General features: G+C 37.4%; 2 protein-coding genes, 1 non-coding gene and 1 pseudogene across 9 annotated transcripts; 3 read left to right on the top strand and 1 right to left on the bottom strand.

Moving 5' to 3' along the window:
• The first annotated feature begins 310,370 nt into the window (after positions 1 to 310,370).
• On the top strand, positions 310,371 to 1,109,022 carry ZBTB20 (zinc finger and BTB domain containing 20). Of its 7 annotated transcripts, none has more exons than XM_045852098.1 (13): positions 310,371 to 310,488; positions 411,387 to 411,430; positions 510,812 to 510,856; positions 614,109 to 614,182; positions 726,023 to 726,072; positions 843,010 to 843,109; positions 915,457 to 915,496; positions 1,006,989 to 1,007,057; positions 1,028,228 to 1,028,328; positions 1,036,152 to 1,036,315; positions 1,036,687 to 1,036,874; positions 1,071,118 to 1,072,722; positions 1,085,534 to 1,109,022. In XM_045852098.1, the coding sequence occupies exons 10-13, from the start codon at positions 1,036,305 to 1,036,307 to the stop codon at positions 1,085,953 to 1,085,955; spliced, it is 2,226 nt and encodes a 741-aa protein (XP_045708054.1). In that variant the 5' UTR covers positions 310,371 to 310,488; positions 411,387 to 411,430; positions 510,812 to 510,856; positions 614,109 to 614,182; positions 726,023 to 726,072; positions 843,010 to 843,109; positions 915,457 to 915,496; positions 1,006,989 to 1,007,057; positions 1,028,228 to 1,028,328; positions 1,036,152 to 1,036,304; the 3' UTR covers positions 1,085,956 to 1,109,022. The 7 variants fall into 7 exon arrangements, with proteins under 7 accessions (XP_045708054.1, XP_045708053.1, XP_045708052.1 ...); XM_045852099.1 differs by lacking the exon at positions 1,006,989 to 1,007,057 and adding an exon at positions 316,076 to 316,186 and having other exon boundaries at positions 310,415 to 310,488; positions 843,010 to 843,141; XM_045852097.1 differs by lacking the exon at positions 1,006,989 to 1,007,057.
• On the top strand, positions 325,356 to 325,463 carry LOC123827681. The gene has a single exon (XR_006787322.1). It is a non-coding gene; the product is annotated as a U6 spliceosomal RNA (small nuclear RNA).
• On the top strand, positions 1,062,014 to 1,062,973 carry LOC123826915 (annotated as a pseudogene).
• Positions 1,109,023 to 1,113,423: 4,401 nt separating the features above from the next.
• Positions 1,113,424 to 1,127,814, bottom strand: TIGIT (T cell immunoreceptor with Ig and ITIM domains). The gene is made up of 5 exons (XM_045851580.1): positions 1,127,684 to 1,127,814; positions 1,124,923 to 1,125,074; positions 1,123,615 to 1,123,944; positions 1,120,734 to 1,120,834; positions 1,113,424 to 1,115,686 (listed from the first exon to the last, which is right to left on the bottom strand). Exons 2-5 carry the CDS (start codon positions 1,124,984 to 1,124,986, stop codon positions 1,115,450 to 1,115,452), a joined length of 732 nt encoding a protein of 243 aa, XP_045707536.1. The 5' UTR covers positions 1,124,987 to 1,125,074; positions 1,127,684 to 1,127,814; the 3' UTR covers positions 1,113,424 to 1,115,449.
• Positions 1,127,815 to 1,153,433: the final 25,619 nt, after the last annotated feature.

Genomic DNA, 1,153,433 nt, shown 5'->3' with positions numbered 1-1,153,433 from the left:
ACTGAATGACTTCACAGAAAAATTTCACCAAACATTCAAAGAAGAACTAACACCTATCCTTCTCAAAATATTACAAAAACCTTCAAGAGGAAAGAACACTCCCAAGCTCATTTTATAAGGCCAGTATTATCCTAATTCCAGATAAAAACACAACAAAGAAAGAAAACTACAGGCCAATATGCCTGATGAGCATAGATGCTAAAATCCTCAACCAAATATTAGCAAACTGGATCTAGCAATACATTAAAAAATCATACACCATGATCAAGTGGGATTTATTCTGCAAACAAAAGGTTGATACAATATCTGCAAAACAGTAAATGTGATGTATCACATAAACAAAATTAAGGATAAAAATTAAATGATCATATCAATAAATTTAGAAAAAGCATTTGATACATTCCAGCATCTATTTATGATAAAAACTCTCAGCAAAGTGGGATAGAGGGAACATATCTCAACATAATAAAGGCCATATGTAACAAGCTTACAGCCAACATCATACTCAATGAGCTAAAACTAAAAGAATTTCCCTTAAGATCAGGAACGAAACTGAGATGTCCATTTTCACCACTCTTATTCAACATAGTACTGAAGTTCTAGTCACAACAAACAAGAAGAAGAAATAAAAGTCATCCAAATAGGAAAGGAAGAAATAAAACTATCATTATTTGCAGATGACATGATATTATATATAGAAAACCCTAAAGACTTCACAAAAAAAAACTACTGGAACTGATCAATGAATTCATTAAAGTAGCAGGTTACCATATTAATATTCAGATATTAGTGGAACTTTTATATACCAATAATCAACTATCAGAAAGAGAAACTAAGAAAATAATTCCATTTACAATCACAACAACCAAAAAATAAGGTACATAAGGTAACCAAGGAGGTAAAAAACCTGTACTCAGAAAATTACAAAATATTGAAAAAAAATGAGGAAGATACAAATAAGTAGAAGTATATACCATGTCCGTGGAAAGGAATAAAATAACCATAGTACCCAAAGCAATCTATAGATTCAATGCAATTCCTATCAAGATAGCAATGGTGTGTTTCAACAAACTAGAACAAAAATTTATATGAAACCACAAAAGACCCCAAATAGCCTCAGCAATCTTGAGAAAGAAGAACAAAATTGGAGGTATTGTGCTACCTGTTATCAAATTATACTACAAGGTCATAGTAATTAAAATAACATGGCACTGGCATAAAAATAAATATATAGATCAATGAAATGAAATAGAAAGCCAAGAAATAAACCTACCCCTTTATAGCTAATGAATATTTGACAAAGGATGAAAGGACAGACAATGGGGTTAAGACAATTCAATAAATGGTGTTGGGAAAATTGGATAGATACATGCAAAAGGATAAAAGTAGACCTCCTCCTTACACCTTACAAATTAATAAACTCAAAATGTGTAAAAGACTTAAATTTAAGATTCAACACCATAAAAATCCTAAAAAAAACATAAGCAGGAAAATCTGACATTTCTCATAGCAGTGTTTTTGGGATACATCTCTTCAGACAAAAGAAAAAGTAAACAAATGGGACTATATCAAACTAAAAAGTTTTTGCAAGCAAAGGAAACCATCAACAAAATAAAAATACAACACACTGAGCAGGAGAACATATTCATCAATGATACATCTAATAGGGGTTTAATATCCAAAATATATAAAGAACTTACAAAACTCAACACACACACACACACGCACACAAACATTGAAAAAATCCAGTTAAAAAAATGGGCAAAAAGCCTGAACGTCCTCTTCTCCAAAGAGGATATACAGATAGCCAACAGACATCTGAAGATACACTCAATTTCACTGATCATCAGATAAGTGCAAATTAAAGCCACAATGAGATATCACCTCACACCTGATCAATAAACAACCAGTGTTTACAAGGATGTGGAGAAAAGGGAATCCTAGTGCACTGTTAATAGAAATGCAGATTGGTGCAGCCACTGTGGAAAGCAGTATGGAGTTAACTCAAAAATTAATAATGGAAATCCCTTATGACCCACTGATTCCACTTCTGGGAATATATCCAAAGAAGCCTGAAACATTAATTTGAAAGAATATATGCACTCCTATTTTCACTGCAGTATTATTTACAATAGCAAAAATTTGGAAGTAGCCCAAGTGCCTATCAGTAGATGAGTGGATAAAAAAGCTGTGATACATTTACCAATGGAATACTATTCTCCCATAAAAAAAGAAGAAAATCTTACCTTTTATGACAGCATTGATGGACCTGAAGAGTACCATGGTAAGTCAAATAAGCCAGTCAGAAAAAGACAAATACCGTATGATTTAACTATTATGTGGAACCTAATGAGTAAAATAAACTAGCCAACAAAATGGAAAAAGACTCGTAGATGCAAAGAACAGACTGACAGTTGTCAGAGCAGAGGGAGGTTGGGCTGCTGGGTGAAATAGTTAAAGGGATTATGCAAAAGCAAATAAACAAACAAAAAACACAACTCATAGGCAACAGTATGGTCATTATCAGAGGGCAAGATGGGTAGAGACAGGTACAAGAGGATAAAGGGGCAATAAACGGTGATGGAAGGAGACCAGACTTTGGGTGGTGAATACACAATGCAATATACTAATACTATATTATAGAATTGTACACCTGAAACCTATATAATTTTATTAACCAATGAAACCCCAATAAATTCAATAAAAAATATATTTGAAAAAATCTCTAAAACTTCCATGAGACAACTTTCCTTAGATCTTTGGCACAAGAAAAAAACATTAAAGTACCCTAGATATATGTCAAATATACTTAATATTGCCTATCTCTAAAGGATAGAGTTCTCAGGGTACTTTTTATTTCTAATTATTACACGGTTCATAATGTTTTATTTTTTAAAGATCATATATTAATTTTATAATCAGAAAATATCAGTATAGATGAGAAGGAGAGAGAGAATAGAGAAAAAGACCATATAGGTTCTCTTTTAGAACTAAACTCTTAAGTCAGAGACAGATTATGGTTCATCAAGTTACATGGCTAGTCTTCAGTAAAACTAAGTTATTGGGTTGACCAGAACTACTGAAGCTCTTTGTCAGTGTCTATGTGTCTAGAGACTGGCAGATGACTCTAAAGTCCCTTCTTGTGCTAATAACCTACAGTTCTAACAGTAAAAAAGTACTTTGGAAATATTGTCCACAATAAGTTGGTAACATTATTTATGGCCTGAAACAAGACATTTTGTGAGTGAAAGGGAGTAATATTAATAATTATTCCTAGACATCAGATAAAAACCAGAATCTTCTGGGTACACTGGGTTGTAGGGTAACCCTGTCCTATATGGATGAACAATTTTCAGATCCTCATCGGGATTTCAAATTTTTAACTTTATATCTAGCTACAAATATAACTGAGAGTAACAGATAACACAAAAGGAAATAAATATTTTTGGAAATGTGTGAAATAGAACATCAAAATTTAAGCAGTTCACACTCCTGTTTAAATGGCTGATATCATAATTACAGCAAGACATTAAATGAGCTCTAGAATATCACCAAGTACAGGGATTTGAAGAAATAAAAGAAGTGTAGGGAAAACTTCTGAATGGAAAAGAAGAGAATAGAGAACTGATCCATAATGGGTGTACTGTCTAGTCATATGTCTCCATCAAAATAGCATGTAAGAGAATCACAAAAATAATACTTCAGGCAACAGAGTACATGGATGACTTTGATAAAATACTACCAGAGTAAACATCCTTTCTCATTGTGATGAGAAGCGCTGAAATATAAAGATGCTATACAGGTATCACTTCCATATTTCCTGGTTTACAGGCTGTTAAATTTGCAGCCATGATAATACATATTAATGGGAGGTTGGAAGTTAAATAAATATAATTTGAGCAAGCCAATTCTATGTGATGTGCTTTCTGTAATGGATACAAAGCTAACTGAAATGACTAGGCAATGTAGAAATAAGGCATTGATCATGTAATAATAATAAGAGTTAGCTTCCAAACAGCATGAAGCACTATTCAAAAGCAATTTAAGATTTGAGGTCATTTGGTCCTCTTAGCAGCCCTGAGAGTCAGGAATTATATTGTTGTGCCAATTTTACAATCGAGATGACTGTGATTCAGGGCAATTAAATAATCTGCTTATTGTTTTACCTTTAATGGAGGTAACCCTAACCCTAACCCTAACCCTAACCCTAACCCTAACCAAGCTCATGAAACTAGAGCCCATTTCTGACTCCCACTTACTTCATAATCCAGTGTTCATTGTATTCAAGTGCCTAGAAAAATAATTGACCTTGAAGAACACATGTGTTTAGTGACTTCTGACCATCCATTTTAGCCAAAGTCCACCTCCTCAGTTTTCATATCCCCTAGGGGTAATCCATCTCACTCAGCCCCTGCCCATCCACCATATGACCTGCCATGCTCTCTGAAAATTGCAACTGTGTTTTACCTTTGCAGTAACCAAATTCAATTATAGTTTCTGCCTTTGTGTTTCCTCAGCCTTTTTTCCTGCACAAATTGATGGTGACAGCAGCGATACCAATTCAATTATATACCATCTTCTGGTTCCCAATAATGATTCTGAGTAGGTCAACAGAGACCAGCTAGGAACAAGAATGACCGTGAATTAAAAGGAAAGGATAAGGAATGAAAGTCAGAATTAGAAACCCATTTTCACTTACCCAGAAAATTTAAGCCAACTTCTGTCATAAAATAAGCAAGGTATATCATGAAAAGAGAAAGGAAAGAGTAGATTGGCCAATTCATGAAAAAAAGATTTCTAGAAAGGACTAGAGAGCTTTACAATTATATTGCCCAGGTGAACAAAACCTGAGGGGAACCCAATTAACATCCTATCAAACAACTGGGTATTGTAACAAACATGTCATAGATGAGTAAATTATTTTTGGCATTTTAATTCACTAATAAAATATTGGTGTATTGACACCTCACCATATAGCAGGGTGTTCTAGACTACAGTGGAGATACTGCAAAGAACAAAAAGACAAAGTACCTGACTCCATGGTAGTTACATTCCAGTGAAGAAAACAGATGGGTAATATAAGTGCTATGGAGAAAAACAAAGGAAGGTAAAGGAGTATAGTCATATGACAGAGACACACTATTTAGGTAGAAGGGTTAAGGAAGGCCTCTCTGAGGAGATGACATTTGAAAAAAATGGATGAATTGAGGAACATGTAACATACTACCAAATTCACTGAGGGCCAATGACATTTAATTTTTTAACCTTTGTCTATATGTTTTACTAGCACAGACTTTAAAGATTATTATTTTTTTAATATTTTATTTATTTACTTTTAGAGAGAGGGGAAGGGAAGAAGAGAGAAAGAGAGAGAAACATCAATGTGTAGTTGCCTCTTGCATGCCTCCCCACTGAGGACCTGGCCTGCAACCCAGGCATGTGTCCTGACTGGGAATCCAACTTGTAGGATACCATTCTGCATGGCATGGGCCCAGCTCTCACTCAGAGATGCAGAGGACCCACACCCATGGATAGGTTCTCCCATGGGGAATCAGGCCTGCAATGTACCTAGGCCTCTTTGAGTCTTGCTTTTGCTAAAAACTCCCTCACCCTGATCTGCAGCAAACATTTACTGCAAAGTAACTTTCTAAAATCCATTCTAAACCTTCCAAGGATGAGTATAACCGGTTCAACCACTTCTGCCTTTTCATTTGCAAATGTCCTTCTTCCATGATGTGATTAGCGGCATTGGCTCCTTTGTTTTCTGTAAAAGGTAACCACCTAAAGCGAACCTGAGCATAGTAAATGAGGACCATCAAGTAATGTGCCCAGAAAAAGAAATAAAGGCTGCCATGGTGGAGGCCATGGCTTTTGGCTCCTCTTGAGAGTGAAGCTGCTCACCCTTTTCCTCCACAGGACTCAGTAGTCTGTGTGAATGTCTCTCCCCCATCCACAATGTCTCAGACCCTATGAACCAGGGTCCGCATCACCAACTGACAACCCTTTGGTTCTCAGTCCGGCACTCAGTCACACCAGCCAGGGCTAAAGGTTATTATTTTACAACTGTCACTTACTTAAGAAATGACTATGAGAGGCCAAAGAAAACCATGTCTCTCAAATGCTAAACTGAGTCCTCTACAAAATGGAGCCAGTTTACCAAATCAAGTGATTGCGCGTGTGTGTGTGTGTATGCGTGAGCGCACACTCCCATGACAGTTCTTTAGAAACCAAGTCCTAATGGTCTTCCTCTTCCTCTTGCTCTGCTGTGTGTTACCTAGCTGTTCACTCTTGGTCAAAAAGAAAACCTTCTGTGTTTATAAACCTTTTGTTTATATTGTTTAGTATAGTAAAAGCCTAGTCAAGCCACAAATTTGTTCTGTCTTCTTTCTCGAACGTTATTTGAGAAAATATTTGTTTATTATGTGAAAATCAATAATACTTTGATATTACTGACTTGCAAATAATATACCAGTTTGTACAATGAGTTAAGTCACTTCAACAAGTATTCATGGTGTAAATGTTATTAGCAAGATAATGTATTAAGCACAAAATGGGAGAAGATGAGTAAAAGACTATCTTTGCTCTTATACAACATACAATGTATTATAGTAGATAAATAGTTAGATGTCTATAATATGAGAAGGAATTACATTTCTCTCAAAGAAAAGAGGAATCTATTAGAATTAGAGAAGTGTAGATGAGGAACATAAATGATTTCAGGGAAGAGGAGAGATTTGAGATAAGGTTTGAAAACAGGGTAGAATTGCAAAATGTTAAAAGAGAACCAGGAGACATTTCAGACCACAGAAGTGGGATAAATGTATTATTGAAGGCAGAATAAAGGAAGGCCTGTTTGGCTGAAATGCAGGTCATTAGGTGTAATGCAACTATAAATAAGTTAGATAGTGATAGATAGGGCAGAAAAACATGAAGACCCTGGAACGCTGCAGGGCAATGATCACCACCACCAGGTTTTGAATGGGGAAATGTCTGTAAGTGTGTCTAGTATGGATAGGGAAGTAGACACAAAGTGGGAGGCTGACTAGGAAAGTACTTCTAATGTGCAGTGGAAAGGTAATGAAAATCGAAAGTATAGTGATGGTATTGGGAATGACAATTTTTAAAGAGAAACACAAACTTGTGATGGCACAATTAAGGGTCTTCACAACTGATTAGATGTGAGGCAAGACAGAGAAAAGTGTAAAAGTTTACATTGAGAAAATAATGGTACCTTTTGAGAGGAGTTATTAAGAAGAGGAAGTAAAGAGTTAAGATCTAAAATATCTCTAGGACATGCAGGTGAACATGAATGGGTGGGAATCTGAGGCCAGACCTTGGGAGGGATTTGGTAAAAGAAATTACTTTAAAGGTGAAAGTTGTGGCCAAGGGAGGGAATCAGAACAATGGGACTAAAAACTATAGAAAGAAAAGGGTAGAAAGTATGAGTCTTACCTTAGGGGGATATTTTTTGTGAGGAACAGCAGGAAAAAGAACTAGAGAAGAAAAGAAAAGATCATTAGAGGTAGGATATCAACCTACTTATGGAAAACAAGGGAGATAACAGTCTCAAGAAAAAAATAGTGTAGTCAGTAGTATCAGATGAGACCTTGAGATCAAGGTGGTCTAGAACTAAGACCATGGTATTTATTACTTAGTGATGGAGAAACTCTTGATTAGGGCAGGTATAAGCTCAGGTGTACACAAAGGAAAAGGAACTAGAGAGCACAAAAAGTAAAACCAAGGTAAGAATTCTCACCAGCACCCGGGGAAACACATAAGCTAACATTTACCCTGTGCCTCCTTTGTCATAACAACACTATGTAAGATACATTTGTGTTTCATTATTTAGTTACCATGTCTACACTGTGGGAAAGACATTACTATTTTCTGTTAAAGGTGAAAATCTAAGATGCAAGGAAGTTAAACAAGCTGCCCAAGAGCATGTATCTATGTTCTCAACAGGCCTGAACTTCTAGCCCTTGTGAGGCAATAACATAACTATATAATTTTGAATATGTAAAGTATCTTACCTAAAATTGGGTTGAATGTTCTAAATTTTTGCCTCATGGGGTACACAACTAAAATGTCATCTAGGGAATGAGAACCTTGAGTTACGTCTTGAAGGATGACTAAAAATGCACCTTCCAGCCAGAAGTGAGACAGGGTATTTGGAATGAAAGTAACAGCCCGGATCCATGAAAAATCAAAAGGTAATGCAGGAACTGGAAGACGTTTTGTATGCCTGGGCATTATGATGAGCAAAGGGAATCAATGGAAAACAAATTGAAAAGCTATTCGATTGAGAAAGGGGGACTTATTGATAGAGTTATAAGCAATGGAATGGCAAGATGAGATTTTTATTTTAATTAAGTTATTCACATCCATGGATAATGAATTTGAAGGATAAAGTACTAGAGGTTTAAACAAGAGAAGTATTTTAGTAATTTGAGTAAGGCGTGATTAGGCCTAAAAAGTGGCAGGTTACAAGATATAGGGAAAAGGAGACATACTTAGAACTTATTTTGAGGTTAAATTAACAAATCTTGGGGCTAACTTATATATCTCATTGGAGATATAAACTTGAGGAAGTAAGAATAGTGACCAGTACTTCACAGACTGTCATGGGCACCTTAATCACCTGGGGATTTGACTAAAAATGCATACTTTGAGGAGAGGCTCTAGGTTCTTCATTTCTTACAGGTTTTCAATGGTGCCCTGAAAACTGCCCGAAGACCAGGCCCTGAGCTGCAAGGTTGTGGACCAGTGGTTCTTAAACATCAGTGTACGTCAGGATCAGCTAAAGGACAGATTTTTGGACCCCATTTCCAAACTGTCTGATTCAGTAAGTTTAGAGTGGTGCCTGGGAATTTGCATTTCTAAGAAGGTCCCAGGAAGATGCTGAAGCTGCTTGTATGTGGGGCCACACATGGACAGCCACTTCTAAGACTTCTTATTTTGATAATGATCAGAGAAACACTGGCCCACAGCTAAGGAGATATGGCATCCACAGAGAAGAGGGAGTTTGTTGACATTTCAGTCTTTTTTATTGTTGGTGATAGTAGTGCCAGTGTATACACACTCTCATTGGATTAAACACAAATGTCCACTATGGGCTGGTTTGATGTATATATTCTCAAGTTTTCTTCCTCTGTATTTTCTCCAAATTAGCCCAAATTACAGACATAGTTCAATTCTTATTCAGCCAACCATCTATACCTCGTTTCACAGTCTGTGAGTAAAATCAATATGTAATACAAAGAAATTAAAATATCCTAGTTTCCTTAGCCAAAACACTTTCCCTATCTTAAAGGGATGTTTTCTTCTTTGTTGGAAAAATCAACCTACTTCAATCAATCTCTTGTTTATTTTCTTTGTCAAAATTATTGGGTTGCCTACTGATTACCAGACTTGGCCAATTAGTCTGATTATCCCATCACATATTTTCAACTTCTCCTGCTGTGAGAGTTACTTTTTCTGTTGACTCTTTCAACAAAGAATTTTCCAAGCTGAGACAAAGGATGAGCAAAGTGATAAACACCCACCAGCAACTTAACCTGAATACTTGTTTAGAATAGCATAACTGAGCCAGGGGATAGAATTCAGGGAAGGAACTGTCATGCTGTATTTTGAGGCTCTGAAGAAGTCCATGGTTTCTGGCACATGTAAATGAAATTGGTGCTAATTTCAAATCTGATTCCATTACTATTACATGAGATGTATATGTATATGTGTATGTATACGTATATGGGATTACTTTGGAAAATAGCTAATGTTAACAGATTTATTTGTGTATGTCTTGGAGGAGTAGGAATGAGAAGAACAAGTTGGTAAAGAAGCACAACCCAGAGATGAATAAAGCAAGCCCCCTTCACAAGAATATATAATCTGCCCTGGACGGTATGGCTCAATGGGTTGGAGCGTCGTCCCATAAACTGAAAATTTGTGAGTTCAATTGTCACTCAGGGCACATGCCTGGATTGACGTCCAGTCCCCAGTTGGGGCGTGTGCAAGAGGCAACCAATGTTTCTCATATCAATGTTGCTCTCCCTCTTTCTCTTCCTCCCTCCTCCTCTCTCTAAAATCATTATGTTCTCAGGAGAGGATAAAAAAAAGAATATATAATCTAATATTGTCTCACCCTTATTCCTACTTCCTCAGAGAAAAAGAATGACACAGACGAGGTGTTTTTGTTTTCCCACAGTTCCCTTCTATGCTCAGTGGACAGAAGGGTAGAGGATTTGTCAAAGAAACCTTGCAGCTTCAGCTTCTTCCATATGGTCTCCTGGTTTTTAATGCATAGCCATTTTAGGCTTTAAAATTTTTTTAAAGGCCATCTTAGAAGCTCCATGAGAAAAGGAGAACACTCTTAGGATAGACTAGAAAGCTAAAAGTATCTTTATCATTGAGACAATGCCTGTGTTAACAAGATGGTTGGCAAACACCCTTATGACTTGTTCAAAGTTTGCCATCTCTCCGGGTCTCTAACCTGTCCCCTCCAGCTTGCTCTCTGATTACTGAGATTCTCTGTATCTTTGTGTAAAGGTCATAGAATCTTAACAGCTGCAAGACACACCAAAGGGGAATTAACTAGCTTCATTCCATCCTACTGGCTGAAATACATGACTCAGAATGAGAGTCTCAGATTATTAGAATTACAGGTCATTGTCTCAGACGCTAGGAAATTCAGACACCTGTGTAACCTCTTTCACTAAACAGGCTATCAATATCATTTTCTCAGAGCTACTGGGAAGAATAAATAAATAAGGAAATGCTTAAAATTCAGTGATGGGAGTGTTCAATTTCAGCTACAGGAGTTCTGAAGACAATTACAAAGACCAAAATCTATTTGGTGACATAATGTCTCTTAACATCTAAGATCACTGTAGATGAGATTAGATATGGACAAAAGAGAAAAATGCAAGATAATTTGCTAAATTAACTGATTAACTGAAATAAACACATAAACCATAGCTGGTTTCCAGTCATTTAGGCACATTTGTGTACATGGCTGGATAAGGCAATTTGAAGTGTGGTGTAGACCTAAGGAGTTTGGGAGCAGGAACATATTTATTTGTGCTTAAACAGAAACACAGCTAGTCCAAGCAAGATCTTCCTCCACAGAAAAAAAAACAACAACTACAAATAACCCATCCCCAGGCTGCCAGCTAGAGGCTTATTTTAGAAAGAATAAGCAGGATCAGGCTGCTTGGCCAGTCCAGGAGAATTTAGAAGGGCTCCTCCCACACACCAGGCACTCATTAGCATGTCTACCCTGTTCCTCAACCACTGAACAGCTGTAAACAGACAATAGTGGGAAACTGTCACAGAAAAAGATTTAAAAGTACTGGAAAAGGTTGTTAATTAAGAAAAGATGGAGGTGGGTTTTTTTTGAAAGAAATGTAACTCTTGGACAGCAGAAAAATGTTTTATATTTGAGTTTTGAGAGAAAACAAGTCTAAGGAAAAGAAATCATAGTAAAATATATTACCATTCTGTTCATGAAGTTGAAAACATAGTCACCTGTTCCTCAAGCATTTATCCAGCACTTAGAGAGTACAATACACAGTGCTGGGTTCAATGAGGGGACAAAAAATGAAATCGGACAATTCCTAGCCTTAGGCAATTGGCATTTAGTTGTGAGGATAAAATATTTATACAACAACTGGTATGCAAAATCATAAGTTTCACTCACTTGTGAAATGGAATATACCAGCTGTTCAGAACTGTTGCCTTGCAAGGCACATTGGTAGATGAGTTTAAAGGATGACAACTTAAGATGAATGCCACCCTTGACTTTCAAAGGAAAGGAACGTTAAATGTGGAATCAGGTTGATTATTACTTTTCACTTTCCTTTCCTAAAAACCCATCAGCTCAGGAAAGTGCCCCTGTATTTATTGGTAGCTCACTTACAACAAGAGCTATGTGACATTCAATCAGCAGGAAGTTCAAAGCCACTGTCTGAATGGAAATTTCTGGAACATCAGGCAATACAAACCTGCAAGCAGCCAAACAAGCCAGGTCAAAGAAAACCCAAAGCAAACAGAACCAAGGAAAGCAAAGCAAATGGAACTAGAATTCCTGGAACACCTAATGGGGAAAAGAGGGCATAGTTATTACAGAATTAAAAACCAGATCACATTTGATGAGAAATGGAGAATAGAAACAATTTACTGATTAACCCTTATTACTCTCAATCACCACCTTATGAGGCAGAGCTAGCATTCTCATTTTATAGAAGTAATTAAAACTTGAACAGGTTCCTGGAGAGATAGAAAACTGCAGAACTATTGATAGAATTCACACATCAGCTGGTGAGCTAACCACTATACCATATGGTCTCCCTCCACATGGAAACTACACATAGACTAGCAGCGATGGATTTCTAAGATTTCCATCCTATGTCCACGTTTCTCCTCTTACTACAGGTTTTAAGTTGGGCCATGTGCGTCAAGCTTCTATAGGCAAAGAACAGCCTGCAGTCTAAGTAAATGACATGTTCAGCTCAGAGCACACAGCAGACACTGGTGTTTTCTACCCACCCTGGGAGTGTCATTCCAGAGAATTTTTCTTCTGGGTAGGCCAGAGTGAGTAAAAAAAAAGCTCAGGAATCAAGTAATGCCCTGGTAGGCAGAGAACCAGGTTCACAACTTTAGAAACAAAGCCCCTTCATTGGAGCCTCTTCAGTACCTCCAGCCAATAATAGCTACCTGCCCCTTGGTTCTCTGCAGGAAAGAGATCCAGGTCCCAGGCTCATGCTGGACTTCAATTCAAGCAAAAGGACATTCAGGAGGTTGGGGATGAGGAATGAAACATTCATTTGGAGCACAAGGCAATGCCACTGCTGCCTATTTGCATGTTCCAACAACCAACTTAAACCAGCTAAGAAAATCAAGTTTGAGGAATGGTAAAAAGCATAACAAGAAATATCCTAGTTCTTCACATTTCTTAAGACTGTTTCTGAAATGGATCTGCTTCATGCATGGATGTGCATAAATGCTAATTGTTTGAAAGGAGCAACTCTTGGAAATGAAGCTCAGTTGATTATTTTATTGTTGCTTTTAATATTCATGCTGAGTTTGCCTTCTAACACACCCAGACAGTATATCCAACTGGGATGCCAAGAAGGAGGGCGCCAGTGAAGTGGAGATGTGCTTAATGCAGACACCATTAATAAATCACTGATAGTTAAGATATAGATTGGATGATGGGCAGCAGATGGGAAGGAGGTACTTCAAATTGCTTTTCTCATATAGATTATTGGATTAACAAGGAAGCAGCAGGCAAGAGGCAAACTGGTGTAATAAATTGCTATCATAAAAAAAGAAAATATTGAACTTATCCCAGGATGGTAATAAGGCTTTGTAGTTCATTAGCCCTCTAGAGAGGTGCTTGAAGTGGGAATATCCCTCTGGGGTGGTAATACAGAGAACATTCCCCACACCCCTCCTCCTCTCCTCGCTATAGTACCTAAGAAACTCCTGGTGATGGGAGAAGGAAGAAAGCAAGCCAGCGTGAAGAGGAAAATGAGTTAATGAGCACAGCTCTTAGCAAGCTCAAGCCCAGCCCAGTAAGTGACAAGCAGGAAAGAACATCACACTATTCTTGCATCCACTGTTGGCTGCAACCAATACTGCCTTTGATTTTTGTTCCTTCCCTCGTCTCTAACACTTTATTTTGAAAAATTTCAAACCTACAGAAAAGTTGCATTAGTAATAAAATGAGGTACTATTTTCAAGATTCACCAATTGTTATTATTGTCCCATGTTTGCTTTTTCTCTCATTTTCTTCTCTCTGTGTCTGTGTGTCTCTCTCTCCTTCAGTCTGTCTCTGTCTCTGTCTCTCTTCTGGTGAACTGTGAAATGGCTGACATTAAAATTAAAATTTAGGTGCTTTACCCTTAAATGCAGTACTATGTATCTCCTAAGAACAAAGTCATTCTCCTGCATATCTACAATGGAATTTATAATTTTCAGAGACCTTTAGCCTTAATATATAACATTATCTAATATACATCTAATGTTCCAATTTTCTAAATTTTCCTAATAATGCCTTTTATAACTAAAAATTCATGATTCATTCAAGAATTAGTATTGTTTATAGTCATTATGTCTCCTCAGTAATTTATATTCTAGTATTGTGTCCAACCTTTTCTTTTTTTTTTTTCACTTTTAAGACATTGACATTTTGGAGGCTCCAGACCAATTGTTTTACAGACTGTTTCCCAGTTTTTCTGATTGCTTCTTCATGATTAAAATAAGGTTAAACATTTTTGGCAGGATGTGTCCTTAGCACATCCTATCAAGGGACATTTGTCAGTTTTTCAAACTTGGTGACAGTGAGTTTGATTATTTGGTTAAGGTGATGCTGCAGGATTTCTTTATTTTAAATGTGCCATGTTTCCTATTTTTATTTCTGTAAAGAATAAATAGTTCTCAAACTGGGTGATTATAAAGACCAAATTTTACACAGCAGTTTTAGCATGCTCTGATATTTTTTGCTTGAATCAGTAATTACAATGGTGATTGATAGCCTTAAAAGTCATCTTTTAATTATTTCTACATTTATGAATTGCTTTTTTAATACATATACTTTCTTTTCTTCTCTCCATTTATTCTCATTGTTTTCTGTTCCATTTTGGCCTCATGGAGATTTAAAAGTAAATGTTATAATCTGTTCCTGCCACTATTTATTTTACTATTCCAGGTATCTCAAATTTGGTCAGTAGAAGCCCTTTCATCTGGCTTCCATATTTTTTTGGACATTTTCTTGAACAAGTTTGAGCACTTCTTTACTTTTTGATTCAACTTAATGCTCCAGGCTCACCTAGTATTTTATCTCCCCCAAGACTTAGAATTAGGCAGTTTCCCAGGGAGCCCTTGTTCCTTTGAATGGGAAATGGTAGTTAGAAACCAACATTAGAATGATAGGTACATGCAATTGAGATGTAATTGCTTCTAAGCCCTATCATTGCACCCAGCAATAAAATATATTTTGTAATAAATTCATAACATAGATACTGATATCTACAATTCTAATCCAGTATAATGGAGTTCTCCTTTCCCCTTTCCATGTTTGTTTTCCATTCTCCAAAAAAATTAAGTTTTAGAACTTCATTTCCAAAAAAAACTCCAATGTACTTGTTATTTGCTCAATTCTACAATGCACACAAAATAGTTTCAAACTATTCCATACCAACAATATTTTCTCTTTGTCTTTAGAAAATATCTCATTGAAAGTGGGGTACAGTCAGAGCTTGAATCAATTCTAGCTTAGTTTTTTTGTGTTCATATTACTGATCCAATATACAGTTTAATTCATGTGTTTCTATTTTGATTCAATTTTAGGATTTCACTATATACTTAGTAAAGTAATATCCTTTTTGAATATATAAAACATTAATGCGGCTATTTTTTTTTCCCTCAGCAAACACCAAATGACGGATGACACCGGTGCTGCTGCAGAGCTTGGTGGGCCCCGGGCCCTGGAATGGGAGGCAAGGCCATGGCAGCTTCTGTGGAGGATTTCGCAGCAGCTTCCAGGGCTGAAGTCACAGCCTAGGCCAGGGTTGGGGTCGTGGCCATGGAGCTCACACAAGGCCGAGGATAAGGACTGGATCCCCGGCACCAAGTTGGGCCGCTTGGTCAAGGACATGAAAATCAAGTCCCTGGAGGAGATCTCTTTTCTCTGCCCATCAAGAAATCTGTGCAGAGGACCCAGGCTCCAGCTGTGACCATCATATAATTTTTGTACAAGGAAAATAAAGTGAATTAAGCATGTTAAAACAAACAAAAACATTAATGTGGTTTAAAAGTCAAAACGTTATTGAAATGTGAGCTTTATTATTACTTCCTTTATTATTTTTCCACTTTATCTTCACCCTTCCCCAGTAGTCAACAACTTCTTTAGTTTCCGTATTAACATTTTGTGGGGCTTTTTGGAGATACTTGTGTGTATAATGTAGATATTCTAATTTCCTTTTGTCTTACAAAAATGGTGGCAAACCATTTTCACCTTACCTTTTTCATTTAAAAATGATATTTTAAAATAGAAGCTGCTTTCTAAATCCTCCAGTTCTGTTCTATTCAACTTTTCAGTCACTGAAATCATATCTGAGCTCCAAGTAAAATGAGTGGTTCGTGCAAAAAAGGAGTTTAGAATATGAAAGAAGTGGGTTATGTTAACTTTCTAGCTGCCACAGAGATTTATGTGCATGTATTTCCCCTAATGAATTCCCAAGTTTGGTTCAATTGACACCCCACCATGTCTGAATCAGGTTAGGACTCATTAAAAACTCTTACTCCAAGGTCCCACTGATGACATACTAAAAAATCAAACTCTGAAGGTGGAAATCTACCTTTTAAAACTCCTGATAATTTCATGAACCTTGTGGAAATTTAGGCTCTTATGAATGAAATAAGTGACAGTGAAAACCACAAAGATGACATTTTATCATGATAAAGTCTTTTCACTTGATTGTCTGAGGCTGCTTTTTTTTTTCCCCCAAGAGTATGGATTTTTTTTTTTGGAAAAGAGAAAGTGGCTTCTTCAGGAGTAACCTCTGAGCCCATGTCCTCCACTGGGTAAACCAGATAGACAAACTCTGAACCCTCTTGGATCTTTGATACAAATTAGACAAGTTGGATAGAACATGTTAGAACCTCCTTGTCCCTTCCCCTAACCTCCAAATCTCATGGTGGAAGTTCCAGGGAACACAGTGGCCTTAACAAGTGTTCAGGCTGTAATCCATGCTGCATTTCAGCCAATGGAAACCCATGCCATCTCAGGGGGAAACAAGTAGTTGGTAACTTTCTCAAAACCCTACCAAGGACATACTGTCCCATCTGAAATTAACTGTTTTATAAAAGATATGAGATATTCTTACAAAAAATGTAGGGAAAATGAGACATCTACTCCACTTGGAAGCTATGAAAGTTGATGCACAGAGAAACAGTGAGGATGCAAGGACAGCTGGCTGTAGCAACCTCCCAGACATTGGGAGAGCCCTTCGCAACACTGTAAACTAGGTAAAACTTGTCATTAATAACTCACATTTATAGCCATATTTATCAAGCACATACTATGAGCCAAGGACTTTGCTAGTGCTTTACCAACTTTAGCCCTTTTAATCTAAAAACTCGAGGAAGCAGATACTATCACCATCTATCTTACAGGTGAATAAAATTCATTTTAAAGATTTTGCTACTTGCCCAACTTGAATAGAAAGCAAGAGTTAAATTTATGTTGCTCTAATGAGAACCTAAGCCCTTAAACACAGCACAACTGAAAAGAAACTTCAGAAGCATGATTCTTTATATTAACCTAGGTGATCAATGTCTCAGCCTGTCGACTTGCTTGCTTGAAGTCTTCACAGAATACTCGAGAAGATCTATCCCTCAAATTCCAAAAAGACAAGCATTCAGGAAACTTAGTTGTGATCATAACTAAGTCACTGTTCTTTTCTAGGGCTCGGTGTCATCATTCTGAAAAAACAAGAGAATAGATAAAAATTTATAAATATATATTTAATAATATATATTATATCTAATATTATACCTAATATTACATATAAGATATATATTTTCTCTCACTTGTGATAGTCTATAATCCAAATGCCAAATGCCTTATTCACATATTCATACTAAGGTTTTAATAGTTTTGCTTTATTCTTTATTTTTTAATATTTTAATGTGTCCATGTTTGTTCCCAGAGGCATTTATATTCCAGAAAAGGCTAGTGTTTTAACTCAAAAAAAAAAAAAAGAAAGAAAATGAGTCCTTAATAGTGGAAATTTCCAGTCAGAGTATCCAATGAGTGTTGAAAAGCTGTTGAATCCTGATTATATTTCTTTTCTCGTTCTGAGGATGATTGTGTTCAGGAAATGCTTTCTGAGATAAGGCTTGATAAAGTGGGACCCAAGCCCAGCTCTCTGAAACAGGGTTGGCAAAAATGAGGTGAGAAAACAGAATCCACAAGCCAGCTGGCATACATGGCAGGGGGCCCTCCGTGCATCAGAGATTCAGGGGAACCATAAAAATCATATGTGTGAGAAACACTGGCACAGGAGGGATAGCACATCACCATCTTCTCCACATGGGGGTAAATCCCCAGGACATTCAGGATGATGGAGGTTTCCAGGACTCCTATCTTCCAAGGAAAAGAAACTCTTCTGTACCCCATTGGCTAATGAGACAAGAACCATTTCTCTCACCCTCACCTCTACCTGGTCTCTCTTGGTTCAAATATCCCTCAGAGGATAGCTGGCTGACTAGAAATGACCTGTGTTTCTGTCCACTGGTTTTAAGCTTGGGGATAGTATAGACACCCTTTTCTTACTCCTCACAGCTCATATCTCTTATACAGAGCAAATACTAACTGTATGTTGTATTAAAGAAAAAAATAGAAAGTGGGGCCAAGTTCCCAAGTTGGAAAAACCCAATTTATATTCCACATGAAATGAGTCAACATGTAGACCTAGTTCCTTTTGATATTGCTTGCAATTCAATCAATCATGCAACACATATTTACTGAGCACTTGGTATGTACCAGGCACTCTAAAAATAACTTTCATCATAAAAAAGTGAGTTTTTTTGTTTGTGTATTAGCAGTTTTTTACTTCTTGTAATGTCTTTTTTGCCTTTATTTTATTAATTATATTTTATTATGCTATTACTGTTGTCCTGATTTTGTCCCTTTGCCCTTCTCTACCCAGCACCCCACTCCCTCAGGCAATCTCCCCATTAGCGTTCATGTCCATGGGTCATGTGTATAAATTCTTTGGCTACTCCATTTCCTCTACTGTACTTTACATCCCCATGGCTATTCTAGAACTACCAAATTGTACTTCTTAATCACCTCATCTCTTTACCCATTCCCCCATAACTCCCCTCCCATCTGGCCAGCTTCAAAACACTCTCTGTGTCCATGATTCTATCCCTATTCTTCTTGTTTGCTTAGTTTGTCTTTTCAGATTCAATTGTTGATAGATTTGTATATTTTGTCATTTTATTTTTTATAGTTTAAATCTTTTTCTTAAATAAGTCCCGTTAACATTTCATATAATCATGGTTTGGTGATGATGAACTACTTTAGTTTTTTGTGTGTGTGCAGGAAGCTCTTATCTGCCCTTTGATTCTAAATAATAGCTTTGTTGGGTAGAGCAATATTGGCTGTAGGTCCCTGCTTTTCATGACTTGGAATATTTCTTGCCAATCCTTTTAAGCCTGCAAATTTTCTTTTGAGAAATCAGCAGACAGTCTTATGGGAACTCCCCTTTAGGTAACTAACTACTTTTCTTTTGCTGCTTTTAAAATTCTCTCTTTATCTTTAACCGTTGGAATTTTAATTATAATGTGTCTTGGAGTGGGTTTCTTTGCATCCATCTTGTTTGGGACTCTCTGTGCTTCCTGGATTTGCATGTCTATTTCCTTCATCAAATTAGAGAAGGTTTTTTTCCATTATTTTTTCAAATAAATTTTCAATTTCTTGCTCTTTCCCTTCTTCTTCTAGCACCCCTATGATGAGAATGTTGATACATTTGAAGTTGTCCCAAAGGCTCTTAACCCCATCCTCAGTTTTTTACATTCTTTCTTCTTTTTGTTGTTCTGATTGAATGTTTTTTTCTTCCTTATGTTCCAAATCATTGAATTGATTCCTGGCTTCATCCACTCCACTGTATTCCCTGTAAATTTTTATTCCACTTAATTTAAATTTCATTTTTGCCTGGGTCTTTTTTATGCTGTTGAAATACCCAATGTGTTCCTTCAGTATCCTAATAACCAGTGTTTTGAACTCTGCATATGATAGATTGCTTATCTCCATTTTAGTTAGTTCTTTTTCTGGAGTTTTGTTTTGTTCTTTATCTGGGTCATATTTCTTTGCCTCCTCATGTTGGCAGCCTCCCTGTGTTTGTTTCTGTGCATTAGGTTGAGTCCATGATTTAGTAATGTGGCCTATTGTAGAAAGTGCACCTGTAAGTTGGATGGAGTAGAAAGGCAATTGCCAGGATGGAGCATCTCATGTGAACCAAGTTGATGGAGTCTCAGATATGGTGTTGCCACTCTGTGGCTCTGTGTGGCAGAGGGCTCAGAAAAGAGAAAATGGCTGCACTTGGCCTCTGGAGTTTTGTCTGAGAAAAATCTTTTCCCCAGCACTTGCCCTGATGCCAGCCACTTCAGTTTTCCCCCATATACCACTGGTGCTCTTCCAGCTGCTTCCCTGGTGCTGGGGCCGAGAGGGAGTGAGTCTGTGTAAGTCCTAAAGCCTTTGTGGGCCCTTTAAGAAAAGATCCCTGAGAATTCCAGTTTCTTCTATTATCCCAACCCCCATTGGTTTTTATAGCCAATAGTCATGAGAACTTATCTTCCTGGCACTGGAACCCTAAAATGGGTGGTCTTGTATGGGGCCGGAAATCCCTTCCTATTTTTATCGACCACGTGTGTGTGGGACTGCCTGTTTCGTGTCTCCACATCTCTGTTCCTCCTACCCATTCAGATTAATATAACTTCTTGAATTCCTTGTTTGTTAGACTTCCATACAGCTCAGTTCTCTAATGATTCTGAGTGATACCTGTTTTGTAATTTAGTTGTAATTTTTGCTGTGGTTATGTGAGGAAGCAAGCTGTCATCACCTAAGCCTCCATCTTGACTGGAGGTCCTGATTTAATACTAACTGTTTAAGTCTTAAAATTATCTTGTTAAGGTTCTCTCTCACTATTCACTAATATTTATTACTAGTGTTACTTTTCTACATTATTTTCCATGGATATCTTTTGCTTTTGAATGAGTAGCTAAAATGTGAATCTAAAACTACTTCAATTTTACCTTTGATTTTATTTTTCCAGGTTAAGTTCAGCATTATTTCAAGTACCCCCTTTCACCTCTACTTTTTCTATTTCAAATGGGATAGAATTGAAATTCAAGAGTAAACAAGCTTTCCATATATTATTATGTTTTATAGATGCTACCATTGTTAGAAAGAAACTGAGTAAAAGATACATGGAGTATCTCTGTGCATTTTTTTCTCACAGGGCATGTGACTCTACAATTACCTCAAAATTAAAGTTCTTTTTTTAACTAGTACCATGTCTGATACCTAGTAGATGTTCAGTAGATTTTACTTTCCCACCTTATTCTCTATTCCTTCAACATCACTTCTTAAATGTATGTTTTAATTTCTGAGTAGACATTCATAAATATGTCCTTAAGGCAAATCCTGTTAGCTTTGAGCTAACTTACAAAATTGGTGTTATACTTCCATGTCTCCAGAAGACTGATTAAAAAATATCTATAGCAATTAAGTAGAGAAGGAGGTCTAGTTGAGATAGCAGCATAGATAAACAGAACCTCCCACAACCACATCAAAATTACTACTAAGTAATTATTACTAAGGTACAGAACAATCATCATCCACAACTACCTGAAATTTAGCTGAGCAGAAGTCCCACAACAAAGGACATAAAGAAGAAGCCACTTTAAGACTGGTAGGAGGGGCCAAGATGCAGAATGGGCAGGTTCCACACCCACATGGGACAGATAAAAATTGTGAGGGATATCTCTCAGGGGTGTAGGTCCCCTGTGGAGAAGCCAGGTCCTCCAGCCCAGTTTTCCAGTACCAGAAAGAGAAGTCCCCATAACTTCTGACTGTGAAAAACAACAGCTAGACATTATGGCTGAGTGAGCCTGTAAGCTTCTGAAGTCCCAGGCATCCTCTTAAAGGACCCACACACATACTTACTTGGACTTACTTTCTCTCAGCTCCAGTGCTGGGGTAGCTTATCAAAAGGCACTGGGGACATGCAAAGAGGGACTGAATTGTCTGACATCATAGCAAGGGTTATAGGGGAAGCTTTCTCCCAGACAGAAGAGCTACAAGAGACCATTGTTTGTTTGTTTGTTTGTTTGTTTGTTTTGTTTGCATATTGTTTTTTTGTTTTGTTTGTTTGTTTGTTTGGGGTTTTTTTTGCTGAGCCTTCCCTACACAAGGCTGGAAGGCAAGCACCATATTGGAGTTTCCATCTGTCTGGCTAATACTATTTGTACTGTCCGGGTGATTGCTGAGACCTCACCCCACCCAGCTTGCAAGTTAACTCAGGCCCCTTCTAGTGACTTGCTTACACAAATGGCTTGTCTTGGCTCATGCTGCAAACTTTCTTAAAAATCTCTCAAAGAAGCAGCATCTGGCCTCAATGTGGCCCATTCCTTTTGCTAAGTGGTTCCCAGCCTGGCACTAGTGGCAGCAGGCCTTGGTTTCAGTTTAACCTCTCCTGGGCACCTTCAAACCCAGCACAAGTAGCTACCATCTGCAGATTACTTTGTAGCTCATACTAGTTGGCCTTGGTCAGGGCACAGGTGGTAGCTGATCTCAGTCTGCATCTCCCACAAGACTCCAGAGCTAGCACACCTGGTGGACAGCTTTAGACCACACTGAAGCACCACCCCAAGTGATATACTCAAGAGAAAGAATCAGCGAGCACCAGAGCTCCACTGAAATAAGTTGTGTTCCATGAGGTCAGCCTCTGCACAGCTGATCTTCCAAGGTGGTCACAGTTAGTACTCACAGCTGGTCAACCCAGGGGTAATTCCCTCCCATTGAGGTGTAAATAGCAATCAAGGCTCAACTACCATAGGAGGGTGTACACAGCCCACACAGGTGGCATATCTGGAGTTCCTAGTTCAGATTATTGGGGAGGCTGTGCCACTGGACCCTACAGAACACCTATTACATAAAGACACTCTACCAAGACCAGGAGATGTAGCAGCTCTACCTAATACATAGAAACAAACACAGAGTCACAGCCAAAATAAGGAAACAAAGAAACATGTTCCAAATAAAAGAACAAAACAAAACAACAGAAAAAAAAACTAAACAAAATGGAGACAAGCAATCTTCCAGATATAGGGTTCATAACACTGGTCATAAGGATGCTCAATGAACTTGGGAGAGAGTAGATGAACTTAGTAAGGACTTAAACAGAGAGACAGGAAACAAAAAGTGAAGATAGAAAACATAAAAAAGAACTGAAGTCAGAAATGAAGAATACACTAACTGAAATAAAGAATACATACATTATAGGGAATCAATAATGGAGTAGATAAAGCAGAGGATGAAATTAAGCAATCTGGAATATAAAGAAACAGAAAACTCCCAATCAGAACAGTAAAAAGTAAAAAGAATTTTTAAAAATCAGAATAGGGTAAGAAGACTCTGGAACAAATGTACATATACCAACATTTGTATCATGGGAGATGCTTGGAACGAGAAGAGAAAGAACAGGAAATTGAAAACCTATTTCAAAAAATAATGATGAAAAACTTCCCTGGCCTGGTGAAGGAAATAGACATATAAATCCAGAGAAGCACAGTGAATCCCAAACAAAATGAACCCAAAGAGGCCCACACCAAGACATATCATAATTAAAATTCCAAAGGTTAAAAACAAAGAAAGAATTCTAAAAACAGAAAGAAAGAAAGAAAAAAAGTACAGAAACAGAAAATCCTTTAGTTACCTACAAGGGAACTCCCATGAGACTGTCAGCTGATTTCTCAACAGAAACTTTGCATGCTAGAAGGGATTGACATGAAATACTAAAAATGATGAAAAGCAAAAACCTACAACCAAGATTACTCCACACAGCAAACTATCATTTAGAATAGGAAAGATAAAGAGATTCTGTGACAAGAAAAAGCTAGAGTTCTTACCACCAAACCAACATTAAATGAAAGGTTAAAGGGTCTTCTTTAGGAAGAAAAAATGATAAAAAATATGAATAGTAAAAAGCAAAAATACATATCTTTCAACAATTACTTTAAATGCAAATGAAGTATTGTTCCAATCAGAAGATACACAGTGGTTGAAAGCTTAACAAAACAAGATCCTTACATATGCTGTTTACAAGAGACTCATTTCAAATCATAATACACAGAGAATATAAGTAAAGAAATGGAAAACGATAGTTCATGAAAATAGAAGAAAAAAGCTGGGGTAGGAGTAATTTTACTAAACAACATAGACTTTAAAACAAGAGACAAAAGAAGGATCCAGCAATTCCACTTTGGGGTATTTATCTTAAGAAACCTAAAATACTAAGTCAAAAGACATATACATCCATATGTTCATTGCAGCATTATTTATAATAGCCAAGATCTGGAAGCAGCCTAAATATCCATAAATAAATGAATGGATAAAGAAAAAGTAGTGCATATATAACTGGAATATGATTCAGCCATAAAAAAAAAGAATGAAATCTTGCCATCTGCAACAATATGAATGAATCTAAAGGGTATTTATTGTGCTGAGTGAAATAAGTTGGAGAAAGACAAATGCAAGATGATTTCACTTATATGTGGAATCTTAAAAACAAAATAAATAAGACAAACAGAAACAGACTCATAGATGCAGAGAACATTTTGATGGTTGCCAAATGAGAGGGGATTGGAGAATGGGTGAAAAAGGTGAGGGAATTTAAAAGTACAAATTGATCCTGGCTGGTATGGCTCAGTGGACTGAGCATCAACCTGTGGACCAAAATGTTGCTTATTCGATTCCTAGTCAGGGCATATGCCTGGATTGTAGGCTGGGCCCCCAGTTAAGGGCATGTGCAAGGCAACCAATCCATCCTTCTCTCACACATCTATGCTTCCCTCTCCTTCTACCTCATTTCCTCTCTCTCTAAAAATAAATACATAAAATATTTTTTAAAAATAAATAAAAATTTTAAAAAGTACAAATTGGTGACTACAGAATAGTCATGGGATGTAAAATACAGCATAGGGAATATTGTCAATAATATTGTGATAACTGTATATCGTGTCAGATGGGTACTAGATTGATCAGAGTAATCACCTTGTAAGTTATTATAAATGCCTAATCATGTTGTTGAATACCTGAAATTAATATAATATTGTATATCAACTATATTAAAAGTAAAAAATATATTTTTTAAATGAAAGAAAATAATGTGCTCTAAATCATAAATGGGATCATGAGATCTTCTCCAGCAAGGTTGTTTTAATCTCTGTGGCAATATCTGTCATTAACTTTTCTTTCACTTTGAAATTTCTCCACAAACAACTAGCACTCTTTTCCCTTTTCAAAGTATAAAAAATAGAGTACCTATGTGGATATCTCAAAGCTTTGCATCTGCATTTTTGAAACAAGAAATCCTTTGCTTAGCACTATTCTAGAAAGAGAGATACCTGACAGAGCTAGTCCTAAGAAAAATTGGAAGGTAAATAAAACTTGCCTTGAACCTCAATCCCATTTACCTTTCCAAAAGCATCTCCCAAGGAATTCCCAAGGGAGTTGTTGAAATCTCCTTTTGCTTCCTAGATTCCTTGTAATGTCAACTCACTCAAACCACATATTCCCCCAACTGAAGTATTATCAAATTTATTTATCTTCTGTCTGAAAAAAATCTTATTTCAAAAATTCTGTTTAATTTTCCTGTTTAAAATATTCTGTGTAAGACAAAAGGGCCCTTGAGCTGAAGCAGATATAAATGTGAAACCAGCTGCTGGTAGCAACTATCTGATTTAATGGCCTTCCCATTATTATATGTGAGTCAATTTTTACATGTTCTAGTAAAAGAGAGGAAGGTTGTTCTGCTCTGCTGAAGGGTGAGAAGTTAAAGAAAAAATTTCAACAGAAAAGCATATCGGGGAATTCCCCCTAGCATTGGCCACATTGGGGTTTTAGTGTACACAGAATCAGTAGTTGTGCCTGATTCATGTCATAAAGTGGATTGGGCTTTGGCCAGGAGGAGAGAACTAGAAAAGTAAAAATACAAGATCAGTGATTGAACAATGAGGACAATGGCTAATACAGATAACTCTCTGCTGCTGACAAGAAGAATTCAAGTTAGAGTGGTAAAACCATTGGCCCCTAAAAGAAAAAAAGCCTGAAGGGATCTTTGGCACTGAGATAATCAAAGCCAAATCTTGATCAACTTTCAACAGGGAATTAGACTCAAGTTCAGGGAACATTCTGACCAGAGCCTATCCTGAATCAGGAGTAGATTAAACTATGCCTGACAATCATTTGGAGAATGTAAGAAAAGTACTATTTTCATCTACTGGCATTTATTTCCACAGGAAAAAGAACTTCAGATTTTTAGTTGTTTTACAATTTACATCTCAAACTGGCCAACAAGCTCAAGGGCTTATTAGAGCACAGTGCTCTTGATATGCAAACACTAGGTACAAGCATGTCTGTCTTTACCTCAATTTAACAACCCAAATCTTAGGCCCTCTGAAGACACAGCAATAGACAATGGTCTTTGGAGTAAAACCTGGTTTAAGTCATACCTTAGCCATTAACTACCTATTTGTGGACAATTTTCTTAGACTATAGGAGTCTGTTTTTTAATTGTCAGAGTATTATGTTACTAATAAGACGTTGAGGGGGAATTAGAGATAATACACTCAAAATGACTAGCACTATACAGGCACAGAGTAGGAACATAAGGAATAGTTGTGACTTTTATGATCTTGTCACATCCCAGCCTCCTGTGGCCAGAAATTTTTTTCTAAGTTTAGCATCTTTACGTCGTAAATAATCTATCTTTCAAAATGATAGTTACAAACAATGCCACAGTTCCTTTCCCTTAGAGATGATCCTTCGTTTTGCAGCAGCTAAGGCAAATTCCTGCTGAGTTAGTTGTGGCCTCAGGTGTTAGTCCTTCTTTTGGACAGGCACCATTTTAACAGGAGATTCTCAGTCATTCATCAACAACCCATTTACTATGGCTCAGGCACTGCACTAGGTCAGGGAACACACAAAGTAATAAGATCATCAATTTTCAAGGAACTCATGAGAGCTCATAATGACTTATCATAAAGAAAAAAAAAGGCCTACAGATGTTCAGACATTTACTTTCTATTAACGTACAGAGTTAAATTTAGATACTATACATGCATACATATTCTATAGTAGATTCATTTATGTCTCATACCATGCGTCTGTTTAGAAAATAGATATCATGCCAGTTATTTTAATAGAGAGAATTTAATAAAGGGATTTACTTAAAGAGGTTGTTTTTTTTTAACATGTGCCCTGACTGGGAATCGAACCTGCGATATTTTGGTTTGCAGCTCGTGCTCAATCCACTGAACTACACCAGCTAGGGCTCTTAAAGAGGTTTTGAAGAACTAGGAAAATGCAAAAGAGAACACTTGGGAGGTAGTAACTGCAGAATGCCGCTTCCACCCCTAGGGCTGGGGTAACAAAAGGAAATGGGTTATTAGAACAAAGAGATTTAAAGGATGACCCTGTGGAGCTGAGATCCAGAAATCTGAGGAAGAGACACTGCCCAGCAGGTGCTAGTGACTTGGGTGCTCAGAGGAGGGTCTCTATGGAGCCGGGACTCAGTAGGTACAGATATTTGTGAGGGATGGAGAAAAAATTGGGAACTGAAATAAACTGCTGCTGAAACTAGCCACTGCTGCTGGGGCAAAGCATCAGTGCTGGTGTGACAGTGAAAGGAACAGGAGGCCAACAAACAGGAAGACCTGTGACACTTTTCTTTCTCTCTTCCTGCTTTCAGTCTCCCTGAGTGTTCTCTGTTGGCAGAACCTCACAGGATCCAGCATGGTCTACAGGATCCCAGACAGATCATCAAAGAGGAAGTATAGAAGAGTAAACTTGAATCTGAAAAATAATAGTTTAATGACCAACACGCTATTTTGTCTTTAATAGCTTTTTACCCATAATTCTGCTCACAGTTGTCTTAGCCTAACTTCAGTAATGATATCTACTCATGTAGCCATTGAACTGGGTGCCAAAGGAGTTTTAAAAAAAAAAGACTAAATAAATGTTAAGAAACTTTCACTCTAAGACTTGCTCTGGCAGTATCTGGTATTTAAAAAAAACAAACTAAGAAAAAAAAATAATATAAATGTTTCATTGTTTTAGAAAGAATAATAAAGATAATCTAATCTTGTCCATTGTTTTATAGAGTATCTTAGTAATTTTTATACAGTCAGAATTCTTTACCATCTATGTGCAACCTATTTTTTTAATGAAATGAGAGAACTAAATGACCTTGACTCTATCAAACATGTGGTTTGTCTCCATTATCAGTCTGTCAACATTCCCCCACCAAGCACACCCAGTCATTCAACAAATACATAACTAAATGTTAGGCACTGCACTAATTCCTGAAAATGGAGTTCCTGTCTTCAGTAATATTACAATCTATACAGGACACAGAAAGACAAATAGCAGTTCAAGTTAGCTGTTCCCAAAGCCGGGGGAGGTGGGGGTGTCACACAAAAGGCCCAGAGGCCTCCAACACGTCCTCAGGCGGTAATCTCTAGCCAGTGCCCCAGGAGGTCGGCTGCTTTTCTCTGGAGCCAGGATGGGCCTTATCTGTAGTTTCTGAAACAAAAGCTTAACATACACATTATTTGCTAGGTTTATAGCTTTTTATCTTAAGCTAAAATTTTCCCAGTTTTGAGTCCCCTATCAGTTTCAGGGTACTGATAGTGGTATGCACAGAGCATTAGGCAAGCATGGAGGAATGCCATTTACTCCAAACTAAAAGTGGAATTTACAGAAAACAGGAGGCCATTCCAGACAGAAGGAAAAGCATGAGCAAAGTTAGTAAGGAAAGAAAGTCATTTTCATTCTCCACCAAGACACATAAAGCCAAGACAGATCACAATGTGTGTTTGTACAACTTAACTCAATTAAGGATTTCCTAAACAGCAATATATTAAAGCATTATTTTACATAACAAGAATTATAAAGAAGCAGTTCCAGAATTGATTAATTAAGCAGCTTAAAAATGTCATTTCCACCATTTTGATTCTTTGTGAATTCTTTCTTTTGTGATTCTCTGACCTCTCTTTCATAGCTGCAAGCATCATATTTTCAACACAATGTGCAAAAGCAAGAAGAAAAGGCAAACCTTTCTCTTTAAGCATCATTCCCTTTTTAATCAGCTAGAATCATCTTTCCCAAAAGCCTCAGTAGGGGTCTGTGTTTCAGAAGAAAGCCTGGAGTAAAAGCCTGCATGAAGTAGTTATTCATGGGAGACAGACTGAGATGAGTGAAATAAGGGAAGGAGAAGAAAGTCCACACAAAGGTGTGTTATTAAGCTGGCTACCAACAAATGGTGGCTGGGTCCCACTGGCGTCCTCTGAAGAACCATGTAGACTACACTTTAGGCTCATCAGTTCAAGACAAAAAAGAAGGGAATGTTTGCCTACTTGCTCCTGTTCCCCATTAGATAAGGGTTTACCCAGGGAAGTAAACTCTGTTATACTTCCACTTTCATGAACACACGAACATGGCTGCATATTCCTGAAGTGCCCCACAAAGAGGTACAGAGATGGCCCAAGGCAGAAAGCAAGAAACAGTCAGAGACAAGGTTCTACAGGCTGCATTTGGATGGATATCTGCTTGTAATAGCAATGGGCAGAGAACAGAGCAGGGCTGAGAAAATATGAGGCAAGATCAATAATGTCTAACACACCTCCCAGCAGACTGTCCCTAAGTCTCCACTGTAAGTCTTACACCACCATGCATTTCAAAACTACAAAGAATGTTAGGGAGCAGTGATAAAAGAGAGCTGCAGACTTATAATCCAAAGTGTTACATCAATAGATAAGGCCTGAAAAAAATGTAGCTGCATGTGAAGCATGTTAGAGATATGGAGTTATTTTTCAAAAGAAAAAGTTAAAAGTACTGAAAAAAGTGCCTGTGCAGAGCTGGAAATGGGAATGAGGAGCACTGCATTGTGGGGATTTTTACTTTTTCTTTTATGTCTTAACAGTGTTCTCACACCTTACATAAAGCTCATGTTTAACTTTGATTAAAGAAACATTTAAAATTGTATGTGAAAGCTAACAAACACTGTAACTTACATAATTCATATACTTTTTGCCTTCAGAGGCCATTGGTGGCCCTTGAAATAGTTGTAGAAAGAGCAGTGCAAGGGAATGCTATTACAGTGCCTAGCTGCAGTAAAGAGTCAAATGCTTAAGAAAGAAATGGAAAGAGGGACAGAAAGAACTAAGCACTGCAGAAGGAAGCCTCTGGTTAACACTGCCCCATCACCCCTCCCACTTTGGCGAGTTGGAAAGGTGACCAAACACAGCAAAACTGTTTGAGAGCTTTCAGTTTAGGGACTTCATGATGAAATATTTTTGACATAGTTAAAACAAAGACAAGAAGGGAAGCCTTAGACTTAGTTTTATCTTCTTGTTCTTGAGTCTAAGTGGATTAAATAACAGTATAACACTAGAGTCTTAAATATCGAGGTTGTACTGGGCATGTAAAGAACTCCTCTGGTAAACAATTATTGTCCCAGGAAATGAAACAGCAAACATCCTTGCCAGATGTTAATTACTTAGTCTTCAAATACTGGTGCATAAACTCTTTGGTAAACACTAGCTGAAAAGTGAAAAAGATGATAATTCTCTTCAGTGAAAAGAAAGTGGTCAATGAATTTCTGAAGTAAATATCCTGGAATAGCCTGTAATACAATGACCTGTTAATTCCTCCTTTGTGTCCCCAGTGCTTACCATGATGCCTTGCATGTAGGAGGTGCCATATAAATTATTGTTGATATGAATTAAACTCTATTGAATAGTGGAATTTATTTGGCATGTTTCCCAGTCATTCCATCACATATTTAACCTTGTCTTTATTTATCCCATATACTTGTGTGTTGACTGGCAAGTTTTCTGAATTTCCTATTGCAGAACTCAATCATGAGGAAAAAGAAGAAAAAAGAAAGGAAGACAAAGTATGAAGGTCGAAGGAAGAAAAAGAGGGCAGAAAAAAGGGAAAGGAGAATAGGGAAGAACAGGGAAGAAAAAGGGGATAGAAGCTTCGAATCTCTGAGGTAGGAGAAAATGAACTAAGGGTGTTTAAAATTGCTCTCTCATCTTCAACCAGTGGATTGAACCATGCTACATCATTTCACTTTGACAACTTCTCAACATCTTCAAATTTCCCTGCCCTTTTTATAGTCATATTAAAAATGTCCCCATTATGAAGTTTCATAAAAAAATTTCAAAAAGTTGTATATTGAGAAGCAATAATATTTATAAACAATTTAAATCTTACTATATCTCCTAATTTCTTTTATTATTTTTTCTATTCTTAACACAAAAAAAGTGATATTAAGTAGGTTGGATTAGTTACCATTAAAAAGAAGGTTTTATTTCCTAAGCCTGATTGCCTAGATTAGAATGCCATCTCCAGCACAAGCTCACTGCTGCTATTCAGCCATAGACTGCTCTGAACAAAAATACTAGACTTTAAAAGATTATGAGTTCCATATTGGATTAGATGTGAATTTCCACTCTACTTTTAATATTTGTCAGTTCTTAATAGAACTGTCCAAATTTTGGTGCCACCAATGAAGTCTGATGTGGGATCCATGGAGAAATTAAAGATGACAGAAACAAAAATGATTCCAGATTAGTGGGATGAGTATCATTATGAAAACCCAATGGAACTAAGATTAAATGCTTTAAAGAAAAAAATGTAGGAAGATTTAGTTAGTCTTCAAAATATTATTGGATAGTGTAGGACTGATGTTAGGCAATTATTTTCTTTTCCTATTAAGGAAAGAAAAGTGGGAATAAGCTTTATTATTAACCAAAATGATATAAATTTGAAAGAATCTTTTACCTCAAGTGTTAGTAAAACTCTAGACAATATTACTATATCAAAACTGTCAAAAGACCTTCAAGTGAATTCTGCCACAAACAACCGAGGAAGCAAATTTACTTTTGGGTAACAGTCTCATTTCATGATCTAAAGCCTTTGAAATAGTGTGTTAGCATGTGGCTCCCTTATTTAGCCATGTTCTATAGAAAGTTTGACTTCCCATAGAGTGAGGAATATCACACAGGTAAATTAACCATGACGTCCAACTAAATCATAGAACTAGTTTAACAAAACATAAGTCAGAATAGTGTGAATTTTATAAATCCAATCTCTTTCATTCTCAGGCTAGTTAACCAGTTCATAGCTAGGGTTCTCAGAGATGCCACATCTTACATTCCAGATATAATTCCAGTCTCCAGTGACAACTGAGCCTTGAGTTACATCTTCCCCTGAGTTTCATAACCCAAAATCCTTCACAAGTCTCCCTCGTGTCAGTCACTTCACTTAAATATTCTACTACAGTCGTTATCTTCCTACTCACATGTACAGATTATTATCATATTTATTGACTATTTTCTTTATGCTCTGTTGCTAGTTAGGCTTGTTATAAAATTCATACTTGGAAACCCAAATTTTCAGCAGCATATTTTAATAACTCAGTGGACAGCAAGCAAGTGACAACTAATGGGGAAGTAGTAAAATCCATTTGAGTAGTTGGTATTCTGAAGTCTCCACCTTTGGCCTGACTTTCTCTCAGGACCTCCTGTTATTTCACTTAGGCTCTGTGACTGATCTCATCTGCTCCAATGGCTTTAATCATTAATTATTCACTGAAGACTCTCAAATCTTTATCTTCAACACATTCTTATCTCTTGAGTTCCTGATTTAAACATCCAACTGAAGGGACATAAAGGAAAGAATAAAGAAATGGGACCTCATGAAATTAAAAAGTTTCTGCATGGCTAAAAAAAAAAAAAACAGCATTGAAATGAAAAAAGAACCAACCACATGGGAAAACATATTTGCCAATGATACCTTGGACAAGGGTTTGATCTCCAAAATATATAAAGAACTCACAGCCCTGGCTGGCGTAGCTCAGTGGATGGAGCACGGGCTGGGAACCAAAGTGTCCCAGGTTCGATTCCCAGCCAGGGTACATGCCTGGGTTGCAGGCCATAACCCCCAGCAACCGCACATTGATGTTTCTCTCTCTCTCTCTCTCTCTCTCTCTCCCTCCCTTCCCTCTCTAAAAATAAATAAGTAAAATCTTTAAAAAAAAAAAAAAAAAGAACTCACAAGACTCCACCCAGGAAGACAAAAACTCAATTAAAAAATCGGCAAAAGACTTGAACAGACACTTCTCTAAGGAGGACAGACAGAGGGCCCAGAAACATATGAAAAAATGCTCATCATCACTAGTCATCAGATAGATGCAAATTAAAACCACAATGAGATACCACCTCACACCAGTCAGAATGGCCATCATAAACAAATCAACAAACAAGTGTTGGAGAGGATGCAGAGAAAAGGGAACCCTAGTGCACTGTTGGTGGGAATGCAGACTGGTGCAGCCACTGTGGAAAAAATATGGAATTTCCTCAGAAAACTAAATATGGAACTGCCTTTTGACCTAGCAATTCCACTGCAGGAATTATACCCTAAGAGCCCGGAAACACCAATCCAAAAGACCTATGCACCCCAATGTTCACAGCAGCACAATTTACAATAGCCAAGTGCTAGAAGCAACCTAAGTGCCCATCAGCATATGAGTGGATCAAAAAGCTATGGGTACATTTACACAATGGAATTCTACACAGCAGAGAGAAAGAAGGAACTCCTACCCTTTGCAACGGCATAGATGAACTGGAGAGCATTATGTTAAGTGAAATAAGCCAGGCAGTGAGGGACAAATACCATATGATCTCACCTTTAACTGGAATATAATCAACAAAAGAAAAAAGCAAACAAAATATAACCAGAGTCATTGAAATTAAGAACAATCTAACAATAGCCAGAGGGGAGGGGGAAGGAGAATATGGGGAGAAGGGTTTTCAGGAACTACTTACTATAAAGGACACATGGATAAAACCAAGGGGGCAGGTGAAGCAAGAGAGGGAGGTGAGTTTGGCTGGGGTGGTGGCGGGGGGAGTGGTGGGGAGAAAATGCAGGCAACTGTAGTTGAACAACAATAAAGTAATTTTTGGCAAAAAGGTAAAATAAAAAATAAAAATAAAGGTATGGAAAAGTAAATAAATAAATAAATAAATAAGCATCCAACTGAATATTTCAACTTGTATGTCTTACCACATCTCAAATCCAAATTGCCCAAATTTGAATGATTCATCTACACCCTCCCCTCTATCAAGTTTCTTCTGTTTTTATGTTACCGAGTGCACCGCCCTCTGTACCCAGTTCTTTAATTCATAAACTTGGTAGTTACCCTGCCTACCTTATTTTCCCTTTTGCCTACCTGTTTTTTAAAAAAACATGTTCTATGAATTATACTTTATTAATTGCTTCCAAATACATTTTCTTCATCCAATCTTCAACATCATTACTGTTATTAGTATTATTTTATTATTTTAAATCATTATTATAAAAGTTCAGGTCTTCCTACTCCACTTGACTATGCCCAATCCATTCTTGTCCTGACACACTATTCATTCATTCATTCATTCATTCATTCACTTAACAAAAACTTTCTAGGGGCATAATATGTGCCTAACTCTGCTTTTGGTTCGCACTAAAATGCAGATTTGATCACATGATTTCCTGTTTCAAATCCTTTCAATTTCTAGTGTTAGAAAAAAATTCTCCAGAGTCTACAGGCTTTATATAAAATCTAAGCTTACTTATATGAAAGTATAGCTTACTGGGATTTCCATGTCATGGCCTGTCTACCTTGTCACTGTCATTTCTCTGCAATTACTTTTACCTCTACTCCCACTTTATTTTCTAGCAATATCCAGTCATTTGAAATTCTTCCACTATTCCATGCTCCTCCTCACCTCCTAGTATGACTCTCAGCTTCCTTCTCTGCCTGGAGTGTCCAAGTCCTCTACTTTGATGGTTAAGTCACAATTATCCTTCAAAAACCACTGCTGGTGTTTTCTCCTTGGAATAGCTTTCTTTGCCCAGTTCTTACTGTGTGCTCTGTGACTGATGGGCTTCTCTTGACTTGCTCCTGTACCTCCTATAATCACCTCTGACATAGCCCATAATATTTATATTCATTAGTTTACATGTAAACCTGTCTCCCTAGACAGTGAGCTCTTTGTGGGAACATGATTTTATTTGTTTTAGCACCCTTGTGCTTAGTACATGGTATGTGCTTAATAAATATTTATTCATTGAATTTCTGCACAGTTGGGAAGATGTCCATGAAAGAAGATTACGAACCTACCTTTACTGTTTAAGAGGAAATAAAGCAGTGGGAAAAATAAGCAAAAGTAGATTAAGGAAGAGAAGCCTTTAAGATTGCTTGCCTTTATTTTAATTAAATAGAAAGTCATAACTTCCTTGTGAAAGATGTGGAAGAGAGAGGCAAGGGGCACTACTAAAGTAATTTGTGACCTATTTTCACTGAAGTCTGAAGCAATCAGAAAATGCAAGGTATGGGTGTTGTAATAGCCTAAAGGGGAGATAGTATTGATGTTGTTATTGTTTCATATTATTGACAATGAAGGCAAGGGATTAAGTTATGAGGCAGAGGCAATAACTTTGTCGAGGTTGTGATAGGTAGGGCTGGGTGCCCCCCGAAAACCTGATTAAAATTTTCTGCTGTATTAAGTTAGCAGAGCCGAACACAGTGCACCTGTTTTCCACCTCTTGCCCTGATTAACATTTTGCTTTTTTACATTCTAGCGAATGTCATTCTGTATAAGCACCTGACTAAATGAGCAATGAACAAAATTAGATAATGATACAGTATCCAAATAAGTCAGTAAGAATTCAACCAAACCACAGTCTAAACCTTAGGAAAATTGCAACAACTCATATTTATGAAGAAATATGGGGGTGGGTGGGTAGGAAACATAATATAATTAGTGTTTGATGTGATTGTGTTGGTTCAGGTAAGATATTTCATAAACCCATCATGAAGTGAGTTCACCAGGTTGAGTCTCATCAGCTGACTATGTAGAAAAATAAAATCATGGAGCTGAAATAAACCTCTAAGATATCCTGTTCTAGTTCTCTCATTTTACAGGTAAGGAAACCAAAGCCTAAAGATGTTTTAAAAAGTGTTTACTAGAAAATTACTTTCAATATTCTCCTAAGGTCAAGGTTTTAAAAAACGATCGCCTTTCATTTCAAATGCTCTAATATTAGTTTAGAGAGGACAGTACAGCTTACAAAGCTGCCGAGGTCAAGAATCACTGTTTTCTCTGCTGATATGCAATAGCTACATTTCCAAAAAGCTGCTTTCCTGTAATTATCACAACAGATTTACGGATGTTGAAGAGCAATGTAAGACTGAAGAGTGAGGCTGCATGTGTACAAGTCAGTATGTAAAATACATCTGGTAAATTATTCTTTGAGGGAGTCTTCACCTCTAAATGCTTTAACCTAGTTAGCCTGTTACTTGGAAGGAATATCTGAAAAAGGAGTTTGTCAGATAAATGTGTGGATCTGTGAAGGTCACAATGAAATAAAGTCATGAAATAAAACAAAATCCAGAATAATTAAGTAATACTCTTTCAACAACTTCTAAATGACAGCTGAAATTTAAAAAAAAAAATACACTGAAGTCAGAAATCAATGATGAGGCTATTAAAAATAATCTCAACCATGTTCTTCCTTGTAAAGGCTATAGTGATATACTTGAAGGTAATTGAGAAACATAGATGCTCTTCTTAACTTTCCTCTTTTCCAAAATATAACCCTGAGAAAAGAATCCAGGCCAATTCATCCTATATTGGAAAGCCCGGACATTATTGAGACACATGGAGTTCATCCTGACTGACAATGAGTTTTAGGGAGTTATTCAAGCCAGAAAAGGCCAATCAGACTTCAAATTCTGCTATCTTTTCAGGTAGTGTCCATTCTGTTGAGACCAGAGAATTCCTGCCAATTTGGACAGTCACACTCTGTAGTGTGGATTTCTGCTCAGGGAAGCTGGATGGCTACCAACTCCTGCTTCACAGAGAATCGGCTACACTCCTGGGAAGATTTCTTTTGGTCATGAACCATGCAGAAGGAAGTTTCATATGAATGAAAGTAGCCCTGGCAGAAGTTACCAATGGCCTGGAAGGAAAAAATGGATTATCAGATGATTTTGAGAAGTATAAGCAGGTGAACCCTTGAAAAACTTTGGGAAGAGGACAGGTACAGTGGTTGGTGGAGAATTAACATTTACCTGGTATTCTCCCAGCTCTGCCATTATAACGCTTTACTCATTCTTGATACCCTAATGAAATAATTTGCAAAAGTTTAGTAAGTATAAATGATATGCTGTTCTAGATGCTGCAAGTAGATCTAAAGAGATGTTAAAAGAACCTCTGCATTTAGCTTATTATGTAGTAGTAGGAAAGACAATACAAGAAGGAAAGTAGAGTGTGATAAAGACCAATGGCATTGTATAGAATAAAGGTGTTATCTCAGGTGAGATAATCTAAAAGAGATTGTGTTTCAGGAAAAGAATCTTAGCAGTCTGGCTAGGATTGAAATATGGTGTGAAGGAGACACTAGTTACACCTCAATATCTATTTTCTCTTTATTTTTAACAGAAAAAGCAACTAATAATATTTGTATGGATACAAAACCAATAGATTACATTTCACAGCATACCGTAGACTTGGTTGTAGCCATGTGATTAGGTTCTAACCAAGAAAACTTAAGCAAAGTATAGTGTAGACAACCAGAAAAGCTGCTTAAAATGTCATGAATCAGCAGGCAGGGGCACCAATTTTCATACTTTTACCTTTTCTTATTTCTCTGGCCTGGAGCTTTACCATGATTGCTAACCTATAGCATCCATTTTAAAATAAAAGATAATGTTGAGGTGAGAAATCACATTCTAGGATGTCAAAGGGGCATGAGAGTAAGCAGAGAATCTGCAGTCCTTCAAGGTTAAAAGTCTAGCCTTTTCCCAAAAGCATGGTGTTGATTAGGCATTAAAAAAAATTCTAAAATAGGGAAGGACAAGCCTTTGTACTGTTAAAATATAAAAAATTAGAAAAATATTGATCCCCATTATTATTATTTTAGATGAGTAAACTTTTAACATTAAAAATAAGATATATTAACATAATAATCATAAGTTCAATGAAATTAACATTAAGAAAAATTTACATATTATTCTTATTTTTTGTTTCTAATATAGACCAGCAGCAATTCTTTCATCAGTCAGTAGAAATCTACACACAAACATTTGGAAATTGTTGTCTGAGATTTTTGAATTTTATTTCTAGAGTAGTATTTTCCCAAATGTGACATTTAAAATGATTTTGAGTGATAAATGAGGTGACTTGGGTAGTATACTGAAGGTGCCACATATACTGACCAGTAAATAACAATGACTCACAATGAAAAAGGTATGCATTTTTCTGTTTTCCTTCAGGTCTTCTGAACAGAGAGGGAGACTCAATTTGGAACTATTCTATCAATGATCCAACACTAAGGAAATCTCCCATTTAATAAAGAGGAAGTGTATATCAATATCAGAATATGGAAAAAGTGCAGGTAAAAATAATTAGTTACAATTTAATTAGTATTGCTTTTTTCTATTATATTTTTATAGTTACCTTTTATAGTAAAGATGTTCCATTTAAACTAGTGATAAAAAGCTTCCTTTGAAAACAGATTTATATAAGGTTTTAAAAAGTCAGTCTATATTAAGTAACATCTTATGAAGATGGTACAAAAATTACTGACTAAATGGAAACTTAACTCTGTGAGGGTCATACAGGGATGAGGAGCCAGGAGATGGCTCTACCCTGAAAACCTAGGCAACCAGTCAAAATGAAACAACTTAGTTTAGCCAGAAGGTCCCTTTTTTATATTTTATTGATTATGCTATTACAGTTGTCCCATTTTTTTCTCCCCTCTATTCCTCCCTGCCCCATACCCCTCCTCCCACCCACATTCCCCCACCTTAGTTCATGTCCATGGGTGGTACATGTAAGTTCTTTAGGTTCCCCATTTCCTATACGATTCTTAACCTCTCCCTGTCTATTTTGTAACTACCATTTATGCTTCTTATTCCCTGTATCTTTTCCCCCATTCTACCCTCTCCCCATTGATAACCCTCCATGTGATCTCTATTTCTATGAATCTGTTCTTGTTCCAGTTGTTTGCTTAGTTTGTTTTTGTTTTTTTTTTAGGTTCGGTTGTTGATAGTTGTGAGTTTGTTGACCTTCTTCTTTTTCTTAACTAAATCCCTTTAACATTTCATATAATAAGGGCTTGGTGATGATGAACTCCTTTAACTTGAAGATCTTGTCTTGCCTTGGAGTTCTCTTTGACATCTCTTTGGATGTGTCCTTCCTGACTTCTGTGGCCCTGGTCTGGTTAACCTGACCTTATATCTTGTCTAGTTTTTATCTAATCCACATTGCTGTGAAACCTGTGTCCATTCTAATCCTCCCCTCTCCAATCCTCGTCTGCTACTGAAACTGATGCTTACTTACTTACCTCAATCAGTAGATGAATGGTGTCCCATCCTGAGCACTTACTGCCACCTTTACTAACAATGCTCACCCCTTAGTTAACTGCACCTCCACACCAAAGTTTATTGTCAATCTGAGACCTTACAAGTATTGTCAACCTTCCACTCAAGATTCAAAAAGATAGGTTATAGTTAATGCATTTTTTCAGAAAAGCTGAGAAAAACATTTGTTTTTGTATCCTATATTCTTATTGGACTAATTCAGTTTAGCAGAGCCTAGTCAATAGCTTCCTCATTCCACAGACTAAATGTGTTCCCCAAATACTATGTTTCTTATCAAAAAAGAGTTGATTTCATTAAGCTTCCAGAACCACACCCAGAAAAAATTTCCTTTTAGTGAAACCTAAAGAAATATTTACCTTTCTTCTGCTCTGTGAACTCCATCAAAACCTGAAGATTTCAAATACATTTCCCTTCAACAGTCAATTTTCTTCCTCCCTTAATAGCACAGTTCCCTGACTCCAGTATCTCACACTTATTTTACTAGTTTTAAATAAATTTTGTGAAGGTGTCAGTTTGAACAGGTTGTTAAAGGTTGTCTAATTAACCTCCCATGCAATGTTTAAACTCCCTCTACCGAAAACTCTATATGGAAATGGCTTTCACTTAAAAAAAATGTGTTATCCCACTTGAAAGTCTTATAGCATTTGCTGTTTTTCTAAAAATGATGAAATTGCACTGGGATGTCAGCATGCTCAGGCTGAGACCTCTTGGCAGTCTATGTGGGAGGTAGATGGCCAGGGTTAGTGAGATGTGTTATGTGTGGCAATGCAACCATTTTTCTTGTTGTAGAACTAACTGACCCATGTAGAGATCAACTGATGACTTGGCCTCTTTCTCACCCAGAACCCACAGAGTCATCTGGACCAATTACGAACGAGTCTGACAGTAAAACAATTATTTGGGGGAAGATATATGTCATGAAATTATAAAATGGAAAAAAATCACATTATGTAGTAACTATTTAAGTTATTGCAAAATTGCAGTTGCATCTTAATTAAACTATAAGCATGGGTTATACTTTAGGACTTCTATTCAAAAGAGAGTAGAAGGAGATTAACCCTCAGTAGATGCCAGTAATTATACTAGGCACTTTTATCTGTATTATCTTATTTAACCATAACAATTTACAGAGATTTAATCTGAGGTAATTTGCTCAAGGTCATGCAATCAGTAGATGGTTGATGTATAACTGCAAAAATTAAGTGCAAATGTAGATACATGGCATTATAGATTTTTTTAAAACTCATGGACATGTACAATACAAAGAGTGAATCCTATTGTAAACCATGGACTTCAATTAACAATGTATCAATATTGGCTCATCAATTGTACTAAGTGTACCACATTAATGTCACTAATATGTTACTAATAGGAGGAACTGTGAGATGTAAGAAAATATATTAGAACTCTACTTTCTGTTCAACTTTTCTTTAAATGTAAAGCTGATATAAAAAATCAAACTAAAATAAAAGATTCACACATACACATTTAACTGTCCAATCACTCTTCTCCCATTCTCCCTTAAACTCATTACAATCAAGATTTCCATAGCCCCAGCTCTCCACAGACATTAACTTTATCAAGGTCATCTAAGGATCCATATTGTCACATTAGCTTCTCAATCCTTATCTAACTTATCTACAGCATTAGACACACTAATCACAATCTCTTTGTGGGAACACTTCCTCATTTGGCTTCCAGGTATCACTTTCACCTGGTTCTTCACCTCTTCTCTGACTCCTCCTTTTCACCAGCCTTTGCTAGTTTCTTCTTTTGGCTCTTTGACGTCTTAACACCTGAGGGCCCCAGAGCTTAGTCTTTTTGGCTCCCTCCCTTATCTATCTACCTTACTCCCTTCATAATTTTATTTAATCCAGTGACTTTATATTTAGAGAAACAGAATCAATATGAAATTAGGATTTATACATACATAGAATTATGTATAGAATTGACTCATATGATTACAGAAGAGATAAATCCAAGTCTGCAGTGTGGGTAGTAGGTGGAGACTGCGGAGAGCTAGTGGTGCAGATGAAGATGAAGTCCAATGGCATTTTGCTGGAAAATTCCCTCTTGCTCAGGAGCGCTGGTCTTTTTATTCTATTTAGGCCTTCAGCTGATTGGATACAGCCCACTCACATTGTGGAGGGCAATCTGCTTTACCCAAACAAAGTTCACCACTTTCAATGTTAATGTAATCCAAAAACACCCTCCATGTTAACACATAAAATTAACCATCATGCAACTCAAACATAATTTGACCAAATCTGCTCCACTCATTTTCTTTTCCCAACTCAGTTAATGAGAACTCCATCTTTCCATTTGTTTAAGTCAAAACCACTGAGTCGTCCTTGATTTGTTCTTTCTGTTACATTCTGCCTCCATTTATTTGTCTGTCAGCTCCACTGATACTATCCTGGCCTATACTATCATCATCTACCAAGAGTAACGTATAGGAAGAGCCTCTAAACTGTTGCCTGGCTTTTTCACTTTCCCTCCTCCTCAGTCTGCATTACTGTTTTTCAAACTGTATTGTGCATACATATTACCTGGGGATCTTGTTGAAGATAGATCCTGGTTTAGTAGATCTGGTTTGGATCCTGAAAGTCTTCATTTATCACATGTTCCAGGAGATGCTGATATTCCTGATTCACAAACAATACTTTCAAAAGCAGAAGTCAGAGTGATACATTTAAAACATAAATGAAATCATGTTTCTCCTATACTCAGAACAATCCAATGGCTTGCCATTTCACTCAGTACAAAGCCATACTCCTTGCGGTGGCCAACAATAGTAAGTGATCCAAACTCCCACCTTACCTCTTTCACTGTTGTCTACAATCACCCTCACCTTATTTCATTCCCCCTCAACCACACTGGCCTCCTCAGTGCTCCTCAAATACTAAAGACAAAATCCTACCTCTGGCCTTTCCACTTGATTTTCTCTCTGCCTGGAATGCTTTTCCTCAGCAAGCTTCAATCACCTCTATCTAAGTCCTGGCTCAACTGTCACATTGTCAGTGAATCCTATTCTAACCACCCTGTTTAGAATTGTAACTACCTTAAACCACCCCCAGAACTTCCTATCTAACCTGCCCAGCTTTATTTTTCTCCATAGTACTTTATCACCTTTACTCAACTCTTATTGGCTGTAATGCCCATCTCCCCCCATCAAAGTATAGGATTCTTGAGGGCAAGGATTTTTGCCTGTATGCTCACTGCTATATCTCCAGAATTTAACAGCAGTTCCTTACACATGGCAGATACTCAATAATCATTTATTAAATAAATTAGTTAACACATAACTAAATACCAAAGGTCATATTTGTTCTAGGACATCAGACTTCCTTTTCAGAAATAATAATAAAAAAAACCTCAACAAAGCTTCAGAAGGAACAGATTCAAATAAAAGTCTTCATATAAACTATATCTAAACTGAGAAATAAATACAATGTTTATTTTCAAAGACAAGTGACAGTAAAGTTTGTTAAATATGTATAATTAATCCTACCAGTATAGTATTAATGAAATTCACTATAAATAGTATTAGCTTGCCATTATTAAAATATATTCTGCATAAAAAAAGAAAAAGGAAGAAGTATTAAATGTTAGCACTAGTGAGTCATGGGTAATAAGTACTATTATATTTCCAGCTTTTTAAATAAAAGTATAAATAAATTGGTAGTAAAGATATTAACCTATGCAATATAATTGCATTTTTGTTATACAATGTCAAAGTTTAAACCATTATAGTTTCATTTATAGTATAATAAAATAGAAATAAGCCTTTGTGTTAATCCAGATCCTTGTTTCGAACCTAAAAACCTATCTAGTTGTTTCAGACAGAAGGTAAATTGATTAAACGGAAAGATCACAGGATTTCAAGAAGCTCATGGCCAGGAAATCAGGCTGAGGCTCAGCTCTGAGGCTGATTGATCCACCCACCGTAGGGCACAAGCAGATTGCACAGTTCTCACAGCACAGGAGACCCAGAAGGCCACCTTCAGACCAGCTCCACCACTGCCCCTGACTGCGTGCCCTTCCACACACTCCACCAAGGCTGCCTGTGACAGGATCTAAACAGTATCCTTTCTTAGATCATATGCTTGTGCCTAGTGGCAAAGCAGGCTGGGAGAGGCATTTAGAACTCTAATAGAGGACATCCTCAAAATGTAACAAAACCATTTAAGAGGTATTGAGAAACCACACTTATGACACAGATATCTGTGTCCTATATCTAAGTACTATACTTCTTATACTATATATCTAAGTACTATATATCTAAGTACTCTGTGAGGGGAATCTACCAAACTCAGCCCTCAGATCTTCAAACTATTAAGTCTTGGGGTTCAAAGCAGTGGTGTGTATTCAGAGTTTGGGGCATTGATGCACAGCAGCCCATCCCACAGTATTTCCACCATAGAGGTAGAATGGATAGAAATAGTCTCAAGAGCAGAGCTAAGAGTAAAATGCAGTAAAACAATTAGGAACTGATAAGTTTGGAGTATGTATATCTTTGTTTTAATACAATTTATGTAATTGAAAGTTTTTATAATTTAATTTTTAATAATGGATGTTGAACAGCCAGCTCACAGGATTTCTTAAAGTTTAAGAACCAGCTCTCGTGAGACAGAATAGCTGATTCCAGCACAAGATGGACTCAGAGTAGGTTATACTTTTCTCTAATATGGCTGGTATCTTTACAGTCTTCGACATCAAAAACTGAACAGGTTTGCTTTTTTCTAAACTGATGATATAATCTCTTCATTTAAGTATAAAAACTTTAATGCATTCTTTAAGAAGGGAAATGGAATTCCTACTACTTTCTTCAATTTCTTCTTATTTATTGCCATTGGGCATCTGCCTTAATTTTTGAGTGCCTAATCTCAGGCTTCATCTTCACAGAAGTTTCATTTTACAGATGTTATCATTCTACCACAGCTCTGATGGCCATTCTCTCCTTGCCAGTTAAGTCCTGCATGGTCAGAGGTATGCATAAACCAGTTAGGTTTATACTTTTGGTTAAGTACTCTATTTAATCTCTCAAAGTGCAACTGTTAACACCCAAACATCCATTGCTTGATTAGGACCTTTTCCATCTTTAGTATGCCCATTCTCCACATATCAGCTCAGACTTCATTCCTTTGAGGAAGACTTCCTGGAGCCTCCAATGTCCTAATGCAGCCACGGTGAGAGGTCTCTCCTGTGTGTTCCCACAAACACACACTCACTTCTACCATTATGCTCAAAACACTGACTATAATTTTTGGAGACTACTGTTTTATATACTTGCCTGCCTTTAAGCACTCCAGGGCAGGAAGCCAGCTTTACTCTGTTTATATTCCCAGGACCCTCTTAGCAGAGTACCAGGGATGCAGAAGCACTCAAATCATCCAGCCCTTCATTAGTTCAATTAGTTCCCTTGCTCAATACATGTTGAGCATCTACTAGGTGCCAAACACTGTTTTTGTGTGTGTGTTAGACATATAGCAATAAAAAAACCCTGCAATTATAGAGCTAACGTTATAAAGAAGGTAAAAGTAATATATAGTATGTCAGATAATAAGTGCTGTGGAGAAAAAATGAAAATATTATTTGTAAGAAAGAATTAGGTAGTGGTGGTGAAGGATTTTAAGTGGGATTGTCAGATATAACAAAAACAACAACAACATCGATTATGTTGACAATTAGGCAAAGACCAGAAGGAGGTCAGGAGGCTAATATAGTTAGCTAAATATAATTAGGTCTCTCTCTACTTTCACAGGACAATACAAAATAAAATCTTTGGGGGCTAATGTTTCAGACATGGATTGTTGAATAGGCCTGCATCTCCAAACAGCTCCCAAAGTAGCTGCTATCTCCACCAGGTAATCTCTCCCTTTTTCTTCCTCCTACTTCTCCATTCAAACCCTGGCCCTTGTCACTCCTCTCTGATTCATCCTGCTCTTTTATTCTTGGTCATACTTGTGTGTTCTGACTCCTTCAACTCTAATCAATGAGAACTAACTTCCCATGTGGCCAGCAGTATGCTAGGCAAGAGGAAAGATTATTTTAAAAAGCACAAAACCTTTGCGGACCTTCTGTCTAAATACAGACAAAAGAGATATAAACAATTCCCTTCTCTTGACAAAGACTTGTGTAAATGTTTTACTACCTATAAAGTGATCTCTAATTTGCTAACAAAGAAAAGGCATAACATTGAGTTAAAGGGGACATAACATGATATACTTCGGATTTGGAGGTTTACTTCTTGTCAGTGCCAGTATCTTCTCATTATTCCCCAAATCATAGTCTAAAAATGACATTTTCCTAGTATACAGGTAGTAACTGGATATGCATTATTCATGTACTCAAGGCATCCATCCACATTTGTGTTCTGGCAAAATACTCACCTCTCTTTCAGATCACACTGTAGCAGATATGCAATGGAAAAAAAATGGGTCTTCATTGTCCAGCAGTTAATGGTCCCATAAAGGTAAAATTTATTTTTATTGATTTAAAGAGAGCATGCAGATTTGTCCAAATTGGATTTTTATTTGTTCATGTGTTCCTGATTTAAGGGGACAGTGTTTTGCAGGCAGGGCTGTATTAATCAGACAGAACATTTCCAGCATCCTTTTTTGGTTATAAAGAAAGAAAAAGGATTAGCAATTGAACACCCATTTGGTGCCAGGCATTGTGTCAGGTAAGTACTTTCCAGTATATTATCTTATTTAACACATGCTGTCTCATAACCTGCACACACACACAAGTGTGGGAGGAAGGTACTATTATTATTACTAGCCTCAGGTTAAATCAGAGGAAATCAAGTAACAGAGGGTTTGGATAAGTTTTTCAATGAGATGTGGCTTGGGAATAGCAGAAATGGGACTCTAATTCAAGTATGTCTACTCTGAGAACAGTGGATTTGTCACTTTCCATGCATCTCTTACGTGACAACATCATACTGACAAGGCTGAGTCCAAGAGGTTGATTATTACTTTGAGTCTGGTTTAATCCAGCCTTCTCCCCTCCATCCTCCAGTTCCAGTCCCCACAGATCTAATGGGCACTTTTTAAAGATGACAGCAGAATTGGGGGGAGTTAGGGGGCAAAGGGATGGAGCAAAAAGGAAAAAGGACTCATAGACATGGACAACAGTGTGGTGATTGCTGAGGGGAGGGGGTATAAGGGGACTAAATGGTAATGGAAAAAAACAATAAATGTGAAATTAAGAAAATAAAAATACCAAAGGAGGACATGTGCACTAGACAAGTAGAAACCTGTCCTGACTATGGGAGAAACAATGCCAAACTCATGCATTGATGATGAGTCATCAGTACCTTCTTTGTTGTGTTCAAAGCTAATACAACCTGACCTCCATCTTCCCATAAATTGATGTCACTCCCTGTCCTTCAAATGGCAGGGAATTATCACTTACTATGTCAGAGAAGGGGAGTATAAGGATTCCAGCTGTCTAGATCAGGAGAGGAGATAGCCAGGTGCATGTTGACTAATCATAGTCTTCTTAGTAGAGGAATTAACTAGCCAAATACTGCTGGACTTATGGGTCTGCTAATTCACTGCCACCCTTTTACTGGGGATCACAGTTGTGAGTCTAGAACTCCAGTCTCCATCTCTACAGCATTAGTGTAGAGAATGATGTTGGGTGTATATGTTTATGCTGATATTTGGTTACATATATGGCTGTGATTAGAGTGGTTAATTGGTAACATAAACCAAAGGGGCACCTTCAGGGGAGACTAATGTATCTGAATCCCAACAAACAAAAGTCAGTGGTCCTTCATCTGTGCTGCAGCTTGTGTTTGCCAAACTTTGATTGATGTGTACATCATTTCTACAACTAAGTAACCATGCTGTTCACATGGATCATTGAGCTAAGCAGATTTGGAGGAATAAGGTACAACCTGGTGCCAAGTAAGAGATAGGAACAGCATTAAATTAAGCCAGAGGCAAAGAGAGATAGTTTGTTGACTGGAATACCTAGGAACTTTATGGTGTAAGTGCGTAAGAAAACAGGATCAGTGACACAGTGCTAATGTCCAATTAGGGCTCTTAGAAGGAACTGAGGCAGAGCTTAGTGGTGAATCCAGAACCCACTTCTAAGGACTTGGTTATATTTATCCATCCATTGATTCTGTTAACAAATGCTACTAAGTACTTACTATGTATGAAAGGGAACCTGTCCCAGATAGAAATAATACTGGCAATAAATAGGCATGGAGCTCATCAGTGCCTTGAATCAAACACGGAGAGCATCATAATACACCACATTTTCCAGTTCAATATGCATGTACTGCTCACTTATAAAGGACCCAGTGAGGACATTCAGTGTCTTGTAAGTTGAAACTGCTAATGAGCGTCTGGCAGGTGTGGCTTACCCTAATGGCCTGGAAATGTAGTGGGTGCTTTTAGTTATATCTGGAAAAGTGCCCTGATCAAAGGCAAATCTCTTTAGTTGGGCTTTTATCGGGCTCTTCTCTGCTTCCTCAAAGCAGAGGGTGCTACTGGAATGAGATCAACGCTGGTTTTAGGGAGTGCTGACACATGCTTCTGAAAATGAATAGAGGGGGTGCCTTCTTTTGATATCATTGAAAATCATTTGCTGAAATAAATTTGATATGGATCAGCCACAAGGTCTGTATTGTTGATGGATGACACAAATGAATTCATAGTAGCATCTAAGCCTATTGATTCTATCTCCTCTACATTTTGAAAACATTGTATGGCCACTAGCCTGAAGCTTTACCTCACTGCAGGACATTTGAGAGAACTGACTGACCACCCCAGAAAACACATGCCCATCTTCTCACCTTACTGCTACAGGTTCATTGGTTTGCTAGGGCTGCCACAAGAAAGTACTACTGACAGAGTGACTTAAACAACAGAAAAGTATTGCCTTGCAGTTTTGGAGACTAGATGAAAACCAATGTGTGTGCAGGGTTGCTTCCTTCCAAGGGCTGTGAGATTCTGTTCCTTGCCTCCCTCCTAACTTCTGGTGGTTTGCTGGTGATCTTTGGCTTTCCTTAACTTACAGAAACATCATCCTGATCTGTGCCTTCATCTTTACATGGTGTTCTCCCTGTGGGCATGTCTCCAAATTTGGGCATGTGTCCAGATTTCCCCACTCTGTAAGGATACCAATCATACTTTGTTAGGGGCCCATTCTTCTCTAATATGACCTCACCTTAACTAATTCATCTGCAACAATCCTATTGCCCAATAAGGTCACATTTTGAGGCACTGAAGGTTATAACTTCAATATATGAATTGATGGGCATGATTCAACCCATAACAACAGGGAAGGAATAGACAGGGTTCATATCCCGCTTTATGGAATGACTCTAATAGGCTGAAGAACAACCCCAGAGGCCAGGAACATGACTGGCACTCCATTGAAATACCTCACAAAATTTTCAAACCTAACTCAAATGTGTAAGTAATACAAAACTAGTCATTCAGTACTTTCCAACTTTATCCAGTCTGGGAGATCCACTTATTAAGGTTTTCATGGAGAAAACTTAACTAAATACATCAAGATAGAGTAATTTAGCAAAGTAATATTTATAGTACATCCTATTTTTTACATTGGTTCTATTGTAATATCACAGAAATATTTATGGAAAAGACTTCTATATTGTGAAATAAACATAACTATAGAAAATATGTGTAAATTATGTTGTTCTTAGAAAATTTTTATTAAAACAATAGTAAAATAATCATGAAATTAGTAAAATTAAAGACACTAAAATAAAGCTATAAAATTATACTTGGCAACATGTGAGCAGATTTATCTGCCCCATACGGCAGTTCCCTTAGAAGTTTGAGTGAAATTGTCACTGGCCTCAAGCTACACTGACTCATCTACCTTTGCATTCAAGACAGATATTCTACTTTCTCATATTTTACCTCATCCTTTTAACTTAGCAGCTGCTTCACGTAAGTTTTTGCCTCGTAGACTATGACTTGTAGAGTTGTTAGAATAATCCAGGTAGAGTTGATAGTAAGACATAACTTAAGAGTTGAGATATCTGATGCTGATTTATCATTGGGACTCATCCCAAAATCTACTAGGACATCTGGTTGTCTAGCAACCAACTAATGTCCTATGATGATGTACAAATTGATGCTTGTACTGAATGAATGTTTCAGTCCAAACCCAAAGCTTTATGTAGTTAATTGAAAGCTAATGTCCTCATTAGTGGCTGTTAGGAAGACTCAATAAGTGCAGTTTGTGTGTGTTAAATGTTGAGTATTTATTAAACATGTTTAATACAGAGTAAAAGGAACTGGACAACCCATCTGGTGGCAAGTAGGAGAATAAAAGGGTAGTTTGGAACTAACTGCACTTTTCAGGGCAGCTGACACCCACCCTAACAGTCACTGCAACTGCCTTAATCCATAATCTGGCAGGTAGACTCAGACTTACTGTGTTCCCTGTCAGTCATCTATGTTCATCATAAAATTAGCAGAAAGAAAATGAATCTTCATAGTTGACATCTATAGCCCTTTGATTGACAATAAAGGTAAATTTAAAGTACTACATTAAAATTTAAGAAAATTATTTACCTTAATTTTTTGCTCACACAACAACCCTGAGCTTCTAGGAGTCATCCTGATTTATTGTTTATTTATTTTTTATATCTTTTTTTAAAAAGAGATAGCTACTTTAAGAAAGATCCCCTCCATATCTAAAAATGCAAGTGATTGATGCTTGCTGAATTATTCAGTTGATATACTAACCATCTATTATGAGTTTAAGATTAGGGTAGATTCTGTGGGAAAATAAAGGCAAAGTATTTTATGTGACTGCTCTCCCCCATCACTGATGAATCCACCTTCTTCTTAAGTGTCATAAACACAACAGCCTTTTAAAAAGAAAGGATTCTGAATTATTCCCCTTTTCTACCCAATTCTATGTAATAAATCACTCTTTTTACAGTGTTCCCACAGAACCTACTTCTACTATTAGCTCTGTTGCAGCCTTACTTAATTCTGTCTGCTCTGATACCATTTCTTCAGGTTAAGGATAGTGTCTTCTTTTATCACATGGACATAGCATGAGTGAACATAGCAGGTGCTTAATGAGTATTAGCTGAATTAATAAATGAATGATTAAGTGATTTTTATACCCTCTCATGCAGCCCCTGAGCTTACTCACACATGTCCATAATGCCTCTAGCTAAGCTTGAGGGCACCTCTATGGCCATTGAGGAGAAAATTCTATGTGGAAGTACTGCCCTACATTGGTGTCAAAACTCTGCCTTATTAGTAATCAACCAATAAACTTAAATATCAAGTCTGTCTGTCAACAACAAATACTTCTTTTTGCAGTTTTGTACATAAGCACTATTCGACAGAGCCTTCTGAGATGATTTAAATGTTCTATGTCCACAATGTCCAATATAATAGCAACTAACCACATATAGCTAATACAGCTGAGGAACTAAATGCTTAATTTAATTTAACTGCAATTAATTTAAAATTCAAAAGCCATATACAATGGTTCAGAAGGTGAATGGGTATCAAATTCATCCAAATTTCACCATTAAGCATATCCCTATGTGCTACCACAGATGATAACACAATATAGCTTTCTTTATTATGGTTTACTTTCATTCTGTAGCCAGAATTTAATGCTCCATTTAGCAATTTTTTTAATTCTCTGATGCCACTGAACAGCACTCTTGATTTGATAGCAGCTTTTTCAGGGGTAGAAAAAGGAAAAAAAGAAAAAAGGAAGAAAATCTCTAAAATTTTTCAATATGACTCATTTTTTTGAGATTTAAAAAGTATTTTTTATTGTTGTTCAGTTACAGTTGTCCCAATTTTTCCTGTGTTGCTCTCTCTACTCTGCCCACTGCCCCCCAACAGTCAATTCCCACCCCATTGTCCATGGATCCTTTGTATATGATCCTTGACTTGGCCTTTCCCCATCTTTACTCCATTATCCCCCACTGCTCTGGTTATTGTCAGTTTGTTCTTTATTTCCACATCTCTGGTTTTCTTTTGTTAGTTTTTTTGTTTGTTTTGTTGATTAGTTTTCAAGTATAGGTGAGAGCATATGGGATTTGTCTTTCACTGCCTAGCTTATTTCATTTAGCATAATCCTCTCCAGATCCATCTATGCTCTCACAAAGGGTAGGAGTTCCTTCTTTCTCTCTGCTGTGTAGTATTCCATCATGTAAATGTACCACAGTGTTTTGATCCATTCATTTACTGATGGGCACTTAGGCTGTCTCCAGCACTTGGCTATTGCTGCTATGAACATTGGGGTGCATAGGTTCTTTTGAATTGGTGCTTTGGGATTCTTAGGGTACAATCCCAGTCATGGAACTGCTGGCTCAAAAGGCAATTCCATTTTCAGTTTTCCGAGGAAATTTCATACTGTTTTCCATAGGGACTGCACCAATCTGCATTCCCACCAACAGTGCACTAGGGTTCCCTTCTCCCCACAATCTCACCAGCACTTGTTGTTTGTTGATTTGGTTATGATGGCCATTCTGACTGGTGTGAAGTGGTATCTCATTGTGGTTTTAATTTGCATCTCTCTGATAGCCAATGATGCTGAGCACTCTTTCACATGTCTATGGGCCCTCTATATGTCCTCCTTGGAAAAATGTCTGTTCAGGCCCTTTGCCCATTTTTAATTGGATTGTTTGTCTTCTTGGTGTGGAGTTTTAAATGTCATAATATTATAATACAATATATATCTTAGAATTAAAAATAAAAGCAATTTATCCTTCTGTTGTAGAAAACATGATAATTTCACTTGTGTATATAGTCTGTCTAAAAATATTGAATTGCAATAGCTACTTGATTCTTTTTTTTTTTTTTTAAGATTTTGCCCTAGCTGGTGTAGCTCAGTGGATTGAGCATGGGCCTGTGAACTTAGGGTCGCTGGTTAGATTTCTAGTCAGGGCACATGCCTGGGTTGTGGGCCAGGTCCCTTGTTGGGGGCACATGAGGGGCAATCACACATTGATGTTTCTTTCTCTCCTTCCCTTGCCCTCTCTCTAAAATAATAAATAAATAAAATCTTTTTTTAAAAAGATGTTCTAAAGATTTTCAGTTCTTTTTAAAAGATTTTATTTATTTATTTTTAAAGAGAGGGGAAGGGAAGGAGAAAGAGAGGGAGCTAAACATCAATGTGTGGTTGCCTCTCATGCATTCCCTACTGGGGAACTGACCCACAGCCTAGGCATGTGCCCTGACTGGGATTTGAACCAGAGACCCTTTGATTCACAGGCCCATGCTCAATCCACTGAACTACACCAGCCAGGGAGCTACTGTATTCTTTAACAGAGGTTCTTATTCCTCTTTGAAAATCAGTAAAGTTTTCAAAACCATCTATACTTCAAAAAAAGTTTGCTTTTAAAGCTTTAAACTAATCAGTAGTTTAATTAAATATGCTAGTTTTTTTTAATACTCAGAATTTTTGGAAGCATGCTGTTATTCTCTGCCTCTCTCTATCTTTTTAACCTTTCATTCTCTCTTTGTTAACACCTGGCTCCTTCACTAAGTCCCTGAATTCTTTCCATCTTAGACCGACATTCTTTTACTATTGATTGCATTATTTAATTAGAGATTTGTTCTTTGCTTTTAAACTGATAATTTTTTTATCTCAAAATATAACTGAATTTAGTTGCTTATTAATTCACATAGCTCTCAATTTATATCATACTTCACACTGGTAGCTCTCAATTTAAAAAAAAGCATCCCTGAAAAAACACAAAAGAGCCATTTCATTGCAAAGTATTGAAGTGGAAAAGGGAGAACAATGAGGGAAAATTGGGACAACTGTAACTGAACAACAATTTTTTTAAAAAGGGAAAAAAGTGGAAATTACACTTAATAATATGGCTAAGGAAGCTCTTGGCAGCTGCATTGCAAGACTTCTGAATATCATAAAAAAACCTAATAGACAATAAAAGAAATTTAAGTTTTCACTTGTATACAAATCCTCAACATCATCACAAATCTCTAAAATAATAATATGCAATTTTTCAGAATGTATCCTTTAGGAACATTGGTGGTTCAGGTTTGTTGTTACCTGAACTGGGTAAAAATATAATTAAGTTGGAAGTATTATTTTTCATTGTTTTGTTAAAATAATTTCTAAAATAAAAAATTATGCTTTGCAAATTCAGAAAGAAAAAAATTACTACACTAAAGTAGTAATTTGCCTAGACAAAGAAAATAACTTTTTTTAGATACACCAGAGCTAAAGGCCAAGTGTGTCTATAGCTATTTTCACTTATTTCCTACCCTAAACACAAATTCTAAGTATTACATCTGGCAATGAACCTGTACTCCCTCTTGTAGGTAAAAGTAGTAATAACACTATGAATAAAATAACAATGTACCTTGTATGTGTCAGGTGTAGGCTCTCTCTCTCTCTCTCTCACACACACACACACACACACACACACAAACACACACCCCACTGTGAGACATTATTACCCTTATTTCTCAAAGAGTAGAAAACAAAAGCCAACAGTGAGAGTCGGTAACTAATGGTGGGAGAAATAAATTCCTGATGCTAACTCCACAGCCCTTACTGAATCTCCCAAATTCTCTTGAAAATAAACACTTAGAATATTTTTGGACCTCAAATTCAAACTTTCTGCTAACCAGACCAATAATATTTATTCAATTTCCTTATGTATACTATACTATTCTTGCTCCTGGTACAGAAAGAAATTCATATATTACAGGGTTTTTGTTTTAGTTTTTATTTTACATTTCAGCCTATTTTTCTGTAAGTTTTTTTAAAAGAACAGCTTTGTTGAGTTATAGTTTACACACCATAAAATTCACCACTTAAAGGACACAATTCTGTGGTTTTAGTATATTAACATGATTGTGCAATCATTATCACAATCTACTGCCAGAACAGTGTCATTATCCCCAAAAGAAACCTCTTACCCATTAGCAGTCACTCCATTCCCCCTCCCTCCATCCCTAGGCTACTACTCATCTATTTTGTCTTTCTGTGGATTTGCCTATTCTGGACATTTCATATAAATGGAATTATACAATATGCAGCAGTCTTTTGTAATTGGCTTCTTTCACTTAGCATAACAATTTCAAAGTCCATTCATGCTGTAGCATGTATCAAGAATTCATTTATTTTTATTGTTGAACAACATTCCATTTTATCTGTCATTCATCAGTTAATGGATATTTGGGTTGTTGCCATTTTTTTTTGACTACCGTAAATGCCACTCTGAACATTTGTGTACAAGTTTTGTGTAAATACGTGTTTTGATTTCTGGTGGATATAGGCCTATGAGTAGAATTGCTGAGTCATATCATAAATCTATGTTTAACATTTTGAAGAACTGCCAAACCTATTTTCCAAATGCACTATTTTACATTCCTACCTGTAATATATGCAAGCTCCCAATTTCTCCACATCCCATAGAATACAAGGCACATTCTTACATGTTATCACATAAAATAGTTCAATAAAGGGAAATTTCACGCACATTTGAAATTCAGGGAAGATTTTCTAAAGGTTAATTTGTCACACTGATAAATTTCTCCAGAATAAAAAAGGGAAGGAAGAATTCAATATGGATGATGTTTGGCCAGTTTGAGTCCTGCCCTGGAGAACATCTTGTCTTAATACCAATCTGAGGGGTTCTTTCTCAAAATGCTTAAAATGCATATAATTGTTACCATCATCATAGTCATTAGTATTTTTAAATATACACCCAAACTAGTCATCATTAACCACATTGAAAGATTACATTTTATCACAATTCAACCTAAAATAGACTTACTATATAAATTTTTTAATGGTAGGCATTTCAAACAATGTTGCATATTTTTGCCAACAAAAACAGAAAAACGTATCTAGGTAAAACTGGGCTTTTGTACATTCTAAGCCTATGTAACCTCTAAAAATTTAACTTAAAAATGCTTAATTTGGATGATACAGGACATGCCATGGTGACTAGCAAAGTGCTGGACACACATTAGGAACTCGGTAAACATTTATCCAATGAGGGAATAGAAGGGAAGGAGAAGGGAAAGGAGAGGTCGAGAGTTAAGGGGAGGAGGGGAAATGAAAGGAAGAAAGGAAGAAGAATAAGAAGGGAAAGAAAAGGAAGGGAAAAATAGGAAGAAATGGAAGAAAGGTAGTTAAGAAGCTTAAAGATGCCTCTAGGATACAGAAAAGCAGGTATTCACAAGAGTGTAAGAATATTAAAAAAATCAGTCTGCACAAATTAAGCATCTCCAAAGTGTGTTGTACAATACCATAATATGTGAAGATTCATTTCTATTTGTCAATATATGACTAGATATGATTATACTGAGTTTAAGTAAACTGGTAGATGGTGTTTTCCAGTGACTACATAGAAATCTGGCATTTAGAGGAATGGTGATGTGTTATTTCTAGACCCATCAGGAAAGCTTATCAGAGAGGACTGGGCACCAAAGTTACAGATGAGTACAAGAACGTGTTAATGCTAAATAGGTTAAAAAGAGAAAGGTCTAAAAATTATAACCCCTGAAAGCTGGTATAAAATACGACTTCTCAAACTAAATTGAAATTCCCAGGTATGAACCTGAGAGGTTCCAATAGCCTCACCTTCAGTCTTAGGAAAGCTCTCACCATTAAGTTTTGCCTGCGTGAAGGGAGAAATATACACACAAGTAGAGAGGCACTATGATTAAGGGAACAAGCGTCCTGAGAGTAGAAGTCAGTTCTCTCAAATATCAAAACTACATGAGATGATGAGTGTGATAGAACAAGCCTCTCCCCCCAAACATCAAATGTCCACATCTTTTAAGCAAGTCTTCTCTTTTATCAACCCTCTTTCATCTAGAGTTTAAACGGGAAATAATTCAATGAACTATCTGTACTATGTGCTATATTTACTTTTCCCAAGAATATTTGTATTTCATTTAGGGCCAGTCCTTCTGGTCAAATAAATGATGCTCTACTGGTACCAGCAAAACTGTCAGTGAGAGTCGGATGAGGAATGCATTTTGAGTGGTCTGGGAAAGGGGTGAGGAAGGAAGCAAAGAGGACCTCAAGAGCTCCTTGGGGCATTCACCATAGTCGGTCACTTTCACTACATTTTGCAAAGTAATCTCTATACATCTGATGGGAAAAATATATCACATGCCAAGAAGATATTAATGCTATCAACTCATTGCACTATGGAGACATGGTCTGATTTTGAAGGACCAAGAAAATTTGAGGAAGTGTTAAATACAAGCCAGTAGACAGAGGAAGAATCCACAGTATAAATTTAGATTCTGGAGTCATGATCAGGAGACATGGATGCAAGTCTAATTCTGACAAAAAGGTTGTGTCATTTACTTTCTATTATTTCTTTCATCATCTGTTGTATTAAAGCATCATTTTTGAAAGGTAACACTATGTCACTTACACAGATGTAAAATGAACATGTCCCAGATTTTAATGAAAGGATCAGTAAAATATTAAAACCAGATAAGGAATTGTAGTCAGATAAGGAATGCTGAATTTACAAATATAAAACTAGTACAACTGATCTATATCCATAGGGTAATAATAAATTCTACTCTATCAGAATCATTATATATACAGGAATTATTTGTATTATCATCAGGATTTTATAAGTTAACTTTTACAATACCATGACAGAATTGTCAAATATCCTCATCAAATGTAAGAACTAGTCAGGGCACCCACCAAAATTTAATCTTTCACAATTTTTCCTTGTAATAGGTTAGATTATCTCCTAGAGTTCTTTTCAAACCTAACATCCAATTATTTTCTACAATCAATAAAAGGAAAAAGAGAGAGAAGAAAAAGGATACAGGCAATGAATTGAGAAGTCTGGGAAAAACTTAACTTACACACTGAGGATCTAGTCTTGTCACAAATAACCCTCATCTTGTCTCACATTCCAGAACTGTGTGCTTATTATTAATGGGTACCATACTAATTTAAACAGAAAGGGGGAAGAACATAAATTACGAGAGACTCTAAATCTGTTATACTCATGGATAAATGACAAAGCCTTTGTTGCACATTTACTGGATGCCAATGAAATACCATGATCCTTGGTTGAAGTAAAATTTGTTCTTGGTTAGACTGACAAGGCTAATTAATGCTTCTATAGAAAAGCCCTTATCCCAGTTACTTTATGTCACATGAAAGAAAATTCCCCTATCCACTCCTCCCTCATCTGCGGTTAATATTGAGTTATGAATCACACGATGACAGCCCTGCAGAGACAGGCAAAGTAAAGTGGGAGCTGAGCTAACCCTGTAACACAAAGCACACAGCCGGAACTGCAGGAAATAGCACATGCACCCTTCCAAGAGCAGAAGTGAGCAGAACTTCTGCCATAGGTCATGGTTTGAGAGAAGGATATTTAGGATTTTCTGAGGCCACTGGTTGTATTGGCATCTCTGTGTTTTTTAGCCAGATATAACCTCCTCCCTTCTACACCTCCCCCACCCCTTTTTTTCTCTCCTTCCCATCAGGGCATATCCTTTAGAAGCAAACCACACTATTAGTACTATGGCTGAAAGGAACAATTATAAGGAGGTTATACCGGAGTTACTTTTGATAGCATTTTAAAATTAGCCAATATTTATTAAACATGTCTGCTATGTCAGACACACTATATTATCTCACTTAATCCAAATCCAACAAGCCAATGAGGTAGGCTTTAATATTACCTCATCTTATAAGTGAAGACAGTAAGTAATTTGCCTGAAGTCTCATTGTAAATAAATGGCAAAGTCAGGGCTCAGACCTTGTCTGGTTGATACCAGACTCCACACTCCTAAGCACATAGCTTCATCCCCACCATTCTTTCCTACTGAGCCCCTACCATATCAATGGGCAAGAAAAGAGCTATGCTGCTATCCTCAGAAAGATAAATGGTAGATTACTTTACACGCCCCCACGCTGAGCTGTAGTAAACAGACTCAGAGCACATGTGTGCAGGGAGAAAATGAAAGGCCTTAGCACAGAACTGGTGCTGCTCTACTTCCCTCTCACTGCTTTTTTAAAAATGATCCCATCCTAACGAAGATATGCCAGCAGAATTTACTCTTTACAAAAGTTTGTTATGGGCAGTAGGATTTTCCTTGAGCAAAACTAGGTAAATACCGTGAGGTCTGAAAGTTCTTTGAAAGACCTCATAACCCTGTGTATTAAAATTTTATAATTCCATGATTAAAAATTTTCCTCTATAAGACATTCTTTCCATTGTGGTAAGCATTACTACTCATGATTAGAACAGACCGGAGGAACACAAATTTCACCAGCATCCTTTAGTACCTGGGTGAGTTCCTGACCTCCTTTGAGCCACTCCTTCATCTACAAAAGGATAACCTAGTGGTCAAGAAAAGGTGGTTGTGAGGCTCGCAGACACAGAGAGCACAGATGGTTGCCAAAGTGGAGGGGAGGAGGTTTGGGGGGATGGCAAAAACAGTGAAAAAATTAATAAGTACTAATTAGTAGTTATATCATGAAGATGTAAAAAGTACAGTATAGAAAATATAACCAATAATGTTGTAATAACTGTATGTAGTGGGTACTTAAAATATTGACATTTCAAGCACTGCCAGGTGGGTACAGTAACTATCTGGGGATCGCTGTGTGAAATACGTATACGATTGTCTAACCACTACGCTGTATACCTGAAAGTAATAAAAAAATAGTGTTTTGTCCATGTGTCCTTTATAGGTGTTCCTGAAAACTCTTCCCCCTCAAACCCCCATTATTCCCTCCCACCTCCCAAAGCTGGGTAGGCTCAAGGGTGGGAAGTGGGGATGACTAGGGTAGGGGGAGTGGTGGGGGAAAATGGAGGCAACTGCACTTGAACAACAATAAAAGTTAAAAAAACACAATAAACAAATACCTATCTAGAATGCAAAATAAAATAAAAATAAGATCCAAAAAATAGTGTTGAATGTAAACTGTAATTGAAAAATAAAATTTTTAGAAAAATTGGTGTTTAAACTTAAATGCAAATTAACTTAATAACTACCACTTTATTGTTATTTAATTTACAAGATAATTTTCCTCTTCAGTAGACTTTGGATAAATGATTGTTGTGGTAAAAAAGAGAGAGAGAGAGAGAGAGACCCAGAAATTGAAAGGAAGAACACTAAAAAAGAGAGGAGAAAAGTACCAAAGATAGTTTCTCTAACTCATAAAATCACCAGAAGACAGTTCTTTTCTTCAAAACCAACATCATAGGTGGTAAAGAGAGGAGCTGAGGGAAAGAACATTAATAGAACAGATTTGGCAATGCGAAGGACACTAGAGCATATGTTAATGGCCTAGGCAAAAATCTTTTTTCTAAATTGTGCGATATTGCCTTCAGGCTTTAGACACATCTTGAATACAGCAGAGCTGTGGGACCATGTAGAGCCCTAGGGCAACATTATATTTAAAGAGGCATCACTGTATCATTAAGTAACACAAAATGGTGATGGTGCATTCATATTTCATTTTGTTTTTCTCTTACAAAAGGTACCTGGCACATTAACCAACTAGAAAAGAACACAGCTGTGAGTCAAAGACTAACCACTGGCCCCAGACTGTTGAGGTAAAATAATATATGTCAATACAGGAAGCATCATCTCTCATTGCTCCCGGCCTGCCCATGTTGTCACAAGCACCACTCCTCCACACACATACACTCATGTCCAACAATTATCTTATCTCACATAACAAAGGAATAGAAGACACATAACTAAACTATGTGTATGGCTGTACAGCTCACTGTTAATTAAGACTGGTGTCTTGCATTGTTGGACTCTCAGGGATTCCCCAAGGTCCCGCCTGTCACTAGTTCTGTATCGTTTCTTTTCTGCTGCTCAGTGTCTTTTCTCCCTGATGCCCATATTGGAAAGAAATTAAAAAATAATTATAATGGATGAGTCTGTTTTGTTTGTGTGTCAAAGAGCTTCTAGGAACAAAGCCCATAGTGGAAGAACATTGCTAGGACGATTCCACATTTAACTAAGAGCTCTGTGGACTCCCAATTGAGAAAATGGCCTAAACATCACAATGAATATTTATTGAGAGCTCACAAGTATGCTAATGTAGGACTTTTGTTTTCACTGGCAGTCACAACTTCAGACAGAAACAAAGGCACCTTTTTATTAAGGAGAAAAATGCACAGAGGTAAAAGTCAAAAGACCAGAGATTTTGCTCCAGAATCTGAAACATTTTCTGAAACCCCTCTGAGCTTTTCCCCTCTGAATAGGGTTTACCTTACTGCTTCAGACAGTTTGGGTGAGAATCAAGAGAGATCATATGTAGAAAAGTGCTTTATAATTTAAGTATTACAAAAATATTAAGCTGTATATAAAATCATTATATTAAAAAACAAATACACCCTGGAACCTTAATAATACCAAGGTGAAAACCACTATTACCATTAATTCCTCGCATCTTACAAAATGTACAATAGCAGTAGAGATAAACTAAATGTTTAAAATAAGACATTCAGGGTCGTCTGTGTGGTCAGCTACGCCCACTAACTAGCAAAGTGCCTGATGACCCCATCTCAGTCTCCCAGTGCACATGGCTTCACTTCATGCCTCCACAATAGCATAGTATGTGTTATTTTTCAGTATTACTTGTGAATATCAGAAACTGTAATGTCAAACCCACCCATGGCAAAGGTGGGAAGTACGGTGACAAAGAGGGTGTTTCCAATGACAAGGTTAGTTAGCACACAACACCAATCTTTTCTCAGATTACTCTCACAGGTCAACAGTTCCTTTCTAATTCACAAGTATAACATGGTGTGAGTTGTTTCCCACCCACTTCCAAATGTCCAAGGTGAAAAGGGTGGGTATACTAACTATTTCAAACATGTTAAACCTATTAAAAACAAACACAACTATTCTTTAACAAGTTACTTAAAACATCTTTATGCCTCAGTTGCCTCAACTATAAAATGAGAATAATAGTAGCACAGACTTTATAGGGTTGTTTTGAAAGTTAAATAAGATATGTAATTTTTTAGAGTAAGATTAGACACATAGTACCCAATGTTATTTTTATTATGGAATATTTGTTTCTATATCTCTTGTTTTGCCAGAATGTGAATTTTTGTGTCCTTGTCTTTTAAACTTGTCACTTAATAGTTGCTCCTTTCATTGTTGCTGCTAAAATGGAAATAGATGGAGGATGTTCTTAAGGAAACTCTGTGGACAAGAGTAAAGGCAGTGGAGTGGAAAAAACATCAATCATTAAATCAGATTTGGTTAAAAAAAAGCACAACTATATAACTGTAGTTAAATGTTATTTAAATTGCATCATTTAAAAATGCAAGAGTTTAATCAAAATAGAAAAATGTATGACACTGAAAACTTTTATTTTTTTTAAAAAAGATTTTATTTATTCATTTTTAGAGAGAAGGAAAGGGAGAGAGAAAGAGAGAGAGAAACATCAATGTGTGGTTGCTTTTCACGTGGCCCCCACTGGGAACCTGGCCCACAACCCAGGCATGTGCCCTAACTGGGAATCGAACTGGCAACCCTTTGGTTCACAGCCTGTGCTCAGTCCACTGAGCTATACCAGCTAGGGTATGCAAACTTTTAAATATTTCAATGTAACTTAAACCTTAATAATACTTTAACAATACGATTTCTTTTTATTGTTATTCACTTATAACTATCCCCATTTTCCCCCATTACTCTACCCTGCCCTACCCACCCCCCCATCCACCACATTCAATCTTCCCCCACCCCATTGTCTTTGTCTCTGTGTCTTCCATACACATTTCTTGACTTTACCCTTCCCCTTCTTTCCTCCATTATCCCCCACTCCCCACCCCTCTCATCACTATCAGTTTGTTATTTATTTCCATGTCTCTGGTTCTATTTTGCCTGCTTGTTTATTTTGTTGATTAGTCCACTTATAGGTGAGATCATATGGTATTTGTCTTTTACCACCTGGCTTATTTCACTTAGTGTAATATTCTTTAGTTCCATCCATGCTGTCAGAAAGGATAGGAGCTCCTTTCTTTTTGCTGCGTACTATTCCATTGTTTAAATGTACCATAGTTTTTTGATTCACTCATTTACTGATGGGCACTTAGGCTGTTTCCAGCACTTGGGTATTGTGAATTGTGCTGCTATGAATATAGGGGTGCATATTTTCTTTTGAATTATTGTTTCCGGATTCTTAGGGTATAATGCAAGCAGTGGAATCACTGGGTCAAAAAACAGTTCCATTTTCAGTTTTTTAAGGAAATTTCATACTGTTTTCCATAATACCATTTTTATCTTGCTGATATTTTAATGCTGTCTACACATAATTGTTGCTATATGTCAACATTGCATCATTTTGCCTCACTTGTGGCATAGCCTCCCTTTAGGGGAACTGCACAGTTCACAATGATTACTGTCTCTCTGATAACTAGACCTAATACCCAGGAGTAGGTTCTGTAAACTATGTCTATACTATGAGATCCTATCCCCAATTGTATTTAATGGATTTGACACTTATCTTAAAATTCTGTCCCAGGAATTCATACTTTTGTACTAAAAAGCACAATTACTTTGGGCCAACTATTGGTGCTTTGGAGCAGTGTCCCATTAATTGTAGTCTCCAGAGCTTTTCCAGAACATACTTCTCTCCATGGATTGGTTGTTCAGTTTTTCCTTGAAATCTATAAGATGGTCTAACATATGTTTAATGAATTCCTGTTTAGCTTAGGTGATTTAGAATTGATATAGATACTTGTAATCAAAAGAACTTTAATACAAAAATCATTATTCAAGTTTTTTTCACTGTGCTCATTGTAGTAGGCAGACTTCGAACATGGCCCTCAAGATTTCCACACCCTGATATGTGCTCCCTGTGTAATTCCCTGCCCTTAAATAGAAATAGGATCTGTGAACCCCATGGGACATCACTCCTATGATTAGGTCTCATCAGATGACATTAATCTAATCAAATCAGAGATTATTTGGGTGGGCCTAACCCAATCCTTTAAGAGCTCTTAAAGGAGAATGGGCGATTTCTGAAGTTATAGATATTTGATGGGCCTATGGAGGGGGCCACATAAAAAAGAATTATGGGTTGCCTCTAGGATCTATGTGTAGGCCCAGGCTAAGAGCCAGCAAGAATATGGGGACCTCAGTCTGACACCCACAAGGAACCACAGGTTGTTGCCAACAACCACATGGCTTGAACGAAGACTCCAAGCTCCAGAAAGGAGTACATCCCAGTCAACAGCTTGATTTTTGCCTCATGAGATCTTGAAAAAGACCTAGCTAATCTATGTCCAGATTCCTGACCTTCAAAAAAACTGTGAGATAATACATTGATGCTATTTGTAAATCTCTAGGTCTGTGAGAAATTTAGATGCAGCAATAAAAAAACAATACAATTATCAATTCTTTTTTTATCCATTTCAAGTTTATTATGATTAGGAATTTTAACTTAGAAACCAACAGATTAGTAAAAAGATATGTTATCTATATTCATAGCAAAACAGGTTTTGAAATATATTTTCTTTTAAATGTATTCAGTCAGTACATAATCTTTTGTAAAATTTTAACTCTTTTGTCTGAGATTATTTGTGGTTTCTTTCCTATATCTGCAAGCTCTCAATACATACACAACTGCAACAATCTTTTATTTTATGCTTCCTCTTTTCTTTCCCCTTCTCTCATCGCTTCCATCAAAACATCTGCCCATACCTGGTTCAGCATTCCTTAGAGCTTATATCAATCAGCCAGCATTAGAACTAGCCAACTGTAGTTTGGCACCTTGGACAGCAGACTTTGTACCACCTGCCAAGCCTTTCCTCCACACCTATGTTCTCCCATCTTGGATATCTAGTCATAGTTTCCTGAAGTACATGGATTATGTTGTACTGGCTGCCATTCTTCTATTCATACTGAGTATCTACAGTCAGTAACCAATGAAGGAGTAAGATCATTACACAAGTCAATGTCTGCTTCTGTCCATTATTTATACCTACCTTTTCCAGGAAAGTTTCTGTACTGTTTCTGCACTGACCTTCTCACACATTATCTTTTACAGTCTTTGAATATATCATGCAGCTCATATAGACTGCCTTCATTCCCTCCCCTTATCTAATGTTTTTTTGTCCTAACATGGTTGTAACTAATTCCTTAAGAGAAAGAATCATACTTCATACATTAGTATAGACCTGAGTACAGATCAATAAGTGTTTGTTAATGGGGCAATACATATACCATCATCAACTTTAGTCTTAGAAGGAAAAAAACCTAAAAATTTGATGAGGAAGGATTCCCACCTACTGGTGTGCACTTCCTGTATGATCCCATCTCCTTCGGCATGGGGAGAACTTGTGAGTGTGGTGGGAATCAAAACATCAAATTACAATTTTGCGGCAAGTCTGTTTGTCAAATTCTATCTTAGACTGAGATCTGAAAAGATAAGGACTGGATTTAAGGAACTAAAGAAATAAAATTTATGCATACCAACCGATCCTATGCCCAAACTTTCTCAAAATGATATGAGAACCACAGAGATGAAGTGTTATATCAGAATGAACCAAGTTCCTCAGAGACCCTTTCTGTTTTGGGGGTTGGGGTGTCTAGGATAATAGTTTTCGAAGGCAGTGAGTATGTGAAAAAGGACCAGCCAGATAAGAATGCCTGAAAAGGATTCCCCCAGGATTTTTTCTACCCCTTGTAGGAATAGCCCAGAAACAACATATACTTCCATGTAGGGCACAATTATGTTCCTTAGCAAGTAGTAGTTAGTATATAGATTCATTGTAAGGGTTCTAGGTACTGAAATTCTTGTTTATGTGATCCTTCTATTTCCAAAATGCCACCTCAGAGTATGCATCTCTTTATCTGTCCCTGAATTGCATGACCTACGAATCTTCTATTTCTATCAATCTAGGGACTTTATGAGAAGAGGTGTATCATATTCAGCCACGTCTTTAGAGAGATAAGTTTTTTAGTTACTACATAATCTTATTGATATTGACCAAAAGAAAATAAAAATCTTTCTTCAAGAGAAAGTGACACATGTAAATGTATAATTACATATGATAAAACATGGGAAATGACACAGTGGAAGTGACACAAACAAATTGCTATGGTAGAAGAGAGATGAATAAAACTTATTCCCCCTGGGGAAGGTTTAAGATTGGGAGATAAATGCCAAACAATTTGGAAAGATTATTCAAACATAAGTTTAAGAAGGTAGATATTTAGTGGAGGGGTGGGGATAATGGGAAAACTGTGTGGTGAGGGGTGGGAAGTGTAAGAAAAATCTTGAGACCTTCCTCTCAATTTTGCTGTGAACCTAAAACTGCTTTTTAAAATATAAAGTCTTTTATAAAAAGTAAATGAAAAAATAATTAAATTGCAAGAAGTTAGATATTTTTGCAAAAAAATTCCAAAGAAAAAACAGAAAATAAAACTCCTGAGCTAAAACATTTAATGTGCAAAAAAACTCAGAAGTCATTAAAAAAATTGCATGTGCTAAGGATTCATTAAGAACAGTGAAGGCCAAGAGTCATCTTACTGAGTTTAGAGTCAGATGACATTGCCTCTTTCCCCAGGCCATTTCCCATACTTTCTGCTCAGCAGCGACAACTTGGAGCGGTATTTTGTTTGCATGTCAGAGTAGGAAGACACTGATCCAAACAGATACCACCACAGAATTGCAGAGGAAGCCTCACTGAGTCAGGGCTGGCAAAGACAAACATCAGCAAAGGCACGATGGAAGCACTAAAGTATAGGACATGTGTGGGCACAGCTGAGTGGGCAAGAATATCAACATCATGAGTCAATGCCTGAGGACAAGTGGGGGTGGCCATACACACAGGAAAGACAGAGGAAAAGGCCCAGTATGGAAATGAATGGGAAAGAGACAAACTGAAGCATAGATGTTAAGTTACAGGAAACAGAAGGAGAGATGAGGAAGAGAAACAAGTTGACTCTAAAAAGTAGATGGTAGCAGATTTTCAAAAACAGAGAAAGAGGCTTCCCACAATGCCAGCTCGGTGGAGCAAAACTTCACTGCCTGCTTCTGGGGTTCACAAGACTGTCCGTTCAGCATGTTCTATGAAACATCATGCCCTAGAAATAGTTTCTCTTTCATTAGGACCAAAAAACCCTACTTTTCTCTGCTCCCTCTCTCTTCCATCTAACCTGCAACCCCTCCTTCCCACAGTAAGATTTCACTATTTCTCTGTATCCTGAAAGCACACATATGACAAGTAACCTATTATGATCATTCCAATATTTTTGGTGAATTTCATAACTTTTTGATGAGGGAATTGGGACTTGCAGAAGAGAAATCATTAACCAATCTTTTAAAGGTAACTTCTGCCACCTGGGAGGAGAGGCACATTAATTATACTCTTGTGATCAAACAACATTCCCTTTTAAGATAGCCGAGACCTGGACAACTGGTATCTGTGGCTATATTTAGCTAAGGGCCAACTTCTACTTTTTACTCCAGTTAAGCCTGTAAAGCCAAAGAGGAATGTAGCAACTGTACCATTAGGACTCCTGAATGCAGCTACAATATAATGCTGTGGTCAGATGTAAGAGTCTTTTCTGCCCTTTGAAGACACAGGGGAGTGGATTCAGGGCAACATTCCGTTTTACCAACAGGAAGAAACTTAACTTCAGTGGAAAGAGAAAGGGACAACAGAAAAATAATTTCTCCCCCCTCTTTGCAGTTTCTATAACCACATTATTCTTTTTCTAGAGCTTATTAGAAAAATGTGTCTGTCTTCTCCAAATACTGTAAAATTATGCAGTCTTCCAATTACATGAACTTTCTTTTAAAGGTAATTTATAATTTAGTCCAATATCCTACTTAGAGTGGAAACTCATCAAATAGAAAAGAAAAATAGCTCTGGCTGGCATAGCTCAATGGATTGAGTGTGGGCTGCGAACCAAAGCATCGCAGGTTCGATTCCCAGTCAGGGCACATGCCTGGGTTGCAGGCCACGGCCCCCAGCAACCGCACATTGATGTTTCTCTCTCTCTTTCTCCCTCCCTTCCCTCTCTAAAAATAAATAAATAAAATCTTTAAAAGAAAAAGAAAGAAAGAAAAATAGGCCATAAAAACAAAGAAAGAAAATGAATTTCTTCACTTGGTCATAGATTTTTTAATAACAAAATCCCTAATTCTTCTCCTAAACTGGCAGTTCTAGGCTGCAGAAAAGGGTCAGGAGACTGGGCTGGGTAAAATATGCCTAAGATATTATTGAAATATCACATCACATAGTGAAACCAGAACTATGAACCAATCAAATAAAACCTCAATCTAAAGGAGCTTGGAAGAGAAGCAAAAACAAGAAAGAACCAATGAAGGGGGGTTGGGTCCATTCTAAGGCACCTCCTCAGTGCAGAGAGGAATTTCAGGCCTCGGTGTAAAACTCAAAGCCCTAATCCAACTGAGTAGAGAGACTTCTAGGTGCAAAGGGCAATGGCACCGAATCCCTGACCAGTGATTGATTTTCTTGCCATTGCTTGAACACTTTCAATGTCTGAAAAAGCTATTCCATTGCTAGAAGCCTCCGGTTACCAGGAAGGATGATCACAAGATCAGTGTTAGAAAGTTCTGCCTTCTCTCTATGTCTTTATTACCTCTTAACATCACGTTTATCTTTATGCAGCAGCAGGACTTGCTTGTGCTTCTTTTTCTTTCAAACCAAGCCTTTTCATTACTTTTAGTGTTGTTTTTTTTTTTCAAAAGTGGGCTCCCGCTGGATTTTTGCTTTCCTCAGCTTCTTTTCCAGGCCTCTGACAACCTGTTTTTGTATTTTTTCGATGCTCTTCTTGCCATCTTGAGTGTAGGCCCATTAGAAAAGCTGAGCTAGCCAATGTTATCTGTGCAGCCACTTTAGTTTCTGTTTCCCTTCTTTTCCTTCTCATAGAAATTATTCACAATTGTATCCAAAATTTCACTTTTCAAGTGTTCCATCCTTTTGAACCACAGAATAACATTTTGAATGGTTATTATGGAAACAGAGATAATATTGTATCAAAGTAAAAAAGACAGACTGTAGATTCTGAGGTACAGAGACCACATGTGTTGATCGCCCAATGAGTACTACAATAGATGTTCCCTTCTAGGCTTCCCCTCAGGATAGTTGCTGTATAGAACAGGAGAACAACAGCACCACATGAAAAGCAGATGCTGAGCCAGGCCCACTCTCAGGCTAAGTGTTTCTCTTCTGCTGATTGGGCTTTCAAGATAAATTATTCTAATTTTTGCTTCAACAAAATCACAACTTGCAATGAGTCATGGATATTTGGGTTGCTTTAGATTGGTTAAAATCACAAGTGTCAAAAGCCTACACCAGGGATCGAAACACAAATGTTTATAGGAGCCAAGCAGGAAACGTAATGAACGTTTCAGAATCATAATGAACTTTGGCATAGCACTTATCTTGAACTAAGCACAGGCTGAAGAATTTAACACATATTTAACCCTCACTACCACTCTGTGAGTTAGGTTCCCTTATTATCCCCCAAGTTAAAGGTAGAAAAACTGAAATGCAAGCATTTAAGTTAGAAGCACAGACCCCCATATAAAGGGGATGTCTACTACTCAAGTCCAACTAATTGTTGCCATTAAGATGAGGGTTCCAATGTTGTCAAAAATTGTGATGTTATAAGAAAAGTTAGGCTTTCAATTTTGTGTATAAAATTTTAGTTTTAAACTATGACTCATGATCTTTAAACATATATAGAGGTCCAAACATGCCCAGCATTCAGCTCAGAGGACACTAGTTTGTATTTCAGGCATTTACTGTACTTTAATAAAGGGAACATCCTCAAGAATAAGTCTTCAGTTAGTACTTTCTTCACTTTCTTTCTGGAAAACTATTAGGAGTGATAAGGTAAAGAATTTGTTATGAACAAGGAAGGAAGGGAGGGAAAGAGCAAGGAAGGGAGGGAAGGAAAGGTAGAAAGGATGAAATTAATTTCTGAGCTGTGAGTCCTTTGTGCAGATGTATGCAGCACACTATTGCTATATACAGAAGTTTCTGAATTCTAGAAAGGAACACACAAAAACTATGTGTACAACAAACTGAAGTAGATTCAATGGGTAAGAAGCATTTGTCATAGCTAAGTCTTTCAAGTTCATTTCTGAGTCTTCTACAACCCAAGTGCATTACAACCACCTCTGTGGTCTTTCCTCCTCCAGTGCACTCCCACATGAGGTGGAGCTGAAGCCAAGCACTGACTTTCAGTCTACCTAATATCCCACTTTGCTCAACTGCCCCATATCAAAAAACAACCCAACCATCCAGAGATTCCAAAAAGTCCCATTTGGATGTCTCTACTAACTTTCCAGAGACAAAAATTCCCCCCTCAGGAAGAGCATACAATGTAAGGACAGTGATGTTCATGAAGTGCAGCTTCTTTCTCTTCAAAGAAAAATAATTAAGTCTTAGAGAGATAAAGCAAGAGTTTATTTCAATAAGCAATCTGTGAGCTTCATTCTAGTGTCCTATCTGATCACCAGTTGATTTACTATTTTTGGAAACGTCTAGGAAAATTTTAGTATATTGTGAAAGCAAATACATGCAAAAACCAGGTAGTTTTTAATTTTATGATTTAATGATTTCCCTAATACTAGTATTCCCTCCTTTCCTCTCCTGGATAATTTGTTTAAACACAAATCACCACTACCTCCAAAAAACCTTCACAGACAACTCTCTCTTCATGTCATGTTCAGATGGGATGTTGATCTGTTTTGCTCTCTCTGCTAACTTATTCTCATCATGCTATACTAAAATGGGTCTTTAGGTGTTTGCCCTGCTTTCCTCAACTCATGCCTCTTAGGTACAATTAATGGGCCTTTTTTTTTATTGCTGTGAACCCAGGGCCCAACAAGTTACTGACAGACGCATAGTGAGCTGTCATGAAAGCTAGTTTTAATGAATGAATGAGTAGATACTCTTCTATGCCTTGTGGGAGACACAAGGGAAAACTGCTATCTCTAACAAGATACTGAATGTCTGAGAATGAACTTTCACCACAAATGAAAGGAAAAACTTCCTCAGCGGCTTTATCCTTTGAGGGAGGCAAAAAAAAAAAAAGTGAATCCCATTCTCCAGACAATTTCTTTCTATGATGATGGACTCTTACAGAGAGTTTGGTTGTTTTACCATGATGATTCAAGTACCTGTAATACCCACCGATTTTTACAGGTAATCTGTTCTGTTTGAACATGGACTCTATTGGACAGGGGCATGAGAAGGAAGGAAAAAGAGGATTGGTCCTCATGTAAGTCCTGGTAAAATGGTCTTGCTTACCTGATGAAAATTAGTTATTGAAGGGTCCAAAATCTATACCATATTTGTCTGGTGGTGTTTTGAAGCATATTTATGTATATTCACATGTTTTATTTCCTTGTTTCTTTTGCCTTTCTTTGGTTCTTTAGAAAAATTCCTTTTCTAAAATCTATCTATTTCAGCTTTGTAAAGGCAGAGAATAATATTTCTAATGCTTGTTTCAAAAAGAAAGGAAGAGCAGCAGTGTCAGTAGAAACAAAATAAAAGAACTGCAAGGGTATGAATACCTATCCTTTGAACATCAAGAAAAGACTGGTTTGAGAATATAAAAAATGAGATTTCTCATATACCTCTCCACCATTGGGTATTTAGCTCCTTCTTTCAATCCAATGACAACAGCCTTGCTTCAGGACCTCATTGTTTCAAATTTGCATCATTTAATTAACTCCTCAATGGTTTCCAACACTCCAAGTCTCACCCGTCCCATCCTCACATCTTCCAATCCACTCACTATGCTCTGGAGTGATCTCCCTAAGAAAAGGATTTTATTCCTGACCAAATAAAGCTTTAGTATCATTCTTTTGCTTAAAATTCTTCACTACCTTGACACCAAAATCAATGATATCACAAGAAAAGTGCAGACCAATATCCTATATAAATATAGATACAAAAATACTTAACAAAACACTGGCAAACTGTATGCAATAACATAAAAAGAGGATTATACACCACAAACAAGGTGTAATAATCCCAGAAATGCAAGGTTGCTACAACATGTGAAAATATATCAATACATCACATTAATGGGCAAAAAAGCCAAAACCATACGATCATCTCAGTAGACACAGAAAAATCATTTGATAAAATTCAACACCCTATTATGGTAATAACACTTAAACTAGGAATACAAGGAAAGGTTTTCAACCCAACAAAGGACATCTCATAACCCACAGCTAATAGCATACTTAATGGGGGAAAACCTGAATGTTTTCAGCCTAATATAAGGAATGAGATGAGTCTATGCACTCTTACTACTTCTTGTCAACATTGTACTGGAGGTTCTAGCCAGGAAAACTAGTCAAGAAAAGGATAAAAGGCATGCAGATTGGAAAGGAAGGAGCAAAACTATCTCTACTTGTAGGTGATATGACCTAATCTATAGAAAATCCTAGAGTATCCACCAAAAAAGTATTAGAAGTAATAAATGATTTCAGCAATGTTCCAGGGTAAAAGATCAATACACACAAATCATTTGCATTTTAACACACTATCAATGAACAATCTGAAAGTGATATTAAGAAAAACATTCTTTATGATAGTATTAAAATAATACCTAGGGATAAATTTAACATAAGAAGTGTATGGTCTGGACTCTAAAAAATACAAACCATTATTGAAGAAAACCAAAGAAGAACTAAATAAATGTACGGCTACCACATGTTCATGGGTTGGAAGAATTAATATTTTTGCAATAGCAATATTTTCCAAACTGATATGGTACTTACAAAAATTCAGCTATTTTATATGCAGGAATTGTCAAGATGTTTCTAAAATTCATATAGAAATGCAAGGAACACATTTGGGGAACTCAAACATCCCAATTACAATAATTACTACAAAGCTGTAGTAATCAAGGCAGTGTGATATTGGTATCAGATGAGACATATAAATTAATGAAATACAATTCATGCTCTATAAACAAGCTCTTACATTGTGGTCAATTGACCTCCAACAGGATACCAAGATGATTCAATAAAGAAGGAATACTCTACCACAAATGGTACTTGGAGAACTGGATATCTATATGTAAAGAATGACTTTGGAACCCTACCTCATTCCATATACAAAAATTAACTCAAAGTAAGCCAAAGACATAATTATAAAAGTTTAAACCACAAAACTCTTGGAAAAAACATAGGAGTAAATATTTGAGAACTTGGATTCTGCAATGATTTTTCAGATATACAACATAAAGCATAAATGATGAAAAATAGCTAATTGGATTTCATCAAAATTGAAAACTTTCTGGGTACCTACCCAGAAGAGGGGTTGCTGGGTCAATGGTAATTCTATTCTTAACTTCTATTACTTAATTCTATAACTTCTATAACTTAATTCTATTCTTAAATTCTATTCTATTCTTGTGAGGAGTGTTGATACTGTTTTCCATACTTACTGTAACACTTTAAAAACTAGAAATACAAACAAAACCTCAAAACACAGACAACAGTATAGTGTATACCAGAGGGAAGGAAAGTGGATAAAGGGTAAAGGGGGTCAAATATATGGTGATGGAAGAAGATTTGACTTTGGGTGGTGGGCACACAATGCAATATGCAAATTATGTATTCTAGAAATGTGCACTTGAAACCTATATAAATCTTATTAACCAATGTCATTCCAATAAATTAGAAAAAAAACTGAAAACCTTTTTGTTTCAAAGGATACCATCAAGAAAGTGGGGGGGAAAACAAACCATAAAATGAGAGAAAATACTTACAAATTTATGTATCTGTTAAGAGACTTGTATTCAGAATAAAGAACTCCTACAATTCAACAATTAAAAGACATAACTCACTTTAAAAATTGTATTATGGACTAAATGCCCCCCTCCCCCAATTCATAGTTGAAGCCCCAGCTTTGGATATGTCCGTTTGGAGGAAATGCCTTTATGGAAGTAAATGTTAAATGAAGTCATAAGGGTAGGACCCTAATCCAATATAGCTGGTGTCCTTAAAAAAAGATGTAAGGAACATGAACAGAAAAAATGTCATGTGAAGAAAGTGTGACAGGGTGACCATCTGCAAGCTAAGGAGAGACACCTCAGGAGAAACAAAACCTGCAGACACCTTGAGTCTGAACTTCCAGCCTCCAGAAGTATGAGAAAATAAATTTCTCTTGTTTAAGCCACCCAGTCTGTGGTATTTTGAACCAGGGATCCCACTTCTACGAATATATCTGAGGGAACCCAAAACATGAATTCGAAAGAACATAAGCACCCCTATGTTCATTGCAGTGTTATTTACAATCTCCAAGACATGAAAACAGCCCAAGTGTCCATCAATAGAAGAGTGGATAAAACAACTATAGGACATTTACATAGTGAAATACTACTTGACCATAAAAAAGAAAATTTTACCCTTTGCAACAGTATGGATGAACCTAGAGAACATTATGCTAAGTGAAATAAGCCAGTCAGGGAAAGAAAAATACATGTGATTTCACTTATATGTGGAATCTAATGAACAAACTGAACTATCAATGAAAATAGAGACAAACTCATAGAGAGATGGATGACAGCTAAGGGGTCAGGAGGTTAGGGGATGGAGGAATTGAGCAAAAAAGAAAGAGGATTCATGGACATTGGCAATAGGGTGGTGATTGCTGGGGGGAGTGAGTATAAGGGAACCAAATGGCAAAGGAAAACAATACAATAAATTAAAAAATTAAAAAACTATGATGAATATAATATTTGTTTTCTTATTTGTGTAATTATTTTACTAAGGGGTCAGTTAGTACTCACATCTGATAAAAAATAAAGCTGCTAAAACTAAATCTTCCGATTTCTGTCACCCCTCCTGAGAAGAAGCTAGCTAGCATAGACAAATGTTATCACATTTCACTTATATGCAGAGAAATTACTTCATTGAGCATTATAGATTTTAAAGAATGGGATGAGAGTTTCAAGGAAAATTTGCATTGCCTTAGTTTACAAAAAGAGTTGAAAATGGCAAGGAATAATAATACTGTTTAAAGTAAGTGTCTGATCAATAAAAGTAAGCATCACTATATTAGAAACTCAGAAAAAGTTGGTCAGATTTCTAACATTTATTCTCCCTTTAACTCCATGCTGCTGATTAATTTCAAATGTTTGTCTCCTGCCTTGACCTCTCCTTGAGCATCACACAAGAAGTTACTTGCCTACTTGACATGTGCACTTAGGTGTCTGACTGAGAACCTAAATTTAATGTGTCCAAAATGAAACTCTCAGTTTCTACCTCCACCTGCACTACCCCACTTGATTCCTCCAACAGTCTCCGCTGTGTTGTCTACTTGCCCAAGCTAAAAAACAAAGTCATGTTTCAACTTTCCAGTGGCTATCATTCAACATAAGACCAGTGTCTCCATTGTGCTTTCTACCTGGCTGCCTCCATGTGTTAACACAAAGTTAAAATTCAATTTGAAATCTCTAGTGAAGAGAAATAATAGAGTCTTTTCAGTTTCAAGCAGATGATTTCCCATTTCAGGACTAGAGTCAACTTCAAATGATGTTTGTTCCCCATTGATTTCATCAAGCCCCCTCAGCTAAATCAAGGCAGTACTCAAACAAAACTACCTGTTTTGTTTGTACTATATGTGTAGTTGGTGCATTAATTTCCTATGAGAGCTATCACAAATTACCTCAAACTTGGTGGGTTAAGAAATGCAAATTTATTCTTTTACAGTTCTGGAATCTGAAATCAGTTTTACTGGGCCAATATCAAGGTGTCAGTAGGTGCCACCCTCCTTCTTAATGCTCTAGGGAAGAATCCATTCCTTGCTCTTCCACCTTCTGCTGGCCATCAGAATTCCTTGGCTTGTGGATGAATCACTCCAATGTCTGCATCCACTGTCACATTGCCTTCCCTTCTTTCTGTGTCAGACTTTTATAAGGATACATGGGATGGCATATAGGTCTCCGCTGGATAATCCAAGACAATCTCCCCATTTTAAAATCCTTAATTTAATCACATCTCCAAAGCTTTTTTAAAAATCATGTAAGGTAAAGTTCTCTGTTCTAAAGATTAGAATGCAAATATATTTTGGGGGAGGACATTCTTCAGCCTATAACATTCATTTAATAAGTATTTCAGGTAGTTCTTTTTTAAAAATATATATATTTTATTGATTATGCTATTACAGTTGTCGCATTTCCCCCCTTCACTCCCCTCCACCCTGCACACCCCCTCCCACCCACATTCCCTCACTTTAGTTCCTGTCCATGTGTCATAAGTTCTTTAGCTTCTACATTTCCCATACGATTCTTGTCCTCCCCCTGTCTATTTTCTACCTACCATCTATGATACTTATTCTTTGTACCTTTCCCCGCTCTCTCCTCCCACTGCCCTGTTGCTAACCCTCCATGTGATCTCTATTTCTGTGGGTATGTTCCTGTTCTAGTTGTTTGCTTAGTTTGTTTTTGTTTTTGTTTTAGGTATGGTTGTTGATAATTGTGTTTGCTGTCATTTTACTATTTGTATTTTTTACCTTCTTTTTCTTAGATAAATCCCTTTAACATTTCATATAATAAAGGCTTGGTGATGACGAACTCCTTTAACTTGACCTTATCTGAGAAGCACTTTATCTGCCCTTCCATTCTAAATGAAAGCTCTGCCAGATAGAGCAATCTTGGATGTAGGTCCTTGCCTTTCATGACTTGGAATACTTCCTTCCAGCCCCTTCTTGCCTGCAAGGTCTCTTTTGAGCAATCAGCTGACATTCTGATGGGAACTCCTTTGGAGGTAACTGTCTCCTTTTCTCTTGCTGCTTCTAGGATTCTCTCCTTCATTTTAATCTTGAGTAATGTAATTATCATGTACCTTGAGGTGTGCTTCCTTGGGTCCAACTTCTTTGGGACTCTGTGAGCTTCCTGGACTTCCTGGAAGTCTATTTCCTTTGCCAGAATGGGGAAGTTCTCCTTTATTATTTGTTCAAATAAGTTTTCCACTTGTTACTCTTCCTCTTCTCTTTCTTGTACCTCTATAATTCATATGTTGGGATGTTTAAAGATGTCCTGCACATTCCTAGTCCTCTCCTCACTTTTTTGAATTCTTGTTTCTTCATTCTTTTCTAGTTGGATATTTCTTTCTTCCTTTTGGTCCACACTGTTGATTTGAATCCCAGTTTCCTTCCCATCACTATTGGTTTCCTGTACATTTTCCTTTATTTCACTTAGCACAGCCTTCATTTTTTCATCTAATTTGTGACCAAATTCAACCAATTCTGTGAGCATCCTGATTACCAGTGTTTTGAACTGTGCATCTTAGAGGTTGGCTATCTCTTTGCCACTTAGTTGTATTTTTTCTGGCGCTTTGATCTGTTCTTTCATTTGGGCCATTTTTTTTTTGTCTTGATGGGCCTGTTATGTAGTGAGGGGTGGAGCCTTAGGTATTCACCCAGGAGTGGTAACCCATGTCACTGTGTTTTGATGCTGTATGTGGGGAAGGGGTCCGAGAGGGAACAATGGCACATGCCCTGCTCTCTGATGACTTTCAATCACTTCCTCCACTTCCCACAAGCAAATTGGGCCCTTCTCATACTGATTCCTGGGTGGTTGGCTTTGGGTACATTCTAGGACCCTGTGGGGCTCTCCAAGGAACTCTCCTGTGAGGTTGGGAGTTTTTCCTGCTGCTGCCTCAGTCCCCACAGGTGTTTCCAGTCATGGGTTTGAGGCTTTATTTCCCCGCGCTGGAGCCCTGGGTTGTGTGGTTTGTCTTGCTTCCCAGTTGTGCCTGGTTTATCTGCAAGCGAAGTTGGGACCACCTGGTCCACCAACAGCCTTGTGCACCATGCCCATCCACAATCTGCCACCTCACTGGGTTCACCTGTTGCCACTCTGTGCCTAGAGTTCACCAGCCACTGCTTTTTTTGCCACAACCCCTCTGCACTCGGCCACCCAACTCCGCCTCTCCTACCAATCTGGATGTGTGTGTCTTCTTTAACTCCTTGGTTGCCAGACTTTCATACAGTTCAATTTTCTGTCAGTACTGGTTGTTTTTTTTGTTTCTAAATTTTTGTTGTCCTTATTTTGGTTGTGTGAGGAGGCACAGTGTGTCTACCTATGCCTCCATCTTGGCCGGAAGTCTCAGGTAGTCTTTTTAAACATATTACTGATTGGAATAAAATACCTAGGGTTAGATTACAAATCCACCTCTAATCATCTGTTTGTTTTGCTTGGAGATGAACTGACAACATCTTCCCTAGCTACAGTAGAATATAATGTTTTTAATGTTTTTCTCAACCTGTTGTCACTATTTATTATCTATAAAATAATTACAAATAATCAGTTCTTATATTAATTCCTACAAATATTTATTTTTTCTGCATTGTTACACACTTGTCAACTGCTGGTCACTAAAGGCATGCATATTTATAGTTTCATTAAATGAGTTAAAAATCAAATACTTCTTTATCAATGGGATGTCTCACAAAAAATCTTTCTGGGTGACTTTCTTATACTTTTATTTATTTTTACATTTATTTTTATTAAATTATAGTTGACATACAATATTATATTAGTTTCAAGTGTATAGCATATTGATTAGGTATTTGTATACCTTACAATAGGGTCACCACAAGTCTAGTAACTATCTGTCACCATACAGAATTATTACAATTTTATTGACTATTTTACCTATGCTGTACATTACATTATATCCCCATGACATTTATTTTATAATTGGACATCCATACCTCTTACTTTCTTCACCCATCTCCCTCCCCTCCCATCCTGCAACCATTAGTCAATCCTCTGTATCTATGAGTCCACTTCTGTTTTCTAGATTTCACATATAAGTAAAATCATATTGTATTTGTCTTTCTCTGTCTGGCTTATTTCACATAGCATAATACCCTCTAGGTCCATCCATGTGGTCACATATGAAAAGACTTCATTCTTTTTTATGACTAAGTAACATGCCATTATATATGTGTACTATATTTTCTTTATCCATTCCTCTATCTGTGGACACCTAGTTTGCTTCTAATAATGTTGCATTTAATACAAGGATGCATATATCTTTTCAAATTAGTGTTTTCATTTTCTTCAGATTAATACCCAGAAGTGGAATTGCTGAGTCATATAGCAGTTCTATTTTTAACTTTTTGAGAAACATCCATATTGTTTTCCATAATGGTTGCACCATTTTAAACTCCCACCAGCAGTGCATGAGGCTCTCTCTTCTCTACATCCTCCCCAACACTTGTTATCTGCTTTACTTTTTTATAATAGTCATTCTGACAGGTGTAAGGTGATATTTAATTGTGGTTTTAATTGGCATTTCCTTGGTGATTGTAGATGTTAAGTATATTTTCATGTGTCCATTGGCTATCTGTATATCTTCTTTAGAGAAATGTCTATTCCGGTTCTCTACCAATTTAATTGTTTCTTTTTTTTATGTTGAGATGTATGAATTCTTTATATATTTTGTATATTAACCTCTTATCAAATGTATTATTTGCAAATTTCTTCTCCCATTCAATAGGTGGTCTTTTTGTTTTGTTGATGGTTTCTCTCTCTGTGAAAAAGCTTTTTAATCTGATATAGTCTCATTTGTTTAATTTTGTTAATTTGTTTAATATGTTGTCCCTGCCTAGGTAGACATAATCAAAAAAATATTGCTAAAACCAATGTTAAAGAGCCTATGTTTTCTTCTAGGTGTTTTATGGTTTAAGGTCTTACATTTAATTCTTTGATTCATTTTGAATTTATTTTTGTATGTGATTATGAAAAAATGGTCCAGTTTCATTTTTTTGCATGAACCTATTCAGTTTTTCCCACATTTACAGAGTAGAGTGTCATTTCCACATTTTATATTTCTGGATCCTTTGCGGTAGATTAATTGACCACGTAGGTGTTGGTTAATTTCTGGGTTCTCTATTGTTCCATTATCATCATCTATTTTTGTAGCAGTAACATGCTGTTTTGATTACTGAAACTTTTTAAGTCAAGTAGTCCTTCACTTCAGGGACTAAAGGATTTGAAATCAGGAAGTATAGAATTTACAGCTTTGTTCTTTATCAAGACTGCTTTGGTTAGTGAGTGTGTGGAGGGAGGTGGAAGAGGGTATGGGTACATAAATGGTGATGAAAGGAGAATTGGGTTAGTGAACGCATAGTACAGTGTACAATGATGTGTTGTGGAACTGTACACCTAAAACCCTATATAATTTTGTTAACCAGTATCACCCCAATAAATTCAATAAAAAGGAAAAAAAATATTGTTTTGGGTATTTGAGGTCTTTTGTGGTTGCATATGAAATTTAAAATTGTTTTTCTGCTCTGGCTGGGTGGCTTGGTTGGTTGGAGCGTCATTTCATTCACCAAAAGCTTGCAGGTTCAGTTCCAGTCATGGCACATACCTAGGTTGCAGGTATGGTCCCCAGTCAGTGTCAGTGTGTGTACAGGAGGCAACCAATAGATGTTCCTCTCACATTGATCTCTCTCTCTCTCTCTCTCTCTCTCTCTTCCCCCTTCCCTCCTTCCCTCCCTTCCTCCCTTCCTCTCTCTAAAATTGATAAACATATCTTTGGGTCATTTAAATTTTTTTCAAATAATAAAAAAATAAAATGGTTCCTCTTCTGTGAAAAATGTCATTGGTATTTTGATAGGAAGATTTTCTATTTTTAGAAAGGAGAATTTTACCCTTGACATGGTATATTGTACTATTTTTCTTTTATGTTATTCAAGAAACTATAGTAATTTATTTTTATTTCTAGCAACTTCATGGTTAGATCTTTCCAATGTCTATTTTTCAAACACAACCATATTATCACTACAAAGGGGCTCCTATTTTTCACCTAATCATTTAATGTCATTGGATTGAGAAAGTTCTGTGTAGTGGAAAGATCACAGAATTTGTGGTCCTAGCACCAGGATTTTCATTCTGACTGTGCCATTTTCCCAGCTCAAGTTTCTTCATCTACATAATGGAGGTGGTTATAACAAAATCTACAAAGCAATGTGGCTTTGACAATTAAATAAAATAAGTATGTTTCATGGACTATAAAGTACCATTCAAGCTATAGTTGTGGTTACCTTTGAGAGTCTTCCATAGACATCTTTGAAAGAGAGTTTCATTTCAAATGATCCTCTGTACATTAATTTCAACTTAATCATTCATTTAATACTTACTGTGTACTTACTGTGTATTAGACACTGTTCTTGATGCTGGAGACACAACAGTAAATAAAGCTATCAAAGTCATCACCTTCATGACATTTACATTTTAGTAGAGACTATTATACTCTAAAGTCTTAACTATAGAAAATTTTGCTAAGAAATTTGCCTTTTTACAAGTCTACTATATTATGGTTTATGAAGAAGTCATATACATGCATTCATTTTCATTCATTCAACACATCACTGTGCATTTACAATGTGTCAGAATTTGCTATGGATGCATTCATAAAAATGACAGTCCCTTTTTCTGAATGGCTTAATCCCATGGGTGAGATAATAAATTGGCAATGCTACTAAAAAGAGAGAAAGAAAGACTACAGCATTCTATAGGAGCTCCTAACAGGAAGTATCTAGCCCAAGCCAGGCAGTCTTGTTTTCTCAGAGATTATAACATCTCAGCTGGGTCTTCAAGGGCTAACATAACTTGGTGAGGGAGAGATCAGACAGGCATTCTTGCAGGTAACTATCAAGTAGTTACTGTGAGCGTTTGAGCAGCTGTAGGTGAGAACATTGTGGCATGAGACTGCTCAACTACAAGGCATTCAAATAACATTCTCTGCAAATTTTGGAAGCATTCTCTTTCCCACTTTCCCCAGTAATAAAGTACTTAGTAGTTTTCTTTTTTAATTACCTTATCAGTATTTGATGCCTATTAGTTGACACACTAAGTAAATGTACTCTTCATGTTTTCTCTAATTGAAAGACTGAATGATGGAGTGGGAGGGGGGGGTGTGGAGATGGTCAAAGTATTCTCAATGTCTAGGCCAGAAAGTCCTTTTTGAGCCTATCTTTACTTGGTAAGACCAGGCAGGCTTTTCACTGTATAACTGTATTTAACATTTGTCTTGATACATTCTCCTTAGTGACTGGCCTGGGTAGTGAATTATAAGAGATAGAGCCTTAGATATTAGCCAGGGCAGGGCAACCCACCTTGCTACATTTTGGTACTGTATGTGGGAGAAGGGTCAAAGAGGGAACATGGCCTCTTGCTTAGCTTTCAGTCCATTTTCAGTCTCTTCGGCCACTACCCACAAGTGAACTGCACCCTTTTGTGCTGATTCCTGGGTTGGTGGACTTGTGTATGTTCTAGGACCCATGAGCCCCTCCAATAAACTCTCCTGTGAGACTGGCAGTTTCTCCCACTGCCACACCCATCACAGGTTTTTACAGCCAGAGGTTTTGAAGCTTTCTTTCCCTGTGCCATATCATTGGGTTGTGTGGTCTTTCTCATTCCCCAGTTGTTCCTCCAAGTTTATCCACATGCAAATTGGAGCAGCCAAGTCTTCCAGCTGCTACCTTGCCACACGTCCTCTCTTCCCTGGCTGCTCATCTCTGCATCTCCTATCAGTCTAGATGAATATTTCTTCTTTAACTCCTTGGTTGTCAGACTTCCATACAGTTCAATTTTCTGGCAGTTCTGGTTGTTTTGTGCTTTTAAATTTGTTGTTCTTTTGGTTGTGTGAGGAAATGAAGCATATCAACCTATACCTCCATCTTGGCCAGAATCCCAAGGAGAGATTTACCTACAAAGGAGTTTTCATAAGACCATCAGCTGATTTCTCAAAAAGAAAGCTTACAGGCAAGAAAGGGCTGGAAAGAAGTATTCAAAGTAATGAAAATCAAATACCTATATCCAAGATTACTCTATATCAACAAAGCTATCATTTAGAATGGAAGGGCAGATAAAGTGCTTTCCAGATATGATAATGTTAAAGAGTTCATCATCACCAAGTCCTTATTATATAAAATGTTAAAGGGACTCATCTAAGAAAAAAAAGAAGACCAAACTTAGGAATAGTCAAATGACAACAACTATCAACAAATGACCCCCCCCCCCAAAAAAAAAACTAAGCAAATAACTAGAACAGGAATAGAATCATGGAAATGGAGATCACGTGGAGCATTGCCAGTGGGGAGGAGGAAGGTGGAGAATGGTGGAAAAGGTCCAGGGAATAATTGGTAGGTACAAAATAGATAAGGGGAGGTTAAGAATAGTATAGGAAAAGGAGAAGTCAAAGAACTTATATGTATGACACATGGATATGAACTAAGGGGAGGAATTCTGGAGGGAAGTGGGTACAGGGCAGAGGGGGATAAACAGGAGAAAAATATGGGATAAATGTAATAGCGTAATCAATAAAATATACTTTAAAACCATTTTACAATTGTTCCTTTTGACTCTACATATATCTCAGGTTGTTAAAATCTAAATGTTGTTGTACAAGTTCTATATGACTAAAGTTTATCTTCCATTATGCCTGAATTGTTTGTTCTATGGTTGCTTTCAAAGCTAAATCATTTTTATGATGGTGTGTGGTTCTATTGCCCTTTCATGGCCTGTTCATGATGCACTGAGGATTATCAAGAGTGTGGGGTTGGTAGAAATCTAATGGTTTTATTTCCTTCCCCACAAAGAGAGAATTATATTTTTATGACACCATGGGTAGTAATTACCCATTGGTTTGCTGACTGTATGTAAAACATACTTTTGTTATGACTTTTGTCTTTTGTGAAGGTGTTGTCTTTTGATTCAAACTGGATGGGCTAGACTTAGCTAGTTAAAGTTAACATTGAATTCTATGATAAATTTCTAACCCCATAAAGTATCAATGAAGGGGATGGTTCTAAAACAAGACAGATCCTTTCCTCTTTCCCCTTTCCCCCTCTGGGGAGATGACTGCCATCCCTTCATTTGAAGTATGAAGGGTGGCCTTTGTTGTTTGTGTGATTCATCATACAAAGAATTGGTTCTTACTGCCCTCTTCACTATGTCTCTATTATCAATTGACTTGAAACCTCCACATTATAATTTCTTCCATTCAAATATACCCTGAAATCACTATGGTTATGATTTTTTTTAACCAAGACAGTGAAAGTTCTATACACCAAAAATATGACACTGATGAAATTAATAGAAGAAGACACAAATAAATGGAAGGATGACCTGCGTTCAGGAATTAGAGGAGTTAATATTGCTAAAATGTCCATACACCTAAAGCCATCTATAAATTCAATGTAATCCCTATCAATTCCAAAAGCATTTTCCACAGAAATAATAAAATTTTTTTTTGAAATTTGTATAGAACCATAAAAGACCCAGAATAATCAAAACAATCTTGACAAAGAACAAAGCTGGAAGCATCATACTTCTTTATTTCAAGCTATGTTACAAAACTACAGTAACCAAAACTGGATGGCACTGGCATAGAAACATACACACAGACTGATGGAACAGACTCGAGAGTCTGGAAATAAACTCACACATATATAGTAAACTAATACAAGGGAGTGTAGAATACTAAATGGAGAAAGGATAGTTTCTTCAATAAATGATGTTGGGAAAACTAGTCAACACATACAAAAGTTATGAAATGTGACCCCTATCTAATACCACTTATGAAAATAACTTCAAATGGATTAAGAGCTTAAACATAACAACTGAAACCATAACACTTTTAGAAGAAAACATAGGGAACTAGGGGGAAGCTCCTTAGAATCAGTTCTGGCAATATCTTTTTTTTTATGACATCCTAAGCACAGGCAACAATGGCAAAAATAAACAAATGGAACAACATCAAACTAAAAAGTTTCTGCATAGCAAAAGAATCAACAAAATGAAAAATGCAATCTGTGGAATGGAAAAAAATATTTCAAAAACCATATGTCTGATAAGAGGTTAATATCCAAATCATATAAGGGACTCATACAATCAGAACCATCAGAAACTGAGTTGAATGGAATATGACAACTATGGAATTAAAGAAACCACATCCATCCATACTGGCAGGAGGGAAACATGTGAAATGAGTGGGTCCCACATCCACATGTGATAGATTCAAATTTGGTAGGGAGTGCATCTCAGGAATGAGGAGTTCCAGCTCCACACCAGACCCCCAGCCCAGGATTCCACTGCCAGGAAAATAAGTCCCCATAATTTCTGACTGCAAAAATCAGTGGGGATTGAGTCAGTGAAAGAAAATTCTGGAGTCCCACACAGTTCCTCTTAAAGAACCCACACATGAACTTATACAGACTCAATCCCTCTGAGCTCCAACACCAGGGTAGCAGCTTGAAAGGTACCAGTATTATATGAGGAGGAACTAAAGTGCCTAGCATAAAAGCAAGAGCTGGGAGACAGCTTTCTCCCTGACACAAAGGTGAGCTAGGCTATTATTCCTTTTCTGAGCTCTCCCTGCACAGAGCCACAGAGTGGCAGGTGCTTGCCATATGTGAGACTCCATCAGTCTGGCTCATACTGTTTGCCCTGTCTTGAATATCACCTGAGACTCCATCCCACCCAAATTACAGGCCTATCCAAGCTGTTAATAGTGACTTTTCCATATGAATGGCTGGTCTTGGCTCATGCTTCACAACTTTCAAAATCCTCTAAAACAAGCAACAGCTGGCCCCAGTGAGCCCCCAGCCCCCATACCTCTTGCTAAGTGGCCCAAGCTTGGCCCAGGGCTAGCAATAGCCAGTCTAGATTCACTGCTTGCCTTCACCTGGGAATCTCCAAGCCCAGCACAAGAGGGAGGCATCTCAGATTGCTTTATAGCCCAGGCAGGGCAGTCCTGGGAAGAACACAGGTGGGGGCTGACTTTGGTGTGTACCACTTGGGGGCTGACTTTGGTGTGTACCACTTTGGAAACCCCAGGGCCAGTGCACCCAGTAGATAGCTGCAGACCACGTCAGTGCACCACTACCCTGCTCCTGCACAGCTGATCCTCCACTGAGGGTAGATGTTGGTGGTCAGTGGTCACAGCTAGTCCTTGAAGCTGACTAACCGGGGTAAATTACTTCATTGACCTGCCAACCACATTCAAGTCTCAACTACAAGAGGAGGGTATAATCAGTCTACATGAAAGGTGTATCTCGAGTACCCAAGTACCCAGCTTGGGCAATAGTGGAGCCAATGCCACTGGATCCTATAGGACACCTACTACATAAGGCCACAATACCAAGAGAGCAAGTCATACTCGCTCTACCTAATACATAGAAGCATACACAGGGAAGCTACAAAAATGAGAAGACAAAGAAACATGTCCCAAATGAAAGAACAGATCAAAACTCCAGAAAAATAACTAAACAAAACGGAGATAAGCAATCTATTAGATTGGTGGTTATAAGAATGCTTAAGGAACGTAGTGAGGACCTCAACAGCATAAAAAGATCTGGTCAGAAATGAAAGATACACTAATTGAAATAAAAAACAGTTTACAAAGAAACAACAGTAGATCAGATAAAGTGAAAAATCAAACCAATGATTTGGAACATAGGGAAGAAAAAAAACATTCAATCAGAAAAAGAAGAAAAGATTCTGGAAGATGGCGGCAAGGGAGGTGGAAGCTGGCTCATGCACCCAACTGGCACAGCTGGTCATCTGAAGAACAGATTGAACAGCCAATTGAATCCCAGCTTATATGAAGTTTGGAAGCCAAAGACTGCAGAGGACATTGAAAAACAGACAGTAAGGAGACTGTGTAGGGACAGTAATATCCCTGGGACCTGGGCTCAGACCACAGCTCCTGCACTCCGTGGCCTGGTGGCAGGGACAGTGACTGCCACAGGAGCTTTTGAGGAGAGCTGATTCAGTGGTTGTAACTCCACAGTTCCCTCCATTCCAGAGCAGGAAAGCCAGTCCTGCACCTGGAGAGACCTGGATGTTTGAAGTCACTGTGGGGGATAAAGATACAGTGGGAGACACAGAGAGGCAGTGTTCTTCTGCTGGGACTGTGATTGATGGCTGGGACAGTACCAGAGAAACTGGGGAACCAGGTGACACCTGGAGATGGGAGAAGAGTTGGGCCACAATGGACCCTGACCCAGATAGTCTCAGGACCGGTCAGAGAGTTGGGCTGTGTGAAAAGCCTGCGGTTTCTTAAGAGCAGCAGGCACAAACAAGGGGGATGTGCTCAAAAAAGGGCTCTCAGTCACTGTTTAAGGAACTCTTGAGAGGGTGGTGGCCAGGCCAGCAAAAAGGGAGGAGGAGGGGTGTGATTTGGTCCAGACTGATCAAAGTTGGGCAGCAGGTGCTCAGAGGGGTAGCAGTCCCCAGAGAAACTTAATTTAATAGAGAAACTAAACTGCCCTGAAGGGACTTTGTGCACATGCAGTGCCCAGACCAGCAAAGAGGGAGGAGGAATGTGAGTTGCTGCCACTCTGTGCACCTCACAGACTAATCAAAGGGTGGCAAAATGAGGTGTATTAAAGGTGCCAGCATGGTGCATATGGACAGTGGGAGCCGCACAGTGCTCTGCAGGCTTGGGCTGTAGGCTAGACACATGTGAATATTGGAGCCCAGGCCAAACCCCCAAAGCAGGACCACAGAAAAGGGAAGAAAAAAAAATGGCCCAGCCCCCCTCTGCCTACAGCATCCAGGAAGATCACCAGAAACCTCTTGGTGGGTTTTAAGTGAGCAGGAGGCTTTTTTTTTTCTACCATTTTGTTCCAACTGTAAGACAATAAGACCTGGAGCTATGAAAGGATCAAAGACAGACCCAGAGAGAGATCAGAAGGCTAACACCAACAACTGAGACAAAATTCACTTTGCTATTATAGGGTAAGTGGAGGTAGTCTGCCTTCCTCACGCAGGTGTCTGGGTAGCTAAGGGAAGCAGCATTCCCATAGCCTTGGAGGGTCCTGATAACTACTGTTCCCATAGCCTTGGGACTGGATCCAATAAACTGTTCCCATAACATGAAGTGAGCTTGCATGTGCAGAATTCTGTTATGTTATATAAATTCTGGCATCTTGCTGGCTTTGTTCCCCTCTAGCACTTAAACAGGTAGGGACTCCCTGCTGGGGGTGATGATGATGAGAGACACACAAGGGGACAGATGCCACAATGGGTGCCATACTAGGGAGCAAGGGTCATGACATGAGACATGCATATAGACATGCAGCTTGCAGCATGCGTGGCTTACCCACCCATGAATGAAAGCATACAAGACATCCCAACAGTTCCCTGAATATTTATCTGTCTGCACAAATACCATGAACCTGACTGGCCTTGAAGGGTGGCAACAAAGCTATCCTACAGAACTTACATGTTTTTCTTACTTTTTACTTTAATTTGTAATTTTTGTTATTACTTTATTTTTTATTTCTCTTCCATGTAGTTTTCTTTGTTTTGTTTGTCTGATTTTATTGTTTGACTGCTTTACTTTGTTTTCCCTTTCATATTGTATTTTAATTTCTCATCTTTCACTCATATTCCTATAACACACTATTCTTGGTCTTTTACATTTTATTCTTTTTATTCAGATTATGTATTTCTTTTCATATTATTGTAGTTCCCATTCCCACACAGCATTCTTCCCTGGTCTTGGTCCATTTCACTATCTTCCTGAGCTTTGTTACTGTTGTGTTTAACTTCATTCTCTCACACACTACTCCAAGTTCCTATCCTTTACTCTCACTATATCTCACCATCTATCCTAGCATAAGCACTCTGCTTTCTGGAGTCAGCTCACATTTTTTCCCCTCTAACAAGAGTCTTATCCCTTTTTCACCTTTAAAAAAAGTGGTTAGAAATATCACAGTTATTGCTATCCTTCTCCAAAGGATACTCTATCTGTTCTTCACTTGTTGGTACTTTAAATCCTATAGAACATCCACCACTCTCATAATCCACTCTGCTTTCTCCCTGCCCCAAATCACATACAAGATAAGGTGGAAGTTGTGAATACTAATCAACCAGGTGGAGGAGAGAACCCACCAACAAAGGAACCATCAAAGGGTAAAACCCAAGTACAACAGGAGAGACCATTCAAACAGAAAAAAAGGCAACCCTAGAGCATCCAGACAAGGATATCAAAGAGCCCAAACCACTGACTCCCATAGAACTTCACCCTACAAAGACAGCTAGCAAGGCAAAGCACTGGTAATCACAGAAACAAACAGGAAGACTCACCTAAAGTAGGGAGACAAAGAAAGAACTTACAATCAAAAGGAATGCAAGACTCCACACTAAAAGAACTAAAAGAAATGGAGACAAGCAAACCATCAGATATACTGTACATTTCAAAAGGATGGTTCTAAGGATGTTCAAGGAACTCACAGACAGCTATAAAGAACTGAATGAGAACTACAACAGCATGAAAAAGAAAATAGAAAATAGAAACACGAACCAGAAAGAAATGAAGAATACAATTTCTGAAAGAAAAAACACACTTGAAGGAATTACAAGCAGGCTGGATGAAGCAGAGGAAAAAATTAGTGACTGGAAGAAAACATAGAAAGAAATACCTAGGCAGAGCAGCTGCATGAGAAATACTCAAAAAATATGAAGACAGCTTAAGGGAACTGCAAGACAACATGAAATGCAACAACATTAGAATAATAAGAATACCAGAAGGAGAAGAAAAGAAGCAAGGGATAGAAATCTTGTTTGAAAAAAATAATGATAGAAAACTTTCCAAACTTGGAGAGGGGTAAAACCACACAAGTTCAGGAAGCACAGAGGGTCCCAATCAAGAGGAACCCAAAGAGACCTACTCCAAGACATATCATAACTAAAATGTCAAGTTTTAAAGACAAAGAGAGAATCTTAAAAGCGGCAAGGGAAAAACAAGAAGTAACATACAAACAGACTCCAATAAGGCTAGCAGTGGACTTCTCCACAGAAACACTGCAAGTAGCAAACCAGGAGAGAGAGGCAAAAAATATCCCAAGTAATGAAAAGCAAAGGCCTGCAACCACAACTACTCTACCCAGCAAGGCTCTCAATTAAAACAGAAGGAGAAATATGGAGTTTCCCAGACAAAAGAAGGCTGAAAGTATATATGTCCACCAAATGAGCACCACACGATATGCTAAAGGGACTGCTATAAGAAGAGGAATAAAAACAGTGAGAGAGAGAAGAACACAGGTACAAAGGGAAAAAAACTATCAATAATAACCTTAAATGTAAATAGATTAAATGCCCCAATCAAAAAACATAGTATAGCTGAATAGATAAGAAAACATGGCCCATATGCATGCTGCCTACAAGAGACCCACCTCAGAAAAAAAGACCAACAAAGGTTGAAAGCAAAGTGTTGGAAAAAATATTCCAAGTGCATTATTAGGAAAAAAAGCTAGAGTAGGAATACTTATATCAGATAAAGTAAACTTCAAAACCAAGGCCATAAAAAGAGACACTGAAGGACACTTCATATTTCTCAAGGGAACAATCCATCAAGAAGACATAAACATTATAAACATATATGCACCCAGCATAGGAGCACCCAAATATGTAAGGAAAACCTTGGAAGGCTTTAAGAAAGATATAGACAGCAGCAAACGTATACCAGGGGATTTTAACACCCTATGTCAAAAATCAATAGATCTTCCAAGCAAAATATCAACAAGAATATTGTGGCATTGAACAATGGCATAGATTTAATGAACTTAACAGATATGTATAGAACCTTTCATCCCAAAAAGCAGAATACACTTTCTTTTCAAATGTACTCGGAAAATTTTCAAAGATGGACCATATGATAGGACACAAAACAAGCCTCAACAAATTCAAGAAAACTGAAATCATATCAAGCATTTTCTCTGACCACAAAAGACTGAAACTAGAAACCAACCTCAAGGAAAAAACCCAAAACATTCATACTAATGGAAATTGAATAGCATGCTATTAAACAATGAATGGGTCAGGAATGACATCAAAGAAGACACCAAAAAGTTTCTGGAAAAAAATGAAAATGAACTCACAACATTCCAAAACTTATGGGATATAGAGAAGGCAGTCCTGAGAGGGAAGTTCATAGCGATACAGGCCTACCTAAATAAGATAAAAACATTTCAAATAAACAACCTAACCCTATGCCTACAAGAACTTGAGGAACAACAACAAAGACAACCCAAAACAAGTAGAAGAGAGGAAATAACCAAGATCAGAGGAGAATTAAATGACATAGAGACTAAACACACAATTCTAAGGATCAATGAATCCAGGAACTGGTTCTTTGAAAAAGATAAATAAAATCAACAAGCCCTGAAGCAGGCTCATCAAGAAAAAAAGGGAGAGGACCCAAACAAACACAATCATAAATGAAAGAGAAGAGATTACAACTGATACCACAGAAATACAAAAAATTGTAAGAAATAACTGCAAATATCTATGTGCCAAGAAATCTGAAAACCTGGGTGAAATGGACTAATTTCTAGAAAAATATAATCTTCAAAAACTCAATGAAGAAGAAGCTGAAAGCCTGAATACACCAATAATACCTGATGAAATTGAAACAGTAATCAAACAGTTTCCGACACACAAAAGTCCTGGACCAGACTGTTTCACAGGAGAATTTTACAAAGCATTTAAGGGAGAGCTAACCCCCATCATTCACAGATTATTCCAAAAAATTCAAAAGATGGAAAACTCCCAAACTCTTCTTGCGAAGCCAGCATAATCCTAATCCCAAAACCACATAAAGACATAACAAAGATGGTTCAAAGATGGTGTCTTTGCTTGAGGGAGCATGATTCTCTGCTTCTGTGCAGGGGAGGGAAACTCGCGGATCAGCGGAGGAACAGAGCAAGTGGCCTAGGTTACTGAAACATTTTTGAAAACAAGACATCAAAAATTATAATGGACATTGAAAAACCAGACAGTAAGGAGACTGCATCAGGACAACAGGGACCCAGGGGTCAGCACGGGGACCAGTTGAGTGGCAGCCCCCAGGCCTAGTGCTCCTGAGTCTGCCTTGGTGGGAGAACAGAGTCACTGCTCCCTCCCTGGACTACGGGGGTTGAGCAACACAGGGGAGACCTTGGGGCTTGAAGGCACAGAGATGGGAGTTGGACTGGGAGACTGTCACGCAGGGGTTGGGAGCACCCACCCATAGCCCTGGGAGAGGTGACTGCCTCCCACCAGCACAACCAGGGGCAGGCTGGACGTGTGCCCGCACCCCCAGCCTGGTGGGAGTGTGGATTGGTGGAAAACCCAGACCTCGAAGCCCTGAACAAGGAAAGGGCATGGGCGTTCTCAGGTTTCTGGAGCCTGCGGTAGTGAACTGTGGAAGCCTGAGCCCCCTCGGGAATCCTGACTCTCGCGCTGTGAACCCTGAAGGGACTCGGCACTTAGAGGGTTCCTAGAGCCCGAGGCTGGAGGATTGGTGGAAGTGCGTGCCCTGTTACGATCCCCAGAGCTTGCACCGTGGATCCAGAAAAGATGCGGGTGCCTTCTGAGAACATAGCGCCTGCAGCGGTGAAATCTGGGGGAAGGGCTCATCTTGTGATCCCCGGAGCTTGCACTGTGAACCCAGAAAAAGATGTGGGAGCTCTGCGGGGCCCCAGAGCCCGGGAGACCTCGGCAGTGAGTTCCGGAGAGCAGAGAGCCTGCTCGGGAGCACCAAGGGTCCTGTAGGGGAAAGTCAGATTGGCTCTGGGGAGAGCACCCTGCTGGCCCTGGGGACAATACCTCAGAGACTTATTGAGATTTGACTGGGAAGAGTGATATGCATTTCAAATGCCACTCAGCCTACTGAAGCCAGCAAGACCAGAAAAACTGGTCTGGCCAGTTAGAAACCAAAAAGAGGTGTTTTGTGTTTTTTTTGGCTGTTGTTAGTTGATTGATTTTATCTTGTGTTTTAAGTGCCCTTTTTTTAAAATTGTTATTATTTTTATATGTCTCAATCCCTTATGTTTCTCTTCCATTTATCTTAGTATTATTCCTTCCACTCCAAATTTATCTCTCCTGCACTCCATCTTCTGCTTTTTTCCCTTTTTTTTTCAGCTTGCAAGTTACTGCCAATTTATATTACCTTTTTCTCACTTTTCTGACATTTCTTATTTTAATAGTATTTTGGTATTCTTTTTCTTTCTGTATAATCTTCTTTGCTTTGCTGGTTATACTGTCATTTGATAGGTTCCCCCTGTTATCTCAGTCACAGTGTGTTGATAGTTTACTATCCTTCATTTGTGTTCCATTAGTACACCTCTCAAGGTTCTATACTCCTTATTCTTGTTATCTAGATCTCATAGATTCTGCCACATGATTGTTGCTTTAATATTACCGTAAACAAGACCTAGTTTATACAATTGTAAATACTTCTCAACACCCCTCCTTGATCTCAGCCCACATCACAATTTCCTGAACTATATTATTGTGGGGGTTGTCTCTATTCTTTTACACACTACTCCTATTTACTAATCTTTATTCCAACCCTACCTCAGAATCTGACCTCTCACAGCCTCACAGTTTTCTAGATCCAACTAACAATCCTTTCGTCCCCAATAAGAGTCTTACCTTCTTTCCATCTTTTCTAAAATGTGGCTAGTGGGGTGGTGGATGACAGTTAACACTATAAGTAGCCAAAGGATATCCCATCTCTTCTCTACTGGCTGCTAATGTAAATAGCATAAAATACTGTCTTGCTGTCTTAAACCATTTTGCCTTCCTCCTCCAACTAATCACAAAAAAGAAAAGGGGGAAGTTGTGAACACCAGGACACATGGAGGAGACTGCACCACTGAATCTCACTGGTATTCTACCACAGAAGTTCACACCATAATCACAGGGAACCAGAACACATCAATTTAAGAAACAGAAGCTAACAAAAAGAATCCCACGAACAATGAGAACACAAAGAGACAATCCCCAAATGAAGGGAAAGGAGGAAGCCTCTGAAAAAATGCTTAAAAAAATAGAGGCAACTCAACTATTAGATATTGAGTTCAAAACAATGATTATCAGGAAGCTCAATGAACTCACAATGAGCTACCAGAAACTACAGGGAAGCTAAAACGATCTCACTGCAAAATATATAAACATTAAAGAGGAAATAGAAACCATCAACAAGGGCCAAGAGGAAATGAAGAATGCCATTTCTGGATTGAGGGACACAGTAGAAGGAATGAAAAACAGGACTGATGAAGCAGAAGATTGGATTAGTGAGCAAGAGGACAAAGTAAAAAAGAACACCCAGAAAAAGCAAGAAAAGTAAAAGAGACTCAGAAAGAATGAAGAGGGATTAAGAGACATGCAAGACAATATGAAATGTAATAATATCCGTATAACAGGGAAACCAGAAGGAGAAGAACAGCAAGGGACAGAAAACCTGTTTGAAAAAGTAATGATGGAAAACTTTGCAATTTGATGAGAGAAAAAGTCACACAAATCCAGGAAACACAGAGAGTTCCAATCAAGAGGAACCCAAAGAGGCCCACTTCAAGACACATCATAATTAAAATGGCAAACTTTCAAGACAAAGAGAGAATATTAAAGGCAGCAAGGAAAAAACAGGAAGTAACATACAAGGGAGCCCCCAAAAGAAATTAAAATGTTTCTGGAAACAAATGAAAACAAACTCACAACAACCCAAAACTTATGGAACACAGCCAAGGCAGTCCTGAGAGGGAAGTTCATAGTGATACAGGCCCACCTAAAAAAGTTAGAAACATTTCAAACAAACAACCTAACCCTACATCTACAAGAACTCGAGGGACAACAACAAAGACAGCCCAGAGCAAGCAGAAGGAAGGAAATAACCAAGATCAGAGCAGAATTAAATGACATAGAGACTAAAAGCACAATTCTAAGGATCAATGAATCCAAGAGCTGATTCTTTGAAAAGATAAACAAAATCGACAAGCTTCTAAGCAGACTCATGAAGAAAAAGAGACAAGACCCAAATAAACACAATCAGAAATGAAAGAGAACAGATTACAACTGATACCACAGAAATACAAAAAATTGTAAGAAATTACTATGAAGAACTGTATGCCAAGAAATTTGAAAACCTAGGTGAAATGGACAACTTTCTAGAAAAATATAATCTTCCAAAACTCAATGAAAAAGAAGTGGAAAGGCTGAACAAATCAATAACAGCAAAGGAAATGAAGCAGTAATCAAAAAACTCCCAACACACAAAAGCCCTGGACCAGATGGTTTCACAGGAGAATTCTACAAAGCATTTAAGGAAGAGCTAACCCCTATCCTTCACAGACTGTTCCATAAAATCCAAAAAGATGGGAGACTCCCAAACTCTTTTTATGAGGTCAACATCATCCTAATTCCAAAACCAGATAAAGATACAACAAAGGAAGAAAACTTCATGCCGATATTACTGATGAACATTGATGCTAAGATCATCAACAAAATACTGGCAAACCACATCCAACAATACATTAAAAAGATCGTACACCATGACCAAGTGGGATTCATTCCAGGGATTCAAGGATGGTACAATATTTGCAAATCAGTAAATGTAATACATCACATAAAAAAAAGCAAAGACAAAAACCACATGATTGTATCAATAGATGCAGAAAAAGGATTTAATAAAGTACAGCACCCATTTATGATAAAAACACTCAGCAAAGTGGGAATAGAGGGAGCATTCCTCAACATAATAAAGGCCACATATGAGAGGCCTACAGCCAACATCATACGCAATGGGCAAAAACTAAAATCTTTTCCACTAAGATCAGGAACAAGACAAGGCTGTCCACTTTCACCACTTCTATTCAATATAGTACTGGAAGTTTTAGCCACAGCAATCAGACAAGAAAAAGAAATAAAAGGCATCCAAATCGAAAAGGAGGAAACAAAACTGTCATTGTTTGCAGATGACATGATAGTGTACATACAAATGCTATAGACTCCACCAAAAAACTGCTTGACCTAATAAGTGAATTTGGCAAAACAGCGGGATACAAAGTCAATATCCAGAAATCAAAGGCATTTCTGTACACCAACAATGAAACAGCAGAAGCAGAAATCAAGAAAAAAAATCCCATTTGAAATAGCATAAAGAAAAATAAAATACCTAGGAATAAACCTAACCAAAGAGGTAAAAGACCTGTATTTAGAAAACTACATAACACTCAGGAAAGAAATCAAGGAAGACACAAATGGAAACATGTACCGTGTTTATGGACTGGAAGAATTAATATCATCAAAATGTCCATAACCCAAAGCAATTTACACATTCAATGCAATTCCTATAAAGTACCAATGGCTTATTTCACACACATAGAACAAACACTTCAAGAATTTATATGGAATCATAAATGAACCCAAATAGCTGCTGCAATTTTGAGAAAGAAGAGTAAAGTAGGAGGGATCACAATACCTGACATTAAACTACACTACAAGGCCACTGTAATCAAAACAGCCTGGTACTAGCATAAAAACAGGCACATGGACCAATGGAACAGAACAGAGAGCCCAGAAATAAACCCAAGACTCTATGGCCAACTAATATTTGACAAAGGAGGAAGCAACATAAAATGGAGTAAAAATAGCCTCTTCAACAAATGGTGTTGGGAGAACTGGACAGCTACGTGCAAAAAAATGAAACTCGAGCATTAACTTACACCTTATACAAAAATAAATTCAAGGTGGATAAAAGACAAATATAAAACATGACACCATTAAAGTCCTAGAGGAGAATGTAGGTAGGAAAATCTCAGATATTTCACACAGAAACTTTTTACTGACATGTCCCCTAGAGCAAGGGCCATAAAGGAAAGAAGAAACAAATGGGACCTCATCAAAATAAAAAGCTTCTGCACAGCCAAAGAAAAAAGTTACAAAATAAAAAGAGAACCAACTATATGGGAAAACATATTTGCCAATGATACCTCAGACAAGGGTTTAATCTCTAAAATATATAAAGAACTTACACGACTTCACTCTAAGAAGACACGCAACCCAATTAAAAAATGGGCAAAGGACTTGAACAGACACTTCTCTGAGGAGGACATACAGAAAATCCAAAGACAGATGAAACGATGTTCAATATCGCTAGCTATCAGAGAGATGCAAATTAAAACCACAATGAGATACTACTTCACACCAGTCAGAATGGCCATCATAAACAAAGCAACAAACAAATGTTGGAGAGGTTGTGGAGAAAAGGGGACCCTAGTGCACTGTTGGTGGGACTGTAGACTGGTACAACCACTATGGAAAGCAGTATGGAACTTCCTCAGAAAACTAAAACTGGATCTGCCTTTTGACCCAGCAATTCCACTGCTGGGACTATATCCTAACAACACTAAAACACCAATCCAAAAGAACCTATGCACCCCAGTGTTCATAGCAGCACAATTTACAATAGCTAAGTGCTGGAAGCAACCTAGATGCCCATCAGTAAATGAATGGGTCAAAAAATTATGGTACATTTACACAGTGGAATTCTATGCAGCAGAAAGAAAGAAGGAGCTCCTACCCTTTGCAACAGCTTGGATGGAGCTGGAAAGCATTATGCTACGCAAAATAAGCCAAGCAATGAAAGACAAACACCATGTGATTTCACCTTTAACAGGAACCTAAACAACAAAACAAAGAAACAAGCAAAATATAACCAAAGACACTGCAATAGAGGACAGGCTGACAGTGACCAGAGGGGAGAGAAGAGGGAATTTCAGGGGAGAATGGGAAGGGATTACAGGAACAAATTTAAAGGACACATGAACAAAAACTAGAGGGAGGGTGGTAATGGGAGGGAAGTGAGGAGGGTTGGGTGGGTGGTCTGGATTGGGAGTAAAAGGGAGAAAACTGTACTTGAACAATGATTAAAATGAAAAGAAAAGACATAACAAAGAAAGAAAACTTCAGGCCAATATTGCTTATGAACCTAGATGCTAAAATCCTCAACAAACTGCATCCAGCAATGTGTTCGAAAGATCATACACCATGATCAAGTGAGATTCATCCCAGGGATGCAAGGATGGTACAATATTTGCAAATCAATAAACATAATACACCACGTAAAACAAACACAAAAATCACATGATCATATCAATCAATACAGAAAAAGCATTTGATAAGGTACAGCACCCATTTATGATAAAAACACTCAGCAAAGTGGGAATAGAGAGAGCATTCTTCAATGATAAAGGCCATATATGAGAGACCTACAGCCAATATCATACTCAATGGGCAAAAACTTAGGGCTTTCCCACTAAGATCAGGAACAAGACAAGGATGCCTGCTTTCACCACTCCTATTCAACATAGTACTGGAAGTCCTAGCCACAGCAATCAGACAAGAAAAAGAAATAAAAGGCATTCAAAATGGAAAGGAGGAAGTAAAACTGTCATTGTTTGCAGATGATATGACATAAAAAATCCTATAGAATCCACCAAAAAAAAAGAACTTGACCTAATAAATGAATTTGGCAAGGTAGCAGGATACAAAGTCAATACTCAGCAATCATAGGCATTTTTGTACACCAACAATGAAATATCAGAAACAGAAATCAGGGGAAAATATCCCATTTGATATCGCAACAAGAAAAATAAAGTACCTAAGAATAAACCTAACCAAGGAGGTAAAAGACCTGTACTCAGAAAACTATATAACGCTGAAGAAAGAAATTAAGGAGGACAAAAACAAATGGAAGTATGTACTATGTTCATGGATTGGAAGAATTAACATCATCAAATGGCCATACTACCCAAAGCAATTTATAGATTCAATGCAATCCCTATTAAAGTACCCATGACATATTTCACAGATATAGAACAAATATTTCCACTAGCAATAATCCCTAGCAATTCCACTGCAGGGATTATACCCTAAGAGCCCTGAAACACCAATGCAAAAGAACCTATGCATCCCAATGTTCACAGTAGCACAATTTACAATAGCGAAGTACTGGAAGCAACCTAAGTGCCCATCAGTAAATGATCAAAAAACTATGGTACATTTACACAATGGAAGTCTATGCAGCAGAAAAAAAGAAGGAGCTCCTACCCTTTGCAACAGCATGGATGGAACTGGAGAGCCTTGTGCTAAATGAAATAAGCCAGGCAGTGAGTGACAAATACCATATGATCTCACCTTTAACTGAAACATAATTAAAAAAAGAAAAAAGCAAACAAAATATAACCAGAGACATTGAAATAAAGAACAAACTGAGAGTAGCCAGAGGGGAGTGGGGAGAGGGATAATGGGGGAAAATAGGGGAAAGATCCATCAATAAATATGTATAAAGGACAAGCGGACAAAGCCAAAGGGGGTAGGTTCCCTGGTGGGTGGTGTGGATGGGTGGGCTGTGGGGCCATGGTGGGGTGAAAATGGAGACAACTGTACTTGAACAACAATTTTAAAAAGAAAATAAAAAAATAACAAGAAGAAAAAAGAATCCCAAAAGTAGAGAATAGTGTAAGCAGCCTTTGGGACAACTTCAAGCATTCCAACATTTGCATCTTAGGGATGCAAGAAAGAAAAGAGAAAGAGCAAGAAATTGGAAATCTATTTGAAAAAATTGTGAAAGAATATTTCCCTCATTTAGTGAAGAAAATATACATGCAAGTCTAGGAATCACAGAGAGTCCAAACAAGATGGATGCAAAGAGGCCCACTCCAAGACACATCATAATTAAAATGCCAAAGGTTAAAAGATAAAGGGAGAATCTTAGAAGCAGCAAGAGAAAAGAAGTTAGTCACCTACAGGGGAGTTCCCGTAAGATTGTCTGCTGATTTCCCTAAAGAAACTTTGCAGGCTATAAGGGACTGGCAAAAAATGTTCCAAGTCATGAAAAGCAAGAACCTACAGTCAAGATTGATCTATCCACCAAAGCATTTAGAATCATTTAGAATCAAAGGGCGGATCATTTAGAATCAAAGGGCAGATAAAGAGGATCCCAAACAAGAAAAAATTAAAGGAGTTCATCATCACCAAACTGCTATTATATGAAATGCTAATGGGATTTAAGAAGAAGATCCACACTATGAACAGTAAAGTGGCAATAAATACATATCTATGAACAACTAAATCTAAAAGACCAACTAAGCAAACAGGAGCAGAATCATGGATACAGATAGCATTTTGATGGCTACTAGATGGGAGGGGGGTATGGGGGAATGAGTGAAGAGATGAGGGGATTAAGAAGTACAAATAGGTAGTTACAGAATAGCCATAGGGATGGAAAGTATTGTACAGGAAATGGAATAGCTAAAGAACTTATATGCATGGCCCAGGGACATGAAGCATGGTGTAGGGATTGCCAGGGGGAGTAGGGATTGCTGGATGAAGGGGGACAAAAGGGAGAAAATTGGAACATCTTTAATAGCATAATCAATAAAATATAATTTTTTAAAAAACTAACCCGAATCAGGTTAATTCGGTGTCTTTGTAAAACCTGGGCATTCCTGGATTTTATCTGTGCCTACTTCAATCACATATGCTGGAACTAGGACCCTGCCTTTGTTAAAAGCACCTGAGATGACTCATAGGCATTCTAAATTTTAAGAAATATAGCACTATCATAAAGATTTCAAGGCATCTATGAACCCCAAAATTCTGCATATGATTATTTTTCATGGCAGTCATTAAAGTTTTAATGGTTCATGACTCCCAAAAGCTAGATGGACCCTGGCTGGTGTGGCTTAGTTGGTTGGAGTCTTGTTCCTTATACTAAGTTGTTGGGGGTTCAATTCCTGTTCAGGACACATACCTAGGTTGCAGGATTGATCCTCAGTCAGGGCATGCATGGGAGGCAAACATTGATATTTCTTGCTCACAGTGATGTTTCTCTCTCTCCCCTTTGCTCTCTCTCTAAAATCAATAAACATTAAAAAAAAACTGGATGAAGTCAAGAGAAATTTTGAGATGCCTCTCTCATAAGCCTACTTTTCCACAAGAGATTAGGGTAAGTTTTAGATGGCTCATTATGCTTTCAGAGAGAAAAATAAACCCCATCCCCAACTTATTCTTAAAGAGCTATAGTTTTCAAGGTTTATTTGAAAAGCAATTGTCTTCCATGTTTTGGCTTAAATAAGATTTACTTTTGGAAAGAAATATCTGAAAGACCTATTTGCCATAGACTGATCAAGTTCAGAATTTAATTAGCCATTAACAAGCCTGGTTTTCTGTAATGAGGCTTGGTGTTCAGTAATGTAGGATGTGAGTTATGCCTACAGTCTTTATTTTACAACATATCTGAAACTTTTTTCTTAAGTCACCCAGGGATATCGGCCATCTCCATCACAGAGATTAGGCAGTAATTGTGTTGTTTCAGACATCAAAAAGTTTCTCTTTTAAGAATGGCAATTCTGCCTGGCTGGTGTGGCTCAGTAGTTTGAGTTCTGGCCTGTGAACCAAAAGGTTGCCTGTTCAATTCCCCATCAGGGTACATGCCTGGGTTGCAGGCCAGATTCCCAGTTGGGTGCCAGGTTCCCAGCTGGGAGTGCGTGGCAGGCAACCTATAGATGTTTCTCATGAATACCAATGTTTCGCTCTCTCTCTTTCTCCCTCCCTTCCCCTCTCTCTCTAAAAATAAAAATAAATAAAATCTATTGAAAAAGGAATGTCAATTCTCAGATGGCAGCTATCTTTAGCACAACCACATTTATAGCAATGAAAATATCATCTAGTTCTGTTCCAAATTACTTTGAGATTGTGAACTTCAAAGTTGATGATGATACTGTAATAGGTATGATTTTGAAGGGAGACGGTAAGCACATTACATTTGGAAGCCAGAGAATAAACTGTGGTAGATTGAAAAATAGGGCCACAATATTTTGCAACTCTTATATCAATAAGTAGAGTCTATTTTCCTACTCTTTGGACCTGGCTATTCTTACTATTTGCTTTGAACAATAGAATATAACCAATTCTAATGCCTAGGCCACAGCTTCTATATTTAACTCTTGAAACATTCCACTTCTATGTAAAAATACAGCTACTAAATGAGAGGTCACAAGGAGGGAGGGAGGGGGAGAGAGCGAGACAGAGACCCAGCCAAAAGCCAACACCAAGATCCAGACATGCGAATCTACCCATGACTGAGAGAGAACATGACTGCAGTTATGTGAGTGACCTCAGGCAAGACCAAAAAAAGAATCTCCCAGTGTTTCCAGCTAACACAGGGAATTTGGGGAAATACTAAGTCATTACTTTAAGGCATTAAATTTTTGAGTGTTTAGATACATAGCAATAAGTAATGCACACCACAATTTTATTTTGTTAAAGAAGTAAGAAGAGGACATAAAAAACACTAGAATTTTTGAGACAATAATTTTTTATGGTAGACAAAAATATTTGCTGCCAAGCCCCCTCTTTAAGAAAGGACTTGCCTAATACAGTTAGCAAACAGCCTGCAACTGTCAGCGTCTTTGGACTTGTGAGAAATGCCTCTCCCAACATCATACTAGGGCGGCCCACATTCAGTGACCGATTGAAGTTTGTACAAAATCTGAGCAAGTTCAGTCCAAAACTGAAATGTTAAAGGGGAACTCCTACTCAAGAGATCTCCACCTGGTTGGCCAAGCTTTGAGGTTGCAGACTGTGACTGGCAAGCATTAGCTTTGAGGTTAACTCTGATGAAGAACATCATTATGTTTCCTCAAGATTAACACTACCAATTATGGATAGGAAATGAAACAATGTTACTGCTCATTGGTCAATGACTGTGATAGTCTTGCCAGTTAAGTGAACAAGACAGTTCTCAACTCTTGACCCCACTGGACTTTTTAACTTTGTTATTAAAAAAAAAAAGAAGAAGAAGAAGAAAAAATGTCAGACTCTGTCTTGATTGAGATTACCACTCATCTGCTTAAAAATGTAATCAGTTTTATTATAATAATGTTGATCTACATGCCCAAAGTTTTCAAGTCATTTAATTTTCAGAATGACTCATCAAGGTGTGTATATTATACCCATATTTTTTAAAAAACTGAAGCTCTTTTACTCAAGGTCATACAGGCAGTAAATAGCATGGAGAAATATGAACCCAAGTCTGTCTAACTCTTAAACCCATGTTCTTTCTGCAGATTTACCACCTCTTAACAAGACTAAGCATTGATTGAATGAGAAGTAACAAGGTGACTGAAGAAAGGGCATGGCCCAAAGGCCTATCACATATGGTGTTCCTTAGTACACCTAAGTAAGAAAGGGAAAGAGAGACAGAGACAGAAGAAAGAGAGTGTGCTGTAAAGGAAAGATTAAGCAAGAAATAATTAAAATAATTCCATGGGAGGAAGAGAAAGTAGTGGCCACAAGAAGAATGGCTGAATAGAAGCCTATAACATTATGCCAAATATGGAGAGAATGAACATGAGAGTCCCCAGATTCTGATATGTAAGAATTTAAATCTACCCCTTGAAATCTGATGCAATTAGTTTTAGGACAAATAAGAAATACCTGTTTACAGAGCATTGAGTGAATTTAAAGAACTCATCCTATTGAGATAGTACTGGCTAAAAATACGTGAGTCACAAGAAACAATTTCTTGAATACCAGGTCCTTAATGGTTTGGTGAAGAAACCCAGAAAATTTGGGGTTGGAGACAGAAAGAGAAACCCATAATGCTCAGTTCCCACATCCTTTCCCTGGTCCTTGACCAGAGTCAGAACTCTGGGCTGGCTGTCCCTAACTCTGCCCTAGTTTAAACATTTCTTATATTCATTTGCTTGCTTCTGGGACAAAAGAATATGCTGTTCTCACAGAATTTGTTCTGACAAGGCTTGAATTCTATTTCCAAACACTGAAAATAATCTCCATTTCTTTCTACCTTAGACAGTTTATCTCTGTCTCAAGGTCATTTGATTGGTGAGGTATGGAGTAGGAGTGGTCCAAGAGAAGTTGTGCCCCTCCATCAACTCTCAGAGCAACATCCCTGTAAGCCCAAAGTCTCCACTTGAATTATGTTCCTACATTTTTTTACTACAAACTTCATCTCCACCCCTAAATTGTGCCTGTAGTGAAAGGGGTTAAACTTTTCATTTGTGTTCTATTATTGGTAGCTCGATAGATTTTTGTTTTCTCTTCATCTCCTGCCCCTCCCCTCTAGGGCTGAAGTCCTGAGGTTTAAGTCTCTCTTGAAGAAACAGCCATGCTTCATTTATTCCTGCTGCAGCCAAGCTGCTGTGGATGTTATGCTTCTGCTGAGATATTAAATCAAGGTAAACATTAATCCCCCAGGCTGGAGCATCTATGAAGAGAAGAAAAATGTGGCTTCACTTCACAGGAAACACTACAGTCAATCCAGGCCCTCTGCTTTGTCCTCAGACCCCACACCCTTAGAATTAATTATAAAATGTTCCCTCTGGAATGTATAAGAAGCCATATTTAATTTGATAGGGAAAATATTTTCACAAATCTTGCCTAAATACAAATGCTTCTGATGAATAATTGATAAATAATATCGTGCATCAAAACAAAGTACTTACACTTGCAATAAGATGACCAATACAATCTATATTCCTGCATGACCTGGGTTCAATGAAATGAGACACAGACTATATGAGCAATCATACAATCCAGTTAAATCACCCAAACAGAGCGAAATCAGTTTGAGAAAAGACCAAGAAGATACCAGCTCAGGATTGCCATTTTATACCATCTGCCTTTAAATTTTTTAGTTTTTCATACTGCAGTTTAACCTGGAATTTTGATATGAGTTAAAGACATTATTTATTTTAAACTAATTTTCCCAGCACCATTCATTGGAAAAATTTTTTATACTGATATAAACCATATATGCTAGGCCTGTGTCTAGGCTCTCTATCCCATTTCAATGTTTTGTCTACTGATTCCTACACCTGCACAACACTGATTTGACTATTGTGGTTATTGTATGTTGTAATACCTTATAACCCATGTCTCTTTATTTCTTTTTACAATACTTATTGTTATTCCCATCCATTTATTCTTCCAGGTTAAACATTCACTTTGTCACATTGAAACAAAATACATATCAATAAGGTTTTTATTAAAATTTAATTGATTTTGGAAAGAACATGTTATCTAGAAATACATCTCCACTAAATAAATTCTTTCTTAAAATGTTTCACATTGTTTTTTTTAAATGTGTTGAGGGACCTCCACATATTTTGCATAGTGGCTGCACCATTTTACAATCCTACCAACAGTGTATAAAGCTTCCCATTTCTCCAGATCCTCAGCATCATTTGTTATTTGACTTGATGAGAAACATTCTGACAGGTGTGAGGTGATAAGTCATTGTGGTTTTGATTTGCATTTCTCTGATGATTAGTGATGTTGAACATCTTTTCATGTCTATTGGCAGTCTGTATGTCTTCTTTGGAGAAATGTGTATTCAGGTCCTTTGCACATTTTTTAACAGTCTTGTTTGTTTTGGATGTTGAGTTGTATAAGTTCTTTACATATTTTGGATAACTCTTTACCAAATAAAATATTTAAAAATATCTCCTGCCATTTAGTAGGTAGTCTTTTTGTTTTGTTGATGGTTTCCTTTACTATGCAAAAAACTTTTTAGTTTGAAGTAGTCCCATTTGTTTATCTTTGCATTTATTGCCCTTGCCTATGGAGACATATCCAAATAAATATTGCTAAGACCAGTGTCAAAGAGTTTGCTGCCCATGTTTTCTTCAAGGATTTTCATGGTTTCAAGTCTTACATTGAGTTCTTTAGTTCATTTAAGAGTTTGTTTTTGTATAAGTAAAAGAAAACGTTCCAGTTTCATTTGTGTGTGTGTGTATGTGTGTGTGTACCTGTCCAGTTTTCCAACACTATTATCTACTACATGACCCAGCAATTCCACCTTTGGGTATTGATCCAAAGAAAACAAAAACACTAATGCAAAAAGATATATGTACCCCTCTGTTCACTCTGTACTATTTATAATAGCCAAGATATGGAAGCAACCTAGATGTCCATCAACAGATAAATGAATAATGGATTATTACACATAAAAAATGAAATCTTGCCATTTGTAACAACATGGATGGACTTAAAGGGTGATATGCTAGTGAAATCAGTCCGACTGAAAGACAAATATCATACAATTTAACTTGTATGTGGAACCTAAAACAATGAACAAGCAAAACAAAATAAAAACAGACTCATAAATACAAAGAACAAACTGATGGTTGACAAAGGGGAAGAAGGGTGGGGCTAGATGAAAAGGGGGAATAGAGGTATAAACTTCCACTTATAAAATAAATATGTCACAGAAATGTAATGTACAGCACAGAAAATAGACTCAACAGCTTAATAACTTTGTATGGTGACAGGTGGTTGATTACTAGGCTTATCTTGATGTTCATATTGTAATGTAAATAAATGTTGAATCACTATATTCTACTTGTAAAACCAACATAAAATGTATGTCAATGTATGTCAAGGATTCTTTCATAAAAATAAACTAATTTTAAAAATATATTTTTACTAATTATTAAAAAATGTCTCTCATTCAACATTTGTGATCAATTTAATCTATTAGTCAAGACTCTTGGTTACCAGGTACAGAAACTAATTAAGTCATCTTTAAAAGGAACTACATGAAAAAATTAAACCCAAATTGATTTTAATTCTATGTGCAAAATCCAAAACTATGAAGGATCTGGTTTTTTAGATAAAACACAAAGGAACATTACCCATCAAATAAAATAACTGATGAATAAATCTGAATTGAACTTCACAATTAAAAACTTCTCCTTTCTGAGAAACACTGGTAAGAAAATGAAAAGACCAGTCACAAACTAGGAGTAAATATTGGCAAAACATAATTTTGATAAAGGACTTGCATCCAAATACATAGATTATTCTCATAATATAATAAGAAACAAACAAAAAATTGCCAAAAAAAATTTAGTGAGACACTTCACTAAGATATGTGGATGATAAATACACATTTAAAAAGATACTTAACATCATTCTTCATTGAAACAATAGTGAGATACTACTGCACACCTAGAAGAATTGTTCAAAGTTAAAAAAAAGAAAATATCAAATGCTGGTAAGAAAGTGGAGCAATGGGAATTCTCATTTGCTGATGGTAATGTTAAATGGTGCAGCCCCTTTGGAATACAGTTTGGAAGTTTCTTATAACATTAAAAGTATGTTTACCATAAAATTCATCACTTCTATGCTTAGTGCTGAATTTTCTTGCACTAAGGTGTTACCCAAGGGAAATGAAAATGTATTCACACAAAAATCTACATGCAATTCTTTATTATGACTTTCTTCATAACCACCAAAAGCTGGAAACACTCCATGTGCCTATGAACAGGTGATAAACAAACTCTGGTATATTCATATGAAATACAACTTAACAATAAAAAGAAACAAATTACCGATATTTGTGATACTTGAAATAATGTGGATGGATCTCAAACATGTTAAGTGCTGTGAAAGAAGCAGTACTCAAAAGGCTACATACTTTATGATTCCATATACATAACATTCTGAAAAAGACCAACTTTAGAATTAGCAGTTGCCTGGGGCAAGGTAGCAGGAGACTGACTATGTAAGAGCATGATGCAACTTTCTGGGTTGATAGAAATGTTCTCTGTCTTGATTGTGGTAGTGATGATGTAATCTTTATACATCAATCAAAATTCATGGAACTATTAATCTAAACAAGGTGAATTTTATTGCATGTAAATTATACCCCAATAAACCTGTCCCAAAGACAGAGTGGTTATTTATTGGCTCATGTATTTAAGAAGTGTGGGTGTTTTCTGGTTTCAGGCATATTTGGGACTGGGTGCTAGAAGCAATATCATTAGCCATATGTCATTCTCTCTTGCCTTTTCTTCCTCCATGTTGGCTTATTCCCTCCAAGTGTTAGGGCCTACCAGTCATTCCCATATAAACTCAGAACGAATGAGATCCTCTTTCTCTTCCCATAATAATAGAAATTCCCCCCATGTAGGTCCCATATAGCCTTAGTCAATCAATATATGGGCTATAGGAAATGAGATACTCTGGTTGACCCCCTTGAGTCATTTGCCCATCCTCGTGCCAGGAGAAATAGCCACATCAGAGCTGCTTGGTGTGGTAGGGGAGCAGCTTCCAACAGGAAGGCAAACCAGGAAGAGAAAAGAACAGATGTTTCAACACCTTCATTCTTGATTACTGCACATTAGTGATCTGTCTACTGTTCTTGTTGCTCAGCAATACTCAGTCAGTCTTCCCTCCTTTGAGCTGTGTTCCAAGAAATCTTTACAGCATGTTTTCCAGGTTTCCATCTTGTACTTTCATGCTTTTACTTACTACATATCATCTGCAATGACTACTTCTCTTAACCTCCTTTTTCCATGTGGGCCCATCTCAGTGTCTTCGGCTTGAAATGGCTCTTCCATGCTGAATGATTGACTTTAAGGTAGAATGCATTTTCACCTTCTGGTTGGTGACTCGACCTGCCACTGCAGTGATAGCAGGCCATATTTGCCTGATTCTCAACTGACTCACTCAGCAGTTGCCCTGGTGCAGAGCAAGAGAGGACAAGACCAACAGATGAGCTGGACTGACATAATTAATCTCACCAGGCAAGTCCAACCCACACACAGTGCAGTCATGGCTCTTTACCAACTTCAGAGACTGGTCATACTTTCTGCTCATTTGTTAGGGCACTCAGGAAGCAAACACACATTTGGAAGAAATATTAGATACTATTTAGTACAAAAGTCTAATTTGATAAATGAGAAAAAGTAACTCAGAGCTTCTTTCCCAAGAGCTAGGACTATACCCTACCTAGTAACCTTATCTAATAACCTGTGCCCTTGCTACAGTGTGCTTACTGATACTTCTCTTTTTCTGAAATTTTTCCCCCTGGCTAACAGATTTGTTCCTGAACATTGCTACCATAAATTAGTGTAAATGCTTTGAAATGCAAATAAGAGAAGATTGCCACACACTTTGTGGTAGACTGATGTCAGTGTATTATCCTGGAAGGATGTAGAGCTTAGTGAATTTTGGTGTCAGAAAGTCTTGAATTTGAGTCCTGGTTATAGTAGGTTGGATATTGGGCAACTTAATCATCCTTTCCTCAGCTATAAGATCAGGATAATAGCCCTGGCTGGTGTGGCTCAGTAAATTGAGTGCCAGCCTGTGAACCAAAGAGTCACCAGTTCAATTCCCAGTTAGAGCACATGCCTGGGTTGCAAGCCAGGTCTTCAGTTGAGAAGCAAGATGCAACCACACATTGATGTTTCTTTCCATTTCTTTCTAACCTCTATTCTCCTCTCTCTAAATCTAAATAAATATAATCCTTAAAAATAATGTAACAATAAATAAAATGGAAATAATAGGAGCATGTCTTTAGAAAGATAACTGTGCATAAATGATAAGATTTAGAAACAGTTAGCATACTATCTAGTATATGGCTTATACTTCTGCCCTAGTCAAGAGACGAAGGTAAGAAAGGAAGAAAGAGCAGATTATTTTCTAGACAGTGGACTTGGTAGAACCAAAACAGTGATTTCATTGAATGCTACTTTAAGAAAATATTGGACTCTTATGAAAATATTCCTGTGATGAATATTGGGATGGGGGAGGAGGATGACAGTTTTATGACAGAAAAGCAAGTCCCAGGATTTCTCTGTAATTTTAAGTTTACTTTAGTATCTTGGTCTCGTAAAACCTGGGATAACACAGAAAGAAAAGATGTCAGGTCAGGATTTGGTAGATAAAGGACAGGGAAGAACAGGAAAGACCAGCTGAAATGACACAGGACTACAGGGTGTAGAAGTATTCTTAGATAAGGCAAAAAGGAGAAGAAAATTGGAAAGCATCTTGGGTTAAGGCAGGGGAAGGGTCAAGTCTAGGAGATCAGCCAATATAGGTTAAAGGAATGGAGCATGCAGTTGCAAGAACAAGTATCGAGAATCAGGAAATTAATTGAAGGATCTGAGTCTCACCCTAAGGAGCTGAGACAGTAAGACAGTGGACCATATGACAGGGACTAGTATTGAGGGGCCTGGGCTCTAAAAAATGAAGTCACCATTACCACAAAGGCAAGAATGCTACACAAATGTCCTGCCCAGCACCAGGACTAAGGCCAGAGTACTGTAACATCTACAGACAGGATAGAGGCAGGAAATAATTTAAGACAGGAATGGATAGTGAGGAAACTGCCCTGTTTGTGAAAGAAGTTATTCACAGTCTTTTCATGACAACAGACTTTCCAAATCCCTGTAACATGAAATAGAAATAAAGAACAGGAAATAATAATTGCAGATTTATAGAGATATTTTGCTATATGTTCCCAGAGGCATTTGAAAATATGAAAATAAACTGAATACATTGATGATAAAGATGATATCATACTAAAACCTGAAAGATATATATGTAAATTATTTTCAGGAATATTCTAAGGCTCTTAGGGTGCAGGTTATTTAGTTGTATGGGAAGTATTCTTTCATGTAACTTGCAATTATTCGATGAAATTTAGTTTTTGAATTTCATGGACAGTTTGAAATTTCAAATTTACAAGGATATGTAAGGACATTGAAAAGGACACCTTTATTCCATATTACAGCAGTTTCTCTCTCCCTCTCCCTCTCTCTCTCTCTCTCTCTCTCTCTCCCCCTGTTCTTCTCCCCCAACCCCCATTCTGTGGTACATGCATGCATGTGTAGCAGGGAGCAGGTAGAGGGATGGGTGCAACATGGGAACTACTAAATAAAAGTTGAAGGACTGAATATAAAGCCAACCAGTAACTGCAGAAATCATCTGGTGATTTCCAAACTGTGATTTACACAGCTCCAATTAACTATGTGTTGGGGTCTCAGTGACTAATCTAAGCAAGAAGCTTAGTCAGAAGCCCTGAAACTCATTTCAACCAAAATTATTCTGCTTATTATATGTGTTATAAATTGAGATTTATTCCACAGAACATTTTGTTTGAAAGAAAGGACTCCAATATTTATCTCAGGAAAATAGTACATGATTTCAAAATGGACAAAGAGTCAATTACTGGGTTTCCTGTTGAGTAGCTCCTTTCATGTTATTTATTTGGAGAAGCCTACACCTTTTATTGTCCTTGAAGTATTTTACAACTAAATGAATTACAGAATACTTACAATAATGCAAATGGTTCTTTTTTAGTTACCTTTTTAAAAAATTAAAAAATATTTTGAATTATAATTTTCATTTAATATCATTCTGTATTACTCTATATTAGTTTCAGATGTACAGCAAAGTGGTTAGAAAATCATGTACTTCATATACTTCACAGAGTGGCCCCCCTGCTACTCAAGTACCCACCTGGCCCCATACATAGTTATCATGATATTACTGACTATATTCCCTATGCTGTAGTCTACATCTCTGTGACCGTTCTGTAACTACCAATTTGTACTGCTAATCCCTTCATGTATTTCACCCAGACCTCACCACCCTCCCCTCTGACAACTTCCAGTCTGTTCTCTGCATCTATGAGTCTGTCTCTATTTTGCTTGTTTATCTTGTTCACTAGATTCCACAAACATGTGAAATCATATGGTATTAGCCATTCTCTGTCTGACTTATTTTACTTAGCATTACACTCTAGATACATCTATGATGTTTCAAAAGGTAACATTTCATTCTTTTTTTACAATGGAGTAGTATTTCATTATATATGTGTAACACAGCTTTTTTATCCACTCATCCATTGGTGGACAATTGAGCTGCTTCGAAATCTTGGCTATTGTAAATAACACTGCAATGAACATAGGTTTGCATATATTTTTTCAAATTAGTGTTTCATTTTTCTTTGGATACATTCTTAGAAGTAGAATTGCTAGGTCAAAAGGTAGTTCCATTTTTAATTTTTAATTAGTAGTTCCACACTATTTTCCACTGTGGCTGCAGCAATCTTCATTCCCACCAATAGTGCACTAGGGTTCCTTTTTTTCCACATCCTTGTGGAGAAAAACACTTGTTATTTGTTGATATTTTGATGATAGCCATTCTCACAGGCATGAAATAATAGCTCATTGTGGTTTTGTCTTGCATTTCTATGATTATTTATGATGTTGAGCAAGTTTTCATTTGTCTATTGGCCACCTGTATGTCTTCCTTGGAGAAGTGTATATTCAGGTCTTCTGCCTGCTTTTTAATTGGGTTGTTCGTTTTTCTGGTATTGTCTGAGCTCTTTATAAGTTTTAAATATTAGCCCCTTATCAGGTATATCATTGGTGAACATCTTCTTCCATTCAGTAGGTTGTCTTTTAATTTTGTTGATGGTCTCCTTCACTGTGTAAAAACTTTGTAGTTAGGTGTAGGAGAACTATCAAGAAAAATATTGCTAAACAGTATGAAATTTCCTCAAAAAACTAAAAATGGAACTGCCTTTTGACCTGGCAATTTCACTGCTAGGAATATATCCTAAGAACCCTGAAACACCAGTCCAAAAGAACCTATGCACCCCAATGTTCATAGCAGCACAATTTACAATAGCCAAGTGCTGAAAGCAACCTAAGTGCCCATCAGTAAATGAATGGATCAAAAAACTATGGTACATTTACACAATGGAATTCTATGCAGCAGAAAACAAGAAGGAATTCTTACCCTTTGCAACAGCATGGATGGAACTGGAAAGCATTATGCTAAGCAAAATAACCAGGTGGTGAAAGACAAATACCATATGATCTCACCTTTAACAGGAGCCTAATCAACAAAATGAACAAGCTAGCAAAATATAACCAAAGACACTGAAATTGAGAACAGGCTGACAGTGACCAGAGCAGAGAGGGGAGGGGATTATAGGGAAAAAGGGTAAAGGGTCTGCACGAACAAGTATAAAGAACACATGGACAGTAACAAGGGGGGTGGAAACAGGGGAGGGAGGTAGGGATGGCACAGGTGTTGGGGAGGAGTGGGGAGAAAAGGCAGAAAACTACTTGAACAACAATTTTAAAAATGTTTAAAAAAGAAAAATATTGATTAAAAAGATCCAATATTTTACTACCTATGTGTTCTTCTAATACTTTTATGTGGTTTCACGTCTTATATTTAAGTCTTTAACTATTTTGAGTTTATTTTTTGTATATGGGGTATGAACAAATGTATGCAAAAAAAATGAAACCAGACCACCTTCTGACATGCAAATGATTCTTATCCATAGAAAGATGAGTGGTTTTTTTCTAGTGAAATATTGCCTTGTAGATATTGACCAGTTTTGCATCTGTTTGTAAACTTATTTCTTATTACCAATATGTGGGTGGTGTTTGAATTAGCTTGGGAACTAGTTGTCAGATCTTACAGGTTCCCTTATTGTTTAATGAGTTCAATTAAAGTCTTTGACATGAGTTCAATTTATATTAGTATGATATTCATAATTCTATATTAAAATTATCCTTTAAAACTGATAAACAATAACTGGCAGCTACTAACGTAAACACCATAACTCACAGAAAAAGAAGTTAAAGACTAGTGAATCTCCTGACTTGCCATGTGGTAGTAAACTGTTAGTGTCTGTACCTTAACTAAAACCCAAGTTTCACAACTCCCTGCCTGGTGTTGACGCCATTCACATAAGAAACTAGTCATTGTTATTTTAAATTTGATGAGAAATTTTTCATTTATTAGTACACAAAAGTTTATTGAATATCAAAGTATAAAGGTAAAGCCAAACAATTAAATTTTGTCACATGTGATAAAATTAGCTTTGGCTATTGGAGAATATGAATAAAATATCTGATTTAAACTAAAATGGGACATGTCTAGATTGAAAAACTTTTTACCTTCCCAAAGGAAACCTCTTATACCCAAGAACTCCGGGTCTGAAGGAGTGGTCTCATCTTTTTTTCTGCCTTGACACCCATGATGGATGAGAGTCACATGTGTAACACATTCCCGTGGGCACAGATATGGTGGTCTATGCATTACATACATACAAATTCCCACTCACTGGCTATAACTTTCTTTTCTTCCTGCTTTAAGAAAGTATATCAGAATGCAAATGAATGGATGGTTATTAAGAGTTTATACTGAAATATATATATTATTTAAAAAGCAAATCAATTATAAAGACTAAATTATCTGAACATATTGTACTACCCTGGGATTCACTAGGATATTTCACCTCCATGGTTGATAAGCACTGGTTCAGAGAGATGTTAACCTTTCTTTTTTTTTAAGATTTTATTTATTTATTTTTAGAGAGGGAAGGGAGGGAGAAAGAGAAAGAGAGAGAGAAACATCAATGTGTGGTTGCTGGGGGCCATGGCCTGCAACCCAGGAATGTGCCCTGACTGGGAATCAAACCTGCGATGCTTTGGTTCGAAGCCTACTCTCAATCCACTGAGCTACGCCAGCCAAGGCTTAACCTTTCTTTTGATTAAAAGAAGCAGAAGCAGGTATCAACAATGAACAGACATAAGTAAGAAGGGAAAACCTATGAAACAACAAAGATCTTGAAGGATATAATTAGGAGTGAAATAAAAAAAGATTTCTGAGGGAGGGCACAAGACAAGAAAGGACTGAAGGAGAGTACAGAAAGATAAAGACCAAATGAAGAAGCCAAATGAGTAAGGAATTGATTCCACAGTAAGCCTTTAAATACATTTGGTCTTCTTGTGTTTTCTGATGCAGAAAGACTGTCCTTTTGTTTCAAGTTGAATTGTTTCTCCCCCGCCCCCCCCAAAATTCACATGCTGAATTCCTAATCCCTAGTACCTCACAAACTGACCTTATTTGGAGACAGGATCTTTACAAAGGTAATCAAATTAAAATGAAGTCATTAGGATGCACTCCAGTCCAGGACGAGTGGTATATTTTCAAAAGGGGAAAATTACATGCACACAGGGAGAATGCCATGTAAAGATGAAGGCAGAAATCAAGGTCATGCTTCTACCAGCCAGAGATAACCAGCAAATCAGCAGAAGCTGGGAGAAAGGCATGAAATAGATCTTCCTCATAGCCTTTAGAAGGAAGCAGTCCTGTGAAGACATTGCCTCCACAACTGAGACAATGAATCTCTGGAATTTCAAACACCTTTGTGGTGTGTTTTATGGCAGCTCTAGGAAACTAATATAATTCCAAGGCAGTTGCAGTGGTCCTCAAGAAGATGGGCCCTTGTCTATTTGTCAGGTGAAATGGCTTTCTCAGCTGGGGGGTCTTGAAATTAGACAGAATTTGGGGCATGGCAGACAGGGAACAAACAGCTAACCAGTGACTACCAATTAGTGTTAATCAAATGGAAAAGAAAAGAAGAAAATCAGATATTTTATTATGTATATCCAAAACACATTAAAATAATGAGAAGGTTACCAAGTGTTTCTAGGGTTTTGAATTATATTCCTCATAGCACACAGGTCAGGCAAGGTGGAGGGTGAGATGAGCCTGAAAAGTCAGGCTCATCCAGCAGAGTGGTTCTCTCCAGGTCTGAGACACTGCCAACAATGGGAGTTCCTGCAACTTGCATGGCAATTCTCTGAGGAAAACAAAATAAAATTAAAATTCATGTTATTTTTTAACTATTCTGTTTGAAAACGTGACTAATTTCAGCTCCGTAAGTTTGCAAGTGTAATGAATAAAGACTTACCATGTTTGCTCACACAGGACCTCTGGCTTTTTTTATTTCTAAATATATGAGCCCTCACACGTCTTTCAAACAGGGAGAAATGACCACTGGAATTCTCAAAATGTAGATTAAATTTTAAAAAGCAAATGTGCATAAGGGTGCATGGAGGACAAAGAACATATAATGGTTCCTAAAGCTAGAAAACATTCCAAACAGCAGAAAGAGAGCTCAGTTTGAAGGACTGAAAAATGTGTTCAATCATCAAAAGTGCAGGCATCAATAAAGCACAAAAACAATCACATACAATTACATAAAATGAATGTCACATCAGATAGTTAGACCAGTTTGACTAAACTGAGCTATTATACTGTCATGTGGAAACTTCATGCCACCAACCATCCCTCCAAGCATCACAGAATCTTGCTTTCTCATTACAATTCTATACTGTCAATAAGGCATGACTACAATTCCATTATGTAGACCATTGTCAGTAGCCCTGGGGAAAGCAGTGATAAGGGGCATCCTCTCCTGCCTTAAAAGTAAATATGATATTCTTGACTATCAGTTATCAAATGATTGCTACCAAACATGCATCACAGTTCTGGTTATGTGACATTCTTTTGTCTAGAATACCCACTACTGACATCATGCTCTTCTCTAGATTATCATCCCTCTTTGCTTTTCTCCTTTTTTATTTTTCTTGTTGTTCTTTGCTTCTTCCTCCTTGTCATTAGCTGCACTCACTTTCTAAACCAAGTAAATTTTATATTTTATACTGCTGCTTCTCCAGAACATGGTATAATGGTCCCTGCACAAGTCCATATTGACTTCCCCTCTTTTTTAAAATATATTTTATTGATTATGCTATTACAGTTGTCCCATTTTCCCCTCTTCACTCCCCTCCACCCTGTCCCCATCCACCCACACTCCCCCCCTTTAGTTCATGTCCATGTGTCATACTTATAAGTTATTTAGCTTCTACATTTCCCATATTATTCTTGCCCTACCCTGTCTATTTTCTACCTACTATCTATGCCACTTATTCTCTGTACTTTTCCCCCTCTCTCCTCCTCCCACTTCCCTGTTGCTAACCCTCCAATGTGATCTCTATTTCTGTGGGTCTGTTCCTGTTCTAGTTGTTTGCTTAGTTTGATTTTGTTTTTGTTTTGGGTGTGGTTGTTGATAATTGTGAGTTTGCTGTCATTTTACTATACATGTTTTTGATCTTCTTTTTCTTAGACAAGTCTCTTTGACATTTTATATAAGAACTTGGTGATGATGAACTCCTTTAACTTGACCTTATCTGAGAAGCACTTTATCTGCCCTTTCATTCTAAATGAAAGCTTAGCTGGATAGAGCAATCTTGGATGTAGGTCCTTGCCTTTCATGACTTGGAATACTTCTTTCCAGCCCCTTCTTGCCTGTAAGGTCTCTTTTGAGAAATCAGCTGACATTCTGATGGGAACTCCTTTGTAGGTAACTGTCTCTTTTTCTCTTGCTGCTTTTAAGATTCTCTCCTTATATGTCATCTTGGGTAATGTAATTATGATGTGCCTTGGTGTGTTCCTCCTTGCATCCAACCTCTTTGGGACTCTCTGAGCTTCCTGGACTTCCTGGAAGTCTATTTCCTTTGCCAGATTGGGAAAGTTCTCCTTTATTATTTGTTCAAATAACTTTTCCACTTGTTGTTCTTCCTCTTTTCCTTCTGGTACCCCTATAATTTGGATGTTGGAATGTTTAAAGATGTCCCAAAGGTTCCCAAGCCTCTCCTCATTCTTTTGAATTCTTGTTTCTTCATTCTTTTCTGATTGGATGTTTCTTTCTTCCATCTGGTCCACTCCATTGATTTGAGTCCAGTTTCCTTCCCATCACTGTTGGTTCCCTATACATTTTCCTTTACTTCACTTAGCGTAGCCTTATTTGTTCATCAATTTGTGACCAAATTGAATCAATTCTGTGAGCATCCTAATCACCAGTGCTTTGAACTGTGCATCTGATAGGTTGGCTATCTCTTCACCGCTTAGTTGTGTTTGTTCTGAAGCTTTGATCTCTTCTTTCATCTGGGCCATTTGTTTTGTCTTGATGCACCTGTTACTTAGTGAGAGGCGGAACCTTAGGTGTTCACCAGGGCAGGGCAACCCAGTTGCTGTGTTGTGATACTGTATGTGGGGGAGGGGCCCCAGAGGGAACAATGGCACTTGCTCCTCTCTCTGCCAGATTTTAGTCATTTCCCCCACTTCCCACAAGCAAATTGGACCTTTCTGGTGCTGATTCCCGTGTGGGTGGGTTTGTGTACATTCTAAGACCCTGTGGGTCTCTCCAACAAATTCTTTTGTGAGGCTGGGAGTTTCTCCTGGCACCTCAAACCCCACAGGTGTTTTCATTTGGTGTTTTGAGGCTTTATTTCTGTGTGCTGTGATGCTGGGTTGCTTGGTCTGTGTCGCTTCCCAGTTTTGCCTGGTTTATCTGCACATGAATGTGGAATCACCTGGTCCACCAGCCACCTTGTGTGCTGCACCCCTCCATAGTCTGCCACCTCGCTGGTTCTACCAGCTGCTGCCTTGGACGCCCAGGGTCCACCAGCCCCCCTTTGCCGCAACCCCTCTCCACCTGGCTGCCCAACTCCTCCCCTCCTACCAGTCTGGGTGAATGTTTCTTCTTTAATTCCTTGATTGTCAGACTTCCATAAAGTTCAATTTTCTGTCGGTACTGGTTGGTTTTTTTGTTTCTAAATTGTTGTTGTCCTTATTTTGGTTATGCAAGGAGGCACAATGTGTCTAACTACACCTTTATCTTGGCCAGAAGTGACTCTCCCTTCTTACCAGTCCCATATCTTATATACCTTAACATTTCTTCCTCAAAAAGGGCACTCTAATCCTAATAGCCTTTGTTCTATAGCAAAATAAATAATTGGGGTAGACATGTCTGTTGTTGGGGAGAGAACCTTCCCAGGGCTTTCAAACATTCATAGTCCTACTCCTATCTATAAAAATAATTAAATAAAACATCTATACTTGCCCATTTCCACCATCTTTCTCTTCCTTTACTCTTGCTCATTGGTCACTTGTGTCATCACAAAGAGCATGAGACTAGGAATCAAAAACCCTAGATTTATATCCTGACAATTTTCTTACTCTATAAAAAGGAAAACTTAGAAAAGTCCTTCAACTTTTTAATATTCTCACCTATAAAATGGGATGATCATCATTAATCCTGACCACTGTACAAAATTATTGAGGGAAGACTGACAGAAAAATGCTTTATCTGACTTAAATTACAAAACTGAGCCTATTATTGAGAAATAGGTGGTTTACAATCTTGCCTGAGAGAAGTCCATGACCTGGAAATAGATAAGTGAACTAAACCTTATTTAATATGTTCAAAAGAAGCCCAGGTAAGATAATACTGACCAGAAAGTGGTGTCATATTTTAAAATGTTAAAATAAATTTTAAAAATTGTGCGAATAAGACAATCTAGGGAGTTTGTTGAGGATTGTATGTTACTCGCCCTGACTTCCCAGAGTGCAGAAGATCTATATCATTTACTTGGGCTTTTAATCAACAGGCTATTGCATATTTTCTTGATTTCTATGCCTTCTTTATGTATTGATATTTAACAACTTCTTAGGTTCAGGTGATTTATTCCAGTCCATAGGGTTGAGCACAGTGTTGGACACAATAACTCTTGTATTTTCTCTCTGCCTTTGCATCCTACCCATGATGCTTTCAGATTTCTGCTTCTCTTTCCTAGAGTTTATGGAGTCTTATATCCTCTTGGAAGGGCCATTTTCTTCAATTTTTTTCTAGATATTATGAAATACTTTTAAAAAGATATTTTTTAGTCTTCACAATAACTTAATTCCCCTTATTTTCCAGTATTTCTTCATACTCACCATGTTAGCTTCTGCTTCGTCCCTGCACTGTGCTCTTCTCAGATATACAACTGGTCTGGGTTGATATCAACCACTTGCATATATGTATATATATACATTTTCCCTGTCTCTTTTCTAAACTACTATATATTTTACATGTGGAGACCACGTTCCTCACATACCTCCACCTCCTTCTTTCCTGGTGATGTAGGTTCTAACTGAATATAAAAAGAGAGGTCTCACAACAATGTGAATATACTTCTTAATATTACTGAACTGCACTCTTTTTTTAGGGTCTTTTTTAAAATTTTACTTATTTATTTTCAGAGAGGGAAGGAAGGGAGAAAGAGAAAGAAACATCAATGTGCGGTTGCTGGGGGCCATGGCCTGCAATCCAGGCATGTGTCCTGACTGGGAATCGAAGCTGTGATGCTTTGGTTTGCAGCCTGTGCTCAATCCACTGAGCTATGCCAGCTGGAGCTGAACTGCACTCTTGAATAATGGTTCAGATAGTAACTTTTATGGCATGTGTTTTTTTACCATAACAAAACAAGAGATTTTAAAAAATGAGAGTGTTTGTGTTCCTGCTTGGGAATAAGGGAAAGAAAACAGGAAAAAAGGACATAATAGCTACCCTACAAAAGCAGCAGACAAGTGGTGGAAGGGCACTTTCCCAAGTTTTTATTTCAAACAAAGCTAGCTTTTATAAACCAAAATGGCAGACCATGAGATGTGAATACGAAGACAAGGACTTCTTAAGTGCTCTCAGTTGAGCACAATAAAGGTAGGCAACTAATTGTGTCTTTAGTCTAGAACCTAAGTACCTGGTAGCCACAAAAATTCCCTCAGGTTTCAGCATTAAATTGATTGCCATTGTTTTTAGTGCCAATGAAAACTTTTACCTTTTTCTCACCTTCATGGGTATATTTGTAGGAAGACACAACAGAACAGAATCAAGATGTTTTACATGAGAAGTCCCAATTAAAAGAAAGTTCATTAAACAAGTAAATTTTAAATCAACTTTTTATTTGTGTTTAAAGGTTTTCAACTAAGGAAAATAAAAAGTCAGTGTAATGCCAAGTTCTTGAAAAATTTAGAAACTGACCAGAAAAAGGGTAGGAGAAGCTATGAACTATCAAGATGGAAAATGAGAGGTTCCCATATTTTTCAAACATTAAAAACACAGTCTAATAACATGGGAAAATGAGACATTACAAATAGCTACACTGGTAAGCTGGTTGAAAAAGGACTTTTATTTAAGGGAATAAATCTTCAATGCTGGCCAAATGAGGGGTAGATTTTTCATTAGCATATAACCAGCATTCTGTTACAGTTTCCAGCTGTGAGGCGACATTGAGAAGAGAAAACTAAGACAGCCACTCTCTGGAATCATTGATCTGTGTTTAAGGCCTATGAATTCCAGAAAAAAAATGATCACTCATGCCACAAATATCTACTATCTAAAGAACTAGGTCTAGAGCTTAAATGAACAAAATAGCAGTTGCTTCCATAGGGTGTGATAACAGAGAATTTCAATGCTTCTTTGTAGTATTCAGGGGCCCTCCTCTCTACTTCCCTTCTTTCCACCTAAAAGGTCAATGCCCTTAACCCTACCAGTGAACGAACACCTATGCTTTTCTCATGTTAACCAGTTGCTACCTTCAGAGGCATGAGAAGGAATCAAATCAAAACTCTACTGCAAATAGCAGTAGAATGATGCATTTAATTTTCCTTTATTTTATTTAACTTAGTTTCACTGGACTCCTCCAATATTAAACCACCATGTAGTTGCTATAAAATATGCAGAGATGAACAATGCACAATTATAAGCAGCTTTAGTGGAGAGGGAACCTCACTTTAGCTTGAGAGTCCATGGGAGGAAACAACAAAAACAGTCAGTTGAAGTGGACAAATTGGGAGAAGGAAGTCTCAGGATCCAGCCAACAGTGTCTCATCACTTTCAAATCCTGGTTCAGCAGTGAGGAAACTTGCTTCTGGTCTATTGACTGTAGAAGAGGCTATACAGAGGGGTTGATTTTAAATTCCATTCCAGCTGCCCCAAACACCTGTAGCAAAGCTTGAGAGCACTAGAAATGTCTAATCCTGGATAGTTAACCCTTGAAGAAAGGAAGTCCTAAGATAAGAGAATTGCAACCACTTACCAGTTTTATAAGAATACAGATCTGCTTACCACATTCATCTCTAAGTATCCAATACAACAAAATGTAACAGAGGCCTTGCAGTAAGGCAAAATTACATCAGTGGTCTTAAGGAAAAGTATATACTACTATCCACTACCTGATACATTGACTCATTTACTCATTCACAATATTTATCAAAGACCTTTATATGCCAATCACTATTTTAAATAAAAGCTGGGTATATACACCCTGGCTGGCAAAGCTCAGTGGATTGAGCGCAGGCTGCGAACCAAAGCATCGCAGGTTCGATTCCCAGTCAGGGCACATGCCTGGGTTGCAGGCCACAGCCCCCAGCAACCGCACATTGATGTTTCTTTCTCTCTTTCTCCCTCCCTTCCCTCTCTAAAAGTAAATAAATAAAAAAAATTTTTTAATTAAAAAATTCTTCAAAAACTGGGTATATACAAGATGGTATTACAAGTATATAGTCTAGAGAGGACCAAACCCAGAATTCCAAAAACATCTTCCAAACGCTTTGTAAGCCATGTGTCCCACTCTCACAGTGATGCTTCTAAGCTGAAACAGTCTACATCTCAATGATTTTGGCATATTTGATCTTTGACCTTTGACTTTCTTCTACTGCCAGTGACATTAAGGATTCTTCAAGATATTCACTTGAGACTACCTGCATTATCAGTAACCATTACAGTCAGAAAATTAGAATTCATTAACAGGCAGCTAATGTGCTTGTTACTATGATATATGAGACTATCTTTATCCTGCAGTGTAACATATCTGCCTCATCAGTCCGGAAACAGGACAATCTTTCATCTGGATGAAATGGCCTTGAAAGCTTCATCATTGCAGTGCAGCAAGAAGCTACTAAAATGGTTCTTCTTAGCCTCTTTTTGCTGATTTCAAAAAAAAGACTGCACCACCTCCCAAGGGCTTCATGTGGTTACTATAGCAACAGTACATCTGAGTCAGAACTATTAACAATCACCATGGCAACAAGTGTCTCACTTGCCATTTCCAGAAACTCACTGCATTCAGACTAGAACATTCACACCATGTAAAAAGGGGTGGGGTATTCCTCTCACTGAGAAACAGGATACTTTCTCCAAATAACTAATTCAAAAAATGTTTTAAATAAAATAAAAGGAATTATAAGGGAATCATGCTGTCATAAGCTGGTTATCCTTTTTTCTAAAATACCATAGTCTAATAGAAATGACTAAAATGTTAATAATTGATATAGTAGATTCATTTTTCCCAGTAAAATACAGTATAACCTTTGTTTTGTAAAAGTTCCTCCTTATTTTATAAATACCAATAACTGTTTTATTTCTCTTGCCCACCTCTTTTTGTCTCTGCTAATTTCCCTTTCTCCACTCTGTCACACACCCTCTTAAATATTTAGCAGAGCAGGAGTCTTTAGAGATTTGTGGATCACACTTGTCAAGTTAGAAGCAGCAGAAAGGATCCCACATTTCTGGACCTACACCAGTAATGGCATGTGTGGTGCATTGTGGGAAGTGGTCATGGTGGAGCTGTAGGCCCATCCTATTTCTCTTTTTTTCTTTTAAACACAGAAAAATAGGATGGAAATAACGAGCAGATTGCCATCCAGCATATAGCTTCCAGAAATGACTGAATACCAGAGCAGAATCAACACACTGACACACTGGTCCCTGAGACCTACTGGGTCATCTTTGCTCTGGTTTCACCCCCCTCCCCAGATGTCCCAGGGCACCTCTTCACCTCCTGATCTTAGTGCCCTCATCATACTACATCATGTCATACAACAACATTTTCTTGGGATTTTTGTCCTGAGTCTCAGTTGCTAGGGCAAGATAAGGTTGACTAGTAGCTTTCAGAACAGATATTCATCATTACTGATAAAAACAAAGGTTTAAAACAAATTTTCCTAAACCAAAAGCCAAATTACATCAAACTTTAAATTGGTCTTTTTCTTTTGCAAGTATCTTCTTGAATTAAAAACAAAGATTCTATGTTGTGGTGTGCCCTTTCTTACCTCAGAGCTCACGGCCTAAAGAATGAAGCCAGGCTCCAAAATAAACTTGAGTACAGAGAATACAACTATACCAATGATGGGAGAAAGAAAATGGAGGTGGCCCTTCCTTTCACTGCGAATCCTAGGTTATTTTATTCTTCTGTCCCATTATTTAGAATAGGGATTGGAAGAGGGGGGAAACAGGTAAAATTAGAGTCTCACTAAGCCAATGTGATAGGAAGTCCTTGAGGACTCTCCAGCTTATTGTTCAGAGGTTAGAAAGACTCCAAGGTCAAAATGACATTAGACTGAAAGCTGGGGGCTATCCTTGTAGCCCAGAGTAAACAATCATTCAGAAAAAAAAATTTGCATTTTGTAATGAACCCACCTCTGAATGAGACTCCCCCATTGCTGCCCTGACCCTGGAGGACCCAAGAAAATGTGAATTAAACCTTGTCCAGAAAATATAAGCAATATTAGAATGCTCACATTTGCAGTTTTCTCTGAAATTATATAATTTGTATACAGACTGCTCAATTGTTGACTTTTCAATATTTTTTCACATTCTAAATAAAATCAACGCCTCATTAGAAAAGAAACCTGCCTTGTGACATGGTGTGGCTAGGCAAGTTAAGGGTACCCCTACATAGTAGCCAGTTAAGGGACTTCAGCCGGGAGATTCCTACTCTGACTGGCATTTACAACGGCCACTTGTGTACCGAACTGTAAGTAAATGACAGAAGCACTCCCTTTGGATTCAAATCCCCCTTCCTCACTTCACTAGCTATGAAACAATGAGTAATACATGACATGATCACACTGACCACATTTTTTCACATCTTTGAGATAGAGCTAATAATGATACCTAGTTCACTGAATTGTTCAATGATTAAATGAACTAGTGCAAAAAGAACCTAGTACAGTTCCTGGTATTCAATAAATATTACTGCATTATAGTGCAATTCTATATAACCACTGCTTCCTACTCAGATAGGTATAAAAGATTTTTGCCTTAAAATTGTTCATTAATTTTATTAATTCATTTCTTCATTTATTCATCAAATGATTGATCTCAGAGAGGCAGAGCAAGATGTCATAATTTACTAAGGTAGAAAAGACAGGTAGGGAAGGGAAATCATCACAAATGAAATTTCAGTTTCAGAATTAAACAAGAGATTTTCCCCACCTGGGCGAGGTGGCAATGAATTTACCTTAGTACACTGCTCTCCTTCTCTAATGCAACTTTTAATAGGTGAATATGGCCACAGGCTTTTGTGCTCCATTTGTGTCCCAATACTGCCAGTAAAATTGCTTAGTATAAAGTGCATGTTTCTCTTGGCTATAAAAATAACAGTTCCCAGTAGAGTGAAACTTGGCAAACATAACTTGATTAAGTTGTGCTATTTGTATTTTATGCTCAAAGGGAAGCAATGTGTACTAGTGAGTCAAACTGTTTTGAAGTCAGAAAACTGGACTTCCATTCTGAACATGCCATTGAGGAGTATTTGAGAAGTTCCCCAGTTTCCTTCTATTTTCAAAAAATGGAGAACAGTTTCTGCCTACTATGTTTTATGGTTTGCACTATGTTTTATTGTAAGGAATGTTAGTAGAAGTATTAAGTGTTATAATAAATTCTAATTCTTTCATGTGCTGTCTCAGAATGGAAACCTGTAACCCTGGTTCTACTGATTTCATTTTTTTTTAGTTTTAAAATAAGAAAGGCAATTCCTCACTATTTATTCTTTTTAATATACTTTTAATTGTTATTCTATTACAGTTGCCTCAATTTTTTCCCATTTGCCTTCCTCTGCCTATCCTATCCCCCCACTCCCACAGTCAATTCTCACACTGTTGTTCATGTCCATGGGTCATTCATACGTGTTCTCTGACTAGTCCCTTCCCCTTCTTTCCACCATTATCCTACTCCTCCCTCCCCCCAGGTCACTGCCAGTCTGTTCTATGTTTCCATGTCTGTGGTTCTGTTTTGTTCATTAGATTCCTCTTACAAGTGAGATCATATGGTATTTGTCTCTCACTGATTGGCTTATTTCACTTAGCATTTTATTCTTCAGTTCCATCTATGCTGTTGCACAAGGTAAGAGTTCCTTCTTTCTTTCTGCTGTGTAGTATTCCATTATGTAAATGTGCCACAGTTTTCTGATCCACTCATTTACTCATGAGCAATTAGGTTAGGCTGTTTTCAGTACTTGGCTATTGTAAGTAGCACTGCTATGAACATTGGGGTGTGTAACTTCTTTTGAATTGGTGATTCGGGATTTTTAGGGTATATCCCCAGCAGCAGAATCACTGGGTCAAAAGGCAGTTCCATTATTAGTTTTCTGAGGAAATTCCATATTTTTTCCCACAGTGGCTGCACCATTCTGCATTTCCACCAACCCAGTGGCCTAGGGTTCCCTTTTCTCCACATCCTGGCCAGCACTTGTTGTATGTAGATTTATTAATGATGGTCATTATGACCAGTGTGAGATTAAATTTGCATCTCTCTGATGGCTTGTGAGGTTGAGCATCATCTCATGTATCTGTGGGCCCTCTGTATGTCCTCCTTGGAGAAATGTCTATTCATGTCCTTTGTCCATTTTTTAACTGGACTGTTTGTCTTCCTGGTATTGAGTCATATGAGTTCTTTACATATTTGGGGTATTAACCCTTTTATGATGTATCATGGCAAATATTTTCTCCCATATGGTTAGTTCCCTTTACAATTTGATAATAGTCTCTTTAGAAGTGCAGAAGCATTCAAATTTGATGTAGTTCCATTTGTTTATTTATTCCTTTATTTCCCTTGCCTTAGGAGATACATCAGCAAAAATATTGTTATGTGGGTTATCTGAAATTTTACTGCCTATGTTTTCTGCTAGGACTTTTATGATGTCACACCTTACATTTAACTATTTTATCCATTTTGAATTTATTCTGGTATATGGTATAAGTTGGCAGTCTAGTTTCATTTTCTTGCATGTGCCAGTATTTTGAAAATTATACTGGCTTTTTAATACAATCTTGATCATATTTTTCAGAAATCTAATAGATTCTCAGAAATGCATTAAATATCATTAAGGACAGATGAATCCTTATTGAGATTTTACTTAAAATTGCATTTACAGATTAATTTGGGGGAACTAACATCAAACTGAGTCTTCTCAATAAGCCTAAAACATTTCATTCATTTAGTGTTTCTATGTCTTATTTTCTACAAAATAAAAGCAATTAAATATAATCAATATATCCTGATTTAATCATGTGCAAATAACCTAGCAAATGTCAGAGGTTAAACTTTCTAGCAAACAGCCATTCTAAAAGAATTCAGACATGTTTGGTCACAATCAAAGACAAGAGGATAGAGAGTGGTGCTCATGCCCTGAGCTCTACTTGAAATATTTTGCTTATATTTGTGCATTGCTGTTGATTTTTCACAAATTTCTCCCTCATGACAATTTACAACATTAGGAAATAAATTGCTTTGAGATACACTATGCCTTCTATTTCTGCTTTCATGGGAGCTCATGGAAGACAGCAAATAGAAAGTTTCTATTTGACACTCCTTTACACACACATCATACACACACACATACACACACACACACTCCTAAGGTTAAAATCATTTAGTCCTCACTATCCCAAGTCCTCTTTCATAGAGGTCATCCTGGGTAAAATCAGTTGCATGACTGACCTGACAAAGCAGTGACACTGTCCAGGCCTATCCTGGACTGGGAAATCATGTGAAATCAGCTGGTAGCTGAAAGTCAGCAGTTATTCCTAATGAACAGAATTCTGCTTTTCTCCATGACATCTTTCCTGATCTCTCCAGCTTAAATATTTATCTTTTTTCTCATAGAACTTTCTAGTCTATTTATCTGGCAACCTCTTCAAAAAGGTTACCCACTCTCTGTAGGCAGAAACTGTACCTTATGTTTGCTTTTCTTATAGCAGCTAAAATAAATAACTTGTATTGTCTTATTAACAAATATTTTGATTTTAGCTTTCCCCAAGGACAAAAAAAATTAATAAAATACTTCCTGACTGCTACTGAGATATAGACAAGGGAAAGTATTTCATTGGGGCACAGTGGGTACAGTTTTCTTTGCACTATCATCTACTTGAATATGAACAGTGTTTGAGGTATACATTGACTCAAGGTCACTCTAGTAATTTTATCTTATATACATGAGTCTTATGGCCAAAAGGCACAGACAGCTCAACTTTATTCTGGTCAATCATGGTATGAAAAGATGAAGTAGAGAAAGGCCTAGAAACATAGCAGAGACCACCATTTTGAAGTATGAAGATTGTCCCTGTGATTTAGACAATGCAAATGTTCCAATTCTATGTTTAAATGGACTCTGTTACTACCAAAGATATGCCCCAGTTTTTGTGACCCCTCTGACCCTCTGCTTTTGTAAGCAGTAGTCATTCTCAGATTTAAGGTTTAAAAAAATATTAATTAGGGTTCTTTGGTTGCTAGTGACAGAAATCACTCTGATTAATTTGAGCAAGAATTATTGGAAAGCTATTGGACAATGCATATGATCAAAAAGAAGACTGTAGATCCCACCAATCAAGAACCAGGTAGCTTCCAAAGTTTTAAGAAGATTTTAGTAAATGATCTTCTGCTAGAATGACTGAACTCTTTTTTTCTAGGAGAGAGTCATTAGCTAAGGTTAGGGCACAGGCTTACTGCTTGGCTGTCATAGAAAGAGTCTGGCAGAAGGAACCTCCAAGGAAACCCATGTTTCCATAGGGACAGGAAAGAAATCCAGATCACCAACATACCAATACTCCACCCAACGTAGAGAGAAAGAATCCACCCCATCTTATACCACCCCTCAAAAATCAAGAAGCTTTAAACTGGGGAAAGGCTATTGGGTGCCTCCAAAACAATATACATCTGCTATAAACATCACCCCCTTTTCTTCTGCTTCAGAGGCAGTATTAGATCTATTTCTCTATTAGATGTTCAGAACCTTGCTAATGAACTTGCCTCATTAGTTAGCCTAACTTTCCCAGTATATTATCATCACATAAGCTTCTAAAATAAATATTCTGCCTAATCTTCTGCCCTGTGCATCACAGCATGTAACCCAAGTACTTAGTTTAGCAACACTTTGCAGCATTTATACTATCACCACCCGATTTGCTTGAAAGATGATGAGCAAAATGACATTGGCAACTTACTATTTTCCAAGATTAACAAATGAAGAAAAAATCTGTAATACTAACATACAGTTGGATTGAAATAAGCAACTAAAGCACTGCACTGGCTGTGCAAGGTTTATAATGTCCAAACTCCCACCAAGCTGCTATCATCTCTGCCTATGTCTCCTGGTCATTGGGAGCCAAGTTTAGGATTTACAAAACTCAGGGCAATGCCTTTTCTCCTCATGATACCTGTATGTGAGCAAACGATGAGGATGACCTACTGTTCACCAAATCAACAAGTTTAGTAGCTGTTATCCAAAAAGCATGCTAGAAAGCCAGATGGGACTTGAATTTGTACAACCCTTCAAAAGAAAGATTTTGCATGTCCATGTTCTGCTTTCTCTCCAATATTTGCACATTATCATATGACAGCATAATGCATATTTACTCTGACTACTCGGTCATTTTCACTTCCCAGCTCTTTGGCTGATAATTGCTATTCACTGTGTTTCCTAAATGCTAAATGAGCAACACACTAGTGCTGAAGCAAAATGGATGTGCCATTTTAGTGCTGCACCAGGAAAAGAACCTGGGATTGTTACAGAACACAACAAGGAGGGCCTGGGACGATATACTATTATTGAAAGAAGGCCCCAGGTCCGTTATGTCTGCTGCCCTAGGAAAGACATCTCTCAATGCCAGAGATTCGTGAAAAGGAAAGGAAATGTTTATTTAATGCTATACAGACTTCAAGTAGTGACCTAATGTCTTTATCAAAAATACTAAAGTCCCTAAAAACACCCACAAACAAACACAGTCCTTCCTTCCTTCCTTCCCCCTTTGCCCAGTCCAGAGTACCGTATCTCAGGAAAGGAAATAGAAGTCCATGGCTCAGGCAGTCCTCTGGTTCTTAGTTAGTACTCCATCTCGACTGGGAGACCTCCCTGGGTTCCTGGCACTCTCAGCTGAGTTGCCGGGATCTCTGCTAAAACCAGGTGGTGGTTCCCCTTCTAAAGCTGTGGGGGTCCCCACTCTGTCCAGGCCGCGTGGTTCTCCCTCTCAGGGATGCGGGAGTCTTCACTCTGCTAAAGCTGTGTGGCTCTCTCTCCAATGGCCGTGATCCTCTCTGCACCTCCACAGCCACATGGTTCTCTCCATCTCAGGGTTGCGCATGGTTCACCTTCCTAAAGCAGCATGGTTCTCTCTCCTAATGGCCGCCAAGTCTGGGTTTTAAATCCCCGCGGCCAATCTTCCTCTGCAGCCTCATTTCCGACTCCTCCCACACTCGGCTTCACATGCCAGAATTCATATCCTTCCAGCTTTACTGGGCTGCCATCATGAGTCTGGGCAGGTGTGGCCCCATGTCCTGGAGCCAATCTTCTCCGAGCTCCCACGCAGGCACTGTAGCTTGGGAGATCTGCCCCCAGTCACGTCTTGGTGGGGAAGTTACTTCCATTCCCCTGGCTCAGGGTAGGGCCACAGCTATTTAATATATCTAAGCAACCAGCCAAAAGCTATAGATATGTTAAATGACCACACCAGAGGGTAGCTGTAAGGCTGTTGCTATGCAAAACAGCTCTCAATGGCCCTGCTCCATTTGTCCCTTCCCCCAACCCACACCGTGGGGTGGGGGCGGTGGAGACATCTTAAAATCTCCTGGACACCTTAAGTTCTGGACCCCATTTCAAATGCCCATTTGGGGTCCCCCCTCTTGGCTGCACCCTGTAACAGGATCACAGGGGTACCAAGTGCAAAGGTTTACTCTGTACTGATCAAGCCTTAGATACTGATTTTTCCATTCAACATTTAAGAAGTTATATTTGCAGTTATATATATACATATGTAAAGTAATAGAAATAATGATTTTTGTGATTCATTTATCCTGTTGGTTAGCCAGTGAACTCAGTGAAAAATATTCTGGATTACCTATGTTTTAATTGATTCTTTACAGTTTGATACACAAAGCAAAAATTTACCAACTCTTTCTTCTATCCTGTAAATTTGTAGGCCAAAAGTTATCTTTTTTCTTTTTACCTTTTCAATTGATACTTGAATACAGTTATTTCCATTTTCCCACCACCACTCCCCCCCACGCCCACCTCCCACCCTCAATCCCACCCACCCCCCTCGGCTCTGTCCATTCACATTCATTTACATCCCTTTCCCTTCTTTCCCACATTATTTCCCTCTCCCCTCCCCTCTGGTTACTGTCAGTTTGTTTTCTATTTCAATGTCTCTGGCTATATTTTGCTTGCCAATTTGTTTTGTTGATTAGGTTCCACTTATAGGTGAAATCATATGGAATTTGTCCTTCTCCACTTGCCTTACTTCACTTAGCATAATACTTTCCAGTTCTATCCATGTTATCTTTTATGCTGGTTTTAAACAACTTCAGATGTCTGTACCAGATATAGGAACACATGGCTACTCTTTAAGATGTGGCATTTCCTGCCCAGTAAAAACCCTTTGAAAATGTATTTCTCCTAAACTCCAATTTTAGATGCATCCTCTCTGCAACTTTCCAGGCCTAGGCAAGAAAAGGAAGATTAAAGCTGAGGATATCATGCCTGCCTTTGTTTCCTGAGGTTTAGAATGAAGACATGACTTAATGAGCTTCACCTACTTCTGGTTTCAGGAAAGCATATTTTTCAGACATAGGTTTGCAGAGTTGTACAATAAAGAAATCAGACAGAAAGAAGTTGAAGCAGAGCCCCTTCATGGACAAAGCCCCATGCTCACCTGTTTAGCTATAATGTCACTATCCTGGTAAGATGCAGAGTGCTATACTAACAAGGGACCAGACTATAAAGGCAGGAAGGATAAAGGGGGCAAAGCAAGGTTTGATATTCTGTAAGTCTGTTCAAGGTAGGCTACAGAATGGAGAATTGTTCCCAGTGCTTGCCCCATGGGTTTGCAACTTAAATTAGGCAGACATTGCTGGGAGGTAGTTAAAGGTGTACTATCAGCAAAACCAACTGAAAAGTTTGAAAGTTTCTGATTATAAATGTAGAGATCCCTTGGTAGCAAGGAAAATTTAAAATACTTTTAAGCCTCTGGAGGGAACAAGAGACAACATAAAATTGTTTTAAAAGAGTTTAATAAATTCAAGAATAAATATTATATCATACATGCAGTTTGAAAAGTTAAAAACAAAGAGTGGCACTACCAATGACAATAAAAGTTATGCCACACACTGTCTTTTCCAACTTTTTCAATTCACCCTTGCTTCTACCTCTAATTTTATTGTCTTACCTTAACATACAGACTGTTATTACAAGACAACCATCTGCCATTATTCACTCTGTTGAACTATTCCACATACTTCTCATGGGTCTTGTTTAAACCCTTTGACTTTGTTGGTGGTAGTTGGTTTCTTAAAGGTGCTACTAGTCTGATAGGCAGTTTGTATGACATTTCATGGAAACATAACTGGGCTTGATTTCCATTCCATTTTCACAAGGTAAGTGAGATGAAACCTCCCAGGGCCTTGGCATCTCTATTTGTAGAATAACATCTACCATGCCTAATTTATAGGATTATTTTAGGAATCAAAAGAAATGAATATAAGATATGCTGTATATATTGCAAAACACCAAACTAACAAAACTTGATTGTTTTTAATATAATGTTATCCCGACTTTAGAAAATTTGGAAAACAAAGAAATGCAAGCATGGACAAAGTCCTTTCTCAGAGTTACAGCTTTAAGTCACAGCTAAAATATCTCATTCCTCATTTCTGGCACAGCTCCCCTCTTTCAATAAGGCGACAATATCTGTCACATTCATATCTCAGTCTCTGATTCTCTGCATCCAGAAAATATAAGGAAAATGGGAATTCTCAGTATATACTGGTACCCAGGTCCTTCCTACATTCCTTTAAGGAGTACATCTTCCAAGGAGGAATGTGTGATATTCATCTACACAAATAGGCACTTGTACACATAGGCAAATATTCATTATGATGTTCAATTAATTTCTGGATGCTCTCTCAGATTGCTGAGAAATTGTGGTGTCAATCAAGACACCACAAAAAGCAACCTTCCAGAGTAGACAGAATACCTTACATTTGTGGTAGGCACAACCCTGGTGATTGGTGGGTACCTTTCTTCAGGTTTATTCTGGTCTGGATCTGCCATCATTTTGCTGGTTTGTTGATTTGTGTGTTTGTTTTTCTCAATTCAGTTCCATCTGTGTTATAGGTAGTAGAGAGTATTTCCAGATATAGGCATTAAGGTAGGTATCAGTGTTGGTGTGTGGTTGAGCTATGTTTTCATCTTTTTCTGTATACTCATAAGTATTTTACCATTAACTAAGAGATATAATATTTTAATTAACAAATATATTTCACATTGACTCATAGAATGTGTTTTATCCATTAGTTTTCATCCTTGCATCACTGGATGCCACGGCATCTCTGTCCATGCACATCCTCCATAATACCTGAAACAGTGTAGCTATGAGGCACTCCTAGAGTAGATGTCATAATAAATGAGAGAGCAGAACAGACATTGGAAACTTAGAGCTGCGCATTGTTCCCTGATGTAGCACCCTCCCTAACTGTCAGGTTTTCATTCCAGTGCTCTCTTACTATAATACCTGGTTTCCATTCACCACATGTATTTCATCTCTTGTATTTTCTTCTCTGAAGGAGGAATTTTAAAATAGTAGGAGCAGAAGAAATTTAAAGGTCTGATATTTATGTAGTAGGGAAGGTTGATGGAGGCAGGGAGCCAGCATAAGATGAGTCCTTGTGAGCACTTGTCTTCCCTTGAGTAGCGGAAAGGGCTCAATCACATTCATCAAAGAGTAAAGTGCTTTGAGCTTCCCCTTCAGAGCTCTTGGAATGAGATGCCTTCTTTTCTCAAGTCCAGGGCAGTTTAAGCTGTTTCACTTATCTATTAATTTCCTACATCTGGTAGAGTTTTTCCAACTTTCCACCAGGGCTCCCTCTTTAAAAAACCATTGGTCAGCCCTGGCTAGAGTAGCTCAGTGGATTGAGCATGGGCTGTGAATCAAAGTGTCACAGGTTCAATTCCCAGTCAGGGCACATGCCTGGGTTGCAGGCCATGGCCCCCAGCAACCACACATTGATGTTTCTCTCTCTCTCTCTTTTTCCCTCCCTTCCCTCTCTAAAAATAAATAAATAAAATCTTTTAAAAAAACCATTGGTCATTCAGAGACATTTATTTATTTCTCCTTCTCTGAAAAAGCTCTGAGAGGCTTAAAGAACAGAAAGAGGGGAGAATAGGGTTGATCTGCAAAAAAAAAATGTGAAGCTTTGTTTTAAGAACCCCTGTGTTCCTGCTTATATCATGTAGCTATAGCTATATCTGAAAATTAAATAGAATGCGTCATGGGAGCAAAGCTGGATCATTCAACCCAGAGAGAAAGCATGAGTCTGAATCAGGTTCAACTCAATTCAGCAAGTATTGATTGACTGCCTAGAATGTGTTATCACAGAGCTAGCAGGCTAAAAAGCAGAAAACTTACAGAGAGGGTAGTGATTAAACCTGTTATACTTGGTTTTCTTTTATACCTGAATTTTAACTAACAGTTTATGAATTATAGAAAAATCTTGTGGGAAGTTTTTGCCATCAGAGTATCCACTCCCCCTACCCTAGCAATAGGGTACTGATTTTCTTTGAGAAATGCCCCCTCCTACCTTCATTTCTTGAAATGCATTAAAATTGATTCCATCACCAGTAACAGGAAGGCATGTGATGCAAGCTAAGGTGATCAGAGTATGACATCCCCCTAGCTATAGTGATTAGTTCCAAGAAAGGCACATGATATTATCAGAACCAGTCTAACCTAGTCCTGAGACTATTTCCAGAGCCAGCAGAAGAGAGATGCTACTTCTTTCAGGAGGTTCTTGAGAGCACAGATAAGGAAATAAAGCTGCTGACAACCATATTACCATTAAAAGAAAGAGGTGCCTGAGAAAAGACCCAATCCAGAGACAAGTAGAAAAGGAAGAACTCTGAAGCCATTGTTTGTGCCATTTAATCCCCTTTTCCCAAAAGCCACCCCCCTTGGAATTCCCAGTTACTTAAACCAATAAATTTCCCCTTCTTCTTAATGTAGCTTGAACTGGATTTTTGTCAGTAGCAATTCAAAGAATCCTGTCAAATTTACTTCTACATTTGAATTATCCCAAAGGATACAAATTTTCCTTCTATTAACCTTTGTTAATTAAAAAAAGGTAATCATTAAGGAATTATATTTATAATTTTTATATAAAATTTTATAAGCATATAATTTATCTTAATATACCTTTCCACTGGGAAGTAACCCACAAGTGGAGACTAACTCTCATTTGTTCATTTGTAGTAAAGGGAATATTATACTTAAAATCCATTGATCAAGAACTTAAGTTCACAGGGAATGACAATGAATATTAGGGCATGTTTATTTATTGGCACATTCACCAATGGTTTTGTTAACCCCTTTTACCCGATATCTCCTGATATAAGCACATGTGAGTACTCATCTCCTCCAACTATATGTATTAAGTGACTAATTAAATTCCAAAATAAATCAGCAATTCTGCTCACTTGGTCTACAATATCCTGAGACAACACCAATCTCCTACTGCAATAGCATAAAGCTCACAATCTCATAAATCTGTGGTTTGTTACAGAATGTTTACTATCCATCAGCCAGCATGCCAAGAGCTTTACATGCCAAACACTTCACTGGAACCTCACAAGACCCAATTATGAATCCCACTTAAAGTTAGAAAATTGAGATTCCTGCAGGTTAAACAACTTAGCCAAAGTTCAGTAGAAATGGAGAGTTATATTTGAAACTACATCTGTGTCATAAGCCTATGACCTCAACTATATTATTCTCAGCCTACACTCTTCTCACCTTCCCATCCTTTGCTCATCATGGTTGCCAGATGAACTCAGCAGAATCTTAAACCAACTAACTCAATTCAATTTCATGAGTTTCCAGACCCTCCCTGCCCACACTGCTATCTTTTCTCACCTCAATCCTAGGATTCACAAACTGCCCCAAACTTTGAAGATTTAATTCATGCCAGGGAGCAACTACACAAGAAGGCTCAGCCTCAATGTGGGAAAAGGAAAGAAACCATACAAGGAATTTTTGAGTCTTTTGTAACTGATATGTCCTACCACAAACTCATCATCTTCCTCTTTAAAGCAACACCTCCTGTAAAGCAAACACCAAATCTCAAATTACTGGGACAGCTTTCTCAAATAAAGTGTCTAACCAGCTGCTAAACTCTACAAATTTTCCCTTCATACAGGATTGGTCGAATTACCTGCTCTCCTTGGGGTTATAAGTACATCCCAACCATTTTGTCTCTCTTCTCTCCCTTCCTCATTTCTCTTAGAAAGTAACATATAAGATCCCTTTTATCACATTATTTAACAGCTCAGAAAAACTTTACCTGCTTGCATTGTTTACTGAATGGGCTATTTAGAAAGTTTTAACATAGCTTTTAAGGACTTGTGTAAACTGGCCTCTGTCTACTTTTCTTACCCTTTACTTCTCTAAATTTTTATTCTAAAGTGTCCTAATGGCTGGCCTCTGAACTCACTTGCTTTCTTAATTATGTGATCCTGTTCACATTGTCTATCCTTTATGGGACGTTTTTCCCCTTGTATCAAAGTCATTCTATTTCATCCTTAAAGAACCAGATTACATTCTACTTTTTTGGAAACTCCAGCCAGAAATTACTTCTCTTGCTCTGAAAGCCCAAGGAACATGCTGATATCACTGCTTCTTGATATTTATCCCATAATGCCTTGTACTGTGATTATGCAAGACAGGATTTTATTCTCCCCAACTACTATTAAGCTTTTAAGCACAGAACTCACAAGTTACACATCTTTACCCTACCTAACACAGTACCTGACCCAGTACTTTGGATGTAAGAGATACTGCAGAGATATGCTAACTAAATAAATGAAATATATGTAATGAGTAAAAGTCATTACATCCAAGATGGGCCCTAAGGATTCCTGCTTCCTGGTATTCATGCCCTTCTGTAATCCCCTCTTGTACTGAATAACTAATAAGATGTTATAGAAATGACAGATTGTGACTTTCAAGGTGAAGTCATAAACAATATTGTAAATACCAAGAGTGACCATATTGTAAACTATGGAGTTTCGGAGATTACAATGTGTCAGTATAGGTTCCTCAACTCTAACAAGTATACCACTCTACTGAGGGATGTTAATAATGAAAGAGGCAATGAATGTATGAGAGTAGGAAGTATATGGGAAATATCTGTATTTTCCTTTCAGTTTTTCTATGAATGTGAAACTGCTCTTGGGGAAGGGAGAAACCATGTCATAAGGCTACTCAGGCTGTCCTATGAATTAGTCACTTGTTGGAAAACAAAAACCTCCTGCCAATAGCCAGCACCCACAAGTCTACTACATGAGTAAGCAAATTTGGAGATGGATCTTCCAACTCAATCAAGTCTTCAGATGACTACAATCCTGACCAACATCTTGACTACACTCTCCTGAGAGACCCTGAGACAGAATCACCTAGCTAAGCTGCTACATAATTCCTTATCCATAGAAACTGTGTGAGATGATACATGTCTATTGTTTTTTCAGATCCTGAATTTAATGATAACTGATTACAAGGCAATATATAACTAATAAACAAGCCCATAATGGTAGCTGTAAATATGAGCATAAAAAGTTCTAAAAGACTTTCACTGAGTTTGAGAAAATGAAGAGAAAAATAGGAAGTAGTAAAAAGAGAAAGAAGGCTTCAAACATTTGAATACCTGAATTGAACATGCAAAATTTTTCTGTTGCTAGAGACCATAAATGAAAGATTATTTCCAGTATCCAGGTCTCTGTCCATGTTTGTGGTATGCAAGCCATAGTCTAGAGGTATTTTTGCTATCTTAATTATCAAGCACATGGTAAACATTGGTGGCTATAATTTGTTCAGCATCCCTATGTACAAAAAACTCTTCTGAGATATTCCCAACAACCCTAGGATATAGGTACTCTCATTATCCCCATTTTACAGAAGAGGCCACTGATGCACACAGAGTAAGTAACTTGGTCTAAGATTCAGAGCTAGAAGTAGGTAGAGCTGGTTTCGCATCCAGGCATCCTGGAATGACAGCCCACAGTCTAAATGACTATGCTGTATGAGAAATCAAGCTTTCTTTAAAAATTGACAAGATACACATTTTGCAGAAATCATTTAAATGTATAAAATTAAGTTTATCTAAAATTAGTGACTAAAATTAATGAGCAGATTACCTCAGCAATCCTCACTTGGTTACAAGATGGTCTTACTTCCTTTGATAGTTAAAATACTGATATAAAGCTGAGAGTGTGTCTCATTCTCAATGCTTTTGAAAGATTCTCTCAAAGCCTTGAGTATATTTATCTCCAGCCTAGTGAGATTTGAAGCATCCTTTGACTCAAGTTGGATGCATCAAATAGTGATGATGTTTGAATCCAGGCTGAAATTGTTGATTTTCAAATACAATTAAATTTATTTTATTCTTTTGATGAAGTCTAGAAGGAAAATGACAAATAAAAAGAAAGGTATAATTTAAGATATATTTTTCTTCAGTTTATTTTTAACAAACGCTATTCAAAATCCTGAGGATTTTAAGTCCCTAACACCCTGTCCTCAGAGAGTTTACACTCTACAAATTATACATTAATCATAATAGCTTTTAATTATAAATAGGATAAATTATATTACAAGAATCTAATAAAGTACATATACTTTTTTTCACATCTGAAGTGTCCAATGAACCTTCTATTAATCGAATCATGGATTACAACATCAATATAAGGGAAAAGAAGTCAGAGGTTCAAAGCACAAGGAACTGAAGGACTGTTGCTGGCTTGAAAGCAAAGGAGCTGAGGAGGCAAAGGCTGTGTGCAGCCTCTAGAAACAGAGAGTATCCACTGCCTGATAGCCAGCAAAGAAATGAGAATGTCAATCCTACTGATTGAAAGAGATGAGTTCTGCCACTAACCATGAACTTGGAGGAGAACCCTGAGGCCCAAATGAGAACAGCAACACTGGCCAACACCTTGATTTCATTGCAGTGAGACCCTAAGTGGCAGTGCAGCCACACCCTGTTTGGACTTCTAAACTACAGAAATTGTGAGATTAATAATCACTCTGGCAAAATGGCAGAGGAGTAAATGGAAGTCACACTAATCTATTGCCAGCACCAATCTGGACTTAAAACTAAATTGTGGAGAATCACCCAGAACAAGCAACTGAGGAATAGCAAGAGAGAAGCCTTATAACCTTAGACAGACAGAAGAATCACCTTCAGCACTAACTGACTGGTAAGGATAGCAGTGGAGACTCGAGAATGTTGGCTGGGTGCCCACAGGGGGCAGCATCAGAGGGATAATTAAGCATATAGTTGGATGCTCCTGAGAAGAGTAGGGTCTAAACCAGGGCTGTCAAACTCATTTCCACCAGGGGCCACATCAGTCTTGTGATTGCCTTCAAAGGGCCAAATGTAATTTCAACTCCTTAACAGTTAAGAAGTAGTTACATTTATACAGTCATAAAATTATTTCAGCCTTTTGAAGGCAATCATGAGGCAGATGTGTCCCCAGATGTGAAAATGAGTTTGATACCCCCAGTCTAAACCTTAAGCTGGGATCTCCAGCCTAGAGCACCAGAGCCCAAAAAGTACACAGATAACTTCCAGCTGAAAAAAGTGGCAGGGCTGTTCTCTGCCACAGATTGATGGCTGGAGATGCAAAGAGCCATTTAACAGTACAACACACAAATTTTCATTGGCATCCACTTACCCTGGGGACTAGCAAAGGCAGGGGTAGAATGGGTTAGAGATGCTTGAGGAGAGGCTGGGGGCAGAAGTTATTGGGAGAGAAGTGAGAAAGTAGCCTTTGGGATTGCAGTGCTGAGTCACTCCCCCCACCCCCGCCATACAGCAGCAACCATCAAGTGCTCAGGCAGACTACTCCCCTCTGAGCAGCAGCAGCCTGAGGAGAAACAACAGCCCCGCCCCCAGGAGAGACTCAGCCCTGGCACTGTGGTGCTTAAGCCTGAATGCTGACTGCATGATGACAAGATTAAAAACTGAAGGAGACAACCCCAGAGAATAGATCCCTGGAATTCTTGAACTGGCTGCCTAAGGTCAGATAGGATCAACATCTGACATCAGAGGCAGGTCAAGAAAGAAAAAACACTGCACTGGCACAACAGCATACAAGATGTGGTGGGCAGAGTAAACGTCAGTCAACCAGCAGGAGGAAAGGATCCACCAAAGAATGACCCAAGAACAATCAAAACCCAATTGCTTCCACAGGGCCAACATAAATGGCATAAAGGGCATCCCAAGAGCAACAAATTCAGGAGATCAGGGAGACTACATCACTGAACTCACAGGTCTACTACCATAGAATTTCATACCACAAATTCAGGGAGTCAAAAAAGATCAATTTAAGATGCAGAACCAAACAAGAAGTGTCTCACAAACAATGCATAGGCAAAGAAGTAGCCCCCAATCACAAAGAAAGGAGGGATCCTCAGAGGGAGTGTTAAATGAAATACAGGCAAGTCAATTATCAAATATTGAGTTCAAAATGATGATTATAAGGAAGGTAAATGAGCTCAGGGAGAATTACCAAACACTACAGGGAAGCTACAAAGAACTTATTCAAAAATCTATCAGCATGGAAAAGTAGATAGAAAATATCAAAAAGAGCCAAGAGGAAATGAAGAATACAATTTCTGAATTGAAGAATACAGCAGAAGGAATCAAAAACAGGCTAGATGAAACAGAGTATTGAATCAGTGAACTGTAGGACAAGGTAGAAAAAAACACCCAGAAAGAGCAAGAAAAGGAAAAAAAAGACTCAAAAAGAACAAAGAGGGGTGCAGGAAACTGCAGGACAACATAAAACATAATAATATCCATATAATTGGGATGCCAGAAGGAGAAGAAGAGGAGCAAGGGATAGAAAACCTGTTTGAAAAAGCAATGATGAAAAACTTCCCTAATTTGATGAGAGAAAAAGTCACACAGGTCCAGAAAGCATAGAAGGCCCAAATCAAGAGGAACCCAAAGAAGCCCACTCCAAGACACATCACAATTAAAATGGCAAAATTGAAAGGCAAAGAGAGAATCTTAAAGGCAGCAAGGGAGAAAGAGGAAGTAACATACAAGGGAGTTCTGATAAGGCTAGCAGCTGACTTCTCAATGGGAACAGAAGAAGCCAGGGGAGAGTGGCAAGACATATTCCAAGTAATGAAAAGCAAAAGCCTGCAACCAAGACTACTTTATCCAGCAAGGCTCTCAATTAAAATGGATGGCAAAATAAGGAGTTTCCCAAACAAAACAAAAAAAAAAGGCTAAAAGAGTACACCTCCACCAAACTAACATTGCAAAATATGCTAAAGGAACTGCTTTAAGAAAATGAAGAAAAAAAGTGATAGAGAGAGGAACACAGGTAAAAGGGGGTGAAATGACAGTGAATACATACCTATTAATAATAACCTTAAATGTAAATAGATTAAATGCTCCAATGAAAAGACATAGGGTGGGATTTCTGGCCGTGAGGGAGACATATGTGCCTCCTCACACAAACAAAAGAAGGACAACAACAAATTTAAAAACAAAAAAACAACCACACCTGATAGAAAATAAAACTGTATGGAAGTCCAAACACCAAGAAGTTAAAGAAGAAACATTCATCCAGACTGGTAGGAGGGCCAGAAACAAGTGGCCAGGTGGAGAAGATTTATGGCAATGCAATGGCTGGAAGACTGGAGCAGGCAAGGTGGTGGCTGGTGGACCAGGTGACAGCAGCAGCTTGTGAACTGGGTGGGCCCATATTTGCATGCAGATAAGCCGGGAGGAAAAACTGGGGACCATGGTAGACCTCACAACCCAGGATTCCAGTACAGGGAAATAAAGCCTCAAAGCCTCTGACTAAAAACACCTGCGGGGGTTGAGGCGGCAATGGGAGAAAATCCCAGCCTCACAGAAGACTTTGTTGGATAAAACCACAGGGTACTAGAATGTACACAAACTTATCCACCCAGGAATCAACACCAGAAGGGCCAAATTTGATTGTGGGTAGCAGGGGCAGTGACTGAAAACCAGCAAAGAGCAGATCAAGCAACACTGTTCCCTCTCTGATCCCTCCTCCACAAATAGAATCACAACACAATGGCATGGGTTGCCCCTCCCTGGTGAACATCTAAGGTCCTGCCCCTTACTACATAACAGTCATGCTGAGACAAAAAAGAAAAATTGACCCAAATAAAAGAACACCTCAAAACCCCAGAAAAAGTACAACTAAGTAATGAAGAGATAGCCAACTTAACAGATGCAGAGTTCAACACACTGGTAATCAGGATGCTCACAGAAATAATTGAGTACAGATGCAAAATAAAGGGAAGAAGTGAAGGCTATGCTAAGTGAAATAAAGGAAAATGTACAGGGAACCATCAGTGATGGGAAGGAAACTGGGACTCAAATCGACAGTTTGGAGTAGAAAGAAGAAAGAAACATTCAACCAGAACAGAATGAAGAAACAAGAATTCAAAAAATGAATAGAGGCTTAGGAACCTCCAGGACATCTTTAAATGTTCCAACATCTAAATCATAGGGGTAACAGAAGGAAAAGAGGAACAGCAAGAAACTGAAAACTTATTTGAACAAATAATAAAGGACAACTTCCCCAATCTGGTAAAGAAAATAGACTTTCAGGCAGTCTGTGAAGCTCTGAGAGTCCCAAAGAAGTTAGACCCAAGGAGGAACACACCAAGGCACATCATAATTGCATTACCCAAGACAAAAGATAAGGAGAGAATGTTAGAACTAGCAAGTGAAAAGGAGACAGCTACCTACAAAGAAGTTCCCATAAGACTGTCAGCTGATTTCTTAAAAGAGATCTTACAGACAAGAAGGGGCTGGAAAGAAGTATTTCCAGTCATGAAAGGCAAGGACCTACATCCAAGATTACTCTATCCAGCAAAGCCATCATTTAGAATGGAAGGGCAGAAAAAGTGCTTCCTAGATAAGGTAAATTTAATCCAGCCCTTATTATATGAAATATTAAAGGGACTTATCTAAGAAAAAGATCAAAAATATGAACAGTAAAATGACAACAAAAATTACAGCTATTAACAACTGAACCTAAAAATACCCCACAAAACTATACCAAACTAAGCAAACAACTAGAACAGGAACAGAACCACAGAAATGAAGATAACATGTAGTGTTATCAGCAGTGGGAAGAGGAAGAGGGGGAAAAGGTACAAAGATTAAGTAGCATGAATGGTAGGTAGAAAATAGACAGGGGGAGGTTAAGAAGAGTATAGGAAATATAGAAGCCAAACAAGTTATATATATGACCCATGGACATGAACTAAAGGGAAGGAATTTGGGTGGGAGGGGGTGTGCAGGATGGAGGGGAATAAAGGGGGAAAAATGGGACAACTGTAATAGCATAATCAATAAAACATATTTTAAAAATTTACTTGGCAAAAGACATGGGTTGACTGAAAACATGACCAGTATATATGTCGCCTACAAGAGACCCACCTTAGAAAAAAGACCTACACAGACTGAAAGTGAAGGGTTGGAAAAAATATTCCAAGCAAACAGGGGGGAATAAAGCCAAGGTAGCAATAATTACGTCAGACAAACAGACTCCAAAACAATGGCCATAAGAAGAGACACATGAGGATACTTCATAATACTCAAGGGAAGAATACATCAAGAAGACATAAATATTGTAAACATATATGCACCCAGCATAGGAGCACCCAAATATATAAGGAAAATTTGCAGGCCTTCAAGAAAGAAATAGACAACAACAAACTTATGCTACAGGATTTTAACAACCCACAGGCAAAAATGGATAAATTTTCCAAACAAAATATCAACAAGTATATTGTGGAACTGAATGATGCATTAAATCAAATGGACATAATTGATATATATAGAACTTTTCATCCCAAAGAAGCAAAATACGCATTCTTCTCAAATGCACATGGAACATTTTCAAAGGTAGACCACAGGATAGCACACCAAACAAGCCTCAGTAATTCAGGAATTTGGGGGGATACAAAGGCTTGAAATTAGAAACAAACCTCAAGGCAAAAAAAACTCAAAAACACTTAGCTTTAATAGCATGCTATTAAACAATGAATGAGTTAATAATTAGATCAAAGAAGAAATCAAAATGTTTCTGGAAACAAATGAAAACAAACACACGACAGTCGAAAACCTATGGGACACAGCAAAGGCAGTCCTGAAAGGGTATATCATAGCAATATAGGCCTATCTAAAAATAATAGAAATATTTCAAATAACAACCTAACCCTACATCTACAAGGAAATACAACAACAACAACAACAACAAAGCCCAGAGCAAGGAGAAAATAATCAACATCAAAGCAGAATTAAAGGGCACAGAGACTAAAAGAAAAATTCTAAGGATCAATAAATCCAGGAACTGGTTCTTTGAAAAGATAAACAAAATTGATAAGATTTAATCAGATTCATCAAGGAAAAAAGAGAGGGCTCAAATAAACACAATCAAAAATGAAAGAGGAGAGGAGGAAAGATGGCGGCTTTGCTTGAGGGAGCATGATTCTCTGCTTCTGTGCAGGGGAGGGAAACTCACGGATCAGCGGAGGAACAGAGCAAGTGGCCTAGGTTACTGAAACATTTTTTAAAACAGGACATCAAAAATTATAGCAGACATTGAAAAACCAGACAGTAAGGAGACTGCATCAGGACAACAGGGACCCAGGGATCAATGCAGGGACAGGGGGGTGGCAGTCCCCAGGCCCGGTGCTCCCGGGTCTGCCTCAGGGAACCCAGGAGAGCAGAGTCGCTGCTCTCTCCCCAGACTACGGGGGTTGAGCAACACCAGGGGAGACCTTGTGGCTTGAAGATACAGAGAGGGGAGTTGGACTGGGAGACAATCACGTAGGGGATGTGAGCACCCACCCATAGCCCTGAGAGAAGTGAGTGCCTCCAGCCCGAAGGACCAAGGGCGACCTGAACGTGCGCCCGCACTCCCAGCCTGGTGGGAGTGTGGATCTGTGGAAAACCCAGACCTCGCAGCCCCAAACGAGGAAAAGGAGCGAGCATTCTCAGGTTTCTGGAGCCTGCAGTAGTGAACTGTGAAAGCACACGCCCCCTCGGGAATCCTGACTCTCTTGCTGTGAATCCAGAAGGGATGTGGCTCTTAGAGCATTCCTAGAGCCCAAAACTGAAAAATTTGGTGGATGGGTGTTCCCCTTTACGATCCCCAGAGATTGTACCATGAATCCAGAAAAGTTGCCTATGCTTCCCGAGAACATAACGCCCGCAGCGGTGAAATTTGGGGGAAGGGTGCATCTCCTAGCAATCTTGGGAGCTTGTATCATGAAACCCAAAAGACACAGGAGCCCAGTGGGGCCCAGAGCCCGGGGGGACTTTGGCAGTGAGCTCCTAAGAGTGTGCTCCAGAGTGCCCAGGGTCCTGTAGGGGAAAGTCAAATTGGCTCTAGGGAGAGTGCCCTGCTGGCCATAGGGATAGTACCTGAGAGACATACTGAGATTTGACTGGGAAGAGTGACACACATTTCACATGCCCCTCAGCCTGCTGAAGCCAGCAAGACCAGAAAAACTGGTCTGGCCAGCTAGAAACCAACAAGAGGTTTTTTTGTTTTGTTTTGTTTTGTTTTGTTTTGTTTTGCTTGGCTGTTGTTCGTTGATTGATTTTATCTTGTGTTTTAAATGACTTTTTATTGTTCAATTCTTATTATTTTTATTTTTTCTTTTTTTAATTTATTTTTAATCATTGTTCAAATACAGTTTTCTCTTTTTTATTCCCAATCCATTCCCGCCTCCCACCCCTCCCCACTTCCCTCCCATTACCACCCTCCCCTTAGTTTATGACCATGTGTCCTTTAAATTTGTTCCTGTGAACCCTTCCCACTGTCCCCTTAAATTCCCTCTACTCTCCCCTGTGGTCACCATCAGCCTGTCCTCTATTTCAGTGTCTTTGGTTACATTTTGTTTGTTTCTTTGTTTTGTTATTTAGGTTCCTGTTAAAGGTGAGATCATATGGTATTTGTCTTTCACTGCCTGGCTTGTTTCGCTTAGCATAATGTTTGCCAGCTCCATCCACTCTGTTGCATAGGGTAGGAGCTCCTTCTTTCTTTCTGCTGCATAGAATTCCATTGTGTAAATGTACCATAGTTTTTTGATCCATTCATTTACTGATGGGCATCTTGGTTGCTTCCAGCATCTAGCTATTGTAAATTGTGCTGCTATGAACATTGGGGATGCATAGGTTCTTTTGAATTGGTGTTTTAGTATTCTTAGGATAGAGTCCCAGCAGTGGAATTGCTGGGTCAAAAGGCAGATCCAGTTTTAGTTTTCTGAGGAAGTTCCATACTGCTTTCCATAGTGGTTGTACCAGTCTGCAGTCCCACCAGCAGTGCACTAGGGATCTCTCTGATAGCTAGCGATATTGAACATCATTTCATCTGTCTTTGGATTTTCTGTATGTCCTCCTTGGAGAAGTGTCTGTTCAAGTCCTTTGCCCACTTTTTAATTGGATTCCTTGTCTTCTTAGAGTACAGTCTTGTAAGTTCTTTATATATTTTGGAGATTAAACCCTTGTCTGAGGTATCACTGGCAAATATGTTTTCCCATACAGTTGGTTCTCTTTTAATTTTGATACTGTTTTCTTTGGCTGTGCAGAAGCTTTTAATTTTGATGAGGTCCCATTTGTTTATTCTTTGCTTTATGTCTCTTGCTCTAGGGGACAAGTCAGTAAAAAAGTTTCTTTGTGAAATATCTGAGATTTTCCTACCTACGTTCTCCTCTAGGACTTTAATGGTATCACCTTTTATATTTAAGTCTTTTATCCACCTTGAATTTATTTTTGTATACGGTGTAAGTTGGTGCTCAAGTTTCATTTTTTTGCACGTGGCTGTCCAGTTCTCCCAACACCATTTATTTAAGAGGCTATTTTTACTCCATTTTATGTTGCTGCCTCCTTTGTCAAATATTAATTGACCATAGAGACTTGGGCTTATTTCTGGGCTCTCTGTTCTGTTCCATTGGTCTATGTGCCTGTTTTTATGCCAGTACCAGGCTGTTTTGATTACAGTGGCCTTGTAGTATAGTTTAGTGTTGGGTATTGTGATCCCTCCTACTTTACTCTTCTTTCTCAAAATTGCAGCAGCTATTCAGGGTGTTTATAATTCCATATAAATTTTTGAAGTGTTTGTTCTATGTCTGTGAAATATGCCATTGGTACTTTAATAGGAATTGCACTGAATGTGTAAATTGCTTTGGGTAGTATGGACATTTTGATGATATTAATTCTTCCAACCCATGAACACGGTATATGTTTCCATTTATTTGTGTCTTCCTTGATTTCTTTCCTGAGTGATATATAGTTTTCCAAATATAGGTCTTTTACCTCTTTGGTTAGGTTTATTCCTAGATATTTTATTTTTCTTTTTGCTATTTCAAATGGAATTTTTTCCTTGATCTTTGCTTCTGCTGTTTCATTGTTGGTGTACAGAAATGCCTTTGATTTCTGGATATTGACTTTGTATCTCTCTGTTTTGCCAAATTCATTTATTAGGTCAAGCAGTTTTTTGGTAGAGTCTATAGGATTTTTTGTGAGAATAGAGAATAGAGTGAGAATTCTTCAACATAATAAGGCCATATATGAGAGACCTACAGCCAACATCATACTCAATGGGCAAAAACTAAAAGCTTTCCCACTAAGATCAGGAAGAAGACAAACGAGAATGTCCACTTTCATCACTTCTGTTCAACATAGCATTGGAAGTCCTAGCCACAGTGATCAGACAAGAAAAAGTAATAAAAGGCATCCAAACTGTAAAGGAGAAAGCAAAACTGTCATTGTTTGCAGAGGACATGATACTGTACATAGAAAATCCTATAATAGCTGCAAACAAGTATATATACACAGAGTGTTTTGTGGTGGCTGTCATTGTTTTATAAAAATGGGATCTCAAACATTATATATTAACCTTCAGTGAATATTGTTCCTTAATAGTATATTATTGACATTCCATCAGGTGAAAGATAAAAGGCAACTAATTCCTGGTAAAAGCTGCATAACAGTCCAAAACTTATACATTAGTTTATTCTACCATTCATCTACTGATGGACATTCAATTCTTTTATAGAAACTTTGCCATGACAAGTAGCATGCCAAAGATAAATATTCCTCTGCATATGATCCACATTTTTTTATTTCTGTAGGATGAATCTCCATAAAGAATGGAGGGGGGGTCTCTGGATTGTGAATATGTGTTCTTAACTTTTAATAGAAATTTCTAGATTATTTTTTATTTCAAGGTTATAGCACTTCATATTGCCAGGTGCCCAAGCAATCTATGCTGTGACCAACCAACACAAGCTCTTACACCTTTGTAGTTTTTGCTAATCTGGTTAGAGAATATCTTCTTGTTGCTTTAATTTTTATTTCCCTTTTAATATGGCAAGCCACTTTAACAAATGTGTGCAGAATACTTCAATTATTCTTTTGTTTTTACTTATTTATTTCTCTTGTCCATTTACCTTTCTATTAAGTCTCTGTTTTTTCATCAATAGTTAGAATGACATTGTTTTAGCTTTATGTCTATAGTTTTGGTCAAAAAATAATTTTTTCTAGTTAACCTTTCATTTTTAAAAAAACTTATTTATGGAGTATATTAGACCAAAATGGTTTTTTATTTTACCGTAGTCTCTGTCAGTCTGTTTCATGTCTCCAAGCCTCTGGCTCTATTTTTCTCACTAGTTTATTTTGCTCATTATTTTCCTCTTATAGGTGAGATCCTATGGTATTTGTCTTTCACCAATTGGTTTATTTCACTTAATATGATATTTTCTACTTCCATCCATGCTGTTTCACTCCTGTTCCTTCTCTTTTTTACACGTAGTATTCCATTGTGTAAATATACCACAGTTTTCTGATCCACTCATCTACTGATGGGCACTTAAGCTGTTTCCAGCACTTGACTATTGTGAAGAGCACTGATATGAACATAGGGGTGCATAAATTCCTTTGAATTGGTGTTTTGGGATTGTTAGGGCATAATCCCAGCTGTGCAATAGCTGGGTAAAAAGGAAGTTCCATTTTTAGTTTTTTGAAGGAATTCCATACTGTTTTCCACAGTGGCTGCATGAGTCTCAATCCCCACCAACACTGTACTGGGGTTCCCTTTTCTCCACATACTCACCAGCACTTGTTGTTTGTTGATTTGTTAATGAAGACCATTCTGACCAGTGTGAAGTGGTATCTCATTGTAGTTTTAATTTGTATCTCTGATGGCTAGTGATGTTGAGCATCTTTTCATATATCTGTGGGCCCTCTGTATGTCTTCCTTGGCGAAGTGTCTATTCATGTCCTTTGCCCATTTTTTAACTGGATTGTCTTCCTGGTGTTGAGTCAAATGAGTTCTTTATATATTTTGGGGGTTAACCCTTGTCTGATATATCACTGGCAAATGTATTTTCCCATATGGTTGGTTCCCTTTTCATTTTGATGATGGCTTCTTTTAGCCATGCAGAAGCTTTTTAATTTGATGTAGTCCCATTTGTTTATTTTTTTTCTTTTCTTTCCCTTGCCCTAGGAGATACATCAGCAAAAATATTGTTACATAGGATGTCTCAAATTTTACTGCCTATGTTTCCACTAGGATTTTAATGGTATCACAACTTATATTTAAGTCTTTTATCCATTTTGAGTTAAGTGTGTAAGTTGGTGGTCTAGTTTCACTGTTTTTGCATGTACCAGTCAGTTCTCCCAACACAATTTTTTGAAGAAACTATTTTGACTCCACTGAATGCTCATGCCCTTTTTGCCAAATATTAATTGATCATATTGACCTGAGTTTATCTCTAGGCTCTCTATTCTGTTCCATTGGTCTATGTGTCTGTTCTTGTGCCAGCACAACGCTGTTTTGATTACAGCAGCCTTGCAGTAAAATTTTATATCAGGTATTATGATCCCTCCAACTTTATCCTTCTTTCTCAAGATTGCTAAGGCTATTCAGGGTCTTATTTGTTCCATATAAATTTTTGGAGTATTTGTTCTGAATCAGTGAAATGTGCCATTGGTATTTTAATAGGGATTGCATTGAATCTATAGATTGCTTTGGGTAGTACAGACATTTTAATGATGTTAATTCTTCCAATCCATGAATAGGGCATATGCTTCTATTTATTTGTATCTTCCTCAATTTCTTTCTTCAGTGTATTATTTTTCTTGTTGCTGTAGTAAATGGGTTTTTTTTTGCTAGTTTCTCTTTCTGATAGTTCATTTTTGGTGTACAAAAATACTATCAATTTCTGAATGTTGACTTTGTATCCCACTACTTTGCCAAATTCACTTATTAAGTCAAGTAGTTTTTTGGTGGAAACTATAGGATTTTCTATGTACATATTATGTAGGCTGCAAATAATGACAGTTTTAATCCCTCCTTCCAATTTGTATGCCTTTTATTTATTTTTCTTGTCTGATTGTTGTGACTAGATTTTCTGGTACTATGTTGAATAAGAGTAGTGAGAGCAGATACATTTGTCTTGTTCCTGATCTTAAGGGAAAACTTTTTAGTGTTTGCCCATTTAGTATAATGTTGGCTGTAGGTTTCCCCTACATGGCCTTTATTATGTTAAAGTATACTCCCTCTCTTCCCCCTTTGGTGAGTATTTTTTATCGTAAATAGGTGCTGGATTTTATCAAATGCTTCTTTAGAATCTATTGATATGATCATGACATGGAGGGTTATCAGCAGTGGAGTGGGTGAAGAGAGAGGGGGAAAAGGTACAGAGAATAAGTAGCATAAATGGTAGGTAGAAAATAGACGGGAGGAGGTTAAGAATAGTATAGGAAATGTAGAAGCCCAAGAACTTATATGTATGACCCATGGACATGAACTCAAGGGGGGAATGTGGGTAGGAGGGGGTGTGAAGGGTGAAGGAGAGTGAGGGGGAAAAATGGGACAACTGTAATCACATCATCAATAAAATATATTTTTTAAAAAAGAAACTGATCTATGTGCATTTGAGAGAATGTATATTTTGCTTCTTTAGGGTGAAATGTTCTGTAAATATCAATTATGTCCATTAGATATAGGGTTGTTCAATGCTGCAGTATCCTTGTGATTTATTCTCTTGGACCACCTCTCCATTGTTGATGGTGAGGTGTTAAAATCCCCTATGATGACTGTATAGCTGTCACCTCCTTCTTATCTTTAAGCCCTCCAAGATTTACCTTATGTATTTAGGTGCCTCTATGTTGGGTACATACATGTTTACAAGGGTTATATACTTCTGTTGGACAACTCCCTTAATTGTTGTGTACTGACCTGCTGTGTCTCTTGTTATGGCCTTTGTTTTGAAGTCTATTTTGTCTGATATAAGTATTGCTATCCCAGTTTTTATATCATGCTCATTTTTGCAGAATACTTTTTCCATCTTTTCACTTTCAGCCTGTGCATATATTTTGTTCTGAGGTAGGTCTCTTGTAGATAGGCCATATGTGAGTTGTGTTACCTTATTCATTCAGCCATCTTATGTCTTTTGATTGGAGCATTTAATTCACTTACATTTAAGGTTATTATTGTTATGTAAGCTCCTTATATTGCCTTCCAATTAAATGATGGCCTTGCTAGGTAGAGTAGTCTTGGTTGCAGGCCTTTGCTTTTCATTACTTGAAATATTTCATGACATTCCCTTCTAGCTTGCAGTGTTTCTGGTGAGAAATCAGCTGATAGTCTTATCAGAGCTCCTTTGTATATTACTGTTTCTCCCTTGCTGCCTTTAAGATTCTCTCTTTGTCTTTAAATATTGCCATTTTAATTATGATGTGTCTTAGAGTGGGTCTTTTTGGGTTCATCTTGATTTGGGCCTACTGGGCTTCCTGAACTCTGTGATTTTTTTCTTTCACCAAATTAGGGAAGCTTTCTGTCATTATTTTTTCAACTATCCCTTGCTACATTTCTTCTCCTTCTGGAATCTCTATGTTACAAATATTGTATTTCATGTAGTTTCACAAGTCCCTTAAACTATCTTTGTTCTTTTTCAGTCTTTTTTCATTTTTTGCACTGACTTGATGTTTTGTTCTACCTTGTCTTTCAACTCACTGATTCAATCATCTGCTTCATCTAGCATGCTCTTAATTCCTTCTAGTGTATTCTTCTTTCAGATATTGTATTCTTCATTTCCTCCTTGTTATTATAGTTTCTCTGTCCTTTTTATGCTGATGTAGTTAACACTAACTTTCTTGTACTTCTCACTGAATTCTTTCAGGATCCTTATAACCATTACTTTGAACTCTATGATAAATTACTTGCCTCAATTTTACTTAGCATGCTTTCTTGGAATTCCTCTTTTCTTTTCAAATGGTGGTTGTTCCATTGTCTTTCCATTTTACGTGACTCTTTTATGTTTGTTTCTAGTTATTAGATTGATCTGCTTTGACTCCCTTTCTTTGTGAGGTGGACTTCTGTGGTAGGAGTCCTGTGAAACTCAGTGGTGCTGTGTCCCTAAATCCCTGAGCTGGATACTACAAGGATGCCCTTTAGACAGTTTTCGTGGGCTCTTTTTTCTAATTTGGTTTTGGTTGTTTTTGGCTTGTTCCTTGGTGGGTCTCCCCTCTGGCTAGCTGACTAATAGTCACAGCTCCCACCACATCTTGTATGCTGTTGTATAGGAGCTGCCAGAATAGAACAAACCAACCCAGCAAGCAAAACCCACACCAGCAAAAATACCCCCCAACTACTACCACAATGTCAACAACACTTGAGCTAAGACTTATAAAAATGGAAAGAGAATGAAAATATTATACAAAAGGAAAACAGAATATGAGGTGACTAGAAGAAAAGCAATTTTGAGAGGGTAGGGAAAGGAGAAATAATAAGAGTAGGGTACAGAAACAAGGTAAAGAAAAAAAGAAAAGAAAATTTGCCATGTAAATAAAATAGGAACAGAATAGGGCAAACTGAAGCAGAACAAGGTAATAGTACAATATGAGGTTTGGAAAAAAATAGTGAAAAAATAGGAACCAAATTATAGTAAAACAACCATCTCAGCAATATCCATCACAAAGGAGCAAAGATTGATAATGGTGGAAAAAGAGTAAAAATATTATAAGAAAGAAAAAAGAAGGAAAAGAAAAGAAGACTGTTAGATTTATAAAGAAAAGAAAACTAATTTTGATAGGATGGGGGAGGAGAAATAATAAGCATTGGGGTTAGAAACAAGGCTAAGAAAGGGAGAAGATACAATTTAAAATGAAAATAAGACAGGGCAGGAGGAAGGTGAAATGGAGTAGCACAGGGGAACAGTAAAATATCAGGTTTAAAAATAAAATATAAAACCATAGTGAATACCTAAGGGTAGAATTGAAGAAATACAACAATAATGCCAATATCAATGACAATTGAGTAAATATTAATAAAAGTGGAATGACAAAAAATAATATTATAAGAAAGGGAAAAAGAATGTGAGATGACTAATGAAAAGAAATATGGTTTTAAGAGGATGAAGAGAGGAGAAATAGTAAGAGTGAAGAATAGAAACAAGGCAAAGAAAGGGAAAAATAGAATTAAAAAATAAGAAAGAGAAGGATGACAGAAAAATTAAGAGGAGGGAAGAGTAAAATATGATATTGGAAATAAAAATAATATATAAATAAAAATATACATAAAATAAATATAGTGAAATAATGAGAACAAAATTGAAGACAATGAAGCAATATAAAAAGCTATGCAGGAGAAAAATAGCACAAATAATGAAAAAGAATGAGGTAGAATTCATGTCAATGGAGTCTGGTGTTTCTTGGCCTATGATCTTCTCCTTTAGGATCCGTCCCTGATTCCAGCTGGTGTCCCACATTAGCTTTAGGCAGCCTGTTCATGGTTACAAGCAATCCAGTCTGTGGCTGTCTCCTTCAGGCTGCTGGTCCCTGCTGTTCTGCCCTGCTGGCTTTTTATCAGCATAAGGCCCAGGGCTGGTTCATCTAACATCTGACAGCACCGTATGTACCACCTCCACCTGCCTCCAAAGGGGGCCTCTGGTGTAATCAGGAGGGTAGGATCACTGGATCAACCCCTGGGAAGTGCTATTCAATCTTTAAGCAAGATGGTGGTTGTGGTCCCCATGCCCAAGCCACATGTCTTGGTCTGCCTCAGATTATTTCTGCTAATGTATAGTTTCTGATGAATTAGCTATCTGTTTCATATATGGGACCAATCCATGTAAAAGGGTCAGCTCTTTCCTGCTTGGCACTGATGGCAGCTCTGTGTGACAGCTGAGGCTGGTCGGGGCCCTGAATACCTCTTACCATATGAAATTCTTTCTTTTTCTTTTTTTAAAGATTTTATTTAACTTTCAGAGAGAGGGGAAAGGAGGGAGAGAGGAAGAAAAACATCAGTTTGTTGTCTCTTACACACTCCCAACTGGGGACCTGGACTACAACCCATGTATTTGCCCTGACAGGCAATTGAACCCATGACCTTTCAGTTCACAGACCAGCACTCAATCCACTAAGCCACAATAGCCAGGGACACACACACACACACACACACACACACACACACACCCCAGTATGGTGATAGCCAGTGGGAAAAAGGGGGTAGGGGATGGTAGAAGAGAACAAAGGGGGAATTAATGGGGAGAGAAAGAGACTTTACTTTGGGTGATGGATGCATGATATAGTATGTAGGTGATATCTTGTTGAGTCATACACTTGAAAACTGTATGATTAGTTAACCACTGTCACCCCAATAAACTCAATTAAAAATGAATATAGAATATGTATATTTAAAATATAGAGAATAAAGTAAATAAAATCCTGAAATATTCTTTATGCTTCTTTTTCCCATGGGCAAGAATTTCTTCTGGTTAGTCAGAGGCATCTACATCGCTTCATAGGTAACTGGGATGTTTATAGTAGAAATACAGAGAGTTAAGCTAGTCATTATTTGTTTCTCTTTTTAAAATTCCAAATGGTCTCTTAAATTTTCCATCAAAAACAATAGTTTTGAAGTTTCTGGTCAAGATGGTGGCATAGGTAAATATGGCACTCAAATCCTCCCAAAATTACATCAAAATTACAACTAAACTACAGAGCAACCATCATCATTTAGAACCACCTGAAATCTAGCTGAACAGAAGTCCTACAACCAAGGATATAAAAACGAAGTCACATCAAGACTGGTAGGAGGGACAGATGCAAAAAGAGCTCGTACTACATTCACATGGGGTGGATAAAAATCAGAAGCAGTATCTTGGCTGCAGAGGTCTCCCTGAGGAGTAAGGGGTCCCAATCCCAAACCAGGCTGTGCAGTCTACAGTTCCAGTGCCAGGAAGAGAAGTCCCCATAACTTCTGGCTGTAAAAACCAGCCGGTATTGTGCTTGAGTGAGAAAGAGGGCTTCAGGAATCCTAGGTATTCCTTTTAAAGGGCCCATTCAGAGACTTACTCAGACTCACTCCCTCTGAGTTCCAGCATTGGGGCAGAAGCTCAAAAGGCTCCAGGGCCATTGGAGAAAGTGAACTGTCTGGCATTAGGGTGAGAACTGGAGGGACAGCTTTCTCCCAGAAAGAAGTGTTGGCAGAAACCATTGTTCCTATTCTGAACTCTCCCCCCACAGAGCTGGCAGATAGGCACCATATCTGAGTCTTTATCAACCTGGCTTATACTGGTGATTCTGGAGAACTTTCCCAACCCAACTTGCAGGCCAAACAAAGCTGTTTCAGTGGTTTTTCCATACAAATGTCCTATACCTCTCCCTAAGTTGTCCCAGGCCCACTGCTAGTGGCAAACTGTGGCCTTAGTTCACAGTTTGGCCTCTCCTGGGCATCTCCAAGCCCAGAACAAGTGGCTACCATCTGAAGATCACTTTGTAGTTCACGCAGGATGGCCCCTGGCAGAACTCAGGAGGAAGCTGACCTTGGTCTCTATCTCCCATGAGGCCCCAGAGCCAGCACACCCAGTAGACAGCTTCAGACCACATTAAAGTACCACCCAACCACCTCCATAAGCTGTACACTCAAGTGGGGGACTCAGCAGGCACAAGAGCCACACTGAAATAAGTCCTGCTCTGTGGGGTAGGCCCCTGCACAGCTGACCAGCCAAAGTGGTCACAGGCAGTTTCTGCAGCTAGCTGATTGGCCTGGAGGTAAATCCCTCCCATTGGCATGCCAACATGAGAGTGTACACAGCCCACATGTCAGACACACCTCAAGTGCCCAGCTTGGGTAAATGGGGAGGCTGTACCACTGGACCCTACAGGACACATACTAAATTAGGCTCCTTTACCAAGCCCAGGAGATGTAGCAGCTCTACCTAATACATAGAAACATGGGGAGGCTAATGAGGAGCTAAAAAAAAATAAGCCCTGAATGAAAGAACAGATCAAACCTCCAGAAACAAAAATGCTAAACAAAACTGAAACAAGTAATCTGTGATGCAGAGTTCAAAACAATGATTGTACGGACACTCAATGAACTTAGGGGAAGAATAAATGAATTTAGTGAGAACTTCAACAACATAAAAAGGACATGCAAACCATAAAGAGGTACCAGTCAGAAATGGATACACTAACTGAAATGAAGAATAATTTACAGGGAATCAACAGTAGAATAAGATGAAGCCAAGAATCAAATTAGCAATTTAGAAGGTAAGGAAGCACAAAACAATCAGAACAACAAGAAGAAAAAGGAAGCCAAAAAAGAATAAGAATAATGTGAAGAGCCTCTGGGACAACTTCAAACATACCAACATTCACATTATCATAGGGGTTCCAGAAAAAGAAGAAGAGGAGCAAGAGTTGAAAATATATTTGAAAAATAATGATGGAAAATTTCCCTAACCTGGTAAAGAAAATAGACATACAAGTCCAAAAAGTACAGAGTCCCAAACAAGGTGAATCCAAAAAGGCTCACACACAATGAAAATGCCAAACATTAAAGACAAAGAGAGAATTTTGAAAGCTGAAGAACACTCTCCCTCCTGGGAGCATACTCATGCTTTTCTTCCCTCTCAGGTATGCATCTCCTAAATTCTAAAGGTCCCCATGAGATTTGCAACCAGGACAGAAATAGGCAGGCAACTCATCCCAGGCTAACCCCCTAAGCCTGTCTCCAATACCCGCTTTCTCTGACTTTACAGTGAGTCAAAAGCAGCCCTGCCTAGGCTCACTTCCTTCGTATAGCATTTCTAGAGACTAAGCAGCTCTGCCTAGGCTCTCTCCTATTACTCTCCTGTTGCTGCTTCTACTCTAAGCACGCCCTTGTTTCACTGTCCTGTCCCCAGCTTTACTAAATGTACTCTCAAAATCACCTGGACTTGTGTTGTGAAATCTTTCCTGCACAAAGTCAAGAATCCACATACTACACCAGTCCAAGTCAGACATGCTCCGGGCCCAGTTTCTGTTCAGTAACATTAAGTATGTTTCACTGTTTCTGTCACATAATAGGTATTTCTTTCCTTCAGGGATTTGTTTATCACATGCTCATCTTATGACATTTATGCACCAGGTTTTGCTTCTTATGGCAGGGAGTGAACAGAGACCAAAATAAACAATGGTTCCTGCCCTCCTGGAACTTCCAATCTAGTGAGGCAGTGAGCACATAAATAAACAAGTGAACAAATAGCATGTTAGATAAGGGTAAACTCTTTGGAGGAAAAAATAATAGGAGAGACAAGGCCAGGGCAGGGAGAGCCCAACAAGGGGGTGTAAATTTTTTTAAAAGAGAGAAAGAGAATAACAGCAAAAGAAAAGCCATTAGTTACATACAAGGGAGCTACCATAAGACTTTCAGCTAATTTCTCAACAGAAACATTGTAGGCCAGAAAGGATTGCCAAAAAATGGTCAGAGAGATGAAAAGCAAGGATCTGCAACCAAGATTACTCCACCCAGCAAAGCTATCATTTAGAATTAAAGGGCATATACATAAAGACCTTCCCAGACAAGAAAAAGCTAAAGGAGTTCATCACCACCAAACCAGTATTACATGAAATGTAAAGAGTTATCTTTAAGAAGAAGAAGAAAAGATAAAAAATATGAACAATAACACCCTCCAAAATATGAGTAATTAAATGACAACACTTATCTATCAACAATTAAATCTAAAATAAACAAACAAGCAGAATAGAAATAAAAAACAATACTTTTGAGTCATATGAAATTATATTTGCAAAAAGTAAGATTTATTAAGAGCAGAAAATTTCTTGAAAAACAAGATATTTATACACAGCGTTTACTGTTTAAAACAAAACATTTTATACACAGCAATAAACAAAATAAACTATAGAAAGATCCATAAGACTCTTGACCAAGAATTTCTGACTGGCACTAGGTAAAATGGGATGGAACGTGACCACGGATAAGATGGGTAGAACCTGGAGCTAAGTGGAAAGACTTGAAATACCTTTAAAGGGAATTCACATGGGAGCTAACCCACATCTACAGACTACCTATGGCAATTCAACTGAGCACAACACATGTGCTGAAGTCCAAGTTGGATATTCTACTCATGCTGTCAAGTGAGGTCCTACATGATGTCTGGAGCTGTACTTATTTCAACCTTAACATAAAACTTAACTGATTTCCACCTGAACTTTCAGGCATGGATATCTCTAGGTCACTTGTATACCCCTGAAACAGTGCGCAACATGATACTCAAAAGCTAATTGGTTACAGTGTATAGGGTGAAGTTCTCAGCACTTGGATTTGGATAAGACCGGACACTGAAAATTACCCCATATCATAATCATTTTAAAGATATCTCCAATAGCACATTTTATTTTGGAAATAGCACATTTCCAAAAATTAGAGTATATTGCAAATTAGTTTTAATGTTGTAAAGGCAATTACTATCACTTCAATGTGAGTTTGAAGACTCAGGAGTGTTCAAAGGCTGTGAATGTTTGTAGTAAATTTAAAAGATTACTTTTGGAATCTAGATACTATTCAGCAGAAGGTATTAAGAATAGTTGAAACATTGTGGCCGATTCCTATAGTGAATTGGTGTCCCTATTTCAGGATACTACTCAAATTGACACTTTTCAACTTCTAAAATACTTCTAACCGAAAGGAAAAAAAAGAAAGTTAAAAGCAACCTCAAGACATTTTTTAAAAAAGGATTAGCATTATCAGACTTTATCTTCACAGTGTGTTTTTGTAGGAGAGTTTTCATTTAGAAAGTATCCTCTAATAACCAATGAAGGACTGATATTTAAAAGAACAGAAAAAAATAAAGACTGCTTCAACCTAGAAAAATGTATCAGTCCTTGATATAGAGGAAATAATAGCTTGGCCTTGATGTTTATGGTCATTCTGGTTCCAAATTGGAACACTAGACTACATTGTTTCTTATCTCTCTGTATGCTAAGAAACCAATTATGTTAAATAATTGCCTGAAGGGATTCCCCCCCACCCCCCACCCCCAGTTGCTAGAGAAAGATCAATGTGATGATTTAGGACCTTAAATGTCAATATTTAGTTTTAGGAAGCACGTAATCTTCAAAAACACAGTTTTGTAAAATATTATTTTTCAAAACACAGACTTAATTAATATTTTACAGTAATATTCTTATCGTGATCCTTTGGTGGACAATAGTTGAAACATACAGCAGGATAAGCAATAAAATATAAATTCAAAAAAATACTAAAATAATATTTCAAGAAAAACATAAAGCTCTTATCTATCCAAAGGGACTTATTTAAGTGACTACAACCTTTAAAATAACTATCAATCAGATGTTTTGAATACTCATTCCCTCCATCTCCCACACACTGCAAAAAGCTACACATGTCTCTACTCACATAAATAATAAATTGTCCTTTGTACAAAGATAAGCCTTTATTGTTTGATCCTTCGATCATATTAGAAGTGCCAAATAGAAAACTACATCCCCAGGCAAGGAAATGGTGCACTTCAGAAGATAAGGGAATTAAAACAAAATTAATGTTGTAAAATAAAAAGAAGATTGAAAAATATATAAGGGAAATAATATCTAAATAACATTAGCAAAGGGTCCTGTGAGAAAATAATAGCTATTTAAAACATATGTACAGAGGTGGTACACAGGCGGTGAAAGACAAATACCATATGATCTCACCTTTAACAGGAACCTAATCAACAAAGCAAACAAACAAGCAAAATATAACCAAAGACACTGAAATAGAGAACAGGCTGACAGTGACCAGAGAGGGGAGGGGAGGGAATTTCAGGGGAAAAGGGGAAGGGTTTGCAGGAACATGTATAAAGGACACATGGACAAAAACAAGGTGGGGTGGAAATGGGAGGGAGTTGTGGAGGCCTGGTGGGGTGGGCTGGGATGGGAGTAAAAGGCAGAAAACTGTATTTGAACAACAATTAAAATAAAATTAAAAAATAAATAAATAAATAAAACATATGTACAGCACTCACCACAGGCAATAATTCTTCAAAGGAAGAACAGCTTGATCTGGTCAGAGCAATAACCATAATGGTGAAAGTTCTGGGTTCTATTTCACATAATGCTATTGAAACTGCTCTGAGAATTTGAGCCACTGAATCTATGCTGTAATGAGCCCAGGTAAAGCAAGCATAAACACTAACAGCAGAGTTCTCAATAGGGAATACCCAACAAATATGGTCTATTTCTCAAATTTGCATTATGCCAAGAACAACATAAAATTTCTAGAAAGAATGAAGTAACTTCTGGCCTCTTTAAGGAGCTCCTTGATTGATGGTAACACATGAACAGCCCCTCACTTCCTATAATCCCTCTATTGTCCACTTTCCTTCACACCCTCAAATAGAAGGTGGGCTGATCTAAATTGGTTAAATAACAGTGTACACACTGGGTCTTAGGTCCAAATTTTGCAATTTTCAAAATCAATTAGGAATGGCCTTAAGGTTCTTTTTTTTTTCTTTTCTTTCTTTTCTTTTTTTTTTTTTGACACTTATTGTACCAGGAATTTGGAGATTTAAGATATGATCCAAATATTCATACCTTAATTCAACTTTATTCACTTACTTGAGTTTCTCATCCTTGCATTCCCTTTTGCTTCTCAAGGGTCTATGATGATTGAGTTATGATACCCAAGGCTAGGTTATAGCTGGGAAGTGAAAATGAAGCAACTGGGCATTTCAGTCACTTTGGTTTTAGGCCATTCAATATACACTGCTTAAGTAAATGTCTTCTACACAGAGTCTAGCTAAATGTATCAAAGTTCTCACTGGAGTGTGAATCCAAAGCTTAAGGTCATAAAAATATGTTACTTTTCTCTGATTTGCCTTCTCTGTTCAAATATTTCTTGGAGACTTCCTAGGCGAGAATGGCCAGTAAATAACTGGAGGTAGATACACTAAGTCTCTTGGTCAAATACCATCATAATACTATCTTAATAAAAAAAAGGCAGTCACTTCTACACTATTTTTATATAACTGTGTAGCTACAAAAATTGTACTATACTATCAACATTTGTGCAAATACTTATAAATCTCTAGGAAGTGTAGGTTGAGTTTACTATTGTCTTAGCAATGAAGCTAGTGGGCACATATATTAAATAGTTTCTACCTAAATGAGAAACCATTTTTTTTCTCTGCATCTTTGCAGAGTGTAAACTGCCAGAAGCACAGTTTTGGCTATGGCCGTGAGACCAAAAACCATGTTCAAATTCAGTTTAGGAACAGGCCATGCTCAAGGAATCTATTTTAATGTTAATGTCAGAATTCAGTCCTCAAAAATTTTGGAGACTTAGTGACCTCTGACAGTGTAAGGTGATTCTTGGAGGGCCTCATGACAGTTTGAACCAGGAGAATCCTCTGGATTAGCAGCAGGTTCTGTATGTATCATCCTTAACTTTTCTTCAAATCCTGCTTTACCAACTACCACAACCAACTCTGCAGACCACACCTCATGTTTATAGCCATGAACCTTTGACCTTTCCAAGGTTAGTGAAGCCCTGTAAATTTTCACAACAGCATTTTTTAAATTAAAACCTTTATGACAAACCCTACATATTTTTAAATAATGCAGAATATATAACAGTCTCCTGAGCAATAGTAGGACCCCTAGGGAACCAGTCACATTAGCTAACAATATTCCTCCACTTAATTTAGCTTTTTCTAGAGAATCATGTAATTGTCAACTCCTCTCTGGTACAATTTTCATTACCAATTATCTCATATGTGGATTGTATTCCAAAACCTCTATTACTGAAGGTCCAGTATTATTATGACTTCAATGAACATGTTACTAGTAGGAAGTCATTATCCCCTCCACCAAGTAGTTTCTATAAAAGCTAACTACAACATCTCCTAAGGGAATTAACATGCCCTTTCCCCTTTTGGGTGGCAATTTACAGAGCAGAAAGAATCTGTGGCTTTCAAGTAAAAGTCTTCTTTGGCCCAATTTGGTAGTTCTCCACCTTGTCCATAGAGCCTTGGATATTACTAGTTTTGTTTTCTAGTTTCTTGCTTTTTGGAAGCCTCCAGATAGAACTCCCAGCATTCTTGACTGCAGATTCCATAGGGTATAGTCCAATATCCCCAAGGCTTTCATATTCTATAATACATATATCTATTCACTAACCTAACATTCCCAAAGTCTCCCTCCTCCTCATTACTCAGCTTCCAAGTCTATTGGCCATCCCTGTTAATATTCTCTGGCTAATGTTTAGGTCTCCTTGGCCTCTCTTAAAAACATGCATGTCCCTTCTAAGCATTCTAAGGGACTTTTGAGAGCATATTTTACAATAATTTTCATGGGAGTCAGCAGATGAAAAAATTCCTCCTGTTATCACATGTTATCACCTCCCTATATAGGTACTCCTCCTCTGGATACTGAGACAGACACAAACCTACATCTCTCCTTTAGGTTAGAGCGATTGTTCTAGGCTATCTTGAAGGACACTATAGTAGAGTTCTTTACTATCTCTCAGTGCCTTCCAAACCCAGGGACCTTGGGCATGGCAACAAGTCCTTGTGGCCAATTAACAAACCCAAGGACCTTGTTAATTGTCCTCAATATCTGCTCTCCCTTTATTTCGTAGCAATAGTTTTACTTGAGTTCAAGGTTAATGATGAAAGACCTTTCTTGAACTTCACTGAAAGGGAATACGTATGTACATATTACTAACTCTAACCAGTAGAATGTGAGAAGAGTGATATGTGTCTCTTCCAGGTCTTATATTTTAAATAATTGGACATGCACTCCCCTGACACCTTCCTTCTTCCCACTGACTTCCTGGGACATGGAGAGAAATGGAACTGCTCTTTTGGATCCAGAGGTGAAAGCCTGAAGTTGAGATTAGCAAAGAACCTTGCCATTCTTGACTATTACACAGAAATTGCTAAAGACACTATTATAAGGGAAATAAACTCTGTCTGATTGAAATCACTGTATTTTAAACTCTGCTTGTGCAGCAGTTTTAGTGTGTATATAACAAATTCACCTCCTTTTTTATTTTTTATAAACTCCCTGAATCTCATAGACAGTAAAGTTTTCCAAGACTAATAAATAAGCCCAACTCTAATAATAATGCTTGATTTCAGGCCCTAATCCTAACTGGCATGGCTCAGTGGGTTGGGTGTCAGCCCACAAAGTGAAAGGTCATTGGTTCAATTCTGGGCCAGGTCACATACCTGAGTTATGGGCCAAGTCCCCAGTTGAGGATGTGTGAGAGGCAACTGACCGATGTTTCTCACATCTATTTTTCTCCCCCTCTCTTTCTCCCTCCCTTCCCCTCTCTCTGAAAATAAAAATAAAATAAAATCTTTAAAAAAATAATGCTTGTTTACACAATTCTATCATAAAGGACATAGAAGGGCACAAATAATAGCTGTATAACCCTCTGTGGTCAACAAAGAAACAAGCAACTACTGCTTATAACTGCTTTGGTCTCTATTTTTCATTTTAAGCTCAGTAAGTGTTCAAGAACCCCCATATTCTTCCTCTACATCTGGTATAAATCAATATCCCATGGTGGCAGAATTGTACAGGAGTTTTCTTCACTAAATGTGATTATCTGAAAAGAGAAACTACTATGTCTCTCTTTAAAAGAAATGTAAGCATGACCACCAATCATACACTTTCCAAACAAAACCTGAGAAATTTGCTGAGCAGTTATGAAAATTGCCTCCTTATAGCTTTTAAATTGTTCCTTTACATCTCAGGCTGAGTGTTATGATTGACCCCCCAAAGGGAGACATGCTGCAATGTTTGTTCTGTCTATTGGTGATAAGGGATGCTATTTTCTCTTTGTGGGGTATAGAAGAAAAAGATTACTTGTAGTCTACTTGGATTATAAATAGTGTTAACCATATACTGTCACCTAAACTAATGTTCTGTCTCAAGAATAATAATTTCACATTTCTTTTTACCCTTTCTACTTCCTTCCTACAGGGTACTGTAGTAGCACATCATGTCACCATGAAGGGGGCCCATTACAGCTGTTGGATAGGTACTTCTGGAAGTGGAAGGAGGTAATATGAGGGGATTTTATTAGCAGTTGTGATCCATGGAATATTGCGATGGAAACTCTTCAGGCAGTTGAAGGTACTCTCCTGGGATATTCTAGTCAGTGGCTCTCCTAAGAGCCAGTTTGAGAATCATTTCTCTAGGGTACACAGACTCATCTCATCATTATTATCATCATCATCATTATTGAACATTACTATCAACAACCGTGTGAATTTTAATCTCTCTGTATTAGGAATTGTGATCACAGATGGAGAAATTTTTTACCAAGTAACTTTCAAAGGAGAGGAAATGAAATGTAAATTTGCTCTACATTTCTCAACATCTGCTTCAGACATTTAAGATGCCTTCTAGGAACATGCTAACATCCTTTCATCTCACTGATCTACTTACTTATTATCTCATAACAACAACCTGGGGTTTTTTATGTCATTCTACATATCATTCTAAAGAAGCCAACCCTCCCTCTTTACATATTCTCCTCCCATTGCCTTCAACACCATCTGTATTATACAAGTACTACCCTATAGATTGATCTGAAGGACCATTCTGTCTCTATGCTGTCCAATCTATACTGATGCCAACTGATACATATTGATTCCAATGTTTCACAATATGTCATTTATAAGCCATTTCACTAAACTTTCACAGTGAATGGAAATATAAATGGTACTATGTTTCAGCACTGAGTACAAAACAATGATCATCATTCTTCAGTTCCTTGTGTTATGGCTAACACAATACATAGATAAGTTAGGACTCTACATAGTGATGAGACACATTGGAATCATTTTAAAGAGCATAAAGCCGTAAGTCAGTTCACTGTACCTCTTGCATTGCTATTAAACATGAAATCTCTGGAAGCAGGAGGTTTTTTGACTGCCTTGAGGTACACTCCTTTCTGACTTAATTTCCCTAACCCAATCAACCTAATAAAATGTTCCAAATGGACAAGAGAGCTTTGTGAATCCAGTACCTTCATTAACAACAAAATGATCACTGTCTGTGGTTTCACTGCTCATTATCCCTTAAAGGCAAGTGATAAATAACTCCATAAAGTAGGTGAGAGCCTTTGTATTGACACCCACACTCACAAACTTACAGAATTTTTGTATTGTTCATCTGAGAAATATTCACTGTGCATCGCCTACCCCTGCACCTAGCAATATACTCTGCTACCATACCAAAGTGCATACTCATTTAGCAATCCCAAAGCAATGTCATCAGCCCTGCAGCACGCTCTTTTGTTCAGCTTTTTTTCGATTCAGTGATATCTGAACAGTTCATTAGGTGATGCCTGAAGGGAAAATAGAGAAGAGCAAAATTCTTGGTTTGAATTGTTCTCATAGTTGGGCTTATGTAATATATAAAATTAATGATCCTAAGGAATATGTGTTTTAATACATTATGATGTTGAAATGTTCAGTTCTATACTGAGACATATAGGACTAGAACACAACATGCTTCCGGTAGAAAAATGAGAGAGGCAGAACAAACATTTAAATAAGCCAGTCAAATAGCTCAGTCTGAAAGGCTGTGTGTGTCAGTGTGAGATAATCCTGCCCTCTCCCATCCTCTCTCTCACTTCTCTAGGGAAATGAGTCACAACTGGTCTCTGCCCTTGATATGATGTTTAATATTCTGAATTCCCATCAGCTCTGCACAGCCAGGATGATGTCAGCACAGTTGACATTGTTAGATCCCTGCTCTGCTTACATCAGCCCCCTGTTGCTCAGGCTTTAGATGAGTGTGGCAAGGAGAGAAAGCATCGTCTTAGCAACAAAACCCACATATCCAGGATCCAAAAATGACATCTGGCACTTTGCTTTGGGGATTTCCAGAGCTTCCCAGAATTTTAGCCAGATTGGAATACTGTTGCTATGAGTTAAAAAAATCATTACTTATCCTCTTTCCATCTGTATGCTTTTACAACATTTCAGATCAAAATGTTTATCACCAAAGCACTTTTTTTACCAAAGTTCTCAACCCATATTTCCTCTGTTTCTCTGGGGTATACTTTATCAACATTTTAGGAAAAATCTCATTTCAGGTTAAAGTTGGGAAAGCTAAAACGAGATCTTTCTATCACTCTTCTACCAAAAATCAAAGATATGTATAATATAAGCAATCAAATAGAAAATAAAACTGACTCAAGAGAAAGTGTGCCAATATTTGTGTCTCATTTGCTAGATTGTACCCATTTACCAAAAAATAAAAATAAAAAATACAATGAGACATTAAACTCAGATCTATATAGACATTCAATCATATATTGATTATCAGGGTGTTAGGGGAGGAGAGAAATTTCAGAAAGAGCCCTAAGGGGATATTTTAGAAAGTACTGTGTTATGGTAAAAGAACTATGATAGAGCCGTGCCACCATTCTGACCATAGTCAGAATCCTCAACGATGGAGATTTAATGTCTACTCTGAAAGAACAACTGTCCAAGTTATTGTGGGTATCCTGGCCACTTCACATAAATGGTCCTAGTTATTTGTAGTTCTCTTTCTGTTCAGTTATTCATCCAATAAACATTTCTGTGTAGGATCTCTGTCTCCAAGACACTTAGACTCAAAAGGGAGAGTTAGGTGAATAATTAGACAACCACAGTAGTGCTATGTGATAAGTGCTCCCATGAGAAACAAATCCAGGTTGCTGAAAGCAAGGAGAACCAAAAGAAATCCTTAGGAATGGCTGCCTTGACTTTTTATAATTCTTTTCTCTGTTGTAATGCAAGTGATTTTCTTGTCATGACACTTTATCCATCAAACATTACTTCTAAAGTTAACAAACAGCTCTATCCAAGCCAGATAGTTTACCTCCTCACATATCCAAGTTACCTTGAGCACCCACATTCCACAAAATGAGAAGCAGATATTATATGTATCCTCCTGTGGCAGGGGAAATGAGAAGAGTTCAGAGAGATCTCTCTTTAAATCTCAAGACCTGAATGGGTAGGAACTGGTGGTTGGAAGATACATATATAGTACCTACTAGTTTCTCCTGTGCCGACACTGCTCTGCCCCCAGCAGAACTTCACGAATTGTATCTTAACTGCTTATTTACTTAGCCCTTACCTTCAAAAGACTGAGCTCTTTGAAAAGATGTTTGTGTCTTACTTACCCTCTAGGTATCCCCACTGTCTGACCTAGGCCCTGGAACAGAGTAGGTACTCAATAAATACTTTTGTTGAATGAATGATGTTAATCCTGACTTTAACCCTATAGTTCACTGGATTAGAGAAGTATTTACTAACTTTTTTCTTACACTAGCCCACATAGAAAATGACAATATTCATCAGGTCAGCTGATGTAAATGGGAGAGGCTGCTCCAGGCTGTGGGCCCTGACAGCTGGCCCCAAATCCCATTCTCCACAGTCTACCTGCCCCCTTCCCCAAACTTAGGGAATCAACATCAAGGTATATCTGAAACCCATTTGAGGTTCATCAGCTGAGAAGCTCTTTTGGTTTAGAGAATTAAAAAGGGAAAGCAAAGTAGGTTTTCTTCTACTTGGCTCTTTGTACCTCAGCTTTGCTCCCCAGTTTTGTAGTGGTTTTCCTGCTAACTTTCAGTTTTAAAAATATCTTTTCAGGAAAACTTGTGCATCACTGGTGGGAATGTATAATAATGCAAACACTGTGGGGGACAGTATGGCAATTTCTCAAAATATTGAACATAGAACAACCATATGATCCAGCAGTTTAACTTCTGGATATACACACCCAAAAGAATTAAAAAATAGAGACTTGAATAGCTCTCTTTACACCCATGTTCACAGCAGCATATTCACAATAGCCAAAATATGGAAGCAACCCAAATGTCTATTGATGAATAAATGGCTAAATGAAATGTGGTATACACATCCAATGGAATATTATTCAGCTTTAAAAAGAAAATTCTGACAACATAGATGAACCTGCAGGACATAAGTGAAATAAGATAGTCACAAAAAGACATTCATATAAGATACTTAGAGTAATCAAATTCATAGAGAAAACTTTAAAAAGGAAAGGAAAATGGTGGTTGCCAGGAGCTCAGGGGAGGAAGTAGTGGAGAGTTATTTTATAATGAGTAGTGAGTTTCAGTTTGAAAAGATATAAAAGTTCTAAAATATGGGTGGTGATGAGGGTTGCAGAATAATATGAATATACTTAATGTCACAGAAGTGTATACTTAAAAAAAAATTAAAATGGAAAATTCTATGTTATGTATGTGTTACCACAATAAAATTATGTGTTTTTAAGTGGCATGTTCAAAACACTTAAAATGATAATTTTTTTACCATAACCATTTCTGAAATGATTAATGAAATGCTTGGATGCACTGTTGACTTGTCCAGACATCATGGAAGGCACTTTGTTTCTCCTCTTACAAAGTAGAGATTGTCAATAAATATTCATTAATCTCACCCTCAACCCCAGCGTACCATTACTAACACCAGGATCTGTTGTCCAGATGGGTCCCCAACATTCCACACATTATGAAATTCTCAAGTCATTTCAGAATGGATCTCAACTTGACTTCTTTGTCATAAACACAGAGCCATACACTTTTCCCTTCTTGCTTTAAATTTTTAATAAAATATGATTGATTAACATTTAAATGCAAACACAAAAGCCTTGATCGACCTGCACTTACACTGATCAATGCTTCCAAGAAATGCAGAGCTCTAGTATCTTGAAAATGGAACATAGTTTAGGACTGACAGATTTTCACAGTGTGCCTGGCATTAGATTAACACTTTTTTTGTGATGTGTTTACACAGCACAGCACATGACTCAAATAGTCTATCTACTCTTTTGCTCATTTCATTCACTGCCTTTCCAATGCAAAAAATAGACATGGTTTGCTTTTCTCTTAACCAGTTTCTATGCCTTCTTTCTCATCTTCATCTTAGACTTTTAATTTAAAGTCCCACAACTGCCCAACAAATAGAGTCCAATTCTACAGCAACAGAAAATTCTCTGATCAACTCAGGAAAACTGGTCAGGAGCATGCCTAGAAACTAAGTTTAGCATTTTACTCTCTTGAGGATACAATACAATACTGAGACAAAGCATTTGGAGCTTGTACTTCAGTTGATTGACCATTGTAGTTTCAATTGCTTTCAAATGGCCTGGCACATAGTAGGACTTCAGTTCTATTCCACAGAACCACCTTCTTCTAAATCAGTAAGTGATGCCAGTTTCTCTCAAGTTGCTTAGTAGATAAGTAGAAAGGTGATTACAATGCTTTCTGCTTCACTGAGATATGGCCCTAAGGGGCTAGGAAATGTTCACTGGAAGAATTAATATCCACATTGAAAAATCATCATCACAATAACAAGTAGGAGAGAATAAGGAGTTTGAATTTCCCCTCAAAATGAGGATCTATTTAAAGGTTTTAAGCAGGGAAGGGATAGGATTAGATTTGCATTTGGAAAGATCTGCATTTTGGAAATGAGATGGAATTGAATGCAAAAAAAGAAAAGTAGAGAGATTAACAGTTCTTCTAATCTAAGTGCTTCTTGAGTAAACTTTTAGAAGACAAAACTTTAGCCATGGAGAGACCCCAAAGGTTCATTGAGCACCATAACTAATCATGGTCTATCTCTGACCATAAATAACTTCAAAACAGCACTGACCCCAATGAGAGTTTGCCTGCTCATGTTCCTTCTGTACCCAAAACATTGGGCCAGCTCTCAGAGAGCCCTTTGCTGTCTAGCTCTTTCTAGGAGGCCCTTCCTGTACGTTTCATAGATAAATCAAATTCTACATGTCTAAAACCAATGACTTTTTTCTGTCCCCTCTCACTTCTTGACCACAGCTGTACATTCTGTATCCTTACCTTCTTTACCAGACACTTAGAGCTGGGAACCTTTGCTCTCCTAGATTTCTTCTTTTTCATTACCATATACATCTGTGTACTATATCATTCTATTTCCCAACTACCTTTAAATCTTTTCCTCTTCTCTGACTTCATTGTGTCATAGTCCAGACCCTGTCATATTTTACTTCAACTCTGATAACAGCTACTGACAGGCCTCATTGTGTCCAGTCTCTCTACTTGGAATGACTCCCTCCCCAACTGTTGCTTCATTGAACTTTCTCATATGCAAATATGATCATGTAACTCTCCAGTTTAAAATCCTGCAATGACTGAGACAAATTAAAACTCAAATTCCTTTATATGTCTCTATGTGGCTTGACCCCCTAGCCAAGCTGTCCGTTTAGCACCATCTCTTATCAACCCCAATTTCAGCATGCCAATCCTAGTCATCATCTCTGATTGAGACACCCTTACTCTAAATGTCAAACTCCAATTTCAGTGTCAATTTCCCTGTGTTGTAAGAGAAATTAGCCACTCTTTTGTTTATATAGACTCGGCATATGTTTGGTTCTAATATTATCGCTTTGCATTGCAATTATTCATTTACATGTCTTCTTCTTGCCCTCTAAATCCTAGGTCTTAACTCTGGTTCCAGTGGTCCCAGGATGTTTTGAGGGCTCCATGCTTCTTCAAAAAGCATGCAAAATTTTTTGTGTAAGTGTGGGTATACACATGCAGGTAATTTTCATCTGCTCTCAAAGGTGTATACAGTCCAAAAAAGTTAAATATCACTACTGCCCTAAACCATGAACTTTTTAAAGGAATGGAACATGTGCTTTTTGTTTAACCATTTTATTGAAGAGTTTGATATCAAGGAGGCATAAACATGAAACAGTTTTGTTTTTCTCTAATCCTAACTTTGAGCTATGTTGAATCTTCTTTCTCTGCTCTTTAATGACATCTCAGACAGATCTCACAGCTTTCCAGTCCCTTTCAGTTATTAAAAAGACCAGTTCATTTGTTTGGCTTCTGATTCAAACATATCAACCCTAAAAACACATCTTTGAAGCAATCAGGAAATTTTAATATGAACCAGTATTAAAGAATATTATAAACAGTACAAAAGGATTCCCCTTTCTCCACATCCTTGCCAGCACCTATTGTTTGTTGATTTATTGATGGTCATTCTGACCAAGGTGACATCTCATTGTGATTTTAATTTTCATCTCTATGATGATTAGTGATGTTGTACATCTTTTCATATGTATTGGTCATCTGTATGTCTTCTTCAGAGAAGTGTCTATTAAGGTCCTTTGCCTGGTTTTTAAATTGGATTATATGGTGTTTTGGTGTTAAGTTTTATAATTTATTTATAAATTTTGGATATTAACCCCTTATCAGATGTATCAGCAAATATGTTCTCCCACTTAGTGGGTTGTCTTTTGATTTTGTTGATGGTTTCCTTTGCTGTACAAAAAGTTTTCAGTTCAATACAGGTGAAAGTTTTTAGTTCAAATGCGATTTGTGTATTTTTTTTCTTTCGTTTTCCTTGCCTGATGAGATATATCAGAAAAAATATTGCTACAAGCAATGTCATAGATTTTACTGCCTATGTTTTCTTCTAGGAATTTTATGGTTTCAGGTCTAATATTTAAGCCTTTAATCCACTTTCAATTTATTTTTCTGTGTGGCATAAGAAGGTGGTCTATTTTAATTTTTCTGCATGTATCTATCCAATTTTGCCAACACCATTTATTGAATAAACTATAGTTAGCCCATTGTATGTGTCTGTTTCCTCTGTAAAATATTGACTATAAAGTTTTATTTCTGAGCTCTCTATTGTGTTCCATTGATCTATGTTTCTGTTTTTATGCTACTACATGCTGTTTTGATTACTATGGCCTTAGTATAGTTTGATATTAGGAAACATGATGGGAATGCAGATTGGGGAAGCCACTGGAAACCAATATGGAGATATCTCAAAAAATTAAAAATAAAACTGCTTTATGACCCAGTGATTCTACTTCTGGGAATGTATCCAATGAAACCTGAAACCTTAATTCGAAAGAACATAGTCCCCCGTGTTCATTGCAGCATTACTTACAATCACCAAGATACAAAAGCAGCCCAAGAGTCCATCAGTAGATGAGTGGGTAAAACAATTACAGGACATTTAAACAATGGAATACTACTAACTATAAAAAAAGGAAAATTTTACCCTTTGCTACAGCATAGATGGACCTGGAGAACATTATGCTAAGTGAAATAAGCAAAATAGAGACAGACTCATAGATAGAGAGCAAGCTGGCTGCCCTGGGGTCATTAGCAGTGGAGGGATTGAGCAAAAACAATAGAAGACTCATGGACATGAAAAACAGTGTGGTGATTCTTGAGGGGGGCAGATATAAGGGGAATAAATGGTAATGGAAAAATACAATTAAAATACAATAGACTTCCGGTCAAGATGGCAGTGTAGGCAGATATAGCTTGCCTCTCTGCACAACTACATCAAAATTACAACTGAAATACAGAACAACCGCCACTCAAAACCATCAGAAATCCAGTTAAATGGAAATCTGACAACTACAGAACCAAAGAAACCACATCCATCCAGACTGGTAGGAGGGACACAGGCACAGAACTGGCTGGTCCCTCACCTATGTGTGGTGGATAAAAATTTGGGAAGGATATTTCTAGAGCTCAGCTCAAGGTTCCAGTGCCAAGAAGATAAGCCCACACAACTTCTGGCTGCAAAAACCAGCAAGGATTCAGTTGGTGGAAGAAACTGCTGGAACCCAAGGAATTCCTCTTAAAGAACCCACACACAGACTCACCTACTTAGACTCACTCTGAACTCCAGCACTAGGGTAGAGCTTGAAAGGCACCAGTGGCATAAAGGGACAAACTGAAGTATCTGGCATCATGGCAAGCAGAGGCTATTGTCCCTTTTCTAAACTCTCCCTCCACATAGCCGACAAGCTGGTGCCATATTTGAGACTCCATCAACCAGGATAACACTGTTTGACCTGCCTTGGAGATTCCCAGAGACCCCACCTCACCCAAATCATGGGCTTGTCCAAGCTGTTTTGCCATATGAATGGCTGGTCTTGGCTCATGCTTCACAACTTCCTAAATCCTATCAAATAAACAACAGCTGGCCTTGGTGATCCCCAGGCCTGGCACTAGTTGCAGTCAGCCTAGAATCACAGCTAGACTTCTTCTAGGAATCTCTAAGCCCAGCACAAGTAGCAGCTAACTCAGATTGCTTTACAGCTCAGGCAGGGTGGTCCTGGGCAAGAAAAAAGTGAAGGCTGACCTTGGCCTGTACCACCCAGAAAACCCCAGGACCAGTGCACCCAGTAGACAGCAATAGACAACGTCACAACATCACCACCCTGCCCCTGCACAGCTGATCCTCCACAGAGTATGCATGTTGATGATAAGTAGTCACAGCCAGTCCTTGCAGCTGATTGGCCTGGGTAAATCCCTCCCATCGATCTGCCAGCAGCAACCAAGCCTCAACTACAAGAGGAGGGTATATTCAACCCAAATGAAGGACACACTTCAAGTACCCAGCTAGGGTAGTAGGGGAGGCCGTGCCACTGGACTCTGCATGACAACTACTACATTAGACCACAGTACAAAGATATGAAGTCAAAACATCTCTACCTAATACATAGAATCAAACACAGGGAGGCCTCCAAAATAAAGAGACAAAGAAACATGGTCCACATGTAAGAACAGATCAAAACTCCAGAAAAAAAAACAAAATGGAGATAAGCAATCTATCAAATGCAGAGTTCAATATGCTGGTTATAAGGTTGCTCAAGAAACTTAGTCAGGACCTCAACAGCATAAAAAAGAACCAGCCATAAATGAAGGATTCACTAAATGAAATAAAGAACAATTTACAGGGAAACAACAGTAGAGTGGATGAAGCCAAGTATCAAATTAATGATTTGGAACATAAGAAAACAAAAACAACCAATTAGAACAACAAGAAGAAAAAAGAATCCAAAAAAAATTAGGATAGAATAAGCAGCCTCCAGGATAACTTCAAGAGATCCAACATTCACATTATAGTGGTGCCAGAAGGAGAAAAGAAAGAGCAAGAAATTGGAAATCTATTTGAAAAAGTGATAAATGAAAACCTCTCTAATTTAATGAAGGAAATAGATAAATAGATACGCAAATCCAGGAAGCACACAGATTCCCTAACAAGATGAATGCAAAGAGGACCCCTCCAAGACACATCATAATTAAAATGCCAAAGGTTAAAGATAAAGAGAGAATCTTAAAAACAGCAAGAAACAAAGAAGTTTATTACCTACATAGCAGTTCCCATAAAACTGTCAGCTGATTTCTCAAAAGAAGCTTTGCAAGCTAGAAGGGATTGGAAAGAAATATTAAGTCATGAAAAGCAGGGACCTACAGCTGAGATTGCTCTATGCAGCAAAGCTATCATTCAGAATCAAAGGGCAGATAAAGAGCTTTCCAGAGAAGAAAAACTAAAGATATTCATCATCACCAAACTATTGTTAAATGATATGTTAAAGGGACTTTTTTAAGACAAAGAAGATCAAAACTATGAACAATAAAATGGCAAAAAATACATATCTATCAACAATTGAATCTAAAAACAAACTAAGCACACAAGAAGAATGGAGACAGAAACATGAATACAGAGAGCATTTTGATGGTTGCCAAATGGGATGGGAGTGTGGGGGTTTCGGGGAATGAGTGAAAAGGACACTCATGAGAGGATTAAAAGTACAAACAGGTAGTTACAGAATAGCCATGGGGATATGAAATACAGTATAGGAAATGGAGTAGCCAAAGAACTTACATGCATGACAGAATAATGGTAGGGGAATTGCCTGCAGGAATGTGGGGTGCTGGGTAGAGGGGGCAAAGGGGAAATAATCAGGACAACTGTAATAGCATAATTAACAAAATATAATTTTAAAAATACATGTAGATTCATTGTATTTAAATAAAGTTTAGAAACAAAACTTAAAATAGAAAAAGTAAAATATCTAGGTAAATATGAAAGGTTATTCATATCATGTGACTATTTTAAAATATATACGACTGTGGAAAAATTATGACATATTTGTGGTGTTTATAATGTATGTAGATGTAATATACATAAAACATATAGCATAAAGCACATTGGGGAAGTGAACATATTGATACAATTGCAAATATTTCCATATGTTATGTTAAGTAGTATAAAATTATCTCTAAGGAGACTGTGAAGTTAAAGATGTTTATTCTAATACCTAGAACCACAAAAAGCAAAGTATTATTGTATATTGTATGTTCTATAAGACATTCAAATAAACTATTGGAAATAAAAAAGAATATTGTGAGATTATTGTTAATATTATTTGGTATAATAAAACTGTTGTTTTATCTTTTTACAGTGCCTAAGCTTTAGAGCTATACACAGAAGTGTTTTCAGAATAAAACTATAGAAGGAAGATGGTGGTGAGATAGGTGGGAGTGAAGTCCACTTCCCCCTGCACACAGGTGAAACACCTAGACAATCTTCTGAGGAGCAGAGCAAACAGCCAACAGTACCCCAGCATATATGAAGATTGGAGACCAAAAATTGTAGAGGACATAGAAAAATCAGATGAGTAGATGGAAGTGGTGAACACCAGGATACCTGCAGGAAGAGAAAACCCACTAACAAAGGAACCACCAACAGATAACAACAGAAGATGAAAGAGGCAGTGGAAGCCACACTAACTCAACCTAGGACCTACCTGGAAATACAACTAAATGGTAGAGAAATTACTCAGAACAAACAACTGAATAAGAGCAAGAGAGAATCCTCAAAACCTTGTACGCGCAGAAGAACCAGCTTCAACACAACCTGCACAGCAGAATACAAGGCATGATGGATGGAGTGATCCTCAGTTAACCAGCTGGAGAGAAGGACCCACGAAAGAAAGACCCAACAACAATCAAAACTCAAAGACATACAGAGAGCCAATATAAACGACAGCCCAAGACCAGCAGGCTTGGGAGATCAAGGAGACTGCACCACTGAATCTCACAGGTATTCTACCATAGACGTTCACATCATAAATCCAGGGAGTCAGAACAGATCAATTTAAGAAGCAGAAGCTAAAAAGAAGAGTCTTACAAACAATGGGAAGACAAAGAAACAATCCCCAAATGAAAGGAGAGGAAGAAGCCTCAGAAAGAATGCTAAATGAAATACAGGCAACTCAACTATCAGATATTGAGTTCAAAGCAATGGTTATCAGGAAGCTCAATGAGCTCACAGAGAATTACCAAAAACTACAGGAAAACTACAATGAACTGACTGAAAAGTATATCAACATGAAAAAGGAAATAAAAATTATCAACATGGGCCAAGAGGAAATGAAGAATACAATTTCTGAACTGAAGAACACAATAGAAGGAATCAAAAGCAGGCTTGATGAAGCAGAGGATTGGATCAGTGAGCTGGAAGACAAGGTATAAAAAAAAACACCCAGAATGAGCAAGAGAATGAAAGGAGGCTCCGAAAGAATGAAGAGGGATTAAGAGATATGCAGGACAACATGAAACATGATAATATTTATATAATAGAGATACCAGAAGGGAAAGAAGAAGAGCAAGGCATAGAAAACCTGTTTGAAAAAGTAATGATGGAAAACTTCCCTAATTTGATGAGAGAAAAAGTCACACAAATCCAGGAAACACAGAGAGTTCCAATCAAGAGGAACTGAAAGAGGCCCACTTCATGATGCATCATAATTAAAATGGCAAAATTCCAAAATAAAGAGAGAATCTTAAAGGCAGCAAGGGAAAAATTGGAAGCAACATACAAGGAAGCCCTGATAAGACTAGCAGCTGACTTCTCAATGGAAACATTCCAAGTAAGAAGGAGATGGCAAGAAATATTCCAAGTAATGAGAACCAGAGGCCTGCAACCAAGACTACTTCATCTAGCAAGGCTCCCAATTAAAATGGAAGGCCAAATAAGGATCATCACAGATGAAAGAATCCTCGAGGAATACACCTCCATCAGATCAGCTCTGCAGCACATACTAAAGAGTTTGCTTTAAGAACAGGAAGAAAAACAGTGAAAGAGAGAGGAACCCAAGTATGAAAAAATGGCAATGAATAAGTATCTATCGATAACAACTTTAAATGTAAATGGATTAAATGCCCCAATCAAAAGACACAGAATAGCAAAATGGATAAGAAAAAAATGACCCTCACATATGCTGCCTACAAGAGACCCACCTCAGAACAAAATACCTACACAGACTGAAAGTGAAGTGCTGGAAACAAACATTCCAACCAAATGGACAGGAAAAAAAAAAGCTGGGGTAGCAATACTCATATTGGACAAAATAGACAGCAAAAAAGGAGCCATAAAAGAGACCCAGAAGGTCACTTCATAATATACACACAACAAAAAATCCATCAAGAAGACAGAAACATTGTGAATATATGTGCACCCAACATAGGAGCACCCAAATGCATAAAGAAAATCTTGGAGGACTTCAAGAAAGATATTAACAACAACACAATCATAGTAGGAGATTTTAACACCCCACTGTCAAAAAAGGACAGATCCTCCAAACAAAATATCAACAAAGATATTGTGGCATTGAACAATGCCCTAGATGAAATGGACTTAACTGATATATACAGGGCCTTTCACCCCAAAGAAGCTAAATACACATTCTTTTCAAATGCACATGGAACATTTTCAAAGATATTCCACATGATAGGACACAAAACAAGCCTCAACAAATTCAAGAAAACTGAAATCATATCAAGCATTTTCTTAGACCACAAGGGACTGAAACTAGAAACCAACCTCAAGAAAAAAAACCCAAAACACTCAAACTCATGGAGACTGAATAGCATGCTATTAGACAATGAATGGGTTAAGAATGAGATTAGGGAAGAAACCAAAAAGTTCCTGAAAACAAAAGAAAATGAACTGACAACAACCCAAAACTTATGGGACACAGAGAAGGCAGTCCTGAGAGGGAAGTTCATAGTGATACAGGCCTACCTAAATAAGATAAAAACATTTAAAATAAACAACCTAACCCTATGCCTACAAGAACTCAAGGAACAACAACAAAGACAGCCCAGAACAGTAGAAGGGAGGAAATAACCAAGATCAGAGCAGAATTAAATGACATAGAGACTAAAATCACAATTCTAAGGATCAATGAATCCAAGAGCTGCTTCTTTGAAAAGATAAACAAAATCAACAAGCTTTTAAGCAGGCTCATCAAGAAAAAAGAGAGAGGATCCAAATAAACACAATCATAAATGAAAGAGGAGACATTACAACTGATACCACAGAAATACAAAGGATTGTAAGAAACTACAACAAAGAACTCCATGCCAAGAAATTTGAAAACCTAGGTGAAATGGATAAATTTCTAGAAAAATATAATCTTCCAAAACTCAATGAAGAAGCTGAAAGCCTGGACAGACCAATAACACCTGATGAACTTGAAACAGTAATCAAAAAGCTTCCAACACACAAAAACCCCAGACTCAGTTTCACAGGAGAATTTTACAAAGCATTTAAGGGAGAGCTAACCCCCATCATTCACAGATTATTGCAAAAAATTCAAGAAGATGGAAGACTCTCAAACTCTTCTTATGAAGCCAGCATCATCCTAATACCAAAACCACATAAAGACATAACAAAGAAGGAAAACTTTAAGCCAATATTGCTGATGAACACAGATGCTAAAATCCTCAACAAAATATTGGCAAACTGCATCCAGCAATATGTTCAAAAGATCATACACCATGATCAAGTGGGATTCATCCCAGGGATGCATGGATGGTACAATATTTGCAAATCAATAAATATAATACACCACATAAAACAAAACACAAAAATCGCATGATCATACCAATAGATGCAGAAAAAGCATTTGATAAGGTACAACACCCATTTATGATAAAAACACTCAGCAAAGTGGGAATAGAGGGAATATCCCTCAACATAATAAAGGCCATATATGAGAGACCTACAGCCAACATCATACTCAGTGGGCAAAAACTAAAATCTTTTCCACTAAGATCAAGAACAAGACAAGGCTGTCCACTTTCACCACTTCTATTCAATATAGTACTGGAAGTTTTAGCCACAGCAATCAGACAAGAAAAAGAAATAAAAGGCATCCAAATTGGAAAGGAGGAAGTAAAACTGTCATTGTTTGCAAATGACATGACAGTGTACATAGAAAATTTTATAGACTACACCAAAAAACAACTTGACCTAATAAGTGAATTTGGCAAAACAGCCAGATTCAAAGTCAATAGTCAGAAATCACAGGCATTTTTTTACACCAATAATGGAACACCAGAAACAGAAATCAGGGGGGAAAAACCCATTTGATATAGCAACAAGAAAAATAAAGTACCTAGGAATAAACCTAACCAAGGAGGTAAAAGACCTGTACTCAGAAAACTATACAACGCTGGAGAAAAAAATTGAGGAAGACACAAACAAATGGAAGCATGTACCATGTTCATGGATTGGAAGAATTAACATCACCAAAATGTCCATACTACCCAAAGCAATTTATATATTCAATGCAATCCCTATTAAAGTACCCATGACATATTTCACAGATATAGAACCAACATTTCAGAAATCTGTATGGAACTGTAAACGACCCCAAATAGCTGCAGCAATTTTGAGAAAGAAGAGCAAAGTAGGAGGGATCACAATGCCTGATATCAAATTGTATTACAAGGCCACTGTAATCAAACCAGCCTGGTACTGGCATCAAAAAAGGCACATATACCAATGGAATGGAACAGAGAGCCCAGAAATAAACCCAAGTCTCTATGATCAATTAATATTTAACAAAGGGGGAAGAAGCATAAAATAGAGTAGAAACAGCCTCTTCAACAAATGGTGTTGAGAGATCTGGACAGCTACATGCAAAAAAATGAAACTCAATCACTAACTTACACCATGCACAAAAATAAATTCCAGGTGGATAAAAGACTTAAATATAAGTCATGACACCATAAAAGTCCTAGAGGAAAACATTTGCAGGAAAATCTCAGACATTCCACACAGCAACATCTTCACTGATATGTCCCCTAAAGCAAGGGGCATAAAGGAAAGTATGAACAAATGGGGCCTCATCAAATTAAAAAGCTTCTGCATGGCTAAAGAAAACAGCACTAAAATGAAAAGGAACCAACTATATGGGAAAACATATTTGCCAATGATACCTCAGACAACGGTTTGATCTCTAAAATATATAAAGAATTCACACGACTCCACTCCAGCAAGAGAAAAAACCCAATTAAAAAATGGGCAAAAGCCTGGAACTGACACTTCTCCAAGAAGGACATATATACGGCTCAGAGACATATGAAAAGGTGCTCAGCATCACTAGCTATCATCAGAGAAATGCACATTAAAACTACAGTGAGATACCACCTCACACCAGTCAGAATGGCCATCATAAACAAATCAACAAACAGGTGTTGGAGAGGATGTAGAGAAAAGGGAACCCTAGTACACTGTTGGTGTGAATGCAGACTGGTGTAGCCACTGTGGAAAAAAATATGGAATTTCCTCAGAAAAGTAAAAATGGAACTGCCTTTTGACCCAGCAATTCCACTGCTGGGATTATAACCTAAAATCCCTGAAACACCAATCCAAAAGAACCTATACATCCAATGTTTATAGCAGCACAATTTACAATAGCCGAGTACTGAAAGCAAACTAAGTGGATCAAAAAGCTATGGGTACATTTACACAATGGAATTCTACGCAGCAAAAAGAAAGAAGGAGCTCCTACCCTTTGCAACAGCATGGATGGAACTGGAGAGCATTATGCTGAGTGAAATAAGCCAGGCAGTGAGGAACAAATACCATATGATCTCACCTTTAACTGGAACACAATCCACAAAAGAAAAAAGCAAACAAAATATAACCAAAGACATTGAAATTAAGAAAAATCTAACAATAGCCACAGGGGAGGGGAGAGGGGACAGCGGGGAGAAGGGTTTTCAGGAACTAGTATAAAGGACACAGGGATAAAACCAAGAGGGAGGGTGAAGCAAGGGTGGGAGGTGAGTTTGGCTCGGGTGGAGGGGAGTAGTGGGGAGAAAATTCAGACAACTATTGAACAACAATAAAGTAATTTATTAAGAGAAAAAAGAATAAAACTATATATCTTGGATTTGATTTGTAATAGTCCAGACAAAATGTTAAAAATTATTAAAGTTGGATAATGGTTGCATGGTACTTTTTATTAGTATTCTTTCTGCTTTAATATATCCTTAATAGTATTCTTCCTTTTTGTGTATATTTGAAATTTTATTAATAATGTATGTTTTCCTAAACTTACTCCATTACAATCTAAAACTTCACTCTCTCCCATACCTAGTGCTGTGCTGGTAAGTATTTAAAGACCACCATTTTTGAGTGGGGAAAAATAGCCCTAATTTGTAACATTTGCTAATTTCCATAATATAAATACTACCACAGCCAAATTCACATTATCAGCATAATACTATTGAATTCAAAGTTGGGAAGAGTTGCACAATAGCACACTTGTTATATTGCATTTGCACCACACTGATACACTAGAAGTAAATAACCACATAAAGTAAAATGTTGTAATGAGCTGTATCTATTGCTTTTGTTTTCATGTAAAGTATTTAATGGTATGTTAGTATAACTTAATTTTTAATAACAGCTGTGTAACAATTGGCTTACAAAATTCCTGAAAATTTAACAATCTGCTTGGCCAAATACAGAACACCACTGCAACATCCTCAACTTTTCCAACTGCCTGATGTGGCAAAAGTTGAGAACCACTGCTGTAACCTAAACTGACATGCTTCTACTTTTTACTCATTACTGTGAACACACCCAGCTCCTCTCAATCAGGCATAACCAGCCAGGGCAGGAGAGAGGCAAATGTCACCCTTTCTCCTTCTGCCACAGTCTCCTCATGGCACTCTGAATCCTTGATTCAGGATGGCCCCTAATTAGGGGCCATTAGGAATGACATCCTAATTTGCTACCTCTCCTCTTGAACATTGTGTTTGCTTCAAAATAGTTATGCATATAACTCTACAGTATATAATAACTGCTTCCATCTCTCATAAAGCAAGAGCTTAATTTTTCATGGATTGTATTTTAAAGGATGAGGAAGAGAGAAACTTTTCTATTACTAATAAACATTGTTAGGGTATTAATGCCTTAAATTACTGAGTACCTTCTTGGCTTAAGCTTAAGTACAACATATCCATTCATTATTTATAACCATTTTAAAATTGTAAGAAGTCCAATCCATGCTGTTACTTACACTTGTCTTTTCTGTATTCTAAATTATGTGACTTGAATTCAACAATGAAAACCATAAAATATGCATTTCCATATTCTCCATAGAGAAGACAATTTATTCTGACCATTCTTCTTCCCCAAAAGAATAACACACATTTTATGTAGAAGAAATAATCACAAAAGAGTAATTCTAGCACAGCATTTTATCATCACAAAAATAAAAAAAATACTAAATAGTATATATTGCACTTCCTGTAATTTTAACCTAAACAGCAGAAATTTATATGGATTTCCAAAGTACAAGTCAATTCAAACACGGCATCCCTAAACCAATTGGTTTACACAGCAGATGACCCCTCTGTGTCAATAATGGGCCATACTGCCATAGTAATAGACTGATAATGCTGGAAGGAATTTCTAGTCAACATCTTAATTCCCAGAATATTCAAAGAATTTCAAAGTTGTCTTTCACGTGCACAAACACACATATCATGCAGCTAGTAACAAAAACAAAATAAAAAGAACTAATATTCACTGAGCTAAAACTGGACCCATTTACATAAATTTCATTTAACATTCACAATTCTACTAGGTATTATAATACTCATTTTGTAAATGAAGAGATTGAGATTCAGAGTATTTAAGAAATTTGATCATGCAGGTAGGAAGTCAGAGAGCCTAGATAAAAATAAAGCTGATGGACCCCAAAGACTATAATCTTTGCCCCAAGTCATACAGTCTTCCACGTCTGGATCTGCTTCCACCATGATCTCCTGACTCTCGTGATCATTAGTGCACAACCAGGAGGGAGCAAAAACCATATATTGATACCCATTGAGGTAAGTAAAATCTTAAACTCTTCCATCTTCCAATCAGGGACAAAAAGGCAGTAAACTATTTTGATTCTTGGGACTTTTGCCTGGTACTACTACCCCATGGCTGAAGATAAACTATAAACTAATCCATACAATTCCAGTCAGGAGAATCTGTTAGCTTTTCTAACCTTCAGACTTCATCTCTGGTTTACTGCTGAAGTCCCATCATACAGAACAGTATCTGGACCATTGTAGGAGCTCAGGAAATGTATTCACCATGTAGATACTACTTCAAACGAGTAGGATTTTGAACGTGGCAAGCCACTTCAGTGCAAGATCCACAGCTCCTCTTGTGTTCTCTTTCATACTAATTTAAAATGAAAATTTTTAAAAAGTCCTTCACACAAGAGAAGGCAGTCATAAGCTAAACAGATGTGCTGTCTCACAGAAGTGAAGGTTAAAGGTTAAACTGAAAAATCTACCAAAGTAAAAATAGCTTTCCTTCTTGCAAATAAATGTTCCTTGCTTTTTATGACCTTTAGGCTGAAGATTATTTAAAATCTTACTGGAGAATAGAGCTAGACTGCTATGAGATAGTCGTTCATTCATTGAGAATTCCCCAGAGGCTTCTAAACAAGTAAGCACAGTAATTTTGTTTTACTTAGTTATTTATTTTTGGTGGAGGCTTTCAAGGTTTGTGCCCTTTCCCTCAGCAATTTTTTAATTAGCATATCTGTTACCTCTGAGTGAGACAATTGCTAGAAATGCTTGCAATGGCTGCCTTATTGACATGCGAGAAGCATCTCAAAAACATTGAGCTTAAGAGAGAATCTGCATAGCCTGTCAGTTGGAAAATAAATGGTCTCAAGTGGATGCCAGGTTGTGGGCAGTTCTGCAGAAGGTGATGGTGAGAATCAAAAAGAACATGCATGGGAAAACACTCTGGAAATTGAAATCACTCAGAAAAAGTAGGAATTGTTTCTGAAGTGCTAATAATACCAAATTAATACATTTCCTACCATCATTTTTATTTTCCTTAAAATTAAATATATATATATATAGTTTAAATCATAGACTAAAATGGAAACTTAGGCTAACAGTTCAAGCAAAGAATGCTGGGCTCTTATCCAAACTGGGGAATGAGGCCCTACACAGAGCAGCCGGCAAGTGTTCCCTTTTCAGTATGGCCATGGTTTGCTAATGAACTGATAGTCACAGTGCATTTTGTCTCTGTTCTTTCCTATTTCAATAGCACCTCACCTATCAGGAGCATAATATCAGCTATTTATTTTTTACCTAACTAGAATATGAGTAGTGTTGGTATGTACAGAGAGAAAAAGAGTTGTCTAAGTCAATATCACCAGATCCTGTGAGCTTGAGCACTCATTCATGCTGCGATCCTGATCAGAACCTAATCACACTCAGTTTGTACATAAACCTTGTCTTTATGATTTTCAAGACCACAGCAGACTATAAACAATAGTTTTATCAGGAAAAGGATCTGTTTAATCAGATATACTATACACTGATAGTAGTGAGAAAAGATTCATGTGTAGTGCCTGCAATATTAAAGCTAAGGTGGAAACAAACTAAAAAATCATAGCAATCTACGAAGAGTAATATAGAAGTGAGCAGCCTGATATACCCTGTTGGCCTTGGAAGGCATCAGTGCTTTGCAGGATAATCACTTATATGTGCAATGGTAACCTTGAGTCATCAAGAATAAGTTTAACAATGTTCAGCTTTCTATCATTAAGAAGGTGGGAAAGTATGCAAACCATTTTAGACATATATCTTTAATAAAATGCCTTAAATTTTAAATAAAAACTTTAAACAGGAAAACCTGTCACCTATTTATTTCCTAATAGTTCTTTCTGACTCCCTGAAACTCTCACAAGTCCTACATTTTATTCTTCAGTTTTCTTTACCCCATTCTTAAAGATAAGACTTTACACACATTTGAAACTAGTTCTTTTCTTCTTGGGTTACCTTTAAGCTAAGTGATCTTACCATTACCACTTCCCTGTTCCCTAAAAACATGTCTCAGGGATCCTAAGTGATCATGGCCACCATAGCACCAGACTTTGCAGCTAACAGCTACCTGGTACCTAGTGAGGCCTGAGAACTGGGTCAGTGAGATTATTGTGCTGGAAGTTACCAGGGATATGAAGTAGGATACAGGAGTGGACTGGTGAAGAAGAAACCAGAAGAACACAATTATTCTTTATTACAGACTGTTACGGTCTCAATTGTGTCCTGCCAATGTGATGTATTTACGGATGGGGCAATAGGAAATAATTAGGCTGAGATGAGGTCCTAAGTGTGAGGTCTTCATGATGGGATTAGTGTCCTTAGAAGAAACCAGAGAGCTTACTCTACCCTCCTTGCCCTCAGCAAGAAGGCAGCCATCTGCAAGACAGGAAGAGTGTCCTCACCCAAATCCAACCATGCTGGTAAACCATAAGACAGCATGGGAAGGAAACAATCTCCCAAGGGAGGGGCAAGGACAAGCAGGAAATGTTGAGGCTGGTCATTCCATATATATTTTAATAACCCTTTTCTCCAACAGGCTTTTGCTCTGACTTAATAGTCCCTCTGTGGACACCAGCATCAAGGGTTCTGGGCCTCTGCAGTAAGGAATTGGTAATAATTATTTATATCCTAGGAGAGAGGAAAGAAGAAAATTTAAACCACAGAATGAGATATAGTGTTATTGTTAACAAAGCAGATTTCCACCAAAGACACCAAGTTTTTCTAATATGATTAGATAATCAAAAAGGTTCCCCAAATTAGTTCCTTACTCCTAAAATAAATAAAATCAATGTTCTGGGTACTCAGTGAAAAGAAACCAGTTTGACCCAGTGTGAAATTCACCTCATGGTAAGGTCAGAGAATGCTTTGAAGGGCTGCAGGAGAACAGTTACATTTAAGTCAAAACTGAGTGCTAAGGAGTCCCAATTTTGACTGAATCTACTCAGACCCTCCAAGATTGTAGAATGCTGGCTACCTAAAACACCACCAAAACAATCTGTATAAAGACACCGCTGACTGAAGTAAGGGAGATCACTGCCTCAATAGCCATAGCAGAATCTCAGAGGGAAAAAAGAGAAGCTTGGATATTTATGGAATTTTAAAGTCTGGTTTACAACAGGTCTTTTAATGAAGAGGCTTGGCAAGAACTGAATGAGGACCATCATGATAGTTTAGGACTGGTAGACATAAGACAAGTATTTTGAAGTGAGGAATTCCGAGGTCTTGAGGTATAAACTATCTAATATTAATACTTTCTATGAAAGAGTTGATGATTTTCAGGAAGTTCCTGGAATGAACAATGATGTTACTTATAACTTTTGTCTTCTAGAGCAAGAGCATCCTAGTGAAGAGTAGCAGAATATGCCACCCCAAAATATGCCACTTTGGCATTAAGGTAAATTTTGAGCCCAAGGCAATTGAGCCCAAGCAGATAAAACAAGCAAATAAAAAATAAATACAACCCTCTTCCTTGTCCCTGTTTACCTAAAAGCAGGACACAAATTTATGAAGGTGTCCCCCTCCCTTCTCTATACTAGGAAGACAGAAGTTACCAGAGAAAACTCTAGGCTCTTATCAATTTAAAGATGGCACCAGAAGAATATATATAACTTTGCTAACTAACCATCTTCCATTACTTCCTCCATGTATTTACTTTCCCACAACTGGCCACCCCTAGAACCTCAAAGTCCTTTCTTTTGTCTTAATCAATTCTCTAAAAATTTGTTGTTCTTTTGTTAAGATGCCATAAAAGCCCAAGTTCTAACCACCACTTTGAGTTACTTATCTCTGAACATTCCCATTTGTAAGTGGAATGCACATGTTTAATAAACTTCCGTTTTACTCTTGTTAATCTGTCTTTTGTAAATCTAACAAGGAAAAAATGTTGTTCTTCCTTTTCTCACTTTCATTGTATTTCATGTATCACTTCATCAAATGTTATAAGGAAGGGAATTTGAGATGAATTATAAATTCTTCTCAATTGGAGAATCTAGGACGGTACAGAGAAAAAGCTCTTTTTTCTCCCCCTACACAGAAATGACAATGTTATATTCACAACAACAGTGAAGAGTACAGTCAGGTTAATGTAGAAATAAGCTATGTGGATGGTATCCATTCTCCATAATACTCTTCATTATACTCAGCTGTGTACATGTGCGTTTCCCACACAATAATTGTAAACTCTTTCGGAGCAGAGATTATATCTATCCCTGAAACACTGCCCATTCTTTTCTCTTTTTTTGTCTTCCATATTGTTTCATATTCAAAATCACCATTATCTCTAAGGCCTGTATATCTTGTAGAAGATTCTATTACCATTTCCAAAACTTCTGTAGGCAAAAAGCTGTTAAACAACTTGATGAGAAACACCAGTTGTGGGTTTTTTAAATAAAAAATTAAAATAATCTTAGAATCCCTGAGCATGTTCAATGTAATTCATTCACAGAGTATATATTTTGAACTAATTTTAACATAGATTGTTAAGCCTTCTCAATCATTTGCAAAACAGTGCTAAAATAAGATAACTTGGATACATAAAAGTGTATTGTATTTTTTCCATAGCATCGCTAAGTGTTTAAGAATCACAATTGTAAAAATTCCATTTCAATGTGTCTTTATTTTTATTACACCAGTTTGTCATCAGCAAAACACTGTGAAGTTTTCTAAGGAGAAAAGAGTTCCTTTGCATTTGAATTGTCTCAAAAAGAAATGTTTTTAATGATCACTAGTATTTCAGACCCTGTGTTAGTCACAGGTGTTCCATTGATGACTTTCCCTATATCTGATTTCATTAATATCTTGTAAAATACTTTTCTCTTTCAGGAAAAAAAAATGTTGTTCTACCTTTTCCCACCTTTATTGCATTTCATGTATCACTTCATCAAATATTATAAGAAGGGGAATTTGAGGTGAATTATAAATTAATAGAATATTTCTCAGAAACACCACTTAAACTCCAAGAATATTCCATGAAGATAACAATTACTTGGCCTTTTTTCCTGCAGAATTTACCACACCTAGCACTATGTCAGGCACCCTGGGCATTTCCTCAATTATTCCTTAGGCCTATTTCACATTCCACATTCAAAAATGAGACACGTAGGTGACTGGGCTGCTGAGAATTCAAATTTTATTTCTACCTCACTTTGTCATTCTGTAACTGAGCAAACTGGAGCTTGTGTACATGGCACCTTGATGCATGATCCAACAGTTAGTGTTGATGGAAACAAGTTTTTATTTACAGGATTCCAACCTCGGGGGAGCTGAGAGTGCTCCTGCTTGAAACCTTGTTCTCCTGAGACTCAGCATTTCCCTTACTACCCACTGAGCTATAAGCCAAAAACATGACCATAAGTTCCCCATATCCTTATCTCTTCTTAAGCTGGCTGCACAAACATTTCTCCATCCCCCTTGTAAGGCACACTCATGGGCTTCGGAATTGTCATCCTCTCGTAGCAGCTCTCTTCTTCAGGATCTGGGGTACATTGTCCTTAACCTCCACATATTAGCCCAGGAAAATATGTACCATGTTACTCTGGATCATGGTGGAGTCCAAGAAGGCATATGTCCCAAGAAAGTGGCTTCTCTGTACATCCTTCAGAGAAGCAAGTCTATAGTCTTAGTATTCCCAGCCACAGTTCAGCATTTCAGGCATCTCCCATTAATCTGTACTTGGTTAGGTGGGTCCTTACAACTCCCAGCTCCATCAGCTTTGCCTGATCTCCAAACACCTCCATCAGCTCTCTCCTTACACCCTCTCCTCAGCCCCCATGCCTGCCTTCCTTATTACCCCAGGTCACATGGCTAAATCTCCTTACTTCTTGACTCTTCATGGCTGCCTTCCCAAAGGAGAAGATGTAGCTCCTACCTCACTACAGGCAGAATGGTTAAACCTCCCAGAGAAGCAGAAGTGGCTCCTCTCTCACTACAGAAAGCATGGCAGAATCCCTGCTTTCAGCCTACACTTGTTTTAAATGCTGACCCAGAGCTTCCTACATGACCTCATATCCGGCCCCTTATACAATGAGCTACTTTTGCCAGTTTCCTGTATCTTTTTACCTTCTTTCAGCTGCCATCCTTAGTTGGGGAAAGAATACCCCATGATGTGGCAGCCTCCACCTCCCTGTGGAGGCATGGTATAAGTCCCCCTGGCTATGTCGTGAGTCACTACACATTCTGAAAGTCATGTACACATTTTGCCTTTTGTTATGAAAAGTATCTTAACCTCCATATCATCCCCTTCCCCCATCCCCTAACTATTGACTATGGGGAATATTTTCAGGGACCCCCCCACTCTGCACCCTGTTACAATTCCTGTTCTTAAATAATCTGTTTAAGTCTCTTCTTTGGGAGTCTCAAGCACAACTATATGCCAAATGCACACTATATTCTACAAGTTGTCAAGTGAAGAATTCCAGAGTCCCTTAAAGGCAGCAAAAAGGTGTTTTATGAGGTTGCATAAATCTAAGTTAATAAGAACATGCGCCTGTCTTTTATAGCTTATACTTTGTTTCTAGATCATGACCTGCACCTTAAATGCACCCTCAAAAGATATAGGTAATAAGGTGGGTACAGCCTGTTATCCTGCTATTAAAATCTTGAATGTTTTAACTACAGTTAGGTAGATAAATGCCTGCAGTTGTATTTCCCAAAACATGGTAGATAGTAAGCAATAAATGTGTGAAAAGGGCATTTTCATTGTATACTTTGGGAAAGCTTAATTAAACAAAGTTAAATAGATTTCTCTACTGTAGGATTTTTAGAGCTTTTAATAAGTTTTTAGGGGGATATATAGTATGTGATATTTATGTTTAAATATAAACAAAGTTCATGTGTAAATAGAATACTTTTTCACAGAATACTTCTTAGAACAAAGTTCAAAGAAAAATCACTGGAATGCAAGGCTAAACAATGCAAGGCTATCAGCCTGGCTGGTGTGGCTCAGTGAATTTAGCACTGGCCTGCAAGCTGAAGGGTCACCAGCAGTTCCTGGTCAGGGCACATGCCTGCGTTGCAGGCTAAGTCCCTACTTGGGGGCCTCCAATGATCAATGGTTTTCTCCCTCTCTTTCTACTTTTCTTTCCTTCTCCCTAAAAGTAAATAAATAAAATCTTAAAAAAAACAATTACTATCAATTAACAAATGATTTCAGGTAGCTCTGTTCTATCCTTTATCAAAAGCAGATGAAATTAATCTTCTCTTGTTGGTAATTTCTATTGAAGAGTTTTTTGATGAAACATCAAATTACCCGGGTGACTCAGCCCCTCTGCAGCCCACATGTGGTAATCTGCAACTTCTTGCTTTTCCAAAAACCAAATCACCTTTGAAAGGGAAGGAATTTAAGACTGTAGATGAGATTCGGGAAAATAGAATAGGGCAGCTGATGGTGACTGGGAGAACTATGTGAGGTCCTAAGGTACTTACTTTGAAGGGGGCTGCAGCATCATTGTCCTATATACAATGTCTCTTGTTTCTTGTATATTCCTCAATATGTCTCTATTTCTCATATTACATTCCTGGATACCTTCTGGACAGACCTCTTATATTGGGTAGTCCAAAAATTTCATTTGGTTTTTCCATAAGATGGCTCTAGAAGCATTTAGTTGTCTTTAATTTCATTCAAAATAATAGTGTTAGATTGCATTGTGATAGCTGTCATATCAGCATGCATTTTTTAAAAGATTTTTTAAATTTATTTTTAGAGAGAGGGGAAGGGAGAAAGAGAGGGAGAGAAACATCAATCAATGTGTGGTTGCCTCTCATATGCCCCTTACTGGGGACCTGGCCCGTGATCCAAGAATATGTCCTGACTGGGAATCAAACTGGCAACCCTTTGGTTGACAGGCCGGCACTCAATCCACTGAACCACACCAGTCAGGGCTCAGCATGTATTTTTTTTTAAATTTTATCAAAATTGGTGAAATTTTATATAGCTATTTTAATATTGAAGATGGAAGAAAATATGCAACCATTTCATAATATTGTGGTGTATTATTTCAGGAAAAGTAAAAATGACAACTGAAATGAAAAAAAAAATTGTGCAATATATAGAGAAGGTGCTGTGACTGGTTGAATCTGTCAAAATGGTTTGCAAAATTTTATGCTGGAGATTTCTTCCTGGACGATGCTCCACAATCAGGTAGATAAAGTTGATACTGATCAAATTTGGACATTAATTGTGAACAATCAATGTTATACCATGTTGGGAGATAGCTGGCATATTCAAAGTATCCAAATCAATAAAGTTACTGGTTAGAATGAATAATGTGTCTTTTATTTTATAGGGAAAAAACTTTTTGACCAACCCAATAGAAGCTGCCACATTGACAATGGTAGGAATGGCAAAGAAACAAAAAGGTATTCAATTTGGAAAGGAAGAAGTAAAACTTCATCACTTGTAGATGGCATGATACTGTAAATAGAGAACCCCAAAGATTCCACCAACAAACTACTAGAAATGATAAATGAATTCAGCAAAGTAGCAGGACACAAAATTAATATCCAGAAATCAGTTGTATTTCTATATGCCAGTAATGAACTAATAGAAAGGGAAATTAAGAGAACAATCTCATGCACAATTGTTACAAACATATAAAATACCTAGGAATAAACCTAATCAAGGATGAAAAAGAACTGTACTCAGAAAATTAGAAGACACTGAAGAAAGAAACTGAAGAAGATACAAATAAGTGGAAGCACATACTGTGTTCATAATAGGAAGGATTAACATCATTAAAATATTCATACTACCCAAAACAATCTATAGATTCAATGCAATTGCTATCAAGAGTCCGATGACATATTTCAGAGAACTAAAACAAATATTCCAAAAATTTACATGGAACCACAAAAGGCCCCACACAGCAACAGCAATCTTGAGAAAGAACAAAAAGTTGGAGGGATCATGCTACTTAATGTCAAACTATACTATAAGGCCATAGTAATCAAAACAGCATGGTAGTGGCAAAAAATAGACACATAAATCAATGGAACAGAAAAGAGAGCCCAGAAATAAACCCAAACCCTTTATGGTCAATTAATATTCAACAGAGGAAGCAAGCATACACAATGGGCTAAAGATAGTTTATTCAGTAAATGGTGTTGGGAAAATTGGACAGATACGTGCAAAAAAAAAATGAAACCAGACTACCTTCTTACACCACACACAAGAGTAAACTCAAAATGTATCAAATATTTAAATATTAGAAATGAAACCATAAAAGTTACAGAAGAAAATCAGGCAGCAAAATCTTGGGTATTACTTGTAGCTATATTGTATTGGTTATATCTTCCAAGGCAAGAGAAACAAATGAAAAATAAATATATGGGACCACATCAAACTAATAAGTTTTTGTTCAGCAAAGGAAATCATCATAAAAATAAACAGACAACCCACAGAATAGGAGAACATATTTGCTGATACATTTCATAAGGGGTTAATATTCAAAATTTAGAATGAACTTATAAAACTCAACAACAAAAAAACCCAACCCAATTAAAAAATGGGCAAAGGACCTGAATAGACACTTCTCCAAACAGCATATACAGATAGCCAGTAGACATATGAAAAGATGCTCAATATCACTAATCATTGGAGAAATGCACATTAAAATCATAATGAGATATCATCTCACACCTGTCAGAATGACTATCATCAATAAATCAACAAACAAGTGCTGGCAACGATGTGGAGGAAAAAGAACACTTTTGCACTGTTGGTGGGAAGGCAGACTGGTGCAGCCACTGTATGGAGCAGTATAGAGATAGATACCTCAAAAAATTAAAAATGGATCTGCCTTTTGACCCAGCAATCCCACTTCTGGGAATATACCCAAAGGAACCCAAAACACTAATTTCAAAGAACATATGCACCCCTATATTCATTGCAGCATTATTAACAATTACCAACACATGGAAGCAGCCCAAGTGTTTATCAGTAAATGAGTAGATAAAACAACTATGGGACATTTACACAATGGAATACTACTCAGCTGTCAAAAGGAAGAAAATTTTACCCTTTGTAACATTATGGATGGACTTGGAGAACATTATGCTAAGTGAAATAAGCCAGTCTGAAAAAGACAAATTTTATGATTCACTCATGTGTAGAATCTAATGAACTGAACTACAAGGAAAATGAGGACAGACTCATAGATAAGAGAGCAGGATGACAACTAGTGGCAGGGAGGTTAGAGGGTGGAGGAATTGGGCAAAATTCATGGACACTCATGGACATGGACAAAGTGTGGTGATTTCTTGGGAGAGGAGGGAGTAAGGGGAATAAATGGAATTGGAAAAAATCAATAAATATTAAGTCATTAAGAAAAAAAGAAAAATGATTCTGCAGACGTCTTAGGTAGGTCCTTCAGGTTCCATAGGCCTCCTTTTTCTCAACTGTAAATTAAAATTTGGGGACTAGATGGCTTCAAGATTGCTTCCAGCTAGGGTGACCAACTTTTTCCAGTTTGCCTGAGATGGTCCTAATTTTAAAACTGAAAGCCTCACACTCTTGAGACCTTCTCAGCCCCTGGCAACCTAAGATAGTTGATCACTCAACTTGCTCTGGTTCATGAGGAGTCCTAACTCATCCCTTGATAAACACATATTTTAATTCCCTGTTAATTTCAGAAGTAAACATTTTGGTCTAATTTTTCACCTGGGCTTTATAGTTTTTTTATATTGTTCAGTGTTTGTTAATTTAGGTAAATGTGCTAATAGAGTCAAAGGTTGCGGCGGGGGGGGGGGGGGTTGCCTTGTGAAATACTGAATACACCAAACTACTTGTTTGACTCCAAGTGTGGCATGACAACTTTGTGTGGAATAACATCTTTCAAAAGTGGTAAAGCACAGTGACGTGATGCCATTGGTGTTCCTCTCAAGAGCTGCTCTCCCAGCATCATTTACCTGACAGTGTAACACACTCCACAAAATCCAGGGTCACAGGTATTTGTATCTGCTATAAAAACTGTCATCTATTAGTTGATATTGATGTAATTATTTCTGTGATATTTCTAAATTCATTCTGTTTCCAGTCTCTGCTTAAAAAGGAAGCAATGACCTCATCCTTAGCTACTATTCTAAAATCAGTCATTGTGACTAAAACCCTTGTTTTCTTCACAAAAGAAAGAAATCAGATGACCTTTGCTCTAACCTTTGGCTTGATATTTACAAAAGCTAATTATGGGGTGGGCAACTCTCCTTTATCATTCTGGGACATTTGGTTAAGGTCTACTCTTTAAATTAAAAAAAAAATTCCATTCAGAGAGTTGTTTAGGGCCATATACAGTACAATGAGATCTAGAAAGGGATAGTTAATTTTGTATTTTGGCCATCGACATCAATTTTCTCAAAACCAATCAAGTAGAACATAGAGGCGATATAAGTCAGTCATTAAAATCAGTGTTTTGACTAACAAAACGGAATCAGTCACCTGGTGGTCTAGTGGTTAGAGGTCATGGGGATCCACAATCTGAGAGCTTTCTCATTTTTCCACCACTGCACCCTCTGCTACTGCATCAGTACGAAAAGAATTGCAGGCAACTCTGCATTACTTGAACTCTAAAAGTTATTTGGCTAATAAATAGAAGAATGCCCCTAAGATTGAGTCTAGTCATATACGCTGTAGTGCACATAACTCACTTATGTTGCTTTAATACAATTTTTATACTTATAAATAAAGATTTTTGATGGGCCAAAATTCAGAAGAGATAAAAAAGCATTTGTGATTGAAATAATAATGAAGGCACACAGCATTCTTCTTCATCCCCAGGCTTCCCCTGGCAATCTGGTTCTCAGGGGGAAAGTAGAGGTCTGATTCCTTTTGTTCATTCCAGCCACCGCCCTTTAGCAATCTGAGTCTGAGCATGGCTGCCACGCCCAACCATGTGACAAAGGCAGATCTAGGGGAACTCTGGGCTTTGAGACAGCCTGATCTTATTTACAGATGTGTAATATATTGGTCTCAGTGGCATGAAGGTGCATATCAGTTATCTCTATAAATGAACAATTAAAACAGGGGGCTTAATATATACATATATATGTATATATATGTTCTAAAATGCTAACTGATAAAAGTATTCTTTTCCTAGAAAGAAAGGGAAGTGGCCAAAGGATTTTCTGATTTTCAGAAAAAGGGTGAATGCTGCCCCCTTTTGACTGTTAAGGGCTATACACACTACTGCTTTAACCCTGAAACATAATGCAATGAAGAGACTGAACTCAAAACCCTACTTCTATAATGAACAATCTGATTAAATCTTGAAAACTGGAAAGTGAAAGGTGCTCAAAATTTACCTAATAAAATTCTTAATGGAATTTGTCTAGCTTCCTAGAAGATTGGTCATTCTTCATCCAGCCTCTTACAACATTTCAGTTGTACCTATTTAATTGACTATTAATTCTGCCTAGAATAATCATTTTAGTTGATTGCTATTTCTCCCACTAGTGATAAAACTTTTTTTAATTGAATTTATTGGGTTGACATTGGCTAGTAAAATTATACAGATTTCAGGTGAACAGTTCTATATTACATCATCTATACATTGTATTGTGTCAAGTCTCCTTCCATCAGCATTTATCCCCTCATATCCTCTTAGAGGTAGACTTCCTGAGAACCTGAACCATGTCTCTCTTTCTTTTTTTTTGCCTATGTAAATGTACAAACTGAAAAAAACTTTTTCGCCTAAGTGTACTCAGTATTTTCAAAGCCTTGCGTATAGTGGGTGCTCAAAAAAACACATGTTTATTGAAAGCAAATGTCTGGCTGAGGTCAAGATCATAGTCTAGTTATGAATGGTTATCTCTGAGCAAAAGCAGTGAGTCCGTCTGGGTTTAAAGCCAGGACATTCACGTAAGTGATGTCATACTTTAATCTAGGAGCTCTGAACTTTATGAGCACACATCCCCAATAAATGTTATGCTTATTTATAGAGCATATAGATTATATGGACCTACAGCTTATTTATAGATTATATGGATTATATGGACCTACCACTGAATTATTATGTCATATACATTAAAAATATATAAATAATTATAATTAAAAACTTAGTTATACTACTCACAGATATAACATTGAATAAAGTAAATAAGACACAAAAGAGTGTATACTATATGATTCCATTGAACTAAAACTCAAAAACAGACAAAATTAATACATAGCATTAAGAGTTAAGGTAGTGATTACCTTTGAGGGAGTACTGATTAGAGGGAAGAACATGAGTGATTTCTAGGATGCTACTGTTTCCTGATCTTGATGTTGGCTACACACATGTTCAGTTTATTAAAAGTCAATAAGCTATATATTCATGATATGTGAATTTACCTGTATATATTATACCTCATTTTAAAAGATTTTTAAACAATGTATTTCTCAAAAGCCAAAACACTGACTTGCATATTTCTTAGGGTACATGCCCCTGACTTAAGATACCTCTGTTTTTTTAAATATTGTATTGATTATGCTATTATAGCTGTCCCATTACCCCCTCCATTCCCCTCCACCCTGCACACCCTCCCCCACCCACATTCCCCCCCTCTAGTTCATGTCCATGTGCATAAGTTCTTTAGCTTCTACATTTCCCATACTATTCTTAGCCTCCCCCTATTTTCTACCTACCATCTATGCTACTTATTCTCCGTACCTTTTGCCCCTCTCTCCTCCTCCCACTGCCCTGTTGCTAACCCTCCAATGTGATCTCTATTTCTGTGGGTCTGTTCCTGTTCTAGTTGTTTGCTTAGTTTGATTTTGTTTTTGTTTTCGGTGTGGTTGTTGATAATTGTGAGTTTGCTGTCATTTTACTATACATGTTTTTGATCTTCTTTTTCTTAGACAAGTCTCTTTAACATTTTATATAAGAACTTGGTGATGATGAACTCCTTTAACTTGACCTTATCTGAGAAGCACTTTATCTGCCCTTTCATTCTAAATGAAAGCTTAGCTGGATAGAGCCATCTTGGATGTAGGTCCTTGCCTTTCATGACCTGGAATACTTCTTTCCAGCCCCTTCTTGCCTGTAAGGTCTCTTTTGAGAAATCAGCTGACAGTCTGATGGAAACTCCTTTGCAGGTTACTGTCTCCTTATCTCTTGCTGCTTCTAGGATTCTCTCCTTCATTTTTACCTTGGCTAATGCAATTATGATGTGCCTTGGTATGTTCCTCCTTGGGTCCAACTTCTTTGGGACTCTCTGAGCTTCCTGGACTTCCTGGGAGTCTATTTCCTTTGCCAGATTGGGGAAGTTCTCCTTTATTATTTGTTCAAATGTTTTCCATTTGTTGCTCTTCCTCTTCTCCTTCTGGTAGCCCTATAGTTCGGATGTTGGAACATTTAAAGATGTCCCAGAGGTTCCTAAGCCTCTCCTCATGTTTTTGAATTCTTATTTCTACATTCTTTTCTGTGTGGTTGTTTCTTCCTTCTGGTCCACTCCATTGATGTGAGACCCAGCTTTCTTTCCATCACTGTTGGTTTCCTGTGTATTTTTCTTCATTTCACTTAGCACAGCCTTCATTTTTTCATCTAATTCATGACCAAAATCAACCAATTCTGTGAGCTTCCTGATCACCAGTGTTTTGAACTGTGCATCTGATAGGTTGGCTATCTCTCAGTAGCTAAAATGAATGGGTTCTGAGGCTTTCATTTGTTCTTGTGTTTGAGCCATCTCTCTTTTTTTTTTTTGGTCTGGTCGCACCTGTTGTATATGAGGGGTGGAGCCTTAGGTGCTCACCAGGGTGGGGCAACCCAGTCACTGGGTTTGTGATGCTGTATGTGGGGACAGGGTCCGAGAGGGAACAGTGGTGCTTGCTCTGTTCTCTGCTGATTTCAGTCCCTTCTGCTGCTTCCCCCAAGCAAACTGGACCTTTCTGGTGCTGATTCCCATGTGGGTGGGCGTATGCACCCCATGGGTCTTTCCAACGACCTCTCCTATGAAGCTGGGAGTCTTTCCCTGCGCCTCAACCCCCACAGGTGTTTTCAATCAGTGTCCTGAGGCTCTGTTTCCCGGTGCTGGGATCCTGGGTTGAGTACAGTGCCTTGGTTCACAATCACGGCCTCACTGGGCCTGCTGGTTGCCACCCCTTGGCCGGGGTTTGCCAGCCAACGCTTGCACGCCCAGGGTCCACCTGCTGCGGTCTTACACACCTGGTCCTAATGCTCTTTGTGCCACGAGACTCCTCTCTGCTGGCTTCCCTACTCTACCCCTCTACCGGTCAGAATGAATGTGTCTATTTTAACTCCTTGGTTGTCCGACTTCCATACAGTTCAATTTTCTGTCAGTTGTAGTTGTTTTTCTGTTTCTAAATTATTATTGTCCCATCTTGGTTGTGCGAGGAGGCACAGTGTGTCTACCTATGCCTCCATCTTGGCCAGAAGTCTCAAGATACCTCTGCTTTAATTAACAGAGCTAATTAAACTCTTTCAGTGACTCGTCAGATAGGAGGACACCTTCCAAACTGGAAAATCTCTAGCATAAATGCCTGTGCATCAGTTCTTAGTTGCTATAGCAACTACAGGGCACCTATGCTCCTTGAGAAAGAGATGTTCATCTTTCTGTCCCCCTCAGGTCTATAAGTTACTATTGCCCACTTGGGAAAGTCATTGTAAGCATGTGAACCTATCTTCTGGGGTGAAGGAGAGCCTCATGTGTACCTCCCACAGCCTCATATTTCTCATCTGCCAAATGGGAAGTGGACTTCATGGCTTTTGGGGAAGGATTTACTATGTTAAAGTGTGAAGAGAATAGAACCTGGCCACTTGTTGACCTTTTAATAAATGTATTTATTTAGAAAATATCCTACAATGGTGTGCTGATTACAAGGGCAGGGGGTGGGGTTGAAGAGGGTATAAGGGGGATAAATGGTAATGGAAAAATACAATAAAAAAGAAAATAAAATGTCCTGCTCTAAGGGTCAGGGGACCCAAAGCCTGGACATGGTCCTGCCAGGCATTACTCTTAAAACATAAGTACATAAGCCAGGTGGTGAAAGACAAATACCATATGATCTCACCTATAAGTGGAACCTAATTAACCAAACAAGCAAGCAAAATATAACCAGAGACACTGAAATTAAGAACAAACTGACAGTAACCAGAGGGGAGGTGGGAGGGGACAATGGAGGGGAAAGTGGGAAGGGTTTTCAGACACATGTGTAAAGGACACATGAAGAAAACTTTGCTTTTACAAAGTGGGGTAAAATCGAGGGTGGGAAGTAGGGATGGCTGGGGTGGTGGGAGCGGTAGGGGAAAATAGAGACAGCTGTACTTGAATGACAATTTAAAAAGTTAAAAAAAACTTAAGTACATCATTAAATGTCTCTTCATCTTAGATACTTCAACTGTAAGATGGCCAGGTGCCCTTCAAGTCACAAAGGTAAGCATTTAGATGTGAATAAAGACTAAGAGAACAAAACTCTGCCAGCCATTGAATAGAGGTCCAATTTAACCCTGCTGCATGATTAGAATTTTATGACTTGCTGGCGAGTTGCTCCCTTGGCTTTTCACTTTATTTCTACAATTTCCTGTGATAGTATGATTTCCTGTTTTCTCCCCTGCCTTTTTTTCACCTTGCATAACCACATTGTGCTGTTGGACCATGAAGTTTTAAGGAACGGACTCTGAGGAGATGGTAAGCCCTTTGTGACTGCCTGCTTCACTCTGCTAATAGGATGTGTCCTCTGACACACTGGAGGAAAATTGCCATAGTAAGGGCAAACAAAAATGGTTTGGCCTATGTTGAAAGGTACATCAAGGAAAGGCTATTTTAAAAGGAAGGATGTCATTATTAAATTTTCAGAAGCAAAGTAGAACAATGTGAACCAATTGCTATAAAAAATAATGAACTGGAGATGATGCTTGCTATTCAAGAAAAATTTGTGGAATATATTAAGCATAAGAAAGGCTAGTAAGAAAAACAGGAGCTTAGACCTCAAGTGTAAGTCTTCTTTTAGAGAATAATCAAGTTCTCAAAGCAAGGAGGAACACTGCTTGAGATAAATGGGCACAGCTCTAGAAAATACATTGATGCCTGAATGTAAATACTTGATAGTAATGCAAATGTGCAAAGATATTAAAAGGGGTCAGAAGAAATATAAAGAGATGGTTCACTATTTAGGACTCTGGGATAACTGAATGGGACTACAAAATAAACTAAGGACTATGGAAGAGTTGATATGTAGCCTTTCATATTTATCTCATTAATATTCTTGAGATAAGAGCTGAGTAGCACTAAGGTTAAACTATGTTAAGGACAGAGTGATAGATGAATATAATTGCAAAGGAGAAATATGAGAGAAGAAAATGGGAAATTAATGTTACCTTTCAAGTAACAGATAGAAGTAACCCAATATAAGTAGCCTTGTAGAAAAGAATAGATAACAAAGAAGGTCTTTTTGTCTGGGGAAGGCTGAGAGGCCAATGTAAATGCCAGAACTGTCCATAGAAAGGTCAGAGCTCTGGCAAGCAAGGCTAACTCCCAGATGGAAGGTGGTTGCTCTGAACTTACTTTTGGAGAATCCACCATTTAAATACTACCCAGATTCAGGTATATACATTTCTTTAATAAATACCATAATAACAATTTCTTTAGAGAAACTGATTTGTAATGTAAGGCAATGTTTTTCTGGCTGGTAGGGAAAGCTTACCAACACCTAAAGCCATACACTCCATTAAAGTATGTATATGAGACACTGGCAGAGGATTTCCAGTTGTCTTGAATGCAAAAGAAGCCCTCTATTAGGTGAAATTATCTCCTACACTAGTGCTTATAAAATTATATTATATCTCTGGAATAAAATATTTTTCTGCCTTCTGAAAAAAGTTAGTTTGGTTAAAATTACCTAAGAAAAATGGAGCTTTGTGTATTTTCACCTTTTTAAATCTGAGAATAAGATCCAAAATTATTGTGATTTTTGTATTTGTATGCTTTCTCTACTTAGATTAAAATATTAAAAATATAAAAGTTGAATGTATAGAAAATTTTTTCTGAAACAATCTGATTGGAATTCAAATCCTAAACTGAGATATCTTTTTAGTAAAAATATGCTTTAGAGATTTCTTTTTTAAAAAGACTTTTATTTATTTATTTTTAGAGAGAGGGGATGGGGGGAGAAGGAGAGGGAGAGAAACGTGGATATGCTAGAGAAACATTATTTGGTTGCCTCTCACACATCCCCATTCAGGAACCTGGCACACAACCTAGGCTTGTGCCCTGACCAGGAATGGAACCGGAAAACTTTCGCTCTGTGGCATGATGCGCAATCCTGAGCCATGCTGGTCAGGGCAGTGATTTCTTAATATAGTTTTTATGATCTAAAAGCCCTGTTCCTAGGAGATGCCAGATGCCTCTGAAGGCCAGCTTTGGCTATGGAACCCACTATTAGTTCTTCTTAGGCTGTTCTGTAGTCTAGGATATTTGCAGCCAAAATTTCTTCACTTTCTCCTTCACTCAGTTGACTTGTATCCAGTATGATGGTTCCCTTACCATTTTATCATGTTAGCAATTTTCCTAATTAAGTATATTAAATTAATACCTTCTTGACCTCTGTGTCTTAGAGAACCCAGACTACTAACATACTGATTTTGTATACACACACACACACACACACACACACACACACACACACACACACTATGTAGGTCTAATTTCCTATTATTGAATAATAGGAAATCAATAACTAGGAGGAACCCAGGAAAAGGCAGGACATGCTTTCTAGAGCATTGATCTACCTGGATTTTAGTTTATAAATCAATAAACCAATCCCATTCTAAATTAGTCCGCCTTTTGGGTGAAGGGTACCACCTGTGGTATGGGAACAATGTCTGTATTTTCCCCCATCACAAATCAGTTTTTCTTTTATTACTTTCCAATCATGCTTAAAATGTAAACTTACCACAGCCGCAAGACCTGTTTCAGTCAATGACAGACCACATATGAGAGGGTAGTGCCATAAGATTATAATGGAGCTAAAAAATTTCTATCACCTAATGACATTACAGTCATGGCAAAACCATAGCCTCCCTAACATCAAAACACAATGCATCACTCACATATTTATGGTGCTGCTCATGTAAACAAACCTACTATGCTGCCAGTTGTATAAAAGTATACTGTATATAATTATATACAGTACATAATTCTTGATAATGATAATACATGACTACTTTTATGTAGTTACTATACTATACTTTTTTAATATAAGTAGAAAGAGTATACTCTAAAGTAATGATAAAAAGTTTGCTGTAATCACTGGGATGTATACCTGAAACTAACATAGTATTTTATGTCACCTGTAATAGAAAAATAAAATATGGCCCTGGCTGGTGTGGCTCAGTGGATTGAGTGCTGGCCTGTGAACTAAACGACTGCTGTCAGGGCAGCAGCCACAACTGCTGTCGATTCCCAGTCAGGGCACATGTCTGGGTTGCAGGCCAGGTCCCCAGTAAGGGACACACAAGAGGCAACCACACATTGATGTTTCTCTCCTTCTGTTTCTCCTTCCCTTCTCCTCTGTACAAAAATAAATATGTAAAATCTTTTAAAAACTGATTTTAGAAAATTTGTTGTAAAACAGTATATGCATGTTATGCCAGAAGCAGCCTCAGATATCTGTTTACAGTGTCACTTGGTTGCATTACTTTTTCCTGAGCTTGATTTAATCTTGTGTTGTTTTGTTCATCATGGCCCATAAGCATATGAAATCTACTACTAATATTCCCAGTAAGGGGCCATGTCAAGTGAGTGATCTGGAAACAAAATGAAATGTGTTTGAGGACTTTGAAGGTAGAAAATTGGTGATGGTTATTGCTCCACAGTCAGGCCTATCCCATTCCACCACAGCTATGATCTTGAAGAACAAGAACAAAGTGATGGAAGCTCTTAAAGGATCTGCTTCCCTGAAAGCAACCAGGCCAGCAAAAATTTGAGAAGGGCCTATTCAGACATGGAGAAACTTCTGAGAATATGGATTGAAGTTCAGACACAGAAACGTATCCCTCTCAGCAACACATCGATTGCAACCAAACAAAGTATGACATGACAAGTGTCTATCCTTACCCTCTCTTTCCATTTCATTTGTGTTGTTGGTAGTAAATTAGTGAGTCTGAGTTCACTGGAACAGAATCCAAATCTTGTTATTTTGAAATGAGACAAGTTCCTGAGTAGAGGGCACAAAAAATTTACTAGATTCAAAGTTTTTGGGTAATCTTAAAGTGGATATTAAAAGTAGTCATCTTTCTGTCAATCAGGAATTTCAACTCTAAGGGAGAAAAGAATGGTTTAATTCAAAGTAGGGGATTCCTAGCCCTTCAATAAATGAGCATTATTCTACACATTTCAGAGTAGAGATCCTATCTCTAATATGACTGTCTAAGGTAAATCCTTGGACTTGTGGAGTCCTCATAGAGCCATATGAAACTTTTACTTCCACCAACGTTCTACCTCCTTCCCAAGAACACAGAATTGAGTAACAGGTTAAACCCCACAACACAGCAGATTCAAGGTATCTTTATTATCTCAGTCTTTCTCAGACCTTCAGAAATGTGTCCCAGCCCACACAGACTGTGCTTAGGCATGTTGTGCTGTCTCTAGCAGACACAAAAGAATGAAAAAGTTAGCCAGACCAGCAAAACTGGAGCAAAGGGAGTTAACTTGGCAGTAGGGCTGGTCCCTAAAAAATGTGTGTGAATTTGAACCCAGCCCAGATTATGCTGATATTCAGAGAATTCCTAGGAAGACAGGACACCACCTGTATTCTGCCGTGTATAATGTACACTTCTTTTGCTCAAATTTTTGAGAGAAAAATAAGGATGTGCATTATACATGGGTAGTACTAATTCCATATCTATATAAATGTCTTTAATTATTTTATTCATGCTTATGCATTAAAAGTGTAACTCTAGAAAGCAGTAATGATATCTGTGTGCAAAACAATGTCACGGCCACTGGCCTGCAGTGAGCACAGAATGCTGCAGATGGTTCATCGAAACACGAGAAAAACATACACAGAGACGACCAGGTCCTGTGGGGAAATAGGGACAGAAAGGCCACTCTCTCTAGTGGGGAGCACCATGGCCACCCTCCCCAGGGGATAGCACCCCTAAGGGACAGTGCCTCATTCTCCCACCTAAGAAGGCTTTTATTGGGTTTGTTTGTATAAGAATTCAGGTAAAGCTCATTAAACATTGCCAGGAAGTAAGGATCAAACAATAGATAACAAGGAAGTCTGAGGACCTATTTTGAGTCAGGGTCAAAGAGCTGTAAAAAACTTTAAGGAACAAATTTACTTCTTCCCTGGATCCTTATCATTCAACTGAGAGCATTCTAAACAAAGCAGGTTTCACAGGATTTTACATATTCTTTCTTAGGCCTGATCACCCGGGGAACCGCCCTTTCCAGCAGAGCTGCACCACCCTCTGTCATTGTTTCAGGCTTAGGTGAAACAAGGGAAGTAAAGCAGCCAAGAGATAAGGAGATTTTCTAGCAGACAGTGAGGACTCAGGCTATGTCAAAGCCAAGGGGCGAGGGTCCATCATCCCATTTTGCTGTAGCCCCCAAAATCCTTCCTTGGGGGCCTCCCACGTGATCGTGCCTGTCTTAGATCATTCACCCCTTGGGGGATCTTAACCATCATTGGCTAACCGACCAAGCACTGGGGGCCAGTTATGGATGAAGTAGCAGAAGCAGCACTCCTGCCAGGGAGATAAGCTTGGCTCCTTGGTAGTTTACAGTGCTAAGGACATTCCTTCAGCCTTAGCCTTGGCAGGGGTTATAGCTTCTGATACCAGGCAGGGCAGTTCCCAACAAAACAAGACCCTGAAATACAATAATTGGTTTTGTTTCTAAATATAAATTAAAAATTGAATTTAAAAAATTAAAGTGAAAGATTTTTTCCTGAAAATTTGGGCCAAAAGTGTGGGTGCACATTACACATGGCACAAATACAACATGTATGAGGAGTCTATGTACAGTAGCTATAGTCTATTGGGCAAAATTTTGGTTACAGTTAGGTTAGTCCCACTTAAAGAAGAGCCTGAACGTAAGGCCTAGTCCTGCAGAGAAACACATTAACATAAAAAAGAAAGAGGATCAGACCACCAGATAAATGGTATAAAGGTTAAGGCTACAGTCCCAGCAGGAAGCTCGACTGCACATTGGAAAGGAAGCAGAAAACCTGGCACATGGACTAGTTACATATGTTGAGCATTACTGGGCAGATCACCCTTCACTGCAAAAGCAAATAGCAAAGGGCTTTGCCCAGGACGCTAAACCTCAGACTCAGACTGGAGGCCACAGACTATTCATAGATCCCATCTACTTACTAATTTGGGAAATTAAAATTATTGATTCAGGTAGTTACAGAACTAAACCTATAGAAGAAAGATTGTTAGAGTTTTCATCTGGGTAAGGGTAGGAAAGCAGTAACTAAATAATATATATCCCTGAGCAAATGAGGGCCAAAGGACTAGGAGATACATGTATGAACAATAACAACAAGGGTGTTTTGTGGAAAGTAAATTTACAGAGTGATCTGATCGTAAATTCCTAACTGCAAGTCCTGGTGGGCAGTTATGCCCCAGGCACATAACTTTTTAGTGAAAGATTTATCTTAGTCTTAAAGCAATCCCTGTCCATTGTTCTGTGCATCTAATTTAACACGCTATTGAAATAAACTGTTACCACTCTTAAAAGAGCACATAATATTAAAGACTCTGTAACCCAATCCCCACAAGTAGAACTCAGATGTGGACCCTGGCTCCTGGGGTCCTCCACATTGTGGATGAGATACAAGACAAATTCAAATGGACTACCAAGTCTTGTGGAGGGAAAGGGACAGCATGGCTTTTCTTTCAAGGGGAGAAAAAGCCACGGCCCTTGCCGTGACTGGTCTTTATTTATTTTCTGGGCATATTACATGATGGTCCTCATTTACTATGCATAGGTTCGCTTTAGGTGGTTACCTTTTTCAGAAAACAAAGATGCCACTAATCAAATCACAGAAGAGGGATATTTGCAAATGCAAAGGGAAAAGTGGTTGAACCAATTACACTCCATACTGGGGAGTTTTAGCGTGGATTTTAGAAAGTTAGAGTAAGCACTTGCTGTCTCAATTCAGGGTGAGGGAGTTTTAGCAAAAGCCAGTCTCATAGCAGTCTAGGTACAATGCAGGCCTGATTCCCCATGGTAGAACCTATCCATGGCTGTAGGTCCTGTGCATCAAACCTTGCTTTCCACTGGGAGCTGGGCCCATGCCACACAAAGTGGTCTCCTACAGAACTCTAAATACATAATCTTAACAATTCTATAATCCCATCCCACCTTCCTCCCACCTTCACATAATCTTCCTTATCTTCCCTCCTTCCTTAATCTCAGATGCTTAACAGAAACTGCAAACTGTTAATTCTCTTAAACATTTATCACAGTCTATTGAGATCTTGCTTTCACTTAAATACCCTCTGTTTTGGCTCAAGTAAATTTTTATAAAAATTCTCTACAGGTTTGAATGTTTCTTACACAGACACATGCAATACTCATAGATATGCTTCATAGATTATACTTCACAAAAAGTAGAATGTCTTCTTTCTATGGCAGAGGTGTGTTGAATGATTTAAAAAATTCAAAAACCTCTGTTCATTGTTTATTCCCTTGTCCTTGTGAACACACGAACACCTTTTTAAATAAAATTTCTGAGCTACAACTTCCTTATATAAAGTTTTTATGGATATTTTATGTCTCTATCCCTCTACTGAAAATGAGCTTAAAAATGAATGACAACTCTTTTGGTTAATTTATAAGTGTGGGGTAAACAGAGTCAGTCAGTCTCCCTCACCCAGATGTCTGGGCAACTAAGATAAGCAGTGTCCCCATAGCCTTGAGACTGGCCCTGACAAACAGTATTCCCATAGCCTTGAATAGGCCCACATGCACAAAACCACACTTTGTCATACAACATCTTGGCACCCTGACAGCTTTGTGTACACGTAGTATATAAGGGAGTTTGGGCTTCCTGCTGTGCGACACATGGCTTGCCCCACCCTTGAATAAAAGCATGTCTGGCATTCCCACAGCTCCTCAAATTTTCTTCAGTCTGCCTGAATCCCGAGTGAACTTGCCTGGCCTTAACAGGCTGCAAGACAAAAAGGTGTCCACTTTATTTCTTTACTAAAGACACACAAACTATAGTAACTCTCTATGGTAATGGCAACTATCTATCTTAGATAGCGCAGGCTGCTATAACAAATTACCACAGACTGGGTAGCTTAAACGAAAACATTTATTTCTCACAGTCTGAAGACTGGGAAGCCCAAGATCAAGGTGTAGGCAGATCCAGTTCTGGTGAGAGCCTGCTTCCAGGTTTGTAGATGGCAGTCTTCTCTTTGCACCCTCACATGGTGGAGAGCAGAGAGAAAAAGAGAAAGCTCTTATTTCTCTTCTTGTAAGAGCACTGACTTCATTAATGAGGTCTCTACCGTCAAGACCTAATTACTTCACGTAGGCCTCACCTCCTAATATCATCATATTGGGGAGTAGAATGTCAACATTTGAATCTTAACAAACAAAAATATTCACTCCTCAGTCCTAACAGTAACATAATCATCTATCTGAATGCTTGCCTTTGCATAGCTCTTCTGTTACATACTCAGACTACTTGAACATTAGCAGCACATGTATTCTTCTGGCTGGGAAAAATTGAGAGACTGAGGTGACTGTCAACCTACCACACTGCTGGCCCTGCTCTAAGTTCACTGAGAAAGTCCTTGAACTTCAAAATTGGAGGTAATTTCATTGATGATCATTGGTATAAGTGCTTAATACTACAAGTAGTAGTAGTAGTAATACTACCGTATTTTGCCATGTAAAATGTACTCCTGTGTACTATGTGCACCCACATTCTTGGCCCAAACTTTCAGGAGAAAAAATCTTTAATTTTTTAATTTAGATATCACTTTTATTTTTTTAATTATATTTTACTGAGTATGCTATTAGAGTTGTCCTGATTTTTCCTCTTCTGTCCCCCTCCACCAGAGCCCCCTGCTCCCTTGGGCAATCTCCCCACCATTGTTCATGTTCATGGGTCATGCATATAAATTCTTTGGCTACTCCACATCCTATACTGTACTTTACATGCCCAAGGTTATTCTGTAACTATTTGTATTTCTTAATCCCTTCACCTCTTCACCCATTCTCCCCCTCCCCCCTTTCATCTGGCAACCTTCTGGTAACTAATTTCTCTTGCTTTTAAGATTATCTCTGCATCTTTAAACTTTGACTTTTTAATAATGATGTGTCTTTGAGTGAGCCTCTTTGCTTCCATCATAATTGGGACTCTCTGTGCTTCCTGGACTTGCACGTCTATTTCTTTTACCAAATTAGGGAAGTATTATTTCACTATTTTTTCAGACAGATTTCCAATTTCTTGCTCTTTCTCTTCTCCTCTGGCACCCTATAAGGTGAATGTTGGACTTCTTGAAGTTGTCTCAAGGCTGCCTCTACTGTTCAGTGTTTGGATTCCTTTTTTTCTTGTTGTTCTGAGTGGTTGTTTCTTTCTTCTTTATGTTCCAAATCATTGACTTGATTCTCAGCTTCATCCACTCTACTGTTGTTTCCCTGTAAATTGTTCTTTATTTCAATTAGTAAATCCTTCATTTCTGACTGGATCTTTTTTATGCTGGTGAGGTCCTCACTAAGCTCCTTAAGCATCCTGATCACCAGTGTTTTGAACTCTACATCTGATAGATTGCTTATCTCCATTTTGTTTGGCTCTTTTTCTGGAGTTTTCATGTGTTCTTTCATTTGGTCCATGTTTCTTGGTCTCCTTGTTTTGGTAGCCTCCCTGTGTTTGTTTCTATGTATTAGAGCAGCTTTGACTCCATGTCTCGGTAGTATGGTTTAACATAGTAGGTGTCTTGTAGGGTCCAGTAGCACAACCTCCCTTATCACCCAAGCTGGGTACTTGAGGTACACCTTTTGTGTGAGCTGAGTACACCATCCTCTTGTAGTTGAGGCTTAGTTGCTGTTGGCAGACCAATGGGAGGGATTTACCCAGGCCAGTCAGCTGCAAGGGTTGGCTGTGACTACTGACCACCAATCTTCACCTTCCATGGATGATCAGCTGTGCAGGGGCAGGGTGGTAGTGCTCCTATGTGGTCTGTGGATATCCACTGGGTATGTTGGCCCTGGGATTTCCCAGGTAGTGGAGGCCAAAATCAGACCCCACCTGTGTTTCGCCCAGGGTACCCTGCCTGAGCTGTGAAGCAATCTGAGATAGCTGCTACTTGTGCTGGGCTTGAAGATTCCCAGGTGAAGCCAAGCTGTAGTGACTACCACTAGGGCTCACTGAAGCCAGCTGTTGTTTGTTTGATAAAATTTAGGACAGGGTCATCAAACTTATTTTCACTGGGGGCCACACCAGCCTCGAAGTTGCCTTCAAAGGGCCAAATGTAATTTTAGGACTGTATAAAACTACTCCTTAAGTAGTGGTAAGGAGCTCAGTACTGCCACCAGGTAGAAACAAGGTGCTGGGCTGGATAAAATAAGGTGGAGGGCCAGATTCTGCCTGCGAGTCTTGTGTTTGCCACCTGTGATTTAGGAGCCAAGACCAGCCATTCTTATGGAAAAGCAGCTTGGGTGGGCCCATAAATTGGGTGGGGTAGAGCCTCTTTGGATCTCCAAGGTGGGTCACACAGTGTTAGCCAGGTTGATATATTCTCAGATATGGTACCAGCCTACTAGCTCTGTGGAGGGGAGGGCTCAGCAAAAGGACAATGACCTCTGCTCACCCCAATGCCAGACACTTCAGACTCTCCCTTGTATACCACTGGTATACTTCAAGCTGCCACCACTGTGCTGGAGCTCAGAGGGAGCAAATCTGAGTAGGTGAGTCCATGTGTGGGTTCCCCAAGAGGAACTGCTTAGAGCTCCAGCAGCCTCTGCCACTGACTCAATTCCCACTGGTTTTCACAGCCAGACGTTGTGGGGACTTACCTTCCTGGCATTGGAATTCTGGACCAGTAGGTCTTGGTGTGGGTCTGGGACTCCTTGCTCCCAAGATATCCCTCTAAAATTTTTATCCATGTGGGTGTGGGTCAGACCATTATTCATCTGTGCCCCTCCTACCAGTCTGGATGGATGTGGTTTCTTTAATAGGCAGTTGTCAGATTTTCATTTAACTCAATTTCTGATGGTACTGAGTGATGGTTGTTCTATATTTTAGTCATAATTTTGATGTGGTTGTGCAAAGAGGCAATCCATTTCTGCCTATGTCGCCATCTTGACTGGAAGCTCTCATTTTAATTTTTAATTCAATTTTTTTATTTACTTATATTTAGAGACAAAACCAATTATCATATTCCAGGGTGTTATTTTGTATCCAAATATCATTATTGCTTTCTAGAGTTATACTTTTAATGCATAAGCATAAATAAAATCTGAAACATTTATATAGATACAGAATTAGTATTACCCATGTATAATCCACATTCTTATTTTTTCCTCAAAAATTTGGGCAAGAAAGTGCTCATTATACATGGCAAAATACAAGTAACTAAGGTCCTGCATCACTTGTGTGATCAACTCCACACTTCCTACCAGAGTTCCAGTAATTGGGTCTGTCTCACATACTGTGCCTAATTGATTACACTGATTGATTATACATTTCTGTATTCATCAAACAAGAACTATTAACTGAAATATACCCAGTGCCAGCCATTATTCTAAGTACTGGGGATACAACATTGAGTAAAACAGAAAAAATCCATGTCCCCAGGACATACATTCCAGTTGAAGTTACCCAAATAGCTGGAGCAGTGTATGCAGGACACAAGAGGCAGAACAAGATGAAGTAAGAGAGATTTAGTAAAGGGTCAGGTCACACAAGATCTTGTAGATCACAATTGAAAGTTTGAATTTTATTCCCCATGGTATGAGAAGCTACTGACTGGTTTTGAGAATAAAAGTTACATGATCTAGTTTACATTTTAAAAGAATCATTCTGCCTGCCAAATGGGAAAGCTAGAATGGGAGCAAAAAGGATTAGGAAGCTATTGCAGTTGTCCAAGGTAGACGTGGTGGTGGTTTAGATTAGAATGAGGCAGTGTAAAGGAAAGTGAGAGGAGGAAAAGAAAAATTAGGGATTCCTAAGTTTTTACCTGAGTAACCAGATAAAAAGATGTGTTATTTGCTAAAGAAACATCAATTGCAAGAAATACAATTTCAGATTTTGAGTGTGTTTAGTCTGACATGACTTCGAGATATTCAGATAGAGATATCATAGAGAAAATTGGATACAGCCTGGAAGATGAAGGAAGAGTCATGCTGGAGAGAAACAGTTGGGAGTCAACCAGTGGACTTGTGTAGACTTTTAAGGAAATATGTTTATTACTGTGTTCCAGGGAAAAATGTATGTCCTTGGGTTGTAAATATGGGATATTTCTTTGCAGTGCAACTTCCAATACAGCCTATGTTAGTGATATTCTTTTGATTACTGGCATCAGAAACTGTCTCTGAATAGCTCTAGCAAAAGGAGAACATTTATTGAAAGGCGTCTTTTGGTTCTCAACTCAGGAAGGGCAGCAACCAATGCCTCACCAGAGACCTTAGTGATAAGAGCTTTAGGAGCTGACGTTAATACTATTCAGCTCTAATGACTTTAAGTCCGCCAAAATCACAGCAATACCTTGCAAAATGATATCCTTCCCACATTCAATTCCCTCACTTATTAAACAGGAAGGTTGAAATAAATCCTTGCTGTATAAAGTGTGGTCCTTGGACCAACAGCTTGTTTGGAATAAGAATCTCAGATCACACACACTAGACCATCTATCAAAATCTTCATTTTAACAAGATCCCCAAGTGATTCATATGCACATTAAAAGTTGAAAAACACTTAACTAAATGGTTTTCCAGTCATAAAACTCTGACTGTCTGAACAGGCAGGGGTCATGTATCAGCTACATTGTGGAAGTCTCTTTGGATTCCTACTCATATAAACTTCATTTAAAATAGAATTGTAAATAATTTTATATTAAATGATCACAAAATAGATAAATTGTATGTTTAGTGTACACTTTGGTTATGCATAGGTAGGTCATAATATATTATGGAAATGTTATAAACTTCTTCCTGTGCATCTCATGACCCTTCTTTCCAGAAGTTCAGTCTTACTTATGAGGCAAACTTCTGCTCTGGTGATTGATGTATTATTGTCATTCAGTCTTTTAAGACTCAGAGATATGATATTCTTATTGGGTCAAAGTGTGCTAAAATAGTCTTTCATTTACACTACATAACTGTTTTCATTGATCAGAATTCTGCATTTGTAGTTTTCTATTATTTATACTTTCTTTGTCATACTTCTTATGACAATATTATTAGGAGCTCATACTACCTACCTACCATAAAATAGTAAGAATGAAAGGAAACCTATAAATATTAACACCATTATTTGGGGAAAAGGCATGACAATTTTTATGTGACAAAAGTAAACATGGGCAGTGCATGAAAATTTTGGCTCAGAATTGTGGTCCAGAAAACCAACAGGGCTTGCAATGGAATGTAACCTGCCTATGAACTCACAATCCCCCTAAATAACTTCCATGATTCCTTAAATAATCTTTTCCAAAGAATTCTCCTAGAAATGTATCTTGCAGATATGATTTAAGGAAAGTCTTTTTAATTTTTAAAGTAGGTTAGCTATTGAAACTTATTCATTAGCACTGTTTCTTGAAATGTGACTTTCTATTGGAATTATCTGGGACACTTATTAAAATACAGAATCTATGACCCACTCCAGACCTATCAAATCAGAATCTCTGAGGGTGGTGTCCAACAATCCGAATTTAAAAATAGGTCCTTAGGTAAGTCTTATCACAATAAAGTTTAAGAATTACTGTACTGAAAATTAAATTTTCAAGTTTGGTTTTCCATTGACAGTAGGGTCAATTTCCAATGACTAAGCCAAGTATTATTCACCGTTATTGCTTCACACTGTATTTGCCCAGACTCTTCATGCTCCATACTGAAAGGACATTTTGACAAGTATATGGCTCAATTTTTTTTCATTTTTCTAAAGCCTTCAAACAAATATTTCTTCTTAATAACTCGTTAAGTTATTAAGAATACTAAGGTACATCATTTCCAGAACACCTAGAAATATTCCCTTGGGAATTACTATTAATAGATGATCACTGACTTGCAGTATAGGGGAAGGAGAAAAAAATTTTAAAAAACACAAAAAGAGAGCCCAACTTAATATTTTAAAATGGAAAAATATCTGTTTGAAAATTTAAGAAAATTCTTTTCTCAAAATTGATACAATTTTATCATTTTTTCATAATACATGCTTGTTAAATCCAAAAAAAAGGGTAGAAGTTCTCTCATTATCTTACACCCCATACAAAACAATGTGGATATCTCTACCATGCTTAGGACATAGAAGGTACACTAAATGGTTTGAATAAATAAATGGAATTTTTAAATATTCTTTTGAGATCTAATTTCTAGTTATCAGTATTCCATAGAATTTTTCTGTAACAATAGAAATCTAATATTCTATTGTATTTGATGCATCAGAATTCACTTAACCAACACATTAATAATGGACATTTACTTTCATTTTTATACTACTAAAGTCAACTCTGAAATAAGATCTGCAAAATTGTCTAGATATTTTTGGGGACAAACTCCTAAAGCAGAATTGCTGAAACAAAGCTAAAACTTTGATACTTGTTGTCCTCTTGAAATGCTGATCCAGTATCTTTATAGTTTATAAATATTTTCCCACAATAGATATCTTTGTTGATCTGATCATTAAGAAATATAATCTCATTAGTTTATTTTAATATACATGTACATAATTACTAGTGATAATATATATATTTTATAAATTTATTAGCCCATGTGTGTATCTCCTTTATGAATTTTGCCTGTTCATGATCTTTAATTCATTTTCTAATGGAATAGAACAGGAAATTTTAAATTCTAATTAGTAAATATAACACAATAGAAACTCCATTGTTTTGTAATTATAAAAGAAGAAAGACATATGTAGAGAGCTAAAATCAAATAGAAATTGAGAAAGCAGTAAATAAAATGAAATGCAGAAAGAAAGACACAGAGAGAAAACAAGGAAGTCATACAAGCAGAGGGACACATTGAAATGGGCATAGCACAAAACGCATATACATTTACACGGGCAAACATGCAGACATGAAGACACACAGAGATATACATAGACAGGTATCAAAAGTGAATAGCGATAGCCCTGGCTGGTGTGGCTCAGTTGGTTGGAGCATCCTCTCATACGCCAAATTGTAGGGGGTTCAATTCCCAGTCAGGGCCCCTACCTAGGTTATAGGTTCTGTCCCCAATTGGGGCACATACAGAGGAAACTACTCAATGCTTTTTTTTTCTCTCTCTAAAATCAACAAACATATTTTTTAAAGGAAGTAATAGTTATACCCAAAGGAAAAATAGACTGAGCACACATGAAAAGGCACACATACATAGGCACAGAAAATGACACATGATCAGATGGTATATGCACAGTGGTATATAGAAAGTCATTAAAAAAACAACAGCACAAACATATAAAGACAAAAATCTGAAGAATAGGGGTTAGCTCTTCCTTAAATGCTATGTAGAATTCTCCTGTGAAACTGTCTGGGTCCAGGGCTTTTGTATGTCAGGAGTTTTTTGATTACTGCTTCAATTTTGTCAGCTGTTATTGGTCTGTTCAGGCTTTCTGCTTCCTCTTCATTGAGTTTTGGAAGATTATATTTTTCTACAAATTTGTCCATTTCACCTAGGTTTTCAAATTTCTTGGCATATAGTTCTTCATACTAATTTCTTGCAATCCTTTCTATTTCTGTGTATCAGTTGTAATCTCTTTCATTTCTGACTGTGTTTATTTGTGTCTTCTCTCATTTTTTCTTGATGAGTCTGCTTAAAGGCTTGTCGATTTTGTTTACCATTTCAAAGAACCAGCTCCTGGATTCATTGATCCTTAGAATTGTGCCTTTAGTCTCTATGTCATTTAATTCTGCTCTGATCTTGACTATTTCCTTCCTTCTACTTTGGGCTGTCTTTGTTGTTGTTCCTCAATGTGTTGTATGTTTAGAGTTAGGTTGTTTATTTGAAATACTTCTATTTTTTAAGTATATTTTATTGATTATGCTATTACAGTTGTTCCATTCCCCCACCCTTTTATTCTCTTCCGCCCTGAGCACCCCCTCCCATATGCATTCCCCCCTTTAGTTCATGTCTATGGGTCATACATATAAGTTCTTTGGCTTCTATATTCCCTATACTATTCTTAACCTCCCCTTGTCTATCTTCTACCTACCCTTTATGCTACTTATTCTCTGTACCTTTACCCCCACTCCCCACCCACTCTCCCACTGATAATGTTCCATGTGATCTCCATTTCTGTAATTCTGTTCCAGTTCTAGATGTTTGCTTAGTTTGTTTTTGTTTTTGTTTTAGGTGTAGTTGTTAATAATTGTGAGTTTGCTGTCATTTTACTGTTCATATTTTTTATTTTCTTTTTCTTAGATAAGTCCTTTTAACATTTCATTTAATAAGGGCTTGGTGATAATGAACTCCTCTAACTTGACCTTATCTGAGAAGCACTTTATCTGCCCTTCCATTCTAAATGATAGCTTTGCTGGATAGAGCAATGTTGGATGTAGGTCCTTGCCTTCCATGACTTGGAATACTTCTTTTCAGCCCCTTCTTGCCTGCAAGATTTCTATTAAGAAATCAACTGACAGTATTACGGGCACTCCTTTGTAGGTAATTGTCCCCTTTTCTCTGGCTGCTTTTAAGATTCTCTCCTTATCTTTATCTTGGGTACTGTAATTATGATGTACCTTGGTATGTTCCTCCTTGGGCCCAACTTCTTTAGTACTCTTTGAGCTTCCTGGCTTCCTGGAAGTCTATTTCCTTTGCCATGTTGGGGAAGTTCTCCTTCATTATTTGTTCACATAAGTTTTCTATTTCTTGCTCTTTCTCTTTTTCTTCTGGTACCCCTATGATTCAGATGTTGGAACATTTAAAGATGTCCTGGAGGTTCTTAAGCCTCTCCACATTTTTTTGAATTCTTGTTTCTTCATTCTGTTCTGGTTGAATGTTTCTTTCTTCATTCTGGTCCACACCATTTGTTTGAGTCCCAGTTTCCTTCCCATCACTGTTGGTTCCCTGTACATTTTCCTTTATTTCACGTAGCATAGCCTTCTCATCTAATTTGTCATCTAATTTGCAACCATATTCAACCGATTCTGTGAACATTCTGATTACCAGTGTTTTGAACTCTGCATCTGATAGGTTGGCTATTTCTTCCTTGCTTAGTTGTATTTTTTCTGGAGTTTTGATCTGTTCATTCATTTGGGCCATTATTTTTTTGTCTCAGTGTGCCCGTTACATAGTAAGGAGTGGATCCTTAGGTGTTCACCAGGGCAGGACAACCCAGATCACTGGGTTGTGACACTACATGTGGAGGAGGGGTCCTAGAGGGAACAATGCCACTTGCTCCACTCTCTGCTTATTTTCAGTCACTTTCCCCACTACCCACAATCAAATTGGGCCCTTCTGGTGCTGATTCCTGGGTGGGTGTGTTTGTGTATGATCTAGGACCCTATGGGTCTCTCCAGCTAACTGTCCTGTGAGGCTGGGAGTTTCTCCTGCCACCTCAACCCCCACAGGTGTTTTCAATCAGAGGTATGAGGCTTTACTTCCCCACTCTGGAACCCTGCATTGCTTGGTCTGTCTCATTCCCCAGTTGTTCCTCCCAGTTTATCTGCATGTGAATGTGGGACTTCCTAGTCCACAACCCACTGTTTATTCAACATAGTATTGGAAGTCCTAGCCACATCAATCAGACAAGAAAAGGAAATAAAAGGCATCCAAACTGGAAAAGAGAAAACAAAACTGACATTGTTTGCAGATGACATTATAATGTACATAGAAAATCCTGTAGACTCCACCAAAAAACTGATCAACCTAATAAATTAATTTGGCAAAACAGCAGGATATAAAGTCAATATTCAGAAGTCAAAGGTATTTTTGTATACCAACAATGAAACAGCAGAAGCAGAAATCAAGAAAAAAAATCCCATTTGATATAGGAACAAGAAAAATAAAATAACTAGGAATAAACCTAATCAAGGAAGTAAAAGACCTGTACTCAGAAAACTACACAACACTGAAGAAAGAAATTAAGGAAGACACAAACAAATGGAAACATATACTGTGTTCATGGATCAGAAGAATTGACATCATCAAAATGTCCATACAACCCAAAGCAATTTATATATTCAATGCAATACCTATTAAAGTACCAATGGCATATTTCACATATACAAAACAAACACTTCAAAAATTTACATTGAACCATAAATGAACCCAAATAGCTGCAGGAATTCTGAGAAAGAAGAACAAATTAGGAGGGATCACAATACCTGATATCAAACTATATTAAAAGGCCACTGTAATCAAACCAGCCCGGTACTGGCATAAAAACAGGCACATAGACCAATGGAACACAAGAGAGAGCCCAGAAATAAACTGAAGTCTCTACAGTCAATTAATATTTGACAAAGCGGGCAGCAACATAAAATGGAGTAAAAATAGCCTCTTCAATAAATGGTGTTGGGAGAACTGGACAACTACATGCAAAAAAAAATGAAACTTGAGCACCAATTTACACCTTACACAAAAATAAATTCAAGGTGGATAAAACACTTAAATGTAAGTCATGACACCATTAAAGTCCTAGAGGAAAACATAGGCAAGAAAATCTCAGATATTTCACGCAGAAACATCTTTACTGACATGTCCCCTAGAGCAAAGGACATAAAGGAAAGAATAAGCAAATGGGACCTCATCAAAATAAAAAGCTTCTGCACAGCGAAAGAAAACAGTAACAAAATAAAAAGAGAACCAGCTGTATGGGAAAATATATTTGCCAATGGTACCTCAGACAAGGGTTTAATCTCCAAAATATATAAAGAACTTACACAACTACACTCTAAGAAGACAAGCAACCCAATTAAAAAATGGGCAAGGGACTGGAACAAACAATTCTCCAAGGAGGACATACAGAGGATCTGGAGACACATGAAAAGATGTTCAATATCACTAGCTATCAAAGAGATGCAGATTAAAACCACAATGAGATACCACTTCACACCGGTCAGAATGGCCATCATAAACAAAGCAACAAACAACAAGTGTTGGAGAAGTTGTGGAGAAAAGGGGACCCTAGTGCACTATTGGTGGGATTGCAGATTGGTGCAACCAATGAGGAAAACAGTATGGAAATTCCTCAGAAAACTAAAACTGGATCTGCCTTTTGACCCATCAATTTCACTGCTGGGATTATACCCTAAGAACCCTGAAACTCTATATCAAGAGAATCTATGCACCCTATGTTCATAGCAGCACAACTTACAATAGCCAAGTGTTGGAAGCAACCTAATAGCCCATCAGTAAATGAATGGATCAAAAAATTATGGTACATTTACACAATGGAATTCTATGCAGCAGAAAGAAAGAAGGAGCTCTTACCCTTTGTGAGAGCATGGATGGAACTGGAAAGCATTATGCTACATGAAATGAGCCAGGTGGTGAAAGACAAATACCGTAAGATATCACCTTTAACAGGAACCTAATCAACAAAATGAACAAGCAAGCAAAATATAACCAAAGACACTGAAATTGAGAACAGGCTGACGGTGACCAGAGGGAAGAGGGGAAGAGATAATGGGGGAGAAAGATGAGGGGTTTATGGGAACAATTACAAAGGACACATGGAAATAACAAGGCAGGGTAGAAACATGGGAAGGAGGTGGGGAGGGCTGTAGTGGTGAAGAAAGGCAGAACACTGTACTGAACAACAATAAAAAAATCTATGTACAAAAATACAGGAAAGAGAAATGCAAGAAAAGACATGCAGAAAGCAGACTTAACGTGAGGATAGGAAAATCAGAGATGAGCCTTTCATGAATTAAAACCCTGAAAAAAGGCTAAAGGCCTTTTAACTTTATGTGGCCTTTCATCTTTGAAAGCCAAAATTAAGGTTATATTTCTTGCTCTTTCCTCTGCAAATACCAGATTGCAACCAAAGACTTAGATTTCCCTCTTTATTTTTGAAAAATACAAAAAAGAACCACACCAATAAAAAATACACAAAATAGCCCTGGCTGGCGTAGCTCAGTGGATTGAGCATAGGCTGCAAACCAAAGCATTGCAGATTCGATTCCCAGTCAGTGCACATGCCTGGGTTGCAGGCCATGACCCCCAGCAACTGCACATTGATGTTTCTCTCTCTCTCTCTCTTTCTCCCTCCCTTTTCTCTCTAAAATAAATAAATAAATAAATAATTTTTTAAAAATGAATATTTAAAAAACACACAAAACAAAATAAAATCTTATTTTAGTGATTCCACCTAAATGTATGAATAATTTATCCATTTTCTTTTCTTATTTAGACTTAGTCATGGAATATGAAAAGTAACTTTAAAAAATGATGTAAGCCTTCAGTGAGAAAACCACAGTTCTCACTAAAACTACTTCCTAATGCCAAAAGTATCCTAAAAAATCTACCACTTTCTGAATTACTGTTGGGAAGGTGATGAAGCCAAAAGCTAAAATAGCAACTGAGAATCAAGCATCTGCAGAGATTATGGTAAAATTAATCTAATTTGTTTATTAAGTTCCCTTCTCTGAGAAGGAAGAAAGTTCAGAAACCCCTGGTTGTTATAGACATCTTACTATTGAGTCAATTAAATCAACTGCATGGCAATTCTATCAAACATGCTTCAATCAACCATTATGAATGACTGAAAACAAACAAATAGAAAGACTTAACTAGAAACCCATCAATTCAGCCTTGATATACAGACTCCGCCAAAGTATTGCAGGGATGCATAAATATTTTGAAATATGTTTAAATAATGTGTCCTGACTGCCAGTAAAATTTTCCCAAGCAAATGTTATTGAAAATGTTTGGGCTATCCACAAATGTTTTTATAAGCATTCCTACTAGGCAACTACTGAAGCCTCAGAAAAAAATTCTGGCCAACAGGAGAAATCATAAGAAAGAAGTGTTGCATAGAAGGTGACCTAAGGAAATGTAGACAGGATTATTTGAGGTGGTGGGAGGTTTCAAAAACAAATGTATATTTCATTAAAGCTTTTGAAACAAATAGCTCTGGCTAAAAACAAACATTTGGATACTGAGGGCACACCCAACAAAAATGTTTGTTTGCTGATACTAACATTTTATTTGGCACATATTTGCCAGAGCAGAAGTGGGCAAAAATAAGATAAATGCAAACATCTCAAAGAAGGCAAAATTATAGTAAATTTATAAGTGTAAGAAAGATAAGAACATTTGTTTCTTTGAACATAGAGCAAAAAATAGATATTTATGGCTCACAATTTTACCAGCATAGGATCCCTTTAAAAATCCCTAAATATTCATTATGTTGGACATTACTGTAGCTTTTACAACTGTATAATGCTGTGTAGTTCTTTTCCATTAATTCATGAAACAATTCTCTGAGATCAGCTGATGATGAGTATTATCATCCACTTTATAGATGAAATATATTAGATAGATAAGGTTGTTCTTGACCTTTATACGACATTTGCCTCCTGGCATTATAAAATACACTTTTAAAAGTCTTTTTAAATTTTATTATTTGTTTTTAGAGGTGGGGGGAAGGGAGAGAGAAGGAGAGGGAGAGAAACATCAGTTGGTTGCCTCTTGCATACCCTCAACCAGGGCACCTGGCCCACAACTCAGGCATGTGCCCTGACCAGGAATTGAAACAATGGCCCATTGATTTGCAGGCTGGCACTCAATCCATTGAGCCACACCAGCCAAGGCTACAAAATACACTTTTTAAAAAAGATTTTATTTATTTATTTTAGAGAGGGTAAGGGAAGGAGAAAGAGTAGGAGAGAAACATCAATGTGTGGTTGCCTCCCAAGCACCCCAAACGGGGTACCTGGCCCACATCCCAGGCATGTGCCCCGACTGGGAATTGAACTGGTGACCCTTTGATTCACAGGCCCACACTCAATCCACTGAGCTATACCAGCCAGGGCTAAAATACACTTTCAAAACAGCATATTCTTTTCTTCTTTTAGCAAAAAAATTTAAGGTATGTATTACTGACTATAATTAAGAAAATAATATATAGTAAAGGAGAAAAACTAGAAATTTTAGGAAAATATAAAAGTGTAATTATTTTCTCATTTTTAAAAAAAGATTTAATTTATTTATTTTTAGAGAGAGGGGAAGGGAGGGAGAAGGAGAGGGAGAGAAACATCAATGTGAGAGAGAAACACCTATTCACTACCTGTATGCACCCTGACTAGGGACCAAATCTGAAACCCAGGCTTGAGCCCTGACTAGGGATCGAACAGGAATTGAAACAGCATCAAACCAGTGGCGTTTTGTTTTGCAGGACAACACCCAAACAACTGAGTCACACTGGTCAGGGCTAAAAGTTTAATTAGTGGTATATTTCTTTAGTAACAATTTTTAGAATCCTTCTGTCTACTCTGTTCTCATCCCTTATCTTAGTCACCCTCCTGTTATGCCTTAAGTTACATTAAAGACATTTATTTTTTCAATTTTTCTTTATAAATTCCTTGATCTAACTAGATTTAAATTGTAAGTGTTATATACTGAGGTTCACACTCAAATACAATTTTCCCCTTTCTTGACTTGCCTACCTTTCTGGATCTCCTTTCATTTATGCTTCTCTTTTCCTTTTTCCTCTTAAATATGGTGAACTACATAAATTCTGATATCAGTTGGTTTTTCCCTGCTGACTTCTTTGTTAACTCTAACCTGTTGCAGGACTTTTATTGACCCCACTAAGTGGTCATAGTAGGTTGAAAAGAAAGGGAATGTACCTTTATTTCTGACCCCATTTGTCTCACAGCTCAACCCTAAATTTCCAACAGCATGATGGAGATCTCCACTTGTCCTACATCCAAATCAAAATGTCTAAAAGAGTATTCATCAACTTCCCCCACAACCAGCCTAATCTCTCTATTTCCATGTATGACAATATCATCAGCTATAGACTGAATGTTTGTGTCTCCCCAGAAATCCATATATTGAAATCTATTGCTCAATGTAATGATATTTGGGAGAATGATGATAGGCAAGACCTTTCAGATATAATTAGGTCAGGATTGCAAACCATCGAAGTGGGATTAGTGCCCTTTAAACAAGACCCTAGAAAGCTCCTTTATCCCCTTCCTCATGTAAGCTTACAGTGAGAAGACAGTAGTCCATGAGGCAGGAAGAGGGTTCTCAGCAGACACCAAATCTGCTGGCACCTTGCTCTTGGACTTCTCAGCGTCCTGAATGTGATAAATAAATTTCTTCTGTTTGTTAGCCACCCAGCCAATGGTATTTTGTTATAGCAGGCTGAAGGGACTAAGACATTACCATTCTAACAGCCATTTTAACAATCCCTCTTGCTCCCTTTTCTATAGATCCAATTGCTAAATCCTATTGATTTTACCTTCTCAATATCTGTAACACATATTTTTTTCTTTATCTCATTGACATTATCCTGGTTCAACCTCCAATCAGCAATTCAATATTGCTTGCTTGCTATCTCTACTGTTTGTTTGCCATCTCTCATTTTGTTTGCTGTTGTCAGATTAATCATCCTAAAGCAATGCCACAGTCATGAAGCAAACTAAAACTCCTCTGACTGACTTTCCTTTAGTTTTGTGACAGCCAGGAAAGGGAGTTAGAGCTCAGCTTCAAGTACTTCTCATGTTTCCTTTACTTCTCCAAAAAAGGATTGAGCAACTCAGCTAAAGATGTATTGTATTCTGATGGGATAGACTTCACTACCAGAACAGCTAACCTGCATTTTATAATATTTTCCCACTAGTTATTCTCATACTCCAGTAAAATGAACTGCTCTCCACCCCTGAAGTACATTCTACACTGTCCAGCTTTTATATATTTGTTCAAGGTATTCACTTGAACACAGGCATATTTAAAACTATCACATTCACTTGTCCAATTTATTCTTTATGATATAAACTAGTCCATAAAGATATTTTCCTAATTCAGCCCCAAGCAGGAAGCAATCCTAATGCCCAAGGAATATTCTCTGCACTTTTTTGTAATTGTCAAGAATTTCTAACACATATATGCCTATATCACCCTTATTAAATAGTAAGTCCTAAAACAGCTTTCAATCTCCATTAGCCTTATAGCAATAGTTATGGTATATAACTATTGGTAATTGCTATATGACTGGATAAAAAAAAAATGAAGAGCCAGAATGAGAACTGCAGTATAACTAGAATATAAGCAATAAAGCATAAAAAAATAACCTCAAAATCTGTCTCAAGGACTTGGAGTTTAATGATGCGTGGGCCACCGGCCAGCAGTGATCACGAAATGCTGCGGATGGCTTGTCGAAACACAAGAAAAACATACACAGAGACAACCAGGTCCTGTGGGGGAATAGGAACAGCAGGGCCACTCCTCACGTGGGGAACGCACCACTTGGCCACCCTCTCTGGTGGGGAGAGCACCGTTCCCCCTCTGGAGAGGCTTTTTACTGGTTTCGTTTGAATAAGAATTCAGATAAAAGCTCATTACTCATTGCTAGGAAGTAAGGATCAAACAATAGATAACAAGGAAGTCTGAGGGCCTATTTTGAGTCAGGATCAAAGAGCTGTAAAACTTTGAGGAACAAACTTACTTCTTCCTTGGACCCTTATCATTCATCTGAGAGCATTCTAAACAAAGCAGGTTTCACAGGATTTTACATATTCTTTCTTAAGCCTGATCACCTGGGGAACCCGCCCTTTCCAGCAGAGCTGCACCACCCTCTGTCATTGTTTCAGGCTTAGGTGAAGCAAGGGAAGTAAGGTAACCAAGAGATAAGGAGATTTTCTCACAGACAGTGAGGACTCAGGCTATGTCAAAGCCAAGGGGCGAGGGTCCATCACCCCCTTTTGCTGTAGCCCCAAAATCCTTCCTTGGGGGCCTCCCACGTGATCGTGCCTGTCTTAGATCATTCCCCCTTGGGGAATCTTACCCGTTCAGTTATGAATAAAGCAGCAGAAGCAGTGCTCCTGCCAGGGAGATAAGCTTTTGTCTCCTTGCTGGTTTATGGTCCAAGGCCACTCCCTCAGCCTTAGCCTTGGTGGGAGTTATAGCTTCTGATACCAGGCAGGGCAGTTCCCAACAGTTTAATAGTCTTCCTAGAAATTGCAGAAGTTGTTGAATCTAAAAATTCTACAAATATTGTGTTACTTTGAGGAACTCTAATGTATGTTGGGCAAAGAACTAGACATATTATCTTTATAATGGATCTCTATTGTTTTTGCAACCCCACTATGCATTCCCTTTTATTATGGTTACAGCATCTAATTTTGACTTGGTATGCCTTCCCTCTTCAATTCCCAGTTGGTTGATTCAGATGAAGCTGATTCCCGTTGTGTCTCAATAAAATATATCCCCTCAGGCTACAAAACTAAGCCTGAGTTTTGGATGGGGCCCTGCAACATCAGTTAGAATTCCTCTCTGTACTTCTGTTATAACTAAAGGGTAGAAGCTCATAAAATGTAAACTTGAAAGTTCAAGGTCCAACTTGGTGACAGCTGCATGAGAATAAAGTCAATGTTGAGAAAAACAAAGATATGGAGAGAAACGTATGTGGAAGACATGATCCAACTTGGTCTCCCTGTGTCTAAAGTTAGACTCTACTATTCCCTGTTTTTTTATTTTGTTTTTTTCTTCCAGTTACTCAAGTCAATAAATTCTTTTGTTTAGTCTAGTTTGTGCTAGGTTTCCATGACTTACAACCAAAAGAATTCTGAATAATGCAATCATTAATTCTCACATCAACTCTACAAGGTAAACATTATTATTATCCCATATTTTACAGATTGGAAAAAAGTGGCTCTTGGAGATTTATAAGTATGCCCAGAAAATTTATGAAAAAAATTAAAATTATTTCTCAAATATTAGCAGTGTTATTTATGGGTGCTAAAAAATAAATTATTTACTTTTTTGAGGATTTTCTATAATTTCAAAAGTTCTATAATAAATGCATATTAATTTCTATAAAATAATTATTTTAAAATATATTATTTTATATTTGTGATATTATTGTATAAACATTATAACTTTCTTTATTCTTTTAAAATTAAGTCATAAGTATTTCCCCATATCATTAATTTTTTCAAGTGTTATTTTTAAGTATATTTTATTGATTATGCTATTATAATTTTTCCAGTTTTCTCCCTTTATCCTCCCTTTGTCTTGCACCCCCAACCCTCCAGCATCCCCCCTTAGTTCATGTCCATGGGTTGTACATATAAGTTCTTTGAATTCTCTGTTTCCTATACCATTTTTTGACCTCTCCCTGTCTATTTTATGCATACCAATTATGTTTCTTCTTCCCTGTACCTTTTACCACCATTCCTCCCTTCCATCTCCCCACTGAAAACTCTCCATGTGATACACATTTCTCTGATTCTGTTTCTGTTCTAGCTGTTTGCTTAGTTTTTGTTTTTGTTGTTTTTCTTTTTCTTAGGTTCATTTGTTGATACTTGTAAGTTTGTTCTCATTTTACTATTCATAGTTTTTACCTTCTCCCTTTTCTTAGATAAGTCAGTCCCTTTAACATTTCATATAATAAGGGCTTGGTGATGATGAATTCCTTTAACTTGACCGTATCTGGGAAGCATTTCATCTGCCTTTCCATTCTAAATGATAGCTTTGCTGAATAGAATAATGTTGGATGTAGGTCCTTGCCTTTCTTGACTTCACATACTTTTTTCCAGCCCCTTCTTGCCTGCAAGTTTTCTTTTGAGAAATCAGTTGATAGCCTTACGGGGACTCCTTTGTAGGTAACTGTCTTTTTTCTCTAGCTGCTTTTAAGATTTTCTCTTTATCTTTAATCTTGGGCAAATTAATGATGATATGCCCTGGTGTTTTCCTCTTTGGGTCCAACTTCTTTGGGACTCTCTGGGCTTCCTAAACTTCCTGGAAGTCTATTTCCTTCTCCAGATTGGGGAAGTTTTTCTTCATTATTTGTTCAAATAAGTTTTCATTTCTTGTTGTTCTTCTCCTTCTGACACCCCTATAATTTGGATATTGGAATGTTTCAAGTTGTCCCAGAGTTTCCTAAATCTCTCTTCATTTTTTTTAATTCTTATTTCTTCTTTCTGTTTTAGTTAGATGTTTATTTCTTCGTTTTGTTCCAAATTGTTGCTTTGAGTCCTGGTTTCCTTCCTGTCACTTTTAGTTCTCTGAATATTTTGCTTTATTTCCTTTTGGGTATTTTTCATTTGTTCTTTCATTTTTAGACCAAGCTCAATCAGTTCTGTGAGCATTTTGATTACCAGGACTTTAAATTCTCCATCAAATAGGTTGGCAATCTCCTCATCGCTTAGCTCTCTTTTGGGGGGTTTTCTCTGTTCTTTCATTTGGACCCTATTTCTTTGTGTTGGCACACCTGTTGAGTTGTAAGGGGGTGGGGCCTCAGGTATTCACCAGGGCATGGCAACCCTTCTGGCTGTCTGTGGGAGAGAGGCCAGAGAGGGAACAATGCAGCTTACCTGCTGGCAGCATTAGCCCCACTTTCCTATGAGTGAGACTGGGAGTTTTTCCCACTGAGGCAACCACAGTAGTCCACAATCAGCTCAGAGTCTCAGTTTCCCATTCAGTCAGCCCCACCCCCATGGTCCACAGCCTTAGCCCCAGGTTCTCTCCACTCGCTGCCTTACCAGTCTGGTTGTTCCAGTTAACTGTTTCTTTAATTCTTTGGTTGTCACAATTCCCTGAAGTTTGATTTTCTGGCACTTCTGGTTGTTACTGATTTTAGATTGGTTGTTATCCTCCCTTTGGCTGCACAAGGAAGTAAAGAGTTTCTGCCTATGCCTCCATCTTGGCCAGAACTACAAAAAGTATTATTTTCAATGATTCCAAATAATTTCTTGCTTGCCATTATTTAAACATTTTCCTATTGTTGGGCATTTATGTTGTTAGGTTGTTTTTGCCACTATTAGTGATGTTCTAGTGAAAATACTGTTATTATGTAAATACTTGTTCATATCACTGATTAATTCATCAGGTTAAATTCCCAGAATTATTCTGAGTTCAAAGGTATGAATGTTTTTAAAAAATTGTTTGTGTGTGTGTGTGTGTATATATATATATGTATATGTATATGTGTATATATATATGACCAATATTCTTCTATAAAAAGAGTTCTTATTGAAACTTTCACCAGAACTCACATCTCAATTGTGAGATGACTGTTTTACCTTACCATCACTGGGTATTGTTACTATTTTAATGTGCCTATTACAGAAAATTAAAATTAGCACTAAATTATATTTAAACATGAATTTCTTTGGTTATTTATGACAGCAGTGATCATTGCTGAGTTTTAATATTTTTGTTTCTCCACTTGTAAATCTCATTTTACAAAATACCTATTAATGTTCTTTGCTGGTTTTTCATTAGAGTATTCATCTTTTAAAAATTTTATTATAAATATTAACTCCTTTCTGTCCACTGTTTGCCATATTCCTGGATTTTTTAAAGTACAAAAGTAAAATAAATCTTAATATAATCAAATCAATTATTTGGAGGGTTTTTTTTTTCAAGGAAAAGTTTATTTAGAAAGTCACAGAGGTAGAAGAAGTGAATCCTATAAGAAATGGACTCAGGAAACAAGTTAAAGAGGCAAAATAAGGGCCTTTAGAGACTAGGAAAAAGAGAGAGAAGCAAGGAAAATGCTCTATGGGATAGTGTTACAGAACAAACAAGGGGGGCCTGGGACGATATACTATTATTTAAAAGGCCCCCAGGTCCGTCATGTCCGCCGCCCTAGGAAAGACGTCTCTCAATGCCAGAGATTCGTGAAAAGGAAAGGAAATGTTTATTTAATGCTATACAAACTTAAAGTAGTGACCTAATGTCTTTATCAAAAATCCTAAAGTCCCTTAAAAAACACCCACAAACAAACACAGTCCTTCCTTCCTTCCTTCCCCCTTTGCCCAGTCCAGAGTACCGTATCTCAGGAAAGGAAATAGAAGTCCATGGCTCAGGCAGTCCTCTGGTTATTCCCAGTTAGTACTCCCTCTCGACTGGGAGACCTCCCTGGGTTCCCGGCACCCTCAGCTGAGTCACCGGGATCTCTGCTAAAACCAGGTGGTGGTTCCCCTTCTAAAGCTGTGGGGGTCCCTACTCTGTCAAGGCCGCATGGTTCTCCCTCTCAGGGATGCAGGCGTCTTCACTCTGCTAAAGCTGTGTGGCTCTCTCTCCAATGGCCGTGATCCTCTCTGCACCTCCACAGCCACATGGTTCTCTCCCTCTCAGGGCTGCGCATGGTTCTCCTCCTCCTAATGGCCGCCAAGTCTGGGTTTTAAATCCCCGCGGCCAATCTTCCTCTGCAGCCTCATTTCCGACTCCTCCCACACTCGGCTTCACATGCCAGAATTCATATCCTTCCAGCTTTACTGGGCTGCCATCATGAGTCTGGGCAGGTGTGGCCCCCATGTCCTGGAGCCAATCTTCTCTGAGCTCCCACGCAGGCACTGTAGCTTTGGGGGGATCTGCCCCCAGTCACGTCTTGGTGGGGAAGTTACTTCCATTCCCCTGGCTCAGGGCATGGCCACAGCTATTTAACATATCTAAGCAACCAGCCAAAGGCTATAGATATGTTAAATGACCATGCCAGAGGGTAGCTGCAAGGCTGTTGCTATGCAAAACAGCTCTCAATGGCGCTGCTCCATTTGTCACTTCCCCCAACCCACACCGTGGGGCGGGGGGTGGGGGGGCGCGGGTGGTGGAGACATCTTAAAACCTCCTGGACACCTTAAGTTCTGGACCCCATTTCAAATGCCCGTTTGGGATCCCCCCTCTTGGCTGCACCCTGTAACAATAGGGATAGGGAAAGGCATGGGTGTGCTCCATAGAGTGAGCCACCAATTATTTGCTTTTTTTTATTGCTACTATGTTTAGAAAGTCTTTCTCTTACTAAGAAGCAGGCCAATATTTTCCTAAGTACCTCTCTTATTTGTCCATTTTTCTTTATCTCACTCAAATCTCAATAATCTTTCTAGCCTTACCTTTGTATTTATTTTTATTTGTTTTATTAACAATTCAATTTTATTGTATTTTTCTCCATTACTCTTTCCACCTCATATACAACTTCCACCTCTACCCATCCCCTCCCCCTGCAATCACCATTGTGCATGTCCATGAGTTCTCCTTCTGTTTTGCTACCATAAAACTCAGTTAGAAGAACAGAATGCTAAAGTCAATCTAGAATCACAGGAAAACAAAATTATATAATACTGATTTTTAAATGTTGTTTTAGCATTTTCAAACACTTTCTTCCATTTCAGATCTCAGTTCTGTCCCAATACACACAAATTCCAAATTGCTATTATCTAAATTATAAATGACTTCATTTAAAGTTTTTTTTCCATTTTTATTTCCTAATTTTAATTATATTTCTTTTTTTACCACTTGTACCCCTTATACCCTCTTCCATTCCCATCTGCCCTTCTCCTCTACTGCTCCCCACCAATCACCACACAGTCGTTGATATTTGTAAGTCCTTTTTCTCTTTTGTTCCATCTCTCCACCACCCAACACTGCCCCGCCATCAGCTATAAATGTGCTATCTATGAGTCTGTCTCTATTTTGCTTGTTAGTTCATTTTGTTCATTGGATTCCACATGAGTAAAATCATATGATATTTGTATTTCTCTTATTTCATTTAGCATAATGTTCTCCAGGTCCATCCATGCTGTCACAAATGGTAAAATTTTCTTTCTTTCTTTTTTTACAGCCAAGTAGTATTCCAGTATGCAAATGTACCGTAGTTGTTTTATCCACTCATCTACTGATGGACACTTGGAATGCTTCCAAATTGTGACTATTGTAAATAACACTTCAATGAACATAAGGGAGCATACATTCTTTTGAATCAGTGTTTCAGGTGTCTTCAAATAAATTTTTAGAAGTGGAATCTCTGGGTCAAAAGGAAGTTCAGTTTTTAATTTTTTGAGGTGGCTCCATACCGCTTTCCAGAGTGGCTGCACCAGTCTATATCCCCAATAGTGCAAAAGGGTTTCGCTTTCTCCACATCCTTGCCAGCACTTTGTTTGTTGATTTATTGATGACAGCCATTCTGACATGTGTGAGGTGATATCTCATTGTGGTTTTAATTTGCATTTTTCTGAAGATTAGTGATGTTGAGCATCTTTTCATATGTCTATTGCCATTTGTATGTCCTCTTTGGAGAAGTGTCTATTCAGGTCCTTGCCCATTTTTTAAATAGATTGTTTGGTTTTTTGGTGTTGATTTTTATAAGTTGTTTATAAATTTTGGATGTTAACCCCTTATCAGATATATCATTGGCAGATATGTTCTCACATTCAGTGGGTTGTCTTTTTATTTTGTTGATGGTTTCCTTTGCTGTGCAAAAACTTTTTAGTTTGAGGTAGTCCCATTTGTTCTGTTTTTTCTTTTGTTTCCCTTGCTACAGGAAGTATATCAGAAAAAAATATTGCTATGAGCAATGTCTGAGATTTTACTGCCTATGTTTTCTTGTAGAATTGCTATGGTTTCAAGTCTGATATTTAAGTCTTTAATCCATTTTGAATTCATTCATGTGTGTTGTGTAAGAAAGTGGTCATTCCATTTTTCTGCACATAATCTGTCCAATTTTCACAGCACCATTTATTGAATAAACAATCTTTAGCACATTGTGTTTTTGCCTCCTCTGTCAAATAGTAATTGACTATAAAAGGGTGGGTTTATTTCTGAGCTCTCTATTCTGTTCTATTGACCTACATGTCTGTTTTTTGCCAGTATCATGCTGTTTTGGTTACTATGGCCTTATAGTATAGTTTGATATTAGGTAGCATGATTCTTTCGGCTTTGTTCTTCTCTCTCAAGACACTGTTGCTCTTTGGGGTCTTTTGTGACTCCATATAAATTTTTGGAATATTTGTTCTACTTCTGTGAATTACATTATAGATATCTTGATAGGAATTGCATTGAATCAGTAGATTGCTTTGGATAGTATGAACATTTTAATGATGTTAATTCTTCCTACATGAACACAGTATATGCTTCCACTTATTTGTATCTTCTTTAATTTCTTTCTTTAGTATCTTATAATTTTTTGAGTACTGATCTTTTACATCTTTGGTTAAGTTTATTCCTAGGTATTTTATTCTTTTTGAAGTAATTGTGAATGAGATTGTTTTCTTAATTTCCATGGCTGGTAGTTTATTATTGGCATATAAAAATGCAACTGTTTTCTGGATCTTAATTTTGCATCCTGTTATTTTAATGAGTTCATCTATCAGTTCTAGTAGTTTCCTCATAGAATCAGTAGGGTTCTCTATATACAATCATATCATATCATCTGCACATGATGACAGTTTTACTTCTTCCTTTTCATTATGGATGCCTTTTATTTGTTCTTCATGTCTAATTGCTGTGTCTAGGACTTTCAGTAGTATGTTGAATAAGAATGGTTTATATTTAATCTTGTCTATTGCAATAGTTTCCTCTCTCCCAGCATACCTACTGGCTCCATTCTAATTCACTCCTCTCACCAACAGAGAAACAATCTTCTCACACTATGTTAATATGATTAGGTCTTTCCTCAGTTTAAAAATCCCCAATAACTTCCCACTGTCCTTAGGATGGAAATAAAAACCCTTAACAAAATCATATGCAATATGACACTTCACTAATTCTCTACCCACATATCTCAACATTCTTTTCTTGGGTTTCTATTTCTAGTCAGCTGAACATCTCTCCACTGATGGCCTTCACATGGACTGTTTAATGGTCTTTTAACTCATTTCTCTCTATACCTAGGTTGCTAAAATCCTTGAGGTCTTCATTGAAATGCAATTTCTTCCTGTAAGTCTTTCCTAATATACTCAGTATATTAGTATCATAGTTGTTGTAAACAATAGCTATCTGATCAGATCTCTCTGTATCACAACAGGTTATAAGTTCCATGAGGTCAGGGAGAATGTATGACTTCCTAAACACTATATTGTTAATGCCTACCAAAGTGATAGACCAAATGCATTAAAAAAGAGAGAGAGACTGAAAATGGCAGTGAGGTAGATGGGAGCTGAACCTACTTGCTCATGCACCCAACTGGAATACCTAGCCAATCTTCTGAAGAACAAAGTGAAGATCCAATGGAATCCCTGCTTATATGAAGTTTGGAAGCCAAAATTATAGAGGACATTGAAAAACAGACAGTAAGGAGATTGTGTTGGGATGGTAAGGTCCCTGGGACCTGCACAGGAACCAAGGTTGCTGAGGTCCCAGCCTGGCACCTAGCTCCAGGGTTGGCAGCTGCCACAGGAGCTGTGGAGGAGGGGCCAGATCAGTGATTGTAACTCCACAGATCCCTCTGCTACCAGAACAGGGAGGGAAGTCCCTTAACAGAAGATACCTGGATGCTTGAAGTCACTGGGGGGAATAAAGACAAAGTGGGAGATGCTCAGAGGCAATATTTCCCCACTGGGCCTGCGGTTGCTGGCTAGGACGTTACCAGAGAAATTGGAGAGCCAGGTCACACCTAGAGAGGGAGAAGAGTTGGGCCAGGACAGACCCTGACCCAGATACTCTCTGCACTGGTCAGAGAGTTGAGCTGTATGAAAAGCCAGGTGCTTGCTAAGAATGGTAGGTGCAAACCAGAGGAATTTACTCAAAAATAGGCTCTCAGCCACTGTTTAATGAACTCTTACAGTGGCTGGGCCAGTGAATAAGGAGTAGGATGGGTGCAATTTACTCCAAATCAGGGTGCCTCATGGACTGATCAAAGTGGGGCAGCAGGGGCTCAGAGGGGTAGCAGTCCCCAGAAAGACTTAATTTAATAGGGGAACTAAACTGCTCTGCAGGAACTTTGAGAGTGTGCAGTACCCAGGCCACCAAAGAGGGAGGAGGTGGGCTGGGAGTTGCTCCTAATCAGAGCACCTCACAGATAGAACAACATGGTGGATTAAAGGCACCAGCCTGGCACAGATGGACAATGGGGCCCTGGCAGTGCTCTGAAGCATGGGCTGGAGGCTGGACACCTATGAATATTGCAGCCCAGACCAAGCCCCCATTCTCAAAAAACAACAGGAAAGGAAAAAAGCTAAGCCCAGCCCCTCTCTGCCTGCAGCATCCAGGAAGACCAGCAGAGCTCTCTTAGTGGGTTTAAAGTCAGAAAAAAGTTTTTTTTTCTTCCCCCAAGTATGAGACAGTAAGTCATGGACCTGTGAAAGGACGAAAAACAGATCAAGAGATGGACCACAAGACTAACATCATCAACTGACAAACTGAGACCAATTTCAATTTTCTATCCTATAGTACTTGCAATTTATCATTCATTTCATTATTTGTTGATACTTTTATTTGATTTGGTTATTTTTTATTTCCCTTCTTTCAGTTTAGTTTTCTTCATTTTCTTTGTTTAATTGCATTGTTTGACTAGTTTTCCTTATTTTCTCTTTCATATTGCATGTTAATTTCTCTTCTTTCACTTTACTCATATTTCAATAACATACTACTCTTCGTCTTTTACATTCCATTATTTTTATTAACATCATATATTACTTGTCATATTATTGTTGTTCTAGTATTGTTGTAAATAATTGTTGTTCCATATTATTGTAAATACTACATAGCACCCCTCCCTGGTCTTGGCACATTTCACTATCTTCCTGAGCTTTATTACTGTTGTGGTTAACTCTATTCTCTCTCACATTATGCCAAGTTTCTATCCTTTATTCTCACTATATCTCACCATTTAACCTAGTACAAGTGCTGTTTTTTCCTAGATTCAGATCACATTCCTTTTTCCCTCTAACAAGAATCTTATCTCTTTTTCACCTTTTATAAAAAGTGGCTAGTTGGGTGTAATATCATGGTTATCACTGTACTTCTCAAAAGGTTCTCCTATCTCTTCTCCTATTGTTAGTACTTTAAATTCCAAAGAATATTCTCTCACTGTCTTAAACCATTTTGCCTTTGCCCTGCCCCAGATCACATACAAGATAAGGTGGGAGTTGTGAACACCAGTAAATCTGTTGGAAGAAGGAACCCACAAACAAAGGAACTGCCAATGGGTAAAACCCAAGTACAACAAGAGACCCCACTCAAACAAACAAACAAAGAAACAAACAGGGCAACCCTAAAGCATCCAGACAAGGAAATCAAAGAGCCCAAGCCAGTGAGTACCACAGAACTCCTACCATAGAACTTCACCCTACAAAGACAGCTAGCAAAGCAGAGCATCAGGAATCACAGAAACAAACAAAAAGAGTTACCTAAAGTGGGGAGACAGAAAAAAAATCTGCAATCAAAAGGAATGGAAGACTCCCCACTACAAGAGCTCAATGAAATGGAGGCAAGCAAACTATCAGATACAGAGTTTAAAAGGATGGTTATAAGGATTTTCAAGGAACTCACAGGCAAATACAAATAACTAAGTGGGAAGTACAACAGTATGAAAAGGAAATAGGAACTACAAACAAGAACCAGGAAGAAATGAAGAATAAAATTTCTGGGAAAAAAAAACATACTTGAAGGAATTACAAGCAGGCTGGATGAAGCAGAGGGCTGAATTAGTGAGCTAGAAGACAAGGTAGAAAGACATACCCAGGTAGAGCATCTGCATGAAAAAAGACTAAAAATATATGAAGATAGCTTAAGAGAACTGAAAGACAACATGAAACTCAACAACATTCAAATCGTAAGAATACCAGAAGGAGAAGGAAAGAAGCAAGGAATAGAAACCCTGTTTGAAAAAATAATGACAGAAAACTTTCCATACCCAGAGAAAGGAAAAAAAAATGCAAGTTCAGGAAGCACAGAGGGTCCTAATCAAGATGAACCCAAAGAGACCTACTCTAAGACACATCATAATTAAAAGGCCAAGTTTTAAAAACAAAGAGAATCTTAAAAGTAGCAAGGGAGAAACCAAAAGAAACATAAAGGGAGCTCTGATAAGGCTAACAGCTGATTTTTCAACAGACACACTTTAGGCCAGGAGAGAATAGCAAAAAATATTCCAAGTAATGAAAAACAAAGGCCTGCAACCAAGACTACTCAACCCAGCAAGTCTGTCAATTAAAAGTGAAGGAGAAATAAGGAGTTTCCCAGACAAAAGAAGGCTGAAAGAATACAAGTCCACCAAACCAACACTGCAAGGTATGCTAAAGGGACTGCTTTAAGAAAATGAAGAAAAAAAAGTGATAGAGAGAGGAACACAGGTAAAGGGTGTAAAATGGCAATGAATAAGTACCTACTAATTAAAAAACTAAAAACTAAAAACAAAAAAGAGAATGAATTATTTTACTAAGTCTACACTATTTTAATAGTATGGTTTTATTATATGTTTTAGTACATGATGGAATATATCATCCTATTCATTTTATTTTTAAAATGTAATTTGAGTATTCTTGCTTCTTTATTTTAACAGGAAAGAAATTTTGTCCAGTTCAAGGAAAAATACTTTTGGTATATTCAGAATGACTTTGAAACTATAAATAAATGTGGGCAGAAAGGATAACTTTATAATATTTGGCCCTCTGATCCAAGTGTATGGCATGGACCCCATTATTCATTTTTTATCACTTTGTTTATTTAGAAAAATCATTTATATAGATCCTGTATATTTTTCTCAATTTATGGAAATGTCTTACATTTTATAATAACTATTTTTAGAGAAGTTTTACATTTAAATTATCAATGATAAAGGTAATAGAGTTTCCCTTTACCTCACACTCAGTTTCCTCTATAATTATCACATCACATTAATGTGGTATATTTGTCACAATTAATGAGTGGATACTAATACATTATCATTAACTAAAGCCCATACTTTAAGATTTTCTTCATTTTTACCCAATGTCTTTTTTCTGTTCCAGGATATCATGTTATGTTCAGTAGTCATGTCTCCTCAGGTTCTTCTTGGTTGTGATAGTTTCTCAAACTTGCCTTGGATTTCAATGATGCTGGCAGTTTTGAGGATACTGATCACATTGTATAAAATGTCTCTTGACTGAGGTTTGTCTGCTTTTTCTCACGATTAGAGTGGGCTAATGTGTTTTGAAAGGATACCATAGGACTAAAGTGGTACATATCATATCACAGGCACATACTATGAATGTGACATTACTATTAATGTTAACCTTGGTTACCTGTCTGTGGTAGTGTTAGACAGGTTTCTCCACTGCCAAGTTACCTTTTTTAGTGATCTTTCCAATTCTCTACTCTTTAGAGGAATCTGCCCTTATATTTTTAAATGACTTTTTTTTATATTAGTGGTTATTTTAGTATTTATATACTATTTTAAAGTAAATTATAAAGAGCACAGAGTCATTTACCAATTATGAAATACCAATGAGAAATTAGAGTACTCCCATAAACAATGCCCAAGAAAATTTAATTTTTCAATTTCACTTTACAAAAATATACTTACTTTGTTGTGGCTTAGCAGTAATTCTATATTTTCTGGAAATATTGAATTTGTGACTTCAATATTTTATGATTTTATGAAATAAGAACAGAAATTTAGGGGCAAATGCCAGGTTCTAAGTCCCATGGAAAGCTACCCAATACAATTTGACTCATTTAGAAATACTGGTCTTGTGTAGGCAGGAAGCAGCCCCTCCAACTTTGTGCCTATTTTCTTTATTGTAGTAAGTTATTTGAATCTTTACCAAATATTTCAGCTTCTTTCTGTATTAATTATCTATTGCTGTATAAGAAATTAATCATCCCCTACACACACAACTTAGTGGCTTAAAATAATGAGCATTTATTATCTCAGCCTTTCAGCGGATCAGGAATGTGAATGGCTTAAACTTGGTTCTCTGCTTCTGGGTCTCACAGGAGGCTTCAATCAAGGAGTCAGGCAGGACTGAAGTCATCTCATGATTCAACTGAGGAAGACATCTGCACCCAAGCTCACTCAGTGATTGCTAGCAGAATTCAGTTCCTCATAGGCTATTGGACTAAACAGAAGGGTCTCAGCTCCATGCTGGCTATTGGCCAGAGATCACCCTCAGTTCTTAGCCATATGGGCTTCTCCAACATGGCAGCTTACTTCATCAATGTGTGCAACCTAAGAAGGCAAAGGAAAGATTGAGAAAGTACCAGCAAGATGTAAGTAACAGTCTTGTATAATTTAATTATAGAAGTGACATTCCATCACTTTTGCTGAATTGTATTTATTAGAATGCAGTCACACTCAAAGAGAAGCAATAACACAAAGGTGTGAACACCAGAAGGCAGAGACCATTGGGAACAATGTCAGAAGTTTCCTACTATGCATTGCTGTGATGTTTCTGCTATAGGAAGGTTATATAGTCCTGTCATGTTGAACAAAGAAATGACCATGTGATTTGCTTTGGCTAATGAATTCTAGACAGAAACAACACACTTTATAATTTAAAACCTTATGTTATGAAAACTGCCTCAGAGAGGTTGGGATTCTGAAATAGTGGAGGGAGAAAGTTGGCAAATCTTCTCACTGAAAAGCAACAAAAAAACTGGACATTTGAAAAAAATTCCCAACTGTGAAAACCAACCAAAGGCATATAAGTAACTAGGAAAAACACTCGTTTAAAAAAAAAACCCAAACTGCTAAATCTTGGATAAGAAGCATGGGAATTTATGGCATTTTAGCCATGGACTGCTCTCTACACAACCCCCCAGGGTAGGCAGGCCTTGTAAACCATCATCTTTACTGCCAAAGTGGATAGACTTGATTTTGAACAGAGTAAAAAATCCTCATGTCCAGGGCATTGTATAAAACAATAGTGACTTTGGTGACAGTCAGGAGTGACAATATCACAGGTAGCCTTAAGTTGTGATTAAGGTTAGGACAAGCAATAGACTGGAAGACTAGCCAGAAATTTATTGAAGAGAAATTACAAATGAGACAGTTTTCTTACTAAACATGAAACACATTTGGTGTTTCATCCTAAATACAAAAATTGAACTCAAATTGATCATAGACCTAAATATAAGAACTAAAACTATAAAATGTCTAGAGGAAAACATAATGAAAAATCTTCATGACTTTAAGTTAGGCAAAGAGTTCTTAGATGTGATATCAAAAACATAATTCATAAAAGAAAAAAGAAAAGAAAAGCTGGACTGGGAGAAATAGTTCCTGATCAACTATTGGATAAAGATTTTATCCAGAATATATTTTCTAAAACTCAAAATTCAGTAGGACGACAACTCAAAGCAATGGTGAAGGATTTGAATAGATAGTTCACCAAAGATATGGTTAACAAACACTTGAAAAGGTGCTAATCACATTTATTTAAACTAGAAAATGTAAATTAAAATTGCAATGAAATACCATTCCATACCCATTGGAATAACTATAATAAAAAGAAAAACAACAACAAGTGTTGGTGAAGATGTAGAGAAAATGAAACCCTCATATTTTGCTGGTGGAATGTACAATGGCTAATCACTCTGTGAAAGTTTGGCAGTTTCTTAAAAAGTTAAACGATGTGAATTTATCATTTAACTTTTGTCATGTGACACAACAAATCAACGCCTAGGTGTCTGTCCAAGAAAAATAAAAACATATGACTACACAAATTGTGTGTGGGTATACATAGCAGCTTCATATTAATAGCCAACAACTTGAAACAACATAACTGTCTATCAGCTGGTGATGGATAAAAATATAGCATATCCATACAATATAAATTATTTACTAACAAAAGGAAACAAACTACTGATAATGGTACACAGTGGATTAACCTCAAAAACATGGTGAGTGAAAGAAATCAGACACAGAAGATATATATTGTGTTTCTATTCTTATGAATTGTCCATAAAAGGCAAACTTTCAGACAGAAAGCAATGTAATTGTTGCCAAGGCCTCAAGGTGGGAATTAAGATTCATTACAAATGGGGACAGATGTTTTGGGGTGATGGAAATAAAATGTTCTAAAACTGGATTGCAGTGATCAGTTGTACAATTGTACAATTAGAATGGGTAAGCCTATGGTATGGAGATTATACTTTAATGAAGCTATTTTTAAAAAGGAAAACAAATCTTTCTTTTCTGTGTCAACATAACCAGTTATATTTCAGATAAGGCAGTTTCAATAGCCTGGGTCCTAAAATGAAGACACGTGTGGAGCAGAGAGAGCTGCAGGCAAGCCATGAGAGATGTGAACAAGAAAACAACCTTTGTTGTTATAAGCCAACAAGATTTAGGCATCGTTTTTTTTTAACCCAGCATAACAGAGCCTGTTCTGACTGATACATTTGTCTTCCAAGAAATAAAATGTGTTATGACATATTTGTGTTAAATTCTTTACTTTAAAAGTAAAATTATTACTGAATATGTTTTCTATAGTTCTACAACAAATTTATGATTCTGTAAATTAAAATATAAAACTTTCTGTAATAATTTAATGTTTATGCAACTCAAAATTATGTAAGAAAATTATTGATACAAACTTGCATAGCATCTTACTTGGTGATGATGAACAAGATTGACATGCTCCCTATCTTCACAAAATTTATAGTCTAAAAACTGTTCATTTTCTGTGTGCTTTGTATAATCTACTAAAAGTGGGTGGTAATTTTATTTAATATTCGATATCTAATTTTTCTTTAAAATAAAAGAATTAGATGATTTTCCTTTTATTGTTTTTAAAGATTGTATTTATTTATTATTTTTAGAGAGAAGGGAAGTGAGGGAGAAAGAGGGGGAGAGAAATATCAATGTGTGGTTGCGTCTGGGACCTGGCCTGCAACCCAGGCAAATGTCCAGACTGGGAATTGAACTGGCAGCCCTTTGCTTCACAGGCTCGTGCTCAATCCACTGAACTACACCAGACAGTGTGATGATTTTCCTTTTAGACTCAACTTCTGTAACTATCATTTTTGACTTACCATATAATTTTTAAAATGTTTTAATTTGCAGTTATTTATTATTTCTACCAGCAGGTGGAACCCTTTAGATTTATTTTGTTTCTTACTTTAACACAGCAACATACAGTATGTCTTTGTGATTTCCTTTTATCTTAAAATTGTTTTTCTTTGATTTAACTTTTATTTCTAGAACAGAAGTGAATAATAGTAAGTAGGAATGGTCATTCCACATTCCAAAAAAAAATTCTATGTTAATGAAATTCACATCAGCATATTCAATTAAAGTTATAAATTCACAGACACTTCATCATAGAACACATGTCATGGGATAAATGCTTTAGATTGTCTATCTATTTTTCTTCCAATGGAGAAAAATATATATAAGCTAAAATTCAATAAGTGTCTATACTCTAAATCAGGAGTAGGTAAACTTTCCGTAAAGGATAAGATAGTAAATATTTTTGGCTTTGTGGGTCTTAAGGTCGCTATTGAAATCACTTAAGTCTGCTATTATGACCCACAAGCAGCAATATACAAGGAACAAGGTTGTGTTCCAATAACAGTCTTATACAACAGGTGGACACATGTGGCCTTTGGCCATAATTTGCCCAAACTTGATTCAAGCCAGTGGCTACTACACTTGTGTGTGCATCAGAATCACCTGGAGGGCTTGGTGAAGCACAGATTTCTAGGCCTGACCAAAAGAGTTCCTGACTAGGTAGATCTCTGGAGGTGCTCAAGAATCTGTATTTCTAAGAAATTTCCTGGTGATGCTGATGCTGCTGGTCTGAGGATCACAATTTACTCACCAATCCCTATTCTAGGCCTTCATCATTTCTTCTGTGTTGTTTTTGTAACATTTAAAAATAGGGTTAAAATAGACTTTTTCCTAACATAAATACTGTAAGATTTCCTAAAGAGATCATTTGGCAGGGAAAAAAGCTGGGTGGGTAGGAAGTAAGACTATACTGTGACTTATCTGGTTTAATTATCGCCACCTATTATAGTGATAGGAAATACATCCTGCACAGGGTCATAGGCTCAAAATGTGCTGACATTAGTATGAAATGACAGGAAAAGAAGTACCCAGCACTCTGAAGCAAACAATGCTTTCATGTTAACATAATTCCTGTGTTTTTAATGCATATTTTTGTACAGTGTTTTTATAATATGCTTTTTAAGCTTAGTGATCAAAATCATTTCCCCTTGTTATTAAAAATGCTTTTAAACATTTTAATGGATGTGTAATATTTCATTATATGCATATGTAACAGATTGAAATGCTTGGCCTCTCTGACTGCATCTTGTTTCAGGCCTGCTTTGTTCCCATGGCCTACTGCTTAGTCTTGCATATAGACATGCTACTCATTGGAGGAATTCTGTTTGCAGCCTGACCAGAAAGTACCTCTCCTGAAGAGATAAGGGAAGTATGTACAAAAGTAATGATTGTTTATCAAAGATTTGCAGGAACCTTGTGACCTGACTCACATCAACTAGAGTCAAAAGACTGAGAGCAAAGCATAATCTTCCTCAGATCCTGCTGGTGCCCAGATGTCTGCAGTCGTCTATCACATCTTACCCATCTAATTCCACCTTCCCCTGATGTAAGTAAGAGCCTGAATTCAGTGCTTTCTCAAGATGGTTCTCTAGGACACTAGGCTGCCATCTTCTCGGTGTGCTGGCTTTCTGAATAAAGTCACTTGCTGTCCCCCAACACCATGTCAATTGACTTATTGGCTGTTGTGTGGTGAGTAATAAGAGCTGGGACTCACAGGAATATAATCATATTTTGAAACATTCCCAACATCTACATAATTCTTGACTATTTATATTCTCCTCTTTTCCTATTAAAAGTAATCTTACAACAAACATGATTGTGCACAAATTTGTTACCATTTTAGATATCTTTCAAAAAGAATTAATAGAAATGGAATTTCTGGATATTTTTAAGACTCTTGATGGATATTGAAGTTATTTTGGTTATAACTTCACCTTTATTTTATAAGAGAGCCAGCCTCACTATACCCTATTCAGCATTGAGCATCCCAGGCAGTTTTCTTAATTTATATATAAAACAGAAAGTAGCTGTAATTGGCTCAATTTTCCCTACCATATTCAAAAAGTGCCTGTTTATTTCCTCTGTCTCCTGTACAAAACTTTTGTCCTACTCACACTATCTCACTCTTCCCCACCCCTCGCTGGGTTACATATACAAAAATGCAATCACAAGACGCCTGGCTTCAGCCCAAACACTAACTAAGATTGCATTCTCTAAGGTGTTGTGGTACTTGGCAGAATCACTTGTATGCATCTTTATGAATGTGCAAACCAAAAGCCTCACCCAAGGGCAAAAACCCACTGGTGGCTCTCCAAAGAATGGTCAGGGGACAAAAGTCTCCAGCTTTGTGGCAGGCTCTCCCTCTGCATGCTGCACAGCTCGAGTCAAGCCATGGTAGAAATGAAAAAGCTCAAGAAAAAGGGGGATTTAACTTCTCTACAAGAAGCCACAGATGTGCTTCCATGGCTGTAGCAGTCCTTGCCCAAGAAAATTTGCCCCTGAAGATTGAGTGGAGAAGAGATGAGCTTTACACCTTCTGCTCTGCATGGCTCTGAAAACAGTATTTGACAAATTCATGGAGAAAACTTGAAAAAATCTTATTGTCAAGAAAAATGAAAACTGAGATGTGTTCTGTGCTGATAGACAACTAAAGATAAGATGAAAAACTGTCCTTGAAGATGTCAAGACTGATGGATGACAACCTATGCCAAATTCTCCCTCTATTTTCATCCCCACTATGCCTTGGCATTTTATAAGTCCCATGAATCTCAGAATCAACACTGGAAGTACAGAGGTGTAACTCCAAAGTGACTGAGTTTCCACCACTCAGCAGAATGGGATCTCAAAGTTGAAATTAAGTTCAATTGAGAAATAAGAATTGAAGTTATATTTTTGCAAGCTGGCTGTGTGAACTGAGACTCAAACCCAAACGTCTATCATTTTCTGATACTCCAATCCAAGGTATGACACCAATCATTACAACTTCAAACCTGTATGAAAAATATTTTCAGAATTGATGATGGTAATATTGAGGTAAAAACATGTCTACACAGTATGAATGTTTTCAAATTACTAGTTTATTGATGAAAATAATATTGTATCATGTGTTAAATTGAGTAGGTGGTTAAAGAAAGCCCAAATAGTTGATCCACAAGATCTCGACAATCATATATTTGACAGCTTGACCAAATTTCTAGAGAATAACAGCAGCAGACCAAAATTTCTGTATTTATATTTCTTGCTTGAACTTCATGATGAAAAACAGAAAACTGTTCTGAGTTATTTTAACATTAAACACATTCGTCCTTGGAATTGAAAATGCTAATGCTTTCCTATGCCCATATGCTGAATAAAATTGAAAGTAAACAGAGCTAGCATATTTTCAGAGTTGCTACTATAGTCATCAAACCAATTAAAAACTCATTTCAAGGTGGTTATTACAGTAGTTGTTGTTATTTATATGTTTGAAGAAGAGACATTTATGTAGTGGTACATTATACTGCATATATTAACAATATTAAAAGAATCAAGAAAACCTACCTATTTCAAAAAATGCTAGAATTGGTTCATAAAGCCTAAAATTTTCAAAATCAACATCTTGAGGATGAAGTCTTTTCTGTACTATGGTGAGTTTAACGTTTTCAATTAACAAATTACGTGTATGTCATAAAAGTATAGTAGATTAAGAATAATAATGCTTGATTTTCTGACTCATATAGTCTTCATTTATTTCATCACATTGTCAGAGCCTACTCATAAACTAAAAGGCTTTAAAGAATTAAGAGTATATGACTTTAAGCCAAGATGGAGATATGCTTTGTGTCCTCACACAACTAAAAGAAGGACAACAACCAATTTAAAAAACAAGACAGAACTGCCAGGAAATTGAATTGTATGAAAGTCTGGCAACCAAGGAGTTAAAGAAGACATTCATCCAGACTGGTAGGAGGGGCAGAGATGGGCACCTGGGGTAGAGAGGACCTGTGGCAAGACAGCAGACTGGTCAGGCAAGATGCAGATGGCAAACCCAGTGGTCTCATATTTGCATGCAGATAAGACAGGAAGAACAACTGGGAAGCAACACAAAATGCACACCCAGGGTTACAGCATAAGAACTTAAGCCTTGAAATCTCAAGCTTTAACAACCTGTGAAGGTTACTGTGGCCAGAGAAACTCCCAGCCTCACAGGACAGTTCACTGGACAGACCCACAGGGTCCTAGAATGTACACAAGCCTACCCATGCAGGAATCAACACCAGAAAGGCACAATTCTCTTGTGGGTAGTGGAGGAAGTGACTGAAAGCCAGCCAAGAGCTGAGCAACAGGCATTGTGTCCTCTCTGATCCTGCCCCCACATACAGTGCCACAACACAGTGACATGGCCGGCCCCACCCTGGTGAATACCTGAGGATCCACTCCTTATAATGTAACACATGCACCGAGACAAAGAATATAGCCCAAATGAAAGAACAGACCAAAACTCCAGAAAAAGAACTAAGTGACAAGGACATAGCCAACCTATCAGATCCAGAGTTCAAAACACTGGTAGTAAGGATGCTCACAGAAATGACTGAGTATGGCCACTAAATAAAGGAAGAAGTGAAGGCTATGCAAAGTGACATAAAGGAAAATGTACGGGGACCCAGGAGTGACAAGAAGGAAACCAGGACTCAAGTCAATGATTTGGAACAGAAGGAAGAAGTAAACATTCAACCAGAACAGAATGAAGAAGCAAGACTTCAAAAAAAATGAGGAGAGACTTAGAAACCTCTAGGATATCTTTAAACGTTCCAACATGCAAATCATAGGGGTGCCAGAAGGAGAAGAGGAAGAGCAAGAAATTGAAAACTTATTTGAAAAAATAATGAAGGACAACTTCCCCAATCTGGTGAAGGAGATAGACTTCCAGGAAGTCAGGGAAGCTCAGAGAGTCCCAAAGAAGTTGAATCCAAGGAGGAACACACCAAGACACATCATAATTAAATTACCCAAGATTGAAGATGAGGAGAGAATCTTAAAAGCAGCAAGAGAAAAGCAGAGAGTTACCTACAAAGGAGTTCCCATAAGACCATCAGCTGATTTCTCAAAAGAAACTTTACAGGCAACAAGGGGCTGGAAAGAAGTAGTCCAAGTCATGAAGGCAAGGACCTACATCCAAGAGTGCTCTATCCAGCAAAGCCATCATTTAGAATGGAAGGGCAGGTAAGTGCTTCCCAGATAAGGTAAATTTAAAGGAGTTCATCATCACCAAGCCCTTATTATATGAAATGTTAAAGCGACTGACTTATGTAAGAAAAAGAAGAAGACCAAAACTATGAATAGTAAAATGACAACAAACTTATAACTATCAACAACTGAACCTAAAACAGAAACAAACTAAGCAAACAACTAGAACAGGAACAGAATCACCCAAATGGAGATCTCATGGAGGGTTATCAGAAGGAAGGTGAAAGGGAGAATGGGGGAAAAGGTACAGGGAATAAGAAGCACAATTGGTAGGTACAAAATAGATAGGAGGAGGTTAAGAATAGTATAGGGAATGGAGAAGCCAAAGAACTTATATGTATGACCCATGAACATGAACCAAGGTTCGGATATTTGAGGTAGGGGTTGCAGGATGAAGGGCACAAAGGGGAGAAAAAAATGGGACAACTGTAATAGCATAATCAATCAAATATACTTTGAAAAAAGAAATAGTGAAGATCCTCTCCTGGTACGGAAAAACATAAAGAGAATTTGAAAGATTAATTTCTTTTCTCAAATTGTGCATCCCTAAACTATTTGTGTAGAAAATGAATTTGCTCTGTATTAAATCTCCAGAGAAGATTAGCTTAAAACCTCTTAGTAATTTCAGTTCTTCAACATTTTAGTTAGATTTTTAATGTTTCTAGGTTTATAAAATGCACCTAAATGAATGATATTTTAAATGCCAAGGACATATAAGTTTGAAAACAGGATGCCTTTTTGAGATTCAAATTTATCACCAATTTCCAAAATCTTTTTAATTTTAAAAATTATCATCTTAAAATCATTGGAAAATACAGAAGCCATGGGTGGAAATAACAAACTTTTAAATTTGAAGGGTGGATGTTTTGAAAAAATAAATATGATGCCTATTTCCAGCACTTTTTACAGTTACACAATAAATTTTGTTGTTTAAGACTTCCAGCCAAGATCGAGGCATAGGTAGACACACTGTACCTCCTTGCACAACCAAAATAAGAACAATAACAATTTAGAAACAAAAAACAACCAGTACCAACAGAAAATTGAACTGTATGGAAGTCCAACAACCAAGGAGTTAAAATAGACACATTCATCCAGACCGGTAGGAGGGGCAGAGTCAGTCAGCTGGGCAGAGAGGGGTCACAGCAAAGTGGTGGCTGGCAGACCCCAGGCGCACAGTCAGCAGCTGGTGGACCCCAAGTGCACAAAGTGGCAGCTGGTGAACCCATCGAGGTGGAAGATTGTGAAGAGGTGCAACGGACAAGGCAGCTGGAGGACCAGGCAGTCCCACATTTGTGTGCAGAGAAATCAGGCGAAACTGGGAAGTGACACACAGCGTGCAACCCAGGGTCCCAGCGCAGGGAAATAAAGCTTCGAAACACTGATTGAAAACACCTATGGGGGTTGAAGTGCTGGGAGAAACTCCCAGCCTCACAGGAGAGTTTGTTGGAGAGACCCACAGGGTCCTAGAATGTACACAAACCCACCCACCGGGAATCAGCACCAGAAGGGCCCAATTTGCTTGGGGGAAGTGGAGGAATGACTGATAATTGGCAGAGAGCGGAGTAAGCGCCACTGTGCCTGTGTTTCCTCTCGGACCCCTCCCCCATATACAGCATCACAACCCAGTGACATGGCTGCCTTGCCCTAAGGAACACCTAAGACTCTGCCCCTCCATACATAACAAGGCACATCAAGACAAAAAAAAATGGCCCAATTGAAATAACAGATCAAAGGTCCAGAAAAAATACAACTAAATGACAAAGAGATAGCCAACCTATAGATGCACAGTTCAAAGCACTGGTAATCAGGATGCTCAAAGAATTGGTTGAATTCGGTCACAAATTAGATGAAAAAATGAAGGCTATGCTAAGTGAAATAAAGGAAAATGTACAGGGAACCAATAGTGATGGGAAGGAAACTGGGACTCAAATCAATGGAGTGGACCAGAAGGAAGAAAGAAACATTTAACCAGAACAGAATGAAGAAACAAGACTTCAAAAAAATAAGGAGAGGCTTAGGAACCCCCAAGATATCTTTAAACATTCCAATATCCAAATTATAGGGGTACCAGAAGCAGAAGAAGAAAAGCAACAAGTGGACAAGTTATTTGAACAAATAATAAAGGAGAACTTCCCCAATCTGGCAAAGGAAATGTACTTCCAGGAAGTCCAGGAAGCTCAGAGAGTCCCAAAGAAGTTGGACCCAAGGAGGAGCACACCAAGGCACATCATAATTACATTACCCAAGATTAAAGATAAGGAGAGAATCTTAAAAGCAGCAAGAGAAAAGGAGACAATTACCTACAAAGGAGTTCCCATCAGACTGTCAACTGATTTCTCAAAAGAGACCTTACAGAAAGGGCTGGAAAGAGCCCTTAAAAGAAAGGGCTGGAAAGAAGTATTCCAAGTCATGAAAGCCAAGGACCTACATCCTAATTGCTCTATCCAGCAAAGCTTTCATTTAGAATGGAAGGGAAGATAAAGTGCTTCTCAGATAAGGTCAAGGTAAAGGATTTCCTCATCACCAAGCCCTTATTTTATGAAATGTTAAAAGGACTTACCTAAGAAAAAGAAGATCAGGAAACGTGTACAGTAAAATGACAGCAAACTCACAATTATTAACAACCACACCTAAAACAAAAACAAAAACAAACTAAGCAAACAACTAGAACAGTAATAGAACCACAGAAATGGAGAACACATGGAGGGTTAGTGACAGGGCAGTGGGAGGAGGAGACGGGGGGAAAGGTACAGAGAATAAGTAGCATAGATGGTAGGCAGAAAATAGGGGGAGGGTAAGAATGGTATGGGAAATGTAGAAGCTAAAGAACTTATAAGTATGATGCATGGACATGAATTAAAGGGGGGTGTGTAGGGTAGAGGGGTCAAGGAGGGAAAATGGGACAACTGTAAATAGCATAATCAATAAAATATATTAAAAATAATAAAATGAATTATGCTTAATAAAAAAAGAAATTTAGGTTAAAAAAATTGTTGTGTAAGACTATGCAAGTATGTTATGCTTAACTGATTTTCTTGGACTATGTAGATAACAAATGCCTTCCCTCATTAAAAAGGTTTTTTTCCTAGTTTTTAAAAAAGTCATCATATAACATGTTTTTCTTGCCTCTAATTTTAGCATTTCCTTCAAACTTTCATAGACTATACACTTTGCAAATAATGTTCAAAATTGTGAGTCTGTAGTACTGTCATTCTGAGTGAAATTTCTTCATTGGATCCATAGACATCTGTCATTATGGCAGCATTGATAAGCTCACTATAGGGCAGAAGGCTAGTTTGGGAGCTAAGAGCTTTAAAAATGTTCAAGGATTTGGTTGAAAGATGGGTACTATTGAAAGCATATACGAACTAAACACTTGCAATAAGTGGTTATATTCTTAGGAAACTGGTATGGTTTAGATTTGGGGGACAAGCAAAAAAGTGGTACCTTATAAATTGTTGAGATCTGAGAGCATATAATTACAACCCTTGTGTGTGGACAGAGCTGACCCCATCTTGAAAAGCTAATCTTCCAGTTTAACTTCTGGGTGAATGAGTTGGACTTTTGACCCTCTCCCTACTCCCCTAGCTGGACTCAGGAATGTGTACAAAGGTTTCAGGCTGCTCATGAACTTTCCATTACTCCTTCCTCTGGGGCAAGGGGCCCTAGATGTTATCTATCTCTTAGCTCACCCTGGGGCCTGGGCCTGTCAGTTTCTGGCTTCTTGGTGTCCCCCCTGCCTTCCCCATGCACTCCTTTTCTAGCAAGTAGGCTCATTTTAAAGGGGGGCTAAAAGAGGGTGAAAGTTGCTGAGATCCAAAGGTCCTACAGCTGCCGAGGACCCCTTTCTGTACCTAAATTCCTTATTAAACCCATTAATGGACAAGATCAACTTGTCTGCCTGGTTCTTTGGTCTCTGGCCTCCTTCAGCATTTGGGGGCTGCTTTGCATACCTGGCCTTTTCACTGGACACCTTGCTAGCTCTTCTACTTCCTGTCAATTCTCAGACATTTTAGTGCTTCTTTATATCATAGCTTAAGAGAAGTGGGACATTGGCCTAAAGTAAATCTGAGTTTGCCCTTAGAGGAGAGGGTGAACAAGTGAAAAGGAAGACAAAACATTTAGATCTATTTCCTGATTCTCATTATGAACATCTTGATTTACTTTAATCTATATGTAGTAAATCAGTACTTGCTTTCTTTGTAGTCTGGACTATGTCCCTTTCAAATTCAGAGATAACATAAAATTTGAATTTAGAAGGAATGCAAAGCACATATCTTGAAAATTATCACATTATTACATTATCATTTGCATTTATACACGATGATTTAAGTATAGTTCATATATGGCTTGAATATTTTTAGGAAAAGCCTTTTTCCCATTCTTCCTCATGGCCAATAGGAGTTTTGAACTCTAAACATTCAGTTATTTATGTGTTGGAAATAAGTTTATTGAGAACTTCCTAATTTTTCTAAATATTGCATGTATACATACAAATCAGTCAGGGTCCTACCCTTCCACCTTCACAAATCAAACAGTCTACTAGAAGAAAAATGATCATTCCATCACAATCTAATATGGGCCACGGTAGAGATATGTTTTAATACCTAATGCTTACTGTGTGCCTAGGGGCTATGTACATAGTTAATTTTTTCAATAGCTTTATGAGTTAAGTACAATTACTGTATCCATTAATACAAATGAGGAATTGACACTTAGCAAGGTTAAAAACGTAGTAAATTCAGGGAATGTCAAATAGTTTACTGTTACTGACATCTAGGTTACAATTGAGGTATCCTTTATTTTGGGATAGAATTGATTTATGAGATTTTTCTAATAAGCTGGTTTAAATATTATCTAATACAGCTGCTCTCTCTCTTTCAACCTCTATTTTAACCATCAAACATGTCTTGCTAATTTCATTTCCCTGATGTTCTGTTCATTTGTCAGGATGTAAGATAATGGGTAGGAAAACCCTTGGAAAGAAGGGTCAAAACTCCTCTGACTATAACAGTGGCATACAAGAAGGAAAAAGCCCAGGATTAGATTTTCCCCTCTTCCCATAAAGACAGCACCAAGAGTTTTTGATGACTGTAGAGAGAAGAAGAATGAAACCATAGGAATGTCAAACCTCTTGCATCATATTAGCCTTTAGCGTTGGAAGTATTAGCCTTTAGCATTGGAGCCTCACAGTGCTCTTTGGCCTTGATTCATATCTTTCCTTAACTGTGGTGGTGGTGGTGGTGGAGAAAAAAAAGCCTTGAGTCTTCTTTGGAGCCTGGACTCTAATAACAGAGAATAGTCATGCATCCATTGCATGACCATTGGCAATGCTCCCAATGGATGCATTGGATCCAACGCATCCATTGGGAGCATATAAAATGGGCACTGAAGCAGGTATTGTGAGGGTGATAGAATTTATCTAAGCTATTTTAAAAAACTTTTTCTGTATTTGTTAGCCAGCACTACCCTTTAAAGTACAAATTGGTGATCTGTCTGAAAATAAATTAAGGGTTTTTTTGGTCTATTGGTTATATACTCAACTTACTTCTGAAATTTCATGATATTATTTATTTGATTTACTTTGAAATCTGATTCTTATAATGGTTCTTTCAATGACATTCTCCCATTGACTGGTAATGTAATCCAGTCTTGGAAAACTAAACTGTCCAAACCAGATACACTACTGAATTAGTCAGGATTTCACATTTAAAGCTAGAAAACACCCAACTCAAACTGATTTAAATAAGAAATGATACTGTATTAGTTAAGTGTGAAAAAGGAACCTCAAGTGATGTTAGCAGCAATAAGTCTCCTCCGCACTTCCTGGCTCTGCTTTTCTCCACTTTGACTTTATGTTCAAGTGGGCTATCCCCATGTAATGGAAAAAATGGTAATGAAAACTTCAGCCATACATAATCTTCAGCAAAAACTGGTTTAAATAATAAATGTACTTTCTCACATAAGAGACAGAAGTCCAGATGTAGTGCATGTGTTTTAGATCCACTTGAAAGTAGTTTGATCAAACTCTCTGGGATTTTCTTAGCCCTTGTTTGCATGTCAGCTGGTCCTAAGCCAGATGCACACCATGTCAATCAGAGCATAAAAACAAATCTTTCTCCTCAGTTATTAGAGAGAAGTTCTGAATTTCATTCTGTGAGGACCAACTTAGGTCATTGCCCATGTATCTAAGGCAAGAGAGATAGGAAATCTACTGATTGGCTTTTACCAATCAGAATCCACCTCTGGAGTTAGGGGTTGTATCAGTCCCACCCAAGCCAAATGGTTGACATACAAAGGGAACACAGGTGAGATAGATATTGGACAAAATAATACCCACATTTATGGAAGGACTGAATGCATATTTCTCTACTATTCAAACAAAAGCCCTGCGGGGGAGGAGGGGGAAGTTCCCAATGGGAGAATTCTATTGGCTGATGTAAGTCTCAGACTCCTTTAGGCCCTATTGGACTAAAAGTGGAGAATAGTGGGACTTCATAGGCAGAGAGGTGTTTGGGTAGCAGGCCAAGCAACAGTTGTGTATTACAATACTCTTTTAGAACATATCTCCAATTGCTCTATTTTATTTTTCATTTTATTGATTATGCTATTACAGGTGTCTCATTTTTTTCTCCCCTTTATCCCCTCTGTCCTGCACTCCACCTCCCATCAGCATTCCAAACCCCGCCTTAGTTCATGTCCATGGGTCATACATATAAGTTCTTTGGCTTCTCCATTTCCTATAGTATTCTTAACCTCCCCTTGTCTATTTTGTACCTACCAACTATTCTTTTTACCTTCTTCTTACCTTCTTCTTTACCTTCCCTGTGCCTTTCCCCCAATTCCCTCCCTCCCACTCCCCACTGATAGCCCACATGTGATCTCCATTTGGGTGATTCTGTTTGTGTTCTAGTTGATCAATTTGTTTTTGTTTTTGTTTTAGGTTCAGTTGTTGATAGCTGTGAGTTTGTTGTCATTTTACTGTTCATAGTTTTGATCTTCTTTTTTCTTTTTTCTTACATAAGTCAGTCCCTTTAACATTTCATATAATAAGGGCTTGGTGATGATGAACTCCTTTAAATTTACCTTATCTGGGAAGCACTTACCTGCCCTTCCATTCTAAATGATGGCTTTGCTGGATAGAGCACTCTTGGAGGTAGGTCCTTGCCTTCATGACTTGGACTACTTCTTTCCAGCCCCTTGTTGCCTGTAAAGTTTCTTTTGAGAAATCAGCTGATGGTCTTATGGGAACTCCTTTGTAGGTAACTCTCTGCTTTTCTCTTGCTGCTTTTAAGATTCTCTCCTCATCTTCAATCTTGGGTAATTTAATTATGATGTGTCTTGGTGTGTTCCTCCTTGGATTCAACTTCTTTGGGACTCTCTGAGCTTCCCTGACTTCCTGGAAGTCTATCTCCTTCACCAGATTGGGGGAAGTTGTCCTTCATTATTTTTTCAAATAAGTTTTCAATTTCTTGCTCTTCCTCTTCTCCTTCTGGCACCCCTATGATTTGCATGTTGGAACGTTTAAAGATATCCTAGAGGTTTCTAAGTCTCTCCTCATTTTTTTTGAAGTCTTGCTTCCTCATTCTGTTCTGGTTGAATGTTTACTTCTTCCTTCTGTTCCAAATCATTGACTTGAGTCCTGGTTTCCTTCTTGTCACTCCTGGGTCCCCGTACATTTTCCTTTATGTCACTTTGCATAGCCTTCACTTCTTCCTTTATTTAGTGGCCATACTCAGTCATTTCTGTGAGCATCCTTACTACCAGTGTTTTGAACTCTGGATCTGATAGGTTGGCTATGTCCTTGTCACTTAGTTCTTTTTTCTGGAGTTTTGGTCTGTTCTTTCATTTGGGCTATATTCTTTGTCTCGGTGCATGTGTTACATTATAAGGAGTGGATCCTCAGGTATTCACCAGGGTGGGGCTGGCCATGTCACTGTGTTGTGGCACTGTATGTGGGGGAGGGTTCAGAGAGGACACAATGCCTGTTGCTCAGCTCTTGGCGGCTTTCAGTCACTTCTCCCACTACCCACAGAGAAATTGTACCCTTCTGGTGCTGATTCCTGGGTAGGTGGTCTTGTGTACCTTCTAGGACAAAGTGGGTTTCTCCAATAAACTCTCCTGTGAGGTTGAAAGTTTATCCTGCTACCACAATCCCCACATGTTTTTACCACCATAGGTTTTGAAGCTTTATTTCCCAGCTCTGGCACCCTGTATTGTGCATTCTGTGTCACTTCGCAGTTGTTCCTTCTGGCTTATCCATGAGCAAATGTGGGACTGCTGCATCTGCCAGCAGCCACCTTGCTTGCCCAGTCCTCCAGCCACCACTTTGCCTTGCCTCATCTCTGCCCCAGCTGCCCATTTCCACCCCTCCTACTGGTCTGAATGAATATTTCTTCTTTAACTCTTTGGTTGTCATACTTCCATACAGTTCTATTTCCTGTCTGGTTATTTTTTTGTTTTAAAATTTATTGTTGTTCTTCTTTTGGTTGTGTAAGGAGGCATAGTATACCTACCTATGCCTCTATATTGGCCAGAAATCAGAATGTCCAATTGCTCTATTTTATCACCTAGATGCAAGTTAGTCTCGTCTGGTGCCATGGACACACAGACTAGAGAAATTACATTTCAGAATTCTTGAACACTAAAAGCTGAATTTTTATTTAGAAAAAATAAAAATTTATATGACAAGATTACTTATATGAAAAGATTAGATAATATTTTCCAGTGGGATGGGAAAATTGAGATTTATGGCAATAGCATTTCTTACACAGAAAGAAGCAATATCTATCTGGAAATGAAAGCTGCAAGAGAAAGAATCATGTTTTAGGAGAAACTGGTAGAAAAGCACAGTTTCTCCCAATTCTTTCATAGAATGTAAGAATTAACATGTCTTTTAGAGAGTAGAAATGTGTGGCTGATACAGAGACCTAATTCTAATGAAAGTGGACTCAGTCTCTGGTATTAAGAAGAATATTTATGCATTTTTCTTTATTAGAAAAAATAGAACAAGTAATTGAATCCTGAATACATTTCAAAAGTATATTTTTGCCTTTCCAGCATTTTTATTGAGTATTTTCAAAGTTGAGGTTGAAGCTTTAAAATTTTGTAAAAGTTTCAGATTTAAGTATAGACTTCCAGGGAAGGATCAAAGTTATGAGATGTAATTTTCAAGTATTGCTAAATAAAATACTTCCAAGGTAACCTGCCTTTGATTTATCTTTTCTATTAAAAATTAATAGTTTGAAATATCAGAACATCACAGACTTGAGCAAAACTTAAGCCTTGTGGAGTTACTCTGTAAATGATGAGCCCCTAGTGTGCTGTCAGAATGCAGTGTCGAGATGAAGGCTGAGATAACACTCCACTGCCCTGCTTCTATTTCCCAATGTGGGTGTGGCTAGTCTTGGGGAATTCAAACAGATGACAGTACACCTGTCTGATGTCTTCTGGCTCAACCTCATTTCTTGCTCTTCCTCTCCATAGTATTTTTTCACCTTCAGGTATGATATTTATTTATGCAGAAAATTCAGGGAGGAAAGTTTTGCCAGAATACATAGTAGTGGTTTAAGGAAGTTACTGGCTGATTCTCTGTGTCTAATGGAGGTAAATGAAATGCAGGAGAGAATAGTAGATTAGAGCAATTGTTCTGTTCTTTCTGCAGTCTAAAAAGAAATCTTGTGGGATATCCCACATCTGAAAGAATTCAGCTGTTAATATTTAAAATAGCATATAACAAATACATTGAGAATAATTTTTAAATTGGTTTCGGAGAGAATATTGGGATTGGATGTCATTACAATTTAATATGTTCTTCCTGAGGATCTCAATGTGCGGGAAGGCTGTGCAAGCTCCTTTGGAAAGATACCTAATATCTCTGCCTTCTAAGAGCTCAAAATCTCTGTACATAGGCATGCAACATGTAACAAAAGACAACATAGGATATAATAAATGGCTAATGTTTAGTTATTTTCATTTCCAGTCATAGAGACTCTCTGGGGGTTTTCATTAGAATTCATGTAATAATAAGAGACATGGGATGTGATGGAGCTCTCAGATAAGGATCCATGCCATTGCATTATAGGAAGATAAGAGCTGGAGGCTTGTCCTGGATCCAAGGCAACTGGTAGGACCCCACACCAATGCTCTACCATTAATTGATAATGGCTACTCTCTGAGTTTATTTTTATCTCTGTCTTTGTCTCTGTTCTTCTCTCTTCTAGAGATCAAGTTCAAATTCTTAGAGTCTTTTTGACTTAGCAATTATTCAAATTATTCAAACCTTATTTAGCCTAAGTTTTCCTCACCCAGCCACTGGCAGAAAGGGAGAGAAGAGGCTATTTCTTGGAGATCAGGGAGGAGGGGAGTAATCTGTGATGAAGGACACTGCTTCCTTGGGCTGTGTCTTCTACAAGGCTTTATGATAGTGTGGCAGAAGGCACCATAACCAACATGAAAATGGCAATAGGCAAATTGCTAGTAAATGCTCTGGGACAGCAATTTTAAATACTAACTTTTTAAAATATACAATACCCAGCTATTTAGTCTGGAGCACTGTCCTCTCTCCCCTTAGATTGTCAAATTAAAAAATGACAACAGCCAACACAACAGCCAACCAGTGTGAATGAATCAAAATTACACCTATTTTTTTGTCTGATAGACAAGACATTTTTTTGTTTGATGGTCAAGATTGTAGGATCCCCTAGGTACCATAAAGAACTCCTATACACTTGTCTTTTCAAAAGGTATTTCAATGCTCTTTGGTAGATATGGGAAATCAGGCAAGATTTTGTACCATTCCTGGGCATTTCTTCAAGAGTGAAATGACTTCTAATATGAGGAACGGGACCTGTTATCTGTATAGATTCCCATTTTCTTCTTTGATCCTTATAGTTTGACAGAGAGCACTATCAGCTTTTAAAGAGAAAAGTAACTAAAACCAAACATTAATAATAAAAATAGCTAACACTTATTAAGCATTTACTATGTTCCAGACATCTTCTAAGCACACATTAGGCAAACTACTACAGATTAGCCCAGGTCAAATTTAGCCTGCCACCTGTTTTTGTAAATAAAGTTTTATTGGAACACAGCCAATCACATGTGTTTACATAGTATTGTCCTGCTGCTTTTGCCTTATAACAGCATAGCTGAGAAATTGCAACAGAGACCCCATTGTTCACAAAGCTTAACAAATTTACTATCTGTCTCTTTTCGGAAAAAGTTTGCTGACCCCTGTTTTAAGCACATGATAGGTATGTAATCTAATTCTCACAACAATCTCATGAGCTATATACTTTTTTCTCCATCGCTATTTTACAGATCAGAAAACTGAACCACAGAAAGGTTGAAAACTTCCCTGGGGTCACATAGCTAGTGAGTGTTATGTCTTCTTTTCTCAGAATTTTGAAACATTAGTCAAAGCTAATATACATCAAAATCCCTAGTAATAACATTTACCATGAATAAAGAACATATATGAGGGCTGAGGTTAGTAGACTTCAGTGGTTTTCAACCAAGGGCAGTTTTGACCCCCTGGGGTCATTGGTAATGTCTAGAGACATTTTTGGTGTTACAACTGGGGAGGGCAACACTACTGGAATCTAGAAAGTGGAGGCCAGGGATGCTGCAAAATATCCTACAATACCCAGGAGAGTTCCCTACAACAAATCATTATCTGGCCCAAAATGTCAATAATGTCATGGATGAGGGTCCCTGATATGATCTAGTCATTATAAGGCAGGTTAGGCTCTTTTGCATTATAATAAACACCAACTCTTTAAGTTTACCTTAGTTAATTGACATATATACACATGGAATGCAGAAAAATTAGGGAGAAGTGAAAATACTATTGGTGGCTGAAGAGTTAGACCCCTTTGAGAACTGGAAGATCCTTTAGAGTACAGAGTACTTCTACTGGAAGTAAAAGTCTGTTCCTTCCAACTTCCATGTTCTTTTATGGAGAAGACTCAACTCCTCCCTCTCTTAGCTACTGCCATTTCTATGGTGACTACTAGTGCCAGTTAATAGGTTCTCCTTATCTGTACTACCTTATATAGCATAGCATTTCTTACATCTTCTGGATTAGTTACCTACTGCTGCTGTAACAAAAATACCATAAATTTAATGGCTTAAAACAAAACAAATTTATTCCCTTACAGTTCTGGAGGTCAGAAGTCTGAGATCAGTAGTCTAAGTCAAGGTATTGGTTGGCTCCTTCTGGAGGCCCTGATACATTTCCTTGTTTTTTTCAGCTTCCAGGGGCTGCCTGTAATTTTTCCATCTTCAAAGCACATCACTCTAATCTCTGCTTGTATTGTCACCTTGCCTTCTCCTCTGACTATAACATCTTAATCCTTCTTATAAAACCATTGAGATAACATCAGGCCCACCTGGATAATCCAAGATAATCTACCCATTTTAAAACCCTTAATTTAATCACATCTGCAAAATCCCGTTTGCCAGATAAAATAACATTCACAGGTTGCAGGGATTAGGATGTGGACATCCTTGTGGGCCATTATTCAGTTTACCACAGCTTCCAAAGCCTAATGTCTCCCACTCATTGCCTTTGTTCTCTGTATCATTCATTTCTACTCTGTTCAGTTGTCAGTATCCCTCTATGTCTGTTTCAAGTTTCTCCCCAGGAAAATATCTAATTGGATTAGCTAATGATCATTCAACAAAAAATTCTCTTATTGATCAAACTCTTGTGTCAGGTTATCATAAACTGATACACACAAAAGATGGCTGCTGTTGGATCAGATGCTAATTCCTAATTTAGTGATTTGAAGGTGGTGTGTTCTGGAGGTTTACAGCAAGGTAATTCATATGTAAGGAAAAGCTGTGGCAGTGTGGTAAATTGCATACTTACCACACTGATGGTAAGATCTAATGGCTCTAGATCTTCACCTTTCCCTGTATCCATGCTATTTACCACAAGGCTTCACATTATTCCTGCTGAAGAGGCAAAACATATTGTCTCATTTTGGGCTTGGCCGTGTGATGTATGGCCAGCAGAATGAGGCAGACATGGCAGTATGCCAGTGCTGAGCCTAGGTCGAAAGAACTTGCATGTTTTTTTCTTATCTTTGTGTACTTCTGCCATTGCCAGGGGAAGTACAGGCCTGGACCAGTCTGCTGGACCCAGAAAAGGAATGAGAGACATGCAGAGTATAAGTGCCCCAACTGGGTCATCATTTCCACTGGTCCATTCCAGATTAGCCAACCTTTAGTCAACTCATTGATGCATGCACTAAATAAATGCCATTGGGTTTTAGCCGTTCTTTGTCACACAGCAAGAGCTAGCTGACACAGACAGATTTCTTCAATGTGAGCCTGCAGATGGGATACCTTTATCCAGAACAGGATTACATGAGAATGACAAGCATAAAAATGCCACAGGCTTCCCTCCAGCAAAGAAGTGGTTCTTTAAAGCCCAAGACAAAGAGACCGCAAATAACTCACAAGACTGATGACACAAAAAACTCTGATAAAGAAGAATGATTCTCCTTGTGTGAGTACATATATAAAATCTCAATCCTTAGTGCTCTAGGCTCTGAGTACGACTAATGAACCCAACGTAATGTTATAAAAACCAAGCAGTATATCCTCAAGGGAAGAAATCCAGGCATCTATTGGAAGGATAAATCTATTGCAAGCTGAGACTTTTTCATACCTTTTCAACATGTTAACCAACACTCATGGAGACCTATAGAAAATGCAAGACAACATAGATATTTGACAGGAGGAAGAAGTGCACAATGAATTTTAGGTGTGACTTGAGCCCAAAACTCAGGATCCAAGAGCAGGACTTTCACTAGGGTGGGATCTTGGCTTTGTGAGCTGGCCGTGAAAGTCAGTGTAGTTGTTACAGTGTCCTGCAGAAGTCTAAGACTACACCGAGACTTTTCATATCCACCACTTCTCAGACACAGGGCAGAAATGACCACTATTAGTATATTTGAGTCATTGGTGAGTATGATTGCCACTACTGCAATTTGCCTCTCACAAGCTATTTAATGAATTTAGTTTGATTTTATTAAATAATAATTTCTGCTGCTGCTCTATGGTTAATTTGTATTCAAAAAGAGGTAGTGGGGAGGAGGGATGCATGAGAGCTTCCTGAAATATAGAATGAGGTTTTTCTCAGGCTTAAGTGATTGAACATAGAAAAGTATGTGACATGTACAAGTATTAAGAAAAATATACAACATTTTCTCCATCCTCTGTAGTGTTTAGTCCAAAGTCAAGGAGACAAAATTCTTATACATAAGAATGATTATTAACTATGAAAAAATGTTGACTGAGAAACTTTTGGGCAAATGCTCATTTTATAAAATCCTTTAGGTTAATGTTTAGCATCATAGAGGTAAGGTTGTTAGACAGAACTTAATTTTTTCCCCTTTCTAAATTGCTAAATATGTTAGATACAGTAAATTATGTTATAGTCTAGGACAAACTGTACTCTTGATTCTTTTTTAAGTATATTTTATTGATTATGATATTACAGTTGTCCTATTTTTTCTCTCCCCTTTATCCTTCTCTGCCCTGTACCCCACCTCCCATCAGCATTCCAAACCCCGCCTTAGTTCATGTCCATGGGTCATACATATAAGTTCTTTGGCTTCTCCCTTTCCTATAGTATTCTTAACCTCCCCTTGTCTATTCTGTACCTACCAACTATTCTTTTTACCTTCTTCTTACCTTCTTCTTTACCTTCCCTGTGCCTTTCCCCCAATTCCCTCCCTCCCACTCCCCACTGATAGCCCACATGTGATCTCCATTTGGGTGATTCTGTTTGTGTTCTAGTTGATCAATTTGTTTTTGTTTTTGTTTTAGGTTCAGTTGTTGATAGCTGTGAGTTTGTTGTCATTTTACTGTTCATAGTTTTGATCTTCTTTTTCTTTTTCTTACATAAGTCAGTCCCTTTAACATTTCATATAATAAGGGCTTGGTGATGATGAACTCCTTTAAATTTACCTTATCTGGGAAGCACTTACCTGCCCTTCCATTCTAAATGATGGCTTTGCTGGATAGAGCACTCTTGGAGGTAGGTCCTTGCCTTCATGACTTGGACTACTTCTTTCCAGCCCCTTGTTGCCTGTAAAGTTTCTTTTGAGAAATCAGCTGATGGTCTTATGGGAACTCCTTTGTAGGTAACTCTCTGCTTTTCTCTTGCTGCTTTTAAGATTCTCTCCTCATCTTCAATCTTGGGTAATTTAATTATGATGTGTCTTGGTGTGTTCCTCCTTGGATTCAACTTCTTTGGGACTCTCTGAGCTTCCTGGATTTCCTGGAAGTCTATCTCCTTCACCAGATTGGGGAAGTTGTCCTTCATCATTTTTTCAAATAAGTTTTCAATTTCTTGCTCTTCCTCTTCTCCTTCTGGCACCCCTATGATTTGCATGTTGGAACGTTTAAAGATATCCTAGAGGTTTCTAAGTCTCTCCTCATTTTTTTTGAAGTCTTGCTTCTTCATTCTGTTCTGGTTGAATGTTTACTTCTTCCTTCTGTTCCAAATCATTGACTTGAGTCCTGGTTTCCTTCTTGTCACTCCTGGGTCCCCCGTACATTTTCCTTTATGTCACTTTGCATAGCCTTCACTTCTTCCTTTATTTAGTGGCCATACTCAGTCATTTCTGTGAGCATCCTTACTACCAGTGTTTTGAACTCTGGATCTGATAGGTTGGCTATGTCCTTGTCACTTAGTTCTTTTTCTGGAGTTTTGATCTGTTCTTTCATTTGGGCTATATTCTTTGTCTCGGTGCATGTGTTACATTATAAGGAGTGGATCCTCAGGTATTCACCAGGGTGGGGCTGGCCATGTCACTGTGTTGTGGCACTGTATGTGGGGGAGGGTTCAGAGAGGTCACAATGCCTGTTGCTCAGCTCTTGGTGGCTTTCAGTCACTTCTCCCACTACCCACAATTGAATTGAACCCTCCTGGTGCTGATTCCCAAGTGGGTGGGTTTTCATGCTTTCTAGGACCCTGTGGGGCCCTCCAATGGAGTGTTCTCAGAGACTGGGAGTTTCTCCTGCCACCACAGTCCCCAATAGGGTTTTACAACCATAGGTTTTGAGCCCTTATTTCCCTGCATTGCAACCCTGTGTTCCTTGGTCTGTCTTGCTCCCTAGTTGTTCCTTATGATTTATCCACATGGGAATGTGGGACCACCTCGTCAGCCATCCATTACCTAGCTGTGCAAGTCCTCTTTGTCCTGCCTGCCTGTCTCTGCCCCTCCTGCTAGTCTGGACGAGTGTTTGTTCTTTAATTCCTTGTTTATCAAACTTCCATACAGTTGGATTTTCTGTCAGTTCTGGTTGATTTTGTTTTTGTTTTTTTTTTTAAATTGGTTGTTATGCATGTGTTTGTTGTGCAAAGAAGCAAAGTGTATCTACCTGTGCCTCCATCTAGGCTGGAGTTAGTATTTCTTTACCTAAAGACATGAGCCACTTTTGGCAGAGATTGCCACACTAGATACATCTGTTTTAATATAAAGTCATATTTTTCATGAAAAAACAAGTCACCATAGGTCCTCGCATTTCTTTCTGCCAATTATAAATAGACAAAAAAAAAATAAAATAAAATAGCTCTCTATTAGAAAATGTGCTTACTGGATTTTAAGAAGACAAAAAGTGACCTTGGTGGAGTTCTTGGGCTTTCCTGACTTTAGCTTCCTGGCTGTGTTTTTTTGTGTGTATGTGTGTGTGAGCATAAACTCTGAGTTTCATTTCATTGCAAGTGATGTAACCTATGTCTTGGTTGTGATCCTTGATTAGATACTATTGCATTTCCCATTGACCTATGAGAGACATGAAATTAATCTTTGATAAACTGAACTATTTCCAGATTGAAGCTTACTGCATGATTTTGAAGGATCTTAAAATAACAGGTTTTATGCCTGTTCTCTATTAAATATTTAGCAATATATAAATCCTACTTGCCATGTCTACCTCATCCACCCTAGCCCTGCCCCTCCTGAGGTCTCATTTTAGGAAACAGTCCAAAAATCCTTGTGCTATAGAGTGGTTTAATCTTTAGGTTATAGAATTGCTATATAACAATTGTTGTTAAAACCTAGGGAGTTATGTCTAGAATGTTAAGTTCAACTTTAAAGATGAGAACTCCATATTCCTTGGGCTTTTGTGGAAGTATAATGATGATAGTGGCAAGAGGCCTTCTGTGGTAGGTTGAATAGTTGCTCCAAGAGATGTCCATATTCTAATCTTCAGAATCTGAGACTGTGTTACATAGCAAAGGGGACTTTTCAGATGAGGTGAAAATTTTGAAATGGGGAGATTATCCTAGGTTATCTAGGTAGTCCAATGTAATCACAAGGATCCTCTTAAGAGGGAGGCAGGGCGATAGCTGGGTAGCTCAGTTGGTTAGAGTGTGGTTCCAATATGCCAAGGTTGTGGGTTTGATTCCCCATTGGAGCACATACAATAATTAACCAATGAATGCACAAATAAGTGGAACAACAAATCAATGTTTCTCTTTCTTTTTTCCTCTCTCAAATTAATAAATAAAAATAAAAAGAGGGAGCAGGGGGTTGGATTAGAAAAGGATATTAGACAAAAATAGAGCGAGCGAGCGAGAGAGAGAGAGAGAGAGAGAGAGAGAATAAGAGAGATGGGAAGATGCTGTGTTGCTGGCTTTGAAGACTGAGGAGGACATGAGCTAAGGAGTACAGGTATCCTCCAGAAACTAGAAAAGTCAAGGAAATGGATTCTCCTCTGGAAGCTCCAGTAGGAACTTAGCCTTTGACAGTTTGATTTTAGCCCACTGAGACTGATTTTGGACTTCTGATATCTACAGCTGTGAGATAATAAATTTGTATTGTTTTAAGTCACTAAATTTGTGGTAATTTTTTAAACCACAATAGGAAATTAGTACATTTTCTCTATTAATTTTCCAATATGCAACAGGTCTATGGACAATTTTTAACACTATAAGCAGTCTTATTAGGCATTCACTGAACAACAGAGCCACAGAGAGGGAGAACCTTGTTGGGTAAATCACGTTTAGATGGTTGCTCTTTGGTGTAATTTAAATTTTTTCCCCAGTTGAAATATGATTTGTCCAGTGACAGAAATTGTGGAAGACTTTAGGACAATAAGAAAAAAAAATTCCATCTTGACGATTAGGACACAAAGTTTACATGACAGGGCTTGCTCTGACCCAGTATGTGATTGAGGCAAGAAACCCTTGTGATGCAACCACCCATCCATTATGTGAATACCAGGAGTAAACAATTTCTCTATTGCTCTGGTTTTTTTTTCCCTGAAAGGTCTCTATAATAAAATAACTATAGATTTGAAGCCCAGGCTTGTGGATCCATAAATTATACTGACACAGGGAAATTAGGTTTCTTCACCATTCCTGACCCTAAGAAGTCAGAGTGGAACCACTTATAGTGACATATACATCAGGTACTAAAGCACTATTTACCTTATAGAGAGACCCATCAGTCTTCAAAGCAACACTGGACAGATGCAAGGACATCAAAACAAGCCCTCCCTGGTGAATAAACCATATATTCTGGTCATGGTACAATCAGTGGGAATAACACCTTGGACTTAGTAAGCATCGCTGAGAATCTCAGGCTTTCACTGGGACATCCTGAGTTGGGATGAAAGACATCCTTGCTTTATTTGATGATGGTTAGGAATTTTTAATTTGAATATTAAAAGAGATGTGAACTGTTTTTGTATACTCAGCTTGGTAAAGTGATATATATTCATTTATAGAGGTTCCAGTCATGATGGAGTAGTTTATATTAAAACTAATTTTATGCCAGAAACAATTATGAAAGCTGAATATACATACATAAAACATTTGAAGACAACTGATGCAGACAGAGTTTGGGGGTCTATGATTCCTGAGAGGAGTCATAGCAAGAAAAGCTCTAAAACTCTGGCCTTTTCCCTGAGGCATTTCCTAATTCACAAAATGAGGGAATAGACTCAGAGTAAAAAAGTATAGGCTCACTAGGTAGAGTTAAGAGAGGATAAGGTTTGGCCCTGCCAAAGTGGTTGAAATTTGAGGGGCAAATTTTCACAGAGGAAGAAATGATAGATAAGTAAGCCCAAAACTGCATTTGATTGTCCCTTGAGGAATTTGTGAACTTTAAGCTGCATATGCACAGAGTACCACTAACAAATCCATCAGAAAAGCGCAAGTATGAGGCTCGAGCTGAGCAGAAATTTCTTGCTAAGGAGGCAGAAGATGGAGTTCAGAGATTGCTAAGATAGAGGAGAATTTGTAAACACCCAGACTTTCATTTGAGACCCCAGAAAGGCTATGCCTATGGAAATAAATCTGCCTGAAATAGACTTGCCAAGAAAAACACTAATGCCATCTTTCCTCAGGATCAATGTGATCTGCCTGCATACTATCTGCCTCCCAGAAGAAAACTTAATCTTCATAATTGTTCATCAAATATCCAGAATTCAGTAAAAATAATTATGAAACATACTTAAAAACAGGAATGAATGCTTCAAAGAGAAAAACAATAGAAGCAGGTCCACAGATATGGGAGTTTTACTTAAGTAAGTATGTTATACTAAATAAGCATATTTAATATGTTTAGAATAAGAGAAAAGGATGGTGAATTTCAGCATAGATATGAGGAATTGAACAGAAATTCCACAACTAAAAAATACTGTATCTGAAATTGAAACTATAGTATGTGAAACTTTTGCCTCCAGACAGGATATAGAAGATAGTAACAGGCCATATCTCCACTTGAACTAAAAATAAAATAAATTAAAAAAACTATTAGAAACACCAGAGGCTTGTGGACACAAAGAGGAACTGATAAATCAAAATGCCAGAGAATCAGAACATTCATAGACTCAACAGATACTACCCAGGAAAACGTAATTGGCAAACTCAGCTTACTCCTGAAAAATCCAGTAAAACATAAAGGGCTTTAGAAGTTTGCCATATTGTGGATTTGGGGGTTCAAGGCAAATTTCATATGTCTTCAGGGCCAGAGAAACTCGTATCACATTTGGATTACACGTGGATTTATAGATGTGATTGTCTAAACTTAATGTGTTGTGCTGACACATTTTAATGTTTAACTCAATTTTACCTATGAAAGGAAGACTCATTTTTCTTTTAATATTTGGTTATTGGCCATTATCTATTCAGATTATTGGTGAGAACTTGTATAGATGAGTTGCACCTGTCTTTGAGTAAATGGCAAAAAATATCAAGTAATGTGTATTTCATATATATGTAAGGAAGGGTGGCAGGTTCTCTAACACATCCTTCAAAAAACCACCTCAAAAGTCACGTCTTTCATTAAGATTTCCCTGATTTCTTATCCTTTATTCCTTAAATATAAATGGTATTTCTTTTCTCATCTGTCATAGCACTGTATTTATTCCATTATTAAGCTCTTCTCATTTGGGCTAGTAATATAGGTTTTTTTTTTTTTCCATATATATGTCTAATCAGTGCCCTTATTAGAATCTAAGCCCCTTGACAGCATGATCTAATTTGATTAACTTTTGAATTCAGTATAGTGATGAGTTCAGTATATTACATATAAAACAAAATTTTTAGGAGTTACACATTCTCTTTTCTACAGTCTCATGCTATATATACCACATATGTACACAACATAATATGTCATCCCTTTACTTCTCTCCCAATATACAGTGAACTCTTTGGAGAAAAATAACAAATCTTGCCTATCTTTAGTTTCTAAATTCTTAGTAATTTAAATGCTCAATAAATATATCTAGCATGAATAATATGCACTGAACATTTGTTGAATTAATGAGTATATAGTATAGTGAAAAGAAGCAGACAGACAAGTTTGAAAACAAAGTCTGTGACATTTAAAGTCAAAATGTCTTCATTTGTAACATAAAGTGCATTTACTATCAGTTTGGCCTCTTCTGAAGCACTTTTGAAGCTTTAGGGACTGTAAATTATTTAGGATCTGTATTTAGGATCTGCACTAGGGTAGAGCACTAACCGAAACTTCTTTTTTTTTTTTAGATTTTATTTATTTTTAGAGAAAGGGAGGGAAACACCAGTGTGTGGTTGCCTCTTACATGCCCACTGCTGGAGACCTGGCCCACAACCCAGGCATATGCCCTGACTGGGAATAGAACTGATGACCCTTTGGTTTTCAGGCCAGCACGTAATTCACTGAGCCACACCAGCCAGGGTGGGAAAGAAATTTCTTGTTAAGTCCCTTTCTAAGTAATCATCACTTTTATTTTCACTTTCTATCAATCATGCCTTCATTACCCTCCCAAGCTTTTTTATTATATCATTCTCATTTTACCATTTTTCTCAATTCTGCTAACTGCTAACCAAGAAAACATGTCTTTTGCCTCTAATTATGGAATTCTTGCTACAACTTTTGTGACATTTGTATTTCTGTATATGGGGGTTTGATGGCTGAGGTATGTGCGTATGTAAAGATAAAGATTGAACCACTCCTCAGGAGACCTCGATATCAATAACCACATTCTTTTACAGGGGCAGTAACGTTCAAGGCCTCACCTGATGACCAATATTTGAAAAAGAAGAATTTACACTGCTTTCTTAATGCCTTATTATAACACTAACAACTCTCATGACAATAAATTGAATTGCCTTCAAAAACTTGTTGAAAAGGATGAGTTTTAAGTAGTACCTAGAGGAAATCACCACTGCCCCTTGGAAAAATTGTTTAAACACATTTGTTAAATTTTACTTAATTTTCTCATTTGAAACTGATTATTGTGTATGGAATACTTATTAAAATCACTACATCACTTTTTAGCTAAGGCTAATACATAAAATCTAAAGTGTTTTGGCTTCCAGACTTAATAGCAATTTGTACACTTTACTATACCTCAAATATGACAACTGATGAATAATTCTGAGACTCTCATACATATATATTCCTCAAAAGATAGATCTAATACTATTTATGAGGTTAAGGCCTTGTACATATTTGTTCACCTGGGCCAATTTATTTTGTTTAAGTTCTGTCAAAAATCCTTTAATCAAAGCCAGGCATCGGGTGCTTCCTTGCAAGACCCAATTTTAGCAAGGACCCTGCTAAGTCAGTTTAGTAGAACCACCCTAGTCCTCACCCCCATATCTGATCACCCTGGATATATGATCAGGTTCCTCATCCTTCATCTTCCCTCAGGTGATGTCTGATCACTCTGACCTGTCCTCAGCAAGAATCCTGTTAGGCTGGTTCAGCCCTAATTCTACCCACTCCCTCCCTTACCTCTAATGTTTTCTTGGTAATTTTTAACCCACTAACGCCCCCCTACCTCCACTCCTTGGCTAAAATTTCCATTTGCTCATGCTGTATTTGGAGTCCAGCACAATCTTTCTCCCCCACTATAAAATTCTATTGGCAGTGGTTCTATCAATAGTTCTGAATAAGTTTCCCTAACCATTTTTAACAAGTGCCACCAATAATTTTTTCTTTAAAGCATGCTACACCCAAGGAAGCCTAGGATAAAATACAAAGGACTTAACGTAAGTGTATTGGAAATTGTACATCAAATGCATGTCCTATAAAAATATTGTTCTCAAATTGAAAGTACAGTATTTTCTTTACAAGCATGCTATTAAAATTTTTTTCAATTTATTTATTTTTAGAACGAGGGGGAGAGAGGGAGAGAGGGAAACACAGATGTGAAAGAGAAGCATCCATGTTTTGCCTCTCCCAAGTCCCCAACCAGACGGCCCACAACCCAAACATGTGCTATTACCAGAATCGAGGTGGCCACCCATACGTGTGCGGGACAACGCTCAACACACTGACCACACCAGTCAGCGCTGCACGCGTGCTATTTTTTTTTTTTATAAAGCCCCTTATTTTGTGATGTTATTGCTATCCGAGTTCCCTAGAAAGTCCAACTTCTTATTTTGGCATATTTTTTTTCTTTCTATGGTGAAAGGGGATCCCCCCCCCCGACCCCCGCCCCGATCTTGACCCTTTTTAGGAATCTTCCGAGCTTCCCACCGGCCTTAAGCCTCCTTCGGCACCCTCCAGCCCCCACCAACCCTCCTTACGTGAGGACTGGACCAACACTTAAGAATTTGGCTCTGGGGAATGCTACGTTGAGTGACAGATGGATGAGGATGAAGGTTTTGTGGAAGCATCTGAACCGCATTTAATTTTCCGTGTTGCTTTATTTGTTCTTTAGCCCTCAGGATATTGAATTTTGTGGGCTCCCTTTGGGTCGTTGGTACTTCAGGCGTTTAGTAATAAGAAACACAATCTGTTTTTCCTGTTAGGATAATATCATCATTTATATTAAGGGCGGTTTACTCGGAAATGTTTTACAGGGCATTTTCCTATACCTCCTGAAGGAACAAATTTTCCCTTTGCGCTCTGGCACTGCCTCAGCGGCCTCTGGTGACCTCCTGGCTTGGCAACCTGCGCCCCACTCCGCAGGAATCAAGCCTGACCCAGTATGGCCTCGCGCGCCGCCACCTCGCCACTCTCTCTCTCTGCTTTCCCTCCCTCAGTCCTGAATCCAGCTTCTATCCTGTTGCCTCAGCCCTCGGCGACAGCGACACCACCGTCTAGCCTCCCGCGGCTCCTCGCGCCCCCCCCCACCGAGATCGCCGCGCCAGACAGCGGGTAACTGCCGCCTCCGCTGGGGCATCCCAGCTCCCTAGGCCTAGCAAGCTCCAGACACCTGCCTCTCACTGGTCACCGCCGCTGCCCCTCACTCTGCTGCCCCTTCGGCAATTGGCCCCAGGTCGCCCTTCGTCATCTTCGGCCTCTGATCGAGTCCCGCCTCCGTCGCCGGGTCATTTAAGTTTATCACAAATAAATAAATAAAGGAGGAAATAGAAATGCGTAGAAAGTAAAAGCAGTCAGGCGGGGGCGGGGGCGTGGAAGAAAAAAGGGGAGGAGGAGCGGAGGAGTAGACAACCGAACTTACTCGTTTCTGTGTTGGCCAATCACAACTCACTCCAGTCCGGTCCGATGGGCTCTTTCAACCAATAGCGTCCTACCTCTCGGATCACAGAACAACAAGATACAACAGACCTTTCCACACTGGGTGAAGGTGCGGTAGCGGGGGGCGGAGTGGGGAGGGTGTCGACCAATTGCCTGTTAACAATCCACCTGAGCGAAGTTTCCATGCCCCAATCGGTGGTTGAGATAGCGGATTGGGCTTGTTGTAGCCCAATCGACAGCGGTACAGATGAGGGAAGAGGTACATGGGGGCGGGGTCAGGGGAGGGGAGGAAACAGACAGCATTTTGTTTATAGGCGGCAACCTCACGAGGAGCGTCCTATTCTTATAGGCTCACTGAACCTAAGAGTGGCATAAGAATAACCCAATAGTGGGGAAAGATAGAGGGTTCTCTGCGTGAGGCGCCCAATGTGGATCTTCTGCCGAAGAAGTAAGGGCGGGGAAGTTTAGGAGTTGAGGAAAGAAGATTAAAGAGCGCGAGGAGGTAACGCCAAAAAGTCTAATTTGTTGTAGGGCGGGAGGGAGGGGTGTGTGCGTGCCGAGGCGGGTGAGGCGTCCGAGAGGCGCTGGGAGTCGGGGGCGGCGGGACGGAAAAGGAGGGGAGCGGGCTGAGGTTGGTTGGAGGAGCGAGCTGGAGTGGTGAGCCCGCGGGCCGTCGGCCGGCAGAGAGCGCGCGCCCCTGCGCTCCGCCCCGCTCGCGCCTCCTCTCCCCAGGCGCCCCTCCTCGCGTCCGGCTGCTGCGACGTCCTCACCCGACCCCGCGGGGCGGAAGGTAGAGCGGGAGGGTCTCGGGTCCCAGAGGCGGGCGGGGCGTCCCGCAGCTGGCAACGCGTCCTGCAGCTGGCAACCTACTTCTTTCTACTCCTTGCGCCTGTAGCTGCCGCTTCCAAGAAGAGGAGCTGAGGGGGACTAGCCTGAGCTCTGGAGCTGCTAGAGGCGTCCGCTTGTCTTCCGCCCCCTTCCCTCCTGACCCTCCTTTGCTGCTTTGGCTCTCTTGGTCTCTGGAGCGTCTTCAGAGAACTTGGTGGGGGGTCGGGAAATGTCCTGGCCGCAGAGCCTCTGGACGCCCCTTCATACCTCCGAGGTACCAGACCCCGCCTGTTTCGCTGCTACGATTAAAGAGGAGGGGGCTTGAAAAAGGAAAAAAACACCCTTCCTTCTTTGTCTACTCCTTTGGGCTCCTTTGGAAACATTAAAAAAATGTTGACTCTTTTCAATAGGTAAAAACGGTTGGAAGCGTTATGATAGTTTAAAAGGAATACATTCTCTGTTACATGGTTTAACGCATTACTTTCTGTGTGGCTTTCTGGTCCTATCCCATTACCCACCCACACCCTCCACCTCTCCGAAGCTGTTATCCATTTCAAGGATGCTGAAGAGGCAGGAGGCAGAAATTTTCTAAAAGTTCTATTGATAAACACACTTGCACAACATATGCTAGGCACACACATAAACTATAAACATAAGCTAAAAACACAATATGGCGCACAGCTACACTACCTAGCGCCGTTATCCGTTGCTCTCACTGAGCGCAGTGGAATGGGGTCAGTAGCAGGATTACAGTTCTCCACTTAGAAATGCAAATGAAACCGGAAATAATTTGGGAGCCTGTGGGTTAAATACTGTCCCCAGAATCAGAATTGGCCTAAGCTAAATCGAACATGTTAACTTTCTAGACGTGTGAAAATCATTACCATTAAATATACCAAAATGTTGGTAAAGGTGAGAGTTTTCTCACTGTGTAGTCATGTGTAAATTTCAGCTAATAAAATCATGGGCCACTCATTGCCCCAGTGTTTTCAAGTGAAGTCAAATTTAAAGTTATAGTAACTTGTTGATTTTTGAAAATTATGAAACCTAAGTTATAATAACCATTTACAATAAGTAAATTCTGTAGCTGTAATCACTAAATTTAAATGCTACTAACAAATTCACAGACGATTTACTCTCCTACCTGTTGCTTCTAATCCTAAGAACCCTTTGATATCCCCTGGGGTTAGTTGAAATACACCGTTCCACCCCACACGTGTAAATTTGATCAGTTCAGATTTGGCTACTTTATGCATTTATGCTTTACAACTAGGTTTTTATGGTTTTCTAGGAAAAGAACATTCCCTCCCCACAAAAAAACCCAGTTTACATTGATTTTTCATCCCTTTGTTTGCTCTTTGTTATTTTTATTCAGAATGTATCAAAGTTGTCCACGTACATACAGTGCACGGTATCATTGTGCCCTCTCTGGAGTAGTCTCTCAAGAAAACTTTTGCAATTCTCTTAGAGGAATTGTTGATGTTACTCTGTTCAGTGCTCAAGATTTAATTCCTAAAACTGGGGTTGTGAGTTCCATTGAGCTCAATTTTGGAGGGCTTTAGGCTTAAGAATAAATGGTAAACAGGTGAGAAGAAGAAAAGTAAGTTTTCTAGAAATTTGTTAACATCTCAGTGAGTCCAGCAGTTGGACATTTTTGGTTTTGTTATTTTAGATATCACAGACCAGTGAAATACAGAGCTTTTGGATATGAAAATTAGGTGACAAGTTGTCTACCAGCCTCCAAAGCAATACACCCTTTCATGGTGAGGTCCTGATTTTAACAGATTAAAGAAAGAAGTTTAAGAATAAAATGGTCAAGTTTTATTCATTTTCAGGAAGAAGTCTTTATGCTTACTTATCTAGTCCAGTTTAGATGCAAGTATTTTGAGGTCACTACTACACCAGGAAAATATAGCTGTAATTCATGTGTAAAGTGACTGACCACTGAAAGAATATGAGTTTAAAAGGAATACTAGAGAAAAGAACTTTCATGTGAAGGTTATGATTTGGGATGTGTGTGTATGGTTAGAACTACTAGTTAATGTGATGCCAGTTTCCTATATAGTTAGTTGAGACCCACAAATATATAACTACTCTTGCTGTCAAATACAAACTTGACTGCTTGGTATAGGAATAAAATCCAAGAAAAAAAGCCATGTTAAAAGAATTGTGTTTATCTCAGTAGTGAAAGTCTTCAGAAGACTCTCTCTAACCAAATTGGACTTTGTAGAAAAAGAAGGCTAGTTTGAATAATTAGATCATTTTAGAAGAACAATAAAAGCTACAACTAAGTTCCTTTAAAGGATCTAACATTTATGAATGGATTACAAATTAGTCCAAGTATTTTAGAATGAGTGCTAAGGAGAGACTTCTTTAACACATTTGGAGTACAAAGGGTGGAGCTTGGTGGGTTCTGCTTGATTCTCTGAAATAATCATGTTTTTCTGAAATGGTTGTTTAAATTCAACAACTTATTCTAGACACTGTTCTACACACTTGGGAGGTAACAGTGAACAAGAGATAAAGTTACCTGTATTGAATTTACAATCTAATGTCACATACACTTTGAGTGCTTCAGATTGTTAGGAGGAGAGATTTTTAGATAAAGAGCTTACAGAGTGTGAGGGGCAGGGAGTTGCTTACCAATTGTCAATGATAAAAAAGGAAAAGCTTACTTTATTATTTTTACCCCTTGTTGTCGTCTTTTGAAATGTTCTCCATACATTAGAGTAGGTCTTTTTTTTTCTTAACAGAATAGGTTTTTTTAAAAAAATAATTTCAAGCTTGCTTTTGAAATAAATAAAATGTTACTTTATATTTTTAAAAACTGTGTCCTGAAATTTACTGTAAAATTCCTATAGAGCCCTGGCTAGTGTAGCTCAGTGGGTTGAATGGCAAAGCAAAGATAGCTAGTTCCATTCAGGTCAGGGCACGTGCCTGAGTTGTGGCCCAGGTCCCCAGTTGGGGATTGGCTAGAGGTAATCCATCGATGTTTCTCCTTCTCTGTCTCCCTCACCTCTCTCTAAAAATAAATAAATAAAACCTTTAAAAAAATTCCTATAGAACTTTGTTGGCAAATTGTGGTGGAACATAAGCTAGAATATCTGAAAGTTTTAGTTAGAATGAATTTGATTTAGGAATAGGTCTGAAAATCAAATGCCTAAATCTTTTTCAGTTGTGGTTTTGTCAAGAGAAGTTGGAAATTTGTTGTAATTAATTTATAGGTAACATTAAAGAGAGAAAAAAAGAGGACTGCAAAAAAATGCTTTGTTATTTAAACCTTTCAAATTACAAAAGCATTTGATTGGCACTTCTCTGATTTAATAGACCATTTGTAATGCAAGAGGAACATTAGGAAAGATTTTAGCATTACTTTAAGTATAATCTTTTAGTCTGTAGGTGTAAAAATCCTAGGTTTTTAACAGGAAACTTGGTACCTGGTTAAAAGTGTATGTGATTTAACACTGAGTTTGTTGCTTCAAATAGTGGGTGCCTCACCTTTCCAAAACCTAGTTCATAGTTCTCAAATAACAAGTTCTGATTTTCACCATTTTTCTGTCATGGCGAGTCATACTGTTAGATGAATATGAGTTGTTTTCTTAAATAGGATAACTCTGTTTTTACACAGTCCCTCCACTTTAGGTCCTTCCATCCCCTGCTGTGAAGAGCTTGTATTTCTATATCGACATTAGATCTCTGTTTATGCTAATTTGTGGCATAATCACCTTTTCCAAGGATGGTACATATTAATGACCTGCTGACACCTGAAAACACTAAATAGGAATATTTAGGAGGGAAAGCAGAGACTTAACTAATTGTATATGATGTTTTAGCTGAAATCTTTTATTTAAAATAATTAATTATTTATTAGAGAGGGAAACACTGATGTGAGAGAGAAACATTGATCAGGTTGTGCCCCAACCTGGGACTGAACCTACAACCTACGCATGTTCCCTGCCTGGGAGTCAAACTGGTGATCTTTCGATTTGCTGGAGGACACCTAATCTACAGTAGAGCCACACCAGTCAGGGCTAGCTGAAATTTTTTTTTAAAAAGCAAAGAGGAAGAATCGTTGATAGAATGTTAAAACAAAAACCTTTTTCTAATTCTAGTGAGTATGGTTGACCTATGTGTTTATGTGCATGAGAGTATATATTTATGTATGAGCAGTTTTGGATAAATAATTCCAGGCCTGCCTTGTGGTCCTTGACATGGAAGGCATTCAAAATTCCTAGGTGATTTTGTTTAACTCTGTTAGTTACCAAAAGTTTGCTCTGAGCAACATGAAACACAAGCTGATTAAATCGTTGTAAATTAAAAAAAAAATCTTCACCGAGGACATTTTTTCATTGCTTTTGTGTGGGGGGGGGGAGAGGGGAGAGAAGGAGGGCAATAGAAAGAGAGAGAAACATGGATGTGAGAGAGAAACATCCAATGGTTGTCTCCCATATGCGCCCCAACCAGGCATTGAACCTGCAACTTAACTTATGAGCCCTGACCTGGGGTTGAACTACATACAACCTTTCAGTTTATGGAACAGTGCTCCAACCAACTGAGCCACACTGGCCAGGGCTAAATCTTTGTGAATTTCATAATAATTTTGGATTCAGAGATATTTTTGAAGGTTTTTTTTTAAAGCATGATTACCAAGCAGCCCATAAAATGAATGAAATCTCAATTGAAGTGTTCTTAAAACCCTGGATCCATCCATATAAGACAGTTGAGAGTTTCACAAAGTGGTATTCATAGGGCAAAAGATAAAATCTTGACATCTGTCAAATATTTATAGCATTAAAATAAGCATGACTAATTCTATTAATATTCATATTTTAAGTAAGTGTAAGTATGTGTACAGTGCATTTTTTAGTCAAAATTTGGGGTGTTATTGGCTAGACACAGTCATTTCTTTGCCAGAGATACTAGGCTGTGTGAGGGCTAACCATCTGTTAAGTGATAGAGACAAAGAAAGGTTTAATATACTAGCATAAAATTTCTACAAACTTGTTTTGAATTGTATTGTCATTTTGTTTTGGCCTTCATACTCTGTGTTAAATATGCACTGGGTCAGTCACCCGACTTTGTTTTATGAACAAACTATTCAAGGTCTGGATGAGGTTATTTGTCACAGCTAATATGATCTAGAGGCCAAATAAAATATGTTTTGATTTTGCTTTCATGTAATGATAAAAAATTCCCAAGTGGGCCACTCAGTAACAGTTACACAAGTGACTTCAAGCACACTTATTTTCACCCACCCATTCTGAATTTTGGGTGCCTTAATCTTTTGCTTTATATTTTAAAGACTTTGTATTTCAAACCTATTACTGAGCTGTTTGGTGGTGGTGGGAAGTAGCAACAGGAATCCAGATTGCCTGTTTTAGGTACAATATGGTGTGATGTGAAATTGAAACAGCAGATTGGTGAGAAACTTTAGTTTCAAACAAATATAAACTAGTTTGTTCAGTGAAGTCATACACAAAACAGTAGTCTCTATTGACAGGGCAACACTTTTTTTTTCCCCCCAGTAATTTCCACATCATAAGGTCACTGTTTCTTTGGGCCAGTGGTCTATTTCCAAGGCATCATATAAGAAAAAGAAGCCCTAATTTTGCTGATTGTAATGATATACTTAGATATGGCAGGCTGAGAAATTATTTATAGCAGTGCTAATTATATCAATAAAAATAGCAATATTAATGCTGTGAGTGTCAAAATGCATTTCTGACAGTATGAGGTAAACAGAGCTATAGTCAAACAAAGCAGCCAGCCTGTCTCCACTGTCAGTTAGCTCATGAATATGCACTTAAGGAAAAATAAACACACAGTTTAGAGAATTGGGTGTACTGATTTAATCTTTTTAAATACTTTTGACTTCTTTTTAGATGTTTTTTATTTGTAATTCACATGATACTAAAACAACTTCGATTTTTAGTTTTCAAATTCTTGGTACCTATTTTACTGTCATTAGTAAGTTTCTAGAGACATTTATTTATGGCTAATGCACTAACTATTTAAAAAACAATACAAAGCAAAACAAAAACCATTACTACCATATATACAAACACCTACTAAATCTCTGGCTTCCTTTAGACTTTAAAAAATATCCTTTTCCATGGTTTTGATTTTAGGGAATGCATACACTTCTTTTGTTGTTTTTATTCTATTTAGTTTTTCAAATTTTGTATTTTAAACTAACTTTCCTGGGAATATAAAATCAAGTTAGTAGAAGTCATTAACTTTAAAGGTTTTAACTTCAAGGAACAATGTCTAACTTTTCAATAAATTCCTCATATATCATATTTAACTCTTTCACTTTATTGCATATTATTAAAAGTCTCAGATGTGCAGTAACGAAAGATTATCCTAGGTCTAGTGCTGCCATATCCTAGGTCTAGTTGTATGATCTGGGGCATATATAATCTGTTTGAATCTCTTACTTCATCTTCAGGGTCCCTTTTAGCTTTAATAGTATAAGTATATTTCTTTTCAACAATTGGAAATTTTGGAAATAATGTTAATGGAAGTGATATTTAGGGTATCAGGAAAGAGTATGTGTAAAATATTACTTTGCTTTTTACTTTTAATCCTTGATAAAACTGTCTTTTTAGTGATACTTCCTTTCAAATGTCATAGTAGTATAAGTACAGATGTACAGTATTAAGTACAGATGATAATATTAAGTGCTTATAATCTTTTATAGTTGGTATTATAATAAACTTACTAGTTTATATAAGTAAACTTTTTTACGAACTCACCTTCACTCATGAAGATAAATTGGTAATAGAATTTATAAACATGATTCTTTGTGTTCCACTCTACATAAAGTTGATTAACTGGGGAAGAGAGATTAATAATATTAACTCACAGTCATCTTCTAATTCAATAAAGTAATATAGTTAGATAAATAGATGTGTTTCTACAAATTAAAAAGGTAAGCTTGATATTTGTGACTAAGCAAAAAACCAGGAGCTATCTCCATACAGATCTTATAAAATTGGTAATTTTTAACTAGTGCATTTGATTTTTGATCAGTATAACATTATACCCATCTGGGGATGGATTTACGTAAGAGGGTTGATAAGGCAGACAAAGGAAATTGACTATTGATGAATAGTGGAAAGAACCTGCATTAGAAAAGACTTTACAAATATTTCACTGTCATATATAGAAATGAACAACTGCACACAAATTATGTGTACCTACTTGATAGGTCTTTATTGAAATATAACCTCAAAGTTTTCATTTAAAATTGAAAATAAAAATTCACTCTTTTTTTTTTTAATTGACTCATATTCCTTTGCTGGTATGAATGGTAGTGAGAGGCTCAAAATCAGCAAACACTTTACCTATTCACAAATGGAAACAGCAGTCTGGAGAAAGGTATACTATCTCTGGATTCTCCCTACTCCCTACACTCACCCACAGTTCTGTATGTTCTTGGTACTAATTTAAACATTTTATAAGTCACCTCATGGACAGAATATATAGCAAACTGTCCAATACAGGGTGGAGTAAAAGTAGGTTTACAGTTGTGAGTATGCGAAACACAGAGTTTATTCTTGTATTATTATTTATTAATTATTGTATTATTTTCAATACAAACAACTGTCACCTACTTTCACCTGACCCTGTATATTAGGTAAGGGTAACTTATTCTGACTTTCTAAATGTCTAGCTGATAGAATTGGCAAGAAAATTTAGATCAGTCATTGGGCACAAAAGGTGGTATGAGTGTTTGTTTCAATCTGTGCAAATAAAAGAAAAAATGTTCTAAAGGATATTTAGAAGGGGAGCTGAGTTTAGACTTACCTTATACCCAGACATATTGAGGAATTAATGTGGACTAGCAAAATTACTGGTAGGAAGCATAGTGAAAATAAAATAAAATACTTTCTGCTCTACTAAACAATAATAATAATAGCAAGAGTAGCCAAAATTTATTGAGCATTTACTCTGTACCATATATTGGTTATATCTACAGTTTCTCAGTGAATTCCATAATCCTATGAGAAGGTGTTTTAACTGTGCCATTTAAAAAGAGACACTAAGGCTCAGAGAGATTAAATAATTTGTTCAAAATCACACAGCTAGTATATAACAGCTGGGAATTTAAACTCAGGTCTAACTCTAGAGAACCTAACATTCTTAATCACCATCCCATCATGGTTCTACTCTGGGATCATTTTTACTCAGTGGTGACCCATATTAGTACTGGTAATTTTATTTTAAGAAAGTTATAGTGGATTTGGAGAAGGGCAAGGTGAAAGGTGTAAGTGGGAGGAATGGTTGCTATGGTAGAGTCTTTTTAAAATTTAACTCTTCACTCTAAAATTACAAACACTGAGAGAGAATTTGTCTACAGGTCTTTCAGTGAGTGGACTGGGTAACTGCTGTCTGATTTGATTCAGTGAACAGCAGCAGGGATTGGTAACATTTGTTAAAGCAGTGCCAGGAAATTATGGAATAGGAGCAGTTCAAAGGAATCATTAGATACTGGGAGGGCTGGGAAGGCAGGGGTCAAAAATAACAAAATCTAAGTAGATTGAGTAACTAAGAACTAGGGATTATACAGGAAAAAAGGGTGAAGCAGAACAGAAGTACAATGTATTAAAAAGTGTGGCAGGTCCTTCAGACTGTGGAAAGCCCTTACATTTACTTGTTTGTACCCTTACGTTTCTTTCAGAAACCAACATCTGGCTTAAATAGGGGCCACCTAGAGTTTGGGATGCAAAGACTGCTATGGTTTTCACACACACACACACACCTCCCTGCCCCCCCCCCCCCAATCACTAGTACTAATTTAGAATTAGGCAATAAGTTTAGGTGCATTACAAAGAAATGCAATTTAGTATAAAAATGTATGTGGTAAACCTGAGAATAGCTATTATTTATTAAGATCTACTGTGTGCCACTCAATTATGAAATCACTGTTTCTGGGGGAATTTATAAATTGCTGTCTGTTGTCCAGTTGTCAAATATAAGAAAACACCCGTTAGCTTTTCTGAGGATTTGATGGATGGAGTTTTAAAACAGGTTACACCAGGCTTAAGGTAGAATAGAGTCTATTTATCTTATGTAACTTTCACTTTTCCTTAATTTGTCACTATACTGAAAGAAAAGTTTATTTTCATTTGATAGGATAAATGCATTTCTATCAGAGTAATAAGCTGAAATCATCAGTGGAGGTAAAGTCAGTTTATATTTGTTTGGATTATATTTTGGATAGCCAGCATGAGTTAATAGAGAATTATAGACTTTTTAAGTGAATTTTTATTTCAGATAATTTTAATGACATCGAACCAAGTACAAACTGATATATATGCCATATATACATATATACTCATCCCTTTATACAAGGTATTAGATACTTCAAAAGTTAAAGAGATAATATACATTGTTGATATATATATGTATGTATACATATGAGTTGGATCATTTGAATGGAATAAAAGAATAAGAAAAGATGAAATTGCTATACCATCACTTTTGTGACTTCACTTTTCTTTATGATAATATCTTTGGTGTTTTTCAGGTCCTTATTTTAGTGCGTTAGGAAATATGGTGCAATAATCATTTTGTATGTTGCAAATGGATACATCACTAAGAAAGATACTGTGAAGTTGGAAAGGTGATCAGTGTTCAGTTTATGCATGATACCTTTCTCCTTCAAGTTCATTGTCATTGGAACTCTTTTGTTCTTGTTCTTTTGACATCTTATGGTACCTAGTCTTTTTAACAGCTATATTATTTGCATTTTACACTTTTCTTAATATATCTGACCCTTAGAGAAGTACCTTTGAAAACAGATGCTCTCAATAATTTTTCTTATTCTAGTAAAGGATTGAGAACAAGGCAATACTATGTTCAGGGGGTGATTTGAGCTGAAAAAACACTATGGAAATAAATCAACAGCAGTCCGGACTCTTCTGATTCAGATATTCGACATTATAGTCTCAACGTTTGTTATAAAGTGAGTTTCCAAAGTGTATAAAAGCCAAAAATAAATGGTGATTGTTTCTCTGTAATTTTCTTTTGTGCACATCTCTGCTTCTATTATTTGTGTAGTGATGTGTTTTATTAAATGGGTACATCCAATGTAAAGTGAATTTGATTCACTTTGGTGTTTTAGATGCAGTTTAACTCAAATTCTTTGACATTCATCACTCAGGAGAGGTAACATTTAGAAATATTCTACACTGAACTTCAGTTCCTTATGGACAGGTACCATGTTTTATTACTCTTTAAAGCCTTAGTGCCTAGCACAATACCTGGCACACTGGAGGGATTCATTGTTGATCAGGCTCTTTTGTAGTTGTCACAGGAAGATTATTTTGATCCTTGCTTACTAGGCTACCATTGCCTCATTTTCTTTTCACTGGCTCAAATTTAGTATTGTTATCATTGTTATTACCTATTATAGGCTTTTTCTGTACTTTTCTGAGTCCTGAGCATTTTTACATATGCTGATGATTTCTCCTTTTAGATACTTAATGAAATTCTATCGTGGCAGAGGTTCCAATAAAAATTTATATTTACCATGATTCAGAAATGAAATATATTAGATATCGCCCATCTACTACAATCAATTCAGGATATTGTGTTGAATAGAGTACACAGAATTACATTACCTAGTGATTCAAGGATGAAAGCCAAATTTCATATCCTATATGATTCCTGTTTGGATAGTAGGACAGACAACCTACAGCATTTTTTGCACTTAATAAATTGCAGCTGAAATTTGGAACATTCTGTATGATCTTTCTAATTCTTAAGAAATAAAGTTTATAAAATTTCACATAACTAAAAAATAGAGTTTTAGCTTATTTTAATTTATATCTAATTTGTTTAGAAGTCTAGTCCAAAGAAACACTTTAATGTTAGGTGATGTTGTTATATCCTTAGGTCTTCTAGAAAGCAAAAGAGGTAATTAGGCTGTGAACAACATGGAGGGTAATGTCATGTAAATCACCATGTAGGGTGCATGTTTAATTCCTATATAATGTCTGACATGCTTTTTCATATTTATAAGACTTGCTAGTTAGACATTGGGAAACTTACCTGATTGGCCAGGGTCATAATTTGTCTTTCTACTAACTGAAACTACAGCAAATTGATTTGAAGTTGTTTCCAAACAAAAGATAATTATGTGCTGGAATAATTAAAACTTGGATTGCATTAAAGCTTACTACAAGTGATTAATAGCTGTAGTATATTTTGGGATCTGTATCTAAGAGCATAAAGACCATATTGTCATTTTCATATATTTAGGAATATGTTTTCTGAGAAAAGTATTGATTCTTTGGAGTAATTATAATGAAGTCCCAGACACACTCCAGACTCACATAACTCTTTCCCTCAACATTTAAAACAGTTAAGGATTTTGAAAACTAGGTGACCTTTGTATGGCTGTCTTCACCTTCACTTTGTATTACGTCTGCCTTTTTGAATGAAATCACTGCTGAGGTCTGTGAACAACTATCATGACACCTTGGGCAGAAAAACACTGTTTTGAAACTTTTCTGTCTTCAGTTGGGCAAGCAACTAGAGAACTATACTCCAGTCCAGAGCAAGTAGAGTCTAGAGATAAGAATCAGAAAACAAGACACATTGGGAAGAAACTTGGGCCTCAGAGGTCTGTGAACCACTGTGGGATATCAATACTTACTATTTTAAGTATCCAAGTCTCCTCAACTAGCTAAAAAGCCAAGGTAGTTGAATATGATGGCTGAGTTTTCTCTGTCTCTGAGGTCGAAAAGAAGTAGAAAGAAAGGACAACAGAGATTTTTCTCCTCATGACTTGGCAGGGAACTGACAGACTGTCTACCTTGGCTTTTCACTAAATGTAATACTTCTACCATTTAGGATTCTCCAACAACCAGATGTGACTTCCAGTGAATTATCAGTGAAAAAATTACAATCCATTGAAGGGGACCTAGTAGTGAGAGATAGAGGAAGGTAAGGTAGGAAAATCAGAGTAGACACTCCAGACAACTTGTGTTATTGGCAAAAATGAATGAAACCTTAATTTGAAAAAAAAAGCATTTAAGGAAGTTCAAATACAGAACAAAAAATTTTAGGTGTTAAAAACACCTCAGCTGAACAGCTCATTGGAAAAATTGAAGGAGAACATCGTCACTCTTGAAACATGAATCTGAACTGAAAGAACAAATAGAAGAAATACATCAAAGCACATAGAACAAAAACAAAACATGAAAATCTTTCATAAAAATGATGAGTGTTGGAGGATGGATTAGAATGAAAATGTGAATAATAGGATGTACGGATGGAGAAATAAAAACAGGAGAGGTATAATTAATAGAGAAAATTTCTCTGAGATTAAGAAAGATCAGAGTTTGGATTGAGAGGGTTTACTGATTTACACATTTCAGGCCAAATAAACTTTTCTACAAATGATTTATAATTTGAGATCAAATCAAACTCTGGGTCATAGCCACGTCAGGACTGATATGCAGCTGATATCCTTTGATAAAACTTAGGTGTTATATCTTAATTTGTTCAGTGTTCATTTTCTTTGGTTGGTACCTTCTGTGTCAGTTGTTAAATATTTCTAATACCCCTGTCGATGTTATAAATTAGTTATAACAATAATTATGTATGAATTGAAGACTTGCACATAGAATTGCTTAATAGATATTTGCTGATTTGACATAATAAATTTTAGGTACCATAATGATTTTAACAAGGTAACAATGTAGAAATGAAAACGTTTAAGAATATAACTAGAAGTCAGTATATAATATGATTGTAGACTAATCACTTGACTTCTGTGTCTCAGAATCTTAATCTTTAAAAGGGCACATTTTTCTCACATTTCACACAATTCTTTGTGAGGGTCAAGTGAAGTAACAAATGTCTGAGTGCTTTGAAAAACATAATGCTTTGTGCAAAGAAAGATGATAGTGAAAATCTGAAGGCAGTCATTTTTACCCTTAATGCTCATGTATTTTATGTTATACATATATTTCAAGTTGCATGTTTGATATTAAGCTTCTTCACATATAATAATAGAACATATTACTGATGTATCTATCAAAGCTTCATAATGATTTGACAAATCATTGGGATCCATGGAAAGCGTCAATACATTTAATTGCTTAAAGTCCAAGATGAGTTTGTAGAATTTATTTCCCTGGTCATTGAGGGAAATTCCTTATTCAGGTATATCTCCTGATGACCCTTTGTTCTAGTGTAGAGATATTAATGTTTCATGTGAAGTATGGGTCTTTATCACATCTGGATAAAATTATAGTGTTGAATTTTATTTTGATTTAATAAATGGCCTTGTACAGCTAAGTACAGCAGTGTAATCTGTTGTTATATTTCATTAGAAATTCTCCTTGTAATTTGTAGCTGCAGTTAATAGTGCCAGAGACATGAATATTTTAGTAGAATCTGTATTGCCTTTAGTAACCAGATACCAAATTTGCCGTTAGGTGATTTGGGAGGGGTGCAACTATCTGGAAATACCTGCTTTATGATCTACTGGTTAAAAACAACACTAAGAAAGAATAAAAAAAATATGTTCTTTTATTATGGAAACAGGTATAATCTGCATAAGCTAGAGTCTATGTTATATTATTAAAGATGCCTAGATTTTGGTTTGGAGAAAATGGAATGGATGAACATATTTCTCTAAGTGTAAATAAATTATTATACTTCACTCTTTCCCAGAATACATCCTCATTTTAAAATTTTCTTGCCCCAATAATTTTGCTTTTGCTTTCTCCATAAATATTCTTGTTACTTTCTCCATAAATATCCTTGTTACTACATAAATATTCTTGTTACTCCATAAATATTCTAATTTTCTTTAGTTTCTCTACTCTTTCTCCAGTAATGGAGACAATGTTATAAGAAAGTTGAAAAGATAGATCTTAAAAGAGATGATCTCTTTTTGTATTTCCTTAAATAGGCCTTATTACCCACGCTTACTAGTAAAAACTACCTGGATTGATTCTCTTTGATACTCTGTATTTCACTTAATGAAATAATTTGAACAGGCATATTTGCACTTATTTGTATATTGATTATCTTTATGAAGTGTGAAATTAGCAGTAGTATTGATAGAAATATTTTTAATGTACCTTTTCACTCTTGCTTAGCAATACTAGTTACTAGAACAGTAGAAGGACTTTTCAAACTGCACTCTCTGCATTTTTGGATGTATATGTCATTGCCAGTCATCTTTTAATTCTGTTCCTTTTTCTACCTCCTTTCAAGAAAATTTTTACCCATCAGTGATTGCTCCCCTGAATGGAAGTTGCAGTTTGATAGAGAATAGCAAGGAAATCTGCAAGTAATCTGTTTCTTCTGATCCTCAAGAAACCTAAATGGTCTTCTGTGAATTCTTACTTTTCTTTAAGTCTCTTGTGACTCAGAAAAAGTTTCTTTTACTTCAGAGTAAACTCTGAGCCCCAGAATCTTTCATCAATATCTTCAGCTTCACAGTGGAATGGGCTGAAACCAAATCATTATTTCTTTACACTGTAATGAACTTTCCAAAGTAATAACACTGATCATCCTATTCAGTGGTCAGGACAGTTTATTTAGTTTATCCTCCAAGGTCCTGAATTTCTTGAGTCACAGATGCTCAGACCATAGTTTTATTTTTTTCTGCTTAGTTTTTTTTTCAAACTAAGTTGTAACTTGACTGAATAAAAATGTTTACTTGTTCCGTTTACTATTCTCTTTTATTTCATTCTTCATTTATTTGTTATTTTTAATTAAAAATAATCATGATTGGATATGTGAGATAGCCTCAGGTCTCAGGTCAAATTTGGCTTGGCTGATTGAACCTCTCTCACTCATTTGATGATGATCTTCTCAGATGTCCAGAGCTTGTATAGGGTATATTTGTCAGAGGATTGACAAGTATTCTGCTGAATGTTTCTAGTAAAGACAGTCTTTGACAATTTAATCTGCCTCCATTGTTAATCCTTTGTGGTTCTAGAATGCTTGCTTCTTCTGTTTCCTATTTTTTGTGTCTACGTTGATTTTTAAAATAAAAAATATATAATTGGATAGTAAATAATTACATGTTTTATTAGTAACTCATATAGTAAAACATATTCAACTATTAGTCTTCTATTTTAGGTATTAGTAAATTATGTGAAAGGCAGAGTTCTAAGATGAAAGAAGTTTCTGTAGGATGGAATGAAAATAGGTTCCCACAAAAATATTAAGATATGGTGACAAAGAGCCAGTTTATGAGACTCCAAATATTTCTACTGATTGAAGATGTCTTAGGGAGATGTAGATTTAAGAAAGTGGAGGGAAGAACTTCCATTGACCTGAAGTGGATGCAATAGGGAGAGGTGTATGATGACAGGGCACACAGAACTAGCTTGTGACAGATAATTTGGAAAGGAGCAAGAGTCAGAAATTTATGGAAAATCATGCATGTTTTTCACAGTAATTGGAGTTTTGAGGTAAATTACTAGGCCCTGACTTTTTAATTGATATATTTTTACTTCAAGAGTGGATGTTTGATATTGGAAATTAGTGTGTAGAGGAGGCAGAACTTGGAGGGGTAAGCAGTAGTTAGAAAGTGAGTTATCTGTGTGAATGTATCTGTGCTCGTGGAAAGATGATTGTCTAGAGGATGGACACTGAGGTACTTAAAATGGGATATATCCTATAAGGGATAGGATATATTAGTCAGACAGAATTAATAGCAGTTATAGGATTGCGTAATCAGAAAGAACAAAGAAAAGCAAGAGATTAGACTTAATGGAGAAGCAGGGCACATAAAGGCATTGTGGAGTTGTGGCATCTTTTGAATCAATTAAAACCTATGGAGAACTCAGAGGTATAAGGTATACAGAGATATAACTTAAGATGATTTACATGAAACAAAGAGGAATATTTTTGATTGAGGACTTTTATTTTTGCATTTGAGGGAAAATGGAAAGCAAGAGACAGCTTTGTACTAACATTTTGCTAATGAAAATAAGAGAATTAGACAATCTCTGTTTTTGGATTTGAAATCTAAAGTCAATTGGGAGTGCACAGATTTGAGAAAAAGAATGTTTATCTTGATTTTTAGATTCATGTTTCTAAACTTCAGTTGGGCCTTGCTAGTTTTTTTTTTTGAACTCCCCCCTACCCATCATCTCTCATTTCTATCTAATTTTTGCCTTTTGTTTCATGATTAAAATTGAGACAGTTCAGCATGAGATTATTCACATTTTTTTTCCAATGAAGATGTTTTAGGTATGCTTATATTTGCTGCAGAGCCAGTTTCTAATAGTCTCTACCTTAAACATGTAGATAGGAAACTAACGTGAGATTCTAAATGTTCAGAAGAATCCTCCAAGGTCTAGGAATAATGTAGTTTCATTAAGATTACAAGGAAGACCACTGAGCTGGGCAAAGTCACTTTATATTTTAATTTAAATTTTCAAAATAAGTGGGAAAACTTTCTCAAATATGCAAGACTTCATGGGACATACACTATTTTATTTATGCTGTAAAAATAAACTTTGAGCTGTAAAATAAGCAGTTAGTGATATTGAAATTTTGTAAATAGTGCAAACTTCTTTCTATAGGTGCTGTTGGACTGTGATAGGTTGGTGATTATGTGTATTTAAAGATAATGAAAGTAATACTAATATTCCTCAGACATAAGCTAATCTTTAGAGACTATAACTTCAGTGAAGCTTTACAATAATTCTTGTCCCACTTCATTGTATCAAACTAAAAATAATTGGAAAATATATCTTTAAAACGCCTTCCTTAACTATAGACAGAAGTTCCACTGACTGTCAAATAACATATCTCGACTCTTTCCCTAATAGACATTCACTTTATTATTCCCGATTCTTATATTTATTTGCCTCATAGTCTTGAATCTTTCTGGTTCAAGTATCAATGGGTAACAGTGAAAACACTGCTTCATTCCTTTCTTTTTCCCTACAATAATGGTTCTCTTCATCTTAAAAGGTGGTAGTGTCAATGGGTAAAATATTTAAGGTTAAATATTGTGAATTATTGAAATTGGATAATGGATACAAGATAATACATTCATTATAAACTTTGTATGCTTAAAATATTCATAATAAAATGATTTTTAAATTGCAGTTAGAAAAATAAAGTAAAATAAAGTAAAGTAAATTAGCCCAAACAACAGATGGATTTGTTGCCCAGTTATAACTAGATATGAATTCAGGAAATTTCAGGGCACATACTATAAAATTGACCTACCTCAGCAGGTTATAATTTTATGTTATTTAGTATAGTTAGTCCAGGCTTTAAAGCACTTTGAATTATTACTTCAAAGGCAAAAAAGCTCAGGTCTGAAACTACTGGGACGCCTGTTACCACTTTACATTAATTTTGAAATTTCATACCTTTTCAAGTCTCTATTTATTTCTCTTTTGGTTAAAGCCATTTTGAAATTATACCTGTTCTGCCCTGACCCGTGTGGCTCAGTTAGTTGGGTGTTGTCCTGCGAAGCGAAATTTTGAAGGTTCCAGGTTCTGTTCCTGATCAGGGCACAGGTTTGGTACTCATTGGTGGGGGTGTTTCTTTCCCTCTCTCCCTCTGTTTCTCCCACTCTTGCTCCCTCTCTTCCCCTCTTTCTAAAAATAAATCAATACAATCTTTTTTAAAAACGAGGGAAATTGTAGCTGTTCTGTGCCATACTGGCTAGATAACTTGAGTCTGTCTCAAAGATTTTCTATTTTGTCACTTTTTTTTTTCAGTGTACTTACCTCCTGGAGTCAAATATATTCTACTGAGACAACCTGATGTAGTACAAAGAGCACTGTACTGGGAGTCATGAGTTTTTAGTCCCAGCTTTCCCACTCTTGATGGCTCTGGACAATTTTTTTTCCTTTTTTTGGTTCTACTATTTTTATTATTTTTTAAATTTAATCTTTTTTTTTTTTTACATTACAATTTAGTCCTCTTTTACCCTCCACCCCCATCAATCACCACACTGTTGTCCATGTCCATGAGTCCTTTTTCCTTTGGGATCAATCCCTCCATCCCCTAACCTCCCCTCCTCCAGTAGATGTCATCTTGCTCTCCTTCTATGACTGTCCCGATTTTCCTTATTAGTTCAGTTTGTTCATTAGATTCCACAGATGAGTGAAATCATGTGGTATTTGTCTTTCTCTGACTTATTTCACTTAGCAAAATGTTCTTCAGGTCCAACCATACTGTTGCAAAGGGTAAAATTTTCTTCTTATGGCCGAGTAGTATTCCACTGTGCAAATGTCCCATAGTTGTTTTACCTATTCATCTATTGATGGACACTTGGGCTGTTTCCATATCCTTGCAATTATAAATAACACTGCTATGAACATAGGGGTGCTTATGTTCTTTCGAATTAGTGTTTTGGGTTCCTTTGGTTATATTCCCAAAAGTGGGATTGTTGGGTCAAAAGGTAAATCCATTTTTAATTTTGGGGGGTGTCTCCACACTGCTTTCCATAGTGGCTGCACCAATCTGCATTCCCACCAACAGTGCAAGAGTGTTCCTCTTTCTCCACATCCTCACCAGACTTATTGTTTGTTGATTTATTGATGATAGCCATTTGAGAGATGTGAGATGATATCTCATTGTGCTTTTAATTTGCATTTCTCTGATGAATAGTGACGTTGAGCATCTTTTCATGTGCTTTTGGCCATCTGTATGTCCTCCTTGGGGGAGTGTCTATTCCGGTCCTTTGCCCATTTTTTAAATGGGTTGTGTGTTTTTTTTTTGGTGTTGAGCTTTGTAAGTTCTTTAAAAATTTAAAATGTTAACTCCTTATCAGATGTATTGGTGAATATGTTCTCCCATTCTGTGGGTTGTCTTTTTATTTTGTTGATGTTTTCCTTTGTTGTGCAAAAACTTATTAGTTTGATGTAGCCCCATTTGTTTATTTTTTCTTTTGTTTCCCTTGCCTGGGGAGATATGTCTGATAAAATATTGCTACAAACTATATTTGAGATTTTGTTGCCTATGTTTCTTCTAGGATTTTTATGGTTTTGGGTCTAACATTTAACTCTTTGATCCATTTTGAATTCATTTTTGTGTGTAGTGTAAGAATGTGGTCTAGTTTCATTTTTCTGCATGCATCTGTCTAATTTTCACAACACCATTTATTAAATATACTATCGTTAGTATATTTACTTGCTTCCTCTCTTGAATATTAATTGACTGTGAAGGTGTGGGTTTATTTCTGGGCTCTCTGTTCTGTTCCATTGATCTATGTGTCTGTTTTTATGCCAGTACCATGCTTTTTTGATTACTATAGCCTTATAGTATAGTTTAATACTAGGTTGCATGATTCCTCCAACGTTGTTCTTTCTCAGGATTACTGTTGCTATGCAGGACCTTTTGTGGCTCCATATAAATTTTTGGTATATTTATTCTAGTTCTGTGAAACAAGTCATTGGAATCTTGATAGGAATTATGTTGAATTTATAGATTGCTTTGGGCATAGGCATTTTAATTATGTTAATTCTTCCTACTCAATGAACATGGTATGTGCTTCCATTTATTTGTGTCTTCACTTTCTTCAGTATCTTATAATTTTTCAAGTATAGGTCTTTTTCATCCTTGTTTAGGTTTATTCCTAGGTATTCTTTTTGTAGCAATTGTGAATGGGATTGTTTTCTTAATTTGTCTTTCTATTAGTTCGTTATTGGCGTAAAAAATGCAACTGATTTCTGATACTAATATTGTATCCTGCTACTTTGCTGAATTCATTTACCAGTTCTAGTAGTGTCTTGGTGGAAATTTGGTGGTTACCAAATCTTAGTGGGTACTCTATGTACAGTATCATGTCATCTACAAAAAAAGACAGTTTTACTCCTTTCAAGTTTGGATGCCTTTTATTTCCTATTCTTGTCTGATTGCTGTGGCTAGGACATCCAGTACTATGTCGAATAAGAGAGGTGGAAGTGGACATTCCTGTCTTGTTTCCAGTCTTAAAGGGAATGCTTGCCGGTTTTGCTCATTGAGTATGATGCTGGCAGTGGGTTTCTCTTACATGGCCTGTATTATGTTTAGGTATGTTTCTTCTATTCCCACTTTGCTGTGAGTTTTTATCATAAATGGGTGCTGGATTTTATCAAATGCTTTTTCTGTGTCTATCGATATGATCATGTGGCTTTTACCCTTAAGTTTGTTTATGTGGTGTATCACATTTATTGATTTGTGAATGTTGTACCAACCTTGCATTCCCAAAATAGATGCTAAAATCCTCAGCAAAATATTAGCAAACCGAATACAGCAATGCATCAAAAAGACCATATGTCATGATCAAGTAGGATTTAAGTTCATCAGGGATATTGACTTATAATTTTCTTTCTTGGTAGTGTCTTTATCTTGGAATTAGTTTTGGAATTAGGATAATGCTGGCCTTGTAAAAAGAGTTTGGGAGCCTTCGCTTCTTGTGAATTTTATGAAATAGTTTGAGAAGGGGAGGTGTTAATTCTTCTCTGAATGTTTGATAAAATTCACATGTGAAGCCATCCAGTCCAGGGTTTTTGTTTATTGTGAGTTTTTTTATTACTGCTTCTTTTTCACTAGGCATAATCGATCTATTCAGATTCTCTAATTCTCCCTGATTTAGTTTGTGAAGATTGTATGTTTCTAGGAATTTATCCATTTCAACCTGGTTGTCCAGTTTGTTGGCATATCATTGTTTGTAATATTTTCTTATAGTCATTGCATTTCTTTGATGTCTGTTGTTATTTCTCTTTCTTTTCTGTTTTTATTTATTTGGATCCTTTCTCTGTTTTTCTTGATGACTCTGGTTAAAGGTTTGACAGTCTTATTTATCTTTTCAAAGAATCAGCTCTTAGATTCATTGATCTTTTGTATTGTTTTTTTAGACTCTATTTTGTTTACTTCTGCTTTTAGATTTATTATTTCTTTCCTTGTACTCACTTTGGCCTTTGTTCTTTTTGAAGTTCCTTTAAGTGTAAAGTTAGATTGTTTATTTGAGCTTTTTCTGTGTGTGTGTGTGTTTTTTTTTTTTTGGATAGGCCTGTAGTGCTATGAATTGGCCTTTTTTAGGTTTGCTTTCTTAGTGTCCCACAGATTTTGTATTGTTGTGTCCTCATTTTCATTTGTTTCAAGGTATCCTTTTATTTCTTCCTTGATCTCGTTGTTGATCCATTCATTATTTAATAGCATGTTATTTAGCTTCCATGTTTTTGCATTTTTTTCAGTGCTCTTGTGATTGATTTCTAGTGCCATAGCATTATGGTCAGAAAAGATGCTTGATATAATTTCAATCTTCTTAAAGTTATTGAGACTTGTTTGATGTCATATGTGGTTTATCCTAGTAAACATTTCAGGTGTACCTGAAAAGTGTATCTATTCTGTTGCTTTGGGGTGAAATGCTCTGAAGATATCAAATAAATCCATTTTATCTAGTGTGTCATTTAAGGCTGCTATCTCCTTGCTGATTTTCTGCTTGGAAGATCTATCTACTGAAGTCAATGGGGTGTTAAAATCCCTGACTCGGACTATATTTCTGTTGATCTCTCCCTTTATGTCTTTCAAGATTTGCTTTATATAGTTAGGTGCTCCTGTGTTGGGTATGTAGGTGTTTACTAGGGTTATATCCTCTTGTTGGATTATTCCCTTTATCATTATGTAGTGTCCTTTGCTTCTTACTGTAGCCTTTGTTTTAAAGTCTGTTTTGTCAGATATAAGTACTGATACTTCAGCCTTTTTTTGTTTTCCATTTCTATGAAATATCTTTTTCCATCTCTTTAGTTTTAGTCTGTGTGTATCTTTCAGTCTCAGATAGGTCTCTTGGAGGCAGCATATTTATGGATCTTGTTTTCTTACCCTTTCAGCTACCCTGTGTCTTTTGGTTGGAGCATTTAAGCCACTTATGTTTACAGTGATTATTGATAGATATGTATGCAGTGCCATCTTATTGTTAGACTGTTTCCCTCTGTCTTTTTTCTTTCTTTCTCTTTTTGTTCTTCTTAAGGTTTGGTGTTAACAATATCTTTTAGCTTTTTCTCATGTAGGTAGCTCCTTATTTCTCCTTTCATTTTATATGATAGCCTTGCTGGGTACAGTAGCCTTGGTTGTAGGTCCTGGGTTTTCATCCCCTTGAATATTTCATGCCACTCTCTTCTGGCCTGAAATGTTTCTGTTAAGAAATCAGATGACAATCTAATTGGTGCTCCCTTGTAGGTAACTACCTGCTTTTCTCTTGTGGCTTTTAGGATTCTCTCTTTATATTTAAGCCTTGCCATTCTAATTATGATGTGTCTCGGTGTAGGCCTCTTTGTGTCCAACTTGTTTGGGATTCTGGGCTTCCTTCACCAGATTAGGGAAGCTTTCAGTCATTATTTCTTCAAATAGGTTCTTGATCCCTTGCTCACTCTCTTCTCCTTCTGGTATTCCCATGATGTGGATGTTGTTATACCTCATGTTGTCCAAAATGTTTCTTAAGCTCTCTTAATTTTTTTTGAGTTCATTTTTGTTTTTGCTGTTCTGCCTAGCTGTTTTTTTTACCCTTTCTTCCAAGTCACTGATTCAATCCTCTGCTTCATCTGACCTACTAGTTATTCCTTCCAGTGTATTATTTATTTCAGATATTGCATTCTTTGTTTCTGACTGTTTTTTTTTATGGTTTCTATGTCTTTATTTTTAATGTTGCATATCTTTATAATGATCACTCTGAAGTCTCAAATTGCTTGCCTCCATTCATTTAGTTCTTTGCACAAGTTTCTTGTTCTTTCATTTGGGGTCTGTTTCTTTGTATTCCCATTTTGGCTGCATCTTTGTATTTTCTGCCTAAGCTGTTAAACTGATCAGTTATTAATCTAATCAAGCTGTAATCAGCAGCTCAGTTTAAGCTCCACAGGGTGGTGCAAAGTAACTCCTGTTGGCAGGGTTATTGCTTCCCCTCAGTCTGATGCCACTTGGAGAGGAGTGCTCTGCCTAAGAAAGATGACTTTTGCAGAATGGTGAATGACTCAGCATAGAGATCCTGGTGGCTGTCACTGCAGTTCTCTCCCCAGAGCCATCAACCCCAGACTCTCCTCAAGTGCCTCTAGTCCAGTCTATTTTCTCTCTGCAGGAGCCCATGGTAAGTGGCTGCAAACGAAATTTTGTGTGTTGGCCTTTCAAGCATCTCTCTGTGTCTCCTCCAGCCCTCTGTCCCCAGCAGACAGAAACTCTGTTGCTTTTCACAGCTGGATGTTATCTGGGTTCCTTTTCAGCTCTGGTGTTGTAGGCTGGGGAGCCCATCTTGGGGTTTAGACCCCACACTTCTCAGGGGCAACCCCCAGCTGCTGAAATATCCCTCTGAATCTTCAGCTGCTACTCATGGGAGCCCAGCCAGTCCTGTTGTGTCTCCTCTGCACTTCTACCAGTCACGTTGTGGTGAAGTAGTTTCTTCTGTTTGTCCTTGGTTGTGAGGCTTCTTCCCAGCTAGCATTCAGATGGTTACTCAGGATGATTTTTCTACAATTTACTTGTAATTCCAGATTGGTCCTGAGAGGAGGTTTGTGTAGCTTCCACTTACTCTTCTGTCATCTTGGATCCTGTCTGGACAATAATTCTACTCTTTACAACCTTCTAATCTGAAATTCTCTTCAGTTTTTTATGAACAATTTTTTTAACTATTCCAAGTTATGAAAAAGAAAGAAAAACTTTCCTAGATTAAGGCACTATGAGCTTTGTCATTTGCCCCTAACTTAAATGCATCCTGAGGATCTCATCTCTCAAGTTTTGTCTTTATATGCCTGCATTCCCAAAACAACTCCTTATTCAACTTGAATAAAATTGAATTTTTTTCAAATAGGTTATTTTTAAGAACTACTTTAGATCTTCAAAATATTAAGAATATAGTATAGAAAGTTTTCATATATCCCACACACAGTTTTTTATTAATATTTTGAATCAGTATGGTACATTTGCCACAATTAATGAACCAGCATTAACACATTATTAACCAAAGTCCATGATTTATTCAGGTTTCCTTAGTTTTTCCCTAATGTCTTTTTATTTTCTAGGATCCCATCCAGGATACTAAATTTCATTTAAGGAATATATTTTTAAAGAAGTTTTAAGTTCCCAATGAAATGGAAAGGAAGGTACAGAGATTTTCCATATACCCCTCCCCCATATCCATAGCCTCCCCCATTATCAACATCACTCACTGGAATAGTACATTTTTTCCCTCAATGACAAAATGACATTAAAATATCTTAATCACCCAAAGTCCATTTTTTAAATCTTAGGATTCAGTCTTTTTAAAAAAATTTTGTATATAATGTGTTTTATTATTTTTTTTTTCTGTATGGAGATCCAGTTTTTCAAACACCATTGTTAAAAAGACTTTCCTTTCATTCATTGTATTCCCTTGGCATCTTTGTTGAAAGTTGACTGTATGAGTACTCGTTTGTTTCTGGAGTCTCTATTCCTTTGATTTATTTACCCTCATGCCAATAACACAGTCTTTTTATTTTATTTATTTATTTTCATTGTATTTTTTCCATTACCATTTACCCTTCCTAAACCCTCTTCCACCTCTACCCCCTCCCATCTCTCTGGCAATCACCACACTGTTGTCTGTATCTTCACTCTAGATGTATATTCTGTGGTCTGTACAAATGTACAATGTCATATATCAATCATTATAAGACCATACAGAGTATTTTCACTGCCCTAAAACTCCTCTGTGCCCTGCCTCTGTTCATTTCTGACCCCCTCTCTACCCTTGGAAACTCCTGCTTTCTACTGTCTCCATAATTTTGCCTTTTTCAGAATATTATATAGTTGGAATCATATAGTGCATAACCTTTTCAGATTGACTTCTTTCACTTAGTAATATGCACTTAAGATTACTCCATGTCTTTCCATGGTTTCATAGTTTATTTCTAGCACTAGTTCATATTCCATTGTCTGGATGTACCACAGTTATTTATTCATTTATCTGCTGAACGACATCTCGGTTGCTTCCAAGTTTGGGCAATTATGAATAAAACTTCTTTAGATATCCTTGTGCAGGTTTTTTGTGTACCTAAGTTTTAAATTCTTTTGGGTGAATACCAAAGAGCATGATTGCTGGTAAGAGTATGTTTAGTTTTGTAAGAAACTGCCAAACTGTCTTCCAAAGTAACTGTTGCTTTGCATGCCCAATATATGAGAATTCCTATTGCTCCCTATTCTCAGCATTTGGTGTTGTCATTGTTCTAATTTTAGCCATTCTAGTAAGTGTGTAGTGGTATCTCATGTTTTAATTTGCATATCCCTGATGACATATAATGTAGAGCATCTTTTCATATGCTCATTTGCTTTCTATATATATTTGGTGAGGTGCCTATTCAGGTCTGTGTTTTTTTTTTTGTTTTGTTTTTTTTTTAAATAAGGATGTTTGTTTTCTTACTGAGTTTTAAGAGTCCTTTGTATATTTTGGATAACCATCCTTTATCAGATGTGTCTTTTGCAGATATTTCCTTTTGATATTGTCTTTTATAGAACAGAATTTAAAAATTTTAATTAAGTTACCCGTATTAGCTTATTATGGGGACTAGGTACCTGTCTGTGACTGGATTCCTTGGAATTTTAACTTTCAGAGTTGTCCACACTGAGCCTCTAGCAACTAGTCAATTGCAGTTCAGGTTTTCCTACCCCAGTGCTGGTTCCTGTCACACTTCTGAGTCTCTGTCCCTGGAAGCTGTGACTCCCTATATTTGCCTGTCTCCCATCTTGCAGGCAGCAGTTTGCCCTGTTTTCTCCCCTCTTATGGATCCAAGAAATTGTTGATTTTCAGTCTGTTCAGCTGTTTACTAGTTGTTAGGACTTCCAAGCTCCTTATATGTGGAACCAGAAACTAGAAGTTCCCCTGTTGAATTGTATTAGTTAAGTGCCATATAGAAATCTGATTCTTATTAGTAATCTGATTCTTTATCTTTTGTGCTCTACTTCCTCTTAATTAGTGAAAAACAGATATAAGAGAATCCAAGGACTCAAAGAAATGTTTCTTAAAGTGTGGTTTGAGAGTCTCGTGCTCATGCAAATGATGAATCAGTTGTTCTTTCAGAGTTGTTTAGATGAAATGGTGATTTCATTTTAATGGGCCATTCAATATTTTAGACATACCTATCTTGACATATTATTTTGTCTTGTTTTTGATGATTAGGTGATTATTTTATTAAGATAATTTAACTATAAAAATAATATATACATTACATAGAAAGTATTGAAAATACTTAAAGGTACCCAAGAATAAATGATATGTTTTCAGTACTCAGAGATAACTTTTTAAAAGATTATATATACTTTTTTATTATTTTAAAAAAGTTTCCCCAGTTTTGTTGAGGTATGATTGACAAATAAAAGTTATATATACGTAGATTTTATAGCATGACTTTTTAAAAAAGATTTTGTTTATTTATTTTCGGAGGGGAGAAGGGAGGGAGAAAGAGAGGGAGAAAAATATGCAAGAGAAACATTGATTGGTTGCTTCTCACCACCCCTAGTTGGGGACTTGGTCCGCAAACCAGATATGTGCCCTGATGGTGAATGGAACCTGTAACTTTCCAGTTCACAGACCAGTACTTAGTCCACTAAGCCACACCAGCCAGGGCTACAGCATGGTTTTTTAAAGGTATAACAACATACCTTAATATACATATTGTGAAATGATTACCACAATTAGTTAACATATGTATATCACTTCACATAGTTACCACTTTCTTTCTTTTGTGGTGAGAATACTTAAGGTCCACTCTCAGCAGGTTACAAGTATACAATACAATATTATTAACTACATTAACTATGCTATATATTAGATCTCCAGAACTTACTCATCTTATAATATCATTAAGGAAGGAATAAACTGATTGTTGAGGAAATTCAGTGTATAAATGAAGAATAAAAAATTACACTGTAAATTTTATTTAAAATTTATCCCTTACCTTAAACAACCATACTATTACAAGTTTTCATATGGGCATATCTTTCTCAACTCAGTGTTTTTTGAGAAAAAACTATTTTCTAGGAAAGTATTACAAAAATATTTGGCTGTACTGACTAAATTCTCAGGTCCTGGAACTACAAATGGTTATAATGTGAATGTGTCCTTACTTCATTTGAGAGCTAGAAAAATAGTTTAATAATATTCATTATCATTAGATAGTACTTTCTTAATACAAAACATTCTGTGTAATTCTGGTGAGGAATATTTTTTAGTAGTTGGGGAACTAGACTTGATGGAATGGTAGGAGAAAGTTTAAGTTTGTGACTTACTAGTAAGATCTTACAAAAATTATTTACTTTCTCTGAAGCTCAATTTATTACTGTGAGAAATTAGGGTAATGTTAAATTACTTCATAGATTGGCAGTAAGGATTAAATCTAGTAGTTAATGTGAAGAAATTTTGTAAGGTATTATATGTCAGACAAATATAAATTGTTGAAGACATCACTAAATTGAGAACCTGTGGTTGAGGAAGAAAAGGAGGAAATGGATTATTATTTAATGGATTTTGCTGTGGGTCAAACACTTTATATCTGTTTTCATTTAATACTTTTGCCCAATTTTCCCTAATGAGAAAACAAATTCAGGGAAAATGAATAACTTGTTTTAGGTCACAACTAGTGAATGTGGAAACTTGATTCAAATCTGAGCTTGTTTGACTTTAAATCCCATATTCTTTCTGTCAAAACAGTCTGCTTCCCGTACATCTAAAGGAGGCGTGTACTATCCATAAATATTGAGAGTGAGATGAAAACCTAATCTTTCAGGTTCTCATTAAGATACAGTGATGCCTTATATTTATTATTTCTCCTTTTACTTTCTCTAAATATTTCAAAATGATTTCTTGATTTTCCTTTATAATAGCAGTATGAGTTGGGTAGAAAACTGAGATTTTAGATGTGATTAAATAAATATTGTATATCACAGGTGATCCCAGGTCACTTATTTGAAAAAGCAGCCATGAAAAACAAATATGGTTTGTGAAACAGTATACAAATTAACTACATACTTTATTAAAAATCAAAAATTTTAATTGTAGTGAAGCAAATGGTATATATTATATTTCAAATGATTTTTTTATACTACCTAAGTAATCATGATTTCGAACTCATTCATTAGAATTACCTGCTTTATGCAGAAAATATCCCCATGGAAACCAACATTTAAACATCTCAAGTTTGGAGAGGGTCTGTGAAAAGGCAAGTGCCACGTAGTTTGAGTAAACAAAGTGGTGATGGTTACACAGAAGAATTAAACCAAAAGGAAAAAAAATCACAGAAACTAAATTACATTCAACTTTTTCCTAAGTCAGCTTTTCATAGTGCAGCTTATTTTGTTGGATGTGCATTCTCTTTTGTAGAATGCTGGGCATATCAATACCTATATGTAAATATAGAAGCACATTTTAAAATCCAATATAAATTATTTTTTTATTTTCCATACCTTACTTGCCATCTGTTACTACAAATAATCACGGATTATTGCATTTTCAAAAGCTCTGGAGAGTATAATGCATCCTGTAAAGGTGCAATGGAGTATGTATAAAAACAATAACATGTTTTGCAATGCTTGTACAATTGATTTATTATTCCTGTTGATAGAGTTGCCAGAATTTTTACAAACAATAAATAGCAAATTATAGTTACATACTAGGTATATTCATTAAAATCATTTATTTAATTATTCCACACTTCATGCATTCAAAGCATTGCACTTTGCACTCTATTAAGATACAAGGGATGGCCACAATATGACTGGCTCTAGGAACCTTGAAGTTTCATGGAAAAGATAGGCATGTAAACAACCAACTCTATTTGCCTTAATAAATATTTCTGATTTTGTAAAATTTCTCTCTCTCTTTCTTGGGAAAGAAAACTGATTTTTACTGAGTGTTCATTATTTGTAGAGATTGTATTCCGAAAATTAATACATGTATTGTGCTTTGAATAGTGCCTTGCACTTTGTAAGTAGTTGACAAATATTATCTGTTATTATTACCAGTCTAATATAATTATCAAAACACCTCTGTGAGATAGCTATTCTTATCATTTTGTAGATGAGCCATACAAGACTTACAGGAATAACTTGGGTAAGGATACACAGCCAATAAGCATTGTTTAGATCCCACTCCAAAGCCCATGTTGTAGAAAAGTGATCTCAAAAGTACTATACATGCACTCTAGGAAATATGAAGGATTATGTATTAGGGTTTGAGAAGATAATCAAATCTTTTGTGTCCATATATTTTTATTTTAAAAACCTAAGAAATTAAAGTTTACTAATATTTAATATGTAGATTGTTGCTGGCAATCTCAAAGTATTATTTCCTTTCATGCATTGTAAGTTATACAAAGCATCTTTAGTGGAGAGTGAGAGTTGATTTCCTTTAAGATTTGAAGGTACTGGATTTTATCTGTGACTTGTTATAAGAAGTCACTGATTACATCATTTTATATTAATTGAACCAACTCTTACAAAACAGACAACTGAAAAAAATAGCAAAATAGAAATAATACTAATAATTAAGCACACTGGAACAAGAATATCTCTATGTAATCATAAACACTTTATCAGCTATTTCACAAAATAAAAGCAATGTTAATCATATTTGAGCATAAAAAATAATGATCAAGAAGTATATTCGAAATGTGGGTTTATATTCACTTTCATTAAGGGTGAACCTCACCCTTAGTGTATGGTGTAACCTGAGGTATAGAAAATGAGGTGGTGGAAGGCCATTGTATTGATAAGGTATTAAAATCTAAATATACAGATCATGAAGCAAGCAATGTTTAATGTCACATGATTCTCAGTCCAGACTTTACAAGGTCATTGAGTTAACGTTTAAAGATGTTTGGGGATTTTTCTGAACTTAACAGGAAAAGACAAACACATGTATCATTGGTAACACTGTTCTTCCCTCAATAGTGAAAGTTGCTGAAGTAATGCATGAAAAATAATATGGCAACACACTATGCCACATTTATTTGCCAGCAAATGCTGTTAGATGTGTGGAAAAACGGTTCTGAAGGGTAAAAGAAATAATTAGTTGGACAAATTATATATACAGTTTGGAAGGTTTACTGTATAGTTAATGTACCAATATTTGTAATATTTCAGCCAATCGTATTTGTTAGGTTTAATTTAAGTACGTTTTTACAAACCACTAAAAGGATTACTAGAAAAGGTATCAACTAAGCATCAAAATTCTAAGTAAAACAATGCATTTTTACAAATACTCTGTTAACATAGTTTTGGGAGTGCTGGAGTGGTTGGTTTGGTAGAAATGGAAAAAGATTTCCAGGTAACATTACAGAGCTGCTTCTACACATGGAATTCACTCATAATCACTTAAGTTACTTTACCATGTCAGTTGAAGTAAAAATTATATACAAGTGCTGTAGGTTGTTGTTGATGTGATTAATTTGTGTTTTTTTAAATAAAAACTTTTAAATGGTAGAAAACAATAAAATTTGGAACGATAATACTTTGTGATAAGATAGAGAGTAGCCATGAAATTTGTTTGCACCACATGAGTTTCACTGGGTAGTCAGTGACAGACTATAGAAAAGCAATATCAAATTTGTGGCAGTTGTGCTTTTTTTTTTACACAATGATGAAGAACTCTATTTCTCTGCCCTCTTCAGTGATGACAGGTGGCTAACATTACCATGCCTTATACCATGTATGTATTTTTGAAAAAAAAGAAACATACTTTATCTCTGTTTTTAAAGTAATGATACCTACAATCAATGGAAGGATAACTACTTTTTGAAAGACCCATGTTATGGAGAGAATGTTTTAATATTGAATGTTTATAATTATTTTAATTGTAATGTAATTTTGTTGCTAACACCAATGTAACTGTAAAACTCTAGTTTCTGTAGAATTTAAAAACTGTACAGAACTGTACCTGGAACAAAATTTTTTAACTTGTTTTAAAATCTTCCAAATGAAATCTTTAAATTGGTTTAAAAATTGTTTTGTTAAAAAAATGCTATGTGTACCTTTTTTTATAAGAATGACTGATTGACATCTGGGAAGATGGAAACACTAGCCAAATTTCAACAAAATCTTTTACATAATTGGTAGTCCGGACTGAAAATCAAGTCGTGTGATTTAATAAGCACAGACAATGATCCTCTTATTCCATTTGGATCTACTGTTTTGTGAGTCTCCCTGGCTCATGACACCCATGATAGCTAAGTATCACAATAACCTGAACCATAGTACCAGGTTTTCAAATGACTGTTTTGCAAAGTGTAAAATCATGCCAAGTTATAAAGAATGGCAAATATTTAATTATACTACTCTGTCTAAACATTTTGGTTCTTAGAGCAAAACTGTTCTTAAATTGTTGATAAATACAACAGAGTTAATTTATTATGAGTATAGTTTAATTCTTGTTTATGTCATCCTTTAAAATGCCTATTACTTCATATGTTCTGTGTTTATAATACAGTAGTATATGTCTGCAATTTATGTGTATTCATATTCATCAGTGCCCAGTTAGTAAAGCAGATATGTTGGAAAACAGAGTGACTTTAATCCAGGGAATTTGTTCCAAAAGTATTGGAAAATCTACTGGAAGGAGAAAAACTGGCATTGTTATCTACCTCTGAATACCTATAGAAAGCAAGGGAGAGTTGTTTTTTTTTTTTTTTTTAAACAGGGAGAATTCTTTTTCTTTTTTTTTTTTAAGATTTTATTTATTTATTTTTAGAGAGGGAAGGGGGGGAGGGAGAGAGAGACAGACAGACAGACAGACAGACATCAATGTGCGGTTGCTGGGAGTTATGGCCTGCAACCCAGGAATGTACCCTGGCTGGGAATCGAACCTGCGACACTTTAGTTCCCAGCCCGCGCTCAGTCCACTGAGCTACGCCAGCCAGGGCGCAAGGGAGAGTTTTGTTATCCAGATTTTACAACAAGCACTGTGCTGCTGGGGCAGCTGGAGCTCTGCTACTGCTGTAGGTGTTGGAATCATCCCTACCAGTGCTTTTCAGGAAGCCAGGTGCGTGCATGCCTACTGATACCAAGAGCCTAGGAGTTCACAGTTCCATTGAAGCTGTTGTACTTAACCAAGGCTGCTAAAGCTTCCAGTCACTTGTGATGGTGGCTGCTGCTCTGCAACTGCAGTACCATTGCCACAGTCAGCAATCCTGAGGGCCAGATCCCAAGAGTTCTGTGCTACAGAGGCTGCTGAAGCACCATTGCTGAGATTGCAAGTGTCAAAAACCAAAGGGAAAAAAAATTCTCTCTTTAATTTTCTGCCAGTGCTTCCAGCTATGGCAAAACTATCTGGGAAATGTAGTTTTCAGGTTCCACCACAGAAAAAAAGCATGAAAGGGGTGGGAATGGAGTTGGTAATCAACAGACAAATGATCTACATAGGGTTCAAAATATTTTTACTGATGTAGTGTATACTTTTGAATATTGAAAGATCCATTGCTCTAGTTTATAGGGGTAGTAGATCAATAGTAAAACTATATCATACTTCAAAGTTTATTAACTTGTTTTAGAGGTCAGGTTCTGGTTATTATTTATTTACAATCATTATCTGTTTTGATTGGTTATGGTAACTTATCTTACTGATCTCTGTCCATGCCTTATCAGCTGTAAATATTTTGCTCATTACCTACCACTGCCTAAAAACTGCTCTATTATTTATTTCTATGAATTTATTGATTTAACTTTTAAAATAATAGTAATTGTGAAAATGTAGCACCTGGAAAACTTCAGAGTTTGCTTTATTTATAACATCTAATATTTTATTTTATACTATAAAATATTTTATGAGCATTTTAAATATATAATTAAACTACTAAAGCACATTAATTAGTAAATGGCATATTGAACTAAATGCATTTATGGATGGAGGGAGTTTAGGTGAAGAAGTTTAATTATTTGAGGGAAAACCACATGAATTTTATTAAATTGTTAGCTTAAGAGTCATTTACAGTTTATTTCAATTGCAAACTTTTACATATGTCAATGTAAGAGGTGTGTATTGAAGTCCAAGAGCATTAAATTTCTAAAATTAACTCCACAATGATTTATTCTTTCATAGTCCTTTTCATAATTAATACAGATTTAATTATGAGCAGTATTCTCTTATTGATTATTAATGGAATTATTTCCTCAACTGGTGAGACACTTGTATGCTTGCATTCTACATAGGTTTAAATGATGTTGGAAATATTATTTGTATTGTGGAAGGGCTGATTACTACATTTCATTTGTATAATGTCATCAGTTTGAAGTAGAGTAGGACATCTTACTTAATTTAGTGATAAGTTCAAATTTATGAATAGCATAAAGTTGAATTTGCTTATTTGATAATTTTGAAATATTCAATATAATTATTAAACTAAAACTTAATGTAATTCATTAAAAATTATATTTCATAAGAATCCATGTAAAATGTACATGATATATTATACATTGTGAATGTATATACTCTGATTAATGAGGTTTTCCTATATTCTGGGTAGAAATGAAGATTGAAATTTTCTGTAGATTCTTTTTTAAAAATTGATATGATTGCATATATTTAAAAGGTTATGGTTATAAATCCTATAACTTACTGGGATTAAATGAGCTTTCTTAAACAAAATGAAAAGATACTGTTTCTATCTATTTTGAATCATCCCAAAGGCCTGTTGCCTCAGAGGAGTTAGAAAGCTGCTGTCATGCTGACACTCTTATTAATAACTGGCTTCAAAATTACTGGACAGATTGTTATTAATGTTTTCAACCCTTTAATCAAACTGGTTCATGGTGTGTTTCTTTTGTCACTTTCAAAAGTTATTTATTTATATGCTGCTTTTCTTCATTACCCTTTCTTTAAATTTGAGACACAATAGATATTTAAAATTGTGTGTGTGTGTATATATATATATATATATATATATATATATATATATACACAATAGATATTAAAGTTATCTGGGGAATGCTCTCAAGCCTGTTCCTCATCATTAGTCTTCTTCCAACATTTCTTCTTAATGTTACCAGTTGTTTATTCTAGAAAATTCTTGGAGTAATTTTGTCAAGCTCCTCCCTCCATCCCTTCCAATTTCTTTTGGAATGAGTTTTTAGGCATGACTTCTACCACTTCTTAGATATGTGACTTTGATTCTTAGTTTCTTGTTTATAAATGAAAACATTAACTTTCTTATGCTATTGGGAGCATTAAAGGAGATAGTGTATGTAGCACTAAGCACAGTTACTGATACTTATAGCAGCGATAACTTTTATTTTAAGAAGCATTGTTATTAACTAATAGTAATAGCTTTTGTAGATTGGAAGAACATGAAGACTGAATCTTTCAATGTAGAGTCATCAGGCAAGACAGTGGTGATCTCATTAATCTGCTGGACAAACAACAGCTACAATTAAGATGTGTCTCTTGTATCTTCTGTGACTTTTAATTTTCCTATGTTATACACTCTGTAGTTTCTGTTTCTTTTTCCTACCAGATTTAATATAACCTATACATTGGAATAAATTATTATGTAAGTGTTGAAACTTTAAAGACAGTTGCTAGCACTGTCCTAGATTGTTTTGGAGAGAGGGTTGAGCAGGGAGCAGTAAGAGTTCCTGTAGTGTATATATGTCTGACACATTATTTTAGAGCATTATTACAAATGACACTTTACATTTTTAATCCTTTAATTCAAAATTTATTGATTGTGTCATGAAAGTAATTTCCTTCATTTCTGATGATACATCATTTAATCAGTTTATAGAGGTAGTAACAACAATAATAACCATAATAATCTCGTAATTCTATGCCTTTTATTTACATGGTCATATTTCTCCCCTATATTTGTGGGAAAAGGTGATTGACTCATAATCATATCGGAGTGATTCTGTGTTAAATACACTTTTGACTTCTGACTATTCACTATTTGCCATTTACTGGCCAGTATTCACAGTGCCACTGGTTACTCCTTGGAACTCCCTGGGGATTTTCTCTTATTAAGGGGCTTCTGTGTTTGCAAAGATGTGAAGGTATGGCAGTACCTTCATTGTTTCTTTTACTTTATTTTTATTGTTGATACTGTTATAGGTGTTCCCATTCTCACCCTACCCCACATTTCCCACCACCCCTTCCCTCTGATCATCAGTATCTTCATTGTCCATTCCTTTATCCCTCAATCCACTCTTAAACAAGGCAGGCTGTAGACTGTCAAGCATTCCACAAGGTTTGGAGAGTAAAATATTTGCATTGCAAAATGAAAACTTCTTAGAATTTAATATTAGGCATCACTCTTTAAAAAAAAACTTTTGGTCGTTTTGACATTGGAAATTTTTTTATTGCCTTTCTTTCTTATCCTCTCTCATTTCCTTTCATTTCAATGCACCCCTACTTTCACATTGTTATTTCTTATGCAGCTCACTTTAATCCCATGAGAAGAATTATTCAAATCCTACTCCCTGACCCCAACTAGTTTACTGAGGTGTTCTCAAAGGATATGGCTCCAGTCCTATGAGGAACACTAAGGCCAACTTCAGACTTACGCTTGAACCACTTACATTGTCGATGTGAAAGAAACAATGGATAAGTGACATGTAAAGGGAAGCTGAATTTTCTTCTCAGAGATAATGTGAATTAAAATTCTGCTAGCTATAGGGTAGTACCTCTTTTATTCAACATTTTATTATGACATTTTTCAAATACACAGCAAAGTTGAAATGTATTTTTTTCCTACTATAACCACTTTTTGCTCTTCACAAGATCTTAAAGTAATATATTTTATATGATTTTTAATACATTTTCATAATGCTACTTACAGGTTTTTGTATCATCCTTAGAATACAAATTTATTAAAGTTTTTAATTAACCAAGATTTATAAATACAATGTATTGTTGCTTTGTTTATTTGTTTTGTCATTCATTCATTCCAGAAAATTTTTGTGGAGCTTCAACTATATTTTAGATGTTTTTGCCAGGTATTAGGCTGACAAAGCTTAATAAGTGGAGCCTCTTCATCAGTCCAGTGGAGAAAGGAAAAATGACTACACACTGCAAAAGGCATAGTAAATGCACTCCCAATGATGTAGTTTACATGTACTGCTTTGTTTTTGTTTTTGACTAGAATTGAAATCAGACATGCATCTCTTCTCACATTAGAATCATATTACTGACCTACAATTAGTCAACTATGATTTATCTGCACTCCTAGTTTTTGGGAAGGACTGATGGGATACAATTTTAAAACCAAGATTAGGGATTATTTGTAACTAGGCTACATCAAATTGACTTTAGGATGGTGGCCTTAATTACAAAGCCAGTGCTTCGTGTAGCACTTAATTGATTTTGTTCCACTAATCCCAGACTTTGCTTTTCCACCTATTTACTAGAGCTAATAACTTTTGTCCTGGCCATCTCTGCAGCATACTCTTACTTTTACTCCTTCATCTTTTTAATCTGGGCAATAAAAATATGTTTTGGGAATGTTCTTGTGCACAGTCTTAAACTATCCCAGCAGTTTTCCTGTTCAGCTTTAGGTAACTAAAACATTAATGATACTTGAGAAGGTATTTGGCAAAAGTATACTTAGAATAGTGGTAAAGAGTTTTGAAAGTTAGTTAACTTTCTTTTTCAAAGTTAAAAAAAAACCTTACCCTTTAAGTATTGTACTTTTGGAAGTATTCATTTCGCAAGACACCAATCTCTGGTTAAAGTACAGTACATTGTACCTCTAAAATTAATGAAATTTTATTTTCCAGGGCAATAGCTATCACTGATTTCTACAGTCATTTAAGAAGAACATGCCCTGAGTATACTTGTGGAAGACACTTTACTGGACACATTGGGGACAGATAAAATGTACTCAAAGGGTCTATAAATGACACTGTTAGAAAACGAACTACAATCTAACCTCAGAACCTCCCCCTGCCCCAGGAATGGATGCAGGCACGCATGCACACCCACACTCACCTCTTTCATAAGCCGTGTTTTAAATTTAGGTATTTCTATTTATTTTGTTGAATTTTTTTAACTTGTTGAGGGAGGGGCACAAAGTTTAAGGCATTACATGGGATATCACATCGTATAGTGGCAAGATTATTTGCACTAATATTTACATGCCTATTCCCCACTAGCCTGTGAAGTTTTAAAATGCATGTAGTGGGCACACAATATATGTTTATTTAATGCACAGTGACCAGAGCAAGAGTAAATTCTTTCTTGCAGAATGAATTTTTCAGTCTTCAAAACACATCTCTGGATAATTCAAAGTTAACACCAATTGTATGAAATCAGCATCTCTTACAAATCACTTGTAATTGAATCTTTGCTTCTTCTATGCCCCTTTTTATGCTATGGGAAACAGGACATTTTTTATTGTATTTTATTTAATATTTAGTTCTTTAAATAATCACATTAGTATTTGCTATGAAACTTGAACTAAGGAACTTTATAGAGTTTTTTTCTTCCTTAACATGGCATTCAGAGAATAATCTTTTGGAACTATATATAATGCAAGTAGGCTTCATAAATTGTAAACTTTATTGATTGTAGGTTATTTTCCAGCTCAAGCAAATGAAAGCACATATTTATAGATATTTGGTGATAAAGGTGATTGAATGTATAATACAAACTTTTAAATATTGTTGCTAAACTTGAACTAAGTATACTAAGAGTTCTGGGTATAAGTTTATAAGGGCAAATTTGTATTATGCTGTTTTAATAGTCAAGGTAGGGTGAGGAATCATCAAGATATGTTGGATTTAACTCATACCCACAGAATCTTATGGCTGGCCCTTATTTATAATTAGCTATTGGGAGACAGTATGACATAAGGGATTAAGCACATGAGCTGTAAACCAGAAAGGTGGATTCATATCCTAATACTGCTTGCTATGCTGTATGATCTTAAGCAAATCACTTAACCTCTCTGTTTGTCGTCTGGAAAATGCAGCTAAAAAATATACCTTATAGGGTTATTATTTGTATTTAATGAGTTAAAAGTGGAAAGTACTTAGAAGAGTGCCTGGCACATAGTAAGCACCTAAACACTAGCTATCATCATCCTAATTACTATGCTGTCCACTTCAGTTCCTTCATTTAACATTTAACTTTATTGTTTTGTTATATAAAGAAATGGAAGCTAAGGATGGTTACATGGCTTGCCCAGGGTAAGCAGACTATTCCTGGTAATGCTGAGAACAATACTAGTTTTTAACTTCTACTTTAGGATTGCTCTGTCTACAGGATGAAATTGCCTCATGGCATGTCAACATACTAAACAATTTAATAACTTTATGACTTCCAGAGTCTGATACAGTCATCTAAGATGATTATTTCATGTGGTGCTATAGTTAATTCAATAATGGGTCTCCAGTCCCAGCAGAGAGAGTGTATCTTGAACTCCAGAAAGTACTAAGAATGTGTCACTTATTGTGGTTAGAATCTAATAAAGATGTGGAGAAACTGTTGAGATGTGCATTTTTCAACTAACTAGTTGTTCTTTAGGAAAAGTGAATAGCCTTATGGTCTTCACTCCTGCTGGTAGTAATCAAATACTGTTTTCTTATTCTCCTTGGTTTAAAACAAAACAAAAATACCTAGAACTGTATTTTAAAAAGTCATGGCATACTAATATTTAATTTGAATCAATCCGTCAAACTGTGAGACTTGTCTACTTTTTACAGTAGCATTTTTCTTCTTACATTTCAGTAAAGCTTCAGAGAAACAGTAGGGCAATAGTAGAAAACCTGAACTGCCAGGCTGGGCAGTAAGGGACGAGATTCATGCTGGTGCCTTCAGCACACTAAGTCTATTATAGAAAGATTTTTCTCAAGACGCGTGACCAAAAGTAGGGGTTGATTACATCCCCTTTCGTGTGTGTCTGCCCCAACTTGATTAAGCACATGCCCTGCAGAGGGATAAAACACAACTGCAGCACCAGAGAATTGGAATTGGTGGTTTACAATGTGAGTGGAGGGTCTGGACTCTTGGTTTCTTGATAGCATTTTCCCAGGACAGTTTGTGTAATGTGAGGCTGGACATTGCCTACTAATTTCTGCTATACATTGTCCACCCTTAAAAAAGCTAAAACTATTAATTTCTGTTCTGAACATGACCCAAGATTTCACTGACATTCTAAAAAATTTTTGTGAATAGATGACATAGTTGATCTATGTCATATATTGAGGTAATTAAGCTAAAGTTATTATCTGAAAACTTACTTTTTTCTTGATACAATAATTTTATTTTTTAAATTGAATCTTTATTGTTTTTCCCATTACCATTTAGTCCCCTTACACCATCTCCCCCCAGCAATCACCATACTGTTGTCCATGTGCATGAGTCCTTTTGCCTTTTTGCTCAATCCCTCCACTCCCTAACCTCCCCTGCACCACCACTAGCTGCCATCCTGCTCTTCATCTATGAGTCTGTACCCATTTCCTTGTTAGTTCAGTTTGTTCATTAGATTCCACATATAAGTGAAATCATATGGTATTTATCTTCCTCTGACTGGCTTATTTCACTTAAACATAATGTTCTCCAGGTTAAATACTTACTTTTAATTGATGCTTATGTAATAAAGTAGTTTTATTTATGCAAAGGAACACATTCTAATTTTTGAAGCATGGTAACACACTAAACCATATAAAAAGGATGATTTTATAATTAATATACTTAATATACAATTAACTAATGATGCTTAAATGCAGGATTTGAGGTTATACCCACTCATATTTTTATGTAAGTTTTTAAAAAAATATTTAACATCTACTGTAATGTTTCTAAGTCCCATCTAAATGACTCATAGTTAAACTGTATAGAAATACTTTAAGTAAGATGTTGTCTAGGTAAACAAGCAGAGTCTAGTTTTAAAAAATTTGGGGACAAACGGAAGGGTTTGAAACTAGTTCCATTTTCTGATGTTCATAATTACATTCTGATGTTTGTAATTACAGAGCTACAAATATATTACTTATAGGAGAAAGGCACCTGGGAGTAGGGGGAGGCGGGTAGGAAGCACTTGATGGGGTGAGGAGTGTAATATTATTTTGATTATAGCATGTGAAAAAAAATTCGTTAGTGGTATCAGGCAAAGAAAAAACTTTTTCCCTTTTAAGGATGGTTTATTTTTAGACATTTCAATTAATTTTCCTTTTTTATAAAAGGACAAGGGGTTTCTTACAGTTCCACACCCGTATTATATGAAATCATGTCCTGCTTGTGATAGAAGCTCCTTACGGGATTTATTTCTGTTACTGTAACACTGTGTACTATATGCTTTGCACCTGTTCACACAGAGTGCATTGCATTGTGATGTTTGTACAGATAGGTGCTTCAAATAAGAATCCAGTCTGCTTTCTTCTAACCTACTAGTCCATTAGGTTCTTAATTAAACTTCTGTTTTTGTCTGTAGTTTTGCTATGGCATTGACTTATTTACTGAGCAATGATTTCTTCTTTGCAGTTACCAGTTTTGTCTGAGATCAGTTTTCCTATTGTATGGAATCTCTTTTTCAGAGCCTCTTCTAAGACTGCTCTGACTTTAAAATTATTAGTAGGCTTTTGTCAGAGCAGATTTGTTGACACTCCTCTCACATTAAAAAAAATAAATTTAAAAGATTACACAAGTAAGTTATGTATTTCAGTATTTGCTGCTAATATGCAAAAAAATGTATTTATGATAATTACATGTACTGTGTGCCAGAACTGAAACAATACATTCCTCATAATGGAGTATAAATAAAGAAGGTGGAGCCAGCTGCTCTTAAACTGTTTATTTGCAAGCAGTAATGATATAGAGAATATACCTTTTTTCACTCTGTTAGTCTGTCAATACTGAACCTGTTGCTGCATTAGACGAGTTGCATTTTATTGAATAGGGGAAGGAAGGCTGTCTGCTGTCTGGTAGGAGGGCTTTGTCTGTGCCTTTCTCTGTTTTCTTTCTGTTTTTCTTTCTCCTCTTCTCTCTCTCTCACTCGCTTGCTCTGTCTCTGTCTCTCTCTCCCTCTCTGCCACCTCCCTCTCCCTCCCTCTCTCTCTCTCTCTCTCTCTCTTCCCGTCTCTGTGGTTTGTAAGGTAGGTTGCAGTGTGTGTATATACACAACATCAAGAGCAGGAAAATGGACTCATTAGGGAGGCAGGCAGTCATTACCACTCACACTGTACTTCCAGGGAGACACCGATTATGAGAAGAGAAACTCAGCGCTGGGGAAGAAGGTAGGGCAGATAACTTTCATAAAAAAAAAAATCCTGCGTCCTCAATTCCCCCCTCCACCTATCATCTCCTTTAGCCCCCAGTGCTTTTATTCTTTCTTCCTTGGATTTTAATTTCCAGATTTAAGTTTGACAGAGCTGTTGCTAGCTTAAAATTTGGAACATCTATAGGAGGCCTACCCTTTGCTAATTTTCTTCCTACTTATTTTAGGGTGTGCTCTTGTGATTCAGTTTAATTACTTTAAAAATAATTAAAAACAAACCTATTTTTCTCACTAAACTACCAAATAAATCAGTATCTTTCACTCTTCTAAAACCAGCCCCTCCGTATGTTTGTTAGTCTCTTTGCTTTTCCTGTCTGTTTATGCAATTCCATCTGTCTGTCTATATGTCATGTTGTCCTTATTTATTGCTAACTGGGTTTTGTTAGTTATATGCCAATGAGTTTAGCTGCAGTGTCAGTGTGAGTATTACTAAAGTGAGACTCTTGTTCTTTGTTTTATATTGTAGTTTAAAGTCCATATTTACAGCTTAAATCCTTAAAGCAGGTTGAATACTTTTTGCCAGTATATTTATTTGATGGCATTGGTCATAATGTGATGGGTACTAACTGATGGTGGGTGAGAATCTAGTAATTATTTTTATTATCACACACTTCTATATTACATCTGGGGGTGTATTTCGAAAGGAATAAGGTACTGTGTTTTGTAACTTTTATTTTGCAGATGGACTTTTATAGGGATATCACTGTGGTTAGTAAGAATGCAAACTTTCTTAAGCAGTTTTTATCCTAGGACAGTTTCCTTTTTGTATGTTACTGTTTATTTTTACTTGGGGAGAGAGAGGTTGGGGGGCTGGCTATCTTTTTACAAAGTGGAAGCTATGAAGTGTATCAGGCCATCTTGTGCAACCACTGTAAGTATTCTTTTAACATTTTAGGGATTATAAATAATATATCTGTTATTTCAAACATAGTTTTGAAGTGCCTTTCCTCCCCTTTATATTTTTTCTTTTCTGTGGTGGGAAAAGTTGAATTTCACAACTAGTAGACATTGTTGAAGAGTTTTCCCAGAACAGAGTTTGAAATTCAAGAGTAAATAGGTCTATTTAAAATGGATTTCTTAATTGAGTTTTATTCAGATTTGTTCAGAAGTAAACTGCTGTTCATTTGATAAAAATTAAGTCAGATAGTAAGGTACAGAAATGTTTTCAGCATATACATGAACAATGATAGAAAATGGATACTGATCTTTATAGAGATCTTTGATAATCACAGTCATCTTTTTTTAAATAAATTATTTATTTAATAGAAGTGGCAGACTTTTTTTTTTTTTTTAATTCCATTAGGCCTCTCTGACAACACAAAGTCCATAAAGCAATATTCTTAACCCACCTGGGACACCAGAGCAGATTCCCAAACACATACTCAAGGTTTAAACCCAGTAAAATGTTTATTAAAACTCCATTATTCCAAGTGGGTGGTGAACTTTTGCTTCTAAAAGTCTTTTTTTCCCTTTCTTTTAAAAAATTTATTTACAGACTTTTAATTTGCTTTTATCAGTTAAACTGTCTTCTAAGCTTGAAGTGCCAGCTTTGACCAAGAGCAGTACAAATACTATGTATACTCAGTCAGGTCTTATCAGAGATTTTTTTCCTAAAAGGGAGCTTTTGTGGGGAGTTAGTTGAAAGTGTATGTTAATAGAGGTTACACAGTATATGGTGTTTCAGATGTGATTTTCTCTATTTCAGATTCTTGACACAAAAATTTGTTTAAAAACTAATATGTCAAAAGTGTGCATGTGTCATGTACCTGTCATTTTCTGTATTAACATGATGAGTACTATCTAAAATTCTATGCCTGTTTTCCAAGAGAAAAATTTCATATATCTCTTGATCAACAGTTCTCTCTTCTGTACACATGCATGTGTGGAGGTGTCTGTGTGCTTGTATGTGCACTTATATACATATTCTCATAGATGTATGGATGAAGGAATCACAGATTTTTTTCAGTTGTGACATTTAAAAATTAATTGTTAAGCTTATTTATTTTAACCAGAAGCAAACAAAAAGCGGAGAGGCTTTTAAGGGAAGATAAAAATTTCTTTTAACCTTCTAGAAAGAATAAAAGTAAAAATTTAATCATATTCAGGTTGGCTTGATTTTTAGAATACATGTTTTCTTCTGAATTAAATTCTTAGCCTTCAGTAGATGTAAAATATTTTCACTATGAAAAATAATCATGGCATTTTTCTGGGAAGGACTGTCACAATCTAAACTTAGAAGGACATTCTAAAATGTATATAACTCTATTTTATTTTTTATTATTTTTAAGCATTTTTTTATTGTTGCTTGAATACACTTGTCTCCATTTTCCTGCCACCACTTCCCCCTGCCCCACCCACCCCCACCTCCCACCTCAATCCTACCCCTCTTTGTCCCTGGGTCCTTTATACATGTTCTTTGATGACCCTTCCCCTTCTTTCCCCATTATCTCCCTCCTCCCTCCCCTCTGGTTTCTGTCAGTTTGTTCTTTATTTCATATATAAATAAACTTAAAACCAGTATGCTCTGCTGTATAGGGGTTTGGAAAGTTGAAAGGCTTGAATCATAGGAGGGCTGTAAGAGTGCCAGAAAAATTCGTTAACCAGCCTTGCTGGTTATGGTGGGCTCTTCTTTCAGCACATGAGATCTGCCTGTTGAGAAGTCTTGGTCAGGTCACACTGTGTTTCATTTTAATGTTGGAGCAGACAGTTATCTAACACACCCACATGAGGAAGTGCTCTAAAGCAGTTATTTCATGCTTTGCCATGCCCTGTAGCTAAAAGAATTTGGTATTTAATGACGTGTGTGCACTTTTTTAACTCCTATCTGATAAAAATCAGCATCAACTCAAGAAGGTCCAAAAACAGATGAATGCAAGACAGTATAATTCAAATGCTAAGCACATGCTGGTTTAAACTTTTTTTTAAATTAAGGGGAGAATCATTATGATTATTTTTAATATAAAGACTATATAATAATTTCCTGGATTTTAATCATTAAGATTTTAAAACTTGCAGATACTTTTCTTTTTCACATTTTTCTCCAGAAGCCATTCATCAAAAGGATAGCAGCTGCATACTTTCTCCTGAAATGTGAACAATAAATGACATTCTTGTTTATCTATTTTTGAATTTTAATGATTAGTCCTTGTGCTAATTAACAAATTCCTGTATTCATAAAATCTGGCACCTCATAAATATCCAATTGTGTGATTATCTACACATGCTCTGGCCTTCTATAAATATAGAAATATCACTGGATGTGTGTATGGACTTGCCCAACCAGGTTCAGAACCTGAGCAAATGTGTTACTCCAGGGCCTGGCAATATATATGGGATCAGCATGTGACTGATAATGCTAACTACTGATCCATTCTGGCAATGGAAGAACTGATGTTGACATTCTTTGAATGCCGCTAGTTCCATTCTTCTTCAGTCCCAAGGGTAGCCTCTTTAGGTCTAAAAATTGATAGTGAGTATTGGAGCTGACTAGTTTTGGAGGCCACTTTAGAAATGTATTTTAACAAACTATTTTTCAATGGAAAATATACTTTACTGAACTTCTATAAAAGAAGTAAAATGGTATGCCTATCCTAAGTTCCTTAATCAGTGAGGATCTAATTGGCATGAAAAGTCACATAGCACAGCAAAGAAGTTCTGAATATTTTCATTTGTACAGCTGTGTAACTATTGCAAGAAAATTATAGAAATAAAGTATTACTTACATAGGAACAATATACCTGAAATGAAGGATAATAAACACTAGTAGTTGAGCAAGTATGTACTTGCAAGAGTTAGTGAATTAAAAAATAACCCTTTTAAATGATTTTTTTTCATATTGTATAAGTCAGTGGTTATCTTTTATAAGTACTAGGTATTATTTACAATGCTACTAGACTTAGCATTGGTTATATGATTCATTGTTCCAAACTTTCAAATCATGTATAGGATTCCTGGATATTTGGCAAAACTTGAAACTTATAATTTTCTTGAAAACCTGTGTTACATGCATTGGCATTCTTAAGTATTTTCTAGCATTTTGTAGAATCCTCAGGGATTAGCACAAATCTCAAATAACTAGGAAAATCCTTTTAATTCTTTACCCAAATCCCTACGGTCATATCTATACCCTAGAAATTCTGGGGAATGCCTGAATTCATATGTTTTCCTGTAACATAGATACCATATATTTACTCACCAAAACTACTGATGCCATATATTTAAAATGTATAAATATATACATTTGTAATGCATAAATATAAATACATTTATAAATATAAATATACATTTATATATAAATATATTATAAATATATATATATATATCTGGAGCTCTTTTACTTGTGATTTCAACATAGGCAAACTTCTGAGGCTGTGGGAGAAAAAATGCCTTCTATTATTACTATCATGTATATATAACCACTACAGCAGATGTTGGAAACAACTTTCAAGGGCCTGTAAGGAAAAGGGCTTTTCTGACACTCTAGCTATTCAGGTGGAATAACGAGTAAGTAGTATGCTATTTCTGAACTGTGGAAAAATTATGCTTGACTTTGGCTTCATACCCTCTGTACTACTGCAGAATCAAACCTTGTTGTGATTCTACAGTTCATTTGAAAGTAATCAGCTTGAGGACATGGAGCTTGCCTTTGTGGAATCTTTTTTGACACTCAACTGAAACTTCAGCCCAGGGTGTTTTGTAGTTCAGTTAACCAATGTAAAGATTATATAATTGCTTTCATTTAGGGGAAGTCAGCTATTTACTTTCAAGTGAGAATACCAAGGTAAGCAAAAGTTGAGTTAATTGACAAATCTAGTTACCAGGTGGGAACTGAAGATACTATTATTAATTTCTTAATAGTCAGACTTACCTTTGAAACCTTGTTGGAGAGGGTGGTAATTATAACATAATGTGTTTACCTTCTTGATACTAGAAGTCATGTTGTCACCAAATTATTCTGTCTCAGAATAGGAAGGTAACATACATATTACAGTTGGGCATTTAGAATGTTAAGAATTTATTTGAAAACTTTCCATATTATATAACTAATGTAATGATTTGCATTTAATTAATAGAAAACTACTTACTGGAGTTTGGAGATTTTGAAAATTAAGATTTCCAATAAATTGAAACTAAAAATGGCAGTAGTTATAACTCATACGTAATAATATTTTGTTCTTTAGAAATTCTTAATCTAAACTTTTTTTTAAAACCATGTTTGGTCCTAACTGGTGTGGCTCAGTGGGTTGGGTATGGTTCTGCAAAGCCAAAGGTCGCAGATTAGATTCTGGTCCTGGCACATGCCTGGGTTGCAGGCCAGGTCCCTGGTTGGGGGTGTGTGAGAGGCAGCTCATCACATATCAGTGTTTCTCTCCCTTTCTTTCTCCCTCCCTTCTCCTGTCTCTAAAAATAAATAAAATTTTTTTAAAAAGACATGTTTTGAATTTAAATTATTTAAAATTTTTTATCTCTGATCTTTACAAGGCTTTAATTTTTTCTTTTTACTAAATGAGCCTAAATATTTTCTATTTTTATTTTTCCAATTTCAGAAATGTTCTCGGAAATACTATTGTAGTCAAATTGTGATTTGTTGTTGGTAAATTCCTTTTATCATCTGAGATGCCTTCCAGTAAATGAAATGCAACTGGGAGAAAATTAAGGTAATGTTGTCAGTTTGTTTAGGTACCAGATTAAAACTTTGTAAAAAACTATTATTACTATTACTAGCAGAAAGCTACCAATGTTTTAGGCTGTGTAATTTTTCTGGTAGGTGTATATATGTATATGAAAACTGTATGTCTGTTGCAAACAAGCAAAACCTCTTAGACACCAAGGCATTTAAACAGTGAGAATATGGTCCTCTCTGTTATTGTTCAAATGTGAACTAGGCAAATATAATCACAAGGGTGGCTTTATAATGTTTTTTTGTTGTTGTTGTTGCGTTTCTTTCTTTTTCTTTTTCTTTTTTTAACTCTTGACATGCTAAAATTCCTTTGTGCCAGTAAATGTACTTTGGTTCTGCACATATTTACTAATGTGCTTATTTTCTTAGTTATTTGCACCCATCACCTGGGCTTTGGATTGGGCAAAAAGAACTGGAATAACTCTTACTTTTTCTGATTCCTCAAATCAACAATGGTCTTTTATCCTCTCACCTCATCCCTAGAGGGGAGAAGAGAGATGACCAAGAAGCAAATGGAGATGAGGATATAAGTAAAGCAGGGGGTAGAGGGAGTGGGTAGTTTTGAAGCTTCTAAATTTGTAAGTATAATGAAAGAAAAAGACTTTTCCCCAACCCTTAATAAAAGCTGCCTGACCTATTTGACACAGCACTATCTTCTCCCTATGTCTGACCAAAGCAGATCTGCCTAAATTCCTTCTCCACTCCAAGACAGATTCCAGTGCTACTACTGAAATAAAATAGAAGAGAAAGAGAAATAGAAGAGCTTACATTTCCAGTACGTTCACTGCCAGGTGTTCTTCATACCTTTTGCCTTGTAAGCCTTGGGTTTGGAGCTGTGAGCAGATTTTCATAGTTGTAGACAGATTTTATTCATTTTGATAAGATGCCTTCCCAACAAGGCAGTCCCAAAGCCTATCACAAAGCAGCATCATGAGTTTTATTAAACCAGATGAACTGATCGACCGAATAAGTTTGTGTGTGTGTCGTCTGTTTTCTTAAAGTAAAATACTTTTTATATAAAATGAAACAAAACAAAAAAACAGCTCTAAACTTTCTATCAAGTCAGAATGAATTCAGGTTTCTTTTCACAAAATGGCTTTCTGGAACCATTTTTGTATATTGGTTTTGACCAGCATGTTACACGCCATACCTTGCCCACTTGCGGCTTTGCTTTCTAAATGTCGATGAATGTGAACAATTTGTTAGTTAAAAAAAAAAAAAGCTGTATGGTTTTTTTTTTTTTAACCTGTCTTAGAATGTGGCCATAAATAGGAAGATGTGTTAAGGCTTACAAACAATAGTTTCAATCCTATCAATTTAGCATTAAAAATGTGCGTAAAAGTTTTAGAAAATATTTCCCTAGTATGTTGAGAGAAACTGTGTGATGTGGTAAGAAAACAAACAAACAAAAAACATTGAGGCACTACCCTGGAGTGTGGGAGGCATTAATTAACACTAAAGAGTAAGGATTTAAAGTGGTTAAATCTGAAGCTTGATTTCTAGTCCTAACCAACTACATAATTTTGAATAAATCAATCTTTCTATTCCTCAGTTTCCTTGCCTGTAAAATGAAGGGAAAAGTTTCTTGTTAGGTTTTTTTTTAAGAATGTATGGTTTTATTTTAAATAGGTATATCTGTGTAGGTTGGTAATGGTGGAAGAACAAAGGGAATTTAGGTGATCTGAGAAAGCAACACATACTTTGAATTTTTGGTGGTGGTTGTCCTTAGCTTAAGTAGATGTCACAATATATTATTGAGTCTAATGATTCAGTGAATGCAATAACCTCCAAATTCTCATTTGTCAGACAAAGTAACATATTTACCTATGGATTGTTTGATAAAAGGGTTGCTTTTAATGGAGTGAAGCACAGTATGGTTACTATGGCTCTGTTCATCCCCGCTGGCCACTAGATGGAGAGGTGGTCCTTGTCCACAGCCTTGCAAATGGTAAACAGCTCACTTCTGACTTTCTACTCACAAAGCTACACTATATGTCTTTGGACATTTCTACAAACACACATAACATTTTGTAGAAGCTATCAGAATAGTTCTCTTTTATACAGGCATGATGTGATATTCATGAAATGCAAAATGATTTGTTCCTTCTTCAGCTACTATTAATGGTGGTAGACATAGAAGGCCAGTATTACAACTGGTTTTAGTTGTCAGAATAGGGCCTTTTGCCTCTTTCCAATCTGTCCATTTAGAAAGAGTCCCAAAATGAATGTCAGCACCACAGTGCCACCTTGTGTCCCTGTTGCTGTGAGATTATCTGATGCATGAGCTAGTGAAAAGGAAAGAACAGGACATTTGCAAAAATTTGGCACATTATTTTAAGTTCCGATTTGGTAGTAGCTGCACAGAAATCTATTTTGGTGTGTTTGGCAATTTTTACTACACAAGAAGTTAGTATGTGTGCACTTTACTCCTTCTCTCATGCCAGTGTATATTAAAAATACTTATAAATTCCAGGCACCGACAGAGATGTGTTCAATTTAGAATTGGGGATGATGAAGACAGGGATTCTTGAAGATGTTCACTTAATTCTTATCACTTACAGAGCTCTAGCTCAATTGTTTCATACAATGAGGGGCTCCTTCCTGTACATTCTCAGAGCAACTTATATGCATACCTTGGTACTGTTGCTGTTCACATTGTATTGCCATTGTTTGTAAGCATATCGAGGATGGTGTCTGTGTCTTATTTATCCTTCTGCTTCTAGAACTTTCTATGCAATTTAGCTCTAGAGGCATTCAGATGTTCAAGATCTGAATCAATGATTATATCTAGCAGGTTTATAATATCTCATTTCCTTTATTTTTATTTTTGAGTTTTAAATAATTTTAGAGCATTTTCTCTTTGGAAAAACATCTGATGCCATCTCCTTTCCAAACATCCCTTTGTAAATTTACTTTGTCTCACATTAAAATGGCTATTTCTCTTTGATTATGAAAACAATGTATTGCAAATTCACTAGTCTATATTGTAGTTGACTTTGGGATAAAGATACATTATTTCTAGCACTAGCTTTACAAGAAATATACTGTGTTTTCTTGGGTAGGATATTTAACCTTCCCAGGTCTGTTTCTCATGTGTAAAATGAGCAGGCAGGGCCAGTAAATCTTCAATACTTTTGACTGAGTTTTTTGGTAAGGATTGGAAAAATGTTAGTATTAGTCTAGTTGTATTTTTGGTTTAACAGATTTTAAAAGTACAGTAATAACTGAAAATTCCGTTGCTAACCTTTGAAAGTACTATATGATAGCCCACGTTTTAGGAGAGGAAACTGAGGCTCAGGGACTATTCTTAATAGAGGGTTAAACTGCACATGGAACAGGGTAAATAGTATTTTAACTGATGGACATCCCAATTTTTTGTTTGATTTCAATTTTTTAGTTTGATTTTGGTTAATTTATCTCCATTTTCTTTTATTCTTTTCACCAAAAAATAAATGAATGACAACAGATTTCAACAGCAAGGTGAACCCATGCTTTGGTATAAGAGTAGAGACTGCTTGCAATTTAGAGACCTTTCTGTGCTATTCTGAATTTTTTTAATAACACTTGAAAATGAGTGCTAAGTTTTAAATTTCAGATATTTGTCGTAGAATTTACATCTGGAGTTTTCAGTCCATGTAGTACTATAAATACCACTAAACTGTATGACTTTGGCAAGTTGCTTAAGCATTTTAAGCCTGATTTTCTGATTTGCAGAAAAATGGTAATAAATATAACCCTTCTTGTCTACTTCACAGTGTTATTGTGAGAATTTTATTTTATTTTTTTAAAGTATATTTTATTGATTATGCTATTACAATTGTGCCAGTTTTTCACCCCTGTATCCTTCTCCTCCCTGTACCACTGCCTTCACCCGACAGCATCCCCCCCCCAACAGTTCATGTTCATGGGTCACACTTATAATAAGTTCTTCGGCTTCTCCATTTCCTATACTATTCTTAACCTTCCCCTGTCTATTTAGTGCCTAAAATGAGTTAATACAGATGGAATTTCTTTAAAATAATAAAGCCCTATACCAGTTTAATAACACTTACTGTTTTTATTGCTCTAATTAAAAGAAATAGGTAATAGAAACCTCAAAGTAAAATACACAAATTAAAAAAACACTGACACTCATGGCATTTCTTAGTTGGATGCTTCTCAGTGGTAGGCTCTCTGGAGATGGCTTGATATGTTTGCTTAGTTTCCTATATTTTGGGTTAAAAATCTGTAATAATGCTTATGAGTCTAAAATTATTATCTTCTTTTTTAAAAATTACTTATCTAATTTTAGAGAGAGGAGATGGGAGGGAGAAAGAAAGGGAGTGAATCATTGATGTGAGAGAGAAACATCAATTGGTTGCCTTCCGTACACACCCTGACTGGGGACTGAACCCTCAAAACACAGGCATGTGCCTTGATTGAACCAGCAACCTTTTGCTTTGTGGGCGATGCCCAACCAACTGAGCCACATTGGTCAGGGCAATGTTTTCTTTAGATAAAGCTTTTTACCCTTCATTCATAATTCATTTTGACAGTAATATTAAAGTAGAAGGTGATAAATTTAAAGTAACAAATATGAAGTAAGTTGTATATACATTTTTTATTTGTAGTATTGGACTCCAGTCCAGTACTTAAGTTTTAGTATGCTTAAGAATTATTTAGGATGTTTGTTACAATTCAAATATCTGAGCTCTACTCCTAATATGTCTGGGGTGGAACTAAGGCATCCTGAGTTCTAGCTGGTCCAAAACCATTGAAAATGCTACTTTCCTGGCTATTATACATCATAATCAGTTGGGGCTTTTACAATGTACATTTTTAGGTTCTACTCCCAGATATCCTAAATCAAAATGTTTATTATTTTTTGAGCATCTATATTTTACAAAAACTACTTCATAAGGTCTAATAATATTGCAAAGTGTGAAAATTACTGCTCTTGTTTTTAGGGTACATTGTTAAAATACATTTACTATTGTACCTGAATTCATCTTCATCATTTATATTATTTTCAAACTAAATATAAACTCGCTTTACATAGAAGGGCAAAGTTGAAACTACTATGTAAGAAAAGTTTAGGTTTGAAAAGCAGCAATTACCATTCTTGCCCTATAACCCTTAAATTAAGGAAAACAAAAGTTGCTAAGCACCTTTTGATAAATTTCTTAATTTAATCTTCACAGTAACTCTATTTTATACCTGATTTTCTCCCTGTGTTGTAGATAATACCCTATCCCCCGCTGCCAAATATCTGAAGCAAATAAATTGCTAAGTTCACATAGCTGTTAAGTGTGAAAACCAGGATTCAGACCCTGTATTCTTTCTACTGTATCATATTACTTTTTCCCCTCATTCAGTAAATCTTTACCAGGTTCCTATTATGTTAAGCAATAATGTCTAGCTTTGAGGGCCTGAAAGTGCATTACTGACATGGTATAACAATTATTGCTTATAACATGTAAAATAAATTGGAAACATTTTCCATTGAGAAATAATTTTTAACTGGAGGTAGAATTCAAATTTTGTGAGTGGTCAGAAGGGTTCTTACTAATAGTAATCATAATTTTTGAACTGTTACAGAGCATTGTCTTAACAGATCTTTTAACTGCTGTACCTCTGCTATGAGGTATTTCTTTACCCCGTTTACAGATAAAGCCATAAGTGGGATAGTTAAGTGACTTACCCAAGGTTGAAGATCTAGTAAGTGGCACAGCCAGGACTTACCCAAGGTTGAAGATCTAGTAAGTGGCACAGCCAGGACTGAACTCTGGTTCAATCTAACTTTGACAGCAAAGTTAGTGCTTTTAACCAGTATGTGTAATTTCTGGCTCTGCTTTACAGTTAACCCCTAGAATAAGGTTGTTCCTCCATTTGATAAGTAGAAGCCACTAAATGCTAATTAAACTTTGTGGAATTTAAGTTCATTTCCTTTGTGGGGAACAAACCAGTTTGCCACACTGAATCAGACCAGTAATTTTTTTGCCTTCTAAAGTTTGTTGTTAAAAATGAATAATGCTGCCCTGGCTGGTGTAGCTCAGTGGATTGAACGTGGGCTGTGAACCAAAGCATCGCAGGTTCGATTCCCAGTCAGGGCACATGCCTGGGTTGTGGGCCAGGTCCCCAGTGGGGGCCACATGAGAGGCAACCATACCACACGTTAATGTTTCTCTCTCCCTCCCTTCCCCTCTCTAAAAATAAATAAATAAAATCTTAAACAAAAATGAATAATGCCTTAAGGAAGTCAGTTGACACGAACAATCTTTTGTTTATGTTTTTATTTGAGATTTGAAACACTTTGATGTTTCAAATTATTTGAATAAAAATTTAAATCTTACCTATTATGACATGCCATGAAACATAACAATTTCATGGCATAGCCATTGTTATTGGTCCTAAAATAATTGATTTACATTTATAATCCAATGACAGTATAAATAAACTCAGTGCAGCAGTGCTTCATAAAATCTAAAAACTGATTCCTGAGCAATTCCTGATGTTCTCATAGTATAAAATGACAGTTTGTGTACACAGTGTAGTGCACAAAAGAATGCAATTCCTCATTTACCCAGTACATGTAGTGCTAAAAACATTATGTTTACACATTTTTATAGATTTAGCAATACTTTAAATGCAGTAGGGTATCAACAGCTTAAAAGAGCCCTGAAATGTATCTGTTAGGTGTGAAAATAGTCATGATTTTATATATTTTGGTATGCATATATTTTGGGGATATTCTTAATGCCTCTATAATTATGTTAAAAGATACATTAAAAAGAACCTAGAAAATCACTAGCTAGAGAATTTAGTGTTGTCATTAGCAGACTTTCAAGTTTATTGGAAATTTGGGTTCTATTTCAACTTTCTTCTTTAAGGGTGGTCTTTTCCCAAAAGACATTCTTTTACATTTTATCAAGTGAATGAATGCTACCATGAAGAAAAAAGGGTGAAAATATAAACTGAAGAACTTTATCTATACTCCTTTTTCAGGTGTAGACATAAAAACATCATTTTTAAAATAAAGTTCTATTTAGTAGTAGAGCATAGTTTGGAAAATTTGGTCAGTGATTTACTTAGGCTCCACAGGGAAAATCCTGTAGGGTGTTTTTGAATATCCTAAATTTATTTTGATTTGAGACCAGCTTAAAGGGCATGTCTATCTTAAAACAGTTATCCATTTTCCTGAGAAAAATTCCAGTGGGGCTAGTTGTGGGAGGTAGTATCCCAACAATGAACCTTTTGGGTCCAAATAAGTACTTTAACACAACTTACTCCATCCCTTTCCTTAAACCAAAGCCTGTCTTGCCCACTGGATTTGTTTAACTTTGACTGCTAATTTTATTTCTCCGCAGAAGTAAAGGAGACAGGAAAAAGGAGGGAAAATAACTGATGGCATGTGGGTGAGGTTTTGGATCAATTTTAAAAGATCCTAGGCAGTGTAGGGATGCATAAAGCAGTTGGCCTGTGAACTTTACCCCTGTTTCATAAATTAAGAAATAAAAGTCAACAAGGTTGAATGGTGTACCTAAAGTTTCACAATAGATTACAATGTTGGGGGTGGTCCTGGGAACTTAGTTATTCATTGTTTCAATAAGACAGTTGGGACTTCTGGCCAAGATACAGGAGTAAGTGAATACTCTTTACCTCCATTCACAATTATACAGCAAAAATTACAACTAGACAGCAAAACAGTTTTCACCCAGATTCATCAGAAAATTGAGATATATGGAAGTTTGACAACCAACGATTTAAAGAAGCCACATTCACCCAGACTGGTAGGAGGGGTGGAGACACAGAGGCCCAGAGAGACACATAGAGATGCAGAGAGGTGGCAGTCCCTCATTCACATGTGGTGAATAAAAATCAGGAGGCTTACCTTGGGAGCCAGCAATCCCAGCCCTGGCCCCTCAGTCCAGGATTATAGCACCAGGAAGATAAGTCCCTGTAACATCTGGCAGCAAAAACCGGGGGTGGGGGGTGCAGAAGAAACTGCAGAATTCTCAAGAGACTTCCCTTAAAGGGCCCACAAGGGACTTAGGACTCACACAGACCTACTGCCTCTGAGATTCAGCACCAGGGCAACAGCTGGGAGGGCACAAGAGGCATATGGGGAGAAGGGAAGAAAAGTGAAGTGACTGGTAAGGGGGTGATTGCTGGGGAGACAGCTTCCTCCTGGGCAATCTCCAGAGACCAGGCAGCGCCATTGTCCTCTCATCCAGCCCTCCCCAACACAGAGCCACAAAGCAGCAAAATGATTGCCCTGCCCTGTCAACTACCTAAGGCTCCACCCCAGACAATTTACTGATGACTTTTCTACAATAGGCCATGATACTAAGATAGGGATTCAGAATAGCTCTACCTAATACACAGAAACAAACACAGGGAGGCTGCCAAATTGAAGAGACAAAGAACTGTAGCCCAAATGAAAGAACAGAACAAAACTCCAGGACAAGAACTAAATGAAATGGTGATAAGCAATCTATCAGATGTAGAGTTCAAAACACTGGTTATCAGGATGCTCAAAGAAATCATTGGGTACTGCAATAGCATTTTAAGAAAAGATCCAGGCAGAAATGAAGGCTCTGTTCAGTGAAATGAGAAATTGACAGGGAACCAACAGTGGAGTTGATGAAGCTGAAATTCAAATCAGTGATTTGGAACATAAGGAAGAAAAAAAGCATTCAATCGGAACAGCAAGAAGAAAAAAGAATTAAAAAAAATGAGAATAGAATAAGGAGCCTGTGGGACATCTCCAAACATACCAACATCTGAATCATAGGTTTGCCAGAAGGAGAAGAGGAAGAGCAAGAAATTGCAAAGTTTTTTGAAAAAATTATGAAAGAAAACTTACTGAATTTGGTGAAGGAAATAGACATACAAGTCCAGGAAGCACAGAGTCCCAAACAAACTGACCCAAAGAGGACCACACCAAGACACATCATAATTCAAATGCCAAAGGTTAAAGATAAAAGATGGAATCTTAAAAGTAACAAGAGAAAGGCAGAGTTATCTTCAAAAGAGTTCTCACAAGACTGTCAGCTGATTTCTCAAAAGAAACTTTGCAGGGAAGAAGTATTCAAAGTGATAAAAAGCAAGGGACTTCAACCAAGATTACTCTATCCAGCAAAGCTATCATTTAGAATTGAAAGGCAGTGCTCGCTTTGGCAGCACATATACTCAAATTGGAACGATACAGAGAAGATTAGCCATGGCCCCTGCACAAGGATGACATGCAAATTCGTGAAGCATTCCATAGAATTGAAGGGCAGATAAAGTGATTCCCAGACAAGGTAAACCTGAAGGAGTTCATCATTGCCAAGCCATTACATGAAATGTTAAATGGACCTATATAAGAAAAAGATCAAAACTGTGAACATTAAAATGGTAACAAATGCACAACTATCAACAACTGAATCTTAAAAAAACTAAGCAAACAGAACAGGAGCAGAATCATAGGTATGGAGATTATTTGGAGGGTTATCAGCTGGGGGACACAGGGGGGAAAGGTGCAGGGAGTAAGATGTACAAATTGATAGATACAAAATAGGGGGATGTTAAGAACAGTATAGGTAATGGAGTAGCCAAAGAACTTATATTCATGACCCATGGACATGAACTAAGGGAAGGGATTGCTGGAGAGAATGGGGGTACTGGGTGGATGGGGGAAAAAGTGGAAAAACTACGACAACTGTAATAGCATAATTGATAAAGTACATAAAAAAGGTCAATTGGACAGTCTAGTTTCTCTTTTGATCAAGATGCCCTTGTAATATCCTTGCCCTGCTCTTTTTTCTTTCCATTTTCCCCCCTACTAACTTATCTAAAAAATGCTATTCTTCTTATAATGTCAGGCTTAGAAGCTGATTGAACAAATACACTTTGACTATTAAAGCCATACAGAACTAGGTGAACTGTGAGGTCAGTGTGTGTCATGTTAAGGCTTCTGCCTGTGTTTTATTGTAAGTAATGAATATGAAACCAGAAGATAAAAATAGCTCTGAATAAATTGGGTCTGAGCTTATGGCAGAGGTCTTAACATGAAAAATGTGGGGGGCACCTAATAAAGGATAGGCTATTTTCTAAAAGTTCTGATTATAGTTGATCATAAGCTTTTGAAATTAACATGTACTAAGTTTTGATACTTTTTCTCCTAAATTGATGTCATTATATGGGTTTAAGGAGGAAAAGGAACTTTGACAGAAATATGACAGAACTTCAGTCTTTCATAAAGGGTTTGTAACTGCCCCAAATATCTCCTCTGTTTGGATCTTGGGGGAAAATTGTTTCTTGGTCATGGTATCACTCTGTCAAAGTTATAAGTATATATTGAGTCAATGTCTCTTTGATATAATAAATACTTGTTTTAAAAAAATAGGTAAAACACTTTTGATGTTGAGGTGCCTGATGAGTATTGCTATTTACCTCTTAATGCCATTAGTATGGTTTGGGTAGGCAAAAAAGTTTTGTTTAGCTTTTTCTGTATGATGGCTCTAGTAATGCTTAGTTGTTTTTAACTTCATTCGAAACAATTTTGTTAGATTGTATTGTGACAGCTGTCATATCAGTGGTGCATTTAAAAAAACCAAAATTGATGAATTTTTGTGTAGCCATTTTAATATTGCAGATGGTTTGTGAAGTGTTTTGGTCCTATTGACATCTTGGCCAAATAATTCTTTGCTGTAGGGCTGTCTTAAGCATTGGAAGATGTTTAGCAGCATCTCTGGCCTCTACTCACTGGAAGCCAATAGTGGGAGATAGCTGACATACCCAAAATATCTAAATCAAATCAAGTTATGAGTGAAGATTTTTAAAAATGTGTTTTTTGCCCTGGCTGGTGTAGCTCAGTGGTTTGAGCGCGGGCTGGGAACCAAAGTGTTCCAGGTTCAATTCCCAGCCAGGGTACATTCCTGGGTTGCAGGCCAGAACCCCCAGCAACCGCACATTGGTGTTTCTCTCTCTCTCTCTCTCTCTCTCTCTCTCTCTCTCCCTCCCTTCTCTCTCTGAAGATAAATAAATAAAATCAAATAAATCTTTTAAAAAATGTGTTTTTTATTTTACAGAAAAAATAAATGGACTTTTTGGCAAACCCAATAGATTTGGCAAACCCAATAGATACCAAACAAACTCAACTACAGTATGACTTTTATTTGGTTACCAGTAACTAACTTAGAAGTGATACCATCATATCAGACATGGTATGAACAGATTATACTATACCAACATACCCTCTACATTTTTATTAGGGAATATTTAAGAGTTATACAGAGCTTCAAAACCCCAGTGAAATCTTGGTATATGTTTTCATATTTACACATTGGCAGACTTGATTTCTATTCTAAGAATTGCAGTTTTAATGAAGTGAGGTCAGAAGCAGCCACATGTTTGATTCACCAAATGTGTCCTATCTACTTGGAATTAGCATCTCATTTCCTTTTAGGGTCTGAGGAGGTGGTGGTGGTTCTTTAATGTAGCAGCACAAAGAGGCTAATTGTTAGAATATAAGGCTTTGATAGAAATGGAACATAGGCTCCTGGTAGTACTCTTAAACTCATACCAGTTGGCAGGAAATTAAATATGGTTCTCTAAGAAATATATCACAGAAGGCTTACACTAGAAGTGGTTAAAAAAACCTTCTTCATAGGCATTTAGTTATTTTCTACCCCCCAAAAGTAGTTTTTAAAAATCTGTATCTTTACTAAGCCTTTAAGATGAAAGAGGAAAATTGTAGAATGACAGTAACCTAAAAGTATAAAATTATAGCCAGTGGAGTTGGGGTAACCTTGAGGACCAATATAATCCAAGATATTTTATCAGTGAGCTAAAAGAGGAAATATATTACTTATAGCATACTGCAGAAAGAATGCTTAATTAAAACTCCCTTAAAAAGTAACAACTTGTTCCTAAGAAATTACTTTTTTTTGAAGAAATTAAGACTAGGAGAAAGAAAAAGAAACAAAGAAGAAGCTGGTGGTTACAATTGCTTTCTTACATTTAGGGACTTTTAAAAATTGTTTTTATTCTTAAGTTTGAGTATAAGGGATATGATATTAGATTAATTGCCATTTAAATACACAGTTCCACAGTTATAAGCATCTTTCTGAACCAGGTTGGAAAAACCATAGAAAAAAATACTAGTGTGGAAATTATATCCCATGTGGTAAAACAAAAATTTGAGAAGTTTCCTGTTATAATAAGGTGGAAGTGGTTACCAAAGAAACAAAAATTTCTTATCAGTCTGCCTGAAGCAAATGTGGCATATTAAGCTTAAAAGGAATTCTCTTCTGAATGCGCACAACTCTTATTAAGGTCTTAGAAATTGTGCACACATAGGAAAAGAAGAAGAATATCTGAATGCATTTGAATAAGCATCCATTGGGGTATAGATATAGGGGCTCTCTCATATCTATCGATACTTTAGTACTGAACTGGCCAAAAATAATTTTTTACTCTTTTACCTTTTACTTTTCTTTAACTTTAAATGAAATGACTTGTTTTCATCTTAAAAGAGGACTTTTTTTTAGTGCGAGGTTCTCTAGTGGCCTGAAAGAGTTAATGCAGTTTCCCAGAGTGTCCAACTTACTTCCAGGGAGTAGTGCTGTGCATGTGAGAGTCTGGCTCCGGGATATTTGTTCACATCCCAAAACCAATTTGGCACAACTTAAAATGTCTGCTAGGGAGAGGATTCAGGGTGTTGTTAGGCCACGCAATTAGTGCTTTATTTCATGAACACCAAATTCACCCAGTAGTGTTTTGTTTTAAAGAAGAGCTTGAAATTCACAGTAATAGGTTTCATTTATCAGAGCCATATGGGACTCACCATCTTTGGATATATTTGTAAGGCCCTCACAAAGAAGACTCCTTAGGCATCTCAGATTTCATGGATTGGAGGGCAATCTGGATGAAGTATCTTTTTTTGGAAATGATGAGCTATCTTTTTCATATGTAGTCTCCAATGTCAGTAATCCTTGAGAAGCTGCCCCCTCTGCCCCCACCATAGGAAAGAGTTAAGCAAACCTCAGCTTATTAGCTTTTACTGGAAAACAAAGACCATCATTCTTAGATCTAGTTCAAATGCCAAGTGTACCTTTGATATTGAAACTTGGCCATCTAATCATTACATTTTGGGATGTGGCATTTATGAGAGGGTAGGTGGACTCTAAGTCTCAACCTATTTTTGTACTTTTTGCTAATGCTGTCATGGTCTCATGTCCATGGATCTCTGGGAAGCTATGTGCACATAGCAGACTGATAATATGGCATTGTGGTTCTTTTCATCTTTACCTAAGATTATTTCTTTTCTGCCTCCTCTTTTTCCATATTTCTCTGATGCTACATATTCTTGATAATGTTTATGTTAATTGATTTTTTTAGAACTCTCATCTTTTTCTACTTACCTATGAATTTAGAGATTTGACAGTGGTTGCTAATACTTTGATTTTTGGTTCCTAGTTTCTCTTAAGCTATTAATGACCTAGAAACAAACATTTTAGTGTTTACTAATTAAAAGTGAATGTATATTTTAAAACAGAAGGTGATATGTGTTATGACAGGCAACCACTATTTTTGGGGTGGTTTCAGTGTTTTTTTTTTTTTCTAAATTCTCTAGGCTTTCTTGTAAAGAGCACACTTGATTCTGTTTGATAAGTCTGATAAACCAGAATATTTACAAGCCATAAATACTACTGTAACAGTTGCCCCTGACCTGTATGAAGTCCATGTAAACTTCATAAAGAAGGTGATTTCAGTTTTATTTTAAGTTGTGATGGTAAGTTGGTGATTACTTGAACTATCTCTTGCTTATCTTTAAATACCATTTTATTGTGTATTCAGCCTTATTTTATTATCCTCTGGTTCTAATAAAGTTTAAAAAAACTTTAACACTTTATTTGCTAACATTTATATTAGCATGTTTTAGGTTTCCCAGAGATTGTCCATTATATTTTGTTTTGTTTTGAGCATGTTGAATAACATTAAGATAAAATTCAGTACATTCTCAGCTATAGTTTAAACTTCATACTGATGTCAATGACATATATTTTAAATACTATTTCATAAAGATTCAAAATTCTACTCCTCACCATTTATTCTCTAAAATGTATTATACACTACAGAGAGAGCACTTGGGCTTTGTGACATAACAGCCCTATATGGTACACACCTGTAGAGCTATATGTCATTGACCCCATGCTGTAGGCTGATGAGGCTGCTGGACAATATGTAGAACATTGGAATTATAAAATGAACTTGAAGCTTAAGTCAACCTGAGTGTTAATTGTGCTGGATGGTTGACTGCCTTGTAATATTTTTTTTGTATTTTTTGTCAAGCATTCTAAAATCATTTAATGGGTATAACCAATTGTTAAAATGCCCCTAGGATTAAGTTATATTATTTTCTTGTTTCTACCATCATAGGCATTGGGACCCAATTAAGTGTTTTGTTACTGAAAACGTTATGGAACTAAACATGAACTCTTTTTTTTAATTTTTTATTTTTGGCTGATTCCCTGGTGCTTTCTATAGAAATTTTGAAATATTTTTTTTCAGGAAAAGAATATAGTGAGATAATTGAGATAACAGTAATGATCTATATTAACAATCTATAATAACAATCTATATTAACAATCTGTAATAACAATCTATGACAACAAAAATTAAAGATGGTAGAAAGACTCAGGATAGAATGTGTGGATACAGATGCAGTGATATTTCATAGATCTCTGGTTTTAGTATAAAGCGTAGGTTGTGAAGAGAAGGTAGGTCAAATAAGAAAATATGGATGTAATAACCAATGGTGAATTCTTTATGAATAGTCCTACTAAAGGAAAGATGATGATGGAAAGAAGTACATACTTTGATGGAGTGTATGTGTGGATGGTAAAATAGAGGTTGAGAGGAAAGTGTGAAAAAAAGAGATAAGGATTATACATATGTAGTTTTTTGGCTATTACTGCCTAGTTTTCTACATTTACATAGGGTTTCTGTTATAGGAATGAATGACTCCTATATATAATGTTGTTTGTATAAATAGAATCCATAACTCATTGGGGTTGAACAGGAATTTTATTTGCTGGTAAAGATAGACCTGTTTGATTTTGAGGTGTGGTGTGCTGTTATTCTTACTTTATGGCCAGAGTAAAGTTTATATTGTTTTTGTTTAAATTAAATCTGAATATAATTCATCTTTGGAGTAGACGTGTGTATGTATTGTGTGGACCTGCATGTATACACTTTAAGGAAGGACTCATTCATTTCTGTCTCTTTGTTTATCTGTCTCTTTCTAGCTCTCCTGTGCCTGCTGCTTTTTGCTTGCCAGTTTTTCTTTGTCTATCATTTTTATCTTTGAACCCATCTGTGTGAAAAAGAGAATGTTTGATTTTCTAATTTTTATTGATTTTTAATTTTTTATTACTTTGTTCTCCCTACTTGTTTCACCTCAAGAACTAAGGCTCAAGAATAAGGCACTTTAGTTTTCACATTTAAGAGATGTTTCTGCTTTCTATTCTGTCCATTTGTCCATATATTTGCTGATCTCTTGATAGGCTGTGCAGTGAGGCTGCAGTTTACTATCTGTCTCTATATGTGTGTGTGTGAAATTAGCTAATTGGTGTTACCAGAAATATTTTCACATGTTTTATAAGCAAAGTGCAGCAAGGTATATAAATGTAGATATGATCCAGACATGCGCACACTCACGACTGTCACTGCTCATGCATAGGCGCTCAGAAGTAATTAATGTTAATAAGGTTTTAATGTGCTTGTGAGATCATAATGAGGAGAAATGAATGCTCTGATTAGGAAAAGGTAACTGTGTGTGTGTTTTGGCTTAGAACAAGATTTCAATTTTTATAAACCGCAATTTTAGAACTTGTTTGTGATTGCATCAATTGGTTTTTATTTTCAAATTAGAGGTCTGTTTAGCCATTTGAATGATTAACCAAATAAATGGGTGAAACCCTGATCATAAGGAATAGTGCAGATTTTCATTTGCAAGGCAACGTTAGTGTAAAGCAAGGCTGTGATCATGTCTTTTGCCAACATACCATTTTTATGTTGTTTCTTAAAAAGATTTTTCTGAAGCTCCTTGTGGAGATTCATTTTTATAAATGTAGATGTTATCTATATGTTCTGGATGTACCAATCAGACACTGTAACTATTGTGTCTGAAATATATTCCTGCTGGTCAGTGATGATGGTGTATTCAGTGTGCAAAGAATTTATATCATGCTTCTTGAAATGTTTACTGGGAAAAATGTAAAACAACCAAGATTTTTCTTTCTAAGCATAATCTTTACAAATTTTAGAGGCTTGGCATCCTTTATGGTGAAGTACAATACCTCAAAGTAAGTGAAGATACTGTCTTACTATGGACTCAAATGCCATGCCGTCAATAGCCATGCTGTAGACTGGCTTGAATCCAGATGGACACCAGAGGTCCTTCTCCACAACAGATTTTTTGAAAAATGTTGTTTACAGATCTTTTGCCTACATTTGCATTATTATTATTTTAAATTATAGGATAAATCTAAATATCTATTAAGGGCCCTTGCCCTGTTGCACATAGAAATCACTTATGCATTTTTAAATGTAAACAGTGTATTAAAATATTCAAAGATTGTAATCCCCTTTAAAGTAACCATAGTACTGAAATGTAAGAAGTCTTGGAAGTGAAGAATTGGAATATGGGATAATGTAGTTTATTTCTAACTAAATCCTAAAGATGTGGTTTAGACTGTCCTAGGTTTAGGTTATATTACTACAGTCTTAATGCTGGTGTCTAAAAAACATGATGAAGGAGGTGAAGGTATTAGAGTTCCACAATTTCTGAATAATTACATGATTTCTGAATAATTCTACAATTTCTATGATTCTCAGAGGTGTGTTGGATTTTGCATTCCATAGAATCCATAATGATTATCTGACCAAGTGAGGCATTGGCCTTTAATATTGTTTAGTTGACTCTGTTGGGTCTTATGTTATTGAGGCATAAATAGGAAAAATTTTCCCACTTGTTCTTTATAAAGAAATTCATTTATGTTTTCTTTCAATTGCATGGTTCCTTATTATAAATTTTTCTGTTCAGTCATACATATTTTTATATTTTTTGTTCTGTGCAGTTGGTCTGTCTATTCATATGTCATTATCACATTATTTTAATTATGGAGGCTTTAGAATATGTTTTAATATCTGAAGTGCTAACCTACACCACCTCTGCCATTGCAGACCTTGAGAGAATAGAAGCCTATAGTATTTTTTATTGGAATTATGATAAAATATGAATTGATATAGGGACAATTAATATCTTTATGAGGTATAATCTTCTTATCTAAGAATCTGTTTAGATAAGAAGAATCTTTCCATTTGCTCAATAAGTTTCTGTCTTTAAGAAATGTATAGTTTTTCTTTTTAGAGGTTTTAAACATTTGTCACTAAGTTTGTACTTTGGTGTTCTATTCATTAATTTATGTGCTTTTTTACACATTTACTATTCTAAAAAGAATTTTCTCTTTCATATATTTTCTAATTTTTTGTTTCTGTATAGGAAAGCTATTGATTTTTTGTAGATTAATTTTTGAAACTCCCACTTTGCAAAATTCTCTTACTGTTGGTGGTACCTGAGATGGATTCGAGCCCCCATTCTAGCCCCGTGCATGGTATCTGTGAGACCACGGACAAGTTATTACAACCCATTTCTCATATATAAAGTACAAATAAGAAAACCAAACTTCCAAGAGTGATGGAGAGTAAATGAGATCACATAGTAAACGACCAAATATTTTGCCTACATGTAGTAAACACTTGACAACTGATACTCATGAAATAATATAATGTGATATGAAATGATATAATACAATTGTATTATTATTATTCTTAAAGTATTATACTAATATGCTATTGAATTATTGAAGGTTTATTGAATTAGAGTTTTAACTGCAAGAATGGAGTGAATTAAATAATTTAAAAAACTTAAACTTCCTGATAGACCTTTGTGATTTAAGACAATTGGACTAATGATTACTTCTGAGATTAGGATATTTTGTATCTGTGCTCATGTATTTCCTTGACTTCTGTTTTAATTATAATTATTGTGTGTAAGACTCTTTAGCTCTGGAGAGTAAGTAGAGGGAACTTCTTGATCACCTAGACTAGAATGATTGATTATTCAAAGCAATTCATAGAGGTCATTGGTTGTAGCACTTGTTAATTAGGTGAGTGGATGTGAACATCTAATTTAAAGTCCTGTAACTATCATGTTCAGCCTCAAGAATCAGGAAACTTTACTACATTTTCTTAGTAAACAATGTCCTGGCTTGTGAATGAACTCTTGTGGAGTAAATATTGAACATATATGAAGTCATGATGGTATTAATGTAAGCAGAATAATAGTGCTTGCCAGCTCAAATGGGAAAGTTTTGATAAAGTTGATGAAAAACAATAATTGATTAAAAAGTGTAGTCTAATGTGGTAGTCCTATGACTTATAAGTTTCTACTCATTTTTAATAAAATTGATACTAATGTAGCATATTGCTCTTTAATTTATCTGAAAAAAAAGTCTGTTATAAAATGTGAATGCCAGAATTTCAGGGCTCATCTTATTCCTCCTTATGGTCGTTGTGAGGGTTAAGTGTGATAGTGTACTGGCATTATATAATGCCATTAATAATGATAATGCAGGTGCTTAGCTCACAGTAAATACTGGAAAATTGTAGTTGTTTTTATTGCTGCTGTTTTTTATTACCTTTAATAGTTCTTTCCCACCCCCACACATGTTTTTCACCTATGTATATTCTCACTAGTAATATTGTTCTATGCTTACAACAAATGTATGAAATATGTCTATATATCATTAAAATAAACATACAATTATATATCTATTATTTGCCAATGTTGAAACTAGCTAAGGGTGAAGTAAGATTCCATTGTTGGAGTATGTGAAAATTTGAATTGTTTCTGGATAAAATTTCCAAAGAGCTTCAAGGATGAAAAATAATTTCTCTCAAAGGATTTTAGGTGGATTTTCTCCATAGTTTAGTTTCCCAGTGTTCTGGCTTAGCACTTAGTGTAATTAGTCCTCCATAGCCTCACAGTGTTCCTTTGTTCATTTGTTCATATGGAACACGACATAGAGGATAGTGTCTATTAGGTATAAAACATTGTTCTGAGTTGTATGAGCTATATCTCATACATGTTCTGGGTTGTATGAAATATAGCTCATACAACCTGGATTAATTAGATGAACTGCCTCTATTAAAGAAGTCTAGCAGATGATTGAGACAGCAAAAAAACTGGGTAATGTGTATAAACTTTGGAACCAGATTATTTGGTTTGATTCCCTGCTCTGAAGCTTAATAGTTGTATAACTTCAGGCAAGTTATTTTCTCTTTCTGTGTTTCAGATTTCTTACCTACAAAATGAGATTTAAAATAATACCTATTGCATACAATTGTCCAGAGGATTAAATGATTTGCTGCGTGTACAGCAGTTAGAGCAATAAGGTAGTCAGAACTCAATAAATGTTAATTAACATTAATATTATTATTAGGTAAAGCAGAATAAAATTAGTGCCATAAAACAATAAAAACAAAGCAATACAGTATTATAGATGATGATAATACTAATTTTTACTGTGTCTGGGGGCAGTCGAATTGGGGAAGCTTTTTTGGATGAAATAATATTTAAATTGAAACATTGGAGAATAATTTCTGTAGGGCAAGGAGGAATACAGGAGTACGAGTGAGTTATGAGTGGGCTGAGGGTATAGTCCAAACCCAGCTTTAAAGGTGGCAGAAAAGTGAAAATTAGAACTTCTGGGGACCTTGTAGTTAGAGACTTGAATCTGAAGCCCATCTCCATTCCTTATTAGCAGTGTGGCTCTGGGCAAGGCAGGCTCTGTTGGGTTCCCCCTTTCTGAGTAACTTTAGGCAGCAAGCTACAATAATTGTAGGGCTGGCCTTGTCATATGCTGCCTGTTTTCCAATGTCTGTAAACCATTATTTCATTTAGATTTTAGTTGTTTTAAGGCAGGAGGCTAAGTCCTGTTTGTTACTCCATCAGTTTTGGAAGCAGATTGCCAACATATTATTTTTACTTTCCTCTTCATCTAGCTTAGGATTTACCATCTAGTTAGCACCCATAGTTAGTTACTTTTTTTTTTTTTATATTTGCTGCACTGCATACAAATTTTAGTTTACTTAGCTGTCTCCTCACTACACTGGCTTCTTTGGGAATGAGGACTGTGTCTGGTTCATCTTTATCCCCACTACCAGCCTGCTACTCTGTTTAGAGTCTGGAACATAGCAGGCAGTTAACATCTTTTGCATGATATTTCTTTGAATTGTAATTTACTACCGTACCCTGAAAGACTTTGAATGCTAAGCTAGAGTTTGAATGTAATCAGTAAACCACTCAGGACTTTTGAGAAGGTAAGGGAAATTCCATGAGGGCCCCCTTCCCCTTTTTTAAAGAAGATAATTCAAGAAGCATAAAGATGAATGACAGAGGTTAGTAATTTTTTAAAAAAACACATTTGGGATTCTGGGCAATAAAAATGGGAATATAAAGAGCATTGACAGAATCTGGTGACTGTTTGGATGGGTGCTACTAAAAGGGTTTGTGAGAAAAATAATAACTCAGATTTTCACAAATAGTTGATCAGTTTCTTTAGAATGAAACATTAGACTTTTGTCTTTTTTGGAGGATTTTAGTATGAAAATTTGAGAGTAAAATTTCATGATGTAAAGAAGTAATTACTGGTAGGTATTTACCTAAATTCTTTTTTAGTGTTTTTATTAGATGAAAGCTTGAATTTAAAATATTTTTTATGAAATGAATTATGGATTTTATCATGTATGGATAATTTTATTTTTATTTTTTCTTTTAAATATTTCATTGTTGATGCTATTACAGTAGTACTAATTTTTCCCTTTTTGTCCCCTTCCACCCAGCCTGCTCCTGTTCCCACAGTCAACCCCCACACTGTTGTCCATGTCCATGGGTTACGTGTATGTATTCTTTAAGTAATCCCTTCACCTTCTTTTAACCAGTCCCCACCCTGTCCCTCCCCTCTTAACAGCTGTCAGTCTGTCCCGTGTTTCTCTGACTCTGATCATGTTTTGCTCTTCAGTTTATTTTGTTTATTAAAGTCCACTTATAAGTGAGATCATATGGAACTTGCCTTTCATTGACTGGCTTATTTCACTTAGCATAATAGTCTCCAGTTCCATCCATGCTGTCGCAAAAAGAAAGAATTCCTTTTTACTGCTGTATAGTATTCCATTGTGTAAATGTACTATAGTTTTTTGATTGACTCATGTACTGATGGGCACTTAGGCTGTTTCTAAATCATGGCTATTGTATATAATGCTGCTATGAACATAAATATTGCTACTCCAACTTTTTTTCCATTTCTATTTGTGTGGAATATTTTTTTCCATTCCTTCACTTTTAGCTTGTGTAAGTCTTTTGTTCTGAGGTGGGTCTCTTGTAGACAGCATATGCATGGGTTGTGTTTTCTTATTCATTCAGGCACCCTATGTCTTTTGGTTGCAGCATTTAATCTGTTTACATTTAAGGTTATTATTGATAAATATGTATTCATTGCCATTTTATTCCTTTATACCTAGGTTCCCCTCTCTGTTTCTTCTTCTACTTAAAGTGGTCCCTCTAATAGTTCTTGTAGTGCTGATTTGTTGTTAATGAACTCCTTTTTGCTTATTTATATATACTTTTTGGTCTGGGAAGCTCTTTATTTCATTTTCAATTGGAAATGATAGCCTTACTAGATAGAGTAGTCTTGGTTACAGATCCATGCTTTTCATTAGTATGAGTACTTCATGCCAATCCCTTTTGGCCTGAAGTGTTTCTGTTGAGAAGTCAGCTGACAGTCTTATTAGAGATCCCTTGTAGGTATCTGACTCTTTTTGTATTGTTGCCTTGAAGATTCTGTCTTTGTCTTTAACCTTTGCCATTTTAATTATGATGACTGTCTGTGCTTCCTGAAGTTGTGTAGTTTTTTTTCTTCTCCAAGTCAGTGAAGTTCTGTCATTATTTCACTGAACAGCTTTTCTATCCCTTGCTCACTTTCTTCTTCTGGTATCCCTATGATGTGGATACTGTTACATTTCCTGATGTCCCAACATTCTCTTAAACCATCATATTCTTTTTATGTCTTCTTTCTCTTGCTCTGATTGCTTTCTTCTCTTCTCTTTTCTTTTCTTTTCTTTTCTTTTCTTTGCCTTCTCTTCTCTTCTCTTCTCTTCTCTTCTCTTCTCTTCTCTTCTCTTCTCTTCTCTTCTCTTCTTTCTGAGTTTATTTATTTTTAGAGAGAGGGAGGGAAGGAGAAGGAGAGGGACAGAAACATCAGATTCTTGCATGCCCCAACTAGGAGCCTGGCCTGCAACCCAGGCATGTGCTCCAACTGGGAATCAAACTGGCAGCCTTTCAGTTTGCAGGCTGACATTCAATCCATTGAGCCACATCAGCCAGGGCTGATTGTGTTTTTTTTCTACCTTGTCTTCCAAATTGCTGATTTGATCCTCGGCTTCATCTAACCTACCTTTAATTCCTTCTAGTGTATTCTTCATTTCAGATATTACATTCTCCTTTTACAACAGGTTCTTATTCATAGTTTCTATGCTCTTTTTCGTGCTCATGTGGTTCCTGCTAAGTTCCTTGAGCATCCTCATAACCATTACTTTCAACTCTATGTCTAATAAGTTGCCTGCCTCAATTTTATTTAGATTTTTTTTTCTGGGGATTCCTCCTTTTTTTTTTTTTTTGCTTTGGGGTTATTTCTTTGTCTCCCCATTTTTAGCTGACTTTTTTTGTTTGTTTCTATGTATTAGATACGTAGATCTGCTTTGACTCCCTGTCTTACTGGGGTTGCCTTATGTGGTAGGAGACTTGTGGGGCTTACTGGTGCAGCCTTCTTGACCCACTGAGCCGGATGTCGTAGGAATGTTTCTTGTGTAGATTATATGAGCTCTTCTGTTGTATTTGGGCCTTGGTTGTTATTGGCCCATTTGTTGGTGGGCTGTCCCCTCTGGCTGGCTGAATGTGAGGCTCAACTTCCTGCTTCCCCCCTTACATCTGTTGTGCAGGTTCTGACAGAGCAAAACAAAACAACACAAAAAATAGAACCAAAACAAGCCAAAAAAAATCTCCAACAACAGCAAAATAGCAAAGAATAATAAAAGTAGAACAAGAAATGGATTAGTAAATGAAAAAAAAAAAGAACATGAGAAGACCAAAGGAAAGGAAAATAATTATGAGAATTGAGAAGGAACAGAAACAATGAGTGAGGAATAGAAAGAGGAAATTACAAAAAAAAGGAATAAAGGGAAGGAATAAAAGAATAAGTAAAGGAAGGAAGAATAAAAAAATGGAGTAAGAAAAGGTACGAGTAAATAAGAGATATGAAAGAAAATAGAGAAAAAGTTGAAAAAGAAAAAATAATAAGGCTATGCAAATGAAAAAGTAACAAAAATAATGAAAAAGAAAGAAGTTGAATTTGTCTCACCAGAGTTTAGTGCTTGCCTGCTAGGTTCTCCCCGTGGCTATGGCTCTGATACTGTGTGAAGATGGCGTAAGCCAATGTCAGATGCTATCCTGTCTAGCCCTTGGCAGCCTGTTCCAAGCTACAAGAAATCAACAGTTGTGGCTCTCTCCTCCAGGCTTGGCTGTGCCTGGGATGGGCCTTGCTGCACTGCAAGGCTTGCTTTTATCTGCACAAGGCCCAGAAGTGGGTCAGCATACAACCAAAGGCATCACGGGATCTGCCTCCATCTGTCTCTCCCTGCTGGTCTGCTGTAAATCTTGGTCTATCTGCTGACCTGACTGTTTCTGAGAGGGCTCCTGGTAGAATTGGGATTATGGGACCTTTGGATCTCCTGTGGAGGTACCATTTGGAATTCAGGAAAGATGGTGGGTGTGCTCCCTTGTCCCCACACTACATGTCTACATCTGCCCCAGATTGTTTCCCTGAATTTTGCAGTAAACTACTAGGGAAAGTTTACTACTTTCTTTAGTAGTAAATCAGGTAGGGTGTCCAGAGCACAGAGTTTGGGTCTGCTGGAAACCAGAAGGGTGTTTCTATGGCTCTCCCATTAGGGGGAAGCACCAGTCAGGTTCCCACCCTGAGTCTGCCTATGTTGCTGTCTCCTCAGCATGGGTTAAGATGAAAGAAAAAGATAAAATTCAGGGTCTGGGGAGCAGGTTTGCCCTCTATGCTTGGGAGCCAGGTCTGGGGTCCAGGTTTCATTCCTCTTAGGGAGTAGCTCTCAGCTGTGCTTACTGTAAGCTTGACCTGTTGCTGGTGGGAGTGGTGCCAGCCCCTTTCGCATCATCACCATTCCATCTGATCTTGAGGTGACTTCTGCCCATCCTTGGTTAAGAGTATCCTCTTCAGGTAGTCTTCAGTTGTTTATTTCAGGTGGCTGTTTCCCTCATTTCCATTTCCAGTTCCAGTTTGGTTCTGGGAGGTGGTGGGAGACATCATCCTACTTCACTACCATCTTACCCTGCCTCGAAAATTTTTTATTGTACACAAATGTCATTGTCTATCTTTATACATATTTTCATTATATCTATTTTACTTAAATGCTATATTTATATATATTTCTTTCCCTGTTTTTAGATTTTTCTGAAAGATTGCTTTTTTTAGTCTTTTGAGTATATTGGTAATAGACTCAGGGCTAAAAATTCATTTTGTGCAGTTAAATGGGATAATATCTGTAGAATAACTATGAGTGAGAATGAGTTTTCGCAAATATATTTCATCTTTGGTTTTGTAATATCAATTTCCATCCAAATTGTCTTTTCTTTTTGAGAGAAGTTATAAGAGCTACTAAAAGAGTAGAAGTGGTAGTAGAAATAGGGGAACGAGAAACATTAGAACAATTATGCATTCCTTCTAATGCCAAACATTTATGTATAAAACATAATGGTAGCTCTTTGAAAAGTTAAAACACTTGTACCAAGGAGTTGTTTACAGTGGTTTGAAAGACATTAATTAGAACTAATGGATTGAATATGTGCAAAGGAAATATTTTTCCCAATGAATTCTGTTCACTTTGGCATAATCCTCAAGGAAGTAGTGCTTCTTATAAAGTGTGATCTAACCTCAGAAAAATGAAACGATGTGTGGATCAACAATAGCATGCTGACAAGGTAGGAGAATATTTTTATATTATATTCTATTTCTCATTTCAGTGTCATGTGAACTATTTGTTACTCCTGTTTAGAGAATGACACACACATACAATGACTACTATTTATTGAATCACCCTTTGTGCTGGTAACTGAACTATGAGGTAAATATTATCTTATTATTTACAATGATTTCATAAGACAAATATTATTTACATTTTATCAGTGAGGAATCTAAGGCAAAATTAGATTAAATAACTTCCATAAGGGTACACATCTAGTTACAGCAGAATTATTTAGTAGTACCTGTGGTATAATAGGTAAAAATGGATTTCTAAGTCTAATGTGTGTACCTTTATGTGCAAAAAGGAGTTGGTCACTTTAGTAAACAGAAAAAGATGAGCTTTTTGGGATAGGAGAGGGAAAGGGCTAGGGAGGGAGGGCAAATGTTTGTAGTTTTGACATGTAGAAGTAAGTTCGTCAGAGAATAGAAGGCTGATGCTTCACTGTGATATGACTTTCCAAAGTCCTAGGTGCCACTTTTGGCACTTCTTTAGAGACTGACGGTCCTAGGAAGGTGAAAAACTGCATTATGGCTTGCTGGGACTATTTGAGGAGCAGGAGCAATGGTGGCTGCAGGGAAGGCTTTTATAACTTGCAGCTCCGTTTGGAGTACCTTTTGTGGGCCAACTTACTGAGTACAGCTATTCCAGACTGTTACAGCCCACTGGACCTGATGCTATGTGACTAGTGCTACTGCAGTTTCACTCCTGATCTGCCCTCAACACCTGCGGTCTTAACCAGTGTGTTGTTTTGTGTACCAAGCATATTACAGTATACTGCATCAATTACAGTATACTTGCATCAATTACAGAAAACAACATCTATTCCTATATACAATTTTAAGCTTTTTAAAAAATATTTATTTATTTTTAGAGAGGGGAAGGGAGGGAGAAAGAGAGAGAGAGAAACATCAATGTGTGGTTGCCTCTCACATGGCCCTCACTGGGGATGTGGCCTGCAAACCCAGGCATGTGCCCTGACTGGGAATCGAACCTGCGCTGCTTTGGTTTGCAGCCTGCGCTCAATCCACTGAGCTATGCTGCCAGGGCTACAATTTTAAGCTTTGAAGTAACATTGAACTCTAGCCCAGAGGGGAGGAAATCAGTTATATAATAAAAATCTCTAACACATAAATGTAGAACCCCAAATGAGTATAATCAATTAGAAATTTTCTAAGTTTCTTTTAATCACAAAAATATTTATACTTGGGTGAATTGCAGAGATGGAAAAGCTCAGAATCTTCCAAGTTCTGCTATAAAGAAGTCTAGTTACTAGCTCTAGTTTCAAAAGAATAGTTCTCTGAGTATTTCAAAATGTCTGATTGGCTGCTGCAGCCATTCTCTTTGGAAGCTTCTTTCTCATCCTCGTGGCACAACCCTCTGGCATGCATGACCAGCTGCAAGCAAAACCCTGTGGAATAAATATTCTTTCATCCCTTTGTGTGATGTGTTTCATTTTCAGAGTTTGGATGATCCTCTTCGGCAGCAGCAGCAGGCATTGTTAGTTTCAATAGGCAGCCTGGATGCACAAGAGCAGTCATCATAGACAGACAGGCTCTCAGGGTCTGTCCCTTCATGCTGTGCTGCTGTTTTAGATCATTTTCCCCCGCTGGATTAATGGCCAGAAAAAAAGAGAAACAAACTGTACACAGAGGAATCTAATTAAAGTACTTGAGCTTTACTGACATCCATCCTATTGTTTTCTTAACTTCCTAACCTATGCTTAATTATTCTGACTAGTAGAAAGGAGTAACATAAATAAGAGAATTATCTCAAATTCACTACTTTTTTTTTAGTTTGAAAAGGCATCAAAATTTTGTTGTATAAGATGAATAATAATAAGATGAATAATAATAAACTTTTTTTTGGTTGATGTTTTAAATCTTCTATAATATCTTCACCAAAGTCACTGCCAGGACTTAAATTATAAACTGCTCAGCCTTTAAAATTTTATCTCTGATGACAGTCTACACTACAGCATTAGTTTGTTCTGGGCACATTGGCTTCCTCAATCTCCAATTGATCCCATTGCCTTGTCTGTGATATTCTTTTCCTGGTTAATTAAGAATTCTCTATTTCTGCTTTATCATCCATGCTACTGTAAGCAGGAAAGTAATTTAGGCTTTTGGCTCTTAGCCTTGTCATTTGTGAAATGACCTCTTCTGACTCTTAAGTTCTGTGTCCAAAATACAAAGTAGAATTTTCAGCAATAACTTATATGTGTATGATGATTGGTAGTTTTCAGATACTTTATGTAATTCAGACCATAGTTCTGTTGAGATGGAAACAAGTATTGTCTTCTTTTTTAGATAAGGATACTGCAGCTGAGGAAGGTGTGAAGTAACTTATCCCACATCAAACAATTTAGTAAGTGGCTAGACCTTAGCTTTGAATTCAGTTTTTCCCATGTAAGGTGATAGTTTCCTTTTGTAGAAAGTTTCTTTGTTAAAAACTAAGTTTATTCATGTATTTATTTTTTAAAAATACTTTTGGTGTCAATGTATTTTCTTTAAAAAAAGATTTATTTTATTTTATTTTTAAAGTGAAAGGGAGGGAGGGAGTACAAGAGGGAGAGAAACATCAATGTGTGGTTGCCTCTTGCATGCCCCCAACTGCGGACCGGGCCCGCAGCCTAGCCATGTGCCCTGACTGGTAATCAAACTGGCAACCAGTTTGCAGGCTGGCAGTCAATCCACTGAGCCACAGCAGCCAGGGCTCTTTATTCATTAATAAGTTTTTATGTGGTATGATTGTGGATGCTCATGCCTTGGGAAGGATCATCCTTATAATTCAGTTTGTGACTTTAGTTTTTATCGATGAAGTCTCCTAGGGTTTCTAATTGAGAAAGATAAGAGACTTGTTACCTTTTTAGTATAGAATTTTGGTGTTATTATGAACCTTCTATCAAATTTGATTGTTTTTTTCAATTGTAAATTAATTCTGCCAGAAACATAATATACCTGTTAAATAATATTCTTTGTGATTAGGGATGTTATAAAAGAGGGCTTTAGTCAATCCCTGCTTCAGGCCAATAGGATACCTCTGAAAAATAGTGCATTTCTATTTATCTGGTGGTATGTTTACCTAGAGTCATTTGTGTGTGTTTCCAATTTTGTTTATTCCAGTCAAATGTGCAATTGTAATTTAGTTATGCAAACTGATGAAATATGAGTAAAAAGTATAAAGGGTTGTTGATTTAATGAAATTTATGTTGAATGCTTTGGAAAGACTTAACACTAAACCAAATTATAGTCCAAATAGGTATGTTCTAGACACCAGGAAATAATGGATGGGTTGGGATTAAGGGATGAATGTAAAAACTCTGGTAGGATCCTGCATTCAACTTACTCTGCAAGTCCCTGTAAGCACTTACTAACTTCAAACAAACAAACAAAACCTTTAAACTCACACTGACAAAATAGATGATACATTGTGGTACAGTTTAAGCAAGAAGAATAATATGACTCAGCAAATCAAGTCAGTGACAGTCCTTGGTCCTACATGAAACAGCTGGTCAATAGGTATAAAATTTTATGTTTTAATTTTAAATAAGATAAATATGTTAAATTGCTGTAACTAGCTTCTTTCTGTGTCTCAGTATCCTATGTAAAATGAAGATGAAAATAATTTCACTTAACAAGGACTTTTTTTTGAGTGTGTGAGGATTAAATGAGATAATATATGCATAACACCTAGAACAATGCCTGACACAAGTACTAAAAATGTTAGCTATCATCATCATCATCATCCCCATCACCATCATTATTGTCAATGGTGGTGGTGGCAGCAGCAGCAGCATTTGACTTATGTGCACTTATGTAACAAACATAATCTTGATCACTACTACCAGATATTGAAATGTTTCATTAGCAAGATGTAGTAGTTCTGCTTTGGTTGGCACCAAAACTATTTCCTACTCCCATCACACCCATTTTTTTCGGATTTATAAGAAGAGGAAATTTGACCATGACTACCTGTTTTCAGGAAATGCTGAGACCTGAAAATGTATTTGAGACATAAGTGAAGGGGCTAGGTGTAGTCTCAGCTGAAGACTATCAAAAGGATTGAGATATGGAGATATTAAGGTATATTGGTGGGGTTGTATGAATTGTTTACAGGGCCCCTCTCCACATTGAATTTAGTTATCTAGCTAAGTTGTTTCTCATTTCAGTGAAAACTAAGTTTCACTTAGTTGTCTCGCAATTGTAAATGGAGAGCAAAGGAAAAGAAAATACAATATTGACAGAAGTTCCTGGTAGCTACACTCAAATAGTTGTGTGGTAGTTGTATACTGATTGAAAGAGTAGGTATTGTACTGTATCCCATAAGTTCTTAAATGCTGCTGACTCGTAGGTTACAGGTTTTCATTAATGTGTCCATTTTTAAAAACTGCTTTTTGGAGGAGAATTAAGCTTTTACCTGCTTTCTTTCTGAATGCTATTACACAACACATCTTCATACCATTCCACATCCTGTTTTCCTACCTACAAATGTGCTTCTCATAGAAAAGGGGCTCCAACCTCAGACTCAGAGACAAAACCAACCCTGCTGATAGTTTCCTCCTTGGTTTGAATGTTGCCATAGTTGGTTTAGTGCTGGTAGCATTAGAATGAATGTGGTATTAACTGTTTCTTTTGTTATTATAATTATTTAAATAAGTGATAACATTCACCTTCTATAGATTATTTAAATAGCATATCCATAATTTTAAAAAATAAAGCCAAATAGGTAGCAAAGGGGAATAAAGATGTTGTCCACAGTTGAAAAAAAATTTAAATGATATAATCTAAAATTACTAAGTACCCTTGTATGCCCTTAAATAGTACAAATATCACCATTGGTCACTTTTTGTGCCTATTATGGAATTTAGATCTGTTCGTTTTGCATATTGTAGCCAATCTTTGCCTGTCATAAAGCTTTTGGGTAAAAGAAATACTGTCTTTCTACATCATGACTCATTGTAACATTGGGATTACTCCTCAGCTCATACAATATCCATTTTCCTACCATGATATTATTCAAATTTCTCCTCTACTTTGTCTTTTCTGTCCTTCTTTCAACCATTGTACGTCCTTTCCATTTTGGTTATCCTCAGCCTTTTGCCCAGAGATGTGCCTTCATATATGCTCTTTGCTCTTCTATGTGTCAGCATTTGTTAACATGTATCCCTTTTTCTAACCTACTCATGTACTTTTATTCCTTACTTCGTTGCTTGTCCATTTTTCCTTTAATTATATCATATCCATAGAGTTATTTTATATGAAGACCACAGTGTACTTATACAAACTAGGTAGTATCCCAGGAAATATCAGTCTTTGTACTAATGTTCAGTAGGCCAAGTATTCAGGGTTCCACTCAGTGAGGATTTATCCATTATATCCATTTGTTATACAAAGTGTTTTTAAGGAGGTAAGATTCAAGGGAATTTTCTTCCTCTTAAGGAATTTGTTAGTATAATACTCAGAATCCCTTGCTTGCTAAGGACATTTCTAGGCAGAGAAAAGGGCCTATCTCAGTTCGAATGTTCAGGGTGCTCTGTTCTTTACTCAGAACCCTGGAGCCGAGCCCTTTTGTAACAGGGTGCAGCCAAGAGGGGGGACCCCAAATGGGCATTTGAAATGGGGTCCAGAACTCAAGGTGTCCAGGAGATTTTAGGATGTCCTCACCCCTCCCCCCCAGGTATGGGTTGGGGGAAGAGACAAATGGAGCAGGGCCATTGAGAGCTGTTTCGCATAGCAGCAGCCTTGCAGCTAACCTCTGGTGTGGTCATTTAACATATCTATAATCTTTGACTGGTTACATAGATATGTTAAATAGCTGTGGCCATGCTCACAGCCAGGGGAATGTAAGTAACTTCCCCACCAAGATGTAAAGGGGGCGGGGCAGGTCCCCCGAGTTACAGCGCCTGCGTGGGAGCTTGGAGATGATTGGCTCCAGGACATGGGGCCACATCTGCCCAGACTCATGGTGTCAGCCCAGTAAAGCTGGAATGATACATGAGTTCTGGCATGTGTAGCTGATTGTAGGAGGAGTCAGAAATGGGGCTGCAGAGGAGTATTGGTGAGGGGATTTAAACCCAGATACGGGAGCCTTTGGGGGAGGGAGAACCACGTGGCTTTGGCAGAGTGTAGACTCCCGCAGCCCTGAGAGAGAGAATCACCATGCGGCTTTAGCAGAGAATTACCCCTCAGCTTTGGCAGAGTGGCAACCCCCTTCCTCACAGCCACTGGAGAGAAGCACACGGTTTTGGCTGAATGGGGACTACTGTGGTCCTTGGGGAGAGAGAGGACGAGGAGGCTGGAGCGGTTGGGGAGAGGACCATGTGCCTTTGCCAGATTGGGGACCCCCACAGCTTTAGAAGGGGGAACCACCACCCGGCTTTAGCAGAGATCCCGGCAACACAGCTGAGGGTGCCAGGAACAAGGGAGGCCTACCAGCCAAGATGGATTACTGGGAAGAACCAGGGGCTGCCTGAGCCACGGACTTCTATTTCCTTTCCTGAGATATGGTACCCCAAACTGGGCAAAGGGGGAAGAGAGGACTGTGTGTGTTTGTGGGTGTTTTAAGAGACTTTAGGATTTTATGAAGACATTAGGTCACTACTTTAAGTTTGTATAGCATTAAATAAACATTTTCTTTTCACAAATCTCTGGCATTGAGAGACATCTTTCCTATAGATGGCGGACATAACGGACCTGGGGTCCTTTCGAGTAATAGTATATAGTCCCAGACCCCCTTGTTCTGTAACACTTTGATATTTTAAATTTTAAGTTGTGGATTAAGGCATTTTTATAACTGGCCTGGGATGCTGTGCTCAACTGATGGGTTAGCACTGCACCATCAGTGTTTTGCTGTGACAATAAAATTGAGATAGGCAAGCAAGTTGGCTTTAGTGCATAATAGTGGACAGAATATCATGGAACTTGAGGTTGATATGATAGAAGAAATGATCAATTAGGTGTATGTGCACATACAGTGGTGCTGTTTCTATATTGTTTGGAAGGCAGCTTACAATAATATGAAAGGCAGTAATATTGCAATAACATTGCAAAAATATGGAAGGCAGTAACTTAAAGTTCTAGCTAAGAAAGTTCTCATTACTCTGTTTTGGAAAAATGTGTGGTGTCCATTCTAAAGATAAGAATACTAACAGCAGGATCATCTATTTTTCACTTGTTTTTCAAATATATTTTTTGTTATGTTGCAAATTTTTGCTGTTTTTCATTGAACGATTTAACAAATTCCCAAATCAGACTAATGTTCCATATAAAGATCTGCTTAACATAAATACACTTTTGAAAAATATGTATTCATTTTGAACGAGTTGATCAACTATAATAATAGGTTCCATTGGATTATTTGGCTTATCAAATAGCACATAAACTAGGGCTGTCTGGGATTATTGGCCCAATGTTTTCAATAATTTCATGTAATAATTCATTTATTTATTAATTCACTGGGCATTTATTAGGTTGGGGATTGCATTTATCACTGTAGGGAATGAAAGATTATTAAGACATGGCCTCTGCCTATTAAAATTTGTAGTCTAGTGCCTACTGTATAAAACATCTTAGATTGGGCCTTTACTATACTAATGTGTTGATCCTTTAATTATTTTATATCCAAAAAGTCTAACTATTATTGTTATGATCATTTATGCAATTTGTATGTTCAGTGTTCTAGATACTAAATTTAATGTACTGCCAACACATTTAAACAGATTATAATCCCTGAAAGATAACAAAATATTATAAATGAGAATACAAGGATTATGGTAAGATGAACTTTATCAAATACTTTTATCAGGGTTAATACTGTTTTTTAATCATATTACTCTCTTTCTTTTTGTCTGATTCCTTCTTTATCTGGAAGAAGAGATGGGAAAGAACAGTTGGCATTTGATAATGAACATCCAGTTTGACTAGAAAACCCAACAAAAACCTCTTGGTTTTTACTTGGTTTCTATTCAATGAAATGAAAGCTTAAGGCCCACAGGAGATGAAGATGGGGAGCTGTGCAAATGCCTTACATGAAGTAGCTTATATGGGTTGGCCAAAAAGTTTGTATAGTCTTTTCCACAAAAGACATTTTTCAGTTTCACCAATAACTTTATTGATATGGATATTTTGAGTTGTCAGCTATCCTCCTGTGTGGTATAACTTTGATTGTTCTCAATCAATGTCTTGATTTGATTGATATCAACTTCAACTAGTCTATGTGACCATGGAGCATTGTCCAGCAAGAAATCTCCAGCACAAAACTTCACAAACCACTTTTGTTACGTTCCGTTACTCACAACACCTTCATCATACACTGAACAAATCTTTTTTTGTGTTTCAGTTGCATTTTTACCTTTCTTGAAATAATAAAGCATAATATGCTGAAAATGTTGAGTATTTTCTTCCATCTTTAATATTAAAATGGCTATACAAAAATTTACCAATTTTGATGTTTTTTTAATGTACACTGATATGACAGCTGTCACAATACAACCTTACAAAATTGTTTTGAATGAAGTTAAAGACAACTAAGCACAATTAGATCTATCTTAAAAAAAAAAAAACTTTTTGGGCAACCCAATATATGCCATGCTAAGGAGCTAGAAATGAGGTGGGATCCACTAAAAGGTTTTAAGTAAGGAAATGGCTCCTTAGTTAAGAAAAAAATTTCAGCAACTGAGTGAGGAAGAAGAGGTGTAAAGAGAAGAGAGTGATCTATGATACCATTAATGGTAATCAGGATGAAGTACAGTGAAGGCCAAACCTGAAACAGGAGCTTTAAAGCTGTGAGGAATATCATGACGGATAGATTCAAGAGATTTTTAGGAGGAAGAATTGATAAGATTTGGGGACTACCTAGATGGAGGGGTCAGGGGTGGGTACTGTAAAGGAAAAAGAAGTTTAGGATGACTCAGGATTTTTCTTTGAGTACCTGGGTGGTGCTATTCATGGAGGAAAGGATTAATTTAGAAGTAGGTTGCTGGCCAGCTTGAAGTCAGGGAGAGTGTGAGGAGGGAGGTAAGGAAGGATATAAATAATTTAGTTGAATTTCAAACATAACTTTGCTTTGAGGAAACATGGTGGGATCCTATGACCTGAAAGAGTAAAATTTAGGGTAACTCTGGCATGTTGAAACAGGCTAAGGAGAATGAGTTTCATGGGAGAGTACTGATTAGGCATTTTAGTGGAAAATAGAAAGTCTGGAATCAGATATTTATTCTTGGTATCATTGTTTTCCAGATTTTCTTTAATGGTGGCTTTCCCACATTTTGTTAACCAAAAACTAGACTTGCTTATTTGTGTGTTTTAACCTTACGATGTGTCTGGAAGTTGGAGAGTAGCTGCTTTAAAGAGTTATCTATGTGATGAAGCAGTATGGTAATGACGGCAAATGCTGTATGAATTACTAGTTAAATAACCTTGCATAAACTACTTAACCTTTTTGGGTTTCTATTGCTCACTTCTAAAATAAGTGGGTTGAATTGGATGATCTCTGAGAAGGTTTTTAATAGTAAAAACCCTATGACTTTATTACCTCCTGAACAGCGTGATTGTAACTGTGGGCTTAATACCTTCAGAAACTTGAATAATAGACTTTCACTTAAACCTGGTGAATGAACACATTTTTTCTTATTCCTTCCTAGGAAGAGATTAAAAGTGTGAGTAAAAAACTAAAAATTATATATGAATTCACAAGCATAAGGAAAAGGAAGCAACATATGAAAGAGATACAATTTTTGGAAGATGCAAAGTGGATGGAGGAATCAGTAGAATTGAGAAAGCTGCATACAAGTGCCTGCAGAGTATTGTGCCAATGAGAAATCAAGCCAGTTCATGCTCCAGATCTGGCTCAAGAACTAGAGACAGTACTTCCTATGGAAGACAATAGCTAGCTGAAGTAAAAATAAATTAAAAAAGAGAGAGATAGGATAAGATAGTACTGTCATGAAACATGACAGTATAATATTAAAAAACAAATAATCAGGAAATAAGTCCTCTTCTAATAGCTAAAACAATTTTAATAGAAATACTGAAGTTTTTAAAAAAATATAGCAAAAAGTTAAATGAATGGAAAATGGGAGAGAAAAGACAAAATCACACTAATAAGTCAAAAAATATGATTAACAGAAGTTCCAGAAAACAAGAGAGCAAATAAAATGATAGGGAGGAGATAATCATAAAACTATAAGAATTTCCAGAACTAAAGAACATGAGTTCTGGGTGTACATTAAAAAAATGTAAAGCAGGTCTATATCAAGTACGTAACTTGAATATTTTAGAATACCAGCAGTATAGAGATAATAATAGAAGCTTCTAGAGAGAGAAAACATAAACCCTAAATACACATTTGCTCAAGAATCATCGTGGTGTTTGATTCAGAACTACAAAATGTAGCCTTAAAATTTTGAGGGAAATTACTTGGATTCTATACCTAGCCAAACTATTAATCAGGTGTGAGGATAGAAGAAAAGACTTTTTTCAGATGCATGATCCTATAAATGTACCTTCCATGATTGCCTCCTCAGGAATCTTTTTACATCCAAATGAGGATCAACAGGAGAAAAGAGACAGTACTATCCTAAAAACTAACGGTTTTTAGGAAATGCTGAGAGTGAGATAGGATGAAGGGAAGTTCCAGGACAGCAGCTGTGTATTGATCTTAAGAATAATCAGTCCTTAGATGAGCAGGAAGACGGAAAAATCTAGAAAGAGATGTATTTAAAGGAAGAGTTGGAATTAATAGAATACTTTATGCTTAGGAGTATGAAATAGAAGAGATTAGAAGTGCTGATTAGTTACAAAATAGTCACAGGGATAGAAAGTACAGCACAGGGAACATAGTCAACAATATTGTAGTAACTGTATGGTGTCAGGTGGGACCCAGAAGTATCAGGGGAGCACTTTGTAAGGTAGATGATTGTCTAACCGCTATGTTGTACACCTGAAAGTAATACAAAATAATGTTCAATGCAAACTGTAATTGAAAAATAAAATTAAATTAAAAATATGAAATATATTCAGAGAGGTTTTATATTTCTGTTGCAAAGCTTGGGAATTTGGGACAAAAGTGACAGTATTAACTCTAGGAAGGAAAAACTGTTACTCAGGGAAGGAAATATATTAAAAATATGTTAGTTAGCTGAATATTGGGATGAAAAGAAGGGAAATGGGTGTTATAAAAGAGCTAAATCTTTATCTTTTGTGATAGGAAATTAATAGATTATGTCTACAATTTACAAATAAAGAATAAGAATGTAAGTGTATTGTTTTGAGATAAGTACTAGAGTTTTAAGGGGACAGCCTCAAAGGTTAGAATATGGGCTGCTGTTTTTTCTCTTTTCTTTTTAAAAAAATTTTATAAGAGTTTATTTGAGCCAAACTGAAGACATACTGTATGCCAGGAGCAAGATCTCAAATACTCCAAAGATAACAGCTTTGCAGCTTCTTTTATGCATTTAAAATTGAGAAGAGAAGGAATTTAAGGAGGATTACATGAGGTGGGAGAAAGCAGGAGGGATTGGATTATAGGATAGTTAACAAGATTATGTATTTTCTTCAGGGTGGTTACAATTTATTTCAAATGTGTTAAACTAAATGCACAGGAACAATGGACAGGGTTTACTTAAGACAAAGATAGAACCTTTCACTAAAGAAGTTATGTACTTGAGGCATGACTACCCACCACAATCTACCCAGTTAGGAATTTATCATCAGAGTTTACTTTTCATAGGATTCTCCCCCCGACACACACTTTATTTTTGTCCCCACCCCCTCCTTTTGATCATACATCAATTTGAAGGATGCTTTGATGACTAACTTTTGGGTAGGGCAGTGTGGTCTCCCTGCAGTAGGAAGTTTCATTTCTAGAGAGTCACAGTATCCATAGTAGTCTTGTTAACCATTGGCGATGGAGCCATACTACAGTATGATGGAGCATTACTACAGTAATCCAAGGGATTTGAGTTGAGGCTTAATTTTCCCAAAATGTGAAGGGGAGGTTAAAAGAAGGAAGTTAGGTGTATGGCCTTCATTGTAGAAAGACACTCTATCATGCATGTCTATCCTGTGAACTATTGTGATCCCAGTTTTGCCTTCTGTTTCATTTTTCTATATTGGCATCTAATATAACATTTACATAAGCCATAAAAAAGTATTAACAGTTATACATGTTCAGTAATCATGAACAGTTGGACTATATAGAAAAACCCAAAGAACAAGTATAACTATTATTATGAGTAATATTATTAGCAGACAGGTAAAGATAACAGGTTTCTGAGTTGAGTACTAATATATAGGCCTTGTCCATGTCTTTATATAACTGTCTACTTTTGAGGTCAGCAACTTTTTATCCTAGAGAACTTTGATGGCCATTGCAGGCAGGAGCAAGTGTCATAAACAGGGTTAGGTGTCCATTTGTGGTTAGGTGCCTTATGAGGTCCCTTCCAGTGAGGTTGGAGTATGTCTTTATTTGTTATCCTTTTGCAAAAATATCTAAAGTCTGTCTCCTGGGAGCCTGCTGTTTTTTTTAAGAAACTTTTTTTTTTTTTGAAAAATAAATTTGTGCTACTATTTAGTAAACTGTACAGATGTGTTACTTTGAAAATGATGAGAAATTATAATTTAAAAATTATAACAGGTTAATATCAGTATTTGGGGTTTTGATTTTGCAGATAGAAGAGTAACTATTGATGAAGTGTACATATTTGACTTATCTGGAGGAATTAAATGGTTTATACGTGAACATTCTTTCTCTTGAGAATTGCAGAAATTTGGACATTCTTTCTCTTGAGAATAAATTATTTGGAGGGATTTGTTCTTATCCCTGTACAGTACACATGTTGTTTGTATAGTAAAAGCTACGGTGAGAAATTTAAAAGTTGTTTCTACAACTCTCAGACTTTAAATAGGTGTTCCAAATAAAAGAAAGTCATTAACTACCGATGGCTAAGGAGAAATAGAAAATACATGAGTAAACTTTTGTTTAACTTTGTGGGTATAGTCATATAAGATAAATTAAACATAGTTCACTTGTTAAATAAAGAATAGCTTCCCCTTATTCCAAGTAATGTCTAAATGCTTGAGATCAAAAACTTCACATGGCTAGTTTATCCATTCTTGTGGAATGCTTTTTACTGTTCACTGACTCATTACCTATTCATCTATAGCTAATGTAAAACCACTCTTGTTGTGGTTTCAACAATATGGGAGTTATGTGATTCAGTGCATGCAGTTTAGAATTTAGATTATCTTTCAATAATCGAAAACATCTTTTGCCAAAAAATCCAGTATGAGTGTGCTCAAAATATCAAGTGCTTTTGAAGTTTTAAAATAAAAAAACTGTAACAACAGAAATCAAAAAACAAATGAATAACCCCCCCCCCCCCAAACATTTCTTGTAAACAAAAGTGTTTAGCAGATGTCTTTAAACCTCCTTGAGAAAATTTTTAGAGCATAAGAGGGGCAGAGACAGGGACCAAGTAGAAAAGGAGGGAATTTCTCCTTGAATTTTTTTATCTTAAACCAAGGACATTTGATGTTGAGAGGAGGACAGGAAAAATGAAGAAAGAACATGATTTGTCTCAAAGATTTACTTTGTAATTGATTGTAGCTTATAAAGGTTTTCATTGATAGATGCACAGCGGGGAGAATTCTAAATTTCAATGCTGACACTTTGAAGAGTTGTCCTGTTGTTGCAGCTGCTTGGGCAGCCTTGCTCTAACATCAATGGCACATTGTGGCAACTTGCTCTGCTTTGCTGTTTCTGATGGATGTTCTCCAGGCAGTCAAGGGCAAAGGGGCTGGCAGTGCCGGTAACTGGCATAATAGAAGTTGTTGGACCAGTTTGGAGTGTATGTGTGTGAACTGAACACATAATGAAAGATTCTGTATTATGGTCAGTCTAAGTTCAGGGTCAGAAAGTAGTACTTTCTGGTCAATTAATAGAGAGGGGAATATATATATTTTATGTTTTCTTTTTGTGGTATTGAGTGCATATTGTTTAGTGGTTGGTAGAAGGGACTAATGTTTATGGCCTGGAAAAAAAAAATCATTATATGCTCAGACATGACTACATTGAAATATTTTCATCATAAAATAAATATTTAACTTTTATTGTTCATAATATTTTATTACTGACTTTTTAGGATATCCTAATTAAAACTTTCTGCTATTTGTGAAAATCTGTTTCAATTTTTAACTCTTTTTTTATATGTCCAATGATGCTCTAATTTATTCTCTTAGAACCATAAACTTTTAGAAAGGATATGAAAAGTGACCACATACTGAATATATAGGGTCATTATTTGGAGGAATATGACATAAAGTTAGGAGGTGATGCAGAGAAGGAAGAGATGATGAACGTTTATTTTTGCTTCTATTTTTATGCTAAGAGGAATAATCTTCATATTAGATGGAGGGAATGGAAATCAGTGATTTAATTGGTTAGTAACAGGCCATTGTGACAAATTTAAAATGTCACAGAGTTTGGCAAATTTTGTTTTAGAAGATAACCATATTTTTAAAAAAACTGCATATTTATAAATTATATTTTTAAAGTATTGCCAATATATATTTTTACTGAATCCTTATGATAGGTTATCCTGAGAAGTATTAAGTTATGATTATTACCATTTTATAGGTGAGGAAAGAGAAAAGCAAACAACTAATGAATTTTGAATAGTAGGCTGTAGGTCAGACATTTCCACTTAATCTCATTTATATTCACTATCCAGGAAGATGCTGTTACCTCCATTTATAGATATGTTCACTGAAATTAAATAATATTTTCAAGCCACACAGCTGTCTATCAGTATACTCGGAATTCACACCTAAGGACTTTCGCTTCAAAGCTTGTGCTTTTTTTCACTGAAATTCATAATTTCCAGATGTGATTGAATTTGGAGAGTTGGAAGATATATAATACTGGTTATAAGTGAATATGTAAAATCTCAAAGATAAATTTTGTAATCTAAGTTAACTTGGTTTATCTGTGGCAAAGTTCAAAAATGAAATATTGAATAGGTTATTTGTAAGTACACAGAAACCAAGGTGATTTACTAAGAGCTACCTCATTATTTCTCCAAGGGCAAGTCATATCATACTAATGCCATTTCCCTTCTTTGATAAAGTTAACTAGGTTATCAGGTAAGAACATTTTGCAAACATATGTATCTTGGTGTAAGCATGAGATATGATAAAATGGTGGCAGTAGATTTAGGTAGATTCATAAGCTATTTGAAAAATTTTACTTGGGTAGTCATTTTTATTTTGTTTGCTTTTGTTAAGTGTTTATTAATTACCTACTTAAGAAAACTTATTCTCAACTTGGCTCTAGGAGAAGGATTTCCTGTAGAGGTGGCATTTTAACTAGACCTTGAATTATAAATAGGATTTGTGTAAAGAACTAGAGAAAAGATTTGTAAGTAATAACATTAGCTCACATTTATTGACAGTATACTCTGTTCTATTTATTCTTTGTAAGAATCCTTTTGAGGTAGATTCTGCATTATTCCTAATTTAAAAATGATAATACTAAAAGTTCCGACAGCTTAAGTATAAACTTGCTCTGTAAATTGTTGGAGTTAGGATTTGTGCTTTATCAGGTTACCCTATAGCCTGTACTCTTAAGAAATAAAATGAAGAAAATGGGTCTTAAGAGGAGGTTGTTTAGGTCAAGATGCTCAATTCTGTATGACTGGAACATAGGTATGCCTAGCAGAAGATGTCAACTAATGTCTTTGACTTTATTGTCATCAAATGTTATTTTATATATCACTGATTTGGATGAAAGGGTAAGATGATTCTATAAAATTTTAAAATTATTCAATAACGAACTTTAATAGGAATAAATATAATTTCTGTATTTTGTTTCAAAATATTAGTAATACAACCAGGTGTCACTTAAATTACATGGTTCTTGAAAATAAACCATGAAATTTGTATGAGACAATGGGGAGAAACAAATACTTAAAAAAACTAATGCTGTCTTCTGCTGCATTGACATGATTATATGTTTTGTGCCTGGATATACTTTGCTGACCATGATGCAGAGAAGGGGAACTGAAGAAAGAGCACAATGGTTACTCTGAGTTGAGAAGACAGAAGTTGAAGGTCAAGGAGCTGAGGAAGTGGAATTAGTAGGGTAGAGAACTCAAGGGGAGGGAGATAAAAGGAGAAAGAACTGCAGAAATCTGCAAGGCAATGCCCTAAGCCTGTTGCTTAATACTAAAGTGTGCATACTTTGGGTGAACCTTCAGGAGGCTGGGCAAAGAACAACCACAGAGTTGAAAAATGAACCACTCCCAAAACTTATATAAAGACTTGAGATAACTATTTTTGTTCAGCCAAAGTAGAGACCTTGTTAATAGTGCTGCGAATGAGAATCACCCTTTTGCCATATAAGGTGATACTGGTATATTCTAGGAATTAGGATGTAGATGTATCTTTGGGGCTTTCATTCAACACACTATACCAGGAAAATTTAAAAATATTTTTAACTAAATTATAATGAAACCAAATATTTTGGGATGTAGCTAATGCAATGGTTAAAAGAAAAATTGTAGCTTTAAATTATTATATTAGAAATGAGAAAGAACTACAGTGATCTAAGCTTCCACCTTGAGTAGACAAAAATGACAAATCTCCCACAAAGTAAACAGGAATAAGGAAATAATAAAGCTAGAAATAAAATAAATAAAAATATATAAACAGAATAAAATACAAACGAAGTACAGCTCTTACAATGAAATTATGAATAAAACTGTTAAACTTTTAGATACTCTGATCATGAAAAAAAGAAAGTACAAATTGCCAGTATCAGTAATGAAAGAAGGAAATAATTATAGATCTTAATATGATCATATAGGTTATATGAATAATAGATTATTGTGATCAATTTTATGCTAGTAATTCAGCAACTTAAATGATATGGACAAATTCTCTGAAAGACACAGCTAACGTAATACTTAATGATAAGTCTAAATGCTTTCCTGTGAATATCAATAACAAGTAATCATGTTCACTCCAACCACTTTTATTTGACATATTTTGGAGATCCTCAAGTACAATTAAAAGAAAGTATATAAAAAAAGAAAGGCATAAATATTGGAAAGGAAGAAATAAACTTTATTCATTCACAAATGACATGATCTTGTTCATATAAACAAGAATTTACCTGAAATCTTATGAATATACAAGAGCTAATAACATAGTTTATCATAATTTCAGAGTACAAAATAAATATGCAAAGAATTATGTTGTATGTTAAGAGCAAAACATTAGAAAAGAGAATATAAAATATCATGTATAATAGCATAAAAATCACATATACTTAGTTATAAAATTAACTCTGTCTAGATAGATAGGATATAGACAGGATAGACAGATATAGGCATATATGACTTATACATTGAAAACTAATAAAATATTACCCCAAGAAATTAAAGATGACATAAATATGCAGAAAGATAAACCAGGTTCAAGGATCCAAAAGCTCAATATTGTTAATATTGTTGATTTTTCCATATGCAATATGTAGAATCAATACAATCCCCATTAAAATTAAAGCAAGCTACTTATAAAAATTGATAAGGTATTTCTAAAATTTATCAGAAATGTAAATGACCTAGAATAATTGGGTTAATTTTTTAAAATGAAGAAGAAAGTAGAAGGATTTATATTACTTAATTTCAAACTTACTCTAAAGCAGTGGTAATTTAATAGTGTTATTATTTTTTTTTGTATGAAGATAAGTCAATGTGTATGAACAGAGAACCCAGAAACAGACTCACACATATATGCCTAGTAGATTTTTGACAAAGTTGCCAAGATAATTCAGCAGAGAGAGAAAAGTCTCCCTAACAAATGATGCTACGACAACTGGTTAAATCTAAACATTTTGTGTAAGACAGGAGAAAATGTTTGTAACCTTGGAGTAGGCAAACTTTCTGAAAAAGGATACCAAAAGCATGAACCATAAAAGAAAATAAAAGACAAAACACACTTTATCACAAATGTAAAAATTAGCTCTTTGAAAAATGAGAAGGTAAGTCATATATTCTATAGGAAAATAGTTGCAGTACTCATATCTGACAATTTATTTCTACTTAGAATGCTTAAAAACTCACCCAATTAATAGGAAGATAAACAATGCATAAAAAAGTGAACAAAATATTTGGACCCTTAACTAAATACCATATTTTTTGGACTATAAGACACACTTTTTCCCACAAATTTGGGAGGAAAATGGGGGTGTGTCTTATAGTTCTAATGTAGCTTGCCTGGTTCGCTGTGGTGGGGGAGGGGGGTGGCAATGGAGCGGTGTCACAGGTTATCAAATATTTTACTGTATTTTTTGCTTCAAAATTTTTCCCCTGTTTTCCCCCTCTAAAACCTAGGTGGGTCTTGTGGTCTGGTGCATCTTATAGTCCTAAAAACATGGTAAATACAAGAATGGTCAATAAGTACATGGAAATGTGCTCAGGATTTTTAGTTATCAGAAAATCACAAATTAAAGCCATAAAGAGAGATCACTACACACTTAATAGAATAGCTGAAATTAAAAACTCTGATGATACCATATAAATTAAGGACATGGAACAACTGGAATTCTCATTCATTGCTGGTGAAAAATGTAAAATGGTAGAACCACTTTGGAAAACTGTTTTTTATAAAGTTTTATGATACACTCATCATATAGTCCAACAATTCCTCTCCTAAATATTTATCCAAAAGAAATTAACGTGTCCATAGGAAACACTTTTAAATGACTGTTAAGAGCCGCTTTATTCTTGATAGCCTAAAATGGACATAAACCCAAATATCCTATATCGGTCTATTGGACAAAAATTGTATATTTATACAATGGAATACTATTCAGCAATAAAAATTACTAAACTATATGCAAGGGTTTTAAAGACATTTTACTGAGGAAAAGAAGCTGGAACCCAAAGACTCCAAACTGTACCAATTCAATTTACATATCATTCTATAACAGACAAAACTAATCTTTAGTGACAGGAAGCACATCAGAGGCTGCCTAAGGCCTTGAGTGGGGATGGAGTATTGAATGGGAAGTGGTACATTGAGATATTCTGTGTCTTGATTTTGGTGGCGGTTAAATGGGCATAACACATTTGTAAAACTGCAGCAAATTGTACACTCAAAGTATGTCCATTATATTGTATGTAATGTATATATAATAAAGTTGATTTAAAAAATGATTCCAATTTTAGAGTGCATGAAAAGAAATATATTTTCCCAGTTGAGAGAGATGCTTGTTGTACTGAAGATGAAAGAAGTTGGAATGGCAGCTCCTCTACCAGATGTGTTGGAGAAGGCAGAAGGGTGATTAGATGATTTTTAATTCTGTGACTCTATAATAATTTTGAAAATTATTAGTAATTGGAATATGGTAATTATTTTATTCTCAATAGAGAATTTATATGAACACATACTATGGAATAGACAATCTTAAAGAGTGCCCCAAAAGAATAAATCAAACTCTTTAAGGTAGTAATGAGACATAATCTATTGTTATGCAGTAAAAGAGGAAAAAGTGTTTCTTTTTCTACTTTTTTTCTCCTCCTGTCACAAACATCAGTATTGTTAACCACTGATATAAATGGTATGTCATAAAATTAAGAAGGAAGGATTTGGCTCTGAAAAGTTAAGTAGGAGCCGAGAAAAGGGGGAATAAATGATGATGGAAGGAGACTTGACTTGGGGTGGTGACCATACAACACAATATACAGATGATGTATTAGAGAATTGTACACCTGAAACCTGTATAATTTTATTAACCAATGTCACCCCAATAAATTCAGTTAATTTTTTTTAAAGCTAAATAGTTGATTTAAATATCTGGGGATAAACTGGAGAATCCCCTGAATACTCTCAATGGAGAACATTATATCTGTGTATCTTTTTTAATGATTTTTGAAGACACCTAAAAACTAAAATGAGAACATATATATTCTATACATTAGTTTAAAAAAATTTTTAGCAATAGAAGAGATACTTGTTTTTCAAGGATGTATGTGTATCATTGTAGATGATTTTTTGCATACTGTGTGATTATTTTTTTTAGGATAAAATCATTGCCAGCACAAATGGGAAGTGCACATACAGGACTGTGATACATATTGCCAGAATGCTCTTCAGAGAGTCTGGGCAGTTTACTGTCTCAGAATTCGGTGTTAATTTCTCCACTTCTTCATCAATGCTTAATATTTTTTATCTAAGCTGGGTAAAAAAGTGACACTGTGACATTTTGATTTTGTATTTCCTTTATCTTATAGCATCTCTTTTTGTTTATTAATCCTTTGAACTTTTGCAAAATTTTCATTCACTGAAACAGTTTTTTAAAAAAATATAGTCACTCTTTTGTCATTTGACTTGTAACTTTTATGTAAAATCATTTATTTTACATGTAATTTAAATTTTTATGTAGTCCCATCTCTCAGTTTTTTTAATTGTTCACATACAGTTGTCTCCATTTTCCTGCCACCACTTCCCCCTGCCCCACCCACCCCCACCTCCCACCTCAATCCTACCCCCCTTTGGCTTTGTCCATGGGTCCTTTATACATGTTCTTTGATGATCCTTTTCCCTTCTTTCCCCATTATCTCCCTCACTCATCCCCTTTTTTTACTTTCAGTTTTTCTTTATTTCAGTGTCTCTGGTTATATTTTGCTTGCTTGTTTGTTTGGTTAATTAGGTTATACTTATAGATGAGATCATATGGTGTTTGTCTTTTACTGTCTGACTTATTTTACTTAGCATAGTGCTCTCCAGTTTTAAAGTTTTCTTACCTTGGCATTATGTTAAGAAAAATTTTCCTACTTCAGTGATATAAAAATATTATTTCATTCTCTATAATTAATTTAATTCTCTGTGCTTATTTTAGTGTATGAATTTCAATCACTTAGGTTTATGAAGTAAAAATGAGCAACAGAAGATTATGAAACATGGTAAACTTTTGTGATTATTAATGGTAATGTTAATACATGACACAGGTGGCAAACACAAGGCCTGTGGGCAGAATCTAACCCTCCACCTTGTTTTATCCTGCCTGACACCTTATTTCTATCTGGCGGCAGTGCCGAACTCCTTGCCCCTAGTTAAGGAGTAGTTACATGTATACAGTCCTAAAGTTACATTTGGCCCTGTGAAGGCAACCGCAAGGTTGATGTGGCCCCTCGTGAAAATGAGTTTGACACCCCAGTTATATGATAATAGAAAAATAATAACACGTGTTGAGCTTTTACTGTCTGCTAGAAATTGTATTTTTATATTTTTTTATCTTCATAACAGTGGTATAGGTTAGGTGTCAGTATGTTTATTATCTCTTAGCAGTAAAGAAATAGATTCGGAGAACTAAGTACTTTACCTAATATCTCACTTTGGGTCTTAGCTTACCTGTGTTGTTTAATAAGTTACCCCAAACTTAGCGACTTAAATCAACAAATATTCATTATGTAATTAGTCTGTGATTAGGAATTTGGGAGCTACTTAGAGGCTCAGAGTTTCTTAATGGATTGTTGTCAAGACATTAGCAAGGATAGCAGTCTTGTGAAGACTGGGGCATCTGCTTCCACAGTCAATGGCTTACTCCTATGGCTATTGGCAAAAGGCCTCAGTTCCTTGTTGACTGTTAAACAAGCCTCACTACAGAAGTCTCTCCATAGAGCTGTTTGAATGTCCTGATGACATGGCAGCTGGCTTTTTCCAAAACAAGAGGAGAGAGAGAGGAAGGGAGGGAAGGAAAGGGAGAGATGAGAGAGGGAGAGGGCGAGAGAGAGAGAGAGAGAGAGAGAGAAATTTTGTGTCTGTGATGGTTAAAATTGTTTCATGGCTGTGTGTATTAGTGATAGCAAAAGGAAAGCCAAAAAGCTGAGACATTTTGTACATGGCTCTGGTTTCAGGGAGCCTCTGGAATGTTTGTGTTATCAGGAAAATGTGAACTGCCTAAAAGCTCTGACTTCTACATCTCTGACTTGAGGCTGAAAACCTTCAGCATGAATTAGCATGAGAACTGGAGGCAAGTCCTAGTAGTTCTTATAATTAGTTAGAACATTTTCCCAAAGCCTATAAAGTATTTTTTTTTATTCTTCTTAATCTTATTTTTAATCTTTTTTTTTCTTTTTATTAATCATTGTTCATATACAGTTTTCTCCTTTTTACTCCCAATCCAGTTCCCCCTCCCACCCACCCCCCTTCCCTCCCATTACCACCCTCCCCTTAGTCTATGACCATGTGTCCTTTAAGTTTGTTCCTGTGAACCCTTCCCACTGTCCCCCTTAAATTCCCTCTTCTCTCCCCTCCGGTCACCATCAGCCTGTCCTCTATTTCAGTGTCTTTGGTTACATTTTGCTTGTTTCTTTGTTTTGTTATTTAGGTTCCTGTTAAAGGTGAGATCATATGGTATTTGTCTTTCACTGCCTGGCTTGTTTCAGCTTAGCATAATGTTTTCCAGCTCCATCCACGCTGTTGCATAGGGTAGGAGCTCCTTCTTTCTTTCTGCTGCATAGAATTCCATCGTGTAAATGTACCATAGTTTTTTGATCCATTCATTTACTGATGGGCATCTAGGTTGCTTCCAGCATCTAGCTATTGTAAATTGTGCTGCTATGAACATTGGGATGCATAGGTTCTTTTGAATTGGTGTTTTAGTATTCTTAGGATAGAGTCCCAGTAGTGGAATTGCAGGGTCAAAAGGCAGATCCATTTTTAGTTTTCTGAGGAAGTTCCATATTGCTTTCCATAGTGGTTGTACCAGTCTGCAGTCCCACCAACAGTGCACTAGGGTCCCCTTTTCTCCACAACCTCTCCAACACTTGTTGTTTGTTGCTTTGTTTATGATGGCCATTCTGTCTGGTGTGAAGTGGTATCTCATTGTGGTTTTAATTTGCATCTCTCTGACAGCTAGCGATATTGAACATCGTTTCATGTGTCTTTGGATCCTCTGTATGTCCTCCTTGGAGAAGTGTCTATTCAAGTCCTTTGCCCACTTTTTTAATTGGATTTCTTGTCTTCTTAGAGTACAGTCGTGTAAGTTCTCTATATATTTTGGAGATTAGACCCTTGTCTGAGGTGTCATTGGCAAATATGTTTTCCCATACAGTTGGTTCTCTTTTAATTTTGATACTGTTTTCTTTAGCTGTGCAGAAGCTTTTAATTTTGATGAGGTCCCAATTGTTTATTCTTTCCTTTATGTCCCTTGCTCTAGGGGACACGTCATTAAAAAAGTTTCTTCGTGAAATATCTGAGATTTTCCTACCTACGTTCTCCTCTAGGACTTTAATGGTGTCATGTTTTATATTTAAGTCTTTTATCCACCTTGAATTAATTTTTGTATATGGTGTAAGTTGGTGCTCAAGTTTCATTTTTTTTGCACGTGGCTGTCCAGTTCTCCCAACACCATTTGTTGAAGAGGCTATTTTTATTCCATTTTATATTGCTGCCTCCTTTGTCAAATATTAATTGACCATAGAGACTTGGGCTTATTTCTGGGCTCTCTGTTCTGTTCCATTGGTCTATGTGCCTGTTTTTATGCCAGTACCAGGCTGTTTTGATTACAGTAGCCTTGTAATATAGTTTAGTGTCGGGTATTGTGATCCCTCCTACTTTACTCTTCTTTCTCAATATTGCAGCAGCTATTCGGGGTCGTTTATAATTCCATATAAATTTTTGAAGTGTTTGTTCTATGTCTGTGAAATATGCCAATGGTACTTTAATAGGAATTGCATTGAATGTGTAAATTGCTTTGGGTAGTATGGACATTTTGATGATATTAATTCTTCCAATCCATGAACACGGTATATGTTTCCATTTGTTTGTGTCTTCCTTGATTTCTTTCTTCAGTGTTGTGTAGTTTTCTGAATACAGGTCTTTTACCTCTTTGGTTAGGTTTATTCCTAGATATTTTATTTTTTCTTTTTGCTATTTCAAATGGGATTTTTTTCCCTTGATCTCTGCTTCTGCTGTTTCATTGTTGGTGTACAGAAATGCCTTTGATTTCTGGATATTGACTTTGTATCCCGCTGTTTTGCCAAATTCATTTATTAGGTCAAGCAGTTTTTTGGTAGAGTCAATAGGATTTTCTATGTATACTATCATGTCGTCTGCAAACAGTGATAGTTTTGTTTCCTCCTTTCCGATTTGGATGCCTTTTTATTTCTTTTTCTTGTCTGATTGCTGTGGCTAAAACTTCCAGTACTATATTGAATAGAAGTGGTGAAAGTGGACAGCCTTGTCTTGTTCCTGATCTTAATGGAAAAGGTTTTAATTTTTGCCCATTGAGAATAATGTTGGCTGAAGGTCTCTCATATATGGCCTTTATTATGTTGAGGAATGCTCCCTCTATTCTCACTTTGCCGAGTGTTTTTATCATGAATGGGTGCTGTACCTTATCAAATGCTTTTTCTGTATCAATTGATATGATCATGTGGTTTTTGTCTTTGCTTTTGTTTATGTGATGTATTACATTTACTGACTTGCGAATATTGAACCATCCTTGCATCCCTGGAATGAATCCCACTTGGTCATGGTGTATAATCTTTTTAATGTATTGTTGGATGCGGTTTGCCAGTATTTTGTTGAGGATTTTAGCGTCAATGTTCATCAGTGATATTGGCCTGAAGTTTTCTTTTCTTTGTTGTGTCTTTATTTGGTTTTGGAATTAGGATGATGTTGGCCTCATAAAAAGAGTTTGGGAGACTCCCATCTTTTTGGATTTTTTGGAATAGTCTGTGAAGGATAGGGGTTAGCTCTTCCTTAAATGCTTTGTAGAATTCTCCTGTGAAACCATCTGGTCCTGGGCTTTTGTGTGTTGGGAGTTTTTTTATTACTGCTTCAATTTCTTTTGTTGTTATTGGTCTGTTCAGACTTTCTGCTTCTTTTTTCATTGAGTTTTGGAAGATTATATTCTTCTAGAAAGTTGTCCATTTCATCAAGGTTTTCAAAATTTTTTGGCATACAGTTCTTCATAGTAATTTCTTACAATCCTTTGTATTTCTGTGGTATCTGTTGTAATCTCTCCTCTTTCATTTCTGATTGTGTTTATTTGGGTCTTCTCTCTTTTTTTCTTGATGAGTCTGCTTAAAGGCTTGTCTATTCTGTTTATCTTTTCAAAGAACCAGCTCTTGGATTCATTGATCCTTAGAATTGTGCTTTTAGTCTCTATATCATTTAATTCTGCTCTGATCTTGGTTATTTCCTTCCTTCTGCTTGCCCTGGGCTGTCTTTGTTGTTGTTCCTCGAGTTCTTGTAGACGTAGGGTTAGGTTGTTTGTTTGGAAAGTTTCTAACCTTTTTAGGTGGGCCTGTATCGCTATGAACTTCCCTCTCAGGACTGCCTTGGCTGTGTCCCATAAGTTTTGGGTTGTAGTGAGTTCGTTTTCATTTGTTTCCAGAAACCTTTTGATTTCTTCCCTAATATCATTCTTGACCCATTCATTGTTTAATAGCATGCTATTTAATCTCCATGATTTTGAGTGTTTTTGGTTTTTTTTCCTTCGGGTTGGTTTCTAGCTTCAGTCCCTTGTGGTCTGAGAAAATGCTTGGTATGATTTCAATTTTCTTGAAATTCTTGAGGCTTGTTTTGTGTCCTATCATGTGGTCTATCTTTGAGAATGTTCCATGCACATTTGAAAAGAATGTATATTTAGCTTCTTTTGGATGGAGGGCTCGGTATATATCAGTAAAATCCATTTCATCAAGGGTATTGTTCAATGCCACAATATCGCAAAGCCTATAAAGTATTATAAGAATAAAATTATTGTGTGTGAAAAGTATAATGTACTAAGAGAATTCAACAAGATTGTGTTGCTTTTAGACATAATTGTTGTGAAAATAATTCCTATAGGGGTCAATTTGGGAGCCAGTCCTAGGTTGTTTGTTTGCTTTTTACTTGTGTAGGTCAGAGTGTCAAGTCAGTCAATTATGTATTATCCAAACATTTGTTGCTTGCGTGACGATGGATAACTTCAAATACTATTCCTTTATTGGAAAATAATTAATTATGCATTGTTAATTTGTGCTTGAACTGTGTAGATTTAGTTTAGAGAGACTAAATACAGAACGTGATGTAGTATTCTAATAGAACACTGAGCTAGGAAAAGATTTGGGGTTCTAAAGCGGCTCCAAGTAACTGCAAAATCTGAGGCAATTAATATAATCCCTCAACCTAAATTCTTTATTTTTAATATTAGGAGTTGGGTGAGAAACTTGCAAATTTGTTCCCTAGAGCAAGAGACATAAAGGAAAGAATAAACAAATGGGATCTCATCAAAATAAAAGGCTTCTGCATGGCTAAAGAAAACAGCATTAAAATGAAAAGAGATCCAACTGTATGGGAAAACATATTTGTAAATGATACCTCGTCGGACAAGGGTTTGATCTCCAAAATATATAAAGAATGCACATGACTCCACTCCAGGAAGACAACCCAAATAAAAAATAGGCAAAGAACTTGAATAGACACTTGCCCATGGAGCACATACAGAGGGCCTAGAAACGTATGAAAAGATGCTCAGCATCACTAGCCATCAGAGAAATGCAAACTAAAACCTCAATGAGATATCAGCTCACATTGTTCAGAATAGCTATCATTAATAAATCAACAAACAGCAAGTGCTGGTGAGGATGTAGGGAAAAGGGAACCCTAGTGCACAGTTGGAAATGCAGACTGGTGCAGCCACTATGGAAAACAGTACGGAATTTTCTCAGAAAACTAAAAATGGAACTGCCTTTTGATCCAGCAATACCACTGTTGGGATTATACCCTAAGGATCCTGAAACACCAGTTCAAAAGAACTTACACACCCCAGTGTTCATAGCAGCGCTATTTACAATAGCTAGCTGCTGGAAACAGTTTAAGTGCCCATCAGTAAATGAATGGATCAAAACACTGTGGTACATTTACACAATGGAATACTATGCAGCAAGAAGAAAGAAGGAGCTTCTATCCTTCACAGAACTGGAAAGCATTATGCTAAGTGAAATAAGCCAGGTGGTGAGAGAAACACCATAGGATTTCACCCATAGGTGTAACCTAATCAACAAAACAAACAAGCAAATAAAATACAGCCAGAGACATTAAAATAAAGAACAAACTGACAGTAACCAGAGGGGGGCGGAGGAGAGGGATAATAGGCAATAATAGGGAAAGGGCCATCAAGGAACATGTCTAAAGGACACATGGACAACACCAAAGGGAGTAGGTTTGAAGGTGGGAAGTGGGGATGGGTGAGATGAAAATGGAGACAACTGTACTTGAACAACAATAAGAAAAACATGAAAGGCCCATGGACATGGGCAACGGTGTGGGGATTGACTGTGGAAGTGGGGGGCAGGCTGTGTGGAGGTGCAAAGGGGAAAAATCGGGACAACTGTAACAGCATAAACAAGAAAATGTTTAAAAAAAAACAAAAAGAAACTTGCAAATTTTCTGATTCCAGTTGTTGAGCCTAAATTAAAAAAGCTTAAAGAATAAACTGTGTGACTTTTATTGCTTATTTCAGCCCTTCCTTGGGAAGACAAATGAAAAAGAACAACTTATACTGAAAGTTAGAATAGCGTCTTCTACTAATTATTCGAAAGAGATTATTTGATATTTTTAATAAGGAATGTTTTCCTTCACGGATATATCTCTATAGTTTTTTTTTAAAAATTAGTGTTCATAGGCTTTCTGTCTAGGGTATGTAAAAAGTGTTGTGTATTTTAATACCTTACATATTAAAATACTGAATTTTTATTTTTCAAAGCAGATATTGATTGTTGGGAGACATTGGGCTTTGATTGTGCATACAGAGTAAATGAAACAATTGAACATGAAAGCCTAATTTAATTGAAATTACAATCATTAGTAGTTTTTATGGTAAAGGTGAAGGTATTTTTTTTGTGCTGTAGTGCCAAACCAAGCACAAACTAAACCAAATAAAAACTTTGCAACATATTCTGATAACTATATATTCTGTTACAGTCAGTATTCATCCTTTTTCCATTTGTTTCTGTGAGTGTTAAAATATTGTATCTCTTAGAAGTTTGATTCAGAAGTTAAGTATACTGAACTGGTCCACAGGGCATTGAGATAATTTAAATAAAGATGGAAAATGATTCTCAGCTTTCTGTATTGAAATTCTTGAATTATAGAATGAATATATATCACAATACAAGTTAGGAAGAAATACAGTGTAATCTCATTAACAGATATGTTAATAAGTGTGTTTAATTTACATAAATTTAATATTCATTGATTAAAAGAAAAATATATAATTATTGTGTAGGTTTTTAATACATATTCCACTGAAATGAGTTCTTGCTCATTAGTGAGCTCATCACTGTCAAAATGAGACAGGAGATGTGGTTGAACCCTGTACAATTCTCGTGTGGGCATTTTTCCATTCTGAATTATTCTAGTATTTCTAATATTTGATGACAAATAAATCCCGCATAGTCCCTATAATCAATTCAACTAGTTTTCTATAGTGCTGACCTGAAAGAAAAAAACAAAAAATCAAGCAGAACAACAGAAAAGCTATCCTAATGATGGAGGGGAAAAAAGGCTAGTTAGATTTATAGAAAGAGGTGTATGGTCTTCACGTGCTACATCTTCTAAAGAGGCAGGTCAAATGATTTAGAATAGTATTTCTCTTGTTTGAAGTTCATAGAAAACTACATGGTTCTTTTGTACTTCTTTCTCTGTATTGACAATATTTATTTTAGGGAAATAAATCACTATTGAAAACAGAGCCAAAGTGGCTACCCAAATGAGAGAATCATGGGCAAAGATTTCAGCATTCAGATTGGTCTTTATTGTAGATCTTACTACAGTGTAATAAAAATTAAAGAACTTGTGAGATTGATTAATTATAAAGATTTTAAATTTAATTAACACCTGATTCAAGAATAAAACTTACTGTTAATAGCAACTAAAAACAATTCAAACATCAAAAGTTTATAGTGCTTGTTTCGCAGTTGTGGGATTCTGAACATATTTTTCTTCTGAAATTTGTACTTTACATTAAAAAAATTCCCTATAAAGGTATTTATAGTTTTATAATAGAAAAATAAATATACTTCAATAATTATAATAAAATTATTAGAAGTTTAAATTTATTCTAAATTGAATTAGGTCCTTTTGTTTGTGTTTGCTTGTTTGTATAGGATAATCAGTGGTAGAAATGAAAGCCTGACAGCTTCTTCCAAAGACAAATTTTGTCTTTTAGTTGTAGACTTTGTGGGAGGAAATATGATGAATTCCCATTTAATAATGCAACATAATTCTAATTTTATCTCTTTGACTTCATATTTCTTTCATATTTCTTTAGTATATAAGACAGTACTGTGGTCTAGGTATTTTTAGAGATAGTATACAAGACAGCACTGTGGTCTGGGTATTTTGGCATTATCAAATTTTGACTATGCCTCTTCCATTAAGATATCACTAATTCTGAATTTGTAAAAAAGAACTTGCTGAAATTTCTCATGAAGAAAGGGTTTATGAAGCACATTGAGATTTTGACCAGCATTACTAGAATAATTTCTAGCCTACTTAGGAGAACAAATAATCTTTTAGGTAAATAACAGCTTTTAGTAGCTATATATTCATTTAAGAAAAAAAATCTCAAAATCTTAATTCTGGTCCCTACCAGCTTAAGCTTGCCAGCCTTCAAACTCCTGTCCATCTATCATATCTTAGCTTAAACATCATTCAGGAGAATTTTTTTAAAAAGATTTTATTTATTTATTTTTAGAAAGAGGAGAAGGGAGAAAGAGAGGAAGAGAGACATCAATGTGTGGCTGCCTCTTGCGCGGCCCCTACTGGGGACCTGAGCAGCAACCCAGACATGTGCCCTGACTGGGAATGAAACCAGCAACCCTTTGGTTTGTAGGCCAGCATTTAATCCACTGAGCCACACCAGCCAGGGCTCAGGAGAATATTCTCTATCATATGTCATATTACTTTCTCAAATCGTATTATCAAATCTTATTTTTTTGTCCAAAATTTTCTCTCTGTTGATAGTTATATAATCTTGTGTATGATTATTGATTAATGTCTGGTTTCCATTATGTATTAGTTAAACGGGATTTTGACTGTTTTTTCTTCTTACTGTCATTCTATGAGTCTGTCTCTATTTTGCTTGTTAACTTTGTTCATTAGATTCCATGTATGAGTGAAATCATATGGTATTTGCTGTTCTCTCATCTATTTCAGTGAGCATAATGTTATTCCTTAATTGTATACTTTGTGACTACTGTGATGTAACCATATAATTTTTGTGAAGTCATCTTTGAAAGCCTTATTTACTTGGCATCTAATACCTAACAATTGTAAATAAAATTGCCAGGAACACTAAACTTGTATTAAATGTTTTTGCTTCTCTTTTTAACTATTCTATCAGAATGACCTACAAGACCATCAAGAGCCAGTAGTAATTGAAGTCAGTTCAAACTAATAAATCTTTCCCAAGTTGTACTTTGTTGTTTAAAATGAAATAATTGGGAGTGTGTTCCAAGACAATGGAGTCTTTCTTCTGTGAAATAATATTGACTAAATAGTTTGCCTTATATTCTGAAATATAGTGTATCTTGTTAATGGCCACTGTTGTCTAGTTGCCAGAGATATAAAAAGAATCATTAAATACTCCCTGTCCTTAAAGAACATATTGTATACAGGGGGACACAGGCAGACCATTGGACATTTTCACTATTTTACAATAATTACTTTTGAAGCAAGTTACTACAGAGACGTATAGAGGCATATACGAGGAACACCTAACTCAAGGCAGGGAAAGCTTCCTGTACAACATGATGGCTAAGATGGTACTGAGAAGGTGAGTAGGAATTAGCCAGAGTAAGTGTTAAGGCTATTGTAAAAGAGGAAATAGCTTGTCCAAAAGCCTGGAGGTTAAAAAAAAAGTGTGTGACAGGTTCATGAGTGTGCAAACACTTAAATAAGGCTAGAGAAGTGTGGAGGTAAATGTGTATTTGTTAAAGGTGAAGTTGTGCAGGTAATCTGGAACATGCATGAATTATTATAAATGACTTTTTAGATAATAATCTTTAATTATATATATATATACTCTAGTAGATCATTGAAAAAGTAGTTTTAAGACAAATATTTAAGACATACTAAAAATGGAAACAAAAATTCAAAAATAGTCACATCCTTATAAACAAAGGAGAAATGTGTTTTTTTTTTTAATTTTTTTTTTTAGATTTTATTTATTTTATTTTTAGAGAGGGGAGGGAGGGAGGGAGAGATTGAGAGAGAGAGAGAGAGAAACATCAATGTGCGGTTGCTGGGGGTTATGGCCTGCAACCCAGGCATGTACCCTGGCTGGGAATCGAACCTGGGACACTTTGGTTCCCAGCCCGCACTCAATCCACTGAGCTACGCCAGCCAGGGCGAGAAATGTGTTTTTTATAAGTGAGAAAAATCTGATGAATGACCTTTCATAGCAGTTCTAATACATAAACTCTGTGAGAGTAGCAGTTGTGAATTTGATTCATTTTGGGAAGCTTATGATTGCTTTGAAATGTAAATAGTAATAATTATCTCAACATTTGTTTTAATTCAGCCAAGATTATTTATCTTACCTGAAATGACAGACACTTTGGTTGGGATATTATTATAATTATTATTATGACTTACCAATATAAATAAGGATCCCAAGACCCTGACTTTGGCATAGGATTTAAACCCACATTAAGTAGGCAGACCTTGAGATGGTCTAGAAATGGGATGTTGCACAGGCTTACATGGGAACCTTTCTATCTCAAAGTAGTTCAGGAATAAAAGACTGATTACATTAATATAGAAATAGTAGATTTTTCTTGTGTGCATAGTTATACTTCAAATAAAAAGATAATTTGTATTTGGTATAGAAAAATTTATCAGCTATTAGTAATTATTTGTTTTGTTCATTCCAACATCATGATTGTAGTATTTCTGGGACTAGGACAGTGCCACACAGTTCCAGGTAACTGTATAGGGTACAAACCTTATAAACTCTCATTTCCACCATGCATAAGGTACATTTATGTTTGAGAACAAGTTTTCACCATCAATTAAATCGTGATTTATTTGTGTTAAGTATATTGTGACAACATTCTGACACAGCTTTGGATTCTTTGTGTTTCTGAGTGTTTCCTACACAATGTAGTAATTGCAACCATATACCGGAACACATTCAGAATTTAATAACTAAAGAATAAGTAAGAGAATAAGTCATCTTTTTTCCTAAGGAAAATTTGGTTGTAATATGTGTAGAGTAAGCAAACTAAACAGAATAGTAGGAGGTAGCTTCTCCATGTCATATTTGTCCACCATACAAGCTTATAGAAAGATCCATATTTGGGGCAGAAATGTTTGGTATTACCAAAAGCAAAACCTCTTACACTGACCCCTTAATGAGTAGAAACAAAATTATTACCATTTCGACATTATATCAATACTGCAGTAGAAAAAAATGAAGAATCACTGAAAAATGATACCAAGGGAGAAAGAAAGTACAAGTTGGCTTTGAAAGAAGCTGCATTGCATATCTATAATCTTTATTGCCCTTGGTTCTATGGCCTCTCAATTTGCAATGTTTAAAGAAGTCGTGGTACTATGACTGAATTATATGCCATTAGGAAGTGGACGTTTACATAAGGATTTGTATTTTTACATGCCACACACATGCATGAACTTGCTGTAAAAATAAAACGAACATTGAAAGAGAAAATCTGCTGAAATTATATCTACAATGTGGTGTTCTGTTTTGATTGTTTGAGCTATTGCTCAAAAGAAGATCCTTGTCAGATGTCATCCAAGCCATTTCATTCCAAGGACGCTCACTTATGTACAGACTAGACTGTTCATCTGAGTTATTACTCAAGAAATTCATTCAATGTGATTATGGCTGGTGTTTTCTTTTACAATGATTCATAATAAGGTATTTGGATGAAGTGTGTTTTTCAGTCACAGATGAAACAAAGGAGGATTGCTTATGATGTGAATGGATTGCTATTCTTGAAAGTTTATCAATTACTTAGTTTTTTTATGTGTAGTAAAGGTCTGTCTTTGTGTTTGTTGTATCACCCATCCTAACTCAGACTTCTGTTTTTTGTCCTTTATAAGTGTTTCTCTAATTTGTTGCCTGTGGACCTGGCATTTTATCAAGGGGAACATGAATTTTGGTAGTGTTAGAGAAAAAGAAGCAATGAAATAATTTTGTTTGCATTTATTTCATAACAAATATTTTCACAGACATTTGTACTTCACATTCACACATATATTGTAAAGATGGTTAATCTCAACCAATAATCACTTAATTGGATACAATATATATTATGTCTTGGCTTATAAGTCTTTATATAAAGGTCATTTATATTTATTAAATTTTGCATTGTTTGTTACTTTTCTGTTATAGTCCCAATTCACAAAAATGCATTAGTAGTTAAAAATAGGTTTGTTGAATATAAAAACAGTAATGAAAAATTTTAAATTATTCACAATAATATTATAGATATAGTGACTATTTTGGAGCAATCTAGAACATATATTGAGTATATACTAGAAAAAGTGAATGTGCGGTTGTGACAACTTCATATAAGCATTAAAAATACAAATAGAGAAGCCCAATGATGAACACCAGGAGTTCTTTTTCCTCCTAGTGTCTAGTGTCTTTTCTAAAACTTTGTCTAATAATCAAAGGAAGTCATTGAAGGGTTTTTTTTTGTCATTTTTAATGCTTTCTGTTACAAAACTTGATGACCTTTTGTTGCTAAAAGTGAAGAAATCAAAATGACAAAGGCTTTATTCAGAGCTGTATTCCTTACAGCAAAAACATATACGAGTCATTCTCAGGGATTGTTTTAAAACTGGAGAATCAACTTTAAAATTAATGACAAATATGCTTAGCGATAAGGTAAAGAAACTGTTGATAGCATTTCTTTACCTAACGACATTGCTTGATTTTAGATTATATCAACACATTAATACTTTGTGGAAAAATATATACTTTATAATTTATGTACTAGGAGATACTAAATTTTAAGTTAGAAGGTCTAATTCAGCTCTTGACATTTGTGCTGAGTATATTGAGAGAGAAGTGCTTGATGACTGTTCTGCTCTCACTAAAAATCCATACTCTACAATAGAGATTTGTGTTTGTTTGTTTTTAACAATTATTTTCTGAGCTGTGGTGTTGTCTGAAAAAAATGTCATTGTTACAGTATGGAGAACCAGTCTTATGCATAGCCAGGTGAGGTTTGTTTATATATGAGTCAAAATGGTTTCACTTGAAGCCAGTCCATAAACTATATTAGCAAGTATGAATGAGGTTAAGAGAAATAATACATTTTTATAATTCTTTTTTTAAAGATTTTATTTACTTTTTAGAGAGAGAAGGGAGGGAGAGAGAGAGAGAGAAACATCAATGTGCGGTTGCTGGGGGTCATGGCCTGAAACCCAGGCATGTACCCTGACTGGGAATCTAACCTGTGACGCTTTAGTTCGCAGCCCACGCTCAATCCACTGAGCTATGCCAGCCAGGGCACATTTTTGTAATTCTTTATTGGCCATAAAGACTATCCCTGCAATTGCAAGAATTGCCAAGCTGTATATATCAGTTCTTAAATGGCCTTATCCCAATTTAAGATCACATGATATTTAGTTGAGATAAGAACGCAATATTTCTTCACAATGCAAACCCTGTTGGCACATAACTCCAAGACTACTGCGAATGTGACTCACAGCATTTGATATCTTTATGTACCTTGGGGGCAAGAGATGAATGCTGCATTTCGAATGCACTAAAGGAGCGATTTTCAACATTTTCATCTTATGGTACACATAAACTAATTACTAAAATCTGTGGCACACCAAGAAATATGTGATTTTTTGACAATTTGACAGAAAAATAGGTACAATTTTGATTCATTCACACTGGACAACTATTGTTGTGTTGGTTGTTACTATGTTTTTATTTGACGATCTAAGGAAAAGAGAACAGTCCCCCTGACTAAATAGTCAGGTATTGCATTTTTTAAAAATTTCTTGCAACACACCAACCCTCTTGTGGCACATCAGTTGAAAATCGCTGCACTAAATAATGGATTAAAAATTCATTCTTCTCAGTATTCCAAGTTGAAAGCCTCAGCTTTTCAGATTTGAATAATCCTTGATGTGGTATCTCACATGCGTTGAAGTAGTTCTCAACCAGAAGTTCCATAACCTTGAGTTAAATAGTTTTTACAAATTATCCAGAACTATCTGACAGAGCCACTACTAACTTGCTACTAACCCCCAAAACCTATAACTATAAATCATGATTCTCTGGTTAGTTAAAAAAAGTTAAAAAATTTCTTCTGTATAAAATTTTACTTTACTTTGGCTTAAACAACTTGTCATTAGGGCAGATAAAGATAACCTGATGAAAGATTGCAAAGGGATAGTATTTTTCCACCTAAACTTGGTGGTCTGTATGTTTGTTCACCCTCATCAAGACATCTAGCAGACATTAACAGTTTGAGAAATAATCTTAGAATCTTTACAATATAAGAAGAAAGAACAGAGATGATTCAAAACAAAATTTGAATTTAGGGAGAAACTTTGGAAGTCGTAGAGAAAAAGAAATGTTTCTATCCTGAGAATTTTTTTCCCTAATTTTCTGAAAGGGAGGGTTAAATCCTATATTCATATCCCTTTCCTCTCTTAATTAGTTTTTATTTTCCTATTATAAAGCTCTTCCCCTCCAGTAATGTTCTGGAAAATTTGTATCACTATGAATTTCACTAAGTTAATAACATTTTAGTTGCTTGACAGTTTCTTTTTTCATTTGAGAAAGAATAAAAGTAGTGTAGGCAATTAAGATTCCCTTCTATAGCCCTTCCTGTGCTGATAGGTTCTTCCCATGTAGAGCAGCACCAAGAGCTTTAATAACAGCACCAGCAGATATATGAGTGCATATTCTTACTGTTCTAGCTTCCTTAGAAGAAGCATTATTTCATTTAATCCTCATAATATGTACATAATGTAACCATTATGCCCATTTTTGAGATGACAAAACTGAATCTTACAGGCTAAAAGTAGCCTGTGTTCTATACTCTACTAAACAGTTGAGAAGAAAAAATGCTGCCCCAGTTGTGGTTTAAACTTGGTACTGCTGATTGTGATTTAATCAGTGTAGGGTGAGGTTCTGGAATTGGTATTTATTTAAAAATTATTTTTTATTTTTCAATTACAGTTGTCATGCAATATTACATTGGTTTCAGGTGTACAACAGAATGATCACACACACACACATACAGCTTCTTTATCCACTCATTTGTCAGTGGACACTTATATTGCTTGCATATCTTGCCTGTTGTAAATAATGCTTCAGTGAACATAGGGATGCATGCATCTTTTTGAATTAGTGTTTTGTTTCTTTGGATAAATATCCAGAAGTAGAATTGCTGGGTCCTTCTTTGTCTCTTGTTATAGCCTTTATTTTAAAGTTTATTTTGTCAGATATAAGTATTGCTGCCTTAGTTTTCTTTTTTGTTTCTATTTGTCTGAAATATCTTTTTCCACATAATCTCTAATGCTTTTAGAGCAAGTGACTCTGTCAGCAGGTAAATCCATTCACAGAGCCCTTCAAGAGGAATGCCTGGGACTGTAGAAGCCTTTCATCTCACTTACCCAGAATTCCTGCTGGTTTTCAACAGACAGAATTATGGGGACTTATCTTCCCAGCACTGGAGCCCTGGAATGGAAAGACTTATCTGGGACTGGAACCCCTTGCACACTAAGTGTGAGACCAACCTGTTCCATGTGTCCAACCCTCCTACCAGTTTTGACATGGATTCTTCTGTATATTCTTAGTTATAGGACTTTTTGTCTAGCTAGTCTTCAAGCAGTTCTCAGTGATGGTTGTTCTATAGCTTAGTTGCAATTTTGATGTGGTCATGGGAAGAGGAAGGCACAACATTTATCTACTCTGCCATTTGACTACAAGTCTTGGACCTCTGGCATTGGTGTGTTAAAAAAAGATTACAAGTAATTCTTATGATCATTCATGATTGGAAGTCACTGGTGTAGATAATGACCAAGGTAATTTCATTTTTTGCAAAATTTTAATATATACTCATTAAAGTTTACAAACCAACATCATTTGGTTTAGCTGTCTTTTTTTCCCCAATGTTACTTTTTTTATTGTTCAATTACAGTTGTCTCCATTTTCACACCCCTAAAACCCCCCATTCCTGCCTTCCACTCTCAAACTTACTCCCTTTGGCTTTTTCCATGTGTCCTTTATTCATGTTCTTTTATGCCCCTTCCCCTATTTTCCCCCATTATCCCCCTCCCTCCTCCCCGGTTTAGCCGTCTTTTAAAAATATTTTTAAAAGTTTGTTTATTTTGTTTTTTAGATTAGGTAATAGGAATGAGCCACATTAGACTTTAATTTTTCATTTAAGATCTGAAGCTTAGACATAAGTATGTGTAATACCAAGAAATTAAATGACTGTTTACCTCTACAAATCAAAACCAGATTTATGGTTTAAATGATTTTTTTTCTCACTGAAGAATAAAAGAGAATAAACCTAGACTGGCTGGCAGCAACATGCTAATATTTAGTCTTACATGATTTGAAACATTTTGGAGAGTAAATCTTGAAAATCGGGCTTATAAATTCAAGCAGGTAGATATAATAGAGGTAGAATAAAAAGGAAAAGAAAATGTAAAGTAAAGCAGTATCTCAAAACTACTCCAATGTAGTTGACCACTTCTAAAACTACCTTTTAATAATTCATTTAAGGATATTATAAATTCTTTTAGAGAATATATTTTCAGGGTTAAAATATTTGTTTTTGAATTTACCATATGAAATATACTGATTCCTTCTGATATCAAAGAGATTTATAGTTAATAATTTGTTTTTTAAAGTTCAGTATTATTGTTTATACTTTCACAGTTGTCCCAGTTTTTTCCCCTTTGCCCTCTACCTAGCCTGCATAACTCCCTCAGGCAATCCCCATACTACTGTCTATGTACATGGGTCATGTATATATGTTCTTTGGCTACTGTATTCCCAATGTTATACTTTACATTCCTATGACTATTCTGTAAGTACCAATTTGTACTTCTTAATCTCTTCACCTTTTCTACTTATCCCCCGACCACCTCCCATCTGGCAACCATCAGAATGTTTTCTGTATCTACAATTCTATTTCTGTTCTGCTCGTTTGTTTACTTTGTTTTTTAGAGTCAATTGTTGATAGGTATGTATGTACTGCTATTTTATTGTTCATATTTTTGATCTTTTAGTGAGTAACACTATATCTTATTTTTAAAAATTTTTATTGTTATTTTATTACAGTTGTCCCTTTTTCCCCCACTTTGCCCTCCTCCACCCAGCCCACCCCTATTCCCATAGTCAATTCCCAAACTGCTGTCTAAGTCCATGGGTCATTCATGCATGTTCTTTGACAAGTCTCTTCTCCTCCTTTCCACCACAATCCCCCTTCCCTTCCCCCTCTGGTCGCTGTCAGTTTCATGTTTACAAGCATCTGGTTCTATTTTTCTCGGTTTTATTTTTGTTCATTTGGTTCCTCTTACAGGTGAGATCATATGGTATTTGTCTTTCACTGACTGGCTTATTTCACTTAGCATAATATTCTCCAGTTCCATCCATGCTGTGGCTAAAGGTAGGAGTTCCTTCTTTCTTTCTGCTGCACAGTATTCCATTGTGTAAAGGTACCATAGTGTTTTGATCCACTCATTTACAGTTGGGCACTTAAACTGTTTCCAGCAGCTGGCTATTGTAAATAGCACTGCTGTGAACATTGGGGTGTGTAAGTTCTTTTGAATTGGTGTTTCAGGATTCTTAGGGTATAATCCCAACAGTGGAATTTCCAGGTCCAAAGGAAGTTCCATTTTTAGTTTTTGAGGAAATTCCATACTATTTTTCATAGTGGCTGAACCAGTCTGCATTCCTACCAACAGTACATTAGGGTTCCCTTTTCCCCACATCCTTGCCAGCACTTGTTGTTTGTTGATTTATTAATGATGGCTATTCTGACCAATGTGAGCTGGTATCTCATTGAGTTTTTAGTTTGTATCTCTCTTATGGATAGTGATGTTGAGCATCTTTTCATATGTCTATGGACCATATGTATCTCCTCTTTGGAGAAGTGTCTATACAGATCCTATGCCCATTTTTAATTGGATTTTTTTGTCTTCCTGATATTGAGTAAATTGAGTTCTTTATGTATTTTGGGATCAAGCCTTTGTATGATGTATCATTGGCAGATATGATCTCCCCTATGGTTGGTTTCCTTTTCATTTTGATGATGGTTTCTTTAGCCATGCAGAAGCTGTATAATTTGATGTAGTCCCATTTGTTTATTTTTCCCTTTAGTTCTGCTAACACCATTTATTGAAGAGGCTACTTTACTCCATTGTATGCTGATGCCCCCTTTGTCAAATATTGACCATAGAGACATGGGTTTATTTCTGGGCTCTCTATTCTGTTCCACTGATGTAGGTGTCCACTCTTGTGCCAGTACCAGGCTGTTTCAATTACAGTGGCCTTGTAGTATAGTTTGATATCAGCTATTGTTATCCCTTCTACTTTCTCAAGATTGTTGAGGCTATTTTGGGGTCTTTTTGAGTTCTATATAAATTTTGGAAATATTTGTTGTAAATTGCTGAAATATGTCATTGGTATTTTAATAGGTATTGTGTTGAATGTGCAGATTGCTTTGGGTAGTATGGACATTTTAATGATGTTAATTCTTCCATTCCATGAACACAGTATATGCTTCCATTTATTTGTATCTTCCTTAATTTCTTTCTTCAGTGTTCTATAGTTTTCGAAGTATAGGTCTTTTACCTCCTTGGTTAAGCTTATTCCACGTACTTTGTTTTTCTTGTTGCTACAGTAAGTGGGGATTTTTCTTAGTTTCTTTCTGATATTTCATTGTTGGTGTACAAAAATGCCCTCAATTTCTGAATATTAACTTTCTATTCTGCTATTTTGCTAAATTCACTTATTAAGTCAAGTAGTGTTTTGGTGGAGACTGTAGGGTTTCCTAGGTACATTATCATGTCATCTGCAAATAATGACAGTTTTACTTCCTCCTTTCCAATATGGATGCCTTTTATTTCTTTTTCTTGTCTGATCGCTGTGGCTAGAACTTCCAGTACTATGTTGAATAAGAGTGGTGAAAGTGGACACCCTTGTCTTTTTCTGATCTTAGTGGGAAAGCTTTTAGTTTTTGCCCATTGAGTATGATGTTGGCTGTCGGTTTCTCATCTGTGGTCTTTATCATGTTGAGATATGCTCCCTCTATTCCCACTTTGCTGAGTGGTTTTTTTTTTTTGAAATCATAAATAGCTGCTGGATTTTATCCAGTGGCTTCTCAGCATCTATTGACATGCTTATGTCATTTTTGTCCTTTGTTTTATTATGTAGTATATTATGGTTATAGATTTGTGAATATTGTACCATCCTTGCATCCCTGGGATAAATCCCACTGGTGTAGGGTCTTTTTATGTATTGCTGGATGCAGGTTGCCAGTTAAATGGTCTGTAATTTTCTTTGTTGTGTCTTTTCCTAGTTTTGGAATTAGGGTAATACTGGCCTCATAAAAAGTTAAGGAATCTTCCCTTTTCTTGAATTTCTGGAATAGTTTGACAATAGGAGTTAGTTCATCATTAAATGTTTGGTAAAATTTGCTTGTGAAGCCATCTGGTCAAGGGCTTTTATGTGCCAGTTTTTTGATTAATGTTTCAATTTTACTAGTTTTTATTGGTTTATTTACATTTTCTTCTTGATTCAGTTTTGGAAGATTGTATGTTTCTAGAAATTTGTCCCCGTCACCCAGGTTATCTAATTTCTTGGCATTTAGTTGTTTATAGTAATTTATGACAATCCTTTGTATTTCCATGGTATCGGTTGTAACTTCTTTTTTGTTTTTGATTTTATTTATTTTGGCCCTCTCTCTTTTTTTTTCATGATGAATTTGGTTAAAGGTATGTGAATTTTGTTTATTTTTTTCCAAGAATCAGCTCCTGGATTCATTGATCCTTTAAAATGTTTTCTTTAGTCTCTCATTCATTTGTCCTCTGAATTTGATGATTTCCTTCCTTCTGCTTACTCTGGGCTTCACTATTGTTGTTCCTAAAGTTCTTTTAGATACAGGTTTAGGTTGTTTATTGAAGATTTTCTTATCTTCTTTAGGTAGGTCTGTATTGCTTTGAATTTCCCTCTCAGGACTGCCTTCACTATGTCTCAGAGGTTTTGGGTTGTTGTGTGTTCACTTTCATTTGTTTACAGAAACCTTTTGATTTCTTCCTTGATCTCATTGTTAACACACTCATTACTTAATAACATGTTATTCAGTTTCCACATATTTGACTGTTTTTGTTTTTTCCTTGAGTATGGTTTCTGGTCTCAAGCCAGATCTGTGATCTGAGAAGATGCTTGATATGATTTCAATTTTCTTGAATTTATTGAGGCTTGTTTTGTGTTCTACCATGTGGTCTATTTTTTATAATGTTCCATGTGCGTTTGAAAAGAATGTGTGTTTTACTTCTTTGGGGTGAAAGGTTCTGTATATATCAATTTAGTCTGTTTGATCTAGAGTGTCATTCAGTGCCACAATATCCTTGTTGATTCTTTGTTTGGGAGATCTGTCCATTGTTGATATTGGGGTGTTAAAATTGCCCACGATGACAGCAGTGCTGTTGATACCTTTCTTGAAGTCCTCCATAATTTTTTTCATGTATTTTGGTGCCCCTATGTTGGGTGTATATGTTTACAAGGGTTATATTCTCTTGTTGGACTATTCTTTTAAGTATTACATAGTGACCTTGTTTGTCTCTTGTTATGGCCTTTGTTTTGAAGTCCATCTTATCTGATATAAGTATTATTGCTACCCCAGCTTTTTTTTTTTATGCCCGTTTGCTTGGAATGTATTTTTCCCATTCTTCGCTTTCAGCTTGTGTATATCTTTTGTTCTTAGGTGGGTCTCTTGCAGACAGCATGCATGCGGGTCATGTTTTCTTATCCATTCAGCCACCCTATGTCCTTAGATTGGTGCATTTAATCCATTTACATTTAAGGTTATTATTGACAGGTACTTAATTATTTCCATTTTTTTCTTTTGTATTCCCCTGCCCCCCTCCCTTTTTCTTTATCTTCTTAAAGCAGTCCCTTTAGCATCTCTTGCTATGCTGTTTTTGTGGAGATGAATTCTTTCAGTTTTTTCTGTCTGGGAAGCTACTTTTTTTTACCTTTTATTTTAACTGGGAGCCTCACTGGGTAGAGTAATCATGGTTGTAGGTCTTTACTTTTCATTACTTGGAATATTTCTTGCCATTCCTTTCTGACTTGTAGTGTTTCTGTTGAGAAATAGGCTGATAGCCTTGTTGGAGCTCTCTTGTATATTACTAGCTGTTTTTCCCTGGCTGCCTTTAAGATTCTCTTTGTGTTTAAATATTGCCAACTTAATTATGATATGTCTTGTAGTGGGCCTCTTTGGGTTCATCTTGATTGGAACTTTCTGTGCTTCCTGGACTTTTGTGAATTTTTCCCTTACTAAGTTAGGGAAGTTTTCTGTCATTACTTTTTCAAACAGGTTTTCTATCCTTTACTCACCTTCTCCTTCTGGTATCCCTATGATCTGCATATTATTATGTTTCCTGTTGTCCTGCAACTCCATTAAACTATCTTCATTCCTTCTGAGGTTTTTTTTTTAAGTTTTTGTTTTTCTGAGTGTTTTTTTCTACCTTGTCCTCCAACTTGTGATTCAGTCCTCCACTTCATCTAGGCTGCTTTTAATTCCTTCTAGTGTATTCTTTATTTCAGATATTGCATTCTTCATTTCCTCTTGGCTCTTATTCATGGTTTCTATGTTTTTTTTCATGCTTATGTAGTTCCCAGTAACTTCCCTATAGCTTCCATAGAGTTACTTGTAGTTCTCATTGAGTTCCTTGAGTATTCTTATACCATTATTTTGAACTCTATCACTGATAGATTGCTTGCTTCAATTTCATTTAGTACTCTTTCTGGGGACTTCTTTCCTTTCTCTTGGGGTTGGTTTCTTTGTCTCCCCATTGTAGGTTACTGTTCTTGTTTATTCTGCATATTAGAATGATCTGCTTTGACTCCCTGTCTTCATGGAGTAGCCTTTTGTAATATGACACCTGTGGGACTTGGTGGTGCAGTCTCCTTGATCTCCTAAGCTGGATGTTCTTGGGATGCCCTTTATGCTGTTTTATGTGGACTCTCTACTGTAATTGGGTTTTGGCTGTTGTTGACTTGTACTTTGGTGGCTTCTTCCCTCTGGCTGGCTGACTGAGAGTCTCACTGCCCACCACATCTTATATGCTGCTATACAGGTACTAAACTGAGCAGGATTGAGAATATGACCTTCATATAGAGAAACAAGTCTGTTGCCAACCTGTGGACCGCCTGGGCTTCGGCAGAGCAGGGGTGGAGTGGACTAGAGACATTTGAAGAAAGTCTGGGGTTGGTGGGTCTCAGGAGAGAACTGAAGGAATAGCTGCCAGGATTCTTGTGCTGAGTCATTTCCCATATGGCCCTTCAAAGGGCTGGATGTAATTTCAACTCCTTAACAGTTAAGGAGTAATTACATTTATATAGTCCTAAAATTATTTCGGCTCTCTGAAGGCAATTTGGAGGCTGATGTGGCCCCTGGTGAAAATGAGTTTGACACCCCTTGCTTTAACATTTCATGTAATACTGGTTTGGTGGTGATGAACTCCTTTAGTTCTTGTCTGGGAAGCTCTGTATCTGTCCTTCAAGTCTAAATGATAGCTTTGCCGGGTAGACTAATTTTGGTTGTAGGTCCTTGCTTTTCATAACTTTAACTATTGTTTGCTAATCCCTTCTGGTCTTCAAAGTTTCTGTTAAGAAATCAGCTGACCGGCTTATGATAGCTCCCCTGTATGTAACTAACTGCTTTTCTCTTGCAGCTTTTGTTTTTAAAGATATTATTTTATTTATTTTTAGAGAGGGAAGGGAGAGAGAGAGAGAGAAACATCAATGTGCGGTTGCTGGGGGCCGTGGCCTGCAACCCAGGTATGTGGCCTGAGTGGGAATCGAACCTGCGACACTTTGGTTTGCAGCCCACACTCAATCCACTGAGCTACACCAGGCAGGGCTTCTCTTGCAGCTTTTAAGATTCTCTCTTTATCTTTAAACTTTGTCATGTTTATTATTATTGTCTATATGGGCTTCTGGTTTCATCTTGTTTGGGACTCTCTGTGCTTCCTACACATGTATGTCTTCACCAAGTTAGGGATGTTTTCTTTCATTATTACCAAATAGATTTCCAATTTATTTCTCTCTCCTCCTTCTGGCACCCAATGATATGAATGTTGGGATAGTTTAAGTTGTCCAGAGACTCCTACACTATCATTATATTTTCAGATTCTTGTTTTCTTCCTTCTGTCCTGATTGGTTGTATTTTGCTTTCTTACATTCTAAATCCTTGAGTTGATTCTCAGCTTCTTACACTGTACTGTTGCTTACCTATAAGTTTTTTTCTTTTAAGAATTTATATATTTATTTTTAGAGAGCATGGAAGGGAGAGAGGAAGAGAGGGAGAGAAGTATTGATGTGAGAGAGAAACATTGATTGGTTGCCTCTCTCTTGCCACCAGTTGGTGACCTGGCCTGCAACCCAGGCATATGCTCTGACTGGGAATTAAACCAGTGAACTTTTGGTATGCTAGATGTTGCCCAAACCACTGAATCACACCAGTAAGGGGTATAAATTGCTTTTTATTTTAGTTAGTGTATTTGTTGTTTCTGACTGGATTTATTTATGCTATTGAGGTCCTCATTAAGTTTCTTGAACATTCTTATAACCAGTGTTTTGAATTCTACATCTGTATTACTTGTCTCCATTTTGTTTAGTTCTTTTTGTGACGTTTTGTTCTGTTATTTCATTTGGGCCATGTTGCTTTGTCTCCTAATTTTGACAGACTCCCTATGTTTGTTTCTATGTTTTAAGTAGATCTGTTACATCTCCCAGGCTTTGTAGAATGGCCTAACATAGTATGTGCCCTGTAGGGTCCAGTGACAGGGCCTCCCCTATTACCCAAGCTGGGTACTCAAGGTATACCAACTGTGTGGGCTGAGTACACCCTCCTCTTGTAATTGAGCCTTGATTACTGTTGTCAAGTCCATTGTCAGCCAGTGACTATGTTCAGTCCTGGGTCATATAGGATAACCTACACAGTCTGGATCACACAGCATAAGCTATACAGTGATCAGTAGGTGACTGCTACTTGAGCTGGGCTTGGAGGTACCCAGGGAAGGCCAAACTGTGAACCAAGATTGGCTGCTGCTATTGCTATGTCTGGGGCTACTTAGGGAGAGGTACAGGGCTCCCTGAAGCCAGATACTGCTTGTTTGAGAGAAATTAGGATACTCTGAAACATCGGTCAATACAAGCCATTTATTTATAAGAAGAAGCAACTGGAAACAGGTTGTGTGGGTCCTATAAGTTGTGTGGGGTAGGGCTTTAGAGAGTCACCAAATTTGGATAAACAGTGTAAGCCAGGTTGATGGAGAATATGATGCCTGCCTGGTGACTTTGTTGGTTTGTACTCAGAAAAGAAACAGTGGCTTTTGACAGCTCTTATGTCTGGGAGAAAGCTGCCCTCCTGCCCCCGGCTCTTGCCCTGATGCAGGACAGTCAGTTCCTTCCTGTATGTCTCTTAGAACAAATCAATTCTTCCCCATATGTCTTTTATGCCTTTTAATCTGCTGTCCTCATACTTGAGCTCAGAGGTAGTGAGTCCAAGTAAGTCTGTACATGGGCTCTTTAAGAGGAACTGCCTGGGACTCTAGAAATTTCTGTCTGACAGAGCCTCAGTCCCCACTGGTTTTTACAGCCAAAAGTTATGGGAACTTCTTTTCATAGCACTGGAGCCCTGGGCTTGTGGGCCTGGTGTGGGGCTGGTGCCTCTCCATCCTCAGATATCCTTCCTGATTTTTATCTGCCACACATGGATGTGGACCAGCTTGTTCTGTGTCTCCAACCCCCTACCAGTTTCAGTATAAGTTAATATTTGAAACATTGTGAACATGAGACTTTAGAGGTAGAAACATTTTCATGGTAAGGCAAGAACAAGGATGTACATTCTTGAAAGATGCAGACAGAAACTGGGAAAACCAGAATTTCAGGTAGAAGTGAAAATTTTTCACTTGACATGTTTGATGAATTGTTTTCTCCCTTTGTTTTAAAGATAAAAATTAGATTTATTTTTGGATTGTAACATTTATGATGAAAGATGTTAGTTTCTATTCTGTTTGCATAATTTTGGTTGCAAAAATTAAGTATAATGATAAAGCATGGGAAAGATGTAACTTGGTGGTATAGATATCAGGAACATTTTCAAATTGGAAAAAAGTCTCACTGTTAGACTAAACTCTGAGAAAAGAAGAAACTATTCTTTCAATTCAGAAAGAGTTATTATAGCCTTTTTCTCTTAGGAAATAGAGGGTGACCTCCTACACTACTAATTATACAGTTTCACTGTTAAGTCTTCAAATTTGTGCTCATGGGAAAGCTGCACTGATTTTGACATGAGGAATTTGTAGTCATTTAAAATTTTTTAGGTCCTAAATTTACAAATAATTTCTGTTGTTTGCTAATTATCTCATCAACAGATGATCAACTCCAACCAAAAAACATAGATGTTCTCCAATGTATATTCCCTGGTGGCCCTAAATATTAGTTATTATTTTCTTTGGCATGAAGATACCTGCAAAATAATTTTCAGAAAAGTATGCAAGGTGAACCAACCAATGAATCCATTGATGAGTGCAACAACAGATTGATGTTTTTCTTTCAAAAAAGTCAGTAAATAAAAGTATGCAAACCAATTTATAGTTTTTGCATTCTCTTTCTCTTCCCACAAAATTCCATTGAATCATTTTGTTTTGTCATCTCCTTGTCTTAATCTTGTCCTAGTTCTTAACAGTTTTCACCTGTGAAATATGACAAAGTGAACCAAGGACTGGGCTAGAGGTTTGGTTTTAGCACTGTCATTTATTAATTGCAACATATGACTGGGAAAGTAATATAATTTATATGAGACTCAGTTTTATTTCTGGTAAAATGGGAATAGTAGTATTTGTTTATATGGTCATGGTGGGAACAAGGTAGAGAGGGAGATGATGAAAATGAAATGGCTTTAAAAATTTTAGGTGGTCTGGACATCTATCATCATTTTATATAAATGTCAATTTCTGCAAGAGAACTTCAGAAGTCCATTAAACTCAAGGTTTTACTTTTATTTGATCTAAATGTTTCTATCCACCTAGAGTTAACTCCCTTTTCCCCATTATCCACCAACGTATCTTTAACTCTTTAAAAATGATTATTCACTTTATAGTAATCTACTTTGTACCAGTCAGTCTAAATAGTGTTCATTCATTAATTGGAACTTTTGAATAAAGGAAATAAGTTAAAAAAATACAGGCTCAGAAATAATAACTGATATTATAAAGCTTATGCTGCCATCTGGTGCCTATTAACTTACCCTTGCTTGGTGCTAATAGTTGGAGGACTGAACACCACCTCCCCCTTCCCCCCACCAAAATAGTATTTCAGAGGAAAAACTTATCTTTCAAAAGCATGAATTTCTCACATTGATGCTCATAAATTTTCTAAAATGCAAACCTGATCATCACCTGTCTATCTGGAAACATCTTCCCTTTGTGCTCAAGGTTAACCCAAATCCTTATATTGTCCTAAGATACTTAACCATGAACTACTTTGCCAATATTTATTTTATTATCTCCACATTCTATGTCATACTTCACACTTAATCTTCTTTTTTTTCCCATTTCTCTTAAGCACAACACTTACTTTCATGCCTCAGAGAACATACTTCATCTGCCTAAAATGTCATTCTCTTCCTTTATTATCTAGTGCAGTCCCAGTAATCTTGTAAACTCCAGCTTAAATATCACCTCTTCTTTGAAGTCTTCCCTGATTCTTCTGGAAAAAGTATACATCATCTTAGTGTGCTCCCAGAGCACATGCTTCTAGAATAAGATCCAATACTTTAGAAAATGGTTATTGCGTGTGTCTACTTACCCCAAAATAGATATAGGCTGAGGCCCTATCTTGTTTTCTCTTTTTGCCTGCCACCTTGCAGGCTTTGAAACATATTAGTATCAGATTCTGAATAAATCTGTGTTAAATGAATGACTGAATGATTCAAGCATTCAGTTAGTCATTTAGTACTTTGTCAGGCCATATCACTTGAATAAAACAAACAAACAAAAACAACGTTTGAAAAGCTAACACCACTGCAGAAATTACTTATTAAACTGGGGAAAATACAACTTTTTCATATTTTGCTCATCAGAAATCAGATAATACTTGATAGATATCTGGAGATTTCAGGCACCATTACAAAAACACCCACATTTCAGTAGGATTAAATATTTCAGTCCTTAGCTTTAAGAATAATCTTAAACTGATATGGTAAACTTGTTCTTAAGAGTTATCTAGTCAGATTACCCACTTTTTAAATAAACACCTTCAGTCTTTTTATGTTCATTTATATCACAGGTGAGATATATAATCTGTGAAAAATTGTGATGTTAAGGTGTTCTTATTTACTTTTAGTAAAAATTTATATCTAATATTTTCAATCTGTTATTTTCATATATCACTTGAGATGATGCAGAGTACATCTAATAGGAGGTTTTCAAGCATTTGAAACCTTTTCTACTTTAATTATTCCTTCCCCCTTTCCCATAAATAGGAACCCTTGATCGTTTCAACCATTCCTTGTCTGTTGTGATTTTAGTCTTGTATCTTTCCTTGTCCCCTTTCGTAGAATATTATAGTGATTCTGGGTCATTCTATATCACAATATTGATCATGTCATCTGGCCATTGCTGACGAGAGTGGGAATGTTATCTCCTTCATTCTAGACACTGTTATTTTGTTAGCACAGTTTAAGATTTAATCTGATTTCTTTTAATGTTCATATCACACAGTTGACTCATGCTGACCTTACTAGAGATACCAGCTTTTCCTACCAAAGGATACAGTAACAGGTGACTGAGACACCTATCTAATAGTGATGTCAGACAAAGTCACTTTAATCTTCATCAGAGAAAGGGAATCTAAAACAAAAAATACAGTTTTTAACAGAGTTGTGAAAATTGTGTGAATTAAATATTAACATGATACAATGACCAAAAACTGTTGAAAATATTATGTTAAAATGCTTTATACTTTGCAACTTTTATATTGCAGACATGTTACACAAATGATAGCATAATAGTTTTTATAACTACAGTATAACTTAATATTTTTAGCATTCCTTTAAAATATAATACAGTGTGGTTAGTTTATCAAAATTTCATTTCTATAAAATTTGTTATTTCTCTAAGATTGGATGTATTTATAATTAGAGATAAACTTGTTTCAAGACTTCCAGTCAAGATGGGGGCATAGGTAGATATACTTTGCCTCTTCGTGCAACCAAAAGGACAACAACAAATTTAAAAGTGAAAAATAACCAGAACTGCCAGAAAATTGAACTGTATGGAAGTCCGACAACCAAGGAGTTAAAGAAGAAACATCCATCTAGACTGGTAGGAGGGGCGGAGGTGGGCAGTGGGGGTGGAGAGGACTCAGCACAAGGCAGTGGCTAGAGGACCAGGGCAGGCAAGGCTGTGGCTGGCCAGGGGCAAGGTGGTAGCTGATGGACCAGGTGGTTCTACATTTGTGTGCAGATAAACTGGGAGGAACAACTGGGGAGGGAGACACACTGAGGAATGCAGGGATCCAGGGTGGGAAAATAAAGCCTCAAAAACCTCTGATTAAAAACCTGTGGGGGTTACAAGAGCAGGAGAAACTCCCAACCTCACAGGAGAGTTTGTTGGAGAGACCCACAGGATCCTAGAATGTATACAAGCCCACCCACCTGAGAATCAGCATCAGAAGGACCCAATTTGCTTGTGGATAGCTGGGGAAGTGACTGAAAGCTGGTGGAGAGCTGAGCAATTGGCATTGTTACTCTTTGGAACCTTCCCCAATATACAGCATCACAACACAGAGACATGGGTTGCCCCACTCCTGCGAATACCTAAGGCTCCACTCCTTACTATGCAACAGGAGTGCCAAGACAGAAAAATATGGCCCAAGTGAAAGAATAGATCAAATCTCCAGAAATAGAACTAAGCAATGAGGACGTAGCCAATCTGTCAGATGCAGAGTTCAAAACACTGGTAATCAGTATGCTCACAGAAATAGTTGAGTATGGTTGCAAAATAGAGGAAGAAGTGAAGGCTGTGCAAACTAAAATGAGGCGAAATGTACAGGGGACCAACAGTGTAGAGAAGGAAACCAGGACTCAAATCAACGATTTGAACCAGAAGGAAGAAATAAATATTCAACCAGAACAGAATAAAGAAGCAAGAATTCCAAAAAATGAGGAGAGGCTTAGGAACCTCCAGGACAACTTTAAATGTTCCAACATCCAAACCATAAGGGTGCCAGAGGAGAAGAGGAAGAGCAAGAAATTGAAAACTTATTTGAAAAAAAAACGATGAAGGACAACTTCCCTAATCTGGCAAAGGAAATAGACTTCCAGGAAGTCCAGGAAGCTCAGAGAATCCCCAAGAAGTTGGACCCAAGGAAGCACACACCAAGGCACGTCATGATTACATTACCCTAGATTAAAGAGAAGGAATCTTAAAAGTGGTAAGAGAAAAGCAGTAGCACAGTTACCTAGAAAGGAGTTCCCATAAGAGCATCAGCTGATTTTGCAAAAGAAATCTTGCAGGCAAGAAGAGGCTGGAAAGAAATATTGCAAGTTGTGAAAGGCAAGGACCTACATCCAAGATTCCTCTATCCAGCAAAAGTATGATTTAGAATGGAAGGGCAGATAAAGTGCTTCCCAGAGAAGGTCAAGTTGAAGGAGTTCATCATCACCAAGCCCTTATTGTATGAAATGTTAAAGGCACTTAGAAAAAGAAGATAAAAACTATGGACAGTTGACCAATGACAACAAACCCACAACTATTAACAACTGATACTCTCTTTGACTCATTGGTTGTTTAACCGTGGTTTTTCTTTTTTTTTTTTAAGATTTTATTTATTTATTTTTAGAGAGGGAAGGGAGGGGGAAAGAGAGGGAGAGAGAAACATCAATGTGTGGTTGCTGGGGGTCATGGCCTACAACCCAGGCATGTACCCTGACTGGAAATCAAACCTGTGATGCTTTGGTTCGCAGCCCACGCCCAATCCACTAAGCTATACCAGCCAGGGCTTAACAGTGTTTTTTATAGTTAATTTTTATTTTATTTTTTCCATTATCAGCTATCTCCTCTATACCCTCTTACACCTACACCCACCATACATACCCCATTCAATCACCACACGAATATTGTGTTTTTTAATTTCCAAAAATTTGTTATTTATTTCCCTTCCATCTGTTGTTGCTTTCTAACTTTATCGTGTTGTGGTAAGAGAAGATACTTTGTATGATACTTATCTTTTTAAATACATTGAAAATTAATTTGTGGCCTAACATATGGTCTGTCCTGGAAACTATACCATGTGCTCTTGAGAAAATGTATAATATGTTATGGTTGAGTATGCTGGTCTATGTATATCCATAATCCCATGATTAGTTATGGCATTATAATAGCAAGTAATTTTTATAGTTTTTTGTGCCTAAAAAATCCACATTTTACCTCCAGGAAATATCTGAAATATTTTATGCAATTTGTTCTTTCTGTAGTGAGTGTGTAATTTATCTCCTCCTTACTCTTCCCACTTTTTTAAAAACATTTATGTATTTTTAGGAAGAGGGGAAGGGAAGAAGAAAGAGATGGAGAAAAACATCAAGTGTATGGTTGCCTTTTGTGCAGCCTCAAACTTCAGACCTGGTTCACAACCAAGGCATGTACCATGACTGGGAATCAAACCAGCAACCCTTTGCTTTGCAGTCCGGTGCTCAATCCACTAAGCCACACCAGCCAGGGCTGCCTCATCACACTCTTTTAATATCCCATATGTACACACTTCCCTTTCCCAATTTCTCAGGTTTAAAAACATAGGTTCCTTTAAATACCTAAAAATTATTTTTTTATAATGTCCAGTGGTTACTTAGTTAATATTTTGTATTTATTGAGGGGGGAGAGAGAGATTGATTAATTGATTTGTTGTTCCACTTATTTATACATTCATTGGCTTGCTTCTTGTATGTGCCCTGACCAGGGAATGAACCCACAACTCTCAGGGTCATTTTGTAATGAGACTTCAATCTGGATCATATTATATGAAACAGATGCTATTATTTTTCCTTTTATTTCATGCCATATAATATATATGAATTTTAAAGGATTAGGATAATTAAATAGGCCCCCAAAATAATTGTTCTTACCACTGGTTAATTCATCTCTTTGAAATATTTAATTTAAATTTTTTTACCTTGAAAACTCATAGGAAGAAACTTTTGTCATGATAATATGACACTAGCTTATCTTTTGATAAAGATGTTAGAAACAACCAGTCTAATGTACTATGGGTTGGATAGCATGCCCTAAATTTTGTTGACTAGTGACCTCTAAAACTTACTACATTTAAGCCCACTTAATATCAAGACATCTAATGGAAGCACATTTCTTTCTACCAAGTCATTTTCTACTACTTCAGTACAATTTTGCCCGTTTAATATCAATTGACACTAAATGATTTCCTGTGCAATGTCAATTGAAAATCACTGATTTCCTGTTAATACAGCACTTAGTGTTAATTTCTGTGTGCAGCAAAAGCATTTTTTCAATTAACTACACCATATAATTTTTTGTTTTTTAGTTGTTTGCATGGCCTGTCTGATAATAGTTTTGTGAAACAAAGACATAAGAAGGATAAAAGGAAGACTTTTTTCCTTGGCATTAAATAATTTTAAATCTAATGGTTTTATCTTCAGGCTATAAGAGGTTAGATAGCTTATTGGAAAACTTGGGAATATATTAAGCAGCATCATAGAGAATTGACATTTGCTGTAAATAGGGTATGTGTTTGGGACATTGTATATGCTAAGCTATATGTAGAAAAAATGTTTTGACTTAACAAGAAAATTTTTACTAGTACTACCTCTCATGATTTACCTCAAGAAGATCTACTATTGAATACTTACTAATAAAAAAATTCTATTAATTTTAGAGAGATGAGCTCATTTAAATGTCTTTATATACTCTACTAGAAAAGTTGGACTACCTTACTTCCACTAATTTATGAAAGTTAGGAAAGCTTTGTGGCTTGCGTAGTTAGGAGAAACATAGCTGAGTCTGTTCTGATTTAATAGTATCAGGTTTACTTAGCAAGTGCAAATATTTCTATAATAGTCAGTATATAAGTATATCTACCATTTATATGGTGATAGAGGGAGGAGGAAATTGCAGTTGATTCTCCCTGTCCTTGCAAGTTATGAAAAGCATGTATATAAAAACATAGAAAATTATTCAAAGCTATATATGAATAAGTATATACTGATTTTTATTAAAGTACTAAGCTGTTAAACTAAACACATTGTAGGATACCTAACTAGAATAAGTCATAGCCTCTTTCTATAACAGAGTTTAATATCTGATGATAAAGAAAAGATCCATAAATTAGACATAATTAAATAATAAACTGTAAATGATAAATTGTGGGACACAGTCTGTAAGTGGTAAATGTCTTTAGGTTTTTAGATCCCAGTAGATAGCTGGGATACTCGGGTGAATCATTGAGTTGTACTCTGAAGGAAGCTACTGGTAGGGCTTGGAAAAGAGTACAAAATGGATTCTCATCAAGTAGCTGTGTCTTTTATTTTTATTTTCTCTCAGTCTTTTTTTTTAATTTTCTTTTAATTGTTGTTCAAGTACAATTTTCTATCTGTTACTCCCATCCCAGCCCACCTACCCAGCCCTCCTCACTTCCCTCCCATTTCCACTCTCCCCTAGTTTTTGTCCTTGTGTCCTTAATACTTGTTCCTGTAAACCCTTCCTCTCAGTCTTCTTATACTGTTTGATGTTTCCTATACTGTTTGGCTCCCTACTATCATTAGCTTCACTTTAGAACAAGCCTGATTAGAAGACATTTCAGCAATAATTCAAACAATATTTTTAAGATATATAATACATAGATATAGTAATAGGCCCTGGGGATGCAGAAAAAAGTAAATACAGTTTTTATTCTCTTGAGGAACTTTACTAATAGGAGTGGGTGACATATAAATATACAAAATAATAATATTATATAACACTAATTTGATGATGTACAACATTGTGGTATGAGCATGCAAAGGAAGGACACCTATTTTTTGCAACCTGGTAATTCAGTCAAAAGTTCTTGATATCTCAAGAGATGTCTGAAATGATCCTTGAAAAATGAAAAGTAGATGGTTAGACAACGAGAGAAGGAATATCTGGCCAGAGGGAACTGCACAAAGAAAAGCACAGAGATTATAAACAATGTGATGATGTGTGTGGGAAGCCATTATCCCTGTACAAAGCTGGAATCAGAACACATATACTGGTTTTTAATACTTTCTTCATTTAACAGCATATGTTGATCATTTTTTTCAGGTCCTTAATTATTTTTCGTAGAAAAATTAAATTGCTGCATGATATTCTGTCATATGTTTCAAATAATTCTTCTGAATTTATTGTTTGTCTTCTATTTCTGCTTATTTTGTTATGTAGATTTAAAAAAAAATATGTTCAAATCTATTTTAAAACATCCATTACATTTTGCTGTATGGCTTCTGCCTTTGCTTTTATGCTTAGAAAGACCTTCAACCTGGATTAAAAATTATCCTATATTTGCTTCTAGTTTTTATGATTATGTTGTTTACATAAAACTCTTTAAACCATCTGGAATTTGTCTTGACAGAGTGTCAGATAGGTTATAAATTTACTCTGTTCTAAACATTTAACCAGTTGCCCCGCATAATCAATTGAAAATCTCTGTTTTCTCTGTTGATTTGAAATGCATTGTTTATCATATGCTAAGCCCTTAATTTACAAGTGAGTTTCTTTCATGCCTTTTAATTTGATTTCTAGCCTTTTTATTTTTTCTCTTCAGTTCTGTCAGTTTCTTTACTCTTTACTTGGAATGTGCTGTTTTAATTACTGTGGCTTTTACAATACAGTTTAAATTTGTTAATGAGAGTTTTCTTATATTATTAGTTTTTTAAAAATATTACTGACTGTTCTTTTCCAGTTAATTTTCTATAAGAACTTCAAAATAATAAATGAAATCCCACTTTTTGCCCACCATTAATTTCATTGGTCCTTTCATTGGTCCATAGAGTTTGAATTAAATTTATGAATTATTTTGGGGAGAATCAACATGGGTTTATTAACTGAAAATGCTCAGATTCAAAACTTTAGATGATGGGTTGGTTTAATTTAATTATATGTAATTATATATCACACCTGGAAAGGAGAGCCTATATTAAACAACATTTTTGTATTGTTTTTATTGTTTTTTATTCTCTATATTCCCCTTTTAGAAACCCACATATGTTTTTCATATCTAGAAGTAAATCCTTTGAATTTTGCTATTAATTTATTCAATGAACAGAGGTGGTAAGAAGATAGAGGATTTTTGCTAATGGGAGGCACACAGGGATGAAGGAGATTTACATGTTCTGAAAAGTAAAGAGCCAGCAGAGAAGAAGACATTGAAGATAAGGAGAGAGAAGTGACAATTGATAGAAAAAAGTCCTAGGGACTTTAGGAGATTACAAAAATCAAGTATCCAGTCCTTAAGTAAAGGATAATGATAAGAGTTGAAAGATACATAAATGATACTGTGACGTGCAGCAGGCCCATCTGATTATCACAGTAATTCTGTAATACAGATATTATGTTCTACAAATAAGGAAATGGAGGGGTTTGTTATGGTTGTTTTATTACAGTTGTCCCAATTTTCCCATGTTGCTTTGCTTTGCCCCACCTCCCCAGCTACCCCTGCTCCCATAGTCAATTCCTACCCTGTTGCCCATGTCCATGGGTCATTTATACCTGTTTATTGATTAGGCCCTCCTCCCTTCCTGACCCCCGTTACCCCCTTTCCCCTTCCCTCTGGTCAATGTCAGTCTCTTGTTTCTATGCCTCTGCTCCTGTTTTGCTCGTTTGCTTTTTTTCTTCATTAAGTTCTTATAGGTGAGATCATATGGTATTTGTCTTTCACATCTTGGCCAATTTCGCTTAGCATAATGTTTTCCAGCTCCATCCATGCTGTCACAAAGGGTAGGAGCTCCTTCGTGCTTTTTGCTGTGTAATATTCTATTGTGCAAATGTACCACAGTTGTTTTGATCCACTTATTTACTGATGCGCATTCAAGCTGTTTTCAACACTTGACTATTGTAAATAATGCTACTATGAACATCAGGGTGCATAGGTTCTTTTGAATTGGTGTTTCAGGGTTTTTAGGGTATAATACCAGCAGTGGAAGTGCTGGGTTTAAAGGCAGCTCCTTATTTAGTTTTTGAGGCCATTCTGTTTTCTACAGTGGCTGCACCAGTCTGCATTCCCACCAACAGCGTACTGGGGTACCCTTTTCTTCACATCCTCACCAGCATTTGTTTCTTGATTTGTTAATATGGCCATTCTGACCTGTGTGAGGTGGTGCTTCATTGTGGTTTTAGTTTGCATCTCTCTGATGGCTAGTGATGTTAAGCATCTGGAAATGGAGTTTTAAAGATATTAGGTGAAGAACAATCAATTTCCAGAAAACATTGGTAAAATGAAATCTGGGATTTGTGCAATTGAAGTTAGCAAGGCACTTCTATATTCTAGATGAAATGATTTCAAACTATGAGGAGTAATTTGGGATTGTGAGTAAGATTGTTCATAGGACAGTGAACATGTAGAAAGTGGATAAGGGAAATATAAACAATGCTAGTCAAAATGGACTTTATTTAACTTCCATTTTCTTCATTTATTTAACTTCTTGCTTTGACCCCCAACCAAAGTAAATATTAGTAACTTATTAAACTATCTGTAGAGCCTTGAAATCTGTAAAAATACTCATTCCTGAGTCTTCTTTGTCTCTCAGTAAATGTCTTTAGATATGTAGATATGTCCTTGATTTTGCAGCATTCATTTATATCAATGTGTTTTTCTGTTTATCCAATCTTCAATCTGTCCAGCTAAATTTTATTAAGGCATTTAATTGTGGGTTAAGTATTGAGTTAATACTTGGGGACACAAATGTAAAAGATGTTTCACTTATTTTTGCAGACTCCTTAATTATAATATTATAGATAAAATTTATGTCATAGGAGAGTTGGGAAATATTTTTACAGACCATTCACAATGTATAAAGCCTTCAAGCAAACAGAGTTTATTTTGACTTTATTCCCTTTTGTCTTATAGGGGAGGAACTCAGCTCAACAGACATTCAATTATTTTTTCATGTAGACAATATATAAAATAACGTTTTCCTCAGTAGGTACACTTAATTATGTGATTCCATGAATCATATTCTTGTTATGTTTAAGTATGTCTGATTGTATTTTATTCCTATTTTTGTGGGAATTATGCATTTCCAATTTGAAAACAATCATGAGCTATTTTTGTGTATCTGAGATAAACCTTTTAGTGATATCAAAGAATAAATGCAAAGTTTTGTAATTTTAAATCAATATATTTTACATTTTAGTAATAGTTACTAATAGTAAACTATTACTACTAACAGTAGCAGTAGATTGAATTGTATAAGATTAGATTAAATTGTATTTCTAAAGAGAATAAGCATGAAGTTTGCTGTGTTCTTTAAAAACAATAATGTCACGCCCTGGCGGGTGTAGCTCAGTGGATTGAGCGTGGGCTGCGAACCAAAGCATTGCAGGTTCGATTCCCAATCAGGGCACATGCTTGGGTTGCAGGCCACGGCCCCCAGCAACCACACATTGATGTTTCTCTCTCTCTCCCCCTCTCTTCCCTCTCTAAAAATAAATAAAATCTTTAAAAAACAAACAAACAAAAAACAAACAATAATGTCACTTTCAGTTAAGATAGTGGTATAGGCAGAATACCTCACCTCTTTGGACAACCACATCAAAATTACAACTAAAATACACAACAACTATTACTTAGAACCATCAGAAATCAAGTTGAATGGATAGCTGACAACTATGGAATTAAAGAAACCATATCCATTCACACTGGTAGGAGGAATGCAGATGTGGAATGGGCTGGTCCCTCACCCATAGTGGTGGATAAAATTCAGGAGGGATATCTGGAGAGTGAGGAGTCCCAGCCCTATTCCAGGCCACCCAGTGCAGGTTTCCAGTGCCAGGAAGATAAGTCCCCACAACTTCTGGCTGCAAATACCAATGGGGATTGAGTCTGTGGAAGAAATGCTGGAGTTCCTCTTGAAGAACACACACACACGGACTCACACACTCAGATTCACTGTAACCTCTGAGCTCCAGCACCAGCATGGCTGATTGAAAGTCACCAGTGGCATAAAGGGAGGAAATGAAGTGTCTGGTATCTAGAGGAACAGAGGTCATTGTCCCTTTTCTAAACCCTTCCCCCACAGAGCCGGCAAGCTTGTGCCATATCTGAGACTTCATCAACTTGACTGACATTCTTTGACCTGCCTTGGAGATCCCCAGAGACCCCGCCATTCCCATTTATGGGTCCATCCAAGATGCTTTTCCATATGAATGGAAAAATGAATGGCTGGTCTTGGCTCATGCTTCACCACTTCCTAAATCTTATCAAACAAGCAGTATTTGGCCTCAGTGAGCCCCAGGCCCAGCCCTAGCAGCAGCAGGTCTAGATTCACAGTTTGGCTTTGCTTGGGAATCACCAGACCCAGCACAAGTAACAGCCATCTCAGATTAATTTATAGCTCAGGCAGGTGGCCCTGGGCAAAACACAGATGGGGGCTGACCTTGGCTGTACCATCCAGGAAACACCTGGGCCAGCACACCTTGTAGACAGCTACAGACCATGTCAGAGCACCACTGCTCTGCCCCTGCACAGCAGATACACTACAGAGGTTAGAGGTTGGTAGTATTAGTGGTCACAGCCAATCCTTGCTGCTGACAGGCCTGGGTAAATCCATCCCTTTGATCTGTCAGCAGCAACCAAAGCTCAACTATCATAGGAGGCTGTCCTCAGCTCACACAAAGGGTGTACCTTGAGTACCCAGCTTGGATGATAGGAGAGCCTATGCTACTGGACCAGACCCTACAGGACACCTACTACATCAGGCCACACTATCAAGACATGGAGTCAAAGCAGCTCGACCTTTGAAAGAAACACAGGGAGGCTGCCAAAATGAGGAGACAAAGAAACACAGCCCTAATGAAAGAACAGATCAAAACTCCCCCAAAATGAGGTAAATAAAAAGGTGATAAGCAATCCATCAGATGCAGAGTTCAAACAAAACAGTGGTTATAAAGATGCTTAAGGAACTTAGTGAGGACCCCAGCAGTATAAGCGATCCAAGTCAGAAATGAAGGGTACACTAACTGAAATAAAGAACAATTTACAGGGAAACAACAGTAGAGTGGATGAAGCCAAGAATCAAATCAATGTTATGGAACATAAGTAAGCAAAAAACAACCAGTCAGAACAGCAAGAAGAAAAAAATGCAAAAAAAATGAGGATGGTATAAGCATCCTCTGGGACAACTTCAAACATTCTAGCATTCACATCATAGGGATGCCATGGGTGAAGAGAAAGAGCAAGAAATTGGGAATCTCTTTGAAGAAATAATGAAAGATAACTTCCCTAAATTGGTGAAGGGAATAGACATGCAAGACCAGGAAGCACAGAGAGTCCCAAACAAGATGGATGCAAAGAGGCCCACTCCAAGACACATCTTAATTAAAATGCTAAAGATTAAAGAGAGTCTTTTTTTTTTAAGATTTTATTTATTTATTTTTTAGAGAGGGAAGTGAGGGAGAGAGAGAGAGAGAGAAACATCAATGTGCAGTTGCTGGGGGCCATGGCCTGCAACCCAGGCATGTGCCCTGACTGGGAATCGAACCTGCGACACTTTGGTTCACAGCCCGCGCTCAATCCACTGAGCTATGCCAGCCAGGGCTAAAGAGAGAATCTTAAAAGCAGCAAGAAAAGAAGTTACCTACAGGGGAGTTCCCATAAGACTGTCAGCTGAGAACAAAAGAAACTTTGCAGGCTAGAAGGGACTGGCCAGAAATATTCAAAGTCATGAAAAGGAGGGACCTGTAGTGGAGGTTGCTCTATCTAGCAATGCTATCATTTAGAATTGAAGGGCAGATAAAGAGCTTCCCAGGTAACAAAAAACTAAAAGGCGTTCATCATCATCAAATCATTATTTTAGGAGATGTTAAAGAGACTTACATAAAAAAAAGAAGAAAATCAAAACTATGAACAATAAAATGGCCAAAGATACAAGTCTGTCAACAATTGAATCTAGAAAACAAAGCAAACACAATAGAGATAGAATCATGGACACTGAGAGCATTTTGACAGTTGCCAGATGGGAGGGGTGTGTGGGAGAATGGGTGAAGAAGTAAGGGGATTAAGAAGTACAAATAGGTATTACAGAATAGCCACAGGGATGTAAAGGAAATGGAGTAGCCAAAGACCTTATACACATGACTCATGGACATGAACAATGGTGGGGGGATTGCATGAGGGAGTATGGAGTGCTGGGTGGAGAGGGAGCAAAGGGGGAAAAGTCAGGACAAGTGTAATAGCATAATCAATAACATATAATTTAAAATAATGGCAAGGCATGTAAATGAAAGTTTTATGTGGAAGAGTTAACTGCTTGCTGTTGTGATTGAAGTATATGAAGATCTTACTAAAATTTCTTTACTGACAGCTTACTATACAGTTCTGGAAATCCCCACCATTAGCATCTAGTCCATTTCAAATGGAGTGACTTGTTAAAATGCAAGAAAGATACAGTGTATGTGCTTTGCTCTTTATTTGTGAATTAATTTGCAATATTGTTTTCACAAAACACCTCTCCAAAAGGTGTGCCTTGAGGGAAAACAGGGTTAACCAATACATAAGCATTAATAAAGAGGATAGAGAGGTGGGTTGCAAGTAAAGAGTAAATCCAAGAAATAAAGTAGAGGTTTCTGAGTAGCCAAATGCATAATTAGGGTAGCCAACTGTTCTTACTTCCATTAAGCCCATATGAAATTATATTATAGTTGTGTTCCCACCTAAGTTATAATCTTTTCCATGTCAGAGAATGCCTACTCAATCTTGTTATGAATAGCACTTACCATTGTTTCTTACAAGCAGTTAAGGTTCAGTAAATATTTTGAATGGAAAAAGAAAAGTGGGGAATCTAGGAGATCAAGTTTATTACAAAGAAGAGAGTCTGAAGAAAAACAGTATCAGGTCCTTCTTTTTTTTTGCCTTGACCAACTTTGCTTCCTGCCAACAATACCTCTCTGATTTACTCCTGCCAGAATTTGAGAGCTAAAGAAACTTTCTGTACACTCAAGTTAAACTCTATAGCATAGTTGGAAATAGGAGATAGATAGCAGGTATAAACGACTAGTTTCTTTAAAAATACTTCAATAAAATATGTTAATCTCCAAAGTAATTGTCACTTAATATTTGATTTAGATAAGAAATATAACTTGGAATCATCGTTAAAATCCTAACTGAACTTGTGTGATTGAACTAGCAATGCTTGGAAATACTGTTTAATACCTATTTAAAATAACATTTGCTTTATTGTAGCATAATTTTTTCTATCCTTAAGTTTATCAGCAGTATAATGTAACAATCAGGAAGAAGGGAAAGAAAAAGGAAAAAGGGAAAAAGTTTAAAATTTTTAGATAGTTGAAAGAAATGAAGTGAGAGAGATGAAAAATTTAAAAGTAAAGAAGTACAAAGAGAAAGAAGTTGTTGAAAGTTCCATGTTGTAAAGTTTTACTCAAGTTTGGATTTGCTTTGTGAGAAGTATTTTCAGCTATTAGGTGAAAGGTCTTCCTTCCTTTTCTCTATTTTCTGTCTAATGGCATTAAAGTAAATACCTAGTAAACTTTACCTATTATAAACAACTAGATGGTTTAAATTTTTCTTTTCAGTAGTAGAAACAAACCTTTTGAAAACTGATACAGATTAAAATCTCTAGAAAACATATTAATATTTTTTCTTCCTGTTATATTGACCTCTCCAAAGGATTAAGTTTATCTGTAAAATTTGTTTAAGATTTATAATTTTAATCTAGGATTATGCTCATTTAAAAAATAATACTGTTAAGGTGAAGGCAAGGATCTTCGATAGTTTTCAAGGAATCTTTTCTATCATTTGGGGTCTGTGCACAATTCAGGTCTCTACTGTCTCTACAAGGAGTGAAGCCCTTGGATGTTAAACATGTTCATAAGTTCAGTCTTTGCTTGGCCAGCAAGGAAACTAAACTCTATGTTATTTCTTCAAACTAAAACACACCAGAGATCATCTGCCTTGAAAACATACACATTATGCCCTGAAAAGAGTGTGGTGGCTTATATTTATATATTCAGCATTACCATGGTTTAAAGTGACTAAAAATATGCTTTGCCTATAATCTTTGTGTAAGCAGGACTGGACCACTCCATTATATGGAAGTATTCTGGGATCATCTCATTCTTGCTTTTTCCTTTTCTCCCTCCTTCTCCCTCTCTTTGAGGAAGCAGGGTATATAGATTTGATTAGAATATAACTATTTGGAACTATTTCACAAGATTTGACACTAACTCTTACAAACAAGTTTCTATGTAGTGTAGTAAGCCCTTGGGTTTGTGCTTCCTGTCTTTTTTCAACTTTATACAGGAGTAAAGGAAAGGTAAAAAACAAGAGGGTCTTTTATTTGCCACAGTGTTCTTCCCTTTGTTCAGAGTGAAGATTCTTTGTATTCTTTTCACACAGAACACAGCCACTTTTTCCCTCTATTTTAAAGGGTATAGTATTTCCTGAACTGAAGGACACATTTATAACATAATTTCAAAGAGATTTTGTTTATCGTTTTCATGGAAGATTTCTCTAAATTTTTGGCAAGAGATATTTGGCTTAATTGGTCACATTTATCTGTCTTTATTTCAAGGATCTCCGTGGTACTCAGATTTCTGTCTAAGGAATTTAAAGAATGTTCAATTATATACAGCCCATGAAACATATTTACTTATTCCTCTTCTTTTGTGTCAGCTATTTCTTTCCCAATGTTAAACAGTTGATAAAACTCTGTGTGTGTATGTGTGTGTGTGTGTGTGTGTGTGTGTGTGTGTGTATGTTTTGATAGAGGAGAGGCAGAGACAGAGGGAGAGTGGGCAGTCATTGCATTCAAGCCAGTAGTCCCATTTCTAGGGTGAGTGATTTTATTCTGAAGAATTTTTAATTCTCCACTTTTAAATTAATACAGTTTGAAAGGTTTGATACAATGTAGTTGAAATGAATTTGAATAGAAATTTCCACTTTTTTGGTTTACTTTTTGTTGTAATCAGTTTAGTATTGAATTAATAGCTGTATAACTTTTGTATAACTTCATGTATTTTATGAATCAAAAAATAAACATTTCCCTTTGTTATCTCAAAAATCATATAGTTGTGTGAAAGCCAAAGAGTTCATATCTGAGTAGATATTTGGTTGCTGTCACTATTTCTAACTTAGAGTGAATGTTATTTTTAAATAAGTATTTGTAAAGAAATGAGATTTATTGCAACATTCCTTATGCCAGGTACTTAACACATTTGTCTTACATAATACTCAAAAATTATCTCTGCATTAATATAATTAACCCCTGTTTTTAAAAGACAAAGTTGAGGCTTAGAGACAGTAGGCAACAACCAAGGTGGTTCGTAACCTAACTACAAATCTCTGTCCACTTTTCTCCATTTCCACTGCTGCTTTCTTAGTAGAGGTTACCAAGATCTCCATCCTGGACCATTGAATTAACCTGCAAACTGATCTTCTCAGTGTTTTCCTTACTGCCTCCAACCCATTCTGTAAGGGAAGCTGGTTTATTCTCAAATCATGGTATATTTCAGCACCTTCCTATTTCTCTTACAGGAAAATTCTGTAAGATTGGTCTCAACATTCTGTTTTTAAAATTCTTTCTTTAGTTTTTTTCTATTAATAATTTTTTGGGGGTGACATTGGTTAATAAGATCATACAGGTTTCAACATTTCTATGATATATGATCTGTATATTGCCATGTGTGCCTACCACCCAAATTACAGTCAAATCATCTGTCACCATATATTTGGCCTCCTTCAACCTTTACTACCTTGCCCCTTCCAACTGGTAATCACCATGCTGTTGTCTGTGTCTATGAGTAGAGGAGTAGGGGTATTAAAAAATAAGGTAAATGGTCAATGCTTACCATTTTGTTTTTTTCTTGGAGGAAAATAGAAAACGGAAGACAAAACCAGTATAATTTCTCAAAGATAATTATTTTTAGCAATAAATAGGCACTTATAAAGAAGTAAAGAAAAACAAAAATAAATAACACAGAGTCTTCTGAGCAAAGAGGAGATTGGAGGGAAGAGATAGTCTCAAAGATAGTCCCTCATTGCTGGTTCTAGACTGCTGTAGATGGAATGTGTCTGTCTCTTCCCAAATTGCATATCTTGAAATCACAACTCCCAATATGATGGTATTAGATAGTGAGGCCTTTGAAAGTAATTAGATAATCATAGAGGCACCTTCATGTGTGGGATTGGCACCCTTATAAAATGAGGTGAAAGATCTAGTTTGCTCTTCCCCCCATGTGAGGATATAGTGAGGAGTCAGCTCCTTGCAACCTGGGAGAGAGTTCTCATTAGAACCTGACCATACTGGCCCCATGTTCTTAGACTTCCAGGTTCTAGAAATATGAGAAATGAAATTTTGTTGTTGGTAAGCCACTCCATGCGTGATATTTTTTATAGCAACCTCCACTGCTAACACATAGAATCTAATATTATAATAGCAAAACTCAGTGATTTTTACCCAATTTGTCCTCACGGCCTGGAAAAGGATGAGAAAATATGGTATGGAAAACAGAGGAGTAGGAGAATATTAAGTACCTGGGCTGGTTGGCTCTGTAAAAGTAAAACTTTAGTCCTCAAACAAAAGCACAAAATGTAAGTGAATAAGTTGGGATTTAAGTACAGTGGGGAGAGCATTAAGAAGTGTTTACCTGCACAATTTTCAAGCAGAGTAAGAGCTGTACAGTGATTTATACATTTCATATTAAATGAAAAAACTTTGTAAAAATAGTACAGAAAGAGTATATAGCATAAAAAAACATTCTGTGAATATTCTAGAAGAAAATCTAACCTAAGATGCAAAAATAAAAAATAAAAAATTAAAAGTAACACAATGAAATGATCAAAGGATATGAAAATATGATTAATTGAAAATATATATAAATGTCCAATCTTATATATACACATACCATTTTCCATGATGAAATTGACAAACTTCCTACAACAGGGTAATATTCAGGATTAACGGTCATACAGGAAACGTATCACACTTGGTTGGTAGGAGACTAAATAGTATAAGTTTTTGGAGGGCAACTTAGAAATAATCCCCCAAATTTTTAATGTAAGGTAAATTCCACTGACAGAAATTTATGTTATATATATACTTTGTTTAGACTCTGCCTTTCTGATAATCCCTGTAATCTTATGCTTTGATTTATCTCCTATCAAAAAAAATGTTTGTCATCACATAGATTGGGGGGAAACAGAAATTAGTTATTTCTAATACCAAAAAGTACAAGAATTACAGAAGTAAATCTAGATTTTTAATCCATGTTCTTTTATTAACTTGTTTTTATATTAGATATTTTCCCTCTTGTCATATGTAAGGTTAATATTTGAGATTTTTAGAATGTTCAAGTGTACTTCCACTTCTCAAATGTCCAATATTACTTCCAAAGAAGTGTCCTTTGTATTTTACCTAATCAGTATCAGGAGCATTTTACTGATTATTTTTTAAAATATTGGTGGGGTACTCATGATAAATTTCCCAACAGAGACATAAATTCTTTCTTGGTTCTGGCATTAACTCCAGCACACGGACACACAGGGGGAATAAAGGAAAGGGCTTGAAATCAAGGTTCTTTCAACCATCTTGGTGAATGATGGTACCATTCAAAGAGATGGGAAGGACAGGAAAAATAACACCTTTTAGAGTGAGGATAAAATCTACAGTTTGAGATGTTAAGTTTGAAGTGTCTGTGGGGCATTCAGCTTAAGATATTCAGTGGCTAGCTGTATGCATAAGTCTGAAGAGAGATGGAAGAACTGAGGCATATGCTGGAGCTGCTGAGAGTCTTCAAAATAGAGATGAAGGTTGATTCACAAAAGATGTGAATATAATTACCCAAGAGGAAGTATGATGTGAGAGCAAGAGAGGGAGACAGGAGGAGGAGGAAGAGGGAGAAAGGTAAGGAAGAGAGAGGAGAAAGGGAGTGGGGAGGAGAAAGAAGAAACCTAGGAGCAGGAAAAAAAAAAAAAGAAGCCTGAAAAGGAAACTTAAGAGAGGACAGAGTCAGGAGAAAACCAAAATTTGTCATGAAACCAATGGATAAATAGGCTTTTAAAAGGTAGGGGTTGCCAAAAATATTAAAAATATCTGAGAAATAAAGTAAGCTCAAAACTGAATATATTTTATGGGATTCAGTAATTTTATAAGTTGTGATCTTAGTGGAAATAATTTAAATTACATTTTAAGGACAGAAGTAAGTTTTCAGTGGGCTGTAGAGAAGATGAGAGGTGAAGAAGTGAAAATTCTTTTCAGAAATTTTGAATAGGAATAAGAGAAGAACGTTTCGACAGAGCAAATCTTCAAGAAATTCTCTTCTTTTTTGTCGTTTGCATATTTTTTATATATTTTTGATGGAAGAATAAATACTTGCACAAGTTTATATGCTAAGAAGAAAGAGTTGATAAAGAGAAAAGGTTGAGTATATACCTGAGGAAAAGGGGTAAGTAATAAGAACACATTGCAAGTATTGAATAAGTATTTACTATACAGCTAATTGTGAGGTAGCTAAGTCCTGTGGGGTGAAAGTGTGGCATTCATAACACACACACATAGTATACTTTATTTAAAATAGTCTGTAACTATCTTCCTTTCTCTTCCTTTCTTTTTTTTTGACTTCACATATTCCAAACTTACTATAAGATAACAAATATACAAAGTGTTAAAGAACAAAAATATACATTAGCAAGTGGATAAATTTCAGAGTACACCTCAGTAATATGAAAACATATTAAAGTGAAGAAAGTATTTATTTATTTAGTCACTTAGTGATCCAGCAATATTTACTGAGTGCCTGCAGAGCTGGACTAATAAATAACAGTATATTTCTGTTCTCATACAGATTTCAGTGTACTGTGGAGGGAGGAAAGGGTAGAAAAACCCCAAAATAATTTCAAAATAAGAAGGTCATGTGACAATAATTAATAAAGATCCAGGCAAAGGGTTAGAGGGTAATTGTTTTAAGAGGTGGTATTTTACTTGAGATTTCAAGGATGAGAAGCATCTGATGATGCAGAAAGCCAGTGCAGGAAACAGCATGTCCATGTCTGAATGCTCCAAAGAAGAAAAGAAAGCCTTTGATGTTCAGTCTGTAACAGTCTAGATCCAGCAATTAGGGACTATCTTTGTGTCTGTTATGTGACTGTTCCCTCCAGCCTCCTCTTTCCTTAGAAGACTCTATTATTTATTTTTCTGTTTTTCTTTATTTGCATTTAAGTGTCTATGTATTACTAAAAATAATTATCTTTGGGAAATTATCCTGGTTTTGTCTTTCCTTTTCTACTTTCCTTGAATTAAAGAAAAAACAAAAGGTGAGCATTGACCATTTACCTACCTACCTTTCTCCTTCCCTCCCTTTCTCTTTCCCTCCCTCCCTTCCTTCCTTTCCCTCCTCCAATCATCTTAAGGTCATCCCAGTTCTCAGTAAGTATTTCTCCAAATTGAGGGCTATTATTGAAGGTTTTTTTTTTTTTCCAGGATTTTGTCCACTCAATTAAGAAAAACAAACTCTTTCTGGTGAGAGAATGTTGCCAATTAGGAGTTATGTTATTGGTCTCTCTCACCTTGGCTGCTGTTTTACAAAAATTATGGAAGGAAGTTGTATCCCTTCCTTTTATTAATTATTGCTAGCAATTTTTGGGGCAGGGGGAGGATAGGTGAGAAAAGTTCTGTCAAAGCCTCCAAATGTATTTTTTTATGTTGAAGATAATAAAATACATAATGTAAGTCTGCGTATTCTCCTTTTAAAAAATTATTACGGAAAATCTCAAATTTTACACAAAAGACGAGAGAGTGATATAAGAAATCATATGTGTCTATCACATAGCTTTAATCGTTATCAATAAATGGCCAATAAACCAAATCCACACTCAGTTATTTTGAAACAAATCCAAAATATAAGATTTCATTTATAAACATTTCAGTATTTCAGAGTAATTTTTAAACAACTTTTTTGGTCAAAAAAGAGGTTTCTAGAGAAATTCTTTTTGTCAGCTTTCTTTAAGTTAGATTACCATCTGATACATCTGTAGCCTATTTTGTGACTTTCCCTAATCAGAATACCCAGAAAGGTAGAGGACCAGAGAGCATTTGTAGCTTCAAACTGCTTGCCTCATTTAGGCCCTGGTGTGTTATATTTTTGTCATTGAAGTTTGTATGCACATTAAATCAGTAAAATGTTTTTAGAGGTGTTAGTGTGAGTCATATAGTTTTCTAGGTATTGCAGATACTTCAGTGAACCAAAACAGTGCTCTCCTGGAGCTTACAGTTCAGTGTTTAACTTTGAGAGGTGACTCTCGAGTTCAGACTCTGTTTATCAAAGAGTGTTTCTCAGTGTCTTTATGTTTTTTGTTTCTCTGTGATTTTGTTTTTGTTTTTCATTTGAGGATTAAAGCATTTCTTAGTAAAACATTGGCTTAAGAATATTGTCAAGGAGTCTGGTGAAATAGCAAAGTAAAATCACTCTTTATTTTGTGGCTTCACTATAAACTTATACAGTTGCTGTCACTTTATAAGAGCCTGAGGAAACAATTTCAGTGAAAACCTTATTGGCTGTTTTAATGATATCACATCTTGTAGTTCTTCTATGAGGAACATAACATAAACTTCTCTCCACATAATATAAGTGGGGGGAAGTTTGACTGGAACTGTATTTGTTTACATGCTGTGTGGTGAGTCTCAAATGCCCTATACACTATTGTAGGTAGAAGTCATTGTTTATTTTTGTATGTATGTTTGATTGGAATCTAATAATTACATAAAAGAGCTATATGTAAGGAACATATAAGGCATTCTAAATGTGCTAATTATGATATGCAGCATGAAGTAAAAATAACGTATGGTTTGTACACAAATAAAGAAACACTGTTTCATTACTATATGATAAGGTTGATAAAGTTATTTTGGACTGAATTGCTGATAATTATGCTTAAGAAAACTTTATGATATAAATTAGTAGTTTAAGATGGCAATCTTCATTGCAGTAGGCCAAGAAAAAGATGACAATAAGCTGTCACAGAGAGATGTAGATAGAACTGCTTGTTGAGGAAGTAGGTTGTCACTAATGCTTTCTCAGGATTTCTTTTATCAAGGATTTTAAAATCTTCCATTGTGTACTGTTGCATTTGTGTTATCACCATATTATAATTTTCAACAAATATATATTGAGAATATATGTTATAGGCATTGTGCTGGAATTTGGAGGTACCGTGATGATTAAATGAAGCATGGTTCATGGGTCTTCCAGACTGATTGATACACACACACTCATACATATAATCATATTAAATAATCACACAAATATATGAATATTTACTTTCAGATACTGCTACTAAATTGTGGTTAGTTTGTGCTGGCAAGAAATACTTAGTATGTAGAGATTTATATTTTAATGACTGTTTAAAAATTTAAACCTGTTTATGCCTGAAATTTTTTTCTCTTTGTCTTACAGTTTCAATTACAAATGGAAGCATTGCTGATTTGTACACATGAAAGGTACTGAGACTTCTTACTTTGTAGGAAGTTCTAATATTTCCCATTACTATAATATATTATTATAAGATGCCTCAGTTGCTTGGAATGTATTCCACCAGTGGAAAATGGTGAATAGTGAGTTAAAAGTGTGAGATCATTGGGTTAATTATGTTCTGTCAGAGTACCATTACTATCCTTTAAATAAGAAAAAGTTTTAAGGTAGAAAATTTTTAACAAGTTAAAATTAACCAGGGACTATAAAGGAAAGTGATTTCAGCAGGATAATTTATATCCTCAAAGTTTCAAACAAACAAAGCAAAGAAAGGTGTATATATGGCATCTTATTTTTTGAAGATAATTCTTTCCATCCTTTGTTCTTTGATCTCTACATGAGCAGAAACACAGAAAGTGGTAACGGGGCCAAGGGTGCTAGATGTCTTGGCACTCATTAACTACAGCAATTAGCACCATTTAGATTGATATATTTCCAAGATGAAAGCAAACTAGGACCAGACAAACAAAATGTGATGGTAGCATTTGTGAAGGTGGTAGCATTTGTGAAGGTGGAATGACAATTACCAACAAGAAGCAGAAAAGAAACAGAGCCCATCTTAAAAGACTTGGAATATTTGAAAAATTGATTATATGATAAGTATAACTACATAACTACAATTCTCAAAGGACTTATGAATGCTTCAATAGCATTCAAGTATAATGAAAAGACACCAGGGCAGTGCACTTTAGTAGTCTGCTGGCTTGAACCCTGTGATATAATGTTCTTGTAATACTTTATGGGTGACTGAAGTAAATTGGTGACGAATGTTTTCCAATTATTGGCTCTTCATATCAGATCTCTTAAAGAACATTTTGTTCTGAGAATATTATGAAGTTAATTGATTGAGTTTAGAAATTGCTTGACAATTTTACTATAGTGTTAACTTTTCTCCTCTCCAGATTGTGTAATTTTTGTCCTTTGAGCTGAGGTCAAATTATAGTTGTTTGGATTTAAGCAGTTTGCTCAGTTATACTTCACCTGTCCTACCTAACCATTTTATAAGTACTGGCACAAAGAAAGAAAAATCTAATTTTTTCCAATGCTTTTATTTCCTTTATTTATTTAGATAGCAATTTAAATCTGTTTTTCTTCTTGACAGAAAAAAAAAAAACAATTTGGATGGATTAATTTTGAACCTAAATAGTTTGTTGATGAATCATTAATGATTTTATTCAGTGGGTGTATTTGAGATAAAAGAGAATTATAATGCACCAAAATAATGATAAATTCTTTATTTTAAAGAAAATAAAGGCTGAGAATTTCATGGTGCTTACTAAGTGAATTATGTAATATGGAGTGCCCTGAGGCATTTAGTGTATGCTCTAAATGTCTTTTAGTTTTTCAAGCAGCAGATATTCATACTATACATACAATAAAAAGAAGTTACAGATTTAATAAAAATCAGAATGGTTTGAACGTTAACATTAGACCAATAAAAATTAAAGGATATCTGAAGCTTATTAATTCTTTTAGTCTTCATGTGCCTAGAAACATTTGTTTCATTTAAAAGTTGTATTACAAAATTAATGGACTGAGGGCAGAAAGGGAATTTGAAGGAATGTGAAATAGAGTCTGGATATATACTGAATACAGGTGGAAGATGTTTGAGGAACATTTATGGAACAAAGTGCAGTTTCTTTCTACTAAGGTCTAGGTATTCAAAAGCAACAGGAAGAGTAAATGTGGCAATATAAACTTGCAAAAAGAAATACCTAGTATTTCTGCTCAGAACAGAAACCTATGAAGAAAGATTCTGCTCAAACAGAAACCTATGAAGAGGTGGCAGTGAAGAAGTCAAAGGAAAAACTGAGCAAATAAAAAGTGCAGACAGGAGTTAGAAATAGAGAACAACGTGCCTCAACAAAAATGGGAACAACAAAAATTGAGGGTATTACAATACAGAGCACTCCAAATGACAGAACAGGAATTTAAAATTGTATGTGCAAGAAGCAGATAACATGACTGGAACTGAAGTATTTGTTTTTTCCTGTGAGAGCTGCAGGACAAGACATTCCTAAGCAACACAACTCTGGACTAGGATTAGTTGTACTCTCTCAAATATATTTTGAAGTAAAAAGCTGAAAGCCAAATGCCTTCAGCCACATGAAGTACCCAAAGTCTTGTGTAATACATTGTCTTTAGTGTTTTATGGCTTATTCAAAAAATATAAATTATATTTTAAAATTGATATGTAGGTGAGCATGGTTGCTATACCTATGGATTACCAAAAGTAATACCAATAATAGCCAATCATTCAACAGTCAGTTCAGTCCTATTATTTAAAAAAACAAACAAAAAAACCCTTAAAATATTCTATTAAATCTCACGAAAGTAGTTTCAGTGACAAGGTTTCAGATCTTTGCAAATGATAACGAATTTAGAGACATATAATGACAAACTACATTGCTAGGTCTAGACAGATTTAGATAAATAATGACCCGCTTGTTTATCGCAGCCATAGTCTTTAACTTTGAGTAAAGGAATCTTGAAAGTAGTTCAACAAATATATATTCTCTTTTTTTAAATATATAAATTTTCTGTTTGGTGGGTGATAAAGATGCAATATGGAGACTTCGTTATATTATACTCCTTATATTCCCTGTTCTGTTTTATACATAAGCCTGTTTTTCCTTTTCACCTTTATTCATCTCCTTTAAATAAGTATTTATTCTATAAAATATGTATACTCTTTCTATATGTATATGAATATGTGTATATACACATGTATGCATATTCTCTCCATTTATGCTCATATAGTCACTCTTTTAAAACATTTCTTGAAATAATTCTTTTGGGTGGATTAATATTACATCAGTTTTTTAAAAAATATATTTTATTGATTATACTATTACAGTTGTCCCATTTTTCCCCCTTTATTCCCCCCCACTCTGCACACCCCCTCCCACCTGCATTCCCTGCTCCTTTATTTCATGTCCATGAGTCGTACGTACAAGTTCTTTGACTTCTACTTTTCTTATACTATTCTTAACCTCCTCCTGTCTATTTTCTACCTACCATTTATGCTACTTATTCTCTGTACCTTTTCACCCTCTCTCCCCTTCCCACTTCCCCACTGATAACCCTCCATGTGATCTCCATTTCTATGATTCTGTTCCTGTTCTAGTTGTTTGCTTACTTTGTTTTTTTGTTTTGTTTTTTGTTTTTTTTAGGTTTGGTTGTTAATAGCTGTGAGTTTGTTGTCATTTTACTGTTCATATTTTTTATCTTCTTTTTCGTAGATAAGTTCCTTTAACATTTCATATAATAAGGGCTTGGTGATGAGGAACTCCTTTAACTTGACCTTATTTGGGAAGCTCTTTATCTGCCCTTCTATTATAAACTATAGCTTTGCTGGATAGAGGAATCTTTGATGTAGCTCCTTGCCTTTCATGACTTGCAATACTTCTTTCCAGCCCCTTCTTGCCTGTAAGGTCTCTTTTGAGAAATCAGCTGACAGTCTGATGGGAACTCCTTTGTAGGTAATTGTCTCCTTTTCTCTTGCTGCTTTTAAGATTCTCTCCTTATCTTTAATGTTGGGTACTGTAATTATGATATGCCTTGGTGTGTTCCTCCTTGGGTCCAGCTTCTTTGGGATTCTCTGAGCTCCCTGGACTTCCTGGAAGTCTATTTCCTTTGCCAGATTGGGGAAGTTTTCCTTCACTATTTTTTCAAATAAGTTTTCAATTTCTTTGTATTCCTCTTCTCCTTTTGGCACCTTTGTGGTTTGAATGTTGGAAAGTTTAAAGATGTTCTGGAGGTTCCTAAGCCTCTTCTAATTTTTTTGAATTCTTGTTTCTTCATTCTGTTTATGTTGAATGTTTATTTCTTCATTATCCTCCAGACCATTGATTTGAGTCCTGGTTTCCTTCGTGTTACTGTTGTTTCCGTGCAGATTTTTCTTTATTTCACAGAATGCAACCTTTATTGCTGCTTGGGTCTTTTTTATGCTGTTGAAGCACCCAGTGAATTCCTGGAGCATCCTGATACCCAGTGTTTTTGAACTCTGCATCTGATAAGTTGGTTATCTCATCGTCACTTAGTTGTATTTTTTCTGGAGCTTTGAACTGTTCTTTCATCTGGGCCATTTTTTTTGTTTGTTTGTTTCAGTGTGCCTGTTACATAGTAAGGGGTGGAGCCTTAGGTGTTCACCAGGGCAGGGCAACTCATGGAGCTGCTTTGTGACGCTATATGTGGGGGAGGGGACCTAGACGGAACAGTGCTGCTTGCTCTGCTCTCTGCTGGTTTTCAGTCACTTTGCCAGCTACCCACAAGTAAATTGGGCCCTTCTGGTGCCGATTCCCGATGGGTGTGTCTCTTCAACAAACTGTCCTTGAGGCTGGGAGTTTTTCCTGCTGCCTCAACCCGCATAGGTGTTTTCAGTCAGAGGCTTTGAGGCTTTATTTTTCCACTGTTGGAACCCTGGGTTTCTTGGTCTGTCTCGCTCCCCAGTTGTTCCTCCCAGTTTATTTGCACTTGCATGTGGGACCGCCCAGTCTGAAAGCCACTGCCTCACCTGGTCGTCCAGTTGCCACCTTGCCTCAAGTCCTCTCTATCCAGCTGCCCATCTCTGCCCCTCCTGCTGGTCTGGATGAATGTTTTTTTTTTTAACTCCTTGGTTGTCAGACTTCCATACTGTACAGTTTTCTGTCAGTTCTGGTTGTTTTTTGTTTCTAAATTGTTGTTGTTCTTCTTTTATTTGTGCAAGGAGGCACAGTGAGTTTACCTACGCCTCCATCTTGGCCGGAAGTAGTACATTAGTTTTATTACAAATGGCAGACTTCTGTTCTGTTAAATGGAAGCTTCTATTAATACTAGAATGAGACAGAACATTATTGCTACAGTATAAGTTTGTATGGTTGGATGTCCTACTGGTTCTAGACCTCTTGGTTCACTGAAAATTTGACAGGCTGTTAGATGGAGTAAAGGGTAAGATGCAGTCATGGACTGTAGGTTTTTCATTCCTTAGTTATTGCTATATTTGTACTTTACATTAATGGACAATTTTTACCTTGTGACAAAGGTCAACTTTTTATATTGCTTGTTATTTGATTTTCCCCTCATGTTGGAATGGCATTTTTAATTGAGAGTATTTTTTTAAGGTGATTTTTAAACTGTTCTTTTCCTAGATAATTGCTTGCATGAATACATAGAACTGGATGTTTGAATTTTAGGTATAAACATCCTGATTTCTCATTGAAAAGACCTGTGAAGTTTAGCATCAAAGACAAAAGCAACCTTAACTAATTAAAAATCATTATCATTTTTTAACAATCTTACTGTAATATAGTGATAGTATATATATTTTTCATATATATATATATGGCACATATGTGTACACACACAGAACTTTTTTTTAAATGTACCTTAAAGAACAAAATAAATGAACAAATAAAATTTAAACAGTCATAGACACAGAGAGTGGACTGGTGGTTTCCAGAGGGGAGGGAGGTTGAGGCACTAGATGGAAAAGGTGAAGGAATTAAGAAGTACAAATTGGTAGTTAGTTAAAAGATAGTCATGGGGATGTAAGTGCAGCATAGGGAATATAGTTGATAATACTTTGATAACTATGTATGGTGGCAGGTGGGTACTGGAAATATAAGGGAGACACTTTGCAAAGTGTATGGATTCTCAAAACTGTGCTGTATGCTTGAAAGCAATGCAAAATAATATCGAGTATAAACTATAATTGAAAAATAAAATTTAAAGTTTTTAAAAAACACTACACTTATACAAGCCCTGGCTGGCGTAGCTCAGTGGATTGAGCACGGGCTGCGAACCAAAGTGTCACAGGTTTGATTGCCAGCCAGGGTACATGCCTGGGTTGCAGGCCATAACCCCCAGCAACCGCACGTTGATGTTTCTCCCTCTCTCTCTCTCTCTCTCTCTCTCTCCCTCTCCCTCCCTCCCTTCCCTCTCTAAAAATAAAAAAAAAACAAAAACAAAACCAAAAACCACTACACTTATACAAATTAAAATATTACTAAATAAAGTTTATGGGTAATGAAGCTATTTACAGTGATGTCCTATATTGTGAAAATTTGTTCAAAAATTTTATTATAATAAATGCACTTGAGTCACTGCCCAAACATGAATTCCTATAAAATAAACATATACGTATAACATATACACAATAAACATATTGCATAAACATATATGCAAACTGAGATGTATAAAAAGGATATTGACATTATTTTTGTTGTTCTGTCATCAAGAAGTTCTGTTTTTGTAATTCAAACATTCTCCTTTCCTACATACTCAAAAAATTCACCATTAACAGGTGTATTCCAACAGTGAAAATGTTTGTATCTTTGTCAAATTAAATATTATGTTAAAATATTTTATTCACTTTCATGGAGAATGCTGTTCTCATAAATATTTGAGTAGAGGCATTTTGAAAGTGGCTGGACTTACAGTTCAAAACATATGCAATTTACATGCTAGTATGATGATTTCAGTAATTCATTGCATTTTGAAACTTTTTATGAATAATAGCAGTATTTGGTTTTTAAGACATAGTATTCAAAATATTTTGAATAAAATTAAGAGATGTTTGTCTCCCAAATTAGAATCTGTCCACATAATAACTAAAGTAATCTCCATTTTTAAAAACTTAATTTATGAAAATTTAGGATTTGCAAAAGAGATAAGGAATGATGGGTTGCTTCATAGAAAAATTATGGTTTGTAAAATATTTTAAATGTACAATTTTTTAATGAAATTTGATTTATACTTATTTAACATATAAAAAGAATCAGCTCCATATTCCAAAACATATTTTTTAAACAAATGCAATTGGCTACTGTGTAATAGATTTTTTAAATGCATCCAAATGAGTATTGTTCTCTGCAAAGTAGTCACCTTGGGAAATATTTCTTCATTTAAGAAGTATGGCCATTGCTCTAAATATTGTACTGTATTAGAAATACCTTCAGAGCAAGCAGCATATCCTTCTGAATATTTTCATTGACAACTACCCTTTAATTTAATTTGATTTTTAGAAATAATCAAGAGTAATTTAGAGCCATATTTACTAAATAGAAAGTTTATTGCCATAGCAAAACCTGGCCTATTCTGACTTTTACAGTTCTCTACACCCCTTTTCCTCATTTTCTAACCTCCAACTTTACCGCCTACTCCAATTTAGTGCCCTTTGGCCTATCCACTACATCCAAACTACTCTAAGTCTTTGGCCTGTTTTAGATGATCAACAAGGACATTTATTTTTAAGATACAAAAATAAAACCATTTATCTTGTGTGGCTTTGTGCAATCTCTTACGGCAGCTTTAAAAGAGATGTGTATAACTTACAGTACTTTGAGAGTGACAGAATTATTGTAATAAAGATATTACCTGCACTGTGATAAAGGGTATTTGGATCTTCAGCTTTTGGATATCTGATATGTTTCTTTAATTTAGCAAATCAGTAGTTACTGAGCACATATATTATTCAAAACACTGTAGTAGGCACTGAGGCAAATGCAAAGAGGGAGAAATAATGAGCCTAACCCTGACTCATGGACAGAAAGGGAGAAGAGTATCTTTCAGTGACTCTGCAGCAAGATAGATTTAAGTGTTCTTTGAAGTTACAAAACACTACGTAAATACAGGAGAGGGAGAGATTCATTTTAACTGGGGCATGACAGGTAAATCAAACCTAGAAGGGCATAGATTGAAACTTTGACAGGTAGAGATAGAAAGAAAGGACATTCTAGGAAAGAGGAGGTCACTTGTTAAAGTATAGAGCAGGGTTTATGTCTTTTAAAAAATGAACATTTTACTTTTTAATCAAAGCTTTCACAGTAAAAACTGTTCAGTTTTCAACTCTACCAACATTGTAGGGCTTGAATAGATTTCATTCAGTTTAATCGCACAGTCTTTGTCTTTTGTCCCTTTGTGTGTGCCCTAGTGATCTTCTCTGTTTTTCTCGTATGATATCTTCTTCCTTTTTCTCTGTCTCCTTTTCTCACCTTCCCTATCTCTTCCATTCTTTTCTCATAGTCTTCCTTCCATCTTGATTGTCCATAATGAGAAATTGAAATATACCAGTTAAATTTAGTATGTTTATGTTTCCTGTTCATAATTTTAGAGATAGGTGGGTTTAACACAAATCCAGTAAAAAAAATAAATTCAATTTTAAGTATACTTTTCATAAAATTAAATTGATCCATTTCAAATATAGAGTTTGATAAATGTTTACAAAGATATATAGCCTTTTAAATTTAATCAACTTGTAAATTAAATATTTTTATCACTCCTAAAAGATCTCCACTATTCCTCTGCTGTCAATTCATTCTAAAACTAACTCCAGGTAACATCTGATCTTCACTCTGAGATTGTAGATTGGTTTAGCCTGTCCTACAATTTTATGTAAATGGCATTATACATTATGATTTTGTGTCTTACTTAATTTGTTTAATATGGTTTTCAAGTTCATTTATCTTGTAGCATTTTTTAGTTAATAGACTTTACTTTTTAGTTAATAGACTTTACTTTTTAAAGCAGTTTTAGGTTTATAAAAAAAACCCATAAAAAACTGAGAAGAATGTACAGAGTTCCCAGATATCCAGTCACACTCTACCCCAGTTTTCCTGATTCTTAACTAACCTCATGCATTAGCATGGTATATTTGCTACAATTAATGAACCAGTATTGATACTTTATTATTAATGAAGGTGCATAGTTTACATTAGGGTTTGTTCTGTGTTGTTAGTACTAAGGGTTTTGATAAACACAGAATGTCACATGTGTACCATTATGTTATCAACAGAAGATGTCACTGACTTAAAAATTTTCTTTGCTGTACCTCTTTATATCTCTCCCTACACTCTTCTTCTCTCCCCTGCCTTTAAACTCCTGGCAAGCTTTTTACTATTTTTATAGCTTACCTTTTCCATGATCCATATGGTGGAATCATATAGTATGTAGTCTTTTCAGACTGGCTTCTTTCATTTGATAATATGCATTTGAGATTCCTCCGTATTTTTTTTTTTTGTGGCTTGATAGCTGATTTCTTTTTAGTGCTAATAATATTCCATTGTATGGATATACCAGTTTGTTTCTGCATTTACCTATTGAAGGACAGACACCTTGGTTGCTTTCCAGTGTTTTGCAATTATAAATAAATATGCTATAAACATTTATGTGCAGGTTTTTCTGTGAATATATGTTTCAACTAATTTGGGTGAATGCAAAGGCACGTAATTGCTGGATCATGTGATAACACTATATTTAGCTTTCTATAAAATTGTCAAGCTGTATTCCAAAGTGACTGTAACATTTTGCATTCCCATTAGCAATGAATGAGAGCTCTTGTTGCTCTACATCCTCACTAGCATTTGGTGTTGTCAGTTGTTTGGATTTTGGCCATTCCAACAGGTGTGTAGTAGTATCTCATTGTTGTTTTCATTTGTAGTTCCCTAATGGAATATGATGTTGAGCATCTTTTCATGTGCTTATTTGCCATCTGTATATTTTCTTTGGTGTTCAGATCTTCTGCACAATTATACTTGCATTTTCTTATTGTTGAGTTTTCAGAGTTCTTTGTCTATTTTGGATACCAGTTTTTTATCAGAAATGTGACTAGCAAATATTTTCTCCTAGTCTGTGACTTGTTTTTCACAGAAGTTCTTAATTTTAATTAAAGTCCAGTGTATTAGTTATTTCTGTCATGAGTCATGCTCTTAGTGTCATATTAAATCCTCTTTGCCCAACTCAGTGCTACCTAGATTTTCACCTATGTTATCTTCTAGAAGTCTTACAGTTTTACATTTTAGATTGACCATCCATTTTGAGATAATTTTTGTGGAATTTATAATGTCAGTGTCCAGATTTTTTTTTGCATTGGGATGTCCAGTGTTCCAGGGCCATTTGATAACAAGGTTGTCTTTGTTTCATTGTTTTGCCTTTGTGAAAAATTAGTTCACTGTACTTGTGTGGGTCAGTGTTTGTGCTGTCTGTTCTGTTCTGTTGATCTATTTGTCTATTTTTTTTACTAATACCACACTGTCTTGAGCACTGTAGCTTTATGGTTAAGTCTTGATGTTGGGTAGTGTTATTCCTTTGACTTCGTTCTTCTCTTTCAATATTGAGTTGATTATTCTGTGTCTTTATCCTCTTCATATAAACATAGAATCAGTTTGTCAATACCTGCAAAATAACTTACTGGCATTTTAATTGAGATTGTTGCAGTGAATCAACAGATCAAGTTATGTTGGTAAGAACTGACAACTTGACAATATTCAGTCTTCCTATTCATGAACATGAACCCTCTTTCCATTTATTTAGTTTTTGTATTTCTTTAACCAGAGTCCTGTAGTGTTCTTCAAATGGATCTTGTACTTATTATTTACAGTTATACCTAAGAACTTATTTAATATTTTGGTACTAATGTAAAAGATGTTGTGCTTTTAATTTTAAATTTCAGTAGTTTATTGGTGGTATATAAGAATGCTATTGAATTTTGTATACTTCTAATGCCAGACTCTTGCTTTTTCTAAAAGAAAAACCCCAAAACTAATATAAAATATTAAATTACTATTTACTTTCATCTGATTTCCAATTGTTTTTTAATATGAAACAGTCTTCATCATAAATTTATCATACTGCTATTATTGGTTACAGCCTCATATTTCTATTTTAATTTTAATTTAATTTAATTTTTAAACATATTTTATTTATTTATTTTTAGAGAGAGGGGAAAGAAAGGAGAAAGAGAGGGAGAGAAGCTTCAGTGTGTGGTTGCCTCTTGCATGCCCCCCTCACTGGGGACCTGGACTGCCACCCAGGCATTTGCCCTGACTGGGAATCAAACTGGTGACCCTTTGGTTCCCAGGCTGTGCTCAATCCACTGAGCTATACCAGTCAGGGCCTGTTTTTATATTTGAACTTTATTTTGGAATGCATGTTATATATGGTATAATGCAGGAGCTCTAAAATAGGGAGCTGCCTAAGTGTTTGTGATATTAACAACAAACAAACAAACACCCAGAGGACTAGCAGACACAGACATGACATTTGTTACTCACATTACAGGGGTGTGCACTGATAGTGGTGGGTCAGTGCAAGAAGGACCACACCTCCTGAGGCTCATTATAAAGGGTCCCAGAAAAAGGATGCACATGTCCCACGTGTGACTGTAAACTGCATTACCTTAGTGTGTATGTGTAGAAAGAAAAGGTCAGAAGCTGTCACAGGACAGGAAACTACTCCCAAAAGGAGGTAATGAGGTTGTTTAATCCACTCCCAAGAAAATACACAGTCCTTCTGGCCAGGGACCCCCTGTTCAGCTTTCCTCAAGGGTGGTAGTGGAGCCATGTCAACATCAACCCCACATATGGTATGATATGTTTTCAGTCACATTAAAAGTTTCAGTAGAGACAGACTTAGACAACAGGCTGACAGCTCTGGGGTAGTTTCGAGGGGTGGAGGGATTGAGAAAAAAAGAAAAAGAACGCATGGCATAGATGACAGTGTGATGAGGGGGGTGTGTGGAGGTAGAAGAGAGTGTAAGGGGGATAAATGGTAATGGAAATAAAATACAATAAAAATAAACTATTAAAGTTTCATGTGTGTTCCACTGGAAATAAAGTAGCTGTGTTTTTTAAGATTATGGGACTAGAATTTTTACTTTGTTTTTACTTTTTTTTTTAAGTATTCACTTTAACCTGTAAAACACTAAAGAGTATGATTTTTTTGTTTTTTGAGAATCCTGTAACAATGTTAAGATTTTGGAACATAGGCTCCTGTCGTTTTTGAATTTGTGGAGAATAACATCAGAGTTAGAGAAGACCACTCTGGATATCATCTCTTTCTAGTAATGATCAAGGGTTGGTTGGGTACGTATAAAGTGAAAGTTTATGCTAGTTCACTTAAATGTAGGCATAAGTATGTCACTGCTAGTTTAGTATTGTTAATGTTTGGATACCTTATTTATTTTCTCCTCTTTGAGACCATTGTTTTTATTTTCTCTGTTTCTTAATTTCTTGCTTGTTATTCTGATTATACTATCCATATTAGTAAATATAATGGTTGCTTTTTGAAAAATTATGATATAATTTACAAACCCTAAAATTTTGCCCATTTTTATGTGCAGAATTAATTCAGTGGCTTTTTCTATATTCATAAGGTTCTGTAAACATCAGAAAGATCTAATTTGAACATTTATATTACACCAGTGATTCTACAGTGTGGCCCTAACTGGTATTCTTAGAGATCCAGCCTGTAATATTCCTGTGAATTTATAACTACCTGATCCTATATTTACATAATACTGTATCAAGAATATTTTGATACTGGTGATTTCTCTTTTGGTCTTCTCCATTTCAAGTTAACCCCCTCTCATTGCTTCAACTGTCACTACAATTTTAAGAATTCTCACTACACTGTATGTTTTTCTTTATAGGCTTCTTGATATGTGAAGGTCTTTATCAAAATGGAGTGTGTAGGGTAAAACACAGGCTATGATCTGACAGGTGCCACATAGAATAATTATCTTTTTATTGTATTTTTGTTATGGATCATAAGGCCTTGGTCAATAAATAGAAATTACAAAAGCTGTTAATATTCCCAGTAATCCACAACATGTTATTTCCTGCTTCTAATGAATAATAATAATTAAAAATATGTATTGGGACTTGGAGAGGGCAAAGGGAAGATGAATATGGGAAACTGGTACATAGGACTAGCACAAACTTGAAGTATACCCAACATAACCACAAAACGTTAGTTGATTCACTGCAGCTGTGCTTCTGAATTTGCTAGTATCCTAAAAATAAATTAAGACTAAGGTTGGGATCATATGGTAATTCTATTTTTAATTTTGTGAGGAACATCCATATGGTTTTCCATAGTGTCTTTGCCAATTTACAGTCTCACCAATAGTGCACAGAGATTTTTCTCTCCATATTCTCACCAGCACTTGTTTGTTGAATTTTTTCTTTTTTAAAAAAATATAGTTTATTGATTATGTTATTACAGTTGTCCCATTTTCCCCCTTCACTCCCCTCTACCCTGCATACCCTTTCCCACCCACATTCCTCCCCTTTAGTTCATGTCCTTATGTCATACTTATAAGTTCTTTAGCTTCTCCATTTCCTATACTATTCTTACCCTCCCTTGTCTATTTTCTACCTACCATCTATGCTACTTATTCTCTGTACCTCTTCCCCCTCTCTCCTTCTCCCACTCCCCTGTTGCTAACCCTCCATGTGATCTCCATTTCTGTGGTTCTGTTCCTGTTCTAGTGGTTTGGTTAGTTTGTTTTTGTTTTTGTGTTAGCTGTGGTTGTTAATAATTGTGAGTTTGCTGTCATTTTACTGTACATGTTTTTGGTCTTCTTTTTCTTAGATAAGTCCCTTTAACATTTCACACAATAAGGGCTTGGTGATGATGAACTCCTTTACCTTGACCTTCTCTGAGAAGCACTTTATCTGCCCTTCCATTCTAAATGAAAGCTTTGCTGGGTAGAGCAATCTTGGATGTAGGTCCTTGCTTTCCATGACTTGGAATACTTCTTTCCAGCCCCTTCTTGCCTGTAAGGTCTCTTTTGAGAAATCAGCTGACAGTCTGATGGGAACTCCTTTGTAGGTGACTGTCTCCTTATCTCTTGCTGCTTCTAGGATTCTCTCCTGCATTTTAATCCTGGGTAATGTAATTATGATGTGCCTTGGTGTGTTCCTCCTTGGGTCCAACTTCTTTTGTGAGCTTCCTGGACTTCTTGGAAGTCTATTTCCTTTGCCAGATTGGGGAAGTTCTCCTTTATTATTTGTTCAAATAACTTTTCCACTTGTTGCTTTTCCTCTTCTCCTTCTGGTGCCCCTATAATTTGGATGTTGGAATGTTTAAAGATGTCCTGGAGGTTCCTAAGCCTTTCCTAATTTTTTTGAGTTCTTGTTTCTTCATTCTATTCTTTTTGGTTGTTTCTTTCTTCCTTCTGGTCCATTCCATTGATTTGAGTCCAAGTTTTCTTCCCATTACTATTGGTTCCCTGTACATTTTCCTTTATTTCACTTAGCATAGCCTTCATTTTTTCATCTAATTTGTGACTATCTTCAACCAATTCGGTGATCATCCTGATTACTAGTGTTTTGAATTGTGCATCTGATAGGTTGGCTATCTCTTCGTTGCTTAGTTGTATTTTTTCTGCAGCTTTGATCTGTTCTTTCATTTGGGCCATTTTTTTTTTTGGTCTCAATGTGCCTGTTAGGTAGTGAAGGGCGGAGCCTTAGGTATTCGCCAGGGTGGGGCAACCCAGTTGCTGTGTTGTGTATGTGAGGGAGGGGTCCGAGAGGGAACAATGGTGCTTGCGCAGTTTTCTGCCAGATTTCAGTGGCAGAAAACTGATTTCAGTTACTTCCACCGCTTCCTGCAAGCTAACTGGGCCATTCTGGTACTGATTCCCATGTGGGTGGGTTTGTGTACGCTCTAGGACCCTGCGGGTCTCTCCAGCGAACTCTCCTGTGAGGCTGGCAATCTTTCCTGGCCCCTCAACCCTCACAGATGTTTTCAGTCAGTGGTTTGAGGTTTTATTTCCCCTCTCTGGGACCCTGGGTTGCGTGGTCTGTCTCACTCCCCAGTTTTGCCTGGTTTATCTGGGCGTGAATTTGGGACCACCTGGTCCACCAGCTGCCTTGTGTGCTGCATCCCTCCACAATCCACCGCCTCACTGGGTCTGCCTGCTGCTGCCTTTTGCACCCGGGGTCCGCCAGCCCCTTCTTTGCCTTGATCACTCCAGCCTGGCTGCCTGATTCTGCCCCTCCTACCAGTTTGGATGAATGTTTCTTCTTTAACTCCTTGGTTGTCAGACTTTCATACAGTTCAATTTTCTGTCAGTGCTGGTTATTTTTTTGTTTCTAAATTGTTGCTGTCCTTATTTTGGTTGTTCAAGGAGGCACAGTGTGTCTACCTTCGCTCCATCCTGGCGGGAAGTCTGTTGAATTTTTGATGATAGCCATTCTGACAGGTGTGAGGTGATATCTCATTGTGTCTTTGATTTGCATATCCTCAATAGTTAGTGATATTAAACATGTTTAATTATGTCTGTTGGCCATCTGCATGTCTTCTATCTGAAGAAAATGAAAACACTAACTTGAAAAGATATTTGCCTTTCTATGTTAATGGCAGCATTATTTAGAATAGCCAAATTATGGAATTAACTAAGTAGCCATCACTCGATGAGTCGATAAAGAAGACAATGGAATATTACTCAGCATTAAAAATTAGAAATCTCACCATTTGTGGAAACATGGATGAACTAGAGGGTACACTAAATGAAGTGAGTCAGACAGAGGAAGACGAATATCATGATTTTACTTATATGTGAAATTGAAAAAATAGAACACATAAACAAAGCAAAACAGAAACAGACTTAGATACAGAGAAAAAAACTGATGGTTGCCAGAGTTGAGTAGGGTAGAAGATGGGTGAGAAAGAGAAAGGGAAATTGGAGGCACAAATTTCTAGTTATAAAATAATTAAGCCATGGTATGTAAGGTACAGAATAGACAATGTAGTCAGTAATATTGTAGTAAATTTATATGGTGACAGATGACAGATGGCCACTAGACTTACCATAGTGTTTATATCACAAGGTAAATAAATGTCAAATTGCTACATTGTATACCTGAAACTAATAAAATATTGTATGTCAACTGTACTTTAATACAAATTTTTTTTGAAAAGACTAAGGTTGGAAATGGTTTTGTCTCTTGCAATGGGCCAGATTTTTGTTGGGTTTGTAATAGCAGTAAATGAATAAACGTTATGTTGTGACATTATATTTCAATAAGTAAAGTAAGCAAGTAATTATATTTCAAAGGTAGAAGATAAACAATGGTTATAACCCATTTCTGCTGAGAGTTTTATGCAAAGTTACTAAATAAAAGCAAACACTTTACTTCCAGCCAAGATAGAGGCGTAGGTAGACACGCCTCTTCGCACAACCAAAATAAGGTCGGCAACAATTTAGAAACAAGATAACAACCAGATCTGACAGAAAATTGAACTGTATGGAAGTTGGACAACCAAGGAATTAAAATATACACATTCATCCTGTCCGGTAGGAGGGGTGGAGTGGGGCAGCCGGGCGGAGAGGGGTCTCGGCATGAAAAGTGGTGGCACTGGACACGTAAGGCATCCCGAGTGCAAGACCCCAGTGGGCAGACCCTGGGCGCACAGGTGGTTGGCAGTCCCAGCGAGGAGGCAACTGTGAAGCAAGGCACTGCATGCAAGGCACCTGGCTGTTGGGGCCTCATTCACGTGCAGATAAACCAGAAGAAATCCGGCAGTGAGACAGACCACTCAACCCAGGGTCCCAGCGGGGAAATAGAACCTTGGGACACTGACTGAAAACACCTGTGGGAGTTGAGGCACAGGGAAGAGACTCTCAGCCTCACAGGAGAGTGCATTGGATAGACCCACTGGGTCCTAGAACGTAACAAACCCACTCACCCGAGAATTAGCACCAGAAAGGCCCAGTTGCCTTGGGGGAAGCGGTGGAAGGGAATGAAATCTGACAGAGTGAGGAGCAAGCGCCATTGTTCCTTCTTGGACCCCTCCCGCACATACAGCGTTGCAACACAGCCACTGGGCTGCCCCACCCTGGAGAACACGTAAGGCTCTGCCCCTCACTACATAACAGGTGCAACCAGACCAAAAAAAAACAAACAAAAAAACAAAAACCGTGGCTCAAACAGTAGTACAAATCAAAGCCCCAGAGTCAATACTTTTAAGTGACTAAGAGATAGCTAACCTGTCAGATACACAGTTCAAAGCACTGGTGATCAGGATGCTCACAGAATTGGTTGAATTTGGTTGCAAATTAGATGAAAAAATGAAGGCTACAATAAGAGAAATGAAGGAAAATGTATAGGGAACCAATAGTGATGGGAAGGAAACTGGGACTCAAATCAATGGAATGGACCAGAAGGAAGAAAGAAACAACCAAAAAGAATAGAATGAAGAAATAATTAAAAAAAAATGAGAAGCTTAGGAACCTCCAGGACATCTTTAAACATTCCAACATCCAAATTATAGGGGTACCAGAAGGAGAAGAGGAAAAGCAACAAGTGGAAAAGTTATTTGAACAAATAATAAAAGAGAATGCCCCCAATCTGGGAAAGGAAATAGACTTCCAGGAATTCCAGGAAGCTCACAAAAGAAGTTGGACCCAAGGAGGAACACACCAAGGCACATCATAATTACATTACCCAGGATTAAAATGCAGGAGAGAATCCTAGAAGCAGCAAGAGATAAGGAGACAGTCACCTACAAAGGAGTTCCCATCAGACTGTCAGCTGATTTCTCAAAAGAGACCTTACAGGCAAGAAGGGGCTGGAAAGAAGTATTCCAAGTCATGGAAAGCAAGGACCTACATCCAAGATTGCTCTACCCAGCAAAGCTTTCATTTAGAATGGAAGGGCAGATAAAGTGCTTCTCAGAGAAGGTCAAGGTAAAGGAGTTCATCATCACCAAGCCCTTATTGTGTGAAATGTTAAAGGGACTTATCTAAGAAAAAGAAGACCAAAAACATGTACAGTAAAATGACAGCAAACTCACAATTATTAACAACCACAGCTAACACAAAAAACAAAAAACAAACTAACCAAACCACTAGAACAGGAACAGAACCACAGAAATGGAGATCACATGGAGGGTTAGCAACAGGGGAGTGGGAGAAGGAGAGAGGGGGAAAAGGTACAGAGAGTAAGTAGCACAGATGGTAGGTAGAAAATAGACGGGGGGAGGGTAAGAATAGTATGGGAAATGGAGAAGCTAAATAGCTTATGACATATGGACATGAACTAAATGGGGGAATATGGGTGGGAAAGGGTATGCAGGGTAGAGGGGAGTGAAGGGGGGAAATGGGACCATTGTAATAGTGCAATCAATAAAATATATTAAACAATAAAAATATTCAGAGGATTGAAAAAATACGCGAACATTTGCGAGAGGGTAGAGTTTAGGAAATAGAGGTCTTTCAACTGAATTTTTTTTTTTAAATGTTAGAGTGCTCCCCGTGGATCATTTAATGATTCTACATGGAAACTGTGGAAAAGCTGGTCTAACTAAGTAAGCAGATGTCCTTGGATATAGAATGGAATGCTCAAAGCACCAGTCTATATAAAGCTTCAGAAAACTTACAATCCTTTTCACTTATTTTATTTTATGAGCTGTATTTCAAAAACATGATAAAGCACAGAATTAACATAAATACTAAATATCCACTCATTTTAGTAATGTTAGCATTTACCATATTTGCTTAAGAAAATTCTTACAGAAATTAATATTTAAAAATATATTTGATTATGTTATTACAATTGTCCCATTTTTTCTCCCATTTATTCCCTTCTGCCCTGTACTCTCCTCCCACCAGCATTTCCCCACTTTAGTGCATGTCCATGGGTCATACATAGAAGTTCTTCGGCTTCTCCATTTCCCATACTATTCTTAACCTCCTGTCTATTTACTACCTACCATTTATGTTTCTTATTCCCTATACTTTTTTCCCATTCCCCCTTTTTCTCTCCCCACTGATAACCTTTCATGTGTTCTCTGTTTCTGTGAATCTGTTACTGTTCTAGTTGCTTAGTTAATTTTTGTTTTTTTAGGTTCGGTTGTTGATAATTGTGAGTTTGTTGTCATGTTACTGTTCTCATTGTTTTATCTTTTTCTTTTTTTAGATAAAGCCCTTTAACATTTCATATAATAAGGGCCTGGTGATGATGAACTCCTTTAACTTGATCTTAACTGGGAAGCACTTTTTCTTCCCTTCCATTCTAAATGATAGCTTTGCTGGATAGAGTAATCTTGTATATAGGTCCTTGCTTTTCATGACTTGCTCTGCTCTCCACTGGCTTTCAGTCACTTCCCCAGCTACCCACAAGCAAGTTGGCCCTTCTGGTGCTTGGTTCTGGGTGCGTGGGTTTGTGTATATTCTAGGACCCTGTGGGTTTCTCCAACAAACTCTCCAGTGAGGCTGGGAGTTTCTCTTGCCACCACAACCCCCCAAAATTTTTACCACCAGAGGTTTTGAGGCTTTATTTCCCAGCACTGGAACCCTGTGTTGCATAGTCTGTCTTGCTCCTCAGTTGTCATTCCCAGTTATTTGCACGCAAATGTGGGACCACTTGACCTGCCAGCTGCAGCCTTGCCTGCCAGGCCCTCTAGCTGCTGCCTTGCTGTGCATCCTGTCTGCCTTGGCTGCCCATCTCCACCTCTCCTACCAGTCTGGATGAATGTTTCTTCTTTGACTCCTTGGTTGTTGGACTTCCATACAGTTCGATTTTGTGGCAAGTCTGGTTATTTTTTGTGTTTTAATTTGTTGTTCTTTTGGTTGTGTGAGGAGGCAAAGTGTATCTATGTATGCCTCCATCTTGGCTGGAAGTCCCTCAGAAATTAATCTTTACATTTCCCTTCTATTTACATTTTTCTGTCTTTTTCTTCAGAGATTACCACTCACTAGAGGTTAATGTATATGCCTTTAGTACATACTTACAATATTTTTATACTTTCATTTTCCATGTGTTTATGTGTGTCTGTGTATGTTGATGAATATTTGGTGTAGTTTTGTATATTTAAAAAAAAAACATAAGTTTCCCTGGCCAGTGTGGCTCAGTGGATTGAGTGCTGGCCTGAGAACCAAAGGGTCGCTAGTTCAATTTTCAGTCAGGTTACATGCTTGGGTTGTGGGCCAGGTCCTCAGTGGGGGGTACATGAGAGGCAACCACACATTGATGTCTCTCTCCCTGTGTTTCTCCTTCCATTCCCCTCTCTCTAAAAATAAATAAATAAATAAATTTTTAAAAAGATGCAGAAACACATAAGTCATATCTCAACTTAATGATATAGTTTACAGTCTAGGTACCAAGGTGCTTCTGGTACAGTGATCTCATATTACCAACCCAGCCAGTGGGTGGGCCTCCTGTAAGACTCTGGAGACAGAGTTTGGTGGGAAGGAAAAGGAATCTTGTACTTAACAATGTAATTTGAAATAAATTCAGGTTTCTTTCTCAAAACCCATTCCTTCTAAAATAGCCAAAGAAAAATAACCCTGTGGCCCTCTGCCAGTCCAGACCAGTCCTAAACTGCACCCAAATTCCTTTTCCCTTTTAAAAGTTCTGTCTTTAGGAAAATGCAGACAGGTGCAGCATGCTTTTGGTCATGGTCTGCTCCAGACATACGATGGAGTCTATGTGCACTGGCCAAAGTCCCATTCACCATGTTCTCCTCCTCCCCTGGCTTCTAACCACTGGTCCAGCCCTTGCTCCCTCTTTTGCATCAGCTTGCCAGTGCAGCTGTGCTCCTGGTCAGGCAGGCTCACTCCAGTCATCTGCGCAACTATGCCTTCTGTTGTTGGGGAGGGGTGTGAGGCTTGTCATCTGGACAGATGGCCTCCAAGGCTCGCTGGCCTGGGACTTCTCCCTTTCTGCCCTACTGACCCAGCATTTACTCTGCTCCTGGCCTGGAAAGCGATGGAGCACTTGAGGAAGGGTGCAGGGAATGTTCTTGTACCATAGGGTCTCCAACGCCTCCTGGCCAAGGAACTCATTCCCCTGGTGGCTGACCGGACCAGCAAGGGGAGGAAGAACAAAGAGTGGCTTTTCCACACTCTCCAGTTTTTAAAGATGACCCCCAGAATCCCCTACACAAATGAAATGGATAGAAGGGTATGCTCCTCTGTCCATGACCTCCTAGCCCGATGCATATGACCTACACAGGACTTCCTGCTGAGTCATGCCACATTGTCTCATTTGTTGGGACAAAGCACACTGGTTTGTGGCAGCCTCGGTGCAGGTGCTGCTCATGCACATTCCTTGGCATTTACCAATCCTCCGTTTTTTGGAGGGAGGTCACCCTATTATAGTCACAAGTGTGCTGTGGGATGTTTTACATTGTCAAGAAGAATATGGCAATAGTCAACACCTGTCAGATGCCAGATTAACCACTAGCTAGTGGTAGTTCATGGCCTTAATATTTAATTTTAGTGTTTTCTTCTTGATGGTGTGATATCTTTAAGAAGGTGGATTTGTGGCCGTAGCTGTCATAGAAAGCAAATACTGTGTGATAATCTGTAAACAATAGGAAATAAGGGTGGTAGTGTCCAACCTAATTTTCAGGTTTGAGAAATTATGCAGGCTCAATAGGCACACAAATTGCAATAATAAGTAATTTAATAATGTTTATTTAAGAATGGAATTAAAATAGTATTTCTTTTCAATTTATGTTTATTAATTTTTATATGACCAATACATTTCTCAGACAAAAACTTAATTGAGTTGGTTGAACTACTCAATAAATGGATCTATTAGGAACTTTTTAGACTATGTTTGCTGTGAAAATATTACTAAGACACTCAGGGCTTTGTAAAAAAAGTAATGAGACATGAATGCTCTTATGAATTGGGAAATTTTGTGTTATTCTGCAGTATATGTTTCACTTCACATTGTGTTCATTCATTGTTCTCTATGTTGGTACATATAGAACCAAGGTATTTAGCTGCTGTGTTATTATTTATTGTATGACTGAGCCACAGTTTATCTATTTCATATTGATGCACATTTATGTCTCTTCCCTGTCGTCTTCTTCATTTCCCTCACCTTTACTCTTTTGTGTGTACTTTCCCTCCTTCTCTCCTTCTCTTCCTATTGTCTGTCTTCTTTCTTCTTTCCCTCCCTCCCTTCTTTTCTTTTTAATTTTTCTATTACAGTGTTTCTTATAAATGCCTACTTATGACATATTTACATGTGTGAGAATTTATGTATTTGAATGGCTAGATTTAGGGAATACACATTTTTAACTTCAAAAAGTAATGCAAAAATGCTCTCCAAATGTTTCTGAGTTCTCCATCTCCAAATACTGACAGACTTTTAAATTTTTGATAAAAAGAGAATAGTAAAAGTGTATCTATTTTGCTACTTTAGTTTCATTTCTTTTAAGGAAGTAAAGTTGAGCTTTACTTATTGGCCAATCAGATTTTGTTTTCTCTGATTTTTTGGCTTGTATTCTCAACAGTTTTAAAATTGTAATATTAAGTTTTTTCTTATTGATTTGTTATAGCTTGTTATGCTGAATAGAAATGCTTCACTGACAATATACACTGCAAATATCTTCTCTTAGTCTGTTAGTTTGTCTTTATTCCATGTTTATAGTTTTTGTTTTTTGTATTATGCTTATATTGAGAGGACAATAGTTCTTCTAATTTAATCTCAAAATTTTGCATGTATCACTTAATATATTTCCTGGTATTGAATGATTCTTATGTTCCTGGGATAAAGTCTCTATAATTAGTATGTATTTATGTGTATACATACATACACATATGCATGCATACAATGATTTATTTGGCTTGCTTTTATTTTATTTAGAAATTTTTCATTTAAGTCCTCAATTTTCTGTTTTGAAATTAGACTTATTGAGGTGTCATTAGTTAATAAGATCATATAGGTTTAAAGTTTATAATCCTATAGTACATTATATGTATATTGCATTGTATATTTATCACCCAAAGTCAAATTTTCTTCTGTAACCATATGTTTGACCTTCTTTACCCTTTACTACCCTTTAGACCCCTTCCCTCTGGTAACCACTATACTGTTGTGTGTGTCTATGAGTTTTTGTTTATTTTTCTTATTTGTTTATTTGTTACTTTCAGATTTATATCCCACATATGGGGGAAATCATGGTTTCTGACTTTTCCTGTCTGGCTTATTTCACTTAACATGACATTCTCAAAATCCATTCATGTTTTTGCAAATTGCAGTATTTCATCTTTTCTATGGCTAAATAATATTCTATACATGTACCACATTTTCTCTATCCAATTATCTGTTGAAGTACATTTTGCTTGTTTCCATGGTCTGGTCACTGTGAATAGTGCTGCAAATATATCTTTGCGAAAAAATGTTTTCAATTTTTTCAGGTAGATAACCCAGAAGAGGGGTTGCTGGTTCATATGGCAACTATATTCTTAATTTTTGAGGAATCTCCAAACCTGCCAAACAATAAGGGCCCAATACAAGATGACTTTTTAAAGATTTAATTTATTTTTAGAGAGAGGGAAAGGGAGGGAAAAAGACAAGGAGAGAAACATTGATGTGAGAGAGAAACATCGGTCAGTTGCCTCTCCTGTGTGCCCCGATTGGGGATGAAACCCACAACCCAGGCCTGTGCCCTGACTGGGCATCAAACTTATAACCTTTTCCTTTGATGCCCAACCAACTGAGCCACACCAGTCAGGGATTCACTAGTGAATTTTATTCATAATTCAAAGAAAATTTAATACCTATCATCCATCCTAAACTCTTCCAAAAAATTGAAAAAGAGGCAATACTTTCCTACACATTTTAAAAAGCCAACATACTCTGATACCAAAACCTGGCAAGAATAACACAAAGAAAGAAAACTACAGTTCAGTATCTCTGATGAATATAGGTGCAATATCCTAAACAAAATACTAGCAAATATAATACAAAAATACATAAAAAACAACACATCATAATCAAGTGATGTTCATCCAGGGGCACAAGATTATTTAACATATGCAAATCAATCAGTGTAATATACCATATTAACAAAATAAAAATCAAATCATCATCCACAGATGCAAAAAAAGCATAATAAAGGTCATATATGACAAACCCTCAACCAATATTATATTCAGTGGTGAAAAACTGAAAATTTTTCTCTAAGATCAGGAATAAGATAAGGATGCCCACTCTCACCACTGAGACAGTGGCTAGTATGGGAAGTCCTACCCAAAACAATCAGGCAAGAGGAAAAAACAAAAAGCATTCAGTTTGGGAATGAAGAAGTAAAATGGTCACTTTTTATATTTAAGTCCTTAAGTGAAATTACATATACTTTTCACATGCTCTCTAGTATTAGTAGCAAGTTTGCTATCAATTATTGATCATAAAGTGATTCATTTTCTCTTATTGATTTTGTATGTTATGCTTTTCTAGGAAATGGCCCATTATATTTACATTTGTAAGTTGATTGACATTTAGTTTTTTAGTATATTCTCATGATATTTAATGTTTCTTCTCTCTTTAGAGATGCATTCTCTTCATTCCTAAAGTATCTAAAGTATCTGTGCCTGTTTTGCTTAATTTATAGTGATGAACAATAATTTGATCAATACAAGTTTTGTTACCAGGTTGAATATGGGCAATTTCATATGGTTTAACCTAACATTTTATTTGTCTTTTTAAAGGAGCAGTTTGGCTCTCTGTTGCATATTTATATTATGTCACTAATTTTTCTTCTAATCTTATTTATTCCCTTTTCTTTTATTTGACTTTATTCTGCTATTTTTTTAACTTGCTAAGTTAGATCCTCAACTAATTAAGTTTACAACTTTTTAGCATCTAATTAATATATACATTTAAGGCTGTAAATTTTCCACTAAGTGCCACTTTAGCTACATCCCACAGGTTTTGATGTGTAGTGTCTTTATTGTTGTTCAGTTTTAAATATTTAATATTTCCATTATGATTTTTCCTTTGACTCATGGATTATTTATAAATGAATGTGTTTTTTAGTTTTCAAATATATAGAGATTTTTAATCTGTCTTTTGGTCCTAATTTCTGATTTTGTTGCATTGTGGTCAGGTAACATGGTTTATATTATATAAATTTTTTGTTCTTTGTTGAGACTTCTTTAAATGGATCAATAATTGTTGAATTTTATAAATGCTACACAGTAGTTTGGAAAAAAACATGCAGTCTTTGAGGGAAAGTTTCTATATATCAGTTAGTTCAAAATTATAATTATATTGTTAAAATCTTTTGTATCTTTACTAATTTTTTTTTGCCAGTTGTATCTTTTGCCTCATGATTTACACCTTCACTTCATTCATTGTTCTATTGGAATTTCACCTTCGTAGAAACAGTTTATGTCCACGTTCTGTCTAAAATATCTGCTTCTCCATATCATCACTCTCTTTCCTCTTACTGTGCTTTTTCCTTGTGACATATATTAGTACTGTATATTATATTTTAAATATATGTAAGTTCATTGTCTCCCTTTCTAAAACATAAATTTGCCGAAGACAAGAACTGCATTTTAATCACTATTGTATGTTCTGGTTCTTAACTAGTACGTGCTTCAACAGGCATTTAGTATGTAGTTGATGAATGAATGTACAAAAGAATTGCAATTTCTAATATTATGGTAAGCTCATTCTTAGTTAAAGGAGGTTGTTTCCTGTGAAACTTTTGTGGTTTCTTCAAAAGTGATTTAGCATTTCCTTCTGTCCTATGACCCAGTCTTTTCCTAGAAGACTTTAAGGAAATCATGATTGTTTTTGTATTAATTTTTAAACTTGGGTTTTCTATCCCAAAAATATAGTGCAAATGCTGATTTCTATGGTGCCCATGTATATCTGTGTTTTATATTTTTATGTGACTTTTTACTATCCTTAGCCCTAAGAATAATTCAGGTTTTCATACTACTACTCCATGCTAGTCTATAGAATTTTTTTACTCTTAATCTTATGGGTAGGACATCCATAAATAAGCATGTCTCAGTTGTGGCTCCACCTATTTTATTGGCTTTAGGTCTTGTCTGTTGTCCACACATTGGTGCTAATATTCCATATATCATCCCAAATATCTAGGTAAGTGTAAGCATGATGTACTAGGGGCCAGCAAGTCTCCAGCCTTACCCTCAGCTCTAGATCTGAATTCTCTCTTCTGACATTCAGATCTTTTCCTTTTCATCTTTCATTCTGATTTTGCCCAGTGTTTAACTATCAAAATTATTCTAAATATCTGAGCACTCGAAGAGGAAGAGAGATAAAATCTTTCATTCACTGCAGTTATAAGCCTTTCATAATAACTTGTCTTTACTTCTGGTAGGTCCATTAGGGTCTTTTTTGTGAATTTTTATAAAGTTTATTTACAGCATGGTAATCCACTTATAGAAGATGCACAGTTAAGTATATTAATGTATCTAGTACTTGATTTGGATTATGTTGCCCATATTCTTTAGTAGCTGACATACTTTTGTGCTGTCATATTAACACTCACATGTGATATTTTTAAAAGAAAACATCCTGTAAGTTAACAGTTCACATCATACAGTGAATATTTCTGTGTGTGTGTGTGTGTGTGTGTGTGTGTGTGTGTGTGTGTGGTACACAGGAGGGAAGAAGAGAGGGGGAGAGAGAGAAGTTAAAGATTTTAGTTGGAAAGAGAGACTATTATGAAGAATAAGATAGTTTAGGGGAGAGGAGGAAAGAGATAGGGAGAGGATGGGGAATGGGTGACATTACATTGATAAAACATCTTGTACCGAAATAAGACAAATCTTTGGTAAGGTTCGTTTAATTCTTTTCGGTGAGGCAGATGAACTGTAGCAGAAGGAGATAAATTATTCTAATTTCTTCTAATTCAGGGCTGCCCTCCCCTTCAACTCGTTGGCTCTGACTTCTTTTCACATGAAGCTAAACTGGTGCTTTTTGCTGATACCTGAGTGAAGTTGAGAGGTTTGCATTTATTCCCAATGTTTGGCACTTTATGATTTGTGCTGTATTCATGACTATAGGGGAAAATTGGTCCCTCTGAGGACAGATTGTCAGCTTGTAAGTGACTGTCAGCTTGATTATATGTGAAAGCTCCTATTCTATCATGTGATATTAAGAGGAACTCAGGATCAGCAAACCTGTGTTCTTTTGGAACTGCTTGTCTTCAACATTCTCAATACATTGGAAGAAAGTAGGTAAAAAAGGTATTCAAGTCTCACAAGTGAAAGGTGAACACTTCATCCTCTTTTGCAAATATTGCAACATTTTGATTCTTCTTCATATCAGGAAAGAAAAAGAACCTTTCCAATTATTTCTTTAATGACTCCGTTACTTTATGGAGCTTTTGAAAATGTTATTTTTCAGATAGATTCAACAATTTTACCTCAATTGTGTAATTTAGTGGTAAGCTTTCTGCATTCATCTTACCTGGGAAGGTCAGACATTTTATGACCTCAAAAAAGCCTGATCCTTGTTTTGTACAGACAATTATCTAGATGCTCCCATTATTTAGAATGGCTATTTCAACTCTCTCAAGGTTTACTTTTACTAGGATTCTCAAATGTTTTCATTTATTGAATACTGAATCCAATTGAAGCAGCTTTTATGATAGTATCTAAAATCTTATTTTTCTCATTTTCTTTTAAAATTTGTGATTGTATGACATGCTGATATAATTTAATTGTAAACTTTACGTATTATAGTTTTAGCATTTTTGCAAAGGTCTAGTTGAAGCTAAAGAAATACTTTGACACCATAGGCTATAGAGATTTATGTAGCCAGAACATGTAGAGTAGAATTGGATGTCAGAAAAATAGAGTACAATTTATTGGTTATCACAAGTAGAAGGGTTTGATAACTTAAGGAAAGCAGATTGGCAGTAGAATTTATTATAATGTTACTAATTAATAAGTAACATATCTCACGACAATGTGGATGAATGTACTATCATTTAGATTCTTTAACAACCAAGTATTAATCTAATTGTTTAGCTGTTTTGGTGTTGTAGTACAGTTTGGAGAAGCATAAAATTAGTTTAAAATGTGAAAATAATTATCAACTAGGATATGGTAAAGGAGTATTTTGTACTTTGTAATAAAAGTATATTCTAATTGAGAAATTTAGAAGACCTAAAAGGTTTTGAGGAAGAAACAATTCTTATAATAGATGAAATGAAATGTAACTTGAAATGGCCTGACAACATTTTCAATAAAACACTGGAAATCACTAAACATTGTGAAGACAAAGAAATCATGAGCAGTGGAAAAGGTGAGTTTATTACAAACAAATCATGTCTGACAAAATTAATAGTTGTTTAAAATAGAATTGCAAGATTAGCATGGAGAAAGGGAATATATTTTTTAAACTTCAACCAAGTGTTTGTTATAGCTTTTTAAAATAATTTTAAAATAGAATGCATATAATCTGAGAGATTAAATATTTATGGAAAGAAAATGCATGTACATAAGGCCAAATATAATGCCCAGAATTTCCCAAAAGTGATGGAGGGATTGAGTGGTAACAACAAGACTGACCAGCAGTTTGAGTCCCCCGTAATCTCCATCAATCCCTCAAATAGGCATACAATTCATGTAAAAACAACATACACATCACATGAACACAGCTTCTAATATAAGCCCTCTTAGCACCTCTCCTAGTCAAATTTTGTTGCTAAGTCTCCCTGATATAGAACTTCTGTAGGCTTCACTAATTGATTTAGCTCAGGAGTCAGTAAATGTGTTCTATTCTATCTTTTTTTGAGGTGTAATTGATATAACATTATATTAATTTCATGTATACAACATAATGAGTTGATTCATATGCATATTGTAGAATAATCACCACAATAACTGTAGTTAACAACTAGCATCACATGTAACTATAATTTTTTTCTTACAATAAGAGCTTTTAAGATTTACTCTTAGCAATTTTCAAATATACAATACAGAATTACTAACTATAGTCACCATGTTGGAAGTTCTGTTCTGTGTATATCTGAGTTTGGTTTGTTTTTTTAGATTCCATAAGATTCCATTATATATAAATGAAATTATATGGTATTTCTCTTTCTTCAACTGATTTATTTCACTTAGCATAATGCCTTCAAGGTCCATCTACATGTTGCATATGGCAGGATATTTTCTTCTTTTGTTCAGACTGAATGATATTCCATTGTGTATATGTGTACTACTTTTTCACTATTCATTCATCTGTAAATGGACACTTAGGTTGTTTTCATGTCTTGACTATTGTAAGTAATGCTACAATGAACATGGGGCTGCAGATATCTTTTTTAAATTAAATTTATTGGGGTGGCATTTGTTAATAAAATTATATAGATTTCATGTAATACTACTCAGCTGAAAGAAAAGATAAAATAATGCCATTTGTGACAACATTGATGGATCTTCAGACTATCATGCTAAATGAATTAAGTCAGAAAAAGTCAAGATTTCATTCATATGTGATAAATAAAAACGGAAAGCAACAAATGAACAGCAAGAAAAACAAATAAGCAAATATCTTTTTGAATTAGTGTTTTCATTTCCTTTGAGTAAATACTCAAAAATGGAATTGCTGGGTCATACAGTAATTTTATTTTTAATTTTTTGAGTAACCTCCATGCTGTTTTCTGTAGTGGCTGTACCAGTTTACATTCCCACCAGCAGTGTACAAAGGTTCCCTTTTCTCCACATCTTCGCTAGCACTTCTTATTTCTTTTTGTCTTTTTAAAAGTAGTCACTTTAACAGGTATGAAGTAAGATCACATTGTGGTTTTGGTTTGCATTTCCCTGATGATCTCACTCTCTGTCTTTGTAAATAAAGTTTTGTTGAAATATAAGCAAGGGTTTTGTTTACAAATTTATTACTTATCGTTGCTTTCATGCTATAGTAAGAAAGTTGAGTAATTAAGACAAAAAGTATGTGACTTACAAAGCCTAAAATATTTATCATTTGGCCCTTAACAGAAAGTTTGCTAATCCCTGGTTTAAATAAATAATTTATTCATATTTTTACCTGTAGAAGCATTGGAATTATTGTCATGTGTGGGCATAGGTACCTTGTAGATACATCTTTCATGGAGGGAGGGAATTTATACATGTTACTACACTTAGTGTATAGTCTTACCCTGAATCTTCCATTCTTCATGGGGAATAAAATATCAATTTTGGCAATAAAGATCCAAAATGAGATATGTGACACTGTTACTGCCTTCATTCAATTCTATTCAAGTATTCTTGAAATTGTAAAAGTTGATGATGACATATCAATGTTTAATGGGCGAATATAAAGGAAGCTGCGGCCAAGAAAAACAATGTTAATTCTGTGACAGTCTATTTTGTTTGGAACTGTTTAGAAATGTGTCATCGAATTTATCTTGGATAAGTGTCAGTTCAGGTCCTTTGAGGGCCTATAGGCATATGAAAGGATGCTCTGCATTACTAGCTCTCAGAGAGATGCAAATTAAGACCACAGTGAGATACCACTTCACACCAGTCAGAATGGCCATTGTAAACAAAGCAACAAACAATAAGTACTGGCAAGGTTGTGGAGAAAAGAGAACCCTAGTACACTGTTGGTGGGAATGCAGACTAGTACAGTTACTGTGGAAAACAGTATGGAATTTCCTCAAAAAACTAAAAATGGAACTACCCTTTGACTTGGCAATTCCACTGCTGGGATTTTACCCTAAGATTCCTGAAACACTAATTCAAAAGAACCTGTGCACCCACATGCTCATAGCAGCATTATTTATAATAGCCAGGTGATGGAAACAGCCTATGTGCCCATTAGTAAATGAGTGGATCAAAAAACTGGTACATTTTCGTGATGGAATACTACACAGCAGGAAAAAAAGAATGAATTCCTACCCTTCACAACAGGATGGATGGAACTGGAGGGCATTATGTTAAGTGCAATAAGCCAGTTAGTGAAAGACAAATACCATATGATCTCACCTATAGGTGGAACCTAATCAACAAAACAAACAAGCAAGCAAAATAGAACCAGAGACATGGAAATAAAGAACAAACTGACAGTAACCAGAGGGGAGCAGGGAGGGGGATAATGACAGAAAAAAGGGGAAGGTTCAAGTCAAGGAACATGTATAAAGGACCCATGATCAAAGACAATGGGTGGGGGGCAGGGAGGATTGAATGTGGGAGGTGGAGGTGGATGGGGTAGGGGAGAGTAATAGGAGAAAATGGAGACAACTGTAGTTGAACAAAAAATTAAAAACAATTTATCTTGGAGTGATCTCCCAAATGTACTTATGTTAGGAGCAGGGATTTCAGCCAGGGATTCTAATTAAAAAAAAAAATCACCTTGTATATTATAGGTGCTTGGTAAATACTTGTGGCTTAAATATTAACTTCATAATTATTTTATTATTTAATTATTCATTCTTCAGGTGTTTGAGTGCTTACTATGTGCCAGGCATACATATTCAAAAGCCCCAAAGAGGTGTGGCCTAATATAGGTATACTTGGGTTGCGCAAAAGTAGGTTTACAGTTGCCCTATGGGAAATAATATGATAATTAACAAATAATAATACAAGAATAAACTGTTCCATGTGCTCACAACTGTAAACCTACTTTTGCTCCACATATGAAGAAGACATGTGTTTGCATTCTAGTAAAAGTTTGTGTGTGCTTGTGAGTGTGTTGTGTTAATTTGGGATCCATGATGTTTTGTGCCTGTGTGAAATTATTGGTGGCAGCAGAGTATAAGATTAGCTCTCTGTACTTTTTGTTAGGTATCCAAATGGTCATTATTTTCTAAACAGAATATAGGTGTTTGAGTTTAAAGAGAGTGATTGGATTGAGTCAGTTTTTGTTTAATGCAAGAGAAAGCCATGCATAGATGTCTGGGTAGGAATAAGATAAGAGTGAGAAGGGAGAAAGCATTGATATATGAACATTTTGGAGAAACTGGAGTTCAGTGCTTGGTTTTTTAGCTCCAAGACCTTGTAGATTTTAGCCACATGAACACTCCTTGACACATTGTAGGACTCAGTAAACATGTGTTGAATCTGTATATTGGTTTAAAATTGTATCAGGTTGGATTGGAGGCTACAATTTCTGCATTTGGAAGAGAGGTCACATGATGGAACCAGATTATGGAGGACTTTGAAAACTAAGCATGTGGGATTTGATGTCATGATTAGGATTATTATAAGAAATAAGCTAATACTTGCTGATTTCCAAATATTTGTTTTACTGTGGTATGTGGTATGATTTAGAGACAGAAGTACCTGAGGATGATATGTTATTCCAGGCATATTTACTATTTTAAACAGGTTCTCATTCTCTGGTTTGGCTGCATTAGAATCAATTACTCTGTAAAAGTCTCTGGGTCTAATGAAGAAAAGTTGCCTCAGTTACAAAGGTTCTTTCTTGTTATGTATTCTTGGATTTTTATTTCCATTTGCCTTGTACTGTACTTTCTTTACTGGGTAATCTTTAATCATTTTTCAAAGCTCTGAACATTGTGCCTTATTTTGCCCTTATTTCTGTCTCACTAGTACCTGCTTGATTGCGTTTACATGTAGGGAGTAATTCAATAAAAATAAAATGGAATAAATTTATAAATGTATAACTCAACTTTTCTCTACCAACTATAAGGATGGAAATCTCTTCTTTTTGTCTTTTTTTGTTTTTGTTTACAGCCTTTGTCTCTTTGTGGGATAATTCAAAATATAAAGGTTGTTACACTAAAAACAATCTCTGAGATACAAATCGGTTGTCTTTGAGAACACTTAATCTCTCAGTGAGAAGCATATGCCAAGAAAATGTTCATGTTATTGCTGCTGTAGCCACTGAAGCAACTTACCTGCCGTCACTAAATATGAATTGAACTCTAATATTTTAATTCATAGACAGTATTTAAGACTACAAAGTAAAAATATAATTTTGTTTGTTCCTCTCTTCAGAAGAATTAGGAATAACAATCTCACCTTTGAGTACTTTTATAATAACATGGCCAATTTGTCTTGTTTGGTCCTTCAAATGTATGTATAATCATTCAACTTTATATGTCATCAGAACTATTTCCAAAGAGATGAGGGGTCAGCTTTTATTGTATGGTTCCCCATTTACTGAGAGAGCAGTGTCTTATTTTTCAATCTGGGCAGCTGAAGCTGGGCCATTTGCAGTGGTCTATACCTGCCAGCTGCGCAAGGTGGTGCCAGTGTTGTCAGCAATTTAGGAATGACTCCCCAAATGGATATGTCTAAGCAAAACAATATGAATGTTTCTTGCCTGGTAGTGATGAGGGGGAATTGTGTTAAAATTAAAACCACACAAGGAGTGCAGACTGTGCAGCCAGACTGGGTATGAATCCTGTTCTGTCTCTCAGCAGAGAAGTGATCTTTGGCAAATCAGTTAATCTCCCTGTGCCTCAGTTTACATATCAATAAAATGGAGATAATGACATCCGATATCAAGGTATCTACCTCCTAGAGGTTTTTGTGAGGTTTCAGTAAGTAGATATGCATGAAAGCACTTAGCACAAAACCTGAATAGAAGGAAGGCACATGTAGTTGCCATTAATTGATAATCTTTAGAAGTAAAGGTGAAAATTTAGTACCTTTCTCTCTGACCTTGCCTTCTCTGAGAGTTACAGAAGATAAGAAAATTGCTGCCACTTCTAGAATGTGGAATGATTTGAAAACAGCATTGTTTTGTTTTAAAGCTCAAAGAATTGATAGTGTTAATTGCCCTAAAAGGAGACTCACATTTAAACTTTCACCAAGACCAAATTAAGCAGACTTGTTTTTACACTACCTTTTTAGGGAAAAAAAGGAGACAAATCATAAGAAAATGGTTCAACAGTAGGGATGTCTTGACACAGCAACTTTAAAATCCTTGTTATGTCTTGAGGTCACTGGGTAGGCAGTATGGCCTCCTATGTATATGTATTTAGAATTCTGTAAAATTGAAGGCGAGTAGTCTTTATGTGGGTCCCTGGCTTCTGGAAATATACAACATTCTGTGAACATATACTTTAGAGAAAGAACATTGGTGACTTACAACCTCCCCCCACACACAAAAAAAGGGGGTAAGAGCCATCCTCTAAAGTAGTATAAAATTTTCATCTTTAATGAAGATAAAATTATAAACCATTTATCAAGGCAGGACAAACTTATTAGTACATCTTACATTTTTAGTTAAAAAGATAAAAAAGAAACTTTATTCACCGTTAGCTAGCCCCAAAATTTAATTAACTAACATTCCAAGTAATGGATGTTTTTACTTGCTGAGCTGGTACAGTATTTGGTCCAGAGAAAATGGTGATTTTTGTCTACTGTTCATTCTTTCCTTTTTGTTTTTCTAGTTGCAGAATTATTAACATTTTCCGTAGTTTCATAATTGTATATTTCTCATCATATGCTTAGGAGTAAGAGCATTCTATACATGATTGCTCCAGAACCATTATTATATCAATTCCTTTAATATAATTTAGTGCAGAGTATTTCTACTCATTCTGTCCAGCGGTATTGTGGATTAAAATATCTGAGAGAAGACAAGGGAAAGTTGGCATGAAGGGAATTTTACTGACCTCTGAAATCTTAGAAATGTTTTGCAGTTCTTGTGTACTTGTGCAAATATTTAAATTCACATTTACTTTGGTGTTTTTAAATTGCTTTTATTAAAATGGCTTAATAGAATATTTAAGAGTAATTGTTTTATGGATCCTTAAAAAGAGTATACAATCCAAGTTCAAAAACTTTAAAATATTAGTTGAAGAATATTAAGTAAATAATTTGGAAATGCATTCTGTTTATCTGTTAAAAATTAAGCAGACTGTGTACTTTTTATAGTTATTGAGCTTTAATTTATTTATTTGTTGGTTTTTAAGAATTTATTTAAGGCATTCTGCTATTGGGAAATAAAAATAAACAGAGTAAAGCTGCACGTAATAAAGGAATGAGCTTGGGTTACTTTTAAAGAGACAAGTGAGAAAAAAGAAATAGGATTTTCAGGTTAAATGCAGTATTTAGTACATAATAATCTTTCTGAACTTTTCCATCTATTTGGAAGGGAAACTGAAATACCTAACAGGAAGTATAATTGAGTCAAGTGAATGGTCTTTTGTTGTTGCCCTAGAACTCTGCTTAATGGAATTTGATTTGATTTTAGATAGCTTTAGTATGGGGTTTAGTCAGGTCACTTTTACAGATTATTGGAGGATGTCTGCCATAGAACTTGTTGGATTTCTCTGGTGTTTTAAAAACTGTAAAAAATATCCAAAGCCAGAATGAACACTTTGACTTTAAGAGGTCCCATATGGGTAGACTAGAATGAAATTAGTCTTTTCCAGACTTAGAGGGATGCATCTTTCCTCTTGACCATGTATGTATAGATTCCTTCTGATGCTTTTTAAGGATTATAAATTGGTTTTTATTTGCCAGTTTTGATGAGCTACAAGCAAGCTTTGTATTTAAATTTTATTTAATGAAGAAAGATTTTGTTTTCTCTAGTTATTGATAGTGAAAAAATAGCCCTTAGGAATTTCTATTCATGTCATTTGCTTAGTTTGAATGTTTAGTTATTTGAAATTACATTCCTCTTACTTTCAAAACTGATGTTATGTAGCTTCATCTGTTCTAGTGGCATATTTTGTCTCTTTATGGTGGTCCTATCACAGAAACTTACGCATGTTTTTCTAGTTTCTCATATAATAGTATGCTTACTATGTAAATACAACCTCAGACTTAAGTTTTCTACATTCTTGGCTGTGCCTTTATTTGAAAATTTAATTGAAAATGTATCAATTAAAATTTAGTTTTCAGGAAACCATTGTAAGTAGTTGATTTTTTTTACAAGTCTTATTTTTTCTTTCTTTTTATTGTTTTTATCTTTCTTTTCCTCACTCCACCTTCTTTCCTTTCTTCTTTTTTTAAATTTAATGTATGCAGTTAACAAAGGTGGCTTTTCCAAAAGTAGGGAAAGATAGACATTTTCAAATGGCTTTCTTAACTTTCAGGAAATCTGATAATATATCATCTAATTTTTTGTGTGAAACATATAGAGCAAGTGTCTTGTTTTAGTGAGATTTTGTTTATAAAAGGTAATTTGTGTTTATTGTAGAAACATTGAAAAGAAATTGTAAGAAGAAATATATCTGCCATAATCTTAGTATTTAAGTACCAGGGATAATTTAATCTTCAGGTCCTTACATACTTCTACTAATACATACATGTTTTTTTCTAATATGTACACATACATACATAGAGATCTACATTTATATATACATATGACCAAATGTTCATAGTCTATATATGTATTTCTATATATATATTTCTATATTATACACAAATTATTAAAATTGTTATGTTATCTTATAATCTGCGCTCTAAGCTGAATGGCATATTGTAAATTTTTCACTTGCCATATAATTTATTTAACTAGTTCACTACTATGAAATATTTAGTTTTTTTAATTTGCATTTCTTTCATTGCTATTACAAGTTAATATTTCACATGTGTTAGCTATGTTTCTTCAATTATGAATTGCATGTTCATTTAAGAAATGAGATATGTTTCATTTATAAGTAAAGATTATTAATCCTATGAATATCATATACATTAAAATATTTATTTTTATTGTTGTTTGGCCTCTTAATTTTGTTGATGTTTTTGGACTTATAAAAATATTTTATTTTAAGGACTTAAATGCATCTTTGTGCTTAGGTGTATATTACTACCATGTGCTTCAAAAGACCTCACCTTGGAGTTCAGAAAATTAGATACAGATTTTTTCTTAAAGCTCTTTGATTGTTTTACTTACTATATTCAAATATATCAATCTGATTTATATTATGGTGTCTGGTAAGAGGTAGGGAACAAATTTTTTTCTCCCACATAAATTAATTAATAACTATCTCAACACTGTGGAAATGCCACCTATATTATTTACCCCATGCTGAGTCCCTATAGTCTGTACTACTTATCTGTCTCTTCTGCTGCCAGTATCATCTTTCATATATAATTCAGTCTTTGTTAAAAACTAACCTTATTCCCTACTCCTTTGCTTCAGGGCCAGAATGTAACTCTTGATATTTTTTTCTGTTGTGATCTATTTTGTTGTATGTTTTAAAATTTGAACTAACTTTAAAGCATCTGAGCTACTGAAGATAATTTTAGTTCAATTCACTTCAACAAAGATTTATTGACTGCTATCTATCAGGCCTCATGCTTATAATAGGAGCAGATAAATGAATCAGATATTTGTGTAGTAGAGTAGAAAAATGTATTGGTCCAATGGAGGCAGACAGAGTATGTAAATGTTCAAGACAGTAGACTAATATTGAAAATGTCATTTTTTTCTGATTCATCCTTATTACTTTCTTTAATCTATGATTGTTGGCTGTAGCCATTTTATGTATTTTTCCCTTTTTTCTTTCTTTTAAATTCATAGATGATTAATTATTAAATAACATTGATTTAACAAAATTAAATTAACTCAAGCATATTAAATATGGTGACTTTTTCATATTCATATGGTCTGTTTACCTTTTTAAATTAGTGAACAGGTAATATGTATTTCTATTTTCAATTCTGTAAATGTTTACTGAATTCTTGCTAGACACTATTTAAGGAGTTGTAGGGAAATAAAATGAATGTCTGGCCAATTTCTATTACAGTGGAGGGATTTACCCCTTATAAAAGTGATAGCAACATAAAATAATAGTCATTGAGGATATTGTTTGCTGTGTGCTAGACAGGGTGTGAGAAAGCTAATATGTATCTTGTTTAACCCATGTAAGAGCCCAGATAGTCTCCCAGGGTTTTTTTTTGTTTGTTTGTTTGTTTGTTTTTTGACTGTCTCCCTTCCTTCCCTCAAGCCTTTCCTTATTGTCATCTCCTCTGAGAAATTTTCATGTTAAAACCCATCCAAAATATCAGGTCATGTAACTTTTAATGTTCTTATCTTGTTTTGTTTGCTCTGTGGCAATAATTATATAACATTATAAGTCTAACTGTTTGTTTCCCCTGCTAGGATGAATATTGAGTGGAAGACTGTAAACAATGGGTTGTAGAAGTTTGGAGTTTCAAAAGGGCAAACTTAAATTTAATTGTAACATTTCACTTCTTTAGGCCTAGGTCTGTAAATACATGTAGACTTAGTGCTTGTTCCATAGGTTAGTCAGGCTGTTCATTCTTTTATTCAATAAATATTCATTGGATCTCCTAACTCTGTGGCAGACACCATTCATGAAAATTGGATAATACAGTGAAAATAACAGTGCTGACCTTATGGCGTTTTCATTCTAATGAGGAAGATAGACAACAAATGAATAAAAATTAATTTTACAACTATCATGTAGTAGCCAAATTAATTTTCTCCCAAGTGTCCTTCTGTACCTCCTCCCTACAATCTAAACTCTTTTTGTCCCATTTGTAATTATTATTTTCTGTTTATCCATGAATAATGGTTCTTATCTCAGTCCTCCTAAGAAATTCTAATTTTCAGTGCCTCTTCTAAAGTATGGTGTTGCAGACTGAGTGCAATGTTACTCATGTAGCCTGAATATGGTAGGACTGTCACCTTCATCTTTTGGATCCCATTGTCCATCAGTAAAGCCTAACCTCAGGTTTCTTTTTGTTTATTGGTGTGGCTTGTTAATTATTTGTTTTCCTTTTGTAAAATATTGTTTATGCACATTAAAGATCCATTCAATTAAAATCCTTCGACTTCTTTTTTTTCATTTTAGCACATCTCTCATTGTAGATGTAGTGTTTTACAGGACTGGCTTATATTTATGTATGCATTTCCATTAGTAAAACTGCTTTTGAGATTTTGAATGGCTGAATCTCTGGAGAATTTTTTTTTCATTTTTATGATTTTTTAAAAATTTTAATATATTTTATTGATTGCGCTATTACAGTGGTCCCATTTCCCCCCTTCACTCCCCTCTACCCTGCATACCCTTTCCCACCCATATTCCCCCATTTAGTTCATGTCCATATGTCATAAGCTATTTAGCTTCTCCATTTCCCATACTATTCTTACCCTCCCCCTGTCTATTTTCTACCTGCCATCTGTGCTACTTATTCTCTGTACCTTTTCCCCCTCTCTCCTCCTCCCACTCCCCTGTTGCAAACCCTCCATGTGATCTCCGTTTTTGTGGTTGTGTTCCTGTTCTAGTTGTTTGCTTAGTTTCTTTTGGTTTTGCTTTAGGTATGGTTGTTAATAATTGTGAGTTTGCTGTCCTTTTACTATACATGTTTTTAATTTATCTTCTTTTTCTTAGATAAGTTCCTTTAACATTTCATAAAATAAGGGCTTGGTGATGATGAACTCCTTTAACTTGACTTTATCTGAGAAGCACTTTATCTGCCCTTCCATTCTAAATGAAAGCTTTGCTGGATAGAGTAATCTGGGATATATAGGTCCTTGCCTTTCATGACTTGGAATACTTCTTTCCAGCCCCTTCTTGCCTGTAAGGTCTCTTTTGAGAAATCAGTTGACAGTCTGATGGGAACTCCTTTCTAGGTGACTGTCCCCTTATCTCTTTCTGCTTCTAGGATTCTCTCCTTCATTTTTACCTTGGCACTGTAATTATGATGTGTCTTGGTGTGTGCTTCCTTGGGTCAACTTCTTTGGGACTCTCTGAGCTTCCTGGACTTCCTGGAAGTCTATTTCCTTTGCTAGAATGGGGAAGTTCTCCTTTATTGTACAAATATGTTTTCAATCTGTTGCTCTTCCCCTTCTGGTACCCCTATAATTTGATGTTGGAACATTTAAAGATATCCTGGAGGTTCCTAAGCCTCTCCTTATTTTTTTGAATTCTTATTTCTCCATTCTTTCCTGTTTGGTTCTTTCTTTCTTTCTTCTGGTCCACTCTATTGATTTGAGTCCCAGTTTCCTTCCCATCACTATTGGTTCCCTGTGCATTTTCCTTCATTTCTTTTATGGTAACCCGCATTTGTTCATGTAATTTGCGACCAGAATCAACCAATTCTGTGAGCTTCCTGATCACCAGTGTTTTGAACTGTGTATCTGATAGGTTGGCTATCTCTCGGTGGCTTAAAAGGATGAGTTCTGGGGCATTGATTTGTTCTTCTGTTTGAGCCATCTCTCTCTCTCTTTTTTGGTATGGTTGCTCCTGTTACAGTGAGGGGCGGAGCCTTAGGTGTTCACCAGGGCTGGGCACCCCAGTCGCTAGATTGTGACCTTGTATGTGGGGGCAAGGTCGGCAGGGAACAATGGCGGTAGCTCCGTTCTCTGTGGGACCTCAGTCCCTTCTCTAGGATCCTGGGTTGTGCACTCTGCCCTGCTCCACAATTACTGCCTCACTGCCTCACTGGGTCTTCCAGCTGCCGCTTTTGTACTCAGGGCCCACCCACTGTGATCTTGCGTGCCCCAGATGCCTTACATGCTCCCGGTTGCTTTATGCGCCCAACTCTCTCTGCTCACTGTGCTGAGACCCATGCCTGCCTGCTAGTCTCTGCCCCTCCTATTGGTCTGGATGAGCAGGTCTATTTCAACTTCTTGGCTGTCCAACTTCCATTTAGATAAATTTTCTGTCAGTTCTGGGTGTTATTCTGCCTCTAAATGTTGTTGTTCCAATCTTGGTTGTGCATGGAGGTACGGTGCGCCCATCTATGCCTCTATCTTGGCCAGAAGTCCTGTGGAGATTATTAATATGTATGAGTTGTTTCTAGTTAAATCTTTTCATGTTCAAACTCATCCAAATTGGCTGTAAAGGCACCTCAACATCCTGCCTGCTTAAGTGCTGTCTGTCCCTACTTTGATTCCATACTATCGATCCATTTCTTTGACATCCCTCCCTCCAAATCTGAGTAGGACTCTACAATTTGCCTTGCTTGCCAAGACAGGAAATATAACACCATGTTCTCATGTCAATCAATTAGTTACTGTAGACTAGTTCAAGCTATTTTGGACATGTTATTCTCCGGTCCCTATTTCTTCCCCCCCATTTAGTTTTTATTCTTTTTGGATTATCTTTTTTTATCTATATCTTTCCATCCTCATTCACTATTTTGAAAATAGGGCCTGTATTTTTCTTACATACTTCCTAACACACCAGTGCTTACCAGTGTATTGTGCATAGTAGATCTTTGCAAAATCTATGGTACTTAAAAATAAACAAATAAATAGCTATTTGGTATTAGTTTTTTAAATTATAAAAATATAAATGTAAAAACCTTCATTTGCATAAGTTAAGAAATCTTTTAATAATTCTATGATAAATAACCTGTTCTCCATATACACTTTGTACATACAGTGGCTTGCATTGTATACATGTTACATTTCACTATTTGTTCTGCACATATGAACATGTTGGCCTTTAAAAGCTAGATATTAGTTGACATACACAAACTCAGCTATGTCCTTCTCGTAGCTAGTCATAAAGATACTATGGAAATCTAAATTGTTACCTTGGCAGACTTCTAATTTTAAGTATTTGTTTTTACAGTCACAAAAAAGAAATATTAACACTTGTCCTTTGAAACTCTAACTTTGCTGAAGGTAATGTCCAGTGATATTTTGAATGAGTTTTATCTTCTTGAAAAGTTTCATAATATTTAAGTGTTTGCATTTATAACTCAAGTCTTTCCTTTATTGCCCTTTAACACACTAAATATCTTTTTCTATATCTAAAACATAATCTGAAATTATAAGTCAAAAAATAAGAAAGCTTGTGTCATCTGAGAATATCTCAGCCTAATTCTATATGGGAATATGTTATGGTCCCTCCCCTTTTAAAAATCACTTTGAAACTCTTCTGATTTTATACTTTAACTTTTTCTTAAGTATACATATTGGCTCAAAGCCAAAAAATCAGCACATATTCCTCATCAGAAAGAGCTTTATAACTCACTGTAAGAAGTAAAAATGCATTTGTGGAGAACAACAAAACTGTTCAGATATGATTTCATGGCTACCAAAGTCCAGAATTCCTGCAAGAAGTTTACAATTGACTTGTGTCCCTGCATTTTGTATAAAGAGCTCATAGGGAGTGCAGATTTCTTAGACAAGAGGGGGCTATAATTACTTTGCTTCTTACGTGCATGGTTAGATCTTCCAGTGAGAATAGCATGGTAGGGTAATTTATTGTAGAGGAGTAAATCACAGATGACACTGGAGGGGAATAGGGTGGTGTGATCCAGCCATCAAGTTTTGTGAATACATACACTTATGCATGTGATAGCTTGTTTTTAATTTCTTTATATCACTGCACACCTCAAACATTCCATTTAGCAGTGGGATATGCAAATTGTTCCAAATGCAGCAGCAGTACTTTCACCTGAATGTCAAAACTGTCACAGAGCTTTAAATCAAATCTTTTATAACATTAAAAAAAACAGACCCCCAAAACAGCCAACCCCAAGATTGAGGCACCAAACTAACTGTGATAACTTGATTCCCATACTTTCAAAAAGCTCCTGTATGTCAACAGGGTAATGTCAAAGTTCTAATTCACCTGCTTTCTAATTTTAACCTTTTGAAGATTTTATTTTATTTGGCTTAATTATGATATTTTCTACAAATTAATGATAAATGCCTTGATTAATAAAACCAAATGTCAGAGAAAATGACAACTTGATGTAAAATTAATACTTGGCAATATTTTAAGGTACAGAAGTAATAAAGATGTATGCTTAAACCTCACACATCAGCTCTTTTTGAAGGTATTGTAATCAGAATTCTCCTTGCACCTAAGTTTTCATAGCCTCATGTGGAGATGCATTTTAGCAATATAATTTTCAGCTGTTGTTTTCACTATTAGTTCTTTTTTTTTTTTAGAGAGATTTATTTCTTTATTTTTAGAGAGGGAATGGAGGGAGAAAGAAAGGGAGAGAGAAACATCAATGTGCGGTTGCTGAGGGTCATGGCCTGCAACCCAGGCATGTACCCTGACTGGGAATCGAACCTGCGACACTTTGGTTCACAGCTCATGCTCAATCCACTGAGCTGTGCCAGCCAGGGCTTCACTATTAGTTCTTATATATACAAGTATATTCTTAATTTTTATTCTCCTTTACCCCATCACATTTTCTATTTCACTAAGCCAAGGTAATATTTTATATTTTGTGTTGGTTATAGAGATGAAGCTACCATACTGAGTCCATGTTCCAATGTGTGTGTATGTCAGAGATCTCATGGTGTACAAGGTGCAGTAATTGGTGATGGGATAACTGCTAGGCAGTTAATTCATTTGTTAATGAATGTTTCAGCTATTATATTTAAAAATTATTCAATAAGAATAATATATACACAGAACATAGCCTTTCAGAGAGAAACAGATTTTAATATGGGGATTTTTAAAAAATTATTTTTCATAACGTTTTATTAAAATACCTGAATACCTGAAAAGAAAGAATTATAACTTGCTTTCCCCCCTCTGTAAATGATTTTTTTAATAAAAACTGAATAATAAGAATTATAGTTATTTTATTTTTCTCCTTTTACTAGAGATCATGGAGTTGAAAGATAATAAAACTATCCCGTCTTTTTTATCTTCACAAACATCATGATGATTTTTAAATATGAATGCTTAAATATTCAATTAAATGTTATGTGGAAGTGGTACTATGCAGGATTACAGTCCATGTTGGTCTTTTATTTTCGTATTTCACAGACAAAGCTGCCAACCCGATGAGGGAAGGCACAGTGGCCTCTTCTGTGTTATATTTTTGTTTGGTTTGGTTGTTCGGGGATAAAAAGACCCACATAATATACTATCAGTGAAATGGAGTCACTTTGACCATCTGTTCATGCAATGACATGATGGTCATACCTATCAACAGAGATTTTTGCCAACTAATGATAAAGCCACTTTTTTCTGTAATATACTGAGAATTTCCAGGCAGTTGTTTTAGGCATGTTGCTATGCATAGTAAGATAAACAGATGTAAGTGTTGGCAACATTCTAAAAGACAATATATGCCAATCACAAGGGGAAACATCATTCAATAGAAATTCATTTCTAGTATTATTAAAAACTGGAGTTGGATTGTGTTAATCTTGCCTTAGCTGGCTATAGGCTTTAATGTTTTTGTGTCATGTCTGGTTCCAGGCATCTAGTCTAGACTGGCAAAGCTGCTTGATGAGGAGAGGCCACCAGCATTGCTGCCCTGAGTGCTTACATACCTGTCTTGAATAATAGATCTGTCAGCTAGTTAATCATTGCATTGTATTTGTCTCCCTTCTTTCTTAGCTGATCCCTGCCCAGAGGAGTTTAAGTTCCGTGGTAACACAAAGCTTCTATTGTGTTTCTATACCTGTATTTATTTGTATGCAAAAACATCCATTCTTCTTTTTCATGTATCAGTAAAGAAGACATGCACCACTTCTTTGACAGTTCTTAAATTCCACATTTTTTAAAATATGCTTCCTCCCCACCCTGTTTTTTCTATTCTTCCGCCTTTCATCCATTTGTTTCCACATGTGAACCAGTTAACTTTTACTTATTAGTTATAAAATTTGATTAAGGAAGTACTAATATCTACCTTACAGTCCACAGCTTTATGTTTTTTTTTTTGCTGAGACTCTAGTTATTTGGAATAAGTACTGTAATTGAATGTCATCATTTTCCCAAAATGTGTATGAAAAAAGGATATAGACTGAAACCAAAAATAATCTCTAAAAGGCTTTTGCTTCCTATTACATTGTTTGATCTTAGAAATGAGGACAATGGACCGACCTTACTTAGTTTTTAGAAAGTTGAGTTATAATACTTTGAACTTGATGCTTGAATTAACACACACAACAATCAGCTGATGTTCTTTGAAGAATCTAAATTTCATGGAAAATTAAAGTGTTAGATTATCATTTAAAAATAAATGTTCTAAAAATATAATAAGTGTTCTTTAATGTACTTTAAATACCTGAATTTCCAGTTTCAGTGCTTAAATTAGAGCATATCTTCCCTCTAAATGACTTTTTAGCACCTTTGGAAACATCTTTTCTCCTTTAAGTCTACTATATTTTATTGTGAAGCCCAAGTAAATGAGACCTTACTGGTTTGAAAAGATTATTGCAGATTTCAGTGTTGCCTAATGTATACCTTAAGTACCAGAAGAATGATTAATTCATTTTAATGGGATTCATTTACCTTATTTGTTTTCTTTGGAAGCTTGTTTTTATTAATTGAATAAACTATGCTCATGAAACACTGATAAATAGAGCAATCAAAGGATATCTAGAGAAACCGTGAACATTGTCCACAATATGTAGGGGATTTGTTTTTCTTGTCTAAATGCTACATTTATTCTTTCTCTCTAGCTACCATTTCCTCAAATATTCAGGTCTCTTTAAGTTCTTTAATGATGACAAGATGCTTTTTATCGCTCTAATGAAGTGGGAAGCAGATTAACATGCTTTCCTCTTGGGAATTAGATTGCTTATTGTAGTACTGTTCAACATATTTTAGTAATACTCCCCAACCCCTACTCACAACTAATTAATGACTTTCAGAATTAGGGAAAATTTTGGTTGTGAGGTGGTGCTATATTTACCAGTGATCAAGGAAATGTTACTAATACACTTGTCAGTACTGAAAAAGAATTAAGTAAATAAAGGGCCAGATGGTCCAGCCCAGACCTATCAAGAGCCCAGAATGTATAGGCTGGTCCAAGGGAGTGAAGTAAACACATCACTAGGCTAAGTGGAATCAGAGGTAGGCTTTCACTTATAAGAAAACGTCGTTTTTCAAAAGTGTTTTCCTATGATAAAGTAATTTACATGTTCAGATTTCATTTGTACTGGTAATATCCGTGCATCAAGAGCCAACAGTGTATACATGTATCAGAAAAGTATCTTGCAACAGGACATAGTGGCATCAAAGTACAGCAATTACCATGTGAACATTTTTGCTGGTTCGGAGAAGAATACTGGTTTGCCTCTCACAAAAACCTATTTTTATATGACATTTATTACATTTTATTATAATTGAATATTTATCTCCTCCAATAGTCTCTGGGTCTCATAATGTAAGGAACCTGGTTATGTAGTAGCTGTAGTGCATGGCCAGATGATGAAGTAGTGAATATTCTCTTAGTGTTTTGTTACTATGAAAACATTGTAATACTGGTCACAATAAGATTAATCTGAAGAAATAAGAAAGCAAATTTTGTGTTTTTCCTATGATTTGTCTTTACATGTATACATATGTAAACATCTTGTTTCTCATTCTAATTTCTGTCTTTTTCATTTGTCATATATTTTAATTTATCTTATTTTTAAATTCGGTTTAAATCTTTTTGGTTTCCAGGCTAGATAGATAGATCAGTGAATTGCTGAGTAGGTTAACTGACTAAATAGAGTGTACATTTAAAAATTTTTCTCTCCATAATCACACAAGTAATGCTAGAGGATATTAGCTAACCACAGGCCTCCCACCTTCCTTCACTCCATCCCTTCTTTCTATCCTCCAGCAAATATTTATTGAATTTGTACTCTGTGTCAGGAATTTCCCAGATTTTATATATAACTGTTGTACAAAAAAGACATAATCTTTAACCTTGTGGAGCTTACAGTCTAATAGGAAAATATAATAAACACATAAATAAACAGTACAAACATAGATATGTAATTACATTAAAAATTAAATTTTGCTTACTCAATTCTGGCATGGGTTAGGGAATTTGGTCTACAGTGACAGAATTATCTTCAGTGGTTTGACTTACTAATAGTAGATCACTTCTAGATTTTAAAAAATGCAGGCAGGTCAAATAGATTATGTTTTAAGGTGCAAGTGGCCTTGGGATGTTAAGTGAAGCAATATTTGCTTTCAATTATGGCTTGCCATAGATGATATAGATAACCTCCATATGTATTTTCAAATCTTAAATTGAAAAACCACAGGAATAATTTCTAACTTTTGAAAAATTACAAACATGTGTTTTCTTTTTAATATTGTTGATCAATTTTTCTGTGAATTGAGGTGTAGTGGTAGTGATGGAAGAGCAGGTGCTAAAAATGTGTATTATTTTTTCTTCCCCTCTGTGGACACGTGTGTGGAATATTTTTGTGTTCTGATCATATTGTTCATTATGCTCTCTTTGGATGTGGCACTGTTTGGCCTTCCTGCCTTGTTTGCTTGTTCAAAGTCAGTAGCTGGACTTTAGACTTGTCTGTAAAAAGACCATTTCATCCCTCAGCTGTGCACTTGGACATACATTCTTTTTACTCTCACAAAGATTTTATATGCATTCAGAGTATATTAGATGGATTTGTCCAAATACTCACAGATAATCAGTTTTTTAAAGTTAAAATTTGAGCTATGACCTCTCAAACTGTGAATTACAAGGTTTGACCCTTTGGTTCACTGTTTGATGCAGCAGCCATTAATTACAGTTTTTAAAGGACATTTTATTTTAGTTAGATTTTTGTATTATGAACACAGTGTCAGTATTTTCCCTTTAACTTTCAAGAATAAATGTTGAAATGTAAAATATGTACATTGAATTTACATTGAAATGTAAATATGTACATTGAAATATGATAAATAGCTGGCTAGCATGTGCATACTATATTCAAATGTATTTATGCATATTTGTAGCAGCACATTGTCTGTTATATGTACTATAGAAATTTTAATATAATAACCTGTGAGTTTCACTAAGATTCTATTTTATATAACTCTTGGTATCAGGATGAGACTGACTTTTAAGTATGTTTATCATGGTAATGGAGACTTTATTACCATTTGAATCTAGGCTTCTCTCTTTTCTTTTCCTTGAGTAAATATACAGAAATAGGTGCCTATGAATGCCCTGTATCTGACGGTAATTTGAAAGTCCTCAGGGTGGTTCAAAGTAGCAAGGAAAATATATGAACTGGACAAGTGGTTTGCACAATGTTTACAGCTCAAGGTACTAAGATGGAAAGGACATAGCAGAAAGTTCATTAGCTCAGTACAAAAAGACATCCAAAAGTATGGATCTTTTTTTGATAAAGTATATAGTTTGGACTGCACTCTTTTTTTGTTTAGACCCATTAGTTTGTGGTTTTTAAGGAAATATTTGCCTCTATTTTTTCTAAAAGCAAAGTCAGGATATACTGATAAAGGTAGAATTTTAAAAAGGCAAAAAATTTTCTGAAGCTAATTGTTAACATTTCTTATTTCATAAAGTACATTTAATTGTGCTTAGATTTCCCAAAATGGCCTGATCTATGGATCTATCAGCTTCTCTGCCCACTAGCTTCTGTTAAGATGTAATCATCCAATCTTTTAAGTAGAGAATATTTTAGGAATTTTATTTTCTCATGGAAAAAAACAATTCTTTGAACTAAAATTTAAAGACTTATTATAAATATATTATGGAGATGTTGAAATATGAAAATAGTTTTTAGAGTTCAGTAGGCTTATAAAAGTTCAGTTTAATTTCCTTTTTTTAAAAGATTTACTTATTTTTAGAGGGGGAAAAGAAGGAGAGAGGGAGAGAAACATCAATGTGGGGTTGCCGCTCACATGACCCCTACTGGGGACCTGACCTGCAACTCAGGCATGTACCTTGGCTGGGAATCGAACTGGTGACCCTTTGGTTCACAGGCCAGAGCTCAATCCATTGAGCTGTACCAGTGAGGGAGTTAATTTTCAATTATACTGATTTCATTTTTGGTAAAGATATTTCTTCACCTTTCCCTATTTCTCGTATTACTTAATAGCCAATACAGGATGGCATTGAAATTAAAAAAAAATTTACTTACTGATTTTTTTTAATAGGGAGAGGGGAAGGGTGAGCGATAGACAGAGACATTTATTTGTCGTTCCACCTATTCAAGCATGCATTGGTTGTTTCTTATGTGTGCCTGACCAGAGATTGAACCTGCAACTTTGACACATGGGGATAACACTCTAAGCAATTGGGCTATCTGGCCAGGGCAAACATTGAAATTTTTAAAAATTTAGTCCCTAACTACTTTTTGAGCACCTAACTTGCAAATTTCTCTCCTACTCTTCCCCTCCCACATCATTTTCTTTCCTTAAGCTCACAGTTCTTTCTGCCTGCACTTTGCTGTTTATTGTCTTAAAATATTATGTCCTGCTGTGCTTTGTGCCTTTGTTATTAATGCTCGTTTAGCCAGCTATGTATGGCTTGTGTGTAACCCAGAAAAATGCTGTGTCACCAGCAGAGGCCTTATTTATCCTCCACTACAGAATCCGCACGTCTTTTCTTACTGTCTCCTTCACATTTACATACATGAATAAAAACACTTAACATGTTGTGTCATAGTTTTTACTTCTGCCTGTCTCCTTTCCCAGATGGCAAACTTTTATTTATTTATTTATTTAAATAATTTTATTGTTGTTCCATTACAACTGTTTGCATTTACTCCCCACCACTCCCCTCCACCCCAGCCATCCCCACCTTTCTCCCTTGCTTCCATGCCTGCTTGGTTTTGTCCACTTGTCTTTTATAGTTGTTTCTGAAAACACTTCTCCCCTTCCCCCTATTATCCCCTCCCATCTCCCCTCTGGTTACTGTCAGATTGTTCTTAATTTCAATGTCTTTGGTTATATTTTGCTTGCTTGTTTGTTTTGTTGATTAGGTTCCAGTTAAAGGTGAGATGATATGGTATTTGTCCCTCACCAGCTGGCTTATTTCAGTTAGCATAATGGTCTCCAGTTATATCCATGCTGTTGCAAAGGGTAGGAGCTCCTACATTTTTTCCTGCTGCGTAGAATTCCATTGTGTAAATATACCATAGTTTTTTGATCCATTCATTTACTGATGTGCTTAGGTTGCTTCCAGCACTTGGTTGTTGTAAATTGTGAGGCTATGAACATTGGGGTGCATAAGTTCTTTTGGATTGGTGTTTCAGGGTTCTTAAGATATAATCCCAGCAGTGGAATTGCTGGGTCAAAAGGCAGTTCCATTTTTAGTTTTCTGAGGAAATTCCATACTGTTTTCCATAGTAGCTGCACCATTCTGCAGTCCCACCAACAGTGTCCTAGGGTTCCCTTTTCTCCACACCCTCTCCAACATTTGTTTGCTGTTTGATTATGATGGTCATTCTCAATGGTGTGAAGTGGTATCTCATTGTGGTTTTAATTTGCATCTTTCTGATGGCTAGCGATACTGAGCATCCTTTCATATGTCTCTGGACCCTCTGTATGTCCTCCTTGGAGAAGTGTCTGTTCAAGTCTCTTGCCCATTTTTTAATTGGGTTGCTTGTCTTCCTGCTGTGGAGTCATGTGAGTTCTTTATATATTTTGGAGATCAAACTCTTGTCTGAGGTATCATTGGCAAATATGTTTTCCCATGTAGTTGGTTCTCTTTTCATTTTAATGCTGTTTTCCTTAGCCAGGAAGAAACTTTTCAATTTGATGAGATCCCATTTGTTTATTCTTTCTTTATGTCCCTTGCTCTAGGAGACATATCAGTGAAAATATTGCTGCATGGAATGTCTGAGATTTTCTTGCCTATGTTCTCTTCTAGAACTTTCATGGTGTCATGACTTACATTTAAGTGTTTTATCCACCTTGAATTTATTTTTGTTTATAGTGTAAGTTGGTGATCAAGTTTCTTTTTTTTTTTTTTTTGCATGTAGCTGTCCAGATCTCCCAACACCATTTGTTAAAGAGGTTATTTTTACTCCACTTTATGCTTCTTCTCCCTTTGTCAAATATTAATTGATCATAGAGACTTGTGTTTCTTTCTGGGGTCTCTATTCTGGTCCATTGGTCTATGTGTCTGTTCTTATGCCAGTATCAGGCTGTTTTGATTACAGTGGACTTGTAATACAGTTTGATATCAGGTATTGTGACCCCTCCTACTTTGCTCTTCTTTCTTAAAATTGCTGTGGCTATTTGGGGTCATTTATGGTTCCATATAAATTGTTGAAGTGTTTGTTCTATATCTGGGAAATATGTCATTGGTACTTTGATAGGGATTGTGTTGAATCTGTGAATTGCTTTGGGTAGTATGGACATTTTGATGATGTTAATTCTTCTAGTCCATGAGTGTGCTATGTGTTTCTATATGTCTGTGTCTTTATTAACTTCTTTCTTCAGGAGAGTGTTGTATAGTTTTCTGAGTACAGGTCTTTTATATCTTTGGTTAGGTTTATTCCTAGGTACTTTATTTTTCTTGTTGCTATACTAGATGGTAAACTTTTAGAAGGGAGGTTTTATGCTTTCTTCATTTTTGTGTTTACTTTAGCCCAGGTTTTCAGTAACTGTTTATTCAATTGACTAGCCTGTCATAGGATTTATATCATTAATTATACCCTCAATTTATGTACAACACAAACATGGCAAAAAAAGGATCCTTTAAAAATCATGTGTACTAAATTTTCCTCGGTCATTACATGATTTCCTTTAGGCCTAGGTATTTGTTTTGTTGTGTATTTTTATAGCTCAGTGAAGAAACAAGTTTTTTTTTTCCTGTGTACTGTAATAAAGTTAAATACAATTTTAAGACAAAAGATATTTCTAGTAAAAAAAAAAGACCAAACCAGTGATTTGTGAAAGTGGTTTTAGATCTTAACACTTGAAATGATAACATTGAAGGATTAATACAGAAAGTCTTAGAAGAGTTTACTACTCTTTATTTTTATATATAACCACTGTTGATGATTGTACTTAGTTTGAAATGACTTTTTATTTGTAGACTTACCCAAAGATCTGAAAATTAGGCAATAATTAGCCTCTCAAATGGATCTGTTTGGAAAGCATTATAAAGTAATAGCTCTCCTCCCAAAGAAAGATACCATCATGTGAAGGCTGCACTTATTTAATGGTGTCTCAACTGAAACAGGTGCCTTGCTTGCTTTGTTCTCCAGGAGCAGCTTTATAGGTTAAAGCACTGAGTATATAGTACATAGCGGCACTATTAACAAATCAAAATGAGGCCAAGGGAAAACTCATATAGGATCCACACACCTAAATGCAGTTAGTAAACAGAGAAACTAACTCTCATTAAGCATAATTAAACCTAATATTGACTGTAAACTGTTACTTACCTTAAATTTCTCTATAGAGAGTGTGGAAAGGGATTAACCTAGAAGATTGGGACATTAATTACTACCTCTTTCACATTAAAGTTAGCATAAAGAATGGCTGTATTCATAAATAAAACATAGAAGAAATTGAGAGACTGAAAATATGTAAATTTACTTTATAGGAAGGAAAGAAAAGTCTAAATTAAAAAGAAAGAAAAAGCTGTGAGCAATGCCATCCCTAGCAAAATGGAACTCTGGATAATTACTACAAAAAAATAGGCTGAAATAATCACAGAAACATTCCCTTGCCTTCTGACTGACAGAATTTGCTTCAGAGGAGAGTCCAGTTCAGCTGAGTCCACTTTTTCTCATGCATAGCTTCCTCCATGGCTAAAACTGACATGGGTTTGAGGAGAGGATGAAGGCTTTCCTTTCCCCCCCAGTCGTCAATAGCCCTTTACTTATGGAATTGGTATAATGGTTGTACAAGTGTGTGACTTGTCAGCAAGAAGGCACAGTGCTGTGTTTTGTTCAGTTGATATGGTCTGGTAACTGGTCTCCTGCTACTATTTAATAATCTTGTTCTTGGGTGCAATCTGAAGAGTATGTTTTGAAGGATATAAAAATGTCAGCTAAATTTAAGATCTACTGTTAAGTTTTTATATTATACTGCTGCCCCCATGGGGAAGGCCAGGATTGGAGAGATAGGAATATAAAGAGAAAAGCAAAGTAATGACAATACAGACTTATCAATCAGCCTTAGAATTGTTTTCAAAATCTATCAGCCTGTCTGTTTACCCTAATATATGTTGTTATCTATTATTTATTTTCTATTTCCTTTCTAATAAGAAATCATATATTCATTTCTGGACTTTCTTATTACTTTAGGGTGGGTTTCTAAGTTTTGGAACTGAATCCTACATACAACTTTGTTTATAGTTTGTCATATTTAACTATGGTTTAGGTTTAACACCTTAGGCTCCTAACCAGGTCTTAGTGCTGTGATGCTAAATTTTATCTTTCAGGTGCCCATGAGTGCCAGAGTTATATAGTAGTCATACACATGGAAAAGGGAACCTAGAACTTAAGCCTGGAGCAATACTTATTTTTATTTAGAGGATGTGAGGTTTAATTTTAGAATAAAACTCTTATTTTTTTCCTCTGAATTTAAAGCTAGTTTCATGGCTCATGAGATGAACTAAGAAAACAAAAATAATTAATGGACAGAAATCTATCCTTTGTTTTCTCCCATTGATAAAAAATTCGAAAACTGGTTGGGTGACAGAGCATGAATAAAAACAGTGAGAGTAAGAGTACTTTTATCCTCTGTTGTTGTAACAATCATGGCATTATAGAATAACCATAACAATGGCACTCTTATTAATCAGGCACATATATACAGAATTGGTGTTGTGTTCTGCTCTACATTACCTTTAGTTTTACATGAACTTTTATTATCTGCACATATCAAAAAAGAAATAGTAAATGAACAAAGAAGCCCTGTTATGAGATAACTATTTGACATTTTGGGAAGCTCTTATTATAGGGTTTCCTCTTAAATGAGAATAATGGGAAGGTTGTCATTAGTTGCACTATTTCGGAACTGGATTTTTAAAAACAGAAATGGAGCCAACTTTCTTGAAGAAGAGTCATCAGTTGGAACAATTAGAATGATCCAAACAGACTTGCACCATAGTCTTCTTATTTTATCATGTGAAGCAATGACCGACCCATAAGGCATCTCTTTGGATAGTTGTTTTTGCCTTGGTTTTACAAAGCAAGTTAGCTGGAAGTTTCTCTCATTTTTTTTTTTAAGATAGATAATCATCTTTGGATTTTTGGAAAGTCTCTTATTAAACCACAATGCAGAAGTGTTGCAAGGTCTATAGCCTGATGCCTTTTATCTTTCATCCTAAAACTGGTATCTCTAAGTAAATTCTTTTGAGGTCTTTCTCCCAGGCTTATGACAGGTGTGGCTGGGAATTATGGTGATAAAAACATGATTATGGGTAATATTGAATTTCCCCTTAAAAATCACAGGACCTGTACTTCCAGAGACTGTCCACTTGGCATGTATTTGTTTTGTCTATAGCTTGGAATAAAATTCAAAGTCTTAGAGAATAAAAATAATACAATACTATTGAAAAGAAATTAGGTGAGTCACGAGCCACTACAGCTGCAACACATCAACTGTTGAATAAAAACAACTATTCTGAAAGTGGAGAAAGTGAGATTAAAATTACCACCTGTGGGGTCTTTTCAAATTATCCTCCCTCAACATTGATAATTATTTGTTTAGATGCTTATCTAAGGAGCCAAAGATACTAGAAAGTTTGACCAATTGATATTTTTGCTGCTTTTAATCTTCTAAAGTTTAAATGTAGGAAATAAAATAGAGATTTTATAATCACAGAATTTTCCTCTACCTCATCATATCTTCCTTTTTTATGTAATGACTCTGAGTTCTGGAGTTCAGTGAAAAAACAAACAAAACCCCCAAATAACATGTAAGCCCTCAGAAAGAAAAAAGGCTACCATTTGGAGATGGAAGAAAATATGCAGCATTTTTATGTTTTATGATTTATTTATCAAGAAAGGTAAAAATGCAACTGAAACAACAAAAAGAGATTTGTGCAGTGTATGGAGAAGGTGCTCTGACTGATCTAACATGTTAAAAGTGGTTTGCAAAGTTTCTTGCTAGAGATTTCTCACTGGATGATGTTCCATGTCTTGAAGTTGATAGCAGTCAAATTGAGACATTAATTGAGAACAATCAACGTTATACCACATGGGAGATAGCCTATATACTCAAAATATCCAAATTATTAAGGTTATTTGTGAAAATGAAAAATGTGTCTTTTATTTTATGGAAAGAAACATAAGGACTTCTTGGCCAAACCAATTAATTTTTAACACCTCTATCACTTTATCAAACTCTTACTGCGATCTCATTGAAGATTTTTTATCTTGCTTTCCACTTCTTCCTTTTTGAAATGTTATCTGCCATTATTTTCCATAGCATCATGCTCTCCTGATTTTCTTCCTATGTCTCTTGTTATTCCCCTGATATATTCTTTGCAAGCATATTCTCCCATATGCAGCTATTAAATGTTGGGGATCATTGAGGTGGGGTCCAGAGCACTTCTGTTGATGCTAAGCCTTTTGGACATCTTCATAGCCACCACACATTGGTATGTTTTCAGAGAATGTGCTATAATTCTTTTAAGTTTCTTTTTTCGGGACCATGTTTCAAAATGATATTTAAGTACCTAGTCTTATATTTTTTACTACTACTGATTTTTAATACTCAACACATGCCTACAGGGGAACTCATATAGTAACTTTGGTTCTAATTTGAACATCTTATAAAATATTTCTGATGTTTATGTTTTAACCTTGGGCAATTATTAATCCTCCTTGAGCCTGCTTATTAATATTTAGTATGTAGGTTGTCATCTAGCTTGTTAGGATTCTATGATACTGTGGTTTGATAATTTACTACCTGAAGAAGATAGTGAAATGTAAAGGATGTGCAGATGACACTTTGAATTCCATAGTCAAAGTTTATAAAAATGTTTGTCTTTTCCACATCTGCACTTCATACCCTGCTTCCTGTATCTACAGTATTTCCATGGTTGTAGAATATATTCCTAATTCCAATTTTTACTTAAAATGTCTTTGCACATTTTTTTGCTATGAAATTTTATGAAAAGCCTTTTTCTGTATTCTGGTTACTATATTAACAGATGTTTAACCCTACAAGAAGCCCAGACTAATTAACAAAGTAGGCTTTAGTTTTTGAGAAATCTTATCCTTTTGTACATAGCCCCCTTATTTGTCTTTGGTTACCAAGCTGCTTCTACCTTTTTTTGTTATTGGGTCACATTGCCAATGTACTTTCAGTACTCTAGGAAAATGTCCATTTTAAGGACAGATTAATTAGATATTTAGGGTGCAATTTTATTATTAATCATCACCAATGTGATGCTACTGATTCATTTACATCTAGCTTAATTTTTGAATAACCATTGTCTTTATTACTACTTTGAGTCTACAGCCTTCTAATTTGTGTGCTTCACAATATTTTGAAGGCTTGGGAATCTCCTTAACATTTTCCTAGGGTGTGTATGTGTATATATTTTTTATTATTAGTTTAATAAAGCTAATCTTTAAATTTTTGTACTTATTACTAGTTGATAACCCTTGGCATGCAAAAAACAAGCAAACAAATAACAATAATTTTTAAATATCTTGCTGTTTTTGTTGGTATCCATTGCAAATTGGGTCTCATTGTTCTTTTTTGTTTGTTTGTTTTAAAGATGTTATTTATTTTTAGACAGGGGGACAGGGAGGGAGAAAAAGAGGGAAAGAAATATCAATGTGTAGTCGCCTCTCGCATACCCTCACTGGGGACCTGGCCCACAACCCAGGCATGTGCCCTAACTGGGAATCGAACCTGGGACCCTTTGGCTCTCAGGCCAACACTCAACCCACTGACCCACACCAGGCAGGGCTGTTCTTATTTTTTTATTTACCTTACCCAATATCTAAAGGATTTTCTTCTCCTTTTGGGTAATTACTACCAAACACTTGCAATGTACAGTTTACCTGGATTCTTCCCACCCCCATCCTGGTGTTATACTGTGTGTTCTTGACTGAATTTAAAAATAAATGGGCCTATCTCAGATTTTTTTGTTTATTTTATCATTTAAAACTACAGTATGATATTCTCCTTTTCTACTTTACTCTCCCTTTATGTTCATGTTTTTATTCTTGACATGTTATCCAATAAAATGTTTGAAAGTAAGCCTTGAGCAACCTGTGTCATTTTGTGTTTTAAAAACACTCCTTTAAGATTTGCTTGAGCAACTCTAATTGCCCATTGGTGCTCCTTAGGGGAAGTGAGAGAACAGTTCACTTCCACTTGGAGTTCTGGAAGGAAAATAAGTAATTCAGAGCATTTGTGATTTTTAATTTTGGGTTTCCTTAATTCTTAGTTTACGTGATTTGGTCCCATGCTAGCCAGAAATGGGAGAGTTTGTGAAAAACTTAAATGCAGTGTTATCATTTCTGGGTAACTTATAAATTCAGACTTTTATATATCTTTAAAATGTTTATTATTTCAAATAAGAAAAATTCCCCTACTCCTGTGTAAGTGAAATATTGTGCTCCAATAGGAAGCTAACAGTGATTTTATTCTTCATTTTTAAAATTTTATGTACTTATTTATTATATTTTATTGATTATGCTATTTCAGTTGTCTGAATTTTTGCCCTTCGCCCCTTCCCCCCAGCATCCCCATTCCCTCAGGCAATCCCACACCATTGTTCATGCCCATGGGTTGTGTGTATAAGTTCTTTGATACCCCATTTCTTATACTGTACTTTATATCCTTGTGGCTATTATGTAACTACCTATTTGTTCTTCTTAATCCCCTCACCTCTTTACTCTTTCCCCACACGTCCTCCCATCTGGCAACCATGAAAATCTTCTTTATATCCATGATTCTGTTTCTTTTCTTGTTTACTTAGTTTGTTTTTTAGATTCAGTTGTTGACAGGTATGTATTTATTGCCATTTTATTGTTCATAGTTTTGATCTTATTTTACTTAAGTAAGTCCCTTTAACATTTCATATAATAATAGTTTCGTGATGATGAACTCCTGTAGATTTTTCTTGTCTGAAAAGCTGTTTATCTTTGATTCTGAATGATGGCTTTGCTGAGTAGAACAATCTTGGCTGTAGGTCCCTGCTTTTTGTGACTTTGAATATATCTTGCCAATCCCTTCTAGCCTGCAAAGTTTCCTGTGAGAAATCAGCTGACAGTCTTGTGGGAACTCCTTTGTAAGTAATTAACTACTTTTCTCTTGATGCTCTTAAGATTCTCTCTTTATCCCTAACCTTTGGCGTTTTAATTATGATGTGTCTTGGAGTGGGTCTTTTTGTATCTGTCTTGTTTGGGACTTTCTATTCTTCTTGGACTTGCATATCTATTTTTTTCACCAAATTAGGGAGGTTTTCTTTCATTATTTTTTCAGAGATTTTGAATTTCTTGCTCTTTCTCTTTTCTCCTGCTGGCACCCGTATGATGTGAATGTTGGGATACTTGAAGTTGTCCCAGAGGCTGCTTACACTATCCTCATTTTTTAAAATTCTTCTTTCTTCTTGTTCTGATTAGTTGTTTTTTGCTTCCTTATGTTTCAAATGATTGATTTGATTCTTGGCTTCCTCTACTCTACTGTTGTTTTCCTGTGAACTGTTCCTTATTTCAACTAGTGTGTCCTTCACTTCTGACTGGATCTTTTTTATGCTGCTGAGGTCTTCATTAAGTTCCTTGAGCATCCTTATAACCAGGGTATTGAACTCTGCATTTGATAGATTGCTTATCTCCATTTCGTATAGTTCTTTTTCTGGGATTTTGATCTGTTCTTTCATTTGGATGATGTTTCTTTGTCTCTTTGTTTTAGCCTCCTCCCTGTGTTTGTGTCTATGTATTAAGTAAAGCTGCTATGACTCGTTGTCTTAGTATTGTGGCCTAATAAAGGAGGTGTCCTATAGGGTTCAGTGGCACAGCCTGTCCTATCACCTAAGCTGGGTATTCAAGGTATGCCATTTGTGTGGACTGAGTACACCCTCCTCTTGTCGTTGAGCCTTGGTGGCTGTTGGCAGATCAATGGGAGGGATTTTTCCCAGGCCAGTTAGTTGCAAGGATTGGCTGTGACCACTTACAGTCAACCTCTCTCCTTCATGTAGGATCAGCTGTACAGGGGCATGGTGGTGGTGCTCTGATGTGGTCTTTAGATGTCAATTTGGTGTGCAGGTCTGGGAGTTCAATGGATGGTTCAGACCAAGATCAGCCCTCACCTGTGTTTTGCCCTGGGCCACCCTGCCTGAGCTATAGAGCAATCTGAGATGACTGTTACTTGTACTGGGCTTGGAGATTCCCAGGCAAAGCCAGGCTATGAATCTAGGCTAGCTGCTGCTAATGCGATACCTGGGGCCACTTAGCATGAGCTCAGTGAGGTCATCAGTTGGTTATTTGAAAGGATTTAGGAAGTTGTGAAGCTTGATCCAAGACTAGCCATTCTTATGGAAAAGCCACTGTTAATAGCTGTAAGTTGGGTGGGAGGGAGCCTTAGGGGGTCTCCAGGGTAGGACAAACAGTGTTAGCCAGTTTGATAGAGTCTCAGATATGGCACCCTCCTGCTGGCTCTATACCTTGCCCACTTTTCTGTCTGGGACAAAGCCTACCCCCAGTCTCACCTTGATTGTAGCCACTTCAGTCCTCCCTGTATGCCTCTGGTGCCTTTTAAGCTGCTGCCCTGGTGCTGGAACTCAGAGGGAGTGAGTCTAAATTGACATGTGGGTTCTTTAAGGGGAATTCCTTGGGACTTTGAAGTTTCTTCCACTGATTCAATCCCTGCTGGTTTTTGCAGCCAGAAGTTACGGAGACTTACCTTCCTGGCATTGGAACCCTGGGCTGGGGGGTGGCTTGGTGTGGTGTGGCGCTGGGACTCCTCACTCCTGCGATATCCCTTCTGAATTTTCATTCACCTCATGGGTATGTGGGACCAACCCATTCTGCATATCCTCCCTTCCTACCAGTCTGGATGGATATAGTTTCTTTAATTCCGTAGTTGTCAGACTTTCAGTCAACTTGATGTCTGCTGTTCTGAATGGTAGTTATTCTGTAATTTAGTTGCAATTTTGATGTGGTTGTGCAAGGAAGCAGTCTGTGTTTACCTATGCTGCCATCTTGACCAGAAGTTCATAATCTAATTTTCTCAAATTTTATATATTTTACTGTTCCCAGGTTCTGTGGATAAGTATAGCAGGTGAAGCATTATGAGTTCTTTGTCACTGTCACACAAAATAAATCATAGGAAGTAAGAAATATTTAAATGCCAAAAGTATTGCAATATAAATTTTTTAGACCAGAAACCATGGTTTTCTTTTTTAATCTTGTAGAATAGAGGATCCTCCAGAGAGTAAATACTCAGTTGATATGCATTGATAGTGAAAATTCCTAATGGTTAGCCTTTAAAAAGAAGCTTTATAATTGTCTTTTCAGTTTTAAGGAAAACCTCACTTCTGAAGTGTTTTTAATGAGAATCACAAACTTTTGTGTAGAGACACTCAAACAAAGATGAGTTCATTTTTAGTACATTGTGTGGGGAGTGACATGATAGGAACTCCATTAACATAATATATGTTGTATCCTTTTCATTTTTTTGTTAATGAATTTATTTTCAGATTGATGGTTGTTCCACACAGAAGACTTAATTTGTAGAATAAGTATTTAGCACGTAAGAGGAGTGTATATACCAGGCATAAGGGCCTAGAAAGCAATTTCTATTGAAGGTCAAGCTCTGGGTACACAAGGATTATTGGAACCACTTGTTTCTCATCAGGTATGAATTGAACTAGTGACCTTATGTTGGTGGATTCGTTTTCTTTATAGAGGTTGATATGATCTCCCAGGTAGCATTTGTAAATAAATATATGGTTGTTACAGTGACGAAAAAGCACTATTGGAATTTAGTAGACAGAGGAAAGAAATGACTTTAAGTCCTGCAGTATGTGGACTGATTACTTATAAAGGGGACTTGACCAGCTCCCAAAGCCAATAGCATTCTTGCAGAGAAATGCTATTTACACAGTATAGGTATCCTTTATGACAGTAGTTTTCAAACACATTTTCATAATCCACAGAAATAAATACATTTAAATCATGACCTAGTATACTCACGCAGATATGTGAAACTAAAACAAAAATTTCACAATAATTGCCCTTTCTGTGTATGATGCCTACAAGTACTTTTCATTATATCTGATTTTATCTCATGCCATCCCAATTTATCCTATGCTACCTTATCTTTTTTTTCTTTTGAAGTCTACAACCCACTGTGTTAATTTCAAGACCACTAATAGTATGCTCTGCAGTTTGAAAAACAATGTTTTAGAGATCTTTAGATGTCCTGGTGACTACAGGATAAAAGACAAAATGACTGAAGAATTAATTGCCTCTAATATGACTTAGTTTCCTTTTACACTAAGCAGAGTTCAAAACTTCCATGTGTGACTGTGGTCCACATTGTTTTGATGGGAAAGGCCTTAGTCTCATGTGTTAGCAGTCCAGGTACAAAGCCTGATTACCACCTTTGCCCTCTGATGCCATGCCTGTGAGGAAAGGGAAACAGAGAATACTTGATCAGCTCACTCACAGCATTTGGGCCCAAAGACTCAAAGTTACCTCTGTGGTGCATGTTAGGAACCATGTGGTATTATGTTAAAATCAACAGCGTTCAATGAGGTGAGATTAAAACACTCTGCTCATCCTGTCAAAGTGAGTTATCCTTAAGCTGTGAGATGTTGACTTGGCATATTGGGTCTCTCCTTTGCATGCTGTTGATTGAGGCAGATGCAGAATGAAGTAGCCTGCATAGTTTGGTGCACTGTCCAGTTTATCATAACTGAATAAAATTAACCAAGATTATTGGCTTCTCAGAATATTGGCTCTTCAGAATACTTTTAAGGGCGCAGTTGGCTGATGGCAAGCCTACCATTATACCTTAACTTGCTTCATGTCCTTCACCTGAAGTTATACCAATTTAAAATCAGTTCTTAGATGAGGGAGGGGAATGCTAATTTGAAAAAAGTCTTCCCTAGTGATTTCAGTATGTCTTCTTAATAGAGGATCATTATTTAGCTATTTCTAGGATACTTGCTCTGCTATCTTAAGTCCTTCAGCATAGGATTTAGTAACAGAGGTGAGCTGAGTATCGTCAATTTTCTGCTATTATCTTCCTGGTCCATATGCTATTTTCCTTAGTTTGTATCCACCTGTTTGACTAAAAAGGTCTAGAATGACTTTCATCCCTTGCTTTTGTTTTTGTTGATCCACTGACGATTGCAGAATTCCTTGAGTAATATATAATATATTTATATTTGGGGGACTAGAGATTACAACCATCTCTTCCTATGAGCTGAGTTTGGTTAGCATTTACCTACACTTGTGTCAATATGGCTGGTTGTTCAGAGACATGGGTCTCTTTTTCAGTAGTAGACCACAGTTTGTATTAAATCTTTAGCATGATAAATGGATACTGTTGGTTTTATCTATAACATAAAACCAGCAGTATTTGGCACCAAACTTTAAAATGAATTTAAACAATTAGACTTAGTATACCACAACATTCGCCTTTTCCTGTTTCACTTTTATTAGAATCCTCTTTCAGGTATTTTTCCACTCATGTTGTTCCACCTATGGAAATAGGCCTATTTCTTTACAAACAAATCAAAATAAAATGTGTCCCCTTCCCACCAATATTTTATCCAACTTTACCCAGAAAAACAGATTTCCTAGAAAGCTCAAGTCAGAGATGGAGTGACAGTTGTGTTTCTCATTCTTCTTTTGGAGCCATCACTTCTTGTTTGAAGATGTAGACTTATCAGGGCCCTAACTTTCCCTTACAGTGTTAAAAGCCTTACCTAGAAAACATCTCTGTGGGTGATTTCAGGGTTAAGTACAAGACTTGTCCTATTTGAGTTTGACAGTGTGAAAAGAAACAGAGATTTTTTTGTTTTGTCAAGTCTTTGTAGAGTGCCATTAAGTCCGTGAAGAAAAGATCAAAAGACAAGCACAAAGTACAATAACAACTTGAGTTCCAGTCAAGGATTAGGATATTATACAGCAAGGCCATCTGGAGAGAAAAAGAAATAAGATCCTGGGTGAGCTCTGTCAACAGAACTCAGGAAACTGTCTTGTTTATATTGGTCCTCAGTCACTTGGTACATGAATAGATATGTCTGACTTTTAGAGTGTCCAGAAAGATATAGGAGGCAGACCTAGTTTAGTGCTGGCTACTGCAATTTAGGAACTTACCTAGGAGTCTCTGGAGCTGGAGTTGTTAGAATTAATGCACAGGCAAGGAGTGGCTCATTGTGTGTTTGTTACCCTGAGCTGGTGAGGGGATGAATGCTTCATCTCCAGCTTCTAAGTAGCCATAGTGGCAGTAGTACTGTTCACATCAGGACCCACCTACTCCAGTGGAACAGTTGTGTGGGATAAAGTGGAATATCAGACTTCCACTTGGCAGCCATGTTAAAAGTGGTTTCCTTAGGAATGCCTAAGGAAACCTTTTTGTGGTAGAGGACGTTTGTCAGCAGAAATGGCAGTTGCAAGTGAAGGAACCATTGTTTCCCCTGTTCCCCAGTATCAGCCAGGGCAGGGTGGGATCTACCATCTTCACAAGATGTTCCCAACCTAGAAATTTTCTATTTCTCTGTTATTTCCTCAAAGGAGTGATCAGCTTCTCCTAGTGTATTTGCTGATGAATGCACTTGAGGTACCACAATCTTCTCGCTTTGGAAGAGACCTGTGACTACAACTTTCACTTGCATTGGTCTCATTGAAGTATGCTGAAACTGGCATTCAAACTCTCTTTGATTGAGTGGGTCCTTCTTGACTCTATAGTATAAGATTAAATGATACTTCTAAAGCAGCTTTTTCAGATCATTCTGTCTTAAGATAGGGCCCTCTTGTTAATCCATACTACTGTATTGTTTTGACTTCTTTCTTAGCATATGTGGCTCTAGGAACTTTTAAGAATGTGCCTTGGCTAGTATGGCTCAGTGGGTTGAGTGCCAGACTGAGAACCAAAAGGTGGCTGGTTCGATTCCCAGTGGAAGCAAATGCCTGGTTTGAGGGCCAGGTCCCCAGTTGCAGGTGTGTGAGAGGTAACCGATCAATGTATCTCTCACACATCAATGTTCTCTCCCTCTCTTCCTACCTTCCCCTCTTTTTAATGATAAATAATATACTTTATGAAAACCAGAATGTGTGTATCAGTAATTACATTTATATTTAGTATAATTATTAATATGTTTGGATTTGCCTACCATTTTATATTTTGTTTCCTGTTTGTTCCCTGTGTTTTCCATTCCTCCATTTCCCATTTTCTGCTTTGTTTTGACATTATTTGAACATTTTTTAGTATTCCATTTTAATTTGTCTGTTGTGCTTCTGACTGTGTATTTTTGGATAGTTTTTTTAGGGCTTATTCTAAGATTTATAATATATGTACTTTTCATAGTATTTTCAGAATCAGTATTTTATCACTTCAAGTGGAATGTAGAAATGTTGCCACCATGTAAGTTTTCTTATACTCCCAGGTTTGCATTATTGTTGTCATATATCTATATACATTGAAAACCCATCAGATGTTATAATTTTTGCGTTCAACTGTCAGAGATATTTTAAAGAACTCAAGAGAATAGTTTATTGTGTTTACTCATATGCTTATCATTTTTGTTGTTTATTCTTGATGTATAAAGTTTTCTTCTGTCTGGGGAACTTCCTTTAGTATATCTTTTGGAGAAGTTCTCCTGGCAACAGATTTTTATTTTTTTAGTTTTTTCTTATCTGACAAGGTCTTTATTTCACTTTGTTTTTTAAAGATATTTTTTACTGGATATAGAATTCTGTGCTGACAGTTCTTTTCTTTCAGCACTTTAAAAAAGGTGTATCATTTCCTTCTGGCTTCTGTGGTTTCTGTTGAGAAATCCATGGTCATTTGAATTACTGTTTTTCAAATGGGTTATTTCCTCTGGATGCTTTCAAGATATTATTTCTTATCTTTAGTTTCCACAGCTTACTTTTGATGTTTCTGATCATGGATTATATTTCTTATTATATTGTTTGGAGTTTGCTATACTTTTTGAATATGTAGGTTTGTGTATTGCACAAAAAGGGAAATTTTCAGCCATTATTTCTTCAGATTTTTTTTCTTAGCATGGTACACTTTCTCCTTTCCTTTTGATACTCTGATGACATGAATGCTAGACTTATTGTTCTTGTCTTACAAGTCTTTGAACCCCTTTTATTTGTCCACTTTGTTCATATTGGATACTTTCATTCAATCTATCTTCCAGCTCAGTGACTCTTGTCTTTGTCATCTTCATTGTTATTGAGAGCATACAGTGATTTGTTGCTAGTTGTTTATTTTATGTTTCAAGACTGCTCCTTTTGGAACAATTTTATAATAACAAATTTAAAGTATTGGTCACACAATTTCAATAGATGTCTCATTTTGTTGTGAGTGTTAATTTTCTTTTCTCATGTGAGTTAAGATTTTCCTGGTTCTTCATATGCCTAGTAATTTTGGTTGTTACCTGGACTTTTTACATATGTTTTGAGGTTTTGAGTCTTGCTTAAATTTTATGGAGAATGTTGATATTTTTGTTTTGGCAGTCAAATGATTTGGTTAGGTTCAGGTGGTAAGTTACAAGCTGCCTTCTGTGGTTCCAATGCAAATTTTATTTTCAGTGCTTTCCAGATCTCTTCTGCATGTGTAGCAGTGGCCAGACTTGGATCTATAGGCACTGGTCTGTTAATTTGTGCAGCTCAGGATGAGCCCAAAATTTCATTACTTTATGGGGTCACTTTCTTAAGCTTTCTTCTCCCTGTGATATCACTGATATTTTTTGGTTCTCTAGAGCTTCCCTTTGTGAAGCTTTCCTCCAGCCAGCGAACTATGGCTTCATTGACAGCACTTTGGTGCACATTTCCATCACTGTGCCCAGGGGCCAAGTTGTGAGAGGACAGAGAAAGAGAAATGAAAGCAATGAAAGTTTATCAACCCTCTTGGGACCACAACTATATTTTAAGCTATTTTTAATGAAATATTTTACTACAATAAAACATACCCTTATTTTCAGACCATAAGGTGCACCTACATTTTAGAGGAGGAAAATAGGAAAAAAATTTTTTGAAGCAAAAAATGTGGTAAAATATTTAATAATATAAATAACATAATATTTCACCAATGTAAATGTAAACTCAACAGCAGCATTAACAACTATTATTTCTCCCAAATTGGGGGAGGATGAGTCTTATAGTGTGAAAAACATGGTACATATAACAAAGAGCAGAAATCATAAGTATACACCCGAAATTTGGTGAATTTTCCAAAAGTCACCATATCCATTTAAGCAGCACCCAGACCAAGAAACAAAGCATTACCATAACAGAGGTCCCTTCCTCTCTTTTCCCACTTCAGTGCCCCCAGGATAATACTATCATGACTTCTAAATACAGTAGATAAATTTTGACTGTTTTGAATAATATATAAGTAGAATCACGTGATGTATCTTCTTTTACTTATGTTTGTGGGATTTATTCATGTTGTGTTGCATCTCTGTAGATTTTTTAAAAATCTTGTAGATTTTTAAATACTCTTTAATGCTTCAGTATTCCAGTGTATGAGTATATCACAATTTCATTTTAAGCTCTTCTTTAGTAGTTGGACATTTGGTTGTTTACAGTTCAGGGCCATTATGAATAGTGGACATTCTAGTGCATGTTTTGGTTGTACATGTCTAAGTATTTCTGTGGGACATATACCAAAGGATGACATTGACAATATACCCATGTTTGGCTTTCATAGATATTCCCAAAAGATTCCAAAATTATTTCACCAGTTTCTACTCTGAGTATCAGTGTATAAGGATGTCAGTTGCTCTAATCCTTGACAGGACTTAGTATTAGCTGTCTTTTTAATTTTAGCTTTTCTGGTATATGTGCCATGGTGGCCCAGTATGGTTTTAGTTTGAGTTTTTCTAATGACTAGTGGTATTAAGCATCTTTTTATGTGCTTTTTTTTTCTACTTATATATCCTTTACTATGATGCCTGTGTTGTTATTTATTGTTCATTTTAGAGTTGGTTTTGTTTATTTCTTTTATTGTATTTTTGGTGTTTCTTTATATAGTCTGAATGTATGTCCTTTGTCAGATATATATATATTATAGCTATCTTCTCTTACTGACTTGGTTTTCACAACTGTAAAATTCTTTTGATAATTAATATTTTAAATTTTTATGAACTTTAATTTATCAATCACTTCTTCGGTAGTTAGTGTTTTTCATATCTTGTTTTAAAAAGAAACACCTTTGTCAACCACAAGATCATGAAGACATTCTTCTATTGTTATTTGAAGAAGCTTTGTTGTTTGCATTAACATTTAAGTCTGCATTTTACTTGGAATTCACTTTTTTGTGTGAGTAAGATGTGAGGTGAGGATTTGGGAGGACAGGATTCATTTTGTTTCTTTGTTTTTGATGTGTGTACTTAATTGATCAAGTACCATTTGTTCAAAAGGTTGCCATTTCCACAGTTACTTCAGGAGTACCTTTATTATATTCAAGTCCTTACACATTTGTGGGTCTATTTCAGGACTCTATTCAGTTGCATTGGTTTATCGTGTATTCTTTTATCAACAATACATTGCTAAATAATGTAGATTTAGAAGTGTTGTATCTGGTATTATAAATTGTTTAGATATGTTCTCCTTTTAGATTGTTTTGGTCATTTTTCGTCTTTTGTTTTCATTACAATTTTGGAATCTACTTATCCACAAAATGGAATTTTCTGGGATTTTGATTGCAATTATATTTTGGAAAAACTAATATCTAATCTATAAAGGCATTGTATTTACCACTTATTTTAGTCTTCTTTAATTTCTCTCAGTATTTTATAGTTTTCCATACAGAGGACTTGCATTTTTTTGTTTGATTTATTCCTGGTATTCAATTTTATTTTATGATTTTGTAAAGGGTATTGTTTTAAGTTCCTTTTTAAAATGCCTGTTGCTAGTATATTAGAATACAACTCATTTATATATATTTACTCACCTTGTAGCCAGGGATCTTGCTAAATTTATTTATTAATTCTGTGAGATTCTGTGGTTTGTTTTGGAGTTTTTAGGAACACATGGAGTGATGTGTTCTGTGAATAATTACATTTTTATTTCTAACTTTCCACTTCATATACCTTTTGTTTTGTAGCTTTATTGAAATATAATTGACATATAAAATTGTGCAAGTATAAAGGAAGGGTACAATGTAATGATTTAATATCCTTGAAATGATTACTGTAGTAGGGTTACCTAATACTTCCATTACGACACATAATTACCATTTTGTGTGTGTGTGAGAGAAAATTTTAGATTAACTCGCTTAGCAATTTTTATATGTACAATACCATATTGTTATGTTACATCCCTATAACTTATTTTTATAACTGGAAGCTAGTGCTCTCCATATAATGTTCTTAAATTATATTTTATTGATCATGCTATTACAGTTGCCCCAATTTTTCCCCCTTTGACCCTTTCCACCCAGCGCCTCCTTGCTTCCTCAGGTAATCCCCACACCATTGTTCATGTCCATGGGTCATGTGGTACAAGTTCTTTGGCTTCTCCACTTCCTATACTGTACCTTACATCCCCCTGGCTATTCTGCATATTTCTTAATTCCCTCACCTCTTCACCTTTTCCTCCACACCTCCTTCCCATCTGGCAATCATTAAAACCCTCTCTGTATCCATGATTCTGTCTCTGTTCTTGTTTGCTTAGTTTCTTTTTTAAATTCAGTTTTTGGTAGATATGTATATATTGCCATTTTATTGTTCCTATTTTTTATATATTTTTTCTTAAATACGTCCATTTAACATTTCACATAGTAATGGTTTGGTGTTGGTGAACTCCTTTAGTTTTTTCTTGTCTGGGAAGCTGCTTATCTGCCCTTTGATTTTAAATGTTATCTTCGCTTGATAGAGCAATATTGGCTGTAGGTCCCTGCTTTTCATGACTTTGAATATTTATTGCCAGTCCCTTCTATCGTGCCAGGTTTCTTTTGAAAAATCAGCTGACAGTCTTGTGGGGAGTGGGAACTCCCCTGTAGTTAACTAACTGCCTTTCTCTTGCTGCTTTTAAGATTCTCATCTTTAACCTTTGGCATTTTAATTATGATGTGCCTTGGAGTGGGCCTCTTTGCATCGATCTTGTTTGAGACTCTCTTTAATTTTTTTCTTTTTTTAAGATTTTATTTATTTATTTTTAGACAGAAAGGAAGGGAAGGAGCAAGAGAGGGAGAGAAACATCAATGTGTGGTTGCCTGTTGCACACCCCTCACTGGGGAACCTGGCCCGCAACCCAGGCATATGCCCTGACTGGGAATCGAACTGGCGACCCTTTGCTTTGCAGGCCCACACTCAATCCACGGAGCCACACCAGCCAGGGCATTCTCTTTAATTTTTATTTCTTGACTTGTTACATTATGTAGGACCTCTAGTATAGTATTGAATAGAATCATAATGTTTGCTCTAGATTTTTCTTTTTAAATTGTAAATGCTCTCTTATCATATTCAAGTAGTTCCTCTTGATTTCTCAGTTTGCTGAGTTGGTTATGTGTGTATGTTTGTGTTTAAATCATGAAGGTGTACTGAATTTTATCACATACTTTCATGGATCCATTAAAATCTTACACATTTTTTTCCTTTAATATGTTAACATGGTAAATTCAACTGTTTGTTTTTAAATATTCACTCTTGCAGTTTTAGAACAAACTGAACTTGCTGTTGATGTGTTATCAAAAAATAGGGAACTGATTTGAATTTGCTAATATTTTTTAAAGATATTTCTGTGTACATTCAAAAGATAAATTGACCTGTAATATTTATTTTTAAGGTCCTTATTAGGTTTTAGTCACATAATTCTACTATTCTCATATAATGAATTGGAAAGTTTTCCTCTTTTTCTACCCTTGGAAGATTGTGAGTTTGTGCATGATTGTTTTCTTTTTCTTTTTTCTTTTATATTTGAAACAAGTTACCTGTTAAGCTATTTGCGCCAGAAGTTTTCCTTATGGAAAGGTTTTACATTAAATATTCAGTTTTAAAAAAATACACAACTATGCAGTCTTTTCACTTATTCTTCTGTTCATTATGTAAGGTAAATTTCTCTAGAGATTTATTGATTTCCTCTAAATTTTTAGTTTGTTGATGTTAATGTGTTCATATCGTTTCATCATCTAGATAATAACCACCTATTCATTTAAATTTTCAAATTTTTCATTGTGAAATTTTTCACCTATATCCTGTTATTATCATAGTAATGTTTGTATCATCTATAGGGATGCCTCATTTTTCATTACTTCTAAGGTTATTTTTCCATTTTCCTCTTTGTTTTAAAATCTTATTTCTAGAGGATTATTGCTTTTATTTGGCTTTCCATAAAACAATTTTGGATTTTAAAATTCTGTTTATTTATTTATTTAAAAATATTTGGAGTATTTTGTGATTAATATTTTATTTCTGATTTTGAGTTTCATTAAATATCAGAGAATATGTGTACACTATGTGATTTAAAAACTTTGATATTTATTGAGAATTGCTCTATAATTTCATTAGGACAGTTTTGATAAATGTTCTATGTGCACTGTAAACAATATATATTTTGTAGTTGTTGGATATAGGATTCATAAATATCCATTATATCAAATTGTTAAATCATAGTGCTCAAATCTTTTATTTGCCTTTTGATTTTGTACCTTCATATTTTATTATTTACTGAGAGATGCATGTTAAAATTTATTATGATTGAGGATGTGTCTATTCCTCTTTTTAGTTCAGTTGTTTTTTCCTTTTCAAGCTTACATTATTGCGTACAAATTTAGAATTGTTATGTCTTCCTAGCAGGTTTTCTAGGATCTCTTACTGTTAAACAAACTCCTTGTCCTATATCTTGTATTTAATTATACTTAGGTTCGTATTATAATATGTCTTTCCAAAAGAAAATTTTGTTGGGTAATTTTTCATCCTCTTATTTTCAAGTTTTCTGTGTACGTATATTTAATGTGTGTTTCTTGTAGACAGCATATTATTGTTCTTACAATACTTGTAATTTGCAGACTGACAGTATTTGTCTTTCAGATGCAATATTTAGTCAATTTAAATTAATTGCAATTAGTAATATTTGTGTATTCAAGTCTATCATCTTGTTGTATTTTTCTACTTTTTCTATTGGTTTTATGTTTTCCATTTCTCCTTTCTTAACTTCCTTGTTAGCAGTCAATATTTTTATTTCATTTCCCTCTTTTTATCTTACTAATGATATATTTTTGACTTTTCATGGTTATTCAAATAAGTTCTACTATAAATACTACCTTTTATCTCTTTTCAGCAAGGAAACTACATTTGTCCCTTTCTCACCATTTTTGTTATTGTCCTCTATTCTAATCCTTCAGGTGCTCTAATTCCTATAAGAAATTCTTATTAAACTTTTCTGTCAAACTTTATTTCTTCCTGAATTTCCATCTCACTGTCTGAGATCATTTTCTTCTATGGAAAATTTCTTCTATAGTGAATTTCCATGTCACTACGATGATTTCCCTTCTACCTAAAAGATATCCTTTAGTATTTTTTATAGAATGAATCTACTGGTACAATTCTTTCTCAGTTTTGTTTTCATGAAAATGAAAGGGGTTTTTTTTTTTTGCTTTTATTTTAAAGGATAGTTCATTGTTTATAGAATTCTGGATTGGCTGTTAGTTATTAAAGTTATTTATCATTGCTTTGTTTTCTGATTTCCAGTTTTTCATGAGAAATCAGCCATTAAATTTACTGCTCCTTAGAAAGTACTGCATTTTCATTTTTCTCTTTTGAGATTTCTTCTTGTGATTATTTTTTATTTTAAGCAGTTTTTTATATTAAAAAAGTATGTCTTTTTGTGTCAGTTTCTTTATATTTATCCTACTTGGGGTTCTTGGACATTCTTGAGTCTATGGATTAGTTGTTTTTGTCATTTTTGGTCATTATTGTTTTAAATATTACTCTACCTATTCCTTTCTTTCTGGAACTGGAATTATTTGTATGTTAGACACTTCTTTATTCTAACTATGTACCATAAATCTTTTTTTTTGTATTTTTTATCTTTATTTTGGTTTTGCTGTCTTTTAGACCTATTTTCAAGTTCATGAATCCCCTCTTCTTTTGTGTCTAATCTGTTCTTAAATTCAGTGATTATGATGTTAATCTCAGTTATTTTATTTTTAATTCTAGAATATCATTTGATATTTTTAATAGGTCCTGGTTCTCTGGTAATTCTCAATTTCCCTCTATGTTTCAAACTGTATTAATCATAGTATTGAGATGTGTCTAATTATTATCTTACTGTATCATTTTTGAGTTTCTATTTATTTTTTTCTCTTGGATTTTTGGTTATTTGATTATCACTCCTGGCATCCCTGATGATTTTTATATATGAAAAATTGAGAATGCTTGTATGATATTATATTTTTCCAAGAATGATTTAACTTTTTTTCTTGCAGGTAACTAAAGGTAATTTATCTTGATATAATTAGGAATTAAGATTTCGAAGTTGGGGTTTACCTCTGTGATGAGTAATCTGTTTCTGTTTCTCCTTTACTCCTATAAATAGCCATTTAGAGGTTCAAATAAAATTCTGGAATGCTTTATAAGAGGTTGTTAAACTTCAGTTTTTGCCTTCTTGGGAAGAAAAGAACATAAAACTTTGGCATTGAGTTTTAATTCTGTTTAATTTTTTAGTATTCAGGTCAATGGTTTCTGCTTATTTGTCTTTTGGGTTTTTCACCCCATGAAAAGGAATCTGAAAATGCCCCAAGGGTTAAAAGTGAAAAACTATATAAGCTTTGCTTCACTGTGTTTATCTTCTGTCCAGGATCTTGACTCCTCATATTGTGGTTGTCTTGATAGCTATGAAGTATAATTTTTGCCTTCCTTCTTTCCACTAGACTGATGTTCTTATCCAGAGCTTTGTGTTCTATCAGCTCTATGCTACTTAGGAATCAGTAGATGCCTTGAGGGTAAAGTGGTAGATATCCTAAAGTTTACTTCAAAGTGTTTCCCTTTTTTACTGGATCTTGAGTTTTAAGCGGAAATTACTTTGGCTGATTCTTGGTGCCTTAAAACACGTTTTAAATTAATTTATTTTATTCAGCTTTTATAGTTTTGATCAGCAGGAGGGATGTTTTGCCATTCTGTCATGGTGGAACTAGAGGTCCCTTTTATGCTAATTTGATTAGCAGGTTATTTGGGGGATAGGTGGGAGATAATTCCTTTTTTCTTTATTATCAAATTCTATGATTGGTAGAAATTTATGGTTCTAAATGGTTTGTATAAAACATAGAAAACCATTGCAAATAATGGATTCTTTTGATTGGAAAATTTTGAAGAACAAACCCTGAGGTAGGAGTCAGGTGGCTCAGTAACCTAGTGTGTGTTATATGTTGCTATTAGGCAATTCTCTTATATTCTCTGGTCTCTAATTTACTCCTCATTACAATGAGAAATTGTAAAGCATTTACCTTAGATTCTCAGAGTTATGAGGACCAAATGAAATAAGGAATATGAATACTTTTCTCAAAGTAAAACTATTAAGTAAATGTATGAGATTATTATTGTTATCAATTATTGTTATCATCATCATTGGTTCTAGTGATACTGGATGACTGTAGCACTGCTGAGTAGCTTTAAATATTTTTAATACAAGTTTCTGGAGACTTCCTGATGATAAATATGAAGTCTTTCTTCCTGTTTGTAACTTATTAGCATCCTTCATATTTTTGTTTTTAAAAATGGCACCAAATTTGCTCTGTGGATTTTAGGAGATCATTTCAGTAACAAGCTTGGATTAAGTTACTCATCGGCATCAGTCAGTTTTAAATTCAGTGAATTTAACAAAGTAGGATGGGACTTTATCTTATTAAGATTGGATCCCCTAAGGTTCATGAATGTATTTAACTCATTGTTGAGTGGAGAGGTGATAGGATCCTTTGGAGCAAGTTTACTAATTTACAAAGGAGAAACAGTTTATCCTTGAATCATTATGCAATTCATGGGATGGATGATAATCACACAGGTCCAATTTTGTAGCATAAACATAGAAAATATCAACTCCTTTAAAGGGATATGCATTATTTTAATTCGTGTAATCATTAATTACTTAAAGGTCACAAATCATTAATTGGTGGATTTTAAATGGAAAATGAAGTATGCATAAGCTGAAAAAGAAGATAGGTATGCATGATACCAGATGTGTCTTTCAAATAGACTTGGAAACCATGTTTTTCTAATTAGGGAGCATGACAGCAATCTATGCAACCAACACTTTTGAGTAAATAGAGTTCTACCCTGAGAGGGTTTGGTACACTATAGCAGGATTCAGGATACTTCCCATGGTCCAAAGAGTCAGAAATGAGTGGATAATGTCCTCTGTTCTTCATTTATATGAATTTATCAAATTATAATTATATTCTGTCACTCATGTGCATATTGAAGAAAGCCTGAAAAAACAATGAAATATACTGTACTCCATGGACAGATAGTCTTAGTACATAAACATATGTGTACTTCCTATAAACAACTTTAGAATACAGGGCTAAAATATACATTTTATCACATTATACTGTGCCCTTTGGTTATATGCAAGTACCTGCTGACTCAAAAGTTTGTTCAGTTGCATGTTGTAGAATGAATGCACTGAGGAGTATACACACACACACATATATATATATATGGAGAACACACTCCTTGGGGTGATGGTAGAATACGTATTCTGAATAGGCATAGGACAGGTTATGGAACATCAATTTTCACTTCAAAACCCAATACCATGATTAAAATGAAAACCTTCCCCACCCTATATTTGTTTGTATTCATGAATTTTCCAAAACTGTTAAAGACAGTAGTCTTTAAATTTTTTGTCTTTTTTTCCTTTGCTTTCTCTACCATATCCCCATGTTTTCCTTACTTTTCATTCTAAATCATGTGGAATATTGATATTGTATATTTTTCTTTCACTTTTCATACTTTATTCCCCCAAATAAAAATCGTATATGTTTACTGTTTTGGCTTACTTTTTTTGAGTTTGAAAAATGTATCTTTTCAAAGGTTTTAATCTTACTCTTCATATTGTGTTATATTGTATCATTATATTGTGTTAAATATTATATCTTAATATTTAATTTTACATAAAATATGAGAACCTTTACCACTTTAATAGCCGCAGCATATTCTGTAGAGTAGATAAAGCATACTTAGTCAATCTTTATGTTTGCATATTTAAATTGTTTCTAGCTTTCAGTTACTTGTTTTTAAAGACTATGATAAGCTTCTTTGTGCATGAAATGTTTTTTTTTTTCTAGTATTTAGACCATTTTCTTGGGATAGATTCCCAGATTTGGGATAAAGCATATGTGGTGGCCATGGAGGTGCTCTTCTTAGATTTCCTTCCAAGAAAAGCTGATGTGGAGGGCATAGATGATTGACAACCTTCAACTACTGTACTTTTGGATCCAACATGGCATTCAGGCATTCATACTGAAGCTGTTCTTCTACTGAGCTGCTCCCAGCCAATGACTGAGCATGTTGAAAGTATTAGAAGTAACACATTCCTGCAAACCTGGGAATTATTCTAAAGGGCAACTTTGACTCAACAGCTCCTCACCAACTTGGCCAAGGCTTGATCAGGACTGATCTGCGTATGAAGAAACTCTTCCTTTCCTATCTCCTTTCATATGTGTCAGACTTGCATCATGGTCTGAGCACTCTCCTCACCTAAACCTGTCCCCCTTCATCATTTATAGATTATTCCCCCAATAAATATCTCACACACACCCATTTGCCTTTGTCACCGAGGACCCAGATTTACACAACCGTGTAGTCATTATTCAGGCTCTTGACACATAGTACTTGATTTTCTGCCCAAAAACTTTGTACCAATTTGTACCCCCAATGCAGTGTAGGTTTTCAACACTTAATTTTTCTCTCTTTTTTTAAGATTTTATTTACTTATTTTTAGATAGGGGAGGGAGATAGAGAGGGAGAGACGTATCAATGTGTGGTTGCCTCTCATGCACCCCCTACTGGGGACTGGCCTGCAACCCAGGCATATGCCCTGATTGGGAATCGAACTGGTGACTTTCTGGTTCACAGGCCAACACTTAATCCACTGAGCCACACCAGCCAGGTCTCAATTTTTCTTAACTTTCATTGATTTGATAGGTGAAAAAATGGTGTTCTACATTTTAAATTCCTAGTTCCTTCATGAGATTCAACATCCTTTATTTTCCATTTAAGATCTATTAAAATGTATTCATTCTTTTCACTAAGAAACTTTTCTTCTAATTCACAGTTATAATTATAATATTTTTGTTGGCATTTTTGGTAGTGTATTTCAATGAGGGTCTCATTCAATATTCACTTACTAGTACTTGGGGTAAAATAAGAATATGGGACAATAGCATAATCAATCATTTATTCATGGCTAAACTAAAACCATAGATGATATTTACGATTTGCCAGCAACAGCTGTGGAATCCAGGCCTCCTGTATATCTCTTAAGAAAGCCATGTAGTTTTAACATTTTTTTCTTTTTCATTCTTTTTCTTTTTTCATTTTCTGCCTTTTCCCCTCACCCGTCCCCAGCATCCCAGCCCTCTCCACCTCCTCCCCCATTTCCATTCCCCACTTGTTGTCATCCATTTGTCCTTTGTAATTGTTCCTGTAAACCTTTTCCTCCTTTATCCCCTCCCCTCTCCCTTCTGATCACTGTTGGCCTTTTCTTAATTTCAATGTCTTTGGCTATATTTTGCTTGCTTGATTAGGTTCCTGTTAACAGTGAGATCATATGGTATTTGTCTTTCATCACCTGGCTTATTTCACTTAGCATAATGCTCTCCAGTTCCATCCATGCTGTCGCTAAAGGTAGGAGTTCCTTCTTTCTTTCTGCTGCATAGAATTCCATTGTGTGATGTACCATAGTTTTTTGATCCATTCATTTACTGATGGGCACTTGGGTTGCTTCCAGCACTTGGCTATTGTAAATTGTGCTGCTATGAACATTGGGGTGTATACATTCTTTTGGATTGGTGTTTCAGGGTTCTTAAGATATAATCCCAGCAGTGGAATTGCTGGGTCAAAAGGCAGTTCCATTTTTAGTTTTCTGAGGAAATTCCATACTGTTTTCCATAGTAGCTGCACCATTCTGCAGTCCCACCAACAGTGTCCTAGGGTTCCCTTTTCTCCACACCCTCTCCAACATTTGTTTGCTGTTTGATTATGATGGTCATTCTCAATGGTGTGAAGTGGTATCTCATTGTGGTTTTAATTTGCATCTTTCTGATGGCTAGCGATACTGAGCATCCTTTCATATGTCTCTGGACCCTCTGTATGTCCTCCTTGGAGAAGTGTCTGTTCAAGTCTCTTGCCCATTTTTTAATTGGGTTGCTTGTCTTCCTGCTGTGGAGTCATGTGAGTTCTTTATATATTTTGGAGATCGGATTCTTGCCTGAGGTATCATTGGCAAATATGTTTTCCCATATAGTTGGTCCTCTTTTCATTTTAACGCTGTTTTCTTTAGCCATGCAGAAGCTTTTTATATTGATGAGATCCCATTTGTTTATTTTTTCCTTTATGTCTCTTGCTCTAGGGAGATATTGCGGCATGGAATATCTGAGATTTTCCTGCCTGTGTTCTCCTCTGGGACTTTAATGGTGTCAAGACTTACATTTAAATCTTTTATCCGCCTTGAATTAATTTTTGTGTATGGTATAAGTTGGTGGTCGAGTTTCCTTTTTTTGCATATAGCTCTCCAGATCTCCCAAAACCATTTGTTGCAGAGGTTATGTTTGCTCCATTTTATGCTGCTGCCTCCTTTGTTGAATATTAACTGACCATAGAGACTTGGATTTATTTCTAGGCTCTCTAGTGTGTTTCATTGGTCCATGTGTCTGTTCTTATGCCAGTACCAGGCTGTTTTGATTACAGTGGTCTTGTAATACAGTTTGATATCAGGCATTGTGACCCTTCCTACTTTGCTCTTCTTTCTCAAAATTGCTGCAGCTATTTGGGGCCGTTTATGGTTCCATATAAATTGTTGAAGTGTTTGTTCTATATCTGTGAAGTATGCCATTGGTACTTTAATAGGGATTTTAATTAAAATGTAATTAAATTAAAGTGTTTGAGTGTGAGTATGTGTGTATGCATGCATACTCATGAGTATGAGGATGTGTGTAAGTACAGTTTGTGGGGTGAGAAGTAAGGCTTACATTTCTTCATTTAATTATCTTATATTTTTCTATTAGCATCTTGTTTTTCTCCTTCGTTTTTTCTTCACTATCCTTTCCTCACCTTTATTTCCACGGTGTTCCTGATCATCTGATACTTGTTAGTTAGTTAAATTATGCACGTGCCAATCTCTGTGTTCCCAAATTCACATAGCTAATCAAGTATAAAACCATTTATTGTAAATTTACCTCTAGAATGAGTCCTCCTTTCTCTGATTTTGAGGATAGATAGATGCTCATTATGATCTGATAGACGATTATAACATGCACATTTAGAGTGTAGGTGGATAGAGAGTACTGTGTGTTAGGTGTTAAGAGTTTTATTTTACTCATTTAAAGGCAAAGATTTAAATGTGCTTGTTTAAATTCAACAAGCCCTTCGAGCCATGGGGCCTTGGGGGTAAGAGGTGCTTAAAATCAAATAGCACAGGAGCTGAAGAAGTAATTATATGCCAGATTGAAGACAGAGGTGAACAAAGAGCGAGCTGATCTGGCAACAGGGGTTGGAAAACTAAATTATGTCCCAGGTACCCACAGACCAAGAAAACAGACTGGAAAACAAGCTTCTTCCTACATTTTACCAAATTTTATAAAAGACAGTGCTTTTCAGAAGGTTTGCTAAGATGATTTCATCCTTTTCTGCATTTAAAAAAATCTTGATTGGAAGGATGCTTTTAGTGAAAATCACGAAGACTTCATAATATCACATGTATGCAGGATTTAAGGAAGCAGGAAATAAAAAAAGAATTGGGGTGGAATTTTATTGTCCTTATATTTTTGAAGATCAGCTTTTAAAAGCCTCCTTGCCTCTTCCAAATGGTTTATGTGGGGAAGGGGGCAGGTGGAAAGCACTCTGAGTAGATTTTAGACACTTTAAGGCAGTAAAATTAATATTGTATTAAATATTTAAAATGTCCACATTCTCTACTTGTGACAATGTGGTAAGGAGGAGGCAAATATATATTCTATGTTCCAAATCCTTTCCCAGGGAATTTGGCCTAACATTTAAGAAAAGACTCTCGGACTGGGTACTAGGGGACAGAGGTGACCATAAGCCTCAAATGATGATTCATTCTCTTAAGGTGATGATTCATTCTTTATGAATGTAAAAATACATATAAAATCTGATTTTGATAGACCTATCACTCTGACTACAAAAGAGGTTATTTTACATTTCTAGAAAATGTTTCCTAGGGAAACTCACTGTGAATATACAAGTACACGCTTTTGCTATGAAAAATCTTTTAAAACTTAAATTCTGAATTTCTGATGATGAGGAATACAGATTCCCTTTAGAAGCCAGTGTTGAAGTCTGTTGTGCTATGGCATTATAACAAGCCAAAAAGGTTCCAAGTTAACAGTGAATTCCTGAGCTCCTAACCAAGTGCATTTTGCTTTGTTATTTTTTACTAAATCGTATGCAGACTGAAAAGGAAGTAATACTTTATAGAAGACTAAAGGGAAAAAGAGAATGGAAAGAGGAAGGGCCACAGTAGGCTTATGTCCTGCATAGGGCTTTCACTAAAGTTACTCTGGCATGGTGAGGACAGGAGAATGAGAACCCCATTTACTTATTTATTCAATAAATATTTATTTAGCACCAATTGTGTTCCAGGTACAGAGACTGTGGTTCAAAGTTTTCTAATACAAAACAACAACAACAACAACAACAACAACCAAAAAACCCTGCTTTGGAGGGCCTTAAATTCAGTGGGGGGAAAAGTGGGAATATTAAGAAATGGAATCATCCAGTTTCAATACAGACCAAATTGCTGTGATCAGTAAGCATAGATTTGGGAAGTGGTGGGCAGCAGGATTAGAGAAGACTTTTCTGAGGAGGTGATAGCTATTGAGAACTAAAGGATGAAGGGAAGTTTGCCAGAGAAGAGGCAGAGGGTTGTGGGGTGGGTGAGGAAAAAAAATGGTACATTTTAGGTAATAGGAACATTTTAGGTAATAGGAACATTTTAGGTAATAGGAACTATTTCAACAGATCAAACAGGTCAGTGTCTTCATCAGATTTGTGTGTTCAGAGAAACAGATGGGCAAGTACACAGCAGGGGCAAACCCTAAGTTTGGGGTGTATTTCCAGTGGTGAGGAGGTAGATGGATTAACACAATTAAGGTTGATCCTTTCCTGTGGTATTAGTAGGGATTGAAGAATGTATGCAAAATAAGTGTAGTTGTTTGTGAGGCAGCAATACATCAATCTAATGGGCTTTATCTTCTTACTGAGATAGGAGACTTCTTTGCAGATACTGAAGGGGGAGTGCAGAATAGATTTCAGGAAAGGGGGAAACTTGGAAATAGATGTCAAATACAGAAATGGAGTGGGAGTTGATTAGGGAAACCTGGAAGGATTATTAAGCAACATATAGAGCCCCGCTGTGTGTGGAGGCTGTAGATGAAGAGTGTCTATAGTCTTTGAGTTTGTGAGACCATGTTTAGCTACTGAAATCTAGGAGTGCAGAAGGTAGTTATCTGGACTGCTCCAAGGATTGGGTTTTCACTAATGTTGATGCTCTTTCCATTTCTCCACTCATGACTTGTCACTGAAGACTTCTGGCTGACAGTTGTAACTGCCTGCCCTGAGGGCTTTTTAGGTTTTTACCCTGGGTGTTGAGCAAATTTGACTCAAGCGTTGGGTAGGTTTGAAGTGCCAAAGAGTTGATGTCAGTAGAAGAAGCCTTAAGCAAATAACTAGTGGCAAGTTAGTGGATAAATAAATACCCCAGCATTCTCATGCGTCCTTCACTTAGGGTAACTGTGAGGCATGTTCTACAGTTTCCCAGAATGTCCCAGTAAGATTGAAGTCCAGTTTACCATAGCAGGAGGTTGCTTAATAAATGCACCCCTTATTGACTTTCTACTTGTTTCATTTATGCCTGTGTAACAAACTACTCCAACACTTAGTTGCTTAAGATAACAAGGATTTATTATTTCTCACAATTCTGTGGGGTAGCTGGGCTTAGCTGGGGAGTTCTGCTCTGCCTAATAATACCAGAGGTCACTCGTTTGCCTCTGTGAGTCAGGAATGTCACAGTGGCTTTACTTACTACTCTGGGGCCTCTGTGTGATGGGTGAAGTGGCCAGGGGCTGTCTGGGTCTCATTTTCTCCACATGGTTTCTTATTACTCACTGATCTACTCAGAGCTTCTTTGCCTAGTCTACTTAGAGCATCTTGTATCTCACAAAATCAAAACAGGAGGCTGCCAGGATTCTTTTGATTTTGGCTCAGAACTGGCACAGTGTGACTTCTGCCGCAATCTATTGATCAAAGCAAGGTACAAGGCCACCCAGATTCTAGATGGAGGGAAGTTAACTCTGCCCTCTGATGGAAGAAGCACAGGCCAGAACAGGGGTCTAGGAACTATTGATTCTTATCTTTGCAGGCTGTCTTATTTCCCTTCTCTGCCTCACTCCCTTTTTCCATTATCAGTGTTTCCTGGGGTCATCTCCTAAAAGTACTTAACATTCGAATTCTTGTCTCAGGGGCTTATGCAAGAGATCTTGGTAACAAGACAGAGAAAAACCAGGAAGTTAATTGAGGATATTAGCAAAAGAAAAAACAAATGGGCCTTGAATTTAGGCTGGGTGAGAAAGACAATGTAAAAGGGATAAAAAGAACAGAAAACTCTTTAGAGGCCTAGGGCTTGACAATATCTGTGATATCAAACCTGATAAATTTGGCAGAGAGAGAAGCCTGAAGGGAAAGGAGACTAGTGGCAGGTCCAGCAATAGCAGAGTATACCTTGGGGACTCCGAGGAAAAAAAATCAGTGGAGCAAAGACAGGATTTCATCCATCAGCCTCTGGACAGGCTAATTCCACCACCTTGGTAGTAAGGCTCACCACTTTTGAAATCAATTCTCTGGTTGTACATTAGGCAGATTCTCCTTCAGCTATGTTACAGATGATCCATGACACTAGATCTGGAGAGAAAGTGAGGTGTCCATAAACACAATCATTGTGTAACACCTGGGAAATGAGGTTGCCCAGAAACAGTGTGAGGGGAATCTCCTGCTTACTGAAGTTGCAATCCTAAGGAAGTATGTCACTTTCTAAAACCGAGTCATAAAAATATGCATGGGAAACAATAGAAATTTGAGTCAGACTGGGATCAGTTGGGTGATACATGGTGTTGCAAAAGTAACAGCCTTTTTGAATCTCACTCCTTTCTTGTATTACATGGCACGGATATCTCATTTGTTTGTGATGAGATTAAATAACAAAACACAAGTGTCTAGCCCAAAACAGGGAATAATTGAATATTAGTTCTTTCTCCCATTTATCCTTCCCCTGTCCTATAAAGCAAGATTCACAGGCAAAGTATAACACACTTTTTCTACTGTTGTAGTTTGTTTTTGAAAGAGCACAGGCCATATGGTCTACAGTGTCAGTACCCTAGTGGTCAAAGTATTTACTGTCTCCCTTAGTTCTTACAACTAACCACTGTGTGGGGAGACTGCAACTTAGTGCCCCATCTGAGGAAGTCTTTACTGTTTGTTTGTTTGTTTGCTTCAATGAAAGGCAAGAGAATTCATTTGACTAAGTGGCCAAACAATCTGCTTGGAAGGTATTTGATATTCATATGGATTTTGGCAAGAAATAAACTTCATCTGAACTCTGTTCTTATTCCTTTTGTTTAAACTGATACTCAACACATTAAAGTTATAGTCAAATAAGAATAAGGGAAATTTTCACTGTGTAATTTGTGGATTTTTGTGAATTGTAAATTAGGTTTAGAAACTCTCGGTTGAGGTAGGTGTCTTCATTTCAAAGGAAGGAGTTAAAATTCTTATTCTTGTCAGTAGTGTGATTATAGATTCATTCATTCTTACTGCCCTTTCAAAATAAAGGGAGGATCAGTGATATTGATCCAACCATTTCACACTTAAATAGAATGATTTAAAAAGGATGCAACTCATTTATGAATATGAGTTATATAAATAGCCTTTTAGGGGTAGGAAGTTGTAAACAGGAATTTGAAGGTAATTTTGTCTTCATTTAATTTACCCTGCTGGAATTGGCAAACCATAGAAATTGTTAGTTTTTCAGATAATTTTTGCCTATAGTGACATATTCACAAGGTAGAAAACAACATTTCAAAATTCTTTCTCCTATGATAGAAGTCTGTTCTTGATAGTTTCTCAACTTGGAATGCCTTTTTCCCCATAACTTGATTGCTCTTTTTTCTCAACTCCCAGTTGCACAGAATCATCCCTGATTCCTGGCCTTCTGCCCAGGAATTAGATTCTGTCTTCCAGGTGAGCAACTGTTAGATCATCAACTAACTGATGGTCCTCCAGGTCTACAGGTCTGCCCCTATTTATCTAGGCTTCTCTAGCCATTCCATCATTCCCTGCTTCCTGGCTAGTTCTAACTGTCCTGTGTGCTGTGGGGTTGGCCATCTCCTACAGTGTGATTCCTACTAGCTTACTTCCCAGCAGGGTGCAAAGTTTGAGGCACAGGATTCTTTCTCTCTCTTTTTGCTCATAATATTTATGGTACCTCCTCCTGTTATGCACTATTATTATTTATGTGTGCATTTCTTCTAGTATGTATTGCTTCTGGTAAATTATAGTCTTTAAAGGCAAATACCAAGTTCTTATATGTATGTGTCTCTCAGTGCACAGATAGTACCTTGTACCAACGAAGTGCTCAACATATGTTTATTAAGGTTACTTTTTGAATGAATATAATCCAGACAGTTGTAAACAGCATTGTATTACTTACCCTGTTTTCTTTTTTTGTTTCTAAGCAGAGGTTTTTATTTTAATAAGGGATAGATCTTAAGTTCTCAAAATCTTAATATTGCAGCATCTTATTTTGAAATTCATGACAAATATCCAGTTATTTAATCTTCAAATTTAAAATTATTTTAACATACCATTTACAAAGTTATCTCACTTGAAGTGCTGATGCAAACAAGCTTTTTATCTCTGTAGATATAACAACTTCAGATGCCAGTTGATGTTTTACTCGAGATTGTTTATGGGGGCTGCATTTTTTCCCCTTCACTTTTCTAAAAGGATAGTATGTGTCTCCTGAATATTTTTTTCCATGGGCCTGAGATGTAAGGAATTTGCCAGACCTGTTTTGTAGAAATCATACAAGAAGAACTAAAAAATTGAGGAATTTGGAAATAAGGCAATTTATAGTCATAGAATGTGACAGTTGAAAATGAGACACTCTCTGTTTTGGCATCACATTTCACATGGGTAAACTAAAACCTTGGTAGGTAGAGGGATTTGTCCAAGGTCCCAAAGACCCCTACTGGTAGAACCACATCTTCTGATGAACGATGGAGACGGGGGACACAGTTTTTCACTGTAACATAATAGAATTAGATCCAGGGACATACCAAAGGAGGGAAAAATATGAGATTATTTCAAATCATAGCTCTCGCAGAAATTAGACTTTTAAAATATATTTTATTGATTATGCCATTACAGTTGCCCCATTTTCCCACCGTTATTCTCCTCTGCCTCGCATACCCCTTCCCACCCACATTCCCCCACTTTAGTTCATGTCCATGGGTCATACGTATAAGTTCTTTGGCTTCTACATTTCCTGTACTATTCTTAACCCCCCCTGTCTATTTTCTGCCTACCATTTATGTTATTTATTCTGTGTACATTTTCTTCCTCTCTCCCCCTCCCACTCCCCTGTTGCTAACCTTCCATGTGATCTCCATTTCTGTGGTTGTGTTCCTGTTCTAGTTTGTTTAGTTTGTTTTTGTTTTTGTGTTAGCTGTGGTTGTTAATGACTGTGAGTTTGTTGTCATTTTCCTGTTTGTATTTTTTATCTTCTTTTTCTTAGATAAATCCCTTTAACATTTCATTTAATAAAGGCTTGGTGATGATGAACTCCTTTAACTTGACCTTATTTGAGAAGCACTTTATCTGCCCTTCCATTCTAAATGAAAGCTTAGCTGGATAGAGCAATCTTGGATGTAGGTCCTTGCCTTTCATGACTTGGAATACTTCTTTCCAGCCCCTTCTTGCCTATAAGGTCTCTTTTGAGAAATCAGCTGATAGTTGTATGGGAACTTCTTTGTAGGTAACTGTCTCCTTTTCTCATGCTGCTTTTAAGATTCTTTCCTTCTCTTTTATCTTGGCTAATGTGATTATGATGTGCCTTGGTGTGTTACTCCTTGGGTCCAACTTCTTTGGGATTCTCTGAGCTTCCTGGACTTCCTGGAAGTCTATTTCCTTTGCCAGATTGGGGAAGTTCTCCTTCATTATTTGTTCAAATAAGTTTTCAATTTCTTGCTCTTCCTTTTCTCCTTCTGGTACTCCTATGATTCAGATGTTGGAATGTTTAAAGATGTCCCGGAGGTTCCCAAGCCTCTCCTCATTTTCTTGAATTCTTGTTTCTTCATTCTGTTCTGGTTGAATGTTTCTTTCTTCCTTCTGGTCTACACTGTTGACTTGAGTCCCGGTTTCCTTCCCATCACCATTGTTTCCCTGTACATTTTCCTTTATTTCACTTAGCATAGCCTTCATTTTTTCCATCTAATTTGTGACCAACTTTAACCAATCCTGTGAGCATCCTGATTACCAGTATTTTGAACTGTGCATCTGATAGGTTGGCTGTCTCTTTGCCGCTTGGTTGTATTTTTTTCTGGAGGTTTGACCTGTTCTTTCGTTTGGGCCATTTTGTGTGTGTGTGTCTTGATGTGCCTGTTACTTAGTGAGGGGCAGAGCCTTAGGTGTTCACCAGGGCAGGGCAACCCAGGTCACTGGGTTGTGATGGTGTATGTGGAGGAGAGGTTCTAGAGGGAACAATGCCACTTGCTCCACTCTCTGCAAGTTTTCAGTCACTTCCTCCACTACCCACAATCAAATTGAGCCCTTCTGGTGCTGATTCCAAAGTGGGTTTGTGTATGTTTTAGGATCCTGTGGGTCTCTCCAATGAGCTCTCCAGTGAGGCTGGGAATTTCTCCTGCTGCTGCCTCAGCCCCCACAGGTGTTTTCAATCAGAGGTTTGAGGCTTTATTTCCAGGCACTGAAACTCTGGGTTTCTTGGTTTGTCTTGCTCCCTAGTCGTTCTTCCCAGTTTATCTGCAAGCAAATGTGGGACTGCCCAGTCCGTAATCTGCTGCTTCATGGGTCTGCCAGCCACTGCCTTGCCCACCCTGGTCCTCCAGCTGCTGCCTTACCTGGAGTCTTCTCTGACCGGCTGTCTGTCTCTGCCCCATTTTGATTTCCTGTTAGGTCTGGTTGTTTTTTGTTTTTAAATTTGTTGTTGTCCTTCTTTTGGCTGTGTGAGGAGACAGAGTGTGTCTACCTACACCTCCATCTTGGTCTGAAGTCCAGAAATTAGATTCTTGCTGAACTTTAAATGAGATGTTCTTTTCTTCTACTTCTTGATGTTCCCTTGTCCTATAAATCAAGTCTAAGAACAGATCTTGTAATGACCAAGATTAATGGGCTCCATTTTCATCTCTAAGGTGAATGTGCTTTTGGTAATTTTAAAAAAATTTACACTTGAGTGTGTGCTTTTTTAAATTTAGACAATATAATTTAGATGGGAACTTAATCATTGTGAATTCTTGAGATTTTTTTACAAACTTTGAGAATTGTTGTGGATTACTGTAAACCTTTACAAAGAAACTTTGAACATAGATTCTTTCTTATTAATTTATTCTACTTTTTTTCTGGGATCTGATGAGTATTGGCCTTGAAACATGTGGCTGACATTTTTTTCCACCTCCAATTTTTTTGAAAATTTAATGTATATAAATTTCACTTTCATTCTTACCTATTTTTTGGCACGTAATCCTTTAAATCTATTGCCCACTTCTTTGTGTTTTTTTCTTCATGGGTCATTGTTTGTTCAGGTTTCTCTAAGATTCAGGTGACGTATTTCTAGCCCATTTATGCCAATTCTTTTCTGTACTTCTTGGTACCATTTTTGAGCTTTCTATTCCTAGAATTAGTCATAACACAAGAGTTTTGGTTCTGTTGTGGAGAAATAAACTTCTAATCAAACAGCCTACCTGCAAATAACAACAAAAAATCTGAACAAAACTAAAAACAAAACAATATAATATAGTCATATGAGGGTTTAGAGGATGAAAAATAGTAGGAAGACTTTAGAGGGGATGTAATTTAGAGAAAGCACCTGATGGGGTGAAGTGAATTCCTGCAAGTATCTGAAGTTGTAGTGGCAACATAGGGAAACTAAACTTCAACAGAAAGCGCATTGCTTTTTGTAGAGGAACTTGGGTAGCAACACTGATAGCAGAGAGTGAGAGGTAACACAGGAAATGAAAGAGACAGAGATGGAGAACTTCAAATTTTGTATATAAATTTTACCTAACTCTTTGGCTGATCCCTGAATCACACATGTATAAGGCAGACTTAACAGGACAGAGTTTAAAGTTTCAGAGTAGGCAGGTGAATTGCCCAATAAAAGAAAATTATTAACACTGTCTGGCTTTCTATAACACAATCCAGAATATCCACAATTATCACTGACAGTGTCTAGAATAAAACGCAAAATTAGTTTTTTTAAAAAACAAAGAAACAATAAACTGTAATCCTTTTCCAAGGAAAAAGAAAATCAATAGATGACATTCTTGAAATGACTTAGATATTGGAAGTATCAGGCAGGGAAATTAAAGTAGCTGTTACAACTATGCCAAATGAATAAAAGAAAATATGATAGAAATGAATAAAAAGGTAGGAAATCTCAATGGAGGAATAAAAATAAATGTGTGTGTGAAAATATTATCTGATAAATTACTGAGTGGTAATGAAAACATTATCTGATAAATTACTGAGTGGGCGTAATAGCATAATGGAAGTGACTGAAATAGTAGTCAGTAAACTTGAAGACCTATAGAAATCATCTAATCTAGAAAGGAATGAGGAGAAGAGTAGGAAAATAAGCATAACTTCAGAAACCTGAAGGCCAATTTTAAAAGATGTAATGTACCTCTAGGGTGGGACAAATAGTGTTAGCCAGGTTAATGGAGCCTCAGATGTGGTACCCACTCACTGTTTCTGTGGCTCTGTTGGGTTAGGGACAATGGCCTCTGAGAGGCTGTGGCCTCTAAAAGAGACAAGCAGTCTCTTTTCTGGGAGAGAGCTGTCTGCCAGTTTTCATCTGGATGCCAGACACTAGTGGAATTCCTGCCTGTATTCCACTGGTGCCTTTCAAGCCACTATCCTGGTGCTACAGCTCAGAACGATTGAGTCTGAGTAAGTCCATGTGTGCGTTCTCAAATAGGAAGTGCTTGGGACTATAACAGTTTCTTCTACTGACCCAATCCCTGGTGGTTTTTGCAGCCGGAAGTTATGGTAGCTTACCTTCCTGGCACTGAAATCCTGGGCTCGGGGACCTGGTATGATTTTGGGACTCGTAACTCTTGAGATATTCTTCCTGAATTTTCATCCAGCACACATGGATGTGGGACCAGCCCATTCTGTGTCTGCACCCCTCCAACCACCCTGGATGGATGTGTTTTTAATTCCAGTTGTCAGACTTTTATTCAATCCAATTTCTGATGGTTCTGAGTGATGGTTGTTTTATAATTTAGTTGTAATTTTGATGTGGTTGTGTGAAGAGTTGAGCTGTGTGTCTCCATGCCACCATCTTGACTGGAAGTGAACATGTTGCCTTTATTAAAAAATGCATTTTTTTTGTTTATGTATTTCTGATTTTAGACAGAAAGCTTTTAATCTTGAGCATCATGTTATTTGTGGGTTTTTTGTTTGTTTTTCTTTTACTGGTAATGATAATTTATTACTTCAAGTGAAGTGAAGAAATTTTATGTCCCTTAAGTCCCTTTGCTTCCCCACACTTTTAAATGTATTATTATTATTTCCTCTACCTACAGGAAGTATCACATAAGATGATGTCACAAATTTTACTTCAGCTCTCAAATATGAATAAAAATATGAAAGGGGGATATATTATATTTACCCTTATTTTTACCTTTATTTACTTATATTTAAACAAACTGGGGATGGAAAGGAGATTCCTGGACTATATGAAGGGTGTTTCTTCTTTATATTGCTAAATTTTTATTTTTTATGTGACTCCCCTTAACTCATTTTGCTCTCTCCCCACCCTCCTCCCTTATGTCAACCTTCAGTTTGTTCTTTACCTGTTAGTCTGTTTCTGTTTTGTTTCCTTTTCATTGGATTTTTAAAGAGAAAGAGAGAGGAGCAGGGACAGGGAGGGACATACATCAATTTGTTGTTCTACTTGTTTGTGTGTTCATTGGTTGCTTCTTCCATGGGCCCTGACCAGGGATTGTACCTTGGTGTATCGGGTTGGCGCTCTAACCAACTGGGCTATACAACCAGGACCTTTTCTGTTTTGTCTTATTTATCTTTGTTTATGTTTTTGGTATTCCACATATAAGTGAAATTTTATGGTGTTTGTCTTTCTTTGTCTGCCTTAGATTTCATTCTTTTAATATTGCTGAGATATACATGAGTATACAAGGTATAGCAAAACTAGGTTTACAGTTGTATGTGAAACAGTTTATCTTGTATTATTTATTAATGTATCATATTTCATATGAACAACTCTAAACCTACTTTTGCCCCACCCTGTATCTTGTTGCAGAATTATTTTTCATTATTTAATGACCATCTTTATTTTTAATAATGCTTTTATTTAGAATGTGATATAGCCTCATTTCAGTTAATTTTAATCTAAAGTTTTCCCTATAAATCTCATTTTTATTTCTCAAATCTGCTTTTTGCTCTTTACTTTTGCCCCTCTTTTTAAATTTTTTATCATTTTAAAAGTTTCTCTAAATTGTGAGATTAATGTTCTGTTACTTTAGTTCTAAAGACTGTGCTCTGTTCATTTTTTTTAACTTAACAGTCATATTCGGTTTAAAGAATTTTTGTGTCTGCTGACTCATTTATAGAAAACCTTTCTTCATGTTTTGGATATGTGAGCTCTTCTATATTAGAGTTTGTTTTTTTTCTTTGAGACTCCCATGTGTTCCCAGTTGTTGAGGGCATCCTGATATAGTGAATTTTCTTTTTCTGTCTATCTCTTGTATATTCTTATTTGCTGTTCTCTGTGATTGTCATGGTTGTAAACATGCTTTGTGTCCCTGAGGTTCCCTGGTTATTACTGAATCAGATAATACTCTTGGTTTGTTGTGGTAGTACTATAATAACACCAAATGTCTTGCCCTCACAACCCTTATTTTTCTATCTCTTTGGAATTTTAACTTCTTTCTGGTGAGGTCAAACTTTCGGAATGTTTTCATTTGTGTACGTTTGTGTGTTTCCTCTTTTAAATGTAGCACAGTTGTGTTTTAACAGGAGAATTTCTGTTAGCATCTAGGCTGAGATGTCAATAGAAAACAGAAGAGAATACTGCTGTGAGGAGTCCTTTGCACTTCCCATTCCTTTGGTTTGAATGCCTTTTCTCTGAGGATAGCTTTCTAACGAATTCCCTCATTTACCTGTATTTTAGGTCTGTACCTGAATGTGATCTTTCAATGATACTATCACTGGCCTCCTATTTAAAATTTCAACCCCAACTCTTCCATCCCAACATTTATTTCTTCCTTCCTTGATTTATTTTAATTCCTTAGCATGGACCATTGTCTATCATATTGTATATTTAACTTGTTTGTCTTGCTTATTATCAGTTGTTGTCCACACAAAAATATAATCTGCATGGGCTCAGAAATTTTCATGTTTTTTACTCTTCTATTTTCATCTCCTAGAACAGTATCAGGCACATAGTATGTGCTCCATAAATACCTGTTTAATAAATTAATAAAATATCCAATGGCTGTGCTGTGTGCCTGTCCCTGAACTAGGTGGTGATGATATAAAAGACAGATAGACAAGATTCTAGCCCTCATGAAGACTAAAGTCTTGTAGAGAACACAGACTATTAAGATAGCAGTTTATTACTACAGGTACACAAAGGCTGTGAATTCAAACAAACTTTTTCATGACCTTATTGGTAGGAAGTAGGCAACTCTTGAAGTAAGGAGGCATAGTGGCTACTTTTGATAAGCAATGTATCTAACTGATGCAGACCCTGGCTCATGGGGTCCACGTCATTATGGATGAAATGAGACATTCACATGGATTACCGAATCGGTGGAGGAAAAAGGATGGCAAGGCTTTTCTCTCAAGGGGAGCAAAAACCTTGGCCCTTATTCCAATGAGCTTTTATTGTCTTACTGGGCACATTACAAGAAGGTCCTCATTAACTATGCACAGGCTCACTTTAGGTGGTTACCTTATACAGAAAACAAAGGAGAGGATGCTGGTAATCACATCACAGAAGAGGGATATTTGCAAATGAAAAGACAAAAGTAGTTGGACTGGTTACACTCATCCTTGGGAGGTTTAGCTAGGTTTTTAGGAAGTTGCTTTGCAGTAAATGTCCTCAATTCAGGGTGAGGGGGTTTTAGCAAAAAGTAAGACTCATAGCAGCCTAGGTACATTGCAGGCCTGATTCCCCACAGGAAAACCTATCTGTGGGCATGGGTATTGTACATCTCCCAGTGGGAGCTGGGCCCACGCCACGCAGAGCAGCCTCCCACATCTAACACTTCTTATCCTCTTTATCAAAGAACAAAGGAAATAATACATACACACTCGGACTTACACACAAGCGGACTAGAAAGATAATGACTTAGGCAGAAAATACTTTTATTGAGGGAGCTAACATAAGTTTCACTAAAATGGTGAGGGAATGAAAGCAACTAAGTGTGAAAAAAAGAATTTTATTAGAATTTTCATGACACCAAGTTTCTTTGCGCATGTTGGTAGCCACTGTCTGATAGGCACAAAATGCAAAGAAAGGACCTAACTCTACATTTGGCTGCCTTGTTAACGGTACCTAAAGAGCAAGTACACATTTGTCTTTCATAACTCTGCAGGTAGTACATGCAGGAGGATATGCTGTTACTTTATCATAGTAAATAATAAAGTTCATGGCTATATTTACACAGGCTGAGTTTCCAGCATGTGAAGCCATGTGAAGAATGTTAAATCTTTGATGTGTTTAATGTACATTTCAGTTGATTTTTCTCCTAAGTATTATAGTAGCAATTATTTTATTTATATGAGGGGAAGGCTGTGTCACCTAAGGGAGAAGCTAGTAGATTTCTTGGCAATTTTTCTATAATGTTAAATCTCTTTCCATTTCTAACTGGTGTTATATTTCTACAACTTTCTCATTTTCTGTTTTTTATAACTTATTGTCCCTAACACCTACTTAACTTTTTTCATGCTTTGAGCCCTGTTTCTTCCATTTTTCTCTACCTGAAATGCCTGCTCCTGGCCTTTTAGTCAACTTATCTCTCTCTTTCTGTAGATACTGGCTGGCCAATGTACAGGAACTATTGTAGTGAGTCTTTCTCCTAAATGCCACAAATTATACTAGTAGCTGCTTTCATATGTGTTTGTGTGTGTATATATGTGTGCATGTGTGTGTATACTCATTCAATCGCTGTTCAAAACTCTATGGTATTAGAGAAAACCCTCACATTCCAAATAAAACGAAACTGAGTATTAAGGAGTTTATGTAAGTTTCCCTTGATGTTACAGAACAGCAAGCGGGGGGGCTCCTGGGATGATATACTATTACCAAAAGAAACCCCCAGTTCCGTTATGTCCGCCACCAGAGGAAAGACTTCTCTCAATGCCAGAGATTTGTGAAAAGTAAAGGAAATGTTTATTTAATGCTATACAAACTTAAAGTAGTGACCTAATGTCTTCATCAAAATCCCAAAGTCCCATAAAACACCCACAAACACACACAGTCCTTCCTTCCCCCTTTGCCCAGTCTGGGGTACCGTATCTCAGGAAAAGAAATACAAGTCCGTGGCTCAGGCAGCCCCTGGTTCTTCCCAGTAATCTGTGCTCAGCTGGTAGGCCTCCCTGGGTTCCTGGCACCATCAGCTGTGTCACCGGAATCTCTGCTAAAGCCCAGTGGTTGTTCCCCCTTCTAAAGCTGCGGGGGTCTGTCAAAGCCGAGTGGCGGTTCTCTGCTGAAGCCACATGGTGATTCTCCCTCACAGGGCTGCGGGAGTCTCCGCTCTGCTAAAGATGGAGTGGCTCTCTCCCCACTGCCCCAGCAGTGTGATTCTCCTGGCAATGACTGCCGCATCTGGGTTTAAATCCCCTCACCAGTACTCCTCTGCAGCCCCATTTCCGACTCCTCCTACAATCGGCTACACATGCCAGAACTCATATCCTTCCAGCTTTACTGAGCTGCCATCATGAGTCTGGGCAGGTGTGGCCCCATGTCCTGGAGCCAATCTTCTCTAAGTTCCCACCCAGGCGCTGTTACTCAGGGGACCTGCCCCCCCAGTTAAGTCTTGGTGGGGAAGTTACTTCCATTCCCCTGGCTCAGAGCATGGCCACAGCTATTTAACATATCTAAGCAACCAGTTAAAGGTTATAGATGTGTTAAATGACTGTGCCAGAGGTTAGCTGCAAGGCTGTTGCTATGCAAAACAGCTCTCAAATGCCCTGCTCCATTTGTCCCTTCCCCCAACCCACACCTGGGGGGGTGGTGAGGACATCTTAATAGTTCCTGAATACCTTGAGTTCTGGACCCCATTCCAAATCCCTATTTAGGGTCCCCCTCTTGGCTGCACCTTGTTACACTGGGATATGCAGTTAGTAAACTAAAAATTCAAACCCCAAACTCCTAATTGAAGTAGTAACTGTCCTCATTATAATTCTGTTGCTTCTCCTAGATGATCTACTTCCAACCTATCTGGAATTGTTTTGAGTCACACTTGTGACTGATTGAATGGAATTTACAGTAAAAGTATCCACAGTATCAAGGCTTCCACGTGGTAGAGAAAGCCAGAATGTGGAGAAAACAAGGATAGGGACAGCTGTTGCCTACCTATATTGTTGTCTCATGATTGAAAGCTGCTTCTCCAAATCTCATATTTATACATCTGACAAATACTTATTAAGTTTTTATTGTGTGTCAGTTACTAAACTCAACTCTGGCTATGGAGTGCCAAGCAAAATATTGTGACCTCTATAGGGTATACAACCTGGTGGGGGACAGAATAAACATATAAACCAATAATCACATGAATGGTTCAAACTGTCATAAATGCCAACAAGAATAAAATAATGGGGAGATCTGTCTCAGGAATAATAGCCAGAGGTGGCTTAGGGAGAGCAGAAGAACCAAACAATAGGTTAGGAACTGCAGAATTCTTTCAGAGAACTCTGAACTTGAGAACTCAGAGAGTCTCAACTTCTGTCACATTAGTTGTTGTCTGTTAACAAGTGTGATTTGGATTGCTCACCTCAGCCCACCTTGGGGCCAAAACTGTTGGCTTTCTAATCTGTTATAAACATTTGAGATGCAGATTCTCATTATTTAGTTTTATAATGATTGAGTGGAAAAGAAGGAAGGAAAAGTGAAAGAGGTTGTATGATTAGTCTTTTTTAATTTAATTAATTTATTTTTAATGTTGCTGGGAGGGAGAAGGCAAGGGAGAGGAACATTGATGTGTGAGAGATACATCAATAGGTTGCCTCTGGCATGCCCCCAGCAGGGCACCTGACCCACACCCAGGCATGTGTCCTGACTGGGAATCAAGACAGCAACCGTTTGGTTCACAGGCCCACACTAAATCCACTGAGCCACATCAGCCAGGGGAGAGGTTAGTCTTTCAAAGGTTGAAAAATAATTTGTTTAGAAATGTCATTTTCTAATATTTATGCAGTGTGAATCTTTTTAATCATCAGAAATAGATGGTAGCACAATTCATTCAAAATTCCTTTAACCAATATTTAAGCCATACTTACTGTTTATTAGGTATTGTGGTAAGAATTAGAGATGTAATGATGAGTAAGACAAAATCACTGACCCCACATTTACAGTCTTATGTGGAAAGACAGTTATAATGCAGTGTGATGACTATTAGGACAAGATTAAGCACAGAACATCAGGTTCTAGAGGAGATCACACTTAAACTAAGATCCAAGAGATGCATTTGTACAAGCAGTTCAGTAGAATTTTCACATTCCCCAGAAACAAATGATTCCTTTTCATAGTTATAACTTCAAGTTGAGAGTATTTTGAAAATACAAATCTTAATGTTAATCTAAATTTTAGTTTTGTTCATTATCCTGACTAGCTCTTCTTCAATTTTAAGAAGTTTAAAAAAAATCAACTAATTAAAAAAACTATTTTTTCTTTAATATACTGTGAAGTAGGGATTACAGCATAAAGAGAGTTATTAACATAGTGCCTTGTAGTTCAGGTTTCTACTTCAGAATTCAAATTTATGATATTTACATGTAAAGTTTGATGTTAAATTTTTCATTTTAAGTGGTAGTCATCAATGCTAGAAAATTCCAATGTAGCATTTTTTAAAGTAAATTTAGTTGTTTATGCATTTTGTAGTTTTATTATGGCTGGTTTGACCTAAGGTCTAGACAGACCAACTGTGCCCTTGGATTAAGGGGTGTTTTTTTAAAAAAATAATTTTTTTCTTTTTTCTTTATTGCACTTTATCTGTTTCCAGTTCACAGAGTTGAAAAGTAGATAACTGTTGCTGCTCATATTTTCTTTTTCTGATAGAAAGATAGATTTTTAAGCATGAAGGGCTAAGTCTCAGTAATTTGCAAAATTAAGCATAATAAATTTTTCAGGTCAACTTTTAAAATTAAAGTTCTTTTTTAGTCTTTATAATCTTTCTGTTCAAACAAACCACACCCAAGTTGGGGCACTACAATTTTAAAAAATTAAATTGGATTGATGGATGATTAAAGTTTATATTTTATATTTTATAATAACAATATAATAATGATACAACTCCCAGCTCATTAGTGGGTCTAGAAGAAGTAAATACACATTACATAAAATTAAGGTATTTGGGTTTACATAGTATCTCTTCTCAAAATAGATCAAATTTAAAATGTAAAGTACTTAAAATGTTCATGAGGATACTTATTCAGTCATAAGGGAAATGGTTTTTAATCTAAATTTAGATTCAGAGCCCTTTGACGGAGCTACTGTCCTTCCAGACCCAGCCCAAGCCCCTTTTCAGTGTCTTGAATGAATTAGCTCCAAGATTTATTAATGGCTCGAGAGACACTTTTAAGAACCCCCTTTTCCATCTCTAGCTAGGGCCAACCATTGTCGAGGATGAATAAACTCTGTGCTGCCCTCCAAATCAAAGCAGAAATGAGGACTAGAACAACAGCAGTATGCATTCATTTATGTGTTCCAAAACCCTAAGAGAAAAGCTGAGTATATCTTTTTAAACTTCTGTTTGCAAACCTTGCGTTGCAATGTGTGCTCAGGGTATTTGCAGGGTCTCTTTAGAATATATATAAAGGTGATACTGTTCACAAGTGATTGCTAAGGAGCCTGTATCACTTTGGCCTGATTCCCTTACATTCATTTTGTCCTTATTTTCCATATCCTGATTGTTTCAGCTAAGTATGGAAAGTGATCCTTAATTTTTCACTCAGAAAAATAGGCAGTATTACTGCATATGTTACTACTTAGATCCTACTACCTTCCTCTTTAGTAACAGGGATGGTGCTTTAAAAGGCTGATTTAAGGTTGCTTATTGTGGCTATTAATATTATAATTTTTTGATTCAGAGATGTTCTGTGAACATCCAGCACATGACTGGGTCTTGAATGAGTTGTGGAATAGAGTGATATCTCAAGCAAGCCAATTTTCTATCTTCTGACTCCCTGTTTAGCCCCATACTTTAAAGGGACAGACATCCCGTCTCTCATACAGCTAGGACAGTAGTAATAGCTTTCATTTAGCAATGTTTACTTTATAGCAGGCATTGTGCTAGATCCTTTCATGCCTGTAACATAATATACACACACAATTCTATAGGGAAGAAAACATGATTGTCATTTTACAGACAAAATGTAACTTGCTCATGATCACACGTGAAGAGAGGCAGCTGGAATTCAGTCCCACGTTTTTTGACAGCAAACGCTAATCACTTAACTACATCCTACCCCACAGAACTATTGCTGTCCAGAACTCTGTGAGGCCCAGATCTACGGATCATTGATCACATGAATAGCCTTTCTTAGTGCTTGGCACCACTTCACAGAGGCTGTCCCTACTGGCTGAACCTCAGAACCATTATGTGGCACTAGCTTCAGAAGGAGCAAATGGTGATTATGGTGACAGACCACAAGGAAACAGAATGCTATTGAGAGAAACTCAGTGCTGCATCATTTTATCTGCACAACAAAAATGGTGCCCTACCACTACCATTACCACTACCTTTGGTTGTTAGGGATTCCCTCAGCACTCATCTTACTATTCCTATCCTCCTTTTCTTTCCCTGGTGGTAGGGTTACAACAGTGACTTTGGCAGGGTTAACAAGTAACCCTGTTTACTTTAACCCTGTTTCCTTTGGTTGTCAATAAATAACTATAGCCTGTTAATAATTTTGAGTATGTTTTATGTGGCCTTAGGTAATCTGAGATAATTTTACATGTCTGGCATTCGAGATAAGATCAATATCCCATCATATTCTCTATATAACTCTCTATTAACAAAAAGTAGATCATATAAGGAAAAAATTAAGTATGTAAAGTAGTTTACTAGGGCATTTTATAAATTATGTATACTCATGTATTCATAATTATCATAAAAACTAAATATCAGTTTTTGCTCAATAATGGAAAAGAATAAACTTGATATATGTTTTCTTGCTTTAAAGTATACCAGTTCTGTCACAATGCCTTACACTGTAGTATCTTTACATTTTTATGTGAGCTAATTTACTTTTTTTGTTTCGTTTTGTTTTTTAATTTATGTTTAATACTTTTTGGAGCAGTTTTAGGTTTACAGAAATTAATAGGAAGATATATTTACATATTTTTAGTACTTTTAAACTGCTAGCTTTACAAGGATAGACAGGTATTCCAATTTATTTTTAGCATATCAGAGTGCCAAGCCCAACACTTTGTATGTAATAGATGCTCACTAAATATTGTTTACTTAGTGAGTAATTAGTCTGTACTAGGCTGAACAGTTTTGCAGTCCTAAATTGTTCTTGCCATCATTTCACTCTGCATAATTAAAGATGCTTTACTAAAATGATTAAAAATGTGTTACTGAATTTTACTAGTGTAGGTTCTAAAGCAGTGAGATGAAAGAGACCCTGGCTGTATCTCTATGAGGAAAACAGTGAGGATGAGTTTCTCACCGTGGGGTATACTTGGTGGATTTTATGTGTAACCAAATTAATTGACTTCACTTAGGAAGGTTAGATTTATGATTTCCATATAGCCCTTTATAACTTTTTTCTTTTACTCTTATCCTGCCGACTAATAATTTTTCCAGTGAGGGACAAATACCATATGTTTCTCACCTTTAACGGGAACATAACAAAAGAAAAAAGCAAGCAAAATAAAACCAGAGACATTCAAATTAAGAACAATCTGTCAGTAACCAGAGGGGAAATGGGAGGAAATAATGGGGGGAAGGGTTTTCAGGAACTACTATAAAGGACACATGGACAAAAAAAAAAACCCAAGGGGGAGGGTGGAAGCAAGGGAGGGAGGTGGGGATGGCTGGGGTTGGGGGGAATATGCAGACAACTGTAACTGAACAACAATAAAATAATTTTAAAAATGTTTATTGTGGAGTTACCTATATATATAAAAAAGGTAAAATCATTCATATCCCTATTATCCAAATATAATCACTCAATATTTTTGTGTATTCTGTTTTTTTCATCTTTGAAGCAATTTCATCATGGCCATGCGGTTGCTACCCTATATGTTTCTAAAACAGAGTACCACCAGGTATCTTGTGGATTGTTATAAACTATTTCTTTATATTGATGTGCTGTGTTTTATTTAATTATCTTTCTACTGTTGGACATTTAGGTTGCTTTTAGTTTTTCTGTATCATAAAAATGATCTTTTTAACATAAATCTGTTTGTTTTTAGTTACATAAGACAGATTCCTAGAACTAATTAATAAGTACAGATTTTGAACTCTAAGTTCTTGATACATATTACCCAATAGGTTTCCAGAAACTTTCTGGCAGTTCACACACTCATCAGGAAGGAGTGTGTGAAAATGGTGTTTTATTGAACCATCATCAAAATTGATTATTACCTCTATACACTCTTAAGCACATACTATATAGACTACTGATTTTAATATATTACTGTCATCCACTGTGCTTAGAAAAAGTGTATAAGTTAAATACTTTGGTTTGCTTTCAGAAAGAATTACAAAGTATTTTTAAGGGTCACTGTAGTGTGGAGACCACATGTTACAAAACAGTTTCCACCTACATGTAAATGTACTTCAAGTCTCATTGTAAACTCTGCATACTTTTTCTTAAGCTTGACTTACGTTGTCTTCTTTATTGATAACTACTTCATTTTAACTTTTCTAAAAGTGTTTGGGTGAAGCATTATATGTCTGTTGTGGCTTTAACATTCCCTGTTGTAGAAATCAATCTCATTTCTATTTGCTCTTGTAACTAAAGTTAATAAACATTCAAAATTTACTTTATTTACTTATGCTTTTATGTGGACTTCTCTACAAAAGCAACTTTCTTCCTCATCGGATGAATCTGAGTGGTTTCATTTTAGATAGTAGTAGTCATATGGGTGTTAGAAAGGCAGTAGCCTTGGAAGAATACCAAAAAAAAAATCATTTTTAAGTGTTAGCCTTGTTCTGTAGTGAAAGCATTTTCATTCCAAAGGCCATGGTGAGTCTTAGTTCCTTGCTGGTACTTGTTTTGATTACACTGCAGAGGGACTTTATGACTTGATGTGTGTATATTCACACATATGCATTTAAGGTGATTTGAAGTATCCTATAGGGAAAATGTAGATATAAAATAACTCACCTCTTTAAGCACTTCAGTCTTTCCTTCTCTGTAGAAATTGTGTCAGCATAATACTGGTTCTATTTAGAAAATTATTTTCTTCTTATATAGTTATTTTGCATTTCAGGGACCTGATAGATCTCAAGTCTGTCTGTGCCGTATAGCTGCACAGGTATGTATACGAATTACCTATAATTATGTAAATCTATGTGTTAAATGACATGTTATTACATTTTTGTGTATTAAAAATGCTTACAAATTTCATAATATGAAAATGTTAATTTTTGAGTACTTATAAATATCGAGAGCTTCAAAAGATAGTACATTTTATGCATACCTTGCATTTCACTCTATTGTAAAAATCAAATAAACATTTCTAAGATTTGATGAGGCAGAATAATTTTAATTACAAAGCATTCAGCTGGTAAAACATTAGAAAATGTTTTATGGAACTGTGTTGTTAAATCAACTGCTGATATGGGGTCAAATTATTGCAAATCCACTGTTTTTTGACATTATTGCTTTATTTTCAAACTTTTTTTTCTGCCTTAGAGTTTATTTTCTGTGGTTGTTGCTTTAGGTAAGGAGTGGTTACAGATGTACTGCCTGCTGCCCTGTCTCAAGCAGTAGAGGAATGAAAAAAAATGTTTGCACCTGTTTAAAATATCAACCATGCGGTGTTGTGGTGCCTGGGCAACAGGCAGGAATTCTCAAAAGCTTGGTTGCACCTGCTCAATTGTTGCCTGCAGCTGTGTCGTGTGTGAGTGAGCGCACAGAGAAGCATGTTAGCAGTTTGCTTGTCCTGTTACGTATTTTGTTTACTCTGAGTTTGAAAGATTGTTACTTGATGTAGACCTTGAAGTATTACATTGATTTATTGTAAAACTGACTGTTTTAGCTCCCAAATATTTTCTCCAAACCCTTCATTCTGAGTCTCAAATATTTTTTAGATCACTCCCCTAGATAATATTTATGTTAACTTCTCTAAAGGATACCTGGGGAGAGTAGATCTCTACAGATAAATGGGTTGGTAATAATTTTTGTCCTGGTAGACACATTTTGTTTTTGGCTCAATTTTGCCATGTTGGCAACTCCACTGTGTGATGCTGGATGTAGTTATTGATCCATTTAGCTGAACAGATTTGAAAGCATTTGGCTATTAGTGGACACATGGGGAATATTCAGAAAATTTAAGAGTATATTGTAAGATGAATTCTTGATTTGGGCATGTGTCTCTGTTGTAGTTGAGTGGAAATGAGGAAGAGGAAAAAGTGAAAATTAAATAACAATGTTAGAAAAGGGGATACAGTCCAGATGTAGTTTATAGGCTGAAATACTATCCTTTACTTTCATCAAATTCTAGGTACCTGGTATTTTCCTAAGTACTGCTGTCAATGATGATGTTTCTTTTAGTTAATTGTTCTGTATAGTTTCTGACAAATATCTGTATTTTTTATATAGACAAGCTATTATAGACTGTATCTTAACTAGTTGAGTTCTATAATGCAATATTAAAAGCTGCAACTCAATATAAAAATATTTAGTTAAATAATTTATTTGGTAATCCCTAATTTCCCATATTGAAAACTTTTTCAAATGACTGGCATTTTTCTCATTATCATATTAAAAATGCTAAGGCATTTCTATCAGTGTTCAGTAACATAATATTCTAGAGCTGGTGTATCTTTTCCATTTATTGACCCATTTAAATTTATTTTATTAAATAAATACCCATAATATAAATTTTAACTAACTGTCAATAGGAAACACAGGTGCTCAGATAAGAAGAGATTGTCCACAGCCTCTTACTACAATGCCTTGTAAATAGTAAGTGGTCAATAAATATTAAACGAATATATATATATATGTATATATATATATATATATATATGAATAAAACATGTCTGGGATTATATTAGAAATAGAAGGCTAAAGAGTCCTAGAAACCTGTTACTCTAAATATTTTTGATGGGTCTTTATGGAGTTCCTTTAGTTCTCATAATTCTGATTAGACAGAGATGAGACTACTGATATATTTTGTCCTTAAAATGAGAAATGAATATATAAGAATTGATCATCATTATAACCAAGAATTGACATCATACTGTTTTCAATATGCTTTATGTTCATTTTTGCTGACTATGAGAATACTCTAAGAATATATTATTTTATTTCATACACAGTGCTGAGTTATTTAATGACTAAGTTAAATGGAACTTGTCACTTTAGAAATACTTTGCAGCATAGAAATAAACTAATCTTTTATGTTATATGATTAATGCTGTAGGGTTTTTGAGCAATGACATGTTCTCTTCCATCTTTCCTCTCTCTCTCTAAACCCCCCTCTCCTTTCTCTTTCTCCCCCACTCATACCCTCATCTCTGGCTCACTGAAATACACACAAAACAAAGTATCTCAACTTTCTTCAGGTCATGTAGGATCAGATCACACTAAAAATCTGTAACTGTTTTTGATAAACAGAAGTAATGGGCTCTGTATTTATTATACACATGTATAACTAAGGTTTCTATTATTTACTAAATTCTAACTGTAAATAAGTAGCAATAAAGCCAAGCAATGGTAGAGTCAAAGTAGGGTAATTAAGACCTGCTTTAGATAGGTCACTCTAAAATTCCATTTTGTGTGGCGAGAGTCAATTGCATATGAATGGTAGAGATTGCATATTGAGTCAATAACGATTGTTATCAAATTGTCTTCTTTAGGCTTCTCAAATTTTGCTACCACTGGTTGATGATATTTATGGCTGCTGCTATGCTTTGGAAGGACCTTTCCTCTGGGACCAGTTTTTCTTTTTCTTTTGTTTACACCAATGGGTGAAAGGCTAATATCAAGAACATTATTATTATTATTATTATTATTATTATTGGAACCTTAGTGGGATAGATTAAACCATATTCCCCTGTTGCTCTCAATGTTAGAAATTAAGAGATGAGCCAAGAACATTAGCTTCAATATAGTTTAGCTAGTATACTAAACAAGTAATAGCAGCAGCTCCAGTGACTTATACTAGGAATTATAGTGTGGAATCCCAAGGAGGGATAAATCACCAAGCCCGAGGATTCTGAAGCATAATTGCAGAATATTCTGTGTTTTCAGAGTTAAAGAAATAAAGGAATAAAATCAACATTTATTTAGAACCTAGCATGTCTAGATACAATTTTTCATTCTTCTCTTTCTCCCTTCCCTCTCCTCCTCAATTCCTTAATTCCTTTTATTCCACATGGTAAATGGATGCCTACTATATGGTTGGCACAGTGCTTAGGCCAACAATAAAACAAAGTTCTGGCCTTCAGAGAGCACACAGGCTACTAGGAGAAAAATGTATGTCAGCAGAGCTTGTTTTGGCTTCACCACTTATTATCAGTATAGACCCAGTCAAGTTATCTGATCTTTCTCTCCTTTTGTTACTTCTTTTTTTTTTTTAAATGGGAAAAACAATAGTATCTACTTCATATGTTGTTGTGTTGAGTTAGCTATAATCCAATACGTGTAAAATTCTTAGTTTGGTACTTGGCACATAGCAAGTGCTCAGTAAATCTTAGCAACACTTTTATTGTTTCTATCAACACTATCATCACTAATACAACTTAGATGCTGAAAAAAGACCATGCAATTGCCTGAGAGCAGGGATCCTGGACTGGGCATTGTCATATAGATTGTCTTAAAGGCTCCAGTCCAAGTTATCTTTCCTTCTAAGGCTTGAGAAGAGATTCTAGAAATCATATAGTGTTAGAACTTGAAGGGACCTATCTAACGTCTTAAAGAAAATCAGTTCAATTCATGTACTTGTCAGTGTTATATAGTCTAGTAGGTGCGATACGTGGGCTTTGAATCTGGACCTCTCTATTCTTGATCTAGTGTGAGATACTACATGTGCAAAAATATTGAGGTTAATTTTTTTTCTGCTTCTGATTGGAGAGTTCATTGTTTGATTGTTTATCTCCAGAAAGTAAATGGACTGTGTCAAGTTGCTGGAACACTAGCCACAAGACAAGGTATCAGTGTACTGAATCTAAAAGACCTTCAGGTATTCTTATAATGGGATTAATTTTATATGAATTGATTGAAGCCTTTTAGTTTGTGAATAACTAGTTTGTTCTTAAGAGTATATACTGAGTCAGGTTTAGCAAAACATTAATATGTAAGTGACTTTAGATGCTTAGAGAAGTCTGTACATACTTTAAGTAAATCAGCATCTTGAAGGTCAAGGATTCCTGAACTCTAAATTTCTTGCCTGAGTTTGAATTTAGAATCTTTGAGGTCCAAATGACATGTAGTGAAATCTCACTTGCACAACTTAGTAGCTATGTGATCTAATCAAAGTTACCTAACCTTACTAAGCCTCAAGTGTTATCTAAAATATGGTGGTAATATGGGACAACATCAAATTAAAAAACTTCTCCATGGCTAAAGAAAACATCAGGAAAATGAAAAGGGAACCAGCTGTATGGGAAAACATATTTGCCAATGATACCTCAAACAAGAGTTTGATATCCAAAATATATAAAGAACTCACACAACTCCACACCAGGAAGACAAATAATCCAGTTAAAAAATGGGCAAAGGACCTGAACAGACACTTTTCCAAGGAGAACATACAGAGGGCCCCAGAAACATATGAAAGGATGCTCAACATCACTAGCTATCAGAGAGATGCAAATTAAAGCCACAATGAGATACCACTTCACACCAGTCAGATTGGCCATCATAAACAAAGCAACAAACAAGTGTTGGAGAGGTTGTGGAGAAAAGGGAACCCTAGTGCACTGTTGGTGGGAATGCAGACTGGTGCAGCCACTATGGAAAACAGTATAGAATTTCCTCAAAAAGCTTAAAATGAAACCTCCTTTTGACTTGGTGATTCCACTACTGGGATTATACCCTAAGAATCCTGAAACACCAATCCAAAAGAATCTGTGTACTCCAGAGTTCATAGCAGAATTATTTATAATAGCCAAGTGCTGAAAACTGTAAATGCCCATTAGTAAATGAGTGCATCAAAAGACTATGGTACATTTACATAATGGAATACTATGCAGCGGAAAGGAAAAAGGAGCTCCTACCCTTTGCAACAGATTAGATGAACTGAAGAGTATTATGCTGAGTAAAATAAGCCAGTTGATGAAAGACAAATACCATATGATCTCACCTGTAAGCGAAACCTAAGCAGCAAAACAAACAAGAGATCAAAATAGAACCAGAGACATGGAAATAAAGAACAAACTGACTGTGACTGGAGGGGAGGGGGAAGGGAGATAATGTGGGAAAGAAGAAGGGTCACATCAAGGAACATGTATAAAGGACCTATGGACAAGAATAATGTGGGGGAGGATTGAATGTGGGAGAGGGGTTTGGGCAGAGCATGGGAAAGCAATGGGGGAAAAATGTAATTGAACAACAATAAAAAAATTTAAAAAATGAAGTAAAATATGGTGGTAATGATGTCTAGCTTTTTAACAATAGATACAATGATTAAAGTACATTAAGTACACAAAATATTTAGTGTATGGCATTTACTGATATTGTCCACATATTACTTTTCTCCTCTCTTTATGTTAAAATATAAAAGTTGTTATTATGGGCACTATAAGAATCTGGAGGCAGTGTGAGATTAACCCATTAAGAAAGTTAATTTTGCCCTTGTTATGTCTTTGAGGATTATGTTTGAGTATCTCAGTTCAGTGTGGTTAGACTCACCATTTATAGCTATGCATTGTTACATTTCTCTAGAAGGCTGGACCTATTTGAAGAAATATTTAAGATGGAATAATCACATCCACTGCAAGGTCCATTGGTTTTGTAAATCTACTTTGCAATGAATAGGTTGTTGATACAACTCCTGATGACTATCATCCCTCTTTTGAAAGTCAGACACCTTTAAAGCCAATCTTTTGCAAACAATGAAGAATCCATATTTTCTAATTAAACCATGTACTTTTACTTGCATCCTAATGAGCTGAAGGTGGTTCCATTGGCAAGGTTGTCTCAATCCTAAGCAGCCCCAGGTTTAGCAATCATAGTTGACCTTTAGTAGATGTATATAAGGCTGTCTTTTTTTCTTGAGAAGAAAATAGTGTAGTAAAATGTCCTGATACCCTCCTATGCAAACTTCCTCAACAGTAGAAAAGTAGATTTGTAAATGTGTATGTATGATTTTCCCTAATTATATTTAATGAACACTGGATGATCTTAATTATAGTAAACTCATTTTTTCCCCTTTTTTTCTGCTAGGCTGTTTATAATGCAGCAATATCTTCCTGAATAGTAATGAGAAAACAAGTAAGGGAAAAAGTACTAGGTAATTTAAAGATAAACCATTACTCAGCAGGGTTAATAATGTTGACTTGCCTAATATTGACTAAACAGTTTTGACCATGATGAGTAAAGGTAAATATTAATGATTAATGAAATTTTTATTTAGTTGGGTATTAGTTTGCTAGGGCTGGTGTAACAAAGTATCACAAACTGGGTAGCTTAAACAACAGAAATTTTTATCACAGCCCAGAAGTCTGAAATCAGTGTTTTGCCAAGGTTGGTTGCTTCTGAGGGCTATGAGGGGAAGATCTGTTCCAGGCCTCCCTTCTTGACGTGTATAATAGATGACCATCTTCTTCCTGTGTCTCTTCATGTCATCTTCCTTCTATATGTATATGGCTCTGTGTCCAAATTTCCTTTTTTTATAAGGACAGCAGTCATATTTGATTAGGATCCTCACTAATGATTTCACTTTTAACCTGATTACTTCTGTAAAGACCCTGTCTCCAAGTAAGACCACATTTTGAGGTTAGGAAACCAACATATCTTTCTTCCTGATGTGGAGCTCCAATTCAGCTCCTAATAGTTGTGTAAATAATAGTTAACATTTATCGAGTGACTTTTATGTTTAGATATTTAACATATGTCATCTATTATCCTTATAACAGTCTACTAGGAAGATATCATTTTCCCCATTTTATAGGTGACAAAAGTTAAACTGAGAAAAAGCAATTTGTCCAAGATCACACAGCTAGTAAATGTTAGTATTTAAACCCAGAATTTCCTGACACATTTTCAATGGAAAAGCTGCATAGCAACTCAGTTAAAAATCTAAAAAGTACTTTTTGCATTTTTTTCTCATTAGTGCCAAGGGACATTTTATCCATCAAAAATGGTACATTTACACCATTGCGTAAGTCCCTATCATTGACTGCCTACATTTTCACTCCTGATTTTTTGCTGACCATTGACTTGAAGGCTTAGCCTTTCAGTTCTCCTGCACCTGATGAAGCTTTTGGACAGGAAGAATTCTGAACATAGACTGCATGGGTTGATTCTGGCTTCGGTTTGCGTGGATGGCATGAAGAGCCAAGTCATGCGCAGGGTCTGCTGCTAAGCACGTGCACTCTGCTCTCCTTTTCTCTCTCTCTTTTCTGTCCCTCATCTTTGTTTTCTACTTTTATCAGGTAGTTAATCATTTCTTTGTCCTTTTTACAATTCTTCCATGAGTGATAAACACTGAAGCAGCTAGATGTGAAGAATGACAAAATAGGAACTATCTATGCTTTTGTGAAAGCCAGTGATCCTGTAGGTACTTACTGCAAACTGGCCACACCCTTATTGTTACTCATTCAGACTGAAGAGTGAGGGATGCTGCATTCCTTATTTAAGTTTCATATCTCAATAATGGAACAGTTTGTTTCTCACTTTGAAGTTTTAAAGTAGAACTTGCTCATGACCCAATTTCACTAATAATTCTCTTAAGTAAACCTCGTACTCATTTATATATTTTTTCCACCCACTGTCTGTCTAGCCTGGCTTAAAATTTTTATATATGTACTTTAAAAAATTGATTAGTTGGAGATCTGCCCATTCCTCTGTGCTGTATAATAAGGATTTAAAAACTGCATGCTGAATTCTGTACAGTGTAATTAAAATTGACCCACATTTGGACCTGAGTACACCAGGACTTAGCCAAACTTGCCATGAGCTGAGTTCTGGTGGCAGATGGGAACTAATGAGGACACACTCCACTCCAGAATTTCCCAGCTGCTTGGCCCCTTTTTGTACAAACAAGGTTTGGAGCGAAGTCCGGATCCCAAGAGCATGTTCTGTAAATGTGCTGTACCCAATGATTTGGGAAATGTTCTCACAAAATCAGGCTGTTTCAAGGTATCCTAAGACCTCTGCTACTGTCAGATTTAAAACATAAAAATTCGAAGGGTCCATTTGTGCTCTCTGCAACCAATTTTTTATTTCAAAATGAATTAAATTACATTTTTTTCTGTCCTTTTTTCTGTGACTGGGAATAGAATGATCACTGATATCCAAACCTGGAGATTCGCAGATGGTTGTCCCAGGATAGACTAGCTCTCCTTGCAGCCTATGGATCTCTTCAACTGGTTTGATGTCCTGGGACTATTCAGGCAGATGTAATTGAATCAGTTTGAAGCAGCTGTAGCTGGCATGTGGTATCTCAGACTGCTAGCACCTGCTTGTTTTTTTGCAACTCACTGGAGTGAGAGAAGTGCCAAAACCAGCATTGGTCTTGGAGCAGATAAAGCACTTCAGATCCTATATTCCATTCTCCTTCTAACATAGCCACATCATCATTGGTGCCTAAATTAATAAAACCCCTTTTCATGATTATGGCTGAGGTATACTTTTCCTTCTCACTTTTCTAAGTATTGAGATCCTGACAGTACTGACCATGCTAGTCCAAAAAATAAGGGAGTATAATGGTGATCAGGTGGCTTTGGGGCTCTCTTATTAAACAACTGGGTAGCCTGTGGTTTACAGAATCATTTAAATGAACACACCAAATTTATTTGCTGTTCTAGCACAGTCTTATTGGCACAGAGAATGAGCAGTTAATGTATAACAAACTATGAAATGTTGTGGAATAGGATAAATACATTTGTTTAGCAGGGAGGATATAAAATGGAACTATATTTATAGTTAATTCTAACCTAATCAACATGGATTTCTTCAGCACATACTATGTGAAAGAAGATGCAATCTATTAAAAATGTATAAAAATTTTAGGACTTAATAAACATAAAGTAGGTTTTAAAAGATATAAGTTTGGAATTTTTAAAGGTTTAAATCCATTTAAAGTGCTTGTTTATCTTTCCTTTGTTCTGCTATATTATTTGGCAGGCATATATTTAATTCTTAAGTATTACTAATTTCTTTTTTTAATATATTTTATTGATTATGCCTGTTGTCCCATTATGCCTGTATACAGTTGTGCCATTTTCCCCTCTTTTTCCCCCTTTGCTCTGCACACCCCTTCCCATCCACATTCCCCCTGCCCTTTAGTTCATATCCATGGGCCAAACATATAAGTTCTTTGGCTTCTACATTTCCCATACTGTTCTTACCTTCCCCTGCCTATTTTCTACCTACCATCTATGCTACTTATTTTATGTACCTTTTCCCCCTCTCTCCCCCTCCCACTCCCCTGTTGCTAACCCTCCATGTGATCTCCATTTCTGTGGTTCTGCTCCTGTTCTAGTTGTTTGCTTAGTTTGTTTTTGTTTTTGTTATAGGTGTGTTTGTTAATAATTGTGAGTTTGCTATCATTTTACTATATATGTTTTTTATCTTCTTTTTCTTAGATAAGTTCCTTTAACATTTCATTTAATAAGGGTTTGGTGATGATGAACTCCTTTAACTTGACCTTATCTGAGAAGCACTTTATCTGCCCTTCCATTCTAAATGAAAGCTTTGCTGGATAGAGTAATCTTAGATGTAGGTCCTTGGCTTTCATGACTTGGAAGACTTCTTTCCAGCCCCTTCTTGCCTGCAAGGTGTCTTTTGAGAAATCAGTTGACAGTCTAATGGGAACTCCTTTTTAGGTAACTGTCTCTTTCTCTCTTGATGCTTCTAAAATTCTCTCCTAATTTCATCTTAGGTACTATAATTATGATGTGCATTGGTGTGTTCCTCCTTGGGTCCAACTTCTTTGGGACTCTGAGCTTCCTGGACTATCTGGCAAGTCTATTACCTTTGCCAGATTGGGGAAGTTCTCCTTCATTATTTGTTCAAATAAGTTTTCAATTTCTTGCTCTTCCTCTTCTTCTTCTAGTACCCCTATGATTCAGATATTGGAACATTTAAAGATGTCCTGGGAGTTCCTAAGCCTCTCCTCATTTTTTTGAATTCTTGTTTCTTCATTTGGTTCTGGCTTCTTTCTTCCTTCTGGTCCGGTCCACACCGTTAATTTGAGTCCCAGTTTCCTTCCCATCACTATTGGTTCCCTGTACATTTTTCTTAATTTCACTTAGCATAGCCTTCATTTTTTCATCTAATTTGCATCCAACTTCAACTAATTCTGTGAGCATCCTGATTACCAGTGTTTTGAACTGTGCATCTGATAGGCTGGCTATCTCTTCGTTGCTTAGTTGTGTTTTTTCGGGAGCTTTGATCTGTTCTTTCATTTGGGCCAGTTTTTTTCTTTGTCTCAGTGCACCTGCTCCGTGGTAAGGGGCAGAGCCTTAGGTGTTCATCAGGGCAGGACAACCCACGTAGCTGCGTTGTGACACTTTATGTCCGGGAGGGGTCTGAGAGGGAACAATGCCGCTTCCTCTGCTCTCTGCCAGTTTTCAGTCACTTCCTCCACTACCCACAAGCAAAGTGGGCCCTTCCAGTTCTGATTCTGGGGTGGGTGGTTTTGTATACATTCTAGGACCCTGTGGGTTTCTCCAACAAACTCTCCTATGAGGCTGGGAGTCTCTCCTGGTACTTCAACTTCCACAGGTGTTTTCAGTCAGTGGTTTGAGGCTTTATTTCCCCACTTTGGGACCCTGGGTTTTGCAGTCTGTCTCTCTCCCCAGTTGTTCTTCCTGGTTTATCTGCCTGAGAATGTGGGACCGTCGTCTCTACCAGCCGCCACCTTGCCAAGAGTCCTCTTCACCTGGCTCCCTGTCCCTGCCCCTCCTACCGGTCTGTATGAATGTGCCTTCTTTATCTCCTTGGTTGTCAGACTTCCTTACAGTTCGATTTTCTGTCTATTCTGGTTGTGTTTGTTTTTAAATTATTGTTGTCCTTCTTTTGCTTATGTGAGGAGGCACAGTGTATCTACCTATGCCTCCATCTTGGCTGAAGTAAGTATTACTAATTTCTTAATGTTTAACTTGAACCTGGAGATGACAAAGACAACATATTTACTTTTCTAGTTTATGTTACAAATCTATTTCCTTCAAAATAGATTTCATATTGTTAATATTTTCAGAGAAGCAAAGACATAAATGGAGCTTATGAATAATAAATAGTATGAGTGAATTCTAAAAATGTCATTTTATTATCATCAACAGATTCCTATTTGTAAGGCATTGCTATTTTCTATGGACCTAAGGAAGCATACATGATCCTTCATTATAAGAGTCCTATGGCATACTTGAAGAGATGTTGTATATATCACTCTCAGTGTTAAATGCATTCTCTAGACCTGTATTTTGGTGTTAAATGAATACCATAAAAGAAAAAAAGTCATACTTTTGTTAAATAAATATTCTAGATCTGATGTTCCCTGCTCCCCTTCACTGTCCGTGGTGGTTGTCTCTAATCCCTCATGATTCTCCTTGCTGCTAAACCAGAAGATGGCCTAAAAACCCTGCTCAAGACACTACTTTGGATAACCATTACCAGCTGATGGAATTTGAATTTTAGATTACAGCCCATTTGCTGTGACTGAAAAAGTCATAAGTGCTAAAGATGTTCAATGGAGGTAGAGGGAATGGTGAGCTGTAAGTAAAAAATAGGACTTGAGGTAGGCCTTGAAAAAAATAAACATAGGACTTAGGTAAGTAGAAAGGAAAAAGGAGATCATTTTCAGGCTGAAGAGTAACATCAACAAATGAGTTAAGTTTGGAATTACATGGTAGATTCAGTGACTGTGAATAGACCACAGTTGTAAATAGATAAGTGGTGATATAATTATTACTTTAGTGTTTTCCTCTTTTACTAGACTGTAAATCTGTAAAGTATTATATTATAATTTATTATAAAATACCTCCTCAGAGTAAACTTCACCAACTCCTCTGTGAATTAGGTCTTTCATGTGTTTCTACAGATTCTTATTTTTTTCCTTCACAGTAGATAATTCGTCTGAAGCTTTGGGATCATCTTCTCACTGCCAAGATTCTATATTAAGAAGTGAGGGGATTCAAAGATGATTTTGTCCAATATAACTTATATAATAACATTAATTTTTTAAAAACTTTATTTTTATAAATACTGTGACATTCTCAACACTGGTTTTGGGGAAATTCTATTTTAAGCATGGTATTGAAGAATTTTACTATATATTTTTGGTTTCTAGGAACAAAGAGGCAATATGTTATTGTGGAAAGAGTATGGGGTTTTAGAAATAAAAAATCTAGATTCAAGTATCTGCATTGCCACTTACTGATTATTAGATATTAGGCATCCCTTCATGTGCTTTTAGGCTCAGTTTGCTAATCTGCAAATGAGAAGTGACAGTGTAACAAGTATAACAAAGCACTTTGATATTCAAATGAGCCCTTCTCCTCTTCCTTCTTCTCCTCTTCCTTCTTCTCCTCTTTCTTCTCCTTTATTATCATCATCATGATTCTACTTTGAAATCATTGAATAAAATGTTTAACATAGTCTACTCTGTAGATTCTTCTTTCCCCACCACTTTCATCATTTGCTTTAACTCCCACAGATTTGTTGTGTCTTTGAGTAGAGCATTACATTTATCTAAAAAGATGCAAGAATTTAAGAAACACTTCATAACCTAGTTATTACTAATATTTACTTTTGAATCCTTTGCCCCTCAATGACAGTTCTCTCATTTGAAAATAACTAATATTAATAATTTATAAATTTGAAGTATCTGTTATAGTGATCCTATTTAAACATTACCTTTTTATATATTACTGATTAATTTTTTCATTCATTCATTCATTCACTCAGTGCAAATTGTTATAGCAATTGATATAACTGTACTCACCTTCTACCTGATTATATAAATATAAGGGGGGAAAGAAGGGAAAGGGTCAAGTCAAAGAACATTTTTAAAGGGCTCATGGACAAGGACAATGGGGGGAGGATTGAATATGGGGAGGGGGTGGCCAGGACAGTAGAGAGCAACGTAGGAGGAAGGGGGAAAACTGTAATTGAACAAAAATTAAAAATTTAAAAAATAAAATAAAAAGTAAAAAGTATCTTGATAGTATATATCTTATTGAACTTAGGAAAGTGAGAATGGAGTATCTGTAAAAACAATTCAAATACAAATAGATTCATCTCTGAGTTGTAAGAACAATTTATTGCCACTTTTGAAATATTTGGTGACTAGAAGGTTGATCAGAAAGGTTGACTAACCAAAACTTATTAATTACAGAAAGTTTTACTTACTAATAATCAGTGATTAATGGACATTTCTTAGGTTAAAAAGTAATGATGTTTTCTGTTTGTTAGAAAGATAAATCCTTCAACATTTCCTGCCTTGAACATATAATATTTAATAGGGAAAATTTACATGTATCATCCTTATGATTTTGAGGGCCTTTAGGGGAATTTGTAAAAATAATGTATAACTTTCTAAATATATATATATTTATGTATATTTAGGGTGCAAATGTGTGAATGGACTTTTTATCTCTGAAAATATATTTTCTTAAATTATTTGAACTTTTCACATTATTTATTATTCTAGTTTTGTTTAAGAACATCAAAACAAGATTGCATTGTAGATCATAACTTTTTAAAGATAAAATGTGAGTTAGGGTCTTCTGCATTTTGAGATTTAAGTAAGTGCATGATACTACGTATAGTATAATGGGTGAACTGAAAATTAAACATCTTGTTTTTATGTCTTAATTTTATGTGGCAAATAGGACAGCTGAGTTCAGTATTACTTTAAGAAATGGTTAATTTTGGATATTGGTAGACAGTTCAGACGTAAACTTTAATCATGCTGATCTGATGCCTCAAACTAAGCAATGTATACTTATTAGAGTCTTTGCTAGTGTCAGGATAGGATATACCCTAAGCCAAAAGAAGTTGATTTTCTTCCTGTAAATTTTTCTTTTGATATTACATTTAAATTTTCATTGATCAAAATAGGTATACTTTCTGAATATGGTTCTTCAACAGCATACATTTTCATCTGATGACTGTTTTAGTGATTTTTAAGAATAGCTTTTCTATTGATTGTATACTATAGAGAATAACTTTATTACTATAGTAAATATATATAGAAAGAAGGCATATTTACTTATACATTCTTTAATCCTTTTTCCTTTCTGTGGTTGACAGTTTATCTGTTCAGCAAGTATAGAATACTTGTTGCCTTGGCACATTGATATTTTTTATGGAGTTAATTTAATTATGAGTTATTCTCTTTCATACTACTGAAACTTCTCTGTGCATTATAGTTGCTAAACTTTAGGCATAGAATAGTAGTCTACAGGGTTACACTTATTTCACAAAATGCAGTACAAAATTAAAAACTAACGTTGGTCCCTGGCCAGGTGTCTAAGTTGGTTGGAACATCATCCCTGCACACCAAAAGGTTGCAGATTCAATCCCCAGTCACAGGATGTGTGGGAGGAAACCTGTCAATGTTTCTCTCTCACATCTCTGTCAATCTGTCTGTCTCTCCCTCTCTCCCCTTGTCTTTCTCTCTCTCTATATATATAAATCAATAATTATATCCTTGGATGAGAAAAAGAAGAAACATTGGTACCCCCAAGCTTTTCTGTGAATCAATGTTTGTTGAGATACCAAATATATCAATACTTTTTTAGTTCTTAGTACTTTCAAATATCTTTACTTATGATCTAAATCATGAGTTACAGAAAAGTTTTTCAGAATGATCTCCAGAAACTACAAGCCCAGTATGCACCTGAAATTTAGTGTCATAAAATGATAAAAAGCATTGTGCTACATGATTGCTTATGGAAATCATGAGATAGTCTATTCTCTCTGTATTTAGCATAGGTGAAGTCTTTATTAGAGAATTACAAATCTGGCTGTATATGAAAAATACACATTAGGCCCTGGCCAGTGTGGCTCACTTGGTTGGAGTGTCATCCTGTAACTGAAAGTTTGCAAGTTGGATTCCCAGTCAGGGCACATACCTAGGTTGTGGGGGTCAATCCCTAGTCTGGGTGTGAGTGTATGCAATCTCCATCCAGGTGCACATGGGAGGAAACCAGTCAGTGCTTCTCTCTCAAGTAGATGGTTCTTTCTCTCCTTTCTCTCTGCTTTCCACTTTCTCTAAAGCAATGAAAAATGTCTTCAGGTGAAGATAAAAAAAATATACATTCATTAGGTGATAACTGGAAATGATGAGTGTCCAGGACCAGATTGGAAAAGCAAGGCTCGACTCAGAGAGGTCAGTGTCTAACTTTCTGTAGCCAGGAAGTGGCAGAGACAATTTAAAGTCAGCTTTGTCCAACTGAAACACCTGCATTCCTTCTACTTTCCCAAACTGATTCTCAAGCTGTTGAAAATGTTTCTTTTTCCTGTAAATAAAAAGTAAACTCTTAGGGTGAGGGTGGACAGAAGGAACAGAATTAAGTGATCCATTTCTAAAATATATAGAACTAGAAGCATTTGTTGGTCCTTTTGTGCCTCGCGATTGTGGAGTATTACAGGTGTGTTTTCTTTCAGAATACTTAATAAACCAACTATTTGAATTTTAAAAGTAGATAATTAGTAGAGTGATTATATGAGTAATGACAGGTCTTACCTACTGAGAAATTCTTTTAAGTTGCAGGTCTTCTGGTGCACTCTGTTCTGGATAGCACATAATTGTATGCTCATAGGACACAAAAATTTAGTAAGCATTCTGAGTAAATAATGCTTGAACTAAGAGCTGAATAACATGAAGGAGCCAGTCAAAGGAAGTTCTAGAGTACAAGAAATTCAAATTCTATATTCTTAGAGGTTGCTCAGGGTTGTGTCCCTAGGGTGCATGTGTATCAGAGGGGCAAAGGCATGCTTGTCCTGTCTGTCCTCGATAGCTATTAGCAACATACAATTAGGAGGTCTGTCTCAGGGGCAACCAGTTGACCCTCCTCTTTATCCTGATAGTAAACATGGCAATAATAAGTATTTAGGAATGGATTAAAGATGCTTCACTATATCTCCCTAAACTTTTGTAGACTTGTTACTTGTAAAAGCCAATATTATTTTGGCCACAAGAAAGGGACTGAATTCATTGCTACTCTTAGCTGTTCTTATCAATTAATTCCATTGCCCACTCTGGTGCCAGAGATAGGCAGCTGAAAATGGAAAAGTCAGCTGCCTGTTACTACCAGAGCCAATAGGTAATGACAAGGATTGAATCTTTGTGGGTGCTTCATTCAGGTGCCAGTGATCTGAGAAGACAACAGAGTGTGTACTCTCAAAAACTATCATAACATCTCATCTCAAGCCAACCCTTTTTATAGAGAGAAGGAAAGGGTAGTTAAGGTGTTTGGGAAAAGGTTAATCAGATAAGAGTTGCAGCAATTTTCCTAGTATTTCTTTATCTGCTGATCAACAGTTCTTTATCTGAGTCACAGACATTCCCTCCCTGGGTCACAGTGGCTCAGATGCCATCTCAAGATGACTTGCATACCACCTAGGGCACAGAGGTTGAATTGCTTGTGGACCTCCTGAAATTATGCATTTCAGTTCCTGGAGGAGCAGCTTTCCACATGCATTAATCACTTAAGCCTATCAACTATGACTGAAGCTAAAATCTTTAACTCTTGAGTTCCCCTATCAGAGTTTTTTTTTTTAATTATTTTGTTGATTATGCTATTATAGTTGTCCCAATTTTTCCCCCTTTGCCCCCATCCACCCAGTAACCCCATTCTTTTCAGCAATCCCTTCCCACTTAGTTCATGTCCATGGGTCATGCATATAAGTTCTTTGGCCTCTCCATTTCCTGTACTATTCTTGACATTCCCCTGTCTGTTTTGTACCTACCAATTATGCTTCTTAATTCCTGTACATTTCCCCCCATTCTCCCACTTTCCCCTCCCAGCTGATAACCCTCCAAATGATGTCCATATCTGTTATTGTGTTCTTCTTCTGATTGATTTTTTTTAGATTCCTTTGTTGATAGTTGTAAATTTCTTGCTACTTTAACATTGATGGTTTTGATCTTTTTTTTTTTTAAATAAGAGCCTTTAACATTTCATGTAATGATGGCTTGGTAATAATGAAGTCCTTTAGCTTTACCTTATCTGGGAAGCACCTTATTTGTCCTTTCATTCTAAATGATAGCTTCACTGGGTAGAGTAATCTAGGTTGTAGGTCCTTGCTTTTCAATACTTTGAATACTTCTTGCCAGTCCTTTCTTGCCTGCAAAGTTCCTTTTGAGAAATCAGTTGACACTGTTATGGGAACTCCATTATAGGTAACTTTCTGCTTTTCTCTTGCTGCTTTTAAGATTCCCTCTTTATCTTTAACCTTTGGCATTTTGATTGTGTATCTTGTTGTGGTCCTTTTTGCATCTATCTTGTTTGGGACTCTGTGTTTCCTGGACTTTTATGTCTATTTCTTTTGCCAAATTAGGGAATTTTTATTTATTATTTTTCCAAATAAGTTTTCAATGTCTTGCTGTTCCTCTTCTTCTTCTTTTGTCCCTATGATTCAGATGTTGGTACATTTGGAGATGTGCCAGAGACTCATTATACTATCCTTTTTATTCTGAATCCTTTTTTCTTTTTGCTGTTCTGGTTGAATGCGTATTTCTTCCTTATTTTCCAAATCATTAATTTGAATTCTGTCTTTATCTTCTCCACTGTTGGTTCCCTATAAATTTTTTTTTATTTCACTTAGTATAACCTTCATTTCTTCCTAGGTATTTTTTATGTTTTTGCCATACTCCTTGGGTTCTTTGAGCATTCTGATCACCAGTGTTTTGAACTCTCCATCTGATAGGTTGGCTATCTCTGTTTCTTTTAGTTTTTTTTTTCTGGGGTTTTGTCTTGTTCTTTCATTTGGGCCATATTTCTTTGTCTCCTCAATTTGACAGCCTCCCTGTGTTTGTTTTGGTGTATTAAGGTAGAGAGCTGTTTTGACTCCCTGCCTTAATATCATGACCATTTGTAGAAACGGCACTGGTAAATTATGTGGGGTGGAGCCATAGATAATTGCCAGGGAGGGGCAACCCATGTCATCACTTTGTGGCTCTGTTTGGAGGGAAGGCTCAGAGTGGGGACAGTGCCATTGCCTGGCTTCTCGAGGTTTGCATGACACTTGCTCTCTTTCCAGTCACTTCACTTACTCCCCATATGTGACTGGTATCCTTCTAGCTGTTGCCCTGGTGCTCAATTCCAAAGGAGCTGGTTCTACATATGTTCTAAGTCTGTTAGGACACTTTAAGTGGAGTCTCCTGAAAATCTGGCAGTTTCTTCCATTTCCCCAAACCCCACTGGTTTTTTACAGCCAGGAGTCATGGGGATGTATCTCTCTGGTGCTGGAACCTTGGGCACCTGGTTTCTTTAAATCCTTGTTTGCTACAGTCCAATCACTCAATTTTCTGACAGTTCTGGGCTTTGTTTTGAAGTCTGGTTGTAATGTGGTTGCGTGAGGAGGTGACGTGTGTTTATCTACGCCTCCATGTTGACCTGAAGTCCCGGACCACAGGGATTCTGAACCATCATTTCTCCCTTGGTAAATTGTCTTTTCTAGTGTATCATCATATCTCTCTTTCTGTATATCTAGGCTGTGAATGAAAATGGAAGGTCATATTGAATATCCTTAGATTTAATTTTTTTAAGTATTAGTCTCATAGTAGACCACAATTTAACATCGAGTTTTTTAGGAATATGTAGTTATCTTTCCATTTGACTTCAGCACAGGAAATCTGTTCTTCTCATCTTACTTTCATTCTGAAGCAGATACTTCTCCAAATGCTTCATTTAAAATTAAATTGTTTATCTATAGCTAGACAAGGACATGTGGTGGTAAATTATTGAAATTGACGAGATTTGATTGAATTTTCCTGAGTTTAATGTGTCTAATCAGAATTTCACTCACAGCATTATTATTTTCTCATTGCTTGCTGCTATAACAGATGACAGTATAACAATGACCCAGGCTGATACTATATGAGAAAAAAGTGCACTAGGAAGTAGACAGTGTACAGTGAGCATTTGAGAACCAGGGACAAATAACATTTTCAGGAATTGTTGATTTATTTGAGAGGCTTTAAAAAATTTTTTTTCACTAAGATACTAACAATCTCTCAATATAGTGTTGGTAGGCTTTACCTACATTCTAATTTATAAACCAAATTTTGGTGTACTTAATAACACGACATTGTTATCAGTTATGCCATTGAATCTTACTAAGGAAATTTTCATGATTCTATTCTTATCATAATAATAGGAACCAGAAATGGAGTAAAGAACTACTTTTTTTTCCTCAAAAATACTGTAGTGTACAATTTCAACTGTGTAACTTAGGTGACCATATAATATGTCATCCAAACTGTAACTGTGAGATTTTGCTTTTAAAAACATGTATCCAGTTGACAAGAATATTAAGTCACAATGGAAGAAGGCTATTATCATCCAGAAGTAGCAAATACCACATATTAAAGAGATACAGAGTACTCTTTATAACTTGTGAGCATGCACTGTAATGTTATAGAATATCACAAATTTTTAAAGTGTGCTTTTGGCAATATATACCTGAATTATAAACCAATTTTGAAATTTTGTTCTACACAAGCTGTATATTTGAGAGCCCACATCAAGAACAGAATCAAGAAAACTCCTGGGCCAAAACTAGAAGTTGTTAGTGTGTACATATGAAATGTATTTCCGGTCAGTCTTGTTTGGCATATGTCAACAACTCCTTAGAAGAACTAAAGAGTTTGGACCCAGAAACACTATTTGTTTACTGAGTATAGTATTGAGCCAGTATTTAGTTTATTTAGTTTGTCAAAACTTTCAGCAAATACATTGTTTTCTGTTGTCATAAAGATATGACTACAGTCATCTACAAAGTACCAAATAGATATTAATTGTAGTAGCTGTGGATGTTCAAAATAAACATTTAAGTCTGAAACATATTTTACCACTATTCTGTACTGGGTTATTAAGCCATATAGATAAGAGTATAATATAATTTACATATTATCTTTTAAATCTAAATTATTTTATGTAAGAGGAAATGGAAACACTGTTGAGTAGGTCTAGACAACTGCAGAGTGAGGAATTAAGTAATGCAGTACCTCTTAGTTCCATTTAGTATATTTCCCACCATTTACTACTACACAGGACAATTTCTTTTGCTATTTGTATTTAAAAAATGCACATAGTGGTAAAAATGTTAAAGACAACATAGTACATGGGTTATGAAAAGAGAAGTATGTCTTTACCAACTTACAGTGCTATTTATTACCAGAGGGATATTTCAAGTGTATATATCTACAGAAATATACATATATAGCTGCATTTTAAAAACAGGGAATCATACTATTTGTTTTGTTTGTATTTTGCTATTTCATTTTTAATACTATATCTTAGAGATTTTATAGTATTGAAAATATAGTATGTTATACTACTTCATCTCCATTTTATTGGTGCCTAAAACTTTCCTTTTATACGTGTAACAATATGGATTTAACTACTGCCTAATTTACGGACATTCGATCATTTGTGATTTGTTTTCTATTCAAACATATTGCAATAAACAGGCTTCTAAGTAAATCTTGCACTTATTTAAATATATGCATAGTATAATTTCCTAGATATATTTGTATAATAAAACTGTTAGCTATTAAAAATTTCCCTTCAAAAACATTGTTGTAATATATACTTCTAACAGTAGTGTATGAGAATTCTTGCTTTCCCACAGCCTCACTAATACTGGGTTTCTACTATGAAAAGTAAAAATTATATTTCATCATTGTTTTGTTTTGAATTTATTTATGTTTTATAGAACATTTTAAAATTTTACTGGCCATTTATATTTATTTTTTCTTGAAGTGGCTATAAATACCTTTTTATATTTTTTATAAAGTTTTTCTAATCTTATAATTTACATAAATGTTTTTCATATTATGAAAAATAACACTTTTTTGTAATTGGTGTTAAAATATCTCAGTTTTTTTTTTTTAAGATTTTGTTTATTTATTTTTAGAGAGGGAAGGGAGGGAGAAAGAGAGAGAGAGAAACATCAATGTGCAGTTGCTGTGGGCTGTGGCCTGCAACCCAAGTATGTGCCCTGACTCGGAATCGAACCTGCGACACTTTGGTTTGCAGCCCGCGCTCAATCCATTGAGCTACGTCAGCCAGGGCAAATATCTCAGTTTTAAATTTGCTTTTTGTCTTTTACTCTGGTCTTTTTCTTTAGCTGTATGTGTCAGTCATTTCCTTTAAGGTATAGAAAATTCATATAAAAAATTATCCATGTTTTCTTCTAGTACATTTATGATTTAGTCTTTTAATATTTTCATCTTTAATCAACAAAGATTATATTTGTATACTATATATTTTAAATTTATTAACACTTATTTTTGGAAATGAAAATAAACAATTTTATTTTATCACTTGAAATTTAAAAAGTCACTTTTTAATTTCATGAATTCCTTAAGAAGGCAAAGATCAGCACTAAGGTAAAAAAAGAACTGAAATCTCAAAATTGACATATTTTTAAACTTACCAGTTAATGAATGAAGTTCATGACAGAAAAATTCCAAGAAACTTTTTTACTTATGAGAATAAATTATTATATTTAATGAACTAAGCAATGAATAAATCAGCAAAAGCATCATAGAATAAATCAAACCCCTATTGACATACTTTTAGCAGCAATTCTAGTTCATATGCTAATGTTAATTTTACCTAAGAGATACTCTTATTTATCAGTAAGTCCCTATAACTGTACAAATAAAGTCAAAATGTGAATGTTGTAATTTGAGCAGGATGCAGTAGTTAGGTGTTGAATAGATATATTTGTGCCTTGAAAAGTTTACTTCAACTCATCATCATTACTAAGTAAAAAGGGAATTACTTTGCATGTTTTTTTCTAAACTTAAAAAAAGCAGCTTGGAGATTCTAAGGATTCTAATGGATGACATTTCTGTAAGGTTTGTAAATAAGTAAACAATCCATTCCCTTAGAAAACTTGAATATTTACCAATAAAAGAGTGTATATATATATACTCTTGAGTGTGTGTGTGTGTGTATTTGTGTGTATCTGGGATTGACAAGGAGAGAAGTAAAGACAGGTGACAGGTGAAATGTGAAATCTGTGTGAGGGAGAGGAATCAGTAAATGCAATTTAACTTTCCTTTATACCCTTTAATTTACTTTGAATAGGATATCATTTTTTCCTATTATAAAAGTAATACACCATCATGTTAAAACTATTTGGAAAACACAAAAAAGCAGAAATAAGACAATATAATCACCCTTGATATTATTATTACCACTTAGAAAAAAGTCACTATCATTATTTTGATGTGTGTATATATGTGTGCATACAAAAATATAGGCCTATACTCTATGCATGATTGTAGATTCTGACTTCTGACAATATATTATGAACATTTGTTTCTGTTAACAAATAATTGTTTGTGACATGATTTTTTATTATATAGTATTCCATACAACTGTTTTATAATAATTTAGCCAATGTTTTTAAAAATTTTTATTGAATCTATTTGGGTGATATTGGTTAATTAAATTATATACATTCCAGATATATAATTCTATAATATATCATGTATATACTGAATTGTGTGTTCACCACCCCAAGTCAAGTTTTTTTCTGTCACCATTTATTGCCCCCTTTACCCTCTTCTATCTCCACATACCCCTATCCCTCTGGTAATCACCATACCGTTTTCTGTGGCTATAAGAGTTTTTTTTCTTACTTTCTTTACCTTTCTCACCCAGCCTCCGCCTACCTCCCACACCTCTAAGAGCTATCAGTCTGTTTTATGTATCTGTGCATGGTCTGTTTCTATTTTGTTTGTTTATTTTGTTCATTAGATTCTACATATAAGTGAAATCACATGGCACTTGTCTTTTTCTGACTAGCTTATTTCACTTAACCTGATATTTGTTCGATCCATCCATGCTGTTGCAAAAGGTAAGATTTCCTTCTTTCTTATGGTTGAGTAGTATTCCATTGTGTAATTTAGCATGGCTTTGTTTATCCACTCATCTACTGATGGGCATTTGGGCTGTTTTCAAATCCTAGTCACTGTAAATAACACTACAATGAAAATAGGGGTGCATATATTCTTTCGAATTAGTGTTTTGGGTTTCTTTGGATATATTCCCAGAAGTATAATCACTAGGTCATAAGGCAGTTTCATTTTTAATTTGTTTGAGGAAACTTCATACTGTTTTCCACAGTGGCTGCACCAATCTACATTCCATCCAACAGTGCAAGAAGATTCCTTTTTCTCCACATCTTCACCAACACATCTTGTTGCTTGATTTATTGATGATACCATTCTCACAGGCATGTTGTGATATCTCATTGTGGTTTTAATTTGTATTTCTCTGATGATCAGTGATATTGAGCATCTTTTCATATGTCTTTTGAGCATTTGTATGCCCTTTCTGGAGAAATATTTATTCAGGTCCTTTGTCCATTTTTTTAAAGTGTATTTTTGGGGGGTGTTGAGTTTTATACTCCTAAGTCCTTTATAAATTTCCAACTTTATCACCTTATCAGATGTGTGTCATTGGCGAATATGTTCTCCCATTTAGTGTGTTGTCTTTTCATTTTGTTGATTGATTTTTTTGTCTCTGTGCAAAAACTTTTTAGTTTAATCTAGTCCCATTTGTTTACTTTTTCCCCCGTTGCCTGAGGATTCATATCAGAAAAATATATTGCTATGAGAAATGTTCAAGATTTTATTGCCTGTGTTTCTTCCAGGATTTTAATGGTTTGAGTCTTACATTTAAGTCTTTAATCCGTTTTGAATTTATTCTTGTATATGGTATAAGAAGGTGATCTAATTTTATATTTTGCATGTATCTGTTCAGTTTTCCCAGCAACACTTATTGAATAGACCGTCTTTACTCTACAATATGTTTTTGTTTTCTTTGTTGAATAGTCATTAACCATAAAGTCATGGGTTTATTTCTGGGCTCTGTATTCTGTTTCATTGATCCATATGTCTATTTTTATGCCAGTATCATGCTGTTTTGATTTCTAAGGCTTTGTAGTATAGTTTGATATCAGGTATGATTTGTCTAGCTTTGTTCTTTCTCAAGATTTCTGTGACTATTCAGGATCTTTTATGGTTCCATATACATTTTTGGAATATTTGTTCTGGTTCTTTGAAATATGCCCATGGATTTATTATTTTTTTAAAGAGTTCATATATTTATTTTTAAAGAGCGGGGAAAGGAAGGAGAGAGAGGGAGAGAAACATCAATGTGTGGTTGCCTGTTGAACACCCCATGCTGGGGACCTGACCTGTACCTCGGGCATGTGCCCTGAGTGGGAATCAAACTCAGACCCTTTGGTTCGCAGGTCCATGCTCAATCCACTGAGCTACACCAGCCAGGGCACGCCCTTGGATTTAAATAGGAATTGTGTTGAATCTGTAGATCACTTTGGGTAGCATAGACATTTAAATGATGTTAATTATTCTTATCCATGAACACAATATATGATTCCAATTATTTGTGTCTTCCTCAAATTTTTTCTTCAGTATTTTATAATTTTCTGAGTATAGACCTTTTATATCCTTGGTTAAATTTACTGCAATGTATTTTTTGATGTATTTATAAATTGTTTTCTTTGTTTTCCTGTCTGATAGTTTATTATTGTTGTTTAAAAATGCAACTGATTTCTGGATATTTTTTATCTTGCTACTTTACTGAATTCATTAATCAGTTCTAGAAGTTTTTGGTGGAATCTTTAGGGTTGTTTATATACAGTAGTATGTCATCTGCTAATAATGACAATTTTATTTCTTCCTTTCCAATTTGGATGCCTTTTATTTCTTCTTGTTTGACTGTTGTGGCTAGGACTTACAGTACTATGTTGAATAAGAGTAGCAAAAATGGATCCCTCTATTGTTCCTGTCTTAAAGGAAATGGTTTTAGTGTTTGCCCATTGAGTATGATGTTGGCTGTGCATTTGTCATTTATGGCCTTTACTATGTTGAGGTATGTTTCCTCTATTCCAGTTTGTCTCTATTAAAAATAACTAATGGTGGATATCATTATGCAGACATTTTTTAATGAACATCCCTGATTTTGTTAAGATAAATTACTGTAAGTAAAATAGTTGAGTTCAAAATATATGCATTTTTCAAGCTTTGTATGCTTTTAGCTATACAACTTACACATTATGGTAGCTTTACCAGCAATCTCTGAAGGTGTCTGTTGTCTTATATCCTCATCCATTCTTGGTATGTAACACTATATGGCTCAAAGAAAAGCTGTCAGTGGTCTAGGAGGGATGAGAACACAGATGTGGGAAGAGGTCAAGCATAGGTAACTGATGTTTTTGTCTAAGGGATGTTGTAGGCTGCCACATGCTGTGAAGAGCTCTGTTCTCCACAGCAAACTTCCATTTCAGAGGCAGTTCAGACTCTGGGTGTTAACTTGCCACAGTCAAAATGTCTCTATTTGTTTTGAGGCAGTGGCCTGACCCTTCAAGCACACCCCATGTATTCAGTGATTGAGACCACTTACTCATACTAATCATTGCACACAGAAAATACATAAAAGATTTGTATTCATTATTCAATATATTTTGCTACTCGAGTGTCATGAAACATTCAGGGTATATTAACTGGCAAATGCACACCTGGAGTTTGTTACTTAGCTTTAGAAACTGCTAATTTTAAAAAAATTAAATATTTGATTTTGAGGAAAAAATCAGTTTTGGATTTTGAGCATTATATATCATCTTTCATTTTGGCCCAATTAACCCAGCAGGTGCGTGTAAATTAGGTCACTACTTTGTCACCGTGGTAACATGCTTTGGGTAGGTGGTTCTTAACCACCTCCAACACAGGTGATGTTGTCTGAGTTAGTATTAGGAGCTGCTTTGCAAACAAACAAGGCAGAATTTAAGAGTGTAGAAAATAACTCTGATGCTGGTTACCAACAGATAATATTCTGTGACATGAGAATAAGTATAGTACCACTTCAAATTTATATTAACAAGAGAGATCTAATGAGCTTTAGAAACAGAACTTTTACATAAAATTTATAGTCACTGAAAGGACAGTAAAACTTACAGTCATTCCTGAGGTCATTATTTCATTCCCTCATTGAGCAAGGGGTTTGGGGACCAGGATCAGGTTCCCTGGAATATAAGGACAATTTTAGAGTTACACCATGGTTTTCAGAGGGTCAGTTCCCTTTGCCTACTCATTTTAGTGACTATATTCTAGTCAGTCCTAGAGGTTTTTAAATAGACAGTGTCTAATCATTTCTTCTAAGTGTTATTTTTTATCATTACTGATAATTGTTTATGGGTTAAGGAGTTGGCAGACTTAATCTATGCCAGCACTCTAGCTTTAATACAAGTCTCTAACTGAGGCTTCTTCTCACCAGGTGGAAAATCAGACATGTTTCAAGATTGTTGGTAGAGATTGTACAATCTGTTTGACTGGTGAATGTTCCAAATCATGTGGGCATTCTGCAGCCCCACAGAGTGGTAGAATTTCTTCACTTAATCACTGACAAGTTCACACCTCTTTTGGTCATAAAAATTGTAAATTTGCATTATCAGATGCAAAAAATAGGCCAAATTAATGGTATTAAATATATTTTTAATAAAGCGTATCTCCCATGACCACTTTTTAGTACCCAGTCACAGATGATATTTCCATTGAGCCTGTGGGGCCAATTCATATGTGGCTTTATGTTTTTCAATTTGTCTTAGTTTTCTGCCTTATATTTGTATGATTTGTTATAATTTTGGAGCATTTTATGTCACATTTCTTCTTTTACTTATTGATTTTAGAGAGAAAGGAAGGGGAAAGAGAAAGAGAAAGAGAGATTTGTTGTTCCACTTATTGATGCATTTATCGTTTGAATCTTTTATGTGCACTGACCTGGGATCAAACCCTCAACCTTGGCATATTGGGACAATGCTATAACCAACTGAGCTACCCAACCAGGGCTCATATTTTATTTTTGGTAATATTTTACACATGACATTTCAGAAAGTTAAATCCCTGTAGTATTTATTTTCAGCTGGTTGTGACCACCACTTTATTACTTATTTTGTGTGCTTTCAATAGTGAATATTTACAAAACACTGAACAAACTCTTCAGAATTCCTTTCTGTAATTTCCCTCTCCATGTGTCAAGGATGAGAGGAACAGACAAGACAAGAGTCACAGTGACTTAACCCTGAGTCACAGAATATGTGAATTTACTTTCCAATTAGTAGAGTGCTCCTGAATGTTTTTCAGATATTTTTTCCTTCCTGTCTCCCAAGAGTCTTCCAGTTTGGAGACTCATGTACAAAGAGATAGCATTGCTAAGTGGAGGAACAGTAGACTCAAGTACTCTTTCCCTTCCAGCATCCCTTTCACCATATACTCCCTCCGTATGTTTGTCTCCCCACCGCCCCAATCTACTTTCCAGTGGACACTGAAAACCATTTTTTTTTTCTTTTTGGAGAGGTGGTTCACAACATAAAGACCAGAAGTCTCATTAAACTCTATTTATTTGCTAAGATAGGACTATATTCATTGTTCCCTGGAGAATAGTATGCCATATTCTACCCTTCCTGTTCAGGGAACAAGCAGGTGGCAGCACAAATGAGCTCAGTAGAGTTTTGTCACAGTGGAACCCCAGGTTGCTCTAGGAACAAGACTCAAAACAAAAATATGTAAAGGGATTGAATTCATGAAATTTATTAAGGAAATTGTAGTAGATTCAGGGAACTTGGATCCCAGAATTATAGTAACCGAGCTAGAAAGGAGATGGGCAGTTAAACAAAGTAATGCTGTATCTTTCTTTCATTGTTTGATGAAATAATTTTTGCCCCTTTTAACTAGTATGTTTTAAAAAAAGAGCTTGGTATATCTGAAACAAAGAGCTTACAGAGTCACCTAGCTGGTTGGTTTTTATACCTTCCTTTACTGAGTATTGTCCTTCAGTACAATACAGAGCCATTTCTTTGTTCTCACAAGCTAGCAGTTAAATTGTATGTAAATGTATGCAAATTAGATGCTGTCTAATAAAGAGAGTCATTAGATGGAAGAAATATTTAGTTTAAGAAAAAAAAGCAGGTGTATTGTGTAAAAGAAAATGTAAGACTACAAAAAAAGCCCAAACTTTGGTGGACAGTTTTCAAAAAAATTATTAAAATAGATTTTTAAAAGGCTTACATCTTCCTGACCTTTCCTTTGTGCTTATATATATATGTATGTTTGTGTGTTTTAAATATTTACATATAAAACTATGGGGTTGGCTTCTTTCCCAGAATTACTGGAAGCACCTTCACCAGGAACATTTGGACTTGAATAATCTCCACAGCAGCATTTTCTTTCTTGAATTAAATGAATTGTAAAATGGATGATTGGTTCAGGAACACTGCCTGCTTATTTGTGTTCCTTTCCTTTAGGTCAGTAGTGGCTTACTGGCTGCCTTATTTGGGTACCTTGCAAATGATCATCTTGATTACTTTAAGCTTCCCCTTCTGCACCGCTTAAAGGATATGAAGACTATAAGCTCCTTGAGAGGAACCAGCAGTTCTTTTTGAGATTGATTAACGCTGTATTAAATGCTTAGCGCAATGCATAGAATTTACTAGGCACTCACATTTACTTTTGAATGATTAAGTGAATGGCTGAATGAATAAATCATAATCTCACATACATTAAACATTTTAAGGGTAAGTTAAGTGGTCATTGGTATGTCAGATACCATTGTAGTTTCCAGCAAACAGTTAGTGAAGCAATTGTTCAGGTTTGCAGATAGCAGTTATATGATAAATACCTAATGAAAAAAATACTTGGCTGTACAGTTTCCTCAAGTCAACTGTAACAAATGTGTTGACTGCACAGCATGTGCATCACTCACTGTGGCAGCTATTGTAGAGTGAAGAATAGGCATAGTAGTTTCTCCCTAGGACCTCCTAGTCTTCTAGAGGAATCACATGCACACATACTTAGTACATAGCAAATAGTACCAAGTATAGTTACAGATAAAATATTATGGGATCATAAGAGAGAAATTCTGTTTAAAGAGTGTTGGAGATGGTTTCTTAGAAGAAATTAAACTGAACTAAGCCATGAAGGTCACAAAGAGCCAGGTGGTTGGCTGTGGTAGAGTGGAATTGCAGAATTCTCTAAGTTGCAGTCCCAAGTTAATAGAAGTATACTACATTTTTCTATTCTCTTAGGAGTTTCCAGCAATAGCTTGATTTTAACCTCTGTGCAAACACAAATCAGGGCTGTTGTGGATCCAATAGTGACTAAAGTTGACTTATATAAGTCCAAGCCAAAATTTTAATCACATTCAGCCACTGAATAGGAAATAAGGTAAAGTATGCAAAATGACTTTATAACTTTTCAATTCTAAGGCATTAAGATTATAAGTCTTTATTATTATTCATAAGGTGTAAGGTTGTCTATAGTATGAAATAAAATTTAGGGAATAAGAGGTTTAAGGACCAAGAATGGGATACGTCATATATGTGTAGTACCTCAGAGTTTACAAAGTATCTTTTTAAATTACTGTTTTACTTTCACAACAACCTTTGAGGTTGCAGAACTGGCATTATTATTTACATTTCACAGGTGATGGTACAAGTTCTGAGAAGTTAAATGACTTACCTAAGGTCACTGAGTAAATGTCAGAGCCAGGTTTTCCTGACAGGTTGTCTAGTTCTTTGTGTATACCTCATTATCATCCTGAAACAATGCATGGGAGAATTACTTATCTATAGTAACGGCATACCCCTTGGTTCTAATTTTATTCCAAATATTTTTCACTGACTTGGTTTTATATCCTCATTTTCTCCATTTAGGCATAGGTAAAATATGCAAAGACTGAAACTGAAGGAGACATGCATGGGCAAGAAGAGCTTATTTTGGTAACTGATATGGATATGAAAAATCATAATGGGTCTAGGGATCGAAAGCATTTTAATTTATTTCTTGACTTTTGAGTTAAAAAAGGATTTCAATGGTGCAAAATAGGCTGCACTGAACTTATCTTGGAGGTAACCAAAGGGCTGTGGGACTAACAGCTTTTGATATTACTTAGTGCTTATTATTGTTATTATTATTATTTCTTTTTAATTATGCAAAGTGCTAATCAGTTTGATTATGCACAGTGCTAATCAGGTTAATTATGCAAAGTGCTAATCAGTTCTTCTTGAAGCACACGAGGAGAGCAGAGGTGCTGGCAGTGAATGGCGTAGCTAGATGGGGGTAGTCACGGCAGTCATTCCTTATTAAGATAGGAGTAGACAAGATAGCAAGGAGGATTTATCCATAAAAAATATAGAGAAAAAGAAAGAGAACTATGAGTACAGGAGAGTGTGGTTTTGGCAGGACAGTGCTTACTCATAGAAAGCTGTTTTTCCCCCTTTTCAATAGTTTGGTTGGATAGTCTCTGTTGTATTTTGAAGGCACTCATTTGAAGCCAAAAAGACTGTGGAGGGAAAGAAACATAGTATTGTATAGCTAGACAAGTTGTCAAAACAACTTATTGTAGTTGGCAAGCACCAATTCCTGAGAGGACAGTAGAGGAAGTAAAATCTAATAGACCTATACATGAAAGAGGACATCAATAAAGAGAACTGAAAAATTAAGGGACTGCCATTCTGACAAAATAAACAGGGCTATCTCACCACTGTATTGTTATTGGGTTGGTTGTCTGTGTAGCATATTTCCTGAGGTGAACTGAGGGCTTCTTGGTCCTGGCAGTGGTCTCTATTGAGAGTGGTGATGATGACGAATATGACAATAAGGGTTTTATGTAATAGCTCCTAGTTGGATCAGCTTTGTTGCTGCTGAAATCAAAGTGGATTTTAATATTAACTTGCAGGTCTGTGCTTATTAAGCTGGGTGACTTCCTGTGAAGATGAGTTTATAGTAATATGTTCATATGTTTTTATAGAACAATGACCATGGAACTCCCCTAGGAAAGCCCATTTTATTCCATCCTCCTGTTCTGTTCTGTGGTCTGATAAGCTATCAGTTAAATGCTGCGATACCTACTTGTCTGAATGTATTCCGAAGAGCAGAAGGCATTCCAGGATTACTATGTGAATATTCATTTAAAAAAGTATTTTCAGTCCATGTGACTTTTCCTTTACTCTGGAATTTGAGCAAGAGATTTATAAATCATTTATGAAAAGGAGGGTCTGCTTTTCCTTTCTTAATCTGACAGAGTGTTTACTTATCATCCCTTTTTAGTCCTATGTGTAACATGTAGGACTAAACACATCTTCACAAATGCTTGTAGTGAGCTTCATTTCTGGAAATATCCAAATATGTCAAGAACGCTACAAGGTCACTGATGGTGTCATATTAATGAGGTATTTGTCCAGGCCACATTGTTACTTGGAATAAAGACACACTTTCAGTTTTCATTTTTATTCTAACCAGGTCGATTTTGATTTTAAGATATGAAGAGAATGACATAAATCTTTGGTTTCCAAGGAAAATCTGGAGAGAAATAGATTGTTAGAGGACAGTGCCCACAAATTGATAAAACCTGTTGGAGGCCCTTTAAGAATTTGGTTGGAAAATTTTGTTATAAACAGTGCTTCTGCTCAGCTTCATGGGAGCATGGTTTTAGAAATAAAATACTGCTTCTGTGCTCCCCACCTCCCAATACTAAGATAAAGGTGAAATGTTCATATTACCATTTTACTAATCAAAATATTTTTAGTTATTTCTTAATACATTTAAGTTATTTTTAAAATGATTCTACCCAAAGGACACCTTGCAAATTCCATTTATTGATGGTACACTAAATTCTTAATTCCTGATAAAGGCATTTGAAAGCACTTCAAATGTCATAGGAAAGTTTTAAGGAGAAAATGATGTTATTCAAATGGCAAATACAAATTATTAATTTAGTAACATCTAATGTGGCCAGTCTCCTGATTAATTGCATGCTGCACCCACATCATACAACTCCCATACACAGACCCGTTCATCCCTTCATGAAAGAAATACTGTGGGTACCTTCTTTCATAAAGTGTACTATGTTTTAGTTACAGTACCATTTATTGTCTTAGATAATGGAGACAGAGTTGGCCAAAAGAGACAAGACACCTGGCTTTATGGAGCTCACCAACAGGATGAAATGGTGTTTTTCTCCTGATTTCCTACTATAGGGACAACAATTTTTCACTTTATTTCTCCTTAGAACTTCTCAGTAATCTGTGATTCAACTAGATGATCTTATTGTCTTTAATATCGCAAAAAGAGGCTAGATGGTTTCCAAGGTATCTCTATCTTACATAAGCCATGCTAGCTTTTATTAACTGGTGATGCTATAAAATAAATTTCTTCTTTGTTACATATGAAGTGTCTTAGGATCATACAAAGTGTCTTTTAGATTTTGATCTCTGAGGAAATAAAGTAATTTTTGGCTAATTTCGTTAAGACCACCTCCTTGGATACAGGCCAACGTTGAATGTATAAAGGGTAGACATTTGAATCAGTCCTGAGTTTGAATCCTAGCTCATCAGTTGCTAGTGAGATAGTCATGGCTGCTTTGAGCCCTTGTTACCTCATACTTCCTACTGCACAGAGTGGTTATGAGTATTAGTTGAAATAAACTCCATAAATCACTGAACTCAATGCCCAGTGGCACACTGGAACATAGCTTTGCTCCATTGTCAGTCCCTTTTTTATTTCTGGCAACTGTAGCCTTTCTGGCTCTTGGTACCAAAAATATCTTGAAGTAATTCAACTTCTCCTCAAGCTGCATCTTGCATTAAGTCTGTGCTTCAATTAACTCAGTATTTTTTCTCATTACATCTTTATAGATTATTTCTCTTTGTTCTCTTATTTGTATACTTTGACCACTTCCTGCTTACTCTGAGTCAATTTTTACTTACTTATTTTCACCATATGTAATATAGCCTTGATTACAACAAAAATGTGTGCAACTCTAATTCAAGCCAATTATGTAGAAATATACTGTCTGTGTCAGACCTGGACTATAGTTGCTTAGGATTTTGACCTCCTGACTGTACTGGAAACTTCTTCAGGTCAAGGATGATGTCTTTGACCTCTGTATTCCTAATACTTAGCATGTGCTCTACCAGTAAAATCCCACAATCTTAGCAAGGGACAAGAAGTTTAAAGCAGTTGTGCATCTGATAAACTGGTGGGGAATGTGTTGTGGAAGTGAAGACGTAGAAAGCTTTCATGGAGCAGATGTTGGGAAGGCTTCCTAGAGAAAATAATGTTTGAATTTAACCTTTAAAGAAAATACTTAAAATATATTTTGCCTTGTGGAAAAAAGGAAGAGAAAATGAATTCCAAGTGGAGATATGAGCTCATGTGTATAAAAAGTTGAGTGGTAGCTGGAAGGCAGGGGATTAGGTGACACAAAGGAGTACTACAAAGGTAGATTGGCAGCACATTATGAAGGACCTGTGAACTGTTTAGAGTCTTGTGTGAATGATCCTAGCTTTCTAAAATGAGTATATCTCTGTGGTAAAGAAAACATTGTGTTGCAATAATATGGACATTAGCTTTCTTTTAATGAAGAAAAATGCTAAGAATTAGCAGCCAATGCATACAGGAAAAAGGACAATGAAGAATCATGTCAGAAAGAAGGTCCAAATCTGAATCCAAGCTATACTCCACATTTACTGCGTGACCTTAGACAATTTGCTGCCATCTTTCTGACCATATCTATCTTTAATATTATTTGCTACCTCTCATTTAAACTTGTGTTTAAATCACATTTATTGATTATAATTAACGAGAGCTCTTACGTTGGATACTTTGGATTCCAGAAGTTCAAGGTGATTGGACTTTTTAAAATGGGGTAGGTGCAGAAAAGTTCATAAAAGGGCACTGCCCAGTGGTCTGCAAAGATTTTAGGTCTGCATGCATGTGGTTAGTATAAATGTATTCTGTTGTAGGTGTTCATAACTCTCCTTTTTCTTCTACCACAAAAGAGGACCCTCCCCAGTTCTCCTTCCTTTCTTTCCTTCTAAGAGCTCAGTCATGCCAGCTATGTGTCAGGGTTTCAATAACAGAGTCAGGGGAATGGGAGACAGAACTAGGAAAGTGACCATGGCTGTGGTAAGGGTAGAGGTCACTGATCATAAAGTGACAGAATTTCACTAGAATAACAGGAAAAGAGTAGAGATGGAAAGAAATGAATTGGGTGGGGGGGAGTAATGCTTTGGAGGGACACATAGAACAGAGAGAGATGTTATGGCTGGGAGACATTATGGCTGGTAAGAGTGCTGTCTATATTCCATGTGTCCAAGACAGATGAAAGGGATTCTTCCCTCTCCCTCTTTTGGTATTTTCTTGAGAAACTAAACAAAAATGGAATTTATTTATTTAGTTAGTTATTTTGCTTGGCTGCTATTTCTTTGGATCAAAACTAGGTATAACCTGGAACACAACTCTGTTCCCTCATTTTCAACACCATAACCAGCACAACACAGTAAAAAAGTGAAGTTCAGAATTGTTCCAGTGTTTCATATAAATAATCTTAGACTTTTTCTGTGATTTATGCTCTGATTGTCAGTTGTCCTTGATGTTAAGTTTAACTCCATAAAAACCTAGAAGTGAAAGGATGATGGCCAACCAGTAAATATATGGTATGATTTGTAGGTCTCCTGAAGGTGGCTTAATTTCTAGGACATTTCACTTACATGCTGATCTTAATTTATTTCTTTTAAATGTTTAGAGGTCAGATCAGCCAAGCAATTTCATGTTAACCACGACAAATATATGCTTAAGTTCAGAGGAAAAAACTCTTCTTTTAAGGCATTACTATGTTTTGGGACACTCTTCAGAGGGGTTGATAGTCAATAATCAAGATTTCTATAAGAAATGTTAGCAAGTAAACATTATCTAATAAAACACAATTAGTGTTGTTATTTAGGAATTAAAGTTCAACTGGGGTAAAGGTTGAGTCATGAAATTATTCTCTGCAAATTGACCAGGTACCACTGACATAGGGGAATGTGCTTGGGAACTTGGTGCCACCCCAGGGTTGGGATTTCAAGGACTGTGTGAAGTCTTCCTGACATAACACAATTTTTTACAAGGTGGATTTTTTACATTATCTAATGTTCATTTTGGAAACTTTCTTTTGTTTGTTATTTTTTGGCATTAAAAGGGAAATGTAGTTTCATAAATCTACATTTTTTACATTGTTTTTTAAAATAGAATTCCCACTAGATTATGTAACATCAAGCATATGACTACAGAAAGATTAGACAAGCTGTGGCCCTCAGGAATACATGTTGGTAATATCACTCATGGAATTTTACACATGTAGTTTACTGTGAGAAAAGCAGAACGACTTGCATAGAACTTAGATAAGGAAATAGACTTGTTTTTTAATAAAAATATAAACAGAGGCATTTGTTGTTTAAATGGAAGTCTTTGAAATTACCTTGCTGAATTCATGTAAGAGGAAACACCTTAAGTCAGATGATTTTTTCCCTTTGATAAAAGTGAAAAATAATCAAACCAATCCATATACATTTTACTATTAAAAATATTTGGAAAAATTCTATTGGTATAAGTTAATGCAAGATGGCAATTTGTTTATTAAAAAGTATTCTCTTCCATTGATCATGTTCAGCTGGTATAAAAAAAGATCTTGTGTATGATAGAGGATTTATATTTGCATTCCTTTCCAGATTTAGATATTCCTTAGCAGGACTTATTTTTCTGTTTATTGACAGTACTCCTCAGAACTTTGTACAGTTATAATGTGTACATTAGCAGTGGCAGCATTTGACTTTGGAGGGTAGTTTCTTCAGTCAGTGTAGCCAAAAGAATATAAAAACTCTTTGTATTGGTTTTGATGCCTTGGGTGAACTAGGTTTGTTCCATGGGCTTCCCATTGCATAGGACAAAACGCTCAGGAGACATAAAGGGAATTGAAGAAAAGCTGCACTGGTTTTGTTTGGCGAGTGCCTAGCTTTTCATCTGCTTGGGAAAGGAGCAGGCCTTATGGCCAGTTGCCAAGTGCTCTAATGCTGAGAAATATGTCAGCTGTGGTTACTCTGGGGATTTTGGCAACAATAAGCACTTTTCCTTAAGAAAAATCAGTATAGATGCCACACATTGGAATTGGACAATTTGCTTTTATTTTCTATTTTCTTTAAAAATCATTTTGCTTTTTCTTCCCTTCCCAGCTGTTGCAGCTTTCTTGGTTTTTATCTTAGATGATGGGAGAAACACCTGTTCACTGAGACCAAAAGGAAAGCTCACTTATTTTCTTCCAATGTGAACACCTTGAAGTAAGATACTGATTAACCCTAACTGAGTAATGTTGAGTAGTATAACTTAACTAATATTATTGAGAAGGAGATTTGTCAGTGAGTGGTGTTTGTGCTTGATAAGCGCAGAGGTAGAGGAAATAGAATCAGTATTTCAAGGATATCAGTGTAAATCACAACCATTATAACAAATTTAAATTTCTCACCTTTATGATATTTTTAGCTAAAAACCTTGGGGACCTAACCTGTTCCTTGGGGAAGTCTTCTCATTCACCAGAGTTTGTAGCTGCTAAGAAAATGTACTTCTAGGACTTGGGCTGGTTGGATCAGTACACTGTAAATCAGGTGTTAAAAAAATGACCTTCTTTTTTATTAATTCTTTCACTTTCTCTGTAACTTCTTCCCTTTCAAAGCAGGAGATCACATCTGTGTTCCCACTGACCTTGCAGTCAAGAGCCAAAACTCCCTTCCAGGTCAGTGTAGAGGAGGATAGGAGTAGCTTTCATTCTGTTATCCAGAGTAAACTAGTTTCACTACCTTCTCTTACTTTACATAAAGAAGCTAATCATCTGACCTAGCTGCAAATTGTGTTTTAAAATTTCCCTCCTCCCTTCTTAAAAGCCCAATGCCCATAGATTATTCATTCTCCTCCTCTGGACCTGCCTTTGTTCTCATTAATCAAAGAGGCTTTGCCATCCTGGAATTCCTTTCCATCGGATCATTTATCGACTATTTCTGTGTGTCAGCCTTGCTGTATTGGTCAGGCTTCTCCAGAGAAAGAGAGGTGTCAGGGAGGGGGATGGGGAGAGGGGCAGGGAGGGAAATGAGGAGATTTATTATAAGAACTGGCTCATACAGTTATGGAGGCTGACAAGTTCCAAGATGTGCAGATGACAAGCTGGAGACCCAAGGGAACCAATGGTCTAGTTCCAATCTAAGTCTGAAGGTCTGACAACCAGGAGAGCTGATGGTGTAGTTCCTGTCTAAAAGCTGGTAGGCTCAAGACTTGGGAAGAGCCAAGGTTGAATCCAAGGGAAGGAGGAATTGTATGTATCCTCTCTGTAGAGTCTGTGCCTTTTGTATTCTTTGCAGACCTTCAACTGACTGGATGGGGCCCACCCAGATTAGAAAGGCAACTTTACTTAGTCTACCAATTCAAATGTTATTCTTAACCAAAAACAACCTTACAGACACACCTGGAATAATGTCTGACCCGATATCTGCCTACCCTGTGGCCCAGCCAAGCTGACACATAAAACATCATTATACATGCATTACCTAATATAATTCTGACCAAAACACAGCCAAAACCCCTACTAGGTAGATACTCTTGGTTATTATTACCAAATTTAATGATTAAACATAAGGTGTTTGAGTGAGATTGCCCTTATTCAAATTCTGCCTTTACCACTTAGCCTCATTTTTCTCATCTCTGAATTGAGTATAATTCAGAGATGAATGTACCTTGCTTAGTTATTGTAGAGTTAAATAATACATGCAAAACACTTAATTTTGATGACTGAACATTGCCTATTACTCAGTGAAGGCTAGATGCTTTTTAGATACAGAAAGAAATACAAGTCCATGGAGGTTAAGATCCTTGCCCAAGGCCACAGACCTAGAAAGTGGTGAAATTAGGATTTGACTTTACACTGTCTGATTCCAAAATTATGCATTTAACCATGTTTCTATACTAATGTCTACCTTAAGGGAAGCCTATAATGTCATCGTTAAGGCTCTGGTATTAGAGTCTATGAATTTAAATCTTGGCTTTTTACCTAAGACTTGGGGCAAGTTATTTAACTTCTCTGTACCTTAGTTTCCTCATCTCTAATAGGAATAAAATAATACCCTTTCTAGAGCAACACAGAATTGAAGGATTTCTTGGGATACTGCCATCATCTATGAATTTTAAGAACAAAATTTCAAACACAGGAAGGCTGTACAGGAGCGATTTCTCTGGTTTCCCCCAAATTATATCAGTTTGTACTGGGGTGGGTAAGTAAGATTTATGAAATCTAGAGAAGTATTGAAAGCATATTAACATATTTTCGATACTACAGATAGCCTTATTTTGAAATATATTTCTTAGAAAAGTTTCCTAGGAAATTTTTGAGATAGAATGAAAATTATGCTTTTCATTCAGAATAATTGTATGTATCCTCAAAGTGAAGTTAAACTTAATAGTTGGGAGGGAGAAGGAAGCCGAGGAGGAGTGTGTTGCAGGATGAAGATCCTAGGGCCTCCTTCTGCCCCTTTGTAGAAGCCATGTAAGAGCCACTGGCTGGGGCAGTGGATCTTTATTTCCTCCAGTATATGAGGCAAAAATACTCAGAATTTCAAAATGTTGTATCTGACTTCTCATCTGTCTACCAAAAGCAGCTAAAAAGGCAAGAGCCCTGGAGAACTGTTTTTCTACATATGTATTTGTTTTTAGACAAATGTGTTTGTTTGAAGGTCTGTACACCATGGAAATGGGCACTATGGAAATGCTTGGTTGGGGGTGGGGATAGAAGCCCTAGAAGTGTTGATTCAGTCCTTGATCCTTCTGTGTGATGGATTAAATGCCACATGCTTCAGTTTGCTGTGTGGGGGGTCTTTTACCACAATTTATAATAAATGCCAATGCTGTATGAAGGACAAGAACTTTACTGATTTTTTTCCCCAAGAAATTAATGAGAGGTTTGTTGTCATCTGGTCATTGCTTATAGAAATCGAACTCCAGAGAAAATCATATTGTGTCTTGTTCCTCTTTTACCCAAAATGTATACATATACATGAAACCAGGTTGAAATTAAGGGTAACCTTGAAGGTGAAACATAAAATTCATGTGCAGGTTGAAGGGATGTAGAAATGAAGGGGAGAAAGGTAGGATTACCCTCTTGCCTTAAAGTGGTGAGCAAAATCATAAGCTAGTTGTATATCATCCTCAATACTTTTGTGTACTCGTATTTGTTTTTTAATTTTATTTCCTGAAGGCATACCTAGGAACCTGTCTTCCTTACCAAGCTTCTTGCTGAGTTATCTACCATTCATGTGCCTGCTACAATTTGGAATCTTCTCAAAATAGTTAATAGTTATGTGTATTATGTGAAAACTATTGAAATCAGAAGAAAATTTTATGGTAAACATCAGCTGGAAATGTTCTCTCTGTTATATGATAGCAGTTAGTTTATTATATCTTTATTATTTTCATAGAATTACTAGGCTTCTCCTTTTTTGGCAATTGACATGGACAAATTCAAAGAAAAAAATGCTTAAGAAATAGGCAACTAAGAGGGAAAATGTAATTGAGTCTGGAAACCTTTTTGCCTTGGCTAAATAAATAAGAAATGACAAGGAATACAATACAATAAGAGAAGAGAAATACTGAGGTTCATGCACACTGTTTTATTTAACTCCACTTAATTTCATTGGATTGAATTTGATGGAGACATTGTCAATGGACATGTACAAAAAGATTGGTAGTGGAATGCCTGGGGCTGTTGTGTCATTGACATGAATGTGTATAAACATAAAATGAATGTTGAATAATTCTGAATAGTGACTTTACATAGCAAATTTCAGTTTTACAGATGCATAGAGCCAATAGTTTGAAGCACATCTGTCACCTCTATCTAGTCCTTGATTTTGATATTCTTAAAAATTGAATACATCAATATCATATTTTTTCTTTTCTTCCTTTGCCAACAAGTCTTTAGAATGTTTCTCCAGCATTGCTGAACTCCAGCTAAAAGATATTTCAGCTTAATTTTTAGAGGAGGAATAAACCTCAAGTGGGCTTCTGGCAATGGTTAAACATCAAACTTAGGTTGCTTTGGCCTACGTAGTTTTCTTATAGAGCTAAGCTTCCATATCTTGAAGAATCAGTTTACAGGCAAAAATATCTACAAAAGCTTAATTTCACATCCTAAAAGTGAATCCAAAAGAACTGAGATTGTTTTTGAAAAACTAAACATCTCAAGTGGATTATCATGTATGCTCCTCAACAAGCAACTTGGGTAAGTTGTGCGTTGATAGAACTTTTGTAGTTAGCAGAGGTGCACATGTGTAATCTCAGGGGTGACCACAGATGAGATTGCCAGCCTTTGTATCAGTGACTTTTCTAATTAGCCCACATGTGATAGGGAATATGTAAGATCTTATTTATTTTCTAACAATTTGTGCATTTCTTTATTTCTTGTCATTGAAATGGCCTCATTCTTGAACTGCATCTGGATTCTAATTTGAGGCAGTCCAAATGAAGCCCTAGAGTATATTTGTGTGGATGAAGTTGAGAATTGACAATATGGATAACTGAAATAGGTAACTCAGATCTTTCAGAACCCTGGTGTGTAAGTTAACTTTTCATGCATTCATCAGATTGTCTAGGTGTTTTTCAGATAGCCACTCCTCCATATATATATATGTGTGTGTGTGTGTGTGTGTGTGTGTGTGTGTGTGTATATATATATATATGGAGGAGTGGCTATATATGTATGTGTATATATATGTATATATATGTATATATATAAAACATATATATATATAAAACATATATATATATATATGTTTTAATCAATCAGTACAACTCTTTTTTGCCACAGTTTCCTCATGGACACCTGGAAAAAGACTGAATTGTGAAAGAGTTAGCAAATTAGGATGGTAAAAACAAGTGAACAGAAATCACTGGTATAGAGAAAATTTTTGCCTTATAATTACATTATATATTAAAACATCCTCCTCTCAGACACATAAACAATAATTTAAGCTCTGCACCCACAAAAACATTGTCTTTATTCATAGAAACGCTTTCAATACCTGGCATATAGTGTGTGTTCAATAAATATTTGTTAAATAAACTCTATTATAAAGAGGCTCCCTATTACACTAGATTTAGTTACATACGGGTTTAAATCAAATCTCTTCCTCTCTCCTCGACTTCAAAGAGCATTCATTTATATAGGCTGTCCCCAACTTACAAAACAGATTGTGTTTAAAAATTCAGACAGTTTAGTCATTTGGAACCAAGAATGCTTCTCTCATTCATACATTTATTATGACAAGTACTGATTCAACACTCATTCTGACCCAGGCACAGTTCTAGGCTCTGGGGATCCAGTGATGGAAAAGATACAAAGTCCCCATTCTCGCTAGTTCTTAGAACAGTACTTGACATGTACTGAATGCTCATTAACTGCTAACTGCTATTCTTAAATATTGACCCTGCTGTTTTCAAGGATGTTTAATTTAGAGTCCTTAGCCTCTATTCTGAATTATCAGCTTATCACTCTCCAAAACAAATTTGAGTGAAAGCACTAAGAAAAAACAAATATTATTTTAGGTATATTCTTATCTTACTTCATTTATCTTCACTAGGCACCCACTTTCAAAAAGGGAGAAAATCAGTTCTCTCTCTCTCATTTTCTTGCTGTGTGGTCCTGGCAAGTCACGGACTCTTCCATGAAATTCTCACTTGAAAATAATGAAAATGTGATAATATTCTAATTCACACAAAGAACACAGCAGAACCTAGTAAATTATTGTTTGCATAGTATTTAGGAATCTGAGGTTAAAATTGCTAAGAGAAATGTACAGAACTATTATTGCCACTAAAATTATGATAGACATTTTTTTCTTCACCAAAAATACTTCAGTTAAATTGGTGTTTATAGTTTAAAAGTTGTATGCCACCTTAAAGAAAATGTTCAGTGTGTATCTAAAGGAAAAACAAATTAAGATCCTGTCATTTCATTATTACATGATAAAAAATTTTCTAAGCAATTACTAGTTTGGGGTATGTAAACGGCATTTAAGACCTTATGATTCACCAGTCCAGACAGATGGATGATTGCCTCTTCTTACATAAGTGACAGGTGGCAGTCTGGTGGAATGGATTCCAAAGGCCTTCAGATTTTTCCTCTCTTCTGTATTTGCTGCTGGCTTGAAGTAAAGGAGCAATGCACTCCAAATCTGAGAGTAAGGAGAGTTGTGTGTGTGTCTATCTTGTCAGCACTTTGGTTGACTCCATCCTTTCAGTGGTCTAGCTGAAATGGGAGACCGTAAATGCCCCACTGCAGCTGGCTGTGATTTCAAACCAGGTCTGAACACACTCTTCCTAGAATAGTGATTCTTTCATGTTGACTTTATATATTGTCTAGTGTGTGAAGCTTGTCACATGTGATACTTTCTCTCATACGCAGAAGATGAAGTATTTTAATCGTAAAATTTAAGAGAGAGTATCTTAGCTTTAAGTTTTATTTATTTTGACATATAGTGAATACCTACCTTGTATTAGGCACAGTTCTAGACACTAGAGATACAAAGTCTTTGGCTCGCAAAACTTACATTTTAGTAAGGAAGACTTATAATAAGCAAATAAATGTAATTTTAGGAAAGAACAACTAGTATGAAGAAAACAAAACACGGTAAGGTAGGGTGGAGGTGACAAGCTATTTTAGATAGCTTTAGATGACTATAGTTCTCCTGAAAAGGTGATATTTGAATAGAGACCAGAACAGAGAAAGAGACCACCAAAATCTGGAGGAAGAACATTCTAGACATTGTTAGAAAGAAGTCCTGATGCTCTGAGCTGGAACTTAGCTAGGTGTGTCTCAGGAAAGAAGGAACACTGGAACACTGTCTGAACTTTGGCAATCTTTAAAATTCTGAAGAGCTAGGTAGAAAGTGGCCTATTAATCTATAATTATTTGTTTATAGGGCTGGAGGACATTAAGGCATCCTTAAAACATGACTTCCAGTCTTAGATTTTAAGATATTTTCATGATACTTGGATTTTAGTAAAACCATAAAGGGGCTAATTGCCTTCAGTTAAGGGGCACAGGACTAAATCTGTTCTGATAAGAGATGAAGTTTACTCCTCCGAAAGTGCTCTGAGAAGGAGCGCTACAGGACAGTGGAAGCACACTCGTGAGGCATGCAGCGTCACTGTGAGGGTGAGAAGAAAGATGAATGCACAGCACTGCAGGTGTGACTTCATTCCCACCTTTCTTCACTTACCAAGGATTTGCCCTCACAGTGACCTGTAGACATCCCCTACCCATTGGTTTAACTGATCTTGTTGGATGCATGAAAATGAGAGTTACCTGTTATAATGTTGTAATTAATCTATAATAATGCTCTGCCTGTGGAGATCTGATTGTTCTGACAATACTGACAGTTCTCATATTATGGCAACATTTCTTAAAAAGTGTTATGAAGATGAAAAAATTAAACCACAATTTAAAATATAGTCTGAGTTGTTATCTTCTCATAGGAGGCCTATGGCAAATTATTTTGTAAAATGCATAATCAGATCCTATTTCAGAATTTTTGTATATTGAGTGTTCACAGTGACAGACACTTGTAGAAACAGATTGTTCTACTATTCCTTCATTGATAGTGGAACTTGAAAGATGAGTAAGAACTTTACCCTGTTTTGCCTATAAAAGATTCTCTAAAGCCTCAAACTTGACTCTAGCATATAGAACAAATGTCTATTAGTGACACTGTCATTTTAAAGTGCAGTTTGAACCTTTGCTTTATTTATGCACATACTCCCTGTCATTGACTTTGCTCCTTTACAAAAGTAATTGAAAAAAAAAAAGAGATTCTTCACTAACTATTGCAGTCTTTTGTAAAAGACAGCCTTCGTATAGGGTACATCACAAACTGCTGTGTGTAGTATTGGAGGTCATGATAGGAATAGTCTGATCCCTGAAGGAGATAAACAGACTCTAAGAAAGAAAACAATTGTCATAAGAAGTCATCCAAAATTTCCCCCTTAATCAGCACTTTGAGGAATAAAAGCACATGGATTCTGATTCAAAAATGTTATTTTACTTCTAAAAGTTTACTACCTCAATCCCCAAGTTTAAGGAAGGGGGTTTGGGGAAGGAGAGAAAAAGAGAGGTAGGGGCAGGAGAAATAAAAGAGCAAAGAAAAGGAAGGAAGGAAGGTAGGTAAAAAGGGAGGGAGAATGCTTCTCATGGCATGTAAAATGCTTCTATTAAATTCTTCAGACATTTTCTATTTTTCTAAAAAAATACTGTTTTGTCTCATTACACAACCTTGAAAGTTTAAAATTGGCTCTTTTTCTGTAAGAAGAATTAAGTAAATGCCATTTCTATTTTTAGTGATAGCTCAAATTTCATGTGAGATCATGAAATTTCTCACATGTAATCCAGCTCTCCAATGTAATTAAGTTTATGACTTTCTTATGCAATTCAAATATCCACAATGTATAGTTAATGGTATCTTTTCAGTAAGTATGAGGATACCACAACAGTGTGATGATACTCAGTGGCTGGTGTCTGTAGTAAAGTAGATGCCACCAAGTAATGAGATTACACGATATTTTGGTGTAATTTGCCTAAAAAGGATCGTGACAGAAAAATCTGTTTTAGCTGCATGCCCAAAGTGATAAAGGGCTGCTGTGTTTGAATGAAGAAAAAGGGTATGAAACAAAGACTGTACTTTGCAAGCTGCAGAACCTCTCTGCTCTGCACAGGTATTCCTAGAAGGCTCAAATGGAACTTTATGGGAGGGAATGTATACTTGAAATTAGACTGGTAGCTTCTAAAGCAAATATGATATCCCATGATTTCTTTCAACATCAGAAGAAAAAAAATCCCACAAGTAGAAACTGCAGGTGCTCCCTTTTTATTGCACTATGTAAAGAGAAAATGTAAAATGGACACGCTTTCGACAATCATGTTCTCTTCATCAAGCTGTTATTGTTATTTTAGTGAGTCCACTAAAAAGAATTATCTAGAGCTTCTTGTTTTTACTTCTTTGTGTACTTGATGAATGTGATTACCATTTTTACCTCATGTATTTAAACCCCTCTGCCATAATCCCATATTATGCCTAAAAGCCATGTATGTGAGAGCTTTCCCCCCTTCCCTGCAATAGTTTTTAGGGATATAACTGCATTTAAGCAGGTGCAGTAAATGCATTTTTGTGATTTTTCACTGTTATGTGCAAATGCAAAATGTCTGACATAATTAAGCTGACATTAATAGAGACTATTAAGTAAAATAAGCTTGTTTATGAATGAAGACCTTATACTCATTCAACATAGCCTTTCTTTGACAAATGCACTGCATCCGCTTATATGATATAGCATTGTATGCATGGAAAGTGAATAAGCATTTATCAGGCTACCTTCCAGAGGTTTCCATTAACCAACTTCTAATTTCTTTCTCGTGGTCTGCAAAGGGAATCTGATTTTATTTTTTAATGGAATGAAAGGTTGGGCCTAGCACCACTAGGGCCAGTGATTGTCAGAATCACAAGAAATCTTTAGTTAATTTTGGTCCTGAATTGTTCTTCTCACTTTAGAATTTCAATGATCCTTTTCAAAATGGCCACCATCCAGGGGAGGAGAATGTGAAGGAAAATAATAAAGAACAGTGGCAACTGAGTTGATGCTGTATAAATAAGCACATTTGCTGTGCCTCTGTTCTGCAGTTTTTATGTCCCACTGATGAGAGAACTGGTTTGAGATGTAAATTGCTTCCCTTTGATTGAACCAGGGAGGAGATGTCATGTAACTCATCTCATCAGCATAGAGCATTGTGCGCTTTTGGTGAATTATAGGATAACAGAGCTAGGAAGAATTCCTTAACCTCTCTCTGCAGCCCCATTCCAATTTTTAATAACCACACAAGGGAAGTACTTCCCTTTACTTCACCTGACTTCTGTGGTTTGAGCTCATTTCTTCTGATCCTGTCCTTAAATATTTGTTAAAGGGTCACTGGAAAGTGCCACTGTTGTAACTTGCCAAACAAATCCTGTAAATTAAAATTTCAAGTTTTAGGGAGTTTTTTTTGCTTGCTTGTGTTAGATAGGGAGCATTTAAAAGATGGCTTTGGAGAATGAGAAAGGGGATAAAGAAATGATCTGAAGGCAATATTTTCCATAGTGTTTCTCACTTGTTTAGATTTAGGGTTAACCTGGAGTGGCAGGCACCTCTACATAAAACTGAGAAAGGAAGAGGGGGAACTAGTGGGGGGTAGAAACTCACTGTGACATCCATGAGGTGGTATGCTATGTGAGCAATTAGTGAAAGGATTTAAAACAAAGGAATTGGAAATAGTACTGCAATCAATCTAGCCTGGTATCTCAACAAACCAGGGGCTTTTTTTTTTTTTTATAAGAAATTCAGGGCAGATATCACGGCCCTATCATGACAGCACGGCCTTTTCTTCCTCCCCTTCTATTAAATCTACATTTTGAAGGTGGATGGTGCTGACTCATAAATTAAATTGGAGTAATACATACAGTGTATATATATTTCTGTCACTTTGTCTCAAATTAAACACGAACCTTCTCCCCTGACAAGATGATAGAAAAGTTAATTGCTCGCCCTGGCTTTAAATTGGAATTTGAATTTGCAAAATGCTAAAGGTTTATGAGATCTAAATCATGAGGAGCTTAAATTACATTCCTGTGATAAAATATTAATAAATCAATTAAAACATAAGCCGAGTATAATATTACTTTTTTTTGTTGGAGCCTTGAACACAATAATTCATTAGGGTGTAGTGCAGTAACAATTATTGTATCTTTTTTTAATTTTCTTTTTATTAGTTTTTTTTTTTGATAAATACATCATTGGATAACATTCCACATGGTGGATTAGCACTACCCCACTGCAGCATCCAGAAATTTTGTTGCACCCCTAAGTGAGAGCTCACACCATAAATTGCCTGCTGTTACTAACCCATGTTAGCATCAGTCTCTTCTTTTACTGAAGGGGTAGTTTCCTCTTGGGAACATCTGTTCAATGCCAGCTCTGCCATTTTGCGGTTTCTGAACCTCTCCTCTAAAAATGGGCATGATCATAATAATACTACCTCAGAATTGGCATGAGAGTCAAATTAGATAGTGTATGTGGAAGCCATTTGTAGATGGTAAAGCACTGTCGAATGCTAATTATTACTGTCATAAATTAGAGAATTTTATTTCCAAAAAAGTTCTTAGATATCACTTAATAACCAGTCCCATCATATTAAATATGAAGGATCAGAGGTCCAGAGAGGTTTAGCCACTTGTCTAAGGTCACACAGTTAAATAGTAAAACTGCTGAAACTAAAATCAAGACTCCTAAATCCCATCTCATTTTGTTTTCCACAAAAATGCTTGGGAGTTCACATCAAGTTTGGTGTTTTTAACTCTTTGCATATTGTTTCCCCTTTGATCCTGAGATTTTTTTTTTTTTGACCGACTAAACATTAGTGTTTTTTAGGGATAATTTTTAAGGGTCCTGGTGGCACAAACACTATCTTCACAGTTGTCAGAAAGGGGTTCATTTGGCCAAGGAGATACTGCCTTGTTCTGCTGTTCCCCAAATGAAGACTCAGCAGGGTTCCAGAGGAAGCCTCAGATGAGGGAAGGCAGTGGCCTTGCTTTTTAAATACTTCTTCCATGTAAATGTAGATGAGGATTCAACCACGATTTTTATCTCCTTTACCTCCATCCTGTTCTCTGGCCCGAGCCTGTAGTTTTCCTACCCCAGCCCTAGACCCCCATCCCCCACCCCACCTTTCCACCCCCAAGTTCCAGGAGTCACTGGGATTTGCTTTTTATTTATTTATTTTAAAAATAAAGAAATGAGAGGTATGTTTCTTACTCGGATGCTGCAATAACTCTAGCTCATCAAAATATCTGTAGATCAGAGACTAAGAAACTGGGTTACTAATCCTGTTTTTCCTGGTGCCATGTGATATGATATTTGACAAATTTGCATCATTTCATCTTTGTTTTCTCTTCTTGCCAACAGTCATCAATCTATCCTAGTGTTTTGAAGACTTCCATTAAATGATTATGAAATGTTTGCAAAATGATAAAGGACTATATAAATTTTATATAATCATATTGTGTGATCTTCTCTGAATGAGCTCAGGCAGAGTTCATTCTGTGGAATACATAATATTCACACACAAAATCATTATTTAATAGTGGTATAGTTTTTACAGAGTATAGTGCATTGTGAACAGAGTTAACATGGTCTTTATCCTGAAGGTTTAAGATTAGGATATATCATTTTACAAGAGAAAAAGTTGATTAAGAAAAAAAGTTCATTGAAACAGAGAAACCATTGGTACTATACAATTAGTCATAGACATCAACAAGAAGTAGATTTTAAAGAAAAGTACATTCTATGGCAGCATTTAGAAAAAAGTGAAATGTTCATGAATAAAAAAAGCTCTTGATCAAAGTACAACAATATATCAAGTTGTCAAGTATCAGAAAACCCCAATTAAGAACATGGAAATAAGCAAGTTTGGAGCATTATCCCATAAACTGAAAGGTCAGGGATTCGATTCTGGTCAGGGCACATACCTAGGCTGCAGGTTTTGTCCCCAGCTGGGGCATGTAGGAGAGGCAACCAATTGATGTTTGTCTTTTGCATTGATGTTTCTCTCCCTGTTTCACCCTCCCTTCCCGTCTCTGTAAGATCAACAAGCTTATCCTTGAATGAGGATTTAAAAACAAAAGAATATGAAAATAAGCAAAATATGCTTTTAAGAAGGCAAATGAGATTTGATAAAAATCCAAGAGTTTTACATATTATATTGCCATTCAGGGTCTTTGATTTTGAAATCCATTTATTGAGCCCATATTATGTACTAGACATAATGAAGATAGGATATAAGTTTCTCATAACAATATTCATTCATTTACAGATGAGGAAACAAATTTAGGGACATTGAATAATGAGCATAAGGACAGAGAGGCAGGTCAAACCAGTTCTGTCTGGCTCCAAAGCTTTTTTTTCTCTTTTCATTACTCTATCCTACCTTTCATAGCAAATATAAGGTAATAATAAAAAAAGGACAAACAAAAACTATAAAAATGTACTAGTGAAGAGGAAGCAGGAAGAGAGAAAGAGTTGTTCCTGGAGACAGGCTCCCCAAAAGCAATGAGAAGTGAAATGACAGTTCAGAACTTAGCTGACCAATTGGAAAAGCACACAAAGGAATCACAAAAGTGTATCACATTGTATAGGATGAACTGCCCTGTATATTTATATTATCTGTGACAATATCTTAATACCCTATTTGATTTGTATCATCTTTTATTAGAGACTTATACATTTATGGTTGTTTGTTAGTTTACAGAGCATTATATATATATATAATGTTTTTTGTTTCATTTGACACTCACAAAAAACCTGTATTTTAAGAAAAGAGGTATTGCCATTTCCATTATAAAAATGGCAGAACTGAAGCTTGGGTAGGTTAAATGATTTATTAAAATTTTATTAATAACAAATGACAGACAAAGCTTAAGAATCTCAAACTTCTTATCAGTATAATTTTACTATATCAAGTCATTTGTTTTAGAAAATGTTTGAAAGACAATAGTTTAAATAGTTAACTGGAAAATTTACTTACTTTCTCTTATTAGTCTCCTATGATAGAAAAAAATGAGGCATTACAGTAGCAAATTCTTGAGATTCAAGTGACTCAAACATAACTTTATCACTCACCCATGAGGTAATTTTATAGATGCTAATCAGAGTCCTCTAACTTTTTTCCCATGTCTGCCATATTGCTTGCTATTCTACAACCACTCTGGTTTCATTTCATAGCTTCATTTGAAAGTCTAAGGTTTAGTCCAAGGTTTAAAGTCCCATATTCAAATACAAAAATGCTTATGAAGGGAGGTATACAATGGTTGGCTAATGTAAATTAGTTGATACCTTACGTGGATTATTCCAGTTTTGAGAACATGGCCAAACATTTAATTGAGGGTAGAGTTGGAGGAGAGGTAGTAAGTGAAGTTCTGTTTTTGCCAATTAAGAGAACATAGTTGAAAATGTAAGTATACTTCTACATTATATCTTCTTATGCAAAAGACTAACTAAAACAGAGACACATTTCTTTAGAAGGCAACCACATCCCAAATCACAAATCATGGAATACTATGAAATTTAGAAAAAGTCAAAGAAGGATGTTGAGAGTATGTTAAACATATACAGCAGGCAGAACCTATCGAAATAGATGGAGTGAGCCCAAAGACATATGGTATAATTACCTACATGGTACCAGAAAGTCCAAGGCTATGGGTGGCCTATGGAAGCATTCCTGAGCCTAATTTACAATAGAGGTTAAAAGAGGACCTGGCAATGAATGAAGAATACCAGACTGACACATGTGCCAGAACTAGGAAGTGAGATGATTTTTACCAGATCATATTCAGGAGAAGAAAAAGAAATATTAAATCATGACCCATAAGACATGTAATATGCAAGTCCTTTAGGGCTCCCACTATCCCAAGTGGGGAAGTCAATGAGCAGAAACATATCCCCTGAGAAATGTGCATAGGGGAGCTGCTGAGAAAGGATATAATGTGCTAGCAGATACCACACCAAAATGAAGCTTCCTGCTGCCCCAATTCACTACCCTGCCTCTCTTCCTCAGCAAACAGTTGATAACATTAACTCAGTAAAAAATAAGAAAAGTAATCAAAAAGGAATCAGCATTAAACCCATGTTTAGCTAATTACAAAACAAAAGTTACATAAGAAAGACAGATCTCTCTCTCTATGTATCAGAAAATAACATATACTTTCATAGTAAAAAAAGAAATAGAAGAAATTGTGGTCTCTTTAATATGAGGTCAAATATATATATAAGATCAAAGAAATAAGATAACAAAAAAATAAAATGAGCTGTGAGAAAATAGGAAAGAAGACATGTAATATGAACTGAAAAATAAAACTATTATAGAACTAAAAGCAATATTGATCTGGAAAGTAGAATAAGAAAAGAATCTCTAATATTACCACTGTAATTATGGATGAGAAAACTCAGACAAATTAAAAAATGTAAAAAATTTTAAATGATGTGAGAAAATGATAATGATTGGAAGCTTGTATCTCAGATAAAAAATATTATCTCCCTAATAAATCAGAGCTTCTGAAAATTGATAAGAAAGAAGACCCACTTTGATAGGAAAACTGGCACAGAACATTCAGATGGTTCTTAAACTTATTAATGGACATTCAACACATAGATAAGAGAAATAAATATTAAAATATGTATGATAAAATAAGTGCAAATTTGAAATATAATAAGATGTATGTTCATCCATCAGAATGCCAAAAGTAACTTCAAATTCAGATAAATTTTTATATCTATGAAAATAACAAGTACATACATATAAATTTTAGAAATTTAGATAAAGTAGATGATTTCAGGGTAAATAGAAATTACCATATGGGAGCAAAGAGAAATAGAAATAAATTTAGAAAGTTTTAGGGCTACCAGTAGATAAATGTTAATTGTGTATGTGTGTGTTTCTATTTGCTAAATAAATAAATTAGTCAACTTTGTAAACAGATGATTTTTTCTTCTTATTTCTTAAATGTGTTCCCAACATTTTCCCCATTAGCCCTGAGTAGCCAGGAACAGGCTCCACTAGAGGTTCTGTTCTTTCCTTATCAGTGGGCATCCTGTCTCATTGCTTTGCTTTCCTGAGTTGTGGGAGCCATGCAGAGAGGTACAGATAGTTTCTGTGTCCACTCAGGTTTCTTCTGCCTCCTTGGCAAGTCACCTGAGGAGGTTAGCACTGAGAAGACAATGACAGGAGCCTAGTTGCTAGACTTGGTTCTTCTATCATTTGCTTGTAATATGTAACCTTTACATGCATTGCTTTATTATTTTTTTAATCTCTCAGAGATTTGGATTAGAGTCATGCTTCATATTGTTTTCCCAGAAAAGTGTACCTGTCGACAAAATTTCAAGGTTTCACAGTCTCCCCAAACCTCCTTCCACCACTGGAATTCTAGTGCCATGTGCTAGATAGATCATTTTAAATTGCTTCACCTCTAATATTTTACAGCAGCGGCGACCACACAGCTTTAAATTAAACACAAATGTCAGATGCAATGATTTTTTTTTAAAGATTTTATTTATTTATTTTTAGAGAGGGAAGGGAGGGAGATAGAGAGAGAGAGAGAGAGAAACATCAATGTGCGGTTGCTGGGGGTTCTGGCCTGCAACCCAGGAATGTACCCTGGCTGGGAATCGAACCTGGGACACTTTGGTTCCCAGCCCGCGCTCAATCCACTGAGCTACGCCAGCCAGGATGCAATGATTTTTATTGTGAAAAGTAGAACATGATGATTATCATTACACTGTGCCTTGGGCAAGTTACTTAGCCTTTCTGTACCTTAGTTTCCTCATCTGTAAAATGGAGAAATTAATAATACTTTATAAGGTTGTTTTGAGGATTAAATGAATACATACATTTACAGCTTTTAGAAAAGTGCATAGCACACAGTAACCTCTGCACTATGAACTGTTACTAATGTCTCCTACTAGCTGTGAAGTATCTTAGCACAAAGACAAAAATCTTTAAACTCCTGAAAAATCCTTATTCACATTTTTCTCATGGCTGAAATAGCACCTTTCCCTTTGAAACTATGATTGGATCCATTGCTCTGCTATTAACTAGTAGTTATGAGTGTCCTTACATGTAGGGTGCTTTGGGAGAAGTTAGAATTAACTTCATTAATTTGGGCCTGTTTATTAAGCATTCCTGATCAGTAGAGTAAGTGATTAAACAAAACTAGGGATTAACTTCATCCTGAATAGAAAATTTCTGTTTATACATTCTTTGTTTTTGTGAAGTTTTATTTATTTTGTGTGTGTATGTATAATCTATGACCCACGGACAACTACTTTATTTGAAAACTACAATAAAGTGCAAAATATAAAATAATTTTATTTAACTATCTCAGCATATGTTGTTCTCTTTGAGTGACATTTAAAGTTGAGAAATTATTAAGAAAAAAACACTGTTGATATTTTGGCATATAAATATCAACTGTCAATTAGAAAACAAAAACACAAAAACTAATATATACAGTTTCAGGTAAGGCATAGTGTACTGTGCCTTTATCTTCATTGGTAGAAAATATTTTGGTGATAATGGTTGTAAAGTGTATCCAAGGTACAATTAAGTTTCAAAATATCAAATTAGCTTATATCAAGCCAATTTTATCTCAAATTTATAAACAGTTGTATAGAGTCACGTAAAGCATCAAAGACTGCCTTGGTTATATATGGAAGATAAAAGCCAAGATTTTTCTTACACTTAAAAGAAATGTTGATTTATGTTGAATTTCAAGGAAAATATTATCTGTGTTCCCTGGTTATCACAATTGTCTCATGTGCTCTAGCCTTAGTTTATTTTTTAAAAAAAACACAGTTAGTGCTTTTCTAGGAAACCAGGAACTATCTCAGTACTATCTCATTTTATATTTTTATATAAAATTTAATATTTTAAAAATGTATGAACCCCACATGACCCCTTTTCTACAGATTTTCTGTTGGGCTGGTGCCATCTGTGGTTGTGAAGCCAAGTGTTCTGTTGGGGCAGAATAATCAAATCAAAGTTAATGGGGTGGCCATCTAAGCAGAGCTCTTTGTCATTAAGGTCCACTCTCATGATAGTAGCACATTATCCTGCTGATTAGATTTGTAGGAAGGCATCCACCTGTGGCCCACATTGGCAAAGAAAAGACTTGCTGCCAAGACAGTCCTGGCAAAGTGGGAGGTAGCTGTCCTCGGCAGTAGATTCTTTTTCTGGACAGCCAAAGTGTGCAGGACAACATGAACCATAGTAGTAGATGGGTGATCCCCACATTATTTGGCTGATTTGGGTCCCAAAGTAAAGTAACCAAAAGCAGAGGAGTAGAAACTACATCTTTAGAGAGGAATGACTGGTCATGATCTGGGGGAAAGCAAGTAGAACACACAGAAACACTGAGCAGACCATTAGACAAGATTTAAGCACATGCGAGCCTTTACCTCTATCTCAGGAATGATTTTCTGTGTTTAGACCAGAGCTGTTGTAAGGATTTCCATGTCTGCTCGGGGCACTGAGGTTCTCACAGACTATGGTAAACACAATTTGGCTTACATGCTCTCATAATCAGGCTGACTTGCACTGGAAATGAGAATGCTCGATAGCAGTGCCAGGCCTCTAGCAGTACCAACTGTTAAATAATAAACAGGCCCTGTTTATGGCAGCCTCTTCCCCTCCCGCCAACATGGAGTGCCCGTTCTCTAGGTTTGGGTGCCTGCGTGTGTTCAGATACTTAGAACAGAGTGCGTGTTGTGCGAGGTGGTGGTGGCATGGAGGCATTAGTCTACATCTAATCTTCTTAGTTTATTAGTCTCCCAGGACCTCTGTGAGCTAGCAAACAAGCAGAGCTTTGGCAGCCTGAACAATGGCTATGCTGTCATTCTAGATAGTGTTACAGACTTTGCAGAGTGCATTGGCTGTTTTTCTTTTTTAAAAGTATTTTTATTGATTATGCTATTACAGTTGTCCCAATTTTTTTCTCCCTTTTATTCGCTCATCCCTGTACCCCCTCTACCCCCCTTAGTTCATGTCCATGGATTGTTCATATAAGTTCTTTGGTTTCTCCATTTCCTATATATTCTTAACCTCCCCCTGTCTATTTTGTGCCTGCCTATTATGCTTCTTATTCCCTGTACCTTTCTCCCCAGTTATTTCCCTCCCTCTCCCCACTGATAACCCTTCATGTGCTCTCCATTTCTGTGAATTCGTTCCTGTTGTAGTTATTTGCTTAGTTGTTTTTTTTTTTAAGGTTCAGTTGTTGATAGTTATCAGTTTGTTGTCATTTTACTGTTCATATTTTTGATCATCTTTTTCTAAGTCCCTTTAACATTTCATAGTAAGAGTTTGGTGATGATGATTTGGTGATGATAGTCATTATTTGTTCAAATAAATTTTCAATATCTTACCCTTCTTCTTCTCCTTCTGGCACCCCTATGATCTGGATGTTGGAGCATTTGAAGTTGTCCCAGAGGTTCCTAAGCCTCTCCTAATTTTTTTTAAATTCTTACTTCTTCATTCTGTTTTGGTTGGATGTTTACTTCTTCCTTTTGTTCCAAATTGTTGATTTGAGTCCCAATTACCTTCCCTTCATTATTGGTCCCCTGTATATTTTTCTTTATTTTACTTTGCATAGCCTTCACTTTTTCCTCTATTTCATGACCATACGCAACCATTTCTCTGAGCATCCTGATTACCAGCGTTGTGAATTCTGCATCAGATATATTGTCTGTCTCCTCATCATTTAGTTCTTTTTCTGGAGTTTTGATCTATTCTTTCTTTTGGGCCATCTTTCTTTGTCTCAGCACACCTGTTACGTGGTAAGGGGTGGAGGCTTAGGTATTTGCCAGGGTGGGGCAACCCTCTTTGCTGCTTTATGGCACTGCCTTTGGGGGAGGGGTCAGAGGGCGCAATAACGCTTGCTTGGCTCTCATCCTACTTTCCCTTACTTCCCTTGCTTCCCACAAGTGAATTGTGCCCTTTCTGGGGCTGATTCACAGTGGGTGGATTTGTGTACGATCTAGGACCCTGTGGGTCTCTCCAATGGACTCTTATGTGAGAGTGGGAATTTTTCCTGCTGCTGCAACCCTACAGATTTTTTATAGCCAGGGGTTTTGAGTCTTTAGTGTCCCATGCTGAAACCCTGGTTTTCCTGGTCTGTCTCGCTCCCCCATTGTTCCTTCTGGCTTATCTGCATGTGAATGTGGGATTTCCTCTGCAGTCAGGCCTTGCCTTGCTGCCCTCCTCTCTCCCCAGGTGCCTGATTTCTGACCCTTTTACTAGTCTGGATGAATGTTTCTTTAACTCCTTGGTTGTTGGATTTTCATGCAAATGATTTTCTGGCAGTTTTAGTTTTTTTAAAAAATTTTTTTCTAATATGTTTTTATTAAGCATTTTATTTCATGCACGTTCTTTTTTTATTGTTATTCAAGTACAGTTATCTCCATTTGTAACATTTATTCTTTGTTTTTAAATTGGTTGTTATCCTTCTTTTGGTTGTGTGAGGAAGTGAAGCATTTCTGCCTACGCCTCCATGTTGGCCAGAACTCTGTTTTTATTATGTTCATTTTCTCTTCATGTTCTTTCTCCTCCTTTGAATTGGTTCAGAGTGAGTGGGGATTAGAAAGGGTAAGAATGGTTCTGTCAGTTCACTACTTTACTTTTGGGAAGTTAGAAAGTATTTACATATTTGTGTCAACTTTTTTCTTTCTTACATGTATTGGGGGTAACATTGGTTAATACAATTTCATAGGCTTCAAGTTACAGTTCTATGACATATCATTTGTATATTGCATTTTGTGCCTACCACCCAAAGTCATCATTTTCCATCACCATGTGTTTGACTCCTTTTATGCTTTAGTACCCCTGTTATTCTCCTTCCCTCTGGTAACTACAATACTTTTGTCTGTGTCTGTGAGTTTCTGCTTTTTTTTTCTTGTTCATTTGTTGTATTTAGTTTTATATCCCACATCTGAGTGAAATCATATGGTTTGTTTTATTTTAATGGCAAGATGTATATGGTATTATTCATATTGATAATGAATCAGACAGTCAGTCAATCAACAAATGCTTACTGAAGGCCCACAGTGTATGTAGAACCCTAGACTAGGTGCTTATATGTAATTCATTGTTCTTTATATACTCTTACTGAACACCTGCCAGGCTGAATTTGGAGTTTTGTCTTGGATTACAGGTACAAAGGGCTGCAGATTCTGGAAGAGCAGTTCAATTAAGAGCCAAACTCAAAACATAAACTCAAACTTCAGAAGAAAACAACCCCTAAAAGTCCCAGATTTGGTTATTGAGAATTTTTTCCATTCACTAGTCCCAAGAAGGATGCCTTGGTAATCTTAGTTTTGTATTGTTTAAGGAGTTTGGTATGCCTCACAGACACAGTGATAAAAAATAGACTCTCTTAATTCCCATAAACCCTGTCCAACCCCCATCCCCAGCAAAACTTAGGATAAATAGACCTGATGCCAGTCTTTAGGAGGAGGCATTCATTAATCAGTGTAAATGAGGCATATTCAAAATAGGGTTATCTGGGGCATGTGATGGTAGGGTTGGGGTAAGTATAAATCAAAAAGACTAGTTTTTCTCAAGAACTAATTCTAAAGGCAATGCCTCAACTTTTTAGTAATGACAATATCTACCAGGATGACCACTATGAAAAAAGCCCTTATTAGAGGTCTATGTTAAAATACACTTGTTTAGAAAATTCACTAGTATTCATTCATGATAGCTCCCACATGAAAAAGCTGTCCTTTGGTTGGAATACCAAAACCACTTGCTTAAGTGAAGTGAAACTCCTCCCATCTCAGGTCACTAAATGTTTTCAACGGTGAGGTAATCGTTCAGGTTCTTGAAGTAGCATAATTTTTAGGTCAAAACTATATATTTGAATTAAAAACTCTGGTGACAGCTCAGAGGGTGTTGTGATTATTGAGGTATACTTTTGCTGGTATTTTCTTTAAGAGAAATGCAAATGCCCATCATTAGAAAGTTTTGGTTAATTTATAGTGTCAAAAGTGGTTTAAAAACTATACCATGTTGAATTCACTCAGAACAGTTTACAAATGCCTGATGGCAAAAATTAATAGGGAAGCAGTCATTTAAAAATCAACTAGCATTGTATTACAAATTAATGCATTTGTATTCACCATTATTCTCCTGTTGGATCCGTATCCTCTTGTTAAAGAACTCTCAAAGGTTTCATCCAAAGGAACTAGACCCAGATTAATAACACTTCATCCTAGAATTGTTGCCTATGTCCAGTAGGCCTCCTTAACCAGCTTGTCAAGCCCTAACCAGGGGCAACTAGGAGGGTACCTAAGTGGGCCCTATCAAAACTCTCCCCCTCTGTTAGGCTACTTGCAGCCACTATCAACCACACACTCACCTAGGCTCTGAATTATCAAGGTTTAATCTGTTGTGGATGGGAAAGTAGATACCCAAAGATTTTAGAATTGTGTCTTAATGGAGAATATGTAGCCTCTGCATAGGGCTTGAGGGAGCTCTCTTAAGAGTAAACTACATCAAGGTGGTGATTTCTGTTGGTGGCTTGATCATTTTATCTCCTGTGTTCCAGTAGGGTCAGTTTTTATTTTATACACACACATAAACACATACACATACATTGTTGGTCTTTGTAGCTACATATACCACACATATTATATGCTATATAATATGTACACTTATAATATTGTGTGTTTATCTACCTACCTTTCTATACCTCTGGTAATTGTTCCTGATTACTTAGATGCTAAAATCTATGAAAGTAAGCTTTTTGGCAGGGATCAGCAGGGAGTACCTATTTAAGCACCCACATATCTAGAAGTCCAAGAAACTTACTTATAAGATGCCGCCAGACCATATGGTCAAGATATGTACAATCGAAGACCAATATAGTACATTACCTTAATACTTATTAGAAAAACCTTTCACTGCCTAATTTAGTGTTTTGTGTAATATAAAAATGTTTAGGTGTATTTAATAGAAAATATGTATATAGTTACAGTTAACTTTGTTTTTTGGGGAAGTGGAATTTCTGGAACAGCACTTAAATAAAATGAATAGTACTGGCCTACTTAGAAAAATTAATTATAAAAGAAAAAATAATGGAGTATAGTTGCAGATAATGGTTTTTGGGTACGTTGCTGGTTGCAATCCATCCTGAGGCTTATTTATAATTGACACAATTAGAGTTTTCAAGAATTCAGTAGCTTTGATTGATTTATAGGGATTCATATAGGATATGAGTTATTGAGGAGGTGGGGAATGAAGATGGGTAGGGTTTACTGCTTTATATATAAGTTCTGTAGAATTTCATACTCATAATTTTTGAAGAAAAAAATTGTCTACAGGAAAAGAGCACCAGGTTCTTTAATAGAGAGGATTTAATACAGTTGGGTCCTTATATCAATAAACTTTTATATTAGATCAGATAATAAAAATCAAACATGCTTTTGCATTAAAGACTACTTTATTTTCTATGTTGTCTACAAACTGTTTCCATAATTTGCTTTTCACTGAATGAAATTTTTATTTTTTTCATCAGATATTTATTGAATACCTACTGTGTATCAGGTACCATTCTAAGCACTTTGGATCAGTCAGTCATGAAGTAGGTTAGGATATGATCAATGCACAAGTCATTTATGCATGACCTATAAAAGAATAAATTGGACTTCACCAAAATTAAAAATGTCAGCTCTTTGAGAACATTATTAATAAAATGAAAAGATAAACCACAGACTGTAAGAAAATATTTGTAAAGAATATGAGGATGGTCCAGAAGGTATTTAGCCATGTGGTATGAAAATAGAGACATTCATTGAAGAAGATACAAGAAACATTGTACATAGGACACTGATGCCTCAGTCCCCTTCAACGTAGGCACCTTAAGCCCTAGCCTGGTGTCTCAATTGGTTGGAGCACTGATCTATGCACCAAAAGGTTGCTGGTTCAATTCTTGGTTGGGGTGCAAAGTAGGCACCTTAGGACCTCACACAGTTCTCCCAATCATGTTCAGTTGCCCCAACCTATTTTCCTGATACCCAGCAATGGTCTGAAATCTCTTCCCTTTCAAAGGTGATTTTGGTTTGGGAAAAGCCAAAAGTCACAGGGTGCCAAATCTGGCCTGTAGAGGGGTTGAGTCACCTGGGTGATTTGATATTTCACCAAAAAACTCTGTATAAGATGTGATGCATGAAGGGGCACGTTGTCATGATGAAGCTGCCAATCACCAGTTGCCCATAATTGCGGCTTTTTGAATCATCTAAATAGTTTCTGTGGAGGAATGTTCAAACTTAATGCAAAATTTGAGGCAGATTTGTTGCTCTGGTTGTACAGTCATTTTAAATGTGAAGGCCACACAGTACACATGCTCATTCAATGGGATCTACAGGCCCTACTAATTAGTGCAGTGAAATTGTCATTTTTCACACATGAGCATTTCAGTCTACTCTCCTTGGCTGCCAGGTTATATCGATGTTACACAAACCATTTTCATTATATTAATAATGGCTGGACTTTTTCCAAACAGACCTCATATATCTGATGAATATATAAAGAAAATATAAAGAACATTCAAAACCCAAAACTGTGGGAAAAATGGGTGTAGCTTGTTAACTCCTGTATTTACAGAGTATCCAGCTTAATAACTCATTTTTGAGTGAATGAACAAATGTTTTTAGAGAAGAGGATACAATAGAAATGGAAACAGTAGGAGGGTCTAAATTCTGAGAAACAGTCGTCCCGTTCCATAGTTTTGCTTTACATTAGCCTTTCTGTTTCTCACAGCAGTTCTAGGTGGCGAGTTTTCTGATATACTATGCACAAAAACATCAACACCTTTACAGATGACACCTAGGCTATTGCTCAGGCTAACACTAGGGAAGAATCCGTAAGCAGCTGATACATGAGAGTAGAATAGTGTATGGAAAGAAACTAAGCTGGAAATTAAAAGGCTCAAGTTCCAGTCAGCATTGATGTGCAGTGGCCTCAGGCCTACCTTTTGGAACTTAAGTTTTAATTTATAAAGAGTTATACTGCCTATGCTGCTTTATCCCATGATCTTGTTTGAGAGTCAAAGACACAATAGGTCTTAAGAGTAAGTGATGAACTGTTGTAGTAACATAAGGGTTTGTGCCTTGGCCTGGTGGTTTTCCTTGGGTGAGGATTTAAAACAAGGAGGGAGTGAAATAAATGTAAGGGTTTGTTGTGAAGGGGGTTAAAATGTCCCATAAAGGCAGTCCTACTTAACCTTTGCAGTATTACAAGTTGGTGTTCTCAGGATTCTCTCTTGGCTCTCTCCTTACTTTGGCCAGTCTTCCTGGTCAAGCACATTTATTTCTGTAGTTTTGAGTAGTACCTTCATATGGATAACCACCACATTATTTTCTTCAACTCAAGCTTACCTCTGAGCACTGCCTTCTTGACCTCTTTTCTTTTTCTTAAATATATTTTATTGATTATGCTATTACAGTTGTCCCATTTCCCCCTTCACTCCCCTCCACCCTGCACACCCTCTCCCACCCACATTCCCCCGCCTTTAGTTCATGTCCATGTGTCATAAGTTCTTTAGCTTCTACATTTCCCATCTATTTTTTACCTACCATCTATGCTACTTATTCTCTGTATCTTTTCCCCCTCTCGCCTCCTCCCACTCCCCTGTTGCTAACCCTCCACATGATCTCCATTTCTGTGGTTCTGTTCCTGTTCTAGTTGCTTGCTTAGTTTGTTTTTGTTTTAGATGTGGTTGTTAATAGTTGTGAGTTTGCTATCATTTTACTATACATGTTTTTGATCTTTTTCTTAGATAAGTCCCTTTAACATTTCATTTAATAAGGGCTTTGTGATGATGAACTCCTTTAACTTGACCTTATCTGAGAAGCACTTTATCTGCCCTTTCATTCTAAATGAAAGCTTAGCTGGATAGAGCAATCTTGGATGTAGGTCCTTGCCTTTCATGACTTGGAATACTTCTTTCCAGCCCCTTCTTGCCTGTAAGGTCTCTTTTGAGAAATCAGCTGACATTCTGATGGGAACTCCTTTGTAGGTAACTGTCTCTTTTTCTCTTGCTGCTTTTAAGATTCTCTCCTTATATGTCATCTTGGGTAATGTAATTATGATGTGCCTTGGTGTGTTCCTCCTAGGGTCCAACTTCTCTGGGACTCTCTGAGCTTCCTGGACTTCCTGCAAGTCTATTTCCTTTGCCAGATTGGGGAAGTTCTCCTTTATTATTTGTTCAAATAGCTTTTCCACTTGTTGCTCTTCCTCTTCCCCTTCTGGTGCCCCTATAATTCAGATGTTGGAATGTTTAAAGATGTCCTGGAGGTTCCTAAGCCTCTTCTCATTTTTTTGAATTATTATTTCTCCATTCTTTTCTATTCGGTTGTTTCTTCCTTCTGGTCCACTCCATTGATCTGATTCCCAGTTTTCTTCCCATCACTATTGGTTCCCTGTGCATTTTCCTTCATTTCACTTATCATAGCCTTCATTTTTTCATCTAATTTGTGGCCAACTTCAACTAATTCTGTGAGCATCTTGATCACCAGTGCTTTGAACTGTGCGTCTGATAGGTTGGCTATCTCTTGGTTGCTTAGTTGTATTTGCTCTGGAGCTTTGATCTGTTCTTCCATTTGGGCCTTTTTGTCTTGTCATACCTGTTATGTATGAGGGTCAGAGCCTTAGGTGTTCACCAGGGCAGGTCAACCCAGTCCCTGGGTTGTGATGCTATATGTAGGGGTTCGGTCCAAGAGGGAACAATGACGCTTGCTCCACTCTCTGTTGGATTTCAGTCCCTTCCACCACTTCCCCCAAGCTAACTGGGCCTTTCTGGTGCTAATTCCCGTGTTGGTGGGTTTGTGCACATTCTAGGACCCTGTGGATCTCTCCAATGAACTCTCCTTTGAGGCTGGGAGTCTCTCCTGGCACCTCAACCCCCACAGGTGTTTTCAATCAGTGCCCTGAGGCTCTATTTCCCGGTGCTGAGACCCTGGGTTGCATGTTCTGTCTCACTGCCCAATTTCACCTGGTTTATGTGTGCGTGAATGTGGGACTGCCTGGACAGCCACCCGCCTTGCATGCAGTGCCTCGTTTCACAATCGCCACCTTGCTGGGTCTGCCAGCTGCCTGCATGCTCAGGGTCCACCCGCTGCGGTCTTATGCCCAGGATGCCTTACAAGCCCAGTGCCACCACTTTTTGTGCTGCAACCCCTCTCTGCCTGGCTGCTTGACTCCGTCCTTCCTACCGATCTGGATGCATGTGCCTATTTTAACTCCTTTGTTGTCCAACTTCCACCGACTTCAGTTTTCTGTCAGATCTGGTTGTTATCTTGTTTCTAAATTGTTGCTGGCCTTATTTTAGTTGTGGGAGGAGGCACAGTGTGTCTACCTATGCCTCTATTTTGGCCAGAAGTCATGCAATCTTGACCTCTTTTCTTGAACAAGCCATAGACACTCCAAACTCCGTATGTCCTGAACTAAACTCCTAACCTTCTTTCCAAACATGTTTGTACCTCCCATGTTGCCACATAATTGCCTGTATTAGAAATATAACATTATTCTTTACTTTATTTATATTTGCTACTGTCATACATTTATTCAGTCTCTTAGTTCTTTTGATTTTTTTCATAAGTATATTTAAATCTGTTAACTCCTCTCTATACCACGGCTGCCACTTTAGTCTAAGGTACCATCTTACCTCACTTAATTATTGCTACATTCTCCTGATCTCCTTAATATTAATCTTAAAACCTGGCCCCTGTCTTCTAGCCTGACTCTATCACTTTTTCCCTAACATTGTTGGGAATACTCTTCTGTTTCTCCCTTCTTCCCCCTTCTACTCAGGTATACTGAAATAACTTAGCAAGAGTCAATATGAAGCTCATTTTTTCCATATGTCTCTCCTAATTCCTTGACTGATTAGGCTTGCCTTACATTGTACACTGAAAATGTGTGCCTTGTTTTTACTGATTGTTTTGCCTAAATCTCCTTTAAGATTGGGAATGGTATATCTCACTCAAGGCTGTATTTCTGGTGCTTAACACAATGCCTGGTATTGAGTAAGCATTTAATAAATATTTGTCAAATATATAAAGTAGCTTGATTTTTTATATCACATAATTTGTATATAGAAAGCCCAGATAAATTTTAACAGCAACAAATGATATTATGGCTAATGTATTACATTTTTAAATATTTTTTAAATCTCTTTTTAAAATTTTTTTAAAGATTTTTAAAATTTATTTTTAGAGAGGGAAGGGAGGGAGAAAAAGAGAGAGAGAGAAACATCAATGTGCAGTTGCTGGGGGCTGTGGCCTGCAACACAGGTATGTGCCCTGACTGGGAATTGAACCTGCGACGCTTTGGTTCGCAGCCCACACTCAATCCACTGAGCTATGCCAGCCAGGACTTACATTTTTAGTTTAACTTTTTTTGTAATATTGGCCCAGTTTTTCCTTAGAAAAGTAAAAAACTGTAAAAAAATTCTTGAAACTTTATTTCACATTTGTTATGTGTATTTTGAATAGTTGTCACTAGAGTTAATTTTCTGGTATTAAGGAATTATTCCAAAATGTGAAACACCTAAAATAATATGATTCCTATGTTTTTTTCCTTTAGGAAAATTATCGTTAGAACTTCTTTCATTTTTTCTGCTATAGTGTCAGGGATAATCAAAGGTGTCCATGATTGGTATGAATTTGACAACTTTGTCATAGAGATTATTATGCTGTTGTCAATTTTCTTAGACTAACATTTCAGAAAATTTTGTTATCACAGACTTTGCCTCTCCATCTAGCTGTCTTAAGTCCAAGCGAGATGCAAATATTTTTTAGTAATGCTGTAGCATTGTTTTTCCATCATTTTTCAATGAGAAACTAGGGAGAATATTAAAAATGCAACAGTAAAGGAACCTGGTCTGACTATGGTGCCACTGATAACCAAGGAGTTTGCTTAAAACGGCATGAATAGTTGGTTTGAAATAAAGGTTTGTCAAAACATTTGTAATTGTGCAACCAGTTTCCACATTGATCAATCCCTTATGCTCAAATTAATACCTTGCTAAAATGGTGATTCTTGAGGAAAACAACAGTTTTTAACTTTTATAGATATGTAGTACACTTTTGAATTTATTAACAGGTTAATTGAGTATTGAATATTGACCTGAATAATATTCTGGTGTTAGCATACTTAGAGTGAGGTACTTCACTTACCATCATTTTATTAATGAGGAACTGAAGATCAAATATATAAAGTAGCTTGATTTTTGATATCACATAATTTGTATATAGAAAGCCCAGATTTAAATCAGAATATGTCTTTATATATTCTTTCTCCTCTCTGCAAAACAATTACTTGTTCTGGGATATTAATATATTACTTTTGAGTAGTTAGATTTGCAAAGACGTTTTTTCCAAATAAGGTCATATTCATAGGTTCTAGGGATTAAGATGTGGGCATGTCTTTCAGGGGGCCACCATTCAACTCACTATACAGGAATACTGTAGGAAATATTTTGGTCTCAAAACAGTAAATATGTTGTTGACATACTTAGTAGTCAAAGTGCAATGGCTAGTTAATGTTGATTCTCCATCAGGACCAGCAGTAGGACAGTGTCACTTTCACTAATACGAAAATAACTATAATATTCTTCTGGGGATGCTGCTCATGCTTTTGGAGTGGTTTAACTAAAGCTGTGACTCATCCTGCCTATTTGGTTGTAAATGGAGACTTCAATAAATAGGTTGAAAGACACCTGGTTTTCCTTCCTGTGGCCAGTCTCAAATCTCTGTGAAGGCAGTGTTTAAGCTGAGAGTAATGACAAGGAGACAGTCATGTAAAGTTGTAGTACATGCAGTATAAGCAGAGGAGAGAGCCAGACTAGGGATAGTAGGAATAGGCTTGGTTTGTTGGAGGAACATGTTGTGCCACTGAGGCAGAAGCACAATGAACAAGGTAAGAGTAGTAGGAGATGAGATCAGAGAGGAAGACAGGAACAGATAATAGAGGGACTTTTTGGTCATGGCTTTACAACATACATACATTGTAGATTTTAAACAAGGGAATGATATGATCTTCCTTGCAGTTTAGGACCCTCAGGCTTCTGTTTAGAAAATGGATTGGAAATGGCAAAAATGGAAGCAGGGAAATCAATTAGGAGACCAGATAAGAGATAATTGTGATTTAGGTTGGTGATAGCAGAAATAGTAAGAAATGGTTGTGTTGGGTTTGGGATGTACTTTTGGGGTTGAGTTAATGGAGATTATTGATGGATTTGATGTGTTGGGGCAGTCAAGAGGAATCGGAGGCTTTTAATGTTCGGCCTGAGCTACTGGGTTGATGGTGGCACCTTTCACTGAGAAGGAGGAAGTGTGATTTGATTGGAGGTGGAGGTGTTGACCAGGGTGCTGTGGAATCAGTTTTGTCTTGGATATATTATGGTGGTCTGTAGTATGTAGAAATATCAAGAGAAGCTCCCATTAATCTCGATTTTGTGCTTTGAGCCAGATTCGTGCTTTGGAAAAACCACACCTAACATCCCATGTATCTTTTTTCTTTTTTTTTTTTAAAGATTTTATTTCTTTATTTTTAGAGAGGAAAGGGAGGGAGATAGAGAGAGAGAGAAGCATCAATGTGCGGTTGCTGGGGGTTATAGCCTGCAACCCAGGCATGTACCCTGGCTGGGAATCGAACCTGCGACACTTTGGTTCGCAGCCCGTGCTCAATCCACTGAGCTACGCCAGCCAGGTTTTTTCTCTAATGAATTTTATTTTTAAAAAATCTTTGTGGCGAAATTTTGTCAGAGGCTATTTGAACGCTTAAATAGATAAAATGACTCCATCTTTTTAATACCATAAATTAGTCAGACATAATTTCTCTTATGGAGTTCTGTAAAATCCACTGAGAAAAAATCAGTGTAGTATTTTTGTTACCATTTATTATAACTTGAATATCAAATACAAAATAACCTTTACTCTATCCTTGATTCAGACTTTGTTATAGCTTCTAATCATGCCTTTCTATATTCATTAGTAATTCATTCATGGCACCTCACTCACCTTAAAAATTTGTAACAGCATTGCTATATGTCCTGTGAGTTCAGTGGGTCATACAAGTGGATCATTGTTTTCCTTCTTCTGCAATAAGTAGTGAGAATGATTATGATTACATGGATGCATTTGTCCCATAAGATGAAGTGATCAGAAAATTACAGAGAAAATGCTAATAATGACAACAACATTTTCTAATGAGTGTGTGAACAACTGTCAAAATCTAAGTCTTAAAGAACTTTAAAAAAGGGCCAATATCATCTAGGCTAGTTGAACAGCAGTGCCCTGCATGAATACTTAGCAAAAATATATCTTTAGATGTATCTCTGTGCTGCCAAATGTTGAGTGATTCTCTAGCCCACTGAAAAATTTAGAATTAACTCTCAGATACTAAAATATGGAACTGAGGGGCATAGATTTGATCGGCTAATTCTAAGCCAATGTATTGTAACTGCTGTGCATTGGGAGATACTTGTGAGCTGGTATATTATAAAATTAAATTGTATTATATAGTGCACTGTATTGTTCTGTCAGATTTTGATATCCTCACTCTAAATAATTCATGGGAAGAAATGATCACTTCATAATGCCACAAACTCAGCAGGCAAAACTAATTTTACACAATATGAAAACAGATTTTATTTATTTAAAAGGAATATTAAAAAACACAACTTTTTTGACACCAGCTGCTGAGAAATAAATAGAATACTTTATGACAAAAAAAATCTAAATCTATAAAAGCTATTCCTGGGAGATCAAGTTAAGAATTGTAAAGATACATTTAAATGCCCTGGTCAATTTTATAAGCTTGTTTTTGAGGAAAAGGAGCCCTTCTGTCTTGCTCACTCCCTGTGGGAATAAAACAGTATTGGGAGAAAATTAGCTTTACAAAAACCCTCTTTACACCTACAGAATAAGGCCAGTTAAGTCAAACACTTTAGGTAGCACTCAAAAGATGCCCCTCCCCATCCTACAAGCCCAAATGACATCTTTAGGTAAATGGTAACTAATATCCATAAGTACAAACTAAAAACTACTGCTTAGCTTTGTCCAAACTAGACCTTAACTAGAAATGAAAAGAATATTTTGGCATGACCACAACAATTTTCCTTCTACTGTGGCTTTAAGAATAGAATGAGAAAATAAAGTGAAAATAAAATGAGTATCTTTGGGGGGGGAGTTTATTAGAGGGACATTTATACAAATATTATATTTTTATGCTAATGGTAAAAATCCAGGCTTGCTGTTCAATTCAATAATAACTCCATATCCAACTCAGTCAGATGCTGATTTTAGACAAAGAACGGGACCCATGCCATGGGTGGATCTGGGTTTAGTGTGAGGAGCCTGAAGGTCCGAGCATTAGGCAGGCCTCTTCCCTGAAGCCCCAGAGAGAGAACAAGTGTGGAGAAGGAGCAGGGGTTGGAGTGAGGGAACTAAGAGATAGAAAGAAGAAAGAAGAGAGTAAAGTCTAAAAGAATCATTTATTTTAGCACCAAAACAATGAAAATGCATTATATTAGTAATATAAAAGTAGTTTATAGAATTTTTACTTTAAAAAATGTTTAACTTAAAAACTCTTGCCGACAGTGGGAATGTAAATCTGAGGCTATGAGACTGACTCACCAGCAGAAGTTTATTATGTCTTTAACAACTGCTGAATTCCAGCCTTCTTCATGTACAGTAAAATGGGGCAGGTTTGTATACCCATGGTGTCATAGGCACCATTGTAAGGGCTTGTCTCTGGTTTTGTTATAAGTTTCCTTCTTCATGGGTTTTAAGTAAGGAGTTAGACATTCATTTTAAATTTCAAAGTGTTAACAAATTTGGAGGGACACCAATTAAGCACTATTATTCTTTAACTTTTCAAGATTTAAAATATTTTAGAATGTAGCTAAGATTTTAAACATTCGGTAGAGTTAGCAAACTCTTTGGTGGAATGGTGTTTTTAGTAGCTTTCTGTATTTTTGAGGGGCCACAGCACATACAGAGATGATGGGTTTCCTTTATTCTTAGCATGTCAGTGCAGTCTAATATGTACATTACCACAATTGTTTTGAGAATAGCAGAAAGAGCACTGAGATTCCAATACAGAAGGCCTGAAGTTCAAATTCCCACTTAATTCCACTTGCATGTTGTTGACCTTATGCAGCTCATTTTAACCTTTCTGTGCCTTATTATTTTTTATTTGTAAAATGGCATTAATAATACATTGTAAGATTCTCTTACCATTCAGTGAAATAACAAAGTTATTAGGAAGTTTAAAGTGCTATGAAAATGTTAATTTAATTGTTTTAATGAATATTATATAACTTTTATTTCTCAAAGGCAACAGTGTTGCATATTAAGGGACGGCTTTGTGCATATGTAACGTAATATATGTAAAAATGACTGTTCTACTGAGCATTTTGCTATAACACAGCTAGTGATTATCATGCTAAAATTAACCAAAACAAAGCTGGTATAGTAATGTTAGTATTAGACAATCTGAGTAATATTGAAATGGTTTTTCAATAAATCATATATGGGCCAGACCGTTTTTTATGTATAGAAAGAAATAAAACCAGAAATTCTGAAATTTCTAATTTCATACTTTTGATTTTTCCAAGATTTCTACCTTTTATAATATAAAGCTCATATCCTTTTTACTCAAATCTCTACATCAGCATCTTCGCACTGCACAAGCTACAGATAGAATGAGACAAACATTATTTAAGTAGAATTATTTAAAGGCCATATTAATTTTATGAAATTGTATATATCCTGAAATAAGTTGTCACCTTTACATCCGTTCAGACAGATGCTGTAAATCAATAATCAAAAACAGAACACTGGCCTAAAATATTCATCTGTTTTTATGTAGAAATGGGAATGTTCACATCTAACTGGGGGAGGGGAGATTCAGTCAATGCACGGATTTAGTATCTAAGATTTGAAACATAGCTGTCTGTGTAATTAAGAACACTTAATTGAACTGAGATGTTGACTTTGAATATAGAGAATTTTAGAAATAGAAAAGATAATATTTTATACCTTTTTAGAAATAGAATGATATCATTGTTATTTATAGAGAGATTTATTGTATTTAGTTGTAAAATGTCAAAGATTTTGTCATTAGTGAATTTGGGGTGATTGTCCCTTTGCCCCTTGCAGAATTTACTTTGTTAGAATAGATTGTCACACTCCTTGAAGACAATTGCTTTGATAACGACATCAGTCCCAGTGCTTTTATCAAATCTGGAGATGAGCAATAAGATGTACGAATGGCACTGACACATTCAGCCATGATACAATTTGCTGAGCATGATATATATCACAGAATAAGGTGATTTTTGGTAGGGAAGTAGTTTAATCTACATGCACTTTTGTGGAAAAAAAAACACTTAGTGATTTTTGTATTAACCTGGCATTTTGTCCAAGCCTGGAATTTATATTTATGCAAAGAGCTGCTCTGAGATTCAACAAAATGACTGAGAATGGACTGGGGCACGTGGGGCAGAGGAGGGCAGGATTCTGCTGACCTGACAGAATATGGCTTTGGGTTATCACCTCCAAAGTAACACTAAATTCCTTTCTGTGCAATTGTAACATGTTTCATTTTACAGGGGACTCATCTATAGAGTACAAGATGTTTGCTGTCTTTCATGGAAATAATGCAGTTAAGCTTCTTGATGTCTCAACAGATTAATATAAATGTTCAGATAAAAAGTTAGTAGTTTAGCCCAGGCTGGTGTGGCTCAGTGGATTGAGTGCGGGGCTGCAAGCAAAAGGGTCGCTGGTTTGATTCCCAGTCAGGGCACATGCCTGGGTTGCAGGCCAGGTGCCCACTAGGGGTGTGCAAGAAGCAACCACACATTGATGTTTCTCTCCTCTTTCTCCCTCCCTTCCCCTCTGTCTAAAAATAAATAAATAAATAAATAAATAAAGCAAGCTTTAAAAATGTTAGTAGTTTAATGGTAGTCTACAAATATAATTAGTAATGAAATTTAAGCAGAGCCTGTGGGAGTAGAATCCTAGAATCCTAGAATCCAATCATATCATTTTAGAGGTAGAAGTATAGGTCATATTTTTCTAGGACATATACTAGTAACAGATGAGGTAAAGATCTCTAAGTTAGGGTGTGCCTTCCACACACCCCAAGAAGCAGGTCTCTCTGGTCTCCAGTTGAGTGCTTTTTCTAGTAGAACTTCACTTCTTTATATCTGGATGATAAATTCAGTCTCACAGAATGATATTGGTCATATTTACTTTTCTAGGCAGTTAAGTATCTATTCACTCCTATTCGAAGGAAACAGACCCACTAAGTGGTAAAGCTTGGATTTGAATGAAAGCGGTCTAGGTTCCAGAGCTTAACCACTATGCTCTGTAGCCTCTCGAGCATTTTTTAATTACATCCATACTTAAAAATGGCATGAATAAGTTCTCAATGCTTCAGAAAAACCAGTTTCAAGAAAGAACAAAATAAATGTAAATGGGAGACATACCCATTATATAAAATTAAAATAGAACTGGAGTGTTTTACCTAGAAAAAAAGAAACCATGAGAAAAATATGGTAGCTAAGGGAAAACAGGGTCATAATTATTTTCACTGACTATAGAGCAAAGCTAGGACCAATAGGTGGGAATTATAAGAAGATAGATTCTGGCTTAACGTCATGGTGCAGTAATCAAAATAGACAACCTTGTTAGTGAGTTCCCTCTTTGTGTATACATAGGTTGCATATCTGGTCCCTGTTGTTGTAGACAGGATTGCTACACTCGAGTGCAACTATGCTTAGTTAGGTGAGAGGTAAGGGGTGACATTAAATTTCATCTGAAACAATATTGTAAGGCATGTAAGGGCAACAGCTCTAGACAGATCTGCCTTTGAATTCTCGCACCACCATTTCTTGCTCCATGAACTTAGTCAAGTTACTTAACTCTAACTTCTGAGTCCCAATTTCTTCATCTATAATTGGGATAATTATATTAATTTCCTAGAGTTGTGTTAAGGAGAAATAAGATCATTATGTAAAATACGTAGCACTGTGAGAGGCACGTAGTAAGTATGTAGAAGAAATTAAATTTGGGGGGAGTTACAAATTCATTAATTTTTTTAAAAAATGAACTACAGTGCTAGTCACTCATTCCTATGGAAAAGATAGCTTGGCTTAGAAGGTAATAAGTGGTAGGACTTTATGCCCACCAATCTTTTGCTGTCTTTGTGGGAGGGACCATGGTCTTTGGATTGTGAAACATGCTTATAAAGGAAGCTTTGTAAATGAACTTATTTAAAACGCACTGGAGCAGCTTACATTTTCAAAGCATCCTGTAGTGGACCCTTTTAAAATGGGAATAATCCACTGCCTAATTTATCTATTTGGTAAGGTCAGAATTTCGCTCATGGAATCTTCTTAAAGCAAAGATAACACCTGCACTGTTATTCCTACAAGGTAGACAGTATTTTCCTGCTGGGCTGATGTTTAGGGAGGTACAGAGTGCCTCATGGATTCAGGATGGATAGGATGGGTAACTGCTGAAACATACCAGGGCTATGCAGTCAGTATCCACATTAACTCTATTTTGTGACGCTTTCATTTTTGTGAGCATGCCTGCTCAAATAGGTCAGTCGATTATGAGACCATTGAATATAGGAATATTGCCTTTGTTGAAGAGTTGGATAATTAAGAGTAATTTTCCTTATCTCTATTTATCTCTCTGACATTTCAGTGTAAATCAACATGAAGTTGTGACATGATACATAGATCCTCCAGGAAAAGCCAAACTGCCTTGGGAAATGTGCAGTACAAAGAGCATTGGGTTAAGGACTCTGAAGAAGATCTGCCACATACCTCCTTCATGGCGTGGGAGAAGATGCCATTTACTCTATATTTTTTAGTCTCCTAGTTATAAAATAATTAGGTTAGATTTAGATCTTTTATGTAACTCTAGCTAAATACTTTTAGTGCATTTGATTCATAAAATTAGGTGAAATTATTTTCTTTCTTCCTTTCCAGTAGAAAGAATGGAACAGGAAATCAAAAAAAGAACAGTTATGAAGTAGTTAAGTGGTTTTCTTATTCCCAGTCAACAATAGTTGTCACTCTGCCTCAGCTTGAACCCTTTTTTGCAGATGTGAAGATTTATGAGACATTTTATTTTACCAAGACATAGAAATGAATATGAACATGGGCAAACTCAAACCAAATAGGTCTTTTCTCCCATCAGCTGGCACACGTTGACCTGTGTTTGGAGAAATTTAAATGTATTTGAGAGAAAACCACCTCACTCATAAATTAATTATATATAATGCTAAAATAATTATATCTTTTCATTGATCCCTTTTATTTTCACAGTATCTGTGGGAATTTTGCCAGTTCTTTATAGAGTTCTTTAAGCTTATTTATAACCAATTTAGATGAAGTACACTTTGAATATATGCTGGTGACTGTCCTCTACAAGTTGAATTGAGGGATAACATGCATCAGATGTGCATGTTTAAACTATCTGGTGCTTCTCAAAGACAGCCCCTTAAGAGCTCAGGTGACTACTGTACAAGAGCTTGAATCCACTTCAAATTTTCCCAAGTTTTTGTGCTTGTAACCCATGCAGGATGTAAAAGGAGCTGGAATTCATAAATGACGCTGGCTTATCTTTTATCAAGTGATAATTTAAAACACATTTTTATACAGATTTATGCATTATAAAAGGGTACTACTATTCAGCCCTGGATTTCTTATTGTCAAATTCTTCAAGCTGATTTTTTCAGAGAAACTGTTAAACTTAATTCAATTAAGGCATAATTAAACTTTGGATTTAACCAAATTGGAAATACAGACAAAGCCTTTGTACTCTACAATTATTTCCAGAGTTATTCTGTCAACCCTAAAGATGCTAAAACCATCAAGATAGCAAGCGTGTGGTATGAAAAGGTCACCGTGATGATGGGCATAATGGCCAGTGGCCATCAGTGGTTCATGAGACTTCACATTCTGAAGGTGAAGAAGAATCTTACTTAGTCTTTTTGAGTCTTGAGAAGAACGTTGCTATGTATGGTTATATATCATTGCCAGTTTTTTAACATGTAGACAAACAAAAAACCTCAGTTTTCCTAATAAATAAAAAATAAATATTAGTCATATAACAAAACAATTTCTATGCTCCATTTTCTAAGAATGTAGCAAACACAGGAAGCATATCGAAAGCAGCTTATATCAGGAATAATTAAAATAAGTCACCTACTATAAATTCAAGAAAGTTGAATCTACAGTTTTGGAAAAAATTCCTAACCTTATAGAGTAGAGATTAAGATTTAATTATATGTCATCCTGTCAGAAACATAGTACAGGGATTTCTCTATGCAATAAAGGATGCAGGAATAATTATTGAGTACTTATTCAGTGCTTAATATTTGATATCATTAAAATATGAATAATAAATATGTAATAATTGCTTGAGAATGAGTCTGTATGACAATAAGATTACCTTACAGGTCCTGTAGAATAATGAAGATATTTTAACTAGATATATATTATGAACCTATTTATTATAAGATTAAATATATTTACAAAAATAGCTCCATCAGTTGAACCCATTTAATCTCACTTTGGTATGTCTGGCAATTTCTGTAGTTATCTAATTGGAATGTAGACTTTGGGAGACTCTAAAATTTCTTGTGAGTTTACATTTGTGAAGCCTACAAGTGTGCTAGAAGTAGAAACAAAGGAATAACAAAGGAAAATAACCAAGCCCAGGTATGCTTGAGTTATTCTTGTATCTGTATTGAAGTATTGGCTATGGGTTCCATGGCGGAGTCCAACTTATGCTAAAGCACAATATATTTTTTAAGCAGTGCTTGGTTTTGTAATTGGAGAATTGGCAACCCATAAAAGCCCAAGAGCACCCTCTAGTGAAAGTTCTGTAGTAGTCCTAAGGGGCCTGCTCTTGACCTTGGCTTTTCTTTTCAGATGACCTTTGATTGCCCCAAAAGGAAGCAGAGGTTTTAGTGACCAGCTTTATCTTAAAACAATTTCCAGATCACAAAGCAGGTGGTATTCTTGCCTCATTTTTGTAGTGGTAGAAATGCTTAAATGCTAGTACCTGATATTCCACCATTTCCATGATTGTTTGTTTTTACTTACAATATCAGCCAGCCACACAAATGTTGTGTGATGATAACACAACATTTCTACTGTAGTCATATGTTCAAATAGTTTCTGGGACTAATATAAGTAAAGAAACAGTGGGAAATGTGTTACCCAATTACAATACTCTTGCCTCCTCCCTCTATTTTTTTCATACCTCTTACTCTTGGCTCATGTAAACTATATTCAGGAAGGCAAGCAATATTAGTCCTTAGCAATATTAGATATCAAGAGTAGCAGTCTGAGATTTAAAGTAGAGGTCAAAAGTGATAGGAGGGGTCAAGAAAAAGTCCCAGTATTTACACACTTTTGAGTTTTTGTATTATCTGATTACTACAAATACATATTTCCACTTAAATCTTGAGCAGAAATGAAAATGACATATTCCACAATGTTTGAGACAGCACCTTATTATATCAGAGCTGCAGTTTGAGAGATGATTATAAAGCAAGCCTGATCTTTGCTATAAATTAGATAAAACTGTGAGCATAATACCACTCATTTAGATTAGTAACTGTTATATAATAAATGAAGCAAAGTGAATCATTTCCTGACTTTGTAGGTAGCTTGTTATGGAATGCTGTTATTGGAAGGAACCTTTGAGATCCAAATATCCCCATTTTAGGAAAACAAAAAATGAAAAAACTTGCCCAAGATGATAAGATTGGATAGTGTCAGCTTCAAGATTATAGGATAGGTCCTTTGTGCCCAATCCAGTGTTCATTATGCTGCAAGAACCCACGTATTAAAGAGCTTGCAATATCATTTCAAACAGTTTCACTCTCACTGGTTATTGGTTTTTATGCCTCTGGTAATTTATAGGTATGTCTTCATACTTATAGTGAGAAAATGTGTTCTTTCAATTTCAACTTAGTCTTCCATCTCTACTTTCATGTGTGGTGGAATAAATTACTCTTGTGGTTGCTATTAGGAAGAATACAGAAAATAATTATTTGATATGAGTCATATTAATTCTTGAAACACTATGTCATACCGTGTTAACTTTGCATGCTGAAAAAAATTAGAGGGACCCATAAGTCAGTTTGATATTCTAGCATTGCTGATAACTACCCCTATGATTCTGTGTTCTAACAACACTTAGCCCCTAGTGTTGATGGAAGGATTACATGGGTGAATGCAGATAAAACATGTGAAACATTGTTGGCATTAATTAAGTGCAGTATCTGTACTGAAGGTTAATGTCTAATTTCAAAAGAGAACATGATACTCAAAGGTTATATCCAGTAGAGGTCAAAGCTATGAACTGTGTAAATACTTTTTTTAGGGTTATAATCTGATTTCTTAAAAAATAAAAACAAAAAACCCCAAGGTCTTTCCAAGGTTTTTAATACAGAATGATTGTATAAGAAATTGCCATCTGTAAAGGCATATTATATGAGTTCAGTAGAATTTTATAACTCATTTCTCAATGTATTATTGTATTATTAGTCTTAGCCTTAAGTTTAATATTACTACATGTGACCTTAATATTCAACCTTTCTTTCATATTATTGATGATGGTTTGTAGTTTAGGTGGTTGTTTGTGGCAACTCAATGCACAATTATGTAACTTCAGTTTTTCTGGAAAGTTAGTAATTTAATGAAATTTTGTGCCTTGTTCTTTCCCTGCTTTGCTATTCATCAATACACAGTGTTGGTATTTAGCATTATAAATTCAGAAAATATTAGATGTGATCATACATATCAACAGATCTGATTCCTTTATATTACAAATGAGGAAACTGACACCCCAACAGGGAAGAATACTGGTTGAGGTTCATTCTACATACTGAGTTTCAGTGATGGAGTATCGTATGTCCTTATTTTTAAAAAGAAAACAATTGAATCTGGAGAAACAAATGATTGTTTAATTTTACATTGATGCTCTGAACCAATACATTGACAATATGAAATAATGCTATCTATGAATAGATAATACATGACATTTTAAACCTATTTATTTGATAGTACAGAATGCCATGTATGCCTGACAGTTTTGTAATTTTTTCCCTTTACAATGAAGTTAAAGCTCACACTGAAACTATTAAATGATTACCTTTAAGGACTGTCTTTTTCAGTTAATGCAACCAAACGGTCTGAGTAATAAGACTGCGTATCTCTGCATGGTCTACTAAATACTTCTAGGAAGTGGAACCCCCTTCTGGAGTTATGAGAGAAACATTTCTTCTAAAATGCCTTTAAAAATAGCTTTAGCATAAACATTGCACTGGAACACTTCATTAGCTTTTTGAGAACAATAAAGAAATGTGGAGCATAATAGGCTAATATGTTTAAGTGGCCTTGGTAGAACCCTACTTAACTCAGTGGGATTTTCAGCAGCATGCAGAGGTGGAAAACCATTTCCTATATATTTATTGTCTAGGACTGCCTCTTTCTTTATTGCATGCAGTTTATATCAAAGAGAAGTGACTTTCCACCTGTAATTCTAAAATGAAGAAAGTCTCAACAAACAACTTTTAGAATAATCAATATTTAGATATGATGATCGGCCAACCAGCAGCACTGGCTTTTGGCAGTCAGGATTTCTGTCAAAAGGATGGAAGAGGGGCCAACTTCAATCTCAGTATTTTCTAGCTTCTTAGGAGTTAAATAACCATCAGGGTATTAAGATTCTTAAGTCCCTAAATTCCTGAAGAAAAAGGCAAGATACAAGCCAAATTTTATTGGTTATGTTTTTTTAAAAAGTAAGTAAATTAATAAAAATTTTCAGTTACTTAAGTCGGCAATAAAACTTATCTACACAATATTTTGAGTTAAATAAAATGACCAGTTAATGGAAAAATGGAAAATGGTAATTTTAAGGTTTTATTAGTATTCCAAGTTACTGCACTGAGTTTATGATTGTTGCCAATTTTCTCTCTCTCTCTCTCTCTCTCTCTCTCTGAGCTGCTGTTTTCTGAGACATAAAAAAAGACTCATGGTGTTAAAAACATTTTGATGATCAAGACTTTCTTGAGATTTTAGGGAAAAAATTGGTGTAAATTAAGCCATAGTTATCATTTTAAATAAGTTCAGACAAATGATGACACATTAAAAGTTTCCCTACAGGTATTGGTTTCCTTTGTGTAAACAAGTCGTCACCAAAATGTATTGAAAAGTAAGTATTCCTATTTGTGTGGCATTGAATTGATGATGCAAAAAAGCCTCTTGAATGACAGCTCTAGTGGCTGAAGTGGCATGTTTAAATCATTCTTTGTTACACTTACTATCAAACTCTGTCTTAAAAATACTATCAACTGGTTTTACTGATAGATGAAATCTGTCTTTAAATTCCAGGATGTGTTTTGCGTCAAAGTTTCTCATCATTGGTTTTTGGAGTCTATAGGCAAAATAATACGTAAACACAAATGTAAATCCAAGCTGTAATTGTTTCTCAGCATTTGGCAATGACATCGTAAATTTCTTAAGATTTATATTCATACTGTATTGTAAATATCACCAGAACCATTCAGTAGGAAAATGAAAACTCTATACAAAACTTGAAAAAAATGCATATGCTTCTTTCTCATTATGGGTAGTGTTTCCTAGCTACCCTATTTACCCCAGTGGAATTTTACAAAAATATTCCTGGCACTCAAAGTGGATCTCACAAAGAATCTAGTGGGCTTATTTAAAAATTCACCTCTAAATATATTAGCTGGTTTTGAAACTCTGATTTTTGTGCTAATGTAATACAAACACAGCTTTGGTTTTAAAACAAAAAAATTGGCAAAAATACGAGTGCATTATGTGTTTGTAATCATGTATGGTGTTTTAAACAGATTCAAAATTGACAAAATTATTTTATCGGCATTGCAGTTCAAATGCATGGCTCTTCTTTCTCACAAGTTGCATAAAATAAAAGTAAAAAAACATTTCTTTACATGAATAGTATATGAACTTAATTGATTTTCATAATATCTAACAACTGTACTACATAAATTTTCATCATGTATTTTTGCATCCTTTGTTTTATAGTTTATTATTTTTTTAGTTTATGGTCAGTTTTGTAAAATGCCTTAGCATTAGTTTTAAAATTTTTGGGTTTCTTTAAAAAATTGTCTCAGTAATATAAATATTGCTCAAATTCTAGTATCAATGGCACAGCTTTCTCTGACTTTTCAAGTGCTTTTTTTTTTCTTTTTTCTTTTTTGGTAAAATAAGTAAACTTAGAAATAGAAGTTTCCCTGGCTTATATTATACTCGAAAGACAATGATGGTACTGAAGTCCTTTTCATAATCAGGGCCTTTGTAAGGTTTGTCCAGGTACTCTTAGCCAAAATACCCTGTTCATTGCACACTACTCCAGGGCAACATGTGGTGTGCCAGCTGGATGCCCTTCCTACATGCCTCAGGTGGCCACATTTCAATGGTGTCTATAGAGCACAGGCCAAATTCTCATTCTCTGTGTTAATCAGTGGGAGAATTCCCATAGAAAATGGGATGGGGCATATTTTAGGGAAACTCAAAGAGATTATCCAGATGATTAGGCCAGGACATTGTAAGTTCAGGTTTTATTTAGGATTTCTATAGTATTATCATACTTGACTAAAGAATGGTAGAAAATTTGGAGGTATTTAGAAATGAAAAATAATCATGTTTTTTATTCCACAGTAATTTTTTCAAAAGATAATCCTACAAAAGTTCTCTTTAGATACAATAGGATTTCATCTTGATTCGTAACACCAAAGACAACTGATATACCTAGTAATACAAATTTATTGAACTTTTTCCCATGATACTGAAAGGATCTGAATTCTATTTATAGAAGTCTCATTATACATCTCTTTTCAGTTAAATTCTAATTAATTCTACAAACATTTTGTAAGTACTTACTATATACAAAATACTGTGATAGGTGTCCTGAGTGATTCTGTATATGGTGCTTTATGGTTTATAACATATTTTCACATTCATTATCTCATTTGTGTGGTAAAGGTTTTATAATTATGACTTATTTAAAATTTCCCCTAGAGCTTCACATGATGGTATATTTTGAATTTGTTTTGGTTTTGGTGAGTCCAGAGACCATTCTAGAAATACATTCAGCATTCTTTGAACAAAAAATAAAGTCATATCATGTATCATCATAGTAGATGGATTTGGGTTGGAACCAGTGGCATTTCCTAAAATTTTCTGTTCATTTTATATGCCATTAGACTCAGTCTAAACTGTATTTTTAATGATTTAATTAAAAAGTTTATCAACATGTTCACACAAATAACTTCATTTACTACTTTTAAGGCAATATTCATTTATTGTTTTTGTTTATTTTTAAAAAGATTTTATTCATTTTGAGAGAGAGGGGAAAGTAGGGAGAGAGAGAAACATTAATGTGTGGTTCACTCCTCTGTGCACTCTACTGTGGACCTGGCCCACAACCCAGGCATGTGCCTGGTCAATTCCTAACTAAGAATTGAACCGGCGACTCTTTTGTTCACAGGCTGGCCCTCAGTCCACTCAACCACACCAGCCAGGGCAATTTATTTTATTTTATATAGTCTTCTTTTTTAAGATAAAAATTGATTCCTCTAAGATCTGCTCATATTTAAAATTATATCAAAATCTATCACTCCACCATGGAGTCTGTTTAAATGCTATATGACTTCTGGAGTATTAGACTGAGAGCTATTATTCTCCATTTAGCATGTGCGTTATTTTCTGATATTGTTGTATCTAATGCAGAGTAAAATGTCCTACTTCTACATTTATATTACACTATAAAGTCTTAGTTTTACATATTTCTGAGATTTTTCCAAGTCTTTCTCTCAAACCAACTTCATAAATACCTTATTTGAGTTACTCATTTTATTTCCTCTCATAGTATTGAAATGCAGTTTATCCATTCTAGAGGATTTTTAATATTTACAAAGAATTTAAAGGGAATCATCTTCATGTTAAGCACCGAACGCATCACTTTTTTCACAAACTCCAAATTCAAGAAACTGGTAGGAACTTTTTAATCTTTCTAACATCAGATTTGCAAAAAGGCACTCTCCATGTAACCCTTCAGCTATGTTACCTTAGATGTTTGGCCAGAGGGCAGTCTTGTTGACCCCATCTGCAAAGGCTGGCTACACTAGAATCTTGGATTATTAGAATCCCATTCATCAAGGTCCACATAAACTAAGGTAGGTAGGAAGCAGGAGGACAGATGGTAGGGTCGGCAGCAAGGAACTTGTTTGTTGACATTGATATAGACCCTTCCTCTTGCCAGAGTGACTCCATGGACATGTTTTGGCATGGAAGACTAGGCTAAAGCTATCATCTTAATAGTAGGTGAGCTGCAGGCAAACTGGAGAGATCCATGCACAGTAGGTGTTTAGGGTTGGCTTAGATTTTATCTATCAGCTTGAGTGTCATACATACTTGATTGATGTGCAGTGGGGCTTGAAAATGCTGCATTGATGTTGAGGACTGTGTCATAGGTTCCGATACTGTGCACATGTCTGAATGGAATTGGACATTGACTATCTTTGCCTATGCCAAGCAACACCACACTTGAGTGCATTATTCTGCGGTTGAGTAGCAGATGGTGAGTGCAGACTTTTGGAGGGGGTGTGCCTTCAAACACAACATGGAGCCAAACTTACTTAGAAGGTTATTGAATGTCTTGACTCTGGAAGCTATTTTTTAAGCACTGATTAAAAAAAAATCAAGTCCCCTCCATTGTTACTTTCAGAATACCCAGAATGGTTGGTGTTCCAGGCAAAAGAAATATGAAAGTCAAATGCACTATTCACTATGATGGTCACAGTTGATTGAAGGTGACTTCTTTGGTGTTGGCTAAACAGGCCAAATAAACATTCTCAGACTGAATATTACTGAAAATGGTTTCAAAACAATTATTAACAAAATAGGCAAACTTTATCTAGAAGAGGTAAAAGAATGGCCATCAGAGCACTGGAAGAACAGTTGTGGTCAAATATGGTACTTAAAATCGAATTTAGAACTTCTGGTCAAGATGGAGGCATAGGTAGACACGCTTGCCTCCTTGTCCAATCACAAAAAGGAATTACAACTAAATCTCAAAAGAAATAACACCAAGAACTGTCAGAAAAATCAAACTGTATGGAAGCCAGACAACTAAGGACTTAAAGAAACCACATTCATCCAGGTGGGTAGGAGGGACGGAGACATGGAGACCGGGCAAAGAGGAGAGGAGATGCAGTGTGGCATGGAGAGGCAGCAGGCCGCCTGGGCGGTCCCACATTCACATGTGGTGGATAAAAATCAGGAGGGACACTGTGGGAGTGATCAACCCAAGTCCCAGGCCAGAGCGCACATCCCACGGTTGTAGCACCAGGAAGATAAATCTCCATAACTTCTGGCTGTAAAAACCCGTGGGGGTTGGGGTGGCAGAAAAAACTGCCAGACTTCCAGAAAACTTCACTTAAAGGGCCTTCATGGTCTTAAAATGTATGCAAACACACCCACTCTAGGCTTCAACTCCAGGGCAACAACTGGAAGGGCGCAAGTCATATATAGGGAGAAAGTGAAGTGACTGGAAACTGGGCAAGAGCTGGTCAAACCTCAGGAGCCAGGCTGTGGTGCAGTTCCCTCTCTGAGCCCTCCCCTGACACAGAGCCACAAAGATGTGAAGTCAGGTGTCCCATTCTGGCAATTATCTAAGGCTCTGCCCCACACAATTTATAGGTGCCTTTCACAGGGAGTCAAAGCAGCTCTACCTAGTACACAGAAATGAACACAGTGAGGCTGTCAACTAAGGAGACAAAGAAATATGGCCCAAAAGAAAGGACAGAACAAAAACCCAGAAAAAAGAACTAAATGAAACAGAGATAGCCAACCTATCAGGTTCAAAACACTGGTGATCAGGATGTTCAAGGACCTCATTGAGTATGGGCAATAACACAAAGGAAGAAATGAAGGTTACACTAAGTGAAATAAAGAAAACTCTACAGGGAACCAACAGTGAAGAGGAAGGAAGCCAGGATTCAAATCAACAATTTGGAACATAAAGAAGAAATAAGCATTCAACCAGAATAGAAAGAAGAAATAAGAATTCAAAAAGCTAGGATAGTATAAGAAGACTCTGGGGTATCTCCAAATGTACAAACATCTGAATCGCAGGAATGGCAGAAGGAGAAAAGGAAAAGCAAGAAATTGAAAACTTATTTGAAAAATTAATGAAAGAAAACTTCCTGAATTTGGTGAAGGAAATAGACATATAAATCCATGAAGCTCAGAGAGTGCCAAGTAAGTTGGACCCAAAGAGGACTATACCAAGACACATCATAATTAAAAAGCCAAAGATTAAAGATAAAGAGAGAATCTCCTAAAAGCAGCAAGAGAAAAGCAGAGAGTTACCTGCAAAGGAGTTCCCATAAGACAATTAGCAGATTTCCCAAATTTTGCAGGGAAGAAGGGGCTGGTAAGAAATACTCAAAGTGTTGGAAAGCAAGGACCTACAACCTAGATTACTCTACCCAGCAAAGCTTTCATTTAGAATGGAAGGGCAGATAAAAAAGCTTCTCAGATAAGGTAAAGTTAAAGGGGTTCATCATCACCAAGCCCTTATGATATGAAATGTTAAAAGGACTTACCTAAAAAAAAAGAAGAACAGAACTATGAATGTTAAAAAGGCAACAAATTCATAACTATCGTCAACTAAATCTCAAAAAAACAAAACAACAACAACAAAAAAAACAGACAAACTAAGCAAACAACCAGAATGGGAACAGAATCATAGGCATGGAGATCATTTTTGGAGTGTAATCAGCTGGAATGGGGAAGGGGAAGAACGGGGGAAAATGATAAGAATAGTATAGGAAATGGAGAAGCCAAAGAATTTATATCCATGACCCATAGACATGAACTAAATGGAAGGGGATTGCTAGAGGGAAGGGGTATACTAGACAGAGGGGGGCAAAGGGGTAATAATTGAGATAACTATTAACATAATTAATAAAATATACTAAAAAAGTTACCTTATTTTCTTTGGTTTTTAATTCACAAAAAGTATTATATACTTCAGAAATAAAAATAAGAAAATTAAACATCTTAGTAGATATTCTTTATATACAAAATTATGGAGATTCTCAGATGCATGAGCATAGTAATTCCACATGTATAGGGAAAGCAGTTTTTATTGGTGTGTGATTATGTTACCCTTAAGTGGATTCTGAACACATAAATTTGTTTGAAGTTTGAAATCATTTTTTCCAGATAAAAAGTAAAGTATATTCATTGAATATATTATAGAAATATAAAAATACATACAGTGTTTAAAATTTAAATCAGGGATGAACAATTCTAAGATATTGCTCTGCCTCCTTCCAATTTTATGTAGATTTTAAAGTATGTATATGCATTATATATGTATGTATGTATGTATGTATATTTTCAAATAAAAAGTTGGATCATATAGTTCATATTATTTTTCTAATTAACATTAATTATAGTAGTTTTCAGATTTAAAAATACTAATTTTTAATGGTTGCATTGTATTATACCAAGATATTTAGGTTATTTATCACCATTATTCGTATTGCTCTGAGGACCATTCTTAACATAAAAGTAGTTGTCTGCATCTTGGATTATGTTTTCAGCATATATTTTTAAAAGGTTGATTTCTAGGCTAAAGGATATAAACTTCTCAAAATTCTTCAGATAATTCAGTTCAAATTTTTTTTGTGTGAGAGTACTTTTTTTTAAAGATTTTATTTATTTATTTTTAGAGAGGGAACCGGGGGGAGAGAGAGAGACAGACAGACAGGCAGACAGATAGACAGACAGACATCAATGTGCGGTTGCTGGGGGTCATGGCCTGCAACCTAGGCATGTGTCCTGACTGGGAATTGAACCTGCGATGCCTGGTTTGCAGCCGGAGTTCAATCCACTGAGCTACGCCAGCCAGGGGTGTGAGAGTACTTTTTAAAACTACATTCTTACCTACTTTTTAAAAATAATTTTATTTTAATTGTTGTTCAAGTACACTTTTCTATCTTTTACTCCCATTCCAGCCCATCCACCCAGCCCTCCTCGCCTCCCTCCTCCCATTTCCACCCACCCCTAGTTTTTGTCCATGTGTCCTTTGTACTTGTTCCTGTATTTTCTTATCTACTTTGAATATCATTTTATATTTATTTCCAATTGGCAGGTAAAAAAGTAGTTTTTGTTTTAATTAGCATTGATTTTATTTATATAGAGTTGAAATGTTTTTATATGCTTATTTGCCATCATTTCCTTTTTTTATAAATTGCTCATGTCCTTTAATCATGTTGTCTTGATGATTTATAAGATTTTTTAAAATGTTAAGTCACTCATTTTGTTAAATGTGTTGCAAAAATGTTTCTGCCAGTTTTCATATGCCATTAAAATGTTTTTGCTGTTGTTGATATGACATTTTAAATATTTGATAGGTTAATTCTATTGTTATTTTTTATGACAGTGGCCTTGCTATTATTACCTTTTTAATAATAGCTTTGAAGTCTGATAAATGTTCACCATTTTTCTAGTATCATTATGGTTGTATTTTGTATTTTTAACTTTCTATTCCTCCCAGAATTTATTTTAGCCTAAGGTATGAGATGTCTTACATAATTTTGTTTTTGATACTTAATCAATTGTCCCAGTATTATTTTCCCATTGATTTTGGTGCCATCTTTATTAGTTACTAATTTTTATGAACATTAGGGTCTAGTTTTGGACTACCGTTTTTTTTTTTGGTTCCTTCACTGGTTCCATAGTATCTTTATTAGAGCTTCAAAGTAAGTTTATACACATGTTAACTCAAATCTTTCCTTATTTTTCATCTTTCAGAAAGAATTTGGCTATTGTCACATACTCTTCTACATTAATTTACTGCATTGAATTCATAAAATGTTTCTTTGGAATTTTATTAAACCTATAAAGTAGTATTGGTGTCTTTGAAATATTCAGTTTTCATTTTTAAAACCATTGTATGTTTCTATTAATGTAATATTTTATGCATAAGTAGATTGCATCTTTCTATTTATATAGTCCCAAAATTCATTATATTTAAGTATAAGCATGCTGTGTTTTTATTATTTTCCTTAAATTCTTACATTCCATTTTCTAGTTCTTCTATAAAAGCCATATTTTCTTCATAATATTTACTCCCTACCTACTTTATTCAACTTTCCTAATTTAATAATTTCTTATGTTTTCTTAAATTTTCAAGGTCATAACTTTTCTGCAGTGATTACTGTATCTTCCCCCCCCCCATTTCTGTTTAATATCCTATTTCATTGACTAGCATTTCCAAAATAGTTAAATAATCATGGTGATAGGAAGAATTCTTGTTCTTTATTATATGGTAATGCCTCTGGTGTTTTTCCTAGTTAAGGTGGATACTCGTTGTTGTTTTATGCCACATCTTTTTTGTTCTATTGGTGAGGTGGATTAGAGTACTATTTTAACCCTTTCTTTGTTTTGACGTATATTGTATGTCTCTTTGGTTAAATACTGTCAAACCCTAATTGATAGACATACTTTTCTTGTGATGTCTTTTTCTATCCAAATCAATTGAAACACACATTTATTCACACTTCCGGCAAGATGGAGGAATAGGTGGACACACCATACCTCCTTGCACAACCAAGATTAGAACAACAATAATTTACAGACAGAATATCACTCAGAACTGATAGAGGATTTATCTGAATGGAAGTCGGACAGCCAAGAAGTTGAAGTAGACCCGTACATCCAGACTGGTAGGAGACGACGAGCCAGGTGGTTGCGGGTCGAGGGTGTGCAGAGGTCAGGGAAAATTTGGCGCGAAATCGGCACAACAGCCATCCAGTGGGCAAGAACGCAGCGGTGATCCCTGAGTACGCAAGCTGCGGCTGGCGGACCCAGTGAGACAGCAATTGTGGACCAGGGCAGAGCTCGTAGCCCAGGATCCCAAAGAATGGTCTGAGCCCAGGAGAACAGAACTACCGCCATTGTTCCCTCCCGCTCCCGCCCCCGACCCCACATATAACGTCACAATCTAGCGACGGGGTGCCCAGCCCCGGTGAACACCTAAGTCTCCACCCCCCACCATAACAAGAGCGACCAGACCAGGGAAAAAAAAAGGGAGAGACAGGGAAAGACATAAGACATGTTTCCAACAGAACAGATCAGTCCCCCAGGACTCATCCTTTTGAGCGACCAAGAAATAGCCAATCTATCAGATGCACAGTTCAAAACACTGGTGATCAGAAAGCTCACGGAATTGGTTGATTTGGGGTGCAATTTAGATGAAAGGATGCAGGTTACCATAAAAGAGATGAAGGAAGATACGCGGAGGAGAGCCAATAGTGAAAGGAAGGAATCTGAGTTTCAAAACAATACAGTGGACCAGAAGGAAGATAGAATCAACCAAGCAGGAAAGCATGATGAAATAAGAATTCAAAAAATCGAGGAAAAGCTTAAGAGCATCCAGGACACCTTTAAACGTTCCAACATCCGAATTATAGGGGTACCAGAATGGGAAGGAGAAAAGCAACAGATTGAGCATGTATTTGAACAAATAATAAAGGAGAACTTCCCCAATCTGGCAAAGGGAACAGTCTTCCAAGAAATCCAAGAAGCTCAGAGAGCCCCAAAGAAGTTGGACCCAAGAAGAAACACACCAAGGCACATCATAAATACATTAGCCAAGGTAAAAATGAAGGAGAGAATCCTAGAAGCAGCAAGAGATAAGGGGAGAGTAACCTACAAAGGAGTTCCCATCAGACTGTCAGCTGATTTCTCTAAAGAGACCTTACAGGCAAAAAGGGGCTGGAAAAAAATATTCCAAGTCATGAAGGACAAGGACCTACATCCCAGATTTATCTATCCAGCAAAGCTCTCATTTAGAATGGAAGGGAAGATAAAGTGCTTTTCAGATAAGGTCAAGTTAAAGGAGTTCATCATCACCAAGCCCTTATTTTATGAAATGCTAAAGGGACTTATCTAAGAAAAGAAGATAAAGAAAAAGACATGTATAGTAAAAGGACAGCAAACTCACAATTATGAACAACCACACCTAAAGCAAAACCAAAAGAAACTAAGTAAACAACTAGAACAGGAACAGAACTACAGAAATGGAGGGCACATGGAGGGCTAGCAGCAGGGGGGGTGGGTGGGAGGAGGAGAGAGGGGGAAAAGGTATAGAGAATAAGTAGCATAGAATGTAGGTTGAAAATAGATAGGGGGAGGGCAAGAATAGTCCAGGAAATGTAGAAGCTAAAGAACTCATAAGTATAGCACATGGACATGAACTAAAGGGGGGGAACGTGGGTGGGAGAGGGGGTACAGGGTGGAGGGGAGAGAAGGGGGGAAATGGGACAAATGTAATAGCATAATCAATAAAATACATTAAAAAAAGAAACACATTTATTCAGCTATTACTATGTGTCAGAAATTGCTCATTAGGCATTGGAATTTGGATGCATAGCTCCTCTTAAAAACATTACAGGACATTTTGGAATATGATAAGTCATCAAGGATCTCATTGATTTTCCATTATTAAATTGCCTCTGCATTGCTAGAAAAACTCTGCAGTTAGGATTTTATTAAGAACATTTTGAAGGCTACCTAATTGTATACCATGTCAACATTTGAATTTAAAAAAATGCTAAATGTAAAATTATGATTTACAATTGAAATTGGGTTTTTACATTTGAAGTAATAGTGTTTAGTTTCTAATTAAGAATGTGTATAATACTTAATAATGTTTCTGAAAATTCATAGACCTCATAATATACATTGTGTATACTGCATACGATCAGAAAATTGGTATTTCTAATCACACTTTATCACTTATTTTTTAAAAAAGATTTTGTTTATTTTTTAGAGAGAGGGGAAAGGAGGGAGAAAGAGAGAGAGACGTCAATGTGACAGAGACACATCGATCAGTTGTCTCTGATATGTATCCTGCTTGGAACTGAGCAACCATGGCATGTGCCCCAACCTAGAATAGAACTGTGGGATGACGCCCAGTCACCTCAGCCACAACAGTCAGGGCCATGCTTTACCACTTCTTATATCATAAGAAATGATGTGTGATGTTGGGCCAAATCACTTTCATGACCATCACTGCATTTTCATTTCTCTGGGAGTCTTTTGAATTACCTGTAGGATTTAAGAATGCATTTACACTGATTTATTTTCAATCGAAGTGGGTTTTTTTGTAATAATTTTATTGCTTCAGTGTACTTTAGCATCATTTATAGTGTTTTCTCCACCTAGTATTATACTTTATTTTTCAGGATCCTTTATTTTGTTCTTTTATATGGTATGCATGAGTGCACATCTGATATTTTTAAACTACACCCTCTTGACCAGATTCTTTATATTTCACACAAATCAAATCAAATATTGATTAAAAATCAATTTTCTACTTAGCATCATGCTTGTTACTATGAATTACAATAAAGAAAAGCATAAATCACATACTTTCAAGAAACTTTCTAGTTGGTAGATAAGATACAAATAAGGAAAAAATGCAGAAATAACAAATTCTAATGGAATGTTTATTCTTTATAGTGGTGATCATAAATACAGTCATATTCTTGTTCTATATTTAAGCAAATGTTCTAGAACTTAAAACATACTTTGTGTTGAACTTACCTTCGCCTTCTTCATGCTTTTGTTATTGTTATTGTACCTTTACAATTATTTCTTCAGTTGCTGCTTAAAAATTATATTTATTTTTGCAATTTAAAAAATTCTTTTTGAAAACACTAGATAGACAAATGTCATACATATTAGTCTCTGAAATATTAGCAGTGATAACTTGTCTCACACCAAGTTGACTCTGTCAGAGTTTGGAAATAGGAATAGTGCAGGCTTCTATAATTGTATACTGAAAATCATTGCTTTCTGAATTTCTTACTTCACTGAAGAACTTGTCCTGACTCATAGAATCATTCACAAAGGAGTTAGTATGCAAAGTAGGAGAAATCCAAATGCTAACATGAAGTAGCATTTCTACTACAAGGGAATTTTAGTAGTAAACTTTGGTATATATTAGGGAAGAAGAGGTCCATCCTTCAGGCTTTGATGAGATTTTTATAATGTGAGCTATTCATTTTAAACTTTACCATTCAATAAATGTTCTAGGCTATAACTTTAAAGATTTATCATATTTTGGAAAATTTATATCCTTACTCAATTTTTAATTCCTGCATTGAGTAATGTTTGACATGGACCACAATACCTGTCCCTGTGGAACTGTTATCCTGTCTTAATTCAGAAGCAGTACTATTGATTAAGTAATGCTTAGCAGTTTCTAAAACTTCAAGGCATTTTTCAGCTTCCGTGTATGCGCTTCCTGTGTGGTATCATTCATTTGAGGTCTTATTAAAATGTAAATAAATTATAGCCAGCTCACTTCCTCTGTTTGTCCAGCTTGGTACTATATGGAAACAACTGTCTTAATGAAACACATGTTGATGTATTGTGTACTTCTGTGCTAAACCAAACTTAGGAGGAAGTTATGTGAATATGTAACAGAACCCACTTCATAACAGTTTTTATTAAAGAATTTTATGAATTGGAGATAATATGAGCCATGGGAAATGATGTAATTCTACATGACAGTCCACAGAAAGAGGATAGCGCCTCACAGAATTGGATTAGATTCTTAAAGATATGTATTAGGGCTTTTTTTTTTTTTTTTTGGTGCTTTACCTTTATAAGCATAGCTAACTCTCACTTTTCCAAACAAATATCACAGTATGATAAAGACAGCTAAAAATAAAAAGTAAGAAACAAGAGTCTTATCTAAAATAATTTGTCTTTTGCCATTGTATAGAATGTTTTCTTTGTATACAAAATGTTTTAGTATCAAATTTACCATTTTATTTTTTGTTTTCCATGGGTTATGAATCTATTTCTCACCTCCATAATATGAAACAGATGTATTCTAACACTTGTGTAATGTCATTGTACTTTGTTATATATAATAGATAATCTTCAGAGGATATGATCAGATAAAACCTAACTCATGCAATAATGAAAATAACGAATAATAAAAATAATCAGTAGCAAACCTATGAAAAATAATACTTTATTAATACTAAATTAATTTGTAGAAAATAGTTACTGTTGCTGGAATACATGCCAAATAGAATAGGAAGCAATTGAGTGATGTGCAGGAGGAAAAAGAGGAAGCTAAACTGAGATTAAAATTCGTCATGTTTGAATGAAATACTGAGGTGCCAGTAGTGGTTGATTGTTTCTGTGTGATCAGACTTTTGGTGTTGGTAATTTTTTCTTATACTTTTCTGTATTTGCCTTTTCCCACCCCAGGTGGGCATGTGTTAACTGTATAAAATCTCTTGGGGAGAATGGAAGCCATGAGCTAAATTTAAAGGCAATATATTCCTTTATACAAATAATCTATTGTATCAGAACTTATTGAAGTTTTGCTATTACTTTTCTTATTGGTTTAAAATTCCAAATTGGAGACAACTTAATCATGGAGAGAATAATAATATGAATAGTATTATACCCTTTACTCATTTCTCAATTCTACTTAGGAAGAAAAGCCCTTAGTATGTTGAGAATATGATCTGATATAAGATATATTGTCATTTATGGAGAAAGACATTATTAGGAGCATTCTTTTCCTCCTGTTCTCTTTCAAAGTACGTCTCCCTGAGGAGGACTGTATATGTAACTAATGTTCTGTTTTTAAAGCATTGTTTATTACAAGTCATGGAGACTCAGGCTCATGAGATGAGGTCATTACTAGGATGCTTACTGGAGTATTTATGTAACATGTGACAGCTAGAGAGCCAGCAAAATACCAATGCAGTTTAATTATATCTTGTCAGAAATACTATAGAAACCTTATAAAAGTGATCTGTTACATATATAGAGGTTTAGTACAACCTTTGTGTAAATTATAAGAAATCCTTTCCTCTGGCTGTTGCAGCTTGTGCCTGGGAGCATGGCTTCTAACAGAGCACACCTCTGGACTGGGTGCCCTTGTGCAGGGCAGAACCTGCATAATCAGTTATGACCGCCCTATGTCATGTGCTCTATAAATGATTTGAAAATAGCTGCTCTTGCTCCATAGGTTCCAAATTGTTCTATTCTTTAACAGAAAGCCAAGAATAACCTTCAGGCGATTTAGCAGAAAGATGATTATCTAAGCTTTAAGTTAGTCTGATGATACAAGTCTGTTACTTTGTTTCAGACATCTGGTTTGAATAGCACCAGGGCAGAAGAAAATGAAATACACTACACAAGCACACATGAGTTTATCAGGTCCAGCTCCTAGAAGTTTTAAGTCAACATTTTTAAATTGCATCTAAATTTGGGGGGTATCCTAGAATATCATATTATATATGGAAGGATAGATAAAAAGAGAGAAACACAAATGAACGTTCTTTGTTCCAAAAGAAATAAAGATGATTTTAAAGGGATACATAGGTATAGCATGTTAGTATATGTATTTAATATAAATGAAAATATATAAATTATAAAGGAAGTATATAATATAAATGAATTATGTAACAAATGAAGTAAATGTAAACTGAAATGGGTAAACAAGGCAAAAAACATGAGACAGGGTGCAGGAATTAGACCTATATTTTAAAAAAAGCATCCTTTATAGAATCTTAGAAACATTTACAAATTGGGTTTCTACCACATGGTTTGAATATATTGCTGACACTAAGACTAGAAAGAAGTATCTTCCTATGATACCTTCAGTATATAAAGGGATCACTGTATTATGCCATGAATATTGTGTTCAATTTTCACTTTTATGAGAAAGCAAGAATATTTTATAGGAGTACCTCAATAGGAGGTAGCCCTCAATACAGATTGATAACATCTCAGTAATGAGCAATTTGGTTTTCTCAGTCTACTAGGTACATATCAGATAGACAGCACTCCATTCTTGAGTAATTCCAAGGAAGATTTTAGAATGTATCCAGATGCTAAACTCCATTGAAAGGGTTACATACCCTTCAGATAATTTTCTAAATGTACCGTTACTCTAAGTTACACACTCGATTGTTATGGGATGGCAATGAATTCTAGATTGTATTATTGGAAAACACTGGGGATGCAGCTATTCTTAATTAATCAATAGCAGAAATACTAATCAATTATGGTGCAGGTTGAAATTGTCTTATGGAAATTGCAAAGCTTAACAAAAACACACAGATAAAAAAATGTCTCCTCACTTTACCCAAGATTTTTAGCTGGAGAGGTATCATTTCATAGGACCAAAATGTTTCTTTAAACATTTACTTTTATTTTACTTTAATATACAGACTAATGGGAGATGGAAACTTCAGGTTGCTTCTTTTTTATGGCTTGAATATTGCCACATTCTGTAATCTCATAGTACAAGGTAATGCAATTTTACCACATACTTCATCACCAGAGTTACTCATGTTCCTAAGCAGTTTATACAATGTTGCTGTGCTTTGTTTTATGGATTAGATTCCTTGTTTTCTAAATAGAAGTAGTCATATTAACTATTACAGTTTCCTGGGTTAAATGTAAATTATTGACATTCTAGTTAGATGAAGTTTAGTGAATACTTTTTTCTTCTTAAATAAAATACAGGCAAAATATATTGCTTTGGGTGCAAAATAATATAACAGAATTGAATTAAATTATTCAATTATCTGAAATAAAAATATACTTTGAAAGTAAGTTTTATCTATTTAGTTTAATCATGTGTTATATTAAATTTTCTTTTTTAAAAAATACATTTTATTGATTATGCTGTTAACAGTTATCCCACTTTTTTCTCCCCTTCGTTCCTCTCTGCATTGCACCTCCCCCTCCTACCATCATTCCCCCACCTAGTTCATGTCCATACATATAAGTTGTTTGCCTTCTCCATTTCCCAAACTCTTCTTAACCTTTGTTTCTCCCTCTAACAAATGCCTCCCCCAACCCCATCTCCACCCAACCCCATCTCCATCTCCCACCCTCAATGAATACTCTGATTTCTTTGACATTTTGTAAATGTGAAGTTGATCCAATAACATCAGTAAGATATTCAAAGTTAATGCTTTAAACATTATGGATTTCTACTGCACAAAGTTTATTTTTCCATTTCTTTCAGTCTCTTTGAAGAAAAAAAGTTTTGAGAATTCCTAGAAGTAGTTGCTACATGTTCATCTCCTTTTATGTGATAGGAGTGATTTTGTAAATCTATTTATAATTTAAATTCTCTAAGAGCATATATTGTCAAGGGAATTTAATTGTGGATTCTCATGTGAAGCAAAAATCATTTTCAACATGTATATTATTCCGTATTTCTATAGAGGGGCTTTCTGATTTACAGGACTTATTTAAGGTGCCAGAGGAGCATATTCCCATAGTGTGTTCCTGAGGAGATATAATCTGGGTAGGACAGGAAATTGAGGGAATAGGTTGATAAAAACGAACCTGCTCCAGTGAAGTATTTGGACCACTTCAGTGAGGTCTCTGAGCTACTGTTCTGTATGAAATTAAGCCTGTGATGTGTTCTCTACAGTTGCTTGGAATGGGTTTATTCCAGCATGGTCCAACTCCAACTTTCCTAGAAATCCATTATAAGCCATGTACTTCTGGCTCTTCTCTTTGAATATTTCCTCTCAGCTCTCTAAAGTAAGGTTAAATTCTGTCTGTCCCATGGGACATGTTTGGTACCCTCATTCACATCCTCCATCCACTTCCCAGTCCTCATGGTTCAAACTAAGGATTTTCAGTATTGGCAGACATTTTTTAATTTTTTAATTGTATTTTATTGATTATGCTATTACAGTTATCCTGATTTCCCTCCCTTTGTCTCCTCCACCCAGCATCCTGCATTCCCCCAGGCAATTCCCCCACCATTGTTCATGTCCATGGGTCATGCATGTAAGTTCTTTGGCTACTCAATTCCTATACTATACTTTACATCCCCATGGCTATTCTGTAACCACCTATTTGTACTTCTTAATCCCCTCACCTCCTTACACTACCTCCAATCTGGCAACCATCAAAATGCTCTTAGTATTCATGATTCTGCCTCTGTTCTTCTTGTGTCCTTAGTCTATTTTTTAGATTCAATTGTTGATAGATATGTATTTTTGCCATTTTATTGTTCAAAGTTTTTATCTTATTTTTCTTAAATAAGCCCCTTTAACATTGCATATAACAATGGTTTCATGATGATGAACTCTTTTAGTTGTTTTCTTGTCTGAGAAAGTCTTTATCTGCCCTTTGATTCTAAATGATAGCTTTGCTGGGTAGATCAATCTTGGCTGTAGGTCCCTGCTTTCCATGACTTTAACTATTTCTTGCCAGTCCTTTCTAGCCTGCAAAGTTTCTTTTGAGAAATCAGCTGACAGTCTTATGGGAACTTCCCTGTGGGTAACTAACTTCTTTTCTCTTGCTGATTTTAAGATTCCCTCTTTATCTTTAACCTTTGGCATTTTGATTATGATGCATCTTGGAGTAGGCCTGTTTGCATCCATCTTGTTTGGGACTCTCTGTGCTTCCTGAACTTGCATGTCTATTTCCTTCACCAAATTAGGGAGGTTTTCTTTCATTACTTTTTTCAGATAGATTTCCAATTTCTTGCTCTTTCTCTTTTCCTTCTGGCACCCATATTATGCCTCTTGGACCTCTTGAAGTTGTCCCAGAGGCTGCATACACTATCCTCAATTTTTTGGATTCTTTTTTGATGGGTTGTTTTTTGCTTCCTTGTGTTTCAGATCATTGATTTGATTGTAGGCTTCATCCACTCTACTGTTGTTTCTCTGTAAATTGTTCTTTGTTTCTATTAGTGTATCCTTCATTTCTGACTGGATCTTTTAGATGCTGCTGAGATCCTCACTAAGTTCCTTTAGCATCCTTATAACCAGTGTTTTGGGCTCTGCCTCTTACAGATTACTTATCTCCATTTTGTTTAGTTCTTTTTCTGGAGTTTTGATCTGTTCTTTCATTTGGGCCATGTTTCTTTGTGTCCTCATTTTGGCAGCCTCCCTGTGCTTATTTCTATGTATTAGTTAGAGCTGCTTTGACTCCATGTCTTGGTAGTTTGGCCTAATGTGGTAGGTGTCCTGTAGGGTCCAGTGGCACAGCCTCCCCTGTCACCTAAGCTCGATACTCAAGGCGCCTTCCATGTGGGCTGAGTACACCTTCTTCTTGTAGTTGAGCCTTAGTTGCTATTGGCAGATCAGTGGAAGGGATTTTCCCAGGCCAGTCAGTTGCGAGGTTTGGCTGTGACCACTTACCATCAACCTCTGCCCTCCATGGAGGATCAGTTGTGCAGGAGCAGGGTGGCACTGCTCTGATGTGATCTGTAGCTGAGTTTGTTGGTTCTGGCATTCCCTGGGTGGCTCAGGCCAAGGTCCAGCCCCATCTCTGTTTTTCTCATAGCCACCTTCCCTGAGCTATAAAGCAATCTGAGATGACTGTTACTTGTACTGGGCTTGGAGATTCCCAGGCAAAGGCAAGCTGTGAATCTAGGCTAAGTGCTGTTAGTGCCTGGCCAGGGGCTCACGAAGGCCAGCTGTTTCTTATTTGATAGGATTTAGGAAGTTGTGAAGCATGAGCCAAGATCAGCCATGCATATGGGAAAGAAGCTTGTGTGGGCCATTTGGGTGGGGCAGAGTCTCTGGAGATCTCCGAGGCAGGTGAAACAGTGTTAACAAGGTTGATGGAACCTCAGGTAAGGCATTAGCTTGCCAGCTCAGTCTGGGTGGATGTAGTTTATTTGATTCCATAATTGTCAGACTTCCATTCAACTAGATTTCTGATGCTTCTGAGTGATGGTTCTATATTTTAGTTGTAATTTTGATGTGGTTGTGTGAAAAGACAAGCCATGTCTGCCTGCGCCACCACCTTGACCAGAAATCTGGCAGATATTCTTAATCCTGCAAACTTTTAGACTTTCTAGAGATAGAGTGAAACAGGCCGTGGAGAATTTCCTGTATACATGTAATCATCATGGAAACTTTCATTCAATGATAGCTGGACCTCTTCACCCACCCACTCACACACACCTGTAGCTGGGTCTCTGATTCTAGCATTATAAGAAAAATAATTAGGCAGTGAGTTGTTTTGTTTGTTTTTGTTTTTACTGAAAGAATATCATGTTATTTATGCTCATTATGTAGAAGGATATAACAAATTATATCACTCAATGTGGATACTTTCAAGAGTAAAAGGGGCCACATTAAATATTATGGTGAGGCAACAAGCATAAATGTGTTGTGTTCTTATAGCTGAACTACCTTCACCTCTTACCCCTCCCAAACTCCATTGATACAATAGTTCTACCAGGGCAGGACAAGCCATGAAAACCCACAACTTTGCTGCTGAAGGGGGCTGACTTGATGGAGTAGAACAGAAATATCAAACTCATTTTTACCATGGGCCACATCAGCCTCGTAGTTGCCTTCAAAGGGCCAAATATAATTTTGGGACTGTATAAATATAACTACTGCTTAACTAGGGACAAGGAGCTTGGCGTTGCTGCCAGGTAGAAACAAGGTGCCCAGCCAGATGAAACGAGGTGCCTGGCTGGATAAAACAAGGTGGAGGGCCAGATTCCACCCATAGGCCTTGTGTTTGCCACCTGTGGAGTAGAACATAAAAAACCACATGTCCCTAGCAGCTTTTAGAAACCATAGCAATCTCAGTGGTAAACACACAAATGAGGTTGCAATTTGTGTTGGGAATGGCAATAGATTGGTATATTAGCCAGAAGTTTAACAAAGGGAATTGGATAAGGAGACTGGTATAGTGGGCCAGTCAAAGCTAATACATACCACTGGTGGTTTGGAAGTCTGTACACATGTTCCAGGAAAAGTCAAGAGAGTGTCCAAGATATCCATATACCCGAGCCTGTCCCTAAGGTTTTGGGCAAAGGGGAGATATGAGAGGACCCAATGCAAAGTACGAGCCAAGGAAGACTTATAAATGCCTGAACTTTGAATACATTCCCCAACCTATGCACATATCCATCAACAAAAGGTGTTAGCTTATTGGCCCAGGGTGTTAAGCAAATAAAAATCACTAATAAAAGCAACAACCCATGGAGGGGTAATCAGAAGCCAGAATCACTATAATGCATTGTACAGAATGTCAGTTTTCAAGAAAAAAATTGCGAGACATGCACAGAACAGGATTGTGACCCATACCCAGTAAAAATGCAGTCAAGTGAAATTTTCTTTGGGTCTCAGGGTGAAATTTAGCAAACAAATACTTGAAAGCAGTTATTACAAATATGTTCAAATAACTAAATAAAACCTTGTTAAATAATTTAATATATATTAGTATAGTTACTCTTCAAATAAAGAGTGTTTATACAATGATAGAATTTTTTTGAACAAATTAGAATTATGGAGTTGAAAAGTACAACCACTAAAATGAAAATATTTCGAAGGTATATTTGGGAAACTATTCAAAGTTCTAAAGGGAAAAGGATGCAGAAAGATGACATTCAAGAATTTTATATCCATCAAAACTGTTCTTCAAAAATTAAGGTAAAGATATTACAAGGTTAACAAAGCCTGAGGTAATTTGTGTCCAGTAGACCAGCCTTATAAGAAATACAGAAGGAAATCTTTTATATTGAAAGGAAATGACAAGAACAAGTAACTAAAATCCACTTAAAGAAAAAAATAGTACTGAAATATAATTATGTAGGCAAAAATAGAAATGGTATAAATATATAATAAAACTCAATTTAAGAGGGAAGGGAATAATAAAGATTAGAACAGAAATCAATGAAATAGAAAATAATAGAGAAGGTGATTCTTTTAAAAGATCAACAAAAGTGACACAACTTTAGCTAGATTGACCAAGGAAAAAGTAGAAAAGATGAGATTACCAAAATCAGGAATTAAATTAAACTCCATAGAAATTTAAAATATTAAAAGGGAATACTGTGAATAAATATATTCCAAGAAATTTGAAAACTTATATAAATTGGTCTAATATGTAAAAATGCACAAATTACCTAAACTGATTCAAGAAGAAATAGAAAATCTAAGTAGACCTATAAAATTAGAGATAAAATTAAGTCACCCCACAAAGAAAACCCTGGATACAGAGAGCTTCACTGCTTCCAATCCAATATTTGGAGAATAAATAATACCAATCTTTCACAAATTTTCCAAAAAAATAGAGGAAGAAGGAAAACTTTTTCAATTTATTCTATGAGAACAGTATTAATCTGAAACCAAAGTCAGACAAAGATTTCTGAGGGGGAAAAAAAAAAGCAGCAGTAGTATCCCTTATGAACATAGACACCAAAATCCTCAACAAGATATTTACAGAGCAAATACAATAATCTGGGAAAGTATTATACCCCAGACAAGTAGGATTTAGCCCAAGAATGCAAGGTTGGTTTAACATCCAGTAGTCACATGACCTCAACAGAGACACAAAAACCATTTGAGAAAATCCAATTATCTACTTGTGACAGTAATTTTCAATGAAGTAGGAATAGAAGAGAACTTCTGTAACTTGTTAAAGGGCATCTATGAATATCCTACACCTAATACCATACCTAATGGTGAAAGATTGACTGGTTTAACTCCAAGACTAGGAGCAAGACAGGGTTGTCATTATCTCTTCTATTCAACATTGTACTCTAATTTATGTTCAGAAAGATACAAACAGAAATAAAGAAAAAGAAAACAAAAGGAAAGAGGAAAGCAACAGAAAAGAAAGAAATCAAAGGTACCCAGATTGAAAAGTGAAAAAATAAATAAAATTTTATTTGCATAAAATATGTAGAAAATCTTAAGGAATGCATTCACACACACACACAAATTAATGAGTTCAGCAAGTTCACTGAATACAAGAACTGATTAATATCAATTGTATTTATATATACTACCAACAAACAATAAAATTAAGAAAACAGTGATTCACTACAGCATCAAAAATAATAAAGGCATTTTTTGTAGAAATTGACAGGCTGATTTGGAAATTTATATGAAAATGCAAATAACCCAGAACAGTAAGAGAACTTTGAAAAGGAGAGCAAAGTTAGATGACTTACACTTGTGGTTTTAAAACTTACTACAAAATTCTAGTAAAGAAGAGAGTATAGTACTGGCATACAGATCAATGGAATATAATTGTAAGTTCAGATAATTAACTTTTAACATTGTTGGTCAATTGGCATTGACTATGGGTGATGAGTACATGGGAGTTCATTTTACAATGTAGCTCTCTATTCTTGCATATATTTGAGATTTTTCATAATAAAAATTTTTAAGTGACAAGAAAAAAGAATAAGAGAAATGATTAAAATATTACAATTTGCTCTCTATACTGACCACAGAAAAGGACTTGTCTCTTAAAAATCAAATCTGAACAGTGTCAGAATGAATAAATCATAGAGAGGTGAGTGAACTCTCAAAAACAATCTGAGCAAGAGACAATGGATGGTGAATAGATGGGATAGCATTTAGAGAAGTGCCTGAATGCTTTGTTATTGTCTCTTTCAAGTTATGTGGCATAGTGATGCCTAAAACTCCTATCTCCAGGAGGATTTTACAAAGTGGAGTGTGGTCAAACAGCCCTTTATTTCTAGTCAGTGTAAAGATCTATAGTTCCTCACCCCCTTTCATTTATTTTTTTTATTGTTTAGGGACTTTGTTTTTTGGCCATGTGCTTACAGTCTAGGTTACCATAATATAATGCATTTATTGCTTCTCTGGAAAGCCATTCAGAGTCCCTAACTAGTGCAAACCATACAGCTCTTTTGCTAACTGGTCTCTGCCAAGAGAAGCATTCTTTTGAGCTTTGTAATTTGCATTGATTACTGAGTTGTATACCAGTGTATCACTGGGTGTTGACTAATCTACAAAGTCTTACATAGTTTGGTCCTGATGAAAGAAGTTTGACACTGGTAGTCAATTTTCTAATGACTGAGACTGGTCTGAGTGACTTGAAAAGATTTAACAGATTTTGGAACCTGAAATATCAGGAACAAGTTAGTCATATTGATGACCCATACTCCAGAAATCTATTTTAAAGGTGAATTCAGCAAACAATACTGAACTTGGTGGGGTGAGGGGTGGGGGCAGGAAGTTGAAAAGTAGACGATAATGCCAAAAATAAAGTTCTAGTTCTAACTTTATGATCTTTAATCTAATCCAAAATGCCTTTAGAAAATCTCATTCTTTGATGACCATTCTTCCAAACATTTTCTACCCAATCCTTAACTCCACTACATAGTGAGAGTTAATGATTTTCTCATGAAGCAGATATGAATAGGAACAGCCTTCAAAGACAACTGGTCTCACTTCCAGGGCCATCTTTGGGCCAAGATACGTAGTCGCCAACAGTGAGTTGGCGACTGTGTTTTTTGAGTCCTGGCGCAAAGTAAGATCCATCTGTTTTGCCCAGCCGTTTGCCTGAGTGCCACAAAATGGTCCTGTTATTAGTCTGATTTGTGGTCCTATTTGAGGTTAGGGGATAATGTAAATAAACTTCAGTCCTGCTTGTGATGAATGTAACATGGGAATTAAAAGTGGTGGTGTCGGTAGTGGTAAGTGATGTTGCGTCTCTATTTTCTCAATTGCTCTGTTTTCTTTGGATTGGGAAACAGACATTTAAGAATGAGTTTGTCATCTGGAAGGATAGTTGTGACCAAGTTTCTCTCAACAGGATACAAGATGTTATTTTTGAGCTTCATTACCCTCACCAAGGGGAAAAAAAGAGAGGGAAAAAATAAATAAGGAAGAAAGTGAAAGTGAAGAAGAAAGTCAGTGAAGTGAAGAGAAGGGTCAGAGAAGAAGGGGGAATGCTGGTGAGGAAAGGTAGAGAATGTCACTTAGACTGTCTATTCATAGAAATGGCTTTATTATTTTGAAGTGATAGTTCAACTCACTCCACATCTGGTGAATCAAGAAAAAGGAAATCTGACTGATTAAATTAAGCTGCTAGTTGTCAGTTAAATCATTTATATATAAATATGCAGCCTAGTTTCCATCACCTTTTCTTGTCTGAACTAGACAGTGAATCAGCTTCACTAACCGAATTTGAGTGGTGAGTAGAACAATACCAGTTGGTGATTCAGATTTATGTAGAGGTGAGCAGTTTTTATATTTCTGAATCAGTTATTGGGGTTTATTGTTATTCTCTATAATTTCTGATTCTGAGTTATTTTTGTCAGTTTCTTTTATAAATGTTTTTTTGCCTTATAAGGATATATATGCACTCTTTTCCTCTCATTCACTTGTCCCTGGTGACGCCTCCATAATTTCTGTCTTTACACTGCTACATTTTTAGTCTAATTCAGGCATGTGAGAAACAGGGGAAAAGTTTAGTCAATGTCAGTGATTTCTTTTTTTTTTTGGATCCATTCATGGATAGATTTAGTGAATCTGAACCAATTTGCATTTAAAATCTATATACATCAAATAGACACAATACTCAAAATATTCCTCCATATGTTTCAAGGGGAAAAAACAGAATTTACAAGTGAGAACTAGATGCATTTCCTAATAAAAGATGCAGTTTTAGGGATGATTTATGATCATGCTCTCATATGTGCGACATTAAAATATTGTCTTGCACTAATGTGAAGGTGGACATAAGCATACCACTTTAGTTTTACAAGTATATAAAAAATGCATTGCCAAGACGTAAAATAAAAGAAAGATAATTGTATTGTCTCCATATTACATTTAAAAAACGATATATTTCTAAATCATGTCATGTCAGTTATTTAAAACTAAAAAACAAGGATGGCTTCATCCAATCTGTTATTTTAAATAACTATTACCTTTTTTATAGAAGGTGTTATATGAAGAAAGGATTGAAAAAATAGTGTGATGTTTAAAGCCCAAATATTTATGACCTACTTGAAGATTTTAATGCTTGGACTCTTAATTTGAAGACTAAAAGTACATGTAAAAATGTGATTACAGTTATTTAAACAAGGAGATCTGGTTCAAACCCTGATGGTCTTCCCGAGTTGCTTCAAACAGCAATGGCTGCATATGATAAGATGTACAATATGATGTGGTATGGGACATGCTGCCCACAGTGCATTGCAGTGGGCATTTTGTATTGCTAAATATGTCCGTTCACCTCCACTTCACCATCTCTCCGACCACCAGTTCACTCATCTGAAAGTAGTGGATCTAACATTGTTTTTTCCAATTCTATTTAAAGTCACGATTTCCCTTCATGTGATCATAGATTTTCTTCTTTATTCTCTAAAATTAACATTTTATGTAATCTTTAGGTTGTGAAGTTGTTTGGGTTTTTTTTTTTTTTTAACCAGATAGAATATTGTTAAAATTCAGAGGCACTGAGCTTCTAGTCATATCATTATGAAGTCCTTAACATGGAGGCATATTTTGTTTTTCAGAATTGTCTTTTTTTTTTCCTCTTTAGATCCTTTTCTTTTCATTAAAAAACTACTCTGGGAAGAGAGGTTTTTTTTTTTTTACAGAAAAAAGAAGCCACGCTTGACTGATAATGCATTGCTTTGGATGGTGAAACATTATGAAAGTTTAATTTTTAATTAAATCTGAAATACCAATTATAACTGAAAGAGATTTTAACCTGTTTCTTTTCAGACTGCCTGAAGTTACATTTAGAGACTGAAATCACTGCACCTTAAAAACAAAAGATTGAGCTGCACTGCATCCCCGTAAGTGAAAGCTTCCTGCACCTTCCTCTGTGTTTTGGTGACCAGTTCAATAAAGGACAAAAAATATTGGTAACATAGTAACCAGACAGGTAAAAATTTGAATGTCCCTGAAGAAATACATGTTTAAATAATTTTCTTATTTAAAAAAAGAAAATTTGTTGGGCTCAATATTCAGTATGTCTTTTTTATCCAATTGTGAATCCTTCCTTTTGACTGGTTTGAATTGTGTTAGGGCGTGTGTCACCCACCGTGCAGCAGCACAGTGACACGTACCCTGTCAGGAAGGATTCTTGCATTTTTGTACCAGTCTCATTGTAACATTTCTTATGGATTCAAAGTAAAGTCATTTTTTTGGTGATGTCATTAGCCTCTGTGTCAATGGAAATGCATTTTTTTGGTGATGTATTTAGCCTCTGTGTCAATGGAAATGCAGAGAAAGTTCATGATGACATCACAAGATTCTGCTGTCTTGAGAACTTTGGGCAAAACTAAGTAAAATGCATAATTCCCTTGTGTGCGTGTGTTCCCCATTCTGCTGTGAAGCAGTCAAAATAGCACATCTTATGTCTTCCCGTGAGCTACAAGGCTGTCTCTCAGAGCCCCATTGTTCCATAAATGCATGTCAGAGTCTACCACAGTCTGGTCTCCCCTTATTTAGCTGCTGTTTTGTCAATGTACTTGGAAGAACAATTAACATTTGGGATTTCAATGTCTGAATAACAGGCAGTGAATAGAACCCGAGCATATAAAAGATTCAGACGCCCAGTGTAAGAAAACTGAAGCTTATCATTGGTGGGGGAAAAAAGAAAAGCATTTTAATGCTGCACTCAAAGGTTGTGAAATACTACAAGGAAAGTTGATTAGGGTTTTTTTTTTCTTTCTTAATTTTAGATCAAAATATACATGTTGGTAATGATATCCAGAAGGTTATGATGTCCTCCTACGTTTTGCAGTTTAATGTATTTCAAGGTCTTTTGCTAGTATATCTTAAAATACTTAAATAACATTCATCTATTTTAGTCATTGTTGGGATGCCAGGTGTGGGGTGTACTGCATCATGGATTTCAGTGTCACAGTGCCTGTCCAGCAGAGTATACTGAAAAGGATTCACACAATTTCTATCATTTTCACTTTGGGTTCACTACAATCTTATTATTTTTGACTATAATTCTTTGTGTGTTGACTATTGACAGTCCTGAAGTTGTTAAATATCTCTGCCTCTTGTTTGAATTTCTGCTCAGTCCTTTTTTTGGAGAGATGATGCATGGACAGAGTAATAGCACCTTACTGTCAGGATATCCAGAGGGAACTTTGGCAGCTTATGCGTGTTGCCCACTGCGCTCAGTGCCTAGCTGATATGAGTGAATAAATGATGGTTATTGTTATTTTCATCATAACTATAATAGTCCTAACCCGTAGATGGTAAGGTCTCTAAAAACAGGTCTATTTTTTATTCATTTTTGTAATCTCCAGAGCTTGGCATAATAATAGTAATCAAGAAATAGCTGTTGTTATTTGTACAATTACAAAATTTATTAAAAATCAGAACTTTAGGATTCATTCTGTCAGAATTTATTTATTTTTTTGTGAAGAGGGGTTGGATAAAATTTTTGACAGAAACATAATTATGAAGGAATTTGTCAAAGACAAACCTACTGTTTATCATATCATATTAGGCACCTGTCTCCCAGTTATTCTACTCTTTGACTTTACACTAATTTCTCCTGGCCAAAATGAGACATTCACATTTTTTTTGTCTGTGAAGTTGTGTTCAGTAGTTTTCTAAGCTGTGTGTCCTGATCCCATACACTGTAGTTGTCTCCAAAGATAACTCTTCCTGACTCAAGATGGATGATGCTCTGCACCTGTCTAATTGTCATGCAGTGATTGCACTTCAAGGAAATAGGGCAAATGGTACAATAGGTGTTGGGTCAAAAGGCCAGGAATTTGGGAAGTTGCCATTAGAAGCTTACACTTTCAGTGCATAAAAAGCCAGGACCAGTTTCTCAGCACTAATAAGACCACAACATTCTTTAGAACGAAGAACCCTTTGCCCTCTCCTAAGTTTAGCTTCCTGGTATTTTTTCTCTTTTTTTATAAGGTTCTCTGCCCTCCCCTACCAATTTTAATTTATTTCCAAAAGGAGTTCCTTTATTTTTATTAAATTAGCTTCTGGTGATGCAAATTAAGGCTCTCATAAAACTTAGCCTCTGAGGCAAACCTAAAATGATAAAATTTAGGTTAAGTGAACAGTACTGTTATTATGTTGAATAACATTGAAGGTTATCAAAGAACTTAATAAACATTTCACATATTTAAAGTTAAAAATTGAGGTGAAAGGGATTTAAGGGCAGAGCATCATCAAATACTATCGGTAGAAAGGATATAAGAAATAAAAGGTCAATCATCTTGTTTTGAAATAAGTAAATTTGAGGCCCAGTGTAGGGCATCAATTTGGGAATTATCAATAGTGAAATAATTGAAGTCACACTGCTGAAAAGCAGTGTCAAATCATGGGAAGAGTATGAATGTGGAGTTTTACAAACATATTCATATCCATATTGGTCGCACCAATGTAGATCATCTTTAGCCATGGAGACCTGAGAGTAGTCCCTCATTTAGAGTCTAGGGTTTTGATGTTTACTTTGTACTCAGGGATTGAGCAGTGTTTCCTGAGGGACAAATTGCCTTTGGCTCATTTTATGAAACCAATTGAACTGTATTTCTTTCTACCATGTAGTCCAAAATTCATGTATAAAGGGGTATTCTGAAAACATTTATGGTTATCCAAAAAGTTTTTTCCCCTGTACATTTTTATATCATGCAACAAGTCACATAGAGGTTAATTTGTTTGGTTGACTTAATATTCTTCATGATGATTTACAAAGTGGACAAAACACCATAGAAACTTCAGTAGTTTAATTGGGTTTGGATGCATGATAATAACAGCAACCAAAACAGAACCCTTGTAACATGGAATTTAGACTTCCCAATAGTATGCATCACACATGGTGTCACCAGGGGTTATGTCCATCAGAGAAAAGTTTTTTAGAGCATGAAAAATGAAATAAACTTTAATAATTTAAAATGAAATACTTGCTCTGGTCTTTTATTTCAGGTTTTCTTTATTGGATTCTGTCATTTAGCAATCCAAAGTGACCAGTGTAGGAACGTTTCTATTATTTTGTCCAGAAGTAAATCCTAGATACATCTTAGTTTCATCCTCAAATCTATTTTATCTCCTCCAGACTTTTTCACCCCCCTACTATGAACAAGCTCAAGTCACTGTATCCAAAAAGTTAGTGACCTAAGTCTTTGTGTCCCAAAAAAGGAGACCAAATATTCTGCCTTAAAAACTTCCATGGAAGATTTGGCATATACAGATGAAGGGAGAATTGAGGTACAAGGATGCCCAAGTAGGGCCTTGGAAGTAGGTACTCAAAAAAAGTTTTCTCCTCAGACTTTTCCTCTCTTTCCTATATGATAATGAATTAAAATTTCTTCTATACCTCTTATGAATGAACCATTTCACCAGGATACATAGATAAATAACACCTATTACCTATCATTAAGAAATTTATAATCTACTTGAGAAATAGATAAAAATCTTTTTATAGACAAAATGTTATGTGGGTAGAGTAGAGGAAATAAATGGTTATTATTTCTTGTGGACCATCAAGGGATAACATGACATTAACAAGCCGTCCAAGCAGAGGGAGTAATAAAAATGAAAGATGAAGGAACAGTGAGTGGTAATGTTGTGATGTGAGTGTAGGATGCTGGTTGAAGACAGTGTTTTCCAAAGTGTGGGTTGCAGCCCATTCATAGGACATGAAATCAGTTTAAAGGATCAGAGTTAATGTGCTTTTAATGAAATAGAATCAAGGGAAAAATAAATTACAAAAACTTTGTTACATATTTTAAGGTAACGACTATAAAATAAATATAGTATTTGTTACTGGAAATCATGCCACCAAAATATAAAAGCAAATCTAAACATGATAGGTATTTTAAAATTCACATGTAATCCTCACTAAGAGATAATACTATTTTTGCCTTCTTATATATGAGAAGATAGAGGGATTAAGCCATTTGTTCATGTAATACAAGAAGTAAATGGTAGAGATAGGATGTGAATATGTCTGTCAAACTCCACATTAATACTCTTCTCATGATTTGACACTGTTTTTCAGCATTGGGTGACTTCAGTTATTTCATTATTGATAATGAACACATTTGTATCTCTATCCCCGATATCATTCCCAAACTCCAGTCCTAGATCTACAATATCCTTATTTAAATCTTCAACTGAATATCATACTAGTTTCTCAGAGTCAGTATATCAGCATTGAATTTATCTGCCTAGTTAAAAATCATTCTCCTTTTGACTTTCTTAACTTTTTTCACCCTAATTCTTCAGGTCTCTTGGATCAAAATACTGTGTTTGTTTTTTGCCTCTTTCACCTCCTTGCCTCCTCACACGTCCAATAAGTGGCCAAGTTTTGTTAAAATAGGTTCTTTGGGACCTCTGTTCTAGTCAGGCTTTTATTCTCCCTTGCCTACAATAATCACCTAATTGGGTGAGACAGGAATAGGGAGACCTGCTTATCCTAAACACTGGTGCCCCATTAGGTTTTCTGAAACAGGAGCCCCGAGATCATGTCACCATTTTTCAGACAAAACTTTAATAATTCTTTATTAATTACTGAAAAATTCTCAACCAATATTTGTGTTATTATAAAACCTAATTCTAACTCCATTTCTGACTTTCATCTTATGGTGTAACATATCATAAACTCAGGCCAAATTCCCTCATCACCTGCACTAGTGTTTTAGGTATTGTTTGTACTAATTCCATGAAACTTTCCTTCCCTGACTTGGTCAGAAATAATCAACCCTCCCCTACTCACCAAGCTCAGCACCAGCAATTTGATTTTGAACTTCTAGCCTTCAAACTTGGGGGAGAATAATTTTCTATTGTTTTAAGTCAACAAGTTTGTAGTAATTTGTTATAACAGCCTAAGAAACTAATAGATTTCTTACCCACACTGGTTTTTGAGACATGAATTACTTTATATATTTTAAAACAATATTTATGTGCACACCTTATGTATTTTTTAAAACTCACCCAAAGATAGATCTTTTATTGATTTTAGAGAGAGAGAAAGAGGGAGAGAGAGAAAGAAACATTAGTGTGAGAAACATTGATCAGTTGCCTCCAGTATGTGCCCCTACTGGGGATCAAACCCACAATCCAGGTATGTGCCTGACTGGGAAGTGAACCTGCAACCTTCCAGTGCATAGGATGATGCTCCAATCAACTGAGCCACCCATCCAGGACCACACCTTGTCCTTTTACTAGAAAATAAATTCTTTAGAGATAGAGTCCACATTTAATTAATATTTCTAAACCTCACAGAAATACCACAGTAGATCATTAATTCATTATTCAGTCATGTTTAAACCTAGTAATATAGAAATAATCCTTTAGCCCTGACTGGTGTAGCTCAGTGGATTGAGCACGGGCCTGTGAACCAAAGGGAAGATGGTTTGATTCCCCATCAGGGCACATGCTTGGGTTGCAGGCCAGGTCCCCAGTAGGAGGTGCGCGAGAGGCAACCACACATTGATGTTTCTCTCTCTCTTTTTCCCTTCTATGCTCTAAAAATAAATAAAACTTTAAAAAAAAAAGAAATAATCCTTTAGGCTCTCACAGAATTTATAATCTCCTAAGGGAATCAGACATTAAATTCATGAACAGATAATTACAAATCATAAATTATAGTCCATTAAAAGAGCTAATAGGTAAATAAAATAATAGTAGATGGGAAAATCTGTTACACTGTCCACTTGGTGCTCAGGAAATAATTTTCAGAGAAAACCTCATTTACATTGAGAGATGAAGGACAAAAACTCCAGCCAGGTAAAAAATTTGGAATGGAGATGGAAACATGTGGAGAAGAGAAAGTTCTGGGCAGAAACAGCATGGACAAAGCCCCAAGGCATGGACAAACTGTGCATTCAAGGAAATAAAAGGATTTGAGTGGCCAGAGCAAAATGAGGTCAGAGAAGTAACCAGAATTTAATTTAGATTGTGTTCTGAACACTCTCAAAAAGTGGGGGACCCTCAAAAAACTGGAGTTATTTTCTTGAGGGCAGGCCCCTTGTAGTACAGGCTCCCCCTGCTCAGTGAGTGTTCTAGGAACCCACTTGTATCGGTGTATCACCTGGTGTTGTTGTGAGAGGCTGCATTCAGCTTCCGTGAATTTTTTTTTTGAAGACTCTTTCAGTGTGTTTGCCCATTTCATGAGGGGTGATTTACGAGTGCACCTGCCCACACTGTGTTGAGTGTTCAGCAGTTTTTGAACAAAAATGGCATGACCCCCATGCCCCACTCTTCCTGTTTACTCGATCTTGCCCAGAGTGACTATTGTTGTTTCCCTGGATGGAAAATGTCCTCAAAGGGAAACATTTTGTTAATGTGGAAGAGGTGAAACAAAAAATGGCAGAAGCACTAAAAGACATCAAAATCTATGACTTCAGAAAGTGTTTTGAGCAGTACAAAAAACATCTCAATAGGTGTATGGCATCAAATGGAGAGTACTCTGAAGGTGACTAAAGTTTAAACATCTAAGAATAAATACACAATTTTTTATAAAAAATTCTGGTGTTTTGGGGGTGTCTCCTTTCATGTAGTGGATATTTAAGTATAGCTCAAGAGTGAAAAAAGATGAAAATAATTCAAAGCTAAATAGTATGCACAATCTCATAGCATCCATGCATTTATTTAGTATTCTCATTGAATGCTTACTTCTAATTTTGAGGAGGGCTTGAACATCTGAAACTGAGGTCTAATAGTTCACAAGATATTTCTATTTGTATAACCAAAGTAGATCTCTGACAACCTTCTAAGGTAAGGTAAAGTTAATTTTATTTCCCTTGTGCTTAATAATTATTAAAATTCTGTTGTTGGTTAATGGATCTTTTATTTTTATATATTTTTAAATGTTCATTGTGAAAGATAGGAATGAGTACTAAAAATGTGTTTTTCTCCTAGAACACATTTTTAACTGTTAAATCATAACCTTATTTTTATATTTGGTGTATTTTATCATATGCAATGACCAAGGTCCTGGAGGCATAGAAAGCCTTGAAAATGAATCATCATTATCCTCATTATTACTACTTACAATTTTACTGAATTTCTGGATTAAAAACAATCCATACTCTTTTCAAGTGTGATGCATTACAATCCTGGAATGTCACAAAGTCAGAATAGAGATAATGGTTTGTTTGCAAAGTGATGGAAATTAACCCCTTTTACAATTAAAGAAAAGAATAGACTAAAGAGAAGAGAATGTAAAAATTAAACCATAGAGAAGTAGGTTAAACTCTAAAGACATGAGGAATTATTTGCTGTAACTTTGGAAAAAGACACTAGAATCATAAAATATTATAGCTCCACAGAACCTTAGGAATTATTTATTCCAGCCTCCTCATTTTGGAGGTGAAAAAAATTCAGGCCTAGAATTCTTATCTATCATACTTTTAAATCTTAGTGCTGGAACTATAAGTCCAGTTCTTAGGAGCTAAGTTAACACAGCCAAACCAGCTAATCTGTGATCAAGGCCTCCACCATAACCCTTTTTAGGTCTTGGGTGGAAAAAGGGATATTTACTACAGGAAATCAATCTATAAGTAAGCTTTAATTAATAAAAATCTGAACAATATATTTTAATCCTTGTTATTACACTCCAAAACCACTCCACATAGTAGGAATCATTTCCTGTTTATAATGAGTATACTGAGCTCCAGAAAGATTAAGTAACATTCAAGATAGCAAAACCAGTGAATTTGTATTAATGCCATACCTGTTTCAAACTCTGTACTTTCTCCTGCTTGGAGAAGTTTCCATCAATTTCATTTTGTTATCACCTTAGCTCACATAACCACAGAGGTTATCAGTACTTTAATAGTGGAAATGTATAAAAATCTTTGAAAAAAGTAGTTAGGAAGGTAAAGAAGAAAGTTATATTTAGCATGTGCTGGCTTTGCATAAAGCTCTGTCTATTTAATTCTCACAACAGTGCCTCAAGATAGATGTTATAATCCTTAGTTTACAGTTGAAGAAACTAAGGCTTCAGTGAGATTAAATTGCCCCGCATATCTGTGCAACCCCAAGTGCTTTTATATGCCACCCACCCCCTACCTCCCTGTCTGCTCTTCTCCTGGATGCTAGTTAGTCTCTGTCATCTGCACACCTCAGCTCTTTATGTGACAACAGAGAATTGTAATACATGCTCTCAAAGACATCCCGAGAAGAAAAAAGAGTATGTCAAGTGAGTGCTTTTATAACTAAGTTATACTATGCCACCTGTATGTTTTCTCTTTGAGAACTGAGGAGCTGGGTAGATTAGTGAAATTTATGACATTAGTCTTTCATCTCTATATCATCTGTGTTTCTGTGCCCAATACCCTCATCATGTTAGATAGTGGTGCCACTAACCTGGATTATAGGAAAACATTTGAAAGTGAGAGAAGTAAAATCATTGTTTATTAGACCAGTATCAAGTGATAAGCCTTGCATTTTCCTGCTGAAGTCTAACTCATTGGAAGCCTTACAAGCCTGATCAACAATGTAGGTCAATGAAAGCATTCATCATTACTGCTACTGAAAAGGCCAAACTGAAAATCCAAAGTACTTAAAAATTATTAGCATTGTATTATAATTAACACCAAGGACTACATTAGAAGTGAACTCCTTGGTAAACGCAGGGTGGGTTGGGGGAGAAAGAGAGGGAGTTTTGAAACATTTGTTAATGGCAGGTTCCACTGCAAACATGATCCTGAATTTTAGCAGCCCTGTATATACACACCTCTGTTTCTGAGTAAGTCATTTTCTGTTACTGATACACTCGAAAAATTATTCTAAAACCAAACATCATTGTAGAGTAGCACCTGTGTACGTAACAAGTTTATGGTAATTAGAACAATGCCTGCATGTTATGGTTCTGGAATTTCCCACCCCCCTCTACTTCTTGAGTTTGACTTCAAGTCTTTCTGTGTAAAAGCCCTCATCCGTCCATTCAAATCTTCTAAATTAACTCAGGGGAAAACATCCTTCCTGCTCCACAGAAGGGACTTCATTCTTTAGCTTAGCCTTGCTCTTTGCAACACTTATGTTGCTTGTACCCCCAAATCAAAAAGTACATTAATATATACGTTGAATTTCTGCATCTCTTTAGGAGAAAAAAATGTTTTAAAAAACCTTATAATATTTTGTTAATTATCCAATTTTGGTTCAAAGGTTTGTTAGGAATTTTAAATGAAGAAAAAGCTTTTGTAAGCTTGAGAAAGCTTATGTAATCTCTTCAGGACAGATGAGAAGCAATCAGGAGACTTGTGACTCTTTGAAGCAGTAAATTTCCAGGGAATTAGGCACAGATTTCTCAAGAACAATAGTGTCACACTCCAGGTTGCAGCACATTGGCTCTAAATGCACCCCTTCTTGTATCTCACATGGCAATTGGAAAGCATCATTCTTTGAGTCAACTGGAAAAAGGAGAAGGCCAACCTGCTATTCTTTCAGCAGGTCATGAGATATTAAATGCAGAATGAAGTCAGTCTTTTGGTTAGGATCAGATTCTCAGAGTTGTAAACCTCTTATGATAAAATGTCTTAAAAAATGTCAGAAAGTAAGTTTACATATGTAATGGTTTCAACTATTAGAAGATTTAGATTTATCAAAGTCATGTATTTGTTTATAATTTCACCAGACTGACCATATGAAACTTGCTTAGCTTTTGCTACTATTTTACAGAAATGTTCTTTGCTTACCTTATTTGAATATTATAGGACTTTAATTAGCAGTGTATGTCTAACATTGTTATCATTGGCATTGTAATAGCTGTAAAACCTTTTTACTTTTTTAAAAAAGATTTTATTTATTTTTAGAGAGGGAAGGAGAGAGGGAAAAAGAGAGGGAGACAAACATCAATGAGTGGTTGCCTCTTGTGAGTCTCCCACTGGGGACCTGGCCTGCAACCCAGGCATGTGCCCTGGCTGAGAATCGAACTAGCAACCCTTTGGTTTGCAGAGGGCACTCAATCCACTGAGCCACACCAGCCTGGGTTACCCTTTTAACACAACATCTGTTTTATCTTCTCATCGCACTGGAAAGCTGAAGTTAATTTATACTCATTTCACCTAGAAAATGTGTTAGGCAGTTTTATTTATAAGCCCTTTTAGCAGATAGAGAGGTAGTTTGCATGATAAGCTCTTTAAAAAATTTTTTTTATTGTTGTTCAAGTACAGTTGCCTCCATGTCTCTCCATCACCGCCCCCCGACCCCAGCCATCCCCACTTCCCACCCTTGATCCTACTTCCTTTGGTTTTGTTCATGTTTGGTTTGGTTTTGTTTACACGCTCCTGAAAACCCTCCCCACCCCATTATCCCCTCCCACCTCCCCTCTGGTTACTGTCAGCTCTTGCTTTTTTAAATAAGAACTTACTCTATCATGCTATGTGAGACTCTGATTAATGACATAATACAATACTATCCACATCATCCCTGCAGTTACTGCAAGGGATGCAGCAAGTGAAACTGAGAGGAAAGAGCATGGGGCTGACTGTATTGATACTTGAGTCAGTTCTCAAAGTTTTGTCTTAAGGTCATTTTCCTTATCTGTAGGGAACATTTTTCTCTATCTTACAGATGTTATACAAAGAAATCAAATTATATACACACGTACATATATATGTATGTATTTAGAGTTCTGTGAAATAAAAATAGTTAAAAAATACAGAATGAACTTAGTCTTTGGGTTAGGATCAGATTCTCAGAGTAAAAATAGAGTACTAGTAGAATTATCTGTTACAGTAAAAACACAGTATTAGTAGAATTATAAATCACTTGGAGGACTTAGGAGTAAGATGCTTTATCTGATGTCTTAGTGGGTAGAAATTCATTTGTTTTTGAGTTACCATATAGGGAAATACTCTGTTGCTACTAAGTACTGTTCATACATTGGAAACAATGACTAAGAATGAATTGCTATTGATATATTACTTCCTTTAAAGATTTATGTTAAAAGCATTTTTTACTATAAATTCTCTGAGCTAGTTTTCTCAAATTAAAACAAAATTATCTGTTTTATCTCCCACAACAGTTAATTCCTTGAGGGAAAGAACCATGAGTAACTGACTAATATTCTTAGTCACTGAAACTGATACCAGATAGGTGTCCAGTAAGTGTTGAGTACTCTGGGTAAAAGTTCAATGAAATTTTAATATTTTTTAAAAATATTTAATTAATCAATTTAACCACTTGCATATCATGTGATATGGACAGATATTATTGAAGATTATACAGTTATTAAAAAAAGAATTAATTATACCTGTTGCTATTGACCTAGACAGATGACTATAATTATTAAATGAAAAGAACAAATTATCATGGCGGTGAATATTTATGAATAAATATGTTATCACATGTTGGTATAAACATGAGAGAAGTCACAGAAAAATCATACCATATTCTTTATAGTGATCATCTCACAGTAAGATTATTTTTTAAATGTTTTATTATTTCATTGTAATAAGTATATATTATGTATATAATATCTATTAAGTACATAATGAGTATCTATTATAAAAGTAAGTTTGAAAATGAATATATAAAATTGTATTTTAAATTACTACCTTTTATATTTTGAAAAAGTAGCCTGAGAAAGATATCACCACACAGAAGTTTTGATTTCATTGTATTGTCTTAACTTCCATAGTAAATAAAGTATATATTCTAAATAGATTGATTCATTTAATCAACAAGTATTTTCTAAGCAAGCAAGAGTTTTGATCCTTTACCATAGCTTCTCTGAGTACATAACCTACAGATGCACCAAAAAAACTTAAGAATTTTTTATTTTTCCATCTCTCACATCCACATGTATCTCCACTTTATAGCTATCCCTGATGTTTCTCTTACCTTTTCCTTACTGTTCTCTTCAAGAGCTCCACTAACCCTTGGTCCAGGTCAATTCATTTTTTCTGCTCATTTTCAAACTCCTTGCTGAGTCTGTCATATTTTCTTTGTTATAAATCTCACTAGATTTACTGACTTCTGTTTCTCTCATTCACTGAGGCGTGGGGCAGGGGGAGTGGCCTTTGTCAGATAGGGTTTCAGAACTATATTTCTAACAGAAAAATTTGTAAAAGAGTTTAAGTAATTGAAGGGGCAGATCCAAAATTCTTAGCTTAAAAACACAAAAGATCCCCTTTAGAATGCCCTTGAATAGACTTGAGCCAATGACATGGGCAGAAGATCCAAACTGGAATCAGGCAAGAGAGGACTGTACAGTTTGAGGGACTTTATTTTCCAGAGCTGTTACATTCTAGATCCCACCCAGAGTAGACCTGGCAATAAACACACCTTTGTGGATGGAAGACAGAGGCACTGCAAACTAAATTTAACAGACAGGAAAGTTCTTGCCCTGCTTAGGTGGCTCAGTTGATTGGAGTATCTTCCTGTGCACCAAAAGGTTGCAGGTTCCTCGCCAATCAGGGCACATGCCTAGGTTTCTGCTGTGATCCCCTATCAGGGTGTATACAGGAGACAACCCATTGATGTTTCTTTCTCACATTGATGTTTCTCTCCCTCTCAAATCTATAAACATATCTTCAGGTGACGATTTAAAAAAAATAAAAAAGACAGGAAAGTTCTAGTATGATAACCTCAACTAGCGCAACTAGTGATAAACAAATACGCTTTACTTCATGTTATAGCCAGTTATGATAGAGGCTTTAAGGAAAAGGAGAGAGAGTGGGGTAGGGATCCAAGGAGAGGGGAGAGAAAGAGGGAGAGACAGAGAAAGAGAATCCCTTCTCCCAAATAAAAAAGAGGAGAGGAGGGTGGAAGAGTGCGAGAAGGTGGTTGGTTACTGGGGTAGAAAGCGTGAAGAAAAAAATAAAATGTATTTGGACACCCCAGTTCTTTCTTTACAACTGCACAAGTCTTCCCTGGTCTGTTATGAGTCCTACTCTGGGTACGCTGGGCCTGTTTGGCACTTCCAGCCAGCCAGCTGTCCTCTCCTTCCATTTACAGAGTACTGACTCAGAGTGAATCACATACAGTTGTTGGAAACTCTTTAAAATATGCTCACAATTATGTTCATTGCTCTTAACATCAGGGGGTTGAAGAATAAGCAGCTGATGATGGCAAGTTTGCCCAAATATGTAGGTGTCCTTCTCTACCCTGTGCCTTTAGTTTAAGAGATTTATGCATAACAAGAATATAAATTCTTTTTTATGTTCTCTGACCCCTATCTGTGCCCCAGTAGTCTGGTGAGAACAGTAAACTCAAGCTAGAAAAATATGAAATGTAGCAGTATAGCTAGGAAAGCAAATAATATATATGAAAATATTTTAATGAGGTAAAAATGCTTATATTTTTAACAGACAAAAGCAAGTACACAACTTACATAAAAAATTAAGTATTTCTGGGTGGTTAATGCTTATTTCTTTTCCATTTTTTCATTTTTCAAAAGGAAGAGAAAAAGGTGCTATTGGGTTATTTCTTCTTTTGATTTATTTGTTTGGCTTTGATCAATGAATTAATTTTAATGGTGGTATCTCTTATAATGAAGAGATATCACCTCAAGTTTGAATTATATTTAAATTTTTTTGTTTTTCAGTTCAGCTGACATGGAATATTACATTAGTTTCAAGTGTACAACACAGTGATTAGACATTTATATAACTTATGAAATGATCCCTTGATAAGTCTAGATCCCCCAGCACTATATATAGTTATTACAGTATTATTGACTATTTCCTATGTTGTACTTTATATCCATGTGACTGTTTTGTAACTGCCAATTTGTACTGCTTAATCCCTTCATCATTCATCATTTTTACCCACCCACAATGCCCTTCCATCTGACAACCATAAGTTTATTCTTTATCTATGAGTTTGCATCTGTTTGTTCATTTATTTTGCTTTATACAATCCATATATAAGTGAAATCATATGATATACTCATATGTCTTTCTATATCTCATTGATATCATTTAGGATAATACCTTCTAGGCTCATCCATGTTGTCACAAATGGCAAGATTTCACACTTTTTATGGCCAAGTAATGTTCCATTGTATATATGTACCACAGTTTATGTATTCATGTATAATGGAAACAGGTTGCTGACATATCTTGGTTATTGTAAATATTGCTGTAATAAACATAAGCATGTGTATGTCTTTTCAAATTAATGTTTTATGTTTCTTTGGAAAAATGCCCAGAATTGGAATGCTGGGTCCTTTTTGTCTCTTGTTATACTCTTTATTTTAAAGTCTATTTTGCCTGATATCAGTATTTTTTCCCCATTTTTTATTTGCATGATATCTTTTTTTTTTTGCTCATTTACTTTCAGTCTATTGTCTTTTGATCTGAAGTGAGTCTCTTATAGGCAGCATATGAATGGATCTTATTTTCTTATTCATTCAGCTATTTTATCCATTTAGTTTTTTGATAGAAGCATTTAATCTGTTTACATTTAAGGTAATTATTGACAGGTCTATAGTTACTGACATTTTATTATTTATATTATTTATATATTTGATCTTTTTCTTCTTCCTCCTACCTGCTCCTTTTCCTTGTTTTCTTCCTTATCTTTTTCTCTTCCTTGTCTTCCTCCTCCTCCCTTCTTCTTCAAGTCCCTTTGATATTACTGGTATAATACTGGTTTGGGGGCAGTGAACTCCTTTAACTTTTTCTTATCTGTGAAACTTTTTATTTGTCCTTTGATTCTAAATCAGGGGTGTCAAACCTTTTGGCATCTCTGGGCCACACTGGAAGAAGAAGAGTTGTCTTGGGCCACAAATTAAATACACAAAGACTAATGAAAACTGATGAGCAAAAAAATGTCTGTGTATAATTTTTGTGATATCCGCCACCACAGATAAGCAAAAAAGTCCTCACATAATAACCCTAATTATGCAGCAGCCCTTTCAATAATCTTTAAAATTGTCAATCAGTCCCAAGTTTTGTGATCACTAATGCAGAAAATGTACATATCTAAGTAATAAAATGTCATTGACTTTTTAAAAATATTTTTATTATAAAAGTAAAAGAAAAGAGGACAACATAAAATGAGTGGGATGTTTGACATTGTATTTGAGAAACTAGTGCATCAATATCTGGTTTGATAGAAGTACCGTATTTTTCGGACTATAAGATGCACCCCCCAAATTTGGGAGGAAATGGGGGTGCGTCTTATAGTCTGAGTGTAGCTTACCTGGCTCGCTGTGGGGTAGGTGGCGGCCTATGTTATTCATGTTATTAAATATTTTACCACATTTTTTTGCTTCAAATTTTTTTTCCTTTTTTCCTCCTGTAAAACCTAGGTGCATTTTACATTCTGAAAAATTCGGTAGTTGCAATTCTCAGTGAGTTCGCAAGGTGTTCATCAGATATTTTTGTTCTAATTTTACTCTTAATGTGTTTCTTTCTTAAAAATAGTTGCTTGCAAATGTAGATGCTGCAGAATAGTGATGACATGAATAAGGTGTGACTGTGAAGCAAGGGATATTTGTCTCTTAGAAGACAGGACCTATAAAAGTCCAGTAAAGAGACATGATCAAATTTTTCTTTAAGTTGAATGTCAGATTTCGGTTCTATGCATTCCATTTGAAAATTGGCAAGTAACATATTTATGTCAACTGAAAATGGAGTCACAAATATAGCAAAATATTGATTATTTTCCCGGAAATCTTGAATCTGTTTTCAAATTCTTGTATCAGATTGAAAAGTAAGGCTGCATATTTTTTGCTGTTCACAGGATTGTGTTTAGCCAACGTGTCTAAATGCATAAAATTGTTTGCCTTAATTTGAGCTTGCCATAATTTCAGTTTCATTTGGAACGCTGTTATAGTTTGAAACATGGTATTGATAAGCTGGTTTTCACCTTGAAGACACCTTTAACTCATCTAAGTGAGTGGTTAAATCCACTGAAAATGCTAAATCTGTAAACCAGTTTTCATCATCAAGTTCCGGCACAAATTTGTTTCTTGATACCATAAACAATTTGATAACATGTTGCAAATCATAAAATCTTTTCAACATTTGGCCTTGACTTAGCCATCTTACTTCTGAAAAGTAAATGATGTCGCCATAGTCAGCATCAGTACTTTTAAGGAATTCCTGGAATTGGCAAAGATTCAATCTCTTGGCTCTAAGGAAATTCACAGTCTTGATGATGATTTGCATGATGTTATCCATTTTTAAAGCTTTTGTGCATAAATTTTCTTTATGTACTATGCAATTATACTTTATCAAATGTGAGTTTTGGGTGGCAATTGCATCATCTTCTATTAGTTTTACAAGTCCTTTTCTTTTATCTACCATTGCCAGAGCACCATCAGTAACTGTACCAAGCATGTTGTCAATGGACAAAGAAAATCACTTTAACATTTTCTTTTAGTGCTTTGTATAAATCTCTTGATTTAGTTGAGTCTTTCAATGGTAGTAAAGAAGGGACATTATATTTATCATCAGTACCTCTAATAAAAGTGGCAAGTTGAACCCTATCTGTAGCATCAGTGCTATCACCCATCACCAAAGCGTAAAATTTAAAATTAGCAGCTTTACTATCCAAACTTCTTTTGATAGATTTTACAGTTTCTTTAATTCACCTGGCTATAGTCTGGTGAGGCAAACTGATTTTAGAAATATACTCCTTTTTTCCAGGGCACAAATTATATCTGCCACACTTTCTAGACATAAATTCACCATCAGTACATGATTTTTTTTTAAGATTTTTTATTTCCTTAGATGGAAAGGAAGGGCATAAGAGAGGGAGAGAAACATCAATGTGTGGTTGCCTCTTGCACACTCCTTACTGGGGACCTGGCCTGCAACCCAGGCATGTGGCCCTTTGGTTTGCAGGCTGGCACTCAATCCACTGAGCAACACCATCCAGGCAGTACATGACTTTGATTTTTTTTGCTATTAAATAGGCTACCATATAACTAGCTTTTACAATGGAACCCACCCAAGTTGTAACTTTTTGAAAAAAATTTTGTTGAGAAGACAGACTTTTTTTTCAGTTCCACTACTTTGTCAATCTGGTTGATAAACTTTACCTTAGCTCCTCTCTTACAGAACATACTAAAGGGGGTTATTTTTTAAAGAAAGAACAAAAACTCAAAAAACTACAAGTAAGATCACCAACAAACTCAACATACGTAAATGGGGATTATTTGTGACAAAAAAGCAACAAAGGGAAGGGGGTTAAGGTCTGAATTTGCAAAGGAAGATGGAGATTAGATGCATTCCAAAGAAAAAGGACTAGGTAATGTATATATGAAAATTTATTTTATATAAGCCTAATAGTAACCACACAATAAAACCCCAACATGTAACTTAAAGGGGGGGGGCAGGGAGTAATTAATACCATCAAACAAAGGGAATAGATAGAAACAAAGTAAAAGAACCAATGGAGGCACAGAGCTATCAGAAAACAAAAGATAAAATAGCTGTAGGAAATACTTATACATAATTACTTTAAATGTAAATGGACAGAAAATGTTAAGAACTGGAAGCAACAAATGAATAGATAAGAAAAATAAACAGACAAAACTCATAGACACAGAATATATAGTATGATGGTTACCAGAGGGAATGGGGGATGAGGAGGTGGTAAGTGTAAAGGGGATAAATATATGGTGATGAAAGATGGTTTGACTTTGGGTGGTGAGGACACAATGCAATATACAGATCATGTAACTTGGAAATACACAGTTGAAACCCATATTAATCAAGTCACTAGAGTAAATTTAATTTTAAAAATCTTATAGGTACATAAAAAAAGAATATGCCTTGAATTTAATTTGTAGGGAAATGGTAGCTGACAGCAGGGTCCAAGGGATGTACAATTGATAGTCAAAAGGTGGAAACAATCCAGGTAGCAATAGAATAGAGGTTACCAGGGGCTGGGAGGAGGGAAGAGCTGGGATTTAATTGTTTAATGGGTATAGAGTTTATTTTGTGAAAACAAAATAGTTCTGGGGATGGACGATGGGGATGTTTCCACAACAGTGTGCTAGTGCCACTGAACTATACGCCTCAAAATGGTTATAATGGTAAAATTGTTATGTATATTTACCACAATAAAAAAGGATTGTATATTTAAAAACTTTTAAGAAATTTCAGTGAAACTGAATTGTTCTTTAAGGGTTCAGAGGCACAATTGAACTGAGTAGCCTATTCACAGGATCATTAGGGCTTTATTAAATATAATAATGTATTAGTTTAAGGAATAGTTTTTACTTTGCTATTGAGGCTTGTCATACTTATGAAATTTAAGCACTGGTATTATTTTTGATTTACAAGCAGCAATGACTATAATAAACTACAGAGACCAAATTTTGAATAAACAGGATTATTATTAAATTCTTGTTGGTATCTTAGAATTCTCATTTTGGTTAACTGATGGCAGAGGCAGAACTGCAGGTTTCTTTTTCACCAACAGTATCTTCTTGATGGGAAAAGCCATGGTTTTGTATGAATCCATATTTTTCAGTAATTCAATATATAAGGCTGTTGCTTTCCTTTTTTCCTGAAAATGTTGAACATTTTTATTGACTTTTATAAATGTCATGGTTTACCAGTCTATGAATTTTAACACATGGGCAGATTTGTGTAACAGCCACCACCATTATCAGGATACAGAGCAGTTCTATCACCCAAAAAACTTCTTCATGCTTGTTTTTTGTCTCTCGTGCAAGCCCCAGCCCCTGGTAACTACTGATCTCTAATGTATCACTATAGTTTTCTTTTGGGGAATTGTCATATAAGTGAAGTCATATAGTATGTAATGTTTTGAGGCTGCCTTCTTTCACTCCTCATAATGCATTTAAGACTCATTTGTGTTGTTTTATGTTTCAAAGGCTTGTTTCTTTTTATTGCTGAGTTGTATTCCTTTGTGTGCCATATCACAGATGGTTAATCCATTCACCCACTGAAAGACATTTAGGTTTCTTTCCCTAGTTTGGGGCAATTATAACTGCTGTAAATATTTGTATACAGGATTTTTTATGAACATAAGTTTTCATTCTCTAGGGTAAATACCCAAGTGCTAGGCGACTGAGTCAGATGCTATATGTAGATTCAATTTTATAAGAAACTGCCAGAGTGTTTTGGTGAGTGGCTGTGACATTTTGCATTCACATCAGAAATGTGTGAGTTCCCATTGTTCCACATCCTTGTCAACACTTGATATTGTCAACATTTTATATTTTAGTAATTGTAATAGGTGTGAAGTGAAAACACTCTTTTTCTTTTAACTACATTTTTAAAAGCTGTAGACAATGATGTGATTCTGGGGCCATAATCATTTCTGACTCCAAATTTTAAATATATTCTATTCCTATGTGCCTTTTTCCACAGGGAAAAAATGTGGCCCATTATTGTTATATTTCTGGATAGTGCATTCATTTAATTTTTGAGAAATTTCTTTCTTGAAGATCTAAAAAACCACTTCTCTATATTTAAATTCTAATGTAGCTGAAAATAGTGTATGCATACATATAAATGCTAAATCACAGATGTAAAAAATTAATATACTCATTCCATAAGTTTCATTGTTCACTTGCTATGTTTTGGACAGGTAGGTGAAAAATATATGGTACAATAGGAGAGGGCAGTCTGAAAATATCAAAGTGTAGTTCTGTTTGCACTTCTAATGTTAAGGTGAATTATATTGAGAATGTAGTAACTGAAACAAAATTCTTTGAGGTCAACACATCAGGTGTTGAATGAGTCTTGATCTCTACTTTAAAATAATATTTTGGAAAAATGAAAATAAACGTATGTCAGTGAATGCATGTTTTCTTTTAGAGGAAAGAGTCCTGTTCTTGGAGTTATAGACCCAGTTCTGCCATTTTGTATCTTTGGAGCTCAAGCAAGTTATTTCACATTTACAAATTTGTTTCCTTGTTCATGAAATTAGAAAGTTGGTCTAATCTCAAAAATTTCCTCCAATTTAAAAATGTTAAACTTACATGGTATCTTTCTAGGATTTATATCTTGCTACCAATGATGGTAGAAAAGCAATATTTGTTATTTTTAACAAATATTTGACTTTACATCATAACATGATTAACTAATTTTTAGTTATTCTTCTTTGCCATAGTACATTGTCTATACCATAATAGAGGCCTATTACCACCTTTTAAAAATGTATTTATTAGGCCCTGGCTGGTGTAGCTCAGTGGATTGAGCGCGGGCTGTGAACCAAAGAGTCACAGGTTCAATTCCCAGTTAGGGTTCATGCCTGGGTTGCAGGCCATAACCGCCAGCAACCACACATTGATGTTTCTCTCTCTCTCTATCTCCCTCCCTTTTCTCTCTAAAAATAAATAAATAAAATCTTTAAAAATGTATTTATTTTTTATTTTTCAGTTCCATTTTACAATCACTATCACCTTAAGGTCTTCGAAGCATTTCATAATGTAATCTAATCCTTTTTTTCCTTTTTTTTGTAATAATGTCATCCCTTGTCTTCTAGATCTCTTTTGCTCCTATCTTACTGACTTGCCAGTCTTTTTAATTAGCTCCCCTTTCTCTACTCTATTATACACCATAGAGAGCTCATTCAGTCCAATAGCTTTAAATGGCATTTATATGCTGGTAACCCCCAGATTTTTATCTAGGGTTCAACCTTAACCTATCACCTGAGCTCCAGACTTATAAACACAGTCAATCACTTGCTATCTTCATTGGACATTTAATACCTTAAACTTTTTGATTCCCCGCCCATCTCTGTGAGGAGCATCATCATTCTGGAAGAAGCCTGCTCCAGTTGTGCTCTGTCTCATCTCTTTTTTTATTCTTATATCTTTGGCAGTACAGTACCCTCAAAAACTTAGCTGGTTTCTGGATCATATGTTTCAGGTAATTTCCATATATGAATAACCACAGCAGGAATTCTCTAGTAGGCATAGATTTTAAGCCTGATAATTGTGTTTATTTTTTAACTGGCCCCATGCTTTTCTCATCTCCACCTTCTCCAATTTAATAGTGGCTCTCTGGAGGCCACTGGAGACAATAGGCAATATGGGAAAGCGTACTCTAAATCTGCTCTTGCTCTGAGCAGGTTGCCATTGTCTGTCTGACAGATAGTCCTTGAAAAGAGAGGCTTACCTTCTGCTAAGGCTACCACTTATTTTAGTTTGTGGTACAGAATAAGCTGGTTCTGTGTTAAACCTTCCTCAAGTTAGCCCTTTACAAGTATTACCCTCCATCGTCTGGTTCCAAGCCCTCTGGATACCACTTAATATGTCCCCTGCAGCTAGATTAGTCATTCCTCTCTTCTTCCTAGAAATGATTTATTCTGAGTGAAGATGGGCAGGTCCCCTACTGAGAAACTTTAAATGACTCCTTATTGTTCTTAGAAGTGCAGTCCAACACCAAAGTGTGACAATTAAGCCTTTCATTATTGAACCATCAGAATTTCTATATATAATAACCCTTGTACATTTAAATGTATTAATATACTTAAAAAGCATATTATACTACTTAGAATATTAAGTGCTAAGTAATAATAATCATTTTATTAACAAAATTACTTGATGTTTTAAACGTTCAAAGAATTCTCCTTGAAAAAAATTTTTAAAGAATATATCTTAAGATCCAATAATCCATTTTTAGTAATCTTTCTATAAGGAGTACTTGCACATATATTACAATGATTTTTATTGCAGCTTTATTCCTAATAGCAAAAATTTCAAAGCATGCTAGATTTCTAGTGGTTTAATATATTGTCACATTAGACTATATTTGGCTAATACAAAGCATAAATTAAATCCACAAATACTGCTCTGAAAAGAATCACGTAGTATATTTTAAATTTAAATAAGAAGTCAGTAAAGGTAATTCTCTTACCTTACACTGACACAGAGCAAAATACTCCTGTCTCAAAAAATGGGAAGAGTATACTCCACAGTGGTTTTCTTAGGGAGTAACTGAAGATTATAGGGACACAGGGTGGTTCTTTCTCTTCTTATTAAATTTATTTTTTAAGTGGTGGGATTATTTTCAATTCTTTTTTTGTTCACCTTTTTTTAAAGATTTTATTTGTTTATTTTTAGACAGACAGGGAGGGAGGGAGAAGAAAGAGAGGGAGAGAAGCATCAGTGTGGGGTTGCCTCTCACGTGCCCCGCACTAGGGATCTGGTCTGCAACTTAGGCATGTGCCCTGACAGGGAATCAAACCTGCAACCCTTTAGATCACAGGCTGGCACTCAATCCACTGAACTACACCAGCCAGGGCTTGTTTTCAATTTTTTTATGCTTCAGTTTACATATGTTTGTGGGGTGAGGTATGGTTTTCCATATTTATGAATTAAGCAAATTTGTAAGTTAAAAAGGCCCTTCTCAAAATTAAAGATACGGCCTTGAGGGAACAATTAGGAACAAACAGCATGAATTCATTTGTTTATTTGTACTTACCTTGGAAAATAAAGTGCAATGTATTGGCAAAATATAAAATAGAATTTGGAGAAAGTGAGCATTCTTGAAGACTTAACTGTTTTATGAGGACCAACTTTATTTAGAACCCTTAAGGTGTTTGTGTGATGCACTATTTTTCTATAAAGTCATCCAGAATTGTTTGTTAATTTTCTATTACTTTGACAGTTACAAATTATGCCTGTTCAAAAATACCTTAAATAATTGATGTCAAGTCACATTTGACCTAAAATGTCAAAGATCAACTTAAAAAATTTTTTTTTGTAAAAGGGCAGTTGAGTGTAAATGAATGTAAACCAGTAAGTTCTTGATATTTTCACTCTAAATGAGGGTGAGAACATTCTTCTTTCTTTGTGTTTTGAAAAGATTCTGTAAATGCTGGAGGCCGTCTGCTTTACTATCTCCCATGAAAACTGTCAATGAGTATGGAAGCTTCCTGAGAAATTCCAATGACTAACTATAGGAGTTTCAACAACAACAACAACAACAACAAAGCAGTATAAAAGCTAAAGTTTGCAAATCCATCATTAATATACATGAAGTATGAATTTAGACTATTAGTTTAAGGTACTATATATTGGCATAGAAATATGGAGTTAAATCATGTGAAGATTACATACCACTTAAGTGTGCTCTTCAACAGAAAGCTTGTTCTTTGGTTATGACATTCAGAGGCCTGTGAAAATGCAATAAAATCTAAATTGTCCTAAGAAAATTAAGAAAACAGTAATCTGCAAGGCAGATATAAATGTTTGATGCAATAGCTACATTCGTCCATTTAGTTAATTATTAGAATATATGGGCCCTGGCTGGTGTAGCTCAGTGGATTGAGCACGGGCTGCTAACCAAAGTGTCGCAGGTTTGATTCCCAGTCAGGGTACATGCCTGGGTTGCAGGCCATGACCCCCAGCAACCACACATTGATGTTTCTCTCTCTCTCTCTTTCTCCCTCCCTTCCCTCTCTAAAAATAAATAAATAAAATCTTTAAAAATATATATGTATATAGAGTATAGGGTTTACAGATTTTATTTTTTATCTAAACGTACTGAGACATTGAAAAATCAAAATTATTATGCTTATAAAGTAAGATAGTACCATAAAATCTTCAAGTTGAAAGAGTTCTTAGAATTCATCTTACACAGTATGGTGTTATCTAGACCAGAGGTTGGTAGTTTGTGGCCCAGGGACCAAATCCAGCTTGCTGTTTCTTTTTATATGACTTGTGAGGTAAGAATGGTTTTTACAAATGAACATTTGCAACTCATTTCATGAAAGGAACACTGTCTTTGAAATCCAATTAAGCAAAACATTATCCTCTAAAAAATAATTCTGTTCTTATTTGTAGACTTGTATGGCAAAATATATTTATATTTAATTATTATTTTTAACTTTTGTTAATGAAATAGCACTGCATTGTATTTTAAATAAATACTTTCATTTTAAATTGTATTTTTAAATTAAATAATTTTATTTTAAAAAATATAATGTGAATTTATGATCTGACTCTTCATAGAAAAAGTTTGCTGACCTCTGTACTAGATGAAAATCAAAAGTCCAAAAAAGCTGAATATTGTTCCCACATTACTAGTTAGATGTCTTTCATCTTTTTGGATCAGAATATTCTAATATTGTATGGGCTCTGGAGTGTCTAGTTTGAATTTTAAATTTAACTTTCACTAGCCTGTTGATCTTTGGCAAGTTATTTAACTTCTCTTTGCCTCAGTTTCCTTATTTGTAATATATTGTTTTTATAAGCCTTAAATGACATAATATATGTATGTAAAATGATTATAACAGGGCTTCACACATTGTTAGTGCTCAGTAATCGTTGTTATAATTAGTGTGAATATGTTTAATTAGTAGATTATCATAACGAGAAGGGATTAGTCCACATTTGATCCTGTCTCTCATTTTCCTATAAATTAAATGAGAGTATCTCGCCTCAGGTTTGGAGAAGAATTGGCATTTATTTACATTCTTATTTTTGCATCATAATTTGTTTATCCTCCTTTACAATAGCTCCACAAGTTAATCCAAGATATCATGTACTTCTAAAAATATAAACATGCATACGTAATTTATAGTATTGATAGGAAAACTTAAACACAGAACACTTAAATGACAACCACATAGCACACCTGACCTGACTCCCACAGGTGAGAGTAAGACCCTTTTGTTCTCCCATCCTCTATGCCCTGGTACTTAGCACTACTTGAACTGATCACATTTCTTTTAGTGATGGGATAGAGTCAGCTGCTGATTTTGTTGTTGCTTTTAATAATTATACTTAATTGTATTCTGTGCAATGGAGAAATGTTGTATTTCTGTTCATCGTTTTCTATGTAATTCACATAAAATGTTATTTGCTGAGGTTATTGATGCTCTTCATCTACCTCTTAGACTACAGAGCCATGATCCTGAACTAGATGAAATCCACCAAGATTAATGTTCTATGTAGGGGATCATTTAGCATTTTAGCCTGTTAGTCTTCTAGCCTGTGGCAGCGCTAGTCAACTATACTTTTTCATGAAAAGAAAAAAAAAAACAAAGACAGTTTTATTCCTCTCCAAGAACTGAAATGAAGGGGGGCAGCATGCTTTCTGCCTTAATAAATCTAGAAGTTTAGTTTCTAAAGTAGACCCACTGTGCAGTTTAAAATTTTGAGGAAATATTTGTTATAAGGATATAGACTATAGTTTGTGTCTGAAGAACCACAACAAAAATTGTCAACACAAACCTTTGCTTATTAAAATAGTAGGGATTTGTGTTGCCTATACATACTTCCTCTGTGATTCCTATGCTGTATTTGTTCAGTTCCCTGGTCCAAACAAGATTTTAGTTTTCTCATGCCTGTAGATATAATCTCACAGAAGAGAGCATGTTTTATCTATTTCATACATCATCACTATTGCTATCATTTATAATAAAAGATGTACCTTAACAGAAAAAGAAACACTGAGGTAGGAAAAATGCTGTCATGTTTAGTCTTTAAAAAGTTAACAAAATAAATGTGTTTTTTGTGCTTGATGTGCCTATCCATAATTAGATAGGTAGTGCAAAAGGCAAGATATTAAATAGCAAACAGTATATGTAAGACACACATATGACAATCTACTCTGTAGATAAACAAGACCAAATCAGAGCAAACTAAAGGTCAGCAAAAACCACTAGCACTTGTATTGTCCAAATGTAGTTCTGCCATATTTTTGGAATGAGTTAAGTATAAATAGCTTATAAGTATGTCTCCCCATAACATCGAGTACCTCACCTAACATAGAATATATCAAATTGTAATTATTAAATTAATTATCTGAATCTACTTCTTGGGCAGAGAGCTTATTCTGTCTTGATCACCATGATATCCAATGTTCTCAGAACAGTTCAGAATCTGATACAGTCAGTAGGTCCTAATATTAGAGTAAAAGAAATTAATGGATGAATTTTTCTAAGGGGCACTCTTTCTTGTTTTATTGGACCAATTGCCATTGCAGGGACAGTTTATCAACTAATCGCCAGCATATATATTAATACTCTGATTTTGGAATTTCTTTAATGTTTATGTCACCCTTCACAGATATTTCTATTAATGTCTGCACATCAATCAATTTCCAAATTATGGTGTAGTACTCTGTCCTCACAGATTTAGATTATTTGCATCAACATTTAGTTCCAATGTCACCACTCCAGTAGAATTGCTTTGATTCTCCAGCTGTAAGTAATTTCTTATTCTTTAATATCCTACAATACTTTATTTAGGACTCTTTTACTGAATTTACTTCCAGACTTTTGCCGTGGTTTTGCAGTTGTATTATATTTGTACCTCACATTATGCTTAGTCTTTTAAATAGTTTCTCTATCTTAGAAAGGGTTACATAGCAGATTCTTAAATATTTGTGACTTTTTTAAAAAAGAAAGTTATGTTTAAAAAAGTCACAAAACTTACACATGGTTATACTTCAGAATGCTTACTGAGTATTCTGAATTTATCCCCAGCACAGAGATCAGAGATCGACTGCCAGTACCATAATGGCAAGTCACTTCCACCTTAGCATTTCCCTCTGTTGCACAGGAGTGCCTGTGAGAGTCTTAGCTCTCCCTTTGGGAATTGCTAACTAGCCTCCCCCGTTGTAGCAGCTATTATAATTAACTAGTTAAGTCATCCAGTAATAGTAAATATTTTACTGAGCAACTATTAAACCACCGTGTATAGAACAGTTTTTTTCCTCAAGTAGATCACTGTGTACTAGGAGAAAGCATATGTAAAAAGATGATTACATAGTAGAAGGTTAATTACTTTGAGACCTGAGTAAGATACTGTAGGCTCTTATAAATGGGGCATTTGATTACTGGAGTCAACACTTGTACTTTCCCTCTCTAAGTGTTCTTTCAAGTTCCCCAACATAAAAGACATATGCATTTTTCTAAGCATTTCCTGCTCCCTTCTTTCCTCCTTTGCCTTTTAAGTGTCACCTCTCAGTTACTATTAGCCAGAGATAAGTGCCACCTTTTAGTTTATTCCTTTTAAAAGGATGATAAACATGGCTCTGGCCAGGTAGCTCAGGTAGTTGGTTAGAGCATCCTCCCAATATGCCAAGGTTGCAGGTTGAATCTCCAGACTGGGCAGGTATAATAATCAACCAATGAATGCATAAATTAGTGGAACAACAAGTCGGTATTTCTCTCTCTTTCTCCCTACTCTCCCCTTCCTTTCTCTCTCATAAATCAATAAAAATTTTTAAAAATAAAAATATGATAAACACATTTCAGCAAAAAAAATGAGGCCTTCTTCATACTATTTCATTATTCATATTGAGTTGAAATGTTGGCATGAGTTAAACTAGGCAACAAATTGAAAGAATACAAAAACAAGTCTCATTAATGAGATGTTTACATTTATAATTTTTCCCTTGAAAATATTTAATAGGCTTGTGCATATTAGTGGTAAGTGCTAGCATTTATTGAGTAATTACTATATACCAGTCTTTGTTCTAAGAGGTTTATATGTAAAATTCTATCCTTCTATTCTCATCAAAGTTCTTTTATATATTCACTATTGTTATCCTAATTTTACTGGTGAGAAAACTAAGGCACAGAGAGGCATAAATTTAGGTAAGGTCAAGTAGGTGACAGATCTAAGCTTCAGTCCCGGAAAGTCTAATTACAGAGCTTGTACTTTTAACAAGTTAACCAATTCGTTAGTAGCAAGTTTCCAAATTATAATTTATCTTTGTATAAATCTAAAAAGCATCCACATTTTCTCTGTTTTAAGGAATGATCTTTATTTTTTTTAAAGATTTTATTTGGGCCCTGGCTGGCTTAGCTCAGTGGATTGAGCGCGGGCTGGGAACCAAAGTGTCCCAGGTTCGATTCCCAGCCAGGGTACATGCCTGGGTTGCAGACCATAACCCCCAGCAACCGCACATTGATGTTTCTCTCTCTCTCTCTCTATCTCCCTCCCTTCCCTCTCTAAAAATAAATAAATACAATTAAAAAAAAAGATTTTATTTATTTTTAGAGAGAGGAGAAGGGAGGGAGGAAGAAAGAGAGAGCAGCATCAATGTGTGGTTGTCTCTCGTGTGCCCCTAACTGGGGACCTAGCCTGCAATCCTGGCATATGCCTTGACTGGGAATTGAAGGGCCAGTGACCCTTTGGTTCACAGGCTGGTGCTCAATCCACTGAGCCACACCAGCCACGGTGGAATGATCATTATTTTAAAAGAGATTTTAATGATGGCCACTGTGTTTCCCTTCAATTTGCAAATGCTGGGGGAGTGAGAGGTGATATTTGTGATTCCCTAGAAGTAAATCTGTCTAAACTGTTTATATGTTAATACTCTGTGCAATTCTTTTTTTAAAAAAAATGGATGCTTCCATCTTTGTAGTATTCAAGTCAGTGTCCAGCAAAGACATGGATGCATATTAGAGAATACATCTCAGCTTAGTGCTCTACCTCCAGTGAAAAAGCCTTACTTTTTCTTTTCCTTTTTCCTGCATTACCCTTCTACTGTTCTTTTCTGCTTCTCTCTTCTTGTAATAGTCATTTTGTCTCAATGCAAATCTTAAAGTAGGCTTTATTAAAATACTCACATATTGTTTCTTCATCTGTAAAATGAGAGATTGGATTAGATGACCCTAAAGTCCCTATGGGAAGACTGTATGATCTATCTATATATTTGATGAAGATCCCATTTTATTAAGAAAAAATATATACAGTCATCTGTAACCAACACACATATAATAGTCATTAATGTAGAAACTTTTAAAAAAGATTTACTTATTTATTTTTAGAGCAAGGGGAAGGGAGGGAGAAAGAGAAGGAGAGGAACATCAATGTGTGGTTGCCTCTCGCATGCCCCAAACTGGGGACCTGGCCTGGAACCCAGTCATGTGCCCTACCTAGGAACTAAACCAGCAAAATCTCTGGTTCACAGGCCGGTGTTCAATCCACTAAGCCACACCAACCAGGGCTGATGTAGAACATTTTAACCTAGCTTTTAAAGTCTGGTTTTATTCATTACAGATTTTTTTTAATTCACTAAATTGCTTCAAAGAAGAAAATATTAATTTTACTTTGTTGTGTGTTTGTAATTTCCCTATGTGGAAGTTGCTATATAAATGTACCCCCTTGGAAGATCTAAGTGCATAATCAAGGGGTGTTTATTGGAAAATGTATACTAACTGATAACCTGGGACTTTGACTAATGCAAGTCCCAGAAACATGATAACTAAAATGCTACAGACAAGTCCTTGTTCATTTAAAAGGTACCCAAGTATATACTATATCTTTCCAAATGCCCTTGATTCTTGATTTTTAAAGCCCCATTCTTCTCAACCATTTCTCCCTCATAGCACTTTTTATCGTACTAAACTCATCCTCCTATATTTGTTATGGTAACAGCATATTTGTTATGGAACAGTGCAGATTATGAGCTTTCAGGATCATAATCTGTGCTAAAGGAGTTAAGGCACTTTTGTATTACGATTTTTAAAACTTTTTTATGTTTTATCTCTTTAGCACTCAGTGTTTTATTACAATGTTTGCAGAGCTAAATGGGCCAATTCCCACTTATCCTGGCCACCCAGTGTTCTGTGTCTTGAATTATCCATCAACTAGTTACTCCTTCACCACTTACTGGGTATCAAAGCTAAGAGGAGCTAGTGAAAAGAAAAACATGTTCCTTGATATCTAGGAACTCATAGAAACAGGTGGGATGGTAAATAAATGGGATGTTAACAATTGCCTTGTGGGTTTTTGGAAGGGTTAATAAATAAATAAAAGTGTAGTTATATGGTTAATAAATAAAGAAAACTATAATCTTATGGTACTGTGAAAACCTACACCACACTCAAAGATATGCATTCTGTCTTTCCAAAGATGAGGTGTACATGGTGTTAAAGCAAAGAAAACAGTGAGACAGTGGAATATGCAGGTGGACTTTACATTGACTGCTCTTAACTCCAGATAGTGAACCCTGAAGTCCTGAGACCTTGAATGGCCTTAGGTCATGCTACAGCTGATAGTCGAAACAAATGGAAAAGGCAGTGTGATAAGATTATTACTATACCTGTTTTTCTAAATGTAGGTGCATGGGGATAAGTACCAATTGCTCCCTGATAATTTGAATGCCCTGGGATATATTTCTTCTGTGCAATAGTTGTATTAATCATCAGTTTCTTATTTGTTTATTTTGTTAAAAATAGAGTATTGTGTTCTTTCTGTTATTAGACCTGTCATCAAATGAATACTTTTACAGTATGGCATATATGTGCCAAATATGGCATGTACATGCCAAATCAGGTGTCACTAAAGTTCATTATAGTGATGATTTATGGAAAACAACTGGCAATGCATTATATGTAAACATTTATTTCAAAGGGAAAATATGATAGATTTGTTTTTATTTGATAAAATATGCAAACTAGTCTTAGAAAATTGGAGCATTTGCATTCTCAATCTGTATAATCTATTAAAAGCCCATATTCACTCTCTTTACCCTATTTATTGTCATTTTCATCTTGCTGTGGATCACATGTTCCATAAGGACTCCTGCATCTCCACAAAAACTTTGTCTTTAAATCTTCGCACCCTGTTTTCCATTCTTCCCTTCTACTATACCAACCTAGGACTGATGATTTCAGGAATATGTTAAACAGTGGTGTCTTGAATCATGATCTGTATTAGTTCCCCATGGTTGCTTTAACAATTACTACAAACTGTTGACTTAAAACACCAGAAATTTATTTTCTCACAATTCTGGAGGCCAGATGTTCAAAATCAGTATCACTGGGATGAAATACAAATGTTGGCAGGGCTATGTTTCTTCTGCAGGCTCTAGGAGAGAGTTTCCCTGCATTTTCCAACTTTTGGTGACTACCAACACTTCTGGACTTGTGGCTGCATCACTTCAATATCTCCTTCCATAGTCACATTGACTTATACTCCTGTGTCTTGTGTGAAATCTCCCACTTACAAGGACACATGTGATTACATTTAGGGCCCATCTAGATAATGCAAAATAATCACCTCATCTCACAATCCTTAACTTAATTGCATCTGCAAAGTCTTTTTCTGCCACGTAAGGTGATATTAATAGGTTCCAGGGATCAGGATGTAGATATCATTTGGAGAGAACAGTGTTCAGCCTAGTATACCACTTCAACCTGTGTGCCTGCTCTCCATCTCCTGCCTTGTCCTTCCTTATCATTTCTACTAGCACCCTCAGCCAAACCAAGAAAATACATGAAATGTCCAAAGACTTTACTTTTCTTCCCACTCTTTGTACTTTAGGTGGAACAGTTGGACAAGTGACATAACAGATCCAAGCATTAAGATTGTATAAGGCTCATCCATGAACAATGGTCTGCAGATTTATGTATTTTCTTTGGCCTGGTTCACATAATTTCTGCTCTAATTCTGAGGACACTTGCCTAAAAAAACCCAGTTCTGCTTTCCTCACTGTTAACCTTTCTCTGTCATTGTGCCTAAGGCAAGGAGAACCCAATGGCTCAATCAAATGTCAGCTCCCTGTCACACTCCATTCAGAAGAACTGTACACCAAAGCAGTGGGTCTTCAGTGTTTATTCTTATGCTACATAATGAAGAGGGACATTCAGAAAGGTGGCTGTGGGGAAAACATCTGGAAGAAATAAATTTCCTAGGATCAAAGGGCTCCGTGTGCAGCCCAGAGGGCCCTCAGGGTGCTCCTCAGAGCAAACAAACAATTCTCTTGATGAGTCACTGCAATTTTCTCCAGCAAAAGCCTCCATGTGTTGTAAGATCTCAAGGAAAAGGGGTGGAGTAAGGAAAGAGAAGGAAAATTAAAGGCAGCAATAAAAGTGGTTTTTAAAAGATCTTAACCTTAAGAATAAAAGAAATTTCAACATGATTACAATCCTCTAATATACCTACCATCCTCATTGTATCACTTATTAATTTAGCACAGTAAAATTGAGTACAACAAAAATATTTTTAAAAACACAAAAACAGATGCAAAGAAAGGATGTTGGGCAAGAATAGAACACTCTAAGACAACATTTTTTTTTCTCTAATACATGAAAATTGGCAGAGGAGGGTAAAGCCCGGGACTGTGTCTCGAACCCTCACTGGTGGCATTTTACTGAGAAAACAAATGTTACTTATGAATCAGTACAGCCATGCTTTGTTCTGCATGAGTGTTTTAATAGAGCGAGTGTAATATAAGGATCAGGTGGGCTCGTGGGAATGGAACAAAAGGTTTTGTAAAATTAAAGCAAAATAATTATAGCTCTAGGTGCAAAGCGAGCACACTCCAGCAGTTGATAGCAAGGACCTGCTCAGAATGGAGAAGGGAGGGGGCATGCTGGAAGTTTTTTCTTTCTTTCTTTTTTTTTTATTCACTAACAAAGGCTTTTAATAGGTAACAGTTGTAAAGCGTCTTTCAAAGTAATTAATGCACCCACACAAAAATTTATTAAAATGAAAATTTAAGGAATTGTCTAAAATGAATTAATTAACAAAAAAAAGAACATCATGTCTTTCTTATTTTTTAAAGAGGGAGAGAAGGTTAAGCAAACTAGATTTTTATGAGATTGCATTTTAAAATGTTATTGGTTTATTTGGTATCTGAATAGCCCTGAAAAAGCGAGTTGGCGGGATTTATTATCATCCACCCCTTTAGAAATATTAAAGTGGGACAGACATAAAATGGGGATTAATTTGCTGTGCCTGAGACATAAAGACCTTCAAAATTATGATATCTCTTTATAAAATGACTGAAGTTTTTAATAAGTTTTTGGGGATCTGTAGAAAGTAGAATGTGGTGTTCAGAAGAGAAAGGTGAGTGTTCTTTTTTCTCAAATGGCCTTCTCCATCCCACACTGCTCTTAACCAGTCTGGTAGAACTATTTCCTGTTTTGGCCTCAAGGAATGTTAAAGGAAAGCTGCAAGGTGTGGTGTAGTGATTTTTCTATCTTAATGTATTTTCTATCTCTACAGAAAAAAAATATTCACTGCATTTATCCTGCTTATAGAACAATTTTTAATCACTGTATTTGTTTTTCCTTCTATTTTCCTTTGTATTACTTCATACTGTGATATAATTATAAAGTGGAATATGTATAACCTGCTGAGAATTTACCCTTTCATGTGAGAACCATTTCCAGTTGATTACAAAGGTATTTATTTTCAGCATGTTATTGTACCTCAAAAAGTTTTAGGTTCTAAAGTTGACTTATTCTTCAAAGGTCAAGTTCTCTAAACTTTCCATGCTGAAAAAAATCACTGGAAATCGTTATCTTTCAGTATTCTTTTGTTCTGTCTAGGCCAGAATTGGGCTTTGTGAAAAAATGTGAATAAGAAAGAAAATTCAGCACTGGTCAGTGTGGCTCAGTTGCTTGAGCATTGTTCAACAAGGTGAAAGGTCATGGGTTCCATCCCTGGTCAGGGCACATGCCTGGGTTATAGGTTTGGTACCAGTTGGGGCATAGACAAGAAGCAACTGATCAGTGTTTCTTTTTTAAAATATATTTTATTGATTATGCTATTACAATTATCTCATTTTCCCCTCTCCCCTCCGCCCTGCGCACATCCTCTCACCCACATTCCGCCCCTTTAGTTCATGTCCATGGGTCTTACATATAAGTTTTCCGGCTTCTACATTTCCTGTACTATTCTTACCCTCCCCCTTTCTATTTTCTACCTACCATCTATGCTACTTATTCTCTGTACCTTTTCCACCTCTCTGCTCTCCCACTCCCCTGTTGATAACCCTCCATGTGATCTCCATTTTTGTGTTTCTGTTCCTGTTGTAGTTGTTTGCTTAGTTTGCTTTTGTTTTTGTTTTAGGTGTGGTTGTTAATAATTGTGAGTTTGCTGTCATTTTACTGTTCATATTTGTTATCTTCTTTTTCTTAGATAAATCCCTTTAACATTTCATATAATAAGGGCTTGGTAATGATGACTCCTTTAACTTGACCTTATCTGAGAAGCACTTTATCTGCCTTTCCATTCTAAATGAAAGCTTTGCTGGATAAAGTAATCTTGGATGTAGGTCCTGGCCGTTCAAGACTTCGAATACTTTTTTCCATCCCCTTCTTGCCTGTAAGGTCTTTTGAGAAATCAGTTGACAGTCTGATGGGAACTCCTTTGTAGGTAATTGTCTCTTTTTCTCTTGCTGCCTTTAAGATTCTCTCCTTATCTTTAATCTTGGGTAATGCAATTATTATGTGCCTTGGTGTGTTCCTCCTTGGGTCCAACTTCTTTGGGATTCTCTGAGCCTCCTGGATGTCTATTTCCTTTCCCAGATTAGGGAAGTTCTCCTTCATTATTTGTTCAAGTAACTTTTCCACTTGTTGCTCTTCCTCTTTTCCTTCTGATACCCCTATAATTCGGATGTTGGAATGTTTAAAGATGTCATGGAGGTTCCTAAGTCTCTGCTCATTTTTTTGAATTCTTGTTTCTTCATTCTTTTCTGGTTGATGTTTCTTTCTTCCTTCTGGTCCACACTGTTGATTTGAGTCCCAGTTTCCTCCCATCAATTGGTTCCCTGTGCATTTTCCTTTATTTCACTTAGTGTAGCCTTCATTTTTTCATCTAATTTGCAACCAAATTCAACCAATTCTGTGAGCATCCTGATTACCAATGTTTTAAACTGTGCATCTGATAGGTTGGCTGTTTCTTCGTCGTTTAGCTGTATTTTTTCTGGAGCTTTGATCTGTTTTTTTTCCTTTGAGCCTTTTTTTTTTTTTTTTGTAGGGGGTGGGGAGTGCATCTTGATATGCCTGTTACTTAGTGAGGAGCAGAGTCTAGGTGTTCACCAGGGTGGGGTAACCCACATCTCTGTGTTGTGACCCTGTATGTAGGGAGGGGGCCAAGAGGGAACAATGGCATTTGTTCCACTCTGTGGCAGATTTCAGTCACTTCCCCTGCTTCCCACAAGCAAATTGGACCCTTCTGGTGCTGATTCTTACGTGGGTTGGTTTGCGCACGTTCTGGGACTGAGTGGGTTTCTCCAATGAACTCTCCTATGAGGCTGGGAGTTTCTCCTGCTGCCTCAACCCCTACAGGTGTTTTCACTCAGTGGTTTGAGGCATTATTTCCCTGAGCTGGGGTCCTGCATTGTGCAGTCCATCTTCCTCCACAGTTGTTTCTCCCAGTTTATCTGCAAGAGAATGTCGGACCACCCAGCCCATAATCTGCCACCTCACTGGGTCCACGAGCCTCGGCCTTGCTGCAAGTCCTATCTGCCTGGCTGCCTGTCTCCACCCCTCCTACCGGTTTAGATGGATGTGTCTTCTTTAACTCCTTGGTTGTTGGACTTCCATACAGTTCGGTTGGTTTTCTGTCAGTTCTGGTTGTTCTTTGTTTTTAAATTGTCATTGTCCTTCTTTGGATTGTGCAGGGAGGCACAGTGTGTCTACCTATGCCTCCATCTTGGCTGGAAGTCAGATCAATGTTTCTTTCTCATATCGATGTTTCTCTCCCTCTCTAAAAATAAATCTTTTTAAAAAAAGAAAATTCATTTTGGAGGGTATATTTGAAAGATAGCTATGGTGATGCCATACAAAAATACAATAATTATAGTTCTGTAAATAATTTCTTTTAAATGTATGCTGATTAGACAATTTGTGTAGTGTTGAAAGCACACCCTAGTATACATATGATATATGAATTTTGAACACAATTGCTTGGATTTTCTTTGTCTTCTTTTCATTATCTCTTAAATGGTCATTATCCTTAGTCTTTATAATCCTTTGAACTCTCGTCAGACTTTTCCATTTTCAACACAGTGGATATTTAAGTGGTGTGAGCAATGTAGCACTGTTAAGCATAGTATTCTGTGAGGAAAAGGTATAATTGTGAAGCAACTCAGAAAGGACATTGCACTCCTCGTATCTTTGTTTGCCCTTCAGTTCTGTATTAGTTCACTTTCTCTGTGGAAATGGCTGAGGAACTAAAATGGAATCAAGAAAAAAATGTGTTTGTAATACCAAGAACATTCTGTTTTTACAGTAGTGGTTTCTGTTCGCACTCTTTACTATGTAATTTTAAACTATTATATCCACTGGACATTGAACTGGAATGGTATATGACTTTTCTATTGCTGCTATAACAATGACCACAAACTTATCAGCTTAAAACATTACAAATTTATTATTTTGTAATTCTGCTGATCTGAAGTTTGGGTTGGGTTAACCAATTTCTCTGATCCTGGTTTTATAAGACCAAAATCAAGAGGTCAGATGACTGGGTTATTATTAATTGGGGGCTCTGGGAAGAATCCACTGACAAGCTTATTCAGTTCTTGTGGTTGTGGGACCAAGATCTCCTTTACTTTGATGGCTGTCAGCTGGAGGCCATTCGTAGCTCCTTGCATGCAGGGTCCTATATCTCGGAGCCAGCAAAAGTGCCTTGACTTATTACCACACTTGGAATCTCTCTGACTTCCCTTCCACAACATCTCGTTTCCAAATTTCAGCCAGAAAAAAATTCTCTGCTTTTAAGGTAATTAGATTGGACCCACCTGTATAATATAGGATTCTCTCCCTGATTTTAAGGACCATAACTTAATAACATTTACAAAGTCCCTTTTCCATCTAAAGCAACACTTTGCCATGTATAACATTTTGGGGGTGTAATTATTTTGCGTACCACAGATGAATTTGAGAAGAATGTGTCACTTCTATTATGTATTTCAGAATGTGTACTCTGAATATTCTTTTCATTTTTTTCTGTTTTGCTCTAGAAGTAGAAGGAAATACTCAGTTTGAATACTTACAAAGTGTATTGGTAGGTTTTCTCCTAAGAATGTAAACATTTATTTATACATCTCATTGAGCTTGGTAAAGAGTGGGTTTTTTTTCCCCCACTCACTTCATAAATACAACAACTAGGACACAGGAAAAAAACCAAGCTGACCAATATGGCTTGAGCTAGACTGGAGATTTTCTGCTTATGGTACAGGTTTTAGTCTTTAACACACTTTTATTCTCCACAAAGCATGCTAGAGCCATAATGGTAGCCCAACTGGAAAATGGAAGTAAGACTGACAGAGCCAGAAATGGGATTAGTAAAATATTAGCAAAGATGATTTACATGGAGGGATGAGGTAAATGCAGTTATAATTTGCCAAGGAATAGGAAAATCTCCAGTTTTTCAATAGTATATAAGGGAGAGTGATTTGGTAAGTGAAGACATGAAAACAAACCTTAGTGAAATTGGTCAGATAGATGGCAGCAGTTTGATTCAAGAGATAACAGGGTGGGCTAGGGATACAGTAGTAGGAATCCAAGCTGAATAAGAATCTCATTTAGTTTACAACTGAAATTAAAGAGAAATGTTCTAGTACACTAGGGAAAAGGAACCAGAAACAAATCTGTTGATAAGGTTGAAGAAAGAACTAAGAAGGCCAAAAGGAAACAAGGACAAAGGGAGATAAGGTAGAGGAGTTTACTCAGGTAGGTTCTGATGTCTGAGGTGGTAAAGGTTGCTTTGGATTTTAGGGGGAAAAAGAGAGAAAGAACTCATGGATGTGGACAACAGTATGTTGGATGTGGAAGATAGTATGGGGGAATAAATGGTAATGGAAAAAGACAATAAAACAAAAAAAGAAATACAGGTAAATTCACTAGATTAAAATTTCTGTTAAACCCTTTCCTTTCCTTCCCTTCTTTTACATTCCCTTCTTCCCTTCCCCCCACTTCTTTTTTGTTTTTCTTTGCAATTGCTCTTCAGAGAAAAAAGCTTAAGCAAACATTATTTTGAGTAAGACCCCCCACTTTAATGCTGTAATGAGGTAATACCCATATAAAAAATATCCCTCCCCTTTTTTAACATTTTGGTTTTTTACTTTAACATTATCATCTATTATGCTAAAATCCCCCAATACAAATAATTAAATTGATTTATGAATTAACATAGAAATAAATGAAGTTACATTGCAATTCTATTTAGTGGTACAGTTGAGGTTTTTTTTTTTTTTTTTAATTTATTGGCTTTAGAGAGACAGAAAAGGGGGACGGGGGGAGAGGGAGAGAGAGAAATACTGATTTGTTGTTCTACTTATGCACTGATTGGTTCATTCTCATATGTGCCTTGACTGGGGATCCAGCCTGCATACTTGGTGTATGGGGATGATGCTCTAATCAATTGAACTACCCAGCAAGGGCTAATTGAGTTATTTTTAGAGATGTAGTCACAGCCATTTCAAACTTCTATGAAGAAAAGAAAGAGATTACAGTTTTTATTTCTGATTTAATCTTTATTATATTTTTTCTATTACCATATAGTCCCCTTATGAGTCCCTTCCCCGAGCAATCACCAAACTGTTTTCCATGTCCATGAGACCTTTTTCCTTTTTGCTCAGTCCCTCCATCCCCTAAAGTCCCCTGCCACTAGATGTCATCCTGCTCTCCATCTGTGAGTTTGTCCCCATTTTCCTTTTTAATTCAGTTTTGTGCATTTGATTCCACGAATGAGTGAAATCATATGGTATTTTTCTTTCTCTGACTGGCTTATTTCACTTAGCATAATGCTCTCCAGGTCCATCTATACTATTGCAAAGGGTAAATTTTCCTCCTCCTTCCTTTTTTTTACGGCCAAGTAGTATTCCAGTGTGTAAATGTGCCATAGTTGTTTCATCCACTTATCTACTGAGGGACACTTGGGCTGCTTCCATATCTTGGCAATTGTAAATAACACTACAATGAACATAGTGGTGCTTATGTTCTTTCGAATTAGTGTTTGGGGTTCCTTTGGAAATATTGCAAGAAGTAGGATCACTGGGTCAAAAGGCAGATTAATTTTTTGAGGTATCTTCATACTGCTAAAGAATACAGTTTTGACTGTCTTGAGCAAAAATTTCTGATTACCATAAAGACTGAAGAATTCTCTTCACTTTTTCATTGCATCCAAGAATATATTTATACCACCATTAATTTTTTTTAGAGAGAATGATTTTAAGAAAGCAAGTACAAGGTGACTCTGTTATTATGGATTTCTTTTAGCAGTTCAAAATGTTGCTATGTAGCTTTCCCTATGCCCTATTCTTGTAGGATTTCAATTTTCCAGTTGGATTGACCTGGCTGTCAAAGAGTCAAGTTGATTTTTCTTTACTCAGATTAAGTTGATAATTGGCTAAATAAAATGTTAAGAACAATTAGGAGAGGTAGGATTTTGAAGCTGTTTAACACAACAAACTCTATGGGACTATTTTTTGTTTTGTTTTGTTTTGTTAAATTCTCCAGGGAACACAATGTGTAAAGTTACAGCTTCCTGTTCCATGAAGTATTTCTTCCTTGACCTACCTGCCATAACAGCTTAGCTTTCACTACAAGAAAAAAAAGTTTCCATTCCACTACCGAATCCTTTTAAAGAAAAATCAAGGTACAGTCTTTCTTTTTCACACAAAAAGTATTCAGAACATTAGTTTTAAAGAGATTAATTCTTACACTAGATGCTTTTAACTCTATTCTTGTTCAGAATACGGGAACGCTACCCTCCCTTGTCCTTCTTATAGACTGCAGACCTTTTATTATTTTCTGGGCCCATTTCAGATTGTTTTACTCCCAATACCCACTAGTCTTCTCATATTCCCTCTGCTACAGTTTCCACACCTTTCCTCTTACTCTTGCTTTCCTTCAGTCTCCTAACTATCCCACAGTATTCCTCATACTTAGAATTATCTGTAACTTCTCACCAAGATGAATGCCTCTTAACTTTGCTATAGACCAAACTTCTGTTTCTTAATAGTCCTCTTCTACATTGGCATCCTCTTTTCTTACTTATAACTGCTCTTGGTAACCATTCCACACTCACTAGGCTATGTATTTTAAACAAATAAAAATAAACTCACGCCCTGGCTGGCGTAGCTCAGTGGATTGAGCGCGGGCTGCGAACCAAAGTGTCGCAGGTTTGATTCCCAGCCAGGGTACATGCTTGGGTTGCAGGCCATAACCCCCAGCAACTGCACATTGATGTTTCTCTCTCTCTCTTTCTCTCCCTCCCCTCTCTAAAAGTGAATAAATTTAAAAAAAATTAGGGAAGTTTAAAAAAATAAATAAATAAACTCACATTTATCTGCTTTGCTAATCAAAATGCTTCTTAGAGGTTGGGTACTCTTTCTTTGGTATCTTCTGTAGACTACCTATCACTTTGTCTTTTTAGTAAAGGTGGTAATATCTTCTTCCATTAGCAAAAATTAAAAACTGTTCCATGTATTTCATTCATCTAGATTTTACTCAAACATCAAATGACTTACTTATTTGAAGCATATTAATGATACCTTTTCTGCAGTGAATCTTATATTTTTCAACCTTCTTAAAGTATTCTGAACATGATTTAATTTTTACATTATAATTACCTAATCATCATTATTATATTAGTTTTCTAAGGCTCCTATAACAAAGTACCACAAACTGAGTGTTTAAACAAGAGAAATGTATTGTATCAGAGTTCTGGTGGCTAGAAAACCAAGATCAAGGTGTCTCAGCATTGGTTTCTTTTAAGGGAATTAAAAATGAATGTTTCATGCCTCTTGGGTAACTTAAGATAGTTTGCTAGCAATCTTTGCTGGCAATCTTTGATGTTCCTTGATTTATAGAAGCAGTTCCCTGATCTCTGCCTTCACCTTTACATAGTGTTCTCCCTGTGTTCATGTCTATGTCCAAATCCCTCCCCTACACCTTTTTAAGGACACAGTTACATTGCATTAGGGGCCCACCCTATTCTAGTATGAGCCCATCTTATATAATTATACCTGGAATGGCCCTATTTCCAAATAAGATCACATTCTGAGGTACTTGGAGGTTAAAATTCAACCTATAATGATTATGAACATTATTTTTTGTTTAAAGCTCTAACACACTGATTTCTACAAGACTTAATTATGGACATGTTTGCCAACTGTATATAGTTCTCAGCCTTGGATACTTCATTCCTCTCCCTCCCACTCTGTCTTCTCTTCATTCAGACACACAGAGTGGTTTATTTCATATAGTTGTCATTGTGATTTCTTCTGAAAGTGTCCCATCTTCCCATCTGATATGAATGGGAGATCCAAGTAATGATGTTACTGTATGTTAAGGAAGAATATATTGGTTCCACGTAAAAGTCTCATTGATGAATAAAGATGAGTCTGGGCAACCACTTTACAGAAACTTTTTGTTTCTCAAGGGCTCCATTTTCTCTTTTCTGGATTGTTGACCATGTTAAATCAAGATAAGCCGATAAGTACATAGATGGATGCTGATAATGGAGGTATTAATGTATTATTTTCCCGTGACCTATATGAAAACTAAAGAAATATATTCGATAAAAATATTAGAAATTGAACTATTACTAGTTGCCCCAGATTTTACTCATTAATGTAGAGAAATTAGAGTTCTCCTTAGAATCTTGTTACCTGTGAAATTTGAGTAGACAGTAATTATGCTTTTGTATGACTCACATAGTGGCATCACACTGAAAGCATTCAATAAACATAATATTAACACAGAATTGTGTTGAGATCAAATGCTATGAGTGGGTAAGGAAATGTGCACAGTTAGTTCTTTACAGCTAGTGCTCCTGAGCTGAGCAGGATGAGGGTGCTGGCCTACCAGGAGTGGCCCACGTGGTTATCAGGGCACCGTGCTGATGAGCCACCACCCACTGTGGTTCCAGTTTTGGCAGGCAGAGCCACATCAACTCTTTGATCTTTGTAGTGGCTTCTGCCACAGTGAGTGCTTATGTTTGTTTTGTCCCTTCCTTTGGTCATTACTCCTACCTGGCACTATAGGACTGAAAAAAAACATGAGATATGGAAGGGAGTGGTGAGGGGACATTTCAGGGACATGACTCTGCCCATTATGGAAAGCTGCTTAAATAGTTTAGGTTCTAAAAACACATGTATAATATCACTGCCAGCCCATTAGTGAATGCCTTTTATTTTCTATATCATGCAACAGTCTGTTAAAAATCAGTTTTCCTTATTCTCTTTTCTCATTACTAGAATTTTGGATCTACCGTAAAATGCAGCCATAAATAAGAATAAAAGGAAGTATTGTTCCTTGTCAATTAATAGTCTTTTTTCATAAGTATCTGAATACTCTTGGAAACATTTACTTCATCTTATGTCTTGATATAGTAAAGCCCCTATACTATATTTGAAAATCAGCATTAGTGGCTTGATTATATGGGTCAATTATTTTTACATTGTATGTAATTTTTGCTGAAAAATGTTAACAGATTTTGCAATGTCTGCATTTTTTCTTTTTTTACTGTTCTTCAATTGCAGTTGTCCCCATTATCCTCCCATTACTCCCCTCTGCCCTACCTACCCACACCTCCCTCTGTATTTTAATATACTATTTGATAAAAAATGTAAACATTACTATACCCATTTTATACATGAAAAAGTAGACACACTGAGCTGCTAAATATGTAGGATTGTACAGGGTGTTGGTCTCATTCTACCGATTTTATACTGGTAGTATCATTTGGATACTCTGGGATTTAGGGCTTTAGCATAGGCTCTGTGATATGAAATTTGCTCCACATTATCTTGATAATGTCATTTAGGTATTATAGATACGAAGACAGAAAACTGAGACATGGAGATGTTAAATGACTTGTGGCAAATCATAAAGCAAGGTCACAGAAAAGCTGATAAGATCCGGATGCCAGCACTCTGTGAACTAGCTACCACTAGTTTTCTGACAAGAAACATTTTTCTACTTCAAGGAATCCCAATTTTCATAATTGTGAAAGCTGGAGACTCTCACTGAGAAAGAATGCCTGAGGGGACAAGGAACTTTTAAGAAAATTTAAGGTTTTCAACCTCGATCTAGTACAGCCCAATATATCAATTAGCACTTAACCTTTTCAGAATATTAGATTTCAAAATTCTTGTTTAGAGAAAAATCTAAATTTGAAACTAGAACTTAATCATCTTTTCCCTCCTTCATTATCTAGTTATTTAGTACAACATTAAGTAATTAATTACTTACATACGTACATAAAATCCATGAGTTTGGAAATTGGTATATGGAATTTATTTGGGAAAAGTTTGTAAAAAATAGCATCTACTTTGAAAGGTTTCTGTGAAAGCTTCTGCTTGTCATTTTCAGCAAGAAGAGACCTAAACAATTAGTTAATAAAGAAGCAGGAACCCTACCAGGCCAAAAGTTTACAAAGTTATTACCAGTTCAGGTATCCCAGGCTAAAAGTACATGAAGTAGTTATCCATATCTTTACTTCCTACCAATTATGATTACCAGTCGAGAAATAAGCAGATGCTAGAAGGTTCTGACTGCCCAGAATGTCCCATTCAGGTTAGTATGGCTCAGGCAGTCTCTGTCCTCATTAAGTCATCTGCTAGTTTTCCCATACAAAACAGATCTCAGCCAGAAGCAGTAAAACAAGAACCAATAATGGAGGGTACAGGCAGCCCCTAACCCCAAAAGAGCCCCCGAAGGAGAGACTTTACATACACATTCAAGTAAATAAGAAGAGCCTTTGTGAACCCCCTCCAGTGACTCCTCCATGAAGAAATACCCCATTTCACCTCATATCAACTTTACCAACATCACTAAATGTGTGTTCCACTAATATTTGTTCCATACTTGAGTCAAGAACTGGAGATGAAAATAAGGTCAAGAGAGAAGAAAATATGTGGAGAGGTCATCAGAGTGCCTGGAGATGGAGAATGCTGATAGTTAAGTTAGCAGCATCAGATTATCTGAGAAGAATGTATGGTTGTACTGAATGGTGGCTTCCCGCATGAATTCCAAATAAGCTTTGAATTCACCATCACCAAGCCCTTATTATATGAAATGTTAAAGGGACTTATTTAAGAAAAAGATCATCAAAAATATGAACAGTAAAATCACAACAAACTCACAACTATCAACAACTGAACCTAAAGAAAAAAACAAAAACTAAGCAAAGACCTAGAAGAGGAATAGAATCACAGATATGGAGATCACCTAGAGGGTTATCATTGGGGAGGGGGAGGGGAAAGAATGGGGGAAAAGGTACAGGGAATGAGAAGCATAAATGGTAGGTACAAAATAGATGGGCAGGGGGGTGGTTAAGAATAGTGTAGGAAATGGAGAAGCCAAAGAACTTATATGTACAACCCATGGGCGTGAACTAAGGGGTGAAATGCTGGTGGGAGAGGGGTGCAGGGCATAGGGGAATAAAGAGAAAAGGGATAACTGTAATAGCATAGTCAATAAATATACTTAAAAATAAATAAATGTAATGTTTTATTAATCACTTGGAAAAGTAAGAATTTTTTCTATTATTAACCGATAAATTCCTGTGTCATCTATCTCTATTTTGTCAGGTCTGCTTTCTAAAACACAACCATTTCAGCTATATTATTAACATTCTCAAAAGAAATTCTACTAGACTACCAAATGCAGTTTGCTTTATCTAAGACTTATTTACTTTCATTGTCTAAGACAGGCATTTGGTCCAGAAATACCAAATCTTAGTTGTATATGATAAGCTTGAACTCTGAATACTTCTAAAACCATATACTGTGCACCTATTCTGGACTAGTTTCTATGCTGTGCACCTAGTATACATTTGCTCCTTCAATTTTCACAACAAACCATTTTACATATAAGAAAACTGAGCCTCCGAGAACCTAACATGCAGATAGTAAGTGGCCAAGCTAGGATTCACACCTAAGCCTTTCTGACTCAAAGGCCCTCTCCCACCTTTTTAAACCACTGTCCCATGCTGCTTCTAAAGATGTAGAAGATTTTGAATTGCCTTTGAAGAGTCCATGCCGTTTTAATAAGGGAGAAGAGGGCTGCTATAGCATGCCATTCAGTGCTGCTGTGCAATTTGCAGAAGCATTTACTGACCTTGAAAGAGCCTTTTGGGGGGATTGGAGGTATCATTTCTTTGATTCAACATTTCAGCCTTAGTACCATACAGAGTGAACTTCCTGGCTAGAGTTGTATTATGATCACTAAATGGATATAGATTTTCCCCATCCTAATGGTCATACAGATAGGATTTATCTTATGGTACAATAAAAACAGAATCTGTATAAGTATGTATATAGTAAAAAAAGATAAATGGGCTGTAAAAAGCAAAAAGACAGCATGTGTCACAAATTCTTCCTATTTGCCTAAGACAACTGAAAAATACTGAAAGCAAGAAAGATATATTGTCACTATTAGTTCTCAAGATGCTGCATACTTTTCTGATCATGTCAAGATATTCTAGGTTTGGGGAACTTTTTATTCTTAAGACATTTATTTTGAAATCCCAAAATGTTTATCATTGTGGATCTGAAATTACCATGCTTTAAATACCATAGTTCCCAAATGGCAATCTCATTATAGTAGGAGGTTTAGAAAGGTTTCCAAGGTTTGCCTCTGCCCACAGTATTCTTCCTACCAGTAATACTCCAACTCTACCTTTAGAAACAGTCCATCATTCACTTGTAGGAGTCCTGCCTTGTACTTACAGGCATATTTGTGTCATTACTCTTGCTATATTGTATTATAGTTTTCTGTTTAGATGTCCATTTTCTCTTTAGAATCTAGTGACTAAATTGCAAGCTTCTTGAAAGGCTGTACTTTGTTTATCTCTTGGTACCTGGAATTATTCTGTTCTCATGGTAGAGTACGTGCTCAATAAATGTTTCCAATAAGCTAATGAACTTGTGGTCACACAGACATGTACACAAATATTAGGCACATGAATAAAATCTCCTACATATTAGCATGATCCTCAAGTACTTATGAACTCTTTAACATTGCTTATGAACAGATTGATATGTTTCTGAGTGCTCTAGTCACTTTGCAGGAAATTTTCTAGTTAAAAAAAACATTTAACCTGTTTGTATTCTTTGTTTTTACTTTGAACATCACTTTTGCACATGAACTCAAGTGTACTCAAAGTATGGATTAGTTGGTTGAACCACACAGACAGTGTTATGAATTTTATTTTTATTCGTGCACCACCTGTTTGTTGGCTTTGTTCAAGCACATTATCTATATATTAGAAAAAAAAACACATGGATTGTGTCACTTAATTGGAAAAGTCTTAACTTTCAAAAAAAATTTTCAGCATTTAATACAGTGCAAGTTGTATAGTTGGGATTCAATAAATGCTTGTGGAATGCCTGAACAAATCAGCCATTATTGTTATCTGTTTTGAGATGAGGCATGAGATTTTTAAAAAAAATTAAAGAAGACTAAATGAAATGCTCTGTATCAGATAGCAGGATAAGAGTAAATGTGACACTCCCAGTTCTTTCCTCTGTGTTTCTAGTATGTTACCCAGGCTTTCAGAAATGCCGTATATTTTTGATTTCTCAACTTCACCCTGCAGTAAACTTTTGCAATCTGGAGGCTCTTTTGTAAATGTTGTCTGCCCGATGACTGCATTGGCACTGAGGAGGCCTTAGCAGATAGAGTGGAGGAACATATGGCTCTCATCTGAATACAAATTAGTGGACATAGCGTGGTAATTCAGCTGAGATGTCCTCTATATTGTAGGCTGAAAGAGTATGATTAGAGGTGTTTATAAAACGGCGTTTGAATTCCCCCCACCCCTCCCCACTCCCTTCCCACTGTAGTTTTATCTGCCTGAATCATAGCCATCTAGCGTCCTGGTCTCACTGCGTTATTTGTTAAAATGGCCAGCATGAGGAATTATTAATTAAAGCTAACAAATCACTCTGACGAGCTGTGCCCTGGCGTGGCTGAAGGTTGATTGGTGAAAGTGTTCTCCTTTGGAGAAAAGACTTTTTGTGCTCGTGACGCAGTCAGGGACGGATTATTGAATATTCAAGTTAGAAGAAAAATCACAGGACAAGCAAATTGAGTATTTACTGGCAAATAATTGCTCTCTTAAGCTGTGGCTCTCTTCCTAAATTCTTAACATTCCCGAGGGTTAGAAAGAAACAGAAAAATGCATCGGTACAGAGTACATTTCAAAAAATATATGTAGACTGATGTTTCAGACTTGTGCAGGTAAGTGTGATTGTGTGTGCCTGGAAAGTGAAAGAACAAGGGGAAGCAAGGGAGAGATGGGGAAATTTTTAATATGGTGAGTTTTTAAGATCCATTTGTTTATTGGAGTAGTGCTCGGTGTAGTTCTGAGTGGACTGAGAATTTAGTTTCATTGCTGCATTTGTTGTGAAAGTTAGAGAAGTGAGAAGGAAGGAAGGTTTTTTGAGTTATTTTATGTCTTTATCAGCAGAAGGATATGTTAATGTTTTGCCCCAATAATAGTTACAAACTTTGTTCAGACATTTGTGGAAATATGTATAAAATTACTGTTTGATTTAAAGATTTTGAGTTATTGTCATCTGTGTTAATTATGACCGGTCTTAACAGTGTCCTAAACACATTTGGCTACAGCTATTGTATTTATTTCTTAAACTAAATTCTGCTTTACATTAGCACCAAGTTAGTCCTTGTTCAGAATTTCTAAAGGGACATTACAGTTTTGGAATACGTAGTTACTAAAACATCGGGCTTCTGTAATAGCCAGAGTGTCCTTATTGTCAATTGTTTGGTTTTTTTTATCTGAAATGTTGATCAGACTACTGAGTTTTGTGGACATTGTGAGATAAGTGAAACTAGTTCAGAGGCTTTTTCAAACCAAATTTAAAAACATAAAAACATAAGTATGGAAATAAAGTTTCATTTTATGTATACAGTATAGATATAAAGAAACAGAGATACTCTCTAATGTATAGCTCGAGTATATGAACAGCATTATCAAAACACATACATATACTTGAGGATGAATTTCATATTCTATGAAAACCTGGATTAATGTGTTTTTATTGACAACAAACTATTTTTGAAGTAAGAATAACTGGCTGACAAAATAGCATTTTAGGGTTATAATAACTATGAATAACATGGATTTAAAACAAATGCATAAACATAATTTAAACTAAGTTAACTAGTTAATAATTGTGGGGTGCTTTAACAATAAAGCATCTACATGATAGTAATAGTAATAGAAATAATGATAAAATTTAGAAATAGAAATGAAATGAAAATGAAAAAATAGAAAATAATGATAAAAATGAAAATCTGGCAATCATTCAGAAATTAAATCAGATGACTCTTATAAGGTTTTAGAGAATAAAAATTTTATAATACAAGTATGTAAAACTTACATTTTACTTTATAGTATATTTCTTGAACCATGTAATATTGTGCTGGTTAAGATTATTCCTTACTCTATTCTATTTTATTGAAAAAAAATAGTTTGCCTTAGTATGTAGAATAGAGCTTATAAGAAAGTTTAGAAAATACATTTTAAAGGCTTAATTCTCATTGGATAAACAATTTGTCCTCAGATTTCAAGAGGCAGCTTCCTTAAAGTTTCTTGTGGCTATCTGGGGGCACAATTTGGTTCATTATTTTGAAATTGCAAAGGGGGCATTTAAAACATATGTTTAGACTAAACCATCTGCCCGCTTTATTATGAATACCAGAAAATTATAAGGACTTGGAAAGGCTGAAAAATTGAACCAGAGTTCTATGCAAGATTAAAAAAAAAAGCACTTTGATTTTAAAAAGTGTTTTGTAACCACTTACTTTTTTGCTAAGTAGTTCATCAGTCTTCTGTGGTAGAATAGTATCATCATCTCCTTTTGATATATGGAGAATGAATGGTAAAGTGTAGTTGAATGATATGAACCTATGGCAAGTTAATGGTAATATTTCTTCTGTGATTTAATGCACTAAATTTAAATACCTTTTAGAGTTTGGGATTTACTTGTCAATAGTGAAACTCACGGTAAATTGGAGAAACATAAAATGGTGACTGCTGGAACAAAAATGAAGTCCAGCTGCTAGCTCTGGACTATCTACAAATGAATTGCCAGAGACATGCGGAGGTCAGACTAAAAGCACTTCTGTAATCCAACTGTGATGTAATGGAATTATGAATCAGCTATTGGTTGCCCATGCTGGGGGGAAAAACAAACAAAAAATGAGCACTACTTGGCATTATTATAGAGTGGCACTGTATTCCCTTGGTATCTTGAAGGATGTAAGACTCAGAAATTAAAAGTAGAGCAAAAAATCACATTTAGGTCCAAAGCACAATAATACTTCAGCCCAGAGTGGTCATATAAAGACAAATCAAGATAAGTATCATTGTTAAGATGTCTAGTGCCCAATTCCAGTTCTTCTAACTTATCTGAGTTTTACTAGAATAAGACTTAAACTAGCTGGCACATTGTCAGAAGAAATGCAGAAAAAAAACTAAACCCAGCCTAAATATCAGCTTTCAATGTTGAGATTACTTATCACTATTTGTTACTTAATAAAAATTATTTACTTAAAAGAGAATAATAATGGAAGCAAAGAATTGAAGTGTTTGGCTTGAAGATTCTAAGTAAAATATATGTATATATATTTTAAATACATATTAGTAAATAATATATGTATATATATATTATTACACGTATACAGACAAAATTTTTAAAAGAAAAGCATTTTCAAATTTGTACATTTTGTTATGCTTATTAAGTCTCTGGACTTTTTATGTACAGTCAGTCTGAAGACCTAGCACACAGCTTTTAACACAGCTATAGTTGGCTTCAAGAACTTAAGGATCTGGTACTGAAAGTATCTATGTCCAGTTTCAAATGGGTCTTCTCATAGTGGTATTTAATTTTGTGCCTCCTTAAATTACAATCCTACTAATAATCAAGCGAACCGAATAGCCCAAAGACTACAAAATATCTTCATTATTTGAGAAGGTTAGTTTTTATTTTTATTTTATATTTTGGGTGTGTGATACATATACCTAACACACACACACAGACACACACAGACACACACTTTTTTTGTTTTGGTTTCTTCATTTCTTTCAACTGTCTTATTCCAATAAAGTAATCAAAATGGCTGACAAAGAAAAAAAACAGATAATACAGTAAGATACATGAATTAGAAGATTAGAAGTAGACAAGAAAGACAAGCAAAATAAAACAAAACAATAAACAAAACAAGGATATAAAAATGAAGTCAAGACTGTAGTTGGAACACAATCTACATTCAGTAAAGTGCTATATATTTGCCCTTAAACTCTCTTGCAGCCAAATCAAAGAGAAAACTATGACAAGTTATGCAATTTACTACATTCATAAGAATAATAAAAGAATATTTTAAATCATTTCAATAAAATATTAACTGATATAAATAAGATAATTTCAATAATTTAAATCATTACAATTTCAATTTAATTTATTAAAATTAATTGATTTTAATAAAAATTAAAATAATTTCCATAAAATAATATCAATCATTAACTAGAGCTCTTGAAGAATGACAGGCTCTAAATTTAGAAAACTTAGTGCTGAGACTTCCATGGAAGATAATTACAGGCTACAGAGACCTAAAGGTGAGGGCAGAGCACAGGCCATTCCTTCCCTGGCACATGTGTGGAGGAGAAGACTTCCAATCACAGGGGTAAATTTTGGGGGGTAGGGGAGCAATGATATTGGCAAGGCCAAGGTCTTATGGAAAGTAGGGAGTTAAAGAGGGATTTTCAAAAAGTGTTTCATATAAATATATACATACATATCTAATAGTGCTTCAAAGATTTAGAATGTGCTTATTTTTATAATAGCCATTAAAACACATTTTATCAAATAAACCTGTTGAGTCAATACTGCTTTCCTAAGTTCATGAAACATTGCTGCATGGCCGCCATTCTTCCCCCACTTTTCCTTTAACACACTGTCAGTCATTGTGAAATTTTAAAGCAAGTGCTTTCTGGCTAGAAATGTACTGTTTCTTGCCCTTGTATCTTCTCTTGGTTCATTTTCAAAAGTCTTAGTAAAGTGCATGGTCTTTTCACAGGTAATTTTAATGGTTAAGTCATATTGAATAAGCTAGTCTTTTCTCCATATTGAAAAAGGTGAATCATAAAGATTTATTTTCATATCTTTACAGCCCAATCCATGGTAAGTACCCTAAGGACCACCTGTATCAGAATTACCATCAGAATTACCTAGGGTGGTTGTCACAAAGAAGATTCCTGAACCCCTTTCCAGAATTTCTGAATTAGAAGTTCTAAGGATAAAGCCTAGGTTTCTGTAGTTTAGAAAGTTACCCAGGTTAGTTATGCACACTAAAGTTTGAAAACCACTGTTTCAAGATTGTGACTTTAAAATTTCTAGTATAGGAATATAAAATTGTAGAATTTCCATGCCACAGTTGATGAGGATTTATTATATTAACATTGACCAAAACCCTAGTGCATGTTCAATAGTAAGTGATGATTACCTGCTAAAATATGAAAAATCAAGCAATTAGAAAAATACTATGCAATTTTTGAACCTTTTAAGCCATGTCACATCATTATAGAAAATATTATTTAAGTTTTTAAGCTATCATTTATTGAAAACTACTGTATGCTCAGTCATATGTTGGAACTGTCATGTTGGAGACACAAAGATGAAAAAGAACAAGTCAGCCTGTTGTCTGAGAAAAACTTATAACTAGGATAATTTATTATTACTAGGATATTATCTTCTTCATACTAGCATGAATTGCCACATAATCTCCTCTTGAGTAAAACTCAAGATTTCCATTGTATTTTCTCCGTGTGTATACATTTATTGATAGCTTCATATAGTAGGACTCTGCTACAATTTTGAAGCTGCAAAACTTAAGAAACCCTTGTAGGTTCCTCCCCTCATTGGTGACAGTATCCACCAAGACTGGGATGGGAAGTATCATGGGGACCCTCTGTTTTAACTTCTCCCACCATCAATCAGTGATTTGTTACCAGGATCCTTTTTGAGAGAAGGAGAGAAATCTGTGTGTGAGTGCACCTGGCATGATGAAGACTTGCATGTTTTTTTCTACTGCCCCTCTGGAGGCTCTGCTGACCTGTAGGAAATGCTAGAGCTTACATGGCAGCAGCTTCTCCAGTTGGCACGTGGGGCAAAGTATGGAGGGGCTCAAGGTGCTTCTGCCTAGTACTCTGCTCCCAAGTCTCAGCAGTGCACGAAATTGGGCATGGACATGCTAGAAGGGACATCTTATGCATGAAGGAATTGGTTGCTGGTCGAGGGATAGGATAAGAGCTTGGAATTCCACCGGTGATTCATGTTTTCCTGGGAAAGTACTGAAGACCCCCACCCACTCTATTAGTTCCAGAACAATTTCCAGAAATGCAATATGAGAAATATTGTATTAGTTCCAGAAATACAATATGAGAAATATTGTTCTAGAACTAGGAAGTAGGGATACAGTGATGAATAAAATAAAGTTTCTAGTTTTATGATATGTATTAAGTATAAAATATATTAGAGTATATAACACATTGGGGTAAAGAGGGAATAAAATTAGTAAATATAAAAATATAAAGTAATATTAGTAAATATAAAAATGTAAAGTAATATAATAAGCTTTCTTTGGAGATGTGGTCTACTTCTTTCTCCCTTCCAATTATGTTTGTGTTACTGCATAATATGTTTGTATGTGTGTGTATAAATATAAATATATTCCTTGATGCATTAATAAACTTCTCTGGGGAACAGAGCAGTCAATTCAGAATACCTCCTGTTGGGGGAAGCTCTTTCTCAGGTGGACCTGTACACAATGTAAGGGGAGAAACGAGCCACCTGCAAGGACCAGAAAGTGCTCATAGTCTATGACAAGATCATTCTTCTTCTTTTTGCTTGTTCTAGCATGCATATGTTGTTTGTTTTTTGGTCAGTGTTTTTTTTTTTTTAATTGAATACTAGCATTCAGAATTCCCAGGGGTCTAAGAGGTATGATAGTTATGGGGTCAATCTTCAAGGCACTAAAGATAAAGGAGAGAAGACAACTAACAATGGAATGTGGCTTTGATAGGGTTCTGCGGAGGACAGAGTAAAGCATACTGTGCAGATCAGAGAGTAGAGTGACAGGAAAGGTTTCCCAGAGGGAGTTATGTGTTAACTGATATAACATAATAGCAAAACAAAACAAAAAAAGATTTTTTAAATAAACTATAGAAATAATTCCTGAAAGTATAATCCTAAAAAGATTTTTTTCTCTTTTCTTTTTTTAGTAGTGCATTTTATTTCTGTTATGAGAAGCTGTCCATACAGCTTAATTACACAAACCTCTAATGTTTTCCACATACTGAACACTCTATATTTAAAAAGAATTTTTTAAGTTCTAATTTTTCAACTGATTGCCTAAATAATATGGCCCTTGGCGAAAGTATTTTAGACAATAGGACAACATATTTTATTAAGAGGGGTGAGAGATGGAAATAATCTGTTAACTTATCACTTATAGAAACTATTGTTAACGTTCATTTGACTTTTTTTTTTTTTTGAGCATGTATTTTATTCTAGGATTATCCAGGCACACCATCTCCTCAGAAGGGAGCATTTTAACTAGCAGACAGTATGAACTCAAACTTTAATTCCTATTAGCTGTTCTCAGATGTGGGCAACTCAAATTTTAACTCCTATTCAGATGTGGGCTTACAACCAGCTGGGTCCCAAACCCAGCTGACATAAGTAGAACAAAACAAATGCAGTATTCTTCTGAACAAACACCATAGGGCCTCCTGTAACTCCCACCTAGTGTAGGTATGAGAGTCAGACTCATTGGCTCTGCTTCTGTATTTGTGTGATCTTGAGCAAGGTTTTTAACTTCTCTGTACCTCTATGTCCTTCTCTGTTAAATTGGATTATTAACGGTACATATCACATGAAATGTTTGGAGAAATGAGTAAGATAATGCATGTAAACTGCTAATCATAGTACCTAGCACATAGTAAAATATTCAATAAATGCTATCATTATTATGATGCTGATTATTATTATTATTACTGTTACAGTTATTTTCATTACCAAGGAAAATATACCAAAAATATCCAATGCCACTCCATAATCACTACTGACCAAACAACTCAAAACACACTTCCTACTGAGGTGGGTCAAAGATACCATCTTTTTGACACACATTAAGAATCTGGGTTTATATTTCACTTAGCATAATGCTTTCCAGGTCCATCCATGCTGTTGCCAAGGGCAAGAGCTCCTTCTTTCTGCTGCATAGTATTCCATTGTGTAAATGTACCATAGTTTTTTGATCCACTCATTTACTGATGGGCACTTAGATTGCTTCCAGCACTTGGCTATTGTAAATTGTGCTGCTGTGAACACTGGGGTGCATAGGTTCTTTTGAATTGATGTTTCAGGATTTTTAGGGTATAATACTAGCAGTAGAATTGCTGGGTCAAAAGGTAGTTCCATTTTTAATTTTTTGAGGAAATTTCTATATTGTTAAAGCCAAGGGAGGTTAGGATTGAGGGTGGGAGTAGAGGTAGATGGGGCAGGGGAGAGTTGGGGGAGAATGGAGACAACTGTACTTGAACAACAGCAACAAAAAAAAAAAAGAAACACACAAAAAATATGGGTTTATGGATGAAAATTGTAATATAATTTAGCTCACTAGCTAGATAACATCATTCAGACTAATTTCCTCTTTCTAGGTAAAGATGATGTTTAAATCTGTCTTAAATGCCTTTCATGTTATGGATTTTGTTTCCACAATTTGTCACTAACTAGGTTTGTTATTGAAATGAGTTTTTAAATCCAAATCCCTAGTGCTTTTCACTCAGTGCTACATTTCTTTATACCATCAGTGACTGGAAAGGATTAGAAATACAATTTTACCTAAAGAGGCCTCTTCAAGGAAGGAGAGGATTCTACATTGTCAAGTTCTGTATTTTAGCATGAGAGTGAACAAAGACATCTAGCCCAACAGGTACCACATAGTAGGTGCTAAAGTATCTTTTAGTTCTGAATTACATTTTATAAGAAAAGGCATGTAAACATCAGTGTAAATATTCTGTAGAAGCATAAACGGTTTGAAGAGAATATTGATCCAATGGAATAACAATGTATTTGGAAAAAGCAATTGTGTGGAACTTGACAACATATTATGTTAACTTTTAAAACTAGGCTTACATCAATATGAAAGGCAGAACTATATAGTGAAAATAACATAGACTCTCTAGTTGCACAGCCATGCATTTGGTTATTGCCTCTATATTTACAAATTACTGTATGATCCACGGACATGCTATCTCTAGTATCTAAGTCCTAAAATGGAAAATGGAGCAATAATGGCTGCATTGCATGGTATATGTGCATTGAACATAGAAGAATTCTTGAAACATAATAGATACTCAATAAGTGATACTCATTAACAGCAATAACAATGATAATACATAAAGGCCCTGTGTACATGAACATAAGCTCATTATATATAGTATTTATAATATATATGACACATATATTTATGTATAAATACTAATACTTAAAATTGTCTTGGTTAATATTTGACACAATAGGAACCCTGTGCAAATTTTTCCTATTTAAATGCCTTCATGAAAAGATTTGCTTTAGTTATTCTAGTTAAATGAAAATAGAATTCAAAAACCTAAAACTAACTTTATTTTTTGAAAAATGACAGTAAAAGAAAACACAACCAACAGACTTGTTACTAAAATAGTCAAATAATTTGGATTTTATGCAAATAAAGAACAGGGGTAGCACTCCAAATGGTAGAAAAAGTGAATTAACTTGAGAAGCTCTTAGGTAACCCCAAATTTGAATAGTATTAATTGTAAGTTTTTTTAAAGGTCAAAAATGCTATTATTCTAGTTGCAGTGGTAGCTACATATGGAAAATGGCTGCAGAGATTCACAATACAAAAATAGTTCATTGCTAAATTCGAAATTCTGTTAATGTCACAAACAGTGGGATGTGAAACACAAATGAATTGTGATGACAGTTGAGTTCCAAGCTGCCTGTTTTTTCCCTTAAAGCTGCCCATATTTGGCTTTATATTTTCCCCAGTCCTGATTTAACCCATCAATATTTGTATTTTCTGAAGCTAGCCCCACCTTGGATCATACCACATAAGGATTTTATTCTGAAATACTCTTCAGGTCCTAGGAATTTTGCTCTCACTGGTTGTCTTTCCCACAGATATGTATTTTTGAATCTTTCTTTACCTCTCTCTCACCTTGGAGTCAATTTTGATCACTTTTTGACCTATGGTCTTTTAGGACTCGATACTGCTCTTTACTCCATTTCTCTCTAGTATTTAAAGAGTCATTCCATTCTTCTTCATCTGCAGTTTGTTTCTACAGGGCACACTTCTCCATGTTGCTTTCAGTTGAGGCACTTCCTGTCATCCTATAACCTATATGCATTTCCTTCTATAGTTTTTGATAATTTGGTTTTCTAAATGTCACCCTTATTCTTTATGGTGGAAGTCCTTTATGATGCTGGGTTTGGGGAACAAGACTAGATACGTAATTTATGAACTGAATAAAGCTCCCTTGCGAATACAGGAATTCCATATAACCATTAGCTAGTTTGTCTTTTGGGAAATGCCATAAAAATTCTCTAAAGATTATTGTAAAAAACACCAAATTATTTTGACATAATGGATTTTGTGGCATGGAAACAGACCTATCTCACAGGCAGCTGTCCTGGCCAAATGTGTTTTATCTGGATTTTACTACAGGTAGTGATTTGGCTGCCATTTATGGAGTGACCTCTCTGCACCAACCATTTTACATTTAATTTTTAAAATAATCCCGTGTGATGGGGGTACCATTGTCTGCACTTAATAGATCAGAAAAATTTGACATAGAAAGGTTAAATGACTTGGTAAGGAGTGGAGACAGGATAGAAATGTAAGTTTCTAAGACTGCAACTCTTTCTTTGTTACCACATGCTTGTGCATGGTTATGTATTCACCCCAGTGGTAGTGGGGAAGAAGTTGGGGTATAATTTAATTGGAGACATAGCCTATTTCATCAAAGCAAACAAAGTGACAAGATTTTACTGTGTTACTTTTATGGAAATGTGAACCCAAGCCTATGGATTCATTAGCTGTCCAGAAGGGGGAAGCACATGAGTGTGGGCAACTTTCTTCGCTGCTCCATTTGGTTTCTGGAAACAGGTTAGTACTAGTTTAGAATAAACTGGATCTTAACATGGGTGGTTCATAGACTAAGGGTTTCTGATTTTTTCATCAAAAACTTCCTGTGACTTGTCCTAGTCTTTTTCTCCAAAATTAAAATTTGATGATTATTTTCAGCAAATGTATTCTGGAGACCTTTCTCCCCACCAAATTTCTGAATACTTAGTATTAGTGGTAGTATTTAGTACTTCATAAGCAAACACATCCATTACCACAAACCTTTATGGTTTCTCTTATGAGACACTAATACCACTTTCCTTTTACATAGCACTTTACGGTTTACAGTTTGAAAAATATATATCAAAAAATAAAAATAAAAAATAACACATTGTCTTTTCCTCATGCTTCTGAAAAGTTGAGATGTATAATTTAGTTGCAATTTTACAGTAAAGCAGTGGTGGGTAGAACCTTCAGATCAAGAATCTTTATAGTCTAGGGTAGTACTCAGTCATGGCTTTCCAATTTGCCCTTGTGCAATTGGACCATTGAGTTTGCCAGTTTACATTCCAAGCCCCAAAACTTTGCTTTGAGGGTTAGTGTGGATTTGCTTTATCACTTTGCCACAACCACTTAAAATTGGTTCAGAACCTTTAAGAGGAGCTCCTGAATTTTCCATGAAATTTAGAGATTTTAGCTATATAAAAAAAAGTATTAAAAAAACAAAAACAAAAAAAACCCCCACAAAACCCTGGGACCATTTCTTCAAATAGTCTCATGAAAAAAAATTATAAAAATTTTATTGTATGATGTTGGGTTTTGGATTACACATAATGAGTGCTTTTCCTGGGCTGCATCTCTCATGCTTACCCTTCCTCTGGTCACAGTGAATGTTCAATTTCTTTCTCTCAAAGTCTGGCCATTGCCAATTTTGATGTGTATCTTCACTATAATTTATTACTCTAAATTTGAAATGAGGTAGATGGTTCACTCTCACTTTTTGAAGATTCAGAAAGTTTTATTGTGTATTTGTCAAAAATCAATCACTGTAGAACTTGGCCCTAAATTCTGTTTTTTAAACAAATATTGGCATTTTCTAAAAATCTGAAAACCATTAGCCATTTTCACCCTTTCTCTTAATTTCAAATTTCTTCAACTTTTTTCTCTCTAAATTATTGAGTCTTAGAAATATAAATGAAAATTATGAGTTCTACTAGACTATCATAGGAAGGCTTACTATTCTTAGTTGTATTCAAAATGGACTTCCTATAATGCTGTTTGTAACCTATAGTGTATTGTTTTCACATATGCAAATTATGTAGATACTAAGGCCTATTCACAGATGCTCATTAGCACAATTATGGAAGAAAATCCCACATGTAAATACCCCACCTTCCCCCTACACTGTGAATCTTGGACATGAGAAAATATATTTCTAACAGTGGGATATCATGTTGTGCTTGGTGAATTTTAACGTTTGCATTCCATGGAGTTCATGTTAATGAAGCATTGAAGACTTATGACTTCTTTTTCCTTTTAGCTGCACATGGCTCCATCTAATAAATTTTGAATACAGATTCAATATGGTTATAATCCCAATCATACCACATTTAAAAGCAATGTTCTAGACTGTTTCTTTGCCAGCATGACTCCACAAAGAAAATGAAACCAACCCTAACAAAACCTTCCTTAAAACAGAATAAAATGGGGCTTGCAAGAACTGCTCTGAAAAATGGTTTGAACGGTGACTAACAATGAATTTTTTCAACACTGCTGTAGCCATTTCAGGCTGTAGAGTGGACAATACACAGGAAAAAATCAATAAAAGGAAAAGATCTAAAAATACCTTTAAGACGAACTCCCTCTCATGCATCTATTATTGCATTCCACCAAAAGGTGTTGAAAAAAATCAGCTAGCTTCTACTGGAACAAAGTGTCCGGACAAGCAAGTCTGTAAATAATTAAAAGAATAAACTAGAGTAGAAGAAGGGAATTAAGGGGTGAGGGGAGGAGATTAGGCTCTTAAAATGTTGAGTGTACCAAAACCAGAAAACCCAGGGGAAGAAAGAAAGTGTTCTTCAAAAGAAGATATTTTCTATCCTTCACCAGGAACTCTGAATTGGTAGTCTGATAATAGAAGCCCTTTGGGTAAGGTTAGTGGGAACACTTCACAATGGCTTCACTAGCTTTTCAGTTGCCCGGAGCAATCTGATCAGTGTGTCTGTGTTTCTAGAATTGAGTAAGCCAAATCAGGATGAACGACATATGGTTTAATAGTTAACTTTTAGAGCAAGGGACAGGGAGATGCTTTATGCCCCAGTCCCAGCGTTCATTCCAATCTCATTGCTAAAGTCTGTTCTGAGAGCATTCACAGCTTTCTGGAGAGTCTGACTTTGGCTGAACCCTGAAGATAAAACTATAGCCTTAATGACCTCCTTGTCCTAGAGTCTCCCTTAATACAGGTGAATCTTTGTGATAAATCATGCGCTAGAATCCAAAGTATTGAAATTAATATCATTATTACTAATATTTTATTACTACTTTTTTATGTTGGTAATTATCTCTCCACTTTTTTATTCTAGAAATAAGTGAAAGTTTTCTGAATATTCAGAGTTGTTTTCTCTGAGTTTCTCTGGGAAAGCCCATCTTATTCCAAGTTGGAAATTTGAGATATGCTGAAATGTAGCTGTATGTGCAAGTTTAATTCTGCTTTTTAATGACCATGGATAGAAAAGATCCTGAAAACAATGTTATTCTACAAAGAGAGAGGACAAAGGAAGGGAGAGAATTTTGTCTGATTTTCAGTTTTTAGTGCTCAATATTGTTTAGATAGTTGTATTTTTACTAAGGCCTCTGCTTTCTTAGAATCCTAATCAGACTCTCCCCTTATGACCAAGAGAATCTTCCCAACTCTAAGCATCTTCTCCATCTCTTCAGAAGTAGAATAACCATGGGCTAGGATTTAGTATACTTGATGAATGGGCATTGGAATATGAACAAATACTAAGGGAAAGAAAACAAGAAAATTGAAGGCAAATTTATGATAAGCACTGAGGTCCTAGAACTATTGGAAGAATCAAGTATGGAGTTCTGTTAGTGTTGTAGATAAAGTAAACAGCAAAAGAAGCAACAAACAAAAAAATCATACTTCTCCCTCCCCTCTCCCTGATTCCATTTAAAAACAACCACTGCTATAAAAATAGCCCAGCAAAGAAAAATACATATATACCTGTATTTTGGGTGTATGACCATGTATCTTCACTGTAGTTCCTCTGCAATGGAACATTACAGGAACATTATTTGTCCCTGATGTTTCTCAAAGATCATCTTTGTGCATGTCTCCCTAGCTGTTCTAATAGTGTTAGTATTTTCTTCATTCTGTTATTTGAACTCTTTTTTTTTAATGTGTACAAAAAGGCTCTTTTCTCTAACCGCTTTGCATGCATTCTCCATTTTACTAGGACAAATGGGTGTCTCTATATGTTGCTTTTTAAAGTGATAAGATAACAAGAACAGATTTTGAACAATATTTTACAAGAATTATTGAAAAATTAGTAACTGTATATCCTATATACACACAGAGTAGCTGGATAAAATGAAAATTCTATTTCTGTCTGATCTCTTCTGCATTTATGTAGCAACTGTTGCAGTAGCATCTAGGTATTTTGTTGTTTCCTTTTATTATTATTTACCACCTGATCATTCCAAAGTGTTTCTTTACAATCAGAGAATTTCATTAACCACCCATTCCCTCGCTCTTTGTTTTTCTGCACCCTTGCATGTAAAAGTATCAAGTGTCTTAGCTATATTAAATAAATTACAGTAAAAAGATCCAGTGTTGCTGACAGTAGAGTTGGGGAGAGGAGGGGATCCCAAAGCATCTCCTGAAATCCAGTTTATATTTTATGGTATCTGAATAATAATATTGTGGAGTGAAAGTACAGTGTGTCTACATGTTTATTTATCATGGTTTCCACTATGGCAATAATCAGAAAGGAGGTGAGCAGTCTGTACTTCACATATAGAGAGATCTAGGCAATTGCACCTACTCACTGTAGAAAACTTGTAATTTCTTACAGCTTCTTGAGCAGCCGTTAGCCCAGAATTATAAAAGTCAATTCATGTTAAAATCCAAAAAAATTACTGTTATATTTTTAAGCTGAGAAGATAGAGACTTGTTTATAAAAAGGTTCATTGTGATTATAGATGAAAATGCATGCTTGGTAACTTAACAGTTTGATTGAATTAAAATCAGGTTCACTCTAGGGTTTCCTTCTCAGCTTTACTCCTTGCGTTTTCTTTGACTCCAAGCTAATTGCATAACCTCTGGTTGACTTGTGCCTGGTCTACACATTCAAAGTGAAATTCAGAAATGAGGTTATTAATCTAACTAATGTAGGCTTAAACATTATTTCTCTAAATACTTCAGTGAGAGAATTTTAGATTTGGATTTCAGCAGATAGTCATAAAAACTAAACATATTACTCACAAGCTCTTTTTATCCTTTGACAACAGCCCTATTGAAGTAGATGCATCAGTCACCTGGAGATGATCAGAGTCTCTTGGTGCCTTATTAAAACACAGATTGCTGGGCCCCACCCCAGACTTTCTGATTCCCAGTCGAGGGTAAAGACTGATGATTTGCATTTCTAACAAGCTTCCAGATAATGCAGGTGGATAGGACACTTTGAAAGTCACTGCAGTAAGAGAGATGTGGCTTAAGTACAGAGAGGGAAACAGGCTGAGAGTGGCCTCAGTCATGGCAGTTCAGTGGCAGAGTACAGACACAAACCCAGGGCTTCTGAGGTGAATCTCACTGTCTTTCTATTACCCACACTTTTTTCTTTACTTCTACTACTTTTATGATTTGAATGGTTTTCGGTTGCCTTGAGATCCTGAGTAAAATAGCATTTGTAAAGGAGTAGTAATTGGTCTTTTTCCCTTGGATCAAGTAGCTATTCTTACTGGATTTGTGAAAGGAGAGGAGCAGGCCATTCTGAATGTTACTGTTTAGCTTTGGTATGAAGGGCTTTGAAGGCCAGCCTTTACTTCCCCTTTGGGAATGAGAGTAATAAACTTGAGCCTTCTTTGTGTTCAGTCATTGTAGCCTGTGGATAGATATGAACAGGTTCTCTTCGGTGGACTTGTGACCTATTGTGCTATGATAATGCTTTGTAAAAATTTCCACATGTATATTACTTCTACAGATAGTCATGAAGAATAAACATGGCAAGAAGTACATGGCAGGGCAGCTGCAGAGCCACTGCAAAGAGACTGCGGACACCTGGTTTCTAGTGCTGTCTTACCCTAGCATGGGTCTGCTGACCTTCCTGGGAGGCAGACAGAGTAGCACAGTGGTTGGCCACCCAGGCTATGTAATTTTTCTAGTCTAGGGGTAGAGACTCAGCATCAGTAGAGTTTTCCCAGCGATTCTAATGTACAGTCTGAATTAAGAACTACTGGCCTACTGGTTAAGAGCCTGGATTTTGAAATCAGACATATCTGAGTTCATATTTTGGCTCTTCCAAACTGTACACCCTTGAACAAGTTACTTAATCTCTCTCAGCTTTAGTTTTCTCACTTATAAAAGACAATGATAACATTTGCCTTGTAAGGTATTTGTAAGAATTAAGTGAGATGATATATTTAAACGTTTAACATAGTTCCTGCCTTGTAATATGGATCTCTTGCATGTTAGCTGCTGTTGTTATTGTAATGCACATTTGGTTTCCTGGTCTGTAAAGTGAGTGGGACACTTTAATTTATGAGATGGAGGACAAATATCTTAGGATTCTTGTAGATCCTTGTCTGTCACCTATGCACAATATTCTGCTCAGTCTCATCTTGCCTTTTTATTTCTTAAATACATTTATTTTGTTAGGTGCAGTCTTTGACACACTCAACATTTATTACCATGTTTAGCCATTTTTAATTGCTATTTTGTCCTCCTCCTTCCTGTTAAGATTGAAAACTTGGAAAATAGAACCAACCCTCCTAAATCCCATATAGAGTAATGGAGGTATGATTTTTGCCAAACAAATGGCAAAGCTTTGTAAACATCTGCAAAAACTAACATGGCTCCTCAGTTGATTGCTGTTTTTCTGCCTTCACCCATTTGAAGAGTCCAGTCATTGGAAGCTTTCATCGCAGAGGAGGAAGAGTGTCTACAACCCACTTCATGAAGATCATTCCAGTTTGTTAATTCTCTTCATTGTCTGTGTTTTCCTTCTGTAAGTCTTAAGTCTTAGAACACAAATGAGTAGTAATGATTTCTTAAGGCAGTCATAGTTTTCTAAGCCCATATGCCTGTTTTCTAGGTTTACTTTTTAGAGCATTTTATATAACCAATTAAAAAAATTAGTCCTGGCTGGCATAGCTCAGTGGATTGAGCGCGGGCTGTGAACCAAAGTGTCGCAGGTTGGATTCCCAGTCAGGGCACATGCCTGGGTTGCAGGCCACGGTCCCCAGCAAGTGCACATTGATGTTTCTCTCTCTCTCTGTGTCTCCCTCCCTTCCCTCTCTAAAAATAAATAAATAAAATCTTTAAAAAAAATTAGACCCTTTTTGAAAAAACTCCTCTCATATCTCCCTTAAAGTATACAAATTATGTTTTTGAATGCACAGAGAGGAATTAGTTGACTGTCTAATAAAAGTGCAGATGATTTCATTTTCTTTGACTCATCTTAACAGTACACATTAGTCAGGTCACATGCCTATTTGGGGATTTTTGTAGCACTAAGTCACTTGCCGAGGTTTGGGACACATAAAAGACTATTTGCCTGGCTTTTAAGTTTGTGGATATTACACTGTGCCTGGCATGGAGATAGGAAGGACTTTTTTTTCTCATTAAGCTTTTTCACTGCGTTTTGAAAGGAAAAGTTGAAACAGAGTCCCTACTGAGATTTTAACATGTTCCATGGTGGTAACCATAGGAAATAGGGAAACAGAAAATTTTTGGACAGAAGGAAGCCAAGGAGTCCATCTCAGCTTGTCCCTCACCTCTCAGATAGCAGTTGGATTCTACAATATTATTTTTATTTAGATGTATATCTAATACTTTGTATTTCTATAGCTTGCCTTCTTTTTTTTAAGATTTTATTTATTTTAGAGAGGGAAGGGGGAGAGAGAGAGAGAGAGAGAGACATCAATGTGCGGTTGCTGGGGGTCATGGCCTGCAACCCAGGCATGTGCCCTGACTGGGAATCAAACCTGTGACACTTTGGTTTGCAGCCTGTACTCAATCCACTGAGCTATGCCAGCCAGGGCTATAGCTTGCCTTCTGATAAGAGGAGAAACATTGCTACCGATCATCATGAAGATTACTCTCTAAACCATACACAGTTCCCTCTTCTGGAAAACTCAGTGGAAACATTCATTCAGATGTTAATAAAGCTAAATCATGGAAGGTTTTATATGGAAGAAAATCATTTTTGATGTTTTAAGGGACTCTCAAAGGTGTTATGATAGAGCCTATATAACCTCCAGTTATGGAGAAAGTGTTTGTTTCATATAAAGACATATAAACACAATAATAGCATTTTTCTTCATTAAATTCAGAGGGGTTAAATTCACACAAGTGAATGCACACACACACATGCACACACTCATCCTCTACCCACTCTCCTCCTTCTCCTGCCCTTGCCATAACCTAGAGGGTCAAAAACTCTGAAATCTAAATCAGTTCCCATTTCTGAAAGATTAAATAATGCCAAGTAAAAGTGCTTACAAACAGATCTATTGGTATTCTTGCCTAAAAACTTAATTATGAACATTTTGATGTATGCTGAGTATATGTGTCGTGTATGTATGTTCTTTCTACCTGCAGGGAACATTTTTCAAATAATCCTATGCACTAGAGTGCTATTGAAACATTGTATCTATGCTAATAGTTTCCATTTTCTTTTATTAAATGGTCATTATAATGAGTGAGATCCTAGAGTGAGATCCTAGAGTACACTTTCCATTGTTACACTCAAATAGTGAAACAGACCTAACCAAGTAGTAGTCTTGGCTATTTGTAATTTTTTGATACACATTCAATGTGGCAGCAGTTATATTTTCTTTCTCATATCCACACTCCCACCATACCTTCAAATGAATTTTGAAAATTCAGAATGACAAGTTTTTAAAAATCTAGCTATTATCAGGTCAGAAATAGTACCTCACAAGACTGATACTAATATCATTGTTACTGCCTTTTCAAAACGGATGGCCCCAGATTGCATAGTCCTATACTAACACAATAAAATTGTTTCTTTTAGTCCATTTTTCAAAGATAAATACCATGTACACATAAGTACCTATGAACTATCTCAGAGATACAGAGCCTGTAACATGGGCATAATCCATAAAGGCAGGGGAAGGTTTGCTCAAGGGGCAGATTAAAAGGCAAGTGCAATAATGTCAGAATACCAGTATTCTAGTTCAGACTTCTGTCACTTAATGGGTTAACTGTAGTTCTAGGATTGCACTTCTGTGTGTATCAGTTCCACATCTGGCCTAATGCCAACCTAAAACGTCCTACATTTTAAAAATCTTTAAAGTAATGTCTTAAAATTATTTTGAAGTGGTTAATATTATATGCAAGTATAGTTTGTCAAAGGTCAACTTTAAAATGAGAATTGGGACCAAATTGTGGAGAAAAGTTTCCTTGTTCCAAATGTTGGAGACCATTTGAACAATGTTAAAGCCGTAAAGACTTGCACAGTTGACAATAAACATAGAGCCAGAGAAGAGGCTGGCTAATGTAGGAGAGTGACAGTAGACTATGGTTTTTAAATTAATAGAAGCAATGAGAGACACTGGAATCTTTGAGGAAGCATATAAAAATCAAATGTGTTAAGTCTCGTGAATTCTCTACTGTTTGACACAAAGGATCAATTGAAAGGGTTTATCTGACAATAGGAAGCTATTGTAAGGTACAGGGGGTTTGCTCTAAGACTGTTCTCAAACTTAATTGTACCACACTACCTGACTTAAGTGCAAATTCTAGTCATGTTCCTCAAATTACAATTCCATGGTAGATCTTGAGTGAGCCCATGATTCCTCATTCCAGCCAACTTCCCTGGCAGTTTGGTTGCTGATGTCCTTGAGAACACACTTTGAATTTTTTTGGCATAACTATTCAATGCTCTAACCTTCAGATTATGTGGTTTCTGGTATGGGAAGCACTGAATGGGTCATTGAATGCTCTGTAAAGCCCCTACAGACAGAACTTTTCATTTGTTTCAATGAAAATTCAGTATCTTTGAAATTTTCTGTTTGTTCCTACTAAATTTGCTGTTTTAATGTTTAGGAAAGAATACAAATAGATCTGTTTGGTCAGAATTTTTACTTAATTGGCACTATAGAACCTATCAGTTTAGGGAGTCTTTTACACATTTTGGTATTTTTTGTCTTCTTTTTATGCATGTGCCCAGCTGTCCTCACAATATTGAAATGAATTTTAAAAACATAAATGAACAGTTACATTTAATATATTTATCACATGTTTTCATATGAGGTACTAATGCCATCAGATCTAACCTCTCTGAAATCTTTTAGTCCATTAGGGTAAGCAAGAACTACCTCCATCACTAAGAAAATTTTGTCACATGAAAGAAAAATCTATCTTATTCCACATATTCAATTCCTGTGTCATTTTACATTATAAATAAATAACAAAGCAATTTGGCACATGCCCACCAATTAAAAATAAAAGTTGTCAGAGTGAGAGGGGAAAGACAAAAATATGAATTATTAATTATAATGTTGAGTAGCACAAAAATGCCTAACATGAAATAATATCACTTAAAAAGAGATTTTATCAAAATAAAAGTGGGACAGTAATATAGTCTTTATTATACAATTTGCATTGTTTTTATTTTAACCCAGAAATATATTTACCATATCTAGCATATTTATATCAAATTTGATATATTATTTTAACCATGACAAGGAAGGTAGTTAATTGCAGAATAGCAGCATAAAAGAAAAGCATGTTTTTAAAGTGATGCATTACATTAACACATTGACCAGGTGGATGTATTTACTTATAATATTCTTACATATTATTTTCCAAATATCCACTACTAGAATAAGAACACTTCATTAGAAGAAAGAATAATGCTTTTCCTTTTAAGATGATTTTAGAAGTTTATATAGTTTATACAGAAATGGGAATGAATTTTTTTTACCTAAATGGAGATTTTAAATGAATATACTTTGAATACTGGTTTGTAACTAAATATGGGTTCTCAGCAGAGTACAGTTATTTTGTCTCAAGAAGGGAAGATGTCAGGGCTTTAATGGAAATATTTCCAACTATATCTTCCTACATCAGAGTTATACACACTTAAGCATTCTTCTAAGTAAGCTAGCCTTTTCTTTTGGGTAATTTAAAGGTTTTATTTCTGGTAAAGCTTCATTTGTTTCATGAAAGGTCTTAACATTTCATTTCTTAATTCCAGAAACATTTTCTGTAATTGGAGTAATCTCATAGGAGTTACCCAAATAAATTGTGACAAAAATTCTTCATTTGCTACCTGCATGAATAGCAAGATTGGTTCTGTTTAGCAGTATTTTTATTTTAACATTATAGAAAGCTTCCTTGACTTGTGTTACATTTGCTTGTTCCTTTTCAGTTGGTTTTGTTCATCCTCTCCTGATAGTTTATTCTCTCAGGTGTGATGTTACATTGCCATCTCAATTTCCTTGGCAGTATCATTTTTTTTTAGTTTTCAACTGAATTTAGTGCTCATTGGAAGTTGAGAAGCAGGTTCATATCTAGGCACAAGGCAAAAAGCCACACATCTGCTTGCATCTCTACAATAAAGCAACTTTAGTTTTGTTGTTGCCTACATTAAATATTTTTCCAACTACCAAATCTTTAGGGTGCTATCTAAGGAAAGCTTTTGTGTCATAGGATACCATGTCCCAATGTCTGCCAACGTGCATTATAATTTTAATTTATCTTGTAAATGAATTTTTAACTTTGGCTCTTAAAAATATCCTCATTGCTATTGGCCTCATCACCAAGAATTTTTTAAGCATCTTATCTGTATTTGTATACACAAAGATATTGTCCCCTAATGTAGGATATACAGTAAAGGAATCAAATACAGTTAAAAATTAGTACTTGTTTTATTTCTCATCTTATTCTTACAAGTAGTTCTCATTTGATTAGAGAACATCAGTCCTTTCAGTGTTACTATCATGTCCCAGTATTCATTCAGAGGTGACTTTCCTGGCTCCACCAGTCTTCAGAGGCTGGTTTCACTTGTAAATCATGTAAGTTTTGTGGCCTTCCATTTCTTTTTCTTTTATTTGGTTGGGATTCACTGATTCCCACCATGTGGAGCTGTTTCATGGTTGTTGTCATCAGTTGCTCTCCCTGGTGTAATATATATAGGGTGGGGTGAAAGTAGATTTACAGCTGTGAGTATGTAAAACAGAGTTTATTTCTTGTATTATTAATTATTAGTATTATTTTCCATATGAACAACTGTAAAACAACTTTTGCCTCCATATTTAATAACATCCCTTTTTGTCTAATTTTGATAACTATTTGTCTCAATGAAGTCCTTGTAATGTTTAGTTCTTCCTTAAGTTTTACTTTTTAAACCACTGTCAGGATGCTCAAAGAACTCATTGTGTATGGGAAAAACATAAGGGAAGAAATGCAGATTACACTAAGTGAAATAAAGGAAAATCTACAGGGAAACAACAGTGGAGAGGATGAAACCGAGACCCAGACCAATACTTGGAACACAAGGAAGGAAAAAGCATCTATTCACAACAGCAGGAAGAAAAAAGAATTCAATAAAATGAGGATAGGCTTAGGAACCTCTGGGACAACTTTAAATATACCAGCATTTGAATCATAGGGGTGCCAGAAGGAGAAGAGGAAGATCGCTACACTGAAAACTTATTTGAAAAAATAATGAAAGTATACTTCCCTAATTTGGCAATGGAGCTAGACATAGAAGTCCTGGAAGCACAGACAATCCCAAACAAGTTGGGCTTGAAGAGGACCACACCAAGACACATCATAATTAAAGTGCCAAAAATTGAAGATAAAGACAGAATCTTAAAAGCAGCAAAAGAAAAGCAGAGAGTTACCTACAAAGGGGTTCCAATAAGAGTGTCAGCTGATTTCTCAAAAGAAACTTTGCAGGCTAGATGGGACTGGCAAGAAATATTCAAAGTGATGAAAAGCAAGGACCTGTAACCTAGATTACTCTATCCAGCAAAGCTATCAATCAGAGTGGAAGGGCAGGTAAAGTGCTTCCCAGACAAGGTAAAGCTAGAGTTCATCATCTCCAAGCCATTATTACATGAAATATTAAAAGAACTTATTTAAGAAAAAGAAGGTAGTCAAATTTATGAACATTAAAATGGAAACAAATTCACAACAATCAACAACTGAATCTAAAAAAAAAAACAACTAAGAAAACAACCAATATAGGAATAGAGTCATATGATTCTGATATGGAGATCATTTGAAGGGTTAACATCTGGGGAGGGGAATGGGGAGAATGGGGGGAAAAGTACAGGGAGTAAGGAGCATAATTGGTAGGTACAAAATAGACAGGGGTATGTCAAGAATAGTATACAAAGTGGAGAAGCCAAAGATCTTATATACATGACCTATGGACAATGAACTAAGGGGGGGAATGCTGGAAAGAAGGGGGTTACTGGGTGAAGGGATGTTAAGGGGGAAAAAATTGGGACCACTGTGGTAGCACATTCACTAAAATATATATTTAAAAATTATGAGTAAAACCAGGTCATAGAAAAAAAATAACCAGAAGAAAACAACTGCCATTTAGCTGTTTCATAATTTTAATACCTATAGTTAATTATATTTATTGGGGGCTTTTTATGTTCTAGGCAACTTGTTAAGCAACTTTCATTTATTATTTTATTCATTTTTATTTCATTTATTCATATTTTACTACAAATCTATGATACTAGGTATTCTTTTTATTTCCTCCATTTTTCAGAAGTGAAAACTGAGGCTTTGACAGTTTAAGTTATTTGCCCAAAGTCACATAGGACTTGGAGCTAGGAAAGAAACTCAGGAGCACTCACTCTTAACCTTTACACTGCGGTGCCATTCATGTGACAGCTTTTCAAAAACAAATGTATACATAATTCTGGCTTGACAACTCTATATAGAGACCATTAAAGACCTCGTCAATTTATTCTTTTTTTTTTAAGATTTTATTTATTTATTTTTAGAGAGGGAAGGGAGAGAAGTAGAGAGAAACATCAATGTGTGGTTGCTGGGGGTCATGACCTGCAACCCAGGCATGTACCCTGACTGGGAATTGAACCTGCAACACTTTGGTTTACAACCCGCACTCAATCCACTAAGCTACACCAGCCAGGACCTCATCAATTTATTCTTGATTTATACTTCAGTCTCATAAAAATTCAAAGTGTTTCCATAGTAGAGCAGACTTCAGGTTTTGGAAAATGGATCTTTCTTCAGGTTTTCTAGTTTCATTCTTTGTAGTGGTGAATAGTCATTTTTGGCTCAGTCTTCCCTAACTACAGATAATGGCTGATTAACATTAGGAAAAAAATGTTGGAGGCTTTTAATATATTTTGAATAAATGTAAAATAAATGAATAAATGTCCATGTATTACATAATTAATATAAGCAATGCTTCTTAGATAATTAAAGAAGTTTCCATTGACTTATTTCTTTGTTACTACTGGTTAAATTTTAAACTAATGTGTTAAATTCTGATAATCTGGCATTCTAAAAATATCTGATAAATTTTATGTACTGGGTAAATTTAAGACAAGGTACCCTTTTCTGAGTCATGATTTTATGATAAATAATCTATTCCTCGGTATAAAAATACCATTTTTCTTAATCTTGAAGGAATAGAAGCCAGCATGTGAAATCTACTTTTGGCCCAATATATCAGCTATATCCAGTGGTCTGAACCAGCAAGTCAATCAACTCAGAAATTGAGCATTCTGGAGCCAGAACAGGAGACTCAAACTGCTTTGAGTTAAAGGGTTCATACATGTTATTTGATCCAGCCAGGGATCAAGTTTCACACCAGCTAGGGCATAGAAAGTTTTAAAGTATACAAAAGAGTGACCAATAATCAAAACTGACTATATCTGTCAAAATTTTTTTTAAAAAATCATGTCCCAAGAGAGAATGTGGTATAAACTATGACATCAACCCAATGACATCAGAGCCAGAACTGTGTGGAATTCAGAACGCTACTGCTTTTTAGCCTTCCATTGGGTTTGGTTATCCAGGTAGGCTTCTCCTTCAGGGAACTACCTATTGTGAAAGTCAGAGTATTACTTGATAAGCCAGTGAAGAAATGAGAGCAAATATAGGGTCCAACACTAATAACTCCCCGTTTTTATTACAAAATAATAAGCATGTAATTATGTAACATAACAGTATCACACTCAAGCACACCATATGGAATTTTAGGTGAAATGTTCAAATTAAAACTATAAATTATTACACCCATATTATTACCCTACCTACCACACTCTAGCAGGCGTTACTTCTGCTGGACCCTGTGTGTATAATATGCTATGAATCTACAGAACCCAAACGAAGTCTGGATTTTTTAAAAATGGGTAACATTTCCTACTAATTTGTTTGAAAAAAATCTTTTTATTATGTGTTTACATAAAACCAATGTTTTGTATATGTTAGAGCATTTTACTTTTATGTCTAGTAGACCATTTACTCTACTTCCTATTCTGTGTCTATTGGAACACGTATTTTATATTCTCTGTTTCATTCCTGTTGGACCATTTATGTATGATTTGTTACTTTTATCACTTGCCTTCCCCATATGCTCATGTCTGACTGGCCTAGTTTCCCACATTCTGTATGTGATCTCTAGCCCTTCTTAAATATTAATTAGTGTAATTGAATTCCCTCCAGTATTTCTAACCTCAGGCACCTGAATCTCAGTGTTTTTATTATAACTGATTTGTTCATTTAAAGTCCAACCTGCCTCCCCATCTTCCATTCCCCAAACAACTTTTCTTGATTAGGTAAGGGTTGGGGTACATGCCTGCCTCAGAGAAAATCTTCATGGGAAAATAAAAGCATTATACATCACAACCTTTCTCAGTTAAAGACTGAAAAAATTCAAAGCTGTCTTGAATCCCTGGCTAAGGAAAGCATCCAGAGTGAATAGAAAAAGGATGTAACCCTGTCCAGGTACACAGCTAGAGGTAAAAACCAGAGTACAGGAAGAGTCATGTGCAGAGATAAAAGCAAAGCCTTGCCTCATCATAGCTCATTCCAGCACAGTTAGGAGCCTAAGGACAATTCCTTGTGTAAGTCCCCTCTATTCTGACAGTTTTCACATCTACTGCTGACCAGCATACCACCTCTGGTAACAGTCACATGAGTGACTCTATTCCTTGGAAGGAAATAGGAAAAAGGAAAAGGAGATGAGCCAGGAAACAGGTTTAGAGAACCATACACTAGTGAGAGGATCTGTCAATGAGATCATCAATTACTGCCATTCATATCTTAGGTGAAGACAAAAAAATGTTAGACAACTAGAGATGTGAAAAATATCCTGATTTTCAGAAAATATAAGAGGCAGTTTACAAGGACAGCTTGTTGTTATTCCTAAACAAGAGCCTAGAATATATTATTAAAATAATGAAGCATAATGCAGTGGTTTATGATTCCGTGAAAGAAGTGGTGCTTGCTGGAAACCAGGTTGGCTTTATGAAAGCGTGTCTACCATATATGATCTGATATCACCTGGGTTAGATGCACAGATATATTAGTAACTAATCTAAGTACAGATAGATTAGCAACTGGTTGAATGACCATGCTTTAGTTCAAGCAAATGGCTCAGTGTCTGAGTAGAAGGGGTTCCTGTGGCCTGTTTTAAGGAATAGGCCATATTTTGAGGAATAGACCATATATTAAGGAACAGGAATATTTTAAGGCTTATTTTGGCTACCATTTTTTCAATGTCTTGGATGAAAACATGTTCATCAGAGTTGAAGGTGACATGAATCCAAGTGCATAAGAAAAGGTATTGAATGAAGTAATCAAGTTCCAATGATATCTTGAAAGACTAAATGATGGGCTCGATGTAACCAAAGGAAATTTCTAAAATGTATAAATACAGTACTTTGTCTTTACATTGTTAAGATATGTCTTAACAAGCCAGCATAAGAAATTTAAACAAACAGGAACATCTTCAGGGATCTGTGACTGGCATGAAGGCTATCTGAAAGTAGCCTAAGCCCTGGCTGGCATAGCTTAGTGGATTGAGCGTGGGCTGTGAACCAAAGTGTTGCAGGTTCGATTCCCAGTCAGGGCACATGCCTGGGTTGCAGGCCACAACCCCCAGCAACCGCACATTGATGTTTCTCTCTCTCTCTCTCTTTCTCCCTCCCTTCCCTCTCTAAAAAATAAATAAAATCTTAAAAAAAAAAGAAAGTAGCCTAAATGAAACATGTGAAGTAAGGAACAGTTAAGGAAACTGGCATTGTTTGGAAATTCATGAGGAGGGAATATGACAACTATGCTCATATATATTAAGGAATTTATCATAGAATATAAATTGTTGTTTTCTGTGACTCCAAGAAGTAGAACAAGAGCCAGTGGTAAACCATACAAGAATAAAATATTCAGGTCAATATAAAAACTAACTTTCAACACCCTATGTGTTCAAAGGCAAAAAACAGGGAAGAAACAATATTGGTCTGGAAGAAAGTTAAATCTCGGCTATTCCACTTTTGATTTTGTGTCTTGGGACATGTCTCAAATCTCCCATAATCTGTTTCTGTGCCTGAAATAAACTTAATTGATATTTACACTGCAAATTATTGTGAGAACTCTAGTTCCTGGAATACTTTGTTGGGACTGCCATGATAAAATATCACAGACTGGGAGACTTAAACAGAAATTTCTTTCTTTTTTTTAAAGATTTTATTTATTTATTTTTAGAGAGGGAAGGGAGGGAGAGAGAGAGAGAAACATCAATGTGCGGTTGCTGGGGGTCATGACCTGCAACCCAGGTATGTACCCTGACCTGGGAATCGAACCTGCAACACTAGAAATTTATTTCTAAGTTTTACAGGCCAGAAGTCCAGGGTCAATGTAGCAGCAGGGTTGGTTTCTACTAAGACCTCTCTCCTTGGCTTTCATATAGCCTTCTTCTTAGTTTCTGTCCTCCCTGGGCCTTTTCTTTGTGTGTGCTCATCCTTAGTGTCTCTTCTTTTCATGAGAACATAGGCCTATTGGAAATAGAGCCCCACCCCTACGACTTCATTAAGCCTGAATTACTTCTTTAAAGGCCATATTGCCAAAAACTGTCACATTGAGGGTTAGAGCTTCAACAATGATGTGGGGTTGGGGTGGGGGGAGACATGCTGAGTCCATAACAGTCCCTAATATCAATAAATATTAATCCCTTAAGTCCAAGGTATGTAAGTATGGACAACTACTTTACAGAGATATTTTATAGGGTGTTCAAGCCTTAGGTGGAAGACTGTAATATATAACTTTAATTAACTCCACTAACACTAATATGGTTATCATAAAAATAAAATCCCAGTATAGCATCAACTCTGAAATTCTGCAGTTTTCTGAAAATGCTCAGTAGCAATTTTGTTGTTCAGCACATACAGCAATCTTCTTTCAATAAATGTTTTCATTTAATACTCAAAACTTCAATCTAATTTTACAAATACTTATATACTAGACCTCCCTTAACCTCTGCAGCCCAAATTCCCAAGATGCCTTCGAGGAGAAACCTTTTGTCTCTTTTGTGGGAAGACATTGCTTGACCAAACCTTTAAATTTGCTAAGTCAGAAGTTTTGCATACACGAGTGGAGAGAGAATATAACTACCTTAAAACAGAAAAGAAAACCAACAAGTTACACAAGTAAATGTATATGAAAAAGTAAATTTTTGTATCTGTTGAATAGGTAAATGCATATAAAAATAAAACAATAGCCCTGGCAGGTGTAACTCAGTGGATTGAGCACTGGCCTGCAAACCAAAGGGTCATGGGTTCAATTCCCAGTCAGGTCACATGCCTAGGTTGCTGGCCAGGTCCCCAGTAGGGTGGCATGCTAGAGGCAACAACACATTATTTCTCTCCCATTCTTTCTCCTTCCCTTGTCCTCTCTCTATAAATAAATAAATATCTTTTAGAAAATAAAATGACATATGGTATTATAGTCAAAGGTTTTGAAGTCTGAATCTGTACCTTTGAGATTTTTGAGTTCAGAACAGTGAATGATTTATTTTGTTCATATACCCTTTGCTATTTTTCCCCATTTTAATATAAATACATATGTATTGGCCACTTATTTGAAGACTTAGTAGTTTATAGTTAAGCCTGTGCCAGAATCTAGCCTTTGAAGTTGGTTAGTCCTTTGGTTTGTTAGCCCATTTCTTGCAATGACTGTTTTGATGGAAATGGAGCTGTGCTGTCTCTTGTGTCCATGGTAACTGGAATAACTTTCTAAAAGTTATTATTCTTGACCATTGAAATACTACATTCTCTGCTTTTTCTTTTGACAGACTGAGTAATATTATAAAGATGTACATCTTCTCAAGGAGTGTGTATCTTTTTTTGTCAGGCTAACTAAAAACAAACAAAAACTCTGAACACTATTGTGGTTGTAGTACTTGCCGATTGAACAAGCCACTCCTTGACAGGACCAGTTGCTGTGACCGGACTGGACATGGACACTGAGAATCCAATTTATGTTCAGTGGAAAGAGCATGGCATCTTATGCTGGATTATTTGCTTTCAAGTCCTTGCTCTGCCATTTGTGACTTTGGGGAGGTACCAGATTCTCTGAGCCTGTTTCATGTTATATAAGACTCTGTATTTGGGTTTCTTTTCAGTCTACACAGAGCTTGACCCAGTGTTGATATTTAGTAAAGATTAATTTATTTCCTTTTTTCTCTGATCCTTAATTCTCTTATCTTCTGATGGGCATAACACTAATGCTTTCCCCACTTACCTATACCATAGGATTGTTGAGACAATCTAATAATATTGATGTTTATGAAGTGCTTTAACCTGTAAAACCCTACTATGCAAATGTTTCTTTCTTCTTATGAGTGGATGGGGATGCTTAACTAGAAATGGAATTGGGACCAACCAGGAATTAATGTTGATACTGTTTCCTAAAAGATGTTAGAAGCCTCATGTTGTTGTCTATTTAAATTGCCTGATCTGTAAAATGAAGATCCTAAGTTTATTGTCTATTTTTCTGTGGTATTTTCCAGCGAGCATAGGAAGGATTTTTTTGTTTCCTTTTTTTGCCCTGTATTATTGGACTGCTGTCTGTTCTTAAAAATACGGAGACAAATTCTTATTGTTTGTTACTATGGGGATCTTAGCCCATGGTTCTTAGTATCATTATTTCTATTGTTCTTGTTGTATATTGTTATTAATTAATTGTGCTTTGTAATTTTATATATTATTTTTTAAAAGATAAATTACTAGGAAATAAAGAAGCTGTCATTATTAAGAAGAGATTTTTGGAGTTTTCAATATTTCAAATCCACTATGACCTTTTTTCACAAAACAAAATTTGAAAACACACTTTTTATTGTCTACTATTGAAAATAAAGTACTAACTTGGGAGATAGTACCATTGGAGTCATACTTGAGAAAGTAGAGTTTCTCAGAGCATTTTATTTCCTCCCTCTGCTTTTAAAAAATATTTCTTAAACTATGGTTACTACATTGTGGAAGTTTATTTTGGAGAAAGATTTTAAATCAGGAGGTAGAAATGCTAAAACTCTAATTTACACCTAAGGGAAGAGGTCTTGTTCCCCTGCTCACTCCTAATTGTTTGTTAAAGCAAAGAAAAAGGTGAATGAAGGGGAGTTGGAAACAACCTCTGGATTAAGGGGGCAGGTAGTTGATTGTAGCCCAAGTACAAAATGTCTGGCATGGATTGATACAAGTTCTTTGAAAAAAAAAATGTCTACCTGAACCCAGTAGAGAGATTAGGAGGTCAGAGTAAGCATTTTTTTTCCATGGGGAATCTCTATGTAGGTTTTTCTATGACTTGGTATGAAAGTGGGGGTGAAACTTTATAGGAAATAAAGAAGGTTACAGTTATTTTTAAGAGGAAGGGAAGCATCAATGCAAGGGAAGCATTGATTGTCTGCCTTCTCATGCACCCAGACTGGGGATCGACACCAGGACTAGGAATTGTAGGTGTCCAGGCTAGGAATCACAGGTGTCAGCAGATGAGGGATGAACCCACAACCTAGGTAATATGCCCGGACTGGGAATCGAACCCACAACCTTTTGGTTACCAGACGACACTCCAACCACTGAGCCATACCAGCCAGGGTAGGTTATTCATTATTGAATTATTTCTTTTGGGAAAACTTCCCTTAAACTTCCCTTATCCAACTCTGTCATATCATCTTCTAAAGCAGTGATTCTCAAAGTGAACAGCAGTATTAGCATCACCTAGGAATATGTTATAAACTCAAACTCTAGGGCCCAATTCTGTCCTACTGAATCAGAACTTTGGGGTGGAGTACAGCAATATGTGTTTGAACAAGCCCTTTAGGCGATTCTGATACATACTACTAAAATTTGAGAACCATTTTTTAAAATATTATATTGTTCATGCTATTACAGTTATCCCAATTTTTCTTCCTCTGCCTCCCTCCACCCTGCCTGCTTTCTGCTTCCATAGACAATCCCCACACCATTGCCCTTGTCCGTGTGTCATTCATATATGTCCTTGGACTAATCGCTTCACCCTCTATCAATCAGTCCCCAACTACTCCCCAGCTCCTCCCTCTCCTCTTGATAGCCGTCAGTCCATTCCATGATTCTATTTGGAAGAACCATTGCTCTAAATAGATGTTGAATTACACTGAGGAAATATGTGGGCAATTGAACCTTATCAAGAAAACAAAATTGACTTTTGGAATTGAGAACCCTCTACTGCTTTACCACAGATCATCTTTTGCAGTTTTATCCTAAACTTACTTAACAGTTCCAAAAATGTTTTACCTCTGACCTGCAGCTCATATCAACAACCACCTCCCAGCCTAAAATGATCTTTGTCCCTCTGTCCAGCCAAAGCTTCTTCATTCTGAAGTATCCAACTCAAATACCATTCCTTGCAAAAACCTTACCATTCATGACAACATTCTCTTAATTGGGGGTTTCTGTAGCTTTCAGTGTCTATACTATTCATTTAAGCCTTACCTGTGACATATCTTGTGTAATAAACTGTCAGCTGTTGCAATAAACAATAGCTTGCATTTACTCAGTACCCACTGTAGTCACCGCAGTCTGCTCAGAGAAGTACTGTGCATGAATTTCTGAGATCTTAAGTAGCTAACCCCAGCACGCACAGTATGTATTAAAACAAAGATTCTTCTTTAGCCTCCCACTTGACCACTAGGCAATATTGTCTTATAAAGTTGATAAACTTTTCTTGTATTGATATCTTTGTTTTTTTCTCTCCAGCTCATCTGTATGCTCATTTGACATAATTCTCTTGTCTTGTAATGATGACTTTTATAGAGAGTTAATGCATATCTGTAGGCATATTGTAATACAAACTTGAAACATATTCTAGTATTTGTCTCACTCTCTTTTCCTTAGGGAAAGTGAAAATTATTAAAATTTCCCTTTAGATCCAGAACAGTCTCTATTTATGGGTGGGTATCTTCATTTTAGCAAATTAATTGACAAGCTGCATTAAAATATTTAATTCTCAATTGTGCATTGATTTTTATCATCAATTTTGATTAATTCATTTTAAAATATTTTATTCTGTAATGCATTTAAATGAGGAAGTAACTTTTTTTATTTAGAGAATTTACCTATTTTCAGAAAGATATTTTATTGTTTTGTAATAAAAGGATGAGTTGATAATGAATTTGGCCCATGCTTGTATACTTACATGTACCTAGTTGTGGTGAAAGAAACTGAAGATAATATTAATGTCTGTATAATAAGCATTCAGTGTATTTAATTGAAGAACAATTAGATTTTTTAACTCTGTGAACATAATCAAACCTGTGAACATGTTCTATTTGTGCATAAGTTAAATTCATCTAACTGAATTCTGACCTAAGGAATAAGATACTTGTCTTCTTTCAGGTCAGCCTACATGGTGTGATTATGTGTGTGTATATGTGTGTATGGATAAATGTTTGGCTAATTTCTTTTCCTTTATAGCTATTTATCCTTTTCCTTTATAACTATTTAAGTGAGGAAACTCATCTCTGACTCAGAATCACCTGAATGGTTGCTAAAATGCATGTTCCTGGATTCTACCCTTACATACTAAATCAGAATCTCTAGGAGTAGAGCCCAGTGTATTACATTTTTAGCAATCACTTCCAGGTGATACTTAGGCACAATAAAATTTGAAAGCCATTTTTATTTAGATTCATCCTTTTTTTCCATTGTAGATCAAACTTTCTAGAAAATGACCTTTGAGTCTCAAAACTGAGTTTTGAAACACAAAGGTTGAGTAACAACCTTAAGTAATTATTGTATTTGTCTTCAACAGGCTTTTATTTAGTTCTAATACCTCTGTTTGTCAGTCACTCTTATTTAGATTAATCAATATAAACCCAAATGGCTTTGGGAGGTAAGTACAATATTCTTGGCTCCATTTTAAAGATGTGGTAATTGAGGCTTAGAGAAGTAAATACCTTTCTGAAGGCCACCAAACTAATAATTGGATTTAGTATAACTCTAGAATGTGTGTTCTTAAACTCCAAAGCAGGACTGAGTCAGAATTTGAAACCATATCTTTTCAATCCTGCCTTTCTTTTTTTAAAAAGAGTGTGAATAGTGAAGATAACAGCTATTTCCAAGTTTGTGTCCAAACTCTTCAGATTTTATGATATTAGTCAATAGTCATCTTAAATTATATGCTGATAACCATAAGGGTATCATGTGATAAGCTCAATCAGTAAACTATCACCTTCAATGTTATTAGACGGATCAATAGAGCATCTTCAACACAAACCTGTTTTATATTCCTCCTTGTCTTTCATTGCCCTTAAGAGACCTGATATATATTATTTATTCTACATAAAGGTTGCTAGAAGAAGCTTTTTATCATTTTATTAAGAGAATTTCCACAGTAATATCAGGTGGCTTCATTTCCCTCAACAATGGCTGGTTTTGATAAATCTTTCACAAATACAGTTTATTCACTATAGAGCTGATTCAGTGGTTCTCATACTGGCAGCCCTGTGGTTGCTCTCAAATCACCTATGCACTTTTAAAAATATACAGATGTTTGCGTCTATTCTGATAGATACCTGAATCATTGGGTCAGGATTCGGGGCTAGATGGATGATTGTTTACAGAGCCTCACAGGTAGGCATCCAGAATTGAGAATCAGCAATCTAGCTCATTACTTGATTTGGAAATATCGTATACATTAAAGGATCAATTGAAGGCAGCAAATTTTCTTTATAAATCCTACAACGAATCCTTTGAAATAAATGTGGAAATATGAGTAATTTGAGAAGCTATTGCTTGGGCCATCCAAATAATCAGAATTGAGTGTCAGATAATGAAAAGGCAAGAAATAAGAAGCCATTAGAACATGGTGCTAAGTGGAATTATGAGAAACCATTTATAAATGCATTGGGGTTTAGAAGGGCTTTTTTTTTTCAATTGACATTTTGTCATAGAAATCAGGGTAATGAAAGTGGCTGTATATTTGAAACTATGTACATTTCCTTTAGATAAAAATAAAAGAGGGAGATAACCTGCAAATGTTTCTTGATCTGATACTATTTTTGCAAGTTAGATATGGGGCTACCGGTCAGCCCGATGAGGGCTGGCTATCAAATCAGAGCTCACTCTTCAAATCTAAGTACTAATCAAAATGATAAAGAGCTACCTTTTGATTAATCCTGCCCTGGACTTTTAGACAAAAGATAGTGCAGTTTAATTACTGAGTGAAATTCACTTTGTTTGATCTGCTTGTCTTTGCTGTAATGTCATAATATGATCAGCATCGCCCCCCTCTGAAACATGCAGTTGTGAAGTCCAAGGACTTCTGTGATTGGAAGAAATAAAATGATGCTCAAACAACAAGCAGCCACAGTGCAGTAATTACTCAGGCCTTGTTTTTATCAGTATGTCATTCTCTCATTGGCTTGTCAAGACAGCAAGGGAGAAAAGGATGGGAGAGAGTGTGATTCAAAAAGAAATTGACCTGATGGAATCAGACTAGGTGTGGGAGGGAAGAACCAAGCTGTATAAGATCTTAAGGCTAATTAAACTTGGTTTTTCTTTAGTATATATCCCACTGGCTGCTACTGATCCCACAAGTCTAAGCTAAACCATTCAGCTGATATGTCTCCCTGCAATTAAAATCTCCCTTTCAGTTGAAACTCTATAGTTTTTACTTGTGAAAGTAATGTATTTTTTAAAAAACAGGCAATTAGTTTGCAGACTTTTTTTGTGTAGGTACCAATACAGTTTTTATAAATGCAACTCAATAAGAGAAGAGGGTTGCAGATTTTCTTTTGTCAGAGATGGTGGCCTCTGGTGGCATTCTTTTCTAGGTTTTCATAGGCCCACTGCCTTACATAGGAGCATTGAATCCAGAAAGATACCTAGCTTTCCCATGAATTACCCCATGGGGTATTATTACCCCAGATGATGCAAGATCTTTAACTAACTTGCTTTAGATCCTATGGTTGGAAAGTTACTAAGCCATGATTTGAACAAAGAATTGTGTGATTCTGAGTCATGTTCTTTTTACTCTACTGTCCTCTTTATTCTCATTTATGATTAATACTCCTCCAATTGGTCCATTTAACACATTAGTGTTGAGCATCTATATAACCGAGATCAAAATCTATGCATACTTTACATTTACATTAGTGAAATTAGGAAGGAAGAATCAGCTAATACCTATTTTCAAAAAACTTTAAGTTTGGTGGTTCAGTTAATTTTCTGACACTATAGTGTCAATTTAGAAATTCACACTATAATTCCAAAAATCAATTAGAACATTAAGAACAAAAGGCCTATTTTATTTCCTTGCTTTTATTCATAGTATCACCATTATAACCATCACCCAAAAGTCTCAGAATCAAGATTCCCAAGAATCTTGGGGTCTTATGACTCATATGTAATCATTTATCAAGTTTAATATTTGTCACATCTGATGCACCATGATGTTCCTTAAGCCTAGGAAAAACAGAAAGCCTAGAGTTATGATAAGCAGGCAAGCTCTGGCATCAGATGACCTGGGTTTGAATCCTGATTTATTACTTATTAACTGTATAAACTTGACAGAGTTGCTTAATCCTCATCTGTAAAATAGAAACAATAAAGTTACTTGCCCTTTAGAGTTGGCATGCCAATTAAATGGGTTAATCCAGGGGAAGCACATAGTTCAGTGCCTGGCACAAAGTAGAGGTTTTATAAATATTAATTACCATGTCTTTGCTCACAGCGTCTCTAGAATTCTTTTCCATTTCTAGTGTGACACTATTGAGATCAGATGGTACTCAGGTTTTTACAATGGATTTCTCTCTCGATCTCTCTTTCTCTTACTACCTCCAGGCTCTCCCTGTTTCAATTTATTCTTTTCTTCATTCCCAATTATTTATATTAAAATACCACTGTAATGATGCCACTTTCTTACTTACAAGCCTTTAATAGACCTCTTTTGCCAGCAGAATAAAGTGATTTAGCCTAATATTCAAGGACCCCCTTCACATTTTAAAGCTCAACCTCTTTTCAACATTACTTCCTATTACAATTCCAGCTAACTTGTTTATTTATTGCTGTAAATATATTTTTCAATTACCTGCTTCTACACCTTTTCTCATGCTCTGCACATAACCTGAATTTTCTTATCACTTCCCAAATCTTACACATCTTTTCAACGATCAGCTATATTTCTTCATTGTAATGAAGTTTTCCATTCAACTTGCATATAAGAAATCATTTTCTCTAAACCCCTATTCTAAATATATGAATTGCTTTGTATTGCAATTATTTTTGGACATTATCTCAATAACTAGATAGATATTAAGTACTTCAGGCATAGGTCAGTGTCTCAATACACATCGTTTGCTCAATGGCATACAGAGAAACTCAAACATAGTAGCTATACAATTGATATATGCCAATGAATAAGTGATCTGAATTTCAGAGTTTCTGCCTTGCTCTAACTACTTTTTTGTTCCTAGAAGTCACTTTGAATCTTGCCCTTTATTCCTATTGTTCATCTGTACTTCCTTTTGAATATTTTTAAATGTCTTCCACTTTAATTCCTTTTCTCTGATCACTCACATGTATAGTCCTTCTGTTCCACTGTTATCATGCTATTCCCTCACTGATCACATTCATATGACTAGCCAGGCTGCTACTCTGTCCTGGTTCTTGTGTTCTGGCTCATGCTGTACCAACTACATCAATGTTAGAATGATACATGTTTCTCTATACGACAGAGTTGTTAGAAACTGTTCTTTTTACTTTTTGGAGTTGTCAGGAAAGCAAAAGATGATTTATGTGAAAGTATTTTATAAACTGGGAAAAGCTCTACAAGGTATAGTCTACTGTGTCTAAATATTTTCCAGTAAGCATGTGTTCCTGTATTAAACACATTCTTAAAAATATCAAAAGACCTGATGAGCTGTATCATATTTCTTTAATCTAAATAAGATATACATGTGTACCTAAGGATTGTTCCTTCTACATTCATGTAATTTTCCCTTTTTTCCCATTTAGTCTAACTGTTCTGTTGAGCATCTTACATTATTTGACCTTATTCTTTCCATCTACAGGGCAAATGGGAGTATGGGAGTCTTCCTTCAAAGACCTTCACTGGCAATAAATTTTTAAGTTTTTTTTTAATCATCAGGACAACTGATAGGAATAATCTTAACAGTTTCTAACCATTCCTAAAACCTCATTTAAAATAAATCAATGTTGCCCTGGCTGGCGTAGCTCAGTGGATTGAGCGCGGGCTGCGAACCAAAGTGTCGCAGGTTTGATTCCCAGTCAGGGTACATGCCTGGGTTGCAGGCTATAACCCCCAGCAACCGCACATTGATGTTTCTCTTTCTCTATCTCCCTCCCTTCCCACTCTGAAAATAAATAAATAAAAGCTTTAAAAAAAAAAAACAGCACGAAGCTTAACGTATTAAAAAAAATTAAAAAAAAATAAATCAATGCTATCCTATACCACAGATATCAAGATGGAGCAAATTATTTGGCCATGTAGATTTTGTTGAAATTTTTGAAACAAAAACCTAACCATAAGCTTATATGGATGGTAATACCATTCAGACATTGGTCTACTGCCTTGATCAAATTTTTTTCTTAGGTGATATATTTCTATTAAGCAGAGGGTATATTGATGGATAGTGTGATGATGGCTTAGAACTTACACAGTCCCTAAACCTTAGTACTACAGGGAGATATTTCAGCTTTGTTTTATTACCATTAAATAAACCTGGACAGGCAGATCAGTCTTCATTCCATTGTTTCTTGTGGGAGAGTGGTCCCAGAATGCTTCTTGTGAGTTCCATAGTAGGCAGGCAGTGTGGGCCAGCCAACCTTGAACTGGATATCTTACCTATGTGGGTAAGAAATAAAATAAAGTAAAAGTGTCCATATCTAGAAGCAAATACCTCTATTATCTCAGAATTCCAAATTCCTGTGGACATTATTAGTACATTCATATTCCCATGAATTTTCTTTTCCATGAGGTCTGACCTCATTGCTCTAAGTTTTGAGATTTTGGTAATAAGCAGCAGGTGTCTTCCAGGCTTTTTGCTTGCTCCCCTCACCCTTCACCCTCATTCCTACACATAATCCAGCTGCCACCAAAATACTCTCTCGCCTTACTGTGTTACTCCCTTCCAAGGGAACTGGATGCACCAGAGGCAGTGAAATCTTTACTCCTTCCTACTGGCCTTTTGGCTACTCCTGTTTGTTTGGAGCTTTGAGTTAAATTTTTGAAGTTAACATTTAACTCATGAGATAACTGTTTATAAAATTGTTAGTTGATAATCAGGGATTTTTCCCCCTGTATTAATATGGTTAAAGTTTAACTTACTGGAACAGCTCATAAAAAGTAAATATATATTTATATCATTAAATAAAAGTATTAACTCTGGGAATTTTGCTGATGTGTACTCATGACTTGAAATGGACTATTTGTTCTTGTCTAAATTAAAGAAAAACCTTGGTTATAGGCCAGGCAGGTTGACTCTATGGGAGAACTTAAGCTGAAAGATGAGCCAGATTCTACTCCTAGGTGGCCAGTGATGTGCAAATAATGGGAACATCTCTTTTTTCCCCTTAAGAAAATGTTCTTTATTCTTATTCTTGGTAATATCATGTTCAAAATAAGTTGTTGAGATTTTCTGCAAATAGTGTATTTTGGATAATTTTTGGCTTTGATCAGCCTGTACTATCTTGTGCTATTTTACCATGTCAGTGACCATTACATGGTACAACATTACAGATACAGAGTGAGAAGTCACCCTTCAGCTCTCACCCCTCAGTCACACTTGTAAGTCAGGAAGGACTGTCTTTTCCTGAGATGAATGCAACTTCCATCTGATGATTGCTAGAAGTGTATCTTGTGTTCTAGAAAAGAAATCTTCATGCTTTTGCTAGGATTCAGTGGTAAATCTAGCACTGAAACCATATTCATTTTTCTTTGGTTGATTTGGGAATGGTTTCATTTTTACTTATTGCAGTGTAGACCTCAAGGACAATTGTTGGAAGAAACTGGGTGGAGTAATTGAGTGAATCTGGTAAAACTATGAGATGCTACATATATGTGAATTTCAAGTTCAATATGGAGGTCTCAGATTCTGGGCCATTGAATTTTTTCTGTGTTTTGCCCATTTGTAGAAATATGTCCATTCACTTACTTTCCACTTAAAGGATCATTTATGCATATTCAAAAGTTAGTTCCTAATAATTTTTGCTATAAGAGTAAACAAGCTTCAAGCCAAACCAAGACCTAGATTTTCTGCTTTATTCTCATTTCAAACTCATAAAGGCAGACATTCAAAACTTGAATATCTCACAAGCACCTTCTAAGGGTTCATTGTTTTTGCCAAATATGCTGCATTTATCCCAAATCGGAAGAAACGAGATTGAGTTACTAGTAACAGACTTCGTATTTGATGAGACTTAAATAGGTTTTAAGTGTCCAGTAAGGTAGTAGGAAAAACTAGAAAGAGAGGTGTCCTAGAAGATAGCTAGTGTTTCAAGTAGAAGGAAGTGGTTAACCATGTTAAATTGTTGCTGAGAAGTTGAGTAAGATGAGAATAAAAATGTGATCATTGAACTTGGCAACAGCAGATATGGTAGAATGAAATGGATAAAACTTCATTGGAATAGGTTGAAAAAAGAGTAGAAAGTAAAGATTTGGTAATAGCTAATATAGACAGTTCTTTCAATAAATTCTGCTATGAAAGGAAGAAGACAAATGAAATGGGAAACAGCTGGAGAGAAATGTGGAATCAGGAGAGTATCATAAAAATTTACAAAGTATGGTAGTTTTTTATCTTGTTTTGTGTTTTTTGTTTGTTTATTCTGCTTCCTCTGTTGAAAAATAACATGAACAAGAATCAAAGCCTCAAGCCTGGAGTTAAAAAAGACATGGAAAAGGCAAAACCAGTCTGGTAAAATGTAAAAGATATTGGCTAAGATTCAACAGATCTTGGTTCTAGTTCAAGTTCTACAAGCTACTGGTAAAATAACCTTAAATGATATTGCTGTGACTATCAGTCTAGTTATTTATTGATAACATCTAAAGTCCATTTATAATATTCTGGTTCTATGAAGGGAAAAATAACAGACTATTTTAGAACTCTCTCTGTAGTAGAAATAAAATTTTTATCATTTTAAACCATTTACAAGCCACTTTATTATTTAGGAAGTACATATATCTTGGTAGTTAACCCTCACACAGCTATTCAGTTGGTAGTTATACTGTTTTATTTAACAGATAAGGAAACAAAGGCTCTAAAAGATCAAGTAACTGGCAAGATCTTGCAGTGTGCCGACAGCGGAAGCAGAGCTTAAACCCAGATTTTCAGAATATAATTCAGAGGTTCTTCTCACTAAAGTGCTCTCCTTCTACTTTCCCTGTAGTCTTTTGTTTTGTTTTCCTCCTACTCCTCAGTGAATTCCCTTTTTTCTCCCCCATTTCTGGTCCCGGTTTCCATGGTTTTTCTTTCCATTCCACTTTCCCCAGGACTATCTGGACATGGCTACCTCCCTAAATATCTGCATTTCTTCATAAAACAGAACCAAGTACACAAGGTTGGGGTCTGTAATAAGTACATAGGAAGAACAGTCCTACACCAAAACATTTTTAGCAGTCTAGTTAAATTTTGTTTCAAACAGCTCATGGAAAATCGAGGCTCTAACCACAATGGCCAGTGTTATGAAACACCTTTGTAATATCTTGTCATTTGGGCTTACAAGCTTTTAAGACCAGAGAATGGAAATAGAAGAGCAAGAAGGTAGGAGGGGGAAATGGGAAATATGAAGCAAGAGAAGAGGTGGCACAGAGGGGAACATGCGTTGCTTAGTGTAGGCCCTGCAGACCAAAAATTATAGTGTTTCTAACACTATTGATTTTTTTCAGCAGCTGATATTTCAATCTGGGTGCAGTGTGTCTGTGAGTCTACGCACACTGTCAAGAAGAAATATGATAGTGTCTTAAAAGATTAATAATATCGCTGGTCCTCTGGAGGCCTGTCTTAATTCACTGGCCTGTTCCCTGGCATGTACTGTAATTTATCTAGTCTGATTTGAATAGCAAATGGCAATCGGCTGCCATTAGGGAAATGGGCATCATTCTTATTGATCCAGCATGGGCTGGATTTTATTTAAGGAGAACTGCAAAATGTTATTACCTTCAGGAAGAGAAACTGAAAAGGGAGCTTTTCCCTCGTGTATTTTGGAGGTGTTCTACCTTAAAATGGAGGGAATGGTTTGTAGACTTAGGAGAACAGAGGGAAAAGATGATCCCATTGTGTGATCAGATACATGTACAGGCTGTTTTCAGCGTAATTGTTTACCAGCAGGAACGAGTACTCTTGATTATGAGGCAGAGGCCATGGCCCCAGAGGTAAAATGGGACAGTTAGTCAGGTCTGACTTCTTTCATCATCCTACTTAGTGAAAAGCCCCTGGTTGCTCAGAATCAATTTGTCAATCTGTAAAATGGGCTAAAAACATCTACTGGACAAGTGAAGATTTATTTACAGTTTGTTTCACATCCTGGGAGCCCTTGGGTAAAGGATGCTTTGCAATAAAACAGAAAACACACAGAGGGCTTTATGTAATACTGGGGGTGGGTTCCAATATTTTTTTATTGCTCTTCATTTAGAACTCTTGAAAAGACAGGTAATGCAATGAGTGAAGCATGATAAACTAGCCTCATAATTCTCATTAACCATAATAGTTATCTTTAAGGTTAACATCAAATACTGACTTTAATTTTCACTGGTTAAGGGCAAATTTAAACCGGCATTTTTACCTTATTTTACAGAATGAAGGAAAACTGTCAGCCTTATGGTGGAAAATGTGGGCAACAGTTAGACCTGCCTTTTTACCTCTCCTCTAGCCTTTTTGCCACAGGGATAGGAGCTGAATGTACTATTCCAATTAGACAGAGCTTGTTGGAGATTTGCTATGAAGAAGCCCATGCATATCCTATGCTTAACCTTCCTTATCAGCTCCAGGAAGGGGAAAGGCTATGACAAAGGTGGCTAAAGGAAGTACTCAATGCTACTTAAATTCTTCTCCATTCCACCTCGGGTTGTTACAGAAAGAAATGATAATATGCTACAGGAAATGGCCAAGTATAAAAGCAATAAAATAAATTGAAAATGACTTTGTTTTTTTGAGCGGCAGTAATTGCTATATGTTGTGATGTTTGCATAAGGAATTAGTTAATGTGTAGCAGAATGGCATGTGATACTTTTTATTTGCCTGATGACTATAGTCTCTGAGTGAATGACTTATTAAGGTTAATAAAGAAAAATTTGCTTGTGACTTGTAATGATCCAATTGCTAGAATTTAGCATCCCCTTATGCATTGTTGCCTAAAGGGGAGAAGGAAAAAAACCCACACACATTAATGGCCGACTGGCTATGATTTTTTATAGTGGTGTGAGAACAAACAATGTCTTCTAAATTGTTGGTCTGTCTATCTTTCTGCCTGCCTGGGCAGGAACGTTATGGCTTTCTTAATTCTCCTGTGTGATTTATCATCCTAAATTCATTGTTTTGCATAACTCTGCTCAAAATGAAGAAATGTCATTATTTTGCAGCGAAAAAGTTGTCATTTGCATAATGCCTGCCATTAATTATTGTGAGACTAATGCAGTTGTTGATATTTTTAGGGCACAGTGGTACAGCCTGCACCTTGTATAATGTCATTCTGAAAACATTGGTAGTTAATAGGTGCCACAACATTGCACAAATGGAAAAGAAGATGATGAAGAAGAAGGGGACACAATAGAACAGGCTGTGATCTTTATTTAGCTTTTTTCTTTTTCTTTTTCTTTTTTTCCTGAAATGCTTGCTGAGGAAAGACTATAAAAGGAAGCGAATAGAGCAGGGAGCTGTGACATCCAAGAGAACAAAGGGATTGAAAAGCAGAGGTTTTCTATTTAGGCTGAATTGATATAACCTGGGTTCCAGCCAGTTTAATGGAGGAAGTCGTGTCTCCTCTGTTTTGACTTACCTACTAATCCAAAGTCCTGAACAAATTAGTGGGGTGGGGTCTTTTTAAACCATCAATTAGGATAAGAGTTTGCTCTGAAACATGCTCATCTTGGAAGAATTATTTTACCTGGGGCACTTGGCCAAAGTTAAGAGGACATACCAGGGTGTCATAGAAGAGAGCTGAAGACTGTGATATTCAGGTTTTGATTAATCAGTCTTCTGTACTTAATTTATTTCAGTATTTATATTGAGGGCCATAGCTTTCCTTTCGTGCAAAAAGCAGAGGAGTACTGCAATAACAGAGTAATGATTTTTTTTCCTTTTGTTTCATGCAATAGAACAAACTTTTGCATCTGATTCTTTAGGGCAAGAGCCTACCAAGTCTTTCTATTTCACAGGTAAATGAAAGTCAGTTATAAAAATTCGATCAGAGATGAAACTCATTACACTGAGTCTGGGAGGCATAAATATTACAAATGTAGGTAACTGTTGATCTTTTTAGTCATGGGAGCTTAAAAAAGATTCACATCAAATAGAATTTTTTTCCTAATTTGACTGTTTCATGTGTATTATAAATTTAGCTATTTCTTTTTTATCATTATATTTAAAAGACATAAAAGAAATGGAACCTCAGCAATAGGTCTGGCTGCTAAGACTGACCAGAGATATTTAAAAAGAAGACATTGCCTTTCAATATTTAAAGCCCAGCATTATAAATTCTGGAAAAGGCAATATTTTTCAGACTGTAATCCAGATTCTGCTGGCTATTGTGCCCAAAGGCCAACTACTATTTTGGAGCCTGCTTAAAGCCAGATTATGTCTTGAGGGAGTGTTGTAAGGACCTGGAGGAGTCCACGTGGAACTGTCCCAGTTTGCCTTATAATAAGTACCTCAGAAGACCTCGGGCCAGGATAGTCTTGTAGACCTCACCTTGGGTTTCAAAACTTAATCTGCACTGCATGTGCTCAGTTCTGGAATATGTAGAAAACACAAATTTTGGGTTAGGAAAACTTTAATTCCCCACAGTGACGTCACCATCATAAATCACCACATTTAAGGTTGTAGAAAACAGATGAGCCCATGCATCAATCGAGACCAATCTCCATTGCTAATTCTTGTTTTTCTCTTTCTTCTGAAGAACTGAAATTGCCCCAACACCCCAAATTAATATCCCTTGACTATTATAAAATCAATACAAGCATACAATTTTAAAACCTAAGGAAGAGGTCCAAAGGAGAGGAAATGAAAAAAGGGATTTGCACTTCATATGGCACCCTAGGACAAGACTAATTCTTCATCTTCTTGTGGTTGTAGCCTACTAATGCCTAGTTGTCTATCATACATTCTGCATCTATATATAAATCCTAAAAATAAGTACAAATAAATATTTTATAATTAAATTAGCAGGTTGCACCATGATTAGGGTTACCAACTCATCTGGGCTAGCCCAGAATGTTCCCTATTTTAACACTGAAAATCCCACATTCCAGGAATCTCTTCACTCTGAGGCAGTCCAAGACAGTTGGTTACAATAACCCTGATGGATACTCACAAGGCATATTGATTTAATAGTTTCATCATCTTAAATTTGAAGAGGCTTTTATATTTAGTGAAAAAAAACTGCTGTTAGGAACCTTTTTTAAATAGCATTTGTTACTAAAGCATTTTATCTAAAAGAGAATTGAGTAAAGAGGTGTGTAGATTTTCATGCGTTCTGTGTCTAGAACTTTGATCAGCAATGTTCTGGGAAGTAGTAGTTTCAGAGTAAATAATCAGCATCAGCTCTGATCCCCCTGAGCTCAGGAAATAATTTAGAGCTCAAGTCTTCCATAGAAGCAGAGTAGGAATCCATATGTTAGTTGGCATGATTTTTATCACCTAACATCTGATAATCATGTCAGACTGGCATTCTTTAATACTCACTGATTCCTGCCAGAAATTCGAACTTTTCTATCCTTTGCTTTGGAGTTTTTCTCCTTTTACAGCCCAACTTCATGCTAAGAACTGAGTATACAAGGTGGATAAAATGTGGTCCTTAAAGAGAGTTTTTTAATCTAATCTATGAGGGAAAAAGTAGCAAGGATGAATTTTCCATAGCATATGTCTAATGGAGGCAATTGCCTCAGTAAAGACTCACTGAGATTAGTTAACACTATCGAATGCTTAGCCTTAGACAAAGAGAATAGCACTTAAAATTTTGGTATCATTCATTTCATGGATCAGTTTGTTCATTTGTTTAATAAATATTGATTGAAGCTCTACTCTCTGTTCAGCAATGTCCTGAACATTGTGGATACAAAGATGAGTTATACTTGGTACTTTTACAAAACAAAAAGTATAAAAAGATACTCCACCCCCTCTCCACATTTGGAGCGCCTCAAGCACAGTTTGCCACATCAGCAGTCCATGCCAGTCTAAGTCACCAGGACCGGTTGGACTTGGAAAACTTCTCGCTGTATAGACTCAAAGGAGACATTACTTTTAGTTAACTATCTAAGTTGACTTTTCTTCTCCCAAGAACTTTATTCTAAGACCCAAGCTCTGCTGTGTAGCTGGGTTCCTCTGGGACAACCCAGAGTAGCCACTACACCATGCAGAATAAAGATATTCCATTTAAAGTTCATGTGACTGAGGTAAGATTTATAAGTACTGAAATTCCATTTATTCACTGAGTCATTTAATATCTATCAAGCACTTACAATATTTCAGACATTGTTTTAATTACTGGAAATATGGTGAGCAACTAAACAAAGGTCCCTATAAAACTTACTTTATAGTGGAAGGAAAGAGAGCCAATAATTAAGTAAACACAAAATATATTATTTTAAATACTGGTAAAACCTGGGAAGAAAATAATGCAGGGTAAGGGGATAGAATATGGGCTAGGTGATGGAGAAAGTGCTATTTGAAATAAGGTCCATAGGGAAGGTCTCACTGAGTGGGAGACATTTTAGCAAAGATTCAAATAATGAGAAGGAGCTAAGTACATGCTGATGCCAGATGATGATTTTAGACAGACAGAACAGATGTTGTAAAGAAAGTTAAGAACAATTTGAAATATTCCAGGAAGAGTAAGAAGAAATGTATAGTTTAAGTGGAGTAAAGCAAGAATGATCATGTAGCTAGGTTGGGAACAGGTCACATAAGGCATAATAAGGACTGGCAGGAAAGCCATAAGATCGTTTAAAAAGTGACTGTGATCTAATTCATAGATTAAAAGACATACATGGTCCAGCAGAAGTAAGGCCTGCTTGAGTGTGGTTGGTAGGGTAATTATATAGATATAGTAATTTATAGTTTTAATTTGAACATTTTACCTAAAATGTCATGTGGTGTGCTTGAGTGTGATATTGTTATGTTACAGAATTACATGCTATGATTTTATAATAAAAGAGTTTGTCCCTGGCTGGTGTAGCTCAGTGGATTGAGCGCGGGCTGTGAACCAAAGTGTCGCGGGTTCGATTCCCAGTCAGGGTACATGCCTGAGTTGCAGGCCATGACCCCCAGCAACCGTACATTGATGTTTCTCTCTCTCTCTCTTTCTCCCTCCCTTCCCTCTCTAAAAATAAATAAATAAAATCTTAAAAAAAAAAGATTAAAAAAACGCACATCCTAAACAACATGCAAGGCTGTGCCAGTTTGTCTTTAAATAAATAAATAAATAAATAAATAAATAAATAAATAAATAAATAAATAATAAAAGAGTTTGTAATAAAAAGCGGGGGGCATTATTTGTGCCTCACCCTGTATGTCGCTACTCCATGGAGCATGCACTAAAAGGATCAAGGGTAGAGCAGGAAGACCAGATGGGGGTTACTGTGGTAGCTCAGTATGAGATGGGTGATGGCAGTGAAGGAGAAGAAAACTGGTTCAATTCTGAATAATTTTAAGGCAGTATCTGAGGGATTTGATGTGGTGTATATTAGAAAGAGAAACATCAGGTGTGATGAGTCCCAGGGGTTTGGCCTGAGTAACTAGATAATTGGCAATATCATTAACTCAGTGGAGCTGGGAGCTATGGGATCTATGGAGGAAAGAGCAGGTTTAGGAGAAGAGATAATTATGAATTAATTCAAAGGTGTATTGACTTTGAGATTCTTATTCAAGTAAAGAAATTGAGTGGGCATTTGAATTTATGACTCAGGAACTCATAGGAGGACTGGAAATGCAAACTTATTTTTTCCATTTCTACATATGTATGTTCTTTAGCATATAAGCCTACAGAATACAAGGATGGACTCTGAACAGTTTATGGAGGTAAAATGCATGCCCTATGTTATTTAATAATGAATATGCACATGCTACTTTTATTCATTCTATCTTTTGAAAGTCCTGGATGTTTGTAGCAAAGAGGTACCAACAAAACCATGTGAACACTTCCTGAGGTTATATGTGGTTTTTAATCCCACTAGATGTAAGGCAAACATGAATTATTGTTTCTATCATGAGATAACACAGCATTTTATTAATGTGGGTAGAATCAGTGTTAGAAGAAGGAAAGTAGAACTTGGACCCAGTTTAGGAAGTGCAGAGGAATTAAACAAGCACTAAGAAGCAGGCAGGTCACTCCAGATAAGGAAGAGGTCAAGAAGAGATGCAGAAAGACATAAATGAACTTTCTCTTTGGGGGTGCGGGACCAAGGATGGAGAACAAGGATATTGACATAGCAGGAGAAGAATTTTTTGTGATTTGGAAAGTTAAGGGAGATGAATTTATTTTGGTTGAATTTACCCAGTAGCACACTGGTCTTCAATCTCTGAGGTATTTCAGAATCACTTTTAGAGCTTAGAAATGTGGATGCCTGCATATCACTTCTGGAAGTCCAGTTCCATAGATCTTGGGAGGGCTCTGGAATTTGTATTTTTTACAGGGAGCTTACCATAACACATATCCTTCCGAAAGCTGTGGTTAATTCATTGTCCTACTGGACTCCTATGTAGAGTTGTTTCCAGTCACCATTCCTGTGTGGGCTCCCAAGCTGGCTCTTCTTGTTTTGGATTTTTTTTTTCTGGTTACACAGAACTTGAAGGCTATAGCTCTCCCTGTCTTTAGTTATGGTATAGGCATAAATTACGGTTTTCTTTTCTCTCCCTGTTGATCAACATTACCTTTAGAGAATATTTGGAGAGTTCAAATTTAGTTAGCTGCCATTAAGAACTCAGATGACTGCAGATTGGTTTCAAGAGTAAATGTGTGCCTTTGTGATTGCTATATTGTTGTATACCATGGACACCTACATTTATAATTCTATAGACCTGACATATAAACTTGTGATGCTCCACTTCAGCTATTTAAAATTTCCATGGTGAAATAAAAATCTCAGGTTTTTAAAAAGTCTGTATTTTAGAGTATAAAGCTTGGGTGTCAGATGCCATTACTACTACTACTACTACTACTACTACTACTACTAGCATTATTATTATTTTAAAGGAACAGAGACTCACTCAACTTGCTCAAGTGATGGGATATGTTTTTGAGATGTATGTGGCACAATAAGGGATTTTAAAGGGAGATTCTGGTGAGGTCATTCCAAGATCCAGGGCTGCTTCTGGGACCTTTGGGGCAGGAGTTCATGAACTTGACTCTACGAGAGTAGGTATCATGGGTAGGCTTTTAGTCACATCTCTGCTTAATTCCGTTTTTTAGTATTAACAGACTATATATTGTTTTACTGTTTTATAACTTGGGACTCCTTGGGGCCTGTCATGGCTTCTCCATCTTCTTCCTATTTCGACAGCCCCTTGTACAGTCACCAGTTGCTGCGTGTGGTGGCTATATGGGTAAGTAAAAGCCGTGGAAGGGGCGAAATCCCTTACGAGGAGCTATAGGTGTCAGAAGTACCATAATCATCACCTGGAGCACTGTACAGGGAATTAGACTGCCCTGAACTAAGCTGCTTCTTATTTGACCACAGCTGATAATGTTTCCTGGATGATTTATTTTCTACAGCATCAACATCTATTAAATAGATATAGGACTGATGAACTAAAGAAAAGAGATTAGAAATCAAAAAGGACAAAAGTGTTATGCTGTGGGCCTAAATAATAAAACTTAATGATATTAATTGCTATTATGGAGCCTGAATAGAAAGGAAAATTTATGGCATTAAGAGAAATAAATATAGAAGCCCCATTGTAATTCTTGACTCCATATCCTGAACTCACAGTCCACTGGAATTTTTTTTAAGGAGAAGCTTAAGACTAAAATCATAGGGATATTTAAGGTTTTTATTTAAGAAGTAGACTCTTTAATATAACTATATTGTCTCAAACACTTAAAATTTTTGAAAGCAATACCTACTATCTATAAAAACAAGAGAGGGAAGACTCCTAGGGACAAAAATGCCTGCAAAAAGTCACCTTTTAGGCCTTTAAGGAAGGAAGCCTTGTAGAGATTAATATTTAAGTGATATTTTGCTATATAAAGTTAACATGCTTTCATTATGGAAAAGTTAAAAATAAACAAAAATAATTTTAAATTCCTCTACCCAGAAACAACTACTTTCAGTGTTTTCTTGCATATTTTCCAGAGTTTTCCACTGTATTTGTACACATCTATCATTTCATAAACAATATTTAGCTTAGAAATATTTACTTAAACAATAGATCAGCTTTGGCATACTATACTCTTGGTTAATATGCCTTTTCATTTGACTGTATTCCAAAAACATTTCTTCATGTTATTAAGCAGTATTCAAAATATAATTTTAATGAATATATAGTAATCCAGTACATTGATGCACTATATTTATTTTATCAAACCTCTGTTGTCAGTTTCCAGTTTTCACAATTGTGTGAAATACCATGATAAACACTCTTGCTTCTTCTAAATCTTTATAGATATCTTTGATCATTTCCTTTATATAAATTCCTACACATGAAACTTCTGGGCAAACAATATTCATATATTTTATAATTTTTGATGCATATTGCTAGGATGCTCTCCAGAGAGTTGTGCCAATTTTTTCTTCCTGTGGTAACATGTTAAAGTTTCCTTCCAAAAGGAACTTGATTTAAAGCCTGCTATTTTCTCTGGGTCCTATCTGGTCCACCAGTTATACCTGACTCAGTTGAATTCTTACCTCAAGTTTATACGATAGTAGTAATGGAAACATTTCTGTAGATTATTTATGCTGCAAATGAGACAGTTTAAGGAACATAATTTAACACTGGGATCAGAAAGTTTTTACCTTATGCCTGCTTTCTGCAAGTATTTTTTATCATGAGGGTTGGGGAGAAAGGGGACAGACAGAGAGGTAGAGATAGAGACAGAGAGAAGGGAAGGAGGGAGGGAGGGAGGAGAGAGGGAGCAGAGGAGGGAGCATAGGAATGGAGAAGGGAATGAGAGAGAGAGGGAGGAAAGAAACTTACCTCATTTATTTGGGCTGGTTGAGTACTCACAATATGGTAGGCACTGAATTGAACGTGCAAGAGATATGAGTCCTGCCTTCTAAAGCCCTACAATTCCATGTGCCATGATTCATAAGGCAAAATATGAATAATGGGCTTTTATTGTTAAAGTGCTTGAACCATATGGTGCAGACAATCCACAGGACATCTGTGATCCACATCTGCAGGTGGATGTGTAAGTCTTAATGTGTGTAGCTTCTGGGAGAAGAGGACACCTGGGTATCTGTATCAAGTCTAGAATTATATAGAAAACCCAAGGAGTCCCTGCAGGTATAAAGGCAGATAAGTAGTAGACTAGATAGAGGTAATGGGGATAAGGAGAGAGAAAAAACCTGCTCATTCCCACTTCTCCTGCTGTGTCCCCTCCACTGGTAGAAGGCCATTTTCCTCCATGTGGCAGCTTTGAGTTCCTGAGATTTTAAAAATGTTTAAGGGAGGGTGTGGCATGGATGTACAGACTATTTTCTTGTGATGACAATGGGACTGTATTTGAAATTGAGCCTCTCATGGATAATCAGAAAGGTTGTGGTGGATCTGGGGCCTCCTGTAGTATTGGAGAGCTGTAGTGAAATGGCCAGGAAGAGGGATGAGGATGGGGATTACTTGACTGAGAATTAAAGAAGTAAAAGTCCCTATCCCATTGCTTGGACTAGAAAGACTTTCTGGATGGTTACTTGTTTAGCTGAAACTGGCATGAATTAGAGGGACAATTGTAACATTAACATAAAAATTCCAAATAGCCCTTCTAAATAGATATGCATGAATTTAGAAAATGCATAACCAATGACATATAGTGAAAATGTAAACAAGCCATTTAATAACATTTTAATGCTTGATTCTGACCTCTTAATTAAAATGTGCATAAAAGAAAACAGTGATGGAACATCTGTGTGTGTTATTGGAATGGTGGGACTTACACTGCCCCCTGGGCTTTTTTGTTCACTTCTCAGTGTGTGTGAATGTGGAAAGGTTTCCTCTGTGAGGAGCAGTTGCCCTAACCAGGTTGAGCCTGAGGGTCTGTGTTCCCACCCACCTTCATTTGGTTGGGTTGCCTCCCCTTTTCTTTCCTCTTATATTAAATACTGTATGGCTTGTTCTCTGCTAAAATTAAACTCCTCTCATCATTTGATCTGAAAGCCACTCTTCACCCCACCCTTATAACCTATAACGCTGACCTAACCTTGACTCACCCTTCTTATCTCAGCAGATGTACACAGCATTACCTAATGTTTTGGGATGGAGTGAATGATCTCAAAGAGCTTTGGGGAAAGCATGGTTTTTTCTATCTGTGACCTTGAAGTAGTTATTACTCAGCTGGACACTATGAGGTTTAGATGTTAAATACAGAAATTCTACTCACCATTACTGGTGATTGTTTTAAAAATTATTATTCATTTGGGAAATGTATTTCTGAGCTTCATTTTGCCCAATTGTTAAATGAGAGCACCAGCAGTCACAGAAGTCAAGGGTTATTAAGTGCTTTAAGATCTTCCAGTGAAAATGTTATACCACAATACGCTTTTATTTCTATCATTATTTCAAACATACATGATCAACAAAAAGTTTGCCTTTTATTAAACCAGATATAAAGTATCTAATATCTTGTTTTACTCCCAGGAGAGTTCTGTATCATTTGTACAACAGAAAGTCACAGCCAAAAGGCTTTCTTAAACATCATAATTTAATGGTTCCCTTTATGAGGGGCCACCTCTGGGGCTATCTCTAATCCTCAAAATGTTTCTGCAAAATACATGATTTTATTCTTCATTTTTGGTGATGAAACTGAGATTCAGAACCATTTAAATGATGTGCCTAAATCTATACTATTAATAAGTAGAAGACCTGGAATTCAAATTCAAGTCAGTCTTTCCCTCCCAAGGCCTTTATTTATCCTTATTATCAGGCCCTATCCGGTTACGGCTCCCATTTCCTGTAGCCAGTAGTGAGATGATGTTCTGAAAGAGTTAAGTAAGATGTAACTGTTGGTAACAAATATCTGAAACTTGTTTTTATAACTTGGATTTAATTCACAAATAAAGAGTAATTATCAATATGTCACAGATGAAGAGCTGCATGTATGGATCAGTATAATTTCGGTTCCTTGGCTTATGGATGAGGTATCCCCAGGGAGTTTCACAAGTCCACATGGCACCTCCTAACACTGGGTTCTGTGTAAGCTGAGCAAATTGTGAAACTCTTCTGTGTGAGGATAGCTCACAACTGGTGACTATCTGAGGAAATTTGTATAAAATTACCTTGCCATATGTAGATGTAGTTTCTTTTCTGAATCTGTTCTTAACACTTGAGTTGGGGCAAAACACCAATTTTTGGTGCTGGCTTTGTATGTTTTTCATGGATGGTTAGTTTTGGAAGTGTCACCCCAAAGGAAGAAGAATAGAGGTTGTGATTCTTTCTTACTTTTGCTATCTTCCCTCTGCCTTTTTATGCCTCTATTTCCCATCTTATTTAATTTTATCAGTTTGTTATAATCCTTTGCTGAAAAAGACAAAATATTCAGACTAGAAGTTACTGGAACTTTAAATCCCATAAGACTATCCTTGTGATTATTTTCGTGCATATTTTAGTTTCTAGTTCAGGGTATGCACTGCATACTGGGAATGTATAACTTATACCTGTCCCACTCCTCTTGTTTTTTCTCAGTCTGAGAGTCTCTGCTTTAGACTTGTGATACATCCTGAAACACACCAGTTGCTAGATGTTATGATGGTGAGGGTATGGCTACAGTATGATTTCCTAGAATACTCTAAAGGGCCAAAATAATTTTAGGACTGTATAAATGTAACTACTTCTTAACTGTTAATGGGTTGAAATTACATCGGCCCTTTGAAGGCAACCACGAGGCTGATGTGGCCCCTGGTGAAACTAAGTTTGACACCCCTGGTCTAGTGGGAGAAACATGGGCCTTGGTGGATCCCAGCAGCTCAGCTCTTCTCACTAGTTGCGTAGGTCTAGAGGAGTTAATTAACCCTACAAGCCTCAGATTTTTTTATTTGTAAAGTGGACATGAATAATAATACCTACTTTATAGAGATATTATACAGAATGAGATAGCATATTTAAAACATTTAGAATAGTGCCTGACCCTCAGTGAATGTTGTTTGCTTATATTTCATGCGGTAAATAAAAGGAAAAAAATGGGAAAAAGTGAAAATTAGAACATGATACTGGGTTTGAGAAAATTTTTCATCATTTCAATGCAGCATAGCAGAGTATTTCTCTAGAGAGTGGAGACCCAGGTTCTATTTCCAGCTCTGCCACATATAAAGTCTTTGCCCTTAACCTCTCAACATCTCAGTTTCCTCATCTTTAAAATGAAGAAATAAGTTGGAGTGTATGATCTCTTTTTAGTTATACAGTTTTGCCTACAGAAGGTTTTTCTCCTTCCCAGAGTAGTCAATGGCTGTCACTCAGCAGTGTGTAAGTCTCAGAAGCCAACAGCCAAGTATTGTAAACAAGCCTATTGTTAAGATATGCTTTTCTCTGTGCAACTATGTTTACATGTACATTTATGTCATTTGTATTTTTGTCATGTGTCTGAGTATTTATGCACCTGCTTGCTTGTTAAAGTAAGAACACTAGAATAGTCATACATTTTTGTGGGTATGTATGTTTATATATAAGCTATATATATACAGTATGTGTGTATATATATAAATATATGTCTGTGTGTATGAGAAACAGATGCACTGTAGGCAGATAAAGCAGATAAATATAGATTCAAATAGAAGCAATGCATATAAATATAGACGTTGTATCGAGTGAAAGCAAACAGATCAGCACCATTTCATTAGTGCTTGAAGTCTTTGTAATAAAAAGAGTTGAAAATCAGTAACTGAAATTAAAATTATTGATTGAATGACGCTGTCAGATCAGAGGCATGGTATAAGGTAAGAAAATAACCTTTCTTTCCACTTTGAAGAGTAATTAACAGGAAGATATAATACTTTCAATTGTTTGACTTACACAAGTTTTTTGATGCTATGTAGTATGGTATTTCTTAAGAATACAGATGTGTTATCTTCCCTAAAAATACTACCATATAACAAAAAATAATACATAAAAGAATACCTGTTCCAGTCCTGAGCAAGGACTTGACAAAGGTGATAAGATCCCTTTTGTTTGTATGCTGGGATTGGCAGCTCCTTCCTGTTTCCAGGTACGATAGCTGAGTTGGTTTCTTTTTGCATCACTTCCACAAGCCCTCTGAAGTCTTCAAGAAAACCCTCCTAAAGGAGATGTCTTGAAGCACAAGGCCAGAGTCACCATTGTTAAGTTATTTTTGTGAGTGTGTTGTGTGAGTAAAACTGGGCTTCCATCTGCTCCTTTCATGTCACTGTTTTCACCAGTCAAAATAATTGGTTGTGAATGTTTGCTTTATTTTGTTTTGTTTTAGTGGGGAGGGTATTATAAGTTAATTTTAGCAGGTTCAAGTTAGTTAACTTGAATGTCAGTGTTTTACAATGTTGAAAGTTATATCTTGGTCATGTGTTTAAATACTGTAGGAAAGAAATGAGTGTCTCCACTCGTCCCCCAAATCTCACCTATTTCCCAGAACAGATTGCATCTTTTCTTCAGCTTTGTTATAAGGACATCCAGAGAAGCTAAAATTTGAAGGAAGCCCTAAAATTGTGCAGATACAAATTCTGCTTTTCCCTAATACCACAAAATCATCAAAGTTGTTGTTACTTTTTCTGTTGTTTAGTTTACTATTGCTTTTCCTTAAAAGGATGAGAAAAGAAGGCTGGGAAGAAGTTCTAGTTCTCTCCTCTTTTGTGCTTCTTTAATCCCTGCTAGTGTTTCTTCCTTCCTGCTCCCAATCAAGTTTAGACTTGAAGAAGAGCAGGCAGAAAGGACAAAGCAATAGGACTCATTAAAAATTGTGAGATAAATTCGAGCTGCCTAAAAAACTGAATTCTTTCTTTCAAATGTGTTTGGCTATAATTACTTTGTTGTTAAGTTCTTCAGCAAATTACGGATTTTAAAAGTGTCTCAGTGATCTTAAGAATGGTACATAATACACACAGGCACACATACACACATATACAGTAATAAAGTTGTAAAATATTTATTCCAAAAAAAAACTGTATTATATGAGAAAATGGAGTATATTTTCCTTTTAGAAATTATTTTGAAAGAATGCTCCATAGCAATGTATAAAGTTGATAAGCTCTATAATACTTCAAAGCATAGATTCTTCAAACCTTGCTGTTTGCCTGATGAGTTCTAAAGTAAACTTCAACAAGTAAAATTATTATAAAATATCTGTATGGAAAAGATTCAATAGACTTTTAAAAAATATAAAAACTGTGGTACATTTACATAATGGAATACTACACACAGAAAGAAGGAGCTCCTACCCTTCACAACAGCATGGATGGAACTAGAGAGCATTATGCTAAGTGAAATGAGTCAGGCAGTGAAAGACAAATACCATATGATCTCACCTGTAAGTGGAACCTAATCAACAAAACAAACAAGTAGGAAAATATAACCAGAGACAGTGAAATAAAGAACAAACTGGCAGTAACCATAGGGGAGGGAGGAGAGGGATAATGGGTAAAAATAGGGGAAGGGTCAGCAAGGAACATATATCAAGGACACATGGACAAAGCCAAAGGGGGTAGGCTCAAGGGAAGGATGTGGGGATGGGCTGTGAGGGGGAAGTGGTGGAGGGAAAATGCAGAGAACTGTACTTGAATAAAGTTTTAAAATATGTAAAATAAGTCAACAAATAAAACATTTTAAAAAATAATCATTTGCCAAATTAATGTAGTAAAACTTCTTTATAATTACACAAGCACACACACACATACATGAACAATCTAGACTTAAAGCATTATGGCCTATTTAGGGAGTGTTCCAGGATTAAAATTCTCAGGGAATTTATGTACATAAACATACACACACATGCATTCCTCTTTTTTGTTCATTTCTTTTCTTTACTCCTGCATTAACATACTGCTTAACATTTCATCAAGTACTTTAGATTACCAAAAAATGTTTACAAGAGAAAAAACAATGTGTGCACATATATAGACACACATAACACAGAGACACACACATTAAATTGTTAATGTATCAATCATCTGATTTTATATGCAGTATATTTTTTAAACTTTTATCTAGTATAAATCTTTAAAGAAATTTTTATAAACACGTATCTGGTCTGATTTAAAGGTCCCTGGGAAATAACACGTTTCCTTATCTATGACAAAGAACATTTTCCAAATAAGCATTTGAAAAACAGGAACTTATCGGAGCCAAGAACAAAGTAAAGACCTGTTTCTTTTTAGGAGTCATTTACCCCTTTTAGCTCTATTTGGAGCATGTGGTGACTCTCATGATTGGCATGGATAATTTTTTTTTAAATCACTTCATATTCTGCTCTGGCTTTGTGGTATATTACAGTACATGTGGGCCTGGGAATACATAATTTTGATCCTCGCCTGCCCAACTTTTTAATTAGCTCTGTGTCCTTAAGAAGGTTAGCTAATGGCTCTGTAACTAGGTTGCTAATCTATGAAATTTAGGCCAATCTTACTTCACAGGACATTAGTATTAACTAGTATAATATTAGTGAAGTATGTGGCATATAATATGTACTCAGTAAATGCTAGGTTTTTTTTCTGGCCTATTAATTTTAATTTATGTCTGTGATTACCTCCTCTTACCCCTCCTCAACACTGCAAGGCTTAGCACAATACTGTACCATTACACCTAATAACCAATGCTAGACAATAAGAGCAAGAGGTATTAAAAATTATTAATTGTCTAATAATGCACCCTGAGGATGAGTCTATGAGGAAAGAGATCTAAGGAAACCAACAGGAATTCTTGCCTCCTATAATTGTAATGTTTTCTAGTTAGTAAACAGGAGTAGGAGAATTTTCCACAAAGTGTTGTTGGAATTCTAGTCACATCAATAAAGTAGAATGAAATATCTAACCAAGTGACATGCATTAAACCCTTTAAAGTAATAGTGCATCCTCTTTATTATTGCCATTTATATACCAAGTTTTAATGTTCTTCATTCCACAGTGGATGTTGCTTACCTTACCTTACTGTAGATCAGGCTCTTTAATTAACACCAACAATATTTTAGGGAAAGTTATGTGGTCACAATTCCAACGTCATTGACATTGCTAAATAGTTTTTTCTTTTAAGGAATAGGGATTAAAAAATAACTTTCGCTGTAAGATATCTAGAGCTGTATTTCAGCCTGGAGTCGATCATTTTAGCTGAATTGTAAGTCCCATAAGACTTAAAGTTTAGAAGGGAAACAGTGACACAATCTTAATGACATTGGTTTGTGCAGCAAAGTCCCTGTTACCAGTTCTCTCTTACTATGTAACTGTTTCTGAGTTATCTTTGGAATTGAGAATTTGGCCAATATCATTAAGCCGCATTAAGCCTCTAAGATTTCTCACTATCTCCTCCTTCTATGCCATAATTAAATCTCTAAATAGTTGTATCTGTGGAATGGGAAAAAAAAAGAAAAGGGAAAAGAAAGGTCACCTGGTACAATGGGAAATGAGTGGTCTAGAGATTGTAAGCCTTTGCTAGAGTCCATATAACACTAGGCCCAGTCTGCTTCCTGACAATGCGGAGGCCTAGGCAACAGTGACCTTTTGGCTCAGCCTAGAGCTGTAGTTTGCCCTCAGGTTCTCAGTGTCTTGTTGCTGTTTCTGTACTGTATATTACTAAATTTAAAATTTTTATTCCCTTTTGATTTCTGAGGACCTCAAAGTACATTAACAAAAAAGTTACTTTTATGAGGAAGAATAACAAATAAAAGTTGGAAAAACAGATGAAAATTGAGAGAAAGGGAAGACTTTGTGATCAGGAATGGGTATAAATCAAGGTAGAATCAAGAAAAGTACTTCTCCCCACACATCCCAAGAATAGGGAGGAAGGACAAGATAAAAAAATTAAGTATAAAGCCCTGGCTGGCATAGCTCAGTGGATTGAGCCCGGGCTGCGAACCAAAGCATTGCATGTTCGATTCCCAGTCAGGGTACATGCCTGGGTTGCAGGCCACAGCCCCCAGCAACCACACATTGATGTTTCTTTCTCTCTCTATCTCCCTCCCTTCTTTCTCTAAAAATAAATAAATAAAATCTTTTTAAAAAATTAAGTAAGATAGCTTTCAAAACGTAAGGATTTCTTATAAAAGAATTTTTTGAAATCTTTATGGCATTTACAGTGAGATTCAATTTATACAACCTTTACTTATTCTATGCTGTGGAGAAATGATTTATGAGTTCTCAATACTAGTCTTCAATCTATCTCAAAATATATACCCTTGTGAAAGTTGCCTTCTGAGCTTCAGAATCTTCATTTATAAAATGAAGAAGCCAGGCAAGTTCTCATCCACTTTTAAGAATCCATGAATGAAACAGCACTTGGAATGGCCTGTTGACATGGTACAAGAATGCTTATTGAAGTATGTTGCTGAAATTGATTAGATTTTACTTATGACCAGTTTAAAGAAAAACTTTGTGAACAGTTTGACTGAAATGTGCATGCTTAGCTCTATATGAGTTAATAAGATAGTCCTACTTTATTTAAAGAAAAAAAGTACTATGGCTACCATTGCTGAACTTGCTTTCAGCTGAATTTTCAACTGGAATTTTTTAAGAGATTATATTTGCAACTCTTCTCTAAAGGTTTTATTCTCTAATTAACTGAAAAATGGCATTTCTGAATTTCTAATCCAGAATTTTTTTCTCATAAAACTCCTGTTTAACCAAGAAAATGGAAATCAGTACATTCTTGGTTGCCCTTGTATTAGTTTAAATTTGCATAACCTACTCAAAACTCAACCTGCCTTGCCCTTCAACTAAAAACTATATTCTCTCCCATCACTAAATGGCTACATTCTTCTCAGTATTTTTTAGAAGATTTTATCTATTTATTTTTAAAGAGAGGGGAAGGGAGAAACAGAGAGAAACATCAATGTGTGGTTGCCTCTCTCACACTTCCCACTGGGGACCTGGCCTGCAACCCAGGCACATGCCCTGACTGGGAATCAAACTGGTGACCCTTTGTTTCAAAGGCAGGTGCTCAGTTCACTGAGCCACACCAGCAGGGCTCTTCTCCTTTAGAATGTGTGCATGAAAATGAAAATGGACATTTCTGTGCCCAAGACTGAAATGAAAAATAGTCCAAAAATGCTGATGAAATGAACACAAAATTTTGCAGATGTTGTTGGTTTTATAATTTTGTTTAAGGTTTTTTTTGGTTAATCAAATGGGACTTAGATCAAATGACCACCCCCTCCCCCCAAATAATGATAGAGAGGAAGTATACCTCCTCATTATTTTGTGTCTACAGCCTAAGTCCAGCCTAAGATTTCCTGTGAATGACTGAAATATATTTTTCTGAGGCTTTTCTAGTATACTTTTCCTTCAGAGATATTTATCCTATAATCATTTTACTGTTTCAACAAGTGTTTGTTGAGCATAGAGAATGTGCCAAGCACTGTGCTAGGTGCTGGGTATAAGCCACATGCACACAGCCATCAGTCATAAAAATCCCTGACAAATGGATGGGGTAGGCACCTTTTTAATATTTTGTAAGTTAAAATGGGTGAAAAGACATTGGATCATCAGAAATGAAACCCCATATTTTTGTTCTTTCCTTTGAATGACCTCCTGTGATTTCTCCCATTCGACATTTACAAACCCATATCCAGGAAGGAAACAGGCTCCCTGCCTTGCTCTCTAGCTGGCTGCTAAAAAGGAGAACTTCTGTTTCTCCTCCTCACCTTAGTGGTTGTTTTCAGCTATAGGGGGGCACTGAGGAACAGGAAGGCCCTGTGCATAGCAGCAGAATCAAGCCTTACTCTCTGGCCTCAGCTGTGGGAACCGGGTGCGTGGGAAGCACTGAGCGGCTGCGGGGAACTGGGAATGTCTATAATCATCCAGATCAAAAGTTAAAATTTAACTCTTCTCCATGGGCATAATATGAAAAGTTATTTAAATTTTTTTACAAGCATTATTTATCAGTTTAGAATCTTTCCTTATTTTGCCCATTTTTTTCATTATCTTGTATTGGGCGTTCTATTTAGCCCACTAATTTGTTGCTTTTTTTTCCCTAAATAGTGACCTATTCAAAGATTTCTGAATGCATTCTTTATGCATTTTTAAAGGAGATGGGTAAAAATGGAACATATTTCTGTTTGCCATTTTGTGCCTTGCAAATAATAGTCGTGATTAGGTAAACTAGTTGGACCATAGCATTGGCTCTCTGAAGTACAGATTTATGAAAGCATAGGGAGAATGATAAATAGGTGCATATGGAGAAGTCTGACAGGTTTAGTGAAATTGCTATCAAGTAATCTGACACATTAGTACTTTCAGACATTCACCTGCCAGTGATCCTCATTATGTATAAGATTGGAATTTTGGGGTCACTGGCTCAAGCCCATTTTTCTGAAACCTGAACAATAACCAAAAGTCAGAGCTAAAGGGAATAAGAATAAAACTATTCCAGGCATTAGAATTATTTCTCTAAATGAGCTCTTTCTCTCTCCCCTCTCTGTTCCTCCTTTTTTCTCCTCTCCCTGTTCCTCTCTCTTTTTCCTCCCTCCCTCTCCCACTCCTTTCTTTTTAGTGTTTTGAATTCATTAGATGGCATAGTGTAAATCAATAGTAAATGCTAACCGCCTACTCAGTACTCAGTTACGCAACATCATGTAACTGGGTACACAGAGACAAAAAGGGAAAAAGCATACACAGCCTTTACATTCAAAAGCTCTTGCATAATTTTACTTTTCCACAGCCAAAAAGGAAAAAAAAAAAGAAAAGAAAATAGCAGATGGGGAAACTTACAGTGTTTTTATTCCCCCTTTCTCAGACTGTTGAAAAGGAGTTAGTTAATATCCATGGCCATTTCTAGTTGCCCTAGGCTGCAGCCAAACATCCCATAATACTCAGTGCCTTAACTGGCTTTAAAACAGGATTTTGTGACCCTCTTTGATATGGTGTATTTTTCAGGTAATATAAAACTAAAATTATTCAGAGGTGTTTAATGCTGACTTGGTTTTTACTTATTTTATGAAAATTAACAGCATTTAAAGCACAAAATGAATTTTAAAATTGAAAGAGGATAAGGAAGGCAGCTGTGTGTGTATGTGTGTGTTTTTATTTGAAATGTATCCTGATGTAATATTTATGTAAAAAGCCAGTTACATAATCCCTATCTTTTGCTTCTGACTTTTGGGGCTGTACAAAGCTCTAATGTTTTGTTTTGTTTTGTTTTGTTTTGTTTTGTTTTTGCTCATGACAAAATATATCCAAACACCAAAGTCCTAGTGAAAGAGAAAACAGCTGTAGATGCTACAGCAGAGTCAATTCAAAGTCCCTATAGAACACATTCCCTAAACAGTAGTTCTATTGAAGAGACTCGACTTTCTGGAATTCTCATTTAGAACTTTCTGTCACACTACTCCCTGGAATACTGTTTACTTGCTGTATGCCTTTAAGTCCCAAATATATAATAAACACTCCCGCCCCTTTGTAGCCTTCACTCCTTTCCCACACCCACCAACTTTTTCATTGGAGTAACTCCCCCAGCTTAAGTAGGAACACAGTGAAATTTGTATGAAATTGATCTGTCTTCCTTTCCAGTTATAATATTTTGCTTCACTTAACTGACTGATGTCCTCTGGGAACCAAGCATTTGTCTGACCAGGGAGGTTGGAGGGATTTTGAGTTTGGTTTTGTTCTTCCTTTTCTGTTTCTGCCTCTAAATGCTTATAAAATGGATACAGAGTGATGAGAGCATGGCACTAGGCGTTATTAGTTATCTGCTAGAAGGAAGTTAGAGCCCCTCTGTGAGCTGTGCAGTGGTAATTCTAAGTGTTATCAGTGCAATTAGAAAAGATGAAAGTAGGCAGAAGCGAGGATGGATCTGAGCAGGAACTGTTGAGGTACTTCACCTCCTTGTATGTGGGACCTTTAGGCCATGCTTTATCTCTGGATGGTAATGTCATATAAAATTGGTTTATTTGATTTTACTGAAGGTAAGAGGTAAGTTTCCTTTAGTATTTTAAAAAAGAGTCAGGTTCTTTTGTGGTCTGTTCAACTTTCTCTTATGTGTTAGAATTTAGGATTTCTTTTGTATGGAAAAATCTAGTGCATAAAGATAAAAATCAAAGTCAGGAGAGTTTTGTCTGTTTTTTCAGGTTTTGTTGTCTGAGCATGTGGCTTTCTGTTGTTAAAAACTATGTGATCAAGGTCATGGGGACTGTGGTGTCTCTATTTCTGATGACATGGAGACACCTTCTGTTGTCTTAAATGTGAATAATTACTAAGCTAGTATTATTTTAAGTACTTTATAAATACATTTGCTTAAGTACTTTATAAATACATTTTCTTTCTTAAAAGAATCTAAAGCTCAGAAAAATATATTGAAAAATAGTGAATATAGGTCAGAATATTCTAATCTTTAACCAGGTAATCATATTCACAGGTATATTTTTTCTAAGTATCCCTCTGCATCGGGTTATAGTTAAGTTTGGATTCTAATATACAGTTTCCTATGTATGTTCTTGAATATCAAAATGAATTCTGAACCATATAAAATATATTCTTTGTAATATAATTTTAACATTTATCATCTGTAACCAAGCACTTCTGTGTAGTGCTTGGTGTGTAGTTCTGTATATAGGAAGTCATTTAGAGTACCCTGATTTTCAAATGGAAGTCATTTAGAGTACCCTGACTTTCAAATAGATTGCCCAGATTTAAAGGAAAACTTAGAACTCCATACAGTAGCATTTTCTTGGTTGTCAAAAATAGGTAGAAGCATCTGGTTATGAAAGAAATAAAGGAAAATGTCTTTGAGTAAAACATCTTTGAATTTTTTTCCTGCTTCAGACTGTAAGAAGAGTTCCCATTTTCATCTTGATGGATTTTTATACTCTCTGAACCATATTTAAGACAGACTTGACCTTTCAATGTCCAATAGATGCCAACTAATTCATTTCAACCCTCATTTTGAGTTGTAACCGTGGCCCTGGGAATGTATAGATTACTTGTGGTTTTTCTTTTGCAATATGGTATCCAGGCTTAGGAAGGACTGGCAGGCCTAAACTTTCTATTTCCTGGGCATGCAAGAAGCTAGGGAGGGTTTTAAATACTTTCCAATTTTTCAAAAGTCCTTCACAACTATTTCAACCTTGCTTCTAGTTGCTGTTGGCAGTAGTAATAGATACTTTTAAATGTTGCAACAAGAACCTCAGTCACTGACTTACCCTCTCAACAGAATCACTCTAGTTGTGTCTGGCACATAGTAGCTGCTTCACAGATGTTTTGCCATACTTTGGTAAGCTGGTGAGGGGAGCTGCTGTGTCCTTTCTCTCATGGTGCTTTGCAGGTAAGCAGCAGCAAGCCGTGTGAATAATAAAGGGGTAAGATGAAAGAGGATACAGAGCTCTTCAAGCATCAGAAATGGACTGATCGTTTTATAAGAAAGCCCTTATTATCCTGTCTCTGTCTTTATGAAAGTAGCAAATTGCAGAAGGCAATTTTATATTTTTCCAAGAGGTACTCAGTGCTGCATAGACCATTGGGTCATTTAAAAAACATAAATTTTGGCAAGCTTCTTTGGTGATTCTCATTAAGTTTAATATGCAAATGTATTAGTTATGATTCTGGATCTCAGATATACTCCCCTTGCACTCTGCCATAGGGTCCTTTGAATCTTAGCTTTTCTCATTTTTTTTCTGGTCAATTATATTTTAGGCTTATTTTATTTATATAAGTCCAAGGATGATAACTACAGATGAATTTCATGTGGAGTTCTTCTCTCTAGTATTTCATTTTAGCTATAGTAATTCCTGATCTTCCTAAATAAATTTTGGTATAAGTGAGTTATGCTCGTTATTTTCAAAGCTTCATTCTGGTGATAATATTGGGGGTGGGAGATGATCTGCTGGTATAAACCACGTATGGCTTCTAAATTATAAAGTAGTGAAAAGACAAGCATGTGGAATTATTGATAGATTGCTGCTTGTTAGGCAAGCATTTTTAAAATGCAGATTATATAGTTTTGGGGGATTTTGTTGTTTCACACTAGAAACTCTTTAAATGTTAATTTGGGGTTTGTTTTGTTGCTCTGTGACTTAGCCTAAAAGGGTTTGGTTTCAAAAGGTTTCAGTTCACTCATTCCCTTTGTTACAGGACTCGGGATATAATACCATACATTCACTTACACTCATGAAGGAGGATAAGACCAGTAACTCACAACTCATGAAATCAGGGGTAAATAATCCATAGCTTGTTCTCCAACCATTGCCACAATATTTATATCTAGAACATAAAGAGCAAACAACCAAAAAGAAGGAAAAACCAGTTTGTTTTTATTTATAAAATGTTTAAGCAAAAGTACAGTAAAGTTCAAATGGAGCTGCAAATCTGGTGGTTCACAATGGTTTGATTTATTTTTTTAAACAGACCATGGATAATTAACCATAAAACATAACTTTCCCAAGACAAGTTACAGTGAATTGCAGAAATGGGTGGCAAGTCATTCACAACTGGTTAGAGCCCTTAAAGTTAAACATGCAGGCAGTTCCAGGAGCTGCTTTCTCAGAGTACAGTTGTATCTTCGTTCCTAAAGGGAAGCATCCCTTACTTTTTATATAATATCACCATGTCGGTGTCCCCAAGAGAAAAGTAAATGGATACTTTTGCATGATTGCCATGTTGTCATACACATACTAAATACCTAGCATTTATGGTACTCTTTTCATTTCAGGCTGATTCACCATCACTAACTGAATATTCCTCTCACGACATTGCTGCCTGGTAAGTAACTTCCATTATCTCTAAACGTCAGTCCAAACTAGTGTGTAAAGAGTCAAGTATATTTCTCCCAACCTCAGAAAGAATTAGACCTAAAGGTGCAGTGACTCTACCACTGCAAAAGCAAATTTTGAGCAGAACATATTTTAGCATTATTGGTAAAACATATAGATTTCATATCCTATTTATTCATTTAAAATATCATCATTTAGAATGGCAAGAAACTATGATTCCAAGGACATATTCTCACAGATTTTTGACAGCTATTTTACAATGATTTTGCCACACAGAAGTAGAAGCATTCAAAGGATTTGTTTGGATCTCCTAAGACCCACAGTATGTATTGGCAAAGGTGATACCTGTGTGCACAAAAGAGGGTGATATGGGGAAGTTGGTGCTGACATCTCCCACATGGAATGCTAGATGTTTTGGCATCAAACGAACACACACACAACCCTCCAAACATTTTGTGATGCTTTGAAATACCTATTATTATTCTATAACATGCTGCAAAGGAGAAATACACTTGCTTCATTTGGATTAATCTTAAAATTAGGTATGATTCCATGTATGTACACCAACAAACAGCAGGGGAACATGTCATTTAGGAACATGAAACCCCAACCCCCTGCCTTTACCAGTTAAATGAAAGGACGAAGACCAGGGCTGCAAGTGAACATAAGTTTGAAACTTTGAGGTCTATGTGTCTTTTAGTGAGAATGTGTGAAGTTTCAAAAAGGTTAGTATTGTGGCCTTCTAGAATTCTTGAGATTTCAGTGGCTAGAAGGAGGGTGCAGGTCAAGGCTGAGGGTATACTGGTAGATTATCATGTAGTCAGACACAGCCTGAAAGAGCCTAGTTTGCGAGAGGCTGGCCTGCATTGAAATGCACTGGTAAATATACTAGAGAGGGAGCGGCAGGGAAGGGGTGACTTGCCTGGCATCTGACAAGATTCTGCCTGGCTCCAGTCAAGCCTGTTTAGTCATGAGCATCATATTCATCCAAACCTTTAAAAGTTACTCTCTTGACTTCACTTTATATGAATGTGCATAAAATGAGGAAAATAATCTCTTGAGATAATAAAGATAGCTTTCTAACAGGGACTTTCCATATCCATTGCACATAATCCATAGTTGTCACTATATTTTTGTCTCTAGTTCTCTTGCACATCTATCTCTGCCTCTCTGAACAAATCCATCTCACCAGTGAAGGCCACAAGCTTTAAAGTTGTAACTACCCCTTCTTCCTCACCCCCTCCCATGCTTTACTTTTTATACTGCACAAAAAGAAACTCCTATCAGTATGAGCGTCAGTAGCTCAGGGAACAGGCTTATTTGGTAACTTTAATTTGTGGCTCCCAATGATCTCATCACAAAATGGCCTGAATTTCACACTCTGGCTTGTAAAGAAGCCAATTCCTCCCCTATTCCTATCCAGCACACAGAAAGCTCTTTATGTTTCTATGATCAGATAAAATCTGTATTGATGTTTCTTTTCCTGTGGGTGTATTTCCTTTCTAGGTATGAAGATTTAAAGTAATCAGGGAAGTGCTGTGTGTTTGCAGTTTCTCTGTTTTAGTACATGAAAAGCTGCTTGGGAAAGGACAGCACATCTTATCCATGAATGAATATTTATTTTAATTTTAAAATGATACATGCTCATTAAAAATAACTTGGAAAAACACATAGTAGTAAAATAAAGAAAAATTAAAGTAATTATTTCCATAATTTAAATCTAATCATCAATAACCATTTGATATATGTCCTTACTCTCATGTTCCCCTAAGGACATATCTTCTATATAATTTTGTGTCCTGCTTTCAAAATATAACCTAAGAATTCTACATGTAATTACACAGTTTTTATAAATATTATTTTAAATAAGTATATACTATTGAAGAAGAATAGCTTACTTAACCTAAATGTTCAATAAGAGCATTGTTTTGTTTTTGTCTTTTCTTTTACTTACTATATTTCCATATCTTGCATACAATGAGTAAATGAATCAACCAATAAATGAGTAAATGAATAAAAGTTCAGATCAGTATATATTTCTAAAATTTTATTATGAGGAATTTAAAATATATTAATGTAGACAGATTTACTACATTGAACTCCAGTACACCTGTTTACCCAGCTCATACAATGATTAACTCATGACCCATCATTTTCCCAGGCTACCACCATGTTATTCTGAAGCAAACCCCAGACAGCATAACATTTAGTTCATCAAATTTCAGGCCCATCATGATTTTTTATATGTTAATATTAAAAAACATTTAGATAAATAGTTATAATTATTATATATAGGAGTATTTTTCTTATGAGTATACTCTTATCATATTTTCCAAAATGGAACAATTAATCATAAGAACTCATTAGTTTTATAATATTCTTCAACACATCTGTAAGCCAAAGGGCAATTTGGTTTACTAGAGAGACATTTCACAGATTTGGCTAGGTTTCTTGGAGGAACTATTATGTTGTGGGGAGGGGACACTTTCTTTATTTGACTTAGATATAGGACAGTAATTTGCATGCCAGATCTAATCAGATCTATTGATTATGCTCATTATTTGATATGTGCTGTATTATATGCAATTCTGTATCTAAAGTAAAAGGAAAACATGGTCCTCTGACTAGTTAGAAGTGCAGTGTGGTTTCAGCAAACCCATACTAGATAAATATTATGAACCTACTTAAACTAAATGTAACACTAGATTTAAAAGTTTGTAATTTTTACTCACCAACACTTGCTTTTTTGGTTTTTGTTTTTGTTTTTAATTTTACTTATTTATTTTTAGAGAGGGAAGGGAGGGAGATAGAAAGAGAGAGAGAACCATCAATGTGCAGTTGCTGGGGGTCATGGCCTGCAACCCAGGTATGTACCCTGACTGGGAATCGAACCTGCAACACTTTGGTTCGCAGCCCGCACTCAATCCACTGAGCTATGCTAGCCAGGGCAACACTTGTTGTTTATTGATTTACTAATGATAGCCATTATGACAGTTGTGAGTTCATATCTCATTGTGGTTTTAATTTGCTTTTCTCTGATGATTAGTGACATTGGGCATCTTGTATGTCCTCTTTAGAGAAATGTCTATTCACGTCTTTTGCCGGTTCTTAACTGGATTGTTTATTTGGTGTTGAGTTTTATAAGTTTCTTATACATTTTTTAGGGTTTTATTTATTTATTTTTAGAGAAAGTGGGAAGGTGGGAAAAAGAGAGGGAGAGAAACATCAAGGTGTGATTGCCTCTCACATGCCCCAACTGGGGACCTGACCAGCAACCCGGACATGTGCCCTGACTGGGAATCAAACCTATAATCCTTTGGTTCCCAGGCTGGCACTTAATCCACTAAGCCACACCAGCCAGGGCTGGGTAATTTTTTTAAGTGCTATGTTTGGGAAGTGGGAACAGAAGTAGATGGTGTATTACAGGACAAAGGGGCCTCCCCATGTGCCTGTATGTATGTTCTTGATTTTTCTACAAACACTTCAAGAACCCTGTATGAGCCAGCTTTCCATGGCTAGACTGGATTCTTTACACTCAGAGCTCCAGCAGTGAGGAATGCTCTATGCAAGTTAGCTCTCAGTAGAGAGCCTCCAGTTCAGGTTTTTCCCTACCTCTCTGTCTGCAAATTGCAGGTTAGTGACTGTTCAGTAGCTGTGTGTTATCCAACAGGTGTATTCCACTCATCAGTAATTCAGGGTGTGAGTAAGTATGTAACATAATACATCAGTATAAACTGAATTTATGTGTTACTCAGGTCTATTTAATCTTAGGAACACATTTTCCATTGGCCTCGAAAGTGAGTAGGTAGAATATTGATGTGTCTAAGCCTTGGCGAAGGAAAAAAAGGAGCTACTCCACCACACTAAATCTCTAGAAAAATATGAGAGTTTTACAGTACAGACACATACAAAATATTTTGAGCCAAATTTGGTAGAGGCAAGCACATGGGGGGAAGAAAGAAAGAAAACACAGAAGTAACATAGACAATAAACTACTCAAAGCAAACAGAAAGCATTTGTAAAATTTGTCAGACTAAATGGTATAAACAATACAAACTCTTTTTTTCTTTCTATTTCTTATTTTGTCCCCTCAGTTTTCTGATCAATTCTGTTTCTCCTTTATGATGGCCTGGCATTATCATCATTGGAATGTCCTCAAAAGTCTGAGAATGAATGTAATGACACTGAGACAGGCATTCCAAGATAGGTAGAATCTAGCCACTATAGTATTTTAAAGCTATAAGGATATTTTATCATATCTCACAATACCCATATTTTAAAACAGGTAACCAGACCATCATTATTTTAAGATTGATATTGACAACACAAAACTGAAATAAGCCTTCCTCCTGCATTTTTTTTCTTACATGTGGCTTTGGATTATGTAACTCATTTTATATAAACCTAAAATATAAACTGCCTTTTAAAGAGTATAGTAAGTTTACCCATGGTTCTTTCTAGTTAATGTATTTTACATTAAACCCAAGTGAACTATCAGTGCATCATCATGATAATAGCTATAATAGTAATTATTATCTTTTTATCATTTTTATTAATGTTCGAATACAGTTGTCTCCTTTTCCCCAGCACCACTTTCAATCTTACCCCCCTTTGGTTTTATCCATAGGTCCTTTATACGTGTTCTTTGATGAACCTTTCCCTTCTATCCCCCATTATTTCCCTCCCTCCTGCCCTCTGGTTACTGTTCGTTTGTTCTTAATTTCAATTTCTCGTTATATTTTGCTTGCTTGTTTGTTTTGTTGATTAAATTCCACTTACAGGTGAGATCGTATGGTATTTGTCTTTCACCACCTGGCTTATTTCACTTAGCATAATGCTCTCTAGTCCCATCCACACTGTCATGAAGAGTAGGAGCTCCTTTCTTTCTTCTGCATAGTATTCCACTGTTATTATTAATGATAGTAGTTGATTCTTTGTATATCCGTGTGGCATTTTCTTATGTTTTTGGTCTTTGGGCCTGATGTTTGTTCACTTTTTGTTGCATTTGTGACCATATGTATCCTCAAGCTATAAAATAACATTTCTTGGAATAAAATTGTATTCCATATCTCTTACTCCCTTCCCCCTAGTCAAGTTTGGAATCATGGTTAGATGATTCTCCTTATATAGGACAAGGAATTATTTGCAAATACCACCATCAAGCCAAGATTTTCATTTTAGAGCTAAAGACACCGATAGTTACAAAAGAATAAAAAGGTTTGTTCAAATCATCAGATCCATGTTTCATAAAGTTGGCATATTTTCTGGATAAACTTTATTGGACATGAAACATACTGTCACACACAGCTATCATAAAGATGGGAATTTTAGATTCTCTTACTGAGTGAGACAACTTTGGTGAATCTGTCTCACCTGAAGTTGTGAGGGAGGGATGAAAACCCAGCTGAAGGCAAAGATATTCAAGGGGATGATTTTGCAGCCAGCTCAGTACTTTTTCTCTGGAAATGTTTAGGAAAAGTCTTCATTTTTTCCCCCTCACTGGAGATTTTGCACATAGGCTCCTATAGAAAGAGCATATTTTTGGATATAATCTTCTCTTTGGGGGACTGCTTCACTAGCAAATCATGATAGGCTCCATAGAGAATTGGTTCTATTTGTTCTATCCTGTTCTATGAAATATTCTTAATGAGCTGTCGATGTATACTTCTTGGTCAAAAGTAAATTGCTCTCTGGGTTTTTGACAGCCACTTTGTGAATCAACCATGCATTTGTGGTGTAGAGATCTGTAACTTCTGAATACTAAGATTAAAGACTTTTATAATTCATTATTTAAAGACATTTTAACCCTTAACTCTTTCTTGCTCTTTGTGCACAAACAAGTTGATTGGTTAATCATATCTTTGTTTAATTTTATTGTTGCTATACACATTGCACATAAAACAGGAAAGAGGAGAGGCTGTTTGTAAGAGGTAAAACTACTTTCTCTGACTGTTCTCATTTTCTAATGTTTGATTGCATCAAGACCTGCACTCTAAGAAGTGTGTTTTTGTTTTGCTAGAAAAAAAATGATAGAGGGGAAGGATAAATCCAGTTGTATAAAAATCTTGTCAAGCACAACTTGGCACAATTACAAATATCAATATGTCTTTCAAACTCTATTCCTCCACCCCTGGAGGACCTTGATTTCAGTACTTGATAAGGATCCAGAGCAAAGAAAAAACAGAGACTACTTTTGAGACCCTTAGAGGTCTGATCTTTTATGAGGATATGAGAGATTCAGTGGGTTCTTAGAAGTCTGAGTTAAATCTGAGATGGCTTATTCAGCCCTAGTTTGGATCAGAACTCACACAGTTTTCTGCAGATCAAATACGAAACCCAGAGGCTAAGTGAAACTTTAAGATTTTCTTCAGGTCATTCTTTCAACAAACTTTTACCTATGCTTACTATATGGCAAGTAAATATGAACCTATTTCTAATTTATTTATTTATGTATGTATGCATGTAGGTATTTATGTATTTATTACTTAAGCAAGGGCAAATCTCCTTACAGATTTCTAAAGGCCCTATGCATCTCTTCATGTAGCCAAAGTTCCATCCCTTCCAGGAATTCTAGTTGTCACCGGTGATCTTGTCTTTGTCTTTTCTCATAGTTCTGCCTGTGGCGCCTGTCACTAGCAGTCAAATAAGGACAATTTTACCATTCTCTTCTGCTGCTCTAATTTCTTTTTTAGTGCTGGTACATGAATTTGTTATTCTTTATAATTCCCTTTGAAGTCAGAAATCCAAGGGGAATCTAAAACCAACCAGATGTTTCTGCTTCTGGAGCAGGAAGAGAGTAAGGATTCTAAATTTAACAAAACTCGATCTCAAGGAAAAACACAATCATTTCAAATAGAAATCATCTTTAAACCCATTTATTTGCTATATATTAGTTAATTTATATTTATTAGTCAGTTGTAGAAAATATAACCTATCGATTTGCTCTGGGGAAAGTTTATAAATTTTGTGAAGAAATAAACTCATGTTGTAGTTTGCTGAAGCCTATTACCTTTTCAGAGTTTTAGTTCTGTTGCTCTACACATTTTCCTCACACACTTTACAGTGAAAGTTTTTTGTTATTGTTGTTATCGTTATTATTGTTGTTGAAGGATCACTACCATGTCACATGAGGCTGGGAGGCCTATTTTGCAGACTATCCCAAGAGGGTGAGGTCAATGCAGCCAGCAGTAAGGGAGAGAAAGAAAGGAGATTTGCCAAATGGAGTACTTCAACCTCTTTTGAAATATGTAGATCAAAACAAGAATAAGAGTTACGAAGACCTTCTGTGTAAAATAAAGAAAAGCCTTGTGGTCTTTCAATGAATCAAATGATGTTGCAAGCAGCATGAATAAACAGGGTGTGATATAGAGAAAGTTAGATATATTAAAATACAAAAGAGAAAAAGGTGTCAGTGAGATGATAATTGTGGGGTCTCTCAGACTGTGTGTCCAAGGTTTTAAGCCCTTATACAGACAGAAGAATGGTTAAAAATGAAATTTGAGAGAAGTGCATCTAAGATGGGGGTACAAGGAGACCCTGAACTCACCTCCTTCCACAGAAATACCTAATATACATCTGCATATAAAACAATTCCTCTTAAAGCACTGATGCCCAATAGAACAGCTTCTGTACAATAAACAGGAGAGGGACCACATGGAGAAGGGTAGGAGAGATCCAACAGGGCAACCTTCAGTAGAGAGTGGTGCCACTGAAGTTCCCCTACACAGACTTGCCTGCCCTGGGGCACAGTGATAAAACAGCAATTTAAAGGACACCTAGCAGATGATGACTAAATTTATCATGGTCATCACTTCTTAAGGTATATAAATGTCTAATTACTATATTGTACACCTGAAACATAATATCGTATTTCAACTATAATTTAAAAAATAAAAATAAATTAAAAATAAAGTTCACTTAGACTATACATGAAAAAGATACATTTACTAATCCAAAGCATCTTCCAGAGGGAAGGAACTACAGGAATTCTCTGGATCTGTGGAAAGCCTCTAGGATAAGAGTGGCCAGGGAGCACCATTATTTACATTTAATTTTTACCTGTATAGCAGGGATGGGAACTTGGTCCAAATAGTCTATCCAGCCTGCAGGACTGCCACATTGTGCCCTGGGCCACCTTGGCCAGCACACATCCTAACTCCAGCCAGCTTGCAAGTCATGGTGCACTCAGAGCTGCATGCCCTGGGATGCCCCAACTTGTGCTTGCCCCAGATCCCCCCAGCTGGTCTGCCGAGGTATCCCCAGAGATGTGAACTGTGGGACACTACACCCAGAGCCCACTCAGACCCAGGCAGTTTGCCCATCAGGGCACCCTAGTTAGTGCGTATATAGTCTACACAGAGGTTGCTCCTACACAAGACCACTCATTAAAGATCAGGAAAAATATCTGACTCATCTAATTCATACCAACAAACACAAAAAGGCAAACAAAATGAAGACATAAAGAAATATTTTCCAAAAGGAACAACCCCCCCCCCCACCTCCCAAAAAACTCTTTAATGAGATGGAGATAAGTAAAAATAAAAAAAAATTAAAGTAATGGTCATACAGATACTTATCAAACTTTTGAAAAAGAATAGAGGAACACAGTGATAACTTTACTGGAGTGTTAGAAAATATAAAAATGAACCAATCAGAGCTGAAGAATACAATAATTTAAATGAAAAGAAAAATACACTGGAGAGAACCAACATCAGGTTAATTTATACAGAAGAGTGTATTAGGTACCTGAAAAATAAAATAATCAAAATAGCAAAAAGAAAAAAGTAATTTAAAAAAAGAGGATAATTTAGGCTCATTGGAACAATATCAAGCATACTAACATTTGAATTATGGGGGTTCCAGAAAAGGAAGAGAGAGAACGAGACAGAAAACTTATATGAAAAATAATTGCTGAAAACTTTACTAACCTGGGAAAGAAAACATACATTTAGGTTCAGGAAGCACAAAGAGTCCCACACAAGATTAACCCAAAGAGTCCAAACCAAGATATTTTATCATTGAAGCTAGAAAAGTTAGAGATAAAAAGATCATCTTAAAGGCAGCTAGAGGAAAACAACTAGTCACATACCAGAGAAACTCCATAAGGCCATCATTTGATTTCTCAACAGAAATTTTATAGGCCAGAAGAGAGTGGCAGGATATATTTAAAGTATGAAAAGAAAGAATCTACAACCAATAATACTTTATCTAACAAGGCTATCATTCAGAATTGAAGCAGAGATAAAGGGTTTTCTAGACAAGCAAAAACTAAAGCACTTTATCACCACTAAACAGGCTTTACAAGAAGTGTTAAAGGGTCTTTAAGCAGAAAAGACCATAACCATGTATTAGAAAATACATGAAAGAAAAAAATCTCACTGACAAAGGTTAGTATGAGTATATAGTAAAGACAGTGAATCAGCCACTTGAAAAGCTAGTGTGAAGTTTTATGAAAGAAAAAACATTTTATCTTCAGACTACAGAGTACATGTTCTTTTCAAGTGCATGTGGAATAATCTCTAGGATTTATCACATATTAAGCCACAAAATAAGCCTCAATAAATTCAAGAAGACTGAAATCATATCAAGCATCTTTTCTTACCACAATGTTATGAAACTAGAAATCAGATATGGAAGAAAACTAGAAAAAAATCACAAACACATGAAAAATAAACATGCTACTAAACAACCAATTGGTCAACATGAAAATCAAAAAGAAAATCAAGCAGTACCTTGAGAGAAATGAAAATGGAAACGCAACTAACAAAATTTATGGGATTCAGCAAAAACAATCCTAAAAGTATAATGCCTAGCAATACAGGCCAATTTCAAGAAACAAGAAAAATCTCAGATGAACAATCATACTTTACAACTGAAGGAACTAGAAAGTAAAGAACAAACAAAACATAAAGTTAGTAGAAGGAAGAACATAATAAAGATCAGTGTGGAAATAACTGAAGTAGAAATTAAAAGACAATAATAAAGGTCAGTGAAACTAGGAAATTCTTCCTTGAAAAGAGCAAAATTGATAACCCTTAAGCCACACTCATCATTAAAAAAAAAGAGAGTGGGCCCAAATAAATAAAATTAGAAGTGAAAAAGAAGTTACAGCTGATACCACAAGAAGTACAAAGAATCATAAAAGAATACTGTGAAAAATTATATGCCAACATATAATATATAAATTTCTAGAAACATACAACCTTTTGGGACTGAATCTAGAAGAAACAGAAAATTTGAACAAACTAATTACTAGGAACAAAATTGAATCAGTAATCGGAAAACTCCCAAGAAACTTATAAGAACAGGACCACCCAACTTCACAGGTAAATTCTACCAAACTTTTAAAGAAGAATCGATACATATACTTTTCAAACAATTTCCAAAAAATGGAAGGAAAAAAAAGTGCTTCCAAACTCATTGTATGATACTAAAATCATACCAAGACATTAGAAAATTACAGGCCATTATTCCTAGCAAACATAAATACAAACATTCTGAACAAAATATTACCAAACCAAGTTCAATAATGCATTAAAAGGATCATACACCACAATCAATTGGGATTTATTCCAGGGATGTAAGGATGATTTCATATCCACAAATCAGTCAGTGTGATATACCACATTAACACAACCACGAATAAAAATCACATGATCATCTCAATAGAGCAGAAAGAGTATTTAAGAAAATGCAACATTTATTTATGATTTTCAAAAACTTAACAACTAAGTAGGTATATAAGGAACATACCTCAGCATAATAAAGGCTGTATGACAAATCCACAGTTAACATCCTCAGTGGCGAAAAGCTAAAAGCTTTTCCTCTAAAATTTGGAAAAAGACAAAGATACCCACTCTCACCACTTCTACTAACATAGTTTTGGAATCCTTTGCCACAGCAATCAGAAAAGAAAAAGAAGTGAAAGAGGCATTCATACTGGAAAGGAAGAAGTAAAACTGTCACTATTTGCAGGTGGCATGATACTATTATGCAGAAAATCTTATAGACTCCATAAAAAAAGCATTAGAACTAATCAATGAATTTAGGAAAGCTTCAGGATACAAAATTAATATATAGAAATCTGTTGTGTTTAACCAGTCATCACAAAGAATAATTAAGAAAATAATCCCATTTACAAGTGAATCAAAAAGAATAAAGTATCAAGGAATAAATTTAATCATGTAGGTAAAAGACCTGTGCTTTGAAAACAATAAGACATTGATGAAAGAAACTGAAGATTACACAAATAAATGGAAGAGTAGACCATGCTAGTGGTTTAGAAGTATTAATATTGTTAAAATGCCCATAATACCAAAAACAATATACAGATTCATTGCAACCCTTATCAAAATACCAGTGGCACATTTCAAAGAACTAGAATAAATAATCCTAAATTTTATATGGAACCACAAAAGACCCTCAATAGCCAGAGCAATCTTGGAGAAAGAACAAAGTTGAAGGTATTATATTCCCTGATTTCAGACTATATACAAAAGGATAATAATTAAAACAGTTCGGTACCAGCGCAAAAACCGTGGTGATCACATAATAAGATATATAAATGTTGAATCACTATGCTGTGCATCTGAAACTAATACAATATTGTCTGTCAACTATACTTTATTAAAAAATATTTTTTTAATTGGAGAAGAGTCTTAGAAACCAATCAGAATGTTTTGGTGGTTTGCTTAATACTTCACAAAAGTGCCGGATTGCAGAGACAGATTTTTATTTGCTCACCTCCTGCACAGCATTTGTCAAACATCTCCTCAAACATTGTTCTCATGTTCTCTGGGTTTCCCAGGTATCACTACGTTTCCAGGAGGACAACTTCTTTGCACCCCTTACCTACTCAGTCAGTTAAATGTTTGGGTACGTTTCCTACACATCATGAAGAATGAATACTCACAATTCATAGTTTCTATCACCTTAGCTATCTTATTTTTAAATAGAAAGTCTGAGTCCTTGGTAATCATATTAAACTTCTTAAGCAGCACATATCAATTGCATGTATCATTTTAAGCATTTTTCCAACCTTTCAAGAAAGAAAGTAGGGAAAGAGACAGAGAGAAATCACTTAGCAGCTAATTCACTTATTTTAAGCAGCTCTCCCCATTTTAGAGTATAAAAAATTCAGGTCCCAGAACATTGGGTGATTTGAACGTTCTGTGAGGATTTGAAAAAAGATTTTTTTAATCACATGTTCTACATTTAGGGACCGAGGTTTTTAATTATATTTTAAAAAATAGGTTGAAATAAGAGAGTTTCAACCTAAACAGTTTTTCTTCTTTTTCACTTATTTAACATTATTATTGTCGTTGTTGTTGTTGTTATTGTTATTGTCAAAGCGGGTGGTATGAAAAGCGTTTATGTTCATCTCACTGCTGGCAGAGCTCACCCTAATAATCCAAGACTTGGAAGTTGGTGTTTCAATAAAGGAAACACAGTTTGAGGTATTTTCCATTCAAACCAGCATCAAAAGTTTTTAATTAACACCATCAGAAATTAATGGACTAAATGCAGGACAGGGTTCCTACATAACCCACTACTGGGAACAAGACATCAAGAGGGACCCATTGTGCATGTTTGTATTTTGTAATGTATTTTTATTTACTTACTGAAGCAGAGTCCCAGCTGCACATTGCATGCAGAGCCATGGGAGTAAAACCTGCCGAGGGCTGCTTCACTCCAGCAGTTTCATTTTGCTCACTGATTATTGTCCTGAGTCCTTTGTGATTGTAATTGGTTAGAAAGTTTGAAATTAGCAATTCCTTGTCAGCCCATGTAAGCTTTGAAATCATGAGGCTTGGTACAGCTATCAAGTTTGCTGAAGCCAAATGGCTTGTTGGGTTAAGAGCCTCAGAGCAGCGAGCACTCTCTTCTTCCTCAGGCTTTGCCCCAAGCACCACCCACCACCCTCTGCAGTTCCTGTCTTGCAAGACAGCTTTGTTTGAGGCCCTTTCTTTATCATCACTGAAGCCTATTTCAGGATGAACAGATTATGAACTGACTAATGGGGCTGGTGGAAATGAGAGCAAATGGGGTAAAGAGTGAAGTAGATGCTCAAGGGAACAGGGAGAAAGGAAAGGGGAAGAAAAGGCATAAAAGAAAAAAAGAAGTGGGATATAAGATGGAAAGAGCTTTGTAAATACTGGTTTTTGTGTAGCTAGACTTGATGTCTCCGAATAGAACTAACTCATTGACAGAGCTTAAATGGACCTCGGGTTCTGTTCTGGTTTTTTTTCTTTCCTTTTTTTTCTTTTTCAGAATTTTTGTTAAAGACTTGCCCACTCACTGTCAAAGAGAAACCACATATGTTTACATAAGGGACCCACCCACCAACACTGCCATTACATTTTCTAGGGATTAGGGATATAGTTATTTCCTTTATATATTATAATAAAAGTATGAGGAGTTTATGAATTCTTCTCCATTAACCATAAAAGTATCCATTCAGTCTTATGCTCTGACCCTAAACCAAAATCCTCTAGAAAACTTGTACACTGCTTGGTGAATTTCAAAATAAATTCACCTTCAGCCATAGAACAATGCAGGAGTTGCTTGGGCAGGGATAAAGTAGATAATCGTCACCATTGATGAAATGCTTATAGAAGCTAAAGATCTTAATAATTTTCTGTAAATCTTCTCATGTTGAAAGCCTTTATGCTTAATACATTTCAGTGCAATCTTTAATTTTCCCCCATTTCTCCTCTACTGTAATACAAAACAAAAAATACAAACCAATTACAGTAACAACACAAATATTATCATCATGAATTCATAATGTAAGGAAATTATTCAATGGCCCAGTTATGACAAAATAATGCAAAAATATATCACCATTTTTAGAAGAGCTGCCTAAAGCAGTTGAAAGGCTTCTTCCCTGAACACAGGGAGAATAATACATATTAACTGCTAGAGGAAAATCGATGAATGAGTGTCACGATTTTCATAAGAACTGCTAAGGGTTTGATCTTGACATCATAACCAGAGAATCAGGTGAACCAATTAGCAAATCATCCTTTTTCTGTTCTTAGTTGCACAGTGTCAGGATTTACTGGCCCAAAGTTTAACTTCTTGCAGGAATCAAAGATATTTTATATGAAATATAATTTAGTAAAAAAGATAGCAGTCCAATCTTTCCCCAGATGACACTTTAGGGGCTGCAAGAGTCTATTGCACAGTATATTATGTTCAAGCCCCTGAAAGTACTACTATTTGCTATTTTAGCAAATATGTCTGGCATTCTACCATAGTCCCTAAACTCAACTCTGATTTCAGCTACTACCAAAGCAGTTCTGTGTTTGCCCAAATTTCCACCTCAAGACTGTTTTTCTGCATTCTGCCCCAGAACCTCTTCCAATGCTGCGAGAGCTCAATAAATCTACATTGGTTTAAGAAGTAGGGGTTGGCAGCTTAATGACCTGGGAGTAATTCTCAAGCAAAACAGGAATAGATCTGGAGAAAAAAAATGTTCTAGCCTCTTTATTTCAGATGCATACCTTTGGAGGCATATGTACAAGTCTCAGAGATGCCGGTAGATCTGCACTTCAGATGCTAATCAGGTAACCTCTGACACATACTTATTGCCTTGTCCTCTTTTCTGACTCACTCTCATCACTCCTTTACTCCTGCCTCCGAGGTCACCTTTCAAATTGCTACCTGTACCCAAGTTCTTGTCTCAGACTCTTTTCTTTTGAGCAAACCAAAAATTAGACAAGTACTCAGATTTGTTGTTATAATCAGTTTTCACCATCTTCTTCTCTACAGTGTACTACACACAATGAATTGTTGCCTGTTCATTGCTTGGTTCCAAAAGCTGAATAGAAGGCCAGTTGCTCACATCAATAGACTAACATTCTGAGGGAGAGATATTGTTTTATTTATCTGTGGTCTCCTGTATGTACCACTTCCCTGGCACATAGTAGGTACTCAATTAATGTTTCTTGCATGAATGAATAAATGCATAATTTATACCAATGACTTTTATTAGCAGTAATAAGAAATACTGGTATGTTTTTCAATTATGAGGTATATTACAACAAATTTGTTATGAATAATAAATATATGAAGTATTTTATTTACATATGATTAACTTTTTATTTATTTTTTTAAAGATTTTATTTACTTTCAGAGAGAATGGAAGGGAGGGAATAAGAGAGGGAGAGAAACATCAATGTGTGGTTGTCTCTCACACACCCCCTACTGAGGACGTGGCCCGCAACCCAGGCCTGTACCTGGCTGGGAATTGAACTGACGACCCTTTGGCTCACAGACCAACACTAAATCCACTGAGCCTCACCAGCCAGGGGTGATTAAGTCTTTTAAAAATTAAATTAAAACAAACACAAGATTGTTCTTTTAATAAAGTTATACACTGAAACATAATATGCTTTATTATGTTGGAGAAAAATGGATACTAGACTGCTATCATTTGAAGTATCTGGTCAGATCCAACAGATTTTTGAGTGACTCTTGGTTTGGGATATTTGTAGCTATAATCATGTGAAGCCAGTCTGGGGTGAGACATGGTGAAGTCTTGATTGTGCCTGATTTATAGACATAACTATAAGATATATCCTCTTTATAATCAGTACCAGGGAAGAGTCCACATTCAGAGAGAGACCTTAACAAGATCCAGAATGCCAATAACAATGAGATTGAATGTTCAAAACTCCCTTTCTGCCTCTCAGAGGCAAAGGCATGGATATATTTTTATTTTAATTTTGCTTTTATTTTATTTTTTGTGTTTTTTTTTTAATTTCATTGTTGTTCAAGTATAGTTGTCTGCATTTTCTCCCTATCACTCTCCCTGACCTTAGCCATCCCCACCTCCCTCCCCTGATCCCACCCACTGTTGGTTTTGTCCATGTGTCCTTTATAGTTGTCCCTGAAAACCCTTCCCTGTTTTCCCCCCATTATCCCCTCCAACCTCCCCTGTGGTTACTGTCCATTTGTTCTTTATTTCAATATCTTTGGTTATATTTTGCTTGCTTATTTGTTTTGGTGATAAAGTTCCACTTAAAAATGAGATGATATGGTATTTTTCTTTCACCGCCTGGCTTATTTCATTTAGCATAATGCTCTCCAGTCCATCCATGCTGTCACAAAGGGTAAGAGCTCCTTCTTTCTTTCTGCTATGTAATATGCCATCATGTAAATGTGCCATAGTTTTTTAATCCATTCATTTACTGATGGGCACTTAGGTTGCTTCCAGCAATTGGCTATTGTAAATTGTGCTGCTGTGAACATTGGGGTGCATAGGTTCTTTTGAGTTGGTGTTTCAGGGGTCTAGGATATAATCCCAGCAGTGGAATTCCTGGGTCAAAAGGTGGTTCTATTTCTTGTTTTCTGGAGAAATTCCATACTGTTTCCCACAGTGGCTGCCCCAGTCTACATTCCCACCAACAGTGCCCTAGGGTTCCCTTTTCTCTACATCCTCTCCAACACTTGTTTATTGATTTGTTTACGATGGCCATTGTCAGTATTGTGAAGTGGTATCTCACTGTGGTTTTAATTTGTATCTCTCTGATGGCTAGTGATGCTGAGCAACTTATCATATGTCTCTGGGCCCTCTGTATGTCCTCCATGGAGAAATGAGTGTTCAAGTCTTTTGCCTATTTTTTAATTGGGTTGTTTGTCTTCCTGGAGTGGTCTCATATGAGTTCTTTATATATTTTGGAAATCAAACCCTTGTCTGAGGTATCATTGGGAAATATGTTTTCCCACATGGTTGGTTCTCTTCATTTTCATGCTGTTTTCTTTAGCTGTGAAGAAGCTTTTTATTTTGATGAGATCCTATTTGTTTATTCTTTCCTTTATGTCCCTTGCTCTAGGGGACATACTGGTGAAAATGTTGCTGCGTGGGATATCTCATATTTTCCTGCCTATGTTTTCCTCTAGGACTTGTATGTTGCACGACTTATATTTAAGTCTTTTATCCACCTTAAATTTCTCTTTGTGTGTGGTATAAGTTGGTGATCGAGTTTCATTTTTTTGTACATAACTGTCCAGCTTTCCCAACACCATTTGTTGAAGAGGCTAGTTTTACTCCATTTTATGCTCCTGCCTCCTTTCTCAAATATTAATTGACCTTAGAGACTTAGGTTTATTTCCAGGCTCTCTGTTCTGTTCCATTGAGCTATGTGTCTGTTCTTATGCCAGTACCAGGCTGTTTTGATTATAGTGGCCTTGTAATACAGTTTGATATCAGTTATTGTGATCCTCTCCTACTTTGTTCTTTTTTCTCAAAATTGCTGTGGCTATTTGGGGTCATTTATGGTTCATTATAAATTTTTGAAATGTTTGTTCTATATTTGTGAAATACATCATTGGTACTTTAATAGGGATAACTTTGAATCTATAAATTGCTTTGGGTCATATGGACATTTTGATGATGTTAATTCTTCTAATCCATGAACATGGTATATACTTCCATTTGTTTGTGTCTTCCTTAGTTTCTTTTTTCAGTGTTGTGTAGTTTTCTGAGTACAGGTCTTTTACCTCCTTGGTTAGGTTTATTCCTAAGTACGTTATTTTTCTGGTTGCTATATCAAATGGGATTTTTTTTACTGATTTCTGATTCTGATATTTTATTGTTGTACAAAAATGCCTTTGATTTCTGAATATTGACTTTGTATCCTGCTCTTTTGCCAAATTCACTTATTAGGTCAAGTAGTTTTTTTGCTGGAATCTATAGGATTTTCTGTGTACACGATCATGTTATCTGCAAACAATGACAGTTTTGCTTCCTTCCTCCTCTCCAATTTGGATATAAGGCATGGATATTTTAAAGTTTTCTGTACAGTGGGGTGACCAAGATGATCACCCTAATGTCACAGACCTCCTCTTTCTTAACTGGTGTCCCAGTCTGGACTGAAGAAGGTAAGGGATGAGGAACACTTCAGGAAAAGGCACCTTTGTTTTCCAAGTCATTTATTTTAGCCCCAGCTGAGTACAAAAGTACTTCATGTTGCATGCTAACTATATTCCTCTGGTGGGGGTGCCAGGAGGGGAGAGATTTTCTTTCCTACTTTAAAAAATGTTTTTAACGTATGTTCTAGAAAGATAAACTATTGATAAATTCTGAATTTGTTTAAAATAGCATGCTTCATGAAGAAATGGTGATTTTTTTTTTACTTTTTTAACATTGTGACATCTGGAGGGGTATAAAATTATAAGTATTTAAAAAACACTCTTTTTAAGAGAAATCTATCTGATCTGCTGTTTTCTAAAGTGGACTTATTTGGAATTTATGCTGTGCCTTCCAGCATAATTTTTGAAATACACTTATCTTTTTTACAGTGGTTATTGAGCAACCTCCTAGGAAACCCCTTTCCAATTAGTGTTTTCTAGAAAATATCAGTTTAACTGTGAAAGATTCAAAATGAGAGCGAGAGACAGTGATTATAATGTTTGATGCTCTTTGTGCTCTGAGGATTTTATAGTTGTGTCCAGTGTTTAGGTTGCCAAACTCTGTGGGATGGTTCTTGATTGCTCAGGGGGACCTAGTGGCAGCTAGAGCCCCAAGGGTTAGTCATATCTGGCCAAGCAGAGCCCCTCCAGATGCCCCTACTGCTCAAGTCCCTCCCAGTTTATCCCAGCAAGCAGGACAAATATATCCTTTAGTATGGGTGCCATGACCTGAAAACGTTTGGGAAGAACAAGTGTTACAGGTTGGATGTTGTGTCCCCCAAATTCATATGTGGAAGCCCTAACACCAATGTGATGCTATTAGCAGGTGGAGCCTTTGAGAGGTCATTAGCTTTAGATGAGATAATGGAATAGACCCCGCATGGTGGGGTTAGTGCCCTTATAAGAGGAAGAAGGGAAACCAAAGCTTCCCCTCTCTGCCATGTGAGGACACAGTAAGAAGGTGACCATCTGCAGGCCAGCAGGGCTCTCACTAGAACCCACCCATGCTGGCACCTTGGACTTGAACTCCTCCCCCTCTAGAACAGTAAGAAATAAATTTCTGCTGTTTAGATACCCAGTTTGAGTTACATTTTTATGGCGAGCTTGATCCAACTAAGACAACTAGTCTAATGGATTTCAGTAAAGAGTAAATTAAGTGTAGAAAAGACAAAATAGATAAAGGTAAGTTAACTGTTAGAAAGCTATATTACAGAAAGTGAACTTACATGAAAGATTTTTTGTATGACAGGGCTGCAAGGTTGCAGGTTTATCAGTATATATGTTCATACAGAATACACTAGGAGGCTAATTTTCAGTGTTTGAGGGGGACCCTGGTACTAGTCATCAACAGGCATGTGTATGTGTGTGACTGGGAACCTGTATTCACCATTAGCTTGAGGGCTATCATTAGATTTGTTTGCAGGGTCTATTTTTTTGTCTCTTCTGCCTCTTACCTGAAGTGTTTTGTTATCAGATAAATTTTTTAAAAATTATCAAAATTATCTGCATTCTTATTTGCTTTATTCCAGACCATCTTCCGTTTGTGGTGGTTTCTTGCAGCAGCCAGCCAGTCACATCACTGGCGGCTGTGGTTCCCTTAACATTTTCGTTCTGACTTTGCCTCAGTTCAGCTCACTTGTGTCTATAGCTACCATTGTCTTTCCTCTGTGCCTTTGCTACTCAGTGTAGGAGTATTAGTATCTCCTGTGAACTTGTTGGAAATACAGAATCTGAGGCCCCACCTCAGACCTACTGAAAGAGAATATACATTTTAATAAGATCCCAGAGTGTTTGTCTATTCAGGAAAATGTCAGAAGCATATAAATGTCTGACTAAAAAGCATAGTAGCAGCTTCTCCATTTGTGAACTTTCAACTGACTACCTTTTAAAAATATATATGAGTATTTATACACCTATATGAAAAAAACCTACATGAAAAAAATGTATAAATATCAGCAAAAGTGTACATAATATGCCCTTACAGGTAGCATGAACAGCTATTGTATATTAGTCATTGCTGTAATAATGCTGCATAACAAACAACTCCCATATTTAAATGGCTTATAACTATATTGACTTCCACTTATAGATCTGTATAGTAACTGGGCACCTCTGTTTTAGGCTCTGGGTTCATATCTTCTCTATGCTTCTCATGCTGGGACCCTGGATGAAGGGACCAGAAGCCTGAGACAAAGTTTTCTTATTGCAAATTCCAGGGACAAAAGAGGCCAACCCAAATCACGCAATTTAAATTAAATCTCTGCTTATTGCATGTCTGCTAACATTCTAATTGTTCAGAAAAAGTCTCTTAACCAAACTCAAAGCCAGTGGACAGAGATATATGCCCCACTGCCTACATTAACACATACTATACTGAGAGAGTAAAGTCAGATGGTAAAGGGTATGGGCGTATATTGTAAAGTATATGGATATGCAGTTGTGTTATAGAGACAGTGTGAGGAATTAGGGAAAATCAACCTACAGAACATGTAGTATTAATTTGGACTCAGAAACAAAATGACTTACAAAGTTGCATAAGCAATTTAAGAAGCCTGATGTTATATAAGGGACTTTTTGTGTGTGCATGCTGATAGCACATTTACAATCACAATATCTCTAAACACCCTCCTGAGGTCCACTTTATAGATTACCTTTGAATTCCTTAATGATAACCTCTGAATAGAGAATAGGATGTCAGAGAAAACACACTAGGTCAGAAATGAGGAGTCTTAAGTTCTTTTCAAGCTCCATCTCTAAATAAGTGTGGAATTTCACACAATTCTAATATTGCTGGTTAGTATTTTATCTTTAAAATAGAAATGTTCCTGTCCTAGCTATTTTTTTAAATTTTATGTTTCTTATTATGAAAGCAAATATTCCCATTGTGGACTATAGAAACTACAAGTGGACAATTAAAATCACCCACAATTATCCAGAAATAATCTCCTTTCAAACTTTATCTTCATGAGGATATACCTTTCTAGTCATTTTTTTCCTGTGCCTTTTAATTTTTGAAAAAACACCATGCACACTTTTTTATCCTACTTTATCTCCTTAATTTATATTATGAATAGCATTCTATATTGTTGAATACTCTTCAACATCATTTTAACATTAGCTTCTTATGTTCTACATTTATTATCCTATTTTTGTGAAATCAGGTGTTATAGTCTTTTTTAAAAAGAATGTACTTTAAAAATAAAGATATTATAAATAGAACTATAGAATTTTAAAGATTGAATACAAAGAGAGGCAGTAACTAAAATTTCATAAAGGACTGCTCTGTGCCATGCCGTGTGCCATGAACCTTATTTAAGAGGTCTCATCCAGCAATCTTTCAACCCAATAAGCCACATAGCATGATAGTTCAATTCTGTGGGCTGCAGGCAGGGAAGCCTGACTACACAGCCACTTCGTGATCTTGTGAAAGTTTATTATCTTCTCTTTGGCTCAGTTTCCATATATTAAAGTCGCAACAATTTAAAAAATCATCTTGTAAGGACTGAGTGAATATATCCAAAATGTTTAGAACAGTAGTAAATACTCAATAAATATTAGCTATTATTGTCTATCTTTCAATAACTCTACTAAAGTCCCACTCTTCTGTGAATCCTTCCACTAAAATATAAATTCATATTGATTTCAACTTCCTTGGTTTGGAAGTATTATCTAGGAAGTAATGTAAAATAAACAGAAAAATTCTCGAAGCTTTTTAATTCTGGTTTCTCAAACTCCTAATAATGTGGCTTCTGGGAATTTAGTTAAGATTCTCACACTCAGTTATGTTTTTATTTAAAAATGGGTAAATACTATCATCTTATTTAAAATGGGTAAATAGTAGCCATGTTAGTGTTAGTGTTTTTATGAGGATGTAAATGAGGTAGTATATCTTTAGAGTCTGCTACCTTGCCTAGTCAATAACGGCTTTATGAATGTTAGACTTTTCTCCCTTGTATTCCTATATTGTTTTATTTGGTTTAACAACTACTATCTCTGAGAAAATAATTTCTATAGTTTTGCTGGTAACAGATACTCACACATCAATGTGAGACAACCAATAAATGTGTCTAGACTCTAGGGAGACAGCGATGTTAAATAATGAGGTGGTTCTCCATTTTCTCCAGTTTATCACCGGTTTTCCTCATTCTGTTATGCCATATACACTTTAGATGTACCCATTATTTGTTTGATTCAATAACAGTAATTATTTTATAATAGACTTATCTTTCTTAGCCTGTTGATTTGTAGTATATTTTTACTCAACTAGAAAACATTTTTTGTGTCTTTTTTAAAATTTTATTTCTTTTTAGAGCAAGGGTAAGGGAGAAAGAGAGGGAGAGAAATGTCAATGTGTGCTTGCCTCTCACACGCTCTCCGCTGAGGACCTAGCCCACAACCCAGGCATGTGCCCTGGCTGATAATTGAACCAGTGGCCCTGTAGTTTGCAGGCAGGCACTCAATCCACTGAGCCACACCAGCCAGGGCAGAAAACATTTGCATAAAGCAACCTTTAGTTCCTTTAATATAAGCATATAGAATTATTGAATGAATCAAGAAGTGAGTGAATAATTTAATGAATGACTATTTTGTTCATTTAACAGTGACTGAGCACTGATTATGACAGTGTAGCATTTGGACATCATTACTTGACCAAGTATATCAATACAGTTCTTTTTTTCCTCTTTTTTTATTTGCAAAACTTCTATGGAAGACTTAAGGCCAGTACCATCTAGATTCTAAAAGGAGAGAGACTTAGAAACAAAAGGCTTCAATATAAAGTGGAATGAAAAAGTTACTGTTAAAAAAGCATAGGCAAGACACTGTGCAAAACTAGAGAAACTGGTTGGTTCTAAGGTGAATGAAAAGAAAAAAAACTTTGGTAAGAAAGTTATCTTTCAAGTAGATGTTGGAGAGTGAATGAGAATTTCACCTGGGAGAAGAGAGGACTGAGGCAGTCTGGGCTGATGAATCATTAGGAGAACTGAGGCAGGAAGCCATGACAGAAAGTGGTATGTTTCAGGAAGGGTGAGGAGACTAGTATAGCAAGACCTCATGGGATTATGGTATTTAGTGGGTGTGAGGCTTACAGTTTTCAGGAGCAGCTAGGCACATGCCAGCAACTGGCAAACAACAACAAACTATGCATCTAAAACATTCTTGTCAAAGCAATTACAGAGTTAATGCCACTTCACTTACCATAATTTTCTGTATCTACTTGTATAAAAATGCAACTTCTGCGCGGGTTGTGAACCAAAGTGTCGCAGGTTCGATTCCCAGTCAGGGTACATGCCTGGGTTGCAGGCCGTGACCCCCAGCAACCGCACATTGAGGTTTCTCTCTCTCTCTCTCTATCTCCCTCCCTTCCCTCTCTAAAAATAAATAAATAAAATCTTTAAAAAAAATTTCAACTTCTTCCTCTCTCCTCTCTCCTTTTCTCTCCCTGCCCACTCTTCTTATTCCTTCTTTTAAACCTAAGTTTCATAGTATTAACTTTACACAGATTTTTACCTATAAGAAGCTTATATTGTCAAGGCAAAGAACTATTTTAATTATATTTACTCTTCATTTTGATTATATTTCTTTTTCATATCTGACAAAGACTTTTGAAGTGACAATGAAAGGCAAAGCAACCTGATTTAAAGCTGAGATATTATGGATATCTCAGAATGAAGTTTTAGAGGTTAGTTTTAGGAATCATTAAAGGTAACTTTTTTGGAAAATAAACAACAATGACATCCAGTCTATGTTTTTCAGAAGCCAGGTATTGCATTACTTAACTCATAGTGGGCTCCATTGGTATTGAACTTTGGATCAATTAGAAAATCATAGTTTCACTAAAAAAAAAATCATTTTTGTAGGGTAGACACTTTAGCCAGTGAAAGTGGTACTATATCAAAAATGGGCACAACACCAAAGTTACCTTTCTAAAACAAAAATTTGATCATATCATTCTTTAACTTAAAAATGTTTCCTCATTACTTATAAAATAAAATCTTCCAAACTTATAAAATACTCCAATTAGAATAAAGAATTACAATAATTCAATATCAAATAAAATAAAATCTAAACTTTGTTTTATATCATTACAAGTCAAGCCTTTTTGTAATCAATGAAGCCTTTGGTTTTCTTATCCGTGAGATGATAATGCCTATCCTGCAGCTTTGGTGTTAGTGGTTCATATAAAGCACCTAGTATATTGTTCCCATACATGATAAACCCTCACATCATCAAATCGTTGTATTATCTAATCTCTGTTTTTTTCTTACCAGCCCCATCTGTACTGTCACTGCTGTTTTTCAGATCAGGTTGATTGTTTTTTGTATTGTTATGGATTAGCACATAGTAGGTGCACAACAAATGTATCTTTAATGCATTAATAAGTTATAACTTTCTAATCCTGAGGTCACTCTTATGCTCATGTATTCTAGGTAAATATAAAACTCTTCTTTGGCATTGTATTTTAAATAATTCCCTATAATTGAGCCATTTAATGACAGAATTTCAGGAGGGCTTTCTTTCATTGAAAATCCCTCCTTTTCAAATCATCAGCTCATTACAACTTAAAGTCATGTATAAGAAATAATGTTGCTACAAATGTATCTGAAGACTACTGATTGTATAATTATCCGATTCAAACCCTATTTAAATAGATATTGTTTAAAATAATAGACAAACACATCTATAATTTTCAGTGTGGATATGAAGGAGACATTGACAAGACCTGCTACCTGACTGGAGAGTTTGTTACATCAGGCATGATGGCCTTACATTTCCCTTTAAATTTGTTCTGTCCTTAAGACAGCAGGCTTGTTTTGAATTTGTTTGTGTGTGTGTGTGTGTGTGCGTATGTGCATTTTCAACTCTTTTTTAAAAAAGAACAAGAACACAGTTTTCAGAGTGATGCTGATATTAGTTAATGATGCCAAGGCACCAATGAAGAGTGTATTTGTTAAGTTGAATATGTTCTTATTTTTTGTTTGTTGATTTTAAAGCCAATCTAAACACGTGAAGGGAGAAAAATCAAATTTTGCCAATTTGAAAAGAACAAAAACAGCTAAAACCTTCTTTTATAATTTCTAAGCCATTATGAGAATATTACAGACAAAAGATTGTACATGAAAGAATTTTTTAAATCAGGTTGCTTTGCTTTTCATTAGTCACTTCAAAAGTCTTTGTCAGATATGAAAAAGAAATATAATCAAAATGAAGAGTAAATACAATTAAAATAGTTCTTTGCCTTGACATATAAGCTTCTTATGGGCAAAAATCTGTGTAAAGTTAATACTATGAAACTTAGGTTTAAAAGAAGGAATAAGAAGAGTGGGCAGGGAGAGAAAAGGAGAGAGGAGAGAGGAAGAAGTTGAATTTTTATACAAGGAGACACAGAAAATTATGGTAAGTGAAGTGGCATTAAGTCTGTAATTGCTTTGACAAGAATGTTTTAGATGCATAGTTTGTTGTTGTTTGCCAGTTACTGGCATGTGCCTAGCTGCCCAGCACATAATATTTTTTTTTCTTGCGAGTTAACTGGATAGGCCACAATGTTTGCTATCAGCACAAAGTTTTTGATAACAAAAATAATTGAGTTCAAATGATTCATAACAAGACCTAATATTTATTGAACACCTACCTTAAATTCATTCTTCAGCAGGTAGGATAGGGAGGTGGTTGAAGGTTCACATTCCTGGGCACTTAGTTGTGTGACCTTCATGAGCCTCACTTTTCTCCTGTGTAAAGTGGAGACTTTGAAAGTCCTTAGTTCAGAGGCTTATCGGGGAATAGACTTGACAGAGTTCATAGAACACGTAGTTAAGTGCTCATTAAATATTAAGTATTGCTATAAATGCTACGTATAAAAGTATAAGTAAATATATTATCTGATAGAATTGTTACTAAGATATAACAAGTTAATACGTGTTATTACTAGAACCTCTAAGAGATCTACAACATACATAAATATCTGGAAAGCCCTACACAAAACAATGAGGATTAGAATTGATAATTTCTCTAAAATGAAATTACAGTCTAAATGGTGAAAGGGATTATGTGTATTAAGAGATAAAAATCCATAGAAGTAGAACTAACATTTATTAAGCATTGACCCTTCATGGAGGTCTAATGTGCATTATCCCATATAACCCCCACAACAACTGCATGAACTTAGTGTTATTATTTCAGTTTTGCACAGGAGGAAACTGAGGCATGGATGTCAGTAGAGTGAAGTACTACTCATATCTAGGGTTAAACTTTTATCTGACTTCACATCCCGAGCTTTTAACTACTATGTTATTCAAAACAAGCTCTGTGCAAACAAATGTGTAACTGTTCAGAAGGGGAAATGAGCACAGAGAGCTGGTCAGCTGGGGAAGAGCTTCAGAAAAGGTAAGAAGGACTCCATCTTATGGGACCAAATACTCATCATGTGGCAGAGTTGGGCTCCATTAGGTTGAGTCCTGGCTCCTCTACTTACCGGCTATATGATCTTAAGCAAGTTTTTAAACTCTCTGTGTATATTTTCTCATCTGCAAGACATGAGTAATAATAGTATTACCTGGCAGAGTTGTGGGGAAGATTAAATGAATCAGTATGTGTGACTTCAGCGGTGCCTAGGACATCTATGACTTCGATAAATGTTCGCTGGTGTTAATATTATTGTTGCTTCTAGTGTTGTTATTAGTGACAGCAGTACTTTGAAATTTTTTCCTTCCGAATGAGTTAGCATTTAAAAGAAGAAGCTAGTATTTCAAAGGTGTAGGTCAGTAGAAGACTTAAAGCACCGTTTTTCTACTTTCAGCCCAAGAACTATGCTTCAGCCTAACATGATAGGAAGACAAAACACGATGTCAGAGGGTTCCATTGTATATTTAGGTGAAAGGACATCGGTAAGGCAGCAGGTTTGCTGCCCTCATGTGTTTTCCTTTGCTTCGTGCCTGTCCACTGAGGTTCTCAGCCTTCTTAAGAAAATAATATCAACTAAAAAATTAGTGTCATTTTTTACTTCTTGTGGACATACAAAGATTATTTTTTAAAAAATATTCACACAGAGTCTTTAAAGTAGAACCTTGGGAATGGTAAGCCACAGCTCACCCTGTCACGTGTAGCCCATTTCATTAAAGCAACAGTAATATGCTTAGTGGTGAGTGTGCAGAAGTGCAAGAAAAAAAAGAATATGATAATATTCATTGACAGGGGAACTACAAGGAACAGTTATCCCAAGCTGTGCCTTTCAGACAATTCTGTTAGTTTTTCCACTTTGATGAGTACAGCTGGACTTGTGATGTAAGGTCAAGAAATTCCATTGTGACTAGAAGACCAGGTCATTGTCCACCATCTTTGCTATACCCAAGGAACAGAATCTGTCAAGGAAAGATGGATTTTAAAGACATTTGTAATAGGAATGATTATTGACAGCACTTGCCTGGTTTTGCTCTCTGCTAGCAGTTTATCAGACATTCTTTTTTTTTTCTGCCCTTTCAAAGGCCTTTTGAAGCCTGATAGCTGTACCAGAACACTCACACTTTTGAAGTATGTGTGTGTGTTTACGTATGTTATATGTTTAAACACACATCGCATTTGGATTATTTTGCACTATTGGATATTATGCATCATAAGACTTTTTATAAGTCAAAAGGCATTTCTAATATTTACTGCTTCATGAAAAGAAAATCATTTGTAACTCTTGCTCTTTTATTTTTGCCTACCTGTGTCCCTCCTTCCTTCTTTCCTTCCTTCCTTCCTTCCTTCCTCTTTCTCTCTCTCTCTCTCTTTCAGTCTCCCTCTGTCCCTCTCTTTTTCTTTCTGTCCCTTATAGATGAAGTAAAGATTAATTTCAACATTTACAAGATAATTTTGAGTTATATTAACTTTATTTTCTGGTACTTGTTCACCTTAGTCTATACCTGTTTTTACTCACTCATTACTGGATTTTTTAAAATGTAAATCTTTGAGCTAGAAGTTAATTATTAAAGTAGATCAAGGTACCACATGCTCATTCCTCTCCGTACTTGCTTTCTTTCCCTTTCAGAATACTCCACTACAAACTTTATTACATGGAAGTACAGTACCTCTTTACATACACATCAAAACTGCTTTGTGTGTGAGCTATAAAACAACTAGAATTAAAACTTGTCTAAGGCCGCAAAGCCTGTTCTTCACAAAAGAACCTTTCAAATCAGGCGATTTGGAAAGTGTTTTGAATGATGCATAACTAAGTAGAGTAACTAAACAATTGCTTTTGAGCATCTGAAGCTTTCCCATTAAGTTTTCTATAGCCTTTTCTTTTGCTTTTTGTGGTTTAAGAAGTGATTCATGTTCAGTATATGAAAGTTCTGGGTTCAGCCCCCCTTCAGCTTTTAGTGGAAGGGTCTCTATGAGTCTAGTAAATAAAACAAATAAATGTAAGAATTTAGGCCAGTTGAACTGATGTGAGTTTATGCACTAAAGAATTTTCTTTCTGGGGGAAAGAAGGTATCCCTTATATGTTTTATTTTCCTAAATTCAGATGCAGAAATGTACCCTTGTTTTCTTTGGAAGATACACAGAAGTCAAATTGATTGTAAACAACTGATTCAAATTTTACATGGAACTTCATAGAATAGCATCAATACTTTTCAGATAGAAAAATCATTACCTACCAATATGGATGAATTAGGAACATATTCCATCAAAGCAAAGCATAGCCAAGTGCCTTAATAATGCTTAATTTTGGATGCTGTGTTGGTAAGATTACCCACCCCCCACAAAAAAGACCAAATTATATAAAACCTCAGGATGTTTGCCAGAGTTAGAATTACAATGTAGCTGTCATTTTTGCATTTCTTGGCTTTTATGAAACATTGCTACTGATCCTCTGTCATTTAAATCAGTGGAGAACATGGATTTATCTTAATTTTCACCCTATTTTCCTCCTCTTGTGATAACAGCTATGAGATATGATGATGTAAAGTGTTCCTACTTATAATGGTTTCAGCCTGTCCCTTGGCAGCCTAAATCTTCTGGCTAATTCACCAATCAGTTAAATAGACGAGGTTATTATTATTATAATTATTATTTTAAATTTATATAGCACTTTCCTCCAAGGGGCTCAACAGTAAATTACCAAATAGGAATTAATCCTTACATAGCCCTGTGGGGTAGGTACAGTCACAAGAAATGAAATTCCACAGAAGTCCTGCCTGTGTCACAACTCTCAGCTGTACTTCCCCAGCCCACAGTGAACCTGCCCAGCTGAAGATAAAGTGAATGCTTTTGGCATGGCAAAGAATGACTTGAACTAGATCTTTGGGAAAGTGGTCCTGTGTTTTTTCTTTAGTGCTTTGAGCTACCCTGGAAAATACCACTAATGAGAGCAGCCAAAAATATACATCTTGATTTGCAGTTCACAGATAAGTTTCACCTACATAGTTTAATTTAATCCTGACTCTAGACAATGTAGGATGTGGTCTTATAGCTTGCATGTGTAAAAAAATTATTTGTGAAGTGGGTTTCAGAGGATGATTCCAAGGCTTTCTAGCTCAGAGAGTCTAACTTAATCAGTCAGGAAAAGGGCCTGGAATTTGTATTTCCACCACAAGTGACGTGAGGCAGGTGATGCTGACTAGTGCTTTGAAAAATTTGAACTGATAAGGAAGAATTGTTGGTCCCTATTCTATTTTTCAGAAAATGATGGCTCAGGAAAGCAGTATGTCACAGGATTTGGCAGAACCTGTACTGGAAACCAAGTTTTCAAATTCCAAAACCTGTGTTCTTATTGTTATGCAGCAGTGCTTCCCAGAGAGGGGAAGCAAAGACTCAAACTAAACAGGATTTGAATGTAAAGGAAAGGAGAATAAAACAACATGCATGTCAAACACTTTGCTGTGTCTTGGACTGGCATCTGCTGGCTCCTTTGATGTCTGATGGATGCCTGAGCGGAGAAGACCATCTGTAGGCAGGGCTAGACCAAGGAAGCCTGTTCCTTGATTTCAAGAGCGACCTTGTTCTCCTAGCCTTCGAGTCAGTCAGCGAACTCCAGACCAGAGGGTGCCCATTAGATTTGCAGTGTCTAATTTTTCACTCTGCCCACAGAAAGAGTCTTCTCCTTCATAGGTGCTGCCACCAAAATAAAGAGTGGGTTTTGCCAGGAAACCAAGAAAAGCTCTTTTAATAACCTTCCTGTTTACGTGAGTGGGCCCTTTATGGGATGGGATTGGTTTTACATTTTTTTTATTTGAAGCATTCTTACTCCATTTCTGAGAGAGAGAGAAAAATATAACAGGAAATGGTTATGAACAATTTAACTATTATTTTTCAATTTAGTATTCCATTTGGGGTAATTTCATTCATTTTTTTCTTGAATTAATTTTTATTTCGTTTTCTTCAAAAAACTGGGACAAGGCATTATAGGAAAAACTACAGACAGACACAGTGCATCTAAAGCTTTTATTTTGTTCTGAAGTTCTTATTCTAAGGGTCAGAATTCCACAGTGGGGTTTAGAGGTGCTTGTGGGATTCATTTGGGATTTTCAGAAACCAGAAAAACAGACACATAATGTTACTCATGGTAAAAATTCCCACACTCTCCATAAACTCACCAGGCTTTCAGTGGGTACTACTGTAAATTGCATTAAGAGAATTTCCATGTCCTTCTTTTTCTCAAATGCATGTAACCCTAGCTATAAATAATAATTATTATTGTTTTAGTGAAGAATTGTATGAGTCTCATGTACCTTTTTATTCTTAGAAATTATCTTCTGCCTTTGAATTTTTTATCTTAAAAAACAAAAGCAAAAGTACAGTGATTATTCCCAATCATTGAATAGACAGCTTTTATTGAAAAGGATCCACTAACTTTGTTACGGTGGGGTGAGGTGGCATTTATTCTTTGGCAGGGGTGGAAGGCAGCAACAATAGGAAAAATACATTTGATATGATGTATATGATATCCTTGTAAAAGTACAATTTGTATCTGCAGAATTGGCCTCTCAGGACTATCGGGTTTGATCCCTTCAAGATTACTTTATACCTAAGATGGATCAAGATTTTGTCAGAAACTTAAACTATTTGGGGGATCCTCTTTAAGAAAAAGAATACAACATTATGATTACAAATTAACTACAGGGCCTTGGAAGGGGCCACACAAGGGAGGGGCCCTGAAGTTTAAGCTCCATTAAATTCACAGTAAATCCACAAATGCATATTCCCATTTAGGGCTTCACAGATGCACCCTTAATAAATTGTATTGTTTCATATAATAAGATTATTCGAGGATAATTCTCTGTTTTAGATATCTAGTCTTTAGGTGAAAAGTAGTAAAACATTATAAAAATAATGCAACAAACAGTCTGACTAACTGGTTCCCTGTACTGCTCCTCTCCGTTTATTCAGGCTTACCCTAACCTAGTGCAGGTCAACAAATGCCATTAGAACAAACATCCTTGCTTGTAGCCTGGTATTTCAAGCTATTCTTGAGATAATAAACTACAGGGCAGTAAAAAAAAAAATGTCAAGGGTTCCTTGAAGTTCTTTATGATGGGATTGTGGTTGTATTATGAAACTAATATCAGAACTACAGTGGGTTGCATTACACATTGTCTCTCTCCTTCAAGTTGAAAAGGATGTGAGAGACACAGTTTCCCCACAGCTCTTTGCTCTTTTTTTACACTTAATTATACTGTTTCTTATTTTTCTTCAGCTAAGTGAATTCATATTTTTTCTCTAGAACAAGATTGTAGGCATCTTGAAAGCAGAGATTAGATTTTTTCTGAATCTTATACCAGAACACTGCTGTTTCCTTCCCATTTATTTCCTTATTTAAAGTTCTTCCTTTGCTTTGTTTTAGAAGTAAACTTTAGTGGTGGTCTCTTGGTAGGAAGTACTTAACAATTTTGAACTGAACTGCTATGAAAACCTAAACCATCTCCTCTTCTGACCCTAGAACTTCCCCTAAAGGGGGAAAGAGCAAATGTTTGGACCTAACTCTAAAGATTATAATGGAAAAAAGGAGAGAAAAAGATACTGACAGCTCAGAAATTATTGAGTTTCACCTTTGTTTCCTTTTCATCAGTAAGAAGTGCCTGCCTTGGAAGCAGTTTCTCTGGCTTCTAAGAGAAAAACAATAAAAAACAATCTTTCCTGAGACCCTCAATACATTTTAGCTGTTACTACTAACCAAAATAAAATTCAAAAGCAAGTGGTTAGTGAATTGTTCAAGATCACACACTGGTAGTGTCCAAATGTTCACTGAATGTCAGTTTTAAGCATCCTCTTCCATCACAAAAATATGTACTGCCTTTGATAGGAACACCCTTAAAAAATTAAATGTCACATGTGTGAATTTTAGCCATAGTATAAATAATGTTCATATTTTATTCATTTTCAAATTTCATTTACTTGATTCTTTCATATGTAATCAACATTCTTTAGCAGTGGCATAGTGCTGAGTTAAATATTTGCAAAATAGTTGTGGCTTATTTAAAAAATAAATTTCATACCTACCTTAGGGCTTATGTTATGCTCCCTTAGCTAAAAACGACTCTTGTATAGAAAGGATTCTTAAAGTCTCAGCTTTAGCCTGATTTGTCTGTAAAGAGAAGTAGTGTTAGAAGTCTGGTGCTATGATTTACACAAATAAATGCTTGTGATATATATGGAAAATACTATGTGTAAAAAAAATCTGTCCTGAGAAAATGACTCCTAACTTTTATAACTCATTTATGCTTTTTTTTCAATGTGTTCACTGCTTTTTAGAAACCATTTCAAAATATCTCTGTGTCAGGATAATGTTGCATAGTCTTATAACTTCATACTTTTAAATGCCCTAGAATGAAAAAAAGGATATTAATGAAGTAACATTACATGATTCAGTAATATAAAATTATCTGTTTATAATTTTTGGTATAATTAGCTACCAAACAACTACTTGCTTTGCCAGTTCTTTCCTTAGCAACATATCCAGATTTGTCAGGTTATATATGAGTTTTAAGTGCTGTTCCTTCTATCTTCAACTGTTAAGACTATCCCATAGACTGAGTATCTTAAATGTTGACAAAGCTGATGGTTTAAAGCCTGCCTCAGGGAGATACCAAGTCAGTACAAGGTTCCTCAATAACAGCACTGTGGACATTTTGGACCAGGTATCAGCAGGTAGGTGCTCTTCTACACAGTGTAGGATGTTCAGCAGTGTTCCTAGCCTCTACCCATTAGATGCCATTAGCACCCTTCAGTTGTGATTATCAAAATTGCCTCCAGACATTATCAATTGTCTCTTAGGAGTAGGAGGTACAATTTTTTTCCCATTAAGAACCACTGGATTAGTAGTATACATTACATGCAACCAGAACCATTGTCGTCATTCCTTTGTTTGTTTTGTTGTTATTTTTAATGGAGTACGGGAAAATCTGATCTGAAGAAAGTCAGTAGTTCTTGGCTATGAGTTTCTTTCATAGAGCTGTGATGGGTTCTATTTTAAATGTCAAATTACATACGCAGGACTCAGAGTTTCCTTTAATGGCTTATGTGTTAGAGAAAGGGTTCTAAGATTCTGCATAGATGTATATTTTATCCTTTTTATTTATTTATTGGTTTCCTTATTACAGTGGTCTTCTGAAAGGCAGACCAACCTGGCATATTGCTATTGACTTAACTAAACTCCCCTTTCAACATTTGCTTGCTTCAAATAGTTTAATAGTTGATATTTTACCCTTAATAGTGATCCAGTGAAAACTAAAACCAACAGGTAAAATCCATCTTGGAGGCAGAATGATGTCAAATACACAAGCACGGCTTAACTCCACTGATTTTAGAAGGTCAGAGGCCAGAAGTGGTATTTGGAGATCACTAGCCAAACAAAGAAACCAGAGCTTTGCTTAACTTACCTGATTTCAAATACTTCCAAGGACTGAGAGAAGCAGCTTCACACTAACTGCATAAAACTCATTACTCCTCATAGTAACCATTGGAGGTAGGTACTGTTGTTGCCATTCTCACAGATGAAGAAACTTAGCTTGCTCTAAGTCACACAGCCTGTAAGAGGTAGAGGCAGGTTCCAAATTAAGCCGTACTCCACAATTCATGCCCTCCTAAATACCTTGAAAATATGTTAGAATTTAAAGGAAAACTGATAGGCACATTCCAAGTGTCTATGAACAAAATATTTATCTGAAAGAAGAAATGAAGAAAATAACTGAACTTTCAGATTTAAGGGAGGGAGATGATCAGGAAATAAAGGGGTTACATCTTTAATAATCAGCTATATTATAATTGTACTATTTTAAAAAATACATAGCATAAAATTTTCATAGTATATCTCAGTTCTGTCCACAGAGTCTCATTTTATAATTCCCCATTTCCATTTGAGGATTGAGAGAATATTATTTTACCCATGAACATGCTTAACTTCTACTCTCCAGTAGCCGTTAGATAATGCTATTTCTCATTAATATTTTCTCCAAAAAATACAAGAACTTGGACTATAAATAAAGCAGATGTTATATTTTCAATTATGCATTTTTATGCATCATGTTTAATGTTACACCCACTAAAAATCCTAGATCCAGAACTGTGGTTAAAAAGTTTTCATGATACTTAAAATTTTCTGTGCATCAATATTAGTCAATAGGTAAATGCCCTTAGTTGCTAATTTATACTCTGATGATATTCACTAAAACATTTGTGTCACTTCTTTCGATAAATTGTAATTAAAAAAAAATAATGCCCAAATGTTTTGCCCAATTCTCTTATTACTTTTTTTGGCTAGAAATTAGGTTACCATTGATCTACAGAGGAAGAGAAGCAGAGGGATGGGGCAGTTTGAGAAATATAAGATAGACCTATTTCCAAGTGTGTTTAATCGCTGGGGTCTGCAATTAAATAAAAATTTGGTTGATATCAGAATATGTTGATTCAGTCAACAGGTTATCTTCAAGTCCAATGACTCCCATGTTTCTAGAAATAATGAAATTATATATGTTAACTCTTTCTTTTAGTAATTATTTTGCTTAGAGCTGTGCTGTGCTTATCGCCAGTTCTCTATAGACCTAACAAAGTTGCTTTTGACACATTTTAAGATTCATGATTACAGTATAAGGGAAATTCTGATACAGCATAAAAAGTAGAAAGCTTTCGCTCTGGCTGGCATAGCTCAGTGGATTGAGTGCAGGCTGCGAACCAGGTATCACAGGTTCGATTCCCAGTCAGGGTACATGCCCAGGTTGTAGGCCATGGCCCCCAGCAACCACACATTAATGTTTCTCTTTCTCTCTCTCTTTCTCCCTCCCTTCCCTCTCTAAAAATAAATAAATAAAATCTTTAAAAAAATAGAAAGCTTTCATTTTATTGTTTTACATATTTCATATGTAATCTAGACTATCACAGTAGCTTTTATTGTTTTCTACCTATTTTTAAAAATTATGTTACCCAACCCATATCTATTCTTAGTATTTGCATCCCCCCAGTAGCGGTAATAACTGGTATGTCTTTTTGCAAAGCACTGTCACTGATGAGATTTCCACCTGTAGAAATGAGATAGTACATTTACCATAGTGACCCTATTTGTAAGGAGAGCCTCATGGATAGGTGTTAAAAAGAAAGCCAAGAGAAGAGTGTACCATTTCCTTTGTTTAAAAATGTCTTTAGCAATTTACCAGTCGCTAGCATATGTAAAATCATAGAACGGAATCCCCGTTCTCAAATTTTGAACAGCAAGTTCCTGATAACTGAACCATGATTGCCTCAGAAGAAACCTATCACCACTCACTAGAAGTTATTATAAACAAAAAAAGAATCATACTTCTTTCTCTCTGCATACAAAAAGAAGTAGCTAATCCATCTTTGTTGCCAAATGAATTAACTGTATTCAGAGGAAAAAGGCATCTTGTAGAAAGAAAGTCTAACAGGTATTTCATAATTCTTATAATACCATGTAGTAACTGATGGTGGTGAGCAGATTGCTGTAGTTATTTGTAATAGGAGAACCACTGTTAACTTTTAATATTTCCACTGAGTCAAAGGAAATCAAATTGTTTCTTGATGGTGGAAAGGACATTATACCTCTTCAACAAGAAAATGTGTTTGAGGCTGATGGAGCTCCACTAGAGATAGCTCTGTGACCACTGCTAAGAGCTATAGTGTCTTGCCTCTTCATAGGAAGACAGACACAGGGTGAAAGGAAATAAAGCAAGAAAAATAGGTGGGAAAGGAGCAGGGATCAGGGATCTGAATGTGTGATCACGATGGATAACCCCGAGTAAAAATCAGAAAGCAAGGGGACAAAGGAAGTATGGGGTCCATTTAGGATAGTTACAACACCTGAAGGACCCAGTGTGATCTTACCAGACTAGCACAGCTGGAGGAAGCAGTAAATAAAACTTTCTTGAATGAATAAATAAATGTAAACACCCAAAGCTACAAGATCATGAGCTCAGAGACTGCAGAAAATCAGACTTATGAGGAAGCTGCTATGGTAGCCAATTGTTAATACCACATCTACAAAATAATATTTGTTAACAACCATACTTGTTTGCATCATCTCATACTCAATGAATTGTTATGATATCACAAAATATTTTGTTTTGTATTATATTACATTTAGTAATCGAGTTTGAATTCTTTAATGACTGCCCAGTCTGAGAGACTCTGGGGTATGATGTGATAGGAACATGGTACTCTAAGTGCAAATAATTTTATATAAGTGCAGAAGTTTTAATATAAGAAAAGAAGAATGTTATTTTCATTACTTCTTTTAATAATGACTAACATTTTCAAGGCCTTTTTATTCAAATGAGCCTAGTGACCCTTAAGGCTCTTTTCTGGTTAAGACTCAAAGCTATTCTTTTCATATATTTGAATATTTCAGTTGTCCATGTTCAACTGGCACCTTTCTGCTCACCTGAACAAATAATGTGCCCCATCAGCTTAGCTTTTTCCTGCTCCAGAAAGTTTAATTTCATCCACATATTGGATAATTTATTATACAGTCCTTGTTTTAGATTATTCATTCATTCAGTAAAAATTAATTGAGCTTCCACTTTACGTCAGGCTCAGTGCAAAACATGGGGGTGAGCAAGTCATTTATAAATGTGTTGAGCAAGGTTAGTCCTATTACTAATTCCTAAGGAATTCTAACTTGGTCTCTGTGTTCACCACTGTCCATTTTACCTCCAGCTTTCTCTAAGCCTATTTTCTTTCTTTGTTGTGTTAAACAAAAACCATGGGTATGCCAGTTTTCTCATTTTCATCTTTCTGCAATGTACATAAAGTAACTGCTTAGTGTCTCACAGATGCAAGTTTAAGAGTAGTCCTACTCTAATGATATTTGTGTATCTGCATGTGTGCATGTGTGCATGTGTGTTTGTGTTGGGGAGAAGGGGGAGTAAATAGAACTGTGAAAACTGTTTCTTACAGATCCTACTCAAGTAGTGCTTCAAGTACTGTACATAAAAATATCTCCATTGGTGCTGAGGCTGTCCTTTGGTTAGTTTTCTTATATTAATTGTCTACATAATAACATACCGGTACAGTTCTACTTTTGTTTCTAAACTCAAATATTGTTTAATCCCCTTCTTCTTAGGGTTGGTATGTTCATAGGCTGTTAGTTCCTTGGTTTTTAGCATTAATCCTACTGTTCTGTTTAGCATATAAAAAAGGTTTCTTTGTACCTCAGTTTACTACAGAGCTTGAGGAGAAGTTACCATAAGTAATGATTTTGCTTTATTCATTGGTAGTGCAATGTGAACTAGAGACAGTGGCTCAAAATCTCAGGTTTTGCTAGGGATTGTGAGAGATTATATGCAGCCTCAGGGAACTGCTAAAATGCTTAGAAAGATTGTCTAGATACAAGTTTATGAGTCTCATGAACATTTACTTTAGAAGTAGAAGAAACTCTAAAAATCACTAAGCCACTACTTAATGTCACTGTAAACTACTTGATTTATTAGAGGAAAATGGGAATACATTTAAGAAACAAAATCCCAATTTTAAGGTAAAGTTAATATAGAATAGAACATGAAGGAGGAGCATCCATGAAACGTGTGGCAATAATTTTGGCCTCTGTAGACTTTGTTCCATGTTGCTGCTCTTGCCTTTCCCAAATTCACATTACCAAGTTTTTGTTTATTCACATGAGTAGACAAACTCATAAAATGGTGTCAGCAGCAAATGGTGTTGGAAGCCAAACAGAGTGAACTGATCTTTGGTTTACAAATGTGCTGTGATGCTGAAGAAGTAGCTGCATTGTTAGTCAATTCTAACAGCGAATCACGAATCACGGGTTTGAGGTTAAGAAGCTGAAATGGGTAACAAACAACAATGCTCAGAGCAAATGACATGCCTAAAAAGTAAACTTCCTCATTTGAAGGAGACTATGCAAAAGCTAGCTTGAAAATAATGAGTGAGAGGGCCAGCTTGATATGTTTTAAAGAGAGTTGGTTCAGATTAAGCCTCACTTTGGCTTTGGCAGGCTGTTGCTAAATGTGGGGAGAGTGAGGTTCACATCCCCTAAAATCACATCTTTCAATCTTTTTTCCCCCCAGACTATAAATTAATTAACTAGCAGGGTCATTTTTGAGAGCTTTTGTAATGCCAAGAGACACCAAATGGTGATGTGTAGATCAAAGGAAAAAAGTTATAGAAGCACTGAGCCATTTTCCTTAGGACTCTGAGTATAATGTGAATAGCCTACTGAACTCCAGACCCCAAATGAAGCATTGTGCAGCAGACCAGTCTGAGTTTCTTGGGAAGTCTCCCTGTTGCTTTTCATAGTTTAGGTAACCCACAGGAACAGTCCTGATTAAATCAGTTACCCCCACTCCCCAGGCTATGGGCAAAAGCATATGGCTTTTAGGGGGGAAAAAATGGTCCAAAAACCAGCCTGCTGTCCACACCCCCCTCTCTATCTCTTTATCTTCCCCACCCCCTACTCTCTTTTCTCTATGTATTTTCCTGTTTTGTTTTGTTTTGTTTTTCAGTTATTCTTGTTCCCTGTCCCACCCCCCACCCTTTAAAATTCTATCTAGCCAACATAATGGTTAAATAGAGGGTATTACTGAAAAAGCGCTGTTACCCTCATTTCATGATTCAAGTTTTGATACTGAATTGCATTACTTATCTGGTTGTACTTACTATGAACAGTTTATTTTTTTTAAGTCTGTTATCTAGAGGCTGCTTATCCGAAAATATTATGGAGGGTTATGGAAGGTTACCAGCCATTTGTTTCTCATGTCTGATTCTTTTTAAACCAGGCAATTACTCTATCATTTAATAATTCTTACCTCAAAGTTCACTTGAAAGAAAACTCATAAGATTTGAGGGGAAAAAATCCCTAAAAATAAAAGTTAGGCTAGACTAGGCCAGGGTGGGAAATTCCATTGTGGCTAGAAGCCCATGGCAGGTAGAGTGGAATTTAATGAAGGAAACTGCTGTGTTTTTGTGTCTTTCTGTATGTTTTTCCTTTAAAACCAAGAGCTGGGCAGGCATCCCATTCGACCTGACGTGACCCAAGCAAATTGCTTCTTATATAAAAACAACTGCAGACTTTGAGAATGTGAAAATGCACTGTACCCTTCTCCAGCCGAGGGAAACGAAAGCCTGAGAAACAGGACGGCCCTGTCAATACTCGTTGAGCAGAACTATCACTCAAACCTGATAAAGGGAGATCAGAACAGGCTTCCTTGTGCCACAGAGATTCATTATAAGTTGGACTTCTTTATTTTTTATTTTCTTAAACAAGCACGGTGGTAGATGGAAAATGGATTTTTAAAAGACATGTTTTTGTGTAGGAAACAATAGTATGCACAATTTTTAAGTCTTTTCATAGAATTAGCATTTTTAATATTTTTAAAAACTAAGATTAAGTAAAAAAGACAAAGAGAAGATTTTTCTTTGCCTTTTTTCTCCACAGTCTTGGACTAGGAAAGGAGAAGAGAGTCAGGGTGTGTCCACTGATATTGCATTCAGATGTGTTGTCTTGGCTTGTGTACTGACAGATTTATTTTAAAAACAAAGTTTAAAAAATGCATTGTGTGTGAGTGAAGTCACTTCATAAATCTTTTCCTTTATGAATTATTTTGATCACAAGGCTCGTTGTTTGAATCACTGAAGGACTATTCTCCCTAGAAGAAAAATGCCTTCATTTCCAAACTGTCAGTTCCAAAGCCAGCAACTTCCCCTGAACAGCATGCAGGGATCCAGTGGGGCAGAGAAAAGGGGACCACATGAGCACTGAGTCTAACACAAGGCATAATCCAGTTTAGATTTGCCATGGTTCACAGAAAAGACATGTTTTGAAAATTTAGATCCAGATTTTTTACTTTTGGAATAGCTGACTTAGTTTGAAATGGTGATTCTGCATCAGGAAGAAAAAGAAAAAAACAAAACAAACCAAGGGAACACAGTCTTTGATGCAGCTGGTCCATCAGAGGGCGGAAGGTTAGAGTTAGAATACTCCTCAAGCTGTTGCTGAATAATGAAGGGTAGGGCTTCCTAGCTGGGCAGTTACAAAAGTCTCCTGGGAGTACAGAGGACAAATATTACCTAATGTGTACAAAGACTTTAAAAGTTAGTTAATTACAAGTTTAGTGAGGAAAGTTGGAAAAGGCAGCAAGGACCAAATTCCACCAGAAGGACCTGATAGGAGCCACAGCACTCTACTTAGCCCCCAGTTCCTATAGTTAAATGTGTGGATACCAATAGGAAGTTAATTGGGTTCTTAAAATGAATACCCTTAAAATGAATTACAAAAAAAGAAAGAAAAGTGACATTGAAATATATGCATACACAGAGATCAATAAACTGGATGAAGATTATACTGTGTGATGGGTAAGAGACTCCCTAACCAAAGTATAATGTGTTTTTGACTAAGGACCTTGCCTTGTTCTTCACTTGTTTTCCATACAGCACCCAGAATGCTGTTGAGATACAAATGTAAATAATTAGTAATTGGCCTGTTATATCAATTTGCCAAAGTAATTGGTCAGGTGGAATGGTAGGTGGTTCCAGGTTAAATATTGGAAGCTCTCTGGAAGAGATGAATTTGAAATTAATTTGTAAAGACAAGAGGGGTATAGACAGAGCTGAAAAGGCTATCTCAGGTTCATTGATTCCTGAGGTATTTCTTGACTGCTCACTGCTCCAATCAAATGAATAAGAATTATATGATAAGGATGGAGAGCAAGTTTACATGACATAGGAAGCAAGTTGTTAATGTAGAAGATGGAAACAATATTTATAGGAGACATTGTTACAAGTGATAAGTGCTATGAATGACTTTAATGTCAATTCTAAGTAGGCAGTAAGAGAGAATGGTTGGAATTTAACTTTGGAGTCTGACTAACTGGGCCACTTTCTAAGTTCATCTATATAAAATACTTAGCAAATGCCTCTCTTAGAATAGGCTTTTAAAATGGTGAGAATAATGGTGATACCCATTTTCCCTGCACAGTGATACCACATGTTCAGATTCTCTGTCATAATTAGATATATCTCATATCATTGATCTCCCAAACACATTTCTTAAAGTGGTTTTCTTTATTGGTAATGCTGTTTATTTCACTCTTATAGATTACTCTGTCGAATTTAGTTGTACAAATATTCATTGGCCATATTTAGTAAGTAGAACATATGCCATTTTCCTAGGCCCTGTGAATTATTTTTAAGATATAAAACATAAGAGTTTCTCATAATGAACAAGCAGTCTATTAGAAGAGGAAAGCCTATTGACACTTTGATTATAATGCAACTTTCCAAATCAGTTTCTAAATATTATTGTTCTGATTTTGATAATAAAAGAAGTAACTTGTACTATTCCAGAACAAACATTTCTACAGATAACAATTCCAAAGTCTAGTTATGATTCTTTAGAAATAACTAAACTGCAATTAAAAGCTAACAAACAATTATTTGAAGACATTGGAGAATGACCAAAAGCAGACAGAATCTGGAGTGAACTGTACTGGGTGCAATTCACATTTATTATAGATTTTCCCATGAAGGAACTTCCCTGTCTCTGTGGGGTGGGACAATTAGAATTCAAACAGCCAGCCATAATCGTATTGGTTTGAGGTGCCAGAGGATGAAGTTTGGAGTTGGCAGAGTGGCTGAAACTGAAGAAGAAAATCTTGGAAAGGATGAAGCCACAGAAGGAGGGGACCTGTAAATCTCTATATAAACTCTCCTCTTGTCTTGGCTGACTTGTGAACTGTGAACACGGCAGTGGGGCAGGGTGGGGGTGGGTATTGGGACCTGGAAAAAAGGAACAACTAGAAAGCTAGAAGTGCTAGCAAATACATCTGATGAAGGGGAGACAAAATTCGAAGTTGAGAGTCTTACTAAATTAGAAGACTTTGGTAAATGTCTGAGACCTTAAAACCCAGAAGGGCCACACTTAGGATGACCCTTCCTAAGGGTATGACTCAGGACTGAGAAATTAAATTTAAAAAAAAAAGGAACAAAATGGCAACATTGAAAGGATCTAGTGAAGCATCAAACTAAGTCATCACAGTGCCAAAGTGATCAACCAGTAATTTAATTGCTTGCGAGAATGGAAATTCATTCTTTAGAGAAAGATAACAGAACCCAAAGTCTCTATTACATGTTATACATTTCCCCAAATGCCATTAAATAATGACTGGATGTGGAAACAGGAAAATGTGACTTCTAACTTAAAACACAGAAAATAATGCCCAGAACCAAATCCCTGAACAGTGCAGATTTTCAAATTAGCAGACAAGGACTTCAAAGCAAAAGTGATAAGTATATGCAGGACCTAAATGAAAATATGGTCATAATGAGGGAATAGATGAGAAAATAAGCAGAGAAGTAGAAAGTACTAAAAAGAACTAAAAAGTCAAAGTATATCCGAAACCTACAAACTGAAAATAATGGTAGGGGCTTAAAAGTAGATTAGGAATGGTAAAAGGAAGTGTCAGTGAACTTGAATGCAGATCAATAAAAATTATTAATATAAAGAAAAAATATCCCGTGTCAGTGATTTGTAGAACGATGTCAAATTGTCCAATAACCTTGGAGGGTCTCAGAAAAAGAGAAAATACATGGAATTATGAAAAAGTACCAAAAGATTAATGTACAATATCTGAAATTAATTTATTGGGGAGGAATAAATGTAGATGGAAGATGGTTGAAGAGAGAATGGTACAAAAATGATATTTAAAGAAATGATAGCTGAGTCCTGACTGGTGTTTCTCAGTGGATTGAGCACCAGGCCTACTGACCAAGGGGTTGCCAGTTCAATTCCCAGTCAGGGCACATGCCTGGGTTACAGGCCAGACAGTGAGAGGGGCTTGGGAAGCAACCACACATTGGTGTTTCTCTCCCTCTCTTTCTCCCTCCCTTCCCCTCTTTAAAAATAAATTTTAAAATATTTTTAAGCCAGAAATGATAGCTGAAAATGTCCCCAAAATGGAGAAAAAGCAAAATTATACAAGTAAAATCACATGTATGTACTGTTTTCAAACTTTTTTGAACCAAAGATATAGAGAAAAATCTTGAAAGTAGCCAGAGGGGTGTGGGGAATAGATTGCCTATAGAGGAACAATTAAGTAAATGTCAACCAATTCCTAATCATAAACAATGAAGGCTAGAATCAGGGAAAGCCACTTTGTGTGTATGCATGTGTGTTAACTTCTTTTTTTATTGTTCTATGACAATTGTCCCAATTTTCCCTCTTGCTCTTCCCTGCCCTGCCCACCCCGTTCTCTCACAGTCAGTACCCACCCTGCTGTCCATGTCCATGGATCATTTATACCTGTTCCTTGACTAGACCCCTTCCCCTTCTTTCTCCCCTTATCCCACTCCCCTCTCCCCTCTGGTCACTGTCAGTCTGTTCCTTGTTTCCATGCCTTTGGTTCTCTTTTGCTCATTTGATTGTTTTGTTCATTAAGTTACTCTTTTTAAAAAAAATATTTTGTTTTGTTTTGTTTTAGAGAGAGGGGAGGGAGAGAGAAAGAGAGGGAGAGATACATCAATGTGTGGTTGCCTCTCGCATGGCCCCTACTGGGGACCTGGCCAGCAACCCAGGCATGTGCCCTGACTGGGAATTGAACCAGTGACCCTTTGGTTTGCAGGCCAGCATTAGGTCCACTGAGCCATACCAGCCAGGGCTGGAATTATACTCCTTTTTTTATATAAAGAGATTTTATTTATTTATTTTTTTAGAGAGGGAAGGGAGGGAGAAAGAGAGAGAGAGAAACATCAATGTGCAGTTGCTGGGGGCCGAGGCCTGCAATCCAGGCATGTGCCCTGACTGGGAATTGAACCTGCGATGCTTTGGTTCGCAGCCCGGGCTCAATCCACTGAGTTGCGCCAGCCAGTGCTTGGAATTATACTCTTATAAGGCTCATACATTTACATGAAGTGGTATAATATTCAATCTAAGTAGATAGTGCTAAATTCAAGAGATATATGGTAATCCCTAGAACAACTGCTAAAAACTAATGCCCCCCCCCAAAAAAAATACAGCCAAAAAGCTTATATTTGATTTGAGATGCATTCATATATTACCAATTAATTGCATTGAAAGTGAAATCAGAGGAGCAAAAAAAAAAAGGCAGATAATAAAAAGACAGTAAATCTAAATTCAACCATAGAAATAATTCTATTCAATATAAATGGGCTAACTACTACAATTAAAGGGCAGAGACTGTCAGACTGGATTAAAACAGTAGGACTTGACTATATACAGTCTATAAGGAATGCACTATCTTGAGAGTAAAAGAATGGGGAAAACATTGAATACAAGCAGCAAACATAAAAATGTTATATTGGCCATATTAATTTAGAGTAGACTTTAAAAGAGGGAGTATTATTGGAGATGAACAGGGATATTTTACAATGATATATGTCAAATTATCATGAAGACATAAGTAATAAACATGTATGTAGAAACTGGCAGAAAAACAGAAAAATAGACAAATTCAAAATAACAATTAGAGATTTTAATACTTTTACCCCAGTACTTGATAGAATAAGTAGACAAAATCAGTAAGCGTATACAAGATATTAAAAACACCATCAAATACCTTACCTACTTGACATTTGTAAAACACTATTCCCACCTGCAAAATATGGATTCTTTAAAACTACACATGGGACTATTACCAAGGAAGAACACAGTCTGGGCCATCAAATCAGTTTTAAACATTTTCAGAAGATTGAGATACTATAAAATATGTTCTCTGATCCTAATTTAATTGAATTAGAAATTAAAAAAATAAAATATCTAGAAAAGACCATTTGGAAATTGACCAACAAACTCATAAATATCTCACACTTGAAATGATAAATTCATGAGGAAAATTATAAAATACTTTTAAATCAAGTTTTACTGAAAATGCAGTATATTAAAATTTATAGCATGGGTGAAAGAAGGATATAGCAGAAAGAAGAAAGGTTTAAAGTCATTGAGATAGATTTCCACTTAAATAAAGAAGAATAATGTGATCATATTAAACCCCAAAGTAGTTGAAGAAAAAATAAATAATGAGGCAAAACTCCAAGAAATAAAAAACAAACAGTATTTAAGGGTAAAGCTTGATATTTTGAAAAGATAAGTAAAATTGGTAAGCCTCTAACAAGAATGAAAAGATACAAACTACCAATAGCAGCAATAAAAGAGGGGATGTCATTACATATCACAAACATTGGAAGGATAATGAGGGAATACTATGAAAATTTCATGCCAATAATTTCAACAACTTCAATGAAATAGATAGGTTCCTTAGAAAACATGTTGCCAAAATTATGCAGGAAACAGAAAATCTGAATAACCCTGTATTTATTAAAGAAATTGAATTTGTTATCAAAAACATTCCTAAAAAGACAACCCTAGGCTCAGATAGTTTTCTAGGATAATTCTATAAAATACTTAAGAAGAAATTAATATAAACTCTACATAAACTCTCAGAAAATACAGGAGAAAACACTTCCTGATTTGTTTTATGAGGCCAAAATAATCCTCATAGCAAAACCTGAAGAAGGTATAAGAAAATCACAGGTCAGTACGCCTCAGTGGTCTGGACATAATAATCTTTTTAAAATATTAGCAAATAAAGTCCAGCAATTCATAAAATGGGTTAATAACTCATGACCAACTGGAGTTTATCTTGGGAGTGCAAGTTTAGTTTAACATTTGAAAATAAGTCAGTGTATATTTATCATATTATTAGAATAAGAGAAAAAATATCTCAATAGATACAAAAATCATTTGAAGTAATTTAACAGGAATTTATAATAAAAACTCTCAGAAAAATAAAAGAGATAGAATTTCCTTAGTCTAATGAAGAGCTTCTATGAAAATCCTACAATTAATACAATACTTAATGAAGGACTGAATAAATGCTTTATTCCTAAGATCTAGTAGAAGGCAACAAGATCTATTCTTACTATTTCTGTTCAATTTTGTACTAAAGATCCTATCCAAAATAATAAAACAGGAAAAAATAAATTAAAGGAATATAGAGAAGAAATGAATTATAATGATCTATATCACATATAATATGATCGATTGCATTAGAAAATGCTAAGGAATATACGAAACAACTGCTGGAGCTAATAAGTGTATTTAGGAAGGTCACACAATCATTATGCAAATAATTAATTAAATTTTATATAGTGGTGGCAAACAATCTGCCTATGAAATTTAAAGTCAATTTACAAAAGCATACAAATATAAAATACTTAGGAATAAGTTTAATAAAGGAATATGAGGCCTCTACAGTCAAAATTAAATAGGTCTTAGAGAAATACCTGTTGTTTATTGGATGAACACTCAGTGTTGTTAAAGTGGCTTTTCTTTCCCAGTTGATCTATGAAGTCAACAATCCGAGTGAAGATCTCAACAGAGTTGGGTTTTGTTTTGTTTTCTGGGTTGTTTTGTATTTTTAGAGAGAGTGTCAAGTTGGTTTTAGAATTCATATTGAATTGCAAATAACCTAGAAAAAGAAGAATGTGTTGGGACATTCATGTTATCTAATTTCAAGACTTTCCATAAATACAGTAATAAAGACATATTATGCCAATCCCACCAAAAAACCCACGTACAGACCATTGTAACACAAAAGAGATACCAGATATCAACTGATATCAATTGAACATACGTATGATATATATTCAATCATATATTGTGACAACATAATTTAATTGGGAGAAGGAAAGTCTTTTAAACAAATGGTGCTTGAAAAACTGGTTAGACATTTGGAAAAATTCATCGTTGGCCTCTTATCTTACACTACACATCACAATTAATTTAATATGTATTTTATACCTGCAAGAGCTAAGATTATAATGCTTCTAAAATGACACATAGGGAAAAAAATCTCATAACCTTTGCTTAAGGGGACACAGACAGTCCACACAGAACAGAAAAAATTGATAGATCAGACCTCATCCAAATTAAAGACTTCTAATTTTCAAGAAATTAAGAAAATGAAAGGGCAAGCAACATATTGAATGAAAATGTTCCCAATACATTTAACAACAAAGAACTCATGTCCAGATTCTGTAAGGAATGCCTACAAATCAGTAACAAGTAGACAAACAAAACCTTAAAATGGGCAAATGACTTAAGTAGGCATTTCACAATGGAAGATCTAAAATGGCCAATAAGCTCATAGAAACAGGTATTCAGCATCATTAGATATTAGGGAAATTTAAAATAAAACCAAAACCAGATCATAGTTCATGCTTACTAAAATAACTAAAATATTTAAAAACTGACATATTTAGTTTTGACAAGGATATAGATAGAATACTTGACACTCTTACATTTACTAGTGGGAATGTTCCACTTTGGAGCATTGAGTCAGTATCTTATGAAGTTAAACATATAACTACCCTGTAATTTTGTAATTGCATTCCTGAGTATTTACCAGTAAGACATAAAAACTATGCACTCAAAAAGATTTGTACAAGAACATTCATAGTAACTTTATTCATAATTGCTTAAAAATGAAAACACCCAACTGTAGAAAATGGATATGCAAAATATGGTATGTTTATAGAATAGAATGCTAATAAGCAAATAAAACAAAATGAAATGGACCATATAAATACAAACAACACTGTAGATGAATTTCAGAAACATGTTATGCAAAATAAGTCAGGACCCCAAAAAACTACACACTGTATGATACCATTCATATGAAGGCAGCACTAATCTATGGAGATACAAATTAGAATATTGGTTGTTTATGAAACGTTGAAATTGACTGGAAGGGGGCCACACAGAAAGATTCTATATCTTTTTTAGAATACAGTTGTCACTCCTTACCTGCAGGGTTCCAGGATACCCCATAGATACCAAAATTCGAGGGTGCTCAAGTCCCTTATATAGAATGGCATTGTATTTGCATATAACCTATGTACATCCTTCTGTACACTTTAAATTATAATTCATAATGGAATGTAAATGCTATATAAGTAGTTGTTGATAATGACAAGAGAAAGTCTTCAAGTGTTCAGCACAGACCAAAACATTGCAGGCCTACCTAACTGCATATAGGACATGTCCTCAACAACATGACTTTGTTTTTGAAATAGTTTTGATCCAACATTGGTTGAATCTGTGGATGCAAAATCTGAGGATATGGAACCTGAGGATATAGAGGGCCTACAGTACATTTATCAAAACTCTGTGTGTTGTACACTTTAAAATCAGTAAATTTTGCTTTATATAAATCTTACCTGTGTTTGCTTTACTCTAGTCAATGCTTGCCTGAAGTGCTTCCTCCATTTTACTAACTGTTGCCCTGAACCCTGTCCTAGTTAACCTTCAAAGCTATATTGAAACTTTTCTGCCTATTATTATTTCTTATTTCCAAGAGATTTGGTAATACATGGTAGTACATAAATTGTCAACATTTGGAAGCCCAGGGAATGTTCAGGGTTAAAGAGAGAATTATCTATAACGAGCTCAGATACGGCCTTAGACAGACATTGATTGACACTCGGGACAAGTTTTCACTGCTCATGTTCAGGTTTGCGTGAGTGCACACACACACATGCTTAAAAACTTCGAAGAATGCTAGGGCCTTTTAATTTTTCCTTCTTTCTACTATCCACCCAAAACTTTGCCTACTCCCTAGTTTATTGTATACTTTTAAATAGTCTTAGGCAAAGAAAAGAATAATTGAATGTTCAAAGCTGACAATAAACAAGATTTCAGTTTCTTCCTAAGTGTAGGCTTACCGCTTCCCTGTGTTTAACTGTGAAGCTAACATTCCAGCAGTATTGTCATATGATTGAGAATTCTGCTTTACATAAAACACTTCTTTGTTTTTAGCTTATGTAAGTATCATCAGGTCTTACCTTATTTTACTCCTCCACCACCCCCAACAAACATTGTCCAGATCTGATTATACTGCATCCTTTCTTTTGTAGCTAATATTTATTAAAGCACTTAATACCTGAATTATGAAATGTAGACAAGAGCACATTAACCTGGCTGAGTTACTTCCTTTCTTTTTTTTTAACACATATCCTAAGTCTATCAACATCAGATGGCAACTACATTTTGATACACTGAATATTTACCAAGTCTTGTGCTGTGCTTTTGAAGTTTTTTTTTTACCCTTTCCCTCATATGAGCTGACTCACCCCTCATTCATTTATTCCTGCTTTTAACAAGTTGCACTTTTAGAAACTTGACCTCAGCCTTATTACAATGATAAATGATGTTTTAAAGTGATACATCACAAGTTCTGAGGGTTGGACTGCATGTTAAGTCTTATAACTACCATATATATTGTTTAATTTTTAAATGTTAATAATGTACCAGTGTTTTCACACATACTTTTCATTATTTTTAATTTATGGATTTTTAGAGAGAGAGGAAGGGAGGGAGCAAGACAGACAAACATCGGTTTACTGTTCCATTTATTGATGCATTCATTGGTTGATTCTTGTATGTTCCCTGACCAGGATCAAACCCATGACTGGCTTATCAGAACCATGCTCTAACCAAATGAGCTACCCAGCCAGGGCCTCTCATATATTTTAATGAAACTTTACTCTAACTACATTACCAGGTTAACATAGAGGAATATATTTGTACTTAGACAGCTTTAGGATGTTCAGGGAGTTAAAGAATTTATGGTTGAAATAACTTAAAATGACCATGAAAATAACAACTGAGCAACTGATATGTTCAAGTCATAAGTAAAGAGCCCTATGTTTTGGGCCCAATGAAAGATTCAGCCTATTAGAAGTTGTAGGCCTAATAATAGTAGTAGTCATAAGAAAAAAGAAGAAAACTAAAGGACCTTAGAATACTATAACTCTCATATTTTCTTCCTGCTTTCTTGATCTTCATAGGAATAAGCATTTGTGGGAACACTCTCAGGATATTTCTGTAAATAAATTTTGGTGTTCTTTAATCTAGGAATAAAAAAATAACAGAAGAGAATGTTGCCAGATAAAAAGTACATGGCATTGAAAAATGTGGGTGGAGGCCAATGTATAGTCTTAAGAATTCTTCCTGGCCTTTTGATCTCTGAAGACTATTTTCAGTTATTATTTAAATTTTCTGACTACTTGTCAGTGATTTTACAGAAATAGTAGAGAATATTATGTGTCTTAAGTTAAGAATCAGTACTTTATATAAAGAGTGGGAGTTTTCTTTGTGAATAATTTTTTCAAAATTATTACAGTTTTTTTTTAAAAAGCAGACATTAGAGATATTTGGAGAGAGTCAATGCAGAAATATGAAAGGGCCTATTCAGTTTTATGAAAAAAATCTTCCATGATACTCTTATCCATTATATTTTCTAGTTCTGTTATGTAATTCAAATTGCTTCTATCTTTTGTGTGTGACACATTTTGTATAGTGTCTAGTCTAAAATGTGTTCTCAAAAGTATTGATTGTTTTATTAATTTATTGATGAATATAAAACACTAAGCATAATGCCTAATATGGTATTTAATTATTAGTTATTGTCTTAATGTTACTATCATTACTATTATTACTTTTGAAAGGAAATCTCCAATTTGCCTTTACACATTATTTCATATAACCTATCTTTTTCTAAAAGAGTTGGGAAATGCATAACTTACTAGTGTACATTTGAATTATATTCTAGAGGCAAAAAAAAAAAGTCATTCTAGAGGCAAAACGCTACCAACAGTACTGAATTCATTGGGATTTGGATCACAGTTTTTATTTGTATGCGGGACTTGAGATCAAACAAATTTTATCCCTATGACACATGCAGAATTTTTGTTTCAGTAGACTCTCAGCTTATTCGCCCATATGACCCTCTACCAGAGGAAGTATATCCTGAGAAGTACACCTGTGAGTCACAAAGCAGAGACTTGAGTCCATTATGCACCTTTTTAGGTTTTCTAGATCTACAACGTTGTTAATGGTTTATTTAGAAAAGAATCTCATGGAATTCCACATCTCTTTTTTTTTTAAAGAAACCCAGAAATTTTCTACTAACCCTTTCACTTTGAAGCATTTTTGTGTGTAATCAGCTTCTCAAAACTGGAATTTCTGGAGTCTATTTATTTTCTTTATTTTATAAATTTCACTTACAATGTCTCCAATGCTGTGGAGCCTCATCTGATGGAATGGTAACATTTTGCATTTGATCAGCAACAGAGTCAATAGTGAAAGCATTGTGGTTGACACACAAAGGTACAGATGTCCATATTGTTAATAATGTATTTATTTCCTTGAAGTAAGATAACAATGAAATAATATCCTATCTTCTCTGTCTCTTCTGCCAAATTACACTGTAGGGTAATTAAGTTACTATATTAATTGGGAAGGTAGGAAATCAATGGGCATAGGTTAAATTTTTGAACTGTGAGACACTGTAAATGTAAAGAGGATAATTTTATTTAGTAGCATATTGGTGGACTACGTAAAGTTATATTAGATTTAAATCTTTAAATATTTAATTTCTGAGCCTGCTGGTTAGTGAAAAGAATAGGAGCTAGAATAAATTGTGGTATTTGCTTTACTTTTATTTTAGGAGGCACTACTTTCTATATCTATCTACGTTGCTTGAGTTTGTTGCCTTTGGGTTGAAATTTAATGATAATCCCCGACAATGTCAATGATCTTCACCCAGTATATTTATGAATTTTGAAATACATTGGGCTGAATTCCAGTCAAGCTAAAGTATTTGATTTTTCTACATTCTGTCTGTATTTCAGATAGAATTTTGTTCCTTTCTTAACCTGTTATTCTAATAGACTATTATGTAAAATTTATCAAATGCTATGTATTAGGGGGGAATCCCTGTGTAATGTAGCGTTATTGTTGCATAGAGTACAAATTTGTTAAGTAGTTAACAGTACACTTTTATGAGTGGCACTTTCTAAATTTAAGATATTACCATTTAATTCTATGATTTTATGGAAGGTTAAGACATGGTGACTTTTCCTTTAACAAGAAAGGATTGTCTTGTGTCCTCATTTATCTAATGCTACTTAGCTTATTAGGTCTTTGAGTGTATTAACTGTGAAAATTTATATAAAATGCTTAGCATAAAATGTGGCATACAATAGCATTCAACAAATGATCCCTACTGTTACTATACATATGTTTATAGCTATTAATGATATTAAAAATACTGAGTGTGATTAGCATAATGTCTAGTATATAATAATAAATTACTATTTATTATTACTATTATTAGGGCAGTGTCTAGCATATAACAGTAACTAATTATGTTAATTAATAGTTTCCTTAATAGAAATTTTATTAGCTGGGGTGCTAAGACAATAATGGAAGGAATGACATAACAAATTCAATACCACAGGTACAAGTAGTCAAAGATAGCACAAAATTTAGTTACAATTTACACTTAACGTACCTCTTTTTACTCTTCTGAGAGAGAAGAATGTCCATGTATAAGCGGAGAACACATTCTATAATGTGGGAACATTGAGCACCATATGCTGGTAAAAAAAAAAAATCTCTAAACAATTAACCTTAAAAGTTATCTAGTGTTGTCTTCTGTTTCTTAGGTATAATTTTTTTTCAAATGATAGAGGTTACAGAATAATCCTTTTTCTACCACTTCTAAGATTTTATCAATTAGCTCATGGAGAGATGTCAACAAAGTACCACTGGTCATTTGGCCCTGAGAGCTGTGAGTGCATTCTGGGTCAAATATCTTTTTTTTCTCTGCATAAAGTTTATGATTTCTAGCTACTTAAAATCCAGCTTAGAGAGATATTAAAGAAGTACTGAGTACCTAACTGACTTCCTGCATAATATTGGGTTGGCCAAAAAGTCCGTTTAGTTTTTTCCATAATCTAAAGCACACATTTTTCATTTTCACCAGTAAGTTTCTTGATTTGGATATTTTGAGTATATCAGTTATCTTCCTCTGCATGGTATAACATTGATTATTCTCAAGTAATGTCTTGATTCAATTGCTATCAATTTCAACTGGTCTATCCAGTTGTGGGGCATTGTCCAGTGAGAAATCTCCAGCACTTCACAAACCACATTGGACATGTTACATCCATCAGAACACCTTCTCCGTACACTGTACAAACTTTTTTTTTTTTTGCATTTCAGTTGCACCTTTAACTTTCTTGAAATAATAAAACATAATATGCCAAAAATGTCGCTTTTCTTCCATCTACAATATTAAAATGGCTACACAAAAATTTACCAATTTTGATCAGTTTTTTAATGCAGATTTATATGACAGCTGTCACAATACAATCTAACAAAATTGTTTCAAATGTAGTTAAAGACAACTAAGCTCTACTAGAGCCATCTTACAGGAAAAAAACAGGAAATGTTTGGCCAATCCAATACAAGGTGTGGCGAAAGTAGGTTTATAGTTGTTCACATAGAAGATACAGTAATTAATAAATAATAATAATACAAGAATAAACTCTGTGTTTTTGCAGACTTACAATTCTAAACCCTACCCTATATATGTATCACGGGTTCCATTGGTAATCACCATTTTAGAGATGACTCTACTGAGGTTTAAATAGGTTGGCTAACCTGCTCAACATGATGCTGATAATAAGTGCTAGAATTTGGTTTCAAATTCATGGCTGTCTGCCCTAAACCCATGCTTTTCCTAGCATATCATATTGGTTCTTTTACTCACCTAACTAAGAAAATTGTCAAAAGCTTTTCCCAGAAGTTTAACCTCACTTTTAGACCTTTGAGACCTCCCAGCTGTCACCTATGGCTTCCTATGCTTAGGTCCTTTATCTCTGAGTTACCTAAGGAAGAGCTGTGAAAGGTGCAGGAGGAAGAAAAAGATTATGTGGGCGTGGGAGGCCAGTGGGGGAGACGGAGAATGCTGAACATTCCTCTCCAGCTTTCTCTAGGTGCTCTTACCTTTCTTCCCAAGAGGAAAAATGTAAACGTCCTCCCTTCTTGGGAAGTGTAAAAACTACCTTGCTTAAATTTCTTCCAATCAGTGATTAACTAGCAACTCTAGCCCAGAATTCTAAATCTTTTCCTTTCTAAAGATAATTCTTAAACCTTCTCTTCTACTTAATCTGCATATTGTACTAAGGTTATTTATCTTGCAACGTTTTTTTGCAGGTTTCCCTTAGGAATTCTCTTAGCAACTGACTTTCATACAAACTGCCTGGGAAAGTTTAAGAGGATCAAATCCCTTGTAACTAAACAAAATAGAGCATTTGAATGGAAATTTAATAGCAAATTAGACTGGCATCATTACAGAAAGATGAATGAAACTTTTGTTTTCTTTACATTTACAATATAAAAGTCAACTCTTCATTTAACAATAGATTAGAGGAAAGAGATTATTCTATTTTTTGGCTTATTGTACAATATAGCTTGTTTTCACCACATTCCATCAATTCAACCTCCAAAGCAAATCTTAAACCTGGTGTCTCTTTCCCTGTGCCATTGCCTAGTGCCTTGTGCCTTGACTATTGCAAAAGTCCCTAATCGGATTTTCATTAAGAAGTTTCCTTAGAAGGAGGTAGAAACTTCTTTCTCCAAATGTAAACTGTAGCACAAGGGAGGAAGTGTAACTTTTATTCTCTTTAAATTAGGGCTTCAACCTTTTCTCACTCCCCCTAAAAGTTTTCCCAACTTCTTTCATCCACCACAGCCTTACTGAGGGAGGGCATCAAGGCAAGGGCTGATTTGGGAAGCCTTTTTTTCAGTCCACAGACTCTTATTACCTCCCACTTAGCTGCTTTGCATATAGTCCTTCTTTCTTGTGTACAGTTTTTTTGAAAACTGGGAAATTTAAGAAAAACAGTTATTCCTAAAATGATTGTATCCTATTATTTATAAAGGGCCTGAGGAAAATGACTAAAGATGAAAAGGTGATTCTCCTCCAGCAGTACACATAGTCACCTTCAGGAATCCTGCTATAATCTGCATTCTTTTTTGACCTGCTCCATGCTTTGGACTTTCTGCCATAGCTGAGGGCTCCCTTTCATCAATCTTTATTTTCTTTCTAGTCCTCAAACCTGTACATTCTGTTAAGTGAAGAACTAAGAATGAAATATTTCCTGCTTTATAAATCATTTTCACATGCATTCTTTGTGATTGTGTCATGCCAGAGAAAAGTATGTCTATTTGGTAAAGTCAAATGGCTAAATAAATCCAGATTTAATGGGTAAAATTAATTTTGTTGCTCCAAAACAAAAGTCTACTTGTTCCAGAAGTCTAGTTAGCTTAAGGAGTCATATTATATATCCAGGACTCAACATCCCTCTTTGAAGCATTGGGGGAAGGGGGGACAATGCAGAGGAACTAATAATAACATTAAAATAAAATAACTTTGACATTCAACAGTACTACCCATTGTAAGGTAATGCCAGCCTGAAAGATATCAGAAAACAGCTGGCTAAAACAAATGTAGTTGAAACATTTCTGGAATTAACAAATGAAGCCCGTTTCTGGATAGTGCTATCAAGACAAAAGAATATCCATAATCTTTGAGCAATTTGGAAGAAGGTGAGAGGTGAGGTTCAGAGATCCTCACCACTTGGCTTATATAATTAATTAGATTTGTCAGTAATGCTTTAGATTATATTTGTAAAGTTTTAAGGTGGTTATTAAGTAATCATGTAAAGGAATTCTTTGATAATGTATGTGTTTGATAATGGTAGAAAAGAAAATCTCTGTATATAAATATTATTTACATTAAAATATATGAATTCTTAAGAGTAGATTATATTTGGTATTCACTTACCCATAAAGCAGTCTCCCACAATGGGTTCTTTAAAACACTAGCATTTTATTTCTATCTAGGCAACTGTTACTATATTTTCATATATCTTTGAACTTTGTGATGTCATTTCAGCAAACATCCGTGGGGCCCATGGTCTGTGTTTATTATATGTGTATATAATGAACTGTATTACAGTAACAATAAACCTTTATGATTTACTAACATATGCTATTAAATATCAATTATCCATACAGAAATTTTTTTAGTTTCTAAATTAATTTTGATATTTTTTATTTCTAGAGATAATTCATTCATTTAAATTATATCCCAAATATGCTTTATCCTGACTACCCACAACTACATAATTCTGCATTGTAAGGCCTTCCTAGTCTCATTTTCCTTTCTGATCACGTTGGCAGCATCAATAATCAGACAAAAAATGAATGAATTACAGTAACATGTAACAGTATGGATAAACCTTAACAATATAATATTAAGTGAAAATAATTAAATCCCAAAAGCATTATGTAGAGAGCATCAGTGTTTTATAAAGTTAAAAGCATCCAAAATATATATTGGCTATACAATAGATACATATAGGTATATATGCAAACAAATTTATGAATAGCCACACATATGATAAAGCATCACAAGAAAAAGACATGGTGAACATAAGAATCAGGATAGTGGTTATCTGAGGTAGAAGAGGCAAGGATGTAAGATGGGGTAAACTGTGTGGATAGATGCAGGTTATTATGAAGCTCTAAGCTCTTTTTTCAGGAATTTAGTTTGCTGGTGTTTATTAATTCACTGAAAAATAACTACATGAATAAAAAAAAGTAAGCCAAGCATGGACCAATACTAAGTATGTGTCAAATACCAAGGATTATGATCAATCCAATTCTGTGTACCAGAGGGACCAAAAAAAAAAAAAAGCCATGATCATTATATTAGCTATTGTATCTATTGCTACATAAAAAAAAATTTAAAACCTTCAAAACCTAATGACTTGAAATAATAAGCATGTATGCATGTATTACTGCTCAGGAATCTCTCATGATCAGGAATTCAGGAGCAGCTTAGTGGGATGGTGGTGGTTTCCCATCTTTCATGATGTGGTGATCAAGATGTCAGCAGAGGTTGCAGTCATCGGGGGTTTGGCTGGAGCTAGAGAACCCAATTCCAAGTACACTCCCTCACATGGCTCACAAGCTAGTATTAACTATTGATCTTAGTTCTTTGCCACATGGACCTTTCCACACGGCTGCATGAGTGCCCTCACAGCACAGGGGCTGGCTTCCCTGGAGTAAGTGGTTGCAGAGAGTAGGGATAAACCTTAATGGCTTTTGGAACCTAGCATTGAGATTCACACCCCATTACTTGTACCATATGTATTGGTCGCACACCCCAACCCTCATACAATGGAGGCAGGACTATACAAAAGCCTGAATACCAGGAAGCAGGGATCATACGGGGTCATCTTGAAAGCTGGTTACCACACAAATCATGTGACTTACCTTGAACATCTAGCTTTTTATCTCCTGCAACTCTTAAATTCCAAACTTTACCCCTTCTCTGCTTTTGGTGGTGTTGGATAATTGTTCTCTCTAAAATTGGGGCAGAAAGAAATGACTTATTGCTTCTCTGTCTTTTAATTTTTATGAGTTTCAGCCAAACTGATGACAGTTGCTGGGAAGCAAACTTTTAAAGAATTAAGAAAATACTGCAGAGAATGGCAGTTTTGCAACTTCTTTTATATATTACAATCAAAGGAGAAGATGTAAAGGGCGGGGTTATGTGAAATCCACTGGAGGCAGATTAGGGAGGTGGGAGAAAGCAAAGCAGGGAAATCTCTGAGACTGGACAGAAAGTGAAATGCAGACACACAGCTTCCACACTGGTGGGACAGGGTAGTTAGCAGTGAACATCGGCAGCACCACGTGGAGACGGTATCCGGGAGGAGATAACAGGGAGGGGCTCTGTGGTCTCCTGCTGTGGTGGGGGATTGTGCCCTGAGGGGCCTGGGAAAGGCAGTACTCTGAAGTTCCAGAGGTCTGTTATCTCAGATGCAAAAAGACAATAGAGAGGCTCTCTTTAGGTAAAAATTGGCCTTTGTCACGGAGGCTTCAGGCCTAGGATGTAACTAAGAGTCATGACCCGCTGTTAGGAATGTTTATGTTCAGACCATCCTGTGTGGTTTCTGGCCTTCAGCCTCCCTTGAGCTTGTCAAGTTTAGTATGTAGTGCCTTTTCCATCTGTATTTCCCCCTTTTGGTCATCAGTCAACCTAAAGGATGCATTGATGCCTAAGCTCTTGGTTGGATAATGTGGTCCCACAATGGCTAGGAAGGCTCATTCTTAGGAAGTCTTACTGTTGTCATTTGTCATGCTAAAATGGTAGCCCATTGGGGATGGAGCAAGACTATAAACTCAGATGCAAGTCAAAGCCATGTTTTTTCTCAAACAGGAATGACAGGTAAATAGGAGGCACTCAGATCTTATGGGCCTTCATTGAGAATAAACACGCTGGATCATTTCTAACCTACAGGCTATCATGATCCATGTTTTGCTATCTGTCTCACTTTTCTGTATTTTGCATCTAGTATCACATTTACTTCTAGCTGGAAGGCACATCATACACCTCTTCAGTTTTCACAGTCTGACCATTTACTAGATTGGTTCCCATTTACTAGTGCTGTTGTTCTTGTTGTTGTTGTTACTATTTTACTATGGCACATTTACTTCCCATTGGAAGCACGCAAGTACTATTCATTACTAATCGGATTCCTGCTAGTTCTGCAATTAGGAATTGTAACTTTAAGGTTTAATTGGGGCCATGGCTGTAAGAACACAATAGTGTAATATAAATTACAGTTACCATCTAAAAGTTTTCAGAGGCCAGGAAGACAGTAAGAGTTTCATAAGGAAGTTTCCTGTGCCTCAGCAGCCATTACAGTAGGCTGTTTTTTTTTATCAGCTTTCATCTGAATTAATATAATTACTAGTGTTTGCTGGGTTAGGGGGTAAATGTGTTCCCATAATTGGGTTCTAGGGTTTATACATAAAATTCCTTTCTCATTATTCCTTTTCCAATAACCATCTACAGCTTTCTCTTATCCTTCTTAATTTTCTCTTTTTACTCACTCAGAAATAACTAACATATTAGGACAAACTACTTCCTTTTAACTTCTTTCAGAACACACACACTTCCCTTTCCTTTTTTCTGCAATAACATTCCTTCTAAATTTCAAAAGAAAAATCTTAAAAAGACTGTGATTGATAATACAAAAATTATCTTATATATGTTTAGCATTTATTAACAGTTGGGCTATATGAGGGGGGACCCAAAAATGGAATTATCTTCTGAGTGTAGTCCCCTTGTAGTATAGGCTCCCCCCACTGGATGGTGTTCTAAAAACCCATCTGTAACTGTACCCTCTGGTATTGTTGTGAGAGGCTGTGTTAGACTTGAGTAAATTTTTTTTTGAAGACTCAATTAATACGTTTGCCCTTTTCATGACCGGTGATTTATGAGCATACCTGCCCACATGGCGCTGAGTGTTCAGCAGTTTTTGACCAAATCTGTATGACTCCTATGCCCCAACCTCCCTCTTCACTTGACCTTACCCCGAGTGACTTTTTTTGTTTCCATGGATGAAAAAAGTCCTCAAAGGGAAATGTTTTGCCTATGTGGAAGAGGTGAAACAAAAAATGGCAGAAGCACTAAAAGGCACCAAAATCGCTGAGTTCAAAACTGTTTTGAGCAGTGGAAAAGACAAGACATCTCAATAGATATATTGAATCAATGGAGAGTACTTTAAAGGTGACTGAAGTTTAACATGTAAGAAAAAATACACAATTTTAATAAGTATTATAAATTCTGGGTTTGGGGCATCACTGCTCCTATAAGAACAAGGTTTGAGAAAAGCCCAAAGAACAATTGTAGCTATTATTATGACTAATATTGTTACCAGACAAGTAAAGGCAATAGAACAAGTGTTTTTTTGTGTGTGTGATTTTTTTTAATCCTCACCTGAGGATATGTTTTTATTGACTTTAGAGCAAGAGGAAGGGAGAGAGAGAAAGAGAAGGGGGAGAAAGAAAAAAAGATAGAAGTAAAAGAGAAACATCAATCAGTTGTCTCCTTTACGCACCCTGACCTAGGATCCAAACTACAACCTAGATATGTGCACTGACAGGGGACTGAACCTGCAACCTTTTGGTGTCATGGGACAATGCTCCAACCAACTGAGCAATGCAGGCAGGGCCAAACAAATGGCTTTTTAAGTTCACCATCAATTATGTAAGTATACAGGCCTTCTCAATTTCTTACAATAGCTGTCTCCATCTGACGTTGGCAGCTTGTCATCCTCAAGGAGTCTTTGATGTCCACTCTAGGAGGGAAGTGGGTGTCAGAGACAGGCAGATTCATGATTAGGATTCCTTTTTTTTTTTTAATGAAAAATGTGAATCCATGAGTTAACACTTTTAAATTTAGCTGCACATGGATTAGTTAGTAATACCTGATAAGATCTCTTACAGTGAAGTCAGAGTCTTCAATTGCTATCTTTTCCAATAGACAAAAATCTCCCGTTGTAAGTTGAGTTCTTTGAAGTCTTTGTCTCCAGGAGACAGAGATCACTGGCTTATCATAAAAGGACATAACACCAGAGCAGCCAGATGGAAGAGGTGCATAGGCAGGGGATGGGGAAGGGGTGCAGAGCTTCCATGCCCTCACCAAGCACACCACTCTGCACAGCTTCTTGTCTTCGCCGACCTGGAAGCTCATGGTTTTTTACGTTGGGTATCATTATACCAACTAGCATTCTAATTTCAGCTTTTCTATTTAATTTTTTAATAAACAATAGATCAGCTTCCTTTTACATGTGCTTTCAATTCTCTTGAGCTGTATATATACATATATATTTTTCTTTTCTGATTATAGAATTTCTCATTTTTAACAGTCTAGGCTTTGTCCTTCCTAAATATCCTTGGAATTTTTAATCATTGGTACTCTCATGAACTTTCCTTCCAAAGTTGTAGGTTTATTAATTTGCCTAATTAAAAGCTTTTCTATTGTTTATAATTCTTCCAAGTGGTTATTCTTGCACTCATCAAGTATTTATAGAGAGCCCATCATGTGTCAAAACCATAGCGCCTCACTGTTGAGCAGAATTGGGAAGGTGTTAGAGTTAAAATGTGTAGAGAAAGGAGGAGGAGTGTGATAAGGAAAGGTAAGGGAGAAATATAAAGTGAGAAGTCAGATTAAATCATTGGAGGGATTCTTAGTTTTTCTACATTACCTTCCATTTGAAAGAACTACACTTTGACCATGCCAACTGAATATCTGACTGTTGCACTCAAAGAAAAACTGAAAATCATATACCAAAACTTCAAGGCCAGGCTTGGTGAAATTTTAATACTTTTGGGACTTTCCACTTCTCCTTATGGACAAGATACTTTAAAATGGTGATCTGATGGAAAATAAAAATGTGTAGATTTATGTTTAGTAATAAGAAAAACTTGTCTAATACTTCATAGGAAATTGCAAATTAGCCACACAAATAATCTCTTTTCTACTGTTGCTTCACTACTTGTCAAAATACATTCAGGTGACTAAACCACAAAGGGATCAACTGATTGAAGAATGTGCATCATAATGTTTGCTGTCCCCCTGTGTCCTACCTCAGTTCCCTGCCCTCAAGAAAGGGATTTTCATCAGAGGGTTTTTTTTCCCCCTTATTAGAATTCATTTCATTAACACTGGAAAAGGAATAAAATTATTTAAAACAAGAAGCCATCAGCACAGCAAAATAGCACTTGGAACAACTGAGGAAAATTTTGCAGGCTCAAAAGAGGAATGCTCATGAAGGAAGAAGCATGTTCCAACCATATGTTTTCATGTAATAGTTTACAAATGTATCCAACCACATAAAAACTAAAATTAGCCATTTTGGCAGGAAAGATGACCTCTTTTCTTAACAGTGAAGATTTTAGCATATTTATTTTTCATATAAAAGGAGAGGTGATTAATAATGTTATAAGATGCCATAAAATATTTTTTCCTTGAATTTCTGCCCAGCTAAGACTTGTAGCTTAAGTGAACTAAAGTCTAATTTAAATTTTGCAACCTTTTGGTATCAGATGAAGTGGGACTTACTAAAACATACAGAATTAATATGTCACCTTATATTCTTTCGAAACTACTGACAGTATGTTCTGGGATTACATACCATAATCTCCAAAAAGGTGAAGAATGAGAAAAACAATGAAAAGAGACTGGACCACATTTTCTTAAATTCGTTTATCAGATGAGCTTCAAACCTAGGAAGTTGAACCAGAGGAGTCTCAGAGTAGTCCAAGGGTGATGAGTTGTGAAGATAGTGAGAATCAGCTAGAAAGCTCTCCAGGATAGACAAAACTGAACTAACGTGCTATGGTTAAATGTTTAAAACTTGAAGTTTGTAGGTTTCCAGACCTCTTCTGATCTTAGCCAGACATTGATAAACTGAAAAGTGTTCATTTTGTGGTACCCAAGCTATTGCCATTTTCCTAGAGAAAACTGAAAAATATTAGTATGTTCTATTGCCCACAGATGAAACCCCTTATACTACCACCTCCAGCCCCACTCACCAAAACTACTTTTTCCACCCGGAGCTATTTATTCATTCCTAGATTGCCAATATCAGATAAGTGTTGATCATATTGTAGAACATCAAAGTAATTAACAATAAGGTGTGAATGAGGTTTACAGGTTCACAAGGCAGATTTGCATTTTAAAAGAGGGGCTTGTTAAACACAAATGAACTAATAGATGGAATGTGTGAGAGAGATGTTTCTCTCCAAGAGATGGGGGAAGATTTCTGGTGCTCTTTTTCAGCCCAGGAATACCAAAATACAGTCCTGTTAGCATTCCTTTCCCCTCTGCGGTCTCTTGCCATTCACTCCTTTTCATCCTATCACGTTTGCAATTAGAGTATATGTAAAATAGAGAATCCTTAGCTACAGTGTTCCTTGATAGAGCCTGTCAAACCTAAAGACCAATTGACTACCCAAATTACGTACTAGATCCCTAATTCTCAGAGTAGTCAATTTAAACAGATAAAAATGTCATACATTACAGGATTAGCTCTCCAGTTAGTGTCTTTGCCTGTTTAATTATTTGGATGAAGGATAATTTATAAGAACTTTTTATATAATTACTAAAAGCTCCAAAGAAATGTGTCTTAAACAATGAGGAGAGAAGGTGTCAGAGACTTTTTTAAAAAATTGAATTGTTTTATTACATTCATATAGATGAAAAAAATGAAAACATTTTCTATGTAATTTTGATATCAGGTAGACTAAGAGAATTAAGTCTGAAAACCCAGATTTTTTTCTGAGCCAAAAAAAATAGAATTCTAGAGAAGATAGAGGAGAGATCGTCAACAAGAAGAAAGAGGAGTATATCTCATTTAAACTGTGACAAGTAAAAAGAAAATTTTTCTGCTCCACAAACAAGCCTTTCTACTCCAGCCCCTCTTACTCCCAAGTTTCCCTTTCCTTTTGAGGAAAGATTATCTATATCAGAAACTCATGGAACCACTAACAAAACTTTTGACCAAAGTCATATACTTTAAACTCCAGCCTTTCATCTAGCCACTGGGCACAAGGTCCATAGCCTTTCCTTCCTAGGTTTTTGGGCCATAAATCTCCATGCACAGATGTCACCTAGAAATGTCATGCAGCTGTGTCAGAGGAGAGTCTAGAGAAAGGCCCTGCTCCAACCCGGGTGGCTCAGTCTTAGCTGCTGTGGGCAATTTTTCTGCAGTTCATTCAAGTGGCTAGGAATTGAAAAGGGAGAATTATCTGTCTTAATTATGAAAAGAAATAATAGTAACTATGTAAAAATTATCTTAGCTTTTTAAGCTCTTTCATGTCTGGTTTTTTAAATGTCCTTAAAGGCATTTTAGAAGGGGTTAATAATAATAACGTTTACAGAGATTATCTGAATTTGCCAACTTAGCAAATAGTTGAAATAGGATTCAAATATAAGATTCAAGAATTTCATTTCAGATCTTGTGCTTTTTTCATTACAACAAATTTTAAGGGTAGATATGCCTTCTTCTATAAAGTAGGACTTTTAAAAAGTACTGCCTAAAATTAGGAACCCTAAGTAATTTATACAAATGTAATTTTCCTATATTCTCATCTTGAAATGAAATGGAAAGATCTCTGTCTGGTTCAAGCATGGGGAATAAAGTGAAAAAGTTTTAGTTTATCTCCCTTCACTGATGTTGACCAATAGTAACTATTTAAATTCACCCTAAAGAGAACAATTGTCATTCTAAATGGTGTTATAATTTCTTTTAGCTTATATGTAGGGTAACTCCATAATTTATCAACCAAACTAGGGCACTTAGGAGAGTGTAAATGGCCACTATTAGTAATTGGGCTTGTACAATTCAAACTGGAACTGGAACTGTCCTAGGTGAATTGGGAGATAGGGTCACCCAACCTATAAGACACAGTTGTGAGTCTGAGGGTGGAGAGTTTTGAAATTAAAAAAAAAAAAGCCAGCAGAGTGAAAATCCATATAACTTGCCTTGATTCCACAGTTCCCATGAAGCTGGTTCTTAAGCACAATGAGCACTGTTGACTGTTTCAATCTCATGCTTAGCCTAAGAGATGACAGAGTGTTGGGACATCGGTTTAGGATCAAGTTAGAAGGAAGACTGCCACCTGCAGAAATTCAGACCCCCAATATTTTATACCACGTGTTAGTTGGAGGCTCCCATCTAAACTCTGTGCACAACACAGATTCTCAGACAAAAAGCCATGTCCTGTGCAGTATTCCCCAGTAAACCTTGGTCACTTTCATGGCTTTCTAAGTGACAAATATTAAATCAGTATTTGGCATGTCAAAAGGGAAAAATGTATTCAGCACTTAAATTATTTTTTACAGCTGATCAAAATAATATTATATAATGGAAGGCTCTTAAGTTAGTAATTGATAAAAAATTAAACTGCTAAAAAATAGATTTTTTATATGCCAAAGCTAAATTTGATAGCATGGACTTTAATCTAAGGATATTCTCATAACTGGCATAAAAACAAATTTTATTTTGAAAAAAGATACTATTTATGAGAATATTGCTATGCACCATCCATCCTATCTATCTTTCAATTTCACATGTAAAATGCTGTATTGAAAAGTAACCCTCTAAGAGGGTTACACTTAGCAGACTAACACTACCAGAAAATGATAGTTTGAAATTATTCCTAACTATTGCTGAATTACTTGGAAATTCTTCCTATGAAATTACTTTTGTCCACCTAACGCAAGAATTATTTTCCCAGTGAGTGTAAAGTTCAAATGAATTTGGTTTGGTTTCTGGGGGAAAATGTTAGTTTTCTTGCAATTTAAAGTTTTATTTGTATAGAAAGTTTCCCTTCCGGACAACAAGTTGCAGCCTGGAAGTGGTAAAATGTCTGGGGGGGGGGGGTTACTAATGAAACTTTGTTGTGGAATAGTTCACAAAGGAATACGAGATGGGTTACATAATGCAGCCCTTTGTTTGTGGAGCCTCTGACAGAATCCTGCAGTTTTAGCTCAGGCTGAAAGCTGCCACCAAAGTCCTCCCTAACTCCAGGCAGCTCTGAGTCTTTTTCCCTACTTCCTGCCATGATTACTCTGGCTTCTGATTAAATCACACCTTATATTTATTTGTCACTAACCTAAAATGACCCAAAGCTGCTTATTTCTCTCCTCTGCAGTTCCCCAGTACTTGTAATATTTGGATGCCTTGAAAATAGCTTCTATCCCAGCTTATGTAGTCTTTTCTCCAAAAGCAAATGCTATAATAGTTTCCTTACTCGTGGGTTCAAACCTCAGGTGAAAAATTTTGGAAGCTAATTAGCATGCTGAGGAGTCTGGAGCATGTGGGTGAGTCACAGTATGCTTCCTAAGGGACAGAGAAAACGTCTTGTTGCTAGTGGTGTTTAACAAGTGCTGTTTCCTCACTGAGTTTAAACAGGGTTGGAACTGCCTTGCGCTGTCTTCTTTGTATTTAATAAAAATCGTGTTTATATCATCTCATCTTCCAAACATCTATCCCTTTGGGGGTTATTCTAATGTTTTATTTCTTAAAATATATGTCTACTAATTTTGGGAAACTTTTAAAAGTTTGCTTTTATTATATTAATAATTGAGCCAGGTTGTAACAAATTCTTCTTGTGAAACTTACTAGACTCAACTGTTTCTTTTTTGACCTGGTTTAACCCTCTTTTCTTAGCTTAATACAAATTTCCACCTTGCTTTCAAAGGGAGAATTTTATTACATATGTTGACTGTCATATATATATATATATATATATATATATATATATATGATCAAGATATGTAGCAAATGAATATTTATTAAATGCCAAGAATGTGACCAGTGTTTGCCATCCAGTTAAGAAAAACAGTTTAGATCATTCAAATTATGCAAGTTATTTCTTGGTTAGAAATGTGTTCAGTACCAGAAATCCTGACTTGAGTGGCTTAAACAAACAGGGGTTTGTATGTCTCATGTAACAAGACGTCCAGAGATAGGGAGTTGCTGGTGTGTGATAAAAGTCAAGGCCAACATCTGTGGGACTGTTGGCCTTTTTTGCATGCTTGTTGCTTTATGATCACAAAATTGCTGCAGCTCTTAGCATTGTGTCCATGTTCAAAGAAGGAAGAAGGGAGAAGGAGAAGGATTGTCTTTTACCTCTGACTTTATCAAAAGAGAAATAAACTTTCTCAAAAACCAGCCTCTCAAACAGATTGCTACTTAGATCTTATTGACTAAGAACTGGGTCCCAAGGCCATCCTTGGTTGCTAGGGAGGCAAGGAAATCAGGGAATCGATTTGTCATAATTGGCTTAGAAATATCATAATGTCATCCAGGACTGAGCACATTGCCACTCTGTAACTAGGGGTCTATAACCAGGAGAATTGGGGGAATGGATATTGGGTGGGCAATAGTATTTACTCCAGCTGTAGTAGTCAAAAAAGGAAAGTTAATGTGGACTATAAAAACTAAAAATGCTTTATGGCAGAGGTAGAACATAAGCTGGACTAAAGATAACTAAAGCAATTAGATCCATTAAACAGTAGGACTAGGACACTTTAAGGGGAGAGCAGAAGCTTAACAGCAGGAAAATATATGCTATCTATGGAAAGTAGCTACTACATTGTGAATGAATTCCCTAATTCTTTGACGATAGGAAGTAAGGCTTATTCTTATTTATTTTCCTAGTATCTCACACATAGTAGATGCTCATTGAATCATAGTAAAATATGTATAATATTCTAACCCAGAAGTCCAGATATGATTTCACAGGTTATGGAGATAATAGAACAGAAAATTTAAAATTTAGGACTCCCTGGCAATACCAGGATGAAGGGAAACATTCATATAATCTGATATACTCCTGAATACTTTTTGGGAAGTATTGAAACCTGGGATGCCCTCAGCAAGGTAAAGCAAGAAATGGAGGCTGAAATACCAAGTTAAGAATTTGAACCTGATCTGTGAATGCCTGATTATGTTTCCGGAATCAAATGTTGTTAAAACACAAGCAATAATATCCAACAGACCCTTGCTCTATTAAAAGTATTTATCCTGTTGCTGTCAGTTGCTCCCCTTTTCTCTGAATTCGGTTCACTATGACCTTCTGGTATGAAGGGAGCTTTGGAAAAACAGAAAGTACTTCATTGGAAATTTCTAAATTCCTAGTACAATAATTGAAATATTACATTTATTCAGTTTCTGTTTTATGTCAGCCACTCTGCTGCAGTTTTTAGGAGATTATTAAAACAACCTTGACTACAAATTATTTACATTCTAAGCAAGAATTTAAATATCTTGATTGATTTGAGGTAAAGAAAATGAAAGAAATAATAATAGTGTTCAGAAAAGAAACCAAGTCAATCAAAAGAATAGTTTGACTTGCTTTTATTGTCATGGTGCTGATTTAACCAGACTACTTAGCCAGGATTCAAGCAAACTTTTTTCTGCAAATACCACACAAGTAACTTCCACTAAAGGGAAAACACCTTACTCACTATAGGTCTGTTTATTTTTTATTTAACAAAGGATACAGTGTCTTGTCCTATTTTGTTTACTGAACCATAGATATTAATTTGGTTTATAGGCAGGGGTGTCCAAACTATTGGCATCTCTGGGCCACACTGGAAGAAGAAGAGTTGTCTTGGGCCACACATTAAATATATCTTGAGACATAATCACAAAAAAAATCTCACAATGTTTTAAGTAAACTTATGATTTTGTGTTGGGCCACATTCATAGCCATCCTGGGCTGCACATGGCCCAGGGGGCCACAGGTTGAACACCCCTGGTTACAGTATGGCTTAATAGTAGACTAAAATAATAAATGAAAGTAATTTTATTTTTGAATTGTGCCTCCATGAATCTCATAATTTTAAGGATCTGACATTACTTTTGTTTTTATGGCCTTAATTTTACCTGAAAAATAAGCCAGTAGATTCCAGAATAGACACGGCATTAAAATGTATAACCTTAACAACTTGGCATTTCTAGCACACTTACTGTCTGGCCATTTAGTGAGGTTTCCCTTGTAACTTTAAGCTTCAGCCTTCCTGGTTAGATTAGAATACTTCAGATTATTTGAACTGAAGAGTGCTTCTCATTCTGACAAAAGAACATCGATTTTGTTTTAATTGATTGAATAATATATTTTCAGTGGCAGATCTTTAACAACTCCTCTAAAGACTTGTAGCATTATTAATATTGCATTTGGATAAGTAACTCAATTTATCTGGGCCTCAGTTATCATCTGCAAAATGAGGTAACTATACTTACATGATCTCTAGCTAATTTCATCTCTAAAGTTTTATGATTTCATTTTTCAATTCAATTCAACAAATATTAATGGAATACTTATATAAGGCAAACCAATATGGTAGGACCTGGATGGATCCAGGGATAAATAATGTGACCTTTCCATGCAAATACCTTATAATGTGATGCATTCAAGGTTGAGGTGTATATTTATCAACACATTTTTTATCTGCTTCTGTTTGGGATGTCACTTAGGAATGAGGGCATATGATTTATTCCCACATGGGCAGAAATTAAGTGTTTTGTTAAGGTTTCTCATATCTGGATTTGGAGAACCAAAAAAGGGTCAGAACTACCATTTTAATAATGTGCCTTTGTATCTATCCCACCTTCAGTGCCAAAAATTTAGAGCATTCAGAACCGTAACCTGATTTATCCCTAAAGGAGCTCAATGCATGTAGAACAGATAAATATAGTTATTTCCATTTTAGTGATTAGATAACAGGACCCGAAGTTTCCTGGAGTTATATAATGAGCCAGTGAATAAGCACAGGTGAAAATCTAGGAACTCTCACTCCAGGACTGCATAGCCAGCCATCTTCCTTTTTGTGTGACAGATTCTTTTAGCAAGTTCTGCAGAGCCTGATTGTAAACCACATTCCACACTGATCCTTCCTCACTCCCTTTCCGAACAGCAGCTTAGTATTGATGATTTCAGATGTATCAACAGGAGGAACAAAAAGGTACAGGGGAAGAGTGAGATACGTGCCGCAACAGATGTGATATGCAAGCTGTGATACAAATGATATAATATTTCAGCCTTTGGTTTGCATTAAAATTAGAAGTGAAGAAAAATTGGGGATTCCTCTATAAATAGTAGCCATAAAGAAACCCATATTTTTGCTGGGTGAAGACATCATTCTAAACATGCCATCCTGGACACTCTGCCTCAGTTCTGGTATCACAGAATTTCCCTTACCTGCTTTTGAGAATACTCAGGAACATGAGAAATTTATTTTTTAACAGGTCTTGGAAGCACCTACTTGGAAACAGGTGATTATATTTCCTTCTTTACCTAAATCTTCCTGCATAGTAAAGAAAAAAGAGGTATGTCCATGTTTCATCTCATGGCTTCTTTAGTCAAAAAAAATTTGCATCTGAGGCTTAGGAAAATGTTCGGCCTTCATAATTGAATGTTTAAACAGGTGCATGCTGCACTGGTCTGGCTGAGGAAAGGTAGTCTCCTCCTTCTGGAAATCCTGACGTTAGAGAATGATTCTTGTTGCAGCTTTCACAAGTTCTTATGAAGGAAAGTTCAGGTGATTCTTAGATCATATTACCTGGTTACCAACCCACTTGCCTCACTCCCATTCTGTATCCTCATGAAGAAATTGATTTAATAGATTCAAGATATTATTAAATACATTCTGCATTAATATTATATGTCCTCTTTGAATCCAAGTGGCAATACAATAGAATTTCATTTTATAAATAACACCCTTCAAGCTAACACCACAGGGCACAGTACAAAAGAATCAAAATAGAACACAAATGCTGTAATCAAATGCAGACCCCAGGAAGGCTGATTAAAAAGGCATGTTGCTGGTAAGAGCAGCTGACAGGGTAAGTGTAGTGGGTCAGCACAGAAAAGCCAGCTGAACAGAAGGGCAAACTGAAATAAAATGGACTTGCCTGCCTGATACATATGGACTTACCGCTCTCCTTTGTCATTGTCTCCTTTCAGAACCAAGAATTGCAGGGGAGAGGAGTGTGCGTATGTTTGTGGGGAGGCAGGGATCAAATGTATATAGGGTCATGAGGTTTACCCTCAGTCCTCCAACACAACACAAGTAAACCAACGAAAATCCTAAAGAGAACCGATGGCAGCTGACAGCAATGCCCACAATGGGAGTGTGAGACAATCCAGTGAGGCTTACTTTGCTTGACAATACCACTGGTTTTCAGGAAACACAACTGTGAGGAAACAAGTAGGTCCCTCCCATGATAGTGAGAGCGGATAGTTGTGGCAGGGCTGGGCATAGGGCAATGTGGAAATTGAGTGAGAATGGGTGCTTTGTGGCCTTGGCCTGGTAGGAGCCTCCTCTCCTCACGATCATCTTGTCACCCCATCTGCTTTCTTTGCTTTTAGCTCCTCACCACCACAGCCTTTTCTAATGTCAAGTGTTTGTGCTTCAAAATTCTGCCTCTAATTAGAGGATAAAAGGTTCAGTCCTCTTAGTAAAGGAATTAAGGAATTAGGCAAAAATTGAGGAGGTATTTTGGCACATATTTCTCTACCTATCTGTCAAACCAGTGTTAACAGTGATCACTGTATACCCTGAGGCATGCACCAAATTGGTCATTTACTGGTCCTTCTCTGTTTAATACTAGAGGGTAAAACAATAGAGGACAGGAGTCACATGATCAATTCCCTACAAAATATATGCTACATTTTACTGAAAAATAGCAACCTATAGTTAATAGTCGTGGAACACCAAATATGGGTTTTGCAGTCAATAAAAAGAAAAGGGGAGAGAAAGGAAAACGATAATTGAGGTCATTTTTACCACTCTTGAAGCTGTGGGTTGTTTGCAATGACTCTCCTGATTACCCAATTAGCTGAAACTGGACTAAAATCATTGATGCATAAAGTTAGGTCAATAATTTAGTATTTCTGTACATCATTTTTCTTAATCTTTCAATTATAAACAACTTAAACATGTGGGCAATATTTGGGGAAAATACTATTTTACAAATGCTAGTACTGCTACCTTTATTGAATAGAATCGTATTTTCCTTAATTCTGTCAGTATTTATTTATCTATGCAGAGAGCCAATTTATTAGCAAAGCTGAACAGTGGTGTAGTAAGTTGAGAACACTGGGTTGTAATCTCCAAAGCGAGTTACTTCATAAAGTGTGTGAACAAATAACTATGCCAGTAATCAATATATTGCTGCTCAGACCCAGATTTACCCTTCCTTGCCTACTCTACAAAAGTGTATCTGGATTCTTTAAGTACTTTTCCTTTCCCAGCTGTATGATTGTGCCTTGTCCATAGAGGGTTCAGAGAGACATGATAGGAGGAAGAGATTTTTCCTCCCAGCTTCCCATACACTCCTGAGTCAGGCCCCTTCAGTGTGCATGGTTTCTCTGGGGCCTGGATCCTGCACACACACAGCTGCCTTGGTGCCCAGCAGCTGAAGCACAGAGAGTTCCTCCAGTGCCTGGCGGCCAACCGCTTCCCCCAGCACCTGCCACACATGTACATAAACACATACACACACGTACATACATTGGCTGGGTCAGATAATAGCGTACCTCAGATAGGACACTTCACTGCGAAGAGCTTCCCTGACACCCCAGAGTACAGATTTCCAGCAAGTTGTGCTTACAGCTACATCGCAATTTCTCTGCCATTCATTCATTTAATGGCTGTGCCTCATCCAATAGTGTCTGGGTCCCAGTCCAGGGGTGGAGGAGACTCTTCCTTGAACACTCTATCTCAGTCCTACAAATAGTTATTCCCCTTATATTTGCTTATTCTTATGTAATTTTGAGTTCTCTTATTACTGGCTACTCCCTCATTACTCCAGTCCCCTGGTATAGTTAATAATTCTTTATATTAAACTTTTCCTATTCAAATTGTTATGTGGTTTCTCTCTCCTGATGGACCCTGACTGATCACATTGCCAAAGAATATTAAAATAATCTATATTCTTTGGGAGTAGGGAAAGTAAATAGATAAGCCATCTTTTTATGGAACGGATTAGCATTGGTACCATGCGCCTTATCTAGACTTAACTGTTAGATGAACAAAAACTTGCGAGAATTGGATGCTAGATGGAAAGGTGAAATAATCATATGATGCTATATACTATTTATACTGTAAATATGATTTTAAAGACCAGTTTTTAAATATTTAATTTCACCAAGAGTTTTTTAAATTGTAAACTGTAATAAAGCAGACAACAAAAGTCTGAATTCAAAAGCAATTTGTTGATCTTCAAAGAATGTTGTAAAATAACACTTTAATGCAAATTTGTAGATTATTAATGTTCGGGTAATAATGATACCCATTGCCTACTGAGAACTCAGAGGGTCCTCAGCACTTTACACTGGTTTACTGAATCCCTATAGCAATAGAGGGGGATGCTCTTGTTATTTCTGTTTTACAAATTGGAAAACAGAGGCTCAAAAGGTTAAAGAACTGACCTAACATGATACATGTAGCAAGTTCCAGAGCTAGAGTTTGAACCTAGATCTGCCTGTGAGCCCTGGTTTTTAACCACTGCACTTAGCTCCCAGAATACTCCCACTGAAGCAAATAGCAAGCAGCCTGGGAACCACACACAGAATAATTGTTTTGCTGTTTTCATCAAAAATCCAGAAGAAACTCAGAAGTATTCCTAGGATGTATGGCACACCCTGAGATATTTCTGAAAGGTGATCTATTATTTTTACCTAACAAGATACGGACAAACTGCATGGACATTGGTGACCAAATCCCCAGAACCAAAGTGTTAACAGTGTATCAAAAACCCAGCAGCCTTTATTCAGAGCTGAATTGAAGGCAGATGAAATATTAACAGCAGTTCTAGCAGCACAAAATGAAATATGAGATCCTGTATCAGAAATTATTAGTAACCTGTAAAAAGAAATGCTGAAAAATGGCAGTTACCAAATTAAAACTGAGAAACAGAGCTCAAATGGGAAATTTCGAAAAGTTTGGAGGAAAATAAATGACAGATTGTCCTCTTGGCTCTTATTACTATGCCATCCTAAATCCTACTTGGCATTACATGGTGGAGGTGAAATAAGAACTGCATCACTGCCAATGCTGGCCCTCAAATTTGTAGTCCTGAGTGTCTGTGATGGTGTCTGAGATTGATTAGGAAAGTAGCAGGAATTTGGTAGCATTTAGCTTTATCTAAATTGAAGAGTCTGAGACTCTTATTATGAAAGGCTTCCTCTCAATTGTGAATTGGCCCCTTTGCTCCACTTTTGGATGGCTGGCTTCCTTCATGCCAAGCTGCACTAAATGTTCTACATGGGAAAGCTATTCTCCTTAAACGCCTTCAAATTTAAAGCATCTATCTGGATATGTTCATATTTATGACTCAAAGTATCTAGCATCAAAAAAAGAAAGAGAGGTTACAGATACCAAACACCGGGTAGCAAATGAAGGAGATATTTTTCCATCAGGAACTGAGAGCAGAGAAATGACTATAAGCAGAGTTGTTAAGCAGTTGATGCCAGAGAGAGAAAGGAAATGAGCTATAGAACCATAGAATCTTAGTGTTGGCAGAGACTGTGGAGTTCATGCAGTCCTACCCTATCATTTTTCAATGAAAAGACTGAGACGTGGGGAGTTAAGGGACTTGACTTGCCCTAGACACACAGTTGTTTACTGATAGTCAGGCCAAAATCATTTCCCAACTCCCAGTCTGGAACTCTGTAGTTCAGCATGCTACTGCCATCCTCTACTGAAAATTAACACTAACTCAGCCTGGAACATAGAAGAACTCAGCATAGAATGGAGAACAAAAAAAAACGATGAATTTGGAGATGGTAATCGGTCTGTGAAAAGAAGAGGAGAAATAGACGGCCCTCCTTTGTTGTGACTCGTTGGCCAAGCTTGAACAAGACATTTTTTGGGGTTTCCTCCCCAATACCTTCCCGTGAAAAGCAGTAAAATATTTTGATTTTTATTCCTCAGGGTTTATATGTATGCATTGAGATTTGATTTGCTTGGAGAATTATCCCACATACAGGTTAGCTCCAAGCGTAGATTGGTTTGTGGCTAGTCAGTGCTGTTATTGAGCCCTGTTATTTACATGACCTTGTGCTTTCCCTGGTAGTGAAATGTGCTCCAGAGTTCTCATGGGGGAAATCCTCTCTGTGGGACACTAACAACTGAGGATCAGATACAGGTTTAAGATGTAAGAATTATCTTCTATTAACCCTTGTGTTCGATTAACCTCAGGCCATATATATATATGAGCCTTTTAATCAAGCTCATGAGTTAAGTAAAATAATTTTCTTTATTTGAATGTACAGAGTAATTTGAAATAAACCAATAGCAAAGGAGATATAATAAAAATGTCTTGATAGGAGTCCTCATGAAATAGCAATACAAGTCTTTTAGACCAGTCAAATATTTTTCTGAATAGAGCAACCGGAAATGAGAGCATCAGACAATATGATGAAAACTACAGATGGAATGCTTTGCATGAAAAGTGATTATATAAAAAAGAGAGCTCAGGAGAAGGTAGGCGTGGGGCTGGAAAGGAGGGGGGTAACTGAAATAAGAGAAGATAATGCTTGACCAGGTCTAGTAAAATATTCCCTGCCACAACCGCTATTCCATGAAGAGACTGAGCCAAGAGGCCTGAATAAACCAGCCTGAAGTTCAGAGTTGCCATTATTGTGGGAGGCATCGGGGAGAGCACATCCGGATTTGTGTTACACAGCAATCACTGTTGGGTGTCAGCATTCATCAGCCAGATGGTCAGACCCACAATTAATCAATTAGGCTGGGATGATCAACTGGACCAAGTTTTCCCCTTTGGTGAAAAGCCTTCATCATGCGGTCAAGGCCAACAACACTTTTATCCTGTTGCTTTTGGAGAAGCTTCTAAACATCCCTCTTCTTATTTAGGCCTCTAGTTACAGGATATTGTTAAGCTCCAAGCTGCTTTGGCAACATAGATACCCCAAATCAAGATTTCAACATAATAGATTTTCAACATACTCTGTGTTCAAGTATCTTTTGTGTACCCTGACAGAAATAACCTTGTTAAAGCAGAATTCTCTGAAGACTGTTATTCAACTGATTTTACTAGAGTCCTCTTGTTGGCTCCACTCAGTCAGGTGGAACAACACTGAAAATGACTCTTTCACTGGGCACCTATAAGGATATGATAGTCGAATCAAAATAATAGCAAATTATTGAGTGTTCACCATGTGACAGATGCTGCTGTGATAAGAACTAAACATTGCCCAAATGTTGATTCAGTCCTTGTAATAATTCAGTGAGTGTGATAATGTTCCATTTCAAAGAGAAGGAAACTGAGACTAGAATGTTCATTAGCCCAAAGTTAAGCATTTATTAAAGATGTATTGAGATAATTTAATGCTCTCTGGAGTGAGGCTAAATAAAATTTACTCTGCATTTTTTACACATCTTATACATTTGTGCATTTCTAAAAAATGGAGATTAGGAATTTATGGTGGGTTCTTATTTTTCCTCTTCAAAGAACTCTTTCACTAGTGTTTCCTGACTATGTTGATCTTACTCTCTTTGCATGCTATTCCTGATGCAAACCATTTGACTTGAGATGGCTTTCTTTCTTATTTTGGGCCATCCATCGCTACTGTCTGCTGCTAATTGTAAGTCTCCACTTCTGTTTCCTTATCTATATATGGTTCTTCTAAGTTTGTTTGGGATACTAAGACTTTATCAGTTGGCTTATAAGTCAATTCACCTCCTCCAGAACAAAATATCTGCTACTAACTTATTTCTTATGTTGAACCTGATATTTCCCTCCAACTATTTTATTTCCCCCCTGCTCTTGCTTTATTACTGTCCTACTGCTGTGGAGAAGTGTTGGAATCTCCTAGTGGTGGGATGTGTCACTTCCTGATAGAGGTCTTCACTGACCCCATTGAATCAAAATACAGACAGGGCATATTTCTGTAGTGTTTCATCATTGAACTTAGGCCTTTCTTTCCTCTCAGCTCTTCTCTACCTCCACCCAAGTTGAGAAGTGCTTCTCTTTAACTGTTTGTGACCGGTGTTTTGCAGGCTATACAAGGACACTATTGACCTAAATGTACCTTTTTGAGATAGGCTCTTATATTATTTTATGCAGTATGAGGCTTCTTTTTGTTATTTAACTGCAATGCTTTGCTTTTGTTTGTTTGTTTTGCTACTTATCAAATCAGGAAAGCAGTACCAAAATACCAGGGTAGTATATAGGCAACCACTTGATTTCTGAAATCAAGTTCAGGAGCACATGGAAGAAAAGGTATTCCAGAAATCTTAATGAGCATCTTTTCTCCTCCAGGGCTCTACCAGTGCCCTCTTTTTCTAACTGTGGTACTCTAATTTGTTCTTGCTGTATTTGGTAGGCAGCTGTTTTACATTTTTCCCTTGCTGCTCCTTTTTTCTGTAATCCTACAATCCTCACCCCAGAGCTGATGAGGCGCTTTCATTTTAACCAGCAGTATCTCCGTGTATTGCAGAGCTGAGCCCTGCCATCTAGACTGCCTCTCTGCTTCATTTTGCTCCTGACCTAACCCCCCCTGCCATTCCAGGCCTGGCCTCTCATGACCAGAGACTGCTGACTCATCCTGGCCTGTGCCAAGCTGTGCAGTCGCTTAGCGATGTGGACAGGAGTCGAAGGACTAGAATGAGATCACTGAACTCATTTCACTTGTTGCTTACGGTACAGTCCAGCATGAGCTGGAAATGTAGGAACCTCAGCCTCCCGAGCAGAAAGAGTAAGTAGATTGAACACACCGCATCACCAAGTCCTCAACAAGCAGTAGTTGGGTGGAGGGTGGGGCTGGCTTTCTCATGGCTGTGGCTAGGGCATTCCGGTTCACCAGGAGTGTTCCTTTGTCCTCTCTTCTTCCTCTCCTCCACAGTCAGACCCTCCCCCCACCTTCCCTGAACTTCCCTCCTGAAAATGTCCGGATGGCACAGCAATGATCTGGGCAGAAATGAAATTTTGCTAATAAGCAGCCTCCGCAAGAAATCCTGGAACAGTGACACTGCTGAAACTGCTTAGTTTAGCTCGTCTACTGGGAACACACATGAACTTCCCAACAGAATTCAAGAGGGTGAAAAATTCCTTTTTTGTTCTCCTTTTCTTCTTGATTCTCTGTTTTCTTTCTGTTTTGAGGGAGGTGGCTTCAGGAGACATAGCTGCATTCTGGTGTGGTGTCAAGTTTTCCGTCGGGAGACAATAATGTACATTCCTCTGGCAGGACGGGATGGTTTTTTTTTTTTGTTTCTGTTGCTGTTGTTTATTTATAAGACATTTCCTCTTAGTTAGTGGAAGTTAGATCGTAAGAGGCTCCAGTGATTTTCCTTCCACCTCCCCTCCCTAATTTCTGTGCTTCAGCACTCTGGAACACTGTGAACTCGACAAACTAATCAAAGCAGGGAGCTTAGCAGCCAGGCCTGGACACTCTCAAGAGACTGTGCTGATTCTCAGTCGACACTCCTTGGATCAGGAACCACAGTCTTGGTGAGTGGTGAGGTTCCAGAATTTGATGTGTCAAGGATTCTATTCTTGGTGTGTCTGGGGCAGTCAGGAAATAATGGGTGTTTTTTAAAAAGAAAAAAAAATACACTCTTTAAAATAGCTATCAAACAATCCAGCCAGATGGTGAAGATGTTACCGTGCACAGCTGAGAACACTCTATGGACAATAGCAGAGCCTTGAGTCTATGCTCAGAAGGAGCATAGGCATAGGTTTCGTGTTGCCAGCAATGGATGTCAGCCTTGACATGCCCAGCACACATGCTGGTAGGAGGAGGGAGATAAGTGAATGAGTGGGGAGGGAGGCAGTGTTTACGGTGGTAGGAGGGGGAAGTGAAAGTGAGATTCATCGTACATTTGAAGTTTCTGTCTACCAACTTTTCGTGCATCTCTATTCTGAACATTGACATTATGCTCAGGATATGTATGTACTCAGCTAAGCAAGAAAGAAAAGTAGATGCATAGCAAAAGAATATTGTTAATACTGTTCTTCTAAAGATCTCTTTGCTAAAAACTAGTTGCTTTTAAATGTTAGGGAACCTCCCTCTGCCTGACCATTGGAAAATGTTATTTGTTACACCCTCTTCTTTATTCCTCTGCATTCATGGAATTGAGCAGAAGAGTGCAATGAGAATCTTTATTTGGCTTCAGAGAAATGTATTATCCTGACATAGGAAAACTAGATGACTGTCCTCACAGTGTTAAACCCAAATATAGTTATTGTCCTCAATATAAGAGACTCTGATGAAGTGGGCTGTGGAAAGTTGTTGAAGGGGTGGAATAGGGGTAATTGCATCCTGTCTGATATGAGACTAGCAGAGCAGTCAACAGACCAGCTCTTGGAGTCAATATGTGCCTTCTATGTCCTCATTGATAACTGACGCTCTCCCTGGAAGTGGAATTTCAGGTGGAATATGTATTTCTTCTTTACCATCGTCTCTCTGCATGGTTGGTTCTTCAACAATATTTGGTTTTACTGTGTTTTCTTGCCTTCTTTCAATTTTAAGAATCTGGCATGTTCCAAAATATTGAGTGGAAAAAACGAACAAGCAAACAAACAAAAAAACATGGTGGCCATAAAAGCATTTGACTGTGTGGCAGCATCTGAAGTGAATTGCTCTTTGGAGAGAGGGACGAGCCTTTGATGTCCCCAATATGGTTCTCATAGGCTAAAAGTTCCAAGAACCACAATCCAGCCTAAGGGGCACTTATTCGATGTTCTTAAATATTTGGAAAGAGATGCTATTTTATTGTTTTAGTGTTCCTTGCTGTTAACACATTGCCAGTAGATTCCTCCTAAAAGTTGAAAATGCTTTAGCAATAGTTGATTTCACATTTAACCAGATGTGTATTGAGTGTGTCTGTTGTGTATATTCTTCTCCAAGCTGGTAGAGTCATCCAACATATTACATTGGTACTTAGCTTTGGAATTTTGTTTGCTACTCAGGACGATTTAGACCCTTAATCATGTAACCCATGCATACTCATATATAACCAAGTTTCCTACAGACTGCCCTCTGCTGCAGCCTCATCAGGGTCTGTCAGTGACCTCTAGAGCGAAGAGTCAGCTTCCTATCACAATTCCTATAGTTTGTGAGGCACATCAAATTCCTCAGCTGTCACTGTGACAGGAAGCAGTCTCAGAGTTTAATTAGGACCAGTATGCTATGAATTTAATGTATATAATCTGTCTATTTTGGTTAAGCCATGTTAATTATGACCATATTATTTGTAAATACAATGTTTCTTTGGGATTTTCCATAAGGTACTTCTTTTCTTTTCTAAAGAAAGAAATTGAATGGGAAAATGGTATCAAATTTTCTTTTAATAGGACCTGGCCCGGTATCTCAATTGGGTGGAGCATTGTCCCACACACCAAAATGTTTGTGGGCTCAATTCCCAGTAAATGCACATACTTAGGTTGCTGGTTAGATCCCCAGTCAGGGGATTTAAATATTTTTTAATTTTAAATATGGTGTAAAACATATAACTAACTTTTAGCCCATTACAGCCAATGCATACATAGGAGGCTGTGCCTCCCCCAGTTAGTACTCAGGCTGCACAGATTCCCAGAAGAGATTTCTGTTAGTCTCTGGCAGGGATATCTGTTGGGACTACACAGAGGGCAAGCTGAATTTCTAGCACTCTGAAGACATTTTCTTATTGAAATCTTCTCTGTCTGTATAAAAAATTTTGTCAGCGTTGTTAAGCAGAGAATAGGTAAACACAAATATCTAAGAGATGACATTTAACAAATACAACCCACCAAAGAGATTTTCCTTCTTGTTGCCAAGATCCAGAGTCCCACATGGCCCTGGAAGAATTACATGGCTAAGCTGGAGAAGAAAGTCAGCATTCGATCAGTACACTTCTGATAGAAAGACAGGATAATGATGTGTTTCTTTCTGCTTAAATGGTTGTGTTAATATTACCTGATTTTTTTTCAATACCTATATTTAAACTTTTATAATATACTATCAAGAATTTAGTCTTCTAGTGTTCACCCCATTTCAGAAGATGCATATTTTAAAACATGTATTTTCTTACATGGACATCAGCTGTAAGAACTCCCTATGTGTTATATTCATTTAATTAGGTCATTACACTTAGACACAAATGACATTGCTAAATAAAAGAATTTTGTTTACCAAGTAGGAAATTGTTCTTTCTTGTCTGTGTATAAATGCTTTTTGATATTTAGGTGATTCCTTTAAAAAGATATATGTTTTAAAAAGTTAAGAAGTGGTTGATTAATAGGATCATATGATTATGTATCTTTGTTACCTTGTCAAAGCATATTTACACTCATTATCACATACCTATATCCGACTGTTAAAATAATATAAGCTTACGTTCTTTGAATTCAATCAAACGTTTTTCATATTGGCCGTAAGTGAAGTGTAGTTGACATTTATCGCACTTAAAACTAATTTTACTCAACTCTTTTTGAGCCGTACTTGCAAAAGTTAAGATTTGGTTAGCTGATAAGATTGGTAATTATCCTTCATCAAATATGTGTGTTAGATTATAAGCCTAAATTCTATTACACACAACTTCAAAGTATTAATTGCTGTGTGTATGAAGTAGTTTAAAATTAAATAGAAAGTAATTAAATTGCTATAAATTATCTTAAAATTGAGACTACCTTTAATGAATTCACGATTTTGGAAGAATGAATTTATGCACAAATGACCCAGTTTATTCTAGTTTCTCGATTATTAGTTGTACTTTAAATACTTTGATGCTATATTTACACATCAACATAAGCAACTATAATTTTCTAGAATACCTTTCAAGATACCCAGCCAAGTCATATATTTGTCAAGTCACACTTTTTTCTCTGAAGCTTTCTGTAATAACCCAAACTCCAAGTGAACTTCTCCTCCAATGACAGCATTTTTAAAATCTGTAGCTTTCATTTGTTACTTATCATATACTGCTTTGAAGTGGGTTTTTTTTTAAATCTATGAAAACTATAAGTGGTTAGAGGGTAGGTACTACATTATATTTTTCTCCCTCCCAAATAATGTCAAATTGCCTCAATCTGAATGGAAGATCAATGAATACATCTTTCTTATCATAATGGAAGAAATATGTTCAGAAAATAAATCACTAAATTCTTGTATTTCTAAACCTCTTAAACTCACATATGAGATCTTTCAACTAGCTGGCAGCATCCCCTATCATTTGCAAAGGTAGGTTCTCTAATCCCCACAACATCCAGGTGATTTTTCATGGGACATACCATACAGTCTTGAGCTTGCAGCAGTTCAGTTTATATTCCAGGACTCACGAGGGTGACCAAATATCCAGCTTGGTCTGCTTGTGCAGTTGGAAGATACTAAACTCAACTATAATGTATCACATTAACCAAAGGTCTCTCCAGCTTGGAAATACTTGGATTACAGTCAATCAGTGGTTCTTTCTTTCCTCAAACTCAACATCTAAGAAGCTCAGGCTGCCTGCTGTGGGAAGGCGTGACAATTGGCTATAAATGCCCCATGAACGAGATTAGGCAGGGGTAGGGCAGACAGACAGTAAAATAAAGAGAGGGGCAAGAGGACAGGCAGACAAATCATTTCCACTGTCTTAACAAGCACTAATTAAATGCCTTGTTTTAGGCAAGTAAGAGCCAAGTGCAGTTGTTTCTCATGGATGCATAGAGAAATGCATAGGTTGGTGCTGCTTTAGTCATTAAGCTACAGCACACTAAGGTGCCTTCAGTGCTCTGGGGACGTCAGTGGGAAGGGACCCATTTCAGCACCCTAAATGGTACACTGCTGACGTGAAGCTCATCGAGGGAGTAACTTCATGTACTACAAACTGACTGCAACAAATAATATTTAAAAGAAAACAAAATACTGTGTAAAATATGCTTTAATTACATGTTATCGGTGTTCAGTCAACTTGGCAAACCCCAGACTACATCGGATTCTGTCTCCTACGCTGAACTATTTGTAGAGCTTCTAATATATATAAAGGAAACACACTGGTTTCATTTTCATCTCTTTATCTTTCCTGCTTTATCCTCTAGTAAACTGAATTCCTAGAGGTAAGCAGCCAGAGGGAGAAAGAGGAATGATTCACATAATGGATAATTAACCCTTGAAAAATGGAAAGTTAACTCTCTGTAGGCATGCCAAAAACTGGAATGTTTTGTTGTTGAATTTGTTCTCCTTTGGGTGTTAACACATAGAGCACACCTCCATCAGCACCGACTTGACACCAAACAACCGGTTCACCCGCAAGCTACAAATGCCACACTCACCTTCCAGTTCATTCTGGCAGGATTTGTAGCATGCTGTCCTCTTGGGTAGTCATGTACAATCCATGGTGAGGGATAAAATTGTATGAGTGCCTAATCCACTTTTGAAAATGAAAGAAAAGGATCTGTTTTATGAAAAGGACCTAATAAGGAAAGACACAAACTGTAACAAAAAGTATTACCACCTTGCACCTCCTGCTAATTACCTTCCTAGGCAAAAGGAATCAAAATAGTGTAATAAATGTGAAAGGTACATCACGAACCTAGTGTAAAGAATTGTTTCTTCCTTTTAATTGTGAATTAAAAAGAGTAGCAAACATTAAGCTACCCATGTAGCTTTAATTTAACCTCCTAACCTTCCTGGAATTCATCTACTTCATTTATCTAATAAGGATAATAGTACGTATTCAACTTATTTTCCAGCATTGTTATGAAGATCAAGCTACAAAGACGGTTTCTTCATTATATTTGTTAAACATGGATTTAACATTAATTCATTAATTCACTGTTTTATTTATTAAAAAATTATTTTTGAACCCATATTCTGCATCGTATAACTCTAGAAGCTAAAGACTGATTAATTTATTAACAAATATTTATTGATGAACACATATGCATCCAACACTTTTCCAAGGTCTGGGATACTACAGTAAATAAAATAAAGAAGTCTCTAATCTTGTAATGCTTACTTTGTAGGCATGGGAGAAAGATGAAAAACAAGTACATGCATGAAATATATAGCATGTAAGACAGTTATAAGTGTTATGGGGAAAAGTGGAAAAGGAAAAGGAGAGAGAGATTGAGAGAATGGGTGTAAGTGTACTGGTGGTAAAGCTGCAAATTTAAATTGGATGGAGAGGGAATGCCTCATTGAAGGGACAGCACTTGAGAAAGGCGAGGAAGCAAGTTTTGTGGATGTCTGGGCCAGAGCATTTTTGGCAGTGGAGCCACCAACTGCAAAGGCCCTGGACAAAAATGTGTGTGGCAAGTTTGAATGAAAATGGCATGGGAGTGGGCAAGCAGGAAAATGGTAGGAGGTGATGTGTGTGAGGCGGCGGGGGCCTGAGCACATAGGCCTTAATATACTGTTGTGAAGGTTTTGGCTCTGTCGTTGACAATACAAAGGTAAATCAGACATGGCTCTAACTGCTCACTAAAGGAGAAACAAGTCTGCTAATGCCCTATGCTAGGTGTCATAATCGAAGGATGTTTAAGGAACCTCGGAAGCACAAAATAGTGAGTGTTTAGCTGAGTGTACCTTTGGGTGGAGGGTCAGGGAAAGCTTTACAGAAGAGCTAATAAATCCATTCTGGGCTTTGAATGGTTTGCTCAGATAGCCAGACAGAGAACATTCACTAAGAGGACCAGCAGAAGTAAAGGCACTTAAATAGAAAATAACTTGGCAGAGTTGGGGGTCAGTACCAGTGAAGCTTAGTAGAGGAGTAATGATGCTGTAGATGTAGGCTGGGAACAATCATTTCGGGCCTTGATTTTCATGCAAAGAAATTTTAACTTCATCGTGTGGCATTTGGGGACCCATTGAAAGATTTTAAGTAGAGAGGGTTAATTATCAAATTGTGTTATAGAAGATCACCCTGGCGGAAAAGTAGAGGGGTAGATTGGAGATATGGGAGAATAGAGACAGGAAAATGAATTAGGAGGCAACCGAAATTGTTCAGACAGGAAACAATGAAGCCCTGAACTAGGACAGTAAGTATGGGAATAGAGAGGAGGAGACATGTTCAACAGATAAGAGGCAGAATGGACACAATTTAATGACCTTTGGGCTGGGCATTGAGAGAAGAGGAATTTCAGATTGCTCCCAGCATTCTGCCTTACACATTAGCAAGAAAAGCTATGAGGAGGAGGAGCAGGTTTGTAGGATGGGGCTGGAGGTGTGGAGAGATGATAAATTTGCTTTTGAATGTGTTAAGTTTGAGATGTTGGGGGGAAATTCAGACTGATATCTGGTACACTGCTGGATTTAGTCAGGAAAGCTGGGAATCAGTCAGGGATAGAGATACATTTGGCAGTCTTCTGAATTAACAGCATCATGGTGGTAGTGAAAACTATGGAGTGGACTTTTCTCAAGGAAACTATGTGGACAGAAAGCAAAAGGGTGTACCACATTTATGAAACAGAGAGTAAGAGAAGCCTTAGAGAAGGTTGTTTGTGAGTAACTACTATGTTCTCGCAATTGTGCTAGGTAGAGGTGGACCAGGATGACTGGCGCTCAGACGCTGCCCTGAAAGCTTGTAAAAACATAAGAGGTTATTGTTACTATCACCGTCAACCATGTGGCAGTGCTAACAGGGGAGATGCCCAAGCCTAAAAAGAAAGTCATACAGAATATTTAACTAGCACCAGAGGAGACTATTATGAAGGGAGAATCCTGGAAAGTTTTCCACATGCATTTTTGCTGTACAGTTTTCTGATTTCTCTAGTATGTGAATGTGTATATTCCAGTGTTAGCATGGGTTCAAGCTATTGGCAAAACAAGCCAGGTGTAAATTATGGTAGAATTGAAATCGATAGCGCTTTCAAGCACTGGAGTGCCCAGTTCACATCAGGACATGCGTCTGTGTTCACTGAAACATGGCTATCAAGTGCACCCCGAGTCATTAGATGTGTTATCCAGTGAATAACAGCATAATTATATTTTAGCAGAGCAGCCTTATGATAAATTCTGCTTTAGTGAAACTCCATATACAGAGCAATTTCTCCCGGCCGTGTACATTGCATGGCAAAGAAAGGATATCCTGCTGCGTATCAGAAGGCTGTAATTTCATTTAGGGGTTCTATTGACATCGTAAACTGCAAGAGCAGAGCTCAAGTGGCTATTTAAGTCATAGGAACTTCAAGCTAAAATTACTGCCTAGTCCTAATCGCCACCTCCAGGGGACTCCTGCCTATACATGTGTGCTTTATGTTTCTATCTTTGTGTCTATAAATAGTCAATCACTCCAGGGTTGAGGTGATAAGCTATACAAAAATATGGCAGGTATATGTCACCTTTGCAGCTGGTGCAGGCTAAGGGATAAAAGCAATTTTACTATTCATTGAAAGTCAAATGCTAAAAGGGGCCAGCTGCTCCTGACAAGTTCAGAGTATAGGTGTTCCGGTTTTTCTGCTTGAAGAATTCTCTACTCAGTTTAAGGTCAGGGTCTTCCAACATGTTGAGGCTAGAAAAATAGGGACTTTTAGGCTTACCTGTGTACAGCATGGTTTACAGCCCCAGTCCTTGCCCAATTCTTTCCCCTCTTTGACTTGACCCAGCTCACTTGTGAGAGTAATAGTACTGGGTGGCCTGAGCATCCAGTAAGGTACAGGTTATACACTGCCCCTCAAAAGTCATTTCCTAGATATTTAGAGATAACGGTGTGTCTTCAGATAGAGTCAAGCTGAAAATTATGAGCCATAATAATTGACCTGAATGTTTGTACTCTAAGGAAAATAAATTTATATAAAATTGCAAATTCTTAAATAGTATTTACTAGTTGATGCTTTGGAAATGATTCTAGGAGACCAACAAGGAGAGACTCAAAGCTAAGATACTTTTCTCCTTGGTTTTTAATGAAAAGTTCCTGTTCATTCTGCCACGTTAGCAGTCAACTTTGTCAAGAGTAAACAGTACAAAATTGGGCACTAGAGTCCAAACCTCTTCAGTCATTATGGTGCTGATGTTTTATTTGGTCACTCCTTCCTGGGCTTGAGGGTCATCTGTGTACATACTGTCTTAATAAGAAATCCCAGCAGAATTATCATGGTTCAGAAAATCACAGTAGTAATAAAACTTCTCATAAGGTAAATGTTTTATAGCCACCTTATTAATACTTATTTCACCCTGTGGAGAAATGGAAGATGGAGAGGTAGAGAACTGGACCCACACTTAGCAGCTGACTGAGACCAAAATTTTACTTTTCATATTAGCTTGTCTATTGCCCTACTGCTTGATCACAGTATTTCTTTATTGTTTAAATAGTATAATTAAAACCTAAAGTCTTAAAGAGACGAATCTCTCTCATCTGTTACCATGATGCTTTTATTATATGCCTGAACAACATAATATGCCATTGTCATGTGTCTGAGAGAAGCTACTGCTCTGGTAAGAGTAGCCTCAAATTGTTTCTACCCATGGAATGTAAAAAAGAAGATGTTAGGCAGACATAGATAAGCTTCCGTGTGAGGTAGTACAACTCTCCTGTTGTTCTCCTGGATCTAGGCCGCAGAGCAGAGTGATTAAGTGTGCAGACTGCCTGGGTCCTACAACTTACTAGCTCTGTGACCTTGGGGAAGCTGTAATTTTCACTGCCTCAGTTTCTTAATCTATAAAATGGGGATGATACCTTCATCATAAAATTACTGAAGGGAGTATATGATTTAATAAATGTAAAATATTTAAACCAAGGAAACCAAGACATGGTGTATAGTGAGCTACAATAAACATTAGGTGTTGTTATAATCACCATTGTTATCTTCCTCATCCTCACTTATTACTAGGCTGTGGGGTCATGGTTAATACCTGTTTAGGATAAAACCTACACACATGCAGGTATGTACACACACACACACACACACACACAAACCATTCACCTAGGAACATTTGCTTGCCCCAGATGTGGGCTTAAGTTTCAACAACATGTTATCCTAAATGTCTTTCTAGGCAGAGAACACATGAGGAATTCATGCTTTGGATAAGGTGGTCTTTTTACTGAGTTCATCCTTAATACTGGTTTTAAGTACTTGATGAAGAATTACTCAGTTCCTGGGCCTCACTCATTACCTATTTACTCTATCTAGTTGGTCTTATCTCATCATAGGTCCTTCCTAAACTATGAATTCTATTAAGCATAGCCTAGTTAAGATCTATTGATAGAGTCACCATTATAGTTCCAGCTCAATAAATAAATATAGGGTGAATGAATGAATGAATGAGTGAGCTTCTATTCCCAGCCTCTTCCTGTAGTTCATAGTACTGGCTATCTGATGTTCTAAACAGTGACTTCATTGTCCATGCAGGCCACTGTATTCACTATCCCTAGTTACTATTCCCAGTCTTTCAGTGCAAACTCTGCTACTTATTTTTGTCTTCTTGCCTGATTTGAAACTGTCAGTACTGATATCCAGTCAATATAGTAGGCCTAGCCTCCTATCTGCTTCATCTTTTCCTTCATGAAACCATGGACACCACCCACACAGCTGTATCTTTGTGACTCTGTCAGTGCCTTTTTCCTATTGAAATCTGTGAACTAGATGCTTGCTTTAATTTTACAAGTGATTCGTTACCCATTTGCATTTTAACTTAATGCTCTTGGTTCTAACCTTGATTTTGATCTTCATAGGTTATACATACCTTTTTATAGTTATTATGTTTTGAGAAAAACATACTTATATCAATAATAAGTAAGTAAAAGCTGACATCAAATCTTATCTGCAAGAAACAACATTCAACAACCTTGGATACTATGTGTTGTATTATTTGTTATGCCTCCCACAATAGTCCTTATAGTAGCTCCTTCCATTGCCCTTACACCTGTTCTAACCCTAGGCTGATGCTAACAATATTCAAAGCTCAATTATTGTAAAGTTTGACTGAACAATGTTGGCATTATATAGAGTGTGTCTAATAGTAAATATCACACATAAAAGGAAGAGGAACTAACAGCAAAATGTAACATTGTTGCAGCTGGTACAGACCACCAACCATTACATATTGACATATTTATTGTGTTCCCTTTATTGTCACTATTTTTTGACTTGTGAAAAAGGGAAAAATAATTTTTAAAAGAGGAAAAGATACAATTTAAACTTAGAAACAAGCATGATGCTTATCTTAATTAGTATCTATCATACTAGCTAACAGGGACACAGCACCTACTTGCAAGGAGCTTCTAGTTTGTACAATTTTATTGCGGAGAGTAGTATTAAGTACTAAATCTAATCAGGTAGAAATTATTATTCTATGATGATGTACCAAAATGAGCAGTAAAGAAAGACAGTGACTGCTGTAAGAATTCACGTCAGGATACCCCTAATGGTACATGGAAGGCTTAAAGTTGAGCATTGAAGGATGAAGGAAAAGGGTCTTTTGGAGAGAAGGGGATATGGAATATGACGGTCTAGTATCAGAAACCAGGGAGGGAGGAAGAATGAAGAAAAATTTCAACCTGAAAGGAGGCATGGCAGTGGGCATAAAGTCGATATGTATAGGAAGTAATGAAATAGAGATAAGATACACGTGAAGGTGAGGATATGAATTTGGAAAGGTCAGGTGGGATCCAGAATTTATTCTTTGTGAGTGATGAGGACAATGACTGTTGTAGAATTGGAACTCAATAAGGGTTTGCTAAACAATGGAAACATTTTAGAGATGCAAACAAAAAATAATAAAAGCAATGTTTTAAGAGTTAACCTGGCTATAGTACACAGGGTAGATTGAGGGGTTTGAGAACCGTCTGGTGCCAGCTGGACGGCAATCACAGTTATTGAGATGTAGAGCACTCAAAACTCAAATATAATCATGACTGTGGAGATTAAAAAAAGGGATATTAAAAAACACATTAACAGCACTCTTCATTTTTTTTCCCTACCAACCCTAACCCTAGTCTCACCTAACCATAACTTTAACTGGAAAATATCTCCCAAATCCTTTTTGCCTTTTGATTTGATTTCAGTGAAGTCTATCACTGCATGGAGGGTAGGGACAGGCAAGGAAGTGGGCGCTAAGGCCCACTCAAGCCTCCCACCAGTGAGGGCTTTATTGTATGACATTCCTGAACAGCATAATGTGCTCTCAAAGTTTGACTGCTTGAGAATAAACGCAGGGGACACACAGACCCCTGTGGATTTTCCCTGACAGGCAGGACTCTGGGAAACCTCACTTGTCACAGAATGCCAATCAAATCTCAGGGAGTTCAAGATCCATTCTGGGTTCTTAACTTTTTAGTTCTTAGTTTTTACTTAATTTTTTATTTTAGAACAGTTTTAGATTTATAGAAAATCTGCAAAGGTAGCACAGTTTTCATATACCCTTACCTAGATTCCCCTGTTAATAACATCTTACATTACTGTGCTACACCTGTCATAACTAAGAAACCAACATTGGCAAGTACTTTAATATTAGCTAGATTTCACACTTCACTCCGATTTCACTATTTTTCCCCCAGTGCCCTTTTTCTATTCCAGGACCACACCCAGGAGCACATTATATTTAGTTGTCATGTCTCCTCAGGCTTCTCTGGTCTGTGTCAGTTCTTCAGATTTTCCTTGTTTTTTACAAACTTGAAAAATTGAGGAGTACTGATTTAGGTATCTTATAGAATGTCCCTCAGTTTGGGTTTGTCCAGTATTTTTCTCATAGCCTGGGGTTATGGGTGTGGGAAGAAGACCACAGAGGTAAAGTGCCATTCTCGTTATGTTATATCATTACTACCATTAAAATTTTAAAGCTAAATATTTCATTCTTCTATCTTTGGTTTAGTTCTTGATTCTTACTGTGTGACATATATCCTGAAATAGCTCTAGGACCCCTCTCCTACATTTTCTCCATTCCTCCTTCAGTTCAACCAGATCAGCACCGACAGGAAACCTCCAGGGGGACTATATGCTGGCAGAAATTCCAAGACCATCCCAAGTTCTTTCTTTACCCCTGAGACAGTCTCAGAAGTCCCAAAGGTGTTCTGGGACTTGGCTGTGGGAAACAATACTCATTAACCTGTCTGTGCTGTGTACCTAGTCCACCCATTATTATCATGCATCCAAGTGGCCTTTTTTTTTTTCTTGGACGGTTCTGACACTTCTTTGAGGGGAGCAGATTGGCTAATATAGCACATCTAAATTCAGCTTCCTGTTGATCAAGAATTGTGTAGACACATCTTAAGGCAAGTGTCCCATTTTATATTATGGTTATTTGAATGGGTGCCTTTTCTTGCCTACTCAGAGCTCCTTGTAGGTGGGGACCATGCCTTACTTTTCACTATATCTTCGTGATTCAGTATAATATATGTATCCCCCCACCCCAAGTAGACCACAATACATATCTCTGGACTCTCCTGATTTCATGAATTTGGAAAAGGAACAAGCTTCCTTGAGGTTTCCATTCCAAGTTTTGAGTTTTTAATGTGGAAAATACCTCCCAAGTGCCAAACTCACTTGCCTCCCCCAGCCAGTCAATCCCAGGTACATACGAGGCCTAATTTTTCCCAGCAGCTGGCATTACGAATGAGAAATTGATGTCTCTGCTCATCAACCTGTCTGTCTGCACAGTGTAGAGTAGCACTATTTAGAGGCAGGGTATTTGGAAAATTAAACAAGGACTGTCTGAATAGGAAACCTATCAGCCTGCAATGGAATGACGTTTTTTTGCCCACAAACTGGGGTTAAGATCTGCATATTGATGCTTAATGTCACCCATTTGTGAGTAATGGATCTCACCCCATTAGTGGGTAAATGTGTTACATCACTGGAAGCTGTTATTTTCTGTAGGTCTGTATGGGGGAGCAGTAGATATACACATGTACTTGCCAACAGATCTCTGTATTTATCTGCCCGTCAGTGGGAGCAGACAGGGCACACCTCTTTGATGGACAAGAACCACAGGTCAAAGCCATGCTCTTACTGCTGCTGCTGCTCTGTGATTGCTGTGGCTGTATCATCTGCGTCTAGAAAGAGGCTAGGGGCAGCTTGTTAGTTGTTGTTCCAGTCTAATCTGGAGGTTGGCTCTGGTCACTGACATAATTAAAGAGACTTTGCAAACGTGGACTGCAAATGCTGTGGCCAGTGAGATGGGCACAAAAAAATCCGCTGTCACCTACTATCTCTAATCTTCTATAATGTCTCAAGAGTCCATACATCTGTCCTATCTGCAGGCACCATCCCTAATGCTGTTCTGATGCTATCTGGTCCTCCTGGACTCTGCCTGTCAAGTGTATTTCCTGCTGCAGGCTGTACTACTCACTGTCTCTCAGCCTCACCTCCACTCAAGAGACACATTCTCTCCCAGTAGAAAAAAATCATTGTGGTTTAATCTTCTAAAAAATAGTCTACTTATAGCCCTACAACCATATACATCATTGAACTTGGTCTTCATCATCTCAACATTCAATATGCCTTTTGAGGAACAAGACCCTTTTCCCCCCAGTTAAAACATACCAGTGATGGCAAACTGAATTTCTAATTATTTTGTATGGAGTGGGCAAAAGTAGGTTAATAGTAATTAATACAATAAATAATAATACAAGAATAAACTGTTTCATGTACTCACAACTGTAAACCTACTTTTTCCCACTGAGGAAAACAAGCAGAGCAAACTTATGTTTTCAGTCTAGGCCTGTTTACCAGTGTAATTTGATAGTGGGAATTAATTGTGTGATTCTTAGTACAACTACAGTACAGTCACAATTAATAGACATTCCTTACAGTTATCACCCCTCCCTCTCATGCTTGTAAGAGGGCATGGACCATTCTTTTCCCCAAAATTTAATTTCCCTCAAGATTGCGGGATTATTGCAAGAAAAAAAAAGTGATAGCACTATATGTGTTTTCTGGTTGGTTTGTATGGTATCCATTCAATAAAACTGTGGCTGAAAGACACAAGGAGGTGAATTCATATTAGACAGTGTTTCCTGGTTGTCCCTTTCTAAAAGGTAGGTGAAAGAGTGAAGAGTTTTGTCTCAGACAGAATTTGGAAGGAAATAGCCTGACTTATCAAAAAGGTGAGATGATGTGAAAGGGCTTATTTCTGTGTGTCAGAAAGGCCTATGACAGATGTTTCACTGGGTAGAGGGGGGACTGGGCTCAAATACAGAGGTTTCTCTCCCCACACATTTTTGTGTAGAGTTCTTTCTTATTATTATTACCGTTGATATATATGGGACACAAAAAGGCAGACTGATCTTTCTGATGATTGCCTTGGCCTGGGTAGAAATTTGTAATTTCATCAACTAGATTGGCAGACCATAAAATAAAAGTGAAAAAAAATAAAAGAAACCCTGTATTCAATTAAAGTATGTTGACTAAGCACAGACTTTTTAAAAAAATAAATCAGGCAGTGATACTTGGAAAGTGTAAGTTGACACTTCTGTCAGTGAGAGGGGAGCTAGGTAAGAACCCCATTTGACTTTTTGCTATTGCTAAAAGCTTTAAAATTCAGTCAATATATCTAAAATTATTTTAAAGGAACATATGAGGTCAGTGTTTGGTATGAGAGTCTTCACCTGCTTAAAAGACACAACAGAAACATTGAAATGGAACAATTCGTTAGAAATGAAAAAAATTTTTAATGCTGTGACAAGTTTCTCTAGAGCAGTGTCATCTGATCCTAAGACTCCTCGAGGGTCACCTGTGAAATACACACATTTCTGGGCCCCACCCCAGACCTAGAGAATCAGAAATTCCCATGTGACAACCTTAGTATTTGTACCTGAAACAAGAAGCCTACTCAAATGTTATGATCAGGGAAGTCTGGGAAACTGCTCTAAGAGATACTTTTTCAGAACACATAAAGAGGGAGAATATTGTATTAATATATTTCATATAAAAGTGATTATATACATTTCTCCTGTGCTCTTCCCAGTAATTCAGAGGTATTTCAAGTGAGTAAAAGAAAAGTTTTTCTCTAGACTAGTGTTTTGGTTTTTTATTTTGGGGGTTTTTTTTTAGCATCTCATATCTTTTTGTCCTTCCATGTCAGTGATCTCAAGATTTTGTATTCACCTTTTTATCACTCCTCACCCCTACCTAATAAACGGTCATTACATAAAAATACCTACATTAGGAATTTGGAACTTGAGTTCTAGTTCTGGATGGAAGTTGGAGCTGGTGACGTTGGACCTTCTTATCACTTTAGTTTCACATCAGAACACTGATGAGGTTGCACAAAGTGTTTCTTCTGAACTGTACCAGCTCTACCTGGTTACAAATATTAACTATCTTCTCCAGCCTTGTTTGGGGATCATAACCACATAGGATGGTTTTTGTACTTGATGGGAATGTATGTCCAGACATGTGCATGAGTATTATTTACAGACTTTTACTTATTTCTGAAACCAACTTGAGTTCCAGTTTAATCTAAGATAAACTCTGGAATATATATTTTCTGCCACTATTAAAAGGATCTTTCAGGGAAATCATTGACTAGGGTTTTTCTGATTTGTAAGAAGAGTAAGAGAATAAATAAATGAGCTACCTGATAGCTGTTCTAGGTGCAAGTCCATGGAGGCAGGGAGAATTACACTCTTCAGCTAAAGGATGGGGATGGGTAGTGAAAATAATTTTTTAAATACATATAAATGGCTATGGTTCCATGTTGCTACAAAACTGTATGGAAAATGCTTGGCTGGGCATAACAATAAAAATAAAAACAAGAAAAAGTGCCACTGCCATTTCAAAGGCAAAGGTAGAGAAATGTACTGGTAGAAGTTCACATTTCCTAAAACCGCTCGTCATCCCAGCATGTACTTTGTGTAAATACACATGTGACAGTGGCCTGTGCACTAATTCACACTTCAGAGAAGCCTCTGGTTTCCTTTTCTCCCTCCACTTTAGCAGTGGGCAGCCTGCAACCTTTTGATCAAGCTAACTTTGTACATTACATGACTGAACTCAGCTATGCCAAACATCCTTGAGGAAGTTGACATTTGTGTACTTTGAAAGAAAAAAAAAGAAAAGTGAATCCCAACTGCTTCCTCTGCCCTTTTGATTAAGAGAACAGTAAGTCAGCAGGAGAGGTGCTGCTTTTAACAACCAGGGGTGTGCAGAACTGATTGGTATCTTTCTTTGAAAAAAAGTAGAAAAGATTGATGTTAAACAACACTAATCAGAGTTGATTACAGGGACTGAATGAATTCATTGATGGGAGAGAGCCATGGTTCCAGAGACAACAAAACAGATTGGATAATAGTCAGGGGAATTGTATTCGGAAGAGTTCTGCTCATCTTTGCAACCAGGAATAAGCGAGTCCAGGTCTTTAACCACTCCTTGGAATAGACTTACCTGTATGCTAAGCGCAGTTCTCTGGAGTGAAATCTCTTCTTCTCCCTGAGCTTTGTATGGCTGACCCTTTCCCTTCATTCACGTCTCAGCTTTCCCTGATCACAAATCTAAAGCGGTGCTTCCTTCACAACCTAGGTGGGCCCTAACCACCTCTGAAACCTCATTTTCTGCTATTCCCAGTGGCTCCCAGAGCTCTGTCTGGGACCACCTGCAATTCCCTGAATGGACTAGACTCTGCCTTGCTCTGTGATTTTGTTTTTCTGTTACCTCTACCTGGTGTCCCTTTCCATCCTCTCTAGTCTTTGCCTGATCTATTCTTCCCATCCTTCAAGTTTCAGCTCCAGCATCATCTCCTCTAAACTTGTTCCACAAACTCCTAACGAAAAACCAGCACCGCATGCCTCTGTCCTTCCATGGTATTTATACTTAACTCTGGGTTATAACTAGTTGGATATTTACTTTCCCTTCTCTCCAACAGACTGAAATATCTGAGGGCAGGGATTGTGTCTTTTATCTGTATTTTTAATGGCAGTAAAATACCCAGAATGTATTGGTGTTTAATTAAGAAAGAGAATGAATCAGTCAATCAATGCTCCCTTTCTACCTCCATGTTTTAAAATAATTGCCTCAAATAAATAACAGAACCCAGAAGAAGAAATTCTTATACAAAATAGATAACTCACTGGTTATTTACCAAAAAAGTAATAGTACCTAGGATATGACAGATCATATCTAGCAGCTTCTACCCCTGCTCTTTTCTATGACTTCTAGGTTGTTCCAGATAGTACTTTGACTATAAATATGAGGAAACCTTGGGGGAAACAGTTTGTTGGACTGATGCTATAATTTCTGACCAGTGCATGAATGTGTTGCTTATCTTACAAAAATTAGGCTGCTGCTATTAAATTTATTATTAAATATAATAAGGCTTCTTCTTTAGGAACTCCCAAGCACTCCACATGCATCATCAGCCTCATGCTGTATTTTCCTGCCTCATGTTAATAATCTTATGCATACTGAATGCATAACCTGAGCACTTTAGAATTCTGATATGTATTCCCTAATAAGTGAATATATTATACTCACTGTAGTTAATAATATCATGCACTTAAACTCTTAGAGAGGTGTATTTTCTTCTTCTTAGATAGCAGCAAGTGGATAACCAGATCTTCTCCACCCAACACATGGGCACATGGAAGGTGGAACATGTGGGAAGCACCCTAGGCTTTTAAAAGGTATTTGTCCAGCTAGTTCATGGTTGTAACATTTTAATGCCATTGTAGGTTCTAGTAGAAACACCATTGGGATTAGAAAGGAGCAGTTATTTAAAAACATCATTGGAATGGTACAGTGCTACAGAGGAAGGAACCTGAAGCATTTTATGGTCCAAGGAGATAGAATCCCAAGTATGTCAAATATTGGCCACATTTGCCCAAATGTTGGCTGGACCAGTGGCTAAAAGATGGGAAATATGGGAAGCCTTTTATTATTACTGTGACACTTTCAGTTTCACTTTAATGTGAGATTATTCTTGAATTAGTCAGTCTTGCATTTTTCAATGCATTTTCAAGGCAGTTCTCAATCTTGTATTCTCCAGGTATGTATATGTATCTTGGAGATCTTTTCATATCGGTACGTAAAAGCTCTCTTAATCATTTATTTAGTTGTATAGTATTCCATTATGTAAATATATCATAGTTTATTCTACCAGTCCCTATTTATAAACAACTTTTACCATTTCCAACAATGCTTCAGTGAACAACTTTGGACATAAATCATTTCATAGATGTGCAGGCTTTCTGGAGGCTAGATCCTGAGAAGTAAAGTTGTTGGTCAAAGGGTTACATGCATTTTAAATTTTGACAAATTTTGTCCAATGAATCTCAGCAGGGTTTGTATTAGTGAGAAGCCCTATTTGTGAATGATAAAAGTGCCTCTTTACCCTTAGTCTCAACAAAATAGTGGTTTCATAGACCCTGGATTTTTCCCAATTGCATAGGTAAAAGATTGATATTTCTCTGTATTTAAATTTGCCTTTTCCTTATTATGAGTATTTTTTGATATGTTTAATGATTTTGGTGTTTAATTTTCTATAATGTATCTATTTATTTTCTTCCTATCAGTTTCTTGTTCTTTTCCATATGGATTTCTTGCTTTTTATACATTAAGGAGATAATCCTTTTGTCTATATGTGTTGCAAACATTTTTCGCAGTTTGTCATTTTTAAATTATTTTGTTTATGATGTATATATTTTTTGCCATATAGAAGTTTGTTTTTCATATAATCAGATTTGCCAGTCTTTCTATTATGGCTTCTAGATATTGAATCATAGATAGAAAGTTTTTCCCCCATGTCAAGATTCTGAAAGGATTTACCAGTTTTTTCTTTTAGCACTTGAATAATTTAGATTTTATGTCGAAAAATATCCATTGAATGAGATTTTTTAATCCAGAAGATATTTTCAGGATAAAGGAGGATCTGAGGGAAGAGAGGCCACAATGTTCCCAGAGCCTGACGAGCCATGGCTGACCTACCATCATTTGCATAGCATGCTAAATCTCATTCCTTTCTGCCAGCTGGATACAATAAAATTATGATGAACAAGAACAATCTGGATCTCAAAGTTAAAATTAAGAATAACCATGTTTAGCTTTTGGAGGTATTCACCTTTTCCTCTTTCCATATTGCTGTTTGTTTCATTTGTTTGTTTGTTTGTTCCTTTGTTTCCGTTAGAAGGCCATGTGCTAGCAGAGAGGCCATAAGCTAATTGCATTATTTATTGGTTCAAATTCTAGCATCCTATGCAATTTAGCACTAAAATCTCATTAATTATGAAATACAAACTGGTATAAAATAGTGCAAAGAACCTAGGCCTTGGAGTCCGAGGCCCTACATTCATCTGCTGTACCCCCAGAGCATCCCTCTTTGCCATGATTTACATCTATATAAAATGGAAGTAATGAGCTATTTCAGCAAGTAAGAAAGCAAATAGATACATTTTTAAAAGCGCTTTGGGTTCTATAGAAAATTAGTTCATGAAGTTACTAGCTGATAATATTTTTCAATTATATGCTGCATGAATTTTTGGAGGGAGGCTTTATGTAGAAAGCTTTATTCTCCCAGTCTAGCTCATATTTGCTCACCCTCTTCAGCAATTTTCTTTTCATTTTTACAAGTGGCCTTTCAACAAGTATCTGTTCCAGGTGCTCAGGTTACAACAGTAAACAAAACAGACATAAAAAATTCTTCAGCCCTGGCTGTGTGGCTCATTTGGAGCATCATCCCAAACACCAAAAGGCTACGGGTTCAAGTCCCGGTCAGAACACATACCTACATTGCAGGTTCGATTCCCAGTTGGGGTGTGTATGGGAGGCAACTCACTGACGTTTCTTTTCCGACCCCTCTCTCTCTTAAATAAGTAAACATCCTCAGGTGAGGATTTAAAAAATTATTCAAAGAGCTAACTAATATTTGGAGGGAAAAAGCAGAAAATAAAGAAATACACATAAAATATTAAACTTATCAGAAGTCAGTAAGTGCAATAGCAGCATTGAAGGTGGGGATAAGAAATGCTAGGAAAGGGGTGTTTCTATGATGACTAGAATCCAAGAATCCCACACAGTTAGCAGTGAACCTTCAAGGATACGTAAGGATATCTCAGAATTCCAAAAACACTGAAATGACTTTTGGTAACCTAGGGAGAACCAGAACTAAACACATATAAGTAACCAATCATTTATAAACATATTGATTCTATTCAGGGTCAAATGACAGCATATACGAAACTTTTCTACAGCCATCTCACATGCTCAGGATGCTCACCTCTGTCATATGAGCCAGACTCACTATCAGGCTTTGGCCACCATAGAATTTGTGAATGAGAATGAAGGACCAATGCCGATGTGATTAGGAGCTGGTGAAAGTCTTGTTTATATCATGTAATATGATTAACCTCAATGGATGAAGCATGATAATCTCTGCTGGAGTAAGACTCATTTGCTGTGTGGACCTTTTCTCTATCCCTAACATAGCATCCTCCCTGTGGATCCCAAAACCTCAGGGTAGTGACATATTACTATACTCAATTGAAATTATGATGATGGTCAGTTGTTTAATGAACTTTCTTTGGACTAAGATTATTAACAGAGTCATGTTCTTTGTTTGGCACTCAAGTTGCCCTGTTATCTAGCCCTAATCTACCTAAAAATCACCAATTTTACTTTATACTACTTCCTTGCACAAACTAAAAGATTGCTTTTCTCAATGCATAATTACCTTTCTGTTCACGCAGTTTATGCTACTTGAAATCTCTATATTTTGAATTTGTTTTATACCTCAATACCTGGTTTAAAGGACTCTTCATCTGGGATCCCCTTCCTTAGTCATTTTTTTTAGGTAATTTCTCATATTTTGTCTAGCTAGCTGTGTAGTATTTACCTACTGATCAATCTGTTTATCCATTATTTATCTACCCCTCCTCCGAGAGTACTTGACAATTATTGTATAATGAATAAATGAATAAGCGCTAAAATGGGGGATAACAGGCAGATATGGAGATATAGACAAGCAGTAAAACAAAGGTGGTCTTGAGTAGATGCTTCTGACCAAGTATAAAAATATAAGCGCACCTTGTTTGAACTGGCCCAGAATCTGAGAGGTTGTCTGGTGGCTTCCCAGACAGCTGTCATGTATGAAATAATCTGGAACGTGGTCTCCTTTAGAATCTATGAAGAATACTTCTAGCTGATGTGTCCAGGCTACGTCATAAGGGTGTAGACCTTGCTGACCTCTCTCACTTGATAACTGTTGCTGTGCTGAGATTGGATCTTGTTTCCTACCTGAGCTCTAAAGATGAGAAAGCTAATATATTTAATAAGGCTTTTGTGCCTCTGATTAGTTGACTCTGATGTTTTCAGACATCACTGATTTTCCCAAGGTCTGGTAACACATGGTTTATTTTTAAAATTCCATTCTTTTTTAATATTTCCCACAAATAAAGGATGTTCTGAGAGAGAGAAAATAAGGCATTAATTTAAGAATAAGTCCTGGTGCCACAAGACAGTGCAAGCACCAAGATGCAACTGATTGTTAGGAAGAAGTGCATGGTGGGAGCTTATAGCTTGGCCTCCGTCAGTAACATGACACACTCATATCTGATGAGACTAGTGAGAGAAAATAGCACTCTGGGCCCAGAGTCAGGTTTAGTTAGGAGCTGAAGGTGAAGTCAGTACTATTTAAAGTGTCATTTTATTTATAGGACTCACTTGTAAGTGTAAGGTTTCCGAGAAAGTAGAAGACATGGTTCCTGACCCAGAAGCCTTTTAATATAATGAATATGATGAAGGTAACACAAGTACTATTGATACATATAGAATAGAAACTTACAACCAAACAGAATAAGTAGGACACTAATGAAATTACCTAATTGGAAATCTCAGCGGAATTTTCTAACTATTCTATATCATGTGTGGGCCATCAGGTGACACATTGCTGTTGTATACAAATTTTCATTGAATGAAAGGAAAAGAAAGAAAACATCTCTGGAAATTGCTGGAGTAGATTCAGAAAGTACCAGACCAAGGAGGCTGAACAGAGGGAGATGAGAGGACCTAGAAAGTGCTGCCCACACACAGACTGCTCCCAGTATGATTCTCACAGACCCAACCTCCACCTGAACCTTCCATCAAGTCTTTGTTTCAGTCTGTTAGGAATCTTTTTTGTATGATTTTATAATGTAATTGCTCTGTGATTTGATAATAGAAGTTAAGCCTATACATTTTCATAATCACCTTCACTAGAACACATCCATTATGCAAAGAAGGAAAATTTGTATAGCAATAATGATAATGTTTTGTCTTAGGTGTACTAAGTGCTTTCACTTATATTATCTCATTTGGCCCTCACAATAAACCTCTGAGATAGGTGTTCTCCATTTTAGAGGTGAGGAAAATGGAGTCCTAGAGGAATTTTATAACATTTTATTTGGACCCCTCCCCTCCCCTCCCCTCCCCTCCCCTCCCAACCTCTCCACCTCTCTCCTCTCTTCCCCTCTCCTCTCTTTTCCCTGACACACACACACACGCGCGCGCGCGCACACACACACACACACACACACACAGTAATAGATAAGAAAGCTCTGGGCATGGTGTGTACCTCTGAATAAGGATTCATGTAAATCTAACCTGAAAGATGATCTTAAGATTTGGAATCAGCTTGATGCAGATTTGAATCTTCACTTGCCTCTTACTAGATTTGTGACATTTGGCAAGTTTTTTCAACATTTCTAAGTCTGGGTTTTCTAATCTATAAAATAGGGATAACAATAACAGCAAGAGAGGTATTTTGAGGATTAAATAAAAGTACGTAAACTGCCCAGTGTTAGAAAACACGATGGAAGTTAGCCATAATAAAAATAATGATGATCACTATTAACTTATTTTCAATAAATGTGAGAAAGTTAGCAACAAAAGTGAGAGAGTTCTTAAATTTTGAAAGGTGGATAAGATACTTAAAAGATGAATGTTAACACCAAGTGTTTACATGGAAGAGAGTTTAATACCTTCTTCAGCAATGATCCTCAACAAATAAGGTGTTTAAAGGTCAGTTTCCTGAGAAATAACTCCAAGTCTGTCACCTCTGTGTTCTTCCTTCAACTTCCTTACCCTTTGAAGAAGTTTTGGGGCTTAGCACCTGGTAAAGAAGGATCTCTCTGTGTTCTGAAGAATGGACCACTTCTGAGTCCTCCAAAAACTATTTCACTGTGAACTCTATAATAATTTGGGCCATCATGAGGCCAGTTGTGCTCCCTTATGAGATGTCGTGTACTACTATGAGGTAACATAAGGGCCATGCTTTCATGGAGCAATACTAGCTGAAAGGGGACCTGTATAATTTTAACTAGTGTCACATAGAGCTTATTCTGCTCCAGAGCTGTCAAAATGCCTTGGCTATCAAAACAGTGTGGTGATGAGGGGCATCAGGAAGGTGCAAAACAGAACAGACCAACAAACATGGTTTGCGCCCCCCGGCCTAAAGGTATGAAAAGAATCTTTCTTACTCCCAAGTAGAGGAGAGAAGGCACTTAGCAAACTGGACACACCCACCAAAAATCAGACAGCAGTTATTGTTGAGTCAGAGAATTACAAATTGTTAGGGGTTTTTTTTAACCTTAATTTATGCTGTTGTAGCACTCTCACATTTCTTATAACTAACATGAATTACTTTTATTTAATTTATTTTAGAGATAATTTCTTTTAAAATACCACATATTATGTTTTTTAATACATAAAAAAATAAAGGGAAAAATCTTCAAAGCCTTGCCACTCAGATATCCTTATTGGCATTATTTTTTATACAGATATTTGGAAAATTCAAATAGTATAGAAAATATATACTTAAAAGTAATATTTCATCTAATCAAAAGTGCTTTGTATATCCTCTCAGTGTGTGTGTGTGTGTATATATACTTTTACATATATATCAGTATGTTTTTATATATATGCCAGTATATATATAAATATATATATTCAAATATATGTATTTTCATACAACAGGGATTATACCATATATGTCTTATATTTTGTCATATAGCATATACATCTACCTTATTCTTTTTTAGCAACTTCACAGTGTTCCTTATAGGAGTGTACCACAGTTGTTTAACCAGTTACTGAATATTTGGTAAAATATTCAGAAAAATTCGGTACCATTTTTTTTAAAATGTGTTTGCTAGACCTTAGTCTGAAGTAAACCAAAACCTCTCTGCTTATTATATGGTCACAGATGAACAATCACTGTATGTATGTACATGTAGTGTGTACATATGCATATGTATGTGTAACATTAGAGGTGATTGTCTTAACCTTTAATTTTACAATATAAAAATTTTCCAATATATAATGTCAGAATGGCCACAGGAAAAGTGGAAATGTCTTGTTGTGATCCTGGCTGAACATGGAAGTTGGCATCCTTCTTGAAAGTTTTAATGCAGTCGCTGATTACAGTGTCTGAGATTTTACTGCAATTTCCATTTGAGCTAAAACTATTTTATCCTCAAAATAAAAGCATTTAAAAACAGAGAAAATAATTATTTTTTTTCCATGGCAGGAAGTCTAAATTCTTCCATTTTATCTCCTAATATAAAAAGAAATGTACTAAAAAGTCATTGAAAAGTCGATACTAAGACAATATCCCTTTTGAATAGCTGAGCTTCAGAACTTCATTCTCCAGGTACCTGCTAATGTTCCAGGTAGCCAAGGCAGAGAGGGCCAGATGCAGAAAAAGAAATTTATACCAAGACTTAGTGTGATGCTAGTAAAAAAGGTGTTAAGGCTGTTCAAAACCACTTTGCTTCAGGTTAAAAAAAATTTTTTTAACCCATGTGCTTTTGAATAGGAGGAAGAATTTTGTTTGTGGGCATTGGCATGATTGCCCTATGTAAAATGCAGATTGCACAGCTCTAATACAGAAAATTAAGTGCACAAGCAGGCCATATTCTATCCTTGAAAATGTGGTTGCTGTTAATAACACAGTGCATCAAGGTCAAGAGAAGGTGCCCTCAGCAGATGAAAGACTTTCAAAGTGAAAAGGCTTCATTTACATCTAAAATATATTGAATTACACAGGATTTCTAAGGAACACTTGGTTGTTCTAGTTACAACCATAGTTCATTTCTGTTCTCAAGTGTCAAGTAAGTGATTTACTTCATATAGTTCCATGGCAAGTATTTTCCATGGAAGGCAGGTAGAGGTGAAGGAGGAAGGTGTTCCTCAGTATCCTGTCATAAACCCACTCGGTGTCACTGCTTTCAGTGGGACTGTGGCAAGACCATCAGAGGACACATGTGTGCCTTGGTGAAAAATGTGTTTCATGGCACCTTGAGTTTTCATGTCTACTGTACACAGAGAACTGCTTAGGAGACTTTCTCATATTTATTTGTGCCTATTGTTCCCCTACTTTATTTTTATTTTGAATTTTTAATATTAACTTTTTGAAATATTTAGTTGAACCATATTTTGTTCAGAAATTGTTTGTTAAAGGAATTCTGTAACATGTATCTCTCTGAATTTTTTAAATACACAATGAAATTATTAAAGGTGTTTGAGTACTTTGGGAACAGAATGCATTCAGAAGGCTTGATCTCACATCCTTGTGAGGCACTTTAGAGATGAGAGGCCACATGCTTTCATGGCAGTGATATGGAAGTGATTTCCTCTTTCTTTTTTTTCTTATCCTGCCCCTCATTCTGTGTTCTTTCTCTCTTCTTGCTCTTTCTCTCTCCCAATTTCATGAAAATTCATTTATCTGTGACATTTAAAGACTGTCTGAGAGGTGTCTGGAGCTGTGGCCGGCTGTGTGCATCAATAGTGTCTTAGAATCTGACACTCTGTCAATATTTGGGGGCCTCAGTAACCGCACTTAAATGCAGTGTCTGCCAACCATCATGCTCTTAGTGTCTCAGTAATGAATCCCAGTGAATGGATATTAGCATGTCAGATCCTTTTGTAACTGGCAACACTTTGTAAATGGTATATGGGATTCTTGCATTCACCCTCTGCACCCCTTTATTTATCTAATCCATTTATATGATGTCATTTTCCCTTTATATACAAAAGTTGCAGTCTTCAAAAAATACTATTGTGAAACTGAAGAAAACAGCATCATTGTACAATCTTGATTTAGTGGGTTTTATAGTATATAGCTATATATATAGGCAACACATTTTAAAAATAGTATTCTAGGTGTTTCTTTTTGCTTAGATTATGATATTTGTATCAAAACTTTTGTTGCTATTTTACAGTAGAAATACACACACACATATATTATATATATATAGACTTACTAGGTAAAGTTTCCTGAGTTTATGTATGAGCCTAATGTGACAGATTTAGCTACATAAAGAAGAAATATTGATTGGAGAGACAAGTTTGTTCTCTGAAACAAAACTATTTACATTTTCAAATGTTTCTTATTGTCTTCCCACCATGCCAGTGAAGTGTCTCATTTATAAATTGAATCATTAAAGCATTATTATATCAACTTTCCCATGAACTTCTTCCAGATTATAGCATATTGTCCTTTCAGGGTTGGGAAGGCAAACCAATAGGGCGACGTTATAGTTACTGAACTGCTGTGTGCTCTCAACCCTTGTGTAACCTTGACCATGTCTTATGATGAGAATACTTGAGGAACTGAACTTTAAAGAAAGAAACAAGAATTGGAATTTACCAGATACCAGTCTTATATCTTAGAGATCTGCCTTCAAACTAGGATAAGTATGGAAAAATTTGGCAAGTTTTAGATCATGCTCAGATCAAATAATCCAGGTGTCCAGATATCTAAGAAACTATCCTAGAACACTCAACTCCCCTGGATGGTGTCATTAACAGCTTGGTCCTTGGCCATTGCATCAGCAATAATTCCTAAGTTTAGTGAACTTACCCAAGCTTCATGTCACTCACAAATCTTTCTCAGTCTGGATTTTTAAGTCAGGTCCCTAACCATTGAGTACTTTCTTTCATGTGGGCTTCCAGAATCTGCTATACATCAATGGTCCCCAACCTTTTTGGCACTAGGGACCGGTTTCATTGAAGACAGTTTTATCACAGACCAGGGGTGGAGAGTAGGGAGCGATAGTTTCGGGGTGATTCAAGCACATTACAATCTGCTCACCTCTTGTTGTACAGCCTGGTTCCTAACAGGTCTGGACCGGTACCAGTCTGAGGCCCGGAGGTTGGGGACCCCTGCTATACACCATAGGAATCTTAGGGTAGCTCTTATTAGGACTAAAAAAGAACTGTCTAATGAAAAGCATTAACGATACAGTTAGTACAACCACTGAAGATAAACTCAGGACATATTTATTTGCCTCATAATTATGAGTCATTTGTAAGGTTAAAAGTTTATTTGAACAGTTATAAATGCTGCCTCTAGATTTTACGTCATAATACAGAAGTCATTTTTTAAGTTCAATCAGTCATCTTTTTAAGAGAAATGCCACTGGGAATTTGTGTTGAACTAGACAGCATGGATAGACAAAGGGATGTCACAAGAGCCCCAACCACCAGAAGTCAACCAGCAATATAAGGGCATGCCTCAAACTCAAAAAAGGAAAATAGGCATGAGGATTGAGAAAAGAGAAAAAAGGAAAGTACGGGTATAAATGGATCTGTACATCGTCTGTATCAAGGGATGGTGGCATTTTTCTTTCTAATTCATGTCTTATAGAATATAGTAACACATACAGCTTCTAATGAAGAAAAACATGCGCTCCTGCCTCTATCTATGCTTAGATCTGTGTTTGTGTTGTCAGAGAGGAGGGAAAGAAAACCCCAACAATATGCCACGTAAACCACAAAGTTTTTACACCACCAAAATTTCACCTCAAGATATAATAGAGAACATTTTCAGTACCTTCCGAGAATGAATCATGTCTCTATTACTGTCAGTAAGACTTACATGCTGCTAAGAACTCACTCTCCTCTTGCTCTGGATCCAGAACTTTATAAGTATACATTATATGTGGTCTTTATTGTATACTGTTTGTTTAATGTTAGACAGCGATCCTTTCTGGGGCAAAGTAAAAAACAGGAATGAGATGAGAACGTAGAATCAGCCTGCAGAATTTGTAGCTAAGGACAGGAGAAATTTTGTTTTCTTTTGGATCTCTTTTGACACACTTTGGAATTGTACTTGAAATTTGATGGGTTGCAGTTTAACCATCTCTTTCCATTAATGCTAAAGTACTCTGTTGCCTAAAACAGGCAAGATTTGGGTTCTTTCTCCTTAGATATCCTAGCAACTTCTTTAGCTCTTTCTTCTCTAGCATATATTTCATTGACTGATCACAGAGTGAAGTGAGAGAGAAGAGAACAGCAGGATGAAAATGATGCCTGAGTATGTCTGATCCCACCTCAGCAGGGAAGACACATATATATTAAGGCTTAAGCTTTGGCCATCCCAGCCAGAAACAAGAGAGCTGCTTGGCTGTATGGCTAAAAATCAGCAAAACCCTGGAAGGGTTTGTTTAAAATGTCTATCTTCACATGAAGTAGAATCTCCTATATTATGGAGATGAGCTTTGTTTGTGTCTCTGTGCTGCCTTAGTGGTAGACATACCCACAATCCCCACCCCAAAACACACAAGAGGCATTTGGCCTGTCTAATTCCAGTTCTTTGTTATGTCCCAGTCACGGGGGGCACCTTTATTCAGAAACCTGCCCCCTTTCTTATTGGCCAAAAAGTTGTCATTCTTGTTTTTACAATGGTTTTGAAGGATTGAATGATTTTGTAACAATTACTATCTCCACCCTCCTAACAAGTCCACTTGCTAACTTTTAACTCAAAAGGATCCCCAGTAAGAGGTGTTATAACTACTAAAGGAGTTCTTCTTAGTACTCACCTCCAGATCTACTTAAAGAAAAAATAGGTAGTACTGAATTTCTGATGTATATGCACCAGAATGCAGGCAATTGCCTTTGTTCTCCTTGAAAAAATAAGCATTTCTGTGTATAAACATAGCTGTATGCTTCTCGATAACGAAGTCCTTTTTTCCTCATTAATTATAAGGCATATAGATTTCAGTTTCTACTCATGTAATAGTGGCCTGGAAACTACCGGTTAACTAGCAGTCATGGACCCAGTGATCATGTGTGTCCAGAAGTGATGAATGTTGAGTGATGCATATGAATCTCTTGGAATTTTATGCTAGGAGTAAAACAGATTGGGTAAGTAGAAGAATATATTGGTAGAAAATATATAATACAGATTTTTATGGAATAAATTTCTACAAAGATAATAGATTGGTCAAAATAGAGAAGAGATTGGACAAAAGAATATACTGAATGAATTATTTGTAGAGGAAAGTTCTCTATAAATTTAATAAATGAACTGCTTATTAGCAACATTGTTGCATTTATATTCAATGCAATTTAAAAATAAGATCGGTTTAGAAAGTCAAACTCTCACATCAGTGGATTTTAGGGTTGACTCCCAGGAGGCTGCAGTCACACTCTAGCTCAACTCTCTGCTTGTGGGTGATGGGACTTGAACACTGGCCTTTGTTGTCTCTTCTCTGCCAAAATAAAAGGCACGGTTTGGGAACCTGCACATGTATATAACCATTTAAGTACTTCTATCTACAAGTTGTAGACGTGAAAATTTAACCTCCAGGCAATGAAACAACCCTTGGAAAGTCCTGCTAAAACTGACTTGGCAGTCCTTTGATGACACCAGTCACTAGGTTATGACCAATACAATGCCATGCCAGTTGTCGTCTCCCTTGTGGCCCCAGGGGGAGCTCTGGTGAACTAGGACAATGGTGGAGTTATGCTCTAACTCCACTGAACTAGCAGAGCTTTTAATTTTATCTCAAATGACAAAAAAGGAACTCTATTTATTTGGTGCCAAGCACTTCAGATTCTCAGGAAATGATTATTAGGGTATCAGAGCCAATATGGAAAATGTAGAAATGGTATGCCATTGAGGTCTGCCCTGAATGCTGGTTTTTGATTACCTTAATTATCGAAACGTGTTTCCTAATACTAACAAACCCAGTGTATTCTAAATTACTGGTAGCAGCCTTTCAAAGTCTCAAAACAAAGTTAATTTTAATTTAAAATTATACTTTAAGAAGTAGTCAGGGAAGAGCAATGCAAAATTACCTTAACTACAGGACATCAGAGATGGTAAAGAGTTGTAAATCATTATGTTAGATATCAAGGACAGGAAATGCATATTTTCAAAGTACAGTGGTTCTATGCACAGTGTACAAATAGCAGCAATTTGACACATAGGTATAACCACCACCTCAGAGGGAAGACAATCATTTGAAAGGAATACTCGGTAAAACAGAAAATTATCAGAACATCATTAGCATTCTTTTTTAAAAATTTTATTGATTGATTTTAGAAAGAGAGAACAGAAAAAATAGAGTGAGAGAGATATTGATTTGTTTTTCCACTTATTTATGCATTCATTGGTTGATTCTTGTATGTGCTCTCGCCAGGGATCAAACCCACAACCTTGGTGTATCAGACCCAGACTCTAACCAGCTGAGCTACGTGGCCCAGACATTGGTAGCGTTCTTCAGAAGAGAAAGCAAACGTCACAAGTAGCAGTTCACCCTACCACTCTCTCTTCACTTACATATAAAATTTTGAATGGCTGTGTTAGCTTGTGTGTGTTAACAGCTGCTAAACTAACACCACATGCCTGCATATGCATATCCCATTGCTTCTTTTATGTGGGGTTGTCTTCTTTCTCCATAAATTTATTATACATAAGGAAAAGCATATGACTCTGTTTCTTTTGAATCTTGCAATTCTCAGATATTCCATTATCTATTACATTTTGGTAAATGCCATTGATAAACTGAAAATAAAAAATGACTATGTGGGCAAAATAGCATCTAGAAGTAGAGCAAAGAAAGTTAATCAAGAGTATGAAATGTAAAACTGAAATTTAAAAATAGCTGTAATAGTAGAATGTAAAAGAAGCATATAAAATATACACATTGCTACTATTTCCTCTGACTATAATCAGACATTTAATCATACTTTGTGTGAATTCAGGTAAAATTGGATATGAACATCTTGGAGAAAAATACTTATAATCCCTCCCAATAAATTTGCACTTAACATTTTGACAAAAAATTTCTTTAAAAAAAAGTAGAAAACAGAGATTTTTTTTTAAGAAAATTTTTTAAGATTTTATTTATTTATTTTTAGAGAGGGAAGGGAAGGAGAGAGAGAGAAAGAGAGAGAATCATCAATGTGCGGTTGCTGGGGGCTGTGGCCTGCAACCTAGGCTTGTGCCCTGACTGGGAATCGAACCTGCGATGCCTGGTTCGCAGCCCACACTCAACCCACTGAGCTACGCCAGCCAGGGTGAGATTTTTTTTCCTCTTAGAAAAAAAGAAGATTGAGATAGTGAGTTGATACGACTTTTAAAGCAAGTTATGGGAAGTAAAAAAAAAATCAGACTTCCTTATTTTCACTGATGTTGATGGTGATAAAATATGCTTATACAGCAACAGAAAATCTTTAGGTTTGATAATGAGATAGGCTCTTGATAATGCAGCTTCTAAACACTGAAAGGGAAATTATGGATTTGTCTTTTATGAAGCTCTTTAACTTAAAACAGGATAGACTCCTATCTTTCTGGAATGTTCTAAATGTGTCAGGGAAAAGGAAAGGAATGTCTTCTCTAGGTGTTTCACATTTTCAGGAGTTTCTTCCATCTCTTTTTTAAAGATTTTATTTATTTATTTTTAGAGGGAAAGGGAGGGAGAAAGAGAGGAAAGAAGACATCATTGGTTGCCTCTCACACACCCTCTACTGGTGACCTGGACCACAACCCAAGCATCTGCCCTGACTGGGAATTGAACCAATGACCCCTTGCTTCGCAGGCCAGTACTCAGTCCGCTGAGCCACACCAGCCAGGGCCCACTGTCTCTTTTTTAAATCCACTGTTGCACAGAAGCTAAAACTGCTGGGAGTCACCAGGACTTCTAAATGTGCTTGGCCAACTTAAGCAATAGAAGTGCCACCAATATTTTATTTTAGTGGAGAATTCTCAGGAATCATACTATGTTACCCTTTCTTACATACAGTCACATATGTAGCCATCACACTATGTTACCATCATTCCTTTAGTAATTGATTCACTACAAACTTAGAATTCTTGGTATAGCAGCTGAAGAAATTTACTTGCGAACAAAGAGATTAGAGCATGTTATTCAGTGTTCTATAAAAGGGTACAATATACAATAGACTTAGTGGAAAAGATCACATTTCATTCTCTGCTTGTTGCTGTCAATATTCAAAATCAAACCCATTACCATTGAAGTTAAACCATTCCATTTTTATGGCACTAAAGGAAATATTTTTTATTTATCTTCAAAAATAAGCCAATATGTGTTGGTAGTATTTGTTATAAAATAAGGGGAGACTTCTACACAATGAGATTAAGGAAAAATCCCCTCAATCCAAAAAAAAAAATCTACCAAGCTCTTTAAATTTTTCAAATATTCTTCTAGGAATTAGAGATAGGCAGGCAAATAAGTGCCCATCACCAAAGAGGGCTCACAGACTGGTGGGAAAAACAGACATGGAAGAAGATACCATATTTTTAAGACCATAAGATGCACTTAGATTTTAGAGGAGGAAAATAGGAAAACAATTTTTGAAGCAAAAAAAATGTGATAAAATATTTAATAACATAAATATAATATTTCACCAGTGTAAATGTAAACAGAACTCAACAGCAGCATTAACAACCATTATTTGTCCCAAAGTGGGGGGGGGGAGTGTCTTATAGTCTGAAAAATATAGTAACTACAGTACAGTGAAATAGGTATTGTAGTAAAGGTGTGTGGAAGGTGCTGTATAGATTTGCCTAGGATGTTTCTGGTTCATGTCTGTGGTCATGGTCTAAATATTCATAGGATCCTCTAAATAGCTATATCAGTCAAGTCTACATGAGGTTGCCTAGCAAGATTTTCCACAGAATAGGACAGAAAATCAAAGATTAAGAATGCTTTGCCACACACACTATCTACCTCCAAAAGGAAATGAAGAACTAGCTATACTGATTTCCATTTGTCCCAGGGTTATCAAAGGGTACAGTGGAAATTTAACTGATGTGTGGTGAGGGGAGCAGGACAAGGCAGGACAGTCTAAACTCACTTGTTGGTGTATGATATGTGCAAGAGCTGTCATTAAATGAGCCATAGAATTATCAATTCCCTGAACCTCTCAGGACTGAAAGATGGGGTGAGAAAAAAATAGAAGCTATGGGGTAAATTTTAGAATAGCAGGTTGAGGTTCAACATCAGGAAAATATTTTGTGTAAGTGGAAAAGTCCTAAAGCAGGATTAGGGTCACCTGTGAGGCTGAGAGCCCATGCCCCTCGTGGTCCCCACGAGCAAATTCGGGTGCCGCACCAAGACTCAGACCACAGGTCCTCCACACATCACCCTGTGGTGTAATGATTCTGCATTATGTGTGGTATAGCTTTGAGTATTGTTTAAGTATGAATCCTGTGCTTGGGGGAACCCCTACAAGCAAAAAGAAAAAAAGCAGAAATATCATTAAAATATCATTCAATTTATGAGAGCTAAACCTCTTGTGAAATCCGAACACACTAAAAAGACACAAAGGAATGTCACTGCAGATCTTATTCTTTGCCACACAGGCAAGAAAAGCTGCCATTACACACGTAATATTCAAAAAATATGCCTCATTCAGAGGTTTCCACCTCTTGGACACATTTATTTTAAGACAGAGTAGCTGCAAAGTCTTGCTTACCAGTTCGATTTGCATAGTTCTGAGTTACATGCGAATGGGACCTGTGGCAAAGCTATCATTAGAGAAAAACAAAGCAGAAGACTGAACAAAGGATGCATTCTGTGCAAAGTTTGAAGTTTAGGCTGTTTCAGTAATCCTTGTCATGGTGAGAAAGATGTCTGCCTCTTCCCCCACCTGAAAAGAATTGCAGACAAGTGACAAAAGAAGGCTCCCTGGAGGTAACATGGGAGCAGAGAGTAGGGTGAACTAAAGGCTATACACACGGAGAGAAAGGAGTTGGCATGGACACGAGGAGATGCAGCCAAACAGCCTGCATTCATAGCACAGAGATATGTGATTAGGCTAGAACCAGTTTCACCTCATCTCCAATGTATGAAAGTAGGAATAGGTCAGGCCAGGGCGAAAGGAATGACATGTTGATGGTGGTGCTCAGCTTTCCCAGAGGCCTCAGAAGGGTGGCAACACAGCTAGAGCCAGAATACTCCCATTGGCCCTTTATATCCAATTCTTGAATGCCTGCATTTACCAATTAAAATGTTTTCCAGTAAACTCTAAAGTCTTCTGAAGGCAGTGGAAATGACTTTAGTTCCTCCATGGTTTAAAAGTATAAGAGCTTTGGAATAAGTAAAAACTAGTTTAAAATCTCTACTACTTACAGATTTATGGTAAAGTATTTAAATTTCTCTGACTTGTAGTTCCACCATGTGAACTACAAAAAAAGTGATAATACATACACCGTAGAGTTAGGTAAAGATTACATTACACATGTAAATTGTATAACACATGTAGTGCCTGGTGAATGATTATTAACAATGAAATTTTGATGCAGCGGGGATTATCATACATTTCTGTAGCATTCTGTGTCACCCCTACCAAGCTCTGCCTCCCTCCGCATCTTGACTTTCTGTCTGGTTCTTGACAGTTCACCCTCCGGTCCAGCTTTGCCCTGCTTCTCCCTGCCATGTCCCCGCTTCCAAACTCATGATTCCATGTTCTTTAAGAGGTATAGCTAGAATTATTTATAAAGTCACTACCAAAATAGACAAAAATTTTAAATCATTTTGATTTTAAAAGGACACATTCATGACTTTTCAGAAATACTAGCCTTGCTCTTGAGTTCCGAATGTGCTCTTCTTTTAACATTGACCCTAAGACCATTCCTGTCAGGTGAACAAGGAGTAGGTATTATTATTTTGTATCTTCCCTCCCACGGGTTTAAAATGACTCACCAAAAGTCACTCAGGGATCTTGGGTGAAGAAGCCAATGTGATAATCTTGAATTCTTGATTCAAAACCTGCCAGAGCCTCCATTTACTACGAAAAAGTCAACCTAGAGAGGATGATAGCAAGTGTTAATCTTATATTACGATATTACTTTTTATACTTACAATTCTTCTGGATTTGGATTGGCTCTCTGCTTACCCACAGAACACAGGGAGAAGGCCGTGTAAATTCCCTTCTCGACAGTTAAAGCAGTCCCTGTCACTAAGCCTCTCACATGAGATCACATGTCGGTGTCTGTGACAAGAGTCAGGCCTTGGCTTCTCAGGATCTACTCATTACAAACAAGTTTATGTGCCTTGAAGCATATGGCCTTGATATATGATCCTGGAGCAAGAGAGCAAGGTATTTTAAGCTGGCCACAATTTTACTGACTCTCACAGGCTTGCTTTGTAGTCATTCCAATAAACTCAATGAGAAATCTCTGATGCTCCGAGCTATCCAGTCCCCAGGACTCCGTTTCATGATTCAGTCCAACTAAACAACTCAAGATTGTGCTTCTTGTGACACTGTGACCACAGGGATAAATAATTGCTTCGTAATTCTCTTTGAGGCAGAAAATTCTAAATATGGAGGAACCATTTCCCCTTAATGGGAGCCAGGAATCCTGTAAGTGCTTGAAATGGCATTCACAAGTCTGAATGGTAAACAGATAAAAACAGGAGCGCACCAGTTGCACAAATGACTTGCTTGTCACAAACTTGTCATTGCAGTAATCTAACATTTTTTTCACAGAGCCCGATGGAAAGTATGGAACAAACAGACCCTGCTGACGTTTTGGCTCTGCTAAGCCTTCCTCTGAGCTAAAGCATCTGCAGCATCTTCCTGTTCTAGACCCTTTATCTGCTGAAGTTAGCTGATACTGTACATGTCAAAGAAATGTTTGACTATTGCATTAACAAGTTGATGACAAGCAAGTTATTCCCGCAACTGAAATACTGCTGCTTTTAGCAGGCTGCCATTTTGACCTTCATCTTATTATGCAAAAGAACCCAAACAGAGCAGAGCACAAGGGAGATACCAGTATTGTTGCCTCAGGCCTGTCAGACAAACAAGGACCACCTGTTTAGGGCTTAGGGGCAGTGGTGTGGGGGACACACCAGGCAGAGTAGCATCAGGGTTTAGATGGCAGTTCCTAATAAAATGTAAATGTTGCAAACGCATTGGACTGTCTCAAGATTCTTGAGATAAAGGGAGCTGAACAGAAATTCATTTTTTTTCTGTATCTCCTCCCCCCACACACGTGTCCACACATAGGCCCGTATAGGCTTTATAGAATTTTAATAGCTGGAAACATTAATGAAAATCGTATACCAGCTTTACACACAGTTTTTGCCCATTCTTGGAGTTCCTCCTATCAATATCCTCTCCTCACCTTCTACTCATTCAGCATAACATCTGGAACTCTCTTGAACTAATCAGAACCACACTTCTATCCCTGAGGAGTGAGGTATATCCTTTAGCCTCCTTACAGAAACCTTCGTCACCACTGAGAAACCACCTGTTCATCCTCAACCTCGGTGGCCAGCAGGGAGTGCTCATACACTGTGCAATTGCTGACTCCTGTCTTTCCGTTGGTGGAGCCTTCCTCCCCTGGGGCATCCACCCTTGGTGTCCCCAGAGTGTGCAGACCCCGTGGGTGTCAGCCCTATCAGCGAGCAGAGTGGAGCTGGAGCCTGTAACCGGAGCCTTGCTGGTTGCTTGAGCGCTCTGCCCCTGCTGGTGCCACAGGCATATTGGTCCTGGGAACAATGGAGTATTTGCCCTAAGACTGTGGCCTTTTTATAGAGCTGAGCTTCTCTTATTCACCAAGGTGTCAGGTGCCCTGTATTCTTTTTAGACCCTTCGTTAAGGGTGCATTGATAGTGTCTTATCTGGTTTAAATACCGATGGGAAACACTTGCATTCTCAGACATTTTCTGACTGTTGCTCTAGGTGCTTTCATTTTTAAAAGTCTTGTGTAAAAATGATTATCATTGTTGAGCCATGAGAACCCAAACTTGACGCCAAAATAATGATGGGGCTTCACTTTCTTGTATATTTGGCAAATTGACTGCAGTACTGCCTCCTAGATGAAATGTTTTACTCCTGTCCCAAATATCTCATGCTGTAATCTATACCTCAGCTTTGTTCCCTCAGAAGACAGGTGGGAAGGCTATGAGAATAGGGTCCCAATGTTTGATACAGTTCAGTATATTGTTCCTGAAAAAGGAAGTGGAGATAGTTTGAGGAGGCACTTGTATTTCTGTAAAAGAAAACGTAGAAACAAATGATTTGAATTTTAAATGGAGTTTTAGTGTCCTCTTTCTTTTGAAAGTTCCTACTAGGATTTCTGTAATGATTTTGTGTTTTATTTTTCAATAGAACTTAAATGGCAAAGACATGATAAGCTATTTTTTGATTCGGAAAAAAATAAAAATCTTTTTTATGGGAACCCTCTTTTTTAAATACACATTAGGGAATAGGTAATGGCAACAACAAAAATTTTTTCTCTTCCTATTTAGAGGGATAGCTGATTAGTGTCTGTGTATGTGTTTTTAATATACATTTACTTATTTGAGTATTTATTTGGCTATTTATTTTAAGAAAGTACCAAGGGAGGGAAAAAAAGAAAAATTCTTACGCTGGAGTAATTTCATTAGATCCTTAGGGCAAGAAAGGAGCTTGATGATAGGGCTGTGACTTTTGTCACACTCCCACTTCAGCGAGGTGGGTACCACGACCAAGAGAGGTTTAATGACATAAGACGAGATACACAGCAGGGTTGTGGCAGAACTGGGCCTAATCAAGAAATTACATAAATTGTTTAAAACTTTCTTTTAAACAAGGACAATCCTATTTGAATAATTTACACTGATGTGCTTAAATCAAATAAGATATTTGCTTTGTAATAACTAGAGTTATGTACTGGCTAAAAACTAAGGGATATATACTTGAATAGTTTGGAGACATTTCTTTCTAAGCTGTATTTTATCTGAGTCCTGTAAGGAATTGTAATTTCAATTAATTTTTTTTGTTTTACAAAATTTCAAAGAAACAGTCCGTTCCCATTTAGACACCTGAAAACATACATTTTCAAATGGGTCTTTTCCTTTAGTAAGTACTCATTTAAGCAGGTCACACTCTAACATTCTTGGAGATAAAATACCTTTTATTAGATTAAAAGAAATCTGTTCTTTATTCCCACTTTTAGCAATGTTTTGGTTGGTTCTCGAGAAAACACTGATTAAGTCAAAACATCAATGGTTTTGTTTGTTTTGGTTCTTTTAGTTTAACACAAGGGGATAAATAAAAAATGCACTTACCTTTTTGTAGCTATGATAATTATATACTCTATTTTTCATTTATGCAAAACTTATTTTTGAGGGTTTTCTCTTTGTTTCATTTCTCCATTTTCGCATTTTCCAAACATCTGCACCGTGGCTGGTGACAAGAGTAGCAGTGGCTGGCACTTTTCCTCCACGTTTTGAGAGCAAGAGAATTGGCTGGAATAAAACCTTGCTTTCCATATGGTCAACTTGAAATACTGCATAGAAAAGGTATCGTCTCTTCTTCTTTTCTGAAACCAGAGGTGAGCCCATAAACAAATAGCCATATCAATGCCAAACCACCTGTTGAGCATTCCCCGCTTCATCGGTTGAACAGTCTAAATGGACGGAGGTTCCTTGGGCACTGGTGGCGTCGTATCAACAACATATGCTGCTGGTCACTTACTTAAGGTAGCCTAGGTTTTACAGGTAGTTGAGAAATAAATTGAGTTGTGCTTTTGATTCAACAAAATGATCAATTTTTAAGTATATTTGACTATGAAGTGCTTATTGATCCCTGGAATATTGGAATCTGTTGTCAGGGCCAATAAAGAGAAGATGACCCTAGTGCTTTCTTTTACCTTAATTCTAGTTAGGAAAAGCAGTAGTCTTTGTCTTATCAATTCTTTTCATTTAAAATATTTCAAACACATAAAAGTACAAAGAGTAATGTGAAAATGCAAGAATTCAGTACCCAGGTAAAACAAACCTTAATTAATTTGGAACATTTATTTCTAAGCCTTTTTTTATTTTTTATTTTTCCATTATAAGTCACATACAGTGAAGTTCACAAATTAAGTGTATAGCCTGATGAACTTTTATGTAAGTGTACATTCATATGACATCTAATACAAGCTATAAAATATTCATTATACCTAGGAAGGGTCCTTATATTCCCTTACAGGTCATATTCTCTAAAGCTTTCACAAAAGGTTGAAAACAAGTAAAACTATTCTGGCTTCTATCATCAAGAATAATTTTACATAAGGCATGTGTTATGGCTTATACAAAATGCATCCCACTAAACCCAAAATTAAAATTTATTTATTGAGTCTCTCATTGTTAGACATTATTTCCAGTGTTTCCCCTTCACAAATAATACTGCAGTTAACATTTTTATGCATATTTAAACATAGAGAGGAATTGCTAAACTGGAAGAAATAATGCGTTTTCAACTTTACTAGAGATTGTAAAATGTCTCCCTAAAGTGATAGTAGCAATGTCTGTTCACATGAGCAGTCTATACGAGCTTCTCCATATGTTTCATAATACTTGGAATGGGAAGACTTTTTAAATTTATGTCAGTCAGATAAGGTATTAAATAATGTCTCACTTAAAAGTTTTTTTCACTTATAATCCATTGGGATTTGCTCATGTGTGTTGCCTATTTGTATCCTTGTCCATCTCTTTGTTGGGTTTTTGTTTTGTTTTGTTTTTTTGCTATTGTTTGTTTGGATGGCTTTTGGCTTTGGTCTCAGTTGTCGTAATATTTTGGATTCCCATCCTTTGGGCAATATGGAATACAAGGATCTCTTCCCAATTTGTAGTTCCTCTTTTAACTGTGTCTATCCTAGCATGCATTTTTAAGAGTTTCTAATTTTAGTGCAATTAAATTAATTGATACTTCCTTTATAATGTGTCCTTTTAAGTCATTTAAGAAATCCTTTCATATGATAAGTCATTATGAAACCTTCCTATATTTTGTTCTAACAGTTTTAAAGTTTTGCCTTTCTAGATCTCTTAATCTTCTTGGCATTTGTTTTGTATATGGAATCTTACATGACCCCTATTTTAATTCTTTTTCATGTGCATAACCTTACTCCAGCACCATTTAACAAATTAGTCATCCTTACCACTAATTTGTAATGCCATATTTCCCCTACATCAAATCTGTTTTTACGATCTTCATTTCATCCAGTGGACTTGTTTCTCTATTCTTGTATTCTCTATTCTGGCACCATAGTGCCTCAGTTACCACAGCTTTATAATATTCTTGTTATTTGGTAAGGAAATCTCTGTACATTGTTTTCTTGCAAGTTCTCTTAGCTCCTCTTGGCCTCTTGTTATTCAGTGTGAAGTTTAGGGTTACCTAGTCATTTGGTAAAAGCCCTGTGAATTTTATTTGTAATTACCAAGAGAGTAATACTCTAGAGAGTAATCTGGGGGAGAATTGACAGTTTTATGACATCGTGTCTTTCTGCCCATTAACACTCCTCTACTTAATCAGGTCTTCTTTTATGCTCCTTAATAATATTTTATAGTTCTCCCCATACAAGTGTCACTTGAATCTATTTTGTTAGATGTCTTCTTATGTAAATTAGATTTTCTTGCTCTTATGTATAGAATCTGTTTTTATTTCATTATTTATTGATTATCATTGTTGAATATTCAGCAGCTTTTCTGAATCCCCTTATTAGTTTTAATGGGTAAGCTGGAAATTCTCTTAGGTTTTCTTCATACACACATATACAATCAGCAAATAAAGACACATTTTTCTCTTAAATTTCATTTCTTAAATGCTCAATTTCTTTTTCCTGTCATATTGCATTAATAAGACCTCTATATAGTGTTGAATAGAAACTGTGATACTAGGAATATCTGTTTTGTTTCATACTTTAATAAAATGTTTTAGAAATACAATATTTGCTTAAGAATTTTAATAAATCAAAATTATTGCATTAAGGAAGTTTTCAACCTCTATTTATAATTTGCTGGCATTTTTATCATAATGTCTAATATATTTTCTGTATCAACAAAATAGTAAAATTTATCATTTATATGTTAATACTTTATATAATATTAATACATTTTCTGATATTAAGCATATCTTACATTCCAGAGAAAAATTTACTTGGTGTATTTTTTAATCCACTGTGAAGTTCAATTTGCTGATATTTCCTGTAATATTTTTGCATGGGGATTAGTTTTTTAATTTTTCTTTTTAAACTGTTATTGTAGATATCGTTGTAGTATCATGGTAGTACCAGCCTCATAAAATAAGTTGAGTTGCATTCCTTTTTTTTTTTTTCTATTTCTGAAACTGTTTTTATATTATAAGGATTATCTATTTTAAAGATTTGGTTAAACTTGCCTCTAAAATCATTTGGACCTGACATTTTCTGTCAGTGGGAGTAGGTAGTATAGGGTGGATTTTGATTATCAGTTCAGCTATTTCCATGGTCATTGGTTTATTTCTTCTTAAGTCAATTTTGGGAAAGTTTGTTGTTTATTTGTTTTAGAAAAGTGTACAATTAACACTTAATCTGTACTTCCACATTTTTTGGCATAAAATTGCTTATAACAGTTGATGATTTTTTATTTTATCTCTATTGATCCCCTCTTATTTCTAATATTATTCATCTGAGCCTCTTCTCTTCCTTTACTATTTGTTACACATTATTCTGTTTTCTTTGCTTCTTTTAAAATCTAGCTTTTGATTTTGCTTATCTACTTTATTATGTCTTTGTATTCAATATCATTACTTTCTGCTTTTATCAACATGGTTCATTCTACTTCCTTATAGTTTAGACCATTTTCCCCCCAAGTTACTGAGTTGAATTACTACTCATTTAAATTCAGTACTGTCTTACTATTTTTAAAAATGAATTTTAATCTCAAAATTCTTCAAATTTCTGATTAGCTGCATAATATGTTTTAATATGTAGTCTTGTTCAGTTTTAAATATTTTATGTCTGTTTTGATTCATATTTACCCCTTGAGTTATTTAGAAGTGTGTGTGTGTTCTCACTTCCTAAATACATATTTGCTCTATATCTATTACCTATTCTGAATTTAATTGCATTATGATACGATTTGTTTTATATCTTTTTAAGTGAAAAAAAAATTTTGAGCTATTTTTTTGCGACCTGGTACATGGATTTTACTGCTGGACTTAAAATCTATAAGTGACTTATCTGTTTTTTTAGTGATCATGCTAATATTTTTATATACATGCCTAACTATGTGTTTTTCTAATAAAAATTAAAATTCACTTTGTAGTATTTCTGGCTTTCTCTTTAATCAAGAAAAAAAAGAGTGCCTAGCATGCTTTATCTACTTACTAAGTATCAGTCTTGTTATATAACTTGAATGAAGGTTTAGTTTTACCTATTTGTTTCAAACATATACAAGAAGTGGTTACCATTGCTTTTGATAGTCAATAATTATATTACTCATATATTTTAGTAATTGCTGTGGCAACCACTATCCTTGGAGTCTATGGCTTCCTTTCTTCTTGTTGAATTACACCTTTTAGTAATTCTCTAGGGAGTGGCCTGGGAGGTGCACTCATTTTGTATATATAAAAGTATCTGTATTTTATCTTTAATACTAAATAACAACTTATCTGGGAATTTTGCTCAGCATTTGAAGATAGTACTCAAATATATCTTAGGTTGTTGTTCTGTCATTTATCATTACTTAAGAGAAATCTGCTACCAGTCTCTTCTTCCTTTCTTTGTAGGTATTCTACCTTTTTCCTCTAGCAACTAAGAGTTTTTGTCCTGGATGTATTCTGTACAGGTCTTCTGAAATATGTCTAGCTGTTGAATTATTTTGATTTATTAGTTATGAATTCAAGATATACTGTCTAATCTCAGGACTCTAATTCTGGAAAATTCTCAGGTATTTTCTTTTTCTTTATTGTTTCTTTGTCACTACCTTCATTTTCTTTTGGGATTCTTATAAGATATATATTGGTGTTTCCTACTCAATTTACCCAAATCTCTGCTGCTCTTTCATTTTCTAAAAATTATGTTTTACTTTCTGTGATTTCTATTCTGAGTAAATTTCTTAATATTAACTTTTAACTCACTTAATCCTCTCCTTAAAATTGCGCAATCTTAAATTATTCTGTGTGTTGCATTTTTATGTCAATGAACATATTTTTGAGTTTTTAGATGTGTTTGCTTTTTTATCATGTATTCTTACCTTATTGCTTTGTTTTTATTAACATTTCTTTTACAGATACATTTTATTTATCTTTGAGCAATGTAAACATACTCACATTGAAGTCATTGTCAGGCAATTCTATAAAATCAAATTCATCTGGAGTGAATGTTCCAATGATTAATTTTGTTGGTTGCTTTTCTAAACATTAGATTTTTTGCTATGTTTTAGATTTGGGGTAGGGGTCAGGTTAATGTTGGTCATAGGCTTTTTTTTTTTTTTTTGTCTTGTCTCTTTGTTCTCCCTCCCTCTCTCCCCCCCCTCTCCCTCCCTCTCCATACACTCCTCACTAGCAGTTTTGCAGTTGACTCTATCTGGATTCCTGGGTTTCTAGTCCCAATACAAATCTTACAATGGTAGCTTTCAGCTTCTTCATTGTAAAAAGATCATGAAATTGTGTTTTTATCCTCCCACCTCCCAGAACCTACCGGTGTATATAAGTTAACTGCCTCAAGCAATGTTGAACAAATTTTTTATAGCCTCTTGCTAAAATAGTGAGCCAGGCTCAGGTCCACCATTTCACATGGAGCCTTTTTGGCCCTGTTGCTTACTCCAAAGAGCTGAACTCTCAGCCTCCTCTGTGTGCTTCTGGACATAGATTTCACCTGGCTTATGGCTTTGGCATCCTTTGCTGCTTCTAGGTTTTTGTGCAGAAATGATCACCTTCTTTCTAAGTCTCAGTTTTCCTCTTTGCTTTTCTTATTTTTTATTGCATCTATTGTTTCAGTTAACAATATATCTTGGACAATATTCTTTGCATTTTACGTCTCTGATATTTATTTAGACACATTATTTAAAAACAAATAATATAATATTATTGCTGAATGTTTAGTTGGCTAGGCACTGAACTTTATAGATTTTATTTTATTCAATCCTTTTATTCCCATTTTATAAACTAGGAAATTGAAGCAAATAGGTTAAATAAATTCCCCTTTAGGAAAGAGATTATAACTAGTAAATGGCAGAAGTAAGATTTGAACTCAGTTTTCTCCACTATCAAAAGCAGTTCTTTTAAAGTACCATCCTATGTTTAGATTTTGTGGAGTCTTTTCAAACCTACATTATGGTGTTTATCTTTAATACATTCATTAATATCATAAAAATATATCTGGTTCTATCTCAGAAATTGTATTCAATATTATCTGTGTTTTTACACATTGTTGGTTCTCCCTCGATGTATGACTGTTTGGTTTGTTATCAGTCCAGTAATTTGGAAGACTTACAGCATCATTTTTCTTCTAGTAATGGTTGCTGTTGTTTTTTAAAAAACTATTTAGGCCTGTTTCCTTAAATTATCATCATTAATGAAATTGTATGCTATATGAGATGAGAAATTTAGAATGCTACTTTTTTATTCCTTGACTGATGCCCAATTTCTCAAATTTGTAGTAATATATTATCTCATGTATAGGTTATTATTCATTTTTATGATTCAGCTTTGGAGAGGATGCTCACAAAGAGCTGGATCATTTATTTGGGTATTAGAGACCTTCTAGCACAAAGTAGGTGCTCAGTAAATATTTGTTTTGCATGAAATAAATGGACCTGTTTTGTGTGCACACGCATGTCCACAGAGAAAGAAAGCATAGCTGAGATCTCTTCAAATCTCTCTCTACTGCTGGATGACCCACCTATTCATTGAAACCTTAGATTTTGTAAATGATTGAATAGTCATATGATTTAATAAATACTCTTGCTGTCAATACTTTTGTCAGGCAAACACATACTTTGTGAACCAACCCTTTACAATCAATAAGCCCCTATTCAAATTACTTCCATTCATAGTTATTTCCACATTTGCCCCTCTGCCCAACCCTACTTCTACAAATAATAAATATATTTGGCAACTCCCATTCTCATATCAGTGACTATTGTTAAGTTTTCATTTGACAAATACTGTGTGATTCTTGAATATAAAATAGTGATTAAATAGCAATAATTGTATCATTTTCAATTGCTCATGGCCCATGTTCTTGCAGAATAGTTCATGTTGTTAATTATTTAAATAGAGGCATTTTCAAATAGCTCTTATTGTTTTATTTTTTAAGGATAGTTCTTAAAATCCTCAATTGTAGTCAAAGGAAATTGTTTATAGAAGTTGCTAGGAAAATTTGATTTTTCCTTGAGTATCACTAGCTATTAACCAAAAACTTAATGATGATCTGTAACATGCTAGAATAAAAATTTCAGTGCTTCTGCTGTAGTAAATCAGACTAATAAAACAGTGTGATTAACAAGAAAAAAAAGCAAGGTAGTGTAAACTGTATCATTTGCTGATGTGCAAATTTTATGGAAACTTTGATGATATTTGATCAACTTACAAGAAGTACAAATCTTAAATATTTTAACAGAAAAATCATTAAACATTATGGAACATCCATGTATATTATTGCATGTAATAATGATTAATTATATAGTTATTAAAGATATTTTAAATAATTTTTACTAAAGAATGCTAATGATATAATGTAATTAAAAATACCTAATCCAAAAGAAATTCTTATACCTGACATGATCCCAAATTAGAAAAATGAAAGCATTTTATTATAATCAAAGGAAACATTAAAATGCGAATAGTTACCTCTGTACAGTAGAATTGAGTAGTATCTTATTTCGTTTTTCTTAAACTTTTTAAGTGTTCTAAAACAAATACTCTGAATAAAAAAGTAAAAGTTAGAACAAATAGCAGAAAACCTAATCGAATTCAAATTTGATAATTCGACTTAAGAATGCATGTCTATAATTTGTCACCTCTTAAAGGAATTCAAATGTTTTGTTTTTCCTAGTAAGCTTCTGAAATATCCAAGATAGAGATTTTAGGAGTCATGTCATATCAACTATTATATATATATATTTTCCAAATCATATCACATTGTTCCTATTGCCCAGTGTTTTTCAGATTCTGTTTGTTTGTTTGTTTGTTTGTTTGAAATGGGAGGTGGAGATTCCCATACACATGCCTTAGGTTATCAGCCTGCACTTGACATTCCAGAACCTCATTTTCCTTAGTCCATCAGTCAGGTCTGAGATTCATGTGCCCATATCACACTTATGTGTATATGATATTATCACAAGGGAAGAAATCTAGATCATGCTTTTTATGTTTTCAACTCTTTTTAAGTTATAAATTTCTCACCATGTAAAGATTTCATAATCTAATAATAGAATTTTGAGTAATTAAAATATGAAAATGAAGTGTAGAGGACACAGCCAATATCACTATAGAATCACTTTTATTGGGTGGAACAAACTACTACTAATAAAATTTATCAGGCACCCATCTCAAAAACAGAATGTCAGCTGCTCTATGTAAGAATGAATAAACATCACAACTTACTTGGTTCTGTACCCAGAATTTAGCCAGAAAAGAAACCCAATTGGAGGACAGAAAGAATGAATTAGATGAAGTTTTATCAGCTCAAAATATACAATGAACTTATCTGCCTCTTTTCTAACAAAACTGTATAAGTAAACATGTTATGTTTTTTAAAAGTCTACATTCATTACACTAGCCAATGACAAAGTGCTGGAGAAACTAAAAATTTCCAGACCACACCCTCTCTTTCTTCTTCTGCCAAGAGAATGAACCAGTTTCTCCCCAGCCCATGCTCCCCTGACTACAGGTTAACCCAGAACCATCTGTACATGAGCTTATGTCTTTTTCAGAAGTGCACATCCTGTGAGGGCAGAGGCTGTGTCCTATTTGTCTTTGTTGCCTCAGGTTCTGCCAAAGTTCATAATTGTTGAATGAACTAATGAAAGATTAGCAGTTTAACTTAGATGTTTTGTTTAACTATAAAAATAATCTAAAGACAAAGTTACTTATATATAAAGGCTCACATCCTACGTATTATTATATAACCAATTTTACTAGAATTTAGGCAAGTTTTTTTTATAATGATGCTATCACCAAATCATGAACATCTTTGGGAGTAAACATCTTTCAAAACATATTTTCCTGCAAGGCTATGAGTAAAGGCTATGTAGTTAAGAGCTCTTGCAATGATTAGTGTGACACCCATAACAAGTTATTAAATCTCTTTGAATCTCAATTTCCTCATCTGAAAGATGGGAATAGTAATAATACTTGCCTCATAGTCCCTGCCGTGGATGAGATCTTACATATTAAATAGCATCATGCCTGGCTAAGCCCTTGAGCTATTATTACTAGAATTAATGGCTCCCAGGAAAGCCGCTTGTATTTACACATGCATCTTGACAACTAGGACTGAGGGTACAGATATACCAGCAGGGGCTCTCAGTGGATATAGAATTAGAGAATTTAAGTGCATAAACCACAGCTTTTTTGAAGCTTCAGTATAAGAGTTACTTGGGAAACTCGTTTAAAATGTAGTTGTTTGAGTTTCACCTCAAGAGATACTTACTCAATTTATTTTCTCTGGGGTGAGACCATGAAATATGTCTTTTTCACATGCTACTCATGTGATTCTGGTGTAGCTAGTCCCAGGCCAAGCTCTCAGTAACCTTGAAATCCTGACTCCATCCCAGCTTTGACTGCAGATCCTTCCAGCCCCAGGGTGCCATTCCTCAGGACTTGCCTTGTCCATATCTTGTGGCTTGCCTCCCCCTACCCCCTCACCCTGCCCCACTGAAAGTAGAAAAGAATAAGGAAGACAGGGTCACTTGGGAAAACTAGAATAACTACAGTAAATTATCTGTTATTTTTGTGTTATTTTGATTAGTAATCTGCATTGGTCCAAAGTGAGCTGACTTAAGAAGTGAGCTTGAACTTTAGAGCAAGAGTTTCCCCTCACTCACTGTGGAATGACTGGCTTTATAGTGAAGTTTATCTCCCCTTTCCCATGGAAATGCTATCTGTGGAACTTAGATGAATAAGCACAATTGAAGTGCAAAGTGTTAAATGCATGCTTCAATTTAGTCAATGCATTTGCACATTGAAGTAATTAGGATGTATTTAAAAGCATTCTGCTTGCAATACTTTGTTCTCCATTTCCTACAAATCAAATTAGTGAGGGGTAGATTTGATTTTGACATCATTTTGAAAATATTTTCTTTTTCTTTTTTTAATTTTCTTAGTATTATATTTCTACAAAGTTCAAAACACAACCAACTGTAACTAAATTCATAAAAACAAAACAAAAAGTCCATAGTGCAAGAAAATGAAAACCAGGACAGAGTAGTATGCAGTAGAACAATGTAAATCATACCTTACAAATATAGTTGTAACAACACACCTTATCCATGTCTGATCAATTAATAGCAAATACTTATTCCAATAGCAAATAGCACACTTTCACTTTGAGAGCCCCAAATGTAATTATTCATCTCAGTTCAACTAAATATGAAAAGACAAATCCACTGAGAAAAATCTTAACCACCTCTTGTTTTAATTGTACTATATGTAATGCAATGAATCAATGTAAAGAAAGATTATAAAAGATGTTTCCTTTGTTAACAAAGCCTTCAAGCAAAATTGTTTATTTTTTAAGTAGTTATATTTGGCAGAGCCAAGAATTGTTATGGAGCTGTGTGTCACAAAGACAGACATGTGCTGATACCCCAACTCCCCACATTGTCTTCATTATCTGTAATAATTAACAAATGATTTCACCTCTTTGAGCATCAGACTTCACATCTGTAAAGGTAATAATATCTATACTACAGAGTTGTTTTCCTGGCATGCAATTATATATTTGAAGTACCTGGAGTTTAATATGGACTCAATAAATGACAGTTAGTATTAATGCAGGAAAGAAAATTTGGAGGATAAGAACCCCAAATCCTGAGAGAAAATAAGACTAAACAAAAAATATTCTGTCTTCCCACTTTCCTATACACTATATACAGGGGTCACAAATTTTATCATAGGATTTTATTGCTGAGTGATTATTTTACCTGTATATCTTTCTTGCCACCCGAATTGTCCTTTTTAAAAAATTTTATTTATTTTATTTTTTAGAGAGGGGAAGGGACAGAGAAAGAGAGGGAGAGAAATATCAATGTGTGGTTGCCTCTCACACACCCCCTACTGGGGACCTGGCCCACAACCCAGGCATGTGCCCTGACAGGGAATCGAACCAGCAACCCTTTGGTTTGCAGGCCGGCACTCAACCACTGAGCCACACCAGCCAGGGCACGTTGTTGTCCTTAATATAAATCACACCTGAAAATATATGTTGAGAAATTCCCTTTATTTAAATTACTACAATTTTCTAATACAAAGTATTATCTTATTCTTTTGTTGAGATAAACAGTACTTTGGATTGGACACAGATTAGTTAAGTCCAATTCCTCTTATTTTTCTAGACTGATTTTATAGTTTTAGATGCCTGTGTATTTATGCATTATGCATGGAATCGACAAAAAGCAGATTCCTTTGTCTTAGGGAGCAGAGATGGTATCCTGTTCAACCGTATCTTCAATAAGTAGTGCTGTGTTCCATATGTATGTAGAAAGTGCTCATTCGATATTAGTTGAATTAAGTAAATGAGCAGAAACAAAATGCTGAGAAAATATTTATATAGCATAAAGAACAACTCAAGAGCAGTGTGTGCTGATAGTAGACAGGGAGCTGAAAAGGTACTTATGGGCTTCAACACCCCATCAGTTAGGATGGCTCCATGTAGAATAGCAGCTCTTTTAATTCAGAGCCTCTAATTCATAACTGGAGGAAGCACATGAACCAGAGGAGCCAACTGACCTTCAGTCAAGTAGCTGCGACATGCTCTTCCTGTCAGAGCTGGAAGGGAACATAGAGGTCTCCTAATCCAAGGGCCTCATGTTTCAGTTGAAGGAACTGAATGACTTACTCAAACAGGTGATGGCAAAGTTTATTGATACTCAAACTTTGGTTCCCTGATTCTGGCCCAATTCATTTGATATTGTACCATGTTGCCTTTGTGTCCTCAGACCGTCCCCTTGGGGGTTCCCATGTACCCACAGTGGTTTCTCTTCCTTTGACCAGACAATGCAATGGAAGATCCAGCAGTGGCTCTGTTTGGAATTATTTTGCCTATTATGACATTTTCTATAGAGTCTAGGAGGCCACAATAAATGGGTTCTTTCATTGATTCTTAAATTCATTTTTTTACCAAGAAATAATCTATATTAAATTGTTACTAACCATTAACAGTTCATCCAAATTACTTAAGCTCCCTTTTAGGTGAACATTAGCAGGAGCGGAAAGGAGTGGAAAATTAGGAACTGTTATAATTTGAGTGAGGAGAAAGTGTTGGAAGAGTTCTGCGTTTGGGGTGTTACCCAGGGAAGGGCAAGGCCAGTTTGGCTGTGGCAGAGGATGGAGGAGTGGGTGTCCAGATTACCCAGAAAGTAACTCAAGGGTTTGAATCTTTGAGAAGAGAAATAAGGAGAGGTGAAGGAACAGAAAAACAAGGGAGTAAAAAAGTGGGGGGAGGGAGTACTGCAGTACACTTAATAATTTGGTCTTTTGGTTCATTGTTTACTGTATTGGTAACTCTTATATTCAACGGAGAAGCCTTATGTTCAGGTCATTCATGATCTATTACAATTTATATTGCTACTATCAAGAAATGACAAGAATTCCTTGAGTCAACTATAAATGACATCCATGAAACACACAGTAAAGCATTTGGTAGGTAAATATCTTCCCTATTCACCTAAAGAGTGGAGGACGTATTGATGGGCTGTTGATGGTGAATTAAACTGGCATACCAGGAATTTTTATAAATGGTTTCCCATGCTCCATTGAATCTGTTGCTGAGACTTTAGTTGTATACCAGCTGTGCATGCAAAATCTCATAATTATTCTTACTGTATTAAGCATTTTATAGCAATTTTAGCTCTAAAATGCTATGCAATACTTTTTTATGCAAGTGTACCAGACATGTAAGCTGTTCCAATGAAAACATTTCCTTTCATTTAGACACGTGGTTTTAGGATTCCAAACTTAGCTGTCTGCATTGACAGAAGAATCTTTAGGACAGATATCAGTTTTTTTATTGGGGAAGAAGGGGCAAGTGCATTTTCTTGCATATGCTTTAGTTCTTCAAGCAGCTTCATCAGAAAGGAGGCATTTCACTAATTGCACAAGACACTGATATTAGCAAATAGTTACTCAGCCCTAGCTCCTCCCCAGCCTGTCCTGTTGAGAAGGCACTGGAAAGGAAACTAGGGTGATCTCTGCATCCCTCTGGGGTATAATGACAAGCAGGCAGAAGGATTTGGACTTAACCTCTCTGCAAAAGGCGGACACCTTTAACACTACTGCATGTGCTTCTGCGCCCTGCAGTGGCAAGTCTTGGGCCTGAGCCCAAAGCTGGCGTGGAGTTTGAACCCTTGGCATTCTGGCCCAGGGCCAAGTGCTATCAATGGAACCCCACTGACACCTTTAGTTATTCTTCCTAGATTAGGATAGTAATTTACTTGTCTCTTTGATTTCAAGTGTCTGGTTTTGTTTCCAGATGCCTCCCAGCTCATCTGTATTCCAGGGGTTTCAAAAGACTTTAACCCCATTGGTTCTTTTCTTTGTCAGTTCCACTTGGTGCACACAGGAGGGATACAGAGCTAGAGAGAGGCAAGGGAGGGTTGTGTGTGTGTGTGTGTGGAATGGGGCATGTTGGGAGGGCTTGGTGAGACTGCAGGAGTAAATGAAAGGAGTATTCACTTTCAGAATATGAGCTATTGTAGCAGAGCAAGTCAGGATGGAGGATAAGAGGTGATGTGTAGGACAATGTAGTGAGAAGTGTCATCAGATAGATTCATGTATGAAAGCCTTCCAACAGCAGCAGTCTCAGAACCCCCCCCCCACAATGACTGAAATATATGAAAGAGGAGAGACCATAGAAATTATACCCCAGTGCCAATAAGATAATAGCACTTGGATTTTAACATGCTATGGTAGGAAAAGGCATTTATGCAGGGGTGTCATTTCATGTTTACAAGGGCCTGTCTAGCACTGTTTATTGATTTTAGTGCATTTCTTTCTCCGGGACCCTGTAGATAGATAATTGCTAGAAATGTCCATCATTACCAGAGCAATGAGTGCAAATATCACACTAGGAAATAGATACACATAGGACCCTGCAATCAGACATCAAATGGGGGAAGGGTCACACAACAACATGTGCAGCTATAACTCCAGGCAAACACACACATAACACCCTGTGTAGCCATTGCACTGAGAAAATACACAGAGCCCCCTGTGCAGCCATCACACATCAGGAAAATACACACATGACACCCCTATGCAACCATCACACCAGGCAAAAGCATAGACATAAAATGCTAAGTCAATAGGAATGAACAGCTCATAAAAGCCTACTGGAATAGATCACATCACAGCCAGGTACATCTGTTCTCAGCACTAACCATTATCGTTAGCTTAAAATGCTTAAAATCACTACACATCCTCAGGTCTAGGGACATATTATTCCATGAAGATTCTGCTAAATAGATTTGGCAATGCAGTGAAGGGGACCTCTACTACATTAAAGTGATGCATTTTGCATCTCAAAGGCTGTCAGCTGTATTTAGAGGCACTGTGTGATTGAAGAACAATGCTCGAGGATGGGATAGCAATTTTCCCAGCCCTTCTAAATCTGGGGATGATTTTTACCCCAACATGATGAGTTAAGTGTACAATTGAATGGGCAGCTATCAGTTTGGAAGGTGACTAATAAAAGCAGAATTGGAAAGTTTTCATCTGTACCGTATTTTAAACTGGAACACTCAGGGGAGATGTCGTATCTAGAGGTCTTAGTGAAGTCCGACTTCAAGCCATCAGCTTGAGATAAATAAGTAGTAACTTCAGTCCTTGCTTCATAGGATTGACCGCCCAACTGGGGGAAATAAAGGAACCACCCACCTCTTCTTTTGCAGTGCCTTCTCTTTATCCTCTTGCCTTGGTCTGTGATGTTCTCCCAGCTGTGTGACACAGGGGTTACAGCACTGCAAGGGAAACTCAGTGTGTCCTTCTGAAGAGTGGCCCAAAAAAATAGAAAGAGTTTCAGGCTTCCCGTTCCATGTTTCAATTACAGTGGCGTTATGTGTTTCTACTGAGCGAGACAAGTTTCAAGCTAGCTTGTTAAGAATGATTTACACCATAATTCTAGGAAAAAACAAATGTGACTGAGATTTGAAAGGGAAGAGTGGGGGGAGAAGTGCCAGACTAAACGAATTTTAAGTAAACAGGGAAGGGTTGGGTTGGGTAGGTTTTTTTTGGGGGGTGTTTATTTGTTTTGCTCTTTACTTTTTGAAAAAAACAAAAGAGAAGGTGTATGTATTGCTGATAATTACTTCACTCACCTGGGTGGAATGAAGCAAAAGAAAACAGAGTTGCTCCATTTGCTCCTTGTGAAAGCAAATTTTCAGAGAGGGACAGGTGTTTCTCTTAAATCCACATGACAACATCTTACTGGGAATGAGCAGAACTGGAAATGAGAACTAAGAATTCCACTTTTTCCCCCCAAATGTGGCAGGGAAGGTTTTGTTAGAGTGAGATAAGCATTTTCCATAAAACAATGCAGTCGTGACATGAGGTAATTACATAGTGACTGGGACACACCGCATGGCATGCTGAAGAAATTGCATGATACCTACGTGATAACTATAGTAACTACTTACCACTACCTTATTATCTCCTGGTAGCTATATAATTAGTTTGTGTCACCAAAGCACCCTAAATGTATGCCTATTCCAGCTACTCTGGTAGGAAAAAAATAAACTTCTTTGCAAGGGGGAAAAAAGCTAATGAAGAAAGTTGCCAAGAACAGATATTTTGTAATCTGTGCTAAATCTCTGCTGGAAAACATGAACAGTAACGAAGCTGAGAAGACAGTAAAAGAAAATCGGGGCAAGGTGCCAGACGCCCAGACGGAAGGAGAATGTGGACCAAAAGATTGCGACAATCGGGTAATTATGGTTTATGAATTTCAGCTTTAATCTGTAGTTCAGTGAGTCCTGATTAAATATCTGTTAAACACAATTAAAGTTTGTTTTTGTATTTCACCGTCTTGATCAGAATAATTAGAGACTGCGTGTTTCATGTCAAAAGTAGCAAGAGAAATTTTAGTGAATGAACATCGTTTTTAAAAGCCATTTGTAGCACCAGCTGTTGGCATTATTTTATATTTTAGTGTTATCAGCATAAAGATGGTCCTCTGGATGCTGAATAGTTTCCAGCAGGACAAGGATGTTATGCTGTTGTGATGGGCCTGTGCCAATGAAGCTTAAATGTTTCAGGACCGATGTTCATGGGACGTGGTGAACAGGGGAGATGTGGGTCAGGGAAGCACATATTTTAGGTGAGAGAAGAAGAAAGACAGTTAAATTTATCAGACCGAGGTTGCTGTGGGAGGAAATTTTTCATGGTAGATTCACTTGTGTTACCATCTGCAAATGCTGGTTAGCTTACAGAGACAGGATGTACACAGTGCCTGAGGGATGGATACAAGAAAGGTGTGATGAGAAGTGTCAGAGCTCTGTCCTGGTTGGATCTTGGCTAAAATGTATGTATCTTTTATTCCTAGAGTTAGTAGAAGGTATAGCTGAAAGAACTTACCATATCAGTAATTCTTTGCCTAGGGATAGCAGTGTGAATTGTGCAGAAAGGACAAGTTGGAGTATAAATAGGATCAACTGAAAATTGGGTAAAGGGGTAAAATAAGATTCTACCAACCAAAACTAAGAGTAGGGTTTCCATACACATGTGCCAAACATAAAGCTGGAGAGTTGTAAATTACTATCTCTTTAAACATTTTTGAAGGCATTCGTAAAAATTCTATGCAGCTGACCGTGATAGGAACTTTAAAGAAACAAGATACTGTCTTTCTTGCCATTTGAAATTTGGGTGTCAGGGGTATTTTGCTCCCTGTGATAGACAGAATAATGAATGACCTCCTCCACCTCCAAGATGTCCATATTCAAATCCTCAGGACTTGTGGCAAAGGGAAGGACTTCCTTACATGGCAAAAGGAACTTTTCAGATGTAAATTAAGGTTCTTGAAATGGGAAGATGATTTTGGATTATTTGGGTAAGCCTAATGTAATCAAAAGGGTCCTTTTAAGGGAAAGAAGGAGGCAGGAGGGTCAGAGAAGATGCAATGATGGAAGCACAATCAGAGGGAGAGAGAGGTGGGGGAAAGAAAAAGAGTCAAAGCTGCTACATTGCTGGTTTTGAAGATGGAGGAAGAGGCCACAAGCCAAGGAAAGCAGGCAGCCTCTATTGGAAAAGACAAAAGAAGAATTCTCCCCTAGAGTCCCCTTTATTTCTAAGCAGCCCTTCTGATACCACCATTTAAGAACTACCAACCTTCACACCTATAATTATTTTCTGTTGTTTAAATCATTAGTTTGTGGTACTTTGTTATAGCAGCAACAGGAAACCAATACAGTCCCCATGAACCTGCTCCACAACTTTGATAACCATTTAGAAGTGTTCCAGTTAAAACTGCATCTAGGTATGAGAAAAACAAGCCTCTGTTAATTTAATTTTCTAAGGCCCATTCTTTACACTTTCCCTGTGGCATCATTTGGAGGTAGCTGAAATGGTAAAAATTAGGAAAACCTATGTATTATAAATTAAAATCATGGGCAAATTCAGCCCCATCCCCAACACCATTACCAACAATACACTCTGCATGGGTAGGAATGTTTACAGGAAAGGAGGATTGTAGAATGAGAATAATTTCTCTAACAATGATAACAGTTAGCATTTGAATACTTAGCACAGGTTGAACATTTCACTTTACCCATACTCAACCATTTTTGACCTGCAGAAGTGGCAATTTCATGTGGTTCAGCAATCCCAGTGTTATCTCATTTAAACCTTCTAAGACTTAGATAAAAAATTTTCCCAAGATTATGTAATTAATTAATGTCAGAGCTATGTATAGTTTAGACTAATAAAATGCTCATACCCAACATATACAGGTAAAAATGAGATTAAATCCCAATTGGCCAAAGATGTTTTAGTAGAGTTTAGGATACAGGCATACATCTCATTTGCTGTTCCAAAAAGTGACAGTTTAAAAGTTAGGAGAACTATGTTGGGTAAAGTGAGCATAAACCACGCAGATGGAGACAATGATTGAAATTTGTTGCCTGGCATCTTTGTATTCCAAAGAGCTTTTACTACCATAGAGGAAGATGAGATAGTGTAGTGTCTCAGAATGGTATTACTTAAAAGGATTCCTAGTTTCTTTTTGTTTATGACTTCCCTTGATAACTGATGAAAGTTGTGGACCTTCACCCCAAAAGAGGACATAGTACCTCTTCAATGAATCCATAGGCCCTTAAAGCCTATCAGATTAATTATCCCTAGTTTGTAATTGTACTCTAAGAACATTGTAGGACTGCCTGGTCTGATGTGATTTGAGACCAGAATTGTGCAGTACTTACTCAGCACATGATTTGGCCCTGTCATTTATGTACACTGCAGTCCAGGCTTTTAACTAGTAAAATTAGTACTTCCAATGCTAATGTTCAAGGAAAGTAAATTTTTGCTTTTAAAGCATTTTGAGGTATATTTAAAGAACCACTTGGATGAAAAACACTGATATTGCCCTTGTTTACTGTTCATTTTTAAAATCATTTAGCTGTTAATTTATTCATTCATTTAGCAGTAAGTCAGCAGGACTCCCAAGGTCTTCTTTCCTCATGGAACATTCTAGTTAGAGGAGATAGTTAATAAATATGTAAACATATTAACACATATTGATGAGTAACATGAAGGAAATAAGAGTATAACCTAGTAGAGATAGTATGTAACCAGATGGCATCTGGCTGAGACTTGAATGATTTTAGGAACCAGCCATTTGAGGATCTGGAAGAAGAGCATTTCATCCAGATTGGAACAGCAACTGCAAAGACTCTGAAACAAAAGCAAGCTGAGTATGTGAATTATGACAGATGAATTATTGACTTCTTAGTCAACAAGAAGTATATTGGAAAGGTGATAAGAAGTCAGGAACCAGATTATACAGGCTTTGTGGTGGTAATTTTGGATTTTATTCTAATTGCAATGAGCAGCCTTTGGAGATTTATGTGGTAGGATCTGATTGTGCACTTAAGGAAATCATTGTAGTTGCTGTATAGAGAATGGAGAGTAGGGGGTCAGGAAGAGAATTAACCCCAACTAATAGTTAAGAAAATGTCCAAAGATGAAGATAGGAAGGAATCTCATGACAGTGTAATATATTGCCTCATGGAGGGTTTGAGCTGTTTTATGTTGAGCAGCCAAAGAAGCAAGAACTGATTATGAAGTGTAGCATCTCCTCTTGTCTTTGGTCTATTAAAGAATCATTATGGCCAAAAAATGTTCTTCCTGAGAGGCAGAGGAAAAGGATTTGTGAGCACCGTCCAGTGCTGTGTGCAAATGGAGTAGTTATTTGATAGGGAGAGGATTATCAAAGTAACTGAGAAAGTCACCAGCAACTGGGAACCTCAGTGAGTAAGGGAGCTATTGAGAGTGTGGGCCCATCTTATTAAGGTTCATCACAAGTCTGCCACCTCTGTTAACTGAAATCTGCTTAAGGTCACAATCATTCTAAACTCTCCTGCCCTTTTTGAATATAGGTTTAAATGTCCTGCTTCTTTGCCACCATTCAGCCCTCAAAGTCATCTACAGAGATGGCTACAGGAGTTGGGGACAAATATGATTTGAATGAATGGCACAAAAGGGAGAACTTCTGTTATGGTTATAGATGTTTCCCAATAGAATTAAAAGATTAAGTCCAAGGGTAGATATTAGCACAACATATTGGGGCTTTTGTGAATTGCCAACATTGCTTGAAAGGTTAGTTCTGTTATACTTTGTCAACCAATTGAAATCTTTAATAAATAGTAAATCATAATAAATACACCCAGTAATAATGGCCTGAATAAAAATATTGTACTGTTAGCTTCTAGACAACTTATTTTCACTAATAAACAATGAATTATTTATCAGTTATATTCATAAAAATACAAATTGGTAAACTATGCAATTATATATGAAAACATAACTAGAAAATCATTTAGAAGGTGAGGGGCAGGAGCCTTTTCCAAAGGGGCGTTCCTAAGAGACTGTAGGTTACAGATACAGGGTAAGTGGGAAGAGACGAGAAAACTGCCTTAGAGTTAAGTGTAACCAACTGGGAGTGATTTTTATAATCAGAGTTCCTAAAATAACCTTACAAGTTGTATTTCCAGGGAAACATGAGCATCATAGTATAGTATTACGGAATAGCCATATTCCATAATACTATAAACCTAAAACAATTAGGTACTATATATGAAAGACATATTGCAAATACTGGATGTACTGAGCTTATTTAAATGAAGGTTTAACAACTGGTGGTTATTATAGTATTGTTGTTGTTTTAATTAAAGTTGAAAAATCCTATTATAGAATCACCTGCCCTTCTGCCATCCCAGGTCTTCATGCTGCTTTAAATACTTCACTCCCTTCAGTTTCCAAACTGCCCTTTCTCTGGGGAACAGCATATAAGTTATCCTATGTAAGTTTCAATAATGACTATTCCCATGTGAGAGCATATCAAAGCTGAGAAGAAAGTATAGAACTTTTAACAGCCAGTACTATTCACACCAACTCATATGCTACCTTCTAATAAAACTGGCTGTTAATCTTACCTGATTTTGTCTACATCTCTCAGGTAATAAACTTATCTAAACCATAGTGCATCCTTCCAGAAAAAATCAACAGGTAACCCAATTCCAAAATATCTCAGGTAACTCTGCTCAGTAACACAATGTCCCTTTGTCCCAGTCCTGAACTGGATTGGCGTTTCTAGTTGACACATCACATCAAGGGTCATTTTGCTCAGTTCACTATCTGATTTTTTTTATTTTTTTTCTAGTATATTCCTAACTCTTAAAAATAGTTCTTCATCACTGGTGGCATACTGAGAGTTTCCAATTTCATTATCTCATTTCTATATTTCATTAATTATTAAGATCTCTCTAATTGTACATTTCTCTTCCCAGGAAACTATGAGTTCTACCACTGGAAACATTAATAATCAGAATATTGTGAACATCAAAAGTATAATGAAGTTGGGCATAACCCTAAACTGCCAAGGGAAAAGAGAGTAGAAAGAGCCCTCCTAACTATAATGATTTCATGAATTCATACTTAGTAAATTTTCTTAAAATGAAATGAGTCATGTGAGTAAAAGTTTCAGTTTCTCTTCATTTATATTGAGCCATTCAAATCATACAGGTTGGAAAACATTTTCTGAGGCAAGACCAACTTGTGTTTGTGACTTAATATAGATGCTGAATCCTAAAGAGTATCTTTATTTTCCCTTCAGTTTTGGCTGTTGCTAATTTACACCCTTAAAAAAAATCATAAAAACATATTATGATCTAATAAAGTAACAGAACTTCCAAAACTTATTTACTAAAAAAAAAAACAAAACTGTAATCATTAAGTGTTTAATATTATCAGGGTTACTGACAAAAAAGATTGGACAGAAATTTACAGTCATAGGTACATTAGGAAATAACATCACAGAAATATGAAAAACATGGTTCCTTTACTAGAATGTAAAAGCCTTGAAGACACAGTATTACTAGTAGAACTAAGGGAGATAGAATCAAAAGAGAAATCACAAGAGAGTATCCAGCTTTAAAAAGGATGTCTGAGAGCTGAGGAAGAGATGTATCTTGGACTAAATTTTCATAGCAGTAGAGCATTTACAAGGTATGCTCAAGGTATGAATAGTCTATAGAGTGCAAGTTATCCTATTTCCCAGGGAGATTTGATAATAAACACAGATAAGATTGGGAGAGAAGGCAGGGTTTAAAGGAAAAGGTCATTATAGGTTAGTTGAGGAAATAGACCTGTTGGAAGATCTTTTGAAAATCATGAGTTTTTACTATGAACTACTGTTCATCTTTATCCTACTTTGTAGAAACTATGAGCAAACAAATTCAGAGATGAAGGGAAGCCCACAGAAAGGAAACAAACAGTTAACTTTTCACTGGCATGCTTATTTTGTTCTTGTTTTTTATTGTGTTTATATTGGATGGTGGGATGCCGTTACCTTCCATTGATAGAGAGGATTTTAAAAAAGAAAAGGAAACGGAATGGAAGGCAACAATACCTATGTTATTTCCCAATGTATTTTTGAATGACTCTGATCCAACTTTCAGTTTCAAGCTGTTTAAATCTATCTCACTGATGGGTTCACATCTAGTACTCATGTGTTTGGGACAATTAAAGTCAGCAGGGTCTGTGGCTCCCTAACCCAGGCTTTATTGTATAAGAAGTAAACAGCCACTTGTAATTTAGTGAGTACAGGTCTTTCATGATGCACATACCAGCCCCACTGAAAACCGATCAATTTCTGTGCTTGGCAGTGGCATTCATAAGGCCCCTATGGAGCATTATCTCATGCCTGAGGGTCATTACTCTTCCACAGAAGCACTGACAGTTGTGATGAATGGCGGTACCTGGGAAGAGGAGTGCTTGGATGTTTAAACAGATTACATTTTCCTTTTAGAGCAGTAGACATTAGATCACATCTTAGGCTGTCTACCCATGTAGACAATGAGAATGAAATCAGAGCACATGTGAACTACTGAGATTCAGGTGTACCAATCATCATTTCTATTGGGTAAATGGACTTGACTTTGCATCCTGTCACAATATTTTATAGGTTGCTTTGCAATGGGTGATGGCCATATACAGCTGCTGCAACGCTGGGCTGTAAACAGCATGAGATTCCTTCGATCATTATTATGCACAAGACTCGTTACCTGCCGGCCAACAAACACCCATTTACGCCATCTGCATTGAATTAAAAAGTGATGAAAAGAATCAGTATCTGTTTTAGTTGCAGCTTGATTGTCAAGTTCATTTTCATCTCTGGAAGCCCTTGTTTTTTGAGAGACTTTAAAGGAAAATATATGATGAAGAAACCCAGGAAGAGCCTGGCAGTGACAATTGTCAGGTTTTTAAGCAGGAATTTACAAATACAGTTAGCTTCTTAAAGGTGTAAGAAAAGTCCAGGCCTTTGTCAATTCTCCTTTGCAGCTCTTCCTTCTCTCTGGTTTTCTGGTATAGTGAAACTGGGATTCAATGTTTGATACTCCTTAATTGATGCTGACTACAGTGAGAAATAGTTAATAAAAATGTATATTTCAACATAAATTCTTAGGCAAAGCTGCCACTGTATCAGGGATGAAGTGATGATTACTTACTAATTTACACGTGCAGTGATTTCTTTGGCAAGTGTGAATTCCATGTCCTATGGTAAGGTTCTCTGTAGCTGTTCTTACTTGAAGCAGTTATTGAGGTAAATATATAGAGGTCTACTGGAACTTGAGGCTACTTAATTTATGTATAAGCAAACTAGCTGTCTGTCCAGATTACACAGGTTAGTGGTCCGTTGATAGAAACCGCAGAGTAAAAGATCAAAGAGAAGTGTCACACACAAACCACATGACAAACAGCAGAAGCGTTTGACATTTATTCATATGCATCACCTTTTATTAGCAGAATCTCTTATTTTTTCATCTTCCTTTTTCTTCATCATATATTCCAACAATAAGGAAATAACTTTCATTTTTACCTTGAAGATGGGAGGTTCTTGGTGTTTTCCAAAGTATTGCTCTGAGAAAATAGACCAATTCTGAAATGAGGATATTGAAGATAAGCCCTTCTGAAAATAGCCCTGGCTATGCAGTAGTTATTTCACTCCCAGAAATCCATCTCCTCCTCCCACAAATTGCCCTTGTGGTAGTAATATAGAAAGGAGATTATATATTACCTCATCTCCTTACAGAGAAAAGGACAAGCACTGTGGGAAAGCTTTGTTTCTTTTAATCATTCCAGACATCCCCTGCCTTCAATATTTCACTAAAGAGGTCCTCGGTTGCCTTTAGAAAGACACTCTAGTGAGACAGGAAGAAACAGAGTAATGAGAATGATGACCTCATCTGGAAAGGCTTTCTAACCAAAAGGGAACAACTAGTTGTGACCCTCATCCTCAAATCTGTGAATCACACAAGGATGGGAGAGCATGAAGTTACAACTTACCTCTTCAAAGTTTTGCTTTGTAAATGTTCTCTCTGATACTACAGTTTAGCAGGAGACATCATCTTTTAATCACAAGCTCGCCTTTATGTTTTTAGGGGGAAAGATGCAAACCTCTACGTAGATGATTTTTAGGGCCATTGACTTTAACCATGCTAGCAATAAGGAAGCGAAATGTTACATTATGGGAATAGGGAAGCTGTTTTGCAGAACTTAGCAAAGGAATGAATGAGTTTTATTCTCCCTTCCTCTTCTCATGTACCCATTCCTGAACTTGTACACTGTGTTAATTCCAGTAGTGTAAAGTTAATTCCTGATGGGTTCATGTAGAAGTGTACATTTTGATTCCCTGGGAATAAATTATGATTATATGTGAGTCATTTCAGTACTGACCAGCACATTTTCATTCTATAAGTAGAAGGAATGTACAAAATTTTACTGTGAATTTATGGTGTTCATGTTAACTAGTGAGTTTGACCAGCCTAATACTAAGGTTGGATTTGAAAAGCTATAATCCACCTCTAATAACATCAGAAAAAGGAAAACTCAGTATACTTTTAGTAAGTGCATATATAATCAAAAACAAAATTCTGATTTTTCACTGATGTGCCAAGAATCAAAGATATACTTTAAGAAAGATGGTAAGAAGAGACCAAGTGTTTGGGAAAATGGAAACTAAATTGTACTTTAATTTATTACATTTTTCCTACAAAATAACTTAATATACATGACAGAAATTGTTATAAATTGAGCCACTGTGCTCATGAAGTGTTGATTAATACTTTATGTACTACATCATAGATATATAGACAGTACAAGATGGCGAAGTCCTGCATATGTCACTAATTTCCAGTTATTTTGGCAATCTTATGGTAAAGTCTTGGACTGGATTGCTTCTCAAGTCTAAATGCCCAATTAAACATGAGATATTACTTCCAGTTGCTCTCTTGACAAAACTCCATATAACCATTTCATAAAATGAACCTAGATTTGTAGAGAGGAGAGTAAATTCTTTAAACTACATTGGGGCCACTTCTTGGAGTGACCCAACATCAGTATGCCTGCTTGGACTTATTTCTTGTGTTTCTACAAAATAACATTGTTGAAAAGAGTAATTCTGAGATTAAAAGTGAATAGGCACAATCTTCACTTGCATTATTAAACTTTGAAGCTTTCACCTTGGTCGTGAACAAACAAATAGAAACAATATAGGAAAACCTAGCCTCTACCCCTAGCTTCATCTTACTCTACCAAATACAGGACGGTTTGTCCATGTGTGCATGTGCGCATGTGCCTGTGTTTAAGGAACAGACATAGACCAAATTGCCTGGTGTAGCAGCCAGTGACCACATCTGCAGCAAAGACATTTATGTGGGAGCTCCTAAAGCTCATAACCATGGAGCAAACCATAATTATGTTGTGTTTAGAAATCCATGTCAGAGAAAAAACTCTTTTGACTTTAACCATTTTCCCCATTAATTTGGGGGTGTTTGGAAACACTGTTTTGTTTTGTTTTTTTTTTACACAGCGCTTGTACATCCCTTATCTTTATTTTCATCTCTCAGATGTTATTTATCCTAAAGGCCCATCTTAAATACCACTACCTTTACAAAGCCATTTCTTTATACTTCTCATGCAGCAAAAGTCAGTGATTTCTGCTATGAAACTCCCACCCCAACAAATTCTTTGGTGTTTCTTTTATGAAATGAAGTGCTTAATTTGCATCATCATCTGTAATTTGTCTAAGCATTGTGCATCCTATAAGTGAAAGAAATTTTCTCAGTATAATGTCTTAGCCACAGCAGATTCTCAATAAATACTATAACTTAACATTGAATCTCTTTCATTGTAAACAGGAAAAATTTGTTTATTTTTCATACTACTTAGAGGAGAGACTAATGTTTTTTAAAGGATCTCTAATATTCAAAATTAGAAAGGCAATAAAAATAATTTTGAATCTTGTAATTCTATAAGCTCCCTCTATTTTAGACACTCAGGCATCTTCTACTCCAGATTCTCTTTTTAAAAATTATCATAGACTCTGTATGTTCAAAAGATCACTCATAAAATATGACTTTTACAAAAGAGAACAACTATACACCTGGAAGAAAATAAAGAAACCAAAAATGGGACCAGAAAATAAGAAATTATAATTTTTTCCCTAAAGGTTGAATGGAATTCCTTAAAGACAACCAAAAGTAAAAAATTAGAAAACTGAACAACACACCTGTAATTTTCAAGACTTCCTCTATAAATGAAGAGGAAACAGTATTAAAGAATAGCTGTCTTGTCCACTTTCATGCTTACAGGTAGCTATGGATACATCCAGTTGCAGTTTAGACTTCAATCTATTCACAGTGAATGTGAATCTGTTTGATAAATGTATTTGCTCTATGAAACCATCAACCAAACTATGGAATAAGTGATGTAAATAGCACTAACCACTGAACCAAAATGTACTCAGGAAGTATTTTAATTGCATAAGAAAAATAGAATCAAATTTGATAAAGTGAGGAAAAATACTAAAAAAGATAAAGTTATATAGAAGTAGATAGAATAGTTTATGGAAGGAAAATTGAGTAAACACCATGATAAAAGCAAAATCGTAGAAATGGAGTGGTTGGGGTCAGTCAGGCAGGCAGGAATAACACCAGGCACAAAGTATACTTCTTAACTGATAGGTTCACCAAAAGTCTAATATCAGCATCAGTTCTAAAAAAGTCAACTTGTAACATGATGAATTCAACCCTGCCCACAGCTTTCTAGGAAATAATATTCCTAGGATGATGATTAGAGAAAACAGAGAAAAGCTCAAAGGAGGACAGCAGTAAATTGTTTATGTCCTAAATTGGGCATCATTAGCACTTTTATAGTTTGGTGGGAATTGCTGTGTGAAAGCCAAATTTCTGTTTACACAAAGAAAATGATGCTATAGCAGAGAGTAGAGAGTGCTGCACCGATTGAAGACGTGAGAAACCACCATGGTGCCAATAATAGTACTGTGGTGAAAAAAAATTAATAGTGAGGATATACATTGAACATTTAACGGGATTCTTCCATTCATTTGATAAAATTTTACTAAAGGAAGTAGAAATATAGGGCTGAGAAGAATTGGTGTATTTAACTGTCCACTGCACTTGGTCACATCCTGCAAGTTAACACTGAATCCATTTTAAAGAATGTATTTAACACACTAACACACAAGGTGACCTGCTAAAGGAAAAGTATCATTTATGGTTGTAAGAGCCAATGAACAAGACTAGCTAAAATGAACACAAAAAATGCTCTTTGGTTAGACAAGTATTTAATTCCATTTTGTAAAACAATTTTGTTTCCTGAATAAGAAGAGCATCTGCCATTATACAGAATAGCTATGGAATCATCCTCCTTCATGTGTTTGTGTATTTGGGTACTTTTCTCTTTAACCACTATGAAGAAGTTCTTTTCTTATCCATGACAAGTTTCCTTCAAAGGTTTTCAGGTCTTAATAATTATGAAGAAAGATTTCCACATCCATTTTTTGTCCTTCTTCTGCTTTATACATGGTGGGGCAAAAGTAGGTTTACAGTTGTGAGTACACAGAACACATAATTTATTATTTTATTATTATTTATTAATTATTGTATTCCATATGAACAATGATAATCCTACTTTTGTCCCACCTTGTATTAATGTGTAAGAAATAATTTTTAAGTGGTTTCTCATGGTTACTTGTAGATGGACTCAAGTCTAAGACTAACTCATCTCCTGAGCCTCTTCAGTTCCTTAGACATCAGTTGCATGAGAGAAGAGAGGTGGTGAGAAGGATCAGCACTGCAGGTGACTGCCCCCAGGTGCCCATCATATCTGGACTGATGGTGAATAGAGACCACGGCCATTGGATTCCTGAATGGTGCCTTGTGCAAAATAAGTGTGAACTTCCCTTTCTCTTCTCACCTCCAAACAAGCAGGAATCCACAGTATAACTGATTGTAGCTCCAGTGCTGTGGCCAGAAGGCCAGAATCTGAGTGAAGCATGGAACATGCACATACACACCATCCCTTCCAGAAAACCACATGGTTTGTCATCAGGACTGATCTTAGTGGATATTGGAGCCTGCTGCCACCCAAAGCCATCTTATTCACTAGCTTCATTTAAATGCTTAAATGCTATTTGAGAAAAAGAAGCTATCCAAGTATACTAAGAAAAATTACCTGATTATAAATTGTATTGAGATGGCACATCTATCAGTGATGAAAGCACTGCTATGTCAGTGATCTGCAAATTACAAACAATAGAAAATTAATATAAAAAATGAAAATGCACCCTTTAAATAATGTTGCAATAATGTTTAAACCATTTTGTACTCAGTGGTGGAACTTTCTGTCTCCTTATCATAAGCCTTACATGGTTTTATTATAAACCTCACACATAGTAGGCACTTAATACATACCTTTTATATACCGAATTTGGTAATTGAAAGAATGTTGTACGCTCTTATCTAATATTAGGGAGAAGAAGGCATTGCTCCTAAATCTGCATGGCTATACTTTAGAGACACACACACACACACACACACACACACACACCCCTTTCCTCATCATTTGTGTGTCCCGTCACTGTCCGAAGCATCTTCCACCCCTGACATTCTTTTTTTTCCTCCTATTTACCATTTATGGGATCCTTTCCTCAGGCCCCTACAGTAAGATCATTTTAAGTCTCTTCTTTTGCCCTTGACTTCTATTCAGTCAGTCACTAAATTCTACCAGCCATCTCTGACCATTGTCTTTCCATTGCTCCCTTTCTTATCTTTATTTTCAGGATCTCACAGTATGTCTTCGAAAGGGGAGCTCTTATCCCCTGTCTGAACCACTGGAAATAGGCCACCCTTACATCAGGCTGTTTGCATAAAACAGTCCTTTTAAGCATCTGAAATAATTGCTTCCATCCATCATTTTCCTCATCTCATTTCTTGGCCTAGGATTCTACACTGCTTCTTTTCTACCTATCAGTTAAAATCCAAATTCCTCATCTGGCTGTAAAGCTCCTCTGCTACCAGTTTTTCTCCTTGGCCTCTTTTTCTTCCCCAACTCCAAGGTCCCCATCACCTTCTGTTTCCTGTAAAATAGAATAAAGGAGGTTTTGGTCTAGTGTCTTGGCAATCTTTGTGAACCAGGTGGGTCAGTTCCTCATAGAGCTCCATGCACCTGCAGTGACCTTCCTGCTCTTGATTGCCATGCTTTCTCTACATCAGCCAAGTCCACCAACTTGCCCTTTCCCTCCTCTGTGCCCTAGTTTATGCTCTGTCTCCACTCTGCAATGCTCTTGTCTTGTGCTCCAGAAAATGTCTATCTACCACTCCCTTCCATATTCTTTTTCTCAAGATGCTTTTATAAGCATCTTGACACAGTAGAGAGCATTTTCTTCTTTTTCTTTTTAAAAAATATTTATTAATTTTAAAGAGAGAGAGATACTTTGTTGTTCCACTTATTTATACATTCATTGGTTGTTTCCTCTGTGCCCTGACTGAGGATGGAACCCACAACCTTGGCATATTGGGACTGTGTTCTAACCAATGTAGCTAGCTATCCAGGGCTGAGAGCCTTTTTTTAAATGTGGTATGGAATTCTCCACATAGAACTTCAGTAAATGTTTACTGACTTCTTAATGAAGCCTATGATTACTAGATCTCAATGAAACATTGGATTCTCCGTTGATGACTTAATAAAATATAGTAGTAAGTTGTAAAATGACTTACTGCATGTCTAAAACCCTCTGATCCAGACCAGAGGCATGAAGATGTCAGAAGACCAGGTAAAGCACCAGGGACTCTTATACTACATATTTAGTGAAGGCCTTGAATGTGGTCTATCATGGGAAGGACATCAAAGGACCTATGTTTCCTGGACAAGCAATAGTTCTCAGAGGCAGTGGGCCAGCCTTGCCATTCAGTAGAGGAAGTCTGCCAAATGTTGTCATAATATTCAAATGGGTTTGTCCTTAAATGAACACATCTGATGAGCATCCCCACCCAGGCTGCCCTCTGAAGATGTAAGTGGGCAACAAAGCACAAGTGTGAGTCAGTTAGCTGCCATAGACTGACTGGCTCCAAAAACATCCACACCCACCACTCTGCACTGTGAAAAAAGTACTATTTTACTCTGGCTATGCCAGCCTGATGTTTAAGAATTATCAATGAACCAGTAAGAGAAAGAGTTCACCAGGATTTTCCCTGTACTTATGGATATCGAAAATTCTGTATTAGAAAAATTTAACTGGCTCTCCGAAGGTCCCATAGGAACAGCTATTATGTAAGAAAACTTCTGACTCAATTTTAGCCCACCTAATAAAATCTGATGGCATCACATGAATTGCTTCAGGACATGCAGTTTCAGGGTTTAAAAAAGCCCAGGATTAAGTTTTGTATCTTGTTCCCAAACAAGGACTGTCTCTTGAGAGTATGTGGAAAGGCTTCTTGCGGCCATGAATTAAAGACCTATTTTATGAAAATGGTTTAGATCTAAGGTGTGAAGACACTATTCCTTTAACTGGAGGCTTGGGTCATGCAGTCTTAGGTCACAGTGAAGCCCTCCTTCCTCCACCCTGAAAAAGAGAAGCAGACTATTGAGGAACCCTGGATGTCCCTGCTATGGGTTCTCAATGATACCATTTTAGCTGCACCATCTACCTCACTACAAGGCAGGAATTATTTTCCCCAATTTACAAATAAGAAAATCGAGGCCAAAGTGGTGAAGTGGCTTGAACCACAGTATATAACTAGTAAGTGGTTATGGTGAACACCCAGATGTCTCTGGTACCAAAGCCAGTGAGTGCCCTTAATCGCCACCACTGCTGATTTCTGAGTAAGTGACCCAGTGCCCATGAAAGCTTTTTGCAAACTTTAAGTAGGTATACAAATGGTAGTCTATGTGGGAGACAGAAAGTTCTGAAGACAATTTCCAGAATACCCTGAAAGGGAATAAATGGTTTTTATTCCGAACACTCTAAAGATTCTAGCAGCTCTTATGGTTATATACAAAAAGCCGTAAGTTGTTCTTCTGTGGCATCCAGAAGCATCCAGAAGCATCCAGTAATAAGAGAGTTCATATTCCTTTTGACTAGCCTAACAGGGAGCACAAATAACCAAAGCAGGTGTTCCTTCCTTCATATACAGGCACTCTCAAGATAACGCCGTCCCAAGGAGAAGAAAGAAGTGTGAGCAGAATTCCTGTATTTTAATATATACATCAACTTCATAAGTCGATTCATTTCAGGTTTCTGACAGGGCTTCTTCGTGATAATCACATGAACTTGGTAGTTATTCTTCTGAATTTATTGATGGAGTAAAATTCTCTCCTAGAGATACTGTCTCCTATGTTCTAGACTCTAAGCAAATAGAGACTGAGTGAATGAGTCAGAATTTGACATAGGTGATACCCTATCAGGGATGTCCAGCCTTTTGGCATCTCTGGCCACACTGGAAGGAGAAGAGCTGTCTTGGGTCACACATTAAATATGTTGTGACATGTAATCAGACAAAAAATCTCATAATGTTTTAAGTAAATTCACAATTTTGTGTTGTGCCACATTCACAGGCTCCCTGGGCCACATGCAGCCTGTGGGCTGTGGGTTAAACACCCTTGCTTTGAAAATGTTGTTTTTAAGAACACTTCACATAATTTTATTGGCCTTAGGTTATATGCCTTTTTTATAAAATACATTTCTTCCTTTGTATTTTTCATTGATTTGTTTTTGTTATTTTAAAAATGGCTCTAGCTGGCAATACTCAGCACTTTAGCAAGAAAATAATTTGTAAATAAATACCTATATGATATGAATAAACTATTATTTGAAAAATTCTTTAATGAAATGAAATTTAAGTGATCAGTGTTTTTTAATTTCATTTACTCTCTGACCAAACCCACTAATCCTAACTATGGGTAGCCTTTCCTTAATGGTAACAGGAGATAGTACTGAGCATGGTAGGTGCTCAACAAATAGTTGCTGACTGATTTATGAATGAATGACTTCTAAATTGTTGGTCATTTCATTTTGTGAGGTTTCCTGGAGTGGGGAAGGAGGTGTTAAAACTAGCAATTTACCTATTTTTTTAGATTATTTTATGTTTACTCTCAAATATAATTTTTGTATGGAAATCTTTAAAGGAAAATACTTTAAAAGTTTTTGAGTTAAGCTACTATATAAAGAGCATACTTTCTGTCTCAGAAAATATTCATTGTTTTCATTTTTGTTTATATGGTCTTTGAAATCTTAACTTCTTTCATGGTCTTAAAAGTATAAATTGTATAATTGTAAATATGTGCTGATATTGTTTAAAATACTTGGAGAATATAAGTCTTTGGGTGTAGACAGGTAGGGTCCTTGGTTTCTTCTGGAAAAAAGCCCTTTTTCTAGTAGAATTCACATTAAAGGGTTTTTTAAGTATATTTTATTGATTTTGCTATTACAGTTGTCCCAACTTTTCCCCATTTGTTCCCCTCCTCCTGGTATTCCCCTTCCTTCCAAATACCACCCCTACCCTGCTTAGTTCATGTCCATGGGTAGTACATGTAAGTTCTTTTGCTTTCCATTTCCTGTACTATTCTTAAATCCCACTGTCTGTGTTATACCTACCAATTATGCTCCTTAATCCTTGTACCTTTTCTCCCATTCTCCCTGCTCCCTGTCCTTCCTGATAACCCTCCGTGTGATCTCCATTTCTGTGATTCTGTTCCTGTTCTGGTTGTTTGCTTAATTTGTTTTTGTATTTGTTTTTTAGATTTAGTTGTTAATTGTGAGTTTGTTTTCATTCTAATGTTCATAGTTTTGATCTTCTTTTTCTTAAATAAGTCCCTTTAACATTTCATGTAGTAATGGCTTAGTGATGATGAATCCTTTTAGCATTACCTTGTCTGGGAAACACTTTATCTGCCCTTCCATCCTGATTGATAGCTTTGCTGGATAGAGTAATCTAGGTTGTAGGTCCTTGCTGTTCATCACTTTGAATACTTCTTGCCAGTCCCTTCCTGCCTGCAAAGATGCTTTTGAGAAATCAGCTGACAGTCTTATGGGAACGCCTTTGTAGGTAACTGTCTTCTTTTCTCTTGCGGCTTTTAAGATTCTCTCTTTATCTTTAATCTTTGGCATTTTAATTATGATGTGTCTTGATGTGGAGCTCTTTGGGTACAACTTGTTTGGGACTCTGTGCTTCCTGCACTTGTATGTCTATTTCCTTTGCCAAATTAGGGAGGTTCTCCTTCATTATTTTTTCAAATAAGTTTTCAATTTCTTGCTCTTTCTCTTCTCCTAACATCCCTATGATTTGGATGTTGGCACATTTGAAGATGTCCCAGAGTCTTCTTATACTCTCTCTCCCCTTTTTTTTTTTTTTTTTGTATTCTTGTTTCCTCATTCTGTTCTGGTTGAATGTTTATTTCTTCCTTATGTTCCAAACTGTTGATTTGAATCCAGGCTTGCTTCTCTTCACTGTTGGTTTCCTGTAGATTTTTCTTTATTTTACTTAGTGTAACCTTCATTTCTTCCCTTATGTTTTTGCCATACACAATGAGTTCTCTGAGCAACCTGATCACCAGAGTTTTGAACTCTGTACCTGATAGGTTGGCTATCTCCATTTTGTTTAGTTCTTTTTCTGGGGTTTTGTTCTGTTCTTTCATTTGGGCCATATTTCTTTGTCTCTTCAATCTGGTAGCCTCCCTGTGTTTGTTTTGTGTATTAGGTAGAGCTGCTTTGACTCTGTGTCTTACTGCACCTGTTATGTTGTAAGGGGCAGAGCCTTAGGTATTTTCCAGGGCAGGGCAACCCACTTCACTGCTTTGTGGTGCTTTGTGGAGGATGGGGTCAGAGAGGAAACAGCGCCACTGTCTGTCTTCTGGATGTTGCCCAGCACTTGTCCTGTTTTTAGCCACTTCAACCACTTTCCATATGTGACTGGTTCCCTTCTAACTGTTGCCCTGGTAGCAATTCCCAGAGTAGGTTACTCAGAGTAGGTGGGTTTGCATACATTCCAAGTCCATGAGGGCCCCTTAAATGGACTCTTCTGAGTAACCAACAGTTTCTTCCATCACCCCAACTCTGACAGGTTTTTATAGCCAGAAGTTATGAGGCTTTCTCTTCCCAGCACTGGAACTCTGGGCTGCACAGTCTGGTCTGGGGCTGGGATGCTCATTTCCAAGGAATCCCTCTGACTTTTATCCACTGCACATGAGTGTGCCGATAAGGGACCCCCTTATCTGCTGATGTCTCTCTGCACCATACCATGTCCTCTCCAACCCAGCTCCCCATCCCCACCCCTCTTACCCATCTGGCTTCTTTGAATATGACTTCTTTAAATCCTTGGCAGTCAGATTTCTATATAGTTTGATTTTCTGGCAGTTCTGGGTGTTTTTGTTTTGAGGTTAGTTGTGATGCTTTGTCTGGTTTTGTGAGGGATTGAAGCATGTCCACCTACACCTCCATCCTGACCGGAAGTCCCACATTAGCTAAAGGTTTTATAGTCCACTTTTATTCCCATTGAGAAAAGGAAGTATCAAGTAGTAGGCAAGCTGGTCCACATCACAGGAAGTTAAAGATGATAAGTGGTACTGTGTTCATTGATTCAACTTCTCCCCTGTGTCGAAATCTTAACTACACCATTGGTTTAACATAGGAACCAGGAAATTGTTGGTTATTTATGTTTTTCAGAGTACTGTTGGTATGCGAGATTTTTTCGTTTCAGTAATTGTTATCAGTTGTGAGTCATGATTTCAGAATAGATCTGTCCACCTTTCATTTAAACCCATATGTGGCATTGCAGTACTTCCAGCAGCAAACCCTGGCTGTGGATATGCCAAGAACTGTGCAATAAGTTATCAGTCTGTTGAAGAGAGCTGTTGAAGAATCATATTTGTACCTTTGCAAAGGAATTTGGTTATATTATTTTGAATGGGTCTGGTTCACCTGAACCCTGCCTGTGTACCTCATTGCTGGAGGAGAAAAACCAAGTAGGTGGAACACTGGTATTTTTTGTGTACCAGTCTGCTGGACCTCAAATGAGATTGCTGTGGACAGGAAAAAACAACTTGCCTTTTCATTCCACGAGGTAACTTAGCTGCTCTCAGATGCAAAAGCCTTTCCTTCCACCTCCATTCTCCCTCCCTTACCCCATCCCTTTAATTCCTGTATAGAATGGATTCCTCCCAAATGAGGATAATCCTGCCTTAGCTGTTTACTCACTTGGTGCCCTTCCTGGGCTCTGCACAGTACTCGGCAGGCTTTGTCGCTTTTATTTATTCCTGCCAGAACACACTTAAGAGTTTTTATTATTGTTATGGTTGAGGTGGCACTTTAGCTCTAAGCCCTTATATTTATGATTTATAACTTTCCCTCTAAATTACATGTTGGACTAGAATTTCTCAAGCATGTTCTCTATTTAGATACAAATGCTTCATAAAATTTGAACAAAGTATTGGGCATGGAAACACAATATCCAAAAATTCATTTCACTCACCTGCCTTCAGAGTTACCTGATACCCCTTGATGCCTCATGCGTTGAACATATCTGGGTGCTCAGGAATAAACCATAGACACATACCTAACCTAAGAACACTATTATGGGGAAAAAAGAAAACCTGTATGTACCTTTCAAGAAAATGAATGTAAATGATCATTGTTTTGTGTTTCAGAAATACCTTGGTCGGTCAAGTGATGGTTAAATTATAGTTATCCGTGCTTTAATAGTAATAGCTGATATGGTGCTATAAACTCCAAGACAGTTTTGCAAAGCCTATGTTACATATATTACTTCATTTAATCTTCCTAACAACCCTAAGAAGTAGTTGTTATTACTGTGATAATAAGACTCAGAGAGGTTAAAAACTATGCTCAAAGTCAGCTTGGCTAGTGAGTAGCATTAAAAGGTTTAAATCCCTATTTACTCATCTCTGGAGCCTTTGCTTATTCTACTAATTATACTCATGAACCTAAATATTCCATTAGTCCCTAAAAGAGTGGTCCCACATGAATACATTTTGTCATATGTTGAAGGAACACATACACTGTCATAACCCACAGGTTATTTGTTTTGTTTATTTGTTTTTATGTACATTCTCTTCTCCAGAACATGGATAGGTTGTAATAAGAAGTAAAGGATAAGAGACTTATAGGATAAATGGACAAATTCCTACACAGAAATATAGTAATCACTTACATGGGTCATTGAAATTTTAAAACAATTGTGCTTTTTCAGGATTGCTGATCACATAAAACACTAGGCAGACATCTACAAGTTGAAACCTAATCTATGGTGCTTTATATTCTTCCCTAGGAACTATGTCACAGACACATTTAAATTAAACACATATTATAGAAAATCATGTGAGGAGTGTTGTAGAACTGACAGCGAGTGGCACTGGAGACCTTCATTTGACAATTAGAAGCTAAAAGTTAACATTGCATTAACTTGGCTATTTTGCATTTAAGTATAAATATTGGACTAAAGCTATGGAAGTTAATATTTTAAGCCTCCATTAGTGGTTATAATCAATTTTTGTATTATTTTTTGCCATAATAATCAAAACAGCATTTAACCTGGACAAGAAATAAATCCAGGATTCTAGAGATTAATATTAAATCTACTAATGTATCATCCTGCCATTTCTGGAAGCCTAGGTCATCTGATGCTCTATACAAGTTCTTACAGGTGACTAGAGTCTCTGGAAAGTGGCCAAGGTTTCAATATTTCTCTTAGAATTGTCATATTAGCATTTTTTTTAGTTTCACAGTGGGATATATTTCAAGCAAATGGAGAGTGGGGACTCAAGATAAAAATATCAACATAAAAAACTAAAGGAATTGCTTGATTTGTAAATTTAACCCTGTATCATGATTCTTCATTAGGAATATTTGCGACACTGACTCAGTACCAAGCACAGGGGGCAAATGGGACAGAAAGGACACTAACTATATTGAAGATGGCACTAGAAATTTAGAGGGCTCTTAATAATTAGGTACTTAAGCTCACCTAGAGAAGTGATTAGTGTTTAGAAGTGGAGACATGGCTACAGTAACATAGATAAATTAGAAGGGAACAAAATGTCCAGCTCACCAGTTATTTCAAACACTTGTAGCCTGCACACGCCATGCGGGGATGCCCATTCATGCTGCTCACACAGGCCCCCACAGCCTGTTTGGTCCTGGTGCCTTTGACTCTAGCGCTACAGACGTAGCCTGAGCATGAAGGTCCTGGGAGGGTTTTGTTTTGTTTTGTTTTTCATGTCTCTATCACTTACTCACCAGATACTCTCAAATAAACCATTCACTCTCCTGATTTTTCCACTCTCCTACTTATGACATGGATGAAATGCCTTCCGCTCAGATAACACTAACATTTATAACATTTTCGAAAAACTCGTGGGTTGGAGACAGGTTACAACTGAAAGAAGATGAACATTTATATAGCACAGAGTCACTTGGCAAGCATGCAGTAGGAACTGGACCAGGGGCCGGAGATGCAAATGTCGTGGGTAAAATGTCATCCTGGGGTTGCGCTCAGTCTAATGGGAGCTGTGGGGAATGAAAGGGTGGGTACAGCTTAGTGAAGACAACAAATAGAATATGACAGGAATGATATTAGTATAGTGCAAAGGACATGATGTTGGATATTTGAAAAGCAACAATACATATGTGATGGTAAGTAAATATTAATAATAATGTGATGTAGTGGAAAGAACCCTGGACTAAGCATTTGGCCTACCCTTGCTGCTTATCATATGTTATCCAGAGCAGTACGCTCTGCTCCTGTGTTTTTTTTATCTCCATAATGGGTGTAGTATATGATTACTTATGCCACAAAGTATACTGAGAATCAAACAAAACCCGTGTATTAGCAGCGCCTTGAACACTTTATTGTGCTATGCAAATGCATTGTAACTATCATATCACCAAGAATGGTGGAAAACCAACATAAATAAATGGGTGATTCAGACCAAAGTTCTTTTCACCAAAAAAAAAAGCCAAATAATTGTAACAGAAGTAAACTTTGACGCTTAAATTGTATGATTGATGCCCCTGACTAAATTTTTATTATATGGAATTGATATGTTCTGGCTATATATGAGCAAAATAATTGTGACTTCTCAAAATTATAATCTTCAGAAGCTAAGAGAGAGAAAACTAAAATTGGAAAAAGCCTGGACACTTATACATTAAAAATGACAGGAAGAAAAAGAAGAGGATTGTGCTTTTCCAAATGTCAAAATTTAAAATGCTAATAAAATCCAATAAACAGGATATTTACCATGGCTTCAACAACCAGCAAAGGTTAGTGTGGACAAGGACTGGAAACCATTGGAGGTACTAAGGGACAACAATCAATGAGAATGCTAGCCCTGAGTGAGTTTTAATCTCATTGGCATGTGCTCAAGTCACGGAACTGCCTCTTTCATAGACTGAACCTGACTGTAATCATTATTTAAAAGAGAATTTTTAAATGCACATATTATTTCATTACTGTGCTTTCTTTTTGCAGAGCAGAAGTTAGTTTTGAATCTAAGTAAGAAAACTGTTCTTACATGATTTAACTTCAACAGTTTGAGTAAGACGACAGAACACGCAGGCACAAGCAAGACCTGCCTCTATACAGCTTAGACAGAGAGCAGAATATTCAAACATGTGTATCTTGCACTTAATTTAAACTGCGTGGTTGGTTACCTATCTCTTTGGCAATTCAGTATAAAGTTTTATTACTGTGAAATAGAATAGGGTAGGGATTTATGTCACACAAAAATGAATTTCCATGGATGGGAACACACATGAAATAATTTAGGTAAGCAGTATGTCAAATGAAAATTTAAGATGTTAGAGTTCATGATGCAAAGGGAGGAAGCCAGGAGAAGGTTTGTGTAATAGATGATAAATATATCATCAGAAGGAAAAAAGGACCACAGTTGCTATAGGAAATTATTACTAATATTGAAAAATTGTGAAAAACATTAAAAATGAGTTTTAGGGCCAAGAAACTAAAGCAATTGATTATTAGATCAAGAGGAAGTTCTTATTTGAATGTCAATAGAAAATATAACACTTAAAATAAATGTGAACTTTTACCATTATACCCAAGAATGGATGAAAACCACAGGCCTATAGTTTCTGTAGGTTTAGCCATTAGGGACTTTTTTTTTTTAACTTTTCTTTTGCAGAGGTTACCAAAGAAGCAGCAGTGAGCAAAGCATCTGTCACTTCTGCAAAAATCCTTCCAATTTATTGATTCCCTTTTTGTTTCAAAGCTGTCCTAATTGTGAAAAATAGGATGTGAGCATAGTCACTCTCTGAACACTCTCATGGTTCCTTGCTGGTTTGCAGTGTAACTTGGGTATGATGGGAGGTTGTGAAAATCTTCTTTTTGTTATTCTGTACTTCCTGCCTTTTTTTTAATGTCTGTGTGAAGAAACTCATAGTAGTGGGTCTCTCACATTGAGTCAGAGAAGTCCTACTGTTAATCTGCTTTCACTTTTCTAGTCCTTGAATTTAGGCTACAGTTTTCTAAAAGCTGGTGAAAAAAGTACTATAGTATTTAAAATTTAATTAGTTAATTTATATATGGGACAAAGGACAAAGATAAGGAGATCTTAGTGTGTCTGACTTGATGTCATCCACCAAGAGAGGGAACATGGAGGAGGAAGAAAAGGTTTGCCAAGCAGGAATAAGTAATGCTTTTGATTTAGGACCACTCATAGATAAGGTGGCTGCAGGATGTGTAGGTTTTGCTAAAGTGTCCAAGAGCCTATAGACCCTACAGGTTTGAAGCTGCAAAGAAAGCTCTGTGCTAGAGACAGAGATTTGGGAGCTATGTGTGAGGAAGCGGTAGGTGGAGTCCTGAGACTGGGTGAGATGACTGGAGGAGAAGTTGTGAGGAGGAAACCCAGAGTAGAATACTAGTAAATTCCAATACTTCAAGACTGGACAAGAAAAAGGAGCGAAAGAAAAGATGGGAGGAAATTGTGAGAGACAGAATGGGAAATCAAGCTAGTATTGAGGAAAGTAAGAGTAAAGTGTTGCAGGGAGGGGCTGTGGTGAGGCCAATGACAAATAAAACAGCAAATGTCCAAGGAATCTGGTTCATAGAAAGTCAATACTGACACAGAGGGTAAAGTACCAAAAGTACAGTGATCTATTTGAGATAATAGTTTATAGCTATAATTTCATAAGTGGTAGAGGTGATTGAAGCCCCATGCACAATAAATAGCTCAAGATATTTTTATTAAAAATCCCTTAGTTCTCATATTTCTCAATTTGTCTCTTCTCCTATATCCCTCCCTTTGGTACTATTTTAATTTTTCAAAATATTGAATTTGTACTTTATTTTGATAGCATGTATATTAGGAAGGCAGTACACAAAATATATTAAAAGGCTGTGGTTGTCACAATAACAGTTGCACACTGGCACGTATACACACACACACACACACACACACACACACTTGTCATTGCTACCTTCTACCTAAGTTGAACAGCACAAAAAGGTAGGATTTGTTTTTACTCAAAACTGCTTTACCACATTCCATACTTTTCAAATGAGGCATGTTCTATTTAGGATTTATTCAACTAGCTAGAGTCCTGCAGAGGAAGAGAAAAATGAATCAAACACATGCAATCCTGGAAGATCTTACATATCAGTAAAGAATTCATTACAAGGTGAAATCACAGTCAAAGAGACATAAAGTGCCTTGAAGGGAAAGCCATTCTCTGGTTTAGAGGGTTCTTAGTTAAGGTAATATTAGTTTCTATAATACATAAACCTCCAAATTTTAGTGGCTTAATACAATGGAAGTTTATCTCTTGCTCATGCAAAGACTGGCCAGGGATCCAGATTGTCAGAGGCTCTGTCTTCTTTAGCACAGAACTTCCAAGGTCACCTTGGGTGTGACCTGCAGCCAGCCAACTGGTCACGAGAGAACAGTCATTGCACAGGCACTTTTTGTGGCCTGGGCCTGGAGAGGCACGTGCCACTTCTGCCGACATCCCACTGGCCTGAATTGGGTCATGAGAGAGGGCTGGAAAATGGAGTTTAGCTCTGCGCCCAACAGAAGAGGTAGGGTTTTTTTAATACCTACAGGTCGGAGAAGCCCTCTGGGTTGGGATTTAGACTTACTGACAATGAGGAAGTCCATAGAAGAGTGATACAGAATGGGAAAGGAGGGGACAGGATTGAAGGGACAGTCAATTCCAGCATCATCTCCATGCATGGGCCCATAGTGCTGGTTAGGACATGTTAACTTTTAATATAAGCAACTAAACAATATTCTTCTCTCATCTGAGAAAAATCATGTATTTCAGAGAAAAATTCTGCAACACGTAGTAGTTTACTAGATATTGAATGTTAAAGCAGAGAGGGATCATAGAGTTTCTTCTTAACACCCCTCATTGCAGGAGGACCCTGGTGAGGCCTTGCTGTCTGGCCTGGGACCCAGTGAAGCATCATCAAAACTAGCATAGAACCCAGTCCTTGGCTTCCATTCCATGCTCTTTCAATGAAGGAGAAACAAGTTTTAGTATTTGGGGATGGGAGGGCTGAGGTTAAATTCTGTTCACCACCAGAGAAGTATGTAGAAATATCTGTGGAGCTTCATCATAAATTGTTTCCATCATTGTATTTTAAATTCTACTGTCAAACTGAAGGAAGTCTGCTGATGTAGAATCTCTTCCATGGCAATCAGTATAGTCCATATTTATTTCCTATTTTTTAAATCTTACTTTTATTCAATAGATCACTGTATATGTCCTCTTCTCATGTCTCATGTGTACATTTAACAGTACAACTATACAAAACAAGGATAGATGAAATCAACATGCTTATTGTTATTCTTTTACCTAAATATTAGCAGAAAGAGGGAACAAAAGGTGACTGATGAGTGAGTGGTATGGCTATAATTGAGTTTTGTTGCTTTCATTGTTACAAAATTTTAATTGGCATGGATACTTAAATGTATATCAAAATGCATGTCACAGCTTTTGTACAAAAATAAATTTGACTTTAGAACATGTTTTCTTATGTGAGAATGATAAATTATCTCAAAACTTGTGATTCTTTACTTTTAAAAAATCAAAAGGTCAGTTCTTTAATTAAAAGATAAAGGAAAGTACTCAGCGTTCGTGCAGTCAAATCATTTATATCAGGATAATCTAGCAACCAAAAAATTAGAAAAAAAATATGAGGGGAGGGATTCAATCTGTCTTCAGAATAATTGGCCTAAGAATGACTTCTTTTGTAGTTTCCCAAGATCCACTTCTAGCTGTCTCCCATCTCAGTGCAAGAAAGAAATAATACTGAGTACAACAATGAATTTATTATAAATTTACTCACATCAGTTTCAATCGTGGGGTTTAATTATTTTTTCTGTTTAATAATAAGTCTCTTATATGTTAACATTCTCTTTTCCAAAAACAGTATGAATATATGGTGTAGGAAATACAGGTACAGTTGGCCCCCCATATCTGTGGCTTTCACATCCTGAGATTCTCAACTGCAGATTGAAAATATGTTCAATCCTCACTTAACTGAATCTGCAGATATGAAGGGCTAACAGTATGCATTGTTCTGTGCCGTTTTATGTAAGGGAGTTGAACATCAAGGATTTGGGTATCTGCTGGGTTGTCCTGGAACCAACCAGTTCTCCACAGACACCAGGGGACAACTGTGTGTGTGTGTGTGTGTGTGTGTGTGTGTGTGTGAGTGTGTATTCATTCTATGTGTATATGATGAATAAAATACTGCATTGGAGTTACAGTTGACCCTTGAACAATGCAGGGGTTAGGGACAACCCCCACATAGTCAAAAGTATACCTTTGACTCCTCAGAAAGTTGACTATAGTCCTTTGTATCCATGGGTTTCACATTCATGGATTCAACCAACTGTGGCTCTAAAACAGTATTTTTGATCTGCAGTTGGGAATCTGTGGATGTGGAAGCCAACTATACTAGTGACCTATTGCTGGCAAGAAGTCTTACCAATAAAATAAACAGCTGATTAACACATATTTTGTGTTAGATGTATTACATACTATATTCTTACTATACTATATTCTTACAATAGAGTAAGCCACAGAAAAGAAAATGTTATTTAAGAAAATCAGCAAACTATTGAAAAACTCCACATACAAGTAGACACATGCTGTTCAAACCTGTATTCTTTAAGGGTCAACTATACTGGTAAGTATGTGTTGTTAAGTGCTACAGAATACAGCTGTGTATACCTTCAGCCCAGCCTGTTTGAGTCTTCTTCGTGTATTTTTACAGAGGCAGGTTAGACAATTACTTTTTATACCCCTTAGATTATGGCAAGGCATTGCAAAGACCATTAGATAATGAAACACAGCTGAACATATAAAAGCCAGATCTGAGAATGTCAGTTGGCCGAAGTCTAGGGATCTAGCTGCATCTGGGTGCATAGGCGATGACAACGCCCTACAAACCTGGGTGCTAAAGAACTGCCTTCTCCCCACACCCCTGGTAAGTGGTGTGGATATTGTCTCATCCACCTAATGTTCTGGCAAGCAGCAGAGGCTTATTGATAAGCTAATGCTGAATTGAGTGCAAGATCATTCCACTTCCCATGTAAGAATTGCTCTTCTGTGAGGTTCCAACCAGATTTTTGGGCCTGCCATCTAGTGGCCACTGCAGTCATAAGGCAACCATAACATGTTGGTCTTATTTGAAACCTAGAGTTGAAATGTGTCCACCTATTAAGCTACAGTCCCCTCCTCCTCCATTAGACACACTGTCGTTTTCATAGAGCAGCTTCAAATCAGAACATTTGTAATATTCACAGGAAAAAAACAGACTTTTCACTGAAAATGATACACTTCCCACCTGGAATTTATAAAAGAAGAAGAAAAGAAAGAAAACAAGTCTTCCATTATGGAAAAGAGGTGTGGAGTGGTGAAGGGAAAGGGGAGGGGGAGGAAGGCATCGCTGGAGAGCAGGCATATATTCTGTCAAGTAGTTCTACTTGTGAGACTAATTCTTGCCAACTGTGCACCCAGCAGAGTAAACCTCTTATTTTGCTGCTTTTGCTCTGATCCCCCACATAGCTGTAATATTCTAGTTTTACCCTGTCCTATAAACCACATAGGTATTCAGTATGATACATAAAGTTGGCAAAGGAACAATTTACAAATGACTTAAGTAGGTAATTATTTATTAGAATATAGGTCTACAGAAGTTTATGTTACTGTAGCAAAACCTGGTAAGAAGTTTTTTTTTTTTTCAGTGTTTCTATTATAATCCCTGGTTATTAGTTTTCCTTTTCCAGGGACTTATGAGTGGAATGTAAAAACTCACAGTGGGCTATTATTATTACTTATTATTTGTCAAAGAAACATGAACACACAGAGCAAAGGCCAGTTTGTGAACCACGCCAGACAGTCCCCAGCCCCAAAGACCTCACAACATAGCTCTTAAGCAGGTCTGAAAAATGCAAGACAGAATGAAAACAGATGGATGAATGATACTTATTCAATATTGTAAATATAGAACTCAGTGGTGCAGGTGTATCTTCAGATGTTATTTGAAAGAAAAGACAGAATATCTTGGCATTGTGCCATTTATTCATAAATATTATAAATTTCATATCATTTGAGAAACTATTCTAAACATACAGGATGGTTTGAAAGAAGGTGTGAGAGCCGATCTCCTCAAATGAGACAAAGGGCACATCGAGTGAGAAGCAGGACTGAACATAGAGAAAATGGGGAAGAACCAGGTCAGGGATGGAGCCACGGAAAAATTAATCCCAAGGGAATATATAAGGATTGGTGGAAAAGAATTGTGAGAATTTTTTTTAAATAAAAATCAAATCAACCAAGGAAAAGGATGATCTTGGCAGCTATGTCCTGAAATATTATAATTACCAAGAGATTTCAGGAACCATAATGACAAAGACAATGCTTTGGTTATGGAAATCGCAGTGCAAGGGCACCGACTTCTGTGTGGTGGACAGAGGGCATGGTCCAGAAGACAGTAGGGAATATAATAGGAAGAATAGTCAGATTTAGCCTAAAGCAGAATAAAAGGTGGGAATGGAGTCAAGTTTTTCAGATTGTTAAGGAAGACAGAGTCAATGAAACTATCCAATAAAGCCATGATACTTTTTTAGAACATCCGTTACCCATTGTGTATTCATTTGTTCATTATGGCTACATTAAATTAGTTGTTATGGAGTGTACTACAGATGTAAGTCAGGATTACCGAACCAAAAACAAACCTATGTTTAGGCTGAAAAGATAAGATTAACACACCATAGCAATCAGAACATATAAGACAGCTGATGTTATTAGGCATAGCAGCATTCTCAAGAAGAGCGAAGTCAGCAGGCCTCAGAGTAATCACGGAAAAGCTATCCAGGAGGTGAGACCCCACTCAACCTTGCAAAATTGGGGGGTGGGAGAGGGACTGGCATTAAAAATAGGGGAGACCTATGATGAAATCATCAGTACAGAAATTAACAAGATGTTTTGGGAAGCAGTGAAATGTCCTTACTGAGTGAAATATATGGATTGAACAGAAGAGTAAGGAGAAAGAGGTAGGATAGTAAAGTGAGGCCAGTGTGTGAAGCTGAGAGAATAAGGATTCATCAGCATGTGATGGAGGCCATTCATTAATTCATTGTAGAAATACTTATTGACAGTACAATATGTCTCAGACACAAAATAGACAAGCCTTTTCCCCTAAGGGCTTACATTCCAATGAGGGAAAATAGAACCTTCTTCCAACAAAAAGCAAGCAAATAAATGAAAAAGGTAATTTCAGATAATTATTAGTGCCATGAAGAACATTAAACTGAGTGGCAAGAGTAGTGATGGCCCAACATAGGTAGAAAGAAGAGTAAATGTTTGAAAGCAGAAATTCTTAGGACTTGGAGATAATTTGAATGGAAAGGACAAAGGGACATGACAGGTGATTTATAGCCCTCTAGCCTGGGAAGTCCAAGGTTTGCTAACACCAGTCATGTAATCTGGGAAGATGGAAGGTGAGAGAGGAAAGCTCACTATTCCCATCATCACACCTCGTGGCTGTGATCTACTAAGCCCCTGGATGTCGCCCCCAATTTCTTGAAGACTTTAGCCACTATCTCACTAATGCCCTTTTTCATTTCTAGCTCATCACAATTCTTGTTCACATCTGTGTCTAAATGTAAAATCCTTCTAATACTTTGCCTCTCAGCCTCTCAGTTCCTTGATTCTCTCATGATCTATCTTCTACCATGCCATAGCTGCTCATTCCCATGTATGTATTTTTCACCTTTTAAAAAAAAATTACCAACAATTACAGCTTTTCCATAAACTTCATTTCAAACATCACATTCTCCAACCACCACCTAATATTTTCACAGCCCAATCCCTCTGTTCCCTATATTACAATTCCTAAAACCTGCCAGGACCTCTAGCTCATTGATTCTACCCCTCGCCCCTCATAGTGTCACTTCCATATTGGGCTTAGAGTCCATGAACAATGATTTTAGTCATTTCCTTGCATACACCCTGAATTCCCTTGATCTTCTCTTGCTTCGCTGTTTTTTCCTGACAGATCTAAACTCCAGCAATCATACGCAACTCCCTACCTATTTCACGCCTGCGTGCCCACTGGAAGTGGCTGGAGAAAAACACAAGTAAACCGATGACTCTCAATTTAGACTCATGATCACTCAAAGAGGTTCTTAGCTCTGCTCTGCAGTTAGGTTATGCTTCCTTGTCCATTCACTTTCCCATATCTCTAGAAGAGTATTTCATATCTTTCCCTCTCTCAAACTTCTAACACCTCCTCCCCTATTCTTACTCTCAACTTGTGACCCTCCTTCCCACTTCACTGACAAAATAGAAGCAATCAAAAAAGAACTTGCACAAACACTCACTCTCCAGCACCTACCCTCCCATCTGTATTCATGCCCACATACTCTGTTTTCTCATCTATAACTGGGGGGGCACTGTTTGCTCCTGTCTCAGCCCACCCCTCATTGTGCATTACATTCCGCCCCCTCTCACATAATTACAAACAGTACTCCCAAAAGAGCTCCCCTTTCTCTCATTTTAGCAAATTTTCCCTATCTACCAAATTTGTCCAACATGTAATTCCTCTCAGCCTAAAGAACACTCTTCTGACCCCACACTGCCCAGCAGCTACTGCCCCATTTTTTTGATTCCTATTACAACAAAACTTATCAAGAAATGGCTACAATCACTATAGACACTCTCCAACCCAGTTTTCTATTTCTCTCTCGATTCTTCTCTGTCTTTTGCACCCATCAGCATAGTAAAACTGTTCCAGTAAGATCACCAATGGTTTCCATTTGCCAAATCCATTAACCAATTTGCAGTCTTCCTGATCTCTCAGCATCATTCTGCTTGGCTCTTTATTCTTTCTTCATTAAAACACTTTCTTCATTCGGCTGTAAGTCCACCACACCTGATTTTTTTCCTACCTAACAGCTCATTTCTTCTCAGTCTGCTTTGCTGGAGTATGCTCATTTCCCCAGTACGTAAACACTAGAGAGTCCTAGGGTGCCCAATCCTTAACCCTCTTTATTTCTATTCACGCCCTTAATAATCACACTCAAGATTCTGGTTCAAGCTTGTACCTCTAATTCAGGCCCTTACTCTGAATTTTGAACTCACATTTCAACTACCTACTCAATATCTCACCATAAGCCTACTAGTCATCACAAATTTAACATCCTCAAATGGAATTTCTTATTTTACCCAACAAATGTGCGCTCTTCCCCACCTCGGGAAACATCTCCATCCTTAGAGTTGCTCAAGTGAAAAATTATTTATCTCCTATCCCTTCATTTCTCTCATAACTCCAACCTATCAACAAATTATGCAGTTCTATCTTCAAAATACACCCAGAATCTAACCACTTCTCATTCTTACCCCCTCTACTACCCTGAATCAAACTATTATCATCTCTTGCCTGGATTATTGCAATAGCCTCCTATTGATCTTTTCTGCTTCTGGCCTACCCACTTACAGTCTGTTCTCAAAAGGGTAGCCAGAATGATTCTTTGTGATCTGTGTAATGTAATTTAGACCACGTCACTCCTCTGCTCAGAACTCTCTAATGGTCCCTCGTCTACTCAGAGGAAAAGCCAAAGCCTTTGCAGTTGTCCAGAAGACCCTGTACATTCAGTTTCTCTGTTACTTCTGTTCCTCATTTAGCACTTTGCCCCTCATTCATTCTTCTCAAGTTTCCTTACCCTTCTTGCTTTCCTACTACCATTGAATATTTTACCGCAGGGCCTTTGCACATGCTTTTCTCACTGCCTGCGATGCTTTCCCCAGACAAAACCTGTTTGCTCCCCATCTTCAGATCTTTGTTTAATTTTTACTCCTAAAAAAGGCCTTTCATAACCACCATGTTTAAAATTGTACCACCTCTGCCTTGACTGCTGTGGCTCTGTGGGCTGTCAGAGCACAGGCCTGGGTTGCGGGCCCGTCCCCTGTCGAGGCATGTATGAGAGGCAACTGGTCATTGTTTTCCTCTCACATTGATGTTTCTCTCCTTCTCTCCTCCTTCCCTTCCCCTCTCTCTAAGAATAAATAAATAAAATCTTAAAATATTTGAAATAAATAAAATTGTACCACCTCCTAATTCATTTTTCTTAATTGTACATACTTTCATCAGATATAATGTATGTTTTACTTACATGTTTATTTTCTCTTACCCTGAGATATAAACACCCATGAGGGCAGGGTTTTGGCTTTTTCATTTTTTGGTTTGATTTGGTTTGGTTTGGTTTTTTTCCTGTTTTACACTTTTAAGAAATCCCCAGGGTCTAGAACAGTGCCTGGTTCATAAAGGGTATTCAGTGAATATTTTGCTGGATGAATTAAGAGAAAGAATGAGTGTTTCTTTCCCTGAGTTCGCAGGTGTGTCTATTAATGTAAAAATTAATATCGTGGCATGGGCCCCATGATTCTCCAAAGCAAAATTTTCAGATTCTTCAAAATTAATTTTGAAAGTAAAAGCACTTTATGCAGGTTTATCCAGAATATTAAATAGGCTACTATTTCTGTTCAGAACCCAAAGCAGCAACATCTAAAACATTTATTATTTTTTCATTGGTAAATGTTTATCAGGGAATATGGGTGTTGTAGACACAAGTAGTGACATGTGCAAAGATTCAGAAACATAAGAGGACTTAGTACAATGAACTGTTATCACAAGTGGCAGATAACGGAGGCCTGAGCTGATGTGGTGCACTGGGAATGAGAAACCTAGAAATGTGACAAACTTCAATAAATAAAAGGACACTAGACTTAGGAGACCTGGGTGATAGGAAAAACAAAATACAGTCCACATTTATCATGCTATAAAGTGGAGAGTGACTTAAAAGAATTAGGTAAGAGTAGAGCTTAAACAAAGAGGACATGAGCTATAAAATTCTCTTTGTAGGATATAGGCTAAGAATTCCTCATTGTTCTTGTTATTATGAAAATAATCAGTGTATTCATTAGTGACTCTGGAAGAATCATTCTGGAAGCTATTCCCAAGTCAAACTTTCTCATTCTTCCAACCTCCTGACAATTGAAATAGTTTGAGATTGCAAATTTTCTACCTAGTAACCTCACCGTTTCTGAAAGTGATGTTTCTAATTTTATACAGCTATTATTAGGATATTAAGTAGAATAATGTGTGTATATAGATAGCTATGCACACATAATAGTTTAAAATTCAACTAACTGTAAATATTGGTTTCTATGCCAAAACATCCTTTGGCTATTAAATGAAATTCCATTTGAATTACAAATCTGGTGATTATTTGAGGTGTGATGAAAGGCAACAAATGGTTCCCAGGTAGGGGGCTTGGGTGATGGGTGAATGGTGATGCTATTTGCTTATGTAGGGAACATAGAAGGGAGAGAAACGTTGAAGGGGAAGATAATTCAGCTTTAGACCTAGTGAGATATCCACTTGGTGTTTCCAGTAGGCCATTTGATAGAGAGGGTTAGAGGTCAGGAGAAAACTAATGGCTCAAGATATAGATTTGAGATATATTAACATATTGATGATGATTAAAATTGGGAGGCATGTTTGTTCTTTATTTCCATGTCTCTGGTTCTGTTTACTCATTTGTTTGTTTTGTTGATTAGGTTCCACTTATGGGTGAGATCATATGGTATTTGTCTTTCAGCCCCTGGCTTATTTCCCTTAGAGGGCAGAGGGGAGGGGGACAATGGGGGAAAGAAGGGGAAGGGACAAGTCAAGGAACATGAATAGAGGACTCGTGGTCAAAGACAACAGGGTGGGGATTCACTGTGGGATCCGGGGTGAGGGGTTAGGTAGGGCAGGGGAGAGCAATGGGGGAAAAGGTGGGACAACTGTAATTGAACAATAAAAAAAAAATTAGTAGACATGGATTGCAGTGGGCAGTGGATATATATATAATGTATGAGTATTGAGACATCACCAAATATAGACCTGGACATCAAGGAACTTATAAGCACTTACACAACATTTTCCTAGGCTGGTTTTCTTTTAAATTTACTGCTACTGATCCCCTACACCAAACTGCATCCTATCTCCAACCTTTGTTTCCATTCAAAAAGTCTGCAATTCAACACCTGGACCCTTTATACTTCAGACGTGCTTTTATCTCCACAATAACTGTAGACCTCAAAATTGTATACAGAGAAAAAGTATACTTGAGATCACACTGTCAGTGAACTCTAAGCTCTCATTATTTTAAGAGACTATGGAATGAACCTGTTGGCATTGTGAACAATGTTCCATAATTTATGTATTCTCTAAGAGTTTTGTCAGACTTTCTTTGACTGGCGTGCATCATATTCATCTGTTAGAGCATCAAACCATTGGGATGTTTAAGGAGACCCTTGTTAAAAAGTGAGAGGGAAATCATCTTTATTCTTTTTCTCTCCACTTGCGGGGACCAAAACAGAGGGTCTCACTTATTTCTTGAAGGCCAGCCTCCCTGTAAGTCAGCCAGTTTTATTTTTCTCCTAGATTCCTTTTTTTTTTCCTTGCCTTGAATCATTTAAAAAGTACTTTCTTGCAATACCACTTTTGCCACCTCTATACCTTGGTAGGTTCACTTTATTTACTTCATTATTTTAGAATACCTTATGTCTGGTCTTTTTCCTCATACTTGAAATTTTCCTGACAAAGGCAGGAAAGTTTGTTTGTTTTATAGTAGCACTTATGGTCTCTGTTGTCCCAAATTTCTAGAATCTGTGGTTTCAGGGACTTCTCTTTGCTGTGCCACTTTACTAGCAGTCTCACATTCTTTTTTGTGTCTTATCTTTATCCCTCAAAAAAAAAAACAAAGCTGCAAAATTTGTCTTCCCCACCCATCATAAGGCCACACTGTTAGTATGTTCAGTCTCTATGGCAATGGGATGCATGCCATAATACCAAGGTTTCTGGAACCACCATCACAGTGGGGAAATTGGCACACGCATTCCTCTGGCACCATGGAAGTTGCCCCATTGAAACCAGAATCAGATACTACTATTTTAATATGCAGGGCAAGGAAGGAAGCAAAAAAGATGCTATAAACCCAGTCGCTCTACAGGCACAATATTGGGTTTTGGTGAAATTCTTAAAGCTGATCTTACTTATCATGTGTAAAATTAGCCTGATGTGCAGATCCTGACCAGACACGAATAGAATGGTTAAATTGGGGTGGGGGCACTAATTTTACCTGAAATTAGGATATATTCTTAGATAAGCTCAGGGTAATTCCAATAAGATATAAAAACTGCTCACTGACATTGTAGAGACAAACGTTTTCAGGTGCTTTCCCCAGCAACTACGTTTGACCGAGTGAGGACAAAAGGCCAAAATGACTGTCTCTGAATTTGGTTTAGAGTGAGGACACTTTGGTTAGGTCATGAAGGGAACTTGAATGAAACAAAGAGACTCCTCTGGCTCTTTCCTCCAGGACTGAACTTCCTCCCAAACATATGGAGGACCACACTCCCAGGTACAGTCCAGTAGAAACAAAGGGCCTAAAAGGAGGGTTCTATACCACTGGCCCTGTTGAGATTCGAGGGGCCAGATATATGTTTGTTGTGCAGGGCTGTCCTGTGCACTGCAGGATGTTTAGCAGCATCCCTGGCCTCTGCCTACTAGACTCCAGTTGCAATTTCTCCAGTCTTGACAACCAAAAATGTCTTTAAACATTGCCAAATGTTTCCTGGTGGGGGCAATTTTTGCCCCAGGTTAAAAATGACTGGCCTAAAGCACAATTGTGGTATAAGAAAAGAGAGTTGGAGTATTCCTTCAAAGGCCCAGAATATTCATTCAGCAGGTGTTTACTGAGTCCCTACTGTCTTCCAGGCACTCTTTGTTGTATCAGGGATACAGCTCTGAACAAACCAAGTCCTGATCTCATGGGGCTTACGTTCTAGTGGACGTACGCCACACGTTTTTGACTGGCTGGTTCCCTTTTCCTTTATAAAGACTAACAGCAAATGCTTCAAGCCAACTGAGGGCCAAGAAAAGAAAAACATGAGTTCATATTTGAAGACTCTTTTACAGTTTATGGACCTCAAAAACGGCTTTGATTTAAAAATGAAACTTGGCAAGTGATTAGTTCATATGTTTTAGTTTATAATATGTTTTAATCATTTTGGGTGTTTTCAAAACAAATGGTGAGATTGGGGGGGGGGGTTCTCTTCTATTTTTGGCTCCTTTCCTCTGGAGAGTCCTTCTCATGCTTAGTGTTGGTGTTCTTAGTATATTTGAAGAACACTTTAAGTATTTGAAATGTGTACATGTAGATGAAAAGAGATGCGGAAGAGGAAGCATAGAATTCCATGATCCCTGCTCAGACCAATGCCCATTCCCCATCCCCAAACTAGTGTTCAGGCGTTACTTCCTCAAAGCAGTCTTGTCACAACCCTTCCTGACAAAAGCCCCTGACCCATGTACTCTCCTCTACTCGTCATATGATATCCTTACCACGGTCATAATTAAGGGATGGGCTGTAAAATGAGTTGCTCAGGTGTTTCCCTTTAGGATGTAAGCTCAGTGGGGCTCGGTGCCATGCCTGCTCTGTCCACAGTCGTTCTATCTTCAGCACAGGGGCTGGCACACAGGCAGTCCTTAAGAAATTCACATTCAATAACTGAGCAAGCAACCCAGCTTTGCGGGGTGTCCTGCCCATATACTTTTAACCTGTGCCATCCCCACTCTCAGACTTCATTGCGTTGATCATTATATTATAGATGCTGAAATAACATGTAAAATCTTAAAACCGTGCTTAAGTCAGAAAGTCCAGAAAACTGCTTAAAAGTTCATTAATCTTAAGAATAGTTCAGGGTTATATAGAGACCACAGGAATGTAAGGGAACTAACAGGCCATTGTATTTAGGAGTATATATATTTTTATGCATTGATTTTAGAGAGAAAGAGAGAGGAAGGGAAAGAGAAAGACATCGGTTTGTTGTTCCACTTACTTAATGCTCATTGGTTGATTCTTATATGTGCTGTGACCGGGATCCAGCCTACAGCCTTATACCCTTAATGTGTTGGGAGCATGCCCTAACCAAGTAAGCTACCAGGCCAGAGCCAGGAATAGTTTTAAGTATTACTAATACCCAGAGCATCGTTCAAGAGACAGGGGGTTTAGAGGATAAATGTTTATGTCAGTGTGGGGCAAAAAATAAAATCATATCATTTAATTTTTTTGTTTTCTTTGTTGATGTTTGTTTCCCTCATTAGAATTTAAGCTTCACAAAGTTGGAGAACTTGTCATATCAATAACTTTATCCTCTGTGTCTAAAATGGTATTTGACACATAGTAAGTATTGATTATAAATATTGATTGAATAAATGGTAGGCATTCAATCAACCCTATATTAATTGATAGAATAATTGCTTATCAGTGCACCAAAAATTCAGTAACCTGCTATTCTTATTAATTCATTCCACAAGTATATTTTGCATTTTTCCTACATGACATACCTCTTAATATCCTACCTAGACCGGTACCTAGTACATGGTAGGTACCCAGTGAGTATTTGATGAGTCAGCAGGGTTGGTTCCTTGCCCAGGGCTCTAAGAAAAATCTGTTCCATGCCTCTCTCCTAACTTTTTGTGGTTTGCTGGAAATCTTCAGTGTTCCTTGGCTTATAGAAACATCACCCTGTTCTCTGCCTTCATCTTCACATGGTGTTCTCCCTGTGGGCATGTCTGTGTCCAAATTTCCTCTTGTAAAGGATACCAGTCATACTGGATTAGGGACCCACCCTGCTTCAGGATTACTTCATCTTAACTTTATTTATCACATCTGCTATGACACTCTTCCCAAATAAGGTCACATTCTGTGTTACTAGAGGCTGAAACTGAAGCATATGAATTTGAGGAGAACACAGTTCAATTCATGACACTAAAATAGTGGGGATCTTCAGATAGTAATATTTTAAAGGTTAATTTCTATTTTGACAACGTCAGCTTATCAAAATAATATCTGATTTTATGATTTTTCGTGATATTAATGGCATTTACTATATTATATGAAAACTTGTGTTTATAGAGAGGAAACATGAAGAAAGGCCAAGAGGCATGAATGTATGTAGCACATTTTGTTACATAAATGGTGTGTGCCCAGACAATGGATAATGTTGGGAACACTGTTGAGATTCTGAAGGGGTTTGTATGTGAACCAAAGCCATTGGGACTTGACTTTACAGTCATCAAGAAACCAGCATAGGAGTCAAAATTTCTTGAACTATGGAAGAGTAGAAATAGGGTGAATTTAGTGTATGTAAATTGTTCATCAATGAATCTGACTTTTTAAAAAAGAAATAAAACAGTGAGGTTAAAGAATGGACCTTGGGAATAGCAATTCAGAGGTTTTTGAGTAACCTTGGAACTATAATTAGAAACAGCTAGAGAAACCAGATTTTGCTGTGTTGAGGAATAAATCAGAGTTTAGGAAGCTGGAAGGTGCTACAAAGGAGGAAAAAATCAGGTCCACAGAATACAGTCTTTTGTTTGTTAGTTATGGTTATTGTTTGTTTTATATGAGGGCTGCTGAAGCATGTTGGCAGGCAGTAGGAAAATGGAAAATATAGAAGAAAGAAGGAGTAATTGATACAATAAGATCCTGGAGAAGGCCATCTATGCCGGAGAGGAAGTCTCTGACATGTTCTGTGTGGGTTCTGATAGAGACGGAGTGATGGGAATGCCATTTGTTTGCCTCTGTCTTCACTGTAAAAAAGGGGGGAGGGGGGCAAGGTTAATAGTGAGAATGGAGGGTAGGAGGTGCATCATACGGAGTTAGAGTGATAAATGGAAACTGGGAAATGAAAAAGGAAACTGATGAGGAACAAATGAGTTGTAAAGTAGCTCTGAAACCCCAGCTCAAGTGGAAAACCAGGACTCTGGACGTACATTGGGCCATCCAGTTTTATCATTTTCCTTCTGCATTGCTCAGTAGCCTCGGAGCTGAGGAGAACACATGCGAACAGGTTCGTCTGGGCTCAAGGACCGGCTAGGTGCAGTTGAGAACCACAGAGGAGGGAACTCATGGAGTTGTGCATGTGTTTATGGCTAACAACCATGAGGGTCTAGACTGGTAGAGACAGAACTGGAGACTAGTACTCTAGAAGAAAAGAGAAAAAAATGAAAATCAAAAAGTCATGGTGAGTAGGTAGAATACTTATTTTCTGGAGGCATGTGTATTCCAGGAAGGAAGCCTGCTGCTGCCACATGTATCTTTTGCCGTTGGTCCCAGAGAAACCACTGAAAGTAAACTGAACACTGGAGGACAGAGACTGGCCTTAGGAACATAGTCTGGAGGTCAAGGTTTCATTCCCAACTTTGCCAATAACTTAAGGCTGCTATTATTACCATGTTATCATACAAGCCTGGTCCTTAGTTAGGAAAAGAATGTCCTCACGTATGTAAAAGTAGAACAAACGGGGCCCTCCCATGGGGCTATGATGATAATTACAAGAGGTTAATTTTGTTTACTTTTCCTTCGGAATCCAAAAGTGTACTGATGTTTTCTCAAAGCATGCTCTTTTGTTTCTCTTAGTTTATGATTCTTTATTTTCTTCTGTTAGAAAGTCTCCAGAGCTGGCACCCTTTTCCTTGCTTCCTCTTGTCTTTAGGCATTGAATGTTGTTATATGTCTCAGCAAAACTTCCCTCTCTTAATGACCAAATAAATATTCCCATAAGCTTTGTATTGGACTTTTTTTCAATAAGACAGGGCTAAAATGTTGGTGTTTAGTTAGGGAATACTTTTACATACCCTGCAGATAACACCACATGACAAATCTCTCATGTCCTATGTATTCACATGAACATGGGTGTCTCTCTGTTCCCCCTATGGTATTCGTCAGAGGGCCCCTGCTCCTGTGAGCCCTGCCTCTGTATGTCAGACCAACATGTTATTCATTGGGAAATACCATGCCGTCCTTGACTTGCTTGAGTGACTGCGATGAACATAATACACAGGGTTTAGTTGTGTCCTAAACCCCATGAGAATTCCTAAGCTCATGATATTGTTTACACATAAGTTCAAAAAATAATTGGGTGGGCATTTCAACAAATGATTTTTGAAAGTCCCTTTTCCTTTCAAATATATGTCTTTATGTAATTTCACCCTCCTCCACCCCCACCCCCGTTTCTTTTCCTACTCATGATTCTCTTATAGCTCTTTCCAGCAATGCTAAAAACCAACTGGTCTGGAGATTAATATGACCAGACATACCATGAATTTTTTAAGTCTCAAAAGTCCCAGATTCTAGTCCATGATCAATCATATATACATTGTATTCTCTTGTATATATAAATGTACAATATATTATCATGTCTTCTTTAAAATACATTTTTTTTTAATTTTACCGACCCCTAAGTTGCTCCTAAATGCTTCTTTGTTATAAAGAGGCAGAGCAAAGACCTGAAGGATGAAGGGGGAAAGAACATGGAGTGATAATGGAAAGAAGAAGCACTCTAGGGAAGAAGGAAAACCAATGAGGGAGGGAAAAAGTAGTGATTTCCCTTTTCTCCTCAGAGTGCTTCTATGTTGGTTTTGATATTCCTCCCTCTAATGCCCCCAGATGATTTCTTCCTAGCCATTTGTTCTACAACAAAATATTTTGTTCACTGCCAGCAAATATCTCCTACCTATCCAATGGATCAAAATCTCCTGCCCTAGCAGCTTAACATCCTCTCCAGCCTGCCAAGCAAGGCCCTTGCCTGCCCCTTACCCTCTGGCCCTGGGGACCCAGACCCAACGCCATTAGTCTCACCCTGCCCAACCTCATGCTGGCATGGAGAGTGTTAACGTTGATGTGAGTCTGAAAAGAACTTAAGCATCGTTTGGTTTTACTTTATTAACATTCAAAATATAAACAGGTAAACAACATGTTGAATTCATTAATTCTTCCTCCACTATTTAGAATGATGAAAACTGCATTTTTTACAAAGGGATTGATTGGTGTCATGTATTTATTCACTTCTGTTTATGCAAGATAATAAGAATATTAACATGGAGGTAGAACAATGGTGTTTATAATTCCATCACCATTGTTTATATAAGAAGGAAATATCTGAAAAGAAACAGGGAAAGAACATTTGCTGCTCTTTACATACATTAAATTCTTCCATTTTTGTTTAAAAGGGTATGAGGAAGAATAAAAAGTTTAACAAGTTAAGGAGGATTTATACCATGTTCACTGATATTGACCTAAGAAAGCTAGGTTAAGAAAAGACAAAAATAGTTAGAGAGGTACCTTCTTATAAGGAGCATAGGGACCAGGGACATGTATTCCATTAATTCCTCTCTGAGATCGAGATGACTTTCATGAGGTTATGATCCTCTGTGGGGTGCTGAACTGTTCTATCCCAAAGAGTAATGAGGGCTGTGTCTATGAGAACATTGATTCGTGATTTGCCTGTAGCTCAAGATATGCTTTCTAGGGCCCAAGGCCCCATTAATTGTTTCAAAAATAAACATAAGAAGGAGAAAATACTGCTTTCAAATAAGATCGTAAGGACCTATTTCAAATACTTAAGTAGTTCTAGAATGACCTTTATAATATTTTCTTGACTATTTGAGAAAAAAATTGTAGTTGGGAGTGGAGAAAGGGTTCCCTAGCTAAGTAAAAATTACCTGAGTTGATAATATAGGCCACAAAGGGTCAGGTCATTCATGAGGGCTTAATGGATCTCACAGGGCAATTGAAAAGAATGAATGGAATAAGAAGCTGTTATGGGCAGGTTGTTATGTTTATTGTAACTTACCTAAGTGGGCTAACAACCTGTCAGTGATCATGGAGACACAAAAACTCTCTAAAACATACATTAGAGTGGAAGATCCTCAAGAACAAGAACAGCATCTAAATTAGCACAGTAATTAATAATAAAATTTTTAAAATCTGTTAAATTAATGAATAAATACAACCTCCATCTGGGCAATGCTTTGCATATTCTCCCTTATCTAGACTAATTCTCAAGGAAAGTTCAGAAATACTGTTAAGTTCAGTTATAAATACAGTTATCTCTCCAATGAAAGTGTTGAGTTTTAACAAGGGTGCAGTCAGTAATTTTTATTGATTTATCCCTTTTAATCCCCATTTACATTCCAATTTCTGTCCACCCTCTTAGGTTACCATATTCGGTTGCCAGTTGGAACAATTTTTCATGAAAGCGATAGGAAATAAAATCAGAGAAGTAGTAAGAGGTTGGGCCTTATAGACCATGGTAAAACTTGGAATCCCAAGCATCAAGGAGCCTGAAAAAGTCTGGTCGGCAGGGAAGCGTCTTTGAAATCATAACAACCCTATTATAGGATGACCAGATGAGGCAGCTCCAGCAAAAGGCTGGAGGCAAAGGTGTATGTGCTGGAATTAGGCTGTATGTCAAATGTAAAATTCTGACCAGTGTAAATAAAATCAAACTGTGCCTCACTGTACCCTGTCTTTTGCCTGTTGGGCCAGTTTTACCCACCTTATACTCCCAGTTGGCAGCCATGCCTTTGAGAAGCTTAAATCACTCCTCAGAGGAAAGCAAGGTTGAAAGTTCGGACAAGACTTGCACATTCTGTGACCACATCCTACCAAAATGGGCAATTTTGCCCTGGCCCAGTGGTTCAGCTGGTTGGAGCATCTCCAAAATGTTGCACACTCCATCCCCAAGTAGGGCACATACCTAGGGTGCAGGTTCAGTGCCCCATCGGGGCACATATGGGAGGCAACTGATCCATGTTTTTCTGTCACTCTCATTCACTCACTCTCTTCTTTCTCTAAAAATTAATAAAGAGATCCTCAGATGAGGATTTTAAAGGATTTTAAAACAGTTTTTTAAACAAAACAAAATGGGCAAATTTGCCACACATACTTTTGAGAATGGGAGAGATCTGACAGCTGGCCTAAATGGGACACTGAGGAGAGGTCATTTTCCTGTCCACTTATGTGTAACTCTAACACTCTGAAGCCATGACGTACAAGTGTAACTGAGGGAACTAGCCCAGAATGTTTCTTCTCATGTACCAGAGATGGGAGACTTAAAATCTCATGGCTCTTTCAATAGCTCCTAAAAGAACTAGAAATTGTCTGGCTCCATTTGTCTGGCCAGGATGTACTTCTGTGATTTATCCATGGAGGTTTTTAGCAGAATCTCACACTTAGTGTCTAAATTAATGATATTCCTTTCTTTTGCCATGACAAAAACCACTCTACACAATATACATTATGTTAAAGATTTTTTATTTTAGCATGTGGACATGTTCTGTTAAAGCTTTTTTGGTTTCATCATGTTGACAAGCTGATTCCATTAAATCACCCTCCATCATCATGTTCACTTTTTTTTTTCCTTTTCGAAAAGTTAGAAAACAGCGATCATCTTAGAGTTTTCAAGGCACTCACTTTGGCCAAAAAAAAAAAAAAAAAATCTGGAAAACCATGTGCCTATTCCTTTCCTTGAAATGGAAAAAAGATGAGTTATGTTATTCTTCTCTTTGGAACCGTCTCTTGAAACTCTTAAAGATAGGGAAGGAGACTGGAAGTCTTTTTAATTTTTTTCCAATAAAATAGGATTTAAAAAAAAATTTTGGATAAAGATCAGACTTCTCTACCTCAGTATTTATTATGGATTACTTGTTATTTAAAATAGAAACATCAATAAGTTGGGTGAATAACATGAAAGAGTTTACTTTAAATATTTTTTAACATTTCCACCCTCTGATAAAATGATTTTTGGTAATGTTTTAGGGCCACAACACTGGTTTGAATTAGAACAGCTACACCCCAAGTCTCCTACCACCATGAATTCCTCACTGAGAAGGGAAAAAAAGTCATCTGATCATGCACTGCTGGGTCATTTAAAGCACTAAGTGGATGTGTGAAATGAGGGGAAAAATGCTCGATATGGGGTTAATTAGCTCTGTGGTATTGTGGGTGGGTCACTTCCTCAGGACCAAACCATGCAGGAGAAACCATGCATGTGCGTGCAGACTTAGAAAATGAAAAGGAAGCTACGAACCCTCAGACTCTGGGGCACAAATGGATTGCCTTTGGGGACAAGAAAGTGAGTACTTTGGGCTTCACTGGTCAGAGTCCAGTGGACTTCCCTCGGAGTGTCTGGTGCAGACACTGAAAGTGAATCCGAGGCTTCAGAAAGCCCTGGCAAATCAGGCAGTTTTTGAAATTTACCTCTGGGGACTCTTATTAAAATCGTATCTTGCTCAGTTTCTTTTGATGTGCCTATTTTTTAGGTTTCATCTTGAAAACAACATAATTTCTTTCTGAAAGTAAGAGGGAATCCTTCCCATTTTCATAATTGTATTTGGAGACTGCCTCAGGTACCCTACCTGCTGAGATCAGCTGGCCATGGTTTGCCCTGAAGGATTCCCGCTAGGTTGTTTACAAGCTAATCCTTTCATGAAGTGGGAGGTGAAAGAGCAGACAGAAAACATCCTCAATTCCTAAAGCACTGATAGGTGAATGGGAGAATTCAGGTATTTATACTCAAATTTCACAGGCAGAGTTTTCTAGGGCAGAAAGATACTGTGAAAAAGTCTTCTTGCCTGAATGCTAACAAAGAGCTAGGAAGCAATGGAGATGAACCATGAGGAAACCACTAATAAAGAATATGTTAGTAAAGTTTCAATGTATTTATGTTTCTGCCTAACTTACTCTGACATCAGTAGGAACAACACTTCATAGTGTGTATGGATAGAAAGTCCCTAAATGTTTATCACTTTTGAAAGAAAAAATATATATGTTGTATGCATGTATATGCCTGTCTTCATTTGCAGTTAAACATTGGCTTCTTGAGATAAGGAAGCAGGTGACCTCCTTGACAGTAAAACTGAAAAACGGAAAGAGCCCAGAGCAGAATCCAGCACCATCACACACACACACACACACACACACACACAGATCCTCACATGCCGCCGTCAGACCTCATCGCCTGTGGAAAAGCCTGAATTTGGACTGTAGAGGAGAGATAGTTAATGAAAAATGCAAATTCCCCTGAGAGAAAGTATCAAGCAATTAAATTAATAAATTTTCAGATAACTGAGAGCAAGCTGGGGTTGGGAGGATAGAGAGCTGAGAGTGGCCTGGATGTGGAAATGAGAAGGGATGGAGGGAGGGAAGCCAAGAGTAAGTTTTGTGAATTCTGACAACCTACATTATCAGTGTATTGTACCAAAGCTTTTCAAAATTCAAGTTGCTAGTTAGTCTGATACCTTTGCTGTTCAGTCCATTCCTAACATTTGAAACAGCAAAGCAATGGTTACATGCACCAACCACTGCCCTGGTTAGGTTGTCAGTTAGTACAATGTTGCCTTTATTTTCTGTGGTGATACTAAACAAAATGTTTCTTTTGGAAGGTCTTAGACCTCTATCCTCCCAACTCCTGCTCATTGTAATAACCAATCTCAAGCAGTTATTAGTGAAGACTAGAACAGTATCCTATAACAAGTCAGCTATGAAGAAATTGGCATAGTTTATCTCTTTTATTCATGTTCTTATGAAATTAATGGGTTGCAAAATAAAACTACATTTCTCTCTCTCAATTTCTTTTTTTAACTGGATCTTTACAAGTTACACTGGGACTGATTTTTTTTCTAACAAAGGTTAAATAACACTTAAAGGCTTTAACAGCCAAAGTCCATCTTTAGAAATACCTCTCTTCTATAATGTACTGCCAATTTCTTATGTGTGTGTATTTGACCTTTCTGATGCCTCAGCTATGGGCTGCCTGTTGATTGGTACATGTTAGTGCTTTGCTTATAAGAGTTGGGCAATAGTTCAGTGATCCAGTCCAAACCTGGGCCACAGATAGAATGGACTCATCTTCTATTTAAGATATGTGGCAAACTGCTTTAAATGAATTTGGTTCAGACAAGGTCATTGGAACTGTTCATCTAACCCTGTGCGCTGTATGTAATGGACACTTCTGCTGAGCTCCAAAGCTGCAAGGTAAAGACAAGAAAGCCAGTAACTTGCCTCTCCTGTTAGAGCTTTTCCTGGTCGTTAAATTTACATTCCTAATCACACGGAACCCATTGTGGTCACGTAAAAGGACTCATTCCCTGGTTCTACTGATGTCTTTGAAGATAGTCCTGGGAATAATAATAGTGAGTTTTTATATTATTTTCTGGCCTTTTTTCCTGTTGTTTTTTTTAATTGGAGATTTAGTTTATATGCATATTTATACCAGGTTTATGAACTATTTGGTTAAATGTCTCAAACAGGAAAGACTTAATTGTTAGAATGTTTTACTTTAGCTAATTATTATGTTAAAAACTGTGGTAGATTCAAAGCATTTTTCCTCAATTCTCTTTGTGTCATATACACTTGGCAAATTGAATTGTAATTCCCAAATTGAAACGAAGCCCTTTTTAATACTATTTTGAATTTAGTAACTTACAGATTCTCTGTATACTTTTCAAACTGTAAATATATTTTATTCAACTGTGTTGTGATTCTGTACAACTTTTAGAGTCAACATGTTACGGAATTTTGTAATCATATAAAACTAAACAACATGAAAAAAGTGATTGAATTCATCCTCCTGAGTGTGGAGGCAAAGCTGCATTTATTCTGACCAAAATAAATGAGGATCTTTCCTATGTTTAAATAGATGTAAAGATAGAAATTTCTTAACTGCTCTTAGCAATCTATTTGGTTATTTAACACTTGTACATTTAGGTTGTTCATCTTTAAGTCTTAACGTAGTTCTTCACTCTGGACAGTTCAATACTGTTTTGCTCTAGGACAAAAATACCAGTCATTATCTTCTTTATAACAACTCTTCTTATAGTCAGAAAACTGTGAAGATACACCTCAGCTCTGTCTTTCCTAAATGAAATTATCCTAGTTTTTAAACATTTACTTTTGTTTTTATAACTCTTGCTGTACAAGAGTGGCAGAGGGGACTATTTTAAAAAGTCTTGTCATATGCGATCCCTCTAAGAAAGGCACTGCATATTTTAATTTTACTGTGCCGATGTGGAAATAGCCGCAGCTTTTTCATTATATGCTGATGGGCAGAGCATTTGTGTTCATTTAACCTTGAGGTTGAAATTTGTTCCCAAAAAAGTAACTGACTCATAGCATTGGCTAGACCCAAGAATAAAGAGCATCAGTTTTCTTAATCTTAAAGCTCATCTTGCCCCCACTCCTAAAACTCACTAAAATTAACTTTTCCTTGACCTCTCTCCGGTGCTATTTATTCACTGATACAGCAACTTTTCTCTATCATCTTTGTCTCCTAAAATAGATGGACAGCGTTTATTCAACAAATGAAGCGTCACGCTGTGTTTAAGATACTATGCTAGGCTCGGGAGATGCCAGTGTGAACTGTGAGCAAAGGCTGAGTCAAAGCCATCCTAGGCGTGTTCAGAGAGGAGCAAATAGCCTGTCACAGAATGTAAGGAAACAGTGGTGAGAAAACAAAACAAAAAAAAATTGAGAGAGGTGGATTGGGGCCAGATTGTGAAAGATCTTGGATGCTCTTAAGCAAATAGTTGGTGATGACAAGGACAAAAGTAACATTTTTCAATCTATATTATGGCAAGATCTTTCCAAGTCTTTAACACGCAGACTGTGCCCACAGGGCCTCTTGGTTTAGTATCTAACAGAATGTCAGGTGTAAGTACCTGCTTAATTTATATCTTTTAATATAAACTTTGTGTCATGATTTTTCTCTTTGTATTTTAAAAAGGTGGGGGGGGCATTTGAGTGAAAAATTCAAGTAAAAAGAGCGTTCTGTTCACACTGTTCTGGATCTTTCTTTCTCCTGCCGAGCCTGTATTTATTCTGAATCCCTTTGTCCTACTGACATGTTACTGTCTGTGTTTGCACACCAAGGAGTCTCAGGATGAGTTTGCCTGATCATAGGCACCACCTTTTTTGTACCAGATGTCATTAATGGTAGGTTGTGAGCACCACTGTGAACAAGTGTCTCCAATTCATTGGCCCATATGATAGCAATGCCAGACCTGTCAAGGATATCAATGTACTGTACAAAAGGTCCTGATATTCCAATCCATTTGGAATCCATAAAACTACAACTTCAAGTGTTTGCAGTACAGAAGGAAAAGTTGTTTGGGATCAGAATTGCATCATGCCATAGAGTTTGGTCTATTTTAGGAGCTATAAGAAATCCTCCTAAATGTAATAAACAGATTTTGTCACTGCCACCCCTCTCAACACTTCTGCTTTTTCTTCATTGTAATCTATCAGGCCCAACACCTGTAAGAATCAGGAAGACTCAGGAGGGTTTGTATGGGGTGAGGTTTCATGGCAAGTTGTATCTCAGCAATGTCTCAGGCTGGGAAGCAGTCCCAAACTGAATTATTGGACTTTACTTCTTGAATAGCCTCTTTTCATTGATCATTATTTCATCATTTAACTTTCTGAAGGATGACATCCTTCGGAGTTATCACAGCTTATTAAGAAAAAGGTAAGGCATCACTGTTGATTCCCTTATTGTTCTCCTCAAGATGGATTCAAAAAATGGAGGATGGTCTTAAAAAGCAGACCCCGAGAAAAAACTATGAAAAACTACTTGTAACATTTATAGTCTTCCTAAGACTGACCAAAAGGAATGCAAATACTTCAAGAAACTTGCCTATAGAGACCCTAAAGTACCTCGTGGGCGATTGCACACTCTCTGTATGCACGTCTGAATAACCCTTCCATCTGACTTTAACTTATAAACCTTTGCAAGATAGAAAATAGAGAATTAAAAGCCTCCAAATCCTGGTTGCATGAAATGTCATTAAATCTAGCGTAAAATTTCTTGAATCTGTGAGATAAAGGAAGTCGTGTATCCAGAGCAAAGATGGAATATCAATTGATAGGAACCTATGAAGCTGGCACTTGTTCTGAGAGATGTATGAATCTAAAAATCCAATAGTGCTTCATCCTTTGAAAACACTGGGAGCCAGAAAGGTATTAGGAAAGTCAATAAGGTAAAATCTTCATCCTACCATTTGGAATGACTCCCACATAAGAATTAATTAACATAATACTTCTAGAACATTAAAAGGATATTAAAATGTTATCTCTACCCATAGAAAACAAAGATATAAACCCACCTAACTTGTAGAGAGAGTAGTTGAAAAGAGAAGATTGAAAAGATTAAAGGCATGTCTAAGAGGCCATCTCTGTTCTGTTGTCACTCGATTTACCCTCTTCAGATGGGAGGATAAGTGTTGAACTTCAGTTCATCTGAATTCCTCAGTTCTGTCATCAATGCAGTGACACATTCTAATTTTCTGATTCATTCGTGATGAATAAGCTCTCCCTTTTCTATTCACAATGCTAAAAGTAACCAATTTCTGTAGTTATTATGATTACTTATTTTCTACTTTTTTAAAATTTCTCTTTTTTCCATTACCATTTATCCCCCTTGTACCCTCTTCCATCTCCACTCACCCCTCCCCCTCACAGTCACCACACACACCGTTGTCCATGTCCATGAGTCTTTTCTGACCCATCCATCTACCCCCTAAGCTTTCCCACCCCAGAGCTGTCAACTTCCTCTCTGTCTATGAATCTGTCTCTATTTTGCTTGTGAGTTCAGTTTGTTCATAGATTCCACATATGAGTGAGATCATATGGTATTTATCTTTCTCTGACTGGCTTATTTCACTTAGCATAATATTATTTTCTCTTAGCAAAGTTTGTCTCACTCTTTCTCAGCCAGTGTGAATTCTGTGTGCAGAAAAGCCCTTGGACAGTACCAGTACTTAGGCTTGGAGTTAGTCAAATGGAATGAGAAACTGACGACCCGGATTCTGTTTTTAACCCAGCCAGATACCTCAGCTGGCAAGTGGCTCAGCTTCCGCACCATAAAATGGGTATAATAATAGCTTTCCCTTACCACTGTGAAATATTTAGAATGCAAATCAAGCCAAACCTGTCTCCTTCCAAAGGAGAAGCTTAAACTAGCCTGCAAAATCCTGAATGAGCCCAGATTTCAAGAGGAAACATAAAATGGGAACCACCTAGAGGTAATGTAATTTAGTGGTTAAAAATATGTAGACTTTGGAATGGTACAGCCTTATTCAGATCCCAGCAGCTGTGTGATTTGGGGTAAGTTTCCCAATTTCTTAAATCTCCCTTTTTTCTCTAGTGAATTGGAAGTATCAGTATTTACTCCTGTAGTCAGGATTAAAAGATGGACAGTTAGTGGTGCTTTTCAAATTCTTCCACGTAGGTGATCTCACGTTAGAGTGAGTGATCTGGTACTCAGGGTGCTGGGACACTGCCTGAAGCAGTCTGCCACACATGAGACCTGTCAGTGAGCTCTCAGGTTTCACCCTAAAAATACCTACAGATTTTGCATTCTGCTCCTCAATATAGTCTTGTTTGTTTCACTAAACTGGAAGTTCCACGAGGCCAAGAACAGTATCTGTTTTATTTCTTCTGTAACATTCAGTAAACAATTATTGGAGAAATGAATACATGTACAAATAAGAGTTTAAATTACTCAGCCACAAGGACAACTGCCCCACCAAATAGACAACCGTGTCTTTATTATTTATTTTGTGTCTTTGCATACTCATTATACTGCTCCACCTCCCTGGGCATACCCATAATCAAATTTGAGAAGCATTTATTTAGCAGGATGCCGGAAGCCACAGAAGGTACTCAGTAAATAGTAACTCATTTCTCTGCTCTGCTTCTCTACCTCATTGCTCACAAGGCTCTATGGACTTTTTTTTTAAAGACATTATAAAGGACTAGGTAAGTCAGAGTCAGAGGCCTTTAAAGGAGCCTGTGTGTCTCTAGCCACATACTTAACCCGGGTATTTTTCTATATACTTTGTTTACTCCTGGCTTCAACTAATCACAACCTGTAGAAACGTCCTAGAGGTGATGCACATCAGGATTGAAAGAGCTCTTTCTCCTCCTCCCCTTAGGCCAAGAGTTACTAACCAGGAATTCATGGATGACCTTCATGGAGTCTAGGAGCTCCTTGAAACTTGGTGTTTGAGGGGAATTTCTAGAGAGAAGGAGTCTCGTAGGGATCTGCGTTACTATTGCCCTAAAACATTATATAAGTTGAAATCAGAATTGACTACTATTTAAGTTACAATTAATAATATCTTTAGTTCCTTGGAGATAAGATAGTGTATAATAATTTCTACTTGGAAATCACAAAACTAAGATTAGACTTCCACAAGTCACCCCTTCTCCCCCTCTCTACTCGTGTTTCCTTCACCATGTTTCAAGGTCCTTATCATTTGGGCTTTGCAGTTATATATTCCTTGCTAGATATTTGTGCTTTGAACCTAGCATGCTTAATGCAAATGTTTTTATTCTTATGCAAAAATATTATAGATAATTCTTGAAATGTCTAATGAAAACAAGTTATAGACATATGAGGTGAATATTACTTAGGCAGAAAGGATCAATAAAATAACATGTGAACTCAGTAAAAATAAACATATATAGATTAGTACATATTCTCAAAATTGCCTAGCAGTTTGTAATTCAATCAAGAAGTTGGGGCCTTTGGACATTTATGAACATTTATGAATTGTATAAGAACTCTGAAATTAAATATTTGGTCTTAATATTAAATTTGGGATAGGTATTATTGTTTTTCATTAAGATATAAAGACAACAATTACATCCAATAAAATCTTCAATTTAACTTGGCTTTAATTTGTCTTAGACCATGACATACACACTGTGGTTTTTCTCTCCATCTTGGATTCCTGTTATTGACAGCCTGTATGTAGTTGACATCCAGAAAGATAGTTTTTTTTATTCCAGATCTTGGATGTATTGGTTAATCTGGGTACAATATACTATTGATTTCTTCTGATCACATCAAAAATTTAATTTTGACTGATTAACTCTTATGAAAAAAATGCTCCTTGAAATTTAAAAAGTCATGTTATATGCTTAGGTATAAGAACATAAATACAAAGTGTATTTTAAAAAATAGAATGGGGGTATAGGAAGATAGACTTTGCCTTCTTGCACAACCAAAAGAAGGACAGCAATGAGTTTAAAACCAAAAAATAGTCAGAACTGCCAGAAAATCAAACTGTATGAAAGTCCGACAACCAAGGAATTAAAGAAGAAACATTCATTCAGACCAGTAGGAGGGGGCGGAAACAGGCATCCTGGATGGAAAGGACACGTGGCAAGGTGGCGGCTGGAGGACTAGGCAGGTGAGGCAGCAGCTGGCACACCAGAGCGCTCAAGGCCACAGCTGGCTGACGGAGTACTCCCACATTTACAGGTGGATAAACTGGGAGGTACAATTGGGCCAAGCAACCCAGGGTTCCAGCGCAGGGGAAAATAAAGCCTCAAAACTTCTGACTAAAGACCTGTGAGGGTTGCAGTGGTGGGAGAAAGTCCCACCCTCACAGAAGAGTTGGTTGGAGAGACCCATGGAGTTTTAGAATGCACGCAAACCCACCCACCAAGGAATCAGCACCAGAAGGGCCCAATTTGCTTGTGAGTAAAAAGGGGAGTGACTGAAAGCCAGCTGAAAGCCAAGCAAGCAGGCATTGTTCCTCTATGACCCCTCCCCTAGACACAATGATGACACAACACAGCAACTTGGGTTGCCCTGCCCTGGCAAATACCTAAGGCACCACCCCTTATAATGTAACAGGCGGGTGGAAACAAAGAAATACGGCCCAAATGAAAGAATATATTAAAGCTTCAAAAATAGAACTGAGTGACAAAGAGATAGACAACCTATTAGATACAGAGTTCAAACACTGGTAATCAGGATGCTCACAGAAATGGTTGTGTAAGGTCACAAATAGAAGAAAAAGTGAAGGCTATGTAAGATGAAATAAAGGAAAATATACAGGAAAACAACAGTGAGGAGAAGGAAACCAGGACTCAAATCAATGACTTGGAGCAGAAGGAAGAAATGAGCATTCAACCAGAACAGAATGAAGAAACAAGAATTCAAAAGAATGAGGAGAGGCTTAGGAACCTATGGGACAACTTTAAGTGTTCCAATATCCAATCATAGGGGGGTGTCAGAAGGAGAAGAGGGAGAGCAAGAAATTGAAAACTTATTTGAAAACATAAAGACAGAGAACTTTCCTAATCTGGCAAAGGAAATAGACTTCCAGGAAGTTCAGGAAGCTCAGAGAGTCCCAAAAAAAGTTGGACCCAAGAAAGCACACACCAAAGCACATCATAATTACATTACCCAAGATGAAAGAGGAGAGACTCTTAAAAGCAGCAAGAGAAAAGGAGAGAGTTACCTGCAAAGGAGTTCCCATAAGACTATCAGCTGATTTCTCAAAAGAAACTTTATAGGCAAGAAAGGGCTGGAAAGAAATACTCAAAATCATGAAAGGCAGGGACCTACATCCAAGATTACTCTATCTAGAAAATATCATTTGAAATGGAAGGGCAGATAAAGTGCTTCCCAGATAAGGTCAAGTTAAAGGAGTTCATCATCACCAATCCCTTATTATATGAAATGTTAAAGGGACTTATCTAAGAGAAAGAAGAAAATCAGAACTATGAACATTAAAATGGCAACAAAACTCACAACTATCAATAACTGAACCAAAAAACAAAAACTAAACAAATAACTACAACAGGTACAGAATCACAGAAATGGAGATCACATGGAAGGTTATCAATGGGGAGGGGGAAGAATGGGGGAAAAGGTGTACAGGCAATAAGAAGCATATTTGGTAGGTATAAAATAGTCAGGGGGGGTTAAGAATAGTATAGGAAATGTGGAAACCAAAGAACTTACATGTATGACCCATGGACATGAACTAAGGGGGTGATGCTAGTGGGAGGTGGCATGTAGGGTGCAAGGGAATAAAGGAGATAAAAAATGGGACAACTGTAATAGCATAATCAATGAAATATACTGTTAAATAATAAAATTAAATTAAAAATAATATATTACTGAGTTATTGAGTTTATAATGTGCAACACAAAAATGATAAGTGAGCATGTTTCATAGATAACCAGTAATCATGTTTTTCTCCTTCCCCTCAGATTAGGATAGAAAGCAAGCTGAAAAGAAGTTGTGGGAAAGGGAGGAAAAAAAAAGGGAGGAAGGAAGGAAGGAAGGAAGGAAGGAAGGAAGGAGGGAGGGAGGAAGGAGGGAGAGGGGGCATAAAAATATGTATTTTAAATGTATTTATTGATTTTTAGAGAAGAAAGGAGAGAGAGAGAGAATCATCAATTTGTTGTTCCCCTTATTTATGTGTTCATTGGTTGATGTTTGTGTGGGCCCTCACCAGGGATGGAACATGTCGGGATGATGATCTAATCAACTGAGCTACGCAGTCAAGTTCAGGGAAAACATTTTAAAAGATGCACCAGTACAATTGTCTAGGATCCTGGCTTGCCAAAGAGACTACAATATAGCAAAACTTAGAGTTTTAAAGTCCTTAGAACATATAATACATACATTTCAGGTTTGTATGTACTCTCAATAAACAATAAATAATCTAATTATTTTACTTAAAATATTCATTAAGTTCATCAATTTTGTGAAAGAATTTAAAAGCTTAAAAGCATCAGAGACCCCCAGTCTCTCTTGTGTTAACATACATTATGATCAAATCTTCATCTCGACTCTTCTTGTCGGTGGAGAGTAACACCAGCCTGTCCACCTGCACGTGCGTGGACAGAGTTTCGCCTCGGAGATGAAGGAGTAGCTCGTTCTTTGGAGGAACATCTATGATCATGCATTTGTCCAGAAAATTTGTTGAGAAGTGAAGTCTTATATGCCAGTTTTCTGCTTTAGCTTTATTCTATGCTGAGTTGTTTAATCAAATCCTTCTTGATCTCTTTTAATATGGTTTGTTTTGCATATTTCTGGAGGCCTTATGTGAAGTGGTTATAATCATGGTGTCAGAGAGACAAGAATTCAATCAGTGTTGAGTCTTTGATATATTTGAATGTGAGGTGGTGGGGATACCTGCTTTGTTTCTCAGCTTCCTTGGTTGGTTTATTTATTTGTTGTGGATCTTATGTTACTTTAGTTTTATTCGTCTGTAAGGGAAGGCATCAAAATAATGGTGAGCAGGCCAATTCCATAATAGCCTATTTGGCTCATAAGTTGAAGACTACAAAGGAGAATTACTAGATTTCAAACACAGAATGAGAACCTGTTAAGCTCACCTCCCCCAAACCTGAAGTTGTCATCATTAGAGACATGTTTTGAAGGACAAATGCTTTGCCTAATATCATTTTGTCAGAGGGGACACTGCTAGGCTGGTAAGGTAGGAGGAGGAGGCATCATCAAGTCCTCAACCAGCACCACCCCCAGTCCTGAAGTGAGTGTTAACAATACATGGAGGCGGTGAATTAGTCCACAGGATCTTATGGGCATTGAATATAAGTTTATCCTTAAAAGAACCAAAGTTTATTAGAGGTTGACTCATCCTTCTCAAAATTATCTCAGATTTCTCAAGTACTACACAGTAAAGCTTTTACCTATTCTATCTTTTTTCTTTCTTTTTTAAGGTTTTATTTATTTACTTTTAGAGAGAGGGAAGGAAGAGAGAAAGGGAGGGAAACATTGATTTGAGAGAGAAACATCAATCAGTTGCCTGTTGAACAAGCCCCGACTAGGAACCAAACCCACAACCCAGGCATGTGCCCTCACCAGGAATTGAACCAGAGATCTTCTGCTTTGCAGGATGATGCCCAACAAACTGAGCACACCAGTCAGGGCACTTTTACCTATTCCAGCCAATGCTGCCCAATAGACATTTATGTATGCACCAACAAAAATGTTGAGTACTTGAAATGTCACTAGTGTGACAGGGGAACCTAAATGTTTAATTTTTCATTAAATTTTAATTAATTTAAATTTAATAGATAAATATGGCTAGTGACTACTGTACTGTACAGCACAGCTCTATAAAATATATGATTCAGATCAGAAACAACTTTACAAGGAAAAAGGTTGGCACTTCTTGCACTGGGAAGTACTGTGCTGGTCACACAGCAGGAAGTCACACCTTTGGAAAATGTCATGAGGTTGGATCTCCTTTTTCTTTGGGCTCCAGGTGACAAAACCATGGACTTCTACAACTCATCCTTTAGGGACAACCAGTCCCATCTCTACGATACTTCGACTTACTTTCCTTCTCTCCACAGTACCATTGGGTTCATGTGTAATTCCTGTTTTTTCTTTGATTTTCAGTTCCTTGACCATCAGTCTGTGGCCTGCCCCTTCTCTTTATGTAAGTAAAATTGGTTTCTTTACTTTTCAAAGAAGTGTCAGATGGGGGAAATTTGAGTCTTTATGGGCAAGTTGTCTAGTTGACCTTTTTGCGGTTCCCAGCACTTTTTCAGGATGTATTAGCCCCTTTTGTGTGTGGAGTTAACGCTGGTGGTGGTAGTAGCAGTAGTTGCCATCCATGAGGGGCTGCAAAGGCCAGCGGGCCCAGCAACTGGACTCATATAAAGACTGCCTTTTACTCAGCCGCAGCTGCTGTTTGCAAAAGTGACTGCTATTCCAAACTAGAGCGTACATTCTTCAGCCAGATACCCGCAACAGTTGGGCTTTTGCTCCACTGTCAATAAATGGGCAATTATTCATTCTTCAGTGATACACCCATTCCTAGGTTCAATGGTTTTTAATTTCAACTATGTCATTTACTGACAAAATTTCTAATGCCCTTTTACTAAGAAGTACCAGACTTCAGCCATTTAGGTTAAAATTGTGTGAGAAACTGTAAAGTCCAGGGAGGAGGGAAGGAAAGAGAAATTTAGGGTTACATGTACCAGAAGGTTTATAAAGGGTACCATGCTTTTTTTAGAAGAGAATTAATCATTTAGAGAGAAAAAAAATCCTGATTTTAGATGAAAAGAGAGAATATTTATTATTTAAAGCCCAAACTAGGCTTCACTCAGTGGGTTTGGATAAATTTTACCTTGAGCTGCTTGAAAGAGGTTCTGGGGCAGTGAACCTAAATAATCGAAGTCATTGCATGAGATATCACCTGAGAGATGCTACAAGTAGTGGCAGTCACCTTATGTGATAAATAATCATTTATTTACTCAAATAAATGATTCCTTCCAGCTACTCTCTCACTCTCTGGTGAGCCCAACTGGTTCCCATTCACAACATTCTATATTACTTCACTGGCTCCTCACTCCGAGGATTTCTTGTAATCATTTGCACAGAAAGGGGGTTCCCATGGCTCTTTTGCTTATGTGGGGCTTCCACTAATATTCTTAGAAGCTAGGTAAATATATTTAGGAGGAACAGAATCCTCCAAAGGATGCCTAGGCGAAAGCCTGAAGTGACAGTTATTTGACAGAAAAAGGAGATTGATTAAACTCCCCAAATGCTGGTGCTGTGCATAATACATTTATACAGCAGGGGTGGATCCTCCCTGCCCCTGGCAAGCCTTGTTATTCCTTATTCTCAGTGTTGATAGAGTGGGTCTGTCAATGCTTTGGAGGGTGTCCATGTGCATGCTTATGGTTACCACTTTTATGTCTCTGTGTCCCTACCTCAGTTACCTAGGACTGCATATTTCTAGTCTTCTGACTGGCAAATCATTTTGTTACAGTTCTTTGTGTAAAAACAGTTCACATAATAGCTCTGTGTCAGACAAGGCATTAATCCTCACATCAGCAGGGATGAGTCAGCACAGCGCACTCCTGCCCGCACGGCTCAGCTATTATGACGTCAGCACTGGGGGGGCGAGCCTCAGGCACAGGCAGTACAGGGGACTGGAGACCTGTGTCACAATTACAGATCAAGATGGAGACCTTTGAGATAAAAAAATGTAACTGACAGGCTGACTCTGGCTCATAGGAAAATGTGAAACTGATTTTTTGCTGTATCAACCATCAATTGAGCGCTTGTGGAGAAAACCTAGCTTTTAAGCAGAGAGAAGGCTGGGAGAATGACCTGTGATGGGCCGATAGTCCATTACTGTACCCACTGACCTTATCCCAGCCTGAGCTAAGCTTCACTCACTGGAATTGTTCTAAATACTGAGGCTTGCCTTTATATCAAGGGTGGCAGGGCTTATGACAGTCTTGCTGTCCTCAAGTGCCCCACAGACAAGCTGATGGCTCCAGAGGTGGTGCCCCAGATGCCCATCAAAGAGAGAGGAAAGTTCTTGGGAACAGATTAGAACTTTATCTCCCCAGTGCTTCTAGCTCCAGAGTTTTCTCCATGGCCTCCTTCAGGCACAGGCACAATTCTGCCTGTTTGACCCTCCCTCCTTGGCATTGCATTTAGTCCAAAGTCCCAATCTGTATTTGTCACAGACTTTAATAGGAACTGAATAGCTTCCAGATGTTCCCCCAAGAGTTTTCCATTTCATTATTCTTTAGCAGAAATGAAGAGGAGCCCTTCACAACCTGCCATGCTGCCTTGAAGCAGGTATCACAGTCTAGCCCTAAGTGGGACCTCAGTACAGTTCAGACCCTGATCCATTCTCAGGACAGTACCTTTCAGTATTGAAAACTAAGTGTTGAGAGAGCTGAACATTCACCGCTTCAGTGACATTCTCTGTTAGCAAGACATTCCCCCATCACACCCTCTACCCCTGATTCTTACTCTCAACCTGTGAGTCATCAGAAAGTACCTTACTTCTGGGATCTTCTGCCCTCATTAGATTTCTAAGAGGCTCCTACCATGCGTATGGAAGCTAATACTACTGCTTGGTTTAGTTTTGATTAATTATCATGCACAGCTCACTATTCAGTTTTCAGTCGACAAACATTTATGGAAAGCTAGTCACTCTGCTTGGTCCCTGGAACTCCAAGACAAATAAGAAGTGCTGCCTGTTATTAAGAATCCCACAGCCTGGTAGGGGAGCTAAATAGTAAACAAAGGCTCTACCATGTGGTAGGAGCTGGAATGGAAGTATATACCAGATGTAGCAAGGGTTATGAGAAAGGAGTGCCTACCTACACGTGAAGAGGTACCCAGGCAAGGCCTTAAAGTCTAAAGAATGAATTGCACCTTACCAAATGGGTATGGATGAGGGGAAAGCAAAAGGGACTCAGCATCAGGAAAAGCAAAGTCAAAGCATTTGCAAAGTCAGGAAGCATCTAGCAGCAGCCAGATCCAGAGGACGGTAGTCAGTGCAGCCAGCACATGGTGGCTGGAGGAGGAGCTGGAGCCGAAGCTGAGAAGTGGTACAAGGCAGATCACAGAGGGCCTAGAAGGCTGTACATAGGAAGGAGTTTGAACTTGATGCTGCAGGACTGAGGAGACTTTGAAGACTTCTAGCCAGATTTGTGTTTTAGAAAAAGAGCTTCCTGGTGATGGTAGTGATGGCTGACTGAAAAGGGGAGATCAAGTCAAAGGTGAAGATCGAAGACCTGAACCATGCAGTGGGAGCAGAGAAGAGAGGGTGTTTGGTAGTGTCGGTATAGACACTGACACTGTGTAATGCCAGCACATCTTGGCCCAATGAAAAGTCCTTGCCTTCTAGGAGAAAAGCTGATGTGTTGTACGGGGCCAAATATCAGATCAAAGTATATCTTTATGGGAGCTTCACTAGAGGCCTCAATTTGAATCTGACCTCACCCTGAGCTGCTGCCTGCTGGTCTCCAGAGATGTGTGTCTCCTCCCACAGGGGACATGGGTGTGGAGCAGGCCGGTAGGGGAACATTCCCAGTGTTCTGCCTTTCTCACTTTTCACCTGAAAACGAAACAGTTTCTTAAGACTTGCCCCCTAAAGCCAATCAATGCCTTGATTTTCTATCATTTTCCCATTGCTGCCTTTTTCTAAGCAGAAGTTTCAAGTCATTGAGCTGAATTCCAACTTATGCACAGCCGGGTGTCGAAACAATTCAGTATATTCATTCCTGCTTTCTGAATTAGAGTTCACCATAAGTGTGCTTTTCTCTTGTTCACTTTGGGCTGCCAGGACAATTTAAAGGAAATTTTCAACAGCTTATGTTTCATGTACCATGTTCTCTTTTGCAAATGGGAGTATATGTGTGGGTGTGTTTAAGTCTTCTCTATATTGCTTTCTGGAGAAAGGTTTCAGAAGATGAACAAGACAAGAAATGAGGACCTATGCAAAGCCCAGGTCCCTCCAGTGACCTGAGTGCAGAATGTAGGCTGGTGATCAGATGGTCAATTATGTGTTTGTCAAAACACAGTGGGCTGCATTCCAGACTGCCAGCTTTGGAGGCCCAGCTTCTGCCAACCAAATGTCATCTGGGAACATGCAACACTGGGCACTGTGAAGGAGTTTGAAATAGACCATGCCACAGCCAACCTACTGCCAGTCTTATAGCACCAATATGGCATGCACAGACGGGCCCCATGTCTCAGAGCTCAGGAATTCACTGTACTAAATTCAAGAGGTCAGATGGGTTCATGTTTTCAAAGCCTATGTTCTCTGCTTTGAACATTCTGACTTGCTCCTCAGCAATTTCCAAGGGATTTTTCCAGTCACATCTCTGTGGAAACCACTCTTTATTGATGGTTATGAGAGCCTTGTAAATGTCCCAGAGGAGAGAAAAAAAATAAGCTTGCTCTGACAGTGACTGTGATTCCGACAGAGGGATTCCAACTCTTAGGAAATTACATTAAAGGTGCATAGCTTTTAAAATATCAGGAACCACCTTGGCAACTTATAAAAACCAGAAGGGCTTTGCCTATTTTATAAAGTGATTTGCATATACCTGCATAAATAATGTCCCCACCTGTACTTTTATGCATTTAGGTTGAATAAATTAAATTCAGTGATCTTTAAAATATTCACTGTCTTTCATGGCTCAGATACCATTCTCAGGACCCTTCCTTCTTATTTTTTTTCTTGTGGTCATAGTGGCTATTTTTTTTAAATATTTCAACTAATTTAGAGAATCCACACACTCTGAATATCAGTCTACCACAGCCAGAAGCATTACCTTCTTCTGCTTACATTTCTCTTAGCCTTTCTACCTAAGACAATGAGGTCCATATGCTTTTCATAAAGGAAAATGGGGAGTATGTTACGAAGATAAAAAGATAGCATAAGACAGAAGCAAGCACTACTACCTGTATGTACATCTAGACTTGCACTGATACATATCTCAGGGAGACACTCAGTTGGCCTTTTCTGTATTGCGCACTGCCACCACTCCTTGAGGAACCATGCAGCCACTAAGCCAGGGGTGTCAAACTCATCTTCACAGGGGCCACATCAGCCTTGCTGTTGCTTTCAAAGGGCCGAATGTAATTTTAGGACTGTATAAATGTAACTACTCCTTAACTAGGAGCAAGGAGCTTGGTGCTGCCACCATGTAGAAACACGGTGCCAGGCCAGATAAAACAAGGTGGAGGGTCGGATTTGGCCCGCAGGCCTTATGTTTGCCACCTGTGCACTAAGCCATATCAGTTATAAATTGGGCCTTCAAATCAAAGCCTCATCTGTAGGCCAGCCTCAAGCACAATCACCCATGATATATTATTAAGCACTTACTATATACAAAGAATCATGATTAGTGGGGAGTTAAACTATAAGTCTAGATCACTGCCCTTGCTCGCTCTTAAGGAAGTTAAAATTAAATTAGGAAAAGAAGTTATACCTTTGAGTGTTCCAGATGCATATGAGACAATCAATGATAATTCCAAAAGGAATGATAAAGTCCAGCAAGTAGTACAGGATTTTATTCATGAAAGAGATTTAAGGGTTAGAAAGCTTCATGTAAAATGTGATTCAGCTGGCTCTCAAAAGATGGCTAGAATGTAAAAAAAGATAAAGAGTCAGAGAAAGATATTCCAAGCAAAAGCACAAACCTAAGTGTTGGAATTTGGAGGGGATCTAATAAATAGCATCGCTCTTCCTCACTCAGATTCCAAACCCATTGACAATAAGATAAAAGAACTTACGGCTGGGGAAACAAATCTTTTTATAAAGTCCAGATTGAAGATTGTAGTTTAATTTGAGTGGTAAAATGGGTTTGCTGACTCCCTTTCCTTCAATCCAAATCTTGGAAAAGTGCTCCCAAGGGAAAATTTAGATCCGCATAAGAGCAATGCTTTTTCAGGTCACTAACTCCAGCTAGTCTCAGTAGGAAAGGAAGGAGAAAGAGACTAAATTTCTGCACTTACAAACTTTGATGGATCGGTTTCACCTGGGAAACATGGACCAAGTGCTGTCTCACCAACAGGGTGATTTTCCTCCACTGGAAAGCATAAAGAGTGAAGCAAGAGGCAAGGTGTGTTTAGAAAACTTCCTCTGGAGACCAGGAGTCAGCAAGGGGCATTCCTAACCACACTTTAAGATCTACAGGCTGGAAAACAAAAGGAGGAAGTACTGAGTGAGATGAAAATGAGAACCAAAGCCCAGAAGCCAAACAAGGGGGGGCAGAGCTGTGGTTGGGACCAGTAGTCATAGCAGTATTGAAGCTCTAAGCTAAGGGTTCCTTTTCAGACTCTCAGAGTTACCAGAACTGGATCCCCAGGGAATAGGCAAGAAATAAAGATAATGGACTAAAACCTCACTGCGGGGGTGGAGCAAACACAAAAACTCTTAATCTTTTATTAAACTAATAATAACAAGAAATAACACATTTTTTAGTCCTTACCTGAGGATATGTTTATTGGTTTTAGAGAGAGAGAGGAAGGGAAGGCGAGAGACAGAGAGAAACAGCAACATGAGAGAAAAACATCAGTCAGTTGCCCCCCACCAGGGATCGAACATGCAACCTTTTGGTACATGGGATGATGCTCCAAGCAAGTGACCCACCCAGCCAGGGCAAATATAACATTTGTTGAGTGCTTGCTTTGCTGCAGGGACTGGACAAAATAATTTTAATGGCTATCTGATTTAACATTTAAAACTACTGTTATTAATTAGATGCTGTTATAATCCTAATTTTGAAGATGAAATGGAGATTTCACATGTTTTGAGTAAACTTTCCAAGAATATCTAGTGAGTAATAGACATAGAGCTTGAATCCAAGACTACCTGTCTTAAAAGCCATGGCAAAATTTTGTTAAACACAAAATGGGTGTCTGCTAAATGCTGAAGATGTAATGGTGAGCAAAACACACATAATCTCTGCCCTACTAGAATTTATAATCTGAGAAAAGGAATGGCACATTTATCAAATGGTCACATGAAAGAACTTATAATTACAAACTGTGCTTATTGCTGTGAATTAAAAGTGCCAGGCGCTCTAAGAGCAAATGTAAGAGGGAAATCTGAGTCTGGAAGTTCAAGAGAAGCTTCCCTGAGGAAGTGACGCTTGAGCTGACATCTGAAGAAGAAATACAATAGGTGAGATTAGGTGGTGGAAGAGGTTTCCAGCATAGGGAACAGCAAGGGTGTTCCCTCACCCTTTTATGAAGCCCTCGTGTACAGCTGGATCGTGAGAATGAGGTAACGAACATCCCAGTGGAAGTTGAAAAGATATAGCAGGGCCTGATGACACTGGGATCTGTGTGGGTGTACTAGGGGTTTTCTTCATGGAGATGGGAAAACAAACTTAAGAAAGAATGTGGTATAATCAATTATATATTCTAAAAAGATATGCTACTCTTGGACACTTATCCCAGACAAATGGAAACATCCACACAAAAACCCGTACACCCGTATTCACAGCACTTTTATTCGTAATAGTCCCAAACTGAAAAGAACCCAAATTGCTTTCGATAAGTGAAGGGTTAAACAAACTTGTGCGTCCATACCATGGAATACTTCTCAGCACTAAAAAGTAATGAACTCTTGATACGTACAACTTGGATTAATTACAAAGATATTATGCTGAGTGAAAAAAGCCAATCTCAAGATTATATACTTTATGATTCTACTTATATATAATTCTTGAAATGACACAATTATGCAGGTGGAGAATGGATTAATGGTTGACAGAGGTTAGGGAGAAGGGAAAAGATGGAGCTGACTATGGCTATAAAAGGGTAGCAAGAAATATCCTTATGATGGAACTGTTCTGTATCTTGACTGTGGTGGTGGCCATGTGAATCTACACAGGCAATACCATAGCACAAAACGAAATACCCACACACACAAGTGAGTACATATAAAATTGGTGAAGTCTGAATAAGGTGAATGGATTGTACCATTGACAGTTTCCTGGTTACACTATTGTACTACAGTTATACAAGATATTACTACTGGGTAAAACTGGGCAAAGGGTATGCCAGATCTCTCGGTATTATTGTCTCTTACAGCTGTTTGTGAAACTTCAGTAATCCTGAAAGTGAAGGTTTAAAAAAATCAAGCTAGCTTCATTGTAGTGAATCATTTGGAAGGAGCAAAAGTAAGAAGACTATTGTAGTAGACTAGACAAAACCTGGACTAGAGTAGTGACAAGGAGAATGGAAGAAAATAAATGGAACTGACAGTCCAGAAGTAACATACACAGGATTTTCTACGAAGGAGAAAGAAGTGACCACTCCGACTCTTGGCTTTATGCTTATAAACCAATATGGAGGATGGTGCCATTCACAATTTTATGAAACACCAAAGAAGGACTGGGGTAGAGGGGAGACTATAAGATCTGTTTTTGAGATGCTTCGTGTGAGGTGCTTTTGAAATAACTAAGCATATCAAATAGGCAGCTGAATATATACAACTGGAACTTAGAAGTAAAGTAAAAGCAAATGAAGCTGTTGGCATGGATGATATTGCCTAGGGACAGGGTTAGATTGAGAAAAAAGGCCCAAACTGGGACTTGAGCAACTCTTAATATTTCATCAGCTGGTAGGGAAAAATAAGGCTATCAAATCCTTGCAGAAGGAACAGGTAAAGAAGTAGTAGCAGATTCAGAAAATGTTGGCCCAGAACCCAAGAGAAGAGCGTGTTTCAAAGAGAGTGGGCAGTAGTGAGAAGTGTTACTGAAAGATAAGTAAGTTAAGGATTGAAAAATATACTTTTAATATATCAATTTGGAAGTTGTTGATTTTAGCATAAGCTGTTTTGCTGAAAGTAGTTGAAGCAATTGTCTGTTTGCAGTGGGATGAAGAAAAAGTGAGAGGTGAAGAAAGAGAGGCAGCAAGTATGGATAATTCTTAGTTTTATTACAAAGAAATAAAGGGGAGAAGTGAAGGGGAAGGGGAGAGTGAAGTAAAAGCAAAGGGTTGGAAAAAATGGAAAACACTGGCATTTTTAGGTGCTCATGGGAAGACTACAGAAGAGAGGATAGATTTTGTATCCAGAAGAGAGATGGGGATTGGATGATCAGTATAACAAGATTTCTGATAAAGCTGGAGACCTTGAATGCTGAGCATAAGGACAAAAGGAGGAATCCCTTGGCTATTGTTACAAGAAAGAAGAAAGGGAAGGATAGGGGAAGATACAAGATCTCTGTAGATTTGGTGCTGAGAGGATGAGAAGTTTCCCCAGTGATGGCTCCTAGGCAGCAAGGTCCTTCTAAGAATAGATAGATATGAGATTTGGGGGAAAGTAAAAGTTTTAAAATACTTAGGGGAAAGGGACAGCAAGTTGACTAGAGAAGCATAGTAGGTTTCTCCTTGGCAAGGTGGAAGGCCTGGGCGCATCTGGCAAGTTAGTGTTGATAACCCATCTGCCTTGTGTGATTTTCTTCAGTGGTTGAGTGACCAAGGTAGAAGATCAGAAATGTATATTTGAGTTCAAATTAGGATGTAATTCTGCCAGTATGTATGACATGGCATTCAGGGTTTCAGCTTCTTTTTTGGTGCTAGCTGAGGCCAGAAGGAAAGGGCAATAAATGGGCTCACTTCAACTCTCCAAGTCTCTGGTGAGCACTGACACTGTGATTGTACAGAAACATCAGAGGTGAATAAGGCACCATCTCTGACCTCAAATTGTTCAGTCAAGGGAAGTTTGAAGATTGCTACTTGGTTCAGAAGGCCAGGAACAGGTGATTAGAAAATGTTGCCAAAAGACACACTGAGCTATGTCATTCTTTTTTTTTTCCCCCCCTTAAGACTGCTCCTGCCTCCCATCTTGGCATTACCCAGTTATGGGTAATGCTTTTTCAAAACATCTACTGTATGCCTTATTGCCTCTAATATATATTGCATCTAATATATAAGGTCTGTCTGGAACTTAGAAGGCAACCACTTTGTAGTATGAAAAATAGAGACACTTACTGAAGAAGATACAAGATATAAGCAAAATTGTACACGGGACAGTGACACCTTAGTCTCCTTCAAAGTAGTCACCTTCGGACCTCACACAGTTCTCCCAGTCATCTTCAGCTGCCCCATTATGTTTTCCTGAATCTCATTGAAAGTATGAAATCTCTTCCCTTTCAAAAGTGATTTTAGTTTTTGGGAAAGCCAGAAGTCACAGCAGGGCACCAAATCTGGGCTGTAGCAGGGCTGAGTCACCTGGGTGATTTGATGTTTCTCAAAAAAACTCTGTATGAGACATGATATATGAGTGGGTGCATTGTCATGATGAAGCTGCCGATCATGAGTTGCCCATAGCTGTGGCCTCCTGAACCATCCAAATAGTTTACATGGAAGAATGTTCAAGCTTAACACAAAGTTTGATGCAGATTCATTGCTCTATTTACTCAGTCATTTTGAATGCAATGACTACACAGTACACATCTTCACTCAAGAGTGTCTACTACCCCTACTGACTAGTACAGTGAAGTCATCATCGTTCACCCATGCACATTCCAGTTTACTCTCCTTGGCTTCCAGGTTACATTGATGTCATGCAAACTGTTCTTGTTATATTAACAGTGGTTGGGCTTTTTCTGGACAGACCTCATGTGAATGACAACTCTGATGTCTTCCTCATCACTTTGCTAAAATATGATAATTTAGGAATAATTAGATAACCTACTGGAAGTGTGGTATTGGTACTGGCTGAATTCTCTCTAAATTGTAAGAGTTGCCATCTAACCATACAGAAAGACTATTTATTAAAAGAGGGATGAAGAGAGAAGAGTGGGTAGATAAGAGAGTGGAAGAAAAAGAAAGTGAATTATCTATTGAAGATGGATAATTCTATCTATTATGAAATAGCTCGTCCTTGTTATTTAGGGAAACTCCCATTTGAAATTAATAGATGAGCCTCTGTTTCTAATGGTGACCCACACCATCAGCCTCCAAAAACAGCTTCCAGACCTGGAGACATGCCAGGGTCCTATAGGGTAATTAAGTTCTAGCTTCTAGGAATGCAAGACAAGATGTGGAAAAGACCTGAAGAATGGCAAACCTTCTAATTTCCAATAGAAGGAGGATTCCTTACTCAGATTTCTCCTAAGCATTATAAACCCTGCAGAGGTCATGGCTGATCTGAGAGATACAAAAAATTCTTTTCTTCAATGTTGTTAGATATATCTGGTGCATAGGTTCAAGGTCAGGACTAGCTGTGCATTTGTACCTGACTAATGTTAAGGCACAACATTTAAGCTGCCAGTTTGGTTATAACACATGTTTCATAATGGTGTGTGATACATGCAACCTACACTGTAATTTTTTTGACCGCAACCTTTGCAGGGTAAAATGTGGCTTAGAAAGAGGTGATGGCAGTAATGGCTTCCCTTTATTTCAACACATTCCATTCTGCTAGATTCCCTGTAGGAAATGACATCAGGGCTATTTGACTCAAAAGTAAATTGCAGATACATCTGGGGTAAAATTTGGCAGCTGTTGAGCAAAGCAGCTGTATTTTTTTTTAATATTTACTTCTTTCATGATCCTATAATTCACAGTTATTGTAAAATATTAAGAAAGTATAGGGTAAGGAGAAAACATCCATAATCCCACAGCATAGAGACAATTATCACAAACAATTTTATAGATCCCTCTCTAGTCTTTTCTCTGAATTTTAACATAATTGAGCATACATTGTATCTGTGTGGTTGTACCCTATTTTAACTAAATATTATATAATAAGTATTTTCCATTATAATTGCAAACTCTGTAATGTCCGAATAGTTTTCTATTATACAAAATCCCCCAATTTACCTAACTATGCCCTAGATATAAATATCCAGGTTATATCCGGTATTTGAGCTTTAAAGTCCTTTAAGGTAAGCACTACAATGTATCGCCTGACTTGTCGAACGTGGAGGAGAATGGAGGAGCAGTGACATCACCCATCAAGAAAATGTGCAGGCAGTGATGTTACCCTGTTAAAGAGGGTTACTCATTGCTACTGGTCATGAAGCTCATATTTGAGCTATTAAGTAATTGTTGTAGCATGCATCTATGCTGTTTTTCTCCTCAAAGTAAAAGATCTAATTTTTATTTCTAAAAAAAATAAAATACATTTAGTTTGTTTGGTTTTGTTACAATACAGATATATAAAGAAGGTAAAATTCATTCAAAATCTCACCTCCCAGAGATAATCATTATTAACACTTTGGTAAATATATTTTCATACACATCTATTTGTCTGTCTCTCTCTTTATCTTTGTCTTTCTCTTTCCAAAAGGAAAGGAAAAGCTACTTGCTGTTCTGTAACCTGCTTTTCCACTCAACATTGTAATAAGCATTTTACATTTAATAAATATAGATCTCCATTATCTTTTTGACAGCTATATTATACTCCAGTACATGAATAATTTATTGAATCAATTACTTACTATTGTATATTTAAGATATTTGGTATTTTTTCTAATTGAACAGTGTTACAGTAACTATTTTTATTCACATATGCATTTTTTTAAATGCATGTGCCTAATTACCTCCTTAGAATCAATTTCAACTAGTGGAACTGCCATAGTTAAATGTATCTATTGCTAAACAGTCCTCCCAGAAAACTGTCTGATGCATCTTTCCCAGCAAAGCAAAGATTGCCAATTTCTCTTCATCTGCACAAATTCTGTGATTGTTCATTGTGGTTTTTGCTATACAGGTGATTTTTTTATATTGGGAATATGAGATTTTTTTTCTCAAGCCTAAAACCAAAATCTGAAAATGTAAATAAAAATATATAAAATTATATTACATGAAAAAATCACTGTGGTAGAAAATATTTTTTTAAAAACTGGGAAATATATTTGTGACATATTTCTAATATTTTAAGAGTGGTTATAATTCAACAATGAAAAGGTGACTAACACAAAAATTTGGAAAGGGCAAATGAGCAGTGTAACACATATTTCATGATTTAGTTCCATTTTATGCTGCAAAGGCAGTGCTCCCTGAAACCCTGCGAAGCCACCTCAGCCGCTGTTTACTGTGCCCTGATAGCAGCACCCACCGCGCTGCCCTCCCGGGAATGCTGGCGAGCAGGGCACATGCAGAGTGTCTGGGTAGGAGCAGTAGTACTTCCTGGTCATATATGTTTATGTTTATTTGGCACCACCATCCCCCAAAGGGGCAGGATAATTGTTCACTCATATGAATGTAAAAATGATCATCTGAGCTCTGCCATCAGACTCCAGAATCAGTAAATTATTGGGAAGGGAGAAATACACACTGGCAATATTGCCTGATCCATGTCTCCAGGGCAGAATTGACACTATTCTTCTACCAGATGTAGATAGAGATTTCTGGATGTTCTTATAAATAAAGTGCTAGAGGCCATGCCATCAATGTCCTCCACCTTTCTCTCTCCCTCTCTCTCTGACTCCCATGTGTATTACTACATACTTAATGAAGTGGAATATTTTTCAGCAACTTCAGGGAAAGTGAAAGACGCTAGAGAGGAAGAAATGCCACACTGACAGCGTCAGTCCCTGCCTCCACAATCTAAACTGTGACAGTGTGTCTTCCCTGTGTTTTGGGATAGGGAACATCTTTCAGAAGGACGGGGCTGTGCAAAGCTGTTCCAAGTGGTAATTGGAACATCCCTCAGCGTGTGCTCTGGGGCATTCTTTCTCCCTTTTTGGTGGAAAACTGTGTATGTCAAAGTTGTGCATGCCTTAAATCCTTAGGCTATGTCCAGAAAGGGGGAAAAAGAAAGACAAACCCTGCTAAAGATTGAATGGAAAGCCTTTAAGCCAACCACAAGCTAAGCAGAGAGGCAGAAACCAGGCCTAGTAAACAGCTTGTTCTCCACCTGAGCAGTGAAACACCCAGAAGGTGAGATGTTGTGGTTCCAGCCAGGCTTTAGTGCTTCCCGCAGTGCAGCCAGATCAGTGGACCCAGGCCTCAGTGCTGAAGTCTGGCTTTCTTAATGATGCTCTTAGAAAACTTCACGTGTTATACACTTGCCTCCATACCATAGCCTGTACTTAGAGGCCAAATGGGGACACAGGTAATGATGATTAACGTTGAAAGTTATTAATTGGCATTATAAGTGTTCCTTATTCAAAGAATTTTTCTACTAGGGTACTTGCAGAGGCATCTTATACAACAAGTCTTTGCAGTGATAAAATTAAGATGTCTTTGTTTCATTAGACTCTTCTTTTATGTACCCTTTGTGTAGTCTCTTTGTTATTCCTCATTTCCCCATTGTGGGGTTATTAAAGACAAATCAGGCATACCTACCTTATCCCAGAGAATGATTTCTAGATATTTACTTAGAATGGGCTGCCTTACCTCTCACACTTTGATAGACAAAAATGGATTCCGCCTTTAGTTCCTTCCTGTCAATTTCAAGGCATTTTGGTACATGATAAATAATTGTCACCTCTAATTTAACTTTAACCCTGTATTTTGGATGAGAGAAGCAAATCATGTCTCCTGACATGATTTGAGGAAAAGATAGACATAAATTTTTTAACAACGTCCTTGGGTCTTTTGGTCCTTATAGGCTAGTCAAGGTTGCATAAGAAAAGTAATAGGAAATCTCTGCTTTGAATCATTTTCTGGGATTTTCTTCCTGCTCTTTTTCATCATGACTATGCTTGAATAATGCCTACTGTGTTGGTTCTCCACCGATAGGTTGCATATGCTCCTTTGGCAGTTTTAGAACAGTACTTTTTAAGAAAGGTTAGGAAGAACCTTAATACTGTTTACTTCCCCCAAAATGCAGGAAGTATCTGTTGACAGAGTGCCTAAGCACTATCTTTCCATTAACTTCTAAAGAATCAATTTCTTCATCTTACAACCACCAGTCATTAGCATCGCCCATCTAGAACAGACACAGAAGCCAACTACCTCACAGTATGTTCATGCCTCCACCCAACCCTCTAAGATCCCTAGGAAAAGAGTTTCAGAAATGTACACTACCACCCAGAAAACCTCTTCAGAGACTTGAATCTTCGTTCAGGAACCCAAGAGAAATCTTACTGGGCACCATTATTTGAAAATTTTCCCTTTTACCCAAATAGCAAAGAACCACAGGCAAGAGTTTGAAGAATTTCTTTTGAGCCATTTGGGTGTTGGATTATAGTTTATTCCTTCTGAGAAAAAGGGAGGTTACATTCAAATTCCAATAAACACTTTTACCTAATAAGAAATGAATGTATAATTTTTGACTTGTGATAAAATGATCTTTCATGAAGTGCAGCATTTATCATTCATCTCCACTCTAGTAATGACCAAGAGATAGAGGCCTTCTTTGAAGAGAAGACCAGAGCTCTATGAGTAGCTCACCAAAGGATGCAGACTTGAAAACTGGAACAGATGTAACCAGAAGCCAGAAAAACAACAGAGAGTTGTGTTCATATTAATTGCACCAGCTATCCTAAAATGAGATAGGCTTTAGTTAAGGTGGAATCAAAACCACACACTCTAGATATTCGTCCATTTCTAGGATTGTGCAGGGTTTTAGTGTCTACTCATCTCTTAGTAAAACTCTTTTTGTAAAAATAACTTGATCTAAAAAGAATGATTTCTCCACACCCCGGTCCGATTATTTCATGGGAACAGCATACCCCTTGGCAGACCACACTGACTTGTGGACCAGCCTGAGGATCCAGGGAAAATAGACTGGGTGACCCACAGGGACAGAGTCAGGGCCAGCTGTGGACATGAGCCTTCACCATCTTCCAAAAGCTACCCAAACTCAGCCATTTATTTCCTTTCTCAACAATAGGCATTGGAAAACTTAAAGATCAAAGTTCCTTTTGAGGCCTGAGCTATTGATGTATTTATAGAGAGATTATTTCTAGGTCAGCGGCAGTTACCTTTGTCTGTGGCTCAGGACCTCAAAGCAGTCCCACACCAGAACACGTGCGCACACACGTGCACACACACACACACAGGCTATTGGCATGGGCCTTTCTCCTGCCTATTAGATGCATTACAAATTTGCTTTTAATGGGGCCTCTCTGAATTCCAACAATAATATTTCTGGAGCTCTCCTGGCTCCCACAACGTTTGCTGGGTGCACATTTAATATGTTTTAGCTTTACTGCCTAAAGATGGAATCAGGGACATCTACCTGCACATGACAGTGCTTTGGCTCTTGCAGTTACAGAACTTAATGTATGTATCAGTAATGAAAATCTTAATTAAGAAAGCTGCATCATTGTCCATGAACACTCATTTTTCTCCTCCTGCACAGCCCTTTGTGTATAGCAGTATATACCTGGTCCAGACAGACAGAGCCCTTGAAGAGCTTGTCTGGCAGATCTTCTCTTGATTATTAACAGCTAGTGAATGACAAAGTCTCGCTCTCCTTTTGTCTTGAAGCTGAGGCTTGGAACAGCAGAGCACACAATGTACTGGAAGGTTTGTTTGTGTTTTTGAAACTTGCTTTTATTACATTGGTGGGTTTAAAAATTTGACAGTGTTGATCGAAACTAACTTAGCTAACTTAGTGTTGCCAAAACACTAGCAGATGCATATTTACACATATACTCCCAGAGAAATGTAATTCTCCATATAGAAACAATGCACAGACCTAAAAAGGGGACAATGTTAAGCTGTCTGCCCATGTTTCTGGTGCCTTTGGCCCCCAGTGCTTGAGGCCTGCCCTGTCCCTGCTTATGTGACCTTAGGAGTTACTTTTTTTCTTGCACCAGTGTGCATGACATGCCAATTTGTCATTTATGCAGAGAGTAAGAGGCTTTAAAAGATGGAATAACTTTAGGCAGACAAAGACCTAGACTTTGGGTGGTGAGCACACAACACAACATACAGATGATGTATTGTAGAATTGTACACTTGAAATGTAGAATCTTATTAACTGATATCCTCCAATAAATTCTAAAAAGGTCTTTTGAAAAGGTGGCCTACAATTACATGTATAAAACAATGTCCAATTACCATGTTGTAATAATGTCCAAGACATAATTCTCAAAATAAAAAATTAATTCATTTGAAATTCCAGAATAGGAGGTCCTGCCCCCTTAAATGGGTTCTAGTGATAAGTATTTAGGACCTGTCTTCCTACCGTACATACACTATCCTCATCAAAAAGGGCACAGGCATGTGGTCTGGTAGTACTGCTGTACTCTGTTTATTTGCGCTACTTCTTAAAACTCCACATGCTTCAGCCATTTATTTTAAAAATCATTGTAAAGTAAGGTGATGGTCAGTTTTCTGCCTATCTGTAGCTTGAGAAAATTTGTGTAAATGTTTTCTGTGTGTCATGTAAGGTGTGAGGAAAACTTTATTATGGGAAAATTATTTTGTAATATTCTGACATTAAAATCTCATCATTGCCTTTAATAGTTTAATGTTGAATATGACAAGTAAATAATAATAGACTTGTTATTTTATACTAGAACCATAATAAGAGGTTAGAAGAGATGCTATCATGGCTTTTGGTTGCTAGATAGAAAATACTATGAACTCATTGTTTGCCTCTGGAAGATTTTCCTCCTCAAGAACCCTCTGGTCCAACCTATCATTAATCCTAAAACAACTATGAGGTAATCGTCCTGGAAATGTATTGCAGGTATGTAATGTAAGGCATATAGTAGGCTATCAATAAATGTTTGAAGAATTAATAAATGAATAATTATGAATGAATAAAGGAAAGAATGAATTTTGGGGGCATTTCAAAGACTAAACCAGATAATCAGGTCTATTTTTTACATTTGGAAAACCCTAGGTTAGAAGTTTGAAGTGTGCTGAATTCCTAGACCTTGATCTTCAACTTTCCAAACAATAAAACATTCAACAGAATTATGAAGAATTTTAAGATTTAAAATGCAGATAGATCAGTTACCCTCTGGAACATACACACTTGTGCATGTGTGTATTCATGTATGTGTGTGAACAATCCATGGATCACAGTGTAAAACATACTTCTTACTGTGAAGCATGAATAGATGTTTGAAAACCAAAAGGGCGGGGTAGCTCAATATCATATCTACTCCCGTTCAACATATCTACAATTCGCTTAAAATAGGAGAGTGACAAGACCCATTAGAAATAGCAGGTGGCGCGGCCTTCTGATGATATCCCCTCATCTCTGCCTCTCTGCAGAGACCTCAGTGTGTCTCCTCACCATTTTTGTGTTTGAAATACCATATGTTGCATCAACCTTGGCCCAGTTAACAGCTGGGGAATCAAGCAGGTTTAGAGCCAAGAACTGCCATGAAATTGGAGTAAAGGTCTTTCGAAAGCCAACAATAAGGATGCTCTTCATTTCAAACCTGGTCACCCTCTGCTCACACACAGGATGTGTCCACTAGCAGTTCATAAGTGATCCTGTCAGCAAGCATGTGCCTCAGTGGTCCTCCAAATACTTGTTGTGGTGTTTAATGAGATGTTCACGAAACAAGGTGTATTTTGTTATGTTTAAATTCCTCTGACTTCCTTATTTCAAAAGAGAGTATCTTTAAACATAGTAATAGCATTCCTCTATATGCAAACCTCTGTACATAAAAAGGTTTACATTTTAAAACAAACATGTTTTTGAGTTTTATCCAAATTCAAAAACAGCATCTGAAAAATTTAACAGCTGAAAAACACTTTCTCCTTGCTGAGAAAACTTAAACCTTGCTAGGCTTTATGCAACTTTAAAAAAAAAATCACTTCTGTGCTGAGAACTAGCTTGAGAAATCTCAGCATGAAAGGTTGTTGGAATTTTCTTTTTCGTGGAGCTAAAACCATTTGTTGGTTTTACAGTGATGCCACAATATGCATATGCTTTGTCAGGAATAAATATGATATCATTTCAAGGGCATCTTCAACAAAAATTAGGGGGAAATGATAAAGTCTCCTTAAACAGTGATCTGGTGTCTGAAAGCAAAGGTTGAGGACATTGCTGTACCATCAAGGTCTAGAAATGCTGCTACCCCTGAGCTGGTTGTTAGTGCTTGAAAGCCTAAGGGTATTTGCTTTATTATTGTCTCACTCAGTCCTTACTTAGCCCTTAGCCTAGAGGAGCTCACAAGGGAAGTGCTGCTCTCTGCCAGTGTCCGAGACTTTGTTTTCTATTTGTTCCAGCACTTCAATAAGTGGTGTGTTACCGCCATTATGACCTGCATGCTTTTGCTGAGCAGTTTTTCAAATCAAAACAAATTATGCGGCTGTGTTTCTAGAAAGCTGAACCATTTTCAAGATAATATGGAATTGGAAACACACATAGACATGTCTATGCAGTTGCATGTTTATACTGACGCATATGTTCAGGCATATTCAGGAAAATAAGAAAATAGACTGGACAATGCAAATATGGAAATACAGCTTGCTCAAACATTTGCAGCCCATGCCTAACAGTGCACATATGTAGAAATGAGTTTATAAAGAAAGCCCTCATACAAGCATGTTCTTCTCACTAATCTCCTGAGAATAAAGGACACAAAGTAATTTTTAAAATATACTGCTACTTTTAGAGTGTAATACTCAGGGTACTGTGTTAGATGGGCCATGGATGGGAGAAGAGACAACATAGCTATTGTTTACGGGGTGATTTTTGAGACAAACAAGTCCTTCCTTGAAGACAGGCTTAGATATTTCAAGACCTCCTCAGAAAAATTTTTCAGCACCTTCTGTGCTCCAAATTGAGGCAGTTTGCATAATGTTTCAGTATAACTGAGTAACAGGCTGGCAAATTCCCTGCTTTCTTATTCACCAAAATCCAAAATAGAGCTCACAAAAACTCTCTCTTTCAAATCCTCACCCGGCAAAAACACCCCACTGTGCCCACCCCCCAGGAAGGAATAGACAAAAAATATATATAAAAAAACTCAGTAAATAGAGCCAGCCCTGAAAAACAAATTCCCAGCTATAACTGTAGCACTTTGCTCAGTACTGTGAGCTTGCTAGAGATGTCACATTTTTTGTAATACAGATGCATAAATGGGCTATCTGAGGCGGAGGAACTGCAGCATCCCCTGTGGTGTTTCTTGTCTAGAGTATCTTGCACAAGAGTAGTCTCCCAGACCCACAAAAAAAGAATTACTTTGCCATCTGACTATTTTTTTTAATTATACTCTTATGTCACTTAATTTTCCTTGCTTGTAGAAAACCACCTTTTCTAGACTTTCACAGCGTTTTCCAAATTCAGACTTTCACTGTGTCCTACTCACACATACATGCATATGAATACTCATTAACAGGTTACATATTTAAAATGAAATATGTAAACATAGACCATGTTATAGGTTTTCTAAAGAGTGTACATATGTATGTTGTTGATAATGAGCTATTTTACAAAGGACGGAAGATAATCAAACCAATGGGAAGTCATCGTTTAAAACCAAGATGGATGAAAAAAAATACATACACCCCTATGTTAATTGCATCTTTACTTAACAATAACCAAAATATGAAAGCCACCTAGGTGTCCATTGATAGATGACTAGATAAAGAAGATGTGGTACGTACAATGGAATACTAGTCAGCTATTCAAAAGAATGAAATTGTGCCATTTGGGACAACACTGCAGGGGGACCCAGAGAATATTATGCTAAGGGAATTAAGTCAGACAGAAAAAGACAAATACTATATGATTTCACTTATATATGGATTCTTAAAAAAAAAAAAACAAAGCAAATAAACAAAACAGAAACAGATCCATAGATACAAAGAATAAGTTGATGGTTGCCAAAGGGGAAGGGATATATGGGATGGTTAAATAAATAAATAAAACTATGAAGAATATTAATAAGATAGGCATTCTTAAAGAGCATCTTATTTTATAGAGTATGCCTTTTCATTCTCTTGAAATCATCTTCTAGAATAAATTTTAAAAACAATACTAATTAAAGTGAAAGAAAAGAAAAATATGCTCCAATCAGAGATTAAGTTAAACTTCGTAATTGGGCCATAATTCACATCCGGCCTCTGAAGTATGAAGATGAGAAACACTGAGTTCTGTGCACTGCAGAAGGGCCCAAGATCCAAAGGCCATTCCAGTAGTCCAGGGGCGAATTCCAGAGGTTCGGACCTGTGTTTGCCAACAGGCCCTGCCTGTTCCTGTGTTCTTTGGAGCAAGTTAATTAATCTTTAAGCCCCGGTTTTCTTAGCTATAAAATAAGGATAGTAATAGTACTTGCTTCAGAGAACTCTTGTAAAGATTAAATAAGATAATATATAGGAAGCATTTAGCCCAGTATTAACCACATAGAAAATACTCCATAGTGGTCATTAACTAATCTCTATTATTTCAACATTGGCTGTATCTTTGGAATAAGTGCCTAACCTGGAGATGGAGATGATGCATACTTCAGTGTGTTATTTCTAGCATGTTTCTCAGTTTATACATCATGATTTTTTATAACCACAACACATATAAATATGCAACCAGAATGTTGTTTTTTCAATGTAATATTTACATATTTACTACCCACTAACACTATGCCAGGCACTGCGGAAGGTGTTTGATGCACATCATCTTGTATAATTCTTACAATAGCCTTTTAAGCTACCATTTCTATACCCTTTTTTCAGATGAAGGAAGTGGAGCAAAGAAGCATCAGTAGTTTGCCCACAGTTACATAACTAGGCAATAATGGAGTCAAACTTTGAACCAGGCAGCCAGTACTAACTCTAACAATGAAAATAATTGCAAATAAACAAACCATTGTATACAGATGGTTATCATAGATTTTATATTTTTACCTTTTTATTGTAGACATTTCAAATGTACATAAAAGTAGAAAAAGCATCATGATAAATAAACCTTCACTCATCTTCAACAATTATCAGCCAAAAACAAATCATGTTACATGTAACTACATTATAACACTGGAAAGAAGCTCTATGTTCAGCTTTAGGGGGCTGGTTAAGTGTATAATGACATATTCACTAAATAGAATTTTTGAACCATTAAAATGTTTATGAAGAGCTTAAAATAACCTGGGCTTTTTTGCCACATATTAAAGGCAGCTTTATAATTATACATATTGTTTAATCACAACTATTCTTTAAACAATAAATTATGGATCTTGGAAATCTAAGATTTTTAAAAAAATTTGTCTTACTACTTTCCTATATGTCCTAAGTTGTATCTCATAAGTATATTTTATTTTTTAATGATGCAAAAATTATTTCCCTAATATTCAGAAAAATATATAGGTGGTACATTCATGTGCAAAGAGAGAAAGCTTATGTATCTGACTGAACAATGGAAATCAGTTTATGTAACGGAACATCCCATATAATAGAAGTTTGTCTCCTCTTAATTATTAATTTTTTATTTTATGAATATTGTTTAGATGTAGTATCTTTATTTATATGCATATTCAGCTCTCTTAGAATATATTTATGATAATTTAAACTTTTCTGAGTGACTCAGGTCATCATCTTCAACAACAATTGTGTTATGTTTTTACTGATGCTGTTGGGAATGTGGGAGTACAAAAATAACACTGTGTATTTGAATATTGTTTTGTGATTTCCAAGCAATTTATTATGTCATTAACCATTAGGTCTTTTTTTAGTATATTTTATTAATTATTACAGGACAACTATTACAGTTGTCCCATTTTTTTTCTCCCCTTTATTCTCCTCCACCCTGTACCCCCCTCCCACCAGCATTCCACCCCCCTTAGTTCTTGTCCATGGGTTGTACATATAAGTTCTTTGGCTTCTACATTTCCCATACTATTCTTAACCTCCCCCTATTTTGCACCTGCCATTTATGACACTTATTCCCTGTACCTTTTCCTCCATTCTTCTCCCTTCCCCTCCCCACTGATAACCCTCCATGTGATCTCCATTTCTGTGATTCTATTCCTGTTCTAGTTGTTTGCTTAGTTTTTGATTTTGTTCTTTTTTAGGTTCAGTTGTTGATAGTTGTGAGTTTGTTGTCACTTTAATGTTCATAGTTGTGATCTCTTTTTTTTTTTTTTTGGATAAGTCCTTTTAACATTTCTTATAATAAGGGCTTGGTGATGATGAGCTCCTTTAACTTGACCTTATCTGGGAAGCACTTTATCTGCCCTTCCATTCCAAATGATATTTTTGCTGGATAGAGTGTTCTTGGATGTAGGTCTTTGCCTTTCATGACTTTGAATATTTCTTTCCAGCCCCTTCTTGCCTATAAAGTTTCTTTTGAGAAATCAGCTGATAGTCTTATGGGAACTCCTTTGTAGGTAACTGTCTCTTTTTCTCTTGCTGCTTTTAAGAGTCTCTCCTTCTATTTAATCTTGGGTAATGTAATTATGATGTGCCCTGGTGCATGCTTCCTTCTTTGGAACTCTCTGAGCTTCCTGAGCTTCCTGGAAGTCTATTTCCTTTGCCAGATTGGGGAAGTTCTCCTTCATTATGTTTTCAAATAAGTTTTCAGTTTCTTGCTCTTCCTCTTTTTCTGGCACTCCTATGATTTGGATGTTGGAATGTTTAAAATTGTTCCAGAGGTTCCTAAGCCTCTCCTCATTTTTTTTTTGAATTCTTGTTTCTTTACTCTGTTCTGGTTGAATGTTGGTTTCTTCCTTCTGCTCCAAGCTGTTGAATTAAGTCCTGGTTTCCTTCCCCTCACTGTTGTTTTCCTGTATATTTTTCTTTATTTCACTTTTCATAGCCTTTACTGTTTCCTCTATTTTGCAACCATACTCAGCCATTTCTCTCAGCATCCTGATAACCAGTGTTTTCAGTTGGGTTGGCTCTGTCCTCGTCACTTAGTTCTCTTTTTTTTGGAGTTTTGATTCATTCTTTCATTTGGGCCATACTTATTTGTCTCGGTGCACTTGTTATGTTGTAAGGGGCAGAGCCTTAGATATTAGCCAGGGTAGGGCAACCTACATTGCTGTGTTGTGGTGCTGTATGTGGGGAAGGGTCAGAGAGGGAGTAATTCCACTTGCTTGGCTCTTGGAGGGCTTTCAGTCACTTCCCCCCCTACCCACAAGTGAATTGGGCCCTTCTGGTGCTGATTCCCAGGCAGGTAGATTTGTGTACATTCTAAAACCCTTTGTGTCTCTCCAACCAACTCTCCTGTGAGGCTGGAAGTTCTTCCCCTGCTATAACACCCACCAGTTTTTACAGCCAGGGGTTTTGAGGCTTTCTTTTCCCATGCTAGAGCCCTGGGTTGCACAGTCTGTCTCACTCCCCAGTTGTTTCTTCTGGTTTATTTGCATGTAAATGTGGGACTGCCATCAGCCACCTCACCACCAGTCCTCTCCACCCTTCCTACCAGTCTGGATGAATGTTTCTTAACTCCTTGGTTGTCAGACTTCCATACAGTTCGATTCTCTGGCAGTTCTGGTTGTTTTTTGTTTTTCTTTTTAAATTTGTTGTTGTCCTTTTGGTTGTGCAAGGAGGCAAAATGTATCTACCTATGCCTCCATCTTGGCCGGAAGTTGGTCTTTATAAGATTATTTGCTTCTGTGTGTATTTACCACTAGACTGCTATAATATTTTTAGTTTTCATGTCTTCTTTCTAGAGTTTTATTTTTGCTTCTTTAGTTATCAAGTTACTTCTTGTTGTGCAAGACTCTAAAATCCTCATTCCTTTTTTAATGCACTACTTCTAATCTGCTTTGAACTAGAGAAACAACCAGCCAACATTGTTTAGGTTGCATATAAAGCTCATGCTTTAACCCATGCACTTGGCAAATATTTGTGAGCAATGCACTGTGTACTCAGCACTGGTGATGGTACACAGATAAATAAGACACCAGTCCTGCCCTCATAAAAGTTTTAATCTAGCAGCAGAGCTGAGATATCTGCCTACTTTGCTGAAATCCAGAGTAAAAAGTGGTGTGCTCTCCAAAAGTAGTTCAGTCAGATAAAGTACTATTGGAGCTCAGAGGAAGGCTAACTGGGGGTTTTACCAGAAGAGGTGACACTGGATTTGAGCCTTGAAAGACAAAGGGAAATTGAAATACAAAGGTAGAAAAAGATCATTTCTGAATGTTCTGGAAGAATCAAAGGGCATAGGTTCTGCTGAGAAGTAGTTGGAGTTAACTAGAGCGTGGAGTGAGTAAAGGTGAGTAGTGGGAAATAAAGTGGTAAAAGTAGATTAGGACCAGAAAGTGAAAGGACTTGATTACCAAGCCAGAGAACTTGGACTTTATTCAGTAGACAATGGGGAGCTGTTGAAAGTTTTTAGTAGGAGAGGAACATCATCAGAGCTGTGCCTCAGACAGATTAACCTGGCAACAGTGAGTATAATGGATTGGAGTAGAGAGAGACCAGAAGACACAGATCAGGTGGGAGACTATCACAGTCGTCCAGGAACAGACAACTAGGGCAGGGGCAGAGGGAACGAACAGAGCCAGTGAGCTGATTTATGAGACGTGGTAGAATAAGAACTAATTCATTATATTTGGGGAACAAGGGAGAGAAAGGCATCAGAGGCATCGCTCTGATTTGGAGCTTGAGTGGGGCCATAAACAGAAGCAGAGAGTACAGAACAGAAGCAGGTTGGGGAGGAGAGTGCGCAGCTTTAATTAGGAGCACACTGAGCAGAGTGCTGACTGGGCATTGGGAGCAGTCCATTGGGCTTTTGGAGACATGAGACTATAGTGAAGCAGGAAGGCCAGGCTTGGAGATGAAGAGTTGGAGTTATCTGTGTCTCAAAAACAAAGAGGACAAAGAAGCAAGAGGCAGAGCTTATCAGAGAGACTTCAGGGATTTAGGCATGGTCTACTTGATGCCAGTTTTGCTGCTTGCATGTCTTTTTCACTTTCTTTCTGTTCTTAACCACATTTGGAATGCCACATAAGTGGCTTGCAGATGAGTGTATTATTACTTTGTACATGCAAATACACAAAATATATTCTAAAGTAATGAAGAAATTTAGAATATGGCTAATGGGGTTAATTTCACAATATCCACAATTGTTATCTTCACATATAATATATTCCTGTGTGACCATAGGGAAGTCGATGTACCTCTCTGAGCCTCAAAGATAAAAGTATCCAGCAGCTCTTCCCTTCACTGTATACCTGTGTGAACAAAAAGGGAGCCACATACTAAATCTGACAAGCTCAGAGGGAGATGCAGGCCTTACAAACTTGGTAACCTAAAGTAACCACACAGGATGGTCTGAACATTAAAATTTCTAACTGGGCAGGTCATGGCAGCTAGTCATATCCCATGCCTATAGCTTCCTCAGGAAAGGTCAGTCTTTACCTTAAGTGAGTCCTGTCCACTGTGATTATACATTTAGGATAATATACCTTTGACATACCAGAGTAATTTTCTTTTCTAGACCCCTCGAAGGCACAACCAAAGAACACAAGACCACCAGAGCATGAGACCACAGAACTCACATGTCTCATTAGTTTAATGAAGATAAGATCCTTGGTCTCCATAACTGGCTGCAAGCACCCAGAGCTGACATTATATCAGAATCCCTTGGGAAGGGAAAGGAGGAGGCCAAGGCTCAGGAATCAGAGTTGTTTTTTTTTTTTTAAGTAACTTTTTTTTTAAGATTTTATTTATTTATTTTTAGAGAGGGAAGGGGGGAGAGAGAGAGAGAGAGAGAGAGAGAGAGAGAGAGAGAAACAGAAACATCAATGTGTGGTTGCTGGGGGCTGTGGTCTGCAACCCAGGCATGTGCCCTGACTGGGAATCGAACCTGCGATGCTTTGGTTCACAGCCCATGCTCTATCCACTGAGCTATGCCAGCCAGGGCAGGAATCAGAATTTTTTAAACTTCCCTAGGTGATTCTGATATGCAGCCTAGGTTAGTAACCACTGGGCTAAACAGCCCAGCTCTCACATCCTGAAGTGTCATCATTATTTAGACAAAGTGTGGGCTTTTTTGCTACAACTCCAAAATAAGAAAACATATCCAAAGAAATTTAGTTTGTGTATAAATTCCTCTTTCCCCTTTAAGTTAGGAGCAAGATACAAAGTGTATTTGAAAAGCACTATAATTTAGAAGGCTCCTGTGATATTATAAAGTGTGAAAGATTGCTTGGGGGAAGGTGGAGGGGGTGGAAAACCAGGGAGGGCAAGGCTCTGCACACATACAGCATGCTCCTCTGCAGCCACACCTGGAGACTGTCCCCATACCCAGAACTCGCTACACGTGTGCTCTGCAGTTGATTTGTAACACTCCAGTGATGCTTGCTGGTGTGTGTAGTCGTGTACTGTCTCTGGTTGTACCTGTCAGATGGTATACATGCTCATTTCAGAAGTACCTATGCAGACTGCCCTAGTCCATCCAGGCTGCTATAACAAACACCATGGATTGGTTGACTTATAAACAACAGAAATTTATTTCTCACAGTTCTAGAGGTTGAAAGTCCAGACCACATGCAAGTATGGTCATGTGAGGGCCCTCTTCCAGGTCGCAGACTTCTCTTTGTAACTTCACACAGCAGAGAGAGTAACAGGGACTTGGGGTCTCTGTGGGGCCCCTTTTACAAGAGGAGATCTAATCCCATTCAGAAGGGCTCTGCTCTCATAACCTAATCACCTCCCCACCCACCTTCTAACACTATCACACTGATTGTTAGGGTTCCAGCATGTGAACTTGGGGGACACAAATATTCAGACCACACCACAAATCCAGCATAGATCAATCTGCAGTGGAAATAAAGAGCCTGTTGAGATTACAGTGCGGGCAGATGAGAATTCTCATTAACAGGCTCATCTTTAACATACCTCTTTGTCAGTTTTCTGTCACATGTTTCATAATTTAACTTTTACCTAGCTCCCTTATTACAGCCTTGCATCAGCATTCATAGATGATACATTCTGAAGGCCCCATAGAGCATGCTATCCTGGGCCACACAGGTGGGAAGAGGACTGAGGTATCATCTCTTCCTTCACTTTCTACATTTTTTTCTCCCTTCCACTGAGGAAACACTTTGCTAAATTTGACAGGTTGGGCTGGGTTGATCTAGACTGGAGAAACAGATTGAAATTTGGCAAATCTGAAAGTTTCCAACTTCCAAACTAATCTTGACATCTTATTTGCTCAACAAGTATTTACTGAGGTGCTGCTATATGTAGGGTATTCTGCTCAATATTTACATCAGAAATGAGCAACCAATTGTGATTCTGACTCCACACTGGCTACTAGCACAATTCCAGACATAAATGCAGAGTAGGACAAATGATAATAATTCTGCTGTACACTTAATGTAGCTTTACACTTATGTAGCTCTTCACAGTGTTTTCACAGAATTGTATTTGGTCCCCTCCTACTCCTCTAGGGAAAGCCTTCTCTCATCCTCATTTACCCTTGTTCCCCTTTCAGCTCCACAGTTGTCCATTACCTTTCCCCAGTCACGCTGGGGCTTTTTGACTTCAATTACACTCAGTCAGGTGATCTGGTAACCTCTTTAAAGTAATTTAATCCAAGGTGTGAATGAGGTTTAACCCTCCTGGAGATATTTATATTTTTAAAATGAAGCTTAATAGACAACCGGGTATTTCCCCCTTCAGTCGCTAACATGTGAACAGAGATGTTTGCAGGGCTCCCAGGCACTTCTTCTTTGCCCCCATGCTGAAACACACAATTTTATTTACATTTATCAGAGAGAGTAACTTAGGAAATTAGCCAAGCAGTTCAACTTCTCTTATCTACCACCCCCACAGGTTCATTCTCTCTCTCTCTCTCCCCCACACACACCCCGCACCCGCCCCCCGCTGCCTCAGCTCTACATGTCACTGTACTTTTAATGTCACATAACAACCTGTATGTCAGACACCAGCTGGCCTCCACCATGTTGGACCCGTGCCTTAGTTTCTGATCTGTTCCTACTCCAAACCTTGAATCCCAGTTCCATCTTCCATTTATAATCTTATAAACGCTCTTTAAATTTGCCTCTTTAGATTTTGTTCTTCTGTTCCTGGAGATGGTTTAGTAAAATAAGTGAAGCATAAGCACTGGCATCAGATGCTACCTACTAGGCATGTGAGTTATTTATCATCTCTAAGCCTCTATGTCCTCATATGTAATGGGCATATTATGAAAATCAAATACAATATATAAATAGGATCAGGAACATTTTGTTAAGAGCTCAATGCATGTAGTTACTATTATTAATATTATTTCTTATCTCCACTTCCGTCAACAACTTTGATTTGGATTCCCGCTGCTGGTTCTGCCTTGGAGGATGTAATTCTTGAGTGTTATGTACTAGTCAGAACTAGTTTCCTGTACCTGACCTTTTCAGCTACTGTTCATACACAAAGTAGATGATGATAGAGACCATATTTTCTGAACAAAGGCAGGACATAATTTTATAAATATGGCATATTTGTGCAAATGATAAAGGCAAGATTTGAAACCAGGTCTGCTATAGGAAATCAGAGATTTAAGACTTCTTTACCTATGCTTACAATGTGAATTTTATGCTCTGGATGAAGATGAATTTCCAAGTCACAAGGCAGTGCTAAACATAATTAAGGATGTGACCTCATGGTAACACATTGTATTGAGAAAGCAAGGTTGATTACATAGGGAAAAGTTGTCTACATTTCTGGGAGGTATTTTTCTTCCCCTAAACAGAAAGCAGAGTCTTTTAAGTCAGATCTGAGGTTATATCCAAACTCTACCATTTAAAGTCCATGGACAAAAGGATTCCAAAGCCCCTATTATTAATGAAGAAACTGAGGCTCGGTTAAATAATTTAACCAAGGTTATTGATACCCATCTTGTAGACATATTATGGAAATTAGAAATTATGTATAAAATACTGGCATTGTTTGGTCTAAATAAATACATTTCCTGGAACTCTAGAACCAGGTTTCTCTTCAAGATGAAAAGAAACTGAAATTATGCCCACCTTCCATATAACCAAGTTCTACATTTTTTATAATCTTTTTTAAAGATTTTATTTATTTATTTTTAAAGAGGGAAGGGAGGGAGAAAGAGAGGGAAACATCAGTGTGTGGCTGTCACTTGAGTGCCCCCTACTGGAGAGCTGGCCCACAACCCAGGTATGTGCTCTAACTGGGAATCAAACCAGGAACCCTTTGGTTCACAATCCACTGAGCCACACCAGCCAGGGCCCAAGTTCTATATTTTAAAGCAAACAAAAACTTACAAAGCTAGTATAAAAGTGGAAATAAACATTTTCCATATTTACATTTAACCCTAACTTGTCCAATAAGTATATTTAAATAGACAACTTAGATATAAAGTACTTTTTCAATATTTGTTTCTAAAAAGGAAGTATTCAAAGGATTCCTAATGTTCTTTGCAGTACTTTGTTATTATGTAAGTGAAACATTGGGTAATCTGAAGCTTTGTCATTTTAAAAAGCCATAAAAAATTATCACTTAACATTTTATAGAGAAATAAGGAGAATATTTCTGAGCTCATGGAGGCACTTAGTGAGCCCTCACAAAAAAAGAGACTCCATATTTCTATATATTTAATGCCTAATTTTCAAGTAGAAATATTTCTCTTATCTAAATAAATCTTGAACATTTTAGATATGTTGAAAAATTGTATGCTGAGTGTTTTTTGTTTTTTATTCCTAATGAATCAGGATTTTGACCTTCATTCCATATGCCCCTTTAATTTATGATGAATAAAGTAATACTGATTTTTCAAAAATTAATACACACTCTCAAGCCACCAAGTTTCCAAATTATGATATTTCCATTGGCAAATGAAATAACATGCTGTCCATGCAGTTAGTGATTTGAGGCAATTTGAACATCATGATAAAAGGAGGGGGGGTTACAAGCAGTGTTATAATTAAAGGTCTGTTGATTCTTCAGTTTAAATGCCATTGTTGAAAGATTTTTCACTCAGATGTCAAAGTCTGTGGCCAGCCAAAACTTGGCATGCTAGAACTCAGCCCAGGGAAACATTGTGTTCTACAGATTTAAAAACCAAAATCTGTCAAGAACAGAAATGTTGGGCTTGGGCTGATTTCTCATGAATCAGAACCAGAGCATAGCCAAATACCACCTCCTCTTTACAAAAGAAAGTAGTGCAGGTGGATGTTAATGGGAAATGTTTGTTCAGATGGGAAATGAAGAGAAATTATTGTTAGATGTCATCATACTGAGCACTGGGTTAAAGTGTTATGCAATTAAAGCATGTTTCTTTGAGAAGTCTGAAACATTTCAGAAGTTTGTGGTTAATCTTTCGTGATTAAATGGGGAGTAGTACTGACCCATCTTCCAACATTTGTGTATTGAGATTCAGTTTCTCCACATCGCTTCCCTTGTTACTGGAAACACTTGAAGCAAAACTTTATCGGCTTAACTCACCACCTAGAAATATATTTGCATATACCAGGCTTCCCTTTCTTTAATTTGAAGGTTATTAGGGCCTATGAGCTGCATCTAGCTAGCCCATGGAAGTAATTTTGGTGCAAAGAGTATTTTAAAATAATTTGAGACTTTGAGCCAACTTTAAAAGATCAAGAGATCTCACCAAAAAATACCCGGATTATTTTCAGCCTCTCTTGAAAATGCGAAGATCTGGCAGTATTAGACCTGCATTTGCGCACGGCGCCAGTATTTGGAACAGAGCGGTGGCTGTTCCCTTCAGACAAGCCATTTCCTCTCCAGTTTGACAAAGCCTCCCTCCATCACCCCAGACTGTATGCCATACCTGCTTCACTCCTTCTCCCCACCACCCTGGATCCTGGAGGCATTTTCCTTTTCTTTCTTTGCTTGTGATAGAAGGTATCGTTTCCTTGCTTTTGATACCAAGTTTTAAAACTTCCAATAATTTCTTCCCAATAAATAATAGCATAGCAGAAGCTGTGAGTACTTGATGCTTAACAGAGCATTATTGAAAATGACAAAAAGTGAAATGTAACCAAAATGGTCAGAAAATAGGGGATCACTTAAATATATGTTGCTTTGTCCATGGAATAAAGACTATACAGGGCTTAAAAATGTATGTCCTGAAAGAATGTGGGTACAAAACAATATATACAGCAAGATTCCTATTTTGTAGGAGAAAAGTATTTGTACATACAATAGAAAGCTAAAGTGATGCCTCAGGCCAATATTAGAAAAATATGTACATATACAATATCATATATGTGCCCCAAGGGTAGCTTTTATAGTTCTTCTTCCATACGGTTTCCTTACTTCATTTGACCCAAGATTTGGAAGATATTCTGAAACTATTTTTTAGTTGTCTATCTAAAGCTGATTATTCTTCTTCATTTATTCTTCAGAGGATACAGTCAAGAATAAGATTTTCATGGTCATTTTAAATGCTTGAAAAAGTATTCTTACCCATATAACAGACTACCACCATGGCAAAGAACGAGAACCAGTTCCTGTGACAGACTGGAGTTGGTTTGCTCTTCTGAAGCACCTTCTGCTCATACCAAAAATTATTTAAAGCATTTTGAAAGCATCTTGAAACAGAAGAATTACACATAAATATGCAACTTAATAAAATGAACACAGAAACTCTTAGGGGCTGGAATTGAAACTCATCATCACAGAGGCATCAACTTCACGCCAACCACAGGAAGCAAAGCTCACAGGTAAAAGCCATCTAAGCATTTATGGAAATTCTTCTGATCCCAGCACTTAGCACAATGCCTAGCAGAAATGAAAGTCCCCCAAAGTATTCATTGAATTAAATATGAATAAATTTGCACTCCCATCAAGGAACAATTAACCTGTGCATCAAAGTCAGTCATCTTTTAAATAAAACTCAAGCAATAAAATTCAGACTTTACTCATAAAACTTCCAGATACAGTTTGAGTGCTTCAAAGTAAATAATGCCATAGCAGGGGTGAGGGGGGACATTGGTTTGTGTGTGTGGTTGAGTGCTTGTATGAGTTTGGGGAAAGGGTGCAAAGAAACAAGAGGCAATTCTTCAAAGATGACTCTAGTCCTGAAGACTCTAACTCTTAAATATGCCTCTTCCTCATGGCAGCACTAGCTTCACTGAAGCACTCGGTTGAATGCTTCAACTGAGAGCATTCTTCACCTTTGGGCTCCATAGCATCTGTTTTTATGACATATGGATGATCTTTTCTTGCTCCTTCATCCATTCTTCCTTCATCCGCCCACAGAATGTAAGTTTTCTTTTTCTTTCTTTCATCGCTGCATTCTTGCAGTCTGTGGGCAATTTTATAGAACCATAACACTATAGCCACACATTTATATCACCTCCCTGAAGATCTGAGCATCTAGTCCTAGCCTACAGACTCTGGTACTACAGATATGGGTGTCCAGCTGCCAACTGGACATTTCCATCTGGATGTGCCACCCACAACATCTCAAACTCCCACTGCTATCCTTAGAGTATTCTAGAAACTAATCAAATCAACCCCAAATATATTTTGTGCTTTTCTATCCTTATGCTTTAATTCTGTGCCCCTTGCCTAAGACCTATCTCTCCAAATTCTATCAGAACCTTTTCCGTGTTCCAGAGTCCATCTCAAACACTACCTTCTGCAGGTAACTTTTTTCAGTGTCTGTCATCAAGTGATATTCCTCTTGCCACAGAACTGACAGAATTTTGTTAACAACTCTTTATGATATTCACTTTATTTTGTATTGTATTTTAGTCATGTGCTATTTATTTTCTCCTTAGATGCTAGATTCATGGTTTCTTACTTATCTTTGTGGCCATTTTCTAGAGGTTAGGTCTTAGCAAAGTCTTTTGCTCATAGCACATGCTCATTAAATACATGAAGTCGGTCCGGAAAAAATCCAACCATTGTTAATATAACCAGAACAGTTTGTGCAACATCACTGATATAACCTGGCAGCCAAGGAAAGTGGACTGAAACACACATGTGTGGACAAGGGCGACTTCACTGTACTAGTCAGTGGGGGTAGTAGACACTGTTGAGGGAGCATGTGTACTTTGTGGCTGTGGCATTCAAAATGACTGAGCAAGTAGAGCAACAACTCTGCATCAAACTTTGCATTAAGCTTGAACATTCCTCCACGGAAACTATTTGGATGATTCAGAAGGCCACAGCTATGGGCAACTGGTGATTGGCAGCTTCATCACAACAACATTCCCACTCATGCATCACATCCCATGCAGAGTTTTTTTTGGAGAAACATCAAATCACCTAGGTGACTCAGCTACCCCTATGGCTCAGATTTGGTGCCCTGGAACTTCTGTCTTTTCCCAAAACTAAAATCACTTTTGAAAGGAAAGAGATTACAGACCTTTGAGGAGATTCAGGAAAATGTTACAGGGCAGCTAAGGGTGATTGGGAGAACTGTGTAAGGTCCCAAGGTGCCTTCTTTGAAGGACACTGAGGCATTATTGTCCTATGTACAGTGTTTCTTGTATCTTCTTTCTTCTTCAATAAATGTCTATTTTTCACAGTACATGGCTGTATACTTTCTGGACAGGCCTCATATATTGAATGAAAGTGGGTTTATATACTGATAGTTGTATATGTGTTATAATTTGGAAGACCCAGAAAGTTCAGCTAACCAAAGTGTACCCCCTATTTTCCAGGCCATAAGATCTGGCTTTCTCCTTTTTAAATGGGGATTTTCCACTAACTTGTGTTTTCTTTTTTCCTAGCAGGTAAACTGTTGACTAGTTAATAGTTGAGTTCTCCCACCTTCTAAGATCTATTCATTGTCACCTAAGAGGAATAAAGTCTTAAAAGAATAGGCCATACTCTGGTTTCTCTTCAGATCGTATAAATCTTTCGCCTTTTACTAAAGAATAGGCCAGAAGTCAAATACATTATCAAGGGGTAACAAGTAGTAAAAAGTCCATGAGAGAGGAAGAGGAATAGAAAGTTGCTTGGGCTCTGCCACTTATAAGTTGTATGCCTTACTTTTCTCATCTGTAAAACTGAATGATAATAATTTCTACCTTATAGAGATGTTAGGAGAACTAAATAGTACTAAATACTAATTAATAAATAATAAAGTGCTTCAAATAATATTTGACACTGTAAGTGCTAATAAGTGTTGACCATTAAGTATTTATATATATAAGTATATACAAACACACAGTGTATATAATATGTCTATTGAGTGCATGTATATACTTAATAGATAATGCATATACCTATATATTTAACAATTATTATAATTGTTGTCATTGTTATTCCACTGTATGAACCTGATGGCAGGTTCCAAAGAAACTCCTGAATGGCCAAAGACCTTACATGTCTGGGCTGCAGTATGTAGAAGAAAAGAGAACATACAGAGAACAAACAGATAGTTGCCAGTGGAGAGGGAGATGGGGGGTTGAGTGAAAAAGTCGAAGGGGCATAAGAGATACAAACTTCCAGTCATGGGCTACTCAGTACAGCAGAGGGAACGCAGTCAATAATATAGTAACTCGGTGCTGTGACAGGTGGTTACTAGACTTGTAGTGATCACATCGTAAGGTACATAAGTGTCAAATCACTATGGTGTATACCTGAAACTAACATAATATTGTATGTCAACTATACTTTAATAAAAAGAAAAATTCTTTTTATTTCTAAATTCTAAAAAGAACAGAGAACCAGCTTTGTCAGACAGACAGGGGTTTGGCACTCAGCTCTGCCACCTCTTAACAGCATACTGGGGAAGTTACTCAGCCTCTCTGAGCCTCAGCTTCTTCATCTACAGAAGGAATGCCTTATCTCTTATATTTGCTTTGAGGATTAAGTGTGTTTTGTTCTCCCTAATGATTTTGAGATAGGATCTCATCCTTTTCATGATTCCTATTCTTTTTCTGAACTTCACATTTTGTTGTCTTGACAAATTAGATGCCAGACTTTTTGTTTTCAACCAAACATAGAACAAACAGGTGGCACTATTTCTGGGGCCGGGGGGTGGGGGTGGGGGGGCAGGGAACATGGCTGTACCAGCTAATAATTTCAAATTAGTGATTTAATGCAGTGGTGAAATGTTAAAATATGTACCAATTAATATGCACCATGTCTAATAGAGAACAAATATCAAGCTAGTTAAATCCTTAACCTAGAACAAACTTACCAGTCAGACCCAGGTTTTCTTTTCTTTTTCATGAAATATGTTCTATCTATGGAAATAATTAAAAGTACTAATCCACATGTTTTGCAGTTGGTCATATTTTAGAAGTACAAGAATTCGGATTTTTACTAAAAACAAAAAGTCCTTTCCACATAATCCTGTAGAAAGGAGTATGTAGGGATTGGTGGGAGAAAGAAAACAGGAAAAAAATGATCTGGAAAATATCTACCAACTCCTGGATATTTAGGACTGAAAGAAAAAGAACCTTGTAACGTACCTTCTCACATTTAGTCCTATTCTTGTAGTGCTGTGATGTGGCACTTAATGCTCTAGGGGACCCACAGCAAGTGTTACAAATGCAACCAAAAGTCTCATGAAAATGAGCCTCTTAATGGTGTGTGAGCTGGTCTGCAATGGCCTCAGGAAATCCCCCCAGCTATTCCCATCCTTTTTATCCACTACATTCTCTGACTCTAAGGGAAACTTCACTTCACCTCCTTGACCAGAATTGAGCAGACATTGATATGGGAACTCAGGGTTTTATTTATTCATGTATTAGTCTTCATCAGTTGTATTCCACCAGAACAAAAGAATATATATATATATATATATATATATATATTCTTTGCATTAATTTAAATTTAAGGATGTGCAAATATGTGTTTGTGGGAAATGCATATTTATGTTTATGTAATTTTATGGGCAGCTTGCTTTAATTTAAAATATTTTCCATCAAATCTGTATTATTACTTAGAGCCTCACCATCACCTCTGCTTGACATATTAGCTGAATTTCTCAAAATGTTGTATGTAAAGTGAGCTTTCTAAAAGAGAATCATGTTTTTTATTCACTTCTATAATTAGTCAGGTTAAGTGTCACATGGGAAAAAATAAGTGGCCCAATGCATAATTTAAAAAAAAAATTAAGAACCGCAACTTCACCTCAGTGATAATGATGCATTTATCTATGGGCACTTTATGTGCCTTAATTGCCCCCAAGAAATGTCCATAAGAAGTGCATCCAATTAAACAGCAGGTATTTTGGAAGCAAATGCTATGTGTAAACCACTGTACTGGAGGCAAAGGGAAATGTAGAGAAATATAAGTCAGGGATTATCCTCAGGGAGTATATAGTCTAGTTAAGAATAGTACAAGGCAGATAAGGTAGGACTGTATACAACAATTGAAAGTTTAAGTAACGGTTCAAGATATTCTGGCATAGTCTTTGCACAGTTATGTTAATGACTAATTTTAAAATATACCACGTGGTTAATTGCCCTTTTATTGGAAGGACTCAATGATTGGGTACCATATATACTTACAGCTACTTAAAAAGCAACAATGCTTGAGAACATCATCTCAACTCGACCCATATGTCTGTTTAAACACAATTTGGGCAATTCAAGCAATAATAATTTTTATTGTAGTAGAATACATGTTCCTTTCTTTTAAATGGTGAATATCCAGTAGCCTCACTACAGACTTTTGTTGAGGAATGTTTGTTGAGCAATAGACATTTCTAAGTAGATGTTTGATGTTAAGCTGCCCAGGAATGGCCTTTGAAGACATTTTCACTCCTGGACACACTCAGCCTTGGGTGCCATGATTCCTTCAATTTTTTAATACTGAATTTGTTTTTACTTGGGGAATATATTTAAAGCAGAGTTGTCCAGATCACCACCATAATGAATTCTGCAGCAGTGCTTATTTAGTGTATAACTGATGAGAATCAACTCAGAGATCATATAGGGACTTAATCTTTAGTTACCACTTCAGTTATAACCTGTCAGGGAGATTGGGGTAAATTCAGTGGAAAACCATAGAAGTTTGTACAGCTTAAAGGTTTAAAAATATGCAGGCTACTATACCCAATATTTCTATACATACCTTTACTCTTCTACTGAAGTGTAAATAAAAATAACATCAATAATGCCAAGCAAATGGGATCATTAGCTTACAAAGCATTTTGGATACATCGTTCCCTATTGATCCTCAACTTGTGATGTTGACAACTTGTGAGATGGTAAGGCAAATATTACCCACATTTTACAAATGAAAAACATATGAAGTTTAAAAGGACAGGTGAGCTGGTTATGACACAGAACTCTTAAAAGGTGCAGCTGGTTGTCCTGATGCACACGCTGTGACTGGCTCAGAGGATGCACACAGAACCTTTTCCACGCCACAGCTATACTGGAGGGCACGGGGGAGAAGCCAAGATGGAAACCTGTAGGCTCTATTCTTTAGAAGACAGAAGAGCCCTCAGGCCAAAAGACATACCTGCTATGATTTCATGCAAGACTGGGAAGGTATAGTTAGCTATCTTTTATAGAGTGTTTCTTCCCACTTATACAGTGCCATTGATAAATACTGTGAACTTTTATTACTCAGATTGGATAAAATCCTGATGGTTTTCCATGAAAATTTTAGTTGTGTTTAATCTGGTTGTGTCACAGTTTTTTCAGACTCCTAATCACTTCAGTCTCTACAAAAGTGGCAATCCTGATATGGACAATCCTCCCCACCTACCAGAATTTATGGGGTGGGGGGTTATTCCTGTTGAAAAATCTGTGAATATAACCAGTTGTCTTTGACCTGGCTTCCTGGAGCTTCTTACTTATTTAATAATGTGGTGTGGATATAATGGAAATCATGGACCACTTCACTAAAACTGAGTGTCACTGGGAACTGATAAAGAAGTGTGGTTTTGAATCCCACTAGACACAGGCTCTCATTGGCAATATAGAATTCAGAACTGTCACTAAATTTTGCTTCCTGATGAGTAGAAAAGGTAGAGAGACTAATAAAAAGGTAGAATGTCAAATCAAGAAATTCAACATTTAATTCCAGAAACACTGGTCAGTGGGTCCTCTATACAATATCACATCCTTTAAAAGTCTACAAACTTCCAGCCTTCATTTTGTCTTGAAGAATTGGACCTGACATATCAAGGCTTTTTAATTTTCTTGCTGTTATTACTTTGGAGCCTCAGTTAATATGAAATAGCAAGGTGATACCCCCAACACCTTGGTCTTAGGGCATTCACAATACTTAATGTTTTTTCCATAGTAATAATCCTGGTTGCAGTTATAAAATATTTTCATATTTATGACCTTATTTAGTCCTACGTTAGTTAGCCTTTTGCTTAGACAGCGGGATTATTGTTGTTGTTATTGTCATCATTCCCATTTTGTAGATGAGGAGCTACACAGAGTGAGAATCTGATCTAAGGTCACATAGCTGGCAACAGAGCCACAATTACACCCAGGTGAGCAGGCGATCTTACTCATAGTTCAGTAGACTTGCCAAACCTCATAGATTTGCTATGACAGTGGTTCTCAGCCAGGCTCTAGAATTACCTAAAGGACTTTTTAAAATATAGGCACCCAGATATCTACCTCTGAGTGTCTGATTTAGTAGTCTGAAGTAAGGATTTATTTTTCTTACAAGTTTCTAGTCAATGCTGATGCTGCCCAAATCCACGCTTTTAGGAGCCCTGTCCTACAGATTGTATGCAGTAACTTAATGGTAATGATACATTAAGGCAAGATAGTCAAATAAGAAGGATGTTTATTTTGCGTGATGCTTCCTCATGCTGCTGCTTTTTTCTATTTCTGATCTCTATTGGGAAAGAGCAGAACAAATGCGGGATGCACACTAGCCAAAGAGTATCACATTTTTTAGAATGAGTTTAGATCTTCTCACACTGAAGAATTGAGCAGCATAATCCTTCTGTTTGCTTCTACCTAGGAACTACTATTGTAGATTATCTTGGAGTTATGCTCGCCAACCCAGCAATGAAGAGCCCCTATAATACTGGACGGGGGAAATAAGATTAGGTGGATCTATAGGCAACTGATCCATTAAACAACAAGCTTCAGATAGCTATCTCCATGTCAACCTAGAAGGAAGTTCTTAATGGCAAGAGGGAGAGAGAGACTTATTCTTGACCTATCCTAGTCAATATTTTTTCTAAAGACTGGTAAGAATGTCTTATATCACAGGCTCAGTTTGAGTCAACATGGTAGTATAACAGCTCTTTTAAAAAGCTAAGAAATATTTGAGCTGTGCTGTGAGATAATGTTCAGATCAAAGTAGCTGATAATGGTAGGGCTGGTTGCTCTGGATGTTCTAAGGGATAGCCAGTATCCTTGCCTTTTCTAGCTTCCAAAAGCCATCTGCAATCTTTTCCTCATGATCCCTTCTATGAGTAAATCCAAACCCTTGTTTCTGTCATCACATCTCCTACTGTTAGCTCTGGTCCTCCTGCCTTTCACATATAAGAATTCTTGTGATTACATTTACAGACTACCAAGATAATTCAGGGTAATCTGCCAATCTCAGTACTCTTAAATTTAATCACATTCACAAGATCCCTTTTCCATGTAAGGTAACATTTATAGGTTCTGGGATTAGGACATGGACATCTTTTGCAGGGTCATTATTCAGCCGACCACAGTCCCTTTCTAGTGTGTTTATTAGACTACATTAGGAATGGCGTACTCCTTTCTCAGCACCAGAATTTAAAAGTTTCTTTAATAAAATATGTCCTACATGAGGGTGGCAGGGTTATATGAAAGGCAAGGGTGTGACTGAAGAAGGCATGGGAACGGGAGACAGGAGAACTGGGTTCGAATACTAACTTTGCTTCTACCAGCTTTTGTGACCTTAAGTTTATTCGATAAAATGTCTCCACCACTTAGTTCTTCTCTATAGACTAAGAGAACCAGAAAATCCCTTAAATACCTCCTAGGTCTAAGAGTCTATGCTTCTATAAACTCTATCAGACTGTTCTTAGGTGACATTTAAATTTAAAACCAAGTGCTAACTTACCACCTCTAATAGTCAATGTAAATCTTGTCCGGTTTTCTTTTGAATTCAAAATTCACTTAAATTTCAAATTTGAAATGTGTTATCAAAGGACATATTTATCTTGCTATTAAAATAGTGATAAGGGAAAATCACAAATACAAGTGCCTTTCACTAGCTAATTTTTAAATATCTTCCCAACAGTGCTACTTTAGTCTAAGCATCAAATCACTAATCTTAGGGTGATACTATACCTTTTACATATTAGAAACTTGGGGCACAGTAAGAATAAATTGCAATAGCATAAGATGGACTAAGAGAGTTAGGCCAAGACAAAGAAATATGGCCTAAGTGAAAGAATAGATCGAAACTCCAGAAAAAGAACTAAGTGATGAGGAGATAGACAACCTTTCAGATGGAGAGTTCAAAACACTGGTAATCAGGATGCTCAGAGAAATGATTGAGTACAGATGCAAAATAAAGGAAGAAGTGAAGGGTATACAAAGTGAAATAAAGAAAAACATACAGGGAACCAACAGTGAAGGGAAGGAGACTGGGACTCAAATCAATAATTTAGAACAAAAGGAAGAAATAAACATTCAACCAGAACAGAATGAAGAAACACGAATTCAAAAAAAATGAGAAGCTTAGGAACCTCTGGGACAATTTTAAATGTTCCAACATCCAGATCATAGGGGTGCCAAAAGGAAAAGTGGAAGAGCAACAAATTGAAAATGTATTTGAAAAAAATAATGAAGGAGAACTTCTCCAATCTGGAGAAGGAAAAAGACTTCCAGGAAGTCCAGGAAGCTCAGAAAGTTGCAAACAAGTCGAACCCGAAGAGGAGCACACCAAGACACATCATAATTAAACTGCCCAAGATTAAAGATAAGGAGAGAACCTTAAGAGCGGCAAGAGAAAGGAAGAGAGTTACCTACAAAAGAGTTCCCATAAGACTATCATCCGATTTCTCTAAAGAAATCTTGCAGGCAAGAAGAGGCTGGGAAGAAGTATTCCAAGTCATGAAAAGCAAGGAGGACCTACAACCTAGATTACTCTTTCCAGCAAAGCTATCTTTTAGAATGGAAGGGCAGATAAAGTGCTTCCCAGATAAGGTAAATTTAAAGGAGTTCATCATCACCAACCCCTTATTACAAGAAATGTTAAAGGGGCTTATCTAAGGAAAAGAAGATCCAAAACTGAACAATAAAATGACAACAAACTCACAACTATCAACAACTGAACCTATAAAAACAAAACAAACTAAGCAAACAACTAGAGCAGGAACAGAATCACAGAAATGGAGATCACATGGAAGGTTATCAGTGGAGAGAGGGAGAGGGGAGAATGGGAGAAAAGTTACAGGGAATAAGAAGCATAAATGGATGATACAAAATAGACAGGGGGTGGTTAAGAATAGTATGGGAAATGTAGAAGCCAAAGAACTTATATACAACCAATGGACATGAACTGAGGGTGGGAGGATGCTGGAGGAAATGAGGTACCAGGTGGAGGGGGATAATTAGGAGAGAAAAAATGGGACAACGATAATAGAATAATCAATGAAATATACTTAAAAAATAAAAATTCACACCAACAAAAAAAAAGAAAAGAAGAGTGTTAGCAGCTGTTGCCTCCAGGTTTTTCTACCACCATGGGAGGCATGATACCAAACAATACATGAAGTAGGTCAAGCAGAGTGCAAAGACCTTGTCCTGAACATCTCAGTCTCAGGGTATGAGTGACCAACTAGAACACAGTCACTGAGTGACTGCTGTCACTATTACTGGGGTCAAAGAGATGGGAAAGGGCTGGCATATCACTCTTTTTTTTAATTTGGCATGGAACTTGGCCACTGATTCCCGAAAGGAAATAGGGCTAGTTTCATACAGATCTCACTACAGCATTCAAGTTGTCCCACAAACACCAATTTTAAATGATTTACAGAAGACCACAAAGAAGAATTTGGAGGAAGTTTATAGGAAGGAACCTATAAACTTTGAGAGCTGAACCAGAAAAGGTGCTTGAAAGTAAATCAAATTATGGCATACATTGAATTATGGCATTTATTATTATGTGCAGAGTATGCATGGAATTTTGAACTAAAAGCTGGGAAGCAAAGGTCTAGAAACTCTCATGCATAGTAAATAACTTAACCCTTTATTCTCTTCCTTTTTATGCATCCTGTATTTGGTGACTTGTTCATAAAAATGTCCGCTGAAAAGGACTATTAAACCATGTTCTGCCGTGGATGCATTTGTGTTTTCATAACTAAAATATATGCTTCCAGGAGATTTTCTCCAGTGTCATGTGGACACAGTCTTTTCAAGTATTTCAAGGACAAGTATTCTTTGGGAAGAGGGGAAGCGTTTTGTCTGTTCAGGACTGACCAAGTTTCCTAAACTTATTAAATTGAGATCCCTTGTCCTTTTCTTCTGTAAGTTGAAAACTATTCTAATACATTATTTGGCAAAGAAAAAAAAACCTGCCAAATCCAAATCCAATGTAATAACTGAATTAATGACTGTTCTAGAACCCATGAGTTCAGTACACAGTACCATTCACGATCCATCCTCACTTTCTACTTTATGCTGGAAACTAAATAGTATAAGGAAATGAGCTTATCATGAGCAGGTCATCAGCTCTTGAAATATGTGCCCATGAGAAAAAAAATATGATTGTAATCCTGTCACCAAGGAAATGGTTTAAAAATTTGTTTATTTCAGTGCCAAACAAAAATCTTAACTTCAACTGGTGATGCTTATTTTGCAACAATTTTAATTCTTTTGTCCATTCATTCATTTGTTACATGGCTACTATATACTAGTCATTTAGAAAAAAGAACACCCTATGGATTATGCAAACCTAAAATATCACTGTATGTTTGTATGTATTCATATGCATTTTTGAAGAGGACATTTGTGTCAGGAAGTAAAGAATGGCATGGTCAGGGAAAAATTAAAGAGACACGATGTAATTATCTGAACTGGAATGAAGCCAATTAATAACCCATGTGCTAACACTCCCTTCAAAGCTCTGGAAATGCCGTCAGATATTTCAATGTCTTGCGTGGTCATAGCCAGCAATCTTCACCTCATCCATTTTCAACACCACTCAGGGACTAGCTCCCCCCAGCTCCTGAGGACGGGCTGCCACCTGAGGTGAGCTGGAGAAGAGGTACAGATTGCATAATCTGAGCACAGGGTTCTCACAAGAGACTGTGCACAGATTTTCACTTACTATTTTAATGTGATCAAAACCCTGGTGTTTTATGCATTTGCTTATCTATTCAACTCACATTTACCAATACCTACTGCACGTCAGTCCAGCATCATGGCTGAGAGTGGAGGCTTTAAAGTTAGGTGTCTGGATTTCATCTCCAATTCCACACTTTCTAGCTATGTGTTTTTGAGCAAGTTACCTAACCCTTCTAGGCCTTGATTTCCTTTTCTATGAAATGAGGGTTGGTAGTACCTAATTCATAGGGCTGTTATGACACTAATGTATAATAAAATATGGAAAGTACTAAGCAGAGTGCTTAGCACGAATCAAGCAAGGGCATTATTATGAGCCAGGAAATATTCCAAAGTCTGGGAACAAAGAGATCAAACAACCCTGCAATGATCCTTGAATTTTAGATTCTAGAACTTTGGGGTTCTAAACTTCGTAGTCTCTATCACCAACCCTTTCTACTAGAAGTCCATATATTATATCTTTGCTTTGCTATGTGTATTCATATCTTGTACCCACATGGTTTGAATATGACACACTCAGCACAACCATGGTATGCAGTTCTGTTTATACACACCCTCATTTTATGCTTTCCTCAATAATAATTGCTATGTAATGAACAGCTGTGGACTTTATATATGTTAACTCATGTCGTACTGAAAACAGCCTTATGGGATCAATTATGTTACCTTTTACAAATAGGGAAACTGAATCTTTGAGAGGGTCTGTGTCTTAGACAATATTATCAAGGTCTGTTGGACCCCAAAGCTTACTCTTCCATTCAGTTCACGCAGCATGCATTTAGCAAGCACTTCACTGCTCTGCCCTGGGCTCTTGCCTATCAGGTGCTTTGAGACCTGCAGAAGGACCTACCAATGTCAGATTCACTGAACCCTTATTCCTCTAAACTGATCGACTGTGGTCCATGTGTTTTAGACCTGTCACAGCAGCCGTTGTTAACAGGGTTGGTGTACAAATAAACTGAATTACTCTGGCTATGACTTCCGTCAGATTACCTGCCTTTGAGTGGGCTCCCAGGTGTCTATGACATTTTTCAGTCTTCTTCTTTCACCCCAAGTAGCAACATCATTGCTGAAGCATGACTGAGAGATAGTTTTCACTTTCATATACACCATGATTCTTGTTTTAGGACAAGAAACTTACCGGTAATCTCTCCAGTAACATCTGATGGCACTGTTCTCTTCATAAGCACCTCTTTCCCCCTTTAAAAAAATTACTTTCCTTTATCTGTAGTCAAGAGGGAAATCCTTACTGAATATGATCATATGTGTCCCCAAAAGAGATACCATCAAGTACATGGACATGTACTACAGTTTCCCCTTGCTATTTTAGTAGCTCGTTTCAGTTGAAATATATAGGAAAAGTCACCCATACCTAATCTTTCAGGTGGAAAATCTGAGCTGTGATTTCAAACGACATTGTAAGCAGAAAAACTCAATCTCTTTCACCCCATAGTATGCCTATATTTTAAAAATGAGTTGTATGAGAGAACCACATCTTTTTATACAGTGATCTATAGCACACAATATTCACAGAGAGAATTGCAAACTCCAGAACAGGTCTTTGTAGACTGATGCACTGGCCTTCGCTGGCCTGGAGTGTGGCACCAGCTGTACCTTGCTGAGATGGGGCTTGTACAATGTTATATTTTTCTGCTTTTCTCTGAGAAGGAGTTAAGGATTCACATCCTTAGAATTCAAAATGCACAAAAATATTGCTACTTAGATATTTTTAAAAATTGGAGGTTTGTGCCCTAGCTGTATAGATGAGAGAGTCCTGTTATTCTGGAGATGGGTGATTTTCATACCTGTTGGGCCAGAATCTTTAAAGAGAGCTGCAGGTTAGCTGGTGTGCTGGAAAGAGTACTGGCCTGGAGGGCTGTGGGAGCCCCAGGTTCCAGTGTCATCGACATCGCTATAGCCTTCATGATTTATTAGCCCAAGTCTCTGGGCCTCAGTTTCCTTATCTGCTGAATTAGGGCATCGGAGAGATTGATCTCTGTGGCTTTTCCTGGCTCTGGTATCCTCTGGGTCTGCGAATCGCCTTCAGTGTCTGCCATAGTCTGCCTTGCCAGCTCTGTTTGTCACAAAGATTAATCCGTTTTAACTGTACCTTGGAGTGCTCCTGGGAGAGGAGGCTGGATGGATTGTTTTGCACCTATTATTGCATCAGAACTTTTGCCTTTTTAGATGAGATCGTGCCGTGCCTAAAATCTGTCTGCCTCTCTGCCCACTGACTTTGTCTATGCTGATCTCTTGCCATGGTGCCTCTTCTTCCAGCATCCATCTCCCTCTAAGATCTAGACTCGGCATCCGACTGTACCTGTCTTGTTCTCTGCAGCATCTGTCTGCTGCACTCCTAGACCATCGTTAATAAACTTTCACACATTACATGCAGACCCTAATATGTTGGCACCTACACATAAATATCTACTGTTCATAAAACTAGGGGAGAAAACTCCATTTAAAAAAAAAAAAAGACCTCTATCTAAATGCCATTTGTATTTGCACTTTTTGTTTAGTTGTAAGTTTTAATAGTTCCCCCTTTGAGGATTTGTCAGTACGAGCAGTATTGCTTATCAGAACACACCAACAGTCTTTTTGTAATATTCGCTTTTCCCCTTTGGTTCAGCCGAGCCCGCTGACAGATCATTCAAATTCAATTGTTTTATGTCTAAGCCGAACAGCTAATTAAAGTAGGGATGATTAACCTGACTGGCAGTGTCGCTCTCCCTCTCGCGCTCTCTCTCCCTCTCCCTTTCTCTCTCTCCCTCCCTCCTGTTCCAATCAGTCTTTTTCTCACACACTCTCTCCCTCCGTCTCTCTCTCCCTCTCTCTCACTCTCCCCTCTCCTCTCCCCTCTCTCCGTCTCTCCCTCCCTTGGTTGGTCTCTCTCTCTCTCTCTCTCTCTCTCTCTCTCTCTCTCTCTCTCTCGCTCTCTCTCTCTGTCTGTCTCTTGCTCTACTGTTTTTTTTTTCCCTCTCTCTCTCTCTCTCCTAAACGTGGTCTGCTTGCTGATGGCAGAATGGCACTCGGAGATTTGTGCATTGTGTCTGGTTTCCTACGGGCAGGCTGACCCAGTGCCTCCAGGGACTTATCAATAGACCACTCAGAAGAGACACAGACAGGAGAGAGGAGGAGGGGTGGGGGGAGAGAGAGAGAATCAATATCAAGAATAGAAGGAGCTCCGAAGCCATTTTTTTTTTAAAGAAGTATCGGGACTTGGGAGAGGGTGACAAAGAAGGTTTTTCAAAGAGGCAGTGGAGGAGGTTCTAATAAATTTGGAAGGAAACAGTTCCCTGTCTTGGGAAAAGGAGAACTCCTGACTGATTAGCATTCATACCAGGTATGAGATGTTCGCTACCCCTTATCACTGTGTCGCAACCGAGATGGAAAAGCCTTTTTTTTTTTTTAAGGAGACTGAGGGAGCATGTATTTCTCTGTGTTTGTTGTTGGGGGGTAAGGAGGGTGGCGTGAGATCTGTGGGCATTTGTGTATGGGAGCAGAAAGAATGGAAGCAGTACAACGGGGGGTGGGAAAGAGTATGGAGTATGTTACTGTCTTCCCTGTCTTTGTGCACCCCTGGGGGGTTACCCAAGTTCATTTCTAGCAGGTGGATTTAGACAGGAGTTACTTAACGCTTGACCGCCAGTTTTGAAAAAAAGAAAAAGAAAAAAAATGTTGCTTCCTATGTCTATTAAAGGAAGCTCCAATTTCTCTCTCTCTCTCTCTCTCTCTCTCTCTCTCTCTCTCTCTCTCTCTGTCTCTCCCTCTCTCTCTCTCTCCTTCACTGTGTCTCTCTGCACGCCCCCCCCCCCCATCTCTCTTCCCCTCTCTCCCTCTCCCTCTCTCTTCTTTTTTTCCTCTTCTAACCAGACAGCGGGAGGGTTCCTGGCTCCCAGCCAGCCCAAAAGCCTCTAAGTGTTTTGCACTTGTTTCAGGGAGTAGCTGCCCGGGGATTTTTCAGCATTTTCACTAGAGAACAAAGAGTTCTTTACAAAGGGAAGGGGGGTGGTGGGGGGAGTCAGCTTAATGTCTGATATATGTTTTTCTATTTTTATTAGTTTTTCGCCTAAAAAGAAAGAGACGGGAACAGAACATTCACTCTATAAAGACACAGACATTCAAAAGAAACCCAGTTATCTTTTTTCCCCATCACCTCAATATATATACATAAAAAAATAAAAAGGAAAAAGACTAATTAAGTTGGGTATGTTGCTCTTTTCTCCTCTTTTAATCTTTCTAAATCCAACTGTCCTTATGCTCACTCTATGCTATTTTTTTCTACTCATAATAAAAGTTGTTCTGAATACATCTCTTCAGATTATCTCTTTACCTTTCCTGGGTCCCCAAAATCCTGCGGAGGACCAAACAAGAGTCCACCAAATAACCAGTTTAGTGTTGAGAATCATCTACTTTTGCCACTTGGGTAAAAAGTTAATCGTGGAATTTAGGCTCCCAAAATTCCAGTGGGGTACAGTAGTTCATCGGGTCTCACAAGTGTTTGCACCCGTCCGTTTAGAAGGTGCCTTGTGTCACTTGTCAGTTATTAAGAAAGGTAGAAGGGAGTAAATATTTGTATTTTATTTGTTCCTTTCTAATTACATAAATGGCAAACTCCCCCCCCCCCAAGAGTCCACTTGCCCCATCCGGGATACGTTAGTTCAGCCGAGATTTCCCAGTGACTCTGATAGCCATGGAGCTTTGTGTTCTCCACCTGACCGTTTCTGCCTGGGCATGTGTATTTTTACCATGGATTTGTGTTTGTAGCAAACATTCCAGAGTGCTCATCATTTTCAAATTAGGGCTCCAACAAAAGAAAAAGAAATCAGCATGTGAGCAGTGTGTGCAAAATGTAGTAAACAATCCCATCTTTTCTATCTGTTGTACTTTTGTGTCTTTATACTAATATTCTTCAATTATAAACCCAAGAAAATGTTTCTGTCTAAAAGTTCTCCCCTAATGCATTCATATTTTGATTGTCATTTGGAAATCACATTAAGGTACATAATAGACACAAAACTAAACAAGGGGAAAATTTACAAGCACCACAAAAATTCTTCTATGTTATGTGCAGTACCTAACTACGAGTAAGTGTTTTAGTACGTGGAAACTAGCTACAGCAGTGATTTCAAAATTCAGAAACACTTTTTTTTTCACTCTGAAAATATGTTTCTGTCCCTAGGGAAGGAAACTGGAGGAAAAATATAGATGTATACATTTTGCCATATTTTTTAGAATGCATTTTATAATTGCTTCTTAAGGGTGCGATGCATATCAGGGCAAAGCGTGATGTTTAGTCAGTAAACCCCTCTTGCTGGGAGGTGTCAGCGCCTTATGTTTTAAATAACTTGATAACAAGGAGTCTTTGGGGGGAAACCTTGCTATGTATGTGTTGCCTCAGTAATAACCCTACAGAGGAAAAAAAAAACAAAAAAAAAAAAAACAAGAGCTAGGTGGCCAGTGTTTGCACTTGAGCTCACTGAAGGACCTTAGAATTAGGGGAACTCTTGGCAAATCCAAAATTTTCTAGGGTAGCTCACTTCTTACAGTTAGTTATGTGTTTTCTTCAGGAAAATTCTTGTACTGCCTTCCGACTTTTCTATACTTCTGTAGAGATTATGAATGCTTTTAATAGTGCTAGAGGAGAAAAACATCTTTAAAGAGAAAGTCATCAAAATAAGAAAAAAGAAACTTGGTCTTTAAAAAGTTTTATATTGAAGGCAAGAGCTTTTTTTCCCCCTTTTGGCTTGTTTCTGATTTTTTTTCTCAACTCTTTTGTTGCTGTGGACTGTTGTGCTTACATTTTTGGGTTTTGTGTTGTTTTTTGTTTTTTCTTTTTTTGGGGGGAGGTATATCTGTTTGTGATGTCTCCAAGGAGAGTCTGTGAAAGGGGAAGAAGGGTTCTGGTAAAAGGCTGTTGCTGAACCCTGCACTAGCCCCTCCTGATCCCAACTTAGTCCGCACCTATCAGCTAGCTGTGCCGCCAAGAGTACAGTGAAAGGTGATAGCTGTCATTCTGGGGTTCTTCGTGGATCTGACCTGAGAGTAACACATTCACAGGCGAGGAGAAAAGGGAAAAAAAATAGAGGAGGAGGAAAGAAAAGCTCTTTGAGCTGGAATACACTGGCCCTTTCTTCCTGTAGGCAATCCGCTCCGGTTCTTGGCGACGTGTCCTGCACTATCAGATATCATATGACTTTTTATTTAGATTCCTTTTCGGAGAATGGCCTGTTAGGACTCTGTTTGTTTTCTTTTATTTAATTTCCTTCTCCCCTCACCCGCTAGTTTTGTGTATCTGTGTGTGTGAGAGAGTGTGTGTGTGCGCATGCATATGTGTGCAATTTTTATCTTTGTTTTTGTTCTGTTGATCTGATGCTTTATTTAAGGACAAAGCTTTAATTATTTCAGTATACTGGTTTAATCATTTGCCAAAAAGAAACCTCATTCTAGGCTTTTTGGGGGTCGATTTTTAAACATCCATTAACACATGAGTCTGAGGATCCTAAATGCTTGGTGGTCGGGCACTTGGCCCACTCCCTCACCTTAATTTAACCCTGCCCCTCATCAGCATGCACAGTAGTATAAGTTAGGAAACACCTGTGCTGAGTTGAGAGGGAAATAAAAGTAGAAGCAACTTCTTCAAATCTGCACTCCTAGTTTCACTTTAATAAACTTTTTTTTCATCAATTTTTTTTGGACACCCTCTGCTGAACTTGAAAGCATCAGAGATACTAAGAGATGTCTGTGGAGCTTTTGTGAGGCAAGCTGAGCACCCCTGGAAAGTAGAGCAGGGCTGAAAGTCATTCAGAGACTTAAGAATTAAGTGCAAGATTTAAATAAGATCTGTGAGATCTGTGGGGCGTGTAGGGTTTGGTTTGGTGATTGATGGTAAAATGGAATACTTAGGGGAACTCAAGGAGAAGAAAGAGAAATTCCCAGCCAGGGGTTAATACAGGCATTCCTGCTGCAATTAATACTTTAAAAGCCATATTTGATCATTTTTAAATTTTGTATGACATGAGATTTAACCAGCTGATATGTGATTGCCTTCCTCTTTATGTTGCTGTGTTAAAGCAGAGGAATTCTACTGACATTATTGTGGGGTTTCTCCTAAACTTTTGACGTATTTGTCGGTTTTCAATAGTTCAGATTTTAGTTAGCAAAAGAAAAATACAACTTTTCTAGGTATGCAGATGTTTATCTATACCTTATTCTTATCACTACATAACTTCTGTATATATACAGAATACATCCTGTTTGTATCAGGATTTTTTTTTTGTATAGTAAAAAGCAAGTCTGCCTTGAAGATTCAGATGACCATTGCATTCTTTAAAACCCATAGTTTTTAGTACCTTGTTACTTTCTCTACATTCATTTTTTATAGACCTTGAATTTATAATGCCTTATCTTAGCCGGAGATGAATTTTGTTGAAACTTGGAGGAAAATCTATTCCACCCCTTTAAGAGTACCCAAAAGGGAAGGGAGAACTATTTTTCGTTCAACAGAAAATTTTAGAAGCCTTTTCTCCCCCAGCGGAAAACTCCAAAACAGCTTTGTCTCAGAATGTTAAACTTGGCATGGATAAGAAATGTGAGTTTTGCTTTGTTTGAGGAAATTTGTTTTTGAAACAACAATGTTATAAATATTTTTAAATTGCCTGCTGAGCATGCGCTGTGTCTGACTTTATTCATAGTTTTAACACACACCAAAGTGCAGTCTTCTGAATGGCCACAGGTAAGGCTGTTGATTTGTATGATCTTTCTCAGGGCCACCTTCAGTGAGTCTTCTCAGTTTTCCAGAAGGGAAAAGGGTAAGAGCTGAGTGTAGACCTGGACTCATTTCTAAAAATCATAGAGCAAGAGTAGAGTCCCCCATTAAGGCTTGCACATTATACTTAGGGTAAGTACTATTCAACTTTCCTTTCTAATAGGAGTTGCCTGCCTTAACTTTTCAGCTTAATACTAGCAGAGTAAGTTTTGGGGGGTTTTGTTTTTGTTTTTGTTTTTAAATTTAACCAAGGGGGTATTTGACTGAAGTAGAAAATTTGCAGATTTTTAAGGGCATCTATTGTGCATAAATTTGGGTTTATGAGAATTTGCCAGTGAAATATAGCAGCCCTGTGCTTGCAGAGCAAAGATGTGCTAGTCTGAACATGCCTGATCTCATCTGGAATCGAAAGCTAAATCTAGGTGGGCCTGTAATAATACCAGAAAAGGAACACATGTATCTTTTGTGCAATCTTTTTTTTTTTAAGCCAGGCTTCCAAAGGGAATGACAAAGAAATAGGTTCTCTCTTGCTTAACAAGTAGTCATACTCTGCTTCTGGAGATAGATATTTCTAGTTGTTTTGTTTTGTTTTGTTTTGTTTTGTTTTTGTCATTACTGTTGAAGTATATTCTTTCTTGTCAGTGATTCTTAACACTTTCCATTTTTCAGGATGTTTTATCTCCATTAACTGTTTGATGTTTCCTTTCTTGGTTACCTTTCTCATGTCTGCGGTGACCTTCTCAGGCTTTGCAATTCTTATTGATTCTTGCCAGAATATATTTATGTATTAGTTGTTTGTTAGATTATGGTGGAGATGATCTCATTTTTCAAGCCTTTATGACTATCCAACAATTTTTCATTTTGAGGTGGAATTTCTCGCAGTTATTTTTGACTCAGAATTGAACTTGTCTTGTAAAAGCTGGAAGAAAATCCAATTAGCAATTTTTTGAGAACTAAATATTCTAATAAATGCAAATATTTTTTTACAAAATACATAATGATATGCATTGCTTTTCTAATTTGTTTTTCTCATGCTTTAAAACAGAACCTGAAAATTAAATGTATTTTTTAAAAAGGGAAAGAAATCTGCCAGGTTAATGCTTATATTTTAAATGCCCAGTTTGAAATAATTCAAAGTTTTGATTTCTATGTAACATACCACCTTTCTAAGTCATTCATTACTGCTTGGTGCAGATATACATATATATGCACACATACACACAGAGAAACAACTCCACTTTAATTTATATTAATTCTATTTTTACGTAAAAGAGGATTAGCATTAATGCAAAATTTTTTAATTTATTATATTTCTATTTTTTGTAATTTAAAAACCCAATTACTTGTTGCCTCCATGAGATTATTTAATTATATGTGTATGTAGTTATTAATATCTATTTGTATTCTAATAATGTATCTTTATAAAGTATTTTTATGTCTTATACACTCCTGAATATTATGCAGCTATATTATATTAAAGTTTATTCAGATATAATTTGCTTTGTTCCATATCTGTGTTAAGAATCATTTTACTCTCCCAATCTAGAGCGACTATGATCATTTTTTCCCATATGTGATTTCTGTATGTCTTCAGTATTCTGAAGAAGAAACTTTTTAACCTTGTAATCTCCTGGGAAGCTTTCAAACAAGTAGGAGAACTAATTTTTACCTTGCTACTCCTTGGTCTGTCTGATGGCTCTCACTCACTGTACCACCCCTCATCACCAGCAGCCCTGAAAAAAAACAACAATAATAAACATGATATGATAATTCTTCTGATCACAGAACCAGGAAATACCAAAGAAAATTGTGGCATATGAAGGAAAATGCCAAGAGCTTCTCCAGTAAGATCAGCTGTTTCCTCGTACTTTTTTTCTCTCTCTTGAATTTGTTTGTGACTTTTTTGGCCTGCTGAAGCATATCCCCATAATCTTATGAAGCCACAGCAAATTCCCAATGCCACAACACCACTGTGCAGCAAGGGAGAGCGCAGAAAAGCTGGTCCTGGGTGGCTGCAGAATTCTCCAGCAATGGTGCAAGGCAGGAAGAGTAAGTAGGCCACTCTTCTCTTTGCTTCTTACCTGAGCTGTTCAACTGGCCAGGTGGGGTGATTTTCTTTTCCTTGCTTTCCTTTCATCTATCTGGGTTTTTTCGTTCAATAACCAATGACCTTCTACCTCTTTCCAGGGACAGTATACATAGCAGAGCATCTCATTTTTCTTTTATATTGAAACATGGAAAGCTTTGGAGATTGGGAATGGCAGAGGAAGGGGGCTTAGGGTATCTGGGAAATATTCAAAGTGGCACCAGACTCAAAGCTGGGTGTTTTGATCCATAATTTTTGTCTTCTCTCCAGAGCCTCTAAGAGGTTGAAAGTGGTGAATGGGATAACTACAGGGTGCAAACAATGATCTAACTGATTCAGTAGATGGAGCTCTTCCCCCTAAGTCTGTATTTAAATTAACGTCCCACTCTAGTTTGTGGGGCTCTCTGTTTTAAGGTGTGTTCCACTACACATGTAAAATCAAGATGATTGGAGAAGAGATTTCCTTGTACTTTTCAAAAGAGATGAAGCATTTGTTCTAACACTCAAAACAGTGCAGGGAAGAAATAAAGACAAGGTGGAAATAAAGTTTACATATCTAAGTTTTCCCTTTTTGTTGGTGTTCTTAAGTATGAATTCAAATCCTAGTACTTATTACACAAGTGATTATTACTGGAGATGTAGAAAATATATGGAATATATAATATTTTGGCTATATTTATTGCAAATCTTTCAGGCTATCTGAACTGTATAGATCTCTTCTCATTTGATTCTGCTAAGGAATCTTAATACTGTAATGCGATTGTTTCATCCAATTAGTCTACGAACCTGGCTGAAATGTTAGAGACTCTGCATTGTGACAGTGCAGAGGAGGGCAAAGCAGCTGTGTTAGGAAGGTGCCTTTAGGAAAGCCAAAATATTTTCAGCAATAACTGAAAATAGATCTCCAGTATCTGTTTTAATAAGGAAAGAACTACTTCTTTCCTTTTTAATTGATTGAAATAAATAGTAGTCATAAAATTTATGTCAGTATTGTATTATTCTCAGTACCAAGAGAATAAGTTTGATTAGGTCCCTCCCTGGTTTCAGGAAGGAAAATATATGTATACTATATGTAACACATTATCTTCCTTAGTAGAAGGTCTTTTCACAGACTGGAGATATTACTGAATATCTCTGGTTAAATCTTGATAAGATCATTTGGCCAAAGTAGAACTGGGCTTGGCTTTAGTACCAAATGAAATAGCATTTTTAAAGGATTTGGATTTCCTTTGCATACCACGTGTCTGTGTCTGATATGGTCCAGGAAAATAGAGAGGATGAGACAAAATTATTCCTAAGCAGCCGCCGTAGGCCAAACACTGAAACACTGCCAACCTGGACCAATCAGGCCAGCTTCTCAGAAGATACATGCTTTTGTCAAACACTTACATGAAGAAAAAGAGGGAGGGAGCCCTTGACATTGCATTCGTGTGAAGGATTCCTCATTAATTTCAGTGAAGTCTATGGGGTTAAATTCAATGATTTTTATTCTTTTTTTTTTTTTGGTAAAGCAGAAAATGTGAATTTTCTTGTCCAGCTAAAATCATGCATTCTGACATCTTTTAAACAAAACTGTCCTTCTGAATTTAACAGAATAAAAAACTTCTCACAGAGAGTAAAGAGTAAAATTGATGGAAACTTAAAATCAATTCCAAACCCATTTCTGGCATGATGAGAATAACATTTGTGCTGTGTTTAAAGCAGTTTAAAACAAGAAAATGATAAAATGATCAATATACTTACAGCCAAAAATAACCAGGAGAGAACGATCCGTAATCCATTCCCAGACCTGAAACTCTACACTTTCGATTGAACGTGAAAATAAACAAATATATCTTTTATAAGGTGGCATATATGCCTTACAATATAAAAAGATGATGAGATGCCAAGCTTTTGACTCTATTTAAGCTATGTTTTCAGAGTTTAACCTAACAAAAATTCCTAGACTTAAACTATTGTGGATCCATTTATCTATATATTACCTGGCCATAGAAACAGCAAGAGTTAAGGAATATATGGAATGTCACAGTGAACTACACTGCCACTTCACAGCCTCTGAACTGTTTTTTTAAAAAGGTTTAAGCTACAAGAAAAAAAGAATGTTTTAGACTACCGTTGAAAGTCAGAATTAGTCAGTGTGGAGCAGACTGAATATTTCTTTAAAATAGCTTGACTTTTGACTAATTTATCAAGTTTAATACACACAAATGTAAGTCCTGCATATTGTATGCTTATTGCTGCAATAGATTGAAAGACTAAGTTGACACTAATAAAGTTCAAAACTGTGGGTTCAAGGTCAGTGAAATGTCCCTGTCCAGATTTACACAAACCTTGCTCGACTTAAGATTTTGCCCCAGTGAACTATTCCCTACCAATTTTTCCCAGAGTCTATTTATTGATCAGATAAAATAAAATTATCCTTCTGGATGAAGAAATCCTAGCTGAAAAATTAAAATGACAACAGGTTGCATAAGCACATTTAATTTGGTTGACCTAAGGTGAAGTAGGAATGACGGTAATTCCAATAAGCACTGTGACGAATGTAACTACAAAAAGCATGTGTGATTACATCAGTGAGAGTGAACTCCCCGGGCAAGGTCAGAAGGGTGAGACGCAGGAGCGGTGACAAAGTGAGCACTAATGATGAAAGTTATCGGAGAAGTTTAAAGTTCGAGGCTAGCTGCAAAATTAACAGATACCCAAATGAAGAGTCAGTCAATTTTAAAAGTAGGTAGATAGTACTGACTTTTTTCTACAGGATGTAAATAACTGTAGAGTTAAGTTTTGCAGTGAATTATAACAACCTCACAAAGCTTTAAATGTCCAGTGTGATAGTAATTGTAAAGAGCTATTAGGCATATCTGTTTAAAGATTCATATAAGTGTAATTGTTATGGGAACTTGTCATGCTATTGTTTGAAACTAAAAAGCTTTGCTTTTTAAGTGTTGACAAAGCAAATGTCAGCATCATAGGATCATAATGATTGCATCTTATAGTTTAAAGGAGACTGAGATATGTCACTATGGGTGAGTGGGTTAGTAAACTCTCCAAAAAGGAATATTGCAATATCTGGTGTAGAACTTGAAATAAATAAATAAATAAATAAATATATATATATATATATATAATATCTTATGATGACTCATATTTGGAAACACAGTTTAAAAGGAAAGCTTAAAAAGTAGAGAATGTAAAGCTCCACAATTCATCTTGACTAGTGCTGCTATACATTCATTTCTATGAACCAGGGGTTCTACATAAGGAAGAGTAGAGAATTCATAGAGAAGCACAAGGTTTTATTTTCATCAAAGGGGGCAAAGGGGTTAACAGATTAAGAAATGCTGTTAGGGATTAAAACATTTACTTTGCCATAAGAAAATTGAAAAGTGACAAAACTTTCTCAAGATGTGAAAGGCAAATTGTACTATAACTTAAATTTTCTAGCTGTTATACCACAAGCCTGACCCCTAAAACAGATTTATAAAAATAAAAAGTGGATGATATTTCAAAAGTAATTGAAGAACAGAGCAAAGGAACCCAGCCCTTGGGGCTTCTATTTCTGTACCAATAACCCCAGTTTAGATAGGGCAGGAGCAAATATGTATGGCAAGGATAAGGCATTCTGGGGATAAAAGAATGCACCTAGATCATGCAGTTCCCAGACACCCTGTCATCACCACTGTTCCCTGATCCTCATATTGCCTCCAAAGTAACCTTGTATCTCATTTCTCTTCTTTCTCCTACCCTATCCCCCTGAAAAAAAGAAAAGAAAGAAAGAAAGAAAAAACTGTTTAAGAAATTGTAGTGAGATGACCTTTTAGAAAGAAGTTTTTCTGAGAAACCTTGTACAGATTGGTGTATCAAAGTATGAATTCTAATCAGAGGATGATGATTCAACAAGTTTAAACACATTGTAAACTGGGCCACTCCTCGTTCCCTGAGCACATATCCCGTACATTAACACGTCCCTGTTCCTTTCCCCCTGGTGTTTCCAAAACAAGCAAACTCTGTTTTTATTGTGTTTTTTCATTATCATTTGTCCCCCTTATATCCTGCCCTGCAATCCCACACTGTAGTCCATGTCCTTGAGTCCTCCTTCCTTTTTGCTCAATCCCTCCACCCCTAACCTCCTCCCAGAGCTGTCAGCCTGCTTTCTATGAGTCTGTCTCTATTTTCCTTGTTAGTTCAGTTTGTTGATTAGACTCCACATGTGAGTGAGATCATATGGTATTTGTCTTCCTCTGACTGGCTTATTTCACTTAGCATAATGTTCTCCAGGTCCATCCATGCTATTGCAAACGGTAAAATTTTTCTTTTTTTAAGGCTGAGTAGTATTCCATTGTGTAAATGTCCCATGGTTGTTTTATCCACTCATCTATTGATGGACACTTGGGCTGCTTCTATATCTTGACGATTGTAAATAATGCTGCAATGAACCTAGGAGTGCTTATGTTCTTTCAAATTAGTGTTTTGGGTTTCTTCGGAAAAATTTCCAGGAGTGGAATCACTGGGTCGTAAGGCAGTTCCATTTTCAATTTTTTTAGGTATCTCCATATTGCTTTTCACAGTGGCTGTACCAGTCTGCATTCCTACCAACAGTGTAGAAGTGTTCCCCTTTCTCTACATCCTCACCAGCACTTGCTGTTTGTTGATTTGTTGATGATAGCCATTCTGACCTGTGTCAGGTGATACCTCACTGTGGTTTTAATTTGCATTTCTCTGATGATTAGTGATGCTGAGCATCTTTTCATGGCTCTTGTCACATTCTGTCTTAGAGATTAGCCATTTGTGTGTCTATTTGTAATGCGAGGAAGTTGTCTATGTAACTTTGGGCAATGCCTTTCATTTCACTGGGTCTCACTTTCCACATCTGTAAATAAGAAAACGATAACTACCTTGCTGGGACACTGTAAGAATTCCATGAAAAAGAGGATATAAAGTGCTTTGTACAATGACTAGCACATAGTCACCATTCACTATCATTGTTGGTATTGCTGCTGTTACTACTACTGTTATTAATATCCCCTTGCCTCTAGTTCTTTTCCAGCCATATTCTTCTTGAGGTCACAGATTGATCTTGTTGAAGTCAACATCTCCTCAAGCAACAAACCCAGTGACTTTTACATAGTAGGAACTGAATAAAAATGTATTCAATCTTCTTATACAAGTCCATAGGGTCCATTATTTCCTTACAGAAGTCCTTAATTTTTTTCCCTGGAAGTTCAGAACAGGGGATGGCTGCAGCCAGGGCCATGCCGTGTGCACTAGAGATGTGTTGGCGTTGCACACTGTGGACTGTCAGGACCACCCCCTCTGACAGACTCTCCTCGGACCCGTCAACCAGTTAGGACTGTTCTTTGCAGCACTCCAAAGTGTTAGCTTGTAGTTCTGGTTCATGTGATTAATGAGCTTGTTATACCTCTGTCTGTAGCCTGAACTAGAAACTTTCACTTTAGAGCAGGTCAAGATATTGAATTTAATTTTAGTTGCATCTGTTATAAGCCAATTGTGTATTCATTACATTTATAGATTCCCCCTCCAGCCATATATTTTCATGGCTGTTGAGAGCACCTGACTCTGTGTTGAATGTCCTTAGATTTTACTTTCAGGACCTGAAAATGAGGCATTGAGACATTTTTGATAGCTAGCTGTCTTCTTTGGCATTTCTTCCCTTTAGTGTCTAATCTGATCTGTTTGAACAAGGGGGCAAGTATAGAATTTTTATCTGAATTGAGTATGGCACGATGCTTCTGCATTAATGAGGTTTGTGGTCAAAACAATTTATCTACACATTTCTGATTTTCCTATCATGCAACTACATTCTATGGAAATGGGAAATTTCTAAAAATGAAAATAATGAAGTAACTTGAGGCATGTCCGGGTAGAGATGTGGCATTAAGCGCACAGGTTCAGCTGTAGTCAGGACAGCACACAGAGTGGATTTGGTGTGTATGTGGACCTTGCTGGTCCTTTGAGGTTACAGTGAATAGTGAGAAAATTAAAAAGGGGCAAATCACATGGCCATGGCCAAGGAGACACTGACAGCAGGATGTGCTCAAGTCAGGAAGAATGTTGCATCTTAATCAGCTAGAAGTTCCAATTATTTGAGAGTGAGCTGGTGTTTGTGAGGGGAACAAGGTCACATTTAATAAAACTGGTAATTCAATAAAGTGTTCTGACTTTGCCAGAATAATGGTATTGGCATCAAAAGAAGAAAGTTTTGTAGATTTTTGCGTGTGCACTTGCTGTTACTGGTGTTCCTGGTGGGTGGCTGAATCATCCTTATGGCATTCAACAGGAACCAGCTGCTGAGAATATTAAAATGCAAGCATTTATTCCTCTAGAGAGACAGTAGCATCTGCAAAGTTTTCCTATCTTGGTAGTACAGATAATCCCAGGGAGCGTTCTCTAGTAGTTTTAACTCTCTATTCCTTTGTACATTTTTTTAAATCATTATTGTCAGTATCTCAGGTTCCAACTGGAGAGAAGAATGCCTGAGGCTGCACCAGGTTGTAGAGACAGAGAGTATGCACTTGGCCAAGGACATGGCATTGCCTCTTGGGCTTTACCTTGAATTATGATCCTCAAGAGGAAAAATGGGCATCTCCTTCCTTTGGCCTGTCTTCATAGCAGAGAGCTGCCGCCGCCCTCAGCTCCACCAGCAGTGTGGAAAGGCTTCGGACTTCCCCACACTCAGTACCAGCTTCTTGGGAGCTTTCCTTTTGACTTGCAAAACTTGTGAATTTGTTGCTTTCCTAGTGTGATTTGTCATTGGTTTTGATTTTGTTTTTGAGCTAGCATCAACAATTGGGGGGAAGGGAGGGGCAGAACGGAGGTTTGGACTCAGTAATCTACTAGGTCTTTTCCCTCTCTAATATTTATGAATAATGTATTGAACTGATGGAAAAAATGTTGAATATGTTCATTATGAATTATATTCACCGGTGTGTTGCCTAGAATATTAAAGAGCAAAGCAGTTGCAGTATAACTAGTTTCTTACAATAAATGTACTCGTACGACAGAGCTCTGTACCCTTTTCTATTCCACTGTGTGTTGTCCCCAAACACACGCTCTACATGTCTGAGTGGCAACTGCAGACTGGGTACCTGAGGAGACGAACCGAGACATTCCTCATGGAGTCTGGGTCCTAAACCAAAGCAGCTTTCTTCAAGGGGTGGAAAGTGCAGTCTCCCTCCTGAGAAATCACTGAAGCCAGTTCACACAGCAGACGTCACTCAGGGGCAATATTTCCGCAGGGATTGCAGTTCTTATCTTTAGAAAAGAAACTTATAATTTTGTTCCTTCATTAAAAAAAGGCTAGGTATGGATAACTGATTTGTTGACAATGTTATATTCTGATATAAATGAGTAACAGTGGCAGATATTTCAGAATAAAGTAACTTACATTTAGCTTCAAAATTCATTACATGTTTTCTCTATTGGTTTTCTCACAATCGTGTTTAGCTCAGATGTATTAAAATAAAACAGTTTTTCCTAAGCATTTACCAGATAACATTGGGAAACATGAACCAGAAACATGACAAGAGGCAAGAAATCTGGGGTGTTTTTTCTTAATTCACATAAGTAATCAACAAAATAAATAATACAGAGTTAAAATACTACCAACGTAGTTTTTCCCTGACCACCAAAAACCAGTGGGGCTTCTCTTTAAAAATGAAATACAGCACTATAAATGACATGCAAGTAGGTACCAAAGTAGAGAAAGGTCAAGAACTTAGAGGACGCAGCTCTAATGTACAGTAGAGAACAGTTCCAGGTGGAGCAGTTTACAGAAGGGAGCAGCAGAAAGCTCCAGCCCTTGTCTGTGATCCCAAGAGAACAGCAGGGTGCTGATGAGCCAGTTCTGCTTCAAAAAAGCCTTTGCTTCTTGTTGTATCGCTTCAGAACCAGTGGACTAGTTTTTCTGAAAGGGGAGTCCACAACCTCATGTGTACCAATAACCAACTTTTTACTGTGACATTAAGTCCAACTAGCTGTCCCAGCATTATCTGCATTACAATGGTGATTTTTCTTCCTTACACTCTCTTAAGAGCTAAAACTTATCAGAGCCCATAAGGAGCAAGTATAAACTCAGCAGTCACATTTATCAATAGTTTATCATGTTAGGAAAGAGAAAGTACAAGGGAGAGGAAGAAACAGTAAAATATTTTTTTAGGAAATTTCCTGGCCCAACACTTACATTATGTCACTCAAAAGCAAGAATGGCTACCTAAGTCTAGAGTGGTAGAACATGAGAGCAGATGAGGCAGGTTTTTCCCAGCTCCACCCTTCATCACAGAACACATCCCTTAACCCGTCTGTGTAATCGTGTGTTTGTCAAATAAATGGAAAACCATCTATCCTCATCTCCTTCACAGCGGTATTGCTCGGGCTGATTGTGCACACGTATATAAATGTATATATTATAGCTATACCTATTTACAGCAGGGGAGAACAATTTAAAAATAAATAAATCTGAATTTTATATATGCATCTGTTGTGAAGGTCAATCACTTTTTTAAAAAAATTAAAACCTCCTCTGCTAATTACTAATTGTGAAACACTTGAAAATAATGACTGAGCCTATATCACCTCTGTGGTAAGGAAGAATTTTTTTTTAAATCTAAGCATGATTTTAGAGATTCAGACACATTTTCATCTACTTATGGACCTTAGTGGCCTTACTCAAATACAAACCTATTAAGCAAAATAAAAGGTTAGCTTTGCCATTATATATCTTTTAAAAATCCTAAATCAGAGTCTAGTATCAAAATATAATTCTGACTGTAGGAATGAACTGGTTCTCTACATTAGACACTTATATTTTAGAAAATGGGACAAAGATATATCATAAGGAGCAGATAAGCTTCAGCGTGCACAAACATTCCCGGCATCTGCCCAAGCTACTGGTCTGCCCCAACGTGAATCAGCCTCAGTGTATTTAAAGGCGCTAAGATCATTGGAAAAGAGGCCACATTTATCTGTTTTGTGCCGCTGTTATTCTTTTGATGTTCATCTTGGCTATTTAATCTCTGCTTTCTATATACAGACTTCAGAGGAATGACAATGACACGAGGAGGGCAGGTGAAGATAAATAAATGTGATTTTTTAGACATGACCGTTACCCCCTAATAGCTTTTCTCTGCTCCATTCCAAGCATCCATGAAAGAGAAACTGAGCTTCCATGAAGAGTGAAGTCATAGCTCCAACTTAGCATGATAAGGAGAGGGAGCAAGTGTACTGTTAGTAAAACAAGTGAGTTTCTACTGGGCTATGACCAGCTTCTCTTATTTCCTCTACTTTTTCCAAACTGAAAGGAGTTATTGTAGTAATTCACCTGTGCCTCTGAGCCCGTGTGCACATACCCCAGACCTGCTCAGAGTGAGGCCAGAAAGAATTCAGGGGCAGGACTTACATCCGGGAAACTCAGCGTCTTTTTAGTAGCGTCTGCTTGTTTTGTTTTGTCTTTTTTTTTTTCCCAGGGAAACTTGTGTTTTTAGAAAATATGTTTCAATTCCCAGACATTGATATCCTGGGCATCTTTCGGTTGTGACAGAAGTGGGGATTAGTGGCTGTGACAAATGTAGCAGAAGCCAGTGCAATTGCAATCTATCAAACATGTTGGCAGACCCCAGATTTTTCTGATCCTTGCTACGGGCATCCTTCCCCAAGGAAGACAGAGGTAACTGAGAGTTCTCAGAGTAGTGGTACATCTTTCTTAATTTCAGTTTTGGTAACTATGGGGCTAGTATGCATTGGTGGAAACAATAGCTAGAATCAGGAGCACTTTCCTGGGTGTACGCCGTGTGCGGTTGCACAGGACCCCACACAAAGAAGGGCCCTATGCCTGGTTTCATGTTCTGCTGTTGCTGTCTCAAAATTCGCAATGATTTTTTAAATGAGGAGCTCCACATTTTTACTTCGCCTTGAGCCCTCAATATCATGCAGCCGGTCCTGCCTAGAATGTATCTTCTTCCCCTGACACTCCAGCTGAAGGTATCAGCCACCTGTCTTTTCCTACAGAAAATGACCCCCTTTTTTGATTCCTCAGAAGCTAATTCCTGGGTTAATCTCTGAAGATTTCTGCCCATTCAGTGTGGTTAAGAAAAACCTATCTCTCCTTCCTCCAAACACCTTGAGATGATTATAATCAAGATGGTGTTGATTTGTAATCAGAAACTTGGTAGTTGTCTCAGCCAAGTATTTCTTGCTAGAGGTTAATACTTGGGAGAAATAGTGTGGTAGTGAAGTCTTTGCCCTTTATTGGATAGTTAAAATAGGCTTCAACCATTAAATTCAGATTTTTTAAAAAAAGAACGCCTAACAGTCAGGTTATTTTAAAGTAGAAATTCCAAACCATTATCAAATGCAGCATCTTCTAAAACCAAGGCCTCCGAGCCCTGACCCTCGGCTCCGGTGTCTCTCAGATCCCCACCACTGCTGCTGCCGCCGCTGCTGCCGCCGCCGCTGCTGCTGCTGCTGCTGCTGCACCCTATGTCCTTCTGGCTGTCCCTTCTGCCATCAGCTCATATCAAGCTTTCATCCTTTTTACTTAAAATTGGTGCTAATGGGAGGAAGTTCCTCTCTTTAGTCTACATATGCCACCTAATGAGAATAATTCTTGCTAGGTTTTATACTGTACAGACACACTATCCTCACCACCCCTTGGTGAACATGAGTGACAGAATTGTAAGGACTGGCCCAGATCCCACAGAGGTCCAGGGGCCTGCCCCCAGTAACAGTTTGTTAGGGCCACGCCTCAACCAGAAGAATCCAGGCCTCCTCACTCACAGCCAAATATGCTTTTGATGACTCAGGGCATCCTCAACATTCCTAAAAGATACATTCTACATGACTGGCCCATGAGCCAGGTTTTAATCACCTATTACCAGGGGAGGAGGAAATGTGCTACAGGAACCAGGAGAATCGTGTGGGAGAAAGAACCAGACTGGCCACTTGAAGCTAGTTAGGTGAACCTATAAAATGCTTCCTACCACTAATAATGTCTCTGGGATTGTTGGGAGTATCCAGAGAGATGGTAGCCTATCACAAAGCTGCACTCACAGCAGAAACTCAGGTAGAGTTAGCTTCTTTGTTTCTTCCATCTCCTTTGCCTCCTCTTCCACACATCTATTCTTCCTCCTCCATGAAAGGAAGAAAAGGAGAATCTGGTGGGAAGGTGCTAGACTGGGTAGTCTAGATGAGTTTAAATTGTAGATCAGAATAACCTGTCATTGCCTAAACCAACTGGGATGAAGGTTGCAGGTTTTTAAATCAGTGCTGACCTCCTATCTACTAACAAACAGCCTGACATAGCACAAGGGTCAGAGCATTCCTCATCTCCCAAGGGACTTGGCCAGTGGTTCACCAGTTCCAGACATGGCCCAGGGCAAAAACTGCAAAGGAGATTGAGTCCTTTTTGGGTGTAGCCACTCCCATACCCCTGTCGTCTACCTCCTGCGCTCAGAGTCCTGGAATTAATGTTATTCCCTCCCACCTACCCCAGTTCAAAGCTGTCCCTATGCCTCCCCCAGCTGCAATTTAAAACTTGACACTTAGGAACTGGTCTTAGGGTTGAAGTGATTAGAGCACCAAGGCATGAATGGCCTAGCCCCCTACGGGATGTTTTCATCTCAGAAGTGTAGGAAATTGAATTGTGCCTCATTAACAAGGGGACTTCTTATGCTCCTTTCTCACTGTAGGTGACTGTCCCTCTGAGCCAAACCATTCTGTGTAGAATCAGTCAGGTCCTGATGAGCTGTACCCACCCCCCCCTTCTTTATCTTTGGTCACACATGTGATGTGAACCCAGAAGAGCAAACTTTCTTCCTTGGAGAGAGAGAGAGAGGAAAAAATGTAGGGTTGCACAGAGAATAATCAAACTAGGGATGATTGCAGAGGGTCTGTCTTATAAAACATGCCACAGTATCATCTTTTTATATGAAAGTAAGTTTCTAATGTGGACAAAAAAAGGGCCCCATATTAAACCTGACAAGCTCAGGGGAGGCCTGCGTGGCAGCCTTACAAACTCTCTTACAGAGACAGAAAGTAACCACATAGGATGGTCTAAACATAAAAATTCCTAACTGAAAGCAAGTTATGGCAGGCAGTCCTACATCCTAAGCAGGTATCTTCCTTGACAAAGGTCAGTCTTTAAGTGAGCCTCTGTATTGTCTTTTTACATCTGAGATAACATACCTCTGGAACATGAGAGTACTGCCTTTCCCAGGCCCCTCAGGGCACAATCCCCCACCACAGCAGGAGACCACAGAGCCCCTCCCTGTTATCTCCTCCCAGATACCGTCTCCACGTGGTGCTGCCGATGTTCACTGCTAACTACCCTGTCCCACCAGTATGGAAGCCGTGTGTCTGCATTTCACTCTCTGTCCAGTCTCAGAGATTTCCCTGCTTAGCTTTCTCCCACTCCCTAATCTGCCTCCAGTGGATTTCACATAACACTCCTTATATCTTCTCCTCTGATTCTAACATAAAATAAGCTGTAAAACTGCCATTCTCTGGAGCATTTTCTCAACCTGTTGAGATTTCGATTCCCCGCAATTGTCCATTTGGCTGAAGTAAAAACTCTTGTAAGACTTTCTCTTAGGCTGGATGTTCCTTTGTGGACACTCCCGTGGATAGGCAGAGCGCTGATGTGTATGGTTATGAAAGTCCTGGCAGTGACTTTAAAACCTGGCTGCTTTGCAATAAATCAAGGCTCCTACCTCCTGTGAACTCTATGAGCATTTTGCAAATTTGAATAATCAGTCATTTTGAGTTTCCTCTTTTTATAGAGGAGGGTGTTACAGCTCCTATGGGACAGACCTTTTCCCCTGCTCACAGGGTTCACATGCAGAGCTGTGTTCGGGGCCCCAGGGAAGTGTAAGTTCTATATTCCGTAGTCAGGGGAGCTCCTGAGAGCACCTCCGTCCACTGCAGCCAGCTTTTCCATCTTCTAGTCATTTCTCTTTATTAGTTGTTGCTTCTGCAACATGAGAGAAAATGTTAGCACGAGAATCAAAGGGAGGTGAAGGAGCATTACGGGAGCATTAGTAACTATTGAAAAGACATTTTGACCTATTTCTGAGTTATCAATTTAATAGTATTTGTTGCCAGGAAATGCACCGATGGCAGGTGGGAGGCTGGATCACACCAGCAGTCTGCTCTCGGGGGTCCTCCAGTTACAGGAGGTGGTAATTCTAGTTAATAAAAGGGTGAACTTCAAACACATTTTAACCAAATAAAATTGTAGTGGGAAATATCGTATTACTGATGTTCAAGCCGACTCACAGCTGGGAACATTAGTCAGTATATAGGCCCCAAATTCTGACTTTTCAGCATTTTCAGAGGAGTTTCTGGCAGTGAGAAAGCTCCCCAGGCACATTCTTAGGTAGGAGTGGGAGATTTTTAACTAATGTAGGAGCTAGCATAAACGAAAAATATTTTATTCTTTTAGACTTTTTAGAAATCGTCAGATATTTAAATAATATGGAACCCAGACAGACTTCAGGTGGTTGATCGAAATCTCTGAGAGCCAGGAGTTCTAATTTTTTTGTTGTTTTGGTTTTTTCTATGACATGTTGGCAAATGATAAAAGCAATTCACTCTGCTCACCAGAGATGCTGGGCAGAGTGCCCCCAGCACTGGTCTCGTGCCACGAGAGCGCACAGCGTGGCGAGGAGCACAGCCTTTGTGTCCTGCCGTTCGGATTTGAATCTCGGTTCAGCCCCTACCAGCGGTGAGACCAGAGCATAGTCGCCTACCCTCTCTGAACCTTAGGTGCCCCACGTAGAAAATGGGCAAAATATCAGTCTTTCATATTGGTAGGAGGGCCGGATGAGACAACATAGAAAGAAATCCACGTATAAAGAAAAGCGGTGGGCATGTACCAAGCATACAGAGGTGAACATTGTTATCTTCTGCCCTTTCTTTGTCTATGGTTTGCAAGGCTTTTCTTTTCTAAGACTTATTTTTTCCCAATAAAATGCATAGCTTTTAGCATGACAATAAAAGGAAAGGCTGCTATGAATACCCTGCAAGCCGATCTGCTCAGTCCTTTTTGAGTGAATATCCGTTGGCCACTTCACCTTAACACCAGTTGGCCTAGACTTCCCTTTATTAGCCTCCTCTGGGCTCCTGCAGGCAGATAGATCACAGGGCACATTGTAACTAAGTCAGCTGCACCACCACCCCCCCAATAGCACAGACCCGTGTCATAGGGGCGCAGGTGAGGCAGTGCAGCACCTGGCGCCTAGAACTCTCTGTGCTGCTTTCCCGCCTGTCCTACCCCAGCTAACCTTGAATTAGGAAAGATGTCAGACATCTTTCTGTGGGGTTGCCTCCTGCCCGGATTTTTTCTAAACTTTTTCCATGTGCTTGAGTTTCTGTTTTCACAGAGATTAGTTCTGATTTGGTTCGCCTACACTTTTGAAGCTCTAAAAGCTTTCCATTGTGGGCAGATTGTCTCAAATACTGTATTTGAGGATGGAAAAAGAAAATTCTGCCCAAATGTAAGCACCATTGAATCAAAGAAACAGTATATTTTTTTAAATTGCATTCTTCGAGAATCCAGACAACCTTGAATCCTTTACAAAAAAGCATGTCAGTAATGCTGTCCTCCCTCTTAAAATGACACACACACACAAATGACAGAGGGCCACCGTTCATGATGTAAGGGGCTAAGGTGTCCGAGAGGCATGCATATGGAAAAAGGGGGTGGTTCTGTAGCTGGAACCCAGACCTAGAAGTCAGAACATCCACATTCTGTTTCCTACTACATGGGAACCTTCTTGTGTGAATCCCAACGTATCCACTGCACCCCAAGTCCACTGTCATTATTTCTAAGGAGCACAGATTCTGACTCATCCTCTGGAAAGGCTATCAGGGAATTCATCTGTTCCTTTTGAAAGACACTGTGATACCTGTACCAAGAGCACTTGACGTGGGCAAAGAGCACTCACTTAGAAGGGTGCATCCCTGAATTGTGCCTCCCATCCCTCTGGAGTGGATGAAAGACCAAGTTTTTCACACTAGTATGGGGAGAAAATGATGTCATCCTAATTCCGACTTCTTGTGAGGTACTAACAATCATCTTACTATCCAGGGCTGATGCAGACCCACTGACCTGGCCTGTCATCCATACTGACTTCTCTTTCTCCCTACATGCTCTTGGGAAACATTAATTACAGGACAACTCAGTGTAAGAGGTATTGTGGCTACAGAGTACATATCCCTTCCCTCACAGCCTAGATAAACCCCTGTGCACACGGATAGCTAGTTGATGAAGCCTGGCCAGATCTCTTCCCTTTTGTGCATTGAACCATTTTAGTAGGTCCACAGAAGGGCTCTTCCACAGCCAGCAAGTCTTGCTGCTTCTGAACTGTTCATCCCACATGTATGTGCCGCATGTGGCACTGATTATGTCCTGTCCTACCCCAGAGTAGATTTATACAGGTCTCATTCTGCCCCCACTGACAGAAAGCTTCCTAAATACGAGATTGCATTTATACATGGTTTGTATCCCCTCAGAATACACCCTCAGAAATAAAAAGTACATAGCGAATATTGTAATTTGAATGAATGAAATTAACAAGAGCACATAAGTATTTGGCAACAAACTATCTTTTCTGAACTCCAGAAGTGCCGACCCATAAAAGAACATCACTCGATTATATCTGTAAACCTTAAGAATTTTTTTTTCCAATTTAGTATTTATAGGTTTTCTTCTTCCCTATTCTTGGTTGACAGTATCTGCACACAGTAAGTGTTTAATAAAAGGCTATTGATTTATTAATTAGAACCATAGAATCAAACAGTGACTTCTCATGGCTTTATCTTAAGATAGTCACTTTGATCCCATTTACATCTTTGTCTTCAGACTTGGTCAACCCACGCAGCACAGACCTTCTGGGACTTCATTCCAAGTGGCACTCAGCTTAGACTTAGAAGTGGTCATGAGCTTTAATTTGGCCTCTTTATCAGCCCTCTTACAGGGCAGAAGCAAAAAGTGTTTTTCTGTCTCCCCCTCATTCTCATACGATTGTTACAGAGTTGAATGAGACCTGTATAAAAACCATTTAATTCCTGGAACAAACATAATATCAGATTAATAATGTCAGATTGCAGAAGCTGTGGTATCCCAGCACACCAGATCATTTTGTACATCCCATTTTCTGTGCTTATCCGTGGACCTGAGGGGTGAGGAGTTTATTGCTCTTAGCCTTTAGGTCAGGTGCATATGATCTGTACCAACTGCATTAAGCGGTGTGCTCAGCACAAATCAGATAGCTGACATCATAGGTAGGTCCTCTGCAGCCACACAAAAGCTTCACCATTACTCTCCAACCTGATTAGATCCTAACATTCATTCACACAAAATCATCTGAAACCAGTCAGCTTTCATGCTAGCTCACAAGACGTGAATTAGCAAAGAAGTCCAAAATAGATAACACTGTTCCAGTTTTTCTTCGGTTCTGCCTCGGAGAGCTTGTCTCACAGAAAGCTGGGGAGCCAGTCTCTCTCTCCCTGTTGAGTCATGTTTACTGTCCCCCGCAGAAAGGTTCCAAAAGCAAATGTAAGAGGTTGCCGAATGCAGGGACATGTGGTGTGCGTGCTACTGAAGTGAGAGGCATAGCATACACCTGCTTTTTGGCTGTGGCAGGCCATCTTGACTGTGCCATGCCACAAGTTAGCATTTTGGATGAGCAATTGCCATTCTGTTGTTTTCTTCTCAACACATGGTGTTCAAAAACAGTTAAAAGAAAACTGTACCCATTTGCTCATCCCAGAAATGTAAAATTTCAAAGAAGCATGCCAAATTAATTTTCACATAATATTTTCCAAGCCTTTTCTTTGCACTGAGAAATGATATTTCACTTTTTGAACTCTTGGCATCCCGGCCTGAGGTAAGTGGGTGCAGTTTCTCTTTAAATGGCATTAAACATATCAAAGCAGGATTATATCTGTCACCGTTTTTTTTTTTTTCTAATGGAATCAAAATCCTTCAGGGAGTGTCCCAAATCCACATTAATGTCTTTGAGTGCTAATGTTTCCACTGGGACTTTTACATTAGCAAAATACAAGTGTGTGGTTTCCGCCCCCTCTGCTGTCTGTGTGAGAAAGAGATGATGGTGCATCCGCGGGTCTCCGTGGCCTTCGGCTCACCCGTGTCAGGGTGGTAGAGGATGACTGGAGATTTTTGGTGCCAGTGTTTCCTTCTTCCCTCCCGTGCGTGGCTCTCCTGTGAAGCTAATGTGAATGCTGTTTCCAGCATGGGTGAATCTGTGGAATCCCAGCCATAAATTTTATTCAAAAACAACTAAACTGCAGTAACCGTCCGTACCATCTATTGAGAGCCTATTACAGCCTACATTTGACCTTTGGTTCTGATTGTGAAAAAAAAATTAGACAAACACCTATGATTTCAAACCTCACTCTTGACATTTTTGTTGTTGCTTTTGTGGAATATCAGTCACGTGTTCTTATTGCAATGCAATTTCTATCTACTTCAATCTCTCTTTCTTCTTTCTTTAACAAAGCAATTAAAGTGATATGTTGTCAATTCTTGATTACCAAGTGGCAATGCAAGATTGCAGTGTCATAGATAATAATTATAAGTAAACAATTATAGTATAATAAAAAATAATAAATAATTCTCACATCACATTTAACCTTAGAGTGCACCTTTTTCTTCCATTTGAATATATTCTAGAAAGTTATAGTATTTCTAGAATAGTTTTTACGTGTGACATAGAAGGGGCTGGAAAGCTCTGTAGCATCCCTTTCCAACCCCTGCCCAGAGTCTCCCTTCTTTCAGAGCCCTCCTGGCCACAGAGGGCTTTCGTTCTGGCACTGATGGGAAGAGCCAGCCCTGGGAAGCTGGGAGGTGCCCGGCGCTCTCAGCTCGCTCTTTGCATACTTTCACTTTCCAGAGCACTGTGGAGAACGAGACTACTTCCTTAGACACGCTTCCTACCCCTTCCTCTTCTATTTCCCACTTTTCTTTTCTTCCCTTTCTTTCTCTACCACACATGAAACTAGGTGTGGAAGCTTGAACTGGGGTGTGTGTCTGTGTGGATGGTGGAGCGAAGAGAGAAGGGGGATCTCCCGATGCCTGAGCCTACCACTAGGAAAGAAACACAGTTTTTAGTTAAACAACCTTTCCCCACAGCTAAGCCTGCATATGTGAAAGAAAAGCTCAAACCTTTTGCCTTTCCACACTTTGCAGAAGACAAGGTAAGCAGAGACAGTGATAATATCAACTCTGTATTGAAAGAAAAGCCTTTATACACAAACTATGTGCTCACCTTAAATATTTTTGAGGATAAATCTCTGTCTACGGGAAGTTAATGGAGTGTTGACTGTGCTAGATTTTTGTGGGGACTCTGCATGGTTTTTTTTGGTGTTGAAAGAGTTTTGGGGTTCTTGGATTATTTACATTTTTCAGCATTCATTGTACAAAAGCTTTGCAGTGTCCTGTAGACTGTCTTCTATAACTGGAAGAAAAAAGAAGTACCCTTTTATACATAAGTCATTTGAATTTACTACATTAATATCTTCATGGTGGGTCCAGTATCAGTTTGTTCATATTACCATATTTAAATATTAAGATGGCAGAAAATATGTGTTTATATTTGTATAAACTCTACACAGCATAGCATCATATAGCAGATACTCACTAAAATTATTGCTGACAGCATTCATAGTTGTTTCATCTTTGGAAATGGAGGTGATGGTCTCTACTCTGGAAGGTTTTTATAAGGATTAAATGAGATGATAGGTGTAAATCCTGTAGCATAGTACCTGAAGCATGGCGGCACTCAAATGCTAGTTCTCCCCTCCCTTCCTTTTAAGAGACATGCCTAGGTGACATGAGCATTTCTTTGGTCTTAAGCTTAATAGTAGTGATTTTTTTCCCCATAACCAGATTACCTGAATCACTTATATTAATCAGGTGTTAGCCACTCAGTTTTTATTCATTTCAAAGGAAATTGCTGTTCTCTGCCATATGCTAAAATACAAGTGAGGTGACTCAGAGGTTGGGGAGTGTTGGAGCTGATAGACACGGCCCTGCCAGGCCCTCTGTCTTTCCCCGGCCGTACCTCATCTGTGTCCTGAGTGCCCTCACAGAGACCGAGCAGGAGCAGAGCAGCATAGCCCCCTTCCTCAGCTACCTAGGGCAGTGGGCTTGGGGTGGATTCTGAAAGAAAAACATGCCCAAATGCATAGAACAGCTGAAATTAATGGCTCAAGCTTTAGATTTGGGATACCAGAAACATTCCAGTCACCTCTGACTAAAATATAATGTAGAGTTTATGCCTTCTCTCCTGATTCAAAATTAACAGTTGTGTTTTCTGTTCATCCAAGGGGCATTAGTTTGACTATTCAATTAGTTTGGGTGGCATGTGTTAAAGATGTAGAAGAACTGTATTGTAAACTCTCTAAAACAACATGAACTATGTCTGATCATACACTTTTTACTTTCATGATACTTGCACATAGCTGGAACTCAAAAAATGTTTGTTGAACGAGCAGATGAATCTAGCCAGTGGCTTCTTCACCGTGACAGTGGCCATGCTGCAACACAGGCCCTACTTTTACTGCCCAGCAGTACAGTTTACATAGACATATTTTTATCTCTATATCTCTCCCTCTCCATGAATGTGTGTGTGTTTATATATATTTGCATATACAATTCTTCAAATAAAAGTCCTTAAGGACCCAATTCCACTGGATTACTGATAGTCCTGAATCCATCTGTGGGCTCATTACTGATAAAATTGCCAGCTGTGTAATTAACTCTGTGACTGTTGACAAGTCCTCAGTTTCCTCATTTGCAAAATGACTAGATTAAATAATCACAAAGGTAGAAAACCTTTCCAACTCCATAATTCTATTCTTTCTCTCTAGTGAGAAATGACGTGTGCTTTCGAGAGATAGGCTATTGTATGAACTAAGTGCAAGTTTTTACCTTAATGTAAGATTCACAAATGAAACCTAGTAGGGGGCTAGGAACTTGTACTTGCTCTTAAAACTCAGGGCAGCCATTGAACTAGGTATCTTCTCATTCAATTATTGATGATTTAGACACTGGGACTCAACATGTCAGTGCCAACCTGACCCCCAGAGGGGCCTGCCTTGCCTCTGTCATTCCAGAACAAGAAACTGAAAGCTGCCCAGGTTCGCCTTCTAAGATCCATAAGGGCACGTCCTCTTTGGTGGAACTGAGGCCTGCTCCTTGCATTCTAGCTTTGTGCATGCTCTTCTAGAATCACAGGTGTGCTTGGTATTAGTGACACATCTGCCTTAGTCAGCATCACCATTTCAAGAGCGAGATGTTTCTGGTATTTTCTATTTTTTTTAAAGATTTTGTTTGTTTGTTTGTTTGTTTGTTTGTTTGTTTGTTTGTTTGTTTTGAGAGAGAAGGGAGGGAGGAAGAAAGAGAGGGAGAGAAACATCAATGTGTGGTTGCCTCTTGCATGCTTCCCACAGGGGACCTGGCCCACAACCCAGGCATGTGCCCGGACTGGGAATCAAACTGGCAACCCTTTGGTTCCCAGTCCAGCATTCAATCCACCAAGCCACACCAGCCAGGGCCTGTTATTTCTTTTTACTACCTGCATATGTAAAATGCATTGTGTGTGTGATAGATAGAGCCTGGTTGTTCCCCAACAGGAACGTATGTTTTCATATCATTAATACGCTGATTTGGATTCATGAGAGAGAGAGTAAACTGCCTGTATGGTCCAGTACTTCTGAGTTGTGTTTCTATTTTCTCTTCTACGTATGAAAAAGACCTTAAATGTGTCCTTTGGATTATCATCTCCTCCTTGTATATTTGAACTTTAAAATTCTCTTCAAATGAACAATTCTTGAGGCTTCCATTAGGACAGCTGCCTTTGGGTGTGTCCCTGATGACTTTATGACTGTGGGCATCTCTTCCTTTTAGCTCTTCGTGAATATTCTGAGTCCTGGCCCTCTCTCAGAGTCACGTGGGCATTCAAACAGTCACCTCTGCCCTAGTTGGTGCTTCTTGACTACCCAAATCACTGCTGGGCCTGTATTGCTTCATCTCTCTTCCAGATGACCCCCACATTTCTGAATAAAAAGAAAATCTTAACATTTAATTTCTTACATGATAAATTTGGATAAGCACCAAAGTATTAGATTTTGATGAGTGCTAAGGGGAAGACTCAGACAACAGACACCAAATTTTATTTTTGGAGACTACTTTATAAATGCACAGCACTCAGGGGTTGCCAAGTCTTGCACATTTCAATGAAAATACAGCATTGTTGTCTTGTCTGTGTCAGGATCTCCTCTCTGGTCTGCAGTTCAGTCCTGCTTTGGTTTAATTAATCCATTAAGGTCTATCTTAACCCTAGTCAGTAATGATGGAGGGGCTCACCGGAGCCATCTAGAATGGGAGAAATTAGATGGATAATGATTTCTGTGCTGATGATGTGTTCTGTCTTTTTATATAGTTGATCCCGTGAGGGACATATTTCTTTGGTGTATTCCTGCTGATGTTCTCAAGACAGATATATTACAGAGAAATAAATCAGACTATGAGATTCTGCCAGTGTCTAATTCTTAGTGTGTAAAATTTAGTGTTTTAAAATCAAAGCTATTTTTAAAAGTATATTTTTTATCAATATAATATTAAATAATCAAGAGGATGAGAGGAATCTGAGAAACTCTCATTTGGATATTATTTTTTATTACACTTAGATGCCATTATGGAATATTTATGTTAATAGTCGTCTTCTGATTACTCCCTCCTCCATGAGTAAACTGTTTAAGATGATTCCCCCTCAGTCCAGTTCAACAAGTGCTTACTGATACATACCACACGCAGGGTAGTTGACAGCTCACAAAAAATCAGGAGACTTAAATGGCTTTATATTTCTTAAATATAAAGTAATGAAATAGTACAGTTTTTTCTTTAATATAGCTATCAGAAGTCAAGACCTGAAGTTGCGAGGCAATACATTAATCAAACTGTATTGGTGAATACCCACTATGTTTTTCCCCACTATGGGTGAAATTTATAAGCAACTACAATACACATTTAAAATACAACAAATTTATTTAAAGTATGGTTAGGCAGGTGGAGTGCTTTTTACCTTGTGGTAGAGGGTTGGCAATTGGCTGATAATAATCTCAGAAATCTTTCCAGCAGAGCAAGGTTTAGGTTACAATTGGAAGGAGGATAGGTGTTCTTTAGTGCATGAGGGATTGTTCCCCCCATTGAGGCTTATGTGGGAAAGGTTCAGAGATGGACTTCCCCCACTCGAAGGGAGCACTCTCAACAGGATGAAACCAGAAGGCAGAGGAGATTTACTTAGTTTGACTGATTATATGTGCAAACCTGCTTGGGAGCTTTCAGTGCTGAGAGTTTGGAATTCACAATTGCTCTGAAGTAGGTAGAAATCTACTGGAGGACTGAAGAGGAAACTGTGACCATCCAACCACTGAGGGCATGTTTGGAGTGAGGAGGCAATTTTCATGTTTTAGGAACAGTGTAAGCAGGAGCTGGCCGAGGATAATATTAAAAAATGTTTCTTCGAGTTAAGATCATTATAAGAATTTGGATAGCAGAAGGATTTTAAATGAAAAAGACATTGCTCTATACAAAATTTGTGGTGCTAGCAGAACATCTAATCAGAGATATTCTAAAGAGGAAGTGTTAACTGAGTTAATGTAATTAGCCATAACTAAGAGAGGTGGGTTATAAAAAAAGGTACATGAGTACATACATCTACCCTTCAAATGAGCCTTAACGTGGTGCCTATTTGGGGACAGATAGTAAAGGAATGTTGAAAGAATAATTGAAGGGGTAGGATTGAGCCAAGATTTTAAACTACAGAAACCAGAGACAGAGAAAGAAGACATTTGGAGAAGCTTTTTACAGAAACAGTAACAACAAACTGGAAGGAACCTTGCAGGATCATCTCAGCTACTAACCAAATTCTGTGTACAGGGAAAAGGAGGCCAAGAAGAGAGAAGTGGTCCAAGAAAGCAGGAATGACTCGTAGAAGAGCCAGGACTTAGACACAGGGGTCTTTGGTCATGGTCAAGTGGTCCTTCCACTGTGCTGTGCTGCCTCAGTGAAGGACTTGCCTCACCACCTCTTGCAAGTATCATGAGTTAAGCAAAGAAAGGCTGGATTTCTAGAGAAAGGCCAGCCAGGTTGACACAAACTGACTTGTTCAAATCCACCGATGAGAGAAAAGGAGAGGGTGGTATAAAATCTCTGTCACTGTTTGAGCTGTGGCTGGGATGATCAACAGAAGAAGGGGAGTGGATGGTTTTGAGCGTTTCAGAGTAACTTTTACTGCCTGCTCAGTATCAGAATCACGTGTACATGGGCACTGAGAGGCACACAGCGACACAGTTTTTCAAGTGTAGAAGCATATTTATATTTTTTTATGTATCAACTCCTTTCACTTTGGTCCTTAATATTGATGGAACATTATAGGGATCGCATGTCAAATTAAAATAATTAAATTGAACCTAGACTTAGTTGGTTTAAAACAAAAACACTGAAACTGAAGAATCCTTTGTTCTAACCTGAGCTGAAAGATGGGTTTGCTTTGGACCTTGACTGGCTTTCTGCAGTCCAGCCACTCAAAGACTTGGCCAGTGCTATAGTCCAGAAAACATGCCATGCTTTGTTGCTACATATTTCTAAACTGGCCCCTTTTCTTCAGGAAGACTTCCTAGGTTTTGCCTGAGTAAGGACCATAAAGTGGAGCCCATGCTAACTACAACCGTTAAGGCCTCGTGAGGGATAGAGAAGACTCGGTGCAAGTGTGACATGTTGAAGGGACTCCCCTGCATAATGTGATCCATGTCTTTAGGAATAGAGCTTTGCTCTCATATTAATACATTCTGGAAATTGCTCAAGAGGCAGCTTTGGCATTAGAATAGCAACTTTCAAAGCAGTGAACGTCAGCACTTCTATTTCTCCTTCTTCTTGGCGTGCATTACATGAAGCTGGAAAGACTAATTGGCTAAATGAAGGGACTCAGTGTCGCAGAGTTGAAAACCTGGCATGTAAATGGAGAGGTGGGGAAACACTTTGCATGCATATCTATATGGCCTCCCTTTGTGAATTATCATAATAGAAATGGTTCTGCCCCTTCTCTAGTTTCCCTGCTAGATGAGTTGGGGTGTGAAGTGCATGGCACAGAAATTCACCAGGCTTTGTATCTGTGATTACTTGTCTCCGTGTGCATCTTTTCCACTCCTAAATTGCATGCTTACCTAAGGTCACTGAATAATACATTGCTTTAAAAGATGTGTCCCTGAATTAAAGTTCCTATATGACAGGGATAATGTGGCTGCATATAGCTAAATACAATAGAGAAAAAAATGAGCAAATGTCATTTTTAAAGGCAAACAAGAAAATACTTGATTTTGTATAGGTGTTAGATTTGCTTCCTTGACCCCTGTCAGGAATGTGTAAGGACTGATCAATAATGGGCTTGAACAGCTCGTACAAAATCGGCTCCCTGTGGCAGGAGCCATCTCTGCATGTAGGGTGGTTAAGTCGCTGTATCCTAGAGATGCTTTGTGTGAATGAGTATTTCCTGATAAGCTGTACAACTCATTTTTAACTTTCATAAAAAGCCAAGGTCTAAAACACATTTGGTTCATCTGCTCTGCCTTCTAGCAATACTTTACCTAAATTGTCACAGACAAAAGGAGACAAAATGTATTTTATAAAACTTATAATGGGACATCACAGTATTTCATATGAGGATTTAACATCTCCTGAAATGTGTCAGAATTTTATAAATAAAGTAAATCCCTGATCTTCTTAAGCCCCCTTTTTAAATGTTCAATCTGAATTATAGATAAAGAACATCTATTAACACATCATCTTACTGAGAACCATTATCAAATCACCTCTTAAAATATTTGGGGCCAGAAGGAGGGAAAGCTCTTTGACCTTTGCCCTGAACCCTCTCTAAGCTTTTCCCATTTCCATTAATTATGGAACTTTGAATCCCAAGGTTGATATAAAACATGGGGTGAATTTAAGTTACATACTTTTTTGTTAACTTTTGTCATCATTTTATTTTGAAAGCACATTTTAAGCTGAGTGAAATTTATGAAAGCTGAACCTGATACAGTAAGAGTCTGGATTATAAACACCTCACAGACTAGTAATGGTTAAACGGTTGATCACTGAGAAAGTAATTTGAAGTCACTGGCTATCATTATATGAAATGTTGTGGTTGAAGAGTAGTCTGTGGGAGCTCGTCACTGAAAGAGGGCTTTGGTGACTCAGCTAACAGCAAGGTGAATATTAAACATTGATAAAACCAAATTCAAGGATATAAAACTTAATTCAGATAGCAAATATTCAAGTGTTGCCCTTTGGTCATGGAAGAGCAGGGTTTGCCTAGAGAAGAATGTGGGTAGAGCTTGGCCCTTGCAGCCAATTAGTAGGAAGTGCCATTTGCATGTTGCATTCTACCCAAGAGGGGATAAAATGCAGTGAACTTTGACTCCTGTCTGTCATTGGTCATGCCACTCTAGAGGTGACGTGCTTTAAAAATATATATAACATGTTTTGCCCTGTAGCTTATCATATCATTCCATTCATCTCCTCGGTAAATGAATAGAAGTGAATATAACTACGAATGAATATAAAGGTACAGGTACCATTCTCCTCAGACGGGAAATGGGGAAGCTGAAGTTCCGTGAAGTTAAGTACCTGACATAGTGTTATCTATCCAATCAGTGGTAGAATCAAAACCAAAACTAGGCTTGATGTCGGGAATCTGCAGTATTGTTTTCCAGGCCAAGTGGAGCAAGTTATGTTTAGTTTGATTTCAATTCATTTCAGAATCTGGGCAACATCTTATAAAATGCCTGATTGTGTCCTGTTTTCCCTGTAGATTTCTAGAAAGGGAGCCACAATTGGGGGGTGGAGGATAAATCTATTTCCTGACAGTGAAATGTCTTTGCTCTTACAATCTCATCAGCTAAATTACCAGAAAATTCATAAGCAGTGTCAAACTCACACAAGCTGAGTAATGACAGGTAGTGATAGAGTCACAAAATGTACCTTCTTGCTGTGTGTTCCTCACACGTCAGGCTAAAGTGGCTTTCACAGAGCTCTCACTGGTGATTATATAAGGTCCTACTTCACTGCCACCAGGTTTGCAGATCTTTGGCGCCAGGGAAGAGGCAGCAACAAACCAAAGGGGCTCTGCCCTTTGTCATCTTAGAACGGCTGCCAGGTGTGCTGTGAATCCCAGTGTGAGAAATCCCGGGACAAGGTAGGAAAGCAATAGCATGTGCAAAGGGCGCAGTGTTCTACACAAAATGTAATTAGTCCCCATTTTTCTTTATTTGTGACCCTACTGTTGTGCCTGATTTAAATCGAATAAGAAGTCCTCCAAATTTCATCTCCTTCCCCATTCCGGAAGGAACTGTGTACAGAGATTCCCTCCTGCTCAGCCCATGCATAAGACTACTCTTTGGGGTCATTCTGTGAGAGATCAAACAGGGATATGGCCATAAACTCAGTGAGGTGGGGGCTGGGGGAGGCCAAGGGATATCGACCAGATGAGGGACACTGAAGGAGAGGGAATGTTTTCCCTGAGAGGTTTCCAACCACAGAGAATTTTATTTTAAAAATGACAGCTATAGTCTTAAATGACTTTCATGTCTTATTTTTCCCCTCATCAGGAAATTAGCATTCTGAAAGTTAGGTTTTGAGTGTGTCCTGATGTGTGTCTAAATCTAGAGTGCATTTTTATGGCTGGGCTATAAACCCATCATAATCGTGAGGGGTTAACATGGAACGCCTTCAAAAGATAACCTATACCTACTGCAGGCTTGGAACTCGATTAGCCCAGCTATTAAAATCAGGAGGACAAACTGTTTCTTCCCTGGATACAAAAGCTGTTAGGCTACGGCCTGACCCAGTACAAAAGTTTTCTGAATCTCTCTCCACTTTACTAAACGTCGGCTCATTGCTGCTGTCTGCAGTGAAGCTGTTTACAGCTCTTTGCTAAGTGGAAAGTTCAAATCAATTATTGTCCATTAGAGTTTAGGTATAACTGATGAAATATCCCCAGAGGAGTATTGTAAATGTATCAAGATGTCCTTCCCCATTATAGAAATGGGGACGCATAGTGAATTACTTACCTTCTCTCTTACCCTTAATGCCTCTGAAAGGCTGCTGGGCAAACAGAGCTTATCTTGTCTTGCTGGGGTTTAGAGTGAGGACTTCATCATTTGCTGAACACATGTAGTGAGCCAGCAGAAATTTTAGGTTCCAACTCCCATTATAGCCTCCCTAAACTCCCTTGTGGGCATAAAGGTCTAAGAAACAAAAGATATAAAGAACACCCTAATAAATTATAATAACTGCCCCCGAAAAGTGCCCTACAACCAGGTTCTTTTAGAAATGATAAGTTTCTTGTTAACAAATAAGAAAAGCTTTGACTCCAAATTTTCGGCAAGTGACAGTAAGATTGAGTCCCAGATAATTTGTGCCAGGATTCTTTCTGCCATAAAACTAGGTCTTCTGTATCAAGCTTCAGCAGGGTAGAAAAGGAGACCCACTCACTGCTCAGGTGCAAAAGGGATTCTGTTATCAGTAACAGAATTGAACAGTGCCTTTACCCTATAGAGACTAGAACCAAGGGGGGGAAAGAGAGTCTCGTTTGTGATCTGCCGTGCCAGGAGATGGAATAGAGGTTCTTGACTTCCTTTTAAAGTTGTCTGTTCTCTTCCCCTAGTCCTGCCCCATAGCAATCTTCACACCCTAAAGACCCTGATACTGAAATACATGTGCACTCATCTTGTCATGGGAAAACCTGGGTATTATTCCTCAGAGGACTATGATTTTTCAAAAACCAGAAAGTAGCAGAGAAAGGTCAAAGGAGACATCATTCTCCTGTATCAGCCTTTCCTTCTTCCATGTGAACAGGTGGGCAAGACACCTTTTTATCAGGAGCCAGTCCTGTTCGGCTCCAGTGGCTGCACTGTGGGGGAAACAGTGGACACAGTTCCAACGTGATTCCACAGACCAGTCATACTGGAGATGAGAAGCACCTTTAAAATGCAGCACTGGTTTCTTTGTGTTCCTCATAACTCCGAGGATAACCTCAAAGATGTCTCTTTGTGCTGACAGCTCTGTCCGTGGTGCTAAGTAGGAAATTGGCTTGACTTCTTCCTTGTGTCCCATACTGCCTACCCCCAGCTCTCCTGGGTCTCCCAGTCTTCTGTCTATAAAGGTACTAATTGCTGTGCAGTAAATCTGGTTGAAATGGAAACCAAGCTTCCAGGTTACTTATAGGGTCAGATTTTCTTCTAGGTCACTCAGATAATGAGAGATTTCATGTTGTTTTACACTTTTACCTAGGTAGATCTGTTGCCTTTTTTTTTTTTAAGTTGACAAGACATCCTCTGGAATCTACCTTTAATTGTTAAACCATCGCTCCTTTACCAGACAGTGTACTGCAGACACTGTCACCCATGCAAAGGGGACAATACAGTTTCATGCCCATCCAAATACCCCTCCCCTCAAATGTACATGTAGTTTCTGATAATTTATGATATTCAAAGAATTACTTCATTTCTTTCCCCGAATTTGTACCAGTGGCCATTGCACTGCAACACTCAGCATGCATAGGATATATTTCTCTTCATTCCAATTTCATTTACTCTACCTGGTATATCAGTTGTTTTTGCAACTCAGACTGAATGGTTGTTTCCTCTCAGTATGTTAGGAGGATTATCTTACATGCTAAATTTGAGACTAAAATTTAGTGATTAAAGTCTAAATCCTTTAAGGTGGCATTATACAAAGAGAACTGTCTTCAGATTTGTCCTGTGTCTTAATGACAAAATGCTAAACAACTATAAAGATCCCTATTTTTCTTTAGTGAGGAGAGCATCTGGATTCTCCACTTAAAACGCAGCCTGAATATGAGAGTCTGAAAGATATACCCACAGCACCAAATATGTGTTGAAAATTATTTTTCTGCCTCACTACTTAGGTAAGGGTGTGTTTAGTCAGTCCCTTTCAAACCAGCTTCCCTGTTCTGTAGCCCATTTTGCCGGCCCTCTTCTGAGTACCAGCCAGCACACCCTCAGCTGCTAACACGCTTGCTCAGATTTAAGGAGCAATCCTGATTATCGAGTTTCTTCTAGCCATTATTTGTGTTCCAAATTATCTTACTATGTCTGTATTAATTTTCTGTTTCCAAAAGTAAACTCCATGTATTTTAAGGCAGTACAGTTTCTTTTTTACATTTTCCAGGGAACTGGTGTTTTTAATGTCATGTGAGGACAACATTACACAATGGATCTTTGGCAGGGATACACAGAAATGAATACCGTGTGCGAACAAACATTAAATGGCAGTCTTAATTACAGAGTTTGACTCTGTTGTTTTTAATGCCCTTCAATTTTATAATTTGATGGAAAATGCATCAACACAGCTATTTTCTTTCTACCCTAAATGATTAAGGATTGATATACCCCCAAGCCATACTAGCTTGTTAGTTAGGTCTGTCGGATCAGGTAGGTCCTACATTTCATCCACTAGAGGGCAGTAAGGATACACATCCACACCAACCAATATGTGCAACATATGGTCGATGTGGAAACATAGTAGCCATAGCTTTCGTGTGTATGAAAAATTCCCATTACAGTGTTGCTTCACTTATAATTATATTGAAAGTAAACACTAATTCACAGACGGACTACGCATATTTTATTTCAACATACCCCACTAGTGTTTTGTCTGTTCTAGTTTAAAACGCCCTGAGTAATGAAACTTCTACTACTTCCCTTGAGAAGCTGTATCAAAACCCAACTGTTTTTTGCCACTTTTTTTTTAGCGTGTGTGTTCAAGATCTATTATTCCTCCTGCAAGTTCATTTAGAATTCTATTATGTACTCCCTTTTCCCTCACAATAAGTTTAATTCCATTCAGGAAACCAAATGTTTATTGAGCTCCTACTATGTGTAAGACATCACTAAGTGAATGGGTGGCCTCACAAAAAGGGTTGTAGCCCTGCATCAGATAGGTTTGCATGAGTCAGAAAGCTAAACCAGGTCAAACATCCAAAGAAAAACTGGTCTGAGTTCTATATTAAGTGATATCCAGAAAGCTGTGAGAGCACTGGGAAATTTTTATTTGTGCTTAGGTTTCTGTATCAGAACTCAAAAGGTATTACAAATGCATGGCAATATCAGATATCACATAGAGAACAGTGAGGTGTGCAGCTGACGCGGCAGTGGGTTCATGCCAAGCAAATGACCTGGATGCTTACTAATGAAGGTTTGATCCTTCTTCCTTTTACAGCTGGTTGTCAGCTTCGCCAAGAAGCGTCAGGACCTATACTGGGGCTCTTTATACCCATTTACGAAGGCTAGGAAATGGGTCTGTGAGTCTCTCCAGGGGATTGGCACCTTGCTGTACATCGTGTTCTATCGTCCATTTTCAATTATTGACTTTCTGGGTCCAGTCTTGGTCACACTACACAGTGGGAAAGAGCTCCAAGTTCATGTGCAATACTCTCGTTTGCATCATTAGTTTCTTGGCATATGCTTTGATTATTAAGTATCTGAGGGGGAGGGTGGAAGGAATTCAAGCCAAGAAAGTTCCTTTAAGGCTAGGACTCATAATTACACTGTTGTTTAAGTGTCTTTTTTCCCCTTCACATAAGAGACATAGCAAGATCTTTTGCTCTCTTGAGTGTATTCACCTGGAAGGATTTCTGTGAGGCTTCCCTAACCACCAGGAGCAGTCTCCGGTGGACATGTGTGCAAACAAGAACAGCTCAGACTCCAACTGTAAAAACTGAATATTGTAGAAATTCTAGAAAGGATACTATTATTTTACTAACATCCTTTGAGACTCTGTAGGAAGTAACCTATTCTCTAGGATTTTTAAAATAAAGTCATTTCTGTTGACAATCAAGAGAGCAACTATGTGGTTTCATAGATTCGTTCTTGAGGAAAGTAGTAGGGAAGAGTACAGAATTTGCACAATAACATAGCCCAGGTGTTCTATCGCAAACAAAGCTTAGAGCTGAAATTTATGTCACCTGTAAATAAATCCACATGGGTGTTTCATATGGAAGTAATTAAGTGCAAATGTGCAATAGCCATTTTTGTGTTTTTGTTTGTTTCAAAATACCAAAGGTGATTAGGCCATATTATGAACTAATTACTTAATTTATTTAAGTTGAGACAAGTTTTCGAGTTATACGAGGGCTGAAACCAAGAACTCATTAATTCATTTTGCACATCACTGAAAGAAACAAAACAAAGAGGGTAACACCTTTATTTTATTATGTTAGAACACACCAATATTTTGAACACTGATGAGGACCCAAGTGGTCAAAACATCTGTATTTAGTAAAAAAATAAAATAAATAAACTTTTCTCCCCACCATTTGGTGCTTTCAGTGGTGTGCTGAAATTCAGAATGAATTACTAAAGGTACTAAAATAGTGTGTCTTTTTTAATACATTTTCCTATGGAAAGTTCAAAGGACTCTTCAAACATATTTGAAAACAGTAAATAAATAATCTACAAAACTCAATATTTTCTTAAATTTGAAAGCAAACCACAGTCATTCTGGAGCTTTGGACTCTGTACACCAAGTTTCAAACCAGAGCATATTTTGGTATTTTGATGGTTGAGTTATAATCCCCTGAAAAGAGGGACTGCTTGTGTACAGTAAAGACAGCTGCCACGGAACTACAACGGAGCTACTAAAATAAAACCAGTGTTTCCTTGTTACTGCTGACCAGGAGATGTGAGACTCAGGAGTCCGGTTCCATGGGCCATAGGAGGAGCTCTGTTGGCACTCCATGACTGTGTGCGTGGCAGCACCGCATAGGTACGTGGCCAGGCAGGAGAAGGAGAGGAAAGGAGGAACACAGCACACTCATGGAACCAAAGCAAAGGGATATGAAACACAACCCTAGATGTCAGAAGCGAACCGAAGGTGTCAGAGAACAGTTCTGACCTGAGGTTACTTGTTCTAATGTTTGACCTCCTATCTTCTGGGTTCTAATCCCTCTTTTAGTTAGTTTTTAAAGTACTGCTGAGGAATTCAAAAGATGGTATAGCTGACCATTGATCAGGTGGTTGATATTATTGCCTGACTTAATTTATATTTTTACATACTCTTTTATGACGTGAATCTCATTAGCTGAGGTGAAATTCTGGCATGTGATTCCCTCCTAAATCACTGAGTGTCCTACACCTGGTCAAAGTCAAGGCTCAAATATTTGCCAAAGAGGTAGGGGCTCAAGCTTTCATACTGGTCAGTTTGTTTCCTGTCACTAAGGAACTGGGGTGGTCTGCAGCAGAGGCAGGCTTCTCTTTTCCCATGTGAAAACGGGGAGAAAAATACCTATAATTTTCTATTGTTATGAGGATTTGCTGAACTATTTGTGTAATTTTAAATTCAGGGAATTCTCTTTGGATTAATATCTCCTGGGAAGCACACCCTCGGCTGATTTGAGGGGTGACAAATTGTAATCTTGTTCTTATACCACAACAAGCTCTAGCAATACCGTTGGCTCCCATTGGCTTTGAATTATTTTGCCCAGGGGCTCAGATGTATTGGTACTAAGCCCTATGATCTCTTTTGGCAGCTCTCCATTTTAACCTAAATTAGAATCTTTGACTATGAAATAGTTTTTCTCTCTACCAAAAACATTTATCCATTGACCAAATATTTATCGAGCAAGTAGTAAGTGTGAACCACTCTACTGGGCTATCCTATTTTGTATGGGAACTGAATCTGTGATGTTAAAACCTCACTAAACCTATTCTCTAACCAAGAAAACCAGCCAGACAAGACTCACAAAATTGGAACTTTATCTTTTTGAAGATTTTATTTATTGATTTTTAGAGAGAGAGGAAGGGAGGGAGAGAAACATCAATATGTGGTTGCCTCTCACGTGGCCCCCACTGGGAGCCTGGCTCACAACCCAGGCATGTGCCCTGACTGGGAATTGAACCAGCAACCTTTTGGTTTGCAGCCCACGCTCAATCCACTGAGATATATCAGCCAGGACAAAATTGGAACTTTAGATTTGAAAGGAGTCCTTTACTATACAGATGAAGGCATTTAGGCCTAGACTGTTAAGTCATTTTGTCCAACTCAACACATCCAATTAGTATCAAGAGCCAGAACCAGAACTCAGAGCTGCTGGTCATCACTCTAATGTTCTGTCCACTATCCGCTCCCCTTTGCTCAAGGCAAAGGGGATGAGCCAAACAGATCAGCCTCAGCAACCAAGCTCTGGCAAGATTAAATCCAAGGGGCTGAGCTGACTGGTCTTCACTGGCATTTTTTTACCAGGATGATGCTATGAAAATTAAGTATTATATTTAAGATTGCTGCATGGAAGGAAAGTCCAGTCAATAGATGATGTTGCGAGTCTTCTTTTTTTTTTTAATGCATATAACGTCTTTGTTGAGAAGTTTTTCTCTGGGTTTAGACAATAACCCCTGACATTTTCCTCTTTCTTCTTTGAGCATATCAGTCCCTTTAGTTCAGTTAAGCAATGACATCATGACATAGCTTTGCCAGGTTCAGGCCTTATTTGCAGTGAGATTGTCAAATTATCATTGAGGGAAAATAAGTCTTTAGGTAGGATGTGTTCTTAAATAGTAAAATAATTTCTGCTAAGAGAATTATTTCAATCCTTTCTAAATGATTTCTTTTTTTTTAATTGGCCAGTGATACTCACTGTTGGGTAGTCCATCTCCAAGGTATTTGAGTATTTGTCAAAGCAGTGAGTTGCCGATCAGTGTTACAAAAACCCATTTCATCTGTGGATAAAATCCTGGAACACAGAAAAGGGAACAGAAATGTAAAGAAGGAAAGGGGGGGAAATCCTGGAAAAAAAAGACTATAGATGACTTTACTTTTACCTGAATTTTTAATAATATGCATAAATAGTATTACATTCACTTGTAAACAAAAACAATAATCCTGAATATATAAAAATGAGTGGCATCATGTTACAAGGACAGAAATAAAGATACAAGTATTTACCAACATATTCAAAGGCACAAATAATTTTGAAAGGTTTTTTTGCTTTTGTTATGAGGGACTGAAAGCCCCTAACATCTGTTGTCACAGCCTTTATGTCAGCAACACTCCTGTATCCCAGAGTCTCCTGCAACTAAATTTAAACTCTACAAAATAAGGAGGAAACCATCCAGCGTCTGGGAAAGTAAACTCTGGATTTTTCTTTAATTTCTCTTCTCCCCTTCACCATATTTCTTCTCACCACCTAGGTACAGCTCATCTTCCATTTTATAATCCAGACAACATTATCACGAGTCTGGCAGCCAGGTTGCTAGAGTCCATGATGTTCCTGTACTTCTTAGATGTTAATTTTGTTGAAATATATCAGCTTATATTAGGAGCACTAAGAATGAATCTTTAGACAAACTGATAGAGAAGAAACAATTACATTGTAGTCTGAAGTACTCTATGGCTTCATGCATTGCTAACCATATGTCTTCACCTTCTCATAATCTGCTTGCTCTTGTTTCCTCTTAATGAAAGCTGGACACATCTTAATGTAGAGCCGTAGATGTTCACATGGTTTCATAGCAAGGAGCTACTGCACACACAATTTAGATACTGAGGGAAACGAACAACAAGACCTCACGAAGCTTTAGCAGGTTACACTGGTCATCTTCAAATGTTCATGTATCAGGTGACTGGGCAGAAAACAGCAGCAGTATGGGAGTAGCTTTGGAAGCAGACAGCCCTGAGTTCAAATCCAAGGTCTGCCACTCACCAGCTGTGTGAATGCTATTAAGTTACCTTTCCTCTCTGAACTTTTCTGATCCTGAGTTCTCTCTGTAACATGAAGGCAATCGCTGCTAAGAAAGAACAGCATGAGATGACTTAGGCAGTGTGACGTGTGTGGCTATAGGTTCAAGAATTTGTGGCACTTCTGGCTCGTGTGTCTAATGTCAGCACTACAGCTGGCCCCTACTTTCTTATGATCGTGTGGTTGTGAGAAAAGCACCACTGGGTCAGGCATAGGACCCGTCAGCTCCGCATTCATTCACCTCTGGTCACAGGACCAGGAAATTGTTATGTAAGACACAGTTGTCCTTGTTGCTAATTTCAGGAATTAGAGTTACTTTCCTCCAGACATCCTAGTTTCCCTGAATAAACCACTATAGATGTATTATCCACAAATTTAGCTAAGCCTTTGTGATACTCTTTCTGTCATCAACCTTTAATGAATTTTACAAGTTTACTACCTACCATGTAAAGTAGTTTTTTATTTTGTCTTAAATTGTTTCTTTTAAGGAGTAGTTAGATGACTTCTAATCCACATATACTAGAATTTGATAGATAAATGCATATTCACTTTACTCTGGGCTTTCATTCCTTTATAGACATTTACCATATTCTTTTCAGGATTTGATCATTCTAAATGGAAATCTTCATCTTATATCATGGTTATTTTAACTGAGGTTGAGCTTTCTCTTGTATTTATTTATTTATTTTATGAGGTACTTCATCCACAAACAGTGTCCTACACAGGGGTTGCCATTACGTTGTGCTAGAGTTGTTGTGATTTAACTCCCCCCTTCCTTCGTCAAAATTGCATCCTAAGTATGTTCTGGGCTCAACCCAGAACGATCTTAATGTGAATGCGATTGTATTTGAGCCCAGGTTCAGGGTGGGGGCAGCTGGCAAAGTGTTCAACAACAGGACCAAAGAGGAAAAAATATAACCGAATATGTGATTCTGTCTGTAGCAAGGTGAGCCTTAAGGAAAAGGCAGAGTTTACTCACTCTGAGGGTCCTGAAGAAGGAGGTACCAGGCAATGCTTCCCTAGCCCATTGGTTCCCCTGGAGCCGGAACTTGGACAGGGAGCGCTAGTGGGCCCAGAACCAAGTCTAGGTTGGGTGGGCTGGTCTGCATTGCTGTAAGAGGCGGGGGCTACCATTTTGACAATGCCAGCAGAAATCTAAGACTAAAGAGCCTAAAACTGCTTACCTCTCCATTAGCATTGCTAGCACAAAGTAAGATTTGAACTTTGTATGACTCATTATGAGTGGGTGGCAACCTACTGAGGAGGCAATCTGTGAACCCAAGGTCAACATCCTGGTGAGAAACCCCTGCGCACAGCAGGCAGCACTGAATCAGAGAGCTCTGTCCTCCTCAGCTTGGTCAGAGCATTTCCTGCTCTGTTTCCAGTCCAGTTTCTAAAGATGTTTGTTGGCACATTGTCTGGCCTGTACTTGGCCCCATGGTCTCCAGGAAATAAGAATGACATTTCCACAGTTCTTTTGAGAATACTTTTACATAGGTATCTTGCTTCATCCTAACAACCCTATGGTAACTGTCCATATTCCCATTTTATGAATGAGGAAAACTGGTCAAATTCAGTGATGCATACAACACTAGCTAGCAGAGGATGGAGGGAGAACTGGTCTCACACACTAACCTATGTCCTTTCCACGTTAGCACCACGGTGAAGGCCAGGTCTTCCCCGGACACCATCCTGAAAATACGCTTTCATTTTTCCCTAAATGTAGTTATATTCACTTATACTGAAGTTGATCTGAATTATTTTGGACAACAGCAAAGCTCATGAGATCACCCTGAAGATTTGGCCTTTTAGTGGCCAGAATTCCAGTAATATAGAGATTTCCCTGTCTTCTATGACATCCACGTCACGTGGACAGTGGAGAGTGTTCACTATGTGTGTGGACATACAAGGACATCCAGAGGGGAGGTCATTTACCCCAGCCTCTTCTCTTTTTCCTGAATTTCCTTTCCACATTAAAGCCCCACTCCCACACATTAATTTAAATGAGCTTCAATATTATTTTAATAAAACTCAGTGGTGTATGTGCCTTACATCTTTCTGTACCCTTCCCTTCTTTCTGATGGGATAGAATCCCTGAATGATCCTAGTAAATTCTGAAAAGCCTTAGCAGGGGGGATAATGGGTAAAGATCATTGCATTTCAGCTCCCTGATCTATTACACTCCTGCCTTTCACCAGCATGCAGAGTGCTGTGTTTTTTTCCTAACAGAATAAATTAAATATGAAAGAGAAGGACTAATGTAATTCAAATAAACATGTTAATGACCCTATTTTTCCATTTGGTAACTAGACCGGATGTGGTGGAATGCCAGTTTTTTACTGAGCCTGTAATTTAAAACTTTCAACAAGGACATTTTTTTTTTTTGCTTTTATTTCCATCCTCCACTCCCACCCCTTTTTATTCTTGCAGACACTCCTTACTGTCCAATTGGTTTTGGAACATGAAAACTGTCCTCATTGCTCCCCGGAGTCACAGGGGAACCTGGGGTAGCTTATCTCTGTGGGGTGGCTTGTAAGTCTTTACTGGTGATTACCCTGCCCAAGCTCTGGGCTGTTGAGGGGTGTGGGAAAGGAGGCAACCAGTGCATTCACGCACCTCCTCTCTGGCCCTGAACCCCCATTTTGTGGGGTTTTGGTGTTTGGCGTTTACATGCTTGCTGCTCTAGGCAGTACTTTGGCATTCAGATTTGGGACCGGAAGAGCATTTAGTGTTTTTAACCCTGTATGTAGCCATCAATTCCGGTGACATTTTTATGCATCAAAACTGAGAGCTTGTTGTCATCCGTACCGAAACCCTGACTGACTTCGGCGTGCCCCCAGATGACTCCCTAATGTATTCTCTCCCCTGCCACCTCTAAGCCACCTATCTCCCTCTGCACCCCAAGAGTAGTCATTGGCCTAGCAGTCCTCTACTCCTCCCCCAGAAAATGGACTGCCCAAAATGAAGTTCTTCCTCTCTTCCAGACTTCAAATTTGCCACCTGTCTGCTACATTTACAGTTGGTTACTGAAGAGCCTGACTTTTCTCCAAACGGTGTGTATTTAATCCCTAAATTCTCTGCCACCCACAAAATGGGGTGACCCGTTGGCGTTTTACCTGCTAGATTAGCTCTCTCTTATTTCTTTTACTTTGGTCACTTTCCAGTGTTTGAAGGAAAACTTTTTGATCTAAACACATTTCAGTTTTTTCCAATTTACACGCGGTGGAGGGAGAGGGGGCTCTGGCCCTGTTACTTCCTGTTTGTTTTTGCTCTGGAGAATGCAGACCATCTGTGTCTCAGAAACTAGTCTACAGCCATCGTGCTGATTCTGGTTTTTAACTTCTTAGTTTTTCCCTCATTTCTCTTGCAATAATTTTCTATTCGTCTTCCCAAAACTCCTAAACCCCTCATTAAATCTTTCTTCCTGAAATTTCTTATCTTAATAGTACCTCTGGATACAGTTCCGTCCCCATTAAGGCCAGGATTCTAATTAAGTAAACAATAATGGGAGAGGGAAAGGGGGGAGAGAGGAAGCAGTAGGCGAAGGGAAAAAAAATTAGGATTACTCTTTAAAAATGGATTTCACTGATTTCCAGACCCAGTTCCCAGGTCCTCAGATCCTCAGATCCTTGAACCGCACGGCCTCACCTGTCATGTGGCCTTTGCCTTTTTCTGAAGAAATGTCATGGATGTTGGGTCTGAGTGGCCTGAGCAGGTTCCTCCCAAGGATCTCTTTCCAGCCATGTAGGCTTTAGTTAATGTTGTACTTTTTCATAACAACCCAGATGCTCGTTTCCCAGAACTAGTAGAGATCTCACTTTCCTGAGGACTGCCTGATGACTCCAGACATACCTCACCCTGTATAAAAGTCCTGTATTCTTTCTTTGTTTCTTGTTTGTTTTTGTTGTTGTTGTTGTTGTTTTGGGGTTTGTTTGTTTTTTCATGCAATTGCAGCAACCAAGGTCTCTAAACAACTAGATCCCCTTTTGGTAGATGACTCTAACTCTGCAACTTATGAAAATATAACTTTCTCACACTCAAATAGGCTGGTTCCCATCTTCATTTCAGATGTCATTGCAATTTAGAACATGATATTTCCCCCGTTCTCATTTTATTTTTTAAACCAAAGGACTTTGATTTTTTTCTTTAATTCTTACAGTCAAAATTAAAAAGCTAAATGAATTCCAGGCTTCAAACTCTGAGAATTATATTTCAGCCAGTTTGAGTCTAAAATGTGCTACCGAGAGCCCACTGGTGACATGCTCGTGGCTCCCCTCCATGGAGCGCCGAGCTTCATGTAAGCCTGTGGCTGTCCGGAGCTGCAGCCTCTGGTCTCCCGTCCCTGTTCCTTCACAGCTTCTGCGTGTTCCTGCCGTAGCACCTTCAGCCATGAACATGCCATTTAATCAGTGGTATATGAAAATGGACTTGGTACAGTCAGCAATAGCTAGGCCAGAATCGATTGGCTATTTTTCAAAGGGAAAAAAAAAAGAGAGAAAATTGCTCTTTTAATCTAGGTAAATCAAATCGTGCCTGCTTGCTTTCCACCTGTAGCTAAGTGTAGGCAGTGCATTCAGACTGAGGATAGTACTTTTTAGTGCTTTTTTTCATGCTTATCTACTAAGGGGAAAGCACCAGGGTGTCTACCGAGCTGAGTTTTCACATTCACATAAGAAAGCTTGTGCTCTTTTTCTCTTAAGAAAAAAAATCTTCCCTTTTGCCCCATCTTAGAAGATTTGAATGAAAGCAGAATACATTCAGCCTCTTTTGCCTTTTTTGCCTTTTTTTGTCCTGCCACAAAAGCATATCGGACTGTGTCATTACAGTGTGTTGCTTTGGGCAGCCTCGTGCTGTATAAAGGCGAAGACCTTAATTGGGTTAACAGAACTCAGCAGGAGCGAATGTCCGGCGAGCACTGCTTTCCCACTAGGCACTTCTCCGCTTTCGGTAGTGTGTACAAAGCGGACACCAGCTTGGGAGGAGCTGCTTTTCCTACGGATTTGTTTTTGTAATGCTGGGGCTTTCTCTTTTAGTGTATTACCAACAAGTGAAATTAATTTTTAAATGAAAACTGGGCTTTGTTTTTCAAACTACAAAGGTAGGGGGTGAGGTAGGAATGTGCTGTCAGGTTTGTTCAGTAGCATTGATTTGTAACCAACAAAGGAAATGTCTACTTATGAGACACAAATCAATGCAACCAGACTGCAAAAGTGCAAAGAGAGATGTGAGAAAATTATTCAATCGTTAGTCTTCTATGGAATTTAAAAACATGAAGGCTTTTGATTGTTCCAATCCCAAAAAAGAAAAAAGGAAGTGAGTAACTGAAAGAAAGGAAGGGAGGACATGATGACGGGTTCTAATTTCATCAAGGTTTTTCTCTCATGATTATGGAAAGGTCAGACAAGGTTATAAGATTCCTGAAAGATTAGCAGTGTTGTGAATGAATTTCAGAACTCATTAACCATGTCCTCAGATGCTATTGTGGAAACTGGTAAAAAACCAGTTTATGCCAGAACTCCTGCTTTCGTCTGCCTAACCTTCGCTACTGTAAAATTGACAGTTTCTTGCAAGCTCTCTTTATCCAAAAATAATCTATAACTAGTAGACCTAACTCTTACATGGTAGTTTTCATCATATAAACACATTGCAAATATTAACAAATAAATCAAACAAATAAAAATTATAACTCAAGGAAGCGAAGATATTAATTTTGTAAAACTTTCCCAGTTCAGAAAGAGACGACTGATCAGAGCTGAAAGTATGATATGCAGAATATTTTATATAGTCTGGCCTGAGGTTTCAAAGTGTTAACAAGTTTCTTGAGCACTGACTTCAAGAATTGTCCTTAGCTTATCAGATGTGTGTATTTTAAAGTTATGCTAAAAGGCTCTTTTCCCCTCCTTATAGGTCAAACGTGATTCTCCTTTCTCCTTTCTACCAAAAATCATAACACTGTTAGGTTGCTTAGCAGCCTTCTTTTCAGAAGCAGGGGAAAAGTACATTTCAACACAATCCATATCCTAACTTTCACAGATTATGAATTATACTGATTTCTCTTTTGGGGGGAAGGGAGAAAAGATAAGATGTCACTTTCTAAACACTTAATATAAAAAACTGCACAATGTTTTATGTTTTTCTAATGTCCAGTAATGCCAGAGTCGATATTCAAAATCTAGGGGAAAAATTAGAAATGCAGAGAAATTTTTTATCTTGACTATGTGATTTTGCTTCTGTTCCTATGATAAAGTCAATTACCAAGATTCTTACCTCATCCTAAAAAAATGTGCTATTTCTTTACTTCTCACCATATCATGTTAGTACATTACCTGCAGAAATCAAGGGAGTGAAATGGAATGGATCCGAGTCCTATAAGTAAAGTAATCAGGAATGGATTTCTGGGCAACCCCTTTGAAAATAAGAATCCTTGCAATAAAAGAGCATGAATGTCTCACTCTGTGTTACACAATAATACCCCGAAGTCTGATTTCTGGCAGTTCTGACTTCTGAATTACAACCCTGAACAAAGAAGTAAATGGAGAACAAGGAAGACCTTAGAACATCCAAATGAGTGTCCCGGAGTCTCTGACCAAACTCTGCTTTCAAGCAGTATTGTCTCTATAACACTCATTTATCTGATTTTCCAACCCAAAGCAGACTAGAAAATACATCTAGAATGGAGGGCTGGAAGGAGATGGCTCACAAAAGCAGGGCCACCAGTGAGCTATGACAGTGAGAGTGGGCTGCAGCTCGGCCTGTGGCCGTTAGACTGAGTGGTGAGGGGCGAGGCCAACTTTCAAGAGAAGTAAAAGTGTATTACTGAGAAACTGGAGCATTGAGTATTCACAAGGATGACCCTGCATCATAAGAGAAAAAAGTGAGATAAGCATACTCCCTTTCAGAAAACAGGGATACATAAATGTTTTCTATTAAAAAACAACGTAAAACATATTTTATTGCTTAATGAGTCAAGTTTATGTAATTAAAAATATATATGGGACATTTCATTTCCCAGTATAGCTTTTTTGTTATTCTCTTAATAATTTAGAATAAATTAGAAATGGTTTTGTAGTGACATTACAAAATCTATCCAAAATTACTCAAACAAACACCTTAAAAGGAAGGATATTTATTCTTGAATATTTTTTAAGCTCAAATTTCCTAAAATAAAGATACTCTCTGTCACTGACCATAGTTACATATGTTATGATCTGGAGTGAGGCACAGTGCTCATATTTAGCTGGTTTACTGTTTACTTTGTAATGCGTCATTATAACTGACCAAAAGCATGCTACAGGAAGTTGTTAGTGTGTTTTTTCATTGCTTATGCAACTTCCAAGTAGAAAATGTTCTTGAGACCAGATGGTAAAGAACAGTCGATTGCAAGTTCTATTCTCCAGATGTATTGATGTTTTATGTCTTCTTGAAGCCAGTTCAAATACATTTGTGAATTCAAGTCTTGACTTTGAGTAACCCTTTCACTTCTGCTAGCTCTTATTTCAACTGACAAAGAATCGGGCTAGAATATTTAATTCCCTCTGCAGCCAGCTGTACCGTGGGGTGGCAATGCCATGCCACATAATTCAGCTGAGTAAAAGTTCATCACGCGCTTCCATACACGTCCAGGCACCGTGCTGCCGTGACTGCTCCGTGTTTATGTGCACAGTACTGAACCTCTCTCCAACGTTGTCCTTTTCCAAAGTGCACTTGTTAAAGACTTTTTTTTTAAAAGACACTTACCCAGTGTTTCTGCTTGGCATCTAGGTGTTTTTTTTTGTGGTCTGTTTGTCTGTTTGTTTGTTTGTAATGTGCTCAGCAATTTAGGAGTTTGCTGGAACACAGATGAGTTAAGATAAAAAGCTGTTTTTCAAAAAAAAAGCCTCTAGTAAGTAAAAATGAAGATACTATATCTGAATGAAAGTGAAAAGTTATCCCCTTGTATATTTTTAAAGCTTCCCAAACCATCCCCAGCTCTCAGCCAAATGTAGCCTACCCAGATTGTCTTTAGGAAAGTAGCGATTCACAGAGATTCGCAGTTAACCATATATCAAACTGCACACTGTCTTCAGTCCCTGCTCACAGCTCACCATTTTAGAATGTAGTGAGATATGCCAGAGCCCTACCATCTGTTTAATGGGCTAATTATGTTTGCCACATGCCTACTTCACGGGAATACCATGAGTGAGGTTGCCAAACATCATACAAATATATATGTTTGTATATATAGATATAAAAATATACACATAAATAAAATCATATACATATATAACACATCCAGCATTTCTGAGTTTCATTCTATCTTTTGCTATCAGAATATATTACAGCTCATCACATAAACCCAGCTAGGGACTGTCAGAGTTTATTATAACGCATGTCATGGCCGTCAGACTGAGGGGTGCTGGGGACAGACACTCAGATTCTATATGCATACCTCTGTCGTTGCCCTTGTTAGCTGTGCCCTGTTTCTGTTAAAATCTTGAGATTTTAGCTTCATAATTAAGAGAAATTTTATGATACTTTGTTGTTGTATCCAATGTTTTAACTCCTTCTTTTGAGAAAGGATATTTTTTTCCCTTATTTAAAAAAAAAAAAAGTCAGGCTATTTCTATCTCTTTCATACAAGACTAGAACTTTTTAAAAAAGATTTTATTTACCTATTTTTAGAGGGGAAGGGAGGAAGAAAGAGAGAGAAACATCCATCAGTTGCCTCTCACAGGGTGCCCCAACTGGGGCCTGAACCCACAATCCAGGCTTCTGCCCTGACCGGGAATTGAACTTTGTGGGATGACACCCAACCACCTGAGCCACGCCAGTCGGGGCAGGACAACAACTTTTCTTTACAGGTCTATGACTTTTCTCTTATGTACCACAGTTTCTATATTGGGCCTGCTCTAAATGCTTGCCTGTTTGTCCTTTTAGGAGGATGCTGCAACTCCTAACAATCTTTTTCCCTGGTGTTCCCTAAGCACTTTCTGGATAAGTATTTTTCACTGGCTCCCATTATCACAAGGGCTAGTTATCACTGCGAAATTATCCCTGGGTCTCAAGTTAGGTCAACCTAAGTAGCTTCTTGGATGTAGGTGGGTCTTGAAAGACACAGGTGGGTCTTGAAAGACAAGAGGGATTTTAAGCAGTAAAGGGAGGTAAACGAAAAGCACTCTAGGTGAAGGGAATTAAACTGGCAAAGGAACAGGACAAAGATGGAAAGAGCGAGTCACCAGTACCTGGAGTGTCTGGTCGGGATATGATATAAGCTCCCAGTATTGGGTGTTCCATGGGGCACCTTTGTCTGTGTAAAGGTAGCTCAGCAAGCACAAGCCTTCTTGGCTTTGAGGATGTCGTGACCTAAGAAATATTGGGAGAAATATCCACACCAGACTGTAAATCTAATAAGTATCATTTTCTTTAAAAATGAGAAACAGTAACAATATATTAAACTATTATTGCTGTAACATTTTATGTAGTCTTTTGTAAGCTACAGAAGAATTTTTAAAAGCTTTATTTTTTTACAAGTGTTAGAATGTCTTCATATACTGCCTTAACTGAAGTAAATTATTCAGACAGAGCTGTTTTGTTTTATTTGTTTTGTTTTTCCAGCTTTATGCTTACCAGGGATTTCACAAATGAGTTGGAAGAGGAAAAAGAGCCAGGATGTAAATATAGAAGTAACCCCGTCAGATAGGCTTGCGTGAGCATGAACAAGGGCTCTGACAGGATGAGGAAGAATCCTCGTCAGTGCCAGAACGGCCATGTTCTTGTCTTCCTCGTGGAAGTCTGATTCGAAAAGAGGCACTGGTATGGGAAGAAAGCGAGAATTAGTCCCCTATTATTTTCCCATGTATGTAAGGAAAAACGACTTGCACGTTTACTATGTGACTTCTAGAACCCAGAAACCTAAAACCTGATGCAAACCACACAGGCATATCAGGACATGGCAATGTATGTACCAAAACGAGCCGAGTTGGAGGCAGAGGGAAGGTTACTTTGTCACCTGTCTTATTTACACTCATTGAATGTTACAACTGGAAAGACTCTTAGAGACCATCCAATCCAAGATTCCCATTTGGCATGTGAGAACGGTGAGACTTAGGAGAAGTCTGATGACTTGTAATATCATGCGACGGTTGGCAAACGTGGCTGGGGACACCGGCCTCCTGACTTACAGTCGGATGCCTTCCACCCACACCTCGCTGTCATTCCTCCCGTTTCCCTGTAATCACTGCTGAGAACTTGGACTTTGCCTCATCCCACCAACGTTGCTTTGTGTATCTTGATTGTCAACGAGCTCCTCAATGAATTGCTTTGGATTAAAGTTTATTTTACAATGATAAACTGTCAGATTCTTATAAATGATACCAAAATTAGGATGGGTTCTCAGAAGCATTCTGAGTATTCTATATACAAATACCAAGAAGCTCACAAGATAAACATGTATACCTCTTTTTCACCAGGATCCTATCATTCCTATAAAAATGACGTGATTGTATTGTTGCGGTTTTTAAGGTTTCTGGAGTTCCAGACGTTTGTTGGAACATGTAAATAGGTCAGACCAGATCTGCTCGTTTAACCTCTCGAACTGTGCCTGAGACGCTCTTAAACTGCTGTGCCTGGGGAAGAAGTCGTTCCCACCACTGTCAGTATCTCCAGTTCCTTCTGTTACACTGATTGCCTGTTGGGCGCAAAACAAAGCTGTGCTTGGTGTTTTACTGGTATTCTGTCCCATGATAGAGGAGGGAGAATATGATGAAAGTCTGGCATAGTCCAGCTCCCTTTCGTGAAGTGAGTCCATCATTGACAGCAGGCATTTGATAAATGCTTACTAAAAGGATGGAAAAAGCATCCATGCTTTCTCCTTTTCAAAAAAAGGCTCCGTTTCATTTGAAAATTGACTGTAAGCTTCTGATACAATGTCATGTGGTTTGTTGCACCACAATGGTTATTATGATCTACTTGTCAGCAAAAACCCAGAAATACTTACTGTGGCAATGGAAGATAATGTAATAACCCAATTTACATTTTAAGTGTGTCTGACCCACCAAGTCCTTGCTCAGGTACCAAACACAGCACTGTGAAGGAACTAGCTGACATAGTGCCCTGAAATTTCAGGTGCATGTAGTCACCTCACAGATGCACAGCTAGCCTGGTTTTTGAGGCCAAGAGAAGGAGAGGAGGCCAATTTCCCACTATTCTAGAAGCAAGAACCACTCAGTAACACATTTACAGGAGTTAGAGGGAAGAACCTTTTTTAAAGAAAGCTGTTATCTCATGGCTGTTTTTATCAAAACATTGAGTCTATCAGCATTCCAACTGTAAGAACAATTTAATTCACAAAGCAAATGAGATAAGCGGAAGAGTCCGGCCCCATCAGCCACATCCCACCACCATGGTCCTCTTTTCTGTGGGGTGATTTAGTGATCAAGATCCCTGTTGTTCTGCACTGAGATGTTCGTGGGGGAAAGCTCGAGCTCCTCTCCTCCAGAAACCACGTCCGTATGGCTTATAGCAAAACCACCAGAGGGCAGTTGTAGAGGTTTCGTGATCCACTCCAGCCAGGTTTGCAGGTGGGGATAATGGAACCTGAGCAATTTCCCTTCCTCTTCCTCTTCCTCTTCCTCTCTCCTCTCTTCCTTTTAATTCTTTTTCTTTCTCTTCTTTCCTTCTATTCAAAACTATTTTGTTTACTGATTTGGAGAATATTCCAAAAGGAAAGAGGCAGCATAAATCCTATTTTGAGGGAACACACAATCATCTTGACATGTAACTATATCCATATGCCTTTTTCTATTTCTAAACAACTGTAGAGCGTGCGGAATAGCCCAGGTGCTGGTCTTCAAAGTGGGTGTGTTCTAAGACATTCTTTGCTGAAGCAACCTCCTTCACTGTTTCATGTTGTCGAGCAATCAAAACAGAGAAGCAAGTTTTCCTTCTGTGGTCCTAGCCCAAATGAGTGGCAGTGTTTGGCCTCCATCAGTGATGTTCCACAAAGCCCTCCCTCTGTCCAATATACATGGTGTCTAGGGCTCCTGGGAATGCACAGTCAAAACAGAGAGCCTGCCGCCATGGTTCTTAGTGAGGGACTGGTGACATGGATGTGACAAATTTCTGTTAGTGTTTTCCTCACCCACCTTTTAACTTGCTAGCTAAGACCTATTTTTTTCCTTAACCAAATTAGTGGTTTGAAGAAAAACTTTTCTTCATAATTTTGAGTCATTTTTTTCAGACTGTCTTATTATTTTGCATTTTGGTAATCACCTTAACAGGTGGCTGAGTGGGGATCATGTCTGAAAAGACCTCACCATGTCTTACAAGGCAGAAATTATTCTCATGGGAAAAATACAAGTATTCAGGTGCAGGGCTCTCTCTACCAAAGAAAGTGGCTCAGATAACAGTGCCTAATACCGTATAGCCTGCAGAGTGGGTCTTCACAGCCGTGCTTTCAGTTCCTTTTCACTTGCTGGAATTTTATGCAATGACTGTAGCCAAGAACCTTTGGAATAGCTCTCTCTGGTCATACAAAAAGGAGAGGAGGAAAAAGTCCTTTGGAAAGTATGCCTTGTTGGTACAAGCTAGTGGCCAGTCTAATGAAACTTCTACCCCACTCCCAACCCCCTCCCTGCACCTCCCTTTCCGTCTTCGGGGTTTTTATATGTTAGAGAACACATCTGTCTGGTGTGTTTGGGGTACCTTGATATTTCAAATACTTGGAAGAACACTTGTTTTCTACACTTTATTAAACTAGCTCAGTTAAACATATTGGTCATCAGGCCGTGTGATGCACAATTATTCAATGTATTTTAAAATCCAAATAAAAATCAATCGTGCTGGCCAGCCCCTTTCTCCCTCTGCCTCCTCCATCTGTCTCGCTTTACTGCGAGGCACAAGGAGTAGCGCGCGTCTGCGTCTGTGTCTGTGTGTGTGTCTGGGAGGAAGACAGACTCCCTACCTGTAAATGGCTTGCTATTATTAGACGTTCGGTTACCAGGGGTTATGTAAGACAATTGAAGCTCTGTTTTTTAACAGAGACATGATTCATGCTGCTTGTAGTAACAGTAACCACCTCCAAACGAGACAGAAACCAGACGCAGACAAAGGCTGGAGAAATCAATGCCGACTCGGTGCAGCCATTCTGCTGATACCCTCTGCCTTTCAATCAGAGCACTTAGGTTATCAGGAGAGGAGGCTCCTCCGAATTCTGGGTCTTTTCTGCCTCCTGGGGCTGCCAGGTGAAATCATGTGGGCTGAAGCTGTGTGCACAAGAAAGCTGGGCCTCAGGGGCAGGGATGTCTGATCTCCCTCCCGGGCCTCCCCAGTGTTTCAGACGCACCTGGAGGAACAGTATTGGTGACCTCCACTGTGGCTCAGAATTCTCTGTATGTTATACTCAGAAAGGCTGGAACCTGAGTGTTTGGCTCAGCCACTTAACTAACTTTGCTCAAGAGATGCTCTGCAGCACTGCTGGAAGAGGAGAGGATAGAGTGGGATTTGAGCTGGTGCCAGTGCTTTATTACAGCTTCTCCCAAAACCTGAATGGAAGTGGACTGGCTGTCAGCTCCCACACACAGGGAACTCTCCTCATTCTTCCGGTAGTCATTCTTGAGACTTCATTGATTTAGCATTTCACAGAATGCAAAGCACTCTCACATGCATCAGCTTGTTTTAGCCTCATGACTTCATGAGATAGGCAGAGCACACATCATTAACCAACACCGTGTTGCAGGTGAGAGGTTGTGCAGCACGATGGTGATTATGTCATTTATTGATTCCTCGCCTGTGATTTTATAGGGCTCAGAAAACTTAGTGACTTGACAGCAGTCATACAGCTAGTTCTTATCAGATCCAGGACGACAATGCACATCTTGTGATTCTCCATCTAGTGCTCCACCTCTAAGATTTGCCACAAAGCTTCTTGGCAACTATGGCATTTTGGGGGGGAACCCCAGGATTTTCTACTGAAAACTGGTTTTAGATGAAGTTTCTCTGCTCATAAGCTGGGCAACTGAAAACTCCCTTTCCCACCTCAATCTCCTCATCTATGTAACTCATGATGGGGAGGACTCATTTTTAGAGAGTGTCTGTGAAACTACCACACAGCCTTCAGTGTGTCTAAATCAGTGTAAATCATTGCCAGTAGTATCCGCCTGTCTCCTCCGTGGGTGACGTGCAGGAGAGAGATGGAGAGATCTCCGACTTCACCCAGAACACAAAAGTAAACTCTCTATTTTTACTACCAAAAGAAGAAACTAAGATACTTTCCTGCAGAAAGTGCCCTGGCTCTCAGAAAACCGTAGCCTTGACCCAGTGGGCGGCAACACATCCAAAAGGTAGGCTACCCTTCATTTTCATGCCTAAACATTCGAATTGTCCAGAAAAGCAACTCTAAACAGGAGCATGACAGAAAAATATCTAAGCCATTTAGCTTTACCCACCCAATAACCCCCCTAATAAGAATTCCAGTTTTAAAAATACTTATTTATTGGTTACTACTACCACTAAATACTACATTGTTAGGAATTTTAACTAGGGACCAACACAGAATTTTCTGACACAGAATTTGTAGCATGATCTTACTATTTTCATGTGTTATATAATATAATCTAAATCTATTTTAAAGTAAACACAAATAAACACTCTCATTTATAACTAGTTTTTAATTAAATCTTTTGTTTGAGTACTAGTTTTTATCCAGGAAGGTAGCGAAATACTTCACAGACTATACTTTAATGAAATGTATTTTCTCTTCTGCTCACACGTGAAAATCATTTATTGTAGTACTTTTAAGGAAGAAGGGCTCTATGCTGCTCTCTCACGTAATAACACTCCCTGACTAGGCACCACAAGAACAAATTTCCAGTTCTAGCCTCACTGCAAATTCATTATTAGGTAACATTAAGTCCCAACTTCAGATAACATCTAATCTGAAAAACACAAAGTTCCTTAATATCTGGATGTGGCACACTCCCCTGAGATATATGCCCGCTGTGTGCCCATAAATGCAGCAGTAAAAGGGCTTCATGGGAAAGATGGAGTTCACTGCTTGGGGGTTACAGTTTGTGCTAGTAGCAGCAACGCTGCCTGGGCCTCTCCAGTGTCGTGTGTCTCTAGAACACAGGTGGCAAACAAGGCCCACAGGCCAAATCCAGCCTGGCACCTTGTTACTACCTGTGGCGGTACCAAGCTCCTTGCCCCTAGTTAAGGAGTAGTTACATTTATACAGACCTAAAATTACACTCGGCCCTTTGAAGGCAACCCCAAGACTGATGTGGCCCCCGGTGAAAATGAGTTTGACACCCCTGCTCTAGACTGACCCCGAGAGAGAGAGGTCGGAATGGGACGAGAAGGCAGGACAGCACTCTGCAAGTTGTTGCTGCATTCTCTGTATACCGGGCACAGTGATAAGCGGTGGATCCTTGCACCTCACTACCCCTGACTTCCTCGTGGAAGAAACAGCCTTTTCTCTTTCATCAGGTTACCACGATTTAATGATCACAAATGGTAGTCTCGTCATTACACAGGCACTTATTCCAGTGGTTCCTTTCATGAGTCCTTTGATGTTCCTAGGTTATTTTATGCTTCTCCCCATTTGGTGTCAACTAGTGCAAATTCTTATTTGTACCTGGGAACGGAGCTGCCTTTGCTCTCCAGACCTAGCCTTTACCTCTCCAAACACACATACTACCACTTGTGAAGGTGAAGACAGTGACGGTGAGTGGTTTTTCTTCCCGCCAGGGTGGTGGTGCAGACCACCCAGGCCTGCAACCTACTAAACTGTGCCAATAACTACCGAAATCAACCTCTGCTCTCCCAGGCCCCAATGTCACCCATCCTGTCTCTGGCGACCTTTAACGTAGTTATGACCCTGTGCTATGCACAAAGGGCTATGCTCAGTGCTGTCTGAAATTCACAGAACAAGTTCCACATCCCAGAGAATTTACAGTCTCACCAGTGATATAGAAAACAGGCATTGAACTGTAGCAATTTATCTAAGTGCTAAACGAAGGTCAAAAGTCGATATGGGCCGAAGCCATTTTCATAAGAAAAAGTTTCATAAGGAATACATGACCTAATATGGGCCTAAAGGAGGGGAAAGGCCTAGATGAAAAAAAGGTGTAAATCACATTCCAAACAGCCAAAATGGTATGTTCAGGGGCTCAGAGATACAAATGTGCTTTATAAGTTAACTGTTTTGGACCAGATGGAGTATTGATGGGAAGGACATCTGAGAGGGCTTACTCGACATAGATTTTACATACCCAGGCTAAAGAGTTTGGAACCAGGAGAAATCCATTAAAGCATCTTTTCTCTAAGCACATTCTAAGGTTAGTAAGTGTTCCAGCCCTGGCCAGGCAGCTCATCCAAATATGCCAGGAGTTCAGGATCAATCTGCAGTCAGATGACACACAAGAATTGACCAATGAATGCATAAATAAGTCAAATAAGAAATCTGTGTGTCTGTCTGTCTGTTTCTCTCTCTTTCCTGTCCTCTTTCTCTCTAAAAATCATTAAATAAAAAAAAATAAGTGTTCCACTAAAATGGGTGGGGGTACAGGGGAGAGGTCTGTAATCCATTAAGTTTGGACAATGCTGGGGTCTTCAGCACCTTTAATATACTTATGTGCATTATGAGTTTGCAAGAGGGACATAGAGTATGCAGTATTTCCTATATTTGTTTGACCAAGGAACTTTTTTTGAGATGTATCTTGATGTTCTAGTGTTCTGTAGAACTCACTTTGAGATATACCACCTGGAAAGATTTAGAAGGCCAGGAGTTAAAAGCAGGGCAAAACACTATATCGTGACAAGTAATCTAGTACCATCCACTACGGAGAAGAAGATACCACTGATGGACCCAAAGGGAAGGATAAAGATCCGAAGTACAGAGGATAACCTCCAAGATGTGTAGAGAATGTAGAAAAAGGTATAATATATCTTGAAGAAACAAAATGATGAAAATTTAGTGATACTGGAGAAGGAGATGAGAGCCAATGACTTTGCCACACTGGGTGGTCGAGATCCCCTTACTAAGGCAGGAGGGAATGTCATCAGCTGAAAAGAGAATGGAGAATGGAATTTGGTAAAGTAGGACATATTAAGAGAAAACTACTGTAGGCGTGTACTTAGGAACAACACAAAGCAGGAAGGAGAGTACAGATTACATGCATGTATAGGGTTTTGTACTGAGAAGGAGGGGATGGGAAGTTTTGATATGAATTCAAGGTTGAAGAAAATAAGAAGAGGCCAATATATAAAAGGTCATGGAAAAGAAAATTCAGAGGGTTATTGAGACCAGTGTTAATGTGGTTGATTAGGGGGTTCAGTCAGACTGGACAAAGACATCCAGGAAAGCCACCAGGGGTCTACTAATGGGTCAGGTGGAAAGAGTAGATTCCTTAGGCATTAAGGAAGAGGCGTTCTCAAACTGGGGCTGGAACACGTAAGGTTGAATGTGAGGTCTTGAAAGAGCAAATTGGAGTAAGAATTGGGGCTAAGAAGTAGCTGGAGAAGATGGAGGTAAAGCTCTGCTTAAAAGAAAAAAAGATAATGTGTTCTGGGATTGACGTACCAATCAAAGTAGAGAGAGAAAACATAAATGAAGTGTAGGAGATTTTGGAGAAGGAGGAAAACAGGTTCAAGAAGGTGTTAGAGGACCATGATGGGGAAGCTCATCTAAGCCTCTGTTGAGGACCTCACATGAATAGGAGTAGAGTGAGGGCAGGAGATCAGTGGTTCAGTGATCACAAGCTACCTGTAGGTTAGATGTACAGCATCACAACTAAAACCTGTCTTTTGAACCCTACTTTGCTCTTCTCTGGCTTCATGATCTATGGCAAATACAGTTATATAAAGTTATAACTTTACCTTTCCTAAGCACCAGTGTCCTCATCTACAAAATTAGAATGTAATTCCCACCCCCAAAGGGTAGTTATAAGACATAAAGTTAAACAGTGTATGAAGAGTGCCCAGCATGAGAGCTGCCACACAGTAAGCATTTAGTTAACGACAGCCAGGTTAGTGTGGTGAGGCAGGAAAAGGTAAGTGATGTTCACTTTGGGGGCAGGGACAGTGTGTCCCTCCGTATGATGCCATTTCAGTGTTTCTTGGTACCTGGTTTTTACCATTTAGGCACAAACAGCAATAATTAGTCCAGAAAATATACTCAGGGCAAGAGACAAGGTAATATATACCTGTGATAAAACACCAATAACATGCTGCACCACGAATCGTGCTCATGTCGGGATCCTTGTTATAGAGTTGAAAACAACCCCAGAACCAGAACCCGTGGCAGGCTTTCTGACAGGAAGATTCCAGAGTCAAATGACTTAGAGAAGGGGTTTCCATCATCAGGTATCCAATAAAACCAGAAAAATCATCATCATATGTGTATATGCATTATGTATATGCATGTACATATCTCACCCAGTCCCCAAAGATCTCTTATTATAAAAACAAGAGTCAACTGCATCTGATAGCACTCAGGCTCCTGGGATGTGCAGGTCTTCTAAACAGAGTTTGTGAATCATCAAAGAGGAATCAAGCAGTCTCTACAGACAAAATTAACATAGATTTAATGTGACAAACGGGGACCTTCTATTGGCAGGGCCATCTGGGGGCCTTCAAGCCATCAGAGGTATTTCTTCTGGACATGGGTATTAACTAGTGGCTCATTAAGGAGATAAAAATATTTTAAGTAAAAGATTGACTGTAGCCTTGGAAAGCTAAAGCTGGGACTCCAGATTAGTTTGTCTGGCTGTGATGCCTGTGGTACCTTCTTCACTAAATGGTTTTCTCACCAGTTTTCAGAGAGGGAGATTAGTGATGTAGACTTGGGAATTCACTTTAGGTAATTAGTTAAAAAGTTAGAAGTCAAATAGATTTCTTTAACAGGTATAATGGTTTAACAGGTTGATGAGCTACTTAATTCCCACATCTTTCTTCTCAGGGGACTATTAGAGTTTTTAAGGGACCTTACAAATCATAAAATCCATCTCCTTTTCCTACAGGTGGAAAAAATGACCTAGAGATGAAATGACTCATCCAAGGTCATCTAGCTAGTTCTGTGGTTTTATTTTCTTTTTTCTACTCCTAGTTTTTTTAACTCTCCTTCCTTCTTTCTGTCTCCAACATTCTGTTCCCCCACAGCCACATCTCTGCTGATTATTTTTTGGACTTACCCTTGCTGTACGAAATTCCCTATGCCTTAAATTATGAGCTGGTGGGTCCTTGACAATTAGTAACCCCTCACCACTAATTCTTCACTACATTTGGGACAAAGAGAGGAAGGAAGTGGAACAATTTTAAATTTACTGTGATCTTTGAGACAGCTTTATCCACACCTGGGAATTGCTGTTAGACAATTAAGGTTAGTAAAGCTCATTGAATTTCTCAGAGGAAAGGTGTTATTTGAATTATTACCAGATAATTATTGTTAAAAATAACAATAATGGAAAAAATAGAAACTTTACATGTTAGAGACATTATCATTTTAATTTCCAGTGGGGGGAGGAAAGCCCCAGGGGACATAGAAATGATATTTTTAATAATGTACTCTATGCCAAAAACTCCTTGAATTCTGTCTAATGCCTGATGACCTGACACACTGGCCCAGAATCAGAAGCCAGTTGAGCCTTGTGAGCTGTTAGCCAAGTTATTCAGCTTAAACTGCTCCTTCGGAAACAACCCTCAGTGGGAAGGTGAGTGTCAGACGTAAGACCTGTGGTACCCAGACCAGTGTCATCAGCATCACCTGGGAGCTCGTTAGAAATGCACAATCACAGACTCCATCCCAGACATGCTGAACCAGAACTCCCGGATGATTCATTTGATCACTAGAGTTTGAGAAGACAGGTGTAAGATAGATGAGAAGACTGTTCTCATCTTTAGAAAAGAAGGAGCTAGGAGGGAGCTATACTTACTGATAATTTCTGCAAGAACCCCGTAAAGGGTTTCTTCACCTGAGGCCTATGCTCTCAGCTCTTTCAATGGCTCTGAACTGTCATCGAAACAGCATAAGCATCTTTCCTGTGCTGAGATCACAGTGGGAACTAGAAATGTGCGCATGCTGTGTTGGAGCAGTTGGTACAGAGTGAGAGAAGCACAGATTTAAAGTCAGAGGAAAATCTGAGTTTGAATTCCAACCTCACTGTCCACAGCCCTCTAATCTTGGAGAGGTTACTTGAGCTCTCTCAGCCTCACTTTTCCTCATCTGCAAAATGGGTATGGTAACACCTGCAGGGTGGCATTTCTGTGAGGATTAAATGAATGCATTTACATACAAAAAATGCCTGGTGCAGTCCCTGACAAAATTTACAGGCCTAATGAATGGCAATTATTATTGTAACTATTATCTTTCTGTAAGCTATAGTCACGAAGTCACTATCTGTTATGTTATAATGATTTGGTGTGATTTCAAAAGGACGGGAAGGGCCATCCTGCAGTGAGACCTCTGCAGAAAGTCCCTGACAGTGGTGTGTGGCAGTGTTACATAACAGTTCTGCTCTCTGAGGGCTTCTAAGACAGAGCTGCTAAGATGTCACCGGGAAAACAGGCTGCAATGGAAATGGCCCACAGTTCCCCTCTGCCCCTGACCCCACCAAGTGCCTTCTAGCTGGGTTCCAAGGGCAGATTCGTTATCACAGGGATGAGGTAAGAGGCAGAGGGAGCAGTTCTGGGAAGGATGTGAGGCCCCAGCAGCCTCTCAAAATGGTCTTTTGACTTAAAAACTGGCTATATTGGATATGGAACTCACTGAAAAAGAATAAATATGAAACTTCATGAAGTCATTTCACTGAGTCCTTTTTAGGGGAGAACCACCCTTTAAGCAATAAAACATGACCTGCCATGCAGCACTTCTGATTAAGAGACCCTCGGGTGTGTGCTGAGGCAGGAGGGGAAAGGAGAAGGGGACAGGTGACAATTTGCCAAAAAATGAAAGGGAGATCGTAACGGCAGGCTGTGAGACTGAGACAGAGGAATTTAATGAGAGGATGGAAAGATTATGTCTCCATTTAATTATAAAATGCACGATTTAAATCAAATGTTAGGCATATTTGAAATGTACAACACTCATCTAATTACACAATGGATTTGTATGCATCTAGGAGGTTTTTCACTACAATGTACTAGACATATTGATCGGTGATTTCCTTTATTATTTTAATGTAGTTGCCAGGGGGAGACCAGATGAGGCAGCTCTGTCTGGTGAAGTGCTGATAACCTTCCCAGCCCTCTGATGGTTTGGTAAGAATGATGGAGAGCTCTTGAGCCCAGTTTTACTGTTTATGTGGCTACTGGAGTGTTGAGAGTTAATGGACATTTCAGTGCATAGCATGGCTCCACCACAGTGGCTGAAAAGGATATGATTAACAGCACCAAGTTTTTCCTCTGGTGAGTAATGATGAGTAAAGTGCTCACCTGGGAGGCAGAGGAAGTCTTGTAGCACCGAAGCCTGAACTTCTGTGGCCAAATAGGAACTACTGAGGTCTCCTAGAAAAAGTTAGTTTTCTTAACCCAGAGAAGCTGAACCAAACATATTATTCCCACAATATGTTTGGTTCAGCTTCTCATCTGTGGGTGAGAGAATATGATTCTGTCTGAGGATAAAGATAAGATTAAACAATTAATGTTTCTTCTACCAAAAGAGAACAGGAAAGGAAATCAGACAGACATGGGAGCAGTCATCTGTGTGTTTCTACAAGTAAATTAGTGATATAATGAAGGAAAAGTAAGTAAAAATTTAAACTCATAAATATGGGACAAAGCTAGGTTGAAAAGAAAGTGTTGATGTGGCATAATAGCAGAATTGCCAATAGCCTCTGTTTCTCTAAGGTAATGAATTTAACCATAAAATTACTGTAGCATGTTTGTACCAAGAACTTCAGCTGAACCCACTGCTTTTCCAAAGCATGAGAAATTTCTTCATTCTAGTTTTCACCCTGAGTTTATCACCCCAGTGGTATTTGCAATATTGTCATATTGTGTCTGCTGGTATGTTTAGAAAGGTTTGCTTCCATGCTTTTTAAAATCTACCTCATTTTTAAAGCATTATTTAACTATAAACAGGTATTTATTTGTTTGGTTTATTAAAGGGAATTAGTGAAACAAAGTTTTTTTTATTTTTTGGAACCTAGTATATCCTTGCAGGGGGTGCATTCCAAACCCTCACTCTCTCTTGTCTAGTCTTTGCTGATGGTCTGCTGGGCCCCTGGGTGCTGAGCAAGCACTAGGAGATATTTAGACACTTGTGACTTTTTATATAAACTATCATTGCTCAGCCAGTAACAAGGATGTGGTGTTGAGTAAGTCAGTTCCCTTAATCTCCTCATCTGAAAAATGAGGGGGGTGGAGGAGATAAACTCTAAGGTCTTTCCAATTCAGTCTCAGTTTCCATGAAGAGTCAAAAATCTTTTTTTCCCTTTAAATTCAGTTCGGCATACATCAACTGAGTGCACGACCTGAGTGCAAGGCATTGCAACCACAAGGCACTCAAAGTAACATTGTCTCTGCCTCCAAGGCACTTATAGAAGGGGGAGATAAACTACACAAAAAATTATTAGAGTCTATAGAATGTACAAAAGGCTTAGTGCATAAGCACTTAAGGATTCCAGAAGGGAACCTTCCTTTGGCTAATGCTTCATAAATGAGTTGGCATGTGGATGACCCTTAAAGAAGCTGCATGAAGACAGTGGGAAAGGGAGGGAACTCCGTGTGTATGGTGGGAATGAGGAGGACTTGGCAGCAGTGGAGAATGGACTGTAGAGATAAGAGTGGGAAATTAGATTGGGGCTATATCACAGGGGCCTTGAATGCCAAACTGAGAAGTAAGCAAAAGAGCAAAGAAGTAGTACATTTAGAATGGTCCTTTAGAAAAGTTAAGTGTTCGTATTGATAATGAAGGATGAGCTAGTGATAAGGAGCATCTAGAGAAAGTGAAGGCCATTAGGAGGGCCTCACAGAAACCCTAGGAACAGGTGATGAAAGGGTAAGTCAGTGTCGGGGTAGAACACAAGTATTGATTCAGAAAGCACAGCCTGGGTGAAAAACCACAGAACTTGGCAGCTGATGAGATTTGGGGAGTAAAAGAAAAGGGGGCATTAAAGATGACTGCTCAATTGTAGACCCAAGTTACTGGATGAAGGTGATACCAATGGCAAGAAATGAGAAGGCTAGAGAAGGAGCATGTTTTGAGGGAAAGGCAGTACATTCTGTCTTAAACTTTCTGCATTTCAAATGCCTGTACAGTATTCGATGGAGACATGGGCTTCTCAAAGTTAGAGGCCCCATCTTATTCATCTTTCCAGGTGCCTATATAAACACTGAATGAGTGAATGAATGAATGAATGAATGAGCCAATTGCTGCAGTCGTTTAGAATGTGGGTCTGGAGCTCTGCAGACAAGCAAAAACTAAAGATAGCAATGTGGGTGTTCTGTATGCAGAAGTGATTGTCGAGGTCATGGAGGGTGCTTGTAGGCAAAGCCTGGGGAGAGAATCTTGAGGAATATCTAAATTGAGGAAGAGGGGAGAGAAGATCAGCCATTGAGGGAGGCAGAAGAGGGAACTGAAGGCAGGAGGAAAGTCAGAATAATGCAGGATCCCGATGTGAAGGGAGGAGAGTTTCGGGAATCAAGTGGTCATTTAAGCCCAGTATGGCCAAAGGGGTGAGGCCTGCGAAAAGGCCTCTGGGTGTGAGGCTCTGAGACAGATGGCAGTCAGTTCCGTAGCCCCTACAGCTGCACTCCACAGGTCGGAGGATATGGAGGATACGGAGGAAATTGAGACTTTGTAGTGAAGGGGGGAGAAAAGGTAAGAGCCCAGAAGCATGGCCCTGTCAGTGGACATCTGGAGAGTAGGTAAGAGCTGAGCGCTAAAGGCGGAGAGACTGCAGTGGAATCAGGAACACTGGAAGAAGGGTGGGCTGTGGCAAAGCTGAAGGACACTGCTCCCACTTCCCCCACCCTTACCTCCACCTCAGCACCACAAAATCAGTTCAGCCTGCACCAGCCAGTGCTGTTGAGGCTGTCACACCCTGCAGGCCATCAGGCAGAAATGCTGAAAATGGAACCTGGATGGCATCGTCTCCAGTCCCCCTTCCCTGACTCTCCATCCTCTGGTGCAAAGGGGCACACCCCGCCTCTCACCCACGTCCCACTGTTCTGTCTCCATCAGAACGAATGATCACTTTCACCTACTCATTTAACAGACTGATTTTTGTTTGTTTTTCCTCTGATCTAGATGCAGTCACTCTCTGTCCCCTGCCCCAATGAACATCTGCACTAGGCCCAAGCCTTGGAGTGACTTACCTGAAGAGTGACACCATTTATTTGGAAACTACTGTGAGTACCTTATGCCTCCAACAAAAAACCTCTCTAGTTCACTGTTTAATTAAAACACACTCGCACACACAATTGCAAAAGCAGGTGAAGTTTTAGACGGCTTCATCTGCTGGGTGCAGCAAGGTCATCAGCCTGAGCCCCCCGGTGCCCACAGCAGTTCTCAGCTCCCAGCCTGCAGTCGCACCTGTGCAGCGTCATGCCCCCCTCTCCAGGTGGCTGAGCTGGGCTGGTTCTGAGCGCACCTTGCAGGCACTGGTGCTGTTCTGCTTAGTCATCTGCACCTCTACCTGAGGCTCCTACCAGCTTGTTCACCTCTTATCATGCCATTGTGCCACTCTGTTGAGTGTCACTAGAGCTTGTCATTTCATGCCACCCTAGTCAAATCGGGGAGCCCGCTTTCCTCACCCATCTCTACCTGCCTGCTCTCTGAGCTGCATCTCGTGCTTGCCCTGTTGCCTCCTTCCTACTCTAGGGGACCACAGCCTGCCCTCTGGGGCTCTGGGTTCCTTCAACCACATCTCTCAGCCATTGTATCCAGCTCAGCTGTGCCCTCGGAATGCATAGCTCTGTATACTGGATTTAGTTTCCTCCATAACAGGCATTTATGCTGGAGGGATACAGCCCTTGCAAGGCAGGGTGCAGAGATAAGTTGGGCTAGGAGATGGGATGCCTATAGGAAGACGCTGATGAAAGATTGACATCAAGCGTTTATTAATCATTGCTAACAGTAACAGATAAATATATGGATTTGTGTTTCACTAGAAAAGCCAGTGATTTAAATTATTCAAAGGTTATGCATGCAAAATAACTCAATTGCACATTTTAAAACAAAAACTCATTCTATTTGTTGTATTCACAAGTTTTCCTTTACGGTATGAGGCAGCTAATGGGATAGTATTTGACAGCAATCTGTTACGGGAAAACGCTAACCCTGGGAGGCTAACATCCCTCTTAGGCTTCAGGTCGGACTTTTCATATTTATATTTTCTGTGTCTTTAGCTATTCTGACAAAAATCAACCCCAAAGGGATAAAGCCAGTGTTTTTGCTTTGTTTTGTTTTGTGTTGCTTTTTCCTTGAATGTTTTAAGTCAGCTTGTAATTGATGGTAGCGGATGTGTAGGGCATAGGCAGGCCGCCTGGCCCGAATGGACGTGGGGGCCGTCAGAGTGCTCTGCAGTCTCAGTGGGTTCAGATGACGGGGGACCGAAGACATGACATAAGAGTGTCTTCATTTCCTACGTAGGCAAGGAACTTACTTTTGTGACCACGTTCATTTATCCTTAAGTTCAAGTGCAAGGTATGCCTTAGAAAATCTCACATGTGCCTGGTTCTCTGAGTTTTTCTTCATCACAGAGTGACTGTGTTGTGCTAGAGCACAGCTGTACCAGGATGCAGACAGGCTTCAAAGTCTCTGTACCCTTTGGCAGAGGACAAAGTCGTTAGCACTCCCACCTTCCTGTGCTACAAAGAACCCAGATCCAGACCCAGAAATCAGAACCTAAAGTTTCCTGAAAACCACCAGGCAGCCCACAAGTGAGCGTCCACTTCTGCCATTGGAAGTGTTTCCCCTGTGCAGATGCCAGTGCCTGCTTTCACACTTCACAGGTCCTAGCGAATGGACAGATTGGGTCTAATCCTTGTAGCCTCTGCTTTTCAGAAACTCAGCTCCTTCATATGTGAAAGAGAAATAATAATAAGACTTAAAGACACTTGCTGGGTGCAAAAAGCAATAAGGTGATTAAAGTATAAAAAACATGGACTAATTACAAAAATGTGTCCCTTCCTGTGGGTTGACAATGCCCTGGGCCAGATCTCCAGGCTTGGGGGTGGGTAGGAAGGGGCAAGTGCTAGATTTTAAAACCTGCGCACTCCTATACCACCCAGACAACCGTGCTCAATGGTCCTGCCTACTGACCCAGACTGTTGTGGAAATTAAAGGAGGGAGTGTACAGGTGGTGTCTGGCACAGCAGAGACGAGTGTACTTACTCAGTCAGCTGAAATGTATTGGACATTTACTGTGTGCCAGGCACTTTTCTAGGCACTAGAGTTATGGCAACAAGCAAACAAAAATATCTGCTTGCATCAAGTTTGCGTTCAGTTTTCTTCTCCTATAAATGGCAAACAGACAAAAAAAAGTATGTGGGTGCTAAAAGAGAACTGTTTCATTTTACTGTGCTGCGTATTTCATCCCAGACAGTGAAATTAGAGGAAGAGGGTGAAGGAATGGAGAGGGAAAGAACAGGCAGGCCTGTTAGTCTCCTGCCGAAACCCCAGAACCATTCTCTGCCCTGATTTGTGGCCCAGGAGGCTGTCTTCTCCTCTGGCTTCCCTTCCACCTTGTCCTAAAGGAGACAACAGGGAGAGATGTGAGAGTAGGAGGAAAGTGAGGTCACAGCATGTATTACTCCAGCCTCCTTCCCAACTCCAGTTTGGACTCTACTTAGAGAACTCCACACCTTTCCTTGCTCCTTCAGTGTGAAAAACACTGATTGGTTGCCTTCTCATACACATCCCAACAGGGGGTCAAACCCACGACCTGGGTATGTGCCCTGACCAGGAATCAAACGTGCAACCTTTCAGTCTGTGGGGCAATGCTCCAACCAACTGACCTGCGGGCTAGGGCCAGCTTAACAGTTTTAAGCTGAGATTTAACAGCTTCCCGCCACTGCTACTCCCTGATGCTCCACCTTCCCTTGAGGTTCCCTTAACCTCGTCTGTACCTCAGTGTACAGCCCTTTCATTAAACTCTCTTCAGTGAAAACCTTTGAGTGTGCCATCTGTTTGTTGCCAGGATCCCAACTGATACAGTGAGGGAGAGATACACTGAAAAACACTTTAAATGAGCCTTGCCAAGAACGTTTAAAAAATTGAGAGAATAAAATGTTTTAAACATGAAAACATCTTAAATTGATCTGAGAACATTACACCAAGTAGTGAAAGAACAAATTGTAAGAACACGTGATGAGAGAGAGTACCAAAGGTTGGTTTTCATGAATAGACCATCGTGCTCATGTTTGATGGGCTTCCATAGGCCCAGTGAGGCTTGTTTGACCCCTAGCATCAAGAGCAGCTCTTGGCGTGGCAGCAGCAGTAACAAACCCGTGGACGGAAAGAAGGTGTCAGGAGGGTGATGCAGTAAGATGAAAGTGCTCAAGAAGAGATTGCTTACCCTAGCATTCCTTCCACCTTGGCTACAATTACCATGCACTTGCCTCTGCCCAAATCTAAATGTTAAGAAAGATTACTAAGGTAAAGAAAGTGCCCCACTGTGGCTAGCCGAAATGACAAACCACAGAAATGATGCTGTCTGTGAAAAGAGCTACCACCCTTGGGCACTGACCATGTGTTGGGACTGTGCCAGTCACTTGACATGAATTATCTTACATAATTCTCACATCAGCCCTTGAAGGTAGGTATCGTTATTTCTACTTAGCAGATGAGGAAACTGAGGCCCAGAGAAGCAGAGTAATCCATCTAGAACACACGGCTCCTAGATGGTGGAACTCAGTTCTGCCACCAGGCCCTGGGGGGCTTGTTTCCACCTGCCCTGTACCCCCATCCCCAAACACTCTACTAAGCTTTTCCCAATGTACTGTTGGGAAAGAGAAAAAGATTGGCGGGGGGGACAGAGGGGAATCATTGGTCTAAATTATCTTGATTTAATGACTAGGTAATTACTAATCAAAAGGAGGTTCTTACTAATTCTTTTCTATCCAACCAGGCTGATGAGTGAAAGGCATGTTAATGTGCAGGAGAGGGTGGGAGCCCAGTGAAGAGAGAAAATTGGGAGAGGGAGATAGAAGAGAGCACTCTTCTCTCAACAGACCCTGGAGACTGATAAGAGCTCACACAGATAAAATATTTATTTTCCATATGTTGCAGAAAGCATTGCCATCACTGTGTGTGCAATATGTGCAAAGAAGTGTGAAATATATACATCAAATGCCACCGATCTGGTTAATTTCCATGCATTTCACATGCATGATACCTACCATCTCATCAATATGTTTTAATGCATATTTCTTTCCACATACAATATGGTCTAGTACTGAAAAAGCCAACATCTTTCTCACTGCTATGTTTCAGCCTAAAACTTGTTGCTGGGGCCGGCACGATGAGAGTTAAAAACCAGAAGGTCCTGCTGGCTAACCCAGCTGCCAGTCACCTAAAATGCCTTTCCAGTTCTTTTTCTCATAACAAAAATGCTTGCAGTGGGGAGATGAAAATATTTTTGTTCTCTTTGGACAATTGAGAGATACTCGGTCAGAATGGTCAGAACTAACTGTTGAAAGGCAGGTGCCTGTGGCCACACTTTTTTTTTTTTTTTTTTGAATGCTGAGCTCCCACCAGTGTGGCAGGAGGAAGTGCACAATGATTGGTCTGTTTCTCTATGGAAGTGTTCAGGGTACGTCCAGTTTTGCTTTGCATATATTTACGAAACATCTGCCCTTTTCTTGTTCTTAAATCCTTCCCCCTCACCAGCCCCCTTTCCCCTTTCTCCCAGTTTCTTTCTTTGTTGTTGTTGGCTTGTCTAACTTTTTCATTGGAGCTTTCATTTTCCGGTTGAGGGGCGACTTCATCAGAGTGTATAATTTTAACATCGAGGGAGGGAAGGAGGGAAGAAGGGTGGAGGGGGGAGACACACACACACACACACACACACACACACACACACACAGACACACACACACACAGTGTGCTGAGAACTGAAAAGAAAGAAAGAGGCTGAACGGCCAGAGCTTGGCAAACCAACCTTTGGCATGGTGACCAGGAGGAAGGTTCTGGTCTGGTCGGGAGTTTGCCTCTTTGAAATGCTGTCTGGAGTCAGCCGGTATGCTGCTGCTGCCCTCTAAAGGCTCCAGGGAATAATGTACTGCCACAGAGGCTTGGAGAGACTGGTCCTTAGATACCGGGTTTGTATAATTCTTTTCACACAACCAAAGGAGATATTCTCAATTAATTAATGTAGGAATTGCTCTTTACCCCTTAATAAACTGCAAACTGCAAATTTGGGGCCAAAATAAGAACCTATGCATTTGTAGACAAAAACTGAAGCTATATCTCAGTATTTCTCAACTCTGGACAAAGGAGCCCAAAAGGACTATTAGAGAAGGTGAGATGGAGAATGAATTGCTTCCAAAGGCAGTGAGTGGCTCTCTGTTATCTGTGCAGTTGGGAAACAGTCCAGTGGCATACAGACAAGTTAGGCAAGTGGGGGTACAAACTACTGAAGGTTGAGTTTTTCATATTTTCTATCCATAAAGGTGTCTCCAATGCCTCTGCTCTATAAATGTTCCCCAAAGGTGATCCTTGGGATAACAAACAGGAGGGTGTGGTACACGATGTCAGGTAGGAAGCAGGATCAAATCTAGGGAAGGAAGCAAGGGCATTTACGTAGAGAACAATACAAGTTGTGCACTCGTAAAAAGAAAAGAGTAATGTTGGCCACGCACTCACGTTTGGAAGAGGGCTTTAATTCCCTAAAGCACACATCTGAAACTAGCCTGGGCCTTGTCGTAGAGCAGCAGAGATAAACATTTTTTTTCTGTTAAGTGATATGTCATCAGTGTTTCATTCCTGTATTTAAATGAATTGTGAGGATCAGCCGAACTTTGTGAGCAAAATGGCCCTACTTTTACCAAGTGCCCTTCATGGACTCAGAGTAAAAGCAACCACTCAAGGTAGATTTCACTGCTGTATAAAGAGTAGGAAACTTAATGGGACTCAGACTATGACTATCCTCAAACTATACTTTAATTTCTGCTCCATTTCATTTTATCAACAAGTGTGTATTGGATGATAGCTATGTCTACACTCTTTGGCTTAACAGTATACACTAGAGAGCAAATTCTGGAAAGGCAAAAACCAGCCTTGTTTTAATCCCCTAACCCATGCTGGCACGTCAGAGTCACACAGGAAGTATTGGGAATGAATACGTGACTAATGGGTAGTGGGAGGGGAGGAAGACGGGAACAGCGCACGAACACAGGGAACTCAAAACCGGCAAGGACCTTTCCTCACCCTCAGAGAGTTCGCAGTGTCATAGAGGAGGGATAAGCACATAAAATAACCATTATTGAAACAAAATGTAGTGAGTAAAATAAAGGAAGAAAAAGTGTTTTGGGATGTCAGAGAAAGATGGAAGGGAGGAGAGTTTGAGAGAAAGAAGTCCTATCTGGTAGAGAGAAATCAACAGTTATAAGATGGAGACAACATTGAGTAAATATAAAGGATAAATAGGACTTCAACAATTGAAAAAAAGGCATTTAAAGCAAGAGAAATAATTTGAGCAAGGATGAAGATTCCCCAGGATGTTCTGTAAATATTCAAGAAATTTGAGGGTTCAGTATGGCCAACGTGTAGGGCATGGGAGCTAGGCTAGAAGCAGACGTGGAACGCACCTTGAGGGTCAGGCTGATGTGGCCGCCTCAGATGCAGAGAAGTGGGGCTGCAGGAGCCATGGAGGTGGAGAGCCAGAAAGTAAGCAGCAGCCTAAATAAAGTGTCCAGGTGATTGGCAGTGGAAATGGAAAGGAAAAATGGATGTGAAAAAACATAGAGAAAGCAGAGTTTTCGGGTCTTGCTGACTGACCCTATGGCAGAGGAAGGTGTGTGACCCATGGTCTCCAAGATGCTGACAGACAGTGGTGATAGAAATGAGGACCTCAGAGGAGGCTCTGGTTTTCATAGAGAAAGAAAAAGGAGTTGGGCGCTGGAGACTTTCATCTTGGGGAACCTCATTAAACTGAAAACCAGAAACCAGGCCTTTGGGGTCTGTGGAGACACTCAGAATTCGAGGTTAGTTCCCCTGTCACCCACTCAACAAACAGTGGGTAAAGCATTCCAGTTTGTTCTTTCTCTTGTATCAGCTTCCTCCAACTGAAAAATACTCCTAAAAGCTTTTCCTCTGTTTTCATCTTTACCTTGCCATCTCTGCCCCACACCCTCTGAAAAAGCATACTTTATTTCACAACCTACTGGACCAGAAACACAGCATGGTAATCGTAACACCATATTCTGTGAGGGCATATTTAACTATCGAATACAACAAATTCCAATAGAAAATGTGTATCAAGTCCATTGCCATGCTTATAGAAATGAGGGGAACATGGAAACAATTCTATTTACAACAACTTCTGTACCACACATAATTTTCTACCAAAATATAAAACAAAGCCCTTTCTCTGGTCACCATGCATATAATGATAGAAAAGGGCAGAGAGCCAAGGAAACTGGGGGGAAATTTTAGGGTGTGATTAATAATCGAGAGTGGCTGAGATCTAGGGGTACATTCAGTCTAAACTAAGTGTTTATTCATTTGTATATCAGTTGCATTGTCCAAGGGCGAGAACAGTGGACCTGACCAATAGCTGAGCTCTTTCTCTTCCTATTCCTTACCCCAAATAACGTTTAGCAATAATTATTCTCTAACTCTCTTTACCCATCCCTTTGTCACACCTCAAACACACAGTCACACTCCTGTGCTCAAGAGTCATGCACTAGGTCAAAGAACAAAGGGAATCTTAAGCTTTGGATGAGTAGTGAGTTTGGATAGTCACCCATGTGACACCTTCCCTTTACCTTTTGGGATCTAAGCTCTTCTTTTCACTTTTCCTTTGCTACTTCATTAAAAACCTCCATCACTACCCCCCGTCATCTGTACAGCCTGCAGATTTAGATTGTGATTTGAGATTATGTGTAGATCTAAAATAAAATCTAATGAAACTGCAAGAAAGTTGAATGTTCATAATGTGTTCCATGCATAGAAATGAAAGCTGGAAGGAACATCTAAGGCCTTCTAATCCAAGCCCTTTATTTTACAGATGAGGAAACTGAAGCCCAGAGAGGTGAAGTGAGGTGCCCAAGGCCACACAGCAAGTTAGAGGCACAGCTAGTACCGTAGCTCAAGTCTCCTGACTCCCAGTCCAGTGCTCCTCCCATTACTCCACGGGTCCTGTCTCTAAGCTTCCTGACAAATGCTAGAACGGTAAACACCCACTAGTATTTTTCCAGACCATGTTAAAACTCTTAAGGGGGGAAGAAGGATGCTTTCTTGGATAATGTCAGCCATACGTAGCTCAAGCTGTCTAAAGTTCTGGGACAGGGTCTTTTTATGCAGCCAACAGAGTCCAAATGTGGCGCTGTTTGCTCGGCCCATATGCTTTCATGTGTTCCCAGTTAGGCCATTACTGGAGGGGAAAAAAAAAACAAGAATCAGCTTGTTTTAAAACAAGGGACATACTGGACTCCCTCCCATCCCCCCTCAGAAAAAAATCAAGTTATCTTTAACAGATTCTAAAAATGCCTTTTCCCAAATATGCAGTCAGTTCCTTCAAAGGGCCCTTTGTTTATTTTCAGGAAGAAACCCAAGACAGCTGAAAACCAGAAGGCATCTGAGGAGAATGAGATTACTCAGCCGGGTGGATCCAGCGCCAAGCCGGGCCTTCCCTGCCTGAACTTTGAAGCTGTTTTGTCTCCAGACCCGGCCCTCATCCACTCAACACATTCACTGACAAACTCTCACGCTCACACCGGGTCATCTGATTGTGAGTACACCAGGAAGGTGATGGTGTCTTCGCGGTGCTTGGAGCATGCTTCTCCCCTGGGTTCTGGCTTTTTTTGCATTCAGAGCAAGCTGTTTCCATTTGGTCTTCTCAAGTAGCCAAAAGTGACTTGCCACCATTTTGATTCAGCCAACATCTATATTTTCAAAGCTGGAGTGTTAAAACCAGGTGACCAGCCATTTGTCCCCAAAAGGCCGATTGATTACACAAACCACATTCTCTTCCATAACAGTAACTCAGAAAAGGAAATTGTGACGTGGTGTTGCTGCTTTCTGATTATTCCTTTGCCCCCATGATCCGAATAACAGCACTTTCACCATGGCTTACCCGAGCAACCAAATAGGGACCTCTGAAGGCCGGGTAGAGGCGAGGAAACGCCCATTATGAAATTACATAACACAAGTCAGCTTTGCATTAGTTATTGGAGACTCATGCAGCTTGGCTGCATTTCTGTCTTTCCAGTTTTTAATTTATTTTGAAGTGGTTAAAGGATAGCATAAATTTACAGAAGAAAGGAGAATAGCTTCCAAGAATTCAGAAGCCACCCAGACTTCACGTAGCCAATAAGAATTCAGGTTAAAAATAATTTTTAATTAAAAAAAAATGCCTACGGGCTAAATTTGGAAATGGGCAGCTTAGTGAGATCGTTGGTATTGAAATCACTCCATTGCTGTTTGTTTTTGCTGTTTTCTCACTAAACTGGGAGTTACTTCTTTAAATTCTATTTTAAGGAAGTTGATAAATCACTTTTAGGAGACTTCATTCTCTTTCTGCAACGTAACCCAATACTCCAGAGAGAAAAGAAATACGTGTGTTGACAAAGGAAAGGAATGGAAAAACTTTGGGGTCCAATCTGAAAGAATATTCCTTTTAGTCTTGAGATACCCAACAACAGTTCTGAACTCATCTCCATAAAGGAAACATGGTAACAAGCAAGGAGCTGGCGTATTCTTCTTTAGAATGACCAAGACATTTTTATTTTCCATAATAAAAAAGACTCCATTTACTCTGTCCACAAAGGCATAGATTATGAACTAGGAAAGGAGATTCTTAATTTTCTAGTAGTATTATTCTGGCAAAAACAATGTAAAACTCTGCAAAGAGGGCAAGAGGTAGATGAGTCTAGGAGATTCCATTCCCTACTTGCTTTCTTCATAAAAGTCTGTAGACAAAGGGACAAGATCTCGGGTTGGGGTTGGGGTGCAGGAAAATTGTTCTGTTCCTGGCTGGGCCGAAACCACGCTCCAGAAGTCACTAGAAAATGAAACAAGAAGTAAGAACATCCAAGTCTTTACAGCCTGTGTAATTTGTACACAGTTGCTGCTTCTCTAGAGAAACCTGGGGTCAGAAGGGGCAACTGCTTTCTGTGGGCCATTGTAGTAGTAACATCCTTGGCCCTTCTTGCCTGGTAGTCTCTGGCCTAATAGTAATTACAGGAAGAATTGGAAAACAGCGTGGCACAGAGCCCACAGACATGTGCACACTGTCCCTACCTACCAGGAAGGTAGCCTGTTCCTGTGGAGAAGGGCCTGGAGCTCCTGCACGCAGACCTTCATCGCCTGGCTTTCTGCCACACCTTATGGGGAAGATTACATAGAATGGCCATAGCCCAGAAGTCCCCTGTTGCAGCAAAATGAATGTTTTTTTCTGAGTAGGAGCAGCACTGGGCTTCACTTATTGTACTTGACTGTAAGCGTCCTCCCACCAGGCCTTGGCACGGAACATGGACAAGGAACCAGACGAGCGAGGTGCCGCCGGACTGCTCCTCGCGCGGGGAGGCCAGGCAGCAAGCAGGGTGTGCGAGAGGGAGGAGAAGCCCGCTCTCCAGCTGTTTAAAAAGTCATTTTCATTTTCCCATTAAGATGTGAAAGTCCTCTGTGCTCCAACCTGTTGTTTAAATTGATTATACTTTCCTCCAAATATATTCAAATTGTAGTTTGTCCTGATTTGAGCTTACAGTTAGAAGAAAATTGTTTTTAGGAAAGATTCACAGAAATCTGGCCATTTGGAGATTGCTTAAGAGAAGACAGGAAAGAGATTTATTTTAAGCTGTTAAAATTTCTGGATGCTCTTCTTGCATTCAGGAGGATTTTTCCTTTACTTTCTTTGTTTTATTTATTTTGTTTTTACTTTCAAATGTCACTCTTACCATAGATCAATTTAAAAGCTTAATTTCTTTAAGGTAAATTATTCAGTTCTGTTTAGAACTAACAGATTTGGGGCATTTAAAAATAATGTCCTTGACTTTCGAGTCTCTTTAACTTCAGAAACACTCCAGTAGTGTTCGGTGCTCCAAGCTTTCGCAAGTGCCTGAATTTTCACAGCACCTTTTCATTTGTCATGTGTTTAGCAAAATTATTCTTAGTCATGCTTTAACGCCCATTTCCTGTCAGTCATTATAACTATTCCCAGCTTACAGATGAGAAAACTGAGAAAACTGACGGCCAGATACATGAATGACTTGCTCAGTAATTAACTCTTTCAGATACTGAGGATATCTGTGGCTTTGCTCTTGCTGTGAACAGCCTGAATTCTCTGTTCCAAGCCCAGAGACGGTATTCCTGGCTCTAAACAGGCACCTTGAAAATGTGCAACTATTCACATCAGTGACGGGGTTATAAAATACGATGTATGCACATCCCCACTAAAGAAAAGCCAGCTCTGAGTATGAACTGGTAAGGGTGGGGAAGCCACAATGCTGTTGCATCTGAAGGGCACAGGCCAAATCGTAGAGCGAAGAGGATGAGTCTGACCCACTTAAATTCTCAGTGGACTATTTAACGGGCTGAACCACTTCAAATTTGGCCAAAGATCCCAGCAGTATTCAAAACAAGAAGGAATATGGTTGAGAAGTGCTGTCCGTTGTGAGACGATGAGGTTAGTGTTGCTACTGAGATGTGTGCTGCTTTGCAGCATGTGCACTAACAATTTCCTTTTAGTACCATTCCCCCATTACCTCATAGGCTTTCACCTCTGCACCATTTCTAAGAGTCCAATGCAGACAAACTCAGACAACAATAATGGAAGGAGTTGAGACAAGTTCTGAAATGGGTACAAAATCCCAAGGTGTTTGACAGGACAGTTACCCACTGAGCAGGCTGAGGGGCCAAGACCTGCCTTCAAGTGCTGAAGCAGGACTAAACCAGGAAAGCAGACGAGGCGCTCCACGAGAAGCCTTCCCTGGCAAATATCAAGATGAGCATCACAGTCATGTATACATGAGAGGCAACTTGCACTTGCATATTTCTTCCACGTCAGTTTTCCCAAAATAAGCCTCCCCTGGAAGTGAGTGGAGAAGTGGCCCTTCCCCCTCGGGCAGTCCTCCCCACTTTCGACTGTGGACTCACGGACTCTGTTGTCTCGCTGTTTGAAGCTGCCACCCGTGGTTACTTACCTTCTCATGATTTGCACTGGTCTCATCAAACTGTCTTTATTTTTGTGTGTCCTTGCCAAGATGCACTTACGCATTAGCAGTTTTTATTTATTTTTAATTTAGCCTTTACACATTACCAAACTGCTGTGTGGGTGGCTCTAACTTTAGCTCTGTAGGTAGCATGACTCTGCAGGGGCTGAGCCCTGGCAGGGAGGCCGGTGGGCTCATCCTTCTGCCTGCCTTGCCGTCCACCTTCACGGGCCTTCCCCTGCCCCCAGCCCTTTGCTTCACCCGTCCGAGTCCCCGAGATTAAAATTTTTAGTACACTTGGTTCAGTTTGAACTTTTAAGCAATTTTTTAGAGAACAAAGCAAAGAGGATTTTTTTATGGCAAACTCCATTAATGCCACATTAAGGCTGACATTTTAATTACCCCAAAGTCAGGAAATGCAAAGTTCAGGTTCCCACAGCAACAGAAACTGTCCCTTAAGTGGCGGCATCAGAGCAGATTCTTCCACCCCGATTACACAACACCGGGCCTGGGACATTGTTCTTGTCCACATGGTGGAAAGGGGCACAGCTTCTGTCCTTTGTTTTTTCCTGTAACTACAGTTGAGGATATGGGTCGTTAGCTCCCTCCCCACACCATCTATATGTATGATCCGCGAACGGAAGGCGATTATGGCTCTGCGTGTGCACACGGACAGAATTAAAGTTGCTGTGGGAACATTAACTCTGATTTCCGGACTTCCGTGCCAGTCACATTTAAACCATAATGTTGTAATTTTTGGCATGTAATAAATGTGCATTTCATGTACACAGACAGAAAAAAGCATAAAATGTATTTTAAAGAGCAATTAATTACTAACTTTGTGATTAAAAAACATTTGGTGCCTGTTCCTTCCCATTTCGCATCAGCTGCTGGTCTTAGCCAGGCCTAATAGATGACATACTGTTTCTCATCCTGTATCTCAGATGTACTTACTGTATGTTCCTGTTCTTTTAGATAATTAATTCTCTTAGTAAAGCTGTAGGGGGGAAACAAAATGGAAGGAATATGCAAGCATGTAAATAGGGTAAAGGATATTTTGAAGGAAATGATTCATTTCTTCAAATAAACCTCTTAGTCCCTGATAAAGAGCCAGAAATCTGCTAAGTGCAGGAAGACTACGGTTCCCGGCCACCTTAGAGCATCTGGTCCAGGGCCATAAGAACAACTTGAAAGCAGACTTCCCCTAGAATTCTGGGCATACCCAATGGGGGAGTGATTTTATTAATAACTTTTCAGAATTCAGGCTGAAAATAATATTTTACTCTATAACAATTTTTCGGTTTATCTTCAAGCTGGAAAAGAAAAAGCGCAGGGAATCAAGTAAGACACGGGTTTTGCCAGGGGAAAAAAAATTTAGAGAGTAGTGTTTTGTCCTTCATTTAGATTTGAATCTAGTTGACCTATTTGTGTTGGAGAAGGAAGTGTTTCAAAATAAGTGTTTGAACAAGATTGTGAGTGAAAGGAGTTGGTAGCAATACTCTAGGGTGCAGTGTTGAGAAATGCAAATGCTTGAGCATTTATTTGAAATTAAGTGAGATGGAATTTTTACTGAAAGGATGTGTAGTTTGAACTCTCAGGTAAAGCTTTAACATATTAAGCTTTAAGGGGAACATGCTCAGGAAGAACCTGAACCCCCGTTCTTGCTGTTTACTCATTACCTCTCCCATGAGTATTTCTTTTGGTTCAGTTTGGTTGCATACGGTGTTTAACCTCTGAGAAAGACACTCCGTTTTACAGGGCTTTCAGGGTTTTTACAGGATTTGCTTTCACTTGCGTTGTCTATACGTGTGATTGCACGTCTGTGTGAGTGAGAACTGCTCGCACAGGTCTGAAGGTCTCTGGCAAATTTGACTGCATGTTCAGGAATTTTCCGATCAGAAACCTGATTCAGTGTAAAACCTTCCAAAAACTTCCTGAGGCACCTGTTCGCATGCAAAGATTGGATTTCTGCTGGAGGTGTTCAGAAGGCGGTGTTTATAACTGAACATCTCTGTTTGGAGTGCCAAAAAATGAAAAACATTTTGGCCCCCAAAAACCTCCATAAATGTTCAAAATGTATAATCAAACAAAAGCTTCATTTGGATTCAAATCCATGTATCTCAGCAGATGTGACTAAACTCACTGGAATCCCACAGGAGCAGCTGAACTGGATTTTGGTATGTCTTGATAACTGAAAGAGTTATTCTTAGACTTTGGAAGGACAAAAATGGTCCATCTGTGAAGAACTGTAATAGAGGCATGGCAAAAAAAAAAAAAAAAAGGCATCCTCTGAGTGTATTTATGGAATTTAGGACAAGTTGGACAATCCTGGACACATTTTGGGGTCACGCTAATTTGCAGAAGAAAGATAGCCAAAATGAGGTGGAATAAGCAACCATAGATTGTTATTATCCTGTGACTTGCTATTAACTTCTAATCACTTCCATATCAGTTAAAGAGTAAGTAGAGCATCTTTGGTATAAATGCTCTCAGTGTCTCCAAATACCCTACATTCCTCTTTATTCTAATTCCTAAAAAGAATTGTATATTTACCTTTTCATTGCTAACAATTTAAACTGTTTTTCTGCTGTTTCATTAACCAAGTACGGTAAGCCTCCGGCCTGTTAAGTGTGCATTGATTTCTTTAAACATAGACTTTCCTTTTTTAAAAAGTTACTTTTTCTGAGTTAATTGATACATAATCTCTTTGGAATTATTTTCATTACCTTTGATAACCTCTTGTTTAGAGATTTCAGTGCTTAGCCAGCCTTTATACATTGTCAGCTAATTTATCTATTTCCTTAAATTTCTTAGAGTTTGCACTCAGTATATCTAGGGACACATTCACTTTGAAAATCACATTTATTGAAGTTTCTGTCACAGTCTGCGTCCTTCTGTAACACCTGCCCTCTCCCTACCACACTAATTCCATTGGGTATTTTCTCTGGTCACTTCATGCAGTAACTTCTGTCCATCAGTCTCACCTCGGGCATTCATGCATTCCTTCATTCAGTCATTCATCCGATGGATTGAGCCCCTGCTTCTGTGCCAAGTCTTCACCTAGGACCAGGGGTGAAAAGACAAACAAGACACCATCCCTCATTGTAGGAACTCACAGCATCTGCAAATGCTTTCCTAACCCTGCAATCCTGTAAAGGAGGACACACAAATGCGGTGTTGAAAGTGTTCGGTGATGCACAGAAAGCTACCAAGCTCCTGAGGAGGGAGCTGAAGCAGTGGGAGGGGCTTCACAGGGAATCACAGGGAAGGTGACTTTCAACCTGGATCATGAAGTAAATGTGTGTCAAGTAGAAGAGAAGGAAATAACATTCCAGGTGGAAGGAACAATAGCAAAACCATAGAGGCACAAACACAGCATGGTACACTCAGAAAATAGAACAGTTCCGTTACAATACCTTCTCATAGTTCATTTTAATCATGGGACAGTTTGTATTTAGGTAAAATTATCTGTCATTAAAATTCAGCTGCACTGAACTGTGTGTCCCTTTTAGAGATATTTGCTTTCTAAACGAATAATAAAGCAAGGTCCCCACTTATTTTCTGATCGGCAGAAGTGCCCTTCATTCCATGCAGTCAGTGGATGGAGGAAGTATCTACTGATAATTGATGGACAAATTTTAGAACAATTTTTCTTATTGGGAAAGACTCATTCTTGGACCCCCAGCGTCACCTGTGTCAAGCTGGACCTCTGTCACTGACTCATAGTCTCTGAGATTCTAGCGGTCTGTCCTCTTATGAAATCCTCTCAGGTCCCTTGGCAAATCTGGTCTCATGGCCCATTGCCTCGAGTTACACCATGCCACATTGCTTTCCCAGATACCACACGAAAGTGCTGATGATCGTCAACATGTAATTTTTGAGACTGACTCTGGATTTTCAGGTCTTCGTCTTGCGGTCTCATATCTCACAGGAGTACATCTTTAATTCTTATCTGCAGCTACTAGTGCCAGTTTCATATGTGCTTCCTCTGCTCGTGGCAAATTTCATTATATGAAATTAGTGTTCCTCCAAATCTGTCAGGGCTTCTCACATCTGACTTGAAAAAAATCGCATACTACTGCCCTCAGAGATGGATCATTTAGGATCAATTGAGAACATGTGTGAGGATTCTAGGACTTCTCTGCTTTAAGGAAATTTTAAGTCAGACCCTCCCACCAGTCCCAACAGGAGCCGTGTAGTCAGACCCCTCATTACCTCAGCTTTCTCTGCTTTCCTTCTGCTTCTGCATCCTTTGTTCTAAGGATTGGGAGCAGTTAGCACTTTTTATCAGCACCAAAAGAGAGTACAGGTTGGCTGGTCTAAACCCAGTATTGTACAGGTGAGGAGACCAAGGTCCAAAGAGTGCAGGTGTTGTACCAGGAGGTTTCCAGCAGAGTGGACCACCCCAAATAGAACCCTGCTAAGTACGGGCTCATACTGTACTGCCTGTTACTGAGTCTGCTCCTAAGACAAGGCAGTCAGGACTATTCACCTCATCAACTTACTGAATGCTTTCGATGTGTAAGACCAAGGCTAGATTGGAACGCTGTGCTCACACTGAGAGTCTCATAGAGAAGATAGGATGCATTCACAAACGACCGCCCTGCAGGGTGGGTCAAGCTATGTCCCTTATACCTGGATCCACCAGAACACTGGTTCGCTCGTGTGGCCAGCGTGTGTGGAGTATGTCTTGTGTGCCTGGCACTACACTGGGTTCTACTGGGTACAAAGCAAAGACGGAACCGAACAGACACTGCCACTGGGAATCTTAAAATTTAGTACATGTCTTCAAATCCCCAGTATCTTAGATAAAAGTTAGAAAGTTAATAAAATACATTTAATACAGTTAACAGTAACATCCAGTCCAGTGTATCAGAGAAGATTCCATTTGAGCTCTCTTGAAAGACAAATGGAGTTTCATGGCAAGTGAGGCATTTGAGGAAGGTAGAAGGATTTTGCATTCCGGTGCAGATCTGTGGAAGTGTTGGAGAAGGGATAGCCAGGATCAGGACTTCGCTGTGGGAAGGTCTAATTTAGCCTCGAGTGTGTGGAGCATGCATGGATGTGGGAGAGGGTGGCTGGAGGGAGGAGAGAGCCCTGGAAGCCTTGGCAATAGTTCGTTCGAACTATTAGTAACATGAAGGAGGCTGGTGACAGAGGGGTGGGGGCGGGAATGAGGAAGAGCCAGATTCATCAGACTGTGGAAAAAGGTGGACAGCTTCGGGAGCTGACTGTTCAGTGAAAGAGGAGATCATCAAAGATAACACCGAGATATCAAAAAGAGAAGGTGGAAAGGAAGTATTTAGAGGCAAAGAATAAAGTTTAGCCTTATATGATGCTGAGCAGGAGATACCAGGAGAAGACTACTATGGTGTCACAAATAGATTTGAAATTAAGGCTAGCAAATACTTTGGCCAAGAGATCATACTTTAAGCCGTGAATGTGGGAGTAAATTCAAAGATGGCTTTTGTTGACAGAAAAAAAGAAAAATATAACCTTGGGGAATATTTACAATGATTGATAAAACAGAGGATGAAGTACCATCGAAGGAGGAGACGAAAAGGGCCTGAGACAGAGGAGGAAAACCAGGGTAGTGCAGAGAGACCATCAGGGAGGGGGAGGGTCCACAGTGCTGGGCGCCATGGACACCAAGGATCGGTAGCTGCCTGGGACTGTCGAGAGAGCAGTCAGGTGCATCCCGAAATGCCATGAAGAGGGATTCAGGAGCAAACGGAGGATGAGTGGGAAAGCATCGATTATGAACTGCTTTTTAAAGAAGTTTAATGATTTAAAAAGAAATAATAAACAGGTTACACAAAAGCAGAGTAGTGGATATATTTATGATACAGGAATCCCAAGCCAGTGTTAAAGGAGACTGCAATTAAAGAGGTGAGGTGTGAGAATTGGGTCTCCCCATTTCACAGGGCAATGGGAATGGTAAATATATGTAAATGAAATTTGAAGCCATTACCCAAACCCAACGAATCAGTAATTTTATTATATTGTTTCTTCCTCTACTTCCTTCCAACATTGCTTTCCCTTTCTTTTAGCTTATAAGAACTAATGTTTTGAAAGAATTGTTGCATGTCTTTTTCGGATGACTTCCAAATATTCACCCTTTCTCTGTAATCTCTGAGCATTAGGCAGAAGACAGGCATCATATACTTTGAACATTTACATTTTCTAAAAATTTTCAAACAAGTTATCTTCAAGCATAATCTTTCTAACATGCCACATTCTGTGAACTTCTTTCCTGATAAGCCCAATTCAAGTAGCTCTGCGGTAATTAATAACAGACCTACATGACCTTCTCATGTACTGCTTCATCGTCACCAGACACCCTCAAGCTCATTATCTGCGGGATTTTTTAAACTTGTTTACTCACACTGTATTGCTTTTCTGATGGTCAAACACATCCCTAAGGCCACTGTCACTTGGACACACAAAATCTGAAATTTCTTCTACTTCAGAATGGCACTCTGGAACCAACTAAATCAAATGTTTCTTAACTCTGCTGTTAAATTACCTATAATAAAAAAAATGTTATCACTGTTGTGAGTTACATAAACAACCACATGGGAGAATTTTGAATATGAGTCTTTGTAATTTGACAAGGAAGAATGAATTCCAAGTTGACGTCAAAGTGGACCTTGAGGAGTTCTTCCTGCCCTCTCCAACTCCCCAAAAGAATTTCCTCCTACTCATTTATTCTCAGTGGTTCCAGATAGGTTCGTGTGGTCAGTTTCATTCCAAGATTTCATGCAGTATTATTCCAGGCTATGCATAATTTTTAAGAAAGCTTGGTGTGGCACTTAGAATACCACATGACAAATGTCAAGAAGTAGTAACTAAATTAACTTCGTCATTTAGTTTTTTTACTGTAATCATTTCCTTTCCTGTATAATCACTTATTGTCTTTTTGCCTTACATCTCAATTAGGTATTTTGATATAAGAGAGATAATGGAAGAAAAGTGTATATAAATTCAAGCTACAGAGCTTAATTCCATGGAAAATACACATGCAAATTCTGAACTGCAACCATTAGAAGCTACCTAATGGGAAAAGAATGCATATCCTTTCCTCAGGGAAATTCTATAGGTCTCTCCAGGCAGGCCTGGGTGCTTTTTTCTAATTTTAAGAAAACTCCCCAAAAGCTAGTCTTGCCATTTTATTCCTGACCTAAAAGTCCCAGAGGGATGGTTGGATCCTGGGCTCCTGGAGAAGCCTCATAGCCCTGGGTTAACATGCTGAGACACAAGCAGACTTCCTGTCCTTGGGCAGTGACACAGGCAGGGGCTTTCGGCAGGCGGTACCCCTCCCTCCAGAGGAGGCATTCTCAACCTGGATACCTTAAACTCCACTGGTCCTGTGACTGGGCCTCCCTTTAAGAGTCTATAAACTTCTTAAGATGTGCCCACACACATCCTCACTTATGTGTGTGCTGTTCTGGGACACGAGTGAAGAAACTTTCATTAGATCAGGGCCAGGAAACTATATAAAAGTAAAAGGAGCCGCTTCACTGGGATATCCCAGTTCAGAATCTGCATCTTCAAACCTGGCCCCCATGAGTAAACTAAGAACCAAGGAGGAGAAGTCGGATGTGAACCTCCAAAGGCAGACTGACTCCTGAAGCTCTCTCTTTCAGGTCCCCTCAGTGTGCCCGCAGGTCAGGGGTAGGTTTGGTAACAGACTTCTAAAGCTATTTCTGAAACATGTTGATAATGGACTAATTTGCACCATAGTTTGCTCAGAAAATGTTTTTTCACCCCCATGGTCTAGTTGTGTGTTCTTTTTAATGTGAACTTTAGCCTCTGAATACATTTACATGCCTTTACTTAACCTCCCTATATTTCCATTTCCTCATATGCATAATGAGAATGAAAATAGTATCTGTCTTACTGGGTTATTCTAAGAATTAGACGGAATGCTGTATGTAAAGCCCCTAAAACAGCGCCAGACAGGCAGCCAGCACTCAGTGAACTTGTGCACTCGCTATAGTGTTTTAAATTATTAAGTAAAAATGTACTAAAATCGATGCAACATAAAGGAAGATTGTGGCAGGTGCCTGTCCTTCCCCCTGAGAGTGACAGAGACAGAAGCTCTGGGTCAGTGGGAGGAGAGCGTGCGGGCGACTCTCTCTCCTCCCTTCAAGGACAGGCCATTCCCTCTTCTTGCCCCTTCTTGGAGTCGGGCCTGGGGAGACTGGGAAGCCCCTCCCTTATCTTTTTACCTTCTTTTATTCCCCCACTTGTCTTGTCCTCTAAACTTGGATGAGGACTACTATTCACTAAGCATCTACTCTGTGTAAAATACACTACACCATCCTTATAAAGCACCCCATTTTACAGATAAGGAAACCATGACACAGAGAAGTTGAAAAACTTTCTGAATGTTTTGTTCTCGGTATAAGGAAGGTTTAAAGTATTATTTATATTATACTAACCTATTAAGTTCCTTCATGTCCTAAAGTGCATTGTAATCCATGGGAGGTTTTAAGAGATACAGAATGCATTTGTGTCTGTCTTATCTCAGAATATATTGCAGAGCCTTCATGTGCCCCCACTGTGCACCCTTAGGTGTCCTTCAGATGTGGCCATCTGTCAGCCCTCACACCTGCAGAGGCCAAAACATCTGGTCCTTAAAGTGGGTACGTGGCTGTGCTGACACATCACAGAGCCTTTTCCAAAGAGGTACAAGGGGGAAGCCCCCAAAACCATTTATTTATAAAAATTGTATATTTATTCTTACATGTTTAAATTTCAGTCACCTTCAAAGTACTCTGCATTTGATGCAATACACCTATTGAGACATTTTTTCCACTGCTCAAAAGAGTTTTTGAACTCATTGATTTTGATGCCTTTTAGTGCTTCTGCTGTTTTTTGTTTCACCTCTCCCACATCAGCAAAATGTTTCCCTTTGAGGACTTTTTTCATCCAGGGAAATAAAAAAAAATACTGCCCCGGGTAGATGGGAGGGTGGGGCACAGGGATATGCCATTTTTGGTCAAAAACTGCTGAACACTCAGTGCAGTGTGGACGGGTACGCTTGTAAATCACCCATCATGAAATGGGCAAATGCACTGAAAGTTTTCCAAAAAAAGATTCACTGAGGCTGAATGCAGCCTCTCACAACAATGCCAGCTGGTACACTGATACAGATGGGTTCCCAGTGGGGGAAGTCTATAGTACAAGGGGCCTGTCATGCAGAAGATAATTCCAGTTTGGGGGAGGTCTCCAAATAAATGCATCTTTTATCTTTTTGAAAGACACTCTTCCTGATGGCTTCAGAGTATTTTGAAATAATTCAAAATAGAGGTAAAGATAGGAGAGTAAATGTGTTTCACTGCAGAGGATTGCTCTTAATCACCCAGCTCACTTACCTTCTTCCATTCAGAAACAGTTTGTAATAGTTGAAGAAATTATATTATCTTAAGATATTCACTAAGACGTGTTGGCTCATTGCAGCTAGTAAACCTTTCCTGTCCACGGTGCCCACATAGTATTTGGTAATGCATGGAGATGATGTCAGACATTTGCTTCTCTTAACTCCTGAGTACTTTTGCTGCTGAATATAGAATTCCAGAGACACATGGGCACGAAACTTGAAACAAGTCTCTTAGTAATAGCTGTAGATCAAATGCTCAACTGGATTGTATGCAAGTCTGTATGAATCCCAAGTCAGAGCTTTAAAATAATAACTTACTGAGTCATGATTTCTGCATCTCATATGCAGTATTCCTTAAATCATATGTTGATGGCTAATCAGCAGAAGCCAAAGACGCAAATTAGATGGTACAATATTTACAGAGAAAATACATTTGTCGCTTGAAAAACAAAGATCCTCAATCCTCAGATCCTCAGGGTTACAGTCCCACCAAAAAAAAAAAAAAAAAGTAGCAGTTGCAATCTGAACTGTCAACAGTGTAACCAACAAAGGAGTGAATATAACAGTAGAAAGAGAGCTTTAAGACAGAACTTCTTGGTTAAAGGAGTTGAGACCTTCAAGAAATATGTTTGAAAGGATTCAGAAGAAATACTAGGTAAGATGAATTATTCCTGTTTCTCAAATAACATTCTAGCAGTTAGATTTTTAAATGCTTATTTTGGCCAGGCAGAGGAATGTGTGAGGGCAGGAATCCAGTCTGTCTTGTTCACTGCTGGATCCTTAGCAGAGTGCTGAGACATACTAGGTGCTCAGCAAAAATTTGTTGAATGAATGAACAAGGTGGAGAGAAAAAGTAAGAGTATAGTGCACTTGTGAGCATTTCACCCATTTGTAAAAGTAAAGGCACTGATTTTTTTTACCTGATTTTTTTTCATTCAGCACACTTACAAAACCAAGTGTATCCTAGATGCCCTCTGGTTTTCATGTTGGGAGAACAGAATCGCTTCTGTTCAGTATAGGCTGCTCCATGTTTTGATTCTAATAGCAATATGGCAGGGTTAAGGTCAACTTTGTAGTATAATCTGGTGCCTGTTTTTGATAGATATCATGAAAATAGATAAATTTTCAAGATGCTCAAACAGATGATTAGACAAAAGCTCCGGCAAAACTTGAAACAACAAAAAGGCAAGGTTTTCCCACTCCCACCTCCCGTGACTGTACCATCCTGCACAGTTTTCTGCAACCCCATAGCCTCCTCCTGGTTTCATCCTTTTCCCAGCTCTCATCTTTGTCTAGGGAATATGGCATGTGACTGCTGGGCTAGCAATGAGACAGTTCTTGCAAAATCCACCCCCCACACACACACACAGGGCTTTTAAGCTTCTCTCATGAGAATGGCATGGTCCGACCAGCAGCAGGCAGAGCTGGCCCAGGGAAACAAGAGCTTGGCAAAGAGTCTTTGTGCCCTCCTGCTGGAAGGGCCCTAAGAGGGTTCTTCACGCCCACCCTCATTCAGCTGACTGGACAGTAGAGGGATATGTAGGGAAACAAATTCCTGGCTGAATGAATAGTGGATTAAATGAATGAGAGATGAGTTCACTCCTCCAGAAGTCTCTGCCATCCTACTTGAATAGAAAGCTAACTTTGAAGCCACTCTGTTCTCTACGGCACGATTTTGTATATACTCAGCATTGGAATATGGTCACCATCTGCTGCCAGCGCATAGGACTAAGGAAGTATTGGGGTAGATGGGAAGAGGCCGGGAGGGAAGAAAAGAGACACTTAAAACGAGCTAATGATCTCCTTTGTGTTGGAGTCTAGATTTCAGAACATCAGTCTTGTACTTGAAGAACAAAAACACCAGTGTGTCTTAGACCACACCAGGCGCCGGCACATCAGATAAGACCTGCACCATAAAGTATTTAGCCATCGAATCTCAAGAAGTTCTAAAAGTGAAATTAAAGGAGCAAACTGAGGAAGCTGAAAGGTGAAAAGGCTTAGGGGAAAACACAACCAGGAGAGCTCAGCAGATTATGTCTTCAGGGTTGCAGTAGTTCAAAAATGAATCTACTAATTAAAGAGTCAAAAATGCTATATAAACCCCAGAAACTTAAGGATCTGTGGAAGAAATGAGACACTTCTCCATACACTCTGAGTGCAGTGGAACCTCAGGGTTCAATAGAACCCTCAGGGTGAAAGTGACCAGGCTGTTGTGCGTTGTTGCAGATTTGAACAGTTAATTAAGAGTTAGAGACAGTTGTGCCAGAGGCACAACAGGGAAAAGTTGTTAAACAAAGCTAGTAAGACCAGAGAACATCTCTGAAAGGCAGTGAATAGCTCACAGAGATCTTCCTAGAGTTTCCCTAATATTATTTGTATAAACTGTTGGTTACAGCACAGAATCATATCAATAATTTGTATACTGAAATGACATGCCGGAGAATACTAATTAAGCTGGGGATATACACTAGTGAAAAAATTATTACAGTAAAGTTAACTTTGCTTTTGGAAAAGGTTAGCTAATAAGCTTGACATTTGAAAGCAAGTATTATATATTCAGTGGTGGTTCTGTATCTCAAGTTAGAGAAAATTACAAGGTGGGGAGATAGAAACCCTTTGGCTGCACAAGGAAAGAATCTCTTCAGATATGTGTGTAATAGAAATGTTGAAGCATTGACAATCCTAGGCACGCAAAACTCACTTTAGGGAGCACAAAGTGATTGCTCAGCAGTGGATCACACTTGGCACTTGGAGTGCTCAATCAGTAAATACGTGTTAGCTGTGTGGGCCTGTCCTTGACTCCTCTCTGCCATGAGGGACACGTCACAACTGTGGCTCGACCACAGTTGGAATAGTAGCAGTATCTTCCATCCATCCCGTGTATGGGCTCCCTTCCTGGCAAACCTTTGTGCCTCCATATTCTGTTTTATTTGTCCTACAGCATCGCTGTGAAGCACAAGCATCTTTATTTTATAGGCGAGATAACTGGTCCATGCAGGAATGACTCAGTTCTTTACCTTTAAATTTGAAATGATTGATAATCATCATATGACTCAGCTGCTTGGTACTGTTTTTCACATTATTTCAGGTTTTCCAGGTAAAAGACATATTTTATTTTTCTCATTATTATTTTAATTGGCTTTCAGAGAAGTTGAGATAAAAACAGAATCTAACAAATATCCCATGGTGATATGTGGTGTTCTCTTTTTTTTTTTTTTTTCAAGAATAAATTAAGACCTTCTCTGTTGCTCCCTCCTGGCCCTCTCCGTAGATAGTCCAAGTCCCATGCCAATTTTCAAATGAGTAAAGGCTCACTGGAATAGCTGGATCACAGTCCCCTCTATTGAGAAAATAGCCTTGTAAATTCATGTCTGGAACCTGTAGAAGTTACTTTTGGTTATAAAACTTAACAGTTTGACCTGAAAGTTTTTTAACAGTATAATATGTGACCTGGTTGTGAGTTCAGCAATAAATTTATACCAGGCATGTGAAAGGCCAAAAAGAAAACTAGTGTCTTTTTTCTCTCTGGTGACCTACACTAAACATCGCATATTTACTTTGTAAATGAGGACACCCAGTGGCCACCAAGTGAAAATATTCTAAACAATCCCTGACATTGTTTAGACAAATATAAATACCCATTATCAAAGCTGATTGATAGAGATCTCTGTAACATCTGTTCCCAAGCAGTTTGGCTTCTCTAAGGCAGGCAGGAGTGGTGGGCGCCTGCCTGGCCTGATCATTTTTATATCATATCACAGATTGTGTTTTTCTCTCTTAACACTGGTTACAAGGTACGGCTCAACTTTGAGTTCCACAGAATTCTCAGCTGACAGAAAGACCCAAGAGGTGCCCCTTGGGGGAAATGGAATCAGGAAGATGGGGATAGTATGGTGTGTGTCAAAAATTGTACATGAACGAGCACAGTTTGTGGGAAAGTCAGAGAACACATAAGAAACCAACTGCCTTAGACTTTAAATCCGTACTGAAAATAGAACCGTGGCTGTTCCCCAATGAGAGAGGGTAGCGTAACCAAGGACAGGAGAGCATCACACAGAATTTCAGGGATGGAAACACCCCCTGGGCCTACAACACATGCGGACACGCCTCAGAGAAATGGCACCGTGCATGTGCCACTTATTGTCAGCATGTTCGTTAAGGGCATTAGAGAGCTGACTGAACAAATACTCAGATAGGAACCCCTCAGAATAAAGGCATGTGCAGGCAGTGTGGGAGATCATTAATTTGTAGTTAGAGTTAGAGTTATAACAATGCAAGGTACTAGCCTTCTTAGAGTCTTTTCATAGAGATAAGACAGGCACAATGACAAGAAAATGAAGAGAGACCATCGATAATATACTATTAAGGACTAAATGTGCTGCACATGTAAAAAGTTCAGATTTATTCTTCAAAATTCACGTGCAAGAAACATAGCTTTAATGTCTAAAGCAAATTAAATCCAGGGCCACTAAATTAGCAAAAACTTCAGTGATATTCCAAGGTCTCCCTTTCCCTCTTCAGACCTGTACAAGATGCATGAAGTTTAGGGCAGGGTCAGCCCCTTAGTCCATGGCATCTCCATCGTTGACATCACTTGTCTGCCGACAAAGCCACCGCTGAGCCTTGTCCGTCTGACTGCCTAAAACTACTACATTAGCTGGGTTTACAGATGTCCTTCGTGGCGGTACTCGAGCATGGGCCCAGCCCCAAGGTCATCCCTGTTAATCTCAAGACAGCAGCCTTTTTATTTGAGCCTCTAAAATCGTGACAAGCAATTACCCCAACTGGAGTAATGTGCAAGCAGAGACCTCAGACCTTGTCACCGTCCCCATTTGAGGGGAAATTGTTTTTCTCCTTCTCAGGCCACCTCAATCTAACTCCAAAGCATCCCCCTGCCTGCCCCTCCTCACCCAGAAAGGGCCCAGCATAATTCTCCCTAGAGAAGGTAGATTCCAAACAAAGCTCTTTGTCTTAAGGCTTCATTTTTAAGGCTTAACAGATGATTCAGGCTCCGAAGCCCCAATTTCCTGGGGCAGGGGAGCCCGGACCTATGTAAAGGCTTGGCCTTTCCTAATTGCCTGTGAAAGTTTACTAATTCGGTGGGTAAAAAACTGCTTCAGTTTATTACCTCACCAAGCAGTGGGTGAAAAACAACTTAGAATGGACTCTAGTTATCAAAGAAGTCTCCACAGAGAAGGAAGAACTTTGAATAGGCTTCTCAAGTGACACATAAGATTTGGTAAGGAGAGAAAGCACAATAGTTTCAGAACAGGACAAACTCAGCAGGAGAGGGAAAAATGGGTGCAGTGCAGGCAAGGGATGGCAAAATGTTTAGCTTCTCGGATTAGCACAGAAATTTTACTTGAGTGAAGAGAGAATAATTAGATTCTTACCTGTAGCTACAAAAGACTCTTACAGCTTAATATCTTTTTTCCTATAACATATAAATAATAAAAATACATACAGAATATAAAAATAAAATACCTTACTCCTTAGTAGAGTAATTACAACGTCTGCCTTCCCCTTCACTTACTTACCAGTGCCTTCCAAGGTGTTAAGTTCTGACAACACTTACTTGGGATCTTCTTCATCCCAGCATGAGCCAAAAAGGAACTTCCACCTTATGTTTTCTTAAGGAAGCCCTGTGCCTGGTTCTAGAATGGATCGCCCCAGGTGGGCTGTTGAGATGTAGTTCCAGCTACTTTCTTAAACTGACCACGTAAATCACCACTGTGCTTCCCTCTTAACTAGTCATCCAGCAAAACAGTTACCCCTTTCCTTGTTGTTGTTGTTGTTGCTTTAAGATAGAAATCCTTCATTCCTGAGTAAAACAATCTAGCATGCCTTCCCTAGAGAAATAGTGTAGCCCCTCCTATACTAACAAACAGCTTTGCTTGAAAACCAGTTCGTCAAGGAGTGTGTATCAAGGACCCATGGACAAAGCTGAATGGAGGGTAGGATTGAGGGAGGAAGGTGGGGATGGGTGGAGCAGGGAGGAGTGGTGGGGGGAAGTGGAGACAAGTGTACTTGAACAACAATTAAAAAAATGGAAAAAAAGAAAACCAGTTGTCACATCGGAAACAACTTACTTTTTCTAGGAAGACACAGGCAAAAGCAATTTCAGTCCTGTGCAGCAGCAGAGGACAAAAGGAAGTTCTGTGAATTGAGGAGGTCTGATTATTTTAGTCAAGCTTTTTCTAAATGACACTATAGGGTTCCATTTTCTCACTCAGTGAAGTTCAATTAAATCAAAAATTTATTTCTTGCCTAACTATACTTTACCACCAATTAATGATATTTTCAAAAAAAAAAAAAAAAAGAATGCCATTTCTGGGAGTTATGCTTGATGTTCAAACTCACTAGAGTTAAAAATTTATTTTTCCTTTAAAATATGTATATGATGATACAGCGATAAAAAGAATAACAGATTAGTAAGAAAATGCTGGTTTTCATATATACACATTGAATTAATCATTTCTTTTCTAGCAAAATAAAGGACAGAATTTATTAATTGTACATTTGGATATATGGATCCTTCTTTAAGGCCTATGCAAAGCCAAGTTCAAACTGCGTACTTTGTGAATTTAAGTAGATTCTTTTGTTCACTTTTCTATCCCACCCACAGATGTAGCATCTCTGTGTTTTTGTTCCCCAGATTTAGTGAACAAAGGAAAAGGTTACAATAGGGCAGCAGCTAAATTTGTAAGGAAAGAGCTTTAGAAAAAAAAATTCAAACTCCTAAAATGTGTCTCAAAAGGTTTACAATATAAGAGGACTTAAAGGCATCAACCTCAGATTTCATTGACTTCCCTCCTTGGTCCCAGCAGGTCCTCCCTCCTCAAGCAGCCATTTCATCTCAGCTTTAGAATGAGAGCGTAGGTGGCGCTCAGAATGTCGTCTGGAATCGTAGCTGTCCAACACCTTTGTTCACAGAGTTAGAACTTGGCTTTCACAAGAGAGTAGAGAAGGTGTTTGAACTTCCAGTGTTTTATTCCACTGGAATCAGATGCTCAAAGTATAGAAATTCATAAAGCATGTAGCTTGATAATACCCAAAATTGAATATTTAGAATTGGTTCCATAAAGCCGATAGTCAATTACTTGCCATTTGTTTTACTGTATTCTCATCTCATAACTAAAAATTAATGCCAAAAACTTTTTCAATTCATTAGTAAATATGTATAAAAATACTCTTATTTTTCTTTCCCATCAATTTTTAAAATTTGTGTTTTTCTAATTACAGTTGGCCATTAATAGTGTTTTATATTAGTTTCAGGGGTACAGCATAGTAGTTAGACATTTATATAATTTTGAAGTGATTTCCCCCTATAAGTCTAATGCCCACCTGGCACCACACATAGTTATTACAATGTTATTAACTATGAGAGTTAATAACATTGAATTACATTGATTTACATTTACATTCAATGTAATGAATTTAATGAATTACATTGAATAACTCTATGTATATAGAGTTAATAACATTGACTATAGAATATATGTATATTCCCTATGCTGTACATTATATCCCCATGACTATTTTATGACTACCGATCGTAATCCTTACTCCCTTCACCTTTTTCACCCATCCCTTCCTCCCACCTCCTACGTGGCAGCCATCAGTTTGTTCTATCTCTAAGTTTATTTCTGTTTTATTTGTTGTTTTGTATTGTTCTTCAGGTTCCTTTAGATTCCACATGTAAGTGAAATCATATGGTATTTGTCTTTCTCTGTACAACTCATTTCACTTAGCATAATATGTAATATCCTCTAGGTCTGTCCATGTTTCACAAATGGTAAGATTTTATTATTATTTTTATGGCCAAGTAATATTCCACCGTATGTAGGTACCACTTCTTTATCCAGTCGTGTGTTGGTGGACACTTGGGTTTCCTCATATCTTGGCTATGGTAACTAATGCTGCAGTGAACATAGGGGTGCCTGTATTTTTTGAATTAGGGGTTTGGATTTCTTCTGATAAATACCCAGAATTGGAATTGCTGGGTCATAAGGTAGTTCTATTTTTAATTTTTTGAGGCTGAACCAATTTGCAATCCCACCAACAGTGCACTAGGGTTCCCTTTGCACCACACCCGCACCAGCACGTGTTTGTAGATTTATTGATGATGGCCATTCTGACAAGTGTGAGGTGATATCTCATTGTGGTTTTAATTTGATTTCTCTGATGATTAGTGACATTGAACATCTTTCCATATGTCCATTGTCCATGTGTATGTTCTCTTTGGAGAAATGTCTGTTCAGGTCTTCTGCCCACTTTTTAATTGGATTTTTTTTGTTTCTTTGTTTTTATGTTGTATGAATTTTTTATAAATTTTGGATATTAACCTCTAATCAGATGTATCATTGTTGCATATCTTCTCCCAAACTGTAGTTTGTCTTTTCATTTTGTTCATGGTTTCCTTTGCTGAGTGAAAACTTTTTGTTTGATGTAGTACCTTTCGTTTGGTTTTTTTCTTCTGTTTCCCTTGCCCCAGGAGATGTATCGGCAAAAACATTACTCAGAGTGATGTCAGACATTTTACTGCCTATGTTTTCTTCTAGGAGTGTTATGGTTTGGGGGTCTTACATTTAAGTCTTTAATCCATTTTGAGTTTATTCTTTCTATATTGTATAAGAAGATGGTCTAGTCTTTTTTTGCATGTATCTGTCCAATTTTTCCAACACCATTTATTGAACAGACTATCTGTATCCCATCATGTTCTTTCCTCCATTGTCACAGATAAATGAGTATTTAGGCATGGGTTTATTTGGGGGCTCTCTATTTGTTCCATGATCTATGTGTCTGTCTGTATGCCAGTACAGTTTAGTTTGAGATCAGGTAATATGATACCTTAAACTTTGTTCTTCTTTCTCAAGATTGCTTTGGCTATTCAGGGTCTTTTGTGGTTCCATATGAATTTTAGGGTTATTTGTTCTAGTTCCATGAGTTTGGTTGAAGGTCAATCTTGTTATCATTTATCTTTTCAAAGAACCAGGTCTTGGTTTTATTGATATTTTGTATTGTTTTTTCAATTTATTTTGTTTATTTCTGCTCTGATTTTTACTTCTGCTCACTTTGGGCTTAGTTCTTCTAATTCCTTTAATTGTAAGGTTAGATGGTTTATTGGAGGATTTTCTTGTTTTTTGAAATAGGCTTACAAGTACTATGGATTTTCCTCTTAGGACTGTTTTAGCTGTGTCCCATAGGTGTTTGGGTTTTTGTATTTTTATTTCATGTTTCTTAAGGTATCTTTGATTTCTTTCTTGATCTCATTGTTAACCCCTTCATTGTTTAGTAGCATGATATTTAGCCTCCATGTGTTTGTGTGTTTTTCAGGGGTTTTTTCTTGTGGCTGATTTCTAGTTTCTTTCCATTATGGTCAAAGAAGATACTTGATATGATTTGTCTTTCGTAATCTATGGGGACTTGTTTTGTGTCCTAATGTGGTCTGTCCTGGAAAATGATCCACTTGTGCTTGAAAAGAATGTATATTCTGCTGCTTTGTGAAATGTTCTAAATATACCAATTAAATCCATCTGGTCTAAAACATTATTTAAGGCCTCTGTTTTCTTTTTGATCTGTCTGGATGATCCAGTGATGCCAACGGGCTGTTAAAGTCCCCTACTTCAACTCTGCTACTATCCCTCTCTCCCTTTGTATTCATCAATATTTGCTTTATTTATTTAGGTGCTCTTATATTGGGTGCATAAACATTTAGCAGGGTTATATAGCCTTTTGCTGGATTAATTCCTTTTTCATTATCTTTATAATTCCTTTTCATTATCTTCTAATTCCTTTTTCTTTATCTTTATCTTTTCATTATCAGTATATTCTTTGTCTCTTGTTATAATCGTTGTTTTAGTCTACTTTGTTTGATATAAGTATTGCTACACCAGCTTAATTTTTTGTTTCTGTTTACATGAAATATCTTTTTTCATCTTTTAAGTCTGTGTATCTTTCAATCTGAAATGGGTCTCCTGTAGACAGCACATGTGTAGGTCTTGCTTTCTATTTATTCTGCTACCCTATATATTTTTATTAAAGCACTTAATCTGTTTACATTTAAAGTGGTTAAGTAATCTTGGTTATAGGTCCTTGCTTTTTATCACTTCAAATATTTCGTGCTGGTCCCTTCTGGCTTACACAGTTTCTGATGAGAAATCAGCTGACAGTTTTATGGGAGCTCCCTTGCAGGTAACTAACTACTTTCCTCTTTCTTTTTTTAATATTCTTTCTTTGTCTCTTTAACCTTTGGCATTTTAATTATGATGTTTTTTTGGTGTGGGTCTTTTTAGGTTCATCTTGTCTGGTACTTCCTGGACTTGTGTGCCTGTTTCCTTCACCAGGTTGGGGAACTTTTCAGTTGTTTTTTCGTCAAATAGGTTTTCAATTCCTCGCTCTCTTTCGTCTCCTGTTACTCCCATGTTGTGAATGTTGTTACGGTGATGTTGTCCCAGAGATCCTCTAAACTATCCTCATTTTTAAAAATTTCTTTTTTCTTTTTGTTGTTCTGACTGTGTGTTTTCTCCTACCTTGTCTTGCAAATAGCTGATTTGATCCTCTGCTTCATCTGGTCTACTCTTGATTCCTTCTAATATGATCTTTATTTCAGTTATTATATTCTTCATTTCTGACTTTTTTTAATGGTTCTATGTCTCTTTTTATGTTTTCTATATCTTTGTTGAAGTTCTTGATGAGTTGATCTGTTCATCTCCTAGTTCACTGAGCATCCTGTAACCAGTGTTTTGAACTCTGTATCTGGTAGATTGCTTGTCTCCATTTGGTTTAGTTCTTTTTCCAAAGTTTTCTCTTGTTCTTTCATTTGGGATGTGTTTCTTTGTCTCCTCATTTTGGCTGCCTCTGCATGTTTGTTTCTGTGTATTAGCTAGAGCCGCTACATCTCCCAGTCTTGGCAGGGTGGCCTTGTGTAGCAGGCATCCTGCAGGGCCCAGTGGCACAGTCTCCCCAGTCACATGAGCTGGGTGCTCCAGAAGTGTCCCTTGTGTAGATTGTGTGTGCCCTCCTGTTATAATTTAGCCTTAATTGGTGCTTGCTCATGCCCACCTGCTCAATTTATCTGTGATACTTAGGCTGATGGGCTGTGAGGACTGGCCATGACCCCAGCATGGGCTGACCTTATGGAGCAGGATTCACCCCAGCAGGGTTCTGGTGCCTGCTGAGGTCATCCTTTGGGTGTGCCCTTTGCGTAGCTTTACAGTTGGTGCTCTGTTGTGGTCTGAGGCCAGCCAGCAGGTTATTGGTTTTCTGGCCTCTGGAGAAGGGTTCTGGTGCAGGCTGAAGTCAGCCACTGCCTGTGCCTGACCAAGGCCACCTGGTGGAAGTTACTGAGTACCTGCAGTTGACAGGTGTTTGTGTTGGGCCTGGAGACACATGGGAGAGGCCACTGCAACTCAAAACCAGCTGTCACCTGCGCTAGGCCTGGGGCCATTTAGCAAAAAGCGCAATGCCCACTGAGGCCAGCCACCACCTGCCTGGGGTCTGCAGACATTGTGGAGCTTTAAAGAAAGTGTGCAGTAAGGACCAAGGCTGCCCATGAGGCACAGCCATGAAAAGAACCAAAGGCAGTGTGTGAGTTGGGTGGAATGTGGCCTCAGGGAATCAGCAGGGTGGGGCAAGCAGTGTTCAGCAGATTAATGCAAATTCAGATTTAGCATCACCTGCCCTGCAGGCTGTGTCAGGGGAGCGTTCAACATGGGACAATGGCAGCACTCACCCCAAAGCCACACTATTCATTTTCTCCTTGTATAACTCTGGTGCCTTGTGAGCTACTGTCCCTTCACTGGAGCTCCGGGTGAGTGCCTGTGAGCCAATGATTTTGTGCTCAGGCCCTTTAAGAAGGTACCTGGGTTTCCAGCCAGTTTACATCTCCCATGCAGGACAGAATTGCCACTGGTCTTCACAGCCAGCTGCTGTGGGGACTACTTTTCCCAGCACCAGATTCCTGGGCTAGGAAGCCTGGTGTGGGACTGAGACCCTGTGCTCCTTGGCAGCGACCTCTGCCAATGAGATATCCTTCCCAATTCTCAACTGCCACACATGCGTGTGGGACCAGCCTATTTTACCTCTCCACCCTCCTCCTAATCTTGATGTGGTCTGTTCATTATATCTTTAGTTAGAGATCTGTTCAGCTAGTCTTCAGGTGGTTCTCCAGGTTGATTGCTCTATAGTTGTCATTTTGATATGGTCATGAGAAGAGAGGAGCAGAGCACTTCCATATTCTGCCACCTTGACTGGAACTCATTAGAAAATGTATTTATATATAAATATGAAAAAGAAATCAGAATAGAAGTAAAATAAGGAATTGACACTAGAATGAGGCTGGGGGGAATTTTACATAGGAAAGCATACCATGAGGCGGCCCTGGCCATCTCACCCGGCAGCTGTCTGTCCCACCATCGCTGCCGCCAGCATATGCTCCACTCAGTTCAAAAGGAGCCCTCATGTGGGCTTTTAGTCGAGGTCAAAAACTGGCTCCTGTCCACATGTGACCCTCAGAAGAAGGCAGAGCTCCTCAGCTGGATCTAGGGACTCACCAGCCTATTATCATTTCTAACTTCCAGAAGGGTCTGAAGAACAGCATTGTCCTGTGCACACTCATGAATAAGCTGCAGCCCAGCTCAGTCTCCAAGATCAACCGTTCCACAAAAAACTGGCACCAGCTAGAAAAACTCTCTGACTTCATCAAAGCTGTGGTCAGCAATGGCATGAAGTCCATGGGCCTGTCTCTCCTGGCTCTGGCAGACAAAGGGGCTGCAGAGCGGCCCAGGCATTGGCATCAAGTACTCGGAAAAGCAGGAGTGGAACTTTGATGACGCAACCACGAGGGCAGGCCAATGTGTCAGTTGTCTCCAGATGGGCACCAACAAGTGTGCCAGCCAGTCAGGCATATGAGACAAGGAGACATCTGTTAGGACCCCAAGAACGATATCCTGCCACCAATGGACCACTCAACCATCAGCCTCCAAATGGGTACCAATAAGTGTGCCAGCCAGGTGGGCATGACGGCTCCCAGCACCCAGCGGCACATTTTTGACATCAAGCTGGGGACCAACAAATGTGACAGTTCCTCCACACCTCTGCATATGAGCTACGTGCAGGGCACCAACCAGAGTGGCCAGGTCTTTGGCTTGGGCCGGCAGATATACGACCCCAAGTACTTCCCACAAGGCCCAGTGGCCAACGGGGCTCCAGCAACAGCAGTGACTGCCCAAGCCCAGGAAAGGCCCCGGAGTACCCCCCCACTGCCACTACCAAGAGGAGGCAGGCTACTGAGGCCCCTTTTGTGAGATGTCTCCCTATATCATCACCCCATCTGGGATTTCAGGTTTTTCTGTGTCTTCATCTTGTTTTTCTATGTGTTCAAGTGCTCCCAGCTGAGGCTCTGTGAAGGCCAGATCCTGATGCTGGTGGGGTGGGCCCTTCCAGGGCACATCCAGGTAGCAAATTTCCCAGCAGGCTTTGGGCCAAGCTGTGGGTGGGGAGAAGAAACCTGTGCAGGGAGGGAAACTGGCCCCAAAAAGCTTCCAGTTGCTACTGTCCCTCTTCCCTTTTCTCTGCTGATCTGTTTGTGGTTTCTGTACCCACAAAAGTTTCAGGCAGTGTTAATAAAACAAAAGTGATTTTTTTTGGGGGGGGGGGTGAGGATGGTGGAGGGTGCTGGGAAGGAAGTCCCCTGGGAGAGGGCCAGGCCACAGTCCCCAGATATTTTAGGCATCACAAGGGACTGGATTTCCCCAGGACCCCCCCAGGGGCCCAGTGAGGACAGTGGAGTTCTGAGTGGTTGAGACAAAGCCAGACCCCCCATTCCATACAAGTCTCTTCTCCCCTAAGAAGTACTACGCAGGGACCCCCACCAGGAGGCCTTCTCTGGAAACAACCCCACCCAGAAGCCCCAGGAACAAAAGATAATGTGAAATATGAACTGTGGACTGAAGGCAATAAAAACCTTTTCAGGGGAAAAAGAAAAGCATATCATGAAGTCTTTTGTTTTTTAAAGATTTTATTTATTTATTTTTAGACAAAGGGGAATAGAAGGAGAAAGAGAGGTAGAGAAACATCAATGTGTGGTTGCCTCTCACACACTCCCTACTGGGGGCCTGGCCTACAACCCAGGCATGTGCCCTGACTGGGAATCGAACCAGCAACCCTTTGGTTCGCAGGCTGGCACTCAATCCACTGAGCCACATCAGCCAGGGCATGAAGTCTTATATAATTGCTGAAATGTGGCCTAAATTTTGATTCTGACCTCCAGTTATGATATTCACAGGGTCCAAAAACTTAAAAGTAGAACCAGCTTTTCCTGGGCCAGGAGTCTGGGAGAAATTGATTGATTAAGGTACATTTCAAATATCAAACGTCCTTAAGGATGAGTTTCTTCCAGTGGTTTAGATTTCAGATCTTCCCTGGCTTCATGGGTCCATTTACACTGGGGTATTCTCAGTAAATGTTTCATTTATAAATTGGTGAAAATGGAAGTGACCCCAAAAGCAACTTCATCCATCAGTCAGTTATATTTGCAATGTTAGACATGAGGTCAGGCATTCCCTAGTCCCTTCTGGGAAGTAACAGTGGGCTTCATTTGAAATCAGGCAAACGAAAGACCTGGGCTCACTAAGCAGGAGCCTCCAGGGCCCAGTGAAAAGGCTTCCCTGGAATTACTTCTTCCTTTGGACCTGAAAATCTCACTAGTAATATCAGTCTGGTCTCATCCTTCAGATGCAGTTTAAAGCTCTTACTTTTGGGTAGAGTGAAAAGCAAGAAAGGAGGCCAGGAATGGAGGAGCAGTCCAGGTCTGGGGACTGGCTGAAGGTCCTAGGACATGTTGTCCTAGTTCAGAATTTTCCCTCTTGTTGCCCATACTTGGAGCCTAGTGAAGCTTAATGGTTCAATGGAAGGAAAGCGGGGAGGAGAGCAGGGTGGGAGGGAAGAAGGATGGAAAGAAGGCCAGGGGCTGGAGAGAGAAAAAGAAAAGCCTGCGGCCTGTTTGAAGTTCCCCAGAGCTTTCATGTGAACCCTATCTTGTCGGCGAGATTAAAATTGCATATTAAGTTTGTATTTATTTTTTATTCAATATATACTACAAAATCTAATTCTTAACAGTTAATCAAATTTTAAGGGTTCATTCCTAATTCTTCTCTGGATTTTGTTAACTGTCAAAGGGACATACTCTGATAACAACCTGATTCAGGCCAGGTTGTGCTAAACAGTATTTGGCTTCAACAGTTGTAAACCTGTTGTCTCCATTACATTCTTTCCTGTTTCAACCAGGGTTCATATTTTATCATCTACATTTATCTTCTCTTTTTCTTCTCTCTCCCCTACTTTTAACTCATTCTCTTCTGAAAGGTGACTTCTGTCAGTTTGGCCACGGTTGTTGAGTTTATTGTATAAAATAATATCAGCTCAACTTAAGTAAATGGAAAATATCAGCTCAACAGGCCCCATGCATCAGATGTGGTCATGAAGGCTGCATCAGTTTTAAAGGCTTTGATTATTGAAAGTTTTTACGAGGTGCTTAAAGAGAGATCATTCAATCTCAATCCATGGGCCTTAACTTGGGAGAGGAGACCTTTTTGAGATTTTCATAAAAGTCACCGACTGTATTCCTATGAAAGAAGAAACATGTCCATTCATGAAAAAAATATACAGATACTCCCTAAACCCACATATACTTCTTAAGGACCTATAAATACTTAAAGTGAGCTCCAGAAATGTTACATGTATGTATGAAAATTTAGGAAATATGAAAGACATACTCAATTACACTATTGAGACCATAGATAGGATGGTGTTATAAATGCTTTAAACACATTAGTAATTTTTAATATTTCTGCCCAGCTAACATAAGAGGCCACACCTACAAAAGTATAGACAGGCTGTCCCCAATTTTCATAGGTGGTATATTTCTGAAAATACGTTTAAAAGTCAAATTTCTGAAAGTTGAACAATTTATATGTGCTTTATGAGAAGAATTCTGTTACCAGTGATCAAAAATAAACAAACAAAAAAAAAAGATGATTTCTAATGGTTCTTGTACCCTGGGCCTAAATAATCTGGAAGGTGGAGGAGAACAGTCACTGGCAGCTGGCCCAAAGCATCCCCCTTTCCACTATGGGAGGGGCTGCTCTCCCTCCTCTCAGGTGGATGGCCTTCTCAGGTTCACCTACGCAGCAGTGACACCGCGATGTGCTAGGTGCCAGGAGCCAGGGCAGGAGAAAGGGATCTTGTTCTGCCTGTCACCTTCCACTTACATAAGTGATTTCTCCGGTGTTGCCAGCCACCTTCCCTCCAAAGATCGTGAACAAGCCAGGGAAGTAGAGAGGGCCTTCTGCCCTAGATGGTGGAAGCTGTGAGCAAGCAACCTCAACCCTCCTGTAGTACACAGGCTCAGCCAGTGCCCCCTAGAATGTAGGTGAGGTAGACACTGAAGTCCCACCCCTGGCAGGGCAACAGATGCTGATTTAGGGAGTAAAGAACCTGAGTTACCACATGCATCCCTGTTTTTTTCACCAGAGGAATGGCTCTTTCCTAGTGTGACTAACTTGGTAAGGGCACCAATCAGCTAACACATGAAAGAGCAACCTCAGCCTACTAAAGGTACCAAGGTACAAGGTGGAAAAGTGTGATGGAAGAGGCTGAGGTGCAGAGGCCTGGCTGACCTATTTCATGTGCCGACTCACTTTCCTCATGTGAGCCAGGTGGCCTGGATTGAAAGCTCATGGGCTTTTCAGTCCTGCCATTTGATCTAGGCCTTTTGACATGACCAAAATTCCTATTGGTTTTAATTTGAGAGCTTGTGTTTCCTCCCAAGTCTCACAAACCAAATTCCCATCTCCCTGCAGGGGTGTCCAACCTGTGGCCCACGGGCTGCAAGTGGCCCAAGAAGGCTATGAATGCCGCCCAACACAAAATCATAGATTTACTTAAAACTTTTTTTTGCTCATCAGTTTTCATTAGTGTTTGTGTATTTAATATGTAGCTCAAGACAACTCTTCTTCCAGCGTGGCCCAGAGACGCCAAAAGGTTGGACACCCCTGCTATAGCATCTCACGCTTTCTCTGTTCTCATTTTATATATCTGAACTGAGGAAGGGCTGGATTTCACACCTAATTAAAAGAGATTGTATTGCCTGCTGTTTCCTTTCTTGTTCATTTTCCCTTGTGCAGAGGAAGCTTTTTATTCTCATGCTAAGTCCTATCCTGGATACCTGCAGTTTAAGGGACTGAGAACAGCTGGGTTCCTACCAAACAGAGAGCGGGGCCCTTGGTCACCTGTTTCACCACAAGCAGGTTCTCCCTCCGATGCCCGCTCCTGTGCCGGCCCTGTCCGTGTTGCGCTCACTCAAGGACACCGTCAGTTAGAACACTTGCTCACTCTCGGCGGTGGCATTCCTTGCATGTTTCCAGTGAATGCCCCCACAGGCTGGCTCAGTATTTTTACTCTAGTGAAAAAGAGATAGGCTAGTATTTTAAAACACACAGAGAACTATTTTAATCACTTTTTTCAATTTGCCATCAGTTCTGTGTCCCTACCACTGTGGGGGTTGTTAGGTGGGGTGGTGTTCCCAAGTACTCATCATCTTTGTGAAGTTGTGTGGTTTTATAGAGTGAGAATTTTTTTCTTGTTTTTTTTGAATAGCCCAAATGCCTATTCAGTGCCAATCTAGGAAGAATGCAGTCAGCATTTTCACACCATTCCTTCCTCCATGGTCCCTGAATAACCACCTCATCAAGATTTGTTTTCAGTGGGGGACAAATCTTCCACCACAGAGTATTTCAGACAACCCCGTTGGAATCTATACATTAATGCCCACTGGATGAAAAGGACATCTTTCACAAAAGCCTGGACATTGCCTTGCTGTAGCAGAAACTTTTTCCCACTGTATTAGTGTTAAAAAAACACAAAAGAAAGCCTGGGAAAGGAATTGCCTCAGCATTGTGTGCTAGAAGGACAAGGCGTGCCTGAATGGAGAGCAGGGTCCCCATCGCATCTGTACCCACATCAGCAGAACCACGTCAGCCTTTCCTGGCTGCTCACTGTTGTGCGGGACCAGTGCATAGGGAGGTGTTGAAAGGGGTGTCTCCGGACACCCGGTAGGCTTGTCGGGTCGGCTTGTATACGTGCGCAGGTTTGAGTTTCTCTCTGTGGTTCTCCGTGAACATGGCGACCCTGTTACTGCAATCACCATAATTCAGACAGTTTAACAGATGTGTGTGTGTGTGTGATTACCCCGTAGGCTACCTGATTGCTTAGATAGACTCAACCACTTCTGTCAAACAAGTGGTATAAATCTTTCTCAGATTGTGTGTGATATAATGACAGTTTTTGCTGTTAACCGTTTCCACCTCTAAAACAACCTCCTTCAGTACTTTCAGTGTCTATTTTTTCCTTTTATGTCCTGAGAACTAGGATGGCCCTAGATCTCTGGGCCGTCCAGCTTTCATTCCTCTGCAGTCCAGTGTTATGCATTGAAAAGACCATCAGGGTCATGGGTTCTAATCCCAACACTGCAACTTACTGGCTGTGTAAAACTTTGGGTAAATTAGACCCTTTGAGGGCCTCAAGCTCATCTTTTATCAAATAGTAATAGTAGGACCTGTCCTAAGAGCACGTAAGATTGTTGTAAATAGTAAATGAGATGCTGCATGTGAAAGAGTTCTGGACACTGTAAAAACTGCATGGATGTTAACTATGATGGTAATGTGGTCACATTTCTGCCCAGACTAATCAGAAAGAGGACAGGTGTCCATCATGTATGACATCTCCAGAGACATGCTTGTGACTGGTGCTGTGATCAGGTGTGCATTTAAAGAGTGTTCGCGCCTGTGTGGGAGAAGAACAGTTTCCCTGTGGCAGTGGGTCAGGCCATCACAGCCTCCATCTCGCCACCTGTTGCCTTCCTACTGGGAGCTGTTTGATACTTCCCTCGGAGATTCAGTTTTATCAGAGAATCAACTAGTTGTAGTGATTATGGGCCTTGGTGATAGTAACATTGTATTGTATATAGAAAACTCTACATTTTAATGCCAGGATAAGTTGTTTTATCTCTCTCGTTGTTCCATTTATAAACCTAAAAAATATGTTCGTTATTAGCTGTCTGAGGCTATGTTGAAGACCCGAGACCTAGAAAGACAAAGACCATGCCAGTCGATGAATATGTATAGAAGTAGCTGCAGGGGATTCTGGAGAAACCTTTTCACACAGATTTACAGCAGACCCATGGACACCTAAGGGCCAGACTTCATTCAGGGGAAAAGCATGCAGAAATAGCCAAGCAGATAAGAGTACCAGACTGCCTGGGTCCAAGTGCCAACTCAGCTACCAACTGCCTCGGTGGCCTTGAGCAAATTTCTTAATTTCTCTCACCTCAGTTTCCTCATCTGAAAAATGAGGATAATAATTCTAGCTACATCACAGGGTTGTTCTGAGAATTAAATGAAATAATATAATAAAGTAGACAGACCAGTTCTATCAGTGGTTAGGATCTGACACATGGTAAGCTAAAAAAAAAAATTAGTTTTCTCTTGTTATCGTTATCATGGCACAAAGGCATGCTGGACTCAGAAAGAACTTGGGACTTGGTCCGCTGACTTCATTCCCGAATATTCCTTCCTGGGTTATTAGGGCCTTCTTCTGGGGCCATATTTTGTATTAACACAGTTATAGAGGATTCACCATGATTCTTTAATCTAGCAAAGACAATTTGTTTTACATGATTGAAAAAAAGTAAACACAATAGCCTAATGAACTATTTTAGGCAAGAAACAGACCCAATGGAAGTTGAAAAAGGAAGGAATTCTCTTACGTAAACATTTATGCAAATCATATTACTGAAAGTGAACCGACAGCCTGCAGGCATTTCCTAAGTGGATATATGTGAGGCTGACTAAGTGAACTGGGAAGAGAGAAATGAATGACTATATAAAAGGATGTGGTCACACTGACGAAGCTAGGGCAGCATGAGGAGATTGCGTGAAGCAAGGCAGGAATTCTAGCTGAGCTCAGACTTCCCTGAGCAGGTCCTCTCTCCTAAGGCCGAGGAGAAGGAACCTGAGGAGCTGTCTGCAGGCCATTACCTCTGGGGCTACTTCCAACAAGACACAGGGAGCTGGGTCCCAGGCCAACAATCGGTGGTACTTTGGCCACCTGGTTTTGAAAGCCCACTCTCTCAAGCTGATGGTTCAGCTGTGAAGACAAAAACAGGGAATCTGACTGAAGACTCGTTCGGAGACTGGGATTCTTTAGAGTCATTTGAAAGGTGAGGTAGAAAAAGAAAAAAGCCGCAAGACTGATTGTTACAGCTCCGGTGTTCTTTCTCAGTCTGCGACCTCGATGTTACTGACATTGTCCCTGGTCTTCCCAGTCTGGAGCATAGTGATGGCAGTGGCTCAGGCTGTCCACAGCCTCCAGTCGCTGACCATCGCCTTCCTCCTGGGAGCTATTTGATAATTCCCTCCAGCAAGTGCGTAGAGCACCGATTACACTCGGTGTGTTCGCACATCCCGCTCCTGGTTCACTCCTGCTATCTTGACCTAATTGTTAACAGTGCTCCTGGGCCGAGGTGCCCAGTTTGGTGAATGTGACCATCTCGTGTCCTCCAGGTTCCCAGATCAGTGCTGCTTTCATTAAGCCCCAGAAAATTCAGAAAATCACCACATTGCATACAGCCACCCTAGAAAGTTCCCTGATTATCAGGGATGACAAGAAGAACATCATCAGTAGAATGTCCTGTAGATACAGGAAGTAGCAGGCAAACACCCCTTTCGCTGCAGACTGCACTCCATAACCTCTCCCTTGACCAGAAAACAAGGTGCCACTGTTTGGTGAGCATCTTAGTCTGGGTTCGGTTTTCCAAGAATTTTTGTATGCACAGTGTGGATTTGGGGAATACGCCCCATAAATTAATAGGAAGGGGATTTATTTTTTACTATGAATATTGTTGCAGTCCATGTATAAAATAAGGAACTTTGATAAGCTAGGGGAAGTATAAGCTTTCCCAAAAGACTTGGGCTTAGGCCTGTCCAACGCAGAGTTAGAACAAGAGGAGAACAAGCCTCCATTTGCCTTTCAGTTCTCATTTGCCAGAGTTGTAGGAGTGGCAGGCAAATGGTCCATCTGTTTATTAGGCTATTCCAACTGACAACCCTGGCTGAGTCTCTAGGGGACTGACGAGGATTCAATGCCCCAATAGCTGGGATACTGTTGGGACACAATTCAAGGTCCTGTCTCCATAAGATATCATACTGCAGCTTGACCTCTGTGCAAACCTGCCCGTCTCCCACCGAGCTCTCCTGTCCCTTCAAGGGTGGGGTGGTGCTTCTAGGAGCCATGAGGGTTGTTCACCTGAGGCCCAGGTGTTAGGGGTGCAGCCAGCTAGCTCTGACCCACACTCTGTTTGTGTCTGCCTTGGCATGCAGGTGACATCAGTTGCAAGGGGATGACCGAGCGCATTCACAGCATCAACCTTCACAACTTCAGCAATTCCGTGCTCGAGACCCTCAACGAGCAGCGCAACCGTGGCCACTTCTGTGACGTGACGGTGCGCATCCACGGGAGCATGCTGCGCGCACACCGCTGCGTGCTGGCTGCCGGCAGCCCCTTCTTCCAGGACAAGCTGCTGCTGGGCTACAGCGACATCGAGATCCCATCCGTGGTGTCAGTGCAGTCGGTGCAAAAGCTCATTGACTTCATGTACAGCGGCGTGCTGCGCGTCTCGCAGTCGGAAGCGCTACAGATACTCACGGCCGCCAGCATCCTGCAGATCAAAACAGTCATCGATGAGTGCACGCGCATAGTGTCCCAGAATGTGGGCGATGTGTTCCCGGGGATCCAGGACTCGGGCCAGGACACGCCGCGGGGCACTCCCGAGTCAGGCACCTCGGGCCAGAGCAGCGACACCGAGTCAGGGTACCTGCAGAGCCATCCGCAGCACAGCGTGGACAGGATCTACTCCGCGCTGTACGCATGCTCCATGCAGAATGGCAGTGGCGAGCGCTCCTTCTACAGCGGTGCGGTGGTTAGCCACCACGAGACTGCGCTCGGCCTTCCCCGAGACCACCACATGGAAGACCCCAGCTGGATCACTCGCATCCACGAGCGCTCACAGCAGATGGAGCGCTACCTCTCCACCACCCCCGAGACCACGCACTGCCGCAAGCAGCCCAGGCCTGTGCGCATCCAGACCCTGGTGGGTAATATCCACATCAAGCAGGAGATGGAGGACGATTACGACTACTATGGGCAGCAAAGGGTGCAGATCTTGGAGCGCAATGAATCCGAAGAGTGCACGGAAGACACCGACCAGGCCGAGGGCACCGAGAGTGAGCCCAAGGGCGAAAGTTTCGACTCGGGTGTCAGCTCCTCCATAGGCACCGAGCCTGACTCCGTGGAGCAGCAGTTCGGGCCTGGGGCAGCTCGGGACGGCCAGGCTGAACCCGCCCAGCCTGAGCAGGCTGCAGAAGCCCCTGCGGAGGGCGGCCCGCAGCCCCACCAGCCAGAGACAGGTGCCTCCTCTCCAGAAAGAAGCAACGAGGTGGAGATGGACAATACAGTCATCACTGTCAGCAACAGCTCTGACAAAAGCATCCTGCAGCAGCCTTCAGTCAACACGTCCATCGGGCAGCCATTGCCAAGTACCCAGCTCTACTTACGCCAGACAGAAACCCTCACCAGCAACTTGAGGATGCCTCTGACCTTGACCAGCAACACACAGGTCATTGGCACAGCCGGCAACACCTACCTGCCGGCCCTCTTCACTACCCAGCCCGCGGGCAGCGGCCCCAAGCCTTTCCTCTTCAGCCTGCCACAACCCCTGGCAGGTCAGCAGACCCAGTTTGTGACAGTGTCCCAGCCCGGCCTGTCGACCTTTACTGCACAGCTGCCAGCGCCACAGCCCCTGGCCCCATCTGCAGGCCACAGCACAGCCAGTGGGCAGGGCGAAAAAAAGCCTTATGAGTGCACTCTCTGCAACAAGACTTTCACCGCCAAACAGAACTACGTCAAGCACATGTTTGTACACACAGGTGAGTGCAGGCCCCCGGGGGTGGGGGGGGCGGCTGGCAGCCGGGGGGATGTGCGGAGGGACTTGGGAAGGGACAGGCAGGGCAGCAGGTAGAAGGGAAGTTTGGGAGTCATTTTTTAGATACTAAGGAAACCCCACTGCAAGCCATCTTTTAGAAGCCCCAGCTGTGCCCCCACCCTAGGAGTAGAGCACCTGGACCAAAGACAAAAATCACAGAAACCCTTTATGGAGAAGGGCCAAGTGGGGAAAACCCTGATAAAGAATTTGCAGGCACAACATCCCTTAAATACGCTGAAGTCTGTAACACATTCTTTGATCCAAGGTGTGCAAAACTGGAAAAGTCCTTGCAGACCATACTCTCCAGTCACCTCAATGTGCACACTAAAGTCACTAGGCAGAGCAAGGACAAGCATTTTAGTCTGTAGTGAGCTCTGTGTGAACCAGCAGCTTGAAGAGGCCACAGCAAGGCTGGTGCAAGCTTAAGCTGCATGTGTGGTCCCTGAAATGAGGAGGAGTGATAGACTCACTATTTTCCACTCTCCATTTTCAGTATCTAGAAACTACAGTCGGTTCTGGGTACAACCTTTTAAAGGACCGCAGACTAATCCGGACACAGTGAGGGGAGTGTGAGTAGGGCGAGGAAGGGATGCAAAGCCAGGGCACTTGAATCATGGTGGAAGGTCCTGGGGTGTTCAGATTGCAGGGAAGAAGACTCAGGGCGTCACACGAGCCATCCTCGGGTATTCTAGCTGCAGGGACAGCATGATGTCCTTGTCACGCTGGAGCTCTGGAGCCAGATTGCTTGGGTTTGGACTTAGATTTAGCGACTACTGATCTTTATCATCCTGGGAAAAATTACTGAACCTTTCTATACTTCCGTTTCCTTGTCAACATAAGGGGGATAATAGTGATAGATCTTTCCTACAGTGCTGTTTCAAGGATTAAATAAATTCATAGACATGAGGTTCTTTAAACAATTCCTAGAGAGCACATAAGCACTCTATAATTGATAGCTATTATTAGCACTTTTAACATTATTTAAATGGTTAAGAGGAAAGAAGGGAGTAAGCTTGTTTTGTTTGGGTCCAAAAGGTAGAACTGGACCAGTGACTGGACACAATAAGGAGATTCTTTCAACCAAATGAAATGATTGTGGACAATCAGAGCCACTCTCAGATGGGACAGACAGCCTCCAAAGGGAACGAGTTCCTAGAATTAGAGGTGTTCAAGGAGACAATGGTCATTTCCTAAGGATGTTGTAGGAGGGATTCAATCTGCAGGTGAGCAGTTGGGCCAGACAGTGCTTCATCCCTGGATTCTGTGGTTCTAAGATCTGACCTCCCAGCCAGTGCTCTTTCCTCGCTCCGTAATGGGACAGACATAGAAGCTAGAACTACATGGATGCTCTGCCATGTGAGGGGCCACACATGCGATACGATTTCACAAAGACTCTCTTGTACCTGAAAATTCCTATTCCAACAATGGTCACCATATTTGAAATTTCTGTTTTGAGAGTCACTCCTCTGGTAAACCTCTGGTTCCGTCATATCCTTGCTGAAGGACAAATAAGTTGCAAGGAGAAAGTTACATATTGAATCACAATACACAGAAGCAAATTAGCTCCCCAAAGCAACCTTGTTTCTCAGATCAGCTAGCAGAAATAGCCAGGCATAGGACACAAAGCACATAATTGTGAACTGGGGGGTAGAAGGGAAGGAGAGCAGCAGACACTGAGAGGAGGTGCACAACATGGGCATGAACAACCACACTAGGATGTTACTGAAGGCAAACTTTTCCTTCTTTGCAGTTCAGCTTAAGGCAGGACATCATGTAACTCCATGTACTTATGTTTATGCAAATGAGTTGTTTTGAAAGAGGACAGTTTTCATACCTCCAAAATCATGCAGAGGCACTGCAGAATTTAGGAAGAAAATCAGATCGTGGTGAACCACTGTTTACTTGGGGTTAATGTGAATGTACCCAGTAACCCGCAGTCAATCGAGGAAATTTTCCATGTGGTGTGGGTATCATAGTTATTTGGTATTAATCAAATAGTAATACTTTTATTTATGATTTACAGAGTGCTTTAGGTAGTTTATGTTCTTTCCTCCTCTAAATAGCTGTCTAGAAACCATCAAATTAAGGATAAGGGGAAAAAGAAACCATTTGTGGAAGTGTCCTCTTAGGCAAAGTTGACTTTGTTGGTCTTGAATAAACATTTCTATGCTCTTCTGTGTATCTCTTCCAGTAGACCTAGCAGAATAAAATCCACACATTCTTGTAGATCACATATTGCAATGACACTTTAAATTTGCAACATAATATTTTCAGCATACCACTAAAATTTGTCTTTTTAGTGCATGAATACATTTGTCCAGTGGATTCACCAGAGGATTCTGTGGTTAACCTAAATAACTAGATCTGCCCATAAGAAAACCAACAATGGGTTTGTATATTTATGCATCATAGATACAAAAGCTACAAGTAGAATCATTTTATAAATTTAAGTAATGCTTAAAGTGTAGCCTTCAAATATGTAGTAAATTATGAGGGTCTCAGTAAATTACCAAGGTGTCTGTGTTAGTGTGTATAATATGGACACATCTGAGAACAATTAATAATGTACATATATCAGTCTTAGCACCCCATTCAAAAGAACAACTCTTCTCTTTCACCGCAGAATTATTTGGCAATGTCAGGTTAGAAGGGCCATCTGTCTATCAAGACTTTATCTGACTGAAGGAGTCCATAACCTTACAAAGTTTAAGAATAACTAGCCTAGATTTTCAAAGCAAGACAGCTTGATCACCAGGAAGTAATGCAGGACCTGGATTCACTGTGGCCCACATTTCTAAAGAAAGTTTTCTCCTACTTCTTGGGAAAACATCAAAAAAGTGGAGCCTCTCAATCTTACAGGATCCCAGTAGAAATGACAAAAATTTAGAGCAGAAGTCCAAATGTTGGTCTAAAAAGACTCTAGAAAGTACTGGGTCTACTTGGAAGAGTAAGGATGGATTCAGAATTCTTAACTGTAGTCTAAGCAAAATAGAAACCTCCCAATAAGGAGTATTAACAGAGCTCAAAGGATGGAGATCTGGGTCCTTGGTATCACAGCTACTCTCTATAGGAACTAGCTTTGCATTTCAGTAGCTCCAGGTTTTAATGTAAAGGACACTTGCATTCAACAACTGCAGAAAAATCAATTTTGAAATTGAATTCCAAGTAAAATTTTGTGGAGGGGTACTTTAATGGTTGACATAGTCTTTGAAAAGGAAGTGTTTGAGACAAATCAGTAGTCTATCGTATTGACTTGAGAGCAAAGCTCTACCTTAGAGAACCAAGGAAGCCCTGGTTGGAAAGCATATTCCAGAACACTTACAATACTAAAACTGAGACTGGGGACATAAGTGAGACGTGATTGTATTAGAATTAGATTATTTGGGTAGAGTTTGGTTCCTCTAATTGTGGCCTTATACAAGTCACTTAACTTTATAACCCTCCGTTTCTTTGAGTTTAAAATGGAAATAATAATTTGCCTGCCTTTCTAGTAGCTGTAAAGGTATGATGCATGTGAGAGCTTTTCATAAAAGGTGAAGTACTACTTACAGTTTAAAAAAATTATCATCGTTACTACGTTAGCCCCCTCCTCCCAGGAGACATTGAGTTTCTTTGCTCTGTATCCAATCTCTGAATAATAAGCTCTCATCGTGTTTCCTTCCTCTGTGGAATTCAAATGCCGAAGTAATGTGATACTCCTTGGGTTTCCCTTGCACTTCTGTCATAAAATGAACATATTTTTTTGATATGTTATGGATTTTTTTTTTAAGAGAAAAAGAAAATCTCTCACCGGATTGCTTTCTTCTACCAACTAACCACAGTAGGACTCCACCTCTTCTAGGAGTTTCTCGAGTTCACTTTACTGCAGCTTTATAAAATTTCTGAGGAAGTAAACCAAGAATTAGGAAATATTTGAAAACATGAGAATCAGAGAAAAAATAAGATAACACAAATAATCCTGTCATGGAACAAAGGAGGATTTCTCTATGCTTTCTCCCAAGAGAAAAAAACAAAAGTCAGTGTGAATCTAATGAACAAGCTGAACTAACAAGCAAATACAGACAGACTCATAGATGGAGAGCAGGCTGATGGCTGGAGGGGCATTGGTGATGGGGTGGAGGGATGGAGCAAAAAGGAAAAGGACTCATGGACATGGACAACAGTGTGGTGATTGCTGGGAGGAGGGTGTATAAGGGGGATAAATAGTCATGGGAAAATACAATAAAAAACTTTGAAAGAGTCCAAGGAGTGGGAATGAAAGGGAAAGACAGGATGAGAGGGTGTAGGCCTTGGTGTCAGCGTGGACGTGGAAGGCACATACTAGAGAAAATTCAAAGGTAACTTTGGAGCACTGGTTCTGGAAGTGTGATTCCCATGCCTGCAGCATGCAGATTCTCTGGCCCAACCCAGAGCTGAATCAGAACCTCTGGGGATGGAACCCACAATCTGCGCTTTAACAAGCCCTGATTCACAAGTTGGGAATCGCTCCCCTAGATGGCCTACGTGATTAAGAGGAGGATGGCCTCAGGTTGCTTTTGTTTCATAACATTGTTCTCTAAAATTCCACTCATAAGAATCTATGTGTTTGGAAAAAGTAAGTCAGAGTTATGAATAACAGCTTGATTTTATTATGGAAGCAAATATCTTTCATATGAGAGGTGAACGAAGTCTCTCCAACTGCACAGGTACCATGGCCCAAGTTCCCCTTCAGGCACTTAGCAGGACGGGCTGTCGTGTCATTCTGTGTGTGTCTTTATACCTTCCTGTTAGGGTGTAAACTCTGTGAGAGCAGAAATAAGCTTTATATATAATTATATGTCTATAAAAGACACATACAGATATATATCTTATACCTCAAATATACCCAGCATAATACCTTATAGACAATAAATATTGATTAATAAATGAATCAAATTCTCTTGTGATGATGTCTAATCACTTCCAAAAGGAAAAGTGGTTTATTTCCACAGAGTGGTTTACTTATTGTATCATGTAGCTCCATAGACATAATGCAAAAATACTTTGCACATTTATATAGTAAGTGCCTTCTCCAAATATGTGAACATGTTCCAAATACCATGTTCTATTTGTCCTTACTTTGCTCTATATAATAAAATTGCACACATAATAGGACCAACCAAGATGCTCTTCAGCATCTTTATTCACCACCAGGTATAGGGTTATTAAAGTTAGCAAACAGAAATACAGAATATCCATTAAATTTGAATTTTGGATGAACAGTAAGTATTTTTTAGTCTCAGTATGTCTCATACAATATTTGTTACATTCAGTAAAAAATCATTCTTTATCAGAAATTCAGATTTTACTGGGTATCATGTATGTTATCTGGCAATGCTATCTAAGTGAAACTTTCTTTTTTTACATTTTTATTTTAGTTTGTGTGTATAGCATTTTTATTGTTTGTTCTATTACAGTTGTCCCAATTTTTTCCCTTTCACCCCCCTCCACCCAGCCGACCCCTCTCTCCCACAGTCAGTCCCCTCCCCATTGTCCACATCCATGAGTCATTCGTATATGCTCCCTGACTGATCCCTTCCCCTTCCTTCCACCATTACCCCCGTCCCTCCTCCCCTCCTGCAGCTATCAGTCTGTTCCATGTTTCTGTGCACCTGGTTCTATTTTTCCCATTAGTTTGTTTTGTTCATTATATTCCAGTTATAAGTGAGGTCATAAGGTATCTGTTTTTTGCCAACTGGCTTATTTCACTTAGCATAATACTTTCCTTTTCCATCCATGCTGTCACGAAGGGTAGGAGTTCCTTCTTTCTTTCAGTTGCGTAGTATTCCATTGTGTAAATGTACCACAGTTTTTAATCCACTCATCTACAGATGGGCACTTGACTATTGTAAAGAGCACTGCTGTGAACATAAGGCCGCATAAGTTCTGAATTGGTGTTTCAGGGTTCTTAGGGTATATTCCCAGCAGTGGAATCACTGGGTCATAAGACAGTTCCATTTTTAATTTTTTGAGGAAATTCCATACCATTTTCCACAATGGCTGTACCAGTCTGCATTCCCACTAACAGTGCACTAGGGTTCCCTTTTCTCTGCAACCTCGCCAGCACTTGTTTGTTGATTTATTAATGGTGGTCATTTTGGCAGGTGTGAGGTGATGTCTCATTGTGGTTTTAATTTGCCTCTCTCTGATGGCGAGTGATGTTGAGCATCTTTTCAGATGTCTATGGGCCATCTGTATGTTCTCATTGGAGAAGTGTCTGCTCAGGTCCTTTGCCCATTTTTAAATTGAGTTATTTGTATTTCTGGTGTTGAGTCATATGAGCTTGTTATATATTTTGGAGATTAAACCCTTGTCTGATGTATCATTGGCAAATATATTTTCCCATAGAGTCAGTTCCCTTTTCATTTTGCTGATGGTTTCTTTTGCTGTGCAGAAACTTTTTGATTTGTTGTAGTCCTCTTTGTTTATTTTCTCCTTTACTTCTCTTGCTCTAGGAGGTATAGCAGCAAAAATATTGCTACATGGGTTGTCTCAAATTTTACTGCCTGTGTTTTCCACTAGGGCTTTTATAGGATCATGACTTATAGTTAAGTCCTTTATCCATTTTGAGTTTAGTGTGGTGTATGGTGTAAGTTGGTGGTCTAGTTTCATTTTTTTTGCATGTACCAGTCCAGTTCTCCCAACACCATTTATTGAAGAGACTGTTTTGACTCCATTGTATGCTCATATCCCTTTTGTTAAATATTAGTTGAAATAGATACATGGGTTTATTTCTGGGCTTTCTGTTCTGTTCCATTGATCTATGTGTCTGTTCTTATGCCAGTACCAGGCTGTTTTGATTGCAGTGGACTTGTAGTGTAGTTTGATATCAGGTATTGTGATCCCTCCAATTCTGTTCTTCTTTCTCTGGAACTTTCTTTTGAAACCCAATCTCAGGACTTTCTGCCTTAAAACCTATATATGAACATAGGTTAGCATATGTAGTTGCTTAAAAAAAATTTGTTGAGTAAGTGAGTGAGTATTCAGAAATGTGATCATGCTTTCCAGGAGAATTTAATTCAAGGAACTTATACATAAATGCATTATTTTCTCAGCAAGACTTGAATTTCTTTTCTTTCCTTTTTTTTATTTGCCAGAGAATATATTGTATCTGTGTTTCCACTTGTGTCTTCTTCACCAGCAAATGGTATGTGTTTGGGCTTTTTACTGAATTATATTATCAACAGCCCATTCAGTGGTTTTTAGTATCCTCTACGTGTATGATAATTTTGTTTACTTTGAGAAACTCAGCAATTTCAGCCATGAATTTGATATAAATACATATAGCAATGATAGTAACATAATAATATCAATAGAGTAATAATTGTGAGGTCAAGATAATAATATGAAAATTCTCAAATAGAGATTGGGTTATTAATTAAATCAAGCTGTGGAATAATGAATGAATATAAGGTGTGAAGCAAGAAAGGCTTAGTTTTACCACTTTCCAACTTTACCACTTTCTGAATGACTTTAGGTAAATTCTATTATCAATCTGAGCCTCATATTTTTGCCATGTAAGGAATAGAGCTTAATAGTAGTTCCTTTCATGGTTGCGATGAAAACCAAATAACATAATTTTATGTAAAAGCACTTAACTGCAAATTCTGTAAAATTGTCAAACCACTTGGGAACATCTATGTTACACATTATAGTGGCATCGTATATTTTGCAGCGAAGCCCAGAGAGAGTTCATTGTTGACAGGAGACAGAGGGGATGACCTCTGTGGGCTGGGGTCGTACTCTCAGCAGTTACTGACCTGCTGAGTGCCCTTCAGAATGTTACTATGCCTTTCTAATGGAGATACCATTTTCTGGGGATGTTAATATCTACCCCAGTCCTAACTCTGTAAGAAAAGTCAAGTAATATGGGTGAAATTCCCTGAGATCTTCAAATTTATCTTTAACACTAAAATATTTTAGTTGTCTTTGAAGCCACAGATGTTATGTGAATGCAGTGTGTCCCCAGTGGGCAACCTCCCTCCCCACCCCACTCCCCACCCTCCACAGCGGGCCTCATAGTCCAAGCCAGTGTTGGGATGGCGCCCCAGAACTGGAGAGAAAGGCTGGCAGGCAGTTACACCAACTGTGGCTCAGGTGTGTGGGCTCTCCTCCATGGACTTCTCTGGTGGAGAGAAAACTCTGTACTCAGTGAGGCCGATTCCATCTGACCACCCTCCTGTTGCTGTCACTGAACCTTTCCACTCTCTGTTCCAAACTGGATTTTCCCCATTTAGAGGGCCTGCACTTTCAGGGCCCCCTCCTGCTTTCCTGGCCCATAACCACCTTCCCCAGACCATACTCCCCTCGTGCTTCCCTGATGCCTGCTCTCTTACCAAGTACCAGGCCCGGTTTTCTGACCACTCACTGTACACCTAAGAAGGGTATTGTGCTAAAGCAGGTGATGGAGCAGCCTAGAGAAGGGGAGAGACAGGTGGGAACAGTGCTCAGAAAAACATCCTGGTAACAGCATTCGGTGTCCTTTCTGCAGCCCAGGAAAAGCCTGGTGAGAATGAGAAAGAATCAGGGAAATAAATGGATTCTTGCAGAGCTCCCAATATGCAGTCACTATTGAGAATTGGGTGGCTTGGCCCATTAGGATATCTTTTATCTGAACTTTGGGCAGACTCTCTGCATCTATTAATCAATCAATCAGTCTCTCTCTCTCCCTCTCCCGCCCCCCACACACACACTTGTTAGTCATGGTAGAGTGTCAGTACTGGTCCACGAGCTGAAAAGTGGCTGTTTAGAGAGGATGCATCAAAAAAAGTGGAGTAAAGCATATGTGTTCACTACCCTCCCACCCTTGGAATAGTAAAGGACACTGCCTCCCCTCAATTTCTCTATTTGCCATTGAGTTTCTCTGTCTCCAGAGCTCAGCTGTTGCTTGCTAGGAAGTCCTCTGTCTGCGCTATCTGCTGACATTGTATTCATGGCACCGTTTCTTCCCATTAGCAGATGTCCCTGAGAGTAGACTGTATACCCTTAACTCTGAATTATTACATAGCTGCAATATTGATCATCTGAAACCATTGTTTTTTAAATCCTGAGCTGGCTTCCCTACACCATGTAAGTAATTTCTCCGTTGATTTCACTTATTGTCAGTTCGTTTGCGCTAAAGGGAAGAGTGGAATTTTTCTTAAAATGATCACATACTCTGTGCTAAGTGCCTTATCTTTTAATTTTCAAAATACCTTCACAAGACAGGTACTTACTATATTATTCTCAAGTTACAGATAAGGAAACTGAGGCTTAGAGAGATTAAGTAACATGCCCAATTCACTGGGCCAAGGAAATTGAATTCATATGTGACTCTTGCCTCTGATTAGCCCCCAAATGGATCATTTTAAAGCTAAGGAACTTATATGAGCTTCCCTCTCACATTATAATTCCAGTGTCTGTTTTGTACTCTGTGTTTTTTGCTTTGAATCTAACGATCAGACTTGCCATTTCTGGCCATAGGTTCAGACCTGGAAAACCATCCACAGCCACTCATGTAAACTTCCTTTCTCTGCCCTGAGAGCAACAGCCAGCAGACCACATCCGTTTCACATATAATGTTGAAAGCCTTTTTGGAATTGCTATAAGTAATATGCAGGAAAATAACAGGAAAGAAAAATACTTAACATTTCTACTAAGTGACATTGTTTCAAATCCAAACATATAGAAAGGAAAGCTGAGGACACCTGCCTACTCTGAAAGCACACCCCATTTAGTAAGACAGTCCCTGAAATGCCTACGTTCCACCAGGACAGCGCCTTAATAATTATTGAGAGCACATTCCTTTACAGAGCTGCCAAGTACTTCTTTCACAAACACTTTCCCTCATTAGCTATCATACCATTTTTCCATGGCAGCGAAGGCCACAGGATACCTTGCCCTATTTAAAATGTGGAACTGCTGATGTGCTGAGTGATTTAAGCAGGTTGCCCTCAGGTCCCACGGACAAGGCCTGGGCTGGAGTCCTCAGGGGCTGTGGGCACAGTGGGCAGAAGGCAAGGCAACCAATTGTGCAAGGACCACGGCAAGTGCTCGGTGCTGCTCCTCACTTTCAGAAGGAAACAAACCCAGACAGATGAAATCACTTGGGAAGGCCAGGGTCATGCATAAGTAACGGCCAAACCACACTCTGTGCATATAAACAACACACAGATCTGTGCTACGAAGGGAAAGATGACAACTGTGAAGAATCGATTTAAAGTCAGAGTAGAAGGGTGTGAAAGTGAAAAGCTTCCTCAGTGACCTTGCCCAAAGGAAAAACACACTAGAAGAAGGAAAAAGTTTCAAACAGCGAGAGCTCCTTAACATAGAAATTTCAGCTTCCTAGCAACCAAAATGCCATCTGGTACTTAAGAAGTCGTGTTTCCCAATGAAGGTGACAGGTGGACATGTTTTAAAAGATAGTGGGCCGGCCTACCATAGCCTCTAGAAAATGTGCCGAAAGTACCAGGAGGGCAAAGGCCAGCTTGAGCTCCAAACATGTTTATAGTTGACAGAAATGTTTCAACTAAAAATACCACGCATGACTATCTCTCCTAGGGAGTCTCTCAGTTCAAAAAATGTATCTGTGTAAACACCACACATAGGCTGAACTCTTTGCTTAGGAAGGAGGCTTCCTGAAATTCTCTCCTTTTAGTCTAAAAGTGAAACAAATGGTTCTCTTCTAACCCTGTGATCCTGTGGAGGATAGGGTCCCTTCAGCGGGATTGAGGGGAAGGAGATCAGACCAGAGTTGAGAGGGGCAGGCGGCAGGCCAGGACGATTGTGAATAAGTAAAGGAGAAGACTGAAAAGGTCCATGAAATTAAGAAATTGGTGGAGTAATTCCCTAACCATACAGCCATTTCTTCAAGTCATGTGCTTCAAAACATATCCTTTTATGCTTACAAACACAATGAGAAAGCTTTCTAATGGGACGAAGTTTCATAACACAGATCATGAGCACAAAGCACCAACACTGCGCCCCGCAGACAGCGACTGTTCTCGTGGCCGCTGTTACCTGGACACATCCAACCTCTTCTGTTTCACAATGGAAAAAACCAGAAACACAAATAGAGGCACATGTTTTAATGGGAAATTAGCTTAAATTTAGGAAATAGATGTCCTCCTACCTTGGTGCGTAGTCCAGATATTGAAATATTACCCTACAGAGCTCCAAAGGCTTGGGGGCTGGGGGCCTTTCAGCTGGGTTGTGAACGAGAGTATGGGAAGGCCTTTCTCCTGTCAGGTCGGCAATCAGAAATGAGGGAAGAGATGGAAACACCTTAAAGTGGTTCATCTCATCTGTCAAGAGCAGGGCGGAGAACAAACAGCACCAACAAAACACAAGTCTGTTATTGAGCGCGGGCTGGGAACCAAAGTGTCCCAGGTTCGATTCCCAGCCAGGGTACATTCCTGGGTTGCAGGCCATAACCCCCAGCAACCGCATATTGATGTTTCTCTCTCTCTCTCTCTCTAGCTCCCTCCCTTCCCTCCCTAAAAATAAATAAATAAAATCTTTAAAAAAAAAAACACACACACACAAGTCTGTTTATCCAAAGAGATGTCACAGTCCTGTGGACTACATTACTTAGAGCAGACCCCCTCATGTGGTCCTTCGGTGACAACATTCATACTTGCCTTACTATTTTTAACAAACCTGATGGTTAGGTTTCTTAAGTCAGCAGCAAACCAAATCAGTAAACTGAGGAGAAAGAAGAGTTTCGGCCAACAGACTGAGAGCAAAGGAGAAAACTATTTTTAAAATTGACCCAAGAGTTCAAAAAAAAGCGTATGGAAACAGTTAATGGGCAGAGGGGAGTGGGTGAGTAGTGTTGTAATAAGAATACCATGCAATTATTCCCACATCACTCTGGGTGGTCTGCAAAGTGATTTCATATGTTTTCTTGTGTCAACGCCAACACAGTGAGGTGAGTAGGACTGTATACATACCTCAGAGGCATTTGGAGCTTCGTCAGAGTCGGGTGCCACATGTTGGGGCCTGGATCTGAATAGGACCACCTGAGATCACCACGGTGTCCACCACTTACTCGACCTCAAGCCAACAGGGCAGATCTGCAGTTCAGTCCAGTCAAGGCAGAATAGCCAGTTAATTCTTAAGTTACATTTTGAGAAGATTTCTATCTAAACTAGGTAAATTGAAAGTGTAGGTCTTCAGAATGACCTCTTCCAATGTTGGCCAATAATTACCTAAAATCTAGGTATGAATGTGCCCAACAGGTAGAACACTGGAGGTGGAGAGGGTCCCCAAGGAGCCAAGCTGTGTAAGCACTGTTCTTAGTTCCCGAAGATTATAGAGAACCCCTTGTCTCCAAAGATCTCTCCTCTCTCTTATTTCTTATGTTTTTTTGATACAGTTAATGGGAAACACAGTTAAATCCCCTAATGATGACACTGAAATTGACCCCCTTAAAGTAGCCCTCCCTTTTCTCTACAGGATGACCTTTGAAGACTTTTAGTGGGGAATGTCTTGTAGCTTTCCAAGGAAGGCATTTCCTGACACCAGCAAACAGAAAGCTCTAGGCTGCCTTGCAGCACCTTACAGCAAGTTTTCTTAAAACACGAGAGGCCAGGAAGGATTGGATCTTTCCAATCAAGAGTGATCCATTAATGAATCAGACTTAATTTTTTTTAATTTTTTTGTTTTTGTTTTTTGTTGTCTTGTTTTTCTGTCTCTCATTCTCTCTCCCTCACTATGTCTCGCCCTGTCCTGCTTGCTGTCTCTTCCCACATCAACAGGTGAGAAGCCCCACCAATGCAGCATCTGCTGGCGCTCCTTCTCCTTAAAGGATTATCTTATCAAGCACATGGTGACACACACAGGAGTGAGGGCGTACCAGTGTAGCATCTGCAACAAGCGCTTCACCCAGAAGAGCTCTCTCAATGTGCACATGCGCCTCCACCGGGGGGAGAAGTCCTATGAATGCTACATCTGCAAAAAGAAGTTCTCCCACAAGACCCTCCTAGAGCGACACGTGGCCCTGCACAGTGCCAGCAACGGGACCCCTCCCGCAGGCACGCCCCCCGGAGCCCGCGCTGGCCCCCCAGGGGTGGTGGCCTGCACGGAGGGGACCACTTACGTCTGCTCCGTCTGTCCCGCAAAGTTTGACCAAATTGAGCAGTTCAACGACCACATGAGGATGCACGTGTCTGACGGATAAGTAGTATCTTTCTCTCTTTCTCATGAACAACACAAAAGAAACAAACACACACACAAAAGCTATGGCACTAGAATTTAAGAAATGTTTTGGTTTCGTTTTTACTTTCTCATTTTTGTTTTTGTTTTGTTTCATTTTGTACTACATGAAGAACTGTTTTTTGCCTGCTGGTACATTACATTTCCGGAGGCTCGGGTAAATAATAGTTTTCCCAGCCTCCCTCGGATGGTGGCCTTAAGGCCTGGTAGTGCTTCAAGAGGTCCACTGGTTGGATCTCTAGCTACTGGCCTCTAAATACAACCCTTCTTTACAAAAAAAAAATATTTTAAAAAAAGTAAAAAAAAATTTTTTTTTCACTTGTGAAGAGCACTACAAAAATATATAACAAAATCTAAAAGGCCGACTGTCTTTAAGTACACCGCTTGCAGTGTTTCAGTGGACATTTTCACAATTCTGGCCGCTTGGACTTCACAGTAACCAGTTAAAACTGTGGAATGTCACTTCTGGTTGAAAACCCAGAGGAAAGGCCCTGCTGTTTCCACCTACCACGATGTCTGATTTCATAAAAGGGCTGTGGAGGCGGGAAGGGGCAGTGGGTTTGGTGATGTGGGAAAGGCGAACGGCAGGCTTCTCCCCAGCTTCTGCCCAGGTCCACACACCCTGGCCCACCTCCTCCATGTCCCCGCTTTCAGCAGAAGCCAGGAAGACGTGGACAAGCATCAAGCAACAGTGGCTATCGTATTTATTCAGTGTCTTCGCTGAGCCACAGCCTCAGCACAATCAAGAGGGACTTTCATGAAAGGCAGGAATGCAGATAAAACAAAGATATCAGAGGTTTGCACCTACGTTTCTAGGTACAAGAGAAGGATTATTTCCAACAATCTTTGCAAAAAAAAAAAACAAAAACAAAAAAGTCAGGATATATTCTTGTGGAGAGAAAAAGAAAGAGGAATGGAGGGTGGGGGGAATAATAAAAAGTTCTTGAGGCTTTTTTAATTCAAAATTTTATAGAGGGGCAAAAGTGACGTTTACCAGATAGAATGCTGATTTTTTTAATATATTTACAACAGTATTTGTGTAAAAAAAAACAAAAAAGTGAGATTGTTAAAAGTCATTTTTTTCCATTTTGGGTTTGCATACACTGCCACCAATCCCTTCTCTTTTATTTTATTTCACACACATATATATATTTTTTGGTAAGTCAAGACTGTTAAGGTTAGCGATACTGCTTCCAGATAGAAAGAATAAAAGGCAATTATAGTTATATTTGAAAGAGAGGAAGGATATTTTCTTCATATTTTTTTTAATTTTTCTTAATTTTTATTTTAAGTATTGCCTGGGTTGATGAGGGCCCCTGGGCCCGCCCATCCCTGCTGTAATTTGAACTGCTGCTTTGTATTTTGATATGTAGTTCCTTGACTTTTAGCAAGCTTAGGTTGCTCCACTGAATATTTCGTTCAAATGATCCATTTAGAACTCTGTTCTTTTTCATGGGAGGGACTTCAGCTTTCAGAAATAGATTTCTTGGTTCTCTAAAAGTTCATTGATTCTAGGATTTCTATTGACTTTTCTTTTTTCTTTGATGAAACACTAGTGGGTTAGAGGTCTTGACAAATGGACTCTTTCCCTTTGTGGTCAGCCCGGAGGAGGAGTTCACCAGACTCTGCCGTAGCTCCTCACCCTTCACAGCTACAGAGAGCAGAGATATCCAAAACCTGTTGCAGAGCAGGACGCCTTGATGCCAAAATTACTTTCTTCCTTTCAAATATTACCTTCCAACTATTTACACCATGGTTGAGAGGGCAAAGTAAGATGATCGTTCTTTAGTTGATTTATTAACCTTTGCTTTTTGGAAAGGTTTTAAAGAAAGGAACAAAAATTTCCCAGATGCCAACATCCATCATTCAAAGGCCACCAATCCACTGCATCATCCTAGGTGCCACTCTCTCTTCCTAGTTGGGATTTCTCTCCTCAGTCCTGATCAAGATATTATAATAGAGATTTTCCCATTTGCACCAGACAGTGTCTGGAAGGGATTCCAACTCCAATGTAGAGTTTTTAAACCTATCAGAAATGCCAAAGGTGATTACATTGCTGGGCATATGTTTAACACACTTAAGAGGAAAATTAGTACTCCAAACAAAGCAGAAACACCAAACTAGAATTTTAAAAGAGAAGAAAATAGAATATTTTAGTTTTAAAATTACTTCGTATTTTAACTACTTTTTCTTTCAGCAACTTATTTTCAAAAACTGTGCAGCAAAGGAAGTCTTCCAAGGGAAGCAACTCTGTAATGACTAAAATGGTTTTACCCATATAGTTTAGATTTTTGGTTAATTCGGATCTTTTCCAGAAGTTCTCGTTGATGTTTAGTAGAGTTAGTGCAGCTGGAGAATATGTGAGCTTGATTCGTTCCCATGGTCCTTAATTCAGTAAATATTTTGCTAGAGGTTTTAATGTACATTCGGATGGTTAATTGACTGTTGTATATCACCCATCATGATTTCTAAGTGGAGTCCTGCCAAGAACTGTGTGTCCAAAATTGACCTGTTTTAAAAGTTAGTAAAAAACAGCTTCAGAACTAAGAAGAAGTCCACTCTTCTCTCGCTAATTTGGCTTTTTAAAATAGCAATGTGGAAAGACTCTCTATTTCCACTTAATACCAACAGAGGGAGCATCAGTTAATTAACCATGTCATGGAACTCTTGATATTTTGAAAACAAGTTATTCAGCCCACGAAATAAAAAAGAAAAAATTGACGTTAAAAGAAAAAATTGTTTTAATCTAGAGGGAAATGACATGATAGCACTCAGCATACATTATAAACGAACAAAGGCCAAAAGCCACTTTAAAATATTTTCAATCATTTCACAGTAGCTTTTAAAACTGTGTCCTTATTTAAACCTTAGCAAATTAGACAGAATTCATGATACCTCCAGAAGACTTGATCCTAGATGATGCCCTTATGGGCCACACGTAGCTTTCTGCTTCTCAAATTCAAAGGAGATTCATCTGCCTTAATACTGATTTGCCATGTAAAAAGCTAAGCAATTGGATTAAGGAACATGTAGGGGGAAAAGTTCCAACTGGGCTTGAAAAGCTAATATTCATTCCTTCAAAGGAAGTATCTCTTTTTTAAAAATGTCGGAGGATCCCTAAAGAATTCTGGCAGGGTCGCGTTCTCATTATGACACCATGGACCATTCAAGTTTGCATAGCTGTAGACTTTTCCTGCATGTCTTCTTGTGCGTCTCTTCCTCCCAAACACCTCACAGCCCAACGCTGATGACAGGTTGTTCTCTGGACAGATGAAGAAGCTGGACTGGAGTGGAAGGTCTAATCTGAAGGAGCTGTGTAACTGCTGCAGAGCCATTGCCGTATGTTCTGGCCTCTGAAAGGGCTGCTTTCCAAACTGAGCTACATTCTAGAGCACAAACCAGTCATTCCTATTTCAAAAGGACAGAGGTGCTTTTAGGTGGCCAGTCTTTACTTTTAAATAATCACAGACATCTTAGGAAATGGGGAAACATTTTGCTTCTAGAATAGAAGATGACCATGAATCCTTCTATTTCTTGACTTCAGACCCAACAATTGCCTTGCATTTAGTGCTTCATGCTAGGACACTACAAGTGCTAGGGAAGTTTTTGTCAGTAGCCGGGGAAAACGCGTAGGGAACATGGAAGCAAGTGTCCCACATTGAACATCTCTTAGGCTGCGTATGGGATGAATACAAGAACTGGTGTGGAAATAACATTTTTTAAGCAATTTATAATTTTAAACTGGACTAGCTAAACAAAGGTAAGGAAAATGTCAAAGAGGAATAGGTATCTCAAGGCATTTAGATACAGTTTATGAAGAAAAAAATTCCTAGCACTAAAAACTTGGTAGCATCTCAGCATAGCGGACTATATCCCCCCTATTAAATGGTAATGTTTGTACCCCCAAAACCTCGAATGTGTAAAATATAGCCTTAAAAAGGAAGGAATTGGAACACATGGATCTGAATGAGAACCCCCCCATCTGAAATACTTGCATATCAAAATGTCTTTTATTATATATTATAACTGACTCGTAAACTTTAGCTCTAAATAAGAGTTTTATGGACTTGCTCCTCCCCCGATTTCTAGTGCTCTGACCCTGAGCCATGAGAAACTCTGGTGGATAACGTCGTGCTTCTGTCCCAGCTGCAGTGCATTTCTTTCCCTCGGCATCCTGGAGTCTCACTAGCTCCTGGTCTTAGAAAGAATGAATTGGATCTGCTTTGTTTAGAAGTCATAGGGGTCTTATTTTGTGTCATCCCAGTATTCTACAAGGACCAAGAAAACCCTTTCCCAACATATGAACAGTTGGAATCTGTGCATTCTTATGTGAACAGAGAAAGGGTTTCCTTGGGCTGTGTTTGTTTCACCTCAGTCCTAATGGCCTCACCTACGTGTACTTCCATCATAAAAGCAAACCAGTAGCATGTACCCAGCCCATGCCCCAAATTGGTGTTTTCTCTCAGCACAGAAGTTAAAAATAACGTGTGCCCCCTGTAAGGCCCTCAGATCCCCAAGGGAACACAGTAAAGGTTCATGTTGCTTCCTGGTGTGGCTCCCATAATGGTCTCAACACCTGTTGCCCTTAGGAAAGGGGGCAATGAAGTAGTTCTGACCAGCATTCACACTGGATGTGCCCATTCTGGAGTCTTCCTCTGTTGTTACAGATGTTATTTAATCAGTTGGGGCTGGGAGTGAAGGATATGTGACTCTACAGCAAAGGTATTAGATAACCCATCTGCCTCCACTGTAGCCAGTGTGCTGCTGTAGCACAAAGAAACAAAACAAAGGTGCAGCGTAAGAGCATACACAACCCGAGATGCCCTTGGGATCTGGGATAATGCGAGAGTGCCCTTTGTGTTGTGACCTGATTCTTAAAAGAAATCTTCTGAAAGAATTCTTTAATTTAGGATTGAGTTGAAGTCCAGGGTAATGGAAGCCCTGGGGAAGAGAACAAAAAGATTGCAAAATGTATTCAGCACCCAAAAATGCAAAACCAAAAATCCCATCAGAATACTAGTTAGTTTGGCAAGAGGTACTTGGAGAAATCTCTGGGCTTTTCCATGGGTAGGGTTGATAGACTTCCTTTTCAGTGATTTCTGGCTGTGAGAAGCCTCTTAACTCACTAGAAAGGAACGTTATTTAAATGGCTAATTTTGTGTCCCAGAAAGAGAAATTTAAAAAAAAAAAGAAAGAAAAACAGGACACTAAAGACAGAACCATGTGACTTGGTGACAAACAGAAGGCAGGGCGCACTAGAATTTCAATAGATTCCCCAATTCCATGGAAGAAGCAAGGCCGCCCAACACCTCTCTGTCTGCAATGAAGAGAGTGCCCAAGCTGATCAGGCCACGGGGCTGCCGAGACTAGACACTACTTTCCAACTGGGATGTCCACAGCTCTTTCTGTTTACACAAAGAAAAGGGCTGTTCTTCTAGGTGCCCAGGAAGTAAGACTGCATGGGGCAAACTTTCAGAAGCAATCTCTACCCAGTGTTCAGGTTGCATATGGAGACAGGAAGAGAAACAGAAGTGCCCTTGATCTGGAGAAAATATTTTCCCAAGAGCCCTCTGTGTAGAGTTGCCATGTCTGAACCGGCTTCAGCCTCCCCAGAGGAAAAGCTCTGGTGACTCAGTGTTCCTGCAAACAGAGACCGTGGAGATCAGTTACCCAAAGCATCATTTCTGGAACTAGGTGTTAAAATGATTAGCCTGACCAAAATACCCCAAAGATTTTTCTAAGTCTCTGAACATTGTTTTTTCTTGGACACTAAGTCCATAGTAGTCAGTGGTGTACATTAACAGAGTCCAGAAAACAGGAATGCTAGGGTTTGTTGATTTTTAGGGTGCACAGGTAGAGGAAGAGGGCTGTGTGGCACTGGTTCTTTTTCAGAACTATGCATTTCACTGAAGGAGGGGTGGCAATACCCCATGTTGAAACAAGGAACATCACCTTTTCACACCACTAACTAAAACACCTGGACGCCAGTGTCTCTTCAGGCCCAGCCTATTGCTCCATATACTGAATACTTTCAGACTAAAATCTAATCTGAAGTGACCTCAGCTAAGGTATTTTTACAAGAAGCCACTTGTAGTAAAGAGTGATTGCCTTAAATCAGAAAGCCCAGAGGAGAGGACAGAAGATAGAGAAATTGGAAGGGTGTGCAAACATGGACATTTCTTGCTTTTTAGTAGCTGCATTATCACAAAAATGAGCCCTATTCGTGACTAATGGAAACAGTGGGTTTGGGAGGGGAGGCACCAAACTTGTCCAGAATTGGCTGCTCTCAGGAAATAGATGCTATTTCCTATCCTATTTCAGTAACATAGCTCTAGCTCTGAGCTAGAGGTAAAATAAACATCAGATTAGCTAAACAGTGAATTCCATAGGACAGGATCACAGGTGTCTGGGGTTCCATTCTGAATCATTAATGGAGAACAATCTCAACAAAACTTTCTTTCCTATTCAGTGTATATCTCTAAACTTTTTTCTCAGTTTTAGTGAGCATCTGGTTTATCTGGTGGTTCTTTGTTAAGTGTAAACTCACAACTTTCGAGTCTTCAGTGAAGGAACCTACTCTGAGATCGAAGGGGAAATCTAGCCACAGTAATAGGAGTCCCGGGTTTTGAGATACCTGATTAGGGCATAAAAAGTCCCTACTAGCCCACTTTCAAATTCAGAGGTTTCCTTGGTTCAATCAAAATGCCTCGATGAGATTCTGATACACCCAAGACAGAAAAAAAAATTAACCTCATAGTATACGTTTGTTTCTACTACTGTTGGATCTGAAGTTCGTTATTGCCCAGCAAAATCATTGCAGTTTATATGCAGATTCTAGTACTGAAAGGGACTTAACCCCCCAGTTTGGCACAGCTGCTGGCCAACATGTCTATAGATAAGTGTACATTATGCATGTACACACCCAGTGTGGGATGCTCTCAGTGCAAAAGTGTTCCAAATTCACAGTCCCCAGCGACAAGGTAGATCCTGGCACTTCCACTCTGTTGCCTTAGTTGGGTGTCACTGCCATCCACTATCTGTGACAAGGCTTTGGGGTGTTCTGCAGGAGCCCACCCATCAGTAATTTCTCTGAGAAACTTGAATAAGCTTTTGTGGAGTCAAGTGCACTTAACCAACTCTGCACTTCTATTGGATTTACTGGTGTGTGTGAATGTGTGTTTGTGTGGACACTTGTAGTCTGGGAGTGTGTGTGTGTGTCTCGAAGGAAGCACACACAGGAGTAGGTCCTGGTGCACAGACACAGTCTCTTCTTCCCACCATTGTGCTCCAGACTTGTGGCTCTCTTCCCAGGAAGCAGTCACCTGCCCACTCTGTTGCTTTTTGTAGCGTTTCAGAGTTGGGAGAAACAAAGGCAGCTTGTTGGATCCACAGCAAACCCACAGTGGCAGGCTGTTTTCCTCCAGAAGAAGGTAAAACAGAAGCACTCAACCAGCTAGTCAACAAGAGGGAGCGGCAGCCAGGGCACCTCCCCGGGTCTCCTGGGAGAAAGGGGCACTGAGGCCACGCAGGCAAGGCCCATAGGAACTTTGGCCTGAGCCATTCCGTGGCTTAATGGCCTCCATTTCTTTCCGCTATGCAACCCAGCGTGTGCACACAAACACCCACCCACTTGTATGTCCTACTCCCAAACTAAAGCTTCCTGACCCTGTCCGCCTCTGCAGGACATCATAAACTGTGTCTCCTGAAACCGATGTGGCCTTTGCCAAAGTCTTTCCAGGAGTGGGTTGTTTACTATGCCTAGCGAACCAATAGACTCTTGGGGAAATACTCTTTGGTGATCTCTAAGAACTGATGGCTCTCACCTATCTCAAACGTTAAAGTAGGTATACTATTCTATGTAAATGGGCCTGGCTCTCATAGCTGACTTTGAAGGGTGGCCTGGAAACATTCAGTTTTCTCACTCCCATGTCCTTTTACTAGAAGTTTTATTATTTTTTATGACATGTAGGTTACTTCTGCTAATTTACAGAATTCAGAGGACATTTTCTTTCCTCTTCTATTTTGGTGACTTTCCCCTCTTCCATTAAGTAAGGCTACTTACAGTTGCAATCTTTTCCTTGTTATTATTTTTTAAAATGTATATTGTCTTTCTATATCCAAAAGAATCTGTGACTGCAACCATAGGTATTTCTTTTTACTGGAAAAAATGAGGTTTTTCTTTTTTAATTAACAGTACTAGTGACTTTGTGGAAAAATTTGAGTTACTATTAAGGTATGCTTACTTAAGTACAGTACACTACATTGCAGTATTTCTGAAAGCTAGAACATACACATTATAACAACTGTATATTGAAATATATATTACATTATATTCATTTTAACTTTTGAATCTGCCTATGTTCATGAGTTGATTGAAATATTATTTCTTTGCATTTATCACCCATCACCAACCTGCTGCAGTTAATCTGGTGCATTTAATAATAATCATTACTGCTCTAGTTTGCTTTTTTAATCATTAGCTTCAGTATTGTCTTTACAGGATTTTAGGATATTTTTAAGCTCAGACTTAGCAAATGTAGGAAAGTGAAAACTTTTTGTAAAAAAAAAAACAAAACCTTTTTTTTGGTGTGGCTAATACAAAGAGGTTCATATTCAAAGTGATGCTGTTAAGCTGACCCTCTCAATATCTGAAGAACAAAGAAGTGCATATGAATGTGTCTGTGATTTCCCCTCTAGGACTGTCACTGTCTATATTTGCTTTAGAAAACATGGCCGAGAGCCTGCTTAATCTCCACACGACCTGACCAACCGCTACAGGCTGCGCCTCAAAGGGCTGCTCATCTGAAAGCATCAGGCAGCGAGATGCCTGGTTGTTCCTACTCTGTTTTCAAACATTGATTTTCAGGATTGGTTCTTTACTAACTACTTTCTTTTTTCAGTATGCTTACAATTATTTTAACTAGTCTTTAATGCTTCCCTGGAGGCAGCTCGGCAGTGTAATATTCATTTCCCTAGGAGAGTTTTTAAAAAATAAAACCGGAGTTTGGGGAACTTTTCATGACAGAGGCTAAGAGAAATATATATAAAATTTTTTAGTCTGCAGGATCAATAAAATAAGTGATGGCGCATGGGTACCTGGCCCTCAGTATCTCCAGCTGTCTGTTAAGGTGTGGTTTTGGTTCCCTTCTCCTTTAACCAGGCCATCATGGAAACTTCAGAAATTAGGCATCTTGTCTTCCTAGCAAGAAATAATGTCAAATACTGTTTTCAGAAAAAGACCTCTCTCATCTTCCTTCAGCCATTCAGACCAATGTCTTGGGAAACTGCCCAAGTGGATAAACTTTACGTCCATCCTGGGTGCCTGAAACCCGTCTCATTCTCTCCCTCCTGTTTTCATGATAGAACGAAAATAGCTGTTCATACTACTCAGCGTGGAAGCCTTTCCCACACTGGACCAATATTAAGGCTTCTCAGTGTGAAGAACACCAGTTTCTTCCTTTTGTCTTTCCTGGTGTATTCTTATTTTCAAGCCTCACCCCATTCTGCAGTGCCCCTGCAACACATGCTTCCCCGCCCCTGCCCCTGCACTTTCCTCAGTGCGCCCTGTTCTGGAGCCCGGCACTCAGGAAGGAGCTGCCTGCTCTAGACTACTTTGAAGGAGCTAACATGGAGTCTGATAGCAAAATTCTCAATCTGTTTTTCCAAAATTTTCAACGAAATCTATTTCTACTAGACAACATATACATAAATTGAGAGTTAGGGAAGCTGTGTCCTTTTCCAATGATCACATAATAACCAAATTGTGTTCACGCCATTACTTCCCTCACCTTTTCTCTTCATTTCTTGTTTCTCTGTAAGACTACTTTAAATCGCCTGTTTCTACCACCTTGCCAAGAACTCTAATAATTATGACACCTGAGCACCCATTTCCCTTCCCTTCCCCTACCCCGCTGTAAATGTCCTTCTTTAAGCTTTATACTTGAAGAGCATTGACGTGAGTTCATCAACTTGAGACTCGTAGGCAGAGTGAAGCACATCTTCACAGCACCTTCGGGTTCTAAAAGTTATCAATATTCTTTCAGAGTAGGAGGACCTGAGTCATAGTTTTAAATGTCAACTGTACTAGCTGAGGTCATTAATTCCTTTCACCTTCACATTTGGCCAAAGATAAAGAGAAAAATATTTTCTGTTTTTTTTCTTTAAATACCACAGTGTTCAATTCCTGATATGAGTGCACCATATCTGAGGGAGAAAAAAAATAATGTTAACTATTTTAACACCTGCTCATATTTAGCCAAATTACCAGAGACTACATTTACAGAAATCTAGCAAAAGGGCTAACATTTCAAAATAATTTGGATAACTGCTCAAGCCTTAGTGAGCTCTTCTAAAATAAGTAAAACACATTGTAGGAGACAATTAGGAACTTTTGTCATTTGTTATCTTTTGGAAAAAACAAATAATTATTAATTGGTTAGAACTTTAAGCAGTAATGTACTAAGACATTGAAAGATTCAAAACTTTTCTAAAGTATCTACTTTGTAACCAGCTATTTTTAAACATAAACTTAATGTATGTTTAAATGAAATACTAGGGACTGACTAGATCCTGTGTGATACACCCCCCAGTTCCTAAACTCTTACCGTATAATTCGGTCCTTGTGCTAGATCTCGTTTCTCCAGAGTGTGGCCCCAAAGACAGTGCTGTTCTGGGTGTGGCATCTGCATTAGTCTAGGTTAATGTCTAAATCCTCCTTAATATCCTAGAGAGTCCAGGGTGTGGATTTCTTATTGCTTATGAGCCTCCTGCTTTCCCAAGCTGACACCTATCAAGAGCACCAATAGCCCTCACAGTAACTAATGCAGCAAAAGAATGGTCAGAAACATTATCATATAGATTTGGGAGGATTGGAAGGAATTTCTTTTTTTTTCCTTGTAAAAAGCTTGCTTCCTCCCCCAAACCCCACCACAATGCATTTCAGAAAGTCTGCATCTCATTTTACAGATCTGTAGTTTTAGTATTTACAAATATAGCTTAGGAAATCTAATGAGATTGAGGCTGGTAGCAGACCAGTTTATTTTCTGCACTGGACTTTAGGACAAGTGTGACAGATGCAATTCCTTTAAAGAAAGTGAAACTAACATAGTAAAGCCAAGGGATAATACTTTTACACATTAAAACAGTTGTTTGCTATCTATAAACCTTGATTTAAGCATAATTACTATTTTTTAGAAATATGAAACTGGAGGAATGTGTATTTCAGTAAAGTTTGTCTGTTAATTTATTTGTTTACCTTTATCTCTTTCTTCTCAAGATAGTAAAGATTTGGATTCTTTAATTTGGTGGCCGTAAGCAGCAGTTGGGTAACTGCAGGCCCTCTCCATACTCCTCTCCCTCTTGCAGTGAAAAAGCCTTCCATCCTACCATTTAAGGAGTCTTTTCTCCATGAAAATCTTATCTTTCTTTTCTAGTAGCCACGTGAGAGCTTTGCAGAGAGAAAGTCTCTCTGCACTTTCAGGGTAGAATAGTTAAAATAACTGTTCCTTGAAAAAGACACCCCATTTACCTAAACTAACAGGTCTTGGGCCAAAGAATAGGAGTTGACTGCAGGTGAAGGTCATTTATTTTACACTACATATCTTATCATCTCCTCAAATTTTAGAAACACGGCTGGGAATAAGTTAATTTAATGAGAATTCTCTTTGGGTGTGTCTTGTTAATATCTAGTGCGGAATACCCAGAAAAGGAAAAAGAAAAAAAGAATTGCTGCTAAAATCCATTAATCTATACCTTTCTGTGTCCATGAGGTCTTCAATAGAAAAATGCCCTCCCTCCACTGCTTCTCACCTCTCCCACCTGGCACTGCAGGTGCAAGGGGCCGAGGGAGACTGGCCCAGACTGGAGAGTGCTCCACCAACCACACACCCCCACACAAGCAGGACAGGCCCAAGTAGAAACTTTTATTTTTAAAGGAAAATTGTAGTGTTTCATTTGAAAGCATACTGCTTTCAACTCAGCTCAATTTACAGATAGCCTGGCAACCTTTTTATAACATGTGTTTTGTGCTATAATTTGTGTTCTTAGCTCAATCTTAAAAATAATTGCCATTTCAATTAAATGAACAGAGGAAAAGCGAGAGGGAAACAGGGCAATGCGATGGGACTAAATCTGATACAGTTGTGGTTACCAGAGACAGTTAACACCATTCACCCGTCGCCATTCTTGCCCACCTCTCACTATTACAGTCCCAAGAATTAGTAAGATAACCTCTCTTCTTTGTGATTTGAGACTTCTCTTCATACTGTCAAACCCCTGTTGAGAAGTTGTGGAAACCCTTGACTGCTCCAGATCTAACCTGCCTCGAGGGGACATGCAGAGAGACAACTGAAAATAAACCAGTGGTTCAGATTTGATACCAGATTCAGGCATAACTGGAAGTGCTTTGTGCATGTCCACTGCCAGGGGGTCTTTGAAAAATAAGGCTGGTTGCTCAGCATCTGCCCTCCTTGGGACAAACTTTGGTTTGGAACCATCTGTATGTCCACTTGTAGGAGAAAATGGTCTAGGACATGGTCGGCAGTGAAGCTCCTTCCTTCATCCCATGGATTTGAACCTCAGATTTCCGGTGGGGGGGGGCTCTTAAGATATAAACTAACCGTAACTTTCATATATCTTATTATTAAATTTTTTTGCACTATTGTTAAAAGAACTGTGGTTTTCAGAGTACGTGAAAGCAGACTATCTTAGTAATCTTCATCATAGCAAACAAAGGCAAAAAGTTGACAGAATCGAGAGTATCTAAGTAATTTGAGTGTGCCCAACCCACTATGCCAAACACTTCTGTTTATATAATCTGTTCTAAACTATATAGTCATTCTCCTGAGGCTTCCAGCATGTGTGCGTGTGTGTGCGTGTGTGTGTGTGTGTGTGTGTGTGTGTGTGAGAGAGAGAGAGAGAGAGAGAGAGAGAGAGAGAGAGAGAGAGAGAGAGAAGACAGCAGATTCATATTTGGAGAGTGGAGACCCAGACAAACTTACTCTTGAGGATTCCCAAATGCACAGCATTTCTCCAGAATCAGTACTGCCATATCCTAAACTAATTCCAGATTAATCTTAAGTGAGAAGTAAGCTCCCTAAGATATCCTACTATGAATGTTTTTTCTTACAGAATAATACAATAAAAGGTACAATGCAGACTCTTTAATAATTTGCTTTTATATTTAGTAACTACACTTTTCATGTGAGTGTGTCATTGAGCTATTTGTACCAATTTTCAACCTATCATCCTAAGAGGGGCCTTGATAATTTTTGTGTATGTGTATTTAGATGTATTTATGTGTATTCAGAAAAAAAGTGAATAGGAGAAGAATGAGGCAAGGGAGAGGGTGGTCAAGTGAAGAAGTGAGTGTCCCTCCTGCCCCTATTTATGTTAGGTGAAGCGGCTGCTGTCCGAGGCCTTGGAGGAAGCGCTGATTGCACTATTCCACAATAAGAGCCTGGCACTGTTAAATTTAGGACCACATTTTTGAGAAACAGGAATGCTTTGTCTTTTCCTGTATCCATTCCCTTTAGCATCAGAGCCATTTGACATGATGAAAACCATTCAATAAAACCACTACTGACCTTTGCATTAAGTAGTTATTTTCCTTTTCTAAATAGTACCCTTGTTTTCAACTCGACTGCTTCCCTTTGTTTTCTGCCAATTGGTGTAACGGTTCACAGAACAATGCATAGGTGCATGTGAGTTGTTTCTCTCCCCTGAGCTGAAACAAACAGAGGCAGCAAAAGAGATGACTCACAGAGGTGTAAGGTGGAGACTGAATTTCCCACTTTTGTGGCACTGGTAACCTTTAGTAAGAGCTGTTCAGGGTTGAGCTTGGGTCTGTTGTGATAGGGCTTTTTTCTTTTTCTTTTTTTTTTTGCACTAAATATGACTGCACTGCATTGCACTACTGAAATGTATTTACTTGTGCTGGGAGAGAGTGTGTGAGGTATGACAAAGAAAGAAACAAGTTATGAAACTAGAAGTATCACAAAAATGGAGAGTTATTTCCATCGTGATTGGTCTTAGTGGGGTTGGTGAAAATCTGTGGAATCTGCCAATTCTTAATAAGGCCTAGAAACTGCCATGCTGACGGGATCTGTTTCCTTATTATCGGGAAGCTGGGTTAGTGTAGTAAACATAAGATGTTTAAGAGAAATTTGGCCAATGTCATCTCCAACTGAACTCTCAGTAAGAGCTGCAGTGGTAAGGAAGCCAGCCGCAGAGGTGGGAAAACCTTCACTTTGGCCTGCCCACCAGACCCCTTGCTGATGCATATTCCAGTGTGGCAGAGTGCAGTGGTAATGTCCCCCTTTCAAAAAATAAACCAAACCTGTAGTGATGTCCACATTGGAGAGACCCTTTCAGCCTGAGCATACTTTCCATCCGTGGGTAAAACCTAGTTCAAGCTAACCAAAGAGGAAGGCTATGCATGTGGTAAAAACCCTTTAAGATGACAGTAAGGGAACAGTGCAATAAACACAGAAAACCAGTGAGGTGAGAAGCTTATTTTGAAACATGCTAAGCCAACTTTGAAATTGGAGGAAAGGGTTGGAGGATTGAACAGAACCTACTTACTAGCTGCTCTGGTGTAGACTATCCTTTATTAAGCAGAAGACCTCCACAGTGCCTAAAAGTTTAATTTGAAGTTGTTGGTTTCTTCAATTTTTTAATTGGATTTATTTTTATTGCCTTGTTTAATCTTAGAAATAATTAGAGGTTATGGCTCTGTAGTGTCCATTAATAATCTTACATCACAAGAAAAACAATAGGTTGTATAGGGAATAATAACACGAGGGGGAAAATGCTGAAGACTCTTCCAGAATCCAAGGTGACAGCTCTGATGATTCTGGCTATCGCATGTGGAGGTATCAATTTAGAGATCGCTCAGTGGAGGCCTCTTTACTAAGTTTATAACATTGATGCCTATCTCTTCCTCTCTCCTCCTTAAAGCTCCATCCAAGTCTACTATCCCAAAGTAAAAAAAAAAAAAAAAATTAAGGAAGCTGTCAGCCCTGCTAGTTGGGAAAACTCCATTTAGAGCTTTCAGAACTAACATAACCAACCCCTTAAATATTCAAAGCATTAGCTCCATTTTAAATAAGAAGCTCTAAATTCAGAGCTCTTAACAGGTACTTAGAGATGTGCATTGGGTGGGCACCAAACAGATACTGACCGCAGCAAACCAAAGTTATAGAAAGAAATAATTGACTATGTACACAATATATTCACATTGATTGTCCTAGGACACTTCTCTGGAGACTTTGGGAAAACAACTTCTTCCTTGAAACTTGCATACCCACTGCAGTTTTCTCACCAAAGATTTGAATCTCTAGAGCCTGACCTCCTCTCTCCCAGACAAAAGTAATGCAACGAGCTCAAGAGATACGCCTTGGTGGTGAAGGAATGACGCTTTGCTTTTCATTCAGTTTATAGTGACATTTACAGGAGATTTGTTAGTGGAGGAGCTACTGAACTGTCTTTAAGACTTAGGGTTTGGTCAGAGGTTGAGAAAACAGGAAAATAATAAACAGCAGTACTTGACACTGTAATCTAGTAAAAATAGAGTCATGACCTGGACACTGATGGAGAAAAAGAAACTTCCGTGGAAGAGAGTGAGCTGAGTCATTTTAGAACCAAACGAGGGTCACTAGTGAGACACGGGGCCACACGGACCCAGAGCACATCAGTGCTCTTCACGGCCAGAGCCAACCTCAGCGGCCAGTGCGGAGTCAGAGAGCTGGCCCATGAATTCAAGTGTTAAAAAGGCCAGTCTGGGTTTCATTGTGGTTGTGAGAGTGGTTAAAATGCCCATGCTCATGACAAGGCAAATGCTGAGGCTGATCTGTTGTGATAGTGCCTTTCTTGTTATAGTGAGTACTATATTACTAATTTGTTCAGTTATGCTTTTCTGGATCATTGCCCCCAGTCTTCTGAGGAGGTCTGAAGGGATAGTGTTCTCGTAGGATGAAGGGATAGGATATTGCTCCTGGAATGCTGTGATTTGATGATATTTGCACTAGATTCTAAACTCTACTTTAAACTGGAGCAACTGAATGAGAGAAAAACCAAGGATGGTTTGAGGTTAGAAGAAACCAAAAACAGTATTTTCTGACTGATGCCATTTCTTTTTCTTCTTCCATTTTTTTCCTGAAAGAAAAACTTTATACTTGTTGATTAACCAAGCTCAACTCTTACCCATTCTTGTCCTTCATATTCTTTTTCCCACACTGAAATATCAGTATGACCAACTGTCGGGTAGGAAAGGCTAATGTAAAGAGCCTCTGTCAGTACAACTTCGCATCTCTCTTCTGCCTCGTCAGGGGCCTGGAATGTGGGGGCAGGGAACCTCCAGAGGCACGTAACCCTCAGGAACGTCAGTGAGCCTGGATATCAGATTGAGAGTTAAGCTGACACATGTTTTCTTAGAGGACACTGGGGCCTGTAGTGAATCCTAAAGGATGCCCAGAACGAGAAAGAAAACAATTATTGAAAACAAAGGGAGGTGAAGATGTTGCCCGAAGTTTGCCTATTGCAACTTTCTCTTCTCTTTCCCACCTCACTGCCATGTCCTATCAGAATTATATTTCATCTCATATATTTTATGTCAACAAAAGAATTATTTGGTTCCTTGGTTTCCCTCTTTATTGGTGGGCTGGGAACTCCTCCGAAATTAAAAACAGATACCATCAGCTGCTCCCCTGTGGCCAAACAGTTTCTCAAATGCTGTCCATCTGGTCTTGACCGGTCAACTAAGATAACTTGGAAGCTTTGGCTGGCTCAACCACCTGTCCACTTTATTTTTGTTTTGTTTCCATTTCTGTTTGAATTTCAAGTGATCCTATGAAAAGGTGGAAATCATGGGTAAGGCTTGAAGGCTGCAGTTTTAGGGTATAGCTTATCAGGAGTTTGTATGATCCAAAATACATCTTTCTACACCTGTTTTCAGTTTAATCCATTGCCCTGATTATAATTTCTATATATTTGTGGTTATTTTTATAAGACTAGAGTCCACTTGCTATGTCTGTTTGAGTACTTTTTTCTATTTTCCCCGTGTGGATGCAGTACCAACCTGTTCATGAAATATCTTATTATTATATTATTAATATGTAATTCTACTGTAGACCAAAAATATAAAAACAAATTTGTTCATTTTAGAGATGTAAAGAACTAGTGAGTGAAAGATTCAGAGTTGAAGGAAAAGACAGAAAAGCAGTGGTTAACTATGTCGAGTTAGAAATCTAAGAGTAGCCTTACCTATTTTTTAACCAGTGCTTGCCAATCATACCATAGTTGAGATTGTATAGTCTTGGCTCCTTCATTCTTGTGCTCTATAATTCTTGTTTGTCTGTTTGTTTTTCTTTTATGTAATTGAGGTTGCACATCATGCTATTTTTGGAAATGCCTGATTTTATTATATTGTACTTTTATCAGTCATTTTCTTTAGAAGGATGGGGGAAAGTTTTATTTCTTCTTTTAATTTAAAATTTGTTGAATGCACTGGAAATAAAATTGGACACATTTCACTGTTTAAAAAATCAGAAACAAAACAAAACAAAAACCACAAAGAAAAAACCAGCAACCCAATAAGCGACAGGGAAAAAAGGTATGAAAAAAATCAACTTGTACCAAATACACATACAACATATATCCCACACAAAAGAGAAATACCATCAAATAAGAAAAATATTTAAGCTACAATGCCGAAAACAGAAAAGAAACCTGGCTTCAACAGGGAAGATTCCTCTCAAAGAGCATGCCTTTGAGATCTGAGAGCCTGTCATTGTCCCAGTTAATGATGCCCAATCCCAGTAAATGTGGGACAGGCGACTGTGGAGGAAGTCACTTTGACCTTCCTCATCCACCGGAGCTCTCCATCACCTTGTATCCCATGCTTGAGCTCCATTTTGAGAGACAAAAAAAAAAAGATGTGCTGTGGTTGAGAAAGTGGCTTGTATAGAGGTATGCATGCTGCACACATGGACAGAGCTTAGGGCTCTGCCCAGGTACTGCCTCACGGGATTCTTTTCTCCGTGGCGATTTGCAGCGGATAGGCCTGCAGCGTGGGAGGCTGTCAATGACGTGTACATCATCAGCTGTTGCTAAACAGCCTCTTGACTCCAACCTGATCTGGCCTCTTCAGCAGCCCCAGATACCAGCAGAGCCAGTGCACCCATACACAGGCACAGGAAATGCAAAGGCAGAGATAGTTTTCCTAGCCAACTGGCTGTGTCATTTGCTCAGTGTTTGCTGGGGTTTTCTGGTTTTGTTTTGTTTTAGAGTAGGGGTGGGAGTGGATGTAACTTTACAATCTTAATACAGTAATTGTTTTGCATCTTCCATGTTTTATGCAAAAACAGACATTTAAATCAATAAATAATTGTGCCCTAGACTGAAAGTTAATGTTTAGGAGAGGAAAAAAATTGTTGGAATTTTTTCTACATTTTTTTGTGAAGAATCTTTTTTGGAAAGGAAGGATACATATTTTTGTTGTGTAATATTTTCTATTTTTGAATGCATTTTATTGGTACAAGACTGTTTTTTTGGTGAAGACATTATTTAAAAAAGAAAAAAAAGAAAAAAACTAATTGAAAAGTTTGCCCTTAAGGATATGCTGCAGTTTTGAGGTTAAAAAAAAATAACTGATTCAAGATGCGTGTTTAAAGTTGGGATTATATTGTTGTTTTTTGTAATTGTTACAAGAAGAAGTTTGTACCCACTGCTGTTTATTTTGTTTCAGATGAGTAAGTAAAGGGATTGTTCTTGTTTTATTCTTTTTTTAGAGAAAAAAATGCTATTTATGAAATGTCAAAAACACTGGACTGTGAGTTTAAGTGTGGAAGCATTTTACCACCCTGTGTCTTCAACCGATTATGGGAACCCCTTTTCTCTTCCTCCCACCTTAGCCTTGCCAAATGAGAAAAAAATATAACAGCAGTCAGATGATTGAAGCCACTGAAGCCCTGCTTTAATTGTTATGGTTTGAGGAAGTCAGAAAACCAAAGTTAAATTTGTTTCAGAAATCCCACTGTCTGTAGCCCTTTTTGTATGACACAGCCCGTTGCTCTGCCTCACCGTCTTGGACCAGTGCCTTCCAAAGGACTGGGGCCAACTCCGGTTCAGAGAGAGGCTAAAAGGTGGTGAGCCTGGAAGTTGAGGCCTTACGAAGCAAATGTGAATGAGACTTCAACCTCTCAGTGGGCAACCACGCTTTACCATCCTGTGGTGAGGCTGCCCAGAGCACGCTGCTTACGGGGCGCCTGAGGAGAGAGCTTCTCCTAGCTACTAAGAGTCTCCTGTTAACTAACCATCGCTCTCCGGAAGGGCTTTGCCTTTGTCGGCAGCCCACAAGCCAAGGCTGGGATAGGGGCAGAGGGATTCAGCTGAAAGAAATGGCTGTTCGAGCTGTGAAGGCACGCCCTGCCCGGAGGAAGGTAGGGCAAGGGGCGCCTGCCTCCTCTCTGATTCTGTAGATTGTCCATCTGCTCACTGTGAAGACGGACAGGCAGAGTGCCCTCAGGCTGTTCAATAGCTTTTCCATATGTTTTCAACATTTAAAAAATAATCTTTAAAAACTGTGATTTTAAAAAAATCATTTGGCTGGAGGGAAGGGAAAAGGGAAACACCAAAAGCTGTAACATGATTAACTGGAGATATTTAACTGGGGGCACTTTCTAGACCAAGACAAATGAATTCCATTCTGGACCCCAAAGCAGCCAAATCTCGAGACTGTCAATGACAGAAAGCTGAAGAGAGGCCTCCATTTCCTCCTTTCTTCCTTCTTCTCTCTGTCTCAAAATTCTCTTGTTCTCCTTTCCCAGCCTCCTTTGGACTGCTGCCCCAGTGGCCCTTGGACTCCCATTTCGTGTGTGCACACATGTGCACACACCCCCACACACACCAACTTGCAAAACACCATTTTTCTGGGACCGAATAAAATCATGTGCCTTCATTTTTTCCTTTTATAGTTAGGTGAACCTTTTCATTTTTACAGTGTATTAAAAAATAGGGGAGGTTGAAGTGTTGGAGGACTTGAGCATCATTTGAGAAGTAATTTTTGTCTAGCACATTCCCCCTAAACATTGAACACAAACATTTCAACCCCTTCATGACTTTCTGAACATTTAGAATATCACGTAACTAGATACATAACAGCCTAAACCCATTTGATCTTAGAGCAATTCCTGAAAATTCTATTTCATACACTTCTTTGATCTTTTTCAAAAATGAGGTGAACAATGGCAAGCAGCCTTGTTCCCCCGATCTGGTGCTTTTGCGTGTGGCGTGGGGTGGGGTGGGGGTGCATTCCTACAGGTCTCCGGTGCTGAAGGGCCTCAAGTTCCTTTCAGAGACAGCATTGGACACACTTTAGGTACACACAGATGACTGGTATCACATGCAATACTTTAATGGAGCAATGGGAGCGGCTCTTTGAAATGGGGTTTTGCGTCTTTTTGTAACATTTTGATTTCTCTGGTGCCTTATTCCTAATCAGTGCTGGCACTCACATACCCACAGGGAACTGACAGGAAGTCAGCCTCGAGAGAGGGGACGCATGGGCGATGCTTGAACGTGCGGGCACATGGGCAGCTTGGTGTCAGTTGGTGGGGAGGAGATAAGATGGTGTCCCTTAGCTGAAGCCAAGCAGGAACTGCACAAATCCATACAAAGTTGACAATTCCAACCTGTAAACGCACCGCAAACTCATCCTTCCTCATCTGAGCTTTCCTTCCTTCTTCCTCTTCTATCTCCGCCTTCTCCTAAAGGTGCTGCTGCTGCTGCTGCTGCTGCTAAGGTGCCGGAGTCCAGAATGCCCAGTAATCACTCAGGCACGAGCCTGGCACTGCCACGTCAGCCCCTGGCACGACCAAACCCAGGTTTCTCTTGTTTGGGGCTGAGAACCGTCAGATTTTTCTCATCAAAAGTGTTTTCCAAGGAATCAGTGGATTACAGCTATTCTGCATTGAAAATGCACTTTAAAAAATGAATAGAAGCTCCATACTGTTTAAAATGGGCAGAGGGAGCAGGGGAAAGATAAACGCGTGCTAGTGTCTGAACCCAGTTCAGTTTATCTCCAGTTGAAACAATATACACTATAATATGTATAAATGTATACACACCTCTTATACATATCCATATATATAGTGTATATATTATACATGTATAGGTGTGTATATGTGCATCTATACACATGTGCACACAACAAGATCAGATGCTCATTACAAATCCAGATGCTCATACAAACCCAGATGCTACACAAACAGCAGCAGAGGAAACAAGGTTGGACTCTTGCAACAGATCACAAAAAATAAAAACAGCTACTTGCAGTGACTTCGGTCATTTCTTTGTGTTCACAAGGAATGGATTGTAACAGATTAAAAAAGGAACAGTGTTAGTGAAAGAGGAAAAGTGGGCGAAACCATCTTGATCCAATGGGAATGCAGTAATGTTCTATACCATTTCGTGTTACTTCCTTTAGTCATGTTGATTTGATTTCAGTTTTTGGCTATTAAATAAATTTTTAAACTCAAGTGACCCACAACAAACTGAATAAAACAACTACAGTGAAAGCCCTTTTCAAGGAAGATGTCAGTAATCTCAAAACCCTTGGCCTGGCTCAGAACTACCATGTGCAAATCAGTACTCTTAATGTTTGAAATAAAAACTGAAAAAAAAAAAACTTTTTTGAAGCACCTTAATGTGGCCATCCATTCGAGGAGTGGGTGCCACTTTTTTCTTTGAGCACCTTATTGACATGTTTTGCTATCTGCTGTCTTTCTGTTACCTGTTGGCTGAATGGCTAGCTGTTAACACACACGTGCGCTCAGACCAGGCGTCTGGGCACGTGTGGTCTCGATGAAGTTTACTGTGGTGACTGCTGGAAGGTGAACCTGTTTCCTGATTTTCCTGCCACAGTGTTGTGATAAGATTCGAAGAAACCCTATTTCCTGCACAGAAATGTTTCTTATCACAGTGTATCTTCATATGGAAAGGAATGTGGTCCCTTTTTTGCAATTGCTACTGTACACACACACACACACACACACACACAAAAAAAAAATGTATCCATTCATCCAAGTGGTATTTTCAAAGTCTGTGTGGGTGTCGCTGTTTATGCAGTTTCTATTTCCCAGTGAATTTTGAAGGGAGGGCAACTTTTGTAACCAGATCTTTTGTTCAGACAGAAGACCCGGGAATTGGGGAGGAGTTTGGAAAGAGGGGGAGGCAAGGAAAAAGAGAGCTTTGAATCAAAAAAGTAATTTCCCAAGAGGAACTTGGGCTCAATGACTTCAGAGACTATAGCCTCCGACCCTTGCAGGTGGGCATGGAACACTGCTCCCACCAGTCCGTGTGCCGTAGAACCCCTGTAAACACAAGCACACACCCACCCATCAGCATACACGTGGTTTGGGATGAGCAGGTCAATAGTTTTGAGAGGGAGTTTGTTCCTTTTTTTTTCCTCATTATACTCTTAAATTGTTGTCAGTTATCAAACAAAAAGTTGTTTTGAAAAACCTTGCATACGCCTTTTCTATCAAGTGCTTTAAAATATAGACTAAATACACACATCCTGCCAGTTTTTTCTTACAGTGACAGTATCCTTACCTGCCATTTAATATTAGCCTCGTATTTTTCTCACGTATATTTACCTGTGACTTGTATTTGTTATTTAAACAGGAAAAAAACATTCAAAAAAAGAAAAATTAACTGTAGCGCTTCATTATACTATTATATTATTATTATTGTGACATTTTGGAATACTGTGAAGTTTTATCTCTTGCATATACTTTATACAGAAGTATTACGCCTTAAAAATACGAAAATAAATTTTACAAGGTTTCTGTTTTGTGTGGAAGAGTAATTGATGTTGCTAAGAATGATGTTTGTTTTTTGGGGTTTTTGTTGTTTTTTTTAAATGTTACCAGCACTTTTTTTGTAAGTTTCACTTTCCGAGGTATTGTACAAGTTCACACTGTTTGTGAAGTTTGAATATGAAGGAATAATTAAAAAAAAAACTCTTCTCTTGGTTTCTTACTGTGTCTTTTTTATACCATGACAGTTTTTCCACATTCTTTTATACTGGGTCCATCACAAATAACACCTCTTTTTCATTACAAAATCATAAGCATGTAATTCAGTAACATAACAACATCACACTCAAGCACACCATATGACATTTTTGGTGAAATGTTCAAATTAAAACTATGAATTACTACACCCGTATTACTATCCTACCAACCACACTCAACGCAGGCCTCCCTTCTGCTGGACCCTGTACATTGTAATCTGAGTCTAGTCTAAGATTATCCAAAATGAGAACTGTCCCTGAAAGGCCAGAAAAAATTCTCAGCATATCAGTTCTCTTAGTACAAGAGAATTTCAAGATTGGTAATATCGAGGTCAGCAGGGAAATATAAGGCAAATTTGTATTTTTCTTCCCCTGTCCAAACCTCACAAATGATCCCATGGCTCATTTACTGCTATCTGAATCATTCAACTGTTTTTCCTTCCTCACATTCAAATCAGTATCTATCTGCCTCTTGTGGAAATAACCAATCCTGTGTAACACTATGTCCATCTATCCTGTATCCTTTTATCTAAGGAAGGTTCATGGCTCGAAATATGTCCCCATTTGATGACTTTGGAGACCCCTAAGAGACTATCATTTGCTACAAAGACCCTTTCTCATATGCCACTCTACCCACAGGGCTCTCTGACGTCCTCATTCTTGCAGAAATTGGTGGTGCAACGGAGAAGCCAACCCAACTGAATTAGATTCGCTGAGCCTTCAGTAAAAGCATTTACGTTCCACTCACACTGCAGTGTGTGAAGGAAAGAGAGTACATTCTTTCAGCCCTGGTAAACCTTAAAACCTAAAAACTAAATGATCCACATAAAATCAAAAGCTACGTTATACCATTCAAACTCTCAGTATCTTGGGAGTTTATCAACTGGCGAAGATGCATGAGCAGAGTAAGTCAGGGAAGGATCCAAGAAAAGCAGTCTCATTTGGGGGCTGCCGAGGACATGCAGGCCTTGGGTTGGGGAGCGTTCATGAGAATTCTGGACTGAAAGGTGACCTCTGTGAATCTAAACATTGACTTCTCTGAGCTCAACCACTGAACCCTTAAGTTCACCTGATATTCAATGAAATAGAAAATAAAGAAAAACATTTTCATGAAGCATAATTTGTCCCTATTGGGTTTCTGTGAACCTCAGCAGCATCTTGATGATGCCAGCCAGCTTCACCCAGAGTCTGTGGTCTCTCTGCACAATCCCCAAACTCTTGAGGCTTCTTTCTGCCTGTTGAAATGTTGCGGTGTGGTTTACATAAAGGCTCTAGCAATTGGAAAGGGCACATAGGTTATTCATATGGTACTTAATAGTTTCTAAGTTTCTCTGTCATTTGCTTTATCCACCCTCACAAATACCCTGTGAAACATTGTGAAGTCGTCACTATTACACCAGTTTATAGAAAGAGAGGTTCAGAAATGTTTTTCCCATTATAAAACAATAAGCTATTGCTTGAAGTCAAGGTTTCGGAAACCAAAGCGATATGTATATCACACCAGTGTTTCTCAAACTTGAGTAATGTATATACCCCTACAAAAGAAAAGCAATACTTCTCACAGACTGCAAAACCTGCACATAGGAGGAACCTGTGATTGTTTTTATTGTTTAGAAATATATTAGTAATTAATATAGAGTATAATTACTTCATTATAATCTTTGCTTTTTATCTCATTTTATTGTTATTCTAGGACACTTGTCCCAGTTTTTCCCCCTTTGCCCTCCTCTGCACATTCGGACCCCACCCCCAGTCAGCCCCTCCCCCTTGTCCATGTCCATGGGTCATTCATGCACGTTCTTTCACCCCTCCCCTTCGTGTTATTTTAACCTATTAATTTCATAGTTTTATTATGTTTTACTTGTATTTTAAATTTATTTAACATTTCTTTTTATTTTGATCTTAGTTTTACAATTCTGTAAGAGCTATAAGGTTTACCAGGTTGTATGTTTGAGCATATTTAAGAAAGATTATAAAATATAATCTTTATAAACTTTGTAAAAATACTATTTCATTAAATTTTTCAAATATTGTATTAGAATATAATCTGTATGAAAATATTAGAATCTTAAAAATTATGTTTTATAATCTTTCTTAAATATGCTCATACGACCTGGTAAACCTTATAGCTCCTCCAGAATTGTAAGAGCTGCTGCGTGGGCAACTGCGCCCCCGGGGCAGCATCTGCGCACAGCAGGCCTCGCGCAGCGAGGGCGCCCCTCCCGCCACCCCCAGTCCCCGGACTCCGCCGCTCCGCCCCCTCGGAGCATATGAATTGTTTATGAATGGAGCCTCCATACCTTGAATCAACTTAATTATAAACACAAATACGAAGACTGAAGATATTGACAGCATTCTGTCATAGGAAGGTCATCGAAACCCAAGACACGTTCGACTTTTTCAAAGATTATCGTCTCACAACACAAAATTTTAAAATGCTTACAGATAACTTGCAAACCCCAAAGACATATCTACAATTCTTAGCAATCCTTAAGTCCTAGTGATTAAGGGTTTGATAATTCCAGATACCTTAGTTGATCCCAACAAGATTCGCTGTCCCCTCGGGGCCCTCTGCGGCACCGTTAGCGGTGCCGGGCGCGCGTGTTTGTGGCACGAAACACAACAGGAACGTGAACTCGGCATTTTACAGCTTACAAAGAGTCAACCACATTACCTTACTGTGTCTTCCCATGAACCCTACAGAATAGATGTTATTACTGCCATCGTGTAAATGAAACGTTTGCAATGAGGGTGGGCAAGTTAAGGAGCTCATTCCAATGCCATGAAGCGGCATGGCAGTGCTCAACACTCGGACCGAGGACCTTGACGCCGGGCCACCACACGCTGGAGCCACTTCTCTATTGACCTCTATGAAACCAGTCAGACTTCCCGCCGCAGAGAAGGTATTCCTCACCACCTGCATGACGTCAGAACGACAGTTACGCTGCAAGTCTATTCCTGCATAACACCTATGAGTTGCAAACTTCTTCACTGCCCCGATCCTGTGTTCAATAACTGGACCACTTAGCTACCTCAGATAACTTTTAGAAAGAGTCTGAGATAAATTCACATCCTGCTTTTGACCTCATGTTTTGTCTTAATCAAAGCAAGGCTACAGGACACTGGGAGAGAATCTCTACGTTTCCTCCTGGTCACAGTTCTTTCAAATGGATAACGTGTAGAGCGAGCCAATGGCCTATAAATACACTTCTCCATGTTTTCTCCTATGCAAGGCAATTACTAGGACTGCAATGCCTAATATACTAGCTACCAGTCACATGTTACCACTTGCATTTGAATTAATTTAAATAAAATTTAAAATGCAGTTTCTTAATCACAGTAGCCTCCTTTCAAGTCTGCAATAGCTATGTATGGCTCATGGCTGCCATGTTGCATCTTCATCACAGAAAGTTCTGTGGGACTGTCCTGGCCTAGACTGCATCCTATGCAAATTCACCCACTGAAACATCAAAGTACATAGTCTCATCCTCTACAAGATCAGGCTCTCACACACATAAGGCTCCCCTGGGCCTCCTGACAGGTATGATGTGGGGTGGAGGTGCAGGATTACTTCACTAGTTACAGTGTTGAAGCAGGACTGGAAAGAACCAGAAGACTGAACAAAACTCGCACCGCACAGCTGACAGCACAGCCATGCTGCTGACTCCCTCCTCTTTGTTGGTGCAGTTGGCCACCAGGACACTGCCCTTCCCGTGCAGCACACAGCCAGCCCGCTCGTCCAGCTCACTACCGGTGGAGTCTGTGGGACCCTGGCTGTGCGGTGACACACGGACTCCAGGGGCTCGTGGGGTGAGAAGGGCAACTCAGGAAATGAAACTGCATGCAAAGTCCTGTCCACTCGGGAAGATCATCTCCCTCCAAGCTCCCTGACTCGATTTTCTCACATTTGTTCATTATAATTCTTTGGATGATAGATCAGACTCTATGTGCCCAGGCTTCGAATGCGGGGTGATAAGGAGTCGGGCATCAGTAGACTAATTTCTCCATGAACCCTCCTCCCCTTTTGTTCTCCTCTCCTGTGAAGGAATTCAAGAGGGGATCCAAGACAGCCTAGGGTCTCTTCCTGCTTGCACTTAGTGGTCCCCTGCCTCAGACTCCCCTGTGATTCTTCCCTATGAATTTCTAGAAAGACATAATAAAAGGAAAAAGTGTAATGAAACCCCACTTGAATGAGAGAGTGACAGAGACTACCAGTCAAAGAGAAACACTGCCCTGGACGCCCTCGTAGCTCTGGTTTAGAGCCTGGAGCTCCGTGGTCCAGTGGAAATGCAATGGGAGCCACAGATGCAATTTTAGAGTTTCCAGCAGTCACATTAGGAGAATAAAAGTAAATAGGGGAAATTCATCTTAATAATATATTTTATTTAACCCAGCATATCCAAAACATTTTCATTTTGACATGTGACCAACATTTTAAGTTACTAATGTGATACTTTACATTCTTATTATTCATAGTAAGTCTTCAAAATCTGGTGTGTATTACCCTTCAAGCAGCGCACAGCTCCATTCAGACCAGCCTCATCTCATGTGTTTGTAGCTGCCGGTGGAGAGCAGTGGCTGGACCGGACCGTGCATGACCCCCTGAACCGAGCTTCTGCCGCTTTGTCTCCTCTGGCTCTCCAAGGAAAATTTGTTTATTGAATTCCTCTATACAATGTATTTTCTGTTGAATTCAATCTCATTTTAGTTACCTGACCAACTTACAGCATCCATGGGTCCTTTTGTATTTTTATCAACTTCAAATGGTATTTGTAAATGTTTCCCAGTTACAATAATGTCAAATAACACCCAACTCTCAGTCTACCTCGGCCTAAAACACATCTCCATCAAATCAAAACACCACTCTTTTTTCATCATTACACCTTAGTCCATTTCCTGCCTGTGAATTGTGTTCTACTCCCAACCAATTTGCACTAGTTTTGCCAGAAAAAATGCTGTGTACTGCCGTGGCAAATAGCAGCGTTTTCCACATATCTTTCTTCCAAAAACCTTGCACTCTGGACAGATTTCAGCTCATTGCTCCTAACTACAGATCTGTTTGGTTGATAAGTGAGAAATATAAAAATAAAAATTCAAGGAGGAGTAGGAATTGAATTGTCTTCTTGCTCAACCAGCCTAATTTCCAGGGAGCAGGGCAATGCTTTATTTTAACAGTTGGCAAGAGGCAGCTTGCTTCCCATTCTCTCTCGGTTCCCTTGCCCGCAGAAGAAAATCGCTCACCTGTAAGCCAGCCTCCCTCCGCCTTTCTCAAGAGAGGCAGCTGGAGGGTAAAGCCTCATGCCACTTAAACAGAGATGAACAGCTCCGATGTCACCCTGGCCCCAGCACAAAGGTGTTTTAAGGGCTGAATTGAAGGGTTCAGAGAAGATAGTTTGGGAGCATACATTTTTTAAAACTCTCTACCACCTTCCTTTTATTTTTTTTTCCCTAGGAATAGTCCTTATTTAAAAAATCCAGGTTTTCCTTTTAGTGGAAAGCAGATTATTTCTTCAAACCTTAATGGTGGGTGGGTAGAGCAGAGGTGGGTCACTTCCCAAGAGCTAAGATGCCGCCCACGGTGAGTGGGCACCGTAGCCAGAGCTTCCCAGCACATGGTGGGAAGAGCCCAGAGTCCTCTTCATCAGTCATCGCTACACTCTGAGCAATCACCTGCCCAGATAAAATCTGAAGTGTCATTGGTTCCCTTGGTACCAGGGTCTTCCTTGTGGGACTTTCAGCTCCTTGGACAAAACAAGTTCTTTGGACAAAAGTCCTGCCCTCACCAGACCAGCCTCACTGTTCCCTGCATCCGCCTAGACTGCTTCATCACAGACGAGCCCATCCTGGCCGCCCCGCTCCAGAGGAGACGGGCACGTCTTCCCCAAGGCCCGTGTCTCCTGTCCTTGTCTCCTGGCCACCCTCCCAGTGCCTGTGATCTCCCCCCTTGCCTGTAAGTTCTTAAAGGGTTAAGACTCATGACCACGGTTTAGTCATCCTGGAACCTCCCCGCAGAAGCTGGTCCCACCCCTTAATCATGAAATGCCTTGAATGTGTGACAATGACACCATAACCTGACCCCTTGCTCAGTGACATGAGGAGGTGGAATGAACCGCTCAGAGCCACAGTACGGGCTCAAACCTCCAGATTCAAAACCAGGTCAAAAATTTTTTAACATGGCATTCATAATCAAGTCAAGCTGCTCACCCTGGTCTGCCACGATAGAGTGGAAGGGAAGGGTAGAGGAAATGCAGACAAAGGAGAAGGCAACATTCATTCACTCAGCTGAACACACACACACACACACACACACACACACACACACAGCAGTGAGGAGAGCATGGACCCTAAACGTCCAGTTGTAATAGAGCAGCGGCTGGGTCTCTAGGAGCTAACCAGTCTCCGCTGGGAAGCTGATGTCCCCAAGGCTTCTGTAACTCAGGACGTTGAAGTAGTCGTGTGGCTCAGCATAGTCCTCTCCACTAGGCTCTCTGCAGAGGCCGGCAGGTGCGGCGCCTGCCTGCACACAGCTGCCAGGGGATGACAGGACGCTGGGACCCCATCCTTCCTGTTCAGGTGGCACTCTCCGGAGGCCGCTTCCCGCAGAACGAATTCGAAGAAATTTCCTCTAAAACAAACAAAGTACAAAGTGAGTATGTAGGGATGGTATTCAAAAATTACTCCTCAACATGATACATGATTACAATGATCTGTTTTTTCCTTTCTTACACACACACACACACACACACACACACACACACACGCAAAGCTGTGTTCTCACCAACACCAACTTCTCAACCCTTAATGTTTCACCTTTGTCACCGCTGGGCTGCAGCACTAACCACTCTGCTGGAACACTTGCTGCACACGCAGTGTGCCCGCACGCAGTGTGCCCACACACATTCCTTCCTGTTCACTAAGCCTCAGGGAGCACCTGCACCCGACTTCTCTCTTCCTCTCCACCACCCCAGCCCCGAGGACCTCTTCCTCTGTGAGTGGTCTCCTTCCCAGCTTCCTCGGCACTGCTCCCTCCTGCTCTCCTCCTCCTCCTGGGAACCCCACCTCCATCTTCGCTGGCCTTGCTCTTTGTTCTGCTTGCACATCAGCTCCTCAAATAAAGGGTTTTCCCAGGGTTCAGCCCTCTGCTTTCTCACATTCAACACTCTCTCTGAGTCACTGCATCTAAATGAACATCAATAACCACCCTCTTCCCTCTGGTGATTCCCAAATCTCTACCTGAACCAGCCCTGGCTTCTGCCCTAAGATCCAGACCCAGGCGCCCCCACCTGTTCACTGGGAAAGTCTCCTGGCGACACCCCGCAGCAAGCTCAGGCTCAGCCTGCCTCCGAGGCACCCAACACCCCACATGTACTGCTCCTGCCCCACAGCCTCTAACATTCCTTACGGCACCGTCTACCTGGCCAAAGCCTGGGGGCTAATGTTAAACTCCAGGTGGAGGTAAAATCCCCTCCTGTTTTACTCCTAAGAAAATCTGAAACCTACTCCCTTTCCTATCCCTACTTTCACCAGACTTTCGTACTCACCTGCCTCTATAGCCCCTGGTAGCTCTCTCTAACTTCCACATGGCCACCAGCAGGTGGTCCTTCAAAGATGGGAGCCGGACTGTGCCATGCTCCTGCCCAAAACCCTTGGCTGTCTCTCATTGTGTACAGTGGCCACAAGAGGACTTCAAGGGATCTATAAAACCACTTAAGTTGTGAAAAGAAAGAAGGAAGGAAGGAAGGGAGGGAGGGAGGGAGGGAGGAGGGAGGGAGGGAGGGAGGGAGGGAGGGAGGACCATTGCAAGAGGTGCATTCTGCTGGGAAGGAAGTCCACCACTCAGGAGGCTGTGTGTGATGCCCCCCAAATGCCTGTGACTTGGTCACACTCACCTTCCCAGCTTCATGTCCTGCAGCCCTTCCCTAGCCAACACCGCAACTTCCAGTGTGGGGCCTGATGCCAGAGAGCTACCGTTTCCTGAGAAGCCGCTGTGAGCCTGCACTGGGTTATCTTCTCCTGTAATCTCGCCAACACCCCTACGGAAGTTCTGAGCTAGCTCCTAGGCCCAGACCAGTGCAGTCATCTGCCCAAGGACCAATCCGATTCTTACTTATGTCCATGTGACTCCAGCTATGCTTTCTCCTCAACCAAGCTACCTCTCACCCTGTGGCTTCTAGAAAGCCAGGCACTGTTTCCTGACACCCCAGGTTTGTATATGTTGCATCCATTGTCTGTTATCTGTGGTTCCCTGAAAAAGTTGTCAGCTCCATCCTCTAGACTCGGCTCCACAGCACACTGTCCACGAAGCCTTCTCTGGCCCTGGCTGGGTGGTTCCATTGGTTGAAATGGCAACTCATACAGCAAACTGTTGTGGGTTCTAATTCCTGTCAGACAACCAATTGATGTTTGTCTCTCACATCAATGTTTCTCTCTCTCCCTCTCTCCTTCTTTCTCCCTCTCAAATCGATAAAAAACATGTCCTCAGGTGAGGATTAAAAAAGAAATGAAACCCTTCTGACTTTCCAGGAGGGCTACATTCCCCACCCTGGGCTAGCGTATATATGGTCCTGAATGTTTGCTGTGTAACACCGAATGCTGCCTCCTGACACTTTCTGTTTGCCCTCCGTTGCCTCCAACTGCAGCCCCCTGCGGGCGGGGGCTGGGCTGTGTTCCTCTGTGTGACCCCAGGGCCCATAACTGGTGCTTGAGATGTCTTAGGACACAGACACACACATGCACACACACACACATTCTTCGACAGCCCTGTACCTAAAAGAACTGGACTTTCCAAATCAAAGTAGGGGCTCATGGTCAAACACCTGAGGCTGCACCTGGCGGGCAACAGGCCACAACAGTGAAACCTATTGGGGAAAAGCAAGGACGCGAAGCCAGCCCTTTGAGAGCAGCACAGGTGAGGGCTGCGCTAAGGCGAGGAAGCCAAACACAGCAGGCCCCCACAGAACAGCACCCGAAATGCTTAATGACACCCGTACAAAGATGACACCCTCTCAGTTCTCCTGGGAACCACCCCAGAGCAAGTCACTCACCCGCAGCAAAGACCTGAAGGACAGAATCACGAAGAGCCACACACAGCGTTGGAAAACAACAACGAACAAGCCACATTTCATTCTGCCCCACGCCCCTTGCCCCCACCCCCTCCTTCCAGGGTAGGGCATACCAGCACCACCTCTGGTGGCACCCCTGGCATCAAGCTCAGTGGCACACAAATGTGTGCGGGGTGCTGAGTGGGAGGGTGGACAGGGCTGCAGGGACGTTCGCAGCAAACAGACAAGAAAAATCTGAGTGGCACCAGCTGCAGGCCCGAGGAGCTGGGCTGGGGAGAAGCCATAGTCTCAGAAGCACACACAAGAGTCAGGCAGTCTCTCCCCTCCTACTGTTTCATTCATTCCTTTTCAGTAGGAGGGGCTGCACCTTATCGTCAACTAGTGTGAGAAAAAGGGTGGTTATCAAAGCTCTTGCTGGTGCTGTGCTTAAAAGGCTGCTACGCCCACGAGACAGCCCATCCATCGTTAGGGCGCGCGCAACCTGTTCTCAGAGAGCTGCCTGCCCCTCACGCTGTGCATTCTCGTCCGGTTCTTAGACCAGCCACACTGGCCTCTGAATCTGGGGACTCCTTTGGCTTCCAAAAATCCCCTGAGAACCGGAAATGTGCCCGAGGTGGGTCTCTCAGCTGCTCTGCTTCCTTCCATCTTGCACGGGGGACTCTGTAATTGGAGTCAGTGTAAAAAAAAAGTCTGAAATTAACTCACTGATGTCCTAAAGCAGGGGTGTCAAACTCACTTTCACCTGGGCCACATCAGCCTCATGGTTGCCTCCGAAGGGCCAAACATAACTTTAGGACTGTATACATGTAACTATTCCTTAACAGTTAAGTGAGAGCTCGGTGCTGCCGCCAGGTAGAAACAAGGTGCTGGCCGGATAAAACAAGGTGGAGGGCCGGATTCGGCCCATGGGCCTTGTGTGTGCCACCTGTGTCCAAAAGGATCAGAGGCAGCTGCTGAGATTGCAGCTGGGTCTGGCAGGGATAGCACTGCCCCCGGGGGACGGTGAGGAGACAGGACAACGCACTGGGCAGCCCTGGTCCAGCAGCAGGACACACCCTCCTCCCTGAACCTCACGGAGGATGCCCTGGGGGCATGTCTGCCAAAGCTGCTGGCAAAGAATATTCCTTCTTTTAGTCTAGTAGACCCATGCACTGTAAATATTTATTGAGCACCGAGTGTTATGCGGTAACATAGTAAATAAAATTTATAATAATTATAAAACCATATATTTACAGGAGTGATGGTTATTAATACATGCCAGGAAAAATGCCAAGTGGCTTACTTGAATTATTTGACTTAAGTTTCCCACAACCCCACGAGAACAGCACCACAATTATTTCCGAGTCACTGATGCTGAAGCTGAGGGTTGGCAAGGCCAGTGACACAGCCAGAGTCCTGGTCCACCCAAGGTCTGTCTGACTCCCAAGGCCACGGTCCCAAATACCGCAGGCTGCTGGTTCTCGGGGACTGTCGGGGACGCTGTTAGAGCCCAGCTCAGACCCCGCCTGCCTGACCAGAGCCCCATCCCCCAGACCTGGCAGTGCAGACTGAGGGCCTCCCTGGTGAGCAGCCAGCAGGCAGTGATTGACTGAGGTGGGGTTTTACAAGGCCGGCTCCCTGCCTCAAGGTGCAACCAACTCTGCACACAATTCTTGCTTCAACCAAGTCTCCAGCTGAGCCCACTTCTTGCAGAGCTTTCTCCCCTTGGCCCCATGCTGCTTCCTTCAATGCCCTTCACCTGAGCACTCACTCGCCCTACTGTCACCAGAATCCAGACATCAGGCTCTCTTTCCTGCACCTGATCTAAAACAGCTGCCCCTGGGAATGGCCTCGATGGACTGTGGAAGGAGACTCCCCTGGGCGGGCGGGGTGGAAGTCCAGACCCCACCCCCGGTGCTGAGTGTGGTGGGGCACAGACGGGAGGCCACTTGAGCGGTGCCAGGGCTCCGGCTCTGACATTGGAGAAAGAAATGTGGGGGAAGCAGTGGTTATTAGGACCTGGGAATTAGGTGGCTTTTGCTAGACTCTCCTGGTGTACTGTGCAGGAAAAGAAAAATCTGTCAGCAACCGAGAGCAAAGTGTGAGAGTCAAAGGCCCTCTTCAGTAGCATTTACAGAAGCGCCCTCTCCGGCTCGGAACCTGACCCCCAGAGGCGGAACTTCCAAGGGAGGCTGGACTTGAGCCTGAGTGAGTCTCCTCTACCAGGGCCTTGGTGGGAAATCAGGGGTCTCACATGCTTTTTTATTTCTCATCCTGCAGAGTCTCTGGGTAGCCCAGCACTGCTGAAGGATTGTTAAAATTCAATGAGTTAATGTACAGAAACGCCTAGCACAGACTACAGTCCCAGGATGCATCGAAGTCGGGGTAGATCCATCAGTCTCCCAGGGGACTGGCATGAGGGACAGGCAGGTGACAGGTCCAACCTTCCAGGAGCTCCCAGATAAGGTAAGGGACAGAAGAAGAATATGAACAACTTCACAAAAAGGCAAAACAAGGACCCTGGAAAAGGCACAAACAGCAATGGGGAGATCGCCTCTAAGTCTCTCTCTGGACAGGGCGAGGGTGGCAGGGTGGGGTGCCATGACTGGGATGTGCAGCCAAAATCATTACCTTTCTGGTCAACGCGACCACCACCGTGACCGCTGTGCAGGTGACCACCAGCAATAGGACTCCAAGCAATAGGATCTGGAAGCCAGCGCCTTGCTCAGCCCCTGGTGGGAGGACAGAACAAAGAAAATGGGCCGACCACTCCCCAGCATCGGGGGCCCAGAGGTGGGGACTGGCCCTGCCTTCCTCCAGCCACAGGACTGGACATCGGCCCAGCTCTTCGGACGGCAGAGCACCGGCAGGGCCGGCAGGGGCGGCCGACACCCAGCGGCCATCTGCCTCACATGCCGGACACCAGCGCAGACCGGGTCTAGCACTCCCTCCCTCGATTCCACAAAACCACTCTTAGTGACTATCATGAAATGAAACAAATGATAACATCCAGAAAAAAAATGGAAAAGGAATATTTTTATTAAACTTCATATGTATAACCAAGCTAGTAGAAAAATAACTTAGAAATTAAAATAAAATTAATACTAATGTACAAAAAGGAAAAAAAGCACATAGCCTTGCACCTCAAGCCTCTAGCGCTTGTCCAACCCAGCCGTGAGACCCAGCGGAGTACAGACGGCCCTTTTGCTGCTCCTCTTTCATTCATATCGCACATGGAGCCTTGTAAATGTCTGTGGTATGAATTGAGGTGTGAACAAGTGAATGTCCAGTGACATAAAATGTCACTGGAAGGAGGAAGAGGCAGGAGAGAGTTTTGAGGAGAGGAGTGATTTTTGGCCCAACGGGTGTGAGAGACACAGGACAGTCACCCGCCAAGCGCCAAGCGTGTGCCGTGCTGTAGGCGGGAGGGTTTCCGGCGCTCCACCGCATCTCCCCTCCTTCCCAGCTTGGACAGAACTCGATGTCCAGGGAGCAACAAGAAGGGTGTCGCAGAGGCTGGGGCCTCTTCCCTCCAGTGATGGGCTGAGATTGCGGGGAAGGTGGCTAAGGAATGCTGCCCTAGGACAGGGCAGTGCCCACAGCCCCCACACAGAGCCAGGAGGGGGAGCCCACATTTCCAGAGCGAGTTTCTTCTGCCCAGAGGATTCAGTTCCCTGCTCTGGCCACAGGTGAAGAAAGAGGGCAGGCGGGGAGCAAAGAGGTGGTGGAAGGCAGCTGCAGAGGGCTGTGCACAGAGGCAGGAAAAGACACTGGCCGGCTCTGGTCTGCGAGCTTTGTGGGCCTATGTCAGAGCCAGCCGAGAAAGAGCACTTGAGAAGAAACTTGAAGGTAACAGTTTCACAGACTTTGCTAACTCATAAAATTTAACCTCCAACACAATAAGCAAATTGAAGTTCCGAGGGCGCAGTTTAGGGGAACCAGAGCACCTGTGTCAAAATCCGCTCGGATGCTCTGAGCAAGCCAGTGGGAGAGGACTTGTGTGCACAGCTGAGACTGACTTAGTGTTTACCACACCTGTTCCAGGTGCTGTTCTCTAGGCATTTTCTTGCAGTAAGGAGTTCAGTCCTGTGTTAGCACCTCACAAGGGCTTACAATTCACTAATGAGAAAACCAGAGCACAGAGGAACTAAGTAGTCTTGTCTGAGGTCAACAGCAGCACCTGGGTTTGGACACGGGCTGTCTGGTGTCGGTCTGAGCTCATAACCACTCTGCTACGTTGTCTCTCAGGTGTGATAACAATCCTTTCTCACCTTCCAGACAACTGGTTCACGTGTCCAGATGGATAATGAACATGAGGTTATTTTGGAAACTATGAAGTATGCACAAATGTAAATTATCGTAAATTAAAGATAGAACTACCATATGTATGACCCAGCAATTCCACTTCTAGGTATTTATGTGAAGAAATCCAAAACACTAATTTGAAAAGCTATATGCACCCTTAGTTTCACTGCAGCACATTTACAATGTCTGAGACATGGCAGCCGCCTCATGTCCATTGACAGACGGGTGTGTGGAGACGACGTGGTGCGTGTGCACAGCGAAATGCTGGTCAGATGGGAAGAGGAGGAAGCCTCACCATTTGCAACATCATGGATGGACCTGGAGGGTATTATGCTGAGTGAAATAAGTCAGGCAGAAAAGACAAATACCATATGATTTCACGTATATGTAGAATCTAAAAAACAAATAAATGAGCAAACAAGACAGAAATAAACTCATAGAAACAGAGAGCAAACTGATGGTCGCCAGATGGGAAGAGAGTTGGGGGAATGGGTGAGAGAGAGGAAGGGATTAAGACACAGGAATTGCCAGATAGAAAAACAGTCACAGGGGCGTGAGGTACAGCACAGGGAACATCGTCAGTGATGTTGTCGACACTGCACGATGACCGACCGATGGGCACCAGACTTACCAGGGTGATCACTTTATAAGTTATGTAAACTTCTAATCACTATGTTGTTTACCTGAAACTAATATAATATTGCATGTCAACTGTAATGAAAAAAAATGTTTAAACGTTTTTAAGCTTCGTTTTTAATCAGCTCTAATGCTTTATAAATTTGGGGGCTGATTCTAATTTGCATGATCCATGCAAATTAATAAATTATTTAATAAATAATTTAACAAATTTAATAAATTTATTTAACTAATAAATGAGAACATTTTCCAGATGACCTTATCAACTGGTTTTTCTAGTAAACACGCACACAAAATGTCCTTCTTCCACCCAAAAGTGTGGGTCTCAGCCGTGGCTGCACATTCGAGTCACCAGGGATGCCCGTAGAGCCTGTCACACCCTGGCTCTGCCCCCTGGAACGGTGATGGAGTCGGAGGGGGACGGGGGTGTTGGCATCAGCGTTATGTAAAAGCTCCCAGGTGACGTGAACGTGAGCCCCGGGTGAGAGGCCCTGCTCCACCATGTCTGGCAGGGATACCTTTTCTATCCTAGAGGATGAGATTCAGCAGCCCCTCTGCCCAGAGGGCGTACCTGAGCTTTGCAGGACCTCCAGAAAGAGTCTCCCTCTGTACATGCCATCAGGGAAGGTGTGATAGATGCAGGAGTACTCCCCTGTGTCGTTCGTGGTCAGTGACTTGAGGGTGAGGTCCAGGCTGGGGCTGGGGGCCACCCGCTCCCTGAAGTCTGGGTAGATGTGCCATCCCATTTTAGTGTGGTGAATGGCCAGCATTTGGTCCTGCTGCTTCCAGTCCACCTGAGTCACTGTGGCAGTGGTGGAGGAAAGGTGACACTGTAAGGTGACAGAGCCTCCTTCCTCTGCAGAAATATTCCCTGTGGTTATTATTCTGCCTGTTGCAGCTCCTAGGGCAGGAAAAAAAGCATGCATGAGTATCAGGGTCAACAGCTGGCCTTGGACCTTCCCGTGGAAATTCCAAGGGGCTTTGCGTCCAGAATTGGCCTTTGGAATGTTAGTCTCTGCAGTCCCTCCTGTCCCTCCCCCAGGGGGACTGTAATTGTCACACAGTGGAGCACTTCACCACCCCAGGGTACACCACTGCGATACAGGTCCACGGCTGCTCCCGCGTGGCTCTCCTGTGCATACTTTGTCTCCCACCCAGAATGTAGACCCCAGGAGCCACTCTTGTGTTCCACTGTATCGCCCAGCAGCTCAGTTCCATGCTGGACTCATTCTCCTTCGAAATAAAATCTGGCTGTTTGGGTGACTGCCACTTGGGGGACCCAGAAAGCCCTCCGGGAAAGCCATGGGGTCCAAAGAGAAGGAGCACTGGACAGAAACTGTTTCTCTGAGGCAAGGCCGCCTTTCGGCCCTTACACACCTTCGATGGTTCAGAAAGCAACATAAAAACTAATGTGTGCTGCAGTTTTTAAATATCCGTGTCCCTTTTAATACAGAAGGAAACAGATTTAATATGGATGCAATCCACAATGGTAGAACCTCTAGAATCTGTGAAGAAAACATTTTGATCCACAGAAAATGTACAATGTGTTTCTAGAAGTTTCCTCAAGGACAGAAGAAAGGAAGATGGAGCAGTAGCAAAATTCTATAAGCAAATTGATTATTCCTCCTTCTTAGTTCCTTTCTCTCCCTCTGCCTCCTTTCTTGGGTGGGCCAGCCAGGTTCACTCAACCTCAGGTCCTTCATCCACCACCCATGACAGACCTGTGCCTCCTTCTCAAAGGAGGAGAGTGGGGTACAGGGCTCCAAAAACTGTGGTTCTCTTCCTGCAGACAGATGCAGCATTCATTCCCAGCCACCCGTCTTCTTCCCCACTCTCCCTCAACCTTAGGTTCTATCTCGGCTGGATTTGCAGCCCTTACCTGAAGCCAGGATGGCAGCCTGCCTCAGCCCCTGGGCCCAGATCAGCAGGAGGCCCCACTGCATGCTTCTGCCCAGAGGGCCTCCAGGAAGCAGATGTGGCCTTGTCTGCCACGGAAACGGGCCCACTGCAGATGGCGAGGCGAAACTGAGCCTATGAGGAGAGAGGGTCTCGGAAAAACTGAGTTCAGCAAAACCAAAGGCAGATAAATTTCTCAGCAAGTACACACAGTGCATAGGGCGAGCCACAAGAAAGATCGTGAAGGAAACACATTAAAAAATAAGCAAAGATGTGGTTAAAGGTACATTATACTGGTCTTCGGATTACTATTAGTCAATCTGCTGTTTTAAATTCTCTTACTGAACTTTTTTTTTTTAAATCAGCCTTTATTTCATAAGCTCAGGACATCTGTGGCATGCCTAGGATTTATAGAGCCTATTACCAACAGGTTCACTGTCTCTCCCTGACTTCACCCTGCTAGAGAGTATGCAAAGATAAGAGAAACTCAAGTCTGTTCACTTTTAGGCTAGGAACTGTACTCGAAATCTAATGAGCCAGTGAGCAAGAGGCATTGACTATGGGGGGCCAGACATGGGCCAGACACAAGTCTTGAACAAACATAGCCATTTAGCTTGAATGAGGTCCTCTCCTTGAATTCTCTGTCTTCTGTCTTGTTTATAGGGATTGAGACTGTTGAATTCCAGCTTAATCTCTCTGACCCAGTGTTATCAGAGGAGACCAGAAGAATGAGTTTTCTTGCTCATGGCAACCTCAGGAAAACCAGGAATGCTGGTTAGGATGAGCCTCCAGCTGCCTGGCCCAGGGAACAGACTGGCTGACCCTCGCTTCCTTCGTTCGTTTGAAAGTCCCCAGGTGCCTGCAAAGCACCAGACTCAACAGCCAGCTCTGGAGATATGAGCATAAATAATTGTAGCCCTGCCCTCAGCCAGTGCACAGTCAAAGCAGACTTTCTGGTGAAGCCACACTCTGAGGAGAGGAGGTGGAGGGTCCACATTCACCTGCCTTCAGGGCTCCCCACTGCTTCTTTGGGCATGCCCCACAGTGTGTACCCCAAAACTACACAGCTCTACCAGGGGAAGCATCTGAAGCCTGGAGCTCTGTCCCCGCCCTTCCTGGCAAGCACCCTGAGCATCCCACACCCTCCAGGCTCCTGTCATCCTTCTGCACTGATGCTTCACTTCAGACCAGCCCCTTCCCCTCTCTAGTCTTGCCTATTCCCAACTCTGCACCAGGGCCCGTTCATGTCCCACAGCCCACCGCCAGCTCCTTAGAAAATACATACCTCACCAGCTTCTCGCTGCCTTTCCCAAGTCAGCCTGTCCTTCCAGGCTCACATCAAAATACAACACCCTCTTCAACAGTCATGGCCCCCTTAGCTAAAGGAGCAATAATGCCTAACGTGTGTCCAAGGAAAGGTGGTGAGGTTGAACTTGTGGGGTGGACCCAAAACTGGTTGCCAAGCCAAGGGAGCCAGGAGTGGGAAAGCCAGGAGCAGCTGGTAGGAACAGAGCGCACAGCAGGGCAGACGCTGGGCCGGGATGAATGTACAGCCTGTGTTTCTATAGCAGGGACAGTTGGAAACCACAGAGGCAAGGCCTGTCTTATATAACGAAAAATACAAAGATATTCAGACTGGGTTAAAAAAAAGTTAAGGAATTGTTCTATTTGTTTCTGAGCAATCAGTTCAAAGAGGAACACGGTCAAGTCCATTGCTCTCCAGAGACATTGGAGCTGGCGATTAACAGGCTCCAGAGCAGCAAATACCTGGGTCCACATTCCCCCTGGTTTGGTCACCTTAAGAAAGTTACTCAACCTTAGGACTCAGTTTCCTTATCTGCAGTAAAAAAAAAAAAAAAAAAAGAAAAGAAAATATCCTCTTCCCCTTTTCACGGGTCATTGTGAAGATTTGGTGGATTACAGTTTGGGAGAGTATTCAGAACAGTGTCTGGAACACAGGAAGGGTCCAATTCATGGATGGCAGTATTGATCATAATATTAGTTAAGGAAGTAAAGAGAAAATCAGAAGAGAGTCTCTCTCTGTCTAGGTAATGTGTTTTGCCAGAGTAAACCCTGGTCTCTGGACTCCAAGGCCTCCTCATACTGTCCATGCATCTGACATAAGAATATGAGGATAAAATGTCCCAGCCACTGTACCAGCCGGACCCTGAAGAGGCCTTGGAGGAAGGTGAATAATGGAGGATTCTCCCCAGGGAAGCTTCCAGAAGTCCCTGTTTGGAGCCTCCTACTGGGTGGGGCTCCATCTGGAACACTTGCTGGTCTGACCAGCCACTCCAAGGAGCAGGCCTGCACTGAGAGCCCCCAGGCCGCCAGAGCCTTTGGGTCAGCTGGCCGCCTCTTGGCACGGCATGAACCTCTGTGGTCAGTCAGACATTGACTCACCTCTCAATTCAAAAGTCTTAAAAGGAGCCCCATAGTTTTTTCTGCCCTCACTTCTGCAGTTGTGGCCAAACAGGTCTGGTTAGTCTTGTTGCAGCCACATCTGTTTGCACGTGAAGGGGAAGTGGTGCTGCCCTAGAATGCAGGCCCCTCGTTCTTTTCACAGACCAACCTTCCCCTTGCCCTTCAAGCCCTGTGTGGGCCCACACACATCCACCCCCCTCCACCCCCCAGGCTACAGACGGGAACCTGCGGCCATAGGCAGAGGTCACGGAACCAAAAGAACAGAGCTGACGTGGTCACACTTTATATAAGACCTTTGATTTGTACACAGGAAACACTACCTAGATTTTTCTCTGGGTGCAGACCAATCTCTCAGCAGTGTCTTTGATCCTCAGCCTCTCCAAAGTCTTCCCTCCAGCTCCGACATGGTTGGGGAGCTTCAGGGATATCACAACTTTCTTTCTCTTTTCCCAGCCTCTCATCAAGTGCAACAGCTGGCAGCAGCAGAGGTGAGCCTCTCAGCCACGGGCTCTCTCTTCCTCTCTGTCTCGCAGACCAGCGCCTCCTGGTAGCGGGCGGTCTTCTGGCCAAGGGGACAGAGGGCCCTGTTGCCTGCAGGTCTGCAGAGGGCTCTGGGAGTGGGAAAGAGAGAATACAGAAGGGCCTGCCCTGTGTCCCCTCCCCCATCTACCCCTTGTCATAGCAAGCCTTCTCCCAGGGGAGCCATTGGAGCAAAGGGGTGGTTGTTTGCAAGCCCCTTGTGGAGAGAGCTGCCTCAGAAAATCAAAGGCCCAGTGTGAAAGGAATGGCTATCGCCTGAAGTGTTTTAATAAGTCTGTGACCCCGGGGTTTGTTGGTGGAAACTGGCTCCTGGTAAATGCCAGTGGATAGAGTCTGGGGGTGGGATTGCTGACTCTACAACTGTAGTCAGTCCAGCTCCCCCGGCGAGGCGACTCTGAGGACCTCCCTGACAAGGCTGACAAGGACCTCAGTAGACTACAGGGAACTCCCTTCCCCTCGCACCCGTGAAAGAGGACAGAGAGCCCCACAAGAGGCCGGAGTGAACAATCATTGAAAATACTTTGGGAAGAAGCCGCTGATCTCTCCTCCACTCAGGCTTCTCTGGCACATTTCTCCACAGCCCTCTCACCCACAACACCACCCCCTCAACACTCCTCCCCCGTCCTACATAGGACCATCCTGTCCGTCCACCCCTAGTCCCATCTGCCTTGGGAAAGGTGTCCTGTATCCTGGAAACTTTCATCCTGCATCCTACTCCCTGGGGCCCTCAGCCTCCAGGACAGCCAGGACTGGGATGAACGTATCTGTGAACACATCAGTCATTCTGGGGGCCGCACAATCACCAAGGGCTCTCCCTCCACCAGCAAACAGAATGCCAGGCCTAGGGGATTTCACGGGCCGGCTACAATGAACCTTTCAAGGGCAGGTAATTTCAATGTTGGTTAAATTATACACACACAAGATGTAAAGGAAAACTTCTAAATTAGTTTTATGATGCGAACTTCAAAATGATATAAAAATTGTTACAATCACGCACAGTCCTAATCTCACAAGTGTTGAGGGAGAAAAATTCTAAATAAAATAGTCATGCAGACCCCAATAGCATATTAAGCAAAATACATAATATGAGGTAGAATATATTCCAGGAAATTCAATGCTAGGAGATCTATTAATATTAAATACTAGATCTACATAGAAAAATCATATGGTTATTTCCTTTAATGCTGAAAAGAAAATTCAATCCCCATGACTGATTAAATAAAAAACACTCAGTGAAGTAAATATTGATAAGTTCTTTCTTGACATAGTTACACACACACACAGCCCCAACATCTTTTCTGATGGGAAAACACTAGAGATTTTCCCAAGGTAGTCAAGAATAAGACAGGGATACTCACTATCGCCACAACTAGTGACACTTCAGAAATGTTAGCTGACTTTATTAGGTCGGAGCAGCAGTTAGAGAATTAAAAGTAAGTATATTAACTATTTCTAGTTATATTGATGGAAAACCCAAGAGAATCAATGGGGGGGAACTCACAAAAATTTAAATTCTGCAAAATTTGCAGGATATAAAATTAATATAAATAAACAAGTAGTCTTTCAATATATAACCATTAACCAGTTAGAAGATATTTTGGAAGAGAAGCTCATTTACAATGGCACCGAAAAAAGATAAAATACTTAAGAATAAATTGGAAGAAAAATGTGCAAAGCCCACATGAAAAAACTTCACTCAAATAAATTAGCCATCCAAATATAATTTTGAATGAACCATACAAATACTAAAAGAAAACCTAGGTGACTTCCTTTAAAACCTGGAAGTAGAGAAACCCTTTTTAACTATGACTCAAAATCTTGAATTGTAAGTATAATTTTGTAAGGAATTTGACTACATAAAATTTTTAAATATATTTCAAATATTATGCTATTACAGTTGTCCCAATTTTCCCTCTTTGCCCCACTCCACCTAGTACCCTCATTCCTTCCAGCAGTTCTCCCTTAGTTCATGAATATGGATCATACCTATAAGTTCTTTGGCTTCTCCATTTCCTATGCTATTCTTAACTTCCCCCTGTCTATGTTACACCTACCAGTTATGCCTCTTAAATCTCTACCTTTTCCCCCTATTTCTCCATTTCCCCCTCCCAACTGATAACCCTCCAAATGATCTCCATATTTATGATTTTGTTCTTATTATGCTTGCTTGCTTGGTTTGTTATTTGGATTCAATTATTGATAGTTATGAATTTACTGGCATTTTAATATTCATTGTTTTGATTTTTTTTTTTTTGCTTACATAGTTCCCTTTAACATCTCATATAATAAGGGCTTGGTGATGATTAACTCCTTTAACTTGACCTTGTTGGGGAGGCACTTTATCTGCCCTTCCATTCTAAATGAAATCTTTGTTGGATAGAGCAATCTTGGATGTAGGTCCTTGCCTTTCATGACTTGGAATATTTCTTTCCAGCCCCTTCTTGCCTGCAAGGTCTCTTTTGAGAAATCAGCTGATAATCTCATGGGAACTCCTCTGTAGGTAACTATCTGCTTTTCTCTTTAGGATTTAAGATTCTCTCTTTAGGAGTAAAAACCGCCTCTTCAACAAATGGTGTTGGGAGATCTGGACAGCTACATGCAAAAAACTGAAACTCAACCACCAACCTACACCATACACAAAAATAAACTCAAGATAGGTTAAGAGACTTAAATATAAGTCGTGGCACCATAAAAGTCCTAGAGGAGCACATAGGCAGGAAAATCTCAACCATTCCACACAGCAATATTTTCACTGATATGTCCCCTAGAACAAGGGACATAAAGGAAGAATAAACAAATGGGACCTCATCAAAATAAAAAGACCCCTACACCCCTAAAGAAAACATCAGCAAAATGAAAAGGGAACCAACTGTGTGGGAAAATATATTTGCCAATGATACCTGGGAAAAGGGTTTGATCTCCAAAATATATAAAGAACTCACATGACTCCACTCTAGGAAGACAAACAATCCAATTCAAAAATGGGCAAAGGACCTGAAGAGACACTTCTCCAAGGAGGACATACAGAGGGACTAGAGACATATGAAAGGATACTCAGCATCACTAGCTATCAGAGAGATGCAAATTAAAGCCATAATGAAATACCACTTCACACTGGTCAGAATGGCCATTATAAACAAATTAACAAAAAACAAGTGTTGAGAGGATGGGGAGAAAAGGGAACCCTAGTACACTGTTGGTGGAAATGCAGACTGGTGCAGCCACTGTGGAAAACGGTATGGCATTTCCTCTTAGAAAACTAAAAATGGAACTGCCTTTTGACCAGGCAATTCCACTGCTGGGACTATACCTGAAACCTAAGAATCCTGAAACACCAATTCAAAAGAACCTATACATCCCAATGTTTATAGCAGCACAATTTACACTAGCCAAGTGCTAGAAACAGCATAAATGCCCATCAGTAAATGAGTGGATCAAAAAACTGTGGCACAGTTACACAAATGGAATACTACACAGCAGAAAGAAAGAAGGAGCTCCTACCCTTTGTGACAACATGGATGGAACTGGAGAGCATTATGCTAAGTGAAATAATCCAAGCAGTGAAAGATGAATACCACATGATCTCACATATAAGTGGAACCTAATCAACCAAACAACAAGCAAGCAAAATATAACCAGAGACATTGAAATAAAGAATAAACTGACAGTAACCAGATGGGAGGCAGGGGTGAGGAATAACAGGGGAAAGAAGAGGAAGGATCATCAAGGAACATGTATAAAGGACCAATGGACAAAGCCACAGGAGGGTAGGATTGAGGGTGGTAGGTGGGGGTGGATGGGGGGTGGGGTAAAGTAAAGTGGTGGCAGGAAAATGGAGACAACTGTACCTGAACAACGATTTTAAAAATACGTATCAAACAACAACAAAAAAAGATTCTCTTTTTAGCTTTAAACTTTGGCATTTTATTTTTTTTAAATATTTGCATTTAAAACAATCATAAAGAACAAAAGACAATGGCAAGCTAGAAAAGAATATTTGGAGCTCATTTCTCAACCAAATGATTTTTCTCCTTACAATAAGGGGATCCTAAAAATCAAGGGAAAAAAAGACCAAGAACCCTGAAGATGTCAAAATATGTAAACTGATAATTCATAGAAAAAGAAATACAAATGTTCCTGAAACACATGGAAATTTCCTCCATCCTAGTCAGAAAAGAGAGACGTACAGTAAAACTACACTGTGAAACCATTTCTCACCCACCAAATTAGCAAAAATCAAAATTTTTACACTATACTGGTGAGGCTACAGAGAAACAGGTGCTACCATGTATTGCTGTTAGCACCATAGGAATACAAAATGATACAACTTTTTTTGGATGAGAATTTGTCAATATCTGTTCAGAGCTCAGCTGGGTTGGTGTAGGAGTCCCACTTCTAGAAATCTATTCTAAGGACATAACTGCACAAATGTGAAGTGACATAGGCACAAAGTTATTCATTAAAGCATTATATGTACTAGCAAGAAGAAAAAAACATGAAACAACAACAGTAGGTGACACGGACACCAGCTGGCAGTGTCCATGGCATTGTGGATGCATGAGACATGAGAGAAATTCACACAGACTACCGAGTTCTGTGTAGGAAAAGGGATGGCATGGCTACCCTCTCAAGGGGAGGGTGCCTCGGAGTGGCCTGGCAACTCTCTCAAGAGGAGAGCACCCGGATCCTTGTCTTCATGGGGTTTTTATTAGCTGTTAATTTGCACAAAAATATAGGTAAAGTTCATTAATCATTGTCAGGCAGTAAGGATCAAACAATAGACAACATACAAAGAACTCTGAGGGTCTATTCTGAGACAGGGTCTGTTAGCTAAAAGGCTACAAAACTTTAGGAAGCAAATTCATTTCCTGCTTGTACCTTTATCATTTAACTGAGAGCATTCTTAGCAAAGTAGGTTTCACAGGAGTTTATGTATTCTTTTTCAGGCCTGATCACCTGGGGAACCTGCCCTTTCCAGCAAAGGGCTGCACCACCCTTTGTCATTGTTTCAGGATTAAGTCAGGCAGAGGAGGCAAAATAGCCAAGAAATTAGGAGACTTCTCGAAGACAGAATGAGGACTCAGGCTTTGTCAAAGCTAAGGGGCGAGGGTCCCTCACCCCTTTTCTTCATAGCCCCCCAAGTCCTTCCCTGGGGCCTCCACGTGATCACCCCCCTTGAGGAATCTTACCCGTCATTGGCTAACTGATCGAGCACTGGGGGCCAGTTATGGAAAAAGTTGCAGAAGCAGCGCTCCTGCCAGGGAGATAAGTTTTGTCTCCTTAGTGGCTTATCATTCGAAGGTGGCTCACTCAGCCTTAGCCATGGGGTGGTTATAGCTCATGAAACCAGGCAGGCAGCTCCCAACAAGCAGGGACCCGGCTGCATAAGCCACAACACCTTGGCCCTTCCTGAATAAACTGCGCTCTCTGCACACCTTGGAGAACTTGGCAGCCAAAGCACAAGAGCACCTCCTGGTACAGACCGTGCAGTGGTCTCCAGAGACTTTGTTCAGCAAAAAATGGATGTGCCAAATGGATGTCACGGTACACTGCCTTTGTGGAAAGGGATAAAAGGAAGTAAATATGTGAGTACACATTTGTTCATATTTATAATATGCTGTAAGAATTACTCAGAAATTAATTTTTTAAATTGGTCACCATTAGGTGATGGGAAAGGGGGTGGGAGGAGGGGATTGGGATGGAAGAGAAACTTATTTAGGTGTAGCTTTTAACTTCTAAGACATGGAACTGTTTTACATATTGAAACATTCATATTGTATTAAAAACAAAAAAGCAACACCATCCTTAAAATTGAAAGAAAAATGAAACAAATTAATCCACTTGCCTATAAAATTATTAACAATCACACAGGGAAAAAGTCATTTCAACTGATTTCAAAACTTAGCTCCTTTATTTTCAGGGTGGGATATATTGTAGGGTAAAAAATATGTTCTATTTATTCAAGTGTATGGTTATTTTGAATAAGTAATAACATTAAAGTTGTTTAAAACCAAGCTTTCAGAAAATAGCTTGGTTTTAAATAGCTTAAAAGAAAATAGAAGTATAAATTCAAATAAGTAAAACCCTGTAATGTTAAATTTGAAGTTGAACTCTCATTATAAAGTCATGATTTAGTAGAATATACATATTGTCTAGCAAAGCCCATTGAGTGAGTTTAAAAAATAATATTCTGGTAGCAAAGAGTGTTCCAGGAGCCAGATCGTGGTCAGGGAGGCTGTTCTGCACTCGGGGAGCCAGAGCTCCTAAGGGAAATGCCTGGCTCCAGGTTTGGGGCCACAAATGTACAAGGCAAGTGTGGGGCATCCCATCCTCATAGGAAATAAAGAATCTTTCAGAGATTAATGGGATCATGTCAAAAAGACCAGACCAATATGCAGGGACCACAGCTCGGCCAGAGTTGAACCAATTAAAGTGTGAAAAAGAAAAATGGCTGTAAGAATATATTAAAGGCCTTAAATCTATAAATGACAGTCCCAAAACAGAAAACTCCACCCTCCCCGCGAAAAGAGCTAAGCTTCAATTGTTACTATTGGAGGTAGTTACTATACCAACTCCTTGTTTTGAAAATTGGTAATTAAAGTTCAAAGCATTTATTTTGTCTTTCCATTTGGAACTGTATTTAAGGATAATTAAATAGCCCCAGTTGATGAGGGAAACCGCTTCTTCGCAGAATAATTCCAGCTAATAAATATAAAATAAATTTGGTAAACCCTAATGGAAGAGTTGATTTAATTAAGGATCATCAATGGAAACTAAATTCATTATGTAGAACGTGCTGGCAAAGCTGACGCTGCAATATAACTGCTCAAAGAGAGATTGCGCTGTCTGCACTCTGTCCCGTTGACTAAATCCAAACACTTCTTAAGTCTGAACAACCAGACGTACCATGCCATCTGCTGGGACCCGATGTGCAGTATACAGCGTTAGCCATGAAATATTCTTGCCTGAAATATTTACCCTGAATCTAAACAGGCCTTTAGGCCTGACTTCTAGTTTATAGGAAGCCCAGCACAGCACACAGGTGAACGAATTGAATTACTCCACTATGAAGCAGAGAAAAAGGCAAGTGCGGGCAATTGTTTCAAAAAACAATGTAAGAAAAAAAAGAGGGGAGGAAGACTACTTTAAATTAACATAAATGTAGGAGATATGACAGCTAAATGCAATTCATGGTCCTTGATTAGCCTTTGGTTTAAACAAAGACATTCTAAGAACAATTGAAAGAAATCAAACATGAACTGAGCATGAATTATATTAATAAACTATTGTTAGTTTTGTTAAGGGCTACGACCTCAATTGTGTTCCTCCCCTCCCCAAATTCTTTTGTTGAGGCCCTATTTCCCAGCAGTACCCCAGAGTGTAACGTAGTCAGAGATAAGACTTTTGAACTCGGTGACTGTTAAAAGGAGGTCTTCACCATGAGCCCTCACCCCATAGGATTGCTGTGCTTATAGAAAGAGGAAACCTGGACACAGAGAATCTGACATGTGCCCAGAGGGACCACCCAGGGAAGAGACAGTGAGGAGGGGCCATCTGCACGTGCAGGAGAGAGGCCTCAGAGGAAATCTACCCTGCTGACAGCTCAATCTTGGACTTCCAGCCTTCAGACTGCGAGACAATAAATTTCTGTGTGTAAGCCACCTAGTCTGTGGTATTTTGTTATGGCAGCCCTGGCAACTAATACAGTGTGACAGTGATAATTTATGTAGGAAAATTTTTTAGAGATTTTGACTGGAGTTTTTAAGTGTAAAATGTCATAATGTCTGTAATTTTAAAATCCCTCTAAAATAATGAAGAAAAGGTGGTAAAATGATTGGTAAATTAAGGTGATGGGAATGTGGATATTAATTATCTTTCTACTTCTCTGTAAATTCAAAATTCATAGTAAAACGTCAAAGTTAAAAGAAAGGAAATGTGCAGAGCAGCCAGGAGAAGGAGGGCACCAGGCAGGGGGCACAAGCAGCAGGAAAGAGCAGGAGACAAAGAACCCAGTGGGACAGCCCCTGCCACTGTGGGATTGAACTCAGCACCCGTCTTTTGGTACATCTGAACGTGGTACCGGGCGATTGGAATGGAAGCGCACATGGCATCAGAGGAATTGCCAACAGCAAGGCTGAGAGAAGGGAACGATTGAAAATGAATCTTCCCTGGCAGTAGCTCCGTTGCCTGGAGTATTGTCTGGATGTGCCCAGGTTGAGGGTTCGATCCCCAATCAGGCACATGCGCAAGAGCTCAATCTGTCTTTCTCTTTCCCTCCCTCCCTGCCTTCCTTTCTGTCTATCAAATAAATAAATAAATAAATAAATAATAAAAGTTAATTTGGTTTGGCTGTAAAACATTACTAATTTTAGCCACTTACATGAACTACTAAACATCTAAGTATAAATACTGTTTAGCATAATAATAATTATGCATACAACTGAAAAATGCAGTTGGAAATATATAATTATTTTAAAATGTCGTAATAATTAAAGAAGCTTTTCAGTATTTAGCCAGACTCCTCACATTGGAAAGGCAGCTCCTAGTCTGAGCTAAGGCTGCTTCATTCTCTGTCATAACAAATCCACCAGCTAACACGTTTCTCCATGTCATTCAGTCAGCAAATATTGAGCACTTACTTTGCAAAACTGCTCTGCGAGGCATTATGGTTGATATGAAGAAGAAGTTTACCCAAGAAGTTTACCATCTAATTAGAAAGTTTTATACCCAAACAAATATATTGTAAAATATAAGATAAGCTAAAATTGCAAATGACTGGTACAGATGAGCAAAGGTAGATTTGTAGGATAGTCATGTGTAACAGATAAAAGGTGAAAGAGGCAGATGAATCAAGGATGTCTAATTTCAGAGCAAGGAGACCTCCTGAATAATATCAGGTCTAATGCAAAAGCAGTAGCAGCTTTCAGCCTGCAGCCGATGCAGAGACAGGGCTGTGGGGACAGTGTTGGCCCATACATCCAGGTTCAAGTGCTCCTAACACCTCAGAAACAGGACAGGACACTGGGCCATGCTTAAACCGAATGCTTGCACACATGGATTATGAAAAACAAAACACATTATGATTGTGGATGGTTTGTGGCTCAAGGGAAGGAATGAACTAAGTCTCAGTAAAAAAAGGGTTATTCATAAGGCCCCACCTGGTCGCACAGGGGTTGACACGCATTGCGGGCTCCCTTGGTCAAGGTCAAGTGGGAAACACAAATGCTTGATGCTCCTGAGAACAGCTGGGGGAGCAAACGAGCACCCTGTGAGGCTGCAGGGCGCCCGGGTGTCAGATTGTGCCCCACAGTCGTCCTGGCTCAACACAGGCTGTCGGGCTGTCGTTCTCTTTGCCTTAAGGAATTGAAGCTACCTGGACAGAGTGTCTGAGAGAAAACTTCAAGGGAGGAGAGACACAATTTGAGGTCTGAAGAAGAGCATGTAGAATTCTGCCGGTGAAAAAGAGGGGTCAAAACTGAGGGGTGGCCTCCTGACCTCTGTTTGGTTCTCAGTAAAGCCTTACCCCTTTCCCCTCCACCACCAAGCCAAACCGCCTCCCACCTCCCCACCTCCCACCTCGCACCACAGTCTGCAGCGGTGAGCCCAGCGTGGCTTACCTCGCTCCTGCGTTAGCTGGCACCAGAAACCCATGCCTCTGTGGTCCATGCTCATCGTCTGGGTTCCTCTTCCTGTAGGTCTGTAATCTGACCCAGTCTCCCACCCTTCCTGCCTCCCCATTCCAAACTCCCCCACTCTGTCCCCTGAGTCTCATGGGTTTTCATCACAATACTCCTTTTATCTTCGAAATCACTGGTTTTCATTAAACACTTCGAAGAAATGCAAATTCCCAGGCCTCACCCCAGGCCTAGTGAATCCAATTCTGGTGGCGAGGTGGGGGACAGAAGTCTACACGGTGAGGAGCCCCCCGGGTGACCGCACAGTGGCCGAAGTCCATCTGCAAGGACTCTCCTTCCAGGTCTCTGCGGAGCAACCTCCGGCCGCCCCGATCACTGTGGTGGTCCACCTCCCTTGCTGCATGTTCCCTGAAGCCCCCCAGCCTGAAACAGGAGGGGGGCTGCCTCTCTGCCTTCTGTCTTCACCTCTGACTTCTGGCAGCACACATGCCCGACGTTGGCACACACACAGCTCCGGAATCACCCTGTCTGAACTTCTCAAAAGTAATCCTCTTTCCTTTACCCTAAAACAATGGTCTCCACATTTTTCCCTTTTATCTCATGCACCATCGCTTAAAAAGAATTTAAGTAGTGACCTCCCAATGTGTGTTTTCATATAAAGTATGCACACATGTGACTATAGTTATATTTTATATATTATAAAATAAAAACTGAGAATAAAAAAATTAGAGATTAGGTAAAAATATTTAAATAACAAACGTGAGGAGGTCTTCTTGATGCGCCCCAATGACTTATGTGGTGCAAATTACTTTGTAGACATCGGCTTCAAGAAACCAAGACCTTGCAAGGACCATGCTTCCACTACAAGTTTCTAGACCCAGAGACAGGAGGGTCTGCTGACTAGAAGTACAGGTTAGACCTTTGCAAGTGTGTGATAGTAAATAGTTAACAGCAGGTGTCAGAGGGGAAAAGTGCTGGGTTTGTAGCCTTCGTCAGTGTCAGTGGCATTTCAAGGCTACCAGCATGATGCAGCTGAATGTGAGTGCACAGTCGTCTTGAGCAAGCAGGTGCAAGTCAGTTCTAGTGCTAGGTTTTGGGTTAGGTCTATTTTTCAGTTAATTCCCTTTCTTCTTGGGAACTGGTTTCCTAATTAAGCATTTTCTAATTAACGTGCTCCCTTTTAATTTCTCAAAGCGCCTGCTATTGTTGGGGTAATTCTTTAGTCATTCCGGCTTTGGTGGGGGCCCCCAGGTCTGATTCAGGAGCCAGATGGGCACCTGGGACTTGTCCCTTTGGGAATGAGAGTGGGTGGGGCAGAGAAACAGTGACAGCCAACCCTCGGAAATCCCTGTCACCTGGCCCTGTGTCAAAGCTACGGGTTCATGCAAGTGCACGAGCCTATACTAAAGGCACTGGGATTTCAGTAGATTGCTCCAGCACCCACGCTCCTTAACGCCAATGACTGCTGCCTCCCTGCTGCCCTCCCCACGTGCAAACCCTGATCCTGGCAGCAGCGAGTAGGTAGGAGGTCTTGAACTTTTTCATTGAGAGCCAACTGAAAGTGAACAGTGTTGATTAATGCAAGTGTCACTAATGTGAATGGAGTATTTACTAGGTGCCAGGCACAACTGCTTTCTGCGGTAGGTGCTATCAGTATTCCCATTTTGCAGATAAGGAAACAGGTATGGAGAGGTTAGACCCTCTGTTCAAGGTCACATAGCTAAGAGGTAAAATTTGAGTTTGGACACAGCCAGGCTGACCCCAGAGCCCGTGCTTATAGTGACTCATGTTCTGCTGCTGACCAACATCCTCTGGGTGGTCGGCACAGAGGCAGGCTCTGCGTGGGAAGAAAACCAGAGAGGTGTGCCCCTGTCCTCAAGATGCTTCCTGAAAGCTTCCAGGCTCCTTAGAAAAGCAAGACTAATGTAAGTGAAGTAATTAGAAAATCTTAGCAGACAGTCTGTAATTAGCTCTAGTTTAATATCCCCCACGGCTAAGAAAAGCGCTTCCTGGCGACGGCTGTGAGACCTGACCCCTGCCTCTAGAGCTATAATCACTCTTTTAAAAAATCAGAATCTGGGTTAGACGGGGGCCCTTGGCCTGCAATCTGGTACTGTAATTCTCTCTCCCAGGGAATCCCCCCGACTGAATGACATATCCATAAAATAGCTATATAAACCTGCATTGTATGGAAAGTTTTTTCCAGTTTTCTCAGACTAATGAGAAAATATTTTCAAACCTCTTTTTAAAAGTTCCTGGTTCTCAAGGGCCACGGAAGTCTGTGTTCTGGCCCCCCACCTCAGCCTCTCTCTCTGGTAGTATCAGTTCTTCAAAGTTGTGCACGGGGGTCCACCTTAGATAGACAAGGTGTGTAGAAAATTAGCTACCCTGAGAGAAAGAGGAACTTTGAAAGTCCAAGCTTGTTCCTATTCCCATCGCTGTGGAACAAGCTACCCTGTAACTCAGTGACTTAAAGCAGCAGACACTTACTATCTTTCACAATGTATGTGGATGATAAATTCTTGGCTGGGTCAGCGTATTGGTTTGCTAGGGCTGGCACAACAGAGGACCACAGGCTGGGTGGTTTAAATACCGGAAACGTATCGTTCTAGAAGCTAGAAGTCTAAGACCAAGGTGTTGGCAGAGAGGGTTAATTTCTTCTGAGGCCTGTTAAAGTAACAAGATTAAACCCTGGGTAAAGCTGCCCATGCTAGGGCCCACATCGGCAAACCAAAGCTTAACTCAGTTTCTTTTAAAAAAAAATGTTTTTTATTGTTGTTTAAGTACAGTTGTCTCCATTCTCCCGCCACTTCCCCCATCCCACCCACACCCACCTCCCACCCTCAGTCCTTCCCTCCTTTGGCTTTGTCATGGCTTCACATATGATCCTGGATGACCCTTCCACTTCTTTCCCCTGTTATTTCCCTCCTCTTCCCCTCTGATTACTGTCAGTTTGTTCTTTATTTCAATGTCTCTGGTTCTATTTTGCTTGCTTATTTTGTTGATTAGGTCCCACTTATATGTGAGATCATATGGTATTTGTCCCTCATAGCCTAGCTTATTTCACTTAGCAGAATGCTCTCCAATTCCATCCATGCTGTCACAAAAGGTAGGAGCTCCTTCTTTCCTTCTGCTGCATAGAATTCCATCATATGGAATTCTTTCTACCACAGTTTTTTGATCCATTCATTTACTGATGGGCACTTAGGTTGCTTCCAGTACTTGGCTATTGTAAATTGTGCTGCTATAAACATTGGGATGCATACGTTCTTTTGAATTGGTGTTTCAGGGTTCTTAGGGTATAGTCCCAGAAGTGGAATTGTCTGGTCAAAAGGCAGTTCCATTTTTAGTTTCCTGAGGAAACGCCATACTGTTTTCAATAGTAGCTGTGCCAGTCTGCATTCCCCGCAACAGTGCCCTAGGGCTCCCTTTTCTATGTTCAGCAATTCCAGAAAAGGAAGCCCTGGTTACCTGTTTACCTTCCCTGACTTAGCTCCAAATCTTCCCTTTCCTCCAAATAAGCAAATAGCCCTCTTTTAACCAATCAGGAAATGCCCAGTATAACTTCCTTATTTTCAGTTTGGTCTTTAAAACGGTTTGTACAACTCTTTGGAGCCTCTTTCTATCTGCTAGATTGGATGTTGTCTGATTCGTGAATCATTAAATAAAAACCTACTAGATCAGTAAATTGTCAGTGGAAAACTTTCTTTTAACAGGCCCCTTTCCTTGGCTTGTATATATTCTCCCTGTGTCTTCTCCTCTGTGTGTGCTGTGTCCTAATCTCCTCTTCTGGTAAGGACATAGTCAGAAGGGGCAGGGCCCACCCATATGGCCTCATCTTACCTTAATCACCTCTTCAAAGGCTCTGCCTCCAAATACACTCACGTTCTGTGGTTCTGGGGAATGGGGAGGGGTGATATAATTTAGGCTGTAGCACGGAGTTCTTTATTCCTTGTGCCTTCACTGTTGTACTCAGTGGCTCTAAGTTGGCAGGTGGGCTGATCTGGAGGGTCCAACAGCTTCAGTAGCATGTCTGGGGCTTTGGTAGGGAAGGCTGGAAAGACAAGCTCCGCTGTGCCTGCTCACAGGAGAAACTTCCCGTGGCCTCTTCATCGTGGCTGTCCTGGGGTGATTGGATGTATTTACATGGTGAGTGGTACCCCAAGACAACTGTGCAAGACCTTTTAAGATCTAGCCTCAAAAGTCTCACAGCACCATCTTATCATGGTCTGTTAGTCAAAGCAGTCACAAATCTGCCCCAAGGCGGGGGCGGGGGGGTGGGGGTTGGGTAACATGGACCCCCACTCTCAATGGAAGGAATCTCAAAGAATTTTGGCCCATTTTTTTAAAAAATTGCCACAACTGTTTATAGTTTGGCCATACTATCTACAAAATTTAATCTTGTCCCAATTGAAAAGATCTTGATAAACACTATACTTATTCTCAATCCCCTGGGTTCCTCCCTGCTCCTTGAGGACTGGTGGAGGGGGCTCAGGGTCATAAGAAGCAAATGGTCCCTTTGGGGTCTTGATCTGCCACCTGACCTTACTAATTTCTCAGAATGTTTTCTAGTGATCCAAACACTAGGCTCTGTGGATCTTCTTCACTAACTTGGCCGCTCTCCCGGCCCCAGGGAGTCCTGATTCCTGCAGTCTCCACCCCATCCACTTCTCCAACAGGATCCCCTCCACTTTCCTTTTCGAGCTATTTTACTGGGCTCAGCTCTCTCACTCCTGCACCTCGGAGCTACTGTTTTGCATTTTGCATTCCACTTGCTCTCCTTCCACCTTTTTATTGTAAAAAATGTAATTTGGGTATGTCTGACCTAGATGGGACAGGCCTGCCAGAAACCTATTTGCTGGAGAGATTCTCCCTAAGAGAAGACAGCACAAAGCACTGACAGGCTGACTGAGGAACAAGCTTCGGTTCTCAGAGTTTCTGCTCCTGTCAGGAGTGACACGTGTCACTTGGATACATCCTGGCTCGCACCTCTTATACACAGTCCAAAGTCTGGATCCTGGTGAGAAATAGGACTTAAAATAAAAACTGAAAGATGTATTCCCCTCCATACTTTAGGATCTCCTGTAACTAGTGTGTCACTAAGAAAGGGGCTGGCCTTCTGCTTGTCCATGGAGGAGGGTCCCAAAGCGTCCTGTGAGACGCCTGTTTTCACTGGCAGAGAGAGTCCACAGGAACGAAGGTGAGGGTGGTTCCAAGAAATCACTAGGTAGGAATGTGCCAGGGGCAGAAAGCCTACACTAAGAGTTAGGGGCACCAGGGAGTGGCATACATTTGTTTCTGCAGAGGCCTGGGAAACTCAAGAAGAGAAAATTCATTACTTTGTCCCTTCTCCTTGTTTTGCTCCCCTTTTCCATTTCTGGGCAGGCAGTGTCTCTTCCAGCCCAGTGGTTTTCATTGGGCATTATCAGCAATCTCCTTCTGTGAGGCAAGGCATGGAGCTGCGGCACAGCCCCTGCCAGTTCTAAGCCTTGTACCCTCACTCACGGGGAGTTGTCTGAACTCAGTGTCTTCTCTGCATTTCTGGGTTATATCACCTGCTCATTAACCTCAAAGGGCTGTTTTAACAACCAAATTTTGTAAATGTCTTAAAATGGATAGAATGACTATGTAAATATAAATATCCGTATTATCCCATGTCTTTGAATATCTCCTTTGTGACTTCAAAGGGCATGGAATGATTTTAATACCAACTTCTAGACTATACCTTCACCTGAGTACATAGCTCTTTCTCTTCCACACTGTAGACCTTTGGAAGGTAGGGACAATGTCTCATGTAGGGACAGTGTCTGGTGTATCTTCATATTCCCTGAGGTACCAACTGCAGAGCTTAACAAACCATTGGGACTTAAACAAATCACTAATAACCAACTTAATTTTAAAACCTGCCCACCCTGTTCTTCCTCATCATGGGGCATCTCTGTAACCAACCACCTTATCTTTTTTCTGGATTAAGGCAAAGCATTAATGATTGATTAATTAAATTTCACCATCACCTCTGTGGGACTATGGGGCTAAAATTGTGTCTTTTCCCAGAGACTGCCTCAATTATCAGGGGTTGTGAGTGTGAATCACACCTTCCCTCTTCCTGTGCACAAAGGAGTTTCTGCAAGGCCTGGGAGCTGAGCTCCTCCTGAGCTGTTAATCTGAGGTCTTCAGATCTGCAGATCTGGATGCTGCTGGCTGCCTCTGCAGAGAGGCCTCAAGACTCAAGGAAATTAGGCTTCTCTGGGTCTCCAGAGAAAGGCACCCTGTTGAGACTGTCTCTGGCCATCCCAGGTGGTAATGACAGTGGAGTTTGGGAAGGGAGCACAGGCTAAGTGCTAGCATTTTTCTTCCACTGCACAAATTCTCTTCTTCCTTCAACTCAACTGAAACTAAAGCCAGTGTCCTTTGCAGCTCTCCTCGTAGGGGCCTGCTGCTGCAGCAGTCACTCACCCTTCCCTCTCCCGGCACCAATCAGAGTGGCATTTGGGGAGGAGGGGCAGGGGTGCTCCCATTTGAATGGTCTTTTAAAGAATCCTTACCTCTGTTCAAAGAGTGTCAGTTAAAACAGGAGCTCCCTGGGAGTTTAATTTCATCTAACATATGTGTCACATAGATACTGAGTGCCCAGGTCTTAAAAAAAAAAAAAAATCCTGGGCTCTTTCTAGATGTGTAGTACCATGGAAAGAAAATGATGGAAAGGCCCTGGTTGAATCTGGAGGGAATAACCCTGCTCCAGTTATGACCATGCACTCCAGCCCCATTTACACAGGTGAGTCATTATGGGTGAGTCCATGCACCCAGACTCATTTGCATAGGTGAGTCATTATGGGTGAGTCCATGCACCCCAGACTCATTTGCATAGGACGAGGAGTCCCAGGTTGTTAGTGACATACTAATTGGGTACTAACCTACTACCACTCTGACAGATCCCTCCGGCTTGTACAACTGATGACGTGGGGGAAATTCTCTACTGTGGTGACCCACAGGCACTTCCAACTCACCATGTTCAAAGCTAAATTCAACATTTCCACCCCCAAACTTGCTCATTACTTTGTGCTTTCTATTTCTGCTGGTGACACCCCATCTATACAGTCATTCAAGTTAGAAACCAAGAAGCTATTCTTGATACCTAGTTTTCCTTCACCACCACACCCAACAGACATTTACTAAATCCTTAAATTTTTGGCATCTTTCCCCACCCCTACATCTTCAATGTCCATGTCCAAATGGAGCTTTCACCATCCCTCACTTGGAATACTGCAATAGCCCCTCTCCGCCATGAGCCTTTGGAATGATCCACCTAAAACTCAAATCTGATGCTGTTGTTATTTCCTTAAGTCATGTCTGTAGCTCCCCTAAACCTATGAAAGAGAGTCCAAATATTTTGACAATGGTGCTTATCTGTTACTCAAGATCCTTCCCCTGTTTAGGCCCTGCCCCTACCTTTAATCTGGTCTCTCTGCATTCACTCTGTACTTTACACATGTATCACCACAAACTGATCATTGTTTTTTCCTTTGGCACTTGGCTGGAGTATGCCAGGTATTATCAAAAAGATTTTCTGTTCTGTTTAGGTTACTCTTTCACTAGAGAGAGAAGAATTGTAGGGAAGGGTTTTTCTTGGTCTTTGCCTATTGGGATTTCCAAGTTTGAAGGTGTCTCCATCAGCCTGCAATTTTGGATATACGGGAGGCAAAAAGAAAACCCAGGGAGCTCACTACGGTGTTGTTCTTCAAGTCCTAAGGCTTGAGGCAGTCCACCCTTTTCCTTCCACCTACCAGGGTCTTCCTGTGTTTGTTGTGTTATGTCTGGGAGGTTTTTAGTTGTAGCAGGGAGGACTAGTGAGAAATGCAGCTATTCCATCTTGGCCAGGACCAAAGGCCGTCAATTAAGCTATAATAAATAAATCAAAGGAGCTGCTTGAGAAATACATTTGGACTAGACCAGCTGGGTAGTTTGAAGGAAGTGTATTCCTGTTTATGGAGAATGTCGAAGAAGGGCTTCCCCAGGGAAGGCCTGTGCTGGAGTTTTGGGATATACCCTGAGTATCAGAGTTATGAAGAGTTATTTTCACCCTGGCCATTGTGGCTCAGTGGGTTGGAGCATCATGGGTTTGATTCCTGGTCAGGGCACATACTCAGGTTGTGGGTTTGATTCCCAGTTGGGTGCATACGAGAAAGCGACTGATCAATGTTTCTCTCCACATAGATATTTTTCGCTCTTTTTCTCTCTCTTCCTCTCAATGAAAACAAAACAAAAAGCATTTTCAAGTGAGGATTTTTAAAAAAGAGAGAGCTTTTCTCTATCAAATCCTAGAGGAGTTTATTATGGGGAAAAACTCATAAAATTGAACACTTTTATGAAGAGTCTGAGGAGAGAGAGTAGCTAGAATAAATCCAACTGTCTTAATAAGGCTAACCAGACACCATCACCACAGTAACCAGTCCACCCTCTACCGAAGGTCGGGATACCCTTAGGGCACCCCCATATGAACTGCATTTACTCCCTTCTTGAAAGGGAAGCCCAAAAAATCTGCAAAAAGACAATTTAAGTTTTCATATAGCAATAGCCACACATGTCCAGCCACTAATAAAATAGCCTTCAAGTTGGCAGCTTTGGGCAACATTATGCAGCAGCTTTTAATTGGACAAAAAAAAAAAAAAGAAGAAGCTATGGGCAAGGACTGGGACAGCCTAGATTGGAGAAGCATGGTTTGGGAAACCCCCTACTTAGGTTTTAGTATGATGTTCAGGATCCATCCTTCTTTCCCTTAACCCATGTCCTATGGCTAGGAATGGCTTATTGAGAAGGATAGAAATGAAAGAAGTTAATGAGGTTTTGGATATGTGTATGATCACACCTATCCACATCGTTAAAGACTGCCAAGACTGGACCAGACTGGCTGACAGAGACTTTGAGAGTTTTGAAATGGGGAATCCTGAGATCCATTCAATTAAAATGGAACACAGTGGTCCATCTGATATTTTCCTCTTAAATCCCAAATTGGAGTTATAAATGTAATTATGGTTCTATGAATTGAAGAATTCTGCTCTGACAGCATTATCTCTTTCATATTTCCTTGCTGTCCTGAGATTTATTAATTTTTCACTCTTGGACTTATATGACCCATATCATATAGTGTCACTGCAGGCTGAGATAGCCTGAAGGTGGTAAGGGGGAAGATCTGGACAATCTGATCTAATCTCAGGCAAAGAAACCAAAGTGTGAAGTGAATTTCCCAAGGTTGTTTAACAAGTCGGTCCTATCTCAAACCTGCGCCTCCTCACTTTGAATTACCAAACCATCCTTGACTAAGAAACGATGAATTTTCCTGTTTTCTATTTGTGAATCTTTTTAGTGGGATATTACAGAGTGAGACTTTGACATCTAATAACCTCTGAAGCATCTGCTGTTGGCTTGGTAATGAAAAACAAGCCAAGAAATAGAAATTTATTTATTTATATGTAAATAATTGAGGAGTCAGGCAATCTGTCAGCAAATGGTAGACAAGTAGAACAGACAAAAAGCACATGGGAAACCTCCAGTCAGAAAGAATATCTTCTGACAAGAAGAGAAACTCATTCTCCCCACAGCAGCGACCATGGGGAGAGGCTTCAGAGTCCACTGGGCATCTGTGAGACAGGTGCTGAGCTCTGCCAAGCAGCTCCAGGGCCCAAAGGCAACTCACACACTGAGAAAAGGAGGAGGAAATGGTCCTAAAACTGTGGCAGAAGTAACGGTTTGCTTTTGTGTTGGAAGTGAACGGCTCTCCTGAGGCAGAAATAGCTGTCCCACACAAAGGGAAGTAAGCTCCCCAAACCTATAACCAAAGGTGATGCTATACTGGTGTTCGGGGTTTTTTGTTTATTGTTGGCGGGGATTTCCGTTTCAAAGCCTGTAAGTGGTTGTGAAAGACCTCTACTCGGGAAAGTCATTCTCATCTTGGTGTCACACTTCTCTTAGTTGGTCAAAAGGGTGTAAAACACCTTTTGCTGAGTTATAAGACAAATCAAATTAGACAAGACAGGTATTTGCTCTGGGACCACATGCAAGGCACAGTGTTTCTTACTCTGGGAGATATAAAGATGAATTCGACAGAAGTTTATAATCCAGAGAGAGAGCCAGGCTGTGCACGCCATCAGCCTCATCGCCAGGCAGCAGGTGAAAAGCGATGCTATGAGACAGAGGATGAAGGACTAGAGAAATACAAAGGAGAGTTTATTCCCAATATGGCCAATAAAAGAGAACTGATATTTTTAGAGGGAATGGCATTCTAGTTGGGCCTTGGACATTTAGAGAGGGAATAGGACATTCCAGGTGAGGGCAAGACACCAGCAAAGAAGTGAAAACCAGCAGGCACTGAGTCTGGAAAGTGTAAATACTTCAAGAGATTTGGGGCACAGGAGAAATAAGGAAACTGAATTCAAAAGCTTCTAGGATCTGGCAGATTCCCTGAGTGCCTGGGGAGATTTAGTTGTTTCTTTGATCCTTTTTGCTTTAAATACACTCTTAAGCTCCCATTGAGCTCCACTCTCCTAAGAGCCTGGGATGGACAGGGGTGGAGGCACTAAGAAGACCACCAACACAAAGCTGCTTGAACTCACCTCCAAAGACATTTCAAGACTTTTCCTTTCTATTGGACTTGCTTTATTTTTTTATTGAAGGTAGGAAATGTGCCAGCATTAAAATATGTCACCCATGTCAGTCTCTTTAAAAGTCATAATTTTTATTTTCCTTTTCCTGCCTGCATGTCAGGGGACCCTGTTGCTAAAGGCCCAGGGCCCATCAGATTTTTCCATTTCTCTTCCACCACCTCCTTACTGAAACATTTGAAGGGCCAGCTTCACAGGCTTGCTGTGGCGACAGGAGTGGGACTCGCTGCATGGAGATACCTGTGGTATGTGACTGAGGGCAGGAGTGGCAGCCCCACTGGGCAATTGGGTCAGCAGCAGCAACAGGGGACTATCTGAGCAAGGCCAGGTGCCACCGAGTTCTCTGCCATTTCCCCTCCTCTCACCATCCCCAGGGAAAAGGGAGAGGAAGGCGTAGTTCCATAACAGGGCCCTGGATGGGCTCAGGCGGAAGTTCCTCTTCCTCCTCCTCCTCCTCTGCGCTTTACACAGATAACGTGGTAGATGGATCCCAGACTGTGAGGAAGGATTTCTCTGAGTGTTTGGGAGGATAAATTTGGAGAAGTCTCTAGGCCTATCAGCACAGATGAACCAGTGAAGGACCTGCTGCTGAGGGGGAAAGAAGTCCAAAATCACCCTGCCCGGCTCGGAGACCTCCCCGGTGGGAATGGCCAGCGCACTGGCATTCTTCACTGCTGTATAGCTGAACTCCGGCCCAGATTCCAAGACATAGTGATAGAAATATTCTGTTTCTACTACATGGCAACAGAACAGATTGAGAGAATAAAATGCACGCTTTTAGAAAAGGTGAAACACGGAGCTCACCAGTTAGCCATACTGAAACACCTCCTAAAAGAAGTGGAGACCACAGGGAGATAGAGGTGATAGAGCAGCTGTGGTTCCGGGAAGCTGAATTTCTTGTGTGCGCCTGTGGCTTGAGGCAGGACACTCTTCGCCTCCCTCGGGGTGGCTGGAAAGAGATGCCCACGGGTCCTGTGGAAACACGGCCTGGGGTACACCGGGGAGGTCCCCTGGAAGGTGTTACTCAAAACTGCACATGCGGGCCTTTGGAAAGTCAAACATAAAAAGGGTAATATGTGATTATAAATATTATATAATGTGCATGAATAAATACACATTTTTTTGTAGGCAGATATATATATAAATGCAAAGGTAGCAGATGTATAAAACATTCAAGAAATGATACATGTCAGGTTCACCTCTTATAAACAACTTAGTTACTTCCAGAGGCAGCATCAGGTTCTTGAATCAAGAAGAAATACATAGGGGGCTTCCATTACATCTGTAGGATTTTCTTTATTAAGCTGCACAGTAAGTATACGGGAGATCATTATATTATTGTCTATTTGCCTGAATTGAAATGTTTTAGAACACAAATATGGTTCTTTTAAAACAATTTGAGATATAGTTCCCACATGTGTAATGCACCCATTTAAATTGTGCAATTTGATGGTGTTTAGTAATATTCACAGAGTTGTACAGCCATCAGCACAATCTAATTTTAGGACAGATTCCTCACCCCCAGAACAAACTCCATATGTACCAGCAGTGAGTTACCATCCCTTCCTCCCAACCTCCACCCTGTTTTCTGTCTCTATAAATTTACTTACTCTAGACAGTCCAGGTAGATGGAATCAAACAGCATGTGTTCTTTTGTGTCTGGCTTCTTTCACACAGAAAATGTTTCTAATGTTCATTCATTTCGTAGCAGGTACCAGTGCGTCACTCCTTGTGGCTGAATAATATTCCTCTGTACAGGTGTACCACATGTTGCTTCTCCTTTTATCTGTTGATGGACATTTGGGTTGTTTCCATGTTTTTCTATTATGAAATAGGCTGTTATAAACACTCTTGCACAGATTTTTTGTGTGGACATAATGATAAGTTTCTTGGGCACCTACCTAGGTGTAAAAATTCTGGGCTCCCTCTTTAACTTTTGGAGGGACTACCAGATTGCTTTCCACCATGGGTGCACCATTTTACATCCTCGCCAGTGATGAGGTTTCCAGTTTCTCCACACTCTCTTCAATACTTGTTATTGTCTTTTAAATTTTAAGTTATCTCAGTGGGTGTGAAGTGGTATCTTATTGTGGGTTTGATTTTCACTTCCCTAGTGGCTAAAACAGTAAGCATCTTTTTGCATGCTTTTGGCCACTTATGTATCCTTTATTTAGAAATATCTATTCAAATCCTTTGCCCATTTTAATTGAGCTTTTTGTCTTTTCATTATTAAGTTGTAAGATTTATTTATATACATATTCTGGATAAAAATCCTCAAATATAATATATAATTTGCAAATATTTCTCCCTATTGTATGGGCTGTTTTTTCACTTTACCCATGGTGTCCTCTGAAGTACAGAATGTTTTCATTTTAATAAAGCCAAATTTATCTATTTCTTCTTTTGTTGTTCATGCTTTTAGTGCCATGTCTAAGAGACAATTACCTATCCCAAGACCACAGAAATTTACACCTATGTTTTCCTCTAAGAGTTTTATAGATTTAGCTCGTACATTTTTTGTGTCTAGTTCATTTTTGTCTAGTGTAATGTATGAATCCACCTTTATTTTGCATGTGGATTCAGTTGTCCCAGCACCATTTGTTGAAAATATCATTTTTTGGAAAATATTATTCTTTCCCATCTTAATTACCCTTTTTAACAAAAGAAGCTTTCTTTTTTTTTTCTGAACCTTATTTTTATAAGGACACACTCATACTAGGCTAAGGCTTACCTTACTGACCTCATTTTATTTTATTTATCTTTTCTTAAATATATTTTATTGATTATGCTATTACAGCTGTCCCATTTTTTTTCTCCCCTTTATTCCACTCCACCCTGTACCCACCCTCGCAGCATCATTCCCTCACCTTGGTTCATGTCCATGGGTGATACATATAAGTTCTTTGGCTTCTCCATTTCCTACACTATTCTTAACCTCTCCCTCTCTATTTTGTACCTACCAATTATGCTTCTTATTCCCTGTACCTTTTCCCCCATTCCTCTCCCTCTCCATCCCTACTGATAACCTTCCATGTGATCTCTATTTCTGTTATTCTGTTCCTGTTCTAGTTGTACATTTAGTTCATTTTTGGTTTTCTTTTTCTAAGTTTGGTTGTTGATAGTTGTGAGTTTGTTGTCATTTTACTGTTCATAGTTTTGATCATATTCTTTTTCTTAGATAAGTCCCTTTAACATTTCCCTTTAACAAATAAGGGCTTGGTGATGATGAACTCCCTTAACTTGACCTTATCTGAGAAGCACTTGATCTTTATCTGCCCTTCCAGTCTAAATGATACTTTTGCTGAATAGAGCAATCTTGGATGTTGGTCCTTGCCTTTTATGACTTGGAATACTTCTTTCCAGTCCCTTCTTGCCTGTAAGGTTTCTTTTGAGAAATCAGCTGATTGTCTTATGGGCACTCCTTTGTAGGTAACTATCTCCTTTTCTCTTGCTGCTTTTAAGAGTCTCTCCTTATCTTTAATCTTGGCTAATGTAATTATGATGTACCTTAGTGTGTGCTTCCTTGGATCCAACTTTTGGGGACTCTCTGAGCTTCTTGGACTTCCTGAAAGTATATTTCCTTTGCCAGATTGGGGAAGTTCTCCTTCATTATGATTTCAAATTAGTTTTCAATTTCTTTTCTCCTTCTGACACCCCTATGATTCACTTGTTGGAATATTTAAAGTTATCTTGGAGGGTCCTAAGCTTCTCCTCATTTTTTTGAATTCTTGTTTCTTCATTATTTTCTGGTTGAAGATGTATTTCTTCCTTCAGGTCCAAACCATTAATTTGAGTTCCTTCCCTTCACTGTTGGTTCCCTATACATTTTCCTTTATTTCACTTTTCATAGCCTTCATTTCTCCTCTATTTTGCAACCATACTCAACCTTTTCTTTGAGCATCCTGATTACCAGTGTTTTGAACTCTGCATCTGATAGGTTGGCATCGCTTAGTTGTCTTTTTTCTGGAGCTCTGATCTGTTCTTTCATTTGGGCCATATTTCTTTGTCTCAGTGCATCTGTTATGTTCTAAGGGGTGGAGCCTTATGTATTCACCAGGGCAGGGCAACCCACATCACTGCATTGTGGTGCTGTATGTGGGGGAGGGGTCAGAGAAAGAATAATGCCACTTGCTTGGCTCTCGGCCAGCTTTCAGTCACTTCCTCCCACAAGCAAATTGGGCCTTCTAGAGTTGATTCCTGGGTGGGTGGTCCTGTGTACATTCTAGGACCCTGTGGGTCTCCCCAATGAACTTTCCTGGGAGGCTGGGAGCTTCTCCCACTGCCACCTAAATCCCCACAGATTTTTTTCAGTCAGGGGTTCTGAGTCTTTACTTCCCCACGCTGGAACCATGGGTTGTGTGGTCTGTCTCACTCCCCATTTGTTCCTCCTTGTTTATCCACATGCAAATGTTGGGACTACCCGCACCAGAAGCTGCCACCTTGCCATGAGTCTTCTCCTCCCTGGCTTCCCACTAATGACCTCATTTTCACTTGATCAACTGCAAAGACAATATTTCCAAATACAGTCATATTTACAGGTTAGGACTCCAACAGCTTCAACCTATAACAGTAAATGTGTACATCCTGTAGAAATGTTGTTCTATTGTATCCCAAAGTGATGCACTATTGGAGACATGAGGTAAGGCCAATACTATGTGAACAGGGGTCGAGTCCCCACTAAAAAAAGTAGAGGCTACACAGATCAATCACCCTTAAAGGGAAAAGATGAGAACAGAAAATGGGGAAGGCAGGCCTGAGATGGGTTCCTGTCTCTGAACCTTGCCTTGGGCCTAGACTCTGGGGAACTGAGGCATGCCTAAGGTATTTCTGGATGGCAGAGGAAGCCTGGCCTCTTCCTTAAGGGGAAATAATGGTCTCTGAACAGAAAGGCAGTCTTGTGGGATTCCTAGGAAGACAGACTGGGAACTGAGGGCTCTGAGAACACCCACAGCTCATAGCCAGTGGTAAGTTATTCTCTCTGTGGAAGTCCCTCTGCAATCTCCAGCCATCAGCAAAGTCTTGTTAAACTCACAGCCTGATCTTATATTAGAGAAAAAGTCTATGTTCACACTTGGACTACAGAGCTAAAGGAAGGCATAATGGTGGCAGACACTCGGCCCATGAGTATGTCCAAGGGCCAAAAATTACAGGTGACAATCTACAGTCACAATGGTTTAGTTACCTGCAGTAGCCCAAGCTCACACAGTAGCCCTTGTAAAAAGCCCCCTGAGAAAGCA

Source organism: Phyllostomus hastatus, unplaced genomic scaffold (genome assembly GCF_019186645.2).
Source record: "Phyllostomus hastatus isolate PE091 unplaced genomic scaffold, TTU_PhHast_1.1 phas_contig_86, whole genome shotgun sequence".
NCBI classification, from domain to species: domain Eukaryota; kingdom Metazoa; phylum Chordata; class Mammalia; order Chiroptera; family Phyllostomidae; genus Phyllostomus; species Phyllostomus hastatus.
This window is presented reverse-complemented; position numbering and strand designations above follow the sequence as displayed.

Excerpts from the sequence above, each read along its gene's own strand:
- ZBTB20 (XM_045852096.1), top strand. Across the intron at positions 1,036,875-1,071,117 it reads TCACACCGGGTCATCTGATT|GTGACATCAGTTGCAAGGGG; the intron begins GTGAGTACACCA and ends CTTGGCATGCAG. Across the intron at positions 1,072,723-1,085,533 it reads GCACATGTTTGTACACACAG|GTGAGAAGCCCCACCAATGC; the intron begins GTGAGTGCAGGC and ends CCACATCAACAG.
- TIGIT (XM_045851580.1), bottom strand. The coding sequence starts at position 1,124,986 with ATGCAGTGGGGCCTCCTGCTGATCTGGGCCCAGGGGCTGAGGCAGGCT. Across the intron at positions 1,123,945-1,124,922 it reads GGCTGCCATCCTGGCTTCAG|GAGCTGCAACAGGCAGAATA; the intron begins GTAAGGGCTGCA and ends TTCCTGCCCTAG. Across the intron at positions 1,115,687-1,120,733 it reads TGGTCGCGTTGACCAGAAAG|AGGAAATTTCTTCGAATTCG; the intron begins GTAATGATTTTG and ends TGTTTGTTTTAG.